Source organism: Stegodyphus dumicola, chromosome 5, assembly GCF_044657685.1.
Source record: "Stegodyphus dumicola isolate Sdum_Otavi_A_Nest chromosome 5, ASM4465768v1".
Taxonomy (NCBI): Eukaryota; Metazoa; Arthropoda; class Arachnida; order Araneae; family Eresidae; genus Stegodyphus; species Stegodyphus dumicola.
In genome coordinates this window covers 116785641-117939073 of record NC_140772.1, presented here as the reverse complement: position 1 = coordinate 117939073, position 1153433 = coordinate 116785641, and the positions used below count along the sequence as shown (strand labels likewise).

Sequence of the window (1153433 nt, the reverse complement as noted above, 5' to 3'; positions counted from 1 at the left end):
CTTGTTTACCGTTGCACAAAAAGAAATTTACCAATTCTTTAATAATTCATGAAATCTCAAAATTACTAAAAAGGAATAACTGTTATGAAAAACGGAAGCTACATAGGGTACAAATGATTACGATTCACCACTAATGAATTATCATTTACCTCAAGAAAGAAGACAATTCAGAATTTTCCTTTAGGTTCTTTTGAGTAACAGCAGCAAATGAACACTGTTGAAATTCTCTGTTCAAAAAATTAATTTATATGAAATGAAGAATAATAATTTAATGAAATGTACACGACTTGCAAAAATATAAATAATAATGTTTGATTAAGCATACAAGAATTTATGATTTACCTTGGATACGTTTTACAGTTCAAAGATGCTACATTCTTTGGTGAAACCAGGCAAGGCTTCCTATGGGAGATAGAAGCATTATGTTTATGAGTAATTTCATATCCACATCCTAAGAAATTAATCTTGATAAAAGCTCTAATTTATTGTCCTTGGAAAGTTAGAAACAATATCTCACCTCAACTGACAACACTGTTCTATATTTTGAGTGAAACGTTTTCGCCCTACATGAATCCAACCATTAGGATCTGGATGAGCAGATTTCCTGAAAGGTGGAGGAAACATACTCTTGTTTACCGTTGCACAAAAAAAAATTTACCAATTCTTTAATAATTCATGAAATCTCAAAATTACTAAAAAGGAATAACTGTTATGAAAAACGGATGCCGCATAGGGTACAAATGATTACGATTCACCACTAATGAATTATCATTTACCTCAAGAAAGAAGACAATTCAGAATTTTCCTTTAGGTTCTTTTGAGTAACAGCTACAGATGAACATTGGTGAAATTCTCTGTTAAAAAAATTAATTTATATGAAATGAAGAATAATAATTTAATGAAATGTACACGACTTGCAAAAATATAAATAATAATGTTTGATTAAGCATACAAGAATTTATGATTTACCTTGGATACGTTTTACAGTTCAAAGATGCTACATTCTTTGGTGAAACCAGGCAAGGCTTCCTATGGGAGATAGAAGCATTATGTTTATGAGTAATTTCATATCCACATCCTAAGAAATTAATCTTGATAAAAGCTCTAATTTATTGTCCTTGGAAAGTTAGAAACAATATCTCACCTCAACTGACAACACTGTTCTATATTTTGAGTGAAACGTTTTCGCCCTACATGAATCCAACCATTAGGATCTGGATGAGCAGATTTCCTGAAAGGTGGAGGAAACATATCTTGTTTACCGTTGCACAAAAAGAAATTTACCAATTCTTTAATAATTCATGAAATCTCAAAATTACTAAAAAGGAATAACTGTTATGAAAAACGGATGCCGCATAGGGTACAAATGATTACGATTCACCACTAATGAATTATCATTTACCTCAAGAAAGAAGACAATTCAGAATTTTCCTTTAGGTTCTTTTGAGTAACAGCAGCAGATGAACACTGTTGAAATTCTCTGTTTAAAAAATTAATTTATATGCAATGAAGTATAATAAATATCAATTTAGAGCAAAGAGTTCATGAACAAAAATTTATAGATTCTGTAGTACTTCATGCATTTGCATAAAAAAGCTACCTTGTTTGAAGTTGCTGTTCAGTTTCTGAAGGAGCTTTCACATTCAACTGTGATGGCAGTTTCCTGTGGAATAAAATAATTATCATTACACTTTTCTGCATTATTTTGTAAAAAAACTATTTTAGAGCATCAAAGCTAAAGTCAAGCTGTAAAATGCACTGTAAACTATCCTGTATGCTGTTTTTTCCCTTTATTCTGTAGCTTATATATGTTACTGTTTAAATACTATTTTTCCATAAGCAATTTATTAAATAGAACAGCCACACAGTTTCTGAGGTAAGTTTGACAGCTATGCAAAAATTAAGGCCATGGGGGGATGCGTTTTCTCCCCTCAGCAGTGATGATTTATTAGAAGATGCTCTCCTCTGCAGTGACTTTAGGCAATATTTTCAGCAATCAGAAGATTAACTGCCTAGTAGGCTGTATTATTTTCTTAACAAATATTAAATGAGCAGCTGGTAAGTTATAACATATATACATAAACACTAACAATAATGCATATAGTTAATAAACTCAGCCATTTATGACGTTCAGATTTTCAGAAACCAGAAGAAATACATACTAATCACTAGCAAAAATGCCATTTATTAAATTAAGACTGGCAAAGGACTGATTCTTTTGTACCAAAATATCCTACATGTACATATAAAAATTCTCTGTACTTCATCATTCACTTTCAAATTTGCCGTTATCTTAATAGATGCGTCATTTGCAGCATGTTAGAATCATAGGACAAGGACTGATTTCAAAGTGATGCACTTTAAAAAGATTTATTATAAACACACACAAATATTTATCTGATTGTAATTCTTTGTGCATGAAAGTGATCTGTAGTCACAAGGTTAATGTCTTTTAAACAGCTACAGTTTGAAACAAATTGATGTTTATCACCTGTGTAATCCCAACAGAACATATAAGACAAATAAAATTTACTTGCCTAATTTTTTATTGTGAATGGAAAAATTACTTATTTTCCAAGAAAATATCTCAAGCTTGCCACAGAAATAAAGAATTTATTTCAGAGTTTGGCAAAGTGAAATTTAAAAGTGTGTTTATTATCAAGTAGATTACATGCAAATGTGATTTCTTGCATTGTAGCCTTGAAATAACATGGGAATGGATAGCAAGTTAAACTTTTTTTTGCGTGAAACAGAACTTTGCACTGAGTATCTCTAACCATATTTCTACAAACAGAAATAATTTTGCAGTTGAATATGGATTTTTTTTTCTAGTGTTTGAACTTGCATGAGAATAGTTGTGTCATCAACAAAGAAAATTTGAATTTTACAGTGTTGGGAAGAATAATAAGCACATATATAATAAAATAAGGAACTCAGTCTTGGGCCTCTTGTTCTGTAATCTGCCTCTGCACTGAAATGATCCATGACAGATAAAAATTCCTCATTAAAGAAGCCACTACATAAGCCTTTGAGAACATTAGAAATTTGAATGTTATTGACTGGGCGATTACGTTCTCCAGCTGTCACAACTAAATGCAATAGCTGCTTTATCAAGGAAGCATTAAGTTTTTTCAAGAAAACAATATACAATTTGTATTCTTAGGCACTGAATTTTACTTGTCAAATTTCATTACTTTAAAAAGAAAAATGAATAAAGATTTTGATAGTTCAACAGTTGCTTAGTATGATTCAGAAATTCATAGCTTGGCTGACAAACAGATTGCTTAAATATTTAATGCCTTGCTGTAAAAATATTTCTTTGTGTTTGAATTTCGAAGAAGGAAAGAAATTATATATATATATATATACATACCTCGACAGAGCTGATTCAGCAACAACTTCAGAATACAGAGGAGAGGCTGAAGATGTTAAAATATCGCTGCCGCCATCACAGAGAGGAGGAAAATTCAATGAACTTCGAAGCTCTATTTTACTGGTACTTTTGGAACTCTCAGTTAAAAGTTGCGTCAAAACTTGAACAAACAGTGTAGCTAACTGCCGTGTTCCTGCTGAATTCAAATGCAGCCCATCCAGAGCCATGCATCCACTCCAGTCACGAGATGACATGCAGAAGGTTACATTATCCAGCTCTTCACAGAGATCAATCATTTTTTCATCAAACTGAGAACTTGTTGTTGACAGAGCGCAGTCGAGGTCGCAATTCGTCTCTCTCATTATAAGTTAAATACTTCGAATCCACTCTGGGCAAAATTCCTGATATGACTACCCGCGCATACGGATTCACTCTACTCACTTCCCGAATTAAACTTTTATATTTTAAAACACTGTCATCCACAGTAGAATCCATATTATTGGTCCCTACATGAGAAAGGATACAATCGTATTCATTAAAGGATGAAATTTTTTTGGTCAACCTTTCTATTGTTATGCCCGGAAACGCGAGAGCATGCAGTTTATTATCATACAGCTGAGACGGTAAATATTGGTACATATATTTAATCATGGAATCACCGGTTATCAGAACCTTCATAGTCGATTACAAGTTATAAAAACTTCAAAATTACAAGCCCGTTACAACACGCCGAACGACCTAATATTAACAATACTACTACGAACAACGACAGATTGAACAAAAGCTTGGCTACTTTTGAACAATGCACTTGGCTCTAAAATTTATTCTGGTAACCTTACATTGCATCAGCGATTTCGAAAGGCATCATGGGAAAAAGTACACATTTTTCGGTAAACTTCCGGTATCAGGGACTCAGTTATCTGTAAAATTCAAAAGGCAGTTGAGCAGTAGTTCCAAAAACAGCACGTCAAGGTCATTATGACATTGCAAACGTGTCACACTGTAACGATCTCATTGTCGTAGTAATGTTGTAGATATGGCTTAATGTCCGCTTTTTGTGATGTCATATTTTGACGTTGATGTGAAGTCACATTGTGCTATTGAAGTTACGTCGCAGTGTGACTTCACAACAACGCAGCAACGTTGTTGTGAAGTCACACTTTGACATTCATTAAGGCTTTAATATAACGCCAAAGAGTGACATGAATGCAACCTAATTAAGTACCATGAATGTAATGTCACTAAAGATGCAAAAGAATGTCACGCGATACAGGATTACTTTCTGAATGATTAGCGTGATATTCTCCTATTTTAGTGAACAGGTAACTACAACAATGTTTTAGTGATCCGGTAAAGAATTACACTCTTCAAGTTATTAAAATATTTCCATAATATTTGAAATTTTTACATTATTGAAAATTTTCAATGTAGTCATTTGAAATTTTCTCAGTCGTACTAAGGTTTTATCTCACCATATTAAGCTTATGTAACTGTAATCCTTTTATGTTTATTACATATATATATGAACCATAGTATACAGAAAATGCAGGACATAGTATATATGATGCAAAAGTGATCATACGGACATTTTGTAAGTTTATTAAATTGCAAATACTTTTAAGTATTACCTGCTCAGAAGCTGCATAATTTTGCATTTATTCTTTAGAATTTAATATTTAAAGACACATCATATTTTTCCAAAATTTCTAAACTGTATTAAAAATCTGAGTTCTTATTATAACTTCTTAAAATTTAACTATATTTCTTAATTTAATATCTTTTCTCCCTCATTCAAAAAAGAAATATTTAAAAAATCCTCTTTGGCTTGCAATATTTATATTAACTATATTTCTTATAATAATAACTATATTTCTTAATTTAATACCTTTTTACCCTTATTCTAAACAGAAATACATTAAAAAATTCCATTTGTCTTGGAATATTTTTTTAATTGTTTAGCTTTTAATACTGCTTTCTGTTCTCCATTTCTCTTTGCTTTTCCATTGCTTTTCTTCCACAAAAAGAGATTAAGTTATTTTGATAATAGGATGCAAGAAAAACCGTTTTAGTCGGTCACTGTTTGTAGTCAATTTACCTATTCGAATATTTTGTTATATAACGAAATGTTTCTTTTTGAATTAAACGATTTGTAAATCAACACAATGATAGTTGCCAAATTATTTAATTCCGATCTTAATTTCCAAATTATCAATTTTTTTGCTTAATCTGTAATACTGAACAAATATTAATTTAAAAGTCAAACAACAAAAATTAGTGTTATATTTTCAAATTTTCAAATCACTTTTACCGAACCATCATCCTCAGCTGCAAAAGCGCAAATGAACGAGATATGATATAATGATTAACCTGGACAGGAGATAAGCTACTGTGCTCTGTTGATGAAATCAGAACTACAACATAATATTTTTAAAGGCTGAAGGCAAAGATGAATTGGAAGTAGGGTTGTTAACTAGAAGACAAAGATTTATTTTTTGAATGTGAAATGCCTCTAAAAAATCCAATTCACCAATGGAAGATGTTTTTTGAATAATTTTGGCAGCAGAAAATTGAAAGTGTGAAATTTCAAACTGCAAAGTGTCAAAAACGCATCAATGCAATGCTTTAATATTGATTTTTTTTTTTTTTTTTTTTTTTTTTTTTTTACTAAATAGGAATTGCAGAAACATTTTCCTTGGTATATTTTTAAATAAAGAGAAATAGATTATAAGATTTCTTTAATATTTTTTAAATAGTTTTTTTTTTTTTTTTTTTTTTTTTTTTTTTTTCCAATTTACTCTTAGCACAATAAGTATGAAAACACGCGTGTTTATGCATTTCATTTTAGACTCTACGCAATTAAAACTGAATTTCAGTTATTTACTTAAGTTCACATTGAAATTGGCTGTATTTATGAAAATACAAGTAATTCCACTATTTAATTTTGTAGGAATAAATTTACATCTTTTAACTGCAAAGTGTCAAAAACGCATCAATGCAATGCTTTAATATTGATTTTTTTTTTTTTTTTTTTTTTACTAAATAGGAATTGCAGAAACATTTTCCTTGGTATATTTTTAAATAAAGAGAAATAGATTATAAGATTTCTTTAATATTTTTTAAATAGTTTTTTTTTTTTTTTTTTTCCAATTTACTCTTAGCACAATAAGTATGAAAACACGCGTGTTTATGCATTTCATTTTAGACTCTACGCAATTAAAACTGAATTTCAGTTATTTACTTAAGTTCACATTGAAATTGGCTGTATTTATGAAAATACAAGTAATTCCACTATTTAATTTTGTAGGAATAAATTTACAACTTTTGTTAAAATTAAAAGATAACGAAAATATAAAACTCCTCCTCTTACATCCAAAGAAATATTTTTTTGTCTTACAGTAAAAGACAGCGCAATTATACAGTTTTCGGATCCTTCGATTGACTCTCCAGGAATTGGCTTTCTGTTATAAACAAATTTTCGAAGAAATTTATTTTTTTTTAAACGTAGCAGAGAACTGACTTCTGTCCCAATAAAAAGAATTCCATGAAGTTATATTTTACCTTAAAATCAGTTTTTCTTGCCCTGGATGGTGACAAAGACTTCACTTTAATGAATCAGTGTTTTATAATATGCAAATTTCCAAGTTAACAGGATGAAATTTTTTAATTTCTTTGTGAAAGCTTCCTTACTTAATTTTTCTATGATTTTTAAACACGATTGCAGAAATTAATATCTTTTCATTGTCTGTTTCTACAGGAGATACGTTAAAGCAAAACTAGATGTAATTAGGTTAGATAATTAAATTAGACGTAATTAGAGGATAAGATGTAATTTTTAAATTTCTAATAACAAAATAAAATATCTTTTTTGCAGAAGTGAAATTTATTAATTTAAAGTAAAATTATTATTTCAAATAAAGTTTATTGGTGAGGCTTAAATTTACATTTCAATTTATAGTAATTTATATTACATTAATAAAATTTTCTGCAATAAGTTAAATTTTCTTAAAATACAATTTGAAATTCGGTTTTTCTATAACACGAAGTAATTAGTACTTTTGGAGACAAATTAATATTTTAATTTACTCACTTTTGCCACAAGTGAGATTTTAACTTCCTTCATACATTGGTAATGATGAAATGTAATTTCCTTATTTTTATACTGTTATCATTTAAATAATTTATGTATCTATTTAAAAAATAATACCATAATTATATTCTGTTAATCTCTCAAGTAAGAAATACTTTTGAATAGTAGTTTTTCATGTTTTTCTTAATATGTAAAGTGAATACGAGATAGTTTCCCTTAAAAATCCTCCACAAAGGCATCCCTTCTCTTAAGCAGGCAGCCATCGTTTGTTTTGCCATATTCAAATAACATAACATGAACTAGAAGAAATTTTTCTCGAACTAATTCTCCTAAATAGGAAATTGGGTTACTTTAATAACACAAATATATTATACGTAAAAGTGTGACATAATTTGCGGAAAGAAAAGATCTACTATAATATTTTTTAAAAATAATTTCAGAAATTTACATAAAGAAAACATGTAAGAAAAAGTTCAGTGTTGTAATGTAATACGCCATTTGTAAAGTTATAATAACTAAAAAAAACTTATTCTGTGTAACCAGAACGTGGTTATGGAAAAATAGCATCATCTGTAATACGACGCTAAGTACCGTGCATGTAAGTAAGTAATTATTTTGTGAATAATTTCGAAAAATAGCAGAACACAATGAAAGTACTGTTATAAAATGCATAAAATAAATTCCTTTTCGCATTAACATTAAAAACAACACAAAGTGAATTATATCCGCCAAATAAAATTGACTCTTTAAATTAAAATTGCTAGGCAGTGAGGAAATGAGAGTAAACTTTTGATAATAAGATTTCCTTGCTTCCGCACTCTTTGTAATACAAATAAAAGTTAATCGATTGTCAGTTCATTATTTCTTTTTGTTCATAGCATTTAAAGAACTCTTTTATTATTATATATTAATTATTACCGATATCATTCACATCAATGTACAATAAACAGTGCTTACCGGAAAATGTAGCGCTGACGATATGGTCGATGTACAGAAAAAAATGGTCGCGAAATTCATTAAGACAAAATAAATAAATAAATAAATACATAAATAAAAATAAAAAATTAAAAATGTTATGCGGGCAACAAACTCTTTGGTCAGCCTCCCTTGATAACACTAGATATGATAGAATGTGTATTCATTCCCCACAGAACATTGTTCAACGATTTCTAAGTATCACATTAATAAAAACACACCATAAACTGTCAATATTTTTTAATAAAAAAAAGAAATAACTGAAATTGAAAGCTATTACCATAAAAAAAAATGTCTGATTATTTAGAAAGATTTATTGAAACATTTAACATTAAATTGGGAGAGGAAGGTCAGCGCGCAAAAATACCTCCCATTAAAGAAGAATTACACGAGAAAGATCAAGAAAGGTCAGAGTGGGGGAGACTGAGAAATTCTTGTGGCTGTGACGTATATGTGACATCCGTGTGACATTCACATCCACATCACAAAAACACACCTTACCTTGCATGCTTTGCAAAAATCGTGTAATAACGTAACTAAACAATGAGATCGAGTGCTTTAGTATGCGGATTGTTGAATTTTGGGAAAGAGAGAAAAGCAACCTTTCAGAAGCTTTTTTACTCAACAAAATTATTTTCTTCTGTCTGTACTATATCTTAGAATGTCCTGTCAGTTTCGAATCTTCTGTCCTGAATTAGCTTTCGATACACATTCAACATATTCACAGGGGTTGAATGACGTAATATCCAGAATCAGCAGGCATGCGGCCCAACCTCTGTCGAAACTGAATGCAACATTTATAACTTTTCCCAGTCTGAGTGATTCAGGTATACAATAATAAATTTCAAAACTATTTCTCTACCAAGATAGTTCACTAGTATGGTAAGAGTTCAAGTGTTCGAGAAAGATGCGCACATGTTCATTACAAAAACACATATTTACTGGGTATTCCTGGTGAAGAAATAAAACGACACAGAAAGAATCAAGACAGCCGAAAATGCATTAACGTAGAAGTGTAAATGTCTAACAGTTTCATAGCTCGTCTGACATTTTCTTGAGAGCAGTAGTTATAAAATGGGATAATGTTGCTGTTATCTTTCCTGAGACTAATAAAAATTGTGTGCCATAAAGTGTTAATAGGCACTTAACTGACTATACTTCTGACGTACCATAGGGTGCTAGATATTTGTCTCTTTGATGCAATTCTGAGGCAATAATATGGAAGCATGGGACGCAAAAGGGTTTTATTAACGAGTAAAGTTGTCAACAGATTAGAACGCTGTTCCGAGCAGTTAAGAAGTAGAGTTTCGCTTTGCGTACAGGAAATTTCTGAATAATAAAGCGTGTATGCGGAGTGTCTAAAAGATTTCGGTCGAGAATCACTACGATATAAGTGACTCACTTAGCCCAGAGCAATGTAATTTAACGCATGCTAAGATTGACAGTGATTTTATTTTTCTTGGTAATAAGGTAACTGCCGTGGCTTTGTATGCTTTGATATATTCAAATAAATCAAACTAAACCTGCAATTTCAGTAAACGTTTTAATCACAATTTCAGTTAATAAACATTATAAAACATTTAACATCTGTTTTTCGTTCTTATTTCGTAAGTAAAGCATTTTCGTTGCGTTGAAATAATTAGAAACAAAACAGAAAACATTCTGTTGGATAATGCAATTCAGCACGGTATTAAAAAGCAAACCACATTCCCCAAAACTACGGGTTAATTGTTCTTCTAATACTCATTTTAAAGCATTTCAGCATATATTTTTCATTTCTGTGACAAAAGTGAAGTATTTTCATTCTGCTGGAATAGTAAGAATATGAAAATTCTAGTGGAAATATAATTCGGCTTGGAATCAAAACTGAGAAAATGGCAAAAAGTGGGCTGCCATTACTATAAACCGAAAATTCTTCAAATATGTATTTTAGACATGAAAGCCAACATATTTTCTTAAGCCTATTTAAATATATAAAAGTAATATATCTTATTTGATTATAAAATCATGGTGATCATGAAAACTGACATAGATCCCAATAAACTTGCGCCAGTCATTCTGGCAGAAATTTAAAGAACTAATGAATCTTTATTTAGATAGATAATAAAAAGATACAAATTACAGATGTAGCATAACGCACATTTTTCTTGTGGATGGAACTTGTAATTTTGAAAATGTTTCACCGCATGCTGTCCCTTTTATGGTAGATCTCAAATTTCGATCATTTCCTGCAAATGTGAAAAGCAACGATTTTTATTGAAACCATTTCCGCTGACATTTCTGAGACTATGAAAAACATATTCTATCTGTATTACTTTCAGTGGTGCCAATGTAGACATCAGTTTTGATTTTCTTACTCCGAAAACTGGAATAAATTTAGTTTCTAATCTTTAAAAAAAAAAAAAAAAGAATGTAAATAAAGGATTAGTAGGCGTTAGCCCATATTATGCATTATTGTTTACAACGTGATGCTGACATATTTCAGAGATGCTGAGAGTATAGTTCCTAAAATTTCAATTATTTTCATATATATTTACAATTCGCACAGAACTCAGAATGTTTATTGAAATTTATTGCGAAGTTATTGAAATCAATTATCAAGAACTTTCGTCTCATAGTTAGAACAGTTTTGGGCATTTTGACTTTATTGTCAGAAGTTGAAAGGAAAATTAAATTATTTCCTATTCTAAAGGCTGCTTCTTTCTCAGCCTATAAAATCTGTTCCTACTTTATTAAGATCTTTCTTTGATAATAAATTCTAGTAACTACCTGTCATTTCTTCATTCTAACATGCATACTTTTGAGAAAAAAATTTCTGCTATAGCTTAAAAAATGTTCTGTTGTAGAAGTAAACAGTCCATTAGTTTTAGCATCGAACTCTTTGAAATCCATGTGAGAATAAATTTATGATCCTAAAATTAAACAGTCTTTGAAAATAGTTTAAAAACAGACTGCAATGTACTTTCAGAAAAGGTACTGGATTTTTATTAAGCATGTATTGATTACGTGCTAAAGAGCATTTTTTCAAATGGGGAGTTTCCAATGAAGTTATTCTTCGTCTGTAAGCAAAGGTATGATTAAAGCTGCAAATAGTATTACTTAAGTACATAGTAAATGCGTGATTAAAGATTACACAAAATTTTTTTATGAGTTTTCTCGTGTTCATATATCACAACTTCTGGTGTTGATCAAAATTTAATTCTTAATGAGCAGTGGTGAAAATTTGTCAAAGCAATAACAGCATTAAAATATTCAGTGAACTTCTAAAAATTTCTCAATTTTTTACAATACCAAGCAGTAAGGCAGCAAATGAAAGAGTGCTTTCTCTGATCAACACCCTGTGCCAAAAGAAATAAATCTGAGAATAATATCTTCACTTAAAGTTTATGGTTAATTATAATTTCAAACATACTATGCCTAATGAATTTGACAAATATTTATTGCAAGAAAATAATACTATGTTTCTGCAGAAGTGAGGCTTGTGGGAAAGTATTACTCTGCTCCATATCAGTAACCAATACACATTCATTTTTAACACAATTATGGTATTAAAATATTAAAAAATTCTGAAATAAAAAGAATTCTTTTTTTTTTTTTAATGTAAAGTCAGGCATTATTTGAAAGAACATCTTATATTTGATAATTTAGACACAGTAACCTTATCTAAAACCCAAATTAATTTTTTAAATAATACAGTTACCAAATTCAGGTCAAACCTACAATGATATTCCATGAACTTTCAAAAGTTCAGTATTTAGAAAAGACGGTATAAATTAAACATACATGCAGAAAATCTACCAATTTCTAGAAAAAAGATAGAATAATATTCTCATTATTTCATTATTGTTGTTTCATTATTATTGTTTTCATTATTGCTTATTAAAATAAACAATGCTTGCTTATTTTAATGAAGGAATATTTTGAAAAATCAAAATCATTTTCATCAGCTATCCTCTGCAAAATTAACAGTCATATAAATAATGTACATATGAATAATTTATAAAATCGTATTATAGCAAGCAACTTTTCTCGTGTTAGAAGAATATTTTTTAGAACTGGCAGGTTGTCAAGTTATTTAAGAAGTACATCATTGCCACTATGAATTGTCTTTTGTGTATATAAAGTTGATAAAACTAACTGCCTTTTTGACAACAATGCCTGCAATTCTGAATGGTGGATTTGGTCAGATTTCCAAACGTAATTGTTCGAAGTCCGGCCTGACTGGCCACCAAAAATTTACGACACTTCTTTGCGAAACTTTAATGTGGGCCAAATGTGCTCCCAATATCAAGTCTTGATATTTTGAGACAGGAAGCTATCAGTGCCCCGAAAATAAGAAGCTTCAACAGCCTATGTGAAAATTCTGGTCAGTTACTTAGTTTATGATATGCTTAAATTTGTGAATAAATGTGACTTGCCCCAGAGGCTGCTTTAATTTCTGAAACTCTATTTACTAGAAACCGTATCTGATAAAACACGAGTGAATACAACCTCAGAAATAGTCCAGATAAACTTTTCATCCCTTATTACATTCATATGCTTAGTTTATAACATGTTTGCTTAAAGTAAGCTAATTAGCATTCTAATTTTGGTAAGAGGGTACTTTAGAAAATGTGTGACTTAAGTTTTAGCGTTTTATGATTTATATTACATTAGGAGTATATTCTATTATTTATGTAATATTATTGTTTAATACGGATAATAGGAATAAACAAAACCGACAGTAAATAAATAGCTGCAGGATCACTAAACATCACAGAACTAAAGCAGTTATTTAATTTGTTCAAAAAAAGTCAGTGCTGTTTAGTTTTAGCTTTTATTTAAATTTTCATAAAAGAACTTATCTGATGTAAAATTCATTTTAAAGGAACTGCTGAAGAGGAACTTCGTTAAATATTTCGAAATTAAACTCACCTAATGAGTCAAATCCATCTAAGGTTTTCTGAGCAATGTCTCAGCAAAAGTCTTTTGCACTGTATGTTGTGAAGTCTGGGAAGCTAAGAGTTTCATTCTTTGCATTCCTCTTGATACAAAGTTTTTTTTTTTTTTTTTTTAATTTATTTTCGTCATCATTCTTTAGCTTCACCGATTCACTGGTTTCATTGAATTTTCTTTTGTTTTCAATTTTAAAAAGCTTGAAGATCGTTTAAACAACATGAAATATCTTATCGCCTTACGTTTTTAAATTATTTTATACTGAATTACGAGTCGATTCTATAATTTGCGAATAAGCAAGAAATTATCGACATAAGAATTTTATAGTATGGTTGGCTCTTCATATTAAAAGAAACTTTGTTCTTATCCATTGTAAATTCATATACTTCTTTTGCAGCTAAGAATGATGTGGATATTGTCTTTCAAGTTTCTCCATTATTAAGCCATCTGGAGGTCCATTTCTTAATTTCTGTCAAAATGACTTACGTATTTTAAATTACGTTTACTAAATATTTTATCAACATTGCAGCAAATTCTTTTACGGAAAATTTTAAAAAAATTAAAAATAATAATAACCCAAGTAGCACGGCAACGTCATAACGACGTTGCAATCTGGTCCGAGAGGTTGCAAAGTGGTCGTGGTAACTTTTACGACGTCTTTACAACTTTGCCGAAGACGCAAAATATTTGCCTTTGCATCTTGCCAATTTGTCGAAGTCGCTGAAACATCAGGATATGACCGCTTTTAGACGTGGTCGTTTTAGCATCTTTTTCATAGTTCATCAGCGTTACTTTTAGAATGAAAAGAGATTAAATCTGCTCTTTCAAGAATCTGAAGTCCGCATAAGATTTATTTCGCAATGTGTCATTACTTTATTCCATGTAAATATATTAATCTAAGGTAAATTCATCTAATGAAATATAAATACTTGAATTATTAAAGTTAATTAATATTAAAAATACGTGCTAAATTATTGTTAAAAATAATTAATACTTAAAATATTTTTATAAATATTGTAGTGCCGATCGCTTGGAGCTGTGATGAAAACCAGATGCCGTGACGTAATTCTCGCTACGAGCTCCGAAGGCGCCAAGCAAAAATTAGGGGAATTACCGTTTTGAGATGATAGACGATTGACGTGGGAGGAGAGACGCTGTTTCTGTTCAAAAAGAACTTTGACGAATCATTACTTGTTTAATTCTCTTAAATGTTAAATTTATGTAATAATCGTTTGTGTAATTAAAATGTCTTTCGTTCATTAATTTGTTCATCGTTTAAAATCCCCACAAAAATTTTCTCAGAAGTGGGATAGCAATTAAGCACTCGAAGGAGCTTTAATTTTACTTGCTTTCCTGGATTACTACCGGTTAAGATTTACTGTTGCTGTGCTGGACTGTTTTACGATGTATAATGAACTGTGTTTCGAACAAAACTGTCGTCAAACTCCTAGGAATGTATGTTGATTTACCTGAACTTAAACTGCGTAATAGTGAGTAAGTAGTGTGCAGCTCTGTTAAAGACTGTGGAATAAATTTTAATAATAGTGGATGTCAAGTGTCAAGACGTGAATTGTGGCCAAAAATCCATCGGACTAACCGACACCATTTGTGATCCATTGGATGGTATGGAAGTACATTGTTTCATTTCTGTTTCCGGATTATAGAGCCAGGAACATCGTGGATTACCATTATATGAAGTGAGTGATTTTCCCAATTTTATTAACTATGTTTCTAATTGATGTGCCGGGAATGGAAGATGTCCTGAAAAGTGAAAAAGCACATAATATAAAATTATTACACAAAATAATATTTAACGATGTGGGCAACAGAAATAATCGAAAAAGGTTAAGACAATTTAGTGGTTTCTCTTTAGCAGAGAACAGTAAAGAACTTAAAAAATAGAAAAAATCAAACAAGATTTTCAGGCTTATGAATTAATTTCCGTTGCCAATGTTTTATGCATTGATAGCTCTGGCACACAAGATGACTTAGCAACCCGAATTGTTTCTTATCTGAATAATTTACAATTGCTTAAAAATAATGTAATTTTAGAAGAAAGTGAAAACGAAAGTGATTTAGAGGGTGTGGATGGTGGGGATAAAAATGAAGTAGATGATAATGTTCGAGATGAAACTAAGAAACAATTCTGGTGCCACACTGAGACAACTTCCTTCCCAATGTGCTAATGATAATATTCTTAGTACAATTGAAAACAAGTCGAATATATTTCATAACTGTAGTGTAAATATTACTATTGAAGACATCAAATCTTTGTTGCTCAATTTGATGGCCAAAGCCACGAAAATGTCAGTAGTTGGGTCGAAAGTTTTGAAGATGCAGCTACCATTCTTCAGTTAAATGATTTACAAAAACTGATTTTTGTTAAACGCCTGATGACAGGCAAAGCAAAACTATTTGTTCTTAGTGAACCAAAGTTGAACTCATGGCAAGTTTTTAAGAATGCTATTCTTGATGAATTCCGGTCCAGCTGCAATTCGGCCGAACTGCATGAGTTATTATCAAAACAAAAAATGAAGAGCAATGAAACATTTGATGAGTTTTTTTTAAATATGAAAAGAATTGCTAAAAATGGTCAAACTGAAGATGTTGCTTTAATTCGATATGTTATAGATGGTATACCAGGATCTGCGTTTAAAAAATCTTGCTTGTATGGGACACAAACATTATTTGATTTTAAGAACAAATTGAAGCTTTATCAACAGATATGTGATGATGAAGGAAAGTCGCGAACGTCTAAAACAAAATTTGAAAGTAAACAAAAAAATTGAATCTAGACATAAATATGACTAAAAAAATTCTGTTAACCAAACAAAGCGTAACTTAACCGATAGTCGAGGAACAATTCCTGAAATTAAACGTAATACAACCTGTTTCAACTGCGGTGAAAAGCGGCCATATTTCCAAACAATGTGTTCATAAAGATAAGGGAGTCAAGTGTTTTAAATGTAAAGAATTTGGGCACCGAAGTTTCGAATGTTCAAATACGAATTCGAAACCAGAAGTATCAACTATGAATATTGATGTAGTCTCGAAATTGACCAAAGAAGTAAAAATTAATGATGTATACGTAACCGCTTTAATAGACACAGGAAGTCAAACTACTTTGTTACGTAGATCGACTTTTGATAAACTGAATATCGAAGGCCTCGTGCCCGTAAGTTCAACGCTGAGTGAGTTCGGTAAATATCAAGTAAAACCTCTAGGTTTCTTTAAAGGTAATATTAAAATTAATGATTTCCAGTGTACTGCAGATATTTGTGTTGTAGACAACAATGTGATGACACATGAAGCCATTTTAGGCTTAAAGGTAATATTAAAAGGTGAAATATTAATAAACGAAAATGGGGTTACCATAAAAAATAAGTCACAGAGTGTAGAGGAAGTAAATATTGTATCTGTTCTACCTGTTGACTTAGCTAGTAACGAAGACGAAATAAACATTGCACCTAGTGTTCCAAACTACTTTAAAGAGACTGCTCAACAGTTAGTTTCGAACTATATGCCACGTAAGACCAAATTTAGGAACATACAGTTAAACATTTGCGTTTAAAATAACGAACCAGTATCGCATCAACCGCGTAGATTACCGTTTGCGGAAAAGAAAATTGTCGAAACCCAAATATCCGAATGGCTAAAGTCAGGAATTATAGAACAGAGTTCTTCGGAATATTCCAGCCCATTGGTCATCGTTAAAAAGAAAGACGGGACACCAAGAGTTTGCGTTGATTATCATCGTTTAAACAAAGTTGTCGTAAAGGATAGATTCCCCCTTCCCCTGATTGAGGATATCCTAGACCGCCTTCATGAAGCACGTGTTTTCAGCACTATTGATCTCAAAAATGGCTTTTTTCACCTGGACGTGGAAAAGGAAAGTCGGAAGTACACATAATTTATTACGCATGAAGGACAGTACCAGTTTTTGAAAGTGCCGTTTGGACTCTGTAACTCACCAGCTGTATTCCAGAGATTCATAAATACCATTTTCCGACCGTTAGTTAACGATGGCATCGTTTTGCCGTACATGGACGATATCATCCTTTTGTCCGCCTCATACGAAGAGGGAATCGAGAGGCTGAGTCAAGTTTTAAATCTAGCGAGTGAATACGGCTTGGAAATAAATTTAAAAAAATTCCAGTTCTTAAAGAAACGAATTGACTTTTTAGGTCATGTCATAGAAGAGGGTAAAATTTTCCCATCCACCTTGAACACGCAAGCTGTTACAAATTTCCCTGAACCATCTAATTTAAAACAGATCCAAAGTTTTCTTGGGCTGACAGGATATTTCAGAAAATTTATTAATAAATACTCTATAATTGCCAAGCCACTTAGCGACCTTCTAAAAAAGGGTAATAAGTTCGAATTCGGTGAAGAACAAAAGATCGCATTCAATCGTTTGAAATCAGCGCTAGCTGAGAAGCCTGTACTTGCAATTTATAACCCTAATTATGAAACCGAACTACACACAGACGCCAGCATAGAAGGATATGGGGCGATTCTAATGCAGAAATCTCCAGGTGATAGCAGTTTCCACCCCACTTATTTTATGAGTAGGAAAACCTCTGATGCAGAGAAAAAGTACTCAAGTTACGAGTTGGAGGTCCTCGCGATCGTAGAAGCACTGAAAAAGTTCCGTGTTTACCTTTTTGGGAATTTCATTTAAGATAGTGACGGACTGTTCAGCATTTCAACGGACGATGGAAAAAAGAGATTTAGCGACGCGTGTTGCTCGTTGGGCTCTGTTGTTACAGGAATTCGCTTATGTTATAGAGCATCGTAAAGGTGTTAGAATGCCACACGTCTTATGTATTTCTGTTGAAAATATCTTACCTAAATTAAAACTTGCCCAAGAAAATGACACTGAAATAAAAACCATTAAGGAATTATTGAAAACCTCAAGTCATGAAAATTATTGTAATAGAAATGGCGTACTATACAAGTTTATTGACGGTAAAGAATTGATAGTCGTACCGAAAAGTATGCAGACTAAAATCATAAAAGAAGCTTACGAGAAAGGGCACACCGGTATCAAACATACAGAGAAACACCTGGATGAATACTATTTCATTCCGAAACTTCGGCAGAAGATAGAAAACATTATCGCCAATTGCTTTCATTGCATCTTAATAAATCGCAAAGCAGGGAAAAAGGAGGGATTTTTACATCCGCGATTCAAGGAGGACATTCAGTTGCATACCTATCATATAGATCATTTGGGTCCTCTGGAAAGTACCCATAAAAACTACAAGTACATATTAGTTGTGGTCGACGCGTTTACTAAATTTACTTGGAATTATCCAACAAAATCTACGACTTCAGCCGAAGTGATAGCGAAGTTAGAGAATCAGAAGGCCATTTTTGGAAGCCTTTGTCAGATTATTTCTGATAGAGAAACGGCTTTCACATCCAGTGAGTTTTCTGTAAACATTATCTAATCACCACAGGCCTGCCGAGAGCAAATGGACAAGTCGAACGAATCAACCAAGTCATTATATCAGTATTACCGAAACTGTTCTTAAAAAAACCAACCGAATGGTATAAACATACACACGAAGTTCAGAGAGCGCTTAACTCAACGTATCAAAGAAGCATTAACACCACTCCGTTCGAATTACTCTTCGGTACTAAAATGAAAAGTAAGGGCACCGATCAGCTCAAAGAACTGATAGAAAGTGAGTTTCAATCTCAATTCGAGTCTCAAAGAGAAGAATTACGAAAGCAAACCAAGAGGCAAATTTTCCAAGTCCAATAGGAAAATAAAAAGACATATAATGCCAAAAGGAGACAAGCACAGTCGTACAAAGTTGGTGACTTAGTGGCAATCAAAAGGACTCAATTCGAACCACACTTAAAATTAAGAGCGAAGTATTTCGGACCTTATAAGATCACGAAAGTTAAGGGTGCCAACACCTATGACGTAATAAAGGAAGGGTGCCATGAGGGGCCCATATGCACCACCACATGTGCCGAATTCCTCAAGAAATGGGCGGCGCCTTAAAATTTTTCACGAACACTTATTTCTGTTATTGTATATTCTTGCTTGTTGCTTTTTTTTTTGTTTGTCTTTTGCAGTGTCCTGGAGGGCCAGTCCACCCTCGGATGGCCGAACATGTAGTGCCGATCGCTTGGATCTGTGATGAAAACCAGATGCGGTGACGTCATTCTCTCTACGAGCTCCGAAGGCGCCAAGCAAAAATTAGGGGAATTACCGTTTTGAGATGATAGACGATTGACGTGGGAGCAGAGACGCTGCTTCTGTTCAAAAAGAACTTTGACGAATCATTACTTGTTTAATTCTCTTAAATGTTAAATTTATGTAATAATCGTTTGTGCAATTAAAATGTCTTTCGTTAATTAATTTGTTCATCGTTTAAAATCCCCACAATATTATAGCAAAGTATTTAAAAATGAAACTAATCTATAAAGTAAGTTATTAAGTTATGCATTTAAAAAATCATATTTCCGAAATCAATGCAAATCACATGTTAGCAATTATTTTACTGTTGAAATATTACTTTATTTATTATTTTTGAAGAATTTATTTGAATTAATATTGTGACATAATATGAAACATTTTACCGCATACAGTGCACAAAGTAAAGTTTTCGCGAAGCTATGATTGCGTGAAGATGTATTCACGGATAAAAATTGGGTGATTTTAAGAATTCCGAGAAAACGTCCAATGTTAAAAGACGATGCATATCCATGCATATTTAACAACATATATGACGAAACGAACATCTGAGCTCGATGCTTGCGCACTTTGGCTAGCTGCCAAATTCAAACACGTTAGTTATCTGCGCGATAAATTTCAGACACCATCTTATTTTCAGGAATGTTTTCTTAACGGTTTTGCAATTCACCGTAGGAATTAAATACTGCAGAGCTTCAATACAGAAAAAGAACGACGTACAAAAATATAATGATGGCAGTTTATTTTGAATTGAGGAGAAATCTTCGTGGTAATGGTGAATTTCTGCTTATTTTGTTTTCTGAATATCTGCTTGCAAAGTGCTAACATCGTCTATGCAGTTAGTGTTCTGTTTTGGTGCTTTATGACTTTCCGATGATTAAAATTATATTGTGGTTTTCCAATCTTCAGTGGCTCAAAGCGGTGCAATATTTAGATACACGGATTATCGTTATATTTGGATACAAGGATTCGGTTATAATGTCCTAAAGGGCTATAGCATATATTATTCATATTAATCGATTGTTGTGTTCATGATACAGGTTGGTGCTCAGATTTTGCGCATATAATCGAAAAAATAATGTTAAGAAAACATTAGGTTGATCCTTACAATATGGTAACTGGTAGTTTGGCGACATTTTGGAGGCGATAAAGGTTACTACCTGGGACTTTGGTAATTATGTGAGCAGTACTCAGTTCCGATTACGCATTATTTTGTGTGAGGGAAATGAGAGATCATGGGATATGTCATGTGATATTAATGGACGAATTACGGTTCTTTAATCGGAAAAGGGGGGAAATTGGGAAAAATCTGGAAATTTTGTATTTGGCTTTATTCTGTGTTGTGTGAAGCAGTGTTCGTGAATTTTTGGATCCCATGGCCGTAACTAAAGTGAATTCGAAATGGGTATTTATGTATGTATTAATTTAATGTATGTGCTCATTTATATTTTAAGTAGTGTTTTTGAATTTAATTATATTTTAATTAAATGATAGTTATTTTGTGAATTTTATGTTTGTAGGAATTTGGTATACGTTTTAGTTGAAGTAAACGTGCATGGAAATAATTTAAATATCTGACACTAAGTATTTGTAATGGTTGCGGTATGAATTCGTTGGTGAGTGTATAATGTAATAGATGATTTAGAGGTAAAAGTTTTTGGATATTTTATTTATTTTATATGTGGAAATGTTCATATTTGGAAAGGGTAAATACTTTTTCGCGATCAGGTAATTTCATATATGTTCTTTTTACCGGGTTTAAAGATTGAGAAAATTGTCATGTATTTTCGTGAAATTTTTCTAATTTATGAGAAAAAAGCAGTGTACATGGATATAGTGAAGAGTGTGCGCAATGCCATTTTTGTGCAATTCTGGGATGTTTTTTTAAGTAAAAATAAGTCGGCGTGTACATGGTTTATGTGTATGTGTTATTTTGAAAAACGCGTAAGGAGTATGGTATTGTGCACTTTTTCTCAATTTTGCAGTGAATATTTGTCATGATTAAGCAGTTTTGTTAGATAAAATTTCTAGCATAAGTGAAATTCGGCTAGTAGATTGTTGGAAGAAGTGTTCAGTAGATAAAAAGAAAAGAAACGTCTTTACTTCGTGAAGACAAAATGGCGGCGGGAAAAAAAAAATAGAGGGTTGCTGTAAGAGAGTTGGTCGCCAAAAAAACGCCAAGTTACCATAATGTAAAGATCAAGCAAACATTAGCATTACTATGAAATATTGTAATCTATAATTATGCCATACATAATTGTGTAGTATTGAAAAACACTAAATTTTTTTAATTGATTGAAAATTGCAGTTTTATTACTTGTCGTTTGGCATCTATTCTTCCAAACACTGTGTAATTCGCGTTTTGGCTTAATTTTAGTATACGGTGCACATGCGAGTTGGCGAAATTCGGGTTTAAGAGACTAATAAGCGCGCCAATTGTGGTAACCAAGCCGATTTTGAATGTTCTGGAGGAGAGTGCATTTGGGACCATCTTCGCGTATGCTCAATATATATTTTAAATTGAGAAGTTTTGATTGGTGAAGATGGAAGAGAAACCATTGTTTGAAATTCCGTTAATCTTCAGTCTTCGGCTGAACTGAATGAGAAAGGATAACGTATGTTCAGGTAAAAATTATTTATCTTTTATTTTTTGTATTTTTTAATATAACAGTAGTGGTTCCGCCGAGTTTCTGATTGGTTAATATTTTTTAATTAATCGGTTTTTGGTCAGATACTGAATATGATTTTAGTTTGATAACGCCTTTTATCCTACAGTTCGAGTTGCTAACGTATTTTGTTCTACAGTTGGATAAAGTTACTTTTCGATTATGATGTGCAGTGCTATGAATTGCGAATATTTAAACACGAAATTTTTTTGGAAGTTAAAACTGGAAGGAAAGCTTGCTGTAATTCAATGGGCAGTAGATGCCGGATTGCTGCCGAATTTTAAAAATCGCGCCATGGCCGCACCGTATACTAGGATTTGGAAGGAACGTGGAGTGCTGTTAAGCGTGGGATGAAGAGGACGAAAAAAGTAAGCGAAGAGTTTGACTCTTATTTGGCGGAATGTATGTGGCGGCGCCTGAAAAATAATAAATCGTCATCCGAAAAAATGAAAGACTTTATATTTGCAATAAAAGCAATATATCCGTCACCCGAGTTTGAGGGCCATGGCATTTGAGTTATGATATAAACCCTAAAACATATGTGACACTGAGCCATGGTATTTAATTTATTATATTTGATATGTGAATGTTTTGTATTTGTTGCGATGCATGTTGAAAATTATATTTTTATTTGTTATAAAGTCTGTTAAAAATTATTTTCAATTTCTAAATGCTTGCTTTTTTTCTTGTGTCTCACCGTATGCTTAGGATTTATTATCTTATGATTATCATTTTGTTTACTTTTTCTGCGAACTCAAACTTGAGGCGACGCTTTACTTTGAGGTTGCCAAAAATTTGGCGACAAACGTAAACGCATCATTTTGGTATTGGCGACAATTTTAAAAATCGCGCCAAGGGCGCACCGTATACTAGGATTTTACCCGCGTTTTTCTAAATATTGCCGTTATGTATGTCTATTAGATTATCTCAATAAATGAATGTTGGAAGTTAGGTTTTGTTATTTATTAAATTTACCGTATATACTCGCGTATAAGTCGACCCCCCCCCCACTTCGACATAAAAAATTCGTAGAGAATAAGAAACCCGCGTCTAAGTCGACATCCCACTTCCGAAATCGATCGAGAAACTTCGAAAAGAAATTTTTAAGTACTACATTTATTCAAAATCATCTGAGAAAAAAAAGTAAATATACGATAAAAAATACCTTTGTAAATAAACAAAATCAAAATCCTTCAACGTCTGATTCATAGTCAGATTCGCCAAACATTTCATAGAACTCTTCTGTCGTCATTGGCTCGTCTTCATACATATTTTCAGTCTCGAACTCTGTATTGTTACAATGACTACTACAGCCTTCGTCGTCATTTTCACTTTCAAAAACAGCATCATCTTCCGTGCCGTCTAATACAACATTTTTTAAATGATTTTATAATCATTCAGAGGGTATTTCGCAGGCATTCGCATTTTTCAGGGGCAAAAACATAAAAATTTCCAAAAGTGTCCACAATTTTGGCCACTACCGTAGTTCGTCACATAATTTAAGTCATGAAATTACTTCAAGTAAGTGACTTATTTGATAAGTCGTCCAATTCGAGTGCGGGAAGAAAACAACTGCATCATACAAAGAAATTTTTGAACTTCCGATTCTTTTAATTTTTTATGGCCCCGCGTATAAGTCGACCCCCCCACTTTGAAGTCTTTTTTTTTGGCCAAGATATCTCGACTTATACGCGGGTATATACGGTAAGTATATTTATTATACTTAAATAAGTATATTAAGTAAGTCATTTAAGTATAGTATATTCATAATTTAAGTATATTCTTCACTTACATTTTATGTGCTTGTGATAACAAAGAAATTCATAATAAATAGAAACAAAATGTTTCACTGTGTGCTATTTAACGAAGAGCTTACTTTAACGTACTTAGCTTGCTATCGTATACTATATTATTTCGATTATTTCCGTACAGTATCAAAAGGAAAGTTATTGATTATAAGGAACGGCTTCAGTGTAGCCCACCTTTAAAGTTTCGCGAATTTGTTTTGGCGCCAAAGCACATGAAATACGTTGTTTTGAAAAATGGTTGCCATCCAGATTTTCGACGAAACTCCGTGTTTCAAGAATGGCTGCCATCTTGATTTCACCAGAAGTCGTGGATAATAGAAATAAATTTACGACTATTATACACGATTTTAAAAGAAAGAAGTATTAAGGAATGATTAATGAAAATGATTAAGGTTAAAAGGATGTAATTTTAAAAACAATGCCGGAAAATCTCACCTTTGCTTGGCTTTCCCAAATGTAAGATACCTTTGCATGGTATCTTATATTTTTCACAGCAAGTTTTATTCTTCAGTAATCCACAATCCATCAAAAATCCTCTAAAAAGTTCATACTCTCTTGTTAATTCATACATAAAATATCTGTTTGGAATGCCTGGCTTTCCCAAACTTTTACGCTTGTTTGAAAACTCCCACCTTAAATTTTCCTTTAAAATCTCTCGATACTTAATTACAACATCACTAACAGCAGGTTTAGAGCAATCCATAACTAAATGCAAAAAATCTGATCTCTAAAACAGTATTCTCCACAATATCTGAGCGTTAAACATTCGCCGAAAATAGTGTTACGAATTTTGTGCAGATAGTTAATTTTAGTACAATTATAATTAAAAAAATGTTGTATTTTCTCGTGCAATGCAGCGAGAGATAAATTTTAAGAGAAGCTATGCCGGAAAAGTAAGAATACATTGGCACGTGCATTTAACTATGAGTAAATAGATATCTCGGTAATTTGTATTAAAATTCAATAAATGTAACTGACTATTATATTAGCTGTAACCGTAATTCCATCCTCTTGTTTACATTGCGTTTGGCGAATAGTATGGGTTACCACATCATATGATTTATCGCCGCTGTTGGCGATATTTTTTTGGTTAAAATTCTGTGTGGGCTATACTGAAGCTATGCCGATTATAAAAAATGCCCGAAATAATCATTGTAATCTAGCACTATTCTAAAATGTAGAAACTAAAAATAGGTATACATTTACATATGATCGAAAGAAATGGTCTTAAGAAACATCAGCATTACTAGTAAATACTGCAATCCACAATTATTGCACTTTTAATTGCTTACTATTTAAAAACACAAATATTTTTTTATTAATTAGAAATTTTAGTTCTGTTACCTTCCTACTGCTATTTATACTTTCAAACACTCATGTTTTTTTCTTAAATAGTACTGTCATGTATGTTGTTTGTAAGGTTATTATTTCATTTTAGATATGAATTTGGGAAGTTATTGGATTTAGGTATATTTTTGTATGAAATATTTTTGATCACGTTTATTAATTACTTTATACTGTTGCGTGCGTACGGGTTCCTTACGAAATGAATGCACAAGTCCGATGAAAAATGAACAAAAATTTATTATTATCACAACAAAAATGCTTAAATTTTCTCAAATTATCATGCAGTATTACAATATCTCACAGTAGTTATCTTTTAACTACTCAAATATCCAATAGAACGTAATTCAAAACAGCTAAAGAACGCTAATCCGCGAATTCGCTACAATCAACAACAGTAGTTTTCTAAACAAAAACAAACTAAGCAACTACTACAAACTGAGATGTTTTCCTCCTTTTATAAGATTTTAAAATCACGCGCTAGAATTTTCCAGTACTTTCTCGAAATCAAAAAGAGATATTTATTTATTTAATGCACGCGCTCTTGTATTTTCAATTTTCCGGCTTAGCTCTCTTTTAATATTCGTCACGCGCTGCACTGCGCGAGAAATAAAACCATTTAATTTATAATTGAACTAACATTAGCTTTTTAAATACCAAATTCGTAACACTGCCCCCTTCCCAAGGACTGCACGTCCCGGGCAGTACAATCCCTGGACAGGAAGCTAAACTTACAACTGTGGCATAAATGCATTAATAAGCATTTCATTACAATAATAAACAACATGAACAATAAATGCAATACAAAAAAACAAATCAAATGCTATCAAATACAAATCAAATACACATTTAAAAACAAAATGGACCATGGTCTTATGCTATTTACAATTATTTACATTATGTACTATGGCCATAGTAATGAGCTAACCTGTCGTAATGAACGACTTTAGGTTTAGAGTTCGAAGACTTACGAATCATGACGTCATTCAGTCTCTTCAGGACTGTATATGGACCATCCGAAGGTGACTGTAATTCAGGCCTGACTCCTTTTCGCCGAATCGGGTTCCACAACCACACCTTGTCTCTTTTGTTGAATCTATGTCCAGTAGCTCTCGCGTTGTATCTGGTCTTCACTTTCTCCGTCACCAAGTTCACTCGCTTTCGTGCGGAACGGTGCATTACTTCAAAACGGGCCTTGACATCTTGGATGTGTTCCTCAGGCGATGAAGGCGCATCCGTACGGCGATGAAACAGGCGGTCACAAGGCAGACGAAGGTCTCGACCGAAGAGCATCTGAGATGGAGAATAGCTGGTAGTCTGGTGTTTCTTTTCGACCCTAGCATGATTTCGGCTGTTTCTCGAGCTGGTTCTTTCGGACAAAGCGTCGGCATTTCCAGGTGAGGATCCCTTCTTAGGATGGATAGTCATGTCTTCAGATCCTGAAAGCAGTTTGTTGTTTTTCAAGTCTAAGGAAAAATTGTATTTCCTTAAAAAGTCCAATCCGAGTATGCATGGATCTGTAATATCTGCCACATATGCCGTGTGATGGTAGGCGGCACTTCCAAATGTGATTTTCACGTTTAACTTCCCAGCTATGTCGATCTTATCACCAGACGCAGTCTGAAGGGTAACACAGGATGGCGTCCAAATAAGTTTATCTTTAAACTGTTCAGCTAAGTCTTTCCTAATGATGGTAACATTAGCTCCTGTGTCAATGATCATATCGCAAGGAACTCCATCGATATTCCCATTAATGGACATTCCGTTACTGTTGCCACTCACTGTATAAATTTTAAGCGCTTTAAAACAAGGTTTTTCATTATCTGGCAACCTCCGTTCATTGATATGGTCACTGATTTGTTTACTGCGTCGTTGCTGGGAAATGGTCTTATTTTCCGTACCTCGGGGTGTTTTGCAGTTTCTTCGTATGTGGCCTTCAACTCCGCAGTTCCAGCACTTTAGAACTAGTTTCTTTTCACTTCTGTTCCGTCTCAAGCCACTGACTTGTCTGGTAAAATCATCTGCTTTATATTCCGTACCCTGGGGCGTTCTGCAATTCCGTCTTAGGTGACCTTCACTACCACATCTCCAACACCTTGGAGCCACTTTCTTCTCGCTCCTACTTCGTATCAAAGCTTCGACTTGTCTGGCTAAATCATCTAAACGAGCCATCAGTTGATCCACTGGCTCATGGACTCGCACAGCTCTAACTGGGTAGCGATCTCTATTAGTTGCTTCCTGGGCTGCCTCGAACTTCATGGCGTACAACAGAGCGCTTTTCAAATCTTTTACATCCGCCATTCGCAGTGCTTTCTGTATTTCAGGGTCCCGGATGCCATCGATGAAATATTGCAGGGACAGGATTTCCCTTGTTTCTGTCGGGCACTCCGAAAAGGCGTGATGTGACAGCCTTTCAACATCCGTGGCGAGCTCCTGAAGCGTTTCGGTGAGCTTCTGTTGACGAGATTTTAATTGGAGCCTGCTGTAGTCTTTTAAACACTTCTCCCCAAAGCGCAACTCCAAGGCGCCGGACAGAGCTGCGTCTGCAGGATATCCGCTGCGTCTGCTCTCAGAGAAGCGGCGAGATGATAGGCCTTAGCTTGGGAATCCCATCCATTCGCATCCGCCACGATAGAAAACTGGGTCTTATACACTTGCCAGGATGTCTTCCCATCATATGTGGATAGCTTCAGAGATGGACGAGCAGGCATCGGTAAGAATTTAAAATCATCACTCTTACTCCCAGCCGTCGCTACGAATTTCTTTAAAGTTTCCAGTTCTTTGGCAACCGCACAAACCCGGTCATCAATTTGTTGTTCGATTTGTTTCTGAATGGAACAAACTCTTTCTTCTATTTCTTCTTTAACAGAAGAAACATTTTCCTCAATTTGTCCCACTTTATTCTCAACCACATCTATTCTGCCTTCCATAGCATCGAATTTGGTTTCTATTATGCAGGCAATTTCTCTTTTCATTTCGCATTGACTTTCTTCAATCTTGACTTGAACAGCTTTTATTTCTTCTTTAACAGATTCCTTAACAACTTTTATTTCGTCTTTAAAAGTTAATTGACCAGTTTGAATGGCCTTCATTTCTTTCTTAACGGATTCTTGGCCCAATTTCATCTCGCCTTTAATTTCTTCTTTAACGGAGTTGACGGCTCCTTCCATCTTTTCTTGGAAAGCAGCAAATGCAGTCATCATTTGCCTGAATTGTTCTTCCATCGCTCTTGTTATTGGCATTCAAATCCCACTTCTGACACCAAAAATTGTTGCGTGCGTACGGGTTCGTTACGAAATGAATGCACAAGTCCGATGAAAAATGAACAAAAATTTATTATTATCACAACAAAAATGCTTAAATTTTCTCAAATTATCATGCAGTATTACAATATCTCACAGTAGTTATCTTTTAACTACTCAAATATCCAATAGAACGTAATTCAAAACAGCTAAAGAACGCTAATCCGCGAATTCGCTACAATCAACAACAGTAGTTTTCTAAACAACAACAAACTAAGTAACTACTACAAACTGAGATGTTTTCCTCCTTTTATAAGATTTTAAAATCACGCGCTAGAATTTTCCAGTACTTTCTCGAAATCAAAAAGAGATATTTATTTATTTAATGCACGCGCTCTTGTATTTTCAATTTTCCGGCTTAGCTCTCTTTTAATATTCGTCACGCGCTGCACTGCGCGAGAAATAAAACCATTTAATTTATAATTGAACTAACATTAGCTTTTTAAATACCAAATTCGTAACAATACTGTCTTTCATTTGCATATCTTGGTGATATAGAAGTTAATGGTCATTTTTTTTTACTGTGAAACGCGAATAAATTTATACTTCAGGTAAAATACTAATTATGCTACCTTAAGAACCACTTCCTAATTTATCATGACAGGAGCAGTTTTCAATGCCTCTGAGATTTAACAGAAATAAATGTGATAATGCTGTTATCAGAAACGCTCTTTTTTTACCGACATATGTATCTTTACTTTTATTTATGTCCAATTGAGTTTTATTTACTTAAAACCTACTATTAATGTTATATATTTATAATAACCACTTTCATAATTACTCATTTAAGAAAAAAAAATGATGAAATCCTAAATAATCGTAATTCAGAATTTAAGTTATTTAAAAAATATAGTTTAAAGTACTGAAAGTAATTAAGACTGTTATTAATTATGGATATTTATTCTAAAGAGAAAAAATTGTATTATTTTCTGGTTTTCCGGAAATGATAAAATATTTAAACTTTAGATAAATACAAGGAATACAAAATTAAAAAAAAGAAGAAAAATATATTAATTATTAAGCTTATTTTTTTGCATAAATCAATATGTAACACAAGGACAAAATAACGACATTTTCACAACTGTTGCAGAAAGGTGGAGTTTGACGAACATTTATGCGTCTTTAAGACGTCGTGATACGATGCTTTCACAACCAAAATATCGCCTGCGAAAGACGCAATAACGACGCTGTGCGACAAAATCCTCATCTGCAAAGACGTAATAAAGGCGTCTTTGCAACGGTTGCAAAACAATTCATGTTCGTGGATATCTGGGCCTCTTAAAGACGACATATTGCAACGTTTTTGAAACGACATCCGCTACGAGTTTGCAACGTCGTTACGACGTTGCTGTGCTACTTGGGAAGTATTTCCTATTGTATCCAGCCCATAAGCAGCCGAATGGTAAACACTGGCAGTTCCGACCTGGATTCGATTTCAGGCCAACTGACGGGCTGCATGGGCGTTTTCGTGGTTTTCCCCATGTGAAACTTGTATACGAGCTAGTTTCATTTAGAAAATCATGCAAGAAGACATCCCTTTCCTTGGGCAGGTAGCTCTAATGTATTTTGATATAATCAAACTAAACTATTCCTATTGTATTTGAGGCAAATCAGAATTGCCAGGTGAATCAAAGACGCTGACTTGTCATGTAGATTCTTAATAGCCCATCAGCGTCTAAGGTTGTATTTGTCTCTGATACTTTAGCCCTGGAACCTTGCTAGACGAATAGCGAGTATCGCTAAATCTGAAACACACTTTTTTGCAAAATAATTGAAGCACCAAGATGGACTTTAGCGATCGTGACGAAATCTCCTATTCAAAAACATCTTGATCGAACATGCAAATGATCACAGTTTCAAGGCAAATGGATAGGAATTTCAATCATAGCGCGTATTTCTAGTGCGCACTTCGCAAAGTATAAAACCAACAACAGAGGCGGAAAGTTTATCTTTTTTTGTTGCTGCCATTGTAATTCCGTTAAAAAGTAAGTAAAGATGCCATTACGACGATATCGAGAACCTTACAAACAACTAAACGACTTCGAACGTGGTTGTATTGTAGGGTTGCGCGAAGCTGGGTAGTCGTACCAAGCAATAAGCCTCCGCTGCAGCATACAGCTACTGCTGTGCAAAGATGTTGGCAGCCATGGTTGCAAGATAGGATGATTGTTCTCCAGGCCTGAATCGCTCCAACGGTGTCATTGTCGACTATTCAACGCATTGCAGAAACGTCTATATCTCTCGTGGTACCGTCCACTATCTCACGGCGCTTGTCTGAGGCAGGGTTACAGTCACAGAGGCGTTTAGAACATTAGCCTTTGACCTCACAACATTGTCGTCTGGAGTGGTGTCGCATCCGATCATCATGACTGCCATCGTATAGTATTCTGCGATGAATCCCGCTTCACTCTTGAAGCAGACGACCACCGTGGATCGTGTCTGGAGAGGACAGGGCCAGCGGTCCCAATCAGCCTTTGTTTTACAAAGGCATACAGCCATAACCCCTGGTGTGATGGTGTGGGTCGCTATTTCATATGACAGCAGGTCATCTTTAGTCATCCTCCGTACATCTTTAACAGCTCCACGATATGTTGGTACCATCCTGCGGCCGGTTGGATTACCTTTCATGGCGGTTCGACCAACTACTAATTTGCAAACTCAATGGGTGACGGTGAGCCGTGAACAGGTACTATGACCTAGATTTTGGAATCATTTTATTATCTGTGTATTAGCTATACACGTTTAAAATTTCATGTAAAACAACCACTTCCTTCATCGTGCTTCGATTTTTTTTGTTAAAGAGTATACTACAACAAAAACCTTCGAGGGTCTTAAAATTCTTTATACTAAACTAAGCATTCAATAAAACAGGCGCAACTCGTGCTACAGATGAACTTGTGGTGATGTAAATTAAACAACATCAGTACTTATATTTAAACGCCGATGAAGGGCTCTAAGACTACGCGGTCAATATAAACAAGCTATAAGCTGGTGCAGCTAACTTTATCGGGACGTAAATTTGAGGAATCGGCTGCAAGATAATGCAAAAAAAAAAGGGGGAATGAATATCTTTTATGTAGAGCTAGCAGAATTCCAACAGCCCGGCGTGGGGGCTAAGAACTCTCTCTCTGACTAAGATTCAATACCAATAACAATATTGAATTATTGCTGAATTATCGAGCGAAGCGCGATGTTACCAGCTCAGTTGAAATTACTGCCACGAAACGGCACTTTATTTTGGCTTATTTATGGCGATGGAGATCCGCGGAACGGAAACGTAGTGACAGTGATTAAGATCCAAAAGCCCTCAACTTAATATACTGGAAAAACTAGTCTGCATTCTGGTAAGGAATAGGTAAAGAAGTTCTAGTAAAGACCATAATCATTATAACTGGTTAGTTAACATAAAAAACCTAAACATATCTTTGTAAGGTTACTGAACTCTGATACATCCATCTTAAATTCGATTCCTAGCCGTGGAATATGATGAGTTTTGAATCTGCTGAGTTTCATGATTTGCAGCTTCTGATATATATATATGACTTGGTTATTCTACTAGAGCGTCTAAAAGTAGCGAGCCTTGAACATTTCCCTGAAGAAAGATAATAGCATCTTATCTTTTTACTGAGTAAGTAGGTCAAGGCCCCTTGCATTAGCTATATACATCAACAACATTTTCCTGGGGACCACGGTGCTGTTTTGGGCTAGACGTGATACTGTTTTCTGGTGCAACCGACATCGCAAACTTTGCCACCGCTGGTGATGTCACTGGTAATCTCATCTTATGTACTGATTTTTAAACATACAATTCTTAGCTCCTTTTTAATTTTTTTGCACGTCCCATTAGGCTTGCATTTATGCGAAAGCTGAGCTTTGATTCAGCCAGTTATGTATTTTAACCGATGTAGTTGTTAATGCGAGTTTCTAGTTTATACCGATAATGTTATATTGCACACTTTGTTGAGATATTTTAGAGTAGCTGTGAGTTATTGATATTGTTTCGTTGACTTAGTGTTGTACTTAGGTGCTTCATATCATTTGAATGGAGACTAGGCGGGATCTGAAATGTTTTGCTTATTTTGCTATGACAACTTTCGACTAAACATTCTTTAAAATAATCATTGGAAGCTCTCATTTCCATATTTATTTGTGTAGGATCACTCTGTATTACACAGTTTTAGATCTCTTGATGCGAGAATATCCATTATTTGAGTTGTGCGTTTCCTTATCTGGCTGTTATTGATTGCACATCTGAGGTACGGACTCACATATTGTTCTAGTCTTGGTCTTCTCAGGTGCAGAATTGTTACTATGGTGCTTGTGAATAGATAATGTTCTGGATCATCTCTCTCCCCACATATGAATAGATCTAAAAGTGCGCGATTCCTGTTGTAGACATATGTGTGAATGGGGTCGTGGCCTGAGATCAGGCATGCATAACATGGTTGATAATGACGTCTAGAGAGGAGTTTATTCTTGGATACAGGTCGTATGTACGTCTGCCCTGTTAGGCAAAATCCCACCAGTGCTGCCATACTTTCTGAAATATATTTTCCAGTTGCATCTTGCATTATTGGCACTAGCTGCTTCGCTTGGTAGGGCATCTGTCATGTTATGAAATGTTGGTTGTTTGTATTACAGATAGTGTTGGGGGTTTCCTGTATTATTGGGGAGGCTACTGTATACATCGCACACAAGCTATCTGTAAATATATGGGAGGTTTTAAGGGAATGGTGAATACTGTATGTGATGGTTCCTAATATTTCAATTGTTACTGTTTCGATTATATTATTTTCTGCATTTAGTTTAGCTCTCCCGTGGCTGACTGTTGAGGAATACTTTTAGCACACATCTCTTTCACATTCCAGGTTATAGCCACCCGTGAAAATTTGTGGGAATTTGTTCCTGAAAGGCTCACTGTTGATGCAGAGGATAGCACTTTAATCTCTCAAAATACATTAAACTATTTAGTTTGAAATAAATTGGAAGCAAAATCGAATTTTGCTAGTTAAACTGGCCACTTATCTGGTTTTCTTACCGAAAAATATTTTGATGATACTAGTTTAGTGATAATGTCTATTATGAAGACAGAATCCTTCCATTAATGTTAAAGTGAAACACATCATTGGATGGTATTATTTCACATAGTTTAACAGTCTTTCTCAGTTCCAGCATGTGTTGTCTTTACTCACGCTGTCTTAAAAATGTTCTTATTTGTGACCTTCATTTCCATAAACGTTATACCATGGCATTAATGCTATAATTAAAGGAATGAATGTCTTAGACAAGGATTTAGAATGAGTAATTTTCATTATAAGTAAATAAAATTAATTTTAAGACACTTATTGTTTACAGAAAGTGAACTTTTTGTATTATAATGAAGCAAATTCATCGCTTTACGTCGAGGGAATCAATATAGTTCTGAAGAATGAAATTCGTTCGTTGACATCCACTTTGAAAAATCCATTTTGCATTTAAAATCAATCCTTTCCAGTCTAAGAATTTGGATGTAACATGTCGTTTGAGGTTAATTCCTGGAATCTAGTTTTTCTCTGGGATTTAATATTACTTTGGGCTACTATTTTCTCTTTAAAATCTCTTTGAATCCCTAGGAACTGTTAAATAGAAAAATTATGTTCTAAGATTACCAAGTGCCATCATAATCACCATCAAGATACATGCACAGTAAAAATAAGATTTGAAGAGGAAATTTTAATGTCAAAGAGTTAATTGAAAGTGTAAGTTCTAACAGTACCTATCAAAGATAAACCAGTATAGAAAATAACCCAGAATTTTAATCCCTAATCATAATAAATTATTTAAGCATATAAAATAAGAGTATTTCCTTGGAAAAAGTAAATAATCGCGAACAAAAAATTTCATAACCGATTTTGAAATCAGCGCAGAAGTTCAATATTTGAAGAATTTATGAGAAAATAAATAATAACTATTATTGTTTATGACGATTAATATTTATCTACATTTTTTAATATATAGCAAAAAATCTTAAAATTAGATGATTGCTCATTATTGAAAGTTAATTTTTTGCACATTTCCAGCTAAGGAAAGATGCACGTTCTAAACAACTTGCAATATAGAATTGAGAAAGGAATGGAAAACTTTCAGTTGCGAGCGGGAAGGATCTTTTACGGGGAGGATTTCAGATAATCTTCAGAATCTGAATTCTTTTAAAAATTGAGTTTCCTTGGACACATTGATAAATGTGCTTGGCATTATCTTTCAACTCCGGTATTGGACTGCTTTTAGAATATTGAATTTTATCTATGGAGATGAAGTGAAGTTATATGTACATACTCATGAAATCATGGATTGCTATTATTATTCTCTTTCTTCTTTTTCAAGAAAAATGTGAGATTTGGGGAAGTAAATAGAAGCAGCTGTATTGATTACTCAATCATTTATTCATTAATCAATACTTCGTAGCTACTAGATTAAAGAGGATCTTCTTGTCTCCTAATTTTCGTCGTCTTTTCTGTTACCTGCTAAGGATTCTTCCAATGCTTTTCTTTGATCAATAAGAGTACATCTGCTGCTTAAACGTAGTAAAAACTGCTTAGTTTTATCTTTCACATCCACTTTTTCTATCGAATTTTTCTCAACACTAAATAAACAAAAGAGCTACGAGACTTCAGAAGAGCAATAGATATTTTTACGGACTGTTTTCGAAAAAAAAAAAAAAAAAAGTTATTTGGTTTCCGTCCGTCCCTCAGTTTTTCTTTTTTATTTGTAATTTCGCCCACTAAAGTAATTTTATATGATTCTGATGAATTATGAAAAATATTTTATGGGTTCCTACCGTGTTTAGAATCAATTTAGCATTAAAAGGCTTTTACAATTTAAATAAATTTAATAAACTATCGGCTTTTTAATATTATTTTGAGTTTGAATGCACAATTATTGAACATTTAATAATTTGATTTGATGACGCATAAAAATATATATAATTTTTTATTCGTAATTACAAAAATACAGTGAATCTTCTGTAAGACGGTCACCCACAGTACCGGATCATTTTGAACTTTTGTGGAGATGATCATCTTAGAGAAACTGATTTTCAGTGATGTCTATTTATGTAATGGATACGAAAATAACGACACCCGTAATGGATTTATACGAAAACTTGCTTCTGTATGAGATCTGCTACTTTGAGCAGTTATTTTGATCGCCTGCGCGTTATTTAGACTTTTCTTTGTTATTCGCTACTTAAAAAGCAAATTTACTTTTTTAATTTACACCTACAATTTTTGGGCTTTGAAAATGAACTCGTACTGTTATTACGCATTTCGGTACTATTCAAAAATAATATTTTTATTGGCCCAAAAGGAACATTAATCTCGAGCGGGATATTAATCTCGAAACGGCATTTTGCGTTGAATCACTATCAACGGCTTATCACTTTTAAAATTGCTGCCACCAAATATTATCGTCCTGAATTATATTTAAAGAAATAATTAAATAATGAAGAATCTGCATGAATGCTTGCATATTTCTCGCATTCTGAAAAAACAGCGGTAGCTAGAGCCATTCAGTTTTGAATAACGTAGTCCTCCACCAGAACATGGGCAACTGGAAGCCCAAAGTTTGAATTTTTAATTTATTTCATTATCAATTTCATATTTTGTAAAACTTAACGAATTTTCGAATAACAAACTCAAAGATTTCAAAGCGAGCTGTGGCGATACTGTACGAAAAAAAAAAAAAAAGAAAAAAAAAAAAAAAAAAAAAAAGAAAATTGTTACCAACTCGCAAGACAGTCTATCGGAAATTCTAAATATATGCCGCTTTTATATCTTTTGTGTGCTGTTGAATTTTATGTGGCGCAAGCACTAAGAAACGAAAAAAGATAGAGAAAAACAGAACAATGTATGTTAAACGCGAAAGTGTGAAGAAAATGATGCTTAGTAATAAAGCTAAAAAGATTTTAAAAAAGGGGTTAGTGAATGGAACAGCAGATTGGTAGACTGTGAGCTCAAAGAGAACTTAAAAACCTTACAATGGGCGACCGTTAAAATTTGAAAACTTTCAGATTTTTTCCCACTTTATTTTCAAACAAACATGTGTATCCTTTTTGGAAATTTAGTTCCTTTCCAATCTGTAACAAAATACTATTTCTGTAGTCTTAGCTGTCAAGTATCCCCAGATTGGACTGCGTTTTATGGGGCAATTAGAACACAATTTTCACTTTATAATTCAATTCGTTTAATTTGACAGTTTATTAATAGCGTTATATTAAAAAAATACGAATGAACGTACAAAATATAACGGCCCTTCCCCATATAATCACTGTAAAAAAAAATCTGTAAAGTTACTAAGAAAAGTCGTGGAAACTGGGATGCCATGGATTATTTGAGTAATCAAAACAGGAATTTTCTTAGTAACTTTACAGAGATTATACCTGTAATGGTTACAGATGTTTGACATGTAATGTTACAGGAAGTTATTCTGTAGGCATAACAAAGTTTTTGTATGTTGATTACCGAAGCATATGCCTGTAAAGGTTACAGGAAATTATCGTGTAAGTATAACATGTTTTTCATATGTGATTTACCAATGTAAACATCTGTAAAGATTACAGGAAATAATAGTGTAAGTAGATCGTAATTTTTGAATGTGAATTACTAAAGGGAATATTTGTAGATTACTAGTGTTCTGCTTGTAAGGTTATTGCAAGTGATTATGTAAGAACATGTATTTTCATGTGAAATTTTAAAGGATATATATGTAAAAGTTGCAGATAATTTACTTAAAAGTTCTTCCAAATAATTATGCATATATAACATATTTGTCTTATACAAAATACAAAAATGATGTATTCCTAAATATTAAATATTTTGATTGTAATATTACTATAAATAATTACACATGTAGAACATATGTTTTATGTGAAATGTCTACAGCTACTGCTTGTAACAAAATATGCTGCATTTATTTATTTGTGGGGAAAGGGAAGTTATGTAACTTTAAATATTAAGTTTTTTTTTTTTTTTTTTTTTAAGGAAAAATACCTTAGATTTTCTAAAAGATATACAACATTTTCTTTCAAAATATTCCCAATGTTAAAAAGAAGCTCAAATTTTATGTTTTTCTTACATCTGCATTACTTTCCTTTATTGAATTTTAAGACATCTCAAAGTTACATATGCATCACGAAATAGCTGGAAAAAAAAACTTGTGTATTAGACTTAATGGTTTTTTGGCAATAAATTAGTAATGTTCTAGAATTCCCCTGCTGAACACTGGTAGTTCGGTCCGAGGTTCAAATCCCGCGAATGGGCTGGTTGTATGGGTATTTTCATGGTTTTCTCCATGTGTAACATGTATATAAGTCAGTTTCCCTTCGAAAGTCCTCCACAAAGGCATTTCTCCACTTAGGCAGATAGTCCTAGTGTGCTTTGCCATACTTAAGTAAACTAAACCAAATCATTCTCCTTATACCCAACAGTGTAATCTAAAGAGACTGCAATTGGATATGATTACAGTAAAAAAATATTTTAATGAAATTGTTTCAATAAACAATTCTAAATATTTTTTCAAATTCTAAAAAAAATTACTTATGTAACTCAACAATGAACTTAAATTCAGTTATCACAAGTTATCCAAAATTATTTTCATGCTTAATTGCATTATTCATTTTAATTACAACATATAATTCTTTTAGGCATAAATGCTTTTTAATCTCTTCTGCTACTGACCATTAATTGAAATAATAGATTAATTAATTGGACAGTTGTACAGGTATTTTCCCAGATTTAAAACTTTATTAATAAATTACATTCTCATTGAATACAAAATTGAAGAATTAGTTAGTCCTAAATTTAATTTTTCAAGTATTCCTTCTACTAAAACATTTATTGCCTACAGGCAGCCAGACAGTAAGCTGAACACTAGCATTTGGCTCTAGATTTAAATCGTAGAGAATGGGCTGCCTGTGTAAATGTTTGTGTAACATGAAGTTTTCCTTAAAATATTCCTTTCCTTGGACAGACGGCCCTCTCTTGCTTTGTCATATTTCAAATAATCAATTCAAGCATTTAATGTAGGTATGACTTCACAACTTCGTCCCAAATTCTAACTGAAAAATTGAACAGAATCCCCTGATACTGTGTCTATAATACATGATGAATATAGAATGATCTTAAAAATTTAAGGAAGAAAATATAATGTATTTGGAAATGCCTTGATCCTATAATTATATTTTTCTCTGCTATGCCTAGAAAATTAAGAAAAGAATGCAAAAACTGAAGACAAAGAATTCAGCATTAATCAAAATCGTAAAAAACAACCTTATATTTAACGTAGGTATAATGAAACACTCAATCGATTTTGAGGGCAGCTAAAGGTCCCTCCTCATCAGGAGAAAGAAATACATAGAAAGAAGAAAATAGGAATCACAGAAACACGTGGTGCTTGCCCTCGCTCCCTATTTTAACTTCGCTAATATTTCTTTATGCTTGATCAGACAGCATGGCTCAGTAAAAGTAGGCGGCCAGTGCAACTCTGATTAAAAATCTAGTTATAACCACGTGCAGTGCTGATAAGCACCACGTGTTTCTGTGATTCCTATTTTCTTCTTTCTCCTGATGAGGAGGGACCTTTAGCTGCCCTCGAAATCGATTGTTTCATTATACCTACGCTAAATATAAGGTTGTTTTTTACGATTTTGATTGTCACATTAGCGTGTTTCTCTTCTAGTCTAATTCAGCATTAATAATTGATATGATAGTAGTAATAAACTAAAAATTTTTTAATGAAAAATTGATAATGCATAATGGCTCCTTAAAATTTTAATTTTCTATCCTACTATTAATGGAACTAATTTATCACTATAATCAAAATGACTCAGATTTTCTTTCTTTAATTGATGTCAAAAATACGATGATTATTTCAAAATTCCTGTGGATGATTTAATTGTTCTCAAAATTTTCTATTCATTTATTAAATGGTTCAGATTAATGTTTTTGTTATCATTATTTCAAACGACTTTTTAAATCTTCGGGAAAAATGTTTAAATCTTCATTCAACAAAATTATATTTTTAGATAGATTTTTATGGAATAAAAAATTCTGTAAGATAATATTCATTCACACAAGATATTAACTTAGTATTTGCTCATTACTTTACAAGTATTCGATGAAGCCTTTTAGTGTAGCATACAGGTTACATAAGGAACCATTTCATTTTAACGTAATATTCCATAATCATATATTTTATTTAAAAAAATATCATATTTTGAAAATATTGGATATTGCAATGGATTTCGACTCTTTATTCCAATACACTGAATATAGAAACAAAAATAGGTTTATTTTTATTTGAAAACTATCCAAAAGGAAAATAAAATAAAAAAATAGGTAAAATTTATATTATTGTTATTTTTAATTATTCTTGTGAAGGTGCAGTCCTCTTCTTCTTAGGATTCAAAGCATGGCTCCTAAATAAAGAAAAAATCACATTCGTTAGAAGTACATAACATATTCTAAATTTGTTATGTGACATTTTAATTTAGAATCTCTTCATAATAATTGCATGCACTTGCACATATTCCAAATGATTTAAATCTTTTTTTAAATTAAATAATTAAATTGCAAACAAGATTCCTTTTGGTCCTTTCATGAAATCATAAACTGCATGTATCATCCATTTTTGAAGCAAAAACAGTACAAATTTAAATAATTCATTTTGCAGAAAATAATTTGAGGTTTATTAGATATTTACTATATTTATTTGTAATATAAAATAAATCTGTAAAGTAGTTTTAATAATGATCAGATTTTTTTAAGATTAATTTCTCTAGAAATTGAAATGTATTAAGGTAGCACTTCTCATTCTGTGGATCATACAGCTTGCCCTCATGGTCCTCCGAAGTTTCCAAAGGAGACAAAAAAATTTAGTTGAAAAATCTCAGAGTTTAAAAAGTTACATATGACAATCATCTATCACCTTTTCTCGTAAGATAGACATTTTATGAAATTTATTATTGGTTACCCTACTTACAGACTTCCCACTCAGTCTTAGCAGTAAAAGATGGATTTAAAGCACTATAACTGTGGTACTTACCACCATATATCCAAATATACTATCATATATCCACTAAGACTGTGGTCTTACCATCATATATCCAAATATAGAAGAGCCATGCAAGAATTACAAATCATCCTTCTCATTAATAATCTTGAAATATTAGAAATATAACTTTTCTTCAATGGACTTAATTATGAAATATAACAGATTTTAATTATATATTAAAATATAAGTGTACTAGTAGTAATATATGCTAAAAAATTGCTTTCGAAGGGAACAGCAGCAAGGTGATTCACAAATTATGATAATTCACATAATCTCTATTTGAAAAAAGTTTGAGAAACGCTGAAACAGGAGAATAATTAAATTATGGTTAATACTGGTAATTTCAGCCATATGCTTTAAGCTTGATGATCAACATTAAAAAATTATCAGAAAGTGTTAGATCAAAAACTACTTTTCCACATAATATGAACTTATACGTAACAGCATTTAATACTTAGCTCACTGGCAAAATATACAAAATTTTGAAATGCAAGTATATATATATAAGGCCAATAATATAGTTATCAACAATTAATGCATGAACTTCAATACTTACACAATTAACAAACACATGAACAATGATGTTACATGCATTCATCCTCTGAATTAACTAGTCAGTTTGGGTATTTTCTATCTTAGATGTCGCAAAAATTGATCATGGATTTAATATTTTAAATGTTCCTCTCATAGACATTTTAATACTTGTATTTTTTACATAGAGTGTCATCTTTAGTTTTACAGATATTCATTTGTTCACTTATTACGATTAAGTTTTACAGACAGAACAGATGATAGCTGATTACATTAAGTGGTATTTAAGACAGAAACTTACTTACTGGTACTTAACACAGTTGCTAGAAAAATATTACATAGTGAAAGACAGGGTACAAAGTCAGAATCTTGAAACTTATTGACTTACACTAAGCTATTTAATGCTTGAAATATTTATGATTAGATAATATCTTTTACATCATCAATATCTAACAGTGATATGATATACTTTAAGTATACAGTAAAACCACTCTATAACTTTTCCATAATTTTGTACAATTTTGATATTTAATGGAGGTGGTTACTTCACAAAGCATGATTCTCAGTGATAATTAATATCAATGTTTGTATCACCAGAATACTTGACATAATCACTTAAAGAGGTATAGTTGCTAAGGAAGGTTTTTCTATACTTCAAACAATGGTTTACATATTTTAAAAAGTATATTTTTCTGACACTGTTATTTAAAAAGTGTATAACTCCTTCTACTCTTACGCATAAAAATTTGAAATTTTTATGCTTAAGAGTCATTCATTTAGTTGTAACTTACAGGAAGATATCTTAAATGCCTAAAATGTTTTAATTTATGAAAAACAGCAGTTAGAGTATATTGAAGGGTGCTCCCTGTATTATCAAGGGAGCGCAAGTTTGTGCAATTCTCTGATGTTTTCTTAAGTGAAAATAGGTCGATGTGTACATGGATAAAGTCAAGGGAGTGCGCGATGCCAAGTTTGTACAATTCACAGATTTTTTTTAAGTGAAAATAGGTCGATGTGTACATGGATACCGAGTATGTGCAATCTGTCTTCGTGTAGCGGCGGTTTTTGGCACACAAATCGTCGCTACACAAGCCAAAATAACATGGTCAAAGAATTGCACAAACTCGGTATCCATGTACTGCCAAAAATCGCCAAATTTTGCCAAGGGGCACCCATAAATATGATTTTACCAAAACAAGCTTTAAGGCATACTGTCAATTACATTTTAAATTCCAGTGATTTTTCAACACTAGTTCAAATACTCTAAGCATATGTTTGCATAAGTTACATAACTTTTGCATCAGCAAAATTTATAACTTAGCAAATATGAACTATGAAAAAAAATATTTGAGCTTACCTTGACCCTTGGATTTACTAAATCTATGACACTTTTAACGCCAAAGAAATTCGATGACCGAAAATATGCGATGATTTATTTAATCTGGTTTTAAAATGGGTCATTTTAAGTTTGGCTATATCAACAACATATTACTCAGTATTGTTGGATAGTGAATTTGTAATTCTTTTTCATTCTTGAAATATATACACATGACAGAATTGGAATAAAAATTTTAGGTTTTTCAGATGAACTCATAGATTGAACTAATTTGTTGAATTTTATCAAGTAGTTCTTAAAAATACAACCAACGATTAATTAAAACCAACTGCAATTCAAATGGATACTCTTTGTCAAAAAGGAGCAGTAGAACTTATTTTAAACATTCAGCAATAAATAGTTTTCTGAATATATTTTTTAGCGTAACGGCAGTTTCAAACATAATAAAGAGAACAACATTCATTCTAATGAGGATAATTTTGAAAATAATTCACATTAAAATATATCTGAAAGAGATTTTTAAATGAAAAGATGACACAATACATGTTATCTCAGATATAGAAGAAATTTGGCATTGAGCTGAGTATTGAAATTAATATATGCAACTGACGTATCATTACTAATATTTCCATGATTTGATATTGAATGCTATAACTATTAAATATTAGCAAATGCATTTTATAATGAACTTTGCACCAAAATTTATAGCAAATTTATATGTAAATTTACATTGTAAGTACTAGAATGAATGTTGTACCATTTTATTAATATTTTACTTTTCAACAAGCATAAAGGAAAAAATAGAATTTTTTTTCTTTAATGTTCCTAGTATGTTACATCATAGTTAAAAATATGTCAAAGTCACGGCATTTCGATTGCCTTTTGTAAATGTTGGTAATAATGTAACTTAATAGATGCTTTATAAGTTGGTAAAGACTGTCCTGGATTAAAACTATCTTTAACACAAAAAATAATATACATTGAATACTTTTACAAATATGTAATTGCTATCCGACTGTATAATCTTTTAAGGCGAACTTATCGCATGTATAAATGAAATGATATTCCATTTTTAATGTATGTTCAGTTATTTTGTCGAATTTTTTAAATATATTACATTTATTTTTTCTTTTTCTTTGAGATTAATAATAACATACATAGTGTAATAATGCTCTGAAAAATATTCTAAAGCAGTTCACGCTGGGATTAATGATAACATGTATGGAATAATAATGTTACATCTGTCAACAAAATGAAAAATATGAATATTCTAACGCGATATGTTTTAAAAGATACATAAATATTTAACATGAGAAATTATTAGACTATAGATAGAACATTAATATTAAGCTTATTTGTTTTTAAACTAACATATTAACAAATTTGTTTCTGTTTATAAATATGAGCAGTTTAACTGCAGACACCTGCAGATGTAACGAATAAAAGTTGTTATTTTACTAAATGGAACACAAGCTCTGTGATTTTGAACTCTAACAATAATTCAACACAGGTTTATTTAGGAGCATTAGAATTATAAGCTAAACATTAAAAGAATTTAATTATAGATAGTGTAAAGAACATAACAAATACATTACATAAAATTAGTAAAATACACGTCAAACACTATTTCGAGCTTACCTCGACCATAGCAAAAATAATGGCTAACATGGCGACTATCGTTGAACTCTCCCGCTAAGACGCTGTTTTTCCACCTTCTTCCTGATTGGTTCTTCTCTCTCAGCCGTTTTAAGCCACGTGATCACACGCTACGGACAAAATCGAAGCAAAACTTCTTGAAAAACTCCTGTAGAGTTTACAGTTTCGTTTGGTTCTGTGTTCGTTACAGGTATTTCCTTCGTAATTGTTCGCATTTCTGTAACTATACAAGACTTTTGTCTGTAAACTTCGAGGTTTTTTTTTACAGTGATCTTTGCTGAGCAAGCACCTACAAAAATACTCACGTTGTAAATTTTCTTTATGAATTTCAAAAACACCCAAACTCCCAATTAAAATATTCATCCAATTGAACTTGCTTACTTACTTTTTTTCCGTTTTACTAAACATTTCCTTTCTTAAAATCGTTTAAACTTTACAAAATAAATTAACTGCCAAAACAAAAAGTACTTCTTTGCGACTTTCCTGACCGAACGTCAGCAACTTCTTTAGTAAATTTTAAGAACGTTTCTACATTTAATACTTTTACATTTTCCTTTAGGCATCTTAATCTTAGGTTAGTCATCTAAGATTTACGAAAATTAAAATATAAAACCATACGAATGCATGTATTAAATTGCCGATTTCGAAATAACGGCGACGATTGCAATAACCTAGGCAGATAACCTTCATGTACTGCCTGAGACTTTGTCTATTATAATTCCACAAAAATTTAGCTCCAGTTTGTTTTGTTATACTTTGTTTGATTTGTTATACTTTTCCAACTGCATAAAGTGGGAAGAAAAACATTAATATAAAGCAATTTACTAAAGTATCGTAATCATTTAAAGTATACTGCTTCACAAAAGCCTATGAAATAAATTAAGTTAACCAAAGTTTAACAACCACAAGTAGAACAAATTAAGTCATGCTAAGATAAAAGAAAGATTTTAATTTCAGAAATGTGTAAAAACCCATTTCCTTAGGAAAAAGATGCTCTTTTGGAGATATGTTCCTTAATTTGCATATAGCTCGAAATATTTTTATTTTAATTTGAATCACAAAAATTACATATTCTGTGACCTCCTTGATGAATGTAGCATGGTGTCGATCTGATTAAAGTGATTGTCTTAGAAAAGACTTTTATAAGTTATGTAGCTAAAGTTTAATTATACATCAGAAAATGCATTCATTTTTAAAGGCATTCATCATGAGAGGATTCACTACATATAACAAACTTAAATCGTGTATATATAGTTATAACATTTAATTAATATGGATTAACATTAATTAATTTAAAAGCCACTATCGGCCAAGCAGTATGATCACTGATTGATAGTTGGACGTGCAGTGGCTGAAAATGTCTTTGAACAAGTCAGGTCGCAACCACCAGAAGTCATCAAATTTTTCGATTGTGTCAAACACTGGCAACCACGCGCATAATTTTTTTTCGGCAACCATTGCTCACAAAAATCCTTCAGTTCAGCAATGTCGCCATTTTCGTATGCGTTCTTTTTGCTGTATTATAAGTTCGAATGATTTTCACAAAAAGTCATGATATTTTTACTTCTTTGTACGAAGTAAAGGAAGTATAATAATCACGAAAAATTTCAGGTACCCCTAATTTCAAAATATCCATTTTAATCGCTATCGCATGCAGTTTAGCGATGTTTTTGCGTGACATCTGTACGTAAGGACAGAATAAAGGACTCCTTTTCCTCAAACGAATTGTTAAATTGATTTAAAATGGACTCAGAAGAGATCTTTTCGAGGCGTACGTACGTACTTATGTATGTATGTATGTATGTATCTAGCATAACTCAAACACGAATAGCCTCAGAACGTTGAAATTTTGTATATGGGACTGCTATAACATGTAGATGTGCACCTCCCTTTTTCGTTGCAATCGGCAACACCAACAGTATATAAATGCATGTATATATGCATCCAGTCTGTTACTCAGCTCAGTGAACTCAGTTTCTTTATTCTTATATGTTTTTAAATTGTGCATTTTTTGCTTCAAAAATGATTGAATTATGCTGTTCTTATCTTCCGGTTAAGGTTTTTAAGCCTTTAGTTAACCTGCGTGTTATAGTTGTAGAATTATCAACAACTTAAAATTTGTTTAAGTGCGGTTAAGCCTAATTTTTTTTACCATAGCAGACATATTTGTTTACACGACTTAAAAGAGTGGATAGCAGATAAAATAAGCAGGATAATGGATTTATTGCCAATATAGAGGAACTAAGCTTCGCAACAACAAAGTAACGTCTTCTTTTATTATTGTGAATTAAATTATGCTTAATCCATTCTGAAATTATTATTTAAATTTTTAAATTATCTCATATATTGACTCAGCATAACGTCCATTTATGTTTTAATACATCTTTGAATTTTTAATGAAGATATTTTGCGTTTTAATTATTTTTATCTTGACGCAAAGTGACAACTGAATTAATTGAATGAGAAATGCATCTGTAATGAAATTCGAGGAAATAAGTGTTTCATATTAGCAGAAAATACTGTGCCAGTCTGTTTCGGACATTGGAGAATGTTTACGAGTAGCGCATGAGCATTAAATAAGCAGCGCTAAATCGTCTGTGAAAAACTTTTTTTTTTTTTGGTTTAATTTTCGTATACATTGTTTTTGATTTATTATAGTATTTGAATAGAACATGTGGCAACGATTAGATAATTCTTCAGACGATATAATTTTTTTTTGCATTCTGTGTTATAAAATGAATGAGATCTACCGGTGTTAAGTGAACCTAGCGCCAGAATATTTCTATTGGTCCCTATGGTTTTTGCTTTAAAATTGATTGACTTATGTTGTTCTGGTTAAGCTTTTTTATGCCTTTAGTTAACTTGCATGCAGTAATTGTGGAATTATGAACAATATAAAAGTTTTCTAATTGCGGCTAAGCGTACTTTTTGATTACCATGGAGGCTATGTTTGTTTATATTTGAAACTTAGCAGAATAGTGGCTTTGTTGCCAATCTAGAAAACTAAGCATCGCAACAACAAAGATAACGCCTTCATTTATTATTGCGAATTAAATCATGCTTAATCCATTCTGAAATTTATTCGAGGAAATAAGTGTTTGAAGATTTACTTCGCAACTTTTAATATAGATATTTTGAGTTTTTGTGTATTTTCGCCTTGTCGCGAAGTGAGGACTGAATTAATTGAATGAGAAATACTGAATCGTCTGTGAAAAACTGTTTCTTTCTTTCTGTGTTTGTTTAATTTCTTTTATACATCATTTTAGATTTATTATAGAACTGATACCCGCTCGCTTTGTTGGGCGCATTATCTATTTGAATGGGAACCTAGACTTTTATACGGACGAAATGTCTAATTTCGAATTGATAATTAATGTAAATTTTTTAAAGTCGGGAAATATAGTGCCAGTCAGTGAATCTGTCATACACAGATTTCCACATCACCCATGAGATACTGTATATTGGGATGCGTCCCCATTATTTACCGTGGCGGTTCCCCAAGTAGGCCTACACTATGAAAAATTGCCAACATAAAAATAAGGACATAGTGTGAGAATTTTTTAATATTTCTTCATTTTTAAAATTTATTGAATCAAATTTTTTAATCAATTATAATTATTTGTCCTTGATTTTTTATGTATGACAATGTTTATAAATAACAACAACATTTTAATTTTCATCACAATAATTTATTTCTCTTAATAACATTTATTTTCTTGAAACTTTTGATAACAGTTAAATATATATAAAACTGTAAAATAATACACATGAATTTATAAAACATCTCTGTAGACCACATTCTTCGTACGTTCTTCTGGTTGAAGAGCGATGAGTTTCTCAGGTGAACTCTTAAACACGCCACATAAAATTGACCACGAAAAAAACAGTCGTTTTGTAAATCTACGCCAGCTAATTTTAAACCCTGCTTTTGTGCTTTATTGATAGTCATCGCAAAGCAAACTCTAACTGGAAACTGCAAACGCTTAAATTCAAAATGATAATCTGATGGAATTAGTGGTATTCTCGGAATAAATACATTTTCGCCCTCATACTTTCCGTTAAAAATGGACGCTTTTATAGTCCTTAGAGTTTTCAGTTTCAGTCTAAGGAAAAATTCTAAGATTTCCTTAGAGTTTTCAGTTTGAGTCTGGTGCCGTTACATAATTTGGGAGGATTCAAATTATGCAACAACATTATTGGCGTACCAATTTTTAGACAAAGAATACGAGGCGGTATACGTGGTAGATTGAGAGTGTGCAAAATCTCCACAAGATAATGAACAGTATCTTCTATTTCTATGACCGTATCCACAGACTTATACTTCATCTGTTCAGTTGTTAGTTTTTCTGGCATAAAGGTGTTAATTCTATCTGCTGATTTATTTGTTGAAGTCAGAACTGCTCTTTCTTTCAACCACGATAAACTATTTAGTGTGACATGTTCAATATTTGGGTGTATTCTATCAGTCAAAGTAATCAAATCTCCCACAGTATTACAAAGGTTATCTGGAATAACTATCTTTCCTTCTTGCTCTGTAATATTTCCATTACCTATGTCAATCAATAGTTCGGAAAACTCTTTCGCTTTCAAGTCATTATGAAGAGAGACCCTCATGTTAACTTTTAGCGATAAGACTTAGAATTCAAGATTTTAAACGTGCTTTAATTTCATCTGTGCGTGTCCCTCGTGGTACAACAGGCAAAGTCTGTCTAAAGTCACCAGCTAAAAGCACAGTCAACTCGCTCATCAGTTGATTACTCCCTCTGATATCCTGAAGTGTCCGGTTAAGAGCCTTAATACCTTTCTTGAGGGCCACAGTACACTCGTCCCATACTATAATTTTTTTCTCTAAAAAAAAAGAGCTTTTTTTAAGTATGTGAAATGCCACTTTGCTTGGAGATATTATAAATAGGATTCTCAGAATGATTCAAATTGAGAGGTAGTTTGAAAGCTAAGTCAGTCGTCTTGCCGCCATCTATTAGCGTGGCTGTAATCCTTAATGAAGCAACAGCAATAGCGATATTTTTCCACTCCTAATTTTTATCAAGCACAAGATTAATCAAGAATGTTTTTCCAGTTCCGCCAGGAGCATCAAGAAAGAACAACGGCCGTGAATTAGTATCAACACTGCATAAGACTTCCTCATAAACGTGTTTTTGATCTTGATTAAATTTCGAAACACCTAAAGAAACTACTTCGATCAACTGAGATCCATCGTAAGCCAATTCACTCATGTACTGATGGTTGTTAATAATTGAGCTTTTCTCTTCTAATGGCTCTGGAAGCCCAAAGTGTAACAATGACTTACCTGGCATAATGTAACAATATCTTTAAGGAGGATAAGACATTGGTTGTAAACGGTATCAGCAACAATTCAACATCTCTTCTCTCTCTGTCCATTCGTTTTTGGATATCTTCTGCCAAACGTTTCCGGCACTTTTCCCATAATTTTATCGGATCTGCTACTTGAGAAAAACTAACATAATCGTTGAATAACTCTAATTTTATAACGAGAATCGAAAATAGAAGCTTCTTCTAATGTACGATTTTAATGAATATCGTCTTCCAGTAATCCACGTGCTCTGCAAGCTGCTTGAAAAGACGGATACTTCACTCCTTTTACAGTTTTTAATTTTTCAAATGAAGTAGGACCACGAATCTCATGTAACAGAAGCCGTACGAAGTAGCATTCAGCATTATCGGGATGGACAGTATACACTCTACCTAACACATGATCTTTTTTAATTTCTGAAAAACCTGTCACAACCTTACCTTTTTTCCTTCCAATAAATTCGTTTTTCCTCCATACTTAATACTTGGAACTTCACAGTATAAAAGAGTTCGTGCAAAACCATCTTCGCAAAGATTGAAAAAAGTCTTAAGCGTTGTTTTCGTAGGATTTGCGATTTTATTAACAACGTTCTCTTCTGGAAGAAAAAAAAAAAAACCTCTTTGACCATTTTTAAAGTGAACAGCAAGAGGAAAAACAGAAGGATATCTCTCCTGAATATGGAAACAAAAGATACGCAATTCTGCTTATGTATCGTCCTGTCTTATACCTAGAACTATATCTTAAATTTTCAATGGCAAACGCTGCCTGATCAGAGCCCTTATTTACATACTTGCAGATTCATTTAATAGATTTGTCTGAATTGCAATACTCAACATTGACATAAGCTTTGAAAGTAGGTGACAAAACAGGGTTATATGGTTCCACCCATTGATTTTCAATATCTTTTCAGTTAATTTTGATTGCTATTCCACTATCTTCTGGAGACAGCCTTCGATACTGAGGATATCCATCTTTACCTTTTTGAGTTTTTTTTAAGAAAGGGCCTTGGGTATCGTTTAGTGCAAATACCAGCCAGCGTGCAGGGTGAACTGAAGTTGAAGACTTCACACGGACCATGAATTATCGTTGATTTAATAATTTCATGAAGAGTTGGATTCTGATCTGGGTCAGGTAATTCAGTCCTTATAACTTCATCAATAGAGTTAGGTCTTATTTTTTCTTCCAACCAGAGAAGAATATGAGCATGTGGAAGTCCACGCTTCTGCCATTCCACAGCATATATGTTACACCTAGTATTGCCAAAATACAAGCTGTAGAGACATTAGGTTTTTTTTTTTTTTTTTTTTTTTGGAAGCAAAGGAAATGAAAAATGAGTAACCGCCTTCGCCGGAATCGAACCACAGTCCTCTGGAATACCAGCCCAGCGTGCAGAACCATTACACCCCAAAGGTGCGCTAGGAAAGTGGAAGAAATACTTTATATACTCCTCTTTTTAAAGAGCGACTGGGGTTTTTAGGGGACCCAATCGACAAATCCTGGGTGTGGAGAATCCTTATTCAACACCCTTTTAGTTCCGGCGTCACTGTAGAGACATTAGTTTAATTGGAAATGCCAGAGAGATGACAAATGAGCAACGCCTTCGCCGAGAATCGAACCACGGAGCCAGTTCGGCAGGAATACCGGCCCATCGTGCAGAACCACTACACCATGAAGGCAAGTTAAGAAGGCGGGAGAAATACCTTACATACTCCACCTTTTAAAGGATGACTGGGGTTTTTAGGGGACCCAGTCGCCAAGTCCTGGATGTGGAGAGTCATCATCCAGAACTCTTTTAGTTCGGGCGCCACTGTAGAGACATTAGGATTCTTGGAAGTCTAGAGACATTAGGTAATTTTTTGGAAGCCGGAGAGATGAAAAATTAACAATCGCCTTCGTCGGAAATTGAAACACGGACCTCTGAAATACCGGCTCAGTGTGCTGACCACTACACCACGAAGGCAAGCTAGGAAGGCGGGAGAAATACCTTTTAAACCTTTTGTCAGAAGATTCATCATGTGCTTAACTTTCAAATGAAATATCCTTGCAATGATATCGTGTCTACATAAGAGTTTTTGTCCTTACCTGAGGAGATCTTCTATTTCTGACCATTTGGGATTGCAAGTGAATATAATAAATAAATCTGGACGTCAGAAATGTCTTACATATGTCATAGTGCCTTGAAATCGTTCATGCATGTAGCGAAAACCTCCAGTAAACGAAGACGGTAACACAACCATTTAACCTATTTCTGAAGACTGTATACCTGTTTTTGCCGTAGCGTCTTTAAGTGGGCATATTCCTCATTCCTAAGTTTTTTTTTTATTTTTGCGAATTCAACTAAGCCTTTCAGTTTCAATTTTTGCATACATATCGACCAAAAACTGATTAAAAAGGTGAACTCTCCATTAACCTATAGCTGTAGAACTCAGAAGCAGAGATGGGTTTATTGATAGAAACCCTAGTATTGTTATCAAGTTTTGGATTATTTATACAATAACCATCTTGCTCGCGAAAAAACATCAAAGGGTACTGAAGAGCATCGTAAGCACGATGCGTTTCACTAATTCGTACCAATTTATTATCTCTACTGTATAGAATGATATCCCGTTTTTCGAAATACTTATAAGGTATTTCTCTCACTTTCCAGCGTGCCTTCGTGTTGTAACGGTAGCACGCTGTGCCGGCATTCCAGAGGTCCGTGGTTCGATTCCCGGAGAAGGCGTTGCTAATTTTTCCTCTCTCTGCTTCCAAAAAAAAAAAAATACCTAATGTCTCTACATACTGACCCATAATAAGCACAGCCAATTCTTTATTTTGACAAGCATTCAAAAGACCTTTATGTTCTCCAGATGGTCTTTTCATCGGCATTAACCTCGAACTCCTTTTGATCTTTAGGAACTGAATCAACAGCAGGCTTGAAATCGAGAATGTACCTGTTGTGTTCATGTAGCTCCTTTTGTAATTGGCTAACTAATTCTGGCTTAACCCTTGGGAAAATACCACAACGAATATCTGGCTCACGTTCGTCGTCACCAAGAAAATATAACTAAAGAAACGAAGGTTGTTGATAAAGTTTAGTCATAAAGCTATCTAACCTGTTGTATACCTGCCCCTGAACTTTAAATGTTGGCATAAAATTTCCCTCCTTCAATTCTTTTGCTCCGAATGATGTCATCTGAAAACATCCGTTATACTTACGAATTGTAGAAAGAAAATGTTCTGAAAGCTGATCCTTGTAGTTAAGAAGACTATTCAAAGGTTCAGGGTAGGGCCCAATAGTAGGAAGCTGGGCTTGACCCAACACTACACATTCCTGGAGGTTCTTTTTTCCATTTTAAAGCGCGGCTCTACAAACTGAGCAAACGTTTTCTGATACTGACGATTTCATCATTTGAATAGTCAATATCTGTTTTATATTTGAAGCCAGACATTCGTCCAAAGCGCTAATTCAACTTTTGATCTTTTTTCGTTGTATTTAATAACAGATGCTCTATTAACTTCGGGATGGCTTTCACTGTATTTTGAAGCAGCTTTTCTACGTACTTCAGGATGACTTTGAGTATACGTTTTAGTAACTGTCGTGCTTGCTTAGATCTAGTTGAATTTTTAAATCTTTTTCTTCTTTTCTTACCTTTATTTAGTTGAAGAGCTATTACATCATCAATAATCGATTCACTTGAACTGGAGAAATCAATGTTAGATATTGATTGAGGCTTTGAAACTAACACCGACACATTTTCCTGAGGTTGAGACACTAAAATCGACACATTTTTTTCATTTTGTTTCATATTATTATCACTAAGATTAACATTACCACTATTTGAAACTAACACAAACAGATTTTCTTGAGGTTGAGACTCTAAAAATGACACATTTACTTCATTTTGTTTCCCATTATCATCACTAAGATAACTTGAGCACTATTTGTTAATTCAACTATTTCAATATAAACATCAAAATGACCACTATTATAGTTTCCCGTAAAACGTAATCTTTTTTCTTCCCTGAACTGCTTCACCAACGGAAGCTATACGGCAGCCACATTGATTCACTTCGAACTGATAAGGAAATAGCTCGGCAGCCGCCATAATTTCACATATAGATCCAATACGTGTTTGGCTTACACATTACAAGTATAGCCATAAGTATAAATCTTCAGTATTATAAAGAGCGCCAGATAGCATTTGAATGTAGCATTTAAACCGATTCCAGTTGTTAAACACATGAGAAACAATAATAATTCTCAATTCGCATGCCATCGATATGTCACCGTACACCAGCAAAGACAGATTACACAGATTTCCACATCACCCATGAGGTACTGTGTATTGGGATGCGTCCCTTTTATTTAACGTGGCGGTATCCCCAGTAAGCCTACATCACGAAAAATTGCCAACATAAAACTAAGGACATCTTGTGAGAATTTTTAAATGTGTGTGTGTATTTAATTACGGCAAAGCACGATAGGGCTATCTGCCTAAGGAGAGGGATACCTTCGTGGAGGACTTTCTAAGGGAAACTGGCTCGTATACACGTTACACATGGGGAAAACCAGGAAAACACCCATGCAGCCAGCCCGTTCGCGGGATTCGAACCTCGGCCCGAACTAGCAGTGTTCAGCGACGTTACCGCTCGGCCGCTGGTGGGCCTGAATTTTTTAAATATTTCTTCATTTTCTAAATTTATTAAATTAAATTTTTTAATCAATTATAATTATTTGTCCTTGATTTTTTATGTAAGGCAGTTTTTATAAATAACATAACATTTTTATTTTTCATCACAATAATTTATTTCTCGTAGCCGTAACATTTACTTTCATGAAACTCAAGTTAACAGTTAAATATAAATGTTATTATCAATCTTATCGTTTAAATGTTGTCTGTATTCATTGGAAAGATGCAAGTTATTTACGAATTTAATAATTTTAAAGGAAAATGCATTCATTGGCAACATTGTATTTCATATCTAGTTTTGGCATTAATAAAATAAAATTCTGAACTTGGATTTGAAATCCAAATGTATGAAAAACTTCTATTGTATAACAAAAATACATTTTGGACAGGATTTAGGTAAAATCTGTTCTCAGTGCTCGTATACATCGTGGAATGAAAAATTACTATGTATATGCCCGAAGACAATATCCGAAACTATGTATATACCCGAAGTCAATCGGGTATATACATAGTTTCGGAGATCTCGTGATGAGTCAGTGGTATTTCGCTTATATATACTATATAGATTTGAATAGAACATGTGGCAACGATTAGATAATTCTTCAGATGATATAAATTTTGTGCATTCTGAGTTATAAAATATTCCGAAGTTTGTGTGACTACGATCCTACAATTGAAAACGTGGTAAAAAGGCCCCGCACAATACACCATAACGCATCTTGGTAACTGTAAAAATGTCAATAGTTTATTTTTCTTTGTATTTAATCTATTTTGTATTCATGACTGTAAACTTTATGTTTTATTCCAAGATTTGAAGTGGAAATTACGCTACGTTTTTCGTTGACACGCCCACAAGGGCGTATCTGCGGATAAAAATTTAACGTATCTTCATGTGATGTGACTTTTGAGCGATTGCAAATTCTACATAATTTATGAACTTTGTGTTTTTTACCAAAGACAATTGTGTGTGAATGCAAATTCTACTAATTTTTATAAACTTTATGTTTTTGACCAAAGTCTAATTGAACTTTGACATTTCGGTGCATGCTAAGGACATTACTGATTAATTGAGCGCAGATTTAAATTGTTTTCCTATCCTGTGACAAAGTGCTCTCAATTCAGAATACTTCTTCTTAAATAACTCCGAATTAAAATTTAGCAGAGACTGAATGCGACCATTTGTAAAAGATTGCTTTACAACTTAAGATCTATGGAAACATTTGCTTGCCCACGACCAGATTACTCCAAGCCTCATAGTTTTTGAATGCATTCTACGCCCCTGGATGATTAGATGTACCAATAGTACATCTTCATTTTGATACACAAACGTGAAAGGCCTATTACTTGATCTACTGGTGATCAGTAAGTTACCAATTACTACCATACAGTTGGTACCAAATGCGAGTGAAGGTAAAGGTTATAAAATAAACGAAATATGACGCTGTTGAATGAACCTAGCGCTAGAGTGTTACTATGATAAACAAATATAGTGAATTTTAAAGAGTATTTAATCTATTGTGGTTTATGCGCTATCGACGAAGTACATTTAATTCAATTCAAGACGTTGTGGTGTAGTGTCCGAAACCGCTATGCTAACCCTGGGTTGTGACATCAGGTTGAAAACAAAACACAGCATAATAAAATTTATTGAATGCTAAAAAAAATGGCTACATACAATTCTGCAGAGAAAACCTATGTCTATCAAAAATCAAATTCTATACATTTTACGTGCGAGAGCAATTCGTGGCTCTCGAGCTTTCGTTTTTAACATTGCCAACGATTTAATTATTTTAATAACTATTGAAAACGCGTTTGTAAGTTAAAAAAAAAATTCAGCTTATTCTCACGAGACATCCTTGTCCATATTAATCTTCAGTCTCTTCTTCTTTTATGTGACCTTATCACAACTCCTCCCCTCATAAAGAAATTTTTCTTGACTATGGAAGGAAAAATTCTAAATACATTTCACTGCTTTCAAAACACAAGTGGTAACCATTTAAGTGATAATAGAGAAGCCAGTTACATTACCCTGCACTTATTTTTAGATACCATAACCGCACAAATACAACAAAAATAATTTAAACTACTCCTAAAGTGTGCCTTATACAAAGCATATTCCTCAAATTTTACACAATGCTAATACTTAAAATAAAACATTTAATTCTAACAATTTTTTTGAAAATGAAACACACAATGCAAACAATTTTGAATCTACACAAATATAATTCCAAAACTCTACAAAAATCATTTTCACCCATTTTCATTACTTTTTACCTTACTTTATATCCACTAGTGATATTCAGTCACTAGACTAGGGCACGACTGCATTACCGTGTAATTTGCCTGGCCTATGAACAATTTCAAAGTTGTACTGTTGGAGACACAATGCCCAGCGAGTCAAACGAGAATTTGATCCCATCATTTTGTTTAAAAAAGTCAACGGATTATGATCCGTTTGGATCTTGAATTTCTGTCCGTCTAAGTAATGACTTAGTTTCTTCAGTCCATAAATAATGGCCGCTAGTTCTCTTTCAATGGTGCTATAATTTCGCTCCGGTTTAGTAAACTTTTTGCTAAGATACAGTATAGGGTGTTTCTCCCCATCCTGAATTTGAGACAACAGAATACCCGCACCATATAAGCTGGCATCTGTCTGCACAATAAATTCTTTAGAATAATCTGGTGCAAATAAAACCGGACTTTTTACTAGTTTGGTCTTCAGTTTATTGAAAGCCTCGTCGCACTCTTTTGTCCAAATCACTTTTTCATTTTTGTTTTTCCCCTTCAAAGCGTCTGTCAAAGGTGACGCAATACTGGCGTAGTCTTTTATGTACCTTGCATAGTAGCCCACAGTACCAAGGTAGCTACGTATCTGTGTTTTAGTAGTGGGGATCGGAAAATCTCTGATTGCTTGAATCTTGGCCTCACTAGGCGACCTTTTCCCAGACCCTACTTCATGACCCAGAAATTTCACATGGTCTTGTGCGAATTTGCATTTCGAGGGCTTAACAGTCAATTTAGCCTCCTGAAGGCGACCTAAAACCACATCCAAATCCTTCATATGCCTGTCTCAAGTCGGCGAAAAGACTGCGATGTCGTCAATATACGGTAGAACAAAATTGTCCAGACATCCTAAAACTTGAGCGATCAATTTACAAAAATAGAAAGGCGCATTTAAAAGCCCAAACATCATTTTCTTCGGGATGAAAGATCCAAAAGGTGTCACAAATGCGGCATACCTCCGTGCATGCTCTGTGAGTGGTATCCTTTGGTTAGATCCATGATTGTGATAAATGGAGCTGCGCTGAATTTTTCTACCACTTCTTCAATATTGGGAAGAGGGAAAAATACGGTCATAGTTTTTGAATTTAATTTTCTGTAGTCTATACAAGGACGAGGATCTTTACCTGGGACCTCTACTAAGATCATAGGCGAAGCATAATCAGATTGCCCGACTTCTATGACTCCTAACTCAAGCAACCGCCTAATTTCCTCTTTTAGGATGTCGGTTTGTCTCGCCGGCATTCGGTAAGGCCTGACTTTAACCGGAGTGTCATCCAACAATTTAATATCCATTTCAACCAAAAACGTACAGCCGGGGTCAGACGAAAACACCGCTCCATATTTCCTTATAACTTCTTGGAATTTTTCTATTCCCTCTGCCGAAGCTCTTTCTTCTAGCTTACTATCTCTAACTATTTTCCAAAAATCTACATGAGTTGGATCAGCCAAGGGATAAGGAATATCCACTTCTCCCTCAATATCTTCCATGACCTCCTCCATCACAAGATTCACAAACTCGGAGCGCTGATATTAAGGTTTCATCAAATTTACGTGATAAATGGTGTCACTGCTACGCTTACCTGGAATCTCTACCGTATAATTGGTTTCGGAAATCACACTAGTTACTTTACCTGGCCCTATCCAGTTCAGAGCCATTTTGTGTGGTTTAGACGTGGCTAAAACAAGCACGAGATCTCCGACCTTAAACCGTCTCGTAACAGTGTTGCGATTATACCAGAGTTTCCTTTTACTCTGACACTCTTTCATCCTCTCTACATCCAGCTCCTGACACTTCTTTAATCTGTTTATTAACTCTAGAACATACTCGACCACAGTGGGGTCTGAAAGTTCTTCCTCTAGCCAGTTTTCATACACAATCGTTTGAGGCATTCTCAAATTTTTTCCATGTACTAACTCACAGGGACTAAAACCTGTGCTCTCATGGCTAACAGTTCTGAGGGCGAACAAAGCACATGGCAAACATTCTTCCCAGTCATTCCCGCTTTCCAAGCACAAAGCCTTCAATACCCTTTTCAAGGTGGAATGCAACCTTTCAACAGAATTGCTTTGAGGGTGACACACAGAAGAATGATACACCTTAATTCCGAACTTGCTAAAAAACTCAGATGTAAGTTCACTGGTAAACGATCTACCCAAATCACACTGAATTTCCTTAGGGTAACCTGATCTAGAAAAGATTTGTATCAAGGCTTGAATCACACATTTAGAGTTTAAATTCTGTACAGGAATGGCATCTGGATATTTGGAAGCAACACAAATAGACGTAATTATGTATTTATTTTCACGCGAACTAGGGATCAGAGGTCCTACTGCATCAATATTTAATCTGCTAAACACTTCTGATATAACAGGCACAATCTTCATAGGGGCTTTCTTTTTATCGTTATTGTGACCTACACGCTGACAAATATCGCACGTCCTCACAAATTCTTCAATTTCCTGGTAGCAATTAGGCCAGAAATAGTGTGTCAAAACTCTATCCTTGGTTTTTGTTACCCCTAAATGACCAGAGATTTCCTCGTGGCATAACTTCAAGATCCCTTTCCTAAAAACGAGAGGCACACACAGCTGACGCTTATCTTCCCCTTTTTTAGAATCTGCCACTCTGAATAGTCTTTCCTTGACTATTATAAACTCTTTTTCATTTTTACTTTCCCCTTTCTTCCATAGGGTCGCTAAACTAGCGCAAGTTTTTTTGTGATTCCAAGAATTCTGCTGGCGAAACATCCGCAAGGATAGACCTTTCTTCTAAACTGATGTCTGCAATTTCAATTGCTTCCTCCGTATTACTGGTTAAATTCCTTTCTTCCGAATGCTCATTATTGACGGCCCTTTCATTTTCTATCTCTTTCTTTTCTTCCGATCTGGAATCTAAGTCTTTTGCACTCGCTCTCTCTAAACTCCTGCGCGCATGCGCCTGACTACGAGTCTCCACAGCATTCAAGAGAACCGGTCGTTCCCTAATTTCCTCAATAAACTGTGCAGTTTTATTCCCTAACAAATAGTACTCTTTTTATCTAACTCTACCGGAGTAACCGCTGCAGTTGTGGTGACCACACCAAAATCACCTTCAATGGTGACTTTCGCCAAAGGTAAACATTTACATTCTGTGTCCAAAGGCTGTTTCACACATACAGTTTCCCCTAATAAGTCACTAGTATTAATCCAAGTACTATTACACAGATCTATACCAGCTCCAGTATCTCTCAGATATTCTCTCTCTATCCCATTAATTACTGCTTTCTTGAAATACGGCTCAAAACATTTTCCTAAACTCTCCGTTCCTAGATTATTCACCAGATTAGCCTTATTCTTTTCCAGCGATAGACAGTTAGGTCGGATATGTCCGTCCTTTCCTGGTAACACCTTATTTTCCGCTGTTTCTCGAAACCTGGTTCATTGAAAACTTGCTTTTTTCTATGCTCCTCTGATTTAATTCTTTGATGACCACTACTTTTCTGATTGTAACTAGAGTTAGTATTAACATACCGCTCTCTCTCTTTCTCAAATGTTTTCTTTAACCCCGCTCTCTGTTCTAACGTCTTCGTATCTCTTCGCAAAGCCTCATACTTGTAGCATTTCTCTGCTAAAATGGAAGCTGTTTTAAATTCTTCCCAATTGTCTAAGTAGTGCTCTCTTATTTCTAGAGGGACTCGCCGCTTAATTTGCTCAGTGAGGATAAGTTCCTTAAGACTTTCAAAATCTTGAACTTCTACTGAATCCAACCAATTCTCTAAATACACTCTCAATTCATGCACTAAATCCACCCATAAGATTCCTTTTTTCCTAGAATGTTCTTCAAATTTTGTTTTTAGTGCCCAAGAACTGAGCTTGAATCTCTGCATGAGTAATTTCTTAACATGCTGATAATCATCCCCTTTATCCGCTGGTTCTTTTACTATTAATTGGGCTACATCGTAAGGTAATAAAGGAATTAATTGTGAGACCCAATCAATCTCATTAACGTTCTCTTTTTGAGCTTGTTTCTCAAATAGCATAATAATGGAATATCTATATTACTCGGTTCAAAACGCGGTACTAGATCTTTCAAATTAACCCTTTTTTCTCTAGATTGTTCAACTTTCGAAACCGTGGAAGCTAGGCTATTAGTCTGAAACACATTCATCAGTTTTAACCTTTCCAATTCAAAAACTCGCTCCCGTTCCCGTTCTCCTCTCTCTTGTTCACGTTCCTGTTCTGCTCTCTCTTGTTCGGCTATTTCTTCTGCTTTTCTCTGCTCAACCGCAGCCCAAATTCTTGCCGCGTGTTCTTTCGCAGCTTCTTTTTCATAGTCCTCGGCATTTAGAATAGCCTGCCTAATTTCTTTTATTCTATTTTCCTGAGACACATTTGTTTCAAACTCCTCCGCTAACTCCAATAACAGAGCTTTAGTAAATTTCCTCATAAACTCACCCATTATGAAAAATTAAAGAAAAATAACCTACCTCGAAAAACAATAACACAAAAACAACAACAGGTCTATCTCTCCAAAACTGAATAATTCACTGAGCACAAATTGCCTTACAACACTTAATGATAATACCTATGCCTACAAACAAAGCGTATATAAAAAATGCTAATTAAGAGGCATCCTTTTCCTGCTCTATATCCAAAATAAGCCAAGTCTCGAATAACTGGCATAACCTCTCCAAAATCACAAAAATGGTACTCACCAATTTTGAAGACGCCTTCGATTGACTCTCCTGGCACTACTTGGATATTCGTCCGGGAAATTTCACTATTTTGCGGCACTAGATCACGCTTCCTCCGGCGTTCCCTTCTGACACACTGTCACTTGTCACTGAAGAGGCTTCACCACGCGAACTGTCCTTGCATGCAAAATTAGATCGTTCTTGAAGAGAAGAAAGTCTTGACTGTTTACATAAAACTCAAGTTCACAGGCGAAAAAGTCCGTTCCTAAATTTACTCTCAGAAACAATCCCTAAAAGCTGCCACCAACTTTTAAAATTTACTGCTGTGGTGTAGTGGCCGAAACCGCTATGCTAACCCTGGGTTGTGACATCAGGTTGAAAACTAAACACAGCATAATAAAATTTATTGAATGCTAAAAAAATGGCTACATACAATTCTGCAGAGAAAAACCTATCTCTATCAAAAATCAAATTCTATACATTTTACGTGCGAGAGCATTTCGTGGCTCTCGAGCTTGCGTTTTTAACATTGCCAATGATTTAATTATTTTAATAAAGACTATTTTAACAACTATTGAAAACGCTTTTGTAAGTTAAAAAAAAATAATTTTCAGTTTATTCTCACGAGACATCCTTGTCCATATTAATCTTCAGTCTCTTCTTCTTTTATGTGACCTTATCACAACGTTCAAATGAAATGAGGAAAAAAATGTATATAATTTAATATTCCGTACAAGGAAGTCATGTGGTGTACACATCAGATTGTTTTCTAGCAGCTATCCGGAATGTAATCCAACATCAAGAAAATCATTAAAAAGGTAAATCTTGAAATTTATTGAGACTTTATATAGATTTAACACAAATTGGAGTATATACTATATTTAAAAGACCCTCAATAATTTGCAAATTTCTGATATAAAATATCTAAAAGGAACTTACTTGTGTTTCTTTTAGTGCTTGCTAATATTTAAAATTTAATAAATTTAATATTTAAAGGTATAGTTAGAATTTTGAGAACTAAATTCCGGTGACTTAGAAGTCTAATCTTCCTGTTGCATGCGTTTAAGTTCTTAAAAGTATGAGGAGTTAAAATTTTGCAATGCCTGTTTAATTTATATTACAGAAATAAGTAATAATATAGAAATATTTTACATCACTTTAAAAATTCAGACATTTAATAACTATTTTAGTTTGCATTCTTATATCGAATGTTCATAATTACTAATTCGATTTCTCTTTATTAAAAGATTAACGTTTGAGTTAAAAATACATTCAGTAAAGTTATGGGAGTTGTATAAGATATTAAACCGGATCTCTTAACCCGAATTTTTAAAAAATTAAATTTGGCCTAAAATATGCGAAAACGGATTACATTTGCATTCATTAAAACTATTTTTGTACTTTTTAATTTACCAATAGTGTTCGCAGTGGTTTTCCATCGATTTAGAGAAATCTTCTGAGAAGTTGGGAGTACACTTATCAATTAGAGGAACAATGTAAGATGTTCATTATTGAGACTCTTGGAAATGTATGAAACAAGACTGGATTGTATTATTCGATTTGGGCAAATTACATGTGAGCTCTCTGCGTAAGTTTCATCCCATTTTCTAGCGCGAATTTCCCAGGAGATGAACTCCAGTGTTTGCGGAGATCGTAGCCTACCACGGACCTCTCGTGTTCTAGGATAAGATATTCTATATTTTAATACCACACATATATGAACTTAAGTCTTGTAGTAACTAGACACTGCATTTACAGCATTTATTGTTCCAATAAAACTTTAATAATTAGCAGAATATTTTTCATACATTATATGTATATTTTCACATACGAATGCTGTTTATGTCGTAAAATAACTTTATACATGACTGCATGAGTTTATGCTTCATTCATTAATTCAGAATGTCATTACTAATACGTGCTTGGTTTCTCGATGCATCTCGCTTGATTGATAGATATTTAGAAGAGAAAACGGAATGATTGCTAACTTGCAGGTGAGAAAATTTTGTGGAACCTATCAGCATTTTGTCGTGAATTTCATAAAGATTTTCGCCTTTCTATTTATGAAGTTCCTTTTCAGAAATGTAAATATGAAATTTTTCTAATTTTTAAAGACACATTTTAATGGTAGCATAATATGCTGTATTTTGAAACAAATAATTGTTTCACAGCAATCACGTAGAGATCTAATGAAATTGTCCCAGAAAGTGAAAAGAAGCATTAGTAAAATTGTGGGCTGGTTAACTGATGAAGGCGAAGCACACGAAGAATATTGGCGCCTTATTGAAATGGAGAAGCATTAATGGAAATCATTAATTGTAGGATTTACAGTCAAGCTAATCGAATTTAGTAGAAAATGAACAGAGTTTTAGAAATCATCTACATAACCAGTTTCTTCAAATTCAAATTTTTATTAAACATTTAGAATTCTTCCATATTTCTACATATAATAAAAGGAAGAGCCTGTCTGTGTGTGTGTGTGTCTTCGTTCGTGCTGCACGTAAGCTAATAGACTCCGGGTTACGAAATTTGGTACATAGGGTGCATCTAGACAAGAGCCAGCTCACCTCGAAGAGATTTTTCAAAATTCGAATGAGATGTTTTAGTCCAAAGAGGCTTTGTCAGTTTCACTTTTAAAACTGTTGCCACCAAATTTTAGAGTCCTGCATTCTATTTGAAGAAATTAAATAATGAAAAATATGCATAAATGTATGTATATTTCTCGCATTGTGATAAAACAACGTTAAAAAAACTCTAAGAGGGGCTTTCCCTTTAGACGTAAACCTTTCAGATTTTTACGGAGAATTAATTATATGAATTTTTTTGTTTTATGTTTTCTGATGAAATCGCATCAAATCGATAATTCTCTCTCATTATATTAGCAACAATGGCAGCGAAACAAAATTCATGCTGATATAGCATTGTTGCTGATATCAGCACTGTTGCCACTCGGAAAAATGAGGGTGATAATTCTGTGCAGTTTTTAAATTCAGTGTCTCTCTTGGATACTGGACGTTTGTCGAGAGGTTCTTGGATACGACGTTTGTCGAGAGGACGTTTGTTTTCCGGTACATTTAAAAGCCAGATGAAGGTTGGCCGCATAGCGGCTATATTTAATAAGGCAAAGAATAATGAAAATGTATGATGTTGTAATAAATGTCTTCGAATTGTACGTAGGAAACAGTCACAGATGAAAGAAAAATAATTTTTCTTACAAAAGAATTTAGGAGAAAAACAGTAGACATTCCACGATATAGTTAATTGTTCATAAGAAATAACGATCGCATAAAAATATATCTGAATAAAGAAATAAAGGCAAACTATGGGTTTCATATTTGTAAGGTATTAATGCTTTATTCCATGTCGGCTTTCATGGTACAGGTAGTTAGCGCTTCCAGCTAGCAATTAGAATATCAGTGGTTTGAGTCCCAGTTAGATTACAATTGGTTTTCATTTTTTTCCACTCAGAAGAGAGCTACTGCTCTTTCCATAATAGGAGGTAGTGTGTTTTGAACTAAATTGACAAACGAAATAGTTTAATATTGTAACATGTAAACTACCAAGGTTTAGGCAACTTTATTGAAACCCGAATTAACGAAGTTATCCTAATTAGCTAGACTTGACTAAATCTTTGAATCAAATTTAAAAAAATTCCTCACCGTATTTTTAGGTACAACTTACACCCCCCACACACACCATGTCTCGAAAGCGCAACTTACCATATATATTAGATTTATATATAACTTATTCTAACAAAGGCGTTTAGATACAAAATCGGACATTATTTTAAACGCCCATTTGACGACAAAATTGGCGATATGTATAGATGGATAGAGAATATTCTAGAACGAATTCTTACCAGTTTACCCCAGAATGTCCTCGAAGGCAAGCCAAAAGCTATATAAACTCTGGCTGTACGCGGAGTAGTAGTCATTCTGAGGGTAGCTATCGTAGTGGTCCTTCTGACTCTCGTAAGTATACTTTTGCTCGTTCTTCCATAGCGGCCAAACAACTACCAGATAAGTTTTGGTATGATAGGCATGATAGTGACAACGACGACGCAATTAAATTGCAAGACTTCATTGTGGAAACTCCTAACTTAAAGCAAATTTCGAATCAAGGTAAACGTATCAAGAAAGATAAGACTAACTCCTCAAAAGCTCAAGAATTTAACGCCGTAATGACAAAGTACAAAGAAATCTTTCCGAACCTAATTGAAGGACAAATTGATCAGGAAAACCAAAAACTAAAAAATTAAATTCTTATAGAAATTAAGCAAAACTCGCATGAGCGTGTTCAGGAATCTTTGGCACTTGAAAAACAATTCTTTTCCAACTATGCCAGATGATATTCTCTTTACGCCTACAGAAATATCCAACATTATTAAGAATCTTTCAAAAAATAAAGCTCCTTGCCCTGATGGCATTACTAACCAGTTCATTAAACTATTGACAATACTCTGTTTTCAGATATATGTAATAATTGCCTGAAATTTAATACTTTCCGAGACTGCTTCAAAATAAGTCGCACTGTCTTATTCAATAAACCGGATAAGAATCCGGATAATGCAGATTCATACAGACCAATAAATCTTCTCTTTGCCGTAGGCAAACTTCCTGAGCAATTAGTAGGGCGTGTGCGGCACCGCTTTACAATCAATAATTCCAATAGCGATAACCAGTTTGACTTTACTCTTAAAAAAAGTACAACAAACGCAATAGACAATGCTCTCAATCAAATAAATATTCATAAATCTGCAGATTATCACTCAGCACTTATTTTTCTTGACTTTACGTAAGCTTTCGACTCTTTACGGTGGCCAGCAGTCCTACAAACACTGAGAGAGTCAAACTGTCCAAGAAATATCTACTTAATACTACAAGACTTCTTACAAGATAGTGTGTGTGTGTGTGTGTGATTATGGCAAAGCCTCGAGGGCTATCTGCCTAAGAGGAGGGATGCCTTCGGGGAGGACTTTCTAAGGGAAACTGGCTCGTATACACGTTACACATGGGGAAAACCACGAAAACGCCCATGCAGCCAGCCCGTTCGCGGGATTCGAACCTCAGACCGAACTACCAGTGTTTAGCGATTTTACCGCTCGGTCGCTGGTGGGCTCTTACAAGATAGAAAAAGCATACTCGATCATAATAACAAAATAATAGAAAAAAGTTCAACAACAAGGTTTCCCTCAAGGATTATGCATCAGCACTGATCTTTGGAATATAACCTTTAATTCCATAACATCATACATTTAGCAAACTCTTACCGAAAAACATAGCTTTTGCTGTTGATGCAGCATTTGCTATATCAGAAAAAAAAAAAAAAAAAAAAAAAAAAAAAAACCCAGAAAGGAACTGGAAAGAAATGTCAATGAAACACTTACCCTATTCAATATACATTGTTCAAAAATCAAGCTCAAAATTAGTGAAGAAAAATCAAAAGCAATGATATTTCCCAAGAAAATTACGAAATATCTCAAGACTCTCTACTTTCAAAATAGATGGCAAAAGAATCAAAATTGTTCCAAAACTAAAATTCTTCGGCCTTATTATAGATAAGAAATTAAATTAGATTGAACATTTTAAGTACATAAGAATAAGAGCATCAAAATTATCTAATAACCTTTGTAAAATTCAAGGATTAAATTGGGGCGTAAACCCTCATATTGAAAAAAATATCTTCTGAACAGTCATAGAAAAAATAGCTTTAGATGGAATTGAAATTTGGTCTGATCTAGTGACAATAAGGAAATAAAAGCTATTACAAGCAATTCACCGAGCATTACTTTTTCGAATTACAAAATCTTTTACTACTACTTCAAATGTAGCCCTTCGCATACTTGCCGGAATCCCACCTTTATATATCACAGCACACACAGAAAATGCAAAAATCACAGTTCTCAGATTAAGAAAACCATTTAAAATTTAATACTTAATATAATTCCTTGACCCTTCTAAATACGATTCATCAATAAATCCATACAGTAAACATCCGGCAATAAACCCAAGAATCTACTGCTCAATAAAACTACCTGCTACAAACTATACGTATCCAATAATTTATACGGATGGTTCAAAAATGGAAACAGTAGTTGGAAGTGCATGTGTTATATTAACAAATTCAAATGAAAAAGAATACGAAAAACACGTTTAACAAAGGAAAATAACACCTTCCTAGCAATAAATTATTCAATTGAAAACAACCTGCATTACATAAATATTATTAGTGATTGCCAATCTGCAGTACGTGCATTTCAAAATAATAAATATAATTCTCAACTAGTTCAAGACATCATCAATACTACCACGGAACATCCAAGTATATTCCCTAGAATCTCACGGGTTAAAGATCATGTAGGCATCCAAGGGAAAGAAGAAGCTGATGCAGCTGCCAAACAAGTCATAGCAAGTGAAGATACGCCGTTTATTTGGCCTAAAACATACCTAAAATTTCAACTCAACAATATAAAATGAATTAAATAAACATGGGGGGGGGAACACAGCCATTCAAAATTTTGTGACAATGTTTGTACAAATAGAGCCATATCGTTTGCAGATGTCTTAATATTTAGAGCCAGATTTATATAAATAGATGTTATTATAAAATGAATTCTGTAATCATATGAAGGAGGCACTTCAAGACGATTTTGTGGCCATTTAATATTCAGCAACGAAGTAAGGTTTCACTTGTAGAAAGTGTATTCCGCCCAAAAGCTGAAAACTGTGCATTAAAATTATATTCTCGTTGAAGAGAAACGAGATTTACGTAAACTGAACTCTTCTGTACTATTTCACAGACTAACATGCATGTAGCATTTTTTCCTTCGAGAGCTCTGTATCGGGTATGCTGTATTCTAGTTTCCTGGACTTGGGATTATTTTCTTAAATAAAAGATGACTAAAAAAATTTCATATTCCATTAAGATGGGAATCCATCTTATTAGCACAATGAGACACGTCGCTACCTGAATGATGAGCTCTCACATCTTTCGATGGGTTGACATGAGTAATAGTTATTTTCGATGAAGGATATATTAAACACAATGTTCATGTACATCTACTCCTAATAGCATTAGAGTACTATTAGTAGCACTCTAATGCTATTAGTTACTATTAGTAGTACTCTAATGCTATTAAGATTGCATTACCAACTGCTTTGGTGGCAATCAGGAGAAACTGTTTAACGCGTGCAGGCTTCTGCAGTAAAATAAGCAGTGTCATAACTCATAACGTTATGACTAGTATCTGAAAGTTTTTTACTTCAATATTCCTTATTATTATTTTTTTGCAGAGCTTATTTTATGAAATACACCATTTTGAAACGGCTGTGTATAATAATGTACTTGCTGCATAATTATACAATGTTCTCAATCAGTTTATCAAATAGCAAAACGATGTCATTAGGTGAAACCAGCTATAAAGTAATGAATAGATGAATAGAACTCTCTCCAAATCAATCTCTTCTCATATTTTATCCAAAATTAATTCTTCATCGATTCACAAAATTTTCTTTAATATTTTCACTCATTTAAGTTTATTATTTTTCACATGCCATTCATTCTGGTTTATATTAATATGGGTTTTGTAATGAGCTAAAAAAAATCAAACAAACACTTTCATTTAAAAGCATTAAATAGCTATTTTCAATAGCTATTAAACTGACATCCGAACATATATTTTACATTAAATAAGTGAAAGCTAATGAAAATTTCAACAAATGACAATTTTTTCTTAAATGTTTATGAACGAAGCTGTATGGAAAAATATTTCTTCGTGTTCAAACTAAAATAATGCGAGCAAATAAAATAATGAACAGCACTGCTATTGTAAAAAAATTGCTTTGTTGTAATATTTAGCGTTCCGTGATATTGCTTAGGAAATAAATGCGGGCCGTTGCTTTCTAATTTGGGACATGGAGCATGAATTCGCTTTTCGTCGTGCGTATACCTTTCAGGAGGAAAGCATAATTGGTGTTTTCTTGCTTTTCGGAAAAAATCAGGATCCAAAAGGATAAATTCTCTCAATTAAACTTTGTCAATACGTGGGTATCATAAAATATTTTTATTTACATCTTGGTAATTTTTAAAAGTAATTCTAAAATCTGGTGGAACATCTTATTACAAAAGGAAAGAAGTATGCTAGTCTTTGTTTAAAGAAGACATTACGTTTCTCGCAATTAAAATCCGTTGAGGAATATGGGAAAAAATTTGTTATGCTTGAATTACAGCCTTTTAAAAATTGTCGTTGTCATGTGTGTAAACAGTCGTTAAGAATGATTCATATAAGTGTAATATCGCTTTAAAGAAATTAAACTTCAGTCAGGACAGTTCTTTATTATTAGTAAAATAACCCAAGCAGTTCACGACATAAACAATTTTCCTTTTCAAATTTAAATGTACAAATTAAGAGAAAACTTAAGCATTTTCAGAAGAGAGGGGAAGCTATATACCGTGAAAAAGTTTAACATTAAGAATTAAAAGTAGATAACAGGTCTGTGCTGAGAATACAAAGATTTTGTTTAGAAATGTGTAACTTAATGAGCAGTTTAGAATATTTTCGTTTAGGATGTTATTTAAATTTTATGGATATACGCATTTAGCTAAGGCTCACCAAAAGCTTAAGCTCTGAAATTCAAACAGATAGAAGAAATTTAACGAAAATTGATTCAGAAAATATATCTAAGCAATACAAACTCATGTACACTGTTTTTGAGATTAAGAAGGACAATTTATCTAACTAAAAAACAATTTTAATATTACATTTTTCGTCATATATTTCTTATTTATAAATGCTATCACACTCAGAAAAATGCGAAATTCTCAGATGGAAAAATACGTTTTAGTAAATAATGTATTGTATCAATAACTGAAATCAACTGAAGACATGCTGACAATCATTTAATTAAATATGGCAAAAATAACAAATGAATCAAAAGGTATTAATATTAAAATCTAAAATAAATTGTTTAAGAAGGGAAGGGTTTGCCACATTTAGGAAAATTTTATTTTAAATTATTTTAAATTTTTAAATTTTATTTATTTAAATTTTGTCATCATTTCAAGTACAACCCTAAATTATAATAAGTCGCAGAGAGCGATGAATAGATCACTTAAATGCAAGAAATTATCTAGAATTGTAGTAAATTTGTACAATATTTTAGTAGCAATATCGTCGTTCTCCTGAACTATCAGCAAAATTATATCATAAATTTGCTGTAAATATAAAACGAAAATGATTATATTAACAAATAATTTTATATGTTTGCAAAAGACTTAAAAATACATAAAATGTAACATAATAATATTTATAATTAATGCACAGCAAAATAATTTACTAAATTTTAACAAAAGATATTATGCAAATGCTAAAATGCAACGGTAACGTTATAATTTCTAAAAATCACACACAAAGGGAATGTTATTGAGAATAATAATCATTTATATTTGTTTTGCCTATATTTTAAAAAGACGGAAACGCAGTTTCAATCGAAACTTTGTTTTTTGCGCAAAAAGTTAAATGAAAATTGTAAATGATGTCACAAAATTAACAAAAAGAAATGCAAGGAAATATAAATGCATTTCAAAGTGAAACAAAATGTACTTATATGTTTTCTTATTGATGCTTGACATTTTAAAACTGTTTTACCACTTTTGGAGATAATTATTGGATTACAATAAATTTACATGAAATATCTTTTCTTTCTTTTTGATCATGATTAAATTCAATGATTTAATTTGAAATTTTAACATCTAGTTTGTTAATTCTTGAACATTTCTCATCTAATAATATAACTTGTTTAATAGCTTCTCACCTAAATTTAATAGCTATAATAAGAAGTGTGTTGTTAGTTTTTGCTTAAATTCTTGTCAGTAAATTATGAAATAAAATAACCCAATACGTTAAACAAGGACAATTTGTCGAAAACTTCTATCATAATCGAATTATATACAATACTAACAAGTAATATATAAAAAAAAATTAAAGTCAATTCCTACTTAGGTCAAGAAAGAAAAATTTTATTTTAGTTACTTTTTATTAACATTTGCTCGTTTCTAATTTATGAAGCTGATGGTAGTCTATAATTTTTCATTCTATCCATGTCTTGTAAAGCTTCATTATTGCAAGAACCTTTCCAGTGAGTTTCGAGCAGTTAAAGCATGAAAGTGAAAATATTGAGAATTAGTTTTCTTCATACAATGATTTATTGAAATAAAAAATTTATAAATTTACAGATTTAATTTATCTGCAATATCCATTACAATAAAATTAAAATCTAGGCTAAAATATAAAGCCATTACATTAACAATTAAAATAACTACAACAGTTCTCACAAAATACAATTTTATATGAGGCCTTCTATAAATTAAAACAAAATTTCCAGATATATTTCAAAAGAAATTAGTATGCATTCATATAATAATCACATCAATACAATATTTTAAGATAATTTAACAACATTTATTGTAATATAGCATTGTAATTAAAAAACTGACACCGAAACAGTACCGTAGCTGCGTTTGGCGGGGAATTGCATTCTGTGAATTGCCATTATTGCCAAAGTTCATAATTGAATTAACTTTAATACGTGAAAAACATCAAGTGTCATCCACTTCAAGTTTAAAAAGTGTATTTGAACTTGAGTAGATGAATAAAAATTATTTTATCAGCGATTGAAAATTTGAACAAGATATTGGGAGAGAGCGCTTCTCCACGTATTTCTACTATTTGTAAAACGTACTGGAATGAGTGCTTAAATATTCTGAAATTAGAAGGGACCAACATAAATTTAACTCTCTTTAGAAACTCACTTTCTTTGCTTCATGACCTAATAATCGTCCAATTTTGCTGTTACAATCCACCGCTTTCAATAAATTTGTCTAGAAAATTATTTTTATCACTTCGTTTACCTGGCTCAAACTTCCAGTCTAAATTTTGAAGGAAAATCGCTTTTCGAAATTATCTTGGATATTTACTGCATTAAAGTACAGTTTCGTTACATGATTTTGTCAATTTTGTTACATGTCTTAGGTATCTATATCCATACTGATCATTAGCCTACCTCATATTTAATCTCTCTTTTGGCGAGTAAACATTGTTGCTTTATCATAGCACTTTTACCGTCCGTATCGACATTATAAATGGTTTTTAACGCTCTGACTCAGCTTCTAGACAACTTCTTATTTCCTAAATATCTCTTAATGTGTGTTCACAGCATATTTATTTCTCATATGCTAAGTTAAAGGTAGCCATCTTCCTCAGACTAAATTTAACCATCTGTAATTTTATTTAAATAATATAATATATTTTAGCATTTATTTCTCTGATTGTTCAATTAATTCTTACTGTTATTATAAACAGTCGGATATTTTCCCATTATTTTACTGCTAAAGAATAATGGATATTTTCCCATTTTTTTTTAACTGCTAAAGAATAATAATTATTTTTATAGTCTTATTTATATATAATAGTTATTTTATCGTCTTACTTAGTCTAGTTATTTAGTCTAGTTATTTTTATATTATTTTATTAAATGAATTAAACTAAAAACCCTTTTGTATATTTGTATTTAATAAAAACTATAAGGAAAATAATAAGTTTCCAGCATACTATCTTTCCATCCAGTGCACACGAATCCTTAGAATAAAATGTTATTCAAGTTAATGTCTTTGTGTTATAAAAATTAATGCCTTATTAATGTCTTATGAACATCCCAAAAGCTCATGGAAAATAGGGATTCTATGGAAAGTTCGTTAAACTATCTGCAAGTTGAAGGGAGAACTGAAATTTAAATATAAAAATTACCTGCAATCGTAGTGAGTCATCTTTGCTCTGATACTTGCATTTAAAGTTTGTGACAGCAGATTTATTTAAACCTGTAGGATCTGTAAAATACAATTGCTGCAAATCTATCTTTGCAGTATAAAACTGTTCAATATTTTGTCAAAGATTTAGAATAAAAAATGATAAAAATATATTTCAGTATGTATTTTATTTAGTTCTACAAGTGAACTACCAAGTAGAATTCTTTAACAAAGGCATACGCACTTAATAATATCAGCTTAGAATCGCAGGGAACGATTTAATCCACTAAACATATTTGGTCGCTAACGTGTTAAAATATAAAATTATGCATTTTAATTTTTCTTTAAATTAACGCATTTTTCGGTATCCTTTAGGATTTGTCCCTCTTCCAGTCAATTAAAGAGTGACATAATATGTTTGCAGTTTGAATTTCGTTAACTTCACTGTAATAGAATACGTTTTCTTCAGCACGGTCTTACCGGGACATTTTGTGACTTTCCTTATCTAAAGATCTTTTCATAACAGCCGACAAATGTTTAATATATCTGATATCATACCGACTTCCCTTTTCATTCTGGTAGAATTCTTAAATTTTAGATCGTTGACATGCTGGAAAGTAAAATTGCTTTTCATTTCAAGCTTCACATTATTAGCTCTTTGACACTTTTAAAAATATGACTTTAACAGTACTGATACGCTTTACCCACTCTAAGATAGAGATATCTGATACCATGCTGCTGCCTTGAGCTGGAGAAATAACTAAAATTAAACAGAATTTATTTCACACCATCTTTAGTTCTGATTTCAACTTTCTCAAATGAAATTTAATCGAAACTTAAAGATATAAATTTAATTCTTAGTTGGAATAAATATGCTCTAAGCTGATCATAAACTAAGTGTTATTTAAATGAGAGATATTCATTAGCACACATATTCTCAAAAGAGAGAAAAGTATTCTCCGTACATATCTCTACTCTCTACATATAATAAAAGAAAGAGTCTGTCTGTGTGTGTGTGTGTCTTTCGTTCGTGCTTGTGCGTAAGCTAATAGACCCACGGCTACGAAATTTGGTACATAGGTGCATCTAGACAAAAGTCAGTGCACCTGGAAGCGATTTTTTCGAAATTCGAAATCGATTTTTTTTTAAATTTTATGTTTTGTGACGAAATCGCGTCATTTTGAGACATAATGGGCTATAGGTAAGCGAGATTTTACTCTACACACTCCATTTTCACATCGTCATGAAACGAAGGCACTTAGCTATTTTACGAACTTAAAATAAATTTCGTGTTTCAATAAGTCGATTAAATACGAATTTATTTAACAAATTGAGCTTAACACCTTTTCAACGGGATTTTTTTCTAAAAAAGTTTATTTTTAAAAATGTACAGTTTATTTTTCTTTGATATTTGGACACGTTAAACTTTTATCCTTGCGACTGCTTTTACAAAAAGAATTTTGGAAAAATGATAATATTTTGTATTAAAAAAATTTTTTTTAAGTGAAGCTTCCGAGTACACTTCTCACATCTTTAAAAATGTGATTTCGGCAACAATTTTCCTGTCTTATTGTTGTTGATAGATTTTTGATGAAATCGCATCATTTTGAATAGTTTCATTCTTTTAGAAATATGGGTTTGGCAACAATTTTTCATCGTATTTATTATGTCACAGCTTTTAAGAGATTGGCAGATTTCATTGTCATTTGTATATATCTATATATATAATATATTTTTATTTATTTATTTATTTATTTTTGATAAAGTTGTTCTACAGAGTAAAATTCTGCGCGGAATTTTATGTTTTTTGAATTGTTTTCTTGTTATTTTTTGTTTATTTCACTGTTTGTAAGATATTGAACAGTTTTGCATGATTTTTTTTCTTCAACGGAAAATTGGTTAATTTTTGTATTAGGATAATTAATATTTGTATTAAGGGATATAGCTTATTCCATTGTAATTTTTTTGTCTTGGAAATATAAGATAAAATATCATTAATTATAATTTGCTTTTCAGAATTTTTTGTTTTTGTATTCTTTTATGTTATTTATTGCTCATTTCACTGTTTTTAAGGTAGTGATTTTTTTAGGAAACAAAGTTCTTAACCTCCTTTATACCATTTGAGTTCTTAAGATTTTGCAGAGAGAAGTTGGTTAATTTATTTATTAGGATAATTAATATTTGTATTAAGGGATATTGCTTATTTCATTGCAATTTTGTTATACTTCTTTTTATTGAAGTTGTTCTACAGAGTAAAATTCTACGCAGTTTTTAAATTTAACTTTTGGTGTTCCCTTCAGCTATTTTTCCGGTACATTTAAAAGCCAGACGAAGGCTGGCAGCAAAGCTGCTAGTTCATAATAAAAATATTTTCATTCAAGCACGTTCAAAATTAACCAATTTGCAAATTGCTCCTTTATTGTTTCAGCTTTCACATAAGCAAGTAACGGGATATTTTGGAACACATTAAAAAACTCTACAAATAGCTAATCGGGTAGAGTTATAACAAAAAATTAATTTAGATTGATAAATAAAGTAAACAAAATAGTCGCACTACGAAAATTGATAAGGTTTTGTTAATGTTTCAATTATAGGCCTCTTTGAATAATTTAAGCTATAGACTCACGCATAATTATAGAAACATTTACAAGTAAATAATTACTATTTTGGAGATTATGTCTTCAGATAACTGGATTAGTAGATCAAGTTTTAATTCCGAACAATACTAAGCCTTTCCAATTAAAAAATATCAGAGTTAAGTAAATAATTTCCAAATAAGTGATTTCAAAGTATAAACAGCCGTGCATGGTATTATAATAAACAATTCATTTTTCTGCTGATTTAATTCCCGAGTTTTTCCTAGATCTAAACACTAAGATTAAGTTAAATATTCCTACTGAATTATTTAATGCTATAATTGTAAGTGTCTAATTAGTGGAAAGATAACTAATATCTGAAATAATATAAATTAGAAACTACCAATTGTTTTAATAAGATATTTTCGTTTCAGAATATAATTTAATTACAATTAAAATAATCAGCTAACTAATTATAGCAGAAATTACAGTATACAAACACAAATTCCTTTTGTATCTTAATACTTATAGTATTTTAACGAAATTTTTGAAATAATTAATTACATCACTTAACTTCAGATTATTAGTTATTGTTCTGTCCATATATTAGCAGCTTAATTCATTACATTTCTGCTATTGTAAACTTATCATTTCAGGAACAAAAACCTTTATTTATTTTTAATTAATAATAAGACACTGAATTTATTTTCTAAACAGTATATTTCATTTAATAATCTAGAGATTTTAAAAAAGATATTGAGTAATACAAAACTTAATTCCTCTTTATTTGATAACGTAAGCAAAAATAGCTTTTATATATATGTATGCTTGTCCAAATATCGAGCGTATTATTATTTGGCTTATAAATACACTAAACATTTTGAAGATATTTTCAAGGAATTAAATGCGACGAAGCAAAAAGTTTCCAGTAGCAAGAAAAAACTATTTAGATATATTTCTAAAGCAATAACAATGAGTCCATCATTGGCTGGGTGGATAGGTTTGTTGAATACTGCTTGTTTGATCTGGATTCGAGCTCCTTCGAACGGAATAATTGCATGGTTATTGTCATGGTTTACTCCATATGTAATGTGAATGAGAGCCAATCAATTTTGGGGTTTCTTTATGAAGACATTTTTTCGCTTAAGTTAATCGACCTCTTTCGAAGGGCATTTTTTCAAAATATTGTTATATTTCTGAATTTAGGAGAATTTTTTTATTGGATTGTACTCACACTTAATCACTACAAAAGTGATAAAAAATCATTATTTTGTGAAATTTATCAAAAAAGCTCAAAATTTTATATCAAATTTAGTAAAAACATCAGGTATCATTGACAAGAAAATAATGATTATAAAAACATATTTTTGACTGTATGTTATATATACATTGTTGGCCATTAAAACTGAAACACCATAAAGGAAAGTAAATACAACAGTATGGCATGAAGACAAAATGAATAAATTTGTAAGCATTTTGGAGGTTTACAGGAGAGAAATTAGTAGAAACAGCTGCCACCCCTGGCAGTTAAAATGGCCCTTACTCCATTAGGCATGGAGTCAAACTGGGCTTGGATGATAGAAATGGATAACTCATTCCATGCTCCTTTAAGTCTATGCCACACATCATCAGCCGTATTAGCTGGAGAGAGGTGGCGGTCCAGTCTCTCAGCAACCCATGACCAGATGTTTTTAGTGGGTGACAGATCTGAAGACCGTGCAGGCTAGGGCAGCAATCGAATTCCATGTGTATCAAGGTAGGTAAGAACACGATGTGAAACATGTGGTTTTGCATTATCTTGCTGGAACAAGACGTTTGGGAGCTTCGAAGGTAGGGCACAACCACTGGACGTAAGGTGTCAGAAACATATCCATCAGCATTCAAATTACCGTCGATCCGAACTAGAGATGTGCGTGTTGTGTACCCAATGGCTGCCCAAACCACTACACCAGGTGCAAGACCGCTATCGCGATATCAAATGAAAGCAGGCAACGTGCGCTATCTTCGGACATTCCAGACACGTATACGGTCGTCGGAATACTGCACGTAGAACCGAGACTCGTTTGAAAAGGAGGCATCGTGCCACTCCTGTACCCAGCTTTATCGTTTAGCACACCAGAGTCTTGGGCTCTCTCCGTGTTGCATTCTCAAGGGAAGCCGAAGTAATGGTCACCTTGTGCACACTGCTGCAAATGTCGAAACACCTTATGAGCCAATACTGGGCGTATTGCAAACATACCCATTTTCTGACCCGTAATTTTGTGGTACGGTTTCGCATTTCACAGGGCTGACCTTGCAGTATGTCTGTCCTCTCTGGCGTTAGTCATGAGAGGGCGTTGAGATCCTGAATGCCGTTCAGTATGACCCTTAGCAATCCATTGATTCCATATTTACATTACAGTAGTTGGATGTCGACCGGCGACCCACCGGGATGTCGACCGAAAGTGCGACCGGCGATATCACGGAACGATAATCCACATTCTCGATAGGCAACGATCCTACCTCTATCGAATTCCGACACTTGCTGGTAAGCATTTCTTCTTCGAGGCGTAACACGATATTATGAGCAATCTCCAACCTTACAAAGCACTTTCCGAATGAGAAATCGGCTACACAACTTTTCTTTAATGCAGTGCTTCAGATGTCGTTTCTCCCTTCTGCGTCGTTTAAAATGCGCTGAAATACTGATCATTTGCATGTCCCAACTTTTTCTTCCTTCCATGTGATTTTTGACGTTCGTCAAATCATTCCTTCCTGCTGTTGCAGTTTTAATGGCCAGCAGTGTACTAATCGTAAGCAAACAGTGAAGTAAGATAAATGGAAGATACTGTAAGAATTAGAAAATATAGTAATATATGACCAAATATGTTAGTCAACACTCAAATCTTAAAAAAATATTCACTATTGTAGGAAAAATGATATAATTTAAATTGTATATTGCTCATTCATTAACTCCTACTCTACATCATGCATAAAAATGTACAAACTTCGTGTGCAAAATTTCATGTGATTTTATGAGGAATGTTTAGAGTTTATCATGGTTGCTGTGGATGTAAATCGTTAAAAAAATCAAGTAATTAAAAATCGCATTTAAAGTTTTCAGATTAACATTACATGTCATATGTATATAACTATTAACGTTGCCAAAGAAAAAAAGAAAATTCATAATAAAAATACTTTGCCAGACTCTCTAGACATACTGATTTCTTAAAATTTGTTAATTAAAAAACAACATAAAAAGGGTGAAAACGCATCTTTTATTTGCCCTTTAAATTGCGAAGTGGCTGACAGTAACTTTCGGTTGTCATCAGTCAGAAAAACTGTTGAGCATCCACTTTTAATCAGCATATCAAGAAAAGAAAAGTTGTTTTTGATAGTAAGAAATTAAAAAAAAATTAAATAAAAAAATTGAGATTTCTAGCCAAAATCGGCCAGTTGAACAAAATCGATAACCTTATACTTTTCTAAACAACATAATTAATAATAATGCAATAAAATAAATAGGTAGTTCCTTCTAATAACCGTTTTTGTTTTCCAAAACTATTGTTTTAAGAATTAAAAAATTATCTGAATTAGTTTCCCATAGTAAAATTATTTCTACAGAATCTTATATTTGGTTACAAGAGTGTCTGCATCTTTGTATTACCAAATAGTCTTATCATCAATAGTTATCATAGATTATTTAGTACGTTATATAGCGTTATAGAAACGGAACTGTAGTTCTCTTTTGGATGCAGCTGGTCAATGTTTGGCAGTTGTGAAATTAAATTTTCCTAACTTTCTTACAATTTCCAGAAAATCAAAAGTTAAAGATTAAACTAAAGTGCTAAACACATGAAATGATAAAGTAACTTAAAATAAGTTTCCCAGTTGTCTGTTAATGGTGACGTTTAAATTTTTAAGTCAGCTTTAAAATATAATTAAAATTATAGATGCTTCCATACATACGAAAATTTAAAAAATACCTAAACAGTATGTAAATTTCATATAGTACTGAACAAAATCAATGACAAATGTCTATAGTTGACTGTACGTCAGTGCAACTTCCTAAATTTAAATTTAAATGCAGACCTCATTCTTTACATTTTCGAAGCTCATCAAATGAATCTAATTCTCAGCAAATGGTGATAAATTTTAAATAAAAATTTATGTATGTGCGTGTTACGATCGAACTCCTGGTTAATATGTTGCGAGTGATATTTAAATTTGTGTTTCCATGTATAGTTGAAATGGAAGTTTATGTTGAAATGTATAGTTGAAATGGAGTTTATAAATGGATTGTTTTGAGATGACTTGAGATATTTCCTCAATGGGAAACATCATACAACGCTTTTCACATGGCGGATATATGTAAATGATAATTAATACTAAATGAAACAGCATGTCTACCGGGATTCATTATAAAAAGATACATTTTTTAGAGAAAAAAACTGTATTTATTTTCTAGTAGCATGTAAGAGATTCTAATTAATATCTGATTAGATACTGAATTATGCAACAAACATTTTACAGGTGTGTTCTTTAGCATATATTGGTACAGCATTTTCTTCCAGAAGCAATAAATAAAAAAAAAGAAATTTACCTAACGTTTTACTGTTTACGATTATAACAAATCTTTTTCCATGCCTTGAATCTTTATTTCATGCCTATTTGTCATCATTGTTTCACATTTTGATACAAGATGTCCCGAATAATGTATGCAGAATGTAAACGCTGGTAAGTAATTTATGTGTTTTTCCTTTCAAGTTTAACTGATTTGAAATAATAGATACAGACTAAGCTCTGAAAAAAAAATATCTTCAAATGCAACTGGAATTTTGAAAATGCAGTTAAAGTGCAAAAGCAGTTTAGAAGAGTGTTTTAAACAGATCATCCTTTGCAACTTACCATCACAAGAGCTAGAGCTAAGTTTGAAGCAGATGGAATTGTTCAAAATGTTTACAGAAATGTTCTAGAAAAACCACGAAAGTTGGCGTGTCCCACAAAGAAAGAAAAGTTGATAAAAGCACACCATCATGATTGAGGGAAGCATTCGAGGTAAGCAGGTTCAGATTTCAAAATTTTAAAATCACGTGTCATAGCATTCTGAAGTCCTGTTACTGGAAAAGTTACATTCCAAGAATAGTTTATGCTCTCAGCGCAGATTATCTGGACATAAAACTGCAGTTTACAGATGGTACTTGGCAAGATAAACCCCACCTTGCAGTGTCTAGAAGCTTTGAGATAGTACTACAGAAAAGTTGAACTGAATAATTTGCCAGCCTCTATGTTTTGACGCCAACGCAATTTTAATGAATGTGCAAGACATAAAAAAACATAAATCCAGTTCATAGTGCATTCATAGCAGACACAGGAATAACATTATAGTATTAAAAATTGTTCTGCGAAAGTGATGCATAGTATAAAAGTAAAACTGTCATTTTTTCTTATTGTAACTGACTGTAATTGACTCACCTATTTTATAGAAACTATGCAGAATAGTCAAAAATTGTAGCTGAAATACTTTAGCTTGAGGGAAGCAGACTATCAGAAGAACACAATTAATTATAAAGAAATGAAGGTTTTATACAAGAAAAAAAGAATACAGAATTATTCAGAATTGAAAAATTAGTATTTCTTTTGATAGGATTCTTTTTTTCCTTCAAAATCATTCTTCACATTCTTTTGTGAGTAGGTGAGATTCAGATTGTAACACTATAGTAGACTCTATCGTCATGTCCCCATTTCAGCTTTTTCCGCTCCAAAGTTTTTGAAAGTAGCCTTGCCCCCAAATTTCATGCTACTTAAACCCTTTTCTTCTTTTCTGAAAGTGTTCGCAAAAAATATTAAAAAAATGTGCCATTTCAGCCTTTCTTTCACATTATAGAAAAATTCCCATTTTTTGTTACCAATTCTTTAACAAAAATCATATCATAGCTTAAAATTATATTGTCAGCAAGCCTACCATACTGACTTCACATTGAATCTATTTTGCTTCTATATGTTTATAAGCAAAAAAGACCCTTTCAGTGTTTGCTTTAAAAACAGAAGTTCAAAAATAAAATTCACATTTTAAACAATTCTAAATAAAATGTAAATTAAACAAGAGAAATAAACATAGTAGGGCATCTTGTAAAAATGAAATAATTTCTAACGTCATTTGTCACACTGCAATTTTAAAAAAAGTTGTTGAAATACAACAGAAAGAAATAGCAGGCTAGTCAGAAGAAGTATTGGTACTTACGGTATTAGTGCAACTATTTTGGCGTAATTTAGCGAATTTTAGGCTTTGGTTCATTGGTTTATTCGACTATGGCAAAGCAGACGAGGGCTATCTGCCTAAGGGGAGGGATACCTTCGTGGAGTACTTTCTAAGAGAAAATGGCTCGTATACTCGTTATCCGTGAGGAAAACCACGAAAACGCCCATGCAGCAAGCTTATTCGCTCGAATTCGAACTCCGGACCAAATTTCCAGAATTCAGCAGTTTCTCCGCTCGGCTGGGGGTGGGCTGAATTTTACATAGGAAAAAAGACAATGACTTTTAGTAGAAAAGGTTTTTATTACATATATACATATATTTCATGTTTCAACTATATTTTTATTCCAAAAAAAAACAGTCAATAAACTTTTGACAATCGTTCTTTATTATTATTATTATTTTGCTACCTTATTTGTTCGCCTAATATGGTTGTGATACTGCTTAAGTACCGAAGTATTTGTTCATTGTTCTTCTACACCAAAATGAGTTTCAAAATTTGCGTTATAAGACAATGATATAATAAAAGAACAGTCTTTGAGACATATGTGTAAAAATATGACGTAACATACTTTTTATGAAATGTTAATAAATCAAGCTGTAAGATAGCTCTCATCACGAATATTATTTGGCTATTATTGACTACTTGCTCCACTTGCAACGTATCAGATTTGTCAGAAATACGAGTTTCAAATAGCTCAGAATAAACCTGAATTTATCTTCAAATGTCTAAAAAGAAAATTTCGTTTCTTAAATTCATTTTGAAGTATGCTTTTGAAAATTTTGGTAATTTCGTATTCCGAGATTTTCAACCAGTTTGTAGCACGTTTAATGATTCACTATTTCAGGTGGCTTTATTAATATTGTAATGAAACAACTAACTGCATTCGCAGTTAGATGTTTGAGAAATAACTCAAATTATTTTCATTAATAATAATAACTTTGTTTTTTAAAGTTAATTGACAAGCCTATTACTTCTTTACAATTATTCATTTAAACTTGCAAGTTACTTTGTGAGATCTATCAGAAATGTCAACTTCCATTTAAAAATTTTTCATTATTCATGGAATTTGCAACTTTTAATTTTATTTCAAATATTAGCTTCCGGTCTTCAAGCAGAATTACACAGTGGAATTTACCAAGACATATGTATCTTACAAGAACTGATAAAAAGAAGTGGCAGCATGTTCTGAAAAGACTTTATTAACATAGGTACAAGCAATATGATATCCTGCGATTGAAATTACTGAAAAGCGTCATATACTGTTAGCGCTTCTATTTCTGTTGATACCCTGCAACAACCATTCTAAATTCTGGAAAACAGTTCAGCATTGTTGGAATGGATCCCTCGCAGTGGCGCATTCACTTTGAAGATGTGATCAGAGTCATGCCATGGATGCATAGGTCGACGAATTTTATCTTTCATAAACTGCTCGTTTTGTTATGGATTTCATTGAGGGTTCTGAAAAAATATAAAAATAATTATGTTAATGTTTGGAGAAAACAACGCTACGAGGATTGTCATCTTATTGCAGTCTACTTTTTCTCCTATCAAGTGACAACGCTCTCATGGTTTTCCATAAATGATCAAACAAATATTCTTCATGTGTTTCATTTAATTTTACAATTGTTAAATATATATTAACTCTTTCAAAGACTAAAGTCAAATTAATATATGCTTCGTAAATCCAAAAACCTTATATTTACTTCGCACAAACATCTAAAACTGAAATTCTTATATTTATCGATTTTAACATCCTTTTTGTTTCAGATGATGAAATAATACTTGGAGGAGGTTTTATGAGTTGTATGGCAAAATTATTACAGTTTTAAGTGGCAAATCGTTCTGTGACTAAGGAAAAGTGTTGCTAATATTATTCCCGAAATTTTACTTTATATTTAAGATTTAATTTTTCTGTAAAGTCTACTCTTCTTTTTGAATCACTGAAGGTTTCAAAATTCTAAATGATTGAAGGCTATACGGATTGTGACCTTCAGATAGTATGCTGAAAAAGTATTGCATTGGCATGCAAATGGGATGCCTAGATCAGTGTTTTACTCAGTGACAGGTGAAAGCTGACAAAATAAAATACATTGTTTTACAAGCTTGTTGCACTTGAGGTGGTGTCATAAAACGGTTTAAATTTAGCTACAGAGCATATTTGCCTTTACCTGTAATATGAAATTAATTAATTTTGAAATTTGTTCTTCGTATATTAGTTTCTTGGTTGAACGTTATTCCGAAATATGAATCTAAAAAAGTAAAGTTTGGGTCATTAATTGAGTGATAATTAAAATGACCGGAGAAAAAGAAGTATTTGCTGTATGTATCTGTGAACTATCAGGTTTTTATATGTTTAGAAAAATTTTCTTTGCAGATTTGATGCACTTGATGAAAAGATCATTTAAAAAGACGCCAGTATTATTTCTTTGAAAATAGCGTAATTAGAAAACTATTAGTTTTTCTAATTTCTAAACATGCTAGTCTAGAATGGGTAACGGAAATGATTAAATGCTTCGTGGCACAACCTGTAAAAAGGTGAAAAATGTTTCAAACTGAGCTATTGAAAAATTTCTATTGTTATGTACAGTGGATAAAAAAAGTATTAGCAATTGCTTATAATGGATCATTTTAGCTAACGAAGGAATTGACTGACAGTTTCAGCTGGACATAACGCACGCAGGAGGTAATAAACACACAAATCTAATGAAACTTTCATTTTAATATCACTTTTACCCAAAATATACAACAAAAACGTAAATTTGTATGTCAAAAAAGTATTAGCAAGATCATACAGCAAAATAAGAGGAAAAAATTAATACTTTGTATTCATACTTTTTTGCGTTTATAATAGCTTGTAATCTGTTTCTCATAGAGAAAACCAAAGTCTTGTTGTACTGTTGGGAATTTTGCGCTATTCTTGCAAGAGGTGCTTAAGTTCATCTTTACACGAAATTTTACATTTTCTTACTTCTAGGTTCAATTAGTACTATAAACTTTCAATTGGATTTATATCAGACGAATCAGGCGTTGTCTTCAACAGGCGAGGAACGTTATAGAGTAACCACTCCCAAGTGAGGTTCTCTATATGCTTAGTGCCATTGTCCTGTTGAAACACGAATGATGTTATTATTCACAGTCCTTGTTAAATGCTGCTTTTTAGTTCGGTGTGTGACTTTCTCCACATATACTGTCGTCAGTCCCGAAAATGTTAAACTTCGATTCGCCGGAGACAATAACTGTGTTCCAAAACTCGTCTGATAAATTAACATGGGATTTTTCAAAATTCAAACTCTTTCTCCTGTTTATTTTGGAAATGAAAGTTTTTTCCTAGCTGCTCTTCCATAATAACTTCCTTCATATAAAACATTTCGTATAGTCTTTACACTAAAAGATTTATGCGAAGTATTACCAACATCTTTGGTTAACTGGGGTGCATTTATTTTAGGGTTTTCTTGATTTCTTTGATAATGCCATGCTTTTCCCTTGCAGAAAATATTCTAGGCAACCACTTCTAATCTTATTTTACGTATATCCTGTCTCGTTGAAATTTTCTACACAACTTCTAACAGTAAATAAACTTTTAGCAGTTGTATTCCTATAGCACAATAAGATAAACCATTTTTGAAACGAATAATCGCGTTTTTAACATAAATATCCAACTCCTTCGACTTCGAAGCCATTTTATCACAAAATCAGCAAAATAACGTTTTAAAAGAGCACTGCGGACTTTATACTAACAGGGTTTCTTATCCGTCTAAACATATGACTTCAACATAACAAAACTTGCATAGCAGTTAGAATTTTGCCAATACTTTTTGGACATTCAAATTTATGTTTTTATTGTTTGTTTTGTGTAAAAGGCATATTAAAATGAAAGTTTCATTAGATTTGTGTGTTAATTACCACATGTGTTCGTTATGTCCTGCTAAAATTGTCATGCATTTCCTTTGTTAGCTAATAGGGTCAATTATAAGCAAATGCCAATACGTTTTTTACCCACCGTAGATGCAGCTTAGGAAATATTATCAAATATTCAGCTGAGAAATCGACAAAGACTAAAAGCACTTAAAAGGTTGATTGAGTGTTGTTTTGAGGAGTATGTGGAACCAGAAAATTATTGCCAAGCAATAAACTCGGATAATGCCTTGAAATGGCAGGTTGCAATGAAAGAAGGCTGAAATCTTTATCAGAAAATAAAACATGGTGTTTAACTGATCTCTCAGAGGGCACAAATTTCGATATATGGGTTTAAAAAGTGAAACTTCCTGCAAATGGAAATATTGACAGATTTAAAGCTCGGATGGTAGTTAAAGTTATTCCCAAAGCAAAGGTATTGATTACTGCGGAACGTGCAGTCCTGCAGTACGTTTTGGAACCATTCGTTCTGTGATTAGTATTGCTGAAGTCTGGATTTGATGCAATTTGACGTCAAAACTGCATTTCTGTATGAGACATTAAATGGAGAGATTTAAATGCTTCAACCTGAGCCTGCTATGACAAATCAGGCAGTCTGAACTGATAAGATATCTGTATAGGCTTTAACATTCTTCCTGTTGAGGAAATACAATTTTCAAAGATTTTTCTTTGCCACATTATGGTCTGAAGGAGGGCAAGGCTGCTCTATATTTGTTTTGTATTATCGACCAACAACATAAGTCGTTACTAGCATTATTTGTTGAAGATGGGCTTGTTGCCACTCCGCGTAATTTAAAGTCGATTTCTTATCGAATTTAAAATAACTTATAAAGATGCTGAATTTTTCCTGAGCCTTGAGATATAAAAAGGCAAGCAATGGTGATATATACAATTGGCCAACATAATTATATCACTAAAGCTTTAAAGAGATTTACTATGTGGGATGCAAATGCTGTCTCTACATCTATTGAAAAGAGTCAGCGTGCAGGGAAAGATCATTATGATTATATAAACTGCAAAAACATTCTTCACAGATTTTGGTAGTCTGATATACTTTGCTGTGGCTACTAGACCAGAAATTTCTTTGGTAGTGTCATTTTGCTCACGATTTTCGGAGGAGGCTGATCACAAATACTGCTCAATGATTAAGAGAGTCTTTAAATACGTTTAAGGAACAATTAAGTTTGGAATATTGTTCCAAAGAGCCTTCAAATTTGGAATCCTAGCAATGTATTGTCATGCTGATTATGCGAATAATCCTAGCACTCGAAAGTCTGTGTTTGCCATGGTAGATAGAGTGGTGGAGCTAAAAGCTGGACAACACGACGCCAACACTGTGTTCCTTTAATCACCACTGTAGCGTAGTATGTTCCAGCTAGAGAGGCTATCAAGGATGTGATTTGGCTGAAGTGGCTGTCTGAGGACATATCTTCTCTGAAAGTAACCCCATTACTACAGGTTGAATGTAAGTGCTGTTCTACTGACTAAAAACCAGAATATCATCAATGAACTAAATACATAGACGTTAGGTATCACTATGTATTTACTGATAAATTTTTAAATGGTCATAAATTTTTAAATGGTGAACTCCTTGTTGGTGATATCACTGGAAACGAACAACTTGCTCATATATTGTAGAGATATTAGATTAGTTGGAAAAGCCGGAGAGATGAAAAATTAGCAACCGCCTTCGACGGGAATCGAACCACGGACCTCTGGAATACCGGCCCAGCGTGCAGAACCACTACACCACGAAGGCACGCTAGGAAAGCGGGAGAAATACCTTATGATGTTTACTAAATAATTGCCAACGAAGCATTTTGAAACTCTAAGAGCTGATCTTGATATCATGAACATTAATTTATAAACTGAGTTCATGGGAAAGTGTTAATATGAACTCGAAGTTATTTTATGCTTTTGTTTTACATCGTTTTACTGTAATGAAGTTTACATTTTTCTTATATAAATATTTATTTGCATGTTCATTATCGTATATTATATAACTCATTTGGCAGTATTATATTGTTGTAGTTAAAACACTGTTCTAAAAATGAAACATAATCTTACCTCTTGTTAGTTATTCTCACATTGCTGATGGTAATAAATGCTTTCCTAGTTTTCAATGTTAATGTAGCTTGAACGTAATGTAACTCTGCAACACTGGCTTAATAATATTTTAAAACAAATAATTCATTGTAATATAAAAGTTGTTAACAGGTGAAATTTCTCCTAAAGTTCTTTCCTCCTAAAGAGTCTTTCCTCCTAAAGTTTTGGCATAGTGAAAAGATTGTAATTTCTGTATAGCTTTTTTTTCACTAAATTTGGATTAAGCAGGTGTAAAGTAGTTATCCAGTCCCATAAAATTGTCATTCCTAGGTCACATTTGCTTCCTCTCGAGATCAACAAATGTGTTTACTGTTAAAAGCATATTAGTAATATAATGTATAATAATTTGACTAAACCTACCTTCAGAACTTGTCTGTTTGAAGTTTAATATGCTTTGTTGCCAAACTTTAATAATTAAATGCAGTTGATTTAGTCTGAGCTTTCTAATTTCAAGTGAGAATTAAATCAAAAATCTTCCAGCGAAGCCTTTTACGTTTTAAAAGGCTACTGATAGCTTTTGTAATTGAAAAACTTAATTATGCTTCTGGTAATCTAAAAGTTTCAAAGCAATCAATTTTTAGTTTTGCTTTAGTTTGAATAATTGTAGTCTCTACTTAAGTGATATTTATATGTCTCTGTCTGTTAACATGTGTTCTTGCAATTTGATCTAAGTTGTGGTGATGTAAAATATGTTATACACGATGAAAGTCTGTATTCGCAATTTTTTGTGTATTGCAGGCTAAAAATTACAAATTTAAAATAAAATTAGGTTTTTAAGTTACAAGAATAAAGAAACTCTTCAGACTGATATTAGCTTCCCGAAATCCACTATGTTTGTACGGTCTCTAAAAGGTTGATATTAACTTGCAGGAAAAGGCAATATCGCTCACAAAAACTGTTCTGAATCGCCAATGGCAACCAGCCCCTGCACTTTAAAATAATCTACTCTCTACTAGAATATGCCCACTCGTCCGTTGAAATACACGCATCCATGAATTCACTTTCTTCTCTTTTATTATTTCGATAAACGTTTGGAATACAGTGCTACATACTCTGTTGAAAACTATGTATCGCCATACCCTAGTGTTTTAATGCAACTATTAACGATGTCGCAAGTCAGAGGGTTTCTGTACTCAAGGCAAAATTTACGCATCCAGTTCAAATGCTTAGTTTTTTAATATAAAATACTCACTTCAAAATATTCGCATTTAAGAAGCATAACTTTTGCCAATTATTAACATGAAAGAGATGTTATCTTCTTTTGTTAATGATATTTTATTTCTTAAATATTTTAAAATAATTATTAATTATTTTTTCTTTTCACTAAAACTGCTAATATAATTAATACCCATAGCCAATTTTGAATGGTTTTATTATGCATACAAACATTTGCTCGCTTGGAAATCGTTAAGTTTCTTAATCAAAGCTCATAAGTGCTTTACAAACTATGAAATAGATAATCAAACAAATTGCAAATTTGGGCTTCCAGATGCCCATATTCGGGTGGAGACTTACGTTATTCAAAATTTGATGGCTCTAAGAGTACCGTTGTTTCATCACTATGCGAGAAACGTACATGCATTTATGCTGATTCGCTGTTTATAGTGAAAGAACGCAAAATGACAAAACGAAATTAATAGCCTTTCTGGGCAATTTGCTCCTTTGGGCTTAAAAAAAGAAAAAAAAACACTAATACATTTAGTCAAGTGACTTACTACTCGGCATGTGGAGGAATTTTATTCTCCTCCTTTAGCCATTATGCAGTCTATTCGCTTGTAAGTGTACTACTGTGCCACAAATAAAAATTGTTTTTCTTACAATTTGGCAATTAAAAAAAAAATAAAATAAAAAAATAATAATAATAATAATAATATTAAAAAAAAAAAAAAAAAAAACACCACCTAGAAATTGGCTTGGCTGTTTCGTGTTAAATCAAAAAGAAACTCATTAAAAATGAAATATTTGTTTTGAATTAAATCAAACTCGTATAAAATGGTTCATGTAAAAATAGAATTAAATTCACTGTTTAATTTTTTTATCATTCTACAAGTATTTTATTTCGAATAAATAATATTTAACTCAAACGGCTTTCAGTTTTAAAAAAGTTACATGACTTTGAATAAAGCACTTTGTGGAGACTTACATAAAATACAAATAAATAATGAAACTATCCACTCATAATGTCACAATTAATATTCCAGTCGAACCTTCATTTGTGGATATGGGAGTTTAGTAAATTACCGGGTTTTGCGTAAGTCGAAAGAATCTAAGAGAAATTAAAATTTAATTCAAACTAACATATGGCTTTTAGATATTTCTCGATAGTCCTTGAGTACTTTGCAGTATTCGACTAAATAAAATATCAAGTTTTTCTGTGAGAAGGAACTGGTTTGCTTCTTGATCAAGATTTCTAAATAATTCAGTTTAATATGCTTGCTTGTCTTAATAAACATATGTCCCCTTGCATATAAATGTAATATTTCTTCTACGGAATATTCTTAATAAACCTATATCTCCTTACATGTAAGTGTAATATTTCTTCTACGGATTATTGTTAAAATAACCTATTCTATTCATAAAAACAGTTTTTAATTCTTATGTTTTTATGCTTAATCAAAACCTTTTCGAAAATTTTTTTCTTTTTTGTCTGGAAGGAAAAAGGAAAGGGAAAAGAAATCATGTCCTTAATTCGGTAATTTTGCAGACTGCTTATTTACTGTTTAGTGGAATTTATTTTCTTTTGTGATCCATAAAGCTTTTAACAGTAATTAAAATCAATAGTACTTGAGCTTTATATGTGTGTTTCTTTTGATGTCAAATTACGATGCAGCATAAAGTGGATAAAATTCAATCCACTTCTGCCTTTGGTTTGAGCAGGTCTTTTTACGGATGCAAAAGAATTCATTTGCTGAAATTTTTTGCAAGAGACTGTGGCTACACTTCTCTTTGTTTCCTTAAGATTTACTTAATAACTAAAACACGCTCAGTTAAAAAATTAATTAGCCTCATAAATATTTTTCTTTAATTAATTTCGGAAGGGGCAATTGAATATTTTTAACTCTGCTCCTCTGGCGAGACGTTGGTAACCATTAAATATAAACCTATTCTTTTACCGAAAATGAAAAAGAAGGATATCCTAAGAGAAAAGATTACAAATTTAACTTTTAAATACTCTGCACATTTATACATTACACATCAATACTAATATTATGTTTTACAATAACGTTTGATTTTCATTTATTGCGAAACAATCGAATTTTTTGTTACCATTGCGTAATATCAAGGAGAGGAATTATGTTTAATTAATTGAATCAACAATTTCTACAGCATGCTCTTTCTGTTTTTTTCCTCGTCAAGTTCATTAAATTCGCAACTAATTTAATTTTGGGGACAGAAGTTGCAGCTCAGTTCTAACCAGTATATGCAGTATACTGAAAGGGTACGTTGCGCAGTTTCAGTATAATTAACTATAGCGTACTTTGATAAAGAAACATTTTTGTTGAGACAAACTTGAAATTTTAAACAATAAACGATTAAAAGATTGATGTGATTCTAGATAGCATTCCAGAAAACCTTTTTATGGAAATATTTTAACATTAGAGGAATAAGTAATGCAATGCCTTCTCGAATTTGAATTTCAGCAATATTAAGCTCAAGCTATCATCTCATTAAATTGAAACTTTCATTGTTATTTTAAGCGCGTTATATAGAAATTGTCTTAAAGAAGTTTTTACGCTTTTGCTGAACTCGCAGTCTACCGGTCTGCTATTATACTCACTCATACTAACCATTTTTTTTTTTGCCTTTTTAGCTTCATTATTAAGCACCATTTTCTTCGTACTTAGGCTATATACAGTTCAAAAGCAAAATTGCAAAAAGTTTTAAATGTAGCATAGCAGTACATGTTTAGAATTCCGGACTCAGCGTTAAGTGTTGGCACACAATTTTCTTTTCTTTTCTTTTTTTTCAGTTTATCACATCTTTGTTCAGTTTTCTTACTAAGATGACTTCACAAAACTTTCTTATTGTCTTTTTATTATTGATAATTTGCTTGTTTATTTATTGATAATTAATATTTTTCTTTAATTTTCTTTATTGAATTTTTATTTATTGATAATTTGCTTGTTTATTTATTGATATCACGCCACATAAAATTCGATTCAAGAGCGAAATATCAAAAATTTAAAAACAGCTTTTCTTTAGAATTTTCAATAGACAGTCTCTCGAGGCAGAGATAAAAATGTTTTATTTCATACAGTGTTGCCATGCTAGCTTTGGAATTGTTGAGTTTGTTAATACAAATTCGTTAAAGGTTTATAAGATATGAAATAGATAACAAAACAAATTCAAAATTTGGGCTTTCAGGTGTCCATGTTCTGATGGAGGACTATATTATTCAAAATTTGAAGGCTGCTGTTGTTACAACCGCTGTTCTTACAACAATGTGAGAAACATATATGGAGATTCATGCTTAGTCGTTATTATTTAATTTCTTTAAATATAATACACAGCGATAATTTTTGGTGGCAACAATTCGAAAAGTGATACGCTACGCAAAATGAAATTTCGAGAGTAAATAGCCCTTTTCAGCTAAAAGTTATAATTGACTCAAAATCTTACTAACATAAAGAGTGAGTGAGTGAGTGAGTGGGGTTTTTGGCGCAAAAACCAAAGATGATTATGACGCGCCAAACGCAAGGTGAGGTGATCAAAATTTATGAAATTAAAATACAATAAATAAAAAACAGGTGAACAAATGTACCAAATCCAGAGGATGAAGTCAAATAAAAACAAGGTAAAATCACATGTAAAAATCCAAGACACAATCTTCAAAACAAATTACATTAGGTAGTAAAAGCCAGTCTCTTTTAAGTAATAAAATAAATTACAATTGACCTCTCTTTCGATTAAACTGGCGAGAGGTAAGTCACAGCTATTAAAATATTTCTGACGAAGACTATTAAAACATGGGCACTCAATTAAAATATGATGGACAGATAGATAAACTTTACAATTTGAACAAACAGGCTCACTCTCAGCTTTTAAAAGGTAGTTATGTGTCACTCTAGTGTGATCAATTCTGAGGCGAGTCAAAAGAACTTCCTCCTTACGGTTTATAGCTAATTCCCAATGCTCAATTCTAGGCTTAACATGTCTTAACTTGTTTTGAAGCTGAACATCCCAAAGTTGCTGCCATTTTTTTCGGATCTTCTCTTTGACTACACAACAGATGTCGTCAAAAGGGATGAGTCGACTGGACAGTTCAACAGCACATTTCGCTGTGATATCTGCCAGCTCATTCCCTTTTATTCCCACATGACCGGGAACCCAGCAGTACAGGATTTCATATCCACGACTCATTAAGTTTATATGTATCTTGAGAACATCCACTATGACTGGATTTTGAGTGTTAGAGAAAGCTTCTAATGATTTAAGCGCACTATAGGAGTCTGCATGAACTATAAACTATTTTGTAGCAGAGCCTTGAGAGGTACAAAAGACTATAATATATTGCAGTTAGTTCAGAAGTTAAGACAGAGAAAGTATGATGCAAGCGTCTACTCTCCATGTGATCTTCGATTACAAATGCCATCCCGACATGATCTTTTGACTTGGATCCATATGTGTATACTGGAAGATAACTGCTATATTTGTGCCTGTGCTCAGAAAAGAGTTGTCTGTAAATGATCTCATTAGTGCTTGCCTTCACGTGATGCTTGAAAACATCAAGAAGCTGAATCCGTGCATTTTCCCAAGGTGGGATTTCAAAATTCTGTACTGCTTGGGGGTGCATATCAGAGAGGGAAAGTTCCTCAATGACAGGCGAACTCTTAAAAGAAAGGTAGGAACACAGGATGGACGTGTTTCGAATAAAGTGTTACACACATTATCAAGTAAGCATAGCTTATTGGGATGTTCAGGTTGGGATAGAATATTAAAATATTGCAAAAGGGACAATTGTTCACGCCTCAGATAAAGTGATGGTTCATTAGAGTCAACATACAGGCTCTGGACAGGAGAAGTCCTGAAAGCTCCTGAACAAATCCGCAGAACTTGATGGTGAAAAAGGATCCAGTCTTAACAATACTGATGACCGAGCAGATCCATAAACAACTGAGCCATAGTCCAGTTTAGAGCGGACAAGCGCTCTGTAAATGCGAAGCATAGAGCAACGCTCTGTACCCCAGGAGGTGTTCGTCAACACTTTTAAAATATTTAGTGTTTTTAAACACTTCTTTCTCAGGTTTAAAACATGAGAAAGGAAAGTTAATTTTCGGTCGAACGTCTCTCCTAAAAATTTTACTTCGGGCACAAATGGAATAATTGTACCATTCAGATGTAACTCAGGTTCAGGATGGAGAACTCGCTTCGTACAATGTTTTCTGTTTCGAAAATGTAAATCCCTGTTTGTTTGACCATTCTTGGATCTTATTCAGAGCCATCTGCAATTGCCTTTATCTCATGTCTGCCCCATCGACAGGTAATCTGCAAATTATCAACATATAGAGATCCCAAGATGGTGGGAGGAAGTTCTTTTAATACAGAGTTTATATTAAAACTAAACAGGGTTACACTAAGCACACAGCCTTGAGGCACACCCTCTTCCTGATCAAAAACATTTGACAAAACAGAGCCAATTCTTACCTGGAAAGTTCTAGTGTTCAAGAAATTCTGAATGAAAATTGGTAGGTTGCCGCGCAAGACACTCGTGAAGATCGCGAAGTATACAGTATCTCCATGCCTTATCATAAGCTTTCTCAATGCTGAGACAAGGTGGCTTCTTCTTACAAATGCTTTTCGGATGGATGTCTTTAAGAGGAGCATGTTATCTACGGTTGTTCTCCCTTTTCGAAAACCGCTTTGATAAGGCGATATAATATTAATCTTTTCCAAGAAGTAGACTAGGCGGCTGTTTACCATGTTTTCAAACAGCTTGCATACGCAACTCGTAAGGGCAACTGGCCGATAGTTGGAGGGATTCCTTGGATTTTTCCCTGGCTTAGCAATAGGAATTACAACAGCTCTCCTCCATGCACTGGGAAAAGTATGCTCCTTCCACACTCTATTGTAAAGAGTGAGAAGGGCATTCAGTGACTTATAGGACAGATGCTTTAGCATTTCGTAATTTATGCCATCAAAACCCGGAGAAGACCTATGTGTCTGCAACAAAGCTCTCTTTAATTCCAGCATAGTAAATGCTCTATTTTAAGGCTCAGATTTGGAAGAGTTGAATGCGATGGGATTTATTTCAGAGGGCTGCTTGATAGAGAGAAATGCAAGTGAATAGTTTCTGCTGAAAGAAACGGCAGCAAATGGCTTTTCGAACTCTTTCCCAAACCCGCTTACTAGGCGTGGAGGATGTTATTGACGACACATATGAAATCCAAGAATTCCTTCGGCTCTGCCTCCTTAATTTTCTTGCATTTGCTTTGGTTCTTTTAAATGCTATGAGGTTTCGCAGAGGAAGATATCTAGGAAAAATACCTCATGCTTTTTTCTGTTTTTCAGTGCTTCATGACAGTCGCGATTCTACCATGGTTTCGAATATTTTAGTATTTTTGCTGATGTTCTAGGAGTGAGTGAGTGAGTGAGTGCACCGCTATGATGGCTTCCGACCACGGACATGAACCAAACGGAATTATATACCATCACGGAAGAGAAGACTCCAGAGTAACAAGGTTGAATATTACATACTAATAACAGTTTTTACATATTGATAACTGCAAGACACTAAGCGTTATTCTGGTTATCTGCTTTAAGTTCTGAACATTTGAAACATTATAATATTATCCACGGTTGTTTCTGCTTAGGCAGTGTGTTGAGATTTTCTCTATTTTATCATGGCTATTCTGTTTTTGAGTGTGTTAGTCGTCCACATTGCCCAAGCACAGTCCGCTGGTTTCTTCAAGTGCCAGGTTCTTGTATGTACACAAAGTAATAATGGTCCGTGTCGCCTTCTTCTCCGCATTCGCAGAAAGGAGTATCCCCTAAGTCTGAATCTGTTCAGGTATACTGGGAATGGTTCATGACCTGTCAAGAACTGTGTTAGGCTAGCACAGTGGGTCTTTATTTCCATGTTAACGTTTGGCAGTAAGCGGAATGTCCTTCGTCCTACCTCTGCCTTTGTCCATCTACTTTGCCAATTTTGTAGCAGACTTGTCAAAGTTGTTCGTTTAATATGAGACCAAGGAAGTTTAGTTGGTCTTTCTAATATACCGTGCAGTTGGCTGCCTGTTTGGCCAGTAGGTCAGCGGATTCATTGCCTTGAATCCCTGTGTGAGCGGGAACTCATTTTAAAGTGGGTCCTTGCGAAATAGGCATTATCAGAAGCTGTTTCTGAATTCGGTATACCAAAGGACTCCGGCTGTTTTGACTTGCAATAGCCGCCAGACTTGATGCCGAATCACTGAATATGGAGAATTTCTCCTGTTGACGTGTGTTCGCATATCTAATTGCAGCACTGATAGCTAGAAGCTCTACTTGGTATACCGAGATGTTCAAGACTAATTTCCTTTTCCACTCGAATGTTACAAATCCATTTTCTAGTCTACAGAAGGCGCTGCCCGTGCCGTTCTCAGTTTTGGAGCCATCTGTGAAAAGGTTGTTACTGTACCTCTGAATTGGTTGGTCGTTTATACTGATACCGTCTGAGAGATTAAAAGCTGCTGGATGAAAGTTATTGCAGTTGTTTTGCTCCTCGTAGTCCAAGTGGGGATAACTATGACCCCAGAGTTTTGAAGTTTGACCCAGCCTGGTAACCCTTACGATAGCTGCCTCCCTTTCTACTATCAAATCTAGAAGAGGAATTCCTGCTAGTTGTTGTAGGGGTAGTGTTGACGTGGTACGGTAGGCCCTGAATACTTGAAGTAGCTGCTATCTCTGAATAGAGAGCAGGGATCTTTTCATATGAGAGGTAAGTTCGCCACCTCAGATTGCTGCTCCGTAAGTTATTACTCTTTCTGTAATGGTTCTATGCCAAATTTTTAGTAGCTTAGATGAGATACCCCATTTATGTGAAGTCATGTGTCTCATGTTGTTGCTTAGGATGCTAATTTGAGTCTTAAGATTCCTGACATGTGGCATCCAAGAAAGTCTGTTGTCGAGTAAATAGCCCAAGATATTTCAATTGGGGGAAACATTTTACCGGTATCCCATGGAGTTTAATGCTTGGGTTGCGTCTTAGCTGCCTGCTGCGTCCTATGAGTAAAGCTTTAGTTTTCTCTGCCGAAATCTGAAGCTTATGTGCTCTGGCCCGTTGGGAGAACAGATCAAGACAGTATTAAGCTGTCATTTCGAGGTTACTCCTTCCTGCCACAACTAGCATAAAATCTTCCGCATAGGCTATGATTTGAGGGTATTCTACGCTCTCAAACTGACGAAATGCCGAATTTGCCACTATATTCCACAGTGTTGGTCCAAAGCATGACCCCTGTGGGCACCCTCTTAAGACATTTTTGACATAAATGCCGCTGCCTGATGTTACTTGTACACTTCGATCTTGAAGGTACGAGCGAAGGATGATAATAAATACTGATTATGAGCATCACATACTGCAAGCTCCTTGCCACCCTGCTAAAATAATCTTGTGGACACTATCTAATATTACTTTAATAGAACACAGGGCGCGGGATTTGCAAATGGTGTTTTCACTGATGGCTCTTAAAACTCGGGCACGGGAAGCGGATTCTGTATACTTTCTGGAGGAGCTTTAACGTATGAGTGGAAAAGAAAGCTCGCTTCTGAAAACTGTCTTTCAGGCGGAGCTCATAGCAATCAGAGCAGCTCTTCTCCACCTGAAGAATAATCCCACAATGCCCAATATCATCTACACAGACTCATCCTCAAGCCTCGCTGCGATAACTGGAATTCGTTCTCGCAGCCCTATCGTCAGCAGCATTAGAGACATTCTAACCCACACAAACATGCCTGCTTCGCAAAGACCCTCACTCATGTGGGTGCCCGCTCATACGGGAATGGAAGGAAATGAGAGAGCAGATGGTGTCGCAAAGGAAGCAGCGGATTCATCCACTTTACGAGAAGTCCCGACCCGTAGGCCAGTCTCGGAACTAAAGAGTCAGACATTTCAGCTCCTAAGACTATGGCAAGAACGTTGGGATCAAGCCTCCACAAGGAGTCGTATTTGCAATCTCATTCCCAAGGTCAAGACAACAGTCCAAATTAATAGCAATTACATGACGTATTTCCTCACTGGTCATGAGGTATGAAGGGTCACTGGTCACCCTTCATACCTCTGCCGCTTTGGCTTGAGATAAATTGGTAACTGTGAATGTGGGAAGGAGGGTCATCCAGACCATTTCGTGTTCTCGTGCCCACAGACAGCACTTAACAGCCTCAAGCAACCAGGAGCCAGATTCGGCCAAATTAGTTCCAGAATCTACAAAGTATCAGAGTTGCCCAACAGAAACTGAAAAAAATAATTGACTACTAAAAAAATCTGTACTAGCAATTACACTTCTGACGCTGGAAGATAGTAGCCGTAAAAGTCCATATAAGCTAAGACACAATCACACGCTGAATAAGTACTAATTCACGAGTCAAAAACAAAAATCAGCGTTAATTTTCAAAATTTTCACAGGACTAGTTTCGATGGTTTTACCGAACCACCATCCTCAGCTGCAAAACCGCAAATGAATAAGATAGGAAATAATGATTAGATAAGATAAGAAAGCCTGGACAAGAATAAGCAAGTGGCGCCATCTGTTGGTGAAACCAGAACAAAAACATATTTTCTTTAACGGCCAAAGGCAAAGATGGGTTGGAATTAGGATCGTTAACAAGAACAGAAAGATTTTTTGAATGTGAAATGCCTCTAGAAAATCCAGTTCTCAAATGGAAGATGTTTTTTGAATAATTTTGGCAGCAGAAAAATTGAAAGTGTGAGTTTCGGACCAACAATGTTGGGCAACAAAAGATTTCTGTGTTTCCTTTTTTCTAACATATGCCTCATGTTTCTTGACGCGAAATTTGAAGGCTCTCTTAGTTTGGTCAATATAAATTAAACCACACTGGCAAGGAATCCTATAAATACCCCAAGAATTCATATCCGGAATGGGGTCCTTGAGTATGGAACTTGGAATTTTATTGATGGGACAATAAACAACCCAAAAGTTAAATTTCTGCAAAATATGTGCAACTTTATAGCTAATTGATGGAAAGAAGGGAATGACAACAGAATTTTGATAATCTCCTAAAACAAGAGTGTGCCTTTTAGTGTGTTGAGATGAGAATTTTTTAACTGCTTGATTAATAATGTTGGGTGAAAAGCCCCTATCAATAGCTATTGCTTTTAAATAATTTAGTTCTTCATCAAGGGCTAGTTTGGAGAAGCAAACTTGAAGAGCACGGAAAACATGGGAATAAAATGAAGCTAACTTTTGTTTAGTCGGATGACGTGATTTAAAGTGTGGTGGAAGGCAAACCGATGAAGGTTTACGATAAACCGTAGTACTGAAGTAGGATGTGTTACGTGTGACCAGAATGTCGAGAAACGGAAGAGAATTGCAAGTCTCAAGTTCAAAATGAACTGAATAGCAGGATCAATAGAATTCAATTTGGAAAGAAAATTACCCTTTGATTTTTGTTGTTTGACTTGTGAATTAGTACTTATTCAGCGTGTGATTGTGTCTTAATTATAGAAGCTTCAAACAGGCTTATATTTTGTTTTCTTTTTTGCACGTGGTGTGGCGTTGTGATTGCATGGGTTTCGGTAAGTACCATTTTGTGATTGCATGGATTTCGGTAAGTACTTTTCTTCAATTTTGAAGTTCTATTTATGTTTCGTATATTTGGATATTGTGCTTTGCTTGTCTGATTTCATGTATTTTAGTTAAAAACGTTTTGTTTTTAATTCGTTACAGTGAGGGATTTTTCTGCTGTTTAGTGTGTTCTTTATTATTGCTTAGTTAATTTAGTTTGATTTTCTGCATTGTTTATCATGCCTTCATCCGTTAATCGTTTCACTAAATTACGCCTGAAACGGCAAAAATTCCTGAATCATCTTAACTTTTTACTTAAATGTAAATGTAAAAAATTGATCCCCAATTTTATTCAAATCAAATCTAATGAAAAACCTTCCATTCGCGTTTCAAGAATTATGTTAAATTGCAAACTTGCCTTACTTCGGTCCATCATAAGGGATACACGCCAACAATTGTCCAAAATTGAACATGAACTCTATAAGTTTCTTCTGGAACTCGCTAATTTATATCCAAAATTCCCTGCCCTTGAACAAAGTCTTGGTCTAGAACGGAGAATGCAGTTAACCGTCATAAGAACACCCTTGCAGTTATATTCGAAAAACTTCTTTTAGAGTCTTCCAGTTCAAGTAGTTCAAAAAATCTTCCCATTGCAAACATCAAGCCAATAGTTAATATTTCTAATGTTAGTCTTTCAGGAGAACAAGAGAGAATTCTAAAATATAATTTTAACTTCTCGATTCCAAAGATTCCCTCGATTCCAAAGATTTGCAAACACTCGATTCCAAAGATTTTGGTAGCTATCGAAAAAGCTTTCAAGTTCAGTAAAGTTTCAGATTCACAGAAAGAAATGATTAGGCATCTTATCGCTCATAATGTGAAATTCAATAATAAACCTTTGAAAACGAATCTAACTGCGAGAGAAAGATCTACAATGCGCGAAATTCATTCTAACCCGGATATCATCATTTCAAAGGCCGACAAAGGTGGCCAGATAGTCGTCATGGATAAGAAGACTTACATCGGTGGTGTCACTAAACTCTTAAACGAAGGACCATATAATCCGATTCCTAAAGATCCTCCACCTTCGGACTTGTCAAAAATAAAAACTGCGATCAAATCTTCACAAATCATTTCAAGCAAGTTAAAACATTCGATTATCCCATCTGTTGCGAATTGTGCCAGATTATATGCTCTTCCCAAAATTCATAAAAGTGGTATTCCTTTTCGCCCTATTGTATCAAATTTAGGTACTGCCTCGTATCCCTTAGCTAAATATTTGGTTTCTGTATTTTCAACTCTATTAGACAATAACATTTACACCATAAAAAATTCAATAGAGTTTGTAAAAAAGGTTAAAAACATTTCTTCTAGAAGTTTATTCATGGTTTCTTTTGATGTAAAATCATTAGCATTAAGATGTCTAGAAAGCAGACTTCCGCGAATTTCATTTCTCTAGTGTCGAAATTGATGAGCTAATTTCTCTCACTCAACTTTGTTTGAAACAAACACATTTTATTTTCCAAAATAAATATTACAAGCAAACTGAGGGATTAGCCATGGGAAGCCCCCTCAGTCCCATCCTGGCTGATATCTACACGCATTATTATGAATCAAAATTGTTTGAAACTTTAAACTTCCCGGCATGGTTCCGCTACGTAGACGATACTTTTACCCTGTTTGAAGGTAATAAAGATGATTTAAATAAAGTTCTTTCAACAATGAATTCTATTGATCCTGCTATTCAGTTCGCTTTTGAACTTGCGACTCGCAATTTTCTTCCGTTTCTCGATATTCTGGTCACACGTAACACATCCTACTTAAGTACTACGGTTTACCGTAAACCTTCATCGGTTTGCCTTCCACCACACTTTAAATCATGTCATCCGACTAAACAAAAATTAGCTTCATTTTATTCCTATGTTTTCTATGTTTTCCGTGCTCTACAAGTTTGCTCCTCCAAACTAGCCCTTGATGAAGAACTAAATTATTTAAAAGCAATAGCTATTGACAGGGGCTTTTCACCCAACGTTATTAATCAAGCAGTTAAAAAATTCTCATCTCAACACACTAAAAGGCACACTCTTGTTTTAGGAGATTATAAAACTTTTGTTGTCATTCCCTTCTTTCCATCAATTAGCTATAAAGTTGCACATATTTTGCAGAAATTTAACTTTCGGGTTGTTTATTCTCCCATCAATAAAATTCCGAATTCCATACTCAAGGACCCTATTCCGGATATGAATTCTTGGGGTATTTATAGAGGATTCCTTGCCAGTGTGGTTTAATTTACATTGGCCAAACTAAGAGAGCCTTAAAATTTCGCGTCAAGGAACATGAGGCATATGTTAGAAAAAAGGAAATACAGAAATCTTCTGTTGCTGAGCATTGTTGGTCCGAAAATCACACTTTCAATTTTTCTGCTGCCAAAATTATTCAAAAAGCATCGTCCATTGGAGAACTGGATTTTCTAGAGGCATTTCACATTCAAAAAAATCTGTTAACGATCCTAGTTCCAATCCATCTTTGCCTTTAGCCGTTAAAGAAATTATGTTTTAGTTCTGGTTTCACCAACAGATGGCGCCTCTTGCTTATTCTTGTCCAGGCTTTCTTATCTGATCTAATCATTATTTCCTATCTTGTTCATTTGCGGTTTTGCAGCTGAGGATGGTGGTTCGGTAAAACCATCGAACTAGTCCTGTGAAAATTTGGAAAATTAACGCTGATTTTTGTTGTTTGACTTGTGAATTAGTCTATATAAGCTAGTTTAATACGTCAGCAACAGAGTATGTGATATGTATCTTCAATATGTAATCTTGCATTTAAGCTGTGCTAGGTTTTCATACACAAAGTTCGTACTGTATCTGAATGCTGTAATGTATCTGTACATGTTTATATCTTTTATTTACGGTACCTAATTTATACTAAGGATCACGCGTACCTCAATGGCATCTTCATGTAAACTTTCATTATCGTGATAGTGTATATATATAGATGTATATATGAATATGAGTGAGAGTATGTATACTTTTTTTTTGTTTCGCAATATATATGTATGTAAGTGTGTATAATCTGTATCTTAGTTTGTACATATATGTATATACATATATTTTGATTGTACTCTTCTTCAAGTGCATTGTATGCACATGTATATATATATATTTTGCATTTTATAATTGTCGTCTGCTCAGCCGGGGCTGCCCAAGGCTGCGGCCTAGCAACTAGTGGTTGACCATCACTGAGTTGGTAACCAATTCTGCATGGATATATCTATACTTGGGTCGGAAGCCAACTCAGCGGTTTACTCCCCTAACCACTGTACTGTCTGAGCGGCATTTTGTAAAGAAGTCAAAATGGCGTCTAAACAGGAGAAGACTTTTTGTGTGCTCTCCTTTGCAAGAAGTCTGTCAGTAAACATCATTCAGCATAAATTAAAAAGAAAGTGTCATACAAATAAAGCACCGGCATTTCAGAGTTTAGTTTAGTTTACGGGTATGCTGCAACTCTCCTGGCCGATAATAATCGGTCTCATGGTTAAAGCAGCACACCCGACGCAGACAAACAAAAATACAGTTAAAAGATAAAAACAAAAGATTAAAATACAGATTAACACAGATTCTGGATCTTTAAAAATGCACTCACACAGTACAAAATAAGGAAAATCTTAAAATCGGCCATATGCAAGGTTTGCATGTGGCAAGCGACCGCCCACCCTGAGAATATCTGAATTATCTAACAATGGATTTAAAGATAAAATTTTGCTTGTACAAGATAATGATTGATTTCTGTTTAAAGTGTCAATTTCATTCTTAAATTCAACATATTGCATTAATTTAATTAATACATTCATAGCTTTAGTTAATTCACTAGTTTTTAAAATCCATTTACCCGAACTTCTGTATTTCTACAGTTATTTACATCTGAAATTAAAAGACAGAGACTTGAGAAAATTTGAACAAACCTTTTTATTAAATCAGAATTTTGAACATAAATGCACGACTCACGCTTACAGATCAACGAACCACTTGTGGCGATGTTACTTAAAGAAACAGTAAATTCAAATTTCAAGTCAAGCAAAATCTAGTAACCAAAGCTGTACAATGCATTTAACACGAATTTGACTCAAAACTTCTTACTAGCATAACGATTTAAATATCAGTAAGTAAAATGCAGAGCCGAATAACACAATATTATCCGATCTAGCAGCAATCTAATCACGTGGCCTCGAGAGGCAGATCATGCCCTGAATTAAACTGCCGAAACTTTCCTTTAAATACTCTGTTTCTATCTTATTTACATTCTGGTAGGAAAACGGAAACGAGAAGTGACAGAAAAGATCCGAAAAATAAAATGAGTGGTTAGTGAAAAATAATAGCAATAACCTTACAAGATTTTCAGCTGCAAGCCGCATTCCGATACTCTAATTAATTAAATTCATATGATTTTTTTTAAAGTTGTGTCTAGATTTATTTATGGGATATTCTAGTATATTATAGACCAGCTCTGAGAGTGCGTTGCTATGGACAGCTGCCTGCATACGTGAAGCAGATAACGGTTTTAAGAATAGATTTCAATTTTTTAAAGAATTTTCGTTATAATATAAGAACTTTAAAATCTGTATTCAAACGACTGTTACAATCTTGGTTGTTTTGAAATTCTGTAAATGTCTTCAAAATTATTTCTAAACTAATTTTTTATCACAACTTGAAGACTTTCAGCTGTCGGTAGCAAATTCAATCAATTTTCAAATAACAGAAATCAATAAATAAATCATAAAAATTAATAAACGAGTTGCTTAAAACTTTAATGGAAATAACTACACATTTAGGACTGAAAAACTAAACCATAATTCAAATCATGTACTTGTAAATTAATAATTTTCATGTAATTTACAGAGAAATATTTTGCGTAATTCTCACACCAAATGCGTTGCTGTAATTTATTTAAATAAAGGCAGTTTTCACACCAGCTGCGTAGCTGTAATTTATTTAAACAAAATTCAGTATTAGTTAAGAAAAGACTTTTTTAAAAATAATTTAAAATTCATTTTTTTGTAATAAGTTATACTTTGGCAGTCTTAAATTAACGCTCATGCGAATGAATTTTGGAAGGAGCAACTGACGTGAGTCCCTTCACAAACATAGCTTACTTTTCCGGCTTCTCACATTTTCTTCGTCATTTTCGAGTTCGTAATTAAACCCTTTGAAATGAAAGTTCAAAAAAATTTTTTAAAAATGAACTAAGGTTTGACATTTTATAGCACAGGAAATAAACATTTCATATATAAATAAAACATCCTTCACTAAAATGCATGCTTTTTTTATAATTCTCATAGTTTTCTAAAATACTAATTATGCAAACTTTTAATTTTTATAATTTCTTTCTTTCTTCCTTGTTAGTATTTTACTGAAACTTATTTTTTTCTCACAGTGAACTTAATTACATAAAGGGAGTCTAGAATACTATCGTGAACTCCAGAAATATTTTTAATGATCATTGAAACTTGCGATATGTTGTTTACCTCTTTAATATTCGTCAGACTGAATTTCGAAGTAGAAGTAACGGGATAGCAGCAATTAAATTAAAAGAAGTTATTGAGCTATCGGGGGCGTGGTCGCTGCAAGGAAATAAAGTTTTAAAGTCCCCTTATTTTGATTTTTTATTTAAAGGATGTTTGCCATTAATTGATACAGCTGTCATAATATTCATACTGTTGTAATTAAATGATAAAACGATTTAAGGCTTACAAAAGTATAAGATACAAGATGTAAAAAGAAGTTATTGAGCTATCGGGGGCGTGGTCGCTGCAAGGAAATAAAGTTTTAAAGTCCCCTTATTTTGATTTTTTATTTAAAGGATGTTTGCCATTAATTGATACAGCTGTCATAATATTCATACTGTTGTAATTAAATGATAAAACGATTTAAGGCTTACAAAAGTATAAGATACAAGATGTATCTGCTTTTAAATGATATTGAGAAATTCTGGTATAATATAAATTACTTCTGAAGAAAAATTTAGATTCTTACAGAATCTCTCAAGCGCGCATAGTTCAGCTGCTGAAAGAATTATGATAAATTAATCATCATAATTATTTCAATTTTCCAGTTCTATGTATGTGTGCCCTCCCCAGTGTCCTAGTGGCTAAGACCGCTGAAGACTATTAGTTTGACCTGGTTTGAGTTCAATCTCAGGTTAACGTGCTTGCTGTATGATTGGTTTTCCTGGTTTACACATGTGTAACGTGAATACCAATCAGTTCCCCTCAGAAAATACTCCACTTTTAGCTACTTTTAGCTAGGAAGGCATTGCGGCTTTGTCATATCCTGATAATATAACATTAACTATGTATGTATGAGAATTTTCAATTTAAATTAAATCTACAGATGACAATAATTTTATACAAAACATTTGTACAAAGCATTTTAGTAACAAATTCAGGTGAAATAACAGCAGTATTTACATGTGATAAAAATATAGCGAACCTTCTCTTAGATGAACAGTTCCAAGTAATTCGGGTCTTTTGTGGAAATAGTCGTCTTAGGAAAGAAGACTGAGGCGATGCGATTATTAATTTACATGATAAATTTTTCTGATTTTAAGTTCTTGGAAGCTTTTAAAGCATAATAGCGAAGTTAAAGTAGTTATCATATTAATAAAACCATATTAATGAAATTATAAAGTAATAACACAGAATAATGTAGACGAAGAAATTTTAGAAAATGATATATTTTTATGCAGTTTTTCTCAAATATCGTAACAAGTGAATGACATTTTAAAAGCGCGGAAATCAGATATTAAGTGGAGGAAGAAAGACATCATTACAAATTAATGATTTTAAAAACGGTCGCTATTAATGAAATGAAATTTGCATATTGATTTTCAACTTTGATTTATCACTTACTTCCCGAGCGAGATTAAACTTCCAAATAAAAATGATCAATTATTATTATTATCTTGTTACTTTTTAAAATACGACCTAACTGTTTTATAGAATCTAGAATTTATAAAAGAACTACGAATATCTTACATTTTAGTTTTAATAATAAGAAAAAACTTTCACTGTTTATTAAAATATACATCCAATGAAGTCCGCCTACTTAATCTTCTTTTTAGAAACGGCTGTTACAATCCTTTCTAAAACTATTTGCACTTCCCTTAATAAAATTATTTGCTCCCTAAAGAGTCAATAACACTTTCATTATTACAAACTGCGATATAATGTTTGAGAAAAATAAATTTTAACTACTTTGTAAATGCAGAAATTCAATGTAAAAATTAGTTCTAATAGACAAAAAATTGGAAAAAAATATACCTTGCCGCAGTTTCATCAGAGTCCAGCTTCATCAAACCGTTGATATTATGAAAGGAGTAGGCGTTTCTAGTGTCTAATGAAGAATTTGTAGTACTTGGTCAAAAAAAGAGAGGTATCTTTTGTTTTTTTAAACCCAAAGGGATGTTAGCGCAAAAGGGCTATTAGTCTCGAAGGCATTTTGCGTCGAATCACTTAAACGGATGTATCACTTTTCAAATTGCTGCCACCAAATATTATCGCTTTGTATTATATTTAAAGAAATTAAATAATGAAGAATCTGCATGAATGTATGTATATTTCTCGCATTGTGGAAAAAAATGATACCTAGAGTCATCAAATTTTTAATTATGGAGTCCTCTAACAGAATATAAGCACCTAGAAGCCCGAATCTTGAATTTGTTTATTAGCTATTTCGCATTTTAAAAATTTTAATAATTATTTGATGAAGGAACTTATAAAGCATTCTCTGTCTCCTTCCAGTATGCCTTCGTGGTGTAATGGTAGCACACTTGGCCTGTATTCCAGAAGTACAGGTTCCAGTCTCGGCGAGAGCATTGCTTATTTTTCGTGTCTCCCGCATCAAGGAAACCCTCATCACTCTACACACTCAACGATTTCAAAGAATGTTTCTTATAAAAATATATAATTTTGTATTTATAGTAAATAATAGTAAATGTGTAATAAAATTTTTGTAGCTAGTGTAAGTGTTTACTTACGATTAGGTTTTCTGTCCATGACAGTTAAGGAATTGTAAATTGACTTATCTGAAATGAATCTTGGGTAAATTAATTGCGGTTGCATTTGTATTTAATTGTCAAACTTTTCATAACGAAGAAAGACTGAATATTCTGTTTATTAATTTTTAATACTTAATCAGTGCATCTAGATCTTTCCACATAGCAGCAAGGGTGTCACTCATGATACCAGTTCTTATAAACAACAGAACAGTAGAAATGTTGGAGAACTGTCGCATTTTACATTAGGTAAAAAGTGCATTGAAGAATAGGATTTAATGCTGGTGGATCTAATACTCTATAAGAGGGCGCTTATTGATATACTTCAAGCGCGTAGATATCTCTTACTGCTTTTTAAACGATTCTATCAAAAATTATCATCTCATACTGTTGAAACGAGGAAACGATTTAATACGGAGTAGATAAAATCAGTAGCCTCTCGCTCTCAGCTAGGTTTATTTCGAATATTTATCAAAGGTTAAATACAAGATTTATGGGAATGAAATTCAAGTGGACACGGAGCAGATGCTGTAAAACGTTCGGAAAGTAGATGCTGTACCTACATTTTATATGCTTACCAAATTAAGGACAGCGTCTGGGAATTACTTCAAATCTATATTTATCAGAAAGGAAAGTGGTGTATATACTGTGAAGTTACCTTTTCATTCTTCGCCTTCCCAACTTGGAGATTCGATGCAATTAACAATGCGTAGATTCAAGTCTTTACAGAATTCGATCTTAAAAAAAGATCTCAGATATATGAAAAATATACGGATTTCATAAGAGAATACCTTAAGCTAAGGCATATTGAAAGAGTGCATGAGGGAGACATTTATACTGATTCTGCACATTACATGGCTCCTCACAATGTCGAGTTGAAGGAATCAAGTACTACTACAAGGATGAGAGTCGTTTTTGATGCTCAGCTGAAACATCATAGAAACTTTCATTAAATAACCTTTTGACAACGGGCAAAGATTTCGGCAAGAGCTATTTTCCGTTCTTTTCGATTTAGAGCTTAAAAGTTGCGGTATATGCAGATGTGGAGAAGATGTTCACATAGATTCGAGTTAAGCCAGAAGATAGGAGCTGGTAAGGACTATTTTGGATAGATAGTCCTAGTGAGCTATTGAGTACATTTAGATTAGTAACTGTTAGGTATGGAACTGCTTATGTACCATACCTGTGTACTAGAGTGATGAAGCAACTTGCCGTAGATGAACACGTCAGTTTCCCTTTGGCTGAAAAAACTGCTCCTCGTTCCTTTAATGTGAAGGATTTACTTTCCGGGATGCAACGTGAATAGGAAGGTAAGTTTTTAGTTCAGCAGTTATCTGAAATGATAGAAAAAAGAGGATTCCAGTTGAGATAGTAGATTTCGAACAATTCAGCTATTTTGGAGAATATTCCTGAATGGTTACGAGAACCTAATACCTTTCTGGAAACAGCCAGTGATGAGAAAGTGAAGGCTTTGTTTATGAATTGGAAAGCCTGTAGTGACACTACAATTTTCAAAATGCATGCACGATAAGGAGTTCTCAAAGAAAAATATTTATCAGATATTTTTCAGTAGAAAAATATTTATCAGATAATGAATAATAACAAAGAGAATGTCAATGTTCTCATGATAACAAAGAGAATGTTAGATAGTGGACTGTCTACGGAATGATTTAATCATTAATTTTTGAAAGGATTTATTACATCTAATGCTATATACAGTGAGCATTTAATGAATGTTCCGCACAATGAGCTCCATACATAAATGACTGTGTATCTAATTCCGGTGAGCTCCAGAGTTGGATAGTTAGCTCCATACATGAGAATTGGATATTCCATAGCTTGAGCATTCAACTCACTTGCATAATGCAAAAAGGAAGTAAAAAAATTTGAAATTTAAATAGATTTAAGTTAATTTTATAAAAAAACGTATGAGCATTTTGGATGGAGACAGGAATGGATTCTTTCGAAATTTATATATTTTCTCAGTGAAACTAAGCTGTATTTAAAATTTGATTGGACTTATTTAGTTAAATAAAGTCTTGAAATCTATCTGAATAGGTTCCATCTCACTTTTAATTGTTTTTTGATTTAAGATTGAGATTTGCCTTAATGCGAATTGCACAATATTTGAAATAACAACTGAATCTGTGCATTTTATTTCATGAAAATATATCAATCCATTCGCAGCGAAATTATTGACTTTAGAGATACTTTAGAGTCGTAAAATATGTTATCATATCTAATTGAGTGATACATGTGTCACACATTTTGATTTTCTTATTTTGCATTCTATCGAAGCCCATTATTTTATATTTTGGTTGGTTGAGGCGACAACTTAAAGCAAAGTATGACTCTGCATGACTGTTAGGTATGGAACGGCTTGTGACTGTTTTGTTTCAAACTTTCAGGAAAATTTCTACAGGCAACTAATTTTTTTCCCTTTCATACTGTACTTTCAGATCAGTATAACCAAAGTTAAGACGAATTATCACCATTTAACCAACTTATCCATTTGGATCCTGTTGACCATTCACTTATTCATAAAACCAGATTGCTTAAAAAATATGATAAACTGAACAGTTTTAGTAAATAAATACAGTTTTCTTAATTATAAACGAAATTACATCAAAGAGTTATATTTATTTTGTTTTTAAAAAATTGAAGATGAAAGAAAAATCGATTTAAAAATGCACGAAGAACGAAAAATTTATTCAGGTGATAGAATTCTCATCTTTGAATATTTACTTAAAGTACTTTCATTGACAGCATAAAATGTTTTTTCGAAGCAGAAATAAAAGTGTAAATTCGAAATTTCAGACTGTAGAAAGCTGTTTGATGACACTTTAGCTATTCTATTTTTTTGATAAGAATTCTACATTGTGCAGCCAACAAAATCGAAATTTGTCATGTAATTCAGTACCTTAACTTTGGTATATTAACAGTTGTGTCTAGACTTTAAAAATTCGTTCAGTCTTTTAAAATATATTGTTTAAAGAAAAAAATTCTAAAAAAAAAAATAAAAAAAAACGCTTTTGTAAGTTAAAAAAATGATGGTGTGAAATTTTTAAATTAATTCTTAAACAACGAAAATATTTTGAGAAATGTTTTCTTTTCAGTATTAAAAATTACTTCAAGTACTTTTGCCTATTCTACATAGTTTTGATACATCATAAAAGGATTTTCCTTCTAGAAATATGATTGAGTCATTTATCTTAAATATTTCTATTTGAGAAGTTAAAGGTAATTCAGGCAGAGAATATAACCCTTTTAATCCAGAAATCTTTAACGTTATTTAATGGAAAGTGATCATACAAAGATTTATTTCACTATCCGTTTTTATGTACTTTTTAAATTTTCGTTACAGAAGAAAATTGCTATTTTCATCGTAATCTTGGATTAGGTATCTAGTTTTACGAAAATCATGTTATAAAATTGTTTTCAAGCAAATTTATTATTGTTTGACAGGTTTTTAACTAATTATGAAAGAGCAAAGCGTTTTCATGTCCTAGTGATTAAGTGCCGCATAAAATGGTGTGATACGCTCAATTACTAGAAATTTTATTATTGGAAATGCGTATTTAATATATTTGACACTGAAATTTGGAGTAAACATTTGTATGAAAGAAAGCATCCGTTTGGTTTATATTAGTATTTAATTATGAAAAGCAATTGAGCAGAAACTAATGATTTGATATTGACAGATGTTGATTCATTTAAGAAATAGGTCTAATATATATGCTCTTTTAATGAAACTACTCTATAAAAGAGATATACAATTGGATAGAAATTTACATGTTGGATATATTATTAAGGTGGATAGCTGGAAATATTCAAGGAAGGTAGATATAAGAGACGCAAATGATTACAGTCTCACTTCACAGTGTCCGCCGAAGGAAGAGGATGAAATCGTGTATTCGTCTAAACAACATGCTTTTCTGGTGCTGGAATACCAGAGTCCTACGACAGTAAGGCGTAGTTTTAAAACACAACTGAAAGTTCCCAAAGGATCCGATGGGAAAAGCATTCAAAGATCTTCGCTAAAATGTTCAACAGACAGGCAGTATGGCCGATGATCTGGTAGGGAGATTTGGTCGCCGGCAAACTGTAGTTACTCTTGAAAATATTGCAACTGTTTCTGGAACTATTTAACAAAATTGATGGAAATCCGTCCGAAGAAGTGCAACAGAGACTGGTTTGAAGCTTTCCAGTACGTAGAAAATACTGAGAAACAGCTTAGATATGTTTTTATTCAAATTTCAAGGTGACCAGACCCCCAGCGTACAGCGACATCTGTTGGCATCTTTTGTAACTATTATTTCGAAAATTTTATATAACAATCTTACAGCTTTCACAATAAATATACCGTTTGTTATAGTCCTCTATAATTCTTTTTTTTTTTCGAGATTTTTAATTATGAAATCAGGGACCTTTGCTGGACACACTGTAGTATACGTTTATTCATTACAAATCGGTTTCTCTCAGAACGTTCATTAATTACAAAGGCACTCCTCTCCTCAGGGTTATAACTCTCGCGTGCTTTACCGTGACTGATTGGGCAAACAATTCATTTTTAAAAAGCTTGCACCGCATAAACACGTCACTGTGCACAGACCTACAGATATTATAGATATTTGCATAAGAATTAATACCTTGTTAAACTCCTTGCAGCGCTTAATTTAGGTACGTCTAGATAACGTTTAAACAGATAATATTATTAACTAACTTGTAGAGTCGCTTAGAAAGTAACTTTCGAAGTTAGGAAACTGAAGAAATCCGCAATATCGTCACTGGGATTCGAACTCCTAACTTCCTAGATGAGCATCAAACGTGCTTGCAGTTCCACGAAGGCATGCGGAAAAGAGACAGAAACTACCGTATAAACTAGAGATATTTAATTCAGATTTACGAGTAATTCACAAAAACTTAAGAAATTCATGAGGCAGAGAAAAACAACTATTGAAGGCTGCATTTGGCCCGTCCATTTCGTTCTACTACTTTAAAATGTTTAATTTTATTTTTTAAACATTGTTAAATCTTAAGTATTTCAAAAAGTTGAAAACTTGTATGGAAAATATAATTTCTTCATGTGATTCGCAAAAAGTGTTTTATTAGCCTGTTATTTTCATAGTTTCTTTGCACTCTTATACCTAAAACAATAACATGGTTTCTCTCTTGAACTAAAACTCTCCTTGATCCAGATTTTCAAGATGTTTATAAAAGGTAATTTCGAGCTTTATTTTATTAAGTAATTATTTAAAAAGTAAATGTCTAATTCAGAATTCAAACAACAAAAAGCAGCGTTATACTTTCAAATTTTCACAGGACTAGTTTCGATGGTTTTACCAAACCATCATCCTCAGCTGCAAAAGCGCACATGGAATTGTGAAATTTAGTCCTGTGAAAATTTGAAAATATAACGCTATTTTTGTTGTTGTTTGAATTCTGAATTAATATTTGTTCGGCGTGTTGTTGTGTCTTAAGTAAATGTCTAGTAAATAAAGTCTTAAAAATAATATTCAGAAATTACGAAAATAGCCTCAACAAAACTATCAATGGAGAATATATGAAATTAAAATGATAAGTTTGCGTGTGTTCCTTATTGAATGAAATTTTCAGTTACTGAATGAGCCCACCAGCGCCCAGAGTAGTTAAATCGCTAAACATTGAAATTTCAACCTGGGTTCGATTCCAGGCGAACGGGCTGACTGCAGGGGCATTTTCGTCCCTTTATTTATGTGTAATGTGTAGAGAAGGCAGTTTCCCTGAGAAAGTATGCGACGAAGACAACCCTCCTCTTAGGCAGATAGCCCTAGTGTGCTTTGTCATAATCGAGTAAACAAAATCAAACCAGTTACTGAATATTCATTTTGAGTTATTCATACAAATTTCATTACACTTGAATTAGTAAAAAAAAAGGGGTTTATATCTTTGTGTGAAAAATTTATAGAGATATCTGAAAATTAATATGCTAATTAAATTATATTTTTCCATGACTATTTCTCATTTAAATTTATAATTTATAACAACTGGAAAGTCTTTCAAAACAGCAGGAGCTCGGTTTAATGATTAACAGTTTTATTCCGGGAATAAAAATATTTGTTGTTAAATTTTCAGCTGACTTTTTGTTTTGAGTGAAAATGTTTTGAAGGTGTAAGAAATTTTGCAAATAATGTAGCACTCATACTGAACGTTATCTTAATTAGAATGTTTATGCTACAATGAACATGTAAGATGCTAGATTTTCTTTTCCTAAATCTTCCCATCTAACGCGATGACTTTTTTTCATAGAACTATGCATCTCAATTCTCAGTTTATACATATTTATTGAACATCTAAGATAATAATTCAGAAGTCAAACAACAAAAATCAGCGTTATACCTACAAAAATGTTTCACAGGGCTAGTTTCGATGGTCCGTGATAAGGGATACACGTCAACAATTGTCCAAAATTGAACATGAACTCTATAAGCTTCATCTGGAACTCGCTAAATCATATCCAAAATTCACTGCCCTTGAACAAATGTCTTGGTCTAGAACGGAGAATGCAGTTAACCGTCATAAAAACACCCTTGCAGTTAAATTCGAAAAACTTCTTTTACAGTCTTCCAGTTCAAGTAGTTCAAAAAATCTTCCCATTGTAAACATCAAGCCAATAGTTAATATTTCTAATGTTAGTCTTTCAGAAGAACAAGAGAGAATTCTAAAATATAATTTTAACTTCTCACAAACCTGTAAACCCTCGATTCCAAAGATGTTGGCTCCTATCGGAAAAGTTTTCAAGTTCAGTAAAGTTTCAGATTCACAGAAAGAAATGATTAGGCATCTTATCGCTCATAATGTGAAATTCAATAATAAACCTTTGAAACCAAATCTAACTGCGAGAGAAAGAGCTACAATGCGCGAAATTCATTCTAACCCGGATATTATCATTTCAAAGGCCGACAAAGGTGGCCAGATAGTCGTCATGGATAAGAACACTTACATCGATGGTGTCACTAAACTCTTAAACGAAGGACCATATAATCCGATCCCTAAAGATCCTTCACCTTCGGACTTATCCAAAATAAAAACTGCGATCAAATCTTCGCAAATCATTTCAAGCAACTTAAAACATTCGCTTATTCCATCTGTTGCGAATTGTGCCAGATTATATGCTCTTCCCAAAATTCATAAAAGTGGTATTCCTTTCCGCCCTATTGTATCAAATTTAGGTACTGCCTCGTATCCTTTAGCTAAATATTTAGTTTCTAGATTTTCCACTCTATTAGACAATAACATTTACACCATAAAAAATTCAATAGAGTTTGTATAAAAAGTTAAAAACATTTCTCCTAGTAATTTACTCATGGTTTCTTTTGATGTAAAATCATTATTCACCAATGTCCCAGTGGAGGGTGCATTAAGATGTCTAGAAACCAGACTTCGCGAATTTCATTTCTCTTGCATCGAAATTGATGAGCTAATTTCTCTCACTCAACTCTGTTTGAAACAAACACATTTTGTTTTCCAAAATAAATATTACAAGCAAACTGAGGGATTAGCCATGGGAAGCCCCCTCAGTCCCATCCTGGCTGATATCTACATGCATTATTATGAATAAAAATTGTTTGAAACTTTAAACTTCCCGGCATGGTTCCGCTACGTAGACGATACTTTTACCCTGTTTGAAGGTAATAAAGATAATTTAAATAAAGTTCTTTCAACAATGAATTCTATTGATCCTGCTATTCAGTTCACTTTTGAACTTGAGACTTGCAATTCTCTTCCGTTTCTCGACATTCTGGTCACACGTAACACATCCAACTTCAGTACTACAGTTTACCGTAAACCTTCATCGGTTTGCTTTCCACCACACTTTAAATCATGTCATCCGACTAAACAAAAGTTAGCTTCATTTTATTCCTATGTTTTCCGTGCTCTTCAAGTTTGCTCCTCCAAACTAGCCCTTGATGAAGAACTAAATTATTTAAAAGCAATAGCTATTGACAGGGGCTTTTCACCCAACATTATTAATCAAGCAGTTAAAAAATTCTCATCTCAACACACTAAAAGCCACAGTCTTATTTTAGGAGATTATAAAAATTCTGTTGTCATTCCCTTCTTTCCATCAATTAGCTATAAAGTTGCACATATTTTGCAGAAATTTAACTTTCGGGTTGTTTATTCTCCCATCAATAAAATTCCAACTTCTATACTCAAGGACCCCATTCCGGATATGAATTCCTGGGGTATTTATAGGATTCCTTGCCAGTGTGGTTTAATTTACATTGGCCAAACTAAGAGAGCCTTAAAATTTCGCGTCAAAGAACATGAGGCATATGTTAGAAAAAAGGAAACACAGAAGTCTTCTGTTGCTCAACATTGTTGGTCCGAAAATCACACTTTCAATTTTTCTGCTGCCAAAATTATTCAAAAAACATCTTCCATTGGAGAACTGGATTTTCTAGAGGCATTTCACATTCATAAAAATCTTTCTGTTCTAGTTAACGATCCTAATTCCAATGCAAATTTGCCTTCGGCTTTTAGAGAAATTATGTTTTAGTTCTGGTTTCGCCAACAGATGGCGCCACTTGCTTATTCTTGTCCAGGCTTTCTTATCTTATCTAATATTATTTCCTATCTTGTTCATTTGCGGTTTTGCAGCTGAAGATGATGGTTCGGTAAAACCATCGAAACTAGTCCTGTGAAACATTTTTGTAGTTATAACGCTGATTTTTGTTGTTTGACTTCTGAATTAGTATTTATTCGGCGTGTTATTGTGTCTAATCTAAGAAAATGTTTAAGGAAATAACGCCTGCATTTTACATCACCATGCACTATAATTTTCCGAGTTCTATGCTCTATAATTATTTGTTTGTGGCATTCAGATGATTAATTTGTATTAGAAGGACTGAAACAGATGTTCTTGCACATGATTCGCACAACTTAACTAATTAATGCAATTATCGATTAAAACTAATATGCGGTTAGTTTTGTTCAGACTTACCGCATTCCCTTCAATAATCGATTAAAGAGTTAATACATGAATAACATAAAATTTAAAAATCACTTCTGAGAATATTTTAAAATTAGCTATTCAAGATGGATTTCGAAAAATGCAACTATACTTTTCAGCTACAATGTAACTGAAGTTAAAATGTATAGTCAGTGAATTTTGCAGTTTCGAGTTTTATCTTCAAAGCAGAAAACAGACCCAGTTCCCGGTTTAGGAGCCTAACAAGAGATAAGCTTCAGTTTATCCTCTCCTTGTTTCAAGATTTAGCTGATATCCAAGTCTTTTCAAACTTAATGTAAGTAAAACGGAACAGATTTTTCTGCATTCGCGACGAACTGTATTTTATATTTCAAGATGGAATTTACTGGAAGTCTTCTAATTCAAAACGATATGACGAAGTCTTATTACAATATATTATCTACGCACAATCACCTGCATTTATAAAACAAAAAACCAGTAAAATACCTGATTTTCATAAAAGAATCGGATTTACTTAGTTTAGACAGCATATGCTATGAAAAAAAATTTTAAATTCAACAGAATGTAAATTAAGCTTTTGAAGATCATTACTAGGAATACTTTTTCATATTGTTTTAGAGCTCTTAAGAAAAATAATGACATTAAATGTTAGTGAACTATTTCTTTGTCAATGTAAAATTCTTGAAAAACTTTTAAATCTAGAAAAAATATAAGAGGCAGGTTAAATTCTAAAATTTGCTTGGAAAACATTTATTATGTTACGAATCACAATTTCCAATTCACCCCTCTAAAAATATATATTACTCCTGTCGATTCTCGAAATTCAGCAGCCATGAATACTTTCGATGCAAAATGCAACTTAAATTTTTGATCCGTGTAAATGGAGCAAAGAACTTATATTGATATATTCTTTCCACTTTCGTTTACTTCTTGAGTCGCCAATATCGAAGTTCAACATGTATTTGAAAATACAAAAAGAGCAACTGAAAGCGAAATCGACCACTCTGTCAGCTATTTTCTGGTATAAAATAGAAAACTGTTTGATACTACCTGTAAATGGATTTCGCACTTTGTTCGTCGAGAGATATCAAGACTTTATCTCCTTCAGAAAATTTACTGGTACATCTCAACGCCATTTTTAAACCTGGAAGTTTGTTCCTTCTAGACAGAATATATTGCACATACTTTAAGACACCTTGGAGATTGTAAGCCATGTTTTATACATGGTGTCTGCATAGAAATTCTAAAAGAAATCTTTTCTAAATTTAAATTTCGAGACTACGATATCATCTAATATTTCTTCTATAGGATGCAAAAGGAATATGTAATGCGGGAAATAAAACTTTATCCTTGTGAGCCTAAAATACATCGCACTCTTAATCATTATTTCCAGAAGAAAAGTTAATAAAATTCCAATGGCAAATTAATTGAATTTAGCGGCAACATATGCAGTTTATTATCAGTAATATATTTAATGAAATTCAGGCAGTACTAAAAGAAACTTCTGGCTTACATTCATACTAATATGCGGTATTAAGCAACATTCAGAATTACATGGGAATTTTTATGCAGCCCAAACGAAACTCCTATGAAATAAAATAAGGTCTATTAAAAGTTAAATATGTCTATATATGTTTAAAATTATTTAGTGAATAAAAATAATCAAATTAAAGAAACCTATAGAAAAATTTCACAGTTTTCTTTCATTCGGAACAGAGAAACGTTTGATACTTTCTGACATAGGACTTTTGAGGAAATCAACTAAAGTCTCTGTTTTTTGCTGTTGTAATCAAGATTCTAGCTAAAAATCCAATCATGATGCAGGGTGTCTTGCAAAGGATACCCTGATTTCAGAATTAAAAATCTCGAAAGCAAAGATTGGTAGAAAAATACAACAAGCAATATATTTATTGTGAAAGCTGTAAGATAGTTGAACAGAAGTGTTTAAATGATTACTTGGAAAGCTTCAAACAGACGGTGCTATGATTGCAATATAGTGCGTATAAATAGCGTTCCAAAAGACGGCCGGAAAATTCCATGTTCAAATGAGAAGTATCTCAAACTCTGAAGTCAGGATCTACAACTATAATTATAACAGTATGATGAACAACAACAACAACAAAAAAAAAAAAAAAAAAAGACCAATTGTAATTTTTGACCCCAGTATTGTGATGGAAAAGTAATGCAATACGTGTTGTTGTTGTCTAAGTATTATAAGGTTTAGGTTGTATTTAAATTAATATAGTATTTCTACTTGCATTTATTATGTCTTTTGTGTAAATATGTTATTACTTACTGGCATTGGGTGATTAGCATTTACCGTATTATGCACCAGTTTAGCAGCTTTAGTTTTCCCCTTCTTTCAGTTTTATATTCTAAATTCAATTCAAAATATTAATATTTAATCATTTTTAAAAGAACTGATCTAAGTTACCGTTAGAATTTAATTCGTAACATTCAGTTTAGTTCGATTAGGAGTAGAGTCTCGCACCCAGGCGTCCTGGTGTTTGACACCGTTAAACTTGACTGCTTTCAGTAACAGCGTTCATTTTCAGCCTTGAAACCTGAAAGACGGTTAACGTATAGAAGGAAGAGTTCAAATCATGTACGCGTATGCCGTTGAACCATGTGTGTTTTCATAAATGGAATACCAGAGGTTATATCGTAGTCCTATGGAAACAAAGCGTAGTTTTCAAAGTTCCCAAAGGACACCTTGTGAAAACAATTCACAAGCTCTTCTCCAAATTTCAGCAGACAGGCAGCGTGGCCGATAATCTGGAGGAGAGTTTCGGTCGCAGGCAGGCTGTAGTTGCTTCTGAAAATGTCGCAACTGTTTCTGGAATTATTCAGGAAATTCCAAGGAAATCCGTCCGAATAATTGCAGCAACGACTGGTTTGAAGAGTTCCAGAGCGCAGAAAATACTAAGAAATAGCCTAAACATGCCACCAAGGCGTTAGCGTACAGTGGCATTTGGTTGCAGCTTTTGTAGCTATTATTTCGAAACTTCTATATAACATTTTTACAGCTTTCACAATAAATATACCGCTTGTATTCCTCTATATAGCTTTGTGTTCGAGTTTTATAATTCTGAAATTAGGGACTCCTTTTCTGGACACCTTGTCGAGAATGAAGCAATCCAAGCTGCAATTCTACAATTTCCACTGCTTATCATTGTTCTTTTCAACCCTTTCTTCGTCAGTGATATTTCATTCTTTACCACTGGAACTGTAGATACTTATGCAGAATTTTCACCATACATTATTGAATTTTAAATTAATTAAAAGTCATGTACTGATTTCAAGCAAATTGGAAAGTACTTTCTGCTTATAATCTATATTAAGCCCTAAAAATAATAGAATTGAGTTTGATTAGCATATCCCGAGGGAGCTGTCCACTTAGCTACGTTCCAGCTTTGATTTCAAAAAATATTTCATGGAAATCGAGGGTTTAGTACCCTCTTTCCTACCCACCAACATCTTGTGAAAAAAGTTGAATGCATGAATTTGACAACAAAATAAAATTTAGCTTAATTTCTTTTGATTAAAAATTGAGAGATTAAATTTCACTCATCAATAAAATAAGCATACCTGCAAAACATTAGAGGTTTTTATTCAAAATGTTCTAAGATATACACGAATTTACATATTTTCGCTTTTTGAAATTCGGCATCTTTTTTTGAGCGGTAATAACGCCATATGTGGTTTATGGATTTTTGTTACGGTGAATTGTCACAGCTATTTTTAACCTTAAATTTCAAATAAATTTTTACGCAGAATTAATTACATGAATTTTTTCCCCTCAATAATGCGTAATAAATATTTATTAATACTATATGAAAAGCTATTGTTTTTTAAATTATAGATAATATTATTCAAATTTTTAACTTTTTCAAAAATTTTATTTCTTTCTTCTGTGTTTTTTTTTTTCTGTCCAAAGGGCCTTTGTCCCTGAAGGACTATTGTTTTCGTTTTGCGATTTTGCGTTGAATCACTATAAATGTCCGTTTTCCGTTTCAAACTGTTGCTACCAAATGTTAGAGTCCTGCATTATATTTTCAGAAATTAAATAATGAAAAATCTGCATAAATGTATGTATATTTCTCGCATTGTGATAAAACAACGGTACATAGAGCCATCGAATTTTGAATGACGTAATCCTCCTACGAATATGGGCATGTGGAAGACCAAATTTGGAATTTGGAATTTGTTTTATTATCGATTTGATATTTTGTAAAACTTTAACGAATTTTTGATTAGCAAACTCAAGGATTCAAAGCGAGGAATGGCAACACTCTACGGGGGAAAAATAACCTTTTTATCTCCAGCGCGTGGAACTTTATTTTGCGACATTGCTATTGAACTAAATTTTATGGTTTAAGTGCAAAGAACATGATAGTTAATAAATAAAGGTAACACACAAAACGTTAGAAAAACGACCCTTTGGACGTAATTTAAAATCTGAATCCTTTCAGGTAGTTTTTTAAATATTTGTAAGAGTAAATTTTTACCTTCGCCGTGTTATTTTCTGCTATTTTACTTTGACTGCCTTTAAATTGAATTGTCTAAAACTGAGAAAGTTCGTTATACCTCTATAAAAGTTTCAATTTTCAATTTGTTGAAGATTCACTTTGATGTTTCCATTTTAAAATTTATTCAAGATTCAATTTTTAAACATGCTTATAAGTTACTTCATTTCGATAGAATTCTAACTGCCTTTATAAGAGGAAATAATATACTAAATAACCCATTCACAAATAAATTCTTATTTTATTACTTTGCAGGTTTTGCGCAAAATTAGGCGATTTATTACGATTAATTTGTTTACTTATAATATTTATACATATATATATATATATATTTCCATTTAAAATATCAAAAATATTTAGCAAACATTTATTTGTATTATTTATTATAAAATAGTAAATGATAAACAATACAACTAATAGTTTTTAGTAGAAACACAAATATCAGTAATATAGAATTTGTTATATATAAATTATTTTTAGAAGAAATTAAAATAAATATCATAGATTTTTAATACAAATATTCACACACTTAAATTTCCATTCAGTGTAGTGTAATTAATTAAAAAAAATTTCCCTCCATCATTGTCTGTGTAACTAAGTATCACTTACTGTGTACAATAAATTTCTCCCACTTAACTCACGAGGTGGGCTTGCTCTGCATACTCTACACATCAAATAACCAATACTAAATCCCATTGCCTTTCAACCAAACAAATTATGGTTAGAGACAACACAGCAAATTTCCCTAATTAATATATATTTGGGACTATAGACTTTAGAGTAAAGCAGAGTACAAAAGTTAAGGTCGAATACAATATTAAATGTTGAAAATAGGCTGAAAGGCTGAAGAATTGGACTATAAATCTCTGAACTCTGCACAACCGTACGAAATAGCAAGCCTCTCACGTTCAGTAGAATTCCATTGAGTGCTGTTCATCGGGTTCACTAAAATATGCAACTTGTCTCAGTTACTCTTTCTAGTTATATAAAACTATAAATAAATAGGGATTAAAACTGGATTTAAAAAAATGCTCAAGTCCCACTGAACCGTAGGAGGAACTGATCTCATAATGTATGGTAACCTATGATATGTACCTATGAGGTCGTCTTACTAAAAGTCAAATATGTACCTAATATGACATACATAAGCAATATGTATGAAATCTCCCGTATGCACACAAGGCTTGCATGCTCTGAAGTATTACCATCTCCAATAGAAACTCAGCGAAATAGAATAAACACTTTTTGAATGCTTACTTGAGAAATAGAAAAAGAAGCATAGCTGATACAGCATTCACTTCGCTAGCTATATAGAAATATTTACTTTGAAAAGCATCTATTCTGAAAGAGCACATAAACTATTTCTCGCAGGTCAGCATAAATTTAAATCTTTTCAGGTTTTTGTTCTTCTTAGCTATCGGCTCTAACTTAAGTTGGTGACAAAAAAGGCCTGATATTAAATCATGTAAGAAAATATAAGAAGGTCCTTTTGAAAACAAAACTCAAATTTTATTTGAAAGCAGTTTATAAAACACTGCTATGATATCTGTAATCTTGTAGAGAATCCTGTAATCTTGTAGAGAATAAAGGGTTCAGTACACCCTTCCTGCTGGTGTTGTCCATTCCACACATACTTGAACATAGCTTTAGTAAGCTCCCTGTTTCTATTCAGGATGTAGCATATTTCCAAAGCAAGTCAAAAGACATACAAGTCCTGACACACTGATGAGCTGTTCGGATAATTTTAGGTTACATTCACTTATATTTATATTAATATAGTTGTACTAACGACTTTACGAAATAGGTATTAATAATTATTTAATTTTAATTTAAATGACTTTTTTTTACATTAAAAACAGAAATTAGATTTACTATATAAAAATATATGATGCAAATCTGCCAAGAACAATTTTTAAACTTCATGAATTCTTTTTTTATTGAAATCAAGCGCTATAATAAATGTAAGCAAATAAAAAAAATTGAAGTCAATAACTTTTATTAAAGTAGTAGTATATGCCTTCTAAACATTCATTTAATTTAAAATTAATTCAGTATCTAAACAAGACAAAAGGTTTTATCAATAACAAAGATAAATGCTCTTTTATTTCCCCATCTTCTGCAGATTTATTTCATGCTGTTACATAAACTGAATCGCATTCCGTTATTAAGTGTTTAAAGTGCAAAATTAAGAAAATAAATTGTGTTTTCGCACTTTATGAAAGCAATATTTATTTTGCTTAAAATAGACATTAAAAGCATTCTTCCTTTTGGGGACAATAGGTGATATATTCAATGAATATTTGAAAATCTCTGTTAAATACACAAAACACATTCTCTGTCTTTATACTCAAATAAAAAAAAAAGGAAAAAATATTTGAAAAGATTAATTAATTCCGTTGTTTATTCAGCAAACAAGAATAAGTTGTAAGAAATCACGATGGTTGTGTCTGTTTAATCAATCTCAAATTATGATCAATAAATGCATGAGTTAGATTAATTAAATAGAAAATTGAATTAATTATTGTGAAAATATCTTAACGAAAATGATATTATCCTACCATTTAACTCCAAAAGGAAGGCAATGACCAGTTAAACATCATCTTTAGTACGAAATCACATAATTCAGTGCATAATTCAAGGTCTGAATAATATTAAAAAATCATTTGGCTGGCATTTTATTTTATTTGGGGAAATAATAGAAGCTGTCATTAACTCTCAGTTATCTTTCTAATACTAGACGGGTCAATGAAAAGGGCAGAAGCCCTAAGTTACTATTATTAAACGTTACTATTATCGAAGAGGAACTTAGCTTAGATAATGATTAGTCGATTGTTGACTTAAGTACCTGGTGGTGTACATTTAAAAGAAGTGTAAGAGATTATAAGGTATGTTCTCCCTCCTTTCCAGCATGCCTTCGTTGTGTAATAGACAGCATACTCGGCACGTATTAGAGAAGTCCAGGTTCGAGCCCCGGCGAGGGCAGTGCGGATTTCTTCGAATTCCTTGTTTCGAAAAATTTTAAACTCATTCTACAGTGGCGCCGAACTAAAAGGTGGATGATGATTCATCGCCACCAGGGGGGGCCACCTTTGGCGACTGGGTTCCCTAATCTCCAGTTGTCCTTTAAAAGCGGGAGTAAAGTATTTTTTTCCTTCCCTCCAGTTTGCCTTCGTGATGTAATGGTGAGCGCACTCGTCGCGTATTCGAGAACTCCAGGTTCGAGTCCAGGGCACTTCTCATTTTTCACATCTGCGAACAAAAATCCTAATGACCCTACAAGCCTTATCCGTTATCTACATTACTCATGCATTAAATTAATTTTGCAGCAATATCCTCAAATCTTAGAGAAATTTTTTAAATACTTTCGAGCGGTTTTACATTTTTTTTCCATTCAATTTAAGCATATACGAAGAATGAAAGAATATGTTTGTAAGGGAAATGAATGCAAAGAGCATTTCTTGAACGGAAGAATTTCTACTGAAAAATCATGAATACCATGAAAGAAAACGAAGGGAACTGATAATATACCTTAAACTAATCTTTAGAAATTGAGAAAAGTAATGGTTCTGTCTGCGTACACATTTTACAAACTCAAAATATTTCTGCAAGTCTTTTAAAAACCTTTTTTTCTTTCAAATATTATTTTTGGTCTTTTTCATACGTTTTCTGAGAAAACGTCCAGAGAAAGAAACAAATATGATAAAGCGATTATAGATATTTAGTTTTATTTAACTTACATTTATCTTATCGTTTCTCTATATTCAAGCTAAATTCGTCCAGATGACGCGAATTTGAACAAAAAATAGATGGTTTGGCAAAGCACACTAAGGCTATCTGCCTACGGATAGGGATGCCTTCGAGGAGGAATTTCTAAGGAAAAGAGGCTCGTATACACGTAATACATGAGGAAATCACGAAAACGCAGATGCAGCCAGCCCTTTCTCCCGTTCAGTCATACTAGTTACCAGCGGTTAGAGATTTATCGTTCGCCTGCTGTGGGCTCAATAAAAAATGAAGGATATTTGAAATGTTCCATGCATGGTTTAGTTAAAAGAAGAGTTTAGAGCTCGTTGGTGCTATTTCTGTAATAGATGTTCAATTTAATTTGTGAATTTCAAATTGTATTGAGACTGTATTGTAATCTCTTAATGTCCTAAATTATGAGTTTTAAAAAATACTGGATGCGGGGCGTACGGTGGCATTGCACAGTGTGCCATAATATGTAAACTCTAGATCAGAGGTTCTCAACCTTTTGAATAACGCGTACCATCTAAACAAAAATTGAAAACCTTTTAGTACCATCGCTACAAAGTATTACTACTACCACCACTCTTGAACAAAGCTCAGATCGCATAAATTTATAGTGTTAGAGTGTTAGAGAAAAAACTCAATCAGGATGTTGGAGTTTTAATTTTTAATTTTAATAGTTAAAATTATTTTGCTTCTTTGCGTACCGCCTATTTTTCTCTTAGGTGCCACAGGTTGAGATCCCCTGCTCTAGATCCTTTGGAAAGCTTCAGTTGCCCATTTTCCTAACCTTTCATTGTAAATTCTTATAAAGCTTGCATTTTTTTAATAGTTAGCATGGGAAGTCCCTATCAGTTGATCCATGGTATATCGCTGGCGTTCCCCATACTTTTACTTGTACCTGTACCTGTGAATGACTATACCTACTATACTAGGCTTAAATCTGGTTCGATATTTTGCCTCCCCCAGTAGTAATTTTATGGGAGAGAAGAAAAGGCAAATTTCGTATAGTAATCTCAAGCTCTATCGTGAAAATTAGAAACATTTCCCGGCCTAGGATTTACACTAACATTAAAAAATTTTAAATTAACTAGTTTAAATAATTAAAAAGCCGCAAACAATTGTGCTTAAGGTTTTGAAATATTATTCTTCTAAACCAGTCAACGGATATTTTGATGTACTATTTTATGCACTGCATTGTAGTATATTTTCAATGCACTGCAATATACCTGTATTTTTATATATTAGAGTTTATTAATATAATATTAAAAAAATAATACAGATCTACTGATTTACTACAGAAACTAACAATATTCGTTAGTGAAAGGGCACATGACCTATGGCTCCCGTTAATAATATTCTTCATGATCAAAACTGAAATGGACCTGAGCAAACTTCACGTTTCTCTCAATCGCAGTTAGAAACGAAAGCGCCTTTCTTTGGTCTGAAATCTTGTAACTACAGCTTTCCAATTGAAGTCTTGTCGTCAGAGTTTCTCCCACTGGAATATTGGAAAATTATGAAGTGAGACTTTGTGTAATTTAAAACTATTTGTCTCCGTATTCTAGAATTTCGGGACTAGTCTTGATTTTTTGAACGGGAAGTGAGATTTCAAAATTCAGAATCAGATTTTAGAGCAGGTTAATTTTGCACTATTCACAAATAATCTGCTGGAAAGCAATATTAAAAATTACTTAAATAATCTAACAGTTTTAATAGAAATGTAAAAAGATGGAAGTGGATGAAATCTAAGATTCATTGATTTCTAGTTTAAGGAAAATTTTCATACTTGTAAAGTCTCAGAAATTTCTCTAAAGCTCAAGGAAATAGAGTCGGCAATTCGAGTTGGGATAATGTTTCTACTCAAATTATAAATCAGTGTTAGAGGTATCGTTTGAATCCTTGAGCTTTTGAGGTAACTTTTAAGTTAGATCATTTTTGCTAGTTTCAATTTATTTCTCGCAAGTAGAGTTAATTATGCTCCGTTAATTTTATTTTTGCAGTAAGTGAAAATAAAATTCTAGCATTTCGATAAAATATCTCAGATTAGTTCTTGAAGGTCCTTGCTGTATGTACAAAAGCTGATGTTATCGAGATTTAGTACTAAAATTAAACGATCGACAATATATTCAGTTTATCAAAATAGTATACTGCAACTACGAATTCATACTGCACAGCTCATCTGAATAATCATTCTTTCCGGGCCTTCGTTTATTTGAAATATTTAAATTTTATGAGATTTAAAATAATACATTCGTTATTTCACCTGAGGTTTTAGAGATTTCCGTATGAGTTAAGATTACCATGAATGCAAATAATGTACACGCTACAAAAATGAAATCTTCTCATGATTAGAAGATTAAGTAGTATAATAATGATGTATACGAAAGCAACAACAGCAAAATAATTCTCGAAATTAGAAAAACACAGGTTACTGATTATGATCGATACAGTTGCTCATAATAAAAGCAGAACAAAATTATTTTAAAACATTATGACGTGACTTAATAAGCATATCTCAAATACTTATCGTAAATCCAGAAATGTAAGGACTACTTTTGATGTTTAATCAAAATGAAATCGTTGACAGAAATGATTTTATTTTCTTTATTACTAAATTTGAATTTGGAAATAATAGAAATAGTCATTTTCTGCATTCCTGTCTCAAGTCATAATGCAAATAACTATTCTCATGTGTGGGGTCACATTGAAACAGATCTTGTGACTCCACCATTTCTTTATGACCACAAAACCTATTTTCTAATAAAATTAGGTTTTCTGGATAATTCACAAAATATACTATTCGATTCATTTCTGCTTTTCAGAGTTAGTTGAATGCAGTCACTTATAAAATTCCCTTTAAGATTTTAATTAGAGGCTAAATTTTATATGTGTTACAAACACAGATCAAATAAGAACCCACGAGAGTCTTCTTCACTCAGAAAATATTTGCCAATACTTTAGGTTTCCTCAAGACTGCAGATCCCTTTCTACAACTTCAAAGATGATATTGGATTTAATAACGAAGTGCATTATAAATTCAGGGAATAAATGAGTATTCCATATCCAAGAGTCTGAATTAGAGATAACTAAATCAGTGGTAGCAACTCTTCACAAATTTGCTGAGAATTTTCTTAATCTTTTATTCTATAGCAATTTTCTCGTGTTACTGTCATCGTGAAGTACTTTACCAATCAGGCTTTCAATGTGTTTAGCATTTGCTCCAGTGTATTCCAATATAGATTCATTTATACTGCAGATTAGATTTCTCAAGTGATTGTGGTAAAATTTTCTCTCGGTTCAATATAAAGTTGATTATAAAATTAAAAAAAAAAGCTATCTGATTGTGTATATAAATAATGTTTAGAAGACAATTAATTCAATATTCAATTTTGTCAATTACTGCGAAAATTTTTTTTATAAACCGTTATTCAAAACATAGCTATATTTTTTAAACATAACAATGGGGCCCACTGATGAGAGGATTTTTAAATCATGAAGCAAATGCTTATATTTACATAAAATATGTATTATCTGCATTCTAAATGTATGCACATTTTGAAATAATATTAAAATGTAACTTTCTTATGTTTCCAGAATTAATACTTCTCAACACAGATCATTTTATTCAAATAATGTATTTATTGCTTAAACAATTTTAAATATAATAACTAGCATTTTTAATAATTAAGCAAAGCAATTCGGTTTAATTTTCGAAGTAATGGAAATAATCCCGATCAGTAAGAGTAAATAATCATTTCTAACAAATGTATCATTTTTAAGTAATCATGGCAAGAGTATAGCTACCCTCTATTTCTTTATGATCCACTTTTGCGTAAAAATGGTAGCATTATGCGAGAAAAGGCATTGTGTGTTCTTAGAAAAACAAAAGTTCTTTTTGCACGAGAGCAAAGGATTTACTTTAAAAAAGGAACATTAATTTAATTTAGGAGAGTAAGTTTAATAAAACTAAACACTAATAATTAAAACTGTACTTTCCTTGCCAAACAGGCAAATGACATCGCCAGTTTAATAAAGTTTCATAAAACATAGTTTTGAAGTTAGCTTGATGTATAATATGCATCATGATGTATAAAATGCATAATTATCTTAATAAGGTCTACTTTACAAAATATTATAATGAATGATTGAAATTATAAAATTTTGAGCATGCGTACTGTTCTGATTAAAATAGCAGTTTTGAAATACACAACATGCAAATATCAATACCTTGAGCACCTGTTTCTGGCTAATAGCAGCTATTTTACAACTGGGCCCACCAGCGGCCGAGCGGTAAAATCGCTGAACACTGGTAGTTCGGTCCGAGGTTCGAATCCCGCGAACGGGCTGGCTGCATGGGCGTTTTCGTGGTTTTCCCCATGTGTAACGTGTATACGAGCCAGTTTCCCTTAAAAGTCCTCCACGAAGGCATCCCTCCTCTTAGGCAGATAGCCCTCGAGGCTTTGCCATCATCACACACACACACACATATTTTACAACTGGCTCATGGAATTGAACGGATTTAAGATTGGAATTTTGATTACCGCATTTCAAGGGGCTTTAATTCTGTTCCAGAGTCAGTCGTTGTGCTGGATGACAAAGGTCTAGTCCGTCGGATGAAGCGTGTTGTCGCTCCAGTCTTTTTGCAACTGTTAAACATACGTTTCTATTTGGTGAGAGGTCTGAAGAACGTGTCGGCTTAGGCAATAATTGAATACAATGTGTAGTGAGGAAGTATAGGATAACGCGGACAACATAATGTTTTGCATTATTCTGTTAAAAGACGAGACGATGGAGTCTTAGACGACATGGAGGATCTACGGACATTAAAGCCTTGGTAATGTAGGCGTGGCGGGTTAGAGCATTGCATATGTGAACTTGTACTAAATGGATCTGCATTTAAAGGAATTATTTTCCTTCAACCCAGTCACTAAGATGCTATCATGATAAAGAATGCAAGATTTTAATATTCGTTTGCCGCAGTGTTTTCATTCAAGAATGCAACCATCATTATTCTGTGAATAATCGCGGAATTCTTCAGAAAAGACGATGTTAGGTAATTGATGCATATATGTGTGTAGCTGAAAGCGACTTGAGATTCCGCGCATATCTCTATGGAGACCACCTGTATAAATCGATTGCAAATTATTATAATAATAATTAGATCTTGATTAGAGCGATAAACATTTGTATGATACGGTAATCCGTTATCCTCTTACGTTATGATTTTCCCTTGATAGAATTTTGAGACGTGCTGAATTCCTTATCCTTAGACAAAATACATATAACCTCCAACACAAATAATGAGTAAACACGATTTCCAAAAGAAAAATCAGCGATTCAGTTTGTTCTTTTATACTGCAAGGTGTTCTTTCTATTGCCTGTAATCTGCGCATGTAGTAAATTGCTAATCATTTACGTATCTTAGTACAAATACTTTTCATGCAAACTTTAGATTTGTTGTGCCTGTAATAATTTTAATTTTCTCAGATATATATCTCTCTCTCCCTATAAAATGTGTGTATATGTATATATATGATTTACTTAGTTGTAGTTAAATTGGTATTAGATGAGAGCTTGACTAAGGAAGGCATCAGTTCATTTTTAATCACAGCCGAGAGAATTTTGCAGGTGATAGCTGTAATGGACTGGTAATATTTTATTGAGTAGATGTAACTTGGAAATGCTTACTGCACAGATGGAGTGATAAGGACTTGCAAACAGACATGGCCGAATTCAACATCATTTTATGATTGGGTAAAGTAATTCTGGTGACATAATATGTGCTTCATACATCATTATGAGTGCAATATGCATCCCCCAAATTTTGAAAACCTAGCTTGTCTTCAGATAATGGATAATACAGTGAAACAAGCGGCGATGTGTTAGCAAGAAACAAGCGGGGGAAAGGGGAAAAGAGGATACTTACTTGGTTTGCAACAGTGTTTAAGCTTGGCTCCTTTGCTCTAATCCTAAATGATGATTGGACAAGAGGTTTTGCAATGCGGAATAACTGAAGGGCAGAGGAGATGACTTGAAAAGGATAGTATTTATGTTGAAATCAGAATTTAAAACTTTCATTGACAAGATTTTCTTAGTGACTGTCATTCATATTTTGTATTTTATATATATATATGCTCTACGGATCATTAAAATGTTATTAAAATGTTTATACACTACTGAAACGGCAGTTTAAATTTCTCTTACCGTGATGCGAGCAATACTGGAATGTATCTGTATAGAGATGATGGGTTACTGTTAAAAGAAGAGAAGGCAAGGTACTCAACACATACCGTAACACTTAGGCTTCAGAAAAACTTTTCCCATTTTTGCTAAGAACAAAATTCTTTTTTTGCCCTTTAGATAGCAATGGGATGGCAAAAGAAATGTGAAGTAAAAGAAAGTACTAACTTTCTTTTACTTCCTTTACCTTTTAGTTTAGACCTAGAGAGTACCTTTTAGTTTAGACCACAATTAGTCATACTTGTTGACGAAAATGCTACCATCTAGAGGGAATTAATATTTAATAAAGTTATCTTTAAATTCTTAGACCAAGGTGTTGAGAAGTTACGACAATTATTAACAGCAAAAGAGAGTCTTAGCGGAAACCTTGAATCTTCCTTCTCCAAATTCGTTTCTACGGCCAAGTAAACGCCTAGCACTTTAAGCAAGAATTACGCAACAAAAAGGTTTAAACCTTTTCTAAATCTTCTCCGAATAAATATCATTTCAACCCGAAAAAGCGTGGGGCCCAATCTGCTCATTCCGGCAAGCATGCAACGGGCGAAAAAGGCCCCCAGTTTCTTTCTATTTTTTCACTCTCTTAAAATTTCAGTCAAATCTGATTGATCTCTTCCTTAGCGAAAGTTCCAAGAAAATCTATGTCCTCTGACCCCAGAATATTATAGGTTGAAAGATAAAATTAAAATTATGCTTGACCAATTCCGAAAGAATGTTTTCTCAAAAACTATCGAAAAAAACTACTGTCAACAAGGCAAATAGTCACCAACCCGTTAGAAACAAAATTCCACCCCTTTTGTCTATCGAAACGGAAAAGTTTAACATCCTATCTTTAAATGCCAGCTAAGAAAAGCTCATCACCTTTCCCTTCGAAAAGGACCAATTTATTTGAAAACTGAGCTCTCCAACAAAGCAAAAGCTAGACAAAGGCGCCAATTATTTTTTCACATACAGTCTGTTGATAAATTCCGTTGCAGAGAACATTGACCAATTAATTTAACTCCACTAACGTCCTCTCTAAATTTTCAGAAAAACATCATATCACATGCCGGTCTTACCCAGAAATTCCTAGACTTGAGAACTTGAGAATCCTAGCAGCAAAAAGAAATAAGGACATAACAAGGCTGTACTTTTAACTTCCAATATTAATTTCTTGCTGAAGAAATCCACACAATTTCAATTAATTAAAAAAACTCAGCCTACAATTAATTTAAATTCATAAGCATCTAAATTTTGCCACGCAACACTGCCATGGAAGCGCATTATTTCCTATTATTCCCTCATATAATTTTCAAATTTTATTTATACAAAAGTAACACTTTTTATACAATATAATAAAAATTTATCGATACTCGTAACATATCTCTCAAACTGTACCGCGTTTTTCAGGTTTCGTTGCGTAGATAAAAAGAGTAAGAGAATTTTATAACACTTACGTATGTACGTACGATATTAATGTAATACTTATTGTATGAATAACCTTTAAACCTAATTCTTGTAATTTTATTCACTACAAATTCATTACATTTACGATTTATAATGATCCGTGCTTGTATTATTTTATATTTTAATAATCGAAATATGGTCCCCAACAGTGACTGAGCGGTTAAAGACCGCTAAGTACTGTTAGTTTGTCACAACTTAGAACCCAGTCTGGCTACATGGTTGGTTTTCGTGCTCTTTCAACATGTGTAAAGTGAATATGAGCTAATTTCCCTTAGAAAATCTTTTACGAAGAAATCCCTCTCCTTAGACAGCTCTCACGTGATGTTCCATATGTATGATGTAATCTGAGCTAAATTAGAAATCTGATTTTTCTGAATTAAAATAATCTTCTTATTTTATGTTTTCCTTAATTCTCATTTCGACATTCTTACAGAAATCTGTATTTTTATATAAATTTTGTAATTTTTATATAAAGTTTAGGAAAACAATATGTTTTTACAGTACATTTAATCCCAGGGAAGAAATGAAATATGGTTTGCTGGAATACAGCTGATAGGAATAAATATTTATGCACAATAAACAAGCTTTGTAGAAATAATCAACAAACGTAGAGAGCATAGCTTGCAATAAAAGAAAAATAGATATATGCAGTATGTTAAGGAAAAGTCCTATTAATATAGAATAAATTTTTCGCAAAAGTTGCTTTGCTCTGTTAAGTGATGTCTAATTAATTATCAATTTAAAGCATAATTTTAAGGGCTACGTGATTTTATATTTTTATGTGGTATATTTTATGGAAACTTTCTTCTAGGTAAGCACAAAAATAGGAGGGCTAAAATATAATACCTTATTTAATTTAATTTAAAATCAATGGAATTATTTTGTTATTGTTTTTAGTTGTGATTTAAAAGCTTTGAAATTTAAAAAAGTAGAAAGTTAGAAGAAGAAATCCGTTAAGTGAATTAATTAATTACAGAAATGGAGTACGAAATGTATATCTGAGGTCAGTATCGTTACAGATCCAAACAGAGAATTGTTATCACGTATGTGAAGCACGCGTTGTTATACTCTGATCGCATAACTTATCATTGTGTGCGTTCTCTAGGGAAATATACTTCAGTGATGAGAAAAGAATGAATCATTTCCATCTGTTACATTAAGCAAGTATCACAAAGCAGTGAAAGTTTTGCAGCTCAGAATATCTAACGTAGTCTCATTAAGAGATGGAACTAAGTAGCAATTTCGAGAGTAACTTTTTATCAGCTTTTACAAGGATTTATTTAGTTTTGGTTTGGTCTGTTTTATGTGATTATAGCAACGACACGAGTGCTATCTGCCTAAGGCATGCCTTAATGGAGGAAATTATAAGGGAAACTGGCTCGTATACACGTTACATATGGAGGACAACCACAAAAACGCCCATGCAGCCAAGCCCATTCGTAGGATTCGAGCCTCTGACCGAATTACCAGCCTTAAACGACTTTACTGCTCGCCCGCTGGCAAGCGGATTTCTTTGGAATGGGATACTGATAAACAAAGAATTACTTTTCAAAGAAAGGTTGAAGATGCGGATTCGTATTTGTTGACGGAAAAATGATAAAACTATTTAGAAAACGTTTTCTATGTCAAGATAATTAAGTTAGGCATACATAAACAGTTGCGTTTTTTTCTTTTAAAATAGTGAGACTCAAACTTTTGTTCTGTCGCTTCTGTAAGAGTCTTTTAACTTACTGAATTATCATGAAATAATGAGCAAAGGAAATGTTTTTGTAGATGATAATTTCTTATCGAGGCGTAGAGGGATATAGAAATGTTTCTTCATAAAATTTTGTTGCTAAATTTTGAACTTTACTCAGAAAGGTTTTACTTGCAAAAATGTTTTTTCAATCTTAAACTCTCAGTGTTTTGAAAAATAATTGATATGAATCTGCTTATCCTGAAATACGTAACTAAAATTCACCATCTGAAATTCTGTTGACAGGCAATGGAATAACAAACGAACAAATAAACAATAGATACATAAATTAATACGTACGAATACCGAAATTTACAGTGCTATTTGGCAACTTTCCAAATTTTTTGAACGACTCTGAAAAGACTGCAATGTCTTGCAAAGCGAAACTTTGCATGAATGATTTATTTTACCTAGATAAATTTTTTCTCAAACGGGGGAAATTTAATAGTTTCAGGGGGAATGCGACCAGCCATTTATTTAGCTGTTAAGTTTGAAATCCTTGAGAGAGTATTAGGCAAGATTTCTACTGCCTGGGTGAGTACTTATCTGTTCACTGAATCTGAATTTATCTGAAATCTGAATTTCACTTAATTTATCTGTCCGTAAAGGGAAATGTATGAAGAAACTCTGATGTAGCAGAAGAACATGATAAAGGGAGCAGGAGAGAAGGTCACATTTACCCCTAAAGGACAGAAATGCAAACTCTGAAGGCTGGCTGCAAAATCATGCCATTTGATCTACTGCGGCAAGATGCAAAATCGCAGGACAGAGACAAACAGAGGGAGTGCAAACAGAGACAGCGCTAGGATCATCGGCTGGCGAATCAGGAAGCTTTAGGTAGCGAATCAGGAAGAAGTGAAACTCGTGACTTTCATCAAATAAGCCTTAAGTCCAGGTGCGAGAAACTTACTTTCTCACTGCATTTTCGAAGATTTGAAGAAGTTTAAACTTCTTCGAAAATTCCTAATACTGCAAGAGCCAGATTCAGCTTCTAAACTGGCGCTTTTGAAACCTTGCATTTCTCAGTAATTTCCAGATTTTAATGACAAGATTGCTGATTTTTGAATCTGTTAACAACTGCATTAAAATCTGATTAGTAGGAGCCATCGGAAGAGTTCTTTCCTGAGTTGGTTTCCGGAAATTGAGACCGAGAAGATTTTTAGGAAACATTTGCAACTTTAAGCGATGAAACACGATCCTTTTTACCCTCACACAAGTGGATTTTGCTTTTCTAGAAAGTTCCCATGTACAAGTCAAATGGTTCCCGGAATAGTTGTGACAACGCGGGGAGTTACTGTAAAAATGTTGGCTGTGACCAAATCGTTGAGATGTAAAGCACTGAATCAGGTTTTAACCTGATCGTTAACGTCTAATATTCACATTCAGGTTGAGTAAAGCTTTTTCCATGCGTCCGTCCGGCTCACAGAAGCGAAAAATACAGGAAACATCTCTTTACAGTCAGCACTTTTCTGGTGGAATTGCTTTACCTTTTGAACTGGAAATCCTTTCGAACAGTTCCTTCATAATTTGAACAGGTTTGGAATTCCCGGGAAGTTCGCAATTGAGCACTTGTAAGGGAATATTCGCTTTGGCTCTAAATGAATTGAATTCTAAGTCCTTTTTAACCAGAATGGCAAGATTCAGGGAACGTTGATCACTAGGTTTGAATGTTATCATGATGGTTTCCCTGGTCAAACTTCCTAATAAATCATTTACTTTATGCTTGGTTCTTTACATTCATTCCAAGTTACTTCCGGATGAGGAAAAATAATTGACGCAAGCTTTTGTTTTCTAGGGAATGACACTGTCCGGATTGTCCTCTATGGACGTATCTTTACTTTCAGTTATAACGTCAAGCGGTGGCTCTGGGATATTCTGGATATTTTCAGATTCCAATTTAGCAAATGAGTTTGAAGTTTCAGGCACAAGCCTATCCATCATACTGTGATTAAGAAGCATTCTCGGGAGCCTTTTCAGATTTGTATCTTTGATCCAGATTTGTATCATTGATCGAGATACTGAAGCTTCTTGACAGGAAATGCCTTAATTATCACTTCTATAACTTCTATCACTACGCTTTTGCACTTCGGCAAGGAAAAAAAAAGATGATCAGGCTAACATTGAGCAGGAAATGATCAATAACTGAGAAGATAAAATTTTAAACCCAAATCGTGAGAAAAAACATGAGCGTCAATAAAATACGTTATTGTTTCCGTATACGCTCGTGTAATGTACGCGCTCATGTATTGTTCGCACCCCAATTTTACAGATAAAATTTATGTAAAAAAAAAGTGACTCGCACCCGAAAAACTAAAGAATTTCTTACTCTAAAATATATATTTTTAACATCGTATTTTATCCTTTAGTCAATAACATTAGTCAATAAACATCTTTAAAGAAAGAATATGCCTTTGTTCTGTCTTTGGTTGGCGGCAGGATGGAAAGCAGAGACTTTCCTTGAATTACGGTGCAGCTTTTATTCAGTCATAACATGAAGGCAGTCTAACCTGGTTTTCACCACACTAGGTGTGAATGTTACCTAGTGTGGTGAAATACTTCCAGGAAATTAATGTTTTGGAATGAAATTAATTTCCCCTCCTTTCTCCTTGGAGCATTCGCATATTTCAAGTTTTCTCTTTTCATTCATAGTATCATTTGGAATTCGTGGTACTTAGCAAGTAGCATGCTTGAAATGGGAAAATACAGCAGCTAAACAGCGGCTTTTATACTGAAAGTAGTAGAATTAGTGCAGAAAAATAGAAAAAGAGCAGCAACAAGAGTATAGAAGGTGGACGAAAAGTGTGTGCGCAACTGGAGCAAACAGCGTGATCAACTGGCGGCAACGAGCAAAGCAAGACGTGCGTTTTGTGGTTTGAAATGTTAAGTTTCGAATTCAGAAAATAAGTAGTTGCGTATGTTCGTGATATGGGTCTTCAAAGATACGCAGCAACACGGGAAATGTGCCAAATAAGAGCACGAGAAGACATTCCTACATCGCAATTCAAAGTGAGTAAGGTTGGTTGCGGCGAATAATGAAACGAAATGGGTTTTCATATTGTGCGTCAGAATAGATTTTTTAAAAATAATGTGTGCAAGATATTAATAGAACCAACGTATATTTAATCTGTGTAAAAGTAAATATTGAAATTGCGAGTGTTGGTTAATTTATGCCATTGTATTGTACTCCTGTGCGAACTAATACTCTCCGATTGTTGATAATGTAAACACGGGGTAATTTATATTATGTATATGGATGGGAGAAAGTGAATTTGTAAATTTTAGGTAGCTATTAGACAACTTTAAACCTGATACTTTTATAATTATGACATTTTCTTCCACCTAGAACATAAACTTGGCTGTTTGAAATGAAATTTACACCCAAAATTACTCACCAGAATCATGTGAACGAGCCGTGTAATGTCCGCACCTGCATTTTAGTGGTGTAATTTTAGTGAAAAAAGTGCCGACATTCCGTCAGCGTATACGGTAAACACTTAGTTAAAGTTTATGAATATATATATATATCAGCATTTTCTTCAATTGTTTCAATTGTTTTATTTATAAAATACGTCAAAAATATTATAGATATAAATAATTGTACGTGTATTTTTCGAGTTTTGGAAAGTTAGGGGGGTGACCGTCTAGGACTGGTGAAAGGGTTGAGTTGAGTAAAAGAGGTTGATTATCATTGATTTGGATGACCGATGTATAAAGATTACTCAAAGCGCAGCAATTTAATCACGTTTGCCTTTGATTAAATTTTTTTCTTTCTGTTTGTTTGTTATTGTCTTATCTATGGGAATGCAATAGTTATGTTTTACTTGATTGCCTTTTCTATCAGTCTGGTTTCCATTTTCCGATAGAGTGGAAATTTTTGCTCCCGCAATATTCAAATCAAGTACAAAGAAAAAAGTATTTAAAGGAAGGTTTTGGAGGGTAAAATCACACAGTGTTTTGCCTGCTGGAAGGGCACGTTGCTAACTTTGCTTCTCTAGCGATCAGTATTGTGCGGCGTTGATTTATTCATGGCCTGAGGCTTGTTTACTCCTGCTTCGGTTAGAAGGAGTTTCCGTGCTAGTTAAAATGTGAAGCCGTTAGGTTACACTTAATTTCATTAATTTTACTTCATTCATTACCTTTGATTTTAAGCCATATCTGTGCCCAATAATAAATTTTATTTGGATTAATAAAAGGTTCTTTAGACCCTTTCCATGTCTCTGTCTTGCGTACAAGACACAGTGAAAATTCACCAGTTGTCTTTCAGAGTTTTGGTCTAATTTTATGCTACCTAAGAAAGTCAGACCCTACAAAGTATGTGAAAGTTGCAGTTTTGAGGGGAAAAAAAAAAAAAAAAAAACCTGAGATTTTTGATACGGTTTTGACAAAACATGGAAATTATTGAAATAAAGTAATTCAGAAAAACTGCAAATTCTTTGGCTCATTTAGAGTTATAATTTCGAAGCATTAGGCCCAAAACCGGGAGTAAGAATCGAAATGGAAATCTACAAATCTAACTTTATTGGACGAAGATGCGGTTTTGGAGACTTCGCGAAATTTTAAAGGTCTGCAAAATGTCATCTGAACTTCTCCATTGAGGACAAAAAACTTAATATATAAATACTTTTTAAGATTATCTCTATAATGTTAGCAACTAAGCTAACAATATGGAGATAATCTTAAAAAGTATTTAATGCAGATTTAGATGAGTATTTTACTAAATATATTTAAAAAAAATTATATTTAAAAGTCGCGAAACCTTTCTTGTTAAATATAAAGTTAGTTCTAGATAAGTTAATTATCATGATAAGCGTCTCTTATTAAGTTCTTGTTTCTTAGTTAAGTCATCATTACTAATGGGTATTCGTTGCATTCTATACAAACTGAGGAGAATTTTTTAGTTAGCTGACGTAAGTACAGGTAGAAGTGGGATACCCACACTTTACAACTGGTCGTACAGGTACGGTCCCTCGGCACTAACTGTAAAGCACCTGACTACATTTTGCTCGAAAACAAACGCATCGAGGGACACATCCATAGATCTCCCATCCCTCTTCTCTTAGCACCAAATCACTGAAAAAGAACTTTAAGCTCGCCAATATTTTAAGCGCCTACGTGCCGCACAGACATTATACACTTGCAAGCATCCTAACCTTCTATAGGAATTGATGCCAACGATAGGACAGCCAGTATTTCTAACCATCAAGGAGGTAGTTAGCTGTAACATCAAGACTTGGGCACATAGAGAGTATTAAAAAAATAGCTTAGGCAGTAAATTAAGCTTTTTCGGGGAAGCCGACGAATAATGTAAAAGGATTAGCTTCCTGAAACTTATTGACAATAGGTAAATATTTTAATACAATTTTTCTATGAAATTAACTCAGAATTTTGAAAGAATTTGTATTTTTTAAATGAAACTACAAGATTAATTACACTAAATATAAATGCACAGATAATCACGGTGTATTACTAAAAATAAAATATCTTTCATTGCAGAAATTTCTAAAATTTCGTAATGACAGTTTATGAGCTGAATTGCTAATATATAGTTAGAATGGCTTTGATAAATTGCATAGCATTTGTGCGATGTAGTGAGCCTAGTTAGAAAGGAGATGCGTAATTAACAATATAATTTAATCATTTATTCTTAGCGAGAACAGAGACAGTGTTAATTAAGAGAATACATGTTGCGTGAGCGTTCTACTGCCTAGTAGAATAATGTATCATAGTTGCCAATTATCAGAGACTAAACGTTACATTATTTCTTGTTGCCACATGTAACAGATTAACATAATAAATGCACAATAACAAAAATGCAATGAAGGAAAAGTGCTCCGTTAGCCAAACGATAAAATTACAAGTACGGAACATCCCGCCCGGCGTTGAAATATTACATTCTTTCCAATTTAAAGAAAAGGGTATGAATGCAAACATATAATGAACACATAACATATAATGAAATACATTCAACAAATACACTAATTAATAATTCAATTAAAACAAATAAATTATCCAACAGTAGAAATATCGTTATCTATAATAGGTAAAATACAAATTTTTGAAATTGGTCTTCTGAAAACACCCTTTGTAGTTTGTACATCTACGACTCTAACATTTCCGTCAGGACCTGGGATCACCTTAATAATTTAACCCAAAGACCAATTGCAAATGAGAAGTTGAGAGTCTTTTAGTAAAATGATCATACCAGGAGTTATATTTGGCTTTTTAAGCACCCACTTAGAGCGCTGTTGCATATGGCTTAGATAACTGTTTTGCTAGCATTTCCAAATGTTTTGAACTAAGTTTTGAGTCCTCTGCCACCTAATTAGAAGATTATCTCTTTTGTCAATTAAATTTGGTTCCGGTATGGCATTTATCGGTTTCCCTATCAGAAAATGTCCAGGAGTTAGTGCTTGAAAATCATCTGTATGAGTAGATAAGGGCGAGTGTGGCCGCACATTGAGGATGCCCTCGATTTGAACTATTACTTTTAGAAATTCTTCTGAAGTTAACTTAGCGGAGCATACCACTCTCTTTAGATGGTACTTGAACGCCTTTACACCCGCCTCCCAAAGGCCGCCAAAATTGGGTGCTTTAGGAGGCAAAAATTTCCGCCTGATACCTTCTGAGGCTAACAGGCTCGAAATGTCCTCACTGTTTAATATTAATTTATGCAAACATTTTAACTCTGCGGAAGCTCCAGTGAAGTTCGTTGCGTTATCGCTAAAAATTATTAAACTCTTGCAGCGTCGTGCAAAAAATCTCTTTAAAGCAGCAATTTAGAGCTGCTGAAGTAAGATCTGACACAAATTCCATGTGAATAGTTTTAGTTGCCATACATACAAATATAGCTACATAGATTTTTTGAAAAGTACCCTTTCTCTGGCCTTTGTATTTAATTTCAAACGGTCCCCATAAATCTGTTCCTACATTTAAAAGTGGGGAACTAGGCTTTACTCGTTCTGAGGGAAGATCCCCCATAATCTGAGCTGCAACAATTGGTTTATTCTTAAAGCATTCCACACACTCATAGACGACGTTTTGTGCTGTACTTCTGCCACCAAGTGGCCAATATTTAAAACGAACAGTATTTAGTAGAGCTTGAGGGCCTACGTGAAAACCTCGTTTGTGATAGTATTGAAATATTAGACTGTTTAATTTATTTCCAGCTGGCAGAATAACCGGATGTTTACGATTGAAATTTAAATCTGAATGTGAAAGTCTACCACCAACTCTTATTAATCCGCTTGATGGATCTAAAAAATGGATTAAAAAATTTAAACTTACTCGTAGGTGGAATTGAAGATTCCCTTACTAAAGCTGATATCTCCGCAGGAAAACACTTTACCTGCAAATGTTTTATCAAAACATTTTCTAATCTTTCCTATTCTTCCGACGTGAGTTCTCCTGTATGCGTTTTAGGAGACTTACACTTTCTGCAAAATCTAAAAATAAAAGCTAAAATTCTAATTAGTTTATGAAAGTTGTTACTAATATTAAGTAAGTTATCGAAAAAAGAGTCATTATTTAAACTTAATGCCACTTTAGAAACAGTCTTGAGTTCATCATTATAAAGTTTGTCAGTTGAACTACTGGGAGTTTGCAAAGTCTGAGGAATAGGTAAATTTAATTTTGAAATGTCTGGTTCTTTTCTCCAAAGTTCACAAGCGGCAAGTGTTTTAACTTACAGTTCTCTGGAGATCATGTCTGCTGGGTTGAACTTTGAAGGTATATGATGCCATTAGTCTTTAGATAACTGCTGGATTTGTGATACTCGGTTGCCTACAAACGTTTTAAGCAGATTTGAAGGAGTCTTGATCCATGCTAGTGCTATTGTAAAATCAGAGTTCAATTTCACAAAATCTATTTGAAGTTTAACAGCTGTTAGGATCTTTTCCGTTAGTTTTGCGAAATGAAGGCAGGCCCAAAGCTCCAGACGTGGAATTGTAATGCACTTTGTAGGAGCAACACGTGGTTTGCTGCAGAGAAGTGTACTGTTTACTTCACCGGTGGTGGAAACAGTTTGGATGTATATCACTGCACCGTAAGCCTTTAAAGATGCGTCTGAGAAACCTTGGAGTACTACCAACTTGGTATCAGTTTTTAAAAAACATCTTGGTACATGAATGTGTTCCAAATGTGGTAGTGTTTTAACGAAGTTTTCCCACTGTTCGGCAACAACTGGAGGTAATGTTTCGTTCCAGTCTAGCTTATGGAACCATAATTGTTGCATAAAGATTTTTGCCTTAACAATAACAGGACCCAAGAGTCCGAGTGGATCATAGATGCGTGCTATTTGAGACACTACATCTCCTTTGGTGAAATTAGAATTAGCACTTAAGGCTTACTTTATATGCAAAGGAATCGCTTAAACTATTCAAAAACATTCCTAGCGTTTTAACTCTTATTTCTTCAGAATTTCGATCAAGCGTGAACTCTTGCAGTTCAGCATTTGGTGCCTTGTTACTACACCACTTGTGCAAAGTCATTCCTTCCCTTTGGAGAAGCTGCTTTAACATAAGTTTTTCGAACACTTTGAAGTCTGACGAACTAGAAAGGCAATCGTCCATGTAGAAATCTTGAAGGACTGCTCTTGAAGCTAAAGCAAAGCCCTTTCCCTCATCTAGGACAAGTTGTAAAACTTTAGTGGCTAAGTATGGGACAGACGCGGTCCCATACGTTACAGCTCGTAACTGGTAAACTTTAACCGGTACTAATTTACTATCTTTCTATAAGAGGTTTTGAAGTTTAGTTTGCGAGGGATTAATTTCAATCATTCTGAACATATATTTGATGTCAACAGTAAAGGCGAAAATGTGTTTTCTAAATCTAATTAGAATCTTCTTCTTCTTGAAGCACTCCTCCTTTGCACAATACTTTCGGTTCTCCGTGCATTGTGAAAGCCCCGGCTCATTGTAACGACAAGTAACAGGTGACGGAAAACTGAGACTCTCGACTGCTGCCAGAGATTAATAAGAATTGTTTCCGCCCTTCTATCAGGAGTTCATTGCAATTAAAAAAAAACATTAAACACATGAAGACCAGAAGAAACAAATAATTCCATCATAAAAAGAAGGAATCTGAAAGGTTTCAGATTTTAAATTACGTCCAAAGGGGCGTTTGTTTTAACGTTTTGTGTGTTACCTTTAATTATTAAATATCACGTTCTTCGCACTTAAACCATAAAATTCAGTTCAATAGAAATGTCGCAAAATAATTTTAAAATGAGCCTATCTTTAGAATTTCCCATACACAGTACCGCACACTGGAGATAAAATGGTCCCCCCCCCACCCGTAGATTGTTGCCATTGCTCGCTTTCAAATTGTTGAGTTTGTTACTCAAATAAAGGCTAAAGTTTTTCAAAATATGAAATCGATAATAAAACAAATTCCAAATTTCAAATTTGGGCTTCCACATGACCATATTCGCAGTACGATTACGTCATTCAAAATTCGATGGCTCTATGTACCGTTGTTTTATCACAATGCGAGAAATATACATACATTTATGTAGATTTCTCATTTTTAAGTTCTTCAAATGTAATGCAGGACTCAAACATTTGGTGGCAACAGTTTGAAAAGTGAAACGGACATTTATAGTGATTCAACGTAAAATCGCAAAGCGAAAACAATGGATCTTCAGGAACAAAGTCCGTTTAGACTAATATTAATTTTGGCATGATTAGATAACACCTGACTCTAAGCTAAATAATAAAAGCTAAGTAGTACATTAGAAATGATTTTTCACAGAAGAATATTCGAACGACATACTATATTAGAATATGACGACAGGTGTTAGGTAAGAGAGAAAAGGGACACCTGGTGTCTAACAAAGATGTTGTTTCAAAATGACAGAAATTATATCCTCCTATACTGCGGGGAACTAAAAAGGGAAAGGGACCTTAATTACGCTTCTTTTATTTTTTCACCGGCTCCTGCAGAGATATTCACTATTAAACCAGAATTACTCTTAAGATCATCTGCAGAAGAGTGCATACTTGATGTAAGTTGATTTTTGACTGACACTGTAATTCAGGGAAAACAGGTGAACGAAAATGCTCATGTAGTTCTTACTTTTAAGAATCCAAATGTCATTTATGCTGTATCCAAACTCCAGGGCAGAATTTCACATATGTTCGTGGCACGATGGGGTTTCCTTAAATTACTACATATCTGCATTCATTACCAAAAAAATTAATTTAATGGTCCCTGCGTCCAATTAAAGCATATATAGAAATTTTCGAATCATCCTATATGCGATATAACACACAGAAATTATATGAATAAGGAAATATTATTGAATACTTCTGCAAAATTATATGAATAAGGAGATATTGAATACTTCTGCAAAGAACAACTTGACTCAATACAGTTATTTAATCTGACAATTGCTATTACAAGCCTTTCGTATAAATGCAGGTATGGCAAATTGAGTGTGATTTATGCAACACAGAAAGTAACTGATACTATTTGTTCGTATAAAAAACAGTAATGAGTTAGAACTTTAAAAGATGGGAAGTTGAAAATCTTGTAAGAATATACTACCCTTCTTGCCTCGACATATCAGCATCAGCTCTATACCTGTGTTAGTGAAATCTAGTGAAAAGAAGACGAGCGTAAAAGAAGTGGTGGACTTTACAGATTTTAAGTCTCTAGCAATAGTAGAGTAGATACTTGATGTAAATAATGATCTGGTTATGTGCTTTTTAAACATAAAAGCCCATTTTATGTAAACATCGTTTTAGTTTTCCTGGTAAGGGTACAAGAAATTGGACAAGAATTCCTAAAACATGCAAATATATTTCAGTGGAAAACGAGAGAATTAAAACAACCTTCACATATTTGATATGTAAATTACCTTTTAAAATAAGAATTTTATATGAAGGAAAATACAAATTGATGACCCGAGTAGAAAAAATCATTAATGTCCATAGGAATTATGAAAATAATGAATTTTTAATGTGTTTAACTTGTATGATAAAGAAAGTATTGTTATGAAACCTTACAAAATCATAATAAACTTTAAATTTTATTTTAAGAAATTTGTATTATAACAAAAAAATATACATATAAAAAAAAATTAAATAAATAAATAAAAAAAAAAAAAAGTACCTGAAAGATTTTAGATTTTAACCGTCAGCCAAAAGGGTTTGTTAAGGTTTTTTACGCTCTCGCTAAGCTAGTCTTCTAGTAGATTGCTATTACACTCACTCCTACTAACTCATTCTTTTTTGTCTTCATAGCTTTATTATTAAGCATTATTTTCTTCGCATTTACGTCAGGTATAATTCAGCAGCAAAATTACAAAAATTTTAAAAGCAGCTTAACATTATATGTTTAGAATTTCCAATGCAGTGTTACGTGTTGACATATATATATATATATATATTTTTTTCCAGTTCATCTTATCAATGCTCAGTTTCCTTAGTAAGATGGCTTTACAAAACTTTTGTTTGCCTTTTTAATTATTAACGTTTTGCGTGTTTAGTTTATTTATTAAATATCACGTTCTTGGTGCTTACGCCACATAAAATTCAATTCAGCAGCCACAAAATATTTAAAAACAGCGTATCTTGAGAAAGACAGTCTCGCGCTCTGGAGATAAAAATTTTTTATTACGTAGATTGTCGCCGTTGCTCTCTTTGAAATCATTGAGTTTGTTATTCAAAAATTGTTAAAGTTTTACAAAATATGAAATGGATAATAAAACAAATTCGAAACTCAAATTCGGTCTTCTAGGTGCCCGTGTTCGGCTGGAGGACTACGTTATACAAAATTTCATGGCTCTAGGTAACATTGTTTTTTGGCAATGCGAGAAGCATACATACATTTCTGCAGCTTCTTTATAATTTAATGTCTTTAAACAAAACACTGGGCAATAATATTTGGTGGCAACAATTTGAAAAATAATTCAATGCATTTAAGGGATTCGACGCAAAATGACGTTTCGAGACTAATATTCCACTCGGGACGAACATCTCTTTCGAGCTAATAATAGTATAATTCTTGTATGTTAATTTTAATCTGTTTGTGACTGGTGTCCCATTCTGCCCTCAACATTATCATAAACATGTTATCAGATAAGTTAATAATTAATCCTTTACATTGGCTTTCATTTCTTTTCTCCCTCACTTCTTATTTTCCTCATAGACATTTTTGCTAATATTTTTCACACATTCTTCCTTAAAAGAATGAAACATCATTTGAGAATTATGGTTTTGGTAATGAAAAGATTGTACCATAAAGACTTAGATTTCAAATGTACCAAGCTAAAACTTTGTATAATTTATAATACGTATCTTTTTTGTAAACGAGAGTCTACCTTGTACCAAAAAGGCTTTCTTCTTCAACATAAATCTAATTTTATTAGTCCAATACGAAAATGAAGATAACGACATGAATAATACAGATATATCTGTCTAATTTATTATCTTACCTTTTCGAAAGACAGGATCCCAATTGCTTCTCTAAATCTGTATATTGATGTGAAAATACCAGCGCTTTCAACGGATTTACATATTTAAAAAAGCTAGAAAGCAAAAATCACATTTCCATCTTTCATCTAACTATAATGAGAAACGTGATTTTATAATGGAACTCATAAATTATCATTGACTTCTTTCAAAATGTACTTTCTAGTGGAATTCCCTGTTGTAATAACTTCTTTCTTTGCACCTCATAAATTGCCTTTTATCATTCCTTGGAGACTTTGCCCTTAGCATTGATTTTGGATGTCAGATGCATTTTTCTCTCATGAAAAGTTAAAACTTGCTATTTGATGTATAATTTAGATTAAAAAAAAACATCCCCCTCACTCTAAAATATGTTGTCAATTTTTACTTAGAATCATTGAAATAAAAATAAGAAATTCTGAAAGGATAATTTATTTGATGCTAATGTTTCATTTTAACGACACCCTACGCCAGTGGTCACAAACTAAAATTACATCCAGGCCGAATGCATGATCTGAAAGCAGCTGAGGAAACGGACTTTTTTTGGGGGGGGGAATATAAGTATTTTTAATAAAATAAAACTTTAAACTAAATTTTAAGCTTTACTAATTAAGTATATATCATAACCTACTTAATGATAATAATGACACAAATGAAAATTTTCAAGTTATATATATATTTTTTTTAGTTTGAAATCTAAATTCTGGTACCAATAAGAAATTTCTGTTTGTTGCATTTTGTAATTCAAACCAACTGAGAGTTAAATATTATGCATTCAGTTTGTCAGTTATTTCAAATAATTCTAATATGTTGAACGAACCTCGAAATAATTTAAACTAAACAAATTATGAAAACCTTCCAAGTTGGACAAAATTTTGAGAATAAATAATAACAACGTATTCTTTTCTTTTGCTTATTAATTATACGTCTTCGGCATATACAGAAAAATTCACGAAATTCGTCTACATTACTTTAATTAGGAGCACTCAAAATAATATAAATACCAGTTTGAAAGTTTTTATCGCTAAAGTTTTACGTCAAGCATTATGTATTTAAATCACTTAGCATGACATATCATTCATAGGACTATTATAGCTAACCAATGTAATGAAAAGTGTTTATATAACAGTTCTGTAGGATGCTCTGCATAGAATATAGTAATAATTATCCTAGAATGATTATCATCTGCATTTCTATGAATTACCTGGAAGAAATGTGTTATTCGAAATGATTTTAATGCCCTTTATTCTAGCTTAGCTACTATAAGTAATTATTTATCTATAATTAAGATCACTGCTATGAAATTAAAATTACAGATAGCAATTGTTGTCTTTATTTCGAAATTTTAATAGTCAAGTGCAATTAACTTCTCAATTACGTAATTATAATTACCTGTTGCAACTATACAGGTTTTGGATATAATAGTTAATCGCAATTCAATGCTTCAATTACAAAGTAATCTGATGACAGTTGCAGGGTGTTGTAATGGATATTAGGTGACATATCACCAAAATATGTGTCAAAAGGTTCCTGAAATATTACATATAATTGGCTATGTGTTAAAAATATCTTGGTGGTTACCTTAGTATCAAACTCATGTTTATATACACAGAACTGATTCTATAAATTTTGTTGAACTGAACCAAATAAATTTATTTTGTGTCACGTACACCAACAAAATGTATAAATGAAAGCTGAAAGAGCTTGATATGAATGCGATGTTATAAACAATTGCATTATGAAATATATTAAAATCAACAAATAAGCTAAATAAAAAAAGTTGAGTATATTGGAAACGAATGTAGACCTCTCATATTGATACTGAATATAATCTTTCATATCTCGTGCAGACAGGTCACGGTGCGATTTTATTCTTTGAATTAGATGGTTAAAAAGTAGGTTCATTTCATTCCGCTACAATTACGACCTTCAAAGATGAAGATCTTCATGGCAGAAATTTCATCATACAATAACTCTTCCATATTATCCATAAGTTCCATGTGGGATTAAAATAAAGAGATTCATGCTGGTCGCAGTTTATTCTCTCTAAAATATAGCTTTAAATACATCCATCAGCCAGATTTGCTTGATGTGAATGCCTATTACCAACCACAAAAAAGAAACATACACATGGTATATCTGAAACGTCGTAAGTAGGATTGCGAGAATTATTCTCGATATCTGAATGTAAACAGGGAGCACCTGCCAAAGAAATGCAGGGAAGTATGATTATTCGTCAATATTCCTTCCCTTACCACCTTATTTACGCCGCCATTCTTCGCTAATGTTAGCAAAAATACTTTGTTTTAGAAATTTATTTAAAATATGAACATGTTTGGAATCAAATGTTAAATCTGAAAACGTCTCATTACCACCAAAGAGAAATAAGCCCACTACTGTCGACTTCAACTCTTACACTGAGCAAATTCACATGGAGTCAATGAAACATGTATCATGGACTTTTTAGTATAGAAAAGCGTTTTTATTAAATCTTCTGTTTAATATTTGAAGTGTCACAAGAATTCCTAATGTTTGCTGGTAGATAAATTCCAGTGTTAACTAAAATCTACATGATTGTTTCGACATGTAGCTATAAAAAAAATCTAGAGAAACAATTCGTTTCCTCTCATAACTTTATCCCGATTTCCAGCTACACAATTTCAGGTTTTTAAACTACGAGTATATCAGATGTAACGAGTGTTGCTTGCATTTGAAGAACGCACTGATTAAATTCGATTGTAGGTTTGATCTTTGTTTAGTTTATCAGCTTGATCTTTGTTTATTTCAACAGATTCTTATAATTTATTATTTTATATAACTATCAACTTGTACACCAGTATAGTTAAGGCAGCAGCTGAATTTAAAAGCTCGAAAATATACTTGAATTTAGTTTCTTGAAATTGGTTCTTTTACAGAATACGAAAAATCAGTGAAAACAGCTTTCCAAATATTAGACATTAATATATATCATAAGAGTTATAAAAACTTTTAAAGCACAGTCAAACATATATTAAAGCTGGAATACTAACGTTTACGTGTAACTGCAGACCCTTTGCTAAAACATTCCCACACTTAGAAGGAAAGTAAAGAACAATTGGTGAACAGAAAAAAGGTGGTAATTAATTTCTTTTAAACTAATTGCGAAGAATCACGAGGAGTGCAGAGAAAAAATTCAGGCTTTTAACTAAATAAATATTCTGTTACTGGCTTGTAAATTAAAGCAGTATCCACTTTAAAGCTTGAAACGTGTGTAAAAGATTAATGAAATTTAAGTTTCACTTAAAACACATTAAGAATTTTTTTCAGTTTTATTTGTAACCTAGCGTTTTAAAATGTGAGAAATGTTTCTTAATTGTTAATTCGTCCATTAGAATACTCTTTCAGTTTGCGCATATAATTATAAGCTTAAAAGTAAATCTTTATATTTGGTTTCATTTAATCTTTAATCAAAATTGCATCCTTTTAAAGATTTTTGATCATGAAATTTAAGCGACGTTTCAAGAATTATAAGAAAATTCAAATGTTTACAATGGTAAATCTTTATAAATATTTTTTTATTTCTCTAAAGTACTTTTCTAAAGCGCTAATTAAAATAAATGCTTTGAAAGCTTTAAGTAAATTTAAAAATTAATAATATACAGAGAGATTATTTTATCTTTTAATTAACTGAAATTATTTTTCGAATTTGTACTTTGCTTAAATAATTGTTTGTGTTGACCAAATAGTCGGACTCTTGCAAGTTAATGCATTCGCCAGAAATGGCTAATACCCGTCGATTATTCAGCCCGTCATTTCCAAGAACGAATCCTGGAATGCAGATAGAAAGGGTAACAAAATTACACTCGTGAGCTTCGCCCCAGTTTTGATACAGAATACCCCAAGAAACGGATCCGAGGTTCTCCTACTATCAAATCTCTCGATGAGTTTGGCGCGCCAGCATTTAAAGACACTACAGCAAGGATGTCAAACTAGCGGCCCACAACAAATATTTTTGCGGCCCGGCCAATATGTCGGCAAATAAAAATATATAATAATAAAATGACATATCGCCGAAGAAAAAAATGAAATGTTTACTGCTAAGTAATTAACGATAATTTATTCAGTGTTGTTAGATTACTCACAGCGAGCTGACACACACACTACTTAAATTACAAATGCGTGTGAGTAGCTTGCGTTCAGCTACCTTCGGCTTTTGGGGGACACGTGCACTCAGAACTTGTACGCATCCCCTGATAGCCGAATGTGGCCGAACTGATGGTCTCAGTTTTCAAAACAAAATTTCTCCCGAAATAGGAAAGATAATAGCAGAGAAGAGATGTCAAGTATCAGGACGTAAACATTAAATTTTTCTTGTTCTTTTCTATATAAATATATATATATGTTTATTATTGCATTATTCGAAATAAATCTACGTTTGTATGAATATTGATTTTTTTTTTGGCGGCCCGCCTAAAGTTAAACCTTGTTTGTTTGGCCCAAGTGTACTTATGAGTTTGACATCCCTGCACTACAGGGTGTTTCATAGATCATGGGAGAAACTTGGGGGGGTGGTTAAGCGTACTAGAACATGCATTTTTTGTATAGGAATGAAGGGTCTAAAGTGACTGGTTAAGGAAGGAACGCAAAAAGACGACAAGAGAGGAAAATGTGTTTATGTACAAAATCAACGCAAAGTGCTTCTTTGCAGCAATACAGAATTGACAATGAATGTTCAAAAAAGGGAACACTAACAGTAATAGGAACTATAGCTGTGATTGGCTTGCAGTGCAGCCGGTAGAGGGCGGTAGTCAGCCGGACAAACCACGATCCGATGCATCAGAGGGTCATTTGTAACTCTGATGTCGAGCGTGATGGGTGAGTTTACACACAGATGATAAATTTCACTTGCTATATACAGGGTTTCCTGTACATAGCAAGTGAAATTACTGAGCATAACGTTTTCTGTGCTAGCATTAAGTTCAGGAGATTTGAATGCGAAGCATTCAGATATCATTTTAGCGAAGTAGGAGTTGATGAGCAATTATATTCGTAGGGAGCAATTATAGTTATTTGGCAGATACTGTTTAGGCATAACTTGGTTGTAGGAATATGAATATCGTGCGAGAATCCGCAGTGAGGTGGGATCATTCATTTCGTGTTACGAAGCGTAGTTACTCCAGAGACATCGTAGGCTAGACTGAACTGGCTGCTGTCCTCAGCGTAGTAGGCGCAGACCGTTCTGAAAAATCTGAATAATGCAATAAAAATTATTGTTATTCTTAAATTATATTTTATATAGAAAAATATGGTGGTGAGGGTTAGTTTAGCAAATATATATATATTTTTTGATATTAGAAACAATTAAAAAAGTGAATTTGTAAGACAAGCAAAGGTATAAATTATTTGTGACCTCTATAGCTTACAGTTCATGTCACTATTCTTGAGATAGAAATATTGTGACATTTTATTGACCACGCTTCTCACTTAAAATACTTAGGTTAATGTTTATTGCCCTAAACTAGTGCATAATATTTAATTAAGAAGTAAAATATTCCTTAAGGTTTTATTTTATTGATAACTGAAGCTGCAGAAGACGGGGCCACAATGTAGGGCGGAACAAAGTGTCACGTCTTGAAAAGCCACCGTAATGTAGTGACATCTAACGATGCTAGATTTAAGTATGTCTGTCATGTAAATAGATAATATTATTTACTATGTTTAAGTCGCGATGTGTAATTTGCAATATAATATGTTATATTAATGTTTTTTCTTATAAAATATAACTTTTCTCAATACCTGTTAAAATGTATAAATTTTCATTTCATTTTTCATTAATTTTATTTTTTTCTCTTTCATTCTTTTTCTTTTTCGTTTTTGGTTTAGATTGGTTTAGATTTCTGGTCTTTTAAATCTGTCTGCTGGAACTGCCTCCGTTGACTATGACCTGCCATTTTCTGTTATTACACGCGTTCTCTGAGCCAAGAACAAACGTTTTACGATCATTTCCTTAGAAGAAATAACAACAGGAAAATTGAATATTCTGCACGTTCGTTCCCTTATATCTTCTTCAACGTGAGCTGGAGTGCTGGAGAATTTCATATCACACGCAAAATTCGGTGACGTGCGTCTAACCTGAAATTTGCATAATTTTCGGGCCACTCCATCTTGGTGTTGCATTTCCAATGAAGGGTCGTTTAAATAAATTGGCAGAAAACTAAATGCAGCCTCTACTAAACGAAAATCAGAATAAGAATAAAGAAAATGTAAGATTTTATAATTTGAAAATTGGTCAGCAATATTATAAAAACTAATTGACAGATTTTAATGAAAGTCGGTATGAATATATGATTATAGCAGAGAAAGAGATGTGCCATTCAAATGGCATTTTCTGTACGCATGCTTATCAATAAAGTTCATAAGGCAGGAATGTCCAAAATCCACGTTGTGATATTGCGAGTCTTTGGCGGACAGCCCTATCTCATGAAGTTTTCGGGCAACTGTAGACCTCGGGCTACAGTGGCCGCAAAACACTCACTTGAGAGCTGTGACGCTGTAGCAGTCCTGTGTGGCTGCGCGGAAAGTGCAAAATAATGATCCTCATTAGTCTCTGCGGATCCTGGTCAAACTTTTACAGGTCTTATTGATACGGTTTTAGTGTTCTCAAACTGTTCCACGAATTGAAAACGACAGTGGATGTTATATTGAGCTCTGTAGCCACCTGCGCTTGTGAAGGGCCTGCCTCCAATTCTACCATTTTCCCATTTCATTTCGTAATCCATACGTTCTTGGCTATTCATGTTACACAATATTTTATAAAATTTTCCAAATTCTTGCGAGGAACACGACAAACGTTTCGAAGAAGTACGAACACACAAATCGATTAAAAACTTTGATGCGCTTTTATCCCTCCCACGACTCCAACTCTGCAGACATGGACGTGCACGCTTACCTATTTGATTCTTACGTATTCTTAGGAATACACATTATGGTGCACTCTCATATATTCGTAAACATATTCGCATAATTCTTCGGTAGCATAATTAATACCTTTTTTCAATGTTTTTCATTAAAGTAGACTTAATTTTTAAATTCTCTTACTTTTGTCCACGAGCATATATTTATTAACAGAAAAAAGAGCATTCTAAACTTTTGGCTGATATGTGCAACTCAAGAGACTTTTCTCAGGTCGTTGATTCATTCGTCGAATACTTACTCAAAAAGTGTGTGTGAGTGGACATTCATTCCCGGAAAAGACGTACGTCGACTTGTGATCCTTGGAGACTGCTCGTCTTGACTATCGGTAAGAGATTTTTGCTTTTCTTCCCGAATGCTTTACCGTATTACTTAGTGGGTTCGGTGACTAACTGTTCGGCATGGAGGACGGAGAACCAGGATCGCTTTATGCATTATTCGCGCAGTTTTATGCACTAAAAGAAGATATTGATAAACTTCAAGAACTAAAGGAATCGACAGGTATTACCGAGGAACAGGAAAAATGTCTTTGCTCTGTCTTTGGAATTGGAAGCGAAACATTATATGATATATCGCAAAGATGGTATAGAAGTTCTAAATCAGGCATTTTCTAATACTAACAATAGGTAAAATTCACAAAAATCAGATAACGTTTAGCAGGATGCACCCGTTTCAAAACGCGGTAGGAAACGTAGCAGTTCGAACGAGGAAACGTACCCTCCGCTAAAATCTGCAAATCAATTCAATTCCTTACAAGATGTAAATTTAGATGGCAACAGAATGGAAGAGGACAATATCCTGGAAGAAGATAAGGTTACACCTAACCCAAATCCCTTCATTCAACCCAGACAGTATGCTGGGAAAATTCCCCCGCTAGTTATTACTAAGACCATTAACTGGAAGGATTTTAGGAAAGAATTAAAAGATAACTTAAAAATTGAAAAATTTGAATGCAAAAAAGAAGGCGAAAATATGGTTTTTAAACTAAGCTCCGCCGACGATTATAAAAAGGTGCAGGATAAATTAGAAAAGGAGGAAATTCCGTATCACACCTTTTTGTTAAACTCAGATAAATGTAACAGATTGGTCATAAAAGGGCTCACCACGGATTACGAGGCTGACGAAATTAAAGAAGAGTTAGAAGCTCAAAAAATACCGATAGTTAAAGTCAAACCCATCATTAGAATGAGAGACAGTATTGCTACACAGCTGCCGTTTTTTTATGTTGAAACCCCCCGTAATGACGAGGGTAAGAAAATATGGCAAGTTAAATACTTATGTGATATGAAGGCTACTATAAAATCTTACACAGGTAGGCCCGGACCAACGCAATGTTTTAATTGCCAAAGGTACGGGCTTACCCAGAAGGCTTGTCATAACGAACCGCGATGTGTACGCTGTACTGAATCGCATAAATCTTTCGAATGCCCATATAAAAATAAAAAAAGAACATGCAGCTCAGTGTGTCCTTTGTAACGGTTCGTACGCAGCGTGTAGTCTTGATTGCCCCAAGAAGCCAGGAAATATGGAACATTCTCCCAAACGCTTTGAAAATAAGAAAATCACACTCAGCGCAATGACTGAAAAAGCGAAAAATTATACTCGCTCTACTGAGAGCCAATCAGGAAAAGGCACCGACCCCAAAACGTACGCAGCCGCCGCCGCGCCGAAGATAACTAGAAATAAACCAAAGCCAGGAGGAAAAACCTCTCAAATTAATGACGAAAACGATATTGAAGGTTTTAATAGATTTATTAAAAATTTATACTCTCTGTACCTGCAATTTAAAGAAGCAGATGACCAAATGAATAAGTTAAGCGTGGCTCTTGAAGCCATTAAGATGTTTGATATGAACAATCATGTATAATCACATCCAAAACAACTTAGCATGTAACAGTAGGCATATTAACTATGGAAAATTTATGTTCTTTAACTGTAATGGTATAAAAAGTCAAGTAACTGAAATTAAAGACTACATTAACAGGCATAGCTTAGATATCGTTCTTTTTAATGAGACGCATCTCAGGACGACTGACTCCCTAAAGATCGCAAACTTCGATGTGTTTAGAAGCGACCGAATACATAACCGTGGTGGAGGCACCGCCATAGCTGCCAAAAGGTAAATGCTGCAAATTCGCATTACGCATTTTTAACAGCATAGAAGCATGTGCGTGTATTCTGAATAGCAAAGAAGTAGAATATCTCATAGTTTCGATTTATAAGCCACCCGGAAACTCGCTCAATACGCAGGATTTAGATTATATTGCAAGGTTGGGTTATCCTACTATCATCGCAGGTGATATGAATTGTAAAAATACAAATTGGAACTGCAGGACAAACAACCAAGATGGAATTGTGTTATATAACTACATAATAAACAATAATGTAAAAATTTTTGCTCTTACAGAGCACACGTATTGCCCTATGACTCGCAGCAACTCTGATATCTTAGATATTATGCTTACACGTATCTTATCTTAGATCTTAGATATTATGCTTTGTTATCTTAGATATTATGCTTTACACGTATTGCCCTATGACTCGCAGCAACTCTGATATCTTAGATATTCTGCTTACTTTTAATGTTTCGCAACATCCTTATCTCAGTGTGGACAATGATCTATCCTCCGATCGTTTACCTGTGCGTTTTACCCTCTACGGGTTACGACATGTATTACCTCCCATGAAGAGTCGGACAAACTGGATTCAGTACCAGAATGAAATTAATAATAACATCACTCCTAACGCAAATCTTAACTCAAAAGAAGAGATAGACACTGCTATACAAAACTTAAATATTAAAATCCAGAGTGCCTTAAAAAATGCGCAGTTTGTAAAAAAGGAAGACATAACCCTCCCCTACAACATCAGATTAAAAATTAAAGAGAAAAACAGACTTCGGAAGATTGTTCAGAGAACTAAAAATCCGCAGGATAGAAGAAATTTTAATAAATGCAATAAAGAACTTAGGCTCATGATGATTAAGTATCGCTCTGAGGCATGGGAATATTTTGTAGACAGCATGTCCCACACAGATTCTAATGTTTGGAGAATTAGTAAAGCGCTCAGCAAGGAGAACAACATTGGCCCATTTAAACATAACAACCAGGCTTTTCATAAAGCTGAGGATATAGCAAACATCTTCGCTAGCGATTACGAAGACCAATTCACGTTAAATCAGATTCCCAACCCAAATGATGTTAACATCGAAAACCATGTAAAAGATTACATTGCTACTAATAGTCGCAGCGTAGGAAACCTTATTACCTCCCGACAAGTAAAAGATTGTCTTGATATTTTGAACCCAAAAAAAGCGGCCGGGTATGACGGGATTGGTAACAAAGCCGTCAAGAACCTGAACAGGAAAGTGATAATCCTCATTACAAAAATTTTTAACGCCTGCTTAAATTTGAACTATTTCCCTCGTATCTGGAAACACGCTACCATTATCGTCATAAGAAAACCAGGAAAAGACGGGTCAACTACGAGCGGTTATAGACCAATCAGCTTGCTCCCTATTCTTGCTAAATTATTTCAACGTATTATAGTAAATCGAGTTAATAACGTCATTGAAAGTCACAACTTGCTAAAGAATTACCAGTTTGGCTTCAGACCAGGTCATTCTAAAGAACACCAAATCACAAGAATTACAGAAATTATCGGACAACATCTAAATAAGAAAGAGACTGTTGCTGCCCTATTTTTGGACATCGAGAAGGCTTTTGACAAGGTTTGGCATGCTGGCCTCCTTGTCAAAATGATAAATTATCAATTTCCTCCGGACCTTATTACCACAATATTCAGCTACCTAGACAGTAGAACTTTTCAGGTTAAAATTAAAGATACTTTATCCAGCAAGAAAATTATTCAGGCCGGTCTTCCGCAAGGAAGGTTACTTTCGCCAATATTATTTTGTCTATACATCAACGATATGTCAAATATCCCAGATACTACTTTTGCCTACTATGCGGATGACACCGCAATCATGTGCAGTTCTATTAGCCTCATCAAAGCAAGAGATAAGCTTCAAAAAGCCGTTAATATCCTCACCAAGTGGTTTTACGCTTGGAAGATCAAAACCAATGCAACTAAGTCTCAAGTCATATTTTTTAGATACAACCTCAAAGAAGTAAACAACATAACACTAGATGGCGCCACAGTACCCACAGTTTAAAAATAATAAATTCTCGGGTGTAATTCTTGACGATAAGCTTACATTCAGGCCGCATATAATGTATACTCGTGAAAAAGCTCACAAAGCTTTTAAGTCTATTTATGCCTTAATAGGGAGACATTCAAAATTACAACTAAGTACTAAGAGAATTCTCTATCTTCAAGCAATAAGACCGATTTTATTGTACGCAGCACCAGCATGGGCCGCTATAGCCAGATCAAATCGCCAGATTTTGCAAAGATTGCAAAATAAATTACTTAGAACTATCATAGACTCACCGTGGTTTGTAAGGAACACTGCAATACATCTTGGAATGAAAATCAAACCATTAGATAGCGATATCGTAATTGCCTCACATAATTTCTACATCAAATGTGATAATCACGCTGTACGTAGTATAGGACATTATGACTATACAGTCATTCAACGCTGCAAAAGACCAAGAACGATACACCATAACGAGTTATAGTGATCGATGCACATAGTGAATTTAATGTTTTTTCTACTTTTCATTTTTTACTCTTATTTATCTTTACTTAATTATTGTAAAGCGATATGGACTTTGCGCACCCGGAGGCAGGACTTTGATTTGTATTATGTGTATAAAATTTCAACGTTTGGTCAGTGCAACTATGCTCTGCCCACTACTGTTATATGTCTCAACTATTATGCCCACGCTATTCTGTTGCTCCAAGACACGGAGGAAGGAGGACACTCAGCCGTAGTACATACGAGGAGAAAGTTATGCCAAAGTTTTTATGCTACAGATGCGTTAAATTTCTTTTAGGGTGTGAAAGTTATGCTTCAGATGTTAAATCGCTATTTTGCTTAAGTTATGCCACTGTTACATACTGCCACATTGGATGTCATTCAACACTTCAAGTGTACAGGTTTATTCCAATATTTGGAATTTCTTTTTCACTTTTAGGATTCCTATTAAGGACAGTTATAGATAGGTAAAGACTTCAGGGTCGTATACCTATTGAATAAGCGAAGACCTAAGACCTGATATGTGCGTAGCAGTAAATCTCAATTAAGTCATAAAAAGCATGTTTTTCCTATGATTTCGACTAACAAATTAAAGCCTTGTTATTTAGAGAGATACTTTAAAAGTTTCTCTAAGAATCGAACCTGAGTGCATTTGGCCTGTAGATCAGTAAACTTTCTCTGAGTTTTGAAAACTTCTGTTGAAGTTTTCCTAATGCTCACATCTGATATTTCATATTTACTGTCAGTTCATTTACAGAAGAAATTGTGAAATCGAAAAGGATCTTCAGGCAGAAGTTATGGTTGGAGAAAGAGTGGCAGAATTATATTAGGTTACAGAAGTGTGGGATATTTTTAATATATGTAATAATCAGTAAAATACACGTGCATTCGTTTTTCAAATTAGCCACTAGTCGAGCTGAAATTTTATTTATTAAGAATGTTTTCTTTTCTTCTCCCACTTCGTCTCCATTTCCTTGAGAAAAGAAGAAGTCTTCCTGAAAGGGATCTCTCATTAACACTAATTTCCCTGCTTCGGTGGCGTTTAAACCGTTTTTCACAAACACGGAGTACAATATACACATATGCAACGGAGGTAACATTTTCGGTCTAAAAATTCGATAGGGAATGTTTCAATAAATACGCATGAATTTCGATACACACAGCACCTTTTTACTATTTTTAGAATGTCTATTTGTATTTGGGTGAGGAGTCTTTCGTCCATGATAACTCTTATATGAAATATCGAAAAATCTGAATTTTTTGTATTTAAATATTTTAGATTTATATAAAGATTTGACTAAATTTTGGGAAAAGTTTGGCAACCAAAAATAATACTTTATAGAAAGTCCATAAGTCTTTAATGGAGAATCTGAAGTAGTGTTTTACTTGAAGCCCATTAACAGTTTTTAATTAAAACCTTTATTTTAAAATATCAGCCAAAACCTTTTCATTTTTGTATTTAAGACTTTTATAACAGTGGAAACAACATACTAGATATTCATAAATCGGAAGGGATGCTTTACTTGAAGTTCTGAACAGATGTTTGTAAAAAAATATCTCAGGAGATAATTCAAAGCTTTTCAAATTTGATATTTAAAAATGTGTGAGACTGAACATAACACATAATATTTAGAAGCATTAAATATTTTCTTGGATTCATGTTAAGGGGTCTCATACACCTTAAAACCCATAAGATCTTCGAATAGGTGACTGTTGCAAGAATTGGGATAACTTACTTATTTTAAAAGCAATTACTTCCAACTTTTTGCAGCTGACTACATAATATAGCTGCTTTCTGAAATAGTCATCATAAAGTTTGTGTTGCCACAAATATTTTTATAATTTAATCCGCTTTGTGACAACATTTTTCGTCATGGTTTAAGCTTGCACATACTGTTTAAAATATTCTGTTGCATAATTTAATTCCATATTTAATATATAGCTTTTATACCATTTGGAAGCTACTGTGAACCTAAAATTCTAAAAATTTCATGTTAAATTTTTATTTTATTTGGAGTTGAGTTTATAAAATATATTTTATTAAAAAATTTTTAATGTTTTCCTCCATAAAGTTTTTCAATATTAAAATATTTATCAGATTTTTGGTTCAGTTAGAAAATAGTGCCCATATAAAGAATTCCATCGAATTTCAAGTATGTACCATTAGCCATTTTTAATATATCGTGCGCGCAAAGTGGAAACATGGCGAAATATTTTGTCACAAAGAGGATTAAATTACAAAAATATTTGTGGCAACAAAAACTTTCTGGTTACTAGTTTCCAAAGCAGCTATATTATGTAACCAGCTGTAAAAGGTTGGAAGTAATTGCTTTTAAAATAAATAAAACATCCCAATTCTTGCAACAGTCCCATATTCGAAGATCATGAGGGGTTTAAGGTGTATGAGCCCCTTTAAGTGAAATGAGAGAAAAAATTATTATGAAAAGGAGTTCTCGTTATGAAGCAGTATAATGAATTAGCCTCGATCCTCAATTCTGTGTTCGTTTCACTTTTGTGTTAATTCCTTTTCAAATAAAAGGATGTTGCCATCAAATGATATTGTAATGTATTATTTTTAAAGAAATAATGTAGAAAATATGAAAAAATATACTTAATACGCTACAGTGATTCCTAAGGACATGCTACATTAAAAAAAATCTTCTGATTATTAATTCATCAATTTGCGAATCCGAAACACTCTATCATCAGAGGATCCGAAATATCCATGCGATATTTTAAAATAAAGGCACGAGAGCGGATGTGTACATGAGCACATATAGTTATCATTGTCTATTTTGTTGGAAAGTAGAATAATATAAAATGTGTAGTGTGTATAATTCATATTCAATGATTCAATTTATAACAAGTCATATTTTATTTGCAAACTACCAACCATGACGTGACATGTTACCTAAAGCTCGTTGCTATTCCAGCATGATTCCGATATGAGCAGTTCCAAGTTAAGACGGAAAACTAGACACATGATAAAAACGATATAAGATCATTTTTTAGCCCAAATGGGCGATTGGACCAGGAGGACTATTAATTTCCTTTCGTCATTTTGTGTTGATTCACTAAAAACACTTCTTTAAATTGTTGTCACCAAATATTAGAGCCCTATATTAAAGAAATTAAATAATGAAGAATCTATATAAATGTATGTATGTTTCTTGCATTGTGATAAAACAACGATACCTAAAGCCATCAAATTTTGAATAACGTACGTCTTCACCAACATATCGGCAACTGGGACCCCAACTTTGGAATCTGGAATTTGTTTTATTATCTATATTATTTTGTAAAGCATTTATGAGTTTTTGATTAAGAAACTCGACGATTTCAAAGCGAGCAATGGCAATATTGTACGAAAAAAAAAAAAAAAAACATTTTTATCTCCAGCATGCGAGACTGCGTATCGGAACTTCTAAAGCTATGCTCTTTTCAATATTTTGTGATATTGTTCTTGAATTGAATTTTATGGTTTAAGTACGAAGGATACGATATTTAATAAGTAAAGGTAACACAGGAAACACTAGAAAAAAAGACCCTTTGCATATAACATAAAATCTGAAAATTTTCAGAAATTTTTTTGGCTTCGAGCAATGGTGCTTAAAATGGTTCAGATTCTTATTATTGAATGTCCATTTTAATAAATATTGCTTGACATGCTTTATAACAAAGCACTCCAAGACTATCAGCTTAAGGAAATGCAGGCCCTCGTGACGGATTCCTAAGGGAAACAAACTCACTTCTATGCTGCGCATGGGCAAAAAAACCCACGAAAATGCCGTTTGCCTGGAATCGAGCCGCTGGTGTGTACAAGAAAGGTAATACTCTCTTAAAATTTGAAATACGGTAGATAAATTGTAAATTTATCAGGTTATTACTTAAATTAACCGGTTATTTTTAAGTTCAGTATTTGCTATAATTTCTCCTTTCCGTTTCCTTACCTGAATGTAAATGAGGTTAGAATCGAAACTGAGTTTTTTGGATTGCAAGCCAGAGTAAATTTCTGGCTTGCATGTTCACATTACGTTTAGTACTTGCCAGTTATACTTACTCGGTTTTGCGTTATCGCTGCCGACATTTGAATCTGATACGCCGATTAGAAGCTCTGAACCAGCTTAGATTTAAATTTAATTGTGCAACTTTTGACTAATATCTTACATTTTAAACTGGAATTTGACTGTCATTTAGTTCCATCACCACAAGCCATGTTTGATTTTGTTAGCACAAGAGTGTGCATTTATATTCTATGTTTTGTTTACATAAATAGGTTTATTTTAATCTTTATTTGACTCCTTCAGACATAGCGATAATTCGCTTTCTGTTAGGGATTTCGAACTATTTAACTTTTTTCCCGTTAAGAAAAACACTATAAATTGCAGTAATTAAAATCCCCACATTAGCCTTTGGTATCTTTATTAAATGTTTAACTATTAAAACAAATTTTCAGCGAAATACTAGCAAAACTAGTGCGAATAACATGATATTTAATAAGTGAAGGTAACACGCAAAACGATAAAAAAGTTCCTTTATGCGTAATATAAAATCTGAAAGCTTTCAGATTTTTATTTTTTTATTTTATCAAATTATTTATAATAAAAAGGAAAAATGTTAACAAAATTGCAAATTTTTTTAAAGTGTGTATGAATTTGTAAAAAGATAAAGCAAAATCTTTTACCATTGATTTAAAAAAAAGAAAATTTTAATAAACAGTAAAAATTAATTTCAACATCAAATTCGTACATATATTTGTTGCAATAAATTTGAATTATTTAAAAGAAATTTTATTAAGTCTTTATTTGCTGTAACAGCTTTTAATTTGTCTGGCATCGAACAGAATATGTTTTTGTAATAATTAAAAGTAACGTTTGACCATTCTTCTTTTAGGGTGTCTTTTTTAGATCTTTTGAAATGAATATGACACGATTTCTTATTTTTTTCCAAATGTACCCGTAAATGTTCAGTTACTTTACAGTGTGTAGATTGAGGAAGCATATTTATAACAAGTGGTCAATTACAAAGTAACCAAAATCTAACATTTAAATCGGATCATTGCCAAATCATTTTGAATCGTTGTTTTGATAAAAATGAAAACAATTCCTATATATATAATTTTCAAACACTCTATTTAACATTTTTTTCAGATGCTTTAAAATTTATTTTGATGTGATATTTAATCAGTGATATGAGCATTACGCAGTTCAACAGTTGACACTGGCCCCCCTATTATTATCGATCCGCCACTATGTTTAAGAGTAGGCTTAAAATATTTTCCTTTATATTCTACATCTGGCTTTTTCCAAACATATAGTATTTGCCCATTCGGCAAAAGATATTAAATTTTCGTTCGCCCATAAATAAAACTGTCCTCCAAAATGAAACATCTTTATATTTATGACGTTTTGCAAATTTCAATCTTTTCAGATGACTGATCTTGCTTTTGAATCCTCAGCAACTTGCCTCTTGAAATGGCTTTTGTCTTACAGTATTCTTATTTTTTTCTGAATAAGTTTATTTCTTAAAATGGGTTTCGTTCCTAAAGGCCAATCTGGAAGCTCTTAATTTTGGATATCTTTACTTCTGCTACGATTCAACGCTCTTAAGGAATTTAAAAGCAATGTTTGCTTGGATTTAGTTTATTTTGCATGATGTTTGTCTTAAATTGCTTGATTATCAAGCTCTGCTGAATGTCTTCGCTTACAGTTTTTTCAATAGCTGTTCAATAGCTGTAATAACCCACCTTTAAAATACTCTTATGATCGCTCACTAATTTTCGAAGACTTCAGATTGCCTTTCCATTCTAAATCATTAAAAAACGAACACAACCAAGCAAAGCACCAATGAAACTAATATATCAGTACTGAATAACATACACTCAAGAGCCAAAACATTATGAACAGCCCTACATTTTGCGATGAACGCGCCTGGACGCGCCACATGTGTGCCTTTGCTTTTCTTTTTTCCAACTACCAAGCAGAATTCATATTTTGTATCTTCAAAGTTTGTAAGCTTCAAATGTGTATAAATCTTTGCTGCATATGATAGGCGATTGCACACCGATTTAAGAAACTGGATTAATCTAACATGAAACAGTGCAGTCAGTTAATATTGCTATGATTTTAATTATTATAAACACATTGCTTATTCGTTGTATTTTAAATTTTAAACCACTTGATTCAATGGATTACTTTATTACATTTATGATTTAAGTTTTACTCGTAGCTTTATGTTAATTTCGTTCCTATACGCCTTGGGTCGTCATGTATTCGCTCAGACCGGAGGGTTATGAAAATTGTACACAAGTGGAGTAGATTAAAATTAGGATATAATTTTAACCGGCATTATCAGCAGAACTCTAGCCATTATATTTCCACTTCCTATGAGGAACCACTCATCAGAGTAGCGGTGTCGAACGCTCGGAGTTCCGCCCAAATGTAAAAGGATAATCTGTTTTCTGTCAGATGTACTGTGTTGTAACGTTCAATAGGTTTTTCTGAAATTGTAATCTAGTCAGTAAGTGCAACTTAGCAGCCAATTGCTGAAGCTATTGATGAGAAGTCAAATAACTGATGAGAAGTCAAATTACTGATTTTTCTACTATTTTTAATTGTGTTACAACAAGTAGCAAAAACATAAAGTTATGTGTCATATTTTACATTAAGTTTTCGATTGTGTTTTTCAGAAAATAATAAAAAGTGTCATAACTCTCCAAGCATAACAGTAAACATTTAAAGGTCAGTTGGACTTCAAAAGCAATTTTGTTTATATAAATAATTTAGATGTTATAATTTAAATGCAATTATTTCATTTAATTAAACCATTAAATTCAATCAAACCATTAAATTCAATCAAACACAAAAATTTTCGTATTACCCGGATTCTCGGTTTTCAACATTTTTATCCTCTCATATGAGTGAGAATGCGACTTCACTCCGAACATTATTTTCATATTTCTAAATAATACATTAAAAAAAATATTTCGTTTTTGTATCCTTCAATGATACCGTACAATTAAAGTATATATGACTTCGAAATACTTTAAATTAACGCAAAGATTTTAATTTTGCATGAATACACTAAAAATGCAAACACAACTGACTGTTCCATTTTTAGAAATGTCTTTTACGTTGTTGCCAGTTTAAGAATGGCATTCTTTAAAAAATCAGTTGTTATTAATTGGCAGAAGAACATTTAAATGTTTTAACATTTCCGCAGAAGTTTTCAAGTAGTATATATTATTTACACGTTTATTGGTACATAAATTTTTATCATATATAATAAATACAAATGAGAGAGGTATGTAATGAACTGTCTATGTTACAGATCGCTTCCTTTTTCAGTTCTTTGGTATCACTCACTTTCAGTACGTTGTTAGAATACTGTGCAGCTGGAGTCCAGTCGTAAATTATGAAGAAAGGAAAACACTAGGACACTAGAAAAGGGGAGACTGCGCGCTACGGAGTTGTCGAAAAATGGGACGGTAGTTTAAATATCTTTACATTCTGAATATTAAATTATCTGAATTCGGTTTTATACAGAAAAAAGGAAAAAACTGAATTCTTTGAAACTGAATTCAGATAAATAGAATGCAGTATAACCCTTTTTGAAAACCAATCATTACTTGAACTCTGTTAGTAACATTTTGACGTCACAGAAACTTGGACTGTAACTCAGTTATAAATTTCAGACTCTCACAGGAAGTGGATGTATGAAATGGTGAACTGAAGAGAATTTTGCAGTTAGGATCTATAATACTATTTTGATGTTTTCGTGTATTTAAAATATGTATGAATGTTTAACAGATGAAAAGTAAATCTGGAATTTGTTAAATATTCCTAAACTTCATTAATTTCATTAATTCCAGGCAAAACTTCATTAATCATACTAAAGTATCTGAATTACAACTTATCATATTACAGTCTGTTGAGAACAGATGCGGATAATCGATGAGAAGCTAACAATCAGTAAGGGATAATATTTATTATAAAAATATTGAAGTGTCCTATTTAAATATACTTTCAAGCCCTATTCCTTACATAAGTAGTACTTATTCTCGTAATTACACACACACACACACATATATATATATATATATATATATTAATATATCTGATCTAGCAACAACTTAACGTGGCTTCAAGAAGCAGAATACCCTTTTAGTCTAAGAACTTCAGTTTAAATACTCGCAAACTAATTTGCATTTTGGTTTGAAAATGGAAAGAAGTGACGGTAAAGATTCAAAATATAAAATAACTGTTTATGTTAATACAATAGAACTTTTCAAACTACTGACTTACAGTAAAGAATAGATGAGAGTTCAGTCTGTAGCTCCATCCAAGTTTTTGTGCCTATTGTATTGATATTGAAAGAGCCTTAAAAACAATCTTCCTTTATAATAAATCTCGACCTCTAACAGACCATTCCTCTTCATAATTAACGTCATTTCCCCTTCTTGACCGCATGACCGCATCAGCGACGGACACACCTTACAAATGCGTCCAAAAACCCGCAGATACGATCACAACCCATCGTATACGGTTTTAGCTATTAGTCATTCATTACAGTCTGTATCTGCTTATCCCAGGTCAAAATGTCCCTTGCCTGAAATCGCAAATTGCTACCATTTTCCGTGTCTAAGTTTTGTAGTAATTGACATAAGATAGTTTTTGGTTTTGAGCGAGAACTAATTATGTCAATAATAAAAGATAAAAAATAACGGAACATATAACTTTGATCAACACACATATCATAAGAACAATTATGCCAAAAATATTCCCAGAAAAACAATTGCGAATCTATATGATAGATAGATCTGTGGGTAAAAAACACGGACACAACCCTTGACAGCTGTTAGCGTCAAATGCATAAGGAAGATATATCACGGTATTTCCTCTAGAGTAGGAAAAAAAAAAAAAAAAAAAAAATTAGAGAAAAATTCAAAGATGTGCTTAACGATGTGCTGCAGAAAAAAAAATACCCTTATCCTTTGTCTCAGCTGTCAAAATGACCGAAACTCCCATAACATCAACCAAGAAAGAAACTTCTTAAGAACTAATTTTTATGGAAATACGTCTTATTTGCGGCTTTTCCTATTTGTCATAACGTGATCTTTATGGTTGTGGCAAACTATCTTTATAAATGATTCAAGACTGAAAAGGAAATAGAAATATTTACGTTGTCTATCATAAAGGAAATGAACTCCTCAAATACAAATAAAACATTCTGCTTTTTTTATTGATCTAAATGTTTCTTTTAGTGTACACTAACATCTCATATCTTACTGAATTCCAAAAGAAATAAAATATCACTCCGTAGATAAATAAAGGTGAGGTGTAAAATGAGAGAATGAGCTAAAAATGTGCCACTAAAATATTTATTGATATGTACAGTTAAAAAAATGGGTACCGATCTATATCTCCCGATCGACTAAATTCAACTTCCCTTTTTCATATCTCCAAAGCGCGAATTAAGATATATGTTAGTTTTATATATAGAATTGTTATAACGTACGATTTTTGACACAAAATCGGTTTTTTTTCTGAAATGACATGTTTTTTTTTCTTTCTATATTTCAATTCTAAGCTTCAAATTATAGCGAAGTGCAAAATTTCGTAAAAATCGCCGGAGTAGATTTTGGAAATTTAGGTCGCAAAATTTTAATTCCTCAAAGTTAATTGAATTTGGTATATATTTATTAATATCTCTATTTTTGACAAAAATAGAGTTTTTTATTCAAAATTTCCCAAAATATACGTTAATTTATACATATTGATGCGTTTTGAAATTTGGCATATTTGTTATATGAGATAATAAAGCCAAGTGTGGTTTGCGCACTTTCTTATAACCTTCAATGAATTCCAACACTTTTTTAAAACTTTTTTTAAAGTTCCAAATAATCTTTCATTGAGGATTATTTATGGGGAATATCTTTCTTTTGATTTTTATGAATGATGCTGAATAAATATTTATAAATAATACGTGAAAGTTATTTTTAAATTTATAAAGAATATTATTCAAATATTAATATTTCAAAGGGACTATTCAAGACTTTAGAAACCTTACCATAAGGAGGTTTGCCTTTGGTAGTTTTCAGGTATTTCATTAGTGGAATACAAAGAAGTGTTTTTAACTTTTCTGCTGACTCTTATACCTAAACTAGGGAAACTCATGTTATTTAGTAGCAAAAGTAAATGTCGAATAATGGAATATTAACTTATGTAAACACTGCTTTAAATTAAAAATAGGCTTTGGTAGAAAGTATTTCCTAGTTGCGTTCAAAGTCAATACATATTCTAATATATTTTAGTTAGTTTTTCAAACTGAAAATAATTTAGAATTACATTTATTAATTAAAAATTTTAATTTATACACAAAAATAATGTTTGCCCAAGTGCTTCTTGCACAAATTGGAAATTCATATTAATTTTTTATAAAGATCGTGTAGTAGTTTTAGCTTTATATTTGTATATTAAACAAATCCATTTTCATTTTTGTAATGTTAACGTCATTTTTATTTTCCGTTTGAGTATTGTTTTAAAAATTCTCATTTAGTTTTTAAAAAATTGAACTTTTTTCCTGCTTGTACTGCAATAAATACGTATTTCCTCATTTAAACTATATCATTGTTAATATTTTTCTTGTTGCATTTTTGTAATAATAACTTTGTTTTTTTCTTTTTTGATGTGTGTTTTCTTTATGATATTCTATTTTAGTTAAAAAAATATTGTTCATACTTTCATTGTGTTGCATAGCATTTTGCCTTTTTTAGATGGCAATATTAGTACAGACTTCTGTAGATATCATCAATTTCAGAGTTATTAGAAGGAGGGAAAAAAGTGAAAAAATTTAACAATGGTCGACAACCACAGATTTGATGTGAGCTGCATCTGGTTCACAGATGAGGCACATTTTCATTTGAATGGAATCGTTAATAAACAAAACTGGAGATTTTCGGGTACCGAAAATCCTCATTTGTGTGAAAAGAAAGCACTGCATTTGCCTAAAGTTACTGCGTGGCCTACGGTATGCGCCAGAGGCATTATCGGATCATTTTTCATACGAGAAATGATAACTTCTGAACGTTACGTCACAATTTTGGAACAATTTGTCAGCACTCAACTAGCGTTGGAGGATCGACCAGGTATCGACTGGTTCATGAAAGATGGGGCTCCACCACATCGAACAGATAAAGTTTTTCTCTTTCTTCATGAATACTTAGGAAATAGAGTAATTGCGTTAGATTACTCGCAATTTACTGACACAGGAATAGCTTGGCCTCCATATTCTCCCGATCTGAGTCCTTGTGACTTCTTTCTGTGGGGCGCATTGAAAGACACTGTCTATCGAAACAATCCTGCTACTCTAGATGAATTTGAATCGTTGATTGGCGTTGCATGTGATTCTATTTCCGTTGAGACATTGCAAGACGTGACGTCAAATTTCTTTGTTCGTTTACGCCACCTCATTGTTTCGAACGGTGAACATTTTGAAAAAATTGTATTTTGATTGCAAAGGCTGCTTCACTTTATTGTTTTTTTACTGCTTTCATCTGTTAACGATTTTAGTAACTAAATTTTCTAAACTTTCGTACACCATTTTTACAGTTTTGCTAATGAACGTACAGTTTACCGCATAATTCTATCGATCTTTGTTGCAGAGATATTTAATTTTGAAATCAGGGCTTATTCGCTGATCGCCCTGTAAGAAGAAGTACAAGTAAATAAACCTTGTATATTGTTGCTCGCGTACAGGTTCTTAATGGATTGAATGCACAAGTCGATGAAAATTTAATAAATTTATTCTTATCCCAAGAAATAAACCAAAATGCTGAAATTTCCTCAGAGATATTCGTACAGTATCACAATATCTCACAGTAGTTATATTTTAAACTACTAAAACGTCCAATATAACACGATTCAATACACAGAAAGCTAATCCGATCTCACCGCGAATTCACTACAATCATCTACAATAACTAAGTAAACAACTGAACTGAGATATTTCTGTCCGTCTTTTTAAAGCTTTTAAATCATGCACAAGAACATTTCGGTAATTTTTATTTTCTCGAGATTTCTGGAAAGCAAAAGAGTACAATTACGAGATATCTATTTATTAAATGTTAAATGCGCGTGCTCTTGTATTTTTATTTTTTCCCCTCGTTGTTTTCTCTTAAAACTCATCACGTGCTGCATTGCAAGGGGAAATAAAATAATTTTAATTAGAATTCTACTAAAATAGAAAATTAAATACAAAATCTGTAACACTATAAAAGCTCTATCAGCACTTTTACTGGAACATAATTTGTTTCTCCAGTGGTATTAAACAGTATTATCAGTCTCCAGTGGTATCAAACAGTCTCCAGTGTTATTGTGTGCTATATTTGAATCGTGCTACATTAGAAATAAGCCATTTGGTCATAATTAATCTAAAACATTTAAAATAAAGTTCTTGTCTTGAAATTGTAAATATTATTAGCTAAAACTATATTTATAGTTTAGTTTTTCTGTAAATGAAAATCTAGGCACAGAGATAATCGTCATTAAAAATGGGAAAAATTTCAGACTATCATCAGTTTATTGGTACTAAGTATGCTTAATTATAGAAGTTTTCTTTTCTCTCGAAAAATGTGATGATAACTTTAAAATATATGTTAAGTTTGAAAACTTCCCTTGAGAATGAGTGCAAAATCAAAGTAATCAATTATCTTTAAAAATGCATTTGGAATATTTTGTTGAAACAGCAAGTTTTTTTATTGGTTTGTTAAAACTTTTGTTTGTTAAATCTTATTACTTTATTAAAGCCTTTCTATCTAAGCTTTCCTTTTCGCAAGAAGTGTTTTTTGATAAAGATGCATTAAATTTTCGTTATTTAGCTATATAAAATATTCCGTTTGAAGGTATGTTTTTTGCCCAAACTTGATGTTTAAAAATTTCTGCTTTTCTTTGTTTCTGAAATTGAACAGTTACGTTTACTAGACACACTGTTACCTCTGATGCATCAAGCTGCTTCAAAAAGCTAAATATTAACATATTTTGTTCTAAATGCTGATTCAGATTAGAATCAAACTGCTGCAAAGGCTGGATTTTAAGATGTTCTGTGCATTTTTCCTGCCCATTGGGAGTGAATTGCTGTTATAACTTATTATATTCATATTTCATTCCAATCTGTGGTTTTGCAAAGATACAATGTTAATTCGCTTAATTTCTCAAGGTCTCTTCATTTTGCCAAACTGGTAGTTTTTTTTTCACAGCAGAAGTGAGAACAGTATTGATCTCTTAAACCCTCTGATAATCCTGCAAATCATATTTCTTCGTAGTTTCGTTTTCCTGCAAATCATATATATAAACAGATATAACTTTATAGAATGGTTTCTAATTTTAACAAGTAACGTAATGTATAGCTTCTCTCCAAAAGTACAAATTTTACATGTAAATTTAAGACTTTATTAATTAATACCATGTACGAGTATTTAAGTAATGAAAATTAAGAGACATTTATTTATTTATTTTAAACTTTTTAAGAGATGTAGGTAGGATAGCTTTGTCTGCCTGTTTAAATTTTGTGCAAAAGGAATTTCGAATGCCTAAAAATGTAAGTAATTGCTTCTAACCAATCAAAATATGAGCCAAATTTAATTTCTTCACCATTTTGTTAGTGGTAAATATAGCAGAATATTAAATTATAGAGTAACTAACATTCAGTTCATTCTTTGTTTGTCATAAGCAATTTGTAGATGCACTACTTCTTTTTAATTGTTAAATATTAACACAAAAATTTCTTTCGAATGCTATTATTATTATTATTATTATTATTATTATTATTATTATTTTTTGTTGTTGTTCTTGAATTTTTAAGATTTTTTCCTTCATAATTTTAATCTAATTTTATGTGAAATTATTTTCATTGCAATTCTGTTTCATTGCAGTTCTGTATACTATACAAAAAATGTAAGGGGTTTGATGAAGAAAACCATTCTTTTAAAAAGGGCTAATGTAAGAAAATGCGTTGGAGTCCCTGCTCTATATGATAAGCAAATTTTTCCAAGACCTAGCTTCTCTTTCTTTAGCTCCATTAAATTGCATTATTCTTATTTATAAATTTAATTTTAGGTCACATATGGTTTTTAACACGTTTTGATATTTTCTGATTATCCGAATCCCCACCAAACAGTCGCAGATTGGTTGCTGACTTTGTTGAGAGAGACATTTGCTTTGATATCTTTAAGTCTGTTTCAAAGATGCATGCTGTGCTGGCTGTTTTTTGTGCATTTTCGACATTCTGGACACTTTTTCTGGAAGCAAGTGATTTTCGTCACTTGATTTAAAAAGTGGATAGTTGCAGGTAGAGATACATGCTGATGATCGAGAAAAAACGGCATTTACTATCGGACAAGGACTTTAGAAGCTCAAGGTGATGCCGTTTAGACTCTGTAATGCAGCGGCTACACTCGAAAGCCTCATGGAGACTGTTTTGAAAGATCTTTTCTACGAAACCTGTTTGATATATCTGGATGACATTATTAATCGTCAGGATAGTTTTGAAGAACATCTAGACAATCTTATAAAGGTGCTTCAGAAACAGAAAGAAGCCAATATAAAAATCAGTCCCGCAAAATGTAAATTATTTAAACAGGAAGTGACTGACCTCGGACATGTTATCTCTGCTGAATATGTGTGTTTGGATCCTGAAAAAGTGTCATCAGTTAAAGACTGGAAATGTCCAGATAATGTCCATCAGCTGAGGAGTTTCCTAGGGCTTTGCATCTACTGTAGGATATTTGTGAAGGACTTTTTTTCGTCGCAAGACCACTTCACAAACTGACAGAAACCAAAGAAAAGTTCTTGTGAACATAAGAATGTGAGGATACATTTAACAACTTGAAGGAACCTTTAACATAAGCTCCAATCCGGAGGTATCCCCAGCTCGACAAACCATTTATTCTCGACACGGATGCGAGCAATGAGATTGTCGGTGCTGTTTTGTCCCAAGAAAATGGCCAAGAACGTGTCGTGGCTTACTGGAGAGAGTGCTTGTCTAAACCGGAGGGGAATTATTAAGTCACCAGGAAGGAGTTTGCTCGCCATAGTTAAAGCCCTACAACATTTCGATCATTATCTCTACGGCAGAAAATTCCTCCTCCGAACGGATCATGCAACATTGACCTGGCTTTTAAATCCTGAGGGTCAAATAGTCAGGTGGATACAAAGACTCCGGGAGTATGACATCACTATCCGTCATCGGAAGGGATCATCACACGGAAACGCCAACGCCCTGTCTAAAAAACTTTGCCCAGAAAGCCGCCGATATTGCTCCAGCATCGAAGCGAAATATGAACTGCTTAATCCGGTCGCACGAAAATTATAACATCAGCATCGGCTAATTGAGACCCGTGGAGTGACAAAGAAGTCAGGAAAGACCAGCTGGGAGACGGTAATATTAAACCCATGATTGATTTAATGGAGTCCTCAAACAGAAATCCTACCTTGCAGGACATTTCGATCTATAGTCCGACGACAAGACAATAATGGGCTCTCTGGAATTCACTCCACATATGAAACGGCGCCTTATACCGAATGGAATGAATGATGGGAAGGCTTTCCGATGGCAGCTGATACTTCCAACGTCACTGATCCCGAACATCCTTAAAGAACTACATAGCAGCCCTACAGGAGGCCACTTGTAATAAAGACTTAGAGAGTTCGTGAACGCTTCTATTGGAGTAATGCAAAGTATGATGTGCAAGAGTGGTGCCGATCTTGCGATTCTTGTGCAGGTAGGAAAGGACCAAAGAAACGCAGCTGAGGCAAGCTGCAACTTTACAATGTAAGAGCACCTTTTGAACATATCGCCTTTGATATCTTGAGACTTCTGCCACGAACAGCTAATGGAAGCAGATACATCCTCGTTTTCATAGATTACTTCACCAAGTGGCCTGAAGAGTATACTATTCCTGATCAAGAGGCTGTCACAGTAGCAGAGGTGATGATACAGCACTGGATTTCCAGGTTCGCAGTGCCTCTTCAGTTACATTTCGATCAGGGAAAGGCTGTAATCAAAGAACTCTGTCAATCCGAGTCGCAATGTCAGGTTCTAGCTTTTCATCCTCTGACAACCCCTTTTTTGTGATTTGATACGAGAACAATTTATCATCCTCCACTTTATTGGCAGTAGAATTTTATTAGTATTGCTTTAGGTTCGAGCTCGATTCCTCAAGATAACGTGGTTATTTGCAAGTGTATAGTATTTTTCTGTATTGGGCACTTAAAATACTCTCGGGCCGAAAGTCATCTTGAGAGGTTATGGTAGGTGAAGAGAGATAACAGCCGTTCAGATTGCTCCTACGAATTGTTTTTCATCAAAATTGGAACGAAGCTAACCAACGGCGTGTCTCAACAGCCGACATGTTAAAATCCCCTCTTTGCCGGCATCCCCTAATTGGTACAAAGGCCTCAGGGTTTGAAATGATCATAATTCCAACTGACCTGCGAAGATGGTCAAAATGTTTAGCATTGTGTCGCTTTCAGGAAAACTGCTTAAAAATTCCAAAATCTGCTAGTATGTAAAACAGAAAAGGTATTCGTGAAAATAAGTTTTGGGTTTAACTTTCGTTTAGAGGAAAAACTGCAATACAAAGTATTTTTTATTTCATATTGGCTGAGATTCGAGAGCAATTATAAGACTTTGATTTAGACTGGGAAAAACCTAATTAAATACTAAAATATTTCTCTTTGACTTAAAGAATTATACAGAGTATGTATTCATATATGAAAAATGTTACCCTAGCATGAATTGATAAATTTAAAGAAACTTCCTGCTGCCGTTTTTACCGACTTCTTCTCATGATTGATTTTTAATAATTCCTTAATTATTAAGTGAAACAGTAATGAGATTTGAATCTTAGAAAATGATTACTTACTTCGCAGAAGAGTTGATGACAATCTATTTCTAATTTTTCGTTTTTTTTGAGCCCAAGAATAATTAGAAATTCGAGAAACAATTAAAAAAGTTCTAAAATATTCCTCATTTTTTTATGAATTCACGCATATATTTTATTCTCAGATTTTATTCTTCGTGCTGCTAAATTTAAATACTCCTCTTCATTGGAAAAGAAACTTTGAAAGCTGTGATGTAAGATTAACTTCATGCTGTGGTGTATCATTGCTGTGGTATACCACACCATGCTGTGGTGTCGAGTGATTCATTAATTTCAGAGTTGAAAAGAAAGTTTGGCATATCAAATAATCCTTTTGAAGGATTCTTGCTCTCTGACTGATTTTCATCGCCTGAGAAACTTTGAAAGAAAGAGCAACACAGACGGATTCATCAGTTTATTTTTTGAATAATGTTTCTGATATTTAAGTTAGAAAGAAGTTTTGATACTACTACTTATAGTTTAAAATGTTGGAGGAAATTTTAAAAAGATATGCTTTAGTTTTTCAGCTATTAGTGAGTAAAAAGGGTTCGCAGAGTTGCAGCCAAGTTCCCCCTCCCCCCAAAAAAATATGTGCTTTGTATTTGAGGCATAAAGAATTATAAAACTAAAGAAAATTTCATTTCAAGATCTATTACAATTTACAAATTCATCCTGAAGCTATAATGTAATTGTAATTAACTCAAAGATAAAATACAGTTAATTAGTATGTTTCCAGCTCAAATAATTCTAATAATAATATTTTAAGTGGACTTTCGAAATAGCAGGCGCTGTCTAAACCTCCATGTCCATCCTAGACCAGTGGCTCTCAATGTTTTAACCCAGTGAACCATTTTCACCATTCCCCCTCCTTTTCCAAACTCAAAAAGTTCCTATATAAATTCCTTTAAATTATTTTTTAACTTGTTTTATAAATTAAACAGCAAAAAGCATAGAAAATGTTGAAAACCAAAATTTGAATAATAGTTGTATTTCGTATTCATAAACTTATAACTAAATACATAACAGATAAATAAAGGACTGACAGCATCCTCCTCCCGACGCTAAGAAACTCCACCTGAATTGAGGACTCCTATTATAGACAGACAGCGGGTATAAATGTGTATATAAGAGAAGGAACCGAGACGGACGCATTCTATAGAGTGTTACTTTAAAATAAGAATTTCAAGACCTTTGCCAGCACCACTTGCCCGTCGCGTGCTTTTTATGAAGCGAAACATGCTGAATGAAAATGAAGAAGAAGGAATTAAACGATATGGCAATTTTTCCGCAACTGTTGTTTCCTTGGTTACGAGTGAAATCGTGTGGAGGAAAATAACCAGGAACTTCCTGCTTTAAAGTAACATACTATAATCTAGCTAGTATTCTTCCAAATTCTCTTAATTCTACTCTCTGTGGGTCTTCTTAGATACTCGATTAATTTCGAAGTTCTTGATAGGATTCGATTCAAATGAGAATCAGAGACGTTTTGATGTTTCATAAATCAAAGAAGCGTTTAAATACAGTCAAACCCGCTATTATGTTATTTATTTAGGCATTTGTAATTATAATTACATATTTATAATTTTGAATAATAAAGAATAAAACATTTGGTTCGCTTAATCTAGTGGTTTCTTTGACCAATCTGATAAACGCATAAAATAGCGTTAATATTGACTGATGAATTAAAAAAAGACAGATTAACACTTTCTCGTCTTCCAAAATAAATTAATAATAACTATAATTTAAAAATATCAAGTTAAATTTTAATTGTATTTCCTATCACATGTATTTTTTAAATTCCTTTTTCGTTATTCTCAATACCTTAATAATTTTACACAATAAAAAACTTATGCTTCTTCAATATGCTTATGCTCACCGTTTTTAAATGGCTTTCCCAGAAGCAGAACAAATTTTTGTCCCAGGAAAAGAGATTATGGAATCTCCATTTCTACACATAGTTCCAGAACGTATATTTTTATTCTGTACTGAAAAAGAGGATTTAAATAAACCTTACTCTAGGCAGATATTGGCTTGGCTACATCCATTCTGCATTTTGCAAATAATACTCATCTTGCTTTATGGGGTCTTGCATGTTTAAGCTAACCAAACAAAACCATCTTGCTTTGAGTACAGAATGTTCTACTTTTACCGCTCGGCGTTCGAATGAATTTTTGGCACAGAATATTTACCCAGCATATATTAGCATGGAGAGAGTTAGTAAAAGTTTAAAAATATGTGAAGTTTCGTCCTTGTTAAAAATATGAAAAGTGAAAATAATTTCGTCATTGGTCATTTCTCTCCAATGTGCAGTGAGAGTGCAATTATTTCGCCGAAGATATGTACCTTTTCAAGGTCCTTCGAAAGAATATCCTGAATTTTGAAAAATATCTAAAGAATATCTCACCTCTTTCCCACCATTAAGAAGACAAAACTGTGACAGCGTTTGAATACTAAATTAAAATAAACGGATGAGGATAAAAATTTCCATTTTTTAAAACACGAATCACCCGAATAGCCTCAAACTCATAATAATCTGCTCATTACTTCCTATTTCCCCTTCTCGAGTAGCAAAAATTTTAAAAAAAATTTCATAATAATATAACCCTTGAACCTAACTCCGTCTATTTCTTACTCAATTAAGGAAATGGAATGGAGGATGCATTCAAGTTTTTTTAACTCAGTGATCATGGACACTGTGTCTTGTCTTCAGGTATGCTTGTTGTGAGTCCTGGTTCGCCAAGAACTAAGTGTTACACCTGAGTTGCATGGTAGTGTGGCAGTGCTCAGAGAAAGAACAGTAAAAGTATTTTCTGATATTCTAACATGGGTGGAAGGCAAACATCTTAAACATGGATGACTTTAATGGTTAGTAACCTATCAATTAAAACTTGCAAAAATTCCGAGAAGAAGGTATTCATAAAATTTTAATATCCGATTCTTATACATTTAAAATTTAAATATAGCCGTATCAAACAGCATTAAGGGGGATGGAACCCAAACATTCATTCTTTCTAATTAGGGATTCATTATAAATAGAAATTGTTATATCGCTATAGAGAGGTATGAGTAGAGCTAATTAAAAAAGGAACCTTACAAAAGATACTGAAATAACCTAACTAATGCTGCGGTTAATGGGTTTAAATTTCTTCTGTTTGTTTAGTAAGTCAAATACGTGTGTATTTATTTTAACATTACAAATTCATTCTATTCTCAAGTAACACAAGAACGTTTCGCTTAATTATGCAGTTGTGAAGACAAATAAATTAATCTGAAAATCTAATTAGTTCAATGTAGTGCTGCAAGATTTTAGTATTGTTGAGGAAATTTATTCGTATTTTGCTACTTATTGAAAAAAAATCCTTATATATAGAAAATTCTTAATTACAGAAAGTATCCAATAATATAAATTCTCAAGTGAAAAAGGGTAATTTCATGCATATGCGATTAGAATTCTAAATCAGTACGAATATGTTTTATTGCATTCCTGATATTTCATTCCTTTCTATAGAATTCTCTTTGTTTTCACCACTTCCTTTGCGTAATCAGCAGTTTTCCTGTAATTTTGTCTCATGTCGTTATCGATGTACTTGTTTTTTCCCTCTTTTTGGTTAAAGATTTTGTACTTAATTTGCGTTTTTGCTCTTTTTAACACAAAGAGGTTTCAGCCCGGACGGGCTATTAGTCTCGAAACCGCCTTTTGCGTCGAATCGCTAAAAGCGTTGAATCACTTTTCAAATTGTTGCCGCCAAATATTATCGCCCTGTTTTATACTTAAAGAAATTAAACAATGAACAATCTGCATCATTGTATGCATGTTTCTCTTTTTGTAAAAAGCCAATGATACCTAGAGCCATCAAATTTTGAATAACACAGTCCTCCCCCTGAATATTGGCACCGGGAAGCCCGAATTTTGAATACCGAATGTTATACTTCATATGTTATAAAACTTTAATGAATTTTTAACTAAATCAACAATTGGAAAGTGAGCAGTGGCAACACCGTACGGATTACAACATTCTTACCTCCAGCTCGCGAGACTGTCTATCGCAAATTATAAAGACATACTGTTTTTAAATATTTTGTGATTTTGCTATTCAACTAAATTTTATATAGCGTAAGTGCGAAGCATGTCATATTTAATTAACAAGCTTCACACACATAACGTTTATAATAAAAAGACAAAAAATGTTTTGCAAGCCATCTTACTAAAATAATTGTATATTGGTATGATAAAAAGCCTGAAAAAAAATTTAAGAATGTATGTTAACGCTTAACACTTCATCGCATAGGGAATTCTAAAAGTGTGCTGCTTTTAATATTTTTGTAATTTTACTGTTGAATTGCAAAGGGCGTATGTGCGAAGAAAATGATATTTGATAATAATGCTAAAAAGGCAAAAAGAAATATGTGAGCACAGAAGTGAATGCAACAACAGAATCGTAGACTGCGAGTCCAACGATAGCGGAGATAATCCTTAACAAATTTTTTGGGCGACCGCTAAAATCTGAAACCTCTGAGATTTTTTTTCATGTTCTTTGTAATTGCCTATGAATTGCCCTTGGTCTTATTGTAATTAGTTTATTGTTGCTAAGAGTATAGATTAATTTAATATTAATCTATACATAATTTATTACGCATTAATAACGCCTCTTATTTCAAATTACGTATTAATAATGGCTCTTATTATAGTATTGTTGAGGAAATTTATTCGTATTTTGTTACTTATTGAAAAAAATCCTTAATAATAATTTAATATATTATATTTACGTGATAAATAAAATTAAGGAAATTTATTTTCTTTTTGAGTAGAAAGACATAATTTTATTTTTGCGAAGGACCTCAAATGAAAATTTTATGAAAATTTTATTTTCTTAATTGTTTTCATAAAAGTGGGCATTTGGAGTTATCCACAAATTAGAAAAAATCATAGATATTAATTACGACTATTAACTACGACTTTTACAAAATTATCTCTACGGTGTAAACGTTCTTAGCATAAATGTAAACATTAAAATTTTGAAATAAACTTCAAATATAATTTCGCTCAAAATATGTGGAGTGTGAAATAAAATAAAACTAAGGGGTGTTAAAAAGCCAATGTGAAATAAGTATCTTAAAAAATTCTTAATACAGCACTAAATAACTTACGCTAAAAAACGTCTTCTGAGCAGATGACCATGAACTGAAAAGCTGTTTGTTTGTGCAGACATAATTTTGGAAATGTTTCCTAATGACTTTGCGGAAGGACTAATTAGAGCGAAGATACATAGAAAAGGAAACCTTCGAAATAAAATATCAAGTAAGAATAAGAGTTTGCTAGTGAGGTTTCTTTGGAGTAGTTTAACAAGCAAAAATTTTTACGGAATGAAGCTAATTTCTCTGCGGCTTTAAGAAGAAACTTCTGGTAAGCGCGGTTTTCTTATCGCATTGCAAATAAGGTAAAAAGTTAAAATGAAAACATGTATTTATTTTATAAATATGAAAAACGTTTAAAAAATATGATCCATATCTTCATGATAACATTCTAATTTAATTTTAAAATGTATCGGAGCTATGCTTGGCAACAAATATTTAAATACTAGAATATTCTAACTAAAAATTCACTGAAACCTGCGTTCACGAGATTAATTAGCTCCTGAAGGCCATTCGTAAATCGAAATAACGTTTCGTATAGGAATTAATACGTAATTAATTAATTCGTTCTTGCGTCAGTTGGCTGCTTACTTAAATTTTACTTTGGACATTGTGCAGAAGTTCATGACTCCAAACCAATAGAAATCATTAAATATAGGAAACATTCATTATTAAATATAGTATCATTCAATCCGTGAATACAGGGCACCCAATATTGAACTGATAAAATCGGAAAGATCTTAATTCAGTCTATACGAAGGTGAGTAGATGACCATATGTGAAAATAATGAGGAAGACGTTACGATTCAGATGTAGATATTCTCTTCGATAAAAATATCAGGTAACTAACTTAAGTAAGTACCATTTGCATTAATTAAGCGAGCAAGCAACATTCGACTGTGTTTCAGATTCACTGAGCCTTCGTTTGTGTCAAAATATTTTCTGTGTGATTTGTAATTACCGATGTTTTAAAAATGTTTCTAAAAGAAGAAATGAAATCATCTTCTCCCCCTTTTTTATCTCTTTTTTTTTCATAAGTTTCGCCGGAAAAAACTAGGATATTTTTTCTTTCTTCTTGCTCTTCTGAAGACATATCTTCCTCAACCGCGTTTTTGTTGCTAAAGTTTTTCTTCATGAGCAAATTTTTACGGTCCTATAGTAACTTCTCTATGCCTTTACTGCTTGTTACCTTCCTAGCATGTGATTTTCCCTAGAAACATAGTAGCATAGATAACAAAATCGCCCTTAGCTAAATAAATCTCAGGACATTTTTTGTTGCAAATGCAGAGACCCATTGCAAATTCTTCTATACCTATTGTATGCAGAGACCCTGAGCTAATAAGTGTTCAGAGTCTCTGCATACAAACCAGTCTTCCATAACTTTCTCTAGCCCGAATTTGTAATTCTAAAAGTCACTTGATGCCATGCATAGTTAACCTGAGATAAGTAATGCTATGCATTAAAATGATTATTCTAGAAATCCCTAATTTATTCGTGAATCGAATTGTTCGGAAAGGGAGATATTCTAGATCCCAGGCTGTACGTATCCAAATGATCAGAAGGTTGTTGATGCTTGTTCCTTGATCTCTTGCACCAAGATATTTTACTGTACATTTATTTACAATTTATTTACAGGTCGTATGCCACCTGGGATATTTACAAGCGTTATGCCTCCCGGCATGTACATGATAGACATATTCTGCCACCTGGCATGTGAATTGATACATTATACTAGTTTTCTGCCACCTGACAAATACGATGCAATTACCTCAATTAGCGGTAATACGCCCGACATTTTGGCGTGTCCGCTTCCCTTACGTTCTGTTACGCAACTAACTTTTTGTGCGGTGCGCCCTCTGGGCACAAATCACCGCAATCACCGAGGAGGCCAAAACATCCTCCCCCCCCGATGAATTACATTCATCTTAATACAATCTTCAATATATGCAAACAAGTTAATGAAAAATATAGAAACTGAAAACATACAAAAACCTTCAAAAAGTATAAAATTACATGTTACACTTACCAATCTTCTAGCAAAACATCTTATATCTTATGAGGGTTAAACTAGAACAAACAAATAAAATTATTAGTACAATAAGAAATGAAAATAATAATAAAACATATTCAATATAAACCAAACACTTAAGTTAATGTTCTTCAACTGGTAAAAGACACAGTTTGGTAATAGGACGTTTAATGTCCCCGTGCACAGTTTTTAGTCTAACCACTCGGACATTATTGTCTCTTCCAGGAAACACTTCTATTACTCGCCCGAGTTTCCAACGTAATGAAGGCATATTATCTTCTTTAATGATAACCCAGTCATTTAGACGAATATTTCTGCTAGGGTGTCTCCATTTGCTACGCTGCTGTAGTTAGCACAGGTACTCTTTAGACCACCGCTTCCAAAACCCTTGGAACATCTGCTGTGTTAGTTGCCATCTTTGCAATGGAGACACTCGTACTTCGGTTAAATCTTGTTCCGGAACAGCTGTTAAAGAAGTCCCTATAATAAAGTGTTCAGGAGTCAAAGCTGTCAAATCATTGGGATCACTGGAGACCGGTGTTATTGGCCTCGAATTTAAGCATGCTTCAATTTGTGCAATTAGAGTTAGAAACTCTTCATAAGTCAAAATTTGAGTTCCAACACATTTCTTTAGATGCAGCTTCATAGATCTAACAGCTGCCTCCCATATACCACCATGATGTGGAGCAGCTGGCGGGTTGAATATCCACCTTATGTTTTCATTTGCTAACCACCTTTGAAATTCTGAGGTTGACTGGACAGATGAAACTGCTTCCTTGAGGATTTTATTTGAACCTATAAAATTAGTTCCACAATCACTTCTTATTTCTTGAGGTTTTCCTCTCCTCGAAGCAAATCGTTTTAGAGCAGCTAGGAATGCTTCACTTGATAAGTCGCTAGCAATCTCTAAATGGATAGCCTTTGTAGCTAAACAAACGAAAATACAAACATAACATTTAATTGGTCTTATACCTTTTCCCCTTTTCATTTTCACAGAAAATGGGCCGGCATAATCAACTCCAACCTTTGAAAAGGTTCTACTTGGAATCACTCTACTTGCAGGTAGTTCTTCCATTAATTGAATAGATGTTACCGCTCGTACTCTGCAACATTTTATGCATTTCCAAATGCATTTTTTAATTTCATTCTTCGCACTTATTATCCAGTATTTCTGTCTTATTGCGGATAACATTAAATGCAACCCTCCGTGTAAATGTTTTTCGTGATAATGCTGTATTATTAATTTTGTGAAGTGATTATTATTTGGAAATATAATGGGATGTTTACTTTCTCTGGTAATTTCTGCGTTTCTTAATCTACCTCCTACTCTTAAAATTTCGTTTTCATCTAGAAATGTATTAAGTGAAATGATTTTGCTTTTAGTTTTAATCGGTTGTTCTGTCTTTCTTCTGAATTCTGAAGCCTTCCGCAACTCATAGGCGGGAAGCACACCAGATTGCTTTTCACGAGCGGATTTACAGTTGTTCACGAAGCGCAGAATATAAGCCATTATTCCCAGTACTTTGTTTAAATTTCCGTACAGTTCAAGATTTAGTAACGGTTCTGTAGATTCCACAAGTGTTTTCAAAGTAACACATTTACGTTCTTCACTAACGTTTTGCAAATCAGCTTCGGTATTCATTTCGTTTATGTGATGTCGAATATCTACTTCTGAAAGCCAGGGTGGCCCAGAAAACCAATCACTATCATTAATTAGAGCTTCAGCATCCATCCCCCTCGTACGTTTATCAGCAGGGTTTGTCTTCCCACTGCAAAAGTACCAGTTGTTTAAAATTGTTTTCTCCTTGATTTCTACCACACGATTTCTAACAAATTGTTTCCACTCGTTGGCAGATCCCTTGATCCAGTGAATGCAAATTTGGGAATCAGTCCAGTAAAATATATTTCCCTTATCCAACTGCGGAAATATCGATTGCAAATACGAACCTAATCTTGCAGAAATTAATGTTCCCAAAAGTTCAAGCCTAGGGAGTGTTAGCCTTTTTAATGGAGCCAAACGGGATTTCGACACTATGAAACTTATTTTACATTTATTTTTCTTCTTAAATCTAAAATATGCTACGGCACCATAACACTTGGGACTGGCATCAGAAAATACGTGAACTTCTATAAACTTCCAACACATATCACTGAAGTACTGTCTGGGAATTTCGAAAAACTTTATTTTTTCAACTTCTTTTAACCATTCCTGAAATATGAATTCTGTATCAAGGGGAACACTTTCGTCCCATTGAATACCCTTTTCCCACATAGTTTGCATTAAGAGTTTAATTCGAACAGTAAATGGAATCATAATTCCTAAGGGATCAAAGAGCATACCACATGCTGCTAAAATGATGCGTTTAGTTACTTTGAGATTTTGTAACTTCTCAAACTGAGATACATCTATTTTCAAATTATCATTGACATTGTCCCAGATAAGACCTAAAACTTTCAACGGTACCAAAGAGTCTTCAGATGTTTCACGAGAGTCAATTCCATTAAGTTTCCATTGTTCATTCAGCTCAGGTGAGTTTGAAACCCATCTACGTAAATTCATACTGGCCTCGCTAAGAATGAAAATCATGTCCTTTAAATGTAAGGCCTTTGCTACATTAACTGTCCCAGAAATTAAATCATCTACGTAAAGCTCTTTTAACATACTGCATGCCTCTTCGTAGGCATCTTCATACTTTTTTAAATGCAGTCTTACTGTAGCTGTTAATAAATAAGGTGAGCACTTGACTCCGAAAGGAACTCGATTGTGTTGGAGAACTTGTAAATTGGAATTACTGTGATCGAGATTTGACCCTTCCTCATTTATCCACAAAAATTTTAAAAAATCCCTATCTTCTTTAGCTAAGCCTACCTCAAAAAATGCACGCTGAATGTCGGCACAAAACGCAATTGAATGTACCCTGAATTTAATGATAATCTTTAGCAAATCAGGATTTAAATTAGGTCCGTTTTCCAAATAATCATTATGTGATAAATTTCCCTTACTTTTAGAAGAAGCGTCAAAAACTATTCGAACCTTTGTAGAATCCTTCTGCTCGCCCACTACCGCGTGATGAGGCATGTAATACCCCGTTTTCAAATTACTATTTAAATACGTATCTACCCGCTCCACTATACCATCTCTCAAGTGTTCATTAATTATCTCATTATATTTTAAATATAGCTCGCTATTTTTCTGAAACCTATTATTTAAAAATTGTAAACGCTGTTTCGCGATTTCATAATTGTTATTTAAACCTTCAACACCCTCTTTCCACAATAATAGAGTTTCATACCTTTTATTCTTGTAAGTTGTATTTCGTTCAAATGACTCTAAAATTTCTTTATCTGATAGAGATATTTCTTTATCCGAACTTATCGCAATTGCTTCTAATTCCCATAATTTTTTAACTCTTTCATAATCTAAGTCCTCATTTACAACGGTTATATGATTAATTCTTGCGTCCTTACACTTTGATCCTTCGTCCTTGCCTTGAATCACAAAACCGAAAGTGCTTTCTGTTGCGACTAATTTTTTACAAATCTTCACGTTTCGTTCTCCTGAAATTTCCCAAATATAATCCGAACCTATTAATACTTGAATTTCGTCACTCGTACCAGCATCTGCTAATTCTATTCCCTTCTCAAACGCCATCTTTCGTATCCACCGAGAAGGAACTTTTACTTGCCCTAGTGTTATAGAATCAATGACTATTGCGTTAATTTTTATCTTTTTACTGGAATGGCTTACATTTTGCAATACGATTTCTACGATATCATACAAGCGCTCTTTTGCATCTTTGCATCCAAATGTGAAAATAATAAGCGCTTCTTTATTAATAATTTTCAACCCCAGTGAATCAACCACTTCTCGTAAGATGAATGACTTTGTTGACCCTGAATCTAGCATACAACGTAATACCTTTTCGTTCCCCCTTTACACCTAACTGTTGCCGAAAACGTCTGTAAAAGAACGGAAGTCGGTGGTTTAATTTTGTTATTATTTTCATTACATAAGAGCGAAAGAGAAGCTTCAGGGATTGGCGTTTGTTTTGTCTGATTGGAAGTATCCGTCTCTAAACCTTTCGATGCGGCGTCACATATTAACGAATTATGTAAACCTTGGACATTGCACAGTCTGCATTTTTCATCTTTATGAGCACAGAAACGCCTTGGATGCCCTTTCGAAAAGCAAATAAAACATAAACCTCGATCCATTAATGCCTTTCGGCGAGCCTTTAAATCAAGTGCGCAATCATGATTCATATGACAAGCAGATAAACAAAATATGCAGACATTTTGATTCTCTTTCTTAGGCGGGGTAGAGAACTTTCGATTTTGATTAAAATGTGATTTTTGAAAGTATTTAGAGGCAGTTTCGCTTTGACTAGTTAATACCCAAGCACCTTGCTTATTCGTACTGTAATCATTTCTTTTAGAATGCATGTAAGATTTATTTTGATAACCTTGATGGGAACTTTTGTTTCGTATTGATGTTTCATTTACATCAAAATTCTTAGAACGCGTTAACATCATTGATGTTTCCGTACATTCCACTTCCGTTTTCAAGAACGTTAGTAGTTCATTAACATAGAAATTTTGTTTATCACTTCTTTTCCTAGTGAATTCTAGAGTTAAATTCTTGGGTATTAACTTTAACAAAATAGGGGATAATAAATGTCCATAAGAACCACTAGTAACATTTAAAGAATTTAAATTCCTTATTTGTATTTCTATATCATCATAAAGCTTCCTCAAAGAAGCCGTATTTCCGGAATATTTTACAGGTTCTAAACTCAACATTTTATTCATATGCGCATTAATTAGCAGGTCATCTCTGCCGAAACGGTTTTTTAGTATATCAACAGCCACCGTATAGTTTTCACTAGTAAATGTTAATCCACTAATAGCATTTAAAGCTAAGCCTCCCAAAAGCGATTTTAAATAACAAAACTTGTCAACCGAACTGAGACTTTCGTTTTGGTGAATGGAATTACTAAACTGATTCCAAAATTTAAGCCAAGAACAAGGATCACTGTAATATTTTGTAATCGTTAATTTTGGCAATTTTAAAGTATTAACTTCACAAGTTTTCAACTTCGGAGATATAGTTTCCTCACTAGAATTTCTAGATTCAACTTTACACGCGTTTTTTCTTAATTTTTCCTGAATTTTACATTTAAAACTTATAATTCTTTCCTGATATTCCTGCGCGGAAATTACTTCTGTTTCCAACTCCTGTTCCGTAATTATAAGGTTTTCAATCTCAGAATCGTATTGTTTCAACAACTGCGATTTTTCAAGTAACATTTCGAGTAATTCTTTTAATTTCTCATCCGCAGTTTCACCCTCTTCTAACAATGCAGAATCTATTTTACTCATCAACTTAGTAGTTAAGCTACGCGTCACCGTACGCAACTTCTTTGCCTTATTCATAGCCTCCATTTTACCATTAGATTCTATCAACTATAATAATCACCAAGATTTTTATTCAACAGTTCTATTCAAAACTGGAAAAATGAAAAAGGGCCTACCTCGAATTTCTTCGCGTTAAATCTTGGCTTTTCAGTCATGAACTCACTCATTTTCTTCGTCCATTCTTCATCTCCACAAATCAAGTCCGGTGTCACCGGAAAAAATGTACGTATCCAAATGATCAGAAGGTTGTTGATGCTTGTTCCTTGATCTATTGCACCAAGATATTTTACTGTACATTTATTTACAATTCATTTACAAGTCGTATGCCACCTGGGATATTTACAAGCGTTATGCCTCCTGGCATGTACATGATAGACATATTCTGCCACCTGGCATGTGAATTGATACATTATACTAGTTTTCTGCCACCTGACAGATACGATGCAATTACCTCAATTAGCGGTAATACGCCCGACATTTTGGCGTATCCGCTTCCCTTACGTTCTGTTACGCAACTAACTTTTTGTGCGGTGCGCCCTCTGGGCACAAATCACCGCAATCACCGAGGAGGCCAAAACACAGGCTTCATTATATTCTTTTTAGTAATTTCTGTAAAGGTAACCAATAGAACCGAAGCCATAAGAAAAATAAGGTATTTAAAAATTCTCCGTTAAGAGGAACTGACTTTGCGAGCATGAGAATTATGAATGACTAACAATCTCTAAAAGGAGTCAATAATGGGAGTAAATAAAATTTCTTTAGAAGCACAAGGTAGCTTTAACTGTGCTTGAAACACTATTTTCTTCGGCTATTTGAATAAAGAGAACTTGGCATCGGTGTTTGCAGCAAAATTACTGTTACAATGATGCAAATTTCGACAGCACATGTGAACTTATCAACTAAAAATATATATATATATATAATCAGTGTATTGAAATTGGTTTTGGTTTAGCATACGGTTATGCTGCAGCTTCAAAACTGTACTCAACTGTTTAGAGAAAGCGCAGCAAAGTACGGCACTGTTAACTCTGCAAAATTAGTTGCTCTGAATATCTGAAAGCATGAGAAATTCCAACCTGTAAAACATCTTAAACGATTTTTCTAGGACGCTTAAAAATGCGAGCGGATAAACAATAGAACCCTCTTAATCTTTTACTTCCTTGAACGAAGTAAAAAGGAAGTATTGCAATCGCGAAAAGTTTCAGGCAGCATATTTCAACGAAAATATCCATTTTGACCGCTATCGAATGCAATTTAACGATGTTTTTGCGTTGTATCTGTACGAAAGGACAGAATAAAATACTCTTTTCCTTCAAAAAAATTATAAAACTGCTTTAAAATTAATTCTGAAGAGAATTTTTCGTGGCGTCTGTACGAACGTATGTACGTACGTGCGTACGTACGTACAATCTGCCGCACCAAACGTATATAAATATATTTATATATATATCCACTCTGTTACCCGGCTCAGTGATCTCAGGTTCTTTACTCTTATATGTTTGTAAATTGTACATTTTTTGCTTTAAAAATGTGTTGTTTTTATCTTCCGGTTAAGGTTTTTATGCCTTTAGTAAACCTGTATGCAATATTTTTAGAATTATCAACAATTTTAAAGTTGTCTAAGTGCCGCTAAGCCTTTTTTTAATGGCGGTCATTGATGTTTACATTTGAAACAGAGACTAGTGGATTTGTTGCCAATCTAGAGAAACTTAGCTTCGCAACAACAAAGATAACGCATTCATTTATATTAAAATTACTTCGTAATTTTTAATATAGATATTTTGAGTTTTTATATATTTTTGCCTTCTCGCGAAGTGAGAGCGGAATTAATTAAATGAGAAATACTCAATCGTCTGTAAAAAACTGTTCCTTTTTTGTTTTGTTTGCTTAATTTCTTTTATACATCGTTCTAGCTTTATTATAGTATTTGAATAGAACATGTGGCAACGATTAGATAATTCTATTGTTTAAATTTGTTTAAATGATATAAATTTTGTGCATTATGAGTTATAATATGAACGAAATATATATGTTAACTGTTATATAATTATTGGATTATATAACAGTTAACTTAGTCTCAGTTATATAATAATTATATAAGTAATCTGTTATATAATTATTAATACTGTTAAGTGAATCTAGCGCCAGAGTGTCGCTATGGTAAACAAATACTAGAGTGAATTTTAAAGAATGCATTTATTCTATTGTGGTTTATGCGCTGTCGGCGAAGTAGATTTAATTCAATCCAATAAGATTAAATGAAATGCAAGAAAAAATGCGTATAATTTAATATTCCAATACAAGGAAGTCATGTGGTGTACACATCAGATTTTTTTTTATTTGGCTTTTCTATGTGGAGGTACAGAATGTCGTTCGCACTTTTTGGAAACGATTTCAGTTTAACTTTTCTCGCTAGAATTTAGAGATAAAGATTTGGCATTTTCGATATAATAATCACCTACTGTTTTACTTTAACTGGAAAGCAGAGTAACAGAAATATTTTGCAAATAAGATTACGTAAATACACTTTTCTAGGAAAAATATTTATATAAAAAATTGTAAAGTGTTGTAAAAATCGAGAATACTGTACTTAAAACAAAAGTATTTTTAATATATTAAACTTGTATTTAGGCTCCGTAGATTTGTATTCATATTATCAATGGGCTGACGTTTCGAATTTGGCTGTCAAATACCGAAATTATTTCTATATCCATTGCAACTTATTATGAAGTCTACTCGAGTATTGACTCGCATATTTCCTTCTTTTGGATTACTAATTTTATGACAGGAAAATCGAATGAGAAAAAGTATGCAAGTAATTTATTTTCGAAGAACGGGGTTGTGACGTTCCATTGTGTTAACCTAATTAGCTATTTTATGTTTTGTATCATTACTGCCACTTCTCTCTTCTGTTTAATCTCAAGAGTGCAAATTAGTTCACGGGTGTTTAAACTGAGGTTATTAGGTTATAAGAAACATCATGTTCGACCTTACGTGGCCACGTTACTAGGTTGACACTAACACAAATAAGATTTGTAGCCTTTACATTATAACTGCTGATATTTGCATATCTGTGCCGATTATGTTATGATCCAACTTCGCTTTAAGTTGATCTGTGCAGCAGTTGGCTACTTATTTAAATATAAATTTTATATTTGACAGTTACTTTCAGTTATCTCGCCACAAGTAGTTGGCTCAATTGTAAGCATGAGTCGTGCATTTACGTTTGTTCCAGTTCTGACGTAACAAAAATGTTTTTAAAAACGTTCTTAAGACTTTATCGTTCTGTTGAGATATAGCAATAATTCGCTTAACGTCCGTTAGGAGTTTGATACTAGTTTAAATTATCAAAACAAGTTTAACTTTATAAGGTTATAATAAAAACGTAACTAATGAAAATTGTTCCCGGTTAAATTATCTGTAACACTTTTATTTATTTAAAACGAATTCTACATTAAAATAAGAAGTAATAGTAATATTGACATTAGTACAAGATTTAATAAGCTATCTTCTTTTCTGCTTCCCAGTATATTGAGTCTCTCCCGCTTTTGTTAATTCATAAGCCTGAAATTTCAGCGCTGTTAGAGCTTTGTCGTCTGTTATAACCTGCAAATCTATATCCATTATTTCCTTGCCAATGTCTTCGTACCTGCTCAGTCTGTTTTCTATCGTGCAAGGATTTTCAGAACCATCAAGAGCATTAGATATTTTTCTTTTATAAAAGTTCTCTATAAATATTTCATCCATCAGAGCCCATACATCCCAAATCTATAAGCAAATCAGTGAGGCAAAAACAATCATTGCTGCGGAATTCATTTTAAAATTTAGGCCAATCTGATTTTTGAACGTTTGGAAGAAGGGAAAAATTTTTTTTATTAATGCTTTGTGTGTTTACTTTATTTAAAAATATCACGTTCTTGACGCTTACGCTACATTAAATTTGATTCAACAGCAAAATCACAAAATATTTAAAAATATCATATCTTTAGAATTTGCAACAGACAGTCTCACTCGCGGGAGATACGAATGTTGTTTCCGAGCAGCGTTGTCACTGCTCGCTTTGAAATCGTTGAGTTTGTTATTAAAAAATTCATTAAAATTTTACGAAATATGAAACATTTAATAAAACCAATTCGAAATTCAAAAACTGGGCTTCCATGTGCCCATGGTCCAGTGCAAGAGTACTTTATTCAAAATTTAAGGGTCTTAAAATGTAACATAGGGAGATAATGTTTGGTGGCAACAATTCGAAAAGTGATATGCCGTTTATAGTGATTGAACGCCAAAAGCAATTTCGAGACTAATAACCGATTCGAGGCTAACGTCACATTTGGGTTAGAAATTTCAGAACTTTGCATTAAGAAGTCGTGCGGGAGGATAAGCGAGTAAATATGATATTTATGAAGAATCTTAGATGGTTTATAGAAAACAGATTGACAATGATACAGTGTTAAAAAAATCAAATGAATTCAAAAACTGGTTGGCCAGTTGACATCACAAAAATTATACCTAGTGGATAATAGGAGATTTTTATAAAATTTTGTGTCAGTTTTAAACGGCTTGACAAATCCTTCTAGATATTTTTTTACTGGAAGTAAATTCGCGCGCCTATATGGAATGGAAGGCATTCGGCTACTTGCGTGGGAGTAAGCAAATTCAATCCCTCTGTCCTCCATAATCTAAATGGTCATCGAATTAATATTTTTTTGGTTAGAATGGCCATATTTAGAACTTTTTCTTCACCTAAGGAAAACCTAATATTATAAGGTATATCTCCCGCCTTCTTAGCATGCCTTCCTGGTGTAGGTGTCAACACATTCGGCGCGTATTCGAGAAGTTTGCGTCCCGGATATTTCTCATGTCTCCTGCTGCAAATAACCTAATAACTTTAAAATATAGTTATTTTATTATTTTTAATTTGCCGAAGCTCTTTTCTCCTCTAACAACAGCAAATGAGAACTTTAAAATATTTTTAACTCTGCTCCCAATTTTCAACAGTGGAAAACTGAAAATTGGAAGATATTACGTTTAGCTTTTCGTAATTACATTTTATATGCAAGATTAAAACATCTAACAGTACTTTAATTCGACTATGAAAAAATACTTTTCTAAAAAATTAGTTTTCTTGTAAATTGGTTCTTCACAATCTGATTTTAAGTTTTCTTTATCGTTTCTGTTCAAATTCTGTTCAAATTCTGTCAAATTCTGTTGATCGTTATTTCTAAAGCGGAAATTTTAGATTTTTTAAAATTATTTTCCAAAACATTGAAGAAAGGTGGAATTCCTCTATTAAGCAAACGGCTTCATATGCAGTTATACGTTTTGACTGCAAGGCTTTTCTGTTAATCGCAGTTTTAATTCCACTCAGATAGTGATGCGCGTAAAGATTTTAGCTGATTTTTTCAAATAACTATTATTTTGAGTCGAATTCAATGACTTGTTGTTTGATATCATAACTTTTAGTAAGTAATAATCTTTGGTTATTCCTATACCCTATTCTTTAACAGCTTTTGGTTTGGATGCCCGTGGTGTATTTCTGTAACAATGTTCCTAAGTTCATCTAAACAAATCATACGGAACAGAAAAATATTATAGATCCTCTGCACAGTTTTAAAAAATATCGTGATGCTTGAATTTGTCGACGCTGAATTTTCGTATACTAAATTTAATAATCTATGAGTCTAACAAGGAAGTTATATAGCTTGATCACTTCTTTGCCAATAATGACTTGCATACCTTTGTGCGGGTCAGCCATACAGGCTCATTATCCTTGATCTCAAAACTTAAGTATCGAGATCATATTTTCTAACTTATAAACAGTCTCGCATGTTAAAATATTAAACATTTTCTCTTTTATTTATATAAAACAGGTAAAGCTTCCACCAATTGCTATGAATTTGTTTTTTATCCGCCCATATCTAGTAATTTGAAGCAGTTGTTCATTATAAGAAACATGCAGTACTCAATTCGAAATAAAGAAAAATATTTCGACTACCTCATATCAACAACGGTGAATTTTTTCTAAACAAAAGAAATATATACCTTAGTTTATTTACATTAAAGAACAAAGAACGTAACAGAATAAATTACTTCGAAGAAAAAGCTTTTTATTGACAGTTCTCACTTTGAAAACAACAGTTTTATAAGAGATAAAAGTAACATATTTAATTTATATTTAATTTAATTTATCAATGGTATATACCTATGCTGACGGAAACGGAACATGATTTTCTTACTGAAACTTTTTGACGTTCTTAAAATTATTCAAATGTTTTTCCATAGCCGTTTCAATTCCTATTAAATGAAAAATTTGTTGAAATGAAAAAAATCTCAAAATGAAAAATCTCTCAAAATGAAAAAAACAGTATAAAAGTGTAGTCTCGAGTCTCAGTAAAGTCAAGGAATTCCTAAATGTTGAAGAAATGATGTCATCGGAAGCCATATCCAATCAATAACACGGATACTTCCCTATGCGCGAAGCGCGGTACGAAATGCTCATATGCGCCAGCATCAAATTTTCTGTTTCGTATTTGTTATATATGTATATGAATTAGTTTTACAGTTCTCTGCGGGAAGCCTTTACCATAGAGATTTTCTAGTAATAGAGACATTATATGGGAAGGCTTTCCGAAGCAATCTCGTCATCGTTCAGGTCAAGAAAGAACGGAGCTTGAGATTAAAATTTTAGTTTATTAAATATTCAATTCATTAGACTTGGACTTAATGAATGCCCATTTTACAAACAGAAAGAATATCAGAAACTGTTCGGAAAAATGTCTTAGGAAAAAATACCAAAAAATTAGGACCATTTAGTATTTATCAATAAGACAACGACTCTTCATATCAGCATGAAATGCTATACGAAATCGCCATAAAGTTTCTAATCTAAGCAACTTTATGCGGAAACCTACGGAAAACTTGCGGAAATGTTTGTGTCAGATAGTATCTGTTCACGATAAATTGCTTAGCGAAATATCTGAAAAGAAAAAATCTATCTCTGGCATAAATTCCCGAAACTTTAGAAAGTTATACATTCAATAAGAGTACATGATTTCATGCAATTATACGCTCTAGGTTTCTTGATTTTATTTCCAGTGGTTTATTACATTTTGAATACGGAATTGATTTTTGATTTTATTTTATGATAAAATTTATTTTATTTAAATTCATTTTATTATTACTATTATTATTTTTATTTTATGATTTTATTATTTTATGATATTACCACCAGTTGTTGCAGGTATCGCCGCAAAATTGGATTAGGTATTGCTTTGTATTTATTCATATACATGTATAAACGCCTGTGATGTGCTGCTGAATAACGTTTGCTATATCTTTTAGAAACTTGCTGAACTTCTACAGGAGGAAATGCAAATCAGAGTTAAGAAAAAATCAAATTTATTTGGGGTAAGAATTTAAGATGCAATCTTGAAGTAGAATTTTACAGAAGAATCTCTTCCGTCAAAACTAATTTGCCTCCTGTTTTCATTCTTGTGATTTTATTTTACACCAGAAACAAACAGATTGCATGTTGTGAAAAAGATCCCCTTTTTTATTCATCGGAGATTAGCTAAAATTGAACTTCTTCAGAGATGCAAATGAAGATAAGAACTCTTTTTAGCTAAAGCAAATTGTTATTCAAATCATAAAGAAAAATATATACTTGATCTTATAACTTTCGGTGACGAGGATTGCTTAGCAGGTAAAAAATATGCAAATATATGCAGAGAAGAGAGGGTTCTGTGGCACCGACAATCAGTCCAATCAGAAATAGAAAATTGTTTTCTTTGTTGCATCTGCAGGTAAATCAACTCTGAATGAGATTTTTTGAAAGTGGTCTAGCTGAAATGCACTTGAGTTTTAATTTTTTCGCCAGGGACGTTTGAGGTGAAGTTTAGTGCAATTGCACTGGTGTTTAGTTTGTCCTTTTTTCTTAGTCGGAATTCAATGTTTGAAGTTTTAAAGGTGATGACGTTAAATTTGCATCTATTTTTAGTGAAAAAATATTTTTAGGCATGGATTTACACAATAATTGATTTATTTAGCTTTATAATTCTAGTTTGGTTAAAATTCTAGGCAGAGAAATGCTGTAATATAAATTATGCATTCCCCTGCATTTATAATTTAATATTGGAAAAGTGCCTGAACTGTATCTAACTGTTCAGATAATTAATTAAATGCTCGATAGTTCCTATTGTCGTAAGCTAATTACTTTTTAATATAATTACTTACACATTATTTTTAAAGATGAACGCATACTTTGTTAACGCCTAGTGTAGTTCTATTAAGCTTATGAAATCGTTATATTTTTCGAAGTTTCCGAAATCAGCAGTTAGTAACATTTCATCATTACTACTGCTATTAAATTCTACACTTGAAAAATTACGCACATATTTAAGATAAAACTTCAGACTTTCTTAACCTTCTTCAAGGACAAACCCAGTATTAAAAACGGAAAGCTCTAAGTTTAAAAAACATGCGCATACTGAGTAACAAAATACAGCGTAATTCAAAATGCACGATAGGAAAGAAAACGCATCTGTGACTACTGTAATGCTAGTTATTTGACAAATATAGATAAAATATAAAACACGAACTCTACAAATATTCCATGCGGGCGCTTTTGGGGGCACGAAAAACACAATAATCAATGTTTAGCTATATCCTTTTCAGCATAACTTTGTCAACTGAGCCAATCGCTGCTTTAACTGTTGTATGTTTTGTGGAAAAGAAGGCACAAATATCTCCAAACATCCTTCATATACCCAAAGAAAAATTACAAGACTTTAATTCGAATGACTTGGGAAGCCAGAACATCAATGGCACATCGTTCGAATTAGCACAGCCAATTTAGCGTTCTGCGAGATGTTGGTTGAGGTGATCACATGCGTATCTATGCCAATGCGACGATGACGCAGAATGAATGCAGGTATCTTTTCTTCTAGGAGGAGCAGTCACTGGAACAAAGCATAACGTGGTAGCTGAACCCTAAAAGCACGAGACTCCGCGAGAAAAGAAAGACTCAAGCAGCTTGCAAGTACATTATAGTGCAGAAAAAGTTTAATTTTGGTGATTTATGTTCCTCGTAGCATGCATATTTTAAAAATCTCAATTTATACCTGTATACATTGCAACCTAATTGAAGCATGACTTCGACAGTAAACACTAATATGTCAGTGAAATCAACTGTCTGCAGCTGTGCCTACCACTTCTTGCAGAACAGTCTCCATTTCAGTGCTTTGTGTAATATTTGCAAAACATGAACTAACACGACTGTGTAAGAAGCGCCAAGGTGCTGCTTTCTGCTCTTTAAATTGTTCCCTTGAACTATACTTTGATCTTGCTGAAATTTGTAGTCATATCGCACGAATGTTTCCCATCTTTCCTTGTAAATGAGTGGCCGTTCTGAGTACGTTTTCTTGCTTTAACAGCATGTCTTCTCATATTGATTCATCCATCATCTTGCGCTATAATGGCAATGAAATTCATCTTTAGCAGTTTGTTCTCAAGAGGTCTTTACACAATGATAACAGTTGAAAGTTTTGAGTATTCTGCGGATGTACCCTTTCCAATTTCAGTGCGTCTGGTAAACATTTCAAAAATTATTAAACTATTAAACTTTTCAATGTTGCAAATGAAAACTGAAATGTTATATTTTCATTTATATCTTTATTTATAAAATAACTTCACTGCAACAGTCACAAGTGTCTGCTGCATTTGTAGCATTCATTTTGAATTAAACTAAATTTAGTTTCAAATAAGAAGTTAGCAGAGATGAAGTTTTTTTCATGAAAGATAGATAGCGAAAAGATTCAACATTCTACTGATCTATATATTTCCTCTTGACTGTTAAAGAATACTTCGCGGAATAAGTTATTCTTTTGTGTTTAAACTATCCTATACATGTGTGTAATTAAAGTTATAAATGAGTTTCAATGCTTCTTTCAATAAGAATACATCTGTCAATAAATAAATAGAATGAAACAACAATAATTAGAAACTAGGTCTTAAGTTATCGCATCCCTAGGAATGCACGTTTGTGGTGTAAAGATTAATATATGCAGCTACGATATGAAGATACGTCTTTCGAATCCCGGCGAGAGCACATTTGATTTTCATTGTTTTCATCTTCGGAGGAATCTAAAAATTTCTATATTCTTATAATGTAATTCATGTATTACTCGATAGCGGCATTAAAATATGGGGTAATCCTAATTTGATTTCTGGAAAAAGACAATTATTGGGACTATGGTAATAAATTTAAAAGTACTAAATCTCTCCACTGAAGAAATATTACTATCATTTAATTGAATACTCCTTAAACTAGTAGATATCAAAACCATTTAATTAAATAAAAATTAATTTCTATATTAGTACTACATAGCATAAAAAACAAAGTACGAAACTATATTAATTAGTCCAAAGTGGGCAATTTGCCCAGAAGCACTATTAATTTCATTCTGCCATTTTGTGTTGATTCACTATAAATGTCGGTTCACTTTTCAACTTATTGCCACCAAATATTATCGCCCTGTATTTTATTTGATAAAATTAGAAAATTAGGAATCTGCATAGATGTATGTATGTTTCTCGCACTGTGATAAAACAACAGTACCTAAAGCCATCAAATTTTGAATGACGTAATCCTACTGCGAATATGGGCATCTGGAAACCCAAATTTGAAATTTGGAATTTGTTTTATTATCTATTTCATATTTTTTAAAGCTTTAAGGAATTTTTATTAACAAACTCAAGGATTTCAAGGCGAACAATGAAAACAGTATATAAAAAAACATTTTTATCTCTAGCGCTTGAGACTGTGTATCGGGAATTCTAAAGATATGCTCAATTTAAAATTATTTTGCGATATTGCTCTTGAACTGAATTTTATGGTTTAAGTGCGAAGAACATGATATTTAATAACTAAAGATAGAAAACCAAATGTTAAAAAAAAGACTCTTTGGACGTAATTTAAAATCTAAAACCTTTCATATTTTTCCTTTTTTTCTAACATTTATTTTGGAAACTTTCGAACCGTAGAAATGACTTTTATCCATTCAGAGCGAGAAATATCACTGTGCGGCGTTCAAACGATGTTTGCGAAACATTCGTTTACACGCATTTTTTATATACACGTACAAATATTGTAATAAATGAACAAATGTAAAATTGAAAAATATATCATAAAATCCCAACGGAACACAAACATAAAAAAAGATATAAAATTACACGATAAAATTGTATATCCTGGCTACCCTTGTAAAATCTTTTAAACATTTGTTTAATTTCCTGTGTCTTAATTACATGGCCTACCTTAAATAATTAAAATTAGTGGAAAACTATTCATTATGATTAATGTTAGCCTTTGCGTATGGGAAGGTTTTATGTCATGGTTTAATGTTATTTCATATGAATGCAAGTAGTGGTTTAAAAGAAAAGTTTAATGCTTCTCTATATTTTCCGTTTGATAGGAACGTTTTTTGTAAATTGAGGTATTTGTGCTCACAAAATTAAATATATTAATTAAAATTTACATCACTACTTCCCCAGTTTTGCGAGAATTTTAAACTTCCTAAAACCCATAAGTTGTATAAATAATAGTTAAAATTGTGACTGATTAATCAAATTTATGTAATATTTTATTGTACCACTTTCATATTCTGAAAATTTTACCAATATCTGAAAGCTTGGAATAAATAAAATTATATATAATTACTAGCATTTAACTCTGAAGAATACAAAGCCGAAAGATTTTCGGATCTAGTAGTATAGCAGTATCTTTCATCTTTCTCGAGATTAAATTTGCTTTCTTTCTTGCAAATCTTTTTTTAACATTCCCACTTGACATGATAGAACGTAAAGCTGTACTAACTCCATAAAAGTTTTCAAAGCCTAAAGAATATTGCAAAAGCGAAAAATAATACTAAGAAAGAACGATTTATTGAACTTCAGATATTAGTAGAAGACAGAAGATATAGTTGAAATCCCGTGTAGGCTTTGACTATAGTTGTTCTAGATCCTCTGCTATGTCGTTCTTAGAATGAAAAGTAATTGATTTTTTGGGGGCTTATCCGTCTTTTAATAGGTTCTTATTTTCTATTTCGTAAGTGTACGGTTTTCATCTGTTTCAGTGATTAACTTTTTTTGACAATATTCGTTCCTAACTATACTTTAGCACGTTTTGTGTTAACAAATACAAAGTGAGGTTAAAAAGAGATATTAAAATGTAAAATGAAACTAAATAAATCATTATCAAGCATAACAGCGTTATCAGTGAGATAAAAGTACTATATTTGTAATCATATCCTACGCCACTAACCATTTGCTAAAGAAGGGAGTGCACGCATAGGTAAATATTGAATCTTGGGGCTCATTTTATCGAAATAATTTGGTAAAACATATTTAAATCATAGATTAGGTATTTATATTTTTCACGTTCCTTATAGTCAGGGAATTAGTTTACCTTTTAATATTAATAAACACGAAATGCGGAACCATAAATGCTATCCAGAAAAGTAAACATTTGGAATTTGTAGAGTTAGAATTATTTTCATTAACAAGTTATTTATAATTTGACTTCTTTTATCTCTGTCAGCCAGGCTTAGATTTAAATTTTGAATTTGACTGCTACTTTAAGTTGCATCTCAACAAGTGGTGACTAATTACGTCAGATGGGCATTTATGTTCAAGTTCTGTTTTAGCAAGGTTGTTTAAAACTTTTCCAAGCCTTCTTTGCTACTTCAGACCAAGCGATAACTTGCTCCAAGTCTGTTAGGAGTTTAAAACTAATTTATGCTACCAAAGAACAAACTCTATAGCGGCGCCCGAAGAAAAGTACGAAAAATGGCTCAAAAGAAGGTAATGCTTTGCCTGGTCAAAGTCTAAACTCGAAAAATAGCCTCTTCCTCCCGACGAGCTCAGCCGTATAGTCGTATCGTCGAGCAAAGCCAAAACAAAATAAAATTATCATTCCTGTAAGTAATACAAACACTATCTCGGTAGTACTATGCCGAAAGAAAAATAATCTCCCTCGGACAGACCATAAGGCATGATGTTTTCAATTTTGATTATTGAAAACTGTATAGTACAACCAAATACTCAGTTGGTTGTACTATATATCAATAATCAATATCCACTGGCCGCATTAGAAGCAAAACTGAAAAAAGATGAAATCAACGAAATACATGACAACAATAGGTTGGGTAATTTCAGAAATTTGTTTAAGCACAGGATGTGCCAAAAATAGGATTTATTATTAAGTCAGGCTTTTATGCTTTCCTCAGAATGCCGTTCAGCTTATGTGCGGCACATGCCAGGTTTCAAAGGGCCATGGGGAATATACTAGGACTTGTCATCTGAAAAAGCACATTTGTTTATTTAGACGATATTATTGTTACTAACAAGAATATACACAAACATATTCGATATTTACATAAAGTGTGTGTGTATTTAATTATGGCAAAGCACACGAGGGCTATCTGCCTAAGAGGAGGGATGCCTTCGTGGAGGACTTTCTAAGGGAAACTGGCTCGTATACATGTTACACATGGGGAAAACCACGAAAACACCCATGCAGCCAGCCCGTTCGCGGGATTCGAACCTCGGACCGAACTACCAGTGTTCAGCGACTTTACCGCTCGGCCGCTGGTGGGCTTACATAAAGTGTTTTCGCTTCTAAAATAAGCAGGGTTAAAAATAAATGCAGCCAAATGCATTAAGGAACATGAGGCATATGTTAGAAAAAAGGAAACACAGAAGTCTTCTCTTGTCCAATATTGTTGGTCCGAAAATCACAATTTCAATTTTTCTGCTGCCAAAATTATTCAAAAAACATTTTCTATTGGTGAACTGGATTTTCTAGAGGCACACACACACATTTCACATTAAAAAAATCTGTCTGTCTAGATAACGACCCTAATTCCAATCCATCTTGGCCGTCAGCATTTAAAGAAATTATGTTTCATCAACAGATGATTCCAGTAGCTTATGTCCTGTCCAGACTTTTATGTCTTATCTTATTATTCTTATCTCGTTCATTTGCGCTTTTGCAGCTGAAGATGATGGTTCCGTAAAACCATCGAAACTAGTCCTGTGAAAATTTAAAAATATAACGCTGTTTTTTGTTGTTTGACGTCTAAATTAATTTAAAAGTTGTTTAAGTGCGTCTAAGCTTAATTATTTTTCCGTGGCGGCCATGCTTGTTTACATTTGAAACATGGCAGAATAGTGATTTGTTGCCAATCTATAGAAACTAAGCTTCGCAAAAAGAAAAATAACGCCTTCTTATATTATTGCGAATTAAATCATGCTTAATCCATTATGGAATTTTTTCGAGAAAATAAATGTTTAAGACTAACTTCGCAATTTTTAATATAGATATGAGTGTTTTATGTATTTTAGCCTTGTAGAGAAGTGAGGACTGAATTAACTGAATAAAAAATACTGAATATTCTGTGAAAAATTATTTCTTGTTCTTTTTTTCGGGGGGTGTTTAATTTCTTTTATAAATCGTTTTAGATTTATTATAATATTTGAATAGAACATGTGAACGGTTAGAAATTCTTCAGATGATATAAATTTTGTGCATTCTGAGTTATAAAATGAATGAAATGTAGCGCTGTTCAGGCAACTTAGCTTAGCACCAGAGTGTCACTATGTAAACAAATATAGTGAATAAAGAGTGCATTAATTCTATTGTGGTTTATGCGCTATCAACGAAGTAGATTTAATTCAATCCAATAAGTTTAAATGAAATGGAAGAAAAAATGCGTATAATTTAATATTCCATACTAGGAAGTCATGTGGTGTACACGTCATATTTTTTAATTGTATAAAGCAGTTCAGTTTTATATGCGGTACTGGGCCGCCTACAGGATTTGGTTTCGGTTAGAGATACTATCAGGGTCAATGTTCCTTCTTACCTTCTTCGGGAACATACAAGGACCTGACTCGGAACAGAGAGCTTACTAAAGCTATGTTCTCTAATTGTGGTAAGTAGACAGGATACAGACGAAGGGTATACAAAACCCTTTATATTTTCTCTATATACAATAACTTCCGTACTTCGGAATACACTGACCCGCTACTTGGGGTCTAACGTAAAAGTATAAAAATAAAACTAAACTCTATTTTAACTTTAGAATAATAAACGTGGAAGATTGGCCTTATATTAACAGGAAACGTATGTAGTACAGAGACTGTGAACTCTACAATACGTTTAAATTTATCAAGAGGATTAAAACCTCTGGCCTGGAAGGCAAACAGCAACTAAGTAACTTCTAAGGTAAGCGGCCTGCTTTGACTCACTGCTTCCTCTCTCTCGCTTGGCAAAAAACCACCACTTAAATACTTGGCGTTCGCCAGACAAACTTTGCATAAATACCTTCACGCTTATAATTCTGGCCGGAAGTAGAAAATAAGAAGTGATAGTAAAGATTTAAAATAAAAATAAACGTTAGTAAAACTTAAGATCCTTACAATACAAGTTTAGATATTTACGGGGAAGGATATAAAAATAAAAATTTTTAAAAGTAGTCTTATTTTACGTAAGATTTCAATAAGTATTTATGAATGAAATGTGCATATACCTGAGCCTCCTTTCCTTGCATACGGTCCTGCTGCTAGAATTAATATTCTTTTTCGATATGTTTTTTAATATATAAATTATATACACTTTATTTTTAATAACATTTTAATTATTTTTTTACGTGGAAACAGAAGCCGCCTTAATTCAGAAAAAATGTGATTATTTCAACATGTTACACAGATCAATGCAATAAGCATATCAAGCATTTATTTAAAAATTCGTCCATTCGAATTTGCTGCATATTTCTTGTTAGTAGCTTTTTAACTGTGTTATGTAAAGCACGATTTTGCTTCTAACTTTCTGTATCTCCACCTTTAAGTTCAAGCGTTCTTCTCAAAATTCTTAATGCTTGTCGAGATTCCGCTGCTGTTGGTACCGCATCGAGATTTTAACCATCGGACTCATTTTCACACTAGTTTCTCTGTTTTCTCTGATAAGTTCGATTGCCTCTGCATCATTCTTTTCATAGCAAGTCTGGATATTTTCACCTATCCCCAAATATTCGTGATCATGCATTTTTTTCATCGTAATCCTTGTCTTTTGGTATATCTTGAGAATTTCCAGAATTTTGTTTTGGATGGAAGCCTACGTTTTTAAAACAATTTGAAATCATTTGCAAAGTTAACTTCATCTCATTCATTTAAAATAACTTGCATGGCATCTAAGAGAGAAATCGACTCAACAATTTCCTTAGAAGAACAAACTGCATCAGCCGTATTAACTCCATCAATAACATTTTGAACCACTGTCTTCCTATAATGACTCTTGAACCCTTTTATAGCACCCTGATCTATTATCTGAAGAATGAAATTTGTATCAGGAGAAAGGAAACTGATTTTATGTACTGGATACTAAAATTAAATTCTCTTTCAATATGCGTACATTTTGTATTTTATACAAAACTTACTTTTATACATCATGAATGTCTCCTGCTGTTAATTTCTTCAATTCAGTAGCCACGTTTTGCTTGCTTTAGCAATAATTTAAATTGAAATTAATGCTATAAGAATATACACATTATAGGAAATGTCTGGTCCCTAGAAAACGCATTTACTATAAAGTAAGAAACGTTGTAAATTGAGTGATAACAAGATTAAAGGAGTATTAACTGGATTTTTCTTGATCAATCTAGCCAATTATCGTTATTACATTAATCTAATCAATTAGCGTTATTAAGCGAAATTTTCCGTTAATTAATTTCCTTTAATTAAATGAAGTTTTCCTCTAATGGGTAAAATACAGTGTTATATTTAATTTTTTTGGATATTTATTATTACTTTTTGCATTGATTATTATTATCTAATTATTATTATATTTAATTACTATTACACATTTTTGTTTATGTATATGTATTATGTTTTCATGTTTTAGGTAATCATCCATTATTACTTAAGGTTAAACCTAATTGTCTTTAAACTACTCCTAGTTTAAATTTCCTGTGCTTCGGCTCTTTTACCATCTTTGCAGTTTAACTTGAAATTTAGCACTCTAAAAAATGCATACAAGCATTTTATACCAGCATAAACATAGCAACGGAAACAAACATATTAAAATTGAATAAACTAAAAAATCTATTCACATTAAGTGAGTGAACTAAATTTAACAAATTTCCTAAGTCCAACTAAATTTACAAAAACTTATTTACCGCTTCTTCAGATCTCTTATAATACCGAAAGTTTAAATATATAAAATATAACACATAGATTTACTAATTACACAAACCTGCTTCAATTTATTCGCCATCTCAGTTAAAGTCAGAAATCGCTCTTCCAAATCAGCCTCGATAAAGGTTTGGCGATTGACGAGCGAAACAGAATTTTTAATGCGTTGCGAATCTCTCTCTTAAATTTACACTTTCACTTGCTTTTTGTATATACCATCAAATGTTCATTCTGATGTAGCCGCTGAAAGAATTAGCAAATAATCAACATAAAATAGCAACTTAATTGAAATAAACTTTATATTTATTAATAAAGATTTGGTTAATTTATTTACTGCAAAGCACACGAGAGATACGTGCCCTACGGGGAGGAATGCCTTCGTGGAGGGTCAGTTAAGGGGACTGCTCGTTTATACGTTACATATGGAGAAAACCACGAAAACGTCCATGCAGCCAGTCTGTTCGCCGGAAATCGAAACCCGGACCAAACTACTAGCGTTCAGCGACTTTACCGCTCGGCTGGTGGACCTTATTAAAAAGAAACGAATATGAATAAATATAAATTTATAAGAAAGATTTTCTTATAATTTCATAAAAATATTTTCTTCTCTAAATAACATATGAGATGCTTAGCTGTGTGATTTTTTCAAAATGCATACAAGTTTGTTATTTATATGAAACACACATAATTAATGTAATTTAAAAGACAACTTCCTAAAATGCTCTTTAAAATGGCTTTGCTAGTCACCGTACAAATAAAATTTCAAGATATTTCCAGCTTCATTCAGACTTAATCTCGAAGACGAAAAAACGTAATTTGGAAATGTAACACTATAACGTTAATGACATGTGCAATTTCACAGAACTGTCTTTATGAAGTTATTTACACAATAAAGTAAATAGTCTTCGCATGCATTTTTGGAGCCTTTTCAAAATAAGTTACCAGTAAATAATTGAATAAATAAACAAATATATAATCTTGATTGCTTATGCTTTCAATGCAATTAAGGATTATTTCAGCTGGAACTTCATATGCCTCACTTTTATCCAGCAACATATACATGTTTCTTTACATAACCTTAAACTAAAGAAGTCATGGCACTAATCACAGGAAGAAATCGAAAATCCTTGTATCTGTCCGCAATTCATCTTGTCCTTCCTTACCGACAAGTGAGTACAATTACCACTAAGTTTAGAGTTCTACAGATTCATTTTCTGGACCTTTCGGGTTCACAAACAGATTTATTTTTCATGATAATATTACGAAATTTGTAATCTTTCGATCTCCGTTTCTTTCTGATGTTTCAGGATACCCTTTTATTAGAAACGATTTTTTATGAACGTTATTACCAAATCGGAAACCGATTTCACATAGATGCAGAACTTGCTACGGTATTAATATACTATTAAAATCTATGTGCGTCTGTCTGTTATTTTTGGTTGAGGCATTTTCCTCCGGTATGGCGGGGAGTTGAGCTTCGAGAGAGATACTTCCTGATTCCAAAAACTCGTGGGAAGCCATTTCGACCATTCTCTTCTTCGTACGAATTTAATTAGCCGAGATATTAATTAAGAACTCTGAAAACGTTAATTTTCGCCCTCATGTTTCCGAATGGTAACAGTCTCGTACGCTGGAGATAAAAAACTGCTCTATTTCGAGAAGTGTTGCCACAAGTCGCTTTCAAATCGTACAGTTTCTTAATAAAAATTTTTCTAAGTTTTACAAAATATGAAATGAAAATAGCATTGACAAACATTAAATGCATTATTTCAGATTCCAAATATTCCTGGTAAGCCATTTCGACTGTTCCTATATTCGTACGACTTTAATCAGCCAAGATGTTAGTTAAAACTCTGAAAACGCTAATTTTTCCTCTCATTTTTCCGAGTGGCAACAGTCTCGCTCTTTGGAGATAAAAATGTTTTATTTCGAAACGTGCTGCTACAACTCGCTTATATATCGAATTTGTTAAATAAAAAATTTGTAAGTTTTAAAAAATATAATTAAAAATAACAAATAAACATTAAACGTATTATTATAATATAAGGTCTATAAGGTATTTCTCCTGCCCGCTTAGTATACCTTCGTGGTGTAGTGGTGAGCACGTTGGGCGCGTACTCCGTGGGTCCGCGAGAGTTCCGTGGTTCGAGTCCCGGAGAGGGAATTCCTCATTTTTCATCTCTCCTCCTTCGAAGTAAACTAATATTTCTACAGCGGCGCCCGAACTAAAAAAGGGAGTGAATGATGATTCTCCACCACTAGGATTTGGCGATTAGGTCTCCTAATCCCCAGTCGCGCTTTAAAAGGAAAGTATATAAGGTATTTCTCAAGCCTTTTTAGCATGCCTTCGTGGTGTAGTAGTCAGGACGCTCGGTGTGTATTCGAGAGGTCCGGGTTTCGAGTCCCGGGAAGGGCATTGCTCTAGCTAAGACTGCAGCTTTCAAACCAGAAATTGACAAGGAAATTCCGCTTTCCGCAGAAATTGCAAAAAGGCTCCTCAAGACAGCATTTCAAGAGACATGGTCATCACGATGACAGGAAGAAGAGACAAGAAGATTTACTTACAACATCTTCCCAAATACCTTCTCTCAAGAGGCTGAAATGCAACCGACTCTTCCTCCAAGCCTGTACCAACACGGGAAATTCCCAGCGTATTCCAGACGATTCCTCAGACGGGACGTCAACTGTTTTTGCGGTTTTCGCAGGGAAATCGCGGACGCACTTCATTACCTGCTCTCCTGCCCTTTGACAGAGCACCTTCGACATCAGTTGTTTTCTTCCGACTTCATCACATATCCTGTGAAGACTGTTCACGGACTATTACTGCAACAAGGGCATCTTGGAGATAATGAAGCAAGTGAATGAAAATAATTATATCCAAGAAACTAAAGATTGATGTAAAATGTAGAAAGGCGGCCTAACCGTCAGATTGCTAGCAATGACTAGGATGACTTCCTAACCCTGTAGTGCCATTAACTTAGTTTGGCGGAACAGGTTAAGTAAAGTGACCATATATCTCCTCCTTCGAAGTAGCCTGATGTCTCTACAGGTCGTATTCTGACGTTAAAGAAAGCACACGATCGCATGTGACGTCACTACATGTCGAAAATTGTTCTTTAATGTCAACCTTTTAAATATATAGCTGTTGTTGGCCACTTTTTTGTTTGAGGTTAGTGTAACTGACCCGGTATATTATTGCGACGTTAATTGTGCTATTGATATTGAGAAAATGTTGTTATATTATAGTAAATTTTAATTATGACCTCATTCGTACTAACCTGAAATGTCAAATTTTTCTTTCCTGCTTTAGAAATGAAAAAGTTATTTGAGAATTGGTTGTTGCTTGAAAAGAATGAACGGAAAGTCCAGCGTTCGAATCACGGTGAGGGCACTGCACATTTCTCACGATCCATCATCAAAAACCTTAATGACTGCAAAGGGTTTTCTTTGAAAGCAGCGATATATAAGGTTGAATGTTGCATAATACGAGAATAAAAATCGATACTATGTAAATCAAAGGATCTTTACCAAATTTGAGGTACACCGAAACGTGTCTAAAAAAATTGCAGATAATTTTCAACCTCCAGTCTACTCCGTTGCTTCATTTCCAGAGTTAAAAAGAAGGTTCACAAAATTATGGCAATGCCAGAACAACTGTCACTTTTCGAAATAATTGGCTAATTGAAAGCCAAGACACCGTGACAGATTTCTCTCATCATATTTGTTCTTTCCAATCGGAATCAATACTTGATGACAGTTCTTTAAATACTCATTGAAAATCTATAATCTGTTACGAAATTTGTGCATATGTGAATAATTTTAGTGAAATTTTATGTGAAATTGTAGTGATGTTTTGTATAATGTAACATGAAAATCTTAAGGAACGACGCTTTGCCGGAAAAGTAAGAAAGCTTTCCCGGCAAGTCTATTTAGCATTGAGTAAATGGCTACTTTGCTAAATTCACGAGATATTGCCAAAGTGGCCATGGTTTTGCGACTAATTTTTGTCTTTAAGTTTGGCGAGAATTCCTAAAAATAATCGCCAAGTTTAACCAAACTTATAGTAAAACTTGGCGATTATTTGGCGACATTTTGGTCTTGTCCTTGTATAACTGTAATGAGTACTGCAATTGAATAACTGTAATTAATATGTGTATGCAACTGTAACCCTACACGGCCTTTAGATACAACCATAACCGTATATCCTTTCAATTAATTTCGGAAAATGGAATTTACTAGAGATTTCTCGGCGGCCGGATGGAAAGTATATGAGACTAGAAACAGCATCTGCTCGAATAGTTGTTTAGTCCGAGCGACTTCCGAAAGTTGAGATATTCCTGAGAGCTTCTCCTTTTAGATGCGATTTGCATTGCATTGTGTTTAACCCATAATACCGTTGTCCTAAATAAAAGATGGGGCAATTAAATTTCATTTAATAGAAAAGAAAGGTAAAGAAATAGTAAACTTTGGCATAACTTGAAGTAGACGCAACTTTCATATGCAGGAGAAACAAATGGCCTGTCTTAATTAATTTCATCAAGAAAATGACTTTAAAAATAATCCTTTAAAATGACTTATTTTTAAGAAGTTATTTAGAATTAAATCTATATTTTTTCTAAACATATGTATACATTTCTGCTACTATTCATAGAAATAAAAATATCCATGAAAGAAATTATCTTTTAAAATGATTTTGTTTGCATTTTATATGTGTCTTGTAGGACAACGGTCCGATTCCCAACTGTTTATCGCTCGTCACTCCCCCAATTCATGAATCACATTCTTTTAAACCAATTTTGAAAAATTAGCTATTCAAACCATGACATTACAGTGACATACGGAAGGATTCTGGAATATATTATTCTGAAATTTTGTGTGGGTATCTTTTGTATTACATTACAAAAGTAAAATGTCATACAACCTCCTAAATAGGGTTTTCTAAGTAAAAAGTAAAGGAAGGTTATTCTATGTGATGTTTCCTTGGCATTAGTAGTAGCAGGTGCTACTTTGTATAAAATAGATAAGCACTGTAAATATAAATTAAGCTGTAATGCTTCCTTTTAACCTTGGACTGTTATGCTTTCCCTGTGGTTATTCAAAGCTGTGACACCAGATGAAACTTTTCCATAGAACTGCACATGCGCTTGTTGTTTTGGGAAACATAATCCCCAGTATGTTTTTCTAAAGTAGATCATTTATTTCCCTGTTTATTGAGTGAAAATTTTAATTTTCTTTGAAAGATCAATATTTTAAAATGGTAAGAAATTGTCTAACAGCTTTAGAGGCTCTTGAATATATGGATTCTCTCTCTGATAAAAAAATTGATGAGCATGAAATGGTTAATGAAAGCGCAGGACTTTTTAGCATTTTGAAGATGTATTACTATAAGTTATTTAGATGAGGCAGTACCGAGGAACAACATCAAGCATCCCTCGCTGCAAAACAATAAAGAGCTCCTCCGTCTTTGCTGCGAAGATGTATTGATAAGAAATTCTTAGGTACGCCAGAGAAGATGCCAGTCAAAACCATGTAAGTGAAAACCTACAAGTATTTGCAAATTATGCAATATTGGACTTTGTACTGACTGCTTTCCCAAATTTCGCCGCAAAATACCTCTTGAATAAGTAAGAAAAATACTTGTAAAATTTAGTAGCGTATTCGACCGTTGTCCTATTAATAGGACAGCCTGTAACATAATGAAATCCAAAATATATCTGAAAATCTTTGTTTTACATGTGTTACGGCCTCATATTATTTATATCTCTGAAAGTGTTGAATTTTTCCGGCGGAAAAAGTCTTAGAGTGGTCCAATATGAGTTAACATTCCTGGTAGTTGGAAGTGTAATTACTAGTTGTACTCTGTGATACTGTGAAGAGCTCTACGAGTATTTTTGTGGAAATTTCCAGAATGTGAAGTATTTATTTTAATAAAATGAATTTTATTAAGCTATCATCGGTTCTGTGTGTATTCAACTTATTACGAACAAATACGCATGGAACAAGTACTTGAGATGGCTTACGAATCCTACAAAACCGTATGCAAAACCATAAACCTATCATATCGGCCATAAACAACCAGGTAATTTCTACGCTCCCGAACATGTCTAACGTAAGGCGTTCAAATCTTCCATTCTAATGCTCAGCTTTCGTTCAAACGAGAGTACAGCGGTGAGAATTCTATTCCACCGGTTAGGTGTGGTGTGGTGTGTGGTGTATTTAATTATGGCAAAGCACACTAGGGCTATCTGCCTAAGGGGAGGGATGCCTTCGTGGAGGACTTTCTAAGGGAAACTGGCTCGTATACACGTTACACATGGGGAAAACCACGAAAACGCCCATGCAGCCAGCCCGTTCGCGGGATTCGAACCTCGGACCGAACTACCAGTGTTCAGCGACTTTACCGCTCGGCCGCTGGTGGGCGATTCCACCGGTTAGAATTTCCTCATAGTTTCAATCTACGTTGTTTGTAAGTAATATTATTCTTAAATACTTTAATATTGGTCTTTTTGGAGATTTTCCACCTCACTCGTGAAAATGGAAGAAAAGAAATAAAGGAAAATCAAGAATTCGAATTAAATTCAAGGAATCAAAGAAAATTTTTTATATTCACATTCATGAAAATTCAATGTTTTAGTTAATGGAAAAGGTCAGCCGAAGATTTGAGGAGTCCTTTTCTAACCACGAGAAAACTTATATCTAACTTAAATCAAAATGAAAGGAGAAAACTCTGTTCATTTCTAAATTCCAGTACTCTGCCACTCAAACCTCTTCAATAGTGTTTACGAGGAAAAGAAAAAAGAAAAACCTTCATCCCATGCCGAATGTATAATTGCTAAAAATGTCGTGGGCATAGCACCGCTTCTTCGAAAAATTCTAAATTTCTGTTGCTTAATTCAAAAGCATTTCGATGCATTTCTTTCACTGAATTTTTTTTATCTATGAAAGGCGCCTTTTCTACGCAAACTTGGAATTTTGTCCCTAATATATTAGAATATTTATATTCTTGTGAACATACAAAACCAGAGCAATTATATTCAAGAATGTTTTGTTCTTTTGACAACTGATTTTAGATATATACAGTTGTAAAATTTGTCATAATAAGCCAATGTATTTTAGAAAAGCAGTTTCAACAATTTGAGTGGAAGGGTCTTTTAAGTATAACATTTATTTTAAAATTTCACAGGAAATACAGTGTAGAGAAAAGTAACAATATGGACATAAGTTCTGTTCATTAGCTTATTATGTTGAGTAGGATATAGGCTGTTTTTTCTAGTTGTAGTCATAATTATAAGAAAGTACACTGTAGTTGCTTAGTTTCATATTTTTTTTCCATTTTCTTAATTTTCATGCTTTTTTCAAACTATATTTTGCTTGTAGTTCTTCTTCTCATTCTATTGTTCTGTAAATGAGACCTGAATTTAAAAAGAATTATTTAAATCAAGAAGTACTTGCTCTTAATTGTCCTTTTTTCAACGAAAAATAAACTGCTGGGAGTTCATTATTTCGTTTTACCACGTCCTTGTAATTTTTTTCAACTTTTCATTTCGAAGGAAATTAAAACCTTTTCCAAAAGATTTTCTTCTAAATGTATACGGAAGTACTGTAAGCAAGACGTGCAATGAATGTTTTATCTTTCTTCTTGTTTGATGCTTTTTTTAAATTTACGCGTAGTTTTTTCTTAATTACTACAATGTTTTTATTCTGAGAAACCTAATTCTTTTAAATGAGACAGCTTTTAATAAAGCCTTTGAAGTAACATTTTTCTAAACAAATGTGAAATATGTGTAAAATCATGAAGACTTACCTAATGCCAGCGCGAGGATAGTTTACTATCAGCTAGTACTTTTCCTTATTTCTAATATTTAGCTTCTCATTATTATTCGAAGAATTGAAAAATGCAAATTAAAGCATGTGTAGGTATCATAAATGTGTAGTTATATTCATGTTTCCTCAAAAGTATTGATTTTGAAGATAATTTTTATTTTTTCTTAAAAATAGCGTCTTGTCGAAAGCAATAAATGATAGAAAACAAAGCACTAACAATGCTCGAAGAACATCTGATTTTATACATTATATGACAAAAAGAAATCCCAAAAGTTTCCCTCATAGGTCAAATTTTGGCAAAGGTTTTAAATAATTGATTGAAAAGTCATTGATAGACTGGTAAATGCTAAAAGGATTTAGGATGAAAGAAGAAAGCTAGTTCTACAAAGAACCATTTCGAGATCTTAGAGAAAGTAACACATAGTATTAAGCGTTTTTGTAAAATTATTGTGCTTTCTAATTTTTTAAAGAAAGTCTTTAAATTTTACAGTTCTAATATTTTGCATGACTTCTTAAGAAGATCTAATAATTATCGCACGATGAAATTTATAACCATGGGTAGTTAATTAAGACATGGGTGTTAATCCCGAATTCAGATCTCGGCAAACACATTGCTGCATGTGTTTTTTTATTTAATTAATTATTTTTTTTGTAATTTAATTTAATAATTAACGTAAATGCAAGCTGTACAGTCCCTTCGAAAGTCCTCCAGTGTAAGAGTTTATTTCAATATTATAAACTGGAGTTTATTTCATAATGCACAAGTAGATGATTCAGATATCTCCAGTTCCGAATTGTCCTTTTTGTCATTAACTGATAGAAATGCTTATAAATTATTTGTTACATGTTAAAAATGAATAATTCAAATAATTAACTCTACACTGCATGATGTTATTGTTTACAAGGAAAAATTTATTCTGACATTATTTATATCTGAATTATTTAGATATCTTAAGATATTACTTATAAATAAACAGCTTTTAAAGAATGGGATAGCTCTTTATCTCCCATTCTATTGGGCCGATTGACGAAATTTAATTTGCCTTTTTTATAGTTGAAAGCGCTTAGAATATATATTAAACTTATACATAACATTGTTCGAACATAGGTATCTGCACAAAAAGCTAGTTTTTTCCTGAAGTGACATACGATATTTTTCCCTATTTCGATTCTAGGAATCAAATTATGCCTAAATCTTAAATTTTGTAATCTTCGGTGAGGAACTTACCGGGAAACACAAACATTTATTTTGGTGGATTTTTTTTTCATTTTGCTCCAAGAATAATTCACTTGGCAATGTTCTTAATTTATGGTAACCTATTTTCCTTTCTTCTCCATTGTGCACTACAAGAAAAAAAGTTGCTTTGAAAAATTTTAATAACGTGCGTAAACCACATTTCGCTTTATTGTCGCTTAAAACAAAAGAGCCAGTATATGAAATTATTGTTAGGAATGCTAATATCTTGGTATATTTTGAATACACAATTCTAATATTTTGCATATATGGATAGAAATGCATTTACGTTAAGGTGATGGTAGAAATTTTATAAGTTATAATGTGCACAAATTGTTCTAAAAATTTATAAAAAATTACTAAAAAATACATATTTTAAAAGTGCATCGGAAAATGTCTTCAAATTTTATTTAGAATGAGCCGTAATTGTCAGTTGTGAAGGGAAAGATCAAGTAAGTTTTATGGCAAAAGAGATATTAATAAATATATGCTAAATTAAAATTATATTAAGGAGTTAAATTGTTGGAAGTTAATTTAAAAATACTTGGGCGATTTTTACAAAACTTGGCACTCTGGTCTACTTTTAGTCGTAGAATCTAAGTATGAGGAAAAATCCATATGCCATTTCAGAAAAATGCCCAATTTTGTGTCAAAATGCCTATGTTTGAACAACGCTATTTATAATCATATATATATATATATAAGATTTATAAAATGTATATGTATATATCATAAGTCATGCTTTGGGGACATGAAAAACGCAAGTTTAATTTCCTCGATTGGCCCAGTACAACGGGAGATATAGAACACACTCTCTTTTATTTGAGCAGAGTTTATCTATCTTGTTTCAAACTGGAAACGTCATGCATCTAGTGGACTGCAGGAAACGCGGGAGAAAATGGGAAACGCTCGCGTAAGGAAACAGTTGAAATATCAGAATTTATCGCAGGGCAGCTCTTCTGCGATAGCGGTACAACCGCCACGCAACAGATCCGCTCTCGATTTTCAAGGTCGTTTACCGTCGCAAATAAGGTTTACATTGCACTTTTCATCAGCGCTAATACTTGACTCATGTAACAAACAGAAAAGACAGAAAGTTGCACGAGCAAGTATCACTCCTCAGTGCCACTACATAACTTCCGTACGTGTTTTTAATCATGTAGCTCTTAATTATATTCATAAATGTAGCCAGATGCTTTGTTTGTATAGAAATGTACTAATGGTAGTTTAAATGTTAACAAAGCACGTAAATTATAATTTCAGTTCTGAAACATCCGAATCAGAACTGACATAATTTTTACTGTTTTAAAAAGTGCTTTAGTATACATGTGATAGAACAAAAAAGAAAAAATGACAGTTTTGTCCATGGTTGACCCTCTTGGTGCATAAGATGTGTATTGCTGTTTAGCTACGTTATGCATTTAGCTAGAGACTGGTAATGTACTTGTATTAATTAGATGACTACTGCTCATTGTTCAGGAATTTCAGGCTGTTTATGTGGTTTGATATATTATGTGTTTTATATAATTAAGTGAGTAGTAAAAAAGTTTATATTGTGAAAAATCAATGGTTAGTTAGCGAAAATAACCAATAAAATATGGATTCTAATATCAGTACCTAGTGATGATGACGACGAAAGTGAGAACGATAACGATTTAATAACAGTAACAATAAATTCATACAAAAAAGTTCTGACACAGTAAAGTCTACTGATTATGAAGTTTATTTAATGTTTTTGCTTTTTAAAAGTTTCTTTTGTTAAAACTGACGTTGCTGAACCGTTAGAAAATGCAGGCAGAGTGTCAAGTGCAGGATCTTCGAATGAAATTGGTGTCGGAGATTTTCCAGGGATGTCCGTACAAAATAAGGCATCAAAAAAAGTTTCAGATGCGTTATAGACGAAGATGAAGATGAAATACATGATGCATCTTTCCTTAGAAGGGAAGTCTACTTGATGAAATGCTGGTCAAAGAAGTCTTATATTCTTGAGAAAATTTTAGGGGCATGAAATTGATTTATAGATTAATTTTTTGTTTGTAATTCCTATTACACGAATCGTAGTGGGGAGAAATTATTTAGTACTGAATCTATACTGTTGGCAAATAGCAAGAAGCGATAAATGACTTACTAAACCTAGTAAAACTAGAAATAGTTTTTGAAAATATTTTTCTTACCTCTTATAAGTTCGAACAGCATACATATGTTTACGGTTAAAATGAAAATTGAATGCATCTCTTTGTATTATTATTAGTGTCACAAACGCACTACAGATATAAAATTAAGAACAATTAGACAACTGCCATATCAATGAAATAATTTGGAAGTGAAGCGTAATCTTAATAATAAGCCTTACAAGGTACTTTCTACTTTCCTTCCTCATGCCTTCATGATGTAATTCGAAGTATACTCGACGCGTATTCGAGAAGTCCAGGGTTCGATTCCTCGAGAGGGCATTGCACATTTTTCACGTTTTCTGCTTTAAGAAAAACCTACTGACTCTACAACCTAATAAAATGTAGCGCTGATTTTAAGTATGTCAAAAAATGTTCTGCAAAATAGTAATTCTGCGGAAAAAACACAAAAACTATGCTTGGTATTTCGTTTTGACTTACACTAAAAATAATAAGACTGAATATCACATAATATAATTATGCAATAAACAATAAACTGAATGAATCGCCAAAAATGAAATGCTTTAGAGGTTTTAAATGTGGTGATCGAATTGAAATCTGTAGAGAGCACTGAATGAAAGCCAACGTAGTTTACTCACTTCATTTGTTCTCAAAATTATTTGTTATTTTACTAATCTGCTGTACAAAACAAATATTCTGAATTATGTTTTGTTGAAAGTTGAAAGAAGTTAAAATTTCTTAACTTACGCCGTACATCCTTGGAACTGAGTATTACGTTTGTGATTTCTGGAACAAATGAAAAGATGCAACTGCTTTTATTACTTTATTATACAAATAACGTACACAGCATAACATATAACACATTTCAAAAATGATTTATCAGCTACATGTCTATTTAACAACATGCAATAATAAATGGGAAATATTGGAATTCTTATTGCCATTTATTGCAACACATAAAAAAATGAGATTTGAGAGTAAAAAAGAAACATTTGCTCTTCGATAAAGTGGAAATTTAGTTATTAGCATTCTAACATCACAAAATACGTGCTATTATCCGAATCTCTTGTTCTTCTTTTCAGATCATGTAAAAAAAAGAAATTGCTGCAGACTTTTCTGATTTTAAAACATTTTTATTAATTAAAATATGGGAAAATGAAAAATAATAAATAGCTAAGGCGTTATTAAATTAATTAAATGCATATAACGACAATAAACATATCATCAATCTTAGGATAATAAAAAGATATATATAATCACCTCACTTAATTCAAAAGTATGTAACCACATGACATTTGACAAACATGCAGTTTATGAAAATTGTATAGCATGAATACAGATCTTTATCATATAAAGGTCTATTTTTTGTCTATCTGCAAATCTGTGCTTTTGGGTCTACGCTTTTGTTTTACATGAAAATATCAACCCACCTATCTATACTCTCTGAATGTCCATATGAGTTATGGTCTTATTTAATCCACATAACTAGAGTTATATTGTATATATTTCGTCGCTACATATGCATAAGATTATGTATTGAAAATGCACAGACACCGTTGTATTTAACAAATATTACATAGTTATAAATACTCATAATTAGCTGAAATATTTTGCTTCATCAAATATCTAAAGGTAATCATGAACTGGTTTTATAAATAAGTTTAAATGTTGGCTACTGATTTTTTTTAATAATAGTCAATATTCAATATTTAAATTTTGCATAAGTTTTGAAAATGCACACTTAACTATCTTTCTTATTATGTGGATTGAAAAATTACATTGATTTACATTTTTACTATTCGTAATTAATATATTAATTTATCTTGCTTGAAAAGTTATAATAAACATTTTCTACATTATATTAGACTCTACACCTTAATGTTATTGAAATTTAAAACACATAACTAAAAAAAAAATATACTTTTAATCTGCAATCTCGAAATAAAATCACTAATACGTCTAGAGAAAACTTTCGTAAAAGCTATTATTATAAAATGTAGAACTTACTGATTAGAATTCTTAATGTTTATTCTTTATTTAATAATGCTTGATATCATATCAAACTGAAATTATCATTTTAATTAGATACCGAGTAATAAATGGAGCAACACCTTAGAGAAACTTAAATTTACTTTTTCAGAATTAGGTTAATACATCCCATATCTTCACTGCCTAATCATTTGATGACTGGCAGACAAATAAAGACATTAGAACGTGCTGAGAAACTGTTTTTTATTGGACAACAGAAGAATAATATGTGCAATATTTTATTCACGTACAGTACATATTTCACTCACTGCATTTGTATTTTAATATTTAACAGTATTATAATAATAATGGTGCGAATTTTTTACATGAACGGACTTATTATTTTTTATTAGAACCGTTCGTTTGGTGCAAGTCCAAGGATCTGGAACGAATTAATGACGTATACTGGAATACCATTGTATATTAAGCTGCAGTTTAAGAGTATGTTCTTTTTGTTCGAATACTGATTTAATTTACGTAACCAAATAATTTTATTCAATAGATTAAATTGTTTATAAATACAAGTAAATTGTTAATGGTGTTTTTCTGTTAATTATAGCATTAGACTTCATTCTTTATGAATGCTTCTTTAACTTTTTTCTCACAAGATGACAGTAAGTATCTTGCATAATGTTACATTATCTGAGTCACGCATTTTGACATTATAATTAAGAATTAAAATAAATAAATCAATTAATCTGTATGTAAATATTAAGAAAGATGACATCAGATATGTGCGTGGGAAAATATGCTCCTAAAATCTTAAAGGAAAAAATTATGTTTCTGAAAGATTGGTATTTTTAAGGCATTTTGCATAGTATGCAATTTGCAAGCAATTTTAAGGCAAGCAATTTGCAAGAATTAAAAGAGTTATGTTCTTAATAATAAAAAAGAAATAAATGTGGACGATATTTAAAGTACCACGAAAAAATACAACTTACTTATGAATCCATGAAAAAAAAATGTATTGAAACTTTACTTCTACATCCCTTTGCACTGCGATTTGTTGAGAAGAGAATTGCAACTATCATCTAGAGAAGCAAATGAATTCTCTTTTTTGATCTGTTGCTGATCATTATTGTTATAGTTATCAGAATAATAAACATCATACTTAATGCTAGAATTATCAGAGTATATGTTAATATCCGAATTTTTAGATTATATATTAATATCAGAATCTTTTTTGCATCAGTGAAATGATAATTATCCTTAAACTGATATTTTCATGTAGTCTGTAATTCGATTTCAGAGATTAATTTATCCATCTGTTTCGTTTTTGTACCCATAAAGCAAACTGTCATTTCTGCTCTAAAAATAAAATTAACATCGTTTTCCTAAAAATGTTAAATATTCCTTTACCCTGTCGAACTTTTATTTTGAGACTGAAAATGTCATTTTATTTAGAAAGAGCCACTGATTAATATTTGCTAATTTGAACTCAGAGGCTCGTGTTTCTTATCGTAATGTAATGAACTGCATTGGCTTCTTGAAGCATATGAAATTTGTTACTTTATCATATCAGTATGAATACCAATGAATAGTAAAAATATACGTCAATAAATCAATATCAGTTCATGAAGGAATTAATATCAATGAGTGAATGAACTAATATCAGTGAATGAATTAATTAATACCAATGAGTGAATTAATATCGATCCATATTTCTGTTTTAACACTGCTTAAGAACCATTCTATTATAAATAACCGTCGACCTCTCGGTGAAATAGAGCGGCATTAGATATTTGGACAGGGCTGCGGTAAGGTATCTTTTTTTTTTTTTTTTGTAGTATTAGTGTTTCACATTTAAACACGGTTAGAAGCTATGCAAGTCATTCTGTGATAAAAGAGTACTCAATATATCTAGTGTACATCTAAAATACTCACAGGTGAGGTAAGACTGAGTTATCTGGTAAGCAACGGTATTGTTATTATTGCATGATAAAGCTATATAGGCACAAGATTTTCGTACAACTACTATGATTTCGTTAATGGCAGCACTGCAGACCGAACATTTTGCTCAAACTATTAGCTACGAGTTGGCATTAGAAGAATTAACTACTTCATGAACATAGAAGAAATGAAAAAGGCATTGAGGGTTTTAGTAATCCTTTAAGACAAAATACCATATAAACAGCAATAACAACAGAAGAAAAACATGTTCACTGTATCTAAATAACAATGTCTGTTTATAAATGACATAACGCCTTTTTCACATCAAAGACAAATCAACGCTTTCTTTTTGATAGATGTATGAAGTTTATATCATTATTATTTCGTTCTGGGAAAGAATCTGAGACGATCTTAATTAAATTTGGGGACAGAACGTGCAAAATTTATATTTCGATTCACGGTCATTTTTCAACTGATTAACTCAGAATGACATTATGCAAAAAAGCTAATGGATAGTTCTGGAACTTAGAGATTGTATGATATAATTATTAAAAATCTCTTAATAGAAGAAGAGTATAAATATCCTGTAATAATTGAAATTAGTATCTTAAAAATGATTTTCGTTTTTTATTGTTAGAAAAAAAATGAGAAAAGTAAAAATAAATTTGTTTCATAAATGAAAAATAAAGACAAAGAAAAATTAAACTTGCCTGCATTGATAACTGTAAGTTACGAAAGTCAACTAAGGAAAAAATTTTAAACTAATGCGGTTTACATTGCAAACAGTTAGCGCATTTTCCTGCGCCTCTTGACCATCAGCGGCCGGGCGGTAAAGTCGCTGAACACTGGTAGTTCCGTGCTGGAATCGATTCCAGGCGAACTGGCTGGCTGCATGGACGTTTTCGTGGTTTTCTCCAAGTGTAAAGTGTCTAAGAGCAAGTTTCCCTAAGAACACCCTTCACGAAGGCATTCCTCTCCATAGGGAGATATACCTCGTGTACTTTGCCGCAATCTCAATAAACCAAATCAAGCCTTGCGCGTCTTCTTACATCCAAGTGATCAGCACTTCTACCTGCAAGTTCGAAGCTTCTGGGTTCGAATTCTGGCAAAGGCGCAGGTTTTCCTCCTCAAGTTTCCCTTTCTAAAAGCAATATAGTTTTATTTAATTAATAAAACTTCCTCTTATATATATTTCGCTGAAAATGTGGAAACAAATGCAACACTGATCGAACGAAACATTACCTTAATTTTATTTTTAAGGTGTAGGTATTGGATGTTCACCGAAAATATCGCGGACGAAAACGTCGCGGAGAACTAATGCAAGGCGAAAATGCCGTGGAACAAGACATCATTGGAGAAAATAAAGCGGTTCGAAAACTTCGCAATTTAAAAACATCATCGTGGAAAATATCGTGGTAAAAAATACAGTACCTATGAATCATTGCATGCCGATAACATCGCAGACATGCGTTTTTCAAGATTTAATAATTGTAAAAGGATACTCGCATAATTATTTGTGAGCGCAAGAGGGAAAGAAGGATAATTTTTACTTTCATATATTTTATTAACTAATAAATATTTGTTGAAAATGTTAAATGGAAACTTAAGCATAGAAAATTAATGCAATTTATACCACTTAATAGACTTTAAAACTGACATAGTTAACTAACAAATGTCACTAATAAATTATTTTTATAATGTTTTACTGGTAATTTTTCAGGAAATGTATAATCTAAAGAATAGAAAAAGAATATAAGTAACTGCACGACTTTATAAAAAATTGCTAAGTTAATTAGATTAAGTTAAGAGGTTATTTCCTTCACTTTTGCTAATCTGATACTCTTATAGTGAAAATTATTTCTTGTTATATTTAAATTTCTCGTTCCGTTTTTTAAAAAATTATTAGTTAATAAAAAATATGTAAGTAAAAATTATCCTTCTTTCCATCTTGCGCTCACAAATCATTATGCGAATATCCATTTAACAATTATTAAAGCCTGAAAAACGCATGTCTGTAATGTTATCGTCATGCGATGATTTGTAGGTACTTTATTTTTTACCGCGATATTTTCAACAAAGTTGATTTTAAACTGGGAAGTTTTGGAAGCCTTAATTTTCGAGGACGATATTCTGTACCACGACGTTTTAGAACTACGATGCTTTTTCTCTGTTTTATTTTCTCCCATGTTGTTTTTACCATGACGTTTTCGCCTTGTGTTGAATTCTCCGTAACGTCTACGTCCGCGATGTGTTTGCCGCTATGTTTTCGGCTGTAACCAGGTATTCCAAGATTGTTCTTAAGTACAAAATATGTTTAAAAACTCAGAGAACATTTTACAGCATATCTTATGTTCCTTGAAATCAATACTAACTTACTTATTTAACTACAGGCAGCATCTTCTTTCGGAAACACTATTACCACTGAATAAGCAAGGCCTTCATAAATTTTACAGAATGTAAAATCAGGTCAGATTTTCAATACTTTTTTCATTGTGTACGTACAAGAACCTGGCACCTGAAGAAACCAGCGGACTGCGCCTGGGCAATGTGGACGTCTAACACATTCAAAACTAGAGTGGCCCTTGGTGAAATAGAGAAAATCTCAAGACAGCAGAAACATCCGTGAATAATATTATTTCCAATGTTCGGAATTTAAAGCAGATAATCAGAATAACGCTTGGTGCCTGCAGTTCTCAAGCTATAGAAACTGTTATTAGTATGTAATATTCAACTTTGCTACGCTGGAGTTTTCTCCGCCGTGATGGTATATAATTCCATTTGGTTCATGTCCGTGGTCGAAAAGCCATTATAGCGGTGCCCTCACTCACTCACTTTTCGATTAAACTTACAGTGAAGAAAACATTTTTGCTTAAATTCTCCATTGAACTAAGCATTAAGCTTACTTATCACTAACATGTAAACTTTTCTCAAATATTTAATCTTCCTTTAAATAATAGACAGGCCAAAATTAAACTCAAATATTTTTCACAGATCCTGCTGTTTACAACAGAACTTTCTGAAAAATAATTAATTTTCATAAACGTATAGTCTATATTTCTGGATCTGATAAAGTTTTGTTTAAAATTCCTCACTGAAAATTTCTGGGTGAGTTTTACTGAAAGATATAAATGTAATTTTAGAAGATTTATATAAAAAAAGTATTTCCCCCCTTAATTTTATAAATTTATGAATGCAGCTGCTTTATATTCAAAGAATATACTGTCCAGAAATTTTAGATCTGCTCGCATTGCCAAATATTTTAACCAAATTTCAAATGCTGAAGGAATAATGCATGCTAAGAACGTAAAAGTATCACCATTAATAGATAAGTATGTTTAAAATATTATGCAGATTAAGTCTTCCGGAGAAGATATCTTATCAGTCTTTAGTAGGTCATTTGATGTAGAGGAAGTTTAATCTTTACATAAACTTTCTGTTGAGCCCCTTTTACAGATCGAATATGTAAAGACTGATGAAGATTTTTCCTTTTGTATTTAAAAGAATGTTCATTTATGCTTGATTGATTCTCAAATTAGTATACGACTTCTGATATTCGAAATGACAACTGATTTAAAACTATATAAATAAATGCTGTTTATGAATACAACGATGTTTGAAAATTTACAGTTAAGAGTATGTTGCAACACTGCACAAATAAATTTGTTCCATCATATGCCACAAAAAGGAAACATTAACAGAAAATGCATCTAAATATTAAGAGAAAAATATTTTCTTAAACACGTCAAACAAATAAACTGTATTTTAACAATTGTACAGTATGTAAAAGATTCTAGTAAACAGACACACAGCAATATTACTACTTTACACCTCTAATACATATAAAGAGATGAATACAAACATTGGCGCATATTTTTGTAACATAATCCAGTAACATACTTGTTCTTACTACTAATAGACAAAAATATACTAGTTCTATGATATAGTTGTCCAGCGTTATTTTCATTTACGTAATAACAGCTTTGTCTTTTCGTATTAAAAATTCTGACATGTTTTAGAACTTCTGAAACACCATCAACTTCAAAATTCAAGAATTAAAGATTTTGAATTTAACTGTCCATAGTTTATAGCATACTTCTTACATGAATATTTTTACTTACAAACATGTTAGGTGCAGTTTTATCCTATATCGCACTCTATACGTAATTCCCTTCAGCAACCATAGATGCAACTTTTTTAAAGTATGATCGTTTAGTGCATTTCCATTTTTTCTTCATTTCAACTCTTCATCACAAATTTCTTAATTTGTTATTCAGCCCTTTATAACTGTATTCTGGATAAAAATCACTTAATTGTCTTATGGGATTCATATTGTGATACCAAACAACCCCAGCACATGTATATATGTGTACATACAAGAGCAATATTTACATGATGAATATGATTGCAGAAGTGATATTTTAGAAAATCCATCAAATTGATTATTACTGTGCTATATAGTCAAATAATGCTTTAGAAATTTTGTAATATTAAGATTAAATAACATATATGCATTTATTTTCATATTTCACCCCGAAAATGAATTTATCAAAATGATTCTTAACATTTTTTCCTAAAATTTGGTAGTTTGCGTATAGTTTAAGAGCAGCAACATTTTCTTCAGTGTCTTTGGCTCGAGTAGTTTTCACCGCAAAGCATCCTTTTGAAGGCATTTCTGAAATCAGGACTAAAAATGGTATAAATAACAGGATTGAGGAGAGAATTCGTATATCCCAGCCATAACATAACACTGAAAACATGCTCATTAGGTTCGCAAGAACTACAAACTGCCATTAATAATGCCATAACAAAGAAAGGCAACCAACAAATTACAAAAGCACCGGTTATTATCATCAGTGTTTTGGCTGCTTTACGTTCACGCTTTGCTTCAGTGGATTCTTTAGCATGCTTTTTTTCTCGCTTGGCTAGTACGAGTAATCGCCCTAAACCTCCGTGATTGGCTTCGATATCATTTTCTGAAACCGTTACTTGAGCTTGATCGTTGCTGTCTTCTGTCGATAAAGGAGATGCAAGACAGGTAGCAGGATTTTTGTTCTTTTCTACGATTAATACGGCTGGAGCACCTGGTCTGTGACGAATTCGTTTTCTAGCCTGTTTAAATATGTTCCAATACAATAGCAAAATAAAGATGAGAGGAATATAAAAGCTTGTACATGTTGCAAATACTTGGTATATGACATTCTGGCTAACCAAGCAACGTTTTTCCTCCTCCAATCTTTGATAAAATTCTGGATCTTTCCAACCAAATACAGGAGCGAATGATATGATAAACGAGCCTGCCCAAACACCGGAAATCAGGAGATATATCCTCAGGGGTTGCCGACTTCTAGCATATTCTACGTTTGTGACAGCCCAATATCTATCTATAGCTATGGCTAAAAGATGTAAGATGGACGACGTACAACAAAGTACGTCTAGTGATGTCCACATTCTGCAAAGCTCAGGACCAAGCACCCAGACTTGTTTGTAAACTTCATTGTAAGCACTTAAAGGCATTACCAGAATAGCAACCATGAGATCGGCCACAGCTAGAGATAATATCAACCAATTTGCTATGCCCTTCAAATTCTTCTCCGTAGTTATAGCATAAATTACAAAGAAATTTCCTATTATCGTAATAAGTATAAATATTCCTAAAGTGACAGCAGTAAATATTGTACCAATGGCGTCTGTAAAGGTCGGTTCCATCATGTCACTGATATTGAATGGGGTGGGGGATGTATCTTTCAAGAAAATTTCAGGCAGAACATCTGAACGTGGGACCTGCGGTGATGGAGTTATCATGGCTTGATTATAGGTTACTGGTACTGAAGTAAGTTCACGAAAATCACCCCAATGTTCCATTATTAAGACCTATATAAAAACGTCCTCTTCAGTCATAAAATAGTTATACCACGTTTCATTTTTCAGATGGCACTGCACCTGGAAAAGAATAAAATACATGAAGGAAAAGATGACTAAAATAATTAAACAAATATAAACTCTTGTTTTAAGCAACATGATAGTAAAGGACAATTATGCTTAACAATATATTTACTTTAGCATGATTGTTGTTCGAAGTGCAGTTACTGATATAATACACAAGTTTTACTCCTGTAAATCATATAAAAATCATATATATCTATAATATTATTAAAATCATTAAATGTCCTAAATTAGTTGTTGCTTACAATTGTTTGTTTTCCAAAGATGCTTAGTTTTCAGTAGAAAGTATTAATGTTCAACCTCATGGAATTTAAAAAATGACTTTAATGCCATTTCTATATATGATAATAACTTTAAGCATCAAATGCAGTATTAGAAAACAAAAAACAGGTAAAAAAGAAAGAAAAATTATACAATACAATATAGAAATAAAATTAATGAGGGCATTTCATATAGATTGACATCAGTTTTATTTCCCTCACTTTTAAAAAAGAAATATTGATTGGTTTTGCTATTTTAATAAAGATAATTTTCATTCAATAACTAAAAGTAAAACGTTAGTTTCGAATAAATTAAGCTTTCAGAATCAAAACAATTTTAACGATAACTGAAAGTATAATTTTGCGAAAAATATCTGCCTATTTTTGTAATAAAAAGGATTCCTTTACTTTTGTACTATTCTAATATATTTGCGTTAGGATTCCGGAATAGAAAAAAATAATTATTTATAATAATTTTCAATAAGCATTAAAAATAATTAAGTATTTATGGGATTTTTTTAAATAATTCAATTGTTTTATTCCACCCAATTTATGAAAGGAAACTATTAAAACAAGTTAAGTGCAGGAAAAAATGGACAGAGGGTGGCGGAGGAAAGACACATAATTTACTGTAAAGAAAATTTTCCTTTTTAATTTTTGAATTCCTGTATTACAAAAACATGTGATTATTAAAATAAGTTTTTAATAGCCCCGGAACAAAGAAAAGGAAGATGAAGAAGAAAACTCAATTACATAAAATGATTGAAAGAAGATCGGGAAGAAATATTTTAAATTATAAAGTCCTGTTTTTGAAATCATTCCTTTCACTTTCATTTCTTTCCTGTCATTCAGTTTAACAGAAAAAACGCCCCAAAAAAACTATAAAGGATGTTTAAATTCCTTTTGCAGAATCAAATTATTTCCAAGAACAGCCGAGACATGCTCCATAACTTTAAATATGAAGAAATGTCTTAAGTTTAGGAAGTTCTACGACCCCGAAGCTAAAATTCATAAAGACAACTTACACGAAAGTGAAGAATGCCGGTTCCTCTTTTAAACGAGAAACATAAATAAGTCCTCTGATTTGCTGAAAAAATATGGAAAAGTGAAACGTTTCCTGAAATCCTTTATCAAATTACCTCCAACAGATTCAAGACCTTTTTTCCTCTTTTAATATTCGTTATGTGTAGATTTTCATAACCCTCTGGCGTTAGGAAAATGAAGGAAAACAAACTAAGTGCAGGCGAAGTTGTTATTAACTTAAATGTTTACTTTATTCATAAAAATTTTTTTTTAGATTTTAAGTTTGACAGACACTTCATGTTTTTACTTTTCAGTGATATTCGAAATATAATTTTTGTGAAGACGCCTTTCAGCTAACTCAAGGCATTTATTTAAATTAATATTAAATGTACTAACTTACTGAGATGTGTTCATTTATAGGTGAATTTAATAGATTATTAGTAATTACTCAGCAAAATTGGGAAATTGCATTGGGCCATGTTCAGCACCACAGAAAATATCCCAAGAGATTCCATTTGCCTTCTCAAGATTGTATAATAATGAATGTAATTCATTATTATACAATATATATAAATTATTGTGACTATTTGCACAATAATATATATAAATTATTGTGACAATTATTGTTATTTGCACAATAATATATATAAATTATTGTGATAATAATATATATAAATTATTGTGACTATTTGCAGAACATTTACATTTTTGAAAACTATTGCGACAGGAAGAGAACACAGCGAAATTGCGTCCAAGCAGTAAAGAGAATGAAACTGAAAATTGTGCATTTATGCAATATGGCAGTCTGTTAAGAGAAAGGTTTTGGTTTAGGTAAGAAAGTTTTCAGTTTTTAGAGTCTGTGTTCAGAATTAATTACGTCATCAGCGTTACGCAAGCTCTGTGACATAGAATATTCTAGAAATGGCGCAGTCGATGAATATTTTTTTTTAGAATAGAAAGACGAAATATCAGAATTAAAAAGGAGTAATTAAGAGCCTGTTACTGAATTAAATTATAAAGCTTATTTACATATTTTTATCTTACATACACACATATATATATACATATATATGTGTATCAAAGCTTATGTGTATCAAATATATATGTATCAAAGTATCTTATCTATAGCTGAGACATTGTCAAGCAAAGAACGTATGTTAGTATTTTGGCCTCAAGAGTGAATTATTGGAATTGTTTAGTGGAATCAATATTTAAAATTTCTCTAATTATTTCATTGATAAACTAACCATAATTTCGTGGATGAATAATCAACGCGTGGAGCAATTTTGTGTGATTTATGCAATTTGTTCCAATAGAAATATAATTTCAGTTATAGAGCTAATTTCTTTCCGAGGAGATCCATGAATATAATTACTATTTTGAATATTAGAAGTATAAAAATTTCTAGATTAACAATGTATACTTATAAGTATAATTTTTAGAATAGCAATTATTAGCCATATCACACCAGGAAGATTTTTTGGGCGGCGAGATAGAACGTTCACTTTTAGGGTAATTAAAAAAACTCCAATATTTCAAAAATATGCAGACTAATTACACTATTTCAGAACCATTTAGGAACCGTTAAATTAATAATTGAAATAAAGAGAGTAATTTTTTAAATGTTCAATCTGACAGCCTTTTTTTCTCAGTCTTCATCGTGAATTCCATGATAGAAGTTCTGTCCGTAAAATTTCTAGGAGTATTGTTTTAAATTCCTTTTCCCCTAGTTTCCTTAGTCCATCAGTAGTGGTGGGTTTGCGTTTATTAAGAGCTCTTCTCAAGAGACAAATGCGCAATAATCCATAGGTGAAACGTCAGCGACTTAGCAGGTTTATGTTGAAATGGATATAGGCAATACCTGTATCAGTCTTCAGTTTTCAAAGAAAGTACTGAATTTTTTCTTGGTGGAATTTTTCTCTTGACAAAAATTCATTCTTTAAAAGTCATTGAAATAAACTTTCTTCTGCAAATATCGGACATTAAAATTTTTTTATGATAAAATGTTGTTTTGAACGTTGAGTTTTAAGCTATTACTACGGTCATCTTATTTTTTAATTTCTCACTGTAAGAGAATCCTGCAACAATTAAAACCTCCTTTCTGAAACTTTCCCTGCATTGATGGAAGCTGGTTTGTACATTTTTTCTCTTCTCTTTCAATACTAAATACACCTCTTTTTTGTTCATTATCAAAGTCATTTAGGTAGATCCATGATTCATTAAGGGACACAATGTACTTCCATTTATATCCCACTATATACTTTCCATACAAGTGTTTCGAAATTTTTCTGCTTTGAGCTACATGCATTGAGAAAAGTTTGTGAACATATGTTTCGTAAATTTTTTAGGCTATAAATCTTGGTTTATAGTTTTATTTACTAATGCTACAGATGTATTTAAAGATTTTGCAATTGATTTCTGAATCGGCGGATTTTCTCTTCAAAAAAAAAAAAAAAAAAAAAAAATTAAAAATTAAAAAGAGTATGTACTTTCTTTAAGCAATCCTTTGCAGTCCTTTTTCCGTGTAGAAGTAAAAACTGACAATTGCACCTTTCCAGTAAAATAATGCTGATTATTTTGCACTTAGAAATTTTAATATCATGCATTTCGCAACGTTTTCGAATTATGGAATAGTAATATTTCTCTTCGAAAAACACAAAAATGTATCTCAGATTGTTTACATGCGACATTTCGAAAGAAGAATAAATTTAAAAATAGCAGACCATACTTGTCATTTCAAATAGTAAGGCTAGGTGCAGAAATGCTTATTCCAAACTAATTGCTTTTTAAAATTATTTATCGAAATACTTTTTAAAAATGTGTAAACACTCTATGCAATTTGTTTCTTCTGTCCATTTCTCTCAAATATTTATTGCTTGTATCTCATTTTTCATCTTTGATAAGATTCCACGTGCTTCAGAGCCGCTAATAGTGCAATAATTACTGAATAGATAATTAAAAGTATTTCTCATTTCAACTTCCCATTCATTATTTAAGTACATTTTGAGTTACTGATGTTCCTATTAGAAACAGAAAATGTGCCTTCCATAAGGAGGTTTCAAAATATTTGTTTTTAAATATAAGTTCCTCCATTACACTGTAAAAATATATTTCTAATATATCGCATGTCAATTAAAACTGAAAGCTTTACTCTATGTTAAAAACATGCGATGTCTATGAATAAACAGATCCTGATTGTCCTTAAAATGACTGAAATAATATTCAATTTTGGTCAATCTTGTCCGAAAACAATATTGGCCATATATGACTAAAATTAAAATCATGGGACTATATTTATAAGGAACGTTTATATAGAAATTGTCAAATAGAGTTTCAGAGCTATTAAATGTAATCAATTCTGTAAATGTTATAAAATTCTAATGTTTCTTAAAACTCTGTTAAAGTTATACTACGCTGCTTTAGTTTTAATTGCATGCGATAAAAGTATCATAAAACCTAAAATAATTAATTTTACTTTTGAGATTTTTTATTAGACCTGGTTGGCTTAAAATTCATTTCGATGTATATTTCATTCTAGAATTTTTAATACATTAAACCAAGGTTTCTTAAACTGTGGGTCGCGGGACCTGCAGCAGGAGTTCGCCGAAAGTTTTAGCAGTTTTCATATTTCTTTAACTTATAATAATTCTACAATTACCAAATATTTTTAAACAATGTATTTGAAAATAGATAAGACAATACAGACAAAAAAAAACGAAAACGTTTCGATGCATTCTTTTTATAATATAAACGATCATTTTCTTTGCTTTGCACGTGGCGCTGTCATTTCGTATGTTACTTATTTAAAATTTTCACATTGTTCTATGTCTTAAAATTCGAAACTAAAGTTAATGAACAAAAAATGCAGTAGTATATTACAGCAAATGTGTTAGTGAAAAAATTGTTAGTTTCACTCACGCGTGTGTCGGTTTTGCGCAATGCTTATTGGGTCCCACAAAATTTTTGTAAATGTTATGGGGTCCTGGGAGGTTGCAAAAAAATCTCAGTGATAAAAAGGAGTCGCGACAAAAAATGTTTAAGAAACCCTGCATTAAACTATCAAAACAAAGAAAGAAAGTCCTTCTTTGTAATCAGTATAGACATGAAGTAAGTAACATCATCTTTTATTATATGGTTTCTACACGGTCTCAGATGATGTTTGAAAGAACAAAACATACAATCACAGTGTAGTTAAATAGAGAAAATATGGAAAATTGCCTAAAAAAAGCATTTTGATTAATAAATAGTATATTTTTGTTTTAAAAGAAGGCGAAAGTTCAGTTTTATAACTAGTGAAAATTTCAAGATGTTTATGATGTTAAACTTTTGTACATAATTTTGTACATAATAATAACCAAAATCGGCAGAACTGGTAAATCACTTTTTGGCTTCAAAGCGAAATTTATACTGTAGAGGTATAAAACCCTAGTTGTATAAAACTCTAAATTCCTAAATATTCATTCGATATTCATAATCGAGTAATATCAAAGAGAGAAAAACTGAATATTAAATAGAGTATTTATAGCAAATTAGAGAAATCGTTAAGTAAATATATTTTTAATGCAATATACGTATGTAATTTACACTGTAAATTTATGAACAAGTGTGATGCATAAATTTGTCAAAATGTTACACGAATAGACCAAAAATCAGCAGACGGTAAGTATACAATGATTGGGTATTTGTAATTATACAATGATTGGGTATTTTTTACATGAAAGTGTTTTAAAATTTATAATTAGTTTCTATTAGTGAAAGGTGCATCTTAAAATATTTTATTGTATAGGATAATATTAAATTAATTAATCATTTGATTAAAGCGTACATTTTACAAACGTTTTTACTAATTTGAAATTATCATAAATTTGCAATCACAGCGAACAAGATTAATAAAAGGTAAAAACATTTATAAAGATTAATTATCTAAATTGTTGCTTTGTTAGTTATAAAATGCTAAAATCTTTCTATAGAAAGCTATTTTTAAAGTATTTTAAAGTATTTTTAAAGTATTTTCCATAGAAAGCTATTTTTAAAGTATTTTAAAGTATTTTCCATAGAAAGCTATTTTTAAAGTATTTTAAAGTATTTTCCATAGAAAGCTATTTTTAAAGTATTTTTCAATTTACTTTCTTTAGAAACTCAACTATTACACATCAATCTTCAATTACTTTTGAGTATTTTTCACATGAAAAGTTATACAAATATACCAGCTAAACCTTTTGTAGGTTTTCGACAACAACAACAAAAAAAGAAGAAAACATTTGAAAAAAACATTTTTATGAAAAGTTTGTTTACAACGACATTTTGTTTAGATTTTCAGTTTGTGTGAATGTAAAAAAAAAGCACAACTTAATCTGGTTTATATGACGCCATCAAGCTGTGAGGTTTATATTTTTATTTTTAACTAATAGTTCATTTTAATTTAGCACTTTCCTATTACTCTCTTTTCACCCATGCTCTTCATGCCAGAATGAGATAAATAGCGGTTTCTCAGATTAAAGTAGAAAGAAGTGCTATTTAAGCAAGAGTTTGAGAAGTTAGTTTTAGAGCGTATTTTCTTATTCCAGGCCACGTTGTGCCGTGATTTTTATCGACTTCATTTAGTAGCGTTGATTGCTTCTAGCCATTTAGCTTTATCTTACCGGTTTTCTACAAACCAAAACCTTGCCTGCCCGTTAAATTATCCTGTGAGCCGTTAGGCTAATCTACCACATTTTGAATTAATTCATCGTTATATATTTTTGTTAAGACAGAAGTGCTTGGCTTGTGTAAGCCCAAGTTCGGTAAATATTGTGTTTGAATACAAGGGTCTTAAACACCCTTCTTCTGAATTTGGTTTATTTCACAGGATTAGAAGATTAGTCTTCAATAGCATTTCTAAAGTCTGTAGTGTATTCTTAGACTTCATAAAGCTAATAAATAATATTTATTTTAAAATATATTTTTGTTATAAAGGTATTCTCCTCTAAGCAAACACATTATATTTTGCAGAATAGTGTTCTTGAGAAAGGAGTACGATAAAGGTGCCACTGAAAAATTTATATAATTTATTTTTCTTTCGTATTTCAGAGAAGGATCGAAAAATATTCATAAATTAACTTTCTTTTATTCCACTAAATTTCCCCTTACATTGGAGCGATTCACTGTTTAATACACTGATGGACAATTGCTAAGGACAGTAGCAGGGATAGCAACCAAAAATGGAAGGCGAGAAAATGTAGAAATTAGCGTAAGTGTGGGCTACAGTAGAATGTGTTGTGCATATGCAAATTTTTTATTCCAAAGTTGCTCGTCACGTCTTAGCCTTGATAAGAGATATAAAGGATTTGACGCGTATTGACCGTTGTTGTTCGAAAGCAAAATTTATCGAGAAAGAATCAGGTGACGAACTTGCAATTTATCTTCACGACATAGTAACGTCTCCGTTCTGCAGGGATTACGCTTCACGCACGCGCACTGATATGCTTCGCTAGCGTAATAGGCTGGCATCTGCTATACACTATTGGCAATGTATCAAGAGATTGACGATTAAAGAAATGTTGTCATGTTAAGCATTGTCACGCTACCAAGTTAACCCTGACTTGGCAGTTTACTTGTGTCTTATATTTAGTGTGATTATTATGGAAGACAATTTTTTTATGTTTGGAATGTTCGAAGTCCTATTCATTCCGACGAAATCTACGGGCGCATATTATTAAGTGCCATTCTTTGAAATCAGAGGAATTAGCTCCTACATTAAGAACTGCTCGCAAATTTAATGTGATGATTGTGAGGAAGTTTTTTTCAAGTCAAAACCTGCTTCGTGCACATGAACGCATAGAATATGGTAAAAATGACGCACCTGAAAAATAAGTTTTATGTTAGAAAAAAATGGAACTATTAATATCAATACAACCCTACAAGAATTTATAACCTTTTTAACTATAGAACTTCTGCTTCATTGCGGAACATTCTAAAAATATATAGAATCATTAGTTTATATCAATGCAGGAACGTGAAAATTGTGCAGTACCCACGCCAGGATTTCAGCTCCGGACATCCCGAATACGCGTTGAGTGTGTTTCCAGCTACATCACGAAGGCATGTGAAAAGGAGAGAGAAAATATCTTATATACTCCCCCTTTTAAAGGGCGACTGGGGATTAAGGAAAGTAGTCACCAAATTTTGATGGTGAGGAATTATTGTCCACTATCTTTTAGCTCGATGTTACTTTTAGAGTTTTTTAGATTTTTTGTTATTTAAAAAATTTTTAACGTCAAGAAACTGAAGAAATGTGCGATGCAGCCGCCGTGATTCGAATATGGACCTCCGGAATACGCGCTGAGCGTGTTTCGAGTTGCACTACGAAGGCATTCGAAAAGGAGAAAATGCCTTATACAGGTGGTACCTGTATGACAAATGATACAGTATACTATTTTTGATTAGACAGCTTTACACAATAGACTTAATATTCAAAGAGACAGCACGCGAAATGCTTCCAAAATTCTAAAAACTAAGCTGTAATTCAATTCCTAGAACTTATATGCAACGCTATCAGGCAGAGATATTTTTTTTTTTTGTTTATGCAGCTTTGCAGTGCAATATTGGTTAACCCGACTTACTTGTTTGACTGATACAGGTGCGTTTTTGTAGAACTGTTTTGTAACCATGGAAGATCCGGAGAGATATTGTTTTCTTTTCCTGATAAGAGGCTGGTAAAACTTCATAAATTGTTCAATTTCTACCAGGACAATTCTATCCTAACATTTTTAATTACACATCTCTTTTCGCATTTGAAAAGGGTCTTTACGGGGTGCGTGAAAGTTTATCCATGGCATAAGGAGAGAGAGGACACACTGACAACGTTCTTTTGAGGACAGCTTAAAAATTAGTATTTCGTAGGGATAAGTGTATTCAACTAAATAGAGATTATGTTTAAAACTACATAGTAATATTTATGATAATTCATGAAATAAAGTAATTATATCTGAATTCCTTTGAAAGCATTCTACGTACATTGCACCCCTTAAGGTACATATACGGGTACATCATGGGAAAATATTGTTTCCTTATTTACGTGGTTACAAAATTTAAAACGTTTGGAAACCTGTGTCCAATAATATTTTCTTTCGATGATCTTACCTTCTTACAATCTGCCTTTTTACAGTCTTACTTCATTATTAACAGGTAAAGAAGAACTTCGAAATTCCTGTTGCATGTTTTATATATGTTGGTACTGTTAAATTCAACTTCCCCCCATTGTACAATTAAGACAAAACGCAGTGAAGTGTAGTATGTAATATGTAAAAAATGATATGAAGTTTCAAAATGCATTTGGTAATAAATCCACACTGCAATGTTTTTAAAATACAAGAAATGTTTGTAAAATTTCATATAAAATTTCAAATGCGTCTGATAATAACGTGACCCTGCTATTTTTGAAAACGTAAGAGGTTTGACTTTCTAGCTAGAAATGGACAACGCCGTTTTTATCCCAATACTCAGTCTTACAATCTCTTCTGTCATATCAAATGTCAAATTTATTTTACAAATTGAAGGTGTGTTTTCTAAACCAATTTCTAGAACTTCGAAATATATCCTAGGCATATTTTTCTTATTTCGAGCTTTTCTATGTGCATTGGGGTTATTCGCTTCCAGATTTCTTCGGCAATTATTTAAGCCATTTCCTCTGAAAATGGTAGTAACTCGATATTCTCATATTTATCTCTGGTTTAATTCATTATATGTTGTAAAATCTTTGCTTATTTTGCTGTGGTATCTTATAGTTTCTTTCGTTTTGCCTTTTGGCAGGCAGAAGAGACTTGAAATAGAGCCGCTAAAAAGTATATGACAATCTTTATTAAATAAAATACATTCTAGTGTTTTTTCCGTGCTTGACTGAGAAGTTTGTGACAGCTTCACATACTTTCCTGAGAAAGCACTCTCCTGCTTGGAGAAGCTTGTATGAGATTCATGATTGCATAAAAATGAAAATAAACATTTCGCATATAAAGTGTAAATATAATTTATATGTATAAGTGTAATCTCATTTATAAACCATAAATCTAAAAATTAAATAAACATCATCTTTAAAAAATTTGATATACTAAGAAAAATGTAAAAATTTAAATCATAGAAGGCCAAAAAATGCACAGAATATTATTCGCGTGAAAATTTGACTATATTCACATTTAAATATTTATATATTTCCTTACATAATTAGATTTATGTTTATTAAGGGTTATTTGGTCAATAAATATATGATAAAAATTATGAATAATTATGCTTATCATTCATCATGGGCTTATCAATCAATTTATATGTGGCTACTTTAATTTTTTACGAATTTGATATTTAGATAGGTAATTTTAGTAGAATTATAATAAAAATAACAAAAAAAAAATTTAAACATTTAAAAAATTAAAAACAAATCTGAAAGGTTTCAGATTTTAAATTACGTCCAAAGCGGCGTTTCTTTAACGTTTTGTGTGTTACCTTTATTTATTAAATATCACGTTCTTTGCACTTAAACCATAAAATTCAATTCAATAGCAATGTCGTAAAATAATTTTAAAATGAGGATATCTTTAGGATTTCCGATACACAGTTCCGCGCATTGGAGATAAAAAGTTTTTTTTTTCGTAGAGTGCAGCCATTGCTCGCTTTTAAATCGCTGAGTTTGTTTCTCAAAAATTCGTAAAAGTTTTACCAAATATGATATCGATCATACACAAATTCAAAATTTCAAATTTTATCTTCCACATGCCCGTATTCGTAGGAGGATTAGGTCATTCACAATTCGAATGGCTCTATGTACCGTTGTTTTATCACAATGCAAGAAATATACATACATTTATGCAGATTTTTACTATTTAATTTCTTCAAACATAATGCAGGATTTTAACATTTAATGGCAACAGTTTGAAAAGTGAAACGGACATTTTATAGTGATTCAACGCAAAATCTCAAAACGAAAACTATAGTCCTTCAGGAAAAAACTGCTATTTAATTTTTACAACCTTCCTGTTGAATTGTGTGTGACGTAAGTGCGAAGACAATGATGCTTAATATTAAAGCTAAAAAGAGAAAACACAGTTGGTTAGGAGTAGTCAGTGTAACAGAACATTGGTAGATTGCGAGCTCAGTTTGCTTAAAATTCCCTAAACAAACTGTTCTGGGCGGCCGTTTAACGTCTGAAGTCTTTCAGATTTATTATTATTATTATATACTTCTTTGCTTATTTTTTAAAATAAGTGATCTAGAAATTAGTATAATTTATAAGATATGAAGGAACTGATTAATGAACACAGCGGAGTTCTTATTTTCTTTATATTATTGAATTATTTTTATTTTGTTTATTCAAGAAAATTTTACATTGAAGTATTTAAAACAAATAACGTGAACTAGCGTGCCTTTCGTTTCTTTTCTGTAAAGCAAAGCATGTTTGACTATTTTTTGTTCTTTATAATAACCTATCTCGATTTATGATATGTAAACATGATATGTAACTGAAAATATTTTAGAAATAATAATTACATCATGCTCATTATTCTTACAATCAACGCAAAATTACGGCCTTGCATTTGAATTCGAGTACAGTGGAAGCTCATCATCACTCGTTTCACAGAACTTTAACATTTAACTTTTTATCATTTAAAAGGCGACATCTTGATTTAAAATTTTCTAGCCTTCTTAGAACTCATGAACCACTTGGTAAAACCGATAAATTCGTGGACCTGATTTTGCTGTATTCAGGATGATTAATCAGGTAACAACTTCTTTGCAGATCATATAAAGGAATAAAAATGTAATTTCCCTGACATATTCTAATTTATCTAGCCCTTTTAGCATCTAAACATGTTGAAGCAGTTAGTGTTTTACAATCAGTTTTAAATGTATATAATAATATCGTGAATAAGCAATTTTAAACTAACTTGTGTATAGAATTCCATTTAAAAAGCTTTCCTTATTTATATGAATAACTATATTCACTGAAGCGCAGCCATACGCGCGTTTCAGCATATCATTCTTTCACATAAAACGAAGGCAGAGAAGATTAGTTTATTTTATAAAATAAAGCATTTCAAAACCTCACTCTTAGAGCCACCTTTATAATGCAATATTAGTATTAGGGAAAAAGTCTTAATCAGGGCCCCAAAATTATTCCCAGTGGTTGAAAACCTCTTTGCAAACAAAACAAGGAATTTGCATCAATGCACAGAACGGAATTTACCCAGCAACAAATAAACCCACCTTGCATAAAAAGAATTAATATTTTAGTCACGTATTTCCTCGAAATTTCTTAACAATTCTATCAGAGAAATATTTTTCCTTTCATGGAGAAAAACGTTATCAAAAAATATTTGCAAGCATAGTAGTGAAGAAGGATAGAAGTTTTTGTTTATTTCCTAAAATAATCAACTGAAGTGAAGACAGAGTACTGAAGTCTTATCTTTATTGCAATGGAAAGAAACACTTTAAACTAAAAATACAAAAAACTGATGTAACTTTTTCTTGCTCGCGTTTCGACATCACTGAAAGAAAGGAAATCTAAAAATATATATATTTCTTCTTTTCTATATATTCTGTAAACTGAAAGTAATGCTTTTAACAGGAAAGAGATAGTGCATAAAACCTTCCGTTGTGATATATGGTATGTTTACACAATATTAATGAGTTTTCTTCTAATAAATTCACATACGTACTGTTGTGTAGAATTGTTATGCATTATTTTACAGTTCTTAGTTAATATATTAATTTACAGTGAATAGTGAAATTTTATTGTTCATATTTAAGAATTAACTTTTTTATGTAGTATCGTTTAAACTTTTTTTTTCGTCTGAATATGACAAAGCTCTTATTAAGGTAGCGGCAAGTCTTGTACAGTTAAAGTAGGATAATTTTTTCGATTCTCACGAAGGTTCGATTGACTTTGGGGGCCGAAAGGTCGGCGGCCAGCTGCCTTTTCCTTTCCCTTATCATTTGGGGTTGAACACGTATTTTGCTCGTTTGGAAGAGAAAAGCTGCGGCGCACTTGACAGAATTATGGGTTGAAAATTTTCCATGTTATTTGCCCGGGAAAAGGGTATGTCACTTTAAAAGAGGGGAATGATTTCTTCGAATTTGGAGGTTAATTATTGTATTTATTCTAGTTGGTTAGAGAGGGTTCCAGTTTTGTGGCGGATTGGGTAGATTTAATTTCACTGATATTTCGAGCCAGTAGGGAATATTGATGCGGTCGTATTTTGAACCTCATCGAGGTTTTAAAAGTGGCTGCACGAGAGGCTTTTACAGTTATTAACCTTTGAAAATTTACAATTAGAAGAGAAGAGTGAGCGTAGTAGCCCGACTACCTATGGGGCCGTCCGCGGTCTACGAGTCCAGTTTTTCCGGCGACCAAATAATTGGGTGCTGCGGTAGTAGAGAAAATGTCTTGCTTGTCCGAATCGCCGAAAAAAATAGCAACGTACTGTCTAACGATTTTGCGAACTTAAGGACGTTCAATTCTAATTATGTGAACATCCGTAAGGACGAATATTTCTAGTTATGTGAACATCAAAAGGACGATCATTTCAAATGTTCTGAACATCTTATGAACGATCATTTCTTCTTGATTCGTGAAGGCAGTGCATTCGCGCCTGCGGCATGTGCAAATTTCCAATGAAAGGAAAGCTCGGAACATCACCAGCTAAAATGCAATTGAAAACAGGAAAAAACGATTATTTCTCCTACCGTTTTACCTTATTAGTTTCGAGGTTTGAATCATCATTCCAAGCGTATCAGTTCTAGAACCATCTTTATGTAGATCTGGAAAACCACATTTCTGAGAGGGTGAAATTCTTCAGTCTCATTTATAGACCCTTGTGTTCAGAAATCTGTGAGTGATTTATTTTCATTTGTTTTTCCTTTAATAATTAATTATTAAGATTTTGAAATGTTAATTTCTAAAGCATGAGCTCTCATTTTAATGCTAGATGAAAATTTGAATGTTTGCTGTTACTTAATTAATAGCTGAGAAAGTGATTTTTATTTTTTAAATATTTAATTGTCATGAATCCTCACCTCATTAATGGATGAGGAAAATCTCAATGTTTCTTAAGAGAAATTAATTTGGTAAAGTACTAAATGTTAGGAGATGAAATCACTGTTATATTACTGGTGAATGAAAATTTGTTTGTTACTCCAATTTAGCTTTAGATTTGAGTTCATATTCATGAGTAACTATTTCAATGAATGTAATAAATGTAAGGTGTTTCATTATGATTTTGGTAAGATTTGAAAAAAATATTAAAAAAAGAAAAATTGTTTGAAACTACATGAGTTTTGTTCAGTGGTAATTATGCTATTATTGTAAAGTACATTACTAAATATTTGGGAAAAATATTGATCGTGTTCAGAATGTAAAATGTCAAACTATGAGTGATTTCTAGATAATGTTTTATAGGTCAAACTTATAGGTAAAACTATGAGTAATTTTTAGATAGGTTTTATAATCTGGCAAGCGCTCTAAAATTATAATTTTTATGGAAGACTTAATGTTTTTATCGATTTATTATTGTATGTTTATTTGAGTTTTTATTTCTGGCCTACTGTAGGTTCCCCATGTGATCCTTACGGAAAACATGGATTTATTTCTTTTCAATTCGAACCTGGGTAACTTAGAGGGTAGCAGGAAAAATAATCTTAAGTGTGCGGTAACTATACGATCAGATTAATTAATTTATCTGAACTGGTGATTGTCTTTTTACTTATGAGATTTATCTTTCCCTGGTGTTTTGAAGTATTCTGTGTTATATTTAAATGAAACGTATTTGTGGCTATCTCTAGAGTTGTATTGAAATTTATGTGTTTGAAGGACAGCTGATATCGTGTTATTTTAGTGAGAGATAGCAGTTGGATGAATTTGTTACTGAAATGTATTTTCCCATTCTTGCATTTTGTTTTGATAAATAATCTTTTGATTGTTGCCAAAACACTAAAGAGGGTATTATCTTTTCAGTTTTGACATAAAGAGTATGAGATTTGAAATGATAAACTTTATTTTACTCCGTTGATGGTTTATGAACTTAGTCTAACTTATAAATCTAAGTAAAGTGATTGGTAGTGATCTAGGAATGGTGATTGTAAAACGAAGTCTTAGTTTTACAATCACCAGTCACTTAAGAAGATTCAAATATTATTTGTTTTTGTATTCACTGAAGCGTTCATATATTTTTATGAGAGGTTCTTTTTCCTATTGTCCGGCACCAGGGAGAGAGAAAAGAATGTTGAGCAGTAAGCGAGACAGTAGTTAAAATATTAATACTTAAATCATTTTCTTTACTTAACAGTATGTATATAAATAATGTTAGAAATAAAAATAATGTATACCTTGTAACAGCTTTAAATAATATTAAAATCTTGTAGATTAAATAATTTAAATAGATGAACATTAAGGTATTTGTGAATGGCAATATTTGAAACCAGACTAGAGTGCCTCGTGCGACTCTCGCACGAAGAATGTAATTTATTTTTTTTAAAATAAGTTTATAGAATATGTTTTTTTTTCTTGTTTGTATGTCGCCATTTTTGAGTGTTAAATAAAAGTTATTGCTGTGTTCCATCATTGAAGTTGCTTCATATCGCCAAAGAAGTATCACAGTCTTAATTATTTTGGAGGCACCGACCCAGATCGAATAATCGTGCGTATTTTTATTTTATTAGTTCATCACTGAACGTAATATTAGTGATACCAGCTTGTTACTTCCTGTTGATATTGAATTACCTTATTTTATTAGTTCATCACGGAACGTAACTTCCTGTTCATATAGAATTGCTTTATTTTATTAGTTCATCACTGAACGCAATATTAGTGATACCAGATTATTACTTCTTGTTAATAATAAATTGTCTTATTTTATTACCGTATTTGATATTATATTTAATATTCATTTTAGTTGTCCATACGGTAGATATATATATATATTGCTCTGTTATTATTCTTATTTTAATCACAATTAATGTGGTAGAGAGAATGAACTTCATATAATTTAAATATTTCATTTTTGAGCTATTTTGAGGAAATATAAGGAACACAGTGTTCGTTAATTTTAAACAAAGAAACAATGTCTTACTTAGGAAGAGCTCGTAAGGAAGATTTGCAAAATCTCGCAGTTGAACTGGGAGTTCATGTGACTGCAGATTTGAAAATAGTTGATTTAAAACAGAAAATTGTTGAAAGTAGAGATTATGATGAAGTCTTCGTCAAAGGAGTCTTAGACACAATAATAGAAGAACGGAAAGAGAGGGAGGAAAGAGAAGAACGTAGGAGACAGGAAGAAGCAGAAGAGCGGAGAAGGAACGAACAGTATGAATTAGAGAGATTAAGACTTGAAGCAGAGACAAAGTCTCAAAATACCGGACAGATCCGGCTGAAAACGGAGCTGCGTCACCTTATGCAGAAATTCGATGACAAGAAAGGAGATATCAGTCTATATTTGCTATTGTTTGAAAGGCAAGCAGAATGGGGTAAAATTGATAAAAAAGAATTTGTATCTCATTTACTAGGACTACTTCCTAACGAAGTAACCCAGTTAATAGCTAGAGAACCCTCCGCTAAAGCTAAAGACTATGAACACGTGAAAAATTTATTGTTAAGACGGTTTAAACTAAGCCCGGAAAAGTTTAGGCATAAATTTATGAAACATCAAAAGAGTACCGAATCCACATGGGTGGATTTCAATTATGAAATAGAAAATTATTGCAAAGAATGGGTGACTGGTCTAGGAGTTAAGACTTTTGATCAGTTGCTAGATTTGAAGGTGCTTGACCAACTTAAACGTCGAGTCCCTCCTGAAATTCGAGATCAATTTCTTGATGAATGGGTAGAGATGATTTCATCTAAAAAATTAGCTGAAAAACTTGATGCCTATGAAAACGTTTGCGGAAACTTTCAAAAAAAGCCTGTAGTGGATCGGCAGAAAGAAAGATACAATGCACTAACTCAAGGTAAATTTAGTTCAGATAATAAAAATAAAACTGAAAAAAAATTGTCATCAGGATTTAATTCGCAAAGCTGGTTTCATAGACCTAGAAGTCCACGTCCAGATGATAAATATGAAAAACGAAAAACGCCACAATGCTATCAGTGTGGGTCCTATCAACATTTAAGACCCCAATGTCCAAAACTTAAGAATAGTACTGAATCTCCTGCTAATCTTAACAGAATTAGTGCAAAACCAGAGGATAAATTTCTGTTACCTTATACTAGTATGGGTTACGTAAATGGTCATAAAATTCCTATATTAAGGGATTCAGGTGCTAGTACTGATATAGTTTGTCGCAAATACATCACGCCGGAAATGCTAACAGGTGAAAATGTGTGGGTGCAACAGCCATTAGATTTGAATCCAACCTGTTTACCATTGGCTGAGATCGAACTAAATTGCGATCTTGGGCGAGTAATAACTAAGGCTGCCATTATTAGAAATGAACTTGACAAAGGAAGGTATTTATTAGGCAATCGAACTTTTGTACTGTTGAATAAACAAGGAAAGGAACCTGATAGTTGTCCTCACCAGGTTAATGCTGTCTCTACTAGAGCTCAGAAGAAAAGAGAAATAGCCGAAGAGAAGATCTTGGAACCGATGAAGGAAGAAAATAAAGCATTCAGAGATGTTTTCGAAGAAGAAGATAATTTACCGGAGCTAAATTCGGAAGATGAAACTCTCATGAAACTGGTAAACATTGACTCAGAAGAAATTGCACAACTTCAGCTTGCTGATAAGGAACTGTCTAAAATCATCCAAGAAGTTAAAGAAGGTACATGCAAAAATGAGAACTATAGTCTGACAGGAAAAGAACTTTTAGTTAAAAAAACGACGGATAAAATGGGCTTTGAAAGACAGCTTGTCGTTATACCTGAAAAACTCAAGCCGTCAATTATAAAGATGTGCCACGAAGGAACTTCTGGTCATTTGGGTGTCAAAAAGACCAAAGAGAGACTTGCTAGATATTTTTACTGGACTAGGTGTTACAAAGAAACTGAAGATTTTGTAAGAACCTGTGATGCTTGTCAGCGCGCTGGAAAAGGAAATGACAAAAAGAAGGCTCCAATGACATTAGTACCAGTAATTTCCGAAATATTCACTAAAATAAATGTCGATGCCGTTGGTCCGCTACCTATTTCAAAGACTGGAAAAAATATATTATTACAGCTCTGTGTATGTCGTTCAAATATCCAGATACTGTAGCGGTGACAGACATTTCTTCGCCATCTGTGATTGATGCTTTCTTACAGATTTTCAGTCGTATGGGTTTCCCAAAAGTGATCCAAACAGATCAGGGGACCTCTTTCGTCAGTGCTTTGACAGAGGAATTTTTGGAGCGTTTCGGCATTAAACATGTAAGAAGCTCTGTGTATCATCCGCAGAGTAATCCCGTTGAGCGATTCCATAGAACGCTAAATAGGGTGTTAAGAGTCGTATGTATAGGAGCGACTTCGGATTGGGAGAATTATCTACATCAGTTCTTTTTGCTCTCAGAACAGTCACACACGAAAGCACTGGTTTAACACCAGCAGAATTAGTTCATGGCAAAAACCTACGAACGCCAGTCACTTTACTTTATGAGCAGTGGCTAGAACCGATTGAAGAAAGTAATAATGTTGTCAGTTACGTTTTCGAACTTATTAATCGAAAGACGAAATGCCAAGAACTTGCCGTGGAAAACATGAAAGAAGCTCAACAACGGAGGAAAACATGATACGATCGAAACGCAGTGAAAAGAGAATTTGCTAGAGGAGATTTAGTTCTTGTTATATCAACGAATCGTCAAAATAAACTAGAAGTACAGTGGAAAGGACCTGCAAAAATAGAGCAGACAATTTCAGAAACCAATTATATTGTAAGTTTCGAGGAACGAAATGAGCCAAATCAAGTATATCACATTAACATGCTTAAACCATATTACAAAAGACCAGAAATGATTAATATTGTTACGAATTTGGTATTTAAAAAGCTAATGTTAGTTCAATTATAAATTAAATGGTTTTATTTCTCGCGCAGTGCAGCGCGTGACGAATATTAAAAGAAAGCTAAGCCGGAAAAATTAAAAATACAAGAGCGCGTGCGTTAAATAAATAAATATCTCTTTTTGATTTCGAGAAAGTACTGGAAAATTCTAGCGCGTGATTTTAAAATCTTATAAAAGGAGGAAAACATCTCAGTTTGTAGTAGTTGCTTAGTTTGTTGTTGTTTAGAAAACTGCCGTTGTTGATTATAGCGAATTCGCGGATTAGCGTTCTTTAGCTGTTATGAATTACGTTCTATTGTACATTTAAGTAGTTAAAAGATAACTACTGTGAGATATTGTGATACTGCATGATAATTTGAGAAAATTTAAGCATTTCTGTTGTGATAATAATAAATTTTTGTTCATTTTTCATCGGACTTGTGCATTCATTTCATAACGAACCCGTACGCACGCAACAATTTTTGGTGTCAGGAGTGGGGTTTGAATGCCAATAACAAGAGGGATGGAAGAACAATTGAGACAGCTCATTACTGCTTTTGCTGCTTTCCAAGAAAAGATGGAAGCTGGCCAAACATCTTTTAAAGAAGAAATGAAATTGGGCCAGGAATCCCTCAAGGAAGAAATGAAAACGGCACAGGAACAAATGAAGTTGGGCCAGGAATCCGTTAAAAGAGAAATGAAATTGGGCCAGGAATCCGTTAAGGAAGAGATGAAATCTCTTAAAAATGAGATGAAAGTAGGTCAGGACGAAATGAAAAGAGAAATTACCTGCGTAATAGAAAATAAATTTGAGGCTATGGAAGGCAGAATAGACGCGGTTGAAACTAAAGTTGGACAAATAGAAGAATGTGTTTCTTCGGTAAAAGAACAAGTAGAAGAAAGAATTTCTTCTGTAAAAGAACATATAGAAGAGAGAGTTTCTGCCGTCGAACAACAAATTGATGATAGGGTTTCTGCTGCCGTTGCCAAAGAAGTTGACAGCCTAAAGAAGTGCATAGCGACGGTAGGAAACAATTCTGAAGGTCTCAAATTTTTATCGATGCCTGCTCGTTCCGTTCTGAAACTATCTACATATGATGGGAAGACCTCCTGGCAGGTGTATAGGACACAATTTTCTATCGTTGCGGATGCGAATGGATGGGATTCCCAAGCTAAGGCCTGTCATCTCGCCGCTTCTCTGAGAGCAGACGCAGCGGATATCCTGCAGACGCTTCCGGAAAATCAAAGGCTAGATTTCGAAGCTCTATCCGGCGCTTTGGAACTGCGCTTCGGCGAGAAATGTTTAAAAGACTACAGCAGGCTCCAATTAAAATCTCGTCAACAGAAGCTCACCGAAACGCTTCAGGAGCTCGCCACGGATGTTGAAAGGCTGTCACATCACGCCTTTTCGGAGTGCCCGACAGAAACAAGGGAAATCCTGTCCCTGCAATATTTGATCGATGGCATCCGGGACCCTGAAATACAGAAAGCACTGCGAATGGCGGATGTTAAAGATCTGAAAAGCGCTTTAGTGTATGCCATGAAATTTGAGGCAGCCCAGCAAGCCACCCGTCGAGACCGCCATCCAGTCAGAGCTGCTCAAGTCCAGGAGCCAGGGGATCAAGTCACTGCTCGTCTAGACGATTTAACTAGACAACTGAACGCCTTGAGACAGAATATTGGTGACAAGAAACCGACCGTAAAGTGCTGGAACTGCGGTGCTGAAGGACACATCCGACGAAACTGCAGAACACCCCAGAGCACGGATGCTAAGACCGCTCCTAACAAACAGCAGGGAAACTAATTAGTGGCCATCTCGCGGGGCGGAAGTTGCCAGATCATGAAAAGCCCCAGTTTAAAGCGCTTCAGATTTCTGCAGTGAGAGGCGGCAGTAATGGACTTTTCGTAATAGGACATATTAATGGAGTTCCCTGCAATATGACGATAGATACAGGAGCCAACGTTACCATCATCCGAAAAGATTTGGCTCAACAACTGGGAAGCAAACTTATCTGGACGCCGCCCTGCGTTACCCTACAGACTGTGTCCGGTGAGAAGATCAACATCGATGGAAAAGTAAATGCTAACATCACGTTTGGAAGTGCCGCTTACCATCACACGGCATATGTAGCAGAGATCACTGATTCTTGCATACTCGGATTGGACTTTCTAAGGAAATACAATTTTTCCTTGGACTTTAAAAATAACGAATTGCATTCTACATCTGAGGACATAGCGTTATTTGGAGTCAATGATGAAGTTAAATCTGTCCATAAAATCATAGCACAAGACAATACCACAATACCGGCAAGAACAGAAATTTTACTTCCTGGATCCATAGCCGAAAACAGAAATTTCCGCTACGGCATCATAGAATATCCCAATAACTGTAATAGCCCAAAAGGAGTACTAGTAGCCTCAACACTCGTCGACCTATCCAGAACGGTTATCCCGGTGAGAGTCGCCAATGTAACTGAGAAGGGGAGAATTATTAAGAAAGGTGAAGTGGTTGCAGCATGTACTCCAGTAACCACCGTTGAAAGAAAGAGTAACATCCAAGAATCCGTGTCCTCAGAGAGAATTACATCGGAGTTATTGCAGAATGCGCAATTAAACGATAAAGAGAGGAATGCTGCCGATTTGCGTCATTAAAGATCTTCAAGTTGTTTTCTCCCACTCGTCTTCTGACGTGGGTCGAACTAGTTTGACACAACATAGAATAGATACCGGCGATCATCCCCCGATCAAGCAACATCCAAGACGTCTACCGTTTGCTAAACAGGAAGAGGTGCGAACACTGTTAAAAGATATGAAAGAAAGCGATGTCATCGAGCCTTCAGTAAGTCCATGGGCATCTCCCATCGTCCTAGTCAGAAAGAAAGACGGCTCAACAAGATTTTGCGTCGACTATCGCCGGTTGAATGAGGTTACGAAGAAAGACAGTTACCCTCTTCCTAGAATTGACGACATTCTAGACACTCTTTCTGGCAGCAAGTGGTTCTCAACACTTGATTTAAAGAGTGGGTATTGGCAGGTAGAAATACAGCCTGAAGACCGAGAAAAGACGGCATTTACTACGGGACAAGGGCTTTGGCAATTCAAGGTGATGCCGTTTGGACTGTGTAATGCGCCGGCAACATTCGAACGTCTTATGGAAACTGTTTTGAAAGGCCTTTCCTACGAAGCCTGCCTCATATACCTGGACGACATCATCATCGTCGGAAAGAGTTTTGAAGAACATTTAGAAAATCTTAGGAAGGTGCTTCAGAAACTGAAAGAAGCCAATCTGAAGCTGAGTCCCGCTAAATGCAAATTGTTCCGAAAGGAAGTGACTTACCTGGGAGATGTCATCTCTGCAGAAGGTGTGCGAACGGATCCTGAAAATGTATCAGCCGTTAAATCCTGGAAACGTCCCGAAAATGTCCATCAGCTGAGAAGCTTCCTAGGGCTTTGCACCTACTATAGGAAATTCGTGAAGGACTTTTCTTCCATCGCAAGACCCCTACACAAGCTGACAGAGAGCAACCAAAAGTTCTTGTGGACAAAAGAATGCGAGGATGCATTTAACAACTTAAAGGAGGCTTTAACATCTGCTCCAATCCTGACGTATCCTCAGCTTGACCGACCATTTATTCTCGACACCGACGCGAGTAATGAAAGTGTTGGTGCTGTTTTGTCCCAAGAAATAGACGGCCAAGAACGTGTAGTAGCATACTGGAGCAAGTGCCTGTCTAAACCGGAGAGGAATTATTGTGTCACCAGAAAAGAGTTGCTCGCCATAGTCAAAGCTGTAGAACAGTGTTATCACTATCTATACGGCAGAAAATTCCTGCTCCGCACCGATCATGCATCATTGACCTGGCTTTTAATTTTCAAGAATCCTGAGGGTCAAATAGCCAGGTGGATACAGAGACTCCAAGAATATGACATCACTATCCGTCATCGTAAGGGATCATCACACGGAAACGCCGACGCCCTGTCTAGAAGACCTTGCCAAGAAAGCTGCCGATATTGTTCCAGGGTGGAAGCGAAATACGAGCTGCTGACTCCGGTCGCAAGACAAATTACAACATCAACATCGGCTGATCGAGAACCGTGGAGTGATGATGAAGTCCGGAAAGACCAGCTGGAAGACCGCGACATTAAACCCATAATTGATTTAATGGAGTCATCAAACAGAAATCCTACCTGGTAGGACATTTCTATCTGTAGTCCTACAACCAAACAATATTGGGCACTCTGGGATTCACTTCACATTCGAAACGGCGTCTTATACCGGAAATTCGAATCGGATGATGGGAAGACGTTCCGATGGCAACTTATACTTCCAAGATCCCGCATTCCTGATGTCCTTAAAGAGTTACATAGCACCCCTACTGGAGGTCACTTTGGAATAATGAAGACCTTGCAGAGAGTTCGTGAGCGCTTTTACTGGAATAATGCAAAGGATGACGTGCAAAAGTGGTGCCGATCTTGCGATGCCTGTGCAGGTCGGAAAGGACCGAGGAGACGCAGCCGAGGCAAGGTGCAACGTCACAACGTAGGGGCGCCTTTTGAACGTATCGCCTTTGACATCCTGGGACCTCTACCACGAACTGCTGATGGCAACAAATACATACTCGTTGTCATTGATTACTTCACCAAGTGGCCTGAAGCTTATCCTATTCCTGATCAAGAGGCTGTCACAGTAACTGAGGTAATGATACAGCACTGGATTTCCAGGTTCGGAGTGCCTCTTCAGTTACATTCCGATCAGGGAAGGAATTTTGCCTCGGCAGTAATCAAAGAACTATGCAAACTACTCGGCATTGACAAAACTCAAACGACGCCATTGCATCCCCAGTCGGACGGCATGGTAGAGAGGTTCAATCGAACCATCCTTAATAACCTCTCATTAGTGGTTTCCAGAAACCAACAGGACTGGGACAAGAAATTACCACTCTTTTTACTGGCTTACCGCAGTGCTGTCCACGAGACTACCGGCTATTCTCCATCACAGATGCTCTTCGGTCGTGACCTTCGTCTGCTTTGTGATCTATTGTTTGGCCGCCCTCCGGATGCTCCTTCATCGTCTGAGGAATATATTCAAGATCTCCAGGCCCGGTTTGAAGTGATGCACAACTTTGCACGAGAGCGAGTCAACCTGGCGACGGAGAAGATGAAGACCCGCTACGACACAAGAGCTACTGAACATCAGTTTCACGAAGGAGACAAGGTGTGGTTGTGTAATCCGACTCGACGGAAAGGACTTTGTCCGAAATTACAGTCACCTTGGGATGGCTCGTATACATTCCTAAAAAGGCTGAATGACGGCGTGGTTCGGATTCGTAAGTCTTCGAACTCTAAACCTAAAGTCGTTCATTACGACAGGTTAGCTCATTACTATGGCCATAGTACGTAATGTAAATAATTGTAAATAGTATCAGACCATGGTCCTTTTTGTTTATAAATGTGTATTTAGTATTTGATTTGTATTTAGTATTTGATTTGCATTTAGTATTTGATTTGTATTTAGTATTTGTTTTGTATTTAGTATTTGATAGCATTTGATTTGTTTAAGTTAGTTATTGCATTTATTGTTTATATTGTTTGATATTGTAATGTAATGTTTATGCCTCAGTTGCATTTATGTCACAGTTGTAAGTTTAGCTTCCTGTCCAGGGATTGTACTGCCCGGGACGTGCAGTCCTTGGGAAGGGGGCAGTGTTACGAATTTGGTATTTAAAAAGCTAATGTTAGTTCAATTATAAATTAAATGGTTTTATTTCTCGCGCAGTGCAGCGCGTGACGAATATTAAAAGAAAGCTAAGCCGGAAAAATTAAAAATACAAGAGCGCGTGCGTTAAATAAATAAATATCTCTTTTTGATTTCGAGAAAGTACTGGAAAATTCTAGCGCGTGATTTTAAAATCTTATAAAAGGAGGAAAACATCTCAGTTTGTAGTAGTTGCTTAGTTTGTTGTTGTTTAGAAAACTGCCGTTGTTGTTTAGAAAACTGCCGTTGTTGATTATAGCGAATTCGCGGATTAGCGTTCTTTAGCTGTTTTGAATTACGTTCTATTGTACATTTAAGTAGTTAAAAGATAACTACTGTGAGATATTGTGATACTGCATGATAATTTGAGAAAATTTAAGCATTTCTGTTGTGATAATAATAAATTTTTGTTCATTTTTCATCGGACTTGTGTATTCATTTCATAACGAACCCGTACGCACGCAACATTATGATAACTGAAGTGGAAGGAGACTTAGAAATGGACATTCCTCGTTTACCTTCCAATCCAAGTATATTAAATTTCTCTGACATCATAGAGGAGAAATAGAGGAAATCATAGAGGAACTCTAGAAAAGGTTGAAATCCGAGCAAATAGAAGATTTACGAAAGATTTTATGGAAATATTCTGGTTGTTTTTCAAATAATCCTGGACTAACAAACTTAGTTTGTCACGATATTGAGCTATTAAATAACGAACCAATACAAATAAAGCCATACAGACTGTCACCCCGACAGACTGAAATTCTCAAAAAGGAAATACAGAAAATGCTCGATCTTAAAATTATAGAGCCGGGAGAATCGGACTATACATCTCCCATGATTTTGATAGAATCTTCATCAAAGGATCCTCGGCCTTGTATTGATTATCGTAAACTCAATGCTGTTACTAAAACTGAATACTATCCTTTGCCTAATATTGAAGAACGTATCGAAACTGTAGCAAAAGCAAAATATATTATCCTATTAGATTTATCTAGAGGCTACTGGAAAATTCCGTTAACAGAAAGAGCCCAAAGATATGCAACATTTGTAACTAGTTTTGGAAGTTTCAGGCCTCTACGTTTACCCTTTGGATTAAAAAATGCCCCATATTTTTTTAGAAAAGTTATGACTAAAGTCCTGGCTGGATGCGAAGGTTTCGCTGTACCGTACCTGGATGACATTGCCATTTACTCAGAAAACTGGGAAGAGCACCTTAAAAACTTAACTTCTGTTCTAGAAAGAATACAGAAAGCAAATTTACGACTAAAACCATTAAAATGTAAATTTGCACAAGATCAAGTGAGATACCTAGGCCATGTTGTGGGACAAGGACAACGAACCCCGGATGAAGTAAAGATCCTGGCTGTAAAGGAGTATCCTACACCTAAAACCAAAACAGAAGTACGTGCTTTCTTAGGACTGGTAGGGTATTATCGCCAGTACATACCGAGATTTTCAGAAATTGCTTCACCCCTCACGGACGCTTTGAAGGGGGTAACAAAAAAAGGAAATATAAAATGGTCTGAAATATGTGACAAAGCTTTTAAAAATTTAAAAGAGTTGCTATGCAAGAAACCAATTCTGTATGCTCCCGATTTTGATAAAAGGTTTATTATACAAACCGATGCCTCAGACAATGGCATGGGTATAGTACTATGCCAATTAGATGATGAACAACGTGAACATCCTATCTTGTATATAAGCAAAAAATTTACTAAGTTTGAAAAGAATTATTGTACTACTGAAAAGGAGTGCGCTGCTATCATCTACGCTATCAAGAATCTGCATTTTTATCTGGATGGTCAGCAAGAATTCTTGATTCAAACTGATCATAATCCTTTGGTCTGGCTACATAATCCTTTGGTCATAATCCTTTGGTCCAACGCCAAATGTAACTCTAGATTGATGCGCTGGGCACTCTCATTACAACCTTATAATTTTAAGGTCATTCATCGCAAAGGATCTTTGCACAAGAATTTAGATGTTCTGAGTAGTAACTCTTAGTGTATGTAACCACGTTTAGAATTAATTTTATTATTTAATGTATGCTCAACTAATGTATTTGAACGTTCTCCATTTCTTTCTTTTTAAATGTGGTGTAAAAGTATTGTTTAAAACTTAAAATTTTTTTGGCCTGAAATTTAGAAATTTATAAGAGAAATAACCTTTCTCTTTAAGCAATCGAGCAAGCCGAGCTTATAAACTTTCGAAATTTACAGAACTTTTCCCTTCGGTAAAAGTCTCTCCGTTGGGGAAGAGGTTGTAACAGCTTTAAATAATATTAAAATCTTGTAGATTAAATAATTTAAATAGATGAACATTATTTGTGAATGGCAATATTTGAAACCAGGCTCGAGTGCCTCGTGCGACTCTCGCACGAAGAATGTAATTTATTTTTTTTAAATAAGTTTATAGAATATGTCTTTTTTTCTTGTTTGTATGTCGCCATTTTTGAGTGTTAAATAAAAGTTATTGCTGTGTTCCATCATTGGAGTTGCTTCATATCGCCAAAGAAGTATCACAACCTGTAAATTCATAAAGTAGTTAAAAGTTATGTAACCCGGTAATGAACAATGAAAATTCTGAGAGTTGCAAAATTAATACAAAGTAATGATATAATAATCAATGTAAAAAACTAAAAAATGAACTCTAATAAAAGTGGGAAAAGGAGAAAAGAATAGAAAATATTTATAATATTGTTATGTATATTATATATTTATTTTATAATATTGTTATTATTATATATTGTAGATACATTAGGTATCTTTTTGCAAGCTGGCAAGATGAAAAATGAGCAATCGCCTTCGCTGGGAATCGAAACACGGACTTCTGGAATATCAGTCCAACGTTCAGAACCATTACACCACGAAGGCACGCTAGGAAGGCGGGAGAAATGCCTTATAATATTATATTTATAACTTTAATTAATTGAGAATTGAAAATTACGATGAAATAAATTCATTAAGGCCTAGCTAAATTTTAATGTTAAAGTAGTGAAATATTTTAATTTTTCAATATCATCATAATGAAATTCTTAGCTACAGTTTTTTCTCATTTTAACCATTAATCTTTCAAGTTTATTTTAAGCCAAGTTTATTTTAACTAAACATTAAATCATACAACTTACTATAATTTCTATAATTTCTGTCCTGTAATTCTTTTTATAGTCTGTTAAATTAAAATAGGAATTTCAGCATCATGCTTCATCCACCAAATTGCCTTGCGACCTTGGGAATGAGCTGGTGCAGATAGATACTTATTGTTTTTCCCATTTAATTTGCGTTCAGTATGTTTCATTTCATGCAAAGTACGCGAAAGAAGGCTATTTTGAAACTACAATCTCATATGAGGTGGAGAAAATAAGTGCATGCTATGATGACGACACGCCCTACGATCACAAGTAGGAAGAGTTTGCAACGGCCTTGAAGTGTCTATTTTAAAGTATTTTTGTTTCTACAGTACATGAATTTATGAATTATTATGAAACGGAAACCGATACTTACTGAAAAACGGACGCATCTCTTGCGCCATTTTAATTATGGATGTTTATGCAAAAAATAAGGAAATATATCATCTGGACATAAATACATCTTCTTCGTATAAAACTACCCAGCTCTCTCCTCATCACCATGATCAAGCCCAAACAATTTATCGCAGACAACACATATATACATACCTGTATGTATACATGTATGTGTTCATACCAATTCATATTGGATTATGACTATGCATACATATTTAATTAAGATCTTCAGCTATTTTTTTCCTTTATAAAAACTAAGCCTTTCTCTCTTATATGATCACAGTAAAAAAATAATTACGTGTAAGAAAAGTAATTCGAACAGATAATTATTATAATTAAATCATTTCACTGTAACATAGATTACATCCAATACTAAACTTAATTATTTATTTGTTCATTTTTCTAATCGAAAAAAATAATCAATATTTTCCCTAGAAACTTGATCTGAAATATTTTTATTGATCTTTTTATTAATAGCAAATAATTAATCCCCAGCCATTCGGAATTTTTTCCGCAGTATTAGATAACTAGCACTTGTGCTTATAATTTTTCCGTAGAGAAGAGTTAATTAAAACCAAAATAAATTAAAGTACTGCACCTTTTGTAAATAAAATTTATGCAAATCAATTTTCGAAAGTAATGATGCGAGAATTAGAATAAATAAATAAAATTTATAAAGTAAGTTTGATGCAAACGCCGATGACCATATGGTACTGGCCTTCTGGTAATAAAAACGAAAATTTGCGACAAATGTTGTAAGCCGTTGTTGTCCATATTACATGGAACAATGGTTGCCAAAGCCTATTTCGAGGAGAGGTTGAACTTCTACTTTCCACTCCCCATTTTGAGGGGAAGCACGCCTGGGGGAATCCGGTGGTCTCCCAGCGCTCTCCTCTCCCACCAATCCACACGAGAGGGCTTCCGGCTCACTGCATATATACAGTGCCGCCATGCCGCACCGACACTATACATTTACAAATATCCATGTCTTCTCCGGGATGCGAACTCGGCACCTTCGGTAGCGTAACAGGTTTCCCTAACATTACACCGTTTGGGCAACGTTGTAAGCTGTTCGAATAGTTTAATAACACTGTTTTCCAATTTTATAATCAGAGTTATTTAAAAATTAAGCTATGAATTTCTTCTTTAAAATCGTTAATGTTTACAAATCTTCCTAAAGTCATAAATGTGAAAATTTTTTCATTTCCGCTGTCTATAAAGAGTAATTGTTTTATGCCTATTTCCTATCTTTTCTCCTTTTTTTTTTCAATTTGCTTAGTTATCAGAACCAAATTGAGAAAGCTTACAGTGATAACAAATATAAAAGATAACCTAAAAAGTATGCTGCACGTATTTGCAAATAGCAAGATCTCAGAACAGAAAATAACCTTACAGAAGAACAGCTCGAATCATTGATAAAAATTTGTTTATACTGTAATATCTTGTTATTTAATAAATAAATATAATTATTGTTGAAGTGGCAACACCATATTTGTATCAAACCATTACTCAGCAACTAGAGATATTGTTTTAAAAAGATTTTGTATTCTGAAGATTTTACAGCTAGGAGTAGGATGAAAGTTTTGCCACTTAAGAATTGTATAACATTTGTCTATCACCGAGAACTAGAAATAATATTTATGTTCTACTAAGAAGATTGTCTGTTTTGTAAATTACTGCAAAATACATTACAGTCTTAATAAATTGGAGGTTCTTCCGAGATCCTGGAAATTAGGAGTGCAATTATCAATTTTGATGGTGCTGGTCTCCTAATCTTTCTTCTTTTTTTTTTTTTTTGAAATTTTCTGAATTTTTTAGAACAAGTTTGCTAATACCAATTGCCGAGTTTGTTTATTTCAAGGAGAAATGGATGTAAGAAGTCTGCTGTTTTAAAGCCAGATTTTAAGCGGATCATTAAGGTTATCTTTTGTGCTTCTATAACTTGCGTCCGAGAAAAAATTGTCAAAAACAGGATACTGGTGATCTCTGAAGATAAGATTAACTTTTGGTTTTCTTAAAAAAGCTTTTATTGAATTTTAATACTTTGTTTCAGAATTATAGTTTATCGTGTAAGATTTTGTTTAAAATAACTGACACTAAAAATATTCAGCTTAAATTTATAATTGATATTTGTGGTAAAGAAGTATTTTAAAATTATTATTTATGCTTTACTTTTATTTGTATTAAATTTTTATGTTGATAATTGATATGTGTAAGCCATCCCGGCATTTATAAAAAAAAAGAACTGCTAGCTGAGTTTTTGAATTTGTTGCCAAGCAGGCGCGTGAAAATAAGTAATAACGTCAAACTGACGTAGTGTGATTTAATTATACTGCAGAATTGGCAAAAGTTTTTTTCTTAGTTCTCTCCATCCAGGCTTGTGGTAGATAGTAACGTCATCCCAACGTATTACAGATTGTATATTCTAAAAGTTGAATTGCCAAACTGGCAAAAATTGTTTTTGTTATCGCCAACGAGGCGTGGAAATAGATAGTAAAATCGTCAAACTGACGTGGGTAATTGCCTAACTGGCAAAGGTGTTTATATAGTTATAGCTAACGAGGCTTGTGAATAGTGAGTTAAAACGTCAACCCGACGTAGTATTATAGTATTTTGTGCCAACCTGGCAAAGTTGTTTAAATAATTCTCTCCAATTGGTTAGTGTGAATTTCGTAGAGAAATTAAGTCTCTCCAAAAATTATATATTTTTAATACGAGTTTTTAGATTGAATTTCAAAAGGAAGCCTATTAAAAGTAACTTGTGTCAACATGTCATTCTTAGCTAGGAGTAAAAAACAGGATTTAAAAGTACTAGCAGAAGAGTTAGGTTTAACCGTGAAACCTGAATTTAAGATTGCTCAATTGCATAAACTGATTACTGAAAGTCCCGATTATGATGAGGAGTTTACTCGAGAACTACTGGCTGCAATTAGAGAAGAAAGGGAACGAAAAGAAGAATGCGAAAGAGAAGAAAGAGAAAAGGAACGCGAAAGGGAAGAAAGAGAAAAGGAACGCGAAAGAGAAGAAAGAGAAAGAAGAGAAGAACGCGAAAGAGAAGAAAGAAAAGAAGAGCTTGAAAGAGAAGAGCGAAGAAGCTACAGAGCTACAGAAACTTCAACTGGAAGCAATGGCTGCCACAGCACAGCCGGTAGAAACTACGCAGTTACCTGAGCAATCTTTAAAAATCAGAATTCACGATGTCATGCCACGTTTCAACCCTAAAGAAGATGAAATAAGTTTATTCCTGGTGTTATTTGAGGGTCAAGCTAAAATAATGAATATACCTGCTGAAAATCAAGTGACTCAACTTATTTCATTACTGCCTCCTGACATTGTTCAGCTTATTGCTAGAGAACCAGAAGAGGAAGCGAAAAAGTATAAATATGTAAAAACTTTACTGTTACAACGATTTAAATTGACTGCGGAAAAATTTCGACAACTATTTAATAAACACCAAAATTCTACTGAAAGTACTTGGTATGATTTCTACTATAAATTAAAAAATTATTTAGAAGGATGGCTTAACGGATTAAACATTAAAACTTTTGAACAGCTAAAAGATCTCATGCTGATTGATCAAATAAAAAAGCGTTCTTCTCCTGATTTCAAAGAACATTTCATGGATCAATGGACAACTATAATTTCACCTACTGAGATGGTTAAGAAAATTGAAAATTTTGAAGATGTCAGAAAAACAATAAAACCGAAATTTTCTGCCAGTTAAACTGAGAGATTTAACAAAGGATCATTTAAACCTCGTTCCGATAATTTTGCGAAAAAAATAGAACATCCGCCTCATTTTAAGCATTTTGATAAATGGGATGATTCAAAATACCAGAAAGATCACCGACAAAAAAGTCAATTTCAAAACACAAACCAAGAAAATTTATATGACAAAAGATATCGACCACGTTGTTTCGAATGTGGGTCATACGAACATTTTAAGCCTCAGTGCCCTCGCTTAAAACCAAATTAAAAGGTAAATTGCGTATTTTCGAATGATGATTTTTTAAAGACATATACAATTAACGGTTTAGTTAATGGGCATGAAATGCCTATTCTTCGAGACACAGGAGCCACTGTTGATGTTATTTGTCGGAAATACATAGATAACGCAAAAATGACTGGAGAACATGTCTGGGTACAATACCTATTAAATGACCATTTAGTGTGTCTACCGTTAGCGGAAGTTCAAATTAATTGCGAACTTGGTCATATAAAGACAAAAGCAGCTGTTGTTACAAATGATCCTGGCAGATATGTATTGGGTAACAAATTTGCTCAGTTGTTCAAAGATAAACAGTTCTTAAATTTAGAAAGGATAAATGAGGTTTTGACACGATCTCAAGTAAAACGATCTCGAGAAGGAGATCGAAGTAGAGACACCGAAATGGGGAAAAAAGAAGAACTGTCTGTTATTGAGTCTGACGAAGATATTTTACCGCAAGCTGAGGAGAAAGACAAGGAAATTAAGAAAATAATTAATGCTAATTCAAAGGAATTAATTGAATTTCAGCATCAAAGCAGAGATCTAATCTCAATGCTTAGCGAAGCTAAAAGTGAAAATTTCGGAAATTATTTCAAAATAAAGGAGAAAAAGAAATTAAATAAAAATGGAAATGAAAGGGAAGTAATTGTTATTCTTGAAAAATATAGAGATCAAATGCAGAACTACACAACTTTGATTCAGAACCAAACAAATAATAGTGCTAAAACTCAGGGTAATTTGGTCAATACTCACCCTCCTAAGAGTCAAGCCTCTGTCAATGGTTCACAGAAATCAGACAAATAATCTAAGCGTTCATCTACTGATGAGAAAACTGAAGTTATTAATATGAAAGCTGACTCACCTTGTTCACCTGGTGATTCACCTTTTATGGATAGTGTGTATGATTATTCCTCTACAAGTTCATCAGTTCCTTCTTCCCCAAAAAGTAAAGATGTGTTTGAGAGTTCGTTAGCAGCAGATCAAAGAAATTCTTATAAAAGAACTCATGAAGGTGCTTCTAAAGCTGAGAAATTAAAAATACATTCAGAATATAAGCTCGCGTCAGAAAACTTAGCAAAGAGGCATAAACATGATAAAATATACTCAAAGTTGCCACATTCAATGAGAATGCAAGTAACAGATAAGAACAAAGGTTCATCTCGCAACAAGCAAAGACTATCTGAAAAGAAAGAACTGACAAAATTAAACGATTCTCAGTTAAAAGCTCTAGATGAATTGCCAAGTTCTGGAGTTGATATACAAGTCAAGGAGAAGTTTTCAAACAGACAAGAGCGAGTTGTTGAAGTAGTAAAACTGCCGCAAAAGCCTCTATTACACTCACCTGATTTCAATAAGGAGTTCGTTTTGCAAATTGATGTTTCGGACTCTGGTATGGGTGTCATTTTAGCTCAAAACGATGAACGAGACAATGAACATTCAGTATTATACCTCAGTAAGAAGTTTACAGAAACTGAAAAAAAGTACTCTACCACAGAAAAGGAATGCGCCGCCATAATATTTGCTGTAAAGAAACTTCAATGTTATTTAGACGGGCATACTAAATTCCTCATCATGACCGATCATAATCCCTTAGTTTGGCTCAAAAATAATGTGAGTCTAAATCCACGACTTATGAGATGGGCACTGGTACTACAACCCTACAATTACACGATCGTTCATCGAAGTGGTAAAAACCATAAAAATGTAGACGCATTAAGTCGTACTCCCTGGCCTGATTAAATAATTTGTTTCTCTATATAGATAAAAAAATATTTTGTTCCTTCCTCTCTTCTTCAGTGTATGTTATTATGTTATTTCTTGTTTAATTCTCCTTTAAATGCTTGTATTTAATTCTGTGTTGTGCTGATATTATTGTTTTAAAAACTGTAAACTTTAATTTATAAAAATATAAATTAAAGTTTATCTGGAGGGGGGAGAGGTTGTAATATCTTGTTATTTAATAAATAAATATAATTATTGTTGAAGTGGCAACACCATATTTGTATCAAACCATTACTCAGCAACTAGAGATATTGTTTTAAAAAGATTTTGTATTCTGAAGATTTTACAGCTAGGAGTAGGATGAAAGTTTTGCCACTTAAGAATTGTATAACATTTGTCTATCACCGAGAACTAGAAATAAAATTTATGTTCTACTAAGAAGATTGTCTGTTTTGTAAATTACTGCAAAATACATTACAATACATTAAGATTTTTCTACATATTTAAAATTATTTAAAAAAGGGGAAGACAGAAATTAAGATTTCTGACAAGAAAATCGAGACGAGGGATACAAGCTTAGAACTGATACTATTTCTTTCAACTTGTGATATATAGTTAACTTATAAAAGTCACTTAATAGTAAGGTGTTTATGTATTTAATGATGTGATTTAAATTCAAGATATGAATTTTGAAAACTAACGACATCTTAAGCTAAACAGTAAATTCCGAAAAGCCAGTCGGGAATTTTTTCTTCCGATCTACAGCCATACCTACTGGACAGAAAATAATAAAAGGCATATCGAAATTAAGACAAAATATGACAAACCTTTGAAGGACTGTCATATGAATTGAAAAAAAATCACGTCTACTGGCAATGTGTATATACAGCTTAGAATATTTTTTTGTAATGTCTGTAAGAATGTATATATACGAGCGTCTTGAAATATGTCTATGAGACTAATGAAATATATTAAAACTACATTAATCCAGGTATAAAGTACTATGGGTATTTTGGCATTAAAATGAAGAAAATGCCTCTTTCTTTCGGCAAATCTTGAGAATTTGGGATTTATTAGGAAGTCAACGTGTTTTGAAAGTTTCAGACTATGCCATTAACGCATGAATCTTTCTCAGTCGCTATGATTAGTAACTCACTGAAATATAGGCTTAAAACAATTACAGATCTGACTGCAATGTTTTTAAAAAATATTAATTTAAAAATCCATGCTTAAAATTTTGAACTAATGGATCTAATAATTTTTTATAGGATGTGCATTTCTAAATTAGTCCAGAAATAAGGTGCAGTTAGTATTTAGATTGATTTTTATTTTTCCAGATGTTTTGCATTTTTCTTCAAACTAATTTGTTCTTTAGCGTAAAAGTATTAAATTCGTTTCCACTGACAAAATGGCATTATTAAAATAACACGTTTCAATTATGTTGCATGCTTCTTAATCTATGGTTGTCATAGACTCTGGCTGTGTTCCCTGCTACTTAATTTTTAATTTTAACAAGAAACATATGAAATAAAGGAACTATAAGGAACATATATCATAAAGGAATATTTTTGAACAAGGAACATATGTAAGAAAGGACTTTTAAGATGTTTCGAAAGGCGGCGATAATTATTTTACGTTTAACTAGCACTTAACACTGTTAACTTTCCTTTCGAGTTACTCCACATATATTTCCAGAAAGTTATGAAAATACAAAGTACGGGTAAGAAAATTCAAATATTAATGATGCATGTACAACTCTTGCATTACTGCGTAAATATTTGCTTTTCTATTTTAGTTTGCCGGTTCATTCATTTGTACCTGCATTTAATTTGTTATCGCGAAATAACTCTCCATTTTTGTCCAATAATCTCAAATAAGAGGCCTTTAGGATCATACAATCAGCAGGCAGTTTGCACGAATAAGATTAGCAAAATTTCCTTTTTATGCTTTATAAACTATTAAAGACTTGAAGTAGATATTTATTTTGCATAATGATTTCAATATAACTACAATTATAAAAGAAATGTGAAAGCTTTCAGATTTTATATTATGCCCAAAGGAGCGTTTCGTTCATTTACACCCAGATACACGCTTCGACAGTCTTTTCGAGAGCATTCGGGCTAGCGCCTCTTTGGGATAAAAATATTCAAAAACAGCTCATCTTAAAATTTCTGATAGACAGTCTCGATCGCTGGATATAAAATGTTTTATTCCGTACAGTGTTGCCATTGCTCATTTTGAAATTGTTGTGTTTGTAACTAATTAAATTTGTTAAAGTTTTTAATTCATTCAAGTTTTACAGAACATGAAATACATAATAAAAATTCAAATTTCAAAATTCATGCTTCCAGATGCTCATATTCGGGTGAAGGACTACATTATTCAAAATCTGATGGTTCTAGACACCGTTATTTTTTCCGAATGCGAGAAATATACATACATTCGTACAGATTCTTCATTATTTAATTTCTCAAAATACAAGGCGATAGTATTTGGTGGAAAAAATTAAAAATTGATTCAACACTCTTGGTGATTCGACGCAAAATGATGGTTTGAGATAAATAATACTTCTGGGCTATTTATAATTACTGCTATTTTGATTTAAATTAATATTTCCTTCTTCACATATATTCTATTTAATTTTAAATTCTCCGTGAGATTTTTGTCCGCTTTATTCATTTTGTTATCAATAGCAATTTCACTTTCAAACAGTACCATAGAAAGTAGAGAAATTTCCAACTGAATGTCATTTGCTAAAGTTTACTATTTAAGGCGTTTTATGTTAATTAATGAGGTTATATGATTTCGACTTTTTCAATAACTTTTCTTTTCCGTTAACACTTGCTAAAATGAAATTCACAAGTGTTTATTACGAGGGTTTTGAATGTTTTACATATTGAGGCTTTTGGCAGTTACGCTTCATGCTTTACCTTGTCTCCTTCACCTATACTTGCTAATAGTCCGACATTAGCGATTTACTAGTTGGTGTTGAAACGCGCCTTGAATCAGGTTAGTTAGGCTGTGTATAGTCTCCGGGTAAGATCTATTTAAACTGTAAATTCAATTTATGTAATTTTAAATACCTGCAGGTTGCGAAGTGTTGGGCTGCGTTTGTATTGTGAAGAGTACACCAAGCTGTGTTTTGTGTTCAGTTCAAGCTTAAATGAAAAGTTTATTTAAAACTTTCATAGGACTTTGTTGCATGTACTAGGCGATACGGATGAAGCAATAAATCGCTTGCCAGTCTAATAGTGGCTGGAGGTTTTTGAGTTATTACACAGTTAGGACCCTATAAATATTACAAAAACTGATTTTAAGTAAAGTGATAGGATTTCTGAACTGCTTTCGCAATCCTAGCTTTAGAGGCTGATGATCTAGGTAAAATAAATCTGCTGTTTACTGTAAGAATAATTCCAAGTTTATAAGAAGTATTATTAAATTTTTTAACATTTCTTTGAAGTATGACACTGTAGAAAATATTTATCTAGGAAATTACTAGTTTTTGTTTTACATTTTAGAGTGAATCATGTAGAAATAACTTATCATGAGTTGGATAATTTCAAACATACAAAAATGCCTCCTTCCCCCATTTTGCCCGCAGCATCAGAATTTTTTTGTTGAAATTACAGTCATGTCTTTTGCATAAAATCAGACAGTATTTTTATCTAAATACTTTTTATAAAAATAATGTTTTCTATGAACGAAGTTAAAGTTTAAAAAATCAATTATCATGCTTCTTCTCACTTGATTAGATTGTTAGAAACTCTAATACCTTCCAGATAATAAATTTTACTTCAAAATAAAGTACTGATAGGCTTTTATGTGAAACAGTGTAAGTTTTGACAATTACAGTAGGAATTTTGTAACTTATCTCTATTTGTTTCCTCAAAAGAATTCTTTGTATTGTATACAAGGATATACTTTGCCCCAAGTGATAGTATAAATTTTGAATGTAACAGAAATTCCGATTCTAAAACATTTTTCTTTCTTCCGAACTATTTCTAGAGTCCCTCAGTGACAATATTCAATTTTAATAATTAAATAACTATGATAAATGTTTACTGTACAGATTTTAAGAGTCTTCGCTATTTGCATCAAATGCTTTAGAAATAATAACCGACCTCTACTTTGATTACTTCATTTGCTTTCTCACGTGATGCTGATTCATTATATTCTTTAATTAATAGTATTAGTTTGTGTTTTTATTTATTATTTTCTTTATTTATTTATTGATGGTTGCAGTTATCTTCGTTTGTGTGTTTTGCAAGAACATGATTTCTCTTTTACATACATAACTTAACAGTAACTCACCTTAGCATTTTCAAGACTTTTCTACGTTCGAAAACAACGTAAATAAACATGTTCTTGCAAAGCTCACAAACACTCAGGTTAGGAAACAAATAAATATAATGCACGGAAACGAAGAAGTATAAAATTGTGCAAAAATGAAAGGTTTAGCTTCAGAGCAAATCTAAAAAAGTAATAAAAGTCGCGTGTAATTAGTTGCAAGCTTAATGTAAACTTCTTTTTTAGACTATATAACCTTTACAATACATCAATTTTGGCCTTTAGTGTACTTTTTGTTACATTTAGATATAGAAATAACCACATCCTTTCTTCTCATTCTTGGACATACTAGTGAATACTATTTAATGGCTTTCGAAATACGTCTAGTTACTCGCAAATGAAATTTTAAAGACGAAATTACTGTCTAAAAGGAATGAGACTGACTATTTAGAATATTAATTTAAATATCGATATTTTATCTTTCGGTTTGCATAATAGTTCAGATTGAGATTTATAATACAAATACAATACATCAATATATTACTGGATTAAAATTCCTTGTTTAATGTGATGGTAAATATTTATTGCAATAAAATTATAATTAAATTTAAAAATATACACTTGTGGTTTACTTTTGTGCTTTTTTTGTTTTTATGATATGCTTAATAAAAACGATATATTACAACATTTAGTTTCGAATAGTTTTAAATTTTAATATGCAGTGCAGCTTAATCAAATCATATTGATGTTAAACTAATCAAATTCTATTCTCCGCTTGGTAGTGGAGTCATTAGTGTGACAGTCATATGGGCATTTGCAAGAAGTGATACCTGGTACACCTGGTAGTGATACCTGGTGGTAGTGGTACCTGGTGATACAAAATGTATCTAAATTGGTGCTGAAGGGTTTCAGGCGAAACAATAACGGCAAAAAAATCGCGGATGAAAGCGTCGCGGAGTAAAACACTTAAGTCAAAAATATCATAGTAGAAAACATCGTGGGAGAAAGAAAAGCAAGGAGAAATCATCGCAGTTCTAATACATCGTTATACGAAACATCGTTGTCGAAAATTAAGCAATCGAAAGCAAAGCATTCAAAAATTAAAAATAAGTAAGAAATTAATCAAACATATTGCAATTAATAGAAGTTTAAATTTATGTGATTATTAAGTTCTTATTTAAAGAAATCTTTTTTATGAAGTCGTACTGGCAGTTTTTCCGGAAATTACAAACAAGAAGATCATTAACTATATGAGATTAGTGTGACAGCTTCCCATTTCTAATTTTTTAGATCGTGTTTTTAGTGAAAATCTTCCAATGCAACTTCACAAAAGAGATTAATTAAATAATGACTTTTAACAATCAAGAACGTAAATTTAAAATTATACCAACTGCTATATGTACGATTACTTTTCTACTGATGCTCAATTTTTGAATGAGATTTAAAGTTTTTTCCTTGCTTCTTAGCAAAAAAAATATTAATTAATCCAAAAATATGAAATATAGAGGTAAAAATATTTCTCATTCTTTCTTGTGGTCACAAATCTCTATGCATTCATAGCTTTGCATTTACATATATATTTAAACTTTTAAAACCCTAAAAAACCACGTCTGCGATGTTACCGTCATGCAATGATTTGTGTTTTTTACTACATGCAATGATTTTTGTTTTTTATGACGATATTTTGAAATTGAATTTTTTAAATCTCTTTACTTATGAAAACGATTTTTTATGCCATTATATTTTCTGAGACTGGAAAACTTATTAAAAAAACTTTAAAGATTTGCTTTATTAGAAGTAAGGCAAATATGCAATCTACTTTGGGATAAGCATTACAAATTTCTCAGCGTTTTGTAAAAGAATGAGTCATGCTTTCATTCATATATAACAGTTTCTGAATAATGTAACAAAAACGTCCTTTCTTTAATGACTTTATATTATCACAATCCTTTCAATTGAACTTTGGCAACATTTTAATTAACTCTTAATTTTAATTAACATGCTCTGTTTTAATCACAACCGTCTTTTCCATTAGCTAAAAAAATATCATGCCTATCCTGAGTTTTGAGTAATAATTATATCTCTTTTAATATTGTTCATTCAAAATACCAAATTCCCACTCTTTAATTAATTGTAAGCTTCAATAAATTATAGAATATATGAAAACTCAACTTACGTAGAAGGAAAAAAGTAAACGGAACATTCAATTATTGCATCATGAATAACAGTGAAGACGTTTTTATAAAGGCCGACTAGAACCAGATATCATAACAAATAAACAAAATGTTTTCTAAAACGTTTTTTGTGATTAATGTCGGAGATTAAGCGAACACCAAACATTCTTGTACACATGATGTCTGGTTAATAATCGTTCCTTAACTTCAGGTAAAAAGTCAATTAAAAAACGCTTGATGTGGCCAGCTTGCCAGTTTCATCGGAAGGCATGGAACTTGTGGAAGGTGGAATAGAAACGAACTTTAGGTAAACTTTTATTACTTCCGGCTGATCGTATGCAAAAACATAAGCTTATTTATAAGATTTATGATTCAATATTAATTACGGACACTGCACATTTTTCATTATTCTGTTCTCCCATACAAAGTACAATGAGAACTGTAACTATACTAACTATATGCGCTTATTTACACATAAGTTCTCCTGCTTTGATTTGAATATATCACATCAATTGTAGTATATTCTCTGGTCACACAATGTTTTGGATTCCCAAATCATTGACTTAATAATCACAAAATGTTTAAAAGCAGCATATCAAAAGAGTTCACGATAGAGTGTTAAATGCTGCCATACATTTCTTTTATATATTCTTTATTATTTATATTTGCTATACAGATTGAGTCTAATTTAATTGCTTCTTAACGAGATCTTGTCTTTATACTGAGCTTATTGTCGCTGCATTTAGCATAATTCCAAGAATAAGTTTAATGTTTATAATGTAATAAATTGTTCTCACTAACAAACCTATTTTAAATACCAAATTTGAAATGCTTTTGGATTATTTAAAAAAATGTACATATATTTTTTTTACGAACGTCTGCGCAAAACTTAAGTAAAGTATCTCTTCCCATTTATCAATATTAGCCAAAATTTCATGTTTGTTCCATTGATATAAAATTCTTGTTCTTGAAAACGTTTGGATTACATTTCAGTATAGTTTTTCATTAAAAAAGGGTTATGCAATTCACGTGAAGTACCACTTGCTGTTGCTCATCAAAGACTGCTGTGGTCTTCTTGTAAAATAATCTAATCAACTCTTTATATGAATGTAGAAATCTTAAATACGGAAAATAGGAGTTTTGGAAATTTTAAACAAGAGCTATTGTGGACAAAAAAAATGTCACACACAAGCATACACAGACAGGCATCACTGTATAAATAGTAAAAACGTATTATGCGGACCCTAACTTGTACTTCCTAGCTGTAAACGCACTATCAAATTTCTTACCTCTCTTATCTATGTCTATAGACTGGCTGGAGTTGAAAGGTCACTCTCTAATCTTTCCTGATAAACTATATACATACATAAGGGAGGTCGTGTTTCCGGCCCAAAAATAAGATAGTGATTTATCAGACAAAAAGCCGAATTATTTTCTACACAACACGTTATACTTCCTTGAACGAAGTAAAAGAAGTACTGTGTTAACGAAAAATTTGGGATATCCTATTTCAATGGAAATATGCATTTTGACCGCTTTCGAATCCATTTGAACGATGATTTTGCGTGACATCTCTATGTACGGACAGAATAAAGGATTCATTTTTCCAAAATGGATTGTAAAATTGATTCAGAAAGGATTTTTTAATAACGTATCTCTACGAACGCTTCATAACGCACGTACGTACGTATGTATGTATCTCATGTAATTCAAAAACGAGGAGCCTCATAACGTTAAAATTTCGTATATGGGACTGCTACAACATGTAGTTGTGAACTGAACTTCCTTTTTGGTTGTCATTGACTGCACCAAACGTCTATATATATGGAGATAGATAGATAGATAGATAATGATTTATCTCTCAACATGCTTGACTTGGTTTCCCCACAACCTGTTATATTTCCTTGCAGGAAGTAAAGGAAGTATTGTACTAAAAATTTCGGGTATCATATTTCAATGAATATATTCATTTTGATCGGTTATATATGCAAGATAAAAATATATAAATAAGCTTTATAATTTAATAATAGCCTCTTACTTCCTCATTTTTATTCTGGTATTTCCTCTTTATTCTAAGGCCCACCAACGGCCGAGCGGTAAAAGACGCTGAACACTGGTAGTTCGGTCCGAGGTTCCAATTCTGCGAACGGGCTGGTTGCATGGGCGTTTTCGTGGTTTTCCCCATGTGTAACGTGTATACGAGCCGGTTTCCCTTAGAAAGTCCTCCACGAAGCCTTCCCTCCCTTTAGGCAGATAGCCCTCGTGTGCTTTGGCATAACTGAATAATCCAAACCAAACCAATCCTCTTTATTCTAAAAATATTAATAACATTTCCGGACTGCGTCATTTCTATATACATCTCTGTCAGAGCTTGCGTAACGCTGATGGCGCTTTTAATTCGGAACACTTAAATTCTGAGAACTAAAATTTTTTCTAACTTAAATCAAAGCCTTCCTCTTAGCGATCTTCCATATTGGATAAATGTGCGCTTTAGCTTCTCTCTCTAAGCTGCTTGGACGCGATTTCACTGTGCTAGCTTCCTGTCGCAATAGTATTGAACAATCTAAATGTTCTGGAAATAAGCACGGTTGGAGTGCCAAGTGAATTGTGACCACAAATAAGAATTTAAATAAAAATGGAATTTAATATGCCTCGACTGCCAAGTTTTCTATTTATTATGGATTTGCATTTTATGCAATCAAAACCTTCCTCTTCAATATGCATCAATAAGTGCTTCACCATCATTGTTCTTACATGTGTACTTCTAAAATTTGCTTTCATATATATATATATATATATAATCTGTTACCCGGCGAATAATGTTGTTGTTATATTCCGGTTAAGGTTTTTATGGCTTTAGTTAATCAGGATGCAATAATTGTGGAATTACCAATAATTTAAATTTTTAAGTGGAGTTAAGCTTAACGAGGTCGCCCTTTGTTTACATTCGGAACTCTTAGTAGAACAGTGAATTAAGTCAGTTTTTTGCACCAACTTCAGTGCCTTTTTGCCGAGTAGGACCAAAAGCAAACTTTCAATTTTTTGCACCAAAAAGTCTGTCTTCCTGTCCGCTGGCCGAATGGTTTGTTTTTGTGTAGAAACTCTAATTTTAATTCTAAAAATCATTTTTTAAATTGTTTTTAACTGTATTTGGTGCTTCGTATTTTTCTGCATTTTTCACTTTATAATAAAGACTCTTTGAGTTTTGCCCTGCAGCGAAGTGAGAAGTGAATTAATTGCATGAGAAATGTATATCTCTAATGAAATTTGAGGAAATAAGTTTGAATGAGTTTTTGGGGAAAGTTTGAGTTTGCAGGAAAACGTTTATAATTTAATAGGCGTGTAAGGAAGTCATGTGGTGTCCACATCAGATTTTGTATTATTTTTGCAATGATATCTTTCTAATAACTCTTAAATGAACTTACGTTTAAAAATTTCTTATTTTTCGTATTTGAAACTTTCAGCATTTATTTAACGTGTTATTCAGATTTTGGGTAAAAATGAACAAACAGAAGCGGAGGCCCATAAAGACCTGCATACACTCGCGGGAATTTAAGTTCAAGAAACTCGTAAGAAATCGATGGCTCAGGTAAAGGGAAAAAAATTCTGATGTGACCAGCACGTGACATTCGATCAATTCCATCTTAAGATATGGAACTGGAAGAATAGCAACACGCTTTACGGAAACTATAATCACTAGTGGGAGATAATAATTAGAAGTCATTATATTTCGGTGTAAATTATGAGGGATTAAAGGCATTCTTTCTACTTAACTCATATCGTATAAGAAAGTCGTATTTATGCTTGGTATTCATGTGGTATCAGGACATCGATAAATCAGATTTCTGTGTTTTAGATTTTCCATCTATTTTTCCATAGACTTTTCCATAATTTCTTTCTAATTCGCCTTTTAATTGTGTTTAAAATATGTGTCTTTTCTATTTTTGTCTTTCTGTCTCTTTTGTCGAATTTAAAACGTTTTTCGTTTCCATAATTGTTCGCTGAACTCAAGTGATGGATAATAATATTTCTATAACTTAGATTGAATAAATGGTTGTCTGTTTCTCTTCAATCGCCCAAACATTTCATGATGTAACAATCAGTAAACTGTCCGCCAATTCGAAACACCAGGTTCGGTTACAGGGAAGTTCTATGTTTTCAAGAATTCCTGTTCCAAAATCTTTTGGTCTCTACAAGGTGTTGAATTTCGAAACTTCTAATGCCAAATATTCTATCTAGAATTTTCTAAATCAGAATGATGAGAATGATCGATTACTTAAAAGCCTTACAATCATTTAAATTAAACAAGAAATATTTTCATCTTGAGATCAAAGCATAAATTTTCTTATTCCAGTAAAACTTTAATAAATCTCCATTTAAAATTTAGAAAATTACGGTTTCTAGAAAAGAAGAGCTGAGAGAGTTTATTGAATTTTTTTTTCGAATATTTTCGTAGCCAATCTGATAACGCGACAATTCTTTTTCTCAGAAGCTTGGCCTTTCCAGTGAAATAACGAAAACAGGTGTCAAGAAAAATATTAGAACGTGCTCGAGAAGCTGAAAGCATTCAAATAGAAAGAGTTGAGTGTTACGTTGTTAATAGAAATTTTTCCTTGTTGGTAAAAAACCTTCAAGTTATCTGGAATTGTTTTCTAGAGATAATCGGAATGGAAAAAGCAATAGCAATTCTTTTCTAAGATGATCCCAGAAATTTCTTCCAAGTAAAGTTGTATTTCTTAGACTTATATCTTTTAGAAACTTCTGTCTTTATCAGGTACTGAAATGTGCAGTTACCCAGAAACTGTTTGTACCTTAGCTCGTTTAAGTAAAAGCGTAATTTTTTAGAAGAGATAAATGGAGATAAATTTAAAGAAAGCAATTCTGATTCAGCCAAAAATTTTGTAAAGCTCAGAAAAGGGTTAGGAATTTCTTTATTTAAAATAACATCTTTAAGGATTCATCATCAGTCTACTTATAAATGGAATTTGAAATTCTTTTAAATGCAGATCCTGGAAGCTAGATTAAATTTACGCTTGAAAAGATAGCTTTGTTTCAAAGAAATTTTATGTTCTATTAAAATAACATGAAAATATTTTATTCATAGTTAAAATTTCATCAAAAACTGAGCTTAGAGCATTCTATTACATGTAACAATATCTTTTTCATGCGCCAAGAACATGTAAGGTTCTCCGTGGTGTAAACCAAACGAAATCAAATGTAATGTATTTATTGAAAGGTTACAGTAACATCTTTTTAAATAGTAGAAAAACCTAGATTAAAGAGTTAAAAAATTTATTCCGCTTTTGTTCGGAGTCGTACACGGATACTTATATAACAAATTGAATATGCTAAACCTTGAGTATATTGAAAACATATTTTAATTACTTCCATTATTCTTATCTAAGAAGGATTGAAAGGAGAGGCGATATTCAGTCCACTAATTCAAATCCAGTGACATGTTGTCAATCACAATTTTAGTTTAGGTACCAAATGTATATTTGCGCATTTTAGGAGCGAGGTTAAACTTTTATTATGAAATAACCCTCTTGAAGTGCTCTTTGTATCACAACAATACTTGTAAAGAATGGTTTACTTCTGTGTAAGTTATGTTTTCAATTTTATTCAACAATGCTTGCTGAGGAAAACTGAAGATTCTAGAATAACTTATAAAATTATCACTAACTTGAATTATAATTGTTTTCCTGCGGTAAGAAATGACTTCTATAGAAAACTATGAAATTTGTACCACCCAGAATTTCGCATAAAGGTTCCACAATTATTATAAATAGAAGGCTATTTGTTAAAAGTATTTTTTGCTCTCATATTAATTCATAATGCATTGAGATAAGAGATAACTGAAATAATGTACGAAATCCAATTCATGAAACTATTTTTCTTAGTATTGTTCATTTATTAAATTCATTATTTAACCAATTGCAAACTGACAGCATCCGATAGAAAAGGTTATTTTATTTTTATATTTTTAGTGCAGAAAAAAATTCACATTTTAAACATCCATTCAGAATTCACAAAGAAAGGGCTTCAGTTTAAAGAAATTTATCATAAACAAAAAATTAGAAATTCTATAAGATCATGGTATCATACAAGCCAACATGTTTTGATTTTTTCTGTGTTTAATTAATTAAATTTCGAAAGCAAAATAACAGCAAATTATAATGCTTATAACCAAATCGAGTTACGAAAAATAATATTTTTATACTAGAAATTTCATTTAAATAACCTAAGCCCTATATGAACTTAAATTTTCATATTTTATTATTTTTACGGGAAATGGATGTTTTAGTCGGTCTGTTTTATGTAAAGTGCATCACTAGCTTACATCATGTCTTAGAATTTACTTCTGACCAAAAAATATTTCACTAAACGACAGTATAGAACACAGCACGCTTAGATTGCAATCCATATTTTCAAAAATTAGAATTATTCATCATGTTAATTTCAAGCAGGCTTCATCATTTTCAGCTTACATTCCTAAAAATACTAAAACCTCTTCCTCATACAAATTTATAAACAGATACGCATACCAAATCTGAAAATTAGAATAACTGAAAAAAGAATGATAATAAATTCCATCATATTATTTAATTAAAATCATTTCAGGCCAAGAACAAGTCCTTAAGCCTTTATTTATTTATATATTATTTTCATAATTTTACTATAAATACAGCATTTATAAAAACATCTTAAATATTTTTAAATATAGTTAACCAAATCCGGGAATATTCACATATTATCTATTTTGTTTTTACATCGAATCATTTTTGTACCCCCTGGAAGATGCCTTCTCCGCTGAAGTAACTCAGACACAGTAAACGTCTTTGAGAACATTTCCTGCAGCACCATTTTATTTTCTTTTGAAAGAAGCTTAAATCACTGGCCTGTAAAAATAAGAAACATATACCATATTTTTTGCTTTGCTTTTGCATTTCCTTCGGGGTATGTATGCATGCTGCACAGCGACCATAGTGAAGTAAAATACTCGTCGAGAAGTTTTATCATACATCTCGTATTCCCTTTGCGATTGGTTTAGATAGTGCAAAAGCATTTTAGCAGTGACGCCATAGCTTTGCTTATCCCAAAAGTACTGAAACATATCGGTATTTTAAGAAACACGAAACAATAAATTATTTTATGTGTGTGTAGCTTGAGAACAGGAACTGATATAATTAAAAATTACGATAAAGAACACAAAGATGTTTTTGATCTTTTGGAATTAAATATAGGAAATAATTACAAGAAGAATCAAATAGAAGGAAATACTTACAAGCTATTTTCTTGATATGTGGTTTTGTTATACTTAAAATTCATCCAAAAACTTTAAAAACTTTCGGCGCTCGTTTTTTACAATGTGTTCAATTAATTAAACTTAATTTCAAAAACAACAAATTTTAACTCCTGAATGATGATGACTAGGTAACTAATCGTGGAGTGGAAACGTCTGCTATTCTAGGTGCAAAACAATGACGAATATATCAAACCGCTGACTTGCGCAGGAAAAATACCCAAATAGTATTCTCAGAGGTACTACATTGGAAGATGATAATAATGATGAAAGATAGAATAAAAAAAAACTATGTGGGTAGAAAAGTTACAGGGTACTTAAAAGATGAGACCCTGATTATCAAATTATAAGGTGAAGATGACTATTGTAATTCAAGCAGATTTTAACGCGAGGGAAACACCTTATCATTTAAGCGATAAGAGCGATTATCAAAACACTCACGAGAGGTACCAACCCGGAACATATCCAGCAGTCACTAATGGAAAAATACATAACAGAAAAAAATTGTTAGTCAGTGAACGAAGAAAGTTAGAGAAGAAATTAAGCCCTTCCAATGTTTTGAGTAGAAACAGAACATAATGAAAAAAAGAAACAAATTTATAATCTTGTAAATATATAACATACGTCGCCCAGTGTGATTCGTTTTAGAGTCTTGCAGGGCCCAAATCCTACTGTCGATCCCTTGGAAGGGATGTCTAATAGTGAGGCAATACCTACCAAGGAAATAACATAAGAATGGTATAAAACTATTCAAACTGTGCTCATGCAAAAGGTACACATTACCTGTGAAAATTCTCCACGAGACACCAGCGGAAGAAAGCAAGTTGGCATAGCTGAAGACGTCTGCACTGAACTTGCAGATAAACTAAGTGAAGGACGAACATGTAGAACTGTACGGCACAACAAAAATTTATGCTAAGTTTTTTAATGTCGTATCTACTGAAGAGAGGTGAAATGATAGCACCAGAAGATGACAACGGTGTTATGGTGTTAAAATGAAGGGATGATACCGATGTTATAATATTTTCAGCATTATCAACAAAACATGCGCCCATTATGACTTCAAATTCCACTCATCTCAGTCGTCCTCCGAAACAGAAACCTTTGGCGATAATGGCATATGATAATGGAAAAACTGTCATCGACAGAAACGAACAGATGATGTCATATGCCACAACAGTATGGAGCATTGGTATCGAAAACTGGTATCGGGAATTAGCACTGTATTTACTCCTAGGAACAACTACAGTAAATGCTCATATCGTGTATCGTGTACCAGGGAGCCACCAATAATCAAAAAGGAGATGAGAAAATTTTGGGAGCTTCTCGTTACCAAATGGGTGTCCTCGGAAAATACTATATAGGACAATAATAGAAAAAAACGAAGAAAATGTTTCATTGTTATTAGAGATTCGTAAGAATCAGCAGGACTAGCCTATAAGAAGGATGTGTGCCTTATAGTATTACCAGAATAAGAGGCAAACTATCCAACACCAAGAAGTAAGGAAAAGAGTAAAGAAATCTATGACCCATTGTTTCAGTTGTGCAAAATCTCCTCAAATGTGTTTAGAGTGTTTAATGATTACTATGCGACATAGTATTATGTAATATTTTACCCTACATATAAATTAATCAAATGCATAGTATAGTGTGTATATAGTATTTAATACTTTTATGTTGCATATCCTATATTTATATTTCAGAGCTTATTCCATTAGATTCCTTTTAAAAATCCAACTGAAAATCCTATTTAACTTTAACAAGAATAGCATTACCGAGATTTAGCTGACTGGGCCCTCATTAATGCATACTCGTCACCCACACATGGGTGACGAGCCGATGAACGTGTTAATGGTCTTAGCTACATATGCTCAGCCATTTAAAACCACCACGGGCCAAAACTCATTTAACAAAAGACTGTAAGGAAGACATGAATATGCCAGAGAAGTATATTCTTGGCGAAAGGAACCAAGTACCTCAAAAATATGAAAAATAAAAACCGGAATCCGCAACAAAACAGGTATCCCTCACCAAAGACAGATGAGCATTTTCTAGTTCTTCCCAGCAGTCCAAACAACCGATTCCTATAGCAAAGGTCAGCAGCTAATCAGGAATGAGCAGACTTCAATCTTGAAAAGGAACCCCAGACATTCACGGAGTGGATCAAAAATACACTGTTCAAAGCTAAATCTTTTATAGAAAGATTTTAAAGATACTAGCTCACTGATGCAAAGAACAAAAATTGTAATGGAAGCTTTTGTATTTTTGACATAATCTAATAAGTAATTCTAGCAAAATCAATAGCTTCATCTTTTATGAAACCGCAGGAAAGTACACCCTAAGAGTAGCATACTTTAATGTTAGCGGCATTAAACTTCAAGAACTGGAAAATCGTAGTGTTCTTAATTCGCAATTTCAAATAATAGTTGTATCTGAATTTTTGAGTTTTGCTCGTAAGCTCAAGGATTTCAATCGCAAATATTGAGTATGTTTATATTTAATTAACATATGTGTTTGTATTCAGTTCTCATGTGATTATCTCAAAAATTTAATGTGCCCTTTTTTGTATATTATTTTGCGATATGTTTGTGACAGATTGGTACTCTGTCACATCTGTTCATTTCCAAATGAATCTTCTTTAATTTTCAAAAAACGTATTCAAGTTAACTAGGCAAGCGCTTCTGCTATGGCGCAATGAGTACTAAAGGGCAAGCTGGAAGCTTTACTCTCGCCATATTGGCGACGCTAATTAACGTGGTTCTCAGATAAGTAAAAAGTTCATAGCACCATGCGTTTATGTTAAAAAATTATATGTAAACACATTAGATGTGAATTTTCTGTTCATGAGATCATTATTCAACATCGAAAATCAAATAATAGCAGTAGGTTTGGATGATAACTTGTGTGATGGATATTTACCACGGTTAGCGATTAACAACTTAATGACTTTCAGATCTGTTTCATAAATTTTTTTTAAAGCCTAAACTGCCTTTTCGCTGATAGTCATTCCACATATTCGAGACATTTATCGTAATTACTTTTATGATGATATTGGGTCTTATGTTAATAATCAGTTACATTATTATTTCCTCTGCAGTTTCACTTTTACGTTCTTCAGCTGCTACCAGAATACAAATTAGCTGATTTATTTAAGAATAGAGTTCTTGAATTACTGTTAATTCTATCTTTTCAAGGCTGTACTATCTCAAACTGGATTACTTAATTCCGCTTAGCTTTGGTAGCCGCAGCTGAGCATGAGATTTTGAATATCTGAGCAAAAGCTTGCAGAACAATTTTTTACCTGGAGTTTAAAATCCTGATTTTACTCGAGCTTTTGATTATGAATTCCCACAGGCTTCGGAAACTTTATTGTCTGTTATTGCACAGGTTATAAGGTATTTCGCCCGCCGTCTTAGCATACTTTCGTGGTGTAGTGGTCATCACACTCAACGCGTATTCGAGAGGTCCGTGGTTCGAATTCGGCAAGGGTATTGCTCATTTTTCACATCTTCTGGCTTCGAAATAACTTAATGTCCCTACAAGGTTATGTAATGATCAGGATGACAGCCTGATAAAAAGGTGAATTTAAAACTTGTTTCTGAGTTGATGTGATTTTATGTAAAAGTTGAAATGCAATTAGAAGTCATCTTCCAATCTACACAGTTCTAAGAATTTACATTCGAATAGTCTGGATCTGTATAAATAGAAAACGTTCTTTCAGTCCTACATAATCGATAGTTTTTTTTTTTTTTTTTTTTGCCTAGGCACTTATTTCTTTGTGGAACATTTTCGGAGGAATATTTTCTCACATTTCCTTAAAGAATGCGGATTTTCAGTTGCTTGAACTAAATCTCGGAGGGAGCAGGGATCTGCATCAACTTCAAAAAGCATTTCAGTAATTTTACTCTGTTCTTATTAATTTAAGTTTTGAAGAAAGCAGTTTAACAGTTTTATTTTCAAAGCAAAATGAAAATGACGAAGCAGCATATTTGGTCTAATTTGCTTTATGAGTTCAATTAAATAATTATTAATAGGAATATTAAGACAATGATCAAGGATCAGAAAATAAAAGTAAGCCAGTGTTAACGGTGGTTACAGAAATTCCGAGCTTAGAATACGAAATTTGGCATAGAATAAATTTTAATCTTAAGGCATCCAACTACGTTTTAATCGTCAGTTTGATGTTTTTTTTTCAAAATATTTTTTTTACTTCATTTTGAAGCTTATATATTAAGCTCCCCGAAACTATTTTGATTTTGTCTCTCTGGGTTTTAGAAGCAGAATTATGATTTTTATTGTTCTATGCCATGAACCGGAAGTTTCTGTTTAAGAATACGGAGGTTGGTGTCTAAAGGTTACTCTAAAGACTACTTTAAACAACTACTTTAAATGAAAGAGATATTTCCATTTGAATACTTTTGGTGATGTTCAGAAGATAATTTTGAACCTTTCTGTTGGTTATTAAGTGCTCAGGAACAAGATTAGTTTTGCAATTTAATTTGCATAATCAATAAGATTTTCATTTTCCTCTGTTTGTGTCTGAATTATATTATACATATATTTTGAAAAACTTGATTTTTCGCAACATTATGTTACGAAAAAAACTTTATCTTAAAATATTACTGTAGTAATTTAATGAAATGTTCCACGAATATTCTATGAAATGCTGTGAATTAAATAGATTAAAGTTTCAAGTTTATGTACGTATCTAAATCATTTGTAGACGATTTTGTAAATGAAAAGAGAGTAATTTCTCAAAAAATGGCTAGTGCTTCTATTCAGACATGTATATTTAATAAACATTTTACTTCATTACTTCGATTTTAGCCCATTTAATTCGTTAATAAACATAAGTGTTAAAAGTAAAAGTAAAATATTGATAAATATTTTTGTGAGAACATATCTAGTAATCCTGAAATTTAACACATTTTTAACCCAAAATGTAAGGAAAAACTAAGAATTATACTTTTATAATATGTGCATCACCTGTTTCTATCATTTTAAATAGTACTCTGCTAAATAAACATCAATAAGAGATTTATTTGTACTATTTCTCAAAATGTGGGTGTCTAACGTAGTTGAATACCTTAAATACTGTTTCTATTTTTTTCTCATGCTAAAATGAGTGAAGAAACATCTTCAAATGACATATGAAACTTGGTTAAAACCTTCTGAATTCATGAAAATATATCCGTGTCTTAATGCTAAACGGAAACAAAATTTATACAATTTTAAATTTCAAATCCGTTTACATATCTTCATTCAATACAGAAAACACGAGTATCTTCAGTTTTTTTGTAGTATATGCATAATTTGAGTTTCAGATGTTAAAAAAAAATTGCAAGAAAGCAGATTTTTATCCTCGGCATAAAACCTTTCAGCAAAATGGAAAATAAATAAATAAATAAATAAGCCTATAACTTTTTTCCTCTTTTTCTCGTCAGTCAGTCTGACGCAAAAATTCCCTAGACATTATATCTGTTTTATTTATCAAACTAGATATTTCTTGATACGTTAGCAACTGGGGAACGTAGATAATAACATACTGTAAGAGGCAAAAAATTCTGCTAGCAAAGACGTAATCCACCTTCAGAATATCTTTTCCGACGAAAAAATACGCTGACAATAATGAGCGACTTGTTCCAAGGATTAGACGATTTACGGATGAATTATTTCAGCTCGTGTATATCTTCGCTTTGACATATGCGTTCTACAGACGTGTAGAAGCAGTAATCAGCGAAGGTGGAATGAGCAGATAATGCGTTAGATGTATATAATTTCTGCTCTCTATATACTTATTTGTGGTACACAGAAAAGGAGCTTTGGTCTTTGCCAACCCTTCCCATGTCATATGCCATCCTAAGAATCTCTATTATTATTGAATTTTTGTTACACAGATATTGTATGTATAGATTACATCCACAAATCTGGGAGAAAGAATGATCTTGAAAGTTACAAAAGAGTATTTTTCTTTAATGTTATATCCCTTCATTTATCTTTTCTTCCGCAGTAGGTATGTGTGTCTTTGCTTAGATTAAGCAGTGTATAATAAACTTCAAAGTAAGGAATATGTTGGTAACTAATGGTTTTTGAAATAACTATATAAATATCTCAATATTATTCAAACATTTATATATTCCGTACTGCTCGAAAACGAGAGACGATATCCAGAGATGTATATGAAGTTCAAGAAGAAGTAAAAAAGTCTTTAATACTATTTTTAAAAGAATCTCTTTTATTCACTGACTTCGTTACGCATACAACCTGTTACACTGTCTATTCGGTTACTGTTATTGTAAATCTACCGAAAAGAAATGAGTGTAAAATATTTGCAGAAAGAAAGATTGTCATTGGAATATTCATAATAATAATGTCGAGATATTCAAGTCCTTTTTCTTGAGTGTGTTGTAAAAAAAAACAGAAATGTGATATCATGCTAAGAAAGTAGAAATGTTTCATGCGACACTAAAAAATTACTTTACTGTGTAAAAAGTGTAAATATATTTTTTGTTACTTCGGAATGAGTGCTCAGTTCATTTTTCACGTCCAGAATATATATTAAATGTGGATTACGTTAAGAACTCATAAAGTTCAGAGAAGTGGACAGAATGAGAATTTCACAGTGGTGGCAGCGGTATGACTTTGTATTCCCGAGCGAAGAAATTTGAGAATTCCATCCGAAGTGGAGGATGGAGAGTTCTACAAATTACAAATGCATTTATTTACCTAAATATATATTTCTTTGAGGTTCAGATGATATATATATATTTCACATTTTGAAATTCAGTATTAAGGATTTTGTTTAAGGTATAATTGATGTAAAGATACTTGGCCTAATTAAGTTGAACATAAATTTCTCAGAATGCCATTTTTAACCAAATCTAGAAAATCCGATCCGGTCGCCTTTGCAGATAAGTTTGGTGTTGAAGTGTTACGTACATTTAAAATTTTGGACTTAAGGAAAACTTCTAGCTAGTGGAAATTATGAGGAGCAGATAGCAAAGGATCTGCTGAGTGTTATTATTGCAGATAGAGAGGCAAGGGAGAAGGAGGCAAGGAAAGAAAGAGGATAAAATTAAAGGGAGAGGAAAGAATTGCCATTGAGAAGTAGACAGTCAGGATCGTTACTTGAACAAGAGTCCTACACCCGAACGAGGAAAGAATGGGAAGGAAAGGTTAGTAAAAGAGTTAATCAGAACAATAATGTTACTGACAGTAAAGGTTCATGGTACAGCAGATGGCTGGGACTATTTCTTTTCCAGTTCGGAAAGAGGCTATCTTAAAGAAAATGTTCCCAATGAACGCAAGGCTAAAATTTTAATTTATCTCTTGGGAGATAAGGCAGCAAATTTGATAACTTTGATAAGCGAGGATGATTATGAGACTTATGAAGAAATCAAGAAGACAGTGCTGAAAGAATTTAAATATTCCCCCCAAGCATGTTTAGATAACTTCAGGAAAGCAAAGAGGAATTCGGAAGAGACTTTTTGTCAGTCCTCTACATAAGTAACTGTTGTGTAAGAAAATTATATGAAATCAAGGGGGGTGACAAACGTTGAAGGTCTTAAGCAGTTGGTGATGGCAGAAAATATCTACCAGACCCTTGATACAGAAACTGGTGTATATATAGGTAAAAAGCAGGGAGACTCGTGGTTCAAGCCAACGGAACTGGGAAGAGTGTGCGACATATTCTCTGCTGCTAAAGGGAAATCCTAGAACATGCGTACGGAAGTTAGTGAAACTAAGAATGTAAATCAGGCATTGGGTGAGAAGCTAATTGGTCACTAGGGGTCAGAGGCCGTATATGGTGTACGAAAAAGCACAGGTAGCTTAAAAGTTTTAAAATGTTTTGTATGTGGCTCAACTTCATATTTTAAAAGGAACTGTCCTGAGGTTAAAAGCAGCAGACAGTACAGCTCAAATGAGGGAAAGGATAAGGTCAGGGTAAAACTGTGTGGAAAAATTAAGGATAATGGTTAGTGAAAGAGGAAAAGGTGGTGGTAGCTCGAGTGGATCCTTTGAGTACGCCAAAGAAAATAAACAGCTACCAGCTTTGTAAGTTGAAAAGTGTTCCTAATAGTATGAATGGCATAATAGTGAAGGCTCTTGTGGATTCAGAGATAAAGATTACAGTAATTAAGAAAGAGCTAACAAAACGCGTGCTATTACCAATTAGCCATAACGGTAAAGGGATGGTGCCCACGTCCTCCGTCACTAAACTAAACTAAGCAACTTAGAGTTCGATAGAGAGGAGAAGGCTACTGTGAGGGTAATTTCAGGGAAGCTGGAGGTGACTAGCAGTAAAAGAAGAAATTTTGGAGGAAAGGGGGATGCGGAATTGAATAAAAACAAGGAAACTCAGTCAGAAGGAGTTGGTACTGCAGACGTATTTAGAAGAGCGCAGGATACTTTTGAATCTCTGATAAAAGCTTGGGAGAATGCTCAGAAATGAAAAAGGAATTATTATACAGTTGATAATTTCTCTTTAAGGACAAAATTCTTGGGCAAATTGTAGGGCAATTAGTTGTGTCCAATGGCAGGAGGGAGAAAATTTTACAGTTAACACATAGTTCTATATTTGGTGGCCACATGGGGGTTAAGAAGACGTTGGAGACGATTAGATATTAATTTTATTGGGAAGCTCTGTGGTTGCATGTTCAGAAGTTTTCTGAGGCACTCAAAGAATGCCAATCGACCAGATCAGTTAAAACTGTCGATAGGATACCAATGACCCCAGTAACAAGGCCTGATCTGCCCTTGTTACTGGGGTGATTGTTATCCTCTCGACAGTTTTAACATTGATGTGATAGGTCAGATTGATCCTCCTAGTTCTAAGGGCCATAAGGATATACTATGAATGGTAGACCAACGTACCAGGTGGGCAGAAGAAGCACATTTAACTAGCCTGTCTGCCAAATCTACTTGTGAGGCATTTTTGCACATTTTTTCAAGAACAAGGATCCCAAATGTAACTGCATGTGACAATGGAACCACTTTTTAAACGGATTTGACTCAAGAGTTTGAGAAACGAATAGGAGTTATTCCAAAGTTCTCGACACCTAGGTATCCACAATCTAATGGTTTACTGGAATTGTTCAATGGTACTTTAAAGAGAATGCTGCATGATGTCACCAGAGAAGAATGTAGAGGGTGGCATTTACAGATTCCTTATGTGTTGCGGGCCTACAGAGAGATACCTAACTCAACGACACGGGTTGCTCGATTTCAACTTATGTATGGTAGGATACACCAGGGGCCTCTCCCAATACTGAAGTTCACATGGACAGGGAAACATGGATTAGATACATTTACAATTAGATGCGACTCTTATTCACGTTTATTTACATATCTAAAAACTAAATTGGAGAAGGCAGCTGAGCAGGCAATCCTTACTGCTACAATTCAACAACAGAGGATTGCAAACTACCATAATTTGAGATCTTCCAATAAAACATTCAAGGTGGGGGATAAGGTAATAGAGTTGATTCCGAATTCTAACAACAAACTGTATGCTAGGTGGCAAGATCCTGTAAGTATATTAGAACAGAGAGGATTTCACTCCTTCATAGTAGAAATGCTCGATGGCACCAAAGGCATATTCATCAGGACAACACCAGACCTTACGTAGTTAAATCACAAACAGTGAATGTTATCTTGCAGGGAGAAGAGGCGTTTGCTAACATTGAATCTACACTTGTTTTCAAAGGACAGAGGAGATTCTCAGAATCCCTGGAAGAGTTAGAAATGCCGAATTTAAGTTCTGTTCAAAGAAGTAGACTGGTAGGTTTACTCAGGGAATACTTAGATATATATCTAATGATTAATTTAACCGCATAATTAACTCAAATATACGACAATACATCCACCAGTTTCTGATGAAATAGTTTCAAAGTCCACCACGAAGGCAGTCCTTTTGTCTTTTCCTTTAGGCGATAACTTAAGTGTACTTTGTTATAACGCAATAAATTCAAACCCCTACAGTTTCTCTACCTATAATCGCTTATTTTCGGTAGACGAAAATAGGATTAAATGTTTCTGAATGGTAATCAGATAACTTTTAAAATAAATGTTCGATGTAATGAATTGTTACTTCCAAATAAAAATGAAATAATTTAAGAGCAAAAGAGTTTTAAAAGAAAGTTTCGAGCAAGTAGTTTCTCTTAATATATCTCTCTAAAAATTTATGGATTTTCAGAAATGTGCCTAGCCTTACGCGTGGAACGCAATATTTGGATTGCAGCAAAGCAAGCGAGATCTACGTTTCTTGGATAGGGAGGGGGTTTGGTTTGGTTTGCTTAATTATAGCAATACACACCAGAGCTAGCGGACTAACGAGAAAGATGTCTTCATGGAAGATGTTCTAGGAAAACTGGCTCCTATACACGTTACACATGGGGAAAACCACGAAAATGCCCCTGCAGTCAGCCCGTTGGCCAGTACTTGAAACCCGGACTGAACTACCAGTGTTAGCGAGATTACTGCTCGGCTGCTGGTGGGCCCTGGATGGGAAGAGGGAGGATGCATTTATGAAAATCCCTTTAGACAGACTGACCTGTTCATGTTCTGCATCAAGAAAAACATAATAACTCCCATTCAGCCAGCACACTCATAAGGATTTGCAGCTGGATCGAACTAGCACTGTTTAGCGATTTTGTCGCTTGGTAGTTTAGCGATTTTGGTGCTTGGATTTTGTAGTCGATTTATGGCATGGAGTAGGTTAGTTCTACTAGAAAAAAAAACAAAAGTTCTGCAAAGGCTTCAGAAAGATTTCGACAACAAATTGATAATTTTCCAGAATTTTACTGACTTACAGAAAAAGGAAAAAATATTATCTACTGTAAGATACTGAAAATATAGATGAAACTCCAGTAATATTTGATATAATAGGAAATATAACAATTGAAGTGTACGAAACAAATACGGTTCACATAAAAATAACAGGTTACGAAAAATCTCACCTTACCAGAGTGTATTCCTCCAATGTTACAAAATTAAAACCCATGATTATTTTGAAAAGAAAGAGGATTATAAAATGTAATTTTCCAAATAGTGTTTTCATTCGTGTTTACGAGAAACAATAGATAAACAGAAATACTATGAATTGTGGATAAGAATTGTTTGGCAAAAGCGTACTGTTGCCTTAAAGAATTAAGAAAGTCTTTTAGTTTGGGGCATGTTCAGATCCCACATCTAATGGATAATACGAGGAAATGAAATGAGTGTAAAATAGACTTGGCAGTTATTCCAGCCAGATTAACATCATTAATTTAGCCTTTAGATGTGTGTATCAAATAACCATTCAAAGGAAATTTAAAAAGATAAAGGAATAAGTGGATGTTAGATGAAGAAGAAACATTTACAAAAGGAGGCCAAGCCAGTCTAGAAATAGTGTGTGAGTGGATAATAAAAGCATGGAGTAAAATTAAACCTTACATAATTCGGAAGTCATTTAAAAATGCATGTAGCATATCTAACAATCTAGATCAAACGGAAGATGATTATTTATTAGTGGATCAGAGTAACAGTGATGGCGAGGCTGAAACAGAATTAAATTATGTGCCTGAAGATATAATGGTAGACAAACATGACGAACATTTCACGTTATCCGATACCAAAAATTTTCAAATTCATAATGCATATAATTTCTTTTAAATAAAAATCCTTTAGATACAAGTAAAAATGATACTTAAGGTACAAGTTATTTTTATATCCTGCGTATAACGCGCCTGCGAAAATTTCGATCTTACTTTTTGTATTAAAAGTATAATATATATATCGAAATATAAGATACGTGAATTCAGTGCATTCATTCTTATGCACCGTGTCCACAATTCCTTTACCGTGTCGTTATTTCGCAACCGCTAGCTGTAGACGTACACTTCCAAATATAAAAATAACTTTAAAGGACGCAAAGATTCAACTTTTTATATTTTTAGATAAAATTTATTAACTTTATATGGAGTACGAAGTCTAACTTTTAAACATTCTTCAGACCCATTTACTCATATTTAGGAAAATGTTATACTCGTTACATAATTAAAACCTAAAGCATTTGGTTCCCGCACAATGAAAATTGACCGAGATATTTCATATTAAAAAAGGAAATCATATTCAAGGGCTATACACAAACTGAAGAGCAAAATGTTTGCATTTGTGAGTAACTAAAAATAATGTATCATTTGAAAAACGTTTCTGATGTTAAGACATTACGAGACTAGCATTTCTATGCAGTTCATTTTTAATATTATTAATCAATATAATTTTTTGTGTTCAAAATGGAGGTCTTATTCACAGAATCTTAGAGAAAACACACGCCACTTTCGTATTGCCACGTGCCAACTCGTAATTACTCAGAGTTAATAAAAATTGAAAAACAGTTGTATTTTAATGAATGAAAAACATTTGTACTTATATAAATTTTTTACTATTACCAGATTAAGATTCTAAAGTTGATAAGACTATTATTAATGTATTTTTATGTATCGAAAACTTATGAATGGAAGTGTGAAATTTTTTCGGCATATCAAATGCAACAAAATTAATAAAGACACTGGTTAATCACAAAATTGTATAATTAAGTGGTATTTAAGAGGAATATATCAACCTCGAATTACAGTAATTTAGTTATTTAACCGACCCCTCAATGCAAATTCAAAATGACGTCAAATATCACAAAAATTTGAAATTAAATGTATTGGTCAATTGTTGTCGTAAGAAAGTTTAATTTTTTGTGTTTTAATTTTTACAACGAGTATAAAATTTTCCTAAATAATAACATAAGTGCGGAGGACCGTATAAAAAGTTACATATTTTGTAATTTTTTTTTAAATTAAAAAATATGAGAATATGAGTCTGTGAGTGATGTGAAGCACTTTTGTAATTAGAAGTGTACGTCCTCATCCAATGTTTGCGAAAATAAGGGCCGGATAAGGACATTTGAGGACATGATGCGGACACATATCGTTCTTTTGCTTTCACTACTGTTAATGCGCTAATAGAAGTTGTATTTGCACAACGAGACTGTATATTTAGTCACATGTGATCATCATCTTTATGAATTTAAAATTACTTTAAAAGCATTAAATTAGAATCATGTTGTTATGTTTTCTATTATTTAGCCTACAAAATATGTAGAAGTTTGAATGGGAAAAAATCACGGCCTCTGGATGTAGGAAATCAGAACAGCAAAAAAACTGCTAGTGACATTATCGTTCTGCCCACCCCCGCTCCTTTTATCAGCTGATATAAATTTGCATTCAGTTCTTTTATATTTCTGTTTGATTTAGAAATCTGATCCCATCAGCATTTAAAGTCGTGGAGCTACTAAAAATGAAGAATAACATATCTTGATTAAAACCTTAAGAACTGCAAAATAGCTGAAATTATCGAATGTTTGAAAAATCACCAAATTTTGAAAATCGTTAAAGATCCATCGAGAAACTGCATGCCAAAATCACATTGTAATTTTTTTTAACTAACAAATAACATTTTAAAATTAATATTAAAATCGCTGCTAAAACCGGCAAAGCTAAATCATAGGAAACAAGATTCGTTATGCTATTATTTTGTCGTAAATTAACACCACATTGGGACTATTTAATTTAAGTAATTACTTAATAAGTTATTTAATAGATAAAAATAATTACTAAAGTTATACCTGTGCTTTTTTTCACTGGATCGCTCCTACAGGAGGCTTGTAACAAGTATATCCATCAAGTGGCAACGCTATTTTTATAACTAGGATGAGAATTTCGCTTAGTGAAAATAGCAAAATCTTCTTCGGGGTGTTTAATTAAAAGCTTTATAAATGTTTTAATGTTACAATAAATCTTAATTATTTTCTTCTGAATTCGATCAGGAAACAAGCATTTCAACAGAGGCCTAGTGTCTTGACTGTGAAGACTTTATCTCAGATAAAAAATGTGATGAGGATAACACATGATCTTCTTTGAACACATATTAAATTATACACATTTTTTCTGTAAAACTTATTTCATTTGAATGTGAAATGCGATCTTCTAATTCAAACAACCCTTTTGGCCCTGCCGATTGCAATAAAAAAAGAGAGGGGCAGAAGTAGATGTAAAAGCAATCCCATAACAAAATTTCAAAATTATTGTCTAACCGTTTTTGAGTTATGTGAGATACGTACGTAGGTAGAGATGTCATGCCGAAACTAGTCATAAGTCACAAATACAAAACTTCAACATTTTATGGCGAACCGTACGTATGTATGGATGTCGTGGCGGGATTAGTGAAAATGGATTTGGAAAATATTAAAATGAATATTTTCTAAGTATCCATTTTGACCGCTCACGAGTGGATATATCTGAAATGGATTCAAAATGCATATATCTAAAAACTCGAAAATTTTTACTGTTACAATACTTCCTTCATTTCGTACGTAGAAGTAAAAATGAGAGATTGCGCAAAATAAAAATAAAATAAAAAGTCATAAAATATTTATGATTTGAATATATTACGTTATACATTTGATTTGCATTATGCACTTAATTCTCATTATGCATTTGCATTTAACGTGTATACGTGTGTATTTGAATGATTGAAAGGTAGGTATTTATAAGGAGATGTGAAAATGAACCAACACTGCCTATAATATTGTTTACATTTTTGAGCTTAATTTAATTTACCAATTTAATTGCCAGGTTCATATTTAATAGGATTATAACTCTAAAATTTCAACAATTTAAGTAAGAAATGACAGAGTTCAAAGCTTTATTTTTAGTAGAATTATGATTCTGAAGCTTTAAAATTTTAAGTAAGAGATGACAGCGTTATTAACTATAAAAACATTCCCAGAAACTCCTTCTAGAGTTATTGAAAATACATAATATATTAAAGTATCATGATGGAAGTGATTATGCATTTTTATTTGACTCGTTATTATGCATTTTTATTAAAAGCTAAAGCATTTGGCTCACGCATGACAAAAATTGACCGAGATATTTGATATTAAAGTAGGAAATCATATTCAGAAGCCATACACAAACTGAAGAGCTCGGTGTCTGTGTTTGTTTGATTAGGTAATATAAAATCTTAAATTTAACATTTGATCATCTTTAACCGAGCCGATTTCCTTGAAACTTTTCAGATATGTAAATTTATGATGAGAATATGAATCTGAATAGATCTTTTTCCATATTTTATATAGACAATTTTTATTACATAACGTTAAATATTTCTACTATGTCCTTGTTTAACAACCAAACTTAATATTGTTGAATTTTGACCTCTTCACCATGGGATAGATAAAAAATTAAACATCCAAATGTAAGTTTCTCGATGGATCTTTAATGATTTTCAAAATTTGGTGATTTTTCAAACATTCGATAATTTCAGCTATCATGCTTTCAGTTTTCGGTGTAATATCTGAAACAATTATAAGCCAATGATTTACAGTGCTAGCTTATTAGTCTAGAAATTATTCTCCTAAAAATTACAGGTACAGACTATGTAGTCTTTAATATTTAAATTTTTTTTTAACTTTTATGACAAATTTCTCGAAACGTTAGCTTACAATCTGAAGTTTCCAGACCTTGGAATTTATTTGTTATTTTACTTTCTGGATTTTATTACTTTCTGTATCAGTATTAATATTTTGTAATCAATAACCACACATGCTATTTTATTTTCGTTATAATCCCATTTACTGTTTAATCTAACATCATGTGATTTATTTTAAAATGTGTTTTCTCTCAGTTTCTCTTCCAAATGCTAAATTTATTTATTGAATGGTAAATGAGAAGAAATTTCTTGAACATTTCGCTTGGCAATTTAATCAAGTAAAAATAAGATGATAGTAGCTAAGAAAGAAAACACTAAAACAAAGAAGCTTCTCGGAAAAAGGAATGCTTTTGTAGTAAAATCATCTTACGCACTTCACTGCTTTACAATTGCATTCAGAGTTTCCCTACATGAAATTGCTTATTACCTGTTTCAGTCGAAATGAATCACATCCTCTTTACGACCCAAGGATTTAACGAGTCAAATAGAGTTTTGAGAGCCTATCAGCGAAAGGTTGTAAAACTAAAGTTTCAGTAATGTACAACCTTAAAAAGCAGTAGGTCGAAGAATTTATTTCCATGTTAAATTACTTCAGACTGAAGCAAAAATAAGAAGCAAGTTAAGGTAAACAGTCAAAACTGGGAAGAGTTTTGTGCATTGCGGTTATGAAAAACAGTTGGCTCACTCTTTCTAACTTATATGAATAAGAGTATATGAATGTAGAATAATAAACATTTCTCGATTCAATTTATTTTGATGTCCCATTGTAAAACTAAATTTTCGGGTCGTAAATGGATGTTTATGTTGCCATTAAGATAAACGTTGCTTGAAATACTATTTGTCACAAGTATAAGAAACTTAATGCGAAGATAATTGTAATATTCACCGCCTTGAATTATTACATGTTAGATTCAACAAAATAAACTACATTTAATTTAGTTATATGTACATTTGTATCTTTGCACGTTTGATTAATTTAGTGTTTTATAACGCACATCATGTGTTTAATTAAATATCTTAGAACAATGCGCTTACGATTTGAATATAGGAACCAATTCATACTATCAGTTCTGAAGCAAAATATGTACACTTGCACCTTCACAGTGGGAAAAACACAAGAAAATTATGCTTCAGGTCTCATTATGAATACTGCTAAAGCTCTTTCTTGCACTTCGCTTCTAACTTATATGGTAGATTTCAAACTGTACGTATACTGTGCTTTAGGGTAAAAAGTTTTTAAAATGTGCATTTGATTTTAGTGCTGAGTGGGAACACTATAATAAATCTTTAGGAATAAGAAAAAGATTTTCTTCTATTTTGACTTAGTTAAATTCGCACTTGATAAACGTATGTAACATACACGTAATAATTGTAACATATATATTATGTAATTTGATAACATATATGGAACATATTACTAAGTGGATTCTCAACCCATGCGGTAATATTTTTTTCTTTATTACAGTTAAGCTCAGTTCTTTTGTACAGAGTAACATTGAACTGTTTGAGAAAGTTCGAATTCATGCAGTTTATAACCATGTCAGGGAAAAGAATGAAAACACGAGGGTATGGAACTTTAATGACCTCCATTCCATTTTGACATAGATCTGAGTTTATATGATTTGAAAATGGATTGGATTGGATTGGATTATTTAACTATGGCAAAGCACACGAGGGCAATCTGCCTAAAGGGAGGGACTTTCTATGGGAAACGGGCTCGTATACACGTTACACATGGGGAAAACCACGAAACCACCCATGCAGCCAGCCTGTTCGCGGGATTCGAACGTCGGACCGAACTACCAATGTTCAGCGTCTTTACCGCTCGGCCGCTGGTGGGCCGATTTGAATATGGAAAACTGACTTCAATAAGGTAACACTAAAAGCAGTTCTAATAATGTAGCTGTCGGAATTTTCGATGACAATGGCTGTGAAACATTCAGTTTATATCAAGCATGTGAACAGAACAGCAGGCCCAATGTTTGGTATATCACAAAAGTTGTCAGCCGGCACCATCATGGTATGATGATGACACTTTAAATGCAATTCTGTGCGCACAGATATTGAATGATTGTGAAAACACATAAAATGGCGAAATAAGACTAGAGCGCCCCTTCGCCTTAGAATCTTGTTAATTTTTTTCAGGACACAGCAAAAATTAGTGCGCTTTTAAAGATATTAAAAAGGAGGTCAAATATTTTCCTACTATTAAGTAGTTATTAATTAATAATAAAAAAATTAGATTCTGAGCACTGTAGATGAAGACAGCTTGGAGTTGAGCTTTTCAATCATAAATGCACATAGATTCAGAAATTAGCTGCTAACGGCGATATATGGGATCTAGTTACTTGTTTAATTTAGTAATATAAAGTGGCGCATTCACCCACATTATTTACAACCAAAGTTATGAAAGTTACGTGTATACGATATCTTATTAAATTGTTAAAAAAATATGAATTTTACCCAAAATGAAATCACCTATTTCTTAAGCTTAAAGGAAAAATTTATCGAATCTAATTCTTTAAGGAAGAAGAATAGAATGAAATTTCTTAAAAGAGGGCGAACTAAAATCATAAATCTAACTTTCTTTTTGAATGCCGATAGTTTCTCATTTAAATTTTTCAATGCTTCTAAGTTTATGAATGTGAAAAGGTTGTGGTATATTGAGGAAAGTATTATTTCATTTTGACGGAGGCAAAAATATCAGACATCAAATAAAAAGTTATACATATTCATGGATCTTCTTTCCGCCTTTTTCGACATGTTTACAATATGTCGCCCGCAGGGAATGCATAAATGTCATCGCCACATGCCAAAAAATCGTAAAAAATGCGTGAAATAAAAGCACCTCAAATCCAGATCATGCGACAGCCAAAGGAAAAAAAAATCTGTGTATGATGATAAAGATGAAGACCTTCACGAGGTCAAGTAAACAAGAAACTCCCTTTAGACTAGCATTTTGGGATTTTTTCTGTCTTCGATACCGTAACGACTGTGCCATTTACGAGAAGAAACTCACCATCGCTTCGTGTTTGAAGAGGCTTCATAAACCCCGATGGATCCTATGATATTCCAGAAAGAACTCAAAAGAAGGTGATTATCTGGGATTATTGCGCTGCATGGGCCATTTTTTCCACTTCCGTAGCAGACGTTAATCGGATTTCAGTTTGCTGGGTTTATGCTATGGCATGTGCTGTTCTCAACTTGCATTTTGAGATGACATCATCCTACTATAGACGTGAATATAAAATTGTATTTCATAATTATCTGATTTGGTAATATATAAATTGTACGAATTATATATATTATAAATTAACACTATTTGGCTGTAAAATTGCTCCCTTCTTTTGTTATTTTTTTTGCTGTTATCTCGTTTACTACTTTATCTCTCTGCTACATATATGTATGAGTAATAACATAAAATGTTAATAATCACATAACAATGTGATCATATAGATGAGCAAGTTGGCAATTAAATTTCATTATATTCGATCTATTAATGAACATTCATATCAGGTATGCATATGTAATATAACCGAATGGCAAAGAATCTAAAGTTGCAAGGGATTGAGGAAGAAATATGTAGATAAATTTTCAAGCGTAAAAGATTAGGAAAAAACATTTTAATTTGGCTTTTGGAAAATCTGCACATACCGGATAACTTAGCAATCACGAAGCTTCGAGAAAGCATAATAATGAGAATTTAGACTTGCAGAATAAATTTCGGAATGTTTTTATTTTGCGTTATATATGAAAGTGAAAATTAAAATATTTTGAAAGTACTGCAGAGTTGAAAAACAGGTCGATTGAAGGTATAAATATCTGCGATATATTTTGCTGATATTTCTCCCATAATGAAACCTTTATGGAAACATTTTATTTAGCTATTTGCAATCTCTGCAACTGAGAAACTTCCTTTAATGAACTCATGTTTATTGAGGATTATTGAGAAATTTTATGAGAAAGCCATGTTTAAACAGTTTCAGTTTGATTAGTATTTAACGTAATAGTTAATTATATGAATGCAACTGCTGCAGCTTTACAGTACATAAAAATAAAAAAACTTTACAGAAAACATTACAATTAGTGTTAATAAATGTTATGTTAGTTAATATTGTATTATTAGTTATTACAATTAATTAATGTGTGTGTGTGATTATGGCAAAGCCTCGAGGGCTATCTGCCTAAGAGGAAGGATGACTTCGTGGAGGAGTTTCTAAGGGAAACTGGCTCGTATACACGTTACACATGGGGAAAACCACGAAAACGCCCATGCAGCCAGCCCGTTCGCGGGATTCGAACCTCGGACCGAACTACCAGTGTTCAGCGACTTTACTGCTCGGCCGCTGGTGGGCCTGCTACAATTAATTAATAAACGTTAAAGCGTTAAATTGATTATCAGCGTTTTTTTTTTCAGTTATGTTTTTTTCTAAATGGCATATTGTATTTATTTACTAGCTCAGAATTTATATACTTGGGAGACTACGCGTTTCATAATTCGTAATTAATTATTATAATTTTTGTAATAAATTTCATTCAGTTTTCAACTGGATTTATATGTGATGTATTAATTGCATTAAATGAACATGAATATGCAATTTATTCTGAATGCATGAACAAGAATGTATTATTTTTCTAATAGTTTATATTTTTACATCGTTTTTGCAACTTAATGTATATTTAATCTAAAGAGCCAATTTTCTTAAATTTGAGACTTTATCAACTTCAATTTTACAGCCAAATAGTGTTAATATTAGTGGAGATTGTGATAATAATTTTGCACCGGTTACATTAATTTATCAAATTAATGGCTGTAAATTTTTATTTAAATCCAAATCAAGCATATGTTTTTTAATTATATGTTTTGTAATTATTTTCGTATAGGATTCACAATTAGCTTAGACTAATATTTGTAACTTTGTTCTTTTCTTTGCAATTTGGGAATAATTTTTATTTTTGAAGAATTTTATCTCTAATTAATTAAATAAATCTAAAAAGTAATCAGGATAATAATAGTTCGGGGCTCGTTTAATTGACTTGTGACTCGGAATTTGAATTTTATGATTTTTTTCTCAAAAACGTTATGGTGAAATTTTTTGCAAAGGAATTTCGAGAACTCTGAGAAGAGTTTCCTGTTCGATTACCGAAATTCCTCTGAACCCTTGGTTTTTCTCTTTTGGAACTTATTCCAATCATTCTGAAGAAATTAGGAAAAGGAAAGTTTAGAAAAAAACAATCCATTAAACTAAACTCTTTAGGTAGGTAGAGTTAACCTCACTACAACAAAAGCAGTTTACAGCATACTCTGGATATTCGAACGAATTCGTTGCTCCTGCCGAATTCCCTACATATTTAACGTTACTATTTTATACTGCTATAACAAACGTCCGATGTTTATATTTTTCGAAGGTGTGAAAATAGGATATAATGAAGTGTGTAAATATCTTTGACTGACACTTATTTTTCATTTTCCCCAGAATTTCTGCGCATTTTAACAAAAAAATGACTAATTTTTATATCATCGACGTTTAAGATGTTAGCATCCGCAGTCCATTACACAAAAGAAAACACCTTTACGTTACTTTTATCTTCATCCCTTGTTTTCCTTGTGCAAACTCTTCTAAGAAAACGAAGACACAATAAACGTATCTTAGGACACCATACGCTTCTGAACCAAAGAACTGAACATGAACGTGAGTGAGATCATTGATTCCATTCAAGTTCTTTGATTGAGCTATCACAGAAAGCTTTATTCGAGGCTGATGCCATGATGCAAATTTTCTGTATTCAATGAAAGACTAAGTAGTGAATTACATGAGCTTGGGGCTATACCGTTTATAGGTCTTTTAGGAAACGAAATTTTATTCTTATCGGTTAAGTGTAAATATTCTCCAGTTTCTGCCTTCGGAGATGTCATGTCTTCCGTTTTGCATTCTGAAGTTTGTAAGGTTTATCCTAAGTATTTAACAGTTATCTTTAGTTAAAGCTACTTTCCTATCTTTCTTAATTTCAGCTTACATTTTGTTACCAGAATGTGTTTTTAGAATTGCGGTTAATGCAAGTGAGTAAGAGCGGCAATTAGTCAAATTTCCACTGATTTCGTTAGAAAGCCAGAGATTCTGACTAGCGTGCGTTTGCATTTTGGCTACACTCTCTCTAAGCTATTACTACGCTCGACCGTATATCGGGCCCTTGATGCTTCGCCAACTTAATTGATATTTAGGGGCCAAATACTTAGAAATCTTGATAGCTTCGGCTATATCTTTTAGCATTATTATAACAATTCATTTAACATTGTGTTGCCAGTACTAATTATAATTATCTCATTATGTTTATTTGTTTATTAATTATGTTTACCTCCTATTTTTGTTGCATCAAATCAGATGTTCAATTTATCTAGTGAATCTCAAATTGTGTTCCTACTATTTTGCAATCTACTTATGCCCTACACCATTATTTTTAATAAATACTGGATGCGGGGCGTACTGTGGAATTGCACGATGTACCATAATAGGCGGACCTTAGACTTTTTGAAAAGCTTCAGTCTATGCAAATCCTTATAAAACTTGCAATTACCCCCCTTTTTTTCTCTCAAAGAGTTAGTATGGGAAGGCATTACCAGTTGACCTATCGTACATCGCTGGTGTCTCCCATACTTTTACCTTTACCTTTAGTTAAGTTTCATTTCTTATTACTATGAGTTCAAGCCCAAGTGGAGGCGTATGAGAAAGGGAATAATTGAGAAAGGCACCATCTATGAACTTCTTATTTTGAGAAAAAGGGTAATTAACGTTTCTTGAGTCTTACGTATCTGTTTCTGAACTAAAGCGAATATTCGCTGACCTGTTCTTGAAGTTCCTACACACTTAGCTGTCAGATAAAACACCACATTTGGCGCCCGAAGCATTTTGACGAACTATACCATTAGAGAACGAAAAGCTTTCGTTGAGCCCTCCGACCTTTCAAGTCCATTAACCTTCAGCAAACCCGATGGATGGATTCGGATTCATTGTGGAGACAATGCGAGCAGTCATGAAGCAAGCCGCAAGATTCGACAAGTGTTGCCAGATCGTGCGAATCGCAAAATCTCAAATTTGCGACTTTTGATTAAAACTTGTGCTACTAAAATTTTAGTATTTGCGATTTTGCGACATCCATCATTTTCTTATGCTACTTTTTGCGACTTCAAAGATAAATCAGTAGTATAATCAGTAGTATAGAATCATTCAGTAGTGGTGCAGACAATGCTTGCTGAAAAGGAAATAAATTATACAATAAATCTGGACCACGTAACCACAATGAAGTAACCAGTGCAGATGATGACACACCACGGGTTGCAAGATCAGTAGGATTAGCATTTCCACTCACATGATGCCACTGGACAGGAGAGGATAAAGTCTGGATTTTTGCTACTCTGTTGGCGTCGAAGGTCTTCCATCGGCTTGCATGAGATCTTATCCAGGCTAATACAATAGTGGAATCAGTATGAAAATAAACTTGCGATATAGGAGTATTTAAAGCCCTACAAGTGAAATCCATGAATTTAGTCAACAATAATGCTCCCCAAAGTTCCAATCGGGGAAGTGATATGGTTTTTAGGGGTGCAACTCTTGTCTTGGCTATCACCAACTGAACATTGATTTGTCCACTATCTAACACCGAACGATAATAAATTGCAGCGGCGTAGGCCTTCTCTGAGGCATCACAAAACCCGTGCAGTTGAAACTTGTTATCTGATTCAACCAACAGAAATCGTGAAATTTTGATACTTTTAATGAATAACATATCTTCTGTAAATTGTTTCCACTTACATTCAATATCTGGAGGAACCTTTTCATCCCACTGCAACTGATGTTTCCACAATCTTTGCATAATCAATTTATACCGAACCGTGATCGGTGCCAACCATCCAAGAGGGTCAAAGGTCTTTACGATTATTGAAAGTAATGTTCGTTTGGTTAAGACTTCAGGATATGATGAATTGACTTTGAATAAAAACATATCTGAAGCTGGATGCCACAGGATACTTAACGTTTTTACAGTATCATCATTGTCTATGTTCAAAGAAACATTTGATAAGCACATATCTGGATTAATGGAATTCAAGACTTCTTTGCTGTTAGAAGCCCATTTTCTTAGAACAAATCATGCACGTGACAACATCTTATTCAATTCCATTTGTAATTCTATAGCTTCAGTAACTGAACTGGCTCCGGACATCAAATCATCAACGTAGAAGTCCCTATGACATGTCTTGGAAGCCAAAGGAAAATTAGTTGCTTCATCTATGGCTAACTGCTGTAAACATCTTACCGCAAGGTACGGAGCTGATGCAGTACCGTAAGCAATCCTAATTAATCGAAAATCCTGAATTGGTTTATAAAGTGAATCGCGCCAGACTATTCTCTGAAAGTCTGCATCTTTTAGTATAATTTGTCTGTACATTTTCTCTATATCTGCAGTTATAGCTATTCTGTGAATTCTGAAACAAATAATGTTATCAGATCGGTCTGTAACTGTGGACCAACCATCAATTTCTCATTAAGAGAAATGCCGCTAGAAGATTTTGCAGCACCATCAAATACGACTCGAAATTTATCACTATTTTTATCCGGAACTGAATGGTGCGGAAGGTAAAAACTAGAATTTTCTGGAACATCCATTTCATTTTCTGGAATCAATTCCATATGACCAAGTTGTTGATAGTCCTCCATAAATTTGTGATATTGACTGGAAAGAGATTTATTCTTAATAAATTGACGTTCAATGCTTTGTAAACGATGTACAGCAGCATCCCTTGATGACCCAAGTTTATTTCCCGATCTACGAAATGGAAACGTAACAACAAATCTACTTGTTGAATCACGAGAAAAATTCCGCTTGAAATGATTTTCACACTCAATCTCCCCTTCTGTGTAATGCTTTATCTCCGAAATTTCTTCCAATTTCCAAAATTTTTCAAGCTGGAGCTGAACATTGGTACAACTAGCATGAGTAGATACAATTGTCTGTGATACACTTTTAGTCTTTCCGATAATGACCCAGCCGAATATTGATTCCAAGGCTGTTAACGAATGACCTGGAGCAGTTAAACGTCCATGAAGCATTATCTCGCCAAATACATCTGCGCCTAAAAGAATATCTATTGGGCCAGGCTGGAAACAATTTGTATCTGCCAACCACAAATGTTTGAAAGATGTCGAAACAGATCTATCAACTTGATATTGAGGAAGGTCAAACGTGATCTTGGGTATAATTAATGCATTAACTGAAATGCTTGCATTTTTATAAAATGGAGATGTTACTTGTAATTGAACTGAACCTGAAACCTTTCCAATTTTTTGCAAGCTCAGGCCATTTACACTTATGTTTGCACTAGTGCGCTTTAGCTGCAGTAAATTTACACAGTGCTCCCGAATAAATGAGCCCTGGCTACCTGAATCAATTAGCATCCTGCATTTTTGTAAATCGCCATTAATATCTTTAACATAAGCAATCGCAGTAGGCAATAAAACTGCTTGCGTAACAGGCACCGTGGCGTTATTGCTACTAATAGCAGAAGTTCCGTGTTCCATGAGTATATGACATTTTTCATCATTTGAATTTTTCGAACATAACACTGTATTATGTGGCTTCGAACAATATTTACACATGCCTGCACGACATTTAAAAATGGGATGCGTTTTATTATCTTTCAGACAATTAGCACATAATTTATCCCTTTTAATAATATCCCATTTTTCTTTGATAGGGAGATCTAAAAAGCTATCACATTTAAATAACTGAGAATGAGAATTACTCTTACAATGAACGCACACATTAGCTACAAGTTGAGACGAAAAAGCGTATCTGCTACCTGAACCCAGAGTTTTAATTTCAGAAGGCAAAACTGCCTTCTCCCTCTGGCACTTCGCCAAAGAGACAATAGCATTCGCTCTGTTTAAAATAAAACGCTTGAATTCAGCGAAAGCAGAAATTTTCTCGTTCGAATGCTCTATCGTCCACTCTTTTAGTGTTTCATGATAAAGTTTTCCTTTTCACAGAAAAATAATCATAGTATCCCAATGCTCTACCGGCTGTTTAAGGATTTTTAATGTATCAATACACTGTTGTGTTGTATCAATTAATCTCTGCAAACCTCAAGCTGATTCATGTTTTAGAACAGGTTGTGAAGTTAATTTATTTAATGCTGCGTTTATTATTTCTATTTCGTTTTCATAACGTTCAGTAAGCGCTTCCCATACCTTTTCATAATTCGCGTTTGAAATTTGAACTGATTGTAGTAAAACAGCAGCTTCACCTTTCACAGAAAGCTTAAGATATTGCAATTTTTGACTGTCACTTAATGTACTATTATTTCCAACACTGGCAAGAAATAAATCCCTGAATGATATCCAATCAACATAATTAGAAGTAAACACTGGCAATTCCACGCGAGGAAGTTTCAAGCCGTTTGCATTAGCATTTATTATATCTTTGCCTGAATTTCGAAGTTTTCTTGATTCTTCCTTTAAAGTAATTTTTAATGCATCCAGTTTGGAAAATAGTTCATTCATTTCTATTTCATATTTACCAAACTCTGCGTCAGAACAAGTACCAAGAATGTTATTGTTTAAACAGTTCACTTCAACACCTAATGCACCAACATCATTTTCGTACACTTCAGTGGCAGAAAAAGAATTTTCTTGATTTTGTAAACCATTTACTTGTGAAATTAAACGAGTCAACTTACCCTTAATGATTCGCTTTTGCTTTAAAATCGACTCCATATTCCTGCCGCTGTTTTCACAATCCAGACAAAATATAAATCCGTTTTCCCTGCACGAAATGTCCTTCTATACCAGAACGTTAAAAATTGTCTTGACACATCATCCAAAGAAATGCGCTGGACCATGTTAGCGGATGGAAAGTAGACACAAACGTTCGTTATTGCGTTTATTAGACTGTGTGAAGAACAAGTTCGTACAATAGATATACAGGTAGTTCGGCGTTCGCAGGCGCCCTCTTGCAGGGAACAAAATCAAAATTTACATAAGGCGCAAACATCTAGTGTTATGATAAAACTTCCGAATCATTTTATATTGTCCCGCAGTACGAAACCAGAAGCTATCCGAGGTTCAAAGAGTTCGATACGGAAGTAAAAAAATGTAAATGATGCTTAAATCTGATATTTAAATATTTCTTTGGAAAAGAAGCATTATTTTGTCGTTTATAGGGGTTATTTTTACATCAAATTAGGTTTCAAAAAGTGGAAAAAATACCGTACTTTTTAGAAAGTTTAAAAGATGGAATTTGAATAATTACCAAAATCGTTAAGTAAATGCGAAGTTTGTTCCTATGGATACATGCTTGAATGAATAAAGAAGATTCTCTGAAATCGCATACTTATACCTCTCGAACCGCCGTCGATCTCTCAGCTTAAATTTTCCATGATGATTTCAGAATATACTCGATATGTTTTTATTAGTGCACCAACCAGAAAAATCATTTATTTTGCCAGAGATATTACAAAAATTCTTTTAATTTTATGTACGGAAATCATCTTCTTTATAGCTGTTTACAGCAGCTTTGAACCTTAAATTATGCATTATTTTTTTCACAAGAATAAAAATGTTCATCCTAAAAAAAATCGAATGTTATCATTAAATCAGTGAAGTCTTAGATACTTTAATTTATCTCTATTTTAGCGTCAAAAGTGAATTTTTAAAAACATTACACTTAATAAATTTTGCAAATAGTGTTATTAACATGCATATCAACTTCATAAATACATTAGTACACTTAATAAAAGTCATTTCTAACATCGTATAATATACTGCCTTTCAAAATTAAAGGATAACCTCAAAATGTATGTCCATGAATAAATTTTCAATAAGTAGCCATTGGAATAATAATTCATGTTAATGACCTCCAAGTGAATGCAAAATTAAGGTTCTACGTATAAGGGTAGTGGAGGAAACTGGCAAATGAGGTGCCTGACATTGTATTGCGCAAAGGACGCATGTTTAAATTCTGGTGTGGGTTGTTATTTAAATTTAATGAAGTTTCTGAGGGTGATTTCTAAGTATTCATCATTTATGACTCAAAGGCTTCATTTAAGTGGTAGGCAAAAGTGACGGTTATTTGGTGGAATAAAAGAGGGAGCAAACACAAGTGAAGATCGCCTAAGGTCTGAATATCATTCATGAACTTGGAACACCTTTTCAACCAGCGAATCACTCAGCTGGTAACTTATTCGAGAACCGCCAAGGATAGTGACAGCTTTTAAAGGTTGTTTCCTCTCATTGTCGGCTTAAAGAAACCGTAATGCGATTAAAGGAAAGCTGATTTTAGAATTTTAGAATGGCACAGGAAAGTCCGTTTTGCTGCCTCAAAGCCTTCAGAATGTTAGACATAATGTGAATAAATCAACTGTTTGCCTCTTACTTCTTTGATCTGGTAAAGAGTAATGCCATCTTCATGTTCAATGGAGTCAAAGCGAATGGGAACATATGCTGCATGATGTCGAATCCATATATATATCCTAAACTGTAATTCTAGACATGATTTGATCTGAAGCGAATGAGAAACACACAGCTTGCTCTCTGTTGTTCATGGAAGATCTTATTTAGACTAGGGTAATTTCATGATTTGGACTGGAATCCTATAAAACTGTAGCATCAAGCTATATGTCTTTCTTGGAGTTTTGTGACTTATCACAAATACGTGGCCTAAGTTTTACAACAGTTGTCAGGTTGTTTAGAAATATTTTTCAACCAGAGAATTTGCTAATGAAGAACACGACTAATCGGCATCGAATATCTTTGGTGTTATATTACTTAGAAGATATGACTCAATTGAGTGACGAGCTTACACAACAAACTTGAACCCAACTGTGCATGCTTTGACTGACCAGCGTTTCTCAGTTTGTGGTTCACGGAATTAAGTGGTCCTCGAAACCTACTTTTGGGGTCTTAGAATTCTAGAAAAGGCAAAAAATGGGATTTAAATTAACTGCATGTACCCCACTACAGGTAAAATCTCAGAATCTGTAAATTAGACATGAATCGCCTCATTTTTCCCATGACTGTTATTTTATGAAATTTATTATCGGTTACCCTATGTATAGACTTCCTTCTCTAGTGTTAGCAACAAAAAAGGGTTTAAAGTATTGTGACCATAGTGCTTCTTGCCAGCAAACATCCAAACCTAGGATAGCTATGCAAGAACCCGCAAGTTCATTAATGTGATTACCAGCATTTATTTAGTTTTTAATCAATAAAATGTAGATTATCCAAAATCTAACAGCCTTGAATTATTAAAAATATATATAAATTTTCTTCTATTAATTTAATACCAGTGTACACTTAAATGAATTTTAGTTAACTGTATTTTATAAATATAAGCATCCTGGGAGTAACGTATGATAAATAATTATTTTCAGTGGGGGCAACAGTAACGTGATGCGAAGAATATTCTAGTGTTTAAAGCTGTCTTAATTTAAAAATTTTTTGAGAAAAGCTGTCACCAAATTACAGCGTGCCAAATGCTTTTGCTGCTTTCCAGTGCGTAAAACGTGCAAAAGATTAGCGAGCATTTCCCCAAGATTTGATCAGCGGTTTGGAAATTTTGTGAAACCATGATATGAGGGTTTTCTACTCTTCTGTAAAATATTCATCATGCTTCCATGTCTTCAGTATCACTGACGTTAACATTCGAAGATCTGATTATTTATATGTGAAAAATTCACTGTATGAACATTGCACTGTATACATAAAGAAAGATTCAATACTTGATTTAATGAAATCAGTGTTGAATGACTCAACAGACTTAAAGATATGGAATCTGTATCCATATAAAGTTGCATACTCTAGAGTTTGAACTGAGGATTATTTCAGTTTCTCCATATGTTGATTTCTTTTTTTTCAACTACAATAACGTTCATTTCTTGTAGCAATGAACAAAGACTACAAGCCAAAAAAAAGGGCATCTACAAACCATTCCAATAGGATCCTCCACCAAGTACAGATTTATAGTTATTTTAAAGAAAGGGAAATCCACAAACACTTTCAAGCAGTACTCTTTCCACACCCAGAAATAAACCTTCAACAAAAATAGTGAAGAGACTCACGATGTTTTCTTACACATACGTGGAAGGTAAAGGTACACTGCTAAAAAAAAAAAAAAAAAAAAAAAAAAAATGGGACAGTGCTATCTCTCCCGTTCTACTGGGCTGATTGACAATTGACAAAATTCAAATTGCGTTCTTCATGTCTCGAAAGCGCGACTTAGGATATATATTAGATTTATATATAGCGCTATTCTAACATAGGTATTTTGACACAAAATCGGACTTTTTCTGAAATAACATACCAATTTTTTTTTACATATTTCGATTCTACAACTCAAATTACACCTAAATATGAAATTTTGTAAAATTTGGAGTGAGATTTACGGAGAAATTCACAAATTTATGTTGGCACTTTTTTTTCAGTTCGCGCCAAGAATAGTTCACTTGGCGAACTTCTTAATATATGGCAACCTAGTTTCCTTTCCCGAAAGAGGAAAATAAGTCACCATCGTTCCTTTTCCCGAATGATGTTCTTTATACTCGTATTATATTTTTAATTATAACTTATTATTTTAAGTAACTTTTTCTTTTTCGAATTTCATTTTAATTGTTTAAGTTGCATGTTTTTTTTTTTTTTTGAATAACTGTTTTAAAAATTTCTATTTACCTATTCGAACTGCGTAAATAAAGGTGCAGCGTTTATTTTTTTCAAATAGTTTTCTTTATATATATTTTTGTCATAGTTATTATTTTAGGTAATTTAAAAATTTTTATACTTTTATTTTAATTGTTTGTGTTGCATTGTCTCTTCAGATAACTGTTTTAAAATTTTCTCTTTATTCCTTCGAACTGAGCATTTTAAATATATTTATTAATATAAATTTTCCTGAATTTGATTTTATTTATTTGAATTGCATTTCTTTCGGAAGAATACTTTGCAACCCAGACTATTCTTGCTCCAGACTTTATTCTTGCTCTTTTTCTTGAGGCATTCTGCAAGTATATTAAAATGTATCCAACTTTTCGAAATAATCTTGATATTTCTGACAATCATTTTAAATAAAGTTATCGCCTTCCATTTCATAAAGGCCCACAAACGGCCGAGCGGTAAAGTCGCTGAACACTGGTAGTTCACTCCGGAGTTCGAATCCCGGTAAACGGGCTGGTTGCATGGGCGTTTTCGTGAATTTTTACATGACAGCTGGTTTCCCTTAGAAAGTTCTTCACGAAGTATTTCGTAAGAACCTTAACCAGTCTTTAGAGGCTAAACATTTTGAAGCTATGAGATGAAAGGAAAGACTGGTTTCATCAAAAGGTTTTGGTTTATTTTATTATGACAAAGCACACTACGGCTATCTGCCTAAGGGAAGGGATGCCTTCTTGGAGGACTTTCTAAGGGAAACTGGCTCGCATACACGTTACACATGGGGAAAACCACGAAAACGCCCATGCAGCCAGCCCGTTCGCGGGATTCGAACCTCGGACCGAACTACCAGTGTTCAGCGACTTTACCGCTCGGCCGCTGTTTCATCAGGAAGGGAAAAAAACATCTTTAAGTGACATCCACATACATCACTGGATAAACTCCTGAATCTTCAAATAATTCGACTGAGGAAATCATGGGATTCACCATTTATGATACGATATGATGTTCTATAACGTAATTTACACAACCATATAGTTTAAAACCAGTCGCTCTTCACTTTAATCTGCAATGATATCGTTTTGTCTTTTCTGTTAACACAAGCTCAATTGATGGTATTTGCTGGTGTACTCGTCCAAGTGTTTTCTCTTTGAACACCTAAATTCTTTGAAGTATCCTGAAAGTATATTCGAAAGCGTCCAACTTTTTGAACATCTTGGTACATCTGACAGCCCAATTTCCCTGCAAATTTTTGCTTACTTTTCTCCCTAATTTTCTTCTTTCCTTCTACAGTTATTTTCAGTGCTCACACAAGAAAATTAAGATTTTTCGACTGCTAGACTTCCATACATTTTGCATTCTTGTCAATTTTTTAAAATATCAATTATATGAATAGCGTTTCAGCTAAAGACAGCTTTTCATTTTCTAGTCATTTTAGCTATAAATAAAGTTTAAAGCGAAGTCCAAAGGATAAATATTTTAATTAAAAGATTTTTGCTAAATGACAAAGAAATAAAACAGTCCAGCAGGGTTTATTCTGTACCACAGAGTAACCCGATTCTTATATCGGCTGAAACAATCTAAATCATATTAAAGATCATGTTTTTTATACAATCTATAACGCGAGAGAAAAATTAGCTTCTTAAAACATGCTTTCTAAGAGAATTAATATAAAAATTTATTTATATATATATATTTTTTAAAGTTGGGACTTGAACCAAACTGTCAGACTTTTAAAGCTTATTTTACATGGTGGTTATTATTAAAGTTCCACTTTGAAATGGTCATAAAAGGAAAACTACCGGACTATATGTTATCAAACTTGGGAATCGTGTAAAGGAGGTTATGAGAATTTTTATTTTCGGCGGAAATAAAAGAGTTCAAAAACTCACCATCAGGGGAAAAATGGCGCTGTATACAATATTGTTAAATGAAATAAGACACGAAAACATCTGTTTAAAATGTGTTTAATATTTTCCGAAACGTGTTACAAAGCATGTTTAATGTAGCATCCAGCATTTTCCGAAAGCAAGTTAAATCCTATTACTGCATTCTCAACAGCAGCTCTTAGCATATCAGGAGGAATGTTATCAGTGTATCACATTTTTCATTTCTGCCAAAAAGTTTAGATTATCACCATAAACAGTGCTTTTGAGATAACCCCATAGACAAAAGTCACAGAGGTTGAGGTCTAGTGGGAAGAGGGGAAGTGTTGGCCTATAAGACGTTCATTCGTGAAATGTTGCCTAAGTAACTGTGCGACACTCGTGAGGTGGGGCCCAGCCCTGCATAAAAATCGTAGTATCTAAAATGCCACGTTACTGCAGTTCATGTATCACGAAACATTTTAATATTGACTCTAAGTGAGCTGCAATAGCAGTGGTCCAGCTGTCGACTGCTCTTCAGAGAAAAATGGTTCAGTTATAAAATTAGCTGTCATTCAACACTAAACGGTGTGGAATGACTGCTATGCAATCAAATGCAGTAGGAGAATACAATGGAACTAGATAGATAACATGAGGAATTTCTTCAGCCCAAATCGATTAAAAGCGTTTTGAATCAGTATCTTCATGTTTTAGTGCCGAATAGAGGCTTAAAAATTAAAAATTAGCGATCTGTAAGAAAACGATTTTCAGATTGTACGCACTTGTGGGAGTGATTTGCGATCTCACATTTCTAATCGCTAATTCGTGGTTTTCACGGACGAATTTCTCACTTACATGGATGGCGCACTCCACATTTATCGAATTTAACGCCTTTAAATGGTAATTTGCCTACTTCAAAGTTTCTTAAGGGTATACAACATATTAAACCCGTGTAACAAAAGGTTAAGTTAGATTCCGACCCATATTTCGTTTAACAATATTGCATACAGCGCCATTTCCCCCCTGGTGGTGAGGTTTCGAAATTCCTCTTTTTCGCGGAAAATAAATTCCCATGACCTCCTTTACACGATTTCCAAGTTTGATAACATTTGATCCAGTAGTTTTCCTTTTATGACCGTTTCAATGTGGAACTTTAATTATAACCACTCTGTATATTATTAAGTTTTAATTTGAAGCTATGCGTTATATGTATACCATGCGTAAAATTTTCGCTTTTATGGAAAAATAAAGAATCGAAGCAAATATACTTAGTATAATGGACCAAAACTGAAAAAATTTCCCGTCCCTTCGAAAATAAAATATTGAAATTTCGACCTTGAATTTATTGGGTTATCGAAATATTTAATTTGACTTATCTTCCAAGTCCTAGTTCCGACAACAATTCCGTCAAAAATTCCGAATTACTTAAGCTGAAGTAAAAGATTTAGTATATTTTCACTGTATGTTAATAAAGTAATCAAAGTGTAATAAAAGTAGATTATAGAATTTACGCTGATGCAACTTTTTGTCTGACTGCACAACATGTAATGGAAGAGAAGGTTTGTAGCGATCTGTTTTTGACATGCCTCTAAAAGTAGATGTCATATTCCTTTTGTCTCTTCAATGTCAAAACAACGTTCCTTTGAGAGGCAACTTTAGTTTTTAGGAAAGAAAAAAACCACAAGAAGACAAATTTGAAGAACATGCAGGACGATTGAGTACACATACTTATTTTCGGAACACAAGCGGTTCTCCGTCTGGTTATTGAATAATGAAAAGATGCATTGTCATGCAAAACAAAACAATTGGAATACGTTTTCTGGCTGAATAACGTAAGATTAAAAGTCATCTGCTTAATTCACAGCCATTTACAAGTCAACTACTCGGGCAATTGCAAAATCGTTTTGATCCTGAGCTTGTAAGACAAACATAATATCACTGAATTTAAACACTTCTTTAATCTTCCGAGAACGTTCCTTCTTTAGCTCATATTCCAAGAATATTAAGTGAATACAATTATTGCAAAAGAAATTGAATATTCATTTGCACTACGGCTTGGTAGTTTACTAACGAGTTAACAAAACTTAAATTCTTCTTTTTGTGTCTAAGAATACAACAATATTTTAAATATTTACAAATAAATATTAAATTGGAGATTTAATTGGAACCTTATCAGTTGCCTAGCATTTGAAGATTGTTAAATACTAATTGTTTGTTGCAATGTCTAACACAGGCTGCATGGTTGGTTTTCGTAGTTTTCTAGGTTTTCTTTACAAAGGTTCTCTATGAAAGCATCTTAATCAAATAGCTCCCATGTTCATTCTATGTTCAAATAACCAACTAACCTAGTTTAAACGCGATTTCCAAGTGAAGTTACGAGCAAAACCCGAATACTCATTAAAAATCATGTAGCTTACCAATCGGAAGTAATATGAAAGATACGGCGCCAATAATTGAATTGTTGTTACGGTACACTGTTTCTAAACTTAGATGGTCATTCCTTAATTAAATAGCCCACCAGCGGCCGAGCGGTAAAGACGCTGAACGCTGGTAGTTCAGTCCGAGGTTCGAATCCCGCGAACATGCTGGGTGCATGGGCGTTTTCGTGGTTTTCCCGATGTGTAACGTGTATACGAGCCAGTTTCCCTTAGAAAGTCCTCCACGAAGGCATCCCTCCCTTTAGGCAGATAGCCCTCGTGTGCTTTGCCATAATTAAATAATCCACTTCAATCTAATCCAGTCCTTAATTAAATATAATTGATTTGTAAATTCTACTAGAACTGACGGTAAGAATTGAAGTGCAAATAAATAATATGGTGTGCAATTTTGATTAATATAAAATTAAAAATATTTGCATAGAAAAATGTTTGCATTCAGACAGAAAGTTTTTTGAAATATTTACAATTACTTTATAAGAAGGATTTATTAATAACCGTAATAATTACTTATTATATTACTGATGATTAGGATTCAGTTCTTGACAATTCTGACGGTAAGAATTGAAGTGCAAATAAATAATATGGTGTGCAATTTTGATTAATATAAAATTAAAAATATTTGCATAGAAAAATGTTTGCATTCAGACAGAAAGTTTTTTGAAATATTTACAATTACTTTCTAAGAAGGATTTATTAATAACCGTAATAATTACTTATTATATTACTGATGATTAGGATTCAGTTCTTGACAATTACATTCTAAATTAGAATTTTAAGGTTATAATGAAAATACGCTACGCACAAAATAACATTTTATGATAAAAAATTAGTTGATTTTTCATGTTTTAAAACTTCTTAAATTCATTTAATAAACATCGTATCCTCGTTGTTAATTGAATCCAGAATGTTGGTTTATATAATTATTCTTACTTCTCCACAGAATCTGCTGACTTATCCAGCCATTAAGTAGCTGCAGATCATTTCTACATAACTATTTAAATTCCATTAATTGTCTCTAGAGGGTTGTATGTTTATATCATAATTTGACTTTTATAAAAAATTATTCTAAATCTTATGTTTCTATAAAAATATACTGTGCTTTAAAAATATGGATGATAGTATCAGCCACTCTTTCAGCCACTTCAAAAGCAACAGTTTGTTTAGAAATAAATTATGCAGTTAATGTCATATAATTCAAATAAACATCAAAAGAAAATTCTCGGTTTTAGACAATTTGATTTAAACGAAGTAAAGTAGCAGACGATAGAACGCCGAAGGTAAAAATTTACTCTTTTTTTAAAAAAGAAGTTAGAGAGAAATTAAAAGAAATAGTTAAAAATTTGAAAAATATAATCTATAATTTAAAAAAAAAAGCTTTTCATATAGTATTAATAAATATTTATTACGCATCACTAAGGGAAAAAATTTCACATAATTAAATCTCTGTAAAATTTTACTTGAAATTTAAGGTTAAAAATAGCTGTGGCAATTCACTGTAACAAAAATCCATAGACCACATTTGGCGTTATTATCGCTCAAAAAAAAAAAAAAAAAAAAAAAAAAAAGATGCCAAATTTCAAAACGCGAAAATGTGTAAATTCGTGTATATCTTAGAAAATTTTGAATAAAAAAATCTAATTTTTTGCAGATATGCTTAAACATACACCTACTTTAAGATGATGGTAAAAATTTTATAGGTTATAATTCAAATTTTTTTTCGAAAAATTTATAAAAATTATTTAAAAATAGAAATTTAAAAAATAAAACACTACAAATGGGTAAATTTTATTTGGAATGAACCTAAATTTCGAAATGTGAGAGAAAAAATCAAAAAAGTTTAATAAAAAAAGAGATATTAATAAATATTTGCCAAATTCAATTAACATTGAGGAGCTAAAATTTTGAGAGCTAATATTTTAAAAACTACTCGCACGATTTTTACAAAATTTGGTATTCTGGCATAATTTGAGTCATGGAATCGAAATATGGAAAAACATTGGTATGTTGTTTCAGAAAAAGTCCGATTTTGTGTCAAAATACCTATGTTAGAATAGTGCTGTTGTACCTCTCATCATACAGCGAGGATAAGTCTGGGAACAGCTGCAGGAAGAAAAACTTGGCAGTGCTGGAATGGCAACAGCGGATGATATTCTATAGATTTTAATATTTTTTTGATTTTGAGTCGATGTTTTCCTTTGCGATACTATTGCGTTAAAAACATTTGTGTTTAGGGTGAATGAAACGAATCCGCTGTCCCGCTGCGAATATTAGTAAAATATATTAAGAAAATTAGCTGCGTTGGAAAGGATGAAACCTTGTGTTTGAATTTGCGGTATTTTTTCTGCTAAAGTTGCGTCGAGTTCAGAATATTATGCCAGGCTTATTCACGCTGGTGCAGATAAGTTCAAATTTTGTTTATTGTATTTATAATGTATAACATGCAAATTTATGAATAGAATTTTACTAAATAAACATTAAAAATTCTGGAATGGTGTTTTAAAATTTTAGATGTAGAATATTCACATTGCTATGTCGGAGCCAGTGGCGGTCAGGTGTAAAGAAAAATTGTTTTTGCTCCACGACATAACAAAATGGCGAGCCAGCCAGGATTGCGATCCTGATTCGAATGTGTTGGGATTATTATATTAATATACTTGAGAAAGTATTGTGTTTGCTATAATATATTATTGTAGAAGTAAATATTAATTTAAGTGTTATTTGGAAACGTAATGCGTTTTATCGTCTGCAATGTTGAATTTCGCATTTGTATGCGAATTAGTTTCAATTTTCAATCGAAATGCCATGCGTTAAATCGTCTGCAGTGTAAACGTAGAAAAGGTTATGCGTTAAATCTTCTGTTGTGATATTCAAAATAATTTTGTTTTGCTGTATTATGAATGTTATGACATATTGTTCATTTTTATTATATTGAGTTATATTTTTGGAATTGCTGAGTAAAGACGTTTTTAAGGATTTGTCGGATTGATGATAACATTACAGATTTTGAGTTTTAAGTGGGTCTGCATTTAAAGATAAAATGGATGTGGATATGTTGAAGAAAAAGCGTGCAACGGCACGCAGTGCCTTTACTAGGACAGCTAAGATTCTAAAAACCGAACTTTGTAAAGATGTTCAAGCGGATAGAGATGTATTGAAAGACAAAATTTTGAAGTTGCAGATGATAATTGCTGAGTTGAGATCTTGCGATTCAGAAATACTAGATTCAATGATTAAGGGAAAAGCCGCTGAAGATGATCTGGAAATAGAGGTCATAGGCTGCGAAGAATATTCAGACGAGTTTATCACGCTTAATCGTCGGGTGAAAGAGAATATAGATAATGCAGTTGACCGTAGCGTCAATACGAGTTCTAACACGGATAGTTGCATAAGTGCTTCTAATGAAAAACGGTACAGGTTGCCGAAAATTCAAATTAAAAAATTCGATGGCCAATTATTAAGTTACCTTACATTTTGGGGTCAATTTAAAAAGATCCATGAGGATAAGGAGCTTAATGACGTTGACAAATTCCATTATTTAGCTCAATCAATGTTACCCGGAACTCGAGCTAGTGAGTTGATAGATAGTTATCCTTTAACGGCTGAAAATTACCCGAAAGCTATTTCTGCGTTTGAGGAGCGTTTTGGAAACAAGGAAATTTTAACCGAGATATATGTGAGGGAATTGTTAAAATTAATTATCCAAAATGAACGCTCACAAGGGAAGGATCGGTTGCCGCTATTGTCACTGTTTGACAAAATCGAATCCCATCTAAGATCTCTAGAGTCTTTAGGCTTAGCCCTGGATACTAATGTTTCCTGGTTATATCCCATGGTCGAGTCTTGTCTGTCTGCTGAGATGCTTCGAGTATGGCAGAGAAGCGTTTTTTTCAATAAAGAAGGATGACGTCTGACAAATCTCCTGGAATTTTTGCGTAAAGAGGTCGAAGGAGAGCAGAGAGTTACACTAGCTAGGTCTGGGTTTGAAATTTCTTCTACTTCGCGCAATGAACATTCTAAAGATGTAAAAGTTAAAGACCAAAAAACCAATCGCTAGCGCAGCAAGTCTAGTTGCTGCCAAAGAACAAAAATGTGTTTTTTGCGGAAAATCTCACGAAAGCAAAGAATGTTTTACAGCTCGATCGATGAGCTTAAAGGAAAGATTGGACAAATTAAGAGAATTAAAATGCTGCCTCCGCTGTCTTAAACCAGGGCATTTTGCGAAGACGTGTCCACAGTTTATTCAATGCTATTTGTGTAGGCGATCTCACCCTATAATTTTATGCTCGGAGGTATCAGAAAACAATGCTGACAATAAGGAAAAACGAAACGAGTCAGTAATGGTACAAAGTACAATGTCCTCTCCCTTATGTATGAATGAAGTCACTCTTATGACGTTAATTGTTGAAATAGTTGTAGGCACTGTAAAGAAGGTGGTCAGGTGCCTATTGGATTGTGGATCCCAACGATCTTACGTTTTACAATCCACAGTTGAAGCTTTAAATCTGAAAAGCACTTCCTCTGAGGCTTTAACTCACGCGTTATTTGGCGGAACAAGGACTGAGTCAAAAAACCACAAGAGATATTCTATAGGTCTAAGGCCGGTTGGGAAAAACAAAGTGTGCCAATTTAGTTTTCTGGATCAAAATACCATTTGTGGATGCATTCCACGCATACCTAAAGGACCGTTATTGAAGGAATTAAAAAGACACAGAATTTGGATTTCAGATGTCGGTGAGGGTCACCAGGAAATAGAAATCCTCATAGGGAGTGATATTTATGGGCAAATACTTACTGGTGAAGTAATTCAGCTTGAGGGTGGTTTGACAGCCATAAATACTAAACTGGGATGGACGCTGTGCGGGGAATCGAAAGGAAATATTATCCAAAGCTTTGAGGGTACCCCATCTATGTTAGTAACTAATCTTCTTATTCAAGACATGGAACCTTCCTTTATGTGGAAGTTAGAAACTATCGGCATTGCAGATGATGCGCAAAGCATTTACAGGGTCGCAGAAGATCAAGCAGCGAAAGAGCAGTTTCTTAGGGGCCTTTGCAGAACCGGAGATGGTAGATATTGCGTGAGTTTACCTTGGGCTCTAAAATTCCCTCCTGATATTCCCTCTAACTGGCATATTGCAGAAAAGAGGCTCTTTGCTACTACGAGAAATTTGAGAAAATTAAATAAATTTGATGAGTATAGTATAGTATTTAACGAATGGCTAGCGGAAGATGTCATAGAAATTGTCTCAAAATCAGTAAAGGATGACGGAGGGCATTATTTACCACACCATCTAGTAATAAAATTAGGTAGCCTCACTACCAAGATTAGGCCTGAATTCGATGCGTCGAGCAAAGTCGTTGGTTCGCTTTCGCTAAATGATTGCTTGATAAAAGGTTCAAACCTTGTAGAAGAAATCTCAGCCATTCTAATGCGGCTTAGGGAAAAGGCAATTGGTGTAATATCCGATATCAGGCGGGCCTTTTTACAGATTGTGGTAGAGCGTGAGAATCAAAATTACTTAAAGTTTTTGTGGTGAGTAAATAATAGAATTGAAGTGTTTCGTCACAAGAGGGTTGTTTTAGGGTTAACTAGTAGCCACTATTTATTGGCAGCTGTGATTTCATTTCATTTGTCCCACGTTTCACCTGAATTCAAAGCTGTTGCGAATAAACTTGCCAAATCATTTTATGTTGACAATTGTGTCACGTCAGTCGATGATAACGAAGAGCTAAAGGTTTTTATGAGCCAGTCGATTACTATTATGGCAGAAGCCAAAATGGATCTTCGAATGTGGACTTTTAATCAATATGGTGATCAAGAGCTAGCAGCTGAAGATAGTGATCCAGTCTCCGCAGTTCTAGGCTTGCAGTGGGACCGACGAGATGACAGCCTTACAATATCCGTCCAAAGAGAAATCGTTAAAAGAGATTTATCAAAAAAAGAGACTATTGTCTCTAATCCATGCTGTTTTTGACCCGCTAGGTTTCTTTGTGCCCGTCATATTACCTGCGAAATTAATTCTTCAAGAGGCTTGGGCAACAAAATCGACCTGGGATAAGCCATTACCGGATGAACTTCAAACAAGATTTGAGAGATGATACGAAAGGTTGCCTAGCCTTTCCAGCCTTAAATTACCTCGTCGCATGGGTCATGGAATTAAGGATTCATGGACTCTACACGTCTTTTGCGATGCCAGTCAAGCTGCTTATGCAACTGTCATTTACTTACGAAGTAAGAAAGAAGACAAAGTTTTCGTGAAATTCGTCATAGCAAAATCACGGGTATCGCCGTTAAAGAAAATAACTATTCCGCGTTTGGAGTTGCTAGCCTGTGTTCTAGGTGCACGCTTGGCAAGGTATACTGTTGAAACCCTGTGCTTAGTCGATGTCCCGATATATTACTGGACAGACGCTACTGTGGCTCTTAGCTGGATACAACGAGAGGAAAACTGGGGAGTATTTGTGAATAATAGAGTAAAAGATATTCGGAAACTCTCGAAGCAGGAATGTTGGAGACATATCCCTGGAAAATTGAATCCGGCAGATGTGGCATCTCGTGGCTGTACGCTTGAACATTTGCGGCAATGCAATTGGTGAGAGGGCCCCGAATTTCTGAAAAGCTCTCCGAAAGAATGGCCAGACTTTGAGTTTACTCTAGACGAAAATTCTGTTGCAGCAGAAATTACGAAGGGAGTGATTGTCAATTTGAGTATAAAATTAGAAGATTCTGGAGTGGTACAAACGTTTTTCGAGTTTTTCTAAAATAGTTCGAGTATTCTGCTGGGTTCTACGCTTTACTGATAAACTCCTAAAGAAGCCCTCGTATTCTTCGGATACCTTAACAGTAGAAGAAAAAACTAACGCCGAAACATTTTTGTGGAGTTTAGAGCAAGGGAAGCACTTTCAAGAGAAAGGAGATTCCGTTCATGGATTATTGGTGGTGAGAGACAACGACGTAGTCCTCAGAGTTAAAACTAAAATCATTGAACGTGATGATGCATTCTGCTTCCTTTATCCCATGTTGCTTCCGGCCAAGCATTATTTAACTGAATGCCTCATAAGAGAATATCATGAAAAGAACTGTCATGCGGGAGTGCAGATATTAGCTGCTAAGTTAAGAGAGCGACACTGGATCATTTCGTCGAAACGTAATGTAAGATCTTGCGTAAGTCGATGTGTAGTATGTAGGAGATTTACCGCTAAGACTTTATCTACCCCTCCGATCGAGTTACCCCTTGACAGAATAAGAGATTCGGCAGTCTTTGAAACAAATGGAGTCGATCTTTGTGGACCTTTACTTCTGAGACCAAAGAGTAAAGCTTGGATCGTCTTGTTCACCTGCACCGTATACCGGGCAATTCACCTGGAACCTATCACCTCTCTGAGTACCGAAACGTTTCTACAGGCTCTGAGACGGTTCATTGCCAGACGAGGCGGTCCGGCGACAGTGTATTCAGATAGCGGAACCAATTTTACCGGAGAAGACAATGCTCTGCGATGCCTGGATTGGAGAAAAATCACAGAAAACGAGTGTTTTCTAATAAAATGGAAATTACCCCCCTACGGCTGCGTGGTGGGGGGATGGTGGGAGCGCTTAGTTCGTTCCACCAAGACTCTTCTCGTGCGAATTCTAGGGAGATCGTCGGTGATTTCGAGGAGTTATTGACCGTCCTGTGTGATGTTGAATCCACATTAAACAACCGTCCTTTAACATACATCTATGATGATTCGGAAGAGCTCGTACCTCTGACACCTTCCCTGATTTTGCAAGACATAAAACAAGTGGGGGTACCAGATCTGGATTACATCGATTCCCAGAAACTGAATGTGCGTGTAAATTACTGCAATACGTTGAGATAAGAACTGAGAAGTCGCTTCCGCAAGGAATATCTGGCTCAACTAGTGCAGAAGGCAAGCGCTTCATGTCAAAACCTAAAGGTGGGGTATGTAGTCCTCATAGAACTAGACAATAAAAAACGTGTAATGTGGCCAATGGGAAAAATTGTAAAAATATTCAGTCAATAAATTAATTATATAATTGTAAAAATATAGCAGAGATGGGGCTACCAGAGTGGTACAGGTAAAAACAAGCAGTGGATATTTGGTAAGACCAATCAAAAAACTGTATCCACTAGAAGTTTCAACTACCAGTGATCCTGTGCTAAATCTGGCAACTGAAAACAGATCTAGATACGGTAGACTCTTAAAACCAAGGACATGCTCATAGAAATAATGTACAATATAGACGTTTTGGACTTATATCCTCTTTTCTTTATCACTGACTTTAATTAGAAGTTTATTCTTTATTGATCTCATTTTAGTATGATCTGTCATATATATTGTATGTTAACCGAGTTTCTTTTATGTGTTTTCTAAACTAATACATAGTATTGTTTTGTTTTATTCGTAATGTTAAAAAACTTTGTGCAATGTCTGATTTTGAGAAAATCAGGGTGGGAGGATGTTGTACCTCTCATCATACAGCGAGGATAAGTCTGGCAACAGCTGCAAGAAGAAAAACTTGGCAGTGCTGGAATGGCAACAGCGGATGATATTCTATAGATTTTTAATATTCTTTTGATTTTGAGTCGATGTTTTCCTTTGCGATACTATTGCGTTAAAAACATTTGAGTTTTGGGTGAATGAAATGAATCCGCTGTATCGCTGCGGATATTATTAAAATATATGTAGAAAATTAGCTGCATTGGAAAGGATGAAACCTTGTGTTTGAATTTGCGTTATTTTTTCTGCTAAAGTTACGTCGAGTTCAGAATATTATGCCAGGCTTATTCACGCTGGTGCAGATGAGTTCAAATTTTGTTTATTGTGTTTATAGTGTATAACATGCAAATATATGAATAGAAATTCTATTTAATAAACATTAAAAATTCTGGAATGGTGTTTTAAAATTTTAGATGTAGAGTATTCACATTGCTATGTCGGAGCCAATGGCAGTCAGGTGTAAAGAAAAATTGTTTTTGCTCCACGACATAACAAGTGCTATATATAAATCTAATATATATCCTAAATCGCGCTTTCGAGACATGAGGAACGCAATTTGAATTTTGTGAATCGCCCCAGTAGAACGGGAGATATAGCACTGTCCTTTTTTTTTTTTTTTTTTTTTTTTTTTTTTTTTTTTTTTTTTTTTTTGAGCAGTGTACCACCCATTGCTAATTGCTGGAATAATTTGAGCTTTTGTAGGCCAGCCAAAGATCTTTTGCGAAGACTAAGCGCACAATAAAATGACTAGAAAATACCTGAATTGGACATTATATGACTTACGAATTTTTTGCTGCCCTTTATTTAAACTTATTTCTTCGAATTTCATTAGAGATATATTTCTAATTCAATCATTTCAGTTCTCATATCGCGGCATGGCAAAAATACATAAAAACTCAAACTTCATTAAAATTTGTAAAACACAGAGCATTCTAAAACACCAGATACATTTAAAACAGTTAAAAAAGTAGATTTTACTACTTAAATTAGAGTTTCTAAGCAGAAACAAGCAATTCGGCCAGGGGACAGGAAGACAAAATTTTCGGTGCGCAGAACTGAAAGTTAACTTCTGATCTGTTTGTGCAAAAAGATGCTGAATTTGGTGCACCAAAATACTTAATTCACTACTCTACTAAAAGTTTTGGGTTTAGCCACTTGTAAATTATTAATAATTCTAAAACTATTCCATGCAGATTAACTAAAAGCATAGAAACCATAACTGGATCATAAGAAAAATATAATTCAATCACTTCTTCAGCAAAAAATGCACAATTTACCAAAATATAAGAATTAAAAAACTTCGTTTACCGAGCCAGGAAAGAGAGTAGCAATATATATGTCTGTGTTGTGTGTGTAAGATAAAAATACGTAAATCAGCTTTATAATTTAATTTAATAATAGCACCTTACTTCCTTATTTTGAATCTGGGTATTTCCTCTCTGTATTCTAAAAGTAGTAATAACTTTTCTGGATTAACATATGTCACATGGCTTGATGACGTAGCTAATTCGGAACTTGAACGCAAAATTTTGAGAACTGAAACCTTTCTAACCTAAATCAAAACCTTCTCCAGTCAGCTTCTTTGTTGGATAACTGCGCATTTTAGCTTATATACATTTCTACCTGTAAAGACACATTTCGCTGTGCTCTCTTCCTATCGCAGCATTATCAAAAATGTAAATGTTGTTGAATAGGCACGTTTAGTAATTGTGAGTAAATAAATTGTGGCCACAAATGTCAATTGAAATAAAAATGAAATTTAATCCGTCTCGACTGCCAAATTTCCTATTTATTATGAATTCAACTTTGCAGCGTTCTACGCAATCAGAATTCTTATTGTTGGATAATCATCTACATTCTATGCTATTTACGTGCTGCGCCATCAATATTTCTGCGTTTCCAAGTCTCAGTGTTCCTATATGAGTATTTCTCTCTCTCTCTCTCTCTATATATATATATATAAGTGTGTGTATGATGGTGTGTGTGCGTGTGTATGTAATAAGTATGTATATGTAATAATTTATTAAATATATATATATATGTATATATGTAAGAAGTACATATGCAGTAACACTGAGATGTAGAAACGCAGAAATGCTGGTTGCGAAGCATGTAGATCCACACTGAAGGGGAAGAAGTTTGATTGCTAATCCATAATGAATAGGAAAATTGACAATCGAGGCAGATTAAATTCCCTTTTTATTTCAATTGGCATTTTTGGCCACAGTTTACTAGGCACTCTACTCGTGCCAATTTTCCAGAACATTTACATTTCTGAATAGTGCTGCGATAGGAAAAGAGCGAGGGAAATAGCGTCCAAGTAGCAATAGAGACACATACAAAAGTTTGCACGTATCCAATATGCAAGATCGGCATAAGGAAGGTTTTGGTTTAGGTTAGAAAAGTTTCAGTTTTCAAGATTTTGAGTTCAGGTTCCGATTTTACCCTTGTCATCAGCGTTGCGCAGGTTATCCGAAATTTCAACGTTCTATGGCTATTCGAGTATGCAAGCTACATACGTACGTACGTACAGACGTTTAAAAAAGTCTCTTATGAATCCATTTAAACCCATTTTTGAAAAAAGAGTCCTTCATTCTGTCCGTACGCACAGATGACACGGAATAATATCGTTGAAATGGATTTGAAAGCGTTCAAAATGGCTATTTCGATTTAAATATGATACCCGAAGACCTAACAAGCCTAACCAATCCTAAGGATTCCAAGTCCTAACGAATGCTTAATAACAAGGAAATAAAAGAAGGACACTAAACATTTATTCGCAGATATTGGATATATTTCCTAAAATACCAAAATTCAGTAGTATTACAAGTATTTATCGCGTTTTTCAGCTGTAGTGTATTTATTTATTACTTGGCAGATCGAATCCCGATGTTTGTACAGTTGTTTTTTCCTAACTTCTGTTTCGAAATAACTAAGAGTTTCTACAGTTTTATGTGGAGGGGGGAGTTTTTTTCTCACCAGAATTGGAAACATAACTTTAATTAACGTACGCTTCAATAGCTTAATATTCAAATCATTTGACAGTGACGAAAAATCAGAATGTCATGTTATGAACTCTGGTCTACGCAAAGACAATATTATGGCTTCGAATCGTAAGTTTCTACTAAAAGCATGAATATTCAAATAAATCGTAAAGCCGATACTAAAATTCTCTTTTGTGCTGAAATTTCGATTTTTATTACCGATGAAATCCAATTCTGACCAACTGAACGATTGAGACGATTTCATATACATCGAAGTCTCTACATCGAGATAAAAAAGACGATAGTTTTTCCTCACATTCATAGCTATTTTTTAATGATTTGTATACCAGTCACAGAATAAAAAAACACACAGAGTGCAACTGAAAGTGACTCTTGATAATATATTTTTTACTGCTATCAAATCTTCTCTTTTGCTGAGGATAGATATAATTACGGTTATAATTTTTATGTTATTTGCCTTACATGGCGTACGGAAATAAATGCAAGATTGAGAAGGGAAACATAAATTTCTTCCGCTTCTTCTTTGGTGATTGTTTTCCGATATTTTAACAGAAAGCATTTTTAAAGAGGCTTTGTTCCCAGTCATCAACATACATTTGTCGTGCGTGTTTTCAGTATCACGACCATTTGCTCTAAAGTCCCAATCAATAATTTCTTTACAGCTGTAGCATTTCAAGAAATTTTCCCTGTTGTATATTAATACCATTTGCATAAAATAAATTGAATTTATTTGATAGAAAAATGCTGTATCATTTTACGTTGCAGTTTTCCTCAACAAATAGATCTTAATGATTTTCCAAGAACTAACAAAAACACAGAGCACAGGCTCTCCCCGGTTTTAGACAGTCCTTCCCCATCAAATAATTTGTTATTGGAGAAATTTTACGCATGAAACGCAGTCTGAAAACATTTGGTTGCAATATAATGCTCCAAGTAAAAATTTGTCCTTAAAATATTCTGAAAAGCATGAAAGTTTAAGAAATATAGAAAATAATGTAAGAAATTCGTTTTGCTTTTTAAATAAAAATATTATTTATTATTGCTAACAGCTGAAATTAAATCTTCTTTGTGGACTAAAATTAAACTCAAATCAAAAAGAATTCATTAAGAAATCTGAGTTTGTTTCTGTGCTATTTTATTGAACGTAGTGAGGTTGAAAAGAAAAAATATTGAAAAGTATATTAGTGTTTGAATGAAGTCAAGGGGGGGAACGTGATGTTACGAATTTTGTACTTATATAATTAATTTTAGTGAACTTATATGTGAAATTGCTTTATTTTTCTGCGTAGTGTAACATGAAAATCTAAAGAAGCTAAGCTTTGCCGGATAAGCAAGAATACAGATTAAGTAAATGGCTAGAAGCGAAGCTTTGCCGGATAAGAAAGAATACACAGGCAAGGATATTTAACATTAAGTAAATGGCTATCTCGCTAAAATGGCGAAATATCGCCAATCTGGGGGCGGGTTTGGAGAGAAATCGCCAAAAGTCCCGAAACTTGGCGATATTTTGTTTCTATCTCTGTATCACCGTAATGGGTATAATAATTGATTAAATGTAATTGACTCCATATGTAGCTATAACCGTATCTCACCCTTATATGCCGTAGAGTAATTTGGAGAAGCCCTAGAGACTACTCGGCGGCCGGGGAAGGACTGTCTAAAACCGGGAAGAGCCTGTGCTCTGTGTTTTTGTTAGTTCAGAGCTGAATTCGAATTGTATTATAAGATCCGTATTAGCTTTCTTAGGTGCATTTTGCATTGCGTTGTTTTTAACGTTCTTAGTAGTTTGAAGTGCAATTACTGATTGTACACTGTGATACTGTGAAGAAATGTATGAATATTTTTAAGGGAAGTTCTAGAACTGTGACGAGTTCCTTTTAGTAAAATTAATTTTATCAAGCTATCATCAACTCTGTGTGCATTCAATATATTGCGAAACCGTAAGCACGCAACAATATACATAAGGAAAATACGGCCTGTTAAAGGGGATAGAAATCTACGTACAGGATTTTGTAAGACAAACTAACATGTTTTCAAGTTACATACAAAGAAAATCACGAAAGCACACATAGAGCCAACTTGTTTCCTTCGATCAAAAAATGTATTAAAGTACCCGAGCTATATGCTGATGCTGAATGTTGAATAAAAATAGTTTTGTTATGTTTGAAATCATACTTTACTATTAAATCATATTACGATATATGAAAAAATAAGAAAAAAGCTTAGATAGTGGCGCATGTAAATATCCGTTTAACTTAAAAAAAACAGTGCATTTTAAAATAACACCATTAATACGCTTACTTAATTATGTGATTCACGTTATACAATCTTATTTAATGCAACAACGTAAACTGTTATGACACTTTGAATTGCGTAAAAAACCCTAGCTTTTATAGCTACTCTATGTCTGCCTTCCCAGAGACTTGTTTCGAAATGCAGCACAGCATATATGTGCTTGCTGACATACAACTGTAATTGTTCCAATGTATTATTATTACGTGTTCCGCCCAAAGGCACTATACGAAGGGGAGGATGTCTTCGTGGAGGACTTTCTAAGGAAAACTCGCTCGTATCAACACGTTTATAAGGTATTTCTCCCGCTTTCCTAGCGTGCCTTCGTGGCGTAGTGGTTCTGCACGCTGGGCTGGTATTTCAGAGGTCCGTTGTTCGATTCCAGGCGAAGGCGTTTGCTATTTTTCATCTTGCCTGCTTCGAAAAATACCTAATGTCTCTACACGCTAAACACGAAAAGAAAAAAAAAAAAAAAAAAAAACCCACGAAAACGCCCATGTAGTCAGCCCGTTCCCGGGATTCTAACCTCGAATTGAAATACCAGTGTTCAGGGTCTCTTCCGCTTAGCCGCTCGTGGGTCTATTATCCGAATGTATAACCCAATATTCCGGCTCTCACCGATGTATTTGGTATGTGTTTACGTTAACCGGAGAATGTCCATATTTTCCCGTTTGGGTCTTTCAAGGTAACATATAAACACCATTTTTACAGGCCTCACCAGTTGCCGAGTTGTTAAGACTGCTAAAGCCTGTGAGTTAGAACTGTGCTTGTTCCCAGGCAAACAAAGTGACTGCGTGGATAGTTCAATGTGTAATGTGAATACGGGATAGTTTCCGTAGAAATTACTCCTTTCACTCTAGCCAGATAGCTCTGTGCAGTTTTGCCATATTCAAATAACCTAATCTAACTCACATTTTCATAAACAAAGATCTAACCAGAAAATTCGAAAGCACTCAGACGTCTCGATTATCACATATGAGATCTATGAATGCAATAATTACTATTAAGATAAGATTCTATTCACCCGTAATCGCATTTTAGCAGGGCATTATCAAAATTTCACTAATTTTTATTGATTTTAGGAACAGCAGAGAAAAATAGTCAGTATTATTTATTTTTGTACATCTTCTTATCAAATTAATATTATATATTATACACATAATATAAGCTGAATACATGCTGAATAGAAAAGCAAGAAAATATTTGTAATTATTGTTTTTTTATATATTTTTTACCACGTTCTTGTTATTATACATTGTAGAAGAATAGAGATTAAGTAGAGATTTAGTTAACGAATGAAGACCTTATATATATATATACATATGGGCATATTTCTGTCGATTTAATGAACGGAAATGAAGAGCTCAATGAAGAAAAAGTGTCATTCATTCTTTAATATTTTTTGACTCAGTACTGAACTAATTACGTTCTTGTTGCTGTGACTTACTTGTTTGACAGTGTTATCAGAAAAAGTCCAAACATTTTTTATCTTGGTGAGGAGCTCGAGATTAAATTGTCGCTCGCATGAGTATTTGGGCTTTTATACGTGATATTACGACTTTGCCCAGATCCAACTTTATTTTGAAGGAGGAATAACCCGGGAGATCAGTGTAATAGTCTCCCACCGCTATTCCGCTACTACCAAATCATTCAAAGGGACTTTCGGTTCGTTGCGTATTTTAAGTACCAAAGACACTATTACATTCACAAACATCCAGGATTCAACGGATAGAGCTGCCTATACAGCAACCAGCAACGCTAATCACTGTACTAATCAAAGCAGCAAAACCAATCATATTTACACAGGCAAAAACAAATACTATTATTAAAATTTCCTAAATATTACTTTATTGAATTTTAAAATATTACTAAATATAAAATGTAAAAAATAAAAAAAGCTTAGTTAAATGTGAATAAATACTAATTTTTACAAAAGGTATAAAACAATTTATACCTTTTGTTCCATGAGAAATTAAAAATAATTCTTCAAGGTTTAATACAAAAATATACTTACTTATTAAAAATAATGATTAAAAAAGAGTTCTATTAATTATTTTCATAATTTTAACGCTAACTAAATTTTGAAAATTTCAAAGAGCCCAAGAGATTTCGCTTCAGTTTTTTATTGTTAAATATATGATGAGTATTCATCACATAAAATAAATATTAAAGTGATAAAAGTAGCTAAAGAACATCTCTAGGTTTGAAAAAAATATTTGAATATTTTCAGATTGAAAACAATAATAATTCGTTTTTTCTTGAAAAAAAATATCCCTGTTTTTTTTTTTTTTTTTTTTTTTTCTGTTTTAGTTATTGCTGAGACTAAGAAAAAGTGCAGGATGTCTTTTTAAAATACAGTATCTTTTAAATAATAGGTTAGTAATATGTCTAACATTCCAAAACATTTTCTCGATTAAAGCTAGAAAGCTTTCCATGTTCTAAGTTCCATGTACCACATAAAAATCCATCTAACTGCAAAGGATAGCGATCTGCTTTTTTTTTTTTTTTTTTTTTTTTTTTTTTTTTTTTTTTTTTTTATGCAGAACAGAACCCAAAGACAACTTTGTAAAACAGCCAGTCTGGCATATCTCTTTTCAGTAGAAGCCAAGTAAGATAATCGCAAGTTCCTTGTTTTTTATAATACAGTACACTTATTGTAAGGCCACGGAAACGGCGTACTATTCCGGAAGAATTGATTCTGTCAATCCAAAAGTAGATAACACAGGCTATGCTACATAAACCACAACCGAGATAATAATAAAAAATATCATTTTAGTAAAGGCACATACAATGAAGAAACGACGTGATAGCAGAAAACATTCAAAACTCTATATGTAACTATTTAAAAACATCAAATATCACCCTAAAACTTCATGAATTAGCTTTGCCAACGAATGAATCTTAAATTTTTCATTATGCGCGTTTCATAAGGGATAAACTAACCCGCTAAAAGTTATTATTTGGTAGAAGTTTGAAAACTGATAGAAAGGAGGAATCATCAGCCCACCAGCGGCTGAGTAGTAAAAGCCGCTGAACACTAGTTGTTCAGTCAGGGGTTCGAGTCTCAGAAAAAGAACTGGTTGTATGAGCGTTTTTCTTGTTCTACCCACGCGTAACGTGGATACGAGTCGGTTTACCTTAATGTGTGGTCCTTCACCGAGCATCCCTCCTTTTCCGTGTAGTTCCAAACAGCGGAGGCCGTAATAAATGAAAGAGGAGAAATTATTATTTCCTGTTATGAAGAACTTTTTTTTAACAGTAAGAAATTCCGCTGAATAAAAATTTGTTATTTACTGCTGATAGCATTGCACGGATAACTTGACGCTAAATAGTTTCATGCCCCATTTGAAATGGCAGGTACCAAATACGTCGTTCATATACTATGTCAAACATCGACAACATCTAGTAGAGAAACATCGAAGTAAGCCATTTCATCTAGTCATTAAATCAGTGACTAAATTTGCTATTTTAAAGACAGGTTACACGGACAACGCTGTATTGTAAATGATGTACATTTTAGTTGCCTACTTCTACTTCTAATAGAAGTTCATTGGAAAAATAAAACCGATTTGTGCCATTTTTCCAAACTTTCCAACTGAGTGATAGAATGCTTATAAAACAAAGATGCTGCTTTAAAGGCGGGCCCAATAAATTCAGAAACTGATATAGAATAGATATATTTCTAGGTGTACTTGCAAAAAATTAGAGCTTGTTATCTGTTTAACAGATAAAATGAATCCAATCTTCAACTCAAACATTATGACCTGAATCTAAAAAAAAAAATGCACTTTTTGTTGTTGTTTTTCTTATGAATTTCACGAAAGAATGGTTGCCAAAGCCTCAAGGAGGTTAGACTTCTACTTCCTATCCAATTTTGAGTGAGAGCACCCCGGGAGGCGGGGTCCGAGGGTCTCCCAACCCTCTCCTCTTCCACCAAACCACATGAGAGGACTTTTGGCTAGCCATATATAGAGTATCCCCATACTGCAAAGATATTATACAGTTACAGACATCCATGCCTTCTCCGGGAATCGAACCCGGTCCCTTATGTACCGCGGTAGGATCCCTTAACCACTATTGTTTGGGCGGCGAATGCACTTTCTGCGTTTAAACAAAGCTTCTATTTATAAAAGAAACGGGCTATAGGGAGAATTTAACCATTTTTAAAATTTATCACCTGCATGAAAAAAAAAACAAAGGTGTACTTGGATATCGCAACGTCTGGAAGTTCTGGAATTAGACTTGCCGGTAAAATTAATTTTATCAAGCTATCACCAACTCTGTATTCAATATATTGCAAAACGTAACACTATACATAAGGAAAATATGGGAAAAGGGGATAGAAATTTACGTGTTATGTTATATCAAGTATTTGCTAAAGGTGAACGGCACAAGATGCTTCAAGATATTTAAAACATGGATGCATCCAACTAGCCTTTTGACCTGGAATTTGCTATGGAATTTTAAAAGCATACTTGGATTTAAAGAATTTATTAAGAATCAATGAAGAATCGAGATTCAAATATCAATACCATGGTTTTGGTGCAAAAGCACATACTTGAATTTAATCTTGATTTATATAGTATTGTACAGTAACTTCACATGACCATTCCCTTCGTCTTAGTTAGCGGCTTAAGTACGATAGAAATTCTAAAACTGAATAAGAAATAGGCTGTAGACAGCTAATAGTGAAGAAGATCTTAGAGTAGTGTGTAGAGAAAGTGGAGCTGAATATGAATAATTTGGTTGAAGTTTAATCCTTCAGTGTAGGACTTGTCATTACGTAGGCAATATTTTGTTACTTGACTAGTAAAAAAATCCAGCTTTTATATAATTCAGCTAAATATGACAGTAAATTTATTTCATTAATGCACGAATAATGTAATGTAATGAAATTAATATATTATAAGTTGCTAAAAATAGTTAGCATTAATACAGTATAATTAATTAAATATGACTGTAAATGCATTTCATCAATATACAAATAACCTAATCTCAGTTAATATTTTGCAGTTAATATTTTTAAGGAAAGCTCTAGAGCTGTAACGAGTTCCTTTTGGTAAAATTAATTTTATCAAGCTATCATCAACTCTGTGTGCATTCAATATATTGCGAAACGTGACAATATACATAAGGAAAATATGAGAAAAAGTGGATAGAAATTTACTTATGTTATATTAAGTATTTGCTAAAGGTGAACGGCACATCATAAATGTCCGAGAAATACTTTATTAGACAGACATTTTGTTGCTTACTTTTCTTAACAGATTTTCAAACTATAATTTACCAGTCAGAGTAGAAACTTTCACACAACAAATTAATTAATACGCTGCACTATCACTACAATTAAAAAAATTGCTGGGAAATACCATTATTTCATCATATTCTGATATTAATATTGCCTCATAAAACTTGTTACTGATTTGTATTTTTATTGTTCGTATCTCTTACTTTTCTGTTTCTAAAAAAAAATGTTTAAACTGGAAATTCTGCGATTATGCAATTTCGATTTTTTCTTCACTTTCGCTCTGGGTGATATTTTATTTCTTCCTTTATAAAAGAGCAGAAACATTAATCATCCTAACTTCGATAATCCTAGGGAACGTATTTTCAACTTCGCAGGAACTAATTATTTTGTTGGATTGTGTCTTCGCTTGGTTTTACTTTCATTAAAATTCATTATATTGATATTAGGTTCACTGGAAGCGATAAATATATAAGTCACAGCCCAGCAGCAGCCAATTTTTGCTATTTTACTTACGATAACGGAAGAGAAAACATTATTTCAAGTTTGCTCTTTTCCTGTCATATCTCACATATTAATTAAATTACTAATTAAAATATTGAAGATTTTACTACACTGCCTCGAAGATTACACGTTATCAGCTGTTTTATATAATGCAATGGCCAAAACGTTTTCTTCAAATTCTCCCATTATCATCTTTTTAAAAAAAGTATTTATGCAATAAACACAAATTAGTTCTCTGTATTCAAACACATAAATAAATATATCGAATGAATTTATATATGCAAATTTAGAACAAAATAAATAGCATTTCTCGGTTGGATGTAATTCATGATTTCTTAGTAATTAAATCGCTTTGGTGAACCTTACTGTTTCCGTGTGAATGGATTTGTAATAGGTGACCGACGATAGCTTAATAAAATGTATTTTAGTGATGAACTAAATTTCATCAAGCTATCATTTGTTTTATTGATAAAATAAATTTAATTAAACTCTGAATTGTTTCTTTTAAAAGAAATAATTCATAGGTCTGAAACTTTCCACCAAAATACTCGTACAACTCTGAAGAGTACCTCATAGTACAATCAGTAGTTACACTTCAAACTACAAAGGACGTTAAACTCAATGCAGTTTAAAGAGAATCTAAAAAGCGAAGCTCTCACAGATATCTCAATATTCCGAAGTTGCTCTGAACTAACAACTGCTACTCTGAAACTAGTGCCCTCTCCGGTCTTATAAAATATTCCCTGGCCGCCGAGTAATCTTTAGTACTTGACAGCTGGATATGATTACAGTTAGAGTTACACAAATGATCGATTACAGTTTTTCAATTACAATTCCCTATTACAGTTATACAAAGTCCGAACCAAAATGTCGCCATATGTCGCCAATGTTGGCGACTTTTGGCTATTTCTCACCAAATCTGCGACGAAAATTAGTCACAAAAACCATCGCCAGCTTGTCTATATCTTCTCAATTTAACAAGATAGCCATTTATTCAATGTTAATAAGACTTGTTCCTGTAATCCTCCTTTTCTGGCAAAGCATCATACCTTTATATTTTCATGTTGCATTAATCAGAAAAATACAACAATTTCACATATAAATTCACTAAAATTATTTATATATGTACAAAATTCATAACAATATAATTAAATTCAATTAAGACACGCGTACAGTGAAAATAATTAAAAATGTATTGCAGCTTAAAACTAAATTCCAAATGAAGTTGAAAATCAGTGTAGTGTAGAGGAAATGTATAAAATATTTCCGAAAAATACATTTATATTGAACTTTCGTTCTAATTAATGCAACATAAAATAAAAACTTTCCAAAATAATTGCTTTTGTTTAAGAAACTGCAGTAACATATTATCTTGATTTGGCTTGCGTGGATCCAAAAATATTCAAGGAATGCTATACGACTGCTTATAATATTTTAAGAACTGCCACTTAAAAAGTCCAAATGGTTGCTTTAAAAGGGAAGCAGCTTATAAAGTAACGGATTCCTTATTTACTATTATTCTCTTTCGGAATCGAAGTAAAAAAACCTTCGTATACGCTTTGGTAAAGCCAAACTATAATCTTTGTCTGTTTACCTGCCAGAGTTAAATTGAAAACTGATAATCAGAAAATATATCCTGTATAATAAAATATACACAACAACATGTCAACAGTATAGGATCACTACGTCTTCAGTCTTGGCAATGGATGGTCAGATCAAAGCAGTGGGGAAGGAGGAAATAAATCTTTCATATAATGCTGACATTCGACGTATAGAATATATCAGAAAACATGCCACTTCTAAGACAACGCTGAATAGAGATCGCGACGTGAGAAAAATGCATGCCGCAGGTATTTTCTGCTGAATAATGGGGAAACAAATGTAGGCATAAGAAAGCCTTTTCTTTTCTACCCAAAAAACTTTCTTTGCCTTTCAATATTTCATTCGGCTATTTTAAAATAAACCAGAAAGAAGAAATTTGCCACTTGAGTCTCTTATTCAGCAGGGTATATTGTATCTCATCAAAATTGATACGAAATTTAAATTGTTGAAACGCATATATTATTACTACAATATTTAAAGAGATAACTAACTTTTATTGGCTACTTATAATGGCAGATATTCCAAATAAAAATAAAGTTAAGACATTTCTCAATCTGAGAATTACTGAAGATAAAAGCTGTAACGGCGACTATTTCAAGATTAAAACAATTCATTTTGGCTTGAAGCATTTTACTAATTACGTACATATAACATACCAGGCTAAATCTCTCTTTCTATATGCTTTATTGTAACACAATGACTGCATCCACCTCATGTAAGAAATACGAGAACGTGCATTATAAATTAATCTTTAAATTAATTATCTTTTAAGTAAAAGAAACGTTTTGCTAACGTTTATTAAAAATCTGATGCGGAAACCGCATGATCACATGGCTTATTAAATTATACATATATTTTGCTGCACTCCATTTCAACGTACTTACTCGAATGTCATTAGAGATATATTTCTCATTCAATCAATTCATTTCTCACTCCGCGGCAGGAAAAAAAATATATAAAAACTGAAATATTGTTAAATAAAAATTGCAAAAATAAACAACCTAAAACAACGAAAACAGTAAAAAAAAAAAAAAAAAAAAATTGCAAATAGAGTTTCTACTAGAAATCAGAAAATAAATTCGTCTAACAGGCAAGAAAACAAAATTTTTGGGGCACCAAAATTTAAAGTTAACTTCAGTTCCCATTGGGCAGAGCAACACTGATTTTGGTGCTTCGACATCATTCACTGTACTCCTAAAAGCACGGGGCCCACCAGCGGCCGATCGGTAAAGTAGCTGAACACTGGTAGTTCGGTCCGAGGTTCGAATCCCGCGAACGGGCTGGCTGCATGGGTTTTTTCGTGGTTTTCCCCATGTGTAACGTGTATACGAGCCAGTTTCCCTTAGAATGTCCTCCACGAAGGCATCCCTTCCCTTAGGCATCCCTTCCCTTGTATGCTTAGCCATAATTAAATACACCACACCACCTAAAAGCACGGAGTACAAACCGTCACTCGAATGTCTCCGTGACTAACAGTTTCAAATGTAAACACATTCGCGACACATTAATCTTAGCGTTACATACACTTTTAAATTGTCGATAGTTTTAAGCTGCTGATACCTACAAATTTTCCATTAGATTAACTAAAGGCAGCAAAATCTTAACTGGAAAATAAGGGCAATATAATTCATCCAATTTTAAAGCAAAAACCTGTGCAATTTACCAATATATAAAATAAAAATCAGAGCTCACCGAGTCGGTAGGTAGTACGTAGGTGGGTATGTATGTATGTATATATACATAGATATATATGCTACATACCGCCGCATATATATATACAATAGGCCGAACTGAACTTGTACATATATAAGTTTGGTGTGGCCTACTGTAGTGAAAAGGGAAGATGCACAACTAGATGTTATAATATCAGTCCAATATATAATATTTCCACTTTCTCGGGTTAATCGTTCTTGAGTTATCCGAGATACATATGTAGGTACGTCACAAAAAAATCCCATCTGAACCCATTTTTAAATCTATTTTACAATCATCTTTGGAAAAAAATGGATACATTTATTCTGCTCTTACGTGTAGATGTTACACAAAACCTTCGCCTATATGGATTCGAGAACGGTAAAAATTGATATTTTTGTTAAAATAATATGCCCAATTTTTTTCCAATTAAAATATTTTCTTTACTGGTAGAAGGAAGTAAAAACGATGCTAATGTTTTATAAAAGCTTTTTGTCATTTGAAATTATTCACTGGATATAATGCTCCAATTTTATTATCTTTTACTACTACTATTGTTAACAAAAATGTGTTGATATTTATAAATTATCCTACCGCTAAAATTTTTAGCACAAATTTTTTAAACAGAATTTAGCGGCATTATAGCGGCTGCAAACGATTTGTGACAGCAAGATTTACTAGCAACATTTGTAAATATCAGTTCTAGTTTCAAAACTCAGGATATTAAATTAGTAATACATGAATTTCTCATATTTATTGATTGAGAATGCTTATAAAGAATTTCTTACAAGGCAAATTTTGCATTATGATCATATATGTATTACAGGAGTCAAATTATAGCCCTCTACTTGCTTGTTTAATTTGTGGTTTCCCTTATAATATTAACAGGCCGTGCAATTATCCCTTACTCGCTTTTGCATCTTTTTGGATTATCTTTTTGGTTGTATTGAATGGCGTACATAAATCTGACGGAAGTACCTTTTCGGAAAAAAATTACAGAAAACACATGTTGGAAAATTGGCATTTTCGAGTTGTGTTTGATTTTTAATTTATATTCATGTGCATGTTCCCATCTCAGCTGACGCGTGTTATTCTTCAAAGTAAAAATATGCAATGAATGAATGTGGCAGCCTTAAGATCTTAAAATCGGAATCTAATGTAGTTTTTTGGAGAACCATTAGGAAGGAAAATTGCATTTTATTAGATTTCCCCCCGAGGATAACTCAAGAAGTGAAACATATCTGCTTTGGGAAAAAGAAATATATTTCTACATAACTCACAAGAGCCTTACAGAAAATCTGGTTGCAAGAGGGTCATACCAATTATTGATCCCTATGCAACAGAATTTCTTCACTTTCCCCTCTCCAACGGAAAACGAAATTATGTTTGACATCTTTCTGAGGTAAAAACAACTACAGCAAAGACATTTTTTAAGTATTTTGTTATCACACTGTGACAGAGCATTTATTATCCAAATAACTTAGAAAATGTTGCAATGCGCAAGACCCTTTAAAAAAGCAACTTTCATAATATAGCTGAAGTTGCTTAATAAATTTAGCGATATAAGGGTACAGTGGACGACGATTTTAGCAAAAATCGACCAAAAATTTGGAAATAAATTTTCATATGATAATATTCTATGGTTTTAACATTATCGTCTACAAAAACCGCCTGTATCTAAAATTATTTTTAAAGAAGTTATGAAGAAGAAGTGTATTTGAATACGCCTGTTTACCTTTTTTTGTGACATTTAAAGGGACATTTAAATGCCAATAAAAAGGCAAACAAACATTTGAGAAACATTATTTTAATTTCCACGACAATATTTATTACTGTTAGTAAGATATAAATGTGTAAGATTCTGAAGACTGCAATTAATGCAAGTTTGTTTCACGAATGACTTACCCAGACATTATAAATACCCAAGAGATGTCAAATCATTTTTCCTTCTCAGTGTAGCTTTGCTAAAAATATGAAACCTAAATCTCATTCAGTGATGAAAAAAAAATCACAGTAAATGTTTTATCCAAAATACTGCCAATGCATCTTGAATAGCCAGTAATAGGCATGATACATTTAGAATGATGCATATCTGGAAAAATACAAAACACTAACGGAGTTCACATCGCGCCATTTGGAAGAACTGCCCGAAGGAAACATCTGCATTGAAGACAGACTCGAAATAGCTGTTATCACAGCAATTAGAAACTTCAATTTTGAGTGTTTAAATACTTTAGGTATGGAACAGAAAAATATAAATTCATGTTCAAAATCTATTGGACAGAGACAAGATAAACGTTGTATACATCAAAGCAAAAAGAGGGGTTCGACCTGTTAAAAGAAAAGAAGAATTACCAAAAACGAACTGTGTAAAGTAGGCAAACATAATGAAAATGTAAATAAGGAAGGGGAAATATATTATGCAGGACGTTTTTAAAGTGATTCTTAGTTTTAAAAAATACATTTTGTTGAATTTACTGAAAGTCTTCGAGAAAATTTTTAAAATAAATTAAGTATTTCTCACCATTCTACTATTTTATTAGTAGAAAAATTATTTATGCATACGTAAAACAATGTGAAAATATTTTATATTAAATAAAATCATATATTAGGGCATACGAAGAAGTAAATATTGTAGGTAAGCGTAAAAATATTCTTAAAATTTATTTTTCTCATGATGAAATTTTCGCGATTATTACATCTTCAAAACGCTCCGTGCGCTTTATTTTATGTTCAAAATGACTGTAATTTGTAATTTAGATTCCCATTTATACATTTAACAAAACTGAGTATGCATTTTTGAATGCTAATTCATTAAGGGGATAAAAGTCCAATTAAAGTGTATTAAAGTGGGAAATTTTGTCCAAAATTTAGGTATACGTGAAAGAAATATACATATAAAAACTAACATATTACGCAATTCAGTAATTGATACTAAGTTGTGTATGCAATGCATTTTCAATAAAAATAAAGCAAAAGTAACAAGAAACAGAAAAAAAAATTTAGACGCATGGAGCATTTTGATGGATCCTAATGTCTCTATATTTTAATCAAAAACGTAACATACATTGGATTGCTTAATGGCAAGAAAGCAGATGAAATTTTCCGCGTGTCCAAAACCAACAGATGTTTAAAGACGTTTTCGCAAACTAGCATTCAGTTTATTTAAAATATGTTTTTGCTGGATGTAAAACAGTTCTCTGACTGCTTTCACTAAATATACTCATAAATAATTACTTAGAATTGTTTCACAGCACTCAAATGAAGTTGTCATTCATAAATCCGTTACAGGACAGAAAAGTTTGCAATATCTATATACACAAAGGGCTCAATATCATCACCCATAAATGATTTAAAACTAATTAATAAAGGAATATAACTTGCTTGTACAACGTATTCTAAAGAAATAAATTCCCGAATATCATTATTAGTGTGACTCATTTAATATCCTTTTCTTGTTAAAAAATGCATTTTAGTAGACTGCAATAGATTAATTAATTATGGCAAATATGTGTACGTTATCTGCCCAAATGGAATGGATCTGCCGTTTAAGGAAGAGTTTTTAAGTCTTTCAAGCAAACTATTTCGCAATTACAAAGTGAAGTAAGAGAGAAGTATTAATATCTTTTGTCTCTGTGCAATTCATTTTTGAAAACGCAACTGTTCAAAAAATTATTATTTTATCAAATCCCTTTGCTGCTAATAAATCGATTAATAAAACAATTATTATTTGAAAAGACAGAACCAGAGAAAAACAAGAAACGTGATTATTGTCAAAACTACATTATTATCATCAAAATTGCAGGCAGGTAGCTCTGAAGTCTTTCGCGATTGCTCATCAATCAAATAACCAAGTTTTTAATAATATAATTTATATATGATTTAAAGTATATATATATTATGTGCTTCTAATATGAAAAAAGGAGCCATATGGAGCGTAAATAATTTATTTCGTCCATTTGTCTTTCAAACACATTTTAAGCATTTGTATTAGAGGTTTCATTCAATTGTCATCTTTCTAGTGAGCACTGGAATTGAAAGAATCTAAACAAGTTAATCCCTTTCATTTGCTAAAAAGAATAAAAAATGGAAGTAAAAATAAATAAATAAAATAAAAATGAAAATAAATATATAAAATAAAAAAAGAAAACAAAAATACTACGATAATACAAGTTTTATGAACTTACTTTAGGAGTGTGAAAATGTTCACAGTCAACATAACAACTAGAATAATCATAAACTTGTCACAATCAATAATAATAATAAGTTAAACAGAGAGAGGATTTTGGATCTCTTTAAAATTTAAAATAAAAAAGCATTAAAGAGTTTCTACGAAAGAAACATTAAGCTTCCTTACAAAAAAAAAAAAAAAAAAAAAAAAAACGACGAGCTAAAGGATTGAGCAGATTAACCAACGCCTTTTACGCAGCTTTAGAATAAAAGGAGTATTATGCGTCGAATTTCCTAATGGGAGAAAATGAGTCCATTTGCGATAGATCTTCGGCAGTAATTTAAAGGCAACACTTAATTTTTATGCTCGTTCAAACTGTAATTCAGAGCTCTGAAACAACTATTTAATTGAGCCGGTTGCGGCTTTCACAAACCAGTGTAGATTACAGAGTAATACAAAAGTAGCCCATATCAAACTTTAAAAAAAAATTGAAATTCCCGAATGGATATTTAAGGAAAACTGTTTCAATACATTCACAATCTTATACTCTTACAAGTAACACATCTGTGAAATTTCAATTGCAGTTTATGCTGTTAGATTTTCAAACTGTTTGTTTGGTGCAACTTGGAGATGAATTCTTTTCCCAAGCAGAACGAAGTTTTTGATTGAGTGATTCAAATATTGCTCGGAAACCTTAACTGAGATAACATTACTAAATTCGAAATATTTTACATAGTACGAATGGAGGCATTTCGTTTCCATCAGGCCGTGGAGAAAAGGCTGTTGCTATCTTATAGTGGTTGGTTAATTATGAAAACTTTTGAAATATATTTATAAGATAGACTGCTTGTGTTCTCATTACACTTGCCTGGAATGGAAGAATAAATTACCTCTACGCTAAGACTATAAACGCCCGGCTTTTGATGAGCCTACAAGAACAAGTACAGCAGCCCCTAATAACATCGATGTCGTAAATACATTTGTATAAATTAAAACAAAATATTTTGTTAAAATTAAAATTCGTTGGTACACAATAATCATTAAAGCTGCTATATCAGTACATTCCTTATACAATTAGCACTTGATATGAATATGGTTACAGTGTTTGTTGCTTAAGAAAACATGCAGTGATAAAAGAAAATGAGCAAAGAGTAAAAATTTTATAATGTTTAAGATTTCAGGTTTCTAAATCGCCAACTTAATATCATGTTTCGTTTATTAATTTTTAACAACAAAATCTTAACTTCTCGTTAAATAATTCTGAAAGGATTTAGATTTCAAAATTTCCTTTTGTAAGTCTTGGAATAGTTACGAACTTTACTGTAGATTACATAAATTTTAAGGTTCATATTATTTTAACACAATGATTATTTAGTAATATTTTAATATCATAATCATTTATAAATTATACACTTCAATTCAACATCTCTTAATCTTTAGAACACAGACAACTAATCTGATGATATTTTCCCAGTAGTGAATTGCAGTTGTAAACATTGTATAACAAAGAAATGCGAGTTATCTCAATCGTACCTAAACACTTTGTTTTAAGAAAATCGGTAAACATAAGAGATATAGTGACGGGCATGGGATAATTTAAGAAAGAATAAAACTTTTTAGTAACTCAGTAGAATCAATCGAAGGCAGTAAACCCGGAATAACTTCGATAGTCGCAACGAGAACAAAATCCTTATAGTAGTCCTTAAAAGAGTGTGCTTCAAAGAAAGCGAAAATAAAAATGTGCTATTTGCATTAAAAAGAAACCATGAAACAGTAGAAAAACAAATTCGAAAACATGATTTGAATCTTCTGAGTTACAAAATCAGTTTCGGAATGTAAGGAGTAAATAAATAAAATAAAATAAATGCAAGTATAAAATAAAAGAGAGGGAAATCTTTGGCAAAATACGTATACTTTGATGTCTGAATAAACATGATTCCGTCTGAATACTTCGAATTCTAATCTTAAGTTTTAAAATAAACTGAAAATTCTAAACTTACATATTATTATCATTAACGTTTCTGAGAAATACTTTGCAGTTTGTTATTTCTGCAGCAAATTTTCCATAATCTATTTGCAGATAATTCTAGTGAAATTATTTTTATTCGTTACGTGAATCATATTCTACAGGAAGTCTGCTTTAAATCGAGTTCTGAGGGAAGAGGAGAGGCTTAACTTTCACCGCTGAGAATACAAATGGCATATTACATAAAATAAATCTAAGAATGCTAATTAATTTTAAACGAAATCATTTTATTAAATTAATCAAACTGAATTTCATCAACTGAACAAAAAGACTTTATCCCTATAACGATATATTAAAATTCTCAATAGTTAGCACCCAGGTAACTGTCTACTGATTTTAAGGAAAGCCCTTAGCCATGAAATATATGCATACTAATATATACACGTCTTGGACCACCAGATGTAAGAAAGAAGGCAGTATTAAGTTGTCTGGAAAGTTGGAGCCGAATTTGGCAGGTGGTGTAAGGACAGGTCTAAATATATCAGAAAGACTGAAAACAAATGACGTGCATACATATTGTAAAAGAGCATATTTGAAAGACACTTTGGTTATGATATATTAAATTTGTCACTTTTATACGCCTTTGAATATGGAAGAAAACATGCATATCAGGTGTTTAATGCTTTTCTTTTACTAGAAAGGCAAAAATGACCCACAAGTAGCAAAGAAGATATGTTCTGTTTATGGCAAAGTTCCTATAGTTGAAAGAAATGCGCGAAAGTGGTTTACTAGGTTATAGCTAATTATTTCAAACTTAAAGACGAAGAACATCTGAATAGACCCTCCAGCACAGATGGAAGATCTTGATCAGATTAAAACACTGATCGAGAATAACCCACGCGACAAGAAAATTAGCAGAAATGTTAAATATGTCAAAATCTACCATCCACGACCATTTTGTGAAGATTCGCTATATAAACTGTTTTGATACATGGGTACTATTTAACTGAGAAATATCTGATGAATCGGATATCGACTTGCGACTCTCTCGAGAAGACACAATTGTTGAAGCAGGCAGTGACGGGGATGAAAAATATATCCTCTATAACAACGCTCAGCGAAAAAGATCTTGGAGAAAGCGGAATGAAACTCAAAAGCTGGTCTTCATCCAAAGAAGGTCATACTCCGTATCTGTTACGACTTAAAGGGAACACTGTATTAAGACGTTTTACCAAACAACGATATGATAAACTCAGAGAAGTATTGGTCCTAATTAGACGAATTAAAGATAGCAATTGAACAAAGAAGTCCAGAAATAGCGAATCGGAAAGGCGTCGTGTTTCATCACGACAATGCGCGGCTTCATGGGCCTTTTATAACTCGACAAAAGTTGTTTGAACTCAATTGGTATGTTCTACTCCATCTACCATATTCACCAGACCTTGGATCCTCTAATTTCCACCAATTTCGATCATTACACGATTCCGTTAATGTAAAAGGTTTGAACTTCTTGATCGAGACAAAAAAAGTAGAAAAGGTGAACGCTGAAAAGGCTGAGAGATTCTGGAAGGACGAAATTTAAGTTGCCTTATAGATGGAAAAAGGTTGAAGAACAGAATGGAACTTCTATAACTTAATAAATATATAATAAAATTTAAGTACCCTGCTTTTTCACTTTTCCTTCAAAATCGGAACGAACTTTCCAGATATCGGAAGAAGAATACAAGATCCAATACAAGAATGTTTAAGGACACAGTGAATAAAACAAAGCAACAGAAACGAATAAAAGTGTCTTTAGTTAGTTCTATGTATTTTAAATTGAGTGTTTGACTGTGCCAAATCGCATAAGGCTGCCTGCATGTTCGGAGGATTACTTTCATACGAAAGGCATTCCTTCGAACAATGGACCTATTTACCACATTCACATTATGCGCCTGTATGTTAACTGCACTTAAGGGATATAATACAAGATAAATGCAATGCTTAAAATAAAGGTAAGTAGAGTTTTAAAAATAAGTTAGAGTATAAATAAAATAACTCAATGGAATTAAAGAATTTATTCTAAGCTATCAAAATTTCTAAACAAGAGAAAGCATCTTTATTAAATCTTAGAATACATATGCTATGTAGAGTTTAAATTTTGCAGACATATGCCATTAAAAGTTTTAGAGTCATTAGGTTAATTGGAAGCAGAAAATATGAAAAATATGCAACCGCCTTTGCCGGAAATCAAACCACGGACCCCTGGAATACCGGCCCAGCGTGCAGAACCACTACACCACGAAGTCACGCTCGGGAAGTGGGAGAAATACCTTATAAAGTGATATTCTTAAAAAGGTAAGATTTATACTATGGTTTTAGAACAATCAATATAATTCTTCTTTTTTTAAGATATGCGGTTACGTTCGGCACTCAAATTTTGGAAAATAGTAAAAATAAACTGATTATTAGAATTTTTTAGCAGAATACTACTTAAAATGAGAGAAAAATAATAAACATGTTACAAAAGTGTAAGTTTTGGTTTTTTCTTACGCTTTGTTTTAAAAATGTGTGTGTGCTAATTTTTAGGATTACTACATATGTTCCGAAAAAATATTTATTAACATTTTACTTTTCTACTCGTCACTTAAATGTATTAAGGTATAAGGAAATAAATGGACTAAAACCTAAGCGATAAAGTAAAATGTCTATGGAATATACCTGTTTGAGTACATACACTAGCTATTTTAGAGAAATTTAACTCTTTTCATATACAAAGCTTTCTGAAAAATTTTAGATATGTACATATATCAAGACTTTTAGCCCATTTATTTCACAATATTCCGTAGAATATTTGAAAGTTTCATAAAATTACTATAGTAATATTGTAAGTTCGTTTTATAAAAGAAAAGTTGAAAAAAATCAAGTTTTTTAAAAAGTAGCTTTAATCTAATGCAAACACAGACAGAAGGAAAAGAAAATATTGCCTTGCATGAAAATTTAATTGCAAAACTAATCTTGTTCCCGAGCACTTGATAAAAAATAGAAAATTTCAAAATCATCATCTGAACATCAACAAAAGTATTCAAATGAAAGTTTCTCATTTCAAAATTATTTAGAGAACTCTGTATACCTTTGGGTATCAGCTTTTGTGTTCTTAAACAGAAACATCCGGTTCACAGCGTAGAACAAGAACAGCCATAATTTCGCTTCGAAGGATGAAAGAGGCAAAATAAAAGTAACTTTGGGAAGCTTAATTTATAAGCTTTAAAATAAAGTAATAAAATTTTTTGAAAAATTTCATTAAAATTAAGAATTAGAATGTAGTCGGATACCCCACACCTTTTAAATTCTAAACGCATGAAAATATTATAAGGAGAAAGTTTTAAAATATGAAATATCGCATCCCTTTTTTTAATTTTTCTGAACATTACTTCTCAAAATTTCAAAGTACTTCTGAATAAGTTGCTACAAAATTTCTCAGATTTTTATTCACACATTCAATAGAAATTATCAGTTTATTCAAAGTCGCACTGAATTTTAGAAAAGTAGAAAATAAGTAACTATAATTTTTATAATTAACTCTTTAGTAGAGAGGAACTGAAATACTACATGCAAGAGAATTTCAAATTTAGGGAGTTCTTTGATTTCTCTGCAAAGAAAAAAAAATTATAGTATGTATTAGTAAATACAGCAATCATCAGAAATTTAGAAACAAAAAATTGCATCAAACAACGAATTATAGAGAAGTGAAGTTATTAATTAAAACAATAAATTTCGATGAATTCCTCTTTAGAAATACTGAGGGAAATATCACAAGTAGTTGTGCTGCTTGAATACTAATCAACCTTAATAGACTAGCTTTTGTTACTTTAGAAAATTTTATGTTGAAGTAGCACGTGAACTTCAGTTGTCATACATCAGTTACGGCAAAACTTTTGACCTCGGTGTGTCAAAATTCAGAAACGACCTAACTCTGGTACCCTGAGATCCGTTTCTTCTTTATCATTTCTACCATCCGTGTCATCCATCTGCTAACAATGTATTATCTCCGGTGCCAAGAATGCTCCTGAGGTAAGCGCAGCACATGTTCACAATGACGATGTAGGGTTTATATTTATTTTAACTAACATTTATTTAAGTTATCTGTCAAGCCTTTACTTTCTCCTAGAATTGTCAATGCTAGAGTATGTAAATTGTAGTAGAGCGCGCAGTATATTCAAATTTACCGTAAGTAAGTTGAGTTTAAATAGAAGGAAAACGAGATTGTAGGTGTGCTTCTTGAATCGCGAAGGTGAATGTTGCTAGGTAGAATTTAATAACCGCGAGTGTCGGCCTGTGTGCCTATTTCGGCAGATTTTGCTGGATATTTCATCTGCTTAAGCAGTAAGCTCGCTGAATCTCAGCGGTATTGTAGAAGGCGGTTAGGTTAGTTTAAGATCTCAGAGCCTCGTGGAGAGTGATCTCGCTATTTATTCATCCAGTCATTATTTTTCAGTTTTACATTCTGTTTCAGTTAAACCGCCGGGTCAGCGTAGTTTGTGAGCGTCAAGTGGACGCATCTGTTATTTTAAAAGTTAAACTAAAAGGGCTTTAAACCCTTTCTACGTTTCTGTGTAAATTCACACTTAGTAGCAGTCACTACCACAGTTGCTGACAAGTCGGGGTCACACGATATTACAACGAGACTGTTGCAAGAGACAAATATTCTGATGTTATGTAATATTCTATCTTCATCAACGGGTCTAGAAACCCGTAATGCATGCCACGCAGAATCAGTTCAATAGTCACTTATGACACATGTGTCATAAGTTCGCCATCACTATTATAGATGTTACTTATTAATTTTACGTTATGTAGGAATAAAAGAAATAGTATAAAATTGAAAGAAATTAAATACTTGAAATGTGACACATGCACAAACAAAAGAATTTTACAATAAGAAAGAAAAATAAAAAAAAATGGGGCATATTTCAAAAACTCGTTCAGATACGTAATAACAGGCGAAAGAAGCAGATAAAAGGTGCTATGTTAAAAAGTTTAAAAATTTACTGAAACGAACTTCGCAACATTACAACAAACAGGAATTTCAGGAACTACCACAGAAATAACAAATTTTGTTTGATAAACTAATTCATTGAGGAGGAAAACGGAACAAACGATAACAGAAACTTTATAATTTAGAGCAGTGGTTCTTAACCAGGGGGTGCGGGAGAAGCCCCTATCTAATCATAAAAATTATTAGATATCATTTATTAATTTTCGTATAATAAAATATTTGAAATCTGCAATAGTGTCCCCAATATTGAAGCTCATAAAAATTGGTAGCACCTAGCTCACTTATCGGTAAAAGACACAGGAAAGAGCCGGTACCGATGGGCGTATACACTACGCTACGAAAAGGCATGAAACTCTACAAATGAACGCGAACAGGCAGCTAGGTGACGGAGAAAAGAAAAAACATTTTGTGGGAAAACAAGCGGAGAACGTTATCCCAGCTTGCGCATGCGCTGAGTTCAATATGTGCTACTCCAATGGAATCTACGGATTCACAGATTTGTATCTGCATCTACTGCGCCTGTGTTAGGTTGAGTCAAGTTGAGTCAACTATTGTGTCTGCGACATGTGTATTGTGTATTCTGACTTTTCCAGAAACCTCTTGAGACTAATACATTCTTAATTGCCCGTTCAAGCCGAATACGATTCAGTGATATTACAAACGTAAGAACATTATATTACATTATTTCTAAATAATTAAGTCGATTATAGTGCACTCCACTATGTCAAAAAAACGACAATGGAACGATAAGTATGCCGGTTATGGATTTACCTGCAAAACCGAAAACGATGGCACGCAACGACCGCAATGCATCTTGTGTTCCAAGATGTTTTTAAACAGCAATCTCAAACCATCAAAGTTATTAGAGCATTTCAACAATCTGCATGGTGGCGAAAAAGCGCATAGCATGAACAGCTTGAACTCAAAGAAGGCTCGATTTGATACCAGTTGAACTATCCTAAAATTGTGCGGACTAGCAATTCAAAAACCTTTATTAGAAGCGTCATATCAAGTGGCATATTTATGTGCAAAAAAAAAAAATAAATAAATAAAATAAACCTCACACGATCACTGAAGAGTTGATTAAACCTTCTGCTTTAATTATTGCTAAAACAGTTTTAGATTTGGAAGCACATAAAAAATCCAACAGATTCCATTATCGAATGATATTATACGATCGCGAATACAAGATCTCAGTGAAGATATTTTAATGTAAGTAATTGAAGACATAAAAATCAGTCCACTAAAAATAAGCATGCAATTGGATGAGTCAACTGATGTTGATAATTGTAGCCAACTTTTGGTATTTGTCAGGTATGTGAAGGAAAAAGAGGTGATAGAAGAATTTCTATTTTGTGAGTCCCTGGAGGTGAATACGAGAGGAATTGATGTTTTCAATCGCATGAAGGATTTTTTTTTATTAAATATCAATTACCAATGAATGTGATTGGCTCAATATGCACTGATGGGGCCCCAGCAATGTTAGGTAAAAATTCAGGATTTTTCCACACATGAAAAGAGAATTACCGGAAGTTATAATAACGCATTGCATGTTGCATCGTCATGCACTTGCGTCGAAAGCATTGCCAGAAAGTTTAAAACAACATCTAACTACAGCAGTAAATGTAGTCAAATACATCCGAAGGCGAGCGCTTAATCATCGCATTTTTCGTGCATTTTGCGAAGAAATCGGTGCTGATCATACCGTGATATATCACACCGAAATACGATGGTTATCTAACGGTCGCATGCTTAACAGAGTTTTTGAATTGCGTGAGGAAATTATTCAATTACTGACTAGTCAAAACTGTTATTCAGTAAAAGATTTTGAGAGTAATGATGCAATGCTGAGGCTGGCCTACTTAGCAGACATATTTAGCCATTTAAATGAATTGAATCTATCAATGCAAGGATTTGGTATAAATATAATAATATCTAGTGAAAAATTATTTTCATTTATCGCAAAATTAGAAATTTGGTACGTCGAGTAGAAAAGGGGAGTTTTGCAAACTTTGCCTTGCTTGATTCTGTTATTGCGAAAAATAAAAACAATACAATTATACCCGACATTGTAATACATTTGAGACGATCGAGCGAATCATTCAATGGATATTTTTCTACCGGAAATATTACCAAAACTCAGAGATGGATATTGGATCCATTTCTATTTGACTTAAATTTGATGGATGATAGTGATCTGAAAAAAGATCAACTTATTGAAATGGGAGCAAGTGGACATGTTCAAATGGAGTTCAAACAATTAGAATTGCGACAATTCTGGTGTTCACAGTTACAACTTTATCCAGAGTTGGCGAGCGGAGCACTGCAGTTACTGTTCCCTTTGCTACCACCTACTTGTGCAAAATGGGATTTTCATCGCTTTTGCATATAAAAACTAAAGCGAGAAATCGCTTAAATGCAAATGATGACTTACGCGTATGTCTTTCAAAAAAGGAACCTCGCTTCGCCAGTATCATAATGAACAAACAAAAACAGACTATTCATTAATAAAAATAATATTGTTTTGTATTTATATAAAATGTACAATGTTTTTCAATAAACAATAAGTTTCGCAAAAATATGTATTTTTCTAGACTAAAAAAATCAAAACACATTTTTCAATGGGTGCGGAGATATATTTTCAGATTCAATGGGGTGCGACTTGCTAGAAAGGTTAAGAAACACTGATTTAGAGCAAGAGACATTAGTAACATACTCTCATTATGTAAGAATTTTTGAAATATTTTAATAAATCTGGCATATAAATTTATAGTATATCAGAGAACTGCATGCGCTTCAAGTCTATTGCCTCATTAATAAAGTTTTAAAAGTGTACTCGCTGCTAATTAAAATCACTTCTGTTCTAAACGTATTTGAGTGACTTAAGAGGCTGAGTTTAATAAGCGGCGATTTGTGTTTTACAAACCATGATATGAGTTTTAAACTTTCCAAGTAAAATAACTAGCAATTAATCTAAATATAATAATGAAAATTCATCATTAAAATTGAATTATTTACGCAAAGTTTTAAATCTTTTTGAATTTTGCTATGAAAATATTTTATAATTACGTTCTCGATTAAACTGTATATTTTACAAGCAACTATTCTGTCTGTATTTGCTTTAACAACAGTTTTTCAATTGTGTTCTCATTTATGTAAAATTGCTAATAGTTTTTTCAATCAGAACCTTTCACTTCAAGAATTTTTCTTAGAATTTGAAGTGTTTTTTAGATTCAACTGAAGACGATACATCACCGTTTTTTCCTGTATCACTTTCGTAGTCAGTTTTTGCAGTTCTTTTAACACAGTGCCTCCATACATAATCACGTTTTAAACACAAAAACTGACGAATACAAACTGTCACAAAAACTGAACACATACAAACTGAATATCCATAATTTTCACTGATGTCCGAAACATTAGCTACAGTTTGCGATTCCTTAATGCATCTTCTAAATAAAAGCTCCATTTTTAAAAACAGTTTCTAACTAATTTTAAAAGATTAACCCTTTGCATTCACTATAATATGCATGCCAGAGATATCGATCTACTTACCTCATTTTCATAAAACTAAATTCTCCTGCATTTATCGCTTCCTTTATTGAAAATATTTTCTGTGATGACATTTGAAAGCTTTTATAACATAGTAAAATTACAGTGTAAGATTCCAAACCTAGAAGTTACCGCAATGTGTCTGGAACGTTGAGAACTGGTAAGCGAATAATGGCTTAGTTCAAAATGATAGATGTGTAAACTTACGAAGGGTTGAATACCCTTTATTATTCAAAATAAATTTAACAGACGACTCCTTTCTTGGAGTTTACAATAAAGCCTCCACTTGGGTTTGAACTCAGGAATACTAAGAATTAAAACTTAACTAAAAAGATATAGCCGAAGCTATCAAGATTCTAACAGAGTTGGCTCCTTAAGAGAGATTAGCCTAAAATGTGAACGCCGCGCTGCTCGGAATATGTGGCTCACTGAGGAAGTCAGTAAAACTACTTCTGGTCGGAAGTTGTAAGCTGAAACTAAGAAAAGACAGGAAAGTAACTTTAACTAAAAATTAACTGTTAGGAACTTAGGATAAACCTTACAACAAACAAAATGTTAGAATATTTTGCAGAAAGAGAAACTGCTATTTTTCAGAAAGAGATCAAAGGTGTGTGTGTTGCACCGTTAATTAATTGGTAAAACTTCTTTTTCTTTCATTTTTCTGTTTGCTATCCCGTTAGAAAAAAAAATCAGTAAAAATACAGAGTACTTGTCCATAAGGTACCTGAAGAATTTAAACTGCTTGTTGTCTGTGAATGGAACAACTTACACTTTTGGTACTGGTCTCAGTTTCACAAGCAACGTACAGAGCTTTTATGACAAGTGACATGAGTTACATATCCTCAAAATGTAATATAATGTTTTCTGGTTGACTGGCCCTCCAATTGTAGGCAAATTTGATTAATCAATGTATTAAGGTAGACTCTGGCTGTTATTGCTTGTTTAATGAAGAAAAATTATCCTAAAGTCTTGTCGTACAGCATCCCACAGCAAACATTCACTTTCGGGCAGTTCCGCTTCAACTTCCTTATGACAAAAATTTTCGAATCCCCAGATCCCAAAAATACATCCATACATTAAACTAAAAGAATATTTTTTTGGGGGGGGGGCAATGGTATATCTGTAATAATCTTGCAAAAATTTACGTCACTACTTCTTAGGATGGCTTTCAATAACAGACTAAAATTATTCAGGAACTTTCTATGTTTCATGAGGTCTTGCTACTATGGCAAATTAGAAGTAAATTTTTGGCTCATTTCAGGCATACAGGTTTTCAACGTTTTAAATAATCATTGTTGTCTTCTTTATTGTTCGACATAAATTGCACTTAAATAACTCGGTAACATTTTACTTCAGCTTCTTAAACTAGCTTCTGTTTTACTTTTAAATAGTAAATTAGCGTTTAAATTAACTTGTTTTCTGGTAATGTTCCACTTTCATCTCTATTAAAAATTTCGTGTGGCTTTTATTGTGGATATCCAGTTATCAGTTGAAAGATGATACGCTTTTTCCTTATCACTGTTCAATTTCTGACGAACAATTATGGATTCTGTCTTTATTATAAGTCACATGTCAGTTGATATAAAATTCTCTCAGAAAACTAAGTTCTAGAAATTGAAACATGTTTTAGCTCTGTTGCTTGAAATTATACTAGAAAAGCAATTTCAGTGCTTCTTTGAAACATTTGTATTTTTATAAGTTCTTCATTAATTATACTTCTTCGTTTAGTAAACTGCACAGTGCAGGAAATTCCCATTTTAGCTTTTTATTTTCGAGGGGGAGGAGAAGCTGCACTTGCCAAGAACATCAAGATCTTTTACAGATTTATCTTCTTCATTCAAGCTTAAAAATTTTGCTTGGCGTTTTGGATACATTATAAACTAGGAACATAACAAATTAAAAGAATGCTTTTTTCAGCGGTTTATGCAATTTCAAAACGTTTCTAGATAGCAGAGACTGCATTTTAACTAACAAATCAATCTACCTCATCATGGTTGCAAGCATAACCAATGCTTTCCTTACTTTTTCTTAGGTCTACCGTTTCCACTGCCTTTTCATTTAAATTCTCTTAATGTATGGTAATGCTTAGAGCTATTTCATAAACTTTATTGTAACTCTCTCTGAACAAAATAAGACTATCCTAAAGCAAAGGTTTTTTAATATGGAAATTTTTAAAATTTGAGTGAATTTTAAAAATGGTATTTGAAATGGAAGTCTCCCTTATTTACAGTGCTTCTACTCTAGATTTTGTTAAATTTAATATAAGAACATTCTGCCATTTTAAAATCCAGTCCGGAAAAGGAATTCTGAAAATCAGTGTTTTGCAGGTATAGGGACCGGGAGAGAGGAGAAGACAAATTTCAATAAAAACATTTTTTGAAGCACTGCATGTCTGAACAATAAAGCGACTGTGAACAACACTTTAAATGGATAAATTACAAAAAGCTTTGATAAGTACAAGCGGGATATGCTGGCACACACTAAAAGGCGGTCTTTCTATTGATTAATATAGATTTGTTTTTGTTCCTGGAAGTATGAAAATAATAAGTGGCAAGTTTATTAACTAGCGAGTTTAGTATGCTGGGGGTACTGTGTATGATGAAGCGAAGAATATATAGCAGATTATATATAATTTCACTCTTTCGTTTTAAGAGTTCATAGTACATTAGCTACAATAAAGAAAGAGGCATCGTACAAAACGAATTTCTCAAAGTTGGCATTCACAATAAATCCTATCAAGGTCAGTAGACAAACGCTCGAGTTCATTCACATCATTTGACTTATAGAAGTGAAAGAAACAAAGATACAAAGGGAGTAGTTGAACTGGAGCAGACTATGAGTCAGTGACGTCTCACGATTAAAAACTTCTGGTAGGGAACAACAAAACTTTTAGTACAGTAACCTTAAGCTTTATCACATAACAGTAAGTTAAGCGGCTAGATCGCAGTCAATGAAGGATTTCATTTACTAGTCAACACGAAGCTTACTGTATCTGAGATGTGGTAAGTGTGAATCTGTTGTGATGGTATATGCTATCTTTCTTATGAAATATCAAACAAAAGTACCTACAAAGAACATAATTCCTACGTGACAGAAGATTGAGGAAAAGACTTTCAGCGTTGTGCAAAATGAACAGGCAAGAAGAGATCTTTGGTTAAAACTTAGATCTAATTCAGCATCAGTTTTACATATTTCCAGTACTGTATGATGCGCATAAAACATAATGAGATTCTTTACTTAATGATGTATCCTCTTTGATATATTTGGTAAAACCTGTGTTAAAATTTTTCGAATCGTCTAAAAGAATTATAATTCATTAGTAGTCTTAATCACAACTGATGAATAAGAAATTAATTATTGTGTAGCGTTGCGCGCCTCCAACTTGCACGCAACCAAGAGGTGACTGTGAAAACTGGATAAAAGACAGAGTCTTGTTAAGGGTTTAAGTCCCTTTTTATTCAACGTAATAAATTACAAGTGCGTGCTCTTGACGCTCACAAACTGCGCCAACTCGGCGGTCAAATAAAAATAATAACCTGAAAAGAAACTAAAGACAAGACTCTAACTACGAGGCTCTCTAAAAGTAACTAACCTCACCGCGTTTTACAATACCGCTGCTAATTCAGCAAACTTGGAGATCACTTGAACGATTAACAATACTTCCAGGCAAGCACACAGGGCGAAACGCGGGGTTCTTCAATTTCTGGCTAACTACTTCCGCGCTCGTGAAGTAAGAACAGCACACCTTGAACTCGTTTCCTCCTATTTAACTCAGAATACTTCCGCTGATAATTTGAATCCTTGCGCGTTCTACTAAAATTTACATACTCTGGCATTGGAAGTTCCAGGGGAAAAGTAAGGCTTGACAGGAAAGATAGTTTAAACTTAAAATAAATGTTAGTTAAAATAAACATAAACCCTACATTTGCAGCTGCCAGAATTTGGAAAACTTGGAAGCAGGTCCTACAAACGACCTGTTGTAAGTTTCTATAATTCTGAACTAACTCCCGAGAACCTCGTTTACACAAAAAAAAATCTTATGTAACAAATTGTATACTAAAATTCTGTGTATACTTATAACTCTCTCTTCTTACAGCAACTTTTCCTGGACTTCATCAATCAATCTTGGTCTTTTCCTTCCAGCATCTGGAAAAGAATAAGTATCAGTATCTTTCTAAATACATTATAATTTACACCTTCTGGACACAATAAATTTTTGTTTTTAAACGATTCTTTTTCCTTAGTTATTGCTTAATTCACATTCATTCAATTTTTCAAGCATTAATTTAACTTTGCCCTGGCTCTCCACCATGTGTGGTGTCAAACGGGAATATTCGTGTTTTAGTCTTACAACACTTCCCCTAACCACCATGATTTGTTAGAATTCAACGACCAAATAGACACACCTTACTCGAAATTCTACAACTCAATGAGCTACTTTAACATTCTTAAAAATTCAAGTGTAGGTGGAGAACCCTACAAAACACATTCATTCTAACTTCCCCTCATTCATCTTTAAACATGCAGGCTTTCGCTCTAAAGCATGACTTTATCTACAGTTTAATACTTAAATTTTGAATTCATTCCTTTTGAGCATTTTACTTTTAGCATCTAAAATTTTATGCTTCTCGACTAAATTCTACTTTTACATAACATTCAAGTATTTACGTACATTTACAAAATTTTAATACATATGATTTTTACAATTTACCATAAAATGAATAAGAGAAATAAATTTTTACTTTACTCATTCTTCGCCAAGGTGGCGGCACTGAAACTAAAATTCTTATTAATACAAGAATACGAAGTTATTTTTATCTTCGGCCAAATTTTGGCTTTAACATAACAGAATTAGTCTTTCGACCAACAGAAAATGCTTGTTCTTAGCTTTTATACTTAAAGAAAATAATACTTTTGCCTTAGATAAATAAAGTAAAACAAAACTAAGTCTCAACCGAGACATATTGACTTTCGTCAAAACATAGAACTTTGTACTTATGCATAACATTTCGGAACAAAACAGAAAAAAATTTTATAGAAGATTTTAACTTATCTTTGAGTTTTCGATGCTTGAAACTCCGTCATTCTTTTGTGGCAATATTGTTCCCAAGTTATAGGTTTCATGGACGTCAATCTTCTCCTTACTGACCTCCGAGTGTCGTCCACATTAGTTTTTCTTTTGCGTCCTCTGCATGCTGGCCTCTTAGCGGAGTAATCGTCGGGCTGTTGTCGTTTCCGTTTTTCCATGGGAAGGCTGGTCTTGACGTCCTCCGGCCTGGAGTCCTTCTTGAATTTCTTCTTTTCCTGGTACTTTTGTTCCTCCTGTTGCCGTTTCAGTTTCCGGAACGGCGGCCTTGCTGGCACCTGGCTCTCTGGCCCTGGGCGCGTTCTCCTTGATGTATAATTCCTCCTGCGATCCGTTGTAGGTGGTGTTTTGCTCTTTACCACGGTTTCTTTACGCGGTGCATCTGTATTCTTGTTTTTCTTAAATGCTGGAGCTTGAAAGTTTTTCTTTTTTCTTTTTGATACCGTCGTCCGGGTTGTAGAAGGGCTAGGTCTCTCCTCAGTTCTCTGCTTCTTGGGTGGTGGAACAGTTGTTGTTATCTCTGGACCATCTACTTTGTTTAGACTTGAGTCCTGCAAGAAACTTTTAAGGATTTCAAAATCATTTGGATTATAGTATTTTTTCACCTGGTCGGGACTTGCTTTACAGATCTCCCCTCTCTCGTTCTTAAGATATAATACGACACCTTTGATTTCCTGAATTACATAGGGGCCTTCAAATTTTGGAGCTAGCTTTGCCGTAAAATTGTCTGGGGCGCTTGATAAAGAAAATTTCCGCTTCAATACTTTATCCCCAACTTTAAAATCTGCTTCACGGCGTTTTCTATCATAATATGTTTTCTGCTTATTTCTTGCCGTATCCGAGCTTTTAAGCGCCTGATCAATAAGCTTTTGCACATCTTTTTGTTTAAACTCTTGCTCTCTTTGTTGCACAAAGAATAATTTATCTAAAGGCGTAATTAATTTTCGGCCTAAAAATAATTCTGCTGGGGTTCTTCCCGTAGTATCGTGATTTGCCGTTCTTAAAGCATAAGCTAATTCATTTATGTAGCCATCCCAGCGCTTGTGATGTGTGCTCACGTAGCTGCGAATTATTTTTAATATGTTTTTATTCACTCTTTCTGCTATGTTTGCCTGTGGTCTATACGGAACCATTTTGATATGGCGTATGCCAAGTCCATTGCATATGTTTTCAAATATTTGACTAATGAATTGTTTTCCGTTATCGCTAATGACTTTTATCGGTGCACCGTATTTTAAAATGTATCTGTGTAAGAATGCATCTGCGATTGTTTTGGCTGACGCGCGTTTAAGTGGAACAATTTCTGTCCATTTTGAAAAATGATCTACTATTACTAAAAGAAAACGATTTTTATTTAACTCGCTCTGGGGGAAGGGACCAAGAAGATCTATGCCTAACATTTCATTCGGAAATGTAGTGCGAATGCTATTTAAGTACCCGGCCGGGCTTTAATTAATATCATTTATTAACTGACATTGATTGCAGGACCTGACATACGCCGTTACTATTTTGTATAATTGCGGGAAATATACCTCCTCGCGTACCTTTTTTAAAGTCTTTCTGACCCCTAAATGGCCCACTGTTTTCGCGTCGTGTAATTCCTTCAAAATGCTTAATCGAAGCGAGGCTGGGATGACTGGTTTGTACTCAAGATTTTCGTTTGTTGTTTTCGTATAAAATAATAAATTATATATTATTTCATAGTTTTCTGCTCTATTTCTTATCGCATCGATGTCTGTGTGCTCAAAGCTTTCGGGGTCTTTCAAATATGCATAGATATTTCCATATTCAGGATCAGCTTTCAGTTCAGTAATAATGGTATCTCTAGAATCTAAAATTTTTGAAGTCAACACAGCGCATTTAAGTTCATTTCCTTCATCGTCCAGTTTTATACGAGAAAGTGCGTCAGCTACATTGTTTTCCTTACCCGGTTTATATTTTATTCTGATATTATATTCTTGGAGTTTTAAAGCCCATCTTATTAACCTGGGCGTTAGGTAAACCCCGAGTAAAGTCTAGCAATAGCCGCATGATCCGAAAAGACTGTTACTGGCGCTTTGCCGAAATAAACTCGAAATTTGTGTACAGCCATTAATACAACTAATATTTCTCTTTCTGTAGCTGTATAATTCCTTTGTGTCTGATTCAAGGTTTTACTAAAAAATGCCAGAGGATGGTTATTTTGCATAAGAACCGCACCCACCGCATAGTCTGACGCATCTGCTGCAATTTCCAGGTTTTCGTCCCCCTTCGGGAATTTTAAACAGGGGCATTAATGAGCGCTTCTTTTAATCTTTCAAATGCTGTGTTTGCTTCCGCTGTCCACGTAAATTTACCCTTTTTTCTTTTGATTACTAAGAGTGGTTCAACAATATTAGCGAAATCTTTTATGAAAGATCGATAGTAAGAACATAACCCAAAGAAAGAAGAAAGTTTCTTGGCGGTGTTGGGCGGTGGAAAGTTCTTGATGGCTTTTATTTTTGAATCTTGCGTTTCTATACCCTTTTGCGAAATTTTATAACAGATATTTAAGTTCTTTAGTTGCGAACTTGCATTTTGAGGCGTTAATTGTAAGACCGGCCTCTTTTAATAATTTAAAAACTTGTTCTAGATCATTAATGTGTTGTTCCAACGTACTACTCGTTATAATTAAATCGTCTAGATAAATTAAAGTTGATTTTCCTAGGACAGGCTTTAGAACAATGTCCATAGCTCTCTGGAATGTTGATGGGGCCCCACACAACCCAAAGGGCATGCGTAAAAATGCATAAGTGCCCGATTTTGTTATAAACGCGGTTTTATGTACGTCTTCGGGTCTCATAGCTATTTGATAGTAGCCAGACGTTAAGTCCAAAGTAGACATGTATCTTGTCGATTTGATCTGACTAATGATTTCCTCTATAACCGGAAAAGGGTAAACTGGAAATTTTGTAATACTATTTAGTTTTCTGTAATCGATAGCAAACCTCGAATCCCTTTTATCCGAAGGAGGAAACTCGTTCTTTTTCCTACATAGTACGACTGGACTCGCGTGCTCACTATTTATGGGCGTTATTATTTTATTCTTTAACATCTCCTGAATATGTTCTTCGATGATTACGTCTTTTTGTTTGTCGTACCGATAAGGTTTAGTCCTACAAGGTTTTTCGGCAGTTACTTGTATCTTATGCGTAACTATCTGACAATTTCCCGGTTTTTCTGAAAACAAGTTAGCAAAATTACTCACCACTTGCTGTATTGCTTTCCTTTCATGGTCATTCAGATGGCTAAGGTCCACTTGCGGTGTCTCCACAGGTTCCACCACCCTCTGGTCCATCTCCAACACCACGGAACTATCTTGAAAATTTAATTTGGCCCTCGCGGCCCTTAAAAACTCCATACCTAAAATAAGAGAATTTTGCAGATTTTTCACTACAAAAATTAATACTTTGAGGCTTTCCTCTTTTACCTGTATGTTTAATGATAATTTCCCGATGCAGTGACATGTTTTTCCTTGCGCCGCTATAATTTCCGTATTTTTGGTTTTAAATAATCGTGCCATATAAAAATTCTTTTTGAAGAAATTTTTGCTCATAAAATTCCCTTCTGCTCCTGTATCGATGAGGGCTTCTACTGGTACATCGCCAACCAGGACTTGTATAATTGGTAGATGTGAGTTTTTTACGATGACCGTATTTAAATGTCTTTTTGAGGGTTTTTTTTAAAACTTCCGGGGTCTGGACCCTCCCTTTCACAGGCCCCTCTACTCGTTTAAAGCTTTCCTTTCAAGTTGTGCCTTCTGGGTACGCGGATGTTTATATCCGAATTTTCTTTTTGGGCCTTGACCTTCGAGTTTCGATGAGTTAGCTTGATAGCTTTTTCCTCCATAAGAGCGATTTCCTTTTCTGGCTTCCTCATTTGAAGATTTCCATCGGGTACTTTGAGAATACGTTGCCCCTCTAGCTTTTTCCGCTATTCTGCGATTTTGAAACTTCACCGTCAATTCGAAGAGCTCCTGCAATGTGCTTGGGTTTCTAATTTCGAAGTAGTTTTGAACAGCGGGTAACAATCTTGGTAAGATTATTTCAATAATCTCCGCATCGGGTTTCTTCCCATACAGCATATCCGTCAGCTTAATTTTTCGTAGAATAAAGTCCGTCAATTCTTCTATATCCCGTTGATAGAAACTATATAGTTCGGCTTCCAGCCGTGCTCGATCTTTCACTATGGGGAAGGCCTTTACTAACGATTTTTTGAAATTTTCCAATGTATATGTCTGGCTTCCAAATTCCCCTAATAAAAATTTGCATATATTTTCCACCATAGCGCGGCCTGTCCTCTTAGTGCGGATGTGGCGATGGCAACTTTTTGTCTTTCCGGCACAGGGTGGAGCTGAAAGTGATTTTCAAGGCCTTCTAGAAATATCGCCACCGAATTTTTTCCGTCGAAATTGACGTTGGGCTTGATTGACGCTCTCAAAGTCTGGACCAGGTATCCAAATCCTTCCAATTGACTTGTCATTTCTTGGTGTTGTCCAACGGTTTCCATCCAATTTTCGGCCATTTCAGTTCGATAAGTGTTCGGGCGCCAATGTAGCGTTGCGCGCCTCCAACTTGCACGCAACCAAGAGGTGACTGTGAAAACTGGATAAAAGACAGAGTCTTGTTAAGGGTTTAAGTCCCTTTTTATTCAACGTAATAAGTTACAAGTGCGTGCTCTTGACGCTCACAAACTGCGCCAACTCGGCGGTCAAATAAAAATAATAACCTGAAAAGAAACTAAAGACAAGACTCTAACTACGAGGCTCTCTAAAAGTAACTAACCTCACCGCGTTTTACAATACCGCTGCTAATTCAGCAAACTTGGAGATCACTTGAACGATTAACAATACTTCCAGGCAAGCACACAGGGCGAAACGCGGGGTTCTTCAATTTCTGGCTAACTACCTCCGCGCTCGTGAAGTAAGAACAGCACACCTTGAACTCGTTTCCTCCTATTTAACTCAGAATACTTCCGCTGATAATTTGAATCCTTGCGCGTTCTACTAAAATTTACATACTCTGGCATTGGCAGTTCCAGGGGAAAAGTAAGGCTTGACAGGAAAGGTAGTTTAAACTTAATAAATGTTAGTTAAAATAAACATAAACCCTACAATTGCTTATATAAAGCTAAGCAATTGTAGGGTTTATGCTTATTTTAACAGTTAATAATTACTGAGTATTGTATCAATTTAAAAAATATGGAACTTCCTGGAGTAGAAAATAACGTTATGAAATTCAACAACAAATAAAAACAAGTACTGCTCAAATGAAAAAAAAATCATGAATTGCGAATACATATAAAAACAAAACTTGCTCGAATTAAAGTTTCAGTGGCTAAATTAATAATTTCTGAATAGGAACTTAGATACAAATGTAAAGTTTCATGAAATATCCCATGTTTTAATGATTACAGGCACAGTGATTTAGGCTATATTTATACACAATGACGTCTGTGTTCACATCATTTGCTTTGCTATATACTGAAAAGAAAATAGTTTCCTTTTAAACATTTGCCAAATTATGCATTAAATTTCATTGCAGCAATTCTAGATCTCTGAAAGTTTTTCTTTTGATAAATGGCTAAAATCTTGATTCTCAAACATTCGTTAGATACTACTCAACCACTGATTGTACAGCCATATAATCACCCAAACCATTGACCATATTTCTACATAGTTGATAGACGAATATTACCCACATGAAGGGAAGGAGACAGAACTTTATTACAAACTACAGTTAAATTCCGGTAACCATGATACCATCTATAGCGACTTTTCTTAGGAAGAAAACTAATTCTTACAGCATACAAATCTGTACATGAATATACACTTACGTTGTGTACTAAGGTTTGGGTGAGAAATAATTACATGCAAAATTTTGATAACTACATATTTTAATCTTACTACCTAATGAACATTTTGACAATTTGGTACAAATATAACAGCAATTAGTTTCCTAACCCAGGTTCAATCAATATAATGCAACATTCAGTCTCTTGATTATACAAACAGGTGTAGAAAAAGTAACCTAAATAATAACATAGCCTTGCTATACATTTCCAAGGACATAATTACCCCATTTAACATCTGAAATACGCAAGAAATTCACAGTTAAAGATTTTGCTCTATCTATTGGAAAATCGAAAAAATCTAAATGTTCATAATCATATACGAAGGAATGTAGAAGGACGCCGAGAGAAAGTAGAAGGACTTGGGAGACCTACACTATAGGACGCTAGTCTGCAGACTTGGGAGTCCTACATTATAGGACGCTAGTCAAATTAAACTAAATGTAAGTTTTCCGCTCACTCTGAGAGTCAAATTCCATTCTCTCCTTATTACTTCCAAGTCCGGATCGTGGCACATCACTCCGTCGATAGCTGATTTTCTAAGTCTGGAATTTTGCACGTTCACACTCATCTGTTCCTACGGTCATTGAATAACAGTCTCGAAAATGTGTCATTGATTTTCGTCTAAGGACTCATAATTTAGCGAAATCGACATCGCTAAGTCTTGAAATTTGGTAAGTCCACGCTCATCTGTTCCTGTGCTGAATAATTATTAGGTTGGTAAGTTCACGTTCATCTGTTTCTGTGCTCATTAATTATTAGGTTCAGCTGGTCATGACGCACGAAGCCATCGTTAGCATTCTCTCTCTTCTTCTGTTTTTTTTCCTTTTCTTTTTTCCTTCATATTGCTCAACAATCTCTAATTCAAAGCGAATGTTTAATGCTAAACACCGCTCTCTGCGCAACTCAAAACAAGTCGCTCAAAAAAACTCACCATCAACAAAGTCTACCTCCTTTTTTTTTCCCCTCTTCAGTTTTGAAAACTCCGTGTCCAACTCAAAACTAATAGCTGATGATAACTCTTATCATCCAAATCGAAACCAGTAACTCAATGGAAACCTGCCTCCCTTCAACAAAATCTCCCTATTCTAACTCATTCTCTAATTATTAATAATAAGCCGTTTCCTTCAGACCGTTCAATGGCCAGGTTCTCATTAGGGAAATAAAAGCAATTTCATTGTCTGTACAATCTAACGGCCTGTCCAACACAACAAAAAACGGATCTTTATTATTTCCACGTATCTAGTATTACCGACGATTGCTTCGCAGCAAAATCTCTGTCATGATGGTTTCAATTTCCAGTCAAGGAATCTACATTAGAAAAACACCTGAGACCAGAATTACTATATAACACTTGAAAATCAAAGATTAACTAAGACTCTAAAACACCTTAACCTCCTGAATACGAAATATTAACTCTTATGTTTCTACCAAGAAAGTTATTAAATACAAGTTGAAAATCTTTATGCTGTTGTCAAATATTTACATTTCGCATGGAGAAATCTGGGTTTATATTATTTCAGAATAATAAGAAAGAGTAGTTTTGATTAAATTTGCTACAATACTTAGATTTAGCATAATTCTAGATAATACTGAAGAGAACTATTCTTATTCCATAATACAAAAACAATAGGAAATGCATGATATTAAAATTTTTAATACAAAATTAGGAACAGTATTAAACAGAAAAGGAAAACCGTCAATCATTACTTCTGCATGGAAAGAATACTGCAAACGTATACTCGAAAAGGTAAGCACTGTTTCTAATGTTTCTAAAGTTAACATAGTTGGTAACAAGAGAAAATACGCCCACGCAGAAACCAATTGCAAAGCCTTTAACTGCATCTTTGGCAGTAATAAATTATATAATTAAAGGAGATTTTCAGTTAAAAAAAACTAAAAAACATAATGTTCACTAGCTTTTGCCGAGGCATATTGATCAAGGCAAAACAATTTATGACAAGGCAGAACACTGTTTGAAAACTATTTAGTATGAAATAAAAGGAAAATACATTATGACATTTCATAAAGCATAAGTTTACCTAAATGAGTAAGTACAAAAAAGGTCTATTTATTATCAAAAACGAAGATGAAGGAATGTACAAACCTTATTTTGTCAAAGCAAAGAAAGTTTCTGTAAAAGTTTATGATTGTTGCAGGGTTCTCTTATAATGAGGAATTAAAAAATAAGAAGAGGGGGAAAATATTAAAACCATTCAATTCAGCATACTTTCAAGAGAAAGTTTTAATCGAATATTTAAAGAAGCAATTCCAGCTCTTATTGACAAATGCTTCCAATGACATATTTTTCCAGTTTTCCAATGGCTTTAAATGAATGAAACGTCATCAAGACAAAGCAGCAAGTCCTACTTCGAAATGTACCATAGAATGCCTTGATAATATTAATACTAATACAGGTATCACATATATACCTTTTCAACGTATTTCCGCAAAATCATCTGACGTTTCAGCAGTGGACTATTTTGCCTTTTTTCTTTTCAAAAGAGTCCTTTCTAAAAGCGAACCCATCACTAATGATGGACTCTGGAAAGTAGTGGAAGAGGGATGGAATTCATTACTTCTGGAAATTTTATGAAAACGATTGTATAATGGAAATCATGACGCAGGCTTATGGTTTAGGAAAAAAAAAGACTGTGAGATTGAACATTTAAAGAAAATTATCCTTTAAATTTTATACATTAATTAAACGGCCCTGAAATCCTTTTATCAATGTATAAATGCATATCATGCATATGAAAAACGAAAAATTGTCAGTAAATCCTAAATTATTTGTTAAACTAGTATTTTTTTTATTTCATTTAATTATGCGATGTTCAGAATAAAACTTCTCACAGTGCTTTGTTTTTCCAGGTTTAGCGTAATTATTAATTTATATTTCGAAGCCCACTTCTGAGCAGGAAAATTGCTAATACTGTTAATTCGATATGGGTTCGATTCCGGACAAACAGGCGAGCTGCGTGGGCATTTTTGCATATGTAACGGGTGTAAGGTTTTTTCTCCCTCTTTTCTGCATGCCTTCGTGGTGTAACGGTAGCACACTCGGCGGTTCATGTCTAGTCAATGTTTAAAATTTATTGATATTCGTTCTATTCAAATTTTCGCCAAGAAAAATATTTAGCATTACATACTGGTTTTCTTAATCTGATAATTTAAATGGTAACTTTGTAGTACTCTTTTGTTGCAAGACAACTTGGCTTGAATCTTCAGAAAATTGTTTTATCAACTGTATGGCGTTTCACTTTCTTTGGTAGCATAAACTAGCATCAAACTCCTAACAGACTTGCAGCGAATTATCGCATGCATCCTAAGTTAACGCAGAGGCTTGAAAAGATTAAAATTACCTTAATTACCTTTTTATTAAGTCAGATCCTGAACATATAATGCTAGGTCTCGGGCGTTTTAGCCTAGTAGTAAGAAATTGCGCAGTATACTTTAATTTTAATTTGGCACAGAATTTCTCACCGGCATAACAGTTAAATGTCGATAGTAGTAACGCACAGCCGAAGAATTATAATCATATCAGAGCCGGCAAAGGGCTAGTAATGTGATCTCCAGAGGCAGAAACACGCTTTGTCTTTCAAACCTCAGCTTAAGTACTCCCGAACTGATTTACATTTCTGGGGATGAAACGGAAAAGGAGAAATGATGGTAAAGCATGAAATTATAAATAATGGTTGATGGAAATAAGAGCAATCGTATTTTTTAAATAGTTATACATCATAATTTTACTTCAAGATTATTTACTCAGCATACTTGCATTATTCGAAAAGTAGCAGAATCAAATAAGAGAAAATGTCTACTTACAGACAGCTAAACACGCCAAAGTAAAACAAAAAATTAGCAAAATAACAACCTTGAATTTCACAGGTATATAAGCAAGACTTTTTTGATTTGGAGAGCAAACTTCTTCATCACGAGCAAAGAAATCTACCATTACATTTCTTTGCTCCTGATTTAGAGAGACCTGTACCTACGTGCCCTCGAAATCGACAGTCTTGAATAAATCTACGTCACAAGCAAGGTTGTTACTTTGCTATTTTTATATGAACTTAAATTTTACAAACATTAAGTAAGACCTGCTTAAAATGGCGAAACAGATTTTTGCTTTTTATATACATGAAACAATAATGAGTGTAGTTGCAGTTCGAAGTTCTTGGTATATTATTTGACATCCTACTTTGGAAATCTGTACAAATCGTTTCGAAAATAAGGTTTTTAGAATTATTTTCTGTATTACACTTTTTTGGGAAAAGCAATTTCTTAACATAGAATTATCAAGAATTGATATGCTTATTTTGATACTGTTTTCCAGAGTTTGGAGCAAAGACAGGAAATATCATCCATACATATGATTCTCAAAATATTATTTTATTTACTTTCTTCCCATCTGCGATTTATGTTACAAACAGTGTACCCTTTATAATCTAGACAAAACAAACTGCTACATTTGATAGACTAAAATACAAGAAATAAACTTACATCAAAAGGTCAGGTAACAAACTTCGTTATATTCTATGATCAGGAGATTCATATTCCTATTTCCTTTAGGCATGGGTCTTATAACTGACGGATAATCGTAGAATTTTGGAGCTCAACATTTATTCGAAAAAGAGGCTTTTGCTTATATCTTTCTAATATTTGATTGCATCTGTTTTCAAGTTATCTCAGACGCAAGTCATATGCACTAGGATTCGCTGAAATGTATATTCATCATTTTAAAATTTGATTTAAATATATTTTAAAAGATATCAGCTTATTTTGCGGGATATTTTTACACTTATTTTGCCTAAAACTCGAAAATGTTGAACAGGAAATCGCAAAATGGAAAGGAATGAAACACGATTTTGTTCTTCAAATTTCATTTTAATTGTTTTCTGCATGTATGCTTAAATAGTAATTAGATTTCCATGTATATACATAAAACTGGTAGCACAACAGTTTATTCATTTGGATGCATGACGAATAGGGAAAAATTGACTCTTTAGTTTTCATTTTCCCTTAAGTTATTAATAAATAGCTACCACTATACTGTAATTTTCCAGCGATTTCATTTTATTTGATTGCATTTATTGTTTGGTTTTATTTGAAAAATTTAAAACTATTGTCAGAATGATGCGTTACATTTTCACTGTTTTTTGTAATTTGTGTATGTCTAATTTCTTAATTTTTCTTTTAGAACTTTCTGTTGATTTACGGGAATCTTTATGCCCCTACTTTTTTGGGGGGTAGGGGATCAAGAGGGTAAACAAAGGGCTTCTCTTATACACCTGAAAATAACTGAACAATATTTCCGTTTTCAGATGTCCTATGGTCGCTTTCTTCTCACCGTTATTACTTAACGTTAATTTCTCACCGTTTTATTTTTTAATATTTTAATTTAAATATTTAATTAATTTAATTTAAATATTTAATTAATTTAATTTAAATATTTAATTAATTTTAAATATTTTAATTAAATTTATTTACCTGTGAGCATAAAGATTAATGTTTTTCATAACTCAAAATTCTTTCTTGATTTATTTGCCCTATCTCCGTATTTTTTCTTATATACATAGGGAAGCATTTATGGACACATGTATATAATACTCACCGATGTAATACGTCTGTAACCAGTCGATTCATATTATGACCTATCAAGATATTTTACCGAATGGTCGCTGTTTGGAATCTTAGAAGTCAACAAAAAAATATCCATAATTTGGCTGTTTCGTTAAAACTTATAAATAACCGTTAAAGTGTTTTCTTAAATCTTTCGTAAGTAAAATCGTAAAGTAATTTTCGTAAGTAATTTTTTCGTAAGTAAAATCCTAAAGCGAAAAAGTAAAATTCATTCTTTACGAAATACCTTCTACGTATCTTCATTTCTGTAATAAAGTATCATAAGTCTTTAGGGTAAGTCAATAGACAAAGGCTTAAATCCTAAACAACATCTTCCTATGGGGCCAATTTCGGTTGCGGATTAAACTGGCTTTTGATACTAGTACGCCGGTAACAATGCAGCAGGGTGGTTTATATTCCTGAATGTTTTCAAAATTTCGTGTCCAATTTTCATGGATTTTCATAGGTGAATGAAAAATAACCGCAGGACAACACTGATGCTGATTACATGACTCTGCCGTACACTGATCCATAGGTAGGATCATGATTAGTTATTTTAGAAACAAACATTGTTAGGCAAAGTTGGATTACGCATAAAGAGGACTTCATGAAAACACAGGATGGAAACATTAATTTTCGAATGAAATAAGTGCATAGAAAACCGATAGAAAACTATTGAGACGTATACTTGAACCGTTTTTCTGCCCTTTTTCAGAGAAAAAATTGTTTGGTAGATTTAAATATAGTGACATAAATTTCATTTGATAAGGTAACGCAAGGATTTAAATGCTAATAGATTTTTGAGAAATTTAAGATGGAGGATGTATCTAAATTTTGTCATTCATAGAAAACTGGATTAAATTTCAATATTAAAATATTTGGCAGAAAGGTCTAAGATGTAGCGTATCTTTGTGACCATTTTTCTGCTCGATGCCATGAAATAATGCTACATTTCTTAAGCCCTAGTAAGTGCTAAAAACCGGTTTATATTCAAGAAAATGCTATAAAAAAGGGCAGGTAAAGTTAACAAGACATTGCAAAATTTGCCCTTTATTTTAATGAACGTATTGACTTATCTATTAGGATTACAGGGGTAATTTCCTTTGAATTTCTCCCATCAGGAAAAACAATCGCGGTAATATTGCTTAACAGCAATTAACCCAAATAATTGTAGAAATTAATAGAAACACATTCGGGTTTGGCCACTCGAATGACTGTCATCACCCATCATTAGAATGCTATCCAGTATGACCCCAAAGTTACAGTGTAAAATATTAAAATATAATATGATCCTCATTTGCTACTCAGTTATTAAGAAAAATTTCCTGGAGATCGGATCCGAGCTTCTTCTTCCCCTACCAAGAATCTTCGATCAAGGTGAACTAAAAAAAGTCATCCGGAAGAAAGGGAAGCAAAAACAAGGACACCGGAAAATAAGGAACGGAAAGGAAGACACCGGAAAATAAGGAACGGGAAAAAAAGGAACTTTAAAATCTGGCCAAATAATATCGCCAATCGGAGTTTGGCAAAAAGCCAAATTTTTGTCTAATCAGCAGGGTTATAGCGGGCTCTCTTGAGGAAGGTGTTAAGAGTAAGACGCTGAGGTCATTTGGAAGAAGGTTTTTCAAGTTGCCTCTGGAAAAAATCGTATATTCTCCCCACTTGTGCTTAAATAAATTCGTTCCTCTCCGTTCTGAAAACAGACCGAGTTTGAGGGCTCGTCAGCCTCACCCGGACAGAAAGACTTAATGTGGCTGCTCTATAGTTATAATGATTACCGGCCGTGGAACTAAATGATTTAATCCATCGCTGACTAAAAATTAATAGTTTGTTTACAGAGATCGATTTATTCCCTTATTTATATTACTATTAAAGCGTGGAATCCGCTGTTGGCTAAATGCTATAAAGATATTTTGCATTAAAACCAATTCATGCCTTCTCCATGTTATGAACCAGATCTAAGGTTATGTCAGCCGGCTTCCTTACAACCATATCCAGACGCCGACATGCAGTTTTTCTAAATAAGCAATCCGCTAGTTTGTAAAGCATTGAAAATTGATTGTAAGAATTGTTCATTGATATAACATATAGTACATAAAGGAATTTTCAGATATGAATGCTTCTGTTTTATTTCCAACTTGGTTACAATGGCTTGCAGTCATCCACTATAACTTTGATTTCCGCTTAGTGCAGTCAGTTGAATGCAAAACGTAGCATAAAATATGCTGTCTGTATGTTAGGAACGCTCATTCTCTTAGCCGATTTAGTTGTTTCGATTATGTTTCTGATTAGTTCCTAATTCGACTCTAGGATTTAAATTTTTTTTTTAAACTGCTATTCGTTTTATAATTGCATGATGAATTTTAATTTGTGTTCTATCGTAATAATAATGTTTTCGACTTATTAAAGCTGAAGATGTCTATCATATGCACTACTACGTGGAATAATTTGGAATTATATGCGATAATTTGGGTTTTGGTAAACTTATGAGGCAGAGTATAGATGAAAATTTTAAATGATGCTTTTGAATTAATGGGATGAAAGTTGTGGATACTGCTATAAATAAAAGTTGGGCATGTAATGGAATCTAATATTTTACATTTACAGGTTTCAAAGCTATCCCATCATGCGAAATAGGAACAAAAATATCAGATAAAGACCTACCAATAATGAATTTAATCATGTGCATTTAACATTTAAGTACATTAGCGAGTGATTACTAACACATCTTTCAAAACATATTTCAAAAGAATATCTATGCATGTTCTACTGTTTTATTACATAATAAATACATTTTAAAGGTACTTAAATAGGTGAAAACATTCTCACATGTGCCAATTTAATCCTGACATATTGAGTTTGAAGCTAAGCTTAAAACGATTTTCAGAAGAAATCGATATGGAGTAATAAATTTCTTCCCTTAGATAGTTTAGCCATTTATAAATAATGGATGATCATGTTTTATCCATTTGTCACAGGATAATGTCTTGTGACAAACAATTGAGTTACTAAACATGAATTGGGAAGGCTGTTTGATGACTGGACAGAGACTATTATACATCCGTGGAAAGAAATCATCTCCAAAACAGATGCTAGTTGCTGAAAAATAAACCTCATGTTTAATTTATAAGACTGGCCTAAATTTCTAAAAATGGAATCAAAATTTTGAAAAATCTGCTCTTAAAATAAATAGGTTTACTCAAACGATACCCGGCAGAAAGGGAAGTAACAGATAGCATACATACTAAAAGTTTTCAAAGTTGCTCTCAACCCGAGGGAATTTCATAGTTTCAGGATGGGAATGTGTTCAGCCTTTTATTTACCTGTTAAGAATTTAGTTTTAGTTTATGAATATAAAAAAAACATTTTTATACAAATTTTGATATTTATTAATATTTTCTTTACTTTTCTTGTTTAATTTATAAAGCACCTAAAGAAATAATTATTTAAACTTGCATATATGTTTTGAAATTTGAAATAAAGGTGGAAAGAATGATCTCCTAGAAGTGGTTAATGAAGTGGGCAAAAAAAGGTTGAGAATCACTTATCTGAACATGCCAAATCCTAAGAGCCATAACTTCTACAGGCTTTAATTTTCTTCGTTGCATATTTGTCTCAAATATCTAAATTAGTTCCATGAAACTTTTAAAATTGAGTTTACTAAACTGGAAAGTGTATGAATCTTCTACTAAATATGCTGAGTGATCACAGTTTATCGACTCAGTCAAACATAAAAGTATGTTGCATTAAAATGCTTTAGATATGCAAGAAAAGGAAATGCATAGGCTTTGTTATACTCAATATGACAGGATTAAGTAATTTCGGGTTTCTAGTATGAAATAAAACTCAACTGGTTCGTGTTTTGGTGTGAACTAAAATGACATTTCCATATATAAAATGAAGATTAATCAGTCAAATATCTTTCATTCTGTTCGATGAACTTTTTGTCATTTTTCTGGTGACTGCATATTTCCGCGCTCATACAACTTCTGGTCTTAATCAGCAAGACTCAACCAAGTGCCATTTGAGGTCATCATTATTACTGAAAGGTTTACCGTTCAAGAAGTTTATTGAACTTCTAAATAAATAATAATCGGATGGTGTACGATCGGTACTACATGAAAGATGCTACACACTTCCCAAACTAAGCTCCTATAGTTTCGTATGTGTTGCTAAAGACGTGTGAGGCCTCTCATTGTCGTGGTGGAACACGATCCCTTTCCGATTTGCCAATTCTGACCATTTTCCTTTGATTGTTTCCTCCAGTTTCATACGATGTTGGCAGCAAACATATAAGTTGATTGTTAGGTTGCTCGAAAGCAGTTCCAATTATTCAACACCTTTGTAATACCACCAAACTGACAGCATGATCTTTTACTGGCATAATTTAGCTTTCATATGATTTGCGCTGATTCATCATGCTTGGAACATGATTTTTCTCGATTAATGATATTACAAGACGATCTATTTTTCATCACCAATTTCAGAAAAGGGCCAATTGCGTTACGTTTAAATGCGTAAGGCAGACATTGATTTGTTGTGTTAAGTGAAATCCTTTCAATTCATGCTTTCCAATGTTGAGCTTCTTAACGAGTCCAAGGCATCTTATGTGATTTTTAATTGTTGTGTGCGGTGCATATAACCTTTTTTTGCAATCTCTTGTACACTTATATGGCTATTCGATTCAGTTACAGCTATAATGTTTTTACCATCAACTTCAGCAGGTCAGCCAGAGCATTGATCATCTTAGAGTGAAAAATCTCCAGAATGAAATATTTTAAACACCATCTAAAACATGCGTTCTGTTAGGCAAATAGCACCAAAAACTTCATATATCTCTATGCGAGCCTCAGTCTCTTTCTTGCCTTTATTAAAAAAAGTAAAATATGTTGAAAATATATATTTTTGAACCTCGTATTAAAATTGACCGTAAATTAACAGTTGTAAACAAACGTACACGGAATTTTTTTATTTAACAACCTAAAAGTGTCAGCTACCAAATCTCAATAGAACAAAAATTCTAAAATTGGCAAAATATAATGAACATAACACGACATATATTTGTGCAAGCCGAAATTACTTTCTTGCCAAACCAGTACTTTCAAAAGAGTGACTTTTGCCATCACAGATGCGTAAACATCCTTAGGTATTGCGAAAACTATGCTTTATAAGATTCAGAATTCATCACAGTAACAAACAAAATACAAGCAGGATTCAGAAATCCTCAAAATAGAATATGTTTCCAAGCGTCAAATATACTTCGAAAGTTTTGAAAATGGTAATGTATTCTTATTTTGTTTTGCAAAATCTGTCTTCTCGGGTTTCACAAAACACAACACGAGGCTTTCATATGTAAATTGTAGCAGTTACGTAATAAATTTTAAAAATATAAAGCATAGTGAAAATGAAAGAAAGTAAATAAATTCAAGAAAACTATATTAATTTCACTATAGGAAATAAATAATAATAAATCATTAAATCACAGTATTTTCCAGTGTGAAAGGATTGTTCAGGTTTTACAAGTAATATTTATAAATATAATATTAATTACTCAACAAAGAATCTAAAACTTAGTCCTAATCCGAATCTAATATTAATACTTTTTCAAATTGCATTCCACACTTCTATAGCATATAAGATATCCAGCACATGTAATACAACTGTTGATGCAATGCGTTTTCTGAAGATACCACCTTTTGTTCATAACCACTTAACAGTTTCTATAAATGGTGCTGAACTAAATTTTTCTTCTTTCTATCAACATTTATGTTTGTATATGTTCTTTTTAACATACTCAAATGTATATTTAAAAATTGTTAAAAACTAGGTTCACTAAAGAGGTTTAATATCACCGGTTTCCCAGTTGCTTCTTTTGGTAATATTAATTTAAAATGCTGTGATTCATCCACGCAATTATCAAAGCTGTTAGTTTGGTTCGAGGTAGCATTCCATTGTTATCAAAAGTAGACATAAAACAGCTAAATATACCTTTCATTTCATCAGAACATATTCACTGTATGTGGAACAGAGAAAATTCACTTGAAGACGAAACTAGCTTCACCAACAGCTATACAGTAAAAAATAAGTTTTTTGCTTCAAGTATTATAGTAGTGTGAGCTAAAATCCTTTTACTATTTAAAAATATTTTTTTCCATTTACTTATTTAATAATTTCTTTTTTTACATTAAAATATACACATCTTGAATATTTGTTTGGCCTAATACATGAATGAGAGATCTTTTAAATGATCCTTATTTTTCCCTTCACAAAAGCGAGCTATTTCTATGGCACTCCCTATAACTGCTTGCAAAGTGACTGTATAGTCTCTTTCGGTATGATCATTTTATGACCATAGTCATGTGATATATATAGTGCGATCAAATAACCCATAAATATTTTAGGAATATTTAAAAATCGAACAAAAGTATATTTACACAGAATAAATAATAAAATTTCCTCTTTGGCTTGCTTGTTTATGTTTTCGGAGATTTAATATATATATATAAAAGTTTCACTGAAAGGATGTATTTTATGGCATCGACAATAAATATACCCATTTCGAAAATGTTCTATTTTGATCAAAACACCACACACCTTTTATATTTGGTTGCTTGGTTCTATCAATTTTCGAGATTTTTGCAGAAGTTTGGAATCTGTAAGTCTGAATCTGATTTCAACAAAATAATTCTCATAAGTTATTTCCGATTAATTCACTCTTTTAAAAAACATATTAAAAAACATTAATCAAATATTGTAAGTTTTATGTTTCACTCAACAATACTTGAAATAATATGATGATTTCATCTGATTTTATTCTAGAAACTTATTTATAATATAAAGCAGTTTCTTTAAATTCCTCCCCTTCACAGGATTGTATTGTGTGTTCATTATTTTAAGAAGAAATCATTTTGTTAAATTTCATAAAGGAAGCAAAATATTTTCTATCGCTTCTTCATAATTAGGTATGATAAAAATAGTCGGAGTTAAAAAATTCAAAACTGATATTTTTTTAAATTTCTTCACTTTTATTTTTAAGAAATATTTCATAGAAAAATAAAAATCTATATGCACGTTAATTTCCATGTTTCCATGGACAGATGTGGTTTCCAAGAACCTTTTAATTACCTTATTCTTATTTTTTTCATATTTCATACTTCTAGATTTTTTCCTGAAAGATCGAAAAGCTAAAAAATGCAGAAGTGATATATGGTGAAATTTATATTTCAAATTTTATAATTTCTGTTGCTTCTGTAGCGCACGTTTATTCATTTAGGTCGAGTAATATCATATTTTATTAATTATAAAGAACATTAAAACCCAAATGATATTTTATTTTTTTGTGTCTGATTTCAGACAGAATATTACTCCGCACTATGGAATTTGACCAAACCTCGAAATGCCAAATTCTAAATTATATCCCAAAATGACACTCCCTAATGTAAACCTAGTGGCTTTACTAATAGAAAAATTAATCTATTCTATCCTACAAAATATACGCCAGTAAAAGTTACGAGTTTTAACTTCAAGTGGGGAATGGAGCTTCATAATGGGAAGTTCTACTAGAACAATGTCTACTATACTGGCTTTTCACGTTCTTTATTAAAAACGTTTTGCACTCAAAAATAAATTTGCTAATAATAAGTGCCATGGTAAAACTTCAATTACAATCATAATAAAATTTTAAATGTAATGTAATAATACATACAGAATAAAATAATAGGAAATAAAAATATATACAAAATAAATATAATATATACAGAATACAGAATACATGCAGAATAAAAATTTTTAGAGTTGTATTCTCTAATTCTCTAATCCTGGAAAAATCACAAAACATGCAGTCATATATTTTCCAATCAGAATGACTTTGAAATTATGCAAATACAATGATACTTATTATTTCCATTTTGTTATTTTGTAGACGTTCAAAACGTTTAATTCCCCCTTCTTTCCGAAATTCGAACACAACGTATATATATATATATATATATATATATATATATATATATATTAAATTTAGGCGTTTTTAAATGTGTTTTAGAAATTAAACAAGAGGAACTGTAAAAAATTTGATAAATAACCAAAATTTGCATAAAAGTAGTTTTTTATATTCATAAACTAAAACTAAATCCTTAATAAATAAAAGGCTGACCGCATTCTCCCCTGAAACTATGAAATTCATTCCTGGGTGATTCCCTCCAGTTGAGAACACGTGAGTTAAAAGCAGGGGTTAGCAACTATATTGATATACTAAATAGATAATAAATTTAAAAATTCTCAGCTTTAATAGATCTTCACTAAATTTAATGTACAGCCTTAAAATAATATGTACACTGCTAAAAAAAAATGGGACAGTGCTATATCTCCCGTTCTACTGGGCCGATTGACAAAATTCAAACTGCGTTTTTCATGTCTAGAAAGCGCGACTTAGGATATATATTAGATTTATATATATCACTATTAGAACATAGGTATTTTGACACAAAATCGAACTTTTTCTGAAATAACATATCAATATTTTTCCATATTGCGATTCTACGACTCAAATTATGCCAGAATACTAAGTTTTGTAAAAATCGTACGAGTAGTTTTTAAAATATTAGCTCTCAAAATTTTAGATCCTCAATGTTAATTGAATTTGGTATATATTTATTAATATCTCTTTTTTATTAAACTTTAATTAATTATTAAAATTAGGGAGAAAAATAAGCACAAATTTTGCTGTCAGACACACCAAGATATTTCAAAAAGTTGGACGCTTTTGAATATACATTAAGGATACTTCAATAAAATTTAGGTGTTCAAAGAGAAAACACTTGGACGTGTACACCAGCAAATACCATCAATTGAGCTTGTGTTAACAGAAAAGACAAAAACGTTATCATTGCAGATTAAAGTGAAGAGCGACTGGTTTTAGACTATATGGTTGTATAAATTTAAATTACGTTATAGAACATCATATCGTATCTTAAATGGAGAATCCCATGATTTTCTCAGTCGAATTATTTGAAGATTTAGGAGTTTATTTAGTGATGTATGTGGATGTCACCGAAAGATGTTTTTTTTCTCATGATGAAACAGCGGTCGAGTGGTAAAATCGCTGAACACTGGTAGTTCGGTCCTAGGTTCGAATCACGCGAACAGGCTGGCTGCATGTGCGTTTTCGTGGTTTTCCCCATGTGTAACGTGTATGCGAACCAGTTTTCCTTAGAAAGTCCTCCACGAAGGCATCCCTCCCCTTAGGCAGATAGCCCTAGTGTGCTTTGTCATAATTAAATAAACCAAAACCTTTTGATGAAACCAGTCTTTACTTTCATCTCATATATTCAAAATGTTTAACCTCTAAAGGCTGATAAAGGTTCTGACCAAATACTGATGAACTGGATTGAATTGGAAAGGAAGGATGTCTTCGTGAAGAACTTTCTAAAGGAAACCAGCTGGCATACACGTTGCACATGAGAAAATCCACGGAAACATCCATGCAACCAGCCGGTTTACCGGGATTCGAACCCCGGAGTGAACTACCAGTGTTCAGCGACTTTACCGCTCGGCCGTTTGTGGGCCTTTATGAAATGGAAGGCGATAACTTTACTTGAAATGATTGTCAGAAATACCAAGATATTTCGAAAAGCTGGATTCTTTTTAACATACTTGCAGATTGCCTAAAGAAAAAGATCAAGAATAAAATAGAATGCCTGAAGAAAAAGAGAAGAAAAATAAATTTTTTGCGTAAAATTTAGTATTTGTATATTTTTTTAATTTAAAACTTTTTAATCTTATGATATGTGATTCTTGCAATTTCAAAAATAAAACATTTTTTTAAAAATATGAATAGCATTTTAAGAAACCAAACGTAGGATAAAATTGTGTAAAGCAATGGGCACAGTGATAAAACTGTTTAAAGCAGTGTATGCAAGTCATCCTAAGTTAAAATTTCGGTTATACATCTCTCTTATTTATATATATTTTTTTCTGAACGGAACATTGAAAGGCGTGTTAACTGTGCTTTAGTGTATTTTCTCTTTTAATATATGCAGTTTTCAAACGCATCGTAGTCTGGGTTACAAAGTATTCTTCAGAAAGAAATGCAATTCAAATAAATAAAATGAAACTGGAAAATTTATATTAATAAATATATTTTAAATGCTCAGTTCGAAGGAATAAATAGAAAATTTTAAAATAATTATCTGAAGAGACAATGCAACACAAACAATTAAAATAAAAGTATAAAAAATTAAAAATTACCTAAAATAATAACTATGACAAAAACACACTCATGTCCATAAATTAAGGATAATGCAAAATCAGGCCAAGGAAGAGTTAGAAGCAAAACAAATTTGACTTATTTGTAAAGCTTATTTATTAAAAAAAAGGTAAAGAGCAAAAAAAGATGCTATATGTTTGATATTATTAAAAATATTAGCTAGTTTTTCTCCCTGGAGCAAAATACAAAAAAAAAAAAAAAAAAAAAAAAAAAAAAAAAACTATTTACAAAAAACCAATATTACATGGTTGGTATGATTGTTAATACATTGTATATCTCCCAGACGATGCAATACAGTCCGTACAACGTCTAGGCATGCTGAGTATCAAATTATCGATCTGATCTTGGGGGATATTATACCACTCAAAAAGCAATGGTCTCCGAAGTTCCGGAAGACTTGTAGGAGGAGGTTGACTGGCTGCAACTCGTCGGCAAGCATGTCCCACACGTGTTCTACTGGATTCAAGTCCGGTTAGAATGCTGGCCAGTCCATACGGGTGATATCCTCCGATTGAATGCATTCGCTTACGATGTTTGCACGGTGAGGACGGGCGTTGTCATCCATAAACACAAATTGTGCGCCCATGGCGCCTCAAAACAAACGTACATGTTGTTCTAGAATGACGTCCCGATAGATTTGGCTTGTCATGGTTACAATTTGAACATGCAGGTCAGTTCTGGAACCCAGAATAATTCCTCCCCAAACTAGCACTCCTGCACCACCGTAACGGTGTCGTTCAATGATGTTTTCTTCGTGGTAACGGGTACCTGGAGCTCTCCATATGAAAGTCCGGCGAGAATCAGACTGCAAGCTAAACCTGGACTCGTCGGAAAACATCACACAAGCCCACTGTTGCGGTGTTCACAATGCATGCTCTCTACTCCAGGCTAACCGCAGGCGACAGTGAGTTGCAGTAAGTGAAACGCATCTGACAGGTCTACGAGCATATAGACCAATCTGCCCTAAGCGTCTGTACACGGTTTGCCTTGAAATTGTCGTACCAATGGCTGAAGAGTACTGACGAGACAGGTCTGAGGCTGTGCTCCGCCTGTTTCTTTTGGCAGTAACTGCCAAATACCGGTCCTCATTCGGCTTGTAACTCTGGGGCGACCTGTGCTGTAACGTCTACTCACATTACCATCATCTTGGAATCGTTGCCAAATCCTGGAGATGACACTCTGGGCAATTCCAAGTTCGTCTGATACTTCCAGTTGGGTACGCCCACATTCCAGACACCGATAATTCTACCACGTAAAAAATCATCCAAATGCGTTCTTTGTGTCATAACTATTCGGTTATTGCACTGAAATGCTTATAAAGCGCCTGCGAACAATTTTATTTCTTTGCCTGTATTCCTTATATATCACTCTCTTCCACTCTCGTCATTGTGACGTACCATCGGTATCATCTGGTTACTTCCTGAAATTTGCATGTGATTCTTGAAGATGTGAGTAGTGATTTTACAGGTGATATATTTATTTTAGAGTTCGATTTCCGCGTGACTCCGAATTATCCTTAATTTATGGACATGAGTGTATATACAAAGAAAACTATTTGAAAAAAAAAAAATAAACGCTGCACCTATACGCAGTTCGAATAGCTAAATAGAAACTTTTAAAACAGTTATTCGAAAAAAAACCACGCAACTTAAATGATTAAAATGAAATTCGAAAAAGAAAAGATTACTTAAAATAATAACAGTTATAATTAAAAATATAATATAAAGAATATTATTTGGAAAAAAGGAACGATGGTGACTTTTTTTCCTCTTACGGGAAAGGAAACTAAATTGCCATATATTAGGAAGTTCTCCAAGTGAACTATTCTTGGCGCAAACTGAAAAAAAAAGTGTTAACATAAATTTGCGAATTTCTCCGTAAATTTCGCTCCAAATTTTACAAAATTTCATATTTAGGCGTAATTTGAGTTGTAGAATCGAAATATGTAAAAACATTGGTATCTTATTTCAGAAAAAGTCCGATTTTGTGTCAAAATACCTATGTTAGAATAGTGCTATATATAAATCTAATATATATCCTATTCGCGCTTGTCCCATTTTTTTAGCAGTGTACATATTAATATTAATAAAAAGCCTAGCATTGATTACATTTTGGGTATTATACGTAATGTCCTATAGAGATTTGAATTAAATACTTTGCTATTAATATGCAGGAAAATGATAAGCAACTGATATATATTGTTACATAACATTTAAGTGCAAATGTTATATAATTGATAGATATATGTGAAATATAAAATATGTAAAAATATCATATTTAACTGGAATCATTTGTCAAAACTCATAAATTTTAAATAAAAGAATCCCACTCCAAAGAATACACTTTGCTGTGTCACTCTGTAGCACGTTATGTCGCTCTTCCCCTGCAGCATCAGCATTGCTGTAAACTTTTGACCAATCGCTGCTCAGAATTAACACACAGATTTTCCGGCTCTAACTATGATCAAAGTTAGAACGCATTGCTTTTTTCGCCTGCTGCTGCTTGAATAAACCATATATCTCGCTTCGCCTTCTTTCTTCATTACCTGAAATATGAAACGCGTATATGGAAATTGTGGAGTGCGTTTAGCAGCCTTTTGATTTTGGCTCAAATTGTCACCTACGCGACAATCTTGTCCGCCATGACTAACCGCAGATATAGATTAATATAACAGATGCAGATATAGATTAATTAACAATGCAAGATCAATTAAGAATGCAAAAGTTTTTATACTTCCTTGTACGAAGTAAATAAAGTACGGGAATTGCGAAAATTTTCGGTTATCACATTTCAATGAAAATATACATTTGAACCGCTCTCGAATCCATTTGAACAAAGATTTCGGGTGAAATTTATACATACAGACCAAATAAAAGACTCATTTCCGAAAACAGATTGTAAAAGAGATTTAAAATTAATTCCGAAGAGATTTTTTTTCATGACATCTCTATGAACATACGTACGTCCGTATGTATATATTTCGCATAACTCAAAAACGAATAGTCTCAGAACGTTGAAAATTTGTATGTTGTACTGTCATAACATGTAGATGTGCACCTCCCTTTTTGGTTGCAATTGGCCGCACCAAAACTATATAAATATATGTAGAGGTATAGATATATCCACTCTGTTACTCGGTTCAGTGAGCTCAGTTTCTTTATTCTTATATGTTTGTAAATTCTGAATTTTTTGCTTTAAAATATCCATTTTGACCGCTATCGAATGCAATTTAAGGATATTTTTTTGCGTGACATCTGTACGTAAGGACAGAATAAAGGACTCTTTGAATTATAAAACTGATCTAAAATGGATTTAGAAGAGATTTTTTTCGTGGCGAACGTATGTATGTATCTCGCATAACTCAAAAATGAGTGGCCTAAGAACGTTGAAATTTTGAATATGGGATAGCTGTAACATGCAGTTATGAATCTCCCTTTTCGGTTGCACTTGGCCGCACCAAAAGCATACAAACATAAATATCCCCACTCTGTTAGCCTGCTCCATGAGCTAAGGTGTTTAATTCTTATATGGTGGTAAATTTCACAATTTTTGTTTTATGAGTGTTTAAATTATGTTGCCCTTATGTTTCGGTTAAGGTTTATATACATTTAATTAATTTACATGCAATAGATATAAAATTAGCAGCAATTTAAAAGTTTGTATGATGTTAAGCCGCCTAATGAGGTCACCTTTTGAGATAATTAACATTTGAGACTCTGTTAAATAGCTGCCACTTGCCATCCTGGTCACGGCACAAATGTTAAATAGCTACTTGCCGTGAGAGGTTTCTACTTCCTCTTAGGGAGGAAACTAGACTCTTAAGAATTTGCTAATTACCAAACGTATTGATCGTATAAGTGAATTTTTAATGCATTGCGTTGTAAAAATTGCATCCCGGGACCGCGCCGTGAGAGGATCGTAAACATAAGAAAACATATACAAGATATATAGGAAAAACATATTATTTGCAATTCACATCTGTTCTAAGGAAGATTACACAAACAACTTAAATTATTACATCCTAATTCATATAAAAACCTTAAGGTTTGTCTTGGTAATTAATTTAGAAGGGGAAAGGGAAACAATTGAAAGCCTGAGAATTAAATTAAGATTCGACGTTGTTATTTTACATTCCAAGGAAATCGTTGAAACCTTACTTAAAGTTCAAACACAAAAAATAGACTTATCTGGTAAGGACGTCTTGAAGTGGAGGACTCGTATCCTAATAAGCGTTGACGTCGGCGGGGCTCATTTTTACGGTCACAAATGGAAGTTTCAGAAGACATCGTCCTGTCCTGGCACTATTGGCGAAACACACACGCAGGTAACTGGTTTTCATAACGACGAAGCTATTTTAACTCTGGAAAACAGAAACAGGAGCACTGCTGCCCAGCACGGCTATCCGCCTGGTCTTGAATGTGAAAGTCACTCGCCCGGTTCAATTTCGCCTTTTAACCAGAACGCGGCAGGGGAGCATGTTTGCAGCTCCCGGCCAGAAACGTCTTTCTAGGCAATGTTCTTGCTCATCCCACGAGCAAGCTTCAAGAGTAACGTCCAAAGTAAGTTCCGCAAGCAAGTCTTGCCAAGTGTCGCATGAGAAGTGATTCAAACTCGAGAACGCGGCAGGGGAGCATCTCTCTTCGTAAAGTACGAGTACATCGTTTAGAACACTCAGTCCCAGAGCAAGTTTCAAGAGTAACGTCCAAAGTAAGTTCCGCAAGCAAGTCTTGCCAAGTCTCGCACGTAAAACGTCACACCAAAAAAGTCTTTCCAAGAGTAAGTGAGTAAAGTCTTTAAATCTTTCAGCAAATATTCATACCTCTTCAATCTCGCCTCTTAACCAAAACGCGGCCGGGGAGCATATTTGTCGCTCCCCGCCGGGAAACATCTCTCTTCGTAAATTACATCTTTTCTATCGCTTTCAAGCAAGTTTCAAGAGTAACGTAAAAACGTAAGTTCAGCAAGCCAGTAAGTGATTCAAACTCGAATTTTCATCGTCTCCTTCACAAACGCGGGCTCCCACTATGGCTTCTATTATCGCCCCCTTAATTTTGGCAAAATTTGCGTTTTCAACCCCTGAATGCGGAAATAAGGGTGATCGCGCATGCGCGCTTTTCTTCACTTAGCCAACAACCGGACCCTCAATCGCCAAAAACCTGAATGACTTACATTGAAAGTCGAGTAGCAACCTCTGACCTTTTCTGTCACGTACTTCTTGTCTTAAGGTCAACTATACAATGAAATTCCTTCTAGAACATTCTAAAGGACAAAGCGCGCGAAATCATGACTTAGCAAAAATTGCCTCCCTTTCCCTGCTTCTTTTCACAATGAATCAAAGCTTGTACAAAATTGCAAATAAAAGAAAAATAAATAATATTCTTTTAAACTAAATAATATTCCCAGAAGCATCTGTTTTTCCCCAAAATTAAAGCATTAAAATAAATAATTCAGAATCAAATAAAATTAAGATTTCTATAAATCAGAAAATCATTCCCCTAGTTTTTTAAAACGCTATCAGACAAATTCTCTACACAACAACTCTAAGTAGAATTATGAACTCAGTTTCTGCACCAACTTGAGTGTCTTTCTGCCGATTGGTACCCAAAATAAACTTGTTTATTTTTGTGCACTGAAAACTCCGTCTTCCTTCCCACTGGTCAGTTGCTTGTTTTGCGTAGAAAGTCTAACTTTAATTGTAAAATTTGTTTTCTCAACTGCATTTGGTGTTCTATACTTTCTTGTATTTTACAACTTTTAATGAAGACATTTTTAGTTTTTATGTTTCTTGGTCTTCGCGAAGTGAGAATTGAATTAATTTAATGAGAAATATAACTCCTATAAAATTCGTGGAAATAAGTTTAAATGAAATGTAGCAAATAATGTGTATAATTTAATAGGTCACACAAACGAAGTCATGTGGTAACCACACCATATTTTTTACTTTTTACCTGGCATCTGCTTATTGTCATATCAGTTTAAATGAAAAAGTTACTGAGAAACTAGCATTTACAACTAATTTTGGTATTTATGAATTAAATAGTTTACCTTTCGGTTGGAAAAATTCCCCAGCTATTTTTCAAAGAGCCCTTAGACAAATTTTAAATAAGTATCAAATTCAGTTTGCGTTAAATTTTTCTGATGACATAAGTGTTTTTGAAAATTTTGAAGAACATTTAGAACATCTTAAAATAATATTTGAGATATGTGAAAAAGAAAATATAAAATTAAAACAGTTAAAGTGCCATTTTGTTAAGGACGAAATAAGTTTTCTACGATATAAATTTCAAGCAGGGAAATATTACAGTAATGCAAATACCGAAGTTTTTAAAAAATAATAACCCCCTAAAAGATTAAAGAATTATAAAGATTTGTTGGAAGTATTCATGTATATCATAAATTTACTTCAAATTATGCAAGAACTAGAGCTCATTTAAAAAATTTACTCAAAAAGGATACTCCATATAAATAGACGCTTGAATGCCAAACAGCCTTCAGGTGCAATTCTAAAACAATAACATTCCGTTAAAAATTTACATCGCATAGCTTACCATACTCGAAAATTAGGATCTTATGAAAGAAATTACGCATTTACTGAATAAGAATATTTAGCTACTGTAGATGATACTGAAAATTTTCTTTAATTACATTTTCATAATTATATTCTTTACTGTTCAATATTGATCATGTTGCCCTAGTTTGGCTTAAAAATATAAATCGTCCCACCGTACACTATATAAATAATCGTTGAAATTATCTATGTGTGGGTTTGATATAAAATATACAAAAAGGTTCAAATAATAGTTGAAGCTGATATGCCAGCTAGAAATCCCATTTGTCAACATTTTTGTGCACAAATTAATATCGTTATATAATAAATTTATTATCGTTAGAGGAAATTAAAGATCATCAAAATTTAGATAATGTTTCTAAACTTAAGTAAGAAAATTAATCACGTGTAAACTATAAAGAAACAACGTTTGTACAAAATTGTAATTCCAATATTTCTCCGCACTAAATTGCTTGAAATGGTTCGTTGAATTTGGGCATAATGGTGTCTCCTGAATCTTAAATTTATTGTCACCTGAGTATTTTTTACTGGGCAAGAATAATACAAGATATTCGAAATTATTCTAAGCATTGCGAAGTATATCCGTTTAATAAGCTCGAATTGTTATCTATTGAGACTGTTGGTGGTTTAATTTATTATCATTCAAGTAAAATGTTTATTCCTATTATTATAGATCATGCTTCTCGATATATTATATTATTGACTTCTGTTTCTGAAAGCGCAACTACTGATACTTATGCTAATTGCTTAAGACGAATACTTCAAATTCAGGTCTCAAGAAAAATATCAAGCGATAGAAATGCTGCTTTTACTTCTTCAAATTTTAAACATTTTTTGCGAGACATAAACGTTATACAAGTTTTAACTACTGCTTAATCGACGACAAACTAATGATATTGTGGAAAGAGTTAATAGAACTATTATAAATAGATTAAAATGTAAATTAAATTCTTATCATGGTAATATTGCATGGGCAAAAGTTACTGAAGAATATAATAAGAAACCGCATTCTGTAACAAAATTCCTACCATCTTGCTTAATGTATGGGAAATTATCATATCATCCCTTAACTGAAAATCAAGATTTGTACCACAAATTGAAAAAGCTAGGAAAATTGCAGAAAAAGCGCTGATGATTCTCATAAAATAAATGTAGATATGATTCCCATTTTAAATCAAATGATTCAATAATGCATGAGGAATTAAAATATCCTAACAATATAAAACTTTCTCATAGTTCTTCAGGCCCTTTAAAATTTTAAAACAATATTCTGAAGTTATTTTAAGTAGGCAAACCAAATTTCATTAACTAAAAAGAAATTAGTTATCCATTCTATCAGACTCAGAATTTTTAACTCAATAACTGCATTTCAATTTACTGTCAGAAATAGTAAAATACTTGCTGCTATAAAAAATTAAATAAATATTATTTTTCCAAATTATGCATTAAAATTAAACTGATATTCACTCGATTGTGACTTTTTAACTAGATAAAGACATTACCTCCTAATGACAATTTTATTCTCGAATTTGATATTTTTCCAGTCTGGCTCCTTTCCTGTCTTTTCAGAGTTTTCCCTTTCAAAATTTGTTTTATACAACCCAAGTCCGGAAAAAAGAGAGTATAAAGTCAACCCTTCAACATTTTGCCGTCTGGATATCATACCAAATTCTATGCTATATTCTGACACGAAGTTTTACACTATATGCATTACGTTTTATATTAGGTATATTGCTCCTTGTACCTTTCCTTAGGGCGTATATAAGCAGTGATATCACGTGCAGCTGAATCCTATTATCTGCCGCTATTATCTCCTAAGAATACCCATAATGTCTGAATATTTTTTTTAATTAGGAGAGTCAGCTATGGTTATGAACTGACTGAGTAGTAGTATTTTATTTTCTTTTTCACCAGTCACATTCCTCTATATTTTCGTATAGTTCTCATATAGGTTCATCACGAAGTTTTACTACACACATACACACATAATGCAAACATTTAAATTGTTTTTTATTATTATGATTTTTGTTATTATTGTAGTGTAATGTCAGATTCTGTTTACAAAATTCCTGTGGCATAAGTTAAGGATACAAATTATTTGTCTTAATTTTAATTATAATTTTCATATATGTATTTTTATTACAAGTACGCTGTGTAAAAGAATTTTTATGGCCATACATCTAATTGGAATTTTGACTTTGTTACTGAAAGCCAGCTTTCTTTTATAAGGAGAGTGGTTTTATGTGTAATTAAGTTTAAGCATCCTACAGCCATCAGCAGGTAGTTACTCTGATTCGCTTCTAGAGAAATTGCCCTCTTTTGTCAAAGTTTATTATCATATTTTTGTGTTTATACATTAAGTACTGCATTGTTCTCTAATAAGAAGATTTGAATTTGTTTCCTACCGCATAAAATATAATTTTATAACTATATATCAGAAACATTTTAATTTCATATTAATTATAACACATGGATTTACAAGACTTTCAACTGATTGTAAAATTCATGATGTGTTCTGAGATCCTTTCCTATGGTTTTAATATTTTCAATGGTTGATTCTCCAAATTCAGAAGATTTGGAAAACATTTTCCAACAATATTTTAAGAACTTAACAAACTTATCTCTTAGATATTTTCGAATCGAACTTTGAAACTGAACTCATTCTGTTTCTGCATTCCATTTTAAAATTGTATAATTATTTACTATTACTTTCCTAAATTATATCTCTTTATGTTGTTTTGTATTCAGATATGAAAAAGTTCATGAAAGAAATGATGGGTCATGGTGAAAACCTAAACACTACGTCCCTGAACACCTCATTTGCTTTCTAATTGCAATTCTAAATATCGTAAATATTCTCCAACATTTTTTCCCTTTGCTAACACTACTGCTTTCTCTTTAACAGGGTTTTCTTTCGCCAAGCCTTCTTCGTTTGAAATGGGGACATGTAAAATATAAACTATGAAACAAAATTATGAAACTCAACTAGAATCATTTGACAATATACCATCAAATTCATAGATTTTAATTAAACTCATACGCCCTTCAAAAGATGTACTTTGCTGCGTCTCTATGCAGTATCCGCATTACTGTAAAATTTTGCCCTTTTCGTTGCTAAGGGTTTAACACAAAATCTTTTCGGGTTATAAATATGATCGAAATTAGTACGCATTGCATATTTTCGCCTTCTGTTGTTTGAATAAATCGCGTCCCTGGCTTCATCGCCTTTCTTTATTGTCTGAAATGTCAACTGCGTATATCGAAATTATGCGGCGCGTTTAGCAGTCCTAGTGATTCAAGCAAACATATATTTCTCAGTAACTGTTCCTGCGTAAAATAAAAATGATGCTGACTGTGATTTTCGCACCAGTCGTCATGTATGCAACAGTCTTCTCGGCAATAACCAAAGAGCCACTTGGTCTCAATTTCCGCAAAAACTACCTTTTTACACTGAGGAAAAGCCAGTTTAAATCATACAATAGAATCTCTGTTGTCCCAATTCAGAGGAATAAGAAAGGATTCGGGTAATTGATTTTTGATTTTTATGCTTTTAAAGGATAATTTGAAGTAAACGTTTTATTCTCTAACATCATATTATTTATTTTCACACACGTATTATTCACCATTAATGTACACCTAATATTTCAAACAAGGAGGACAGACTGCCGTTTTGGCGAACGACGACTCTAGTGTTAGCTGAATAGAAATTTATTTTCAAAAGTTAAGCATTTTATTTCAGCATTGAATTATGTTTTTGAGCAAACAGAGCAAGAAAATACACAGAAGATACCTATAAACTGCTCACACTATAATTCGCAGATAATACCTATAGAGTTTCATTTTATACTATTTAAATATCCGGTAACTTCACTGTAATTGAAAATCCTCTCTTTTGAGCTTAGATAATGGCGTTAGAAATAATAATACCCTCTGTAAACTGACGTTTTTCGTCCAGGTGCAAAGTAAACCTAATAAAAGGAAGAAATTCTGGACTACGACAGGCTAAGGTACATAAATTAGGAGATTACAGGAATAAGAATTACGAAAATTTCAACAGATTAAAGAACTAAATTATCGAACACAAGGGAAACTATGGCTGGAGCATTTTAAGAAATTTCTTTCAAACCACCTCTGTGTTATAACCAGAATTTTGTCTGCTTCTTTGTGGATATTTTTCCTGAAGAGATTTTAACGAGTTTAAAGTAAGAAGTGTTCGGATAATTGAGGATCAAGTAAATAACTGAGGCTCTGCTGCATTCTAAAAAACATTAAGTCTTTCCAGAACACCCAAATGGAAAAAAAAATCAGCATTTTTATATTATTTACAATAATATTAAAAAGAATTGAAAACTTTACTTAATTTTAACAAATATCAAATTCAGTAAAATATGCATCAATTGATATCGTAATAGCAAATGATAACAATATTATAATAAATGAATGCGTAAAAATAAGAAAATTCTGTTATATTTGTATGCGATAAATGAATAAATAAATAATATGCATCATTGTTAAAGCAGAATAAAATAATCCAGACGTAGGCATGCAATATTAGTTATAATTTATGGTAGTAGAGAAATTCATTATCTGCTACTGCAATAAATTATACCTAATATTACTCGCTATTTGTTATCAGTAGCTTCCTTTCTCAGATCATACAAATGCTCATTCATGGAGGATCTCAACATGTGGCATTACACATTCGCAATTAAATATCCTATAATTATTTCTAGTTGATGTTCCGGTAATTTGAGATTAAAGCACTTATTCAAACTACAGTCAAATTTCACTTTTAATGTTGTCATTTCTCACTTAGTAATAATTATGTCATCTCATCGCTACGTAGTTTCAGACCAGGTGCTGAAATGAATATATGGAAAGAGCAAATAGACGCGGACATTCTAATATGACAAAGGGATGCTTCGGGCTTTAATTCCAGGCAAATTTCAAGTTTGGTACATTCAAAGGTAAGTATTATTTTGACCTGATGTTTATTTTGGAAATTCTTTAACGTCATTTGAAATTTCAAAGCATTATAATACATTTATAAATATGCAAGAAACTTAGTTAATAAAATTTGAAATTTAAAAAAGCTGCAGAGATTTATACATAGAATTATTCATTGCATCGTTAATAATATTTGTTTCTGTTTATTTACTTTATAATCAAATTACATACTAGAGAGTTAGGATGCAAAAACTAAATTATTACTATAGAATTTATTAGTAATTTTCGGTGAATGAGTCGACGAATCAAAAGCTTTCGTACCTTTTTCAATGCCTCCGCAACCTGTATTGGTTTGGATTCTGAAAAATGTAGTTTTTTTTATAAATGTTGGCATTGCTTTAAGTTCAAGCTGTAAATGAATGTTAGTGTTTAGTCTATATGGATAAATTGTTTGGAATGCCAGTATATACTAAGCTTAATTCTTTATTAATTTTTAGATTTATTCTTTCTTTAGTGTTGTTAATAATTTGCAAGATTTCCACTTTAATATTATAAAAATTATACTACCTAAAATGCTCCAGTTCTGCCGTATAGTATAGGTTTTTTAACCCTCTGAGCGTTATGACCGGGTTTAAGCGGTCAAGACGGCCTACCTCGAAAGCGTTACGGACGCTTCTAGGCGGTCACTGGAAAAGTGTTCGAAAGCGTTACTGACGGTTCTAGGCGGTCAGTGGTGAAGACCTCGAAAGCGTTATGACCGCCTTAAAGCGGCCGTGCAGATGTCTCCTGCCCCCCTTATTTCTGGAACCCTGGAGATCTCTAAATGACAGTTCTCAGTAGGAGGCAAAGAGGGTTGCTCTTTTTCGTTTTAGACCGATATGTTTAATCGCCAAGAAAACGCTTGAGCATGTGGTGGTTTATAAAAACAAACAAACGTGGACATTCTTTGCGAAATAAAAAAGTAGCATGTAAGCATGTTTTTTCAATACTCTCTTTAAACAGATAACATTTTCATAAAATATCCTTTAGTTTTTAAATTGAATGTTCAGAAATATGCGAAATGCTCGTGAATTCAATTAAAAAATAGCATTAGGAAATATTTAAACAAATTTACTTATGGATCTATAGATACATAATTAAAACCGATAAGTTATAAATTTTAATTATTCGAGCGAAACGAAGCGCATTTAATTACTGCATTTAATATGAATTATATATAATTACATGTAAAGAATAACATAATTAAGCAATAATTCAAATAAAAATTAGCCATCAACAGTAATTTATAATAAGCGTATTTTGAACGGGTTTATGAAGCATAATCTAATTTGATAGTAAAAATAATAATGGCGAATTATTTATTCATTTTGGAACAATATTCGTGGCTTATACTGGTTTGATGAAGTTCTGTTCAAATTCATTTCAAATATTCCAAATCTTTTTATGTACATTGACTTCAATGCGATTTTTATTAGAAAAAAATTCAATGAGTTTGATTTTTTTACATAATTGTAATTACATTGTTCAACGCAAAATAACTACAAGCAGAAAGGCAAAGGTGTGTTAAAATTTCTGTATTTTGCTATATAAATTATTAAAATAACCAACCTACAGCCTAACAACTGAATGTCCGAAATATAACCCGCAACTTTTCTAAAAGTAACAAATTTCAGTTAAAAAAAAAAAAAAACCGCAGTAAATAAATAAAACGAAATACTATTAAGAAAAGAAGCACGAAAATTTATTTTTTTATATTTACTTACTTTATTTTTAGTTCAAAGGGGCAATTTGCCCTGAAGGGCTTTTAATTTCGCTTTGGCATTTTTCATTGAAAACTATAAACGGCGAATCACTTTTCAAATTGTTGCCACTAAATATTATCGCTCTGTATTATACTTAAAGAAATTAAATATTGAAGAATCTGCATGAATGTACGCATGTTTCTCGCATTGTGATAAAACAACGGTACCTAGAGCTATCAAAATTTAAATAACGTAATCTTCCATACAATATGGGCATGTGGAAGCCCTAATTTGAATTTGAAATTTGTTTTATTATCGATTTCATATTTTATAACACTTCAACGAATTTTTGATTAAAAAACTATACGATTTCAAAGCGACTAATGTCAACACCGTACGAAAAAAATCCTATTTTTATCTCCAGCGCGAGAGACTCTAAGATACGGTTATTTTAAAATAATTTTGAGATATTGCTTTGAACTGAACTTTATGGTTTGAGTACGTAGAACATGATATTTAATGAGGTAACACACAAAACGTTAAAAACGCTCCTTTGGACGTAGTTTAAAATCTGAAACCTTTCATATTTTTATTTATTAGTCCAAAGGGACGTATTAGTATTTAAAACAATAGTCCGTGAGAGACTATTGTTTTAAATACTAATACAGTTTTCGTTTTTGCGATTTTGCGTTGAATCACTAGAAACGGCGAATCACTTTTCAGACTGTTGCCACCAAATGTTATTAGTCCCGCATTACATTTGAAGTAATTAAATAATGAAAATCTGCGCAAATGTATGTATATTTCTCGCATTATGATAAAAAAAAGGTTTGAAAAAAGGCCATCCAAGTTTGAATGACGTAATCCTCCTACGAATATGGGCATGTGGAAGACCAAATTTGAAATTTGGAATTTGTTTTATTATCTATTTCATATTTCGTGAAACTTTAACGAATTTTTGAGTAACAATCTCAAAGATTTCAAACCAAGCAATAGCAACACTCTACGGGGGTGGAAACGTTTTTATCTCTAACGCGCGGAATTGTGTACCGGAAATTCTAAATATATGCTCATTTTAAAATTATCGACATTGCTATTGAACTGAATTTTATGGTGTAAGTGCAAAGAACATTGTATTTAATAAATAAAGGTAGCACACAAAACGTTAAAGAAATGTCCTTTTGGACGTATTTTTTTTTATTTTTTTATTTTTATTGTTTTTTGAATATATGTTGTTGGCGAATGACGCAGTAGTCGTGTATAATCTGAATATATAATAATTATTTGTGCTATTTTTTATTTGAAATGCATAGAATTCTCTAAAATAGTAGCATTCTTAGATTGAATATTGTCTATGCAGGTGCAATGATATTTTAACTTCATTACCATATCAAATACAGTTTCTTTTTAATTCAAAAACCTTCGGTCTGAAGCACCTTTTTGAATCATAGTATGAGTTTTAATAAAATTTGTAGTAGTCCGAATTTTTAAAAGTATTTAGAATTACTGAAATAAAAAAAGCTAACCTTTTTAGAATTTCTTTATCAAAGTATTACATCTTAGGCCAGCAAGACTTGATTAGTAAAATCTGGGAAAGGATCTATGATTTTTTAGTAAGAAGTAAAAAAAAGTACTCTAGGTCTAAGCAGTAAAAAAAAGCTTGTCCCTCTAATTGTCACGTAAAATTGCACGTATGTTAGAAAAGATTTTGCAAGACATTAATATTTTAGCTTAAACATGATTTTTTTTAAAATTTAGTCTCTTGTTTTGGAGATGGTGTTCAAGCATTTTACCATAATTTATTTTCACATGTGCAGAATTTTTATATTTTTTATTGATTGCTGTATTTTTAACTTCCATAGCCTAAATTAAAGAAATACACATAGCAACTTCAGCCACAAACAGATGACTTAAGAGAAATTTGTTTTGACATATTATGTGAAAGACTAAATAAATATTAAATGCTTTTGCATTTATGTTACATGACAGTACTTAGAAAACAATAACTGTAGATGCGCAAAAAACTTGCACTTATAACCTTCTGCCTTTTTAAAGAAAGTACAAAATAGTTCAGAATAGCAGATGGCTTTCAGATCATTCAGTAATGTCATCGTAAGTATATTCTCTTCACGTTTCGCAAGAACTGCAGTAGTTCAGATTTGTCGTAAAAGACTAATTACACCCCTGGGGATTGGCGTACTTAGGGAACGGAAAAACAAGATTTGAAACATACTCATACAAAAGTCCTACCTTTTCTTCCACAGATAAATGACAGATATGATATTTGAACACATGCTTTCAATCAGTTGTTTCCTTCTAACAAAGCGTCTTGCGCGGCTAGCAGGATCCTAGCAAAGTCTTGTAATAGTCTCTTGTTTTAAATATGCTGTGTTCGAACTCAGACTCAAAGACAGGCATTTAAAGATTTTATTAATGCTTTCTTTTACATTCGGCGACTCAATATTTATTAAAATAAACACATAAATAAACTTGCATAGCAGATCAAAATTATGTTGCTGTGGAAATGTTTCATCAACAGTTATTAGTAGTTATAACAGCATAACTAAATAAGCCCATTTCGAAATATGGATGATATTGCATTCATTATTTTTAATCTGAAACAATATCATGTTGTTATTACTAGATAAAATGGCTTAAAATAAGCTTACACATTATAAGAAAATTTTTTAAAATGAAAATAGGATTCACTTTCACATAATTTATGACCAGTTCTTCCAAAATATTTTAAAGCTTACTTTACTACATAATAGAAATGTCTCCACGTTCGTTGTTTTTAGTTAGTTAGCAATTTTAATTGGGGATGTTATATAAGAAGGCTATTTATCGTTGTTGTTGTGTTACAGTATTTATTTTATTGTATAATGCAAATTTTGATCAATTGGTTAATTTTATAATGTATAGAGGAACTTCAAAAAGAAAAAAAGTAATTTCCACCGTTATAATATGTCCTTAAATGGTTCCCCCAATAAAAACATAGTTAACTAAGTAGTATACTATATTATATTAATTAATTTACTAACTAAATAGCAAAAACATTTCAAATTCGAAATCCATCTTTTTACTAAATACTTTTTGCAAAGTAACAAAAATTCTAATCCCTTTGCTGTTTAAATTAAAGATAAACAAAAAATGTTGTTTTCTTTTTTCCCCCATGAAATGCTAATTTTATGTTATTTGATAAAAACTGGGAAGTGCAAAATCAAAATCCTGGCGAAATACATATATTTATGAATGAACACAGCACACAAACATTTCTTCACCCTAGCACGAACGCAAATAATATTTTAAACAGCTTAAAATGAATCCAATTTCAAGGTATTTAATTTGTGATAGATAATGACAGCTGAAAACATTTTCCAATATTACAAGATAAAGTGAGGTTATTTCTCACATAGTTTCACAAATAAACTCACAAAATAAAGAACGCTTTTTTAAATTTTTAATTTGCAGTATGTTAGATGCTTTATTGAAGAATTTGCAATAATATCGTTCTGATTTTCATTTTATCCAAGATTGCCATTATTTTTTCCTGATGAGCAACTTTCTAATTATTAGTCCAACGTAGAGTCCTCCTTCTGTTTTCTCATAAAATCGCCTTTGTAAATTTAGAGTTTAATTTAGCAAAACGTTTTCCACCTAAGTGGTAAAATGTCTTCGTAAAGGATTCCCTATAGAAATCTGCCTTGTATTTATGTTGCATTTAGGGATATTTTCAAAAACACACGCTGCTGATTGTTATTTTTAATAGGTAAACAAAAGAAATATATTTTTAAGAAAGAATATAACTTAACTGCAGCGCTATATCTTATTCCTAGATAGCGAAGCTTGATTACAAACTCAATTTTTAAAATACATTTAATTATCTTTATGCTTTAAAAAATGCCTTGTCTGGTAATTGTAAATGCATAAATCACTTGTTTTTTAAAACTAAGTGATCCACTCTAAGTTCAATAATTACAAATAGCATAATATGAACGATTAATGAAGCTAGAACCGCCAGTTTATTCTTATGTAATTAATAAAAATTTCATTGTTTCGGCATCCTAGTATCTTTCTTCTTCCATACTAAAGCTCACATAGAAAATAATCATATTTCTTTCAATTACCATCCCTCAGTCGAAACTGATGAATAAGAGTTTTCACGCATAACAAAGGTGTTTACTGGGTATTCGGATAGAAAAAAAAGTTCTCGAAAAATCTGAGTTGTTAATATATTTTTGGATAACATCCTGAGTGGAATTCATTAATAATAGTAAAGCCATGAAACAGGTAAACTCAAAACGTCCTTGGAAGGATCAAAATCATGATCGATTCAGTTATTATCACGTAAAGCTGCGAGGGCTACCTGCCTATGAGGAAGGATACTTTCGTGGAGGACATTCTGAGAGAAACTAGCATATTATACAGGGGGAAAACCATAAGAACCAAACATGCAGCCGGTCAGTTCGCTTGTAATTGAACCCAAAACAGGTCGAACTGCATGTATTCAGAGGTGTATCTTAACCACTGATGAGGCTTGGATCACAATCATGAATCTTCAAACTTATTCATCTAGACGTGCTGTCAATTTACCTTACAAGGGCACCCCCCCCAAAAAAAGATCATTCCTTATATTCTGCTCCCTTAAGGACCGGGATTCGAACCACAGATCTTCCAATTTTACTAGCTGGATCTGCTACTACTTGCACCACCACAGGACGCAAGATAAACCAGCAAGTCTTTATAAATGTACTAGCACGACAGCATTAATTATATGAATTGTTGGGCATTTTAACTTCGAAAATTAGATAGAATAGTATTTGAAAATGAATATTATGTTCAATTATTTTTAAGTTTGTTTGTAAACTGATCGTTGCCTTTCCAATTCAAAAAAATTTCGAATCATATCTAGATGCTAGATATATCATTAAAACATTTACTTGATTTGGCCACCCACTTAACTTACACGTTGACCATTTAAATAGAGCACTACCAATTGGCACATTCGCATCTCTTTTCTGTTTAGCATCTCTTTCTCGGAAACAAATATACCTCTGTGGTAGATTAATGTATAGGTAGCAGACATTCTGTCACTGTCAGTGGAGCGGTAAAGTCGCTGAATAGTCGCAGAATACTGAGTTCTGACTTAAGTTCGATTCTAGGAGAACGGGCTGGCTGCATGGGCGTTTTCATAGTTTTACGCATATATAACATATATACGAGCAGTTTTTTTAAAAAGTCCTGGGGCCCACCAGCGGCCAAGCGGTAAAGTCGCTGAACAACACTGGTAGTTCGGTCCGAGGTTCGAATCCCGCGAACGGGCTGGCTGCATAGCTGTTTTCGTGGTTTTCCCCATGTGTAACGTGTATACGAGCCAGTTTCCCTTAGAAAGTCCTCCACGAAGACATCCTTCCCCTTAGGCAGATAGCCCTCGAGGCTTTGCCGTAATTAAATAACCTAACCTTTAAAAAGTCCTCCACGAAGAGACCCTATTCTTAGGCAGACAGCTCTAGCATGCTTTGATGTAGTCAAATAAGCCAAAACATTCTGTTGGCGAAAAAGCAAGATTGCATTTATCGTGAATAATTTCGAATGCAAAAGTTATACTTGTTACTAAGGAAAGAATTTATTTGTGTGTAAAATTCAGATTGCCTGAATTTTAACAATTCTCAGAAACGAAACACAAATAACAAGAAACTAAAAAAATATTTATAATTAATTAGGATATATAAACGATGTAATCATTAAGCATATTTTTAGTAAGAAAGAATATTTTGTAATAAATAAATGAAAAATATATTTAATGTTAAAGAATCCGCTATAAATCTCTACAAAGTATAAAAATTACAAATATTTTTCAAGGTGCATGTGTATATGTACCTGATAAAAAGATTTACATTGTTTATTATTCTAGCGGTATTTTTAACCAGATGCATATTTTCCGTGAGGCATTTTCCGGAGATTTTTTTCACCGATATACATTTTCAGGATATTTTCTTGGCATTCGTTTTACTCAAGTGGTTAGATTAAAGTGTTATTTTGTATGCTGTGAAACCTAACTAGAATTTATTTTCATTCCATAGTTGCTTCACATAAATTTTCGATTTCATGTAATATTCAGTTTCATAATGGCATTTTGAGATTTACTATACTTTTCAGTTTTTTTTTTTTTATTAAATGTCGTCTACAACTACTTTCAATAAAATACTGATATATAATAGGGAAATATAACATACACGCGCACTCATGCTCACAAACATACATCACCATATGTATACACAGTGTTTTGTTCTGTGTGTTTACATATATATATATAGTTTACATACAAAACCGTTTTAATAATTCCTACGAAAAATGTGATAAATTTTCACGAAATAAACTGCTTGCGCTTTCTATAGTTTAACATAGATGAAGATTTTAAAGTCTGAATTTAAATAATGATATTGTGTTTATATGTACTGTAATTACTGATGAAAGGATGTTTCTGAATTTAAAGCCAGGGTAGCTTAAATTACTAACAGAATGCAAATACACAACTTGAAATCAGAGTCTTTGGAAGAAGCAATAAATTTAGAATTTACGGCAGCTCCATTTCTCGTCATAGTTAACAAAAGGAACAAACTGAGAAAGATCAGAATTATAGATTGTCCTTGCACAAAGGTAATGGTCTCCCATACAAAGTAGAAAATGTACAAAGGTGGTAAGCTTTTAGTTCAGTTTACCCTGGAGGTATATTTACGCTAAAGTCAACTTGAAGATTCCGCTATTAGGTGTTTTCTTTGAAAAGAGAATATCTTTTTCAGCACATAACCAGAAATAAGAGTTTATGTTTTCATTGCTTAATCTTCAAAGCTGTATAATTTGGAGCATCTGCTCGGAAAACTGTTAACTTATTTTTTTTTCATCATTTATGAAAAGAATACACACCTGCGTAAATGTCTTGGAGAAATAATATCGTTAACAATTTTGCTACAAAGAATTTTTTTTTTTTTTGGTTTCTATTAACATCTCGATAATGCACGTAGTATATAAATACTTGCATTGTAACTCTTATATAGTTAATTACAAGGAAATTGCATTGTAACTCAAACTATAAAATTCAGTTCAACAGCAATATCTCAAATTACGTATCTTTAGAATTTCCGATACAGAGCCTCGCGCTGGAGATAATTTTTTTTCCCCGTACAGTGTTGCTATTGCTTGCTTTAAAATCGTTTCGTTTTTTTAATCAAAAATTCGTTGAAGGGTTACAAAATCTGAAATCTATAATAAAATAAATTTCAAATTCAAATTAGGGCTTCCACGTGCCCATATTCTATGGAAAATCATGTTTTTCAAATTTGGGTGGCTCTAGGTACCGTTGTTTTATCACAATGCGAGAAACATACGTACATTTATTGAGATTCTTCATTATTTAATTTCTTTAAATATAAGACAGAGCGATAATACATGGTGGCAACGATTTCAAAAGTGATTCAGCCTCTTAGCAAAATGCCAAAACGAAATTAATAGTCCTTCAGAGCCAACCTGTACTTTTGGACTTAAAAAAAAAACGACCGAATGGATGTAAAATGCACAATTTAAGGGAAATTTCCTTGCGTGACAAGGTATTCCAGATTACCTCAACTTAAAGGTAATAATTTTATCAGATTTTAAATAATGAGAAAAGGGAATTTAGACTCCCAGGTATATAATATACCGATGAGACAAATAATATGTACGTATGTCCGATCTGTAACAGAACTGCTATAGGCAAATATTAAGTTGCATTATACATAAAGTTTTGCTTAATTTAATAACATATATAGTGAGACATCAGATAAATAAACAGCTAATGAGCAATATATCGAACAACTAAGCAGTGAAGAAAATCACGTCATATCATATGCTCCTTTATTAGACGGTGGCTGAAAAACCGGCAAAAATGTTTTGTAATTATGTTATTACATTAAAATTGCATAATTGAAACGGCGATAACCGAAGAATCGAATTATCGCAGTTAATTTTATATACAGTTTTAATTTAGCTGTATTAAAATTTTTAATACTTATAAATTTCATTACATTATAAGGTATTTCTCCCGCCTTCGTGGTGTGGTGGTCTGCACGCTCAGCGCGTAATTGAGAGGTCCGGGGTTCGATTCAAGGCAAAGGCGTTGCATATTTTTCATCACTCCTGCTTTCCAAAAATTACCTAATTTCTCTACAGTGGCGCCCGAACTAAAAGGGTGTTGGATGATGATTCTCCTTCCCCTGGATTAGGCGACCTAAAAACCCAGTTGCCAAATCCCACCTTCTTGGTATGCCTTCGTGGTGTGGTAGTCTGCACGCTCAGCGCATAATTGAAAGGTCCATGGTTCGCTTCCCGTCATTGCTTATTTTTCATTTTTTCTGCTTCCAAAATACCTAATGTCTCTAGAACGTAAAAAATAACAAAAATTGTGTTTATGATTTCTCATTCATGAATAAGTTTTTTGATAAAATTATTCAAGCTAATTTGTTTTAAGTGCATTCTGCACTCTGATTTATCCCAGTTTGGAAAGTGTGTCTAGAAGCAAAATATTGTTTGCATTTTATTCTCCTTCGAAAAAAGTTTCAACACTTCAAATGTATTTACTGCCTTTTTTTATGTCATACTTTCTCTGTGTATGTATATCGTACTTCATCAGAACGATATATGTATATAGAGGACTGTCGTACTTCGTCGGTCCTACTTTTACATCGCACTTTATCGGAAGCTCATTTGATTTAACTGTAAGCGATGAAAAATACTAAGGTTATCTGCCGAAAGAGCGTAATGCTTTCGTGAAGGATTCTGTAAGGAAACCTACCTCACATTTGTACTCCCTATGGAGAAATCCACAAATGCAGCCAGGCATTTGCCATGATTCTGGCTTAGGTCGAAAACTCAAATTCTTTGGGCTTATCCAATCGGCCACCAGAAGGCCCAGTTTTATAGAAAATTACTTGAATCAAGTCATTAAGAATTTAGTAATTTGTTGTTACTTAGTATCTGCTAAATAACTTAAAGATGACATAGATTTAAAATTCTAACATAGTACAGCGGTAATATCTCTGAACACTAGTACTTCGAGCCAGTGTCTAGTTCTGGCGAACAGGCTGACTCCATGGAGGCTTTCATGGTTTTCCTTATGTGTTAACGTCAGTGCCAACCAGTTTTCCTTAAGCAGTTCTCCACGAAAGCATGCCTTCATTAGGCAGATAATACTTACGAATACTTGTTTTGCCGCAATCAAATAAATAAAACTAAACTTAAAACACTTATGTGTTTTTGCCACCTTTTAAAGGACGTTTTAAACACAACATCCTCCTGTAACAGCAATAATATAATTTTACTTGATCGCATATTTCATATTGATATATTTTACCCGTTCCAATATTCAAAAGGATAATTATAACACTATTTTGGCTGATTATAGAGTTAGAAATAGATTATAGAACAGATGGACATAGATGATAGAAATCGATCTTTACACAGAGCTTGTATCATTGTTACATTGTAGTTGAACTGACTGCTTATATTATATACAGGTAGATAACACAAATTTAAGCATACCAAATTTAAGAGTAAAAATATTACTTTATAATGAATATTACACAAATATTTTTCAGAAAAACAATTTAAGATGGAAATATTGTGCGATATGCATTCTAAAACAATATTTTCCTCCTTAAATTGTCTTTCTGAAAACCGTAACTGGTTTTATATGTAATATTTTATAAAAGGATTTAAAGAAAATTTAATCAGTTATTCTTTCAAATTTCAACTTTCCTTGAAAAGAAAATGTATTTAATGTGTTTCTTCTCAAGGTATGCTATTTAGATTATTTCTTGACTTCCTCGTAGAATATTTACAAACAAATAAAGCTGATACATTTGAGATCATTTGATATTCAAACCATATATTTATTTATTTTGAAACATCTTAAAAAATCTGATCTATTTCGTTTGAAAATGAGATATGATCTTCCATTTCAAAATGCTCTTTGGCACTGCCGAAAGCAATAAAAAAGGGAGGTGCACAATTAGATGTTATACAGATGCTCCATACAGAAACTTTCAACATTCTACGGTTAACCGTTTTTGAGTTATGCGATATACATGCATACATACGTACAGACATACGTCGCGCTAAAACTAGTCATAAGTCCCAAACATAAAATTTCAACATTTTATGTTAAGTTATGCGTCATACGTACGTGTAAACGTCATGATGGAACTATTCAAAATAGAAATTTCCTTTGAAATATGAAGATCGAAATGTTTCGCGATTACAATATTTATTTCTCACAAGTCAAAACGGTGTCATAAATAACTAACTACTAATAAATTTATGATGCAATCTAAAGAATCATTTAAAGCTAACACTTTAAACTGGAATAAACTTATAATATTTGAAAATTAAATATAAACATAATACTAAAATAAGTTGCGAATAATTTGTATTCGAAAAATTGGAACACGAGAGAAAAAAATTCTCACAAATTCCCTTTGTATATTAAAAAGTATTTCCTCAGAAAATAAGGATAAAAAAAATGCAAGATTAATTTTTCACCATTATCGAAGCAATTCCTTAAAGAAACTGAAAATTTAAAGCATTTTACGTAGTTTCTCTTACTGATGTATATTGACTAACTTTCTGTATTCGGCACACATCTTGATTTAAGGTACGAGTAATATATAGCATATGTGTTAGTGTGCAAATTATAAAGTAGCCAAATAGGAGATAAAATACTATTCTAGCAACCAGTCTCGTGACGAAGATACCATAGGGAGAAAAACTAATTTCACTCGCTAAATTCAACGGAGTGTAGAATTAGCTTAATTATATCCACATGGTTAGGGGGGCCCGCTTTTGAAGCAGTTTGAGTAAAAATGCTTGCCGCTTTTGCGACAGTCCTGGTAAGAAAACACGATTATTTTTACGTGGTTTTCTGAAAAAACCCGTAACGCTCGGGGGGTTAATCAATTTTGCTTGAGTTAAACTTTTTTCAAGATTTGTGGTTTTTGATTCTGGGACTGACGAAATGTTTTTAGTTTGTGCAATATATTTTAAGTTGGAGGTACTGCAATTGATGGCATAAATGCAGTTAAAGGTTTCTCATAGTGTTTGTTCAGAAATTTTAGGTAAATGGGCTGCTCTAGCACTGCTAAAATAATATTTTTATGCTTTTTTAATTTCTTTATGTTCTGTGCTATAATTTTACAATTTTTGCAACTACACATTTCGATCTCTAGAGGTTAGATTGATGGAAACACAAACAACTTTGACTGTTTTTCTGAAATTTATTATAAGTTTTGGCCTATAATTTGCGTCAGTATTAGCTCAGAAACAGGGTGATTTTACTTCTTTCGTTGCACAAACCTACTCGTGACGATGAGGTGAAAAATGTAAATATTTTTTTTTTGGCATGTTTTGTTTCTTTTCTTGAAGTTTCCCATTGCGCTTCTGGTTTTTGATTTAGATATACCGTTTATTCGCAGTTCAATACGGATGAAATTATAAACGTATTATTTATTATAATTTATTTTGCAATATATATATATATATGGATACAAATATAGATATAGCAATAAAACACCAAGATTATAATAAAGTTTTCAGATTTATTATAATCTTGTAGGAAAAGGAAAGTAGAAAATGAAAAATAATAATAAGCACAGATGTATACATATTAATTTGTAAAATTAAATATTAATAAACGGTAGAAAATTTTAAAAAGACATCACCACAAAGAAGAAAAAATTGTGCGTAAGACAGCTCGAAACAGTGAAGTATTAAACTGCATACTCAAAGAAGAAAACTTATAAATCTGTCAACAAAATCCAAAATATTGCTTTTTGATAATCAAACTGAAAATATAAATAAAAATTTAAAAGGTTTCAGATTTTAACTGTTGTCCAGAAGGGTTTGTGAAGGTTTTACGTTCTCGCTCAGCTTGCAGTCTGTCAAGTTGCTCTCCCTAATGCTAACCCTTTATTTATTTATTTTATTGTTATTATTATTTTGTCTTCTCAGCTTTATCATTAAGCACCGTTTTCTTGTTACTTAGTCACATACAGTTCAATAACAAAATCACAAAACTTTAGAACTCCCAAAGCAGTGTTGGCACAGATTTTTATATTTTTTCAGTTTTTTTTCAGTTTATCATATCAATATTCAGTTTACTTGTACTAACTCGAGAGAGAATTTATCTCAGGTCTGCTAACGATCCATTGGAGGGATTTGGGGCTGTTAATAGATGAATTCAGGACGAAGATAAGGCCAAAGATGAGTTACGAGAGAGGCTACGTGATCTACTTATTCGGATTATAAGAGTCGGAAAAATATTGTAAAGCAGTTTAAATGATATTGAGAATCCTGTCAATGTGTAAATATATTACAAGTTTAATTTGATTATCTCAGTAAAAGTATTGTGAATATGAATTCAGATAATGTTTAAATGTACACACAGCTGTCATGATTTTATGTATCTATCATATGTAACTTGTACAAGACAATGTTTGTAATCAACATACCTATGCTTATACACAGGCCTTGTAATATTTGTATGCCCATGTAATATTTATATTTATATTTTTACACGGAGGAAATATTCCCTTCTGCCAGGATGACTATTAACACTGTAAGACTTTTACAACAATGTCAGGTCAGTGGTTATCTCAGGCGGCGCTCAGTCTAGGAATCTCAAAAGCTAGTAGTAATGACATCTGTGTTAAAATGGGAGGTATTAAGCTCGTATTGGGTCCCGTCGGTGCATCGGGATCATGTAGAAAACGTTAAACCAGTCAGTGGTAAAATCGATTCTACCAGGAAGAACAGAATCAAGCCGGAAACGGTTTGCTTTGGTTTATTTAATTATTGAAAAGCACGTGATATATACGGTGTATTGCCTAAGGGAAGAGATTGCTTTCGGAAAGGACATTCTAAAGGAAAAGGAATTGTATACATTTTACACTTGAGGAAATCCCCGAAAACGCCCATGCAGCCAGCCCGGTTACCTGGAATCGAATTCAGGTCAGAACCACTATGGTTAAGCGATGTTATCGCTCTGCCGCTATTCGGCCTCAAGCTGGAAGCAGAATGATCTCCGTTATCTATTCTGTGCTGAGCTAAATTAATTCGACCTACAACAGAAGATTTTCGTAAAAACACATCTTGAAATTCCTGAGTACCATGTTCCTCAGCACTTTCTCTTCATCGAAAGAGTTCCTCAGCACTCTTTGCATACTCTGAAGGATTACTGGTTCGTTTAACGCAGATCACTGGAATACATGTTGCTAGCATTTCGCTTTTCTTAATCAATATTACACTTTATCACTTACGTTGGAAACTGTCACTGCAATGATGGTCCTCGATATGTCGACAAGTGCCCAGGCTACTAGCACTCCTTTCGGGCTGTTACAGTTTTTGAGATATTCCATGATACCATACAGGAAATATCTCTTTTCAGTTATGGTTCCAGGAAATAAGTATTGAGTTCTTGCTGGTATTGTGATATAGTCTAAGCTATTAATTAGTGAACGGATTTAATTACTTCATTTTTAATTCCAAACAAAGCTATGTCCTCAGAGGCAAAATACAGTTTGTTATTCTTAAAGTCAAAGGAAAAATTATATTTTCTTAGAAAGTCTAATCCGAACGTCGACAATATCCGCTACATGTGCCATATGACGGTAGGCCACACTCCTAAACATTTTCTTGAACTTCTCCAAGTTTTCAACCATGTTTATTCACCTTCCGTAGATTCAAATTTGTTTCTTTTATGGCAATATTTTTTCTTTTCTTTTCCACTTGACCTGCTTCAATCTTTTCCTGAACTGACTTGATGGTTCATTACATTTTCCTTGACGAGCCTTCCTCTCCTCATGGCCCGGTTTCATCTCTTCTTTAAAGTACTTAACTGTCACTTCCATCTTTTCTTGGCTCGCCTCATCTCCTCTTTAAAAAGTGTTGACGGCCCCTTCCATTTTTATTGACCAGCTTTCCCTTTGACTGCAACAAAGACTGTCACCAGCTGACTTAATTGCTCCTTTGCATTGCCTGTGTTGCACGTTCTTTGTAGTTTGTAATTATAACTAATGATTGCAGTGCCAAAATGAGAGGATCAGTTCGAGCCTTTTTGTGTAAAATATTCCAGAAATGTAATGTGTTTGCAGACTTTCTATTTCTGCCTTTTTTTTTATTTAAATTTCACGAAACTTTCATCGGTTCCATGTGCCTTCAATCCATTAAGAATTCATACCAACGTAACTGTATACGTGTTAGTAATTTTTCTTTTCCATGCTCATAGTTTCAGCTTTGTAGACCTATACAACTTAATAATAATAATCACAATAATAAATATTTTATAAATTTAATTACACAATGTTATATATCATTTGAAAAATGAACATTCTTAAAATTCACATCTATGTTGTTACGCTCACTCAGACTGATTTCAGTAGCATATATAAAAATATCCCAATCAAATTCACATATCTATAATTTTAAAATAGCTTTTCCTACAAATTGAATACTAATACTCTATGCCAGACGTCACCAACCTTTTGGGCAGCGGGTCAAAATCAGCCAAAATGTGTGTGTAAAGAATACGTTTTTTGGTTCAGCGGCATTTTTATTTTAGAAGTCTTCCTTCGCGAATAATAACATAATTTTTATTGGAAAAATTATTACAATATCCTTTAAAGCTTAAAAGTGAAAATTAAAATTATAACTATAATTATCATACAAACAAACATAAGTGAATGAATTTTATTTTATTTACTCGCATTTGTAAATTGAACCGAATGATGCCGAAAAGGCAAAGCTTGCTTTTTTTTCCCCCGGAATGGCGTTTCCGAACTCCTTCAAATGATGTTACAATTTTTAGGTTTTAAAAATAAAAATGCATGTTCATTACTGTAATTTTGTAATCAAGGAAAACTATTAAGATTACTATTTATTCTCGGTTCGTATTTTTCCAGTCCTTGTTTCATATTTATGCTTTATATATTATATTTAGTTTTGGAAACTCAAGTGCCCACTTGAAATTAAAAAAAAGGGTCACTTGTTGACCTGCGGGTCATAGGTTGCCGAGGCCAGCTCCATATTCTAACTCTGTTAATTGCCCTATGTGTGGATTGTATACATTAATTGCAAAGTGTCCAGACAACGCACTCTCGATAGATGGGTCAGAACAGGTGAGAGTGATGGCCTTTCAGGAGCAGAATCCTCCCGTTGTCCAGGTGACCAAACGATAGTAATTACCAGGGAACGATCCGAACAAATTAGTTGCCATCTTGATTACGGTTCAAATAATCTTCTCTTGGTATCCTTGCGTGTTTTGTGCCGAAATGCAATTGCCGCGTAATTGTTTGAACTGTTCAGTATCTAACGGATTTATAGATTAAGCACAGGCTCTGAGTGAAATGCAACGAGACGATATCAGAGAGAAAACTAAAAGATTAGCTATTTAACTTTTCCGTACAGCTACAATATGCAGCAAATGATGAATAATAAAAAGTGGAATACATTCAGGTAATTCCTATAGCACCTAAAATGAATTTTGTTGAAGGTAACGATCTCGAAACAGCATAAGCATCTTTAACCTTTAAACAATTGGACCTCATCACAGTTAATAGTAACAGCATTTCAAAGAATTTCTTTAGCGTTTCCTCTGTACTATATCTATAGGCCTTATGCTTATTAGTACTCAAAGATATAACAATATATTTTACAAATAAATATTTAGGTAAGTGCTGATGTCATTTTATAAGTTCAAAATCACACAGGATTCGTATATTTTATTCGCAGATAATTTCTCCTTTGTTCTAAAATGAAAGGCTTACGCCACCTTTGGGCTAAAAATATTTAAAAACAACATATCTTTAGAATTTCAAATAGACAGTCTCGTGCACAGAAAATGATTTTTTTCCCTTAAAATGCTGCCACTTTGAAATAGTTCAGTTTATACAAAAATTATTTAAAGTCTTCCAAAAATATGAAATAGATAATAAAACAAATTCGCACTTCCAGGTGCATGTTTCGGTGAAGGTCTACGTTTTTCAAAACTGGATGGCTCTAGGTACCGTTGTTTTCTTTACAATGCAAGAAACATGCATACATTCATACAGATTCATCACCATTTAATTTCTTTAAATATATTACAGGGCGATAATGTTCGGTGGCAAGAATTTGAAAAGCGATACGCCGTTTATACTTATTCAATGCAAAATGCTGTTTCGAGATTAATAGTATCCCAATCGGGATTAACGTCTTTTTTGGAATAATAAATATTTTCAGCGATTTTTTATGCGTAAGGATATACATAAATTGAATATTCAAATAGAAAACATTATTCTGCATTATTTTCAAATCAAACTAAAAGTAATATAATAAACCAAAAACGTTAAATCTAACATTTAAATTCCTATTTCGCTGACTGACAGTTTAACCCATGGTGTAGAGTTTCGACTAATAACGAAAACATAATTGTCGACATGTATTAATTTAGAAATTTTGCATCGAACTCTAACGTGATAATGAAATAATAATATCCCAAAATGTTCCAAAAAGAAAATCAAATAAATATTTCTCGTATTTCCAGATGAAAAATATTTTTTAATATCTTGGTATTACATATTTTTGTTGCGTGATCAACCTGGTTCCAATACATGTGTAATTTCGGGAATATACTTTCAGCGTAGCAAACCTTTGATGCCGCGTGATAACGGCAAATCACCGCATTCTAATTCATCACGGGCAGTATCGTAATTAAGATTGTATAGATCAAGAAACAACAAGAATATTGCGTCCGAAATAGATTGAATGCATACAGAAACGATAACAGCTTGATAAAGTTTATTTTTCCAAAAGAAACAGTTCAAAGTTCTGGAACTTTCTACAGAAATACTGGTGCAGCTTTTCACAGTATCACAGAACACAATCAATATATAAACTTCAAATTAGTAAGAACGTTAAGCACAAAGCAATGCAAAGCGCATCTAAAAAGCGAAGCTTACACAGAGATATCTCAATACTCTGAACTAAACAACTACTCGTCAAATTTGGTGACAAAAATTAGACGCCAAAACTATCGCCAACGAGATAGCCATTTACTCAAAGTTAAATAGACTTGCTCCTGTTATTCTTATTTTTCCGGCAGAGCATTTTTTCTTCCAATCATTTCATTTTACATTATACAAAAAATACCAGGATAACACGTATAATTTCACTAAAGTTATTTACATACATACAAAATCCGTGACAATAATAATAATATTTTTTATTACAGTGCTTTTTTCTTATATGTTCCATTACTGCTGATATTACTCCACAACAGCAAAATTATTCCTGCACTTATTGATTAGTTGCAACACATTATTTTAAAACAGTTTGATAGCATAAATATTGTTTTATCAAACTAGTTAGATAGCTGCTATTTGGATATAAGTTAGAAAACCATTCATAACAGACATAAAAAGTGAAAGATTAATTTAGAATTCTTAAGTGACTAAGAAAAGGAAATTAGATTAAATGTTAAGAAACCTAAATATTTTTTTTTCTGATAATAAAAATTCATAATTGCAAAATTAATTAATAAAATTTAAAATTAAAATATAAACTCACTTTAAACAGGAATTAAAGCTTGCTGAAGAAAAAAACATTATCTGACTCAAACTACGACATACATATAAAATGCTTAAAAAAAACCTAATCAGCTTTTTTTTTTCAAGGAATACTTGCCACATTTTTAACAATCTTGCAGATATTATCAAAACAGATTCTATCAGCACGTAATGAAGACTGTCTTTAACGATAGTCGGAGAACCTTGAAGAAAAATTCTCTTATCTCGTATAATTTTTAGTACATGGAAAGCAGAAAAAAATCAGTGACACTTCCTAATCGCTTCTGCTGATTAATAGCCTAAAGAAAATAAAAAGATGATGTTCTACCAGCAGTGGCTATAATAACATTTTCCTTCCAAACAAGATTGATTTTACTTGTATTTATAAAACTTGATGAAGCCCTATTTTGTTAAAAAAAGTTACATGTACTTCACCGACCCTCCCCTCGCAAAAAACACCCACTATGATATTTTTTCACCCTAAGTGAAAAATATAGTGCCAGTATGAACTAGATATTTTTCCTTTGATCTCTTAAAATATTGGACCGCCGTAAGGAAGATTTTTTAGCTTCGCAATCCCAATAACGGTATTTTTTGATTTACTGTTATTTATAAAACAGGATGAACGCTTCAAACTACAGGCCAATAAATCTCTATTTGATATTCCTTTAAATGAAGAATGTAATTCCAGTATATACTGACCGTTTCTTTGTTGATTTTAAAGGAATTTTACATTTACGTAAAAAATTGCACTTTTAAAATTTTAATAATATTCCTTCTCAGCAATTTGTTTTAAATATTTCATAATACGTGAGCTAAAAATCATAATATTTTGACCCTGATTTCAAGGCTTGTTGCTAATTTTTTTTTGCCAGGCTTTGTTTTCAAGCAACTGATTTCACTTCTCAATAAATGTCACCATTTTGTATATCTAAGCCACTATACACTTAGATATTGACAGACAGATGTAAATCTAGTTAATTTTTCCTTATTAATATTTTACTCTAGTGCATAACATTTTAGCATCCGCCAGCAGTCAAGATAGCATTTTAACTCATGATTTTCTTTTAAAATACGCTTTATGTTACACTATTCTGAATATTGTGCTTTTCACGCAGTTCGTTTACGATTCTAAAGATCTCATATAAAACTTCAAAATGATTTTCTCAATGTTTAAAGCAATATGCATTTTTGAATGTCTTATATCTTTTACAAGTCATTATTTAATTCACTATAACTCTTTTCCTTATGTTTAACGAAAACGTCTGTCATCAGCATGTTAAAGCATCAGATTCAGCTTACCCAAAAAATCGTCAAATATGTATTACTCAACAGTCCTTCTGAATTCCCTTTATTAATACTAACTTCACTAATTATGAGAAGTGCTACTCTTAGAAGACAAACCCATTTATTTTTCCGCCTTTCATTTTTACAAAACATTTCATTAGGTCTGGTTTGGTGCGGTAAGGCATCAGATACTCATTCTGGAGATGAACGCCATGATTCAAAAAGCGTATTTTGAAGTATTAATGTGTAATTTCGATGGACGAGTTAATGGTCTTCGCTGAATGAGTTTGTAGAGAAATTAGGTATTTTTAAAGCAGGGTTCATTCCAATCTCTAATACGATATGTCGTATTTTAGAGTGATATTGAATAGTTATTCTACTATTCAACATCACTCTAAAATGAAATATTTTCATAAATTTTACGAAGATCCACTGAGATCAAGTGAGAAATGTTTTAGCAATTTAGCTAAACATATTCTCCAACACACTATAGCAATATTAGTTGTGTTACATATCACTGCTAAAAGTTAATTTATTATCACGGATTTATAAGAACAGAAACTAATAAAATACTTGTTAATCCTCTGACCAGCAAAGCCGTATAGATAAGGTCTAAAGAATTTTTGTGATGTTTGTGAGAACGTATATATACGTAGATCTTGAAATGTGTAGATAAATCCAAGTATAAACTACCAGGAGCATTTTGGCCTTAAAATCGAGAAAATACCTATTTCTCATGTTAGTTTTCGAAAATTTGGGCTTTCTTAGTAAACCCCGTAAACAAAGGATAGAATAAATTATTATTTACATAGAAAACAGAAACCTTTATTGGAAAATAAGGTAGGTTATCAGCAAGTTAGTTTATTTTATTATAAAAAGCACAGGAGAGCTACCTGTCTGAAAGAAGGAATGACTTCACGAAGGACCATCTAAGGAAAACTGTCTTGTATTGGCATTACACAAGAGGTGTGTGTGTGTGTTTGTGAGTATGGCAAAGACTCGAGGGCTATCTGCCTAAGAGGAGGGATGCCTTCGTGGAGGACTTTCTAAGGGAAACTGGCTCGTATACACGTTACACATGGGGAAAACCACGAAAACGCCCATGCAGCCAGCCCGTTCACGGGATTCGAACCTCGGACCGAACTACCAGTGTTCAGCGACTTTACCGCTCGGCCGCTGGTGGGCTTTACACAAGAGGAACGAAAAGAAATGCTGCCAGTCCTTTCATCTAGTTTCGAATAACCAGTCTTCAGCAGTCTTGGCTACTAAGCAACTGGTGAGGGCCTTTCCTCAGTAAATGTGTGAATATTTATTTAACAAAGACGTAAAATTATCTAGATTCAAGGAAATATAATTTGGAAGGCTTAAATAAACAAATGGACTTAATAATGAAATAATAGCAATGAAATAAATGAAAAAGGCCTTCTGAAACGCTTGCAAAACTCTCTTATGAAACAATATATACGTTACTAATAGTTATACCGGTTTGTGCTACGTTAGAAAACCTGCACTTAATGTGAAATAGGCGTTCTGTATCCTATTTTCATAATTCTTCTATTAGCCATATATTTAGACTTTCATGCCATCCTAATTCTAATATATAATTCTGAAAACTAACCTAATACTTTCCAAATGGAAGTGCAGTTTAAAATAAAATTAAGTTCTTATAGCAGGAAGAGAATTCTTATAGGCATTCTGATAAAAGGCATTCTTATAGAAGAAAACTGTAACACTATTTTATGTAAAAAACGATTAAAATTACACCAATTAGCAACAGTTTGGAGACAAATATTAAATAGTAAATTTGAAATTAATCCGAAATTAGTGTCATCTTTCAAAGCAAAAAAGTAACGAAATCTGGAAAAGAAAAGATGTTGGATTTTAAAAATGTTAGAAAGGATTAATAAAGAATTCATATTATTAACTAAAGACGGTTTTTGAATGTGAAAGGTTTAAAGGGATCAACTTATTTCACCAGCAAAAAGCCTTGTGGATAATTTTAGGAGAATCAGCATCAAAATTGTGGTTAAAATGAGCAAATATGATTAGGTATTCCGAAAATAGTTTATTTTTACGTCTTCAGCACAGGCATAAATATTTTGATGTCAAATTTTAGCACTGATTTAGTTTTACCCATAACATCAAATTAAATTGACAAGATTTTCTTTAAATTCAACAAGAATTAAAATTGGATTTGGTATTCTTAAGAATCGACTTTGAAACGTTTAAATCTTAAATACGAAATATAATTGACATAGAAGAGTTCTTTTGGGTTTATGTTAGTGGGAATACTAAATTTGAAATTTATAACCATTTAATTGTAAATGGTTATAAATCTATATTTGAAATTCTAAAAAATTACGCGTTCAAAATAATATATTTATCCTAATAAAATATTCATCTATATTTACATTACTAAGTATTTGCTCATTATGGATGACTATTGAGACATTCCTACTTTTTAATCATTACTTTCTATCAACAAATTATGTCATTTAGATGGCATTTTATATGCATAGTCTGGAGATGCAAATTCATTAAGATAATAGCCTCTTACACAGCAAAGAAAAGAAATAAAAAGATTCGCAATGAAAGATAATAATAAACTGCAGCAAAGTATAGGAAATACGACGAGAATTATAAAGAATGATCGTACATATTTTAAATCTTCCATTTATCTCAGTTTTTTACTTTTATCTCAGTTTAGATAAAAATAAAAAAATTAATATGATAGCATTAGTTAGAATTTTATGATTAGGTTAAAATATTCTCGAAGAAACGTAGGAAAATGATTAGTAAAGTCTCTATACGTAGATAGCGAATAGAAATAAATGGTAAGGTTACGCCTATTTTACGTAAAATTATGTTTCCTTTCAAGTATTAATTTATGAGAGAGACGACCATAATTCTAAATTCTAATGATTCCCGTAATGCCTAGAGCGTGACATAAACATTAAGAAGCACATTTTTCTACCTCGCTTTTATCTATTACCATAATTTTTATTTGATTCAAATTGTCGAATATCACGTAAAAGCCATTAGAATTTGTACTTTTCATCACGACTGGCCTTTCTTCAGTTCGATGGTAATGTTTCTTAAAGCGATGAATCGCTTTCAATTATTTATGCTGGTGCAATCACGATGGGGACATAATCAAGGTAACGGTGCTTTAAAATGGAAAATATTTCTTATTTGATATGTATCATTCATGAAAGCAAGGAATAAAAGGCCTTAAAACTACCTTAATAATTCAAGCATTTCTTTTAGTAAAATAATGTTTCCCATTCTTACTTACAATATAAGTGAATTTCATTTATTGTTCATGAAATGAGCAACGTTTAATGCATAAAAGAGGAATCCGTAGTACTCCCTTAGTTTATTTACGTAAAGGGTTGCCCTCATCTGCAAAATGGTTAGTACTCCTAGGTGCTGTATTGGTAGGCTTGGTTCTAATCGCGAAGAAAGTATGGGATGTTTATGCGGCATAAGGGCACTCAGAATACACACGGAACCGAAAGTCCTCTTAAGAGGTTAGGTGGTAGGAAAAGAGCGGTTGGATCCTCGTATCCGTCCCTCAGGGTAGCTCTTCATCAAAATTGGGACGGAGCTGATGAAAGTCGTACTGTTTACTATAGGATGCTCATGCTCAAGGCACATTTAAATGGCAGACGCAGTGTTGTGTTCCTTGACATGGTAAAATTCATGGCTTTCTTCTGATTAAGTGGGGCGAAAGAGATAATCTTCAGCAACATTTGCATAACGGAAACAAAGTGTACGTTATAAGCATTAGAAATAAGTTACACCCACTGCTTGAAATTAGTAACAACACTTGAAATTAGTAACAACACTGCTTGAAATTAGTAACAACATTGAAATCCAGAAAAGCATTTTCATGTGAGCGAATTTAAAAAAATGAATGGATTCATTTTCATAAATTGAATATTTTTAGTGACCACTATACACATAAAGGATTCTCTGTCTTTGGATAATACGGCGTTCCTATTAAGTCTATCATATGTAAAATTCAAGAAATTTAGTTTAAAAAAATTCTGCAAATCTGTTGTTGAATTGTTTTTCATTTAGGTTCTAAACATTGTCTTAGTTTCATACGAATACGTTTTGTCACATTCTCCTTTCTTACGTGATGTTAATTTTACTAAACCTGCACAAGATTATACTGGTCGTTTTGAAACGCCTCCTAAAAACTTTTAATGGTTATGAACAAATATTTCACATTCAGAATTCATATACCTATATAATTCCTTTTATATCGTTGTCTCATCCCGAAAAAAGATGGATTAAAAAGCCATTTAAATTCCAGCTGTTCCAGCTGTTCAATCCAATTAAAATTTGACAACGAAATGGAATATAAAATGTCACCGCAAAATCCTATCATAATAACAAATCAAGCTTTCTAATCTTGCTTAGAATTTTTAGATTAAATTTTGCAGAAATGTATTAAATAAACCGAACCTTGATAATTAGAACTGTACGAAACAGCTGTCTAATCATTTTTTGATTTTAAACCTTAGCTTAGAATGAAATTCCTGAGATATAATTTTAATTTTTATAAATTTCATAATTTGTTTAATCTACTAACTTATTGTATTAAGACAACTTATAAATGTTATTTAGTGTATTTGATTGTACCACATTCAGAATAAAAAAAATGAAAATTAATATTAGTATCACTGCAAAAATCTCATAATTTAGATTTCTGAATCTCTTTGGACGTGTTTCCTCTCATTTTCCGGGAACGTTTCAGAGCCATTTATTTACTCTTGCCATTTTTATCTGACATAATTTTATTTCTATTAATTATTTATGAATATATTTATCACTGTGATTACATTGCATTATTTATTACTGTGATCGAAAAGGATTAAGAATGACACCATGAAAAACAATTTAATTGTTGATATTTATTACATCCCTTTCAATGTAATCCCCTCTAGTTACAATGCATTTACGCCAATCTTTTATACACAGTTATGCCAAACGTTTCGTGAAATTCCATGCTTTTCTTATAGTGAATTTTCTTTCATTGCATCAACACAAAACGATGACCTCGAAGTGGGAATCTGCAGTAATCTGCAGTAAAAAACGTCACATAGTGACATATCGTGTAAATACGGAGTTTATAGAAACGTATTTCTTGAATTTTGGGGCAAAACGTTGAAAACAAGAGCACTATGAATAGGTGCATTGTCGTGATGTAAAATGTTTACGCAACATTGTCCAGGTTTGGGTAATTTTCTATAAATATGTTAATGCTAACCCTAGAAAATACCCCAGTAATAGTCTGTAATAAGAATTTGGAATGGAACAGAAATTCATGGAGTTATTTCTGTATAAGATACTTCTCCCGCCTTCTCATCATGCCTTTGGGGTGAAGTGGTCAGCACGCTGGACTAGAATTCGAGAGTCCATGGTTCGAGTCCCGGCGAAGGCGTTACTCATTTTTCATCTCTCCTGCTTCCGAATAACTTAATGACTATACATCTGTATCACAAGCGCAGGTCTATGTTGCATCACCAGGAATAACGCGTTAAAACCTGGATTCGCTTAGGCAAAAAAATTTCTTATCCACTTGAGAACCTTGTTGGTTTTGGCAATATTTCAGTGCCTTTGGAACAATTAAGAAGTAATACAAACCGAAATAGTCTTTCAGAATTACTTGATAAAATTCAAATGAGAGAAGAAATTGTTCAACAATATCCTTATTAAAATAAACTATGGTTGCGAAGAACCAAAATCCTGACTTGCCCGACCTTTTGAACTATATTTTTAGTTGTAATAGACATTCCATGACACAAACTGTATTTATGGATGTTTTTTTTTTTTTTTTTTCATTTTAGGAAGTTAGCAAAATAAATGTTTATATTATTTTTAATTTATAAAAAAATTAAAGTGGACACCACATGATTTCCTTGTAGGGCTTATTAAATTATACACATTTTCCCTACATTTCATTTAAACTTATTTTCTCGAATTTCATTAGAGATATATTTCTGATTCAATAAATTCAATTCTTACTTCGCGGCAACGCAAAAACGCATAAAAACTAAAAACCATATTCATTAAAAATTACACAGTACAGTTAAAAACAGTTGAAAAAACAATTTTTACAATTAAAATTAAAGTTTCTTTGCAAAAACAACAGCGGGCAGGCAGTCAAATTTTTTGTTTCCCCCGAAAGGCACTGAAGTTGGTGCAGAAACTGAATTAAATAGTAATACTTTACATTGTTGATAATTCTACAGCTATTGCATACAGATTAACTAAAGGCATGAAAACATTAACCGTAACATAAGAACAAAAACAGCAAAAAATCTGAAAGCTGTAAGATATTATATTACGACCAAACGGGCGTTTTATTAACGTTTTATGTGTTACCTTTATTTATTAAATATCATGTTCCTCGCACTTAAAACATAAAATTCAGTCCAACAGCAATATCGCAAAATAATTTTAAAATGAGATAATCTTTAGAATTTATGATACACAGTCTCGCACGCTGGAGATAAAAAGTTTTTCTCTTCTATACAGTGTTGCCATTCCTCGCTTTGAAATCGTTGAGTTTATTAGAAAAACTCATAAATGCTTTACAAAATATAAAACAGGTAACAAAACAAATTTCAAACTCCAAATTTGGGCTTCCAGATGTCTATATTTGGGTGGAGATGAACGTTATTTAAAATTTTATGGCTCAAGGTACCGTTGTTTTATCATAATCAGAGAGACCATATGTATATTTATGCAGATTCTTCATTATTTAATTTCTTTAAATATAATACAGGGTTCTAATATTTGGTGGCAAGAATTTATAAAGTGATTTCGTCGTTTACAATGAATCAACGCAAAATGCCAAAATGAAGTGAATAGCTCTTCTGGGCAAATTACTCTTTTGGGCTAAAAATCCAATCACTTCTTAAGCAAAAAATGCACAATTTACCAACATATAAGAATAAAAACTGAGATCACTGAGCAGGATAACAGAAGTAGGTATATATATATAGTATATATAATTACAAAACATTCTTTGTTTTATCTTTAGAAACAAAATATAAATATGCCTAGTATTTTAATATATATATATGTAAGTTAAAATATATGAAAGCGAACTTCTAAATTTAATTCACTATTACCTCTTTTATTTTATATTTCATTCGGGAACTTCATCTATTTGTCCTAAAAATAGCGCTGTAAGTCTAAACTGCGTCATTCAAATTAATCATTCGATCTTACGTAACCCTTAATGCTGATGCCTCTTGACCAATTACCAAATTGCAAACCAAAACGTTTTTCTTCGCGTGCTTCCATCTTGCATAATTGTGCACTTCAGCTTTGCTCTGTACTGTGCTAAGATGTAATTTCGCTGGCTTGCTTTCTATCTCAACAATATGAAAGATGTAAATCTTCTGTGGAAAGGCACGACTAGAGTGCCAAATGATTGTGGCCACAAATATCAATTGCAAATAAAAAAATGGAATTAAAACTGCCGCGACTGTTACGTTTTTTAGATACTAAGCAATCAAAATTCTTCTTCAATATGGATCTATGCACGCATCGACACTGTTCCGACTTTCCTTGTGCTTTTATTATTGCGTGCTGGTAGAGTGGCAAGAAAAGACAAAGATGACGAAACTAGATTTCGATAAATCACCAGTCTTTATTTTCACACATACCCAATTTATTTAGCAGACACTTATTCAATCATAATTAAATATGCTAAATTTTTATGTACTTCGGCTTTTTAAAAAGAAATGACGTAGGCATTTGAGACGGGGAAGCAAAGCAGCGTATATGTTGGCCTGGCGAATGTTAAGGAAAGGAATGGAAGAATGGCGTAGTTTATTGTGTTAAGAGTACTTAAACTAAGTCTGATGTAATTGTAAAGACAAGCTATAATTGGTTAATTTAAAGTTGTTATATAACCATGGAAGGATCTCGAATTTGAGAGAGCAGATGAATTCAGGAGGAGAGCACCAAATCTAGAATCGTGAATTTTGAGGTCGCCAATTATTTTTAAAACAGCTATCGCATTTTCTTATATCTTACACACACACACACACACATATATATGTAGTATCGGTAAGTGCGACACAACCACCAGAGGGCCTCACCGATGCGCCAGCAGCAAGGTGAAATAGGAGTATGAGAGAGACTCTCCTGCTATCCCACGTGAAGGTGGTGAGATGTCTGTCTGCACGTGAAGGTGTAGAATAAGGAACTATAGTTTTCCACGCGAAGGTGGTAAATTGGACTGTTTAATACATCAGCAAATGCGAGTAGGCACTAATCGGTTATGTGATAAGACTGGTAAAAGCTATACAGAATCCTCTTTGTATCAAACGGCACTTGTATTTAATCTAATTTGTACCTTTTCTGATTATCTTTATTAAATGTTCTGTGGTGTGGAAAACAAAGTTGGGATTGTTAATTAGCATCTTCAACTCCCCTATTACAGAAAATCTGGGGGCTCGGCCGGGATATTTGGATATTTCAGAGAAGGTACTGTGAAAACTTTGCTTTATTTCTTTCTTGAAGATAGTGATACTTTTGTTTCGTTTTTAAAATGAGTTTCCTAAATAATTTAAAGAAAAGTGATTTAATATTAATTGCGGAACAAATTGGACAGACTGTTCCAGAAAATACTAAAAAAGCTGACATTAGAAGAATTATCGAAAATTCTGATGTTTTCAAAACGAACGTTGAATTTGTTCGTGGCGTCGTCAAGTCGATCGTAGAGGATCGGACGCCTAAAACAAGTAATGAACACTATCTGTTAGAGATCGAACGTCTTAAATTAGCTCAAATTGAGAAGCAGATTGAATTAGAAAGTTTAAAATCGCAATCATTATCGAGTGATAGAGGAAACGCGCAGACTAATGTTGAAGATATCATTAAAAGCGTCAAAACACTAACTATAGCTGTACCTCAGAAACCGGAAGCTATGCATTTGTTTTTTCAGTCACTTGAGAAAGCTTTTACTACTAAAAGTGTACCAGTGGAGTTAAAATCAGAAGTGTTGATTAATTTGTTAGGTGATAAATGTAATAATGTTCTAACGTATGTTTCTGAACAAGAAATCGCGGATTATGATAAATTAAAAACTCTAATCTTGAAAGAATTTCAGCCAACACCGCGTGAGTGTTTGAACAATTTTAAAAATGCGCAGAGACATTCATCTCAATCGCATGTTCAGTTCGCGTCTCGACTCAGTGCAACTTTCAATTATTATTGCAAGTTAAGAGAGGTAGATGACTTTAAGAAATTGTGTGATCTTATTGTATCTGATAAGTTGTATGAAACTCTTGATTCTAAAACAAAGGAACATATTAGTGTTCGGGAGGGTCAAAGTTGGTTCCCACCTAATCAATTGGGAAGAGAATGTGATTTATTTTATTCATCCAGGGGTAAATCTTTAGTTGATACCAGTAACACACGAATCAAAACTCCAGAAAATAAAAAGCTTAATTTTTCCAAAAACAATCTTAGAACAGCTCAGAGCAATTTCAAGGATTCAGGGAAGTTTGTAAATCAGGGTAGTGGTAAACCAGAACGTATTTGCTATGTATGTGGGAGTAAAGGGGAATTATTTCACTTTGCGAGAAATTGTCCTAAACGGTTAGGAAAGGAGGAAAGTTTGTCTCCAAAAAAGGTATCTGGGTTAGAGATTGACTCGAATAATGCAGCTAGGAATAAGTTAGAATTTATTGAACTGTTGATTGATGGTAAGAAAGTAAAATGTTTAATAGATTCTGGAAGTGAATTGATAGTTGTAAAGAAATCCCTTTTTCCGAATAAATTATCAAGTGGATGTATAGAACTCAAAAGTTCGTTTGGTCACGTAGTTAAAGCGGAAACGGCTAAGTTTATTTTTTCTTTATGCGAAAGCAAAAAGCAAAAAGAGATTGAAGCAGCGATAGTTGATGAATTGATAACAGACTGTATTTTCCCCCCTTCCTGTCTAAAAATGATCTGTTGTGACCAAATGATGAATACGCAATATGAAAATGATTCCGTCTCTTCGGAAAGTAATTTTTTGTCTTTTATTTCTGCAGCCATTGAGGGAGACAGCGAAACAGATTTATGGCATATTAAAGATGAAGGATTACGCAATACTGTTTCCACTCTTATTAATGAGTATAAACCGTTAGAAAAGCCGCGCAGTACAGACTTAAAAATGAAAGTAATTTTAAAAGATGATATTCCAGTTTCTCAGCGTTCGAGGAGAATTCCTTTTGCTGACCAAAAAATTGTTGATAATCAAATAAATGAATGGTTAAAGGATGGGATTATAAAGCCGTCGTGTTCAGAATATGCTTCGCCAATTGTTTTGTGTAGGAAAAAATCGGGCAAGACACGAATTTGTGTTGACTTTAGGCAGTTAAATAAAAAAATAGTTAAGGATTATTTTCCTATGGCACAAGTAGAAGAGGTTTTAGATCGTTTGGGTGAAGCAAAGGTTTTTTCGACATTAGACTTAAAAAATGGTTTTTTTCATGTTCCAGTTGAGGAAAACTGCACTAAATATTTGGCATTTATTACTCATGCAGGCTTGTACGAATTTCTAAAAGCACCTTTTGGTTTGTGCACGTCCCCTAGTGTGTTTCAAAGATTTATTTATAATGTGTTTAGAGATTTAATTCGGGATGACACTGTTGTTACTTACATGGACGATTTTATTATTCCAGCATGAAATGAGAAAGAAGGTTTAGAAAAGTTGAAACGCGTTTTAGAAGTAGCCAAAGAATATGGTTTGGAGATTAATTTTAAGAAATGCCAATTTTTGAAAAGAAAAATAGAATTTCTTGGGTATGTTATTGAGGATGGTACAATTGGGCCCCTCTACTGAAAAAACTAGGGCTGTTCAAAATTTCCCGGAACCCAAAAACCTTAAGCAGATTCAAAGTTTCTTGGGCCTTACTGGGTATTTTAGGAAATTTATTGCCAATTATTCAAAAATAGCGAAACCATTAAGTGATCTTCTTCGTAACGGAGCAGAATTCAAATTTGGGCCTGAACAAAAAGATGCATTTAATAAATTGAAAGAACTTTTATCCACAAGTCCGGTTCTTCATACTTTTAAACAAGGAGCACCATTAGAATTGCATACAGACGCAAGCAGTCATGGTTTCGGCGCTGTATTGCTACAAAAGTCAGATGATGGACAGTTACACCCCATTTACTTCATGAGTAAAAAAACGAGTCTCCAACAAGAGAAGCTATCTAGTTATGAGCTTGAAGTTTTAGCTGTAGTAGAAGCTCTAAAGAAATTCAGGAATTACCTTTTAGGATCTAAGGTCAGGATAGTTACGGATTGCGATGCTTTCCAGAAGACTATGTTCAAGAAGGATTTAACTCCTAAAGTGGCGAGATGGGCGTTACTTCTAGAAGAATTTGACTATAAAATTGTTCACAGATCTGGGCAACAAATGAAGCATGTGGATTCCTTAAGTAGAAACGCGGTCATGATGGTTACTTGTTCTCAGGGAGAAATTACAATCAAAATTGCAGCTGCGCAAAGAAGTGATGAGCGTCTCCACTTGCTAAAATCCTTAGTCGAGCAAGGACTAAAGAAAGATTTTCTAGTGAAAAATGGAATATTATACAAGTTCGACAGTGGTCGCGAGTTACTTGTGGTACCCGAAGTATTAGAGCTAGAAATCATACGTAGTATCCACAACAAGGGACATTTCGCTGTGTCTAAAACAGAAGATCTGCTAAAAAACGACTTTTATATTCCTAATCTTAGAAAACGAATTGAGCAAGTTATTTCAAATTGTGTAGAATGTATTTTGTGCGACAGAAAACGAGGTAAGAGCGAAGGGTTGCTGAATCCCATACCAAAAGACAGTATCCCTTTGAGCACTTTTCATATCGATTTTATAGGACCATTACCGTCGACAAATAAGAACTACAATCACATCTTAACCGTGGTTGATGCATTCACAAAGTTCGTATGGCTCTATCCAGTAAAGTCTACATCAGCTCAAGAGGCATTGCAGAAGCTGAAACTGCAACAATCAACTTTCGGTAGTCCTTTGAGAATTATAAGTGACAAAGGTACGGCGTTTACCTCTAAAGACTTTGAAGATTACTGTAGTCAAGAGAAGATCCAGCACATATTTACAACTACAGGCGTTCCTAGAGGAAATAGACAAGTAGAAAGGATTCATCTCACTCTGATTCCAGTCCTATCCAAATTATCCATAGATGATCCAACCAAGTGGTACAAATATGTTGGAGATGTACAAAGGATCTTAAACAGTACTAAGAGCAGAAGCACAAAGAGTTCTCCATTTGAGCTTCTCACTGGTGTTAAAATGAGTAATCGAGAGGACTTAAAGATTATGGAAATTCTTGAAGAAGAAGAAAGAAATACTATGATGAAAGATCGAGAAGATTTGAGAGAGGAAGCAAGAAAAAACATTCTAAAAATTCAGGAAGAGAATAGAAAAACATACAACAAAAAGAGGAAAGAGGCATACAATCTGAACGACTTAGTTGCCATACAAAGAACGCAGCATGGAGGTGGTCTAAAGTTAAGGCCAAAGTTCTTCGGTCCATATCGTGTAACAGCGAGGAAAGGCAAAGATCGTTACCAGGTGGAAAAAGTGGGACACCATGAAGGTCCTGGATGTACCACTACAGCAGCTGATCTCATGAAGCCGTGGACTATATAAAACCATGTGTGGTTCTTCCGCACTTCTTTCTTTTTGTTTTTTTTTCTTTTTCTTTTGTTTTTTTTTTAAATTTATTTTCAGGTGCTGTCTTGATGTTCCAGTGTTGCTGATCCGTGTTTTCGAGGGCGAAAAAGCGTCAGGAAGGCCGAACTGTAGTATCGGTAAGTGCGACACAACCACCAGAGGGCCTCACCGATGCGCCAGCAGCAAGGTGAAATAGGAGTATGAGAGAGACTCTCCTCCTATCCCACGTGAAGGTGGTGAGATGTCTGTCTGCACGTGAAGGTGTAGAATAAGGAACTGTAGTTTTCCACGCGAAGGTGGTAAATTGGACTGTTTAATACATCAGCAAATGCGAGTAGGCACTAATCGGTTATGTGATAAGACTGGTAAATGCTATACAGAATCCTCTTTGTATCAAACGGCACTTGTATTTAATCTAATTTGTACCTTTTCTGATTATCTTTATTAAATGTTCTGTGGTGGGGAAAACAAAGTTGGGATTGTTAATTAGCATCTTCAACTCCCCTACTACATATATATATATATATTTGGTGTAGCCTATTGCAAACAAAAAGGGAGGTGCACAACTATATGTTATACCGCGCGTACAAAGTTTCAAAGTTCCTAGCCTACTCATTTTTGAGTTATGCGAGATACATACATACGTTCTGTACATACATACGTATTTACGTATGTGTGTATCTCTGTATATACATACGTAAGTACGTACTTATGTACAGACGTCACGAAAGGAATCTCTTCAGAATCCATTTTAAATCCATTTCACAATGCGTTTTGGGAATAAGAGTGCTTTGTTCAGTCCGTACGCACAGATTTCATGCAAAAACATTGTTTAAATGGAACCGAGAAGCCCACCGGTGGCCGAGCGTTAAAGTCTCTGAACTTCGATCGGAGTTTCGAATCCCGCGAACGGGCTGTCTGCATGGGCGTCTTCGTGGTTTTTCCAATGTGTAACTGTTAATACCAGCCAGTTTTCCTTAAAAATTTCTCCGAGAACGCATTACTTTCTTCTTTGTAGTGCCTTAGGGCGGAACACGTAAATAATAATAATAAATGTAATCAAGAACGGTCAAAATGGATATATTCGTTGAAACATGATAGCCGAACTTTCACGATTACAATACTTCCAGTACTTCGTACAAGGAAATAAAAAAAATTAAAATGATCTTAATTATAAGCTGTACTGTAAAATTTCATATGACACTTGATAGCAGTTAACAAAGTAGACATAATAGGAGTTTGACCCAAAAAAACGTTTTTCAGATACTTTAGATTTCAGAGAGAAAATTAATATAAATTTGAATTTTTTTCGTTTTTGTAGTTTATGTATTTTTAAATAATTAGTGTTAAAAATGTAAAAATATGTAATAAAAATATTTAAAACGTTTTTAACATTCATTAACAAAATGTTCTGGTCCGTCAGCTCCTTTCAGATCAAGCATTCATCTTGCATGTAATTCGAGTTTAAAACTTATATGTATCGAAATATTAATAAGAATGTGTTTTTAAATAACAAACTACGTCTTGTTATAATTCAGAGTAAAAAGAAAAAAAATCTGATGCCTTACATTTTGGCAAACGGTTTATATTATCCCCTGACGATTCACTCGGTGTAAAATGAAAACAATATTTTTCGATGTTAAAAAATAGCTTATTTTCTTACGTTCATATTTCTCAGATCAGAAAGAAGTAAAGAAAACAGAATCATAAAAGTAAGCTTTCGGGTATATCTATTATTCTGAATTCAATAAAAGTGTGAAATAGTATAAAACGCGACCTTTATAAATTTTACATCACGTCATCAATATGCCTAAAAATCTTTCGCTCAGAGAAATATCTAGACAGGCACTCTGAAACTGCTTAGCAGATAGATATTAAGTTTTTCGAATTCCTGCCATTACATATCTACAAGGAATTCTACAAGTTAATTTGGAATATTACTTTATATTGAGGTAAATTTCTATAATATTCATAGATAAGTATAAAAATAATATTAAATATGAAAAATATGAATGCGCTACTTTTTATAACAATAAAGCAAATGAGAAAAAATAACAGCAATCTTATTATTTTAGAAAAGCTTCTCTCTGTAATCTCATATCACATAGCTAATAATATTTAACCACTGATAAAAAACATGTGGTTTAATGCTGATAAATTATTACTTTAATTCGATCAACATCACATAGGTTTCAAGACTAAAGCAAAAAATGTGATACTTCTAACAAATTATTTCAAATATCAAATTTCAGAAATAATTTTCTGCTTAATTAATTTTCTGCTTAATTAATCAATTGCTTTGATAGCTTGTAATGCATTTCCTCCCTCCTTTTCACATTCCTTTATGGAACAATCAGGAGCATATTCGACGCGTTTCGAGAGAACCAGGGTTCGAATCTCGGAAAGGGTCCTGCACATTTTTCAAGTTTCCTGCGTCAAAAAACCTAATGACTCTACAAGGTAGTCAATTAAATGAGTCAAAATCACGTTCGTCACTAGACGTTGCATCAAGATCGAAGAAGAAAAGCTACGAAGCAATATTGCTATTATTTTAATTAACAATTTTAAATTATAACTAAGCATTAATTTATGGCTTTGCCTAAGCCAGGGATGGCAAACCTATGGCCACCTCGACAGGTATTTCGGCGGCACGCAACAGGTATATATTAAATTGCTTTTAATCACTTACATTCCCTGAAAAAAATTTTAAAAAATTGAAAAAGGCTTCAAGACTAGGGGCTTTCAAAGGCGGAGGCGGATTCAGAAAAGAGTACGAGCACAGGCGTCATTAACAACTAAACAGCAAGTTAATAACTAAACCAGAAAGTTAGTAAGTAAACAGGAAGTTAAAAAATAGCCAGCAAGTATGGTTAGAAAATGCAATCAAAGCAAAGGTTTAAAGATGATTTTCAAAAGGACATATAATATGTGACACACTGGAAAATAAAATAAACCGCAATTTAACTGGCACACAGATGGAGAACGTTTCGCTATCCCTGGCCTCAACACTTACCGCTCAAGAGAGAGTCTTTATTTTGAAGAGACAGAACTTAATTTACTGAAGTAAGTCTATCAATAATACTGGCTAACAAAGTTTAAATTTCGCTTTTTAATTAGAAATGAAAGAATGAGACTTAAAGGTTCTTTCCTGCTAGTTTCCAATGTTTATCAAAAGATTCTCTCATCCAAGCTATTTCACATGAGTTAAAAATACAAATGTAATGAAATAACTATTATGCTTCAGTTGAATCTTCATATCTCTACATAAATTATATGAAAAATATAATTTTCTGTTGCTCTTTGCTTGAGAAAACGTGTTTTTTGGAAAGAAGCAAAGGGTCAGTCAATCTCCCTTTTCTTTCTTGAGTCGTATAGTTTCTGAGACTGAATGATGGAAACTTTTGATAATTTCGTCAAACAAACAATTAGTTCGTCTTTCTCAAAGAAAAATTCAAATGAATGCAGAAAACATGTACTTCAAAAGATATTATTACTTCTGAAATCTTTGAATATCTGAAGGAGTTAACTGACATATTCCCTGTAATACTCAAAATTGTAGCCTTCTTGAAAGTTTGTGACCACTTTTATGAAAGATAACAAATAGCCATTTCTATCATATATTTAACTTGTTTCCGAGCATTATATATAACTTCCTTGAGATGACCTAAAAATATCTTTTGTTTTGTTTAATTTCATCGATTTTCGAAAATACTTGTTAAAAAATAGAAAGGCATCACTATTATGATTCATGCTTTCACAAAATTTCTAAACAAACCTAGTTTCCTAGTTTTATATGCAATAGCAATAGTAAGAGGTTTTCGAATATGACAAGTAACCAGGTTAAGGACATTTTCTGTCTTGTAATAGGTGGCTTTGATGAATAGGTGACGTTTTGACCATTAGTCAGCTCTTACATCAAGTGTTATAAAGTTGAAAAGTTAGAACATTTAGGCAAAATCCTTGAACCAGTTTTTCTGACGTAGCAAGATTTGGTTACTAGCAAAGAAGCTCGGTTTAGATCACATATAATTTTAAAACCACCCTATGAGCAATGGTTTATTCCAATGAACCAAAGAAGAAACAAAATTTAGTTAGTCTAATTATTTGCAAACCAAGTAAGGCAACAAATACTATCGCATCTCCAAGAATAACGTTCATAATTATATTTCATATGTAACAATGAAGTATTAAATATAAGGAAGGGTAATTTCATGTTAGAAAATTCTAAGTTCTGGAAACAAATTGTTTGTAATCAACCTAAAAGAATACTGAAGATGCAGCATAAGGTACACAATATACAAAATCACTATTGACAACTGTAAATTGCAAGAGAAAAGACAGTAGGAAGAAACTGTTTTTGTTTTTTTCCTTCATGACATTTAGTTCTACTGATTGGTAGGTTTTACTGACGGGAGGTTCTCTCCTACTGATAGTTATCTTGGCAGATTAACTGAGAGGATATGGTTCAGAATGGCAATATCTTGGAATTGCCTTTGCTTTTGTTTCCAAAGATACATTTAATCTGAACTCCGTGCAATCGTCTCTTGAGATAGTATTTTTGTTATGCACTTCTAAGCGACAAAACTGCATTTTATATTATAATAAAATTTAAGTAAATCACGATTTATTACTTTTAAACTCCGTAAATATGAGGAAGAGGCTGTAAGACTTTTATTAAATTTTCCAAGTAAATTTATATTCTTTATTTATTTTCTTTACTCATTCATCATTTCACTTACTTTGTTCAAAATAGCTAATCCTTCATGTAACGTACCTAAATTAAAAGTTGGTGAGATGTTCTTGCTTTTGATAAAACAAGTGCTGATCCAATTAGTAAGAATCTAACTCTTAAACCATTAATCCTTTTTAAACAGAAGTAATACTGGCGTGTGATTTAAACAGAAAAAAATACTTTTTGTCAAATAATGAGATTAAATTTTATTTATCTCAAAAAAACGTCTAGGTGACAGCGGCTGAAAAACGGAAACGTTTTACTTTAAGTTAAGAGCTTGAAAAAAATCTGATGCTTGAAAAAAATCTGATGCTTGAAAAAAATACTATTCTTGTATTTAACAGTAAAAAGAAGCAAGTGGATTATGCTTATTTTTCTTAAATGAAACAATTATTTGTGCCTGTTAATATAATTTAAACCGTTTAATTTAGATTTTGTCCGATATATTAAGTTAACGTTTTGCGTAAAACATTTGCCAGAAATGATAATTCCGCAAGTGTCATGCCTGGCTAGTAGTTAAAGTTAATACAGAGGTTTAAGCAAGAGCATGAAAATACGTTAAAATCTAATAAAAGCCATAACCGCATGCTTATAGGCGGTTATGCAACACTTATAACAGAAGTATATAGTTCAAAATTATATAACAAAAATATATAGTTCAGAAACAGAACATGTTTAACTTATATAATGACGTTTCTGCTAGATTAAACGATTTGCAACAATTGTTAGATACTTGCAGACAGTATTTAATCTTAATACAATTTATAAGATGAAGACAACAATTGTTGTGCACATTTGCATTGAATATATCCCTATCTTGGCAGAATTACTTCCTCATGTCTTTCGTCGCGCCCACGTATTGTTCCCTTATCGCTTGCCAATTCAGTATACCATTATTCGAACGCCTGGGAAAAAGGACATCACACATGTACTTTTAGGTTTCTTCGTAAAGAAAAGGGTGTGCATTAAACGGCAAATATATCTAAAAATTATTAAGTATAGCTTGAAATTATAGGCGCGCCATATACACTAATGCGCGTTATACGCTGGGATAATGCATTGTATACCAAATTTAATGCATTGTGAGATTCGCATATATTAAATTATTTTTATCTGCATTCATAAAGAAAGCATGTGTTTATAATGGACTGTAATGATGAGTGGATTATAATGACGAATTATAGTCCATTACTTACATATTTTATATCTATTTCATAGTGCATTCCACTTCCTATTAAGCAACACTTTCTTTTATTTCAGGAGACCCTGCATATAAGGAAAAGTGTTTAGTCACTCTTGGCAATATATAATATAAGGGTATAATAAAAAATTAAATTCATAGCTGGAAACATAAAAATGCAGCATAGCTCAGGCATACCCTCTTCATTTAAAGTTACTAATCTTTCAACTACTAGCTCGACGTGCTACCTCTTAACTAAGGGAATATATATGACAAAATGCAACAATTCTTTGCATTAGCCCTTTAGTAAAGGGCGAGTGGAATACAAGCACAAGACCTATTGATCAATTTCAAGTAATGACGAATTATAGTCCACTACACTTCAGTTTGGGTGCCACTGCAGAGTCATTAGGTTTTTCAGAGCAAAGAATCCCAAAAAAATTATCTATTTATCTCACCGGGATAAACTGCTGGGCGTATTTCATATAACACTACGAGATGCACAAGAAGATGCTATAATTCCTTAGAAAATAACCTCATTACTTCTATAAGGTTTGTTCTAATTATTTCATAATTGTCATAATTCCATAGTCATAATTTCATAATTTGACAAATTATAATTTTATCTGTTAGAAAAAAATAAATTAAGAAAACATATTTTTTCATTTTCATTAGTTTTTGTATTGTAATTAATTTTTATAAGTGTGCTCAAATAGTAACAACACTTTTTTATGTAAGCGGAAAATTAAAAATCTGACAACAATACATAGGTATATACACACCCACACATTTATAAAACTTTTTTATTTTCTCATAACACTTCAGTATCAGTAACGAATGGGACTTCATACTTGGATGCAATCAAAATTCAATGGTAGAGCTGCATTTTAATTATATAAAATTATTTTTAGTATAACACATTAATAATTACTTGAAAGGTATCCGACTCCATTCTAATAGTTAAATTTGACGAAAGTTACAAAATATGTTTATTTCTTTATTTTGAAGCTTATACATTAAACTTCACAAAACTACTTTTACTTGGGCTTTCTGGTTGTTAGAAGCAAAAATATGGCTGTTTTCTTGATCTACGCTGTGAACGGAAGTTTCTATTTGAAAACCCAGAAGTTAATGTCTAAATGCATACAGAATACTCCAAATAACTTTAAAACGAGAATTTTTCATGTGAACTCTTTTGATGATGTTCAAAGGGCGATTTTAAATCTTTCTATTTGTTATTAAGTGCTCGGGAACTAGATTAGTTTTGCAATTTAATTTTCATACTTGGCAGTATTTACGCATTATATTAAATCTATTTTTTTTTGGAAAACATGTATTTTTTAACTATTCTGCTTTGAAAGAAACTAACTTAAAATATTAATACAGTAATTTTATGAAATTTTTCACAATTATTCTATAAAATACTGAGAATTAAATGGCCTAAACGTTTACTTTTATGTACATATCTAAAATGTTTTCAGACAATTATGTAAGAGAGAAATTTCTCGAGAAATAGCTAGTGCATGTATTCAAACAGGTATATTTAATATACATTTTATTTTGTCACTTAGATATTATCCCATTTAATTTCTTGCATGTTTATCAATATAAATGCCAAACATAAAAGTAAATTATTGATTAATACCTTTGTTGGAATATATTTAGTAATCTTGAAATTTAACATATTTTAACACAAAATCTAAGACAAAAAAAAAAAAAAAAAAAAAAAAAAAAACTATACTTTGTTCATCATCTGTATTTTTAATTTTAAGTAGTATTCTGCTAAATAATTCTAATAATAGATTTATTTGCCCCTTTTACCAAAATTTGGGTGCCGATCGTAGTCGAATACCTTTTAATGAATAAATTGTGCTTCGGTATTGCGAAAAGAGAAATTTCATTTCAAATTCACATAAAATATTAAATATTGCTCTAGCTTTTTTTTTAAATTTAATCTTTCCGTCTGTTTGTGTATGTATTCTACATAGAGCTAGATGTCTTCGGTGTTGAAATTACTTACTTAAATCATGATCAAAGCGAATATATTTGCTACTTTATCTCATTATTTGTACCTCTTGTCTTCTTAAACCTTAAATTATGCATTTTTGAAACAGAAATATTCTTTTTAAAACTTTATTTTGAACACAGTTCTTAATTGCGTATGAAAATGCACCTATTTAAGTGAATTTTATTCAGGAATCTTAGGTTTAGGATTTGAACGGCAGTGTATGGAAGTCGATGCATTTCCTTTTAATTCCCTGCATGTGAGCGACCCCTGCTGTTCTCACTTTTCGAACAAATGCTTCATCCCTTCGAATACTCAGCAAACTTTGGCTCGTTCGACTTTCCTCTAGCCGTTGAATTAACTACATGTCACCAAAGCAAGTTATTACTCCAGCTGAGAGTACTTTTCTCTTTCCCTGCTATCCACAGCCGTAGCCCCCTGCGGTGACACCAGTGACGCTGGTGTCCGCAGGATTTCGAGAGTATTAATCTAAATGCTTAATTATAAGAGAAATTTCCTCCTCTAAAGGTAAAAGCTTTATTTTGGACTTAAGATTGAGGGAAGTTGCTATCATGAAAACTTTCTTTTCCAGAACTACTTTTAGTGCATCGTTATAAGAAGATCTTAGTTCGATTGTTAAAATGAGCCTGATATGACTAACCAAAATAAATTGGAAAACTAAATTCAAATAAATTTTATGTCAAATTACGCTTTTTAAGCTGAAATAATTCAATTGCAATAATTAATTTTAACGAAGTCAAAACAAATTCATTGATCAGTTTCTATTCGGCAAATCAGAAATGAATAAATACATAAATTTTTCCTCAAATGAGAAAAGTGTGAAAACTAGTGCAACAATTAAAATAAGTGTATTACACTCCTATAAAGAAAAAACAAAATTCCGTTAAAAACTAAATTCAAAGCAAACCTGTGAATTTTAAACTTATCTGATAAACCCAAACGGTGCAAAAAATCAACTTAAAATTAAATTTTCATTTTGTATTTCTGGGGACATCTTCTTCAGGGGTTTGGTGCCTTGACAAATTCAAAGGAACATCGTCTACTTCTGGGCAAATAATTGGATAACCAAGCAATATAATATATATACAATTTCATGGAAAAAAAAAACTGAAAGCTTTCAGATTTTACATTACGCTCAAAGGGATGTTATTTTAACGTATTCTGTGTTGCTTTTTTTTTTTTCTATTAAATATCATGTTCTTCGCACTTAAAACATAAAATTCAGTTCAAAAGTAATATTGCAAAATAATTTTAAAATGAGCATATCTTTAAAATTTACGATATACAGTCTCGCACATTGGAGATTTTGCTTTTCGTACAGTATTGCCATTGCTCATTTTTAAACCGTTGAGTTCGCTATTAAAAATTTCATTAAAGTTTTACAAATATGAAATAAATAATACAATTAATTCAAAATTCAAAATTTGGGCTTCCGGATATATTCTTTCTTGTTTGGATATATTCTTTCTTGATATATTGTTTTCTTCCCGACCCCCTAAGGTATGCAGGTGTAGTTTCTCCAAATGCATCGTAACAGTTTATTGCAGATATCTTGCCCTAAAAGGCTAATGAAGCTTCTTTGTTAGGAAGTAGAAGGTATATCATTTAAAATCTTCACATCTCTATGTCCATTAATGGACGGGGAGGGGAGGAAACGGAAGTAACGTGTAATGGACTGGGACGGACGTTTCGTATTTTAAATTTAGCGAAGTCTTCCGTTTTCTAAGCCTTAAAGAATTTCTTTCCCAACAAAAAGACTAAACGCAGTCGTGTTTTCCTCAAGAATTCCTAGTCACTCCCACTCCCATAAATTCTTTCACACAAGTCTCACCGACTGATATAATTCAAAGCCCCCCGCTGCCGATAAAGAATTTCGGAAACACAACCCTTCTGAGTCAGACGCGAAGAGAACATTTTGCACACTTCCCACTAGAAACAACGTAAGTTAATTAATGCTTTTTCTGGCCTTTTATATCTTCATGTACATTCCCTTTTCTTATTATATATATTTTAAATTTCTATTTTTATTTTTTATTTTTTGATTTGTTTTTGCAAAGATTGCATTATATTTCTTATATTTTGTAATTTTCTAATGTTTATTTCAATTACTTTGAGTTCTATTTCATAATGCCAATTTCCAATGTTTAATTTTTACAAATAATTTTGAATTAAAATGCAGAAACACGAGGGTGTCGGGGACAATTGCTCGAGTAATTTATCAATTTTACTGCAGAAATTGCTTTTCACTCAAAATTGAATTAGCGAAAATGCTTAATTGGAATGAGTTCTTTGGTGCCCTGCATTGGTTCTTGATCCCTTCTATTCATGGAAATATTTGGCCTAGCTTGAATTGCCGGTTTGGCATCGCCTTATTACATGAGTAAAGGATGAAACACCTTAATTTATTTCTTAATTATTGTTCATTGAACGGGAGTTGGTTTGGTCCCCTTGAAAAGCCAACTAATTTCCGATCAATGGCAATTATTACTTGCTTTTAATTTATTTCTTTTTACAATTGAAATTTTGTTATTCATGATTTAATTCAAGTCCCCGTTTAACATTTTTAACAATTTACAATCAAGTTACTTTAAAACAATTTTAGGAATTGAACTTACTATTCAGATTCGGTGAATTCACACTATTAAGATAATTCTACTAAAATTAATCTTAGGAGATAATATAATCAATATTTCTTTAATAAATAAATTATTATTAACTTACTTTGCAGCAATTGCGCAAGTAGTAGAATAACTCGATTTCGCACTATGTGAATTTAAGAACATAATATATATATAAGGCTCAAAAGCGAATATTTCTGCAAATACCTAGCGCGATATATTCTAAATTGGAAATTAGAGCCTAAGCTTTTAAGTAGCAATCATATTATTCGGTTTTCATTTAATTCAGGATCCGCTAACGTAGTTTACTATGCAGTGCCTTAATCGAAAAGTCCGTAGTTCAAAGACCAACTATTTAGTTTCACTCTTTTCTTTCCTTTTCGATATAATTCGGTTATAGTATATAATTTTACCATCTAAAAACATAACTTTCGAAAATACTAAAACTATTATTGTTATTTATTTAATGCAAAATAATAAAATTTAGAAGAATATCAGACAATATAAAAATGAAATTTTCAAGCCACTTTTATCTTATAAAAATTGCAACCCCGTTTAGTTTTTTTTTCGGGGGGGGGAGGAGGGGTATTCCTTTTGGTGCAATTTTTCTTTTATTTTAACTTGATGTTACATTTGGAAATATATTAATCAAATGGCAAAATGTATTATGAAACAATTTTGAAAATAACTCAAGATATAATTTACAATATTATCTCATTAAATTTGTACACGTTGGCAGAAGATATGTTAAAGGAACCTATTAAATTATCATTTAAACATTTAACTAAATTAAAATAATATCTGAAACCAATACACTATGATGAAAGAATGCAGTAATAGCTAATAAAGTAAATCATGCGCATCATAATATTCAATAACTTACTGACATCCAACAGTACAGCAATCAAGTGTCTGTAATATTAGCAATGTTGCGGCGAGGCAGGGTATAAGGTGTTTTCTCTCTCCTTTCGCATGCCTTATTCTTTGAAGCAATCATAGGCGATACGCTGCATCAAAATACTGTATGGCAGTTTATTGTCTTATTACAGGATAAAACCATCACTCTTGGATATAGGAAACGATGCGAACTGTTATATGTCAGAAACTTCAGTGAAGATGCTGGATTTTTATGATCATATCTTTTCTGATTCATAAATTTTAGAAGTTTCTGTTGTTTTCTAATTTATCTGCGTTTCTTTCCTTTTGGGGCCATATCTGGAGATTATGACCATTAAGATCTTCATGTATTACTAATCTAGACTATTTCTGAGTAGACGTTCGAATCAAAATATTTTCATAAATAATACATGCATTTTGGAGCACTTGATAGCGAAAATCACATCTGCCATCCGGAGCACAGGCAAAGAAAAGCTTGAAAATATTTCTTGGAATATGCTTAAATGTGTAAACAAATGCAATGTATTAGAAAGACGTTATTTCTAATGCATAATGTAAAAAAGGTATGTTTCATTAATATGTATCTACATACAGTTTTGAGAATAGTTCCCTTTTAAATTAAATACTCTTTCTCAGTGTAAAAAGGTGAACTGTTTCTAATTTTTTTTTTCTAATTTTAATTCTCTCATTTGAGAACAGTTTTTTCAATTATTCTAATTATTAATTATTATTATTATTATATCCCGTTTTTGGAGTTATAGAATATTATTCATAAGCTAACAGAATGATTATGTTTTAATTTTTCATTTAGTTATATCGTACCTAAAATTGCTCTTTTCGACCGAGCTTCTCATAGCTTAGCGGAGAAGACGCAGGACTCGAAACCCATCAAAGGCAAGAAGCCTGATAATTTGTTTTTATGTAAATTCCCTTCTTGTTAATGTTACCTTATTTATGTAAATCTCCATCTTATTTTTCCAGAACATTTTGAGTCTGGAATGTTAGAGCATGTTCGCCAGCTGTATGTAAGTAGTTCTTCATTCAGTTGTCGTTAATAAAACGTTTTGAGTACTTGCCTGTTCATTTGCACGATCCCTTCATGTACGCGAAAGTTTGGTGGAGGCGCCGGGTATCACTCAGTTACTACAGCAAAGTTACGCCGAATCCTGCGGATTCGGGGACTTCCTCCTGAGTTTGTCTGTTCTTACAGGATTCGTGTGAAAGATCGAGAAAGATGGTTGATGAAAAGGAAACCAAGTAGAATCCTCCAACGGCTTCGAGTAACAACGCACCAATACCGATCTTGACGTACCAACTACCCAGAAGCCCGTGCATATTCATCGGAGACAGCCAAGAAGATACTGATAGATGGTTTAAGGACTTTGATCGATGCGCCAACTATAACCATTGGGATGATCAAATGTGTTTGGCGAACGTCATTTTTTACCTTGACGGAACCGATAGTAATGAAGACACATTTACCAGTTGGACTGTTTTCGGGACTGCATCTTTTCCCGAGCAGCTGATGTAAAGCGCCCAGCTGAACGAGTACTACTCACGCGTGCCCAGGAAATCGATGAGACATCTGAAGCTTACATTCAAGATATTCTCGCTCTCTGCCGAAAAGCAAACCCATCCACTTCTTAAGACGAGAAAGTGGCCCATGTTGAAGACTTGTACCAGATCCTGTCGTCCTAGGACTATGACAAGTCGATGCCTTCGTGAAACGCTGCCGTCACATAGATGTACCGCCCGACCACGACTCCAGAGGCTGCCTAGTGTCTCCGCAGTGTCCGCCGATGCGGACGCCGGTGAACTAAGGTCTATAGTGCGCGCTATCGTCAGGGAAGAGCTTCAGAACGTCCTGCCGAAAGTTCAGCGCTACACGGAAATAGAATCTGTAGCACCGAATGACACAGCTTCTGTGGTCCGGGAAGAGGTTATGGAGGCGCTGGGATCACTCACAGGAGCAGGGAGAAGCAAAATTTCTACCCAACGTTCACTTCCAGTTAGGTTGCAGCCAAGACGTGAAGTCAGCCAGAGAACTATTCCGCAATATAGGACAGATCTGTGGAGGACTGACAATAATGTTTCTCTCCGTTTTCATTGCGGACGCCCAGGACATGTTCTGAGGTACTTTAGATATTTGAAAAGGCAAAAGACGCAACTCAACCCTCGACGGAAAAGGGATACTGGATCTACATACAGCTTCGACGACGAATATGCACAACCTAGTTCTTCTCCTATAAGGAGCAGTTCACCTTATCCTGGACGCTCTCTCAACCGCAGACAATCGCAGTCACGACGTACGCCTCTCCAGCCATTCCCCACGCCGAACCAATGAGGAAAAACAGCTCAAGCGACCTGTACAGGAGGTGAAGCTGCAGTTGTAGAAAATCCTCCAACAGACACCACAGCCAAGTTGAAAAAGAATAACAGTTTTATCACCATGAACGGGCAATGTGTGAAAGTCCTGATTCGGGTGCCAATTATTTCGTCATATCCGAAGAGTTACATCGACAGCTGGATGGTCTTATATTTGCTGAGAATGGACCTGTATTGAAAACTGCGTGTGGTAAAACTCCAGCTGCCTCGGGAACTCGGGAAAGTTGATTTGAATGGGACTAAGAAGCCGTTTGAATTCCTTGTGTTTCTTGAGTGTTGTCATAAATTGATAGTTGGATGGAACTTTTTCCTTGCCACCGATGCCATTATCGATTGTGGAAATCAAGAACTTGCAGAAATCCTTCTAGACAATGAATATTTAAATAAGTCAGAGTCCTCCTTGTTTGACGCAACCGATTATGTGATTGAAGCAAACACCACAAGGCGAATATATGCCCTGAATTCAGATCTAAGGGAAGCAGATGGAGCTATGATTGTTGTAAATAGATTTCTGATCTGCGAAAAAGAACTATAGAGCATCAAAGATTGCTGGTATCTATAGTTCACTATGGAGGATGGTTGGTCTATGGTTGTCACTATAGAGCATAGTTGTGGTAAATTATAGGTAACTAATTGTTCTCGACGAACCCAACTGATACCGAAAGGGATGAATGTTGTTTAACGACCATAAAAAAAGACGGTATTTCCTCCCTATGTGGTCAGGCTCCAGAAGGTTCCAAGGGATATAGGTCCAGGAAAAGGTTATCTCAAGAAAACTTAAAAGAAATTTTCGATACTGATTTGACCAATGTTGAGAAAGACGAGCTATTGAGTCTACTAGATGAATTTAGTGACATTTTTTACTTTAACAGTATTGCAAAAAAATCCCGATGCACTGTGGTGAAGCACTAAATTCATACAGTTGACAGTGCACCAGTCAAACAAAGGCCATAACGTGTGTCAGTCACTGAGAGGCGTGTGATTAAAGACGAAGGGCAACGAATGCTAAACGAAGACATTATACAACCATCAGACAGTTCAGGGTCAACTCCAGTCGTGCTTGTGAAGAAGAAAAACTGTGAATGGCGTTTTTGTGTCGATTACAGAAAATTGAACAAGATAACTAACAAGGTCTATCCGTTACCTCGCATCGATGATACTTTGGACTGCCTGGCTGGTGCAAAAAATTTCTCTATTATGGATCTGAAGTCAAGCTACTGGCGAAGAGAGGTTGATGATAAAGATAGAGAAACGACAGCTTTTGTGACTCCAGAGGGTCTCTATAAATTTAAAGTCATACCCTTCGGATTATGCAGTGTTCCAGCCACATTTAAACGGAAGATGGACAGTGTACTGAGAGGTCTCAAATGAAATATTTGCCTTTGCTACCTCGACGACATAATCGTGTACGCACTTAATTTTAAAGAACATCAAAAGCGTTTTGGGGAAATACTGAAATGTATCCAAAGAACAGGACTGACGCTAAATTCCAAGAAATGTTCATTCGGCAAAAAGAAGCTGACTGGGACACATAGTCGATCAACATGGGATATGTCCCAATCCACAAAAAGTAGAGGCTGTAACAAATTTCCCTGTTCCGAAAAATATCGCCGATGTTCGAAGTTTTCTGCGCTTGTGCTCCTACTACCGACGATTTATCAAAAATTTCGCGGATATCGCAAAGCCCCTGCATGAGTTGTTGAAGAAAGATGCACAATTTTCTTGGAACGCTTTACAGATTGAATCTTCCGCAACGCTAAAAAGTCTGCTGACCAGTGGCACTGTTTTGGGACATTTTATCCCAGACGTAGAAACTAGGATACGTCCGGACGCTAGCGGGCATCGGTGCAGTACTGGTTCACATCCAGGATGTCAAAGAAAGACCAATAGCCTAAGCCTCTAGGTCCCTTACTGCAGCTGAAAGGAACTATTCCACCACCGAAAATTAATGCCTTGCCGTCATTTGGGCAATTAGCAAATTCAGGCCATATCCTTACGGAAAACCCTTCACGGTAATCATGGATCACCACGCTTTATGTTGGCTGGCCAATGTTAGAGATCCATCCGGAAGACTTGCACGGTGGGCTCTCAGGTTGCAGGAATACGACATAAATATCGTCTACAAGAGCGGTCGCAAACATTCCGATGCAGATTCACTATCAAGGAAGCCTCTTATAGAACCAATAATTGGGAACAATGAACACATCCCTTTCTTTGCAGCAATCGTAGAAGAACAAACGATTAAAATCCATCATTACAGCTTTCAAGAGAGGTGACGCATATCAAAATTATCAAATAAGAAATGGTATACTATACAAAAGAAGCTATGATCCTATGGGACAGCTCTTGGTGATACCAAAGCAACTTCGTAGATAAGTTCTAAGAAGTCTTCAGGATCCTTCAACCGCTGGCCATCTTGGATTTGCTAAAACGTACGACCGAATAAGGACGAAGTACTATTTACCAGGACTATATGGAAGCACACGGCGGTATGTATCACACTGCCGGGAATGACAAAGGCGGAAATCGCCGCCGCAAGGCCCATCAGGACAGTTTCATCCTATAAAACCCCCTGACACACCGTTTACCAAAATTGGAATAAATCTACTTGGACGCTTTCCTGTTATTCGAAATGAGAACCGGTGGATTATAGTTTGCACAGATTACCTTACCAGATTTACAGTCACAAAAGCAAAACCGACAGCTGAGTTCACCGAAGTTGCGAAGTGTACAGTCAAGAAATTGTACTGAAGCATGGTGCCCCCAAAGAAATGATAAGTGACTGAGGACGACACTTCCTATCCACCGTTGTCAAACAAGTAATTCATCTATGCAAGACGTCTCATCTTCTGGCGACTGCATACCACCCTCAAACCAATGGCTTAACTGGAAGATTCAATAAGACACTGGCACACAAGTTGTCCATGTACGTAGACGTTGAACAGAAACATTGGGATACTATTCTACCATTTGTAACCTATGCCTATAATTCAGCCAAACAAGACACAACGGGATTCAGCCCATTTCTTTCTCATTTATAGCAGAGATATACAGACTCCTCTCCACGCAATTTTTCCATACAGTATCGAAGATTCCGACGATAGTTATGCGCAGCATCTGATCACTAGAGCTGAAGAAGCTGAACAGCTTGCAAAACTCCAAATTCTTAAAGCGCAAACCACAGACAAGCGCCGATACGACGAGAGGCACCGACTTCGGAGACTTAATCTGGGACTTCACTCCAGAACGAAAGGCTGGGTTATCCGAAATGCTCGTAAGGCGTTACTTTTGACCGTATCGTATAACATGACAGCTCTCTGACGTGATGTACGAAGTACGAAATATGGAACAAAATAAGAAACGACGAAATTCAAAAGACATCCTTCACGTATTCAGATTCTCTATTTTGATCCAAAAGTACAACTGGACGATGAAAGAAAGCAACATTTTTGCAGGAAACCTGTTACAAGAAGGCAGACTAGATCGCTGTGGGACGTTGCTTCTTCCTAAGAAGGAGAAAATGTAGCGAAAATTACTGCTTTCGGACGGAGCTCCTCATAGCTTAGCGCTTAGCGGAGAAGCCTCAGGCCTCGAAACCCGAAGGTCCCTTGTTCGAAACCCATGGTTTATATGTAAATTTCCTTCTTATTCTTCCAGAACATTTCGAGTCTGGAATCTTCCACCATGTTCACAGCTGTATATAAGTAGTTCTTCATTCAGTTCGAGTTAATAAAATGTCTTGAGTTTAGACTTGAGTATTTGTCTATTCATTTGTGCGATCCCTTCATCTACGCGACAATATTTTAGCTGTGGTTTCCAAGCTAACAGATTTAAGACAATCCGGTAATACTCTCAGATGTATATTTACTGCAAGCATTAAATCATAATATTACCTTATTATCATCACGAATAATTTAAAAAAATTATCTTATTTTCCTAATCTGTCTTTGCTTTCTTCTGTTTTTTTTTTAATTATTATTATTATTCTTTACAGGTAATTTTAAAAGAGCAGTTTCCCTCAATTATCAACTAAAACAGAAAATCTAAAAAAAAAATAATTATTTAGATAAAATATTGACGTGCATAATATCAATAACATTTATTTCAACAAGGCTAATGAATTCATTAGCATTCAATAGGAGGCAGATTATTTATAAATTTTTTCTTCTTAGCAGCAACACTTGAAAGTTTCCCTAAAGTACTGCATACATTTCCTGCAAAACTTAAACTTAGTTCTGCATATAAATATTTAGTCTTTAGGAAAAAAAATTATACCTAACTCAAATAATTTGAAATCTGTATTATTATTATTACTACTTGCCTATAATGCATACATGTAAAGCATCCATTTATTCGAATGCAGTTAGTATTCACTAACATTATATTATAGCGTTTATAACTATTCTATATCGCAATATTATAATCTCTGTACTACCGTATATTACACTCGATTCATTAGCCTTTCAACCATAGTAACTTGTACTCTAATATTACAACTGAGCTCTTGATTTCGACTGGCCAGAAGGATTACGTGACTCTGAATATCATGTAAACGCATTACATGCAATAGGTATTCTACAAGTTCCTATAGCAACACACGCGTAACTATGCGCGTTAGTTAACTTGATACACTACACATAACTTCAAGGCTAATATGATAGTTATTTTTATTAGGTTCCTTTAAATGTTAAATTCGATGATCCCTGCGATATTTTATATCAAGCACCAAAACGTTTGTTGAATTCTTAACAATTGTGCCACAACATACCTATGATTGTGAATCATTATGCAGTTGTTACTAACTATGTTATTTGCAATCTCGGATACAGTTAAAATTCGGAACAGCTAATGATTCGGAAAGCTACAAGAATTTCACTGATTACAAACGAACCTGCGAGACCGTTTATTATTATCTCATGAATAACTATGTACAATTTGCTGACACATCATGAAAAATCTGTATTGAAGAATTACTAACGAAACAAGTAAAAATACTCTGTAAACATCCATCAATGCAAATGTTAAATAAGCAGAGTTCCTAATTGACGTCCACAACTTTCGCGCTTTTTTAATCAGATTTTAACCTCCTATCTTAACCTAATTTGGTCTCCAAATATAAAGCAACAAATTGGAAAATTTCGATAAATCGGCGAAAAATAGTTCGAAATTCTTGAAATTTTCATATATTACGATTAAAAGCCAAATGTATCGAGTAGTATAATACAAAAGAGAGGCACAACCATAAAGAATGCTTTACATAAATTCAGCATAGCTTAAAACCAGCTGTTTGAGGCAACCGCTGTTCAATGAACAGCGATATATTAAAATTTTCAAGATAGTAAATAAAATGAGTTAGAAGCGACATTTATTAGCAGAATTCGATTACAGTTCCATAGGCCGATTAGAAGCATGTAAACGACAGTCTGACGTTGCAAAATGTCTAAATGTTGACTGTTCGTGTTACCACGCGAATTACGCCTATTGAGAAATCAATTGCTAATTACAGGTTCAGTCTCTCTTTGGGCCCACCAGCGGCCGAGCGGTAAAGTCGCTGAACACTCGTAGTTCGGTCCGAGGTTCGAATCCCGCGAACGGGCTGGCTGCATGGGCGTTTTCGTGTTTCCCCATGTGTAACGTGTATACGAGCCAGTTTCCCTTAGAAAATCCTCCACGAAGGCATCCCTCCTGTTAGGGAGATAGCCTTCGAGGCTTTGCCATAATCCCACACACACACACAGTCTCTCTTTGAAGACAGATCAAAGGTAGGCCAATTTCTGCAGATGGCCGTATTTCTGAACTAGTGAACGACGCAACGGAACTGCAGCTCTAGCTTAGATTCGCGTTTATTTCTGCTTCAGCGAAGGACAGTATCAGCCAAGACAGTGTGCAGAAGGCTACATGAAAGAGATCTCTATGCTGGGCGACAGTTTGAACTGGGCCTGTATTCAAGTAAACTGGTCTGAAGTCAGTGGCGATCTGTTCTATTCATTGATGAGTTCTATACTTGTTTAGATATGGAAATAACGAAACACTTGACATATTTCGTTTAACTTAATGAAATGGGCTACCTATATAGAAAGTAGTATTCTTGCATGGAGAAGAGCATCTTTAGGTGGGTTCACAAATCTGTATGTGTCTCTGCATGAAACTTTGAGTGCTCAGAAGTACAGGGATGACATACTATTATATAAGACAGCGTTTCTATTACTTCTCTGGCCCCGGAATTCACAGAACCAACTTAACATTTTAAACCTACTCCGAGATTTTTAAGCTTAGAAACCACTGTCTCCTTCTAAATAGAGTAAAATCGAATTTGAAATCTACATACACCGCTGTCATAACCTTTCTTACATCAAAAGAATGCTTAATAGTCTGACTCAGTTGAGCAACCTTATTAGTAGTTGAACGGTTTCTGCGGAACCCAGCCTGTTCTTCACAAGGGATGTCCTTGAACTCCTCCTGAAAACTACTTACTCTTTTGATTACTATTCGCTCCATCAATTCTCCTGCTAACCATTGAAGGTTTGAGATAAACTGTTACATCTTCAGACCGCGTTTTATCTAGTTAATATTTGACATAAATTTACTGAAGGCCCTTCGTTTTTCCTTCAAGATATTTCTTTAAAAAATAGCAGTCTGTTTTTTTCACAGACGAAGAGAAATAGGTATAGAACTGTCAATCACCTTAGAATCTTTATCTTTTTTAAAAAACAAAAATAGGTATCATAGAAACCTTTTACCATACGGAAGGAACTAACCCTGAATCTCAAATACGGTCGAAAATCCCCAAAGGTATTCCCTTCGCGCCATGTGTTTGAGGATCTTTGGATGGATTTTGCCTTCACCGGGAGGCTGCTGAGAAACTCATCTTCAGTCAAAGACAATATGAAGACACTCTTTGTTTAGGTGTTTTCCATTCTGGAACCCTGGAGAATTTTAAGAACCATTTTTTTAGAATTTTTGATATTTTTATGGCGTAACATTCATTTCTTTGAGAACTAGAATAAATCTATGTAAATAATTCTTATTTAATAGAGTGTAGGAAATATTTTAGGTTTTTACTTATATTACTTTGAAAGTTTGAGATAAATCTTCCGACCGTCTCCTCTCTTCTTAATATTTGACATAAATTGATTAAATGTCCTTCGGTTTTCCTTCAAGTTACTTCCTTTAAAAATTAGTAGCCTGTTTTTTTCACAGAGGAACATTTGATACATTTATTCAGAATAAAATTAGCGGGAAGGGAATAATTTGTGCAAACATTTATTGCTCCTAGGTGAAGCGAACTTTGTCAGTCGCCCAAAAATTGATAGAATTGTTATATCAATAATGCATAATATAATTTCATACGTATTATTTACTAATGAACATCATTACTGTGTAAATACTATTATCAATGTTCATACCAGATTATGTGGTAGGTAACTGTATGTATATGGGTAACATAACAAAACATTTCAACCAATATTGTATCAATCACATAACATAGGAGATGAGTAGTTATCATAGTGTAACATAAGAGTAATTAAACAATTCTAAATTTCAGGAAGTTTGCGTTGTGTTTGCTAAACCCATTCTATGACTAAGGTCCAGTGTAAAGGAATTAATTACAATAATTACAAAGCTAAGTAAGTAAAATCAATTTAACGTTTATTAAGGCTAAAATAGTATGAATAAGATTACATTTTAGCAAAAGGTGGTGACTAGTCAGCCCTATATCTGAAGAAACAACTGAAGTTTACATACCTTCCTTACAAATTTAACAATTTCACCTTTCCCGTTTGCGAGGCATCAAACAAAATTTTGGGTACTTAATAAAGGCGACAACTCAGCTGGACACGGTCACGAAACAGGAAATAACAATTACGTCGGTAGAGGTTTCTGTAAAAGAAAAACAATATGAGAATTAATAATGTGCTACCCCTTCAGAGGCCAGGCTTTCCACCCCACAGCCGCTTCCAACCTGTAGGACTCCGGTGTTCCCCGAAATACCGGCCATGATGAAATCTGTCGATCTCAGGAATTCTTGACTCAAAATGCCTTCCTTCAATGTAAGTAGTCTAATCGTTCAGCTCGCCCGGGACTCCCGACTGCTGGTCTCCGCTCTGCATCTTAGAAGTCATCTCTCGTTCCTTTCCTTCGAGAAAGTCTCCTTGGCTCCTTCAGAAAGAAAGCGTGTACTCGAAAGTGTTTTCCTCGACTCCCCTGAAACACTGGGCAGCCACTTTAATAGCTGGCGCGTTTTTTGAAAATTTGGCGTAGAAGGTGATCAGCAGGAAGCCAAGTCCAGCAACCCAAACCGAGAAATCTTCATGGGAAGGGGTTTCCCGACTACCAGAAGAGCCAGTTAGCGCAATTCAATCATTCAGCTTCCAAGGACACACCAAATGTGTCAACAATCTCCGCAGACAACAAGGGGGGGGATAATCTAGCCTCGCTCGAGGTCCCAGTCGACCATGTAGAGCTTCCTACGCAACAATTATTTCCCCCTCCTCAAAATATGCTGTAGAACCTTTCCCTGCTCGCCTGTCCAGCAAAACGGGGTCCTCTTTTAGGGAAACTCCAGATGGTGTATCCATCCAACACCTCACTCGCACATATGGTTTTTCGTTTGGGCGAAAGAATTTTCGGGATGCAGTAAATCCTCTGATAAGGGTTTCCGAGAATGAATTCCAAGCCGACGGATGGGGTGAAAATTTTCAGAACCAAGTTAACACAAATGACTTTGGGAAATTAAAAATGAAACTACTAGATACACAACAATATAATTCATAAAAAAAATGTCAGCACTATATAAATTGTTTCTTCAGCAGTATTTAAAGTATACACACTTATTACCCAGACTGAGATTCAATTACAATTGAATTACCCACCACCAGTCAGAAAATATGAATTCGATTAACTTTAATAGAAAGAAGGATAAAAATTAAGTTACCTTAAGTTAAGAAAAATTTAACACAACAAAGGCAGCAACAAGGCTTTAAAATAATTAGAGTTAAAAGTTAAACAACTTTAAGGGTCAAAACAACAAGATACAAAACACAAAACTTTTATGTCCCTAAACTCAAATTAAAATTAAACAACTTCAACTCAAGAAAACTTTTAAAGCAACCAAACATAAATTAAAGTTTACAAAAGTTACAGTTTAAACTTACAACCAACTTTAAACATCTAAGCAAAAAAAAAAAAAAAATTTAGAACTTCAATTACAGATAAAAACTGAAATAATAAGCAAAACTTAAGCTTGAAAATAATAGCGATTAATACATAACAGAATTTATATAAAATATAAGTCAATCTAATTGCTTTTTCTCTCAGCTTTATATCTGAAATTAGCTAGCACTACTCCTACGTATATCAGAAAATCTTTTTCCTTATTTTGTAATATCTACTTTTGCGAAAATCAGAATACGTTCAATATTACACATTGATATAATTATTAAATTATAATTCGTGAAAGCAGATATTACCTTTTTCAATTCTATTTCACCGAGCTAAAATTTCTTTTTATGATTTAGGGCAAATGGAAAATAATGGTAACATCATATTCAAAGAAATGCATTTAAAATAAATCAATTAGTAATCTGCGTATCAGAACTTTATTTTTAATTTTAGTAAAATCTAATACTTTATATATATATTTTTATTATTTTGATGAAAAACTGAAAGCATCTATCGAATTCCTTTAGAGAAAAAGAAAACAAAATTAATTTCTTTACTTTATCTCTCTTATTTAAAATATCAGCTTCACAAAGTAACTCGATTCGTTTTCCCGTTTCATAAGAAACTGAATGCCATTCTAGCGTTACAAATTTCCTGCAATATCATTCGAACTTTGCATCTATTGTTCAGAAAATCTGTAACGGTAGAAAGGTTTCAGCTCAAGAAACTGCTCTCTCGGCTGGAAAACTAAAATCAATGCATGAATTTCTTCAACTTGAGAACTAACCGCTTCTATTTCATTTGCGAAAATAACACGTCACGGAATGAGTTATGATAAATCGATTTGGTAATCTTCCTAAAGTAAGAGATTTTTACATCACACTTTCTTAGCATTGAAAGTTCCAGCATTCTTCGTTCTAACATTCATTCACACCTCTTTTCTTTTTGAAAGAATCAAATATGAATCATCAACTTTTTTCGGGCTCAAAAGCTATTATTGAATTGCTTTGAGTCTTATGCGTACAGAATGGCAGGTGTTCATTCTCAAACTTTCATTTGATGTTGGTACTTTTCTCAGTTACTTATGTTCTTTTCATTTTGAAAATCAATACAAATAAAACTTCTTTAATCCTATTATGACAGAGAAATGTTGATGAAAGAATAAATTTATATCGTGTATGCTAGGGATACATCATTATGCTATTAAGGTATATTATGGTACGGTGTGGTACATTTAATTATGGCAACGCACTCGAGGGCTATCTGCCTAGGGGAGAGATACAATGCTAGTTTTTAATTGTAAATTAAAAAATAAAGAATTAACATATTGCAGTAAAATGTGTCTAATGTGCAATGAACTGTTGAGTACACTTGCAGTTAATTACATGATAATTATGTGAATTAGAAATGACAAAGAAAATGTTTTGACGATGAAAATGTTTTTTTATTTCCATGTTTATATATAGTTTTATGGTTTTCGTATTTATTTGGTTTGCTATTTTAAATACAATCGTTATTAAAATTATTTTATATTCTACGTGCAATGCAGCACGAGACTTATTTAAAGAGAAAGATAAGCTGAAAAATTAAAAATACAGGAACACGCAAATTTATTAAATAGATATTGCGTAGTTGTGCTCTTTTGCTTTCCAGAACCGTCCAGAAATTTGGAGAAGCTTCTCGTGCATTTAAAGAGCTTATAAAAGCTGGAGGAAAATATCTCAATTCAGTTGCTGTTTAGACAACTGTTGTTGTTACTGTTGCAAATTCGCGGCGAGATCAGATTAGCTGTCTTTACGTTTCTCTGTTTTGAATTCTGTTGAACGTTTTGATAACTACTGTGAGATATTGCGATACTGTACAAATATCTCGAGGAAATTTAAACATTTTGTTTCTATTTGTTGTGATAAAAATAATTTTTTTCACATTTCATAGGACTTGTGCATTAAATTTATTACGAACCCGTACGCACGCAACACTTTTTGGTGTCACAAGTGGGATTTTGAATGACAATTACAAGAACGATGGAAGAACAATTCAAGGAATTGATGACTGCATTTTGCTGCATTCCAAAAAAAGATGGAAGGGGCCGTCAAATTTGTTAAAGCAGACATGAAAGCGGGACAAGTATTCGTTAAAGCAGAGATAAAGGCAGTCAAAGAAAAGATGTTATCTGGATATAAGCATTGTAAATAGGTATAACATTGTAAATAGGTATAGCATTGTAAATAGGAAGCTGTACCATGCACCATTTCTACGTGACGTACGTAACGTGACGTCACGTAGAAATTACATTCATTACTACGTACGTAACGTGACACAGTAAGGCAAAATATCAACCTAGTGTCCTATTATGAAATTAATAAGCACCTATTACTAGTTATAACATTATTTTATGGATCTAGAGTTTAAGTATATGAAGTAAGTACCAAATGTTTATGTTACCAATGACTATTATGTACCAAATTTGAGCGTATAATTTGTAATTGTGTATGTCCTTGTTTATATGTAATTGTACCCATGTATCTACTAGAGTTATCACATATCTTGGCACTGTATAGTTAATATACATCTATTACGCACTGAATAATAATGTACCTAATGTGTCTGTACACAAAATGTCTGTATATATGTATATGAATTTATGTTCTGTATATATGATAATGTAACTCTGCATCTGCACATTTTATCCTGTAACACGGCACCGTATCGCAACGAACTAACTAGAGCCCCACTCAAAAATTAATTGCACCAATTATCTGGTCAGCATTGTATTAAGTACCCATTGTTAATGTATGTTAAAGTAGCACTTACCTAACGCTTGGGTATCCACTAATTACTGTGTGCCTAATACACGTGTTTTAATATCTTTGTACATTGGTTAATGTACTTAGGAAACAGTACAAATAATTCAGCAAGACACTGTGCCATACAGTACTAATCTAGGGTCTAACTTTTAATTCACTGTACTAATTACTTATTCTAGAATAACACTGCGCACCTAATATTTCAGTATGTACATGTCTTCTGTAATCTAATGCTAATGCTTCAAAGGATCATAGTGTACTCAACATATGAGTACACACGTTATGTATATATGCTACCGTATCCATGCTTTTGCATACACTTTGTAACATGGCAATGTGTTATCCAGTGTCTAACATTAAATAGCTTTAACGCCACTGTATGAAGTACCAAATTTGTATGTATGTTTATATATTAGTATATTAGCACAAAGAACACGTATGGTTATCTAGATAAAGGTGGACGTGGCGCTATACCGATTAACCGTATTGGTAGAGGGTTGGTGCCCACGTCCTCCGTCGCATGTCGCATGTTAAGAGGAGATGGAATTGGGCCAAGAATCCGTTAAAGACGATATGAAAGTCGTTCAAGCAGGTCAAGAAGAAGTGAAAGAAGAAATTACTTGCATAATAGAAAACAAATTTGAGGCTATGGAAGGCAGAATAGACGCGCTTGAAAATCAAGTTATACAAATTGAAGAAAGAGTTTCTTCTGTGAAATAGCACAAATAGAAGAGAGAGTTTCGGCCGTGGAACAACAAATAGGTTACAGAGTTTCTTCTCTCAAAGAGGAAATCGAAGGAAGACTTTGTTCTGTTCAACAACGAATTGATGATAGGGTTTTCTGCGGTTGTCAAAGAAGTTGATACTTTAAAGAAATTCATGGCGACGACAGGGAGCAATACGGATGGTTTCGAATTCTTACCAGTGCCTGCTCGTCCCTCATTGAAGCTATCAACGCATGATAGGAAGACCTCTTGGCAGATTTATAAGACGCAATTTTCAATAGTGGTGGATGCGAATGGAGGGATTCCCAAGCTAAGGCCTGCCATCTCGCCGCTTCTCTGAAAGCAGACGCTGCGGATATTCTGCAAACTCTCCCAGAAAACCAGAGACTAGACTTCGAAGCTGTATCCGGTGCGTTAGAAATGCATTTTGGCGGGAAATGTTTAAAAGACTACAGTAGCCTTCAATAAAAATCTCATCAACAGAAACCCACGAAAAACACTTCAGGACGTCGCCACGGATGTTATAAGGCTGCCCCACCTTGTCTTTTCGAAGTACCCGACAGAAACAAGGGAAATCCTGGCTCTGCAATACTTCATCGACGGCATCCTGGATTCCGAAATAGAGAAAGCTCTGCAAATATCAGATGTTAAGGACGTGAAAATTAAAACGGATGATTTGACAAGACCATTCGCTGCCTTGAGACGGAACAAGAGAAAAAAGAAACCGATTCTAAAGTGCTCCAACTGCGGTGTTGAAGACTACATATGTAGATACTGCAGAACATTCCAGAGCACGAAAAATAAGACAGACGAGTTAAACAGACAATTAAATGCCATGAGATGAAAAAGGAGTGACCAGAAAAAAAAAGTGCTGGAACTGCGGAGCTGAAGGATACATACGAAGGAACTGCGGAACATCCCAGTGTACGGAAAATAAGACCATTTCCCAGCAACGACGCAGGAATCAGATTAATCATCATATCGCTGAGCAGCGTTTGAACAATAGTCAAAAACCGTGTTTTAAAGTGCTCAAGATTTCTGCAGTGAGTGGCAGCAGTAATGCACTATCCATCAATGAGCATATCGATGGAGTTCTTTACAATATCATCTTTGAGACAGGAGCTAATGTCACTATCATTCGGAAGGATTAGCTCAACAGTTTAACGATAAACTCATTTGGACGCCATCCTGTGTTGCCCTCCAGCCTGCGTCTGGTGATAAAATCGACATAAATGGGAAGTTAAACATGAACATCACATTTGGAAGTGCCTCTTACCATCCCAAGGCATATGTGGCGGATATTACAGATCCTTGTATACTCGAATTGGAGGTTTTAAGGAAATACAATTTTTCCTTGGACTTGAAAACTAGGAAACTGCTTTCAGGATCAGAGGACACAACTATCTATCATCAGAAGGGATGCTCACCTGGAAACGCTGACGCCCTGTCTGAAACACCTTACCCAGAAAGCTGACGAAATCATATTTGAGTCGAAGGCAAACACGAGATTAGCGGTCATTATCCATCCCAGATACTCATCGTTCGTGACCTTCGTCTGCCTTGTGATCTCTTGTTTGGTCGCCCGCCCTCCGGATACGGTTTCATCGTCTGAGGAATAAATTAAATATCTTCAGGCCCGGTTTGAAGTGATGAACAACTCGGCACGAGAGAGAGTCAACTTGGCGACAGAGAAGATGAAGACCCGATACGACACAAGAGCTACTGAACATCAATTCAACGAAGAAGACAAGGTGTGGTTATTGAATCCGACTGGACGGAAAGGAATCTCTCCGAAATTACAGTCACCTTGGGATGGTCCGTATACTGTCTTAAACAGGCTAAACGACGTCGTGGTTCAGATCCGTCAGTCATCGAACTATAGACCTAAATTCGTTCATTACGACAGGTTAGCTCATTACTCTGGCCATAGTACGTAATAGTAAATAGTATAAGACAATGGTCCTTTTAATTTCTAAATTTGTAAAATTTATATACACTCGTTTGATTTGTATTTCATATTTATTTAGTTTTTGATTCGTTACTTATCGCAATTGCTCTTTATGTTGTTACTGTAATGTAATGTTTATTATTGCATTTATGCCTTAGTTGTAAGTTTGGCTTCCTGTCCAGGAATTGTACTGCCCGGGACATACAGTCCTTGGGATGGGGGCAGTGCTACGGTTTTCGTATTTATTTAGTTTACTGTTTTTAATAAAATTGCTATTAAAATTGTTTTATACTCTCGTGCAATGCAGCACAAAATTTATTTGAAGAGAAAGGTTAAGTCGAAAAATTAAAAATACAGGAGGAAGCGCATTTATTAAATAGATATCACGTAATTGTACTCTATTGCTTTCCAGAAAACTCGAGAAATTATCGTGCATTTAACATAAAACGTATCGTGCATTTAACAAGCTTATAAAAGCTGAAAGAAAACATTTCAATTCAGCTTTGATGCGGGAAAAGTGTTGTTGTCTATTTAGAAAAGTGTTGTTGTTTACTGTAGCGGACTCGCGGCGAGATCGGATTAGGTTTCTTTACGTTCCTCTGTTTTGAATTAATTTCTGTTGAACGTTCTAGTAGTTTAAATGATAACTAATGTGAGATATTGCGATATTGTACGAATATCTCTGAGGAAATTTAAGCATTTTGTTTTTATTTCTTGTGAGAAAAATAAATTGTATTCACTTTTCATCGAACTTGTGCATTCAGTTTATTGCGAACCTGTACGCATATATATATATATATATATATACACACACACATCTTATAAATCATATTTTACATATACGTAGAAGTAAAGCAGAACTCTGCGATAGAGAGAGAAAGAGATGCGATGGTTTAGTGGTTGTTGATGAATGTTTATTATTATTAATGGAATGAATAAGATTTATATTAATGAATGTATATACAAATGTTTTTCATCATGCATAGCAAATAATCTATAAATTTCAAATGTTCCATTTTGTAGTAATTACAATAATACTACAATTTCTAATGTATTTATAATCTAAAAAGTATTTCATTAATAACATATAAACAATAGCATACAGATTTAACGAGTATTCTCAAGCTATGCGTTCCTTTTTATGCACATTTTATGTAGTTTACAGTATGCGGCTGCTTATGCAATGAACAATATAAATTATAAGTAATTTGTAAAACAGTAAAGTCGTGCATATATAAGCAGATTAAAAACATATTCACCTTAAATTTAGTAAAAGAATTCTATTAATATATAATATCTCTGTACATATGGGTCAATATGAAATACAACAAATTTGGCGAAATTTTGGCGACGATAAATTTGTAAAATAATTATGAAAAGTATAAGGACCTAATTCTGTCTATTCTGAAATGTCCACGATTATAAATTTAATCAGTATATAAACATTTCAAAAATGACATGGAGAGTTATATTATAAAACCACAGTATACAAATACAGTTTTTTTTCGTCTTCCTTCAATAAAATCGGCTTCTATTTCTAACGTATTCGACGTCAAACTACAGTCATTGCCATGTTGGAAATGGCACAAGGCTAAAAATTATCTTCCTATTCTAACGTACTGGGTTATTGCAGTCACAGCGTTAGTACTACGTATATTATCTCAATATTCTTTCTTTGCCTTATTACCGGCCATTAATTAATTTTTTCTTCATCTCAACATTTTAACATTTGGCACCGTAGTACTTATCGTATTATAGTGTATTCTATGTATTTTTGGGAACATTCATAGTAGACCCTACGTGGACTGCGTAGTGAATTCTCGCTATGTCTTTGAGAACAGATAGTACAGAAAAGATTTAACTAACATTTTCATTTGAAATAATGAAAATGAAGAGAAAAAAATATAAAATCATAATAAATTGGGATGGCTAAATGACTGGCTCTTTTGTTATCTAAACCGTTAATTCGGCTGCACACAGCAGTGCCGAGCCTAGAATATCAATATAATCTGAAGGGTGTCGAACCCCAACTAGAGAGATAATTCAGACAAGCAGCATAAACTCGGAACTAACTCCACTACTACTCCTCATGAACTCTTGAAACCGCAGCTTAAATACTGCTTCTGAACACACTTAGATTTTGCCTACTACGTCATTAAAATTTACATTTCAGCAGGAACCTGGAATCAGGAAGAAAAGGAAAGTCGAACTAAAAATAATTGTTTAAAATAAAATAAGGACTTTATAATATTACTTCATTATTACTCACCTTTATTGCGTTTAACATTTGGTACATCATTATAACACCATTATCGTTTAGAAGCAGAACTTTTCGTCTCGTTGGTTGATCTCTAAGCGGGACAAAGCTGCAAACGAAACATTTTTGGCAAAGTTCAAAAATGTTCCTCGTAACCGGGACATCGTTTCCTCGCCTAGATGGAACATCGCCTCAAGTCGCATTGTTTATCTCGGAACCCTTCCGTTTAAACCAATGCTACCAGAATCTAGTTGCTTGGAAATGTCCCGCTTATCCGCCGCGTCGCTAGATATAACTTCTTCAGCCTTGAGTTCTCATTCAGTGTATGTTATCAAAGAGGTTGAAATTCTATAACACTTAGAATAACCACCGCGAAGGAATCGGCCCATTTAAACAAATAACCAATGCCTGCTCTACTTTTATCAGATAACCAACTAGCCATATACGTTTTCATGACATTCCTAAAACTATGTTGTACATCAGCAACATGGCTGCACATATGAAGTAAATTTTAATGTGTTATTGTATATTGTTGAAGAAAAGGAATGCTAAAAATATTTGAAACTATATATATGTATTTTTTCATTTAAAATAGGACTCTCGTGGCCGGGCTTATAATTTTTAATCAAAAAGGAGCTAAATATGCATCAGCAAGTTGGTGTTAAAACACAGGGGGTTACATGCTCAAATAATTGTGAAGACTTAAGACTAGAAAGAAGAGATTCTAATGCCGCAACGGCATTGTTGTCAACGAGTATGGGAAAGGGAAGGAAACGACAGTTTATAAAGAGGAACGTCCAGCAAACACTTCCTGAAAGGAACTCTCTAGCTGCATCAGTATGGCTTAAAAGCAATAAAAGAGGTGAAATTCCTTTATTTTGAAGTTTTACAATTCTTTCAAAGTTAGAGGTAAATAGGCTTTCAAATATTAAAATGAAAGCAAAATAATCGTTCATATTTTTAAACGCAATTTCAAAAGATAAACAGAAGAACTAATATGAGGAAAATTGTAGAAAATGCTTTTCATATGATTCATTTAAGAAATAAAATTGCAAGTGTTAAAATACGAAAAATGTAGAGAACAGGAATATATACACAGTAATAACACCATGTACGGATTCAAACAGATACGTGTAAATCCAAAAAGTGGTTTATATTAGAATTATAAATGCAAACATCAATGGCTTTACAGTGATGGTTACAACTTTACGAGTAAAGAGCTGTGGACATTTTTCTAAACTCAATTTTAGAAAAGTTAAAAGGGAAAGAAGGGTAACAAATATCTGCACAATACCATGTCGGAAACATAGAGAATATTACGCTTTCTAGCCCCCAAAACTGATATTTTTCTACAAAACGTGCCCCTAGATGTGATAAGAAAAATTTTAGAACGTGACGGAAAGAGGTTTTTCCTTTTTCCTTTCTTTATCATAGAAGCCTTTTTACTTCTTTTGTAAGAAAGTTGAAAACCTTCCTAAAAAGGGGAGAGATGCTACTATACTGTATAACCCTGTAGAGGATCCAGTTTCATTTAAACGTCCAAACTCTTACGAATACATTTCCCGATTTTATAAGGAATCTTATTTACGTATTTATCAAAAGATTTATAAAACATACCATATACGTAAACAAAGAACGTTTTGTTCATTCATACCGTTCAAGCTTCTTAAAGTAAACATCATTGAAACTGGATAAATTTGTCACTTTGGAAAGCTAGTTACATTATCAAGAGAAGCAAAGGATACCTTGTTTTAAATTTTCTTAAAAAACTTACCAAACTTAAGTTACTGAATAGAGCGCACACAAAGGTAAGCATAAGTTAAAACTCGTATATTAAAGTTAAATAATTATTATGTCTGAATAAACTTGTGAAAAGTCTTTTAATTTCTATAGTGTTTGTTGAATCACATATATTTGTGTGATAATAGCTGTGCATACTTGACTTTGTACTTAGAAAAGTTTCCAACAATTCTTAACACTTTGAAAAACTTATGTTTCCAAATCTATTTATACAATAACATGGATATAAATAGTTCACACTAATAAATAATCAAAAGAACTACATATATATTTTTATAAATTATTTTACATGTAATAACCAAGACATTTTCAGTATTATTTTAAAGATTATTTCCAGAGGAAAGATATTGATTGTTTTGAGTTAAAATTGTTTCAAGTTTAAAATGATAATGAATTTTTGAATTTCTTCTAAGAAATTAATATATATAGCTAATTATTAAGGTAAGTGGTTCCTGTTTCTTAGCTGTCTAATACTTTAGGGTTAGAAAGTTTAGAAAATTCTTCATTTTTTTCTTTCTTTATTTAAAGAAGATATATATATATATGTAATATATTCAGGAGCAGAAATTTTGATTGCGGGGAAGTATTGATCCATAATGACTAGGAAATTGGAGGCGAAGGCAGATGAAATTTCAGTTTTATTTTCAGCAACATGTTGCGACTACACACAAATCGGCACATTAAATGTGACTGTTCCAAAAAGCTTACAGTTTTGATAACTTTGTAGCAAGATAGAAGCAGCAGACTACAGTCCAGCTAAGGTAAAACGTAGAAAGCAAATGCGTAATGTTCATGATGAAATCTCAAGTCAGACTGAGTTAGTTTTGTTTCTCAAAGCATTTTGATTGAACAGTTTATATTGCTGCAAAATTACTATTGGCTGGTTGAGTTTTAGTTCGATTTACATCATCATAATTACGTAAGAATCATATGACATAGAATAGTCTCGAAATGACGCAGTGCAGAGAAGGGTAACTATTTTTAGAATTGAGAAGGAAAATTTACGTTGCTAATTCAATCTTTACATATATAAGTTTATTTTAATTTCACTATTTAAAATGTCAGAACTGACGAAGTTTCGTAATATTTATTGTATCTGGATATATTACATAATGTTGATGTCATTACAAAAATTCATGACTTTTTCAGTGCTACAATCCCAGCATCTGATCTTATTATGATCTCTACCGAGAATGAGCTGCTCTAATCTTCTGAATAATTTTAATATTAGTAATGAATGTAGTAGTAATCATAGTAAGAACAGTAGCCTGTCATGGGGATAGCTCCTGACCGCGGATATGAACAGAACTGAATTTTTAACTATCTCCATGGAGTATATCTATTACCTGCCAAAACCTAAAAAAGGATGGATCAGCCATTCAGACCACATTTATACATCTAAATTAAAAAGAAATTTGAGAGGTCATTAAATAGTGCGTAGCATTTTAAAATGTTACAAAGTTATACACATATACTATATTACACATATACTATATTATTTGTATAACCATATTACATATGGTTATACAAATATACCTTATACAAGGTATGTATGTGTTACCTTGTTTTTATGTGTTACCTTGTAGTGTATACGTTAACGTGAAAGACCGAAACTGGAGAATGTCAATAGGTACCAAAATGCTCTGGTGGAGGTCGAAACCAGAAACCGAAAAGAAAGAAGTGTTCATGGACTAAATGCAGTTGTAAAAGCCAGGGATTCTTGTGCAGTTCAAAGTGTTATTATGTTGTTACAATAAATAAGACTGTATAACGTCAGTCACGTAATTAAATAAGTTTGTTATTGGCGTTATTTTCTTTTCCCATTTAAAATGCACTGTTCGTTAAGTACAACAGTTTATTTACGTGTGCTGTTACTTAAGATTTCTCTTATTTTGATATATCATAATGCGTATGTTTTAATATCAAAGTATGACTTCAAAACGCAACAAAAGTACTTTTATTGAACATTCAACATCAGTACACGATTAATGTCGACATTTGCCGGTGTAAGTGAGAAATAAATATATCAGCAAATACTTTGGACATACTCCCAAGCGACTATGTAAATGCTGACATTCATCGGAGAATGTCGACATTCTCCAGATTTCGGTCTTTCACGGTAACATACATATATGAAGATGGTTACACAAATTATACTGTTATATAAGCACATAGTTACATAAAACTATATATATATTCATGACTAAACTATGTAATACAAAATCAATTAGAAAGATTAATCGCATCTCAAATAAGATTAAAAAAAAAACAGAAACTAACTAAAATGGCTTGTCAAAATCTCTGATAAAATACTTAAATAAGAAAATAAAATAATCTGTACTTATTTATATCTTCACAAAACTAATAATCATAAAAGCAAATAACAGACGCAAATTTAATTATTTTTCTAAAGTCGGATAAAAAGGAAAATAAGCCGCTAAAACATAACGAGACGCACCGTAGTAAACGAAGAAATAGAATAAATCGCAATAATGTGCTCTTTTGCATTTTCTACTGCATATATGTTTACTTTGTTGGTGAAGAGTTGTAGAGACATTAGGCTCGTTTTTTGCAAGTTAGAGATGCGAAAAATGAGCAACGCCTTCGCCGGGACTCGAACCACGAGCGCCTCGAACACGCGCCTAGCATACTAACCCCTACACTAGGAAGGCGGGAGAAATACCTTATATACTCCCCCTTTTAAAAGGCGACTGGGGATTAAGGGACCCAATCACCAAATCCTGGTGGTGGAGAATCATCATCCACCACCTTTTTAGTTCGGGCGCCCTTCTAGAGACATTAGGTTATTTCGAAAGCAGGAGAGATGAAAAATGAGCAACGCCTTCACCGAGACTCGAACAACGGGCCCCTCGAATACGCGCCGAGCGTGCTGACCACTATACTATGAAGGCATGCTAAGAAGGCGGGAGAAAGAAAATAAACTTTGATTCATAATCCAGTTTTACAATCATTTTAGGGTAATGAATGAAAAATTTCTTCCTTCGCTTTATTTTTCATAGTTTGTTTACTTACTAATCCGTACTAATGGATTTTTTTGTTTGTCAATTTAATTTTTGGGTTTACATATCAGTGATGAAATCCTGCTTCTATTCCCTTGTAATTTAACAGTCTAATTTTCAAAATAATAGGCTTAAGTAAGTAAATATCCAAAAATTATACATCAATTATTAATTGTCATATTTTATAAAGAGCTTTAGAAATAATACAACATTCCAAGAAAAATTCTTAGAGGATATGCGATTTTAAAATTCTTTCAAAAACTTGAAAAACTATTAATAAAAGAATTTGAAATTTCTCTTGAAAAACTCAGTGGAAAAGAGAAAAACGCGGCTGAGATTTTTTTCAATATTATAACATAAATCTTCATAAATTTATTCTTGAAGTGATTATGGCATAAAAATATAATACATCGAAATATTGACATGCCCAAGTAATAGTTGCTACTTGCGATGAAAATCATGTTAGATGGTGATGCGTTCTATTTGGTCTGAGTCAGTAAAAGTATCCAAATTTGAATATCTTTATTTTATTATAAGAACTAATTATTTGCATACCTACATTCAGCCGTCAGCTGAGAGATCATAACACATTTTTATTACCATTCGTTCGAACACTTTTCAGTCTCTCACTTCTCAATTTTGCGCCCTCTAGCGGCTACTGTTTAATAAATTGTTACTGAAACGTTGAAACTAAATGAAACGAAAAAAAGTGAGCAAAAAGTAATTTGTACAAAGATGAGTACTCAAATTACGATTTATAGCAACTTGAATTGCTGTAGATTGTATACGTTTGCCTATAATACAAGTATCTGGACGTTTGATAAGTAACTTGTAAGTAATTATAAGGAATTCGAGCTACACATGAATGAAACTATGAAGCTGCATTTATCATCTCGCTCTGACGTGGATGAAAATTCTTAAGTGAGATTGATTTACGCAGTTTTCTACATAATTTCTCATACAGTGTCAAATGCGTTAAAACTTTTAAGTGATTCTATTAATTATGCTTAAATGCTCTCATATGCCCTTAAAAATCGCTTAAATTTTTAGTTTGTTGCAAAGAAAGGCATTAAATTTCATTTGTGATGTAACAGGATAATCTAAGTAATTGTATTCATTTCTGTAACTACTATATTAGACAGAATAATGGGAAGAAAAGTAAAAGTGTTGTGTTAAAGGCAAATTCTCAAACATTCACAGACGCACACACACACACACACAACCAGAAAAAAAAAAAAAAAAGATTTAGAACCTCCATCAGATTATTGAAGTGAGATCCATTATTCTAGACTAGAATATAAAAGGAACTAATCTCCGAACCATGCGTCAAAATGCAACACTCGGCTAAAAGATATTCTGTTTATCTTCGTCTCAAAGGATTCCCAGACACGTTAATAGCTGCCTTAATAGCTGTATTATGCAGCACATCAGTTAACGTCTTTAACGAGTTCTGATGATAAAAGCCTTGTACATTGTTAGAAGCTGGCATTCCGGAAATACATAGGAAAGTGTCAATATTTTGACGTGTAAACGAGGTCAATTGAAATACTGTCGCATTACTTGAATTCATTTTGACGAGTGATATCTGAAGTTGTTTATTATCGTAATGTAAACCCAGATTGTATAAAACAAATATTAAATAAAATAATAATGAAATTCTGAAAAGTTTAAGATTTTAACGATCCGCTAAAAGGATTTGTAAAGGTTTTTTACTCTGTCACTGAGCTCGCAGTTTACAAGTCTGCTGTTACACTCATTCCTACTAACCATTTTTTTTTCTCTTTTTAGCTTTATTATTAAGCACCATTTCACTATACTTACGCTATAAACTTCAACAGCAAAATTTAAAAAAATTTAAAAGCAGCATAAGTTTAGAATTCCCGACGAAGCGTTAAGTGTTGGCATGCATTTTTCTGTATTTCAGTCTTTCCTTAATTCATCATATCAATATCCCGGTTTCTTAGTAAGTTGGTTTCAAAAAAAAAAAATTCTCCTTTTGTGTGCTTCCTTTATTTATTAAATATCATATTCCTGCGGCTTACGCCACAAAAAATTCGATTCAACAGCAAAATCACAATATATTGGTATCCAGCATATCGTCAGAATTTCCGACAGACAGGAAAGCGCGTTGGAGGTAAAAATATTTTTTTTTCGTTTAGTGTTGCCACTGCTCACATTGAAATTGTTGAGTGTGTTAACCGAAAATTCGTTAAAATGTTTACAAAATATGAAACAGGTAATAAAAATAATTCAAGATTCCCTTTTCCCATATGGATGACTATCTTATTAAAAATCGAATGGCTCTAGGTATCTTTTTTTTTTTCACAGTGCGAGAAACACGCAATCATTCATGCAGATTCTTCATTATTTAATTTCTTTTAATGTAATACAGGGCGATATTATTTGGTGGCAGCAATTTGAAAAGTGATTCGCCGTTTATGGTGATTCAACGCAAAATGCCTTTTCAAAACTAATATCTGATTTAGGACTAACGACCCTTTGGGCTAATAACGTCCCAAAATAATCGCTTTTGAGATTTCATAAACTATAACATTAAAGTAATAATATATTTGTTAAAAATGCATCACGATTGGTAGCTAAGGGAATGTGAAAATCTGAAAACAGTTTACCCTTTTATAGAAAATAAATATCTGTATTTTTTTTATAAAAAAAACCAATACGAACTACTAAGCAATTTAAATCATGATTGTATTTGTTGGTTTTTTGATTATGAGAAAACACACGAATGCTATCTGAAGGCGTAGTTACGAAAGGAATTAATTTCTAGCATACAAAACTAGGCAGGAGCTTCTAAAAAATGGTTCGTATTTACATTTGTACAGTAAACCGATAAAAGATCTATGTGATCAATCCATTCAAATTTTTGGAACTGAAATCTAAGTCGTAATGAATCGTTAACATACCACGGTATCAGCCATTGGATCATTGGACCATCATTTGATCATTTGGCTTCAAAAATACTTGAAGTAGCTTTTAATCGCATTTTAAATGTAATTTTAGCGTAATGAATGTATGAAAACTGTATGTATATAAGGATATAGTTCACTGGTGCACGTTAGAATTAACTACCTGTAAGTAAATTCTATTTGCAAAATAAATTACAGATTACTATATGTATTTAAGGATATAGTTCACTGGTGTACGTTAGAATTAACTACCTGTAAGTAAATTCTATTTGCAAAATAAATTACAGATTATAATGTTTTAAAAATATTACATCATTTAAAAATTTAACGATATACAGCATTCTTATTAGCCATTTGTTATTAATAAATAAAATCATCAAACTTAAAATAAATCTATTAAAATTTCACTTTTCCAGATTTTGTGATGTTTGCTTATTTTTGTTTGCACTTGAATTTTGTTCAGGTTGGTTTCTCAGTTTCGGTAGAAAAATCACTGCTTTTTATAATAATATTTTTTGTTATTCAAATTTTTCTTTTAATATAATCAAATATGGTTCTCCCAAAATTTAAATATGCCTAATATTTCTGCATTTGAATTATTTTGATAAACGTAAAACACATTGTAGCTGTCTAATAATAGGGAGGATTTCGTAAAGAACATTTTGAAAGTAACTAATCAATACTTATATCTTAAATCTATGTAAATATGGCCAACCTCATGCAATGACATATCTAAAGCTAGCTATAAACAAGAGACAACGGATCAGAACAACCAGTATTTCATGCTTCTAGATATGGTAATTCCCCGGCAACAAAGTGCCAGAATTTTAATCGATTTATTGTGGTCAGTGTAAGTAACTAGAATTATTAAAACACGTTTGAATAAAACAACACTTGATTACTTAGTGGCAGCCACAGTCTTGTTAGTTACAAACTGATAATACTTATAAACCAAAACTTGTACGTAAAAATGATAAAATTATGCAAACGGGGTTACTTATTTTATTTTATTTTTATTTATTTATTATTTTTATTGTTAATGATATCTTATATATTACCCATAAGGGCTATTAGTCTCCGAAAGCTATTTTTCATCGAATCACTATAAATGCGTCTTTTCCCTTTTCATTGGAGTTTGTTGCAATTCAGAAAAATGTAACATATTTATCTTTCAAATTGAATTTGTCTGATCTGGCTTAAGAACAAGTTATCTGAAAGCAATAGATCCAATTTTTAAGAAAATCATTTCTTATTTTGAAATCAGATTGGTTTAAATAATAAAGATGCATTTACTTAGTGATTTATCCAATTGAAAATATTCAACATTTTCATACAAGGATGTTGTATATCTTTTAAGCCAAATGGGACATTAGTACCGAATGGGATATTAATCTTGAACTCGTGTTTTGCGTTGAATCACTATAAACGGCGTATCACTTTTCAAATGGCTGCCGCCAAATATTATTGCTCTGTATTATATTTAAAGAAATTAAATAATGAAGAATCTGTATGAATGTATGCATGTTTCTTGCATTCTGGAAAACTAGTGGTTCCTAGAGCAATCCCATTTTGAATAACGTAGACATCTACCGGATCACGGGCACCTGGATGCCTGAATTTTGAATTCCGAATTTGTTTTATTATCTATTTGATATTTTCTAAAACCTTAACGAATTTTTTATTAAGAAACACAACGATTTCACAGCGAGCAGGGATGAAAACATTTTTATCTCCAGTGCACAAGACTGTCTGTCGGAAGTCCTAAAGTTATACTGTTTTTAACTATTTTGCCATTTTGCACTTGAATAGAATTTTATGTATCGTAAACGCCAAGAATGGGACATTTAATTAATAAAGTAAACGCAAAAATCGCTAATAATAATAAGACAAAAAAAAAGTTTTAAAAAGCCACATTAGTAAGAAAGATGAAAATTTATATGATTAACTGAGAACGAAAAGAATGAAAAAAATAAACAGAAAATATATGCAAACACTTAACGATGTATCAAGACGCGTAAACTGCAATGCAGCTTTTAAATTTTTAAATTTGTTATTGAATTTTATATGGCGTTAAGTGCAAAGAAAATGGTGCTTTGTAATGAAGTAAAAAGACGAAAAAAAAGGTGGGTTAGTAGGAGTGAATGTACCACTGCCAAACTGTGAGCTCAACAAAATAGTAAAAGACCTTAAGTGCAAAGAAACCTTTTGGACGAATGTTAAAATCTTAAACTTTTCAGATTTAAAAGCGAGCAGGAGCAACACTGATCGGAATAAAACATTTTTATCTCTAGCCTGAGGGACTGTCTATTGGAAATTCTAAAAAGTATATGCTGTTTGAAATTAATTTGTAATTTTCTGTTAAATAGAATTTTATGTGGCGTAAGAGCGAAGAACGTAATATTTTATAAATAAAGGTAACGCACAAAAAGTTAGCAATAAAAAGAGAAAAAAGTGTTTTCAAATCCATCTTACTAATATAATTGAACAATAACGTAATGGACTGAACAAAAGCCTTAAAAAATTTGGAAAATATTATTCCGACACTTAACACGGGAATTCTAAACATATGGTGCTATGCTGCTTTCAGGATTTTTGCGACTTTGGTGCTGAATATGGCGTAAGTGCGAAGCAAACGATGCTTAATAATAAAGCTAAAACAAAGAAAAGAGGGTTAGCAGGAGTGATTGCAAGAGATAACTAGTAGACTTGGAACTCAGCGAGAGCGTAAAGCACCTTAACACATCTTTTTGGACGACAGTTAAAAATCTGAAATCTCTAAGATTTTACTTATTTCAATTTACTTTTTTTTATTTATATATTTATTTATTTGTTACTTTCTTAATATTTCTAAGCAGAAATGCTAGTTTTGAAAATTTTAAAGTTGTTTATATTAATTACTTATGGTAATGAAAATGAAATGTAAATATGTAGCTAAATTTGCAAGAATTCCGTTCTTAATTATTCTTATGGAAGGAATTGTCTTCTTCAAGATAACCTATGGTACTGAAATACTTTTGTGTTACTTTATGGTATCTGTAATTAATTTTATCAATTTTAAGTTTCTTCTTAATTTTAATTCTTACTGCATAAAGTAGAGAGGAACTCTTATTTTTAACTATTTGGGTAAAATGCTTATATTGTATTAAGACTCCAACTGCAACGGAAAGAGAAAAGGACTGAATATAATATTTTTAAGTGTGTTTTTTTATCTGCACTTTTAATTGTTATTTGTAGTATGGAAAATTTGCTCTTAAGTTTTTATTTTTTTTAAATTTCTGTTCTATCTACTGGTAAAGCAGGAAACCTTTTCTAACCTTCAGTAATTCTTCAAATGGATTTTCCACATACAAGAGAATGACTCGAAGGTGAGAAAGTACTTCCAGCAATTTCCTTTTCGTTATCTGGGAACAGCAGAACTGCATGAATAATGCTTGCCTATTTAGTGTCATGACTCCAAGGGCATACGCTATTTTAGGTTTAGTAAACTTTAGACGCAAATCTTCATCGGACTTGTGGAAAAGTGGAAAGGCAGTTGTAGGATGTATTAAATATTTAGAGATTCTCGTTCGACGCCGATTAGATTAAGGGGTAAGCTATCCTGGAGAAGATAGCAAGTTTACGCAAGCTAACAGAACAAGAAGAAAAGGATGAAGCTTCAGAAATACGATGCTGTGTCTTGCAGTGAGATAATGATGGCACAAAATTTGCAACTAATGAGTTAAACTGTTTATACCTCGGAGAATTATTTTTCTTCTTCTTAGAATATAATTGAAAGTTTGCTTGCTTCATATGACATGGCCAGAAGTTGTTTTGAAATGACGAGCAGCTAAGTTTACTGAGGGAAAATATCCTAAGCAATCGTTACCCAAAGACAAAGGATCATAAGTATCAGTGGATAGATGATTTGCCCATAAATTATATAACTAATAACTTACCACCTTAGATCATGAACTTTAATTTTTGTATAAATATTTCCCACTAAAATTAATATGACTGTGGTTCTTGTTTCCTGTAGATAATTTTTAGAGTTTCTAATAACAAAAGTTAATGTTCAAGTAAGATCGGCACCTGTACATTCATTTAGGCATATTAGGTACAGCTGAGCGTTACTAACAGCTAAGATTTCGCCGAGGATGAAATTCCGAGGAAGAACATTCCGGAGTGTGGGCTGAAAACCTTCCACTGCTCTTACCCCATCACCGACGTCAGGAGAGGATTTGGACTTGTAGTGTGTTTTAAGTGACCCCTAGCTTCACAGACACTGTATAATTACAAACAACAGTGTTATCTGCGGGATACAAGCCTTGTTCTTCGGTCCAGCAGTCAGAGACACTAACACATATCATGTCTGGGCAGTAGAGGTTTATATCATTTGAAAATGCTTGAAATTTTCTTGTAAAAATATATGTCATTTTGCCATTAAGAAAATTATTGTCTAACAATGAACTTAACGAGTGTTAGCTAACTGATCGATTATTAATCCAAAAAACAGCCATTTGTCTCTAAGCGTATAAGACATCCTATCATTGAAACGAAGATCTTTTACGAATTGATCCGCCGTTATCAGGTGTTAAAATAATAATTAAAGAAAAGACGTTTACTTCTAAAATTTAACTACTCTCTCACTAAACGAATGTTATATATTATCCATGAGTTACTTTTTAGTCTTGACTTCAATATTTATGATAAAAATTATTTTTATTATAAATTTTGAAAAATCCAATGAAATGGAGAAAGGGAATTTATACGGTGAAAAGAAAAATAATCTGTTGTTAATAATAATCCTAAAATGATTATTTCTGGTGAGGCCATCATCAGTGATATCTGAGTAAAAAATATTTCATTGGTACTTGCCATGATTTTTCAAAATTACTGCTAAGTGCATATATTTAAAATATCTATATTTGTATCTTGCTTGTTAGTTTTAAAAAATAAATGTATGTATGTACTTAAATATGGTATCGTTAATTATCATAGCTACATATCTATATAACTTTGGTTTGTAACTGGGAGTTACAGCCGAAAACACCGCGGCAAAAACATCGCGGACGAAAACGTAGCGGAGAAAACAATGCAAGGAGAAAACATCACGGTACAAAACATCGTGGGAGAAAACATCGCAAAGAGAAAACATCGCAGTTCTAAAATATCGTGGTCGAAAATAAAGAGGTTCAAAAACTTCGCAGTTTAAAAACATCGTAGTCGAAAATATCGTATTTTTTAGCGATGTTTTTGCTATGACGTTTGCTGCGGACACCGTAACTGGATTAGTGACATTTAGGAAATATAACGTACATTAAGTTACGTTTAGTAACTTCTATTCTTTTCTAAACTTTAGTTTGGCTAATAAATAATCTTTCTGATTACAAGGTATTTATTTCCAATATAAATAATCGTAAACTTTCAAATAAATTTGATTTAAAGTTGATACTTATTTAAGATGTTATTTCATGTAAAATAAATTCTAAATTTTTAAAATGATCTCGTTAATTTATTTATTAGTTCGGATTAATCATTGGAAAAAAGGATAATTTCAATTAATCATGCCAAGAAACAGTCAATACTAATTTTGCCTGATTAATTTGTCATGATGCATTCATTACAAATTTTGCTTCATTATTTTATCATGCACCCCAAAACATTTCAAAATAATTAAATTGTTAAGAAACACATAGCAAATTTAGCAATTTTCCAAGTTTCATCTCCTGTTAGTTCAAGACATTTGGGCTAAAATGTATCGTAATTTCTTATTTATCGTGAAGGTTGTTAGCAGGTATCCAACTAAACTTTGCTTTTGTTCATTAAGTTTAATTTCAAACAGAAAGAGCTGGCGAAATATCTGAATGTTCGAACGAATTGCGGATTCTGAGAAAGACAATTACTAATTGATTTATCTTTAAACCTCATGTATTCTTCTTTTATAGCTGCTCAAATTGCATATACTCGGAGAGATTGATGAGTTTCCACAAATGAGGAGTGAAAGAAATGAATGATTTAAGAACGCTTCAAAAGACAGGTTTTATATATATATATATATATATATATATATATATATATATATACGCTCAAAAATATTTTTCATACCTTTTAATTACCCAGACGTTCACAGGGAAATGTCTGCAGACGAAAGTAATAGTAAATATATCGAGGATAAGGAGTTAAAATGAAAGATGGGAAGGTGATTTTGGAATTTAAATTAAGAAAATATCACTTACGCAACGTCTTTTGGTCACTTTTAGGGGTTTGGTGCCACACCTTGGCCGGTGGAAGCTTAAAGGGTTAAACAAGATGCTTACTATAGTGCAGTATATTATAGTTAAACTAAAGCAACATCAGTACTGCAAGGCTAAATACTACGGTTGAAATACATAAATTTAAATCAGAATTAGAAGAAATTCCTGTTAAAGAGTCATTTACATACGGAAATTTGATTGATAGAAGCAAGTGGTTTTTTAAACTGAAAATTTCTGATTTCAAATATCAGAGTAAATTCGATTAGAAAGAATATAAAAGGGTTTCATCTTGCTTTTCAAATTATGCATTCTAAAATATACCTAAATTTTACAGTAAATCAAAACAACTATTGTAACTAATGGTAAAATCTGCCTGATAATTCTGTAAATGAATGATTACTTCTTTAAATACAGTTACAAAGACATAATAACAGAAATAAATTATGAACTAAAGACAAATAAAATAAATGAGAGAATAAAAACGTATTTCTGCTGAAAGGTATGCATTCTATACTTGACTGTTTCATGTTTTTAAGCTTTCTTTTTTTCCTCTTCTTGATTTAAAAAATTCATCAATTGATAATCGATGGCTGTTCATCATCAATATGGGAGGCAAATTTTGCATTGCTTGTAGTAGAAAGATAGGAAAATAGAGCGTAAAATTATGTTCTACAAATCAGCATGGATATAAGAAACAATGTAAAATCTTCTAGTACTGATATTGCCCTTTTGTGAAGATTAAAACATAATATTTTCGTCTTTAATAAATAGGTTTTCATGAGATGTTATTCAAAATAAATCTTCTATAGGTTTAATTTCCTGCATACATTTTCTTTACGTAGTGCTTGTTGTTATTGCGTTTTAATTCCATACCAGTTTTGAGGAAGAAACATGTGACGAGAATGTTGTTTTTTTTTTGGCAATAGTCACAAACTTTACATTAGGACAGAAAAATATCAGTAACTTTTTATTGAAAAGACTGTATGAGGAAACTAATTTTATTAAATTTTCAATTACATCCAATAATTTTTCTTCTTTAAAGTATCAATAATTTTAATTTGATCTCTTTTCGTAAAGTTCTGTCAGTATATTTATTGTCATATATTTTAACTCGAATTTTCTATGTTCGTTCACACGTGTTTATAGTAACTACATTTTATTAGTGCATTAATCTGTTCCCCATCACTTGCCTCTCAGTCAAGCAAAGAACATGGAATCCATTACAACAGTAAGTGCTATCTATTTCAGTCTGTCACGATACCATTACCGAAATGTTTCTCTGACTGTTTCCGTTACACTTGATATAGAACATGTCACACATCTATGATATGTGTACGAGTTCTTTCGTTTTGTACATAGTTTCAGGCCTTCAATTCGAAATCCCCACTTCAATTTTGATGCAGATGTATAATTTGATACAAATGGTCAGCTATTTAATTTCGAACCATTAAACATTAAAATAATGCCCCTGAAGCTTTGTTTACTCTAAAATATATAAAAATAAGAATAATCAAAATATAGTAAAAGAAAATATTATTCACGTTATAAGGTATTTTCCTTCCGCTTTCCGCATGCCTTTGTGGCGTAATTGGAAGCATATTGACGCTTATTCAGGAGGTCCGGAGTTAATATCCAGACGAAGGCAATGTGATTTTCTTTAAGTTACTTACCTCAAGACACCTAATGACTACAAGTGGCGCCCGAACTAAAAGCTGGCGAATGAAAGTTTGCCACCACCGGGATATGGCGATAGTGTTCCCTCATCCACGGTCACTGTTAAAAAGGGGAAGTATATAAGGTATTTACCCCATCCTTTCCGCAAGCCTTTGGTGTAACTGGAACTTCAGTGGTAAGTAACTTTACACTAGCTACTCTGATTAACAACGCCTTTCTGGAGGCCTAGGGTGCCATTCTGATGCTAAGGGGCTACTGTAGTCTGTTGCAACCGACATCGCAATTTCTGCTACAACTGGCAGTGTCATCAGTTGTAATGTCTTATATTCGGATCTACGGTACTGTTTAAACATTTAGAGTACATCATTCACATTTACATAACTCTTGCATTATTTAGATTACTCTATAGCAAACGTGATCAGATTAAACATTTGTTGTCTACAGCTGGTGCAGATCATTGGGTATTTTAGGATTTTGAACATAGAGATAGTATAATAGTTTATACACTTTATTCATACATACATCATATGTATTTAATGGTTACAGTTTGATTACATTAATACTTAATTCACATTATTTAAATACAGTGGCTGTCATAAGATAACACTGTCACTTAAATACTAACATTTATAGACAACCGGGGGGTAATTTGTGATTCTGCATTAAATTATTGAACATTAGAATGACCTGGACATGCAGTTTATGCATTCTGTTCACTTACGCAGTCTACACGCATACTGGTTATAACAGGAATACACTGATGTTTGAAGAGTTCATTACATGCAAACAACTGTTAAAGCAGTGTTACACTGCTGCCTAAATATAGACGTGTATTTTGTTCACTTAGGCAGCGTATATATGCAATTGGTATAACAGGATTACACTGATGTTGGAATTATACATTTTACTTACATAGGTTACATAGCGAAAACACTAATATTTAAGTAAAATATTAAATTAATATTAAAGTGATTTAATTCATACTTGGGCAGTTGGGCCATTTGCACCATTGCCTGGATTCTACACTGCGGGAAAAAAAAGCGGGGAAGGGACGGTTCCATATCTCTCATTCTACTGGGCCGATTGACGAATTTCAACTTACGTTGTTCATGTTTCAAAGACACGATTTAGGATATCTATTAGATTTATATACAGCATTGTTCTAATACAGATATTTTGAGACAAAATCGGACTTTCTCTGATTGCCAATTGTTTTTCCATATTTTGATTCTAGGACTCAAATTATGCCAAACTGCCAAGTTTTGTAAAAATGTCACGAGTAGTTTTTAAAAAGTTAGCTCGAAATTTTAGCTCCTCAATGTTAATTGAATTTGATATGTATTTATCAATATCTCTTTTCTTTTATTAAGCGTATTTTATTCCTTCTTCCAGACTTCGAAATTTAGGTTCATTCCAAATAAAATTCGTCCATTTTTTTTATAAATTATTTATAAAATTTGTATTTTTTAATAATTTTTATAATTTTTTTAAACAATTTTGTATTATGATATATAAAATATTTACCATGCTCTTAGCGTACATGTAATTATAAGCATACCTGCAAAACACTAGAGTTTTTTATTCAAAATTTCCAAAGATATTCGTCAATTCATATATTAGAGCGTTTTGAAATTTGGCATATTTGTAATAAGCGATAATAACGCCAAATGTGCTTTATGAACTTCCTTAAAATTATTTAAAAGAATGAACGATGGATTTTCCCTCCTCCCTTCGGGGCAAAGAAAAAAGGCAAAGAAAAATAGGTTACCACAATTTTAAAATTTCGCCAAGTGTTGTGTAGAGAATTTGTCTGATAGCGGTATAAAAACTAGGTGAATGATTTTCTGATTTATGGAAATTTTAATTTTATTTGATTCTGAATTATTTATTTTAAGGCTTTAATTTTGGGGAAAAACAGATGCTTCTGGGAATATTATTTAGTTTAAAAGAATATTATTTATTTTCTTTTATTTGCAAATTTTGTACAAGCTTTGATTCATTGTGAAAGAAGCAGGGAAAGGGAGGCAATTTTTGCCAAGTCATGATTTCGCGCGCTTTGTCCTTTAGAATGTTCTAGAAGGATTTTTCATTGTGGAGTTGACCTTAAGAGAGGAAGTACGTGACAAAAAAGGTCAAAGGTTGCTACTTGTCTTTCAATGTAAGTCATTCAGGTTTTTGGCGATTGAGGGTCCGGTTGTTGGCTAAGTGAAGAAGGGCGCGCATGCGCGATCACCCTTATTTCCGTATTCTGGAGTTGAAAACGCAAATTTTGCCAAAATTAAGGGGGTGATAAGTGAAGCCATAGTGGGAGCCCGCGTTTGTGAAGGAGACGAAGGAAATTCGAGTTGGACTGACTCACTTACGGGCTTGCTGGACTTTTGGAGGTTACTCTTGAAAACGGGCTTGAAAGGGAGAGGCAAGATGTAATTCACGACGAGAGATGTTTCCCGGCGGGGAGCGGCAAATATGCTCCCCGGCCGCGTTTTGGATAAGAGGCGAGACTTACTGACTGGTGTGGAAGCCTTTTTTTTTTTTTCCTGGGACGTTACTCGTGAAGCTTGCTATTGGGATGAGCAAGAACAGGCGAGCCGTAATTGCCTAGAAAAAACGTTTCTGGCCGGAAGCTGCAAACACGCTCCCTTGCCGCGTTCTGGTAAAGAGGCGAAATTTGAACGAGTTACCTGCGTGTTGACTTTAGACTTTCAGGACCAAGCGGATAGCCGTCCTGGGCAGCAGTGCTCCTGTTTCTGTTTTACAGAAGAAAATTTAGTTTCGGCACTATGAAAACCCGTTACCTGCGTGTTGACTTTAGACTTTCAAGACCAAGCGGATAGCCGTCCTGGGCAGCAGTGCTCCTGTTTCTGTTCTACAGTGGTAAAATAACGTACCAGTGTAAAGATGAGCCCGGCCGACGTCAACGCTTATTAAGATACGAGTCCTCCACTTCAAGATGTCTTTAACAGATAAGTTATTTTTTTTGTGTGTGTTTATTCGATCCTCTCACGTGTAGTAAGCATCTATATAACACAAGTAAATTATTCTTGGTGCAAATTGTAAAAAATGCGACAAAATAATTTTTTTTTTAATTCTCACCACATCTTACAACATTTAATACTTAGGCATAATTTAAGCCGTAGAATCGAAATATGTAAACTAAATCTGATGTGTACACCACATGACTTCCTTGTACGGAATACTAAATTATAAGCATTTTTTCTTATATTTCATTTATTATTGGATTGAATTAAATCTACTTCGTCGATAGCGCATAAACCACAATACAATAAATGCCCACTTTAAAGTTCACTATGTATCCTTACCATAGCGACACTTCGGCGCTACGTTCACTTACCATCATTAAAATTCATTTTATAACTCAGAGTGGACAAACGTTATATCATCTGAAGAATTACCAAAAGCTCTATTCAAATACTATAATAAATCCAAAACGATGTATAAAAGAAATTAAAGAAATAAAAAAGTTTTTCACATACGTTTCGGTACTTCTCATTCAATTAATTGAGTATTTCTAATTCAATTAATTCTGTTTTCACTTCGCGACAAGGCAAAAATACATAAAAACTCAAAATATCTATATTAAAAATTACGAAGTAAATCTTAAACACTTATTTCCTCGAATAGATTCCAGAATGGATTAAGCACGATTTTATTTGCAAGAATAAAAGAAGTTATCTTTGTTGTTGAGAAATTTAGTTTCTCTAGATTGGCAACAAATGAGCTGTTCTGCTGAATTTCAAATGTAAGCAAACATGGCCGCCATGGCAAACATAATTAGCCTAAGCGGCACTTAAACAACTTTTAAATTGTTGATAATTCTACAAATATTGCCTGCAAATTTACTAAAGCGATAAAAACCTTAACCGGAAAATAAGGACAACATAATTCAATTATTTTTAAAGCAAAAAATGCATAATTTACAAACATATAAAAATAAAACTGATATCATTGAGCCGAGTAACAGAGTGGATATATACATATATATATATATATATACATATGTTTATATACTTTTGGTGTGGCGGAATGCAACTAAAATACGAGGTTCACATTTACATGTTATAGCAGTCCTATATATAAAATTTAAACGTTCTAAGGCTACTCGTTTTCTAGTTATGCTAGATGCGTACGTACGTACGTACGCACAGACTCTACGAAATATTCTCTTCATTCCTCATTTTAAAAGAGTTTTGTAACTTTTGGGGGAAAAGAGGCCTTTATTCTGTCCTTACGCACAGATGTCACGCAAAAACGTCGTTAAGTTACATTCGATAGCCGTTAAAATGGATATTTTCGTTGAAATATGATGGCTGAAATTTTTCGCATTTACAATATTTCCTTTTTACTTCGAACAAGGAAGTAATAATTAGAATGTCATTTCTGAAAAAGTCCGATTTTGTGTCGAAATACCTATATTAAAACAACGCTATATATAAATCTAATACATACCCTAACTTCCGCTTTCGAGACATGAAAAGCGCAAATTGAATTTCGTCAATCCGCCTAGTAGAACGGGAGATATAATAACTGTCCCATTATCATTATTAGTAGTATTTTGCATAGTGCACATTACGGAATGGCTTCAATAAGAACATGTTGCTTAGGCAATATGTTAACCTACTTGGGCTGCTGGGCCATTTAACTGTCTACGAAATGACTGCATGTTCATCACATTTGGGCATTCGTTGCTTAGAGTTCCATAAGCTTAGCCCCTGATGCTACTTAAGGGTGCACTATGTCCTGATCCAAGTTCTCTCTAATCTAATCGCTTTGCTGTGAAGTTGCAAGCACACATATTGTACCCGTATTTAACTGCTTGTTTCGCAGTTGCTGAAGCACTTCTTTTGGCGGCTAATTTGCGTTGCATATCTCTTGATTTCGACAGCTAGAAAAAACAATAATCTTTGCAAATTTAATCGTTAGTGTTTATTTTTGATTGCATATCTTAGGACGATAATAAACTCCTTCTGAATTTGGCTTCTTTAGACGAAGTGTGTTAACGGGTAGGAAAAAAGATAATATTCTCAGTGATCCCTTTCTACATATGTACATGAGTTTGATGAACAGAAAATCGTTGCGGAGAAATACGTGGGAAAGGGTTCGTACCACGTGATCTATCTGGTAACATGAATCGTAGAAGAGTCAACTTTGAGAAAGAAATTGTGAACTCTTCTCCATGTATTGGCAGTACCGCACCTTGCATCAGTAACAACCTTGCCACCAATAATGGTACGAAATATGACGAAATGATCACCTGCCATTATATAGTCCTACCATGCTATCATTATTGAAGGCGTCCGAGTATTTAAATTGTTTCCGAGTTCATCTTAAACCAACGGTTTCAACAGAGCAGTGCTAAGCAGAAATAAAAGTTACGCACTTCGGCTGCAAGCTTTTGTAATTATAACTTTCCAACTTCATATGTATAGATAATTGCATAACGTTAATCATTTGCATATCTGAAAGTAACGAAAATTCGTTTCATCTTGCTTTTTCTTTAATGCAAGAATACTGTGATACAATCGTTTCCTATTTCAGTATTTTAACAAAACTCACTTTTTATTTGAACTATTTAAATTTCTTTGCAGAAAATATCTAACGGTTATATTGGCAAAACTAAAGGTAATAAGTTTATAACTGTGCATCAATCTTAATTTTAAAGAGAAATTCGAAGTGCATAACTTACATTTGAAATACAATACAAACTCAGAGCAATATCTCAATTTACAATTAATATTTTTGAAAAAAAAGAAAATATAAAAATTTTCGTATTTAAGAATTTGAAATTAACCATCAGTTGAAGATTTTTAGTTCAAATCAAAATTTCTTAAAGTAAAATTCTTTGAAAAATACATTAATAAAAGATTAAAGAATTTATCAAATGACAGACGTTTATAATCAGAATTCACTATGCTTTATACAATTTTGTCAGAATAAAGACTGCGTCAAAGCAAAGTTTTAATAATAGTAATCGTTCCAAATCATGAATTTCAAGAACTTAGAGTTTCTCTAAATAGAGATAAAATTTCTGAATGCATTTCTGTATTTCATGGTAATAGTGATTAAGCTTCTAACTGCAGTATACTTTGTGTTTATTCATTTTTATACATTATCAGGAGAGCAATAATTATAATACTAATTTCCTTAATTATCAAAGAAGAATTAATTAGAAAATTAAAATTACTTTCCCAGTATTTTGCCTGACTTTAATGGTTATTAATTATTTTTTGAAATTTCTAATTTACAACATACAAACAATATATATATATATATATATATGTTCACATATTGAAACCTGCGTTTATATTTCAGTTTACATATACAAATAGAAATCTCTCTTTATTATGGATTATAGATCTTTCTAAATTATATATTTATTCGTGTATACATTCTGATAGTGATAGTATAACAATTACTTTTACGTTTATAACAATATATTTTTTTTCGGAGGGGGGAAAGATTGACTCAATTAATAACTTTTAACTGTTACATAATTTACTCTGAGACTCAAAAAAAAAAAAAAAAAAAAAAAAAAAAAAAAAAACTTTCCTCTATCAGAGCGGTTTCAAGTGTTTGAAGGGCATTATCTTAAAGAAGGGAAACAGTCGTTTAGGAGGCTAAGCTGCTTTCTGGGATCCACCTTTGATTAAAAAAAATTTCACACCTATTTTATCGTCTTTAAAAAATGAATTTTTCTCATAATGGCATTGCATTTCTCATTGTAAGCCTGTTTCAAAATATTCATGACCGTTTCAGAAACTGTTGATGAAAACTTTTAATTAGAACATCATTTGCAGTTATTTAAAGTTTAAAAAAATTCCTTCAAAGCGAAACTATTAAGCAGAAAAATCTCGCATAACTCAAGAACGAGAACGAGTAGCGGTAGAACGTTGAAATTTTGTATAGACTGCTATAACATGTAGTAGTATATATATACTACATGTTTAGTTTTGGTCTATAACATATAGTATATACTAAATGTTTCGTTTTGGTCTATAACATATAATATATATATATACTACTACTACTTGTTATAGACAAAAACGAAACTTTTTAGTTTTGTGCACCAAAAAATCTGCCTTCTCGCTGCTGGCCGAATTGCTTGTTTTTGCGTAGAAACTGTAATATTAATTGTAAAAATTATATTTTTAATTGCTTTAACTGTATTTGATGTTTTATGTTTTTCTATGTGTTTCAATTTTATGAAGATATTTTGAGGTTTTATTTATTTTTGCCTTGCTGTGAAATGAGAACTGATTTAATTGGATGAGAAATATATCTCTAATGAAATTCGAGGAAAGAAGTTTAAAGGAATTCCAGGAAAATTAGTTTTATTTAATATTCCGTACAAGGAAATCATGCGGTGTACACATCAGATTTTTCATATTTGTGTTTAATGGGAAGGTGTAAAGTTAATTTCAAGTAAATAAATGGTGACTAATAATTTTCCAGAAATACTGATCTTGTATAACTTTAGCTGTGCTTAATTGAAAGGGTAACATAGTTTGAATCAAAACTATATACCAATAAACAATTTTTTTCCGGCAACTATTATTTAATTACTTTTTATTATTGAACAAATATTTTAAATCACTCGATGGCTTGTATAGGAAAAATGTCTTCCAGAAAGTTCATATCGCTGTGCAAATACTTCTTCGGTAATTACGAAGAAGCTCGGGAAAACTAATTTAGTTTTTAAGTGCAAATATTTAACTTTATTCTCTAACCTGACACCTATTTATCATTACCTAATACCTGATTCAATTACTTTCATTTTTTTAATAACATAATGAAATTTATACAGGAAAAAAGAAAAAAAACGTTTTGTAGCATTGATGCTGTTTTTTCATTATTTTAACATAGTTTGAAATGGAAAGGCGAAAAATGCGATGATATTAATCTGCAGAAAATATTTAAACAAGAATAAATGTAACATTCGTAACGTAATATGAATTGATAATAAAAAACTGTCAGACGGACAATGTTAAAGAAAATTGAAGAGCTTTTATTAGAAAACCGTTTTTCAAATGCTGGATTGGACGGAAAGCAGAACATTAAATAAATTATGATTCACTGAGCCTCTAACACGTGTATAAATTGAGAGCATAAATTTTTTTCAAGTATGTTTGGCTTCTTGACTTATTAATCTTAAGCAAATTTTAGAGTCTTTTTCAAATATTTGTATGAAAAATAAATATCTTAGTTATAGCAAAGAATAAGCAGATTCACATATGCAATAAAAGTATACATGAACCGAACCTAAAAGCTTGCTAGGGAATGTTAAACATGCACAATACACTATTTTACTTAAACGTCTGTGTTACACTAATTAAAGCAGTGTTGGAATAAATTTGGATTTAAATATTCTTTTATTACAGACCTGGTATTTTTTTAAACAGAAAGAAAACATTCCAGCCTTAAAATTTGCTTAGATTAGGTATGGTAGGTATGGTTGTTTTTACTTTTTAAAGTAATTATTTAATTTACCCCTTGTTGCCTGCATTTTTATTAAAAAATTTCTGGAGTAAAATTTCCAAGCTTAAACGTTTACATATGAATGATAAATAAGATTGCAATTTTTAATAAAAGCTTTTATTAAAAGTCTCTCTATCTGGCCACTTTGGGTTGTGCCTGAATTAAATGTTAAAAAATAATAATTGTTCATGAATTGTTCATAGTGACATATGACTAAATGATTGAACTAGTGCGAGCGATCCATTATAACAGTAAAAAAATGGTTATCCTCGCTATAGGCCTTGTCTTGACCTTTATACAAGGTTTTAAGAAAGATTTCAAAGACCTTGCCCTCCCATAAAGCCGAAGAGAGATGTGCAAGAAAATAAAATAAAGGAAATCTTCCCAGTCTTTCTTCTCCAGAAGACGACTGGGAAGATTTAAATTAAATTAAAATCATATGACAATCTGCATTTATAGATAGAGAATTTAAATATTTTCATACCTCATAAGATAGTAAACTAATAGTACTTCCAGAGCTTGCAATGCTTATATAAATATGCTTTCAAACAATTTTTTGATATTTAGCGACTTTGAATTGAGTTCGGAAATGCATTAGTGAGTTTCGTTTGCTTATTGATAAAGAAGGAGCCTTCACATAGTGATTCATAGTGATCTGTGAATGAGCCTTCACACATTCACTTCACACTCGACCAAATACTATCATGGAATGGATTGCGTTCGTTATGTGATGCGCTGTCGTATTACTTGATGTGTTAATACAGAGATTTAAAAGAAAATATAAAAACGATAAAATGTTCATCCAAGTGAAACATGATTGTTTTTCTTGCCCAATAAATTTATACATTTTTTTTTACTTACTCTCTCGAAATTTAACATTCCGCCAAGAAATTCATCGCTCACATGGCACTGTTAGTTTACACTGACTAAAGAAAAATGCATTTGTTAATTAATTGTAGAATGCTCAAGTATTAATACAAACCATTCATACTATTAAAATCATTTATATATTTAAAACAATGAAGTAAAGATTTATTCATATTTCAAAAACCTTTAGTTTAAAACATATAATATGCAACTAATATATTTATAATTGTATTTCTAACAGCGGTAAAACCGCTGAACATTGGTAGTTCTGTCTGAAGTTCGAATCTTGCAAACAAGCTGGATGCATGAGCGTTTTGTCCTGATGGGTAACGTGTATTAGAGCCAGCTTCCCGGAGAAAGCCTCCAAGAAGGCATCTCTTTCCTTAGGCAGATAGCCCTCGAGTGCTTTGCTGTAATAAATGAAGCCAAGCCAAGGCTTGAATAAATACAAAAGCACATGCACAGTAACATACGTTTCGTCTGTCTTCTTACATGCCAGAAAATATTAATTTGAGAGGTATCTTGTATTATTCAATTTCATGGATGACCTAAGAGAAAACCGACCACTATTTAGTTTACACATGAAAGAAATCAAAAGCGCTCTTCGTTAGAGACATTACCTCCTATGAGTCACTATTGTGAAAAATTGTGGTTTTGATTTGGAACTTACATAAAGCAGGTTCTTAATAAACTAAAGCTCCTTCACATAATGCTGTTTTTCAACAATTAAGAAAATCTAATGTGCAATGCACGATGTGTTTGACTGAAGTTCAATCTGTGTAAAGCAATAAATCTAACATGGTGTAGACGAAGTATTTTTTATTCTGAGAAGGTATTTTAAAATTGGTGAATTCCCCCAATTAATGAGAGTATCCCAGTGACACTGCTAGATCCGGGGATACTAGTATAATAGACAGACATAGCGCTACATTTTAATACTTGATTTAAGTCAAGTCTATTAATCGCAAAAAAAACTCATGTAATGCTCATTAATTTTTAAGATAAATTAATAAGACTTCGGAAATTTAGTTCAGGATAGATATTTACACAAACATACTCGTTGAAACGAATTCAGATAATGTCTTCTCATTTTTTATCCCATTATTACCCTTTATTAGCATTGAATAAGATTGAAAATGTGTATTTAGTTTAAGAAAACATACAGGAACTATTTGCCAAACCTCCATGCCGATTTTAAATAACATCACCCGGCTAAATAATAAATCGTCAAGACGTGTGCTTTCAAACAGGGCTAGAGCATATGTTTTGATATTTTATTTTATTTTCCAGTTTTTGAATAGTAGTTAAGGTTATATATTGTAGTTTACTTATAGAAATTGATAAATGTTAACAATGCAGCCGAGTCATATGCATAGAAGATTTTTGTAACTGATATAAACTATAAACTGAATTCTAAAGTTTTTGTGTAAATGGAAATACATTTACGATTGATATTTTTTTTAACTTGCTAGAAAGGTTTGGTTTTTTTAATTTACGTTATTATTATCAAAATTCCAAAGTATGGATCTTAGCCTGTATTCCCTGAATAACTAACAGTGTGTGATAAAAAACGCTTTTATTATAAATTAATGTACACTATGCACACAAACATCACAACAACATGACAGTTCTATATATCTCTGTATCTCCCGTTCTACTGGACCGACTGACGAAATTTCACTTGCTTTGTTCCAAGTCATGAAAGCAAGACTTAAGATATATATTAGATTTAGATATAGAATTCATCTAACATATGCATTTTGACACGAAATCAGACTTTTTCTGAAATGAGAAAACGATCTTTTTTCGATACTACGACGCAAATTAATACTAAATATTACATTTTATAAAATTTAGTGAATTCAAAAATTAATATTGGCGCACGTTTTCCAGTTTGTGTCAAGAATAATTCGCATAGTAAAAATTTTAATTTATAGAAACCTATTTTTCTTCCCCTTTCATCGTGCACGAGCGGAAAATGAAAGCTGCATAGTTCATTCTTTCGAAACATTTTTAACAAAGTGCGTAAGCCACATTTGGAGTTATTATCGCTTATAACAGTACGGCAAATTTCAAAACGCGTCAGTGTATGAATTCACTTATATGTTGACAAATTTTGATTAAAAACTAAATTTTTGCAGGAATGCATAGAAATAGACTTACTGGAGGAAAAAAAAAAAAAAAAAAAAAAAAAAAAACATAAGTTGTAATTCCAAAAGTGTTTCGAAAGGTTTAAAGGTTTATACAAATTACTAAAAAATACAAGTTTTGAAAATTAATCGGAAAATATCTGCGAATTTTATTTGGATTGAACCTTAAAAGATGAAAGAAGGAATCAGGTAAGTGCAATAAAAATGAAATATTAAAAAACATATACCAAATTCAGTTAACAATGAGGAGGTAAAATTTTGAGAGCTGAAGTTTTAAAAAACACTTGTGCGATTTTACAAAACTTGGCACTTTGGCCTAACTTGAGTCCTAGAATTGGAAATATATTAATAAAAAAACTGTAAGAAAAATCAAATCTGAAAGCTTTCAAATTTTGTATTACGTTTAAATGGGCAATTTTTCAATTACAGATACATTCATGTTTCGAGAGTATTGGAGCTAAAATATTTAAAAACAGCATATCTTTAGAATTTCCGATAGACAGTCTCTGGCGCTGGAAATAAAAATGATTTATTCCCTACCGTGTTGGTATTGCTCGCTTTGAAATTGTTGAAGTTTTTAATCAAAAATTCGTTATATAGAATAAAACAAATTCGGAATTCCGAAATCGGGCTTCTTCGTGCCATGTTCGTGTGGAGGACTATGTTATTCAGAATTAGATGACGCTATATAGGTACCGCCGTTTTTTCACAATGCGAGACACATACATGCATTCATCCAGATTCTTCCTTATTTATTCTATTGAAATATACTCAAAATAAGAGTAATTTAAATTAGGGCGATAATAATTGATGGTAACGTTTTGAAAAGTGGATTAATCGCATCTAATTAATTCAACGCTGAGTGCCATTTCGACACTAATTGTCCTTCTGGGCTCACGTCCCTCATGTCATTTCACGAAAAGTCCGACTTTGTGTCAGAATACCTAAATTAGAACAGTGCTACACATAAATAGAATATATTTCCTGAGCAACGCTTTCTAGACATGAAAAACGCGCCTTAAATTACGCCAATAGACCCGGTAGAACTGTTCCATTTTTTTGTGCTTGGTATACATTTAAAGTAGTCTATTCAAGTCAAAATTTACAGCAAAGCATGCTCAGCATCTGCGTAAAGTTTTATTTGAATGACATATTCCCTAGCGTGAAAACAAGTTTCCCAAAACAAGCGTAGTTTGGAAACAATTGAGCTGAGAAAATCATTGTTAAAGTGTGCTGTCATTAATGCTCAAGGAACAGAGAGATGGGGATTTTAGCATTTACAACGTTCAAGCGAAAGTCTTTCACGTCACTTCTTTAATTAAATTTCCTGGCTTAAGTCATTGCCGTTTCCTTAAGTAGCATAATTTCTTTAAAAAGCTTGATTAAGTTTATTTAATATTCTACTGCAAAACAACTTCCTAGTTTAAAGAAATAGCTTTGCTTAATAGATTTCTATGAATGCAAAGAGTTTTGTATTTATTTGAAAAGAGTAATTGCATACTTTTATTGATGCTTTCCAAGCGATTAACTAATTTTTGCTTTTATGACTTTTGTGACTCCTTTCAAATTGATGCGCTTTACATAATTTTTGAATTTACAGTTATTTCTATAAAATACTCGTAAGTTTCAGAATTATGAAAATATTTAAACAGATATAGTTTTATGAAAAAAGAATTAGTCTCCTTAATTTATATAGGAAATAAATTTTACCTTTAAATAAGTGGGGTTTAGAATAAATTTAAAGATGTTTTCTGTTGTGATTATGAATCCAAAATTTATTCATTTTTCTGGTATTCCGAAGATTTAAATGTTGGTATTTGAAAATTTTGAGCATGAATGCTTATTGATATTTGAAGTTGAAATGTTTTACATCTAGGGTATCTCTTAAACAAACTAAATAATGAATATTCCGGAGTGTAATGCGGACGTTTAATACAAACAATAAGATCGAAATTTTGGGAGCACGTATAAAAATGATATATTAAAAATAAGGAAAAAAATCAGCACACAAGAATAATACATTTGCATGCACTTAAATGCTGTTTATTTAAAATCAAAGACATATCAGGAACTTATAAATTTTAATCCTCGGATAACATGAAAAGTTCCTCATATTCATCTTCCGTTATATCTCAGGCACCTCATCAAATTTTGCTTCCTTCATCCTCACTGCTATTCTGATCCATAAATAAATAATCATTATGCATTCCATCTTTCATGAACATCAAACACCCTTTCTGCATCACGGTTTCTATTTTCTTTCGCATACTGAATGACTTTGCATTTGAAATTAACACTGAGTTGTTTGACAGGAGTAACATTTAATACTAAAGAAACACTTGTTCAAGTGTATTTCAATTTAAGCAAATGCCATTTACTAAAGCCTTTTATGTTTACTTCAAAATCACGGCTTAAAATGGCTGCAGGAAAAGGAAACATCTGACTATAATTCCTCGAATTCATTCAGGTCAGAAGGGCATTCTTATCCCAAATATGCACCTTTTATCGAAGCCCTAGAATACTATTCTTGTGCACCACTGCATTGAATAAAACTCAGCATCATTGCAGAATTATTTACTTTACCAAGCATTTCCTCCCACATATATTGATTCCCATATCGCTTGTCAATTCATTATACCATTACTCGAAAGCCTGGGAAAAAAAATCGTCGAATGAATGATTTCAAAATATAAGAGCATCGCACTTGTATATTTCAAGTTTGTTCTTAAAGAAATAAGAACGCATAATACACCGAATATACATAAAAATTAAAGAATGTAGTTTGAAACTTAAAAGAGTTTATTAGCCGATTATGGACTTTGCTTAAAAATTGTGTTATCAAATGTCTAAGTGTATCGTTAACCGACTCTGCTTAAAATGTGTCTGTGTGATTGGCTCACGTGACCATTACGCACACTTCTAATAGCACTGAAGATTTACTAATTTTAGAAAGTATTTCAACTGTATATAGTGTTTATTCTCAAGAAATACTTCCCATTAGTGACTCCCTCGCGTATTTAATTGCTATCAAAGGAATATAGCCTCATTTTAATTGATTAAAAATGAATTACTACACTGTAAAAAAAAATCTGTAAAGTTACTAAGAAAACTCATGGAAACTGGGATGCCATGGGTTATTTGAGTAACAGAAACAGGTGTTTTCTTTGTAACATTACAAGAGTTTTGCCTGTAATGGTTACAGATCTTTTTCTTGTAATATCACAGCATATAGTTATGTAAGTAGAACATATTTTTCTCATGTAAATTCCCAAACGATATATCTGTAATGGTTACAGATTATTTGCGTGTAATATTACAGCAAATAATTATGTAGAAAGAACATGTTTTTCTTATGTAAAATCTCAACAGATATATCTGTAACCGTTACAGGTTATTTACTTGTATTATTATAGCAAGTTATTATGTGAGTAGAAGATACTTTTCTTACGTAAAATTCCAATGGTTGTATCTGTAAAGGTTTCAGATTATTCCCTTCTAATATCCCATTAAGTAATTATGTGTGTAGAATATATTTTTCATAGATAATACTAAAGGATATGTTTATAAAAGTAGTAGATTTTTTTTGTCTAAAATGATGCTTATTATAATAAAATATATTGAAATCAAGATGTTTTGAGTAAAACAATATCTTCATGTGTATATCATTATACAGATATATGCAAGTGAAGCATAATAGTTTGGCTTTTTAAATTAGTCAATTTGACCTCAGAATAGCATTAATTTAAAAGATGTGCTTTCAACAGCAATGTTCTTTTTTCAAAAAGTAACATTAGTCTGTTGCAGAGTATTTTTGTTTTATGAAGAGAAACTTATGTCTGATATTATTGAAAGGCCTTTCATATTATCATTTTGATTAATTTAAAAGCTCAAATTGATATGCTACTCCTTATATTTGCCCTGTAAAATAGCTGAAAAAAATAGTATGTTTTATTTGCATGTTAGTGTCAGTTAATAAGATATGTTCTAGAACTTTCTTTTTAGTAATTTTAGCTAAAATAGACACATGTTGCTTTAGATTTAACTTATATGAGTAAACGTGTTGCATGTTGATATGATCATATTATTACAGTAAAAGACATTTTGTGAAATATTTCTATGAAGAACTCAGAACAGCTGTTCTTCATATTTCAAAAATATATTCTCTCCTTCTAAAAAATGACATTTTCAGTAAATTAAAGAATTCAACATAGCAACAAACTTCATTTTGTTACTACAAGGAATTCAAATTTTGTTCATACGCTTGAATTACAATGTCTAACTAATTTTTTATTCTTATCTGCACTCAGTGTTTGTCAACAGTCTGCTATTGTTTGAAATAATGCATAACATTTTTACTTACCTTCAAATAATTTCCTTTGCATTAACAGATAGAAGTCTTTCATTAAAAACCTAATGTCATGCTTTTTGAATAAGCATAAAACTTTGCCAACTGACCTTAATTTTTAAAGCCTTGTTTCCCTTAAAATTCTTAATACAATTATGCCTTTAAGAAATTTATTTCTAAAATTAATACTTGAGTTTAGCTTAAAATTTAATGCATTTTAATTTTACCTATAATTTTTTACAAACATAATATGTAATAAATATAAGCTTAATATTTACCATTTCGAAAGTGATAGTAAAAAAGTATTCCTAGATATTATAAATTTCGAGATTAGCATACAAAATTGTGAAATAAACATGTGACAACAGAAAACAAACTTTATGATCTCTCTATATTACAGCATGTTAATTAAGAAGTTTATTGAATTTATAATTTTATTGTGAAACACTATGAAGCAAATAATATGCTAATTAAAATACAGAAGTAAAAATAATTTATTACTTAATTCATAAACTTTACATAAAACCTGAAAAAAAGAATTAATTAAAAAATAACATAATTTAATAAACATTTCATAAAAATTCGTTTCGACTGCTTGGAAAAAATGAATGGTTTTTCTCCTCTTTGTAAACTATGTCTCCTAAATAAAGAAAAAAACATTTCTTTTAAAATCATAATCATGCTCTTAAAAAGCTTATAAAAATTATTTTAATAGATGTTTTAAACATGTGCTTATATAACACTTTTAATCATATTTCTTTATAATATCTTAATTAATTAAGAACAGCTTAAATTCTTTAAAAAATTGGATTACAGTGAACCGTCTCATTACGACAAGCTACCTCAGTCAATCACTTTTTAAATTTAATCAGCATCCCTCATAAAATAACTAATTAGTAAACATAACTTCGCTAGGATGCCCACTATCATTTAAAGATCAAAATTTTCAGGAATCACGTAGCTTAGAGAAGGTTCATTGTACAAAAACAGCCAATATTCAAATATTTTCATAAATGAAGCCACCATAGTTATTAAATATAATATACAGTATACTTATATTCAGAATTCAGAACTTGAATAAATTTCTCGAACTGTTTTAGCATTCGAAAAATATTATATTTATTACCTTAAATTTCTAAAACAATATTACATATTCGTCCAAAGGAATCACTGGGACTCGGACAACATTTTCCCCCTAGCTTTCTTTTAGCACAGGATTCTGAATATGTTTTAAAGATTTAGGTAATGTTTGTCTTCCTTAAGGCGCTCACAAAACAAGTTACCCTAAATGTTTTGTCCGCATAGTGGTCATTTTCATCTTACTAACTGATTTGCTAGTGGATTTTGGATGCATGGCCTATCATTGATGAAACAATAATAGTGAACAGCTTCAAGAAAATGGGGATATCTAATGCTCTTGATGCCATATTCCCACTTATTTTTACTAATTTTATCTTCCGAAAATTAAGAGGGAAAAATTAAACGAATAATTTAATTTCCAAAGGACACAGTCACAGTAGGAATATAACAAATGGAAAGTAATCATGGATAAACTACTACTATCACAATATTATTTATTTAAAAGAAACCTCTATTTCAATAAGAATACACATAATTGCAACATCTAATAAGTTATCTCATTTCTTCTTTATAATTTGAACTTCTGTCATTCTCATTGTTGTTCTTGCAAATCCTTAGGCCTCAGATCATACATAAATAATTAGAGAAGGTTGTGGTCCGATGCTTGCTAGGGTGAACATTCAGCTGATATGGCAAAATTGCACAGTGAATGGCAGTTGATATTTGCTTTCACTATCATAGATCATTGTTTGTATTAGGCTGACATAATATTCAACAGTTAGAAGAGAAAGATTCAACGGGGCCTTAAGTGTGCAAAAGTTTGCCTTTGTTAGTATGACGAAAACAATCATTATGTTGATAAATCCATTTTAAAATCTTGGAATATTCATTTTCTGAATGCATTAAAAGGGGGAAAATTATGTAAATATTTTTTTAATTTTCAGAATCTGGTTCTAAAGCTGGGTGGGGTGGAATATACAACGCAATACGATAATTCTGAAGATCATTGCTCGTGGCAGTACAAACTAAACGGTGATAACTTGCATGCTGTAGAAAAAGACACAAATTGCAGTTCCAGATGCATTAAATGCTTTGAGGTCTAGGGAGTAGCAGTGGACAATACTAAGAGTGAAATTCAATGTATAGGGAAGTAGGAATGAAAATTACTTTTATTAGATAACTTAAATGGTTATGTTACTAAGCGTTCTTATTGGAATGTAGGTTTCTTTTAAATAATAATACTATGATAGTTACCAGTAGTTCATTCATGAATATTTTTGATTGGTTATGATCTTACTGTAATCACATCCTTCAAAATTAAATTGATTGCTTAATTTCCCCCTTGATTTTCATACTATAATATAAAAGGAGGAAAAAAAAGTCTGCAAGTAAACATAACTCCTCTTTCTCCCTCTGTATCTTCGTGTGCAACTAAGCAAAACAAATGTGACTTTTTCTTCTTTAAAAAAATTGTGTAAATAAATAGGATGAGAATTAAGTTCATTTCAAAGACTTATGACACATGAAATATACATGATCAAAATAAATTAGAAAATTAAGTTCATATAAATTTTAAGCTAAATTACGTGTTGCAATGTAAGTTGCAATAATTCAGTTGTAATAATTAATACTAACAAAACCAAACATCATATTCCCATTCTGCAAAGTATAAAAATTCTTCTGCAAAACTGAAAAAATGACCAACACTTTGGCTTATTTGATAACTTTCAAATTCACTCCTTTGTTTGCATTTAGAATTTATAACTTTAATTTTCCACAGAAATTTGTTTTTGATTTTAAAAAATTTCACTGGCATAATTTCATTCACTTCAGCATATATTAATAGATGCAGAAGGTTTTTGTTCCTTACATAATTTTAAATCTTATGTAAAATAACGTAATTAATAACAAAATCAAAACATAGATCAGAAACAGCATAAAATTTAATTAATAATTACTGCTAGTGTCACACAAAATGCTATGAAATCAATTAATAAAATAAGAATGAGATAAAATATATAGAATTAATATTCCACATGTGTGAAGTTTGGAAGTTTTACGTTAAATATTTTTTTTTAATTAAGTATTTTTAAAAATGACCCCTTAAAGCATGGGACCTTTCGTAATTAGAGCTTGCAAATCTGCTTCGCTAGTCTTTCATAACATTGCTTTTCTTTTATTAACAAGAAATATTGCATTCAGTTATTTAATTTAAGATATCAAAAATAATGCTACTGAAAGGCATGAATACTTACTTAAATTTGAAATTAATTTGGTTGACTTAAAATAATATTTAAAAAAAATAAATCTTCATATATAGGTCTAAAAATCAGACCTTATTAATTTTCTTTTATTTGAACGATATCTGAATTCTGCCTTAGTTTGGACTAGTAAATCATTGGGCAATTAAATGCCAAGCTATAAGAGAACTAATGTAGTTTACAAATGCACTGAATTTTATTTCCGGTATTAACTTTCAAAGAAAGTAAAATTTTCTGCATATTTGCATCATTTGGATTGATAGAATATGGCAAAGCATGCAAAGGCTATCAGCCTAAAGGAAAGTATATATTCATAGGCGGTTTTGTAAGGAAAAGTAGCTTGCATTTCCATTTATTCATGTATATATATATATATATATATATATATATATGTTAATGCTAAAATCAATGCTTCATTAAAAATTCATTATTATTTTATTTTTAATACAACATACAGATACAGAATTGTTTTAAATTCCAATAAACAATAATAATTTATTTTTAAGAAAACTTATTTTATGATTTATATATTATATTACATGAATAAGAGAAACATTTGTCAAGAAATGTATTAAACTTGTATTAGCAGATTCATGCTATCCTAGTAACAAGACTACCATACTTCAAAACTGTATTAAAACTGGGCAAAATAAAATCAACATAAATTCTACATTAAATGTTTAAAAACTTATAAGTATGCAATGGTAGTTATATATACAATATAATATATGTTGTCATTTATAAAATATTAATGAAATGATATTTTTGGAAATAATGCACAAAATTTTAGTTTTGTTTTATAATTAGTTTAACGAATTGTTAGAAAAATATTTTAGGTCATTTCCATTTTTCCCCTGTTGATATTGGTATATTAAAATATATGGAATAATTAAGTTGCATCTAGTTAGTAAAACAAAACATTACGAAAAGTATGATACGGCATATTTTTAATCAATATAATTACTTCATTTTGGAATTATAATATTTTCGTAAGAAATTAATACCACTGAAAAAAATATTATTACACTAAAGGAATAAACGAGATTCTCGACCGCGTTGTTCAAGCTTTTGTAATTTTACTTCATAACACACTCGTACATAAACATATTAGACTGAATTATAAACCAGGTATAACTAATTAGATAATCCTAGAAAAAGAATAAACTAAACCTAGTAAGCAAAAAAATATATACATTACATTCAGAATTCTAAATGTTTATATAAACGTTTCTCGCAAGGCCTGCCGGGAAAAAGATGTCAAACGTTCTTTGGTCAGACGATTGGAAAAGAACGCTAAAATGATTAGTTTTGTTTTCAACAACCACATTACCATTTCAATTATATACCACAAACAGTGATTAAATTTTGGAATAATTAGTTTTAAATAATAATAAGGGCAGTTGAAGGCGTAATTTATCGGATGCACAATGACAAAATACTACTATTAGATCTGCATTTGGAATAAATATTTTGCACTCTTTCAACTCATTAGACATTACGAACACTGATATTAATTAATCGCAAAGCTTAAACGTTTAAATACTTACTCACTACATATAACAATGCAAAGTGCATGAGAATAATCTGCATAAAATGAACAAAAAATATTTCAAGTAGTAATTGTAAACATTTTCTTACTTACCTGCGCTATACAACCAACATGCATTCAGCCATGTTTTTTTCTGCAACTAGCTTTCAAACACTTTTCTCCTGATTGGCTAATTTCCAGTCAGTCACGTGATTTTTCCGCGCGGCTACTGAAACATTATCTGTAATGTTACAAGCAAATCTGCTGTTACCGCTACAGTTTGCTTTCAACCTGTTACCATTACAGGAAATTCTTCTGTAACTTTTTGATTTCTGTAACTTTACAAAACTTTTGCCTGTAAAGAGCGAACTTTTTTTTTACAGTGTACTTCTGTATGATCTACCATTCAGACTGAGATTCTCAGTCATATGTTCTTTAGCTACTCTCACGTATCCATGCTCATTCTCAGTCGACGAAGTTCCTCGGTATGATAAGCTGCTCCAGCACCTGTGCATAATTTTTACAACCATTTACTGAAATTAAGAATATCTTTCCCGTATGACTTGCCACCTCTTCATTTTCGCCTGCGGGCGCGGTGCTATGGCAACCTAATGGAACTTAATTAAAAGTGAGCGGCCTCCGGCCTTACTTGAAGTATAGGCAAAAACGCTTATGTAGTTGAAACCTAGGTCTTGATCTTGATGACAAGAGGCGGAGAAAATAATTTTCAGATAGACATTTTCTTTGGCAGAGCTGCAGCGACAAAATGATACCTACTTCTATTCTCTGCAATGCGGACGCCCGAGAGCTTCAGGGAAATCGGACGGACACCATAAATTGAGTCGCGCTGAATTAAAAAGTTCGGATCCTTGATCCACGCAGAAAATGGCCTCTGGAAGGCTAGACGTACAGAACCATCCGGATGGAATTGCTGCCTAGGACGGAAAATTGGAGCCAGACCTCGTCTTTGATATCATCTTTTGTTGAATTTATTTTTTCGCTTACCTCTTCCTTTCATTTCAACAGATATGCTGAAAGCCTCTGTAATGAAGTCTACCGCTCTGTGCCTAGAACTAACTACAATGTATTTTTAAGATTTTGTGTGAATAGTTTTATGTTACTCCAGTAAGGTTGTGAAGCCCCCCACTGGCGATGATTTTAAAAGGTATGTGATTTTTTGTGTTTTTTTTTCTAGCGGTGCTTCTGCAAAGTGTGTTAACCAGCTACCTCTTAATAATTGTAATGAAAATTGTGATTATCATGACACTATCAGTAATGTAACCAGATCTCTTTATCACCATAAATAAACGTTAGTTTGATTTTACTTATCTTGTATTGTATTTAATTTTAGTTATTTTACATTGGAACTTAGTCATAGAATGGGTTTAACCCATTAACCGCCAAAACTACAAGGAATGTTTCTTTTCTCATGAAAATAATAACAAATATTAAATTAGGCATTTATAATATAAATTTACATTGAAAATAAAAAAAAAATGCTCTTACCTGTGGAAAAAGCTAGTGTTGCGTTCGCGCAACGTCAGCGGAATAAGACTACGGATGTTTGGTGAGTAGGATTGTAGTCGTGTGATGTTTCTTTTGAGTGGAGCGCAGGATTACTTTTTAGCTGTATAACGTTTTATAAATCTACAAATCAATTTACTTGTAATTAATTCCATATTAAAATGTACATTGCATTTCTTTTACAATTACAGATTATTTCAATTGAAAGATTCAAGCATGAAAAGCTTGATTACAATCATGATGTAAAGCTACATTACACACTTTGCATCTATAAACAGTCTGGCTATGGTACTCTTTACAACAAGGTCTTTTGCTATCAACGGACTTTACGATAAAATGTCTACCATCTCCATGCAATGGTTTCTGAAGGCTGAATTTACTAGGTCTTCCTGTTGCTGATCTATTTCTGGCTAATTCTACAATCTCAATAAGAGTTTGCAAAGGGAATGATGCATTCTCTCGTCTGGAATCTAAAAGAGAATTTATATTTCTATATTTTCCCCAACGCAACAGTTTGGTTATATATTGTATGGTTATAATGATATATGTTCACCTTGATTACTCTTGCGAGAAAATGTTTATTTATGTTTGCACGTATTCACACATGTACCTACTACAATATAGATATTAACATGAATTTTCAATTATTCATTTATGATGTCTAGTAGTAATTATTGCTTATGACTCTATGTTTATAGTGTTCTGTAAATAATAACTTGACAAACGAGCATTTAAGACTTTTCGCTCATTCAAATAAGTAGATAATTTAGTTCTAAAATTATACGATAGATTCAAAGATGAAATAGCCTGAAGGTTTCCTATTTCACACAAACGTATAAAAATTTATTTTATAATATACGTTACATATCTGTGGTTAGATTTTATAAATATGTTATATGGTGCGAGAGTCTAAGAGCTCAAAGGTGAATCCAATAGCAAATTGGTAAACAGCAAGTTCAGATGGAGAAAATAAGAAACCTGAATAATCCCCCTGGTTCGGAGTTAAAATCTGAATTATTTCAAATTTCTTTTCCTTTGTTATTTGTTTACTTATTTATTTATTTTGTCTGTAGTACTGGAATACCTTGTATCTTTTTCTAGGCAGATGAGTTCTTATACTGCATGAAGATTACAGGGCGGCTCTTCGTCAGATCTTTTATGTCTATATTTTCAGTACTTATATTTTTATTTCTTATATCTTAAGCCTTTTGTTAGCAAAAGGTGCATCTCATCTTAAAATCTGAAATTGTTTGTTATTCTTATATGTATCACATTTTATTTTATGAAATTTGTAATCCGGATATTCTCTAAGTTGCTTGCTGTACAGCTTTTTCCCCTGCAATTTCGTTTAACCTCTGCATTGTTATTTCTTCAAAATTTGGATACATTATCTAATATTTTTTTACAAAACGACAATGCCATTTTAAACTGGAAGCACAGAACTAGTAGCGAAAATAGTGCAAATGCAATCAGAATCCTAGTATAGTTTTCTTTACCAAGGAATCCGAAATTTAAAGTAAAGAGATGAGGTGGATAAAACAAGCAGAAGTAGATTTTTAGTTCTGCGTATTTGAAAGATAAAACTCAAAACGTAGTTCTTTTAATATTTATATGAATAGTAAATTTAAATTTGAGCAGAATCGAAAGAAAATTTAACATAGTTTACGGATTAAAAAATTCCTAAATAAGCCACTAAATATGTATTAGATGCAAAATAGGATTAGATACAAATGATATACGTAGTCAGAAATATTCTTATGTATATTATATGTATTTGATCTATATCTGAACTAAGTACGATTTTATTTGAAAACTATTCCATCGGAGAGCTCTTTTAATGAATATGGACATTCTAAATAGAATGTTCTTAGCATTAACCGTGGCATTATTTATATCTTGTCTCATGGAAACATTTGTTTCGAACATATTTAAAATTAATTGTTAAGTTTTTAGCCTAAAAGGGACGTTAATTTCGAATGAAATATTAGTCTCGAAACAGCGATTTGCATTGAATCACTAAAAACAGCCTATCGATTTTCAAACTTTTGCCACCAAATATTGTCGCCCTGTATTATATTTAAAAAACTAAATATTGGAATATCTGCATAAATGTATGAATGATTCTTACATGGTACCTAAATCCATCAACTTTGAATAACGTAGCCCTCCACCCGAATATGGACATATGGAAACCCGAAGTTTGTATTTCGAATTTTTTTAATACCTATTTTATATTTTCTAAAACTTTAACGAGCTTTTGTTTAGCAAACTCATTTCAAAGCGAGTAGTGGCAAGACTGTATGGAATGAACATTTTCACCCCCAGCGTGCGAGACTGTCGGAAGTTCTAAAGATAGTTCTTTTATAAATATTTTGTAATTTTGTTGTTGAATAAGATTTTTATGTGGCGTAAGCGCCGAAAACATGATATTTAATAAATAAAATAATCCTATACTGTAAAATAATCCTATCCATTAAAATGTTAATAATAAAAATCTGATGTGTACACCATATGATTTCCTTGTACGGAATATTAAATTATACGCATTTTTTCTTGCATTTCGTTTAAACTTATTGGATTAAATTAAATCTGCTTCGCTAACAGCGCATAAAGCACAATAGAATAAATGCATTCTTTAAAATTCAGTCTATTTATTTACCATAGCGACAATCTGGCGCTAGGTTCACTTAACAGTATTATATTTCGTTCATATTATAACTTAGAATGCACAAAATTTATATCATTTAAAGAATTATCTAATCGTTGCCACATGTTCTATTCAAATACTATAATAAAGCTAGAACGAAGTATAAAAGAAATTAAGCAAACAAAACAAAAAAGAAACTGTTTTACACAGACGATTGAGTATTTCTAATTCAATTAATTCAGTTCTCACTTCGCGACAAGGCAAAAATACATAAAAATTCAAAATATCTGTATTAAAAATTATTAACTATTAAAAATTAAATTACTAATTATTAAAAATTAAATTATTAAAAATTAAGTAAATCTTTAACACTTATTTCCTCGAAAAAATTCCAGAAAGGATTAAGCATGATTTAATTCGCAATAATAAATGAATGCGTTATCTTTATTATCGCAAAGGTACGTTTCTCTAGATTGGCAACAAACCCACTACTCTGCTGTTTCAAATGTAAACAAGCAATGGCCGCAATCAATAAAATTATTAGCCTTAGCGGCACTTAAACAACTTTTAAATTAATGATAATTCTAAAAATATTGCTTGCAGATTTACTAAAGGCATAAAAACCTTAACCGGAAGATAAGAACAACATAATTCAATCATTTTTAAAGCAAAAAATGTACAATTTACAAACATGTAAGAGTAAAGAAACTGAGATCACTGAGCCGGGTAACGGAGTGGATATATATATAAATATATTTATATACGTTTGGCGCTGCCGATTGCAACCAAAATACGAGGTGCACATGTACGTGTTACAGTAGTTCTATATACAAAATTTCAACGTTCTGAGGCTACTCGTTTTTGAGTTATGCGAGATATTTACGTACGTGCGTACGTACATACGTTCGTACAGACGCCACGAGAAATTCTCTTCAGAATTCATTTTAAAAAAGTTTTATAATTTTTTTAGAGGAAAAATCTTTTATTCTGTCCTTACGTACAGATATCACGCAAAAACTTCGTTAAATTGCATTCGAAAGCGGTCAAAATGGATATTTTCGTTGAAATATGCTGCCTGAAACTTTTCGCGTTTACAATATTTCCTTTTTACTTCGTACAAGGAAGTAAAAAGAAAAAAAACGAAAGCTGTCTAAAGCTATTTTAGTAAGAAAAGTGAATTCTCGTTGGATGAACTGAAGTAAAACTGGGAAAGAAAAAAAAAAAAAAAAATCTGAAATGTTTCAGATTTTAAATTACGTCCAAAGGGGCGTTTTTTAACATTTTGTGTGTTACCTTTATTTATTAAATATCATGTTCCTCGCAGTTAAACCATAAGATCATGTGCAACAGCAATATCGCAAAATAGTTTTAAAACGAGCATATCTTTAGAATTTCCGATACAGAGACTCACGCGCTGGAGATAAAAATGTTTTTTTATGCACAACGTTGCCATTGCTCGCTTTGAAATCCTTGAGTTTGTTAATCAAAAATTCGTCAAAGTTTTAAAAAATTTGAAATCGATCATAAAACAAATTTCAAATTTCAAATTTGGTCTTCCACATGCTCATATTGGTTGGAGGATTACGTTATTCAAAATTCGATGACTCTATGTACCGTTATTTTATGACAATGTGAGAAATATACATACATTTACGCAGATTTTCATTATTTAATTTCTTCAAATATAATGCAGGACTCTAACATTTTATGGCAACAGTTTGAAAAGTGAACCGACATTTATGAGTCCGACGCAAAATGCCAAAACGAAACTAATAGTCCTTCGGGATTCAAATCCCTTTGGACTAAAAAAAAAAAAAAAAAAAAAAAAAAAAAAAAAAAAAACTAGGAAAATGCATGCCAACACTTAACGCTGCATCGAGAATTTTAAACGTAGACTGCTATGCTGTTTTTAAAATTTTTGCAATTTTGCTGTTGCATTGTATATGTAACTGCGAGAGTGCAAAGAAAATAATGCTTAATAATAAAATTAAAAAGATCCCCAAAATTGGTTTAGTAGGAGTGAGTGTAACAGCAGATATTTAGACATCGAGACTGTAAAAGACCTTTGTATAAATAAGCTGAGCGAGACCTTTTTTCATTTTTGTATAAATAAGCTTCGGTTGTCTTGTACAATTCATTGAAAGGAAAAAGGTTTCTTTTTTTACATAATAAGTGTATTTAATAATAATAGTAATGCCTATAGACCTTCAGTATAATTTGAAATCTCTAAATATATAAATTTCTGCTATCAGAAGCAGACGATTAAATTTTGCTTAAACTAAGTTTCTAAAACTCTTCAGTTTTTAACAAAGAAAAAAATCATAAATTTTCATTTCAAATTTAGTGAGCTTCTTTAACTGTTAAAACAAAATCTTTATTCAATTATTACGTATTTTTCAGTAGAAAAATAGGAAATACTTTTATGATGTGTTTAATGCATTGTAAGTAAATAAAGTGATATTTTTACAGCAACTGACATATTAAATAACGAAATTACAATTAACCCATTTTGCGTTTTCAATTTCCAGTTTAACATCAGAAATATACAGCTTAAACTATGTTTACTTAAGCGTAGAGAACATCTGACCGGCATTTTCCAACAAAGATGAAACTAGTACTAAGTAGCGAAATTAATTATTAATGAACACCATACGATGTATATTCTGTCTGAGAAAGCTGCACATAATGAAAATTTTAATATGAATATTAAAGGCTGAGTTTTGAATATCACATTTTGCATATCTAATTTGATAGACGTTGAAGAGTCGTCGGAAGAGTACTAGTTGTATCGTAAGTTAGTCATCAGAATCGAACATTTTTCCATCCTTTTTCATTTGCTGTTCACGTCAGATGATTTCTTTTACGTTTATTAGACTTCGTCTAATAAAAGATTGGAAAGACAGATTAAGCATCTTAAATTCAGCTTATATATTACGCTGTTTTGAAATCAATATCATATCCAAGTTTATCGTTTGAAGCTTTCAGTAAATTGGGTCACAGTTTCGCATACTGCTGACGCCCAAAACGCACTGACGTTGACACTTGACATCCGGCTGAATATAGTGGCACGAAATTGAAGCTTTACCTGCTGAAGCTGTCATTTCTACTTCGGAAATTCAATTGCCCTTGAACCTCAAATCCTATGCATAAGACATCAACGCAAATCGTAAACTCATATCTGATTACATACTGCTGTCCGTCACCGAAACAAGTATACCTTTTTAAGGATCAACCTCTTATGAATTTAAAGTATAATAATTGTAAACTTTAATAATCAGTTTTTTATGTAAATTTATTTTATATAAAACATAAAATGAAAAATATTTTTATGCATTTGTACAAATTACAAATGTACTTTATACAAATTTTAATGGTTGGAAGTAAATATTTGTTATATTGATTTAATACCAATTAGCTATTGAAATTTATTGAGAATCTCAAAACTTTGAACCTTCCTGCTTGTTATTCTTGAAATTTCCAACAATTTTATTTTTAATGATTTTTAATATATCCTTTCATGCTTAAGGCATAAATTGTAGCATTTTATTCAATGGCGTGCCGTCAACAAATTAGAGGACTAGCCTAGTCTCCTAACATTTTAGAGTGCAATACTTTCAAATAAATTTTAATATATTATAACAAACGTAAAACAAAAATAATTTTAAATCACCGTGAAAGGAGTGGTGTTTGAGAGCAATTGTAATTTCGCACAAGTAAGATGAGCTTGGTATGAGTCGTCTGAACACAGAGGAGGATTAACTAGTTTTTCACTTTCCCGATACCTGTCTTAGGTATGCTATAGAGTAACACTTTCTTTTTTAGAAAACATGAGAAATGTTTCTTTCATAATTTTATAACTCAGTTTTGTTTAAATTTTATTTCTATTTTTATCTTTATGAAAGTAATTTGGATGACATGCAAAAGCACTCATTTTTTTTTATTTATTTCTAATGGCAAGACAGAATGCAACAAGAAGCTCAAAGACAAAACATAACAGTCATTGTCTTACAGTCTCTGGCACGCTAATATCGAGTGATCTCGATGTAACAATAAAGAAGTAACCCACAGCGACCAAGGTGGGCTCTGTTCGTGGGTTCCTTAAAATCACACAGAGAACAAAATGGTTGACAGGCCGAATGTATGTTGTCTACGGTACACCACGTGGAAGTAGGTCTGTGTTTATGTCTCTCTTCAGGAGCAACCCACCGGTGCCGTTATGTCTGCTTCACTCGACAATTAGTGAAAATCTGGGCAGAAGAAAAACTCAAAGTAAAATATATTATAATAATAAAATACATTATACAGTTATCATGTGAAGTACGCGCAAGCAAATTATGTAGAAAGCCACTTTAGGGCAAGATGTTGATCGGATTTTAGTATCAAAATCTTATAGAATCGGTCACTTGTCACTCACATCCTTTGAAATACGATATTTGCAAAAGAACCAAGAAATATTATGTACAACAAGACGTATCTATGCGATGTATTTTTATTTGTATACAGATAAAGTAGTATAAACGTCATTAAAAATGGAATATTTTAGTTTCAAAATGTAATCTGAGAAATATACAAACTGAGAAAAACCTATCTTGCTGGGCTAAACACCCCTTCTACATTTTGATGTTATTGTACAGATAATTATTCTCTTATATTTATGATATCCTCCAAGATAAAAGTACATTGCTTTATTATGTCTTGATAATTTTCACTTATCTTCCCTGTCCGACTTTCGCAATCTAATCAGAATACGTATTATTATGCATTATTATTATTATTATTTATATTCAATTCGGTAAACCTGTGATGGCGACTGCTTCTTTAAAGCAAATACATCCGAAAGTAATTTCGAGACAACAGGTGAAAATTGGTACTAACAAACACTGAATCTCATCACGCTAAGATGAGGATCTCCTCACTGAAGACCTAAACCAACTGCAACCTTCATATTAAAAAGAATTATAGTTTTTCTTCATACACAGCTCCTTTGGTAGAAACCCCACCCGTCATTGATTCTAATAGTAGTTTATAATAATAACCTTTTCCAGTTGTGCGTAAAATTTTAAAATCTGTTTTAAGCTTTTGTTAAAATTTAGGAATTAAAAAAACAGAAATGTAAATTGACTCATTCCTTTTGTATCTGAGGCATACGTTCAAAACTGGTATAACATTTTAAATTGTCTAATTAGTCTAAAAATCAAAAATTCTCTTTTATCTACCAAAATAGGTCATTTGGATCACAGATCCCTCTTATTCAGGAGGGGAAAAAGCGCTACGCTCCTGCAGAAGAGGGACCTATATTTTATTGCCCTCAAACTCGACAGAATTTTATTCAAAATATCCTTTAAACTATATAGTTCTTTTGCTCAGTTTTAAATAAAGCGTGAATCTTTTGTCATGATTCAAAAATGCACTACTTATTTCCACATAGTGATATCACTCTTAATAAAATGGTGTAATTTATTTTCTCCCTCCTTTCCGCACGTCTTCATGGTGTAATTGGAAGCATATTTGACGCGCATTGGAGTGGACCAGGGTTCGAGTTCCAGCGAGGTCACTGCACATTTTTCACGTTCCAACATCAAGATAATTTAAAGACTCTGCAAGAGGCGCCCGAACTGAAAGGTAGTAGACGATAATTCATTTACATCATCATTTGTCGTTTGACTCAATTCGTCCCCAGTTGCCCTTTAAAAGGGGAAGCATATAAGGTATTTTCTCAATCCTTTCTGTACGTCTTCGTGAGGTAATTGGAAGCATACTGGACGCGTATTCGAGAAGTCATGGGTTCGAGTGCCAGCGAGGGCACTGCACATTTTTCACGTTTCACCATTGATATAACCTAATGGCTCTACAATGGAAACTGATTTGCTAAGTTGTTAGATGTCCTATGTAGAAATGCTATAGTTACAATACAAATGATAAAGTTTCGAAGCATAACAAATGTGCATTACGGAAAAAAAATACGAAATTACATTTTTTATGAATTATTTTTAAAACTACATAATCTATTGATTTGAGATGATTGAAGTCAAACAATAAAAATGTGTTATATTTTCAAATTTTCACAGGACTAGTTTCGATGCTTTTTACCGAACCATCATCCCAGCTGCAAAAGCGCGAATGAATGAGATAAGATATAGTGATTAGATTAGATAAGAAAGGCAGGACAGGAGTTAAGCTAAAACAAAATTTCCTTAAAGGCTGAAGGCAAATATGGATTTGAATTGGGGACGTTAACTAGAACATAAATACTGTTTGAACGTGAAATGTATGAACATTTTATAATACCGTTAAAAAGCGGAAAGACAAATTTTGCATTAAAAATGTTGGGGAGAATATTTACCTTCAGTATACAAAGTCTAGATATATACTGATGAAACATCTATAATTAAACAACAAAGCAAAATAAATATTCTTGAAGCTGTTTGTATCTAAAAGCATGAGTTAAGTTAAGGCAATAAGCTTAAAATTAGCTCTACTGTATTTAAGAAGATAAATTATTTCATATTTTCAGAGAAATTTGTATTTGAAACGAAATCGCGTAGATGTATCGCATAGCATACTTTACTCTTTCAATTTGCGAAAGTTACATTTGCTGCCTGTCAAGCATATGTACTTAAGAATACAGCAAACAGTTTAATTTTATTACAATTATTATAAAAATGACTGCGTGCGATGTTTCGCAGTACGGATGAAGTTTTAAATGCAGCGTTTGGTATGTTTGAGAAAACAGTTTAGGTGCACAGTGGTCCATCCTTCATAAAATCCATAATATTTAAGCGCAGTTTTAAGTACTCGTAGGGAATTGGGGGATTATGGTGGGCTTTAATTAGATTAAGACGATGCAAGTAATGAATAGTTTTGTTAATAGGTTTACATTTTCGTTTGCTTTTCTTTATTTAACTAAAGGAATGTTTTCTTTTATAGTTTGATAACTGACTATATTTGCAGAAGATTTTAAATTAAGAAACGAATAAAAAATTTTTTCTTATACAAAAGTAAAATAAAAAAATAAAAAAAAATTAATTTTTAACTATTTTATGCGGATTATTTATTTGAAGATGCGAAATACAAGGCAACAATCTTTATTCCCAAGCTTTTTACAGAAATCATTATTTTCAAATTTGATTTCACATTATCCGATTTCGGTTAGCGAAAATCAACATATATATGATTACTTTAAATTTTTAACTGAAAAAAAGTAATTATTAAACTCCACATATTTGCAATACTTACCGAACACAAATTTTTTTCAAACATTTTGGTTATTGCAGGCTAAGAAATAACGATTTTCGTAAGAATATAAGGCAAAGTTAAAATAATTTTTAAGGATCCTTTGGGAATGATGAATTAAGTCCACGAATCTCGATCTTATATGCAGCTGTTCCATATCAATAACAACCAAAAACAGAATTTATAGGAAAGAGAAGATGATTTGGATATTTTCTGGCTTGCATTATTTTCCCTGCTTTTTTAAGAATTACGAAAACCAAATGTGTATGATTACCTTCTTATTTATTTACTTAATATTTGCGTCTTTCTTGGGATATTTATAAGCTGAAAAATCAATACAAAGTTTTGTTTATGTAAGTTCTATTATGTTAAAAATTAACTATAAAGTAAAATAAATAAACAGCATAAGAAGCAACATTGTTGAAGTAATATTTAAAAACTTAAAATCAGAGGATTATTTCTTTTAAAAAGAAATATCGTTTCTTCATATAGTTTACATCTACTAAATAATCAAAATCTCGGTTCAGTTAGGGCCAGTAGGAAGAAATTAATGCATGCTAGGCAAAATCAAATGAGAAATACATATCACAATTTTCCTTCTACTATACATTTTTCATATCGTACTAAGTCTCACACATGCTCTAATTCGTCACAGCTCAAGGAAAAGTTATAATCAAATAAAGTCACAGAAAATCGGCTAAATATTTTGTATATTTACAGCATTTTATTTGCTCCAGCATAAAAAACGTAGTGTAAATTGACATTAACCCCAAAATAACATTTGCCCTTCCCTTTATTCTCGTTCATCTTGGCAATAGGTGCATTACATTTGCATTGGTTCTCTTTCTTGAATGAATGGACGTGGAAGTTGAGTTAGCTTAGACTAAAAATACCAAATCGCAAGAGAACTGTCTATCTAAGGTGAGAGATTCCTTCTTAAACAACAATCTAAGTTATATTATTTATATCTAAAATGCTTTAGATATAAATCTTATCACTTAGATTGTTCCGCTTCAATGCAAAATCAATCGTAACCCATTTAATAGAGCGCTGTGATTTCTAAATTCCTTAAACGAAGTTTTTCACCCAAATCATTTAATATTTATTATAAGGAGCTTAGGCTTTCATTTTTTTTTTCATTTTTAACAGGTGTGTGTAATGCCGGACAGAATCCATGAAGCATCGTATCTAAGCATAAGAAATTAAGAAATACCTTAATGATAACATCTTTGCACATTACGTATATTTTTTACAAAAAATGTGTATATGTATGAGTCATGTATTGTTCTATATACTATTACTGACGTTACTTCCCCTTATTAATGCTTATATTTGTTTATGCATTTGCCTATTAGAGGAATATATATATATATATATCTGATGCAAAATAAAATAAAAAATAAATATGTTTAACATATATGCAATATTCTGTTCGGAATAAACCATATTCAAAAAACAAAAAACAAGAAAAAGGGAGCGGGCGAAACATCCCAAAACAAAAAATAGAAAATTATATTTACATTTTCCGCTCTATCTTTATCAGGAGTTAGTGAAATGAATTAAGTCTAAGTGTTAATTCGCTGGGAAATGAATTCCAAAATGGTTTCAATTTCAGTTCAACAGAAATATTAATTGGCTTCAGTTCAACTAAAGGAAAAGGTTGCAGTGTTTAGTACAATGAATGGAATAAGTTGAAAAATAAATATTTTTAATTGTAATACATCGTAAAAAATGTTTTGAAATAGACAAAACATGATTATTTGGCCTAATGTAAGTGCCCTGTTGTTAAGTGAACTTACATTTTCTTTAAAAGTTTTTAAGGCAGACACCTCTTGAGATTTTAAATTATAATCTAAAGCTCTCATATTGCATATTTTTCTCAAACAATTTTGGTTTCCTCAGATTTCACCTTACATTTCATACAAATAGATAGATATATTTACTGGCGGATGTCAGCTAAGTAATACACAATATTGCTGACACACTGTCATAAGCATAACTTCACATAGTTTAAAACTGTCAACTGTGTCAAAGGAAGCTTTAAACGAGAGCTCTAAGAAATAACAAGCAACGACACTTATTATTTGGAGGAAATACATTTTCTAGGTTTATATAAAATTGCGAACTACCGTTTTTCTAAAAATATGTGAACGAAAGCAACAAATGAAAATATCAAGAAAAAATAAATCGAGAGGAAATTTTTATGATATAGTTTTTTATTTATTGCTGCATAAATAACGCTCAAATAATTAACTGATTTAAAATTACATTCTTTATTTCCGTTAGGTAACAAAACATCTCTGTTCAGCTTTAAAATGTTGTTTGTAACCCCAGAATGGGCATTACATTGTAATGTACATAATTTTATGGAAATGTTCGGAAGCGAAAAGTTTATTCCCACTTTTTTAATTTATTTATAACTTGCTCTGCCATTAGGCATTACACGGGTTAATTCATATTTAAATGAATTTAATTAATTGTAAAAAACGTGAAAATAAATAAAAATATGACATTCATAACAAAGTGTCTTATTCCCAGTGGAAATGTTTCTGAGTTTTACCAATAATTTGAATGGCAGCTTGAACAGACACTGCAAGAAAGCTACAAGTTTCAATATGTCATCTTACGATTTTATAAGTTTTGGAGTTATAAACGGGTGTAAGAATAATTTCAAAATTTTTTATCCCTTATATCATGCTACTTTATATTGAATTCTATGAATCCTATACTTGGCTTCACAATAGTTTCAATACTGAAATAGTTTAAATACATTTTACGTTTGCTCGTGGAATCACGCCACCATTTCTGAGCTTTGCCATTTAGCGAAACGCAGGATCTTTAATGTATCCTTCAAATCAAATAAATATATGCTTAATTAACGAAAGAGAAAGAAATGCATTTATTAATAATTTAAATCTTCATTTTACTTTTAATAGCATACGTATGTAACTGATGTGAATTTAACCATATTTACAGTGCTTGACATTTGTTAAAATTTTCGCTTTCGACAATAGCGCAGTCGCAGTAAAAATAAGTGTAAGGTCTATATGTAAGGAGCATCTTCGCTGGAGTTATCAACAACGATTCAGAATCATTTTTGTCTGACGAATCCCGCTTCTGCATCAACAGTGATTCAGAATACCAGTTAGTATGGGAAGGAAAGCGCTTCGTTACCATCAACACAATGTCTAGGAAACCGAGGAGTTATTGTGCGGACGGATATCATGCGCAATGGCAGAATTCCTCTTCACATTATCGGCAGAGGTGCAGTGGTATCACAAGAGTATTGCTTTAAAATTTTCCTGAATGATGTCCGTTCTTTCCATGCTGCAGTTAATCTAGACTTTCTTTTTGCAGATGACAAAGCATAGAGTAGTGTTCGATACACTAGCAGAGAAAGATATTAAGCTCATGACATGGCCTGCATATTCCTCGGAGCTAAATTCAGCACAGCAAGGCTGGGAGCACTGGACAGACATATTGCTCAAAGTGAGAACCCTTTCCAAATCCTACAGGAATACATATTCTTTGCCTACAGTCACCCGAAGAAATGAATGAGAGTGAAACCTCAAACTCTTGTCGAATGTTTAGCGGACAGCATGCGTCACAAATACTAAATATGCATCAACATCTCGAAGGTGACACTCTGTATTGTTGAGCTCACGCCTGTATCGTTAAAAATAGTTGTAAGAATGATCTGTCCTTTCTTTTGGTGTGTGCCATTTGTATTATTTTTGCATGATAATATACTTTCAATAATATGTTTCCTATCTCATTTAAACTATATTTATCATTAATGACACAATACGTTTCTGTTTTTTAGGAATAAACAGTGAAATTTATGATACTTAACTCGTTATATTATGAAAATCTTCAGAACATTTGAAATTAATTGAAGATGCTTCGATTTCCAGTTTTGTATGTACCTGCTACAAAATTGTTTGAAAATTGCTTTTAAGCAGACATCAAATTAGAAAAACTAGTTTAATCTACTCTTAATTCTGATGCAGGGAAAATGAAATTTAAGTTATTTTAGTACAAATACTGTCTGATGTTTAGATTATAAGGTATTTCTCCCACCTTCGTGGTGTAGTGGTTCTGCACGCTGGGCCAGTATTCCAGAGGTCCGTGGTTCGATTCCCGGCGTAGACGGTTGCTAATTTTTCATCTTTCCTGATTACAAAAAATCCTATTGTCTCTCCAGTGGCGCCCGAACTAAAAAGGTGTTGGATGAGAATTCTGCACATCCAGGATTTGGCGACTGGGTCCCATAAAAACCCCAGTTGCTCTTTAAAAAGGGGAGTATATAAGGTATTTCTCCCATTGCTAATGTTTCATCTCTCGGCTTCCAAAAAATACCTAATGTCTCTACAAGATTATAAGTTTTTAGTAAAGTTATTAGCATAAATGAAGGGAAAATTAGGCTTGTTCATAAACGCTAATATAAAATGTACTTCTACTACGGGCAGAATTTTTTTAAAGAATATCTGTATTTCCTTTCAGTGATATCATTGAACATGATATCCTTTAGTACATTAGTAAAACTCATGTAAGAACTTCAGTTAAATTGAAAAGTTGTTAAAACTTTCTGTGTAACGCTTCTATTCCCTTTCTAAATCCCTCGGAAGAATATGCAACAATATACTTTTACGTTCATCGTACAGAAATTATTTACACATTAAGAATACAAAAAATTAATAATATTTAGCTTATTTTTATGTATAATTTTAATATCAGCTAAAAATAAGCATCATGATTTAAGCCAAATCTTTTCAAAACTTTGGATATTACCTTACATAAATACATATAAACATATGTATAATTTAATAGGCCGTTTAAAGATGTCACGTAGTGTCTATATCAGATATTTTTGTGTTAATTTCTTTTACGGTAATGGCGCTTTACTATTTAATATGTAACTAATAAATATTTTTATGGAAATTATTTTACAATATGAAAGTTCTCAGTATTTTCATCTTGCTTTTATACGCCCAGGAAAATGTCCTAAGTGCACAATTGAATAGCTAATTAAATTTCGTGTTCCCTCAAGCAATGAAGAACAAAAAATAAAAATATTTTTCCACAAGCTACCAAAGTACAAAAGTTATTCTTGAAGTAATAAAGAAAATATTCGAAGAGACGGCTTTTATTTGAAATTAAAAGTCAAATAATACTCTGTCTTTTAGTTTCTTGCGTGGGTTTATGATAGTAATATCGTTTCAAACATGCTCGTGGAAAGAAATAAAGGTTACTTTAAGCCAAACAGTTCTTTAGAGTTAGCTTTTAATAACATTCTTTAGAGTTAATAATTTGGAACTCCGCTTCACAAAGCAATTTGTTTTTGAATTTTCCTTTTCTCTTTAAAAGCAATATTTACTTTATTCAGAAAACAAAAATAATTCATGTATCTCTGTGAGAATAAGACTTCTTACTCACAAAAATAAATAAATTTTAAATTCAGAGATTTAAATATGCGTTTGAAATTATAATTCATGTAAATCATTCAATCTTGATAAAATTTTTATTATTATTCATGTAATGGTAACATGCAAATTTAATGGTAAACATGCAAATTTCATAATGCTGATTTATCTAAATTAGATAGATATTTCTAATTTTTTTCCTCCATAAAAAAAGGAAAAAATCTGATGTACACTTTACATGAATTCTTTGTAAGGCCTATTAAATTATATTTGTAAGGCACATTTGTTTCTGCATTTCTTTTTAACATATTTCCTCGAATTATTCTAACTTAAGTAGTCGATCTTTTAAGGCCAGTTGAAAATGACATCAAAAAGTGAAAATTTCGAAATTAAATATCACTGTCAATTTTCTCGCATGACAGCACAAATTCCTTAAATTTTATTTTTTCATAATGAGTATAAATACTTTCCAGATATAAGTATGAGAACATGGAGACAGCATTAAAAGTTAAATTTCGTTACTTGTCGAATTTTTTTTTTTTTTTTTTTTTTTTTTTAAGTTTGACGTTGCAAAAAACACGAAAATTGTAATCATTTAAAACACTTCTGTAATTGGAAATATATGACTACGATAAACGATTCGCGAAAATAAATGCCGGGTAAGGACTTTTAAGCATGGTAAGGGAATGGGTCTGCATATTTTATTTCAATCGACACATGTTTGGCTCTGCCAATTGCAATAAAAAGTAGATGCACAACTAGATGTTATAGCAGTCCCATTACAAAATTTCAATGTTCTACGACTAATTGTTTTTTGAGTTATGCGAGATATATATGTACATACATACTATGCGCATACGTATTTACAGATATCACGAAAAAAATCATTTTGAGTCTAAATCTTTCGTATCCTTTGCTGGTTCTTTATTCTGTACGCACGGACAGACGTGGCGCAAAAAAAAAAGAGTCAATTTACATTCAGGAACAGTCGAGTTAGATATTTCTATTGAATTGTGATACCCAAAATTTGTTCGGTACTGCAGTACTTTCTTTTCTTTACAAGGAAGTAAAAAGCTTTGGAAAATGTTTACTATCCCATAAGCAGCAGTTATATCTTCTAGAAATGTTTATTTTTACCTCAGTGTATTAACTAAATGGACTAAGATTGTTGTCATATCATAAAAATATAGTTCACTAATAATCCGTACTTTTAGTTTTAGTGTAATAACATTATTGCAATTGTTGCAAAATGAGAGTCGCAGAGAAACTCAAGAGCGGTCTAAAATATTAAAACAATGATCCTCAAAATCTCTTGTTTTGTGTCATCTGATATTATAACTTTTGTTAGTGAAGTCCCTGAAACTAGGACAGACTTAGGCAGACTTAGAAATCATTAAAACTATATCAGTGTTGGTGGCACATACTTTAGAAAGAAAACCATTACTTATTTACGATTTCACTCCAAAAGCAGGTTCAGAACATACAATTTCAGGTAAAAATAACAATATAAATAATAATAATATCATGCAATTAATTGTTTTATAATGTTAATTTTATTCTCGCCATAGTATTTAAAATACTTTTGAATTTTGATTTTGACTTGCGAAATTTGTAAAGAAATTCTAGAAAAAAGTAAAAGATCCATGGTTCGACGGAGCGCAGTTCAAAGGTTATTGTACTAAAGCCGTGAACTTAAAATAAGTGAGTATGCGGCTGGAAAAGATTGCGATTATTTTAAAACTTTTTATTGACATTAGCAATATATAAACATTAATGAGGATAATCACAAGGCTGACAGTAGATACCTTTTCCAATTTTGGAAATAATGTCAGAAATTCAATAATTTAATGAATATATGCGTAAATTCGTATGCATTATTAACCCTTTTGGAATGAGAAATAATGGAGAAGCGCTTTTTGTATATAGTGCGTACGGGTTTGTAATAGGTTGAATGCACACATAACTGATGATTGCTTGTTAAAATTTATTTTATTAAAAGAAGCACTTCTCCAGTTCTGAAATTTTTATACTCCTATAGCTTTTGCAAAGCGTATCTAAATGATGAATTTCTCACGATCTCAATACACAAAGCTGCTCTGATCAAACAACTACGACTTCCAAACTGATGATCTCCCCATCTTACATAATTTTTCCCCGATCGTTTACAGTTCTTTAGTTGCAATACCCCTTACAGTTATTCAGGGACCGGATCAAAGTGTCACCAAATAGTTGCCAAGTTTGGCGACTTTTCGAGACATCTCGCCATATTTAGCGAAAAATTAGTCACCGAAAGAATCATCAGCTAGGCGAAATCTCGCCAATTTAGAAAGATAGCGATATACTCAATGTTAAGTACACTTGCTCTGTATTCCAGCAATGCATCACCTCTTTACATTTTTATGTTAAATTATACCAAAACAATATCACATGTTTCACCAGAATTATCGACATATGTACAAAGCTCGTAATAATACGAAAGAAAAATGGATGAGAATTCAACAGAATTTACCGTTTCGAAATTTAATCTAATGCAGTTAGATTTAGTGTTTTAGAATGTCATCCAAACAAATTACAATACAAGAAAAATAAACTGATCCGTTTTTAGTCTTCCTACTTTGAAAGTCAATTATGTTAACTTGCGGAACGCGACTCTGTTCAGATACTGAAAGGATGGATTGGATTATTCAATTATAGCAAAGCACACGCGGGCTGTCTGCCTTTCTAATGGGAACTGGCTCGTATACGCATTACACATGGGGAAAACCACGAGAACGCCCATGCAGCCAGCCCGTTCGCGGGTTTCGAACCTCGGACCGAACTACCAGTGTTCAGCGTCCTTACAGATACTGAGAGAAAAATTCATTTTTAAAATTCTACTGAAGTTTATATTGTTGTAAATATTTCTACAACAAATTACCAAAGTGAGGAAAAGAACAATTTCTTACCTTGTCTTTTTGGTAGTGCCCGGCATCATCATAGTTTAGTAATTCATAAGGAAGTTGCACACGAAAATTGCAAACGAACACATTTATTTTATACATAATACTTATTGAATAAGATTCGTTAGAATTTTTATAATATATGTCAAGAAAGCGTTCAATAATTAGTTATTGTGAGAAAGTTTTTGAAACTGTCCTTACATGAAGGAGTGAGAAGAAGGCAGGAGGATAAGCGAGTCACTCAGTTAACTCATCCTTAGCGCACTCAGTACACTGCTCATCGCCCTACTGGCGGCTATTCATCACTGCATACCAAACACACATGGTATCTTAACAAAAGTAAACATTGTCGTTTATTTGTTTAAACTGCCCAATTTTCTGGTTACTTATATAAAAATGGACTCGTTATTTTGAAGAAAGAATTTAGAAATATATTATAATATTATATTTCTCGCAGTATGTAAAGCATTCAGTGGAATTCAGGTAAATATATGACAATTACAATAAATGTTCTTCCTCTTTATAACGCAGTGCTTTTGACTAGAATTTAAATCGTTTCGTGAATGTTCGCGCGGTAATCTGAAATCGATAGTGCTTTGCTGAATACAGAGCTCATCAAGCAAATTTACAAATGACATAAGTTACTCCTGTTCCTAAAATGATTTCAAATGCCGAAGAATACTAAATAATATACTAATCATTATTTAGAAATTATGAGTAATGATTACAAGGAAGCCGATGTTTATACTGGCCTTCAAATCCTTACGCACAGAAAGATTCATTATCCTAGATTATCAAGTTCATTTCGTTAAGTTCATGAAATTCAGGTTTTTTTCGAGAAAGTTATGAACTATAGAAGATTAAAGAGCACTTACTTTAGAGTATCTTTAGAAAAAAGCTTTAAATAGTGTCGGGAAGATTTATACGTACAAATTTAGAGAAGTCAGAATTGTTTCCTGCTGTCACTATGGGTTACGTGAAGCTTTTATCTTCCATGGCGATGGCAGAAACCCTGTCATCGATATGTGGTTCGACAGTAGAAACTCTTCCTTCGATTTGTTGTTCGACAGCAGAATCTATTTCTTCGATTTGTTGTTTGACAGTAGAAACTGTTTCTTCTATTTCTCCAACTTCTGGATTTCTCCAACTTTCAACCAACTTTCAACCGTGTCTATTCTGCCTTCCATAGCCTAGAGTTTGTTTCTATTATGGCAGTCATTTCGATCGTCTTTATCGGCTTCAATCCTTTCTTGAACTGATTTGATGTCCTCTTATCTGTTATTTACCATCTTCTCTCTTTTCTTGAACTGCTGTCAACTCTGGTTTAACGGAAATTGAGGAGCCTTCCATCTTTTCTTGGAAGCAAAGGTACAGCAAAGGTAGCCATCTGTTGTCTTAGTTGTTCATCCAATCGCTTTTACTGGCATTCAAATCCACCGCTACGTACTGACGTCAAAAACTGTTACGTGCGTACAGATTCATAATGGAATGAATGGTATACATATCAATGATATGGTGTGATTATGATAAAATTTATTTTCCCGAAAGAAACACATTAAAGTTCTGGAACTCATTGCAAAAATACTCTTACAGCTCTTCTCAGTATGGCAAAGCATGAACAGTAGTTATCACTTCATACTACTAAGAATGTTAAATATATTGCAATATACAAAGCCTCATTCTGTAAGTTCGCTCTCAGTACATTGAGCTAAGCTCTGAACTCAAATCTGAATTTAACTGAGAATTGATACTGTCACCGCTCTTATAGCGGACGAGAAATTTCCAGTCCCTTCAGTTTCCCGAAATGGCTAGAAGGAATATATAGTTATAGTTCCATATAAGACCGGATACAGTTACATAGGAATTATATCAATTACAGTTATACATTATCAAACCAAAATGCCGTCAAGTTTGACGACAGAAAGTAATCTCCAAAATCATTGCCAGTACGGCGAGATAGCCTTTTACTTTAATGTTAAATCGACTTGCACCAGTAACCTTATTTTCCCCGCTGAACTTCCCATTTTGTATCGTTGCATGTTGCATTATACATGCGATACTACAATTTTACGCATAATTTCACGAAAATTATCTACATGCTTACAAAATTTGTAACATTGTAGAGACATTAGGTATTTTGGAAGCAGGAAAGATGAGAAATATGCAACGCCTTCGCCGGGAATCGAATCGCGGACCTCTCAATTACGCGCTGAGCGTGCACAGAGGCACCACGAAGGCTCGCTAAGAGGGCAGGCAAAATACCTCATAACATAAGATACTGTACAATGTTTAAATAACGCCTCTGCATATGGAAATGCCTTACATTCTGGAACTTGACATTTTATAAAGGTTCCATCAGGAACAAAATTAAGAGATCTAAATTTGAGATAAAATTTAGTAAGTGTATCACTTCCGACATATCATATGTACATCATATCAACCTATCATATGATACGCTTCAGTTTCCCTTCTTGGACCCACCATATGAAATGTGATAGGTGAGCGAAGTATAAGTGGCGGCTCACTTTATTGTATTTGAGGCGCTGAGCCAGAAAGTTTTATTCGAAATATGCGCATGAGTGATGTTAGAATACCATGAAACGTAATTAAAAGAAATAAAAAATAAAGTAATAAAAAATTAAGATTGTGTTGTCAGTATGAATACTATTTACTATTTTTTCCTAAGAAAGTAAAAACATACCTTACTTATCAGACAAGCACATTCAGAATTTAGAAATGTTTCACAGAGTAAAATTCCCTTAAAATTTGCATGTAAGTATGACAAAGATATCACACGTAGTGATATTTAAATTCTTCAGATTCCACTTCTTTTTGTATGGAAAAAATAAATATGTAAATATAATCATCATTGATAATATTGTCTCTTTTATTTTAACTGCAGATATGAGGACATTGTAAACAAATTTAAATAACATTTATAAGAACTGAAATATTTAGATATAACACATAGGCTTAACTGTAAAAGGCTTTCGGGTCCATAGTGATGTTTAGCGTTTTATGGCCACGGGCCCTGGGAAAATCAATTTCTCCCAGTTTAGAAATGGAAGAAGTTAAACATAGATTATAAGACGAGTTGTAATTTATTTAATATGCGCTTTAAGTAATAGAACAAAACACACTGTAAGTAAACTTGAAAGGTTTTAAATATTCTCAAAGCATGTATTAGCAAAACTGTGCCTAATATCTAAAGTATGGCTTACAGGTAAGAGTTATAATAAGGCAGTGCAACATCACTATTTTGATTTTTCTCACTGTTACTGAAAGTATTAAATATCTCGTGTTTTTCCGTGAATATTAATTCACTGATTCAGGTGCAAAATGTACAAGTCTTGCTGAAAGAATATGCTGCACATACGAAACAAATTGTAGAATGATAAAAGAGAGCATTAACTTGGAAACACTTGACGCGTTTGCACGAAATAAACACAGAATGGACTAAGAAATACCTAGCTACAGGAAAGAAATATGTTAGAAGTTACATTATCTCTTCCATTTCATCCAACCGCTGGGATATACTATATCATTCTGAGCTATAAATTTTATTGTACAACAGTGCATTAAAGCAAATGAACAAACTTGATACTCAGTTTTAAAATGTATGAATAAGTATTAGCTACAATGTCTAGGAAACTGCTGGTAATATAGGGCAAGAAAGTAATTCATTTTTTATTGAAGTATTCAATAAATTTTTGTATATATCCTAACAGTTTATTGCGTACCTTACTGAAATTTTATGAAAGTCAACACGTGTTTAGTTTACAATGAGAGCTTGTTTCTCTAACAAATTTGCTGCTATAATTATTTAATATTTTTCTTAAACTTTTATATAATAAACCTGATTTTTCAGCATTTTTGAATTGGTAATGCATAATACGTTTTGCTGTTAAATTTCAATTAAATTCAAAAGTAATAAGACACTTCTTACATTTATATTTTTATTTCATTTGTCAAGAGTTTATCTAATTGAAATATCATAATCCACTTAAATGGTGGGTGTCCATCTATTCATGATTTCTAGGTCTCTCACGTCGATAAAAAATCTGAAAGGAGTCACTCAGCTTCTCACCCAAAAAACAGAAAAGAAAGAAAAATAGAAATAAAGATCAAAGACAGCGCGGAAAATTTAATACTTCTTATTTTCTGCAATATAAATTAAGTCACAGTTTCAGAAAAGTATATGAATATAAAACTACAGTTAGAAAAACTGAGTTTGTTTCTTGAACTTATCGTTATTTAATTCTGAAATTAAAGATGAATACTCATCTTATTTAAAGAAGGATTCATGTCCACAAAAATCATCCGAACAAGTTCTTATTTTTAAACGCAGCATCTCCTGCGGCATATTCATATATTGGTACATATTTTGGTAACTCAGCATGGGCTTCATCAACAAACTCCGGGTATTGTTAGTTGGACATGGCTGATCTAATGATATGATTTGAAAATGAATATAGTTAGAATATATTTTCCTAGCACTTTTAATATGCATTTATAACATTATTATAATTAATGAAAGTATTCGGTAACGCCAAATTTATTACGTGATTTTGATTAGAATAATTAATTGAACGCCGAGACTGTAAAATACAGATTTGTGCCTATGCCATGCGAAACGCATTTTACAGCACTTTTGAAATACAGATCTATGACAATTTCTCTTTAAAAATCTTACATACTTTGATCTTTAATTTACTTCTGGTAGAAAAACTACTGATAATATTTACGACTTTTAGATTTTCACCAAAATAGATGTCGAGTAAGTAAAATGTCTTTGATTTTAAAATTATAGACCTATTAGTAATGTATAAATAATATAAATAAATACTGGAACAAAATCTGCTTTTTAAATTATTCTCTGGTACTAGCTTTATAAGAGCTTCATAATGTCTAAAATTAAATGCAATTTGATCAAATTTTTAATCATTTTGCTGTATAATTTCTGCGTATGTATATAGCTTCAAGAGGTTATTAATTTTATACATATTATATTTCGCTTTCATGTGCATGTATTTAAAAGGCAAATAAAACATTTATATTTTTTCTTTTCGATATTTTTATTATATTTATGTAAGTTTATTTTTTTTTTAAATTTCTCTGCTACATAAGCCCCCTGCAACCTTTGATTAAAAACCAGTTTTTTAAAGCATTTAAAATTAAAGTTTTTGGCATGTAAAGTCGCAGTGTGTGAATAGTTCGAATATTTCATTTTTAGAACTTTAACATTACACATATTTTAAATTAGCCTTACACACATTTTACATTAAATTAAGTGCTTCAAAGAATAAAATAATTATATGAAGAACATTTGGTTGTTGTCAGTCAAAACAAATGGAATTGTCGAGAAATACCTTTGTTGACCCCCAAAAATGCAAACCGAAATAAGAGCAACAAGAAATAATTACATTAATTATTCACAATGAATGAATGGCAAGAATTCTGATATTGAGCTACTTTGGAAGCAAGCCAGCATTTGAAAGTCAACATACAGAGTAATCTTGATAAATTATGCGCTTGCAAGAATTTATGAACTTTGATTTTAATACAGATTTTAAGCAAGATATTTAAAATATATCAAGAGACTGCTTTAAACGTGATGGATGGGCCATTTTGAGATTTTTTGTTATACTTTTAAGTTTGTCTCAATCATTCAGAAATTCAAAAACATGTACTATTTATACAATTCTGGATTTAGAGACTGAACCATCATTTTGTAAAATGATTGAAATAGCTGAAAATGCGGCACATGTTGCTTACAGAGGTGTACATTTCTAACCATAAAGTTTTAAGTTCAGTATTTCAGTTTTCAAATGTGATTTTGTGCATTTTAATGGCGCTACAAACAATTTTAAATATCATTTCATAATTTTCAAACTTTCATATATATATATATTTCATATATATGAAAAATATGTACACACACACACACACACACACACACACACACATATATATATATATATATAATGGCGACGTTCTCTTATTTGAAAGTACGTGGAATTAAATCCACAGCCCCGTAGTCAAGTTGTTTTCCCGCCTTTTCTACACGTACAGTTATAGAATGTTCTGGAAATATTTAAAGCGAACTGGATTGGCTGACGAGGCTGAAGTCATTTCTTGGAAGCTCCGCCTTTCCAGAGGCTATAAATGAACTCGCAAAGGAATATAGGGGGCTTTTTCTTAAATGTCACGATGCAGTAAACTTCATACAAAAAGTTATTAGTAATTCTTTTTATTTACTCCGGATATCTGATTTTGTAACTGCTATTTCTCCTGAATAATAATAAAAGGATCCTGTTTTTTTTTAAAACTGATCGTCTGATAATTTAAGCTATGACTAAAGCTGGTACATCACAAGGAGTCGGCAGGATGGGTGTACCCAAAAGGGAAATAATTCCAATGGAAGAAAAATAAATTTTCAAGTGCAAGTTGTGTCTGTTTTTTACAACTGAAGAATTGTGAATTGTGATACAGCTTTGTCTTCGAATTTTGAGCGCGTCTCATACTAGTTAGAACCGCATGATTTGGATATCGTCTGCTGGAAAGAAGTGCAGAATTTCAATCATTTATGCTGTGTTTTTTTTTTTTTTTTTTTGCAATTGAAGAATTGTGAATTGTGAAACAGCTTTGCTGTCCCATTTTGAGCGCGTCTCATAGTTAGAACCGCATGAGTTGTATATCGTCTGCTGGAAAGAAGCTGAAGAATTTCAATCATTTATGATGTGTTTTGTTTTTAACAGCACACAAACGAGCAGGATTAAATAGTATACTCAATAGCCAAGTAAAAACATATTTTAAGAATTTATTTTTTCTCAGTGTGTGAACTAAGTTGCTACGACAATAGTTTGTTTTAAATATATTATGTTAAAGTAATTACGAGTTTATTTAAATTTCAAGTCTCATTCTAATTAAAATAGTATTCTAAGTAAGATTTGGTATTATCCTGAAATGTGTAGTGATAATCATAAAATTTGAGAATACAAAATTTTTATTTAAGTCTATTATTCTATAAAGTGTTGATAATACTATGTAGAGTTTTTGGTTTAAAAACATATTTTAACTATTGTAAAAATATTTTGAGAAAAGTGCACATTTTTTGTTCTCAAGAAAATGTTAAAGTTTCAGTTACAATGTCGACAAATCAGGAACCCGTTAATCTTGACGATTCACTGAACATGAATCAAGCTGCAATAGATTTAAATATTATTCCATTTGAAGATTCTAAGGACAGTGACATAATTTCTTGGTTAGGTTATTTTAACAAAGTCTGCAAAAATAAGGACGAAAATTGAAAACTTCAAAATATTTCTCGTTACATTAAGGGAAAAGCCCTCTGGCTCTATATCAAAAACTGATATGAGCTAAAAACTTACTCAGAATTTGAACAAATATTAAAGAAAACTTTATCGATCCCACCTTAACTACTTTCGGCGATTTCGCTAATTTAAAATATAACGCCACGGAAGACATCACAATTTACTTTCGAAAGAAAATTGAAGTGGATAAGCGGCTTAATTTGGATAAATCAATTTTAGAAGGTTTGACAGATCGTTTGCCAACGAACTTAAAGTCTTTGATGATTGTTCAAAGTCCCGCTGATCCGATAACTTGGCTAGACCAAGCCCACAAACTTCCACAAATTCATGAATTTAAAGATGAAAATTCGCAAAATTATAACAGAGATACGAATAGTCAACAATTCAGACAAGCTAATTTCCGAAATAATAATCGTCAGTTTGTTGATAATCGACCCAATGCATCTAATTACAAAACTCATAGTTTTCAACAAATTGGAAATAAATCTAACAGCAATATCATCAAAGAAAGAAAGTTGTAAGTCACCATACTAATAGTAATAATTTTGACGGTATCGCCCCATCACCTTGTAGAATATGTACCAAAAAAGGGATACCAAATTGTTATCACTGGGCTCAAATCTGCCCATTCCGAAATGAGAACAACGAAACTGAAACTAATTCTAATGTGCAAAATAAAAATTCGGGGTCTGATTCTTCGGGAATTTGACAACTAAGAATTAAGGGATTTTTATCCCATAGCAGATCAGTCGACTGTGTCGTGGACACTGGCGCGACATTGTCTATCATCTCATATATATATATATATATATATATATAAAATAGCTATAATAGTTAATAATAGTTAATGCTTATATTCCGTCCGAAAGTGCAGATAATAATATCTAAAATCCTTGATTGAAAGCATAGTTATTTGGAAAACAGGTATATATGTTATGGACGAAATTTATTGTTGCCGAATGAAATGGAAGGAAAATGAAAGGAAGTTGTGAATATTCCTGCTGGCGTTAAATCAAATACACTGCTCATAAAATTTAAAATATAATATGAGAAAATATGCCCACTAATAAAACTTTTTAATCAATGTCCAAAGGTATAGTTATTCATATAAATTACCTACAACTGAATACTGCAAGTTGGAACTCTACGTATCAAATAGAGTAAGAAATATGCAAATTGCGCGAATCACAACATGTTAGGTAATGCAAGCATGTTATATTTGTGGTGTTGCTTAAATGAAATGTGTTTTCTGAGAGTGATCAGTATTCATTAGTTGTGACCCAAAGAAATAAAGGACAAAAGTGGCGGTTGATTGATAAACTCGAGTAGAAACATAAATTATGATCGCCCAATATTTTTATAACGTTTCGCAAAGCAAGAACATGGTCATCGACCAGGAATATAATATTCCTTAGAGCAAATATACCTTAAAATTGCTAGAAACTACCTTCATCACGAATTCACATAGATGGTCATCCTTCATTTTGGTTCCCTTTTTTTTTTTTTTTTTTTTTTTTTTACACTTACTTATTTTTAACTGCGAAAACAACTGCTCATGTATAAAAACATTCCCAAACAAATTAGTTTTCTTATTGCAAAAATTCCTAACTGAGAGCACTTATCTTCCGAAGTATACTCAGGGACTTCTTAACTCATGGGCCTCCTGACACTTGCAACGAAGTCCCGTGCTAATCAATTTACATTTCATTTCTGTGGTAGCTGCCTTAAGGACCCAAGCCCACCTGGTTCGCCCAGAGGCCTATAAGGTTAAGACTGCATGCGTGTGCGCCTAATTTAATCAAATCTGTATCTTGAAATCTTTTAAAAAGAGTTTCATAATATTGGGAATAATTAGCTCCATTAGTAGATTTTCTAGGGAGTTACTGGCGTTTGTTTTTAATAATAATGAAAATAATGTAAAATTGGATACAAAATCATTAAATTCAGAAACCTTTCTTCAAATTGTTTTCATTAAATTTAATGTCTACTACTAATTAATTTACCAAAAATGTATTCGCGGGTCGCTTGTGGTCCGCTTGTGTTGAGACAACTGCCTTACAATGTTGAAGGAATTTATGCTAATTAACTATGTTATTATTTTACATTTACTTCCAATTCTTTCTCCATCAACTTCCATCAGGATACGGATTAGTTAACGTATCTAAAGAGCAGAGTTTTTAAGTTCTTTAGACAGCCTTTGGCAGCCATCGCTGACTAGTCACTCCTTCTTGCCACTGAATTGCTTAATCGGCTTTAACTTCAATATCCAAAAGTGCTTCAAAGAAATACCAAGGCCTAAGCCAAAAGGCATGTAACTCTGTATTCAACATTTTAATTTGACCTGAGATTTTTTTTAATTGCCCACAAGCTGCGGAGATTTGATTTTCTCTCATTGTGATCAATTTTTTATAATTGTAAATCTGGCATATTAATAAAAAAAGGTTTATTTTAAAATTTCACCTGAATTTGGGTTTACTAGACTTTTGAAGTAAAATGGTATTCATTTATGAATACCATTTTACTTCACGGTATGGAAGTCATTTTTCTGTTTGTTCTAGGAATTTCTAGGAGTTAACATCTAACGCTTGTATAGCTAGATAGTGTTATAACAATAACGTAGATCTGCGTTTTAATCAGTGAAGTTGTAGGGTACCAACCTTTTTAACCTAACAGCTAAATGTGAGGAACCTCGTGAAAAGGTAAGCGGATATTCGCTTTAGTTCAGGAACAGATACGTAAATCTCATGAAGAGATAATTACCCTTTATTTCTCAAAATAAGAATTTAACAGATGGTCTCTTTCTCAGGACGTACAGCAGAGCCTCCACTTGGGCTTAATAAGAAATGAAACTTAACTAAAAGATATAGTCTATAGTCTTAACTAAAATTTATCCAGATTTTAGTTGGTTCCTGTATATCAATTAAGTTGGTGAAGCTATCAAAGGGTCTGAGAAATGGCCGAGCGTAATAATAGCTTAGAAAGAGTGTAGCCAAAAGTCAGAATCTCTGGCTCTCTAACGAAGTCAGTGGAACTTCGATTTAAATACCGCTCTCACTCATCACCGCGATTCTGAAAACACATTCTGGTAGGAAATTGTTAAGCTGAAAGTAGGATGGATAGGAAAGTAGCTTTAACTAAAGATAACTATTAAAAACTTAGGGTAAATTTTACAAAGTGATTAATAAACAACTTGATAAAAGGTGGACAAGAGTAGCAACTGCATCTGAACATCGTTTCTAGTCCATGTTAGTTAGAAAAATTGTGAAGTCACAAAACAGTTGATTATAGACCTGCAAACTGGTTCTTCAAAACAATCGCTCTACTACGAAGGGTTGAGCAGCTTGGTCTTTACGGAAGAAAACCAATGGTTTGAATCCATTCCCACTTTCAAAATGTTCGTTGGAGTTGGTTTCGCCATCATGTTCTATAGAGTTAGAGGGAATAGACCCTCGACGTTTTTCTGAAGAGTTCATATGTAGCCTAAACTCTGATTCTAGCTTTGTATATTGGTCTGGAGGAAATACGAAAAATTTGCCTTTCTTGTTCATGAAAGATCATATTTCGACGAAAATGGTTACTTAACTTGGTAGAATCATAACAAATGGGCACACCGAGATGCATGTCTTTGGTGAATATTCCATAATTACTAATTTATTCAACAACGAGACGCTGGAATCCCATGCAAGGCTGTTTGTGTTTATTAAACCACGACATTGCTCGTCCACATCGAACATCTCTGGTGTCAGAATACTTAGAAATAGAAAACATCACTGGAGTAGACTGATCAGCTTACTCATCGGATTTTAACCCGACTGAGAAGTCGTGTATGTCTTTGGTCGCCGAATTTCAACGGACCGGATAGATCCCTAGACCTTTCAAGATACTGAAAGTGTTGTCTGAGAAGAGTAGTATGCAGTTCCTTAAAACACGATCAACAGTTTTGTACATTCTGTGAGATGAAATGTTAATTTGCCAGATTTACACCGTATTAATGAAAGATTAGCGGTAAAACTAAAGGAGATCATTCTTTCCTCATTTTTAAACTTTCAGAAATTTAACCTTAAATCCAATACTTTAAGCTTAATAAACGTTTTAAAATGTGCGAAAATAATTTGCGTTAAATAATATTTTCGCACAATTTGCTATTAGTGATTTTCTGATACTTAATAATAAAGTTCTATTTCTGTTAATACGCTTTAATTTTGATATGCAGCAAACATAAATAACTGTACTCACAGTGACCGCAGCAAGCGCTGTTTTACAGTTTTAAATTTACTTATAGCATAATTATAATCAGTAATAGAAAAATTAGAGAAACTTGATAACGAATTAGCGGGACAGAAGTTAAGAACGATTACGCTATTCATCGTCTTCTCTTCGTTTTTTGTCTTTCAACAGTAGATTAAGACGGTGATTAGTTACTTTCTCAGCTGAGTGACATATCATCTCGTTATTTCTATTTTTTAAGTTTCTATTTAATTATAAGTAGATAAAAATTTTTACTCTCCGTTTTTGCCGTTATATAAGTACATGCGCCATTATATAAGAGTCATAAGACAGGAATTAATTTTCGAAATTATTCATTTTCTACAGATTTATTTTCAGCACATAGCCTGTTTTAGGATAGGACAGGGAAATAACGAAATTATAATATACTAAGGCTGTTCGGACATTTTTTGACAATTTTCGTTGTATTTTCAAAAATATTTTATCCAAAATCTTTGAGCTTTAAATGCTCTAATTGATAACCCTTATTCTTTGCGAACCTTATATACAATAATTTCCAAGACAATAAAGACTTTTGTAGAATCGGAAGATTCATTTTACCCCATTCAACTTGAACAGCTTTACAAACTCTAAGTAGGGCAGTAGGTCAACGTTTGAGCAATCCCCTTTTGAGCAGTTCAAAAGTGCCAAAATCCGTGAAAGATGTATCAGGATTAGTAGAGATATGAGGCAAGGGCATGGCGTTGGTATACGTTTTTTTTTCATTTTTTCCAGGAAGTTAACAGTGGATTTTGAAGTGCGACTGCTTGCTTTGTCTTCATGCAGCTCTACGGATTGATGGCGCTGAGGATAAAGAGAAGCTGTTTCATATTTGAAAACTGGATATCAAATATTGGATTTCGTATTTGAAAATTGGAGTCCTGATAATATGTGGAGTTGGTCGTAACATTTTACTCCACACTTATTATTTTTAATTTGCCGTTATATGAAAAACAAGCAGCAGCCATACATCCCTTTGGAAAACTTTCTTTAGATTATTTGAACCATGTTTTAAGATCTTTTCCCCTCTTTGATGATAATAAATGGATCTACTTTTACTTCAGTCTTTAAATACATCCAATATTCATCTATTGTGACAACATTTCTCAAATTTTGTGTGGAAAAATATTTCTCGAAAAGAATTCTTCAGCTCGTTCTGTGTTGAGCGATATGTCGTGCAGTAAGAAGAAGCACATTACGTTTTTCATCTTTTTAAAATTCAAATCAGCATTAATCATTTTGCTTACAGCTGATAATGAGCATTTTAATAATTTTGCAACTTTGCTTTGATTTGCCGAATTTTATTTTTAACATTAAAGATCTTACCTTGCAAATATTGAAACACTCCGTCTTTTCCTTCAGCATGTGTTTGGAACAATGTTTCCACTTGAAACCAAATTCTTGAAGCCATAGTTTTTTCTTGTTAATAATATTACCCTTCGTAGCTTTAAATATCGAAACACCATGGCTGTCCCACAGCCGTTTAATACCTAATTACGAATATTACTTAGCATAATACCTAGTTATAATACCTAGTTACGAATAACACTTAGCATTTTCTTCGGAAAGAACACAAACATAGCCTTCAATCCATTGCTTCTTTAAAAGCATCATTTTGGATGGAAAAAAAAACTGTCAAGCAGCAGACTTTAAAAATTATAGGTACAGTTAAAAAAATTTCCAAGTAGCCGATTTTTTATAGCAAAGCAAAAACGTCTAAAATCTATGCGAACATACTCTGTATAAATCTTTATAATTCGTGTTATCGAAAGACATCAATTACTGTTAAATAGATTACCCAGTTGTCTCCCGAACTGAATGTAAGTGGCAGGATTAATGGAATTCATTGCATAGCGGCTATTCTGTATATAAATTTTCTCAAACGTTTCTACGATGTTCATTTTACGGGTAACGTATCGCTCAAATCAATACACAAATTCCCCGTTGAACATTTTTATCGATTTCAGTTAGGCAATTCAAACTTTTGCAATTGTGGCCTTATAGTAAGCCTTCCTATCAATTTTCAGAATGCACTTCAAAGAAGCAAAACCGGCCGTAGAGGTAGTTTGAAAGAATGGCACATTAGGCTGTCCGAATAAAAATAGTTTGAGCCAAAACGTTACTTTTGCATTTGTTTATGGAAATGATAATGTTGTATGCAAATTCTAAGAATTCCACACTGTTATTCGGACGAAAATGGTTTTTATTTTAATACATTATGGAACAATGCTTGAAATTCGAAATTTTAAAACCTTAATTCTTATTACTCTAGAATTCATGTAAATAATTTAACGTTTATTAAAATTATTTAAAAAATGAAATAAAAAAAACATGATATATTTATGTTTTTATCCGTGTTTCTCTGTCAGTTTATTTATAGACAACAAGAAAGAAAAGCAATATTTTCAAATATTAAGCTATTACATTCAATAAGCATAGTTTCTGGTATAAGAAACGTAATTTCCATCATATATAACTGACTTTTTTTCAGTCAGTTTTATGAAGAAAAGCACGCACAAAGTCCATTTCACCCTTATTTTTAATCTTCTAAAATAAATAATTGCTTTTCTTTTACACAGCCTACATGCTGACTAGCGGTAAAAACCGCATAACTTTTGATAGTTAGATCCGGGTTCAAATTCTGCCGAAAGGGCTGTCTGCACGGGATTTTCATGCATTTTATAACGGGTGACGTGATCATGAGTCGGTTTCTCTTAAAAATCTTTTACGAACATTACACATTCCTCCTGTTAAGTAAATATCATTTAAGTACTTAGCCGTAATCTACATAATCACAAATAAATTACATATTGCTCTTCTTTTAGCATTATTTCCCTCCAAACTATGTACTTAAGTATATGTTTGCTTGCTTGCATTATTTAAAAATATTTCTTTCTTTCTATAATTTCAGATTTAAATGAATTACCTGCTTTTAGTTGTTGTTTATATCATCTGCTGGTTAGCTGGTTTTAATATAATATTTACCTTTTGTTAACATCAATTTACGACTATCAACAAAATAATGAAAAAGCTAAGCCTTAATAAAAAAATCTGATGTGTACACCACATGACTTCCTTGTATTGGAATATTAAATTGGAATAATAAATTATACGCATTTTTTCTTGCATTTCAATTAAAACTATTGGATTGAATTAAATCTACTTCGCCGACAGCGCATAAACCACAATAGAATAAATGCATTCTTTAAAATTCACTTTAATATTTGTTTACCATAGCGACACTCTGGAGCTAGATTCACTTAACACTATTAATAATTATATAACAGTTAACTTATATAATAATTATATAACGGAAACTAAGTTAACTGTTATATAATCCAACAATTATATAACAGTTAACGTATATATTTCGTTCATATTATAACTCATAATGCACAAAATTTATATCATTTAAAGAATAGAATTATCTAATCGTTGCCACATGTTCTATTCAAATACTATAATAAAGCTAGAATGATGTATAAAAGAAATTAAGCAAACAAAACAAAAAAGAAACAGTGTTTCACAGACGATTGAGTATTTCTCATTTAATTAATTCAGTTCTCACTTCGCGAGAACGCAAAAATACATAAAAACTCAAAATATCTATATTAAAAATTATGAAGTAAATCTCAAACACTTATTTCCTCGAAAAAATTCCAGAAAGAATTAAGCATGATTTAATTGGCAATAATAAATGAATGCGTTATCTTTGTTGTTGTGAAGCTAAGTTTCTCTAGATTGGCAACAAATCCACTAGTCACCTGTTTCAAATGTAAACATCAATGGCCGCCATTAAAAACAGGCTTAGCGGCAATTAAACAACTTTAAAATTGCTGATAATTCTAAAAATATTGCACACAGATTTTCTAAACGCATAAAATCCTTAACCGGAAGATAAAAACAACATAATTCAATCATTTTTAAAGCAAAAAATGTACAATTTACAAACATATAAGAGTAAAGAAACTGAGATCACTGAGCCGGGTAACAGAGTGGATATATCTAAAAATATATTTATATACGTTTGGTGCGGCCGATTGCAACCAAAATACGAGGTGCACATCTACATGTTATAGCAGTCCTATATACAAAATTTCAACGTTCTGAGGCTACTCGTTTTTGAGTTATGCGAGATCCGTTCGTACGTACGCACGTACGTAATTACGTTCGTATAGACCCCATGAAAAATTCTCTTCATAATTACAGCAGTTTTATAATTTTTTTGAAGGAAAAATCTTTTATTCTGTCCCTACGTACAGATATCACGCAAAACATCGTTAAATTGCATTCGATAGCGGTCAAAATGGATATTTTCGTCGAAATATGCTGCCTGAAAATTTTCGCGATTACAATACTTCCTTTTTACTTCGTACAAGGAAGTAAAAAGTATTATTTCATTATATGAGTATTTATTTAAAAAGTATTCATGCACCTTTAAGTAAACTGAATACGTAAATAGCTGTATTATCTAAACACCGTACATTGTTACTCAGGAGGCTGTCGTTACTGTACTTCTACATTGTACCATGCTGCATACTTAGGTATAAAGTAGTATGATATTTTTTCTCTTTTACAATATTGCTGAAACTGCGTATTTATTCTTTTCTAAAACATTTAGCTACTTTATTAATATCTTAGCTATATATATATATATATATATATATATATATATTTATAGTTATATATATATTTTTGATTTTAGTCTAGTTTTAAGATGTTTAGGTATAGTTTAACATATTTTAACACCTTAATGTGTCATTTTGTGCGGACGCGTCGGGAAATTGGAACAGAGAATTGAGACTATTAAAATTTCCAAGACACTTTGTCTAAATTAAAAAAAATTTTGTAGCGAAAAAGTTTCAATTGTCTGTTTCGGCGAAACGCGTAATGGGGTTAGCTTGATTCGACGTTCAAATAAATTAAATTTCCCTTGAAAAGCCAGTTTTTAAGTCGAGTTTGGCTAATTTACCATTTTCCGCTTACTTTTTTATCTGATTCTGTTTTTTTAATGTTTTACATGTTTAATGGTTTGATTTTCATATGTATTAATTTTTAAAAACGTGTTCAACTTTTTGGAGCAGCAGCTCTTGGTAACTTTTAGGCGAGCTTACTACAATTTTTATATTTTACTTATTTTGCAGCATATTGCGCAAGATGTTTTCTAGACCAAAATTAGTTTTTCAAAATTCTAATTACTACCTTGCTTGATATATATATAAAATATATATACATATATATATATAAAATTTTCCATTTCATATATAGTTATATATATATACATATATATGAAATGGAAAATTTTATTGAAAACAAATTAAGTAGTCGACAAAACCATATTAAATGAATTTGATTTGAACAACATGAGATCAAAATAAATTGCATCTCTTTCTTTATTATTTTTAAATGTTTGTGTTAAAATTTCATTCGTGTAAAGCCATATATTTCATTTGAAAAATAATTTAAAGCTATTTTCCTAGTACAAAATTTCTTCAATAAAAAGATACCATCATCCGAAATAATACTTTTGTCAATTGATTAAAAGAAACTTCTACTGAATTTTACGCTTATCTTATCGATTAGTTGCAGTTACTAAGTCATGGAAGTGCTGAACGTAAACATTAGAAATGTGTAGTATTTAGCTTGAAGTGTAATTTAGCATAAAAATTTATATGAAATCATGCAGGTTTTAGGAAAAGAAAAAGTGAATACGTAAATAAATAAAAATAAAATAAATAAATTAATAAGCAAGACAGTAAATAAATGAAAAATGGAAAAAATATTTCGAGAGCAAAATTGCGAAAGAGTATTATTTTTCTTTTATTTCTAATTATGTTACCATGGTCACAGTGAATTGCGGAAAAGAAGCAATTTATTTCAAATTATTTCATGCCATCATGAGTACAAATTTATAGATTTTTTTCCCCACAAAAGAGTATTTTGCGGTACACCACATCAAAAGAATTGAAGAAAAATTCAATTATAATGAATAATTTTTTATTATTACTTTTACATTCTGAAAATATTCAGTTTAAATTAAAGTCTGGTTTAAAATAAAATTTAACAATGTAGTAAAAATAGGAATATATAGTAAAGATACTTATATACGTGTGGGAAAATATTTTAGATTAAAATTTATTCTTTATCTTTAAGGTAAAATAAAATTAATTCTTCTTTCAATCTTAAATATTGAGAATAACTTTCGCTGAGAGGGGGAAAACTTCTGGCTCTCCTTTTATTTTCATGTTCCTGTCATAGAGTAATTTTCGTTATGACAGCAATATGATGACATACTCTTCCGGACGGCTTTCAATTAATTGTTAATTTTCTGTGCTTAAACTACAGCACTGCTTGTTGACAATACACACACCTTCAGCAAATATCTGAGATTGACATTTCATATAAAAAATTAATATATCCATTAACTAGCACATTTTTATCTTTATTAAAATACCTCGTGTAATTTAAATGTAAATTAATTCAAAGAGTAGATGAATTATTGAGACACCTTTACATCCGCTTTGAAAATATGAAGTCAACTATTAAATATCCACATTGTGTAAACTGAATCTTTTCTTTTGCGTCTAATTTCCGAAAGTTTTAATTTTTCCAGAAATCTCTCTTATAATATCGAGGAACAAACACTTTTTTAGGATCAATACGTTGCCTCAAACTCTCTCCAAACATTTCCCAGAGTAAACTGCATCTGACACTTTGCATTTCACTAGGGGTTAAGAAATTGTCACCAGGCGAAGTTATCTCTTCTACACCTCTAATTGCTCTCCACTTTTAAGGCCCCAACAGTGACAGCTTACGAAAAAGGAAGGCGAGTCTTCTCTTCTCCAAACCCTCACTCCCACCTACGGAAAGCTCGACATTGCTTGAGGCAATGAGACGTGTATCGGGAATAATTAAATTTAATGCATTTATACTAAGAGCTTCAGTCTACGCACTGTAAACATTATAATGGATTGTACAGTACTTCTGCTGTTCAGACCGTATAATAATCACTGAACTAATCAGTTGCCGAAATGAATTTAATGGATGGATGCTTTGAAGTGTTATTTGTAAAACAAGTTCAAAGGCGTGAAGGAGAATACAGATTGGAAATAAACTTTATGGAATGCATTTTCTGGAACTGGCTTCTTTACTTACGTATATATATAGATATAGATATATAGATAATGAAAAGCAAGTAGACTTTTCATTATCATTGTACATTGTACATTGTAATGAATAAAACGTAGATGTAATAATGTTGTTGAGAAAAATTGATTGCACAGATACGTAGAAATATCGATAGCGCAGAAACGTAAATACCATAGAAAGCAGAATGTTAAATCCGTAATAAACAGGAAGCTGGCAGTAGAGTCAAACTGAATACTTTTTTTAATAACATGTCGTGGCCACAATTTCTTGTGCCAGTTTAGTGCCGTAAGAAGAGCGCAAAAGAGAGCATTAAAACTGTGCTGAAGAACAGAAAGCAAATGAAAGCAAATGTGTTGTTTTTAAGATGAAATCTTAATTCAGACTGAGTTAGTTTTGATTGGATAAATAATACTACTGTAAAATTGTTATTGGCTTTTTGAGTTTTAGTTCCATTTACATCACCAGTGTTATATAAAGTCATATGATACGGGTTAACCTAGAAATGATGCACGAAAAATTACTATGCTACAGTACAGGAAAATATTACTATTTTAAAGCGGAAGTACCAAATTAACCATTAAGGGAATGTTGCTAATTTAAATTATAATATAATCTTTAATATATATATATATATATATATATATATCACGTTACGGAAACGTTTTGGCAAACTTAATCAACAATATCAATGCAACCCAATAGTCAAAGATCTTATTACTGACTTTTGCAATTATAAATTTGAAAAAAGATATTTTTTCCTCAAAAGATTTTCTCTACAGTTCAATTCAAGCACCCTTTTTATGATCAACTACAAATTCCTCACATGTTCAAAAAATGTCAAAGTCTGTTCCCTGACCAACAGCTGCAAATTAGACCTTGTTTTAAATTTGAAAAGACTTTAGGTAACATGATAATTAACCACCACGATGTAGCAGCTAATAGCATTTGAAATTGCCAGCTTGCTGATTACAATAAATTCGTAAATCCTTTTCACCAACATATAATCACAGGAGATTTTAGCATCATTCAAGATGATCAACTACGAAAATTTATGCAACTTCGTACCATATGTTGTCCAACTTTCGGTCTTTATAAACTCTATTGCTTAAAGCAGCTCAGCAATGATCTTAATAAATTCATTATTTTAGCTAGTAATCGCATTAATTTATTGACGACTACATTTCTTGAATGGAAAGCTACTGTAATTAAAGAATTTGAACTTTTGCTTTTTAAGCTGCCTAGTTTCAGTCAAATACACTATAAGATGCATTTAGAATCTCAAATTAATCTGCTGCAAGAAAGTTTTATCATCACCAAAATCGACAAAGCGAGTAATAATTTCAGTGTCATATGAAAAAAATTATTATAACATGCTGCATAAGGAATTAGAAAGTAATAAATATATTTCTATGGAATTCTGACCATTATCTCTTTTCCGTTGTAGTGCTACAATTGAAGTTTCATAAACAAATTAAAACATATTTTTCTTCTTCTCAGACAAGATTACTTAAGAATGAAAAATGAGGAGACTTAAATATAGTCTTTTAAAAAATAAATATGCTCCCTCCTGCGTTAACCTGCTTTATCTAATAAGTGTGCTTTACTGCACTATATATCTTGATTTTGGATATTATGCCAGTTTTGTCTTAAACGCTATATACGCCCTCTTGCAATTATGCCCTTTGAATTACGCCCCCTATGCTAGGGCAATGTTGTAAGTTATGCATCTCCAGAATACCATTCGTAGAAAGAAACAGTCTGTTACTTTCGTAAAAAGCGTATGATCCCGATAGAAAATATTGTTAAGAATTTTGTATATATGTAAAAATTATTAGTGAAATTAAATATGAAACTATAATACCTTTTGTATAATGTAACATAAAAGTCTTGAAACGGCGAAGTCCTACTGGAAAAATAAGGTAATAGGGGTAATTGGTAACAGGTGTAATAAGGTAATTGGCGAGATATCTCCAAGATGGCGATAGCTTTTGTATGCATTTCCAGAATAGCATTCGTAGAAACAGTCTATTACTTTCGTAAAAATCTAATGATTCCGATATAAAATATTGTTGCGAATTTTATATATATGTAAAAATTATTAGTGAAATTATATATGAAACTATAATTGCATAATGTAACATAAAATGCTTGAAACAGCGAAGTCCTACTGGAAAAATAAGGTAACAGAGGTAATTGGTAACAGGCGAGATATCTTCAAGATGGCGATAGCTTTTGTGACAAATTTTTATCGAGAAATCTGGCAAGAAATCTCCAAAGATCAACAAACTTGGCGACCATTTGGCGATATTTCGTTCCGAGCACACTATAACTGTAATTGATATTGTAAATGAATATTTGTAATTGATCTCTCTATATGTAACTCTAACCGTATCCGGCCGTTATATATAAATATACTGAAAGGCACATATTCCGGCCGTTATATGTGCCTTTCAGTAATTTCGAGAAATGGAAGATACTAGAGATTTCTTAGAGGCAGGGGAAAAACTGACTTCGGAATAGTGAGAGATATCCGTAAGAATTTCGGCTTTTAGATGCATTTCTTTGCATTGCATTAGGTTTAACGTTCGTATTAGTTATAAGTGTAACTGCTGATTTTATTATTCGTATAAGTGTAAGTGCTGATTTTGCTATTCGTATTAGTTATAAGTGTAACTGATACTGAAAAGAGCTTTAAGAGTACTTTTGTGGAAAGTCACAGAACTGTAAAGTGATTCTTTTGAGAAATATATATATATATATATATATATATATATATATCAAGCAATCATGGGTTCTAAGTGCAGTCAATTCAATCGAAAAAATATAAAGACCAAGAACTGCACATTTTGGAATGTGACTCTGTCTAATATTTACTAGCATTATTTTACGTTACACTAGTAGGGCATTTATCATTTATGCGCTCTGCCAGGTGTTATCCTTACAGCAGTATGAAATGGAGAGTGCCTAGGCAGCACTTTAACGTGCAGAGCATGGATACAATAGCAGATTTTCAGGCGTAGCGGTGAGTAACGGATCCAGGCATTTGAAAAGAAGAGTTAAGGAAAGGCAACACGATTAAGCTCAAGAGACAACTGAAATAAGAGATACGTAATTCTTTTATTTACAGTGTTTTTGATTATAATTTCCTTAACGTTCACTGAATTAATTTGGTCTCATGTTTTAATTTCATTTTGAATCTTATTTCCTAATTTCTAAAATAATTGTCTTTTATGCTAAATTATAATATACGTCTATCTTAATGATTCTTTCATTTTGTACTAAGTATTTAATTTTACCCCCTGAGTTTGTTAATTTCTGAAATTTCATTAATTGTATTTTATTTCGTTTGATAATTCACTTTTCATTATTGATGGATTCCTGATTTTACTCAGAATAATTACTTTTTTAGCAAGTTAATCTTTTAAAATGTGTGTAACCCGACATTTTTTACTTATGCATAAATTTTACACACATAATTGTCAATTATTATGCTTTTTCAAATCATTGAAATTTACTTAGCCTGTAGGTAACAGATCTTTAGCATATGAATGTATTTCTCGGACTTTCTTTTCTTTTATTCATATCGCAACTGAGCATTTCTTTCATATATTTTATTTCTTAATTTATTTCCTAACTTATTATTCAATACTTCAAAATTTTACTGAACAATTTATAGTAATTTTAACTTTTACACTTTCCTGTTATTTTTGTTAGACATTCTGCCTTTATCTTACGTTTCTCGATCACAATTTTTGATATCATATAAATAATTTTAATTACATTTCCTTGATTTTATTAATCTTAAGCGCCAAGTCCTTTTGAAATTCATCGTTACAGGATAATGTTATTTATATTGTAGAATCATTAGGTTTTTTTCCGAAGTAGAAGAAGTGAAAAATGAGCATCGCTTTCGCCGAGACTCGAACCACCGGCCTCTCGAATACGCGTCGAGCGTGCTGACCACTACACTAGGAAGACATGCTAAGAAGGCGGGAGAAATACCTTATATACTCCCCCTTTTAAAGGGCGACTGAGGATTAGGGGATCGCCAAATCCTGGTGGGGAGAATCATCCACCAACTTCTACTTCGGGCGCCACTGTAGAGTCATTAGATTTTTTTCGAAGCAGAAGTAAAAATGGAGCAACGCCTTAGCCAGGAGTCGAGCTTCTCGAATACACTTCGAGCGTGCTAACAACTACACTACGAAGGCATGCTAAGAAGGCAGGAGAAATAACTTACAGTATTTTAATTTTTTCTTTATCATTTAATATTACTTACATATACTTAAAAATAAGGTCAATTTTTAATGCAATTTATTATTCCAAGCCATGATTTATTTTTATTTAGAAAAGAAACTTAGTATAATTTTAACTTTTAAAGCTGGCGTTTGGAATTATTTCACAGTTTTCGTCCGTTATTCTTAATTTGACGATTACATTCACAATTTCGCCTATTCATACCTATATTTTCTTCTTCAAACTTCTTAATTTGCTACTAATTTCTTTCACTCATACCGTCAATTTTAGATTTCATTCACCTTAACTGCAATATTTTTCGTTGTCTCCTGTTATAATTCTTTTGAATTCTTTTCACTAGTTAAATACGAAATTTTGTATGTGAACTCTCTGCCTTGATGAAGGATTTCTTCAGAGAATTTAGCAATTACTATTTAAGTTATATACACCAAGATAAGGACGGCTGCAAACTTCTGGCAGCTGTAGCACGGAAATATTGAATTCGCATTTATATCAAAGAAAGTTAATTTCAATACAGTTTGGATCTTAAGTCCGCATTTTTTATCTTTTATTTAATGTCTGTCTTTAGTATCTAATCTGATTCCTTTTCTCATTCTAGTCATTCGTCTATTATCAGGCTGTGCCAATCTGACTGTGATTAAGCTCCGCTACATATACAAATATATACTGTCCGTGAACTACTCTTTTCATACTTCTGGTTACGTGATACGTAAGACTTCACAGAAAACATACATAAGATATACAGGGAAAACAAAAAATATAATTCACTGTATATACCCCTCTATAGCTGAAAATCTAAAATTTGGAAATTGCACCTGATAACGGTGTGCCACGCTTTCTCTTTTAGACTACCATTTAAAAAACTGATTACCAATTACTCTACCAACGGAATTCCCACTAGTCTCAGATGAACAGGTGAATGCAGTGTCGGACACCCGGACGGCTTTTTATGACAAATCGGGCATTGTCCGACACGCTAGTGTAAGCAAAAAAAGACGGATTTAAAGTACTATGATGACGCTTCTTATCAGAATACATCGGAACATAAAACAACTATACAATAATCGGGAGACTCATCTATCTTTTTAATGAGTAGAAACATTTATTTAATTTTTAGTTAATAAGAGAAAGATTATCCCAAATCCAGTAGCCTCGCATTATTGAAAGAGAATATAGATTTGCTTTCATTAATTTCTAAACTCGAATATAAATTTAAATGTGTTGTAATTAATTGTACTTTAAAAATGTAAGTATACTTATAATAACATATACTAAAAACTGCTTTTGAAGGGACAAGTGTAGGGTAATCCTCAGAACATTCTACCTCGTAAAATTTGTGACTACTAGGAAAAGGTATGAAAACTTTAATCTGAAGAATTACCAATTCTTCGAAATATTATCATTGGACGTTTCCTAAGAGTTTTAATTTAGCTTTCAATTTAAACTAGTATGCCATTTAAACTTTTGAACGATTTAAATGCAATATTGGTAATTGGTAACAATTTTTATCGTTTGTTTTTTTAATGATAATTCTACTTGATATAATTCGTAGCAAATAAAATTCATGTGATACTTTAAATTCATGTTTTTATAATTTATAGAACCTTAGTTCGGAGAAATAAAATATAAAATAAAAGATAAAAATAAACACTTACATTTAACATATCTTATCTTTTTTACGCATTGCATTTTATACGGTATATTTTGTTCGTTGGTTTTTACTTATATATTTTACTGACCGAATCATATAAAATTATTTTTGAATTTTATTATACAGCATCTTTACATAATGTATTTTATTAATAATACTATATAAATATTTAAAATTGATTCATTAGAGAATTCGTTTTCAATATAATAAATGTTATAAAGTATTTTCTCTCCCTTTTCTGCATGCTTTATGGTGAAACTGGAAGTGCAAATGATGCCTATTCAAGAGGTCTGACACTCGAGTCTTGGAGGGGCACTTCAGCATCTCTCATATTATTTTTCTCGCCATCAGAACCAAAGGAAAGGAAACCTAATGATTCTATAAGGTCACTTTAACATGGGTTTAAATCTGATTCCTTCGCTTGCATTATAACTAGGTTCCACAGCAAATTAGTTAACGAAAAAGTGCTCTTACACTTATGCAATGAAATGGAAGTTAAAATCAATGCACAACATATACTCTTTCTAAAAAACTGAAGATTAGGGAGAAATTTCAGTTAAAAAATGAATTCTACAAATATTCAATACAATGTTTCTTTTTTTTTTCTGAAATTCAACGTGTGCGGAAAGATACATATGCTTTACCTTACTTGCGGTGAGATGATAAATGGTAAAAAAAAATTGCGAAACATTCTTCGCCTTTTTCCAACAATTCATTGAAGCAGGCAGTTGAGATAACTTGCTCCCCGAGGCATACACAAACTCTTGTGACAGTAGTATTTCATTCCCTTTTGCTTGCGGCATCAAACATCACGGTGAATTAAAAGCTCGACGAGAAGTACACGTACAGTCATTGTATTTTATTGTGATGCTGGATATTTTAAAGAATTTTCTTCAGAGTTTATGAAATTTATTCTTTAAGTTGTGTGGAAAAATATTTTCTATTACGCATTGTGCTACAAGAGGATACTAGTTCATAGGCTTGTTTGAAAACTGCCTTAGTTTAACAGAAGTCATTTTTGGATTCATTTTTAGTTAAGCTGCTGCCGAGAGAATCTAAGAAAGTACAAAAGATTATTAAGCGAATGAAAATCGGGCAATATCAATTATAAAAATTATTGCAGAGTACATTTTACTGAATATTGGAAATAAAATAAATATTTCATTACTGTTTTCTTCTATCTTTTTATATACAATGAAGACAACAGGAATATATGTCTTATATTGTGTAAGAGAATTTACAAATAAGGTTTTCGTATATAGAGTTAAAAACAGCTAACAAGAAGTAGCTTTATGCGGAGAAAAATAAACGTTATTGTATAATTTAAATGAGTTACTCATAAAAATTACCTACAACTGATTAAAAGATAAAGTATTTTTGAAAAGCTTACGTTATGCGGGAATTTGACTCTCGAGTATATTATATAGTTCTAATTGTTTCGTTTCTTAGTTTATATCGAAAGAGAAAAGTGTACGAACCTGGTCCCATGAATAATAGGAAAGTTTCAGTAAGGAGTTTTTGATTCTCGCAGGATTCTCTTACAATGGGAAATTAAGAATAAGAAGAATGGGAATAAAAGCTGATATGAACTCAATGTACCATCAAGAGAAAGTTTATGTTTAAAGTCCTATGTTTAAAAAGGTAATTCCATTTCTTTATCCCAAAGACTTTCAAAGAGTGAAACTTCATCAAGACAACTCGACAAGTCATACTTTGAAAAGTATCACTGCCCATTTCTTGAAAAAATAAAGACCAGGTGTTGCATATATGCATTTTCAACGTGTTTCTGCGGAGTTCTCTGACGTTTCACGTATGGATCACCTACTAGGTATCTTGAAAAGAGCTGAATCACCCTGACGTTTCATCTATTTGTATCTTGGAAAGAGCTCTTTCTAAGTGCAAATCCACCACAATTGAAGAAATCTGGAAAAAGGTGTAAGAGGAATGGAAATCAGTACCCCTGGAAGTTTTATGAAAAGCCCATCTATCATGGAAATCACGATGCAGCTGTATTGTTCAGAGAAAAGGATAGCGGATAGAATATTTAAAAATATACTTTTTACATTTTAAACATTGATTAAACTGCTCGGAAATCGTTTCTTGGAATAATTATAAAAACTATCCAGAAAATTTTTAATTCCCCCAAACCATTTTCGTTAAATGATATCAGGTCGTTTTTATAATTCAGATACCTAATTAGCAGAATTACTCACTTCGACTAACTAACGCCATATTCTTCTTCTCGGGGGTATAAGCGCTACTTTCATTTACTTAATTTTTGCCCTCAAATATTCAAGAATAAAATTGGTCTTCACTATAAGCTCCTGGAATGCATTTATCTTGAGATAAAAAATTTTAAATTTCAGAAACAAATTGAATATTAAAATAAGAAATAGTAACTTTAACCATAACCTGAATTATTTTTCACTAAATAATTTAATACCTTAATTTTTAGATAATTTAATAGTATGTAATATATATAATCTCAGAAAAATAGCATTAGAGTAAATCCAAAATGAACACTCAGGTTCAGAAACCGATACCTAACACTTGAATAATTTCAATATGGAATAGTGATAGCACATAAATAATTAGTTTAGGAAAGTAAAGAGCTGCGAATTAGTTACGCATGACTTATTCCTTTATAGATCCTATGCAGGCATGCTTCAACCTTATTGTCATTGTCTTCTGATGCAGTTGTTGCTCTTCGTCGCCCTTCACCAGACTGTCTATCAACTGATCCAGTGCATAAAAAGCGGCTCCAAGTTCTTGATGTGACACTTTAAGGGATATTCAAATTTTGGGAGACCTCCATTTGTATATGACCTCCCTCGGTTCTATCAATTATTCACCACTTTTGAACTTGACTTAAATGATGCCTTTGAGCCATATCTATTGAATACTGATCACTCTTAGAAATGGCAATCACTTTAAATAACACTAGAGACCGGAATTCTACCATGCGTCCATTGCGCACCACATATTTTCTCACCGAATTTGCATATTTCCGGTGGCAACTTATGCGCGAAAGTTCAGTTTTGTGTTCAATTGTATTTAATTAACATAAATAATTACAGCATTAGGCATTGGTTACAACATTAATTTAGTGAGCATATTTCTCATTATCCTTTTATTTTGCTTTATCCTTACGCTATTTCGGAGATTTAAGTTTCGAATAACATTCAAATTAATTACATCTCAGAGCAGAAAATTATGCCAGTACAAGGATAATGAAGCTAAAACCTGATTCCAAATTTCAGTAGACTCCCGATTAACGGAAGCAATATTGGGGTATACTTGATAAAAAATAACAACCAATCCGAATGCAGTTAAAAACACAAAAAAAAAACAATGACCAGTGTTATAATTAATAGAAGGTTACAATTAAGAATTTACCTGTGTTATTTAGACTTTCATCTTTGCAATACTTTCACTTAGTTCCGTAAATTAAATAACAGAAAGTACAGATTGTATAGACTGGAAGAATAAACATAACCATAAATCATGAAAAGAAGTTATAAATGGTTTTAAAAACAGTGCATGCAAGATAAGTTGAGCAAAATCATTAAGTTCAAACTCAAATTAATTTGACGATTAGAGGTTTTTGCTTCTTGGCAAAGTCTCTTTCTTTTTTTAAAGATCAATATTCTCATTTTAAAAATCATCATCTTGTCACTCAGCAGACTGTAGTTTACGTTTACCTAATAATCGAGAAGGCAACAGGAAAACAACATTACCTGAAGTAATAGTATTGCCGATAAACATAAAAAGTGGTTGACAGAACATAATCAAATAAACACAAATACTCAAAACAAAAAGTAATTTGCAGCAGATAATGGGGATAAAAAAATTATAAAAAATTTAGAAACAGCGAAAATGGGATGGTCAATAGGTGTGCATCTTTGACCCAGTTCTCTCTTACCAAGACAGGTCTTCAAATAGTTCAAACTATCCGAAATGACGCAATTAATAATCCATCAAAAAGGAAAGCAGATTGTTTGAGTAGCATCAGAAGCTGTGGAACAGGTGCATATGTTACGAAAAATGTTACTTCGACGTTCAGTATGTTATATATTTTTTTTAATCTCAAATACAATTTACTTACTAATATTTCTTTTAACTTTCGAATAATGTAGTAACTTCAAGAAATACTTGAATTAATAACAATTAATATGTGCATAGTATAACAAATATATGTTAAAGTTAAACAGCATTGGAATAAAGTTCTTGAAAGTAATTGCCATCATGTTAAACAGGCTTATGAAACTGAATAACTTATCCTTCCGATCAGCATCCAAATTGTTAACTGAGGCATTGTAAGTGTATAACTAATTTCCTATCACGGGCTTTAACAAAGCTCGGCAGAACAGCTGATGGATGATGAGGGATATTGAAACAGACCTTGCTAAAAATATCGTTTGCAGCAGACGTTTCAGTATAATATCGAAATTCTGTTCTTTTAATGTCGTTAAATTTAAAATGCATAAACTGCAATTTAATTAATTATTACACAGCATTTATTATACCATGTTAGATAGATAACAAAATTAAAATTATATCTAGGAATATACTGTAACAAATTTCTACCTGTTTGGTTACAGTATAAATGGTAGCGAGGAACATATTTCAAAAGTAGTTAGCATGAATGAAAATGGCATACGGTGATGTAAGGTGAACAGTCGCTATAACTAACACTAAGAAAAATATATATACGGATTCAGAATGTAATGCAGTGCTGTGTAAATGTACCGAAACGGGAAATGAAGAAACCTATTTAAACTCAAATTAATTTATAGGGTTCATATTTGTTTGAGGTATGCGAAATACATATATACATACGTACTTATCTACGTACAGACGTTTAAAAAAAATCCCTTTGGAATCCATTTTACAATCCTTTTTTTCTGGAAAAAGTAGTCCTTTAAGTAGTCTTTTTTTTTGTCTGTATGTACAGATATCACGCAAAGAAATTGAACAAACAGATTCAGGAACGGTCAACATGGATATTTCTGTTGAAATATGATACAAGAAATTTTTTGCTGTTATTACATTTTCTTTATTTCTTACAATTCTTACAAGGAAGTTAAAAAGGTATGTCCCATTGTACTAAAGTTTAACTTGAAGCTGTTGAAAGGCATACAGAAAATATCAAAATAAATATAAGATATCTGAAAAAAAAAAGCTGAATAACGTAAACAAAATTTTAAACTGCAAATAAAATTAAGAGCTTAGTTGTATTAAATCAAGGGAATGTAATATTTTTGTTACTGTATAATCATTCTTACTCTAATATTAAGACGTAATCCATTAAACAAATATTCCTTTAAACCTTATACTTTTTCCGAGAAAAATATGCAGGCATTGGTTTCATTAAATCTAACTACCGTAAATTCCAATAATGCCGAACTACCGTGTTCATGGTGGTAAAAAAAAATTCTTTCATTGTACTGTTTTGAAAATGTAAAGAAAGTAATAAAGAACATATGTGTTTATTAATTAGGAGAAGGGCCAGGGAACTTTTGATTTGTTCTTTAATGGCCTATGCTTTGGATTTAACTACGGAAACAGAGTTTCTGTGAATTATAAGGGAAGTTGGAAATGAAGATTAAAGATAATTACAGTTACAAAAGGGAGAAACTGTAGAAGTAATGATATTTTTAAATTAATGGCTTTTGAATCTGCATCCAAAAGTTTCATTATGTAAGGTTAAGTAAATCTCCAAGATCATTTTTCTACGTTATTTGTTGCCATTGTGTCTCAGATTTATTTTTAAGTTTGGAAGACTCTTTATTCATTCATTGGATAGTTCTGTAATTAACTATTTACTCAGAAATCAGACTAGAAAGATTACTGCATTTAATTAGGAAAAAGAAAAAAAGTGACTTTACTTTTAAATGGCAAAAATTATTAATTCGTAACTGTTATTGGTAATAAAATGGAAGTGATTAAGGAGCATATGAGGCCACTCAAGTTGTTCTTATAAAGTTAAATGATATCTAATTGGGTAAACTAGTTATCATAAATAGAATTACGAGCTATACAGATATTTAAATTTATTGCTTTTCATTCAAAAATGCAACATTTAATATTAAATCAAAGGTTTAGCTTTAAGCTATGCCTTCTTGATGATATTTATGAGGCAGACAGCAGCTCACAATTTTTACCAAAGACATTGAAACATTTAGCGTATAAATACAAAAGACGATAAATACTGAAATGAATACTATTATTTAAATTACACTGAAACGTTTTTCAATTATAACTGAATATTGTAGTAAAGAGTAAATTGAAATGTAAAATTTCTTTAGAATAAAGAGAAATTTAATATGATGGTTATGGTCCTTAACAGCATTTTCAGTGCAATAATGTTATTCATGTTCTTATTTTATCTTTTAACGAGTTTTAATATATTTAAAAATTATTTTAATAATTACTACAAATTATTAAAATAATTTTAAAATATATTAATAAGCTTTTACTTTAAACTTATACTTTCATAAGTGATATGTAATTTAACAATTTTAAGAATAATCCTTTTAATATTTCTGAAAGTGCTGATAATGTTACCCAAATTCGATTTTCATTGAACACGAGGACGGACTTTTGTCTCTCCTCAGAAAAGAACGCCTTATATCTCCGTGCAGGATCTAATTATTAAAATGACAGTAAAATATAACAGAAAATGTTACAGTTCACAATATTATAAAAACTGCAGCATACTATAACAAAACAACTTCGCTTTTTTTTATTATCAAAGGAGTAAATAATCCATTTTTGATAGAGAACATTTTGCAAAAATTTGTGTATAAAAGTTTTCATTACTCTAACATATTCATTTTTCACCTTGAAATATGCTGCAAAATTCCCTGCAACGATTATATTGAAGTAAAAGTTGAGTCAAATGTTATTTGAATGAAGCGGCCTTGAATAAATCAGCAGATGTTGAAGAAATCAGAACAATATTTTGAAACGATGTAGGTGTACAAAGTAAAAACGACATGGTTCAGTTTTGGAATTCGTAAGGATTCCCTTACGACGTCCTAGGCGAAAGGAACGAATGAAGAAAACCAAACTGCTGAGATAAGAGATCCCCGTTCTTTTCTTTTATTGCTCGTATTCGAAATCCAACGTTGCTTAGTAAATCGTATCAAAGAAATGATAAAACGTTTTTTAACGAACTTATAATTAATTCTAAAGAATTCGCAACAACAGAAATATTGGATATATATATATTTCACCGAAAAGTTTTGAAGTTTTTAAATGCTTTTTAATGTTTTAATATTGATTTTAATAATAGCCACTAAATAACACTAAAGAGTATACAAAAAACAGCGTGCATATAAGAACTTAGCGTATAATTGAATCTGTTAGACTTGGTTCTCCCCTTCGTTTGCAAATTTACTGTTTAACATGGAGGACGTGAGGAAAATATATTCTTTAAAGATAAAAAATATGTAATTCTGAACAATTGAAATCTTATATGAGCAGTAATAATTATTGAACATTGTTTTTGTCTATTATGAGTAAATCAATTTAATATAAGCAGTTTTAAAGTAAATTTAGATAGTACAAAATTATTATTTACACGTTAAATTTCTAATTTATTTTCAGGTTTATCAGTTTGCTGACAGATGGTTTTAATTTACTTCCCCGACTAATCGCCGGAAAATGCAAGATGGTAGAGAAGTTTGATGGATTACAAAGCTTTGTGTTCTGGCTCAGTCATAGAAGTATGTAATAGTTGTGCCTTTAGGCATGAGGGTGTTTAAAATCTAGCCGTAATAAAATCGTCTGGAAAGCTTGTTGGTAAGTAAAAGTTTATGTGAGAGTGGATGCTGTCATTTTTAGGAATTTGAGCAAAAACTGGAATGGACTTCAAGCATACGTCCTTCGCGTTCTTTGCCCAAATTCAAATAGTCTAATGAATTCTCTAAAACGTTTTTTTCCAATTACAACTTGGATTCTACAATCGGTAACTCTTAAGTACCTATACAGCTAAAGAAAAGGTCCTGGGACTAAGTCGAGGCTTTTATACACATGCTACCAGAAATAGAAAAAAAAATTCAGTAAAATTTGTACAAAAGCACTACAGGTACTGTTCGATGTTATGCAAATTGTATTTCTTTCTTTGTACCGAGGAGCGGCGCAGACGCAAATTTGTTAGGTTTTTAAAGCTCGCGTTTAGAGCTTTGAGAGTGCTGTGAATTACTGGAGTTTCAATTAAGCAGAGGTTCTTCTGAGTTTGTGTGGTAAGCCGCTACCGAAGTCGGAGTTTGCAGTGTAGTCTTCGCCGTTCCTGAACCAACTTACTGTTTGAAAGCCAATAAAGTAGTTTCGGTCAACATTATGACTCTGAGGTTTCTTGGGTTCTATACTGAAGTAATATCAAATCAATTTACAGTCCACTATTTTTAAACAACGGAACGTACATGTTTTTGGTCCGTCGGCTACGGAGTCGCAGTAAAATTGGTGAGTCAGTGTGTTTTTATATCTTTCGTATTAGATAATGGAATTTACAACGCTTAAGACTAAAAAGCGTGTAGCTAAAGCTGAGTAAACTGAAAGAGAAAATTACAGTGACTTACGATTCTGCAGATGTTGATCAGTTAGAACTTTTTGAATCTATATTAAATAATGTAATGACCGAACTTTCGGATATTTTTAGTAACATATTTGTAGTGTGTGAAGAAAAAGATATTGATGTTTTTATAGAAGAACAGCAGGTCATACAAGATACTGTTGATGAGCTAATTTTAATGCTAACCAGAGTTAAGAATGTTAAAGACATTAGTGTGGAAACTAAATCTTGTGAAATAGCGAGTATACGCTTACGTAAGCTAACTCTTCCTGTATTTAGTGGCAGTGCTGATGAATGGTTATCATTTTTTGATTTATTTAAACGGTCATTATCCACTATCGCCGTTTTAACAGGTGCACAAAAGCTACAATATTTAAAGGGTTCTTTAAAAGAAGAGCTTTGACTATTTGTGACAGGATTTTATATCACGGGGCACGGCCCATTTCCATCCTATTTTCAAAGACATGCAATTTCGATGACAGATATATGCGTCTGCGGGGCAACTGGCTCCCCCGACCACTACATATTTGAATGCAGCCTTACATCCAACTTACACCTACCACTCCCAGCCACAAATATAGAATCATATAAACGATTCATCATTAAGCACCCACCAGCGGTCAAAAAGATCTGCCAAATAATTAGGCAGGTCAACGACCTAGGGCAAGATATCTGCCAACCAAACTAGCGTCAATTAAGGCGTCTCATAAAGCAACCACAGTCAGCTTTCACTACCAAATCATCAACAGAATTCTGACAGTCTCTTATACTGACAATCAGCTGAATGCAACTTACAATATGTTTAAATTATGTGCTGCGCTTATAACATAACTGCACTGTAACACAACTGCAGACATAGCTGCTTACTGCGTACAGTACTCACTTACGGCGTATAGAGCAAACTACTGACTATGAACAGACTGCTACCTGCATTGTGTCTCTGTAGTAGTTACAACGACTGAAATATCTATAGAAGTATTTCCTGGAATAACCACAGTTATTACAACAACTGCAAGTTATATATCAGTGTATAAGGTACTGTGCGCAGAGTAATTGGAACGCCCTGACAAATCGTGTACAGAACTTATCAACAGTGTACAGAGCTCAACACTGACTAATCACAGGTTACTACTTGCATGTCCATGCTAGTCCATGCTTAACTGAACAGTGTAAAACAAATGTGTATCCAACTTTGCATTGTGTATACAACAAGCATCATGTATCTATTACAATACTAATATGCACTGTGTATTCTACAACATAGTGTTTTTCCTACAGTCATTGCCAGTACTGTATTACACAAACGCGTTATACAAACTATCTGCAATAAATATGCACCTCATTCTGCACTGAATTTGTCAAATTCTGCACAGTATCTGCTGTATATAAAGCATATAATTACTATGCAACTATCTACATTGCGTGTGCATTACCTGCAATACCTTACAACCTGTTGTGTATCTGACTTTGCACTGTGCATTTGTTCTGTGAGCAATGTGTATATAAAAAGTACTTTGTACCTACTTTAATCCAATAAACATTGTGCATCTAATATAATATAAAATAAGCTCAGCGCATTCTATAACATAGTGTCTCCACTACAGTTATTGCCTGCACATCATATCTGTATTACTCAAACTATATGTATTATATCTGCACTGTATCTGACATATGCATAATGTATAATTCATCTATATCTATCAATATTGTATCTGCATTACCTGTATAATCTCATTGCTTCGCATAGAAATATATAGCTTGGCAACATAGCATGCATGGCTCTGCGTACTATAATTGTGTGTATACAATAGTATAGATTTTTTTTAATGTGTAAGTATAATTGTGTTTATATAATTGTGCACAATTGTGTTATATACCGTAGTATAGTGTTTTATTCTGCGTTTTAATACGTTAGTATAATTGTGTTTGCATAATTGTACACCATAACTGTGTTGTATATGGTAGTATAGTGTCTTATTTCGTTTGTACAATTGTGCGCAGTATAAATTCTAATATCTAATGCTTTACAAGCATAGTGTATCTGTCTTTACTTTGTGTATCAATCCTGTAAGCATTATGTATATAAAAGCGCTGCATATCTATTCAAATTAAATAAGTATTGTGTACCTGATATAATGTATTGCATAATGTATTCTCCAGAGTAAAGTTTCATCTGTAATTACTATATCATCTAATAACAAAATTTAATATTCTACAGTGTGCCTGCATGCTTTATGTATGTTTATTTGCGCATTTTACATGTGATATGTGATCTAAATGTGTCTAAATGATCTAAATGTGTCTAAATGATCTAAATGTGTCTTTAGTGTAAGTGTATACTATATATTAGCTTAAATATGTTTCATTATAAGTATGTGTTTTACTTGTATAAGTGTGTGCAAACTAGTATCTAATTTCTATTTTTATATAATGTGCTTACATGTTTTATATGTGTTATATATGTGCTTTTATATGTGTTTTACAAGTGTTTTGTATGTATCTTTATATGTGCAATTGTATGTACTTGTATATGTATGTATATGCTGTAATTAGTGTCTAACAGTGTCTAAAAACCAAGATGTAACAAATCATCCGCCTATCGATCAAAACTAATGTATTCCTAAGACGCCTCTGTATGGCCATGTACAATTACGTAAAATTCTTCAATAAACTCCCAAGGTGGCCTCATGAGGCTCCTGGGAGTTGCTGCCACTAGATAGGGGAGGGCGCGGGACATATGCCTGTTTACCTCTGTTAAACATCAGGCGTCCCCGTCCTCCGTCACCTGTCACCTGTGACAGGATTTTCGAAATAGCGTGGCATTTATTGTGTCAAAAATTTTCACTTAAGAGAGAATTACTTTCATCGTTATTAAAGAAAATCTTCTATTTATCAAATTTGCAAGCTGAAATTCCTAGTCAGATATTAGCGTTAGTAGACACTGTAAGAGAATGTGTATGTTCGTTTGAAAATTTAGGATTAAGTGGAGCAATTCGCGGATACTATTTTAATGTTAATAGTACAGTTTAAATTGGATTCTTTGACGAGAGGATGCTGGGCAAGAACATTAAAGAGTGAGGAACTACCAACACTTAATGAGCTGTTAGAGTTCTTGAAATCTCATGCCAGAACCTTGCAAGCAGGTAAGACGCAAGGTGTTAAAAACAAGTTAAAAAGACAAATTAACTTCATTGGCTTCAGAGATTCGCGCGCAGTGTACGTATTGTAAAGCCGGTCATTCAGTTTTTAAATGTAATAAGTTTTTAAATCTGAATGTTCAGGAACGCGTTCATTTTGTCAAGAGAAATAATGTTTGTTTTAATTGTTTAGTTTCAAATCATAAAGCTTTCGAGTGTAGAAGTACACATAAATGTAAAAAGTGCTTTAAAAATCATCACACACTACTGCATTTCGAAAGAGTTCAAAATGAACAAAGGCACGTAAAGGAGTTACGAACAGTTCGAATGAATTTGCAGTGACGGCTAAGCCATTTTTTCCTGAGCCAGAACCTCGCGCTCAATCGGCTGGTTCAGGGAAGACTATTGCAAGTTCTAGTCCAGTAATTAAATCTTGTGTTTCAGACTTTTCAGCGTGAAGTTTTATTATGTACGGCTGTTATTAAAGTGTTAGAGTCATCGAGTGAATACCAATTGTGTAGAGCCCTCCTTGACGCTGGCAGTCAAGCAAGCCTGATTTCAGAAGATTGTGTACAAATGCTAGGGTTAGCAAGAAGAAATGCCTTGTTTTTTAAAGTTTAAAATAAAAAAGTTTTTATTTCATGTTTAGGGTCTTTGGATACGAAAACTAATGGAATTACGGAAATAAACTTCGTTCCGCATTTTCCGCGAAAGTGTCATTTAAATCACCAGTATTTATCATCAATAGAATTATTGGAACTTTGCGCATTTTACATTGGATAAGAAGTATGTTGAGGAATATAATGATTTAATGTTAGCAGATCCAACATTTTACAAAAGTGGGCCTGTTGATATACTTTTAGGCGTAGATATTGCCTTACCTCTTTTAAAGGGGGAAATAATTAAATGCGAAGAAGGTAAACTGGTAGCTTCTCGCTCTGAACTAGGATGGATTATTTCAGGTAGTGTGAATAATTCAACAGAAATTAATCCTACTGTCTATGTGAATAATATGCAAGTGGAAACTGATCAGATGCTGTCTGACTTTTGGAAATTGGATGCTGTACCTACGTTTGACATGCTTACTAAATCCCAGAGAGCATGTGAAGATTACTTCAAATCTACATATACGAGAGAGGAAAGTGGGGTATATACTGTGAAATTACCGTTTCACTCTCTGCCTTCTCAGCTTGGAGATTCCAGACAATTAGCTATGCGTAGATTCCAATCTTTAGAAAATTCACTTCCAAAAAGGCCTCAGATATATGAACAGTATAAGGATTTCATGATGGAATACCTTGAGCTGAGACATATGGAGGGAGTGATTTGAAGAGCCTAGTGTGTTTTCAAGATTATCATCATGGTTAAAGTTATGTCGAGTGTTAGCGGGGTGTTTAAGATTCAGAAATAATTGTAGTAAGTTACCTACAGAGCGTATAAAGGGTTATTTATCTACTGAAGTTACTTCTATGTGAAGTTACTTCTATGAAGTTATGTGAAGTACTTCTACTGTGAAGTTACTTCTATGATTGTTAGGATTCTACAAAGAGCCGAATTTCCAAAAGAATTATTCTGTTTAGAATCTGGTAAACCCTTGAAGACATCAAGTAAATTACTGTCTTTAAGTCCTTTCTTGGATTCCGCGGAAGTAATGCATGTAGGCGGAAGGCTCAGAAATTCTACAGTTTCAAATAATCAGAAACATCCTATGATTTTACCTACGAACCACAATATTACGCGTTTAATTATTAAGCATTATCATGACACGTATCTTCACGCAGGTACGCAGCTACTCACTTCTGTCATACGACATAGATTTTGGATTGTGAATGCTAGAGATATTATAAGAAAGTGTATAAACCAATGTGTTATCTGCCGTAGAGTTAGAGCACAAACTGCAACTCAGCTAATGGCAGATTTACCCGCTTCAAGAGTTACTCAAAGTAGAGCTTTTTCTCGTGTAGGGATTGATTTAGCAGGACCATTTAACGTTAAATATCGTCCTGGTAGAGGAGTCAAAATCTTTAAGTGTTACGTATGTCTATTTATTTGTTTTACTACAAGAGCAATACATTTAGAATTAAATTAGTTGGAGATCTTTCAACAAAATCATCCCTCGCGGTTTATAGCTCGTAGAGGCAAACCGTGTGAAATTCACAGTGATTGTGCAACGAATTTTATAAGAGCTAATAAAGAATTAAGGAAAGCCTTTTCTATTGTTCAATGTGATGAACAGCTACAGGGTTATATTTCTTCAGAAAATATTAAAGGGTTATTTAATCCTCCCTCTGCCCCCTCATTTCGGAGGGCTTTGGGAAGCGGGTATCAAGTCTATGAAACATCACTTAAAAAGATGTTTAGGAACACTTACTTTAATATACGAGGAATTTTTGACATTAATAACCCAAATTGAATCCTGTCTTAATTCTAGGCCTTTGGTACCAGCTTCAAGTGATTCTAGCGACTTGGAGGCGATAACACCAGGACACTTTTCAACCGGAGCGGCTTTAAGCGCTATTCCAGAATCTAACCAAATTCAAGAAACCATGAGCTGCAGTGATCGTTGGAGGAACGTGCAAAGGTTATTTCAACATTTCTGAAAGAGATGGAGCAATGAGTATTTATCTAGGTTGCAGCAGAGACCCAGGTGGTGCAAATTGCAACAAGATCTGAAGGTTGGTGATATGGTTCTTATTAAGAACGAAAATCTACCTCCGCTACGTTGGAAATTAAGTAGAATTACTAAAGTGTATCCTGGTCTTGATGAGAAAGTTCGAGTGGTGAGTTTACGCACTTCCAATGGCGAAATAAAACGACCTATAGCAAAACTATGTGCTTTGCCATTTAATTCCTGATTTATAGACTTTATTTTTATTTTCAGGTTTATTCAGTTCAACAGATTAAATTTATTGTTTGAACCCCCCTTGGGACTTCAAGGCTGGGGGTATGTTCGATGTTATGCAAATTGTATTTCTTTCTTTGTACCGAGGAGCGGCGCAGACGCAAATTTGTTAGGTTTTTAAAGCTCGCGTTTAGAGCTTTGAGGTTGCTGTGAATTACTGGAGTTTCAATTAAGCAGAGGTTCTTCTGAGTTTGTGTGGTAAGCCGCTACCGAAGTCGGAGTTTGCAGTGTTGTCTTCGCCGTTTCTCAACCAACTTACTGTTTGAAAGCCAATAAAGAAGTTTCGGTCAACATTATGACTCTGAGGTTTCTTGGGTTCTATACTGAAGTAATATCAAGTCAATTTACAGTCCACTATTTTTAAACAACGGAACGTACAGGTACGAATATTTACATACACCATTTCAAAGTCTCAAGTTCACATCTTATTGGAAAGCAAAACTGTTCCTCTGCTTTCCGTTTTCATTTTAAAAGGACTCATTTTTAGCATTTGAATTCTTGCGATATACAGTACACTATTTTGCTAGACAACATGATTCTTACGATTTGTATGTATTTATGCTTTAATGAAAAGAAACTGACTCTATTATAGCAAGATTATCTATTTCCAGAAGTTTTAATGATAGTATAAAATTTCTTTCGTTTACACTGAAAAAGATAACTTTTTTTAACTTCTCTTTATATTGTCTTCTGTTTAGGAAACAAAACGGAATATATTTGCTGTTTTAAGTATGTTTCTATTCAATCTGCATATTTGTTTCAATTTTGTAGAGTGTTCCGCCCAACGGAAATGTTATTTGAATAAAATGGAGAATGCAAAGCAGATGATCCTTTTTGTTTGCTTACTATGCATGTCATTTATCGTTCATCATTTTATTTTCATATAGGTAAACAATAATTTAGAAAACTTTGTGCAAAAATTAAACGTTTTCGTTGCTGTTACACCCAAAACTCTTATCGATCGAGGCAACAGATATTTGAAAAAAAAATTTGACTAATACGTTTTTTTTTAAAATTCTCGTAAATTACTATCTCTTTAAAAGATCTTTTCGAAAAGTTATTGAAACACATAAAAGGAAAGGTATTTTCCGAATGAAGGAATTCTGAAAGAATAAATTAAATTCACTTCTGAATTTTTAGTTATCGAAAAGCAATTAGAGAAGTGAAATCGTCGAATAATTTATAAAATGGCATATATAAAACTGTTTACATATACTCACAAAAACACAGTTATATTAATAAGTGATCTTTACATAAGTTTAAAAGTACTAAAACTGTATTAAATGTTTACATATATCTCAAAGAAACGACTAGTGCCAAAAGGTTTAAAACAATGTTCCTTTGAGGAGATTTTGTGCGTAAAACGTTCTAGTGGAATTCGATGAGAAATTGGTTTTGTATTAGACAGCTGCAAAATAATATTTACTTTTTGCTGGAGAACAACTATCAGACATATTTCATCAATTCAGGATAGTTTGAAAACAGGTTTGATTAAAAAACTGCTTATTAACACAAAATTATCTAAAGCGTTACAGAAAAAATCAATGACAGAAATAATACCTATTTTGTAATAAAATGTGCATGTCCAAATGGCTTGTCGACGAGGTATAGGGTGCTATTGTAAAGGAGGTAAAAGTGATCTGCTGGCGAGATTTGCCATTACCCGTGAGGTTTTCGAGTTGCATGCAGTGTTACTTGAAACTGGAGCTCACCGAAACTCCATTCGGTGGCGTGGAAAGTGGAGTTGGAAAAAAGGGGGGGGGGGCTCTCCACTGCATTTTATATCTAGTGCTCCAGATGTAAATGAGGCAACTCATCTCAAATGATATTGAAGGGAATCGTTATTTGTACCGATTCCTACCTCTCGGAATCCACACGGGGAATGACAATTGACGCCAGATTAATGCCTTTATCTTCCTCTCAACAGTTCCTTGTGCTGCTTCAAAGCAGCGTTTTGGCCCACATATACTTTAAAAAAATTTGCTTGTTTTAAACTCTTCATTTTGACTTCATTTGAATTTCATTCACTCTTCATTTTTAGACTCTTCATATTTACCTAGGACATTGTGAACATATGCAACAAACTGCCTTTTTCTTCTCTTCTTTCAAAATATTTGAATACTGAATATTTGCCAACTACCCGTCCAGCCTACATAAGCATAAATGAAGTTAATAAAAATATGTTTATAATACCATACATTATCATGGATTGCATACTGGTTTCAATTTGTTGTGAATTTAAAAGTACTAAAAAACTTTATTTCGATTACACCTGGCACTCCTGAATATTCTCACGCTAACGGATACGATACCTATAATGCGCTGCTGCTTTAAGTTCTTGCATATTTAAGCTTATCTAATATATCCCTGCCTGCAATATAGATCAATCATGTCAAGCGAAAGAAAAAAAACAAAACAGGAAAGTCGTCTCAAAAGAGAAAAAAAGAAATCCGTTGAGAGCATTTTTTTATCTTTTTTCTTTTTTCATCGGCTGCTGTCCGTGGGATAACGCATCGATTGATAAGTTTTTTACTGATGTCCCTGATAATTTAACCGAAACTTACGCAAAACATTTACAAAATAAACTTAAATTGGGCTTTAAAAGCATATAAAACGCTGTCAGTTTATTTAGTTTGTCAGTTTTGTTTTATTATTTATTTAGTAAGGTAATGAGTTATTAAATTAAAAGTTCTAATAATATCTCAGTAATAAAATTCTAAATACGGAATATTAATTGGGGCTTTACAGTATTGCTTGGTAAACAATTGAAAATGATTACTATTTCTAGTTGCATAAAACATTTCAATGAATTCTTTCATCGAGAAACTAATTAACTGACTAACTTGTGTTCCTCAGCAATATCAAGATCAATAATTTTTGTTTTCTAAACTGAAATGTGATAGCTTAAGTATATATCATTTTTATTGAAACTTAAATTGATTCTGAAATTTCATACTCATTTAATTCAGAAAATAATTATTTATCTATATATCTCAATCGTTCAAATTTAGTAAACACAAGAAATTGGAACATGGATAACTAACTAAAAACATGTTAATCAACCTGATTTAAAATTTTCGTATGAGAAGAACAGGTAAACTTCTATAGGAAAATTACAAAAGCAGCTCGAAAATACTCTGTAATATTATTTTATTTTAAAGCCCATTACCATTTATAATAATTAAAAGTTATAATTCTTGTAACAAACTACATTTATCCCAAGTTATTGTTACTAGTTCAAAATACATAGTTTGTTTAATAATTACTGATTGCAAACATCTATTTAATTTATGAATTTAAAATAATGTACATACGAAATAAAACAGGTTGCGTTACGAATGACTTTGTTTAAATAAGGGGTGAAATTGGCCTTTCTCCTGTTACATAGAATGAATCAGAAACAAGAGATTGTTTTAAAATGCGCAACTGATATAATGCCCGCTGCTACTTGCTTAGTCATGTCATGATGGTCTTGTTGTTGCGAGGTTTTTCGAACTGGAGCACTAGCCTCTGCGACATCACATCGCCGTGAACTGCAATAGGCAAAACTACTGCCTATGGAAATTATGGCTAAAACGAAGTCCAGAGAATCAAAAGAAATTCATTCAACGTATTTCTTTCAATGACAAGGCGTTTATGGAAGTTTAATGTGCCTTTTCGAATACGCATAAAACTTTCATAGAGATTACATTATTACAATGGCGAAATAAAGTAAATTTCATCATTCGGCCATATTTCATTAAAAATGCGGCAGGACATCAGTTCAAAATATTTAACTACATGGTTACACTCGAATGTATTTTCTCAGCACTCTGCAGGTCCTCATCACTGCGCACAGTGGTTTCGGAAGTATGGAGTCTAATAGCCCATTTACAATTAACAATATTCACGGATTCTTCTGGGTTGTTTCCAGGTCACTGATATCGTATAACAGGAAATCAACTGCCGAGCATCGCAACTTCATTTAGACATATTTGTTTATTTTCTTTGGGTATTAAAACCGAAGTGTACGAAATACCTCATCGTATAAGAATTAAAAAACAGTATTCGGCAATATATGCTGAAGCTACGCCTCAGCATGCAATGACGGCCTGCCGTTCATTATTACAATAGTATGTTCAACAGCAGAGTTCAGTTGCTGCATACATTGAATGGCAGCAAAAGCATGGTACAAACATTTAGTCATTCAATCAACATTAAATACATAAAAATACATGTTTGCACTATGCGCTGTTTTTTATTAACAATATCTCAGTTATTTTCCATGCACCTTACGCAAAATTTACAGGATTAATATTCCTTTACATATTAGTTTCGAATTTTGTATTTATGCACTTATTTGTCCGTAAGCATAAATACTCGTAATTACATATATGTGTATTTTTATTACTAACAAGTAGGAATTCAAAAAAGAAAATATAAATCGATTCTGCACGCAATTCTTATCAAAATTTTAGTTATCTCTTGATATTATATACAAATCTCAATTCTTAAAATGCATATATGCTCATACTTTTAGTAATTGGAAGACAAAGCTAAAAGTTAAATTCGCATATATTTTTATTCTGTATTAACATGCCATGCTTACTAAATTTTTAAAGGCTATAAAATAATTCGTATTAGAATATCGCAGTTCTAAAGTTTATAAAAGTGCAAAATTTTATCATACTAGAAGTGGTGCTAAGTGTTCTTTATCAGTTTAGGAATTAGATTCAGTGTATCCCAATTTTTTTGCTATTTTGCTAAACATTTTTAAATAAAAGCTGTTCAGCAGCGCATTCAATGAGCAGAACATTTTACTAAGAACAAGGAGAGTAATAGTAGAAAATAATTTTTAAAAACTGTATAAAAGTGTAAGGTTATTTGGCCTAAATGAAAACAATGTTATCAATTTCATAGAGAAATTATTTATGAGAATGGATATAAGACTTTAAAACTATATTGCCCCTGAGTGTTTAAGGATAATTAACATGAAATGTTTTACTAATTAAAATAATCTCTGATAGAATAATTGTATAATTTTGAGATACAAACCGCTGTTAACAGGTATACACATGCACAAAATGTTGTTTTAGTCAATTTTATTTATGCACAATATCAATCAATTTTATTCACAGACAGTACTTTCTAATCGCACAATGTGTTTGTTACTCAGATGCTTTACATCATTTCGCTTTTATGGAAACACAAAAGCAAACTGTATTAGTAACTATTTTCAGTTAATAATAAAAATAAAGGAATAACATAAAATGACACATTTAATCAATCTTCAAGGCTTCAGATTTTAGACCGAAAGGTTTCGTTAAGATTTTTTTTACACTTTCTCTGAGCTCGCAATTTACCAATCTACTGCTAGCCTCACTATAACACTTTTTTTTTTGTCTTTTTAGGTTTTTTTTATTAAGCATCATTTTCTTCGCACTTACGTATAAAATTCAACAGTAAAATTTCAAAAAAATTACAGCAGCATAGCGGTTTATGTTCAGGATTCTCGATGCAAGGTTAAGTCTTCACATATATTTTTCTGTTTTTTTTTTTTTCAGTCTTTCTTCAGTTCATAATATCAATGCTTAGCTTTCTTACTGAGATGGCTTTACAAAACTCTTCTTTGTCTTTTTATTATTAGCATTTTTTGTTTTTAATTTATTTATTAAATGTCACATTCTTGGCGTTTTACGACATATAAAATTCGATTCAACAGCAAAATCACAAAATATTTATAAACGACTTATGTTTAGTATTGCCGATAGGCAGTCTCGCGATAAAAATATTTTATTCCGGTCAATGTTGCCACTGCTCCTTTTGAAATCATTGAGTTTTTTAATCAAAAATTCATTAAACAAATTCATAAATAGAAGGTTATATAATAAAACAAATTATGAAATCAAAATGAAGTCTTCCATGTGTCCCTGTTCGGGTGGAGGGCTACGTTATCAAAATTTGATGGCTCTAGGTACCGTTGGTTTTTCACAGTGCGAGAAATATACATACATTCATGCAGATTATTCATTATTTAAATTCTTTAAATGTAACAGAGGGCTATAATATGTGACGGCAATAATTTGAAGAGTGATAGGCCTTTTATAGTAATTCAACGCAAAATGGCGTTTCGAAACAAATATCCCATTTTGGACTAAATCCCTTTTGGGATAATAAAAAAAAGATATTTGGCTTTTACAAAAAATTGAAGAGAGCCAAAATATCATCTTACGTTTGTCTTATACAAAGATTGCAGGAATTTATAATTTGATCATAAAGAAACAAACAAACAAAAATGTTTCAAGCTTTAGAAATCAAACATTTTCTTCTTTAGTCTATCAAATAAGCCCTTAATAAACAATGAAGCTAGACGTAGGACAACGTAATGCACAGAAACTGTCGATTCCATACTCAGATGAATAGATGTTAAATAAATATTACTATATAATCGCAGTATTCTGTTTCCTTCATCTTAAGCTTCGTATCTCACATTTTCTATGACGGAAGTAATTCGACGCCTTAGTTTAATGCCTCATTTCTCTCGGTAGCGCTTAGGAAAATACCCTATAAATCAGTTATTCCTTTTTATACGAACTCTCTGTTTATACATATCCTTATTTTTTTTAGTTTTATTTTTGATTTTAAGGATTATTTCGCATGATTTATTGATATTACCAGAAAACCTGGAACTCACTTGAAAGATTTTTACCACTTACTTAAATGGCAAAGTTCTTCGAGGTTTAAAGATAAATTAGGTAAAATGCTATGCTATGTCGGCTACCGAAATGTTTTATAGAATAGTTCTTTATAGTGATGGAAATTTGCATTTTCGTACTAAAGTAAGTCCCTACTGCGGAAAAGCATTTCAAAACAAACGTAATTTGAAATAATAAATTAAAATTTTGATTAATTTTTATGTATGAATAATTGTACATCATAGTCATGTGATTTTAATGAAATATCACAAAGCCATTTCGGAAACGTTACAGCTTTCGAAGGAGTTTAAGATAAACATTCAACTAGATCTATTTTTTTATGAAGTCAATCAGTTATATACCAAAGAGACTTGTAAATAATGTAGTCGCACAATAGTAAAGGGCGCAAATGTTATCTACTTCAAAGTTGTAGAGACACTGAAAAAGGAGGCGTGAAAAGACAACTGTAGTGTCACCAGATTTCTAACCACTAATTAGCAAATTTGTAGTTGGACATGCTAAACCCATTTACATCATAAGAGTGCAAATGCAACAGAAATATTAATGCATTTGATTGCTGACGCATATGATGCATTTCAGCAGGGAAATTTCTAAATTCAAATTTGTCACATAGCTGTTAAAAATGTGACATTCAAAATAATATCAACAGCGACAAGCAAAATATACTAAGCAGTTAGATATGCAAATCTATTAATTTTTCTTTTGTTTTCCGCCTTTTAGTTTTGGCTTTTTTTCGAAAAGATATTGATTGTCACTTACAAGCTAAATCAAATCAAGGGACTTCATCGGGCAGAAGAAAATTTTATAAAATATACATTTTATAGCTTCAGAACGTTTTAGCTTACAGTTCGCTAACCAACACCAAATCCCTTGGATATAAAATATGTGCATACTACTTCTAGGATTTCAAAATTCCGCTTAACTGGCATTGATTGGATATAAATTGCAAGTTTCAGGGAATCTCCAAGGGTTTAAGGCATATCATGGTCTACTCAATTTTTAGAACTGTCTGTTCTTGAATAGAACATAGAATATTATAACTTGCCTAGAAATCTCGTTCAAATATTTCAGCATCTGAATACATTTTAAATCATATCTCCGTTTCATTTTAAAAGCTGTTATGTTTATGTCTAAAAGCTGATTTTTTTCACGCTGCAGCAAATTTTTTGGAGCTTTGAAGTCAAAAAACTTTCAGCAAAGTATCGTAATTAAAATATTTTTGAAAATTAAAAAAAAATATCACTAGACGGAAAATAATATTTTTGAAGATAGTAAAGTTGCTTTGTATTGTAAATAATTTAACGCATGAAATTTATTCATCTGTAAACGATTTATCTTGCATATAGTTAATCGCTTGTGTAATATGTATTCAATATTGAAATTTATGCTATATGTATGCAATACAAAATTATGCTTATCTCAACCAGTTTTATGATTCTTTAATTTAAAAGAAAACACTCTACCATAAAATGAAAGGTATTATTCCTGAAGACATATTATTGAAAGGAAGAGACTTATTTTTTCCAATAAACATGCTCAAATTTTCGATTCCATTTCATAATAGCTAGTATGCATTTAATTTCAAGTAAAATATTGATAACTGTTTTTTTTCTGTTGAAATAAAAGACGGATATAAACACAATTACTTAACTTAAATATATATAAATTTGCACCACGATGCAAATGTTTATTACATAGTTACCATCATACTGAATAACAATTAACTTTTCAAGTATTCAGTTATATTTCAATGACTTTTAAGCTTGGCTGTGAAATAATTTAACTATAATAAAAACACTGTAGTAAATATCTGCAGGTGATGTTAAGCAGCATATCAAACGATGATTTTTTTTAAATAATGCAAATCATAGGAACTATTATTATAATGAAAATGCCCCAAATTTTAGTAGTAACTCTCAGAAGGGTTCACGATTTATGCAAACTTTACATGTTCAAGATGAAATGGCAATTTTCTTTTTATTTTTATTACTGTTCTTCCAGTACATCCGTTCTTCAACTTATCATTTTCAAGATAAGTACTCCGTAATGAATATACATATCAATTATCATGTTTCCTTTAAAATATCATACATATTTTTCTGAAAAATATACAGCATTTTGATTTTTCAGAATGATTTGAACCATAGTTAATGCCACTAATCATTAGGTTTCAAATGCTAATCAGCTAGTTACGATATCTTTGTCAAATTACTTTCTAAAATAATTAGCAACTAAGTAGAAAAACAAGAAAAATAAAAACAAGTTGTAGACTCACTATGAGACCAGCAGCCCATGGGCAAGCGAAAGGAATGACCAGCAAATAAAATTCCACACTGACAATATGAGTGTTCGAGTAAGAGAGGCGAAAGAGTGGCCCACATAGAAGCACGCAAAGAACAATTTCAACTCTCAGTGCAAGTCACTCGATCATCCTTAACTGTATACGTGTACACGTAAAATAGGCTTCGTGGAAAAAAAGAGAGCTGATGAGCTGGTAAAACAGGCTACGAGAAAAAAGCAATAACAACAGAATACGAATGTCCGAAGAAATAGCTAAATGATATACAAAGAACGTTCACCTAGAAGAATGTCAAGATCGGTAGGACAGCGAACAAACGGGAAGGTATACATATGAAATCTTCCCCAAAGTAAGTTTAAAAAGACTTATTTCTAATCATTACCTATGTGCAGATATGCACGAATAAAGGAACGTCCCCGGAATATTGCATTCCGTTCCTGAATAGAAATGTCAAATGCGCGTGTGGTACTCCAGGTTCCAGTGTATACGCCCACCACTACATCACAGAATGCCTTCGTATCAGCAGATTTAGAGTCAAGCACTTTGCTTTCCGACTTCCTAACCCTTTGCGGCACAGTATGTCCGGTCTGGACACACCTAAAATTTTCCTTCTGTACGCACAGAAAAATTGAATGAAAAAGAATTTATAGGCTATTATAGGTTACTCTGAACCTTCTTTATAGTAGATGGCAGCTCAACACAAACCAGTCTATATATTTTAGCCATGTTTAGTTTTTTAAGACCCTCATTTTCAAAGAAATTTTCCAGATTATTGTTAGAGTATAAAAGGAATTGTTTGAAAAGAAAATCCTATAGTATTTTTTGAATCTAATCTCCTTATTCTATATTAGTTTTAAATTTTCTACCTTGAAATTTTGCCTAAAATCAAACGGCGAACCCTAGGTGCCCAGACTGGGCTCTCCGATAATCTAGGACATCTGAGAGTCTGTATTCTTTGTTTCTCCGCATCTCATAGGCCAGTTCATTGAATGCTCGTTTCAGCACTCTTTTCGAAGCTCTATTCAATCACTGTGGCTCACTTTGGGCACACCCACAGAATTAAACGATAAGTGCTATCTTCAAAAAAATTTACTGCCTACCTTTTTATTTATTTTTTTTTTATTATTTAAATTTATTTTTTTTATCAAAACTCCAACTTTAAAAGGTAGCGTGCGGGAAAGGGTTAACTCACCACGTGTCAGTTCTGTTTTGCCTCTGCAACTGTGCTAATGGAGTTACAGCAACTGTAGTGCAAGTAAACAAAGCCAAACTTATCATCGAAAGCTGAAGATTAGGTTAAGAGTTCTGCTTACCTGGTTTACAGCCTGGGCTCCGACTTACCTTTATTGTAAATAGTTGTACATATTATACTAACAAACGTTTTACTACGACTAACAAATAAAACTTAGTAAATTGTTATTCTCATTTTAATTCATTATAAGCTGTATAAATGTTTTGCAATATAGGGCATAGACCATAAGAGCAGATAATATAACAGCCTAATTGCTTAGTAAAAATATTACTAGCACAACAACCAGGATGATTTAAAACCCTGTAGTGCCTTCATCTTGTAAGAAAGAAAAGGTTAGTGTCTCAAACACTAGTTACCCTTTCGGTGATTTTTTTTATACTTACGTACTTTTCGTTTAACCGAGGAAGTTAGAGCAGATACTGCGAAACTTAAGCCAATCATTTCGCCGGATATGTGAAGGAATAGATCGTTTGTATTTATTTAATTGATGAATAGATAAAACATATCGATATAAGATGTATACAACAAAATAAAAATGTACTCAACTCCCCGTTATTTTTTACCTGTTTCCAAAAATAATATCCATAGCTTGCAATTAACGCGCAGCTTTTATGTGCCAGTAGCTCACAGCTTAAAAATTATCCACTAAATGCTGTTCCATAAAAGACAGTTTTCAAATTCCGAGAAAGAAACTGAGAGGTGCAAGATAAAAACGATTCTAGTATTAGGTTTTTGTTGTTATTTAACTACAGCAAAAGCATAATTATTACCTTACTACCTTGACAAATACCGTATATTCCGGCGTATTATGCGCACCTGTAATTTCAAGAAACAAATTTTTTAATTTTTAGGTATATTCGCAGTATAACGTGCACCAAGTTTCGTTACGAAGAAACCTGTAAGATTCATGCTGTTATATGTTAGATGCTGTTGTCTTGGAAGTCTTGCATTCAAAAATATTTTGCAGGCTTTCGAACAATGTTATACTTAATTGACAAGCGATAAGGGGAAAAATATATGTGTGGAGAACTTCTTGAGGGTGTAAATAATTCAGCAAAAAGAGAGCGTTGTGTTCAATGTAGAAGCACAAAAGAATATTATTCTAGTTTTGGGCGAAAAAGGGAAATTATTTTGGGATGGGAATGTACTTCCAACCCGGATGAATTCGCGAAATTAGTAGTCCAGTGTCTTGTCTTGTAGCCGTAATTTTGAAGTGAACATCGAACACTTTAGTAAACCGCATTTGCGTAAGCTGAAGTACAGTTGTCCAAGTGTTCCTTTTAGAAATAAATATGGTTCCTTCCAAACGAAACAGACATAGTGTTGGTATCAAATGCAAAGTTATTCAATTTTCGAAAGAAAATATAAATCTGCAGCAAGGATATCTGGTATTGGTGAAAGCTTCATACGTAAGTGAAAGAAAAGTGATATCACAATAATTATATGGCAAAGAATGAATAAAGTGCTTTGTTGGAAAGAGTAAAGAAATAGCCTATCCGAGAAAAAAGTGCTGGAAAATCTGGTCATAGAAGAACTGGTCCTAGCGAAGTGGATCCTAGACAATCGCCAGAAACAGTCTATAGGTACATGTTGAAATCAAATTATTTTCCTCTTTTCCTTATTTTTAAATCTATAATTTTCCTATACAGGGCATATCGCGCACCCGTAAATTTTGTTCTCATTTTTGTATTAAGAATGCTCGTACGCCGAAAAAAACTGTATGTGCTTCAAGAGAATCTTCTATGGACACTATCTGATATTTTAATTAGAGAAAAATTAAAAGCACTTGCATGTAATCTGACCATACATTAACCAGCTTCGATTATAAAATCGGTAGATGCTGTTTCTTAATTACTTTTAGCAAATTTGAAAGGCGATGGATAGAAAAGTCTTAAAAAATTTAAGAAACCACTCTTACACCATTTGTAAAAATGTAATCTAGAACAGAAAAAGGAATTCAAGAAAATGAAAAAAAAAATCTTATAACGAAAAATGAATAAAATATCATAAGAACACAATTGTTTTTATCTATAAATTGTAAGCATTAATGAAATAACAAAAATAGCATTTTCAGTACACCATATTATTGGTACTAAGTTGGCGACTATTGCTACCAGAATTACATAAGCTAAAAAAATTAAGAAAAATAATATTATGTCAGGAGAGACTTAGTACATGTTTTGCCTCATGCCTATATATTGCCATGATTTTATTTTTCTTTGCTTCATGTTTTTTTTTAATTTTTTTATTTTATTTTTTTATTTTTTTATTTATAGTAGGAGTTTTCAATGAAATTTATTCAATTAAAAAAAATGTAAAGCTTGCATCGGGATCAAGATTTTAAATAAATTTTTCATTTCCATCTCTGAACTTTTTTTACATGTGTACATTTGAGACGAAAATAACGCATTCCAAGTTATCAAAATTTTACATAGATTTTTCCTAAAATTAAAGTTGAAATATTCTTGCGCATTCATGTATTACACAGCAATTTATTTATCAAATAAACATCTCAAACTCACGATTTGGGATTAACGGATAAACCAAAGACTAATCTAACTTTTAGAAATCTATAGAAAGAATACCCGCTTAAGACGAAACGAGTCGATGGATCGCTAATTTCATTCGTAGCAAGATTACTATATTACAAGGTTTGCTATTGTATGACGTTATTGATTGCTACTACTAGATTGTTCAAAAGCAACATCTTCCCTACTCCCTTTTTTATGTTTTCGTTTCTCCCACTCCTCTAAGTAAGTGACGTAGTGCTGAGAACCTAACCTTGTTTGTCTAATGATGATTCTGAGGTTGGATCAGAGTCTTCGAATAAATTTAAGAAATCAAAGTTGATTAGAATTTTTTTATTCGTACGCATTTCTGACATGATGAAACAAATATGATCGTTAATCTCATGAAACACGTAAAGCGTTTGAAAAATTTTAATTGTTATACAAATTCGACTTGTCTTTGCTTACCAGAGGCTTTGGTTTTTTTCCCGATGGCCGGATACTTCTTATTTGGCACTGGTTACGAATTTTAGGTAACCATCGGTTTTATCACCAAGGATATTAGAAGTAATTAATAAATTCTGCGGATGGTTTTAAAGAAAAGTGTACTTTGTTTATACAAAGCAAGGCTCATTTCTGATATTCATATTTCTCTTGGGTACTTAAACATGGTCTTGAGGATATTAAAATATTAGTTCTTGATTAAATATGAATCTTCTCTCACTGAAATACTACCATTATCATATGTGTTTTCACACCACTGTTGTATCGTGTAAATAAATCAATCGTGCCTTTGAACTTTGAAAGCACAGAAGAGAATGTTAGGGCAATACATAGGAATTAAATGAGGCGACAGAATATGATAATGATAGACAATAGTTCTCTTGAAGCATATAAGATGTTACACAGCAAATTTCTCTCCGTCACAATTTATCGCTTGGTTTATTATTAAATTACAGAATGCTTCAAGTGTGATTAGACGGGAGAAATACAACGTCCAGCTTAAAGCAGTAGATGTGAAACATTTATCTTCAGACACTGAATACAAATAAATGTATACTACATTTTGCGATATCTGAAGTATTTCTAACAGCCCGCATTTAGAAGACTAACTGAGGCTATGAAATAACCTTAACACAGATTATTTTCTCATAGAAATGCTTTTATCAGTAATATCTTAGAACATTAAAAACGCATCCTTGTTCTCATGTTACGTATGCACATTTTCATTCAAAGCATGCACTCGAAAGCGTGCTATTTTATTGTCAACTATTTATTTAGTTACTGATTAAAGGTGCCGAGTTCTGAGTATAAATATTTACTAAGCTTTAAAATACTAATACTCTTGTTCGTGCAACCAAGAAATATTTATGACCGTTTCCATACTTGCAATTTTTGCTTTTAAAAATGACTACCGTTAATCAGGTATATTTCTTTGTTCTATGGCATTGGTTCACTGGGGTAAATCTAAGTCAGTGATAGTTAATGACCTGATTCAAAGCTTAGTAACATCTAGCTTGCAATTTCAAATTTCACATTAATAGGAAATATCGAAGCCGACAAACAGCTGGAGATAACTTGTGGGAATTGTTTTTAAGCTCTAATAAGAGTTAAGATTTGACTGGAAGATAAATACGCCAACATAAAATTATGCAAACAATTTAGATTTGACATAGTTTTTCTATAAAACTATAAATTTCGAAGAAATAAAACTTAGGATTAGATATCCTCTTCGGGAGCAAAATAAAAATTTTGCTTTACAAAAAACGGCTTGACATTATAGAACTTTCACGAACATAATGTTTGCCCAAACACATTCGAGCGGAAAACCTTTTTCAGGTTATCCCTATATCCACACATATCTATTAAATTGGCAGCGCGTAAACGTGGTTTTTCAAATAAAAGCTTTTGAGTCATTTACAGACAAGGTAACAGGTGACGGAGGACGGGGACGCCTGATGTTTAACATAGGTAAACAGGCGTGTGTCCCACGCCCTCCCCTATCTAGGAATAACAACTCCCTGGGGCCCCGTAAGGCTGCCTCGGGAGTTTATAATACAGATCTAAAGATCAATACATGGCCAAACAGGGGCTGAGGATTATTGTTTGACAATGGTTGCGTGACAACAACTTTGTGGGTGTGCATGGCTGTTGGAATAACACAGATACATAAAAATATACAAAACAAATACAAGAATAGATACATATACAGGCAAAAACAAACAAATACTAACAGATACGAACATAAGGATGCATTGATATTAAGATAAATATGAAGAGAGACACATATGTAAAATACAAGAGTAAAAAAAAGAGTAATAAATACTTATAGAGTCATATGTGTATTGCTGGTATCCTTGGGGTTGCAAATGTGCTGTGAGCACTTAAACACAGAGATGAAGCTATTAGTACCGGATGTCGAGTTATTGTGCCAGGAGTTAGTGTTAGAGTTCGCTGAAAGTACAGTCTGCACTATAGTTCAAATTTGCAAGAATTCAGGCTACACTAAAGTTTAGTGTACACTGTGATACTAATAGCACTAAATTTGGAGTTTGGCACAGTCACTAAGTTTTAATGCAATTGCTATAGGTTGGTACAGTCACTACAGCGCAGACACTATGTTAGGCACAATAATTTCAGTACACAGTCACAATGGTTGCACAGTTACTATGACTGTGAACAAGTACGGTGTAGGTACTGATCTTCACTGATGTGTGCACTAGTGCTTAGGCATAGTCGGAGTTGGTGCATGATGTATACGTGCGGTGTACCATTCATTGCAATATGTTTTAAGGTGATGTAGGCATTCGAAGGCACTTTGAGTTGACACAGTTGGTACTCTGCTAGCACACCGGTAAGGTAAGTTCTAAAGAAGATTGACGTGTGCACATAAAGTTGAAGGCTTGGTGGTGGGGAGCTTTTGTTTAACAACTTGTGGGGGTGGCCCCTGAGTGAAAAGCTTTTGAAAAGGTTGGATAGTCGGTAGGGGGGACGAAAAGTTGATCGTGTTTAAAGAGTTCCTGGATAGGTCTTGATCTATTGCGGTGAGCAGATATCTTGGCCCATTGCCCCGATTTGAGTGATAGCAGATTTTGGTTATGGCTGGCTTGTGAGTGATGATAAAGCGGTGGTACGCATCTCTGTTCATGGTTGGACATGGGAGGTGATGGTCTTTTGTCAGCTGGCAGGTGAAAAGATAGTGGTCTGGGTTGCCTGGGGCTCCACAGACGCATATATCTGTTGATGAGATGTTGTGCCTTTGGAAGTAGCTGGGAAATAGGCCGTGTCCCGTGATATATCGTGTCAGCGGAGCGATTGCGATGTGTCGATCCGTGCTGACTTTGGGGAAGAAACCGTAGGTGCGGCGGCCAGTTGTGCTATGGTTCCATTCCTCCTGCCATTGTTGGAGCCCTTTACTACGGAGCTGTCCCTTTAGGTAGGAAGGTGGGGCTTGAAGGTGGATCTGCTGTGCATTTGAGTCGGTTACTGCCTGATTGGCTAAACGGTCTGCTGACTCATTGCCTTCGTTGTTGGCATGTGCTTTTATCCACATCAGCGTCGTGTGCATATGTGAATTTTGCTGCAAGAGGTGCTGAAGGGCGATGACTAGTGGGGATCTGTGCTGATGGTTCTGGAGGGCTTGAAGTGTTGAGTAGCTGTCTGTATGAAGTGTGGCATGAGTTAGATCATTATGGACAATGTGCTGCATTGCTGCTGTGATGGCCAGGACCTCCGCTTGGAAGATGCTGTTGTGATTTTGCAAACGACCTTTCCATTCCTGTTCTATCAGGCCATCCTGGTAGTAGATGAAGGCACTGCCTACACCTTCCTCCTGTTTAGAACCGTCTGTAAATATGTGGGTACCTTGTGAAGGTACTTGCATTCCAGTGTTGGTAGGGGTGCGTGGAATGATGACAGAAATTCCTTTGCCTTTAATTGCCGGGTGTGTGTGGAGAGGGTGTCCAGGTGTTTCAAACTGGACTGGGCTGTAGGTGCTATTGTAGAATGTGACGTCTTTTCTCAAGTATACTACAGTTGTATATGCCGCTTCCATTTCTACTTTGATGTGGAGAGGCAGCAACCCCGCAAGGACAGTCACCGCACTTGTTGCAGTTGTGCGAAAGGCTTTCGTGAGGTTGAGGGCGATCTGATGTCTTGAATGTGCAGGAGACACGTGAGTCCTTGATCCCAGAGAAGGCCTAGATGTTTAAGGGTTGAGACTATCTTGATGTTTTGATTGTGCAATTTGATACAAGGACGGCGTGATGGATTTGTACCTGCCCTAGGGATTACAAGGGCCATGGATTTCTCAGTGGAAATTTTGAGTTTTAATGCAGTGCACATGTTTTCGAATATGGTACATGTTGCAGTCCCATTTCTTTCTAATTCCTTCCGTGTGCGTCCCTTGACCAGCAGAGCGACGTCGTCTGCGTAAGCAACAACTGTAGTATGCTGTGGCCAGTCAGCTTCCAGCACAGAATTGAAAGTTAGGTTCCAGAGAATCGGTCCGGCGCAGGAGCCATGGGGGCATCCTCGCTCCTGGCTTTTGGTGGTTGTGAAGGAAATGAGATATACCAGTTCACTTATTCACAATAATGATGTGCGGCATACGTGCTGTAGTTGTCTCATAATGTCTCAGACAGCGCAAATCTCTGCAGTTAGTTACGGTGCTGTATGCGATACCTTAAACATTTCTCAAGTTGACGATGGGGAAAATGTACTCGAAAGAGGGGATGTTTTTGTTTCTTACCAATGCTGTATCGTTACATGGGTCTGTAAGGCGTTCATGAACATTTTATTATTACAGTTATTAATCACTACTTCGATCACTTCATAATATCATTTACTATCGATTTGAGAGTCTAATTAGTTCAATAGAGTGTATAATTTAGTTTTAGTGTTAAGCATAAACATTTTGCTCTGGTAATATTGCTAGGAACAGCACGTATTGAAATGAAGAAAGTGCATGTATGTATATAATCTAATATAATTTACAAAAAAACACAAGGCAACACACGTTTATATGATTTCCAATTCAGTTATTATTGAAGCTTATGTAGATCCGGTTCTTTCAATACCGGAAAATTACGTATTTCAGTTCTGTTTCCTTTCAATAGCACAAATAAGGTATAGAAAAAGAACACATTTCCTTACTACTAAGTTAATAGCCAGATTCATATTAAATAATTTTCAAAGCGTTCTTTTCAGATAAGACTTCTTATCTTGGAAGTTCCTATTATTCTTCTAATCAGTTAAATCTTTGTCTTTCTTTAAATGAAAGGCTTCACATTTCCTTCTGTATGTTACGTTTAAAAAAAGTGATGAATTAAATAAGGGAAACCGTATAAATAAGCGATTTTGCGCTTATTATTTTAAACACTCATGTTAAAAACTAGCTAAGATATTACTTAGCTGACAAGTAAATTCAACTGACATATTAAAAACTAGAAACTAATATGCTTTAAATCATGACCTTTTCATACTATTGAAGAGCTCTGATTTAGTTCACAGAATACGTAATTAAACTGATAACTAAGGAAATCCTAAAATATTATATAATTATTTTCGAAGTTTTCTTATATGACAGCGCATAAAAATGAACATAGAATTGCACATTTAATGTAGACCCGCTAAAAGAATTCTTCTTCTGCCAAATTGTCCATAACTCAGCTGTTTGTGGAGTGTGAAAATGATAAAAAATTGCAAAAAGACTGTCTTCAATATTATAACAATTACTGTGAATACTTTTCATTGAGGCAGTAAGAATGCCTAAATTTAATGCAAGCATGAATTAGAGTACACTGCTGTGTAATTGCGAAAATCTAACTCAGTAGACACATTGCAGCTTTATTATATGCTTAAACAGCACAATAACGAGTTATTAAACAGTGTACCATTCCATATCAGAGGAGACGAAATACGTGCCAGAAATGGCTTAGTGACATTTAGATGTATTCAATAATAATGATTTGAAGGCGACGCATATGAAAATATTGCCGAATCTATAAACGTACTCTATATGGATGTCAGAAAACAGTTCATTTCAGTCAGCTGACAAAGACGCATTAAACTATCCCCACAATATCAGTGGAATACTATTTCAGCTGTCTGGTATTATAAGGCAATTGTGGACTTCATTCACGTCAACACGCTTTCATCATGTCAACCAAAGGCATATATATATAAGAACTTTTGTGACACTTAGGTTCTCTAACTCTAGTAGCACATGCTAATTTTAAGCCTACATTATGTTTTTGTCATGCGTGATATACAGTTTAGGAGATAATTAACGTATGACCAAAACGTATGACTTCTGTATGTTGTCACAACTCATCATTACGATTTACATCAATGATCACTTCAATTCTTATTTCTTTGATAAATATATGAAATTACTTCATATGCATATTGGAATTTAAGAAGAGATTCACTGATATTTCTGTCTTCTTAGTATCACACTACCAAAATGTGAGAATTGATTTGTTCTTTTAAAATCATTGCAATATAACTGCTATCAAATAAATCATTAGTGGATATTTTTGCTCTAAATATTCCTTTCACCAGTTTTTATATGTTTCAGAGGGCCCACCAGCGGCCGAGCGGTAAAGTCGCTGAACACTGGTAGTTTGGTCCGAGGTTCGAATCCCGCGAACGGGCTGGCTGCATGGGCGTTTTCGTGGTTTTCCCCATGTGTAACGTGTATACGAGCCAGTTTCCCTTAGAAAGTCCTCCACGAAGGCATCCCTCCTCTTAGGCAGATAGCCCTCGAGGCTTTGCCATAATCACACACACACACGCAGTATATGTTTCAGAAATATAAAAACATGTAATCTTTCCTATATTAGATACGTTAAGGTAAAATAAGTTTCTGGGAGGTGTCTTTACGACTTTTCTTTCATATAACGTAAATGACAATCTCTGTTTTGACTAGGGTCCCTTCTTGAATGAACCAGGAGAAACATACCTTACATAAAGTTCAATTATGAAACATTAATGAAACATTATAATATAACACGTATTCTTGATTTACACATGATTAAAACATAAAAAATTTTTTTGGATGTCTTACATCATCTACTCAAGGCACGAGGCTAATCGCATTGAGCATAATGGAATCATATAAGAAAAGTAACCTCAAGTGCGATATCAAAGAAACTGAAGCACTCACGTTCTGCTCAACAAAATGCCATTACTAAATAAAGAAAAAAGGACCTAAAACTCCTGAAACGACTGAAGAAAACATCAGTTTATATTAACCGAAAAGATCAAGACAGCTTTGAAACGTAATGAGCGGGAATCCCGACATTATTCTGCAAAATCATCATCAAAATCTAGTAATCATGAAAATGTTTCAATGTTATAATATACGTCTGCAATGAGAAATTTACACATAACATTAGAGGGAGCTTATAAAAAGTCATTAATAAGCTGAACTCAACGAATGATAGATAAATGAATAAATGAAAATTATAATTATAGATTAAATAACTACGAAAAACTAGTTTTTGTCCAGATGGGGGGGGGGTTACTACATGCGACATATACAATGTACCTTATTATTCACGAAAACGATTAGAATTTTCAGTTTGATGGCCGTATTATTATTCCGAATATTACGAAATCAGAGTATTGGCCGCTGTGGGTAGAAATAGATTAGTCACGAAGACTTATGGTATTATAGAAATCTCACTGGTTGCAACGTACATGTTTTATGGATTCGTGTCATGATATAATATTCTGACCATTTTGAATGATAACGGTATATTTCTTAATTTAAATTCCCTCTCTTTCAATAAAGTTGATGAATTTCCTCTAATATTAGTTGTCTTACATATCCTCAAATATTTTTGCATAGTTTTCATGGTATAGACGTCTTCATCAGAATATAAAATTTATGAAACAATTTATAATGTTTAACTATTTGCAACTAAAATTCAGAGCAGGACAGTTATGTTTAAGAATTCACATGAGCTTGAATCTTCAATATAAGTCCTAGAATTTTCTTACTCAAGTTGAACGCAATTTTCTACTTTTGCCTAATCGGAATCTAAATGTAGTCACTAAAACAATCTCACTTCAGTTTTGAAATTTCAGCTAGTAGCTACCAATCGCAAGTGATTTAACAGCTACACGAACTTTCTGTTACGAAATCGCATTATTTAACCCGATTCATACATAACTAATGCTTTTAAAATTTCTGTATTGGGCAAATTATTATGACAGAAGTCAAAAAGATTTATTTTAAATAAAGGAAAGGGGCTATGTTTAAAGGATACAAGGTTTTAATATGTGTATCGGGTTGGAATAAATCTTGTTATCGATAAATTTTCAATTTTATAAGCTTTCTAAGTACACTCTTTTGCAAACAAATTGAAGCACTATAAAGGAAGTGGTTGTTTTTGATGAAATTTAATATGTGTGTAGGTCGTACACAGATAATAAAATGATTAAAAATTCGAGGTCATAGTACCTGTTTACGGCTCACAATCACCCACTGAGTATTCAGATTAGTAGGTGGTCGAACCGCCCCTGGTGGCGATGCATGCTTGAGTTCGTCGAGGCAATGAGTGGTACAGGTTCCTAATGTCATTTTGTGGCACATTCTGCCAGGCATTCATCAGTTGTCGCTCCAGATCTGCGAGATTTTGTGGTGCCCGAATCTGGCGGCCTACCATGTCCCAGACATGCTTAGTGAAAGGTCCGCTGACCTTGCTGGCCAAGTAAGAGTATCAACCGCACGGAGACAGTCCAAAGATATACGAGCGGTACGTGGCCTGGCATTATCTTGTTGGAAAATGGCCCCAGGATGACATGCAATAAAGGGTAGTGCAACCGGCTGCAGGAAGGTATTAACATATCGTTGAGCTGTTAAAGATGTACGAAGAATGATTAAACATGACCTGCTGTCACAAGAAATAGAGTCCCACACCATCACACTAGAGATTATGGCTGTATGCCTTTGTAAAACAAAGGCTGATGGGGATTGCTGGCCCCGTCCTCTCCAGACACGAACATAGTGGTCATCTGCTATTAGAGTGAAGCGGGATTCATCGCTGAACACTATACGACGCCAGTCTGATGGCAGCCATGATGATCGGCTGCGGCACCACTCCAGACGACTCCGCCGATGTTGTGGGGTCGGAGGAAAGCTTATTAACCCCACCTCATACAAGCACCGTGAGATGGTGAACGGTAAAACGGGTGGTATAGAAGCAGCTGTAGTGCGTTGAATAGTCGACAATGATAGCGTTGGGGCGGTTCGGGCCTGGCGAACAATCATCCCATCTTGCCTCGCATTTGTGATCCTTTTCCTCTCAGAGCCTTCATTTCATCGGCAATTTCCTTGTAGCAACCATTGCTGCCAACATGTTTACACGGCAGTGTCTGTACGCTGCGGGTGGTGGCCTATTGCTCGGTACGACCACCCAGTTTACGCAACCATACAGTGCGACCACGTTCGAAGTCGTTTAGTTCTCTGTAAGGTCTTCGATACACCTTACAGACAACTAAACGACTAATCAGGCATCTTTAGTTGCATCAGGATGTAATGTCATCTTTAGTTGCTTCTTTACAATGGCAGGAAAAAAAAAAGATAATTTTTCCGCTTCTGTTACTGGTTTTATACTTTGCGAATTGCGCACTAGAAATGCGTACTATGATAGCAATTCCTGTTCATTTGCCTTGAAACTTTGATTATTTGCATGTTCGATCAAGATATTTTTGCATATCAAATTTCGTCATGATCACATAAGTCCTGCTTGGTGCTTTGATTTTTTTGCAAAAGAGTGTATGTACTTCACACACTTTCTTAATAATAAACTCACTTGCTTTAATTTTAGCATTTATTCATTAATAGTAATAATATCATAAAAATTATCTAATATTATACGAAAAAGTTCAAAAGAATTCCTTTCATTAGTCAAACGTTATGTCTTACAGTTATTTTATATTGATCTCAAATGATTACTTTCATAAAATATGCAGAAAAAATCGATAATTCTTAAAAGTACTTTATTCTTACTTCAAAATTAACTGCTTTTATGAAACAGCAAAACTCACTGTCATCTTTACACATATTTTATCGTATCATCACGTAAACTTACTTTATGGTTTGAAATTATTTCATTTATTGGCATTCGCATGAAAATTCAGAGCAGCTTCTGAGATGCAGCTTAGACATAAGTAAGTTCATATGTCTAAGCTGCATCTCAGAAAAAAAAAAAAAAAGAAAAGAAAAACAAAAAATGACATTCCTAAATATTTTGCTTCTTCAAACGCAATCTTCCTACAAATGGATGCACTTTAAGATGATGATTCGTTAAGAATGATATTTACTTTTATATTTTCAGATGATCCAAAACCTATGCGTTAATATTGAAAAAGATATCAGACATAAATCCGTTTAACCTCTAGTATATCAAAATCCTGAAACGGAGATAAAAACCGAAATATAATTAGAATTTAAACGAAATGAACTATTTAAGAAATAAGTAGACAATATAAGTAAGTTTTACTATATAAGAAATGAGTAGATTATTTTATATAAATCCAATTAAAGTAGAAAAGTTGTAGGGTCCAGTAGATAAACATCTGTATGAAAACTGGAGGGTTAAAGTTCCCTTTATTAAATCTTTAGAAATTACAATGCGCCAACTCGACGTTAACAAACTTCGCCTCTGCTTGGGCGGTAACTGAAAAACAAAACTAAAATCTGAAGATAATAACAAATGATAGAACTAACCTACAGATCTCTGAGATCCTGTAACTTAAACCCCTTTCAAAACTAAATAAACGCAGTTAAGCCACTTGAAGCAGCAATAAGCAAATGTATCTACGGCAAAAGTGGCGGCTCGAGCCTAACTCCCTCCAACTCCTACCGAAACTCGGCTTTTAAATACTTTCTTCAAAGTAGAAATTTACATTCTTTCACGCGAGCTACAAAAATTTAACTGTTCTGGAACTGACAATTAGGGAAATGAAGGCTTATAAGAAAGTTTTAAAAGTAAGCTTTAACTTGTTATGTAAGATAAATATAAATCCCTACAAAGTAATATGATTTCTTCAACCAATTAAAATGGCTGAATCCACTAGAAGAAAGCACTATTTCTAGAAATAAACAAAGTAAGGACAGATTTTAAATCATACAAAAAGTAAGCAAATGATTGAGCGTGTATTCTAAAGAATCAAAACGATAAGCTTCATGTCAAGCCATTAAGCATTTTTCAAGATACTCTTAAGATATTAATTTAGAAGTCAAACAACAAAAATCAGGGTTATATTTTCAAATTTTCACAGAATTAGTTTAGTTTTTCAGGATGGTTTCACTGAACCATCATACTCAGCTGCCAAAGGGCAAAAGAACGAGGTAAGATATAGTGATAAGATAAGATAGGATACCTTATCTAACTAAACAGCAAACTAAAAATCCCAAAAAGCATGATTAGCAAGGTGTTACGAATAATAAGATTGCATTTGCATCCATATGCTGCAGAATTTAAAATCTGCAGACCATCCAAGACGATAGCAGTTCTGTTCGGATCTTCAGCAGTTACTGGAAAACGATGAGAATCTTCTGTCGAAGATCATTTTTAGTGATGAAGCAACCTTCTACCTGCATGGTAAAGTAAACAGACACAATATGCGGATCAGGAGAATCCTCACGCCACGCTGGAGGTACAACGTGATTCTCCTAAGTGTGATGTGTTCTGTGCCATATTCAGAACAGAGAGTTTATGGTTCTTTTTTGTTTGAAGGTGAAAATCTGTCCGGCGACAGCTACTTAGATATGTTATTACGGAACTGGCCTCAAATTACTGAGGTAGGTGTCTACCTTCAGTAATAACAAATTATGTTCCTCGGGATTCCTATATCAGTCTATACCATATGACTTGCATAACGCTAATGACTTGAACCAAAACGTTTTCTTAATAAGTTCCCCATATTGGAAAATTGCGCACTTTGTTTCTTACCTCTGTTCTTGCTGTTCTCTTCCTGTCGCAACAGTATCAGAAATGTAAATGTTCCTAAATAGGCACGATATGAGTGCAGAGTGAAATGTGGCCGCAAAAGTTATTTGGAATAAAGATTAATATTTTAATTTGCCTCCGCTGCAAAATTTGCTTTACAATATTGGATCAACATTCTATGCCATCAATACTTGCACTATATCATATTGCTAAGTTTGCTTTATTACACACACATACATAGTATGTACATTTATATGTATTAATGTTGAAAATTATATATATATACTTTGCTGGCAAGTATTAAAAGTAAAGGAAATAAAATATATCTCAACATTTTTCAAAAAAAAAAAAATATTTTCAGGTGATTGATTGTTTCTTAAAGAATAAATATATCTTCTAGATAAAATAGAAATATCGAAATTAAATATTCCGATAAGACTTGCATTTTCTTATCAACATTCTGATCACCGTAAAAGAATAAAAGGCTGGAGCTTTAAGGGTAAATGCTTTCCAAATATCAAGCCGATGCAATTAAAAATAATTAAGAGTGCTTAGTTTCTTTCTCAGGTATGCGTTTTGAAATGACTTAAATTCCCTAAGAATGAGCCATTTAAACTATAAAGTGGGGAAAATAATGAACTCCTTCAAAAGTCTCTTGAAACACAATAAGAAAGTAAAATGTCTTTTGTAAAAGTGTTTCATAATCGATTAAACACAAATTTGAAAATTTTGATTAGCGTTTCTTTGTTTATCAATTTTCTCTTGATGTCAGGTATAATTTAATTTAAAACAAATGGGATCATAAATTAATGAATAATTAATAAACAAAAGACGCTTTTAAATGTTTTTGCCAAAAATATAAGAAAGCTTGTATAATATAAGAAATAATGAATAATGTAATAAACATGATTCATATACTTACCTTGTACAGTCTTTGTTATGATATCACCTCCCGTTTAATTCATGATACTTTATATTTTTAGAAGCAGGTTTGTGTTCCATTTTCCATACTTTCGTGTGACTCTCTCTCTCTCTATATATATAATTCACGGTATTTCGTACTTTTGGGAGCAGGTTTGTGTTCTGTTCTTTAAACTTTTGAGTATTCTTCATAATTTTGAGTTTTGGTATATATATATCAGATATAAAATATGAAAGACAATTACTAACTTAATTGACAATACACCTTTTAAATTCTAGTTTTAAGTTAAAGACAACCCATTCCAGTTATTCTACACTGCGTTGTAAGACTTTCACTTAGTGTAATTCAAAGGTTACTGTAGAAAGTGACGAATCTTAAGAACTAGTTATCGAATAATCGCTTAAATTCGTGGGGCAAGAAACAACAAGATGGAAGGGTACCTAACCCTTTATTATTCCAATAAGATTTAACAAAACTCCGTCTTGGAGTGTACAATCAAAGCCGACACTTCGGCTTCAACTTAAGAGATTAAGAATTAAACTAAAACTAAGATTAACTAAAGAAATACAGCCGAAGCTATCAAGTTTCTAATGCAGTTGGCCCCTTAAACACCAGATGACTGCGAAGCTATCAAGGGCCTGAGTACGGCCGAGCGTAATAACAGCTTTGAGAGAGAGAGAGTGGCCAAAAGGCAGACGCGCGTAAATCAGAAACTCTGATTCTATCTCACTAAGACCAAAGAACTTCGCGGTTAAATACCGCTCTTCCTCATTATGTATTCAGACGTGATTCTAAAACTACTTTCTGGCCGGAAGTAGTAAGTTGAAGTTAAGAATTTGACAGGAAAGGAATTTTAACTTAACTGTTAATAAAATTAACATAATCCTTACAACATTATTTGCGTCATTAGGTTTCTGTAGTAAGCCGACCAGACGGTATAGTGGTTAGGGAAGCCTGATTGCGATACCAAAGGGCCCGTGTTTGAATCCTGGAGAAGGCATGGATGTAATTTGTCTGTCCCTTCATAAGAGACAACAGTGACCCACTTATTAGGTGCCTCCAAAATAAAGATACCACCACATCTGGACTTAGAAGTGGCCAATGCCCGCATAGGCAAGCGTTCGCTATTGGGGGGGGGGGGAGTTTTCTGCAGTAATTCCACAAAGCTGAAGTTCTTGCCCAATCAGGGTTCGGGATTCAGAAAAAGAATTCCAAGCTTGTTTATAGGCTGTGTTGAAGTACGGTCTCTCTTTTTTTATTCGTGCCTGCCTAAGTAACCCACATCTCTTCGCTTAGCGGTATCTTCTATTAATTAAAATTGTTTAAAATTGTGAAGCGCTGAAAGCACCCCTAGAGCCGTACATAGTTGTTCTAGTTGTACATAGCTGTACATAGATGTTCCAAACGATATGAGTTATAAAATTAGGCGTCCAGAAATAAATTGATGTTTTAGCAACTAGTTATCCTTTCCAGAATTCCAGTCATTTAAGCAACAGTTTTAAGTTATCTCTATCTCCATCCCAACTATGATTGCTAAGTTAATTGAGGTCTTCTTCTCTCATCGTACCATCAAAAGCATCACACACACATATATATGTAGGAAGAGAGAAGAAAATCGTTTGTGTATATATACATATTGGTATAGTTTTCTACATACTTTTGCATTTACATTAGATAAGTTTGCATAATTGTACATTATTATACCGCATTGTGCCTATACATAGAATTGTTGTATGTATGTAAAATCTGGTGGCTGACGGTTGGTTTCTCTGGGATTTTAGAAGAGCTCTCATATTGTTGTTAATCTCTGATATTAGTAATTTTTCCAATTTATTTTTCCAAAATAGAATATGATAGTTGAATATGTTTAGATTATATTTTCGATTTAACAAATACTGCCACTAAATTAATGCAGATTACCGAGGTAATTTGAGTTTTGGCTTTTGAACTTAATTTTATTCTCTGATTATATTATTCAAATTCATTTTACCTGCATATATAAGCATGCGTGTATTGCTTAGTTCATATGATTTACGTATCTAGAACGGGCCTTTTAAATTTAGGTATTAAAAATTTGTATAGAAGCTACAGAAAGAAAATTTTATTCATATTTTACCTGTTTCTCTTTTTATAGAATACTGCAATAAAATTAAATTAAGTGGTTGGTTCCTGCATTGTCAAAGAAATGAATTTAAGTTTTGTTTTTCCTTAAAACCAGTTGTGTATAAGCAATCTTAATGATGATCATTAAAGATGAGTAACCATTAAAGATGAGATTTACTTTCATAATTCATATTTCGTTTTCACACAGTAATACAAAAATTTACCATATTTATTTCTTTACACGTTTTAAAGCAAAACCGTTAAGCTCATTTAGCTTAACGATAGGATTAGGAACAATATCGTGCTAGCAAAAATGGCTATTTTAATGACGGCAGTTCTCAGAAGGAACTCATTTTTTTAACAGATAAAAATAGGGAATGAATTTAGTATAAGTTAGTGGATAATACCATTTATTGTTCATTTAATCAATTCAGGGGGAACATAATTTCATTATATATAATTACGAGGTTAAGAAAATTTTGTGCATATTTTTTTTCTGCACAAAAATAATCTTTTAAGTGAAGAAAACCAGTAAACCAATTCAAGTATTTAAAAATGCCTTAATATATTACATCTTATATATTATAATTAAATATCGATTTTTTAAATATATAACGAAGACAGACGAAACAACGAATGCAATGGGAACAGATAAAACTATTTAATTTCTTAAAATATTCTGCGAAAATATTTCATGAGCATAGGGCTAAACATGAATTCGTTCAACATTCTATGTATCACTGAATGATTTTTCAACAATTCAATGAATCAAAATATGCGCTATAGATAAAAAAGATGATGGATAAAAGTAATATTAATAAACTCTGCGTCATTTGAGCAATAAATTATAAGAAGCAAGCTGCAAAAGCTACAGAAATATTGAAAATATCAAAGGCAAAACTAAATTTATGTACTTAGCAGTTCGAAATGCCTGGTTCAAAAAAGCCGTGAGTTGTCTTTAAGCATTTCCTGATTTAAATAAGTAGGCTTATGCGTAAAATTCTTGCAGTGATTGGAATCCAGACAATTTTCTTATTTGCACTGAGAAACAAATAGATGTAGACTAGGGCTACGGATAACTTTAAAAAACCAGGGTTTCTCTTTTAAGATACGTAAAGTGAAAAGCAGATTGCTTTTAAAATTGACTTTTCCCTTTGCGCTGTAATTTAAGTTACTGGTATCACGCCTCAAGAATCATGCCTTTAATCTTTGAACCTTGAAAGATTTAGCCCTGTTTTGAATGTGCTACTTAAAAGAAGCGCTAGAATAAAATGTTTGAGAAAAACTGGTGCCGTGTTGCACCGCTATAGTGAAGCCTAGGAAAAAAAATAGTGAATCTTGGAAGGTTATAACTGAACCTCGATGTGCATTCTACTAAAATTTCTATATTCTACTAAAATTTTGAAAAATGAGATTACGTGTTTTGCATCATTGGAAACGATTCCCTTATATAAATAATAATGGATAAGATATAAATAAAATGAAAATAAAAATGCAATTATGAACTTTAATGTGAAAAAACACTTTCAAAAATAATTTGTTATTGTCTTTGTTTTGTCATAAGGACGCATAATTGCGTATATAATGAGAATATCTGCAATTATTGAAAAAAATGAAACTTAAAAAATCAAAGTATATTTTCAAGCAAGGTGTCTCTGTTAAGCTAGGTATATACGTCTAGGAATATACAAAGAGTTAATAAATTAGCATTAAGGAAAAAAGAACGTTAATTAAAGTAATTTTGTGCGATGTAAAACGCTTATTCTAATATCGACCCCATATAATTTTCTGTCCCAGAAGAAACAAACAGTATAGTGTTGGGAAATTCGATGTATCTAACAATCAAGCGTATCTTTAATGTATTTTTCAGATTGTAACAGAGTGAAATAACATGCTGCTTTATAAAATATTGGCATTTCTCACTGACAGCAAGATGGCTAATAATGCATCTGTAGTTTAATTATTTTTACTGAGTATGCTATACACTGTTAACATTAGAAATTAGGAAATGAACTTCATTATTAGCACTACCCGCTCAGTCTATTGAGTTGCGTACTGCAAATCAATTTCGTGAAGGAACGTAACTTCTTTGGAGTACATTGCAGGGACAGAAACGAAAGGTTCAAATTTTTTATTGAAAGTAAGCCTGCTGGTCGCTACATGTTTTATCCTGCATTGCAAATTCTAAGTCAGACTACACTCTGTATGGAATTGGGTATTTTATTGGTGCCAAAGGTCGGCACATAAATAGGAAACGTTAAAAATTATTCTAAGTCTTTTTCTTCAGTAAAGTCTATTTTAAGGGATCGAGAGTTATAGCAGTTGGTGAATCGCAGATCTGAAGCAAGGAAAGCTGCCTTCACTGATAACTATGAAAAGCATCTTGTAGTACAGAACACGTATCTCGTTGTAGCAGTTAATTTACAACGTTTTAATGAAGGACAATCATGTAAATTAATAAATTCATTTTAATTATAACTAGCTTCATTATGAATGAAGATGCTCATATACGTCGTACATATTGTTACAGATTTTGTATTCATTTAGCTATTTTTAGTAGAATTTGTAATTAAAATTGTTTTATATTCTAGTGTAATGCAGCACGAGACTTATTTGAAGAGAAAGCTACTCCGGAAAAATTAAAATACAGGAGCACGTGGATTTAACATTTTAATAAATAGATATCTCGTAACTGTACTCTTTTGCTATCCAGAAAAATGGAGAAAATACCATAATGTTCTCGTTCTGATCAAAAGGTTTATAAAAAGCGGGAGGAAAACATCTCATTTCAGTTCTTCAAGTTTTTGTTATTGATTGTAACGAATTCGCGGTGTGATCGGATTAGTTTTCTCTGTGTTTTTGAATTTTAGTTCTATTTATATTTTAGTAGTTTAAAATATAACTACTGAGAGATATTGTAATATTGTACGATTATCTGTGAGGAAATTTCAGCATTTTGTTTTATTTGTTGTGATAATAATAAATTTCATTCACTTTTTATCGGACATGTGCATTCAATGTATTACGAACCCGTACACACGCAACAATATTTTATAATGAACTATGCAATTGCTAAACAGTATGCCCTAATAACAAAATAAATAGTAAAAATAAACTATACTAATATAACTGAAGACTATATAACTGAAGACAGATAACTAACCCGTAAATGAATTAAAGGTTTGACTGACTAGATATTTATGTGTTTTGCTTCATGAGTAAGGCTTAAAACCAGAACTTCATCTAAATAATTAATTATGCTGCATAATTTAATTATCATGCATATAATCATATTCTTTCGGAGATCAGTTTGTTTCTCTTAAAATACTTGAGAGTTTAATGATTTTCTATCAAATTTGTTTTGCTTATACATAATTTTCATCGAAATCTAAAATAGATAAGTATTTACAGCAAAAGAGACCAGGTTTCATATATTTACTATTTAAAATAAAATAATAAACTGTTTTGAATCTTAATTAAGTACTTAAAACTGTACTAGACAGTTAGATAATTCAAATTTGTCGCCTATTATTTCCTCAAGTACACTATTGATCCAACTGTGATATAAGATGTAATTTTCACTAAACTATAAAAATGGAAAAAATTGGTGGAAATAAGAACATTAAGCAAATGATCAGTTGTTCCACAAAAGAGTGCAGTATTAACAAAAGGTGTATTTTAAAGGAAGCAAAGTTCAAATAAAAGATTATGATAGAAAAGCGTAAGCGTAATGCTATGATAAAAATTTAATGCATATGTTAGGTGACAAGCGGAAGAGGACATTCAGTTTTAAACACAATGTTGTATTTAAATGTGAAGTGCGGTTTTTAATATTGTTCTAAATATTATCCTTTAATACATTGCCATAAAAATTTGCGCACCAAGAAATAATTGTGGGATCTTAACGAAACTTGGCATGAAGATACATCTCGGGTAGATATGCAAATGATTAGAAATGCAGCCTGATTGCGCATTGTGTAATGCCAGTAGAGGGGGTTGATCCTCTTTCTTCTTTGATTATAAAGCAGGTAAACAGAGCTTCTTTGAGTGTACTTAATCTTTTGTTAAGGAAACGCTGAATTAGACATGCCGTTACGCCGCCATCGAAGCCAATATCAGCAGCTGTCAGAGTTCGAGAAGGGAAGAATCATCGGGATGATGGAAGCTAGGCGGTCAGCTCGGCGAGTAGCTCATGAGGTAGGCCGTTCTGATTTTACTGTGAGGAGGTGTTGGAACCAGTGAACAGAAGAGACATCATTTACACGGCGACCAGGCTCAGGACGCCGACAGACCAGTCGTCGAGAAGACCTTCACATCATCTGACACGCACGCGTAGAACCAACTGCCTCATTGGCCGCTATCCAGACACAGGCAGCAGCTTCATTACGCACCCTGCATCTTCCCGAACCATCTCAAGGCCCCTTATTGAAGGACATCTGGTATCGCAGCTGCCATTACGTGTGCTGCCAATGATACCTACCCACCGACGCCTCCGTCTGGAGTGGTGTTGTGCACGACAGGATTGAACTTTAACGGAATGGAATTCGGTCGTCTTCAGCGATGAATCTAGATTCAATTTGACCAGTAATGACAATCGTGTTCGTGTGTGGATGCCCCGTGGTGAAAGCCTCAATCCTGCCTTCGCTTTACAACGACGCACCGTTCCCGCAGTTGGTGTAATGGTATGAGGGGCCATTGCTTATAATACACGGTCACCCCTAATATTGATCCATGGCACAATGACAGGCCAGCGGTACGTTCATGACATCCTTCAGCCACACGTGTTGCCACTCATGTCACTGGGGCTCTCAGGATCCTGTTTTCAACGAGACATTGATCGGCCACACACAGCACGGAGCTCACAAGACTGCCTCCGCCACATTATCACCCTTACCTGGCCTGCTGGATCCCTAGATTTGTCATCAATAGAGTATATCTGGAATCATTTGGGACAGCAAGTCGGACAGCCTACGAGATTTGCCAAACTAGAAGCGCGTTTACAGCAACTGTGGAACGAGATGTGCCAGGACACCATATGGAACCTGTATGCCTCGATGCCCGTTCGTATCGCATCGTGCATTCGCGCTAGAGGTGGTCCAAACAGAGGACTAAAACTTTCGTTCATGTATGCCGTTTTCTGCAATAAATGATCTTTTCCTTTGATTTTCTAAACACTTACTTATGTCACAGAAGTACTTACATATGTAAAATTTCGTTTCATTCTGACAACTCTTTCTTGGTGCACAAATTTTCATGGCAGTGTGTGTATTTTCAGAATTTTGAACCTATTCGTATTATCCTTATAAACGTTTAAAAATAGCAGTTATAAAAGTTTTAAAAATTTTAAATGTTTTCTCGGAAAATGAATCGCTTCGTAATATCCGTAACATAAATTTTGAAAGAAACATTATTCACGGAATTTGTTACGAAACTAAACTCAAACAGCCGCATATAATAAAACTGTACAAGTATCAAATACCACCATACGCTTTAATTTATTAATAGATATATTAATAGGTATAAATTTATATATGTAGATAAAACTGTTACCTGAAACTGGAAACACAGATTCACTTAGATTTAATGAAATAAAAACGATTCCAAGTACATAATTAAACAGTTTCTTACTCTTTGATTAATTCAATAAATTTATCTTGATTTATGCACGTAATTTTAGCGAAACAAATTTTGTAATCTCAAGTACACACTTTGGATAAGTTCATAATATATTTTAATGCAAAACTGTGTCATTAGTACAGTTTTAGCAAGTTAAATATCATTTTTCAAGAAATTAATTTGAAAGAATTTTTGCTTCAGTGCATATCTAAAACCTTAAACCATTTTCTGAACAAGAAGTTAAAAAGCAATAAAGGGTCCCTGTGAAAAGGAGACTTGCTTCGTGTTCTACTGATTTTGAATATTTTACTCAGTGATGCAACTTCTATATCTACTATATGCTACTATAGCAGCAAAGCAAAACAAAATCTCTAAGTGATGATCTACGGATGTACTCTGTTCAAAATCACATTAAAGAATTCTTAAGATGCCTATCATATAACATCAGAATACAAACTTTCAACAAGGTTTCATAACCGTTATTCTCTTGATTTCTGAAACGTTTCTTATTATTGAGTAAAAGTTATTATTACTTAAAGTTATTTAGTTACTTTTATTTCTGAATGTCTTTATTTTCCCAAATGCCATTGATATTCTCTTGATTTCTGAAACGTTTCTTATTATTGAGTAAAAGTTATTATTACTTAAAGTTATTTAGTTACTTTTATTTCTGAATGTCTTTATTTTCCCAAATGCCATTGATTCAATAAAAATGAAACAATGAAAGCACTTTTTACTAATTTTTTATTCTAAAATTATATCTTCATTCATTTATGATTTAAAACCATTTTGCTTTATATTTTTGTTGTATGAAAATCATAGCAAGGATTGTTGTTTTATTTGTGTAAAAGTAAGTGCTTAATCCCTTTCTATTAAACTAAAATTGAATTGATCGGTTTACTTCAACAAACCCATTATCTTTTATCAAACTTTTTATTAGAAACAAACAATTAAAAAAATTAAAAAGCATTAACCATATGTAAATCTTTTAATTCACTTTTCTATAACTGCTTATACATTCGCCTATAGCCCTCAGGGGGCTCACTTTTGTGAGTACGGGTGTGGCAATCCCGAGGTACCCTAGCCCTTCAGGGGATCATCTTCTTGATGAGACGGGTGTCACGATCCTGGAGCCCCAGTGATCTATTCTCTTTTCCGTCTCCTCTCCTCTTGGCTGGAACTTTTTCCCTTCCCTTCTCCCTTGTGGTTTCTCTCTACGGAGTTTGGGGCTCGTCACGAGAGGCTAGAACATACCTTGTTTCTAGTTTCCGAGTGGCGAGAAAACTGCCCACGTGTTTGCCGTGCGTGGAGACCCGTGTCGCTGGAAAGGAGGGTCCTGGTAGTTGAGGGGCGAGGTACTGTCCCCAACACACTGCTTTGGCCTCTGCTTCAGCTAAACGGGAGGCACCTTAGTCGTCCTCACGGGTGTCAATCGGCTGGTCACTAGTCCTTGTGTCAGTGGCTTGGGGTCAAGCTCTCGGGAGTACCTGCTTTCGGGAAAGCCGACTGTGGGGCTTCAGTTTGCGTATAGGTCCGGCTAGCCCTAACACAGGAATCTGTGTTCCCTTGTTGGGCTCCGTGGTGGGCAGGGCCGTCGGACCCGAATCTTTCTTCTCTTCAATATGGCTTCTTCACACATATATTTAATTAAAGATTTCGAGGTCACTCCAGTTACTCAACCTAGTTCTGAAACGTCTACTACTAAACCAGTCACTCAACCTGTCACTCAACCTAGTTCTGAAAATTCTGCAAAAAAATTACGGACAGATGCAAATAAAAAAAATCATCACAATAGTCCCCGTTTCCTAGTCATCTCTAGTCCTTCTGGCGAAATGCATAAGATGTCTCCTTTCGTAATAAATAAATACATCCAGTCTTGTATTGGTGAGCCGAGAAACATAAAGCGTCTCCGCTCCGGAGACTTGCTTATTGATACAAACTCAGCCACCCAGTCTGCTTCTTTACTTCAGATTACTAAACTTGGGCAAGCGAATGTCACTGTAACAGCACATAAGACACTGAATTATTGTCGTGGCGTAATATCGGAATTCGACCTTCTGTACGTTCCTGAAGAAGAGATCGCTTCCGAGCTATCCGACCAAAATGTCTGCGGTGCTAGGCGGATCAAGATGCGTAAAGAAGGTAAGTTGATAGACACGAAACACGTGATCCTTACCTTCAACACGCCTGATCTGCCTAAGAATATTAAGGCCGGATATTTAAATTGTCCTGTAAGACCTTATATTCCCAACCCTATGCGATGCTTCCAATGCCAGCGTTTCGGCCATTCTAAGACGTCTTGTCGTGGCAGCCTCACATGCGCCCGATGCTCACAGATTGGCCACGATTCGGAAAATTGTACCGCTGCGCCTTCGTGTATAAATTGCAAGGGTCAGCATCCAGCATTTTCACGCCTCTGCCCAAAATGGAAATCCGAAAAAGAAGTACAGACTCTTAAAGTTACCAGGAACATCTCGTATGCTGAAGCCAGAAAACTAGTTCAAAGCACACAGCTCCAATCAAACAAATCTTATGCCAGTGCAGTTAAAACAACACGTAGCATTGCAACCCAAACATCAATAGGCACGCAGACTAAACCAAATAAAACCCAACCAACCACATCCACCAAGAAAACGGAAAATGCAACTCATTTAATACAAAAAAAAAAGAAACAGTCATTCAAAGTAAACCTAAAACTGAAAGTCACAAAATAATTAATAAAAATCGAAGTCCCAGCAATAGCTCTTTTGACGAAATGATTTCTGAATCTGCGGATTCAGACACTATGGAAGTAGAGGAGGGTCTAGAATTTCCCAGGCATCTACTTCCACGAAAAACCAAACAAGAGCACAGAAAGAACAAAAACCAGACATAATGGCCACCCTCGTCTCATGGAACTGTCGCGGTTTCCACCGAAATTTGCTCGACATCAAAGCCATAATTAATGCTTATCATCCTGTATGCTTCGCAGTACAGGAAACAAATCTAAAACCAGAACAACAGGCAAAACTTCGGAGGTTTTCCTTCGTCAGGAAAGATAACCTTGCAGGTGAGCGTGCCAGTGGAGGTGTAGGTCTCCTCACCTCACTGGATTATCCCTCAAATGTGCTTTCTTTGACGACATCCCTCCAAGTTGTCGCTACTCAAACAAATTTTGATTTTGTTGTTACAGTCGTTTCTCTGTATTTGCCTCCAAATGAGCATATTGATCAGCAAGATTTAAATGGTCTTTTAGAGCAGCTGCCTGAGCCTTTCATCATAATAGGAGATTTTAACGGCCATAGTCCGCTCTGGGGTAGTAAGGATACTAATTGCCGAGGAAGACAAATTGAGCAGATGATCGAAGATCATAGCCTTTGTCTCCTCAATAATGGGCAAGATACTTACTTCCATGAGCCTTCAAAAACATTCCATGCTCTCGACCTTGCCATCTGTTCACCATCTCTGTTGCCTTTTTGCACTTTTAATGTGGGTAAAGATCTTTACAACAGTGATCATTATCCCATTCTTGTGTCTCTTGCACGAAGAGGAGCAAACCCCATGTCGAGATCCCCTTGATTCATACTGGACAGGGCAGACTGGGAACTCTTCTCTTCCATTGCAGAGCTCACAGATGAAATGGTAGAAGATGCGCATATCGATGACGCTGTTGAAGCTGTTACTAATACTATTATTCAGGCAGCTATGCTCTCCATTCCTAGAACATCAGGAAAACTACTAAAATATTCAAAACCATGGTGGAATCGCGACTGTCATGAAGCGCTGAAAAAACAGAAAAAAAGCATGGGGTATTTTTCGTAGATATCCTACTCTGCGAAACCTCATAGCCTTTAAAAGAGCCAAAGCAAATGCACGAAAAGTAAGAAGGCAGAGCCAGAGGGATTCCTGAATTTCATATGTGTCGTCAATAACATCCTCCACGCCTAGCAAGCGGGTTTGGGAAAGAGTTCGAAAAGCATGCGGCATATATAAAGACCACTCACTTTCCTTTTTGGAAAAAGATGGCCGAGTGATTAGCTCCATAGAAGAAATTGCGAATACTATTGGTGAGACATTTTCTTCCGTTTCTTCCAGCAGAAACTATACACCTGCATTTCTCTCTATGAAGCAGCACTCTGAAATAAATCCCATCGCATTCAACTCTTCCAAATCTGAGCCTTACAATAGAGACTTTACTATGCTTGAATTAAGGAGTGCTTTATTGCAGACACATAGGTCTTCTCCGGGTCTTGATGGAGTGAATTATGAAATGCTAAAGCATCTGTCCTGTAAGTCACTGAATGCCCTTCTCACTCTTTACAATAGGGTGTGGAAGGAGCATGCCTTTCCCAGTGCATGGAGGAGAGCTGTTGTCATTCCTATTCCTAAGCCAGGGAAAGATCCAAGGAATCCCTCCAACTATCGGCCAATTGCCCTTACAAGTTGCCTCTGCAAACTGTTTGAAAAGATGGTAAACAGCCACCTAGTCTACTTCTTGGAAAAGAATGATATTATATCGCCTTATCAGAGTGGTTTTCGAAAGGGAAGAACAACTGTAGATAACATGCTCCTCTTAGAGACATCTATTCGAAAAGCATTTGTAAGAAGAAGCCACCTTGTCTCGATATTCTTCGACATTGAAAAAGCTTATGATAAGGCATGGAGATACGGTATACTCCGGGATCTTCACGAGAGTGGCTTGCGCGGCAACCTACCAATTTTCATTCAAAATTTCTTGAACACTAGAACTTTTCAAGTAAGAATTGGCTCTGTTTTTTCGGATGTTTTTGAACAGGAAGAGGGTGTGCCTCAAGGCTGTGTGCTCAGTGTAACCCTGTTTAGTTTAAAAATAAATTCCGTACTAAAAGAACTTCCTCCCACCATCTTGGGATCTCTATATGTTGATGATCTGCAGATTAGCTGTCGAGGAGCAGACATGAGATATGTAGAGAGGCAACTGCAGATGGCTCTGAATAAGATCCAAGAATGGTCAGACAAACAGGGATTTACATTTTCGAAACAGAAAACTGTGTGCGTGCACTTTTGTAGGAAGCGAGGTCTCCATCCTGAACCTGAGTTATATTTGAATGGTACAATTATTCCAGTTGCGCCTGAAGTAAAATTTTTAGGAGTGACGTTCGACCGAAAATTTCTCATGTTTTAAAACCTTTCTCATGTTTTAAACCTGAGAAAGAAGTGTCTAAAAACACTAAATATTTTAAAAGTGTTGGCGAACACCTCCTGGGGTGCAGAGCGTTGCTCCATGCTTCGCATTTACAGAGCGCTCGTCCGCTCTAAACTGGACTATGGCTCAGTTGTTTATGGATCCGCTCGGTCATCTGTTTTGTTAAAACTGGATCCTGTTCACCATCAAGGTCTGCGGATTTGTTCAGGAGCTTTCAGGACTTCTCCTGTGCAGAGCCTATATGTTGACTGTAACGAACCATCACTTTATCTGAGGCGTGAGCAATTGTCCCTTTTGCAATATTTTAATACTCTATCTCAACCTGAACATCCCAATAAGCTGTGCTTACTTGATAATGAGTGTAACACATTATTTGAAACACGTCCATCCTGTGTTCCTACTTTCCCTTTAAGAGTTCGCCCTGTCATTGAGGAACTCTCCCTCTCTGATATGCACCCCCAAGCAGTACAGAATTTTGAAATTCCACCTTGGGAAAATTCACGGATCCAGCTTCTTGATGTTTTTAAACATCACGTAAAGGCGAGCACTAACGAGATCGTTTACAGACAAATTTTCGCTGAGCACAGGCACAAATATAGCAGTTATCATCCGATATACACAGATGGATCAAAGTCAAATGATCATGTCGGGATGGCTTTTGTATTTGAAGATTACATTGAGAGCAGATGCCTGCACCATGCTTTCTCAGTCCTAACATCTGAACTATCTGCTATATATTATGGTCTTTTTTACATCTCAAAGCTCTGCCACAAAAAGTTCATAGTTTATACAGACTCGTATAGTGCTCTTAAATCCTTGGAAGCTTTTCCCAACACTCAGAATCCTGTGGTAGTGGATGTTCTCAAAATTCATAGAAATTTAACGATACGAGGATATGAAATCCTGTACTGCTGGGTTCCCGGGCATACGGGAATAAAGGGAAACGAGCTTGCAGACATAGCGGCAAAATCTGCTGTCGAACTGTCCAGTCGCCTTATCCCTTTTAGAGACATCTGCTGTGTTATCAAGGGAAAGATACGAAAAAAATGGCAGCAAATTTGGGAGTTTCAGCATCACAACAAGTTGAGAAACATCAAGCCTAGAATTGAGCATTGGGATTTTGCTGGAAATCGTAAAGAGGACGTTCTTTTGACTCGACTCAGAATTGGTCACACCAGAGTCACACATTGCTATCTTCTCAAAGCTGAAAATGAGCCTGTTTGTTTTAATTGTAATGTTTGTTTATCTGTTCGTCATATTTTAATTGTGTGTCCATGTTTTAATAGTCTTCGCCAGAAATATTTTAATAGCTATGACTTACCTCTCGACCGTTTAATCGGAAGAGAGGTCAATTCTAATTTATTTTATTATTTAAAAGAGATTGGCTTTTATTACCAAATGTAATTTGTTTTGAAGACTGTGTCTTGAATGTTAATATGCGCTTTTAACTTGTTTTTATATGACTTCATCCTCTGGATTTGGTACATTTATCTACTTGTTTTATTTATTGAATTTTAATGTCATCAATTGTAATCATCTCATCTTTTGTTTGGCGCGTCATAATCATCTCTGGTTTTTGCGCCATAATCACTCACTCACTCACTCACTCACTCACTCATTCGCCTATATTTGCAGAGTGATCTAAATGTACAGGGTAATCAAAATTTAGCAATTTCTCTCAAAAGTTGAAAGATTTACTGTTAGCAACTTGATTTAACAGTTTTTCTTAAAGTGTGTTCAATATTTAATAATATTTATTCATTAAGTCAACAAAAAGACGTCACAGTACATAAATAAATTAATTTCAGGTTATATAATAGTCTAACAGAAAAATATACGTTAAACGATCTCGAAAGAAGACGAGATGTTACGAATAACTGACATTCCGGATTGTTAGATTGCTAACTATGTGTATACCAGATAATGTCAATATTAGTGATTTCACAAATGTACACAATTAAAACTGATTCATCGAGGACAATATGCATTTGTTTTTGAATTTTGTTCATCGTAGACAAACGTTTTTTAGAACAGACTCATATAAATTGACGTAATAAGCCCGCCTGTTCATGAATAGGAAACACTGATAATTCCTACAGTTCTCTATGTTGAAGAAAGAAGATGCAGTAGCCGATGTTAAGCTTGAAAGACTGAGAAGCACTTTAGAAATGCGTAGTTCCAAATTTTTTATGTTTTGGTTAAGCCTGATACACTTACGCTGTTACTTCGCTTTGAAAGGCTTATGGCGATGTGTTATCGCCATTAGACTCCAACAAAAGGTCTTTAGAAAGGCCCAAGTATCACAAAATTCAGCTAGCAGTTAAAACCAACTATAAACGTTTTAAAAAAGGAAGCTTATCTCGCAAGAAGCTAAATATTTAAATATTAACACACACTAGCCGACGTCAGACATCGGTCATCAGCAGGAAAAAAAAAAGGGTGAGAACTAAGTCTCGGAGAAAACGTTTTATTTTTATCCTCGCGCTAAGGTGAACACATATGCATTTTGGGAAGCAAAGACGAGTGTTGCTACTCACTGCAAGGAGATGTTCCTCCATGCGTTAATTAAACTTCAGAAGGTAAATTCAAACGTTAAGTTTGACTGAAGTGTTTATGTAAATGACTCTCTCATAAATGATATGTAAAAAACTTACACTGACTACCAATAAGAATTTGGACACCTAATGCAAATTACGTTATCTGCGGTCCTAATGTACGTCACGGACTCCGCCGGTATATATCGTGTAGGAAACAGCATCGGCTTTAGTCGCATGCAAGATGCCTCGCAGTTCGGAGCTCTCTGATTTCGAGAAAGGTATAATTATCAGCTATCACAAATGTGGCCGATCCTTAAGGGACATATTTAGCGATCTGAAGTACCCAAAATCGACAGAGGCCTATGTGATTAAGAAGTGAAAGGTGAGCGGTGATTGTTGGAATATACCCCGAGTCGGCTGAACAACGAAAGTGGGAGATAGAGACCGACGAGTGCTGTCCAGAGAATTTCGGAAGAACCGCACCCGACCGATGGCCCTCATCAGCGAGGAGTTTTAACAGGCATCCGGGAGTATTGTTTCAATGAATACCATCCGTAAGGAAGCACATCTGCTTGGTTTTCATGGTCGTGCTGCTGCCCATAAGCCTTTGATCACAAAGTCCAACCGCGCTGCTCGGTTAATGTGGTGCAAAGCACATCGAAATTGGACCGTAGATCAGTGGAAACGGGTTCTTTGGAGTGACGAATCAAGGTTCACCCTTTACCGTTCGGATGGCAGGGTGTGGGTCTGGCGTCTACCTGGAGAACGTCTCCTGCCAGAATGCATTGTGCCAACAGTCAAGTTCGGCGGAGATGGAATTATGGTCTGGGGGTGTTTCTCCTGGTATGGGCTGGGACCCTAGGTCCCCATTCATGGTAAGCTCAATTCCGATGCCTACTGCACTATTTTGGATGACAATGTGCTTCCTACGTCGTGGCAGTTTTAAGGGTTGGACCGCTGCTACTTTCAGGACGACAATGCCATTTGTCATGTTTCGACGTTAACCAAGGCTTGGTATGGTGCCAATGGAGTTCATCGAATGGACTGGCCTGCCCAGAGTCCAGACGTGAGCCCTATCGAGAACCTCTGGGACGAGTTGCATCCCCAAATTCAGGGGTGCACTACTCGTGCAAAATCTGTGAAGGAACTTCTATGTCTTCTCCAAGCCGAATGGAAGAAAATACCACTAGCTGTCATACAAAGACTTGTGGAAAGTATGCCCGGAGGGTCCACACTGTAATTAACTCTCGTGGAGGCTCTGCCAACTATTGATTTTGAATAAAGTTAGTTTTTCTTTTCTATCACAGGTGTTCAAATACTTATTGACAGTCAATATATAACTCTCGTGGAGTCTCTGCCAACTATTGATTTTGAATAAAGTTAGTTTTTCTTTTCTATCACAGGTGTCCAAATACTTATTGATAATTAAGACACAATAACTAGTACTTAGTACTTATTGATAGTCAGTATATAACAGAGTTAAATCTTGAAGAGACGCATATTTAGAGAGGTTTATTATATAAAGTTACTATATTTCGCACAGGAAAAGGAAGTAAACAAATTAAAGGAAATTTAAGGCCTGTTGCAAATTAATGTTTTATATCTTATTTAGGTTTAATTGTATACAGATGCACAACCGCACACACGCATATATATATGTGTGCTTGTTTGTGTGTGCCGGTGTCATAATTTACCGCGCAACATGTTACTTAATTTTAATTTTCCAAACTTTGAGTATTATCTTTTATTTATTAAAGACAAAATTATACTGCTTCCCAGCTTAAATAAAGCTTATAAGCACATGGATTTCAAAGGTGAATCAGATTATACTCTGCCACAGAATTTCTCCCAAAATAGAATATCAGCCAGAGAATATTGCTCAATATCTGCCTTTAAAAACAATTCCACTCGAGCGGTTTCCTCCCAGATACGGGGGGACTTTATCAGAATTATTTTAAAGCTCGCTTCATTTCTCCAAATAAATCCTTTGTAAAAGTCAAACAAATATCAAATCTCCTAGCTTCAGAAAATTTGAAAAAGAAACAGGCAATTTCTTTCCAACTAAATGCTGCTTTCGTCTTCTTTCTTTCTAGTTATGCAGACCAGAAATACACATAATGCTGACAAAACCAGAAACTTGACTCTAAAAAATGTCAAATGCTGAAGATTCAGCGGAATCTTCAAGGATTGAAGGATTCATTCTAATCGATAAATAAGGGATAAGAAGGAAATATTTCCAACACAGATGGATAATTTACGAGAAGAGCAGATTGAGCCTAACCCAACAATTCATAAAGATCTTTTCGATTCATGCACTTCATAATAAAATCTAATAGATTTTCATGTGTATTTATTTATACAGTTGTGCAAGAAACCTGTATTGAATAAAAGGATTCTTTAATAAGATATAATTATTTTTTTAATATCTTATTCCTTTTTCGAAAATAAATGTAATAATTTCTGAACTTCTTATTTATATTGTTCACTTTTTATTCGATCATGACAAAGTACGCAATAGTTTCTGCGAAGAAATTTTTCAAAGTAAATGAATCATAAGTACATTACACACGGTATAAAACACAAAAACGTTTATACAGCCATCTCGTTTGAAGGAGTACTAGCCTATGTCAAACTATTAGTGCTCAGTATTTTTATCCATTCAGCCATAGAAAGTGTGGAATATGACGTTGAATTCCTAGAGATGACATAATTTATTTTTCATATTCCATATTCCGAAAAGCCTGACTTATCTACAAATCAGAAATCAGAAATTAAGTTTTAAAGAATTTCTTATAATCATCAAAAGTGGAAAAATAATACAGTGTGAAATAGTTTTGTAAAATATAACATATTTCCATTATTTTTATTGCAAACATTATATTTTAGACCATAACATTATATCAAAGACTAAAGTGAACTCGTACAGCAAAGGAGTCCCTAATTTTAAAATTAAAAATTTCGTAAAAAAAGATCGATAAAGGAATAAGACAAATGGCATATCTATTTTAAAAGCTGTAAGGTTTTTTTTTTACTTCCTTGTACGAAGTAAAGGAAGTATTGTAACTACGAAAAATTCCGGGTATTACAGTCGTGTGCAAAAGTTTAAGACCACACATGGAAAAATCAGATTTATTGGAATTCTTCAACTAAAAGATACGTTATAAATGAAAAAAATAGACTTTTCAAGGTTACTGAATTATAGTCAGTATTTTATCGGACCTCCTTTATTTTTTATCACTGCTGCAATCCTTTTAGACACGCTATGAACAAGAGACTGGCAGTAAGCTTGAGAAACCTCTGTACACCACACATGCTTTATTGCTTCAACAAGCTCTGTAGCACTGAATGGTAGCTTCTCTGCGACTTTATTTTTCACTATACACCACAGATTCTCTATGGGATTGAAATCTGGGCTGTTTTCTGGCCAGCCAAGCACTTGGATTTCAGTAGTCCCCAGATAGTCCTTAACATTCCTTGTCCTGTGAACACGGAACCCCATCATGCAAGTTACGTGGGTGGTCACCCACACAAGTCCTGACCACCGTGATCATGGAGGTTAGAATACAACCCTCTCCTTAACCGTGAGAGCTTTCTAACCTCCTTGACCGTGGAGATGATTGAGAAGGTAGTCCCAAAAAGAAGGAAATCACTCTTACCGATACCAATAATGAATTATGGCTGGTTTATCGTTTGAAGAGCGAAGTTATCAGCTGGGTTGAAGTAATGTCTTGAAATGGCGCATGGGATTGTAGATTTCTTGAAAGGTATTGTGTCCAAAGGACGGCGACTTGGTGCCGGGAAAGGAAGAGGGTAACACATTGTCACCGAGAGGAGATTTGCAGCGCAGTGAGGTCGGTCTTTGGTCTTGAAGTAATGATGAAGCTAGGAGAATCCGATAAGTGGAGTGAAGCCATCACGTGATGGAGAGCTCCAAAGACAGCAGTGCGCCTTTAGAGCATAGAAATAGGTTGCTGCTTGATCCAAGTCCAGTGCTGCAGCAGGAGTGGCAGATATCATGTGAGATTTCTCCTCTAATGTAGGAGATGGCTTTTGGAAGCCTTGCGATTAATTTCCCAGGTCAGGTGATCGTCAACTTCAAAGTTTAGCAAGTTAATCAGTGAAATTCTAGAGTCTTTGCAATTAAATGCAAAATGAAGTACAAATACATTGAGAATACTAGAATATTAAAAAGGAAGTGAAAATAACAAGCACTATATGCACTATATACAAATATGTAGATGCATTTGATGCGTTGAATAGAACTCAAAGCCAAACTCATTTTACGTGACGAAGTTGTCATTTGCCAGTGAGTGAGCTACGAAAGGTCGGAGTAATTTATCATTATCCAAGCTTTCATACTAAAAAATATTAGATTAATTAACAGGCCGGTAGCTTACTGCCTTATCGTAGAATTTTTAGTTGAGCACATTGCGTAGTTCGCGCATTAGCGGTACTTTGAGATTACGATGTAGAATGTCCGTACTCACTACGAAATGGGCATTTGTAATAATCCGATTCACACGATTTTGTAGAATTTTCACGTTACTAAGAGCGAAGCGTAGATGATAATCGTATGACCGAAACATAAATACATTTTTACATTTTAAACTTAAGTTTGAGTTTCTTCCCAGCAATGGGTTTAATTCCCGGGGGCTGGGACATATATGTCCCGCACGTTCACTACTTTAAATGTGTCTCAAGAAATTTCAGTAAACTATGGAGATTTAAAATTTACTCCTTAATATGGATTAGGAAGTGCAATACCCTGTCGATTTGATTTTCTGTTCCTTTCAGTTAAAATATGTGACTAAATGGCTAAAATACATTCGAAATTTGACTCTATAGCCCACGGGAAAAGGTTAAGCTGTGAATAACACCATTCCCCTTTTTTTCTAATGGTCTGAGTATGTCTCTGATTTATTTCAAGGTAAGATTCTGATTTACGGTGATCCCCATTTGACAATTTTGACTCGTGGAAAATTTTCGTGAAAACGTTTGATAGTGCAGTCCAGTTGCCTCTTGATTTTATGCCTTTGTAGAAGAATGAGTTGGGATTAAATGCGTTGAGGCATATTCTCCACTGCGTACACCAAAGTTCAACATCGGCGAGCATATTTTGAAGTTTATTCAGGGCGAAATTTGAACTTGTTGACTTAACCGCAAGGGCGGTGTCATCCGCATAGCAGGCGAGAAATGAATTAGCATCAGCTCCTGGTTTTGGGAAGTTGTGCACATAGTACAGATACATCATCGGCCCAAGGATCGAACCCTGTGGGATTCCCGCTCTGATTGGTCGAGTAAAAGAGAGGTCATTACCTTGTTTGATAATGAATTTCGTTGATTTAGGAAAGAGTGAATGAATTTCACAAATTCTTTTGCAAAGTTCAACATAGGAGTTAGTATAACAGACCGTAACTCCAAACTCGGTCTTAGGAGACATATAAAAGCAGAAGATCGACGCATCGTTCTTTTATGTATTGCTGCTCGCGCAAATTCAATGATACGTAAAAGTAGTTTTGTGCTGCACAAGTTACGCCGAAATCCACATTGTTCATCAGGTAACAAGAAGCACTCTTATACCTTTTGGAGTGCGCTTTATACACACTACGTATTGAGTTTACAGCGCCATCTGTCTGCAGGTTTTGTAACTATTATTTAGAAATTCAGTATAACACTTTTACAGCAATCTCAATAAATATACCACTTGTATTCATCTACCGATCTTTGTTTTCGAGATTTTTAATTTTGAAACTAGGAATTCCTTTGCTGCCCACTCTGTAATTTTTAATTTACTGAAACATCTTAACGTTATATCTAATTACGAAAAATGCTTATAAGCAATATATTAAGACACATGCATCATACTTACATTTTAGTATAAAACGTAAATTCACTTTATTGTCAATGGAATTTAAAATACGGATTACAAATCCAAGTTGCAATGCAGTGGGACATTTTTAAAAATTTTATTATAGTAATGTGATGAACTTATAGAAATCACAATAATTATTACACGCATTTTAATACGCATATTCCGTATTTCTGAAAGCAGAGATTAATACTTTACATATGCCTTGACCCAAATTTCTCCTATTCAAATATTTCTAGAGACGCCTCCGATGTGAAAATGCTGGATTAAATTTTCCGCTAGAAAAAATCACCTTTTCATTGAATTTCAGCCTACGCATTCAAATTCATCTTTATTGTGCATTCATAGCTGCTTTCGAGGCGTGATTATTAACGAAAATTGCTTTCATGTAGGTTTATCTTTTTTTCAGAATAGATTAGTATATTATATAAATGCACTACTAATAAACTACGGAAACCCTTAATGACATGGCTTAACATATCTTGTGACATCAGTACTTGATGTGATTTAGAAATGAAAATATATATGTTTCGAGTTCTTTCTTCCTAAATAAATCTAATGTGAAATAGGTAAACTTGTTTCTAAAAGAAAAAAAAAAGTAATTATTTATGCAAAACTGGAAATATGTAAAAATGTTTGTTAATATGGGAAAGAAACTAAATATAGCTTACCGTTAAAAATGAGTTTTAAGCAGAGTAATCGAAAAAAATACTAATTTTTTTATCTATATAAAAAGATTTGAGTTTACGTATTTTCTATGCATTTTCTGTATTCATAACTGTCAAACTCTCAATTCATAGGCAAATCAGATTTTTAATAATCTTAAAATATAAGAAGGATTTATAAGGTATTATCCGATTTCTTACTGTTGCTACTCAGATAATATATTTCTGAAAGTGCACTTACATTTTTGGGAATAAACATAGGAAATAGGTTTTATAATATCAAATATATGCATATTTTCCGACGCATCCTGATGCTTTATAATTTGATTAATCATTCCATGCATCCGACATCACTGAAAGTTAGATCTGCTGAATGAGGCAGGCAGGATAAAATTCAATAATTCGTACTTTAAATTAAAAGAAAATAAAAGTTACAATTTTGGTTCTAAACATGCCTTGAACAGGAAGTGGTTCCTGAACGGGAGAGGTTCAAAAAATTGTCATGATGTAGAAGCAAAATATGAGTGCCTTATTTTGGCAACTTCTCACACTATTTCTCAAACACTTCCGGGTGATAAACATTCATATATACCAGTCCGAGGAGTACTTCGTCTGACTCTCAAGACAACTGAAGCTGCATGGCCAGAGATCGAAAAGAAAGATTCAATTATTTTCTTTCGACAATTCTCTTCGACGAACTTCTGTTCGAGGCTCCTCGTTTGAAATTTTAATATCATGGAACATTACTTTCTCTCTGGTTCAAATTGGTTATATCCCTGTTTTATAATATCCTACGGCCGTTCGCTATGAAAACTTTGAATTTCTTGTCAGTGAAATAACCACCATTCGGTAGAAGATTTCCGTTCTTACTCTGACATTGGATGGGAACCATTCCATCGGAAACAGTGCTCTAAGATGAAGCAGTTTATAAAGACTAATGATTCCTGAAATGATATTTAGAATACTGACAATCTTGTTACGCGTAATTCTCTAATCGTATCTAACCAGAACTTTAATTTTTTTGAAATTGGATTCCTTACTGAAAATGATCTAAACGATTCTTTGTCAAATCACAGATAAAAGACGAGATACAGGATAAAAGACGAGATGAAAAGGAGTTGCTAAAAAGAATGGTGAGAAGAATAAGATAAAAGAAAAAGAACCTAAATACAGGAGTCTGATTTCGCAGCGAGAGAGTAACCGAAGAAACTAATAGACATATGGTCAGGTTATCAGGTTCAATGTTTCTTCTTACCTTCTTCGGAAACATACAATGACCTGACTAGAACAGAGAGCTTACTAAAGCTATGTTCACTAATTGTAGTAAGTAGACAGGATACAGACGAAGGGTATACAAAACCCTTTATTTTTTTTCTTTATATACAATGACTTCCGTACTTCGGAATACAATGACCCTCCACTCGGGGTCTAACTTAAAAGATATCAAAATAAAACTAAACTCTAATTTAACTTTAGAATAAGATTGGCCTTATAATAACAGAAAGCGTATGTAGCACAGAGACTGTGAACACTACAATACGTTTAATTTATCAAGAGGATTAAAACCTCTGGCCTGGAAGGCAAAGTAGCAACTGCGTAACTTCTAAGGTAAGCGGCCTGCTTCGAACTCACGGCTTCCTCTCTTCTGCTTGGCAAAAAGGCCACACTTAAATACTTGGCGTTCGCCAGACAACTTTGCATAAACTCCTTCACGCTTATAATTCTGGCCGGAAGTAGAAAATAAGAAGTGATAGTAAAGATTTAAAATAAAATAAACGTTAGTAAAACTTAAGATCCTTACATACTTCCCGCCAGAGTTAATTAGTTTGAAACTGAGGTCTAAAACGACCTTGTTGAAAACTTTTAGCTCTAGAAACTAACGCGAGGCCAAACTTTTACAAACATAACTTAGCTAGAAACTAGAAAATTTTAAAAGAAAGAAATTTGTTACAATAGCAGCTCCCGGAATATACAACAATCTTTTTTCTTTTTCATCTGTACTGCATCAAAACAGGAGCTTTATTCAATTCTGGTTCCTTCCAGAGATCTGGAAGGAAAACTAGTTTAATGAAATGTTACAGAATGACATTGCAAATAACATATAGAATATACTTTTCTTAACATTCTTATTTCATTCATGACTATTTTAATTATCTCTCCCCGTGCTCTCTGACATGTGTTGTAAAAAACACCAAACACGAATGTGTTTCTGTCTATGTGTTCAACACTTCCTCCTACAATCAAAACACTAACGTGTTAAAATTCAACATACGAGACCTCTTAACACACCCTAATTTCAACTCTAGACCCTGAGGTACTATTCTGAAAGTGGCTAACTCTAAAGTGTAGCGTCAGAGAGCCTAACTACATCATTCAACCTTTAACACATATTCACCATGATTTAATCTTTACAGTCACACGAATAACAAATTTTTTAACATTACTTTCACTTTTACCATATCACGTTATTTCTAAACATTCAAAATAACAGTTCACATGTATACAAGAACATATCAAGATGCCGTTAATTTTACACATTTGAAAACATACATTAGTAGTACATTGTTAACTTCTATTCTTTTCAAAGCAAGTGCCAATTCTTTCTACATTGAAATAATACTACATTTCAAAAAGTCTTTCAGACTAAAACTTCTTTCTTGTTAGAATGTTTTAAATAAAATTTATACAATAACTTTTTACAATATTTAAGTCTTTAGACAACGCTATTATACATCAACTTTAGTTTTACGCGCGAGTAATTGAAAAACATAATAAGAAAATCGGTCACAACTCATTTCTCGCCCTTTTGGCGATAAAGGTAGACCTCGCATGAGGTAAAACTTCTTCAAATCTGCCACTTGCAGTAAGAATGAAAGATTAACTTAAGTTTGTAAAGTAACACAAAATTTTACTTATCTTTGTAATATTCAGACATCCTTTTCTGGGCCCAGTCTTTAAAGGTGCTGCAAACCGTAGCTTGGTTGATCCTCCTTCTTGTACGGGCTCGCCCTTCAGTGCTTTCCTCTGGAAGCTTCCGTTTTTCACCACTACGGCCACCCTTGAACATCTTCCTTCTGTCCTCTGCTTGTGGTCTTGGCCGTTTGAAGGCAGCTGGTCTTGGTGGAACCGGGAAACTTCTGTCGTGATCCTGCTTGGACCTCGTTGTTGGCCGTTCAAATTTTTCTTGTACTTTTTCCTCCGCCGCTGATGGCCCTTCCGCAGTTCGGCGACTTTTGCTGCGGAGAGTTCTGTCGGATGAGTCAATCTTCCGTTTCACAGCCGGGTTATAGTTGCCGTCCTTTCTCCCGGTCTTTTCCACATACGTCGTCCTTCTCCCTTCTTCATTCTGGGGGTGTTCGTGAACTCTGTTTTTTGGACGGTGGAACGGCTTCTTTTTCTTTGTACCTTCAATTTTTCCGCGGGGCAATTTTCTTTTCACTTGCTTCTGTCTCTCATTGGCTTGCCCTTGTACTTGTCGTTTTCCCACCTCTGGAACTTGTACCTGCGGTGTCTGCCGTACCGGATCCTGCAAAAGATCTGAAAAGATTTGCATTTTATTACGGTCATAGAATGGTTTTATCTGGTCAATGTTTGCGGAACAGGTTTCACCATTTCTTGCCTTTAATACTACAACAGCGTGAGTTATTTTTTCTATAACATATGGTCCTTCAAAGCGTGGGAAAAATTTGGCAGTTTTATCTTCTGGTGCTGAAGAAAGTGAATGCTTAATTTTTAGTACTTCATCCCCTACTTTATAAGTTACTCCCCGTCGTTTCAAGTCATAATACAATTTTTGTTTTCTTTGTGCTACTTCTGTATTCTTTTTTGCTTCTTTTATTAGTTTTTCTATATCACCCATTTTAAATTCTGGGGCTCTTTGTTGCACATAAAATAGTTTATCTAACGGTGTTATAATCTTTCTGCCTAGAAATAACTCAGCAGGAGTTTTTCCCGTTGTATCATGTTTTGCGGTCCTAAGGGCGAAAGCAAATTCATTGACATAGTTATCCCAGCTTTTATGAAAATTTTTAACATAACTACGGATAATTTTCACTATATTTCTGTTGACCCGTTCCGCTATATTTGATTGCGGCCGATACGGGACCATTTTTAAATGACGTATGCCCAGTTTTTGGCACATGTCTTCAAATATATTACTTACAAATTGAGGACCATTATCCGATATAACTTTTAGGGGCGCCCCGTATTTTAAAATATATTTATTTAAAATAGAATCGGTAACTAATTTCGCGGAGGCTCGTTTTAAGGGAACAATTTCGGTCCATTTACTAAAATGATCAACTATAACAAGGAGATAGCGACTTTTGTTTAACTGACTTTTTGGGAAAGGGCCCAATAAATCGATGCCGATTATTTCATTTGGAAATTCGGATTTAATACTATTTAGAAACCCGGCCGGGCGGAAATTAATATAATTAACGGCTTGACATGTTGGGCAGGACTGGACATACGCCCTTGTTAACTTTTGCAGTTCAGGAAAGTAGACTGCCTCGCGTACGCGTTGAGTAGTTTTTCGAATACCAGCATGAGAAGCTAAAGGGCTGTCATGGAGCTCTTGCAGGATATTTAATCTAAGACTAGCTGGGATAACAGGTCGAAATTCGTTGTTGGAATTCGTAGTTTTTGTATAAAATAATAGACCATTTATTAGTTCGTAATGGGCCGCCCTATTTCTTATCGCCACAATATCTTGGTGGCTAAAATTTTCAGGATCCTTCAAATACTCATAAATACTTCCAAACTCAGGATCCTTACCCAGTTCGGTTATTACAGTTTCTCGGGAATTTATTGTACACGCTGTCAGCATTGCAACTTTTACGGTATTACCCTGTTCGTCTAATTTAATTCGTGACAGGGCATCTGCTACGATATTTTCCTTTCCGGGGGTATGCTTGATTACCAGATTATATTCTTGCAGCTTGAGTGCCCATCTTATTAACCTTGGGGATAAATTTTTTCCAGAGTACAATCTAGTTACCGCCGCATGATCAGAATATACTGTTATCGGCGCCTTTCCAAAATAGACTCGGAACTTTTGCACTGCTAACAGAACTGCAAGTGCCTCTCTCTCGGTCGCGGAATAGTTTCTTTGTGTTTGATTTAAAGTTCGGCTAAAAAATGCTACTGGCTGCTGATTTTGCGAAAGTACCGCTCCTACCGCATAATCCGAAGCATCCGCTGAAATTTCTAAATTTTCATCCTTTTCAGGAAATTTCAACACAGGGGCTTGCGTTAATGCTTGTTTTAATTTTTCGAAAGCACTATTGGCTTCGGCCGTCCACGAGAATCTTGCCTTTTTCCTTTTTAATTTTAACAATGGCTCAGCGATAGCCGCAAAATCTTTTATAAAGGACCTATAATATGAACAAAGTCCTAGAAAAGAAGAGAGCTTCTTTGCCGTGTTTGGAGTCGGATACTTTTGTACAGCGATTATTTTTGATTCATCTGTCTCGATCCCTTTTTGCGATATTTTGTAACCTAAATATTTTAATTCAGGGGCTGCAAATTTGCATTTTTCGACATTAACTTTTAGACCGGCCTCATTTAATAAAGAAAACACCTGTCTTAAATCCTGTACATGTTGGTCTAGATTATCACTAGTAATAATGATATCGTCTAAATAGATAAATGTGGACTTTCCGAGAACAGGTCTTAACACAATGTCCATGCATCGCTGAAATGTTGCTGGGGCGCCTGAAAGGCCAAACGGCATTCGCAAAAATGCATAAGTGCCAGACTTGGTTATAAAAGCAGTCTTAGGCACGTCCTCAGGCCTGATCCCTATTTGAAAATAACCATTCGTTAAGTCTAAAGTTGTCATAAATTTGGTTGATTTTATGTTCCTTAAAATTTCTTCTATAATCGGTAACGGATATACCGGATATTTCGTTATGGAATTTAATTTACGGTAATCAATAGCGAATCTCCACCTTTTTGGATGCTCCAAAGGGTAATCATTATTTTTCTTACATAAAACCACCGGACTAGCATAACTACTTGAGATAGGCGTTACGATCTTTTTACGTAGCATATCGGTAATATGCCATTCTATAATTTTTTCCTTATTCTTATCATACCGGTATGGTTTTTGACGAACCGGCAATGCATCTCCGGTGTCAATACTATGGTTAGTAACCTGGGTAAATCCTGGAATATCACTAAATAAGGAAGCAAATTCACTTACCACTTGTCGGATTCTATCTTGCTCGTCATTAGGCAGGTGGTCGAGATTTACCCTTGGCGGTTCAACCTTTTCTACACGCACTGGTTTCATCGTCAGTTTAAGAGACGCTTCATTAAAATCCAGTGTAGCTTGTGCGTCTGAAAGAAAGTCTATTCCTAGTATTAAGTGTGCTTGCAAATTCTTTACTATAAAAAACATCACCTTTACTTGTTCGTCCTTGATACGGATGTACAAAGGTACTTTACCTACGCACTTACATTGTTCTCCTTGCGCCGCTAATACTGTTGTATTATCCGCATTATATATGCGGTATTTGCGAAAATACTTTCTAAAAAAAACTTCTGCCACACAGGAACACTGCGCGCCGGTATCCAGGAGTGCGGTGGCCGGGATATTATTTACCAAGACTTCAATCTTCGGAAGAGTTAAATTTTTCACCATTACTGTATTTAACTTGTAGGAAGAGGGGTTTTCGTGGCCTTCGGATTTCCGCACCCTCTCGTCAGCAGAAATCCGTTTTAGTTTAAATTATTTTTTCTTTCGGTGCTTTCCTTCTTTCTCCACTGGCCTTGAGACTTTTTTCCTGGGTTGCTATTGAACTGTCGACGTTCGCCGGCTGTTTTTGAATGCTCGGGTTTCCTTGCCCACTGATTCGCTTTTTCTCCGTAGCCATGTGCTTGAGTTTGCTGTAGTCTTGGCGTACCAAATTGGTTTCGCTGTTGATATTGGCGTCTTCTTTCGACGGCCGCCGTTCTTCTACTTTCAAACTGGATTGCTAGCTCAAATAATTTTTCCAGTGTAGTCGGATTTCTCAATTCAATAAAGTCTTGCACTTGGGGTAGTAACCTCGGCAAAATCACTTGAATTATTTCAGGATCCGGACGGTTTCCATACAAGAGCTTGAAAACGTGAATTTTTCTTAAAATAAAGCTCGAGAGGTTTTCGATTCTTTGTTGATATATACTGAAAAGTTCTGTTTCTAATTTCGCACGATCCCTTACAACAGGGAAGGCTTTTAGTAGGGCAGTCTTGAAATTTTCGTAGGTATAGGTGGGACTTCCTGCTTGACCCAAGAGACTTCTGCCGATACATTTGAACCAGTTAAGCGCTTGGCCCCTCAAAGCGCTGGTAGCTAAGGTAACTTTTTGAAACTCGTGCACGGGGTAGAGCATGAAGTGGTCATCCAATTTTTCAAAAAAACTGGTTACCTGTGAGTTTCCATTAAACGTTGCTTCTGGTTTCATCGAAGCGCGCATGGTCTGGACAATATACCCAAATCCTTCCAGGGCGGCAGCTGGCATTTCTGGATTCTGAGCTGTTTCTGCAGGCAGCACAGGTTCTTCTTGAAACTCGGCCATGGTTATTCTTCGTCGGGCGCCACTATCAGGTTCAATGTTTCTTCTTACCTTCTTCGGAAACATACAATGACCTGACTAGAACAGAGAGCTTACTAAAGCTATGTTCACTAATTGTAGTAAGTAGACAGGATACAGACGAAGGGTATACAAAACCCTTTATTTTTTTTCTTTATATACAATGACTTCCGTACTTCGGAATACAATGACCCTCCACTCGGGGTCTAACTTAAAAGATATCAAAATAAAACTAAACTCTAATTTAACTTTAGAATAAGATTGGCCTTATAATAACAGAAAGCGTATGTAGCACAGAGACTGTGAACACTACAATACGTTTAATTTATCAAGAGGATTAAAACCTCTGGCCTGGAAGGCAAAGTAGCAACTGCGTAACTTCTAAGGTAAGCGGCCTGCTTCGAACTCACGGCTTCCTCTCTTCTGCTTGGCAAAAAGGCCACACTTAAATACTTGGCGTTCGCCAGACAACTTTGCATAAACTCCTTCACGCTTATAATTCTGGCCGGAAGTAGAAAATAAGAAGTGATAGTAAAGATTTAAAATAAAATAAACGTTAGTAAAACTTAAGATCCTTACAAGGTCACAGCGAAGTTTTCAGTCTATAGATTTCTAGTGGCTGAAACCCTTATTGGAAAGCTTTGAAAGAAGAATGAATGCCTTCGACCGACCTAATATTAAGAATTAAAATGTCAAATTCGAATGTTTCTTCGCTTTAATTGTAAAGGTTATTCATTTGAAGTCAGAGATTTTTTAAGATTTTCGGGAACTTAAAGTCAAATAATACAAAGATTTCGATAAGAGAAAAGATGTATTCAAATATTAAAATGTTTACTGCAATGAAAAAAAGATTGCATTTTAAAATACATTTTTCGGCCAGCTGAAGAGTTCTAGGAATATCGTAATGAGAATTTGAAATTGCTGATATATGAACTACGTCTACCATTGCAAAATATCGGCTTTTAAGCAAGAAAAGGGTTTTATGAGAATGTTTCATTTTTTAGATGTCATATGAGCATTCTTTCAGATAAGAGTACTCCGTTAATCGGAGTATCTATTCTCCGAGATAACATAATAAGCGGGACAATACTAATGCAATAAAATATGGCGGTGCCCCTCAATTTCTTGTAGATTAGGATTGATAGCCACAGCAATAAAATATTTTCAGGTGTTAGGCACGTTCATAAGCTGTTTTATGGCGAATGTCAATTATTACTTTTACGATTTTTCTCTTGAATTTTATGCGGCGTAAGTGTGAAGAAAGTAATGCTTAATAACAAAACTAAAAAGATGAAAAATTGTATTACCAGGGATGAGTCCAAAAGTAAATTTGTAAACTGACATGCTCAGCAAGAGCATAAAATAGTGTAGCAACTCCTCAGATGCAGCTTTAAAATGCGAATTCTTTCAGATTTGTTTAATTTTTTCCGCTTTATCTCAATTCTTTGGCATCATCATCATTATCAGAATCGGTCTCAAAATTATTGCTATTTTTAATTCATTTCGTTGCTTAAGAAACACTGTTACGCTTTCAGACTAATCATTTTACAAAGCTTTGATTATAAGAGATAAGCCGCCAAGACCAGAAAGTGGTTAATGACACTGAATACCGTACCGAAGGGCCCAGGTTAGAATCCCGGAGAAGGTAAGGCAAGACTAACTAGGTATATAAAAGACTAACTACACAAGCATTACGTTACATAGTCTGTCTGTTATTCATGGTTACGGGAACACAAAAGTATTACTAACAGCATGAGTTTATAGAATAATTTTACTGCAAGAAATTATATTTCAGCTTTGACACGTAAAAGCTTTTCGAGAATAACTTTAACATCTAAGTTACTGCATTTCTTTATTATCTCAGATTGCATTATTCCTATCCAGACATTCATTTAAATTAATTTACTGATATATATGTAAATTCAGTTCGAATCTAGTAGTTGCCGCATTCGAAGTTAAATTCTATATGGTACAAATACCCTATCCAGGTCCTTAATTTGCGTAATTGAATTCTAGGATATCTTTCCGTCTCCTTCTATGATAATGAATATAATATCTAAAGCTTGTTAAGTCTTAACACAAGCCACTCACAAATGCCATATACCGTACAAAGCCAGTTATGGAGCTTAGCAATACCTGTCTACCACAGTACAAGAGAGCTTCTAAGTATACTGTTTGGAAAATGAATCCTCAAATACTGTCACTCAGATGACTGATGATGCTATTATATGCATAATATAGTATGATCGGAAACGCTTTTAGCGCGATTAAATTCGCCAAAGAGATATGAAACGCGTGACATTTCGGAATCATCCTGAACCTTTCTGGTAGTGCAATGTGGAATTTTGGAGAAGTGCTATAATAGAAAATCTCCATTTATAATTGAAGTTATGCAAATAGTTCGAACTGGCCGTGTGAATATTTTGGACTGCTTTGCAACTGATATTTTATGCATTTAAATTTATTTACGTGATTATTTAATTGATACACAAATATATCATTTACAGACATTAGTATCAGATATTATTTAGATGCTTTTTCATTATACGCTTTGATTTTATTATTTATACCTTGAAAGAGAGTTATTTAGTATACTATAGTAAGCTTCAAATTCTTTAACAAATTGAATAATGCCGTAGAGGCTATTTTGAAGCACAGACGTGAAAAATGTGCAAAGCCCTCGTCGGGACTCGAACCCTGGATCGAATCGATTACGCGTCGAGTATGCTTCTAACATGAGAAAAAGAGGAGAAAATACCTTATATAATGCCCATTTTAAAGGGCGATTGAGGGACAAGGAGACCCAGTCTCCAAATCCTGGAGGTGATTAATTATCGTCCATTACCTTTTAATTCTGGTGCCATTGGTAGAGCTATTAGGTTATTTTGAAGTAGGAGACGTGAAAATTGTGCCGTGCCGCCGCTGGGACTCGGACCCTGGACAATGGACTCAAATACGCGTTTATTCTTCCAATTACACCATGAAGGCACGCGGACAGGAAGGAGAAAATGCGTTATAATGCTTTAAACTAAAATGATCAACTAACATATTTGTGTCCTGTCCAAAATCGAACCCTTGTTTTCAATCCCCAATGATGTGTTTTGAATAATTTTTGTAATGTTTTCGTGATTTGATTGCTGTTAACTCGTCCAGCGCACGTAGAAAACTAATGATTTTTGACTTGCTCGATGTTGATGTTAACTCGTAGAGAGCACGAACATAACTAAATGTTTTTGACTGCACAATGTTATCTCTTAGATAGTTTTTGATTACTCCTATTTTTGAAAGCATTACTTGCGAACATAATCATTAATCAGCTGAATGCGCGCACAGAACACGGATTTTTGTCTTCACGCTTCTTTTCTTTCCGCCTTTTTGAACCACATTACCTAAGATGTCGATGTTACTGTCAACTTTAGATATTACAAATGAATTAACAAAAATAACAATTAAAGTAAACAGCAACTAAAGTAGGCAGTTCTTGTTTTCAAAGTTTTTCATTTCATCTTTTAAAACTAAACCACCTTTCAGTTAAAACAAACACCAGTGTTTTGCCAAAATAAAAAGCTATAAAACATCGTATTCAATTTTAAATTGCTTTACAGATCAAACCTATCCGCAACTTCAAAACTAACAATAATTAAATTAAGCATTTTGATATTTGCCAATGTTTCCAAATACTGAGTTAGTATTTTCGTGTTAACAGTTTGTATAAACTTTCTGAATAAACATGTCAAAAGAGGGAGGAAAAAATTATTCCAAAATTCGGAACCCATTTTACAACTCCAAGCTGTAACAATTTTTACAAGTGAAGACATCTGGAGCAAATCCAAATCCAGATATCTGGGATACGCTCATCAGTTTATATCTCAAGTATAAATAATACAGCGAATATAAAATACATTTAACACTCGGTAAATTCTTTGTTTGCGTCCACAGCATATTAATTTTTACTATTGGCGTTTTTACTAAAAATACACTCTTGTACAAAAAAAAAAAAAAAAAAAAAAAAAAAAGACGCACCACGACGCACCGAGAAGATATAAAGCATATTGGACACAAATTGATATGCATACACAGGTCTTAACGGCGAATAGCTCGACATTTGAGCAGGAACGATGCCACTATTACGCGATGCTGGCAGGAATGGGTGAACCTTGGCCGCACACAACGTCAAGAAGGAAGCGGTAGGCCTAGAGAAACGACAGAACGTGAAGACTGAGCAATCGTCAAAACGGCACCCGCAGCCCCAGATGCATCATTATCATCGATTGTACGTGCAACTAGTGCTTCAGTGACCGCAAGGACCATTCATAGACGGCTCACAGAAAGGGGGCTGAGGTCACGGCCCCTTGCGCCGACTACCATTGACCTCTGTACAACGTCAAGCCCATTTGCAGTGGTGTCGGGCTCATTCGCACTGGAATGTCATTTACTGGAGTGGAATAGTCTTCAGTGATGAGTCTCGCTTTGAACTGAGCGCCGATGACAGCGAAGGCAAGTCTGGAGACGTCCCGGACAGCGGTGTGATACCAACCTGTCTTCCGGCAGATAGGCCGACAAACAGGAGTGATGGTCTGGAGTGCCATTTCATTTTATAATAGGACCCCTTTGATTGTCATCCGTCGCAACCTTACATCATAGTAGTCCGTCGACGAAGTTCTAAGGCCCGTTGTATTCTCCTTCATGTCACGCCACCCTGGGCACGCCCAGGGTGGCTTGACATGCCCACCCCCACACTGCACATGTTTCTACTGCTCGCCTTGGTGCTTGCCGAACATTACCTTGGCCAGCAAGATCGCAGGATCTCTCTCCTATTGAGCACGTTTGGAGCATTATGGGCAGGGCCCTTCAACCACCTCGGGTTGTTGACGATCTAACGGGCTAGTTGGACAGAATTTGGCACGATATCCCTCAGGAGGACATGCTCAACCTCTATCCATCGATGCCAAGCCGAATAACTGCTTGCATAAAGGCCAGGGGAGGACAAACGCATTACTGACTTTTTACTTTGTGAAGCTTTATCACTTCAATAAATCATCCAATTTTTCTCAAACTGTAATCATTTGTTTTTCTGTACATGTACATCACTTCTACCGATTTTCGTCCTATTCGGATAACTCCTTCTTGGTGCCTCGTTTTTTTCTGTCTAAGAGTGTATGTGGTTTTTTTATAAAACTTTTACACACATGGTGGTATATAACTGAATTATGTGTTTCTACATTTCACTTATACGTGAAAAATAGAAATTAATTAAATAATAAGCAGTAGGATATATAATTATGATCGCGTGTTAATGAACTAAATGGTTTAGCTTGGCTTATTTGATTATAGCAAAGCTTTCGAGGGCTACCTGCCTAAAGGGAGGAATGCTTTTGTGGGAAGGGGAAACTGGCTCGTATACACATTACACATGAGAAAAACCAAGAAAAAGACCATGCAGACAGCCGTTCGTGGGATTTGAACATCGGAACGAACTAGCGATAAGTCCCAAATTCATTAACAAATCTAATAATACAGTATTCAAAGACTTTACCACTTGGCCGCTGGTGGACCATATTAAAATGGCCAAAATTATGTAATCGTAGATCCGCGAATGTGGCGCAGCACTCAAAATATACTAATGCGCCGCTTCGTATAAATACAAAATTGATGAAATTGGAAGCCCATATAATATTAAATTCGAAAATGAGATTTTCCGGAATGAATTTTAATGACTGTAATTTCAAATGCGTTACATATTCGTCTTATAGAACAAATTAATGTAGTAAATGTTATAAAGAAAAGAATATTTCTAAATCAAAATGATCACAGTTTAATATTAAAAACTGCAGCTTAATTCTGTTGCAGATATTCTGTCTGGATTGAAACATCAAAAGGACACACAATACTAATTATTTTGGTTTATATATATATGTATGTGCGTAATAATTCCGGGAGTATACAAGAGGAATTAGATTTCCGTCATTATGGCTGAGGGTGAATGCTTACAGATGAAAACAACAAAACATGAACTTGACGAATTTCCAGTCTTTCCACGCATATAAAATCATGTTCACAGATGTTTATCCGATCATAATGATATCCGAGATATTTCTGTGATTCAATCATAATGAAATATGATAAATTGCCATGTGCATTGTTTCTTAAAATTAAGACGCAGACATTTTAGATGGAGCAGCAGAGCAGCGGGGATATTTTAGCAGTGGTGGAAGCTAGGAAAAGAATGACGTAATTAACTAGCTAGAGTATTTATACCAAGTTTGATGTACAAGTACAGCTAATCTATGATTGGTTAGTTAGACTTAGCGTTACATAAAATAGAAAAATCTCAAATTTGGGAAACAGATGAATTTAGGGGGAGAGCACGAGATCTAGAATGTTAATTTTGAGCTCGCCAATTATTTTTAAAAGCAGTCATCGTATTTTCTTATATCTTACATACTCTCATCCCTTCAAAAGTAAGGTCGGGAGAGCAGGCAGGCAAAAAAAGATTAGCGAAGCAAGAGAGAGTTTACTATACGAGGAAAGAAACATAAAAGAGCACCAAGGACATAGCCGGTAGTTTTGCCTAAGCCCCGTCATTATTCATGACCATTCTCAAACATAGTTTATGTAGCTCAAACAAATAATTTACAATTATTGCAATAACAATGTAATTTCTAAATAAACTAAATAATAAATTAAGACAAAAAATACTATAATTTTAAAATTACTTTAGACCTTTTAAAAAATGTCCAATGTCGTTTTTGAATGTTGAATGAAACATTTCTAAACTCTGTCGACTACAATAATTCCACCAGGTAAATGTTCAAAGTTCACTAAAAGTTTTTCAAAGTAAATGTTCACATGTTTTTCATAAAGTAAGTGATCACTAAAAGTCTGTCAAATTTTCGTTGATAAACATATTTCCATTCTAAAATGTATTGAATTGTAAACTATCATATAACTTTCATATTCAGTAAAAATATAACTTTCATATTTAGTACAATGTAATTTTCATATTTAGTTAAAATCATATTTAATGAAATGAACTTTAATATTCACTGATGTATAATATTCAATTGAACGTATATTAAATTAATAAGTTCTTATTGAGGATACACAAACAAAAATTCAATATACAATATAATAATATGATGCAATGTTACAAAATAAAATAACACTTTCACGATTCATTTGGCATGTCCTCTGCAATAAAACCAGCTTACTAACTTTCTAGTGGTTGGGGAATGCTTAAGTATAATACATAAAAAAACCTCTGTTCCTTAAACAAGGTAACTGGTTTTTTGCATTGTACAATTGTCAAAATTTCTCCCGTTTTTCTTTTTAAAATCTTTCATATCACTTAATAATAATGCAATATTATACAAAATTAAAACTGAAATTTAAGAATATGAAACATATATGAAACATATATAGGGTGAGAAATATGTTTATTATGGGCATCAGAAATCAAGAAATAAGAACAAAAACATACAAAGATCATCATAAAAAGGCGTTCAAAATTACGATGCAGATCTCACATATTCGGTGCATGGAAGATCTGGATGTTGTGGAAAATACCGGGCGTGCCCCGGACTTCCTCAGAAGCTGCCCGGATGTGTGCAACAAGTTCCTCAGTATTGTTTTAACATGAGATTCGTACACTATTTACCGCAGGACGTACCCCCGCAGGAAGTAGTCAGTGCAAGTGAGGTCTGGCGATCTTGCTGGACTATGCACAGGACATCACCTACTACCGCTCCAGGAAGCCGTTTTCGTCCATGCATTGCTATCTGATTTGCCACTGTCTTAGTGTACTTTATTTCTTGTAGCCGATTGAAACACCTTGCAATATAATCAAAATAGAACTACAACAGAGAAAAATCAAACAAACGTTAGTAAAGCTCACCGAAGCTTAAGCAACAATATTTACGGGTTCCGCTAAATGATGAAAGGATGTAAATGATTAATTATCATAAAAATAATTAATAATCATGAATAAAAGAATTTCCACTGCCATGAATTTTACACATTAACGTTTATGAACCAAATATTTTCATGAAATTATAGTATAAATATGGTTTAAAAACGGAGTGATCTCCTTCCTAGGTCAATATTATTTTTATTCGTTTGATTACGGGAAAAGAGGATTCAGACCCTATCAAGAGCGTGAGCGCCATTATGACGTTTTCCAGGATGGAAGAGGGACTAGTTTTCCCCTCCACTTCGGAAGTCCCAGTAGCGAGGACTTATTTTTTGGGGGGGAATAACGTGAGTGGGATGTGTTGTAAAGAGAGAACCCGAACTAATTTTCAAATTATGACATAATTTCGATTTTGTTTTCTTATGTTGAATATTAAGGTAGTATACAATAAGCCAGATGTAACGAGATAGGGCGGAATGATATTTGCGAATGAGAATACCTATGAACGCCATCGCCTTCTTATTGATTTAGACAATTTGATTTCCTAAGGAAAAATGACAAGATAAATAGCTTCTACACATACGAAAACTGAATTTTTAGATATATACTACATAAAACCTTTATATTAGAGCAGTAGTTTTCACAATATGCCAAGGGCACAAAGAATAATTATTAAAGTTAAATACTTTTATGTAGATTGGATGCTCGCCTCAATGTGATGAACATTTTGGGAATTTCGAACTTCTGGTTCAGAGGATTATTGAAATCATTACTGGTTATTAAAATCAAAGCAGGGGGTTAAAGATGATTTTTAAAAAGAAGCATACCAAGTGGCACACTGGACACCTGAAAATAATAAAGCGTAAATTAAATGATGTTGGAATTTGCATTCCTCTCGTTTGCGCCTGCGCTGAGCGAAGTGAACTATTAATCAGTAGTAGAATCCTTCCGAAGGAGAGAGAACGAGTGTGTGGTGTCGACTGTGTGTCCTCCCGATTTCTGCTGAAGACTGTGTGTTCTTCTGATGGTGGTGAAGGCTGTGACCTTCCTGATATGACTATCCGGAGTTTTTGTCGACGTGGCCAGTAATCGTGATTTTCTCGAGCGTGATGCAGCAATGAAGCCCTAACATGGAATATCGCAGTGGAAGACTACATTGTAATAGGAATGTAGCCCTAGTATTCCGAATACGTTTTCTACAACGCTAAGTACTTGCCTGTCTGAACGAACTGTTAAGCAGACTCAAATCATGTTGTACCAGTCAAGTACATCCGTATGTTATCCATCGTATGACTTCACTAACGTGTCATAGTCTGGCACGATATGTTCATCTATTTTGTTAACTTAAGGGAAATCACTGATTAAATCTTACGTTTTCAACTTAGTGCAATTTGTACCTCTTCAGCAGAGAACCTCGCTTCTACACGAGCTACTGCGTTTAACTCTCAAGGCCCCTTTAAAGAACAAAAATTTCAAAAACAACAAATGGCACATTAATCGAAAACTATTCGCCATCCCTAGCCTAGATTAGTAAGTGGCTACTCGTTATATGCACATCACCCACAAAATTAATTCCGAAACGCCCTTCTTCTAGCTTGTTCTCCGCGATTTGACCCCGGATTGAATTACCAACATTCTGTGAATTTAACTAGTGTCACTGGTTGGCATATGAATACTATGACTGAGGATTTAACATGCATGCATAAGAGTACATTAAAATTTAACGGGACTCATACACCTTAAACCCCTCATGATCATCGAATATGGGACTGTTGCAAGAATTGAGATATTTTATTTATTTTAAAAGCAATTACTTTCAACTTTTTACAGCTGACTACATAATATAGCTGCTTTGGAAACTAGTAACCAGAAAGTTTGTGTTGCCACAAATATTTTTGTAATTTAATACTCTTTGTGACAAAATATTTCGCCATGTTTCCACCTTGCACGCATGATATTTTAAAAATGGCTAAGGGTACATACTTGAAATTGGATGGAATTCTTTATGTGGGCACTATTTTCTAACTGAACCAACAATCTGATGAACATTTTAATGCTGAAAAATTTTATGGACAAAACCATTACAAATTTTTTTAATAAAATACATTTTATAAACTCAACTCAAAATAAAATAAAAGTTTAACATGAATTTTTAGAATTTTAGGTTCACAGTAGTTTCCAAATGTTATAAAAGCTATATATTAAATATGAAATTAAATTAAGAAACAAAATGTTTTAAACTGTGTGCGCAAGTTGGAAACACGATGAAAAATGTTGTCACAAAGCGGATTAAATAATAAAAATATTTGTGGCAACACAAACTTTCTGATTACTATTTCAGAAAGCAGCTACATTATGTAGTCAGCTGTAAAAAGTTGGTAGTAATTGCTTTTAAAATAAATAAGTTATCCCAATTCTTGCAACAGTCACCTATTCGAACATCTTATAGGTTTTAAGGTGTATGAGTCCCCTTAAAGCAGTTGTATAGAAAAACAAGATTTAGCAACTGAATAAATCCCAAAGTTCACATGTTATTTATTAAACAGCACTTTATGCAAAAATTCCTAAATTTCCCAAAATTCTCATAAAGCTTTCGTGTATAGTTGAAAAAATAATCTGAATTAACATTTAAGTTTAATGTTTCTTTTAACAGATAAGTTGCAGAAATTTCAACATCTATCAAAATTTTCAAGGAGCGTTTTGCGGTGTGAAAGTACAAATGTATGATATATTTTCTCATGGCGAAATTAAGATAAAGGAAATTTATATTTTTTTTTTCAAAATCTACCAGTTAACAATATGCTCACACCCATGTCAAAAAATTCCTATTAATTCCATAAATATCTTATCTTTCAGAAAAATTAAAATCATGCCAAAATACAAATTTTAAAATGTACTTGTATTTACTATTTAAATAAAGAGTAAATAATTGGATTCTGAGCGAAACTGAAATATTCTTCCATAACTGCTGGACATCTTCATATCATTTATCCTACCTCGTAAAATAAATAAATCCTTCATTACACTCTTTTAAGCAAAATTTAATTTTAAATGAAGTATTTTTGGAAATTTTGTGAAATTCACTTTTTGTAAAAACCAAATTATTCTTAAAACACTGTTCAGAGTCGCTTAAAAAATTTAAACATAAACATGAGACTTAAATTGCTTAACAGAATTTAAGAACGTTGCTGACGGGTTTCAACATAATAACAGCCCACCAGCGGCCGAACGGTAAAGTCGCTGAACACTGGTAGTTCGGTACGAGTTTCGAATCCCGCGAACGGGCATGGCTGAATGGGCAGTTTCGTGGTTTTCCCCATGTGTACCGTGTATGCAAGCCAGTTCCTTTAGACAGTCCTCCACGAAGACATCCCTCCCCGTGGTCAGATAGCCCTAGTGTGCTTTGCCGTAATTAAATAAACCAAACCAACATAATAAAATAAAACAGTTTTCTCGTTTAAAATATTTGATCTTGTTTTTATACCATTGAGAATAATTTTGCATTTGAAGTAACTTAATATTTTAAAAAATTCACTAAAATATAACTTTGACACAATTAAAAAAAACTCTTGTGTTTTATCGCTAACTGTCTCTAGAAATTTAATAACTAAACAACGAAACACCTTATTAAAATGTAGCATACTTTCAGAAGAAAAAAAGCCTATTTAACACTGAAACAGTAATCCTTTCGTAATTGCATCGAAGAATTAATTATTATTTTTGTACGTTTTACGTACTCTTATTTATATTAGTTATTAAGTATTTCTTAATCTTTTGCAGAGAAAGTTTAGTCTTTTTGATATATTCACATACAGGGCAGCAGGATATTCGATAAAATATGGTCAATTTGACAATTAACAGAAATGCTGTCTTATTCACAATTCTTCTTCAGTATTATCTAACTACTTACAATAAGACAACTTTCTTCTATATGAAAACATAACAGAGACAATACCATACTTTAACAAAATTATGAAATGAGACAAAAAGTGGTACAGAGAAAAGAAGGAAGTTTTAAAGGGGGACAAATGGATTTAAGCTTGCCGCATAAATCTCAAAAGCGATATCAACAAATCAACAACAACATCAACAATCAGTATTCAAATTTAGAATAAACTAATGCCATATTTATGTACATTCCTAGAAATTTTCTGATAAATTAACGTAGTCATTGAATTTGTAGGATGATCATTTTGTTGAAAACTACTGAAGCGGTTTATATTAACGCAATTAATGACGGGATCATGTTCTGAGGTACAGTAGATATGTGATACTGACCTAAAGTCTAATTCACGTTAACTGCGAGGACACTGGAGAACTTCCCACAACGACAAGCATTCTCGCAAACTCTGGAAAGCCGTAAGATCTGGTGAATGTGCTGGTCAAGGAATGCAACTAGCCGGTTTGTTATGAATTACCCTGTAAGCAATATTTGGTATGCCTGGAAAATACTTTAGGAAACGGGCTGAAACACATTTTAGGAGTTATTTATATTAATTAAGCAGTTAATTTTTGCTCTGTATCTGTATTGTCACATCTCTCGTTCCATTTTCCTGCCAGAATGCAAATTAGCTCACGTTTATTTAAGTGAGGGTTTGAGATTTTTATGGACAGATCATGTTCTGCCAACTGAAGGCCACGTTGCTAGCTGGTATTTTAAGATAAAAGTTCCTGTGATCAACGTCACTTTATTCTTGCTGATAGAATTTTCACACCGGTGTAAACTTAAAAACCAACTATCGCGTTTAAATTATTTTACATAAACTTTGGCTAATATAGATACTCCTCTTGCTTTCTTTAAGGTGCATGAATTTATGTTCAACCTACTAAAGTGTCTGGTCAGTTTAAAATTGATGATGTGTTTCTTGATCATAATGACCGCGTCCCTAGAAATTTATGGGCAATGGTAGGCTAATAGAAACTTATCCTGGCAGAGAAGGTTAAGTTCGCTTCCGTCTCATAAAAACTCAAACAGGTAACTTAAACCAGTGCAATTGCTCTATAACCTTGATGTATATAATTTTTAGCAAGTGCAGTTGCTGTGTAATCTTGAATTGTATAATTATTAGTAATGGGAAACTGTGTAATAATTTGCTCTTCTTGTGCTGCATATGTATCATGTTCTTGTGCTGCATATGTATTACTTTTTATTACAAGTGATTTTGAAATTTTATAATTATCGAGAATTTTGATTTCAGTATACTTGATTCGTGTTCCGTATTTAGTAACTAATTTTATAAATTGCTTTCATGTATTGAACATTACTTGGTTGTACTTGCAATTTGAAACTATTTAAATGGTGTTTAAAATGCTGTAGTTTTTTTATTAATATTGATTGATTATGTATTCAGTTTGAAGTTTCCACAGGTGGGGAGTGTTGAAATACAGAAAGGAAATAACATTGTTTTGAAGCGGAATGAATGAAAAAAAATTGGTTCAGAGTATATTGAAAGGCTAACATTATCTAATGTAGTAATGAGAAGAGAACTACGTATCAGTTCACTATGCAATACAATTTCTGTGAAAGGTGGTTCCATCTTATAATAGGACAAATATATTATATATTGTGTATAAAAAGATAATTAAGTGTCTAAGATAAAGAAAGAAACAACTGATGCTGTGTTACTTGGATGAACCCCAACGATATATTACATGTTAAAGATAAAATAAAAAAAAATTGTAAGGTAACTTGTAACATTATAACAGTTATTTTTAATTTTAATTTATTTATATTACAAACATTTATTATATAACACAAACAACATTACAATAAAGAATGTTTTCCAAGAAACATATTTGTAAATATGTTTCTTGGAAAACATTCTTTATTTTCCATAGTTTTTAAGTACATTTCGTACAAGTTTGAATAGATATGACTCCGCAAATTCTAATTTAAGTTTTTATTATCTTATAAGCCGTCAAAGTAACGAAAAGACTTTGAAAGTTATTTTCGAATTATATCAGGCGCAACCCATTTTGAAGTTTTAATAAATTGAATTGATAATAACCTTTGTTGCTATCGTTGATCCGATTAACTGCATAATCGGATGCGCAGATGTTAAATTAAAACTTATCGATCCATTTCCTTTTAGCGAAAATTAAGAAACAAGTTTTTTTTTAATCGTACGATTCAAAAGGATTTTTTCCAATTGATTTTTTTAAAATTTTCATTTCACGAAAAGATAAATTTATTTCAGCTTGATTTTTTGAAGGAAAGTTTTTAAGTAGTTTAATTGTCAAATTATATGTAATTCTTTAAACTAATTGAAGATTCTTTATTTGGGCTATACTTAAAAGTAAAAACATAGAAATGTGACACAAACAACACATAAATGGGAAAACTTAATATCATCATTAAAACTCCCAGTAAACTTACCGATATATTAAATGTTAAAGATAAAATGAAAATCTTGTGAGGTATATGTTAATTTTATAACAGTTATTTTTAATTTTGGAACCCTTTCCTTTCAATTTTTCTTTCTCATTTAGAACTTTGTTCTAAGTGAGAAAAAAAATTTGTTTTGTTCACTCTTTCTGTTTCCTACTTTTGTTTTCTCTTAGGTTTTATAATTTCGTGGAATGCAAATGAGTTAGATCAGTTGATACAATCGATCATTTCACTGAGTTCATAATTCAATTGATCAATTGTTTACAATAACCTTATTTAAAATCAGTCACTTGAGCATAACCTGAATATTTTGCATTTAAAAACAATAATTTTAACAGTTATTGATCATTATTTTAAGCATATTAATTATAAATTGAAAGCTTTGAACTAATTGAAGGTTCTTTTATTTTAACGATATATGATACGATATCAGAAAATTGCTCAATGTTTTAGAGTATTAAAATATGAATGTTGTCGTTATTTTTGTCATATTTCTAGCAGTAATATATCTGTCTAATCTGTTTCCACTTAATTAAGTATTATATATATGTCTAATCTATTTCTGCTTAATTAGATGAGAATTAGTTTAACAAATTAAAACGAGATTTCAATCGGCTTGTTTCATTCATACGAGAGAACAAAAAGTTAGTAAAACTATGTTATTGTACTAACCAGTCCTTCGATAATAGTTACAGAATTTATTAAAAGGCCAAATATTTGTAATAATGTGAAAGACCATTTAAGCAATCGAATTTCAAAGCATAGCACTTGTTATAACTGATAACCGCTGATATAGGTTACATTCTTAGAGAAATCATAATTGTTAAAATATCGGTAAATGAAACAGTTTTATAATGTTTCCTTTACCGAACGTAAACGTTAAGCACGGTTAGCAATTTTCGAAAGCGTAGTTGAATTTGAGGGACTGAAAATCGCTGTGGATGACAAAGGCAGTATGGAAATATCATATGTTGCAGACAATCATGATTAACTGCCCGAAGGTACGCAGAAAGACGCCAACATTCGGAAGAATTTGAGTAGGTTAATACGATACGAAGATTTGATAACTTTGGTAGGATAAATGTTTACGATATTCAGTTTCCTAATGTTAAAAGAATATTAATGAGAGATAGTAAGCGTTGTCTATCGGACGCGATGAAACAGGCCAGCCAAAAAATATGTCGTTCTTTTCTTTAGCGTTGATAAGAGAATGATTTCTTGAATGTTGAAAATATTCCCAACAACTTGACCAAGGACCTCTGCTGTTCGATCAAGTAATACTACCCTTTCTGAAGATAAGCATAATGCTATAGTAGCGAAGCGGAATCAACGAACGAGCTTCATAAATGTTACATTCATAGTTGCAATGTCACTTGGTAAGCCAGTATTTACCAGTACTGTGAGAAGGCTTCACATGAAGGACTGTACCCCCGACTATCGAGTTCTTGTGTTCCACTGATCTTCTAGCCCAGAGAAGCAAGATCGAAGTCTTGCCATCAGCATTTCAACTGAAGTGTTAGATTGGCGCACAGCGCTGTTCGTGGGCGAGTCCAAACTGGCCGAGATTCAAGCGATAAGAATGTAAAGTTGTGAAGAGAACAAGGCGCACAGAATCAGGCCCAGAATTTCATTAGATATCACGCATTCAGAGGCGGTAGCATCATTGTGTGGGCTGGAATTTCAATGGGATAACGCAACCAGCTACACATTTTTAAAGTTCTGTGACGGCTGTGAGGGGTCGGGATAAAGTCGTAACCTCCACTATGTGACTCTATACTGAATGCTGAAGCAGTTGGCCCTGAGTTTCTCTTTGTGGATAACACTACCATCTTCATCAAGCAAACATCATTAAGGAGAACCTAAAGTGTGCAGTTTTCAAATGGACTGGCCACCGTATTCTTCTGATCTCATTGTAAATCTTTGGGATGCTCCTGGCTGTGCTCCCTTTGCACATTTACCTCCTTTATCTATTCATAGGTATGGCAGATGAATTTGCAGTGATTGCTCACCTCATTGAAAGCATGGTCAATTGTTATAAAAGTTGTGTGAAGTCCACATCACTTATTAACGTAAGTTTTGTTTGTTTCTATCTTTAACTCAAATGTGATGGCATCACATAATTTACCAAAATGAAATATTGCTTTAATTTTTATATACAACACTTGTCTTGTTTCATGAATAAACACGTTTGCTATCGTCATGTGTAATTCGGTGTTATTTTTCATTTTTTGTTCATTTTACCGTCCCATGTTTAACATTTGGAAGTCAGAGTACAAATCAATGGATAGTCAATAACATGCATTACCGTTACCAGGACGTTAGTCTGCAATAACACAAATTAAGTTGCATTTCAGATTCGGAAAAAAATGAAATGAGTTTACAGTGAAATTCTATTAAGCAATCACTTGAGTAATATATCAATCTTCTTATTCGCGCCATATTTCGAAACGTTCCAAAATCTTTGAGTTCATTTTTTATATCTATGCAAAAGAAAATTCAGCTTACTTAATCATTGTGAGTTCATACGTTTAATCTAATGCTATTTTTCTTTCTAACAAAATCGTTAAGGTTTCAAAGCATATTCATACACACATTTCAACAGTATATAAACCAACGCTAAAATCCACAATTCGCTATCCTCTCCCTTCTATACGCAGTCTATTTAGTATTCTGTACAGATCTAAAGTAAGAGCTAAGAAAAGAAATACTGAAATATGTGAAAATACGTCAACAAGCTGTCTGCTGTGATTGCAGCTTGCGGAAAAGAGCAGTTTATCTGTCAGACATTTAAAATTTTTAGAAACCCAAGTTGTAATTTTAATAAAATATTTAGCGTGATACAAATTTCTGTTAACGTTAACAAACACACTGCCGTATTGCGTAAGTTCTGTGATTTGTATAGTTAATTTCTAAGTTTAAATATAACCTTTTTTCTTTAGCTGCAAGTGCTAAAATCTGTCTTTTCTTTTGCTTTTGAAAAAAAAAAAAAAAAAAAAAAAAAAAAGAAACTTTCTATTTAGCCTTCGAAACTAGCTAAACTATAAAAAAAAACTATAAATTCATGAAAATTACGCTGATTCTTTTTGTTGTGGTATTTTTAACAATTCCTTTTCAATGTGCCTTTCAGTTAATATTGATTTAAACTTATTCATTTATTTAGGATATGAAATAGAATTTTATTTTCTTAAAATAATTATTTGCGCACACATTTTTATTAAATTCGCAATTTCAGAAAGATCTATTTAGATTAGATATGTTGGTTAAAAATGCATGAGTTTAGGTAAAAAATACGCAGTTTGCAACTAAATTACATATTTATAGATAATTTGGTACTACTACGTTACTACTCGGCGCTGAGCAGGCTCCCGATCAGGGTACCACACGGAATTTTCAAATAATTTCGTACTAAAATATAAATGAAAATATCTAAAGCAGTGGTCTCAAAAACAAACTTCACGCGGGTAGAATGTTATGCCTGAAAATATCTGGCGGGCCAGAACATTTTTATTAACAATATTTTTTTAAAAAACGTAATAACACAAAACAAAATAAAAATAAATTAAAATAACTTTAAATTTCGATTACCTATTGAAACATACATAAGCAATAATAAAAATAACACAAGAGAAAATTTAAAGTTTTTGTTTCATGATTTAATAGAAGCCTAAACGTTGGTAACAATGCAAGCTATTTTTATTGGTCACACTTTCTGATTCAAACGCATTGATAGTTAAGCATTAAATTTTTAGAATAACATTTTTTCAGGTAATTCCATTATGTTGAATTAACTACTCAATAATTGACTTTTGACTGACTACTCAATAATAACCGAAATTTTGCGAAAAAGGAAATTTCAGAATACTCAAGAATACTCAAGCACCAGCAGCACCAGAATACTCAAGCGACAGAATGCTCTAGCACCACCAGCTGTCAGCTAGCAAACTAAATATATTAACTGAAACAACGGGGAAAATTCTCCCACAAGCGTACAGCGACAAAGACAAAGATCCAACCTGTTCTTTTTTTTCCAGTAGCAGTTAAGAAAGTAAGCTCAGTTCATATCTATATATTTATAAACACCATATTTCCAACAAATGCATAATAAAAATTATCGCGGGCGGCATGAAATTTCTTTAGCGGTTGCATGCTGCCCGCGAGCCGTGACAAATGTATGAGACTTTTTCGAGGTAATTGTTTTATAAAAAGCATAGTTATCAAAGCTTAAAACTTCTTTCAAGCTATTTTCTACTTTTAAGAATACCTTCCTCGTAAATTATATGAACCTTTTACTGGAGAGCCTACAGTTAAAATATAATAACCCTCTTTAATTTCCCTTCGGGCTAAGTAGAAAGGATGCCTATTGCCAATGGAAAAGACTTTTGACAAATCAAGTGAAATACGCTGAAACCCGTATGGATGCCGTGATAAGAAACTATTGTGTGTCTGAGTTCAGAAGATGATCTCTATTCTCTAAACCATGTATGAATTATTCAAGTGCAGGGAAGACGCTGTGGAGAGAATCGGCATCGAATTTCAAACTCGAGGAATGTTTGTAGTGCATATTTACTTACATTACATATTACATGACAAATGTTTATTTTTAATATTTTCCTGAATAAACAGACTTTCCTGACAAGGAAAACATACATTTTTGCATCTCTCTCTGATTTGTGAACAGGAAAACACTGGTATGTGGAAGATATTGTTGATTTTACTTTATATTATTATTACGATATTATTTTGACAGAGTGAACTCGGGATTCATTATTTTATTTACTACTAAATTGAAATTAACTTTTAATTAGATTTTAGGTTAAATTAGCATTCTGAGAAAGTCATAAATTTGCTGCATTTAGTTTATTTCAGCTTATAAATCGAGCTCGAAAAGACAAAATATACAAAACATTAAAAAACTTATTTTGAATTTGGACCAGTTTATTAAAGAAACACTTGAAAAATAAGTTACCTTTGCTACTTACTAATATAAGTATTCTTTAAACACACGAAGTCGTGGATTATACGATGATGTCTGCAAGTTCATAACCTATAACATGTAAAAATAATTAAAAAACAACATTTCAACAGTCGGAAATCATAAGGAGCAAACAGAATAAATTGATAATATAAAGCGACAATATTAGGATTCAAAGATTGTCTACGTAACTTCGAAAACAAAAATTTAAAGATTTTTTAAGTAATATTAAAAGTTTTTTTAGATGCTAATTTGTTAGCATAGCATATATAACAGATAATAATGTCTGTTTAGTCTTTGATATATCTCGTTTAATGAATCAGAAACATAGAAGTTAATTCGGGATGCCCTTCATCGAACCTCAGAATATAACATTCATAATTAATTCATAAACTGAAGAGCATGTATCGCATTTCTAATAAATTAATTTAAACGTTATAATGACAAACATTTGAATTCCTGTCTGCCATCAGAGAAGATAATTGTGTAATTTAAGAGTTATTCTCTTTTAGAAAACTAAATACAATAAATTATTCTTTATAATGCAAATTAGTATGATGATCAGTTTGTTTAGTGTCTCTTTATAATTAATTCCAGATAATTTCTAAAATAGTTTTCACTATTTTTACGATCTCCTACATTGTTAAAGGTCGCTTTAAAGAATTTGTCTCATATCTTTTCAATCACTCTAAGAATACTATCAGCAAAATATTGGAAACGCAATAGTCTTTTCGAAGACTGCTCACGTTTCACAGCTTCAATAAATTAACCAACATATTCCTCAGTTAAAGTTCCCAAACTGATTTAAAACAAAAGGTTGAGAGTGCGGTTTAGAATGACTAATCGGAAAATCTGCGAAATGCTGAATGACGTTTCTTTAAAATTTTCTCAAAGGCGTTTCAAAATTTTTTAATTAAATTTTAAACATATAATATTCTTGTTTCTTCCGACCTTTCTTCTCAAGGACCCTTTGCCTACCATCGGCCGAGCTGTAATGTCCCTGAACATTGGTAGCTCGGTCCAAGGTTCGATTTCCGCGAACGGGCTAGCCGCATGGGCGTTTTCGTGATTTTCAAATGTATAACATGTATACGTGCCCGTCGGACTACGTAAATGAAATAAATAAATAAAATAACAAACAAACAGCGTTGTTAATTATCAACTAATGGTTCATATCATATTGTATTTCATTAGTCAGCTTCAACTGAAACATCACACTGCGACCATCCTGAAATTTTCGAGCTGACTAAGCCAGCCGTTGTACACTTCGTGGGTATACCTGAGACTCGTAGATTTCAATATTTCTTCAAAAATATTCAATTGGCGTATTTCAGAATGCTATTTGCAATTTTTAGAGTTTAATTATATAATCATGTTGTTAATTATATAATCATAAATATGGACTTTATGCGATTATTTTGAAGGAAAAGGTAAGGGGGACTGACGTAATGAACGTTTTTCTTTGTGGCTTATCCCACCGGATCGACAATAACCTCAGATCAGGTCTCTGATATGAGAATAAGCTCTCGAAATTCATCGTGGCAAAGGATGAAGTTCACGCCTATTTTTGGCAAGCGCCTTGAGCACTGTATAAGTGACAGTACAACTCTGCTGAGTTCAGCCCCTAGCTTTGAAGGAGAGTACCTTAGGGAACGGATACATACTTATTTGAACGGATATATACTTATTTGCAAATATACTATTTGCAAATAAGTATATATTTTCATTAGTAATGGCGAGGGTCTCCCAACCCTCTTCCCTTACCATCGACCTCTGTAGAGAACTTTCGGCTAGCCGCATATTTAGAATGTCATCATTCCACAGAGACACTATACATTTACAAACATCCATGCTTTCTCGAACACGGGCCCTTCGCTACGACAGTCAGCGCTGTTAGTTGGGCGGCACATTTTTGCAATTTTTGCTTGCGACATACGTATTCAAATGGTAATTTCTATAACGGATGCGTAATATGAAAAATTTGTCACCTAATGTATACATTCAGCAAGATATAATGAATGAACAATTTTCTGTAATGAATTCTCCAGCATGCATGTTTAATGAAGTCACCAGCATGCATGCTATGATACTGCACGACAGGACGCATTTAATAACTTTAATTGTATTTGAAAGCTGTCATATCGTAATATTTTTTCAATACAAACTCAAGAAAAGAATCGCAGTGCTTATTAAGAGTTTTGTGCATTATCTAAATGGAAATAAATCTCTGAAAAAGAGCAATATAATCAACATATTCCCTCTTACTCGCGCAAATAAAAATTTAAAATAACTGTACAAAATATTTTTGTTCTAGCTTTAAGGATTTTCTTCAGATTTTTATTGTTAATTTCAGCACATTAAATTGAAATTGCTATTGAAATGGATAGAAATAATGGAAATTTCTTTCTTAAAAAATGAAAGTACCAGGGCTGATTAAAGCGTTTTACGCATGGATATATATAAATTCCAATATTATACAGGGTGTATCAGTACAGCGTTGACGAATTTCCAGGGGATATAGAGTACACCTAGACGATGGGAAATCACATAGGAATGCTTGGTCGCAAACACTTTCCTGGCGCGATAGTGAGGACACAAAAAGCAAAAGGAAGGACGCAGACAGTGAAACAAAACATGTTTTATTTATGTTTAGTACAGAAGAAACCTACAAATAAGAACAAAAACAAGCAACGATTGTCATTAAAGAAGGGGTTCGAAATTACGACCCCAGACCGTAATGCAGGCCTCACATCTCCGCATGGAAGATCTGCATCACGGATGGAAGGTGCATGACGCGCAGTTCCTGCATCACGGTCCGTGTCGTAATTTTGAACACATTCTTTGATGATGATGTCTCTTTATGTTGTTATTTCTTTGTTTTTAATGTACCCCGAATAATAAACATGTTTTCTCACCCCGATTGTGTCCTTTCTTCCTTAACGTTTGTGTCGTCACTATCGAGTCAGGAAAGCTTTTCTGACCATGCATTCCTATATGATTTCCCATCATCTCGGTGTACTCTATCTTTCCTGAAAGTTTGTCAACGCCGTTCAACAACTGTTTTGTACGCTGTACTGTAAAGTTTGTCAACGTTAATACATTATGTACTTTACACTCATATTGTTATGTATTCAGATTAATTTGATTCGTTCTATACACTTTTATTTACTACGTAACCTTTTCATTTGAGGTGTTAATAATTATTTGTTTAATATTAGTTTCCTTTATTTTTGAAAATTTCTTAGTTTACTTTCTTCTTTAATTTTAACTTATCTCGGTTTAAACAGACATACGTCTTAAGAAATTTTTGAGCATTATTTATATTTAAAAATACAAATTATTGATTTAGCTGTCTGAAACCTACATACAGTGTACAGTAAAATTTGATTTTCTCATGCACTTATACTTGTCAACAAATGTTAATTAGTTGAGTATTATTATTTGTAAATAAGTATATATTTTCATTATAAACGGCAAGGATTTTTCTAGCTTTCAAAATCTACTTTTTTACTGAGGGTTTTAGAGGCCGGCGTAAAGGGTAAAACTCTTTATATTGTTGTTCCCGCGTGATCTTGGTTCCATCGCTGAACCTTTCCTGAACCACTTGTAGAAACCATTCTCGGAGACACCAAGTTTTTTCAGCAGTCTAAGTTCCACCATCTGATTATTCACGCTATATACACTTCCTTAATAACGAGTTTTTTTTCTTCTCTTCCCAGCAACCACTGCTTCTGATTACTTCGTTCAGAAGAATATTCTCTTACTAAAGAATAATTGTAACAATGTAGCAAATCCTTTCTTTTGCTTTAATAATCTTAGCTACGTACTACTCTATCTCCCAAGAGTTAACTCTGTCTGATATGCTGTTTTTTTTTTCATCTGAAGACCCTTAAGAAAATTAATTTCTTGACTTATATAAATGAGTTATTTTATTTGTTCCTCCCTCCACCTACTCTGTTGGTAACCCCATTGTATATTTGTATGAATTCCTTGAGAACACAACACAGTGTTGTTTAAAGGGTTCAAGTTTTGAAGGGTTTCAAGAATCACTACAAAACAATATATTAGGTTTTGTGAAGATCTTCGTGACAAAATCTATAGTTAGATAATCATGCCAGATTGGTAATAGCAATTACGAGGATCTACGTCTTATGACTAGACGGTATGACATATAAGTATTATGACTAGACGGCAGAGATGCAATTGAACTCTGCGTAAATTTGATAGCAATAATGAAATATTTGCAAATATACAGTAAGTATACGGAGAGGAATCGCTGAGCCGTTCTTTAGTATTTTTGTTGCACAGGCATTTAAAGTGATTTAAAAGCGTGTTCAGACAAATAATTCACTGTGTTTGCAGATACCAATATTACCAAAACCTTCGGGAAGATAATTAATGGCGATTATTATTCAAGCTTACTGAAAACCGATTTAAGTTCAATTAAAAATAAAAAGTAACAGTTTTTGTATAAGATAAGTGTACTGCATCTTCTAACATTTCATTTTTTATTATTTTTAGACGAAATCAATATATTTTCTATATTTTGCTATTGCTGATGTTTGTATGACAGCAATACTGAAAGTGAAATACTACTCGTAATTCTAAAGCTTTCTTATCTCTTGGTCCTACACATAATTAAGAACCTGCAATTCAATTGCCATCTGCTAGTGAACTTAAATGCCACTGCTAGTGAAGTCTACTACAAATAATCGAATAATCAAAACCACAATCTGCGGTCCAGATCAGACAATGGATTGGCTGCATAGGCGACTTCTCGCCTTTCTTTCCTCGCGTTCAAGTTTACGTCAGAAAGTACTCTACGAAGACACCCTGCTTTAGATATATAGCCCTCGTGTGCTTCTAATATCCAAAAACTTTAAAAGCTTAAATCCATAATATTCATCATCTATATAAGCATCTTCCCAGTGATACAGCTTTTTGAAATTGATATATTGCTTTATAATTTTCCTTACGTTTCGCTTTGCAGAGCAGCAATTTAAATGATACTGAGAAGGAAACATCACATCATGCAAGGTATCGATTAGTCACTGTTTATTTAAATTCTCAATTAAATGTTAAGGACAATGCCTCCGCAATAACAAACGATGGACACACTGTCCACCTACACTCCATGTTTAAGGACGCTCGGAGTAATCTCGAATAATGTTTAGTTCGCGTATGTAAGGGTTTCGAAACTCTGATTCAATATCAAATGACAAAAGAACTAAGTTCAGTTCAGAACAGAAAAGACTTTTTATAAGAAACAGAAAAACTTTGGAGGTAAAAGCTTTCGTCTCTAAAAACTTGGGGACGTTTAAAAATGTTCTATAATCTTTTTAAAATTATTTTGTTTTTACTTGTAATGAACTAACTCGCGTGACATCTCGAAGTCGCGTTTATTCAGTGCTAAATAAAGCTAGAAAGTAATCTGTAACAGATACATTATTCGTTTTTACCATAAACCTGAAATACATAAGTCGATAATACAATCAGTTTTAGTTTTTGTAATGGAAATATTATTGTTTGCGCCTATAAAATGTTTTAAATGTATTTAGATATACCGAAGAAAGTTCTGAATACGGAATGCTTGATCATCATTTTTTATTATCTATCTTTGCATTTACTACATCATCTTGTAAATGATTAATTGTATCACAGACATATCAACAACCGTAATGATGGATATACCATGGTTACTGACATGCGTATAATAAGGTCTGAAGGAAACGATAAACTCTCAGTCATTTATTAGCAGACATATGTTGTTCTTTGCACAGTGATAACTGCAGTCTGCCATCATTAACTGTAGGCTGCTATTGAAATACCTTGAACAACCGAATTCTTCTACTGAATTTCTACAACTGAACGTTTATTGATTAGCTGAATTTGGTTCATGTACATATCAAGCTGTTCATTGACAGTTCAGACAGATATATAGTATGAGTATACATATGTAAATATCATTGCCATCAAAGTATCTGTAGCGGACTCTACAAATATTTGGATAGTCAAGCTACCGTGAAATATCATTTTCACAGGGACTGTCACAGTAACAAAAAGAGCTTTATCTCCCTCGTGATTAACTAGTTCTCAGGATGTTGTCATTAGGCAATTTTTGATATAACAGATTTTTCTTTTCAATTTAATCAATCTATGATTGTGTGCAAATTGAGCGATTTAAAAGCACTGAAAGAACTTTTTATAATAATTCAAATATTTATTTTGTATTTGCTCTGTATATCTAACTGATATAAATTTTCAAACTTCGTAGCGTTATTCCAATTAATTATTAAAAGATTTTTATAATAATTGTACTTGAATCTTGTGCACTTTAATTTGGTACTTGCTCACCATAGAACCATTTGATTTTTAAATTTTGCATTAATTAATTTGATTTAATTTTACATTAAATGGCCACCTTCAAATTTTTGTTTTGTTTCTGATCACAGCACACGTTTTATAAATAACTTTTCGTATTTAGAAGACTAAAGCACTGTTAGTAAAAGTTTAAGTTTGAAACAATACTTTTCTACTCCATTTTATCCAAAAGAATATGTCATTGAATATTTTGTAGAATATTTATTAAGTAATGCAATCACTGGTAATCACATTGTTACACATGTAATTGTTAGGTTGGGTCGGGTTATTTGAATACGGCGAAGAACATGAGGGATCTCCTCTTAAGATGGCTTGTATTAAGTTTGTATGCAGTTGCTTTAAAAGAGATAAGGCAAAAAAATGACATACATATTTTACAAATGTATTCTTATATTTTCATTAATTTTTATTTTATTGCTAAAGTAATTTTATGCTGAATTTTGTTCTTAAAAATCCCGAATAAACTATGTGTTCCACGTAACATATAATTGAAGAATATAATAAACTACTACTTGCATTAATTTATATCTCCATTTGTTTCTAATTAAAGCTATAGAGTCATAAATATATTTTTATATCTGTTAAAATACATAGCAATCTAAAACAGAGGAGGATAAATAAAGTTATTCTACTACAATGTGGAACAGCCAATGTTGTAAATTCAGATTTAAAAATTCTAGTTTAAAATTATGAGAGGAATAAGGAAATTTATTTAAGGTCTTGTGTATTTATTTTTGACTATGAAGGTAGTGCGGTTTCTTCCATTTTATTAAAGTGTGTGTTTGGAATAGGTAAAAACTTAGTTTCAGATTTCAATGCAAATGACTCACAAAATATTATTTTGCTTGAATTTAGGTTCGTTATCTTCGATAAGATTATTGCCAATTATATAATGCAACAGCATTAATCATTGTAGCTATTTTAGAAAACTTAACACCGTGTAGCTGAAATCTCTATTAATATGGAAAACAGAATCTAGTACACTTATATAAAAATCTTCGCAGGCTAATCTGTTATAAAGGTACTAAGGATTTCCTCAAGTTAGTTTACAAACATATAAATATGATTTCGTAATTTATATTTGCCTTTGTTAAAAATGTGATGACAATATATTCAGAGATAAAGAAACTTTCTAGGACTGATATAGGTGAAGCGTATTTGTAAGTCTATTTTGCCTAGGGAAGTAACAACGAGTATCTTAGTTTCGAAAATTGGATTTAACTCTTTACGAGTTCTTCTTAAGCATGGTCATCAACCTGATTAGAAACGTCTAGTTGATGACCACGGTCATTAAGTTTCCAACAGAGCGGAAAACTCAACGATCGTGTGGGAACTGTAGTAAAAGCTTGGGTCTTATTTAAGTTGTTTATCAGAAGAATCAAGGATTCTGAATACGTTGCAATTCTCCAGAGCCATATGAAAGCTGATTAATCCAAATTTCAATCTGTCTTGCATTTCTCGAACGATATAACTTTTACCATTACTCTCCTGCTTTATGTCTCTTAAGACGAGATTGAATTCTAAGCATTTTGCAAAACGCTCTCCAACTGAATAAATGCTAAATCTTCTAAAGTAAATAACTGTCCAAGAATAACAAGAAATTGGGGGTTCTTCCTTTAAGAAATGTAGTTAAAATTCACAGTAGAACATACTGTTTCAATCTGTATCAGTTTGGTAAGATTCGGATATAAACGAAAGAAATCTGAGTATTATATTTAGTATTTACCAAGAGATTTACAGATAACACAACAAGTAAATTTTAATCATAAAAAAATATTGTTAAGAGTCTGAAGACTCATTTCACTTTTTCTAATCAGTTCTGTTTTATGGTCTCTTTCATATCTTATCTCCACTCTTAAACGTCCTTTCCTCCGTATAAAAAGAAGGTTGCTTTATGGAGATATAGGGAAGCAATACTCCAGTAGGTTACATTTTGGAAGCCGTAAATTCTAAGCTATTAGTGTGCTGTCGTTAGACGTTTCTCATGCAGTTATTCTTCGCATGATGTATTTACTCTAATTAATAACATCGATCTCAGTTACTGGTCTGAAATTATGAAGATTTATAGAGTTTTAGAATGGCTCATAGAAAGTTTTACTTCACTAAAATTTATTTACCGAAATCTTAAATTAAACTCATAAACTATGTCTTCAGTATTTCTACAAATGAGTGTCAATCAGTTATACATATACTCTGAAACATAAAAAGAGAAGCATCAAAAAGAGCAAGCGAAGCATCAATAAAAAGCGAATAAAAAACAATAAAAAGCGAAGCATCAAGAAGAAATTATCTGGCTGAGACGAAATTAAATATAACCATACCTTACAATAGAATATATAAATGATTAAATTTTGCCAGCTAGTGACTGACTAGCTAGAGCTCCATCGGTGTATCCAGATATCGTATAAAGTAGAGGATATTCCAGGGCTGATGAATAAATTCCATGCGAATATATTTCCATATAGATGGCACCAATACTTTGCAGACGGGTTTGCGAACAGTATGAGAAGGTGTCACTATCTGAGACAGTTTGACTAAAGAAAGCAAGGTGGGCAAATCGTAGGATCGCTAAGACATTTGTATGAAGTGATGCGATCATTCAACAGTGTTGGCAAGAATGAGGGAACAATATCTGTACAAAGCGTCAAGAAGGTAGAGGTCAACCGAGAGCGACGATAGCACGAGAGGGAAAGAAATAATAGTCCGATCTGCGGTCGCAGCCCCTAAGGCGCCCTCATCAACTATCCGATGTGTAACTGAAGCACCACTGTCATTAATGTCCATTGATAGGCGACTTAGAGAACGGAGCTGAGATCACGGAGGCTATTTTGCTGACTTGCCCCTCATCGTTGCATACCGGCAGGTAGATTTTAAATGGTGCGGAATGAAATGACATGGGATAACACTGACTAAAGAAGGATTTCTTTCAGCGATGATTTCCACTTTGAACTGAGTTTTGATGACCAGAAAAAGGCGTGTCTGGAGATGCCCGAGACAGCAATGGACTCACCTGACTGTTGTCCGCCACACAACCCGACAATCAGAAACTAATTTATTTGATTATTTATTTGACAATCATAAGATATTTTAAGTCATTTTATTTTATAATCGGACTCCTTTGATTATCATCAGTAACAGCCTTATAGCACGGCGGTACTCGACGAGATTCTACGCGCCGTAATGTTGCCTTTCCTTTCATTAAGTTCTGGTCATATATTTCAGATCACTCCTCAATAGACTACTTTGGACTCTGATCATAGGCGACTCCGACAGACGGTGGATCGCGCGAATGCATCTCTCCATTTGGAATGTGTACATCAAGCAATCTCGCAGGAAGACATCCGCCAATTTTACGAGCCAGTGCCTAGCCTAATAACAATTTACATCAGGGCCAGATATGGACTGAAGCATTATCGATTTCGTTTCTCTTGGAGCTGTGGTTGAAAAGTTAGTTCTTATGAAAATGTTAGCTTCTTGTTTTCAATATATGTACATCACATCTACCGAGTTCCATCCTATTCGATTAACTCCTTCTTGGTGCATCGCTTTTTATATTAATGAGTGTGCATTCTATAAATAGATAGATCTAGATTTCGTATTTAATTCATCTGCAAGTTAAACTGCTTTTAACTTCCCTTCCGGTTTTCAGCTGCAGCCTAAACACATCATCAGATAGATGAAAGATTACATAAGCATACACTTTTTTTTTTTAAATTTGACCAACGGTATATGCATGGTAATGCGTCAAAAATATTGAAGTTTTCAGAAAGTCAAAGTTCCGTGCGCATGCGCGATAGCGCGTGAGTGGCAAGGGCCTATGGTAAATTGTCACGCGTAGACAGACAGTGTGTTGGGGTGGTGTTTGCTGTATCTTATTGTATTTCACCAAGCTATTGGTGTTGTGATTTATAGAAATTTGACGATGATAGCATACTGAGCACCAAGAAAATTTACTGTTAAGCAGCGTAAGAGAATATAGGATTCAGAAGCAGGCGATATTTGTATGGTTGATGTAATTGTTAAATGGACAGTCAGAATTTATTCTAGCATTTTATGTATATTCATCCAACTGTTAATTCAGGAGATTTGAAGATGTTCTTGTTTAGTTCATTGATGAAATATTCTGAGATTACTTTACTGATGGATGCAGAGTTTTCTATAGATTCAGATGCTTCTATTATTATGATGGTAGAATTCAATGTAGACGTCAAACGAAATTGAAAGGCATTTAATTTTATGAAACATAATTTTAATTTCACATAATTTCATAGTTTTAATTTAAACATAAATTTAATTTAATATGATTGGCAATTAATTTATATATCTAATGTTTACTAGAAATATAACTGCAGACATCTTAAATTATGTATCTTATTTCTCATATCATCGATCAATTTCACATCGAGTCATTTTTAATGAATAAATGCAATAAAAAATAAAATAAACTATATATATGTGTGTGTGTGTAACATCTTTCATTTGTTTTATTTGTTCTATGATATCATTACACTTCAATTAACAACCTACGAATTAAACACCAGCGACTATTTAAACTATAAGAGAGAGCCTGCGTCAAATATTTAAACTGGCTTGGCATTTTGAGGTTCAGTAAATAAATACATAAGCAGTGTACATATGGCATTATCGGTAGAAATGGCACTACCGGTGGCACTAAATGTCACTTTCAAAATGGCACTATCGCTAGAAAACTCTGCTCTATAATTGGTCATTTTATCCATAGGATAAACATTAATACACGTAAATATCTCAAGTATGCTGCTCATATTTTTAATATTGCTAAAAATTTATTACAAGCCTAACTATTACATTTTAACACATGAAACAAATCTCAGAACTAAATTAACTACATTCTTACTACCTACACATTTATAGCTAGTACACTATAAAAGTTTCAGTTTCGCATAAGTGTCATTACCAGTCATAAACTCAAAGTTCACTACTGCCTCAACATGCTTATGTGTTTTCATGAGATTGCTTTTGAACTAATGCAAAGTGATTAGAATTTTAAATTAACTACGAAATTAAAAATTAAAAGGTATGGGTATTTGAAAGAAACAAGAAAGCAGTTTAAAGTGTGATATAATCCAGTTATAAATAGGATTTCAAAAGCATTTTTGCCGTGAAACATTCTTAGGTTTTCCTGCGGTTTTCATTTATTTTCTCTGGGATTTAGTAGAAATTAGAGTAGCAATTATACTTTGAAGCGGCGGGTTATCTGAAGCAATTACAAGCATCTCCTTGGATGCAGTCGATTTTCTTGAATAAGTCGAATAAGTAGAATCATTATCGCTATCATAATCGCTGAAAGTAGCATGCCAAGGAATTTTGCCCCTAACTCAGAAAGTGACAATAACAAGAAATTTATATGATCTGAAGAATTATATAATCTTTGCCACATGTTCTATTCAAGTACTATAATAAATCCAAAACGATGTATAAAAGAAATTTAAAAAAAAAAAAAGAAAAAGAAAAAGAAAAAGAAAAACCTTTTTTCACAGACGATTCAGTATTTCTCATTGGATTAATTCAGTTCTCAATTTGCTGCAAAATCTCAAAATATCTATATTAAACATTACGAAGTAAATCTTAAAAAATTATTTCCTCGAATAAATTTCAGAATGGATTAAGCATGATTTAATTCGAATAATAAAAGAAGGTGTTACCTTTCTGTTGCGAAGCTTAGTTTCTCTATATTTGCAACAAATCCGCTGTTCTGCTATGTTTCAAATGTAAAAAAATATGGCGGCTATGGTAAATAAATTAGGCTTAGCAGCACTTGAACAACTTTTAAATTGTTGATAATTGTACAACTATAACATGCAGGTTTAACTAAAGTTCTTAAACGGAAGATAAGAGAAACATAATTCAATTATTTTTAAAGCAAAAATTTCATAATTCACAAATATATAAGAATAGGAAAACTGAGCTCCCTGAGCCGGATATCAGAGTGGATATATATATAAACACATATTTATAAACTTTTGGTGCGGCCAATTGCAACCAAAATGGGAGGTGCACATCTATATGTTATATCAGTCCTGTATACAAAAATTCCTTTCTTTTCTTTATCTATGTAATAAAATTTGGTGACATTTTTTCTTAAAACATAGAAAATTATCAAGAAAACAGTACAACAACATTATAAAAAGATCTAAAAGCGATTGACTAGAATAAATATAATGAATAATTGAAGAATTTACGTCCGAGTTATCAGCAGAGACCAGCTAAAATGGAGATATACATACAATGTTTTATTTTAATATTTCACATATGTCCACACTTTCTGATACAATGGACAACCCCTCCTCAATGATGTAAACCGTTTTGTATCCCATCTCATATAGACCAGACATATTAAAGATCAGAGTTACAATATCATGGGCAAAGTTGCGAAGTACTTGAGGATTAGCGGAAAATGCATGTACAAAGCAGCATGAAGACATAATACCGTTGATTTAACACACGAAAGAAAAAGTGTATTAAAATAAATATTAAGGCTTTATTCCCAATTTGATTAACGTATCTTCGTCCCGTCCTGTGGTTTTTTACCCACGATAAGTTTTGATTGAAAAGCTCTAGGAAATGACCAGAGTTACAATATCATGGGCAAAGTTGCGAAGTACTTGAGGATTAGCAGAAAATGCATGTACAAAGCAGCATGAAGACAGTACCGTTGATTAACACACGAAAGAAAAAGTGTATTAAAATAAATATTAAGGCTTTATTGCCAATTTCATTAACGTATCTTCGTTCCGTCCTGTGGTTTTTTACCTACGATAAGTTTTGAATGAAAAGCTCTGGGAAATGGTCTCTATCTCTGTAGCAAATTTTGGCTGACATATTCTTGCAAAATAGTTTTAACAATGCTTTTTGTGATAGCAAACCAGAAAATTCTTTTGTTGAAACACCTGATCACTACGGTTTACGCTTAATTGTGGCATCAGCCAGCTCTCTACGTCCAGGTAAATCTTACTGATGACGTATTTGTGAACTTATTGAGTGTTTGCGCTCATGTAGAAACATTAATCACTTTATTCCTATTTGAGAGCAATAAAATATACTATCGTTTCAGTTTTTCATTTGTTAAGAATTGCTTATATGTTTCAATGATTTCAGTACAACTATTTACTTAAAAACTATTGGGAAAAATAAATATTAACAAAAAATTTCAAAGCTTTCGGATTTTATATTACTCGCAAAGGGGCGGTTTTTTTCACTTTATACACACATACACGTTTCGAGAGCATTTGTCCTAAAAATATTCAAAAACAGCAATTCTTATAATATTCGATAGACAGTCTCGCGAGTTGTAGGTAAAAGTTCTTTACTCCGTACAGTGTGCCACCGCTGGCTTTTAAAATCGTTGAGTTTTTAATTGATTAAAATTTTACAAAATATGAAATAAATAATAAAATAAAAATTATTATTAAATTTTAAAATTTGGGCTTCCATGTGCAGATATTCGGGTGGAGGACTATGTTATTCAAAATTTGTTATGATATGTTATTCAAATGGCTCTAGATACCGCTGTTTTTTCACAATGAGAGAAACATACATACATTCATGCAGAGTTTTTATTATTTAACTTCTTTAACTGTAATACCGGGCGATAATATTTGGTGACCACTGTTTGAAAAGTTCTTGTTATCTATGGTTTTTTGAAACAGTTATATACACAGTTTGAAAAGCAATTTAACGCTCTTAGCGATTCGACGCAAAATGCCATTCGAGACTAATATCTTTTTTGGGCTGATGCCTCTTTTAAATAAAAATAGCTTAACTGTATATATTATATTAAGCATTTACAAAGTGAAAGTGAAACTAAATATATAGAATTTAGTAGACCCTTTTTTTAATTCATGCCCAGTAATTATAATACGGTAAATTGCATAATTTCGCATATCTTTTAAAAAATATTTGTTGTCGCTCTAAGGAAGTTTTATGAAAGGAAGTTTTACAGACTGACTCGGATTTTTTCCGAGCTCAAGTAAAAGTTCTTATATGCGCAGAAATTGGAAAGATGTCTCTAACCTACTTAATGATTCCTCCTGCCCCCCTTTTTTTTTCTTTTGATCCTTAAAAGAGCATAAAACTATATTTTTGCGAATTTCTTAGATATCTTTTTACCTGCCATACGATAAACACTTAAGATTTCTTGATCATTATTTTTATACTACATAGAAAACACGCAAAGCTTAAGCAAAGTGCTATTTTTCTTTCTCCCCCACCCATTCCTCAAACTGCGAAGATTTTGTGTTGCATTAAAAAAATTCCTATAAGCAGCTGCCTTTCTTTCATAAAAAAAGGAATAAACAGAAGGTGAAAGTCATTGCAAAGCTTTTATTTTTAATTGCTTATGCAGTAATGGTATGCTTTTTTCCAAATTTTAACTTACAGTTTTAAATTTCACTTCATGATCTTTTCATTTAATGGATGTTCGTTTTAAACTAGGCTTTTATATCTTTTAGAAATCTACTTTTTTTTTCAGAAACTCAAAGCAGATCTGAATTGAAGACTTTTTTAAAACACTTTTTAACTTTGTTAAAACAATGGCGAATTCAAATTCAAATTTTTTGACACTTTTACATTACAAAACTTTTTCTACTAAATATAGTGCTCATATAATATTTAAATTATTTAGCCTTTAAGAGTTACTGCATTTACTTAAAAGGTGTAGAAATGTGTTATCAATTGCATATTACTGGAGAACAGAATAAATAGCAGTTAGGTTTTCTTAAATAAACTTTTGAGTTACAAAATATAATAATTTAAGCTTTTAAGAAAATAATATAGTCATTAAAATAAACGTATGCCGGAATAATCATACACTTCTTTTAAATTTATTTAAAATATTCTCTAGGTTTTAAGATTAAAAACGAGCGGTAATGTGAATGACAGTTACACATTGCTGTACACAATTAAAATAGCAAACAGTTTTTCTAAACTATCTGAGTTAATCAGATAGTAAAGACATTTTCAAGGTAAATATATTTACTAGTGTAAAATATGAATACTTGAAAATATATAAAATTTTTAACAATGAAAGTAATTCGGAAATTTATTTGATGAGAAAAATGTAACAATTGGCAATAACAAATGGAAAACTTATATTTTTGTGTCTTTGTTGATTTCATATGCTTCGCAGTTCTGATAATATAAATCAAATGTTCTAAAGAATAATTTTCACAGTTAGTTTCACGAGATTAAGCTGTCTGCTATTGCAGATTAAGCTGTCTAGCTACAAGAAAAGGTACCAAGATTGCTAGGGGGCGCAAGGAAAGCAGTATAAATGTAACTAATAATTCCAAGGAACTGATAGTATCACCAGTAAATAAGGCCTTGATAGACTAAAAATAACGTATCCTTAGCAGAAATTAAGTTCACGGTGTCATATGCAGATAATAGATATGCAGATACTATCATGTCACATATTACCATATGCAGATTATGCATACCTATTGTCATATCACATATTATCATATGCAGATAACAGCTCACTTGTGATGCTACTACAGTAAAGGTTTTGAGTCCAAGTGTGTGTGTGTGTGTGTGTGTAATTATGGCAAAGCCTCGAGGGCTATCTGCCTAAGGGGAGGGATGCCTTCGTGGAGGACTTTCTAAGGGAAACTGGCTCGTATACACGTTACACATGGGGAAAACCACGAAAACGCCCATGCAGCCAGCCCGTTCGCGGGATTCGAACCTCGGACCAAACTACCAGTGTTCAGCGACTTTACCGCTCGGCCGCTGGTGGGCAAAGGTTTTGAGTCATACAGCGTATGGATAAGAAATGAGTTTTACGGCACTATATTTCATAGTATGTGTTACTTTTACCTATTCGAAAAGGAACGGTTGCCCCTTTCGATAAGGTAGGCATAATTTGGAGCTCAATAACAAAAGAAAAACTTTCACATCTTATTCTCTGATCAGTTAATATCACACGCAAATTGGTTTTTGAAGCGTCGTTATTTTCACAGCCCGAGAAACATGCTACTATCCCTTTTCACATACGAGATGATATTCTTATTATGAGATTGACTGCTGTACACCATAAGACAGCTTTGATAAGGACTTTCGATTGTACAAAGAGAGTAGTAATAGAGATAGTAGTATCTTAATATTATCTTGCTTTATGTCTCGACACAAAAATGCACATGTATATTTCCGATCTTTACTCATTTTTTCATTAGTTAAACTTAGCATTATTTAAACGTTTTCCGTCAACATTATGCTTTTTTTCCTTTGTATAAACTTCTTTTAAAGAACAAAGCTTGGATAATGAAGGTAGTATTCGCATTTGAATCAACAAATTTATTTGTTGCCTTGATCATTTGTTGACAGGAATAATCTTAGTGTGGGAACATAGACTAAACTCATGGTAATTTTTAATGAACTTTTATATTAGGATTAGCTACACCATTTGATACAGTGGACGGCATCTGCTAGGTTGATGGATTCATCACACACACTTTTCACGTTTTCTGGGAGTGTCTGTATAGGTAAGATGGGAACTTCTGACAATCGATTAAAGATTAATATAACATGTAGTGGTCTGTCTTCAATCGTGTTATCGGTATTAGATAAATATAGCGTAAATGAAGCCTCCTGTGGAAAGTTACTGTCCTAATAATCTTGCCACCTCTTAATGACTACACACTGCATTCTTCGACATTTCTCATGTAAGAGAATATCTAAGTCACTTTATCTTTTATTGCCTCACATTTAGCAAACTCATCTGCTTTTTCGTTCTCTTGCATTCACATGAAGTCTTATATATTATTTAATAACAAATTATTTTAACCGGATTCGGAAATAATAATTTTCTTTAATGAAATGTTGTAAGGACCGTGAAATATTTATCTGATTAATGACCTGCACTACAGTTCAGCTGTCTATACATAATAAAAGTCATAGTCATTTTCTATAAGTTATCATCAAGCCATAGCGCGCATTTCTTCATGCAAACGATTCCGTTTGAATGTTCCATAGGGCAAGTAGCATACATTTTACAGTTATTTTTATTTAAAATCTAAGCTCTTTCCTTTAATACCTCGAAGGGAATACTACTGGCTAAAGCAATTGCTCTTTTTTCAGATTTTGTAAAAAAAATTGCTGAAAATAGAAATTGCTGCCATTTCACTTGCGAGCAATACTTACTGGGAGAATCTTGCGAGAGCAGTTTAGTGGGAAAACTCAAATCTTCTTCATAAATAATTCATTATTTCCTCTGTTTAATAAGTGAAAACATCTTCACGTAGACTTGGGTCAGGATAATCACAGCATTTTTCCGTACCCTAACCTTGCTGTTTCGAACAGCGCCTTTTGCATATACGATTTTACATTTCGTATCTTAAAGTTTTCAGGAATAATTTTTCAACCAGTAGGCTTACCGTAAGTGTTTACCTAAAAACTATTTATGCTATTACGTGGAAATCTAAACAGCAAAAGTAGAACGTTTTTTAAATTTTTAAAGTCTATGATTCTTAATTCTTTTAGTATTTAAAATTTGTATTGCATACTTTTTAATTATTTTAGTACTTTAGTTTATACTTTTCAATTCTTTTAGTATTTTTAATTTTTATGTGGTAAACTATTCTTCAGATTATTTTAGTAATTTAAATTTTTGTGGTAAGCTTTTCTTCAGAATATAAAACTATCATCTGAATTTTCAGATGGTAATTTCTTTGATGAATTGGTTACTTGAGCTTTTTATGCTAAAATTAAACATAATGTTCTTTTATTTTATTTTGGTCTGTAAGGTTAGGATTATTTTAATTAACCAATTATTATGATTTGGATCTTTACTGTAACATATCCTTTCCGTTTATATATATATATATAACAGTATAAGGAATATAGGCTGCCCACAAAGCTTGTGGTTCTATTCAACGTTATTGAACGTCGTAGAAGATGGGGCGCATAATGTGGTAAACAATCCTAGTCATAATAAGCATACATAAGCATATACGGATGGCATTTTGAAAGCAGTAAGAACGAGTTATAGAAGAAGAATAAGGACTTGAGCAAATCAGCCACTTGACTGTTTTCCAAACTGGTTCTCGCAGTGCGACTTAATTTCCATCCCGAATAAAGGATTTTCCCAGTATTTGGACATTTCAAAACCATAATCAGGCCGCCAGATTCCAAAATTAGGCATTACTCAGTCAGAATAAGCAACATGTTAAAATATCGTGTCTTTGTGTTGGATGTTAAGTTTAGTTAAATCCTGTATATAACCTATTCGAAAAACAAAACATCTCAAATTACAAAAGGTTGCTCCAAATGACAGGATAAACATGGGACCATTTGCTCAGGTCTTCTAACCCAGGTTTGACACAGTGACAGTGCCATGCAGCATCATCGCACCACATTAAATGCGCAGAAAAGCAGCATCATCGCACCACATTAAATGCGCAGAAAAGCAGCATCATCGCACCACATTAAATGCGCAGAAAAGCAGCATCATCGCACCACATTAAATGCGCAGAAAAGCAGCATCATCGCACCACATTAAATGCGCAGAAAAGCAGCATCCTTGATCTACCCTACTTAATAATTAGTGAATGCAGGACTGAGACTACAAATGCAATACTGAGTTTTGGAAGTATCAAACTGATGTATCTGGTAGCGCAGGAACAGGAGATTTTTTTTATTGCACTAAAGTGTTATCATGGCTCTTAGGTGAACAAGCCTCACAGGTTGAGAATCGCTGGCACAGATTCAAATCCTGTTTGTAGGGTGGCAAAGGATGTGTGCTGTCAGAGTACATGTAGATGAAGATTCATCTATTCAGATGAAGTAGTTAACCATCACATTAGAAGTACTAACGTTATGAAAGAATCATTAAATTTTCATCGTTATAAAAACAATCAAAACCTGGTGTCAGTTCTAGATACCTCAGCTTACAAGCATAGTCTTATTGCACGCAGAGAAAGAAATCCACTTTGGATTCAAGTCTTAGCCCCCTATTAAAGTTATTTTAAACGTTATTGATTTGAGCTTTAAATTTTCATCTTATAACGTAAAATTGTTAAAATTAATTCAGAGAGAAACGGAAATCTATAACACACTATTGTTTTACTTGATGTTTCATGTACCGCATAGCGAATTTTAACAGTAGGAACTAAGTTTTGCGATAATTTGCATTTGTTGCCCGCTATTTAGATAGGTTTTGGAAATAATTCTGCTTGAAATTTTATATACATAACTTATATGATATAAGAAATAATTTTTAATCAACTATATCAATTATGAATAAAATTAGTGTTTTGTGATGGTGAGTGAGTGAGTGAGTGAGTGCACCGCTATGATGGCTTCCGACCACGGACATGAACCTAACGGAATTATATACCATCACGGCGGGGAAGACTCCAGAGTAACAAGGTTGAATATTATATACTAATAACAGTTTTTACATATTGTTAACTGGAAGGCACTAAGTAATAATGGTCCGTGTTGCCTTCCTCTCCGCATTCGCAGAAAGGAGTATCCCTAAGTCTGAATCTGTTCAGGTATACTGGGAATGGTCCATGACCTGTCAAGAACTGTGTTAGGCTAGCACAGTGGGTCTTTATTTCCATGTTAACTTTTGGAAGTAAGCGAAATGTCCTTCGTCCTACCTCTGCCTCTGTCCATTTACTTTGCCAATTTTGTTGTTGTTCGCTTAATATGAGACCAAGGAAGTTTAGTTGGTCTTTCTAATATATCCGTGCAGTTGGCTGCCTGCTTGGCCAGTAGGTCAGCGGCTTCATTGCCTTGAATCCCTGTGTGAGCGGGAACCCATTTTAAAGTGTGTCTTTGCGAAATAGGCATTGTCAGAAGCTGTTTCTGAATTCTGTATACCAATGGACTCCGGCTGTTTTGACTTGCGATAGCCGCCAGACTTGATGCCGAATCACTGAGTATGGAGAATTTCTCCTGTTGACATGTGTTCGCATATCTAATTGCAGCACTGATAGCTAGAAGCTCTGCTTGGTATACCGAGTTGTTCGAGCCTAATTTCCTTTTCCACTCGAATGTTACAAGTCCATTTTCTAGTCTACAGAAGGCGCTGCTCGTGCCGTTTTCAGTTTTGGAGCCATCTGTGAAAAGGTTATTACTGTACCTCTAAATTGGTTGGTTGTTTATACTGATACCGTCAGAGAGATTAAAAGCTGCTGGATGAAAGTTATTGCAGTTGTTTTGCTCCTCGTAGTCCGAGTGGTGATAACTATGACCCCAGAGTGTTGAAGTTTGACCCAGCCTGCTAACCCTTACGATAGCTGCCTCCCTTTCTACTATCAAATCTAGGGGAGGAATTCTTGCTAGTTGTTGCAGGGCTAGTGTTGACGTGGTACTGTAAGCCCTGCATACTTGAAGTAGCTGCTGTCTCTGAATAGAGAGCAGGGATCTTTTCATATGAGAGGTAAGTTCGCCACCCCAGATTGCTGCTCCGTAAGTTATTACTCTTTCTGTTATGGTTCTATGCCAAATTTTTAGTAGCTTAGATAAGATACCCCATTTATGTGAAGTCATGCGTCTCATGTTGTTGCTTAGGATGCTAATTCGAGTCTTAAGATTCCTGACATGTGGCATCCAAGAAATTCTGTTGTCGAGTAATAGCCCAAGATATTTCAATTGGGGGAAGCATTTTACCGGTATCCCATGGAGTTTAATGCGTGGGTTGCGTCTTAGCTGCCTGCTGCGTCCTATGAGCAAAGCTTTAGTTTTCTCTGCCGAAATCTGAAGCTTATGTGCTCTGGCCCATTGGGAGAACAGATCAAGACAGTATTGAGATCTCATTTCGAGGTTACTCCTTCCTGCCACAACTAGCATAAAATCGTCCGCATAGGCTATGATTCGAGCGTATTCTACGCTCTCAAACTGACGAAATGCCGAGTTTGCCACTATATTCCACAGTGTTGGTCCAAGGCATGACCCCGTGGGCATCCTTTAAAGACATTTTTGACATAAATGCCGCTGTCTGATGTTACTTGTACCCTTCGATCTTGAAGGTGCGAGCGAAGGATGGTAATAATGGCTGTTGGGCAGGCCATGTTGTGCAGCAAATTTATTACGTCTGGCTACCAAAGGGAGTCAAAGGCTCCCTTGATGTCAATGGCTATCGCCAGTGTGTGCAAATTGTTATCCTTGTTCTGTTTGATAGTGGCCATTAAGTCTTTTATGGCATGTTCAGTTGAGTTGCCCATTCGGAATCCATATTGGTTGGGATGCAGGGCGTTGTTCCTTTGCAGGAAGAAGTCCAATCTGTAAAGAATTACACTTTCCAATACCTTACCGAGCGCTGGCAGTAGACAGACTGGCCTGTAAGATGTAGGTTCTGCCGGAGTTTTGCCTGATTTTAGGAATAACGCCACTTCTGCCAACTTCATATTTTTAGGAAAGTACTGATGTTTCCAGCAAGCTGAAATGACCGCAAGGAATAGTTTTGGGAATTCCCGGTGTATCTCTCTAATGATGATATTATCAATTCCATCCGGACCTGGAGCTCTTTTGGGTGCCAGAGTACGTATGATGTTATCCACTTCCATTTCCGTAGGAGGGAGTTCTCTTCTGGTAACTTGACGAAATTTCATACTGTAGGTTTTTCTCGCTTCCTCTTGCTCCTCTAAGTAATCCTTTTCATCATCATCATGAAAAACTGCATTTATGATCTCACTGATTACTTCGATGTTGGATGAGGCAGTGCTGTTAACCATAGGCGAAAGGGTCGTAGGACGAAACGCCTTGTTACATGTTATCTTTTGAGTAGGTCAAAGGCTTTAGTCACATTACTACAGTAAATTCTCCATGAGATTAACTTGGCCTCTTTAATTTTTCTTTTATATAAAGCTCTGGCTTTATTGTATGTTATCATTTTGAGTTGCCGTAGTTATGGATCTACCGTGGATTGTGCTTTTCTGCGAAGTGCTCGAACTCTGCTCCTCTCTGTGTTAAGCTCTGGTGACCACCAGGATATCGAGTGTTTTGCCTTTACAGATTTCAAACGATATGCTTTGTGGGCGGCTTGCACTATTTTTGTAACTAGTAAGTCGTAGAGATTATCTAAAGAGTTTCTGTCCTGGAGGTTGTTTAAATCTTTGATAAATTTCTCTAAATGCGCTCGAATGTGTTCCCGTAAAACGGAATGTCCTCCAAATGCCGTTTTGAATCTTTTCTTTATTATGTAGTCTATAGGAGTATCCAGCTTGTAAGTAATAATTTTGTGATCACTGAGTGACGGCAGGTCACTCACTGTCCAATCTTGTATGTACGGAGTTGTATTGGGAGTTGATATTGTCAGATCTGGCCACCCTCGAGCTCTAGATGTTTCAAAGGTAGGCGGTGAGTCCTGAGCGTTGATGACAATGAAATGCTTACTGTCCAAGAATTCAGGTACCGCAATTTCCCTTCGGTTCTCCGAGTCAGCACCCCATAGTTGACTGGTGGCGTTAAAGTCTCCTGCTATGATACAGTGTGATGCCCCAGTTAGAAGGTTAGAATTAATTTCCTCTAATAGAGAGGTAATATCTTCGCTCGGGGGTAGATACACAGCAATAATATCAATGCTGCAATTACTAGTGTCTAGTCTGATGGAGACTGTATGCTCTGTGATTTTCATTAGGAGAGGGGAGAGAGGGCCACTGTAAATAATCGCAGCTAGCTGATTCTTTGAGAGAAACGTTCTGCTGTGTGTTGGAACACTAGGAATCACTCCGTTGTAAACGTATGGTTCTTGGAAGATTCCGTCATTGGCAGCAGTATGTGTCATTATTTGCAGCGTATTTATGGTTGCTGTATAGCACTTCTGCAAGTTACACTGTAAAAATCGAAGACCTGCTATATGTTTATTTAGTGTCATCTTGGTTTAGTTCTTTGCAGTGGTCCTTCTCAGGCTCTCGAAATGGGCTCCATACACTGGGCAGGAACTTGAAGTAGCTGGGTGATCTGTGCTGAAAGAGGTCCCCTTTTCAGAATTACTACTGCAGCAATTAGTGCAACTCACTTTTTCCGAGCTACACTCCTGCGTCGGGTGGCTGTTACCACACTTCGCGCAAACTGGAGCGTTTTTACAGTTCCTGCTATAGTGACCGAACTCCTGGCAGTTGTAACAGCGTATGATCCTAATGTACGGACGGAGAGGACAAGACTCAAAACCCACTAAAAGACGGCCTAGCTTAACTAGGTGTTCTGCTGACTTAGGGTCTATGTCTATCACCAAGTTTTTCCTTCCACTTTGCCCGGAACGGCTTGCTCGTATTTGAAAAGTACTGGGATTGAAATTGGGCAGTTGGTCTACAAGTGCTGCTGTTAGATCTTCTTTTCCTAGATTCTCAGGTACTCCAAAAATAATTACACTTTCCCTTCTTGGCTTGGGCTCCCGAAATTCAAGTGTCTCTAGTAGTGCTGGCCTGTCCTCGATTGCATGTTTCAGGCGGAGCAGGTGAACTTTTTCTCGACACCGGATGAGAAGCTCTCTGGACCTTGTCGGCCGAATCTGCACTAAAGTGATCCCTAGCTGGGAGGGTTTCAAATCTGCCGAAAGTTGAGCTTTAATCCCTTCGGGTGTCCGTGTGGAGTTCTTTGACCTTAATAATAGAACGTGCTCCGATAGAACTGGAGAAGGGCTTGAAGGTGGAGAAGTTTTCCGCTTCTTTCGTGTCACCAGTGTGAAGGAATATTCTTTTGTGAACTGTTCTTCTGGGGCTGAGGATTCCACTGCTTGATAAGACTTGGAATGTTGAGGATTCTCGTGAGGTGGCTGTAAACTGTGTGCGAGTTGCTGTTGTTGCATAGCCAAGACTTGTCCCTGTAGCTGGGCGAGATAAACCTCTTGTTCCGTTAACGTTATGCGAACGGTGTTCACAAAACTCTGTACACTGTAACGCAGCGCTGTGTAAAAAAAAATGAATACTTGAGCACAATACACGCACTTTTCACTGCCCTAAGTAAGTACTGAATAAAATTCACACGCACTATATCAAAGCACTGAATAATATGATTAATACTGGAGCTCTTCGTAGCAGTAAACTTGAATGAGGAGATGTACAATCAAATCGCATACACTGCCGATAAAGTATGTACCGTACTGCGAAAACACGATGCACAAACTTCCGGTATTAATAATGAATATGGAGATGTATGGTGAAATCTCAAAAATCTTCTTTACATATATTGAGTATGTGCTATAGCACTAGTTCGGACTGGGGTATGTAAGAGGTAAATACTTCGTAAGCGTTAAAATCTCTTTCAAAATAAGCAATGCACACACTTTCACAGATATGAACTTGGATGAGAAATTGCATTAAGCAATGCACACTCTTTCACAGATATGAACTTGAATGAGGAATTGCACTGTAGCACTAATAGAGGAAAATACTGCTTGAGCGGAATGCAAACACGCACTTGGCACGAATGATGTGTAGTACTAATAAAAAAAAAAATCAAATACACTGACAGTCGTAAGATGATTACTACTCTTATGTGGCCAAAGATGGCGGTTGACAATCTTTTCCTTCTTGTTTTGAAGAAATAAAAAATAATAAAATAAAAGCGATTTTGGAAGGGGTGGATTTAGAGTAGTATTCGATTACAAGCGCAACCCTGCGCTGTCTGTGTCCGAGACTGAGAGGAGGGGAGAATGCTGAAGTTCCTTTTTCTTATCAGCAGAAGGAAGGAGGGTCGGGTAACCGCGTTACTGTGTTAAAGTAACAACGGTCAGGAACACAAGCCGGAAGAGTAATACTTAGAAAATTAATTAAATAATCAGTGAATAATGATGAAACTTACACTACTGAAGTCCTAGTGCTTTGCTGTAACTGTAGATACAAAAAAATCTCTTGTAAGGCTGAATATTCCGTTCACCGTGAAGCAAAATGTGGGAGCAAAATTCATACGACCTCTTATCTCTGCGTACAGACGCGCTTTCTTGTTTTGTGATGGTGAAAAATATCTTTTTGCAGTATTAAATTGTTGTTATTGTTATAAATACACATATTGCCATTTATTTCCGAACAAAAATTTTGTTGGCAGAATAGATTTATTCCAATAAAACTATTGCTTTTGCTTGTTGTAATGAAACAAATGTTTTAGCTTTGGAAGGTATGCTGTATTTTGAACATACGTCTTTCCCACTAAAATTTTACGATGCTGATAAAATATTGGGTTCTTTTCATATAACAAGATTCGCCATAGAAAAATAGATATTTGCTGAAATAATAGGAAAGAAGAAATTTAATGTTTTTCATCATATTGTGAGTATTTAATAGAGAATTTTTATGGTGCTGAAATTTTTTCAGGCCGGTTTGAATCTTAACTTCTAACATTTAGCTTAGAACTGCAAATATTAGGTTTACAGCACAGTAAACAACATAAATCTAAACGCTTTAACTAAAGAAATAAAACTTTAAACTGCAAACAGTATGTGCTTGATGGTTCAAGTATGAAAAGATATAAAAAGTGTAGCATTTCCAGTTAGAAATAAGTATTTTACTGAAGCTGATATGAGTTATATGGAAGACTATAAAACATATCTTTGTAAGTTTTCGCATCTAGCTCTTAAAATTCTACGCTTGTTGAAAGAATTTTATATACGTTATGTTAAATAAAAACGTACGTTAGATTGTTCTGCATTTCTGTTTTAATATTCGTTGTGGTTTCATTGAAAACACTCGGCTAAAAATAACATATTGAGATACCTCTATGCATAGCTTTTATGACAAAGTAGTTTTAGTTTTATAAGCTTCATTTTTCTACGAATTTAGAGCACAGTAAAAGTGTTGACTCCCCATACATCAATAAAAGATTCCATAAAATTACAAGCTTCCTTTAAAATTGCGCAACATTTACACTGACCTAAAATGCTTTATAAAATCCTCGTTTCTCATTCATTCCAGCACACAAATTTTATTAAAATATTTCAATACGTTTTCATGTTAGTATGTTAGGTAAAATGTTTTAAAAGCATAAGAATCATCTGCAGAAAGCTTACTTGTCAAAATGATATAGTATATATTGGAAAGATGGGCAGAAATAAAGAAACTGAAAATAAAGGAAATATATGTTAAACAAATCAGCTAACTTTTGAAATCAGCTAAAGCCATGGTTTTTCGATATCTAAAGCTACAATAGGTAATAATATCAACAGGAAAGAAAAAAAAATCAAATTTGGGTTCAAGTGGAAAACGTATTCCAAATATATACATATCCGGAAAAAACGGAATGTTACGAATTTTCAAAGGTAAATTATTTAATGTTAAAAGAAAAGCCGACAGTTCAAAATTCAGTTTCAAATTCCTTCAGATTCTCAGAGTAAAATGTAAACAGTAATGGTGTAAGAACTATCTTTATTATTCCACATAAATTAAATTAGATCCTACAATGAATCTGGCGAATTCTTGCACAGGCGTGAATTAAATACCAGCAAAATAACCCTTTATTAATTCAAACTAATTTAACAGAAAGGTACGGAACGGTGTGTTTGTGCGTTACAAAAACACCGTTCACTTGCGGTGGTAACTAAACGTAGATTATAATGCAAGCTTGTCTAGCGATACACACTTTGAATAAACTGAGACATTCACATTAATATAAAGATATTAAATAGCACTTCACTTACTTTTAAATTTACGGCCTGGCGAAAGAATGTGAGGGGAAGTTGAGAAGTTTAGAATAGGAAAACTTAAAATAAATTTTTTATGCAAAATAAAGAAGAATCTACAATGTAAGTAAATGTCAGTGATTACTGCTTATTTGGAAAATAAAGTTAACTGCTTATTTGGTTATAAAAGAAAAAAATAAAACATAGCGTGCGTAGTCTTTCTCCACGACATAACGCCTAACGCAAATTTCTTTGTAGGAAACATTTGCCCGGATAAAAATTGAAAACTGTTGTCACAAGAGATAAATCTTGGGTGTATTTGAATGACTGCAATAAAAGAAATCCATTTGGTATCATTAAAGGGAAGGAGAAAATTTAAAGCATTGTTCAAAGAAGTAAGTTTTACAAATAGATTTATGATTGATGGTGGTTTTTCATATAATGGCAGATTAAAAATAAATGGAGTAGAGAAAAATATTAAGATCGACTCCACATATTAGCAGGGAAATATTTCATACCCAATTGCCAAATGTAATATACCTCCTCTTTAGACACAGTGCAATCAGTAGAACTGCATCAAGGCAAACAAACAGCCTTACGTAAAAATCCATTGTTAATTTCCTGGAAAAATGGAACAAGAAACGAGTATCGAGGCTATATCCTTCACCTATTATCTATAATAAATCTCTTGATGTATCAGCCATGGATCAGCCTTTCCTGACTTCTAAAACACGGATTGCCAAACTTACAACAATTCTTAAATTTGGAAAGCTCTTCACTCGGAATGGGACAAACTACCACTTCCGATACTACAAAAGGTTTTATTGTCTTCGCTATTACAGTGTAGAAAGATAGCGAGAGAATACTAAATATAAGTTTAAAACACAAAACGTTTAGGTAAAGTATATCTATAAATATAATGAAAATCGCCTAAAAATGTGTGAAAAACCTCAGTAATTATTACAATCGATTGCAAACTTTCAATATTCAAATGATTTTCGAAATTCACCAACCTTTCAGTATTCCAGACTTTGGTTTGACAGATTGTCCTGAATGCTAGAAATTTTAAATTGCATTAAAATAAATATTTACATTGAAACAATAATATAAGAAAAATCGGAAAGGTTTTAGATTTTGACGGCTGACCAAAACGATTTGTTAAAGATTTTCACGCTCTTTCTGAATTCGCAGTCTAGCAGTCTGTTGTTACACTCCCACCCTCCTACCCATATTTTCTCTCCTTTCAGCTTATTATTAAGCATCATTTTCGTCGCACTTACGCTGGATACAATTCAACAGCAACACTACAAAATTTTTAAAAGCTGCATACGCTTATTATTCCCGATGCAGTATTAAGTGCTGGCATACATGTTTCTGATTTCTTCAGTCTTTTTTCAATTCATCATATCAAATTTTAGTTTCTTGCTAAAATCGCTTTACAATCATTTTTTTTCTGTCTTTTCGTTTTTAACGTTTTGTGTGTTCACTTCATTTATTAAATATCATGTTCTTGGCGCTCGCGCAAAATGAAATTCAATTCAACGGCAAATTCAGAAGGTATTTAAAAACGGTATATCCTTAGAATTTGCGATAGACATTCTCGTGCGCTGGAGCTAAAAATGTATTTTTCCGCACAGTGTTGACACTGATCGCTTTGAAATCGCTGAGTGTGTTACTGACAAATTCGTTAATGTTTTATAAAATAAGAAATAGATAATTAAAAAATGCGAAATTCAAAATTTGGTTTCCAGGTGCCCATGCGTGAGTGGAGAATTACACCATTCAAAACTTGACGATTCTAGGTAGAGTTATTTTTTCACAGTGATAGAAACATACATACATTAATGCAGATTCTTTATTATTTAATTTCTTTAAAAGAGGGCCATAATATTTGGTGGCAACAATTTGAGAAGTGGTATTCCGTTTATAGAGATGCAATGCACACATCCCATTCGAGACCAATATCGCTTTCGGGACCAACGTACCTTTTCGACTAATAAAAGCGGAAAATGAACTATGAAAGAACATTAAAACAAGAAAATTAATTAAAACTAGCAATTATTTTAAGCGATATCCAATGCGAATATTTTAATGTTACTTACTGTTTTTTTTTAATTTGTAAAGGGTTTAAGTCCCTTTTTATTCAACGTAATAAATTACAATTGCGTCCTCTTGACGCTTACAGACGGTGCCAACTCGGCAGTCAAATAAAAATAATAACCTGAAAAGAAACTAAAGACAAGATTCTAACTACGAGGCTCTCTAAAATAACTAACTCACCGCGTTTTACAATACCGCTGCTAATTCAGCAGACTTGAAGCTCACTGGAACGATTACCACTACTTCCCGCCAAGCACATAGGCCGAAACGCGGGGTTCTTCAATTCTCGCTAACTACCTCCGCGCTCGTGCAGTAAGAATATCACACACCGAACTCGTTTCCTTCTATTTAAATCAGAATACTTCCGCTGATAATTTGAATCCTTGCGCGTTCTACTCAAATTTACATATTCTGGCATTGGCAGTTCCAGGGGAAAGTAAGGCTTGAGAGGAAAGATAGTTTAAACTTAAAATAAATGTTAGTTAAAATAAATATAAACCCTACAAATTAACTAAATCTTTTTTATGAAATTTTAATCGCTTTTCCGTGTTTTCTCCTTATTTTTAATATTCTAACGCTTTATGGCACATACCAACCGAAACAGGCATTAATGAATATAATTAAGTTTTCGCTGATATTTAAAAAAAATGAATTTTGTTATCTTGCATTTATAATTTTAATTGCTTCCTAATTTAAATTTCTGTAATATCATTTATGTAGCACTACATTTTAATACTCTTAGATTATAAATTAAGCTACATATTTTTGTACTTTACTTCTTTCGAATAATAAGAATTTTAATTACTACATAAATTTTCCTCTTTTTGAACTATCATGTATTGAAATACTGTAATTTTAAACAATTAATTATTTGTTTGTCATATCTTATTTGTTAAATTTTATACGAAGAAAAGCATCATGCAATTTGTCAAACTGCTATAGTATGTACTTCAAAATAATAGAAATATTATTAAAATACACTATGAAAGAATTTTATTGAGAATAATAAAACATAGAACATAGGTTAGTTTTAGAACATATAGAAATATTCACACTTGCTTCTGGTGAGTTTTCTGTTTCAAAAAGGAAAACGTAATTACAAAGTCTCGTTTTTAACCGCTCAATAATCGAAATATAGTAATTTCTGTCAAATAAATTAATGCGAATAAAATAGCAATGTAATTTGTTTAAATAATTATATAGCGTTTATCTCAAAATAATAGAAATATTAGTAATATCTACTCTGAAATAATTTTACTGAAAACTTCTGAAAAAAAGGAAAAACGATAGATAGAACACGTAGTTAATCTTGCATCCTAGTAAAATATTCGTGTTTCCTTCTGATGCCCAGAAATGTTTGTTTTTGACAAAATGATCTTAATATAACTAATTAAATTATTAAAATCAGTTATGATTATTAAAAATAGTATAATAAGTCTTTTAATAAAATGACTCAAGATCGTTTTACAATATTTGAGAAAAATTAAATGGAGAAATAATATTGGAATAATTTTTAAGAAAATCGGAAAGGTTTCAGGTTTTAAATTACGTCCAAAGGGGCGTTTTTTTAACGTTTTGTGTGTTACCTTTATTTATTAAATATGTTCTTTGCACTTATACTATAAAATTAAGTTCAATAGCAATGTCGAAAAATAATTTTAAAATGAGCCTATATTTAGAATTTCCGATACACAGTTCCACGTGCTAGAGATAAAAAGGTTCCCCCTCGTTAGAGAGTTGCCATTACTCGCTTTTAAATCGTTGAGTTTGTTATTCAAAATTTCGTTAAAGTTTTAAAAAATATGAAATTTTTTTCCCGTGTAATGTTGTCATTGTTCTCTTTGAAATTGTCAAGCTTCTTAATCAAAAACTCATAATTGCTTTACAAAATATGAAATAGATAATAAAACAAATTTCAAATTTGGTCTTCCACATGCCCATATTCGTAAAAGGATTACGTCATTCAAAATTCGATGGCTCTATGTGCCTTTGTTTTATCACAATGCGAGAAATAGACATACATTTACTAATTGTAGAGAAACACTAAACCAAAATATGCAGTTCAGCGGCTACAGTATGCTCGGATTTGTGCATATGTCTTTTTTATGCATTCTCACCCATAGCATAAAGCGTGCGTGTATGGGCACGGCCGTGTACGTAGAATCCGCAAACCGGATATTTGGCCTACTGATAATCGAGAGTACACTGTGTTTATTTTGCATCATCCATCATTTATTTATGCAGATTTTTTTTATTATTTAATTTCTTCAAATATAATGCAGCACTCTAAAATTTCGTGGCAACAGTTTGAAAAGTTATTTGCCGTTTATAGTGAATCAACGCAAGCCCCTTTGGACTAATAACTTTTTTCAGTAACTTTAGAGAAAGTGCTACTATAAATTAATATATTTTTCGATAAATTACTTAAAATAAATTGGTAATGAATCTTCTGAGTGGCTTTAATTTCATTATGGTAACACTTTCAGATATTCTGCTTTCTCACTTCTACCTACCTATATACGGCAGTAAAAGTTTCAAATTCTTTATTATGATAGAATTGGAATGTATTGTTTAACCTTTGAACATTTTGGTTATATCCAAAATAACAGTTGGCAAAATTAATAAAATACGTGCCTTTAAATTCAATAAAGTAACCAAATATTGTGCAATTAAATCACAGTCATGCAATCTCAAACTACATATAAAATCTCACAGAAAAGTTTATCTTCGATTTTACGAAACGATGGGTTCGCCATGTATCCGGATATTTTATCCAGCAATGGCTAAGTGGGTATTTACTTTAAATTGACCTTCGCTAAAGTAGACTAAGGACTTCGCTAAAGGAGTTTGAAGTTTCCGTCTTTACTTCAAACGAAGGAGTATCCGATGAACGGTAAAAGAGAGAAAATAGCAGTTTTATGCTTTCTTCAAACTCTGCAAGATTTCGTAGATAAAGTTAAAATATCTGTACAGTCGAGGTTTATTTCGTTCTAAAAGGAAAGAACTTGTACAACTTAGGGATATTCTTTCGAATAGAAAATGCTTATCTACTAAACTCCTGTATAGAACTCCACTGGTTATAGTCATCAGTGGTAACGTTTTTCGAATATGTTTCTAAATTTATTCTGCTGGATATATGAACGTATAAAATATATATAAATAAAATATATAATTTTATTAAATATAGTTTTCTTTAAAATTATAGTGCATGAAATTGAAATCATCGATGTATTCTACTAAGCATTAGTGAAATGCATATTACGTTTGAATCATATTTTTAAGTAGTCACTACTAAGTTGCATTGTGCTGAGGAATACGCATATTTAGAATTTATTATAAAGACTAAAATCATAAATAACTGGTTAGTCAACAACCGCTAACATAAGCAACAGAAAAAAAATCCTTGCAATTACACCGTGTAAAATTCAGAAACATAGAAATTTCACCCATGATTTAAAAGTTAACTTAGGTCCTTTTCATATTTTCTTTGAATGTTTCTTGCACTGTAAAATTTTACAGTTCATTCATGTACGAAATATTGTTACTAGACAAAACATCAATGAAATGGAGTACATTCTCAGGTGCATCCTTTCGCCGGAAACCTGAATTATACAATTAATATACAAACAAAAAAGTTTAAAATAAAATAAAATATAAAAGACACGTCCACAAATCTGCAACAAAATAAAATGCAAAATAAATAATATATGGTATTCTTTTAGCAAAAATAAATGATGGATGATGCAAAATAAACACAGTGTACTCTCGATTATCAGTAGGCCAAATATCCGGTTTGCGGATTCTACGTACACGGCCGTGCCCATACACGCACGCTTTATGCTATGGGTGAGAATGCATAAAAAAGACATATGCACAAATCCGAGCATACTGTAGCCGCTGAACTGCATATTTTGGTTTAGTGTTTCTCTACAATTAGTTTTACATGTGCAGATTTATCTAATTGTGGAGACGTCGAGGTAATAACTGGAGTCGTATGCCGAAAAATGGAAAATGTCGATCGGAAAAACGGGAATCGAGGCACGGGAAAGGGTCAATGAGCCGGGATTTTAATCCTTGAGTGATGCAGATATTGTTTCAAATGTCGCAAGAATAGAAGAGGCAGAGAATGGTACTGAAAATGCAAGCAAAGAAAGCACTGAATTACATTAGTCCCGAGATAGCAATTATTTCTTTTGAAACTGTGTCGGATATCTTCGGCTAAAGAAGCTTCGAATACAGTGACGGAGTAGTACTTCCAAAAACACGTAGTTTCTCATGCCCTACTTTTGATGGCCCTAGACTATGCTTGCATAACGATTTGAATATATTAGGAGGCACTTGGCCAGTGAACTTATCTGTTTTCTTGAAGTCCAGACTGCTGTTCTCTGCTTTTGTTCGTTTTATTTATGCAGGTAACTTTTAATGTTTTAGTTAACTTACATCTGTAAGCCCCCTATTGTACATATGTGGTGCCCGAGGAGTCTGTAGGTTTTCAAATAAAACAAAGAACTCATCTAATATTTAAAACTTCTCAAAAACAAAGCAAAATGAGTGATGTTTTTAAAGGAATAAGCACATACAATATACATGAAAACTTATAGTTTGGATTATCCGTGCTTTTCAATTATCCGTGATCTGCTTCCCCGGCATTAGCTTGGATAATCAAGAGTAGACTGAAAATATAATCTGCAATAAAATACGAAATAATATTTACCTAAAATTAGCATTAGTGTATTATTTACTTATGAAAACTTTTAACACATATTTATATATTAATTTGAATTTTCAAATTTATTTAATGATTAATATTACAACACTGTTCCTAAGCAGTTCAGATTTAATTTTTCTATTCAATACATGACACTAAATATGATAATCTTCTCCCACCATCAAAATTATTAATATATTTACATTTTAACTGTTTATTCAATAAGAAAAAATCCTATAAATTTATTTTGTGTTTAAATAAAGCACAAAGAAATATAGATTTAATTTCCTTGGAATTTTCACTTATCATTTATGTTTGCATATATTCAACAAAACTTCATTTCATTTCACTTACTAGATGCTTCACTCTTATTGCACATAAGAACAGTGGGTTTTTTGTAATATTGTGCTCTTATACGGGTCCGTTACACTTAGCCGACAAATACCAAAATAGCCGACGGGACACTTAACCGACACCAGTTAGCCGACAAGACATTTAGCCGACACGGACACTTAGCTGACACGGACACTTAGCCGACAGGACATTTAGCCGACAAGGTCACTTAGCCGACAGGTCATTTAGCCGACACAGACAGTTAGCCGACAAGACATTTAGCCAACAAGGACATTTAGACAACAGGACAGTTAGCCGACACGGACAGTTAGCCGACAGGACGGTTAGCTAAATATATGGAAAGATGTGTGGAAAAGTCAACAAGGAAAAATAATTTGTTGATTAATATTGAAATATATCTATGTCCAAATTGTAATGTTTTGGGTGATGCCAAACGCTTCGTGGTGGATTGCCAATTGACTGATTTTATTACACGAAGCTTTAGTGATATACATTTTGATTTATTGAAATTTGATTTTAAACATTTGAAATTATATACAAGAGAATTGATGGCCTTTATTAATGGCAATAGATATGCGATTGGGGTTTTTAACTAAGTTCGTTTTATTTTCAATGTGGTTATTTTAGGATGTCTTTTTCGTCGTGTTTTGATGATATGTGTGACTGTATGTCATATTTTCGTTGTGTGTTTTATGTGTGTTTTCCTTCCTTATTTTATGTTATCATTTTTACTAACACAGTTTTCTTGATTTAGTTATTTTTGGTTTTCTTCTTTCCTGTTGTGTCGTTAATCCAGCCATTTCAAAAAGAAAGAAAATTATATAGTTGTATGGCAACCTTGCTGGATGTATAATTATTATTTTCTTAAGTTGACTATACTAACATTTTTAGTTATTCGGAATACCGGGCATGATTTCTTAGAGCTTTGAATTTTGGTTTGAAAGCTAAAGTTGCTTCGTGTATAACATCTTGGATTAGTTGTTCTTTTTTATTAATATGGCGTTTTAACTTTTGTTGGGGGACTCTCCGGGTCGCTGGCTGCCTTCGCTTGTGGTGTGAATGGGACGCCTCTTTTTGGACCATAAGATCACTTTGTGATCAGGCGGGTTGGAGCGTTCTAGCAAAAAACAAACAAACAAACAAACAAAAAAATCAGGACATTTAACCGACAAGGACACTTAGCCGACAGGACATTTAGCCGACACGGACAGTTAGCCGACAACACACTTAGCCGACACGGACAGTTAGCCGACAGGACATTTAGCCGACACGGACAGTTAGCTGACAGCACACTTAGCCGACACGGACAGTTAGCCGACAGGACATTTAGCCGACACACAGAATTCGCTATCAGCACATTTAGCCGACACACAGAATTCGCCATTAGGACATTTAGCTACGGCACAGTTAACTGTCAAGACATTTTAGCTGACGCGTGCCCAATGATTATTTAAATTTACTATCAATTACAAAATTTCTGGACTTCTCCATAAGTTCAATATTTAAGTTATTTTTTTTCGCTTATGAGTAAAATTCAGTTTTCGATTCTTGAAGATCTCATATGTGCTTTTAATTATTGTGTTAAGTTAGCATTGTTTGATATGTATCGTGCTGTTTGGTGTATATTGGCCAAATTGAAAAGCGCTGAAATTTTTCCTCAGGGAATATGAAATAAATTTCGAAAGGAAAAATAATTTTTTTTAACCTAAGTACGGCGGTCACTTAATTACATTTTAATATGGGAGCTTCAAAAATTATCCGTGAAGCTTCTTCATTTAATCAACTTTTACATCATTAATAATTTTTCTTGTTTACGTAATGATATTAACTTTCCAATCTCGATCTTAAAAATGCTTTCAAATTTCTAATAACTTTACGTTTCATTACTATTTTGCTCATCACATCATGTTACATTCCTTCCCTTAAAAGATCGTTTGGCTCTTCCCACTAATGAAATTTCCTTTCCCTGTCATGAAAAATCTGAATAATGCAATAAAAAATTTTGTTATTCTTGAATTATACTTTTTTATAGAAACGTATGGCGATGAGGGTTAGTTCAGCAAATATATTCCCTTTTGTTATTAAAACTAATTTTAAAAAGTGCATTTTTAAGACCAGCAAAGGTATAAATTATTTGTGACCTCTATAATTTTCAGTTCATGCCACCATCCTTGAGATAAAAGTTCTGTAACATTTTATTGACCACGCCTCTCGCTTAAAATACTTACGTAGGTTAATGTTTATAGCCCTAAACTAGTGCATAATGTTTAATTTAGAAGTAAAATATTCTTTAAGGTTTTGTTTTATTCATAACTGAAGCTGCAGAAGGAGGCGGCCACAAACCAAGTAGGGCGGAGCAAAGCGTCAGATCGTGAAAAGTCACCGTAATGTAGTGCTATCTATCGATGCTACATTTAACTAGATCAGTCATGTAAATAGATAATATTATGTACTATGTTTTGAAAGTAGCGATGTGTAATTTTCAATATAATATGTTATATTAATGTTTTACATATGAAATATAACTTTTCTCAATATCTGTTAAAAATGTATAAATTTTCATTTTTCATTAATTTCATTTTTTTTTCCTCTTTCATTCCTTCTCTTTCTCATTTTTGGGTTAGCTACATGGTACTGCGACCAAATAACAGAAGTAGGTTTGGTTTATGTAATTACGACAAAGTCAGAAGGCTATCTGCCTAAGGGGAGGGATGCCTTCGTGGAGGACGTTCTAAGGAAAACTGGCTCGTATACACGTTACATATGGGGAAAACTAAGGAAACTCCCAAACTAAGGACAGTCCGTTCGCGGGATTCGAAATTCGGACCGAACTACCAGGGCTCTGCGATTTTACCGCTCAGACGCTACTGAGCCTATCAGAAATAGAGTGACCGTTTTATTTAATATAGATCTCTCCGATGTCTCTTCCGATGAAAATTGCTTTTCTAAGCTAAACCTTTATAAATGTGTTGCTCGAAAATATCCCAAACCTTAATACCGAAGTAAGTATTATTTTTGAATTATGCTTTTAAAGGAAATATTGACGGTTTAGTGTTAGATTAGCATCTATATTTTATTTTGCTATTAAAAAAATAATAAAGTGAACTTTCAAGGTTATGGTGACCTAAAAGAGATGTTTAAAAATCATTGTCGCCTCATCGTTAACCGGCAGTTATTTACCATTCTTAAGATAAAAATAAGCAACTTTATTAAAATGTCGGAATCGGGCAAACTCATTTTTACCTACTAACTATGGCCATGATAAAACTTCAAAAGTTAATATTGAGAGAGCTGAATTATTGCATAATTTTTGTTTAGGGAAGAAAAATGATTGTGTATACTATATACACTGGTTATCATAAATTAAGGAGAAATCACAAAAATAGCGGTAACAACCTCAGAAATAAGCCAAACCGTGTAAAATGTGAATATGTTGCCAAGTAAGAGTAGCTGAGTAAAACTCCAATATGCAAATTAGTGGTGCTGCACTCGGAATACGTCATCTGCGAGGAGCATAAAAGTCCATGTTTGAGAGCAAGCCCACATATTTCACTGTGATAGTGACATCAGAAATCTGAGATAGCCAATTCGTAACAACGATCTCCAGGCATTATTTGCCTGCAGAACTACGACAGAAAGCCATTGGGAGACTAGAGGCAGGACAAAGTCAAACAGAAGTGGCCAGATGGCTGAATGTGAGTCCTTCTGTGGTTCATAAACTTTGGAGGCAATTTCAAATCACAGATTCGGCACCTAGGAGTTTCAGCCAAGGACGGCCAACTGCTACGACGAGCGCCGATGACCGATATTTGACATTATGCGCACTCAGGAATAGAACCGCTACTCCGACTCTTCTTAGATTGTCCCTTGCTGCAACCACCGGAATGCCACCGTGTCAACGTCAACTGTGCGTAGAAAGCTTCAAAACGATGGTCTGTATGCGAGGAGAACAACCATTTGCGTGCTGCTCAAGTCACTCCATAGGAAGGACCGTTTCCAGTGGACACGACAACATGTCCACTGGACGCCTGAGCAATGGAGGGCTATTCTCTTTACGGATGAGTCCAGGTTTAGTCTAGAAAGCAAAAGTAGGCGTTATTTGATGTGGAGAGAACCTGGAAACCGTTATCATCCGTCAAACATTCGTGAAAGAGATGCATACGGAAAAAGCATTGTCTGTGTTTGGGGTGGCATCTCTTTGGGTGCACGCACAGACCTACATGTTTTTCCAAGGGGAACCGTGAATGCTCATGTTTATAGAGATGACATCCTTGATGCTTATGTGCACCCATATGCCGGGGCAATAGGTGATGCTTTCCTGTTACAGGACGACAATGCAAGACCACACAGGGCTCGCATAGTATATGATTATCTTCAGCAGGAAACAATTATGCGCCTAGAGTGGCCAGCTCGATCCCAGGACTTAAATCCTATCGAGCACGTTTGGGATGCTTTAGGGAGACGTCTAGCTGCTCTCAATCCGCCTCCTTAGACCCTTGCGCGATTGCAACTGCTTTGCAAGAGCAATGGCTCTCGCTTTCTATGGAACTGATAGACCGCATAATTGAAAGCATCACACATCGCTGAATGTGCTGTATTGGTTCTAGAGGCGATTATATTCCATATTGAAGGTACTTTTACTATAGCAAACTGACATCTTCGATTTGTTCATTTTATACATGTGCTAATTTCTATACTACCATAATTGTCTGGTAACTTCTTTTTATGTTGTTTGATACCTTACTATGTGTTATATATTGTGGGTAAGTCTCATAAAATTCCACATGTAACTTTTTCAGTAATCGTGATTTTCATGATTTTCCCTCTAATTTATGATAACCAGTGTATATGTTACAGTGAAACACCGAAATCTGGAGAATGTCGACTTTCACCGGTGAATGTCAACATTCACATACTGGCTTGGTGTTATGTCCGAAATATTTTCCAAATACTCTTATTTCTGATTTACACCAGTAAATGTCGACATTCACCATGTACTAATGGTGAATGTTGAATATTACATTTTCTTCTCCGTAATTCGGTCACGAAAAAACGCACTTGAGACTTGAAATAAGAACTTAAAACACACTGTGCATTCAAAATGAGAAAGGAAAATAATAGAAGTTAAAAGCTTACTAAATTACGTGATTCAAATCTTATTTATTGCAACAACTTAAAAAATTATGACACTTTGAATTGCACAAGAGGCCTTTGCTTTTAGAACTGCATTTATATGTGGAAGACTTCCTTTTGCAATGACAGCGTGTACACATACTCCTCTCTTTTCAACCTACACCAGAGCATATCTGTGATTGTCGACATACATCGGTGAGGGTCCGAATGTAGAAGAATGTAATACAATATTCTATCTTTCACCGACGTATTTGGTGAATGTTGACATTCTCCGGTGAAAGTCGACATTCTCCAATTTCGGTCTTTCACGGTAACATATATATAAAGATAGAGAAGAACTGCGATACTGCGATATACGGTGTTTAATATGTTGATTGTGTGTGTAATATTATGATTGTGAAAGATGATTGTGCGTACATAATATTATATACAAATTAGTTAGAAAAAGAGAAATCTATGAATATTTTTACAGTGTACTAAAACATGCACTATCCAATTCCGATGAATCATATTCAAAAGGCTTCCGCGCGACCTTAACACGATCCAAATCATTTAGTAGGCGCGGTTGGAAAATAAGAGTGGAGTTGTATATCAGCAGCGTTTCGATATATGAAGAGTGAAAAATGTAGTTTTTGCGGAAATGTATTCAGTTCTGAATAAAACAAAACCTTAAAGAATATTTTAATTCTAAATTAAACATTATGCAACAGTTTAGTTTTATAAACATTAACCTAAATAAGTATTTATGGCGAGAGGCATGGTCAATAAAATGTTACAGAATCGTGCTTTTAATTTCCTACAAATTTGAAAGCATTAAGAAGAGCCAGATTGGAAAATTAATATCATTAAGTAAACAAGAAAAACTATTAATGATGTGAAAGTGTTTAAAAGAACCCAGTTGATTAACGAACAAGCTTTACGGATAATTTTTGAAAAATTCCATATTAAAATGTAATTAAGTGACCGCGGTACTTAGGTAAAAAAAAATCATTTTTCCTTTCGATATTTAATTCATATTCCCTGACGAGAAATATCAGCGCTTTTTCAGTATGGCCACTATACATCACACAATAATTAAAAGAACATATGAAATCTTTGAGAATCGAAAAATGAGTTTTGCTGATAAGTGAAGAAAATGATTTAAATATTGAACTTATGGAGAAGTCGAGAAATTTTGTAATTGAGAGTAAATTTGAATAATTATTGGGTACGTGTCAGCTAAACGTCACTGTCGGCTTAGTGTCCTGTTGACTAAATGACGTGACAGTTAAGTGTCCCGTAGCTAAATGTCCTGAAGGCTAACTCTCTGTGTTGGCCAAATGTCCTGTCGGCTAACTGTACGTGTCGGCTAACTGTCCGTGTCGGCTAAATGTCATGTCGGCTAACTGACCGTATCGACTAAATGTCCTCTCGGCTAAGTGTCCTTGTCGGCTAAGTGTCTTGTCGGCTAAATGACCTGTCGGTTAAGTGTCCGTGTCGGCTAAATGTCTTGTCAGATAAGTGTCCGTGTCGGCTAAATGTACTGTGGGCTAAGTGTCCATGTCGGCTAAGTGTCTTGTCGGCTAAATATCTTGTCGGCTAACTGGTGCCGGTTAAGTGTCCCGTCAGCTAAGTAGTTGTCGGCTAAGTGTCCGCGACCGCTCTTATATACGTATATTATCTTACCTTTGTTGTAAAATCATCCAACCTTAGCGATTTGAAAGTTTATGACATTTGCATTCAGTTAAAATAAAGTAAACTTGTAATGGAAAACAAAATACCTCATATTATTAATCCCATAAAATTCTTCTAATTTAGGAATAGAATTAAATTCGAGACATTTTTACATTAATCTAGAAATGTTTCTGGGAATTAATTGAGTAACTCATTTAAGAATTTTCCACCATACTGGCAGTAAATTAAAATCCGAATCTTATATTTGGAATAACAGCGACATTTTTTTAAACTGAAGTTTATGTTAAATTTAATGTATAATACTTGAAGATTATCTCTGTTGTCTTCAATTTTGCCTGGATATTGCAAAGTAGTGTGCACTTAAAATTTGATATTTGTGTTCATGTCAAAGAGAATAGAATTCTTAGCAGTTCTCTCTCTTCTAACGTGTTATTATTTGATTAATTGTGCTATATCATAATAAATAAAAAAATATTATATATGCAAATGTAACTATTAATTAAGACTATTAAACAAAATCTATATTTTTGTAAATTGACAGGCTTTGACTGTGCGCTGAAGATTTACGTATTCGTAACTATACTATAATGAAATTTATTTCATTAGAATAGCTTAAAATATTTTCGATAATAGAACTTTATTTACGTGGAAATAGTCTAAACCTGTTGACATTTTTGTGTCATCTTTTTACTAATGTGTGTGTATATTTATCGGTACTAATTTCCCTGCTTTTTATATTGTTACGAAATGTAAAGGCGCGGTAAGATGGCTTCTCCGCAAAGCAGTGTTAGGGTTGCCATAAAATGGCAAAAGGGGGCATAGTTGTCATATTTGGCGAGAAATCGCCCATTTGGCGACAAAATTGGCGATATACCATGGACGGTTGGAGAACCTTCTGGAATGAATTCTTACCGGTTTAGTCCAGAATGTTCCCGAACACAAGCCGAAAGCTATATAAACCCTGCTGGTCCGCAGTCAGTGAGTGTGCCTCGTCGAGAGGGCGAGTCAGCGTATGCCTCGCATAGAGTGCGAGATAGTTAGTATCTATTTGGTGTCTCGTCTAGCAAGTCAATCCCTGCCGTGTCGATCGAGTTGACAGCCGGGCAGCGATTGCCGAGTGGGTCGTCCAGTGCACCGAGAGAGTCTTTTAGCGCATCGCAAATTAGTGCATCGTCGAATTTCGTCATACACTGTGCTTAGTCGAGAGCTATACTCTTCTGTATCGTCGAGTGCATCGTGTGGAGAGTCTCGAGAGTACGTGGAGTTCCGAGAACAACCAGAGTTGGGAGCTGTACTCGGGTGCTTTGCAGTGAAGCTGTCTCCACCTTTATTGCCTGACAGTGTGAAGGTTGTGTCACTGATTGTTCCAACGTGTTTATAGTAGATCTTCGATGACTGTAGAAAGTGTTTTTAGAGCTGTCCTGATTAACATTGGCTAAATAAAGTGTGTTTCGATACTTCATCAAGTGTCGTCGTTATTCACTCCAAATCCACGAACCCCGTACGAACGTGAACGAAGAAAATAACAGAACAACTGGTGTCAGAAGTAAGAAAAAAAAACAAAAAAAAAAAAACGCAACAATATGAAAGAGAGTTAGTTGCAAGTACGAATAGATGAAAAAATTATGAACTATTTCGAAACTAAGTTTAAATTTCTCTTCTTCATTCCATTGCATTTAAGATAAATACTGAAGTATTAGGCAAACGCGGCAAGTGATCTATAATTCAGTTATTTCGAAACGGTAACGTAGTTGTTCAGATCATCCAGTTTTAATACCTCATCACTATTCCGCATAATTTTTCGTCTTATCCTGTTTATTATTCAATGAACGCAAATTATTCATGAGAAGCCTCCAACCATGTACGATTGGAGTTTATGAATGAGTAAATCTACAGATAAGTAATGCATACACTTACTGGAAATAATCTTATTGGATTACAAATAAAGTCTCCTTTATTGCATAGTACGATAAAACATTAAAGCTTAATATGAGATTATAAAATGCATTTACAGTTTCGTTGAAAAAAATTAAATTGGGAATCTTTGTTGATTCAAAAAATTGCATAATATTTATTTCTAGCGTTCTCTCGTAAAATTCCATAGCTGTTTTTAAATATGCTTAAAGGATGGGTTTTTAAACACAATTCACTTATGCGTTTTGTAATGTCGCTATTTCTCATTAAATACGTTTGTCGTATGGATTTGAGGACCAGCTCGTGAAACAATGTTTAGAAAGTAAACCGTACTGTGGCAGACACAACACGAAAACCATACCGAAAATATTATAACCTATAACAGAAATCGAAATAATAAATGGAAGAATGATCATTTTTTACAGTTTTATGTCCCCTGTTTATTTCTTTTTATATTTTGTACACATAAGGAATTACGTTTAATTAATTTTCCTTTAATTTTGCATTTCTTAAACATTGTCTTCTTATGGATTGGTGTTTAGAGCTATCTTAACACAGATGGACATAATTTGTGCAGTTATGATATATCTATAAAGAGTTTTGCATCAAAATAGTTTGCTGGCATTATAAAGTATATACCGAAGACAATGTAAATTTAAAAATAATTAATTTAGATTTAAGTAAATTCAATACATGTTCAAATAAAACAAGAAAAAAAAACTCTTTTAAAACAATTTAACGTTTTTCAGGTTTAGGCAACTTTTTAAAATCATTTAAACCAAAACTGTTTAATAAAAATACTTAGAAGTGTTAACAACAGGATCACTCGAATGTCAGTAACTATTCAAAATCTTTTATTACAAAGGGTTCTAAAGTATGATAACACAATAAGCACAAAATTCCATGAAGATCAGGATACGTACATAATATATTATGCACATTTATGTAAAAAATTGAGCAACGTAAGACTTCAGTTGCAGATATAGTATTGCTGTAAGATTGTACTTCATTTGGAAGAGAAGACAAAGTATCTGCAATTAACTTTGAATGAAGTGACAATCATGAGCAATTATAACAGTAAGCTGATATTAAAATAACTATTACCAAAAGTTACATTACTTTTGTTTTCATAATAATCCTTTAATTGTTTGAAATCGGATAAAATAAAAACCAATAATTTCCTAAAATTAGTAAGCAAATTTAATAAATTAGATATATGATAAAGTTTCGATCATATAACATATTCAATAAAATTACCTCAATATAAAAAAAAATTAACAATGACATGAATTACCCCACACTTTATTGGGAATCGATACATTGCAAATTTTATTGATACTACGTGAGTTCGCAGTGCTTATTCTCGTCCTCTTACGGATTCTCAAGTTGATTACGGACACTTTTTATCCATTAATATTAAGCGAATTTTCTTACAAATACGCCATATGGATAATATTTTACCATATTACTATTAATATTATTGTATCTTTGTATTTTGACGGACAAATGGTTATCCAAACATTCATTTTGACGAGGAAACATAAATCCATGTAATGTTTAGTGTTCACATGAAAGTTTCCTGAGGAGAGTTTCACTGAATCCTCTTAATTTTTCGCTGATTCATTTTTAGTTCTTAAATTTGTTATTTTAAATATTCTTTATTTTATTTCTGCATTATATATTGTGAAAGAAAATCGTTAAAGATTTATCTTAATATTTAAAAGTAGAACATAATGTTGAAAATGAAAGTATAGAGCATAAAATAAGTGCAATAGAGCCTCTGGTACATACAACATAAAATTGCACGGCATGCAAGATGTTTTGTAAAAAATGGGTAAAATATTCTTCAGTAGGAAATATAAGGTTTTACAAAAGAGTTATCTGATTTATAAGTTTTTTTCACGTTTTGCAAGCAACAAGAGCACGTAATTTAATAGTTTCATGAGTCGATGGACAATGGATAAATGCAGAAGAGCATTAAATTCTTTCACATATAAAACATGAGTTAGCTGTTAAAGAGCTTAAAATCTCATTAAATATAATTTGAACCTAGCTAACTATGAATGTTGTGGAATAAACTTCACAATAAGGAGAAGCTGGTTTTGCCAGAAGAAAAGAAAAATTAATAGAAAACATAATCTCAATTTTTATCTTGTAAATGTCTTTGAAATAATTTTGTTTCCTCAACAGATAATTATTTTCAGAGCTTAGAAACTTAGTTTTGATGATGGCAAATTAATTGTAGTAGAAGAAATGGGGTTTAAATCAATTAAAACTTTACGAAACCAGTAAATTCCAAATTTACGCGATGCAAAGAACTGCACTAAGTAAACGTGTATCCATTGTGCTAATGTATCTATTGTGCGAACCGAAAGCAAGTGAGAGAATTCCGAACAAAAGTCATTTCAGTTTTATGAAAAGAATTACAAATTCATGCGAAGAGAAGTAAAACTGGTAAAACACATTCAGGAGTTTATACATTAAAAAAGCAGAAAGAAATTCAAATCAGAGAAAGAAACAGAAAGACTTAGCTAAAAGAAGGTAAATACAAACCAAGACGAAACAAACTATTAGGGGAGAAAAATAACAAAATACTGTAAACATAGCCGAGGAAATTAAAACCACGTTAAAAATGAATGAAGCGAATTAGAACAAAAGGACTGAAATTAAAAGAGATATATGTACCAGAGAGTTGTTTAAGAAACAGAAGTATTCATTGCAATGATTGATTATAAAGAAGATTTCCATACTTATAAGAACAAATGTTACGAATGATACAAATCTTCCTTGTTTGAGGAAAATGTGTTATTTGCGTAAACTAAAAATTATTCTTTACCTGATGTATATGTTACCGTGAAAGACCGAAATTGGAGAATGTCGACTTTCACTGGAGAATATCAACATTCACCAAATACGTCGGTGAAAGACCGAATATTTCACTACATTCTTGTATATTCGGACCCTCACCGGTGTATGTCGACAATCACAGATATGCTCTGGTGAAAGTCGAAAAGAGGGGTCATAAAGGGCAATAATAGTTTAAGTTGTTGCAATAAATAAGATTTGAATCACATAATTTAATAAGTTTTTTATTACTGTTATTTTATTTTCTCATTTAGAACGTACTATATAATTAAGTAAGTTTTTAACTTCTATTATTTTCCTTTCTCATTTTGAATGTATTGTGTATTTTAGGTTCTCATGTTCTTAAGTTCTTATTTCAAGTCTCAACTGCGTTTATTCGCGACTGAATTACGAAGAAGAAAATATAATATTGTTATATGTTGAACATTCACCATTAGTATATGGTGAATGTCGACATTGACCGGTGTAAGTCAGAAATAAGAGTGTTTGGAAAATATTTCGGACATACACCAAGAGACTATGTGAATGTTAACATTCACCGGTGACAGTCGACATTCTCCAGATTTCGGTGTTTCACCGTAACATATATAATATATAACGTTAATGTTGCCATTTACTTATCACATTATTGGTGTAAACGCTTAGAAAAATTAATCATTAGATAACTTATAATACTTTAAGAAATATTGATAGTTATGTTATTTCTGATGTTTATGATAACTATTGATACTATAAGAATATTTGTAAAAAATTTCCAAAACTGCTGAACCTATTACATTTTACGCTGCAAAGCTGCTCCACCAGCTGCCAAGCAAAAAGGCGCTGAAAACTAGTACTTAGATCCGAGGTTCGAATTCCGCGAACGGGCTGGCTACATGGGTGTTTTCGTGGTTTTCTCCATGTGTAACGTATATATACGAGCCAGTTTGGCTTAGACATTTTTTCACGAAGGCATTCCTTCTCTTAAGCAAATAGTCTTCGAGTGCTTTGCCGTAACAAAATAAACCAAACCAACGATACTGCAATGTAGAAACTGCTCAAAGTATAAGTTCTTTAATTTCTCTAATTTTTCAGAACAATTCTAAGCCTACAAAGGCTGACGGCCTTCTTAATTAACAGAGCATACATAATTAGGCTTACAAATGCAATACGTAATCTTCCAGTCTTCAAACCACTATATCTGCTAGCGCAGGAACAGGACACAGTAGCAAATGTCTTAAAGTTATACGTCATCACACTCGATACAACCTATCTGAAACACTACCTTTTAGAAGAGAATACCGTCCGCAAAAATCTATCCTTCACGATATAACTTTATGGCTGATATAGCAGAAAGGACAGCAGCACACCGATAGCTCAAAAACTGAGGACAGTACGTACAGCCAGTGCCTTCTGCACGAAGACGGGGAATAACTATATTTTTCAATGTTGAAGTAGACTGAGAAATCTTGATTGTGTCTTTTGGGGAAAGTTATTTTTACGTTTCAAAACAGAAAAGTAGGCTGCCTGTAAAATCTTTAGAGCAGTTATATTCACGGCAGCATGTCTAATAAGTTGTGGCGCCTATAAAAACTAGCTGGTATACGTTATTACGGACTATCTTCTCAGTAGTGATGGTAACATCACCCTGCAGGGGATCAAAACTTTATCAAAGCTTAAGGAATTTTTAGTTGAAATGGAGAGTGAATACGCAGATCATCTGCTGATTAATAAGATACGTTGGCTTTTAAGAAGAAACGTATTAAAACATTTCCCTTCCTTACTACTGGAAATTTTAAAATATTTATTCTTCAGAAGAGTATTGCCTATCCTGAAATAAGAGATGATCAGTGGATCCAAAAATATTATATCATAGAAAACGTTACGTCTCATCTAAATAATCTTAATCGTAATCTATAGATGAAAAGAAACGATATTTTTTCGACGTTGGAAGAAGTCGTTTCATTCGAAAACAAATTATGCCCTTTTGCTTAACGTTTAAAAAAAGAAAAATTTGTTCAATTTGCAAGCCTGCTAAAACGTCGCCCAGAAAATAATTCGGTAATTGACATTTGCTATTTAAAAACTACAATTTTAAATATGAGGGAAGATTTTCCACAGAGGTTACAGTAATTCAGAAATAGCATAGCAAAGTCAACATTTGTTAAAAAAAAAGAAACGAAAACCCCTCTAAATGCGGACATAATAGAATTAAATTTTTCTCCCTTTAATATCGACATTAGCGCTTCTGAAATGCAATTTTGGGGGTTACAAACAATGTATTTTGAAGCTCGAAATTTAATTTGAACCCCTTAATGCTGATATGAAAAAAAAAAAAAAAAAAAACTGGAGAAAATTATATTTAATCTTAGATCACAGTAAAAGGCGTCTTTCTGCTTCGAATGGTCTGAAGAAGGAAGACATGATAATTTTTAGCGCCTGGGTTAGCATTCCTGACTCACATAATCAAATAAAAAAACTAGCATTTGCTCTTTACTCTTTAACTTGTAGAGACATTAGATATATTTTTGGAAGCGGAAGAATTGTAATTAGCGATGCTTTCTCCGGAAATCGAACCGCGGACCTCTGGAAAACGCGCCCAGCGTGCAGACCACCACACCACGAAGGCATGCCAAGAAAGGCGGGAGAAATACCTTATAAGCTCTACATTTCCATTCGAACAATCTTATCCAAGCATGAACCTTATCAAAAGTAAACTGAGAAACCGTCTTGTTGATGACAACCTGGAATCCTGCTTGAAATTAAAACCCACGACTCATGCGTTGTCATTGTTCACATTAAAAGCATGATGTCATATTTAAATGTAAAAAATACGTTTTTTGCCAAGAAATAAAATTACTATTATTATTATTATGATATCTGAGTTTATTTAATGTTAGTAGCTAGTTTAATGCAACTCCTTAAAACATAGTTCTTGAATTTGACTCTGAAAAAAAATCTTAATTGCTGTACTGCTGATTTTTGTCTCTTTTTACTAATGCGTTTGCAACCATTAACATGTAGCAAGAGAAATCTGTACTTATATCAGTTACATGCCTTACTGATTTATTAGTTTTCTGAATACTAGGCTTTTGTATACCCAATAATATCTTACATTTTACAAAATATCTTCGCAAGTAACATTTTGGAACAAAAAGAATTCATGTTTCGAGAAAATTTCAAATTGCTTTTATAATCTGACATTTGATTTTGATTTAAATTATGCAGGCATTTATTTACAAACCAAACAAAATTGAAAACATTTTATGCATTAAAATTTATTTACGGCATACCATCTCTAAAGATCAAATCTTAGCTCATACCAGAAATAGCACATTATTTAGAAATAAAAAAGTTGACATGCATCATTTTGCCTCTCAGATCAAACCTTAAGTCGATATAATCGGTTACCGGAAAGAAGGTTACCTAAAACTTTCCCTACAAGGGACCTTAACCTTGCAACTAACTATCGGCCGTATCTGTATGAGCGAACTACTAAAATCTTATTAAACGGAACTTTCCCTCTTATAAACGACTTTCATGCGGCCAGTCAGATACACTAAGAGTGGAAAGAAAACAAGAAATGCTTTCCCTCCACATCAGATCAGTTCCCTCAGCCATCACGTCCAATCCTCATCGTGGTCAACGAAGACTTATCTGAGATGACTCGCTTCATGGTCTGAAGAGAAAAGCGAAATGCCGCCAGAAAATGACCAAATTAATAAGAAAAAAAAAGGGGGTAACGAAAGGGGCTTCAAAGCGGTTTCCCCTTTCCGGGAGACAGACATTTGAGGGTAAATGGGTTTCGACAGGATTACTTCCCGGGACTCCTTAGGGCACAGAAGTTTGGAGATGAAAGGCTTATAATCATGACAAAAATATCTCAGCTGAAAATAAATTGCGTTTGATCTAGTATAAGGTATTTAGTGTGGGGTATTAAATGTTTGGCTAATATCCCCAGGAGTTAACGATTTTGTGCCATTTTATAGCTTTATTCTATCATTAGAGTTACGTTCTAATTTTCTTTACCGTTTCAGTATCATTCAATTTCTTTGAGCCCAAGCAAAGAGGAATTTATTTATAAACTTTAAATTTTCAAAGTCCTAGAATCATATTCACATCTCTTTGTTAAAGAATACTGGAAAATAAATACAAAGAGAATTTTTAAACACATAAAATTTCTCTAAATTGCATCAAATTACAATCCTTAATCGCGCATAAAGTTTGATCAAATTAGGTGTCAAAAATTTATGCCTTAATTAACTAGCATTAACTTTTTATGGCTTCACTATAAGAGGTACAGAGTATCTATGTTATTTAACCCATTATCTTATTATTCGAACTGTACTGTCAATTCTACATTTCGTTAGCTCTCATCAGGATGTAAATAAGATACGGGTGTTAAAAAACTGAAGAGGGAACTCTTGGTGACAAAACTGACTTTAGTTATTGCCTAGCTAGGTCGTTTTAACGAAGCGACCGCTATCTGATGTTAGCCATTTTTTAGCTAAGTTATTCGAGTAGCTGGCTGACAACTGATCCAAGGCCCCTTCGGCTATTGCATTCTACATCTCCAGCATTCAATTACCTTGAATTTTAAGTTCCTCTTTCTGTTATCTGAAATCCAGCAAGCTGGTGAAATTTAATTTGTAGGTAGAAGCATTTCTTTTTTTTGGTTGAAAGTTTTAAATAAAAGATTTATTCCAATTTTCTTCAGACTCAGTTATTTTCAGAGACGGGACAAAAACTTGCCTGACGATCTTAGCAGTATTCAAGAAATCAAATTAATTAAGAAGAGAAATCTTACAGATAAAATTATTGTCATCATGCTCTGCATAATTTTCAAAATTGTTTGGTTATTTTCATGTCACCTGCGTTTAGTACTTTTTCTTTCTAAGTTTTGCAATTTTATACTTAAAAGACAGTGATTAAGGTTAAACTATCTTACTTAATCAAAGCAATATATATATATGATTTGATAAACTCACATATGACGAGATTAATCATTGCAAACGGGTTTAGGAGACTACATTTTTACATACTGAAGCCATCAGACAACTATTCAGTTAACAAGGAAGAGAAAAACAAGTCGACGCATTCCATTCCAACAGCATTTCCTGCTCCGCATTAATTAACACATTTTAAATTTGTCTAGTGAGATAGAATTTTTCAGCCTTATTTAATACAGTGAATGCTTGGAACATGTATGACCCAACTGCCAGGAAAACGTTTTAAAAAATTGATTCATAGATGATAGAAATCTAAATAAATGTAGCCTTAGATTGTTTCTCCGCTTTCTTAAAGTAAATTTTTACTCATCTCAAAACTCATGTAAGAAATATTTACAATCCTGGCATAAAATAATGTAAAAAGACATCTGCGCACATTTTAAATTTTAGTACAAATATTACAATATTTTACATACACATTATTCTATTATACATAAATATAACACAAACAGATAGATAAAATCAAAGATCAGAGTTCATTATTAAACTTATTTATTATTTAAGGAATAAAAAATGTTAAATGAACCGCAATAATTGCTAGAATGGTTAAAGTCTTTTTTTTAAATTTTTAAATTTTTTTTTAATTTTTACTATTCCTTACTTCACACAATATGGACAACATAGTTAACTTCGATCTAGTGACACTTTTCATAAGTGCAAACTAATTTCGATAATGTAAGGCTAGAAATTCTTTCTAATAAAGAAAATAATTTTAAGCTAAAGAAAAAAAAAAAAAAAAAAAAATAATAAGCGATTTCCTAATGTAACAAAGACTGTTTTTCGTATAACTATCTGTGCTTGCGGTACTAGAGTGTGTGTGTGATTATGGCAAATCATCTATGGCTATCTGCCTAAGGGGAGGGATGCCTTCGTGGGGGACTTCCTAAGGGAAACTGGCTCGTATACATGTTACACATGGGGAAAACCACGAAAACGCCCATACAGCCAGCCCGTTCGCGGAATTCGAACCTCGGACCGTACTACCACTGTTCAGCGACTTTACCGCTCGGCCGCTGGTGGCTCACTTGCGGTACTAGAAATGGATAAACAGAATTAAAAAGAAAGAGTTCAGCAAGTTTAGAAACCAAATATTTCAATAGTTCCAATAGCGATTATTATATTATTACCGGTTAAAATAAAATTATAATCTAATTTATAAATATACTAATATATAGTTTCACATACGTTTACTTATGGCTTGTCATAAGGTGTGTTCTCTATATATATGTCATGATTTTGCTGACTTGTGTTTGTATATTTTTTAATATTTTGAGCTTAAATTCTTTCACTCATTCATTACGTTCCGCTTATCTTCTCATGATACATTTTGGCAAAAAGCTTAAATGCTTGTAATGCACATTATAACGGTTGTTGTATTTTATAGAAAACTGATATTGTTACTTTCGTACCGGCCGAAATGAATTGAGTGTACAAAGGCCTGATGAATTTATGAAATTTATTCCAAACGTACTCGTCCAGCTCTTCTCGGCATGACAGAGAACAATCAATAGTTGTCACTTCAAACTGTAAACGTTAAACACAAGGCAAAGCAAAAACAAATCTCCAAGGGTGATCTTTTATTACTCTGAATTAAACTGAAAACTATAGGCATCAGTATCTGTATGATATGCTACTATATTGCGAATTTCACAATGTGTCAGTCAGTCTGAACAAAAGTGTTGCCCTAAAGGCACTTACAAATGTGGAAGAGAGGATAACATTTTTTCCTAGGTTTGAGACCAAATCAGTGTCCTAAAAGATTGGAATATGAAATTAAAGTCATAGTTGATAAAAAAATATGATGTATACACCACATGACTTCCTTGTACGAAATATTAAATTATACGCATTTTTTCTTGCTTTGCACTTATTGGATTGAATTAAATCTACTTCGTCGATAGTGCATAAGCCACAACGGAATAAATGCACTCTTTCAAACTCAATATTTGTTTACCATAGCGAAACTCTGGCACTAGGTTAACTTAACAGCGTTATATTTCGTTCATATTATAACTCAGAATGCAAAAAAATTATATCATTTGAAGAACTATCTAATCTTTGCCACGTGTTCTATTAGAATATTATAATAAATTTAGAATAATATATAAAAGAATTTAAGGAAATAAAAAAGAAACAGTTTCTCACAGACGATTTAGTATTTCTCATTCAATTAATTCAGTTCTCACTTCGCGACAAGGCGATGCGCTGATATATATATAAACTCAAAATATCTACATTAAAAATTACGAAGTAAATTTTAAACACTTATTTTCTCGAAAAAATTCCAAAAAGGATTAAGCATGATTTAATTCGCTATAATTAATGAAAGCGTTATCGTTGTTGCGAAGCTTAGTCTCTCTAGATTAGCAACAAATCTACTATTCTGCTGTTTCAAATGTAAACAAATCTGTCCGCCATGTTATTTAAAAATTAGTATTAACTGCGCTTAACCAGCTTTTAAATTGTTTATAATTGTACAAATATTGTTTTCAGATTTACTAAAGGTATACAGACCTTAACCAGAAGATAAGAACAATATAATTCAATTATCTTTAAAGCAAAAAATGCACAATTTACAAACATATAATAGTAAAGAAACTGAGATTACTGAGCCGGGTGACAGAGTGGATTTATAAATATAAATATATTTATATACGTTTGGTGCGACCGATTGCAACCAAAATACGAGGTGAACATCTACATGATATAGCAGTCCTATATACCAAATTTCAACATTCTGAGGCTACTCGTTTTTGAGTTATGCGAGATACATACGCACAGACGCCGCGAAAAATTCTCTTCAGAGTGCATTTTAAAGCAGTTTTATAATTTTTCTGGAGGAAAAAAGTCTTTTATTCTGTCCTTACGTACAGATGTCATGCAAACGCATCGTTAAATTGCATTCGATAGCGTTCAAAATGGATATTTTAGTTGAAATATGCTGCCTGAAACTTTTCGCGATTACAATACTTCCATTTTATTCGTACAAGGAAGTAAAAATGGATACACAAAATGCAAATAAAAAACGCAAATGGACACAGAAAAATAGCTAATTACAGAAGTGCAAATGTTGAGTTTATGTTGGAAAATTGAAATCTCTTAAGACACGTGCAGCATAAGGACGTCATTCTTTGTTCTCTTGTTGAATTTCGTATTGAAAAATGTTTAACTTCCTGAGTAACGTTTTGGAGAAATTTCTATTGATTTGGATGAGAAACTTATCAATAGTTTCAATACTTGAGGCCCTCGTGCAATCTTTGATTGCGCACGTAGGAGTATGCGCTAGTAATGATGCGCAGATATTTATTTTGCACTTGCTGGAGTTTGAGTAGGTTATGGTGTAGTGGCCGAAATCGCTACGCAAACCCTGAGTTGTGACACAGGGTTGAAATGAACTTCTAACTCAAGTTTTAACAATTACATGAATTTTAACAAGATGAAAACCTAACAGTTACATGTCTTGACAGTATGGGACTTAGATACATTTAGTCCCGTAATTTCAGAATTTTTTACAGGAAAAATGCTCTAACGCATTTATACGCAAGGAATGATCGTTTTTAGCAGGCCACCATGCCCATAGCTCTAAACAGGAAAGATATTTTTCTCTCATGCTTATGCTTTACGTTCACTACAGGCATCAACTTCTTAGAGTTTAAACCTGATCATTCTAACTTGCCATACGGCCATTCATGGTTGTAGAAAAAATTTAGGGCGCTATCACGCCACTCACCTGAAGGCGAAAATAAGAGTCTGAGAGATCAGGAAATCAGAGTTTTAAGGTGGCAAGTCAAGGTGGCGTACACTAACATAATAAAATTTCAAATGACTTCATGAAAATCATCTGAGTCTTGACTGAAGAACATAAAACTGCTTAGTGAGAGATTCAAGATAATAATATCTAATTCTTGAGAATTCAGGGTTTGAGTATCATGTGACCGTATTTACACTTTGTATTTACACTTTGTAGAAATAACACTAAATTTACACTTTGTAGACCTTATTTACACTTTGTAGAAATAACACTAAACGTCTTTGCCTGTCCAGGCACTAAGTCCATATTCTTAGTAGTAAACACAAACACAAATTCACAAACATGAAATAAATCTTGGTTAAGTACTTGGATAAATACTAAGATTAAATGTTTGATTAAATACTTCAATAAAATGAGATAAGTTGGATAAACTATATACATATTTACAGCTACCACTTTACATTGTGGTGAATTGACCTAGGTCGTTTCACGACGCTTTCCACAGTGGGATCATAGTTCGTAAGTTCTCTCAAAGTATTGGCTGGCGAATTCTCCATTTTTGAAAAATGTTGTGAGCATCCATTAGGATCTGCTCCGGTATTGGTTTAATTTTTAAATCTTCATAAATGATCGTATTTCTAACATACCAAGGCGCATTAACCATCGCTCTTAGTATTTTATTTTGCAGGAGGTTGACTTTCCTTCGCTCAGTCTTTAACGTCGCGGCCCAGGCCGGGGCTGCATAAAGCAAATTTGGTCTGATAAGTGCTAAATACAGAGTACGTTTAATTTTTAACGCTAAGTTTAGATTTCCGTTATATGAGATTATTGAGAGACATGTAAGCTCTATTTGCTTTGGTAACTTGGTTAATTACATGGTCTTTAAAGCTAAGTCGTTCATCAAGAATCACTCCGAGATATTTAGATATTTTTCTCTTCTCAGAAAACCACCTTATATATACCTCCCTTTGTTTACTTGCGCTGAACTCCCGAGGGGAATGATTCTTTCACTCATACATAACAAAGTGTCCATCTCCTGACCCTGCTGAAAAGACTTCTTTTACCTCTTTGTCCACGGAAGTGACCGTCGAGGCTGCAACCGGAATCATTAACAAAGGCGCAGGATTTCACCACTGAGGAAAATTATCGCACTCTGAAATCACTCATCCTAGACAACCACCTTATCACAAGGTCATTTTCCGTAAGAGTAGTCCAAGCTAGTAAAGAATAGGTAAGGAATGGGGGCACAGTTGAGATATAAATGAGACATTTCTTTTTTAAGTTATAATTGCCAGTAACTGGAAAAAGGCATTTGATGTATTTTGTTGCTTTTTTCGAAACTGAAAACTGACGTTCCGATCTTATACGGTTTTCTATCGTCTACCACCAAAATTTTCCCTAGCTTCGACTTCTCTAAACTGCAGGAAGGCATACACATTTACAGTCACATAAGGCCGAACATAGTTACTGTTGTATAAGGCCAGGGTACAGTTAGAGTTACACAGGGATTTGACAGTTACCGGGATCCAACACAAATCACAAATGTCGCAAATGATCGCCAAGCCTGGCTACTTCTGGTGGTTTCTCGCCACGTTTGGCAGCAGAAATTATTCGCCAAATCCAACGCCAGCTTGACGCTTAGCAATTTGCCTCAGTGCTAAATGGACTTAGAGTTATACTTCTATTTTTCCGACTACGCTATAACATATTTTTGAATTCGTAACAATATTATAAAAATGTAGTAACGAAAATGAGGTGAATATACTTACACTTTGATCTTCAGCACAGATGATTGTAATGCAAAGGTTCTTAACTGAGAGATCCTACATTATTGGAAGCATTAATTTATGAAATTTATACCTTATATATCTTTGTATATTGTAAAAGTAGCAGGTGGTTCCAAATAACTTACCTGTATTTGGAAGCCACTGCTACCAATAAGTACAGTACCAATAAGGTGATACATCTGTTCTGTGAAGTGAATTATCACCATCAGAATACCTAACGTTCATAGAAACAGACAAAAATTTGAAACACACCCAGATTATTGTACCTAACCAGTTATGATTGCTTAAATTAAAATATTTGAATACACAGTTATCAGCCAACCGGAATTTAGTTTGAAACTCAAAGCTTTCTTTCACGAAGGATATATACTCAACAAGTTAAACTTAATTTGACTAGAGACTACAAGATTGCCTAGCCTACGACGCACACTTATTAAACAGCATTTAATGCACACTTATCAAAACAGCATTTAACCTCAATTAGCATCTCCAGCAGACTTTGTTACAATCAGCAATAAGTAAAACTCGTAAATTCCTACTCGCAAAATTCTAAACTTTATCCTAAAACTGCTTACCATCTGAATCTACATAAATTCTGGAATCAGGAAACTACGTTGCAAAAAGAAGCAGAAAAGACAGAAGCATATTAAGATAACATTTCTTTAGTAAAATTTTTGTTATAATTGTCACAAGTTTAAGTACGTGTATAACTTTACGACTCTTGTAAGAGAACTTACTGTATTGAATGTAGAATTTTAAGTTCTGGTATTTTTGGAATTAATTTTCTTCCAGACAATATAACAGATTTTGAAGATGAAGATTTCCCTATTTATACCTTTTAATATACTTTATAACAGTATAAAACTTTGTTGTATCCTTACACATTTTTATTTCTTCTTAAACTAATATTGTTCAGAATGATTTTCATTGTATTTATCAAAAAATATAATAGTATTTCTATTTATCATTTTTTTTTAATTTTTGAGTGCTAAAGTAAGTAATAATAACTTTTATTTTTTAATTTTAACAAAATAGCTGTAAATGGCTGTGTCCAAATTAACTTCAAATACAGCAAACTCATGCTTTTCGTAATCAAAGGTTCAGTGAATTGTAACTGCAATTTGTTTTATCTTCTTCATTCACACGTAATCTGATTCTCGAAACAAATCTTTCCAATTTTTAAGCAGTTCAGATTTCAAAACAGCTTGATAAAGCATCTCCAAAGCATTCAAATATGAATTTAAAAATAAGTGAAATAGATATTGTTCAGACTAAAACCATTACATCAAAATAAATAAACAAAAAATATGTTAATAAAAAAGTTAAAAACTTCGCAAAAGCTTTACCCAAATCTAAGCATATGATGAGAACCATTTCAATTAAGCATATGATGAGTGATTTCAAATCACTTAAGAGAAATTTACATTCAAATAACTATTAAGAGAGAAAATATTTACTTCCAAAATCTCTGATAAGAAAATATCAATATATAATATCGAATATTTCATCAAATTTCTATATCATGCTAGTGATTACCTTTAACACATTAAATTTGAACTCAATAAAAATATGAGAAATTAAAAACATATTGATACATTTTAAATTTTAACTGAGTGCTATCTTAATGATTTCAGTATGTATTTTATTGTACAGCATTCATTGTTTTCAAATTTATTACTGTAACTTCCTTTTGCGCAGTTCTCTTCACGGCTGTGAGTTGTTATTGTTGTTAATCAAACAGTCCCGAATTCTGAATACATATACTCCTGTTCTTCTGATATCTCAGCTCATAAACCTTTGACTCATTTAATTTGTTGTACAAATGTGAAAAGTGAAATTGTTCTTAAAGCACTGTTAATGAAAATTACGTGTACATCTTTATTTGTACTTGCTTCGCTAGAGAAACGAAAACACCAAAGATATTAAAATAGTGCAGGGGAATAATTTCTAATGTGAACTGGACGGCTAATGTACTAGTATTGAGTTTAACGTGGAAGTTTAAGTGCAACGAATTCATTGCTCACTGTGCAAAATTCGCTACAACTTATTTAACTATAGGCAATATATATTTTATTGATGCGATCATCAAAATAACTTTTTTGTTTGATCTTGTTTTTAAAGATTGTGCTCTTGATTACAGTCAACTTAACATACTTAAAGATCGAAGTTAATTACTTGCAACGTTTGCACAGAAATCCATATTTTCGTATTGTAATAATAAAAGAATTTATATTTTTCGCTCAAACAGTATTCTCCAAACTTGAATTGTTTACTGGTACTTTTCCTTTGTTGGGCGTTTATGCTTCAGGGATAATAATTTCTCTATAGAAAAGCATGTTTGTATTTTATGTATGAAGTAGCTTGATATGATTTTATGATAGGTAAAGTCATATTTTTTTACTTGCATAGTTTCTTTTACGTAAAGCGTTTCCTTTTACTATCGTTTAGCTTTTTAAATTTATCACATTATAAATCAGGTACTATTTCAAAAATCACCTCCCCACTTTTCTTCGAACATTGACACATTTTCACAAATCAATATTGCTGCCCTGTATAAAATTCGTCCCATAAGAATTCCTAAAGCTACATCGGAGCTTGAAATTCCATAGTGCTATTCAACATTTGAGCTGGGAATGGACATCGGATTGCTTTTTAAATTCAATATACTCTGGACAATACATTAAACGCATTTTTCTTCATCTGAATCTCAAATTCTTATCTCGATAAGAAAAATATTTCAGAAACCTTTCTCCAGATGTATTCTAAAAATGGAACAAGATTTAATACTGCTATAGTTTTTATGATAAAAACAGATGAGAAATTTCTGAATTTTTCTTAGAAAAATTTGCATCATAAAGCAAATACATGTATGAAAAGCAATAAAAATGTGTATGTAATTTTTTTAAAAAATGCTCATCTCAGTTCTATATAAAAATGTAAAATGCATGCTTCCATTTATTATAAATCTGATAAAACATGATATCCTAAGAAATCCCTTTAAAGCTTTAGTTTAGAACAAAAATGAAATACAGTTACATTAGAATCCTTTAGGTATTCCTTCATTTGGAAAAAAGTAACGTCTACATTAAAATAGTTATGAGATTACTATTAGCCCAAAGAGACGTTAGACCCAAAGGGCTATTAGGCTCAAAACGGCATTTTGCATAGTTTCACTTTCCGCGTTTGTTCGCTTTTCAAACTATTGTCACTAAATAGTTTGAAATACATTGCCATGTATTACATTTAGAGAAAATAATGAATAATAATGAATAATTAGAGAAAATAATGAATGTTTCTCGCATTGTGAAAAAACAACGGTACCTGCAGCTATCCAATTTTGAATGACATATTGAATTTCCATCCGAACACGGGCACTTAGACGCTCGAATTTTGCATTTCGAATTTGTTTTGTTTTCTATTTCAAATTTTGTAAAACCTTAACGAATTTTCGATTAACAAACTCAACGATTTCAAAGTAAGCAATGGCAACACTGTACGAAACAAAAATATTTTTATCTCCAGCGCGCGAGGCTGTGCATCGGACATTTGTGTATTTTGTGACACTGCTGTTGAATTGAATTTTATGTGGTTTAAGTGCGAAAAACATATATATTTAATAAATAAAGGTAATACACAAAACCTTAAAAAAACGTCCTTTTGGCGTAATATAAAATCTGAAAGCTTTCAGTTTTCCAGTTATTTTTTTAAATATTTATTCAAATGAAATTTAAGATTGTAAAGATTCTAAATTGCACAAATTTTATCAGTTTTAAATTGTTTCAGTAAGTATTAAACTCTTGAGAAGCATAATTGTAAATCTTATAACTCAAATCATTTGTATGGTTATAAAAGGAGTAAACTGCCGCACGAATTTCTCCATAACCATATTTCTTATTATATTAGCTCTTATTTAAAAAAAATGTTTATATAGATGCAATGATATGTTTAGTTATTTGAGACCTCCGGATATTTGAACATACGAAATTATTTAGTGAAATCTTAGTAGAATTCGTAATAAGGACTCTAATTGAGTGATTAACTGTCAATAGACATAAAGCACTACATTACTGCAAATCACTGTATTATAACTTCCTGAAGATTACAATCATCTTTAACAATATAACTAATACTTTTTAGCAATAACAACAACAAAAAAATCTGAAAGCTTACATATTTTATATTACTCATAAAGAGGCTTTTTCAACGTTTTGTGCGTTAACTTTATTTATTAAATATCATGTTCTTTGCCCTTAAACTGTATAAAATTTAAAATTAAATTCAACAGCACTATCACAAAATATTTTAAAACATATTATCTTTAGAATTTCCGATAGACAGTCTCGCGCACTGAAGATAAAAATGCTATTTTCCGTACAGTGCTGCGATTGCTCGCTTTAAAATCGTTGAGTTTGTTAATCAAACATTTGTTCAAGTTTTAAAAAGTATTAAATATATAATAAAACAAATTCGAAATTTGGGTCTCCGTTTGCCTATGCTAGGGTGATAGATTACGTTACTCAAAATTTGATGGCTACAGGCACCGTCCATTTTTCACAGTGCGAGAAATATGGATGCATTCAGGCGGATTCTTCACTATTCATTTTCTTTAAATATAATATATAGCGATGATATTTGGGGGCAACAATCTGAAAAGTGAAACGGACATTTGTAGTGAAACAAAGCAAAATGTCTTTTAGAAATTAATACCTCTTGCAGGCTATCGCCCCAATAAAGAAAGAAAGGAAAAAAGAAAAACAGAAAGACTTTAATGCTTGAACATAAAACTATGAAGTAAAATGCACATAAAATACCAAATTAAGCCTTAAACGAATGCAATTTATTATTTACAAAAAAATTACGCTCACGCTTTACAAGCACTCAGCCTTACAAAAAAATTTGTAACTGTTTTTATTTTGCCTGTTTTTATAGGTAAGGGAATCATAAATTTTTTACATGATAATGTCTCAATAAAAAATTTCATTCATCTAAATAGTCGGTAATTTTAACCAAAACACATATTTAAAATATTTTTACTCAATCATTCTGGGAAACTATTTCCTATTTAAAACTAGGATTTACATCGTCACGGGCTTCTTTCTGCTTTTGTTTCAAATTTGAAAACGTTTCTGCTGCAGGAGATAATATTTCTATAATACGGCAACGAATAACTGATAGCGTTTTAAAATTTACAGCGTATAAATTATTGCTATAAATATGCTCTCAAATCAAGAAAAATGAAACAATGCAGATAAAGGAAGGAAATTGTACTTTGTTTTTAAAACATGTTTCAAAATCTTAATTTTGGTCAGACTGTTATTCGAATCTTTCTATAACAGAGCATCAAAAGTTTTCGCACTACTTTAAATCGTTTTTTCAAAGGTAATGCACATTGTGGTAAATTTGAAATATTAAACAAGAAGATATATTTAGAAATGTCCAATCACATTGGTGAGCAAAAGAGAGTTCTTCAATGAAATCTCTTCTGATAACATGAACTATTATTTACATTTCCAAAATACCGCACTAGTACACCAAAATTAATGAAGTTCATTACTAAGGTAGTAGATGTTATTATACATATATAGATAGATAGAGAAAGACTAGATAGATACACAGACAGGTAGATATATGCATTGTAAAAAGCTATTGAAGTTTAACCTTATTTTGCTACATAATATTTTACAGAATGTTCATTACAAAGTTTAAAAATTTATCTTGTTTATGCTATGCAATTTATTTTAATTATTTTCTCTTTTATTTTTTTGTATGTTGATGTTACGCATGCTTAATAAGAGTAAATATTTATTGCAAATAATGTTATTTTCTGATTGGCATGTTGCGAATACAGTTTCAATTTTACTATCGACAATTGTTCTTCTTTGCCGATTATCATTTTGTTTTCTTTTCGTGAGGTAGTGCTAGAGTTTTAGCAGAACAAGCTTTAATTTTTCATAATTAAAATGAGCCACCCTTTCTTGCTAACAATATGCTAAATTCAACAGACTGTATGTTTAACATTCACCAGTGCAATATCATCTGTCTTTTAAGATAGTGATGAAGTTCAGTAAGATGGTTTATGTTCGCAGTTGATTACAGTTTTGAGATAACGCCAGAACCTAAAATTACTTTGCATCCATACAAGATGAATGCTTTGGCTATGTTGTTCAAACTATGCCTGATGATTCAGTTACCCATAATGTGTACCTGAAGCATCAATTAAAAGTATATGTTATGTAAGTTAACATCCTGTATTTAAGGAATTGAAATAAAATATTGGTGTTGCAAAAATATTGTAATTACCCAGATGGTTAAAAATATGAAAATTCAGTAGCACATGATAATTTACACTTAGAAAAGACATCGGCAAAAATTAAGTTCCGAGCAAGCACTTGGCAGCACGTACACATCATAGATTGCTCAAAATACGAAGATGAGCGTTAGTATTTTTTTTAATGAATGCGTAAGATTTGCACATGTACAAGACGGTGAAAATAAATGTGAGCTTCAATCCCGAGTAAAATATTTCAAGTTTAGGAATTTTCTACATCACGTCGATTGAAAAACAGTTAGGTATATATTTCTGAATGATTCCATAAAGAAGCATTCCGTTATATAATTACCGGAAATTTTCTTTTCTTTGGTAAGAATATTATTGATTTAAAGCGAGCTTCATTAACAGATATTTTAAATAATTCTAAATTGCATTTGTTATAAGTGGCTGAAATATGAAATTGATGAACAGGAAATTTCAAAATATCATTCACTATTAATAATCTCCCGAAATTTGCCCGCAGAGCAATAATTTAATAAATGTATCAAGAAAATTAACCTTTTATAAAAAAGGTATTTCGGTTAGTTGTTAAAAATATGCTGAAATAATTCATGAACCTTTTTCAAAGGAATTCGAGGTTAGAAAATTTCGTTTTTTCTAGATTTTAAATTATTTATGGTATAAATTACTTTCACTCAAAACAACGGGAAATCGCATGTTTTAATAGAGGGGAAAAAACGAACATCGTTAGGTATAAGTTTATAATTTTTTGCGTTTTTATAAACTGTAATTTGAAACCAATACTCCTGTATAAAGGTATTTCCGACGTAGAAATGTTTTATTTAAGATTGTTTATTCAAAACCTTCATGTGTTAATTGTATTTATCAATATACTTATGTACACTTCTGTTTAAAAATAAGAAATAAATGCTAAAATAAAAGATATGAATGAAAAATGAGTAACTGAAACATACAATTTACATATGAGGTAGAAGTTGCTTCGCCGAATGCAAATAGGCTAGCAAAATTAGCACAGAATGCATTGCACAGAACGCCATAAAAGGGAGGATGGGAGACCTATGCATCAGGTTTGGAAGCAGCGATAGTTCCATGTAATCTGAGATAGCTAAAGCGGAAAGCATGAGCCGAAGACACCATTTGCATGACGAAATGAGTTGGAGAGCTCTCGGGATATTGTAAGCTGATGCAAGACAATTATTCGTTGCGAGAGGGCTGAATGTGCATTGTAATGTCATCAATGGCTATGGAATCATTACCAAAGGGATGAAAACCAATGCAAGAGACGTACATCTGCATACCGGAGTATTATCACAGCGGCAGACGATAGCTTCCTGTTGCTATGTGGAACATATATGTTGCTATGTGTTGGCTATATCATGAACAAAAAGACTGCTAGCGTCGCAAATCTCTGCTGCTGCGATCCTTCCAAACCATTCCGTCAACTGCAAGAAGCTGAACTGTATGCCCGACAACCTGTGGTTTCTGTTCCTTTGCCCCACCGCAGGTCAGAGAGCGCTTGAAGTGGGAGCGTGAACATAGCAGTTCGCCACTAGAGCAGTGTGGCCACGTACTCTTTACAGATGAGTCTCGATTTAACATCCAGAACGATTTCCGAAGACCAAAGATATGGTGAGAGAGAGAGCGTCACGCAATGGGGTGCCAAATGTTGTCGAAAGTGGCCATTATAGTGGAGAAGGCTTACTTGTATAGACTGAGAAAGTAACGGACAGCCGCACTGACCTCTACGTGATTCCGGGTGGTTCCGTCATAGCCGCCCTAACCGCCAAGTTATTCAAATTTGTGTTATCTTTTCTGAACTCCTCAACTTCCCCTCGCATTTTCTCGCCAGGATTTAAATTTAAAGTTATGTGAAGTGAGTATTTAAAAGGTTGAATGTTAGAGTTTATTCAGAGCGTATTTTCGCTAGCCAGCGCACGTTTCGTTGCTTATTTCGCTGTTACGCTAGTGCGCCCCTTCGCCATTTCGGATTATTGTTACTCCTGCTAGGTTTTGTTGAGTCAACCTTAATCTAGCACTATTCTATTTAGATTTGAATTGATTTATGTTATAACGTTTAAGTTCCTCTGCAAGTGATCGGTGTTATTGTAAAGCACGAAGTACTTTAACGAAGCACGAAGCCTTTCTGTTTTGAGTTGAATTAATAAAGGGGTTCATCTTATTTATTATCATCGGTCATTTTATAATCCTCGCCAGGTTCATTTGTAGGATCTAGTTCAGTTTACGTGGCCTAAAAAGGCTAGATCTTATAGCTTGAATATTAAATTTGTAAAATTTGGTGAGAAATTAACAAGAAATTTAACTTGGAGCACTTTTCACTTTGGGTCAAGAATAATGCACTCGCCGAAATTCTTAATTTAGGATAACCTACTTTACTCTCCCTTTCATTATGTGTGAGCAGATAAAAAGTCATTCTTTCAAATATTAGTTGCATTTATATTGTATTTTTTAATCATAATTGTTATTTTTGGATCCATAAATCACATTTGATATTTCTATTTGCTTAAAACAAAGACGACAAATTTCAGAAAGCGCCAATATCTAAATTCACGTGTATCTTACAAAAAAAAAAAAAAAAAAAAAAATTGAAAAGAAAGTTTTACCTTTTTGCAGTTATGCTTAGAAGTACAGTGCGCAAAAAAAAAGGGACAGTTCTATATCTCCTGTTCTACTGGGCCGATTGACAAAATTCAAATTGCGCTTTTCATGACTCAAAAGCGCGACTTCGGATATATATTGGATATATATATAGAACTAGTTTAACATAGGTATTTTGACACAAAATCGAGCTTTTTCTGAAATAACTTACCAATTGTTTTCCATATTTCGATTCTACGACTCATTATGCCAGACTGCCAAGTCTTGTAAAAATCGTACGAAAAGTTTTTAAAAAATTAGCTCTCAAAATTTTAGCTCCTCAATGTTAATTGAATTTGGCATATATTTATTAATATCTCTTTTTTGATTAAACATTTTTTATTTTTCTTTCATATTTCAAAATTGAGGGTCATTTCAAATACAATTCATCCATTTTTTGTGTTTTATTTTTTAAATTTCTTTTTTGAATAATTTTTATAAATTTTTCGAAAAACTTTTTTAATTATAATCTATAAAATTTTTACCATCATCTTAAAGTAGTGTAGTTCTAAGCATACCTGCAAAAAATTAGAGTTTTTTATTCAAAATTTTCTAAGATACACACGAATTTACATATTTTCGCGTTTTGAAATTTGCCATCTTTTTACTTCCTTGTACGAAATAAAAAGGAAGTATTGTAATCGCGAAAAGTTTCAGGCAGCATATTTCAACGAAAATATCCATTTTGACCGCTTTCGAATGCAATTTAACGATGTTTTTGCGTGATATCTGTACGTAAGGCCAGAATAAAAGACGCCTTTCCTCCGAAAAAATTCAAAAAACTGCTTTAAAATGAATTCTGAACAGAAATTTTCATGGCGTCTGTACGCACGTATGTATCTCGCACAACTCAAAAACGAGTAGCCTCAGAACGTTGAAATTTTGTATATAGGACTACTATAACATGTAAATGTGTACCTCGTATTTTGGTTGCAATCGGCCGCGCCAAACGTATGTAAATATATTTATATATATATATTAACAAACATGTATATACGTAAAAAGCAAATTTAAAGTTAAAATAATTAAAAAATGTGCAAACATATAAAAGATTTAATTTCGAACTAATCTACAATATCATTTAAATTCCGATAGCATTCTTTTGAAACATATTTATATATATATCCACTCTGTTACCCGGCTCAGTGATCTCAGTTTCTTTGGTCTTATATGTTTTTGAATTGTACATTTTTTGCTATAAAAATGATTGATTTTTGTTGTTCTGAACTTGCGGTTAAGGTTTTTATGCCTTTAGTAAATATGTATGCAATATTTTTAGAATTAAAAACAATTTTAAAGTTGTTTAAGTGCCGCTAAGCCTAATAATTTTTTTGATGGCAGCCATTACTTGTTTACATTTGAAGCAGCAGAGTAGTGGGTTTGTTGCCAATCTAGAGAAACGTAGCTTTGCAACAACAAAAATAACGCCTTCAATTATTATTGCGACTTAAATCATGCTTAATCCTTTCTAGAATTTTTTCGAGGAAGTAAGTTTTTAAAATTTACTTCGTAATTTTTAATACAGATATTTTGAGTTTTTATGTACTTTTGCCTTGCCGCGAAGTGAAAACTGAATTAATTGAATGAGAAGTATCGTCTGTGAAAAACTGTTTCTTTTTTGTTTTGTTTGTTTAATTTCTTTTATACATCGTTCTAGCTATATTATATTACTTGGATAGAACATGTGGCAACGATTAGATAATTCTTTAAATGATATAAATTTTGTGCGTTCTGAGTTATAATATGAACGAAATATAATACTGTTAAGTGAACCTAGCGCCAGAGTGTCGCTATGGTAAACAAATAGAGTGAATTTTAAAGAATGCATTTATTCTATTGTAGTTTATGGCTGTCTGCGAAGTAAATTTAAATCAATCCAATAAATTTAAACGAAATGCAAGAAAAAATGCGTATAATTTGATATTCCGTACAAGGAAGTTATGTGGTGTACACATCAGATTTTTTTTGAGCGATAATAACGCCAAATGGGGTTTATGGATTTTTGTTACAGTGAATTGCCCAGCTATTTTTAACCTAAAATTTCAAATAAGTTTTTACGGAGAATTAATTATATGAAATTTTTTCCCTCAATGATGCGTAATAAAAATTTATTAATACTATATGAAAAGTTATTTTTTTTTAATTTTAGATGATATTACTCAAATTTTTAACTTTTTTTTTTTTTTTAATTTCTATCTTTCTTCCTTTTTTACTTCCTTGTACGAAGTAAAAAGGAAGTGTTGTAATCGCGAAAAGTTTCAGGCAGCATATTTCAACGAAAATATCCATTTTGACCGCTATCGAATGAAATTTAATGATGTTTTTGCGTGATATCTGTACGTAAGGCCAGAATAAAAGACTCTTTTCCTCCAAAAAAATTATAAAACTGCTTTAAAATGAATTCTGAAGAGAATTTTTTGTGGCGTCTGTACGTGGCGTTTGTACGTACGTACGTACGTCTGAAGAAAAAAAGCAAACCATTAAGAAGAAAAAGAAATTTGTATAAAATTTAGTATTTTTTTAATTTGCAACTTTTTAATCTTATGGTATTTGATTCTTGCGATTTGGAAAATAAAATATTTGACTAAAATATGAATAACATTTTAAGAAACTAAATGTTGGATGATAAAATTGTGTAAAGCAATGAGCACAATGTTAAAGCTATTTAAGCAATATATGCAAGTCATCCTAAGTTGAAATGTCGGTTGTACATCTTTCTCATTTATATACTTTTTTCTGAACTGGACATTGAAACGCGTGTGCTTTACTGTATTTTATCTTTTAATATATTCAATTTTAAGTTGCATCATACTCTGGGACAGTCGTAGTCCGAAAGAAACGCAATTCAAATAAATAAAATCAAATCCTAGAAAATTTATATTAATAAATATATTTAAAATGCTCAGTTCGAATGAATAAATAGAAAATTCTAAAAGAATTATCTGAAGAGACAATGCAACACGAACAATTAAAATAAACATCCAAAAATTTAAAATTACCTAAATATAATAACTATTACAAAAATAAATTATAAAGAAAACTATTAGAAAAAAATAAACTATGCACCTTATATTTAAACTATGCAGTTCGAATGGGTAAATAGAAATTTTTAAAACAGTTACTCGAAAGAAACCGTGCAACTTAAACAATTAAAATGAAATTCGAAAAAGAAAAAATTACGTAAAACAATAACAATTTTAATAGAATAGATTATAAATGAAAATTTAATATAAAAAACATTACTGAAAAAAAGGAACCATTGTAACTTTGTTTCCGCTCACGGGAAAAGAAAATAGGTTGCCATATATTATTAAGTTCGCCAAGTGAACTATTCTTGGCGCAAATTGAAAAAAGCGCCAACATAAATTTGTGAATTTCTTCGTAAATTTTGCACCACATTTTGCAAAATTTCATATTTAGGCATAATTTGAGGCGTAGAATCGAATTATGGAAAAAGATTGTTATGTTATTTCAGAAAAAGTTCGATTTCGTGTCAAAATAACTATGTTAGAGTAGAGCTATATATAAATGTAATACATATGCTAAGTCGCGCTTTCGAGACATGAAGAACGCAGTTTGAATTTCGTCAATAGGCCCAGTAGAACGGGAGATATATAACTGTCACATTTTTTTTTCGCTGTATACATACTATTCTCACATAATAAACATACTATTATTAATCATGCAATACCTTTTTTGGAGTGTAGAGTCATTACGTAGGTGTAGAGTCATTAATTGATGCAGCAGACGTGAAAATGTGCAGTGGACATTTTCACGTCTGCTGGGACTCGAACATGAGCCTTTCGGATACGCGCCGAATGTGCTACCATTACACCACGCAGGCGTGCTGGAAGATGGGAGAATATACTTTATACAGGCCTCCTTCTAAAGGGGAACTGAGAATTAGGCGCCCCGACTGCCAAACCTTGGCGGTGCCAAATTATTGTTCACCACCTTTTAGTTCGGCGCCATTCTAAAGCCATTAGGTTATTTCGATGCAGGAGACTTCAAAATTGTGCAATGCTCTAGCTGAGATTCTAAATGGAACTTCTCGAATATGCAAAAATTGTGCTATTGTTACACCACGATGCCATGCTGAAAGGAGGGAGGAAATGCCTTATGCGAGTCCTATAGGAGTTACAGATCTGCAAATTATTAAAGACCAATTCTAGACTATTGTAAATTCACAATCTATAAAGCCAAAAGTTTCCTGAAAATTATTTTTCTGCGCACATAATTTGAAACTTCTCTCGTATTCTAAACAACTGTAAAATGTTCTTCTCGGCAAATGATGCCAAACCGGTTAGCATTTAATTATCAAAAAACCTTAAGCAATTTGCTCACTAATCACCATGAAATAAATGGACCAGCAAAATGATTCTACAAATTTAACAATTCTTTCTCTATGCTGATGTACAAATCCAACACATAATTACAGGAAACATGAATATCATCAAAACCCTACAACTTGAAAAATTAATGAAATATAGAACAAAACACACACCTGTCAGATACGTAAATAAAATTTTTGCTGCAAAATATAGAAAATCACGAATTTATAGTCAATACTAGCATTCGACTTAGTTTACCTAATACTCCCTTTTTGAAATGAAAGGATAAAGTGCTTCAACAAATTAAAACTAAAATTAAACTTTAGAAATTGAATAGGACTTTAAATTGGCCTAAAATTTTATCTAGTATTAAAACCTTAAGAACACAATTTACAATCACTAAAATAGATAAAGCAAATAATAATTTTAGCATTATTTGAAAGATTTACTACAAATTCTTCAAACAAAATTTTACAAAGCCAATATTTACCATCTAACTAACACCAGCGAGACTACAATAATAAACAAAATTAATGCGTTTCGTAAAAAACTCAACATTTTAATGCCCACATATAACAGATCATCTACAAAATAATTAATTAGATCCTTACTTGAAAAAAAAACGAAACACTATCATTTAATTTGGTTATTGTTATTTGGTTTGTTCCCCTTAACAATTCAATCTACGATCAATGATAATAGCTACCTCTTCAGTACTTTAAATTTTACTTTTTATTTTTACCATTTAAAATTTTTGAGGTTTAAGATACTATTTCTGTATAGCGTTTAAATAGTTTTTACTACAATAGAAATCTAAATAACCTTAAATACTGCCTTAAAAATATTGCTTAAATTACTAACTAAAATTTATTCCAATAATTCATCGTTTTAATTAAATTTCTGTTCCTTGGAGATGATGTACGAAAAACGTTTTCTAATATATATATATATATTTATTTATGGGCATTATTTTCGCAATCGTTTTTCGTATAGTTCCAATTACACACGTGTTTCAAAAGACGAAAATATATATTTTGAAAATGACAAATAAAATAAAGACAATTTCATTTTGGACAAATAGCCTAAGTATAACTTCTGATGTGGTCTTCTGGTTCTGTACTACTCATATTTGGAAAAAATTTACACTCGTTAAGAAAAAAACAAAAATTTTAAATGTTTGACTCCCGTACACCAAAAATTGAAAGGAAATTTTTATTTTGAAATTTGCAGTTTTTGATTTCATTTTTAAATTTCTTTGAGGGATCTGTTAATTAAATTAGAATAATTTGAAAATGAAATGTAGCAAAAAATGTGTATAATTTAATAGGCTGTACAAGGAAGTCAATGGTGCCCAAGTCAGATTTTTTATAATGAAAAAAGTATGTATCACAAATGCTTCCGTGAACATTCTTCAATAATCCCTTAATTTGGATTAGGGTTATAAAGTTTAAAAAGAGCTGATGAGTTGCTAGAATCACCTAAAATCGAACAGTTATAAGTTGTTTATCTTCACAATTATCTACGTGACTCTACTTTTGATAATTTTTTTAAGTTTGCAACCCGTTGCTTATAAGATAACTTCTACAGATTCCGTTAGATGGCAAACTGAAACAGCGTGGCATTCAGAATTGCAAGCAAGTTAACTCTGGAGATTTAAGCATTTCTGAAACTGTCATAATTGCATTCTTCTTTATGATAAACTCTTTTACTGCCTACTAATATTTTAAATCTTCTATAATTAGGATTAGTCAATTAGTGTTTAGATTTTGAATAGTAATAAGGTTCGAATAACAAAACAAAACAAAAAACGCAAAATTAGCGTTTTTGAATCTCGAACGTTTAGTTTGTCGTAGTTTATGCAGTATTCGAGTTATTTGACTAACTACATACTGAAGTTCAAGGCTACTGTTTGAGTATGCTTTTTATGCATAGCCCTAAAATTTCCAAAATTGTGTTTCTCAGATACTTTTACTATTTAATACGCTGTAAATTTTTTTACATTTGAACAGGTTTGGTATATTTAATTATGGCAAAGCACACTAGGGCTATCTGACTGAGGGATGCCTTCGTGGAGGACTTTCTAAGGGGAACTGTCTCGTACATTCGTTACACATGGGGCAAAAACCACGAAACACCCATGCAGCCAGCCCGTTCTCGGGATTCGAACCTCGAATCGAACAGCCGGTGTTCAGCGACTTTACCGCTCGGCCGCTGGTGGGCCCTATATTTGAATAGAAAATTATATATGTTTTTGAAGTGTTTTTCGTTAGCTATAAATATTTTTTAAGAAATCTTATTTTTGTAAATAAATGCAAAAACATTAATAACAAAAGAAAGCATAATGCAACTTCGCCAGGCATTTAATAATGCCATGTCGCTCAATCTCACATTACAGAATTATAAACCATAAAAAGTAACATACATTGCTTTTGGTCTGTTTGTTCAACCTGCGTCTTACATACATATTTTTTAAGAACACCGAAAACGTTTTGAAATGCTAAAAGAAGAAAAAACTCAAAAGCGGGGCTCAGGTGCATAAACGACACCAGATGATCTCAATGTTTATACTTCAAAGCTGTTGGCTAGTGGAGTATGTACATTATTGAGCTCATGTACTTACGTTCTGGTGGCGGAGGGGGGAGGTTTTTTTTTTTTCTTGTTTTTTTGAATCCTTTATATAAAAAAAAGTATCTGAATATATGACTCGGCTTATTCGAAAGGTTTATCTTTGTCTTGACATAACAATATTAATTCGAATACTGGAAAATCTCTATATAAGTAGAAAATTGTAATCTTATATAATAAATATTATACGCGTTTCTTCCACAAGACTCTGTAATGACCACAGACCAATAGAAGGTAAATTCTGAGAAATCTATTCATTCCTAAATCCTCATAACTTTGGTGTTCAGTTTCACTACGACCATCGTCGAGATTTCATGTCTGCCTAAATCTCTTACTATATCTTCAAAATTATGACCACAACATTTTTTATTATTATTATCAGTCCAAAGGGGCAATTTCGCCCAGAAGGACTATTAATTTCGTTTTGGCATTTTGCGTTGATTCACTGCAAGCGTATTTTCACGTTTTAAATTGTTGCCACCAAATACTACCGCCCTGTATTAAAGAAATTAGATAATAAAGAATCTGCATAAATGTATGTATGTTTCTCGCATTCTGATAAAACAACGGTACCTAGAGCCATCAAATTTTGAATTACGTAATCCTCCTGCGAATATGGGCATCTGGAAACACACATTTGAAATTTGAAATTTGTTTTATTATCGATTTCATATTTTGTGATTAGGTTATTGTGAAGTAAGAGTGCATGAAAAATGAGCAGTGCCCTCGCCGAGACTCGAACCTGGACCTTTTGAATATGCGCCGAGTGTGCTACTGGTTACACCCCGAAGGCATGTCGAAAGGATGGAGCAAACAATTACTATTTATTAGGAGTACACACAGTATACAATCATAAAAACAATTAATTTTCACAAAATAGCTATATGAAATCTATTACAGCCTTCAAATATTTTGCTAGAACTCTCTCGTTGCTCAAAATTTTAGAGTCCCTTATTATTGATCAATACTTTTTAACTTTTCGAAATTTTGTAGTAAATTGTACAATGAATCACTTGCATTGCGCAAGTCAGAATTGTATTAAAATTATCTTATTGTGAGCATTTAAAACATAATTCAGAAATAAGGAGAATAAAAATGAAATTAAAGAAGCTTTATTAAAAGCGAGCTAAATTGATATTGCAAAAAATTCAATCAAAGAACGAAATAGTTATACCGAAGTTGTATAAAGACTTTCCTACTTTATGGAAGCAAGCAAATGAAACTTTAGTTCGTAAAAATTAATATCGAAGCGAAAAACCAACCAAATCGAAGAAAATTTTAATCAATGAGAGAGAGTAAAATGAAAAAAAAAAAAAAAAAAAAGAATTATTTTGATATTAATTGGTTGTCCTCACGGAGGAACCAAATCATAATCAAAATTAACCGATTTTGTAAGTCAACTTCTGAAAGACCTTGTAATTAATAAAATTTTGAATTTATGCGGATGTTAAATAATTTTAAAATTAATGATTCTTTAAAAAGATTATTTCTAAACTACTATTAAACGATTATTTCTGCTAAAAGCGTGCTAAATTGTCCAAATGATATCCAACCGTTATATATAAACATATATTTCCCTAGATATATACTGGAATATTTGGGCCCACCAGCGGCCGAGCGGTAAAGACGCTGAACACTAGTAGTTCGGTCCAAGTTTCGGATCCCGCTAACGAGCTGGCTGCGTGGGCGTTTTCGTGGTATTCCCCATGTGTAACGTGTATACGAGCTACTTTCCCTTAGAAAGTCCTCCACGAAGGCATCCCTCCCTTTAGGCAGATATCCCTCGTGTGCTTTGCCATAACTGAAAAATCCAATCCAATCATGGAATATTTGTGAATTATTTAATCACTATTAAAACTATTAGGACGAAGATTTAAATTTACTAACAGGAAGCTTGAAATTTTCATTGTAAATAACTATAAATTTAATTATATTCAGTGGACAATTTTATAAATCAAAAATCACAACATGTAGGTTACTCAGTTAAATTTAGAATATCCAAGTACTATTTAAAAGCCAACTTTGGGGTGAAAAACATTTGATCTATTAAGACCATTCAAAGCCTACCTGCCTAGGGACAAGTTACCTTCGTGAAGAACGCCTCTAAAGGAAACTGGCTCGTATGTATGTTACATATTCGGAAACCGCGAAGCTCCCTTACAGCCAGCTCGTTTGTATGAATATGAATCTGGATCGAACTACTCGTGTCCAGCGAGTTTCTCGCACTAACGCTGTTAAGTTTTGGAGTGAACGAGAAAAAATGTTTTTTAATCTGAAAAGATTTTAAAACCTGCCTCGATTCTATGCATTTCTCAATGATGGAAGCAAAGACTTAATGTTTTTCAAACGTAATATACAGAGAATGAAATAATTTACTAAAAAAGTACAAAAACAAAAGAAATAATTACTTCATTTTATTCGAACGTGGTTTGGAACCTGCCGTAACGCATATTTGCATATTTAGTAGCTCATATTTATTGTAAAAAGCATAATACATGAGTTAACTTGTAGCTATATATATTCTGGCAATCGTGGAAAAAATTCTATGCAAAGAATAAAAAATATCCATTATAATAAAAGAAGTGCTAAAAAGAACGAAATGGATATTAGAATACTGAGAACTAAAACATATACTTTTATCCTTCGATACAGTATGGATATGTACTCGTATTATAAATAAGTATTTAATTTTTATCGTACTATCGAATATATTCTTATCGAATTCACTTGTGGAACTATTTCGCAGCAAAATGCGCATACGGGTGAGACGGTTTTACATACCCCGAAGAATAAGCTGTTTAATCACCTGAGTGCAAGGCTATCTGATTCCAACAGCGGAAATTCGATACGTTATCCTTATTATTTATTTGCTGGTAACCTAGTTGCATTCAGTACTGGAAGAGAGTGTAAAGGGAAAATGGCATATAAAATGCGATTCAATTTTATATATTTCCTTCCCTCTTATCCATTTTTATTCAGAGTGAGACATCTTTTTTTAAATGTCTAACAGGTCACATAACATAGCAATGCTTTGAAGGCGCGGTGTTTTTTACCTAAAATATATTTCTAACAGTGAAAATGTGTTAGTACGTCTCGTATATCAATGTAATAATTTAGAAATGCGGACATGAGAAGACGCAAATACTTTTTAATCATGGTTGACTATATATGGTTGATATAGATGGTGCTAGCGTAATGGCTTATTAGAAGTATGAAGCTTGCAGGCAAAGGTAGACATATAGATACCGTATAATTTATTACTAGGTGTAACAATTCTTGGCACACATATTCTGATTAATAAATCATCATGGAAGCAATCTGCATCCGACATTTTTGGAAGTTTACCGTAAAACATACAATGGATAATACAGAGAAATGAACCTCGATGTGTTTCAGAAAGCAAGCGTGCGAGGAACTCAGCGACTCATTCAGACGGAGAGCGGGAAACAGTCAGAAATGTTTTAGTTTCAAATGAAATTTTATTCACTGATTGCTATAACATACCTGCATTTGTAGTATTTAAGATCATTGACGCAGTTTAGATCGATCTATTAAAAATAGTTATTATTTTTAGGCCAATTAAAACATGAAGTTTGTTTCACGTATTTTCATCTTCTATCTTCTATACATATAATAAAAGAAAGAGTCTGTCTGTGTGTGTGTGTGTTTTTCGTTTGCGCTGCGCGTAAGCTAATAGACCCACGGGTACGAAATTGGGTACGTAGGTGCATTTAGACAAGAGCCAATGCACCTCGAAGCGATTTTTTTCGAAATTCGAATTCGAATTTTTTTTTATTTTATGTTTGACGAAATCGCGTCATTTTGAGACATAATGGGCTATAGGAAAGCGAGATTTTACTCTACACACTCAATTTTCACATCGTCATGAAACGTAGGCACTTAGCTATTTTACAAACTTAAAATAAATTTCGTGTTAGAATAAATCGATTAAATACGAATTTATTTTAAAAAGTGAGCTTAACACCTCTTCAACGGGATTTTTTCTAAAAAAGTCTATTTTTTAAAATGTACAGGTTATTTTTCTTTGAATTTTGGACACGTTAAACTTTCATCCTTGCGACTGCTTTTACAAAAATAATTTTGTAAAAATGATAATATTTTGTATTTTTAAAAAATTTTTTAAAGGAAGCTTCCGAGTACACTTCTCACATCTCACATCTTCAAAAATGCGATTTTGGCAACAATTTTTCTTTCTTATTGTTGTTGATAGATTTTTTGATGAAATTGCATCATTTTGAATAGTTTCATTCTTTTAGAATCATGGATTTGGCAACAATTTTTCATCGTATTTCTTATGTCACTGTTTTTAAGAGATTGGCATATTTCATTGTAATTTTTTATATATATAATACTCTGCAGAGTAATATTCTATGCAGTTTTTAAATTTAATGTTTGGTGTTCCCGTCAGGCTTTTTTCCGGTACATTTAAAAGCCAGATGAAAGCTGGATGAGTAGCGGCTAGTACACTCATGTCCATAAATTAAGGATAATTCGGAGTCACGCGGAAATCGAACTCTAAAATAAATATATGACCTTTAAAATCACTACACACATCTTCAAGAATCATATGCAAATTTCATGAAGTAACCAGATGACACCGATGGTACGTCACAATGACGAGAGTGTAAGAGAGTGATATATAAGGAATACAAGCAAAGAAGTAAAATTGTTCGCAGACACTTTATAAGCATTTCAGTGCAATAACCGAATAGTTATGACACAAAGGACGCATTTGGATGATTTCTTACGTGGTAGAATTAGCCGTCTGGAATGTGGGCGTAACCAAATGGAAGTATCAGACGAACTTGGAATTGCCCAGAGTGTCATCTCCAGGCTTTGGCAACGATTCCAAGATGATGGTAATGTGAGTAGACGTTACAGCACAGGTCGCCCCAGAGTTACAACGACGAATGAGGACCGGTATTTGGCAGTTACTGCCAAAAGAAACAGGTGGAGCACAGCTTCAGACCTGTCTCGTGAGCTCTCTTCAGCCACTGGTACGACAATTTCAAGGCAGACCGTGTACAGACGCTTAGGGCAGACTGGTCTATATGCTCCCAGTAGAACATAGGTCTTTAGTGCAGAGGACAGTTTGTTAGCAAGCGTTTTCGCTATGAACTTACTCGCTTTTATTATTTTGGTCTTGTATTGCCACAATACTTGAGGCTGAATCGCTATATATCACTGCACTGTCGTTTCTTAGGTTGATAGCTAGTTTAATGGCTGCTCTCAGTGCTATCAGTTCAGCTTGAAAGATCGAGTTTTTAATATTCTCAAAGGGAGGAATTCTCGGTAATACTTGAAGGATGAAGTTGATGAAATCCGATATGCTCAACATATTAAAAGCAGTTGGGTTCGTTGCATCCCTATTAGCTGTTTGTTCATATGCGTTGTGAGATTTTGCCCGCAAACTGAAGCTGCTTAAAGTACTATTCTTTTTGTTGAATGCCCCATGTAAGAAAATTTGTTCTTTTCATGGAATTAGTAAGTAGAGCAACCTTCTTTTTAATATTTTCTTATCTAACGTTTTATATGAAAAATCTGCTCATAGACACAGATTTCTATGTCTTCTTGCTCAGTATATTTACAAAGGAATATCAATGGGTGGAGAATGATACAGTTAAACACTGAATAAAAATTTCAATTTAAATATGTGTCCAAGTTCTATTGCTTGCAGATAAAGCGAACTGAAATTACAGTTAGATATCGGGATAGTAAGAGTTTTTATCTGGATAGAAGGATGAATTCTAAATTCACCTTTTCATTGCAGACTCGAATATGCCGACATTAATCCCCCATGTATTAAACGCATTCTTTAGGCGTTGGTATTATTAATCACATCAAGTTCTTCTATTGTTTAGTGGGAAGAAATAAACTTTTAAACTACCCCTTTTCTGTTTCCTATTTACTGACTAGCATGTAAATTTCCTCATTTACATAAGCAAATAACTATAGGTATGGATGATAAAAAATGCCAATGAATAGAGCCATTCCTGCTGTTCCATTCTTGTAGATGCTTGGAGAGGCTCAGTGGTAATGAAAGTGCACGCCAACTCCTATTGCCAAAGAAGCGTTTTCTAACTCCTGAAGTGACACTTTTGGAAAACTCCAGATAACATTATCCGCCAAGACTCTTGTCTTAACGGGAGTCCTTCACCTGAGGAAAGACGCCTCCTTCGTAGGTACTCTCTACAGTCCAGCACTTTATGAGCACCCCAAAACACCGCTGCACACACATCCAGCGCATAAAGGACTAGGGGTCCACACCCACATCATGCAAGAGCCCAACAAGGAAATACAGCACATCAGCAACCATACACTTTACACTGATGATTCTAAACATTCTGAAGGCGTTGGCAGTGCTTTCCTGCACTTTTGGCAAGCCAAGAATTACATCATTGGAAAGGCCACCTAGGTGACAGCAATAGCGTCTTTCAGGCCGAAGTGATAGCAATTACAGCTGCTGTTGAATATCTAATAAGCCGAAAAATCTCAAAAGCTTATCTCTATACGGATAGTAAGTCTGCCTTGCTGGCCCTAAGCAAACACAACCATGTTTCCCCGTTGATCATCGGCCTTCAACAACTCTTAAAAGATAACCCACAGGTACACGTGGACATGACGTGGGTAAAAGCTCACAAGGGCAATGCAGGTAATGAGGCAGCGGACGTGCTCGCCAAAGAGGCAGCCTCAAACATCAACGCACGTCCCATCGCTGTTCCGGCGCCACCTTCCCATATTAAAAGACTGCTGAAAGGCGCAGCAGTCCAGTGGTGGCAAAGAGTATGGGAACATGAAAACACAGGAAGAAGAGTGTATGGCTTTCTACCGATGGTGACAACGGAGAGACTCATAGCAAACGCTCCACTTACTAACTTTGTAACTGGGCACGGTCCCTTCAAGGACTACTTCAACAGACGCACTATTTATAACACGGATCTGTGTGCATGCGGGGAAGAGGGGACACCCGATCACTATATCTTCTGGTGCCCACTCACAGAACAGTACCATTTCCCTGAACTCACGAACATACCTGCCTTCCACAAGTTTATCCTTAAAAATAAAGCGGCAATCAACACAGTGTGCAAAATCGTTAACATCATTAAGGCCTACGGCCAAGACCTTTGCCTCCCATTCTAAAACAGTGCTATTCATAATGGTCTCAGTGACTGCATTCTGCCTTAACAAACTGTGCAACAACACATACTGCATGCTGTATACCGCTAGTGTTTCACTTGTGGGTATTGCGTACATTCTGCGCAATGTGCCTAGTACTGCCACTGTAAAGTACTTTCCCTGAAACTATACTGAACTGCCACTATAACTGTGCACCTTATAAGTAGTTTCATGTGTTTAATGCAATGTGTGTGTTTAACGTAATGTTCATATATGTTTTATGCTGTTTAATATCGTATTGTGTGTACTTTGTATCATTGTACTGTTATGTTTTGTATATTTTGTGTTGAACTGTGTTTTCTCTATGTATATTTATTTGTCATGTATTTCAAATGTGTGTGCTTAATTATGTATCATATTAATGTGTAATGTGTATATGTAATAATGTATGTATGTAATGTGTATCTAATTATGCATCATATTGATGTATAAGTAGTATTTTATGTGCAAGCAGTAACCCAAGTGTAAGCAGTAATTTATGAGTAATAATATGTAATGTAATGCATATATTTAAGTATATTAATGTGTAAGGTAATGTGTATATGTAATTATGTATCATATTAATACGTAAGCAGTATTGTCTGTACAAGCAGCAAATCATGTGTAAGCAGGAATATGTGTGAGCAGTAACTTAGGTGCAAGCAGTAACTTACGTGCAAGCAGTAATTAATGAGTATTTATGTATCATACTAATGTGTAAGCAGTAATTAATGAGTATTTATGTGTCACACTAACGTGTAAGCAGTAACTTTTGTGTAAGGAGTAATTTATGAGCATTTATGTGTCATACTAATGTGTAAGCAGTATTCCATATGTAAACAGTAACTTATGCGTAAGCAGGAACTTATGCAACATCAGTAGGCAGCAATTCCTGTGTACGTAGTAATTTATGTACAGTGCAACTGAATATGTATGTAATCTTATACATGTAATTTATGCATAAGCAGTAACAAGGTGCAAGCAGTAACTTATGCGTAGGCAGTAATGTATCATATTAATGTGTAAGGAGTACTTGTATTATATTAATGTGTTATCATGTATCATATTAATGTGTAATGTAATGAGTATATGTAATTATGTATCATTTAAAGTGTAAGTAGCATTCTATGTGCAAGCAGTAATTCAAGTGTAAGTAGTAATTTATGTGTAAACAGTAATTTAGGAGTAATAATGTGTAATGTAATGCATATATTTATGTGCATATGTAAGTATATTAATGTGTAAGGTAATGTGTATATGTAATCATTTATCATATTAATATGTAAGTAGTATCTTCTGTGCAAGCAGCTTATGTGTAAGCAGTAATTAATGAGTATCTATGTATCATAATATGCAAGCAGTATTTCATATGCAAGCAGTAACTTATGTGTAAGGAGTAATTTATGAGTATTTATGTATCATGCTAGTCTGTAAGCAGTAACTTACGTGTAAGCAGGAACTTATGTATCATCAGTAGGCAGCAATTCATGAGTACGCAGTAATTTATGTACAATGCAACAGAATATGTATGTAATGCAATGGAATAACGCAACTATGCACAATGCAACTATGTAATATAATCCTTGACTGAAACAGCATGCTGTTTCATACTCCGCACTGAATAACCAAATGTGTGCAAACTGTGATCCGAATGTTGCCGTATGTACAATGCTATATGCAATAATGTATCATATTAATGTGTAACGAGAATTTTAAGTGCAAGCAGTAACTTTTATAAGTAGTAATTTATGTGTCATCAGCAGGCAGTAACTTATGTGTAAAGTAGCAGTTATGTATAGTGCAACAGTATATGTGTGTAACGCAACGGTGCATTGCAACTATGTAGTATATTCTTTAACTGAAACAACATTTTGTTTCATACTCCGCACTGAATAACCCAATATGAGTGAACTGCGATCTGAATGTTGCCATATGTACAATGTATTATGCAATTGTGTATCATATTAATGTGTAAGCAGTATTTGTCAGTATTTGTATCATAATAATGTGTAATTATGTATCAAATTAACGCGTAATGTAGCATGTATATGTAACTGAGCAGCATACTAATGCACCATATCGATGTAATCATATTAATGTAAGCAGTATTTCATGTGCAAGCAGTAATTTATGTGTAAGCAGTAATTCAGGTACAAGCAGTAACTTATGTGTATGCGATAATTTACTAATAAGCAGAATTTATATGTTATCAGTAGGCAGTAATTTATGAGTAAGTAGTAATTTATGTTGAAGTATCGATAAACTCCCGGTGCGCCCTTATGGGGCCACATGGAGTTGTTGCGTCTGGATAGGGGAGGGTGTGGGACATATGCCTGTTTACCTCTGTTAGACGACAGGCGTCCCCGTCCTCCTTCACCTGTCACCTGTCTTAGTAGGGCCATAGGAGATGGATATTAGTAGCATCGCACCATGCAATGATGGTACAGCGATGATTAAAACTAAAACGTTCAACTGCATGAAGATTGGCCTATAATTAGTAATAAGATTTGCGAAAATTATCCGTTACTTCAAAAGAAAATATCATTTAACTCGTGATCACAATGTATGAAATCAACTGATCATATCAACCAAGCGGTGATAGAATCTCACATGCTCGTAGAATTTGAAGACGTACGAAGAGTTGTAATGCTGCATTCAGGATTATCATCTTAATTTTTTTTTCTGTTTCATATTCGATACAATGCTGAAGGTATGAGAAATACCACTCTCAGAAATTTGTGCTTAAAAATTGTTGCTGGTATTCTTGTACTAGGATTTTATAACTACCGTTCAAATAGAAGCATAAGTGACATTTTACGGATCTGTAAACAAGTGTGGCATTTAACTATCAGACAAATAATCGTAACTGGAACACTAGGTCATACTTGGAATCTTCCAAGCTCACGCAAGAATAATGAACGTTGGTCGGATTATATAAGTATGATCAAATGTCTATTCCATTATATTTCGTCTATGCTTGGTTTTATATTAAAGAGCGGATTGTAAAAAAAAGATAACAAAATACTAGTGTTTGATACTTGAAATACTAGTGTTTGATACTTGAAAAAATACTAGTGTTTGATACTTGAAAGTCCCAGTGGCTTTTTAATTACTAAAACTACGATATTTAATAATTTCGAAAATTAATTAAATTTAATATTTGTTATTCTATTTTGAAATGAGTCCTCTTTGTTGATTCACTTCGCCGAAGTATGTTGTATTAGGGTCATTCAAGTATTACAAACAGTCATTTTGCAACTATAAATGGCATTAAATTACCCTAATTATATATCAAATAATATCTTTCGTATTCGCTTCAACATAAATGTAGTTCATTGTTTTAACGCCATTAATAATTATAGTTTGGCTGATAAAGTTTCGAACTTCAGTAATATCATTAAACTAGATCCTAACTTCAAATTCCTTTAACGGCAATATTTATAAATCACCACAAGCTGAAATATTAACGTAACACTATGTGCAACTTCTATTTCGTGCAATTCATTTTACGTATTTTCAGTTCAGTAGCTGGAGTTTAAATCAGCTTACTACTCAATGTGTTAATTTTTATTTACATTTTCGATCCAAATTATAAAAGGAAAAAAAAGAAATAGAAAATAATGTTTCTTCTTACATTGAGTTCTTATTAGTACTCAACTTTTACAAAATTATGTTGACTTAAAAATGAAAAACTGGAAAGACAATTAAACTCATCTGCATCACAAGTGCTCTCCTTTCCACTTCGGTCTCGATTGTGAATCAAACAACCATCTCCTTTTATTGCAAATAAACAAGCATGAGATGGATAAGGTATACAGAGAAATTCGAAAGCGAATTAGTTAAACTAATCAATTTTCAGCAAGTTTCTAAATGAGAAGGGATTTAAATTCCAAACTTGGTACCTAATTGAAGGGTGAACAGGTTTCCATTACGTTCTCAATGTAGAATGAATTGATTGTTTTAACACTTCTCTCCCTAGCTTTGTACAATGCGCATTTCTAAATGTGAAAGGAAGAGTAATTCTTAGGTTAAATATACATGCCACAGAAGCTGAAAATATTTTTTTTACCATTATGAGCTAATACTATGCATTCATTTATGATCTTGATTCATTTAAGTGTTTAATTACTGTAATATTATTGAGCTGTCCGAAAGTTCGAGACATCCCTAAAGGAAAATTTAAACACAGAAAATGTTAATTTTAATGTACGTTTCTTAAACTGTATTGGTTCCATTATGTTTTACATTCTTTCTTCATCTTTAACACGGCTTTTCGTTCATCCAGAATCTCTCAGGTTTTTCAGCAAAAATCGTTTTTACGTCATTTTTATATCGACCAAAAATTTAAGTTTTTCCATTAAAAGAAATTTGTAATGATCGAAATAGGTGGAAATTAAAGGACGCAAAATCTGGTGAATATGGTGGAAGGAGTAGAATAACCCAACTGAATTTCAGCAACATTTTTGGAGTTATCAAAGACACATAATTCTCAATAATTCTCCTCGCATTCTCCTGATGGAATACGAGGCCTTTACGATTAGTTATTTCGGGTTGTTTTTCTTCAATTATTGTCTTTAATTCGTCTAATTGGAAACGGTACGTTTATCAGTTTATTGTCTCTTTGTTTGTTAAAGCTCATAATACAGGGTACCTTTACAATCCCACCAGACACAGAGGATTACCTTCTTTCGGTGAAAATCGGCTTTTGGAGTTAATTCTGCTTTCCTCAGGATCGTTTTCACTGAAAAATTGATGATGAACAAATGATCTATTTTTAAGCCCCCGCTACTACTTGCTTCTAAAACGGTGTCTCCTTGTTGCTTTTATAGAGACAGAGTCGCAAATGGAAATGCGATTCATCAGATTTTTCTCCTTTAAATCGTGAAGAACCCATACATCAAAATGATTTACGTAGCCAAACTTCTCAAAATGCTCTAGTGGGTTTTGACATAGTGTTTTAGTCTGATCTTCATCTCTTGCAGAAGATCTACCCGGGCGTTTTTGATCTTTAAGGCTGAAATCACCAGCTTTAAACCTAGCAAACACCTTCGGCACAGCGTTTTCAGCTTCAGCACCTTCCCCATATATAGTGAGTATATTGTTTGCCGCTTGTGTGGCATTTTTTCCTTTCCCGTAAAAGAAAAGCATTAAGCGCCTAATATGCACTTTAAAACCTTCCATGCTCAAAGGCGTATAAAAACTGACATAAATTGACAGATCGCATCCAAATGCCTTTCCAAATATGAAATACCGTCTTTTACGATATTACGCATGAAATTTGAAAATGCAATATTATGCATTTCTTTTCAATCATTCTAATAATGCCAGACCTGTCTTTATGTCACCTAACAAAAATCGATATGAACTTTTCGGACTTTTCTCGTAAATTCAAATTTGTATTTTTGTTAAGAGCGATATATCTAGAACTAGTAAATAACTAATAGAATACCGCGTTAAATGTGCATTTACATTTTAGTAATTATGATAAAAATAACTGATATCTTAAAATCAATTACATTCATTATTCTATAATTCATATGACAAGATTATTCTTTGATACTAGTACGGGTTGTTACAGTTAAGAATAACGTTATAGTAAATTAATATGTAACATTAGTTGTACTCGGATAAGACTGAATAACTTTAGTTATTGATAAATAACTTAATAATGTTAGTTGTATTCACATAAAACTAACAGCATATGAATAATAAATGAGAGATTTTTTAATTTATATGAAAAATGGCAAAATTTCTCTTTTGTATAATCACCATATTTGTCAAAATACCAGAATAACTTGAGCAGAAACTTTTAAAACTTCGGAAGAATACCCGTTGAACTCTTAATAATCATTTTTACGCAGCAGGGATTTGAATATCTCGTCAACAGAATATCACCTGATTTCAAGTTCATTCACAAGCCCAAATAATGGAAATCGCAGTGAATGAAATATGTGTACCAGTGTAAAGAGTTTTATTGCACTTTATCTTTGCAAGATATCCCGCATGGCACGTGTCCATATTCGAAAGACGAACATCATTTTATTATTATTCAGAATGAAATTGCTTTAAGACCATCAATTTCATGAAAGTTCCGATGAATCCCAAGAAGCACATCTTTCCTTTTGGCTATTGTATTGACTTTTAGATGGCGCTTCAATTCGTCTGCAACGTTTTCTGCAACTCGACTGGAGTTCAGAGTTATTTATACTATGCTAACACCTCGTAAGGAGCTATAACCATGTCTGGCGCTATAATATTACCCATTATTAACCCAATCGTATAGTTCCAATATATATAAAAGTAATTTCCAACTATACCACTGCTATAAATTCCGCAGTTCATTTTGGAAGATTCCATCGTTTCCCTAAGAATTACATGGAGGACATAAACAGACCACTAAAATAAGCAAAAGCAAAATTTACGACTAAAACACATTTACTAATCAATGATTAACATATATTAAGATAGCTGCTCAGACTACTCCTACATGAACTGCAAACATAAAGCTTTATGAGGTTTTAAACCAGACGAAATATTAATCTCCTACATGTCGCTAGTAAGTTATGGCAAACTCAGAAGTATAAACTGATTTATTTTACTAAAAAAAAAAAAAAAAAAAAAAAGAAAAAAAAAAAAAAAAACTAAGCGCTAACTAAACTAACTTTAGTAAAACTAAGCGTGTGTTGAAAGTTTCACTATAAACAAGGCTTGAACTACAGAATCATTTTGCTGCTCTTTTCTTCGTTGGTCTATACAGTTTTACTAGACTGCTGTAAATATCTGTAAATATTTAAGTCCATTTGATTGTATTGTTGCTTTTGTTGATCGTTAAATTGCTATGCATTGTTGTTATTTATTTATTTTGCAACTGTTGAATTTTGTATAATGATTTTAAAGGGCATTTTATATTCAATTAAATTTGTGATCATGTATTTTATTTACCTTGTATGAAATGATATCGCTTGTGATTCTGAATGTAATGTTTAAGTTGTGAAAATAATTCTACTAGAGCCCGATATATAAGCAAAAACTTTTCTGACAGACCTTGACGACAGTTTTTGTCTTCAAAGCTGCGATTTTGCCGATTTATCGACAATATGGCGACTTTCTGGAAGTATCGAGAGAAGTATTTTCGAAGTTCTGGAAGCGAGTTGTGACTTGGAGATTAGTTTAGATTCTGAATGATTTCAGCGCTAGTTTGGCTCAAAGAGTTAATAGAGTTTACTTTGTTAGAGGTATATTTCTTGTGTGTTATGTAAGATCTGCTTTATCTCTTTGTTATTTTTACAACTAATATTTCCGCTATGTACTTTTTCTTTTGCAATAAACTGTCAGTTTCTGTCTGTTCGTTTGAGCGAATTGAAGAGATCTCTAAGAACCGCTATTTTACAACAATATCAGTCGGTCATTTTTGTTCTCCTAAAATAACTGAAAATTACATTCCATAGCATGATAATTGCAAAAGAAGATATGGTTGTTTAATTATTAGCAAATCGTAACTAAACGAATCAGAAAGAAGATAGAAGAGTCACATTCTTTACATAAGATTTAAAGATCTATGTATATGGGTTTTCCCTAGTATTTCAACTTATTTAACTCTAATTGCAATAATCTTTGTTTTTTGTCAAAATAACATTTTAAACACACTGGTGTGCAAAAATTAAGGACGAGACGGTTTTTTCAATATAACTTTGTACAAAAGTTTTCCAAATCAACACATTTAATATCGTAAGATCCCCAATACGTAAGGACATGAGTAATGTAAGCAACACTTACTAAAAGAGAAATCAGAGGGATAAAAAGAAGCTTTATTGAAAAAGTAGCATGGAGCTCAATGCGACTGAAGGCCGAAACATCCCTGTGATGAGTGTCCAGCAAGAAACATCCGGTCTTTAATAGGGGATATGATCTCCCCTGACTGCTAGGCAGGTTTCACAGCGTCTGCCCATGCTGAGAATGAGGGTGTCAATGAGTTGTTGAGGCATTGCTGCCCATTTGTCTTGCAGCGCCAATCGAAGCTCCGGAATCGTTACTGTTGGTAAGGTACGAGCTGCCAAGCGTCTGCCTAGAAAATCCCATACATGATCGAGGGGATTGAGATCCAGAGATCGTGCCGGCCAATCCATACGTTCAATATCCTCACTCTCTAAGAGCTGTTAGGCAGCTACTGTGCGATGACATGGTGCATTGTCGTCCATGAAAAGGAACTGCGGACCCATAGCGCCTCTAAAAAGACGCACATATGGAAGAAGAATCTCGTTACAATAACGGGTTCCGTTGACTGAACCTGCGTCGAAGATGTGAAGGTCTGTACGACTACCAAGCATGATGCCTCCCCAAAACGAGAACACCGCCACCTCCATACCTGTCCCTTTCAATGATGTTCGAGGGATGATTGCGGCTTCCCCGCACTCTCTAGATGAGTATGCGATAAGAATCGCTACTCAGACTGAATCTGCTCTCATCTGTAAAGAGTACTCGTCCCCATTCATTGTCTCTCCAATTCCGGTGTTCCCGGCACCACAGGAAACGCCTTCTCCGATGGGCAGGCGTTAGAGGTACACACCGTACAGAGCGTCGTGCAAACAGACCACCACCGTGCAGTCTTCTGGCCACGGTAAAAAGCGATCTCGGTCGTCCAGTCTGTCTAGCGATTTCTCCCGCTGTCTGCCGCTTGATTCTTCTGGCCTGTAAGGCAATATACCGGTCATCTGCGGGTGTGGTTCCTCGTGGACGACCACTACTAAACCCCCGGATAGCTGTTTCTGTAGTTTGAAATTGTCTCCAAAGTCGTGAAACGATGTTGTGAGCAATTCCGAACTCTGCAGCCACACTTGTCACACTGCGGCCTTCCTCCAACTTCCCAATGATTCGATCTCGGGTAAAAGCATCCATATGTCGTCTAACAGATTGATTATTCTCCATTTCTCGCTGAGGCAGCAACTCGGTGTGATTTTAACTGCTACACGGCGTGCAATCTCTTTGCCAGAAATACTGATCTTACACCGACAACATGCTTTATACTACTCAGACACTCCCCCATTACGTCTACCTGCATATCTGCGCATATGCTACCATACCTCACCTTACTTAATCTCCTGATTGGTCTTTCTGTCCGCTCTGCCTCTTCGTTCAGCTGATATGCTAATTTTTCGACTTCGTCCTTAATTTTTGCACACCAGTGTATATTAATTAAAAATTTTAGCATGCTATAATAAATATCAAAACAAATGAAAATATGTTCGCAGCAATAAGTTAATTATTAGAATTCCCATAGCGTTTCTATATCCTAAAATTATTAAATTGAAATTTTATAATTAAGAACAAAGAGCAGGATCGTCTTATTAATTTCAAAATTCTCATAGTTTAAAATTTCATTCATTATTACATAAAAGGAATTATTTATTTTCAACACATTTATCATTGAAATGATTCATAAATGTATGAGGAGGCAGCAAATTCTGTTGTATAATTACTTTTCTTGGTTGTTGGAAATTGTTATCAACAGCTGTCAAAAATATTTAAAAATAATATCGGGTACTTTTTTGAAAGATTCAGATGTGTTCAGTTATATTTTCTAGACAGAATATGGCTGAGATATCAAAAATATTTAGGTTAAATTAATTAAACAATATTATTACGATACAGTTGGAAAGGAAAATGATAAATTTGCCATTTATCTGTTCTCAAATACGAACAGTATTATACAAAAACATAATATGCTCCCCAGTTCTCGTAAATTATTCAAAGGATAATTAGACTAATCGTAATATTTATATTTATGATGCTAACTGCTCACATACTATTATAAATATGAATATTTGTATTAATTTCGTTGAAGGAATGATAACACATCTCCATTCTTCTAGCTGAAAACCATGATGTTTTCCTTCAGTCTATGGATATAGTTAACCGGGAATATTATAACATCGTCATTAGAGTTAGATTTCTTGTTTCTTTCTTTCTCTTGTTTAAAAGCTGATTGTTTCTTTTTCTATGCAAAGAAGTACATTTTACAGAATTTAATGAACATTCTATACATGTTGCATTATTTTGCAGCATTTGATGTTAACTGCAGTCCTTTCCAGCCTATATATTTTATGGCTTTTATAATTCTTTTCTATTAAGTAGATAATTCTAACGATTTTAAAATTCGAAGAACTTAAAATAATTTTAGGCAGCAAAATTAGTTGAAAGGAATTTCAAAATTTGAGAGTTCTTTTCATCTAATGTAGTTTATAATAATGGTATTAAAACTGGTTTTGTTTAAGCATCTTAGCATTTCATGGTTTCTTTTACATACATTTCTTTTTCATAGTTTCTTTTACGTTGAGTTTGTAACTTTTCGAAGTACTTACACTTAAGTATGTTACAGTTTGCAGTTTTTGAAAAATCTTTCTTTTTTTCTTTCGCAGTTTTTATTGTACACACTAAAAATCTCCGTACTTTTATATTTTTCTTCTATCTGGTGCAGAATATTATTGTGAGATGCCCAGCGGCTGCGCGGTGAGCTAGCTTTCTCGCAAAGCGGGTCCAAAACAAAACACCTCCATAGGAGCGGAGAAAGAAGTCCACCGACTGAGCAACGGGAGTCAACGGCCGGCTTAGGGTTGGTAAAAGGTGTCAGAGAATGGCAGGGTTGTTCGATTTGGCGCAAAATCACCGCCCGTTTGGCGATGTGTCATACACGTAAGGAAAACATTCTAGAACACATTTTTAGCTGTTTTCTCGGGAATGTTCTCGAAAGTAGGTTAAAGATATATATATATATATATATTCTGTCTATCCGCTTGAGAGCGATCTATCGAGTCGGGAGCTGTACTTTAATCATTTGCTGTGAAGCTGTCTTCACTGTTATAGCCTGAAGGCTGGGTGGCTGATCGCTTCAGAGTGTTTATCGTAGATTTCCAACGAGTGTGAATGTGTCTTTTGGAACTGTCCTGTGTAATACTAACGAATAAATTGTGTTTTGATCCTTTATGAAGTGTTGCCATCATCCAAATCCACGAACCCGTAAAATGCAACAATATTTAGTTTTCTCTTAAAACAATGTTTAATAGATCATTCAGAATTTTTAATAGTTTTTTTTTCAAAATTTATTTACAGTTATTTTGGATTCTTAATTTTAATTTACTTATTTTCTTGGTCTTAACAGTAGTAAATAATTATCGTTTATTTTTTTTAATTAATAACAGTTTCTCCACAAGATGAGAGTATCTCCTTGAACAGACTAGAGAATTTTTATAGATTTTGATTGTATTATATTTCATTTTTGGTATTTGCTTTAAAAGAATTCTGGTACTTGCTTCAAAATTATTTATATTTAATAATAATATGTTAATAAAAGATAAAATTTCAAAGCGACTGCTTTCTTAATTTCTTGTTTGGATGGGTTGTCTCACTAATTCAACACTCTCTTCCTTTTCGGTTTCGATTTACCGATATTTTTTTAGGCCTTCAATGTAGCAAAAACATTCAATAGTGCTAAATTTTTTAGGTATTAAATATCGGCGATTTTTAGTTCCTTGTACAAAGTAAAGGAAGTATTGAAATTGAGAAAAATTTCGAGTATCATACTTCTAAGAAAATATACATTTTAACAGCTTTTTAATCCATTTAAACGATGTTTTTGTGTGACATCTATACGTGAGGATAGAATAGGCCGCACTAAATGTATATACATATGAGTATGATGAATTCAGTTTTTGTAATCTTATAATTTGGTAAATTGTGTATTTTATGCTTTAAAAATAAATGAATTATGCTGCTCTTATGTCCCAGTTAAGAAGTTTATGTTTTTACTGAATCTGCATGCAATAGTTGTAGAATTATCTATAATTTAAAAGTTGTTTAAGTGCTACTAAGCATAACGAAGCCAATATTTGTTCACATTTGAAACTCTTAGTAGAATAGTGAATTAAATAGTGTCTACACCAACATCAGTGCCTTTTTGTCGAATGGGACCAAAAGTAAACTCTCAATTATTTGCACTGTAAAACATGCCTTCTTACCCGCTGGCTGAATTGTTTGTTTTTTCATAGAAATTCAACTTTTAATAGCAAAAACTGCATTTTAACTCTTCTTGACTGCATTTGGTTTATTAGGTTTTCTGTATTTCATAATTTGCAATGAAGATATTTTGAACTTTTAAGTATTTTTGCCTTGCGCAAAGTGAGAATTGAATTAATTGGCTTTGAAATATATCTCTAATGAAATTGGAGGAAAAGAGCTTAAACTAAATGAAGAAAAAAATGTATATAATTTAATAGGCCTCGCAAAGAAGTCACGCGGTGTCCACATCAGATATTTTGTATATCGTAATACCTTTCACAACATAAGTGGATTGTATGAGCACTATTTACATTACATTTTGTTTTTGAAAGCGAAGACTCTGTTTATTTCGACACTAAATTGTTATAGTTAACTTTATAGTTACATAAGCTATGTAAAGCCTATATATTCGGTAGTACTTCCCCACATTTAATCCAAACAGATGCCTGTTGATGGAAGGACGACGCTAATGGAATATGATGCAGTATTAGCGATTCCCTAACTAACTAACAGGCTTACCTGCAGGGCTAAATCTACGTTTCACAGTTCCTTAACGCATACACCCCATTAAACAATTCGAAGTTTGCGCATTTATGCCACTCGAGCATAACAGACAAATGAGAAATAATTGGCAGATGAAGTGCTTTCCGATAGAATGCAGTAATAAATCTCAGTCTCAGATACAGTTATCTTGGAGAAAAGCAAATTCCTACGAAAGGCATATACTAACCCTGACATCAAGGATTGCTATTTGAATGCTATTTAGTTATCTCATGTTATATTCAATTTTATTTGTTCCTGTATTCAAGGATTATAATGTTGAATGGAACATTTCTAACAATCTATTACAAATTTTATGTACTCTAAGGATTTGATCCAGAAACAAACTAGTATAAAATTCAAAAGAAAGTAGGTTATCGCAAATATATATTTACGAATATTTTTTTATCCTAGCAGTTATACAAACAGTAAATATGACGTTCGTGTTGGAGTAAAGAAGGAATAGGAAACAAAAGAAGAAACAAAAACAAGCTTTGATCCAGTCGAAGACAGGTCTTTCTCAATAAGACATAAATACATAAATTTATTCTGTGCAGGGAAGCAGATATAAAAACTTTCAAAATGAAGTAAGTTTAGTGTTGTGTATTGAGAGAAATAATTTAAAAATCTGTGAAATAAGATGGACCAAAGGAAACGGACAGTAAAAATTAGAATTAGAGCTGTAAAGCCATTAGGTTTTTTTATGATAGAGACGTGAAAAGTGAGCAGTACCCTGCCCGGAATTCGAACTTCGGACCTCCAGAATACGTGTCTAATATGCTTCCTGTTACATCACCAAGGCATGCGGAAAGGAAAGAGAAAATACCTCATATTCTCCACGTTTCAAATTTCAACTGGGGACGAGGGAACCCAATCGTCAAATCCTGGTGGTGACGAACTATGTCCGCCATCTTTTTAATGCTGGCGCCACTTTTTAACGCCGCCGTTAGCATTTTTGATGTTCGGACGCAAAAAATTACCAATGCCATCACCGGAATTAGAATTATGGACCTCATGAATACGCGTCGATTGTGTTTCCAGTTACACCACGAAGGCATACGGAAAGCAAGGAGAACATACCTTCCACAGGTGCTAGTTAAAATTGTCATATTTTTAATAAGCATCGAAATGTTCAAGAAAATAAATTTTTATTAACTAAAGTTTTCTGGATAAATATATTTGAGGAAAGGTCACAACAAAAAGAACAAAAAAGTGAAGAGTGAGAAAATTTAGTGTAACAGAGTAAAATCTTAAGATTTGCCTTCTACAATGCGAAATTTCAAGATTCTTATTTAATCAATGTATAATAAACCTCAACGTTGTGAGTTGTTTTGACTAAAAAATCAAAACTCAGATTGCTATAGGCAGATAACTCTTATATGCTTTACCATGTCCAATAACTTGATTTAAATAAATTAAGCTCTTCGTAATTATGCAATACGAGCAATGTATTGCAAAGTATTTATTTATTTAATTAGTTTTATGTAAGTGTAAATAGCAATCTAATACTTTAATATAGCGACATCACTCTGTTAAGTGAAATTACACTGCTTCAATAAAGTATACCATTGGTAATTACTATAATTTGCAATGTTTGGGCAATAGTTATGCATTCCTGCACTGTACATTTCTCTTTCACGAATAACTCATTACCAACCAGAATATCATTGCTACAACATGTGCTTCAGAGAGCGATTTCAATCACGTGAAATGGAAATGGCATTAAATTTTAATCTTGCGTTAATTTTCGTTTTGGATTTAGTTTAATATGGCAAAGTACACTAGTGGAGGGATGCCTTCGGGGAGGGCTTTTTAAGAGAAACTGGCACGTGTACACATTACGCCTGACGGAAACAAGGAAAACGCCCATACAGACTGCCCGTTCGGTTGGATTCGAAACCAGGCCGGAACTACTAGTGTTAAGAGATTTTACCGCTCGTTCGCTGGTGGGTCGTTTCGTTAATTTTGAGACACCCTATACTTTTTTTACGATAGAAATGAGGGACAGTGTCATCAATAAAATCAAATTAAATTATAAGACATCCTTCTGAAACAATTTAAATTCAAAACACTTCACATAAGCAAAGAAAATAATATTATATTGCATACAAGTAATGAAAATAATATATGAGCTAATCTAAACGTTCCATTTAGTTTCATTGTAAAATGTCAGTTTTTATTTTCTGACAAAATAATCAAAATGCATTTGGGAAAGAAATGAATCAGAGGACTTTTTTAATGCATTTTTGCTAAAGAAATTGCGTTATGCATATGAAAAAATGATATGCAAAACAGGTTTCCCTCTAATACTTTCTTTATTTGAAATCTTCGGAAAGAGTTTTAAATTCCGTTTTGTTTTTTGCTTGAGTGAAGCGTTAGAAATCAGTAATTTAGACAGTCATAACTTGTACCTGTGCAGTTTCAGTTCTTCGAATTTCTACTGGAAAGCTGCCATCTAATATTGGAGTTCAATATTCGTGTGTTTGGATTTTAAGTGACATTCATCGCTTTGCGCTATACCTAGCCTCAGTATTTCCATACGCAAGATATTAAATGTGTTTATAGAACAGAATTATTAGAAGAATTTCAAATATTTCCGTGATTTCGAATTTTATATTCATTGAAGGAAAAGTGGAAATGAACTTCACATCCTGCAAGCTATAAAACACAAGAGTTTTTGTTAATTCGGTCTAATCTAATTTAAGAGAAGGGAAATATAAACTAATGTGCAAATATTCTTATGAACTAATCATAAGCATTCCATGAAACAAAGGAAAATCAAACGCTGAATATTCATTTTTAAGAGCTTCCATTTTTAGGAACTAGAGTCTTATGATGGACCGTTATTTTAGGATTTGTCTTATGATGGACTATTGTTTATTGGAGGTTTTCCACTCAATAAATCAATGGAAAACCTTACAATATTCATACAGCACTGCTGCAAACAATCATTTATAACCCAAGAACCAAATACTAAACTTAACTTAAACTGGTGGACTAAAGAATTAAGGATACAGAGAAACAAAACAAGAGCATTCTATAGGAATATGAAAAAAGCCTCCTTTCAAGAACTGAAAGATAAATTTTACATTATATACTTACAACAAAAAGCAATGTATAAGAAATGATACTATCAGCTAAAAATAAATGCTGGAGAGATTAATGTACCAAAAACACAGAAAGATATGGAAATATTTACAAGATCTGTATGAACAAAGTTTTTAAACCAACCCAAATCTCCATTACTTCAAACCTCAATCAATCTCAACATCAAGATCAAGATGCAACTTTCTAATATCATGGAACAAGTTTTTCTATAAGACTCCTCTTAAGAAGATACTCCTGAACAATCGTACATCAGAAATAATAATACAGCTCCAGATACAATGGATGACTTTCCATTTACATTAAAGGAAATCTCTAATATAATAACAAATTTAGCAAGAAATAAGGCACCAGGACCAGATGGAATACCTAACCAAATAGTCCAACTTTTTCATTCTATTATTCGAACTATTTTCTTAGATCTCAGTAATAAATGCCTACAATTAAGCACATTTCCGACTCATTTCAAAACTGGTCAAGTCACTTTGTTTAGCAAACCAAGCGCAGATACAAATACTCTAAAGTCATACAGACCAATCAACTTATTACCGGCAATAGGAAAAGTCTTAGAAACAATAATAGCAAATCGCCTACGACATCATCTAACAAAAATAGAATTTATCAGCAATAATCAATTTGGATTCATCCCGAATAAATCGACAACGAATGCCATAGATTCAGCTTTAAACCAAATTCATATCAATAACTCCAATAATCTGCATTCTGCTTTTATTTGCCTAGATCTAACCAAAGCTTTTGACTCATTATGGTGGCCATCTGTACTTGAAGCATTAAGAAAAGCAAATTGTCCAAAAAATATATTTAACTTACTTCAAGATTATCTATGTGAAAGAAAAAGTTTTATAATATACAACAATAAGATAATAGAATATGCCCAACAAAGAGGTTGTCCACAAGGTTCCTGCCTTAGTGCTGACCTTTGGAACCTTATGTTTAACTCAATAACATCTTTCAAATGACCAACCCATACACAAAGTGTTGCTTTTGCTGACGACGCAGCTTTTGTGATCAGTGGTAGAACAAGAAATATTCTGGAAAATAATGTAAATGAAACTCTTCATCTTTTTAAAACTGAATGCAACAAATTGAAACTGACAATAAGTGAAGAAAAATCAAAAGCTATAATTTTCCATAAAAAATCTCAAAAAATCACTCGACTACCAAAATTTTCAATAGAAAATAATAGAATAAAAATAGTTCCAAAACTTAAATTTCTAGGCATAATCATTGACAAAAACCTCAACTGGATTGAACATCTCAAATATATCAGAACTAAAACACAAAAAATAGCAAACAACTTACGTTATGTCCAAGGACTAAATTGGGGACTAAATCCTCATATTCAAAAAATATTGTTCAATACAGTAATAACAAAAATAGTCTTATATGGTACAGAAATTTGGGCGCAGCCTATAACTGTTCGGAAACAAAAACAACTGCAAGCCATACAACGTCAGTTCCTTCTCCGGATCACAGAATATTATAAAACAACATCAAATGCTGCCCTATGTGTACTTTCAGGAATAGCATCTCTTCATACTTTAGCACAAACTGAACATGCAAAAGCCACAGTTCTCAAATTAAAAAAATCCTGCATATTACATGATGAAATATTTAATCCAAACAATTTTGAAATTTCAGTCAATCCCTACAGAAGACATCCTGCCTCTAATCCTAAAATATATAGCACAGTAAAACCTCCAACCAATCATATATCTCCACAAATAATATATACAGATGGATCGAAAATGGACTTAGGAGTTGGCTGTGCATGTATATGTGCCTTTATTATTATAATCCTGGTCACGGCACCATAATGTGCCTTTATTATTATAATCCTGGTCACGGCACCATAATGTGCCTTTATTATTATAATCCTGGTCACGGCACCATAAATGTGGTGTTACGGGCGTGATTGCCAAAAGTGTCGATACTAAGAATATCAAGTACAAATTAATTTTGCGTAAATACTTAAACTAAAATTTGGTGTTTAGTACATTGCTTAATCATTACTAAATAGATTAACAAGACTTACCCACTGATGCATGCATGAGCCGATTATTTTCTTTTTCCAATCTCATATTTATTTCAATACACATACTTTCTGGATTAAATAAGACACATTTATCACACATATATATAAATACTCAACTATCATAACTTAGATACACGCAATGCGATAACTCAAATGGAATGTCCGTGGAGTGCCGAGGCGTGACTATTCGCGCAATCCTGTCCCATCGAATAATTTTGCGGTTGAAACGTGGTCAATTTTATCTTCGTATTATCGCGCTGTCTGGTTACACACTTATAAGCTTTTTTTTTTTTTCCTTTTTCCCCTCTTGCTGCCGGACGTCGTGTTAACGAGTGTGTGGGCCTTCGGGGCACACTCAGCAGTCGCCATTTTGTTCCTGTCTAATTTTGCCGAGAAAGAAGCAGAATGAAGAAATCCAGTACTTAAAGTAGATGTTTGATTTGAGACTCACTAAGTCCGGCTGACGCGAATAACATAAAATAAACGCGCAAGCAGAATATAAGTAACTGTTCGACTTCAAGATGTGCTTGACCAGCAATGTGTCAAACGTGATGACGTGTGTAAAAATAATATGAATGTAAAAAGAAAAAAAGAAGAGCTTATAAGTGTGTAACCAGACAGCGCGATAATACGAAGATAAAATTGACCACGTTTCAACCGCAAAATTATTCGATGGGACAGGATTGCGCGAATAGTCACGCCTCGGCACTCCACGGACATTCCATTTGAGTTATCGCATTGCGTGTATCTAAGTTATGATAGTTGAGTATTTATATATATGTGTGATAAATGTGTCTTATTTAATCCAGAAAGTATGTGTATTGAAATAAATATGAGATTGGAAAAAGAAAATAATCGGCTCATGCATGCATCAGTGGGTAAGTCTTGTTAATCTATTTAGTAATGATTAAGCAATGTACTAAACACCAAATTTTAGTTTAAGTATTTACGCAAAATTAATTTGTACTTGATATTCTTAGTATCGACACTTTTGGCGATCACGCCCGTAACACCACAGTATAACACAAATTGATCAAACCCAGAAAAAAAATTCTCCGAAATCGTCTCTCCAAGGAAAATAGTATCTTCCAAGCAGAATTACACGCAATTCGAATGGCAATAGAATACTCTATCGATAACAATTTACAAAAAATCAATATTTTCTCGGATAGTCAATCAGCAATACTAGCTCTACAAAATCTCAAACACACATCTGAAATAATTCAAGATATTTTTAACAAAATTATCCAATATCCTCAAATATCACCAAACATTTATTGGATAAAGGCTCACGTCGGAATTCTTGGTAACGAAGAAGCCGATTCTGCAGCCAAATCAGCTACTACCAACAATAATATCCTTTCAAGAAAAATCTCCTGGCCGAAATCATACCTCAAGAAATATCTACATAAAATCAGCCTCCAAATGTGGGAAGAAGAATGGACAACAATAAATACAGGAAGACAATTACATCAAATAGCACCTCATGTAAATGATACATGTACAATGGTCAATGGTTATATAAACCGCTTTTTAACTGGACATGGGCCATTTCCCACATACTTCTTCAGATTCAACATCTCTAACTCTGAGCAATGTGTATGTAGAAATAAAGGTGATCCAATCCATTATATTACTCAATGTCCCTTAACAAAGTCAACTCATATTAAATTGCCTAATTCAAATATCAATGCCTTCCTTCGTTTTGCAATTACCAACAAATATTTAAAAAATAAAATAGAAAATACAATCAAATATCTATCTTCAATAGGCAAAACTTTATGTGAGCACTAACGTAATTAATGTCAAAATTCATTTTTGAAGCTGCAATTCATCTAAAACTTTTATTATCTAATTATCTTAAAAACAAACCCTAGCAATAATAATGATATAGTAAAAAAGGGAAAAAGAAGAGGAAGAAGATACAAATTCATATAATAAACTTTATCTCAAGGAACTATTAAGAACTGTTATAAATTATGACTGTTAGCCTACTATTATTATAGCTATTATAACTACTATAATTATATCTAATAGATATATCAATCAAAATATCGACATACTATTTATACTGTTATATTATGTTATATTATACTATGCACTATTTGGAATATTACTTTAAAAATAAACCGAAGTGTACTATACCTACATTACTTATAGTAAACATTGGGTGTCCCACTACATTTCCACCTGAACCTGAACCTGAACCTGTTATTTTCTTGTAATTTAATTACGTTTTTGCATCCCAACAGTTCCTTTCATATTATTTTGGGTATTTAGTGATTAGTACTGATATAAAGAGTGCTTAGCAGTTATCGTTTTTATTTGTCAGAGGTAAAACATGTCTAAGCCTTTTCACATATCTTTACACTTAACTGACAAGAGCAACAAACTACCAAGATAGTGTATAAGAAAGTATCGTTCAAATTTTCTAGTATATATAAGTTTGCTATTATATAAGGCAGATACAGAAACAAAATAAAAAGATTTTGTAACGGAATATAAATCCCAAAAGGCACGCTGAGGTGTTACAGGGAGAATTACTGTCGCTAATCTATCACTAAAAGAATCTTCATTTGTCTAGCGCTTCGAGCAGTATGCATCGCTATTCGAATCTGGGAACTTCTCACGCATGCATTTTATTGATGGAACTCGACTAAAACGGAGCTACTTAGACACAGAAAAACGATTCCTAAGTATATTCGTTTTAGCAACTGTCTCGTTTCTTCTCGCAGTCCAATATACGGAATGCAAGTCTTATCTATATTTCTTAACCACCGTTTGCAAGATATTATTATAGATTTTGTATTTAGTTAGCTATTTTTAAAAGAATTGTTATTAAAATTGTTTTACTTCCCCGTGCAATGCAGCGCATGACGAGTTTTAAGAGAAAGCCACGCCGAAAAAGTAAAAATACAGGAGCACTCGCATTTGAAAAATAGATATCTCGTAATTTATATTTAAACTGAATAAATGTAATTGACTACTATATTAACTGTAACCGTCATTCTTCTCTTTTTGCTTGCAGAAATTGCTAGAACTATCTCGCGTACCCTATTTAAAAAGCTATAAAAGCCGTGGATAACATCTCAGTACAGTTATGTATGATTTTGAACCATAGGCATTCCGTAATTTATAATCATTATCATTGGCATCAGTTCAGTCTTTTAAATAACTGTTGTTTGTTAATTGTAGCAAATTCACGGTGAGATCGGGTTAGTTACTCTTCGCTTTGGATTGCGTTCTATTTAATGTTTTAGTAGTTTAAAATATAGCTACTGATTATATTGCGTGATATTGTGATATTTTACGAATATCTTTGAGGAAAAAAATCCAGCGTTTTGTTATATTTCTCGTGATAAGAATAAATTTTATTAACTTTTTATTGGACTTGTGCATTCAATCTATTACGAACCCGTACGCATGCAACAATATATTATTTATACTATAAGTGTAATAAATTATATTTCTAACACCATGTAACATATATCACATACAAAATTTCAAATACTATTATGTGTATCCTTATCTCAATTATTAAGGTGAAAGTGTCATTAGATTCAGGTTCTACACAGCCTGCTCCTGTGTAGAACAATGTAAAATAATTAACCCATTTTTTACAACGTACAATAATTTTTCTAAATGACGAACAATATCAGTTTTTCTAAATGACGAACACTGCAGTGATGGTGAAGTTGGGGACGCCGCAGCCTAATGCCGTAAAATGTTAGCGTAAAATTTTAAAGACACATGCGGAGCAAAATCAAGGTCGAATATTTAGCCGCTTCCTGCTCTGTAGAATGAATGAGACAAAGTATTTCAGGTTTATATCCTTTCATACTCAGTGACGTAGAACGATGGTAATTTGCCGAAGTAGTCAATGGAGATGGGAAAAACGAAAATCGGGTAAATAATGCTTTTCATTCATCTCCCTGGGCTGTTTCCATTTCCTGTCGATCGGAGCAGTAAGAGTGAGTGCTGTCACGTTGGTGTCTGTAGTGAAAGGGAGATAAGTAAAGCGCTAAACTAGTGAAGGAGTTTAAAATGCATGAAGCGGAATGGTGACACCGTAGTTGCAGTCATTTGATCACGATGCTCTTTCGAAGTAACAGGATTAGTTGGAAACTTAAGTAAATTTGTGAGCGATTCAAATAATGTGGGGTAGGACATTTAATCAGAGCCACCCAAAATTTAGATAAAAATATCGAAAACGGATTGGAGGAAGCAAAAAAATAATAACAGTAAAGAAGAATTAATAATACCAGAAAAATCATTTTAATTTAAATGTAATATCACAGCACCAGCGTTTTTATTGATATTGTCTATGAATGCGTAGCTTGTGCTAAAAATTGAACTACTGTTCACCTTATTAATTTTACGAAAGAATGTTCTTGCGAATTGGCGATGAAAATAGCAATATATTCTATGCCAAGTTTTTCGCGAATGGAGATATCGAATGAACCATGGGCTTTTAGTAATTTGTTTTAATGCAATATTTTGGTGAGTTTCCAGTCTAGCAAGCTGAGAATTACAGGCATAAGCTCAGCCGGGACAAGTATAAATGATTATGGAACTCATCATGCCATCTGTATTTAAAATTAAATTGAATTGTGAAGATGAAATTATATAAAAAATGCAGGCTGCACTCCTCTTCCTTATTTATTTCTTTTCTTTTTTTTAAGTCAATATATATTTATGTTTATACCATTTTACTTTAAAAAAAGACATGTAGAAGCAAATGGAGATTTTAAAAATAAAAATGTTCTTGAAAATCATTTTAAGTTTTAAATTTGTTAAAGATTTATTTATTCAAAGAAAAGATTTAGTGCTGTAAACTGGAAACAACAGGTATATAAAGAAGAAAAATGAAATATTTGAATACATTTAAACAGATTTTATTTTTCGCATTGCTTATTAAAATCTAGTAATAAAATGTTTTGAACACTTTGATTGTCACTGAAACATTTAAACTATTTTTTATTGTTTCATTTACATATTTTCTATTTCTATTCCATTATCATTTAATTATATGAAAACTACTAATATCAGCAATGAAAAAATGCATGTACTCGTATTTGGGAGTGGAAATGCAGTTATATCCCATCTCCTATTTGAAATTTGTATCTAGCTTACGCAATTGAACAATATTAGGAATGAAAAGAAAATTATATGTTTTACGTAATGACAGTCATATCCTATGTCCCATATAACAATTACATTTATCTCATACGTATGTATTAATGTTAGGAATGAAAGTAATGTACGCGTTTTAAAGAGTTGCTGCGATATTCCCAACTCCTATGTAATGCAGCTTACACATTTATGAATTCATTCTCTAAAATGTCATAAATATGAAATAGTTATAATTTTTTTTATTATTTTTTTCAATTTTTTTTGTTTTTATACGTAACAAAAACACACGTAACAAAAACATTTTTAAATACGAAAACATTTAAAAATATCACAGACCTCAAACATTTTATTCAAAATAAAAAATAATTATTATTTTTAATAAGAAATAATACATTATTTTTTGGTCTCAAACTTGCTTTAGCAATCAGTTCCTTTTTGTGATGATTAAAATAAAAATATATTACTTAAAACCTGAAAGGAAATTAACTCAAATATATTTTACTATGACTCTATATTTTTAACTGAATTCAGAGATAGTAATATTTCCCAGTACTAAATACATAGTTAGCATTTTGTAGAGTATATACCATTTTGGTACTAAATCTACTGCAAAAAAATTCAAAAATCAAGATTATTACTGCAGCAGCAAATGCCGTGGTATTCGTATGATAATGCAGTTTTCAATTCATACGTAGAGCTTATTGTAGTCTATGGAAAAAAATCGGTTCTTTTCATACAAAACATATCAAGAAATAGAATTGCTGATCCCCTTTTTCCCTTTGGCACTTTTGATAACTAGACAATGCTTCGTCAGCCAATGCCATTGTGGGACAAAGGGCACGATAAAACTTTCGTTATGAGAAAAAAGTTTGTGCAAGCCTGGAGGATATTTGCAGCTGTTCTACTGAGAAATATTATTAGAATGGATCCATTTCATTTTTCTACATGAGAAGAGAAAAGAATTTTTCAGGCTGCTTGAAATATAAAGCATTTCTCAAATTGCCCTCACATTGACGTTTGTTATTATTAAAATAAATATCTTCTTTAATACAATAATTTTACCAAAATTTCTCAAGTGAACTTAAATGAAAGTAAGTCTTGCAGAAAGATACTCAACTCTAGCCTGAAGACTTATTTTAAAAATAAATGACAGAGGTAAGGAATCTTTAAGAACATTAGAAATATGATCAGAGATATGTCGTAGTCATAGCCGGATATGTCATAGTTATCAATCGATTTTGAAGCAAGAAGAAAAGAAAAAGAATGCAAAAAATATAATGTAGCTTCCTAACTAAACTTTGTTTTGAAGTAATAAAATTGAAAGGGGAGGTATACGTCTGAAATTGAATAACATATTAGTTTATTTAAGTGATTAAGATGTAAGACAAAAATTAATCAGAAAAAAGGAAGAGAAGAATAAAACAAAAATTTAAATCTGATATAGAATAATATTTGTCACTGCAATAATTAGCAACAAAAATAAATGCTCGATATTCACGCAATATATAACAGTTACAGTTATAAGATTTCTTCTCCCTCCTTTCCGCATGTCTTCGTGGTGTAACGGTAGCACACTCGGCTTGTATTCGAGAGGTCCAAGTTCGAATCCTGGTGAGGACATTAAACATTTTTACTGTCTCCAACATCATAAACCTAATGAATCTACTAAAAGCTGGTGGAGAATACTTCGTTAGCACCAGCTTTTAGCTTTTAGCTTTATTAGCTTGATTGGGTACCCTAATCACCAGTCGTCCTTTAAAAGGGGAGTATCTAATGTATATTCTCTCTGCTTCTAGCATGTCTTCATGGCTTAACGGTAACGCATTCGTCGAGTGTTCGAGAGGCCCAATTCATATCCCGGAAAAGGCATTGCACATTTTTCATGTCCCCTGCTTCAAAAAAAACGTAACGACTCTACAACCTAATATGGAATACATATAAAAATGCGACATGTAATAAATTGTATATACCACCATGTACGTTTGAGACAGAGAAATATCATATTTGTTCGGAGAGCTATGTTAAAATATACATCAGTAATCATAAGAAGTATCGCTGCACTTCAAACAAAATAAGTTAAAGTGATCAAAACGAAAAAAAAAAGTTTTAATCTTTAATTTCGAAGTTTAAATGCATTGAAACCTGCCTAAACCAAATAGCCAAGCTGCAAGATGATTTCCGGCTTCTTTTTACTTGGTTGTTCTTAGAGATATAATGTTCTACAGCAGTTCATTTGTTCTTTTAAGAAATAAATATTCGACACTTTTCTCGGTACTCATGTCTAGGAAAAGGTAACTGTTAAAAACTGAGCATTAAGAAAACGTATCGCTGAATTATCATGTGTAAAAAGCTAGCTATACCTCATCTTCCATATCGCAGGAATTTTGGTTTATTTTAGACATACGAAAAGGCTAAGGATGAATCGAACGACGAAATGTATAGGACGCGGAAAATGTTGAGTTTGACTTTGTAACTTCTTGTTGATGCCATGTTTAAATATATTATAGTGTTCCTCTTCATGTGGTCTCTTCTTTCTTTGGATTATTTGTACTTATATCTAATTCGACATATGTTTTATAGAGATTGAATGGGAACGAAAAAGGTAGAATCAGTTTTGTGATTTTTATTCAAATGAGCTTTAGGTACTTAATGGCTATATAATGATCAAAACGAGTCAGTTTTTAATAGTAAAAATGAAAGTTTCATTTGTATTGAACTCAAAATAGTAACATTTCATTAATAAACAATTTTATAAAAATTTTAAAAAATGACTGTTAAAAAGAAAGCGACTTAAAAAGAATGATTGTTAAAAAGAAAATAACTATTTATTAAAAAAGTATAGTTAAATATATATAAATTTGAATTTAGCAAACATTCTCTATTCGTAAAAAGCAAATTTAATTAAATTTAATTTAACTTTACTATATTCTTTTGAAACAATATAGTTAAATATATATAAATACATATATATATATATGTATTTATATATATATTTATATTATGTAATATGTATTTATATATATATATATATATATCAGTCTTAATTTCCCAAATCCATTATTTCATATAAACGCTTATCATCGTATACACAAAGTATTTTCTAACGATCTATTATACACTTATAATCCATGTCTGTTTATAGGGGCTAAAGTATTAAGATCTATTTTGGGATTTGGTAGAATGGAAAAATACTCCATTAATGTATATTATACTCTCGTCTTTTTCAGTGAATATAAGAGTAATAGTGTATCTTAAAATAAATGATTAATTAATAAACTTAATGATTCATATATATATATATAATTGATTATACAGGGTGCGGCAGCGTTCATAGAGTAATTTGACTTGCGTAGCACAATGATGTACTGCAGGAATGCGAGCCAGCTCGTGCCGCATTCGTGTACTAATGAGCTGCTATTTCGAGTCTGACAGTGATATGGATCGATGGAGTGCACAGCATCGTGCTTTTGCTGTTGAAAGCTATTTCAAGGTGTTCTCTGTTATTGCTACCCAGCGTCTATTTCGGACACATTTCAACTTGAGACGTCATGATAAAATGTTCCAGATGAACGGACCATTACGACAGACATTTCCAGGTAGAGTAATTTCCCGTTTTGGTGACATTTCTTGGCCGCCTCGTTCACCTGATCTTTCATGTGCAGACTTATTTCTTTGGGGACACGTGAAGCAAAAAGTTGTCCGAACACGTTGTAAACCCCATTCCTGAGTTGAAGGATCTCATCGGCAATGTTCCACTAAATACGTTGCGCCGAGTTATGGCAAGCTTCCAACGCCGCCTAGATGAATGTGTTGTGCAAAAAGGACATCATTTGACAAACATCATATTCAAAACTTAATCAACGCAATGGACAATGACTTACACATTAGTAAATGGCATACCTTTAACTATTAATTGACATAATAGGTAATAAATAAATTACAGTTACTGCTTTATGGTGTGTTTTTAATATCCTACTATGAACGCTGCCGCTCCCTATATATTTGAAAGGTATTTGCAGAATATTACGCTTTGGTTCGTAGAACTGATTGCATCAGTTGCACAAAAATCATACACCGAATCTGTTAACAGTTGTGTATAATTAAATTTAGTTCTTGTTACATCGTAAATAACCTTATCATCTCATTTACAGTGTCTCACAGAAGTGTTCCAACACTTTAATAATTCCCAGAAAAACCACTGTAACCCAGAACTGAATTTGAATATAAAGTCCAATCTTTTTTTCATGTCATCTACATGTGATTTTGAATGAAACCAAACTTTTTAATTTTTAATATTGACTTATTTCCTTTTTCTAAAATTAAAAATGTAAGGAGATATAGATAAAACACCCCACAAAAGTGATCGTACACCGAAACATTTTCGTAAAATTTCATAAATAAAATTAACCTCTACCTCTTTTTATTTTGTATTTTACTGACGTATAAAAACTCGTTTGGCTTTATTTTTTTGCTTGCTTACTCTGTTATATTTTAGATAATATTTAAAAATGCCCGTACTCGTAAGCAAGCAACGAACAGCATTCAAAAATCGATCAATTTTTATAAGGATGGAAATTGGATTCGGTATATTGTTAAATTAATAATATTATCCCATTCAACGGTGCAGTATATGATAAAATGTTCTAAAGAAAAACGATCGGACCCAAAATAAAGCAAGAAGAGGTTGTTCACTTAAAGCTGTTCAACGAGTGCTCAGATCAGTTGGATTACATGGACGCTCTGCTCAATTAAAATTTTTTGGAAAGTGCAAAAATAGAAAGCTTAGGCTTTTCTTCTCAAAATCAACTGTAATTAAGCCCGAAGCGAATTGGTGTCATGTCTTATTTACAGATGAAAACAAATTTAACATGTTTGGTTCCGATGGGTGTAAAATTGTATGGAGGAAAAAAACTGAGGAGCTTAATCCTAAGACCTTGATTGGAACAGTAAAGCTTGGCGGTGGAGGAGTTCTAGTCTGAAGGTGCATGTCAGCATCAGGATTAAATAATTTAGTATTTATTGATGGCACAATGAACCATGTTCTTTTTTTTTAATATTTTAAAAGATAATTTAAAATTATCCGCCTAAAATTTGGGTACTGGAAACACTTTATTTTTTATCAAGGTAACAATCCTTAGCACATGATTCTCAACCTTCGCCTTTTGGGTGTCTATAATTGTCCACAAGGTTTGAAACCACCACCTCAGTAACCATAGTTAAACCCAATAGAACACATTTAGAAAGAATTAGAGGTTAGAGTACGAAGCTACAAATTTAAAACATAAAACAGAACTAAAAACAGCAATGATGGAAGAATGGAGGAACATTCATGCAAATATTACGAAAGCAGTCGTTAATTCTATGCCCAGACATTTAAAAGATATCATAAATACTACAGGATATACTACAAAATACTAACAGATATACTGCAATATTTACTAATATATGCAGATTTTTTAAAGCGTACAAAGACTTTTCTGTTACATTTTTATTATTTATTTTCTAAAAAACATTTTAATATGTTTATAAAATAATTAATGAAGTTTAAAAGAAATTTCTACCTATTATTAAAAAATTTTCATTCTAAAATATCAATTCTTATTAATGAATAAAGCACTATCTCACTGAAACTCATAAGCGTAAGAACAATTTTGTGAGCCACTGTAAATTAACAACACAATTATATATAACAAGACAGAACTTCATAAGCTAAATTTGAATGAATAATGAAACTAATTGACGCAATTCTATCTGATTCATTATACTCGTGTTTCTTATTTGAATGAATACCTTGATTTACTGCCAACAAACTCATATAATCATGCTGTATTTTCACAGAGCTTGCGTTTTGTAAGTCATTTAGTAATTTTACGCTTTCACGAGCTTTTTAGCCCTCTTTAATTTACGGTTTCAAATTCATTCTCTTTTTTCTTTAACTTGTAAGAATTATGTTAATTTTATTAAAAGTTAAACCCCCTTTCCTTTCGATTCTTAACTTCATAGTCCGGCCAGAACGTAGTTTTAGGATCACGTCTGAATATATATTGAGGAAGAGCGGTATTTAATCGCGAAGTTCTACTTGCTGAGTTAGAGAGAATCAGAGTTTCTTACTAGCGCGCGTCTGCCCTTTTGGCTTATCTCTCACAAAGCTGTTATTACGTTCGGCCGTACTCAGGCCCTTCATAGCTTCGCAGTCAATTAGCTTTAAGGGGCCAATGAATGTAAGAGGCTCTTTAGTTTAGATTAGATTTAGTTTACTTCTCAGCCTCTTACATTCAAGCACAAGTGTCAGCTGTTATTGTACACTTCAAGACGGAGTTCCGTTAAATCTTATTTTAAGTTAAAAATTAAAGTTTGTTAAAGGGTTAGTTACCCTTCCATCTTGTTGTTTCTTGTCACACGAACTTAAGCGATTATTCGCTTAGCAGGTCTTAAGATTCTTCACGTTCAACTGTAAATTAGCATTTACAAAGTGAGGAACCCTATAAACTATAAATGATATCACATTGCAAATTAGAAATAAGTAACAGTAGGGGGGAAAATGAAAAAAAAATCAATAACAAGCGTGCGCTTCAAATATATTAGAATTCTGACACATGAAACCTAACTCCATTTCCGCGGGCAAAATATATTTATTTCAATTAAGACGAACGATGTTTGTTTTAATTGAAATGTTACAAAAATGTTTTAAATGATGCAAATATTCGTGTTTCGACATTTTTGTATTTTTGAAATCAGTTTAAAATTGCATTAAAAGATCAGTTAATAAATAAAATAATGCGAATAGGCGCTCTTTCGCCTAATAAACATCATTCAAAATGCATATTGATCAGTAATTTTCACAAAAATGTGCTTAAAAATTTTTTATACTTAATCCCTTAACATCAGAATTTGTTTTCTTTCGAATAGTATTTTATATTTAGTAAGGTATAAATACAAGCAGTTCGTTCTTCAGTTTGTATACGGCCTTTGAATGAATTCTTTGACATACAAGAGCCACAATTATAATTTTTTATAATATATTATAAGGTATTTCTCCCACTTCCGTAGTGTGCCTTCGTAGTGTAACGGTAGCACGCTGTGCCGGTAATTCCAGAGGTCCATGGTTGGATTCCCGGGCGGTTGCATATTTTTCATCTTTTCTGTTTCCAATTAACCTAATGACTCTACAATATTACAAAATTTACTGTAATATAATCATATAAACGGAGGGATTTCGGTTAGATTTCGCAATTTTTACAAAATTGATTTTTTAAATTTAACTGTGCCGAAATAATGAAAGTTCTCATCATCAAAAACATTTTTGTGACTACAAGTATGTGTCTACCGCCGACAGTTGAAAAAATAAATGTCATGTAACGCGTTTTGGGCGCACGCTGCATATTCATTGCGAAAGGAGGTTTAATATAAATAATAACCTTTTAAAGCATTAATCTTATTCGTTCCCTTTTTGAGTATAATATTTTTGACAATCTATTTATTAATTAATATTATTAGTCCAAAAGGAATGTTCGTCCCCAATGGGCTATTAGTTTCAAAATAGCATTTTGTGTTAAATCACTAGAAACGGCGTATCACTTTCCATACTGTTGCCACCAAAATTAACGCCCTGTATTATATTTAAAGAAACTAAATAATGAAGAATTTGCATGAATGTATGCACGTTTCTTGAATTGTAAAAAAAAAAAAAAAAAAAAAAAAAAACCAGCGGTAGGCAGAATCATCAAATTATGAATAACTACTCCTCCATCCTAACATGAGCACCTGGAAATCGGGAATTGAATTCCGACCCAAATTTGCAATTTGTTTTATTATCTAATTCACATTTTGTAAAACTTTAACTAATTCTTGATTAATAAACTCAACGATTTCAAGGCGAGCAGTGGCAACTCCGTACGGTATAACGGTATAACACATCTTTATCTCAAGCTCGCGTGACTGTCTATCGGAAATTCTTAAGATATGCGCTGTTTTTAAATATTTTGTGATTTTGCTTTGAATCGAATTTTATGTGGCGTAAGAGCCAAGAACGCGATGTTTAATAGATAAAGTAAGCACACAAAATGTTAATAATAAAAAGACAAAAAGTAAGATAAAAGGTTCGGAAAGCCATCTAAGTAAGAATGCCGAAGCAGCTTGCTCCTACTTGGTCGTATCCGGACGTCAAACTCCGTCGACCTAAGGTCTCGTATCCCCTTGGCCGAGAAGCGCACCATTTGAGAGGTCGCTCGAGGGCGGGAGAAACGATGCATACAGATTCTGAGGACGGTAGAGGGAGCCGTAACCTCAGAAATTAGAAATAAGAAATATGAAATGAGAATCGTATACATGAGTTATGCGACTAATGGCTTTGTGGCGGAAATTAATGGTATAAGATTAATATGAAAATCAAATCAAATAAAATGAAAACTTTATACGAGTAATAAATGATTTGAACTTGGAACTAATTAAGAAAACTGAACAATGATATTTCAAAATGAGAAAAGACTGAAAAAAAAAAAGTATGCCAACAGTTAACGCTGCATCAGGAAATCTAAATGTGTTAAACGTAAATGTTTTTGTAATTCTGTTGTTGAATTGCATATGGCTTAATTGCGATGAAAATTATGCTTAAAATAATAAAGCTAACAAGAGAAAAAACTAAACAGTTTATCAGGAGTGAGTGTAACAGCAGATTGGTAGCCTGCGAGGTCTGCGAAAGTGTAAAAATCTTAATAAACTCTTTTCCGTGAGCGTTAAAGTCTGAAAACTTATAACTAAAAAAATTTGGAATACGCAGATGACGTATTCCAAATTTTTTTAATTAATTAATAATGTTAGCTAATTAATTAACATAATAATATTATTAACAGTGTTTAATGTTATTAACTTTATAAAGCTTTATTTCGACAATGAAGCCAAAGAACATGAGTAGTTTCTTCAACAGACTTACGAAATGAAGTAAGACTAAACAAGCTAACATAAGAATTTTAATTTCAAATCTAAGGCAGGTTATTTTATATTGTTCAAACGCTTTATGAAAATATAAAACAAAATCAGAAGTTTTCAATTTATCTGAGCTTTCAGTAATTGAAAGAAAATGAAGCCACTAAAATTTAAATATATAACATAAAATGTTGTTGAAGTTTAAAAACGAAACGGGATATTAATCTCATGACTCTGTTACACTGGTTATCATAAATTAGAGGAAAAATCACAAAAATCACAATTACTGAAAAAGTTACATGTACAATTTTATGAAACTTACCCACAATATACAACACATAGTAAGGTATCAAATAACATAAAAAGAAGTTATGGTAGTATAGAAATTAGCACACGAATAAAATGAACAAATCGAAGATGTCAGTTTGCTATAGTAAAAGTACCTTCAATATGGAATGTAATCGCCTCTAGAACGAATACAACACATTCAGCGATGTGTGATGCTTTAAATTATGCGGTCAATCAGTTCCATAGGAAGCGAGAGCCATTGCTCTTGCAAAGCAGTTGCAAGCGCAGCAAGGGTCTAAGGGAGCGGATTGAGAGCAGCTAGACATCTCCCTAAAGCATCCCAAACGTGCTCGATAGGATTTAAGTCCGGGGATCTAATTGCCCCGGCATATGGTTGCACATAAGTATCAAGGATGTCATCTCTATAAACATGAGCATTCACGGTTCCCCTTGGAAAAACATGTAGGTCTGTGCGTGCACCCAAAGAGATGCCCCCCCAAACACAGACACTACCTTTTCCGTATGCATCTCTTTCACGGATGTTTGGCGGATGATAACGGGTTCCAGGTTCTCTCCACATCAAATAACGCCTACTATCGCTTTCTGGACTAAACCTGGACTCATCCGTAAAGAGAATAGACCTCCATTGCTCAGGCGTCCGGTGAACACGTTGTCATGCCCACTGCAAAGGGTCCTTCCTATGGCGTGACTTGAGCAGCACGCAATTGGTTGTTCGCCTCGCATACAGACCATCGTTTTGAAGCCTTCTACGCACAGTTGACGTTGACACGGTGGCCTTCCGGTGGCTGCATCAAGAGAGGATCTAAGAAAAGTCAGAGTAGCGGCTCTATTCCTGAGTGCACATAATATCAAATATCGGTCATCGGCGCTCGTGGTAGCAGTTGGCCGTTCTTGGCTGAACCTCCTAGGTGCCGAATCTGTGATTTGAAATTGCCCCCAAAGTCTATGAACCACAGAAGGATTCACATTTAGCCATCTGGCCTCTTCTGTTTGACTTTGTCCTGCCTCTAGTCTCCCAATGGCTTTCTGTCGTAGTTCTGCAGGCAAATAATGCCTGGAGATCGTTGTTACGAATTGGCTATCTCAGATTTCTGATGTCACTATCACAGTGAAATATGTGGGCTTGTTCTCAAACATGGACTTTTATGCTCCTCGCAGATGACGTATTCCGAGTGCAGCGCCACTAATTTGCATATTGGTGTTTTACTCAGCTACTCTTACTGGACAACATATTCAAATTTTACACGGTTTGGCTTATTTTTGAGGGAGTTATCGCTATTTTTGTGATTTTTTCTTAATTTATAATAACCAGTGTATTAGCTATTTTTATGTAAGACATCTGCTGAAGCAACGTGCAAAGTGATCTAATTCCATTTGCCAGAGATATGAATTAAAAGTTTTACAGTTAATGACAACTTTTATGGATATCGGGCTTTCCAAAGAGAAGTAACTGATTTCACACTGACTAAAGCACGCGATTCCAAGATTAAACTCGATCTGTGAAATCTTAATTTCTTATAAAAGCATTTAGCAGTTAATCTATTTGCAACAAACACTTAACTCTTAATTTAGATTAAGCAATTTTGAATTTTTCAGATGCTGTTTTATATTGTATACCTGTAACGTAATTTAGAAAATATTTTATCTAAATTCTTTCCATAATAAGCTAAAATATGACGTGTTATACATTTTGAAATATTAAAAAGAAATTTCATTTCTATAAAGTATACAAAGAAATCACAATTTAAACGACGATATTGATCATTAAGAATGCGTTTTTAAATTTTGTTGAAAACATCCAGAAGTATTTTAAAGGGCAGTTCACGATATGTTAATATTTCACAAACATTAGCACCTTTAAAGACACAGGAGCCCAGCGCATATTAGAAGAATTTTAATTGTAGTCTTCTTGTATCCTTCTATCTCAATCATATTCACTCCCAGTGACAAGACTACTTACAAGTTTATGTTCCAATACCTTTCATAAATATCGAGATATTTTGCTAATTATTCCAGGCTAAGGGATTCCTTCCCAATGTAGCCACGTTTATCCTACGTGGTTATTATTACGTCGATTGTTAGCAGTAGTGAATTTCGATTTCAAGCGGAGACAAAATCTTTAATTACAGTCTCTCTTTACCTTAAGTCAGAATCAGAACAAGTACAAAATAAAAATATATTAAGATGAACTGAAGGAATAAAGCTCAAACATAATGATTAAAGTAAAGTCGTTCTTAGTGTAATGCAAAGTGAAACTTTAAAAGATTTTCCTGAAATTTTACTTTATGTTATTTTATCTGAGCCGTGCTATTCAAAATTCTTAAAATGTCTGTGTGTAACAATTGCAAGAGGCTAACTGTGCCTACGAATTAATTCAAGTACAACTCTAAGCTGCCATATGTTACTTAAATGTAACGACATGGGTTATTACTGATAGAATTATCCTTCTGCGGAGGAATCGCTTCGGTTGAAGTTAACGACAGAGAATTGGGAAAGTTTAAAACAAACACTTTTATTAAATCAGAACTTGAACATAAATGCACTTTTCGCGTTCATATAAGCCATTACAACTTGTGGCGATGAAACGTAAAGTAAGATAACAAAAAACCAAGACTCAAATGTAAAACTAAGACTAGTAACCAAAGGCTACATAATTGATTTAACATGAAGTTGGCTAAAACTTATCAGCGGCTTAATAATTTCAATGTCGGCAACTAGAATGCATGCCGAAACATGCAATCTTACCTGAGCTTGCTAACTCAGCTATGTGGCCTCGAGAGGCAGAAACACGCTCTCCCTTAGAATCTAACAAACTCAGTTTAAAAGCTAAGCCTAATTTGCATTCTGGCGAGGACGCGAAAGGGAGAAGTGGCAGTAAAGATCCAAAACATAGAATAACTTGTAAATGAAAAATAGTAGTAACCTTACAGCGTAACTAAACGGTGAAAATCCACAAACACAGATATCTAACTTTAATCTTAAGTTTATTCTATGCCGCCACTTATAAGACATATTTAAAAAAAAATACTAAGAAAAATCACCATTCACCTGGATGTGGCACTGAAATACATTTTCTTTTAGCCGCCTTTATAGAATCTAAGAACTTTCTAAACAAGCCTACAAGCTACTGGTAGGTAACGAGCTCATCCCTTACTTACTAACCAAGCTAAGTCTTGGGATTCTAATTACTCCTCAAGCAGCGGCTTTTCTGTAAGAGGCAAGCATGCTGGACGCACAAGCCAATCTTAATCCAAATATTCATGCAGTTACTCAAACGAATTCTTTCCCTGACTTAATACCATATTGCTTGCCATTCAAATCTACTTAATTCTCTAGAATGGAAGAGTCCGTAACGGAATGAGGCTTAAAGTAAAAATGTAAATTTAATTTAAACTTGTCAGTAAAACTCAACTAAAATGAACAGATGAATACATTATAAATTAATTGAGAAAATTCTTTTAATTTATTTATCAGTGTCATTTTGGAATGTTTGAAAACTGAGATTAAAAGATTAACAGCCCCTAAGTCCTACGAAACAGGTCATAATGAAATTTCTAAACGATATTGCGGTTAGACATTTCGTGTTTTAAGAACATAAAAAATAAGATATTTTGCATTGGTAATAATGGTATAGCCTAAACCTAAAATAAACTTAAAAATCGAATTTAATTCTTAGTGTCATGAGCCGTAATTTAAAAAAATATATCTGGACTAGCTAACGTAAGTGCTTAAAAACACACAAATATTTCAAAATATTTTTGCATAATACTATAACAGATCTTTCATTTCGATAAAACAATCTCATTACAGTTTCCAACAGTTAATATATCTATTTAATATAGCTGTATATGTTGCTATTCAATTTATTGTATTTTAAATATTTACATTAAATAAAATGTGTTCTATTTTAATAACTTCACTAAGTGAATTTTGTGTATTATAAAACAATTTTGAAATTATTATTTATACAAAATATAGCATTCCAGAAAGTTGTAATAGATTTACTTATTTTTCAGTGATATATTCAAATTTACAAGAAATGGTAAAGGCCTCTGTTTTATATTTTGTTAGTGGAAAATAACTATTTCGACCTTTGTTTTCATCACCTTTTGAAAATTATTATTCTGTAAATAATAATTCTTATAGTATTATCAATTTACCATAGTCTATTTTATGCTGCAACAGCTGGCCTGCTTAAAGGTGTAAGAAATCCCAGTTGTAATGATGTTTTATTTCCTAGAAATCCCGAATAATATGTCTAAATTGATAAAAGAATTCTTCTGATTCGAAAATTATATTCAAAATGAAATGCAGTAGACGAGGAGACTCGTTTCCCATTTCGGATATTAAAAGCAATTCTAAAATTTAATTTTTAATTAATTTCACATTGTGAATATAATCGGATCTACTACAGCATGAATAATGTTAAATATATATATGCTTACAACATAATGGAAATAAAAAATCTAGCATCTTGTGAAAACGATTCTCCAAAATTGTGTAATAAAATTTTTAAAAATTCTTGGCCAGCACATGACATCTCGCTAGTTTCATTTTCAGACACTGAATTGGCAACGAGAGGTAAATAATCTATCACTCCTGGTTGATCATTTTTAAATAAAATCTAATTTGTTTATAAATTTTACGGCTCAGTGTTAATAATACTGAATTCGTCAGAGATCTCAATTCGATCTCAATTTTTATTCCTCTATTTCCCTATTACAGTGTGCAACTTTATACTTGCTCCTATGCACATCAGATCTCATACTTTGATTTGCCCATCGATCATAGTATACACTTAGGTCATACAGCGTTTCAGGTTCATAAATCAGGTAACTTAGCAATCAGAAATTTTTTAACGCAACATATTTTTAGAATTTCTCATAAGAGTGTTAAGTATTGCCGTACATTTCTTTCTATATTCTCTATATATTTACATTTGCTATAGTATTTATATAAAAATAATACAGAGTAATAACACTTGTTGATCGCTCTTTTTTATTTAAAACGCGATTTGACATAACAGTGAAGCCAATGCGAAATTGGGAACAGAGGCTAATACAGTTAATTTTTTATGACGGGAGCTCGTTTCCACAATGAGCTTATTCTCCTTACATAATTCCAAGAATAAATTTTAGGCTTCTAAATGCAATATTTTAATCTCAATCGCATACCCGTTTTAGATAGCAAATTTGAGAAGATTTGGATTATGTCATAGTATACATTTCTTACGTACGTCTGTTCAGAACTTCAAGTAAAGTATTTATCAGTTTTAGCCAAAATATAATATGTTATTTCCATTAAAATAAAAGTCCTCAATATTAAAATTATAAAGTTTTAAATTATATTTTAATACAGTTTTTCATTAAAAACCTGTTGTGGGCCTCAAGCTAAGTGCCACTTCCTGTTGTCGATTAAAAATTGTTAAAGGCTTGCTGTAATGTACAACTTTTTTGTTGTCCAGTTTTACCCAAAATCTAATCAACTCTTCATATGAATGCAAGAATTTTAAATACTGAAAACATGAATGTTTGGAAGTTTCATTTAAGAGTTATTCAAGGGCGAAATGATTGTCAAACACACTCACACATCACACAGACAGACTGGATAGCATTCTAAGAATAGCAAAAACGCATAATGGGGACCCCAATTCATTCTTATTCACTACAAACGCTCTGTCGAATTTCTGTACTAAACATTACCTCCGTAACCTAAGCATATAGGTTGGAAATAGAAATTTCCGAAATACGGAAATTTTTAAACGTTTAATATAAGAGTTACCGTGGAAGAAAAAAGGCAGTCATATACAAACACGCAGACGTCATTCTAAAATCGTAAAAGCGTGCTGTGAAAGCCTTAATTCGTTCTTATTCATTGACAAATCTCTATCGAATTTTTGGATCGAAATCATTATCTCCCTTACCTGTGTATAGAGGTTTGTGGGAAGTAATAAAGACGGCACTATTCATTAGGAATAAAAGTGCTGAATTATATTTTCAGCTTTAGCATCTGTCATCTGTCTTTTCGTTGCAACGCATTTAAGATATTCCTCAAAAATCTGAGTAACGAAAGAAAGTGAGGGAATAAAAACAATTTTCAAAAACATTATATAAAAGGAAAACAATTTCGGTTTAATTAGTGATTATATATTCACCTGAAAGAAACACTTGGAGAAAACAGGATGAAGAATACTTGCGGATTTAAGATATTTACATATTTAAGGAGACATATATATAATCTATATACTAAAATGCGGATAATGTTTCGAACAAAGGTTTAACCAACCAAAGGCTTACATCACGTTTGTAATATAAGCATTAGAAGCTTTTATTAATGAGATACATTCCGATGACCTCAGAGATCATGTCACGAATGTGTAACTAATGTAAACAAACAAGATAGATACATTAGATATCACATGACTTATACGTAGCTAATGCAGTTATATAAGGTCATTGTTCCTCTTATTCTCTTGAGAAATTTATCTCATTCAAAAGGTAAAGATATTATGTTGCTTCTAATGGCAGCACGCTGAAAATCGACTTCTTCATTGTACATGGAAGAAGAATTAAAGACCTCATACCTGGAGCAATGACAAAGATTTTTAAGTTGCAGAGTTAATAAAAGTATAGTAATTTCTTGTAATACTCGTATATTAGTCTAAGAAATACTAATATTTCAATAAAGAAATGTCTAATATCAAACCAGATAACATTCCAGGAGAAATATTTCTTGTTATAATATTAAATAATTCCTACTCAGCTGGTAAAGTTACATCTGGTAATAACTGGTAACGTTACATCCGAAAACTTTGCTTTTTAAAAGAATCTGGCAGCTTATTTCTCAAATACCAACGAATCAAGATTTCTGAAGCACAATTGCAGATTGCACTTTTTAAAGAATTTGTTACATATCGTATTTATCCGCACATCCCTTTATAAATTAGCAGACGACTGGCCGTATCTAACCTCGTTCGGTGCATAAAAGGTTTCTTGTTTCTTATAAAATACCATAATAACTTGATATAAAATATAACAAATATCTAGCGAATCTTGCAAGTATGGGATACAGTTAATATAGAAAAATAACACTATCATTTTTTAAATAAATTTTTTCAAAGAAAAATGTACTTTGGCTAATTATTTTATTCTATATGTGAAAGTGACTTTTCATTCCTTCAACTTCCTTTCTTTGCCTCGTCCACCAGCTGCCGGGCGCTAAAATCGCTGGTCACTGGTAGTTCTAACCTGGGTTCGATTCCAACGAACGGGCTGGCTGCATGGGAGTTTTCCCCTCCGTAACTTGTATATGAGTCAGTTTCCTTTAGGAAGACCTTCACGAAGATATTTCTCCCTTTAGGCAGATATCCCTCGTGTGTTTTGCGATAATTAAATAAACCAAACCAAACCTCAGTTGGTCAGTTGGTATTCTCCAGCGTTAGCGTGTCAGATCTGGGAGCATTTAAATCTTCTGATATATTTATATTCTACCATTCCAATTCCAGTAAAAAACTGTCACTGTTAAGTGCAACATTTAATTATATACTTGTTATTATGTTTTACCTGCAAACAATACATTGATGCCATATTTATTGAAGCATATCTTTCATATCATTTGGATTGCAATTTCAAAACCATAATGATAAAGGCTTCGTAAGGAACATATTCTTTTTACGTCCGATGAAGAAACTGAAATTTCTTGCGAATGTCATAAAATATTATAATTTTATGACCTTCGCAAGAAAGCTTTGCTTTGGCTGCTGAAGAGCCAAAGCAAAGCTTTCTAAATTCTGCCAAATCTGCAAATATTTAATGTCTGAAATAGTGAAAAAAATTATTCGACTACCCATTGATCTCCAAGCTGAATTCACTTTAAAAATTTTCTGTTTTTCAGACTGCCATTGCACAAGGTTTTGGCAAAACAGTTCTTAGGCAACCCTAAGAAGGAGATGTTAAAAGAAATACCAAATATTATGAAACCATAATTACAAAAATAACCATTTAAACAAAATAACATAATTATTCAAAAAAAAAAAATAAATAAATAAAAGAGAAAATATGCAGAAGTTTACAATTTGTATAAGTCTACCATATTTTATTATTACCACTAAATTTTATTTCTAATGATTTTAAATGTGGCTTTGATCGTACATAAGAGAAATCGAGAAATTCCATAGTGGAGCTGCATATTAACGTCTAATGTGTTGAAATATTCATTACAGTTTGACTGTTTATGTATTCTGCCGGAATGATTGGAACAGTAGTTCCCAGAAGTTGGCAGTCACGTCGATGGAATTTGGTTTCAAGTCCTGGAAAACAGATTTTTGTGAGTTTAAGAGATCATTGTTTAACATTACTCTATTGATTAAAAATAAGATGGGGGTGACTTTTCATGAGTGCTAAAATTATGTTGCGAATAACAGGCTCACTGTCTACTTCACCCATAATTATTCTTGACAAAGTCCCCAGGATGACGTAAAATTATAGAAAACAGCTATACTTTTGCCAGATTGGAATAGAAATGCCATTGCAAAATTGAAAATAGAAGCTCTACCGCACACAAAAAATTGGTTGGCATATATTTTGAACAACCGATTATTTATTTGAGAGAGTTTGAACATATTGGCTTTTTCTTTACAAGCAAACATTTTATACCTTATATTTACGCACGCGTACCAGAAAAAAATAGGCGGTACTCAAAGAAACAAAGTACTTTTAACTATTAAGTTAAAAAATCTCGTGAAGAAAAAGAACAGTTGATAGATATTTCCTGCGATTGAACTGAAGAATTCAAATATAACACACTTGTTAACTTTTGGCCGAACCGAAAAAAATAATTTAAAGGGAAAAATAATAAAACTATTAAATATTACAAATATTACCTTTTTGCACAACCTATATGTGTGAGCAAGGATTTTCTTCCATGTTACATTTGAAGAATAAATGCAGACCAAAATTAAGTGGATCCTAATTTACGGTTAAAGCATAAAGAAGACATAAAAATTTTATCTCTTGTAAGCACACCCAAATTTCACACTAAATATTAGTAGTTAAGTATTATAACTTAAATTTTGATAATTAAAATGGTAACCAATTTTTTATCTAACATATTTTATGTGTGCATATTTAATACAAATAGCCAATAAGTTGTGTAAATGGCAAAATATTTAATTTTTAAATATTTCTACTGAGAATTTGAAAAATAATCATTCTAAAATGTAGTGGTGATACTAAAGTTTTTCAATTTTTGTTTAGGTGGTAAGTATTACTCAAAAGACTGAGAACCGCTGCTCTAAGGCGTTGTTTCTCAACCTTTTTTGCCCACGACCGGTAAAATTTACAAAATAATTTTGGGGACCGGTGGCTCCCCTCCAAAAAAAAATTTACAAGGTATTCATGAATTACCCCGTATGTTAATTATAACATTCTTATTATCAGTTGCCTACAAATATATTTAAATGTAAAGATAAAATATTGTATTTATTACATATAAGTACAGTTTACATACGTAATTAAATAAACCATTGAGAAAAATCAAAGAAAATTATAAAAAAAACTAATCAGAAAAATCATTGCATATAAAAGCAGCGCACTAGTGACCCTCCGCTGGAGAAGCAGTTTAGAATCCCTGATCTTCCATACTGATGCGACACCTGTCAACCTCTTGACGTCGCTTTTCCTTTGCTCACGTGGCAAAAGCTGAAATAATTGGAATTCATAATAACAATTGAATTTGCTTAAAAAACTTCGTTGTCATTTGCTCAACGTCTTTTTCCTTGTTAATAAAATTATTTAAAGAAGTTCTTTAATAATACAGTTGCCATTATTTAATGGACTTCAAAGAATAGTAAGCATTTCTCCACTGAAAACTAATATGATCCTTTACTATGAGTACTAGTTATGCGCAAATACACTTTCGTGGCACCACAGTAGGTCCTATGATACTAATAAACGTAAATTAAACGGACAACAACAGACAAGCTGAGACTGGTGAATAATGTTTGAGGACTGGCAGCGGTCCACTGACGGCTGTGAGAAACATCGCTCTAAAAATATAATTCATGAACATTATTCAACTTACATGCGAGGGGAAGTTGAGGAGTTTCATTCAAAAAACTTACAGACTTATATCCATTCATCGCATCAATAGTCTTAAAATTATTTTATTATAAATATACTTGTTCGTTATGTTTTTTACAGAATTTTGATTATTTGTTCTGCCAACTGTTTTCTAATCCAAGCTTGCCTTGCACTAATATTAGAAAGTAATTCTAAGAAGGTAACATTCTTGAATCTATTTCACTACACCATTTTCGTTCTAAAATTTTTGAAACGTGATTAACATTAATAATAAATTTTAATGAATATAAAATAATAATTGTAATATCTTTATATTGAAGTTATATTTAAAAAATGTAAAAATCTCTTATTCGAATTTAAGGAATCATTATGTGATATTAAATGATGGCCCCATCAAAATGATGGATCTGCAATATCGTTGCTTCGTATGAAACATGCTTAAATATTTGATAAACTTTTAGTTTTGAGAAAAGCCGCGTTATTGCTTTAACATAACATTTCTTTTACATTAAAAAATAATCTTATACACATTTCGAATAAGTACATTGTTATAATTTTGATGAGAAACATTGAACAATAATCGAGAAAAACTCGGTTTTTTTGCTGTGTATAACTCAAATTCGAGATTTTGGTGTCGATGCGAAACGTAAGACTAAAACTGAATTTCCTTGAAAGAAGTCATAGCAATAGCATTACAATATGTTTAAAAATATTTCCATACATGGCATTCTTGTATATCTTGTATTCTAGATTATTTCAATAAATTTCCTTTGAAAAAAAATTTCTTTTATTTTGCATAATGCATTAAGATCATATGGTCTGTTTCACATATATATTTCATATTTTTACAAACCTGTATGATATCGTGAATACCCGCAGTATTATATTTCGAATTTTAGACAATATTTGACAATAAGGGTTCTCTGATTAAGTGTCTCGTAGCATTCGGCATTTTTCCATGGACATATCTGCAGTACTTCTATTCAATCGAGCATTTCAATCATCCACGAACGGCTGAAATATTTCGAACGATAGAGACATAGTAAATGTAAACACTTCAAATATTGTATCCAAACTCTGCGGTGATTTCACACAAGAATAAAATTCTCGTTTCGCTATTGAAGAGAACATATGTATTTATAAGAAGAATTCTAGCTCTAAGATTTCCGAGCACGTTCTTTTTGTGATTGAAATTTCGCAGTTTCGGCAAGAAATGAAGCAAGTATTATTTTCTATCTCGTTTAACTTTTCATTTCACGCAAAAGTTGGAGAAAAATGCCAAAACCAGATGATGCATGGACGAATGTTTGAAAGAAAATGGAATAGAAAGAGGAGGAAAATATCATTTTGGGATTTTTCCGGAAAGAAAGGGATATTGCAATAAGGTGTTTTTCAGAAATGAATATTCTGATACGAATTGCTTTTGGGGTTACATCATTCAACACATTTTTTTGAGTGGAAAACGTTTTACATTGAAGCAAATTTGCTTTTTATTTTTTCCTATACTTTCAAAACCCTAGATCAAATTTGCGGTATGTGGTCTGGCATTATCTTGCTGAAAATAAAGCAAGGGTACTGCAAAAGTAGCGGTATCAAAATAGGTTTCAGAATTTTGCAATGTCGCCGACGTACCTCTGTTCTGTAAGTGTGCCTCTAATGATGACGAAAAGGGTTCGGCTATCAAGGGGAAGGGCACCCCAGACATAAGTCCTGATTGAGAGCCTGTGTGGCGGGCAATAGTGAAAGCAGGATCGACACGCTGATCTGGGAGTCTCCAGACACGTCTTCGATGATCTTTACGACACAATTGGAAGCGGGATTCGTTGCTGAAGACCCCAGTCAGCATCATTCCAACCTGACATGCAGGACAACAGGCTCAATTTCTCAAACCACTGTATTAAATTTAGTTTTCTATTCCTATTAAAACTCCTCTCATTTACATAGACGAAATAGCAAAATCATGGGACATATTTTAAAGTAAAAAAAAATTAACTAAATTACTATAACAAAACGATTTATTGTTCGAATCCCTGTAGGATCAGTTTATAGAATCTGGCTCTCTTTGGCCACGTAAACTAATCTGGATCCTACTGATGAACTTGGCGACTTCTCGAACAGATGTGAAGTAATACAAGCACAGAAGTGTGAAGATAACCCTTTATTAATCTCAACTATGATCAGAAAGGAACGTATTCCGTGCTTTACAATAGCGCCAACAACTTGCAGTGGAAACTAAGACTTTGTAGCATAAATGTATTCACATCTAAAAAGAATAGTGCTGGCTGAAAAATTTTAAATTACGGCTAGGTAGGTTGATTTGATAAACCTAACAGACGTGATAATTATTCAAATGGACAAGGCACGTATCAGCGTAACTGAAAGTTCAGAAACAAAATGTGTGCTAGCGAAAACACTCTCTGAATAAATTCCAAGATTCACCCGTTTAAATACTCACTTCACTTCACTTAAAATTTACATCCTAGCAAGGAAATGCGAGGGGAAGTTGAGGAGTTCAGGAAAGATAAAAAATATATGAATAATGCGTTAGTTGAAATAAAGGAAACCCTACCAGTTTCACCACTTTGCCGATTCCAATAATTATAACTAGACTCTACGAGTGGCGCCTGAACTGAAAAAGCTGATGGACGATAATTCATCCCAAACAATTTGGCGACTGGGTCTCTTCCTCCCCAGTCGACCTTTAAATGGAACAAATTACTTTCGGGCCCACGTACCTTGGGGATGTAACTGGACACACGTCCGGCTAACAATCGAAAGATCCGAAACTTGCGTCCCGGCGAGAGCACGATACATTTTTCACGTCTTCTGCTCCGAAACAATTGCCTAATTTTCTGTAAAAAATTCAGGAAATGTTTTTTCTTAAATTCCTTTTAACTAGGATTGCCAAAAAGAATTCCTTCTCAAAAACTGTTATGCTTACGAGGACTTGGACAAACACAAATAATTATTATGAAAAGCAGGTTTCATGATCCTTATAATTATAGATCACATCTAAACCCACCAAGGATTAACGGCGAAATGAACTCTGAATTGTGATTTTTTTTGATTCTATGAACTATGAACTTTTTAATTCTATGAACTTTTTAATTCTATGAACACATATATTCTGAATGTTTTAATAAAAATGCGAAAACTTCATTTTTGCAAGTCTCAAAAATTATTTTTAAAATGCATATACGTTTTCTGCAAATGATTTTAGTACATTGAAATGCTTATTTTGGAACATTCCCTGACCCTACTAAAAATGCCCCATAGAAACCAGTAAAACATTTTATGGCCGCGTTATTGTAATATTATATTAATTATTAAGATTTTATGGGTTTTTATTGACTTTTACTGGTTTCTGTTGGTCTCTGTGGGTTTTTTTTTTACTGGTTTCAAAATGACCCATAGAAACCAGTAAAACTTTCTACTGGTACCTATAGAATTTTTGATGGTCTCTATTGACTTTTACTGGTTTCTATTGATCTCTGTGGGTTTTTCTTACTGGTATCAATTGGCACCCATACAACCAACATTCAATGGCAGAACTTTGTACTGGTTTGTATAGGTTTATATTGACTTTTGCTGGTTTTCTTACTGGTATCAATATAATAATAAATCTTCTGTTGGTTTATATGGGTTTGTGCTATTTTTTTATCTGACGTTAATATACTTCGTGTAAACAATAAAATTAACAGAATGAAAATATGATCTCTTTAAGACCACCAGAGTAAGCTGTAAACGCAGGTGGTCGTTTTAGAGAGGATTTTTACTAAATATGCTATTTTTTTATTTTTTTTTTCGGAAACAATAACAGTAATCATATACACCACACACAACGAGGTCTCTCCAAGGCGACCAGCCGCAAATAAAAATTCATCTTTGCAAGTGGTCGCCTTAGAGAGGTGATGCTCAATACCAATAGATACTCACGTTCTCAGAGATACGTTTATCTTTTAGATGTGGTCGTCTTAGGGAGATTGCATCTACGGAATGAATCTCTCTAAGGCGACCAGACACACTTGCAGAATTTTCTTTGTGAATGATCGCTTTACAGAGGGAATATTCAATACCAAAGTATACTTATGTTTTCAGAAATACTGGTCTCTTTCAGAGGCGGTCGTCTTAGGGAGGTGGTTTTTGCTACGAGTTGGTTCTCTGAATACACACACATAAGCACTTACATTTCTGATATTACAAATAAACACCGGTATCAACCAACATCTCTTTAACGCGAACAAGTTCATTCACAATCGCAAAACTTTTCTCCCTGTTAACGCTGACGTGAAGAAAAAAATTCCCCCTCCCTCCCCCACTCTCAGAAGTTTCCCAAACAAGCAATATGGCGCAGCTCTAGTTATTGTTGTGTGATGGTGGTGTTATTTTCTTCGTGGTTGTAGTAATGCAATATATTATTTACTAGGATTTACTGTATTACAAATTTTACTGTTTAGAAATTAGTAATAAATAATAAAATACCAGCACTGACCATGAATATACCACTAAAGCCATGCACGTGTAATCGTGTCTAATGTTTGAGAGAACGTTGCTGATAGCTGACTAGTTGTGAAATGGAGTTTCTGAGCGTGAAATTGATTTTCCATCTTTACTTTTATCCTGAAAAACAATGTGCTTAAAGACTGAAAAGTGATAATTTCAGGCTTGATAATTTGTTTCAGTGTGCAGATGTAGTTGCAGAAATGTAGTTTTTGCATTCTACTGAAACTGTACTTTGGAAAATTTATTTTTTTTATTACAGTTTAGAAATACTTTTTTAAAGCTTGTTCATGTAGATGCTTTATCATTTGAATATTATGTACTAATAAATTTGAGCATACCTTACTTAAAAATGATCTTGCATGATTCAATTTTGAATTTTTCGACTAATGTGATGTGGCCGAGCAAAAAGAATGTTTTTTTATGTTTTAAAAAATGTACTAATTATATTTCGCGAGCAAAAAAGGTAAGTTTTATTAATGAAATAAACATTGAAGTATTTAATGTGTTTATTACTTATTGAATGGGGTAGACAAGACATACAAGCTTAAGGAATCTTTTTCCACTACTAAAATTATGTGAAAATTTAGATGATCATAGTAGCTTACATTGTTATTTCTTTTTGGTCTATTTTTCTTTACAAGTATGAGACTAGAACCACATTTTTACATTAAATATTTTGTGCTATTTTGTTAAAACACATATAATCATTTTTATGCATACTTTAATTTTCATTATTATTAGTTTGATGAAGAAAATTTCAAATGTGTTTTTCATAAATTTCTTTTGAAATAGAAATAGATTTGTGAATAAGATTTATGTAATATTAAATGTACTAGTCTTGGGAGTATAAAAAGTGAATTATTTATTTGAAAAAAATTACATTTAGTTGAAACCTCATATAGTGGTTATTTTCTTAAATGACCACCTCTGATAATGGCACATTTGTCAGGACAATAATTAAATAACAGGACTTAAAAATCATTCATAGTTTTGTCAGGCTACAGGAAACTCGCATTATCTCGAATTGTGGAGTTGATTGTTTTAGGAACGTTTTGCTGTATAATCAATTGACTTCGGTGTAGTAATTTTTACGTGGGTATGAATTTTGCAGAAGTAATTGAAAGTTTTTACGAGACATTTAAAACAAAAGCTTTTCGGATCATGAATCTTATAAGATAACTGTTATAGCATTGCTTTCAAATATAGTTAGAGTAATATTTAAACATTATTTTCGGAATCACTTCACACACAGGGAATCCGGTTGTTCTCTGCGGATGAAAACTCATATAAATAAATCTTCTGTACAGCCTTATACAAATGCAGTTAAAATTACTGTTACTACAATTAAGTGAATATAGCCACATTTGTTTACAAAAAGTTATTATTGCTAAATACTGCACTATATCAATTTCATTTAGCATTGTAATTTCAGAAAATGCTCAGCATGAGGTATTTTTATATTATATAATCTACTACAATAGCTACCTTTTCAGTACTTTAAATTTTACTATTGAGAATTTTTATGGTTCAAAATAATATTTCTATACATTATTTCAAGTATTCTTTCTACAATAGAAATCTAAATAACTTGCACCTAAAACACTGACTCAAATTTATTCCAATAATGCATCGCTTTAATTAAATTTATGTTCCCTTGAGATGATATATGAAAAACCTTGTGTAATAATAAATTATTAATATATATAGGTAAATAGTATTTTTATATATTTTTTCGGGTAAAGTGCAGAATCGCTCACTTATTTATTTACTTTGTACAAAAGTTAAAGGAATTGGATTTTTGTCAATTTTCTTTTGACTTTTAAAGTGAAAATAGGTTGATGTGTACAAGAATAAAGTCAAAGGAGTGCACAATGGCACTTTTGTGCAATTCTGATATGTTTTTTTAAGTGAAAATAGGTCGATGTGGATACATGGATACCGAGTATGTGCAATTCTTAAAAACACGCCAAGCAGTGGGCGATTCTACACTTTCCCCATTTTTCTATAGGAATTTAGTTTCATTAAATTAGTTATTTAGTATAATTATGTGTATATAAGTATATTCATACTTATTCACATAGATGGAATTTTTACAGTACGAAAGTTTATCTTTTTTACATCAAGAACTACATATACTATAAATACCCATTATGTTATAGATTTTATTTATATAAAATCTGTGGAAGATTATATAGCACTAAAAGTGAGATACGGAATAAAACATTATACGCTATGAGGTATTTTCTTAATTCCCGAACTGTGCGTTGAGAATTGGTATTTGTTGAAACTAGTAAATTTTTTAAAATTCATTTTGTTACAATATAATTTATTGTATTTTGGGTACTATTAAGTTTATTATATGTTATCTTCATGTTTCATTTATCTTTTGAGAGATACAGGTAACATTCAAAGTATTGTAATAAGGGGTCGACACAGTGTTTGTATATTATTATTTCTTCACTACATTATATTCTTGGATTCATCCTTTCTTCCACGCAAAACATCTATGTGTATGCATGTCATAAAAAGCTGCAGGGTGTTACTATCATTGGTAAGCGAGCTTTAAGGGGATAGCAAGTATGCTAAATTTGAACTCTATGTTAAGTTTCTAATTTGCAAGTCCCGTATTCTTTTTGCTTGCTTGTTAATAATGTTTCTCTTCCTGAAAATTTGGGTTTCTTCTAGTTTTGTTTTTAATTTGGTTTAGTGCATTGTAGGTAACTTAAAATTTAAGCAGATGCTAGAAAGTACCATCCTTTGGCAATACATTTCTCGTTAGGTATCAAATTGTTAAACAAGCTGATGTGATTAAATACAATTGTTTAATTTCCCAATTAAAGAACTGAAATACAAATATATGCAGTGAGGTACAGTACTATATGTATATATTTATAATGAAATCACTAATATATATACAGTCAAAGTAATGATTCGCAACCATCAAATGAAATGATATTATATATATATGTAATAGATTCTGTAGTCGAATACAAGCAGCTGAATCCGTAATGAACAGCCAGAATTTTGATGGCTTAGAGATGTTAAAACTCCAATCCACAATGAATAAGAAATTTGGCAGTCGAGGTAGATTTAATTCAACTTTTCTTTTAGCAAATATGTTGCAGCCACAAACAAGTTGGCACATTATTTATGCCTATTCCAAAAATTAACATTTTTGATAAATGTGTAGTAAGAAACAAGGAGCAGACAGACTGCAATCCAGCTAATACAAAGCGTAAAAAGCAAATGCGTTACATTAAGGGTGAAATCTTAATTCAGACCGAGTTAATTTTGGTTCTCGATGCATTTTTACTCGTCTTTGATAGTTAATACTGCTGTAAAATTACTATTGGCTGTTTGAGTTTTAGTTTCTTTTACAACATCAAATTATGTAAGAGTCATATGACATGAATTAATCTCCAAATGATGCAGTGCAGAAAGATTACTGTTTTTAGAATAAAGAAGGAAAATTAATTTTACGCTGCTAATTTAATCTTTTGCATATTCCTTATTTTTCTTATGTACATATATCATTCGATGGCTGTGAATCATGACTTTGGTTATTATCTTTCTATTCATTTTATTTTCAGAATTATATAAAGGTAGTTTAAAATTTTGTAAAGAGAATTTATACAAATATTTTGTAATATGTTTATAGATATTGACGTGCATTAAGAAGGACGGGCTCGTAGGCTTCTAGATATTTTAAAATTTTTATTTATTCGAATTGAGTTTTATTTAAAATTACTTTACATGCTTTCTCCGCAATTTAGTTCTGTACATTTCATCAGTGCTAATTATGTACTTCTGCTGGTTTATGTTTTTATGGAAATTTGATTTACAGTTCTATTTTTGTGTATTGTTTTTTATAGGGATTCTGTATATGGATACCCTCTTCTATGTACGATTCTATGTATGGATACTCCACTATGGTATAATGCTATTGGTTCTGTTTATGGGTTTTGTGCAGCGATTTTTCCAAGAGGTACCTTTATTGGTCTGTGGATTTTTGTGTAGTGGTTTTTACAGGATTTGGCGTATGGGTGCCTGTATAGGTGTACATGCTTTTGTTTACTGGTTTTTACAAGGCATAGACCTACGGAATATCCATTTTTTAATGGAAATTCGGCCAATGGATGGATATGCATATGAAGTTTTGATTTTTGGCTATGGGTTTTTACTGGGATTTTGTTTGTAGTGCCTACAGTTCTACAGAGATTTGGCCTACTCGTAACCGTACAGTTGTACGGTTTTCTGTCTGTGGGTTTTTACGGAGATTTGGCCTACGGGTACCCACAGAGCTGTACGGGTACCCGTAGGCCAATTCCCCGTAAAATTTTTATGGGTTTCTACGGGGCATTTTTAGCAGGGGAAACACTATAAAAAAGTCTAAAATTTGTTATAAAAACATATGTTTCAACGAAATATAGATAAAGCTCTTAGTATTTCATTTAATTTCTCAAATAACGATTTACTTAAGAGAAAACCATCACTTGGAATTTACATGTAAAATTCCAAATATTTGTCTCTATAATAGTCCGATTATCCCCCTATCGGAAAAATATTTCTGCAATTTCCAGAGCCAACAATCAACATGTAAAATGTCAAACGTAATAAAGCATTGATATAATTAAACATTTTATAAGTTTATGATACAACTCTTAACTTCCTAGTAATGCTTGAACAGTTCCATGCGAGTTTAATGAAGTTTTGTTGAATTATTCTGCAAAAATGTTCATACAACAATTTTGCTAAATTTAAAAGAAAATACAAAATTAGTTATGAAAAATTACAATATTTTACTTGGTATACATAATACCATTTCCAGAGCATATGTCTTTTTTAGAAAATGACGAATATTATTCACGGCATATATTTGCTCTTTACATAGCAGGAGCCTTGAATTCAAAAGCAGCAAATCTCACTGTGTCCTCAAAATCAGCCATATTAAAGGTTTTCAAAAGATGGATTCAGAATCCATAGACCTTCTCTAGAAGATGTAACTGCGATTCGAACACAGTTTTCCAAGAGAGTGATCGGCGTCGTCTTCGACTAATTGTACGACAGAACAGGGAATCTACTGTGCTTCATCTGACTTAAATCGTCAACCAAGGATCTTCCCAATAGATTTCAGCTCGAGCCATGCGCAGAGATGCATTGTCGGGTGTGTGTGAGAAAACCACTCGTTTATGCCTGCCATGCAAGAATTCGTTTGCAGTGATATCGGTAAAGAAGACATTGGACATCTGAGGATTGAAAACGGGTAATGGGGTCGGAAGAATTATGCTATATTTTATTTTGCAGTAATGAAAGACGTCGAATTCGGCAAGAACCCATGAAACCATGAATCCATCTTGCCTTATTCGCTCTGTGCAAGTTTCTAGTGGAAGTATCAAGATATGGGGCATGTTCTGCTGGCATGAAAGTGGTGCTCTGATGCCGAGGGTAAACAAGGAGCCATGAGATACCTAGGTATACTGGCAGATCAAGTGCACCCTGCAGTGCTCCATTTTTACCCCGATGGCGAGGGAATACTTAATGAATGATAATGCAGCTATACCAGAAGTGTTAAAAATTAGTTTGGCTGAACATCAGTCTGACTTCCAACACCTTCCCTGACCATAGCATACCCCGGCTCCCATAGAAAATATGTGGGGTACAGTGAAAATTCACACATTCGACAACATTTTTCTCTTCCGTCTATTTTACAATATCTAAAAAGCTGCATAGCCAATGGATGGTATCTTCTGCACGTAAATGCACCCCAGAAGCATGTAGACTCGATGCCCAAACGAATCAGAGAAGTTTTCCGTACTAAATTTTGGTCCGATCTTGGGTTTCTAATTCATTGGTCAATGTGTGTATTATTTTATTATTGTGTGTTTTATTTATTAAGCATCACATTCTTGGCGCTTACGCCGCATAAAATTCTATTCTACAGCAAAATCACAAAATAGTTAAAAACATTGTATCTTTAAAATTTCTGATAGATAGCCTCGAGGGCTGAAAATAATGTTTTTCCCGTACAGTGCCTCTTCTCTCTTTGAAATCATTCAATTTGATAATAGAAAATGAGTTAAAATTTCCAAAATATGAAAATAATAAAACAAATTCAAAATTCTGGTTTCCAGGTGTTCATTTTCGTGTGGAGGACTATGGTATTCTAAATTAGATAGCTATGCAGTTGTTTTTTCACAATGCGGGAAACGGGCATACGTTCGTCCAGATTTTTCATTATTTAATTTCTTTAGTACAGGGCCATAATATTTGGAGGCAACAATTGGCTATAGAAAATTTAAATGACATGAGTTTATACATTTTTTTGTAAAATTTACAAACTAGAAATGTATACATTTATTTAATTTTTCAGTTGGAATTATCTATAATTGCAATTTTCTTATTGATTACTTTGTAATCTAAATTTTCTAAGCTTTGCACCTATTTAAATATCCTTTAAATATTTTAATCGTGTGAGCCTACAATCATGTAAAGTAAATTTTCACTGGATCGACATTTATTTGGAATCAGCTGGAGATCGCCAAAATGTTAAATGATCATGCAAATCATTTTCAAAGTTGCCGGAGTACAATACATAAGGCAGTGGAAAGGAATAGTTAGTTTAATCAAATAAGATGAGAGCCGCTTTTTAATGCTTTTTTTTCGAAAAGAAGACAGTTTTTGGAAACTGTAGAATGAACCTTCTTTAAATCTTACAAAATCTATAGATCACTGGTAATTTCCAGCAGAAATCGGAATCCTGAATATAAGCTGTTTGAAATTTTCAATTATCTTAAAGATTTGCAATGCAATATTCCCACTGTTTTCATTTCAAACAGGTCTTAAATAAAAGTAAACGTTACTCAAAAATCGATCAGGTTTTTTAGCTCTCCCTTTTTACTTCTTTCGTTCTTTACCTCTGGAATGAATAAAATATTGCATACTTCCTTTTATTCGAAGCAAGTAGTCCATAAAACAAAATATAGTTCCGGATTTTCCAGAATACTCTTTCTCTTGATAAGATAATTCGAGTAAAGGGATATTTTGGACAGTCCAGAAGTATTTTCCTTCTGTGAGGGTATGATAAATTTTATCAAATAAAGAAAAAGAAACGTTTAAAAAAGTTTAAAAGGGAACATAACTGAGAAAAGTATTATATGGAAGAAATAAGGATACTTCTTTGTTACAGCGGCCTCCAAACATATTCGCCGATTTTAGATTTGCTCCAAGATCTCAGCTATAATTTCGCCACGCTCGTGAAGCTCGAATGTAAAAATAAACAACGCAATATATAATAATAACAATAATACCGACATTTCGTTTCTCAAGAATATTTTTAAGAATTTTCATAGCCGCCAACTCCGCTGCCCAAGAATACATAAATCTAATAGCACTGACGAACAATATTCCGGAACCTCTGAGCTAGTTTCCAACACGGAGACCCTTCTTCTTTTTGCAAATTTTAACATTGTAGCTCCAAATGGTTTCCTACGCGAACATAAAGTTTTATGTTATGGCCATTTTCGGATACTCATTTGTCGGTTAAAAGACCTCTTTTTTAAAAAAAAAAGTCATATGACATCCACATCATTATTGATTGCATGTTGAGGTATAAGAACAAGCAGCCAGATTTTGGTGAGATATCTCGGTTGATTGCCGATTCAATCTTGGGGGCTGCCATAACAAAGAAGTACCGAAATAAATAATAGAATGTATTAATTCTAATATATTCGAAGCAATTTTGTTAAACGTTTCGTCATCTCTTTGAGAATGCGTATAAACGATATATTTTTTCATGTTTTAAAATGATTTTTACAATTTGCCAGTTATGTCGTACACCTTCTTAAGTACTTTTGCGTGAGTATGTATACAATCTCCTAAACCCAAAAAATTGAGAGTTTATTTTTTAAACAACTGATAGGAATTACATTTGGAAGAAATCAAAATTTACGTTTTGTTCCTTTGAAATTTCAAAGAAATCAAACTATAAATTTCTTCTTGTTGGAACCGAAAATCATCTAATAACAGCGTTTACGTCGATTTTTGAAATGGAAAATAATGGGACGAAAATAATAATGAATTAATTAAAATCTAAAACTTGCAACTGCATCATATAATACATTTTGTTTCATCGTATATGAAAACAATATATTTCACATTTCTAAATGCATCCTCAGGTTAAATACAATATTATTTATTAATGTTACTAGTGGCATAGAAATGGATGTGTTAATTTACTCATTGATCAAAACTCATTGTTACATTTCTATTAAAATTCATTTAATGCTAGGCTCTCTAGCTAACACTTTAAAGTTAAATTTAAACTTTAGCTTAGTATATTAGGGAAGTGTTTTTGTATAGGGAGTCTTTTGAGGTCTAGTATGTCATAACATAAGTACCCTGAGTACATTTCAGAACAATTTCTGGAGAACATTGGCAGGCCCGCGCCAAGCCTAATCGGCGCCGTCGTGCAAATGTCTAGCGAGCGCCTTTATGTAGTGACTATATTAAAGGGACATTACTTATAGTTAACACTTAAAATGAATCATTATTAACATAATAACATTAAAAACCAAAAGCAAAAATTACATTTTATCTTTTGGTTAAATATAAAAGCATTTTGCGCTTTGTTAAAACCCACACCCAAACATATTTTTTGAAGAATTATACATACATTTATGTTATAAAAAGCCGCCCAATAAGTATAGTAGTTAGTGTTGCTGACTGCCGTGCTGAAAGGCTCGGATTCGAATCCCGGAGAAGACATGGATGTTTCGAAGTGTATAATGTCCGTACGGCATAGGGGCATTCTAAATATGCGAGGCCAATGTTCTCTCGAGGTTGGTGGTAAGGGAAGAGGGGATGCTCGGACCCGTCAGCACAGGGTGCTCTCCATCAAAATTGCGGGCGAAACTGAATTAAATCGCACTATCACCTGTAAGGTGCTCAAGGCTGTTGCCAACGACAGGCGTATCTTGCGCTCTTTGCCGCAAGGAATTTCGTAGGCTTGGGCTGACTATAGGTCAGACAAGTAAGCATTAGTCAACAACAACAGCAACATGTTATAAAAAAGTAACACTGCAAGCGAAGGAAATTAATATACTAAATGCCCTGGATACCAACTATGTTGCTGAACACTATTTATTATCTTAAAATAAACAAAAATAATATACATATCTAATAAGTTGGCACTGAATAAATTGTTGTACGCAGCGTAGTTTACGACAAGGTTCAAAGTGATTACAACAGTGCACAAGAAGTGCTCTGAGGCTGATATATAGAGATATATCCAAATTCTTTTCTACACGCCGCTATGCTGTAAACAACGATATAGCGTAGAGTGTAAACCCACAATGCTACATTTCCTCCAAAAGTTTGCAAAAACTGCAGTTCATGCATAAGATCTATACTAGTATTTATATCACTTTGATTTTTATCAGTTAATGCTTTTTGCAGTTTTTGACATAAGTTGAGCTGATCTTGTAAATAGTATATGCGAACGAAAATAAGTGATGCCGATGCGTATGTAAGGGTACAGGGGGCGCTGTAGACGAGTTCGACAAATTGCTTAGTTCTTATTTTGTGTCTACTGTTGCAATCGTAGTAATTTGTGCAACATTCATCTTTTTTGTTTTTTTATTTGATGATTGCTTGTTGTTATTGTTATTATACATAAAAAACAAGGTAAATGTAGTTACCTATTATGTTGAACTTAGGTTAGCTTTTTCATTCAGGAAACCGACGATTTGAGCATAATTACTCGAAACATTTTTTTTTTCATGAACCATTTGTTTATTTAATTAAAAAATATTATCTTCCAAGAAGAAAGGATTGGCATATATACGGAGTACCACTGAATTTAAAATACACCTACTTCAGATTTGAAGTCAAGTAAAAATATACAAGGTATTCGGAAATAAAAATTGGTTATTTTCCGATTTTTAGCTATACGGAAAACCGAAAGAAAATGTTTCTCTATTTTTGGTTGTTTCATTACGTCTTAAATACATTCTTTACATTTGATTTATTTACTTTAAAAAACAAAAGAGTACCACCACCTTCTTGAATTATTCCGTATTGATCTAATAGTTCATATATTTTCTAAGCAGTGGTTTAAGATATACTCCCCTTTTCAGGAGTAATGTAAAATGTTTCAAACAGTGACTCTCCGAGTGTTATTAAGAAGTGTTTTACGCAGTAGTTCTTATAATAATTAATTTCTGCTTTTATTTTTACATCCAGGTTTTCTGTTTTCATTTTCCCCAAATGTCGGAAGAAAAACAGAAAAACTATATCAGAATGTAATGAAGAAAAGAAAGTGAGAGGGAGCCTTAATAAATCAGAACTTTAAAATAACTCAGTTTTTCCAAAGCCCAAAGACTACCCAAGCTGACACTACTAGCACTAGTTGTTCATCAACGTCTCAGCTACCACGGAACCTAATAATCAGAAAGAGTTAGAAAGTATTTTCATGCGGGAATTACTTTTAACTTTAATGCAGCCGGTTGAAAAAAACAGAAGAAATAATATTAAAATCTACAATTTCTGCATTAGATACACATTTGCCTGTGCCTGATGATTCCGGATTATGCCCAAGTCCATCATTGCCATCCCAAGTTCAAGGCTTAATAGAAAATGGTCCTGGATATTACCACAATCTGGTTTCGAGTTTCAGTTTCCAAAAAGACAAAAATGGACGTAAATTTCTTTAAATGTACTTTAGTCAAATCTTGCCAAACAACGAAAGAGTTAACCAGACTTCTTAGAAAGGAAAGAATAAACCTTTTAATTCGGAATTTGACATTTTATTAAAAAAGAGAGACTAAGCATTTGCGCGATGTTATTGAAAGAATTATCTAAGCCTTCCAGATTTTAACCAAACAAAACTTAGCCTTCCATGGTTCCAGTAACAAATTGTTCGAAATAAATAATTTTTTAAAGTGTATAGAAATGATCACAAAATTTGACCCTATCATGTCTGTATATATTAATAAATTTCAAACTAAAAAAATTATGCTTCATTACCTTGAATATAAAATTCAAAATAAAACAATTATCTTATTAGGAGATAATATAAAGCAAATTATTTTAAATAAGGTCAAACAAGCAAAGCATTTTTCTATTTTACTTGATAGTACCCCTGATGGCACCCATCAAGAGCAGATATCTATTTGTATGAGGTATCTTAATTTAGAAAATACGGACTAGAGTATTGAAGAAAGGTTTTCAGTATTTTGTATTACAACAGATAAGAAAAACATTCTTATTAAAGGCTTTAAAGAAGAAAATGGTTTAAATATTAGTAATTTACGCGGCCAAGAATACGATAATGGTTCAAACATGAAAGATAAACATTTTTCGAGTAATTATGCTCAAATCATTGCTTTTCCGAATTAAAAATTTAAGTTTAACATAATATGTAACTACACTTACCTTTTTTATGTAGAAAAAAACAATAACCACATACAATCACAAAAAAGATAATTGTTGCACATATCACTACTATTGCAACAGTAGACACGAAATAAGTATTAAACAATTTGTCGAACGCGTCTACCCTTACATACCCATTGGCATCAAGTATTTTCACGTTCAAACAAGACGGAAGAAAACACCAGAGACAAACTCCTGCCCTGGTTATAAATTTCGGTCAAATAAGACAGTGTACTAGGAGGAAAGGGCACTCAGACCTGGCAAGCTCCAGACTGCCTTAACACAGTTAAACGCCTCAACCCGTAGAGGCGATCGAATAAGCCGCTAACCTATCGGTCAGCCGACGAGCTAAGACTGAGTCAACAGGAACACTCAGCAACTTACATTCCACGTCCCCGTTCTGGAGGAATGGTAAAAACATCTGCTATCAACAGGGGCCCCAACTCCGGACAGCAGAACGAAGTCACTTAAACACTGTTAGACAGACCGGGCCATCAATCCGGCCTGATAACACTACGTTATGGTATACAGATGTCGGCTTTAGCCGCTCCAGGGGAAAGCCAAGGAAGGATACCAATACGCAATTTTGAGGCTCCAGGTGCCCACTGGAAACCTCAAACAGTTTAAAAGCTAGTTGAATTCACCACCTCCATCGATGTTTCATTCCGGACATCGATGTTTCATGCCAAGCCTGAAACAACCATCGCAAGAGATGACTTTAGTCCTGTAGGGACTGAAGATAAACACCTGCGGCCGAGACTGCGTAAGTACAGATCCTAATCAGTAGTTTTCCAGGTTTTACCTGAGTCGACTGCCAGAGGGGAGTACAAATAAAACAAGAATTTTTTTGTTTAGACAGGCAGCGAGACGAACTGCTTGTTTTAGTGATTGCTCAGCGCCGTCGTGCACCGCACGACCTTGCACCTATTGTTGGCGCGGCCCTGAACATTGGAGGAAGAGAAGTTTAAGTATGAATGAAAGTTGTATGAGGTACCAATGATGCTAGTAAAGGAGGAAATTGTAAGGAATATGGAAATTTTTGTAAAAGGAAGTATTAATATTTTTTCCTACCAGATAAACTGGAAGGACCAAGGATATTTATTGGAAATAAACGAAAGAAGAAGCAGATGATTGTACCCAAATGTGATTGAAAATTTGTGAAATTTTGTCAGATTCTAGTGTTAGTCTAGTTTCAGATTTGCTGTAAAGTTGGCCCTAAGAACAAAAGTTTAAAGTGAAAGCTAGTTAATGCAAATAGAGTGTTATATTTAACGTTAGAAAGTTTTTTTTAGACTTAAAAAGTTTGAAAAAAGGTCGTTTAGAGACCTTAATTATCGACTATTATGAAGACTGGTCGTTACCACTGTAAGGATTATGTTAATTTTTCTAAAAGTTAAATATTGACTTAAAGTTCCATTCCTATAGCTTCTTAATTTCAACTTACTACTTCCGGTCAGAACGTAGTTTTAGAATCACGTCTGAATACATAATGAGGAAGAGAGGTATTTAACCGCGAAGATCTACGGTCTTAGGGAGAGAGATACCAGGTATTCTCCCTGCACGCGTCCGCCCTTTTTAGGCTACTCGCTCGTAAGCTATTATTACGCTCGGCCGTACTTTAGGCCCTTCATAGCTTTGCAGTCTATTAACATTAAGGGGCCAACTCTGTTAGAAGTTTGATAGCTTCGGCTATATCTTTTTAGGTAAGAATAGTTTAGTTTAGTTCTTAATCTCTTAAGTTCAAGCCCGAGTGCCAGCTTTATTGTACAACTCCAAGATGGAGTTCTGTTACACTTTATTGAAGTAATAAAGGGTTATTTCACCCTTCTTACTTGTTGTTTTCTATACCACGAACTCAAGCAATTATTCTCTTACCTGTTCTCAAAACTCTTCAAATTCAACTGTAACTTAAAAGTACACAGTACAGAATCTTAAAACCTAAACCACTTTTAAGTGACTTGAAATTTGTCGTCAAGGCAATTACGCATGTCCATAGGAAAACAAGTCTAAAACTTCCAAAAGCTACATTATTATCGAGGTTATAATACTCATGAGGATACGCAACATTTCGAGTATTGTGGAAAATATAAAAATTACTAATAAAAAGAAACCAGTGTAGCGTAAACGGCAATATTTCCACCGTTATGGAAAATATAAAAATTACTAAAAAAGGAAACCGGTGCAGCGTAAACGAAGTTCGGTGTGGATTTGGTACTTTTTCATTTAATAAAAAGTTTGTAAAATTTTTTATTCCATTTCCATAAAAAGAAACCAGTGCAGTGTAAACGAAAAGAAAAATTGAAGGTCACATATTTATTTAGAATCTTTAAGGGTCTAAATAAGAACATAACTTTTAATTTAGCTATTCAAAAATTAATGATATCAGAAGAACAAGATAAATATAAAAAAAGAGGCTAAGTTCGGGAGAAACGACATTCGGTGTAGTCGGTGTCTCCGACAAAAGAGTTGAGGCTAACGGATGCGAAGTAACGGATGCGGAACATTAGGTTTTTGGAAGCAATAAAGATGAAAAATTAGCAACGCCTTCGCCGGGAATGGAACCGCGAACCTATCAATTGCGCGCTGAGCGTGCAGACCACTACACCACGAAGGCACGCTAAGAAGGTAGGAGAAATATCTTATAAGCTTATATCTAATATTATGACATTTTCCTGAATTTCAATATCGTTGTGTCCAACAGAGACTGAAATGTTTGTTAAATTAATTTTTAAGCGACTTCTAAAATTTGCTTTGTTGTTCACTGACTCTTGGTAGCATGGCTTGGTATTTGGGCATTTCTACTTTTAGTAACTTAGTATAAGTTTATGAGGTAATCAAAGTTTGCCTATTTTAGTAAATTGCGAAATGTCAAATTTTATTTTCCTTCAGTTGTTAAAATTTTAAAATTCACATTAAAACTTTTATACAAATGATGACATGGGAATCTAGCAATGACCAGCAATATTCAAGTCTAATGTAATTTGGCGACTAATTTCATGTCTCAGTTGATTTTATTACGAAAGTTAAAGAAATAATGTGTCAGAAATCGAAACGGATAAACTCAGTAACATCTGCTAGGATGATCGATAAGAAGATATCAGCTGGCCAACTCTCTTTAATCTGAAGGTCAAAGGGTAACGCATTTCAACTTATACTGAACAAATATCCATTTTCATTCACATTGGAAGTAATGTGCTCCTTAGAGTTTTAATTAACCAGAATCATTTTCAAAGCAGTATATATGCCATAATTACTATAGCAGAATTTGAATCATTCGAACCAACTGAGACCACCTAAATATTCAGATTATGGGTTTTGTTTTTTATGTAATTCCAAAATGTCCCCTATATTGTAAATTATATAATTTTATTTCTCCTGTATCATAAGGGATTAGAACAGGAAGCTATGTGTCGTAAAAGTCGTAAGAATAAAGATTGTATATCTTAAAGCATTCTTTTAATTAAACAAACTGTTAAACGCTTTTTTTGACGAAATAAACAAATTAATTAGTTCTTTGGATTTGTGTAAATTCATAACTTATTTATATATAAGCTAAAGTATAACAATGAAATCATTGCTTATTTATCCAATATTTGAGACAAAAGAAAAAAATGTGGTTTTAATTTTACTGTACTAAAATTATTTTTAAAATTATTTTACATTTTTACAAATGTACCATACTTTCCTCAGTTGCAATTATTCTACCAATTATTTTTACTAATATAAATTATTAGAATAATAATATTAATGATATAGTAAATACTATTCAGTTACCATTGTCCCATACAAGCTGGAAAAAAGTAGCTGGCATTAAAGATAAAATTAACTATTTTCTAATTATGATTAAAGATTATTTTTTCGAACATGATGAGCCAAACTATATGGCGTACATATTAAAACAAAATTAATTCAATGGTACTTAAAAATCCATAATAGCTTCTATTACCTTTTTATAGCCTTTAACAACGATAAAATTAACAATATTCCTAATTTTGTTAAGAATACTACTGTATTTAAGTATATAAAAGAGAACAATTTTATAAAACTCTAGAATTTTAATATAAGAAAGAATATTAGATGCAAATACGGTTATTTTAAAATATTTAAATATTTGTACGAAAATGCGGTGAAAATGCAAGTATTATGCTCAAAAGGCTATTGATATAAAGTAGTAGTATAAATATATGTTGAATGAATTTAATGCAGATCTTTTACTTTCAAATAACGTATTGTTCTGTTATCAGGATCACATACATACGTGCATACATTCATACATTTCAGTATCCGGTATTCAGTCCCGATAACGGAACAGTGCCAAAATAACACGAATTCCATTAGAGAAAGTCGAGAATAAGTCCCAGATATTTAAGAAGAACTATAGTAATGGATTCCTCACATTAAAATTTGTCCGATTTCTTGATAGGCGTCGAAAAAATATAAAGGATTCCACTCTATTTACTCAGCATAACCATAATGGGTCATCAATATTATGCGTAATTTAGTGATTATTGTATAGATCAGGAAATGTGTATAGCATCATCTTCATTTTCTCAAATCGTGTCGACCACCAGCGGCCGAGCGGTAAAGTCGCTGAACACTGGTAGTTCGGTCCGAGGTTCGAATCCCGCGAACGGCTGGCTGCATGGGCGTTTTCGTGGTTTTCCCCATGTGTAACGTGTATACGAGCCAGTTTCCCTTAGAAAGTCCTCCACGAAGGCATCCCTCCCCTTAGGCAGATAGCCCTCGAGGCTTTACTATAATCACACACACACACTCAAATCGTGTCTGAACGGTTTCAAAGTATGAGCTGCTCATTATTGCTTAAAAGCACAATACCTTTGCGGAAACAATATTTGCGGGTTTTACTAACCCTGCTAATTATCCTTTCGCTCTTCAATCTGATAAGGCTTCCTGAAAATTATGAAATAATACCCCTAAAACATTTATTATACTTTACTATTACATGATAAAATATAGGCTGGAAACTTCCGTTGACGCTCTGCTCTAAAAATGTATCCTAAGTTTTCAAATATTGTACGTAGAATGCTAGATCTTCAGATTACAGTACTCTTTCTACATCAAATTTACGAATTTCAGTTTCCTATCACTGAAGTTTCCAAATTGAATTTATACTTTACTATATGAAGACAAAATATGGACTTAAAACTTCTGTTGACGATCTACTCTAGAAATATATCATCAGTTTTCAAATATTGTAGAATTCTAGATCTTCAGATTACAGTATTCTTTCTACATCAGATTTACGAATTTTTGTTTCCTATCGCTGAAGTTTCCGAATTGCATTTCTCTGCGACAAAAATGATTTTATTCAAACAAATTCAACAACAAAAATGATTTGGGAAGGAAATTTCGTTGCTTTGAGGGACTTGTATCTGTTCGCCCTCGTCATCACTAGAATCTTCATCATGAGGGCGAACAGATACAGGTCGCTCAAAGCAAAGATATTCTACAAACACGGATGCTTTGATGCATATTCTGGTGTACAGCAGAAATTAATCCTGCTCCTTACCAAATTGCTTAAGGCAGCGGTGCCCAATCTTGCTCGCGAGCACAAGTGTGCTCGCCAGCCCGATTAGGTACTACGAACAAAAAATATTTTAAAAATAAACATTCATTGATATTTCTTAATTGTTAAAATATGGTAAGCGTTTACAGTCATAAGAGATATCTTGTAAGACGTTATAAAATAATTGATTGCTAACTGATGAACTTGCTAGCAAACATGGAATCTTATTGCTCCATTCCTATGTTTAGATGGCTCAGCAGGGGGCAATTACTTCAACGGTTTGCCCGTTACCAAATTTCTTTCGCCAATTAAGCAGTTTTTTGGAATCCGGAAACAGAAGTTATAAAGAATTGGACGATAATAATTGGTTATGCCATCTGTATTTTCTCACGAATATAACAGCTAAACTGAACTAACTGAACGAAGACCTCCAGGGAAAAGAAAAAACACTTTTTCAATTGACTGTGACTGTAACTACTTTTCAGATAAAGTTGAATTTGTGGATATATCAGATGGAAGAGAACAATTTTGCCCATTTTTCAGAATTTATCAAGCCATGTTAATAACCACAAAGCAATTGAAACAGAGAAATACTCGGAAAACCTAAATGCACTGAAAAATAATTTTGAACTCCACTTCTCTGATTTCCATAAAGTTCAACCAATATTATTATTAATCTCAACCCCACTTTCCGAAATTAATATTTCAGATGTATCACATAAGATTGGAAGTATGTTTAACAAAAATGTTGATATTTTGGAAATGTGCTCGCCATAGGCCAAAATGTGCTTGCGATAGGCCAAAATGTGTTTGTGAGAGACCAAAGGTTGGGCACCACTGACTTAAAGAATACTACGTGGGGCCTTGAATCATCATACAGGTGAGATCAGCTGGGGTGAGATACAGTCAAGCCCATTGCTTCAGTAGTCTCACTGGCGGGCTGAGGTAATCACAAGGGTACATTAATGTTTAAGGGAAAGGCTTTAAAATTTTACAAGTATATGTTTGACGCTTTTATGAATTTATATGCTTCTAATCATCATTTGAGTGATAAACATAAGAGAGATCAAAGGCTGATGAAGAAATTGATCAAGGACTCTCATAGGTCTTTGCGATCTAGACAAGAGATTTTTAATGGAGATTTTGACATTTTAGAATTAAAAGAAGCTATTAATTTCCTAAATATAGGAAAAAGTCCAGGCTTAGATAAAATACATCCAGAGTTTATTAGACATCTAGGATATAATGCTCAAATGTGCCTTCTATTTGTTTTTAATCATAGTGGAACTCTTATGTACCCACCATGTGGAAAAAAGCCATTATTATCCCTATTTTGAAAAAGCATAAACCTGCAGATAATATTAAAAGCTGTCGACCTCTTTCATTGACTAGTGTATGTCGAAGGCTATGGAAAAGATGATAGCCTTTAGAATAACTTGGTTTCTGGAGAAGTCTCTTGTCTCCTAAACAAGCTTATTCAGACAATTAGACAAGCTTCATTCCACTGTCCAACAGGTATCTTATGTTAATCAAGCCATAAGGATTCTTTAGACAATCGCTTGTCTGTCCTATCAACATTTAGAGACTTTAAATTAACTTATGATAAAGTATGGAGACTGCGTACTACTCAGAAATTACAGAACTTGGGAATAGATGCCAGGATGTTTCTATGAATTAAGAATTTCTTATCACAGCGGTTTTTTTTTCCTGTTAGATATGGCTGTGACGTTTCTAGACTTAAACAGATGGAAACTGATTCAGAAGTCAAACAACAAAAATCAGCGTTAATTTACAAAATTTTCACAGGAATAGTTTCGATGGTTTTACCGAACCATCATCTTCAGCTGCAAAACCGCAAATCGCATTTGCGGTTTGTAATTTTGTAAATTAACGCTGATTTTTGTTGTTTGACTTCTGAATTAGTATTTATTCGGCGTGTTATTGTGTCTTAAAGATGGAAACTGGTTTTCCACAGAGAACAGTTCGTCAGCCCAATTCTTTTTAAGGGTTTTATTAACGATTTACCAAAGCCTCTGGCGCCGTGGGTAGATTCTGCCTTTTTTGCCCACAATTTGGTTATCTGGAGTAGTGCTTCTAAAAAGAAGCAGGATAGCTTAAATGTGACTCTTAATGGTGCTCTGAGAGAGCTGAAATATTGGGGTCAAAACATGGTGTGAGAGTAAATCAGGACCAGAGCACATGCCAGTTCTTTACTCTGAACAGACAGAATTTTATCCCAAAGTTGACAAATAAGGGTGTAGATGTTCAACATAACGATTCAACAAAATAATTGTATCTTCGATCCACGTATAAGTTGGAGGAAACATACAGAACATTTGGAAATAAAGCCGTAAGAAGACTTTCTCGTCTGGGAGGTTATTAACGATTTACCAAAGCCTCTGGCGCCGTGGGTGGATCCTGCCGTTTTTGCCGAAAATCTTGTTATCTGGAGTAGTGCTTCTAAAAAGAAGCAGGATGGCTTAAATGAGACTCTTAATGGTGCTCTGGGAGAGCTGGAATGGGAGAGCTGGGATTTTCTGTCTTAAAACGTTTAGCTAGTTCAAGGTGGGGGTGGTGACAGAGAGACATTCACGACTACTTACAAATTATGAATTCAACCAATTATTTGTCATTGTAGCGAGATTCTCATCACAGCTCCGGAGGATGTAGTCCAGATCCTCGAAGTCTTCCAGAACCAAGCGTTGCGCATAATTACTGAGGCAGTGAGATCTACTCCTATTCTTACAGTGCAGCTTTTAACCGGTTTGTAACATGTTTATGATTGTATTAAGAGAATGGCGATCCTATTATACCAGAAGCTGGTGCGTTTGTCCGACAACCCGTTTTGGAGGAGCTATAAGGAAATTTCTAGAAATCTGAAAACACAAATTGGCTATATACTAGCTGCTCAGAGAGAATCTGTTGCTTTGGAGTTGAGCCGAGATTATCTAATTTTACCTCCTCCTCATTGTCCCTTGGACATTTTGAATTTGAATATAAATCTCGATCTTATCCAAAAAAATTTTGAAAACGCAATGAGCGATTCACAATTAAGATCTGCTGCAGTGGAAACTATTGGGATTGACTATCCTCAAAATGAGTGGTTGCATGTCTACACTGACGACTCTATGTTAGAGAGAAAGCGCGGTGCTGGAGCAGGTATCCATCAAGAGATTTTCAGTTTCTACTTACCAATGGGACCTCTTACTACTGCCTTTGATGGTAAATTCGAAGCTATTGCCGTGGCTATTCAACAACTGCCGATTTGTAGCCAGTCTTTTGTAAAGACAGTCATACTGTCAGCCCTTCAAGCTCTTCTGAACAACCAAAATAGTTCCCAAAGAATCTTAGACTGTAGGCCTTTGCTTAAGGCAACGGCACACATAATTTCTTTACAATGGATTCCAATCCACTGTGGAACTGTGGAAAATGAAAATGCTGATACTTTGGCTAAGAAAGGAACTTTCATAATGGAACGCATTAATCGACCGCTTTCATTTCATACGACTAAATTGTTTGTCAACCCTACTCTTAAGAAAATGCTCAAGCAGGATATGATTGGAGGATTGTGGGGGAAGAGACAACTTTCATTCCCAGTTTTCCAAGAAAGACAGCGGTAGCTCTATTTACTCGTCTGACCGGTCATGACTCAAGATCACCTCTACAGAACTGGAGAACTTTCTCGAAATTCCGTCAAAAGGGGCGTTTTTTTTTAACGTTTTGTGTGTTACCTTTATTTATTAAATATCATGTTCTTTGCACTTAAACCATAAAATTCAGTTGAATATGTCGCAAAATAATTTTAAAATGAGGATATCTTTAGAATTTCCGATACACAGTTCCGCGCACTGGAGATAAATAAGTTCTCCCTCCGTAGAGTGTTGCCATTGCTCGCTTTTAAATCGTTGAATTTGTTACCCAAAAATTCGTTAAAGTTTTACAAAATATGAAATCGATAATAAAACAGATTTGAAATTTGTTCTTCCACTTGCCCATATTCGTAAGAGGATTACATCATTTAAAATGCGATGGCTCTATATATCGTTGTTTTATCACAATGCGAGAAATATACATACATTTATGCAGATTTTTCATTATTTAATTTATTCAAATATAATGCAGGACTTTAACATTTGGTGGCAACAGTTTGAAAAGTAATTCGCCGTTTATAGAGGTTCAATGCAAAATCTCAAAACTAAAACAATAGTTCTTCAGGGACAATGCACCTTTGGAATAATAATTATATTAATATAAAGCTATTATTAAAGTAATTTAAATGGTATTGCCTGAAGAAATATTGAAATATAGCCTTTTTTTTACATATTTAATAAAAGTTTGGCTTAAATATCCACATAGACTTGCATACATGGATACATTTCTGAATCCGTCCGGTTAATAGAAGAGCGCCGAAATTTCTGTAAGAAAATTGGTTTGATTCAATTGATATCCCATATTTAATATTTCATAAAAGTATGATTTTTATTTTTGTTTACTCTGAAATTGGTGTAAGTCCATTTGAGGTCATCAAAAGTTTAAAGGTATTTTAACTAATAATTTAAAAACGATAGCATTATAAATTTAAATCAATTTGATATTTAAAAAACATAAAATGAGTATAGTAACATATACCAATATTTTTTAAATCATTCAAATACAAATTCTTAAATATCTCTACATGGTATAAAACGGACTTACACCACTTTCAGAGAAAAGAGCTCATATGAACCTATGTACTAATATATTTATACGTGTAAATCAAAGCTCCTGCATTCATATAATACGAATGCAATATTATACGTTTGTTTTATAAATTTTATTCCTTAATTTTTTTTAAAAAATTTCTTCTGCTATTTACCGTCTTTTTTTCTATTGAAGTAAGCTTAATCGTCAGGCATACGATTTTATGGAAACTACTTTCTGATATTCAGGCCAATCCATCATCGCATCCGCTGCATCTAACGCTTATTGTTTTGAAAATGCCGCTTTTTCAAGTCTTCTCGTGCTTCTTTTTTTTTTTCCGCATTCTAGATTTTTCTCAGATATTTCATTTTTCTCTTACAGCAAATTCTCCATGCAAGATGTTAGAGGTGAGTTATTAACAGGTAGAAAATACAATACTTGTCAAGTTTTTTTTGGTGGGGGAGGGAGTCTAGATGCATTATTTCGAGAACATATTATTTTCCTGTCAGTCATTTAACAAACATATTTATATATGCTCATAAGCAAAGCTCGTAGAACAAAAAATAGCCCTTTATGAATGATTAATGTGATAATAAAATAAAATGAAATGCTGGTTTAACGGCATTGCCATTATACTTCAGGCTCATCAGAAGGGTATTCAAGATGGCTACAACTTCAGCGAACAATTTAGAACCATATTTATTTAAGTCTTCCCAGCCATGATGGTATATAATTCCATTTGGTTCATGTCCGTGGTCGGAAGCCATCATAGCGGTGCACTCCCTCACTTACTTAAAAAGTAAAAATGCATGTTGCAAGAGGCTAAATTTTAAAATGGACACAATCATGAACCGAAGTCAGACATCGACTGCAAACAGGCGAAAAGTGAGTTTTTTGGAGAAGTTTTTCTCTTGGAGGTTTTGTCCTTCCATAGATTTTTCGGATAATTTTGAAAATAGGTTTAATAGTTTCAGTTAATTTATTCATTACTCAGTAATATAAAAATAAATTAAACATTAATTTTATCAGCAACTCTCGGAAAAAATGTGTTCTTTTAATTGAAGAAAAGGGGAATCTTATAGACGTGTTTCTTCTGATCTCAAATCTTTTCATCGACGTTTTTGATCACACAGAAAATCTATTTAATAACGGAAAGCAACAATAGCGGTAAATATGATATAATGTAATTTCATATAAATTGAATGGAAGATAAAAATATAAATTTGTAACCAACTTATAAAGGGGCACAAAACTAGGCATAAATTAAATATTAACTAATGTTATTTTGCATAACATCAGCATGTAATACATTTTCTGAAAATCAGAATGCAAATAAATAAAATCTATGAGAGGAATTTATAAAAGTAAGAACACATTATAGAGAACTAAGCATAAATATGACATCTCTTTCTTTGGTTATTTTTAAGTTAATAAGCCCCTTAAGTGCAGGACATTTTCCTTCAGCATTTTACAGAAACTTTCTTAAACACTGGTGTGCCACACATAAATCTTCCATTCATTCATTTAAGTTAAACTTTTATTCTGTACTCAGTTAAGTCATTGCTTACCTTGTAGAGACATTAGGTATATTGGAAGCAGAGGAAGTGAAAAATGAGCAACGCCTTCGCTCTGGAATACGCGCCCAGCTTGCAGACCGCCACACTACGAAGGCACGCTAAGAATGCGAGAGAAATACCTTATATACTCCCCATTTTAAAGGGAGACGGGGGGTTTTAAGTGACCCAATTGCCAAATTCTGGTGGGGAGAATCATCTTCCACCACTCTTTTAGTTCACACGCCACTGTAGAGACATTAGGTATTTTGGAAGCAGGAAAGATGAAAGATGAGCAATGCCTTTGCCAAGAATCGAACCACGGACCTCTGGAATGCAGACCACTATACTACTTGGTCCAGCGTGCAGACCACTATACCACGAAAGCATGTTAGGAAGACGGGAGAAATACCTTATAACCTATATTGTAGAAAGGATTTTCCATTATCATCTTCACCTTTAAGTGGAATACACATCACTTTATCGTGACTTAATAATATTTGCATTTGATGTAAATAATTATTGAGATAGCTTTATTTAACGGCCACGAATTAACAAGAGTTTTTCTGCGTGCATTGAGTATAATACTATTAAAGCATCTGAAACTTCATTTAATAATGAATGAAAGAAATTACCCCCTCACGGAAATAACGAAATACTTGCTGTTTATCTAAAAAAGAACTCCAATAGTTTATTGCAACCACTGGACCCAAGTAACCTCTAAAAAATTAATATAACTCAAATATAAGCTATTACTTTTATAATTAATTAAAATACCATAAATAATTTGGCTTGTGTTTATCCATGTGATTATGATACTTAAAAAATCGTTTCTTGACTACAGAATTTCAGACATGATTTTAAGAGAGGATATTAGCTTATTAAAACAATAATCTACTACATCTTATATTTACTTCACGAAAGTTTTTCTTGTGACTATAGTCAAACAGATGTAATAATCCGTGGAGAGAGGATGCTGAAGAGCTGCGTTATGCACCGCCACACTGATCCTGCCCCGGGTATTATGGTATGGGGCGGTATTAGATATCACTCTTGCACTCCTCTAGTACGCATTTCCGGCACTTTAATCAGCCAGTGCTGCATCTCCGAGGTGTTGGAGCCAGTTGTCCTTCCTTACCTTCAGGACTTGCTCACAGCCATATTTCAACAGGATAATGCGCGACCACACGTGGCACGCATTGTTCAAGGGTTCTTCTTCGATCACCAAATTGAATTGCTTCGCTGGCCGGTTGGCTCTTCGGATTTTTCACTGATAGAAGATGTGGTCCATGGTTGCTGAACGATTGACCGAGATTACATCCCAAGCTGGCACACCAGATCAACGTTGGCAACGTGTAGAAGCTGCTTGGTCTGCTGTATCCCAAGAACACAGCCAAAGTCTCTTTGAATCAATGCCGAGGCGTGTGGCAGCTGTGATCTCCAACAATGGCGGCTACTCTGGCTAGTGATTCTGGAAGGAACCACACTTCACAGAAGTCTATAAATTTAATAATTTGATACTTTGTCACCATGTTATCTACTAAATAAATTTTGTTATGATATCTCTTGTCTTTCTTGGCGTTGCAATTTGGGTGGCCAGCAGTGTACAATACACAATCTTCAAAACACATTACATTAGGTAATAAAAGGTAGTCTCTTTAATATAACAAAATAAATTACAATTGACCTCTCTTCCGATTAAATGGTCGAGAGGTAAGTTACAACTATTTAAATATTTCTCACGAAGACTATTAACATATGGACCCTCAATTAAAATATGACGAACTGATAACAAGCATTAAAATTTGAACAAACAGGCTCAATCTCAGTCTTCAAAAGTTAGTTATGTGTCCCTCTAGTGTGACCAATTCTGAAGTGAGTTAAAAGAACTTCCTCCTTACGATTTCTAGTGAAATCCCAATGCTCAATTCTAGGCTTTACATTTCTGAACTTGTTATGAAGCTGAACGTCTCCAAGTTGCTGCCATTGTTTTCGGTCTTCTCTCTGTCGACACAACAGATGTCCCTAAAAGGCATGAGGCGACTGGACAGTTCAATAGCACATTTTGCTGTGATATCTGCCAGCTCATTTCCCTTTATTCCCGCACGGCCGGGAACCTAGCAGTACAAGATTTTATATCCACGACTCGTTAAGGTTATATGAATCTTGAGAACACCCACTATTACAGGATTTTGAGTCTTAGAAAAGCTTCTAACAATTTAAGCGCACTATATGAGTCTGTATAAATTATGAACTTTTTGTGGCAGAGCTTTGAGATGTACAAAAGATCATAATATATTTCAGTTAGTTCAGATGTTAAGACTGAGAAAGCATGGTACGCGTCTGCCCTCTATGTGATCTTCAATTACAAATGCTATCCGACATGATCATTTGACTTGGATCCATCTGTATATAACTGACGATAACTGCTGTATTTGCTCAATTCAACAAACACAGGTCGTCGGGGGTAGAGTTCACCTTCATGGCTGTTGACCCTACATAGTTTGTTGGAATAGGGGGTCGTCCTGCGGAAGCACAGAAATGCGGCTCCTGTTAGTGATCTACGGCGTCTTTCATATAACAAAAGGAAGCGATTGTCTGCCTTCCTGCTAACCTTCCGGCGTCCGGATCTACTTCTTCTACAGGTGCTTTGATCAATTTTGTAACTATTCCGTAGTCTGTAGATGACATTACGATGGAAATTCATTTCTCTCGCATCAGCGGATTGTTTTGCAATTGCTTGCAACAACATAACAACCTTCCAACGCATTTCACAATGGAAACAGAGACTTCGGCTCAAGTTTTCCAAATTGGCTACCTGGTATTATACAGAACTGTCGCTGCTTGTAAATTGACGTATAGGAATGACATTTTTCTTTTTAAGGCGTTGTGGTGTGATTGAGGGTTTGCGTTTTATGCTAATTCTAGTTGTATCTTTGCATTCGGCGATGCGACCTCTATTTCATATGTAAATTGTACGTTTTAACTCCTCTTTTTAATTTCGTACCTTTTTTTTTTAGTTTTGTTTGTTTATTATTTGAGAATGAGTGTATTTCTGAGATAGTGTTAATATGTATACATAAGCTGCGTGTTTGCGTGCACAATTGATCAAGCTGTTGCGCAAGTGCGAACAGCTTTATTACCGGAAAAATATTCATCCTTCACGAAACGCCGTGAGAAAACTACAATTGCGGATAAAGAAACGTAACTGTAAAGAGAAGAAAAAGCTTAGTATATGCGTACAGCAGTTTTTTAGCTTCAACAAAAATGATTTTTTGACATGCTTCTTAATATACAATATGCTTGAAGATTTGAATACACAAGCATTGTACAAGCAAATTACCTTCAGTTTACAATGTATCTGAAAACACTCTATGGAAACAGGATAGCGTCGTATAACAAACAATAATTAAGCATACATATAATAAAAGATTTGTACATATAAAGAAAACTTGAGGCCCTTATTTATTAGTATGGTAACTAAGATAACTTTATTATTCTCAACAGCGTCTGCATTCACAGGCGTAATAGTTAGGTTTTCCGTGTAGACAAAGCATTAGAAGCGTTAAGATTCCCTGAGTGATGAATAGATTTTCCGCAAATTTCAAAAATCTTTTACGCTATAGAGAGTGTGGCATTCTTTGTAAGATGCTTATTATTTTAACTTATACTTAATTTTCCCCATGATGGTATGAGGGAAAGAAAAACTATGAAGCTTTTGCGGGTTACAGAAACACTTAGATCACCGTAACTAGAAGACATAGAGAGTTGGTTATAGAGACATAGAGAGTTGGACATAGAGAGTTTCATTTGATAGATGAAGCTGTAGAAAATTGGGAATTACTACACACACATAACTGAGTGAAATAATTAGAGAACATCACGGCTGTTTGACGCAGACAGACTAATCGATCATTTAGTCATCCAATATTTTATAGTCATCCAATATTTTTATCCTTGTCAGTATATTTGTCGAAAATGAATGCAAAATATTTTAAGATAAAATTTCAGATACTTTAATAATGTCTTTTTGTAGCAGAATTCATTAATGGCTGTAATATATGTTAAAATAACACTTTTATATGAAACTTTGCTGTAACCATTGGTCACAATGCAGCAATAACACCATTGTTTTCATTCCCTTTAAATAAAATAAAATACTCAAAATAATACATTAGAGAAAAATAAACCTCATGTCATGAATTTTTAAGAAATTATTTGTTTAAAAGTTAAGGAATAAAAACATAAAAGAGTAAGAAAGACAATAAAAGAAATAAATGTTTTAAATCTCAGATGCAACTAAAATGTTACTTACCTTACGAGACTTGCGAGTTTACAGAATTCTGAAATATTGAAATTAGGGTATTAGATCAATGCTTATAATACCAAATATTTATTTAATGAAAATAAAGAAATAAAATCTGAAAGGTTTCAGATTTTAACAGTCGTCCAAAAGGGTTACTTAAGGTTTTTACGCTCTCGCTGAGCTTGAACTCCACCAGTCTGCCGTTAAACTCAGTCTTACTAACCCTTCTTCTTTTCTTGTCCTTTTAGCTTCATTAGAAAGCATAATTTTTTTAGCCATATACAATTCAACAGCAAAACTAGATATATTTTGGACTTAAAATATGTCATTCACAATGTTACATGCAGATCGTTTATCCTAATTAAAAATTACTGATTTGATATCATCTTTTTTTGACATTCTAAAAATAATTTAATTTATATAAAATAATTATAGATCAGTATGCTTTAAACCAGATTACATACGCATTTCGAAAAATCTAACAATGTTTAAAGACAATTTAACAATGTTAACAATGTTCTAAATCTTTAAAGCATTTAGCTTTCTCTAGTTACTTACCAGTAACTATTCAGAAGATTCAGTCACTAAACAAGGTACACTACTATCTATTCAGAAAACATAAAACCTTATATAATAACTTGAAATAACTTTGGAGACTGGAATATGTTGAAGTTTCCATGGATATGGGATAACACATAGTTCAATAATATTTTTAGCGTATATCTTTTAAAATTTTAAATAGAAAATCTTCATCCAAATCAAAGATACATTTCCAATATATAGATACAGTTGCAAGTGGGTGGAACAACGGAATTTTATGATTGGCAGTACAAGTATAGCCCCGCTGCACTAGTTGTACAATTTCCTCTCACTTTTAAAGGAGAATACCCCAAGTCTATCTGAGTGTCTCACACTCCTTTTTTCCCTTCTATGTGACCACTGGAGAGAACTTTGGCTTGCTAGTATTTTAAGTGCCCCAATGGCACACAGACGCTATACACTTAGAAAGACTTATGTCGTTTTCAGAATTCAAACCCAAATGAAACACTATGGCAAAATTATGGCTAACCATTAGGACGGTCTAACTATTAACCATTAGGACGGTCTTTGTAATATATAGAAAGCATTAGAGATCACTAATCAATCACTAGTTTTAATAAGGAAGCAAGATTTGGCATAATTGCTTCAGCAAATTAATTTACTTTTGCTCGAAATCCAGTTTACTATTTGTCATACACTGGAAACTTTAGAAGCAATTAACTTTTGGCCATATCATTTACTATCAGAACTATAATCCTGTTGACGCAACTTCTCATTTTAACAGCAAACTGTACTTAAACACGTCTTTTGATGAAGTTCAAAACTTGACCTTAAAATTTTTAAAAATCGTTTGAGATATTACGAGAAACAGAAATGCATTAAAAGGTGATATTAATAATGAAGGCAGAATATTGGAACAATGGAAGAATGAAGTGTTCGGTAGCCAAGCACATCATAACTTCAGTCAACTGGATAATTATAGTTTAGTTCAATATAGTGATTTATGCTCTCGCATATATTGCCATACCATTAAAAATCTTCAGTTATATATTGAGCTTATAAATTAAATAGAAATTGTTTAATGAAATAATATAGGTGTGTTATACGTTATTGTGACTTACCTTGAAAAATAAAATATTCTTTTATTACCTAGAAAGCCGCCTAAATGGGAAAGTGATTAGTGATTCGGATTGCCATACGGAAGAGTAACCTTTTCCGGGCTCGAATCCCGGAAAAGGCATGGATGCAAAGTGTCGCTAAAAGGGAGTCAACTGTTTGCAGCATCCAGGAATTCAGGACTTGTTCGTTAATAGGGAAGGACTGCTAAGGAGATGTTTTTACCGGTCTGCATACGTTTCTGCATTTTTATCATCCACAAAAACACACATTTCATATGATAACAAGTCATTCTGTTTTATCTTGTCACAAATGTATTTTGCGTTTATATGGTCACATTCATTAGTAAAATGTAAAAGATAAGAAATACAAACACCTTCTGATGTGCAACTTTATCTTACACAAACAATAAAATGTTAGCGAGAAAATAAAAGCTATATAACAGATGGGAAGAATCTTACGTTTGTTGATTTAGTATCTGCTTTTCTAAAAGGATGAACTAATATGAAGATATTAAGCCGTATACTAATATGAAGGATTTTTCTAAAAGGATGAACTAATATGAAGATATTAATAATTGAAGCAATAAACAGCAAAGCTGTTTATTGCTTCAATTATTCTGCAAGAGCTAGAGCTGGTTTATTTTTTTTCAATTTCATGTATTCTACCAGCATAGCAAAGTAAGAACTGAGCTAATATAAAAATATTTCTTATATTAATCATTTTGTATCTACTACAAAAAATAAAAAAAATTTGAAAGCTATTTTTATGGCATATCACACTTATTTCTTTCAAAAATAAAACCAAGAAAATTGGAGGGGAATCTTTTGTGAGCTGATCCTTAATGTTGTTCTTTGATGGAAGATTATAAAATGTGTTATTGAAAATTTTGATCGTATTAGTTACTTTTTGATTAAGAAAAACATAAAAACGCTTTTTTCTTATTGTCTTATTACTTTATCCATGACTACGACCATAAAACGTTCTTCTTCAGAAAGATAGATAAGCATGGAAGTGCAACTCTATGAGGTAAAGTTCAACAAGTACTGCCATCTTGAAGAAAGTATTCTAATGTGATGATGCTGGTGAGGTGTTGATACTGAAACAAAGGCGCTATGTTTTTAGCCCAAGAAAATAAAATATTTCACTTACGTTTTACTTGTCGTTTTTTATATGGCTCTTAAATAATGCACTTTTGAAGTTCTTCATGCTTGAGATTTACGGTACACACTAAACATACGTAGCATTTTGAACATAATAAAAAAGTCACCCGAAAGTACTGTTTTCACTTAACCAATGAAAGTGTCAAAAAATAAGAACCAGACAATTATGCAACCACTGTTCAACTTGAATTCAAAATTGTACCAAATTCCAAGTACGCATGTTATAAAAGTTTCACTCAGTAGTTTACTTATAAGTAAGCTTAAATAGCATGGGCGTAGCCAGCTCAAATTGCGGGGGGGGGTGCCCGTTACGACTCCTATGGCTATACTGTCCCACCTATTACAGCACCTTCAAGTATATAGGAATTATTGCATGACGAATATATTGTGTTAATAGCAGTTATCTTAATATAAATAATAATTTTATTATGAATTTTATTAATAAATATTATAAATAATATTTCATTAATAATATTAATAAATTTTGTTATTAATTTTATTAATAATGTAACATAATTATGGATATATTGCATTTAATTATCGTATTATCGTATTTATAATTATTACCTTACAATCATATTAAATGCGTAACCCATTATTTCTGTTTTTAAATTAATTAAACATTAAATTAAATAACATTATTATTAAAATATTAAACGAATTATGAAATTCAATTTTTTGGTTACATAATACAACTATAAAGATAAATAAATACATAAAATCCATATTTCTTTTGTATATAATTAAGATATTGAATTAAATACATAAAAGTTGCAAATACATCATATATTTTGGACATGAAATTAAATTGCAAATAAAAATTTAAAAAAAAAAAAGCAAACATTTTTCTGGCCTTTCATTTTGGTTCGGAATTTAAAATATTCCCGAATTCCACTTTCCAAAGCTGCAAACTAGCAAATATATCAATAATTTTTGCAATTGATATTCCTTTGGTATAAATAATGTTCCTTAACACCAAAGAATTTCTGCGCTCTTCCGCCACAGTATCTCTATTATAATTTTCTAACATTTTCAAAGCACGTGCGGAATGTTAACATTCGCAAGATATCGTCAGTGTAGCTGCTATGTGCAAAAGCACATTAGTATTTGGTAAAACGATTTTATTCGAAGCTTTTAAACCAAAATTGGTGTGCCTGGGAGCTTTGCTTTGGGAATAGACATAAAATGCCGTTGCCAGTGTTTCGTTATTTCTTTCAGAAGTTCCGGAGAGGGTAAATCATCTTTATATATCACCTTCTAAGGCATTTCTTCCGTCTTCTTAGCATGCCTTTGTGGTGTCTTTCATTTGCATATCGTGGAGATATAGAAGTTAATGATTATATTTTTTTACTGTAAAACGCGAATAAATTTATACTTCAGGTAAAATACTGATTATGTTACTTTTATAGAACCGCTTCCTAATTTATCATGACAGGCACAATTTTCAATGCCTCTGAGTTTTAACAGAAATAAATGTGATAATGCTGTTATCAGAAACGCTCTGTTTTTACCCACATATGTATCTTTACTTTTATTTATGTCTAATTGAGTTTTATTTACTTAAAACCTACTATTGATGTTATATATTTATAATAACCACTTTCATAATTACTCTCACTTAAGGGGAAAAAATGATGAAATCTTAAATTAACGTAACTTAGAATATAAGTTATTTAAAAAATGTAGTTTAAAGTACTGAAAATAATTAATGCTGTTATTAATTATGCATATTTAATCTAAAGAGATAAAATTGTATTATCTTCTGGTTTTCAGAAAATGATAAAATATTTAAACTTTAGATAAATAATGTAGGGATTTTCTTAATTTACATAACAAATTTATTTTAAGTTTTCCTGTTCTGAATTTCTCAAACTTCCCGTTACAGTCTCTCGCCAGGATGTAAATTTGAAGTTAAGTGAAGTGCTGTTTATCGTGTGATTATCTTAGTTTATTCAGAGCGTGTTTTGCTAGCCTAGCGCACGTTTCGTTGTTATTTCGCGGTCATGTTGGTAAGCCTCTTGGCCTTGTCCGTTTAGTATCATGCCGGTTAGACTTCTGTGAGTCCATCTCTTAGGAGTAATTTTGAAGTGCGTTCTTGCACTCATTTATTTTTCAGATTTGATTTGTATTCTAGTCTACGTTTAGTTATCGCCGCAAGTGAACGGTGTTTTTGTAATGAACGAAGTCCGTGCTGTCTCTTATTTTGGTTTGAGTTAATAAAGGGTTATTTTGCACCCTTCTTCTGTGCTGTTGTTTATTTCACGCCTGTGCGAGAATTCGCCAGGTTCTTTGTAGGATCTAAGTTAGTGTATGTGGAAAAGTAGAGATAGATCTTACAATTCAAGGAATACAAAATTTAAAGAAAGAAGAAAAATATATTAATTATTAAGCTTATTTTTCTGCATAAATCAATATGTAATACAAGGACATAATAACGACATTTTCACAACTGTTGCAAAAAGGTGGAATTTGGCTAACATTTAGGCGTCTTTAAGACGTCGTGATACGACGCTTTCACAACTAAAATATCACATGCGAAAGACGCAATAACGACGTCTATGCGACAAAAACCTCATCTGCAAAGACGTAATAAAAACGTCTTTGCAACGATTGCAAAACAGTGGATGTTCGTGGACATCTGGGCGTCGGCTGGCCGCATAGACGATTTTGTGTCTGTGCCATGCGTAATTTAGAATACGAGCCAGTCTCGTTCATGATATCCTTCATTAAAGCCCAAGCAAACAGATCTCTCCTATTTTGTCACAATCAGTAAAAAACGAAACCGCGGGAAATTAAATAAACATTGTATAAGGTATTTTCTCCCATCTTTTCGCATGTCTTCGCGGTGTAATTGAAAGCATACACGACGCGTATTTAAGAGGCCCAATGTTCGAGTCCTGGGGAGGGCACTGCAGGTTTCTCACTGCTTCCTGCTTTAAAATAGCCTAATGTATCTATAGTTTCACAAAATATTGTTTTAACATAAGAACTTTATGTTTAGGGTTCACACAAATCTCACTGAGATCATCCGCTGATGAAGCAAATAATTCATGTCGATATTTTTATCACTGCTTTTTTTTCATTGTTGGTCCTGTCTATTTGCAATTCTTGATTTTTTGTCCTTATCTTATAACAGGTAATTGTAATTTAAACAATGTCTTTAATTTTTAATTATTAGTTGTATTAGAAACTCAAACGTAATCCAAGCAGTTTGAAAAATGCATCAATATCAGTTAAAACTGCTTTTGCTTGAAACACTTCATTATCGCTTGTATCTAGGTCACTAACGCATTACCTTAGTAGAATAACCGAGCTCACCATTTTTCATATACTTCAATTAGTTAACTAATGAGCTTTAATTAATTTATGTGAAAAGATTTGCTTTAGTAGAATGTTGACATTGCAGACGTTTTCTCGCAACGACCTGAATGAAGACTAACTTTAAGTTGTTATAAAAAAGGATTTGCTCTGATGTAAGAAAATTGAAAATATTGGATATTACAGTCGCTTTCATCAGTATATAAAAAATCATCTAAAATAGGAACGGGAGATATACATTTATTGATCTTTTATGTTTTTCTTTTAAATGTTGCATTCTTTAAATTAGCTGAAAAACTGCAATAAAAAATAATGAGATCTCCTTTAAAGCTATTAAAATTCAAGTCTCATAATAATTTTGTGCTAGCAATTTTATTAGCACATAATCATTACTGATCAATTAGGTCAACATACATTTGTACATGTTTTAAGCTATTTAGATAAGAGAATTTGTGGCAATAGGAAATGATTTAAGTAATGCATACGGAAGATATATATCGTTGTCAGTTACCGTTTGAGTTTCCAAAAATGTACTTATAAAAGAGTTATAAAATATGGATTAAATATTCTAAATGGATTCCTATTTTGAGGATCGATTTATAAATGACTAGCGAAGCTTATCGAGTCATCTATCACTCAGAAAATACGCTATTCTTGGATCAGCCTGAAGTATATTCCTCCTCCTGCATTATAACATTTGGTTACTTTCGGTAATTTAGCCTTTCTTTGCAAGGGAAAATATAGTATTTTTTCGAGGTAAAGGCACATTTTAGTTAATTACAAATACGAGAAGAAACACTAATGCCTGCTTTTCCCTCCTCTTCGTTTCAATCCTTTCCAGTGGATTATAGAAATTAATTTGTCCTTTTGGAGATGCTTTCACTAAACATTCGAACGGGAAAGAGATGCAGGTAGCGTAGTCTGCGTTTTTCTACTAAGAATTAAGCTGTAGAATTGCAATTTCCAAAAGCGACAAAAAACATTCGCCTCTTATTTATTGTAGGGAACGCGTGGTACACATTTGTCCCTGTCCCTATAATGAGGATGATCAGTGCAAACGTTCCACGCACATCAGATCAGTCAAATATTCCAGCAAATGAAACTGTTTATAATGCATAATATGTTTAAAAATCTAAATAACGATATTTTACATGAAGTTATTTTGTGTTGACTTATAGAGACATTAGGTATTTTTTGGAAGCAGGCAAGATGAAAAATGAGCAACGCCTTCGCCGGGAATCGAACTGCGAACCTTTCAAACCAGCGTACAGACCACCACACCAAGAAGCCATGCTAAGAAGGCGGGAGCAATACCTTATAGACTGAGAGTCACAGTTTATTTCATACTAATTCATATAATATCTCACATATTTTGACTAAATTTAAAAAGATTTATTTCCAAATTTTATCAGTTTTGTAATAAAAAAAAAGGAAACAAATTTGGTGTTTAATTAGAATTTGCATTAATGGATATTCTCCGAACAACTTAAAATACTATCTTATTTTGCAAAACATTTTAATTTACATTCATTATATAAACGAAAAAGAAATAATAACTGGAACGTAAATTGACGTTTAATAATTGTCCTTTATTTATTAATAGTAATTGATTTTAATATAGCGCATACCTTGGTCGTACAGCAATTAAACTAAACTGAATGTCGCATACTTTTTTATCAAAAATTTGAACACATGGGAATTTTCTGGACTGATTTTTCAGTTACATATATAACTCAGTTATATATATAAATTCAATTTCCAAAATTTTGTGATAGAGTATTATCTATATCTGTATCTATATCCAAATCTGTATCTATATATCTATCTCTCTCTCTCTATATATATATATATAAAGCTTTACTTTGACTGTGATATTAGAACATAAACGTGAGTAACACCCAGAATATCTACAAGCAGAACTAATTAATTTATACTATAATATATATTTTATTCAAAGAGTAGAAGATAACATTTTGGGATTTTTTCTCTTATTTTTCAAAAAATAAAGATTCCTCGGTTAAAAATTTTTGTGATAAACAAAATCGATTTTCTAGAAATGCATTTGAATGTTACCAGTTTCTTTTTTTTTTTTTTTTTTTTTTCAAAATTAATGAGCCTTATGAAAAGATTGAGATTCTATTATCTACGATGAAGGTAAATTTTAACAATGCTTCACGAAGGTTACAAACTTTATCAGAATATAAACCATTGCCATAAGGCGTCGTAGCTGAAAGTTGTAGTAATAGATAAAGAAGTTTATAAATGCAGCTATATGTAATTTTCTATAATCTTAAGAGAAACGCTTAGTAAATAAAAGAAAGCGATTAGGTTGTTCTTATTAATTTTCAAGTTTTGTGTTTCTAGGAAAGTTTTTGTTATTTGCTTAAGTAAGTTATTTGGTGATTAATTCAATACATTAGAATTATATGAAATAGAGGGCAGTCTAAACAGTTAATACTGCACTGTTAACACGTCTGAATTCCAACATGCAACTAACAGAAATTACTTGCTGATAACAATGCTTAGATTTCAGTCAGAAAATAAACATAAATTCGAAATTTTTCCTTTGCGTTATTATTACTGTTTATGTATGTTTTAATAAATATTTAGTACATAAATATTTAAAATATAATTGTCAAAAATTTGTTTGATTAAAACAACTTTAAAACTTTTAAACTTTACAACTTTTAAACTCTACTTAAAAAACATTTTGTCCTGTCATTTGCTTCTAGTCATGTATTTGACCAATATGTAATCTGTGTTTGAAACCACTGTTATCATGAAAGAAAAATCGTCCTCTCAACTCTGGACTAGAACTAAAATGAGTGCAGATTGAAATTTTGAATACAGTTCGCTAATGGTGTTTTAAAATGAAGATCTAGTTTTGTTTAAAAGTAATATAAATACATAATTAACTAAAATTTAACATCTTAAGACAGTACATACTTTAGAGTAGTTCTTTGCAGCTTTTGTTCTTGTCATAGCGCACACACAAGTATAAATTAACTCGCTTAACTTCACAAGGATAAATAATAACATGGCATACTTCGAAAGAACATTTTTCCATTAAGAGGATTAGTTTCTTCCATTTCATGCTTGGTATTGACTTAATACGATCCTTTTTTCAAATATTTGTGTATTACAATATTTAAACTTCTGAGCTAGATATTCTTTTCAGAGAAATGAAACATCTAATGCATGAATGAACAAATGAAAACATCTAATGCATGAATGAACAAATGAAAACATCTAATGCATGTATCCTTAGCGACTGATATACGACATAACTTTTATATCGTAGCTGGGAATAAAAGTTTTAGATCTGACAGAGTGGAACTCTGATTAAATTTTTCAGACACTTATTATTTTAAAGTGACATGTAAAAATTCAAAGTTAAATGAATTATATACAGTGAAACATTCTTAATATGTATTTTGTTATTTGCTAATTTTAGTGATATATTTAGTCTTGTTTCTGTGAGCACAAATGTTTTATATCTGGGTCTATGCTTGAAACGGCTACCCAAACATTATGATTAATGATGGTCTTTAGGTTTTTAATAATAATCACAAAAAAGACAACTTGTTCATCCATATATATTACAGCAAACGGTAAAATAATGTTTACAGCAATTTCGGCTATGGATGGAAATTCAATTTTTTCCAGTTATATAGCATAGAGATAAAATAACATTCTTAAATTCAACTTCAAGGTAACGATTGTTTTTTTTAAATCTATAAACCTCTCCTTTTCTTTCACACAAATGGAATACCATATAATTCAATAAAGATGCAAATGAATTTCGGACACAGTCGAATTTCTTTGTTTACGTTAATTCAAAAAGTGATAATGCTTTTTTCTCAAGCATGCGTAAGTGTTGATACGTATGCCCTTGTAGCTCAGTTTTTGAATTCGAATTATATCACCAACTAAATATTTAAAAGTAGCCATAATACCTTTAATTTTTACAAAGTTATATGCTATTACGGAATCCATTAATTTTATCGGTGAAATTTTATATACTCCCAAGGTATCTTTCATTTTTCAATAAATTTCATTTAGGTCTTTAACTATGTCAGATAAATGCGTCTCTCTGGGCTATAATTTTAATTAAGATGAATACCGAGAACTATCCTCAAAAGCTACTTTTAATTATTATTTCAAGTCCTGAACTCTGAAAGAGCTCTCCCTTTCGACAGCCAGCATACTTCAGTATCTAATAACAATAACTGATGCTCTGATCACATTTTATCACATAAAATTTGAAAGAAACTCATTAGAAATGTTATAATCTTTGACTGTATACGTGCTTTTCACAATTCCAGATGATTAAAATATATTTATAGTGTATATTTCCTGAAACCATATAAGGTATTTTCTTCCCCCTTTTTCATTAAATGAATATTTTAACTGTAGAGCTAAATCGTTTTATCTATGAGTAAAGCAGTTCATTGTTTGAGCATCAGGTTTTTCTGAGCTTCTAAGCGTTCTTGCCATTGCAGCCACGATATCACTATATAAACTTAGATAATTTTTATATGAAATTGCGGTTGTGTCAAGATATTCCTTAACCACTTTCAGTCTTTTTCCCAATGATGTCTCCCCGTAATCATGACTTAGTTAAAATGTTTGCGACACACTTCCCGCACTTTCGCGCACATCTATTGGGAAGCATGGTTGTAGAAACATTAGGTATTTTGGAAGCAGGAAAGATGAAAAATATGCAACGCCTTCGCTGGGAATCGATTCGCGGGCCTCTCACTTACGAGCTGAGCGTGCAGACCACTATACCACGAATGATCGCTAAGAAGGTGGTAGAAAATACCTTATATACTCCCTCTTTTTTTAAAGGGCAACTGGGGTTTTTAAGGGACCCAGTCGCCAAATCGTGGGTGAAGAGAATCATTATCCAACACACGTTTTAGTTCGGGCGCCACTGTAAAGACATCAGGTATTTTGGAAGCAGGAAAGATGAAAAATATGCAACGCCTTCGCCGGGAATCGAACCGCGGACCTCTCAATTATGCTCTGCAATGACGCACCACGAAGGCTCAGAAGGGGGAAGAAAATACCTTATATGGTTTTAGGAACTTTACACTATAAATATATTTTAATCATCTGGAATTAATCAGACTATAACCACCATTCATGAAACTACACATACTTACACTCATCTGAATGTTATCAATAAAATTGTCAAACATTACCCGAAGAGTACTTTGTCACGTTACAAGCAAATGGATACGTCATATCTTACTATTGGCAGATGGCGTTTCATGTTGCAAAAGCTGATTAATGTTGTTGCCTATATGCTCGATGAGAGATAAATTCGAAGGTAGGGTTCCATATTAGGGTAGTACGTAAATCCACGCACGCTATTTTCATTCGTACAAGGACATCTGGAATTGCACTTGTTAGAAAGTGCTCCTAATCGTCTTTTAGATATGAGCGTTCTACGGACTCCACGCAAACCCTGAATAACGATGAGCGCCACAGTACCATGAAGAAGATTCTAGTGATCAACCTACCATATATTGCACCCTACCATATTAGATTTCCAGCAGCAGAGGCTGACATCATCTTGTTAAAGTGTGTTAATGGTCTTCGCCATGTGATCTCCAGAAATGTCTCCCACTGTTAATACTTTTCAGACAAGTTCCCAAATTTCTTCCGCGAGAAGGAAGAAGAAAGGAAGGCTACCCATGCAAAGCTACTTTCTTCGACGAGAACTTCCCATCTCGAAAACTTTTGCCGAAGAGGGCAGTCTTCCATTCCTGCTTGAATTTCAGTCTGAAAGTATATCATAATAGCCTTTCAGAACTATTATTCAATTTCACTCGCAGTACAGAATGAATCACTGCGCTTCGTTCTTCGACAAAGCGATTTAGCAGAAATTCGCTTCTGGCCACTAGACACTGTCATTTAAGTTCGTCGTTGTTTTTGCAACCATTAGGATCTACATTACTTAATAATAGTGTAATCTGAGTCTAAACACATAGGGATGTGCCAGAGTGATAACAAAACTCTCTTGGATTAAGGATTCTCTTTTTGAGAGAGGCGATGATAAGTGGCACGTTGTTGAATTCGAGACATCACATTATTAAAGTACAAATGTTAATCTGATTTCTGATGTTTTATGTGGAAGAAACTAAATTGTAATCCATCGGATTTTCATATAATCTCAAACCATCCAACAAGTCAGCTACTGGAGTTGAGCCTTTAAACATTTCATCATTTGCATGTCGTAACTCACAACCCTGCAAATTTGCATTACTTTATGCTTTTATTTTCCTATAATCTCTGTTTATTTCTTCAGCATTGTATTATCAGCAAACATTAGTATTACTCAGTTATATAAAACCTTTAAAGTCGCTTGATAGCATTAATGAGATTTGTTTTCACTCTACATTCACTACTTTGTTCGTTAAAATATTTTACTATTTTATCAACTTAATGATATAGAGATATCTTCTTTATCTTAATATTACAGAAAATAAACAAATTAAAATAATAAAAAGAAATAAAAGCAAGCAACTGGGCTATTTAGGCGCACAACTTCATGATTCGATCTAAAATGCTTTGGTGTTCAGAATGCGAATAAATTAATATACCTAATAAAATAAGTCCATTTTGTAAGAAAAACTTATTAAAAAGCTCATCATTTGACTCTTTCTACTGATTTATATTGAATATGCATTATGCAGTTCGGAACTCTACGTAACACTGTACAACCTTATATTAGTACTCATTAAACAGATGTAGGTTGGTTTTATTTGTTTTCCCATTATTTATGCTTGACAAAGATATTATGAACCTAAATGAAACCTTTATTTCTTACCGCAAAATATACGTATCTTTTGCCGTACAACAGAATAGAGCTTTCCTGTAAAAATTAAAAATAATAAAAAGAAATTATTTCCATGTTTATAATTAAACATAGAAGATCAAAATAATGCGCTCGGAGAAGGGATTTATATAAATTCTTACCAATTTACTCTTAATTTTCTATTTCTATAAACTCAAGAAGTAATCCCGTAACATTTCGTCCTAAATTAAGATTTCGTTTTATTCTTAATTTATTATAATCTCGAATAGATTCAAATAAAAATCATTAAATCGCCGTAACGAATTTCTCCAGGCTTCAATTTGTTATTACCAATAGAATGTCGCAACATAATATATTTTAGAAAATTATTATTTTTATTTTCCGCTAAAATTTGGTTAATTTTTCATCCTTAAGAATTTCTTTTAAATCTACCAGAAAGGAAATCGAGAAAGAAAGATATTTTTTCTACTAATCTGTTTCGGCAGTATTATTATTTTATGCTTTTTTCTTTCCAAAGTAAAAACAGAATATCTCTGTGATTTAGTGTTAAATTTATGAAAGAGAATTCGTTAAAATGTATTATTAAATTAGAAGCGTTATAGTGTTAGTTGACGGCGACTCAAAATGCATAGAAACCTGATTTGAAGACATCACGTTTACTTATTTAAAATTAACGAAACATAGTTTTTTAATTTATGTCGTTAAGTAAGATTTTAAATATATGAAATATCACATTACCAGATTCACAGAATTTGAAATTCATTTTCTTTTGATTTTTGTTACTTTTTATTTCAAACAGCATTTAGACAATTATTGCATAATTTTATCCATATAATTAATTCATAAAGGTATTTGTTAATTGTGTTTCTCATGTTACATTTATTAATTTTTTTGATTCAGTACTAATACTGCTTACTAAGCAATATGATGTTTATTGAACTAATAATTCTTTCGGGTTCTGCTCAGGTTTAATTAATAGTTTTAATTTCACTTTATTTTCCTGCAAACCTTTCCTATAAAATGAGGGTTTTATTCAAAATATTAGAACATATTTATAAAAGAAATGACTCATTTAATTTTATGAACATCTCATATTTTTGAGTTCAGAAATGAAACTTTAAGAATAAAAGAGTATGCAATAATCATTTTTACCATACAAATTCATATTCAATTTTATATTTTAAAAAAGTTTGTTTACATTGTTCTAATGAATTATTTTCTTCTAGGTTCCGCGGTATAAATACCATTCCGCGTTATTTATCTGTATCCTTATCCAACGGCTTTCCCATTACCCACTTTACAGCGCAACATTATGATGCCATTGTTGGTAAAACAGTCTTTGATGTGCTGCAGTAACGATCTTGGTAGCTATTACAACAACCACAGTTTTTACTGAAATGCAGTAAAATCGGATTTATAACACACCAACTTCATACTTTAGAGTAGCAAATAAAATATTTTACTAAGTATAGGATATAATTTTCGTTCAACATTGGTGCTGCCCATTACAAGGAAAGGTTCATTGCTAAACAAATATAAAACTTTATACAGCCCATCATTTTAACCTCTGATGAGAATTCGTGAAAGTTTTTGATAAGAAGCATTAAAGGTTTTCTGTCAACTGGTAATGCACAAACTAATTGTAGTTCATTACTGCTATTGGTTTCTAAAGGTTATAAATCAGTAAAATATTTTGGTACACTATATATGGATAGAAAATACATTTATGTTTTCGAGATCAAACAGAATCTTTTTCAAACATCTTCTTTGTTTGGTTAATTTTCATTAATACATCTACATATAAATCACTGTTATAATGATGACAGATTTTAAAATTATATTTTGATTTATATTAAGAGATCGCAAACAGATATTAATTTAATTCTGCGAACGAAATTGCTAGTTTTCCTTAACTATTGGGTGCTTTTAAGTTAAATAGATTCTGAAGTGTTTTGAAGAATTTCTGAATATAATTCCTTTTTAAACTTTGATTTTATTACTCTCACCATCATGACAGACTCTAAGCATCACGTCGAATATATAACGCAAACATCATCATGTCCGAATATCTCGACTTTGCGTGTCTACTACTTAGATATTTTGTACATCCTTTCTCCAGTCATCTACCAAAAACTTGCGGTATTCATGCCAAGGCAAGTTGCGGCTGCTTTGCAGGCCGAAGGACGCGCTGTGCGTTATCGTAGTCATAATGTTTTAGTCTCTTCAGTGTATGTGCTGTAATAAATAAAGCACTGCAAATCACAATATATATGTTTTTCTGCTACCTTGATCAAAACCAATTTACGCTCTAATGTCTCTAATCTTAGTTTGGTAAGCGATTCCATTTCGTTCTTAATGTTGGCGGATTTAATAGCATTTTTACAATCATCGAGACCATCCTACTCTGATATGATATACAATAGCCAAGTCCCTGAAATGCATGTCATTTTCATACTTTTAAACAATTCTTTTATCTCCTACATTTTTTTTTCATTCTTAACTTTCCTTATTAACTTTAGTAAACCTCATTGTTAATGAATTTACTAACCACCAGCAGCCAAGCGGCAAAATCGGAGGAACACTAGTGGGTCCTACCTGGTTTGGATTCCAGCCAAATGACCTGCTTTCATGAGCGTTTTCCTGGCTTTTCCCGTTTGTAACATGTTCACAAGCCAGGTTTCCATAGAAAGACCTCCACGAAGAAATCTCTACACTTAGGCAGATAGCTTTAGTGTGCTTTGCTGTAATAAGCTAAACCAAACTAATGAATTTACAAACATTTAATGCAAAAAAGCAAAACAATCACTTGGAAATCCAAAGTTACAGCCCGAGGTTTTTATTGAATAGTAGAAGCAGGCCTGATGGTGTTTATGGGAAATCGTAGCATTGTGTCAAAAGAGATAAACAAGTCAGAGCCGTCGTGATTCAAGTCATTTTCCAAACAACAGTTCATTTACCAAACACATGCTTTCGTGTCCAAACAGGAATTAAAGTACTTGGAATTTACTTCGAAATTAAAGTACTACTAGTCCTTTAAAAATGCCAAACGTAATTCAACAGAATTATTAGCATTATATTTTGCCCTTACCTTTCATATTTATACAAACGTCATCATAGAAAAGCTTTGAAGATTCGTATATATGCTACTTAAAAAAACAAGTGACCCCTAAAATTGTTTTAATATTTGAGATTAATGCATCAGTTTATTCAATTGCATTCCTTATTTCAAACTGGGAAATTCGAAAGGCACCCAGTACTTCTATGACTTCTCACAAATGGAATGTTTGTACATACAAGCGAATCGTCCATCTTTTATAAGAATTACTGAGCATACTAATTTTAAAAATAACTTTCATCTCAAAAGTTACAAAGTTAACTGTAAATGCTGAGATAAAAAAAATGCCGTATGCTATGAGAGTGAAGGCTTTATTTATATAAAAAATTATGTATATAGTTATGTAAAAGTATATAAACACTGTAATCTTATTTCCGACAGTATTAATTGGAAACATGCTATATATTTTATGCTACAAATATCTCCATATACTGAATTTTATAATTAATTTTAACACTGATTTTTAAGTATATAACAAGCTTGTCCTATTCTGCATACGTTTGAGAAATTCCATTTTTTATGATATGCAACTTATTTTACATTCAGGCCTAGCGGTCGAGCGGTAAATGACATTGAAAACTAGTAGTTCACTCCAGGATTCGAGTCCCGGCTAACGGGCTCTCGGAGCATTTTCATGGTTTTCCCCATGTGTAACATGGATACGAGTCAGTTTCCCTTAAAAAGATTTCCACGAAGCACTCCCTTTCTCTGTAGTACTTAAGGGCAGACCACCCACGTAATAAGTAAGTAAAAAAGCCACCAAAGCGAGAGAGCGGTTAGTGATTTTGACTACTGTACCGTAGATCCTGGATCTGAATCTCGAATTAATATAAATTATCTTTCCATCCACAAGAGGTAACCATGGCCGCTTATCAGGTGCTTCCATAACAAAACGACAACTGCTTCTGGCTTAGTAGCGTCCAAAGTCTACTGGAATTGAAAATTATCAGCTTAAAATAATAGTTTAGTAGATTTCTTTTAATATATTGGGTCATATAAAAGTCTCCGCGCTTTTTGGTACATTTTTGAAGAAACATTTTCTTTATTGAAAATCAATTTTAATCAACTGCATATTAACCATTATGATCTATGACCTTTGGCCATTTATCAGGTAGCTTCATAATTTCATCGGTGTAGAACTGTGGTTTATCGTCAAAACCCTTGGCCAAGTGATTTTCACCGGCGCTTCGGTTGGCCAATTTTTTATCATCAAGAGAGTTTTGCAAAGACCGAAACAAATGGTAGTCAGATGGTGCAAATTCCGAGCTATACGGTGGGTGCATTAAAACTTCCCAACCAAGTTCCTTCAATTTGTTCGGAGTCATCAAATTTGTGTGTAGTCGCGCATTGTCATGATGGAACACAACTCCCTTTCTGTTCGCCAAGTCTGGTCGCTCTTTCTGTACTGCTTCGTTCAAACGGTCGACTTGTGCACAGTACAGATCCGAATTCATGGTTTCGCCAGGTTGCAGCAGCTTATAATGGACAATTCCTTTCCAATCTTGACATCGAAATTTCAAGAATGGAATCAACCAAACCACTGCTGATTCCTTCATTCACTAAGCATTCTCACCGTATACTATACAAATTGTTACGTTTTTTTTTATAGTAAAAAAAAAACATCATCTGCCGTATTTCTTCAGATATTTCACTCATTTTCAAATCAATATAATTTTTGACAAGAGCGAAAAATTAGAGAACTATCTTCGCAAACAATGGAAGCTGGATGTCACCTTTTAAGCACATGTTCGTTTGAGACAATCGAATGAGTGCTGCTGGATATAGCCATCAGTACCGACAATAATCTGTCAGCATTTATGGTTTCTATATTCTTCCAAAATATACAATAAATATTTCTCTTAATTTTTCAGACCGGGCTTCTAAGTCTTCTGGAAAAATTATATACAGAAAATAAATCTTAAAGAATATGTTATCACAGCTTCTGAATCCTCTGGAAGAAAATAATGTACAGAAAATGAATCTTAAAAATCATGGTATCTTTTATTTAGCAAAAGTTTATATACTTTATAATTTTTTTAAATGTTTATATACTTTATAATTTTTTGTACAGAAAATGAATCTTAAAAATCATGGTATCTTTTATTTAGCAAAAGTTTATATACTTTATAATTTTTTTAAGAAGCACATTTATTTGCAATTTTTTATTTTGCAATTGCTTAAGTTCATCAGCACAAGTTAAAATTAATTCTGTGCAACAGATATTTATCATCATTTACGGTACTTTAAACCTGAAAATCTTTCACTTATTTGTAACTTGAAAACCAGCAAAACATGTCCTTCTTAATTTGCTTTAATTAATCTTGACTAACTTCGCTTTAATAGGAAGGGATAACAATTTCCTGTTCTATTCATTGCTTTTCCAAAGTTTCTCATTAAATATAATTTGATAGAGAGAGGGGTAAAGACAGTGCTGAAAGCATAATAAAGACGCAAAAATTAAATTTTAAATCCTCGCAGTTAATATTTCTCATTTAGGACCGTAAGATTGAATATAAGTTTTTTAAGTAAGCGGCCTGATACCTCACTCTCACAAAATACAATACTGCACGAAAGGTTTATTCCAAGTAGTCGATTTATTACTTTTAGATCTCTATATACATGTCATGAATGGCTCTCGTAATATCGAGAAATACTTTCGGATTTCTATCTGATTCTTTTACATATGCAACGTAAGAAATCATAATCATTTCCGCTACGAAGCAGGATTGCTTTCACACTCGCGTTCCAAGTGTCTCTGATCAGTTTCCGTTTTTCAGAACAGTATTCATGTCTCAAAACGTCAGTCATAGATTTATGTCATTGCAATGCTAAAAATTCTCCTCACTTCAAAATCAATATCAGATTTATATCTTGCTACCCTTGATAAAAACTGTACAGTTTCTTGCCTTTTCGAAAATACTTCTTTTTACTTTAGCCGTCAAATTATTAATTTGATTTTTTCTGGTAAATGTTTTTGTTTTTCTGTCTATGTTAACTACATGTACATTTATAAGGTATTTTCACCCTCCTTTCCGCATGGCTTCGTGATATAATTCGAAGCATACGTATTCGAGAGCTCCAGGGTTTGACTTTCTGCGAGGCCATTTCACAGTTTTTACATCTCCAGCATCAAAAAACCTAATGACTCTACACATCGAATATTAACAATCATATAAAGATAGACAACCAACTTTTGGTAAAGAAGAACAATAGCATTGATAGAAATATCTGTTATACGAGAAGAGAGCTCGGAAAAGTAATTCTAACTATATAATCTAAATCAGCTGCACAAAATACGTATATACGAATTTTAAAAACAGTTTTGTAACGCTGCCGCAATATATTAACGAATTTAACTTTTTTTTTATACAAGGCTAAGAAAAGAAAGAAAAGGTAAAAGCTCCAGTTTCGTATTTGTTTACAACCGATAATTTTGTAATATTATCCGTGTTCGCAGGCAATATCGCAGGTTTCATATCAGCCTTTTTTAAAAAGTTCGTTTAAATATTTTAAGCTAAGCATTCATACTTAATAGCAATGGGTAGACTTATATATTACTCTAGTTATTAAATTAGAAAGACATTGCCATAAGCCCAATATACGGAAGCCAAAAGAGTTGAAGAATATCAGAAAGCTTATCTATAAGAATGATAAATGTGTATAAGAATGATACATTAGTATAAAGTAGATAAAATTACTTTTATCATTTAGATATATATGGGAAGAAATTAACAATATAAATGATTTTGAAGTAATTACAAAGCATTAAAATTTATCACGCAAGTTTAATTTTTAGCAAATTTAATTTGTTTCTTTTGGAGTTAAAAAGGTGAAATAATATTACTTTAGTAAACTTTGTGTAATTAATTTGATATTCTCTTAGTCATTCGTCAAAATGGCTATTTAAATTAAAAGAAACTTTTAGAATATCCGATATTCAAACCGGAATCTCTAAATTAAAACATGCTTGTAAATGCCCATAATAAGTATTATTTGTCAGAGATTCTAACCTTTTTTTTTTTTTAGAACAAACAGCTATACCAGCTTACGTTATAACTTTAACAACTCTAACCGAATGTATTTGAAAGTAATCAGAAAAATGAAGGCGAAAACATTTTATATAACTAGCATAACAGAAAAACACAAATTGTTTTTAGTTGATTTTCTTTTCCTTCACCAGGTCAATGGTTTCATCTTAATGGGCAGTAGTATAGTTATAAAACTCTGAAGAAACCTTTTATTTGATATACAAGATTTTATTAGTTTCTATGCAAATGGTTTCTCAGGCATTGCAGCATCCTGAAAGAGCTAATATTATCAAAGTAAATAACATTTCTTAACGAAATATTTATTCAGAAAAGAACTACTACATTAACTAAATTAAGAATTATAGTTACTTTAATTTTTTTATAAAGATTCCAGTTATACTGCACGGGTTTCAAAAGTTACGCAACTGCATTCATATTTGAATTTGTTATTATATTCAGTATTGCTGAAATGATGAATTATTTCAAAAATTATTTATAAATAACAAAAACACTTGAAAAACATTTCTGATAAAGAAAACTATTCTTTCCCTTCTCTGTTTACTACAAATGGCGTATCTCTGTATTTCAAAAGAACTAAAAAAAATATTTTGAATAAAATAATTTATTCTGTTGTGGGGATTTATTTAATTCGCTTAACAGTTAATTTTATTTTGAAGCAACTTTTCTTATCGCTCTTGCTTTGCTTTCTTTCCAGAATGATATTACACTTTTCGAGCGTTATGCAAAATAGGGTACAAAAGTATATTGTTTAAGATAGCGTTTGAGTTACTCCAGACATGCTCCCGACGTGTGCTCTGCCTTTCGGCCACTTTGTTTCGTTGATATTTTACGGCTGTGCATATTAATTGCTGATTTATCTACGTCGGTGGTACGGCTAAGAGCCAGCTCGCTCTGTGCAGCTTCGGCTGATTATTTATTTGGCTTAGTTTTAATTTTATTTTTTTATTTTCACTTACAGCCAAACGTATTGGCTGAATTTTGTAAGCACCAGAAGCGTCGATGGTAAATCTTTTCTTGAGCTGAATAAAAGGTCTTTTCGCCCTTCGCATGCCTTATCATTGATACAATTTAACTTATCGAATAGCCTCTTCGGAGTTCAAGTAACGATCTATCCGGCAAAGCTAGTACCTTTAGCTATAATCTTACACTACAATACTGTAAATAATATTTCACGTAATATTTAAATGGGGGTTTGATACCCCCGTGCATTAAGAATAAAAAAACTGAGTATTCCTTTGTTTCTTTTTTTTTTTTAATTTTAATAAAATTATAAGAGAAACAAGGTTTAAAAAAAACTATTTTCTTACGTAATACACCAGTAATAAGCCTGCACTTGATAATATGTTTCTATATCGATAGTCCTACATGATGTTAATTACAAGTATTCCCTCAAGACTTGAAAATAACAAGAGAAACATTCTTGTGATAGTACTATAATGAACGTTTTTGTTAAACCGCTATGGCTTACATTCTTTGGAAGAGATTATACGCTATTAAGCATTCCCAGTGTCATAACTATATATATATATATATAATTTTCATTTATTCCAAGAGATGAGAAATTTCATACTTTCTGAAGAAATCGAGCTTAGGAGCTGCATTTTTATACAAATTTTTTATGTATAGTAGAAGGAGGTTGAATTATTTTTAAAGTTCACATGCCTTGTTATGCTAACTAATAATGTTTTACACTGTTTGAAATACCTACAAAATATAAAATGTAACTTCTTTTATACTGCTTAATCTTCTCTTATCTGCACAGTCTGCTGAATTTAATATAAAATATTACAAGATGGAGCTTAAAAAAGGAAAGAAGCGTAAAACATGGGAGCAGAATTTACCATTTATGATTAGCTTTGAGATGAGGAAAGCGAAGATTAATTTTGAAGTAAGGGTGATATATAAAATGTTATTATTAAATGATATTAGCAAATTGTAGGGCTTAGAAATTGCATTTTTGTGTTTCTTATAGAAGGTAGTCACTGCATTTACGTAAGCAGTCTGACGGAAGCTAAAAATCTATTAAGTTTGTCAATGAGATTTTAATAAACAGTTTTGTAATTTTATGTAGTGAAATCGTTTCAATTATCGCAAAATCCACAAAAATTGTACAGTGGAAACTGTGGAACCTTTAAAATAAGGTATTCACGATGCATAATTCTAAAGATTCTAGTTTCTAAATTAATCCTTTTATTAACTTATTACGGCATTTACAGAAATTATATTTGCTAAAGGTAAATGATTACTCGCACTCTTACAAAGAATTTTTTTTTTTTTTTTTTTTGTTAGAAACATTTCTTCAAAACACTGCAAGCTCCTTACGCAGAGAAACAACTTTACTTCTTTAACACTTTCTGTTATTTACACTCGGAAATCGTTTTCATTTTTCTAACAGCAGTCGACTTGCGTAAGAATCCTGGCAATTTTATGATGGGTCATCCCAAAATGACTGCGCTCCCAAAAGCATTTCGCAACTAAGCTTAACATGAAAAAAATTTCCTAAAATATGCTTTTCATGGAAATAATTGTATTCTTACATATATCACTTAAATATGCATAAAATGAAATCTGAATTTACGCAATTAAAATAAAACGAAGAAAAAAGACGAAAATATCAATAATGTTTATATTTATGTATGTAAACTATTTCTAGTCATTAATAAAGCGGGATATTCAGTTCAAGGGTTCAATGTATTTTATGCTCCATTGCTTCATCTATATACTAATATTATAAGCTTTCTCAGAGTAAAACGTTCGTAAACGTTAACAATACATTGATCGGCAGCGTCTGTTTTATATTCATAGAGCAAAATACCGTATATACTGGCCTATAAAGCACACCGGTGTCTAACGAACCTATAATTTCAAACTACAGTTTTTGAGCTTTTAGATACATTCACCGTATAGCGCGCACCTTTTCCTTTACGAAGGAACATGAAAGATGCATGTGGGATGCTCTTATATTTTGAAATCGTTCATTCGAAGATTTTTCCTAGGCTTTCTAACAATGGTACACTGAATTGATAAATGATATGGGGAAAATGCTTGAAGGATTAAATATTCTGCAAAGAAGGTGGGTTATATTCAATGCAGGTGTGCACAAGAATGTTATTCTAGGGTTTCGAGATAAGCGGTATCTTATTCGAGATAGGAATGCACTTCCGACCCGAATGAATTCGTGGAGCTGGGAGTTAAATGCATACTCTTTCTGTAGCCATTTGAAGGAAAAAGGAAGTGGATAATAAAAGGAAGAAAATTAAACCCTGTATGTTTCAATTGTCATTCAAATGTAGTACATCTAGAACGAAAGAGGATTATTTTTTTAAGGATCAAAATAACAGTGATAGTGAAGATGAAACAGAGTTCGATGATGTGCCTGATGATAAAGTGGAAGGCGAACATGGTGAACTTTTCATGTTATCAGATTAGGAATTTTTTTAATTCATAAGAAATGTCATTTCGTTTACTTAAACAGCATTTAGGTACATGTCGAAATATAATTTTTGTATGGCCATCTTTTCCTTATTTTTAAATCTGTCAATTTTATATCCGACATATAACGCGCAACAGTAAATTTCGATGTTATGTTTTATACTAAAAGGGCGCTTTATACGCCAGAATATACGGTAAAAATATAACATTTCAAACAGTAAAATTAAAACTGAAGCTATCCGTTAAGTTCGTTGTATTTTAAGATTATATCTCAGCTTTTGAAAATTCAAATAAAATTCTTCAGCATATCATCAAATATAATACGGTGGATCGTGAGTGATAACTTGCTTCAGAATTATATTTGATACATTGGGTCTACAGAGTGAAATGAAAGCGCGTAATGGATGATACATTATAAGCGAAAAGGTTAATGAAAAATTTTAATCGTAAAAGGATGGCAAAGAGACGACAACGACAGCTTATAACGGGAGACATCACAAAATAAAATAGCCTGAAAGGACTCACAACGATTTAAACCACAGAAGCGTTCTTACGCGAACAATGTGAGGCAAAAATTTAGTCTAGTTGATATAATTATACATTTTTTTCCAGTTTAAAGAGCTGTAGTTCCCAGTAGCACTATCTGAAATCTTCTATCCACAATACTCTCATCACGTGACCCGACAAATATGTAGCATATTTCTAACTCAATCTGTATTTAATTAGAACATCAATTTGCATATAATTTACACCAGCTGCTTAATAATACGCACTGCTGTGGAACTGATACGTAATTCCTATCGTATAGGTTAACAGCGACGAGGACGACATATTAACCTATATTATTAACTAATTACTTACACAAAATGTATGCAGTCTAAATGCGTTAAATAAGTTATTTTATATATTTTTAAGGCACATTTTTTATAATTTTGCATCAGCATTCATTGACTATGTTACATGTTGCAATATAGTTTAAACACTAGTTTGGGAGTAACTGTATGAATTCCAAAGTTTCCAAAGGCGCTTCTAATTAAGTTGATTCTTAATGATAGTTTTCGCTATTTTTTAGATTCTTCTGATTTCACTTGATGTTCAGGACTACAATCGTTTATGTCTGCATTTCTAAGCAGCTGTATAGGAATTTCTATAGAGGTCTGTAAGCCTCTATAAAAGTATTCGTAAGTTAATGCTGGTGCAAAATTATAAAATATATTCCATGACAATACTCGTATAGGAAAGATAACAGATCCGTCAGACCAAAAGATGGATGGTCATATAACAACATATAAATATGGGTATAATAAACAAAGAAAGAGATGTTGTTACAGTAAGAGCTTCCAAGGATGAAAATTAGATTTAATTATTAAAGTACTATTGGATCTTCTAAATACACATCCGTATTACACAAACGTATATTGTATTATACAAGATACTCTATTACCTGCGGTTATGAACCGTTAATTCGTATTTTTGTATATTAATATGATACGTAACACGTACTACAAGTGTTTCATATCATGTTTCAGTTCTATGTAAAAACAGATGTAGCTATGTTTTAAGATTTAGCAAACGCTGGTTAATTTGTCTGGGATCCACCAGCGGCTGATCGGTAAAGCCACTGAACACTGGTTGTCGATACGAGGTTCGAATTCCGCGAACAGGCTGGCTGCATGATCGTTTTTGTGGTTTCCAAATGTGTAAGTAACGTGTATACGAGCCGGCTTCGCTTAGAACGTCACCTACGAAGGTATCTCTTCCTTTACGTAGGTGGCTCTCGCATACTTTGCGCTAATCAAATATATGAATCCAAAACGAAACGGTTTGGCTTGGTCTTGTCACTCGCCTGGGAGTGTGAGACTGGCCGTTTCCTGCTGCTAGGTCTTTTAGGGATACTAGAAAGAGTGATGTGATGATACAATGCCTAATTGTCTTTCAAAAATAACTTTGTATACCTCATGTTTGGACTTTTCTGTTCTGAATTCTACCCTTCGACTTTCTAATGACTTCATGCATCTGAATGGTTAAACATGCGATTAAAATGCGATTTACTTCTTGAGTGATAGCCGAAGAAATCAATGCAACTGAAATTCCTGAAACCATTTCTGATTAATTTAATTTTTAACATTTGTTGTTTTTTTCTTCTTACTCCTAATCAAAGCTAGAACGCACCAGCCGTAGAACGGTAAAGCCGCTGAACAGTAGAAGTTCGTTCAGGTTTCGAGTCCCGGCCAATGGGCTGCTGTATGAGAGCTTTTTTGGTTTTCCTCATGTGTAAGATTTAAAGCTTGAAGTTTTACTATTACCATAAAAACCGAAATGAAATTTCTCCCTCAGTTCCGATAGTGCCTCTAAGCTTTGCAAATAGATAGCATGCTGTAAAAATAAAATCATTGTCTGATGAGACTGGAAGTAAGAATTTTTTGAAGTCTTTGTTCATTTGTCAATAAGGCAGTAGATTCTCCCAATTTATCTTCAGTAAGTAAAGCGTGACTTGTTTCGTAAGATCAAAAACTTCGATTACTTCCTTCCTGCAAGAGCTTTGGAAAAGATTCAGCAATATGTGTTTTCTTCGGAATTAAACACGCAATAGACTAGTGAAGAAGTAGAAAGTATAGAAAATTCGAACGGTAAAACTTTAAATTAGACCTTTCCAGAAAATATTCTGACTTTAAGACTTGTATGTTTTCCACGTAGGTGGACATGTAATCTTTAAAACCTGCTTATTAAAAGTAAAATTTCAACTTTTTTAATCTTCCCTGTAAATTAACTAAAAACCTATAAAATAGTGTTGAGAATATTAATGTAGTGAAGAAAACAAAATGAACAGGTCTGCAGTGTACATTAATATTAAAGAAACAAAAGTGACGAAAGAGGAAATATTTCTGATTGACTTTAAGACTGATTACGTTTTAACAATCAGTTTAAATTGGATTACTCTTTAAAAATCACTATAATGATCAGCAAATACTGAAAGAAAATAGGTATATAGTGACATAAATATTGTATCAGAATGTGAGATATCTGACATATAACGATCATGTAATTTTAAAATCAGTTATGAGAATGCACTGACTTTCATACAAACAAATCTCGCCTATAAAGCTGACTTGTAGATGCGAATCGTACTGTTAAACAATTTACATTACTCATTGCTAATTTGCTAATAAAAATTACGCCTTAAATTTTACGAAGGTTGAATGAAAAGAAATCGGAAATGTTTTCTTATCTAAACAATAATAAACGTTCTATAAAAAAACAAATGAAGAAAATCAAACGTTCTACAGGAATTCGGTTATTCAGTTCTGCGCGAAATGTGAACGAAGATTACCTTCTTTAAGTAATAACGTTAAAAATATACAAAAAGCTAAGTGTATTTAAAATAAGATATAAGAATCGATATTTTTCTTACAAACAGACTTGGTGTATTCAAGGAATAGATTGATAGATTATCGGTAAAATTTAAAAGTATGACATAAAATGGTTTCAGATTTTAACAGTCGCTCAACTGGGTTTGTTAAGGATTTCACGCTCTCGCAGTCTATCAGTCTGCTGATAGATTCAAACTTAGAAACCCTTTTTTTATTTTGTATTTTTAGCTTTATTATTATGCATCACTTTCCTTGCGCTGACAACATGTACAATTCAACAGCAAAATTACAAAAATTCAAAAAGAAGTGTTGTATCATCAATTATAATACGACGTTTAGCTTAAGAGAGCTTCTCCTGACGCATGCGCCGTTCGCGTTTATCCGCGTGGTGATGATGACGTAACTGTTTATTACGTATGTATGTATATGTATACCATTCTTACTTCTTCGCCCTTTTTTTCTCTGCTGTATGCAACTATGTTTAAATTAATCTCTGTCATTAAAAATGTTCATTGATATTACAATCTATTTAGGCTCATTTATTTCTTCAATGGTTATAGGCCCAGGAACGTCTCAACTGTGCCTAATTAGCAAAATACTTATTTTAAAATGAACATTTTGAAGTTTCCGAGCATTGAACTCTTAAGCCTAATTCAGTGCAAGAACTGTTACGTCTAATCAACGGTAAGAACTGATCAGCGTTCAGTTAAGCCTATTTTTATAGCGCTCAATCTTTTTTTTTTTTTTTTTTTTGGCTGTGAGAGACTGCATTACATTATGTCGCATTTGACTACTATAGAAAAGCTCGGAAAAGATAATTTTAACAGTTGGAAATTACAAATAGAAGCAGTATTGATTAAAAACGACCATTGGGATTATGCAACCGGTAAAGTGCTAAAACCTGCTGAAGGAACCGAAGACGAAAAGAAATGGCTCCAAGCTGATCAAAAAGCTCGCGCAGATATAATTCTTGCTATTAATCCTAGTGAACTAAAGCATTGTGTGACATCAAAGGCTGTGTGGAATAAACTCAAAGCCGAAAGGACCTGCGAAGAAGGCTACATTATTAAAACAGCTTTTATTTAGAAAAATGGCGGAAAGCGAAACGATGTCTGAACATTTGAATAATTTCTTCGAAATAGTTGATAAGCTTAAACAAATGGAAATTGACATAGCTGATGATTTATTATCGATTCTTCTGCTCTACAGTATTCCAGAAAATTTTGAAAATTTTAGATGCGCCATCGAATCAAGAGATCAGTTACCTAGTCCCGAATCTTTGAAAATCAAAATGTTAGAAGAATGGGAAGCAAGAAAAGGGAAATCGTCTCAAGATTCACAGAATGCATACTATACTGATTATAAAAGACGAAATCGAGAACAGAAGAAAAATGAAAAATGGAAGGTAAATTCAAACAAAAATTTTCCTGCTGAAAGAAATTTTCGAAACTTGAAGTGTAATTACTGCTCGAAAATTGGGCACAAGGCATCTGAATGCAAAAAGAAAATAGCTGATAGAAAATATGCGCAATCAAATAAGGGAAATCAAAGTTCTATGATGGCTTCTAATTATGAAGAGCAGATTAGTTTAGCAGTAAACAATGCTTATCAGAAGACCTCCTCATGGTGCTTAGATAGTGGCTGTACATCTCACATGTACAATGACAGAAGGTTATTTTCAGAATTTCACCCTCGAACGAATTCAACCATAAAGTTAGCAGTTGACAAAACAGCAAAAATTACAGGAATTGGAACTGTCCTTTTAACAGTACCTAACGGATATAAGATAATTAAACTTACGCTCAAAAATGTGTTATGTGTTCCGGAATTAAAATGTAATTTTCTGTCAACATCTAAAGCTACTGCAAATAATCGTTCAGTGATTTTTACAGAACGACATGCTAGAATAATACATCCAAGCACTGAAACAGCTGCAATAGCACAGGTAAGTGATTTTGTAAAGTGGCATCTTAAATTAGGTCATTTAAATGAATCTGATTTGAAAAGACTTAAGTCTGATAACATGGTTAGAAATTTAAATTTTAATAACACTGAATCTCTAAAAGACTGCAAAGTCTGTATCCGAGGTAAACAAACTGTGCAACCTTTTCAAAAAGAATCAAAATTCCAAAGTGATGAATTACTGAACTTGATTCACTTAGATTTGTGTGGACCTATGAGAGTCCCATCTCATGCTGGTTTGCGTTATTTTGTTACTTTCATAGACGACAAATCGCGTTATGTCGAAGTCAGTTTTCTTAAAACTAAAGATGAAGTGAAAAATGCATTCATTAAATACAAAGCTGCGGTCGAAAATCGTCTAGGAAAGAAAATAAAAATCCTTCGGACTGATAACGGTCTCGAATATCGCGGAGAAGAATTTAATAAATATATTCAAGAATGCGGGATTAAACTAGAATTCTCTGCACCAATGACTCCTCAACAGAATTCAAGAGCTGAACGCATGAACCGCACTTTAACTGAAATGGCCAGATGTTTGTTACTACAAAGTAATCTTCCCCAATCCTTTTGGGCTGAAGCCTTGAACTGTGCTGTTTATATTCGTAATTGTTGCCCGAATCGAAGCCTGGGAGTAAACAAAACACCTTATAAATTATTTTTTGGCATCAAGCCAACTGTATCTCACTTCAAAGTATTTGGACAGAAATGTTTTGTACTTAATAAAAGGTCTAAAGGGAAATTCGATCCTCGTTCAGAAGAACATATATTTGTAGGATACTCAAATGAATCGAAAGCATACAGGCTGTGGAATAAAAATTCCAGAAAAATCGTTATAAGCCGAGATGTTAGATTCATTGATGAATTTGAAAACTCCACTAATTATGATAAAGATTTAGACGTTTTATTTTTCGAAAATATTCCTGATAAAAAGAAGAAAGAACCTCTGAATGTGAAGCAAATATCGGCTGATGAAATAACAGAAGACCCCCTCAAATATGGCAGAATCATCTGATAATGAAGATTCTGATTCCGAAGCACTAACTGAAATGCAGATTAAAAGGGGGCCAGGTCGTCCAAAGAAAGTCAAGACTGGGATGCCAGGAAGACCAAAAAAGGAGTACCACAATATAAACATAAAAAAGGAAGAAGCACAAATTGCTGAAGAAGATACAAATCCGACATTAGAAGAAGCATTAAATGGAAGTTATGCTGAAGAATGGCATAAGGCTATGCAAAGTGAGTATGAAGCACTTGTTAAAAATGGTGCATGGAAATTAGTAAAGCGACCACAGAACAAAAAGGTAATAGGATGTCGCTGGGTTCTTAGAACGAAATATAATGCAGATGGAACAGTTCAAAAGAGAAAAGCTCGATTGGTTGCTAGAGGATTTGCACAGGAACCTGGAATTGATTTTAATGAAACCTTTGCTCCAGTAACCAGAGCAAGTTCTATAAGAACTGTGATTGCATACAGTGCTGAACAAGACCTTATGTTATATCAACTAGATTTTGTTATGGCTTATGTTAACGGAGATTTAAAAGAAGAAACTTTCATGGAACAAGCTAAAGGTTTTGAAGACCAAAATAATCCTGATTATGTTTATGCTTTGCAAAAGTCTCTTTATGGTTTGAAACAAAGTGGAAGACAGTGGTATAACAAATTAGACAAAAAACTCAAAAACTTTGGATTACAACCATTACAATCAGATAAGTGTGTATATAGGATGAAAACATCTCAAGGTGAGTTAATTCTAATTTTATATGTGGATGACTTAATAATAGCAACAAATAGCTGTGATTTATATGCTGCACTTAAAGGTTATCTTTCTAAAGAATTTCATGTTAAAGATTTAGGCAAACTTCATTATTGTCTTGGAATAGAATTTAATCAAGATGTAAATAATAATTCTATTAGTTTATCTCAGCAGAAATATGTTGATAATATTCTACGAAGGTTTAATATGCAAGATGCAAAACCAGTAGCAACTCCTTTAGATCCTAGTGTAAAATTAAGTAAAGAAATGTGTCCTTCTGAAACTGAAAAGGAAGAAATGAACAGTGTACCTTATCGCCGTCTAATTGGTTCGCTTATGTATCTTTTTGTGTTTACTAGGCCGGATATTACATATGCCGTCAGTCACCTGAGCCAATTTAATAACAATCCTGGAAAATTACACTGGTTGGCTACAAAGCGCGTTCTTCGATACTTAAAAGGAACTAAAAATTATTGTTTAAAATTTCGAAAGACTGGAAAAGCACTTATTGGATATACCGATGCCGACTGGGCGTCTGATGTTAATACTATAAAATCGTATACAGGTTACCTATTCAAGCTAGCTGGAAATCCGATAACATGGGAATCACGAAAGCAACAAACTGTTGCATTATCAAGTACTGAAGCAGAGTACATCAGTCTTTCAGAAAGTGCCAAAGAAGCAGTTTATTTACGTCGTTTTCTTAAAGAATTAAATTTTACTGCTGATTATCCAACCATTATATATTGTGATAATCAAGGTGCACAGAAGCTTATGAAAAATGCTGTTTATCACTCACGCACTAAACACATAGATATTAGACATAATTTCATTCGTGAAATTTATGAAAAAAATGAAATAGACGTTAAATATGTGCCAACAGAGAAAATGCCTGCCGATGTACTGACAAAAACATTGACTGCTTCGAAACATTCTAAGTGCTGTAAATTAATTGGAATGACTGTAAATGATTAATGTTTATTTTTTTTTCAGCCGCTAAACGTCGAAAGGGGGATTGTTGTATCATAAATTATAATACGACGTTTAGCTTAAGAGAGCTTCTCCTGACGCATGCGCAGTTCGCGTTTATCCGCGCGGTGACGATAACGTAACTGTTCATTACGTATGTATGTATATGTATACCATTCTTACTTCTTCGCCCTTTTCTCTGCTATATGCAACTATGTTTAAGTTAATCTCTGTCATTAAAAATGTTCATTGATATTACAATCTATTTAGGCTCATTTATTTCTTCAAGAAGCATAGCAGTATACGTTTAGAATTCCCAATTTAGAGTTAAGTTATGAAGTAGATTTTCCTATTTTTTTCAATGTTATCTCAGTTCATGGTATCAATATTAAGCTTCCTTACTCTGATGGCCGTAAAAATCTGTTTCTCGTCTTTCTGTAATTAACGTTTAGTGTGTTTATTTTATTTATTATATATCATGTTCGCTGCGCTTACGCCATATAAAATTTAATTCAACAGCAAAATTAGAGAATGTACAAAAACAGCATATCTTTAGAATTACCGATAGATAATCTTGTGTGCTGGAGATAAAAGTGTTTTATTGTTTTATTCCAATGTTTTATTGTTTATATAAAGCAAGCAGTGTTGCCACTGCTTGCTTTGAAATTATTGAGTTTGTTAATTAAAAATTCGTTAAAGTTTTACAAAATATGAAACAGATAATAGAATTAATTTAAAATTCAAAATTTGGGCTTCCGAGTTATTATGTTTGGGCGGAAGATTGCATTATTCATAATGCGAGGGCTCTAAGTACCATTGTATTTTCACAATTCGAGAAACATGCATACATTCATGCAGATTCTTCCTTATTTAATTACTTTAAATATAATACAGGGGTATAATATTTGGTGCCAACAATCTGAAAAACGATACAGTTTTATGTAATTTACTAATTTAATAGCTAATAGAATAAGGGATATCAAACAGAACATTTAAAATACAAAACCTAAAATATTTCAGTAAACAGAATGAAAATTTTCTAAAGAGTGTGCCTCTGTATAACGAGCAGCTGGGCTCTTTAGATTTGTTGTCAGCGAAATACTCTATTTCCATGGTTTATTTCTCCATGCAACATAAATACGAGCTAATTTTGATTACAAGACACAGCAATATTTTAAGTAAATTATATGCCATCATTTGCTTGCTATGAATGTAGAGAAAGATAAATAAGTAATTTAAAACCAAATCACAGAAGCAAAAGGTATTAGCTTCCAATTCGTAGCTTTTTTCCTTGAAGCATATTAGCCAGCAAATGAATTAGATTTATCAAGATACCGTTAATATATTAATAATCGGTATCCATTCATCTTGAAAAATTAGCAAGAAATAAATGTGGAAACGAGATTAGTAAAAGCTACCTATTAATCTCATTATTAAAGTTAAATGATTACTTCAACAAAAAACAGAGCTAAGTTCATAACTTTATTTCCTTTTCTATATAAATAAAAACAACTATGTAGATCAGAGGGAAAAAGTTTTCCTCAAATACGTCAAAATCAGGATATTCTTTGTCCAAATCTTAAATTGAAGCTAAACCTCTTCAGCGGTGCCCAGCTGGAGAAAGATCTTTGAGAGGTATGGAGCTTTTCCGTCATATTTGCATTTAGGGTGCATATGGTTCTCCTTATAGTCTCACAAATGTGAAAAGAACACATTTGTTCGAATCGAGATGTACCAGTAAGTCTCTTTCCAATTTTACCCTCAAGTATTAAATATTTAAATAATTTGTCGTCTTGATGCTTTCACAGCGAAGTTGCTGAAACGCCCTGCATTGAGACATCGGCAGGTCACCCGAATGTCAGCATCGCTTTTCCCTGTTGCTTTTCTCCATCACATTATTGCATGTCTCATTGGTTTCGGGAGGTTTTAAATGACATGCCAGTCATTCTTTCGTAGCAACTAATATTGGCTCACGTATTTGAATTCACTTTCCTTGCCTTTTGTTTAGCGTCAGCATTTAGCAATTGATGTTCACTGTTGCAAATTCTGTCCCAAGTTGAACTTGCACACGGTAGGTGTGAAGGTGTACATTAGGTGTGAAGACGAACATAGATTCACAAGAGAGAAGTAATCGCTTCCTTTAAGTAGGTTGTTGTTAATAGCTTAACATTCTGCTTGGCATCGAAGGAAATCCATTCCAGCAGAAATTCTAGCAATTCGAACGAGTTAAGAAGCTCAACTAACCGAAAGAGGAGTTTGCGTGACTTGTGTTCCTATCGAAATTTGTGTTCCTGTAAAATAATTTTATAGTATAAAGTCTTCAGATTTTAGAAATTGACTTCTTAGTGCAACCAATTATTTATAGTTTCAAGTGCTGTAATACACATAAGGAATTTTTAAGAAACATACACATAAGGATATACACATAAGGAATTTTTAATAAATATAGAAATTTAAATGAAATTTATAGCGTAGAAAACATCTTTTAGATCATAGCGAACATGGTGTTTAGTGCATGGCTAATGATGCCATGCACTTAAGGAAAGGAAATTTTGTTCTGATAGAAATGAGTGTTTTAAATATAAAGAAAACATTTTAATCTTTCTGAAGGTAATGTAATTAATAATTCATAAAATACGATTATTCAGTTGGCTAGTATTTATACATTGGTCTAAATTTTAAACTTTTCTGCACCAAACACGAAGTTTACTTTTCACATTAAAAGCTTTAGACTATAAGTCTTATTTTTAGAACATTCATATACTATATAAAAGTTGTAAAGCGATTGTATTATATTTTCTCTAAAGCGAAATTAATAATCGCTTTTTATTATATATTCAAGTACAACTTTATTTCAAATTTCAAATTTTAATATTATATGAAATCTCCCCAAAGTGACAAAAGCTTAAAGTTTTGCATATCGGATCATTTTCAAAGCAGTTTAAGTTTCATAATGGGCTTCTCTTCTATTTAACAGGAAGCGAACCTAACTGAGAAAGAACTGTCATTGGAAAATAACTACAGTGTTTGCAGATTTTATTGAAACACGTTGCTTTTCTTTTTTCTACAAGTTTTTTCAATAAAATCTGCACTACGGTTTTTCTCACATTATAATCATCAAATTTGCTGTATTATGAATGCATTGCACTATATAATTTAGAAAACACTTTGAAGGAAAAATAATATATGCAACAAAGACATAACATTATTTTTCCTCACTTAAAGTTATTATAGCATGAACAGTATTGTGAATATTGCATGAACAGTATTAGAACTACTTATAATTCTAATATTGCATGAAATAGTTTAAGTAAATCATTAACAAAAACAAATTATGCAAAAACAAACTACGCAAATGTGAAAATTTCGATTCCAATGGAAGCAGAGAATAAAATCTGCAGCGTTCATGATAATACTTTATCTTATTAACATCGTGTACAGGCAGCTAGTAGATACGATTCAGGACACTCCCATGAAACCAAAACATGAAATATTGTGACTATAATTTCAGTCTGATGTTTGCAAATTAAAATATTTCGAGAAAAATCACTGGAGCTATCCGTTTTAAGATATTAGAACAAATCTTATGACTATATGGTTTTAATATTCTTTATTACCTTATATATATTTTCTTATTTATTTCCAGTTTCTTACATTTTCTGCATTATGTTTTAGATGATTATATAACGTTTCATTGAAAGATTATTGAGATCTGAACGATTATTATTGCTTAACACATGGATAAAAATAAAATATTGCACTTCAGATGTTTTTATCACAACTGCAATTAACTCACCAAATGTTGGCGCACTACAAATGACTAAGCTTGCTAGAAAATTTGGTCTCTCGCAAGTGGCCATCACTCAGAATTTAATGTATGTTTTGTGAGCACTAATACACCTCAATGAAATTTGAGCTCGTGACCATCCTAGTTTTTTATACTGCATGATTATAATCTTCGTAGCAATTTCATTAGACGAGAAAAATGTTTTTCTCTCTCAGGAATCAGTTCATTTTGAACATTTGTGTAATTCAAGATTAAAAAAGATAGTATAGGGAATTTAAAAGACGGATGATGCATTATGGCGTCATTCTTAATTACATTATGGCGATTCTGCATGAACTAGCAACTTTATGCACGCAATTTGTGTGTTTTTAAGCGTTTCCTGAAAAGTGTTAATTATAAGTAATATATACTCATTTAACTGCAATGTATTGTACAGGAGAAAAAAAGTGAAATGTAGTCCATATATAAATTTCAGAAATAGCTCTCTGCAAAAGTAATTCACTAAAAAGGAGATTTTTTTCAAGTTACTGAAACCACCATATTGTTGCAGATAATTTCTAGGAAAGATAAAAAATACTTATGTAGCCGAAATTGAAATTAATTTATACTAAAGTTTAAACAACCGGATGAGGATTTACAGGATCTTTGACAGTTTTCTATAAAAGTACTATGTGAGTGTCAATGCTATTTAAAATTTGTAATACCAGTCTGAAGTGAATGTAGTTGCTCTGAGAGTACTGTAACTTTATTTAGGTCAACATTTAAACTAAAATATGAGGTTGGTTATTTGATATTGTGGTTAAAGAGAAAGAAAAATGTAAAAAATGAAAATGTTTTAAGCCAAATATAGAAAAGTGTGATACGTAAAATCAGTTATAACATCTGTGACACTTTATTATTAAGATTACGTAATATCTGACTCGCTTCTTTTTTGATTCCAGAATTTAAGACTTTAATTTCTTCTTCCTTAAAATTCAAGTTATTTTTGAATGATTTTAATAGCTTTATTTTCATTGGAATATTTTCCAGCAAATTATTACTTAAAAATATCCTATTAATCCCTCAGTAATAGATCAAAATTTACTTTTACAAGATTATTGAAAATTACTATATATATTGCATATAGTTAAAATACGGAATTGTTTTACATTCCACAACAGAAGGAATGGTTGAAATTTCATTTTAGGCTGCAGAATTCGTACCCTCTTACAGAAAATAGGTATAAAATGTAGTATCTATGAGAAAAATAAAACTTATATGCGGTAATAATATCTTGTTGATATTTATTACAATAAAATTCAAAACAATCTCTCTATTTGGATGAACGTAATACAGCTCATGATCATGAAATTAATATGACTTATACAACCAATATTCTATGCCGAACCACCTATGGATAAGCCGTACTAAGTTTAAAACTGAATAGTTTTAACCAAACTTTCTTTTTCCCAAATAATTTATTTATGCAATTAATTGCAACAATGATTACAAAGGTATACACTAAAAGGGATATTTGTCCGAAATAGTTTTTATTTTTAGTTCTATTTTTATTTTTAGTCTCTAAATACAATTTTTTTTGAATTAGTATAAACGGCCTATATTTTCTCAAATTGTCGCTAAGAAATATTATCGTCTTGAGTTATGTTTAAAGACATTAAATAATAAGGAATATGCATTAAATGTACGCGTGTTCGTATTCTGTAAAAAACAACTGTACCTAGAGCCATCCAATTTTGAATAGCGTAGTCCTCCACCCGAACATTGGCACATGAAAACCCGAATTATGATTTTTTTTTATTATCTATTTCATGTTATGTAAAACATAAACAAATTTTGGATCAACAATTTCAACGATTTCAATGCGAGAAATGGTATCACTCAATGGAATATTTTTATTTCTAGCGCGCGAGACTGACTAACGGAAATTCTTTAAATATTCTATTTTAAAATATATTGTGATTTTAAGTTTGAATTGAATTTTCAATGCCAAGAACGGGATATTTAATAAATAAAATAAAGAGTAAGTAAGAAGATAATAATTATAAGTTAGTAACTAAATTTTTTTTATTTTAATATCTAAACGGAACTTTTAATTACAAACACTTAATATAAATGTTATGCCATGCATTTAACACAGTTAAGACGCTTAAGTACACTATCCTCTATTTAGCACAGTTTTATTAAAGAATCATAAGTTGGAATAACTATGAAATCTTTATTGAACAAGTTAGAGAATTTACTTAACTCAAACAGAACACAAATCAAAATTAACAGTCTTCACAAGCATTTAACCTGAACTGATGAAAAAAGGACTTACAAGCGACTCATTTATAAGTTTTAAATATCTTCAGGCTTACCAATTAGGCAATAATTGCAGGAGTATATTCCAAAAAAGGAATGTAAAGTGGCTGAAAAGGAATGAAGCTCAAGTACAATGTCACAACAAAAGCCTTTTTAAGACTATTTTAACTTGCATCTAAATCATAGGTAGAATACTCTCTCGCTAGTATATCGTTTGGCACTCGTTTGTTTTTGACGTTACCGAGTTTATGATGCAAAATTGACACTAATTTATTCTCAGAGTTAATATATCAAGAATAACCATTATTCAGAATGTTTGACTTAGCCCAAACTTACATTCATGCCATGTTATTTCATAAGATCTTTCCTTATAGCTCATTTGAAAGAAATAAAGGAGGCGATAAGTAGTTATTTTTTAAATTTTTCGCACGTCTTAGAAAATAATCATGAGTTAAATAACTATTTTTATAAGGGCAAATTTCCCAAACATTACCATAGTTTTATACAGATAAAAATAAAAATGAATGACAGTGAGTTAAATTTTCAGTGTTCACAAACACAAAATTAAAAATTCATATGCATATTACATGAATGTTAAATCTCAAAAATATAAGCAAAAGTCAATATAAATATATATAAATGATTCCAAAAGCTTCGTGGTTTTAAATATAAACGAATTACATAAAATTCAATATAAAAATTGAAATCGTTTCTATCTCAACTACTTTTTTCATAAAATACTCGTTCCTGATATTATACGCATACAGAGAGACGGGAAAGAGTAATTTATAGAAAATAATCCTAGGGAAAGTTTCATACTTGTCCTAAATCTTGCTGATCGCTTAGAAAAAAAAAGTGACTGTAAAACACTCTTTTTAACATTTACTGATCGCATGCAGGGAAGTTTTACATCGATAGTAGCCCCGAAACTTAAGTATTTCGAGAATATGCAACAAATCTCTAGGGAGTTGCCAGAATTTTCTCATTTCTTCTCGCAATAAAAAACCAAAAAGTTTGATAAAAGACTTTCTGAGATAATCTTGACATTGTCGATTTTTTTTTACTTTGTGTAACCTAAATTAATGCATGTTTAGAAGAACGTGTGTGTGTATGTCTAGAGCCTTAAAAATGTGTTTCCTTCTACGCTTATTAACATCAGCTTAAAACTAATAGATATTTACGAGTAAAATATACTATATACATTATTTTGTCAGATTCATAAGCTAAAATTAAGATTAATGCTAATATTTCACTGCTTGAGAAAGGGTTACTCACACATCATTTAACAGTAAAATCGCAGTTTTGTAAAAAAGATAACTTGCTTAAAAAAGGAAACGGGAAAGAAAGAAAAAATAAAAAGGAAACAAGGATTTCCTATAATAACAAAATCTTAAAATAATTTATTAAATAATAGAATTTACGAAGAGGCTTGCTGTGGCAGAAGCTGAATGATTTTTGATGTATTCAACGGCGTATCCAGTTTTAATTGAAAAAAAAAGACAGTCCACAGAATTGATCTAATGAATGCTGATACAATGAATATAAATCAAATATACTCCTTTCTAGAAAGCTGTTAAAAATGAGAAGAGCTAAGAGAAACATATAAAACATTTAAATACATCAACTGTCGATAAATTCTGAATACTTTTGCATAACATTATTTATATAAGGTCTCTAACGGAAGTTCAAGTTATGCTATATTTCAACGTATCTTTTTTTTTTTTTCTTTCAAAGTTGACAGACTATTACAGAGAATCGGTTACAGAGAATTTATTTCGAAGTAAAGTTGAAATATTACAGACATTTTAATCAGTTAAGGATTTTTTGTTCATACATAACAGTCCTGTTCATACACGATACACGTATTTGCAGTTCTAAGCCCATTCAGATGTTTAATAAAACTAAAAATTTTTTAATAATGTCAATGACAATATATATTAGTGCTAATAAAGGATATAGCTGTTTTTTAAAGTTAAGTAGACTTACCTCACGATTTCAGTAATAATATTTTTCTATCCTTTCATAGTTTTAATGGAGAGTCAATAAATACTCATTCGGTATGTAGGGATGATGAATATCATTCAATAATTCAGTGAAACAAGGATCTGGTTCCAAAAAGAAATTCATATTCTAGAATCTTGTATAAAATTTATTTCTAAGTATAAATACAAATTCGTTACAAAAAATTAATCACTGAAATTTTAAGCAGATCTTATTTATTCGGTACGCGCGCCACGTGAATTTTCTTTAGACCTAATGGAAACACGTTGCAATCCTTATTTACGTTTCTAATCAATTCCCTTACGTCCAAATCTTTGGTTGTCTTTTCAGTCAACGGCTTTCTATACGACCTTCCGAGCATCTCAGCTGCGCATAAATGAAGTTGTAAATGATGAAACATCTCATTAAAGGTCTAAAATGCGTGCCATTCAAGGCAAAACCAAACAAACCTTTCCCTGGCAGCAAAACGTTTATCAAATCTGTCGTACGAGGTGACCGTGAATCATCGTTTTGACTGATTACCTAAAGTGAATTGCGAGTGTTCGAAGAAATGATTCAAATTTCATGGAATGAAGTTTATTTTTTTTTCTTTTACTAATTACGTTTTGATAAATTATTTTCATAATTTAAGTTAGGTAAGAGATATATATTTTACTATTTTTCTAAAATTCCAGTTTTCAATAGCATCTATTTTCTATACGGTCCACTTTCATTTAATTATAAATGTCTTGTCAACCGGCATTAAATACTGATGTATCTATTGATGTTAGGAAGCCTTTTAATTAAAGCAATCTAAGTTATTTGATGTTAGCTCATGTTATATATGATTCAAATTCGTTAAGTTAAATCGTTTAATTCATGTGGTCGGCATTTAAAAGTCAAGTATTTTAAACAAAAAACAGATGCTTGACAGTTGCATTTATACTGTGCTTCCCAATAGATATAAAAAACGTTTAAGAGCTGTTTAAAATATTATTAATACTTGATCGAAAAGATCTATTTCTGCTCTTGGTATTATCTAAATGAAATAAAACCAGCGTATTACATACGACCGTGAAAGCACTGAGGCACAAGACACATTTTCTCCTAAAAGAGGGAACATAAAGTGCAGTATTTAGTTTTCGAAATGCAAACACGATTTTTAGATCAATACAGTCGAATAAAGAAACCGTAAAATAATACTTTCTTCCAACGACGAAGCATCATTCGCCAAAGGAAAGGAATCAGAACGCATAGAAAAACTTGACAAATAAGATAAGTAAAAGAATTGTGAATCTAAGCTACTTGGAATGAAAATATAATATTTTAATAATAACAAAGAAAGAAATATAAATTTAAAAGAACTGAAGAATAAATGTAAAACTTTTGATTATTTCTGAAAAGTATGTAATTTGTTAGTGGACGGTCTAAAAATAATCATTTATATTGAAATCATCTTGTATCGTACAAGTAACAAAATAAGTTATGCTAATATGTTAGTTTTATTAAAAGAACCACTAATCATTAATTTTGCACAGTTTTCTTCTCTCTTTCACAAATAATTTTTATGCATTTCTCTTGTACAATAGGCACTTATTTTGAGGTATTGTGCTAAACTGGTGGCCAAAATTATCTTATATCTTAATCGATTTCTCAAAAGTTGTTGAACATATTTAATTACCATATGTAGGTATGAAACATGTAGTTAGCATGGAAATACAAATTGATAAATTAAATATAAGTTTTTACAATGTACATATGATATTATGTGACAAAGAAATTAATGAAACGTGATTATTTTGGGAACAAATATGGACTTTTGCCACATATGTGATGTTTTCTAGAACTTATAGATAGTTATATAACAGTGTGCCTCTATGCTTTTTTGTAAGATGGTCTAGACTTCGAAGAAAATGTCATTCTCTACTATTGAGGACTTTTCAAATTACTAATATATCTAGACACAAAATTTCCCATTGCAGTAACTCTTGTATGAATGGCCTTTAAATTTTCTCATACTTCATAACATGAAATTTGACTAGCCACTTTACTTTTTCATTGTCTTCAATTTATCAAAAGCGTGGATGTTTTCAGCGTTAAAGCAAAATTCAGATTCACACGCATCTCTAAAAAGTCTCGCTTATAGCTGCAAGACTTAACCATGACATCTTTACATTGACAGTACTTTTCGGTCAACTGAGTATAGAAAAATATCCTCTTCATGCCATTAGATCTTCATCACCGGAACTGTCATTTCTGTTTATGCTAATGAGAATATTTCATGTTCATGAATGTCAAGCATAAATTCTCAAGAATCAAATATTAAACTGAACTTAAAACTCGTTACTTAGAGAAGGCAACTCTACTGATATAAACTTAGGTCTGATATTCTTTATGCCAGTAGCGATAGGCTATCTTTTTTGTGAGATGAATCAAACTCAAACTTATCTTTCTGGTAGAAATGCTTTTCTTATTAATTGTCTGTAAATAATTTCCTTCGATAAAACTTTCCATTTGGGGCTTCATAACAGCTTGATAGCAGAGATGGTACTTTAGTGACAAGCGGTTACGATTGAAGCTGATCTCGGGAAAAAGTTGTTTCCTTCTACAAAGTTTCATTATTTTCTACCAGCAATTTCAGAATTTTCAAATTGTTTCCAGGCGGAAGGTAATGTTTGTCCTTTTTCTGCTTCCATAATTATGTAAACTGCTTATAAACTGTCTCAAAACCCTCCAATTCCAGGATTATTAAAAAAAATATTTAATTCAAAGAATACTGAAATCAAACGCTGAACTGCGGAAATTCACATTGAAATGCATTTTGCGGAAAGCTCTTGCCTCGCCCCCACCTGATGGCCTCTCATTATTTGCATTTCGAAAACTGATTAATCAAACTGTATTTTATAATGATAATTAGGTTTTTAATTCGTTCCAGTTATTCAGTAGCATATCAGATATGTTCATCTTGTAGAAGTAATTTGAAATTTTGATAAGCAGGAGACGTGAAAAACGAGCAATGCCCCGACGAGACACGCCTGGAGCACTCCATTACGCGCCGAGTGTGCTGCTGCTACACCACGAAGGCATGCAGAAAGGAGGGAGAAAATATATTATAAGCTGAATTAAAATTCGAGGAATGTCCCAGGAAAATTCATACGAACAGTATCCTCAAATTTCAGCGGCATTCTAATAGTCTCCGTGAGATACGGTATCGTTGTCCAGTTGCGAAACGTGGTGAAAATGGCACACTGGAACAGAACAATATAGGCCCAGGGCTACGAAATTTGGTATATAGGTGCATGTAGACAAGAACCAGTGCACCTCCAAGCGATTTTTTTCAAAATTCGAATCAGATTTTTTTTTAATTTTATATTTTCGATTTTAGCGTATCATTTTGAATAGTTTCATTCTTATAGAAATGTGGTTTTGGCAACAGTTTCATTCAAATGTATACTGGACTGCTGACTGTTGAAAATCTACACTGTTGCCACTTAGAAAAATGAGGGCGATAATTCTGTGCAGTTTCTAAATTTAATGTTTCTCTTGGATACTGGACGTTTGTTGAGAGAAGGCAACGGGGATTAGGTGAATTCATTCATTAGGATAATTAATATTTATATTAAGGGATATTGCTTATTTTATTGTAATTTTGTTCATGTAATACATTTATTTATTTATTTATTTATTTTAGTCCAAAGGGGCTTTGTTCCTGAAGGACTATTGTTTTCGTTTTGCGATTTTGCGTTGGTAGACTATAAATGTCCGTTTCACTTTTCAAACTGTTGCCACCAAATGTTAGAGTCCTGCATTATGTTTGAAGAAATTAAATAATGAAAAGTCTGCATAAATGTACGTATATTTCTCGCCTTGGGATAAAACAACGGTACACAGAGCCATTGAATTTTGAATCACGTAATCCTACTGCGAATATGGACATGTGGAAGCCAATATTTGAAATTTTGAATTTGTTTTATTATCGATTTCATATTTTGCAAAACTTTAACGAATTTTTGATTAACAAACACAAGGATTTCAAGCGAGCAATAGCAACGTTGTGCACACACACACACACACACACACACACAAAAAAAAAAAAAAAAAAATTATCTCCAGCGCGCGAGTCTCTTCGTGTAATAGATGAGTTCAAGGTTTTCTCGTTGTATTCGTAAGCATATATTACATTACATAATATCGGGTACAATATGCTATTATTTTCGTCTTAGGAGTACTCAATCGAAAAACCTTCGAGATCGCTGGCTCATAGGGTTACAATATTCTCATTAATGGGTCCTATTGCCCGTGACCGGTCACTATCAATTTTACGTATGTATCGTTTTGAAAGAGTTCACGTTAAAGATATGATCCTAGAGATAATATAACTGCTCGTTAGAATGCCTTGCTGATTGGTATAAGAGACTAGTGATACTGAGATCCAGTTCCAGAGAAGGCATTGAAGATTTTGCACAATGTGTGTGCGGCATTGCAAAAAATACTGGAGTGCTCAAAATCCTCGCGAGGATCTGGAGGTGAAGGAAGAGAGGTGGAAGACCTTCGGATATGTCCTTCATGTCTCACGCTGTTTTACCTGTACTTGCTCGTCAAGAACTCTCCTCGCACTTCCCTATTTACTCTGCCTGAAGTGATGTAATCTAGATTCACCTTAGTGGCCGTTTAATTACTTTAATGAAATTCCTTGAAAGTTTGTAACGATCCAGTTCATGGTCAGGTAATTTAGAGAATAATTTTCAATACCTGGTTTTATTATTTATATCGTATGAAGTCACATCTTACGACATGACTCCAGAATCTCAATACGTGATCACAACTTGCTGAAAAACTATAATTATGAAACGACTGCAGGCTGTTTCGTTTAATTTGCGTTTGCAGTTTTTAAACATCGTATTCACTTAACCAATGAGTTCTAGTATAGCGCAAAAAGTAACAAATTAAAATTTCAGAAAATCTATTATCATTTTTACTTAACTCTGAAGATGAATATTTTTTCCAAATCTCATATCATACTTTATAGACTCCAGAGCTACCACAATACACCAGTTTAGCAATAATAATTAAATGAGAAGTGATGAGGTAATGCTCTAAATATGAAAGCTTTAGAATTAGTTCATCTGCAGAAATATTCAAAGAAATATTGATTGAATTAAATAAAATATGTTTAACAAAATTAGTAGCAACAAAAATTAGATTCACAAAACAGTTCCTCTTTATGAAAATACCGCTTCGTTAATTAGTACAAATTAAGTTAAGTCATTTTTGGAAATTTTACGTAATAAAGTTTACAGAAAAATGTTTACTGGTCTCTTAAATAACGTTTTTAATCATTCTTCTTTAACGTATGTTTCCCGATGTATGCATGAAGTTTAGAATAATATTAAGTAATTTAGGTACATTTTGACGCATTTATGGCTCTTATAAGATAAAATCAGTGGTATAAATAAAAGTTAGAAATTATTAAAAATGTATTCATTCACAGAAGTTGTTGAATTTAATTAGCTTTAATAATGGAATTTCATATGAACTAGTGTTCTGAAATTTTTGACGCAGAGAAGAAATTAAAGAAGCACATTCATTCAATAAACAAGTAATCTAAAGCTAGAGAGAGGTGGACGAAAATGTTGTTTAACAATGAGGTTTTGAAAATGGTCTTGAAGTTTTTCCACAGTTTTTAACAAAGCCAAACTATATAACGATTAATAGCAATGAAAGAAAAGTTAGTTAGCTATCAGAATTTGGATTTTCATGAATTTAAATTCCAGAAGCATATACTATTGGAAAATGTGTGCAAGTTAATATTAATTATGTTACCTAATAGAGATCGTAACGTTGAATATTTTTATATACATTTTTACTCTTCTTTTTATTAACATTTCTTTTCCTGTCCAACTAACATATACTTGCTTAAAACTATTCGTCGAGAAGGAGGAAGCCAACGGTCATTTAGTTGGATAGAGAATGTTGCCCAATGTCCACCGCAGAGGGTAGACCGATATTGTATCCTCAGAAAGAAGGATTGCTTTCTAATTATGGCAAAAGAATCAAAGGCTATCATTCTGAGGAGAAGGTTGCCTTAATGGAGGACTTTCTAAATTTTCAGGCTCATATACACATTACACGTGGGACGCCCATATAGCCAGCCGAGATTCAAACACTAGACCAAACTAACAGTGCCCAGCGACTTTACTAATAAGCCGTAAGTGGTACTGCAGGAACAGGGAAGATAAAGTCAGACCTTACTTGAAAATCGAACTTAGATCTATGGTTTCGGGTTAACAGTCAGCCTTCGCTCCGCCATTTTACTTTTCAAGATGCCGTTTCATGATTTTAATATTTCTGTGTAATGGAGATGCGCTATTTGTTCCTTTGGAAAATGATTTCAATTTATTTTCATTTATAAAATTTCGCGCTTTTATTTTAATAATTTTGTAAACTTGCGAATTGCGAATAGCTCTTATGTACTAGATACCATTTATGTCAAATCTCGCTTAAAACGTTAGAGTATTTGGAGTAATCTAATGTTAAAATGTAAGAGATAATGTATAGCTTCTTCATGTGATATTCTTCAGTTTATATAAAATTCCATGTATGCATTTTATACACAGACCCATGCACGCCTATAATAACAGTAGGAAGAAGAACAACAATCAAAATAACTAAATAATTAATTAACTATTATGCGATTTTGATATAGATATTGTTTATGGTATTTTACAACATTTTATATGAAGAGAATAAATACATTTTCCTGAAGTTGCTTCCAGGTTTCTAAAGTTTCAGATCTTAAATATTTTTATGACTTCATAAAAATTTGCTTAGGAAAGAATAGAAATAAAATATCAAACGCGTTGTGATAAAATATATTGAACGCCTTTAAAATACAATAGAATTTTATCTTTCCTTACAAAGTATATTTTATAGACTTACAAAACTCAACTTTAAAATTCGTTCGAGTTCAACTTCTTGAATACTAGAGGATGTGTAGATAAGACGAGTTTAACACATGGCACTGCATAATAAATATCGTGAAATACAAAAACGTGTTATTGAAATACAGGCGAAATATTTTTTGAAATGTACTGCAATAACCATTACCATTATTTCTACTTTTAACTAACGATAACTAGCTTCCGAAAGTTGATACATAAATGAAATGTGCAAACGTTCTAAATATTATGTAGATAAAAGAAAATGAAATTACTTAATAATATTAATTAATGATTCTGATTAATAATTAATGTTTATGAGAAATTCCTAATTAGCTGCATCAATTTCATTGATCTTGCCGGTCTCTGAATTTGGCAGCTAGTTTCTCATTTAGTTTTCTTCATGCTAAAATTTAATCATCATAGGAATAGAAGAACTAAAAGCTTTTTCTAAATTGCTGTTATTATGGTCCCGCAATACCAAAAACAGTAATAACTGCTCTTTCAGTAGACCTACTCAAATAAATATGGTCGTTGTATGAGAAATTTCAATGTAAAAGTTCTTAATAAGTAAGCATAATATACTATAAACCAAAACAAATAATGGTGAGCTATGAAAAACCTAAACAAATGGCTTGCGCTACGCCTTTCAAAAACAAAATACTCAATTCTAATCTAATATTTTAAATTTTACAAAAATAAAAATACAAATAATTGTGCAATGTAAGCAAGTTCATGCTAAAGAATTTGGTAATTTACCGTAAAATGTGAGCCGTTAGTACTCCAATTTCGTCTTTAAGAATAAGTATAATGATGTTTTTGTAAATCAGCCATAAATATCACTTTCTTGCATTTTAATGTTTACTGTAAAATGAAAAACATTGGCAACAGTTTGCTGAAACTTGTACATTTTCAGCAAAACGAGATACAGTTTTATAGTCACCCCAGGTGGGCGACTGAGGATGAGGGAGTCAAATTGCCAAATTCTGATTGTGATGAATTTTCTTTCGCCACATTTTACTTCGCGCGTCACTTGTAAAGTCTTTTACAACTTTTCGAAGCAAGAATACGCAATTGCCCTCTTCGGAATTCTAATTCAGAACTTCCAGAGTAAGCGACATGCGTGCCTCCAGTAACATCACGAAGGCATGCGGAAAGGAAGATGAAAATGCCTCATAAATAAAACTAAACGTGTTTTTAGCATAATACCTCACAGAACGGTAATAAATAAAATTTCTATATGTAAAAAAGTTGTGGTATATAGAGTCATATTAATGATGGAGCATGTATGATTAATACACGTTATATTTATGTATCTTACATTTTCATATTTAACATGACATTTGAGTAAAAAATGCCGAAAAAGCTGATAGGTTTTAGTTTCTTTAAAAACGTTTAAGACTACTTGTTATTATTGATAAAGATAAAACTGATTTAAGAACCGCAGCAGCAGCATAACTACCAATCCGACTATTTCTTTAAATTAACTCGAAACCTGTCTTTGGGTTAAGAAAAGAAATGTAACAGAATAATATTAAAAATATTAAGTACAGAATACTATTTCTGCACTAATATTAGCATTATATATATAAAACTGAACAAGTAGTGATTTTAATATAAAACTCAAACAGTCGTACTAACTTTAATTTTACTTACGTTTAAGGTATTCTTTAATTTAATATGTTCATCTAATTTCAGAGCTATAACACTCTTAGCACACGTTGCGAACTATTATTTATTTAATTATTTAAATATACCAAATGAATTAACTAAATTGTTAGGAAGAAACGAAAATTTATTTATTGTAATAAATATGAACTTACCAGTTTACCATCATTAACTAGCTCATTCTTTAGGAACAAGCGAAAACTTTGTCAAACTTTGAGCTTTCGAAATGCTTAGGCGCGCAGCGCACTGCTCGAGCACAGCTGGAACTGACGGAGAATTCGGATTACTCGAGCATGTGGGAGTAAAAGTACTCGCGGTACTTTTCATCCCTTTAGATGGCGCTAGTGCAGTTCCTTCCCATTGGATGTCCGCTAACTGATATCTGACGACAGTTGACCAGTTTTCAAGACGATCTGTCGCTTGCAGGTGATTTTATTAATTAAATTTCCGCTAGAAACTTCTAAAAAATTATTATGAAATTAAATTTAAATACGATTATGCGATTAAATATAATTTTAATCAACTAGTTAAATATTAAATTATAGTCATAGGATCTTTCCTAAAATTGCACAAAATGGGAATAAAAGCTTTTTCATTCTATTACATCTGTAATTTTCTTAAGGTTTTAAATTCTGATTAATCTAAGTTTGTGGAAATATTTTTATGCATGAAAAACGACGAAAATTTTCATACAAACCTGGCTGACACCCGCGAATATTTTTCGAAAATAATTCATCTTTTAATGCATGTAGATTTAGGTTTCAATTACACGAAAATACATCCTGAAGTACTTCTTTTATTTCTTTTAAATATTCTTAAAATTTGAAATCGTACTTTCAAAGTATCCTTTCCTGCTTTTTCTTAAAATTATAAACATTAAAATAGTATTTTAAAAATTAAATATTATTAAAAGTTGCTCACGAATGCATCATTTACTTTAATGGTCCAAAAACAGTATGTGAACATCCATTTCAAAAATATATATTCTAACCTAAAATAAATTCAAGCTACGTAGAATAAAGCAAATTAGGGATGTCAAATAAGGATGTCACCACGGAAAGTCAAATAAGGATTTCTATGTCACCTCAAATCATGGCTTATAGTTTCATTCCTTAAAATAAGCAAATAGCTAATTCTGAGTTTAAGAAATTCGGCCGAATGAAATCTGAAATTTGTTCATCCCAATTTCTTGGGAATACATATTTACAATTACTCCATTTTTAATATATTTTAAACCATATGGTAAACGTATATTTGATGCCATACAGCATTTTTAACTGAACGTAAGACTACATCTCTCAAATAATGAAGTTATATACTAAAAATATACGCAAAAGACTAAGCACTTTATAAAATTATATACACGTAAGATACGCTGATTTCATTCCTATACGAAAAGTATCAAAATCATCCCTTCTAGGAATATCGCTTCTAGTTGTTCCATATTATAGATCTTCCACTTTAAGACGAAGAATTCCAGCTTTTCCTTTCACCTGAAGCAATAAGACTAGTTACAAACACTTAATTTCAAGGTTATAAATTACTGCAAATTATTCAAAGTTTGGTCTTCTGCAGACAGACACATTCCTGTACACAATTTTTCTGAATAAAACATTGTTATATTCTCAAAAGATATGGAAAAAACATCATAGACAATGCAAACAAAACCATTTGGAATCCATAGCATGCTATCAACGTTTGGTAATCATATAAACTTTAGCCATTTGCTGCTCTCACTAAAAATCTTCTGAGGATCATTTTAATTTCATAACACGTTATTTCATGTTAATACCCTTTCCTAACAAGCTTCGTTTCACTTTCATGCTAGAATGCAAGTTCCCAACCTGCATGGTATTCAAATTAGGTGGAAAGAAGGGAGTATTTAAGGACAGTTTTAGAGGGTCAAATTAGAATGTGTTCTGCCTGCTTGAAGGAAATCGTTGCTAACTTTGATTAGAATTGTGGGCCATTGAGTTATTCTTGCCATTAAGCCTGTTTACGCCAACTTCAGTCAGAGCCACCTTGCGCACTAGTTAAACTGTGAAGTCGATTGGCTCAAATTTCATTAACTGTAGTTTATCCATTATATTTGATGTAAAGTCAAAAGTGTTAGTTTCTGCAAGAGCATATTGGTGCCGTCTATTCCACTTTATCTTAGATTAATAAAATGGTTCTTTACACTCTTTTCCTGTCCCTGTGGTGCTTACAAGATATAGCAATAATTTGCCACTTGCCTTTCAGAGTTTTGGTCTAGTGTATGCCTCCGAAAAAGACCAAACTCTATAAACTGATATGAATTTATTCAATGTGTTTGCTTTCCTTACATTTATACGAACAACATTCAGTTATTATAAGGCAGTTTGAAAATATTTTTAGAGTAATAAGAGCATTGTGTTTGAGAGCATGAAACTAATGAAATTCTGCTTTTGCGAATGTCCTTTCATATTTGTCCTTTGACATTCAAAAAACTATATTTCTAACAAATTTCTTCCACTTGTCTAATAAAGGAGATATTCGTTGCCCGTATGTACCTTTTCAATAGTGTAAGATTATGGCTTAAAGTGGGCTTAAAAATTCATTATGCGTGAATGCTTTCATGGATAAGTCTCTAAATTAACTTGCATATATATCGAGGGGTTCAAGATAGAAAGAACTCAAAGGAAGTGAAATATTCCATTTTTTTCGGTTTATCTTGCACCAATTGGTATGTTTTGTGTTCGGAATTTTGAAGGGTAACAATGTATATAATAAGCTAATACCTAATGTCCAAATATGCGAAACCAAATGTTCAAGCTTTTACATTCTGTTTTCCTGCAAACAAAGCTTTGGAACGATATTTATGTTTGCTGTGTTTTACGAGGGATTTTTTTTCTGAGTTTAATCTAGATGCTCTTAATTTATTCCTGATTGGATTTTCCGATGCATTCGATTACATTCAATAAGTACTACTAATATAGATCAATGCATCAAAGACTGCTGGAGGCATTTGAAAACTTTAGAATATCAGTTGCAAATTTTTAAACTATAAAATAAAGTTGAAATTGATTCAGGTTAAATAAAACGAATAAAAATCAATTTACTTATGTTTCAGTCCAATAACACACAACTTTATTGTCTGACACAACAAGTCATTTCACTTCTTATCTGACACAAAGACACATAAGTTCTTATGTTTTCAATAACACTAAGCATCTGACTCTGATTTCTATATAACCTGTACCCATTTGATTTAAATTTAATAAACTGTATCTTTGGTAAAATTTGAATATTTATTATTATATATGTGCACTGCATGTTCAAAAATTAGGGCCCTTCCTAAGCTTTACCTACATTTAAAGAAACAATCTTTGAAAGGTAAAATTGATTCTTTATCGTCTGCATCAAAAATTACCTAATAAAAAGTGTTACTTATAAAATATAACAGGTACTAAGGCATTTGCAAGTTTACTGAAGTTTGTAAATTAAGCCACAAAAATTACATCACTTTGATGTTTTCACTAGCTTGAGTTTATTTATTATCTTTGATTTAAACCACATATTCTGCGCAAGAGTAAGCACGAGTCGTTGCCGACTGTTAAACTTTATTTGAATTAATAAAGGGTTCTTTAACACCCTGTCCCTTTCTCTGAAGACTTAGTGATAATTCACCAATGGTCTTTTAAAGTTTAATTTTATGCTACCTAAGAATGCTCGACTCTGTAATCTTTAAGGCCAACTGAATGCCGATAAAAGATATTTTTATCGATGCATTAATGATTTCATGAATATTTTGCTTTTATTTTTGTCAGCTTATGATCACAACACTGAAGTGCTCCTTTAAGAGATAAATTCAGCATTGTACTTTTATTTAAATCTAAAGAAAGTATTAAATGCTCTAGTTAACCTGAGTTTTATTTAAAATACTATTGTTAAAAGTCATTATGTATGTTAGATCATTCATTCTATATGAAAATGATTGATTTCATTCTAATGTTATACTGCTGTACGGCAAGTACGTATAATTCATCACAAATACGATACAGCATCAAGTAAAACTGCATCTTGTAAATCAGCATCATTCATAAAATAAAGTTGAAACAGTATCAATGACTTGTGCGCGTAAATCTGGAAATATCTGTTAAAGTATGATTGTAGATGTTTTAGTGTTTTTGAATAATTGCTAACAAGTGATGAGAATTGAAGGTTATGTTATACAACAAAAGATGCGCTTTAAATTAAAATTAAGGTACAGAACCATACCAACTGTTTCTTAAAATAAGAGGGAAACGAGAAATCTCTGTTTTTATTGATATAGCGTCCAGCCTAATGCAAAAGTAAATCGAATTGAATGACGTGGAAACTGAGCAGAAATTCTTTGTCCTTTGTCTGGAGTAAATCCGAAGATCGTAATTGCCCTAATAAAACAAAGTGTCCCGATTAAGCAACCTAGCAACTTTCTTTAAAACTAAGCACACTCCTAATGGCAGTTGTTCTCTTCCATATTCTTATAAAACTTTCCAGAAAAATATAAAATAGCAGAATAAGCAAAAACAAGAACATACACCGAGGAATTCGAGCAAGAAGACATTTCCATTACGCTAGCAGTTACGAGCATAATTAAAATGAATAAATAAGCTCGTTTGCTCTGTATTATTTCGGTTTACGTTTTCAGCTATATAACCCCTCCCCCCAAATTACTGTTATAAATGTTCACGGTCAGCCAAACAATAAAATGGCTACATTATTTGCTGAAATAAAATATAAACTCACCACCGATATGCTATTCCAGAACTTAATTGCTCTACAAGTGATTTTATATTTTATATCATAAAATTTGCTTGAGCTAATATATGAAGGAACTATCCTTTTGGTGCATTTAGGTTGATTTACGTTCTTCATAAATAACGAGAAGAGTTAATAACAGCCTATCAAGATATTTAAAAATGCTTGTACTACTAATTATCTTACAACTACTTAAATCCCTCTAGCATCAACTGAATTTCATTCAGAAGTTGTCAAATGTTTTTTGGCATAGTAAATTTCTAAGAGTTTTCTTCAACATTTTCATATTTATGAAGTTAAAATATTCAGAACAATTTTTATTTGCAAATGCGAATTACTGAATGATTTTTTACGACAGAGAATAATATGTATATATATATATACTATATATGTGTATAATTTTCAAGACTTTTAAAATTAAAATATTTTTTTTTTAAATTTTACGATCCATTTACCATTCACGTGTCGATGTTGTTGTTTTTACTTCCCAGGAAGCATTGTAAATGCGAAAAATTTAAAAGAAATCCTATTTCAAAGAAAATATCCATTTTGTCCACACTCGTTAATCTGTATGCAATAGTTACAGAATTATCAACAATTTATATGTGGCGCTAAACCTATGAAGGTCGTCCTTTGTTTACATTTAAAACTCTTAGTAGAACAGTAATTTAAGTCAGTTGGTGTAGCAACTTCAGTGTCTTTTTGCACATTGTGATCAAAGTTAACTTTCAGTTTTGTGCACCAAAACGTTTTTGGCTTCCTACCCGCTGGCAGAATTGCTTGTCCTGAAACTCTAATTTTAATTATAATTTTTAATTGTTTGAACTGTATTTTGGTGTTTTCGGTTTTTCCGTATTTTACAGTTATAAAGGTTGAGATTTTTGCTTTGCCACGAAGTGAGAACTAAATTTATTCCATTAGAAATATACTTCTAATGCCATTCGAGGAAATAAGTTTAAATTTAGTGCAGTAAAAAGTATGTATAATTTAACAGACCGTACAAGGAAGTCATGTTGTGTCCACACCAGGTATTTTTCCTTTAAGAACATCTTAAATGCCTTCAAGTAACACTACATTAAGTACCTCATTTAACATAAGAAACGTCTTCACCAAGCAAATAACCGTTAATAAATGCATCGCAAAAGAAATTATCCGACATAACGCAAAACTTAATGTTCAATCTTTGCTCACAATCAGCATCCGTTGCGTCACCTTAACGAATGCGACAACCATTCGAACAGTGTGCTGCTAAGCACAGTCTTGCCCCCTAGTAATTTTGCTCGAAAATATGGCCAATGTCATGAAAATAAGAATGCATATCATTTAACATAAAACAACATTTGTTCCTGAATCTCAGAATTACTGAAATCTCAGAAATAAAAAAAAAATGTCCTGGAACTTTTCTAACAAAGGATTTATGCATGTATGTATGTGCGTATATGTGTCTGTATACACACATACATACATATGTACATATGCATACCTGAACACTTATATCCATACAGATATGCATACATTTCTGAATCTGGTCCCAATAAGAGAAGAGTACCATAACAACTTCCGCATGAAATAAAATACAGTCATTCCATATTGTTCTACTGTCTACGTCTACTCAGCCGTGTCAAGCAAAATGCAGCCTGCTCCAATCACGTCCATAACGTTGCAGAGACACTAGGTTATTTCGCAGCAGGAGACATGAAAATTGAGAAATGCCCTCTCCGGGATTCGAACCTAGAATCTCTCGAATACGAGCCGCGTGTGCTGTCCATTACACATCCCGTACACTATGTTCATGTAAATATATACCTCGTTAGTGTGTTTTAATTATTATGTGGAACATATTTTCTCACACTACGTTCATGTGAATATATACCTTGTTAGCGTGTTTTGAAAGATAGCAAATTTATTTCTGACGTTCATAATAGAGTATATTTCTGCAAGGTTTCGCAATAAAATTTTTCACTTAAAGTATGAAATTCAAATTCTATCTTTGTACAGTTTTCATTAGTTAGTCTCAAATCAAATAGGTATAACCTCTGTAGCAGTCAAGTAAGTTATTAATTATTAACGCAATGCAACTTAAATCAGTTATACAGTTGAATTTCTCTTGTAGCAAATCGTTTATTTCGTGTAGAATATTATTTCTAAGAGTTCAAATTAGTTCATTGCTTAATATTTGCCACTAAAGTGACAACTTAAAAAATTCAAATATTTATATTCTCAAAACTGTTTGTATTATTTCTTGCTTCATAAATATACTTGCCTACACGATTTTTATTTGAATAATATATTTTTAGTCGCGGAAAAGTAATTCTTCACATAATATACATTCCAAAAAAAAAAAAAAACATTTATTTAGGATTTGAAAGTACTTTTCATAGAAACATTTTTATTTTTAGCTAACATCTCAAAAACATTTCATTCTTTATTACTTGTGTTGTCATCAGCGCTTTTCTCTTTAATTATTGGATGCAAAGCTCACTAATTCGCGGCTAGCTCAAACGTTTCCACGCTATATTCAAAACTCTTGTTTGAAGTACAAAGTTTCGCATGTTTTTGACTTGCCTGACTAAATACAGTTTGGTCTTTCTTACTTAAATTGATGAATAAAACAAAATGAAGTTAAAATCTGCTTAACAGACAGTAGTTTACTCTACTTAAAGAAAAAAGGAATCGATCATGGGTTCCTATTTGTACTCTTTTTTTTTTCTTTTAATCTAAAAGCAAATGTTTAAATAAGAATATCGGGTGGGGCTTTTTTGCTTATCAAGTAATGGTTTCTGAAATGAGCCTCTGACACTGATTTTGGGAAATTAAATACAAACATTATTAATGTCGTTTTGCCATAGAAACCCGTGTAAGTTCATTATTAAATCATTTTCTTATTTTGATCGAAAACAAAACTATCACACAACAAAAATATAATAATGGTTTCGTGTTCTGAGAAGAACCTCTGACACTGATTTTCGGGAGATTAAACTTTATTAATCTTATTTTACGATACCCGTGTAAGTTTATTATTAGGTTTTTCTTAATTTGGTAAAAGAAAGAGGGTGAAAAAGCAATGATCCGATGCCATAATAATATGATATTTTTGCGTACTAATATGATGCGCAGATGAGTGATATAGTTCATATATTTTTCAATCAATATTTTAAGGGTATTACTTCTTAGACAGAAGTACTTTAATTTAATCTGACGACACTATATGGTCTGATGAGTCATACCTATCTTAGTGGCATCTCGATCATATTGTAATATACCTTCTACTTCAGACCATGAAATAATGTTTTTCATTATCTAACACATTCTAGTATATTCTAGTATAACATTTTTAAGGTAAAATTGTATTAACACAGAATTATCAATGACTAAACAGATTCAGATTGATATAGTAAGTCACCTAAAATCTTCATGTAGCATTTATATCGTACCGTTAGCCCGATGCTGTTGAACAGTGGTCTCGAGCTCAAATTGTACGCGGCCAAATGCACGATCTGAAAATTGCTGACTATCTGGAATTTTATTCGTAACAAAATGAAATATTTTTATTAAGGAATTAAAAAATATTTTAACCACTTCACCATTCCACAAAATTCAAATATTCGCTTCTTTTTTCTTCTTTCAAACACAAACATTTTCCTTCTGAAACTTGCCTTCGAAATGTTTCCTTCCCCTTTAATCAGCTCCCAAGATTTATTATGAAAACTGCCTATTCCTGGCATTTAAGGATGTTGAATATCACTTCTGTACCCAGGAGACGAAATTCTGTTGTTTCTTTAAGTTCTTATCTGAAAATTAACAAAGACTACATACCAAAGGCATTCTTTCAAATGAGCGATAGTTTCATTACAACGCCAGTTGAAAGGGACATTCCCGTGTTTTTAAGTGAATTAACCTTTATATTATCCTAATACAACCTTGCTCTGGAAAAGGCTTAACTAGTTAAAGCATCAGTCAATTTTTTTTCATTTCGCTGCATATTGGGGACTAGAAAACGAGAAGTTACGAGTCTGTCTCGGGGAAAATTAGAAATGGGGAAATAAATTTTTAATTTCGGTTACTAAATATTTTTTGAAATATATGTAAACAATAATAATATCGAAAAGTAAAAATTCAAATTTATATTTATTTTCTAACCGAAATCTAAAGTTTAGTACCTGAAGATATTTTTGTTAGGCACACTTTCTTTTTCAAATATATTGATAACTAAATATTAAATTTTCAAACTGATATTTGTTTAAAATAGATCTAATATGTTGATTAATCATTAATCCAAAGGGGAAAATTTGCCCAGAAGGAGTATTAATTTCGTTTCGGCAGTTAGCGTTGATTCACTATAAATGTGGGTGCACTTTTCAAATTGTTGCCATCAAATATTAAAGTCCTGTATTGTATTTAAAGAAATTAAATAACGAAGATTCTGCATAAATGCATGTATGTTTCTCGCATTGTGATAAAACAACGGTACCTAGAGCCATCCAATTTTGAATAACGTACGTTTCACCGGAATATGGGCATCCGTAAGCCCAAATTTGGAATTTGTTTTATTATTTATTTAATATTTTATTTATTTCATATTATTACTTATTTTATATTTCATTTTTTTACATTGAAATTTAGTGAAATGTACAAAAGTAAGGTATCATATATAATGTGGGAAGTAATATAAGGTACAGTAAAGCTCAAAGTATGGCATAATGTAAAATATACAATTGTATATATTGTAATGTTTACATCTTTGCATGTTTATTTAGGTAAAAACCAAGAATGTCTAGCAGGTCATCGTCATGTACGTCCTATATAACAATAACAACATTCTGTCATACCATATTCACAAAGCCCTTGAATGGCCATATATTGATTGATATTGTTTCAATAAATGCTGGACCCAGGCGATTGGATGAGGGTGAATTCCCGGGGGCATATTGGCCTGTTCGGCTGCCCACCGGATGCTCTAGACGCTGGATCTGGGAGTCTTGTGCGAGGCTCTCGTGTGGCCACACCAACTGGACAACCCTAGATGAGGGTGGACGTGGTGCTGTACTGATTAACCTAATGGCAGAGGAACAGTGCCCACGTCCTCCATCGCTTATCGCTTATTTCATATTTTATAAAACTTTAACGAAATTTTTATTTTAAACTCAACGATTTCAAAGCGAGCAATGGCAACAGTGTACGAAAAGACATTTTCATCTCCAGCGCTTGGGACTGTGTATCGGAAATCCTAAATATATGCTCATTTTAAAATTATTTTGAGATATTGCTGTTGAGCTGAATTTTACGGCTTAAATGCGAAGAATATGCTATTTAATAAATAAACGTAATACACAAAACGTTAAAAAACGCCCCTTTGGGCGTAATGTGAAATCTGAAAGCTTTCAGATTTTTATATTTTTTAAATAACGTAATTTAATTAAAATAAAAATAACCAAATTAGGGAACCTTTCTACGTATTCATAGAAATGTTTTCAATTGCAATAAAAGTTGTGAATAAATAATGGCAACATATATCTCTTTCTCTTATTCATTAAATTTTGCTTTGATACATAAATAAAAATAAATAAGTTTATATGTAAATAATTCTATTTTTTTATTTCTCACTACTGGTTGACATTTCACAGCAACTCGATTCTGTTACTGTTTGTAGCTTCAGAGAAAATTTATAGATAATTATATTCATTGCGGATTGCAGATGCTGATCGGTCAAGCGTGTTTTTATGAACACGCTTGACCGATGTGTGAAATATGAATAAAATGTAATAAATTTGCATCTCCAAATCTTTGAATAAGATTTATAACACGCTATAAATCAAATCAGTTTATAGATATTCTTCTGCAATATTCCTGTTCGTTTCTATGCTCTCAATTCGGACTTCAAAAAATTAAAATCTTGAAGCTTTTGCAACAAATATGTAAGTGAAATATATTCGCGAGCCACATAAAAGTACTTCGGTGGCCGCATGAAACTCGCAGGTCGCCGATTTGAAACCAGTACTGTATAACAGATTTTTACTGAACGCATGTGTTAATCCGCGAAAGTAATTCTCTGACGTCTCCAGCCCCACCCATTAATAATCAGCGTCGGGGCCTGATCGAAATACCATTTCTGGTGGTTTAGGTTGGAATGTTGGTTTGCTTACTTTCTTTAAAACCCATATTGGCCCTGTATATGTTGATGCGACTAGTAACTTTCTTGAATCCTATGCTGATAACGATTGTCAGTGTAAGGTCAAAGGCTGCTCTTTACGATTAGTTTCGCCAGCACACCAATCGATGTTAATATTCCGTGCTAACAATCCTTCAAGATTTTCGGTGAATGTCACTTTATATAGAATCATACATGTAGCTTTGATCATCCTGAAAGTCGTTAAAATGCCGTATTTATATACTTTTATGAATATCGCTTCATTTCACTAATTACATATCTTCTAATTCTTATACAGAAACTCTTCAGACATTTTTTAGAAAATTTTCCGTTGTTATCAACACAAAAGTTCTGCTTGGTAATTTTTTTAAGTACAATTGCTTTTTTGGAATTTTAAATTATCTTCCGCTACTTGACAATTTTCTTTTCATCTAAAATGATGCTTTTAAAGAAGCAGTAAGTGGGGGAAGGATATGTTTGTGTTCTTTCCGAAGAAATTTATTTGTATCTAGTTACTTAAAAACGCCGTGAAAGCCATGGAGTTTCCATACCTAAAGCTATGATAGATATTATTGTCAATAAGAAAGGGGAAAAAAGTCAACGTTTGATTTCAAGTGGAAAATTTGTTTCAAAAGCAAATACAAGGAAAACCGGAATGTTTCGGATGTTGCAAGGGTAAGATATGTAATGCTAAAAGAAATTCCACCAATTCAAAAAACAGTTCCAAAATCATTAAAATTTTCAGTGTTAACTGTAAGCAAAGTGACTTGAATCTTAAAAAGGCGAAAAAACATAATGCGCATCATTTTTCTCCACGGCATATCGCCAAGCGCAGAATGCGCTGCAAAATTCTATATGAGAAACATTTCTCTGGGCAAAAATGATAAAATGTTGCCAAGTACATGAATCTTCGGTGTAATTAAAGAACTGCAATAAAAAAAAAGAGATTCGTTTATTGTTATCAAAGAGGAAGAAAAATCTAAAAACATAGTTCAAACGACCTAAAGAAAGTATTTCAAAGGGATGATTGTTGCTGGACTTTGAGATAATGGCAAATTAAAAATAAAGAAAGTGGAGAAAATATTAAGTTGTACTCTACATTTTATCAGGAATTTATTTTATACCCAGTTTTTAAAATATGAAATACTTTTTAGCTACAATGTGGGTAAAATAAAAGGGTGTATTGTCTTGCAATTTACGGTGTAGAAAATAGTGAAGAATAAAGATTATCAAATAGAACATTTAAAACACAAATATTTGGCTTAAAATATTTCTGTAAGTACAATGAAATTCGTCTAAAAGATATGGGAACAGCTTCTGTAATCTATTTTTTATTTCGCATATTATTCTCTTCTGATAGTGACAATTATTCAGTATGTTGTAATTACTCGGAATATTTGTTCATTAGACATACATACTCTTTGGGAAATTTTTAACACTGATATTTATTTTAAATTTTTACCACCTTACGATAATATTTGGATGACGTGAACATTACATTTAATTTAAAGTTAAGATAATTTAATTCTTTATTTTTTAAAACACTCTGCATTAAAGGAATGTCTGCTTAATTTCCAACAGTTTTTATAATATTGATGTAGCCAAAGTCCTAATAAAATGTTAAATTTAAAAAGAAAATACATGAAATTATGTTGTTTTAGGTCATTAAAAGACTACTAATCAAAACCTTCTCTGAAAAAACAGTCTCTCATGCGTAACACATGCATTCAAATATTTCTATCAGGTTGAAAGAACAAAATGGATTTAAAGTAAGGAGGTTGATAAAAATGTCGTTGTTGATTCAAAGACTTATTTTCCAGGATATAATTAAGAATTTAGATTTTTACTTTTAAGTGGAAATTATTACTTTCGCAGGCAAAAATAAAACAACATTCTGGCTAGAATTCTTACAATTATAGTGTAATAAAATAAAAGCACGATCTTAAAATTTAAAGACGGGAAAGGGACTTACATAATTTACTCCATTTTTAAAGGATTAGAAATTAAGATGGAAAATGTAAGCGATCAGAAAAACTTCGTAGGTATTTTTGCATATACGGCCAACCATAAAACTTAATTCATCAGAAGAAAATTAGTTAATTGTGCCAAAATATATTACTTATACCAGCAGGGCTTGTGAAGTAAAAATAATGAATCGAGTACGTTTGTAAAGCTGTTGAATCGAAAACATTTCCGAACGAAGACTAGTATATTTATCCCATTGGTTTTTAGTTTGTGACCACATATTGTCAGTCGTAAGTATATCTTGCACTCAGTCAACGTTGAGTTCATTTATTTTCAGTATCATAAAAGTTCATGGCACAGTGTAATGTAATGTAACTTTATCATTTAAAAACTGATGTAGTATATGGGCATTTTAATAGTTTTTTCCCCCAATAAGCAATTACTCTCCATAACAATTGCTATCTTATACATTATTTTTTATTCTTTAAGCAAGCATTTTAAGTTCCGATAGCAAGAACTTGTCCAAATCAGACTGTAGAGTATTAGGTAATTTGGAAAAGCCGGAGAGATGAAAAATGAGCAACTGTCTTCGCTGGGAATCGAACCACGGACCTCTGGAATACCGGCCCACCGTGCAGAACCACTACATCACGAAGACACGCTAAATACGTTAATTACAGTCTAAAGCAAGAAAGCCTATCTAAATTTAATGAGAACTCTTCAGATATAAGAAAAGCTGCATTTTTTTTTTCCATGAAGAAATAAAAAATGCCAAGAAATTTTAAATGTATCAAGGATTAGATGCTTTCATGCATTCTTAAATGAGAGGAAGAAAGTATTATAACAAATAATGCTAACTCTCTTATGTGATATAACATGTCTATCAACTTATGCGATATAACATGTCTATTGACTTATGCAAGATCAATAATTATTAATTAATAGGTTAAAAGCAGCTTTGATTATAACAAGGACAAACAGTCCTAAGAATCCACTGTGGTTTCTATAGTACTCTTTGTTATAACGCGATCTATGAGTTTAAAATTAAACCAGTTTTATAAAACAATCAACATTTTAAAAAACGTTAAGAAGCATGAAAAATTCTGTATTCAAAAATCGTATATTTACATGCGTATGAAAACATTATGCGCTAAACAGTCAAATATCACCATCATTATCATAATTATAAATGTGCAAAAAACATTAACTTCATTTTTATACATTTTAAGTCATTATTTTTTTTAACTTTTTAGTCAATAAATTTTGTATGTAAACAACAGGAAAGAAAATAAAAAAGGAAGAAGGGAATCCAATCTGAAAACTTCAAATTAGAGTCTAACACTTCAGAAACCATCTCATCGCTTTTTCCAATTTAAAAAAAAGGTAAGCATAATGAAAATAAATTGAAAATTTCAAATATTCGTAATATAAGCTTAAAAGAAAATTGCAATCTAAATTTGGCGTGCGGATTTTAGTCGGACAAAAGAAATTATTTTAAGCTTGTTTTTTTAAGTCCCAATACATGCAGATACAGGTAGAAGTGGGAGGACATCAGAGTTTCACCACTGGACGTACAAGCATAGTCCCGCATTACTAACTGTGCAGTTCCTTCCCAGTTTTAAGAAACAGCGTTACGGTGTGTGGTCAAGGGGTCTTCCACACCTCTCTCTTTAACTTCAATTTCTCGGAAGGACTTTCGGCACCCCGTAGATTTTGAGTGCCTCCTTGCCGCTCGACAATATACGCTTACATTCATCTGCTCAGGATTCGAACTCTGCTCTATCGGTACTCCATTCAGCGTCAACTTATTTAAGAACTGATTTCTCATAAGATATATAACAGAAATTTTTATATTTAAAGTGGGCAAAATGACGAAGCCAAATAACAAAAAAAAAATTCTGTGATATTATTTGATCGTTAACTAACTTAGTATTGAGACATTGTGGTCGTATGTAATAAAGAATTATTAAAAGTGTAGTCTTGCACTATTTAACTTGATCATTTTGCATCGAATATTTTTTTCAAGAGACGGTACTTTTTCTTCGGCAGGAACTAAATTCGCGAAGTGAAAACAAAATATAATATAATGCACGAAATATAATTACATACTGTCATACATACATATATATATATATATATATATATATATATATTAAGGAAAATCCTGGTACATTTGAGATTCAGGTTTTTCGATTTTATATGAGGTTTATGTAATATAAATTTGTTTCTTTTTCTGTTTATCAAATTTACCGGGAAAACAAAGTACGTTTTGGGAGCATATTATTCAACTTTTATGAAGCTTTAATTGATTTTCCCCTGATAAGTTCTGAATTAAAGTTTCAATAAAGGGAGATTATTTTTTTATATTTTCATTATCTTATTTATTTATTATATATCATCTATCTATATTTTCCCTTTTTGCATTTTTAGTTTTCGAGTTTGTACTACTATAATCAATTTTATTTTGAAATGTTTTATTTTGTGTTTAACCCCTTTACAGGGATGAAATTATTAATATTGTTGAGGAATTGTCTTGCTTTAACTCCAATTTACTTTTAACTTCAGATGCTTTAAGCTTATTTTACTTCAGTTCTTCAGCTGTAGCGCAGGACGGGTTAAAATTTTGGTTTTTATTGTAAGGATTATGTTAATTTTATTAACAGTTAAATTTTAAGTTAATGTTCCTTTCCTGTCAAATTCTTAACATCAACTTACTACTTCCGGCCAGAACGTAGTTTTGGAATTTGCTGAATATTTAATGAGAAGGAGCGGTATTTAAACCACGAAGTTACTTACTGAGACAGAGAGAGAAACAGAGTTTCTGAACTACGCGCGTCTGCCTTTTTGGCCGCTCTCTCTCTCTCAAAGCTGTTTTACGCTCGGCCGTACTCAGGCCCTTGCTAAGCTTCGTAGTAAAATAAGTTAAGGAGCCAACTCTCATTGAACCTTGATAGCTTTGGCTTTATTTAGTTAATCTTAGTTTTAGTTTAATTCTTAGTCTTTTAAGTTCAAGTCCAAATTGCGGACTTTATTTGTACACTCCCAGGCGGAGTTTTGTTAAATCTTATTGAAACAATCTCTCTTGTTGTTTCCTGTCTTCGAACTCTAGCGATTATTCGCTTATCAGTTCCTAGGTTCCTCACTTCCAACATTAACTTAGGATTTCAAGTGAGGGACCTTACATTATTTTTGCCTCTTATTAAGTTCTTTAGGTATTTAGATATATATATAAAGCTTTAAATGGTAAATTATATGAAGCGAATTCATGCCCGTATTTATTTACTTTGCTATAAAAGTATTAATTCTAAGTGTTTTCAAATATTTGATTTCTTTGGAATCTGCTTTATTAGCATTCAGTCAGATAAATAGACTATTTCCAAACCCCGTTTTTCAGAGGAAGTTTTTCTTGTAAAAAGTATTATTATTTAGTTATAAGAAGTTTTATTCTGACATTTTGTTATCTATATATGATATATAGCGAAAATAATATTTAAAATCCAAATCCATGGTATGCACAGTATATGTAATGATTTTCCCTATATGGAGAGATATAGGTCATTAGATTATATTAAACAGTAAAATACGTAGCCTTTAATTTTGATTTTCTTAACGTTATTAATAATTTCGTTACAATGAAAAGCAAATTTGTGATTCCCACGTAAAATAAAATAGTAAAATAGCATCTCCATTTCATCCAAGGTAATAACTGCCAGTAAAAGAGAAAACAACATATAACCCAGATGAATCGCGGTACTTAAGAAGATGGTTATCCCATGCCTTCGTGTTTTTTTTTCTGAGCCATTATCCTCATAAAAGGACTATCATAATTTAGAGAAACCATTCTGCAAAGGTACGTTAATGACTGATCTAAATCTCACCTGAGATTCAAACTCAAATCTATTAGTAACGCAGTTACTTGTGGTACGCGAAGAATTGTATCGCACTATCACGTCGATGTCTTTGAGAAATATTAACTACGCTTGAGCATAAAAAACAATATCATCTTCACAGCGGACAGTACAGTGATAATTTGGTTTAAAATGAGAGAAAAAAAGGAAATAATTGTGAAAAATTGCAACACTTGATTAGGGAGTAGACAGCAATTTTACAAAATAAATCTTTCCCTTGAAATAATTTCAAAATAAATAAAAAAGTTAATATTTTCTTTTTATTTTATTTAGAGAAAATAATTGAAAATTAAAAGCTAAAATTCATATCAGAGATGCAAACCAAATAAAACCGATAAGGCCTAGAAGAGGAAACAATGCCATTTTATAATGCGAAAAATAATTGTTACTTTATTTTTGGCATTTTTCGTTTTTTCATTAGCGAACTCATATTATAAATTCATTCTGAAGAATGTAATTTTGCTTCATTTAAATTATTGCATATAAATATATAATATAAAATTATGTAGATCAAAGCAATAAACTCTTCCTTTCCCCCTCTCTATTCTAAAAAGAGTAATGCCTTTTTCTGCACCGCTTCACTTCGAGACCAATCCACATCACATAGCTTGCGTAATGCTGATAATGTAGCAAACCAAAATGTAGGCAAAACCTAAAACTTTCTCTTAACAGACTGCTATATTGGATAACTGCACGCATTTGCTTCCAGATCTCTTGCGGTTAAGACGCTAACGGGCTGCTTTTCTTCCTATCGCAAAAATATCAAAAATGTAAATATTCTTAAATAGGCAAGATTACAGTGCCAAGTGAATTGTGGCCGCAAATATCAATTGAAATGAAAATGAATACTTAATCTTTCTCGGCTGCAAAGTTTGCTTTTCAATATAGATCACCATTCTCCACCGCCAATACTGTAAAGTCTTTTTCTTCATTATGGATCTAAAATTTGCGTTTCTACATCATTAATATTTCTATGTCTCAGTGTTCCTACATCAGTACTTCTAAGTTTGTTTTATCAGATACACACATACACATATATGTAGGGTTATCATAATACAGAACACGAGATAAGTATAAACTAATCTAATTTATTTATGAATTGACTAAGATGCAATGAAAAGATGATAAAAGATGAAATAAACACTATAGCTGATAACAAATGAAATTGGCATACTTAAAAGATAACCCACAAGAATTAATATTCATTAATATGCGAAGTCTACGATTTACAATAGACTTCGCATATTAATGAATAATTCTCACAGAACTACTATCAATTACGATGACATAACTTGGAAAATTATAACTTCCCGATTCGAAGATCCTCGATCGATTAGTCGAAGATCCAACTTTTCCAATATTCATCCTGGAGGTACAAGTCGTCTGCTTGCCTTGAGAGAACACGTTCGTTCCCTTCCGCGTTTGGGAGTCGTCTCCGCTTCTTTGCGAGCTGCGCTGCGCTGGCGGTAAATGACCTTAGACTTCGCTGGCTGTACACTCGCTATATCCTACATATATATATATATAATAGACAGACTGATAGGTATATATATACAGAGAGAGAGAGAGAAACATAATTTATCTTATTGAGGAATTTTATATCGTATTTGGGTACTTTTGTTTTGGGTCACGTATGACGCACGAGGAGAATTTATATTGATCATGTATTAAAAGCACCGAATATTCTTTTGTAATGTTTACTTTTTTTATTGCCTTCCTTTCTTGTGTTATAAAAAAATTAATACCCTTACATTAGTGTAATTATTTAATTTGGTTTCGTTAGCCCTTTCCTTTTGATTTATTTAAAATCATCCTGCTATCAATTGAACCGCTTCAAGTGCTTCTTGAAAAAAATATGAAAGAATTTTCAAATATTTGTTTTGTTATATTGTTTTTATTATTGTATTGAACTGTTTTATTTTTGCTTCAGTTTGTATTCATATTTTTCTGTTTATCACTAAATATTAATTTAAAATTTAAACAACGAAAATCAGCATTATATTTTCAAATTTTCACAGAACTAGTTTCGATGGTTTTACCGAACCATCATCCTCATCTGCAAAAGCGCATAATAGTTAATTAAATAGTTAATTAATTATTTAGTTATTATATTTTGGTTCGTGTTGTTCTTCCTACTATTATTATAGGCGTGCATGGGTCTGTGTATAACATGCATACATGGAATTTTATATAAACTGAAGAATATCACATGAAGAAGCTATACATTATCTCTAACTTTTTAACATTAGCTTATTCCAAGTACTCTAACGTTTTAAGCGAGATTTGACATAAATGGTATCTAGTACATAAGAGCTATTCGCAATTGGTAGAAGTTTACAAAATTATTAAAATAAAAGGAGGAAATTTTATAAATGAAAATAAATTGAAATCCTTTTCCCAAAGAACAAATAGCGCATCTCCATTACACAGAAATATTAAAATAGTGAAAAGGCATCTTGAAATGTAGAATGGCAGAGCGAAGGCTGACTTTTAACCCGAAACTAAAGATCTAATTTCGATTTTCAAGTAAAGTCTGACTTTATGAACATATCTTCCCTGTTCCTGCAGTACCACTAACGGCTTATTAGTAAAGTCGCTGAACACTGTTAGTTTGGTCTAGTGTTTGAATCTCGGTTGGCTGTATGGGCGTCCTACGTGTAATGTGTATATGAGCCTGAAAATTTAGAAAGTCCTCCATTAAGGCAACCTTCTCCTCAGAATGATAGCCTTTGATTCTTTTGCCATAATCAGAAAGCAATCCTTCTTTCTGAGGATACATTATCGGTCTACCCTCTGCGGTGGACATTGGGCAACATTCTCTATCCAACTAAATGACCGTTGGCTTCCTCTGTCTAAACGAATAGTTTTAAGCAAGTATATGTTAGTTGGACAGGAAAAGAAATGTTAATAAAAAGAAAAATAAAATATATATATAAAAATATTAAACGTTACAATTTCTATTAGGTAACATAATTAATATTAACTTGTATATATTTTCCAATAGTATATGCTTCTGGAATTCAAATTCATGAATATCCAAATTCTGGTAGCTAACTAAATTTTCTTTCATTGCTATTCAAGTATAATGCTGTATCCCATTATAAATCACTCATACTTTTGCAATCGTTATCTAGTTTGGCTTTGTTAAAAACTGTGGAAAAATTTCAGGACCATTTTCAAAAGCTTAAACAGCATTTTCGTCCTCTTCTCTCTAGCTTTAGATTACTTGTTTATTGAATGAATGTGCTTCTTTAAAATGTGCTCTGCGTCAAAAATTTCAGAAAACTAGTTCATATAAAATTCCATTATTAAAACTAATTAAATTCAACAACTTCTGTAAATGAATGCATTTTTAATAATTTCTAACTTTTATTTATACTGTTGATTGTATTTTATAAGAGCCATGAATGCGGCAAAATGTACCTAAATTACTTATTATTATTCTAAACTTTATGCATACATCGGGAAACATGCGTTAAAGAAGAATAATTAAAATCGTTATTTAAGAGACCAGTAATAATTTTTCTGAAAACTTTATTACGTAACATTTCCAAAAATGACTTAACTTAATTTGTACTAATTAATGAAGCGGTATTTTCATAAAGAGGAACTGTTTTGTGAAACTAATTTTTGTTTCTACTCATTTTGTTAAATATATTTTATTCAATCAATATTTCTTTGAATATTTCTGCAGATGAAATAATTCTAAAGCTTTCATATTTAGAGCATTACCTCATTACCATTAGAACATTCCTATTTTACATTTATTTCTGATTTCTATTAACAATATCTTCTTTCGTTTATTGACAAATTTCCGGTTCGTAAATTAAATCCATTTTCATTTGAAAGCTGCTCTCCTCTTAAGATAGAAAATATTAGTCTTTCTTAACCTCCTTATATTATCTCTCGTTTCTATTAAAGTGCCCTCCAATGGCCTAGCATTGAAATACTAATGAATGCTGCTGTTTCGTCACGGATTTGAACTCAGATTGGTTTCATGATTGTTTTTCAATGAGGCCCCAGGGAGTTGTTCCTGGTTAGTGGAGGGCGCGGGACACATGCCTGTTTACCTCTGTTAGACATCAGGGGTCCCCGTCCTCCGTTACCAACCAACCAACCAATTCTGTTCCCATGCGTAACATTATATTGAGCCAGTTTACATTTGAAAGTCATCTACGGAGGAGTTCAATCTATATGAGAGGCATCCCACCCTTTAAGCAGATAATCTTTGTGTTCTTTACTATTTTAAAACCAGCCATTCTAAAGAACAACTTATTTTTGAACTATTCAGCAACTTAGCATTAAGGTTGCTTAAAACGTAGTTTAAAGTTCATGTAAAGACATTTTTTCTGATAAATTTTCATCAATGTATTTTTATTACGAAGGTATAATACATGTAGTAATCTCTAACCCCCCAAAAAATGGGGAGGGCAGTTCTATGTCTCCCGTTGTACAGGGCCGATTGACGAAATTTAACTTGCGTTTTCCACGTGTCGAAAGCTCGACTTGGAAATATGTTACATTTATATACAGTAGTTTTCTAACACAGGTATTATGATACAAAATCGAACATTTCTGAAATAACATATAGAATCTTTTTCACATTTCGAATCTACTATTCAAATTATGCCCAAATATTATATTTGGTAAAATTTGGTGTGAGACTTGGAGAGAAATTAAAAAACTTATCTTGGCGCACTTTTTCAGTTCGTGCCAAGAATAATTCACATGACGAAATTCTTAATTTATGGTAGCATTATTTCCTTTCCCTTTCTCACTGTGCACTAGCTGAAGAAAAGCTGCATCGTTCATTCTTTCGAATAATTTTGACAGAGTGCATAACGAATTTGATGTTATTATAACTTATAACAAATATACCAAACTTCAAAAAGTTCCAGTACATAAATTCACTCATGTCTTTGAAATTTTCTTTTGTAGATATCGCTAGGAAAACATCTACTTTAAAGTAATGCTAAAAATATTATAGGTCTCATTTCAAAAATGTTTTCGAAAAATTTCTATAAATTACTAAAATGTACAAATTTTAAGAATAAACCAGAAGATATCTGAGAATTTTATTTGGATTGAACCTAAATTTCGCACTGTGAAAGAAAGAATCAAGTATGTTAAATAAAAAAAAAGACTATTAATAAATATATACCAAATTCAGTTAACATTTATGAGCCAAAACATTGACAGCGAATGTTATAAAAATTGCTAGTGCGATTTTTACAAATCCTGGAACTTTGGTATAGTTTGAGTCGTAGACTCGAATTATAAAAATAGATCAATGTCATTTCTGAATGGAAAAGTACGATTTTGTGTCAAATTACCACTGCTAGAGCAATGCTATATATAAATCTGATGTGACGGGTATCTCAAAAAGAACGCCGGATTTGAATTTACTATAAATCAAATTTATTTATTTGAAAGAAGCAAAAACAACACACCATTCTCTTCAGGAGATGTTGAGATTATACGTGAAATACAATATCGGGTATATGACCCCCCTTATACTCCTACAAATAATCGTTCTGTCCATGAAATTAACCATCACTCGCTCACATATTTCCCCATCAACGTCGTTGAGAACCCGTTGAATTTCTTGTTTGAGTTCCAACAGATTACAGGGTTTGTTTTTGTAAACTCGTGACGTAGTGTACCCCCCATAGGAAAACGTCACAAGATCGAGGTGGATAGTTTTGGTCTCTTCGTAACGAGATTAGGTTTTAGGCTGTCTGGGAACTTCTCAAGCAGCAGAGCGATTGTATCTCCTGAAGTAGGGCAAGTTGCACCGTCTTGTTGGAACCAGAAATTTTTTATGTTCATTTGATCCAACCGGGACCAAAGGAAATTAGTGAACATTGCACGATCACCATCGACTCCATTCACCGTGACAGCCCTTCCTTGGTCATCTTAAAAAAATAAGGACCGATTAAACCCCCACTCCAAATTGCACACCAAACCGTAACTCGCTGAGAATGCATGTCTTTTTCGCGAATTACTCTTGGATTCTCTGATCCCCATATTCTGCAGTTATGTTTATTCACAAAACCCTTTTAATGAAAGTGAGCTTCATCTGAAAAAATGATGCGCTTTGTGAAACCACGTGTCTCTCGTTCTTTTTCCAGAATCCATTGCACAAATTGTCATCGTTTTCCATGATCAGCTGGTTTAAATTCCTCTGTTAACTGAATTTTGTACGGGTGTAAATGTAAATCTTTCGTTAAGATTCTATACATTGTTGCTGGATAAATGTTCATTTCTTGAGCACAACGGCGACATAATTTTCCCGGACTCACAGTGACCAAATCAAGCACAGCAGCAACATTTGCCTCACTCCGGCCACTTCGAGGGTTATTTATATCTATTGTTAAACCGGGTTTTTTTTTTTCAGTTTTCTTGATTAACCTACGAAAAGTGGATTCATTCAGTACATTGTTGTGTTCCATAATCGTACGGACTTTTCGAACAGTTTCCGCGTAACTTTCACCATTTTTGTAGTACGTTTTCACAATCAACACTCGCTGTTCCGTACTGTAGCTTTCGATGACTATACACCACAAACATTAACCTGAAAAACAAAAGCAGAGTATCAAAACATAACCTCAATGATCAGTGATAACAAAACATGCAAAAACAATGTTGTCAATAAAAACAAATAAAAATAACAGGCTTTTCAAATCCGGCGTTCTTTTTGAGACACCCTTTATATATCCTAAGTCGCGCTTTCGAAATCTAATATATATCCTAAGATGCACATCAAAATCGTAATCTAAATTTTGTCAATTGACCCAGTAGAACGGGAAATGCAAAAATATAGAACTATCCTCTCTCTCTTTTTTATTTAATTAATTATTTTTTTTGGGGGGGAGGAGTGTAGAGTATCTATGTTAGAAAAGACATATATTTATAAGAACATAATCTAAAACGCTGAAGCTTTTAATACACAATAAGTCTCATAGGATATACATTCTAAAATTGTAAATAAAATAAAAATGTTTTAGAACTATCGAAGATCATAAAATTTTTACAGTAGCTGTTTACAGGTGTCATTAGCTTTGCAGATGTATTCTGTACTCCATTTTGCGTTAATGCAAAGCCTACTGTTTGCAAAATAAATTGAAGTGAAATTTCATTTTGATAAAAAAAAGGCAAAAATTTTGTTTGGGTTTGTTCTGTGCAATGACTGAAGAAACGAGATTTCATTGTGAAAAAACTACATGTTTAAAGCAAGTTCATAGAATATTTTGGACACCTGCAAGAATAAATTGATAAGAACGAATCTGTCAGTTGAAACAGTTAAGCATACTGTATTTAAAGCTTTTCACATTGACCAGGAAAATGAGAGGTCTCTACTTTTCTTTAACAAAGAAACTCAAAATATTACGATTAAAGAACCATCCTTTTTCTCTATAAGTTAAGTTAATCAATCTGTTAATTTAATGTATTAGATATGACGACTGTAACTTTTGCGAGTGCTATAAGTTGAATTGATATTAGCCTAATTATTCACATCACAAAATTTAAATCTCGAGCTCAGAAATAGGGCAAAGAATAAATTTCTGCTGTAATCTGAGTTGAAATTTAGAGAGGACTTTTTATAACTAAACAAAGACTGGTCGATGTATCATTGTTGCCTAAAACAAAGAATGCTGTTAATTACAAAGCACGCCAGGAAAGCAAAATAATTTATATATTTTTAAGCAAAATGCTGCGGTTTTATAAATGAATATAGAAATTAATAAATTTCTGGACAAAGGCAAAAATTTTGAAATTCAAGCATTTTTATTTTATTGGGCTGAAGTTATATATCAAGAAGAAATTTTGAGACAGAGCTCTTGATTCACCAATAGTAATAGTTTTGATATTTGAGAATGTATTGGACAAAACTCTATTTGAATATTTCTTCCCATTCATTATCACGTATAAAACATAGATACATAGACATTTATCCCTTTTAATATGAAGCTTATGTGCGAAGGTTATTTGTAATAGCAAGAATTCGTGATCTATTTTTTATTATTCAAAGATTGATCAATTAATTTGATGAATTGTTCCTAAATCTGAAATATTTCACAGAAGAGTCTTTATATCATTTATATGATAAACTGACCTTATCTAAAGTTGCAATTATCCATATTTATCATATACCTGTGAGCGTATATTATGACAGATCATCGTATTAAGCTACAATTTTATGAGCAAAGATATATGTAATATTTAACACTAATCTCACAATCCTGTAGATATTTTAGAAACTGTAAGGAATTCTGTTTCGCTTCTATTGCAGTCATGGTTATATTTACTCATTCTACTAGTAAGAAATCACCATTGCCTCATCGTGGCGGAGGAATGACCATGGGTGTAATACGGGAGGTACGGCGGAAGTTTACTCCTGGTAGGGCCACACTTCGGCGTGAAAGCCATCCCTTTTTTCTCAATTAAAGTCTTCAGGCAATGGAGCTGAGTCAGTCTTCTACCTTTGGTGCTTCAGCCTTTGACGACAGAAGCTGCCTGTTTCCCCTGCTATGTATAAGCTTATTAAATTTCTGGAACATTACTAAAATATTATTACATCAATAATAGACATAAAATTAGAAACAGCTTCTTAAGCAGAGCCTCTCATTTAGAGTAAATTAAATAACATTGTTGATCTATTAAGAGTAGAGTCCTTCAGTGATGCTGACGAAATTTCACTATACCTACTTAATGACTTTGTAAATTAATTAAGACGTATCTAAGTATGGATTTTTCTACTATCTGTTAAGTAAAAATCTTAAAATGTGTGTAAGACCTGGCCTCTTTAGGTAGCATAAAATCAGACCACAACAACTTGTGAGTTTCCACTGTGTTTTATAAATACGGCAGATCAAGGAAAGGGTAATACCTTCTATTAATCCAAATAATTTAACAGACGGCACTAACTAGTGTTTACAGAAGCCCATAGCTCTGTATTTAAATCAAAAATAATAGATGAACTTAAATTAACGAAATTTATGCATAGCCTGACGGTATAACTTCCTAGTATAACTAACGCGCAAGATGGCTCTGATAGAAATCCGCATAAACAAGCCTAAGAACAATAGTAATTCAACGCCGCAGAATACTGATCGCTAGAGAATCAAAGTTAGCAACGTGGCCTTCGATCAGGCAGAACAAGCTTTGATTTCACCCTCGATAAGTTTCCTTTAAATACTTCTTTCTTCTAACCTATTTGAATATCGCGCGCTCTGGAAATTTATGTTCTGGCAAGGAAATGAAAACAAGGCTTGATAGAAATGTAAATCAACATAAAATGACTGGTCAGAAACTTAAATGACGATTCACAAGGGCTTAAATTAATTTTAATTCAATCTTAAAATTTATATATTATAATTTTAAAGACGTTTAAATCTCAGAAATGCTGTTAAAATCAAAATTATGCGCGCGTTCTAGTTTAATATGTATTTACAGTTTTATTTCAGAATACAAATTCTTGCGTTAGGTGATTTAAAAAATTTCTTATTAAAGGAAATGTTTAAAATCAGGGAATTTCAGCAAGAATTGAAACAACACAATCAAGAGTTTAACTCTACTGTAATAAAAAACCGCAGGAAACATTTATTTTTGTAAAGTCTTTTGTGAATGCCAACTTTTACAAACGGAAGTATTAAACAAGATGACTGAAATTTATTTAGTTGTGTGTCTAACAAATTCATAAGAAGTCTTTTCGGTTAATCTTTAAAGAAGCATATATTACCAGTTTTTTATCTTGGGTTGGAGGGAGGGCGAAACACGACAGCCTACTGCTCACGGTCAAGTCCCTGACGCACTTCAGTATAGTTTCACAATGTTTCGTAAAATTTAATTAGTTTTCTTAAAGTGCAAAGGCATAAAATTTAGACTTTACCTAATGAGAAAAGTAAATGATTTGATTTACAAAATTTAGAAAACAGAGCGCTGTTACAGAATATACTAAAAGGTTAACAAAATCTGCCCCCCCCCTCCTTTTAAGTTTCAGTATCAAGAGCAGCTGTCACTTAAAGAAAGAAATGTTTTGCCACAGAAAATTTGCTTTTGTAACTATAAAAAATTACAAAAATTTAAAACTAGGGACTAACTTAAGTAATCGAAACTTTCACAAAGAATGCAAACTATTTCTGTTTTTAATATGCGGCACGCTGGAGATAAAAATGTTTCATTTAGGACAGTGTTTCTTCCACTTCTCGTTCCCAGATCGCTCAGTTTGTTAAAGAAAAATTTACCAAATTTGTTTAAATAATGAAATAAATTCGAAATTCAAAATCCGATCTTCGGAATACCCATGTTGGATGGAGTGAAAAATTCGTTGGCTCTAGGTGCCGTCGTTGTCCTACAATGCGAGAAATATACCTACATACATACATATAGATACTTTATTATTTATTTTTTTAAATAATATATCGCGATAAAAATAAGTGGCAACAACTTGAAAAGTGATTCGTACACAAAAATTATACGGACAAAAGGTGAGCGTCGACACTAAAAGCGTCTCTGGTGCTTAACGAAAAATGATGAATACATTTGAAAATCGTCAGATTTTAACAATCGCCCAAAAAGGATCTTTTAACCTTCCAACACACTTGCTTCGCAATTTTACGTGAGCACGCGCGCGTCGTATTTTTTACGACGTCTGTCATTTTACTGTTTTTAGCACAAAAAACGACAGAAATGAGTAAATATTGATAATGAATTTGTTAAGAAATAAAATATTAATCTTATTACTGCAAAGTACATATGATGTACCACTGAAATGGAAGTAAATTATTTTTAAATATTTATATCAGTCAGTTGGAAATGCAATGATATATTTCATTATAGAAAATTTAAAATGTTTTATTTAATACCTATATTTTAAAATCCAACCTAGTTTTAATACTCATAAAAGGCAAGTATAGACAAGTAAAAAAGGAAACTACACTCACCTTGGTAGGAAAAAACGTAAGATTAGCATTACTAGCAAGAACTTTATTTCTTACTGCCTACAAAAACTAACTTTAAACTACTTTTAATTTTAATATTTTTATTTATTTCCAAAAAAATAAAAATAAATGAAAATAAAGAATAGTAATAATAGAAATAAAATAAACTAAACTAAACTCAGTGGCGTAACAGCCCTAGTGGGCCAATGCCTGCAGTGCCCCGAAATCTGTTTTCTTGACCATGGGCCCTGGGGTGCGTAAGCGTATGCCCTGAACAAGTGGTCAGCTTGTCGCAGGACCCTCAGTGTTTAGTCTCCAAGCGAACTTGGTACTCATTTTATCGACCAAAGATGGAAATCAAGGGATGAAAGGCTGAATCGATCTTGCCCAGCCAGGGCATCGAACTCCGAACCTGTGGTGCTACTGCGTGATGCGACAGCCACTGCGCCACCGGGCCTCAATAATAGAAATAAAATAGAGTAAAAATAAAAAAAAAAAAAAAAAAAAAAGAATTCTAAAGATTCTTCAAAGTTCGAAGTTCACACTGCATTCCTTGCAAGTAATTTCGGTAATAGAATGATGTTTGCAAGTGTATCTAAAGCATGCTTTGCATTTTATAGATGCTGATAATCTCTTTTTATGTCTGACAATGCAAACCGCATGTTCCTCATTTCGATGAGTCTTGCTCTGGCACTTCATAATTAGGAATAGCATAACTATGATACAGAAATGTTGAAATGGAAGGTAGTGTTTGGATTTTGGGGCGCCAATGAAGATGGTCTTTCATAAGGCTAATAGATAAATTCTTCAGGAAGATCCTTCGGCACGGTGCTGTGTTAGCTAGCTTGAGGTAGCCGTGCAGTCTCTGTCTCTTGAGTATTTCCCTTTCAGCAAACTCATTTGTACATTACAAAATTTCATCAAGCATATTTATATCAATTATTTTTTTTAATGATCCTATTTCATCCTCTATATCCTTGGCATGGCGTTTTAGGTGAGGTAACACTTTTAAAATATTTCGTCTTTGAGCAGTTTGCATACTTCTCTTTTTGCCACCTAGAAGATTTATCCTTACTAACATATCACCATCATTTTTTTCTATATCATTATTATCATCATCATCCGAAATATTGTTAAGTTTAACTGCTAATATTATTTATCTCGATATTTTCCTCGCTCATATCGCTATTATTCTCACATCCATAAGTTTCCTTATCTTCTGAATGAGATAATTCTGCAAGAATGACAGCAATATCAGCTAGTTTTTGACATGAAAACTGATATAAAAATTATAGAATAGAATTTAACCAAATTAAAATAATACACGACAATTAATAACAAAAAATTACAAAATATATGAGAAAAAATATTTTCCGAATTTTCACCCTCGACCACACACGTATCGTAACTTTTACGGAAAAGCTGACACATAGCACAAAAGCCCAGTAAAAAAAAAGTTCGTATGACTTCCTGTTAGAACATTCCATGATATAGGGAAGGGTTGAACGAAGGAATAGAAATCCCCTTCCGACGTCTCAGCTGCGATATGAGAAAAATGTGCATTAAAAACATAATATGTCGTAACTTTGCGCATAGCGCGTGTGCTGAAAGGCTAATGTTTAATTTGATTTTAACAGTAAGGATTATCATTATCAACGGAGATGGCCCAGGTGGAATGACGAAACGTTTAGAGGACAACAGATGAAAATCATTTACACTAGCATTGGAACACTATACATTTTCTATATTAAAAAAGCAAAAAAATGTACAATTCAATTCTATCAAAATATTTAAATTTATGAATTAAATATATCATGATTTGAATACATTTTTATTTGTCAATAAGTTAAAATGTAAAATATGTTAAACCCGTTATCTGCTGCTTTTTAATAATGTAGTTTGTTAATTAATAGCAGACAGATTAAATATGAAAGAATAATATCTTACGTTTCTCCGAATATCGACAGACTGAATGAAAAGTGAAGTAATATAAAAATATGTGTCGAGACAAACAGCCATCTTCAGCTGAGAAAAGAAGAGACATAAGCATACCTCCCTGCTCCCCTCCCCCCCAAAAATGCACGTTGAATTCACAAAATCTCCTTTTTACCTCCCGCCAACCAATATGCGAACGTAACGGAGGTAATGTTCTCCGTCCAAAAATTCGATAGTAAGTTTTCAGTGCATAAGCATGAATTAGAGTGTCTGAAACACGTTTTTACTATTTTTAGAATGATGCCAGTCTTTCTGTATGTATGTGTGTGACAATTGTTTCATCCAGAGTAACTCTTAAATGAAATTTCGCATACTTTTTTTTTCATTCATATAAACAGTTGATTAGATTTTCGGTAACACTGGACTGCACACTTTATACATTTTAAGTACTATCAGTTGGAGTTAATATATTTTAGTAACTGGAGTTATTTTTACTAAATTAATTGTGCTTAAAGTTTTATTTTATATATTATAGTGCTGTAGTGCATAATATTCTCATAATATGAGGATGCTCCACACTAGTTTAGAGCAATTCAGAGTATCAACATATAACTGAGGAATGAGCTGTATAAACAAAATATATTCCATGAGTTGTTTCTTCTTTTTTAAGGTCATATTTGCCATTAGATAAAAACAAAGAATAGACTTTTGTAAACTGCCTCGAAATGTATCATATAAAAGTTTTAAAAAACGTACAATAATATGGTATAAATATCATTAAAAGATATATGTTACCAACACAAAAGACATTTTTTCGCTATACACTAATCGAAACACTTAATAAAGCTTTAAATATAAACGCAATTTTACCATGTTATGGAAAAATACAAACAAGCTATTAAACGAAACAAATATCTGATTAAAAATGAAATGTCCCATATAGGTTTATTAAGTAGCAATATAAATGTGTCATTTAAACATTCCAGAATTGGAAATATTTTCATCGGTTTACTTACCAGACTTACGCATCCTTTATCCAATTTTATGATTTTAGCCATCATTCCATAGCCATGTTTATCAGCATTTTGTGCTTTTGAAGAAAATAAATCCCCCTTTTAATAGGAAAATATTATGTATTTGTTTCTTTATTTCCTTCCACTAAGGAAAGGGGGAAATAATTCTTCCTCTTATTTCTTTTTACATCATCTTTATTTACTATTCAGATAAAAACAAAATTTCTTCTCTTCTTTTTCTCAGCTTTCTTCTACCTATTTTTTTTCTTAATTTTTTAATTTACCTTCTACCTAGGATAAGGCATGCATATTTGGTCTTTATTTTTAATTTTCAATTCAGATATTTTACCAAGCCATGGAAAGATTCCCTTGATTAAATTCGTAAGGGCTTTGCCTTATTAAAATTTCATTTATGAGAAATAAAATTTTACGCATTAACACTAATACATTCATTAATATATATAGGTTTAAAGTAATAAAATAATCCAGTATTAACTTACTTTGAAATTCCATTTTCTAGCTATGCTGTAAGATTTTCAGAGCTATCTAAGACAAAGAAAAGAAGCGAAGTTTGATCAAGTAACATTACACAGAATTCATTTTTTTTTTTTTTTTGTTTATTTTTTTTTTCTGGCTACTTACGGCATTTAATGGAACCTTCGTTAATTAATAATTTAATTTTACCAGAGGAAAATGAAGTTAATAATAATTGAATAAAGTTTCTAATTGTAATACTATAAAAAAGGCATCCAGATTCTAGCATACTTTAAAGTTATGAAAGGTAACTCTTAATCTGCAGGCCAGCCTCCATCAGCAACAAATTTCACAACACTTAGAAAGACTAATAATGTTCTAAGCGAGTATAACAAACTTTCTATCTTGTTTTGGAGACAACATAAATTCTTTATGATCAGAGCAAGTCTATTTTATTACTTGCTCTGATCATAAAGAATTTATGTATGAATAAGCCTATTTTATTACTTATTCTTATATTGTAAAATTAAAATATCACCTCCCTTGATTATTTAACATATTTGAATTTCTTAGAAAGTGCAGTTTAGAACGAAAATGAAAGAAAGGAGGCATCAATTTATGCATTTGCTTCCATATAGTTAATTTACGTTCAGAAATACCATTTGTTTAAAGAAGGAGTTAGATATAAAATAGCTTAAAACTTAATATTTTACGTCATAATTATATTAATAGGAAATGAATAGGAATAATAGCAAAGTGCAGCAAAGTAACACCTTAGTATTAACAATTCTAAAGATTTTGCGAAAATAATGTACAAAATATTTTAGTAAAGAATTCCTTCGACAAGCGATTTCTAAACATAAGATTTTTTCAAATTCAATTTCTATGGTAGATCCTCTTGGGCTTAATGTATGTTTTACAAGTTAATGGTATTTGGGAGTAGTTCAGGAGGAGAAAGAGGGAATATATAATAAAAGAGTGTAAAGAGAAGTCTTAACCACAATAAATTATTCATGTAATGAAAGATGCTTTAAAACTTTGAAATTTAAAGTAATATCTCGGTTTGTTCTCAACTATCAACCAATACTTAATACAATTTTAAGAGCGGTATTTAAGCGCAAAGTTGTACAGTCTTAGTGAGAGAGATACCAGATATTCTGGCTGCACGCGTCTGTTTTCCTGGACTACTCACTCGTAAGCTAATTTTATCCTCGGCGGTACTTTAGACCCTTGATAGCTTCGTAGCCAATTAGAGTTAAGGGGCTAACTCTGTTAGAATGTTGATAGCTTCGGCTATATCTCTTTATTTAAGATTAGTTTAGTTAAATTCTTAGTTTCTTAAGTTTAACCCCAAGTATCGGCTTTATTGTACAACTCCAAGACGGAGTTCTGTTACACTTGATTGGAATAATAAAGGGTCATTTTAACCTTCTGTCTTGTTTCCTGTCACTTAGGTATTAAGTGTTCCGCATTATATTTTAAGTACTATGTCACCCTGCGTATATTTCCTGTATATCCTCATGTATCATCTTGTACATATCTTAAGTATTAAGCATTAAGTAATATGACGTAAGTATCGTGCATCGTATTTTAAATACTGTGTCATCCCGTACATATCTCCTGTATCCTGTATATATCATCCTGTATATACCGAGTTAAGCATTCAGTATTATGACTTTAGTATAGCGCATTATATTTTAAGTACTGTGTCATTCTGTATATACTTCCGCACAACGTACCGTGCACTATGTTCTGCATAATAATGTCTCAAGTATTGCGTACTGTATCAAGTATAGTATTACGTATTGTGTCATCATATTGTACTAAATTTATAGTTGCACTAATATATTACATCTTAAGTAATGCATTTTATAGTAAATATTGTGTAGTGTAATGTGTCATCATAATATACTAAATATATAGCTACACTAATTTATAATATCTTACGTAATGAGCATTGTAGTAATGTGTATTGTGGTAAGTAATGCACTAAACATCTATGTACTATGCACTAAATCCCGTATTATGTACCTAAACAACTTTAGGTACAAGTATTTATCCCTGCGATATGTAAAAGACGTCCTAGAGTAATTCTTAGGCGTTCAATCCTCCTTTTATATTATATGTCTTTATGTGTTTATGTTTTTATTTGTGTTATGTGTGTGTCTATGTGCTGTTTTCAGTGTGTGCTACGTGTTATTGCGTTCGTGTATGTATTTGTTTTCTATTTTGTGTTTTTATGTGTTATTCACTACGTAATGTACTTTGTATGTCACCTTAACCACATATGTAATCCACCAACTTATGTCAAACTATTGCCCCTGTACGCCTTGTAAACCTTTCTTAAATCTTATATAAACTCCCTGTGCGGCCTCGTGCGGCTCCAGGGAGTTGTTGCCTCTGGATAGTGGAGGACGCGGGACATATGCCTGTTTACCTCTGTTAAACATTAAGCGTCCCCGTCCTCCGTCACCTGTCACCAGTCACACGAACTCAAACGATTATTCGCTTATCAGTTCTTAAGATTCTTCACTTCCAACAGTAACTTAGAATTACACAGTGGTGAATCCTACAAGTTTAATATTTTATAGCGTCACGCACTATTATAAACTCCAATGACATTTGTTTTCGAGACTTTCTTTCCTTTCTTTCCACCGAGAGCGAGGCAGCCGGTCCACTGGGTAGTTAGCATATCGGCCAGGTAGCCCCGCTGACGGAAATAACTTGAACAAAAAAACACACTTATAAATACATATTGTGCTTAAGACGACTGCTGGGGGCAGTGCAAACAAATGCTGGACGAAGACGATAGTGCATGATGGAAGAAGGGTGCATTGCGGATGTGAAGAGCAATTTCAGTTACATATTTACAGAGTTATGGATAGATAGGTGGTTACAAATACTAAAAGTAATAAGAAGTAAAATACTAGAAGTAAAACAATACATAAAATAAAAAAAGGCGAAACAGTAGAAACCATACATATGGGTGTTCATGAAGAAGGCAATGGCTGGTGCTACATTTTTGCCTTATCTTTAATTTTAATAACAGCTCCCGCATTGCGACCTGTTATTACTTTTTAAGGTCACTCTACATATCTGCACAGTTTTCGCACGGCATTTCATTTGACGAGAGGTATTTGTACAAAACAATAGCATATTTCACCTTCTGAAATACTCACTGGTTGGTATCAGTCTGCAAAGAAGAATCTTCTCTTATAGCTTTTCGTGTAAGCCTAACGAACCCTTAAAACTACAAATCCAGTGACCTTAATCGATTCAACCATTTATGGCGCTAATTTGGTAGAGTTGATGCGCTTTAGAAGTATCTCTTTCATTTACAAGCATACCGTTAATTCTTCAATCAAGGGCATTTTGGATATCAAAGAGTAACACAAAATACGAATTATCGCTTGGTTAATTACAGAGCTTTAGGAAAGCTTTAAAAACAAACTTTTTTTTTTATTAAATCAGAACTAAAACATAAAGGTATTTCTTGGGCTCATCACAGCTTGCGGCTTTGAAACTTAAAGTAACGCTCAAATTTAAGTTTAAAACTAGTAGCCAAAGGTTACACAATTGATTTAACGCAAAGTTGACTCAAACATCTCACCGGCATAACAGTTTCAATGTTCGTAATTATCATGCAAGCCAAAGAATACAATCTTATTGAGATAGCTAACCTATAACCGTAGCCTCGAGACTCCGTTTACTTTTGCGCTTCAAATATAGCATCATTATGCAGATAAAATATGAGTTAAATACCTTATCATCAATCATTAAAACAATCAAATTATCACTCACTGAATCTTGTCTGCTGTTAATGGAAAACATTGTTAAGTAGATGTTTGATTTCTTTTATCTACTCTATTTTTTCTTTTCATATAAATTTCAAAGAATTCTGGTATTAAAGACTTACAGTCACTTCTACCAAATTATTTTAGATTTATTGTTATTAGGATCAAAACTAAATGGAGGAATATAATAGATGTAGTTCGTATACTTGAAATATTGTAAAATACTGTAAGAACTCTACCCTGAAACTGTACGGAATTTTTACTTTGTAATTAAACAATGTTTTCCAGTCCTTGAAAGAATTATTTCTCCTCCTTTGCTTTCTAAGTTATATAAATTTTCTGACAATAATGAAACATTTAGCAGAATCATGAAAATTTTAAACGCATTTTTTCTGCAAGAAATATTTATAATCATGATGGTATCTAAAGGACCTGATCATACTCTTGAACTAAACTGAAAGATTTCGTTTTTCTTGGCTCTCATTACTTAAGAATGTTTAAAAAACAAAACTTTTAAGTATTAGCAATTGTATAATTGCATAATGTACTGGACTTGTTATATAATGTACTCAATTTTGTAAGATGGAATATGTATTTGTGTTTCCGTTTATGCCTAAAAGAAAGTTTATGCCTAAAGAAAATGTGGTAACTGAACAAAATATTAGTATGTAATCAGAATCGAATCTAGTTAAGTTATATGCTGATGAAATATTGTGCATAGTAATTATATAATGTAATATCGATTATAATATATACTAGATATTGCAAGATGCAATTAGCTAGTAATGTATGAGTATTTAATCAATAAGTGATTAATAAATATCATAACTGTATTTGTAATTAATGCACTTCTGTCATTTATCCGTAAATGTATCAGTTGTAATATACTTCCAATTGTATTAAATATTCGTAACTATGTAATGTACAGGTACAACGTATTTGTATAATGTACTCTATTTTAGATGTACTTGGAAGTTTGTTTTTGTTTTTGCTTTGTATTATGCGCAGTAATATTATAAAGTATAGGAGATTGGATAAAGTACTATATACTATAAGGTAAATTTGCATGTGTGTAATGTATCTTCAACAGGTTTTAGTATTTACCTAAGAATGAAAAAAAAAATTCTCGTTAAAAAGTAGATTGATAAAACACTGTACTTGTACCTGCTGTATAATACATTTCAATGTAAAATTCAATGTAAAAACTTGTGAATAAGAAGATTTATAATATATTGTACTTATACGTGCTGTATAATGCATTTTTGTAATAATATGGTACAAGTTATTGGTCAATCCAATATTAGTAAATGTACAGTGTATAGGTATACAGGTAATGGACGCATAACAGTAGTTTCATAAGATGTAATAAATTTTGTATAATGTTTTTAACTCAGTTATGTTTTAGTACTTTAAGAATGTATTAGCATTTATTCAAGAATGTGCTGTGTATTTGTATTATTTAATTGCTTCACATATTTGAATCTATATTTTATATTTGCATTATGTATTAATAAGTATGCATGTATTATGCACGATGAGTAAGAGATTCGGCTTCCTAAGAAACATAGTGCTTTAATATTGCCAAGGACCTTAAACTGCTGAGTTGGTAACCAATTCTGTATGGATTATGTAATACTCTGGGACGGAAGCCAACTCAGCGGATTTCAGGGTTTCAGTTGTTCCCACACGTACTTACTACGCGTATAGTTGTCACTTAGAAAATAGACAAGTTATTCTTAGAAATGATCAAAATAAAAGAAGTATAGGGTTGTCATAAAAAAACCTTCCCGAGATATGAACCCTAGCGATCAAACCGCTCAACTAATCGAAAGAAATTTCAGATACTTTTACTTGAAAGTACGCGCTCGATATCGAGATGATTTAAAACAATAGAGCTCTCATGATTGCATTTACAACAAAAACATTTCGAAATTTTCGAATGGCAATACCCGCTTTTTTCCTTCGTACATAGTTCAGCGCATTGAAAAACTACAACGGCGCTAAAGCGATACACTAATGAGAAAACCTACCGGCGTAAAATATTTGCAAAGAAGAGCTTTTATAGGACCAATGAAAACACAGGAGAGGAAAGGAAAAACGTTTCTTGAAATTACAAGAGTTTCTAACATGTAAAATGTTTCAAGAAAGACATATCTTCCGTAACTTCGTGGCCACCGCGATTTTCTGTCCTCACTCCCATGGGTTTCTGATTTGGGGTTGTCTAAAATTTAAGATGTTCATATCAGATCTATGACATTCATCATAATCGAAAGCTGTCAGAAAACATGAAGTTATACAAGATTCCTCTTACGATGTTACCTTCATCGTTGTTGTTAACAACGCCCTGCGTGCAATGCGTTATCATCCACGAATGTTGGCACGCTGAAAACTCACAATTCTAATAAAAGTTTTTTTTCTTTTCCTCTCTTCAGTTACGCGCCGGCAATTTTCATCATACATATATTGTTTCAACACCATTTATGGCTTTAACAGTTTCCAATACACTAATCAATTTGCGCAGAAAAATAGTAGGTGCTGCATTAGAAGTTTTTGAAATTGTTTCACTGTAACCACAAGCGTGAGAGATCTATTGTTTTAAATCATCACAATCCCAAGCGCATACCTCAGATAACAACATCTTAAATTTGTTGAGCAGATCGTCCACTAGGGGTTCATACATCGGTGACTACCGCGTGTATATCAGATCAAACATCATCCCACGAAAAATGTATTTAAAAAATATTCCCACAGCAGGAAACAGTAGCACAAGTGTTTTGTTTTCCTAATATTTAAAGCATGAAGAAAGAGAACATGTTATTCGATCCAGAACATTTGTTTACATATACTTGGTATAATAAACAATGCGATTACATCTTGCGGCTCTTAATAAACGAAGTATTGTCAGCTAGAGGGAATGCGAAATTTAATTTGGCAAATTCCTGTTGAGAATGCACTATTTAGTTTTCTTATTTTTATTATACTCTTTCTTTCTTATTCTTTAATTTCATGATTTTTTATTTATTTTCCCTGGAGTGAAAATCCTGTAAAGTGCAAACGGAGCCCTTAGAGCTCCGCAGTGCTAACAACTGGGAACCGTTGTTAGACATTTCTTGCAGTCTTTTTTCAGTTTTAATAGAACTGCTAGATGCTTTGAGAAACATGTTGTAGTACCTTGGTCTCAACTCTAAGTCAATTTACTCTATTTGGTAAAGTTTTTGTATGCAAATGCACTACATTTTAATATAAACATTCTCTCACAGCAACACCTGAGCGCTCCCAAGATACTTCCTGTAGAATACTTTGAGTAAAAGTAGCATACGTTGGAAATGAATATGAAATTAAGACGTAGATCTGGAAAGTGAGACAGTAATGTACTGTCTGATTCCTTTTAACTTAAAAAAGCAATTTAAAAACATTTAATTGGTTAATTATTAATAATATTGGTTTCAGACAACATGTTTTCCTAAATATACTATATGATTATATTTTCATGAAACTCGAGTAATTTATTTACTGCTTTAAAGTGTGATAATAATAAAATTTAAATTAATTTATAACTCGATTCATAAAAAAAATGTATTTATATCCAATCACAGCAAAGGATAGACTGGAGAACTGCTTTGAACGAAATTTTACTTTACTTTCATGTATCCCAAAAATTGCGTTTGAACATTTAATTTTAGAACAGGCATGTTTTATATTTATTAAATGAATATCATTTAAAAATCGATTAGGATTTCCTTTTAAGTTTGTATTTTTCCATCATACGAGTATAAGAATAGCATTCAGTCTTTTTATAGAGAAAAATTAATATATATCATGACACAAAAAATGGTTGTCAAAGTAAATTTTGATCTATGCAACTGTCATTTGTTTCCTCTGTAATTATATAAAATTAAACTAAATGAAAGTAACGGCAGTTAAATAATTCGCTCAATTGTTTTGGCATATAACAAGATAACCTTAAATAACTAAATTTTTGTTAATAATTCCCAGTGTCTTAAAATAAATATTTAATGAGTATAAATATATATACTCATTAATATCGCGGTGGCCACGAAACATCAAATCAGCGGCCGCTTTAGCCAGCTGCTCCGTATGTGAAATGCATATCTGCTAGCTCTTGAAGCGTAAAACGATTCATCTTATCACTAGTAAGTCAGCTCGTACGCTGATGACAGCGGGAGTGGTCGGGCGATCTGTACACTGTTTAGGAACATACAGTGCCCTTGCGTACTTTTCCGGACTTACTTTCCTAGGTAAAATCGGTTTCCTGACGTCTTCGCTACCTCTCCACGAAATGTGAACGATAAGTTTCGAATAATGCATTTGGTATGCAAATAAATCGTAATGAAAATTGTTGTGAATATTATGAGCCGATGAAGTTTTAAAATTTTATTCTATATGATTTTAATTAGTAAAGATAAAAATCATGGTTCTTGCTAATAAATAAACAACTAAGATAATAATAACTAAAACATCGAAAAAGGTATATTAGTCATAAATGAGCTTAAATAAAATGAGGACATAGTGATGAGATTTACAGTTTTTAAATCCAGATTTAATCAATCTTTTGCTCTGTTCGATTGCCTTATTATCATTTACAGAATAATTGATTTTTGTAATGTAGCCATAAACAGCCACTTTTGATAAATAGTGCTTCTCGAAATAGACTTTTAGCTTTCCGTTGATCTTATTATCAGCTTCTAATTGCAAATGAAAAATACTAATGTTATACATAAAAAAAGGTTTAGATTATAAATATTTTTTAGCAGATTAAAACTTTCAGCCATAATTTTCACCTATTAAGATCTAACTCCTAAAGAAAATTTAAAAAGTCTTTGGTAAGCTTGAGAAGCAGCTACTAATGCACTTCCTAAATGAAATAACATTTCAGCTAAGTTTAAACGCTTATTTAATTTTCCATTTCAAGTAACACTGGCAGTAAAATAGTATCTTAAATAATATGAAACTTCAAGGTAATAATGATAGATTTTTAATACTATTCATAATATTGCATCCTATTCTGAAGAAATATAATTAAAGTATTCCTGCTGTTAAAAGAGGAGTTTTTTTCCGATTAAATCCTCTTCTTTTAAAGGCCATAAATCATTTCTATAGATTTAGATTACCCATTTCTTTACCAAAGAGTTGGAGAGAACGCACACGGAGACCACACGATTTTTAGGTTAATGAAACACACAACAAAGTTATACTTTTTCAGAATTTATAATTTGTCTATTCATGAGCTTTAACTAATAACCTATTAAATCATTTTACTATTTTCAGAGACACAGATATAAAGCAAATATATTAATCAATACTGTCAGTAACACATTTAATTCTCATTAAAACTTCTCTTTTTTAATGGCAGGAAACTAATTCAATGCATTATAAAATGCTGACTTAATCCCCATGTTAAGTTTATTTCATCATTTAAAGAATCCTTCTGCTTACAAAAAAAAATATACGCATAATAAATGCTATATGTCTTCGAGTTCCCACGAAAGCTTTCATGGTTAATTAAAAAAATATTTACTTCGTAGTACTATCATGAACGAAAAAATATATTATATCTCATAAATGCTGTATAAAGCTAGTAGATAATACAGACAAAACAATCCAGTACCTGACAGCAATAATTCGCGGAACAAAGCTGCTTTTGTAAGATATATTTGGAGCGGACTGCTTTAAAATGCCAGTGATTCAGAAATACCGAGGAATTACGAAATACTAATTATATGCGTTAATAAACAACTGGGAATAATTAGAAATAAGTGGAATGCATAAATAAGTCTCTTATGGGGTTAATTCTTGTCACCATGTTTAGTCTCGATAAAATGTAGTAGCGTTAACTACTGTCAGTTTCATGATACGAAGAAATTTCTGAAGAAAAGCGTAGATCTGTCATATACCTCATGAACTAAAGATAATTTTCGCTGTTTATTTATATAAGTGAAAATATTGTGGAGTCGAATAACTGATGTGAAATTTTACGCAATCAAGAAATTGTTTATAAAGAGAGATGTATGAAAAATTCCTAATTTCAGTGTTCATTTTCTGAAACATTACCACTAACCGAATAGGATCCATTGAATAATCATTGACTGCTAAATTATTATTACACTTCAGATATCTATAAATATCAACAAAAAATAAATTATTTTCCTTAATTTCAGTTTTATTCATGTCATTTTCGCATGAAAAGGTAAAAGGTAATGAAGAAATGTATTTAAAAAATTTGGTAGAATTTATTTCAGTAGGCAGATTGGAAGAAAAACGCTTGAACAACTATCTATTTTATTGCGTGTTTTCATGTACAGATGTAAATAATAAAAAAAACTGATTTAAGCAAAACAGTTCAAATGTAAATATCAGTTCTTTATTGTAAGCCTCTTTGTTAACACCATTTCTGAACTTATTTTTCGGGATATTAGATCATCAGTTTAAATCTAGTAAGATGGCATGTAGAAATTATAAAATTAAAAATATGAAATCGTGATTTATGAAATAATGAAGCATTTATTATCTAAAGGGTATCAAAATTTACAAAAAAAAGCTTAATATTTATTTGTTTACCTTATTAAACATTTCATTGAATGTAGTTTAAGTTGCTTCGTTTTTGTGATAATACTTTCACTTTAGTTCTGTAGACAGACATAATCTCTTGTTTAGATACATTATTGAAGTCCTGTAACTGCTATTTTGAGAATTCTGACTAACTTGTCAATCGAAATTTTCTCGTTTTTTACTAACGTCTCTGTCACTTTCCTCACTATCGGTATTTTCTGGATCTAGAACCAGACTACAAATTTCGATATCCATTAACTGACTGATGATTGAGGAACATTGTCATTATAATGAAAAACTTGTTTTATATCATTTTTATTTATTAACACTACTCCACATTTCTTTACAAAATCTGTTAATTGGAAAAATTTCACCTTTGTTTTGAGATATCCGAAAACCTTTAAAATTAGCGGCTATCATTATCAAATTTAGCTATCCTTCACTATACATATTTGGTTATGCATAATGAGCTTGGCGACTTACGACAAGTTGTTCTGCTAAACTTTATCTTGCTTCTATCGCTCACTGAGACAACTAAGCCAGAATTGTATTAGTTCAATTATTCATTATACTTATGTCTATTTTGCACATGGTTAACGCTTATCAGAGCGCTGAATAAATAAATTCCCACATATACTTAAGCCTTATTGAGGGCCGGCACTAGATATCTTATCGACTGATGCAGTCTCTGTGGGTCCTAAATTCTGCGACTAGGTGCGGCCATACGAGCCCTGGCGCTGGTTCAGGATTTATGAGAATAACAAATCAGTTATTCTTAATTCAAATAGCCCTAAATGTAATCTTTGGGTTTATGAATATCAGAGTTATGAATGAAGAAGGAAACTTAAGCATAGAAAATTAAATGCAACTTATAGATTACACTTTTTATGAAAAATTACCAGTAAAAACTTTATAAAAAATTATTTATTAATGGCCTTTGTTAGTTAACTATGTCGGTTTAAAATTCTATGAAGTGCTATAAGTTGCATTAGTTTTCTATGCTTAAGTTTCCTTCTTATTTTCTCAGCAAACATTTATTAGTTAATAAAAATATAAAAATAAAAATTATCCTTCTTTTATTATTTTATATCCTTATTTTCTAACTAATTAATGAAAGTAAAACAAAACTGCTTACCTTGTTCCAATGGGTTCGGCCAGGGCCAATGGGCTGAAGTTCTTCTGTGCTGTGCATTGCAAAATCTTGAAAGGGATAATCCATAAATGATAAACTTTCTTAACACAAACATATTTAATGAAGACGCAAACGGTTACAGGATATTTACATAATGAAAGGTTTAAATGTTCCCACGACGCAGCGTGCGACTTCTCAGTTCCGAGTTCTCGTGATCTCTAAGCGAGAGTTTATAGTTCGAGATGACGTCATTCAGCCATCGGATCTCAGCAAGAGTTGCAACATCCTCCCGCCCGAAGGACAATTGCTGTAATTGTCCTTATTACATTCCAGCTCCACCGGATATAGTAGTTACACTGGTATTTTAATCGTATGGCCATTGGGCAAGCGGACAGCAGAGGCTCTCACCTTGCCATCTCTCCTAGGAAAGACTTCCATTATGATGCCCATTTTCCACATCAGCCTTGGAATTTTATCTTCATGCACTAATACAATAGTTCCTTTCTTCAAACAGGTTCCTGTTTCCACCAGTTTGGAATGATGAGCAGATTTTAAATTCATCAAATAATCCTGCCTCCATTTTCGCCAGATTCTTTCTACCAGTATCTGTTGATGTCTAAATCGACGTGTAAGACCCTCCTTTGTTGAAGTTAATTTAGAGCTTCCTTGTGGCAATGATAGTAATCGTCTTCCTATTAAGAAGTGACCAGGGGTCAAAGATTCTGGCTCTGCTAGATCCGAGTATGTAAATGTTAAAGGTCTGGAGTTCAATATAGCTTCCACTTCTGTTATGACTGTCTCTAATTCCCTGAACGTTAAGGATGATTTGCCTAAGATTCTCTTCAGAACAGCTTTCAAAGACTGAACCATACGCTCCCAAAAGCCTCCCACCATGCCGCTCTCTCAACTATAAATTTCCATTTGATTCCTTGCTTAGAGAACTCGTCTTGAACTTTATTGCTTTTCATCACCTCGTTCAATAGCTCTAATTCTTTTTTTGCTCTTTTAAAGGTTTTGGCGTTATCGGTGTACACTATTCGGAACAAACCTCTTCTCGCTATGAATCGTCTAAATGCAAGCAAAAGATTTTCTGTGGAAAGGTCAGCCGTAAGTTCTAAATGCACGGCTCTAGTTACAGCACAGGTAAACGGTAAAACGTATGTCTTAGATAATTCTCTTCCACTTTTGACGTACAGTGGACCCGCATAATCTAACCCGGAGTTTTCAAATGGAAAGGCTTCTCGGCATCTGTCTGGTGGGAGAGGTGCACGACAGGTTTAGTTCGAAATATTCTGCAGACATTGCAATTGTACAGAACACTTTTAATTTTTCGACGAGCCCTCAGCAACCAAAATTTATCTCTTATCTGATTTAAAGTATCTGCTATTCCTCCGTGCCCTACCACCTGATGACTGTAAAGAATAATTAGATCAGTCAAATGATCTTTGTCGGGCAACACGATTGGATGTGCTTGTATGTAATCCAAATTTGAATTTTCTAATCGTCCACCAACACGAATTACACCACTTTCATCTACAAATGGACTGAGGGACATCAGTTTTGATTCTGAACTTAAATCCTCGTTGTTCTTCAATGCCCGTATTTCATTTGTGAAATTTTGCTCCTGAACACGTTTGATCCAATAAGTTTCTGCCATTTCCAATTCGGTAACCTGCAAACATCCTGATAATTTCGAGGTATTTTTAACATTGTTGATGAACCTTAAGCACCATGCAGTAATTCGGTAAATTCGATGTAAATTGCTGTAATTTTGGGTTTTAAATAAATCTTCGGAAGGTTCGGTAACGCATGCATTAACGAAAACTTCCTTTGATGTTTTTCTTAGTTCCTTGTTGGAATCTTCAATGTTCTTTGTGGAAAATAAATTCGGTTTTGGCCAGTGTTCCATTTCTTCTTTTAACCACGTGGGCCCTTCCCACCATATGCTATTCTGCTTCAGATGTTTGACATTTTCACCTCTAGTTAGCAAATCAGCTGGATTGTGTTCACCAGGCGTATATCTCCAGTTCAAGACATCTGAATTCTTCTGTATTTCCTTCACTCTGTTCTGAACGAATACCTTCCACCTCTTCACATCACTTCTAATCCAGTGTAATGTTATACTAGAATCAGTCCACATATATACAACTAAATCAATGTCTCGAAGTTTCTTTTGGATGTATTTTGACAAGCGGGAGCCTATCAACGCACCCATCAATTCCAAACTGGGAAGTGATAATTTTTTCAAAGGTGCTACTCGTGATTTTGATGTAATGAAGCTTGTATGAATGACTCCATTTTTCGAATAACGAAAATACAGAACAGCCCCATAGGCCTTCTGACTCGCATCTGTGAAACAGCGTAACTGTAAACCATCCTTTATATCCCTTTTCCCAGCACCTGCAAACTGATGTCTTGGTATTTCCAAACTAGAAATATGAGCTAATTCATCACACCAGCTTTGCCAATTCCTTCTGATATTTTCTGGTATTTCAGTGTCCCATGCTATCTTTTGTTCCCATAAATCTTGTAATAAAATCCTAGCTCGAATGGTGTATGGATTTAAAAACCCCAGTGGATCAAAGAAACGTCCTACAAATCTCAAGATTTCTCTTTTAGCGGGTATGTTATCTATCCCTTTGGCATCTTTTACCAAATCTTCAATTTCTATCAAAAATGTATCATTTGACTTATTCCATTTGTATCCCAATACTTTAGAACAAGTCAAATCGTGTGAAGAATCTTCTTCATTCCATACCCTTTGTAAATTCGTTTCATTCATTTTCCACTTCTGCATGTTAAATCCACCTTCTTTCAGTATCCTTTTAATATGTTCCGATTCCTCGAACGCTTCTGATTCTTCATCTGCTCCAGCGATTAAGTCGTCAACATACATATTTTCAGTTAGCACGGAAAATACTTTCGGATACTGCGACTTGTATTTGTCAGCGTGTACATTAAGAGTTGCTCTGAGAAAAAACGGACTAGATGTTGCTCCAAAAATTACTCTTGTCATACGAAGAGCCTTTATTTTGGTTGCATTTAATTCACCATCGTTCCATAGAAACTTGACTGCGTTTCTGTCTTCCTCAGGAAGAGAAATCTGCAAAAATGCTTGTTCGATGTCAACTGTAAACGCAATTCGATTTTGACGGAACTTAAGGAGCAATTCCAGTATGTCTGAACACATCTTGGAACCTGAATGTAAACAGTCATTTAATGACAAACAATTCTCCGCATGTGACGAAGCGTCAAAAACCACATGGAGTTTTGTAGTTTCCTTGTTTTCTCTTATAACGGCTTGATGCGGCATAAAATACGTTTTTGGTCCAATTTCAATGTTAGTCTCTTCGGCGATTCCTTCTTTTAAGTACTTATCAATTACTTCGCGATATCTGTCATAGAACTGTTGATTATTCTGAAATCTACGACTTAAACTCTTAAATCTAATTTTAGCAATCTCCAATTATCTCCTAGCTCATTTGAATTATGATTCCAAGGAAGGCTAACAATATAACGATTGTTTTAAAATTTCACAGATCTTTTGAAATTATCGAAAACTAAATTATCTTCTAATTCGAGTTTCTTATCCGAATCATAATTTATCCCCATAGAATCGAGCTCCCATAGATTCTTCAGCAAACTAGACAGTGATTTATTCTGTGTATCTTTATTATTATGAACCACAACCTTCATAGTATTCACATTAGTTTGTGAAATTCCGTAAGCCCTTTCTGTTCCACTAATGGTCCAACCCAATTTTGTTTCAACCGCTACTAAGCAATTAGACAGTCTGTGAACCTTACCCGTAACTATTTTCCAATAAAAATCCGCTTCTAGCAGCGAAGAAATTTTCGGCGGTTTATTCCCTTGTCCCCATTCATCGGAAAGTTGTATGCTCTGTTTTTTAATAAGATTAACTATTTCATTTCTAGGGGAATGAATATGTGATCCATTAATGATAGGAATAATTAAAGCTTCCATTTTGATTTCATATCGATACTTCGAATTACGCAAAATGAGCCTGCTTCTTTTAACATTCTGAGCTTCAGACGTCGTGCAACCGACAGAGAATATTTTTATTTTTTCTTCTCCAATAACGGGAAGTTTTAATTTCTTCCAGATGTCCTCTCTAATAAATGTTCACTGTCATCCTAAATCAAACAACAAGTGAACGCTTTGCTGGCGCCAATTGCCTGTGTTTATAATTTCAGCTCGTGCTGTCAGAAAAAATGTGTTATTTGCTCTTGCGCAATCGGAAACAGAGGAGACTACTGCCTGTTGGACGGGACTCTTGTCTGACGCATTCGTTTCGTCATAGTGTATCAATGTATGATGTCGCCGATCGCAAATACCATAAGTTAGTTTCGATTTGCACATCCTCGTTAAATGGTGTCTTTTGAGGCACACGAAACAAATTCCACTTCGCATTAACGCTTCCTTTTTCTCTGGCACAGTTTGTTGACATGATTCTGAACGCATGATTTTCAGAACAGAATAAACAGCTATTAGACAGTGATGTGTTTAACGCTGCCGCTGAAGGAATTCTACCCTTATTATAATCCCGATTTCTTTCGCTAACGTTCTCGAAACTGCCGCTTATTTTCAAAATGGGATTTCTTTTCAGTGACTTCAGAATCTGTTGGCTTAACTAAAAATCCTGTACGTTCTCGACTTTCTATTTCTTTTCTTAAAAAATTTAGCAAATTTGTAATTTTTGTCTGATTATCATCTTCATATTTCCTATTAAATTCTAGTGCTAAATCATTCGGAATTATCTTTATTAATATCGGATACAATAAGGTACTGTACGAATCCGGTAAAATATTACACGATTCTAAGCCTCTAATTTGTACTTCACAACCATCATATAATTTTCGAAGTGCTGTCACATCGCCAGACCTTTTAACCGGAGTCAGAGTTAATAAATTGTTCATATGGGTATCTATTATTAGTTCTTTGCGTCCGAAGCGATCTTTTAATATTTTCACAGTCTTTTCGTAATTCTCTGCTGTTAACGTCAACCCTTGTATTGCAGTTTCTGCATCGGAAGTGAGAACTGACTTTAAATAGTTAAATTTATCTACCGCATGTAGACTTTCGTTTTCGTGTACAGCTGTCTCAAATCGTGCCCAAAACCCGGGCCAACTGCACACATCCTTTCCCGAAAATGTTTCCAGGGCCAATTTGGGAAGTTTAATTTTGTTTTGTGATTCAGTGACATTTCCACATAAAGTAGAATTAGCGCTATGTGGATTAGTATCTAAATATCTTTTCGCGCGTAATTTCCAAATAATAAATTTACTTTTATACTCTTCTCTAGACATTATTTCATCTTCTAAATTTGCTACATCAATTAACGTTTCAATACCATTATCCGCTAAGATTAGTTCTTCTTCTTTACTAATTATGAGCAACCGTTTCTTCAATTACATTTTTATCCCCCTCATTAGCAATTTCTGTTTCTATCTTATTTATCAGCCTCGTAACTACTGCTCTTATAGCAGATCGTTTCTTTTTTAATTTTTCTAAATCCATGTTTTTGCTTAAGCAAAATCTATTAAATTTCAGTTCAAATTCAACCCAATGGCCCCACGTTATGGCGCCACAATATTATTATTTTATATCCTTATATTCTAACTAATTAATCAAGGTAAAACGAAACTGCTTACCTTGTTCCAATGGGTTCGGCCAGGGCCAATGGGCTGAAGTTCCTCTGTGCTGTGCATCTGCAAAATCTTGAAAGGGATTGTCATACTTCTTTGGCAATATGAAGCAACTCCAATGATGGAACACAGAAAATTTTTATTTAGCACTCAAATGGCGACATACAAAACAAGAATAGAAAACATATTCTATAAACTTATTTAAAAAAAATAATTACATGCTTCGTGCGAGAAAATGCATGCAGCTCTCGAGCCTGCATTTCAATATTGCCAGTAATCTGAACATTATTTATTATTCATCTATTTCAAATGCACGAGAGATTAATAACGATATTAAAGCTGTTACAGGATAATCCATAAATGATAAACTTTCTTAACATAAACATATTTAATGAAGACGCAAACGGTTACAGGATATTTACATAATGAAAGGTTTAAATGTTCGCACGACGCAGCGTGCGACTTCTCAGTTCCGAGTTCTCGTGATCTCTAAGCGAGAGTTCATAGTTCGAGATGACGTCACTCAGACATCGGATCTCAGCAAGAGTTGAGTTGCAACACCTTCTTTCCCTCTTTCCCTCTGAAAATTATCTCTCAATTCACTACCAAATTCTACGAATACTGTCTCTCCTAAAAATAAAACTAATCGTCTGTCTCTCCTGAAAACGTACATCTGAATACGATTATTGCGAAACTTAAGAGATAATTATAAACTCTTCTCTCTTTAAATATAAATATATGACACCACAAAACATCAGAGAAGGATTAACCACACAAACAAATATCCATCCCCCTATATGAAAACACTTACGCGCTATTTGTCGGTAATATGTTATAATAAGAGACATTTCAAAATCGAAACTTTATTAATGGACAGGTTTTGATGAATGATATATTGCATATGTTTGGTCCAAATCTGCTGCTGTTTAGATACTGTTTACGCAACCATTCGACAATCATTCATGACCATATCGAGTACAGTGTAGATGCTTTCCTGCCCCTGTTGCTTTAACTGGATGTTATTTTCATGGTTTCCCAAAATGTGTTTCTGACCACGTTGGAAATCAGAGATATATCGTTTAACATTTCCAAATGCTGGGTTAAACTTAACTTTGTCATTACCTGTAAGCATGTTGTGGTAAATTTCTGTTCCAATAAGGCCTTTCAGGAAAGATATCGAATCCCTGTACTCATAACCTCTCTTTTGTCGAACACTTTAATCATTCTCAATCGGAAAAAAACTATAAAGGCGGTAATACCAATTTGATAACATTTCACACAGAGTTTTGTAGAGTTTAATGTGTTTAGCAATCGACCAAGTCGTTAAGCGCAACTTAACGACTTGGTCGACACTTATGAGAACACAATTTTCTCACCGATGGATTTAATCGTTATTCATTTAATAGTAAGTTTAATCGTCATGGAATAGTCGCACTTGGAAATAAATTCTCGCAGAATTGGTTTTTCTCCCTCTTTCAGAGGACGGCGGCTAACGGGAAAGCAGGGTTTTGGCCCCGCTCTTCCCGTCATGCAGTGAGTGTCAAAGGTGTGCTACGTAGCTGACGTTTAAAGAAAGCATGCAGTACATAGGACGAGGTGGAAAAAAGGTTAATTTCGCATATTCCTAAATTTTAATGAATTTCTTTCTTCTACAGTCCTTGTTCACTTCATCGTAGTAACCCACCAGCGGCCGAGCGGTAAAGTCTTTGAACACTGGTACTTCGGTCCGAGGTTCGAATCCCGCGAACGGGCTGGCTGCATGGGCGTTTTCGTGGTTTTCCCCATGTGTAACGTGTATTCGAGCCAGTTTCACTTATAAAGAATGAACGAATAGCCCTAGTGTGCTTTGTCGTAATTAAATAAACCAAACCAAAACCATCATAGTAACTGAAGCACGTATATTAATGAAATTCGAGTAGTTGTCGTATATCCAATGCTTTAATATAATGGACGGTGTGGAAATCATCTCAACGAATCTATTTTACGAAAATAAGCGACCCATCGAGAATTGTTTAACATCAGGACTGCAAATGTGACATCTGAAGTGATTCCAGAGAGGAATGGTGACAGATTAACTCCTGAAACATTTTCATGCACGTGGTTGAGCAGCTAATTAATGAACTCACTATAGCGAGATTTAGCCGGATACATAATATTCTTTATTGAATAAAGCAATTTGGCTAGATAACGAGTGTGTTTATTTCAAAGGCTCAATACCTTGATAAAGTAAGTGTTTTATTTATTTCTTTTTCTAGTGTTATCTCGTTTAGTACCAATTTTACACCATCAAAACATTAAACACTTGGTCCACGTTAAGCGAATTAGCGCTAAGTTTCAAGTAACAACTGAAACGTGGAAAGATTTAAAAGACCCTGTGTTAAAAATAAATAATAAAAGAAGGCACACCGTGTGCTTACCACTCAGTTGCCTATTTCTGGCTAGATTAACTGAAATTAACAAAAAGTGAAATGTAAAATTTTCAGATAAATCAACAGACGAAGACTACATAATCAATTGAACTCGAAGTTGGTTAAAAACGTGAGAGACATGGAATTCAGCTATCGGCAGTTATGATGAGAGGACGAACATAAAAACGTTTACCTAAGATAGCAACTTAGTATAGTGGCCACAGAGACAGAACACGCTCTGTGTTATAATCAAAGATTACAGCCCGAAAACATTGCGGACGAAAACGTCTCTGTACAAAACATGGTAGAAGAATAGGAAGCAAAGAGAAAACATTGCAGTTCTAAAACATCGTGGTAAAAACATCGTCGCCAAAAATAAAGCGGTTCAGAAACTTCGTAGTTTCAAAACATCGCCGTCCAAAATATAGTGGTAAAAAATAAAGCATTTAACAAATCATCGCATGACGATGGCATCGCATACATGCGTTTTCCAGGCTTTATAAATTGTAAAGGCATATTCGCATAATGACTTGTGAGCGCAAGAAAGAAAGAGGAATATTTTTCTTTTATATTTCATATTTTTGAATTAACTAATTTTTTTTTGATAAAACAGTAAGAAGGAAACTTAGCATTTAAAAAGAGAATGAGCAGAAAATGAATGCATCTTATAGCACGTAATTTGAAACCTATACACTTACATAACAAATGTCATTAATAAGTTAATCTCTTTTATCAAGTTTTACGGCTAACCTTTCATGACAAAATATAGTCTAAAAAAGGTTAGAAAAAGGAAGATCACAAATCATTATGCGATATGCATTTGTAACTTCTAAAGCCTGAAAAACACATGTCTGCGATATTATCATCATGCGATGATTTGTAACAGCTTTATTTTTTGCCACGATATTTTAGACGACGATGTTATTAAACTGCATAGTTGTGGAACCACTTTATTCTTGGCGACGATATTTTGTACCCTGATGTGTTAGAACTGCGATGTTTTATGTTTGCTTTCTTTTCTCTCACGATGATTTGCCCGATGACGTTTTCGCCTAGCTTTGTTTTCACTTCGATGATTTCGTCCACAATGCTTTCGCCGCGAAGCTTTCGGCGGACACCCAAGCAAAAGCTTCCCTTTAAATGCACACGAATTAATCTGCAATCGAGAAAGCGAAAAGCGAGAAGGGAGAGTACATATACAGATCCAAACCTTAAAATAATTGGTTAATTAACATAAAGGAACCTCGCAGTGTCACAAACGTCAACCTCACATTCTACAAAATTTCCACTATTTAGAACTATTTCTTCTTTGAGATTACTTCTGCTATAACTGGGACATCGGATAGGATTATTTAGCACTATTTCGTCTTAGAAGTTATTTCTGAACTAACTGGGATTCATGTAAATGAATTTTTGAGAAATCTGGCATCTATGGCCATACTGTTACATGATTATCTCAATTTTTTGAATAATTTCGGCGAGCTCCTTTTCACGCTGGATAATCTTGCCTTTTTTTACATTTTTTCCAAACTAAAGATTGACGATAATTGTATTCTTAAAGGCGAAAATAGAAAAAATGTGTTATCTTCCCTTTTCAGGTCTAACGCAATGAATTCTTTCAAGAAGCAATTTAAAAAAACTGCTTTCCCTTCAAGAAAATATTCCTTGTAAATTATTTTCTGCCAATCACAAAACAACAAAACGGCATTCAAATTCGAATATTCTGAAATCAAAATTTCTCTGGCTGAAGATATTTTTTTTCATGCATATAGATGAAGTTTCGCCCCTGGGTCGTAATTAAAATACTAAATATTTTCACTAGTAATAGCTATTTAAAACATCCCGTGTACTCTCTGCCACTTCAAAAAATAATTTTATTACTTTTCCTGTTTTAGCCTTTCGTTCTATAACCGTAGATATCAGCACATAAATAAATATAAATAAAATATTTTATTTAACTGTGCATAAGGAGATCAATTTCAGATAATAACAGAGAAATTGAGATACTTTCGAATTCGAATACACCTAATCCTAATTTAGATGCATTTTGTATAATGGCAAAATGCTCAAACAAAAGGTCTCCATGGGAAATAAATATAAAACCCTGATAATTCCGTTGACTGTCTGACTGTGTTATATAATGTGTCTCCTTACATTAATGACCTTACATCGACCGTTTATATCATCAGAAATTTGTATTTTAATAAGAAATATTATTTTCATAATTCAATTTATAAAATTTATTCTTCCTGAAGGAAAGATCGTTCCAATCCTAGAAAAAGATGGCAGCGAATTTTACTTGTATCTAGTTCAAAATGCTACAGATTTCTTCGTAAGATTCAATGAGCTAAACCATGGATGTATATTAATATTTTCTTAATTCACAAAATTTAATATTCTTTAATTCAAGTATTGACTTAGAAAATGACGTAAAGACTTTCATATGAAATAAAAATTTGCTATTAAAGTTGATAGTGAACAAAGCTATACTTGGTTTCACATTAAAGTATTTTAAGCGACGAAAAATTTCAAGAAGAAACAACAATTCGGTTTTTTTTTTTTTTTTTATTTTTTATTTTCTTGATTTATATTTTAAATCTGTTTCGTTAAATCGTTAATATTTTCCTTCAATTGTAAAACAAGGTTTCAGTATGAAATTAAAGATTTTTAACTTTGATCCGTCAAATCTGCAATTCCATAAAAATAATAAGCTCTAGCTACCAGAGACTATTAGTATTGTTATAAGGTTTTGAATATTTGTAAATAATTTTAATGAAGTTATGTTTAAAATTATAATATATTTTGTATAATGTAACGTGAAAACCTGAAGATTCGAAGCTCTTCCGGAAAAGTAATATTACATGGGCAGGTCTATTTCACATTCATATAAATGGCTATCACTCTAAATTTGCTTACCTGTATGAAACAACCCAATAGTCCGCAAATCTCTGTGACTTCGAAGATCCTTACATTAGAGATATTGCAGAATGCACAACTAAGTGATGAAAAGAGGCGCGCTGCCGAACGTGTCATTCAAGAATTTGTTTCAATATGTTTTCTTTCACTCGTCTTCCGATGCACGGCGAACCAGCTTGACAAAGCATATAACTGATACAGAGCATCATCCACTAATCCAGCAGCATGCAAGATGTATACCGATTGCCAAATAGAAAAGCGGTAAGAAAACTTCCAGAGGACACTCAAGAAAGCGACGTTACCGAGCCTTAAGGATATCCATGGGCCTCTTCCATCGTCCTGGTCAGAAAGAAAGATGTTCAACTGCCTTTTGCTTTGACTATCGCCGGCTGAACGAAGATACGAAGAAAGGATACAACATTGGATTTACATGTTCGGAATACCCCTTCAGTTACATTCCGATCAAGGAAGAATTTTATCTCGGCTGTTATTAAAGAATTCTGCAAACTACTCGGTATAAAGAAAACTCGAATGAAACTTTCACATCCGCAATCAGACCGCTTGGTAGAGCAGTTTAATCGAAATCACGTGTTTCTTTCTGGTACTAAACATGAGTAAGTAAATATGTTTCTTTTATCTAATTTAAGCTATTAAAGTACATCAAAATCTTAATAGCCTTTCTTATTCAAATTATTGTTGAAAAATAATTAAAATACCTGTATCTAAATAATTCATTAACAGTTTTGCTACCTCGTCTCTCAGTTTTTAAGCATTTTAATAACCTTTCATTTATTGGACTACCACCAGCTTAAACTTTCAAAGCGCTTATATTGATATTGTTACGAATTTTGTATTTAGTTGGCTATTTTTAGTAGAACTGTAATTAAAATTGTTTTGTATTCCCGTGCAATACAGCACGAGACTTATGTGAAGAGAAAGCTACGCCGGAAAAGTAAAAAATGCAGGAGCACGCTAATTTAATAAATAGATATCTCATAATTTATATTTGAATTGAATAAATGCAATTGTGTGTTAGCTGTAACTGTTATTTTACACTATTGTTTTCCAGAAACCTAGAGAAAATACCAGAAGCTTCTCATGACTGATTAAAAAGCTTATGAGGTGTTTCTCCCTCTTTCCTAACGGGTCTTCGTGGTGTAGTGATTCTGCACGCTGGGCCGGTATTGCAGAAGTTCGTAGATCGATTCCCGGCGAAGGCGTTTGCAAATTTTTCATCTCTCTGGCTTTTCCAAAAATACGTAATATCTCTACAAGTGGCGCCCGAACTAAAAGGGTGTTGGATAAGGATTCTACCCTCCCAGGATTTGGTGATTGGGTCCCCTAAAAGCCCCAGTCGCCCTTTAAAAAGAGCAGTATATAAGGTATTTCTCCCTCTTTCCCAGAGTGCTTTCGTGGTGCACGCTGGGCCGGTATTCCAGACGCCGGTATTCGCTGCACGCTGGGCCGGTATTCGTTCTGCAAGCAGGGCCGGTATTCCACAGGTCCGTGGATCGATTCCCGGCGAAGGCGTTTGCTCATTTATCATCTCTCCGGTTTTTCCAAAAGTACCTAATGTCTCTACAACCTTTAAAAAGTCGGACAGAAACATCTCAGAATTGTTTTACTAAGTTATTTTTATTTATTTAGCTGTTGTAAGTTTGAGATCGGATTAGCTTTCTCTGAGCTTTGGATTGCGTTCTATTTAACGTTTTAGTAGTTTAAAATATAACTACTGTTTGTATAGCGTGATAGTGATAGTAAGATATTGTGCGAATATCTTTGAGGAATAATCCAGCGTTTTGTTATATTTCTTGTGATTAGAATAAATTTTGTTAATTTTTTGTCTTACTTGGGCATTTAATCTATTAGGAACACATACGCACACAACAATTTGCTTGCATGCGCTGATTAATTTGTTAGTATTAATCACAGATTTGTAATAATCTCTTCGTTCGCAGTAATTAGTGCCTATTTGAGAATTTTGTCTCAGACGTTTATCAATCTCAATCAGAATTTTCAATAATTTCTGGTCAAATTTTAATTTCAGACTTTTAGTAACTTAAAGTAAATATGTAAGGTATTTAGATAGGGAATAGATCAAATAGGTTAGATTTTAACACGAAGAACTTTATTTCTCCAGTTTCTACTACTTACTAATCGATTTCAAGCTACCCAAGAAATGTTTCGTAAGAGTACAAGATCATCAAGGACTTCAAGAAAAAATAAGTGCTTTCAGACTGAGACTGAAAACAGCTCTGTTCTCTTTCTCTTTCCCGATGCTATTGGTTCAAACTATCGAAGATGATAAGCTTACAAATGATGGTTAAAGGTGGTAATAAACATTATAAATGACCACCAAGTCCAGATAAATGAGTCTAGATATTTGAAGCAATGGATCAAAAAATGACTTAAATGGATTGGCCTTAGTACCTTATTAAAAACTAAAACGCAAAGCAAAAGTATTGACTAAAGAAAATAATATATGTGTAATGAAATGTTATAGCAGAAAGCAGAAAATGTTTAGGAGGAGCCATAACTAGAAACGCTCGAAATTCCTGAATTATGCTACCTTAAATAGTGTAAAATTATAGATATTTTTAGAATTATACGTATTTTACCAAGTTTAAAATTCCATTTTTAACAGAAAGTTCTTTTAATCTGTGGTTGATTATATGAAATTTGTTACATAAATAAAATTGTTGGTATCTGCTTGCTCAATAAAGTTACTTATTGAAATTTCATATTTGCAAAAGGTCTAATTAATAACCAATAAAGTTCATTTAGTTTAAAATTATTCATGCTAAATTCAAAAATCGTAATTAAAAGCTTCAATAATACAGAAAAATATGGTTCAACTTTTATGTCTTTGACAAGAAGTTGTATAGAGCAGAATATAAAAATCCTGATTAATTAAGAAAAAACCTCAATGATGTTTATTTATTTGCTTATTTTCTGATTATTGATTGAAAATTTAAGGTCGGTGCAAACAATGTAGATTATTTTTTAAATTAGATTAATTTTCTTGTAATTTGTCATTTAGAATATCTAGTTTTAACTTTTAAAAAAGCAACATTTATTACTGACACGTAAACATTATATTTGAGTTTTAGAATATGTCAACCTTAAACATAAAAAATCGCAGAAATTATACAAATTAATATGCAAATTAGTGTCTCCAAAAATAGTGTATCTGACAGTTGCTGCTACTGTACTCAAATACTTCACATAAATAAATTCGTTTTGTTAATAAAATATTTAAACTTTTACCTGATTTATTATATATATATCCAGTATGGAGGTTTAATATAAGAGGAAGGTTTCTATTTGGAATTGATATCCCAAATAGGGATTTGATAAAAATTATCTGAAATGTTCTATTATGCAAGAACTTCTCATGCGGATTAATTTTAAAATAATCTAGTTTAGATTGATATAATATATGTATATGTGTATGTAAATCTAAAATTAGTTGTAAGACTTTCACTGTGTAAATCTCAGTTAATGTAGAAAGTGACGAGTCTTAAGAACTAGATAGCGAATAATCGCTCAAGTTCGGGTGACAAGAAACAACAAGATAGAAGGGTAACTAACCCTTTATTATTCCAATAAGATTTAACAAAACTCCGCCTGGGAGTGTACAAACAAAGCCAACACTTGGGCTTGAACTTAAGAGACTAAGAATTAAACTAAAACTAAGATTAACTAAAGAAATATAGCCGAAGATATCAAGATTCAAATCTAGTTGGCCCCTTAACTTATTTGACTACGAAGCTTAGCAAGGGCCTGAGTACTGCCGAGCGTAATAACAGCTTTGGGAGAGAGAATGGCCAAAAAGGCAGACGCGCGTAAATCAGAAACTCTGATTCTCCCTGACTCTGTAAGTAACTCCGTGGTTTAAATACCGCTCCTCCTCATTAAATATTCAGCAAGATTCCAAAACTACGTTCTGGCCGGAAGTAAGTTGAAGTTAAGAATTTGACAGGAAAGAAACTTTAACTTAAAATTTAACTGTTAATAAAATTAACATAATCCTTACATAGTAATAGTCCCTTAGTGCTTAATTTGGTATTTGCTTTCTGTATTCTAAAAATAGTAATATTTTTCTGCACTGCATCATTTTGAGATTAATCCATGATATATGGCTCTAACTCCATGATTCTTTTGACTCCATAACACTAAAATCTGAATTAAGTATTACCTTCACATGATTTTTCTATATGACACTTCTGAGAATGCTGTTTAGAAGTATAACCGAGGTGAGTTGTAGGAGAAACTTTTGATTAAATGGAAATTATAAAAACAAGAACTGAGAGGGGGAGAGCTGATGAGCTGATGAGGCTTGACGATTGCTGACCATGGAGAAGAGCAGACGACTCTCAAGAACCAGGCAGACAGTTATAATGCTGAGACAGCGTTGACTTGCCTTCCAGGAGGCTGATAGAGAAATACTTTACCAGCTGAGCTACGGAAATCTACGCAGAAATTTGACAATAAATGCAAAGACTGTGAGCTGTTGATTATTACATGAACTATTCGTGGACTAAGATTAATCGTGGGGTTGTGGTTTTATTATGCCAATTTCATCTATTACTAACTAACATAATCCTTACATAGTAACAGTCCCTTAATGCTTAATTTGGTATTTGCTTTCTGTATGTTAAATTCTTTTATCATCGTTTCATTCCATCTTTGCAAATTCCTAAATAAATTATATTAGTTTATACTTACCTAGGGCTCTATATGCGTACAACCCCACATTTATTAGTCATAGAAAGTATTTACATATATTATCTAAATATACAGTTGCATACTGTTTCATTTCAGTTTATTACAAGTTTTTTCATGCTTTCATCAGGGAGAAAAATTCAGTTGCCTTTACCCTTATTCCATATTTTTCTTATATGTTTGAGGGAAGTTTCCAGTTTTCGAAAGCTAATCTAAATTTTTTAGCTTCTCTGTCTTCTTCAGACGGTCTTGATATAATGACAATGCATATCATTATTAATGAACACATTTGCTATTCTCTTCATCTCAGTAGAATGTGATACCACTTCTTGCGTATGGCGTGGGTCTCTTCCACGTTTTCAGTAAAGTATGATAGTTGCAATGCGCATGAAATTTGTATATTCTTCTCTATCAGACCAGAATATCTTCATTATACTCAGCAGAAGAAATTTACTTCATTCAAATTCTAGGCTTTCTCCTGTTCCTGTCCGAGTGCATTTGGTTAATATTCACTTGTCTGCTGCTCTGCTCTATTCATTCTCTTTTTTCTGCTCTACCTAAAGAGAAATGAGACATGCTTTAAGAATATGCGATGATGTTTAAGTCATTATGTGGGACCGATTTCTTTTGTGAAAAATGTTTTCCCCAATCTCGCAATTTTTATGCAAGTCGTCTATTATTTAAAGCGTTCACTGGGCAAGGGGCCACCACTGCGAACTACCTTTCTTCAAACAAATGGAACTGGGACTTCTCCTTCCCAGTATACTTAATGGCTACTTGAAACTTCAGATTACATTTCCTCACACCTTTCAGTTTTTAGAACTTTAAAAATTATAGAAACTGAAATGAAAAAAGCTATACTCTTTTATTAACTTATTCCTCTTAAAACAAATTGCTCTCAAACATTCGAAAAATCGGAAGTCGAAATTCATCTTTTGCATATATAATTGCAATACTCAAATGTAAGATGAGCCAAATGTTAATTTGTGTTTACGTAAGCGTATATTATTTCAATTTCTTTTCGAAATAAGATGTCCTCGAAAGTAACTTTTACATTAGGAATCTTGTGTTTGATTTAACTGTAACTAACAACTTTCATGAGACATAGAGCGAAGATTATATGTCGAAGTCTTCTACTTTAAATACTACAAACACAAAAAAAAAAAAAAAAAAAACATATGAATCTCAAATATTAAGGCGTCTGCAAGTGACTACTGAAATACACTCTTCATGACTTTTATATAAATCCACTGAAATTTTAAACTTGAAAATCATAAATTTCTTCAACTATTCTATTTTGCATACGTATTTTCTACTAATATTATATTGGTAATATCTTTTGTTATGATACAAAAGGAAAGGAATCAGTTAAATCTCATCATATATAAAAAGTTTCTCAGTCGTGTGAAATTTATTTCCTGAATAAATAATGAAAGCATTTTCTTATAATATATTACTTTCTAAACTGCACAGAAGGGGAAAATCCAATTTCAGTAACTAATGCAAGGAAATGAAAAATGTGAAAATGTTCTAACTCCAGAGGGGTACTTCCTACACTTCGTTATTATAGACTACATGAATTTCCGTTGTAAAAGCAGCGTTAAAGGCAATTTAATGCTTCAAAATAGTAAGTAACTTCGGTTATGAAAATGAATACTTGTATTTTATCAAAGAATCATTCTTAAGAAGTTAACGGGAAAGTATCTAATGTTAGAGATTTTTTCGTTTATCTTTTATTTAAGAAACCTTTTCATATTATCTTTGATTTGCTTAATCTTTAAATATTAATGTACTTTATTATTTTGCATGTAAAAACGATTATTTTTGTGATAATTTCAAAACTCTTATCACACATTGCTTTAAATTTTACCGAATACAAAATTACGCATAAATAGAAATGCAACTAAAAGTAATAAGGATATAATAGAAATGTATTTACTCTGTGCATATTTTAGTGCAATTTTAACAATGGTAAAGAAATTTGTTAATGTAATCGGAAATGTCTCTACCATAAATTTTAAATCATTAGTACCATGACATATTAAGCTTTTGTTAATGTTTTCTCCTCATTGTTTTCTTTTACGTGATTCCTTGTAAAGACAAAGGTGCAAGACAAAACAAACAACCTAACACTTAGAGAATTCTTTTAAATTCGTTTAGCTTTAATGATTAATTATTTCAATAAAATTTGTTTTTCTCGTCAGAATTAATTTGTAGATTATCATGTAATACAGAGATTCTCAACCAAGTTTACGTCTACCACTGGTAGTACGCAACAGAAAAATACGTGGTACGCAAAGAAAGGAAGTATTTTAACTCTTAAATTTAAAGCTTAAATACTTTAACATCCTGTTTAATATTTTTTATCTCTAACACTCCTAAATTTATGCGATCTGAGCTTTAGTCAAGATCAACAGCCACTCATAGACTTTAGCAAAATAATGCGTTTTTATTTTCACAACTATTCTTTTAGCCATAAGCAAAATTGTCACAAATAATGTTTTTAAAAGGAGTAATAGAAATGGATGTTGTATTTAATAGGAAATAAAAATAAGTTCCTATAAAAAGGTAATAGTATCTCATTAATTATTTTAGAGATCCATTTATTAACATGTCTACACTTTCTGTCGCCACCATTTTCGGGCTCATATTGCTCTATTTTCAATTAGAATTTTTTTTACGATTTGCTGTCTCTAACAGAGGTAATCTATCTTATTGCTTTGAATTCCTTTCTACGCTATTTGAGAATATCGCCGTTTGGTTTTAAAGAACTCGTATTATATTGTGAATTTCAATATTTGTGAAAAAATAAAAAAAACCTATATTTTCAAAATAGAAAATTGGCTAGGATTGAATGAGCGAAAAAGTATTCATTCACAGATGATGTATTCGGGAAAATCTACTAGCACTAAGAAAAGAAGAATTGTTTATAGAAAATATAATGAAAGTTATTTATCATTTGTTTTTACTTGGAATCGAGATGAAATGGACCTTCAACCTCAGTGTATTGTTTGTGGTGAACTGTTATCCAATCAAAGTATGAAGCCAACTTCTTCCCTACTTCTTGTGCAGCCTATTCAGAACACTAGACTGAATGCACATACTACAGTAGTGATACAAATTAAGAACTTGATTTTTGTAATTAAAAAAAACTTTGCAATAACTCTCGTTATTGCAAAGTTTATAGCAAATATATAGCAAATATATAGCAAATATATTTATAGCAAATATATATATAGCAAATATAAAGGATCATTTGCAATAACTCTCGTTATTGCAAATGATCCTTTCCCTTGTGCAAAGAAGGACTGATTTCATTTCTGCAATAATGCTACAAATTAACAATTTGTCAAATAAAGCTTCTCTTTTCTATTGCTTTACATTTTGCTTATACTTCAGTTCTGTCTTAATGTTATATATTCTTGAAACGTCAGGTTACACTGCAAATCTAAAAATAACACTCTTAAGCAAAAACTTTAAGAAAATAGATTTTCCTAAGCATGAAACTTGTTCTGCAACATATCTGTACTATTTGATTTGTCTCAAGAATAAACACTATAAGGGCAACTCTAGTAGTCTGCTTAATATCACCTAGGTTTGGAGAAAAATATTTTTAAAACGTTGGATATTTTAATTACATTTTTATATTAAATACTTTATGAAATTTTCTTTTACCTGGTGTTTGCCATTCTTGACAATATGATGGTTTACAGACACTGACTACTAAATACGAAACTAAGGGTGTTAGTTAATACTTTTAATACTTTGGGTATGCGTTTTTATGTTAAATAATTAAACAAATTTTCTTTTACCTGATGTCTGCTATTCTCAATAGTATGATGGTTTACAGAATCTAACTACTAAACACGAAGATAAGGGTGTTAGTTCGTTATTATTTTTAATATTTTGGGTATTTTAATTACATTTTTATATTTTTGTATGTGTCATTGTTTTTAATGTTACTATGTGTAATTAATTTTAATATAAAATGTACCTGATCAGATTTTCTTTTACCTGATATCTGCCACGCTTGACAGTAGGAGGATTTACAGACACTAACTATTAAACACGAAACTAAGGGGATCAGTTAGTTAATATATATTTAATATTTTGAATATTTAAATTATATTTTTATATTTTGATGTAAAATGTAATTTTATTATGCGTAATTAATTTTAATATAAATTATTTTACATGGTCAAATTCTCTTTTACCTGATATCTGCCAGTCTTGACAGTATGATGGTTTACAGACGCTAACTACTAACACGAAGTCAAGAGTATTAGTTAATATTTTTATGGTTTTGGGTATTTTAATTACATTTTTTATTTAATTTAAAAAATATAATGTTACTATATGTAATTAATTTGAATATAAAATGTACCTAATCAGATTTTGTTTTACCAGATATCTGCCACTCTTGATAGTATGATGATTTGCAGACGCTAACGGTTAAACACGAAACCAAGGTTGCTAGTTTGTTAATATTTTTAATACAATTGCTTTGCGTATTTTAATTACGTTTTTCTATTAAATACTTTAACAAATTTTAATTTACTTGATATTTGCCGTTCTTGACAATATGTGGGCTTACAAATGTTGGCTACTAAACACCAAACCAAAGGTGTTATTTAGTTAATATTTTTAACCTTTTTTGTTATTTATATGTTTGTTATATTGTTTTATACATTTTGATATAAAATACTCTATCAAATTTTGTTTTACTTGACGTCTGTCAGTTTTGGCAGTATGATGGTTTACAGACGCAGATTACTACAAAAGCAAGGGTGTTAGTTATACTTTCATGTAAAGCTTCGCGTATGTCTTTTTCCTACAAAGTCCTTTTGTAAGTTCCTCTTTGTAATTTTAATATCAGTTGCCTACTGTGGTGTCCGAAATCTTATTCAGGCACCGTGTTGTTTTTCACTGCATCTGTTATTCTTCTCCCCCACCCACCCAAAACTTTATTCATTCGTTTATCTTGCATTTTCGTGTTAGTTTGTTAAAAGTTACTGTTTATCAGACTTTCATGCTCCTATCAGAAGAAAAGAAAAAATAGATTTATTCGGATATAACATAATTTTTAAAAGAAATTTATTCTTTACGGGATAACGCTTGCAAAACAGTATAGCAGAGATGCTGAAGCTTTATTTCCTTTTAAAATTTCAGTTTCAATATCATACCTATTTCATACACTCTTTTAAATTCTGTTCTAGAGTTAGAAAATCTAGAATAAAATTAAAAACAAAATCAATTTTACAGTAAATTGATACTTATGGAGCAGAAACTAATGCCTTAAATTTAGATTGTTAAGGTTTAGGTTTATTAGATTACGGCAAAGCACTCGAGGGCTATCTGCCTTAAGGGAGGGATGCCTTCGTGGAGGACATTTTAAGGGAAACTGGCTCGTATACACGTTATACATGGGGAAAACCACGAAAACACCCATGCAGCCAGCCCGTTCGCGTGATTCGAACCTCTTAGATTGTTTAAGTGCGTAACAATGTCAAGTGTTTCAATATATCTGACGGCGGTCTCGTATTTAATGACGATCCAATATCATTAAGCGAATTTTACGAAATTTACTTACCTCATATTTATATTAACATTGTTAAATAAAATTTTAAATATTTCCATTCGATTTCAAAGTTATTGGAATAAAATTCTTTTATCAATAGTTGTTTCCACTAAATGAATTTTCCGCTTAAATAATATCATAAGCACTGAAATAAATTTTATTTCTTCTTCGGATATTTGCAAATTTTCTGAGGTAAGTAATTCTGATAATTTTTATTTAATATCGATTAACTTAATAGAAAACAATGTCGGAAACAACTAGTTACAATGTTACATTTTGCTTCAAAATACTTTTTTAATTTTTGTCAAATTTCACAACTCTGGTTAGATACTTAAAATTTAACGCATTTTATTGTTGCGCAAAGAAACACGGACTAAATTATTAAAATTGCTTGAAATTCAATCTGTGATAGTTTACTTTCAAGTAAAACTATGCTTATAATTCACATGCTACTACATTTTATTATAGATGTATTAAATTCTGATATATGTTTATACTTTATAGTTATTGGAGCAATCTATTGTGACAGGCTTCACTTAATGACATACATTTAATAATCATGAACATTTTACTTTTGTACAGCTATTAATAAGTTAATTAAATTGTCTTTGATTGCTAAAGCTCTTCGACGTTTCTTCGTATATTAATTTAATTTTCATTTTTATAAGTATCTCCGATTACAGAGTATCAGTGTAAAATGTAAGATAAATACGTTTCGGAAAGTATTTTGTAATTATTTGCAATATATTTACATTTCATTTAGATTTATTTATATGCATCGTTTAATCGTTTGATCACATAACATTTTAAAACTTATTCTTTAATTTCTTTTATAGCATAAATTAATATAAACATGCAGATACCAAAAATTTAGAAACGTATATTACCATTTGAATAAAACGGAAAGCAGAAATATGTATGTTAGCTTAAAATGTAGCTATCTAATTTTCATTAGTAAATAAGCCGTTGAGAGCAGATCCCAACGAAGGAGTATGAGAATATTTCCAGTGCAGATGTATGTTAAACTATTAACAGCAGAGATAGTTTCGCAGATGTGAGAATCTTTTAATACTTTAAAAAATTTAACGCATCCATTCATGGTCCCATTTTACGAAATAAACTCTCTTCTATGGATTTGAATTCGTGATATTCATAAGTTTGTTCTGAAAAATACTTAATTTAAAATCATTTCGATTTTAATAAAGGATTTTTATTTTCTTGAAAGGGAAAGTCGAGACGAAATACTTAAGACTGCTAGAAATATCTAAATTCTGAATTTTTAGCATAATCAAAATATTCTTATTATGTATTAGCTGCGAAAAAGCCATTCTAGTATTGATTAGAACACATGAACATAAGTTTTAAAGACCAATAATTCTAAGCTCTGATTAATGATGTTCAAGACTTTACACATCATTAATCAGAGCTATATATATTAAAATATATATTAAAATAAGCTTTAAGAAAATACTTCAGAACTTGCAAATGAGATTTCAAAATTAGAAACCCTCATATCGCTTTCTAAACAAATAATGTGAGGTATAAACTCCTCCACACTTAAATATAGCATTGTAGTTTAAAAAATTCTAGAATTCATTTTCAGAAGTGATTGCTTTGAACTTAAGCAAAATTGTATGTTCATTGTTTTCTGAATTCCGGTAGTTGAGCAAGACGTATCACATAGTATAAACTTAAAGACTTTTACTTTCCGAAAATATGCTTATTAGCTTTATTAAATATAGCCTTTACGGGAGCAAAACAATCCACCCCTGACCGCTTCTGAAACTAATGATCTTTCTTTTAATACATTAGATTATTTCTAAAATGTTTATATGAGATATAACATCTAATGGAAATTTTAAATACAAAATGGCATGCATGGTATATAGATGAACATAATTATTATTCCTTGGAAGTGGGCAGCAATTGTTGTAATTACCGTTTTCCTGCAAACAACACGTTTAGAATAGAGTATTCCTCTTTGTAAAATACATCTGTTCTGCAAAATGAGAAATGGCTTTTCGAAATAATATAGCTTTCAAAAGCTACTTTACAAGGAATCTAGGAATGTATATGCTCCTTATTTAATTCCTGCGGAAGAGACTAAACCGGTTTTTTAAACAACTGGAAACATTCGACGTTTGTCTCCAAAATAAAATCATTAGTTACGAGTTCTGAACTCGCCAGGAACAGAGCCCAGGAGTAATTTTGATTACGCGACTTCAACTGTAGGCCATTGAGAAGTCGAATATTTTAATTGGACACAAGTTTGTTGCTACTCTACTTACGAGAGAATCAAGACAACAAGGAAATAAGAATTTATTCTGAATTTTATGCTGATGTTATCAGTTTCTTTAAGAGAAGAATAAAAATTTTTGCCGCATTTAAATAACTTAACCTTTTCGAAGACATATTAAGCAACAAATACTTCCCATATTGATGACAAAACAAACCTTCCTGAACTTCTCAGTCCTCTAATCAATTCGCTAATGCTTTCATTTCTAAAACCTCACAGGGCAAGCGTGCATGACGTACATCACCTTTTAGCAGCATAATTTGTATCTCTGCTGTGCAGATTTAAGAGCTCATGTTCTGCGTTTAGGGGTTTGCATTCGCATCTATACAGATCACCCAAGAGAATTCCAAATGAAACATTAACGGTCATATTAATGGCCTCTGTTTCTCCAGAAGTAGTTCCTCATATTTCTCAAACGTTTATGCCCTTAATGCATAAGCCCCTATCGTGGATTAAGCTCATTATTTCAGGATTAATAACAATGTGCGAAACAAATTCCTACTTGACACTGCTTTATATGTTTGCCGATAAGAGATTTACTTCCGTTGATTAGTTGAGAAAGGGATTGTTATAATGTTATGCGTGAATTATACGCAAATTTATCTAAAAGTTATAACTTTTGGCAAACATAGTATATTTCTGTAAGTAGAATAACGTAAATGGGTACACTTTATTTATCAACGGCATATGTGAATTTTTAATGATTTCTTGAAAGAAATATAGTATTACTTTTACTTACGCAATACTCCCTTGTTTTCATTGCAAGTGGCATTGATATTTGCGGTGTTTTAACTCCTGACGCTAATTTTTTAATTGGTAATTTTCTAAATAATGAAATAAGGAAGAGACAAACTAACATGATTAGCTCAACTTTATTCCAAAAAAATGCTTAAATCTGATTTTATTCTTCAGTCTAGTTTTCAATGTATAATGCAAATTTAACACGACAAAAGATAATGGTTTGGAAAAACGCAGAAGAGTTTTGGATTAAATTTTCTAAAAGTACGTATATCGTTATATACGTATTTATGAAATTTTATGAAATTTTCCTCTGCCCATCGCAAATAAATTTTGACAGGTTTATCTCTTCGTAGTTTATATAAAAATGCTCCCTTTTCTGTCATAAATTTGATAGATAAATCTATGCTTCTTCTAGTGTAATAATATATTTTCATTTTTCACTGCATAAAATGTATCATAAAATATGTGTGATGTATTTTTCTCTCAGTAGTGTACCATTCTCAACGGCAATTCGAAATCAAAATCAAATGTCTTCTTCGGTTGGAAAAGTACTTTATGTGTAATTAAATTATAACTTTTTTATGGCGTATTAAATATAGGAATTAAAAACGTTGTCAAATATAATTCAGTTTGCAAAAGGTATTATTGTTTTCAATAGTTAAAATTCGTATTCTGACGAAAAGAAAACTTATTGCCGCTTCACCTGAGGAAGACATCTTTGCATGTCTCCTACATAACCGATCCACTGAAAAAAATGTATGATCTTGAATAATTAAGTCTAGTGCATGAAGTATTAAGCTAGAATTCAAATCTGCACTGCATATTTTCAGCTTTCCTTTTAAATTCCTTTATATACATATTCATTTTAGGAATTTTTGTGGTAAACATTTCATGTTTTGGTATATTAATCCGCAATCTAAAATTCTCCAGCTGTACTATTTTTCTTTAACTTGATGTCATCTCTCTCTCTCTCTTAAAAATAGCTGTAACGAGTTATTAACTTAGAAAAATTACTCCATTGAAAACTTACAATAATTTAAAATTCAGAAATTAGTTTCGCGTTACTCATCATGCTTATAATTCACTGTAAATATAGGCATTTCTAATTGTTCTGAAGTCTTAATTCACGATATTTAATGATTACTGATCTTCATATTTTCCATTCCTTGTTACAAAATATGAAGTTTGTAGAGTTATTAGGCGATTGAAGTAGGTGAGGTGAAAAAAAAGAACAATGCCCTCACCGGGTCTCGAAGCCTGAACCTCTCGAAAAGGTGTCGAGCATGCTTCGAATAACACCACGAAAGTATGCGGAAAGGACGAGAAAATACTTTATATACTCTCCCTTTTAAAGGGTGATCGGAGATTAGGAAACTCAATAACCAACTCCTGATGGTGACGAATTATCATCCACCACCTTTTAGCTCCAGCGCCACATGAGAGTAACTGGATTTCTTTTTTTTTTTTTTTTATTTATTTTTTTTATGTTAGGAAACTAAGAAATTCGCAATCCCAGCGCCGGGATTCAAACTCCGAATCTTCCGAGTACGCGTCGAGTGTACTTCCAGTTTGCCCACGGAAGCATGTGGAAAGGAGGGAGCAAATGCCTTATGAATTTATATATTAGGCTTCTGATAATATCCTTTCATTCGAATATCCTTCAGAAAATTAAATCACTAATTAAGAAGTCAAACAATAAAAATCAGCTTTATATTTTCAAATTTTCATAGGACTAGTTTCGACGGTTTTTTTAGCTAACCATCATCCTCAGCTGCAAAAGCACAAATGAACGAGATAAGATATAGTGATTAAATAACATAAGATAAGAAAGACTGTCAGGAGTTAAGCTATTGGCGCCATCTATTGATGAAACGGGAACTAAACGTAATTTCCGTAAAGGCTGAAGGCAAAGATGAAATGGAATTAGGTTGGCTAACTAGAACATAAAGATTTTTCTTGAATGTGAAATGCCTCTAGAAAATCTAATTCACCAATGGAATATGATTTTTGAATAATTTTGGCTGCAGAAAAATTTAAAATTGTGATTTTCGGACCAACAATGCTGGGCAACAAAAGATTTCTGCGTTTCCTTTTCTCTAACATACTTCTCATGTTCCTTAACGCGAAATTTTAACACTCTCTTAGTTTGACCAATGTAAATTAAACACACAAATCCTGTAAACACCGCAGAATTTCATATCTTGAATGGAATCCTTGAGTATGGAACTCGAAATTCTGTTTATGGGAGAATAAACGACCCGAAAATTAAATTATTGTAAAATACATTCAATTTTTTAGCTAATTGACGGAAAGAAAGGAAGGACAACAGAATTCTTATAATCTCCTAAAACAAGAGTTTGTTGTTTGACTTCTAAGTTAATACTTGCTCATCGTGTTATTGTATCTTAAAATTAAATCACGTTTCATTAAAAAATTTTTATGTTCCAGCCATTGCCAATCCTAAGTATCATATGTTTTAATAATTGTCAAAAGATATTACATAGTATTTTTTGATAAACCTCGTAATAAAAAAGCACGTATTGTCTTTTATTTAATCATATGACATCAAAAAGCATACACTGTTTTAGCGGACTAAAATTGTAGTATTCCTTATGTATACTAAGTTGATAGATAGCTGATAAATGTTTCGAATTAACATTCTCAGATGGTTAGATAGAAGTGAATTCGCGAGAGCATTGATTTATTCAGTTAAATTTCAATAGGGTGAAAGGTCTCACAGTGAGCCATGTTTATTGCAACAATTAATATAGATCTGTCTATGCGAGGTACTTATCCCGAAATCTGTTCTCATCTATTCTGGCGTCCATCCCATTTTGATTGTCTGTTTCATCAATGGTTCTGATTAAAAAAAATTACAGTTATTTCTTTCCATGCCTTTTCTTATATTTTGTGAAGGCTAATTTTATTACGTTTTCGTCCAAGTAAATTATATTATTTCGCTTTATATTTTTTCGCAAATAATACGAATAGCGTTGCTTATGGTTTTGATCACCGAAAGCTATATAGTGTGTATGGTGTGTGTATTTTATTATGGCAAAGCACGCGAGGGCTATCTGCCTAAGGGGAGGGATGCCTTCGTGGAGGACTTTCTAAGAGAACTGGCTCGTATACACGTTACACATGGGGAAAACCACGAAAACGCCCATGCAGCCAGCCCGTTCGCGGGATTCGAGCCTCTGACCGAACTACCAGTGTTTAGCGACTTTACTGCTCGCCCGCAGGTGGGCGAAAGCTATATAGAACCGACTTCAGTTTTCTGATAATTTTTCTTAATAATGTATCTCTTGACTTACTGATGGAGCTGTACCATTAATAAATATTTTTCCTGTCAAGAAACGCTGTCGACAAACTACTCATCAGGTATTAAAATTAGAAATTATACAGAAAAAAATATCAGTAATAAAATTGAGAATAGAAATTGTAAATTTCCAAACGATGAAAAGCCGAAAACTGAAATTTTTGGAAATTCAAACATTCGAAAGCGATAAAATAGAAGCTCATTCAAAAGAGCGAATATTTTAGTGACTTTCATATGACTTTGGTTTGATTTGAAAATTATAATCACTTTCCTTACAGGCACTGAAATCATAGACCTTAATAAGTATTTTTAAGTGTACGATTCTACTCTAACTTTAGAGGCGAAATTACTATAACTGTACAAATGACTTTTGTTCTGTCTTACCTTCTAATTGCAGTCATTAGGAGCTAAAGTGAATGTTTAAAATAAATCTGTTTAATCACACGTAAACCTGTCGTTTACACAAATCTGAAAACTATAACAGATCCACATCTTTATAGCTTGAAGGAAATATAAAACAAATGTTCAAGTCAAATTAAAATTTTAAATGAAAATTAACACCCTTCAAGTAAGCCTTGGATAGGGCGCTAAGTACTTACGAAATGAATGTGGCTTGCTGACTCTAAGACAATAAATTTAATCGATCCAGGAGGCGTAACAGAAAAGCGGCTTGTAAAGCTTCCAGATCTCTCTTTCTCAGACTCAAGAATTCTGAGTGACATTTAAAGGGCTGTCAAAATTTTATGCCATTTGTTATTGCCAGGTAGTTTTAAAATTCCTTTTTAGTGTAGTAAAGATATTAAAGTATATTTTTAGGCAAAAAATTGGAAAATCTGATATTTCATCGATTTTGGAAAATCAAAATCGCTAAAATGATTTGAGGCCTAAGGAGTAGACAAAAATAAGAGTAGACTATATTCAAGATACAGGAAGCAGAAGTAAAGCTATCTTATTGGATACTGCCAATGTTAATATTTGTATGTGATCTTACTAGAAGGTAGATTCCTTTAAATAAATAATATTGTGATTGTTAAGTATAATTTATCCATGAATACTGTTCATTTGCTATGTCTTGCTATTTGCGTTTCATGAAATTAAAAGATTGACATAATTTTTCCCCTCGATTTTCGTAATAAAATAAATAAAAATAGTGGGTATATCCCGAGTCAGTACGGTGTATGAGATGCATGTACATATTTCTATTTAGCAAAATATTTATAGTATGCAAAGGTTATGAACATATTCCATTTGTTTAATATTTTAACTTAAAATACGTTTTAAAGGCCGCTCGAAATTAAATTACTTTAATACTTGTAGTTGTTCTAATTCCTTCAATTTACTATTGTTTACGTTTTTATTGTTTGCATAGAAAAAAATGGAAAATGAATAAATTTGCCATAAAGTATTACTTCCAAATTATCGACTTTTTCAGGAATGCGTCATCATTAGGGTATTAACGCTCTTCTTCATAAAAAAACTCATTATAAAAGTCATTACGTATCTACAGCAAATGTTTATAACAAAAGGAGGAGAAAAAAGTGTACATCATTCAAAAATTATGAAGCTCTAAAGTGTTGCCGTGTAACCTCAAGTTTTTCATTTCGTAGAATTCTGGGCTAATTCAACCCTGTTTCTCGAGCGTTTTGTTTTTTGCTATGTTTAACAGCGTGTAATTTATTTTCATCCTTCACGAAAACATCTTCCCACTTTATTACGAAGGAAAGAAAAGTTTTAAAATATTTTTTATCAAAGTGTTATTTTATTTTATTTTATTTTTTCCCAAGGAAAAAGTTTTTTTTTTTTTAATTTTATTTTTTTACCAAAAGAAAGAACTTAGCTTAATTTATTGAGACATATATTTTTATTGCCTTCATTAATATACAAAAACGACAAACTGTGAAGATGGCGAATACGTTTCCTGAATTATTCTCTCTTTTTATGTTATAAAAAATTCTATATGTTTTTGAAGAAGATTTTTACTATCCCTGCCGGTCTATTCCCGGCAGCTGAAAAAAATGAGAATATTTTAAACATATTTTTTCGAAACACTTTTACTCCTTTTACATAGTTTGGAATATATTTTTATATGATTTTCCTCCTTATTTAAAATGTTGCCTTTAAAATAATGATGCTTCCTGTTTCAAATTACACTTCTCTCAAAAAGTTAAATTTGGTAGAACAAATAGGAAATCTAAAACAACTTAAATGTGAATTACGTCTTTTTTCCCTTTGTTTTCAGTTTTGTGAGTTCTACAGAATTTTAACTTTTTGAAATTTTATCATTGACTGAAATTACGTCGTTTGAAATTATTTATCGGTGTGTAAGACCCACTTTTTTTCCTAAAATATTGCTTTAAAAACGATATGCGTCTTATGTACACGATACAAATACTTTGAATATTTCAAATTACATATAAATGTTCTATTGTTCTCTGTCGCGCATTATTCTGCTTCAATAATGGTATACAGCAGTATTCCAATTATATACAGCTCAGTGGCAAGTAAATGAATTTTTATTGCTCGAATGTTTTATATGGATGTGAATACGATTTTCAGAGCGATCGTTTCTGTCTTACCGGGGTAGGATTCTCTAAATTCTAAAGGACCTCTGAGAAAATTCGAAGAATTATGCTTAAGGGGGCTCATACACATTAAACCCTTTAACACCCTTCGAATATATGACTGTTGCAAGAATTGGGATATTTTATTTATTTTAAAATTAATTACTTCCAACTTTTTACAGCTGACTACATAATATAGCTGCTTTGGAAACTAGTAACCAGAAAATTTGTGTTGCCATAAATATTTTTGTAATTTAATCCGCTTTGTGACACAATTTTTCGTCACGTTTCCACCTTGCGCGCACGATATTTTAAAAATGGCTAATGGCACATACTTGAAATTTGATGGAATTCTTTATATGAGCCCTATTTTTTGACTGAACCAAAAATCTGATGAATTTTTTAATATTAAAAAATTTTATGGACGAAAACATTACAGATTTTTTTAATAAAATACATTTTATAAACTCGACTCCAAATAAAATAAAAATTTAACATGAAATTCTTAGAATTTTTGGTTCACAGTAGTTTCTAAATGTTATAAAAGCTATTAAATATGGAAATAAATTATGCAACGAAATGTTTTAAACTGTGCGCACAAGGGGGAAACATGACGAAAAATTTTGTCAAAAAGCGGATTAAATTATAAAAATATTTGTGGCAACACAAACTTTCTGATCACTATTTCAGAAAGCAGCTATACTATGTAGTCAGCTGTGAAAAGTTGAAAGTAATTGCTTCGCTTATCATTTCGATGGAAGTTGAAGGAGCAGATTATTTCTCATTCAATTTGATAATCAATATATATAAGTTACATATATAATATATGAAAAACTTTAAATAAATGAGAGTCCACATTTGCGCCAGTCATTCCAGCGAAAGTTTTGAATAAATGGATTGTTCGTTCTTTACTCGGATAAACTGGCTATTCGAGGAGTGACCACATTTAAAAGTCAAAAATGTTCAAAATGTGCTTGGCGGTCGTACTTTGTCGAAAATGTTCGACAGGAAACAGATATGTTCGAAGGAAAGAGATTTAAGTACCTTAAATTCTTAATAGAATTCATAATAAAACTTAATTGAAGAATTTATGTACTTTAAATTTTTGATACTAATTTATGTCCTCATATTACTCTTAAATAATATTCTCAAGTAAAATTTTATTGAGAAATGGAATTATTTTCGAACTGTACTCTCCTCAACTGTAACAAAATAATAGAAACTTTGATTAGAGTTCTCACCCTAACCTCCCTTCGTGTCTAACCCGTCATGTTTACCCACGTATAACTTAGATGTCAGCCAAATTTATATTAATGTATTTTACTAAGGCGTCTCTTAAGGCATACCTCAACAATCCTCCCGAGTTCATTGCCGACTTGATTGATCAAACATTAAAAATTAAAACAAAATTGAAAATTAAAATAACTATGTATGATAAAATTTATCAATAAAATCTTCAAATTTTTTGAAGAAATTAAAATATTACGTAAAATAAAATTGTGAATAGAAAAAAAATTGCAAAAAAATTTGAAATTTAAGGCATTTATAAGAAGACGAAACATTTTTTTTTTCTTTAGAAACACAAATGTTCACTATTTATTGTTGACAACAGAATTCGCACGAAGGTAACATTTGATTGAATTATACATTTAACTTTTTTGCGTATATGAAAAGACCAGACTCTAATAATTTCTTGGCATGTTATTATCTCATCATACATTTTACCTGACATCCTGCGCTGATTTTATGTCGCAGCAAATTACGAATTTTAGCTGCAAAGCCAACTGTATCTTTTCAACCATCTCCGCATAGTGTCTTTATTTATGACTGCGTAACTAATTTAATATCAACAATATAATACAATGGAATAATTACACTTAATGAAACAAATGATAGCCAAACGGCTTCTTTGCATTCATATTTTATTTAATTTAAGGACTCATACAAGTCTAGCCACCTATTTGATTGATTTTTGGCAAGACTAAATGCCAATGTTATTAAAGATTTATCTTTCCTTGGAGCATGGACAACGTACCTATAGTAATCTAACTATACGTTTCTGAATGAAATATGCTGACGCTTAATTTTGTACTCGCATTTTGTAACGCTTACCCAGAAATTCCTCTTCGGTATAAATAAACTTTGCACATTTGCACATTAAGGCTTGCTGAAATAAATCAAATGCTTCTTAATGGCATAGGAGATATCTAGTATGATTTATCTTGTAAACAACCTCATACATTTTGGGCGAATGTATATAATTTCAGTGAGAAACATTAGTATCTTCTAAATTCAGAAACGTTCGTGGAAATAATTTTTTATTGCCGTTGTAAATAATTTCTTTTCTAACTAGATAGTATGTAGTTTTTATTTATGCAAATTTTTCTGCATTTCACACCCACGGCGCAGTATTTCCTATAAATATCACGCAGACGTTAAACTTTTATATACCATGTGAATACTGGAAATTCAACATTTATAATCCTGTGTTTTTATGAAAACACACTTCTCATTAACATCGGTAAGTAGTTTTAGCATGCAAATATTTTGTTTTCGAACCTTTCATTATTATATGCAGATAATTCTGTAATTTTAATCTGAGCTTCCATTTTATCCTTAGTTTGGGGAAAACATTCCGCATGTCTAACGCGATGCAGATGCTGTAACTTTTCTTTTCTAAGTAGGTTTGATTTACTTGATTATGGCGAAACTTACAAGAGCAATCTATCTAAGGGAAGATAGCCTTCATGGAAGAAAATCTAAGGAAGCTGGCTTCCTTAACTATCTTGTTACACATGAGGATAAAATACTGATGTCTAATGTTTCATAATTATATGAATTCTCCGTATTAAATGAAAACTTTTTTATGTCATTATTTTTAACAAAATTAAATTTTAATATTTTATAGCATTTTAAAGCACAATCTGGATAAAAAAATCATTTAATTATGATTTAAAATGTTTCTACTCAAATTTGAACCCCTAAAAAGACCAAAAGTTTTTAATAGAGATGCTTTAGTAGTGTTGAAACCTATTCAAATAATTCCATAAAAGCCTTTCAAAATCAATGAAGAAATTGAATCTGCACGCATCGAAATTTTTTTTCACTAGTTATTCATTTTTCATCTGTATCCAAATGCTATACAAATCGTTCCATGTACATACAACCAGTTTATTTTACACATGCTATAAAAGTGGCACAAACCATTAATGCTTGGCATGCAAGAAAGGTGGTGTAATGTATTTTGCAGTAATTTACAAAACAGACAATCTTCTTAATAGAACATAAATTTTATTTCTAGTTCTCGGTGATAGACAAATTTTATACAATTCTTAAGTGGCAAAATTTTAATACTACTCCTAGCTGTAAAAATCTTCAGAATACTAATCTTCTTAAAACAATATTTCTCGTTGCTGAGTAACGGTTTGATACAAATATGGCGTTGCCACTTCAACAATAATTATACTTATTTATTAAATAACAAGATATTACAATGGCATCAAATATCCCATAACAGATATGCCGTTAAGTTTAGTTAAGTTATTGCGTCGATTACAAATTTGAGAAAGTTACTTACTCTCGTATCCCTTTTCTTTTGTTTTTCTCTTTGAAGCATATAATCCCTGTTAACAACAGTTGCGATTTTAAAAAAGACTTTCAAGCTGACAGATAAAATTATTCATTATTGGACTAGTCTTTCTAGTACTCAAGAATCGTAAATCAAATTTTTTTAATATTTCCATTAAAAAAATATGCAACAGAATTATAAATTTATGAGATGATTTTTCAAGAGAATGCGAATTTTTCATTTTTATTTTCTCTAATATATCTTAATTAGATATCTTAATGTAATTAGAATTAGCAGCATGATCTTTTATTAGAATACAAAATGTAATTTTCTAGTTTCAATTTCGATAGCTTTTTAGCACTCATACCTCACAATGTAATATTCATCTGACTCTTTAAGTCCTAACATAAACAAGAAAACGTGGTCTGGTAGCGAAGCTACAATGGGCTTGCCTTCTAACCTTTAAGTCGTAGGTTGAGTTACTTGTCAAATCTTTTGAGTCATTTTACTAGACACATTTTCCAAAAATTAGATATGCGGTAGTGGGATCTTGAACAAAACCAGATTTGAATTAAAATTTGAATCTTTTCGTGGATAATTTTAGAAAACTGATTTTAGACATGACCACATTTTAGAAAAGTGTTCCGCGAGTCCAGAATATTAAAAAAAAAACATATTCTAACACTGAAATTTTAAGAAGAATTTTTTATATTTTCTTCTTAATCTAATTTTTTTCGTAGTTAATCATAAATTTCCTTCTTCTTCCTTTCTTTCTCTCTTTTTTAAGGATTTTTAAAGTCTATCTCAAGTCCGAAATTTTTAGAGGCATGAAAACATTCTCTATTGCTGCAAATTCATACAACAGGTTTTATTTAAACGATTGGATTTTGTTTTATGTATCTTGTAGTATTAATGTGCTGCTTTTAATAATTTGCATTTATTTTTTGCATTTTATATAATAATTTTATTGTGTATCTTTGCTTAAGAATCTATGGTAATGTTTTGTGCATATAAGTGTTTATTTCGTGCATTATTGTAGATCTTGAAATTTTAAAACAATTATTGTTTAAATTATAAATCTTCAATCAGAAATAAAGATATAGGCAGAAACCCTCCTCTGGTTTGGCAATATTTTGCGATTTCTCCCTAACTTGGAAAACCTATAGGAGTTTTCAGAATACTCAATTTTAAAGTCCTCGAACCAAATTTTCCCCAAAACTTTCAAAAACGCTTTCTTTCCTTTCGCCACTGACAGAATGGCCTGCCCACTGGGTTAGGTGCTCGTCAGTTTGTTGGATCCCATAGAAGAGGTAAAAAAACTACAGTGTAGTGCTAGATCCTCCTAGAATACAGACGTGCTGGATAGTTCGCCACTTCTAGGGCACAAAAACTTCCGAGTTTGATCTTCCTAAAAGAAAATAAAAATTCGAACAATGCTTGTTTATACAGACCTATCTGCCTATGCACAGCTATAGGAAAATTCTTCGAAAGAGAATACTTCCAAGAAAGAAATTTTACAATCAAAATAAGGAACTCAAATACTAGGCAATTTGGCTTTGTAACAGGAAAATAAGTGGATCACGCTTTGAATCACCTACTGAACACGGACAGTACTTAGAAACGAGCAGAGAAAATAGCACAGTGTTTTCAATACCATAGATATTCAAGTGGCCTTCCATTCGTTGTGATGGCATGATGTTCCGAGATTTCTTAAAGACACTATTTGTCCAGTGCAGGATTTACGTATCAGCTTCACAAGCTATAGCTTAGGAACCCCCCTCAAAAAAAAACCCGCTAGGTATCCAAAAATCATATTTGGCACTGACATATAATATCTGGACTTATAAAGGGCCTTATATCTCAAATAGCTTGTAATGTTGCGCGCTTCCAACCTGCACGCAACAATAGTGGTGACTGCTATGGACTGGAAATTATACAAAGTCTTGAGAAGGGTTTAAATCCCTTTTTATTCAACTTTAGAAATTACAGATGCGTGCTCTTGACGCTCACAAACTACGCCGACCCGGCGGTAAAATAAAAATAAGAAACTCAAAAAAAGAATAATAACAAGTGACTAACTACGAGGCTCTCTAAACGTAACTAACCTAACCGCGTTCTGAAATACCGCTGATAATTCAGCAAACTTCTGAATATTACGTTGAAAGATTCAACAATCTGCCGAGGCAAGCACACAGGCCGAAACGCGTGGTTCTTCAATTTCTAACTAGCCACCTCGACGCTCGTGAAGCAAGAAAGCACCCCTTCGAACTCGTTTCCCTTCTATTTAACTCAGATTACTTCCGCTGACAATTTGAATCCTTGCGTGTTCTACTAAAATTTACATACTCTGGCATTGGCAATTCCAGGGCAAAATAAGGCTTGACAGGAAAGATAGTTTAAACATAAAATAAATGTTAGTTAAAATAAATCTAAACCCTACATTTGCCGCTGCCAGGATTTGGTAAACTTGGAAGCAGGTCCTAGAAACGACCTGTTGAAAAGTTTCCACAATTCTGAACTAAAATTTAAGAGCCTTGTTTACATAAAAAACTGTTTCTTCACAAAAGGTAGAATAAATTTCTGTAGATACTTATTAAAACCTCTCTTCTTACAGCAACCTTTCCTGGACTTCAAAAATCAATCTGTTCTCTTCCTTCCAGCATCTGGAAGGAATAAGTATCAGTATCTTTCTAAATACATTATAATTTACACTTTCTTGACACTGAATCAGTTTTTGATTTTTATCGATTTGTTTTCCTTAGTTACTGCTTAATTCACATTCATTCAAGTATTGAAACATGAATTTAACTTTACCCTGGCTCTCCACCACGTGTGCTGTCAAATTGGAATATTCGTGTTTTAGTATTGCAACACTTCCCCTAACCACAATGATTTGTGGTTAGAATTCAACGACCAAATAGACACACCTTACTCGACATTCTAACACTCGATGAGCTATTTTAACATTCTTAAAATTCAAGTGTAGGTGGAGAACCCTACAAAACACATTCATTCTAACTTCCCCCTCATTCATCTTTAGACATGCAGGCTTTCGCTCTAAAGCATGATTTTATCTACAGTTTAATACTTAAATTTGAATTCACTGCTTTTGAGCATTTACTTTTAGCATTTAAATTTTATGCTTCTAGACTAAATTCTACTTTTACATAACTTTCAAGTATTTACGTATATTTACAAAATTCTAATCCATATGATTTTTACAATTTACCATAAAATGAATAAGAGAAAATAAATTTTTACTTTACGCATTCTTCGCCATGCTGGCGGCACTGAAACTAAATTTCTCGTTAATACAAGAATACGAAGTTATTTTTATCTTCGGCCAAATTTTGTCTTTAACCTAACAGAATTAGTCTTTCGACCAACAGAAACTGCTTGTTCTTAGATTTTATACTTAAAGAAAATAATACTTTTGCATTAGCTAAATAAAGTAAAACAAAACTAAGTCTCAACCGAGACAAATGGACTTCCGTCAAAACATAGAACTTCGTATTTACGCATAACATTTCGGAACAAAAGAAAAAAAATTTATAGAAGATTTTAACTTTGGGTTTTCAATGATTGGAACTCCGACATCCTCTTCTGGCAGAACTGCTCCCACGTTATAGATTTCATCGACGTCAGTCGTCTCCTTAGTGTCCTTCAAGTGTCGTCGATGTTGCTTTTTCTTTTTCGCCCTCTGCATGCTGGCCTCTTGGAGTGGTAGTCGTCGGGTTGCTGTCTTTTCCGTTTTGCCCCTGGACGGCTGGTCTTGGCGTCCTCCGGTCTGGAATCATGCTTGAATTTTTTCTGTTGGTGGTGGTCTTTTCGTTCCTCCTGTTGTCTTTTCGTTCTCGGGAACAGCGGCCTTGCTTGCACCTGACACTTTGGCCCTGGAGGCTTCTCCTCGATGCAGAATTTCTACTGCGATACGTTGTAAGTTGTGTTTCCCTCTTTACCATAGCTTCTTTACGCGGCGGCGTTGCTTTCTTGTATTTCTTAAATGCTGGAGTCTGAACGTTTTCATTTCTTCTTTTCGGTACCGTCGCATGACTTGTAGAAGGGATAGGTTTCTCTTCAGTTTTCTGCTTCTTGGGTGGTGGAGCGGGTGACGTTACTTCTGGACATTCTACTTCTTTTACGCTTGAGTCCTGCAAGAAACTTTTAAGGATTTCAAAATCATTTTGATTATAATATTTTTTCACCTGGTCGGGACTTGCTTTACAGATTTCCCCTCTCTCGTTCTTAAGGTACAATACGACTCCCTTCATTTCCTGAATTACATAGGGGCCTTCAAATTTTGGAGCTAATTTTGCAGTAAAATTGTCTGGGGCACTTGATAAAGAAAATTTCCGCTTCAACACTTTATCCCCAACTTTGAAATCTGCTTCACGGCGTTTTCTATCGTAGTATAATTTTTGTCTATTTCTTGCCGTATCCGAGCTTTTAACCGCCTGGTCAATAAGTTTTTGCACACCTTTTTGTTTAAATTCTTGCTCTCTTTGTTTCACAAAGAATAATTTATCTAATGGCGTAATTAACTTCCGTCCTAAAAATAATTCTGCTGGGGGTTTTCCCGTAGTATCGTGATTTGCCGTTCTTAAAGCATAAGCTAACTCATTTATGTAGCCATCCCAGCGCTTGTGATGTGTGCTAACATAACTTCGAATTATTTTTACAATATTTTTATTAACTCTTTCTGCTATGTTTGCCTGTGGTCTATACGGAACCATTTTGATATGGCGTATACCAAGTCCAGTGCATATGTTTTCATATATTTGGCTAACGAATTGTTTACCGTTATTGCTAATAACGTTTATCGGTGCACCGTATTTTAAAATGTATCTGTGTAGGAATGCATCTGCGACTGTTTTGGCTGACGCGCGTTTAAGTGAAACAATTTCTGTCCATTTTGAAAAATGATCTACAATTACTAAAAGAAAACGATTTTTATTTAACTCACTCTGGGGGAAAGGACCAAGAAGATCTATGCCTAAAATTTCATTCGGAAATGTAGCGCGAATGCTATTTAAGTACCCGGCCGGGCTGTAATTAATATAATTTATTAACTGACATTGATTGCAAGACCTGACATACGCAGTTACTATTTTGTATAATTGCGTGTATCATACCGCCTCGCGTACCCTTTTTAAAGTCTTTCTGACCCCTAAATGACCCGCTGTTTTCGCGTCGTGTAATTCCTCAAAATGCTTAATCGAAGCGAGGCAGGGATGACTGGTTTGTACTCGAGATTTTCGTTTGTTGTTTTCGTATAAAATAATAAATTATCTATTATTTCATAGTTTTCTGCTCTATTTCTTATCGCATCGATATCTGTGTGCTCAAAGCTTTTGGGGGGTCTTTCAAATATGCATAGATACTTCCAAATTCAGGATCAGCTTTCAATTCAGCAATAATTGTTTCTTTAGAGTCCAAAATTTTTGAAGTCAACACAGCGCATTTGAGTTCATTTCCTTCATCGTCCAGTTTTATACGAGAAAGTGCGTCAACTACACTGTTTTCCTTACCCGGTTTATATTTAATTATGAGATTATATTCTTGAAGTTTTAAAGCCCATCTTATTAACCTGGGCGTTAGGTTTTTCCCCGAGTAAAGTCTACCAACAGCCGCATGATCCGAAAAGATTGTTACTGGCGATTTGCCGAAATAAACTCGAAATTTGTGTACAGCCATTAATACGGCTAATGTTTCTCTCTCTGTAGCTGTATAATTCCTTTGTGTAGGGTTCAACGTTTTACTAAAAAATGCCATAGGATGGCCATTTTGCATGAGAACCGCACCCACAGCATAGTCCGACGCATCTGCTGCAATTTCCAGGTTTTCGTCCCCCTCTGGGAATTAAAAAACTGGGGCATTGATGAGCGCTTCTTTTAACCTTTCAAATGCGGTATTTGCTTCTTCTGTCCACGTGAATTTACTTTTCTTTCTTTTAATTACTAACAAGGGTTCAACAATATTAGCAAAATCTTTTATGAATGACCGATAATAAGAACATAGCCCAAGGAAAGAAGAAAGTTTCTTGGCGGTGTTGGGAGGTGGGAAATTCTTGATGGCTTTTATTTTTGAATCTTGAGTTTCTATACCCTTTTGCGAAATTTTATAACCCAGATATTTAAGTTCTTTAGTTGCGAACTTGCATTTTGAGGCGTTAATTGTAAGACCGGCCTCTTTTAACCACTTCACCGTTTGCCCCGATAGAGTATCGTCAGTTTGAAATGTTTATTTAACCGTCAGCGACGGCAGACTATCGTCGAGGTGAAGTTTGGCATGAACCGTGACCCCCGAGAGAGATTCGACGCTTCTTATTTTTCCTACCCCTCAGTACCAGTCGAAAAGGAAAAGAAGTCATTGATGGCTTAATTGACCAGACTCACTCCACAGATTGTACCTGAAAAGCAAACGACGGGGGATCCCTTTTTCCGAGGGAATAATCCCCCTTAACACAAATTTCGAGAGATGCACAACAATTCACACACTTCCCATTAACTGACAAACAAGTCTGAAGGGGTTTTAAATGCTATCCTTTCAAATCCAAACGTGGCCTCTTTTTTTTTTTTTTTTTTTTTTTTTGAGTACATACATTGTATACTCTGAACTCTTTCTGAAGTAATAAGAATTTCGCATAGAAATAATTCCCTTACCCCTTCATGATTAACTTAGTATAAATAAAATATTTTCTGTTTTAATTTTGATTCCTTGAAGAATTTTTTTTTTTTAACTTTTTGAATGTAAAGAAATGAATTCACTTTGAAAACGTACCACTTTTTCATGTTATTTGGCTGTTTTTTAGTTGAAGTGATTGTATTCGCTTTTGTTTTATTTTATTACTGTGAGAAGTAAAGGAAGTTTATAAGCGCGATAATTTTTGGGGTTCATATTTCATCGGAAATATCCATTTTGCCCGTTCCCAAATCCATTTTCACAATCCTTTTCCAACTGTGCGTACGGACAGAATAAAGAAGTCATTTTTTCTTAAATGGGTAGTTAAACAGTAAAATAGATTCAAAATAGATTTTTTTTCCTGACATCTGTATGGTACGTACATACGTATGTATGTATCTCGCATAACTCAAAAACGATTAGACCAATAACAATGAAATTTTGTATGTTGGGCAGCTATAACATCTAGTTGTGCACTTCTCTTTTTTATTGCAATCGGCAGTACAATATATACTGCCCCTTACCAGCTTAAATGTTTTTACACGGCTTTTATTTTATTTTCTCAATCTTTGGTGGTAGTCATGTATATCCAATTATGAAAGTATTATAAATGATGAAAATATGCATGTTTTGACAATGTCAAATTAAAAGAAAAAAAAATATTTGGATAAATATTGAAATCTATCTTTCAATGTGTTCTTCAGGTTCCCATGCCTATTTAGGCTAGTTCTGTACTCGTTATGAAAAAAAAAAAAAAGTTACAAGAAGCTTGACATCTGCACGACAAAAATTTCCCGGGATATTAAGTGCTATTTTTCGTCTCATTTTCAACTTGCATGAGGGATCGGTTCATTAGAATAATTCGAGAAAATAAGTTTAAATGAAACGCAGAAAAAATATGTATGATGTAAATAAGTCGTCTTGTGGTGTTCACATCAGTTTTTTTTTATTCTTCTTTTTGTTCATTCCCCAAAGTATTTCGGTTTGGTTTAGATGTATACGGCAAAGCATTCGAGGGCTATCTGCATAAGAGGAGGGATGCCTTCGTAGAGGCCTTTGTAAGGGAAACTGGCTCGTATACATGTTACAATTCGGAAAACAACGAAAGCGCCCATGCAGCCAGCCTCTCCGCAGGGATTCGAACCCCAGACCAAACTACCAGTTTTCAGCGAGTTTACCGCTCAGTTGCTGGTGGGCTCACAAAAATAAACGAGATGTTTTCATTTTTTGGTCAATAGTTTAACTTATTTTTGGAAAGAATAAAGCTTAATTTATTCTTCTTTAGTTATTATTTCCGAAAAAAAAAATAGTTGGAAAACTTGTAGGGAGGGAACTAAAATGACTACTTCTTGTATCCATAATAATAAAAAAAATTTTTTTTAATCCTTCTGAAGCGTCTAAGTCTTCTTTATTAGGACTACAGCAAAGAGTGGTTAATATCTCTTGAGAAGAGAAATAAGAGGGCAGATAATTAATATAAAAGTGATAAATAAGTACATAAGTACAATTAAATAATTAAAAATAGAGTAAATAAATATGAACAAAAAGATGTCTAACAGCAAATAAACTCATATTAAAATTAATAATCCCAGAATAAGAATAAAATCGAAAGATTAGAATCTTTTTGCTTGTGGAAAAGCAAAAAGTAAAAAGAAAAATTCTTGCATCTGCAAAAAAACAGGCTCTGGTCGCTTTTCAAATCAGGCTGCACAAGCTATCATTTTAGTTTGATTTCCACAAGACTTCTAATCACTTGATGTTATCCACAATCTGGGATTATCATTTTGCAGGTTATTTTATTTGCTCTTTTTTTAATACATATTAGACTTTTTTTTAATCTAAATTTATTAGCCCAAAAGAGCTATTAATCTCGTTTCGGAATTTTTGCTTTGAATCACTTTATTGCGTCGAATCACTTTAGATGACCGTTTCACTTTTCAGATTGTATATTATATATAAGATATAATATACAATCTGAAAAGATAGAATATATATATTATATAAGATATTAAGATATTTTATTTATTTTTATGTAAGATTTTTAATTTAGGAATATTTCGTACGAATATAGTTTTATTATTTATAAAATGATGTATGATATATTACACTTTAAAATTATTCCTATATTTAAAATAATTATAAAAACAGATTTCCAGGGACGACATAGCTTGGTCTTAAATGGTAGTGTGGTCAAAGCTGATAATATCTCCTCTACGAGGTACCAGCTTTTGTGTTCGATGGTCGCCTTTATGGGGTTCTCACTGACGTCCTTGAGTGTGACAAGTACGGGGTTCAGGTTCATTTCAATAGAATTTCTCAATAGACCTCACAGGTAGTGGAAGGGGGAAGGAAATATTTCTCTCGTTAACTGAGCTAAATTTCAGACACAAAATGTTTACCTTTGGAAGAGAAAAATGGTACAAAATATAGAAGTTTTGCTCGCCGGTGAAGTGGTTAATAATTAAAAAAATTCTTCTAGATCTTTAATATGTTGTTCCAACGTACTACTCGTTATAATTATATCATCTAAATAGATTAAAGTCGACTTTCCTGGGACAGGCTTTAGAACAATGTCCATAGCTCTCTGAAATGTTGATGGGGCCCCACACAACCCAAAGGGCATGCGTAAAAATGCATAAGTGCCTGATTTTGTTGTAAACGCGGTTTTATATATGTCTTCGGGTCTCATAGCTATTTGATAGTAGCCAGACGTTAAGTCCAAAGTAGTCATATATCTAGTAGATTTGATCTTTCTAATAATTTCCTTTATAACCGGCAAAGGGTAAACTGGGAATTTAGTAATACTATTTAGTTTTCTGTAATCGATAGCAAACCTCCAAGCCCTTTTATCCGAAGGAGGAAACTCGTTCTTTTTCCTACATAGTACGATTGGACTCGCGTACTCACTATTTATGGGCGTTATTATTTGGTTCTTTAACATTTCCTGAATATAGACTAGAAGAGAAACACGCTAATGTGACAATCAAAACCGTGAAAAACAACCGTTCATAACAAACATAAACAAACATAAAAATCCGTTCAGTGGTTGATTTCCATTATTTGAAGTTCAGATTTTGAGCGTAATGTGCATTTGTCCCTCGCTCCCTATTTTAACTTCGCTAATATTTCTTTATGCTTGATCAGACAGCCTGGCTCAGTAAAAGTAGGCGGCCAGTGCAACTCTGATTAAAAATCTAGTTATAACGACGTGCAGTGCTGATAAGCACCACGTGTTTCTGTGATTCCTATTTTCTTCTTTCTATGTATTTCTTTCTCCTGATGAGGAGGGACCTTAAGCTGCCCTCGAAATCGATTGAGTGTTTCATTATACCTACGCTAAATATAAGGTTGTTTTTCACGGTTTTGATTTCCTGAATATGTTCTTCCATGATTTGCTCTTTCTGTTTATCATAGCGATAAGGTTTAGTCCTACAGGGTTTGTCGGCAGTTAACTGTATCTCATGCGTAACTATTTGACAACTACCAGGCCGTTCTGAAAACAAGTTTGAAAAAGTACTCACCACTTGCTGGATGGCTTGGCTTTCATGGTCATTCAAATGGCTAAGGTCGACTTGCGGTTGTTCCACTGGTTCCACCACCCTCCGATCCATCTCCAGAACGATAGAACTTTCCTGAAAATTCAGTTTGGCCTTCGCGGCTTTTAAAAACTCCATACCTAAAATAAGTGGACTTTGCAAATTTTTTACTACAAAAATTAATACTTTAAGGCTTTCGTTTTGAACCTGTATCTTTAAAGATAGTTTTCCGACACACTTACGTTTGTCCTTGCGCTGCTATGATTTCTGTGTTTTTATTTTTAAATAATCGAAACCTATGAAAGTTCTTCTTAAAAAAATATCACCCATAAAATTACCTTCTGCTCCTGTATCGATGAGGGCTTCTACTGGTACATCGCCAACCAGGACTTGTATAATTAGTAAATGTGAGTTTTTTACGATGACCGTATTTAAGTATCTTCTCGAGGGTTTTTTCGAAACTTCCGGGGTCTGGACCCTCGCTTTTACAGGCTCCTCTACTCGTTTAAAGCTTTCCTTTCAACTTCTGCCTTCTGGGTTCGCGGACGGTTGTTTTCAAATTTCCTTTTGGGGCCTTGACCTTCGAGCTTCGATGAGTTAGTTTGATAGCTCTTTTCCCCATAAGAGTGGTTTGCATTTCTGGTCTGCTCATTTGAAGATTGCCTTCGGATACTTTGAGAATACGATGTCCCTCTAGCTTTTTCCGCTATTCTGCGATTTTGGAGCTTGACCGCCAATTCGAAGAGATCCTGCAATGTGCTTGGGTTTCTAATTTCAAAGTAATCTTGAACCACAGGTAGCAATCTTGGTAAGATTATTTCAATAATCTCCGCGTCGGGTTTCTTCCCATACAGCATATCCTCAGCTTAATTTTTCGCAGAATAAAGTTCGTCAGATCTTCTATATCCCGTTGATAAAAACTATATACTTCGGCTTCTAGCCTTGCTCGATCTTTCACTATAGGCCTTTAATAACGATTTTTTAAAATTTTCAAATGTATATGTCTGGCCTCCGAATTCCCCTAATAAAAATTTCCCTATATTCTTCCACCATAGCGAGGCCTGTCCTCTTAGTGCAGATGTGGCGATGGCAACTTTTTGTCTTTCAGGCACAGGGTAGAGCTGGAAGCGATTTTCAAGGCCTCCTAGAAATATCGCCACCGAATTTTTTCCGTCGAAATTGACGTTTGGCTTGATTGACGCTCTCATCGTCTGGACCAGGTATCCAAATCCTTCCAATTGGCTTGCTATTTCTTGTTGTTGTCCAGCAGCTTCCATCCAATTTTCGGCCATTTCAGTTCGAGAAGTTTTTGGGCGCCAATGTAATGTTGCGCGCTTCCAACCTGCACGCTGCAATAGTGGTGACTGCTATGGACTGGAAAGTATACAAAGTCTTGAGAAGGGTTTAAATCGTTATAACGTCAATGAAATTTATTTATGTAAAATAGATGCAAATAACTATTTAGATATAAAAACAATATACCACAGAATAATGTAAAATAAACATTCTTGTGTGTAATCAATTCTAAATGTTTAATCAATTTTTTACATCAATTACACTTGTAATTTAGAATTTATTTAACTAATGAATACAAGGTAGCCTGGCCAGCTCTCTTATATTAACACTTAATTAATAAATGTTCTTTTCATTGTAAATTATACAAATAACATTTTATTTAAGATTATAAATCAGTCTGTTTATATCAGCTACATAAAAGGTTTTAATATATGGCAATAAAAATGTAAATTATAGCAAACTGCATAAAAATAAAATATGGAAAGATTATAATAAGTTACATTAAAAATACAGCAAAAGTACAAAATAGTAGCAAATGATCATTATTTTTTTGGATAGTTTACAGTGTATTTAACTGTATAACCAGTTTTATTCTTTTTGAATATCTTAGATATTTTTTACAGAATAACTAACTAGTATCTTATGTATAGAAAGAAAATGTGCAATTATCCAATATGTGAATATATCATAGTACTGATAAATAAAATATGGATAGACAATTAATGTCTGAATACAGCATATGCCACTTCTTGACAACTTACATGACTGAGGATGGTATGCTTTAATAAAAGAAAATACAAATATTGAAATAACATATGCATAGCTTGTGAGAATATCATTGCATAATGCACTATAAGAAAAACACGATGGCTGGAGGAATGAAGAACAAACTGTTACACAAAACAACTGAGATGTCACATCTAAAATTTTTGGTGATAATTTTTTATGTGTAAAAATAAATGGAAAATAGTTTTTCCTAACATCGACATTTTAATCACTGACTTACTGATAAACTAATAAGAAAATCTGATTAGCCACTCAACCCTGAAAAGAATTCACCAGACAATGTATATTGCCAAATTAGGAAACCAATAAAATCGGTAAGAATGTATTTGATAACTCAGGTATGTGTGCATGTGCAGCACCTTTTACCTTCAAATTCAACGGCCATTATTATTTGTTTTCATTGCATTGAGTTAATTTTTTTTTACTTATAAAGAATTATAATGAAACTATGGCGTGTGCTGGCTGATGAAAAGGAAAACGTTACATTTAGCATCTGCATCATTCATTTGAGTACATAACGGATTATCTTCATTTCCACTATAGTTTTACCAAGCTCTGGATCACTTTGCTCACTGCGGAACTTGCAGACTAAATGAATGTGTTTACACATATTCCATTTAACTGCAGAGTCAACACAGCTGCATGTATACCGATGAATACCTGAACAACATTTTATACATACTGACATGCACAATATTTATTATGACATGCACAGCATTTATTTCTTGAAGGCGTACAGTTGCTTTCCACTAGATGAGGTAACTGCCCAGCTATCTTTTTCTGTTTCCAGTATCTCACATTTTAAATTTTCTTTCAATTTATGGCTTTTTCAAATTTCGGCAATTTTTGTTGTTTACTTACCTTTATGCATCACAAGCAATCTATCAACTAGCTGATCCCTTACGAACTTCACGATGGCACTGGTTGACTTATCTAACTTTTAACACATTTACCGTGGAAATAAACATATTTTAAACATATTTCAATCTTCTGTGCATCCTTTCAATGTGTATATTGGTACTCAATAAATATGAACTCAATAAATATTACTTTACTCAATAAATATGTATATGTTGAGTACTTTGAACTCAATAAATATGAACTCACCATATATACTGATGGTTAGAAATCTGAAGCAGGCGTCGGTAGTGCATATTGCGCATTCCGAAAAAATTCAAACATTAAAAATTGGAATATTCGTTTAAACAATAACAACTCAGTTTTTAAGCTGAACTTTTTGCAATCAAAGAAGCCATATGCTTCGCCAAAGAACTTTCTTTACCATCTTTAATTCTCTCTGATAGTGCATCTGATATTCAAGCCATAATTGAACAGAGTCGATCGCCTATGTACAAGAAATTCATTTTCTACTTTCTGAATTTCAAAACAATAATAGACCACATTTCAAATGGATTAAAGCACACATCGGTAATAGTGGTAACGAGCTCGCAGACAAACTAGCAAAAGAAGCTTCAAACAATTCTTCGCTTCCAAATTACTCAATTCCATATCCAATATCATTACTAAAAACAGAATTAGAAACAGAATTAATGCACTTATGGAAGCAAACCTGGACTGAAGCAACTACCGGCAGAAGAACTTTTACTTTCATATCAAAACCATCCAGATCATTAATACCTACCAACCGTTCAATTACATTTTTCCTAACAGCTAGCTCATGGTCCATTTCCAGAATACCTTCATAGATTCGGACTTCATACAAATCTCTGTACCTGTGGGCATGAAAGCACAATAGATCATTAACTCTTTCACTGCAACCTTACTAAAGATTATCACCTTAAAGCTTACAATTTAACTTCTGCTCAGTTATGGTTTCAACAGTTATTAAAAAGTAATATTCTAAGAAATCATCTTCATAATATAATAAATTATATCTCCGAAAACATCTATAATCTTAAAGGAACTTGAAATCATATTATTCTTTGCTCATTTACCTTACTTAATACACCATCCTTTCTGCTACCTCATTTTAATGCTTTCACTCAAGACCATCTTTATTTAAGTACACCTTCAAGATCTCTCAAGCTCAATCAAGAATTTAAGAATATTTTCTAACTCCATCTCCTTAATATATTAATAAAGTCTGAACTTAAGATTATTAGTCAAGACTTTTACTCAAGAATGACTCTCTATCAAGAATTTCCACGAACTTTTCATTCAAGTCATCCTAATTCATTCAAATACTATTTCTCATCAACTTTTATTCAATTACTGCCCTTCATTCTCCATAATGAAAAACTATATTCTTATTCTTTACTCTTTACAAATCTTACATTCTCAGCCCCTACTATTCTCATACATTATGTTGTTCATTTTCAAAATTTATAATGATCTTCTTAAGTATTTACTTACGTATTTATGTTTCATTTACTTACATATTTATTTAGGTATTATGTATTTATATATTTAATTTTTTAGATTTTTATTATATAATTCTTAAAATTCTAATACTATATTAACTTCATATATTACAACATTGTCAATTCAGAACCTGAAACAGTATCACATATTTCATCTAAAATACTAGTTAATAGTATGCCTGAAGCAATTTTTTGGCCATAAGATCATGTTTACTATTTGATAATGATTGGTGCCGAATATAATTTTTATGTCCAATATAAGTTTTCATGAAAGTTACTATAAATTTACCTCATGTTCTTTAATGCTAGGAATCCATTTATCTTAGCACTACCTCGTACTTTTAAATGTCTCTTCCTTGACTTTCAGATTTAAACATATCGGATCTATGGGAAATAAAAGAGTAATATTTTATTAGTATTGCTGGATATTTCGGTGTTTTCGACAATAAATTTTGAATGTGTCTCTTTCTCAATACTTTCTTTCCAATCATAAAAGGCCTCTAATTAAAATTCACCTTCAAATGTAAAATAACATTTCGCTTATCAAAATAGGAATTGCACAGTAAACATTTATGGGATTGATGTTTCTGCCGTTCATGAGCTTTTAAATGATATAGGTTGCTGAACTGATGTACAACTAGAACATTTAAATTCGCATTCCTTTCTGCATTTTATGTCTTGAAATTTTGCGGGATGAAGATTTGCTATGTGTCTTCTTAAATTAGAGAATATAATGTATCTTTTTCCACAATCCACACAAGAGAAACTTTCCTAAAATAGATTTTCCATTTCAGGAATTATTTCAGAATACATGATAAAATTTTCTGAAGACATATTAATAACAATTCACCAGCTACGAAATACAAACAACGCTATGGACTAAAATTCCCTATATTCAAAATTCCTTTTCCTTTCTCCCTTTCACACAGGGAAAAAACCGGTTATGATCAAAAGTGATTCTTGGGGTCTAGACACTTGTGTGTCGCAGTACTACTGCAGAGGAAGAAGGGAGAGGCAAAAGTTTCTTTTTTAAGTTTTGGTTTACAGTTAGGTGATTGGTCAAGAGGCATCTGCATTAGGAGTTACGTAAGATCGCATGATTAATTTGAATGATGCAGTTTAGACTTAAGCGCTATTTTTAGGACAGATAGATGAAATTCCCAAATGAAATAGAAAATAAAAGAGTTTATAGTGAATTAAATTTAGAAGTTTGCTTTCATATTTCTTATCTTACGTATATAATATTGTATATAGTGTTTAATCATCGAAATAAATGTTGTGTGTGAACTTCGCTTAATCCTTGAAACGTTACCGACCACGAAAAGAATCTTGTAACTACACCTCTGAATACTTGGATCCTTTCATGATCGCTCACCTGCATCTCTATTGATCTTTCTACTTTTATGAATTACAGATTTTTTTTATAGCCAACATATTTTTGCTAATTTTTACTTAAAAATATTAACGCATCAGATGGGTATAAAACTCTCTTTGAAGAAGAAATTTGTAGCCTACTTTTTCTTTTTTGAAATCGCTTACATTTTAAAAATGCATTCTCTTTCATAAGATTTATTAATTTTTGCAAATCCAAAATTTATCTAATGCGCTTAAAATGCGTGAAATGAAGATTCGTATTTTTTTCTTTTTTCTTTTAGTTTTTTTAGCAAATGTTTTATTACACCGAATTTTAAATATCTAAAGTATATAAAATAATGTATAGAACTCCAAAGTGTTAATGTGGAGATTTTTTGAAAAACAAAACAAGACAGTTCAAACATTATTGGTACATGTAATTTTCCTGAAAACAAAAATAGGAATCTTATTATGACATTAGTGAACTAATGCTCGAAAAAAGAGAGAATAATCTCAGGTTAAATTAGGATAATTGATTAAAGCAAAGAAGCTCGAAGGCTATCTGCCTTTATGATGAAGGACTTTTTAAGAGAAACTGGCTCGTATTCACATTACAGACGGGGGAAATTACAAAAACCTTGAACCAGCCCGTTTGCATGGATCCGAACACAGAAAACTCTCTATCGGCGATCTGAATATGAACTAAATATTGTTACTGACACTGTTCAAGAGATTCAACACTAAAGAAATCTTAAAAGCCTATAATATAAAGATGTACTGCACTTTTCCAAAACTTTATCATTGACCACCTACCATCAATCACGTACTCTTTTCAAACTTTATTATTGAAATTCTGACATAAAATTATTTCATGTTCAGAAACTTCTAGGCAAAAATTAGGAACGGTGAATAATTTTGGCTGTACGGTTTTTAATCAGAACGTAAACGTAGTATTCATTAATATTATGATAAACTTCTGGAAGGAAACAAGTTTGCAAGGAAGAAAAATCTACCTATTGTTAAGAGTTCCATGAAGTCTAGTAATATTCAATATTTCGAGTAATCTTTACTAGTGGTAATATATTATTTCTGACAGCTAACCATCATACTGTGAACAACTAATAAGAAAAACTACACAAAGTGCTTAAGTGAAAATAAGAGTTTTAAAAATGTATAAACAATACACAAATATGAAAGAAATACTTGAAAACTGGAAGTTAATAAAATGCTGATATTTCGCGTACCATCGGAAGCTTTTCTGTCTGTTCAATAGATCAGAAACAAAGATCCAGATTATATCTCTTTGCCATTATTTGTATAAAACAAATTTAGCAACAGTAAGCTAATGAGTGAGCCATAAATGCAAAGCAGTGACTGGAACAATACAAGTATTACTTTTCAGAGTCTGTACCAGCTACCTTCCCAACTATAGCTTAAAATTAGAAAAAAAAGCATTTAATTTTTGCTTAGATTTTAAATAAAACTTTCAGTTTCAAAAGCGAAGAGACACAGGTCCTTCTTCTTCAGGAAGAAACAAGTGTTTGGAAGAAAACAAGATTTCTTTAGGCAAACATTCTTTTGTTCCTAATATAAGAACGGCCTGTGCCTGATCGTTCTCGAAACTGATAAACTTTTATTCAAAACCTACGCCTAGCAAAAGTTGCTCCATTTTTCTCTTATTTTTAAATTTACGTTGGCATGTTTTTCTTCGTGTTTGATTTATGCAATAATTTCTAAAGATATTTGAAGGTAAAAGCAGGAATTTATCTTTATTCCGGAAAGATTACACAAGACATCTTTCAAAATAAAGCTAGTTGCATTTAGTGTCTTCATTATTTTTTTCTACAATGTACTTACTCTCTAAAAGTAAATAGTTAACTTCGCTCTAGAGAAGTTTGGCTGAAACTACTTGGATTTTGAGAAGTTCGGCTTTTATTATGGAAAGGTATACAGCGCGTTGGACAGTATGGTTGATAGTCGAAGCTGATTACTAGACAGCAACCAAAAGTGTGGGATGAAAACTTTGCTAAAATTTGGCTGTATGAAAGTGTCTTTTTCCCCCTTCTTGTGAGGGCAGTATCGATCTCCTCTTGTAGTGAATTTGGGCAACGTTCGCGGCAATTAGACTTTTAACCAAGGCCAATGGTTTCAGTAATTTTTGTTGAAGGCTTTGGGGAAAGTGTCAGGATATATGGAAAATATATAAGTTATTCATAAAATACTAAAGAGCAGTGTGTTTTAATAGCACATCTTTGTGAACAAAAAATTTCAAAGAAATAAAATTTTTAGTTCAGTTCCTTTTTTCACATTTTCAAAAGTACTTAAGAATTATTGAAACAATTGACATTATTCTTATTTACATCGTATGTTTTGTTGTACAAAGGGTCATATTGGAAGAAAAGGAGAACCTCCAATCGCCAGAACGCAAAACTGGAGTAATATTATGGCCAACAGCAGATTATTACTAGATAAAAGTAGTAAAAAGTTTAATTTTTGATTTCCTTGAAGTCAAACAGTAACGTTTATCTAAATGTTATGTAATTAAGATAATGTGCCAGATGCAAATGACATAACTTTAGCTATACTTTTGCAGTCTTGGAAATTAATTGTAAAACGATGATTCTGTAGATTTAAGGCCTGCAATATTATTTCAAGAGTAATCTTTGATAGTTTCGTTTTAATAAACTCTTTCCCCTTTTCAACTGTTTCATTTACTTTTCAGAAACTACTGGTAAAGAATAGAATAAATCCATTTAATTTCTGTGTAATGACGCAATTTAATTCTTTTAAACTAAGTTTAAAAGAAACTTCCGAATGATTTGAACTCTATTAAACTGTTTCACAATTTCTTAAGAAATGAATTTCTTTCCAAAAAATATGACATAAATCTTCATCGATTCAAATTAATATTATCCTATCGATTGTAATTTAAACATTATTTAGATATACGCCATAACGTTAGTTTAGTATCATGCCACTTACGCAAATCGCTAATGAACGATAATGACAATTACACAAACCGCTAATGACAATGCTAAAGAACGTGGCATTTTTTTTTTATTATTTATTTATTATTTTTTTTTATTGAAAATTTTAAATTCTTGTGCACCACATAGTATTACACAAGGCTTACAGAGGTAAGTAAAAAAAATAAACAAATACAACAACACAACACAAATTAAAATAAACTTAAAAATTCACAGAGGATACGTAAGAGATAAATTTACAGAAGAAAGAGAAAGCCATTTTATGTTGAACAAATACATAAAAAGGGGGGGAGGAAATGTATATTCACAGAGTTTAACTTAGAAATGAGTTCCTTTCGTCCTTCCTTGAGCTTTGAACAATAGAATAACAAATGTTCGACATTTTGCACTCCCCCGAAACTGCATGAACACAAGTCTGTACTAGATAATCTAAATCTCTTCAGATATGAATTGAATTTACCATGTCCAGTTAGAAATTGAGTAACTTCAAAATTTCAGAAAAAGTGTTTATTATTCAGTCTGTGAGGAATGGAAGGAAAAAATAGTTTAGTCAAAGAGGCAGTAGTAGAATTCCCGTATAGTTCATTCCACTCGAGTATTGTATCATCCCTACTTTTGTTCTTGTAAAATGACTTGGGAAGTATCATTGGAGTGATTACTTGAAGATGCGTAGCTTGTTTTGCCAACCAATCAGCCCTTTCATTTCCTAGATTGCCAGTGTGGCCACGTACATGAGAAAAGATAACATCAACACCTTTATTATTAAAGTCTTTAAGAAGAGCATGGAAAGTGACAATTAATTTATTATATGAGAAGATGTTCCTAAGAGAATATAAGGATTAAAGAGAAACAGCGCGAATAAGAAATTTACCACTTAGCGAACAGTTGTTAGATATCCACTTAATTGACTCACTAATGCACAGTGATTCGGTTTGGAAAACACTGCATTCATTTGGAATTCTAAAGAGTTTGTATTCCACTTCATAACCATGATGGAAAACGACATAAGCTAATCCAACTCGACTATTAATTTTACTGCCATCTGTATTATACACAACAGGGAAATTATCATCAACAGAATTGTCATAAATGATAGTTTGAATTGGCAAACGATTGGCAGGATGAGAAAGATCTTCAAACAACACCGTGGTATCGAACATAAATTTGCCGATGGTATCTTTAAACTTTTTGTCATTCAAAACATGAAGGTCAATCGGAGGAAATCCTGAAATTTGCGCAAGAGGCTTCATAGCTAATTGTTCTGTAGCCACGCACAATTCTTAGTAAAGTTCTTCTTTGAATTCTGCGAAGTAAACGGGAATTAATCTTCTTTTCTAAAGCTGTTCCCCACACTCTAGAAGCATAGCAAATAAAGGGGACAATACCCTGCTTATAAATCATATCGATAACATTAGATTTTAAACCAAAAGTATTGCAAGAGACACGATTAAGTCCTCTAAGTATATTTTCACACTGGATAAATACATAATATGATTTTTCCAACAAAACTTATGATCAAGAATAACGCCTAAATATTTAATTTCATTCACCGTTTTGAGTAAGGTATTATCCAAGTACAGTTGTTGGTTTGTATAGCTGACATGCTTTCTTTTAATTATCATATTTTAGATTTATTAGGATTGAATTTCAATTTCTGTTGTCTGGACCAATTGGAAATAATATTAAGGGTGTTCTGAGCCGTATTAAAGAGAGTAATGGGACACTTCTCTTGAAAGCAAATTGGTAAATCATCAGCAAAAGCAATTGTTTTACAACTCGGACAATGTGAGATTCTATTGAGTAGATCATTCATAATTAAATTCCACAATAAAGGTCCGGAAACCGAGCCTTGAGGGCAACCTCTTTCCAAAATGCGGGAGGAAGAAACGTGGCCAAGGGAGAGCAATGCAGATATGTCATGCAGAAAATCTTTAATAAGGTGGTAAATATTACACGGAATACCAGCTTTCCTTAAAAAACAAGGCCCAGGCCACCAGGCGTGGTCGAAAGCACCTTTGATATCAAGAAACACTAAAACTGCGTGTAAATTTCTCTTCTTACCTTCGTCCACTATGTCTTTTAAGTACAAAAGAGCATCTTCAAAACTCTTATGAGGGGTTAAACGAAACTGTGCTTTATTTAGAAGTTTTTTATTATGCAAGAACCAGGTAATTCTATTAACAAACAGCTTTTCTAGGCATTTTCCTAAACTGGGAAGAAGACTAATGCATCTCAAGTTATCTAAATGCGGGATACGAGGACCACTATTCTTAGGGATAGAAACGACATTCGCTGTTTTCCAACAACCAGGAAATGAACCAAGCCTCAGACAAGTATTGAAGATTTTGGAGAATAAATTTGGAAACATTCTATGAACTTGCTTCAAAATTTCGTTTGAAATAGAATCAAGAACAGGAGCTTTATTGAATTTAAGGTTTTCTATAACACTATTAATTTCTGACATAGTAAATGGAGGATCTGGATTAGCAACATAATTCAACAAAGCTTCAGGCATTTTGGTGGGTGTTTTACTCTACTTCATTTTTTGTCAGTAGAATGCCATATAAAAAGTGAAATACGAAGCAGTAAAAATTGAAAAAAAAATTAATATTTCTCACAAAGTATAAATATTATATATTCCATGTCATGCATCAGTAATATATATCAATACATTGCAGTCATATTCTCTTCAACTAATCTTTATTCTTACTTCACTTCTTGAATAAAACTCAGATATCTCAAAAACGTACGGCCATTCTTTAAGAATAACATTTGTATTTTTCAGATTTTCTTAAAATATTTGAATTAATAAAAAAAGTCAGTTGATTGCACATCAAAAAGACATAAAAGCGGAAGCTGAAAGCGAAGATTCCAGTATAGATATTAATAAAGTTACAGTTCCATTTCATTTCTATTGGCTAACTAAAGTTTTGGTTTGCAAAATTTAACATTGTGACTTACTAAAAGATGTTTTGCTTTACGAAATTATATGAGTCACAAGCGTTATATAATGTCGTTTCAGCATAAAAGCACCTACACCTGCGTAAAGATCAATTTATTTTGAGAAGAATCAAATTTTATTGAGACTAGCGTCATTATGCAAACTACCACTAAGCAAATAGATTTTATGATTATATGAGCGAGCTAAAATCTTAATTGTGTAGCTATTCTGTAGTAGCGGTGTCAGAACCTTCATGAAAATTTCATTTTACAAGGGGATCATCAGAAAGCTGCTAGCACTTTTATGATATGGCAGGAAATGATATGGAGGCATCTTATTACCTTTTAAGACTTCATAGATACTTAATAGGAAACGGAGTTTGCCATTTTGATTAGAACATATCTCATCTGAGTGCAAAGACTATGAGTGAACTTTGCCTCTTCTAAATATTCGATTTAATTAGTCTCTGAAATATGATATTCAACTTATAAGATTCAGCTTGCTCTGGATAGTTTTAAATCGATCGAAAAGGTCTCTGCCACTGCAAAACTTCAAAAAGTCATAGAAATATATAATATTTCAGCTATTAAAGAATATTTACAGATTACAATCATTTAAAGTCGAAAATATGAGGATTACAAGGGAAAGTCTACCTTGATAGGAACTAACAAAATACAGATGCTACTGAAAATCAGTATTTGTAACAATCTGGCCGAAAAAGGTTTCCAATTGCAGTTTAACACTATTCGTCTAATATATGTTGCTAATCCATTTTAAATTTATATAGTTCTTAATTTAAATTAATTCTAAATGAGAGCATAAAGAAGAGAGTAACATATAAATAAATCTGAATTAAAATAAAATCCTACAAAGTCTCTTGTTGCACTTAACTCGTGATATTCGGTATGTGTCATCAACGGTATTAAACTAAGGCCCGGCATCAGATTATTCAGGTTCATATAAATCCTAATTTATTAGGATCATGTTGAGCTCTTATGAGTTCATCAGTTGTGCATTTGATTCACAGTTCGATAATAATTGTTATTGAAAACAGTTCTCGACCAAATACATCACAGTACTATCTGCATCTGTTTACTTTAAAATGACGCCGCTGCAATAACTGGAGTAATACTGCCCAATAATTTTGAAAGGCTTAGCTAGCAGATAAATGTTCACGAATATAATACAGGAAATGTATGAAATGCCTCTGGCTATCTCAATCTCAATAATCCTAGAATGTTACAGGAAAATTAGCTAATACAGCTGAGAGGATCTCTTCAGTTCTTTAGTGACTTACTAGCAAACCTTTAAACAGTTTTATTGCAGGTACTACCAAGAAGGCAAAAACATAAAGCAGTTTGATGTTCAAGATCTCAAACATGTTCAAAGACTGCAAGAGAAACAGCCGTATATCTTGATTCTCTTTTGTGCTTGTTAGCATTCCATCATGATGTGTCACTATCTAATCTTAAAAGAATTAACTAAAAATGTTAAACGTTAAAAACAAAAAAACTTCTTGGAAGGAATTATTGAATACTTACTTCATAAAGTAATAAATGCAATTAAAAGCCTTATTTTTTACTTATGGAATCTCGGATTTGCCAACATTTCTCAGTTAGGTCAAAGAAATTACTTATAAAGACATTTGTACACATTTAGCCTCAGAAACATTCATTTCATGTTCGTTAAATTTAATATACCTTCACTTTAATCTGATATAGAAAGCACAGAGTAAACACAATTAGTATTTTATCAAGCTGAGGAGTTTTCAAGAAATCTTGATAAAGTTTAAATTTCGATTCATCTTAAAGAGCTGTCGACATTTCGTACTATAACATGCAATTTACCTTTTCATTTTTTTTTATTCTTAATTCAAGAAATGTCTTTTCTTTAAACTGAAAATTAGTCCTAAAAATTGTTCACACGGTATTTTCAGAGCATTATCAGAATAAATTAACTGTCATTAAGTATGGATGTTGATTATGTGTCCTAGAAAGTTTCATTTAGTAGAAAGTTTCTATAATACCGGATGCTAATTAGCTGAAGTAAGCACACTTACCAGACTCCCAGATTATTTAAGAATTTGGATGAAAACTATTTTTTTCTAAGAACTTTTATAAGATATTCTCTGTTTGCTTCGTGGTGTAACAGTAGCACACTCGGCGTGAATGTGAGAGGTCTAGGTTCGAGTTCCAGTGAGGGCACTTCTCTTTTTTCACGTCTTCCGCATCAAAAATCTTAATGATTCTGCAAGTTTAGCCTCCTAAACTTTCTTAAAACCTTTTTAATAATATTTGCGATTCTTTTATTAAACTGCAGGCATTTTATTTTATTAAACTGCAGTTTGATAATCTCCTATTGAAGATCACAAGATTTCTTACGGTGCATAAATTGTATTTTGGTGTACTTAGCTGAAAAGGGAAATGTTAATCTCGAAATTGTTCAACACATAAAACAGTACGTATTTTCGGCTTTTAATGTTTCAAACAGAAGCTTAATTAAATATTTTTAATTAAGAGAAAAAGCGGGGAGTGCAATTAAAACAAATTTCTCTCTTCCATCAACTGAAAAAGTGAATGTAGAATAAAAAAAGCATTTTCAGGAAGTAACAAAAGTTCTGCTACTTCATGAAAACAGAACAACTTCAGTTTTTGTTTTAAGAAACCTTAAACTAATGTCATTTAGGTAATGTGCTGTTAAAAACTTGTTTACTTTCTCTTTTACTCGGAGAATTTGATTTTTAACCGAATGATATGACCTTATTTACAAATAAATGTGAATAGCTGTAAAAGTGATTAAAGCAGTCCTAGTGGAAATTATTTTAAACTTAATTTCAAAATTTAATTCAAAGTAAGTTGTTAAGTGTTACACAATTGTTTCACAACTCACGTTTAAAAAATCGCATTATTCCAAAAATAAACGCTCTGTTCGTTTCAACTTTAAGTCAATAGTATATTTCCTGACAACTTGATTTATTCTGTTATTTTAATGTAAAATTCCTAATAATATTAATTAATTATTGTTGTCAACTGCTAATATATAAATTAGTTACAGTAAATATTTTAGGACTTTCTTTGCAGATGGTTATATTTATTTTCTATTAACAAGTTATAAATATTTAGTTCACAGCAATTACAAACAGAAGACATAACCTGATACCACTGAAAATAAATGATTATTTTTTTTAAGGGGATCGAACAATTTAAATATGTGAGTAAATAATAATAATGATGTAACAACTGAAATCAAGAAGTGAATTAGCATGCTGTTATGGATTACGAAATATAGTTAAATCAAAATACTTAGCAGTAAAACTACAGTTAAAAGAACTTAGTTGAAAGTACTTAGAAAAATCTTTAGTATTGTATAGAAATGAGTACTGGACAATGAATAAAGCAGATGAGGATAGAGTAACGACATTTGACCGAACGATTCTAAGAACTTTTGGAACAGTACTGGAAAATAGTGGAGAATAAGATATTATTTTGAACTAAATCAAAACTTTAGAGAACCAAATATAGTACAATTTATTAAAGCCTCTTAACTAAGATGGCTAGGCCATAAATACAGATATGGAGATGAAAAACCCAGTGAAGAAATTGACATTCCAAAAACCAGAGGGAAAGAGCATGTGAGGAAGACCACGAACGAGGTGACTAGACAATGTGGAAAAGTGGTTAAAAAACGTTGATATCAATAGGTGGAAGACTGTGACGCTGGATAGTTCAAAATGACAAAAGCTAACTGATACAGCCTTGGCAACACCTTCTTAAACCAACACCTCCTTATAGAAGGAAGCCGGGACACTGGATTGTGACGTCACGCGTAGTCGTCTATGTCGAAACCCCCAAGAGAGCAACGAAACAAAACAGGCTGCGCGCTAGTGCCGTACTTAACGTTGATTTCACTATTTGATATAGATACTTGGGTGGGATTTTATTCAGAGATTCAATTATATATAATGAATAATTTAATTACTTCAAAATTTAACACAATAAAATTTGACATAAATTTAAGAATTTTTTGTTTCTTATTTCTTGACTTTAATGAATTATACTTCCTTGTAGGTTTCACAGCAGCATTTAAAAAGTTAAAAATCAGCCATACTAACTCAAAAAAGGAATTTCTGACTTTTCCCTCATAATTTAATATTGCTTTATATTTTTCTAATATTTATGAAAAAAACCCAAATTATCTGCATACAAACTATTACTTATCATTTCATTTTTCTTCCAATCAGTAATTTGTCTTTAAAAGAAAATGGTATAAAAATGCACTAAATTTTGTCTATAATATGCTATGTGTCTTGCAAGTTTCAAATAAATTAGTATATCAGAGGTTTGCTTAGCAAATAATTCAATGTGCAATTTAAAATTATTGCTTAAATCTGTAGAACCAATAATATTAGTTGTATATGTACTTAACTGTATTGTGTTAGTTATATAGCTGAACTTGAAAATAAAGATTCACAAGTGAAAAATAAAAAAATTTTATTTACAATTTTATGCAAGCAGTCAGCATAACAACACAACACCTAAGTTATAACATACAAATAAGTTAAAACTAGCTGATCTCTTTTTATCAATAAATTATTCAAACTTTCTTGTAAAAATTGAAGCAGAAATCTCATTAAGCATATTGCCATACTAAGAAATCTCATCAATTCTTATTTATTAACAGGTGTGAAAATTTCAAAACTGCTTCTATATTAATTGGGTCTCATCAGAAACAATAAGATGAGACTATGTGACCTTAATATTTAAATTTTGATACTGCAAGTTCAAGTTTCTATTCATTAAATTTCAACCCATTTTGTCTGGCAATTACAAACACCGTTATTAACTTTTTACAACAGCCAATTAATAGTTTCAAAATGTATTACGATACTGCCATAATATGGATAAATATCGGGCAAACACTTGAGAAGACCGTCCATTACCATTTAAAACACTTCAGGTGCACAAATGATATTAAATTTTATACGATGGCTATTATTATTTATGAAGCATATAAAGATACATTCAACAGCTAATGGATGTCAGCATCACCAGTATATGTAAAAACATTTATTGATGCTGTGTAAAGGAAGTGATTATCAGTTAATGTTTCAAATATAGAAAATAATAAAAATGTTTTACCTATGCACCAGTATCCAATTTGAAAGTATCTGGTCACTACATGCAACACAATTTTGTTGTAATTTTTCCAAGCTAAAATCGTGATCTTCTAAGTTACTCGCTATCAGGCTTGTTTAATTTAAGCAAAGAATATATCAAAATGATTTGTCCAGAAAGCCACCAGTCTTAATTATGGGACACCGGTAATTTCAAAATGCACATGAAAATCACAGGTTTGTGAAATGAGTGCTCCTAATCAGAGACACCCTTTATTCAGCCAATTCCCAGAATAATAGTAGGAGTTATTACAAACCTGTTATTTTGTCGCCATGCTGAAACACATAACTGTTATCTTGATAAAGTAATTTATCATATGGTAACATGAAAATTATACTCAAATGATATAAGTAATGGCCACTTAAAGACACAACATAGACCCTTTTTTACACAACAACAAATTAAAGACAAGGAAATGAATTTTTCAATATTTTTAAGTGTAAAACAGTCAGTACATGCCCATATAAAAAATATAAATTATAATGACCCATTCTCAGTATAAAAGCAGCAGTTACCATAAACTTGTCATCTTGTAAGCATGCTGAAACACAACTTTTATCATGAGAAAGCATTTTACAGTATGTTAACACCAAATGATAACCACTTACTAAACATTAAGTGGTAGCCATTTAAATACAACCCAGATACCATTTTATGCAGCAAACACTCAACAGCACGAAAATGAATTTTTCAATATTATCATCTTTCAAGTGCTCTGAATATAAAACAGTCAGTGCATGTCCATATGAACAAAATTATAATGACCCATCCCCAGTATAATAGCAGCAGCTATTATAAACATACAATTTTCTAATCATGCTGGAAACATATAACTGTTACCTCGATAAAACATTTTACCATATGTTAACACAAAAATTATATCAAAATGATAAGAGTAGTGCCCACTTAAAACATAACCCAGACACATTTTTATGCGATGACAAATTAAAGGCAAGGAAATTCCTTCTTCAATATTTCAAGTCATAGAGTGGATATATATATAAATATATTTATATACGTTTGGTGTGGCCGATTGCAACCAAAATACGAGGTGCACATATACATGTTATAGCAGTCCTATATACAAAATTTCAACATTCTGAGGCTACTCGTTTTTGAGTTATGTGAGATATGTACGTACGCACGAACGTACGTACATACGTTCGTACAGAAGCCACGAAAAATTCTCTTCAGAATTAATTTTAGTTTAAGTTTTTTTAAGCAGTTTTATAATTTTTTTGAAGGAAAAGAGTATTTTATTCTGTCTTTACGTACAGATATGGTGCAAAAACATCGTTAAATTGCATTCGATAGCGGTCAAAATGGATATTTTCGGTGAAATATGCTGCCTGAAACTTTTCGCGATTACAATACTTCTTTTTTACTTCGTACAAGGAAGTAAAAAGGACATGCCTTCTTCAATATTTCAAGTCATCTAAATATAAAACAGTCAGTATATGTTCATATCAACAAAATTATAATGACCCATTACCAGTATAACAGTGGCAGTTATTATATACATATCATTTTGTACCCATGCTGAAACATATCACTTTTATCAGGAGAAAGCATTTTACCATATGTCAACACCAAACTTATACCCAAATGATAAAAGTAGTGGCCGCACTAAAACACAAACCGAGATACTTTTTTACGCGATGACAAATTAAAAAAAGGACATGCCTTCTTCAATATTTCAAGTCATCTAAATATAAAACAGTCAGTATATGTTCATATCAACAAAATTATAATGACCCATTACCAGTATAACAGTGGCAGTTATTATATACATATCATTCGGTAAGCATGCTGAAACATAACTTTTATCGGGAGAAAGCATTTTACCATATGTCAACACCAAACTCATACCCAAATGATAAAAGTAGTGGCTGCGCTAAAACACAAACCGAGACACCTTTTTACGCAATGACAATTTAAAGGCAAGGAAATGCCTTCTTCAATATTTCAAGTCATCTGAATGTTAAACAGTCAGTATCTGTCCATATCAACAAAGTATAATGACCCATTACCAGTATAACAGTGGCAGTTATTATATACATATCATTTTGTACCCATGCTGAAACATGTCACTTTTATCAGGAGAAAGCATTTTACCATATGTCAACACCAAACTTATACCCAAATGATAAAAGTAGTGGCTGCGCTAAAACACAAACCGAGACACCTTTTTACGCAATGACAATTTAAAGGCAAGGAAATGCCTTCTTCAATATTTCAAGTCATCTGAATGTAAAACAGTCAATATCTGTCCATATCAAAAGTATAATGACCCATTACCAGTATAACAGTGGCAGTTATTATATACATAACATTTTGTAAGCATTTTGAAACATATAACTGTTACTTTGATAAAGTATTTTATCATGTTAACACCAAAATTATACCCAAATGATAAAAGTAGTGGCCACATAAAAACATAACGCAGACACTTTTTTACACAACAAATTAAGGGCAAGGAAATGAATTTTTCAATATTTCAAGTCAATTATAATGATAAAGAATCTTACCATATGTTAACACTAATTTGATATCCACATTAATAATAAGGACCATTTAAAATACAACCCAGACACTTATTTACATAGATGCATAGAAATGAATTTTTCGTTACTATTACTTTTCAAGTGATCTCAAGGTTAAACAGACAGCATACATGAGTAGAAAAAAAAAAAAAAATAAGGAATTCACAATAATGTGTAACAGTAACTGTTAGATGCGAAAATATTTTTTCAACAGAAATAAATCTGAACTAACATCACTAGGCTTTGCAATTAATTTTTTGTGTCTTGTTACATGCATTAAAGTTACTAAACTTACTAGTCTATGAAATACAGCATCATTTGAATTAAAACCTACATTTTTTAAATGTTTAATTGCTAAACACCCATTATATTTTTATTTATGCTTTAAAGTTTTCAATTTACGCACTTCTGCAATGCTTTTCTGGTTTAGTGTATCATTCTTTAATTTGCAATAATTATTTTAAAATGTGTTCGTTGATGACCAAAGAATCTGCTTTAACACTTTCTGCGACTCATGAGCTTTAGGGCAATCATCTAGATTTAAAAAAATGTCATTTTCTATCACTATGTCTAGAGTTAAGTTACATGCTATATCCCTCTGATTTGCAGAAAATAAAAATTCATTCTCAAATTCTTCAGATACAAGTCTTTGAATAACAACATAATTATATATTACTGAATTTAGTACATCAGGATGAGGATATAGAAGTCCTCTATCAAATCTTTTTATCCAAGACTGTCCTTCATTTTCTACAATTAATTCTTTATCAATAGTTAGATTGCCTTTACAAATATCACAGCTTAATAGTTTCACAACTTTATAACTACAGTAACCAGCTATCTACATTAAAATTGGTATGTCATTTTGAACATTTTGTATATCTTCATTTGTAATAGTTATTCTTCCTGAGAAAGTGCATCCAATATTTTCTTGCTCCAGAGATTCAATACACAGGTTTTTACAATTTAGATAAATAGGAATTCCTCCATACTTTGATGATTTAATAACAGTTGGCAGAAGACTTTGTAATCTTAATTTTGCTTCAGTTTCATATACTTGCCTTATAGAAATATTATGTTGTGAACCAGCCAGCTGTCTATATTTTCCGAATCTATTCTCTAGGAGATCTGTCTGAACTTTTCCTGGTAAAAAGTAAGTAAATTTTAGCTCCTCAATGCAATACCTTGCCATTTCGAGCAACGAATAGCTAGTATGTGTTAATGCAAAATGTGTTTCCTTAGTTAGTCCACCACTAGAACACCCTAAAAGTTTCCACTGATCTAACCACTCAAGTAACTTATTTAAATAAATATATCTAACATCATCATTTTGAACAGTTAACGGCTTTTGATACTCATTCATCTTATGGTGTCCTTTAAAGATACTTTTGACATTGACTATTGACCACCATGTAGATATAATTTTAATAAATTCAGCTGTTGTTTCGTAATTTAAAATACTATTTTCTTTACCAATAACCATTATTGCCTCTGCAAAACGACTGTCAAATATTTGTAATGCTAGCTTGACATTTTGTCTTTCCAAATTGGTTGGATACAGAACTTTCAGAGTCAAACCATAACTATATTTTACAATTCTGCCTGCCTCTAATGAATGGAGACTTTTTATGCATGCAAATGCCGCTGTTTCGACCTTGGAAAAATTTTCAAAATTTGGATAAAATAAACATTGCCCAGAAGTTTTTTGATTTATCCAGTTGTTCCTGACACACTTCAAGATGTGCACTGAGTCAATAACAAAAAATAGTGGCCGAGATAAGTCTGCAGGGTTTTTATACACAATACTAATTTTTGGAGGCATACAAAATAATGACATGGCTTTTTTATTTATTGAATTATTGTCAGAGACAATTGCCACAATTCTATAACCTATATTTTCTAAACCAATTATAATTTTCTTAAGATATTGATACAGATCCTCAGCATTTAATGATTTAACTGGTAACATATGTGCCACATCCTTGAAAGGTGATAATAAGCTACGTATCATAAAAACATAAGCACTTGTAGCAGCTTTTTCACAGTTGTAGGCCATGCCACACAAATTTCCTCCTTTAAAATCAAAACATGAATTTAAATGCACTTCATCCATCATAATAATTACAGTTTTATCATTTTCTTCTAAATCCTTGCATCTTTGTTTAACATATCCTAAAAAGTCATCATTAAATTGCTCAGTAATAGGATTAAGAGAAAACATTGAATAAATTCTACGAATAGTACGTGGATGGGGAATAGAAATGTAACCTGAATGTCGTAAAAACTTGTATGCATGCGGTGAGATCGAGTTTAACAAACTGCAAAAAATAAGTAAATCTGGAGTATATCGATACTTCTCTTTCTTTACATTTAGTTTATTTACTTGCTCTGAAAGGAAGTTCAGTTCAGTTTCTTTTTCAGGTAACACTCTTTTCAATTCTGAAAGCATATCATCCACAATTTGTATAGAATTCTTAATATATTCTTCATTTTGTAAGTTATGAGACAGACTTTCAACTTCCTTTAGTACTTCTAGAAACATATTTACATTACTAATTTTTAGAGGGAAAACAAATTTACCAATAGATTTTATAGCGATGTTTTTAATATAAACACATACTGTTAAATCCTCATTTATTACTACCGATTTCTGAATTTCTGGAGCTGGGTCACTTAAAATATCAAGTAACATAGTTGAATTTTCAGTATGTACAGTTGTCCAAAATGTTTCTAAAATCTGATGTTCTAGGCAATTATTGAATTCAATTAAACTTTCAAATGATCGTTCATTATCATACCGTTCTTTCATTTTCAAACTTTCTTCTATCGCTTTCTCCAGGTATTTCTCTTCTAAACGAGCTTTCTTCTTTTCTGGTGACATTCTCGATACAGAATTTGATGACATGTAGGATGGGCCATCAGGGAATTGAGAAGGTATGCATCCTTTTTTCAAACGTGGCCTAGAAATTGGGGCTTTAATTAACTTCGCTGATTTCTCATCATACATTTCGATTTCTCGTATTATTTCATCTGATCGAAAATGTAATTCACATACCTATAAAAGAAAATATTCAAAAATGAACTTGTCGTGAGTACAAAAGTTAGATGCATGTTAATATTTAGTAACAGAAGTCAATAAGCCCTATGATTTAAATAAATAATTTGATACATAAATACAAATTAAAAAACCAGTAATATCATTTCAATTACGTGTATAATTTAAGTAATTTGTAAAATCTGGAATGCTCATCATAATGATTACAGCTTTATTTACATTTAAAGAAAATTATATATTTGAGATAATTGTTTACAACAAACACTGGTTACCAAATACAAATAATTACCTTAAATACATCATACCAAACTTTCATATATCATTACAAAAATTTTAAAATGAAACCTATTATGATTACTTAGTAGTTCCTTGTCATATAAATTATGATAAATTTGGAATAACTACAGAATCTGCCTGCACAGTATACTAGAAAGCATTTACAAATTATTGGCATTTATGTAACTACTAAATTTAGAATTATTCCTGTTATATGGAACTTTATTTCATTCATAAAACTTTGAAGGAAAATATTTTTTTGAAATGATTAAAACAGGCAAGATTAAAATCTTTCAAACATAAAACTTCTTACCCACAGATCAAAATCTAATATCGTAAGCATAAACATCACATACCTATCAATAAAAGTAATAAAAAAATGTAAAGATACAAAACATAAAAAATGCAGTAAAATTGAACTTACTCTGGTATGTTTAGTAGGTTGAAAGCCATCTTTTCTTCGTAGACTCCTTATCCATTTCATCCGGAGTTCAGTCTCATTTGGAAACTTGAATACAGCCACTTTTGGTCCGTTTTTATAATTACCACGACATGTGGCTACAGCACATTTATGAGGCATCGTATGAAATTATAAAAGCACGAGACAATATATAAAAAAAGCACGAGACAATATAAAAACTCTGTCGCTAACGCAAATAACCGCTCCACGTTCGTCGCTCTTGGCTGCCAATGCCAATGATTTGAAAATTACGGAGTTCCTATGGTTCAAAACCATTTACCTCCTCATCATAATTACTAAAAGCGAGCAGAAATGAGAAAGATTTTGCATAAGTGAATTACTTGATGCACACTAGAGGGAGCCACTGGCTCAAGAAAGTTTAGGGATAGAGATGAGATAATAAAAACTTAAGAATCATAATAATTTTTATAAGTTTTTAGGTTTTATAATTTTTTTGTATTTTATATTTTATACTTTTTTTGGTTTTTATAAATTTTTATACACAATACAACACTAAAGCAGAAAGCGGAGAGGAAAGATTTTAAGATTAATAGGCTCATTGGCATGTGGCTTGTGTAGGATAGTGCAAATAATAAATATGAACGCGTTGAAAATATTCATAGGCAGATTTTAAAAATCTGCGGGAGATGTGATTCTATGCGAACAGATTGATAACTTTGCGTGAAGATCTTGGTTGCAAGTAGAGATGGTCATAAGCAATTATATGGCAGCTCGCTGAAGAGACTTCCTTCCCTCATGGCGCGGGAGCTGGAACTGATGTTGAGAGGGCGTGTCTTGCCCTTTTAGATGGAGGGTAGATGCCGAACTCTCGGCCAATCACGGCTCTTGGTCTCTTCTGTGAGCTGCGAATAGCAGGATCGTAGGCTGGCATCTGCTGAAGTGCTCGGTTATCAATCTGTTCAATTTTGAGGAATAAATTTTGACTATGTTTTTTGATAAGGTAATCAACAGGTTTAATGTTAAGGTCCGAATGAATCACATCTGTACGGACGTACCAAGCTGCGTTTAGGGCCATACGTAAGGTTTTACTTTGAAAAGATTGAAGTTTTTTCACATGAGTTTTTGCAGCAGTACCCCAGATTGTACATGCATACATAAAGACAGGTCTTATTATGGAAGTATAGAGAAGGATTTTGTTTTTAATTGACAGATTGCTCTTTCGAGCTAAAAATGGGTACAGTTGGGCTCTGGCACCTTTTGCTTTGTTGAGAACATTTTCGATGTGAAGGCGCCAGGTTAATTTTGAATCAAGTACAACTCCTAGGTACTTGTAAGAGTTTGACCAGGGAACATAGTCGTCAAAGAATTTAATATTAATGGAAGGGTACGGGAGGGGGCTACGTTTGAATATCATAGCAGCACATTTAGCAACATTAATTTTTATTTTCCAAGTGATGAGCCAGTGCTCAAGGCTAGAGAGATAACTCTGAATGTTTTGGACTAAGTTTTCCAGGCGTTTGTGTTGAGCTAGGATGGCCGTATCATCTGCATAAAGTGCAAGAGTGATACTTGGTGATTTTGGTATGTCATTTATGAAAATGTTGAACAAAATTGGGCCTAAAAGTGACCCTTGGGGGACGCCGCTTAGTATAGGACGGGGTGTCGAAATGATAGAATTAACTCGTACAGAAAAAGATCTATTAGTGAGGTACGAATTAATTATATGTATTAAATGGGCCGAAACGTCAAGTCGTATGAGCTTGATAATAATTCCTATATGCCAAGTCCTATCAAATGCTTTGGCTATGTCAAGAAATAAAGCGCCAGTAAGCATTTTGTTACGAAACCCTTCGTGAATGAACTCCACTGTCCTCAGCAGCTGGTGCGTGGTGCAGTGTTTTGCTCGAAATCCAAATTGTTCATCAATCAGAACGTTGTGATTTCGGAGAAAATCATTCAGGCGTTTAAGTAACACAAACTCGTATATCTTAGATAACGAGGATAGGAGGCTGATAGGTCTATAATTTTGAGGGTTAGAAAGGCTTTGGCCTGGTTTTGGAATAGGCACAATAAGTGTTTGTTTCCAGCTTTGAGGAAAATAGCAATGCTGTATCATAAAATTTATAAGCATTACTAAGAAAAATAGATACTGGGTGGGTAAATTTTTAATCATACGATTAGAAATAGAGTCCATACCAGGGGCTTTTTTGGGTTTGAGCTTGGTAATGTATTCGCTTACCTCGCTCATGGATGTATATTGTATTTCTCTCGCAAAAGGCGAGGAGAGGAAACGTTCAACATCTTGTGGGAAAGAACTTGCGCTGTTCGCAAAAATTCCTTCATTATGTGGTGTAAATTGAGTTTGAAGAGAATCCGCAATTAATTCGGATTTCTCAGCGTCTGTGTGAGCCACCACTGCATCCGTAGCTAAGGACGGAGTGTTAGATTTGTGTTTGCGTAGGCGGGCTGATGCGCGCCAAAGACTGTTATCATTGGTCGTTAGGGACTGAATGTAAGTCGTGTATTGTGATTGGAAGAAATGGTCACATGATGCCTTGATCTCATTTTGGAGAGCACGGAGTTGAATTTTTAAGCCAGGATTTCTATTTCTTTGCCAAAGTCTCCGTACTTTATTCTTTTCTTTAATTTTGAGTTTAATTTCTTGAGGTAATTTACGAAAATTGGGTCTGAGGGTGGGTTTTGATACTTCCTTATAAGTATCTGTTAAAATGGTCGTTAAGTGATCAACTGCCGAGTCTATACCATGGCTGGATTTAATTTCAAGGGAGGGCAAACTTTTACTTTTAAGTTTGAAACTAAAATTGTCCCAGTTTGTAGAGACGAGTGCCGGAGAATTTTGATTAAAGATAGTACAGTTAAGGTCTATGATTACGGGGTTGTGATCTGAGGATAAACAGTTTTCCACAGTCACGTGATATCCAAAAGGGATGTTTCGAAAGAGTGCCAAATCGATGAAAGAAGGGGCACCCCGTGAACCATATCTAGTAGGGGAATCCGGCGCAATAATTTTAACTTGGGCGCACTGAGCCCATTTTAGAAGGCCACGACCAGCAGGGTTTGATCTATGGCATCTCCAATGCTGGTGGTGACAATTTAAATCACCAGCTATGATTAGATTGTTGGAAAAGGTGAGCAATTTGTTAAAATCAACCACAGGTAAATTTCCACCTGGTGGAAGATAGGCAGAGATCATTACAAGGGAGGGCGAATTTTGAATGAAAATTTCGATGACTGTTGCCTCGAGTTTACTCATACTCGGAGTGTCAATTCTTTTGTGTGGTATTGAATTTTTAATATAGACACATGTGCCACCATGATAAACATCACGAGTATTAGAAGCTTGTCTGTCATTTTTATATAATGCATAATTTGCAAGCTTGGGAGTTCTCCCTGGCTGGAGTTTGGTCTCTTGGACAAAAATAATGTCAAAATCTTTCTCTTCCACATAGTCTCGAAACTCATGGAATTTGGATAGAATGCCATTTGCATTCCAAGTGCATAGTTTTAGGTTTTTCAATCCTTTCAAAGTATTGAATTTTACTGTCTGGGGATATCAGAGAATTGGAGAGTAATATAACTCTCAAAGATGTAGTAAGCCGCGTCAGCACCAGATGGAGCCACTCTGAGCTGCGGTTAGGCGTTTTTGAATGCCAAAAGAAGTCTGCTCTGGTCAATACCAGGCTGGTTTGAAATTTGAATGATTGCCAATAGGATTTCGGTGCAATTTAGCGTCGAATTAGCTCCTAAGGGGACCGATAAATTTGGAATAATTTGGGGTGCAGCTTGTTGCATACCCGTAAGTGCTGCGGAGAATGAAACTCCAGGTCGAATATTATTTGCACTGGGTGTAGGTGCAGCCGACAGTGTTGGAAATTGTGTGTTGTTTTTTAGATTAATATTGTTTGTGTTGTTTTTTTCAGTGGTCAGATTGGGTTTGGTCTATTCTTCGATCCTGGAAATCTTGGGCATGAGCGCCAGTTAGCTGCGTGGTTTCCGGAGCAGTTGGCGCACTTGTTGGGCTCTTCAAAGGGTTTTGGGCAATCCTTGGCTTGATGTGGTCCAGCACATTTAACACATCGTCTTGGAAGAGTGCAAACCTCGGATGAATGGAAGAACCCTTGACAGCGCCAGCACTGTGAAGGGCCTTTCTGGCCTTTGAAGTGCTCCATAGCAACTTCGGTCCCCAGCAGCTCGGTGATATTGTAGATTTCTGAAGCCTTTAAACTGTTGTAGATTTGGAGATAGAATAGTGGCATCGGCATCTTAGTCTTCCATCGTTTAAGTTGGGATATTTTATGAATCTTAAAACCGAGGACTTCCACCGCAGTCTGCACAACACTGAGTGGTGTGTTTGAGGGTAATCCCCTAATAACTATTTTTAGTGGTCTGTCTGACTTTAAGGTGTGTGATTTAAATTCAATAGTGTTGTCTGTTAAAAATCTAACGACAGTCCTGTAGTCAGTTTCATTTGAGGTGTTTAGTTTTAAAAAGTCAATGTCCTGTTTTGATTGGACTGTCGGTGCGTGTCTTTTGAGTTGATTTAAGAGGAAGAACCAATCAGCTCTAGGCTTAATAAAAATTGGTGGGGGTGTATGTACTTTTGGAATTGGAATGTCTGTCGGCTGCTGAGTAGGTTGTTCTGTTGAATTATTTGTTTGGATGAGATTAAAAGAATTTGGAGTGGTTATGTTACTATTAGATTCAGTAGAGATGGGTTTTGTTTGGGATTTTTTTGCAATTAAGTGTTTAGGTGGTATTACAAACCCTTCAGAATCTGTAGGGCGTGTGCGTTTTTTTGGGTCAGATTTAGGAGTTTCTATTGGGGTTTTTGGTTTTTCAGTAGGGGTGGTTTTAGGAGAATTTGGTGTGGTGTGTTCCGAAATGGGGGGTTGTGAAGATTTAGCCTGACACTCTTTAAAAAATTCATCTTCTGTGGCAGGAAGGGTAAAGAGGTTTACTCCTAGGTTCGTGCATAAGGTGTGAAGAGAAAATAAAATGCGCTCACCTTCGTCGGTCATTTGCTTTATCATCTGGTCCTTGGCTGGGTTGTCTGAACGCTGCAGTCGCTGGATATCGAAAAGTAAATCAGTATGTCTATTTTTCAAGGCGTAGATTTGTATTGCGCTTTTCGACAATTCCATAGCTGAGGGAGAGGCAGGTGGAGGAGTAGTCGTGTCCATATCGGTGGTGATCCTTAATTGAGATGAGGCAGCGGTAGAATTACGAGCTGGCGGCGCCGTATTCGGGTTCACATTGCTTTGCAGGAGCTCTGAGCTCTTACGTCCTTCACTCTCCTCGTTCATGACGAGAATCCATGTGCCAATGCTGTTAATGACTGCTCGCTCTTGGCTCAACTACGGGGCTTTGATTTTGTTTGAAGGAGCGAGGTGAGTCAGAGACGACTACCTGTGACGTCAGAGCTTCCCCTCGCTCCAGTGTCCCGGCTTCCTTCTATAAGGAGGTGTTGCTTAAACACAAGCCTCCCTACTGAAGGCTCGTAGTTTAGTGACGTCACAAACTGTTGGCCTTCCCAATGGGGTGCCAAAAATCGCCCCTAAACAACACCTCCTTATAGAAGGAAGCCGGGACACTGAAGGGAGGGGAAGCTCTGACGTCACAGGTAGTCGTCTCTGACTCACCTCGCTCCTTCAAACAAAATCAAAGCCCCGTAGTTGAGCCAAGAGCGACGAACGTGGAGCGGTTATTTGCGTTAGCGACAGAGTTTTTATATTGTCTCGTGCTTTTTTTATATATTGTCTCGTGCTTTTATAATTTCATACGATGCCTCATAAATGTGCTGTAGCCACATGTCGTGGTAATTATAAAAACGGACCAAAAGTGGCTGTATTCAAGTTTCCAAATGAGACTGAACTCCGGATGAAATGGATAAGGAGTCTACGAAGAAAAGATGGCTTTCAACCTACTAAACATACCAGAGTAAGTTCAATTTTACTGCATTTTTTATGTTTTGTATCTTTACATTTTTTTATTACTTTTATTGATAGGTATGTGATGTTTATGCTTACGATATTAGATTTTGATCTGTGGGTAAGAAGTTTTATGTTTGAAAGATTTTAATCTTGCCTGTTTTAATCATTTCAAAAAAATATTTTCCTTCAAAGTTTTATGAATGAAATAAAGTTCCATATAACAGGAATAATTCTAAATTTAGTAGTTACATAAATGCCAATAATTTGTAAATGCTTTCTAGTATACTGTGCAGGCAGATTCTGTAGTTATTCCAAATTTATCATAATTTATATGACAAGGAACTACTAAGTAATCATAATAGGTTTCATTTTAAAATTTTTGTAATGATATATGAAAGTTTGGTATGATGTATTTAATGTAATTATTTGTATTTGGTAACCAGTGTTTGTTGTAAACAATTATCTCAAATATATAATTTTCTTTAAATGTAAATAAAGCTGTAATCATTATGATGAGCATTCCAGATTTTACAAATTACTTAAATTATACACGTAATTGAAATGATATTACTGGTTTTTTAATTTGTATTTATGTATCAAATTATTTATTTAAATCATAGGGCTTATTGACTTCTGTTACTAAATATTAACATGCATCTAACTTTTGTACTCACGACAAGTTGATTTTTGAATATTTTCTTTTATAGTTATGTGAATTACATTTTCGATCAGATGAAATAATACGAGAAATCGAAATGTATGATGAGAAATCAGCGAAGTTAATTAAAGCCCCAATTTCTAGGCCACGTTTGAAAAAAGGATGCATACCTTCTCAATTCCCTGATGGCCCATCCTACATGTCATCAAATTCTGTATCGAGAATGTCACCAGAAAAGAAGAAAGCTCGTTTAGAAGAGAAATACCTGGAGAAAGCGATAGAAGAAAGTTTGAAAATGAAAGAACGGTATGATAATGAACGATCATTTGAAAGTTTAATTGAATTCAATAATTGCCTAGAACATCAGATTTTAGAAACATTTTGGACAACTGTACATACTGAAAATTCAACTATGTTACTTGATATTTTAAGTGACCCAGCTCCAGAAATTCAGAAATCGGTAGTAATAAATGAGGATTTAACAGTATGTGTTTATATTAAAAACATCGCTATAAAATCTATTGGTAAATTTGTTTTCCCTCTAAAAATTAGTAATGTAAATATGTTTCTAGAAGTACTAAAGGAAGTTGAAAGTCTGTCTCATAACTTACAAAATGAAGAATATATTAAGAATTCTATACAAATTGTGGATGATATGCTTTCAGAATTGAAAAGAGTGTTACCTGAAAAAGAAACTGAACTGAACTTCCTTTCAGAGCAAGTAAATAAACTAAATGTAAAGAAAGAGAAGTATCGATATACTCCAGATTTACTTATTTTTTGCAGTTTGTTAAACTCGATCTCACCGCATGCATACAAGTTTTTACGACATTCAGGTTACATTTCTATTCCCCATCCACGTACTATTCGTAGAATTTATTCAATGTTTTCTCTTAATCCTATTACTGAGCAATTTAATGATGACTTTTTAGGATATGTTAAACAAAGATGCAAGGATTTAGAAGAAAATGATAAAACTGTAATTATTATGATGGATGAAGTGCATTTAAATTCATGTTTTGATTTTAAAGGAGGAAATTTGTGTGGCATGGCCTACAACTGTGAAAAAGCTGCTACAAGTGCTTATGTTTTTATGATACGTAGCTTATTATCACCTTTCAAGGATGTGGCACATATGTTACCAGTTAAATCATTAAATGCTGAGGATCTGTATCAATATCTTAAGAAAATTATAATTGGTTTAGAAAATATAGGTTATAGAATTGTGGCAATTGTCTCTGACAATAATTCAATAAATAAAAAAGCCATGTCATTATTTTGTATGCCTCCAAAAATTAGTATTGTGTATAAAAACCCTGCAGACTTATCTCGGCCACTATTTTTTGTTATTGACTCAGTGCACATCTTGAAGTGTGTCAGGAACAACTGGATAAATCAAAAAACTTCTGGGCAATGTTTATTTTATCCAAATTTTGAAAATTTTTCCAAGGTCGAAACAGCGGCATTTGCATGCATAAAAAGTCTCCATTCATTAGAGGCAGGCAGAATTGTAAAATATAGTTATGGTTTGACTCTGAAAGTTCTGTATCCAACCAATTTGGAAAGACAAAATGTCAAGCTAGCATTACAAATATTTGACAGTCGTTTTGCAGAGGCAATAATGGTTATTGGTAAAGAAAATAGTATTTTAAATTACGAAACAACAGCTGAATTTATTAAAATTATATCTACATGGTGGTCAATAGTCAATGTCAAAAGTATCTTTAAAGGACACCATAAGATGAATGAGTATCAAAAGCCGTTAACTGTTCAAAATGATGATGTTAGATATATTTATTTAAATAAGTTACTTGAGTGGTTAGATCAGTGGAAACTTTTAGGGTGTTCTAGTGGTGGACTAACTAAGGAAACACATTTTGCATTAACACATACTAGCTATTCGTTGCTCGAAATGGCAAGGTATTGCATTGAGGAGCTAAAATTTACTTACTTTTTACCAGGAAAAGTTCAGACAGATCTCCTAGAGAATAGATTCGGAAAATATAGACAGCTGGCTGGTTCACAACATAATATTTCTATAAGGCAAGTATATGAAACTGAAGCAAAATTAAGATTACAAAGTCTTCTGCCAACTGTTATTAAATCATCAAAGTATGGAGGAATTCCTATTTATCTAAATTGTAAAAACCTGTGTATTGAATCTCTGGAGCAAGAAAATATTGGATGCACTTTCTCAGGAAGAATAACTATTACAAATGAAGATATACAAAATGTTCAAAATGACATACCAATTTTAATGTAGATAGCTGGTTACTGTAGTTATAAAGTTGTGAAACTATTAAGCTGTGATATTTGTAAAGGCAATCTAACTATTGATAAAGAATTAATTGTAGAAAATGAAGGACAGTCTTGGATAAAAAGATTTGATAGAGGACTTCTATATCCTCATCCTGATGTACTAAATTCAGTAATATATAATTATGTTGTTATTCAAAGACTTGTATCTGAAGAATTTGAGAATGAATTTTTATTTTCTGCAAATCAGAGGGATATAGCATGTAACTTAACTCTAGACATAGTGATAGAAAATGACATTTTTTTAAATCTAGATGATTGCCCTAAAGCTCATGAGTCGCAGAAAGTGTTAAAGCAGATTCTTTGGTCATCAACGAACACATTTTAAAATAATTATTGCAAATTAAAGAATGATACACTAAACCAGAAAAGCATTGCAGAAGTGCGTAAATTGAAAACTTTAAAGCATAAATAAAAATATAATGGGTGTTTAGCAATTAAACATTTAAAAAATGTAGGTTTTAATTCAAATGATGCTGTATTTCATAGACTAGTAAGTTTAGTAACTTTAATGCATGTAACAAGACACAAAAAATTAATTGCAAAGCCTAGTGATGTTAGTTCAGATTTATTTCTGTTGAAAAAATATTTTCGCATCTAACAGTTACTGTTACACATTATTGTGAATTCCTTATTTTTTTTTTTTTCTACTCATGTATGCTGTCTGTTTAACCTTGAGATCACTTGAAAAGTAATAGTAACGAAAAATTCATTTCTATGCATCTATGTAAATAAGTGTCTGGGTTGTATTTTAAATGGTCCTTATTATTAATGTGGATATCAAATTAGTGTTAACATATGGTAAGATTCTTTATCATTATAATTGACTTGAAATATTGAAAAATTCATTTCCTTGCCCTTAATTTGTTGTGTAAAAAAGTGTCTGCGTTATGTTTTTATGTGGCCACTACTTTTATCATTTGGGTATAATTTTGGTGTTAACATGATAAAATACTTTATCAAAGTAACAGTTATATGTTTCAAAATGCTTACAAAATGTTATGTATATAATAACTGCCACTGTTATACTGGTAATGGGTCATTATACTTTTGATATGGACAGATATTGACTGTTTTACATTCAGATGACTTGAAATATTGAAGAAGGCATTTCCTTGCCTTTAAATTGTCATTGCGTAAAAAGGTGTCTCGGTTTGTGTTTTAGCGCAGCCACTACTTTTATCATTTGGGTATAAGTTTGGTGTTGACATATGGTAAAATGCTTTCTCCTGATAAAAGTGACATGTTTCAGCATGGGTACAAAATGATATGTATATAATAACTGCCACTGTTATACTGGTAATGGGTCATTATACTTTGTTGATATGGACAGATACTGACTGTTTAACATTCAGATAACTTGAAATATTGAAGAAGGCATTTCCTTGCCTTTAAATTGTCATTGCGTAAAAAGGTGTCTCGGTTTGTGTTTTAGCGCAGCCACTAGTTTTATCATTTGGGTATGAGTTTGGTGTTGACATATGGTAAAATGCTTTCTCCCGATAAAAGTTATGTTTCAGCATGCTTACCGAATGATATGTATATAATAACTGCCACTGTTATACTGGTAATGGGTCATTATAATTTTGTTGATATGAACATATACTGACTGTTTTATATTTAGATGACTTGAAATATTGAAGAAGGCATGTCCTTTTTTTAATTTGTCATCGCGTAAAAAAGTATCTCGGTTTGTGTTTTAGTGCGGCCACTACTTTTATCATTTGGGTATAAGTTTGGTGTTGACATATGGTAAAATGCTTTCTCCTGATAAAAGTGATATGTTTCAGCATGGGTACAAAATGATATGTATATAATAACTGCCACTGTTATACTGGTAATGGGTCATTATAATTTTGTTGATATGAACATATACTGACTGTTTTATATTTAGATGACTTGAAATATTGAAGAAGGCATGTCCTTTTTACTTCCTTGTACGAAGTAAAAAAGAAGTATTGTAATCGCGAAAAGTTTCAGGCAGCATATTTCACCGAAAATATCCATTTTGACCGCTATCGAATGCAATTTAACGATGTTTTTGCACCATATCTGTACGTAAAGACAGAATAAAATACTCTTTTCCTTCAAAAAAATTATAAAACTGCTTAAAAAAACTTAAACTAAAATTAATTCTGAAGAGAATTTTTCGTGGCTTCTGTACGAACGTATGTACGTACGTTCGTGCGTACGTACATATCTCACATAACTCAAAAACGAGTAGCCTCAGAACGTTGAAATTTTGTATATAGGACTGCTATAACATGTATATGTGCACCTCGTATTTTGGTTGCAATCGGCCACACCAAACGTATATAAATATATTTATATATATATCCACTCTATGACTTGAAATATTGAAGAAGGAATTTCCTTGCCTTTAATTTGTCATCGCATAAAAATGTGTCTGGGTTATGTTTTAAGTGGGCACTACTCTTATCATTTTGATATAATTTTTGTGTTAACATATGGTAAAATGTTTTATCGAGGTAACAGTTATATGTTTCCAGCATGATTAGAAAATTGTATGTTTATAATAGCTGCTGCTATTATACTGGGAATGGGTCATTATAATTTTGTTCATATGGACATGCACTGACTGTTTTATATTCAGAGCACTTGAAAGATGATAATATTGAAAAATTCATTTTCGTGCTGTTGAGTGTTTGCTGCATAAAATGGTATCTGGGTTGTATTTAAATGGCTACCACTTAATGTTTAGTAAGTGGTTATCATTTGGTGTTAACATACTGTAAAATGCTTTCTCATGATAAAAGTTGTGTTTCAGCATGCTTACAAGATGACAAGTTTATGGTAACTGCTGCTTTTATACTGAGAATGGGTCATTATAATTTATATTTTTTATATGGGCATGTACTGACTGTTTTACACTTAAAAATATTGAAAAATTCATTTCCTTGTCTTTAATTTGTTGTTGTGTAAAAAAGGGTCTATGTTGTGTCTTTAAGTGGCCATTACTTATATCATTTGAGTATAATTTTCATGTTACCATATGATAAATTACTTTATCAAGATAACAGTTATGTGTTTCAGCATGGCGACAAAATAACAGGTTTGTAATAACTCCTACTATTATTCTGGGAATTGGCTGAATAAAGGGTGTCTCTGATTAGGAGCACTCATTTCACAAACCTGTGATTTTCATGTGCATTTTGAAATTACCGGTGTCCCATAATTAAGACTGGTGGCTTTCTGGACAAATCATTTTGATATATTCTTTGCTTAAATTAAACAAGCCTGATAGCGAGTAACTTAGAAGATCACGATTTTAGCTTGGAAAAATTACAACAAAATTGTGTTGCATGTAGTGACCAGATACTTTCAAATTGGATACTGGTGCATAGGTAAAACATTTTTATTATTTTCTATATTTGAAACATTAACTGATAATCACTTCCTTTACACAACATCAATAAATGTTTTTACATATACTGGTGATGCTGACATCCATTAGCTGTTGAATGTATCTTTATATGCTTCATAAATAATAATAGCCATCGTATAAAATTTAATATCATTTGTGCACCTGAAGTGTTTTAAATGGTAATGGACGGTCTTCTCAAGTGTTTGCCCGATATTTATCCATATTATGGCAGTATCGTAATACATTTTGAAACTATTAATTGGCTGTTGTAAAAAGTTAATAACGGTGTTTGTAATTGCCAGACAAAATGGGTTGAAATTTAATGAATAGAAACTTGAACTTGCAGTATCAAAATTTAAATATTAAGGTCACATAGTCTCATCTTATTGTTTCTGATGAGACCCAATTAATATAGAAGCAGTTTTGAAATTTTCACACCTGTTAATAAATAAGAATTGATGAGATTTCTTAGTATGGCAATATGCTTAATGAGATTTCTGCTTCAATTTTTACAAGTTTGAATAATTTATTGATAAAAAGAGATCAGCTGGTTTTAACTTATTTGTATGTTATAACTTAGGTGTTGTGTTGTTATGCTGACTGCTTGCATAAAATTGTAAATAAAATTTTTTTATTTTTCACTTGTGAATCTTTATTTTCAAGTTCAGCTATATAACTAACACAATACAGTTAAGTACATATACAACTAATATTACTGGTTCTACAGATTTAAGCAATAATTTTAAATTGCACATTGAATTATTTGCTAAGCAAACCTCTGATATACTAATTTATTTGAAACTTGCAAGACACATAGCATATTATAGACAAAATTTAGTGCATTTTTATACCATTTTCTTTTAAAGACAAATTACTGATTGGAAGAAAAATGAAATGATAAGTAATAGTTTGTATGCAGATAATTTGGGTTTTTTTCATAAATATTAGAAAAATATAAAGCAATATTAAATTATGAGGGAAAAGTCAGAAATTCCTTTTTTGAGTTAGTATGGCTGATTTTTAACTTTTTAAATGCTGCTGTGAAACCTACAAGGAAGTATAATTCATTAAAGTCAAGAAATAAGAAACAAAAAATTCTTAAATTTATGTCAAATTTTATTGTGTTAAATTTTGAAGTAATTAAATTATTCATTATATATAATTGAATCTCTGAATAAAATCCCACCCAAGTATCTATATCAAATAGTGAAATCAACGTTAAGTACGGCACTAGCGCGCAGCCTGTTTTGTTTCGTTGCTCTCTCGGGGTTTCGACATAGACGACTACGCGTGACGTCACAATCCAGTGTCCCGGCTTCCTTCTATAAGGAGGTGTTGCCCTAAACCAAGGCCATCTAGATGGCATTAGCAAGTTAGGGGAAATTCATCCTTGGTCGTGAGAAGGCGCGTGAACCATGTCGCCTTAATTTGATATTGATATATATTTTTTTTTATTATTATTTCAATCATGCCTTTAAAGTGCTGTGTGCCGTTATTCCGTTAAAGTATGAGTATATAGATTTCCTAAGCAACAAGATGTATTACATAGATGATTAAAATCGATACCGCGAGAAAATTTTACCATTTCGAAGCATTTTCGGGTAAGTTAAGCCTAACTTGAAATTTAAATTTATTAAGGTATTTGCCTCTTTCTACATTTAAAAGAATGGTTACGTTAATATTAAGGAATTTCATTTTTATAGAATACATTGTGTATAATATTGTGTAATTACGTATCGATTAGTATAATTATGTATCGAATTGTATGGTTAATAATTATGTATCGAATTGCATGCTAAATATTCCCTTACTTTTTAAAATGTCCAATTTTTTACTTTTTGATTAGTTTTATAACTTGGAACTTTTAACTTCATACGTATATGGCAGCAAATGAAATTATTTAGCTTAATATTTAATAAATTTTGGTTTTAAAAGTTTTTCTAAAGAAACTGTGAAGGCAATAAATATGCTTAGGGTTTTTTAAATTGTAATATAAAGCGCACAGTTTTGCGTAAAACAAGAAATAATTTAAATTTCTAATGCATGAAAATTCAAATATTATTAAAACGTATGTCACTAAGAATCCTTCCCCCCCCCTTCTCGAGTGGGAGACAAACACACATGTGCTTGCTATTACCTGTTTTGTTAAAATATAAATTGAATTACTAGAAATCCTACTTTTATTACTTTAAAATTAGTAATTAGGTAATTACAGTAATCTGAGTGAGCTTTCATCATGTCTAAAAAATGTTAGGATACCTGATGATTTAACAGTTGTGATTAAAGAAAATAGTCTATTTTTTCTTAAGATAAACACAGAATTTGCTCCTTTTATATCTGTATCAGTCGTTATCCATAATGATCTGCCTGTGGAAGCATATTTTAGAGATATTCCATTAACAAAAATTAGTAACCATGAATGCCCTTTAAAAATTAATAATGTGTATAATCTCTGTTCATTGCTTAAAGAAGTTGCAAAAATTAAAGGTGATAATAATGAAAGCAGCTTTAAAATTTTATTATTCGTAACTCAAGGCCTTCAGAAATTAGAAAAAAATTCCCCTGAACATAAAAAGAAAGTAGTTCAGTTTATATTTGAGCAGCTGACATTACTCGTTTTGCATAAAAATAATAATATGTATAGTTCTGATCTGTTAATATTATCAAGTTTGATGTTTTCCATTTCTCCACATTGCTACAAATTTTTAAGAAATAGTGCATATGTTACTTTGCCACATCCTTCTACATTGAAACGATTGTGTTCTGAATATAATGTGTATCCTAAAGTGGAGCAAACTCCTGAAAATTTTCTGAGTTATGCTAAGAAAAAAATCCGCTTTTTAGACGAAAACGATAATATGTCACTTTAATGGTTGATGAAATTCACATTAAGCCATTTTTAGATTTCAAAGGTGAAAATATAATAGGAATGTAGCAAAATATAATTGTGAAAACGCTGCTAATTCTTCTTGTGTTTTTATGCTGCAGAGTATTAGATCTTCATATGAGGATGTTATAAGTATTGTCCCAGTAAAATCATTATCAGCACAATTTTTGCATGGATATATTGGAAAATAATAAAAGGTTGTAGGGTTTATATTTATTTTAACTAACATTTATTTTAAGTTTAAACTATCTTTCCTGTCAAGCCTTACTTTCCCCTGGAACTGCCAATGCCAGAGTATGTAAATTATTAGAACGCGCGAGGATTAAAATTATCAGCGGAAGTATTCTGATTTAAATAGAAAGGAAACGAGTTCGAGGTGTGATATTCTTACTTCACGAGCGCGGAGGTAGTTGGCCAGAAATTGAAGAACCCCGCGTTTCGGCCTGTGTGCTTGCCTGGAAGTATTGTTAATCGTTCAACGTGATCTTCAAGTTTCCTGAATTAGCAGCGGTATTGTAAAACGCGGTGAGATTAGTTACTTTTAGAGAGCCTCGTAGTTAGAGTCTTGTCTTTAGTTTCTTTTCAGGTTATTATTTTTATTTGACCGCCGAGTTGGCGCAGTTTGTGAGCGTCAAGAGCACGCACTTGTAATTTATTACGTTGAATAAAAAGGGACTTAAACCCTTAACAAGACTCTGCCTTTTATCCAGTTTTCACAGTCACCTCTTAGTTGCGTGCAAGTTGGAGGCGCGCAACGCTACATTGGCGCCCGAACACTTATCGAACTAAAATGGCCGAAAATTGGATGGAAACCGCTGGACAACACCAAGAAATGACAAGCCAATTGAAGGATTTGGATACCTGGTCCAGACTTTGAGAGCGTCAATCAAGCCAAACGTCAATTTCGACGGAAAAAATTCGGTGGCGAGATATATTTTTCGAAAAATTAATAAAAATTATTTAGAAATATAATAAATATATAAACTCAATCAACATTGAGGAGCTAAAATTTTAAGAGCTAAATTTTTAAAAACTACTCGTGCGAGTTTTACAAAACTTGAAAGTTTGCCATAATTTGATTCGTAGAATCGAAATGTGGAAAAACATTGGCATGACAGTTCAGAAAAAGTCCAAAAACAAATTGAGGAAATTTGTGTAAAAATACCTATATTAGCACAATGCTATGTATAAATATAATACATATCCTAAGTCGCGCTTTCAAGACATGAAAAACGCAAGTTGAATTTCGTTAATCGGCCCAGTAGAACGGGAATATTAAAAGTTAGGTAGTTAACTGAGTGCAAAGTACCAAAATAAATATGAAACGTATTATTTTGTAAGATAAAAGATTTGTTTCTTGCTCAAGATATTTCAAGACTTCCATTAGTCTAAACCTCATAACTGTGCGTCTCTGAAGAAGTGTGACGCACAGTTGAGGATAACGGTTCCGTTCTGTCCTAATATTCCAAATATTTTGTCGATTTAGTAAACAAATTCAGTATTTTAAATAATAACGAGTGAAATGAGCTCTTAATTAAGGCGAACCATATTTTATAACTGCTAGCGATGTTAGAATTGTTATATTTTTTAAGTGTTCCAAAGATTTCTCGTAACACAGAAGGTAATCTTGGTCTTAAAATTAAGTGTATGTACCGGTCTGAATGCTGATAAATACTATACTTTGTTATCTATAACTAAAAATCTATCACATTTAGGACTTCCAAATATTTAAGCTTCACAATAGCCAAATTAACAGCAAGAAAATTCTCTTTCATTACGTTTACCAGTAAATGAGTAGATTTCATTAATTTTAGAGTTAATAATTAAGTCCAGATGCAATACCCAGGAAAGAAATGGAAAAATATTCTAATACTGCTACAACACTTATTAAACTTCTAATGGAAGCAATCAAAACAGAAATTGGGAAATTGCTGATACTAGAATATCGACGATAAACCCTAGAATAAGGCTTCATTCTTCAAAGCTCTGTCACTTAGGTTAGAGAAAGGCGGGACCACGTGAGTTTAATCACAAATTCAGGTCAGTGATCAATTTTTCCCCCAGAGTACGAGAAAAGTTTTGAAAAACAAATCACTCTTTGTTTAATTTGCCAGAAACTAGTTGGTTAACAGTCTAAATTAATGTATAAGGATGGGTACTGGGTTTCATATATCGTATTCTTCTGTAATATCTGAGTAGGAAGAATTTAGAAAGTCGCGGTACCAAATGTTAGTTTATGAAAAAATTATTTTGGTTTAATGTTTACTGTAAACATAGTTCGTAATGCAAAACATAGTTGTAAATATGTTCCAAATTAGAAGCTTTCTATCATTTTAATAACGTAATTACCTACTGTGTCATTGAGTGAGTAAAATGTTTTGTATTTGGTCTTCATAATAATGCAGTTCCTATTTACTTTTTACAAAAGTCTTAACAAAACATTTTGTCGATATATGATTCTGTTCTTTTCAAAATGATCCATCCGCATAGATTCAGTAACATCGTTCAACTCAGTCACGATCCAAAGAACAAATAAGTCATCAGAATAACATATTAAAAAATTCTGCTTACTTGATCAATATACCGTTTCTTCATTTTTAAACTGAATATTGGAAAGTTAATTAACTTGCGGTAAGTTGAATTCATAAGTTTAAAAATGATTTTATTGTGCTTGTTTCAATAAGATAGTATCTTGATATAGCCTTTCTCTTAGTTACTTTTCTATAAGCTTTATCTTTCAATTACTTTATTACTTTCACTTTAATTAGTTACGAAAGAAATGCTTTTACTCAAAATCTTTTTGTCATTAGTGCACTTCTTAAATTTTATATGCAAATATGTTAAACAAAAGGTATACACAACTGAATGAAATTTTAATTTCAGTATTAGAGCAATCGAAGATGACCGTATCATCACTCTTTCCGCTTATTAATATGAAGTGGTTATTATTTTCTGTTTGAGATACTATTATAAGAAAAATATTTTTACAGCAGCCTTCTATTTTGCTAGCTAGAGCGTTTGATTCAATAGCATCATTTCCGCCAGGTAAAGTGTAATAAGTACAAAAGTATTCCATATGAAGTTATTATCTTGCTAAGAGTAAATTTGAAGGATTATTAGTCTAAAAGAGATGTCTTTTAAGACCTCTTCTATCTTAATAAATTTCTATCTGTACCCTTTGCATTTTGGAATGATTTATAAGTAACTAGTCCAATTAAAATAGAAAGGTAATTTCAATTAGTATTTAGTCCTAAAATTCTTATCATTGTTTAATGTAATGCTCAACAAAATCTCATGAAACTTACTCAGTCTGTTCTGAACAGATCACATTCACCATAAACCTTTACAGCATTGCTACTAAAATGGGTCTTCTAAATCTGAATCATGGAGTATTAAAAGGTTTTAAACTGAATCCTCCTATTTGGATACCAACTTTCTCACTTAACATTTGAAAAGGATTTACATTTAAAAATTTTGATATATTTTCTCTACAAGATAACATAGCCTTGCTATTTTTCAACAAAGAATATAAACCAGACAAAAACAACGAATATGGAAGCTGCCGACTTTGAAAATTAAGACAGTACTATTAATAATTTCTAAACTTCAATAATATGGTATGTATTTTATAATTTGGAAGATGCTTTATAATTAGGAAGGAACCTGCCAAAACACACTTCGTTAAACATAAAGAAAAAAGAAAGGAAAGGAAAGGAAAAAAAGATGCTTGTCTTAAACGCGATGCCAACTTGCACTTTTTATTCGATTGTTTTCATTCGAGGCTTGTAACTTTTTTTTTTTCAGAGGAAATCTAGATGACGGAATCTGCGTCAAGTCTGCTGATTAGGATGTAGGGTTTATATTTATTTTAACTAACATTTATTTTAAGTTTAAACTATCTTTCCTGTTAAGCCTTACTTTCCCCTGGAACGGCCAATGCCAGAGTATGTAAATTTTAGTAGAACGCGCAAGGATTCAAATTATCAGCGGAAGTATTCTGAGTTAAATAGAATGGAAACGAGTTCGAGGTGTGCTGTTCTTACTTCACGAGCGCGGAGGTTGTTAGCCAGAAATTGAAGAACCCCGCGATTCGGCTTGTGTGCTTGCCTCGGAGAATTGTTAATCGTTCAACGTGATATTTAAAGTTTGCTGAATTAGCAGCGGTATTGTAAAACGCGGTGAGGTTAGTTACGTTTAGAGAGCCTCGTAGTTAGAGTCTTGTTATTATTTCTTTTCAGGTTCTTATTTTTATTTTACCGCCGGGTCGGCGTTGTTTGTGAGCGTCAAGAACACGCAATTGTAATTTCTTAAGTTGAATAAAAAGGGACTTAAACCCTTAGCAAGACTCTGTCTAAATTCCAGTTTCAACAGTCACCTCTTGGTTGCGTGCAGGTTGGAGGCGCGCAACTCTACATTGGCGCCCAAACACTTGTCGAACTGAAATGGCCGAAAATCGGATGGAAGCCGCTGGACAACACCAAGAAATGACAACGCAGTTAGAAGGATTTGGCTACCTGGTCCAGACTTTGAGAGCATCAATCAAGCCAAACGTCTATTTCGACGGAAAAAATTCGGTGTCCGTATTTTTAGAAGGTATGGAAAACCACTTTCAGCTCTATCCTGTGCCTGAAAGACAAAAAGTTGCCTCGCCACATCTGCACTAAGAGGACAGGCCTCGCTATGTTGGAAGAATATAGGAAAATTTTTATTAGGGAATTCGGAGGCCAGACATATACATTTGAAAATTTCAAAAAATCTTTATTAAAGGCCTTCCCTATAGTGAAAGATCGAGCAAGGCTAGAAGCCGAACTATATAGTTTTTATCAACGGGATATAGAACAGCTGACGGACTTTATTCTGCGAAAAATTAAGCTGAGGATATGCTGTATGGGAACAAACCCGACGCGGAGATTATTGAAATAATCTTACCAAGATTGCTACCTGTGGTTCAAGATTACTTTGAAATTAGAAACCCAAGCACATTGCAGGATCTCTTCGAATTGGCGGTGAAGTTCCAAAATCGCAGAATAGCGGAAAAAGCTAGAGGGGCATCGTATTCTCAAAGTATCCGAAGGCAATCTTCAAATGAGCAGACCAGAAATGCAAACCGCTCTTATGGGGAAAAGAGCTATCAAGCTACCTCATCGAAGCTCGAAGGTCAAGGCCCCAAAAGGAAATTTGAAAACAACCGTCCGCGTACCCAGAAGGCAGAAGTTGAAAGGAAAGCTTTAAACGAGTAGAAGGTCCAGACCCCGGAAGTTTCGAAAAAACCCTCGAGAAGATACTTAAATACGGTCATCCTAAAAAACTCACATTTACCAAATATACAAGTCTTGGTTGGCGATGTACCAGTAGAAGCCCTCATCGATACAGGAGCAGAAGGTAATTTTATGAGCGAAACATTCTTCAAAAAGAATTTTTATAGGTTACGATTATTTAAAAACAAAAATCCGGAAATTATAGCGGCGCAAGGAAAAACCTGTCACAGCATCGGGAAATTATCATTAAACATACAGGTAAAAGAGGAAAGCCTCAAAGTATTAATTTTTGTAGTGAAGAATCTGCAAAATCCTCTTATTTTAGGTATGGAGTTTTTAAGGGCCGCGAGGGCCAAACTGAATTTTCAAGACATTTCCGTTGTGCTGGAGATGGACCAGAGGGTGGTGGAACCAGTGGAACAACCGCAAGTTGACCTTAGCCATTTGAATGACCATGAAAGTCAAGCCATTCAGCAAGTGGTGAGTAATTTTTCAAACTTGTTTTCAGAAAAGCCTGGTAGCTGTCAAATAGTTACGCATGAGATACAGTTAACTGCCGAAAAACCCTGTAGGACTAAACCGTATCGTTATGATAAACAAAAAGACCTAATCATCGAAGAACATATTCAGGAGATGTTAAAGAATAAAATAATAACGCCCATAAATAGTGAGTACGCGAGTCCAATCGTACTATGTAGGAAAAAGAACGAGTTTCCTCCTTCGGATAAAAGGGCTTGGAGGTTTGCTATCGATTACAGAAAACTAAATAGTATTACTAAATTCCCAGTTTACCCTTTGCCGGTTATAGAGGAAATTATTAGAAAGATCAAATCTACTAGATATATGACTACTTTGGACTTAACGTCTGGCTACTATCAAATAGCTATGAGACCCGAAGACATATATAAAACCGCGTTTACAACAAAATCGGGCACTTATGCATTTTTACGCATGCCCTTTGGGTTGTGTGGGGCCCCATCAACATTCCAGAGAGCTATGGACATTGTTCTAAAGCCTGTCCTAGGAAAATCGACTTTAATCTATTTAGATGATATAATTATAACGAGTAGTACGTTGGAACAACATATTAAAGATCTAGAAGAAGTTTTTAAATTATTAAAAGAGGCCGGTCTTACAATTAACGCCTCAAAATGCAAGTTCGCAACTAAAGAACTTAAATATCTCGGTTATAAAATTTCGCAAAAAAGTATAGAAACTCAAGATTCAAAAATAAAAGCAATCAAGAATTTCCCACCGCCCAACACCGCCAAGAAACTTTCTTCTTTCCTTGGGTTATGTTCTTACTATCGGTCTTTCATAAAAGATTTCGCTAATATTGTTGAAACACTGTTAGATATTAAAAGAAAGAAAAGTAAATTTACGTGGACAGGGGAAGCAAATACCGCATTTGAAAGATTAAAAAAGCGCTCATCAATGCCCCTGTTTTGAAATTCCCGGAGGGGGACGAAAACCTGGAAATTGCAGCAGATGCGTCGGACTATGCGGTGGGTGCGGTTCTTATGCAAAATAGCCATCCTTTGGCATTTTTTAGTAAAACGTGGAATCAGACACAAAGGAATTATACAGCTACAGAGAGAGAAACATTAGCCGTATTAATGGCTGTACACAAATTTCGAGTTTATTTCGGCAAAGCGCCAGTAACAGTCTTTTCGGATCATGCGGCTGTTGGTAGACTTTACTCGAGGAAAAACCTAACGCCCAGGTTAATAAGATGGGCTTTAAAACTCCAAGAATATAATCTAATAATAAAATATAAACCGGGTAAGGAAAACAATGTAGCTGACGTACTTTCTCGTATAAAACTGGACGATGAAGGAAATGAACTTAAATGCGCTGTGTTGACTTCAAAAATTTTAGATTCTAAAGATACGATTATTACTGAACTGAAAGCTGAACCTGAATTTGGAAATATCTATGCATATTTGAAAGACCCCAAACGCTTTGAGCACACAGATATCGATGCGGTAAGAAATAGAGCAGAAAACTCTGAAATAATAGATAATTTATTATTTTATACGAAAACAACAAACGAAAATCTCGAGTACAAACCAGTAATTCCAGCCTCGCTTCGATTAAGCATTTTGAAGGAATTACACGACGCGAAAACATCGGGTCATTTAGGGGTCAGAAAGACTTTAAAAAGGGTACGCGAGGCGGTATATTTCCCGCAATTATACAAAATAGTAACTGCGTATGTCAGGTCCTGCAATCAATGTCAGTTAATAAATGATATTAATTACAGCCCGGCCGGGTACTTAAATAGCATTCGCGCTACATTTCCGAATGAAATTTTAGGCATAGATCTTCTTGGTCCCTTCCCCCAGAGCGAGTTAAATAAAAATCGTTTTCTTTTAGTAATTGTAGATCACTTTTCAAAATGGACAGAAATTGTTCCTCTTAAACGCGCGTCAGCCAAAACAGTCGCAGATGCATTCTTAAACAGATACATTTTAAAACACGGTGCACCGATAAAAGTCATTAGCGATAACGGAAAACAATTCATTAGTCAAATATTTGAAAACACATGCACTGGACTTGGCATACGCAATATCAAAATGGTTCCGTATAGACCACAGGCAAACATAGCAGAAAGAGTGAATAAAAACATTGTAAAAATAATTCGCAGTTACGTTAGCACACATCACAAGCGCTGGGATGGGTACATAAATGAATTAGCTTATTTTTTAAGAACGGCAAATCACGATACTACGGGAAAAACCCGAGCAGAATTATTTTTAGGCCGAAAGTTAATTACGCCTTTAGATAAATTATTCTTTGTGCAACAAAGAGAGCAAGAGTTTAAACAGAAAGATGTGCAAAAACTTATTGATCAGGCGCTTAAAAGCTCGGATACGGCAAGAAATAAGCAAAAAATATATTACGATAGAAAACGCCGTGAAGCAGATTTTAAAGTTGGGGATAAAGTATTGAAGCGGAAATTTTCTTTATCAAGTGCCCCAGACAATATTACTGCAAAGTTAGCTCCAAAATTTGAAGGCCCCTATGTAATTCAGGAAATCAAAGGAGTCGTATTGTATTTTAAGAACGAGAGAGGAGAAATCTGTAAAGCAAGTCCCGACCAGGTGAAAAAATATTATAATCAAAATGATTTTGAAATCCTTAAAAGTTTCTTGCAGGACTCAAGCGTAAAAGAAGTAGAAGGTCCAGAAATAACGACAGCCGTTCCACCACCCAAGAAGCAGAGAACTAAGGAGGGACCTAGCCCTTCTACAACCCAGGCGACGGTACCGAAAAGAAAAAACGAAAATTTTCAGACTCCAGCATTTAAGAAAAACAAGAATGCAAAGCCACCGCGTAAAGATACCTTGGTAAAGAGGAAAACACCACCTAGAACGTATCGCAGTAGAAATTATACATCAAGGAGAAAGCTCCCAGGGCCAGAGAGTCAGCTGCAAACAAGGCCGCCGTTCCGGAAACTAAAAAGACAGCAGGAGGAACGAAAAGACCAGCAACAACAGAAGAAATTCAAGAAGGACTCCAGACCGGAGGACGTCAAGACCAGCCGTCCAAGGGAAAAACGAAAAAGACAGCAACGCGACGATTGCTATGCCAAGAGGCCAGCATGCAGAGGACGCAAAAGAAAAACTAATGTGGACGACACTCGGAGGTCAGTAAGGAGAAGATTGACGTCCATGAAACCTATAACGTGGGAACACTTTTGCCAGAAAAGAATGACGGAGTTTCAATCATCGAAAACTCAAAGATAAGTTAAAATCTTCTGTAAATTTTTTTTTATTTTGTTCCGAAATGTTATGGGTAAGTACGAAGTTCTATGTTTTGACGAAAGTCAATATGTCTCGGTTGAGACTTAGTTTTGTTTTACTTTATTTAGCTAAGGCAAAAGTATTATTTTCTTTAATTACAAAATCTAAGAACAAGCATTTTCTGTTGGTCGAAAGACTAATTCTGTTATGTTAAAGCCAAAATTTGGCCGAAGATAAAAATAACTTCGTATTCTTGTATTAATAAGAATTTTAGTTTCAGTGCCGCCAGCTTGGCGAAGAATGAGTAAAGTAAAAATTTATTTTCTCTTATTCATTTTATGGTAAATTGTAAAAATCATATGGATTAGAATTTTGTAAATATACGTAAATACTTGAAAGTTATGTAAAAGTAGAATTTAGTCTAGAAGCATAAAATTTTAGATGCTAAAAGTAAATGCTTAAAAGCAATGAATTCGAATTTAAGTATTAAACTGTAGATAAAATCATGCTTTAGAGCGAAAGCCTGCATGTCTAAAGATGAAAGAGGGGGAAGTTAGAATGAATGTGTTTTGTAGGGTTCTCCACCTACACTTGAATATTAAGAGTGTTAAAGTAGCTCATCGAGTTGTAGAATGTCGAGTAAGGTGTGTTTTTTTGGTCGTTGAATTCTAACAAATTATGGTGGTTAGGGGAAGTGTTGTAATACTAAAACACGAATATTCCCGTTTGACACCACACATGGTGGAGAGCCAGGGTAAAGTTAAATTAATGTTCGAATAATTGAATGAATGTGAAGTAAGCGGTAACTAAGGAAAACGAGTCGTTTAAAAACAAAAATGTATTCAGTGTCAAGAAAGTGTAAATTATAATGTATTTAGAAAGATACTGATACTTATTCCTTCCAGATGCTGGAAGGAAAAGAACAAGATTGATTGCTGAAGTCCAGGAAAACTTGCTGTAAGAAGAGAGATTTATATAAGTATCTACAGAAATTTAGTATACCTTTTGTTAGATAAGATTTTTTTTGTGTAAACGAGGCTCTTAAGAATTAGTTCAGAATTGTAGAAACTTTACAACAGGTCGTTTGTAGGACCTGCTTCCAAGTTTTCAAAATTCTGGCAGCGGCAAATGTAGGGTTTATATTTATTTTAACTAACATTTATTTTAAGTTTGAACTACCTTTTCTCTCAAGCCTTACTTTCCCCTGGAACTGCCAATGCCAGAGTATGTAAATTTTAGTAGAACGCGCAAGGATTCAAATTATCAGCGGAAGTATTCTGAGTTAAATAGAATGGAAACGAGTTCGAGGTGTGCTGTTCTTACTTCAGGAGCGCGGAGGTAGGTAGCCAGAAATTGAAGAACCCTGCGTTTCGGCCTTTGTGCTTGCCTCGGAGAATTGTTAATCGTTCAACGTGATATTCAAAGTTTGCTGAATTAGCAGCGGTATTGTAAAACGCGGTGAGGTTAGTTACGTTTAGAGAGGCTCGTAGTTAGAGTCTTGTTATTATTTCTTTTCAGGTTCTTATTTTTATTTTATCACCGGGTCGGCGTAGTTTGTGAGCGTCAAGAGCACGTAATTGTAATTTCTTAAGTTGAATAAAAAGGGACTTAAACCCTTAGCAAGACTCTGTCTAAATTCCAGTTTCAACAGTCACCTCTTGGTTGCGTGCAGGTTGGAGGCGCGCAACTCTACAAGGATAACCACAAAATTTTATAAGATATATAGTTTGCCCCTTTCATTTATCAGAAAAGCACGTACGTTATGCAATAGATAATTTCGAATATAAATGAAACATCTTTGCAACTATAATGGTTCGTTCTTTTCTCCAAAAAGCGACTTTTTCCTTTCATTAAGTTTTCCATTCTTAAAATTATTTTATGACGACCCTAAATGAAACGAACCCCTCTTCAAAGTTATACCTATGTAATCACTTGTAAAAACACTTTTTACAAATGAAATATAATTTGTTATAATAATTCTTAATAATATTTCTGGTTGAATTTTTAAAATTATTATAACGATTTCATAGCTCAGCTAAAATAGCCTAGATAGTAGCGAAATAATTGGTTAATTAATTTAGGAAAGTATTCGTGGAGGTAAGGAAGTGTGCATATATGCCTAGGAAGTGATAACTCCTTGACGGTAAGAAACATTGTATTTCATATTAGATATTTTAATTATTTGATAAATGCGTAGAGGTCTGGGCTATCTCTTTAAGTGTAAGGATATCTTCATGCAAAAATTTCTAAGGCGTTATGGCTCGTACTCACGTTTCACATAGCTAAAGCCAATAGCTGTAAATGATTCAGAATGGCATCGGAAAGAAACGAAAATCAAATAATGGCACTGGAAAAGAAAGAAAAAATGAAATAAATCACCACAATTTTGCAAGCAGAAAAATAAAGCATGTCTAGAAATGTAGCTGAGATGAGAAGAGACCAATTTCTTATGATAACCATAAAATCCATCAAGCAATTCCTTCCTTGCGATAATTGCTACTCTGTCTCATAGTAAAAACAGACAATGCCTAACAGATCGTTGTCATGTTTTCAATGTAGGTAGGTAGGTAACGGGGAGCACGGGCACTGTCCCTTTACCATAATGGTTAATCGGTATTGCACCGTGCCCACCACTGTCTAGAGCCAATGTGTAGGAGCCACATTTGCGCCCAGCACCAAAAGCCGAGGCCCAACGCTCGGACCATCCATAGGGCAGTCAAACTGACCAAAAGCGCCCTCCACACAACACTCACCCAACCGTCCAGGCATTAGTACATATGATAGCAAATACTGAGATTCTCTGACGATAATAATACAATGTGCAATTGGTACATAATGAAATTGCAATTATAAATATACTGCATAATACAAGTCCAATAGTACAATATCAATGAAAAAAGTAAGATATAATTACAAATGCAAATATTTCGTGAACCATAAGTGCAAAATAATAGTAAGTTAAAGGACTACTGCTTCAAATATTAGTACATATGATAACAATACTGAAATTCTCTGACAATTATAATACAATGATCAATTGGTACATAATGAGATTGTAAATATAAATAGACTGTATAATACAATACAAGTCCAACAGTACAATATAATGCAAACACGAGTATGTAATTACAAATGTTAATATTTCATGAACCATCAGTGCAAAACAATACTAAGTTAAAGGACTATGCATATCAATGCAAAACATAAAGTGTTAAAGAGTAGTAGTATACAATGTTAGATATAGATATACTATACAAAAGAAAGTCATATTCTTACAACAGAATGGTATTGCAATTTAAATACCAACAGTATTAAAATATAATTATAATAATAAACTCAAATAAAATTCCGAACATATGACCAATACAAAAGCAAAATGTTATTCTTAAAATATCTATGCAATGCATATTCAAATACAGTCAGTAGATATATACTGATATAATTATAAATGCATAACAAGTTAAAGACATATCGAGAAAACAACCCAATACAATCGATAAGATCTATACAATACAAATTCAAATACTAAAATAATCCAGATATTAATAGAAAAGTAAATGCATATATCAAATGGTACTTCTAACAAAGATAAATAATATATATATATATATATATATATAAACATTCTTATTGAACAAAATTCAACGAAGATTCAATGAGACAAATAAATACCAATCCAAGCATGTGATAAGTTGACATATGGGAATAGTAGATTAACACTAACATGTATGCGTACAATATAATAAAATTGTAAATTATGTTACCAAGCACAAGTCAGTACCATAGGAATGAAGTATTTCCATAATTTTGATCAGTTTTTTAACTAAGTATTTTTGTTTAATTAAAAACTTACAAAATGCACGAGTGTTAGTATTTGGTATGGGAATATGATAATCTTGTGTAATAGGACACTGAGTCACATAATGTTCAGGATTTCCAAGTTCACCACATACACACATATCAGTATTTGAAATCCCATGTCGATAATAGTAAACTGGATAGGATCCATGCCCTGTAATATAACGTACCAAATGATGATTGGTAACCTGTCTATGTATATCAACATATGAAATATGAAAATAAGTACGACGACCTGTGTCGGAGTCATCCCAGTTTGTTTGCCACGCAGAAATAGTCTTGAGTAAAATTTCCTTTTTAAAATACGAAATTGGCCGTTTTACCATTAGGTTTTCAATTTCACCAATATGATCAATACTTTTTTGGGCAGCTATTTTTGCAAAGAAGTCTGCTTGGATATTGCCAATGTTATCTGCATGACCTTTTGTCCAGGCCATCAGTATTTTAGAATTTCCGGACATGTGCAATTCCTGCTGAATGGCAGAGATAATAGGCGAAGAATGCCTTGGATTTTTAATTGCAAAAAGAGATGAAAGGCTATCCGTTATTATTATACCTTCCATCTCGCCTGTTTGTTTAAGATATTGAACAGCTTTAAGAATAGCCATCGCTTCTGCTTGAAAAACGCTGTTTTCAGCAGTAAGATGTCCTAACCATTTAAATATTTGGTCTTCATTGTGATAAGCCACAAGGGCACAACCAGTTTGTTGCTCAATTTTCGAACCATCAGTGAATATCTGTAAGTGAGGTAGTTGTGGCAAATTGTCACATTTCAAAAAGACATTGAGTCCATATCCTTGTTGAGCAGGATGATTATCCAAATGCTGTGTTTGCTTTTCATAGTTGGTTGGAAGAAATATGTCATCATGAAAATTTACAGATTGCTGCAACTGGCGAACTGTTTGATAAGCTGCCTCCTGTAGAGTGCGTAGAGGCAATGGAATAATGCCTGCAAGCACAGTCAAGGCATTAGAAGAAGTTGTACTAAAAGCGCGGGTAATCTGTAATACAAAGGGTCGTTGTAAGCTTTGCAATAGTCTGGCCTTACGACCCTGCATAGGGTCGGCCCAAACTGCAGCTGCATATATAACCATCTTCTCGATTACAGATTGATATAATATTTTTTGTATGTACGGACTAATACCCCAATTGTGTCCATACATACGGCGAAGATTAGTTGCAATGATAGTTGTTCTTCTTTTCAATTCCTGCAGATGCAAAATCCAATTTAATTTCTCATCAAATACTATACCGAGAAATTTGAGCTGCCTTTTAATACCAATTCTGGTACCATTTATTGTAATTCTCGGTCGTCGATTTAAAGATTTTCCTTTCTTTGGGACAAGGAGAATGGTTGACTTTGAAGAGGAAATTGTAAGTTTGATATTATTACATAAATCATAAAAAAGATTACAAGTTTCTGTGGAGTTAATTTGCAGTTCATCTCTTGTTCGCCCTGTGACAACAAAAGCTGTGTCATCAGCATAAGCATATAAACGGGTATGTGCTGGCCAAGTGGAGGATAGAACATAATTAAATGTTACATTCCACAAATCAGGGCCAGCACAGGAACCCTGGGGACAGCCACGATTTTGTATCTTGGTTATTACTTCCCGGTTAGTTAAATACATTAATTTTCGTTCAGATAGATAACTTCTAAATACCAAGAATATATTCTTAGGGCAATGAGCTTTTCTTAATGATTACAGAATTGCTGGCCACCACAGCGTATCAAAAGCATTTTGAAGATCAATACTAATGAAAGCGCTGTGGTGACCACTGATTCTATTAGATTGCAAATCATTAACAATCTTTGACAATACCTGAACAGTGGATCTACCAGATCGAAAACCAAACTGATTATCAGACAAAAAGTTTTGCACATGCAAATGATGTTTTAAGCGTAAAACAATTATTCTCTCATATACCTTACCCAATGCAGAGAGTAAGCATATGGGTCTGTATGATGCAGGATTATGTGGGTCTCGACCCTGTTTTAGGAATAAGACCACTCTGCCAATTTTAAAAGCCCTAGGAAAAAGTCCTAAATGGAAAAGTTTGTTGAAGAAGTCCTTGAAGAAATAAGGATGAGAATTAATAGTTGCTCGGATGATAACATAATCAATTCCATCTGGCCCTGGCGCCCGTTTTTTAGGAAGATTTCGTATTGTAGTTTTAATTTCGTCTAAAGTTATATCTTGATCGTCTGCAGTACAGGAATTGTTAAGTTATTTCTAATTTCTGTCTGGAACTGAGAATCTGTGGAAGGATCATCAGATGGAAACACGGTGGTTAAAATTGATTCTATTGTGTCTTGTGTTGGGTGCTCAGTCGAAGTAGAAGATGCTATTAGATGAGTTTGCGAAGGTTGAAAAATTTTTGTCCTTGCAATTTTGTAAGGAAGTCCATATGGATCATGATTTTGAGTGCAATATTGCCTCCATGCTGTTAATTTAGATTGAATAATCATGCGTTTATAAATTGCTTTTTCTGTTTGATAAGAAGGGAATATCTGAATAGGAAAGCAAAATTAAATTATAACCAGTAAAAATTAAGAGGTTTATTTTAAAATTATGTTAAATTTTGAAACTCTAATTAAAATGGATACTTTACCTACGTTATTTAGGTTTAAAAAGAAAGGAAAGGGAATAAAAAAGGCGCTTGTCTTAATCGCAGTGTCATTTAATATGCAACGAGCCCTTTAGTAGAACTTCCTTAAAATGGCCATTTCTAAAGCTGACCAATAATTCCATTTGAATAAACAAGCTCTTACATTGAGCATCACCTCTCGAACATGATCACCTCCACTCGAAGACCAAAATCAACTACGAACGTGGAGAGTCCTCTAAGAGAGGATTCAACATATTTTACAAGAATTTACAATGTATTATACAAGAATTAATTTTAAACATTTAATGTACAGTGAACCCTCTCCAAAACTTTCAAAAGTGACCACCGTTTCCAAAAGCACAAGCAAATACTTGCACTGAACATCAATTCTATAAGACGACCTCCTGCAACGAAGATTAAAATTAATTTGAAACACGGACGATCATCTTAAAGAGGACTTAAAAAGAACTTACAAGGTACTTTACAAGAATTAATTTTAAGCGTTAAATATACAATGAACTGTTTTGCGGCCAGCACCTCCCTAAGAAGACCACTTCCAAAAGTTAGTAATTTCAAGAATATAAAACTAATACTTCTACTGAATATCACCTGTCGAAGACGATTACCTCCACTGAGGATCAAAATCAACTAGAAATATGAGAGTCATCTTAGAGAGAATTCAATGTTTCTACAACAAATATCCATCACTCATAATAGTTGAATTCATTATACAATTCATATTTAGCAGACAGTCTGCTTGGGAGGCATGTAAGCATTTCGTACCGCGCCGCGTGCATAGGGGAAAATCCATCCCTGTGATTGGATTTGGCTTCCGATGAGATCATTTCCTCTACGCTTCGGAATGCTTTGGCTTTGCTTGAGCTCGACAACAGCACACCTCAACATCGTTTGCTTACATTTTGATATCACTACCGGAAAGATTATTACTGTTAATGACGAACGTTGTTCTTTTGTTGGTATGAGATTACACTTCTTACGACACTGTAGTGCGGTTTCTTAATTATAAAAATGTGATTCCCCCCCCCCTCTTAGAGAGAGAAAACGTATTATTTCTTCCAGTGTGCTAACTCTGTAGATGTGTATTAATATTAGGTGCAGAGGCTTTTAATGAATGTATTCTTAATTTAAACACGTTCATATTAAAATTGCTGCGATTATCAATTCATTATTTCCTGTTCATTATATAGCCGTTCTCTGCAAATGCAATCTCCGAAAGCATGAGACAAGTCAGTTTTCGCAAATAGCAAAAACGCTGGGAACTCACATAATACACAATAAATTCACGATATTTATAGTCAGTCTGAAAAAGTAAAATTTATTTTTTAAGTTAGACTATTAGAGATTTGAAATAGAGATGCGTATAATTAAATTTAATAATATTATTTTATGAATATTGCCCCACTTTTTAATGTGTAACAGCTTTGGTACCTTAATATAAAAATAGTCCTTATCGAAAAAGGAAGTTTCTTTTCTTATACTCTTGTATTAAATTCAGCAATAATACTGAATGCACCTTTTATTTCATTTAAGACAACAGAATATTAGAAACGTGAAATACAAGGTAACTGGGAAACAGCAGAAAATGAAAACTTTTCTGCAGTGCGAAAGAAACAAAATGCAACAAAATTGCAATAATAGCATACTTGTGAGCATACAATGCCTTTACAATTGTTTCAAGATCGAAGTGTAATCCATTGTGTTTTGGTTTTTGTATACAGTCATGAACTCAGCTATTTACACAATCTATGCACTTAAGATTCCATCTGATATTAACCACATCTTTGAAGGATTTAATAATTTATTATTTCATGAAATAGAAAGGCCATCTGCAGAAAGCTGCATGTAAATTTTTTCGTCTGGCATTATTATTATTCAAAGAAAACAAGCAATGATTTTCATCCTTCCATGTCACTCACGCGCTGCGTCATTCAATGAAAGAAAAACTGTAAGAATCCCACCTAAACGTCATTAGGTCAAGAGAAATATTTGTCATCGGAAAGTATGTCCAATCACAAGTCAAGGATCAAGGAAGGAATCATTTCGGAGTTACTTTGGCAGTAGACCTATGCCTCCACATCATATATGAAATTAATATTTACTTCAAAAGAGAGCTTCATTAAATAAGATTAAAATTGTGAAAACCAAATTAAATGGTTTAAAAGATAGCTGCCCTCTACAGTTAAAAAAAGTAAAACACTGAAGGATTTTTATTTAAATTTTGCGTCGAAAAATTAAGGACCGGAATCAATTTACAAGGGTCAATCATCAGAATTCATCAAATGTTAATCCAAATGAGTTTGAAAGCTCAATATAAATTTCGTAAATATAAAAAGCCCTCATCAGAGCGTCCGCCTGTCGAATCACTCACAAGTACTCACAAGAATTTTTCTTATGCGCATGGCGTGGTACGCAATGCTTATATGCGCTGGAGAGTCATCATCTATGTTAATGCAGTCAAGCGGGAAGACAGAGAAAAAAATCTGTAATCAAGCAAATCAAGCATTAATTTTTGTACGAGCGTAAGTTAAAAAATAAGTTTTCCCTGTCGACTGTGGTCAGAGTTGTGTATGAAAGTCAAAAAATAGAATGAGACATTAAAGATATGAAATACCTTTATTTTTCCACATAGGTACCAAGTACATTGAGACATTTGTCATATCGCTTGATAAGCTTCAAAAAGCCCTCCAGGAAAAAATCAGGGCTTTGCATATGGAAGAAGCGTTGAACGGCTTGTTTCACTTCAGTATTGCTTCCAAAGCTCCTTCCCCCGAGATTTTTCTTCAAAGCCGGAAAAACAGATGGAAGTCGCTTGGTGCGATATCAGGACTGTATGGCGGATAGTGTAGGCGCTCCCAAACAAGAGTTGCAATAGGGTTTTGCGTTGCCGTCGCCGAATGTGGTCTGGCATTGTCATCCAACAGCAGAACGCCAGATGTGAGAAGGCCAGGCCGCTTTTTCCGAATCTCCTCTTTCAATTTCGACAGGGTGTCACAGTAGCGCGTAGCATTGATGGTTCCAACCTCCAAAAAGTCCAGCAACAAAACTCCTTGGGCGTCCCAGAAAACTGTGAGGAGCACTTTACCTTGCAGAGAGAGTTGTCTTGAACTTCTTTCGGACACGTGATGACGGATGTTTCCACTCCATAGATGCGGCCTTCGATTCTGGCGTGAAATGGTGGACCCACGTTTCATCCCCCGTCACAATCCGAAACAGAAAGTCATTGCCATCTTCATGGTAACGCACGATATGTTCCAGGCTGACCCCCATGCGTTGTTCCTTGTGTGTCGAGGTCAATTGTAAATTGCAATACTGAAGTGAATTAAGCCGTTCAACGCTTTTTCCATATGAAAAACCTTGATTTTTTCCTGGAGGGCTTTTTGAAGCTTATCAAGCGATATGACTCGTACTTTGGTGCTCGTTGTCAAATGAACACTATATACCACATCTATGAGAAGTTGTAAGAGAAAAAAACAATTGTCCATAATATCTTGTTTCCCATCTCCTGCACATTCTTTTCAGCCCCAGATGTTCGAATTCTGTATACGTTATAAGCTTTTTCACTTTTTCATCCGCTTGGCCACAGTAATACAGCAATACATAATAATGAAAACCAGTAATATCTTCATAGCAAATCTTAATAAAAACTACCAAAGTACTAAAATTAACACATTGAAGTTCCATTTAAAGTACTAATTTATAAAATAAACATTAATTAAGTATATTTGTTTGAATTTTTTTAATTAATATTAAACCTTATAAGGAATTTTCTCCAGCCTCTCCGCATGCTTTTGTGGTGTAACTGGAAGCACACTCAAAGCGTATTCGAAAGGTCCAATGTTCGGATCCCGGAGAAGGCACTGCACATTTTCACGTCTGCTGCTTCAAAATAACATAATGTCTCTATATCCTTATTTATAAAAATAAGGAATGGAATAAAATTCAGCTTGTAAATAAATGTCGCCATACGTACACCTTCAAATACCAGTTGTAATCAGTGTCGCATGATTCTTAGATCTCGGTTCTTTAAATGCACTTATCTAGGAGTTTTTCTTGTTACTACTATTAAATTTGTTTTTGAAAGATTTTTTTAATCATTGAATTTCAGTATTTTGAAACTTTATCGGCACCTTTCGCGAATAGTTCTTTCTAAATTTCTATTCGAAATCTTTCAAGTAAACATGAGCCTTTAAATTGAGCTTTCGAATCTTTCTCAGTAAATTTTCAGTGATCGAGTGTCTTGTCTGCAATGCAAATTTCTACCTTCTAAGGTGACTGTTTAAGATCATGCAAAACACAACCATAGCTAACGAGCGTAAATTTCCGGCTCAGCAAGTATCAAGTTTTCAGCCAAAATCAAACTTTTAATTCCCTACTTACGCGTTAAGGATTTAATGGAATAGACATCCTTTTAACTTCCCAGTATTTATCGGGAACCTGGGAATTGAATGCAGCTGAAAGATTGGTTTAAAGAATTTCGCAAGTCGTGCTTTGTTATTTATCAAAGGCGAGTAGAAAACAAAACTATACTAGTAAAACAAAACCTAAATGGGCAGAAGTTGTGTAGTTATCGAGAAGTTTTTTGTTTGGAAATTTTCTTTTCATGATGTTCTTGCTACGGCAGTAATCTCTGCAGAAGAATAGAATAGGCGTAAATATACACTGAAAGTTTTCTTTGTTCAAAAGAAGGCATTTCCCAGTAAACACGCATTCTAATTACAGGAAGATTTTTTTTCCCTTTTTTTTTTTTTTTTTTTTTTTTTTTTTTTTTTTTTTTTGTAAAATGTCTTTATGTGTATTTTTTTTAGGCTGTTTTAATTACGGTGTACACACATTAATTAGAAAGTTCACCCAGGCGATTAAATTAAATTTTAAATCTGTCAGTTGTTTTTATTTAACAATATGAAAGGCTTTTGAAATGCACGAGTCGAAAGTTATGCAGATTTGATTACAAAAATAAATGCTTTTCCGGCAAAAATATTACGCAGTGCACTACTCAAAAGAGAATACAAGTAATGAAAACTTGAATTAAGACATCAAATAACATACTGCATTAAATTAACTCATAGAAAAGTGTCTCAAACTTTCGATAAATGTATGTAATGTTAATTTTGAGTAGAAGTAATAACTGCCCGGGCTGTAAAATTTTATAAAAATGCTTAGAATGCAAATTTAACATAGATATTTAATAGATGCTTCAACTAATAAGTCCATTCCAAACACGAGATATTTAATATATCGTTTTTCTACGGAGAGATATTTGGTATCTGTTTGAAGTAGATATGAAATATTTTCTTCGTAGATATTTAATATCTGCTTCAACTATTAAGTGCACCCTTAACTACATTAAATATGATGTTAACAGCAAATTTCAATACCAAAATTAATGATCATAATTGAACACAAAAGATTAGACTGACTGATAATTATTTTTAGTGAGGTATAAAGCGAAATTTAAAGCTTTAGACCATAGAATATACATCAAGTCGCTTTATCTATTAATCTTTTTAATCAGAAAAATCAATCACTGTTTTTGATTTACGGAAAGTACTTAGGCATTAAGAGCTTATCTAAATCGTTTGTTAGTATATCGAGAATTTAAATGTTTGGATTAGAATAATTATGCTGAATTTTTTAATATTAAATTTATATATTTATATAATATATATATAATTTTTATATTAAATATATATATTATTTATATTAAATTTATATTTAATATATATATATATTAGATTTGTATAGATATATATATATATTTTATTATCCTGAAAATTCGGTAAACTTGACGGTAATATGATAAAACAAAAAATTTCTGCAAAGCTCACTACATGTGTAAGTCTTCTGCGCTGGCGCTAAATTTATAACCTTGCGAAAATCTCAAATTTTGCGTAAAAATAAATTTAAACTATCTATCACAGTTTGGAGGCAAATTTACTTGGGAACAAATTTGTTGTACAAGTTTAGTAAGAAATTAATTTGTTTAACAATATTCCTGGAAGATTATATCGCAGCTGTTAATTTAAATTGTATAACTGAACCTGACTTAGGTTATAATCATATTCTATCTTAAGACGCAAGAATCAAAGCAAGTTTTCCCCAGTACAAGAAAAAAAAATTACAAGGCACTAAATAAACACCGGATAAAAGCTTGCTTGAACCACAACGTATGGCTTAATTTAAATTTATATACAATATAAAACTTGAAAAGATCGTAATTTATTATAACTTGTCGTAACAGTTATTAACCTGTCTTAATCCTTTCCTGCACGCTACCTTTTAAAGTCGGACTTTTGATTAAAAAAAAAAAAAAAAGGTAGGCAGTCTAATTAGGCCTAGAGGAGTACACAAGTCAAATTTTGTGAAAACAGCACTTATCGTTTTAATTCTGTGGGTGTGCCCAAGTGGCCCACTGATTGAGTAGAGCTTCAAAGCTGAAACGAGCATTGTTGTCAAAGAACTGACCGATGAGATGTGGAGAAACAAAGAATACAGACTCTCAGTTGTCCTAGATTATCGGTGAGCCCGGTCTGGGCACACCTATGGTTCGCCGTTTGATTTTAGGCAAGATTTCAAGGTAAAAATTTAAAACTAATATAGAATAAGGAGATTACCATACCAAAACGATAACATAGAAATTTCTTTTCAAACAATTCCTTTTCTACCCTAAAAAAATCTGGAAGATTTCTTTGAAAAATGAGGGTCTTAAAAAACTAAACATAGCTAAAATATATGGACTGGGTTTGTGTTGAACTACCATCTACTAAAGAAGATTCAAAATAACCTATAAATAATTTTTCATTCAATTTTTCTGTGCTTACAGAAGGAAATTTTTAGGTGCGTCCAGAACGGATACATTGTGCCGCAAAGAGTTAAAGTCGCTAATACTTACCGTTCCAGATAAATTAAAGCAACTAGACACCTGAAAGAACTCTTAATTTCTAGTTTCAGTTTTTACTTAACGAAACAATTCTCTAGTCATTGGTAAAAAGCAGAGTAGGAGACCCTACAAGAGTGACGAGCTCTTCTTCAAGCAAGATTTAATTTCAATGTTATTCTTCAAGCAAGAATTAATTTCAATGTCTGTGTTATATTTAAGAAACATTGCAGAAGTTAAGATTTTCCAGAACTTCTCCGTTGGACGAATCACGACGGTAGAATCCAAAAAGAAGACGACAGTATGAGAACGCTTAAAATATAACTATTAGTAAATTCATATATAAGATCACACCATCATACCTTCATATACATATATATAAGGATTAACTTGAATCCTTATATATATATATATATATATATATATATATATATATATATATATATGTAAGATTAAAAAATGCAAATCAAAATTATAATTTAAAATGCCTCTTAACTGCACATTTTTAATTTGGGTACTTTGTCTCTAGTGAAAACTTTGTCTAAACTGCGTCATATCTGAAAAATTCCCATTATGTCATCTTACCTGTAAGTTTTAGCCAATCATATTAACGAAACATTTCACTATAAATATTGTTGCAATCCTATCCCACCCTTTTTCTCTGCTTGTGCTTGCTGGCTGAAGGATGTCTCTTGCTTTGCTGCTTTTGTTTAAAATGTAATGCGCCATCATCAAAATTGTGAAGTGCCACAATTAATAAAGGTATATTGGGAATATCAAGTGATTTTTGTGATTCTTCAAAAGTTCCCGACTGCCAAACTAAATTTTATCATCATATATATGTATACGAATGATAAAAGAATGTAATATTTAAATTTTTCCTCTACTTTTAAAATTGTTTTACTCACTCTTAGAGATATCAGAGTGAAAATAAACAGATTGTTGGGAAACTTCTGGCGTTTTAAATATTTGATAGTAACAGTTTCTTTAATGAAATGTTCTCGAAATTACTTTTATAGCAATGAGATGTAGAATAGAAAAGAAAAATATATGGTAACACGTAATTACGTTCATGGAGAATGAATACGTTGAACATAAGCTCAGACGTTTCTTATAGTATGCTCTTTGTTCGTGTAACTATCTACTGCACATATCCGGGTTTGGTTCGAAAAAAATCAAGTGGCATTATTGCAGCATCACGCTTGAACAGGATGCCATGTAAAATACGAAAATGAAAGCTACATATTCAAACTCTCTCTTGATGGCAGTTTCGAAATCTAAGATCGGTAACATGTCCACGGCTTTCGGCGTTGCAACAGACCTACACAGACATGAGGACACATGAGCTTGCACAGAATGTAGACTTTCAGACTACCTGCATCATGGAGGTAAGAAAAAATTTTCCCTGCCTTCACATCCGTCCTCACTTTGTTTTACTGAGAAACCGCTAGCAATGGAATGATTTGCTAGTTGGCAATCGACGTGCCCTGGATTCCATTTTTCTTTCCTCTCATCTCTTCACAGATAATCGCTTTGATTCGAGTACCACGGCGAGTAATGGTGGGTTGGAATGAAAAATGTCAGCGTCAGATCTGTATGAGTTTGGATTAACGAAAACGAATCCTTTCGTTCTCAGCCAAAACAAGTGTCCATTTTCGTTAAGTGATACTGTTTTGTTTCTCGATTCACGCGCATTAAGGTAGTTTCTAATTTATTAATTAAATTTCTAATTACCTTTCCAGATAACTAAGTAAAATATATACTCGTAGCAATAAAAGAATCTTTCTAAAGGTATTAAAATGTTAAGCAGCTTTCAAATTTTATGTATATCTAAGAAATAAAAGAAATATAGTACAATTTTAGATACATTTATGTTAGCAATATATTTTCTTTAATTTAAAACCACAGTCGTGCTTCCATTATACCGTTTATAGTCAGTTTTTACTTCTTTCTACGACGAAGAAAAGAAGTATTGTAATCACGAGAAATTTCGAGTATCATATTTCAAAAAAAATATCCATTTTGACCGCGATTGAATGCAATTTAACGATGTTTTTGCGTAACATCTGTACGTAAGGACAGAATAAAGGAATCTTTTTCCCAAAAAATTAAAAAACTGATTTAAAATGAATTCTGAAATGACTCTTCGTACGTACACTGCGAAACAAAAAAAAAGGGGGAATATTTCTACATCTCTTATTCTACTGAGCCGATAGACGAAAATCAAATTGCGTTTTTTATGTCTCGAAAGCGCGACTTAGGATATATATTAGATTTATATATAGAACTGTTGAAACATAAATATTTTGATACAAAATTGGAATTTTTCTGAAATAGCATACCAATATTTTTCCATATTTCGTTTCTACGACTCAAATTATGCCAAACTGCCAAGTTTTGTAAAAATCTCACGAGTAGTTTTTAAAAAATTAGTTCTAAAATTTTTCTCTCCTCAATGTTAATTCAATTTGGTATGTATTTTTTAATATTTCTTTTTTTATTAAACTTATTTGATTCCTCCTTTCACAGTTCGAAATTTATTTTCATTCCGAATAAAATTAACCTATTTTCTATGATTTATTTTTAAAATTTGTATTTTTAAATAATTTTTATAAACTTTTTTAAAAACCTTTGGAATTATAACGTGTAAAATTTTTAAAATCATCTTAAAGTTAATGTATTTCTAAGTACATCTGCAGAACATTAGAGCCTTTTCTTCAAAATTTCCGAAGATATACGGGAATTTATATATTGGTGCGTTTGGAAATTTGGCATATTTGTTGAAAGCGATAGTAACGAAAATGTGGTTTACGCACTTTTTTTTGTTAAAATTATTTGAAAGTATAAACGATGACGTTTTCTCCTTCTCTTCTGCAATGAAAAAAAAAGGAAAGAAAACAGGTTGCTATAAATTAAGAATTTCGCCAAGTGAATTTTTCTTGGCGCAAACTCAATAAAATATGCCAAGAGAAATTTTTGAATTTCTCTGTAAATTTCGCACCAAAGTTTACAAAATTTAATATTTAGGCATAATTTGAGTCGAATCGAAACATTTAAAAAAATTATAATGTCATTTCACAAAAGTCCGATTTTGTGTCAAAATACCTATATTAGAAAAATGCTATTATCTTAACTCACACTTTCGAGATATGAAAAAGGCAATTTGAATTTCGTCAATCGGCCCAGTAGAACGGGAGATAGAAATTCCTCCCCCCCCCTTTTTTTTTTTTTGCAGTATACGTACGTATGTATGTATATATATCTCACATAACGCAAAAACAAGTAGCCTCAGAACGTTGAAATTTTGTATATAGGACTGCTATAACGTATAGATCTGCACCTCCATTTTGGTTGCAATCGGCCGCACCGAAAGTATGTAAATATGTATACATATAATGTACACTCTTTTACTGGGCAGAGTAACTTACAATAGAGTAACGTCTTCTTTTATTATTGTAAATTAAATTATGCTTAATTGATTCTGAAACTATCATTTAAGTTATTAGCTTGTTTTGGGTAGAAACTGTAATTATAGTTGTAAAATTTTTCTTAATTTTTTCAACTGTAATTGGTGATTTATGTTTTTCTATAGCTTTCAATTTTTATTGACAATATTTGGAAGTTTTATGTATTTTTGCCTTACTGCTAAGTGAGAATGAATTAATTAGTAGCGCATGCGCATTAGGTAAGTGCCGCTGAATCCGCTGAAAAACTGTTTCATTTTTATTTGATCAATTCCTTTTACACATCGTTTTAAATTTATTACAGTATTTGAATAGAACATGTAGTAACTCTTCAGATGATGCAATTTTTGTGCACTCTGAGTTATGAAATGAGATGCAACACTGTTATGTGAACTTAGCGCCGAAGTGTTGCTATGGTAAATAAATATAGTGAACTTTAAAGAGTGCATTTATCCTATTGTGATTGGTGCGCTATCGACGAAATGAATTTAATTCAAAATTCGTTAACTGTTAATTCAATATGTTTAAATGAAATGCAGGAAAATTGCGCACAATTTAATATTCCGTGCAAGGAAATCATGTGGTTTACACATCAGATTTTTTTAATGGTAGTCAGGATTTCACTGACTGTTTCGAATATGTATATCTTTATTCTTCTCTGCATTAAAAAGAATGTAACAACTACTAATGAAAATCTGTTACAGTCTACTACTTCAAGCTGTTATAGATACATTTTTAAATTTTACATACATTTTAAAATTGTTTTTTACTTCCTTGTACGAAATAAGGAAGTACTGTAATCGCGAAAACTTTCGAGAGTCATATTTCAACGAAAATATCCATTTTGACGGATATCAAATGCAATTAAACAATAGTTGTACGTGACATCTGTACGTATGTCAGAATAAAGAACTCTTTTTTCCAAAACGGGTTGTAAAAAGGGTTTAAAATGGATTCTGAAGAGATTTTTTGTGACATCTGTACGTACGCATGTATGTATGTATAACTCAAAAACGAGTAGCCTCAAAACGTTGAAATTTTGCATATAGAGCTGCTATAGCATGTAGGACAGGACAGGACTAAGTGTGGGAAGTACCAACACATCGCCATTGGTAGAACTGGTGTCGCTCCTTCACACTAACCATCTTGAGATGAACACCTCCACAGGGCGTACTTACGCCGCTCATCGGTGTTAATTGAAATGTTAATCATTAGGGCATAGAGAACTTGTGGTACGGGAGATACAGTTGCTGATGACAATGACATTAAAAATACAATACCATACATTACAGTTGATGGTGAAATTATAAATATAAACATAAGTATATGTACACAAATAAAAAATTATAATTCAATAAAAACATTAAACATTATTATCTTGGCTAAGTTATTGTGATATTAATGCGATGTTTTTGGGACAATGTAGCAGTTCAGATGGTTCACAGTTCATTGACAGTTTATGAAAAGTTCATGGATTGGGTCAGAGTTCATACATACAGTAGAGTTCACCAGTTCCAGTTATGCAATTTTTGATGTGCATAACTGTGGTCGTATTGTCTAGGTGCTAAATCTGTACTGACCTTGATACACTAAGATAAGCTATTTCAATGACTATAAAGGCACCCACATCGGAAAACTGGCGTTCGCACCAGAGAAGAAGAAACACTTATAGCATTTATAGAGCACACAGTTCCAAGCCGTGACTATGGAGTGTGTCAATTATGTTTTTGATATTAATGTGGATTTTCCGGTGCTTTAACAGGAAGCGTTTGAAGTCTGTTCCTGGTGCAGTGCGATGGCGGATACGATAGTCTGCTGTTATTGGGCATTGGAATAAATAATGATCTGGATCATCCGGATTGCCACAAACGCATATTTCAGTCTCTGAAAGGTTTCGTTCATAGAAGTACTTTGGATACGGTCCATGACCAGAGATACATTGAGAGAGATAATAATTATAAATAGTGCGCTCAGTATCAACACATGGGAGAAGTGAATGCGTCCTTCTACCTTGCTGTCCTTGATCCCATTGTCTCTGCCACTCTTCTTTGGCCATCACTTTTAACGTAAACTTCAGTGTGGAGCGTGGCCATGGGATGTGGATAGTAGTGCCTGACTGTTCGAGGGCTGCCTGCTTTGCCAGGAAGTCCGCTTTTTCATTCCCGACACAATTGCTATGACCTTTCATCCATGTAAGAACGAAGTTCTTTTGGCTAGAATTGATAATTGTTTGTATTTGTCGGGCTATTGATGAATTTGTGCAGGGATTTTTAATAGCATAGATTGATGATTGGCTGTCACTGACGATATGGACTGTGTCCGTTAGTAGTTGGTGGAGTTCTTGCATACTGTAGAGAATTGCTGTTAGTTCAGCTTGGTGCACGCTGTTTAGTCTAAGGTTCTGTCTAAGGTGCCTTGCCATTCTGTGTGTGAGCTAAGGTTATATTGGATGGTTTCAGAGCTGCCAACCTTTTGTTCGATCTTTGAGCCGTCAGTGAAAGCTGTGTATTCCGTTATGGGTTGTGGTTTGTCGAAAATGCAGTGCAGGTTTTGAAGATTGAAAGCTGGGTGATAAAAGTACTTTTTAGGCTGATCTTCGTAGTCTGTTGGGTGGAATGTGGTGTCATTAAAATTAGTTGTTTTCTTGAGTTCGAGGACTATTGCGGAGATTGCGTCCATTTGTGCTTGGATTGGGAGCTGGAGCACACCTGCCAGTGTCTGTAGGGCGTTGTTAGAGGTAGTTGAGAATGCTCCGGTGATATTTATAAGGAAAGGTCTTTCTATGGCGTTTAGAGCTCGCACCTTTCTGGTGGTCATAGGTATTGCCCAAATAGCGGCTCCATATGTGATGATCTTGTTCACCACGGTTGTAAGTAGTATTTTCATAATTCGGTGGTTCAAGCCCCATGAGTAACCACGTATTGTCTTCAGAGCTTGTGGTATTTTCATAGTGGTGAGTTTTTTGTTGTGTAAGTGCTGAATCCAGTTGAACTTGTTATCAGTGGTGAAGCCGAGGTAATTAATCGTTTTCACACATCGGATCCTGTGGTTGTCTATTTTAAATGTGGGATTTCGAGTTACAGTTCATCCCGGTTTGTGGACAATCAGTGCCTGCGATTTTTGGTGTAAGATCTGTAGTTTAAATTCTTTTGCATAGAGCGTTGAAAATTTGAAGGGTGCTATTGCAGTTTTTCTGGAGTTGTTCTCTAGAGCGGCCGTTGATGATGAAAGCTACATCGTCTGCAAATGCTACGATTTGTGTGTGGGTAGGCCAGTGATGGTCGATAATATGGTTAAAAGTGAAATTCTAGAGGTCCGCGCTCACACACAATTCCTGTGGACATCCTCTTGCTTGTTGCTTTGTGATGACAGAGTTGTTGTGGAGTACTATGCTTTTTCTATTATGCAGGTAGTCAGCTGTTGTAAGATAGAGGTTTCTTGGACATTGAAGGTCTCTGAGGGCCTGCCTGACAGCAGGCCACCAGAGGGAGTCAAAAGCGTTCTTCAGGTCGAAGCATAACAACGCAGAATGTAGCTGTTGGCCTTTGTTCACTTGGACTTGCGTTAGTGCTGTATCGATGGCATGAATGGTGGAGCTATTCGGTTTAAATACGAATTGGCGAGAGCTGATTTTATTGTCCTTAAATACATGGTATTTCAGTCGGTTTATGAGGAGTCTTGCTAGTAATTTTCCAATAACTGGTAGAAGATTGATCGGGCTGTACGAGCTTGGATTCTCTGAATTTTTGTTCTTCTTTGAGAAGAGCACTATTTTTCCAATTTTAAAACAATCGGAAAAACAGTGGTGAACCAGACATTTGTTGTAAAACGTGAGCAGAATTTCTGGAGATGCTTTGTTGATGAGCTTAAGGACTTGGTTATTAGTGCCGTCGGGCCTGGTGCTTTGGCATTGTTAAGGGATTTTACGATTTGAAGTATTTCCTTTCTTGCGAATGGAATGTCATCTCGTGTGTTTGGTGTTTGTGTGGATGCTCTTAGTTCTTTTTGCTCCGGTGTATCTTCTGCAGTGTCGTCTCTCAAGAACACTTGGTCCAGGATACTGTTGATGATGGTGCTCGTGAGGTCCGTGCCATTACTTTGTGATGTATTGGTTGTTGCGGGGATTTAAGTTGGTTTATAAATCTTGGAAGTGGTCATTTGTAAAGGGCTCCATAGGTAGTTTGATTTTGTCGTCCCATAGGTAGTACAGTAGGTGGTCCAGGATTTTAGTTTTGCTTCAATTAGTTTCTTTTTGTAGATTGCACGTTGCTTGTTAAAGTCAATCCATGCTGCTTTGCGTTCCTCGTCTGTCGTTCTCCTTTTCATTTTTCGTCTTAGGGCTTTGGTGTTTTGGCGCTCTGCTCGTAGTTCCTTGGTCCACCAGTTGGGCTTCGTGTTGTGGTTGACTATTTTGATTTTAAGGGACGTATGGCTGATTTCTTGGATATGCTTGGTAAGAGTTGTAGCGTATGCGTTAACTTCAACTTTGGAGTTGATGTTTTGAATTTCATGTAGAATGATATGTGCTTTGGAGTTCAGAGCTTTACCAAATTTTTTTTTCTGCATTTCGGTTGATGCGATAACGTAGCGTTTGAGTGTGCGGAACCTCGAAAACGATATCAAAAGTAATTATTTGATGGTCTGAGATGGATTCATCTTCGCAAATACGACGATTGTTAATCCTGTTGATTAAGTGCTGGGAAGAGAGTGTGAGGTCTGGCCACCCTTTTCCGTTGATTTTGACAAAAACGCTGGTAAAGTAGAGATCTGAATTTGATGTTGAAATTGAAATAGTGATAATATCTCTGTACTTCTTGATGACTATTGGTGACCACGTCTTGTTGATGATGTAGATGGCAGCTCTTGGCGCTTGAGATGAGTCCGTAACTTCGTGCGAAATTACATTCCATGTTGTCGGCAGGTTTCGTAAAGATCCTTGGTGACAGTATGGTTCTTGCGCCAGGATGATGTCATGGTAATGTTCTGAGATGTACTGAACGAGGTTGTCGGTGGCAGTTTTGGAATGTTGGAGGTTAATCTGAAGTACCTTATTGCAGTCGTTGTTCGTTGATTGACATTTAGCGCCGTTGGAAGGTGGGTTGATGTAGAAGTCGGATTCATGATGGAGTTACTCAGGATATTGTGTGCGATTACGAATTCTATTTACTTCTTCTCTGTAAGAGGAACAGAAATTGGTATATGCAGATAGTCGCATTCGTAGTGGGAACCGTAGTGTTTGTTATTTATTTCACAGTTGATGCATGTTGGAGAATCTGTGCGACATTCACTTTCTCGATGTTTTCCACCAAGTAGGCATAATGGATGTGGTATGTGCAGTCTTTAGACCGATGGCTGAAGGCCTCACAATTAAACCATCTATGGGCACCTATAAACTCCGAAATGCTGCTGGCGTGCCGGCCGAAGTGGACGGAGCGGAGGGACATGCATTTTTGGAATAGAGTAGGAGAGCACTCCACGATCCATTTTATTGTATTCTTTTTGTCTTTGAGTTTAAATAATGGCTTAAAGTTAATAGTATCCATATTCGTGGCTTGAGAGAGTGTTTGACAGACGGCGTCAGCTGTTATAGTTAGAAAAAAAATGATGTATAACACCTTTCGGCGTTCTTATCTTGGGAACTTTGGTGTGAATTATCTTTGTGGCCTTTTCTGAGTGCTCAGGTAGGTTATCTAATTTTATTACGTCGTCTTGGGAGGTACAATGCACTGCTATTCCACCTTGTTTAATTAGGATTGTCTTTTTGATCTGTTGTTTCACCTGGTTAATAGGGAGAATGCCTTTTAGTTTTTCTTGAAATTTTGTGACGTCCCTGGCGTCGTTTGCATAAATCAGGAGGACTGGTTCCTTAGGTTTCTTGCTCGTCATTTGGGCGTATGATGGTTGCGGTGGAGTTGTGTTAGGATGCTCGTATGAACGGGCGACAGTCTCAGTGTGTTGATGTTGTTGACAATCATCTGATTGGTGGGAGTAATCAGTTGGTGTTGATTGGTGCATATGCTTTCCTTTGGGGCTGTTATTTGCAGCTGGATCTGCTGCTGCAGATTCTGCTGTACCGTTGGTTGCTAGTTGATAAAGCGCTGTTAGAAGAGAATGTAATTCTTTGCGGAGTGCAGTTGGAATTGCATACTTTAAGCGGTACTTGTAGTTTACAATATCGACATAGCGAGAATAGATACCGTGCATTGAAGTGGAATCACGTATGAATACATAATGAGGAAGAACGATATTTAACCGCGAAGTTCTACGGTCTTAGGGAGAGAGATACCAGGTATTCTGCCTGCAAGCGTCCGCTCTTTTTAGGCTACTCTCTCGTAAGCTATTATTACGCTCGGCCGTACTTTAGGCCCTTGACTTTGCAGTCTATTAACGTTAAGGGGCCAACTTTGTTAGAATCTTGATAGCTTCGGCTGTATCTCTTTAGTTAAGATTAGTTTAGTATTATTCTTAGTCTCGTAAGTTCAAACCGAAGTGTCGGCTTTATTGTACACTCCAAGACGGAGATTTCTTAAACCTTAGTTGGAATAATAAAGGGTCAGTTTACCCTTCTATATTGTTGTTTCATGTCACACGAACTCAAGCGATTATTCGCTTATCAGTTCTTAAGATTCTTCACCTCCAACAGTAACTTAGAAATTACAAAGTGAGGAACTCTACACTGGTTCTTTTTTATTGTTTAATTTCAATTACACATCGTTTTAGATTTATTATACTATTTGAATAAAACTTGTGACAAAGATTAGATAATTATTCAAATGATGTAATTTACGTGCATTCTAAGTTATAAAATGAATGAGATGTAACACTGCTAAATGAACCTGGCGCCAGAGTGTCGCTATGGGAAATAAATATAGTGAATTTTAAAGAGTGCATTTATTGTATTGTACTATTTTATGTGCTATCGACGAAGTAGAATTAATTCAACTCAATAAGTTGGAATGAAACGCAAGAAAAAATGCGTATAATTTAATATTCCGTACAGGGAAATCATGTGGTGTACATATCAGATTTTTTTTTTTTTTTTTTTTTTTTTTTATAGAAACATAAACATTTTAGTGATAAATTTTTCCTAGTCGATTTTGAGTATTTTCTCTAGCAAATCTTTAAACGTATAATCTTAATTTAAAATTCAATACTTAAAACATCTCACCTGAAACTTTTAAAGTATTGAGACATGATTAAAGAGTATAAATAAAACCTATAAAGTTACGTATATAATATTTTAGATAAAATATATTTCAAGAAAGAAATTATTTTGAATTGGTCTAAAAAATGAAAAATACCTTTATAGGAAGGAAGAAAAGGGAAACGTCTCAAAAGAAAGTCATCAATCAATATAATATCTCCTTCTGCAATTTTTCCCATTTCTGAAAAATGTTCTTTCCTGAAATTTCAGTAAATGTTTAGGTTGAAGTAGATTAAACTTTGCATGTTTCGGAAAACATGTCGCTAAGAATTTTATTCATGGAATTCTTTTTATATGCGTAGTTTTTTGCTTATTTTAACTCATTTCAATGCATAAAGGACCATTTTCTATCAGGTAAATAAACGAAAATGTTCCTTAAAAAATAACTTTTTGGTGTTCTTATAGCGAAAAATGCCTCTCTCATATGGAACTCCGAAATAAACTTGTTTAATCCCAAAGAAAAAGCTAGGTCAAATGGATATTCTTGAGAACATTTTTTATTCGAAACATGGTTTTTTTGAATTATTTCAGCATAAAATAACATAAACATTTTTAACTTGCAAATCTAGTCTCGTGCACCATTTCATAGCCTTCTAATCATACTCGTCAAAAATGAGGATTAAAAACATGTGGAATTAACATCCAGTATAGCATTTTTCCTTGAACTGCCTAATTAAAAGACGAAGTTTTTTAAAGTAGTCTTTTCAATTAGGTTTGTTTATTATGTTAATGTTTGTTTAAAGGCATCAGAAATGATATGCCTATATTCCGGCATATAACGCACGCCTATAATTTTAAAAATTAATTTTTAAATTTCAGATATATCCGCCATATAACGCGCGCTCTTTTCGTTGCAAAGAAATCTTCAATAATGCGTGTGCAAAAATGTTCTTTTCTTATGAAATTATTTATTCGAAGAACTTTCCTAGGCTTTCCAACAATAATAAACTGAACTGACAAAGCAATAAGGATAGTAATATGTATGTGGGGGAATTCTTGAGGGAGTAAGTAATTCTGCAAAACCTGAGTTGTATTCAATGCAGAAATGCATAAGAATATTTTCCGTGGTTTCGAGAAGCGTGGCACATTATTCAAGGTAATAATGCACTTTCAACGCAAATTTTTTCTCGGAATTAGTAGTAGATGTTTTCCTTCCTGTAGTCTGTAATTGAAGCCGTGATTTTAAAGGAAACATGGAAGGCAAGGAAGGAAAAGGAGGCCAATAGCGTCATGCTAGTCTATAAATAGTGTGTGAATAGATAATAAAAGATGGAATGAAATTAAACCTGATATAATTCAAAAGTCATTAAAACAATGTAATATATCTAACAATCTGGATGATCCATAAACGGAACGGTTGATTAATAAATAATATCCATAAATATTTATTTATGGATCAGAGTAAAAGTGATGATGAACACGAAACAAAATTCGACGATGTGTCTGAATGTATTACGGAATAGGAATATTATGAACTTTTCATGTTATTAAATAAAGAAATTTTTTAACCTCATAAGGTATGTCGTTTGTTTTAAACAAACAGTAGTTAGGTACAGGTAGAAATATAGTTTTTGTTTGCGCATCTATTCCTTATTTTTAAAGTTATCATTTTTGTATTCCGCGTACAATGCATACTTATTTATTACATTCTTATAGTTTGTATTAAACGTGCGCATTATGTGTAGGAACATACGATAATTTTGAAAACAATATCATGTAATGTCATAATGTGTTTGTAGCAATGAATGTTCAGTTTCAATACATATCTTTTTTATCTTCCTACAGATATTGTTAGCTTTACAATATATTACTTGAGTATATCCTTCATCCATATGAATTCAATTTTCCATAAATATATCACATAAATCAAAAGTTCACAAAGTACCATCATTATCATTATAAGGGCACAGCGCCGATCCTCCTAGCCGGCACAAGCCGGCCGTATGATAAAAAAATGGGAGCTCGCAGCTAAATCAAAATGAATATCAGGACGTTTGACCGTTTATCCATCGAATTCAGTTATGATTAATATTAACGTTTATGATGGTAAGACGGTTAACTATAAGAAGATGTGAACTTGACAAATATCCTGAAGACAAATATCCGGAACCGACCGCTGGCGGAAGAAGACCCGGTGTTTTTTCCAAGGGTGCGAGTGCCGATGAAGGGGGTTCGCCTCGTCTTCCTCAGTTCAGCATCGGGCTCCTCGTGGCGCCCGCTGAAAACTATACTGGCCAAGGCTAGATATAGATTGGCTGGCATAGGCTAACGGTGCTGGAAAACTAACTCTGTGGCCCGACTTGGCGGAATTACCGGAACCGACCATTTATAGGAGGAGACCTGGGGTTCTTCCAAATCACTGGCTAGACTTGTGCCTATGCAGCTTCGGCCTGCAGTGCAAATAATCAGTCTACACATAGATTAGAACCATCGTTTATTCGGTGATCGGTTCGGGTTTGGCAGGGACCGTACTGGTACTGTCTTGTTTTGGGCCCTTGGTGTGAGGCGCTACATGGTCAGATTTCAATGGCCGTCTTAGGGGGTGGCTCCTCTTGGTCGGTGTGGAGGGACGGACGAGGTCTGGCTTTTGAAATGTCTAAGAAATAGTATCGCAGGAGAGAGTGGTGACCTCTCACGTGGGAATTGTAACTTTGTAATTTGAGTAGTCGAAGTAGAGATCGGCCCTGTGGATCTTTTCGTGATGGTCGCCCGTCGGTCTCTTTTCTGATGAATTTTATCTAGGGATCTATTCCCTCTGCAGTGACCGGGAGGGGTAGCACCCTCCCGAATAGGCTCTGGAGTCTCAGTTCTATCAACCTTGTATGGGAGGCCTTGAGACTTCTGGGTCAGGGGCTCTGGCTCTAGTTTACTGTATACTTATCTGGTTGTTTCATTCAGGAAATAATTTGCATTTACCTTCAGTTTCCACTATGCTTCTTTATTAATCAAGCCTCCATTAACTGATTTTAATTACAATTTTGAGTTTTAGTAAGCCATAAAAATTACGCTGCAAAACTATATTTTAAAATTTAAACATTTTTATTAGAACTTACTTTTTCACTAATTACTAAAAATCGTTAAGACAGCAAAGTAATTAAATTTGAAGTTTTAACTTTTAAAAATTAATGTCTTCATAATTTATGCAAAATATTCTGCTAATGAATAGTTCGAAAGAAGGTGTAGATTGGTTAGGAAAATTTTTCCTACATCAGGAAGCTGAAAAATGTGAAATGCCCTTGCCGGTACTCGAACCTGGACCTCTCGAATATGCGCCGAGTGTACTAACGTAACACCACGAAGGCATTCAGAAAGAAGGGAGAAGAAAATACCTTAGAAAGGTAGTAATTATGTGCTATAATTCGTTTGTTGGAATTCTAATTATCTGTTTACTCTGGTAATATATAAATTGTTAGAACCACAGTAGGTATAGTCGTACAATAAACTTACCGACCTTTATATTTTATGCAACGAAAATGCTTTAATTCATTATTTAAGCAAAAATCTTATTTCGTCTTTAAAATTGAAGTTTTCATAAATATAGTTGGCTGTATGAAAATAAATTCGAAAAATCTTTTCTTTCAAATCCTTTCTTTTTTTCATGCTAAAATAAAATACTTATTCACATTTATCTTCCCAGATTTCAACAAAACATTTTTATTTTAAAATATTGCCTTCTTTTGTTTATTAACGTGTTTGAAGAGAAAAAGGAAAGTTTTTTATTAATAAAACAAACACAAAATTTGCCCCTTGACATGTGTAGTCGTAAAAGAACATCGGAACCATTTCATAAGTTTGCAACATAGCATTTCCTAACGTGCTTTGAAGAGAAAACTTTCCTAAATTATCCTTATTATCGTTTTCCCAATATTTCGAAATTATTTCACGTTGCGTGTTAGTAAAGTTACCAGACGACCTCTGTTGACCCAGACAGTCCTAAAATTTTATTTACGTCTGAGACTTTATCCTCGATTGAAGAAGTACAGGATTTTAAATGAATCTTTAGAAAAGCAGACTCGGAAAAATTTAATTTATAGAAGAAGACAGTAAAAAGGCCCATGAATCCATCGTAGCGCTTTTGCTAATAAATAAATATTTTCGAACAAAATCTTAACTTTTAGGATCTTGGAGCTTAATTTTGCTAATATATAGTGGAATCATCCTCATCTGCGGGAAAGGCCTGCTGTAGAAAACCCGCAACTTTTCATTACCTGCACCTTACTTTCAAACCTGAGCCGAAATTTTTCATTATTTTGAGTCCTTTGCTGACCAAGCTCCTTGCATTATACTTTCTAACACCAGAGGTGTTATTAGTCTTGAAACTTACTTTTCGTTCGTATCACTTTTGTCTCGAATCTCTTTTTCAAATAATTGCCATCAAATGTCATTGTGATGCATTATTTAAAAAAATAATAATGAACAATCTGTATGTAAGTATGCTCCTCATATTATGAAAAACAAGGCACCTAACCACCTAATTTCCAAAGTTCGAGCACCTCGAAGCCCGTATACTAAATTTGGAGTTTGTTAGCCTAAAAGGAAAGTTAGTCCCGAATGGGATATTAATCTCGAAATGGCATTTTGCATTGTATTTCTATCAATGGTGTATCACTTTTCATATGCCGCCCAACCGGGATAGCAGTTAGTGAATGTGACTACAGTATCGAATTCTGGAGAAGCCATGGGTGTTTATAAATGTCTAGTGTCTGTGCGGCATAGGGTCACTCTACATATGCGGCTGCGCCTAAAGTCCTCTCGCGAGGTTGCTGGTAAGGGAAATGTATGTGGAAGACCGCCGAACCCGTATTCCCGGTGTTCTGTCCTTGAAAATTGGGGACGGAACTGAGTCGTACTGTCACCTCCATTGTGACCAATTCTCTAGCCAATAACAGGCAGGCGCAATCTTGACTCCTTGCTACACTGAATTTCGTGGGCCTTCCTCAGATAATAGACATTAGTCACAACAACAGTATCAACAACTTTTCAAATTGTTGACATCAAATATTATGATTGTGTATTATATTTACAGAAATTAAATAATGAAGAATTTGCATGAATGTATGCATCTGTGAAAGAAACACAACGGTGCCTAGAACCATCCAGTTTTGAATAACGTAGTCTTGCACCACGAACATGGGCATCTGGAAGTTCAAATTTTGAATTTCGAATTTGTTTCATATTTGATAAAACTCTAAAAATTTTTTATTAGAAAATTCAACGACTTCAAAGCGAGCAGTGAAAATATTCTAGGCAAAAATCAGTTTTATATCCAACGAGACTGTTTATCCGAAATTCGAAAGCTATGCTGGTTTTTGAATATTTTGTGATTTTGCTGTTGAATCGAATTTTAGGTGGCATAAGATAAGCGCCAAGAACGTGATATTAAATAAATAATATAAACACACAAAACAGTAATAACAGAAAGACAAAAACAATTTTGTAAAGCCATCTGAGTAAGAAAACTCAACACAACTGATAAAAACTGAACTGATATGATAAACTGAGAAAAGACTGAAAGAGGAAAAAAAAAAAAAAAACTAAGGCAACACTTGACTCTGAGTAGGGAATTCTAAACGTATGCTGTTACGCTGCTTTTAGAATTCTTGTAATTTTCCTGTTGAATTTTATATGGCATGCGTACAGAGAAATTATGCCTAATAATAAAGCTAAAAAGACAAACAAAAAAAGGTTAGTAGGAGGGAGTGTAACAGCAGACTGGTAGACCGATAGAGCTCAGCGAAAGGATAAAAAAACCTTAACAAACACTTTTGGGTGACCATGTTTGTTCGTTTCTTTTCTTTTTAATTTTATGTTTTGTACAAATTTAACGAATTTTTGTTTAACAAACTCAACAATTTAAAAGCGATAAACGGCAACATTTTATTTTCATCCGCGCCAGACTGTTGCCATTCGGTAAAATGTAAGATATTTTATCTTTTAATTTTAATCCACAAATTCGCTATTTATAAACAATGTCTTGCCAATGCCCCGAAACGTTTGCTTATTATCACCATTCACCAACATGTTCCCATTCACACTAAAGTGTAGATATTTAACTTTCAATTTTAATCTTTCTATTATTGAGTAGGAAACTAAGCGATTAAAAAGCAATAGATGCAGTTCTTAAAAATATTTTTCTTCTTTTTAATGTGATTTAATTAAATAAAAATGCATTTAAACCATGAAATATCTAATTACAGATATTAAATTTTTATGAAACGACACTAGCTGTACTGTTAAATGATTGTAAACTTTTTTATATTTTTATGATAAGTCTAAGAATCCCTAAGAGTAATAATGCTACTTCTTCGAAAACGTTTTCTATTATAATTAGAGCTTATAAAAGTGAAAATGTTTATGAATAATGAAAATAATGTGCATTTAGTTAGTATTTTAATTTCGTTTTATCAAATAACTGCACATTTTTTAGTTTGTAATATTTGTTTGTCAAGAAAATAAGAAAGAAAACGTAAATATAGGAGAAAGCAATCCAAGCAGTGAAAGCAATCCAAGCAGTGAAATGCATTCTTTGAACTACAAAATAACAGAATTAATACGGGGATGTTAAGGAGAAAACAAGAATAAAGGAAAAAAAATTTAAAAAACTGAAAAAATTCAAATTTTAAATTCCCTTCAAGGGAGTGTTTTTTTTTAACGTTTTGCGTATCATCTTTATTTATTAAATATCATGTTCTACGTACTCAAACCATAAAATTCAGTTCAATAGCAATATCGCAAAATGATTTTAAAATGAGCATGTTCGATGTTATGCAAATTGTATTTCTTTCTTTGTACCGAGCCTAACTTACTATTTGAAAGTCAATAAAGAAGTTTCGGTCAACGTTAGGAGTCTGAGGTTTTTTGAGTTCTATACTGAAGTAACATCAAGTTAATTTACAGTCCACTATTTTTAAACAACGGAACGTACATATTTTATGGTCCGTCGGCTACGGAGTCGCAGTAAATTTGGTGAGTCAGTGTGTTTTTTTTATCTTTCTTATTAGATAATGGAATTTACAACGCTTAAGACTAAAAAACGTGTAGCTAAAGCTAAGTTAAGTAAACTGAAAGAGAAAATTACCGTGACTTACGATTCTGCTGATGTTGATCAGTTAGAACTTTTTAAATCTAGATTAAATGACTTAATGACTGAACTTTCGGATATTTTTAGTAACATATTTGTAGTGTGTGAAGAAAAAGATATTGATGTATTTATAGAAGAACAACAGGTCATACAAGATACGGCTGATGAGTTAATTTTAATGCTAACCAGAGTTAAGAATGTTAAAGACATTAGTGTGGAAACTAAACCTTGTGAAATAGCGAGTATACGCTTACCTAAGCTAACTCTTCCTGTATTTAGTGGCAGTACTGAAGAATGGTTATCATTTTTTGATTTATTTAAAACGGCGATAGTGGATAATGACCGTTTATCAGGTGCACAAAAGCTACAATATTTAAAGGGTTCTTTAAAAGGAGATGCTTTGCGGATTGTTCAAGCTTTAACTATTTGTGACAGGAATTTCGAAATAGCGTGGCATTTATTGTGTCAAAGATTTTCACATAAGAGAGAATTACTTTCATCGTTATTAAAGAAAATCTTGTATTTATCAAATTTACAATCTGAAATTCCTAGTCAGATATTAGAGTTAGTAGACACTGTAAGAGTGTGTATGTTAGTTTGAAAATCTAGGATTCGAAGTGGAGCAATTCGCGGATACTATTTTAATGTTAATAGTACAGTTTAAATTGGATTCTTCGACGAGAGGATGGTGGGAAAGAGCATTAAAGAGTTAGGAAATACCAACACTTAATAATCTTCTAGAGTTCTTTAAATCTCATGCCAGAACCTTGCAAGCAGGTTAAACGCAAGGTGTTAAAAAACAAGTTACAAAAGACAAATTAACTTCATTGGCTTCAGAGATTCGCGCGCAGTGTACGTATTGTAAAGCCGGTCATTCAGTTTTTAAATGTAATAAGTTTTTAAATCTGAATGTTCAGGAACGCGTTAATTTTGTCAAGAGAAATAATGTTTGTTTTAATTGTTTGGTTTCAAACCATAAAGCTTTCGAGTGTAGAAGTACACATAAATGTAAAAGGTGCTTTAAAAATCATCACACACTACTGCATTTCGAAAGAGTTCAAAATGAACCAAAGGCACTTAAAGGAGTTTCGAACAGTTCGAATGAATTATCAGTGACGGCTAAGCCATTTTTCCCTGGGCCAGAACCTCGCGCTCAATCGGCTGGGTCAGGGAAGAATATCGCAAGTTCTAGTCCAGTAATTAAATCTTGTGTTTCAGACTTTAATTTTCAGAGTGAAGTTTTATTATGTACGGCTGTTATTAGTGTTAGATTCATCGGGTGAATACCAATTGTGTAGAGCCCTCCTTGACCCTGGCAGTCAAGCAAGCCTGATTTCTGAAGATTGTGTACAAAGGCTAGGGTTAGCAAGAAGAAATGCCAAAGTTTTTATTTCATGTTTAGGGTCTTTGGATACGAAAACTAATGGAATTACGGAAATAAACTTCGTTCCGCATTTTCCGGCGAAAGTGTCATTTAAAACACCAGTATTTATCATCAATAGAATTATTAGAACTTTGCCGCATTTTACATTGGATAAGAAGTACGTTGAGGAATATAATGATTTAATGTTAGCAGATCCAACATTTTACAAAAGTGGGCCTGTTGATATACTTTTAGGCGTAGATATTGCCTTACCTCTTTTAAAGGGAGAAATAATTAAATGCGAAGAAGGTAAACCGGTAGCTTCTCGTTCTGAACTAGGATGGATTATTTCAGGTAGTGTGAATAATTCAACAGAAATAAATCCTACTATCTATGTTAATAATATAAAAGTGGAAACTGATCAGATGCTGTCTGACTTTTGGAAATTGGATGCTGTACCTACGTTTGACATGCTTACTAAATCGGAGAGAGCATGTGAAAATTATTTCAAATCTACATATACGAGAGAGGAAAGTTGGGTATATACTGTGAAATTACCATTTCACTCTCCGCCTTCTCAGCTTGGAGATTCCAGACAATTAGCTATGCGTAGATTCCAATCTTTAGAAAATTCACTTCTAAAAAGACCTCAGATATATGAACAGTATAAGGATTTCATGAGGGAATACCTTGAGCTGAGACTTATGGAGGGAGTGCCTGAGGGAGAGATTCTTATTGACTCTACGTATTACATGCCTCATCATGCCGTATTAAAGGAATCAAGTACTACGACTAAACATAGAGTTGTTTTCGATGCTTCGGCTAAAACGACATCGGGTCTTTCATTGAATGATATTTTGATGGTTGGGCCAAGAGTTCAGCAAGACTGTTTCCAATTCTTCTACGGTTTAGAAATCACAAAATTGCAGTATGTGCCGATGTAGAGAAGATGTTCAGACAAATTCGTGTCCACCCAGAAGATACAAATTGGCAACGAATGCTTTGGAGGGATAGTCCTAGTGAGCCCTTGAGTACATTTAGATTAGTGACAGTTACATATGGGACTGCCTGTGTGCCGTATTTGTCTACTAGAGTAATGAAACAACTTGCATTAGATGAACAAGTTAGATTTCCTTTAGCATCAAAACTTGCCCTTCGTGATTTTTATGTTGATGATTTGCTTTCAGGAGCACAAAGTGAAGAGGAAGCGAATGTTCTAGTTCAGCAGTTGAATGAAATGATGAAAAGGGGTGGATTTCGCTTAAGGAAGTGGATTTCAAACAGTTCAGCTATTTTAGAGAATATTCCCGAGTGCTTACGAGAATCCAGTATTTCTCTTGAAATAAACAATTACAAGAAAGTAAAAGTATTGGGAATTAATTGGAACAACTCTAGTGATACGTTTCATTTTTCGGTATGGCCCACCAGCGGCCGAGCGGTAAAGTCGCTGAACACTGGTAGTTCGGTCCGCGGTTCGAATCCCGCGAACGGGCTGGCTGCATGGGCGTTTTCGTGGTTTTCCCCATGTGTAACGTGTATACGAGCCAGTTTCCCTTAGAAAGTCCTCCACGAAAGGCATCCCTCCCCTTAGGCAGATAGCCCTCGTGTGCTTTGCCATAATTAAATACACACAAATACACACATTTTTCGGTATGCATAAGTGATAAAGAGTTTACTAAGAGGACTATTTTATCAGAAGTAGCCAAAAGCTTTGATCCAATGGGATGGTTAGCGCCAACAATAATATACGCGAAAATATTATTACAAGAGTTATGGAACTTACAGCTGGGTTGGGATGAACTCGTTGATAAGAGAATTAAGTAGGAAATGGAAGCGTTTCTATCTAAAATTACCCTTACTTTCAAGCTTACAATTTCCGAGGTATGTCTTGAGTCCGAAGGCAGTAGTGATAGATATCCATGCTTTCTGCGACGCTTCAGAAAAGGCTTATTGTGCAGTCATCTATCTCCGTACAATCGACCTTGATTCGTCAGTCAAAGTCAGCCTTCTGACATCGAAAACCAGAGTATCGCCCTTAAAAACCCAGTCTCTTCTGAGACTAGAGTTGTGTGCTGCGTTACTTTTAGCAAACCTCTTACATGCAGTATTATCATGCATAGAACTGCCTATTAACAATATTTACGCATGAACCGACTCGCGGGTTACATTGGCATGGGTTTCGTCCAAACCTCGCCGTTGGCTACCTTTTGTGGCAAATCGAGGTGCAAAAATCCAGGAAGCTGTTCCAGGTATTCAATGGAATTATGTTGCTGGGAAAGAAAATCCTGCAGGCTGTGGGACCAGAGGTTTTATTCCATCAGAATTCCTACAATGTGAGTTATGGATGAAGGGACCGCAGTGGTTAAACGAATCCGTAATTCATGTACAGCAAAATTCAAGTGTAGAATTAGAGGGTGAGGTTATGTTGAAGGAATTGAAAAAGAGTTTCAGTTCAAATATTTCCAAATTTGAAGAGCCTAATGTGTTTTCAAGATTTTCGTAATGGTTAAGGTTATGTCGAGTGTTAGCGTGGTGTTTAAGATTTAGAAATAATTGTAGTAAGTTACCTACAGAGCGTATAAAGGGTTATTTATCTACTGAAGAATTCTGTGAAGTTACTTCTATGATTATTAGGATTGTGCAAAGAGCCGAATTTCCAGAAGAATTATTCTGTTTAGAATCTGGTAAACCCTTGAAGACATCAAGTAAATTACTGTCTTTAAGTCCTTTCTTGGATTCCGCGAGAGTAATGCGTGTAGGCGGAAGGCTCAGAAACTCTGCAGTTTCAAATAATCAGAAACATCCTATGATCTTACCTAAGAATCACAATGTTACGCGTTTAATTATTAAGCATTATCATGACACGTATCTTCACGCAGGTACGCAGCTACTCACTTCTGTCATACGACATAGATTTTGGATTGTGAATGCTCGAGATATTATAAGAAAGTGTATAAACCAATGTGTTATCTGCCGTAGAGTTAGAGCACAAACTGCAACTCAGCTAATGGCAGATTTACCCGCTTCAAGAGTTACTCAAAGTAGAGCTTTTTCTCGTGTTCTCGTGTAGGGATTGATTTAGCAGGACCATTTAACGTAAAATATCGTCCGGGTAGAAGAGTCAAAATCTTTAAGTGTTACGTATGTCTTTTTATTTGTTTTACTACAAGAGCAAGACACTTAGAATTAGTTGGAGATCTTTCAACAAAATCATTCCTCGCGACACTTAAGCGGTTTATAGCTCGTAGAGGCAAACCGTGTGAAATTCACAGTGATTGTGCAATGAATTTTATAGGAGCTAATAAAGAATTAAGGAAAGCCTTTTCTATTGTTCAACGTGATGAACAGCTACAGGGTTATATTTCTTCAGAAAATATTAAATGGTTATTTAATCCTCCCTCTGCCCCTCATTTTGGAGGGCTTTGGGAAGCGGGTATCAAATCTATGAAACATCACTTAAAAAGATGTTTAGGAACACTTATTTTAACATACGAGGAATTTTTGACATTAATAACCCAAATTGAATCCTGTCTTAATTCTAGGCCTTTAGTACCAGCTTCAAGTGATTGTAGCGATTTGGAGGCGATAACACCAGTACACTTTTTAACCGGAGCGGCTTTAAGCGCTATTCCAGAATCTAACCAAATTCAAGAAACCATGAGCTGCAGTGACCGTTGGAGGAACGTGCAAAGGTTATTTCAACATTTCTGGAATCGTTGGAGCAGTGAGTATTTATCTAGATTGCAGCAGAGACCCAAGTGGTGCAAGGTACAACAAGACCTGAAGATTGGTGATATGGTTCTTATTAGGAACGAAAATCTACCTCCGCTACGTTGGAAATTAGGTAGAATTATTAAAGTGCATCCCGGTCTGGATGAGAAAGTTCGAGTGGTGAGTTTACGCACGTCTAATGGTGAAATAAAACGACCTATAGCAAAGCTATGCGCTTTGCCATTTAATTCTTGATTTAGAGACTTTAATTTTTTTTTCAGGTTTATGCAGTTCAACAGTTTAAATTTATTGTTTGAACCCCCTTGGGACTTCAAGGCTGGGGGTATGTTCGATGTTATGCAAATTGTATTTCTTTCTTTGTACCGAGGAGCGGCGCAGACGCAAATTTGTTAGGTTTTTAAAGCTCGCGAGGTTGCTGTGAATTACTGGAGTTTCAACTAAGCGGAGGTTCTTCTGAGTTTGTGTTGGTAAGCCGCCACTGAAGTCGGAGTTTGTGTGGTCTTCGCCTAACTTACTATTTGAAAGTCAATAAAGAAGTTTCGGTCAACTTTAGTAGTCTGAGGTTTTTTGAGTTCTATACTGAAGTAACATCAAGTTAATTTACAGTCCACTATTTTTAAACAACGGAACGTTCAGAGCATATCTTTAGAATTTCTGATACAGAGTCTCGCGCGCAGGAGATGAAAATGTTTTTTTTTTTTTTTTTTTTTTTTTTTTTTTTTCATATAATGTCGCCATTGCTCCCTTTCATAGCGTTTATTTTTTTATCAAAAAATTCATTGAAGTGTTATAAAACTAATTTCAAATTCAAATTAGGCCTTCCACATGCCATATTCAATGGAAGATTACGTTATTCAAATTTTGACTCTAGGTACCGTTGTTTTATCACAATGCGAGAAACATACATACAGTGTCTCACAAAAGTGATGAGACACTTGTGCTTTACAAAAGGAAACTGTAATAAAATAAATTAAAAAAACATGTAAACATTTTTGTGGGTGTATTTTATACTTAAATTTAGTAACAATTATTACATAACATACATTTTCTCAAAATATTAATTTAATAAAAATACAATTGTTTAGAACGGAGCAAAAAATGCCACTCACATACGAGCCACTCACATACATAAGTGGTGGGACACCATTAGATACTACTACATACTACAATAAAAATATTTTGGGGGGTTTTTATTTTTACTCAAAAGCAATTGGCAATAATTTATAAAATCGTCTGCAGTATTTCTCTCCAGTTTGTTTTGGAATTTTTGTGTTTTGTAGCTCTGTGCAGCCATGAATGCTAAACAAAAAGAAACTTTGCCTGAAGTTCGAAAATTAGTTCTTAATTTGCATATTGAATGTGGAAAATCTATAAGAAAAACTGCTGAAACAGTTAACTTGAGTTATTCAACAGTTTTCAATATCATTAAACGATATAAAAAGAATCATATGATTCAGGATAAAAGAAGACCTGGTCGACCATCAAAGCTATCCAATGGAATAAAGCGAATTATTGTTCAAAATATTAAAGAAAATCCAAGAATGAGTGCTCCTAAAGTTTCTGCTGATTTACAAGCATTATATGGAGTAATTGTTAATCCTGAGACTATTAGAAGAGTAATTCGATCTGCTGGATATCACGGTAGAGCAGCCAGGAAAAAATTCTTCGTAAGTGAATAGAATAGAAAACTCAGACTGGCTTTCTCAAAATCCAACATAAATAAGAACTCTGATTACTGGAATGAAGTTATATTTGCTGATGAGAGTAAATTTAATATATTTGGTTCTGACGGTAGAATCTTAGTGTAGGGAAAACCCAGGAAAGAATTTCGCAAACAGAACTTCGTGCCAACAGTAAAACATGGTGGAGGAGGAGTTATGGTATGGGGGTGTATGTCGTCTGCTGGAGTTGGTAATCTTGTTTTTATTGACAGTATAATGGATCAGTACAAGTATATTGACATTTTAAATCAAAATTTGAAATCTTCAGCACGAAAATTGACCCTTCATAACGATTTTAAATTCTACCAGGACAATGACCCCAAGCACAATGCTTTGAACGTTAGGCTCTGGCTGCTGTATAACCAACCTGAAATAATAAAAACACCACCACAATCTCCAGACTTAAATCCCATAGAGAATATTTGGCAAGAATTGGAATCAAGAATTCGCAAACACACCATTTCTTCAAAACAACAATTAAAATCGGTGCTTCAAGAAGAATGGGGTGAAATCACAAAAAAATTAGTCGAATCCATTCCAAGAAGATTAAATCATGTTTTAAAAGTAAAAGGAAATCCAATGAAATATTAAAACCTTTTAACAAGTAAAATATTTTGATAAATATTTGATGGAAAAGTAAGTGTCTCATCACTTATGTGAGCCATTTTTTGCTCTGTTCTAAACAATTATATTTTTATTAAATTAATATTTTAATATTTTGAGAAAATGTATGTTATGTAATAATTGTTACTAAATTTAAGTATGAAACACAACCACAAAAAATTTTTAAATGTTTTCTTAATTTATTTTACTACAGTTTCCTTTTGTAAAGCACAAGTGTCTCATCACTTTTGTTAGACACTATGGAAGCCTCCATGTTTCCGTCGCTGGAGGAAAGGCTAAATTTAGTGAAAAAACTTATTTCTAAAAACTAAAAACTCTAAAATAATCTTAAAATATTTTTGTATATATGTTACGGTGAAATACCAAAATCTGGAGAATGTCGACTTTCACCGGCGAATGTCAACATTCACATAGTCTCTTGGTGTATGTCCGAAATATTTTCCAAATACTCTTATTTCTGACTTATACAGGTCAATGTCGACATATAACAATATTATATTTTTTTCTCCGTAATTGTCACGAATAAAGGCACTTGAGACTTGAAAAAAAACACACAATACATTCAAAATGAGAAAGGAAAATAATAGAAGTTAAAAAACTTACTTAATTATACAGTACGTTCTAAATGAGAAAATAAAATAACAGTAATAAAAAACTTACTAAATTATGTGATTCAAATCTTATTTATTGTAACAACTTAAACTAATATGGCACTTTATGATCTCTCTTTTCGACTTTCACCAGAGCATATCTGTGACTGTCGACATACACCGGTGAGGGTCCGAACATACAAGAATGTAGTGCAATATTCGATCTTTCACCGACGTATTTGGTGAATGTTGATATTCTCCAGTGAAAATCGACATTCTCCAATTTCGGTCTTTCACGGTAGCATATATATGTCCACCAAAAGAAGAAAAAACTATTATTTATAAATATATTACGCATGAATTTTATATTATATGGGTTATGACTATTTGTTAACAAAAACAAATGCTTTTGTCAAAAAAAAAAAAAAAAAACCCTAATACTTTTTCCCTATCCTTATATTGGAATTCTTGCTGTAGATAAAAGGAAATTAACTAAAGAGAGGTTATATTTGTGAAATTAATAATTACCAATATATTTCTGTGCCCCTCATGTCGTTTGGTCAAATGACGGTTTTTGTATCTTAACAAAATAGAGCAGTTGGCACAGAGCATAAAAATGCATTATTTTTAAATGTTGTAGAGATCTAGTCAAACGGCCTAATGCCCATAAGGAAAATTTTATTTCTTGTAAGCAAATTATAATTTTATTGCATTGTAAATGATGGAATGTTATTTATTCTACTACATATAAAAATTTTACAATTAAAAAAGAAAAACCAATTCGAAAGTGAAAATATTTTCCTAAACCTACAATAGATTTTCATTCCAGAAATCGCTGAAGATACTGTTGATCGATTTTTTTTCATTCATCTTAAAATTAAAGACATAATTTTTATTTTGTTTTTATCTTAATAAAGTTAACTAAAGCAAATTTTCCTCACGTTAATTAAAATCCATTATCGATTTTTATGCAATTAAAATTAAAGTGAAGCTTTATCTTCTTAATTATGGTAATGTTAAATAATAAAATTAAAGTTAGGAACAAGAAAAATTCATAATGTAAAGAACTGAAAATGTGTGAAACCTCAAACTTATTTTCTTTTGGATTGTAGAGAACAAATAATCCTCAAATCTGGAATTTTTATCCTATATCCATTAAAATGTATTGAACAGAAAATGTGGTCGGACAACATTTCAGCAAGGAAATAACTTTACTCGAACTTATTCGTCTAAATAATGCGCAGAATATAAATATCACTTACAGGAGGTTAAATCATATTTCATGAAACCGAGAAACATATTCCTTGACAAAATGAGATTTGATAAATCATTTATCTTTTAGCTTTATTTCTATGTCTTAGGTGGGCACTCATTTTTCAGTTTTCTGATACCTGAAAACTCTCCCAAGATGATAAAATAGTATTTATCGGTTTTAACGAAGGTTTCCCGCCACTGTACATATTGTCTGCAGAAACAGTTCGCGTTGGCGTGTTTAATCATATTTTGTCAAATGATTTTTGGCATTTGAAAGAAAGAAACTCGCTTTAGAACACTGCATTGTGAAATTTATAAAACATAATCGTTATTAAGTTCGATGTGCCTGAAATGGAGTTATCACGCTACAAGATTAGAACCAGCATTTATTTCCAGTTCTGTTGCAAAACGTTAGCTACAGAATATCACTAAATCATGTATACAGATTTAGATACTAATGTTAAAAACAAGGTCTATGATATTTAAGGAGCAGAGCGCTCTGGCCGACCTTCTAATGTTGACGAGGCCGGCCTGCGAGAATTGTGGAAGATCAGTATGCAACCACTCGTGAACTTGCTAAGGAGTTAAACATTAATGCCATGTCCATTAGTCTCGCTATTCATCACAAACCTGATCTACAAGTTGAATTGCTGGGTGGCGCATAAGCGAGTTGGTCTGCGACCGGTGAGCCCATCGGCAGCACTGCAAAGCGCAATTTAGCTACCAAAAAGATCATGAATTGTATCAGGTGAGATTGCCATGGTATTATTCACAAAGAGTATCTGAAAAAAGGTAAAACTCTGGATAGTAAGGTTGTAGAGACATTACGTATATTTTCGGAAGCAGGAAAGAAGAAAAATAGCAACCACTTTTGCCGGGAATCGAACCACGGAGCCCTGAAATACCGGCCCAGCGTGCAGAACCACTGCACCCCAAAGTCACGCTAGGAAAGTCGGAGAAATACCTTATAAGGTGTACAGCGAGATGGTAGTTCGTGTTGACTCTGCTATCAAGAAAAAATGTCGAACTGAGTTCTGACTCAAAAATGTAATGTTTCACCAAGATAATGGTGTCTGCATTCACCGGCTGGACTTTGTACGGACTCGAATGAGATCTTTTACCACACTCAGCGTAGAGTTCCGACATGGCTCCCACGGACTTCTACCTTTTTTTCCCACATACATCTTACTGGTGCTATCTCCATTCTGCACAGGAAGTCTAAACCTTTGACAGAAAACCATAGTTTTGGGTGGGGATTTCTACCCGCAAGCTTTCATGATTTTTTCCTAACTTTCTCGAGAATGCCTTTTGGCAGAAAACTTTCGTTACAACCAGATATTATGTGCATTATTCCACAAATCGCAATGTTTAATGTACATTAAACCTTCTCACATACTTTCCGGTTGGAAAAGATTAAAAAACTCTAGAAATAACTTTAAGTGAGTTTTAAAAGAATTCGATTAAGTACTAACATTAGCAGATTTTTCAGTTCCACTTAAAATAGAATGAATTTGCTAGCTTATTTATACAGTGATTAATAACAAAAATATACGAAAAATTTATAAAATTTTTATTTATATTTTCATATTATAACAGTTTTATATATCGTATTTCGTAACATTATTCATAATTATGAAACTAATTTTTATAAAATCTATGAAAATTTATAATACGATCAGTTAATAACTGATACTATTTCCATTGCTCTAATTTCATTAATTTTCCAGTTTCCTTTATTTTGCATATAAATTCATGTTCCCTAAAATTAAAAGTAACTGTATTTTTCATCACTACTTTATTCAACTCTTATGCTCATGTTGGGAGGTATAACATGTCAGTATAAAATACTTAGTTTATCGATATCAGATTTACTTTAAATTAGTCAAATAATAATAAGAGGATGATCATTGTAAGAGGACTTTAATATGTCTTCCCCCCCCCCCGAAAAAAAGCTTTTTTATAATCTGAAAAGCTGCCTGTAGGTCTGAAATGAAATAAAATCGTTATCGCCTCTTAAAAGATATAGGTATAAAAAATTATGTAATACATAGAAGCTGGTTGTAGGTAAAGGATGTATAAAAACTCATTGGTATCGCCCAGAAAACCTGATTTCCCTGTAAGAATATATCTGTACAGGAAAACACGGCATCATAGTCATTTGAAAGTTAGTGTAGACGGCACAATTCCTTCTTTAGAGCGTTCATTGGATATTGTTGTGCATTAGGTTTTTGTTTTCAGGCAAAGGGTTGTGAGCTGCAGTTAATTTCTCTGTAACATCACATACATCCTCAAGAGGATTAATGTCTAGTGAGCATAAGTGCAGTTTATTCAACGGATAATTCTTACTGTCCAATAGTTTATAGTCCCGATGCTATAGGATACTCATTAAATCAGAAAGATATTCTGAGTTTAATAAGATGTGGTGTGGCATTGCCATCCGTAAAAATAAATAAATTGTGAAACCACAAATAAAGAGAGCAGAGTGTCTCTTTCCATCACAGGCTGCCGTCATATTACCGTCGCCCAGCATCTAGAATACAACACATCCAACAAATATAATATCGCTTTAAATTACCAGCCCCAACAGTATAATATACTTTTCTATATGTTATACTGTTGTTAAGCTTTAACCGGAATTTACCTAAGTCGCAAGAATTGCATAGTCCAGTTGACAAATCCTTCTATATGCTTTCTCGGATGATCACACGGATGATGCTCTTAAATTATATAGCTTTAGTCAGTCCCTGAGCTGCAGTGTGGTGGATGTGCTGAAACAGAAACAAATCGCAAACTAACTGATACTGTAGCTCATATAGCGTTTAGCTGTTACGGCTAAATAACGGTATATAGTAATTCTTGTGTAGTCACAGTAGAAAAGCTATCCTCTACAATTCCTTTCAAATGCACATTCCAGTCCTTTGAAACGCTGCTCATATTCTAAAGACAACACTTTGAGATTTTTCATTACCTATTGCAATTTTGGTATTATACTAACGATGCTTTTATATTTGAAACCATTAAGATGAAGTATCTGAGCATAAAAATAATGTAACGTTTAGAGCAAGGGATCTCAATCAGGGAAATTTCCTCTAGGTGGGATTTCACAGTTTCAAGTGGGAATGCGGTCAGCGTCTTATTTAGCTGTTAGGTATTTAGTTACAGTTTATGAATAGAAAAACTACTTTTATGCAAGTTTTGTTATCTATCAACATTTCCTATAATTTTTTATTTTAATTTATAAGATATGTTAAAAAATTCTCTAAATCTAGCTAAATGTATAAATTTGTTTATCGAATTTTGCAAAGGAAGAGGGAAATGATCTTTTAGTAATGGTGAAAAGGTTGCATGATCAAAAACGTTCAGAACCCTGATTTAGAATTTCTAACAAAAACAGTTCATTGGTAGCGTTACTTTCCTCTTCACCTGCTTACGAATTATCAATTGAGTTCTGAATATAAGATTCAGGTTTGATTTAGTTTATTTAATGACGGTAAAGTAAACGACTGCTATCAGCCTAAAGGAAGGGATAACTTTCGTGGAGGACTTTCTAAGTGAAATTAACTCATACACGCATTATACTTAGGGAAAACCACGAAAACGCCCATGCAGCCAGCCCGTTTGCTGAGATTCAAACCACAGACCGAAACCAGTGGTCAGTAACTGAACCGCTGCAGGTTCAGCAACTCGGCCGCTGGTTGGACTAAGATTCAGAAATTTACATATTAACTCACTTTAGTTAATTATTTTTGTAATAAACTCATATTTTAATAATGCTTATCTCAGTAAGTTGATTCGTCGGATTCTGCTACGTTAGCGATATATTACGGTGTTCATACTTAAGTTTAGGATACGCGTGTAAGACGTCATACATTGAGATTCATTTGTTTGGATTTTATTGCGTCCATAGCATCGAATGGAGTAAAACGCTTTGTTTGCAGAAATGGTATAATTACAAGTACCAAAATCCCGTAACTCTATGCATCGAAATATCAGAAATGGATAACACTGAAACATATTTTGTAGTCGTTCCAGAATCGTCGAACTGAAAAGACATTTCCTACTGCAAATAGCTACAAACGTATTACGCTACCTTTTAGCTCCCTGCAACAGGTAACACGTTTGCTGATTTCCAGCACTGAACATTTAATACATTTGAAGTCGAATTTAAAGAATTTATTTTCGGAAAGAACGTCACATTACTTGTCAACCGAATTTCTGACTAGGTTTCATATGAAAAAGCGTAATTAAAAATTAATCAATTTTACGCTTAAAACAACAATTAATTCTTTAGCATTAATGAATAATAGGAACCGAAAGCAATTTGGAAAACATCTATATTTTGAAGTGAAAAATAAATTAGCTGCAGTGTTTCAGCTCAGTCTTCTGAAATCAATCTGAAATACAGTACTTCACCGAGTTGAAATTCATACTATTCATTTAAATTCTAGATTAGAGAAATTAAAATTATTATCCACTTTCATCAGAAATTATCCTATATTTTATATTGAAAAAATATTTTAATTCTTTTTCTTTTTATATTTTAACACAGATAGTATTTAATGCTACTTTCAAGTTAACTTGTAGGGTTTATATTTATTTTAACTAACATTTATTTTAAGTTTAAACTATCTTTCCTGTCAAGCCTTACTTTCCCCTGGAACTGCCAATGCCAGAATATGTAAATTTGAGTAGAACGCGCAAGCATTCAAATTATCAGCGGAAGTAGTATGATTTAAATAGAAGGAAACGAGTTCGGTGAGAGAGTTATTCTTACTTAGCGAGCGCGGAGGTAGAAATCGAGAATTGAAGAACCCCGCGTTGCGGCCTATGTGCTTGGCGGGAAGTAGTTGCCATTGTTCCAGTGAGCTTCAAGTCTGCTGAATTAGCTGCGGCTTTTGTAAAACGCGGTGAGTTAGTTATTTTAGAGAGCCTCGTAGTTAGAATATTGTCTTTAGTTAGAATCGTAGTTAGAATACTTTCTTTTCAGGTTCTTATTTTTATTTTGACTGCCGAGTTGGCACCGTTTGTAAGCGTCAAGAGAACGCAATTGTAATTCATTACGTTGAATAAAAAGGGACTTAAACCCTTTACAAGACTCTGTGGTTTATATAAGCTTTCACAGTCACCCTTGGTTGCGTGCAAGTTAGAGGCGCGCAACGTTATATTGGCGCCCGAACACTTATCGAACTGAAATGGCCGAAAACTGGATGGAAGCCGCTGGACAACACCAAGAAATGACAACGCAGTTAGAAGGATTTGGCTACCTGGTCCAGACTTTGAGAGCATCAATCAAGCCAAACGTCTATTTCGACGGAAAAAATTCGGTGTCCGTATTTTTAGAAGGTATGGAAAACCACTTTCAGCTCTATCCTGTGCCAGAAAGACAAAAAGTTGCTATTGCCACATCAGCACTAAGAGGACAGGCCGCGCTATGGTGGAAAAATATAGGCAAATTTCTTCTAGGTGAATTTGGAAGCCCGACGTATACATTTGAAAATTTCAAAAAATCGTTAGTAAAGGCCTTCCCCATAGTGAAAGATCGCGCACGGCTGGAAGCCGAGCTATATAGTTTCTATCAACGGGATACAGCACAATTGACGGACTTTATTTTACGAAAAATCAAACTAACGGATATGTCGTATGGGAAAAAAACCCGATGCGGAGATAATTGAAATAATATTACCAAGATTGTTACCCGCTGTCCAAGACTACTTTGAAATTAGAAACCCAACCACATTGCAGGAACTTTTCGAATTGGCGGTGAAATTTCAAAATCGCAGAATAGCGGAAACAGCAAGAGGGGAAACATATTCTCAAAGTACCAGAAGGAAGGAGGAAACCAGAAATGGAAATCGCTCGTATGGGGGAAAGAACTATCAAGCTAACGCATCGAAATTCGAAGGTCAAGGCCCAAAAAGAAAATTTGAAAATAAGCATCCGCGTACCCAGAAGACACAGATTGAAAGGAAAGCTATAAACGAGTAGAGGGGCCTGTGAAAGGGAGGGTCCAGACCCCGGAAGTTTTAGAAAAACCCTCAAATAGACATCTAAATACAGTCATCGTAAAAAACTCACAGCTACCAATTATACAAGTCCTGGTTGGCGATGTACCAGTAGAAGCCCTCATCGATACAGGGGCAGAAGCAAATTTCATGAGTGAAAAGTTCTTCAAAAAGAATTTTTATAGGATACGACTATTCAAAACCAGAAATACGGAAATTATAGCGGCGCAAGGAAAAACATGTCACTGCATCGGCAAAGTATCATTAAACTTACAGATAAAAGAGGAAAATCTCAAAGTATTAATTTTTGTGGTGAAACACCTCCAACACTCTCTTATTTTAGGTATGGACTTTTTAAGGGCCGCGAGGGCCAAATTAAATTTTCAAGATAGTTCCGTGGTGTTGGAGATGGACCAGAGGGTGGTGGAACCTGTGGAGACACCGCAAGTGGACCTTAGCCATCTGAATGACCATGAAAGGAAAGCAATACAGCAAGTGGTGAGTAATTTTTCTCATTTATTTTCAGAAAACCAGGAAACTGCCAAATAGTCACGCACAAGATTCAATTAAATGCCGAAAAACCTTGTAGGACTAAACCTTATCGGTATGACAAACAAAAAGACGTAATCATCGAAGAACATATTCAGGAGATGTTAAAGAATAAAATAATAACGCCCATAAATAGTGAGTACGCGAGTCCAGTCGTACTATGTAGGAAAAAGAACAAGTTTCCTCCTTCGGATAAAAGGGCTTGGAGGTTTGCTATTGATTACAGAAAACTAAATAGTATTACCAAATTTCCAGTTTACCCTTTGCCGGTTATAGACGAGATCATTATACAGATCAAATCGACAAGATATATGTCTACTTTGGACTTAACGTCTGGCTACTATCAAATAGCTATGAGACCCGAAGATATACATAAAACCGCGTTTATAACAAAATCGGGCACTTATGCATTTTTACGCATGCCCTTTGGGTTGTGTGGGGCCCCATCAACATTCCAGAGAGCTATGGACATTGTTCTAAAGCCTGTCCTAGGAAAATCAACTTTAATTTATCTAGATGATATAATTATAACGAGTAGTACGTTGGAACAACACGTTAATGACCTCGAACAAGTTTTTAAATTATTAAAAGAGGCCGGTCTTACAATTAACGCCTCAAAATGCAAGTTCGCAACTAAAGAACTTAAATATCTCGGTTATAAAATTTCGCAAAAGGGTATAGAAACGCAAGATTCAAAAATAAAAGTTATTAAGAATTTCCCACCGCCCAACACCGCCAAGAAACTTTCGTCTTTCCTTGGACTATGTTCTTACTATCGATCTTTCATAAAAGATTTCGCTAATATTGTTGAACCACTCTTAGTAATCAAAAGATTACGTGGACAGCTGAAGCTAACACAGCTTTTGAAAGATTAAAAGAAGCGCTTATTAATGCCCCTGTTTTAAAATTCTCTGAGGGGGACGAAAACCTGGAAATTGCAGCAGATGCATCAGACTATGCGGTGGGTGCGGTTCTTATGCAAAATAACCATCCGCTGGCATTTTTTAGTAAAACATTGAATCAAACACAAAGGAATTATACAGCTACAGAAAGAGAAACATTAGCCGTATTAATGGCTGTACACAAATTTCGAGTTTATTTCGGCAAATCGCCAGTAACAGTCTTTTCGGATCATGCGGCTGTTGGTAGACTTTACTCGGGAAAAAACCTAACGCCCAGGTTAATAAGATGGGCTTTAAAACTCCAAGAATATAATATCACAATAAAATATAAACCGGGTAAGGAAAACAATGTAGCTGACGCACTTTCTCGTATAAAACTGGACGATGAAGGTAATGAACTTAAATGCGCTGTGTTGACTTCAAAAATTTTAGATTCTAGAGATACGGTTATTACTGAACTGAAATCTGATCCTGAATTTGGAAATATCTATGCTTATTTGAAAGACCCCGAAAGCTTTGAGCACACAGATATCGATGCGATAAGAAATAGAGCAAAAAACTATGAAATAATAGATAATTTATTATTCTATACGAAAACAACAAACGAAAATCTTGAGTATAAGCCAGTCATCCCAGCCTCGCTTCGATTAAGCATTTTGAAGGAATTACACGAAGCAAAAACAGCGGGCCATTTAGTTGTCAGAAAGACTTTAAAAAGGGTACGCGAGGCGGTATATTTCCCGCAATTATACAAAATAGTAACGGCGTATGTCAGGTCCTGCAATCAATGTCAGTTAATAAATGATATTAATTACAGCCCGGCCGGGTACTTAAATAGCATTCGCGCTACATTTCCGAATGAAATTTTAGACATAGATCTCCTTGGTCCCTTCCCCCAGAGCGAGTTAAATAAAAATCGTTTTTTTTTTAGTAATAGTAGATCATTTTTCAAAATGGATAGAAATTGTTCCACTTAAACGCGCGTCAGCCAAAACAGTCGCAGATGCATTCTTACACAGATACATTTTAAAATACGGTGCACCGATAAAAGTCATTAGCGATAACGGAAAACAATTCATTAGTCAAATATTTGAAAACATATGCAATGGACTTGATATACGCCATATCAAAATGGTTCCGTATAGACCACAGGCTAACATAGCAGAAAGAGTTAATAAAAACATTGTAAAAATAATTCGCAGTTACGTTAGCACACATCACAAGCGCTGGGATGGCTACATAAATGAATTAGCTTATGCTTTAAGAACGGCACATCATGATACTACGGGAAAAACTCCAGCAGAATTATTTTTAGGCAGAAAGTTAATTACGCCTTTAGATAAATTATTCTTTGTGCAACAAAGGGAGCAGGAATTTAGACAAAAAGACGTGCAAAAGCTAATTGATCAGGCGCTTAAAACCTCGGATACGGCAAGAAATAGGCAGAAAATTTATTATGATAGAAAACGCCGTGAAGCAGATTTTAAAGTTGGGGATGAAGTATTGAAACGGAAATTTTCTTTATCAAGTGCCCCAGACAATTTTATGGCAAAGCTAGCTCCAAAGTTTGAAGGCCCCTATGTAATTCAGGAAATCAAAGGAGTAGTATTATATCTTAAGAACGAGAGAGGGGAAATCTGTAAAGCAAGTCCCGACCAGGTGAAAAAATACTATAATCCAAATGATTTTGAAATCCTTAAAAGTTTCTTGCAGGACTCAAATCTAAACGAAGTAGAAGGTCCAGAGATAACAACAACTATTCCACCACCCAAGAAACAGAGAACTGAAGAGAGACCTAGCCCTTCTAAAACCCCGACGTCGGTATCAAAAAGAAAAAATAACTTTCAGACTCCAGCGTTTAAGAAAAACAAAAATACAGATGCACCGAGTAAAGAAATCGTGGTAAAGAGAAAAACACCACCTACAAAGGATCGCAGGAGAAATTATACATCAAGGAGAACGCGCACACGGCCACAGAGTCAGGTGCCAGCCAGGCCGCCGTTCCGGAAACTGAAACGGCAACAGGAGGCACAAAAATACGATGAAAGAAAAAAGAAAAAGTAATGTGGACGATACTCGGAGGGCAGTAAGGAGAAGATTAACATCCATGAAACCTCTAACTTGGGACCAATATTGTCAAAAACGCATGACGGAGTTTCAAGCATCGAAAACTCAAAGATAAGTTAAAACCTTCTATAATTTGTTTTCTCTTTTGTTCCGAAATGTTATGCATAAGTACGAAGTTCTATGTTTTGACGAAAGTCAATATGTCTCGGTTGAAACTTAGGTTTGTTTTACTTTATTTAGCTAAGGCAAAAGTATTATTTTCTTTAAGTGTAAAAGCTAAAAACAAGCATTTTCTGTTGGTCGAAAGACTAATTCTGTTATGTTAAAGCCAAAATTTGGCCGAAGATAAAAATAACTTCGTATTCATGTATTAATAAGAATTTTAGTTTCAGTGCCGCCAGCTTGGCGAAGAATGAGTAAAGTAAATTTTATTTTCTCTTATTCATTTTATGGTAAATTGTAAAAATCATATGTATTAAAATTTTGTAAATGTACGTAAATACTTGAATGTTATGTAAAAGTAGAATTTAGTCTAGAAGCATAAAATTGTAGATGCTAAAAGTGAATGCTGAAAAGCAATGAAGTCAAAATTTAAGTATTAAATTGCAGATAAAGTCATGCTTTAGAGCGAAAGACTGCATGTTTAAAGATGAATAAGGGGGAAGTTAGAATGAATGTGTTTTGTAGGGTTCTCCACCTACATTTGAATTTTTAAGAATATTAAAGTAGCTCATTGAGTTGTAGAATGTCGAGTAAGGTGTATCTAATTGGTCGTTGAATTCTAACAAATCATGGTGGTTAGGGGAAGTGTTGTAAGACTAAAACACGAATATTCCCGTTTGACACCACACACGGTGGAGAGCCAGGGTAAAGTTATATTAATGCTTGAAAAATTGAATGAATGTGAATTAAACAATAACTAAGAAAAACGAATCGTTTAAAAACAAAAATTTATTGTGTCAAGAAAGTGTAAATTATAATGTATGTAGAAAGATACTGATACTTATTCCTTCCAGATGCTGGAAGGAAAGACCAAGATTGATTGATGAAGTCCAGGAAAAGTTGCTGTAAGAAGAAAGCTTTGTAACGAGCAAAAGAATTTAGTATATAATTGTTACATAAGATTTTTTCTGTGTAAACGAGGCTTTCGCCAGTTAGTTCAGAATTAGATAAACTTACAACAGGTCGTTTGTAGGACCTGCTTCCAAGTTTTCCAAATTCTGGCAGCGGCAAATGTAGGGTTTATATTTATTTTAACTAACATTTATTTTAAGTTTAAACTATCTTTCCTGTCAAGCCTTACTTTCCCCTGGAACTGCCAATGCCAGAATATGTAAATTTGAGTAGAACGCGCAAGCATTCAAATTATCAGCGGAAGTAGTATGATTTAAATAGAAGGAAATGAGTTCGGTGAGAGAGTTATTCTTACTTAGCGAGCGCGGAGGTAGAAATCGAGAATTGAAGAACCCCGCGTTGCGGCCTATGTGCTTGGCGGGAAGTAGTTGCAATTGTTCCAGTGAGCTTCAAGTCTGCTGAATTAGCTGCGGCTTTTGTAAAACGCGGTGAGTTAGTTATTTTAGAGAGCCTCGTAGTTAGAATATTGTCTTTACTTTCTTTTCAGGTTCTTATTTTTATTTTGACTGCCGAGTTGGCACCGTTTGTAAGCGTCAAGGGAACGCAATTGTAATTCATTACGTTGAATAAAAAGGGACTTAAACCCTTTACAAGACTCTGTGGTTTATATAAGCTTTCACAGTCACCCTTGGTTGCGTGCAAGTTAGAGGCGCGCAACGTTATAAACTCATTAAATAAATATTACAATAAAAATTTAATTTGTCTTTTCATGCGTTTCAAAACATTCCTTTCGATAATTAAAAATATTTTTGTTCATAAATTTAAAACAGTTGTTAAGCAGTGATTAGCTTCGATAAGTCCTAAAGTTTTCCATTTTTTTTAAATAAGTGGTTAATGATAAATAAAGGCAAACTTTTCTCCGCACATATGCATAATTTGGAGCACATGTTCCTCATCTGTTATGTTATTTTTCATACAGTTGAAATTTTTGTTTCTTAATTCTTTTTTTAAATACTGGAAGCATCTTTCAAAAGAAAGAGCAAAGGTAAGGTTTCAACAACATTATGTAAATATTTATAAGACTTCTCTTTCTGAACAAAATGAATTTTAACCAGCTAATGTCCCATAATTAATATAAAGCATGAAAAGAATTTTCGAAATGTACCTAATAAAAGTTAACTCGGAATTTAAATTCCTCCTCGTTAAAAACTTCTCATAAACTTTAAAAACTATAAGTCTGTTCTTGAATCATAAGTCAATTCAGAACGTGGTAGAACAATTTTTCCCTTTAAAAGTGATGTTCAAATGTTAAACTTGGAACAAAGAAAGCCTAGGATATTCCTTTTGCTTAGTACGTTAACCGACTTTCCTTGCAAAAGAATAAAATGTTTTTTATAAAAGAATTTTTTAAGTACACGTTTTAACTTTTTAAAATAAAATCATGTAGGTTACCAACTAAAATCCTCTTCGAAGATCTCAACTTAATTCCCTTTTTCTTTTGAAAGATGCTTCTTATACCATGTCATCGTCGAAAGATGCTATGTATGTCTCATCACTATTTTACTTATGGTTTCTATCTTATGCCACGTCACACTTTTTACAGGTAAGGAATATTTCTGTATATAAATATTACTCTAATATTATAATTAATGCATTGTTAACTTTCTTGAACAACAGATTTTGTTTTAGATACCTATATATATGTATATATATCTTATACATATGCTGCTTAAGTGTTTGTCGCCGATAGTTTATTGGTTGCTTGCGTAACTGTAAATTGTTTTATTCCCTGTGCAGTGCAACGCATGACGAATATTCTGAGAAAGCTAAGCCGGAAAAATTAAAAATACAAGAGCACTTGCATTTAACATTTAATAAATAAATTTAACATCTATATATAATAGAATTCGGAAATATGCAACCGGCAAAAACCGGCAACAATGAAAAGACAAATAAAATGAAATAAATAAATATATTTATTATATGCGGCTTAAGTGTCTGTTTGTCGCCGATGGTTTATTGGTAGCTTGCGTAACTTTACTAGCCAATGGGGGGAAGTTGCCACGACACAGGGTTGCCGTTTAAATTGAGACGTAGACAATTTCCTGTAAAACTTGCCTTTGCTATGACCATCAATAAATCTCTTGGCCAAGCGTGTTGCTATTTTTTACCTGAGCCTGCATTTGGACACGGTCAACTTTATGTTGCCTGTTCAAGAGTTCGTGAAAGAACGCACGTAAAATTAAAAATAATTGATGGTCCTCTGCAAAGCGAGCTTAAAAATGACGGAAAGATCTACACAAGAAATGTTGGATACAAAGAGATCTTTGACATGTGAATTAACATTTTATTATTTAAATCACCTTTATTTATTGAGCTAGTGGTGGCTCTTAAGAAATGTACCGCCAGTGGTTTCCTTCATTGCACTTTAAGCAATAAAGCAAGTAGAAGGGTGTTGCGGCAAAGCCAGCGAACTATTAAAAATAACATTACCCTTTTTGTGAATAGCTTCACTTACGTTTTTGTATTTATAAATGTCTTTTTGCTTGTTCTATACTTCATGTTTATGTTAGGAAATAAATAAGTATAAAATACTATCTCCTAATATCTGGTGTCGAAAAAACCATTTACGAAACAGGACCTTGAACTTATACTTCCTACTGTTGGATTATTCTTGCTGAAATATTTTACTTCCGACATTAAAACTTAGTTTTGTTTTGTTCTTTTCTACTACTCGGGCAATGGCGCCGACCGGTGAAGCTGTAGACAAAATGACGCAACTGAAACGAAAGCGGAAAGCCGTGCGAAGTAATGATTGGCTGTTGTGACAAAGCAGAAAAATTGTTCCAAACAGTTGTTCTTCGGAAACAAACCGCCGTGTGATAGCAGCCTTAGCATGCGGCCAGCAAATTCGGCGCGTATTTGAGAGGTCCGTGGTTTGAGTCTCGGCGAAGGCGTTGCTCATTTTTCATCTCTCCTGCTTCGAAATAACCTAATACCTCTCTCTATACGTATAATTACTCCATGAATAGCGACGAGCAGCAATGACAACTAGGTAAGTGCTTTAACTGTAGTAGTAGTTTTGTGTGTGTGTGTGTGACGAAACTGTTAGTGAAACAATGTAAAATAGTTATACTAGCTTAAACTAAAATAATATTCAAAATTATTATTTGTACTTACGTTTTAGCTTAACCACACTACTAGAAAGTGGTCAGATTTTCAAAACACTCTTTGCTGTAGAAACCATGCTCATAACAATTCAGTTTTGAACAAGCAACGTCGCCATTTTCTAATGCGTTCTTCTTGTTGCATTCCAAGTTCCAAACGTTTTTATAGGTACATCATCATATTTTTTATCTTAAACTCTGTTTAAAACAAGCTTACGCGGAATTAGCTGCAGTGGATATTTGCAGTAATAATTCTACACGAATATTTGCTCCAAAATCATTAAAGGGAACAACTTCTCTGAAAATATTATTAAACCAATCGCCACAAATTTGCGCCATAACAAAAGGAACAAAAACTTACTTGTAAGTACGTTCATTCATTGTGATAGGTAGAAAGAAAATTAATTATTTATATCCTTTTCTCAGTTAACTAACTTTTAAACTGACTTCTTGGTGCCGTGACAAAAAAAAAAAAAAAAAAAAAAAAAAAAAAAACCTAGCTCAAACTAAAACTAAAACTAAACTACTACTTAAATTCCTTACTACTCTCAGATCTCTTCAAAACACGGGGAAAAGATACATCTCACATTTCTACTAATTAAATAAAAAATAATGAGCACATTTATTAAATAATTCAAATATTATAATTTAAGATAGCTGGCTCAAAAGAAACATACACTAATAAAAAATCATAAACACATTATTTGAATATTCCCACACATTATAATTTAAAATAGGTGGCCAGACTACCCCTACAAAATATTTTTAAAAGTTACTCATAGTTGTTTTTTTCATATCAATCTCATTTTAAGCATTATTCCATTAATACAAAAATCATAGTGAAATACCTCATATTAATCTTTTAAATATGTACTCAATTTAAACTCATGACTATTAAACATTTAAAACACATAGCTAACACCTGATCAACTATTAATTATTCATCAAACTTTCTTCATCAAACTTTCTCAACTATTAATCAATTGATTAGTAGTAGAATCCTAATTGTAATCTATATAAAATGTCAGCTAAGGCGTTAGAATTTAATTCTTCCAAAATCCTAACAATTACTTATAAAAGAAAAGCAAAAATTAAAACAAAAATGTACACTCACGAGTTCAGCGTAACGCAAGTCTGATCGAATCGAGGAGCAGCGATCCAGTCATAAAACGTCGAAACATTACTGCCAAAAATTCGTCGTTGTCAGGAAAACCGATACTGAAGTCAGTTCAACGGGAAGCACAACGGGAAATTTTCTCCAATTTAAAATATTTCAAATAGTTCCAACACTACTCTGTTCGATATCATTTTAACTCTAAAATCATCCTGCGAAATGTTCGTGCTGACGCTGTGTATAAAAACAGACAAACAGACAAGAGGAGATGACGACAGTCAATAATCTCTGGAATAATGTGCATCTTCAGCCTGAAAGCTTCGGAAAAATACTTGAAAAAAGGAAGCCATTCCCTTTATTCAATACTATCATCACAAAATCTGTATCTTCGGCGGGAGCAATTCGGTACTAATGACAGGCAAAGAAGACACGTCCTTATTTCATATTCCATTCCAACAGAAAAGTCTCTTTCTACTAAAAAACACTAGGACGAAACCAAGACCATTGTGTCGCAGGACAGGAAAAACACTTCGCCGCCGTCTGTCACGAAGAGTGTCCGCACGGGCTCGGACAGGCCTCCACAGCTAGAATCAAGGGGACGCGGTAATATCCCTTAACTGTAACCCACGGTCGACCCCCGAAGGGTCGCCGCGCTTCTTTTTTTTTTTTTTTTTTTTTTTCCTAAAATTTCTTTTTTCAGTCCAAAAATCTGCTCCTGCCTCTCGTGCAACGGCTTAAGAAAACTCGGTTGACAATCACCAAGAAACGCCTCAAAATCTCTATTGGCTCAAACCACACTAAAATTAAAAATTTAACCAACCTTAAAGAAACTTGGACCCTCTCTGGCCAACTACAACCAGGGAATAAACCATTAAGCAATTTCCAAGAAAATTCAGAACTCGCAGCAAGATGACAGGCCCTATCTTTCCCACGCAAAGAGGAATGTTCCCAACTTATAATTCTGTCAAAAATCGCCACCTCTTAGAAATATTCGCCTCTGAACGAGCAAAACACGTGTTTTCAACCCCCGCGAAAAGAGGAAAAATGCAGCTGGCCGCAACTGACCGCTTCGTGGGAAACGGAAGTAACAAGCCTCGCTCTTTTTCTGAATCACATCCTGAGCTAAACTTAAAGGATCTTTGCCGTAACTGAGTCAAAGTTTAAACAATATTAAATATTAAACATTAATTCTAAAATAATAACAACATAAATTCATTAAAAAAGTAAAATAATACAATAATTTTATACAACTAAATAATGCATAACAATTTTCCATAAAAATTGATTATCAGGTTAAATACTTAAAACCTAAAAGGTATATATGATAATATGTAAGTATGTAATAAATAATTTATTACAATCATACATCATCATTCTTTTTTCATCTGTAAAAGACCCCAAATTGCGACAAAATGATTGCTCTGATACGTAAATACCCATTATTTTAAATGACATCGAGATAGCTGTGAGCACTTTACTTCTACTGTGAATTTGATTCGGCTTCGAGAGTGGATGAGGGGAAATAGAACATCGATGCCTTTTATCTTAACAATCTACAGAAAAACTGGAGACCATGTAGCAAATTATTTCTTTTTCGTGATCCCAATAGTAAAGGAATTAATTTAAAAAGATAATGGAATGTGCAGTTTTCCACTATCGTTTACAAATTCAATCTAGTATCTAATAATCCATTAGCTGGTCGTTAAAAAAAAAACGTAAGTAATCATGAATGTAAAGCATACTAGGATTTTTACTTTCTAACTATTGAAGTATTCAATGCCTCCTAAAATCGTCGTACAGGATCTCAATGACCTTATTCCTGATTTTAGATTAAGCAAAAATAAATCCAAAATATCAAGGTTTTCGAAGTTGGAATTTATTGCGTAGAGATATCCTAGTTTACATATATCGTGATACACTTAATTTAATTAGATTTTAGAAACACGATGGCAAGATACGCTTTTTAGCATTTTCAATCTAAGTCCATCTTTAAACGAGGGGCTTGTCTTTCGAAATTTACAAAGATTTTCTTTAGAAAGCAAATTTTTCAACTGCATTTTCAAAGCTATTAAAATTGGATTGCATTGGGGAACATTAGAATTACATACCCAAAAAGAGAAACACATTATTTGAGAATGTCTGACAGAAATTTTTCCATATTTACCGTACACATGAAGAAAGTAGATTACGCTGTCAGAAAGTTAAACCGTCAGAAATGGAATTCGAAGTGAAATGATTATCAGTATTTGATACTTTTTCGGGAATGTCTGTAAAAATTGGTCCACACTTACAAGACATAAAAAAATCCCATCCAATTGTCGGAAATAGAGCTTGAAGCGGACTATCAATATTTGACATTTCTCGGTCCACGAAAGCTGAATTTGGGGTGCATCTATGTCATCAGTTAATAAATAATCAACAATTTGTTGGAATTTAATTACATGCATATTATGTTATTTAGCCTTTCCTATCCCCAAAGCAAAAGCAATTTGTTTTGCTAATCAGTTGTTTTGTATAAAATCTCTCCAGGATTAATTTATATTGAAAATGTAAATTTATAATATTAAGTCTAGCCATGAAAATAACTAATTACCTCTTTTCACTTTCCTTGAAAACTTCTGTCATAAGAGACAGATAATTAAAAATTAAATTTTAAATTATTCTACAAAAGGGATAACTTTAATGTAAGAAGAAAGCATGGGAAAGAATTATTCATTAAATTATAAAAGGAAAAAGTAGATTCTTTATCCAAGCAGAGCTTAACATTATTTCATAATTGATGATTCAGTAAAACTGAAGTAAAATAGATTTAAGGGAAATCAGCTCATTACTCTCGAAATTTAAGCTCTTAAGGAGGTTAGAATATCTTTTTAATCACGAATATTATTATAGCAGGTTAAAAGAAATACTTAATTTTAAGATGCCGTGAGCCGTTAAACCTCAAGCAGAATTTTTTTTGCGATTAACATTCGCCATAGCCATTTCGCCTTCGCTCTTTCGCCGACAGGGCAGTCCGCCGGCACCTAATTCACGGTGCGCCGTTTCGCCGTCAAGTAAAAAGGAAATACTTAATTAAGGTTTGCTTTGGAATATATAATTGTTTACAAATATGTGATATATAAAATTACATATAGTTAGTTAGAGAATTATGTCAAAATCATATAGAACAAATTCATCATATCTCATGGCCTAAATCTCTAATATAACAGAAGTTATATTATAGTTTCCAAATTTATGCAGGTACGCTATTTAGATGATTGTTTCTTAAAATTTTAATGAACTTATTTGGAAAAATTACTCGTGCAAGCAGTGAGTTCATATTTTTATGAAAGTTTTAATGGAAACGGAATTAATTTGGAACTTTGTCCGCACATTACTCTCTTAAAATAATAAATATATAGATATATATTCTAAGAAATTAACTTTACTGTCATGCGTTAAAATTTATTTGTATAAAATTGTATACAAAAACATTTTATTTATCATTGTTATGAGTTTTGAACATAGATAGAGGGTTTTAGTTCTAATATATGTGAAATTGTTGTATTTTTCTGTAGAATGTAACATGAAAATCTAGAGAGATGATGCTCTATCGGAAAAGTAAGAATACAGGGTCAAGTTTATTTAACATTGAATAAATGGTTATCTTGCTAAATTGGAGAGATATCACCAAGGCGGCAATGATTTTGGAAATTAGTTTCTGTCTGAAAATTTTGCTAAAAATCGCCCTGTTCCCCAAACTTGCCGTCCATTTGGCGGCATTTTTATTTGGTCCCTGTATCACTGTAATAGGTATTGTAATCCGAGCAACTGTAATTGATGCTCTGTAACCGTATTCGGCCCTCATATGCCTTCTATTACTTTCAAGCAGCAGAAAGTACTAGAAATATCTCGGTGGCCGGATGAAAACTATATAAAACCGGAGGCAGCATCTGCTTTCAGTTGTTATTAGTTGTCAGTTCGGAGTACTGAAATATCTCCGGGTTAGCTCAGATGAGCTTTGCAATGCGTTCTGTTTAACGTTGTTAGTAGTTTGAAGCTTAACGTCTGATGGTACTCTATTATACTGTAAGATAAATTTCTGTGGAAATTTCCGGAACACTGAAATGTTTATTTTGATAAAATAAATTCTATCAGGCTATCATCGGTTTTGTGCTCATTCAATCTTTACGAACCCGTACACACGCAACATTATTCAAAAGCTTTTAATGGCCCGAGAGCGAAATGGCATGACAGCGACACGGTGGCAGCAAATAGTTCCATTCCCATTCCCTCTAGAATTCGAACTAGTAAAATACAGATGAAAGCACTTATAATGTAAAAGTTAGATTTTTTAAAAATTGTCGTGCTATTATTAAATACAAAAAGCAGATTTATGTTCAAAAAATAATATTTCGTGTAGCAAAATATATGAACTGCAACATGAGAACACAAATTAGTGATACTGAAAAAGGGCATAAAACCTGTTAGTTTATTACTTAATGACCTGAAAAACAGTTAGCAGCTATATGCTAACAATCGCCACTAAATGTCTTATCAACAAAATTTTAAAATAAAAGAACCCCAAATTAGGTACATTAAATTACTGTTTTCAGTATTTTTAAAAGGCCTTTCATTAAAGTCGCTTTTAAAAGGCGAATATCTCTCGCTTCCACCATATGGCATTTTTGTTTTTAATGGATAATAAAACTCAAAAAGTCGAACATCCAGTGGTTCGGCACGCAGGATAATACGGTACCATTTTCACTAATATTCCTTGATTGCGCGACAACCATTTTATTCAGCAACATTCAGAAGAGCTCGGTCATTGCTTCATTTCTTTCTGCCATTTTCAATTAGTCTTCCTTTCAAAATTCGCGTTTGTATATTATTCACTTCCTTTTTCTATATTTGTTTAGAATATTTCAAAACTTAATAGAAGTGATGATAGGGGAACAAATGGAAATGCGGTATTTTAGCAATTCATCAGAAACTGATAAAACTTACGTAATCTGTAGATCAATAATCTCTTCAAAACTGAACTGTAAATAAATACAGGAATTCGCATGCGTAAAGTTTATTAAACTATGATTTGAGAGTCAAGAACTTCCAAGCTCAATTTAATGTGAAAGGTACAATTTTCACGACTGCTGTTGCTTAGAAATATATAAACAACACAATATCACAAAATGTTTCACGCAAATTGTGTCCGAATGCCCTGAAGCGAAATTTTACTAAAAAAGGCGAAAACATCGAATATCTAAAAACCAACTACTGATAAATAGTTGAAAGTCTCCTTTCTAGCAATTCATTAATCATGTTTTCAGAAAAGAAAATTATTAAATGCATTTAAAGGTGTAATAATTAACTAATTGTGAATAGTAATGTGACTGCATTCGAAGTGCATTGTATCCGCTTGTAACAAAACAAACTGAGAGGAAGGCGACGGAGAAGATTCAATCAAGATCTCTAGCCGTAAGGCTGATAAAGTTTTCATTACCTTTGTGAAACTCGCCAAACGAAAACTGAGAAATACTAATATTCATATTCTAGAGATTATTTTAAATCGAAATGTATGAAGGAAATAAAAGTGCTGAAAAAAAAAACCAAAAAAGAAAAAAAATCTTTGCTCATGAAGATTTCATATACTGGTAACATCGAACTAGCTTTGAAACAAAAGTGATGACATATAATTTATCTCTAAATAATTATAATTTCAAATACGTTTTACTCGTTAATTACATTTTCGAAATTACTATATGCGATCTTTTGTCATTTCTTAATACATTACATAACGTTAAAAATACATCGTTTTTTGGCATCATACAATTTCGGTCTAATAATCTGACATTGCTTAAATCCTAAACGCGCTGAATTACGGGACTTCTACTACACTAGTCAATTTAATTTGAAAATACGACAATTCAGTATTTTCCACAGTTATCATACTATTTACCACAACTGCAGACAGTCTGTTTGGATATAATATCTAAAATCTTTTCTGTGTTCTTCTTAAAGTTTAAGTTCTTACCGGATCCTTTCTAGCCTGACCTAGAATTTTGGTTTCTCAACATTTCCAAACTTCTTTTTTTAAATTCTTAACAAAAAAGGTCGATGACATATTATTCTATTCCTTTTTGCAACTTCAAATTTCCCCCTTCTGATTGCCAAACCTATATAATGAAAGCCTTATATGTAAGTAGTGCTACGATCTGCGTTACAAGTGTCATGAGCAATGAAAGTCTTTCTTTGTCCATTAGCAACATGGCAGTCGTACACATTTGCTGCGATGAGAAAGTTTCCACCACTCCATTAAGTGTGATTTTACTTTGGAATTTCACTTGTCATATAGATTTTAAAATATTAGTCTCGGAAAGAAGTCAAGTATAGCATTTCCAAAAGGGGAAATAAAGTGTGTGTTTTAAGTAGTCAAGATGTGTGTTGCTTTTGACTTTAAACATCGATTAACTAGAACAATAAGTATTGGGGTAATTATTTATATATCTATAAGCGTAAACTAATGTAGGATATGCTTAGCTAATTATATGACGAGCACAAGCAAGAAATTATGAAGCATTTTAATTATCAATGGCAATTAAAGACTGCATTTTTCTGGTAATTCATTTATAAACTATAGCAGCATGAAATCGCCCGGGACTGCAAAATATAAATCTGCAGATTTCTATGTTAATTACAGGCCTTATAAGACCATATGAAATTATGCTTGCAAAAGCCATCTAATGATAGTGTGCTAGTTAATAACAAATATTCTAATTGATTATAAAACTTTTTAACTTGGTTTAAGACTGTTATATCTTATTTAACTAACTCGTAGACCTTTATTTAAATAACTAATTATTTTGAAGGTAATCATTTTCTACCTTTTGGAAGTTCCATGAGGCAGAAAGCACATTTGGTTAAGACTAAATACCAACTTAATATTTAAAGAGCTTGAGTTAACAAGATCAGAACTGTGTTGACATAACGATTCAGCAAACCTATCAAGTCATGCATCGCTATCAACTGTTTTCATCACAGCTGTTCATTGATTTACTTTTCTGGTAAAAGCGAATGGAAGCTTGTAAACATAATTTGATTGTGTTCCAACTTAAACATTCTGTGTTAATTAGAAACCCCACCATTTGAGTTACTTCTGAGTTTTTACTTTGTTAGGTACAAATCGAAGCAACAAATCTTAGGCTGTGTTTTATGACTATGCCTGTCATCTGAAATTTGGTATATATATTTAATAACTTAAGATGACGTTAATTCCTCTAAGCAAAATAATGCTTCTGAAAAGTCTTACAGAATTCTATAAAAGAATCCAATTTTCTATAAACTAACTCAAAAATCATCTATAGAATTCTGTAAAATATTAGCTTAGATATTACTTCTACAGAATTATGCAGAGAGATTCTACTGAAATATGTGTAGATATTCTATAGAGGATTTGTGCAGAGATTCTATAAAAAAACTGTTGAGTGCGTACGGGTTCGCAAAGATTGTATGCGCACAGAATGGATCCTGGCTTGGTAAAATTTATTTTATCAAACGAAACATTCACAATTATGGAACTATCCACAAAGAAAAAAGTCGTACAAATCTTTGCAGTGTCACAGAGTGCAGTCAGTAGTTACACTATAAACTACTAAAAATGATAAACACATCGCAATGCAAAGCGAATCTAAAGACCGAAGCTTAACCGGAGATATCTTAGTACTTCCACACTCACGTTAAACTAACAAGAGAACAGATGCTCTCTCCGGTCTTATACAGTTTTTTCCCAACCGCCGAAATATTTCTAGTACTTTCTGCTTTTCGAAATTACTGAAAGGCATATGAGAGTCGAATATAGTTACAGTTACACAGAATATAGATTACAGTTACTCAATCCCAATATCCATTTTAGTTATAAAGAGACCAAACCAATATGTTGCCAAATTCTCGCCAAATTTATTAATTTTTGGCGATAAAAATTAATCGCCAAAAACCGTCGCTAGTTTGGCGATATCTCGCCAAGTTTTGTTAAAATCACACGAGTAGATTTTTAAAAAAATAGCTCTCAAAATTTAAGCTCCTCAGTATTAATTCAATTTGTTATATATGTGGAGATAATCGACGACCGATGCTGAATTAGCGAATACCTAGCGAGGTGACGTCATCACAGTTTAGCACAGTGCGTAGCAATCGAGAAAATGCCAGATAGCTTCCAGACGTTGAAACGAACGGAGGCAAGCAGACGGCTTACAGATCCTCCAAGAGTTGTTGAAACAGATGGTTTCGTTCGATGCTCAAGTTCCTTTTAGCCAAGCTGGTCATATTATCTAAAGTTAGCCGTGGATGTTACGAGAATAAACGTATTCTCTCAAGGCATGAGCCTACGTGCCTGCAAAACTGATAGTGTGTGAGAAATGTTCAGCATTACATGAATCCTGTTTGGACTGAGACTTTAATTGTGAGGTTACCAGCTGTACTATTCACTTTCGCCTTAATTCATCTTTTCAGTCATTCTATTTCATATTAGTAAAATAAAGCAATAATGATCCTTAAAATGGGCTCAACCATCTGTTTTGAAAGTAAATACTACAAATATTTATTAACATTTCTTTCTAATTACTTCCTTCCCTTTTTAATTACTTACTAATACAGTAGACTCCCGATTATCCGCGCCTGCCGCACAAAGTTTCTTTTTTTCTTTTTTTACAAGCATAAAGAAAAGAAAAGAAAAATGTTCACAAAACTGAGCGAAACGTTCAATTTGCTAACATCGTGCTTATTTATAGCAAAAATGTCCCAGGCCTTCTCGGAACCTTCTCCTCTGATGAGTAAGTGATTTCTTACTCACCCTTGCAGTGCCCGCTCTACCACCCACTCTCGTCTTACTGACACGTCCACTTCCTCCCATTCGCCATTTATAGTTTAAGCCTGATAGTGTTTGAGAACCAGTCCGAGTTAATTTCTTATCTTTCATTGTGTTCAGTGCTTGTGCTTTTTCGTTTCGTGTTTTCCGTTACCAATTTAAAACGTCAGGAAAACGAAATAAGGTTATGTTGACGATTGCGCAAAAACTAGAGTTAATTTTTAAAGTAGCAAGCGGCGCTACAAGGCAGCAGATGGAATTGGATTACAGAATATCGGAAACAACAGTGCGTGACATGTAGCGTTGCGCGCCTCCAACTTGCACGCAACCAAGGGGTGACTGCGCAAACTGGATAAAAGACAGAATCTTGTGAAGGGTTTAAGTCCCTTTTTATTCAACGTAATAAATTACAATTGCGTGCTCTTGACGCTCACAGACTGCGCCAACTCGGCGGTCAAATAAAAATAATAACCTGAAAAGAAACTAAAGACAAGACTCTAACTACGAGGCTCTCTAAAATAACTAACTCACCGCGTTTTACAATAGCGCTGCTAATTCAGCAGACTTGAAGCTCACTTGAACGATTAACACTACTTCCCGCCAAGCACATAGGCCGAAACGCGGGGTTCTTCAATTCTCGATTTCTACCTCCGCGCTCGCTAAGTAAGAATAACTCTCTCACCGAACTCGCTACCTCCGCGCTCGTGAAGTAAGAATATCACCCACCTAACTCGTTTCCTTTCTATTTAAATCACAATACTTCCGCTGATAATTTGAATCCTTGCGCGTTCTACTAAAATTTACATATTCTGGCATTGGCAGTTCCAGGGGAAAGTAAGGCTTGACAGGAAAGATAGTTTAAACTTAAAATAAATGTTAGTTAAAATAAATATAAACCCTACATTTGCCGCTGCCAGAATTTGGAAAACTTGGAAGCAGGTCCTACAAACGACCTGTTGTAAGTTTCTCTAATTCTGAACTAACTCTGCTGGAGAACCTCGTTTACACACAAAAAAAAAAAAAAATCTTATGTAACAAATTGTATACTAAAATTCTGTTGCTCGTTTTAACTCTCTCTTCTTACAGCAACTTTTCCTGGACTTCATTAATCAATCTTGGTCTTTCCTTCCAGCATCTGGAAGGAATAAGTATCACTATCTTTCTAAATACATTATAATGTACACTTTCTTGACACAATAAATTTTTGTTTTTAAACGATTCGTTTTTCTTAGTTATTGTTTAATTCACATTCATTCAATTTTTCAAGCATTAATTTAACTTTACCCTGGCTCTCCACCGTGTGTGGTGTCAAACGGGAATATTCGTGTTTTAGTCTTACAACACTTCCCCTAACCACCATGATTTGTTAGAATTCAACGACCAAATAGACACACCTTACTCGACATTCTACAACTCAATGAGCTACTTTAATATTCTTAAAAATTCAAATGTAGGTGGAGAACCCTACAAAACACATTCATTCTAACTTCCCCCTCATTCATCTTTAAACATGCAGTCTTTCGCTCTAAAGCATGACTTTATCTGCAATTTAATACTTAAATTTTGACTTCATTGCTTTTCAGCATTCACTTTTAGCATCTACAATTTTATGCTTCTAGACTAAATTCTACTTTTACATAACATTCAAGTATTTACGTACATTTACAAAATTTTAATACATATGATTTATACAATTTACCATAAAATGAATAAGAGAAAATAAAATTTACTTTACTCATTCTTCGCCAAGCTGGCGGCACTGAAACTAAAATTCTTATTAATACAAGAATACGAAGTTATTTTTATCTTCGGCCAAATTTTGGCTTTAACATAACAGAATTAGTCTTTCGACCAACAGAAAATGCTTGTTTTTAGCTTTTACACTTAAAGAAAATAATACTTTTGCCTTAGCTAAATAAAGTAAAACAAACCTAAGTTTCAACCGAGACATATTGACTTTCGTCAAAACATAGAACTTCGTACTTATGCATAACATTTCGGAACAAAAGAGAAAAAAAATTACAGAAGGTTTTAACTTATCTTTGAGTTTTCGATGCTTGAAACTCCGTCATTCGTTTTTGACAATATTGGTCCCAAGTTAGAGGTTTCATGGATGTTAATCTTCTCCTTACTGCCCTCCGAGTATCGTCCACATTACTTTTTATTTTGCGTCCTCTACATGCTGGCCTCTTGGCGGAGTAATCGTCTGGTGGTTGGCATTTCCGTTTTTCCCTGGGACGGCTGGTCTTGACGTCCTCCGGTCTGGAGTCCTTCTTGAATTTCATCTGTTCGTCGTATTTTTGTGCCTCCTGTTGCCGTTTCAGTTTCCGGAACGGCGGCCTTGCTGGCACCTGACTCTGTGGCCGTGTGCGCGTTCTCCTTGACGTATAATTTCTCCTGCGATTCTTTGTAGGTGGTGTTTTTCTCTTTACCACGGTTTCTTTACTCGGTGCATCTGTATTTTTGTTTTTCTTAAACGCTGGAGTCTGAAAGTTATTTTTTCTTTTTGATACCGACGTCCGGGTTTTAGAAGGGCTAGGTCTCTCTTCAGTTCTCTGTTTCTTGGGTGGTGGAATAGTTGTTGTTATCTCTGGACCTTCTACTTCGTTTAGATTTGAGTCCTGCAAGAAACTTTTAAGGATTTCAAAATCATTTGGATTATAGTATTTTTTCACCTGGTCGGGACTTGCTTTACAGATTTCCCCTCTCTCGTTCTTAAGATATAATACTACTCCTTTGATTTCCTGAATTACATAGGGGCCTTCAAACTTTGGAGCTAGCTTTGCCGTAAAATTGTCTGGGGCACTTGATAAAGAAAATTTCCGCTTCAATACTTTATCCCCAACTTTAAAATCTGCTTCACGGCGTTTTCTATCATAATATATTTTCTGCCTATTTCTTGCCGTATCCGAGCTTTTAAGCGCCTGATCAATCAGCTTTTGCACATCTTTTTGTCTAAACTCCTGCTCTGTTTGTTGCACAAAGAATAATTTATCTAAAGGCGTAATTAACTTTCTGCCTAAAAATAATTCTGCTGGAGTTTTTCCCGTAGTATCATGATTTGCCGTTCTTAAAGCATAAGCTAATTCATTTATGTAGCCATCCCAGCGCTTGTGATGTGTGCTCACGTAACTGCGAATTATTTTTACTATATTTTTATTAACTCTTTCTGCTATTTTAGCCTGTGGTCTATACGGAACCATTTTGATATGGCGTATGCCAAGTCCATTGCATATGTTTTCAAATATTTGACTAATGAATTGTTTTCCGTTATCGCTAATGACTTTTATCGGTGCACCGTATTTTAAAATGTATCTGTGTAAGAATGCGTCTGCGACTGTTTTGGCTGACGCGCGTTTAAGTGGAACAATTTCTGTCCATTTTGAAAAATGATCTACTATTACTAAAAGAAAACGATTTTTATTTAACTCGCTCTGGGGGAAGGGACCAAGAAGATCTATGCCTAAAATTTCATTCGGAAATGTAGCGCGAATGCTATTTAAGTACCCGGCCAGGCTGTAATTAATATCATTTATTAACTGACATTGATTGCAGGACCTGACATACGCCGTTACTATTTTGTATAATTGCGGGAAATATACCGCCTCGCGTACCCTTTTTAAAGTCTTTCTGACCCCTAAATGGCCCGCTGTTTTTGCTTCGTGTAATTTCTTCAAAATGCTTAATCGAAGCGAGGCTGGGATGACTGGTTTATACTCAAGATTTTCGTTTGTTGTTTTCGTACAAAATAATAAATTATCTATTATTTCATAGTTTTTTGCTCTATTTCTTATCGCATCGATATCTGTGTGCTCAAAGCTTTCGGGGTCTTTCAAATAAGCATAGATATTTCCAAATTCTTCAGGATCAGATTTCAGTTCAGTAATAACCGTATCTCTAGAATCTAAAATTTTTGAAGTCAACACAGCGCATTTAAGTTCATTTCCTTCATCGTCCAGTTTTATACGAGAAAGTGCGTCAGCTACATTGTTTTCCTTACCCGGTTTATATTTTATTGTGATTTTATATTCTTGGAGCTTTAAAGCCCATCTTATTAACCTGGGCGTTAGGTTTTTCCCCGAGTAAAGTCTACCAACAGCCGCATGATCCGAAAAGACTGTTACTGGCGATTTGCCGAAATAAACTCGAAATTTGTGTACAGCCATTAATACGGCTAATGTTTCTCTTTCTGTAGCTGTATAATTCCTTTGTGTCTGATTCAATGTTTTACTAAAAAATGCCAGAGGATGGTTATTTTGCATAAGAACCGCACCCAGCGCATAGTCTGACGCATCTGCTGCAATTTCCAGGTTTTCGTCCCCCTCCGGGAATTTTAAAACAGGGGCATTATTGAGCGCTTCTTTTAATCTTTCAAATGCTGTGTTAGCTTCCGCTGTCCACGTAAATTTACTCTTTTTTCTTTTGATTACTAAGAGTGGTTCAACAATATTAGCGAAATCTTTTATGAAAGATCGATAGTAAGAACATAGTCCAAGGAAAGAAGAAAGTTTCTTGGCGGTGTTGGGCGGTGGGAAATTCTTAATAGCTTTTATTTTTGAATCTTGCGTTTCTATACCCTTTTGCGAAATTTTATAACCGAGATATTTAAGTTCTTTAGTTGCGAACTTGCATTTTGAGGCGTTAATTGTAAGACCGGCCTCTTTTAATAATTTAAAAACTTGTTCTAGATCATTTATGTGTTGTTCCAACGTACTACTCGTTATAATTATATCATCTAGATAAATTAAAGTTGATTTTCCTAGGACAGGCTTTAGAACAATGTCCATAGCTCTCTGGAACGTTGATGGGGCCCCACACAACCCAAAGGGCATGCGTAAAAATGCATAAGTGCCCGATTTTGTTATAAACGCGGTTTTATGTATATCTTCGGGTCTCATAGCTATTTGATAGTAGCCAGACGTTAAGTCCAAAGTAGACATATATCTTGTCGATTTGATCTGTATAATGATCTCGTCTATAACCGGCAAAGGGTAAACTGGAAATTTGGTAATACTATTTAGTTTTCTGTAATCAATAGCAAACCTCCAAGCCCTTTTATCCGAAGGAGGAAACTTGTTCTTTTTCCTACATAGTACGACTGGACTCGCGTACTCACTATTTATGGGCGTTATTATTTTATTCTTTAACATCTCCTGAATATGTTCTTCGATGATTACGTCTTTTTGTTTGTCATACCGATAAGGTTTAGTCCTACAAGGTTTTTCGGCATTTAATTGAATCTTGTGCGTGACTATTTGGCAGTTTCCTGGTTTTCTGAAAATAAATGAGAAAAATTACTCACCACTTGCTGTATTGCTTTCCTTTCATGGTCATTCAGATGGCTAAGGTCCACTTGCGGTGTCTCCACAGGTTCCACCACCCTCTGGTCCATCTCCAACACCACGGAACTATCTTGAAAATTTAATTTGGCCCTCGCGGCCCTTAAAAACTCCATACCTAAAATAAGAGAATTTTGCAGATTTTTCACTACAAAAATTAATACTTTGAGACTTTCCTCTTTTACCTGTAAGTTTAATGATACTAATAATGATTTAATGTAAGTTTAATGATTTTACCTGTAAGTTTAAAAAACGAGTTTCCTCCTTCGGATAAAAGTACTTGGAGGTTTGCTATTGATTACAGAAAACTAAATAGTATTACCAAATTTCCAGTTTACCCTTCCCGATGCAGTGACATGTTTTCCCTTGCGCCGCTATAATTTCCGTATTTTTGGTTTTAAATAATCGTACCCTATAAAAATTCTTTTTGAAGAAATTTTCACTCATAAAATTTCCTTCTGCTCCTGTATCGATGAGGGCTTCTACTGGTACATCGCCAACCAGGACTTGTATAATTGTTAGCTGTGAGTTTTTTACGATGACCGTATTTAAATGTCTATTTGAGGGTTTTTTTAAAACTTCCGGGGTCTGGACCCTCCCTTTCACAGGCCCCTCTACTCGTTTAAAGCTTTCCTTTCAATCTGTGCCTTCTGGGTACCTTCTGGGTTTATTTTCAAATTTTCTTTTTGGGCCTTGACCTTCGAGTTTCGATGAGTTAGCTTGATAGCTCTTTCCCCCATAAGAGCGATTTCCCTTTCTGGTCTCCTCATTTGAAGATTTCCTTCGGGTACTTTGAGAATACGTTGCCCCTCTCGCTTTTTCCGCTATTCTGCGATTTTGAAACTTCACCGCCAATTCGAAGAGTTCCTGCAATGTGCTTGGGTTTCTAATTTCAAAGTAGTCTTGAACAGCGGGTAACAATCTTGGTAATATTATTTCAATAATCTCCGCATCGGGTTTCTTTCCATACAGCATATCCGTTAGCTTAATTTTTCGTAGAATAAAGTCCGTCAATTCTGTTATATCCCGTTGATAGAAACTATATAGTTCGGCTTCCAGCCGTGCGCGATCTTTCACTATGGCGAAGGCCTTTACTAACGATTTTTTGAAATTTTCAAATGTATATGTCTGGCTTCCAAATTCCCCTAATAAAAATTTGCCTATATTTTCCACCATAGCGCGGCCTGTCCTCTTAGTGCTGATGTGGCGATGGCAACTTTTTGTCTTTCAGGAACAGGGTAGAGCTGAAAGTGGTTTTCTAGACCTTCTACAAATACCGCCACCGAATTTTTTTCGTCGAAATGGACGTTTGGCTTGATTGACGCTCTCAAAGTCTGGACCAGGTATCCAAATCCTTCCATTTGGCTTGTCATTTCTTGAAGTTGTCCAGCGGTTTCCATCCAATTTTCGGCCACTTCAGTTCGATAAGTGTTCGGGCGCCAATGTAGCGTTGCGCGCCTCCAAATTGCACGCAACCAAGGGTTGACTGTGCAAACTGGATAAAAGACAGAGTCTTGTGAAGGGTTTAAGTCCCTTTTTATTCAACGTAATAAATTACAATTGCGTGCTCTTGACGCTCACAGACTGCGCCAACTCGGCGGTCAAATAAAAATAATAACCTGAAAAGAAACTAAAGACAAGACTCTAACTACGAGGCTCTCTAAAAGTAACTAATCTCACCGCGTTTTACAATACCGCTGCTAATTCAGGAAACTTGAAGATCACGTTGAACGATTAACAATACTTCCAGGCAAGCACACAGGCCGAAACGCGGGGTTCTTCAATTTCTGGCCAACTACCTCCGCGCTCGTGAAGTAAGAATATCACACCTCGAACTCGTTTCCTTTCTATTTAAATCAGAATACTTCCGCTGATAATTTGAATCCTCGCGCGTTCTAATAATTTACATACTCTGGCATTGGCAGTTCCAGGGGAAAGTAAGGCTTGACAGGAAAGATAGTTTAAACTTAAAATAAATGTTAGTTAAAATAAATATAAACCCTACAGACATTCTAAAGCAAAAAGACAAACTGGTGAACTTTGCATCAGTGTCGGATTGTACTTCCGCAATGAAAACGCGAAAAACTATGAAGGATTCTACCTTTGGATGAGCTAGACACGGCATTGACAGAGTGGTTAGCTCAAGTTCGAAAAGAGGGTACTCCTGTAAATGGTCCTATCATTGCGACAAAGACAAGGACTTTTTTTGAGTTGTTAGGCCTGAAAGGAAATTTTGACGCGTGTTTTGGCTGGCTGACTCGTTTTAAGCAGCGACATGGGATTCGAGAAATTGGACTTCATGGGGAGTAACTTAATGGTGACCAAAAAGCAGCCGACGATTTCCACCATGAATGTGAAGAATTTGTTTTAAAAAAGAGCTATCTTTTGAACAAATTTACAACGCCGACGAATAGGGACTTTTGTGGAAATGTCTTCCCATTCGCACTTTAGCATTTGAAAGTGAAAGTAAAGCGGCGGGTCATAAAAGCAGCAAGGAAAGGATCACTATCATGTCTTGCAGTAACGCTACTGGTGGACATAAACTTAGACTTGTTGTCATTGGAAAGAAAAAAAAACCGAGATCTTTCAAAGGCACAAGGATAGAAAATTTGCCCGTTGATTACTTTAACCAAAAAAAAAAAAGGATGGATGAACCGAAACATTTTTCATTTCGAAACAATCTTTGTTCTTTAAGTGCGTAAACATATTAAATCGAAAAGCCTGCCTGAAAAAGCTGTGCTATTGATCGACAACGCATCTTCTCACCCAACAACAAGCGTGCTAAAGTCTTCTGATGGACAAATTTTTGCAAAGTTTCTTCCCCAAACGTTACTTCGCTAATCCAACCCATGGACCAAGGAGTCATTGCAACAATGAAGAGAACATACCGAACCAAGCTGCTTATGACCAAAATTGAAGAAGGTTATGAACTGAAAGAGTTTTGGAAACACTACACAATCTTGGACAGCATCTACGATATTGCATCTGCATGGGACACAGTGAAACCGTCAACCCTGATAAAATCGTGGAGAAAACTCATGCCTAATGGTGAAGCCAACAACAACCTAACCCCTTTGAGTTGTGAAAAAGAGAATGAAGATGTAGACACGCCCACGGCAACTCTTGCCGATATGGTGAAAACAGTTCAGGGGGGTGAGAACGTCGATGCTGAAAACATTAACAAGTTGTTGGAGTGTGAGGTCAACGAAACGGGCTTCGAACGCTTGACATATGACAAAATTGTGAAGAATGCAAGGGGAGAGACCGAGAATGAAGGACAGCGAAGTGAAGACGAAAAAGAGCCCACTGTGCAACAAGTCGACGGACTGCTGAGTTATTTGGAAGAACAAGACGACGCGAAGTTGGCGGAGAAACTTATGCTACGAAAAATGCAATCGCGGATCAAGAGAAAATGCTTCCAAAGCAAGAAGCAAACACAAATGACTGATTTCTTGAAAAAGGTGTAGTTTTACAGTTATGCTTTTATAATTACATAATACATTACAGTATTAAAACAGTACATATGCATTAATTTTTCTGTGTATCCTTGACGCCTCTCGTAAGTATACAAAGCACTTTTCTGTTTTCATTAACAAAATGCATTTTATGTTAGTTTTGGGTGATATACTAAAATATTAAGCGTTAGTTAAACATTTACTGCTGTTTATTTTACGTTTCATTGTACATAAAACGATTTTTCAAAGTTGTAATGATTGTTTTCTCTTTTGCTATATCCGTTTTAGCTTTTTTCGGATTATTCGCGATTTTCGTTATCCGCGGAGGCCGCGCCACCCAATTCCTCGGATAATCGGGAGTGTACTGTAATTTACTTCCTTCTTTCACAATTCGAAATTAAGTTTCAATCCAAATAAAATTCACAGGTATTCTCTGATTTATTTTTAAAATTTGTATTTTTTAGTAATTTTTATAAATTTTTCGAGAAACATTTTGAATTATAACCTGTAAAATGTTTAGCATCACTGCGTTTTGAAATTTGGCATATTTGTTATAGGAGATAATAACGACAAATGTTCTTTACGCATTTTGTTAAAATTGTTTGAAAGAATGAATGATGCACATTTTTTCCACTCCTGTACAGTGGGAAAGGTAAAGGAAAATAGTTTACTATAAATTAAGAATTTCTCCGAATGAATTATTCTTAGCGCAAATTGGAAAAATTACACCAAGACAAAGTTATAAATTTCTTGTTAAGTTTCCCACCAAGTTTTTAAAAAATTTATATTTGGGCATAATATGAGTCGTAGAATCCAAATATTTAAAAAATCAGTATGTCATTTCAGATAAGATTCGGACTTATATTAGACCAATGTTACATATGAATCTAATATATATATATATATATATATATATATATAAAACCTAAATAGCGCTTTCTAGAAATGAAAACACAAGCTAAATTTCGTCAATCGGCCGAGTGGATCGGGAGATATAGAACTGTTCCATTTTCTTTTTGCGCAGAATGTACCAGCGATAGTTGATACTTTTAGCTCAGGCTACTAATTCAGTGATACCGGCAATGTCAGTGAATAAGAATAAGAGATGCTAGACACAGAAATATGTTCATTTTGGTCTATAAGCAATTTTGTCTAAGTGTGTGGTAAATACTGTTTTCATGTAAGTTACTGTCACAACTCTAAACGAGAAAAAATTTTAGATAGTACACTGACTATCCGGGGCTTATCAAAGGAATTTTTTTCTTAAATTAGAAGTTAAAATTAAGGATGTAACGTATATGGTAAATAAACTTACGGAAAGGCTGACGTAAGCAAATGAAGATTGGAAATCATATAATAAAAACAAAGTACACTTCCTATACGGAGCTTATGACATTTAAAAAAATATTTTTTATGTACAAGCATAAGAAAATATATTTTCGATTTATTATCAAGAATATAAGCAGATATTTAGCAATAAAACGATTTCCTTTAGCCATCAGAAAATTTCTTATTTTTGATAAATTATACGCTGATTTTACTACCTAATTTCTAACATTTTTCTTCCTTTTACATCTCTCCCAATCAGTTTACAAACACGAAAACAAGTCTACTAAGAAAGAAGAGAAAAAAAAAAAAAGAAATGTTAAGACGTTAACAGCAAATGTCTTCATTTAGAACCTCAGCAAATTTGAACTTAAGTTTGAGCAGAGCTGTAAGAGTAAAATCTCATATTTTATTGCCGAAGACCATAGACACTTTGTTACACATTCTATACATTTTTGTTGTCATAACCTAGATACATTCTTATTTTTCGAGTCTAGCCGCGCAGCCGGCATAGTAGTTAAGGGAGCCGACTATGATACCAAAGAGCCCGGGATCGAATCCCGGAGAAGGCATGGTTGTAACTGTCTGTCCCCTACATAGGAGGCAATCATATTAGGTGACTCCATAATAAACTGGACTGTCCGTTCCCTTCATAGGAGGCAATCATATTAGGTGACTCCATAATAAAGTGACCGCAATTCTAACCTCATTAATGGCCAAGCCGAAGTCGGCTGAGGGCCCAGCATTGGTAAAAAAATAAATTAGTTTAATAGGTTAAGTAATATAATAATAACTTTTTGGTGAATTTGGTTGTTTATGGCAAAGTACACTAGGGCTACCTGCCTAAGCGGAGGCATGCATTCTTTGAGGAATTTCTAAGAAAATGGGCTCCTATACACGTTACACATGAGAAAAACCACGGAAACGCCCACGCAGCCAGTCCGTTCATCTAGATCGAACCAAGGTCGGAAGTTCCATTGTTCAGCGATTTTATCTCGCAGCCGCTGGTTGGCTACTAAATGTTTGTATTAAATTACTTAACTGTAGGCTCAAGCATTGTCACTCATTCAGTCTTTAAACATTTTTATTTTTTAGGGGTCTAGAAGTTAGGTATTGTAAGACTAAATGTTCGTAAGTACTGTAAACATTAATTTAGTAACTCTTAAGCTTTTTTATTCCAGTTACTATTAGCACATTCAAATAAAAAAGAAAAATTAAGTTTTGCATATCTTTCTCCTAAACTGCTCTTCACACAAAAAGAATATGAGCATAACGAGAACATAAAAGAATAAAAACGAAATGTAGGGTGTGCAAAGACCTGTGTTAATTTCGTAAACTTCGTTAATTAATGGCACTGTCTCTTAGTAATATATCTTATCTATATGGACATTTTATGTTTTTGCTATTATTTTACTTATTTTTAATTGCAATTGCGTTAATTTTTGCTCATGCTTTTACATTTTCACAGATAGTAAGGATAAAATTAATAATATACAAATTTTTGTGATAAATATCTTGCTTTTTAACCAAAAATTGTGTCAGAGTTATTTTTTAAAGTTACTTCACTTCAGGTTTAAACCCAAACAACAGAAAAGGAAGACAGCTCCACTTGTGCTCTGAGCATCTGCCCTCATAATACCATCTAAACGAAAGTCGAAAAATCTTCCACCTTATGAGTACCGCCCTCATTAAAAGGAAAGCTGGGATGCGCGGTATCTTGTTCCCATGACAACCGTCGTCCTGGTTAAGCATCTAGCGATTTCATTCATGAGCTTTCGTTAATATTCGTGGAACTTTCTCAAGCTGAATAGCTCAGATTTTAACTTGGCTATGGGAGAAAAGTTTTCTTTTAACTGAAAAACAAGGAATTTGAAAAAAATTCTTCTAAATGAAACAAGCTTTTCATTATAAATATATTTAAAATGTATCTTACAACATTAATTGATTTTAATTAATTTTGGAGAATAAAAACTCTTCTTTTCTCATTCGCAATCTTTCATGACAAAATTCCCTCTAAAATTAGTCAGTGACTAATGTAGAGATGTCACATGTTGGCTAATGTATAGAAGTCATGACTAATGTAGAGATGTCATATGTAGTAATGTATAACATATGCTAATGTATAGATATCATGACTAATATAGAGATTTTTGATGGCTGGATTTCAGTTACTCGCAGTGGCCGCAAACGAACACAGCTTGCATTACAAATTTACGACTGATGAAATTGGTTGATCTATTGTACTGTTTAAGATAACTGCCTTTTATTTAGTTGGCACTGAAAATGGTGATAATTTTCGAATGTTGAAAGCTGTTTTACTGAAATAAAATTACCGTCAATCAATGCAGTTATAAGAAAATGTGTTTACCTGTTCACTAGCATCTATTATTTTAATCAAAACAACATAAGCGTTTCAAATTTATTAAACGTTTATATAAAGTTTAATTAACTTAAACATCCTGTTGTTAATCGTAATCTCAAATTTTATTTGTTTTCAAACACAGCAGAATTAATGTGAGCTATTTTATCACAATGGAGTTACAAAGTAAAATCAATAAGTGTACTTAACTACTAAAAAACGTCAATAAAAGAATATAATCCTAGAAATATCAGATATTCTGCCCATTTTAAAAACAATGCTGCGGATTTATGTTTCCATCATCAAGAACTAATTAAGCTAAACGCCATTAAGAGCAACAAAATAACTTACCTTTAACAGGCGCTGCATTATTTTTCTTTATAGCATAATTATTTTTATAAATGAATCAGGAACTTTCTAATAAGGAAATAAATGTCAACAATTACATAATTATGTCTGCTTTTTTTTTTTTTTTTTTTTTTTTTTTTGAATTTGAAATAACAAAAACTTTACCGAAAAATCTGAAAATCCAGTTTGGCTCAGTCTTCAAACATTTGATATTTTCAAATCGTTAATATGAAAAGAGCATCAATATCAAGAATCAATTTTAGCTTTTAATAAGCAATTTATATCGAATCTATCGGTTTCTGATAACTTTATAGCATATTCTGTATGATGGAAAGGCAGTGAGAAAAGAAAATGCATTTTTAAAAATTTAGTTTTTGTTCAGAAATTTCTTCTACGAAAGTAACAGCAGCAGTTTCGCTGTTACTGGTTTCTAAAAGCATGCCTTTGGAGCATTAATAAAATATATCTTTGAAAAACCTACTTCCGAGTATATCTATAAAAATATATCTTTCAAATGTATTCTAAAAATCTATCTTTAAAGCACATTCTAAAAGTATTTCTATAAAATTAAGCCTCTAAAAACAAAATTTAAACATTTTCTTACTCTTTTCATGTAACTAGGAAAATCACTATAGTAATATGATGCATTTTAATTAATGTATCAAAGGTTCATTCTTATCTGTCATCTAAAAAGCAATAATCCCCTCTTTGGCAGATAATTAATAAGAATCTGATAACTGCGAAAAGGTTTGAGAGTGAAAGATTTAACTAAATTCTTTTTACTAATTAATTAAAGTTTTATTCGAAAATAATTAAATTTGTATCTTTCTTGTATTTATTGCATAGGCAAAACGCATGCATAAAGAAGAAATTTGCCACGTCCATACCATGCGCATTTCCTGATTAGATTCAGTATTCTAACTTTTTTATATCGTTTCTTTCTTTTGAGGATTCGGGTAAAGTCGTAAACTTTCTGCTCTTCGTCAACTTTACTTTTTATTTACACTCATGTCCATAAATTAAGGATAATTCGGAGTCACGCGGAAATCGAACTCTAAAATAAATATATCACCTGCAAAATCACTACGCACATCTTCAAGAATCATATGCAAATTTCAGGAAGTAACCAAATGACACCGATGGTACGTCACAATGACGAGAGTGTAAGAGAGTAATATATAAGGAATACAGGCAAAGATGTAAAAGTGTTCGCAGGCGCTTTATAAGCATTTCAGTGCAATAACCGAATAGTTATGACACAAAGGACGCATTTGGATGATTTTTTACGGGGTAGATTTATCGGCCGTCCGTGTGGGCGTACCCAACTGGGAGTATCAGACGAACTTGGAACTGCCCAGAGTGTCATCTCCAGGCTTTGGCAACGATTACAAGATGATGATATTGTGAGTAGACGTTACAGCACAGGTCGCCCCAGAGTTACAACGCCGAATGAGGACCGGTATTTGGCAGTTACTGCCAAAAGAAACAGGCGGAGCACAGCCTCAGACCTGTTTCGTCAGCTCTCTTCAGCCACTGGTACGACAATTTCAAGGCAGACCATGTACAGACGCTTAGGGCAGATTGGTCTATATGCTCTTAGACCTGTCAGTGGCGTTCCACTTACTGCAACTCACTGTCGCCTGCGGTTAGCCTGGAGTAGAGAGTATGCATTGTGGACACCGCAACAGTGGGCTTGTGTGATGTTTTCCGACGAGTCCAGGTTTAGCTTGCAGTCTGATTCTCGCCGGACTTTCATATGGAGAGCACCAGAACCATTACCACCAAGAAAACATCATTGAAGGACACCGTTACGGTGGTGCAGGAGTGATCGTTTGGGGTGGAATTATTCTGGGTTCCAGAACTGACCTGCATGTTCAAATTGGAACCATGACAAGCCAACTCTATCGGGACGTCATTCTGGAACAACATGTACGTTTGTTTCGGGGCGCCATGAGCGCACAATTTGTGTTTATGGATGACAACGCCCGTCCTCACCGTGCAAACATCATAAGCGAATGCCTTCAATCGGAGGATATCACCCGTATGGACTGGCCAGCATTCTCACCGGACTTGAATCCAGTAAAGCACGTGTGGGACATGCTTGGCCGACGAGTCGCAGCCCGTCAACCTCCTCCTACATGTCTACCGGAACTTCGGAGAGCATTGCTTTTTGAGTGGTGTAATATCCTCCAAGATCAGATCGATTATTTGATACTCAGCATGCCTAGACGTTGTACGGACAGTATTGCATCGTCTTGGCGACATACAATGTATTTACAATCATACCAACCATGTAATATTGTTTTTTTGTAAATAGTTTTTTTTTTTATTTGCTCCAGGAAGAAAAAATCGCTAATTTTTTTAATAATATCAAACATATAGCATCGTTTTTTGCTCTTTACTTTTTGTTTAATAAATAAGCTTTACAATTAAGTCAAATTTGTTTTGCTTCTAACTCTTCCTTTGCCTGATTTTGCATTATCCTTAATTTATGGACATGAGTGCAATTGATGTAAAATGTAAATTAGTCTTGATATATCTAGCTGTTGATCACTGAGCTTAAATGTAATAAAGAACTAAAATTATAATCTTAATTCATGGTCATAATACTAAGATAAAAATTCCCTCATAATTACTCTAATACAACAACCGTGCAGTATACGGCATGTGTTTGGTCTAAATGATGAATGGATGTTATTACAAAGGTTTCTGAAGCGCACAGCAAGTTATGCGTGGACTAAAACTTCTCGACAAAGTGTTACACAGTAGCTTTCTTTACAAACCTGATAATATAAGATTCACACATGCGACCTCTGATATGGTATACTATTTCACGTAGCACAGAACAACATTTATAAAGAGATGCATCTTTTACTCGTTTTTAAATCGTTAGGATAATTAAGGCGTTAACATTAGATTCTAACTTTAACCTAAACACTATACTGTCTTTAAATACTCAAACAGCAAAGAATAATCTTTAACGAATTTTTGATTAAATTCCTACCTCTGGTTTAATAAATTAAGATTCATTAAGATTAACTAAGAAATATGGCACCCATCAGAAATTTTCATGTTTATTTTAAAATATGTGTATGTTTTAATGTTTCTATCTTCATTAAATGGCAATGTAATTTGTCGCAGATTATTAATAATATCTAAACTTTATCTGTCTAGTCTTATACGAACAGAATTATTTCTAAAAACGTTAATGTGGTCCTCATGAGCAATATTTTTAACACAGATTTTAAGCATTCGCCAAGTATTTTAACTTAGGAACGTTATCATAATTATAATAAATATTCCTTTTTTTTTACGGAAGGCATTTATTTCGGCGGTCTAGCACAGAGAAGTAGTCGCAGATTGCTCAAAATTCGTAACCTGTTGTCGATACTGATTTGAATCTTCTTTATGTGGTTATTGTTATATTTATTATATCGAAAGAGTCTTAGCGGCTGGAAGCGAAAGCTGGGGTTAAGTGCCAGAAGTTACTACTATTAAAAGCTTACCAGACAAGAACTCAGCATGCAAGTAGTCGATTAAATAACCAAGAATCATAATTTCATAATGTATTACTCTAGCTTGTGATTGCCTTCATTTGTTTTAACTTAATCTGCCTAGTTGGACATGTCACTGCATAAGAAACAACAGTGCTCATAATATTCATGAATTAACACTACAGTTTTGATGGCCAGAGGACATGTTCTGAGCCTTGGAAAAAGATTAAAATTAGAAAGCGGTTATGCAGTCAATTTTCGTATTTCGTCTACGAGCGGAGGAATTTGATTCGAGCAGTTTTAGGCTTTAAGAACATTATACAGTGGGTAAAAAAAGTATTGGCAATTGCATATAATTGATTAATCTACATAACAAAGGAAATGCTTGACAATTTTAGCTGGACATAATGAGCACAGGAGGCAATAAAGACACAAATCTAATGAAACTTTAGTTTTAATATGCCTTTTACACAAAATATACAACAAAAATATAAATTCGCATGTCAAAAAAGTATTGACAAGATCATATAGCAAAATGTGGGAACCAAATTTATTACTTTGTATTCATACCTTTTACATTTATAACAGCTTGTAATCTATTTCTCATAGGGAAAACCAATGTCCTGGTTGTTGAAAAAATTCTGTTGGGATAAACTGAAGTCCTGTTGGGAATTTTATGCAATTCAGTTCAGGAGTATACTCTTAAGTTCATCTTTATACGAAATTTTATGTTTCCTGACTTTTAGGTCCAATTTGTGACATAAAGTTTCAATTGAATTTATGTCGGGCTATTCAGGCGGTGTCTTTAACTGGTGTAGAGCGTTATAGAGTAACTATTGCCAAGCGAGGTTCACTGTATCCTTAGGGTCATTGTCCTGTTGAATCACAAATGCTGTTCCGAAGCCAAGTTTTGAGGCACTGAATTTCATGTTATGGCGCAATATGTCAATGTACGCATGTGCTGTCACATTACAATCAATGAAGCACAGGTTACCAACTCTGTTTGCTGCCATACAGTTCCAAACTACGACGCTTCCGCCTACATTACTCAGTATTTATTTTTGAGATGAATTCATAATCTTAATAGCATACCGGTATTAGTAGTCCATGCAAATAAAGTAAAATAAACCCATTATATCTTAATTACGCTAAAAGATTTAGTCAAAACTAGAGATAATTGGTAAATCAATCATTTATAACCATTCACAGCAGCAAAACATGTGAGAGTTATCTCAGCCTAAATATAGAGATGTTTTCGGACAGGACTACATAAGAAAAGATGGTTCATATTCACTTTACAAATAACAAAAGAAAAATCCCGAAAACGTCCATGCAGTTGGACCGTAGGTTAAAAAGGCAAAGGCAGGTTGTTAGCATAATTTACACACTGTTAAACGTGCAAAAATAAGTGGACAAGCTTGTCAAAAATAATAAAATGAACATAAAAATAAATGCGTAAAGAAATGCGTAATAGTAATTCAAGACCATTTTCAAACTCAAAATTTTTAGAGTTCCAAAAAACACACGTCTGAAAATATTCTTTACGGATTCCATTAAAATTATAGAAATAAGATACAAAAGGCCATAAATAAACCGAAATAAATAAACTGATACTTTGTTTTACACGCTCGAATAGTCTTGAATGGAATAAATTCATAATGCTACTCAATGGTTCTTAGCATCGATAATGGCCACCAAAATGACATGGAAGCACTAGTGGTCGTATTTAGGAATTTCAGAGAGCCATGGAGGGGCTTCATTGTATGTGTATAATAAACTGTTTACAGTGAAATTTAAGTAAACAGTTTTCTTAAATAATTAGGTACTTAAAAAATAATAAATATATTCTGTGTACTTTAAACTATGTACAGAAAATACAAAAGCGTCACTTAAATATTAGAATTTTTTTAATTCTTTTCTTTCTTTTTATTTAAACGTGAAGCTGCAAATGTTTAAAATGTGGGAGAAAGATAAGTTTTAAAATTCACTTTTTAATTATTCAGAAAATGGCATAGAAATGGAATCAGTTTTAGGTACTTGAAGTGAAATAATTAAATAATATATGCCTGTCTCTAAAAGGATAAGGAGACTCAGACTGCTTGAAATGCATGAATGCGAACACGTGATTCTCTATGACTTTCACGAAACGCTCTAACATCTTAACAGCAGAGAACTCACTGAGGTCACTGGTTTAGTTAATGTGGCATTTTAATAGAAACAGTGATGGCGTGCTTAACAAAAGTAAGTATGCCATTATCATAAGCAATTAGAATTGTAGCTTTCTCTGCAAATCCAATTCGGCCCACATAAGACAGCTGGAACTTTGAAGTATTACAACTGCAGCAAAATGTTTACTGAAACATTATTAAATGCATTACGCTTCAAAAAAATTCTTTTAAAATGCTCGTAAATTTTAGGACATAAATCGTTCAATAATAAATAATCGTTAAATATTTACTTAATCAAATTACTAATAAAATACCGTACTTCTTCGCATATTTTCCATTTTTTTTTTTTTTCAATCCTTTTTATCATCCGAAAATCGAGAGATGAAAATTATGCGAGCAATTTAATTTCCGAAAAACGCACTACAGTAAAAACATAACAAATGAAACATAATCATGGACAAATTACTAGTAACTATCACAGCATTATTTCTTTAAAAAAATTACATTCCTATAAGAATACATAGTAATATTAGCATTGCAATATATGATGTATATTATACTAATATCTGATGATAAGCCGGACACGTTGCGCTAGGCTTAGTTATCTTGTGATACCTCAGGGGCACCTCACATGTCTTGACCGCAATTCTCAAGACGGAAATCTCAAGAATGAAAGAGAAGGGAATAGATTTTCAAAAAGCATTTTTCAACCTAAAGCAATGTCAGCTCTCGGGACTGACTCAGAATTTTTTTTTTTTTTTTTTCTGAGAAATTTTTCCCAGCCGACTCGATCCCTTTCACAATGTTAACGGAAAAACAAATCCTCTAGCTGACTCAGAATTTTCCTTCTCTTTTTCGATAAGGCTACAATGAACTGGTACCTAAATAATAGATTTAAGGTGTAACATATCAGGAAAGTTGGAATGCGAAAATACACGCTGTTACTAAAAAAAAAACTATATGCACCCAGAGAAATCGAGCCATAATCACGGAACTCAGCAGGAATGTAGCCTGGAAAGAGATATGTAAATGATTTAAATTTTGTCACCAATGAGACAATGGTAAGCGCGCTCTGCGCATAGGAGATCCACAGCTGGGAAGGTAAGAGATATGCGAGACAAGGACAAGCGCTCTCTGCGCATATGAAATGCGCAGCTGGGAAAGTTCAAAAGCATGATTGCTCAAATAAATATGTCTATAGTTTTTTCATAATTTTTCATATTTTTATTTCTTTATTTTATTACTTATTTTGCCTGACAAAGCAAGCTTGAATGACTTTAATTATTGCACAGGTAAAGAGGGAATGGACTTTGTCTTTTATTTTACTATTATTATTTTTTTATATCATTATTGTATTTACTGAATTATAAACTAAATTCGAAGTCGCTTACTACTCACTTGACTGATTTCAACCGATCGCTAAGTTCAAGTTTAGAAATCAAGCGATTGGCGCCTCATACCATGTGACGTTGTGCTATTCTTCATGACGAACGCAGCATAAATTGCTTATCATAATCAAAATGCCATAACCTTTGCTAGTTTTTGCCAAATTCAAATTATTCAAGAATGGTTTCTCGCCTCCAGGTATTGGTATTTTTAACACCATTTCATACCTAATTACCGCAAAAAGCCATTGACAAGCATATAAATTTACGGTTAAAGTTTCTTGGAAATCCTATGCCTACAGCAAAGTGAAGATCAAAGATCTGTATTCCTATTCAAACGAATATGTCGACGTGGATGGACGGTATTGTGATTAAAGATGCCTCTAGAGGCATCTTTAATCAGGCGACAGTACGAACAGTTGTCGGACTCTTAGAAGGGGCGGTGTAGTAGACCTCAGAGGAGCAGGTTAGTGGAACATCGGTCGGAGCAATCTGGTAGTTTCTCCGTGTTGCCGAAAATGGATCACTGAAGAAATAGTCTACCGTTGCGGAGGGTCATGGTGTTTAAGGAAGACAAATTAACGCGAGGATCGCGCAATTAAAACGCCTACCACTGACTCCACGTCATAGACAGTATCGCTTGAAATTTGCCGAACATGGGCTAGCTATACACCGTGAAAATGACATCCGTCCTAGATCGTACCGTACAGAATTGAACTCCATTTCTGCGGAAATGTGTTACATTGCCATACAAGGCCTGTTGTTCAATACGTATTTTGTTCTTTTATTACAAGATATTTTGAAAAGCGCAGCATTACATACGAACATTCATATTACATAATTGAATGCATATATTGTATAAAGAGAATTACATGGTATTATATATATGCATATATATGCATATGACAGTGCATCAAGTGAATACTGCATTTGTCCAAATTTGCTACCTTTAAATGATGACAATTAATGTGGAAAAAAGATTTTTACGGTACAAATATATATAAATGACATTATCGAACACTGTTTTTGGTATTTCATATATTAAGTAGGCATATTTATAACAGTGGAATGAACACTTAGTATATTACGAAAATTCGGTATCTATATGTAACAATGTAATTACACCGGATGAATACAAATATATGCATATTTCAGGAAGTTGATTCGATGGAACAAATTTTTTTTATCATTAGAGTTAGATAACTACACTCTTTTGCAAAAAACTCGCAGCACCATGAAGGAAGTGGTTATTTTTGATGAAATTAAATATGTGTATAGCTCATACGCAGATAATAAAATGTTTAAAAAACCAAGGTACCTGTGCACGGTTCACATTCATCCATTGAGTGTCCAAATTCGTAGTTGGTCGAACCAGCCCTGGCAGCAATTTTGAAAGGTCTGGTGACCTTGATGGCCAATGAAGTGTATTAACCGCACGGAGACAGTACACAGATATGCGAGCGGTATGGGGCCTGGCATTATCTTGTTGGAAAATGGCCCCAGGATGACGTGGCATGAAGGGTAATGCAACCGGCCGCAGGATGGTATCAACATATCATTGAGCTGCTAAAGATATACGGAGGATGACTAAAGATGACCTGCTGTCACAAGAAATAGCGCCCCACACCAGGCGTTATGGCTGATTGGGACCGCTGGCCCCGTCCTCTCCAAACACGAACACGGTGCTCATCTGCTTCAAGAGTGAAGCGGGATTCATCGCTGAACACTATACGATGCCAGTCTGATGGCAGCCATGATGATCGGCTGCGACACCACTCCAGACGACTCCGCCCATGTTGCGGGGGTCAAAGGCAAACGTCTGAAGACCTCTGTGAGTGTAACCCCGCCTCAGAGATACGCGCCGTGAGATGGTAGACGGTACCACGGGAGATATAGATGTGGCTATAGTTCGTTGAATAGTCGACAATGATACCGTTGGGGCGGTTCGGGCCTGGCGAACAGTAATCCTATCTTGCTCCGATTTTTTGTGCTTCTTAGCCTTGCAGATTCTTGCTCATTTCGTCGGGCATTTTCTTGTAGCAACCATTGCTGCCAACATCTTTGCACAGCAATGTCTGTACGCTGCAGGTGGCGGCCTATTGCTCGGTATGGCCACCCAGCTTCACGCAATCCTACAATGCAACCACGTTTGAAATCGTTTACTTGTATGTAAGTTCTTCGATATCGTCGCAATGGCATCTTTACAGAATGACAATGGCAGCAAAAAAAGGTAAATTTTCCGCCTCTGATTTTATACTTTGCGACTTGCGCGCTATGATCGCAATTCCTGTTCATTTGTCTGGGAACTTTGATCGTTTGCAAGTTCAATCAAGATGTTTTAGCGTACCAAATTTCGTCACGATCGCAAAAGTTCTTCTTGGTGCTTCTAATTTTTTGCAAAATAGGGGATATAAAAAATTAAACACTTATATTACGGAAGCTGAAACCAAAATTCAGCTAATTAAGGGAATGACTGCAATGAAAACTGTTTCAGATTACTGCGTTTCTGCAGATAAATGTGTAGTGATAGCATGTAGTTTCGATAGGGCAACATTGTTATTTTAGCACTTTTCCGCCACGCTTCACGAAACATGGGTGCTGCCTTTTTTAGATAGAACTTCATGTTTAGCCGTCAACCAGCATTCAAAGTTATAGTGTTCAGAGCTGCCCACTTTCCCACAGTCGCGGACGTCTGTGTTGGAAAGGCGAAACCTATGCAGATATGCTTTTTACGATCCATGTCCTATTAGGAAATGGGGCATACTGGCAGTTTTTCTGCTAAGGAAAATTCCCTATTCCCTAGTTACTTTAGCCTAACTCAGTGGCTAAAGAATCTGCTAACAGTGCATCTATACTTGAGTGTACCACAACCCTTCTAACCTGGCTGCTAAAGCCTTCCACCGCGCTTGCCACTGTCTTCAAACCCGGTGGAATGATATCATAACGGTACATGCAATGCTCCCCTGTGTAAGCACGGATCTGCAGAGCAAAACTGCCAGTATGGCACATTTCTCGACAGGACATAGATCGTACAAAGCATATCTGCATAGGTTTGATCTTTCCAACACACACTCGGGCAAGCTGGAGGCGTGTGATCTTCAGCGATGAATCCCGATTTAGTCTCAGGGCTGATGACCAACTCAGACTCGTGTGGAGGATACCAAGCTAGCTTACGGAATACCAATACCAATACGGAATTTGTTGTCGAGAGACATACGGTGATTACCCAAGGTGTGACAGTATGGGGAGCGATTTATTGGGACACACGATCACCTCTAGTGGTTTTTCAAGGCACTATGATGGCCCGCAATTACGTGGACGTCATTTTAACGTCGGTTGTACTGCCTCTGCTTGGGTGCCTTTTATAAGCAAGAAAACGTTCGTCCATATACTACGCGACAATTCAATCATAAGACAAAAGGCGCAATCCCTTGTGGACACTCAGCGTACCACCCCATCTGTCCCACCTACCAGACGTACATAGAGAGGATTCGACGCAGCACCAACTAAAATTCTACCATACCCCAGCCAAGTCAGTCTTACCTGAATTCTACACAAGCTTACAATCTCCCACTTCAGAGCTCCAGAGCCTGTCACAGTCTACCGACAGCTCACTCCCACCACTTATATGCGACTTAACAGTCACAACTCCAGACAGACTCCTCAAGTGCATTCAAATAAATTTGCAACGAGCAAAGGCAGCAACCATACAAGCCACAGCACATGCCATCCAAAACGATACCGACATCCTTCTCATTCAGGAACCTTATTGCAAGAACGGCCAAGTAGCTTCCTTCCCGCTTTTCTGGAGAACAATCCAAGTGAACGAAAACACCCAAGCCCCACGAGCAGCCATCATAATATGCAACCCTATTTGGACTCCCGTAATAGTAACAACAGAAAAAGACTGTGTCGCTATCTTCCTCGAAACTTCAGACATGACTGTCATCCTCAGCTCCATCTACTCCTCCCCCGCAGACACCATCATAGAAGAAACTGCCGCAATTGACAGAATTCCTCTCAAATGCCCTTCCGCTCCCACCATCTTCAGCGGCGACTTTAATACCCATCACACAATCTGGGGCTATACCGACATCAATAGGAAAGGTCAAGAATTAGAAGACTACATAGCCGCCAACAATCTCCACCATCACAATTCCATAGATGTCCCCCCTACGTTTGACAACACCTACAACAAAGGATGGCCAGACCTGACCCTTATCAGCAACAACGCCAGGCACTTATGGCAAAACTGGGAGGTATCAGGCGATTGTAGCCTGTCGGATCACAAATACATCCACTTCAGTATCAGCACCAGCACCACCATCGCAATACTTAAACGCTACAGACTACCGAAAGCAAAAATCAAGACACTGAAATCTTCACAACCTACTTACCAGAGAACTTCCATCACTGCAAAGCTGCCACAACGCCGCAGACCTCGACCAGTACACAAACCATCTAACGCAGGAGATAAAAAAATGCTGTGACAGTACTCTTCCCATTAACACAGCCAAGAAAATCCAAAGTCTTTCATGGTGGTCGAAGGATCTTCGCCAGCAACGCCAAAAATGCCGGGCACTAAGACCCCGTCTCACCAAAGCAGACACCCCAAAGGAACGCGCCTTCTTCCTAACACAGTTCAGAAAAGAGAGAGCTACATACAAACGAAGCATACTGACTGCAAAAACTACCACTTTGAAGAAATTCGGCAGCAAGAATTCTGATCCCTTCGGAATTCTCTACAAAATCTCAACAAGCAAAGTTTTTCGACCCCACCAAATCTACTTGCAGCAACAAACTGCCAACTCGAACACCAGCCTTACCTCAAACACTGCTGCAATTATCTTGATCACCGTCTTTCCCTCAGACAACCCAGCTGATGATTCACCGGAACAAAAGCTTCTTAGAAATAACCACTCAGCACCGATGACCCAAGACGACATTCCCTTCACCAGGCAAGAAATCACACAAATATATCGTACCCTGCCCAAGAAGAAAGCACCAGGCCCTGCGGCCTAGACTATAGCATCCTCAAGGTCGCTTAAAAATCACATCCCATTTTCTTTCTACACTTCTTCAACACCCTACTGAAACACGAGCTCTTCCCAAGCGCCTTTAAAACTGGTCATGTAGTCTTCTTCACTAAAAAGAAGAAAGATCCCCAAAGTCCAAGCTCTTTCCGACCGATCTGCCTGTTGCCGGCTCTAGGGAAAGTCCACGAAAAACTAATAATACAAAGACTCATCTTTCATCTGCAAGACAACCGCATGTTAAGCAGCAGGCAGTTCGGCTTCTGCTCTGGCCTCTCCACACCGCATGCTCTGGAGGAAGTTCGACGAATAATCCACCACAACAAAGATCAACAGCTTCACACGGCCTTTGTATTAATTGACCTTCAGAGTGCCTTTGACACCCTCTGGTGGCCGGCCATTAAACAAGCTCTCTGCTCATCTCGATGCTCCCGTAACATCTCTGGCATATTTGACAGTTACCTCCAGAATCGTTTCCTTCTGGTCCCACACAACAACGGGACAACCATCAAACAGCAGGAGAGAGGATGTCCGCAAGGATCTTGCGACGGCCCAGTGCTCTGGCATCTAACTTTCAACATCATCATCTCCACCATCTAGCCACAGCATACACAACTAGTTGCCTATGCAAAAGACGACGTTGCGTTCCTAATCCAGGGTCGCACCAGAAACGAATTGGAACACAGAAGCACTTAAATATTACAAGCTTCCTCTGCCAAGAACTCAAATTAATAATCTCCCCTGCCAAATCAACCGCTCTTCTCATTCCCAAGCCAGGCACCAACCCAAGCAGAAATCCATGTATCAAACTCCAACAGAAAAATCTAAAAATCGTCAAAGAGTTCAAGTATTTAGGCTTAACATGGGACAAAGGCCTTACATGGATCGCACATCTACAGCAACTCAAAATTAAGACACAAGCAATTGCACGCAAAGCCCGTCAATTTCAGGGTATAAATTGGGGACGAAACCCATATATTAACAAGATTTTATACACGACAGTGATTAAACCCATAGCCCTCTACCCTGCTGCAATATGGGCGACGACGATGCAAAGCCGGAAACTTAAACAACTACAGACCATCCAAAGACCTTTCGCAGTAATGATGTGCAAAGGTTTTCGCACCACTGCCACCTCTGCGGCCATCATCCTTGCAAGCTTACCACCACTATACCTTAGAGCCGAGCAAGAAGCTACAATAACCAGAGTCCTGCAACTACGCAAAGACGCCAGCTTCCACGACACAACCCACAGTCCGACCTTATATGAAAACCCTCGCTCCACCCAACGGCCACACCCAGGCATTCGAGAAACTTCCGCATCACCATAGAAAACTTTAGCAGCAGACACCCTAGCCAAAGAAGCTGCCACCAGTTCTGAAGTTCAGCAAATTCGCATCCGTGCACCACCATCTCATCTAAAGAAGCTTCTCAAAGAAGACCTACTCAAAAAATGGCAAGAGGAATGGAACGCGGTGACACCGGACGGCGGACCTACAATCTCCTACCAAAAGTCACGCCTCATAGCTATACCCCAACTCACACGGTTCATACCGGGACGTGGCCCTTATCCAGCGTATTATTATAGGCACAACATCTCCACTACAGGTACTTGCGTGTGCTGCCAACTTGGATCACCAGAGCATTATATCTACTCTTGACCACTCACAGCAGACAACCACATTAAGCATCCCACTCCTCCTACAGACGCCTTTCAACGGTTTATTATTAAAAACAAACCTGCAATCAATAAAATCTGTAATGTCATTGACCACCTCGCAGCTATGGGCCAAGATATATGCGACGCTGCATAATCGCCCAACGTCCGCTTCTAACAGAAGTCAACATGCACATCCTCCTGTGCTGCTAACATGTCACCGCGCTCGGCGTACTCATACACTCAGCAACCTATGCGCTTTACAAATATATATTCGCCAGGACCTCTCCGTTTCTCCCATATCAATGTCCAGCAATCACATGTTAATCCCATATAATTGGCCCTCATCAGTAAACACCCCCGACAATGTACAATATATGTGGTTAAATGAGGCCAAATATGTATCTGACGTGGTATATGTGTATTATTATTATTTAAGTGTGTTTTATTTGTCATAAGTCTTCAGTGTTAATCAAGTGCATCCTCCTCCTTTCCCCCCCCCTTTTTTTTTTCCTCTCTGTGTGTATGTGTGTTTTCTGTACGTTTTTATGTTTTTGTGTTTTCCTACATTTAGTACTTAGCTTTGAGCCCCTCATCTGTAAATCCGTCCCACAAGTCTCATACCTGTAATTATGTAATTAGTCAAGCAATGTCAATAAGTCGGCCCTGTTTGGCCATGTCAACTCCTGCGCTCTTTAATAAGCTCCCGGTGTGGTCTGTTGACGCCACAGGGAGTTGTTGCCATTAGATAGTGGAAGGCGAGGGACACATGCCTGTTTATCTCTGGTAGCCACCAGGCGTCCCTGTCTTCCGTCACCTACCTACTACTACGCGACTCTCCCAATAATGTCTTCAAGGATATGACGTATTTCCCGTGGCTTGCTAGGTCACCATACCTCTCGCTAATACAGCACGTTTGGGACATGTTTGGGAGGCAACTGCAGCTGTCCCGGAATATTGGTTAATGAACTTCCCAGTTGGAAATATTGTCGCATGATCTTCTGCAAGGCCTAATAGGTGATCTACTTGATTCGATGCGATACCGTGTTTCGGCTTGTATAGCTTCCAGAGTGTGCTATACTTCTCCCTAATTTGTAACACTTTCATGCCATCACTTCTTAATAAAACTTTTGTTTTGAATTTGTAATCATTTGTAGGTATATCTCCTCATACAATATATACTTTTTGAGTTTCGTGACAGTTGTTCGTTTCCTTCTGGGTGTATATATTTTTTATGACAGAGTGTATCTGCTTTGTCCAGGTAACGAAGAATTTGCACAAAAATGCTTTCTAAATAATAAATTAAAGGGAAAATAAAATAAATTGAAACGCTAATACAAAAATTCAACTACAAATTGAATATGTTGGATTTACATAAAAATAGTCAGGGGAACTCAGTTTACCAAAACCTATGTGCTGCAATAGAAGGAGGAAAATTATGCGAATATTTTTAAAATATTCGAAACCTACCGCTAAAATGCTAAGGGGAAAAGTAGTGAGAAAATACAGGAATTTCTAATTAATTAGTTAACAGATGGTTGAGGCTTTTACGTTTTTCAGCATCTCAGTGTTTCGGTATTTCAAATTAAATTACACATAGTAATATTTATTTCGCAATTTGAAGACATTACGAGTTTTTGTATAAAGAGATCTATATTTTCCTACAATTATGATTTAGTACATATTATGATTTAGTTCTGTTTATAACTAAAAGGTGTAATTAGTTTATAACTTCAAAGTACTTATCAGGTTTTAAAAGTCCTTTTTGACTAGGCAGATAGTTTTGTGAATTTTTTGCATTAAATTCACTTATTTATTAGCAAGAAATAATTGTCCGTATCAATAAAAAGCAGGGTTCTCAATATTACTTTCAAATTTACTTTCAGTAATGCTATATAAATACGAATCGTAAGGTAATGTTATTACTTACTGTGATAAATTACAACAAAGATTGTGAATTCCCATTTTTCCCAAAGCAAAGTTTCACTAAAACCTAACTTTCTTTTAAAGTTTTTCTCCTTCTTATAATTATTTCATTTGCTCATTCTAAAAAGACGTAAATTATAGATTAAATTTAACAGCACTCACGAAGCTTAAATTTTAAGCTTTAACAACTAATAAATTTTATTCCGTTAATATGAATTTATGTGTATAATTAAAGTTCTCTTCCTTTTTTAATTACCAATAATTAATATTATATATATATATATATATATATATATATTAAGTTTGAAGTTTAAGGTGTTATTTGGATCTGTATTTTATTAAACGATCTGGAATAAGACTGAAATATAAAGAAATTTGTTTGGAAGATATGACACTTTTGTAGTAATTTACTAAGTAAACAGACTTAAAAAATGTTTCTGTGCATTTAGCAGAGCTTTTCTAGCACAAAGTGAGCATTGCTATTTCAGTACAGAAATAGAAATAAATTGAAAAATGCACCCAATACTCTTATTGAAAACATATATCTTTAAAAAAATAATATCTCAAATTGCATAAAAATGCTTTAGCTCCTTTTTAATGTAATTCTTTCTTGATTCAAAGTCTTTAACGTAAAAAATCTAAACCCTAAGACAAATATGTTAACTTAATTTTTATCGATACGTATGCACGTCATAGTTAATCCTTATTAATATTTATGTACCAGTGTGAACAGGACATATAAAATATTCATGTAAACTCTTCAGCAGGTACCTAAAATGCTGATGATTTATAAGACTTCTGGTTTTGACATTTAAGTTGTTAACAGTTGGAATGAGTTACGGCTGACTAAACTGCTGCTATTTCGACGCAATTAGATTTTGTCGATTACTCCCATGCTGTTAATCGGCTCACGATATCATATCATAAGAATTCGCAAGAATTCTGTCAATAACATTGACCTTGAATTTTTATTTGAAAAATCTATGGATATGAATAGCTTTCTGTAGTTTGGGACATCATAATGAGCTCTAGCCAATTTGGTTGAAATACTGCATTATTTGTAATCCATATGTGTAAATATTATTTAGGTCATTAATATAAATCATAGGGTACAATAATCTTGTCAATTATCATAAATTTTAACGAAACTTTAGACACACAGGCAGCGAATTATCGGTAAGTCCAAAATAGCAATTGAAACTTGAGAAGGGTGTGAAAGACCCTTTTATTTAAAACTAAGAAAAATAGAAGAACACCTTTTGCTTCTGAATCAGCAAACCACTTGTGACGATGTAACTTAGAGTGACAGTCAGTCAAATGTAAAAGTTAAATTAAATAAGCTAGTAGCCAGACGCTGCATAGATCAGTTTAAAGCAAAGCTGGCTCCCAATTTAACGGGCATGGAGGTTCAGTATCGGCAATTATAATGCAACACCAAATATTACTAATCTTAACTGAGCTAGCAACCTAGTAACGTGACTTCGAGAGGCAAAAACTGTGTGTCTTACAATCTAAATACCTCATCTTAAATACAAGCGATCTAACTTGCATTCTTTCTGGAAAAGGAAGGAAGAAGTGACAGTAAAGGTTTAAATTATAAAATAAGTACTTAATTAACATAAAGGAACTCTACAAAATATCAAAAATTATAAAATCTAAAAGGAAACTTTCACAAGAAAAATAATTTAGTTAATTCCTGAAATTTGCTACCCATTTTTCTCCAGAAATTCAGTGTGGTAGCTCTTCTTAGCTGTTCGAATATTGAAGCTATAGGGTGGGGCAAAAGTGGCCCTAAAAACAGAGTAACTCTATTCTCTGAGCCACTTTTATTTGCTTTTATTTATATCATTGATTTATTCATTGATTTATATCATTGATTCCACTTTTATTTATATCATTGATTATGATAGGGATCGAGATCTTATCAAAAGCTTTAAACCACACTGCAAGTTTTAAGACTCAACAGCAAGTTCGGTAAAGCAAGACATTTGTTGAACTGACTGAATTCTGATTACTTTCTCTAAATTCTCTTTAACCTAAATTACATAGCTATCGAACTATTGCTTTAAATATATAGGATCTGCAAACATCATACTGAGATTGTTTTCAAGAACCTTGATCAGAGTTTCCAAAAGACTAATAGTCTTGCAATTTTTAGGATCTGTACCATCATTAATAGGCTTTAAGATCTCAAAAATAGTACCTAATTTTCAAAGAAATAGTAAAGGTTACGTTTTTTTCTTACAGTTACATGAACTAAACACAGCTAACATCTAAGTTAACTAAACACAGTTAAATTTTTGCAACAAACTTCAATTAAAATAATTCTTGCTGCAGATGAAAATTATAAAAATGTGAGAAAATTAATATCTGATCATTTCAAAATAGAGAAAACATTATTATAAATAGGAATGAGCATATCATTTATTCATTCTTCTGTAAATCAAAAGTTATCTAACGCAGCATATTATTGAGCACTACAATTATGCGTATAAATTAATTTTCCAAGTGACATATATCTGAATAGTATATGATATTAGTATACTTTCTGGGAAGAAAATTAGATTCAGAAGCATTTCACGAATAGATATTATAAGTTTACGAATGATCACACTCTATTATTTCTTATATTTTTATTTATTGACACACAATAATATCATATATGTACACTGCGGGGAAAGTAAAGGAACAGTTCTATGTCTCCTGTTCTATTAGGCCGATTGACGAAACTCAAATTGCGTTTTCCATGCCTCGAAAGCCCACCAGCGGCCGAGCGGTAACGTCGCTGAACACTGGTAGTTCGGTCTGAGGTTCGAATCCCGTGAACGGGCTGGCTGCATGGGTGTTTTCGTGGTTTTCCCCATGTGTAACGTGTATACGAGCCAGTTTCCCTTAAAAAGTCCTCCACGAAGGCATCCCTCCCTTAAGGCAGATAGCCTTCGAGTGCTTTGCCATAATCTAATAAATCAAACCATGCCTCGAAAGCGCGACCTGGATATATATTATATTTATATATAGCATTGCTCTAACATAGGTATTTTGACGCAAAATCGGACTTTTCCTGACGTAGCATACCAATGCTTTTTCATATTTCGATTCTATGACTCCAATTACACCTAGATATTAAATTTTGTAATTTTTGGTGAGAACGTTATGGAGAAATTTAAAAATTTACCTTGGGGCATTTTTTCAGGTGTTTTCAAAAGACTAAAGGTGCTTTCAGTTGTTTCCAAAAGAGATATTAATAAATATATAAATTCACGTATATCTTAGGAAATTTTGAATAAAAACTCTAATATTTTTCAGGTATGCTTAGCAATGCATCTACTTTAAGAAGATGACAAAACTTTTATAGGTCACAATTCAAAATGTTTTTCGAAAAATTAAAAAAAATATTTTAATATACAAATTTTAAAAATAAATCATAAAAAAGGGGCCAATTTTGTTTGGATTGAATCTAAATTTCGAAGGCGCAAATAAGTTTAATAAAAAAGAGATATTAATAAATATATATCAAATTCAATTAACACTGAGAAGCGACAATTTTGAGAAGTATTTTTTTTAAACTACTCTTGAGATTTTTACAAAACTTGGCAGTTGGGCATAATCTGAGTCGTAGAATCGAAATATGGAAAAAAGGTAGCATGTTATTTGGGAAAACGTCCGAATTTGTGTTAAAATACCTATATTAGAACAATGATATATATAAATCTAATGCATATACAAAGTCGCGCTTTCTAGGCATGAAAAACGCCAGTTGAATTTCGTCAATCGCACAATAAAATGGAAGATATAAGTACTGTTCCCCTTTTTTTTGGGGAGGGGCGCTGTGCGCATCACGCTGTACTCTGAAAAGATGAAGAGATAGAGGCACATTGCCTTTACCACCACATTCTCCTACACTAACATCCTCTATCGGTGCCTCCTCAACAGTAGCAAATTAAAACATTACATTAACCACCTTTCCACATTTAAAAATAAATGTTCTAACTGTGGTATCCTCTATAACTATTATAAGCAGATTTAATCCAAAACGCAAGCTACATAAAATCTGAGTAATTGTCAAATCGAAAGGAGAAGTAATTTTTTTAGGCAAATGGAGTCTTAAAGTCTCATCAAATGAGTCTAAAACGATAACGTGCCAATAATACTGTAGCAAATTTAAAATGTTAACTTCTTACACTAGATATATAATTGCATGTCATAGGCGATTATCGGCTTCAGCATCATACCAAAACTTAAAACTTCTTAATTAAGTCTAAAATTATATTATTATCTTTATGGATACAAATACTTGCTTACTTATATTTGTTGTTGAAATAAGATGACGAGATTTTGCTTTCAAGGTGTTCCGTATTTAAGTATCATAATGATTTCTTTAAGTTCTTTAATGCCCATATTATTTTTGTGCATCTGCATCGAATAATCCATATAGGTATTAATTTAGAAGTCAAACAACAAAAATCAGCGTTATGTTTTCAAATTTTCAGACTAGTGTGTTCACTAGTCCTGGTTGAAACTAGTCCTGTAAACCTAGAAGTAGCGGACACACTAGTCCTAGTTTCAGAGGACGTTTTACATTTCAGAAAAATGCAAAAAGTGCAAAACAGAATTATACTTACAAAGAAATATACCTGAAAACATAATTTCTTATTCTCGTTTCATGTGAGAAATTTTCAGAATAGTATTTTTACAGCTATAATTGGAGGAATAATATTAACGCATCAAGTGATTTATAGTTTTTAATCTAATTTCAAAAGCACTCCAGAAGCTGTACTGCTTAGTACATCTTTACATAAACATCTAAAAAATCAAAGTGTGTATGATGAATTCCGCAATACATGGCTTTTACGATATTAAATAAACTATGCCTAGTATATGTTTCGAGCGAAGCTTAGAGGTGGAAAACAGAACGCATTAGCATATTAGCAAATTAACAAAAATTGCCTTGGTCTTTGCACAGCATACGAAGGTCTAAATTTTAAGTAAAAGAAATTTCTGTTCGTGCTTCATTTTATCATTATTTCTGCTAATTAATGCATAGACTTTAATTAATAATCAGTTAATCTGTTAATCAATGCGTATACTTTAATTAATGCATAGACTTTTAAATATTGATTTGAGCAAATTCCGTAAATGCACGTTAAATTTGAGGTTGTATTTTAACTCATAATAACAAAAGCTATTCACTTTCATCTTTAAAGTGTATCAGTTCAAATAGAGCCTCAAATTCAAAATTATAACATGCATTTTCGAAATTTGTTAAAATCGTTATTCCATACTGATTCGAAATATAAAATCTCTTCTCCGGTGCAAGAGGAAATTTTGTATTATTTTATTTATTTATTATTTAAATGTCATTAGACTAAATCATTGGTGCTAATTTTACGAGGTGTCCTTGAACACCGAAAATCATATTACTAGGTTAAATTATTCCAAACAGCATTCCAAATTATCCTGTTTTTTATTACTAGAAAAATTCACGTCACCTTCCAAAATGCTTGAAATTTCTTTCGCATAAGAAACTTAACAGTCAGAGACTGTTTCTACTTTAATACTACGATATAAAAGTTTTTAACGAAACCATCTGCAGTTTATCCTTTGAATGTAAAATAAGTGTCATAAAATGTCGTCAAAAAGCTTAAGAGTTTAACATTTGTGTTTGCACTTTGTTTCATTAAAGTGTGGAAAGTATAATGCAGTTGATGCATCTGATATGCTTAGGGGTTCAAATATAACAGGTACTGTTACAAACCACTATGCATGCAAACAATCACGTTGTGTGTACAACTACTATGCCAACGTTACATCTCCCGTAGGTTAGAATTTATTCAGTTGTGAGAGAACAACAGCTCCCTCAATGCGTGGAACAAAGCATTTTGACATGTGTGGAACAAAGCTTTTGTCCCAGAATATTCGAGAGCATTCTGTTATCTTCCACAATGATCTGGGTTCCACAATGAACGCTCCAGACTATTCCCGAACATTCCAGAATGTTGGGGGATATTCGGTATGTTGTGGAATGCTCTCGCATGTTCTGGACCGTTCTAGAAAGTTTTAGAGGGCGAAACTTCTAGCCCTTACGTTTTCAAAAGCACACCCTTCAGGTAACCTTCTTCATGCATGGGGGTATAGAAAGCTAACACACCATATAACTAACTCCCTTCATTGTACTGGGACTCGTTTCTGAGTTTTAACACCACGCACACTATTCACTTACTTTTATACTATATATTGATTAATTGTTGTTTAATAATTAATTTTTGAAAATTAAATATGGATGTAAGCAAGACACAATGAATATAGTGACTAATATCTTTTGAAAACTAAAATTAGTTTCTTACATGAATAGCCGCCTTGAATGACTACTGTCTTATGTTCCATGAATCAGGATAATCATGTAATGAATCAAAAAGTTTGAGTTATGAATCATCTGCAAAATGCTATATATAAGTTTTTGCATCTGACATTAATTCTCAGACAAAAAAAAATCTAAGAAAATTCATCATTCAAATATCAGGCATGTTAGTTTCTAAAAGAGAAACGATGCAAGTTCCATCCAGACGTCACCTGCGTGTGACCATTCACAAGCACAGATATCCCTTGTTTCCGCTGGGCGATGTGATTAGTTTAAATGAGGCCCGATTTCGAATCCCGAGATAGATACTTGTAGAATACTTGCACACATACTTGTAGAATTTTTTTAGCCCAAAATGCGTTAACCCAGAAGGGCTATTAATTTCGTTTTGCAATTTTGTGGCATTTCACTCCAAACAGCGAATCACTTTTCAAACTGTTGCCACAAAGTATTATCGCCCTGTGTTATATTTAAATAAATTAAATAATGAAGAATCTGTATAAATGTATGTATGTTTCTCGCATTGTGATAAAACAACCGTGCCTACAGCCATCAAATTTTGAATAACGTACGGCTCCACCTGAATATGGGCATGTGAAAGCCCAAATTCGGAATCTGGAATTTGTTTTTTTATCTATTTCATACTTTGTAAAGCATTTATCAGTTTTCTATTAAGAAACTCGACAATTTCAAAGAGAACAACGGTAACATTATACAGAAAAAAAGATGTTTATCTCTAGCGCGGGAGACAGTATATCGGAAATTCTAAAGATATGCTCTTTTAAAATTATTTTGTGATATTGCTGCTGAATTGAATTTTGTGGTTTAAGTGCGAAGAACATGATAAAACAACGGTACCTAGAGCAATCCAGTTTTGAATGACGTAATCCTACTGCGAATATGGGCATCTGGCAGCCTAAATTTGAAATTTGGAATTTGTTTTATTATCGATTTCATATTTTGTAAAGCTTTAACGAATTTTCGATTAACGAACTCAAGGATTTCAAAGCGAGCAATGGCAACGTTGTACAGAAAAGACATTTTTATCTTCAGTGCGGGAGACTTTGTATCCGAAATTCTAAAGATATGCTCAATTTAAAATTATTTTGTGATATTGCTGCTGAATTGAATTTTGTGGTTTAAGTGCGAAGAACATGATATTTAATAAATAAAGGTAACACATAAAACGTTAAAAAAAAGCCCCTTTGAGCATAATAAAGATCTGATAACTTTCAATTTGTTTTTCTCAAGTGCATTATAGGTTCAGCTCTCTTGATCCTATTAATGCTGTCATTGCTATCATGTAGCAGTTGTCCAAAGCCCAGAAAATGTGTAAACAGTTCAGAAAAAATTATTCAGACATATATTTTTTGACAAAACTCCCATATTCGTTTATCACTGGCATTATCTGGTTGAAAAATACTTCGAGAACGAAGGACAAAACTATTATTATCTTCAAAAGAAGTGCTAACTTTATGCCGTTGTACATAAGATTCAAATCGTTCAAAATGTTTCGCAAGATTAATTATTTTAAGCCAAATTTTAAATATTAAAAAATTATACTGCAAACCCGACTAGTTAAACCTATGTACTGTAAACGCTTATTTAAATTTACTTCCCAGCTTATTAATTTACAGTATAATAAAGTGACAATAAGTTTTCAGACACAATCTTCAAAATTTTGCTCCTTTTTGTAGCAGTTATGTTATGACTAAGATAAGTTTGTCATAAAAACTAGTGATGTGAAAAAGCTTTTCATTTCTTTCGTTGCGGTAACATTAATGATTGTCCTTTCTTGCTGTTGCAAAGTTTTAAAAACAATTAAGTCTTTACTTTTGCATGAACTTAATTACAATATGCTTCTACTTATTTTTTCTTACTATGTATAATGATGAAGAAAAAAAGTATTTTCTTTTCTCCTTGAAGATTAACTCTTAAACTTTTGGAATAGTAGTAAAATTTTACTTCTATAGAAACGAAATAATTCTCATAATCATTTACTCCCACAGAAAAGGTGGTAACTCCAGAATAATAAAACTTAATGCCTTACGAAAATTAATGTATTATTATAATGTTTCCTTCCTTGAAATGTCCATATTTTTCTTGTTTGTTAAAAATAACCACGAAATGAAAATATATATTAGCAACATTTTTAAGAAACATTGATTAATTTTCTTTTATTTCACGGAAAGAAAAATTTGATAAGCTTTTTTATGTACTCCTACAATTTTTAATAGCACGTCTTAATGTATCCAGTGTTAAAGGTGATACTTTCTGACTTCTTCATTAAATTTCTTGTAAGAGAATGCATGGAGTGAGGCTGAAACAAAATATTAACTAGTTTTAGTACTTTTTGCAGAATCCGACATCTACATTTTTCGATTCATTATCTAAAAGAACAAAAAAGTGGTCCTAACATATTTTAATACCCAAGATGAGCTATATTAAATCCAATGTTATTACAATTTGACGCTGACTTTTTTAAATGTATAGTTTTTATGAAAGAAAGTGCATATTATTTTTTTAATATTGACATTTTTTCCTTCTTTACTTTTTTAGTCCAAAGGGATTTGAATCCCGAAGGACTATTAGTTTCGTTTTGGCATTTTGCGTCGGACTCATAAATGTCGGTTCACTTTTCAAACTGTTGCCACAAAATGTTAGAGTCCTGCATTATATTTGAAGAAATTAAATAATGAAAAATCTGCATAAATGTATGTATATTTCTCGTATTGTGATAAAACAACGGTACATAGAGTCATCGAATTTTGAATAACGTAATCCTCCAACGAATATGAGCATGTGGAAGACCAAATTTGAAATTTGAAATTTGTTTTATGATCGATTTCCTATTTTTTAAAACTTTGACGAATTTTTGATTAACAAACTTAAGGATTTCAAAGCGAGCAATGGCAACGTTGTGCAGAAAAAACATTTTTATCTCCAGCGCGTGAGTCTCTGTATCGGAAATTCTAAAGATATGCTCGTTTTAAAACTATTTTGCGATATTGCTGTTGCACTGGATCTTATGGTTTAAGTGCGAGGAACATGATATTTAATAAAGAAAGGTAACACACAAAATGTTAAAAAACGCCCCTTTGGACGTAATTTAAAATCTGAAACATTTCAGATTTTTTTTTTTTTTTTTTTTTTTTACGTTTTTATTTTTTATTTGATTTCCTGTATTTCTAGAAACTATAATAATGTGTATAAATTTCAACATTTAAATGATAAAATACCTCGAAGAAATGTTTAATGCTTCCGGTAGACAAATTTCCCGTCGTGGAAAAAAACAGGTATTGATTGCGTTGGAAATACTTGTAAGCCTTGTGCGTCTGCAATACAGGAAATAAATACACAGCTAAAAGCATCTTAAATAAGCAAGATTATTTTTTCTCTAGAGCATAAGCTACCAGGCATGAATCTACAATGAAATAATAGTATTTTACCAAGTTTTCCCTCCTGACCGTCTGGCATTTTTAGGCATACGAACTGTTGCTCTGTTTGTGACTATTTGTGTGTTTTACCTTTAATTTCTTACGGACTATTCCCTAAATTAGCAGGCTTTTCGTAACTGGTTAGCTTAAAAGTGTTTCGGCAGTTAAAGTGAAATTTCCATACCGTGATCAGATTGCAATTCGTTTTTAATCTTAGAATTTTAAATTTCCAAGGATAGTCCGTACAATCATAGTTGAGAGTTTAATATAACATTAAATTAATGCAAGAGAAATCTGACTGATAAGCCTGCATTTTTCCATAGCCGATGTTGATATAGATTCCTTATTCTTTACTTATTACCGGCCCACCAGAGGCCGAGCGGTAAAGTCGCTGAACACTGGTAGTTCGGTCCGAGGTTCGAATCCCGCGAACGGGCTGGCTGCTTGGGTATTTTCGTGGTTTTCCCCATGTGTAACGTGTATACGAGCCAGCTTCCCTTAGAAAGTCCCCCACGAAGTCATCCATCCCCTTAGGTAGATAGCCCTCGAGGCTTTGCCGTAATTTTACCGTTATCCTAATTTTTACTTATTACCTCAAAAACGATAACTGTACAGTAACCTAACAGAAATACCTTTAACCCTTTCGCCGCGAAGCATTTTAACAGAAGATTATCTCCTTGTATGCAATGCGACATTCGAGTGCAATAATTATTCAGACTATAGCTGAGGCACGTCGCTACATTGTCAGATATCAGACGCGAAAGACCTTCAAGCTCATGAAGCATTTACTCATGCATGAAGTACAAGATGATAAAAATTCAGATGATTAAGTTAAGATATGAACTGATTCGAGGTGTTTGGCTCTTTCACGTACATAGAGCAATAATATTTTAAATAGTTCTTAATTTGTTTTTCAAAGCTAAAAAAATCTAATGTGGATACCACATAACATCCTTGTATTTCCTATTAACCTATACATATTTTTTACTGCAAGTCATTTAAACTTATTTCCTCGAATTTCATTAGAGATATATTTCTAATTAAATCAGTTCAGTTCTCACGTCGGCGCAAGGAGAAAATACTTAAAATTTCAATCTTCTTTAAAAATTGTACTGAAAAACCTAAAACACCAGACGCAGTTAAAAAATGTTTTTACAGTTAAAATTAGAGCTTCTACGCAAAAACAAACCATTCTGCCATAGGGCAGAAAGACAAAATTTTCGGTGCACAAAACTGAAAGCTAACTTTCGGTCACACTGTGCAAAAAAAAAATTGAAGTTGATGCACCAGTTGATTTAATTCGTTATTTCATTGAGAGTTTCAAATGTAAACAAATGGCGACCTCGTTAAGCTGGTGATAATTCTGCAACTATTGCAGGAGGTTAACTATTAAGGCATAAAAACATTAACCGGAACATAAGAATAGCATAATTCAATCTCTTTTAAAACAAAATATGCATAGTTTACATACATATAATAATAAAAAAAACTGAGCTCACCGGAAAACCGAGAAACAGAGTGATCGTATATATAATACATATACATGTTTCGTGCGACCGAAAGTCGCACGAAACATGTATATCGTGCGACCGAAAGCAAGTGCACAACATAATATGGCAGTCCCATATACAACATTTCAACGTTCTACAGTGACTCATTTTTCAGTTATGCGAGATACATACACAAGCACAGACGTCATGAAAAAAATTTCTTCAAAACTTCTGTTAAATCCATTTTATAATGCGTTTTGTAAAAAAGAATCCTTTATTCTATCCCTACGTAAAATTGTCTCCAAAAAAACATCGTTCAGATAGATTTAAAGCAGTCAAAATACATGATACCAAACGTTTTTCGCGATTGCAATACATCCTTTACTTCGTAAAAGGGAGTGAAAATGAATTTATTTGAATAAAACTAATAAAATCACTTATTCATTGAACTCCATTCCTTAATACATTTGAAAGGCAATATTCAAAATGTTTGTAACGTATCCTCTAAGCTTGTGCCCTTGCAGCGCAAAAGCGTAAATCATTTTTTTTTTTTTAATTTTGCAATGAAAACTGTTTACTAATTTATGCGATATGTAAACTAAAAAAATCAGAAATATTTATGTGTATATACAAACAATAAGCTAAAGAAGTTTACTAAAAAATTTGAATAGCGTTATATATATTAGTTTAGACAGACCCGACCTTCGCTTTGTTAGCGAGTAAGCAATCAAAAACGCTTTATAATTCTTGTGTCTAGTGTAATTAATGCCTTAATGCCTTTCGAAAATACGAACATGAGATTTTCGTCTAGAACAACTGTTAAATATTTAAGAAGAGAGCCGTGAGGTATTGAAGTTCTCTTTAAAATAATATCCTCTATCTTATGAAAATATATTTCCTCCGCTTTTCTCTCTTTGAAAGATTACCAGAATACCCTTTGCGGCTTTCACTGAAATCTTCCGGCTCTTACTGTAGTACACAAAAAAGCTAACTATATTCTTAAAGTTCTGTAGCTTTCCTCCGGCTAGATCGACCGTATCATCAACGTAAATGAGCACTTTCTTTGGCCTTGGAAAGTTATCTATGTGAAGACTGAATGGGAATGAGCCTTAAAAGGAACCTTGCGTGACGCCAGATCTGATTACCTGACATTAGAATAGTCAGTAAAAATTCTTACCAAAATTTTCTTTCTTGTTAAATACCCGTAAAGAATTTCGATGGTATTCTTGGAACATTTGTAGTCAATGAGTTTAAACAGCAGACCGTTGTGCCATATTATTTAAAAACATTTTCTAGCTCAAAAAGAGGGTTGCCACTTCACTTTTGTGAAAAATTCAGTAATTGTTTTCTCTAAGTCAAGCAACTTGATAGAATCGAATAATATCGCCTGAAACCAAACTGTAGTTGTTTAATCTGATTATATGCCAAAAGTAACATTCAATTTCTTTCTAGAATAATATTTCCAGCATTAGAAATTATGAAAATAATTCATTTATTATTTTAAAAATAATACTCGCCTATGCGGTCTACTAAAATCTAATCTTAGTTTTTAAAAAAGTTTAAAAAAATAAATTAACATTTTGACAAATGTCTTATTGCATCTCACTGTAAACAGGATTACAGAAACGAAAGCTACTTATTTTCTTACAGGCAACATCACGATCAAATGGTAAGCGACAAAATTATAAAATAATGAACTAATAATGCAATAGGTGGATAGAGCGTAACCGACTCAAAAACACGCAAATAAATTTGAAGATACAGTGGCTTACATTTGTATTCAGACAAATGTATTTTTGTAAGTTATTTCCAGAGATCTTGCATTAAATATTGCAACACAGGCTTCAACTTTTTTCATAATATATCATGTTTTCTCTACTTTAAACCTCTCGTTTTACAAAACAAATATCATTAAAATGTTTTTCGTAATAAAATAATTTATTCCAAAAGTGTTAAACAGTAACTGAGGTAATAATTCAGACGCTTCAAAATTTTGTCAAGATGCTTCGAAAAACGGTGCTCCTTGTCCAGTTTTTTTTTTTTTTTTTTCTTTAAATAAAAATATCATAGCAGTTTTCGTCTGCAGTTGAAATGATTACATTTTTTACCAAAATATTTAACAATGCCATATCCGAAGTGAGAATGGCTGTACGCTATAAATTAACGTGAATTTCTACCAAAAATTTAATTATTCTTTATTGAACAGACTGTAAAAGTATTTGAAATATCTGTAAAATCGTTGATGTAAAGCATTCAGCTACCTTTGATGTTATAAACCAGATAGAAATTACGTGGAATTGTTGAAACTGCCCGATGTTCGGATCACATTCCACGCAATCCCAAGAAATCGGAGTCTTATCGTACTATAAGGTATTTCTCCCACTTCCCTAGCGTGTCTTCGTAGTGTAACGGTAGCACGCTGGGCCGGTATTCCAGAGGTCCGTGGTTCGATTCCCGGCGAAGGCGATTGCAAATTTTTCATCTTTTCTGCTTCCAGTTAACCTAATGACTCTACAATACGAAAAATCAAACAAAACCCAAATATTAGTGCTATATAAAATGTGCAGCAGATTTAAAAGAACAACTTATATTAAAAATTAACTCTGAAACTGTTACGGCACATGGATAGACTGAGCGATCAAAAAAATTAAACAAAAATTAAATTCTTCGCTGATGAGAAAACAGCGAAAATACGTTTGGCGATGGTAAGCAACATAATCCATGGTAATCTGGTAAACCCATGGTAATACTGAAATAATGTTATATTTGCAGACAAGTCAAAATTTAATGTATTTGGATCCAATAAACGAAATGTTGGATGGCAAAAGCTAAATAAAGTATCGAATTCGGGAAACATATTGAAGCAATAAGCATGAAATATGAAGGTGGAAAAATAATTGTTTGGGTACGTTTCGCTGCCTCTGGTAGGAAAATTTACTTTCATAGAAAATAATATGGACTGATATAAATATAAAAATTGTCTTATTGAAAACCTTAAAGATCTGCAAGAAAACTTGGAATGCAAAATACTTTCAAGTTCTATCAGGATAACGATTTTAATCATACAGCCTTTTTATGCAATTTGAGTTATGCAACTCAAAATATGCAACTCATGAATTTACTCAAATTCCTCTATATACTAATTCAGAAGTCAAACAACAAAAATCAGCGTTATATTTTCAAAGTTTTCACAGGACTAGTTTCGATGGTTTTTACCAAACCACCATCCTCAGCTGCAAAACCGCATTTTGAGGACGGTGGTTCGGTAAAACCATCGAAACTAGTCCTGTGAAAATTTTGAAAATATAAAGCTGATTTTTGTAGTTTGACTTCTGAATTAGTATTTATTCGGCGTGTTATTGTGTCTTAATTCCTCTATATACTTTGGACTTAAATTTCTCTATATTCCTCGGCAATAATTTAATCGTTTAAAATTTAACATGTATGGAGAGATTTAGAGAAAAAAATAAGAAAACATTAATTCCTATGAAAGCTGTACTGAAAGGAATTCTTACATAGTAATGAAATAAAATGGAACATTCCTACACCAAAATATTAGTTAAATCTATGCCAAAGCGCATGAAAAGTGGAGTTTTAGCTAAAGGATATCTAACCATGTTATGGATGTCCAGTTATTTTCATGTTTTTTTTAATATATACTGCTTGTACAAAGTGTCCGAATACTTATCTTAGTTCATTTTCGGATCTTCTTGAATAAACTACTTTTTTTTATCAATACCGTTTCGAATAACGTTTTTGAATAAGCAGATTCTAAAAAAAGATTGTCAATAGTGAAAAAAGATTGTCAAATATGAGCCACTGCAAATGTTAGAGCTCCATTTTACGGTTAGCAAGAGGTTCATGTTTCCTTTCAAAAGATTTTTTTTCCAAACTAAAAGCGACAATTTTGTTTTCGTGCAAAATGGCGCTTTTAAACAAGCAATGGACAGAAGACTATGCTTGTGCTCTTTCCGAAGAAAATTATTCATATTTAGTTATTAAAAAATGCTGTGAAAGCCATGATGTTTCGGTATCTAAAGCAACGATGGATAATATTGTCAATAAGAAAGGAAACAAGGAAAGAAAAAAAGAGGGAAATTGTTCAAAATACATACCCAAGTGGAAATCGGAATGTTTTGAAAAGTGCAAAGGTAGAAACTGAAATGTAAAAAGAAAATCTTCGAGTTCAAAGAAAAAGGGAAGCAAAACCGTAAAAACAGTGCTCAATGACAACTGTAACGATTGCAATAAAATAAGATCTATTAATTATCATTAGAGAGAAGAAACAAATCTTAGAACGTGGTTCAAAGAATTTAAAGAACGTTTTTCAAAAGGATTTATGACTGTTGATGTGTTTTGATATAACGACAAATAAAAATTAAAGAGAGTGCAGAAAACTGCTAATGCCATTTCCACACATTATCAGAAACGTATTTTATACCCAGTTTTCAAATATGAAATAACTTCTCTTTACTCACAGTGCCGTCCATCAGTAGAACTGCATCAAGACGAAGCAAGCAGCCGTCAAATCTACTGTTAATTTCCTGGAGAAAATGAAACAAGAAACATGTATTACGGCCATACCTTCACTCATATCCGTACTAAATCTCCTGATTTATCACTCATGGATTTTTCTGCTTCTAGACTTTCAAAAAGCAGATTGTTCCGACGTCGACCTACAGCCCTCCTTGGACTTTAAGAAGCTGTTTCAAAGGAATGGGATAAAATACTTCTGCTACTAAAAAATCTTTATTGTCTTGGAAATTACGGTGTAGAAAGATAATGAAGAATAAGGATTATCAAATGGAACATTTAAAACACAAAAATTATGGGTAAAATATTTCTGTAAATGTAATGAAAATCATCTACAAAATGTGAGAACAGCTTTTAGTACAAGATACAAACTGACGAGTTTTCTCATCGGCGGGCCTCTGTGAATTCTTAAAATAGTAACAATTCCACATTAGTATTATATATCACTTTCAAATTCACTGTGTATCAGAAATTCTAAAAATATGCTGTTTTCCTGTTTTTAAAAATTTTTTTGATAATGCTGTTGGATTGAATTTTATGTGGTTTAAGTGTGAATAACAGAATATTTAGTAAATAAAGGTAATATAGAAAAAGTTTTAAAAAAATGTCTTTTGGGCGTATTATAAAATCTGAAAGCTTTCTTTTCAGATTTTATAAATATTTTCTTTTTCAAAAGAGGAAATAATTTTGTAACACTTCACGGAACATGTTTTATTTGAGTTTTTATAAATAATGGTATTCTTTCTTCCGAGGAATTACTCCAAACTCCACAAGCATTTGAATTTTTCAACGATATCTCATTATGAAGTGCAAAATTAGAAATCCCAGGAACATTTAATTGAAGTCATATTATAAAATGAAGAAAATAATAAAATTTCGGTGAAGAGAATTTTTTCTGTACTTGAATAAAGCGCCTTAAAATGCGAAGAGGTCAAAAAGTGAACTTTTAATAATTTAGAATTACATAAGTAATTAAGTGTAAGAGTCATTAACAAGGGATTATTTTCTGAAGGAAATAAATAAAAGACTTTGAAGCGGAAGAATTAATTTAGCGTATCAAGCTCTTTTTTCTTTACCATTTTTTTCTTAAACGCAAAGGATTAGATCGTACATTTAATTAAGAGGATTTGCGTAATTCATTTTAGAGAAATTAATGACATTTTATATTCTAATCTAATAGAAATAGTGTAGTTAAAAATACGAGTTTTAATTTTGTAACTGAATATTTTACAAGCGAATATTATAGAGTACCAAAATGTACTAAAAAGTGAATTATATTTCATAAACTAAAGAAATATCACACTGCACCCATTACATTCATTTTCTTTTTTATCTTATTAGCCCAAAGGGGTGTTAGACGCAAACGGCTGTTAGTCTCAAAATGGTATAACGGCATTTTGCGTCGTTTCACTTTCTACGTTATTTCACTTTTCAGACTGTTGCCACCAAATATTTCGCCATATATTATATTTAAAGAAAATAAATAATAAAGAATCTGCATGGGTGTTTCTCGCATCGCGAAAAAACAACGGTACCTAGAGCCACGAAATTTTGAATAACGTAGTCCTCCAACCAAACATGGGCACTTGGAAGCCCGAATTTTAAATTTTAAATTTTTTTTATTACCTATTCCAAATTTAGTAAAACTTTAACGAATTTTTGATTCGCAAACTCAACGATTTTAAAGCGAGCAATGGCTAAACTATATGTAAAATGTTTTTGTTTATCTCCAACGCGGAAAACTGTGTATCAGAAATTCTAAAAATATGCTGTTTTCCTGTTTTTTAAAATTTTTTTGATAATGCTGTTGGATTGAATTTTATGTGGTTTAAGTATGAATAACAGAATATTTAGTAAATAAAGGTAATATAGAAAAAGTTTTAAAAAAATGTCTTTTGGGCGTATTATAAAATCTGAAAGCTTTCTTTTCAGATTTTATAAATATTTTCTTTTTTTAGCATATTTTCTTTTTTTAAAGCTTAAAGGGGCAATTTTCCAGAAGCACTCTTAATTTTTGGCATTTGCGTTGATTCACTCTAAACGGTAAATTACTTTTTAAATTATTAAAAAGTGATTTTCACCAAATATTAGAGTCCTGTATTACTTCTCTCATTGTGGTAAAACAACGGCACCTAGATCCATAAAATTTTGAATAATGTACGTCTCCACCCAAACATAGACATCTGGAAGCCCAAATTTGGAATTTGTTTTATCTGTTTCATACTTTGCAAAACTGTACGAAAAAAAAAAAAAAAAGGCTTTATCTCCAGCGCTCGAGACTGTGTATGGGAAATTCTAAAGATATACTCTTTTAAATGTTTTGTAATATTGCTGTTGAATTGAATTTTATGGTTTAAGTGCGAAGAACGTGATATTTAATAAATAAAGGTACCACACAAAACTTTAAAAAAACGCCTCTTTGGTGTAATATAAAATCTGAAAAAAATTCAGATTTTTTTTTTCCAATTTGTTCTGCTATTATTACTTTGTTCTTTCTTCCTTCTTTTATTCTTTTATGGTGTGTCTATCTGTATATTTTTTAATGCTATCATGTCCTCTGAAAATATGCTTACTTGCTAGCTTTTTAACCCAATCCAAATAATTTAATATCAATTCGTTCCCTTTCCACTTATTATTGCCTTGAAATCAAGGTATTTAATTATGGATATTTCTGGGATGTAATGTCTATTTGAGACTAAAGCAAATGCATTTTCTCAATACTAATGTACATTCTTTTAACTTACAACTGATTTAAGTGCTTTGGCTTAATTTCAGACTTTCTCACTTCAGGCTTTTTGAAAATGGCTTTGCAAATCACGCTAATCCAGTCCTCTTCTTTCCTTTTGAAAATATTTAGGGTAAAAACATCGACGATTGTGTTATTTCAATATTTACCCTTACGTTTGTTTTGTGGAGAGACATTGCGTTTCTTTGAAGCCTGCAAGATAGCAACTAAAGTTTGCTCGTAAACACAATGTCATTTTCTCGCATCTGTAAAATCTAAAATATTTTTTGCTCATGAGTTTAAGATGGTAAGTTAAGACAATAACATTACTTAAACAATAACAATTTTGACAACATAAGCATAGTTAGTAGTAAAATTATGCAGTTATAGCAAAAGGATAATATATTGTATACCATTATGAAATATAGTAAGTATGGACTCCGAATAGAAAGGTTGCAATACGACCTCATGTTTCCTGCTTCTTCAAAAGAGAATAAGAGGCTTAAAAATCAAGTTATTTTTAACGATGGTTTCTTTCTGATAAAAATTATTAAAACTTTTTTGTCATTTTTCTCTTAGTAAGAAGAATGCAAAAAAAAAGTCTTTGGCATTAAAGTTCATCTCTCTGTTATCATATATGTATGTGATTAATGGGCTCGCTTTTAACCTTTTTCAAACTTAGGAAAAAGTCTACTATTTCAACTGCAAGCTTAAGAACTCTTCTCAAGAAATGCTACAGTTCTTTTCTTGTGTTTTCTCTGTTGTACGCCAATGTGAAGCATGCAAAAACAAATCTTCATGCTGGGTACAAATAATTCCCTACTAATTACTTGTAGAATTATGCTGTTAGGTTCGTAAAACACATAATATATGTGAAAATGGTTACATGTACATAAATGCCAAACATTCACTGCTCAGAGGATATAAAAGTAATAAATTGATACTGTGCTTCCTTATTATAGCGAACTCCAAAGTTTAATCGCTAATCAACCGAGATAATTATATAGCGAGGTTAAGAAAACGAGGCGAGATATCTCAGTGCAATAAGGAAGTACCATTGATACAATGGTGCATACGTATCACCACTTTATTACATAAGAACAATATAAAACTACTGCAAAAGATAGTTTTTCACTCACTTATTTTACAACAATAAGCGAAATGCGAGAATTCTCCCGATAGAGAACAAAAAAAAAGTTTGAAAGGTTTCAGATTTTAACGGTCATCCAAAAGGGTTTCGTAAGGGTTTTTATACTCTCGCTGAGCTCGCAGTCTACCAGCCTACTGTTACACGCACTTCTACTAAACCCCTTTATTTTTTTTTTCCTTCTGCCTTTTTAGCTTTTTTATTGAGCATCATTTTCTTCGCACTGATCCATATAAAATTTAACAGCAAAATTGCAAAAATTTTAAAAGAAACATAGCAGTATACATTTAGAACTCTCGATGAAACTTTAAGTATTGGCATATATATATTTTTTTCCTAGTCTTTTCTTAGTTCTAGTGTTCGGTTTTCTTACTAAAATGGCTTTACAACTTTTTTGTATTTTTATTATTACCTTTTCGTGTATTTACTTTATTATTTATTAAATAGCACGTTCTTGACACTTACGCCACATGGAATTCGATTCAACGGTAAAATCGCAGAATATTTAAAACAGCATATCTTTAAAATATCCAATAGATAGTCTCACGCGCTAGAGATAACAATTGTGTTTTTCCGTACGGTGTTGCCACTGCTCGCTTTGATATCGTTGAGTTTGCTAAGCAAAAACTCGTTAAAGGTTTACAAATTATGAAATAGATAATAAAACAAATTCGAAATCTAAAATTCGGACTTCTAAGTGCCCATGTTTGGGTGGAGAACTGCATTATACAAAACGTGGTGGAACTAGCTACCGTTGTTTTTTCACAATACAAGAAATATGCATACATTTATGCAGATTCTTCATTATTTAATTTCTTTAAATATACGTCAGGGCAATAATATTTAATGAAAACAACTTGAAAAATGATACGCCATTTATGTGATACTAACACAAAATGTCGTTCCGGGACTGACCTCCCCTTTGCGCTACAAAGAAAAACTAATCTTTAAAAAAAAAACTATTTTTTACATAAATAGTTTTGGTCTTTTTTTTAAATAAACCTTTATCATAGCAAGCACCCCACGCCATCTCTCGAAAAAAGCTTATTTAGGCATTTAGATGTAACAATATTAAAACTGAAATTTTATAAAACAAAGTAATATCCAGTGCTCCTTAGTAACACATTACACGCAATTAAAAGGACCTTCTGAACTTCCTAGTGAATAACACGTTACGTAGAATTTAAAATATTTAGCAATTTAGAAAATGCTTTTCCAAATCGATTCCAAAGTTTTGCTATAATGTTAAACGCCATCAAAACATTACAGTTTCAGTTTAAAATCATAAATCTCAACCAGCAGAAAAGCACACATATTCTGCCAGAGATTCGTTTTTACAATATTCATTCCGTAGTCTAAACGTTACTTAGATCCAGTCTCTGCTAACAGTTACTCTGACCCCTTTTCTCTGCACATCAGAATACAAGGGCTGCTTCGCAGATCTTTGTTATTCACAGCCGTAACGTTACGTGTAGGAATTCAGAAATCTTTTCATGCAAAAGCTGGAAGTGTTTGCTAACTGACGGAAACAGAAAATGTTGCCAACCCAAGCCTTTTAGTCTACAGTTTCAAGATTTAATTTCTTTAAATATCCATATTTTAGGAAGGCACAGGTATAGAAAATGTATAGCCATATTTTTTATTAAAAATCATTTTCAATTTGACTGCATGTTTCCTACGGCAATAAAAAATTTTTTATCAGTTTTTACATACAAAGTTTTTATTAAATATCTAGAAAACGTTTTGTATCCCTAGTATGATTCTTAGAATAAAACCCGCCTCATCAGCTTTAAAATGCTTTTTGAAAAGTTCTGAAATTTTCAATGAATGTTGATGACATTTGCGAAGTATAATTATCAGTCACTATTTAATCGAAATTTATGATTTTCAATGAAATCTCGTAATGCCATAACGTCTGAAGTTACGCAATTAAAATTCTTAGCTTCAGTCAGATTCTTTGTTGGAATATAATAATTTGCATAAAATTATTTTTAGACAGTCATCCTATATATTTCCTTCTTCATTTTTATGAAACACATAGTAGTGAATGAAAAATTATTTTAGGTGAAGAAAAGAAGTTAAGTTTTTAATTTCACAACAGTATTCATTACGTAAATTTTATTCTTGATTCCATTTTGTTGCATTTTATAACACTTTTTATGCCAAAGGACTGACAGAAATGCTGTGTTCATGAATAATTTTTCTTTTAACAAAAGTGAATAAGTTTTGTTGGCAGTTGAAAACATCAGTGCAAAGCCATGTAAATGTAATTTAGAAAACGCGGTTCTGTACTTAATGCCTGAGATCCTGTAATAATATTTCAAAGCGCAGAAGTCGAATCCTGACATTAAGGATGCTTAAAGTATTTTATACTAATTCACACCTTTTTCTTCACAAAACATTTCTTTCCTAATTATAAATATTATTTTCAGTAGCTTTCTCATATTTCTTTAAAAGTTTCATTCATAAGCAGTATGGAAATTCCACTTTTTAATAGAGAAAGGTTAGTTTTTACTTAACTCCTACAAATCAGTTCTCCGAATAACTCACACAATAAAGAAAACTCAAAGCATCCAAGTAAGAAAAGGAAGGGAAAATATAACATAATCATTGTTTAGTTCTTTGACGTTTCTCTGAAATGAGAGCCTCAAGACGAAACTACCACGTTCTCATAACTTAATAATACCCAAGGTCTAGAAATGTTATTATTCCAAAGTAAATCCAATCATAATACGTTTCCTGCAAGATAATAAGATCACTGCCTATTCTTAAATTAAGAAGTAAATATTTGACTTCTCCAAGATAAAGCTATAATAAAATAATCTCAATCTGATTTTCAAAGAAGGTCATTTTCATCCTTGCACAAATGTTTTTAATTGTCATTAGCATGCCTCATTTACGCTATAATTCTCTCGCTTTTGCGTCTTTTTATTTTATTATTTTATACTTTTACTGTGTTATTTCTGTGCACAGTATAAAATATTTTTATTTTTATTTGGCACAAATATTAATATGCCAGTTTATTTCATACACGTTATATGTTTTGACTGTGGCATAAAAACAAAAAAGTTCATTACTCTTAATAAAAATTTGTCAAACACTATAAAATTCCTTTGTAGTATAATAAGGAATGCATTATTTATAGTCGTTTTAGGCAAATTTTCACTTTGCAACACAGATACAGTGTTGCAAAAGTTTATAAATCTTGAAGATCGTTCGTTTTATTAAAATTGCGTTTAACCAGACACTCTGGTAGTCATATTATATAGCCTGTAATATCTTAATATAAAAAGATAATAGAAAGAAGCTGTACGAGATAGTTTGAAATTCAGGACATTACTTGAGAACTTAATTCATACAAACAGCAGATTGAATAAATTACAGTTACACCTTGTTAACGAACAGAACAAGCTCATAATTTATCTTATCACCCTTGGCTTAAAGTCCGGGAAAATCTATTAAACAGTGCCCGACAATCAAAATTTTTATCCCTCTAGAACGGAGTATACATTTGTCAAAGGACAATAATTCGATATAGTTTTGAGTCGAGAATTTTATTACGACTGTCTCTAGCCCCTTAAATGGAAGAGATGATCTGCCTAGGATTTTCTTCAAAAGAACTTTGACAGACTGAGCCATACGTCTCCAGTATCCTCCCCATTAAGCCGCCTTCTCAATTCTAAATTTATATTTGAGTCCATGTTTACGAAGTTCGTCTTGAATTTTATTATCCTTTAGTACTTGGATCAATGAATCAACTTTTTATTTCGCTTTTATTTTAATACTTTAGCGTTGTCTATAAAGATACCTTGCAGAAACATGTTCTGGCTAAAAAGCATCTGATATCAAAGCAAGAATATTTGTGTTGACGGGTCTGCTGCCCATGCATATGTTCATTACACACTTAAAAAAGCGTGACAAGGTGCTTACATCTTTATTATATGCGGCTTAAGTGTCTGTTTGTCGTCGATAGTTTATTGGTTGCTTGCCTAACTGTACTAGACAATGGGGTGAAGTTGCCACGGCATTCAAATACTCCATATACACTGATACCATACCTGTAGTTATCATTATTTTAATTAAATTATCATAGTATTCAAGAACATTTAAATATTTTTAATTCATTCAATTGTTGCTTATTATGCACTTAACTACATTTACATATGAATTACCTAGAAACTTTCAAACGTTGAGACATTAAAGGAGACGAAACCAACTAACGAGCTGTGCGTAGTACATCTCATCAGGTAGGTTTACCCAAACTCATATGCTAAGTATCCTTTCGCGTAAAGAGTTTAATATTTTGCCCGATTTTATTCCGACATTGTATTTTAAATTGAATTTTCAGCTAAACGTAAATTGAGCGTGTCAGGGGGAACGTGAACATTTGTTTGCATTAGCAATCATCTGTTTTTGAAATGGTTTACTATTGAACGCAGATCATTTTAATTGCAATTTATAATATCTAGAACAGCGGTCATTTCGTATGACCGCCGGGCTTTCTAGTAAATCTTATAAGTTACATTGTTACACATATATTAACTTTTACTAGTAGTTAAGCTTAATTTAAACTTTGATATGTGTTCTCTTTATTTATGTTAAAAAATTTAAATACATTATGTCTGTTGTATATATTCGCTGTACGCAAATTAGTTCTCGCACAAGAGCGTTAAAAATTGGCAGAGGTTAATCGCATCGCAGCTCATGCCTTGTGCATTAACGAGGTTTGCTTTAGAAATTTCATTCTTTTGTCAACAATCGGTGAGAAGTTTCTAACGAAGATAAAAACAGCGCTAATTTTCTTCTTGAATGTTATACAGCTTGGTAGAAGAAGCAAATATGAAGACAGTTGATATAATTTGTTTACAAAGTAGGAACAATTTTAATCCGTGTATGGAAGAATTGTACCTTGTTTAAAATTTGATAAGTAAAAATGCATTTCAACCGAAAAATGTCGCAAGAGACGTCTAACATCGTGTTATAAGCTAGTTCCTACTTTAAAAATTTAAATGGAACGTATATTGAAACTATTCTTAGTAAGACTGGTTCTAAAGTAGAGCATAGGCGATATATATATTTCCTAGGGCTCTGATTTTCGGAGAGCGCTAGCCAAGTCTTTCTCACAACAACTAAATAAATGCGCATGTCGTTGTGAATTTATCAGTACCTGAATTTACACGGGGCTATAACTGTACTGATAGCCTAGAGAACCGAAACTGTTAGTCGGGTCTTTATTGTAATTTTAAGAATCAAAATGACAATAACAACCTTGTATTTAGCGTCCATATATTAAAACATTAAATGGATTTCGAGGGCAGCTAAATGTCCCTCATCAGAAGGACGAAATTACTAGAAAGAGGAAAAAGGAAGGAAAATAAAGCATCGGCAAAGGAGTCTCAGAAACACGTGGTCGTTATCAGCACTGCCACGTGGTCATAACCGGAGCCTACTTTTACTGAGCCAGGCTATCTGATCAAATATATAACACATAGACTAAAACGCAAAAAAATTCAGCGAGTCAAAAGTCAAAAAATAGGCAGCGAGGGGCAACTGCACCTTCACGCACCAAATCTGAACCTCAAATCAGTAAAAAGTAGGCGGCCAGTGTAACTCTGATTCAAAATCCGGTTACGATCACGTGGCAGTGCTGATAACGACCACGTGTTTCTGAGACCCCTTTCCCGATGCTTTATTTTTCTTCTTTTTTCCCCTTTCTAGTAATTTCGTTCTCCTGATGAGGAGGGACCTTTAGCTGCCCTCGAAATCGATTGTTTTAATATATGTACGATAAATACAAGGCTCTTATTGCGATTTTGATTGTCACATTGGCGTGTTTCTCTTCTATTCTAATTTTAAGGACGTTTTCAATGCTTACCTCATAATTCAAGAAAACAATAAAATATAATGTATATTTGAATAAAACGGATTTCTAATCCAATTTTTATTTTCATAACCCTAGGGAGAATACGTGTTGAAATTATTTATCAGTAAAAAACAATGATTTCTAATGGCGGATGCTAATTCTTCTTTTATTTTCAAATCATTTTCGGTTACAAAATTTTCCAAAAATGGTAAAAAACTTTGTAGGGTTTATATGTATTTTAACTAACATTTATTTTAAGTTTAAACTATCTTTCCTGTCAAGCCTTACTTTCCCCTGCAATTGCCAAAGCAGAGTATGTAAATTTTAGTAGAACGCGCAAAGTATTCAAAATTGTCAGCGGAAGTAATCTGAGTTAAATAGAAGGGAAACGAGTTCGAAGGTATGCTTTCTTGCTTCACGAGCGTGGAGGTGGCTAATTAGAAATTTAAAAACCACGCGTTTAGGCCTGTGTGCTTGCCTCAGTAGATAGTTAAATCTTTCAACGTAATATTCAGCAGTTTGCTGAATTGTCAGCGGTATCTTAGAATGCGGTTAGGTTAGTTACGTTTAGAGAGCCTCGTAGGTAGTCACTTGTTATTATTCATTTTTTAGTTTCTTATTTTTATTTTACCTCCGGGTCGGCGTAGTTTGTGAGCGTCAAGAGCACGCATCTGTAATTTCTAAAGTTGCCTAAAAAGCGATTTAAACCCTTCTCAAGACTTCGTATACTTTCCAGTTCATAGCATTCACCACTATTGTTGCGTGAAGGTTGGAAGCACGCAACATTACATTGGCGCCTGAACACTTGTCGAACTGAAATGGCCGAAAATTGAATGGAAACTGCTGGACAACAACAAGAAATGGCAAGCCAATTGGAAGGATTTCGATACCTGGTCCAGACGATGAGAGCGTCAATCAAGCCAAACGTCAATTTCGACGGAAAACATTCGGTGGCGATATTTCTAGAAGGCCTTGAAAATCACTTCCAGCTCTACCCTGTGCCTGAAAGACAAAAAGTTGTCATCGCCACATCTGCACTAAGAGGACAGGCCTCGCTATGGTGGAAGCATATAGGCAAATTTTTATTAGGGGAATTCGGAGGCCAGACATATAAATTTGAAAATTTCAAAAAATCGTTATTAAAGGCCTTCCCCATAGTGAAAGATCGAGCAAGGCTAGAAGCCGAGCTATATAGTTTTTATCAACGGAATATAGAAGAGATGACGGACTTTATTCTGCGAAAAATTAAGCTGACGGATATGCTGTATGGGAAGAAACCCGACGCGGAGATTATTGAAATAATTTTACCAAGATTGCTACCTGCGGTTCAAGATTGCTACCTGCGGTACTTTGAAATTAGAAACCCAAGCACGTTGCAGGAGCTCTTCGAATTGGCGGTCAAGTTCCAAAATCGCAGAATGGCGGGAAAAGCTAGAGGGGCATCGTATTCTCAAAGTATCCGAAGGCAATCTTCAAATGAGCAGACCAGAAATGCAAACGGCTCTTATGGGGGAAAGAGCTATCAAGCTAACTTATCGAAGCTCGAAGGTCAAGGCCCAAAAAGGAAATTTGAAAACAACCGTCTGCGTACCCAGAAGGCAGAAGTTGAAAGGAAAGCTTTAAACGAGTAGAGGGGCTTGTGAAAGCGAGGGTCCAGACCCCGGAAGTTTTGAAAAAACCCTCAAGAAGATACGGTCATTGTAAAAAACTCACATTTACCAATTATACAAGTCCTGGTTGGCGATGTACCAGTAGAAGCCCTCATTGATACAGGAGCAGAAGGTAATTTTATGAGTGATTTTTTTAAGAACTTTAATAGGTTACGATTATTTAAAAATAAAAACACAGAAATCATAGCAGCGCAAGGACAAATTGTCATTGTATTGGAAAACTATCTTTAAAAATGCAGATTCAAAACGAAAGCCTTAAAGTATTAATTTTTGTAGTAAAAAAACTTGCAAAGTCCACTTATTTTAGGTATGGAGTTTTTAAAAGACGTGAAGGCCAAACTGAATTTTCAGGAAAGTTCTATCGTGCTGGAGATGGATCGGAGGGTGGTGGAACCAGTGGAACAACCGCAAGTCGACCTTAGCCATTTGAATGACCATGAAAGCCAAGCCATCCAGCAAGTGGTGAGTACTTTTTCAAACTTGGTTTCAGAACGGCCTGGTAGTTGTCAAATAGTTACGCATGAGATACAGTTAACTGCCGACAAACCCTGTAGGACTAAACCTTATCGCTATGATAAACAAAAAGAGCAAATCATAGAAGAACATATTCAGGAAATGTTAAAGAACCAAATAATAACGCCCATAAATAGTGAGTACGCAAGTCCAGTCGTACTATGTAGGAAAAAGAACGAGTTTCCTCCTTCGGATAAAAGGGCTTGGAGGTTTGCTATCGATTACAGAAACTTAATAGTGTTACTAAATTCCCAGTTTACCCTTTGCCGGTTATAGAGGAAATTATTAGAAAGATTAAATCTACAAGATACATGACTACGTTGGACTTAACATCTGGCTACTATCAAATAGCTATGAGACCCGAAGACATACATAAAACCGCGTTTATAACAAAATCGGGCACTTATGCATTCTTACGCATGCACTTTGGATTGTGTGGGGCCCCGTCAACATTCCAGAGAGCTATGGACATTGTTCTAAAGCCTGTCCTAGGAAAATCGACTTTAATCTATCTAGATGATATAATTATAACGAGTAGTACGTTGGAACAACATATTAAAGACCTAGAAAAAGGTTTTAAATTATTAAAAGAGGCCGGTCTTAAAATTACCGCCTCAAAATGCAAGTTCGCATCTAAAGAACTTAAATATCTCGGTTATAAAATTTCGCAAAAGAACTCAAAACTCAAAATTCAAAAATAAAAGCCATCAAGAATTTCTCACCTCCCAACACCGCCAAGAAACTTTCTTCTTTCCTTGGGTTATGTTCTTATTATCGGTCATTCATAAAAGATTTTGCTAATATTGTTGAACCCTTGTTAGTAATTAAAAGAAAGAAAAGTAAATTCACGTGGACAGCAAAAGCAAATACCGCATTTGAAAGGGTAAAAGAAGTGCTCATCAATGCCCCTGTTTTGAAATTCCCGGAGGGGGACGAAAACCTGGAAATTGCAGCAGATGCGTCGGACTATGCTGTGGGTCCTGTTCTCATGCAAAATGGCCATCCTTTGGTATTTTTTAGTAAAACGTTCAACCCTACACAAAGGAATGATACAGCTACAGAGAGAGAAACATTAGCCGTATTAATGGCTGTACACAAATTTCGAGTTTATTTCGGCAAAGCGCCAGTAACAGGCTTTTCGGTTCACGCTGCTGTTAGTAGACTTTACTCGGGGAAAAACCTAACGCCCAGGTTAATAAGGTGGGCTTTAAAACTTCAAGAATATAATCTCATAATTAAATATAAACCGGGTAAGGAAAACAATGTAGCTGACGCACTTTCTCGTATAAAACTGGACGATGAAGGAAATGAACTCAAATGCGCTGTGTTGACTTCAAAAATTTTAGATTCTAGAGATACGATTATCATTGAACTGAAAGCTGATCCTGAATTTGGAAATATCTATGCTTATTTGAAAGACCCCGAAAGCTTTGAGCACACAGATATCGATGCGATAAGAAATAGAGCAGAAAACTCTGAAATAATAGATAATTTTTTATTTTATACGAAAACAACAAACGAAAATCTCAAGTACAAACCAGTCATCCCAGGCTCGCTTAGGAATTACACGACGAGAAAACTGCGGGTCATTTAGGGGTCAGAAAGACTTTAAAAAGGGTACGCGAGGTGGTATATTTCCCGCAATTATACAAAATAGTAACTGCGTATTTCAGGTCCTGCAATCAATGTCAGTTAATAAATGATATTAATTACAGCCCGGCCAAGTACTTAAATAGCATTCGCGCTACATTTCCGAATGAAAATTTTAGGCATAGATCTTCTTGGTCCTTTCCCCCAGAGTGAGTTAAATAAAAATCGTTTTCTTTTAGTAATTGCAGATCATTTTTCAAAATGGACAGAAATTGTTCCACTTAAACGCGCGTCAGCCAAAACAGTCGCAGATGCATTCTTACACAGATACATTTTAAAATACGGTGCACCGATAAAAGTCATTAGCGATAACGGTAAACAATTCGTTAGCCAAATATTTGAAAATATTTGCACTGGACTTGGCATACGCCATATCAAAATGGTTCCGTATAGACCACAGGCAAACATAGCCGAAAGATTTAATAAAAATATTGTAAAAATAATTCGAAGTTATGTTAGCACACATCACAAGCGCTGAGATGGCTACATAAATGAGTTAGCTTATGCTTTAAGAACGGCAAATCACGATACTACGGGAAAAACTCCAGGAGAATTATTTTTAGGACGGAAGTTAATTACGCCATTAGATAAATTATTCTTTGTGCAACAAAGAGAGCAAGAATTTAAACAAAAAGATGTGCAAAAACTTACTGACCAGGCGGTTAAAAGCTCGGATACGGCAAGAAATAGACAAAAATTATACTACGATAGAAAACGCCGTGAAGCAGATTTTAAAGTTGGGGATAAAGTGTTGAAGCGGAAATTTTCTTTATCAAGTGCCCCAGACAATTTTACTGCAAAATTAGCTCCAAAATTTGAAGGCCCCTATGTAATTCAGGAAATCAAGGGAGTCGTATTGTACCTTAAGAACGAGAGAGGGGAAATCTGTAAAGCAAGTCCCGACCAGGTGAAAAAATATTATAATCAAAATGATTTTGAAATCCTTAAAAGTTTCTTGCAGGACTCAAGCGTAAAAGAAGTAGAATGTCCAGAAATAACGTCACCCGCTCCACCATCCAAGAAGCAGAAAACTGAAGAGAAACCTAACCCTTCTACAAGTCATGCGAAGGTATCGAAAAGAAGAAATGAAAACGTTCAGACTCCAGCATTTAAGAAATACAAGAAAGCAACGCCGCCGCGTAAAGAAGCTTTGGTGAAGAGGAAAACACCACTTACAACGTATCGCAGTTGAAATTCTGCATCGAGGAGGACGCTTCCAGGGCCAGAGTGTCAGGTGCAAACAAGGCCGCCGTTCCCGAGAACGAAAAGACAGCAGGAGGAACGAAAAGACTACCACCAACAGAAGAAATTTAAGCATGATTCCAGACCGGAGGACGCCAAGACCAGCCGTCCAGGGGCAAAACGGAGAAGACAGCATGCAAAGGGCGAAAAAGAAAAAGCAACATGGATAACACTCGAAGGACACTAAGGAGACGATTGACTTCGATGAAATCTATAACGTGGGAGCAGTTCTGCCAGAAGAAGATGTCGGAGTTCCAATCATCGAAAACTCAAAGATAAGTTAAAAATCTTCTATAAAATTTTTTTCTTTTGTTCGGAAATGTTATGCCTAAATACGAAGTTCTATGTTTTGACGGAAGTCAATTTGTCTCGGTTGAGACATGCTTTTGTTTTACTTTATTTAGCTAAGGCAAAAGTATTATTTTCTTTAAGTATAAAATCTAAACAAGCAGTTTCTGTTGGTCGAAAGACTAATTCTGTTATGTTAAAGCCAAAATTTTGCCGAAGATAAAAATAACTTCGTATTCTTGTATTAATAAAAAATTTAGTTTCAGTGCCGCCAGCTTGGCGAAGAATGCGTAAAGTAAAAATTTATTTTTCTCTTATTCATTTTATGGTAAATTGTAAAAATCATATGTATTAGAATTTTGTAAATATACGTAAATACTTGAAAGTTATGTAAAAGTAGAATTTAGTCTAGAAGCATAAAATTTTAGATGCTAAAAGTAAATGCTCAAAAGAAATGAATTCAAATTTAATATTAAACTGTAGATAAAATCGTGCTTTAGAGCGAAAGCCTGCATGTCTAAAGATGAATGAGGGGGAATTTAGAATGAATGTGTTTTGTAGGGTTCTCCACCTACACTTGAATTTTAAGGATGTTAAAATAGCTCATTGAGTTGTAGAATGTCGAGTAAGGTGTGTCTATTTGGTCGTTGAATTCTAACAAATCATTGTGTTTAGGGGAAGTGTTCCAATACTAAAACACGAATATTCCCTTTTGACACCACACATGGTGGAGAGCCAGGGTAAATTTAAATTAATGTTTGAATACTTGAATGAATGTGAATTAAGCAGTAACTAAGGAAAATAAATCGTTTAAAAACAAAAATTTATTCAGTGTCAAGAAAATGTAAATTATAATGTACTTAGAAAGATACTGATACTTATTCCTTCCAGATGCTGGAAGGAAAAGAACAAGATTGATTGCTGAATTCCAGGAAAAGTTGCTGTAAGAAGAGAGATTTAAATAAGTATCTACAGAAATTTAGTATACCTTTTGTGACGTAAGATTTTTTTGTGTAAACGAGGGTCTTAAAAGTTAGTTCAGAATTGTAGAAACTTTACAACAGGTCGTTTGTAGGACATGCTTCCAAGTTTTCCAAATTCTGGCAGCGGCAAATGTAGGGTTTATATTTATTTTAACTAACATTTATTTTAAGTTTAAACTATCTTTCCTGTCAAGCCTTACTTTCCCCTGAAATTGTCAATGCCAGAGTATGTAAATTTTAGTAGAACGCGCAAAGTATTCAAAATTGTCAGCGGAAGTAATCTGAGTTAAATAGAAGGGAAACGATTTCGAAGGTGTGCTTTCTTGCTTCACGAGCGTGGAGGTGGCTAGTTAGAAATTGAAGAACCACGCGTTTCGGCCTGTGTGCTTGCCTCAGTAGATAGTTAAATCGTTCAACGTAATATTCAGAAGTTTGCTGAATTGTCAGCGGTATCTTAGAACGCGGTTAGGTTAGTTACGTTTAGAGAGCCTCGTAGGTGGTCACTTGTTATTATTCATTTTTTAGTTTCTTAATTTTATTTTCCCGCTGGGTCGGCGTAGTTTGTGAGCGTCAAGAGCACGCATCTGTAATTTCTAAAGTTGAATAAAAAGGGATTTAAACTCTTCTCAAGACTTTGTATACTTTCCAGTTCATAGCAGTCACCACTATTGTTGCGTGCAGTGAAAGCGCGCAACATTACAACTTAAATTATTTAATCCAATTCTTTGATTATTAGCTCGAGATTTTTTTATCAATTCATTTATTTCCTCTCTAATGGTAAACAAATTAACACTTTGTCCTTGTAATCCTAAATTTAATTCATTTAACTTTCCAAAAATATCAGGTAAATATGCTAAACGAGCCAAACAATAATTCATTACATAAATTTTTTTTTCAATTCAAATTTTGAATCAAAGATGAAAATTTGTATTTCTGATCGAAGTTTAAAAAAAGATGATTTAAAGCTTTGCCTCTGTATAACCAACACCTTACTTCGGAATGTAACAAAAGCGCTTCATATTCCCTAGCCATCTCTTTGCATAAAATCGCTAATATTCTTGAATTTAAAGCTCGGCATTTAATGATATTAACAAATTTCACAGCTTGATTTAAAACGATTTTCAAGCTTTCATGGATTGTTTTGGCTACTAAAGCTTCATTATGTATGGAGCAGTGAGTAAATTTAGTTTCAGGTGCGACTTTCTTTATTTGAGAAATCACTTCGGAATGCTTTCCTGTTAAAGCCCGAGCTCCATCACTGCATACCGGCAATGCATTTATTCCAAGGAATATCATTCGCAAACATAAAACTGTTAATTACTTTGAAAATTTCCCTTGCAATTGCTCTATCATGAAGAGATTCACAGAATAAATACTCTTCGGCAATTCGTTTATCTTCTTCGAAACGTATGTAAACTAATAATTGAATAAAGTTCGCTATATCAGTATTTTAACCCAATTCCAATGCAAAACACTCGGCGTATTTTATTTCTTGAATAAGTGTCTCTTTCGTGGAATCTGCAATTTCATCAATTCATTGACTTACTTAATCATTTGATAACGGAATATAATTTTATGTATTATCCGCTTTTTCATTGAATAATGTTAAAACGTTATCTATAGCTGCTGGAAAATTAAGGTTTTCTCCAATAGTGAGAGCCAATCTTGACAACCTGTCTTGACAATTCTTAGGCTTCCAAAGCTTTTTCACCTTTAAGTACGAAAATCTTTCGATACGTGTTTACTATTTTTAAACTCTGATAATTTTTTCTTAAAATGTTCTTCAGATTTATTCTTCAAATTGGTATTCTTAGATTCAAGATGTCTTTGAAGAAACGATGGTTTCATACTTTGATTTGATAACAGTTCAGCGCAAGGAACACATTGACGTTCAGGTTCTATATCATCTCTATTCCAAGTAAATCCGAATGATAAATAACTTTAATTATATTTTCTATAAACAATTTTTCTTTTCTTTTCAGTATTCTTACTACTAGTAGATTGTTCTGGATCCATCACCTGTGAATCATCCCTTTTCCGCTTAGTCAGTTCTAGCCGTTTTTCCATTTTGAAAAACTAGGTTTGTTTTATTATTTTTTCTCGAATATTTAAATGCGCAATATATTGCAAGTTCTTCAAAAACAAATGATGATATTCTCAGATCGCATAGAAAAGTAAGGAATACAAAACCACAAGAACACAAAATACCTGCAGGTAGAGACTGCAAATCGGCGAAAAAAATTATTTTAATATAAAATTGAGCAATATAATCCGGGAAATGGTGGCGAAATAAAGTGTAGACATGCTAATAAATCATCAACTCTAAAAGAATTAATGAGATACTATTACCTGTTAGAAACTTATTTTTATTTCCTATTAAATACAACATCCATTTCTATTATTCCTTTTAAAAACATCATTTATGACAAATTTTATTATGTCTATGGCTGAAAGAATACTTGTGAAAAGAAAAATGGATCATTTTGCTAAAGTCTATAAACGACTACTGACATTGAACAAAGCTCAGATCGCATAAATTTATGAGTGTTGGTGAAAAATTTCAGCAAGTTGTTGGGGTATTTAAGTTTTGAGCTAGATAGTTAAAAATACTTTATTTCTTAGCGTACCACCGATTTTTCCTTTGCGTATCACTGGTTGAGAATCACAGCTTTATAGTACAAATAACGATATTCCTGGAAAAACATTCGAGGTTAAAGAAACTAAATTTCATGTAAATGAAGAACTAATTAATACAGATGCATATGATTGTGGTAAAAGTCGATTTTCGAAATATAGTGAAACACCTGAACATCAGTGTATCGAAAGTCAAACTTCGACTAAAAGCGAATCTGGTACCAAAGGTATAAACTTATAAAAAGCAACAGCAGTATTACTCGAGTAAATACAAACTAACAAGATGGTATTAATATAATCAACCTGTCAACAGAACGCATTCGTCAAATTACTTCAAATAGTGAAAAATGATTATTGCCAAGGTAATGTAGTAATGTCTAAAGAACCCGTCACCATGAGATCACTGATATATTACGTTGAGCTTTGATGTACTACGTTGAAGATCAAGAATTATCTTCAAACTTAATTAAGTATTTCATATATTTGTACGCACGTAACATTCTAGCTAAAATAAAGTTATTGAACTGCTCGAATCTTTGTAGAACTGTGAAGCGACTATTCGCTAAGTTCTCTTGAGTAATTAACAACTCAGAAGAAGGATTAAACTACTCTTTTATTTTAACTCAAATATATTCACAGACTAACTAATGTTAAACTAAACAAACTAAGCAGAATAATCAGTCTGAGTTGCACAGAGATGTTTAATGTGTAATTGGCTCCTAGCTAAAATCACCGGAGTAGACTAACAGACATGTAATAAGCACTGCCGTAAAATAACAAGCGTTAACTAGTACTTGACAGAACATGCAGAACACGCTCGCTCTGACTGAAGTACCTCATCTTAAATAATACTTGCTACTCTATTCTGCATAACACGTGAAACTGAAAACTCATTATAGCAGGAAAGCGTAGGTAAGAAAATAAGGATGTAAAGGAAAACTATTTCTAAAATAGAAATAACTGTTAGAAAAATATAATAAGATCCTACGAACATTATTTAAATTTAATTAATAATCTCGCACATTTGTACACAAAATGCAAAATTTAATTATATGCATATGAATCTTTCGTATAGTACCTTTTTATTGTAAGTGCAATAACATATTGAAGAAGTATTAGATAATAATAAATTACAAACTACAATTTTAATAACACTTTGAAATTAAATCAATTGACGAATACATACATATATATATTTATATATTCATCAATTGATTTACATTATCATGCTCTAGATATTGTCAATTTTGCTTGTGCGGCAGATAGGTTTTCCAAGAAATGAAGCAAAAGAAAATCCTACGAAAACAGTATAGTATATATATAAAAAAATCTGATGTGTACACCACATGACTTTCTTGTACGGAATATTAAATTATACGCATTTTTTCTTGCATTTTATTTAAACTTATTAGATTGAATTAAACCTACTTCGCCGACAGCGCATAAACCACAATAGAATAAATGCATTCTTTAAAATTCACTTTGTTTACCATACCGACACTCTGGCGCTAGGTTTACTTAACAGTATTATATTTCATTCATATTATAACGCAGAATGCACAAAATGTATATCATTTAAAGAATTATATAATCGTTGCCACATGTTCTATTCAAATACTATAATAAAGCTAGAACGATGTATAAAAGAAATTAAGCAAACAAAACAAAACAGAAACAGTTTTTCACAGACGATTGAGTATTTCTCATTTAATTAATTCAGTTCTCACTTCGCGAGAAGGCAAAAATACATAAAAACTCAAAATATCTATATTAAAAATTACGAAGTAAATCTCAAACGCTTATTTCCTCGAAAAAAATTCCAGAAAGAATTAAACATGATTTAATTGGCAATAATAAATGAATGCGTTATCTTTGCTGTTGCGAAACTAAGTTTCTCTAGATCGGCAACAAATCCACTAGTCTCCTGTTTCAAATGTAAACATCAATGGCCGCCATTAAAAACAGGCTTAGCGGCAATTAAACAACTTTAAAATTGCTGATAATTCTAAAAATATTGCACACAGATTTACTAAAGGCATAAAATCCTTAACCGGAAGATAAAAACAACATAATTCAATCATTTTTAAAGCAAAAAATGTACAATTTACAAACATATAAGAGTAAAGAAACTGAGATCACTGAGCCGGGTAATAGAGTGGATATATATATAAATATATTTATATACGTTTGGTGCGGCCGATTGCAACCAAAATACGAGGTGCACATCTACATGTTATAGCAGTCCTATATATAAAATTTCAACGTTCTGAGGCTACTCGTTTTTGAGTTATGCGAGATACATACGTTCGTACAGACGCCACGAAAAATTCTATTCAGAATTAATTTTAAAGCAATGTTATAATTTTTTTTAAGAAAAAGAGTATTTTATTCTGTCCTTACGTACACATATGACGCAAAAACATCGTTAAAACGCATTCGATAGCAGTCAAAATGAATATTTTCGTTGAAATATGCTGCCTGAAACTTTTCGCGATTACAATACTTCCTTTTTACTTCGTACAAGGAAGTAAAAAGTAGTTGTTGTTGTGACAACTCACTTGTCTGACTGTAACATCAGAACAAACCCGCAAAATTCATTGCAACAAGGAAGGCAACTTTTGCCTGTCTTTGCAAGAGCCTCGAGCACCATACAGGTGACAGTGCGACTTGGCTCAGTTACTCCCCTAATTTGAAGCAAAGCGCCCCAGGGGGACGGTTCTCCCACTCCCTGTTCTCTTATCATCAAACCTCTCATAAGGACCTTTGGCTCACCGCATACTTAGAGTGCCCCATGCCGTATAGGCACTACACATTTACAAACATCCATGCCTTCTCCGGGATTCGACCCCGGGCCATTCAGTATCGTATTAGGCTCCCCTAATCACTATGCCGTCTGGGTGGCCATTGTGTAATCTTTATTAATTCAAAAATATTTTGTTTGAGTGAATTCATGAACAAGATGATAGTTGCATAGTTTAATGTTAATTAACAAACTTTCTGCAGAAAATAATTTGTCACTAATTTTATAACTTAAAAGTATTAAATATAAAATGACTTACACACATTGATTAGATTTTACTGAGGGCCACTTTTTGGAAACAAGCACATTTGTTTCATTAAGACTAGAATTATATCACTTCCATCTCATAAACAATTAGTCTGTTGCGATCCTATTCCAACAGTGGAATTACATGGTGCATAGCTATACTGAGATATTTTATATTTTTAAGGCATCAATTCACAAAATTATTTATGTAGCATGATATCTGCATGTTAATTAAATGTGAATATGTAACTAAGTCTAAAAATAAATTGTAGTTATAACGTTTTAAATATAACTTAACTAGACAGTTAAGCTTTATACCCCAATCTATCCTTTGTGCACTCTTCCAACGTTCTTTGAAATCAGTAATGTTATTCTTGTAGCAAAGCGCGTTTATAAAATGCCGTAATCTTAATCTTTAGACAACATAACATTATAAAATGAGACTTACAGCTTCTTAGTGCAACAGAAAAAAAAGAGAAGTTTTTTCCTGATTAAACATAAGCATTCATGACTATGACGATCTCACTGCGTCAGGACCAACGCTAGGTTTTTCACAACTCGGTTGAAACTCTTGGACTTCTAAACTGAGATCCCCAGTTTGTTTCCTCAATTCTAAAACTTTTGCTGCTCTTAAAGGCTGCCGCTCTGGTTTGCTTGTTACACCTGCTCGGGCGCCAATCTGCAACTCAATAAGAGATCCGGGTAACAATCACTCAGTTTTTTTACAACAGAACGAACTCATAGGGCTTTTCAGAAGGCACGGAGATGCCATTTATATCTAAGGAAGAAAAGGCATGAGTCGGTAAATTTCAATGAGTTCGGGCCCACCAGCGGCCGAGCGGTAAAGTCACTGAACACTGGTAGTTCGGTCCGAGGTTCGAATCCCGCGAACGGGCTGGCTGCATGAGCGTTTTTGTAGTTTTTCCCCATGTGTAACGTGTATACGAGCCAGTTTCCCTTATAAAGTCCTCCACGAAGGCATCCCTCCCCTTAGGCAGATAGCCCTCGTGTGCTTTGCCATAATTAAATACACCATACACCATCAATCAGTGACATGTATAAGCATGGAACGCCGACATTATACTCATTTTAGTTTCGACTGAAGCGAGTCGCTTGTGCGCTACTCGGAGCAACTGCATTTACTGGTTTGTATTTAGGTTCGGTTGCTTGTTAGACTTCACATTGAACCAAAAGTATATTTATTATGAATTTACGAGAAGCTCCAATAAAACTAACGGCAACTTGTAATCAATGTTAAACGCATAGAAGCAATTGTTTGGAGGGCAAGCACAGTTATTGTGTTGTTGTTTGGAAGGCAAGCGCAGTCTTGCTAGAATTTGAAAACGGCAAGAATCTCTACACGAGAGTTTCAAAATGTTCTGAGTACTTGCTCTGTCTAGAATATTTTGCAAACTGAATTCGTCACTCTTTTTTAATTTTCTGGTTGCATTTTACATTCTTTGATTTTCTATAGTTACAAATGATATCAGATTAGCTGCAGAATCATTGACTAGTTAGCCCTTGAGTGCGAGAAGCTTTGAAGATAGACACAGTGCAGATCCCTACGATCTCTTGACACTGGTTGTGAAGTTACGGCTTTTGTAATGTTGAGGCATAACTTGACATGTTATTGCTTCTGCAACATCAGAGCATGTAGCCTTATATCCCTTTAATAGCTCGAAGTTTGCGACTTAAGAGAACACCGTATATTTCTTATCTTCGTGTGGTAGCCGGGTTAGCACTTCAGTTAAAGTAGTTTTAAAATCATTTTCAGCTCCATGAAACACAGACGAAATAAAATTTCGGGCAAGTCTTAATGACATGCGATATATATATTTTTTACGGTATTTTATGCAACATTTTGCTTCATTTTTGAGTGCAGGAGTGAAAATGCAACGTGGAGTGAGAATATACAGAATGAAAATACATCGGAAGAAGAAGGCTCTACTTAACCTTCGAAACTATAATTTTGAAAATTTATACGTGTTAAGCTGATTCTTGCTCAAGTAGTATTTTTAATATTTGTTCTTCGACGTATTTGTTTTTTACAAATTCGATTTTTAATTATGTGAAAAAACGTTACATTCATTTTAAAATGTGTTATGTAATTTCATTTTTTACTTTAATTTTTTCCGTATTATTTCTTTACAGACTCATAATCCTTTCTAAAAAAAAGTTATATGAGTGATGTTTATCAAGAAAGGGTCAAACAGCATCCCTTTCTACGTGGCTTCTCCTGTACTGAAGGCCTTCTGCGCCAGCTTTCGCCAGTCATGCCTTCTACAAAATCTGCAAATGAAAAAATATACAGTAAAAGCTTTTAGAAGAGCGGAAGAACAGTCGTACAGTCATCTCCGAAAAAGTCGTACAGCGAAAGATGTTCACGATTCACTCGTGGTTAAACCGAAGGCATCGAAATCACGCTGATTCGGGGGGGGGGAGTTAAAAATACCTTAAATCAAAAGAACATAAAATCATAAGATCGTTAAATTATCTTTCAATTTATAATAGTTGCCTGACAAATTGAATGATTTTAAAGCAATTAATGGGCTTATGTATATACGAGTATAATGTGCTTACATTTACATATCGTTAGCTTATTTTTAATAACATATGAATATTGTGATGTAGCCGTTCCTCAATAGACACTAATGCCGGCTAGCTTTAAAAGGATTTATTAACAGAGCACACAGGAATGGTTACAAACAAGAGAAATATACATAAAAATGAAACTTATACCAAATGGAACATCAAACATTTGAATAACATAGTAAACTATCATCATGGCGGCTGGAGGTCGACTGACGTTTTTTCATATCGCCACGAGATTGCTCCGTTCTGAACAATTGTATTTTTAGTAAATTACTATTTTAATATTTTAAGGAAATGTATGTTAGGTAATAATTGTTACTAAATTTAAGTATGAAACACACCCACAAAAAATGTTACATGTTTTTTTTAATTTATTTTACTACAGTTTCCTTTCGTAAAGCACAAGTGTCCCATCACTTTTGTGAGACACTGTAGTAAACTATCATCATGGCGGCTGGAGGTCGACTGACGTTTTTTCATATCGCCACGAGATTGCTCCGTTCTGAACAATTGTATTTTTAGTAAATTACTATTTTAATATTTTAAGGAAATGTATGTTAGGTAATAATTGTTACTAAATTTAAGTATGAAACACACCCACAAAAAATGTTACATGTTTTTTTTAATTTATTTTACTACAGTTTCCTTTCGTAAAGCACAAGTGTCCCATCACTTTTGTGAGACACTGTAGTAAACTATCATCATGGCGGCTGGAGGTCGACTGACGTTTTTTCATATCGCCACGAGATTGCGTTTAAATAAAATAGTTCGGTTACAGTTCATGAGTTCGTGGCGTTGAATAAAATAGTTCAATTAGACTTAAATAGTTCTGTTACGTCCTCCCCCTCTGACTTCGTAGACGTCTCGGCAAGAAGTCAGGAACTGACATTTGTCTACTTTGTGCAGCGGGCGGAGAATCGGATGAATGGGCTCCAGTTTGACGAGCAGTAGATTTTGCGTCAGTGGACCTTTGCTGATTGGGTGGAGGGTGACCCAAACTTTATCTCCAGGAACGAATTTCGGAGTTTCTCTTCGTTTTTTGTCAGCATATCGCTTCTGCTTATCTTGATGCATTTCGACTCTTTCTCGTACCTGTTGTACATTTCTTGCAAAACGTTTCAAATATGGAGTAATTTCGGGAACAAAATTATCGTTCTCAATTACGGCTTTTATATCATGCTTTACATCATCTAAAGTTCATAACTCTCGTGCAAATTGAAGAAAAGCAGCCGAATGTCCAGTTGAATCACATTTGACTGTATTCAAAGCAAACCTTATTAATGGCAGTTTATCCTTCCATGAATGATGGTCGTTACCAACAAGTATTGCTAAACGTGGTTTCAGATCTCTATTCTTTCTTTCAACTGGGTTAGCTTGTGGGTGAAAGACAGGAGTAAGACTTTGATCAATGTTCAATATATAGCATAGTTGTTGCATAACAGCACTAGTAAACTGGGTACCATTATCACTTATTATTTTTCTGGGTAACCCAAATCGAAGAGCTACTTCCTCCAAAAGAATAGTGGCACATTCTCTGGCCGTGGCTTCCTTTAAAGCAAATAGTTCTGTCCACTTCGTGGCACAGTCCTGCACAATAAAATCCATTTTTCACCAGACGGTGTTTCAGGAAGGGGACCGAAAAGATCAATTGACAAGGTCTCAAAACGTTGAGCATAGACTGGAGTTTGAAGTAAGCCAGATGGCTTTTGATTAGTGGCTTTATAACGACAGCATTCGAGACAGCTTTTGACATATTCTGCTGTATCTTTTCTCATTCCAACCCAGTAGTATGTTTTTGCTATTCGATAAAACGTTCCTTCAGATCCATAGTGACCGAGCGGTTGGCGAATCATGATATTCTTTCAAGATTTCTGCTTTTCTTTTTTGAGTTATAACTAGTGGAGCTTCTTCCTCTTCCGAATCAGGGGAATATCGGTACAAAACTCCTCTGTTCATAACGTAGCCTCTTCCAGTCCAAGTTGCACAGTCTGCTTCTTTCTCTGGACTCTCAGTTTCGACGATCTTCCGAAGATCATCATCTTCTAGTTGTGATTGTCTTAATTCTACAGGGCTAATAGCAGGGATTTCGACAGAAACAGCACAGACTTGACAAGAATCTGTACTTGAGTGTTCACAAATAGGACGAGATAATAGATCAGCAATAAAGTTCAATCGTTTAGGAATGTAATTGATAGTCAGATTGTAGGATTGGATTTGTAAGGCCCATCTTGCGAGCCTACCAGTTGGTGGCTTTAAAGACATCAGCCACTTCAATGGTTGGTGGTCAGAGGTGATTGTGATAGACTGGTTTTCAACATATCCTCTAAATTTGTTGAGTGCCCATACTACGGCTAAGGCTTCTTTTTCTGTGGTGGAATAGTTTCGTTCTGATGCGGTCAGCAAGCAGCTGGAATATTCTATAGGGTGTTCTTCATTTTTCTCCCCTTGTAGCAACACTGCTCCAATGGCTACATTGCTAGCATCTATTCGAATGATAAAAGGCTTCGTTCCATCAGCTTGCTTAAGAATCGGCGGGCTAATTAATTTGGATTTCAGCTCTTTGAAAGCATTTTTTTGTTGTGCTTCCCACTTCCACAGCGCTTTCTTTTTTGTTAAATCCGTTAACGGTTTGGCTATTTGAGAAAAATTTGGAACATATCGACCATACCAGGAACACGTTTGTACGAACGATTGCACTTGTTTAACAGTTTTCGGCGATGGCATTTCTGCAATGGCAGCAGTCTTGTGTGGATCAACAGCTATACCATGCTTAATAATGTAATGGCCTAAATATTTCACTTTTTCACAACAGAAGTGGCACTTCTCACGGTTAGCATTGAGCTTGAATAACGATAGACGTTGGAAAATTTGTTCCAAGTCAGAAAGGTGCTTTTCGAAGCTAGATGACAGCACGATGATATCATCTAAATATGACAAAGCAAACACATTATTAAGTCCAGAACGGAACTTATCTATCAATCTAGAAAAAGTGGCAGGAGCGTTTCTCAATCCGAAGGGCATTGGGATAAATTTATATGTACCAAAAGGGCAAACAAAAGCAGTCTTATTTTGATCTGCTTCAGCTACTCTCACCTGATGATAACCGGATCTCAAGTCAATAGTTGACATATAAGGTGTCGGTTTTGCTTCACTCAACAAATCATCTATACGTGGCAAAGGATAAGTGTCTGGAACGGTTTGAGAATTTAGGTTACGATAATCAATGCATAACCGTACTTTTCCACCTGCCTTGGGAATCAGAACCACAGGAGATTCATAAGGGCTTTCACATTTTTTTATGATACCTTGTTTTAGAAGGGAATCAAGTTCCTTTTTCAACAGTTCTTTCTTACTTGGGCTAATCCGATATGGAGGGACTGAAACCGGGGGGCTGTTTCTTGTGTTAATATGATGTTGAATTAATGGAGTGGCTTCTCCCGCTACTTTGAAGACAGTGTGATATTTGGTAAGCAATGCATCAGTTGCAAGCCGTTGGGCTGTTGTTAATTGTTGTCCTTCATTTTCTCGTAGACGGCAGTTTTTTACAACTGGGGTTTCTTCCAGTACTTGGGATTGATGCGGTTTCACGAAGCTATATTTTCTTCGACGTTCATCAGAAAAGTTCCACTTATTTTCAGCAAGATTTAAAACAATTTTAGCTTTTTGAAGAAAGTCAATTCCTAACAGAGTCGAGTTATTTTTGGCATCAGGCAACACAAGGAGCAGAGTTTTGAACTCTCTGCCTTCGAAAAGAATAATTTGTTCGGGGCGAAGTACCTCTTTTTCAGATACCAAACCATCAGCGAAAGACACCTGTAGTGTTGTCTTTTCAAATACTGCATTTTGTTTCTGCAGAATATGATAGAGGAATTCTCTTGCGATTGAGTGACTAGCACCACTGTCGGCGAAAGCTGTACCGGAAAAACCACCAATACTAATTCGAAATACAGCAGTCCGAGTGGAAGATAAACAGGATCGGATTTGGATAGTGCCAAAATTTGATGAATTTGAAGTCTTTTGGGGGTTACAGTCTACACATTTAGACTTGATAAAACTACTTTTTCCGCACCCAGAGCATGTTAAAGGAGGTCGCTTTTCCTCTGTTTGTTGCTGACCACGATTTAAAAAGGTTTTATGAGTTCCCTGTACGTCACTTGTTCGATTTTTTACTTTGTGTTTGGATGGATTAGTCGGTTTGTAAGAATAGTTTCGCCTGCCAGGAATTGGAGTTTTATAGTTCGTATTTTTAACACGTACAGCTTCATAATCATCCAATTTCTGTACTAATTCAGATGAACTCTTTATTTTTCCCCAAGTATCAATAAAATGCTCCTTAACGTCACTACTGACTCTTCTTTTAAGCTGATCCGTCAGGACCAAGTCTTTGAGTGCTTTAAAGTCTGTAACATCGAGACTATGAAGCCACTCTTCGAGATAATTGTTTAATTCGTAAGCAAAATCTTTCCATAAGGACCCAGGGTGTTTTTGGTGTGTAGTAAGTTTAATTCGAAATGATTCAGCATTTAATTTGAATCTTTGTAGCAGAATCTTCTTGATGTAAGAATAATCTCCTAATTTGTCTTTTGGTTCTCTTAAAATAATTTGCGAAATGTCTATAGGCAGAAGAGGTAGGAGATGAGTGATGTAATCTATTTGTTTTATATTAACTTTCTCACATTGTCTTTTAAAAATTTGCAGGTAGGTTTCAATGTCAGAAGTTCCTGTAAATTCAGGGATTAGGTGTTGAATATTTGTTTCAATAGCTACAGTTGAAGCAAAGGCGGCATAGTTAGGATTTGAGCTAGCAGCTGCCAGGTTTAATTTTAAACGTTTCAAGTCTAATAAAAGTTCTTGTTCCTTTCTTTGACGTGCCTCTAGATCGTTGCTTTCACGTTGATTTTGTTGCCTAGTTTCGATTAAAGTTTCCAGAAGATTCCTGGTAAAAGCCTCATCATAAGTGTCAGAATTGACGATAAGATTTTTAAGATCTATTACGCGCATAGTGTCGTTTACAGTGAAACCCAGTTCTGTAACGAGAGTTTTTAAATCCTCTTTTCGTGCTTTGGCAAGGTAAGCCATAATTATATGAGAGGTCAGGAGGGAGGGAAAAGATGAAGTTGAATTTGTTGTTATTTCGATTTTAGTCACAATACAGTATTTTAGAATTAATAATTATACCTTTAAGTAAAATGTTTATACCCCTATTAAACAAGCATGTATAAATGTAAACAATGTTACTCGTACATTTATATACCACTATTAAACAGCATTTATAAATGTAAACAATAATACTCGTAAAGTTTATTATTTCTGAGTCGTAAAAATATCATAAAATGCCCTCATAAATTCAACTTGTATCAAGAAAATAACATATAATAAATTCCTCAAAAATTGTTTACTACTTAGCAAAACATACAAAAACATACATAAATGTCTTACCATAAGCTTTTATATTCAAGCTGAATTCTTCGAAATCTTAATCTTAACAAAATATTAAGATAATTAAGCAACACACATTTAGTAACTCTTTTACTTTAATTAAATAGTCATTTGATTTTATTCATAAGTATTTTCTTTCTCTTCAAGAAATATGTTTTAAGACATGCATTCATTAAAGGAAAACAATCGTATTTTCTTAAAGTATTATACTATAATCATTTTCTCAAAATGTTCGTCGAAAGATAAATCACAAGTACAATATTTTATTTTATGTAGAATAAAACATTTAATGAGGAACAACAGCACTCAAAGGAAATAAAAATAATAAAAGATTTGACGTAAACACAGCATAAATCATCACTAGTCTAAACATTCTGCGGGGGAAAAACATCTGCTGCTGTAAATCAGAAGCGAAACTAATAAATTCTAATGTACAACGTACATGAATATATTCAAACTTTAACATCAAAACATGTATTCAGTGAAATAATATTATCCACAAATTAATCTAATATGCGCATTAACATTTTAAAATAACAAATTACAATTCAAGAAAACGTTTGGTTAACAGAAAGCCGTTTGCTTTCGTTTAATACTCTTATGTAATATCAATAAATCAGATTTCAGTAAGGAATTTACTTTTGCTGTAAGAAGCAGCTTTTAATAAATAATCAGTTTAAAAGAACTTTAAACTCAGATTAAACGATAATGTAAACGAAACTTATCTTGACCGTTGAAAGTGTCCAGTTGATGATTCGATGTGCTAGCAGCACGGCATAACAATTTTAATTCCAGAATTGGTTTCCAAAATTTTTGACCAGAAGTCAACACCTGAAAAGAAACTGAGCCGATCTCTAGCAACTAAAAGTTAAATTCGGGAGTAAGGGCTTGTAGCCAAACAGAAATTCTAAACATTTTGTTGAACCATTTTGGATTCAAATTTAGTTGGGCGCCAATGTGATGTAGCCGTTCTTCAATAGACACAAATGCCGGCTAGCTTTAAAAGGATTTATTAACAGAGCACACAGGAATGGTTACGAACAAGAGAAATATACATAAAAATGAAACTTATACCAAATGGAACATCAAACATTTGAATAACATACCGTGTCTCACAAAAGTGATGGGACACTTGTGCTTTACAAAAGGAAACTGTAATAAAATAAATTAAAAAAAACATGTAAAAATTTTTTGTGGGTGTGTTTCATACTTAAATTTAGTAACAATTATTACATAACATACATTTTCTCAAAATATTAAAATAATAATTTAATAAAAATACAATTGTTTAGAACGGAGCAAAAAAATGGCTCACATAAGTGATGGGACACCATTAGATACTACTACGTACTACAATAAAAATATTTTTTGGAGTTTTTATTTTTGCTTAAAAGCAATTGGCAATAATTTATAAAATCGTCTGAGTCTTTCTCTCCAGTTTGTTTTGGAATTTTTGTGTTTTTTAGCTCTGTGCAGCCGTGAATGCTAAACGAAAAGAAACTTTGTTTGAAATTCGAAAATTAGTTATTAATTTGCATATTGAACGTGAAAAATCTATTAGAGAAACTGCTGAAACAGTTGACATGAGTCATTCAACAGTTTTCAATATCATTAAACGATATAAAAAGAATCATATGATTCAGGATAAAAGAAGACCTGGCCGACCATCAAAGCTATCCAATGGAATAAAGCGAATTATTGTTCAAAATATTAAAGAAAATCCAAGAATGAGTGCTCCTAAAGTTTCTGCTGATTTACAAGCATTATATGGAGTAATTGTTAATCCTGAGACTATTAGAAGAGTAATTCGATCTGCTGGATATCACGATAGAGCAGCCAGGAAAAAATTCTTCGTAAGTGAATAGAATAGAAAACTCAGACTGACTTTCTCAAAATCCACCATAAATAAGAACTCTGATTACTGGAATGAAGTTATATTTGCTGATGAGAGTAAATTTAATATATTTGGTTCTGACGGTAGAATCTTAGTGTAGGGAAAACCCAGGAAAGAATTTCGCAAACAGAACTTCGTGCCAACAGTAAAACATGGTGGAGGAGGAGTTATGGTATGGGGGTGTATGTCGTCTGCTGGAGTTGGTAATCTTGTTTTTATTGACAGTATAATGGATCAGTACAAGTATATTGACATTTTAAATCAAAATTTGAAATCTTCAGCACGAAAATTGACCCTTCATAACGATTTTAAATTCTACCAGGACAATGACCCCAAGCACATTGCTTTGAACGTTAGGCTCTGGCTGTTGTATAACTGTCCTGAAATAAAAAAAACACTACTACAATCTCCAGACTTAAATCCCATACAGAATATTTGGCAAGAATTGGATTCAAGAATTCGCAAACACACAATTTCTTCAAATCAACAATTAAAATCATTGCTTCAAGAAGAATCTGGTAAAATCACTCCAGAAATCGCAAAAAAATTAGTCGAATCCATCCCAAGAAGATTAAATTACGTTTTAAAAGTAAAAGGAAATCCAACAAAATATTAAAACATTTTAAGAAGTAAAATTTTTGGATAAATATTTGATGGAAAAGTAAGTGTCCCGTCACTTATGTGAGCCATTTTTTGCTCCGTTCTGAACAATTGTATTTTTATTAAATTACTATTTTAATATTTTAAGAAAATGTATGTTAGGTAATAATTGTTACTAAATTTAAGTATGAATAAAAGGCGTTGAATAAAATAGTTCAATTACACTTAAATAGTTCTGTTACAATATGATGTAATTGGTGAATTTTGGATATGATGTATAATGAATGCATTGAATTCTTACTGTATCCAAGTAATAATTTTTTAGAACATTTGAAGTATTACTTTATTTAATGTACGATGTTTCTAGCGCAATGATAAGTACTTGGCAAGAATCGTTTGATTAAGTTCTAATTTCATTCACAGTTAATGAACTAAGATTTAAATTGCTGAAAACTTGTTGGGGAAACACTATAGGTTTAAACAGCTTATAACTTTGTTTATTTAATTATTAATGAATTAAATATAACCGAATTCATAATTATAAAGCCTATCATTAATAAATAAATAATGTTTTTTATTTGAGTTTTATATGGATTCTATTAATTCTTTGTTACTCTTCAATTAAAAGTTCATTAACAATAAGGGTATAACAAGTTGCATTACCTAAAAGAAAAGAAAATTTTCTATTGTGTAGTTAGTTGTACTTCATCGAAAAAAATCAAAACTTTAGAAGAACTGAAAGAAATAACTAACTTCCTAGTGGACTGATTTTTAGTGACTTCCTGGTGACCTAGTTTACGCACGAAAGATTGAATTTCATATTCAAAGAAAATAATATTTGAACATATTAATCCTGTTCATACTTTATATTGAAAATTGATAGGGGAAAAATAAAACGCATGTTACCTTTCACATAGGTTTAAATAGATCCCACTGTATTTTCTCCAGTGATATTTAAACCTTACATTGCCATTTGCCTTTTTATTTTAATTTAATTATTTCATTTTTACTGATACTATGATTTTTTCCCCGTAAGTCTTATTAGCTGCTCAAAACTAAATTTTGTTTTCTCCTTTCATCAATTTAACTAAGCGTAGTAATAAAAACTCTTTTTACTTAAATTTACCTTCTTATTTGGAAATTTATTAAAGTTAGTATGAGACAGTTAATGGGACAGATAAATTCTATTTATTAAAACACAGCATAGCACTGTTTTCTTATATCATACTTTGAGGATTAATGTATTTTTCTACAGAGTTTCCCTGCTGAATCTATCTTAAACCTAACTGCAATGCGCTACAGCTATAAACCACATTAGACTTCATCAATTAAACTCAAAAATGTTTTTAACTATACGAAAGTGCCTAAAATATTAATATTCCTTCAGCATAATGTAAGTGAATCCAAGCCATCTTAAATATTCTCTATAAAGGTCATTTTTCCTAACGCAAGCACTGCCTTGTTTACTTTGCAATAATTTGAGGAATTAACTTTCAGAGAAGTAGAACATTAAATTTGTTTCTCTCTTGTAAGCTGGAACCCCTTGTAAAACTTTTAATCAGTTGTTTTCTAAAGGATTAAAATATTAGATCTTATAAATTTTATGTGTTCACTTACGCATAAAGGAGAATAAAATGCGTTACTTTTAACGTGGGTGTAATTAAAATTATGGCTAAATGGATATTAGATTTAAGCCCCATATCCCTTTAAGCTATATACCACCATGTGCTTAAGACAGAGATTAAGCTGGGAACCTTTAACATGCGGAGGAAAATGAAAGTTTATAAAAGTTTTGAAAATATTTCGCATCCAGACAAGATCAACTGCATGTATTTTGTTATTCGTAAAGGATTTGTATTTGAGCACGAATGCACACTGTGCACAACAAAAAAAAAAAAGTGAGACAGTTCTATATTTCTCATTCTACTGAATCGATTGACTAAATTTATTTTGCGTTTTCCATGTATCAATACTCAACTTACGATATATATTAGAATTATACGTAACATTGTTCTAACATAGGTATTTTGTCATAAAATCGGACTTTTTCTGCAGTGACTTACCATTTATTTCCATATTTCGATTCTGCTACTCAAGTTATGCCAAAGTACCAAATCTTGTAAAAATTGCACAAGAAGCTTTTAAAAACTCAGCTCTCAAAAATTCAGCTCATCCGTGTTAATTGAATTTTATATTTATTTATTAATTATCTTTTTTGATTAAACTTAATTCACTCGTTCTTTCACAGCTCGAAATTTTTTTATACAAATAAATTTCACAATACAAATAAATAATTTAAATTATGACCTATAAAATTTTTACCTCCATCTTAAATAGATGTATTTTTAAGCTCTCCTGGAAAAAAATCAGACATTTTTCTTCAAAATATCCTAAGACATATGTGAATTTACATATTTGCGAGTTTTGAAATTTGGCATCTTTATTTTAAGCAATAACATCTTTATTTTAAGCAATAATAGATATAGATTATGGATCTAAAAATAACAAGTATGATTTGAAAGAAGTTAAATATAAAGAAAATTATTTGAAAAAATGAACGGAGCACGTTTTCTTCCGTTCATGTACAATGAAAGAGGAAACAGGAAAAGGAAAACAGGTTACTATAAATTAAGAATTTCACCAAATGAACTATTCTTGGCGCAAACTAAAGAAAGTGCGCCAAAATATTTTTTTTAATTTTAAATTTAAATTTTAAAGCTAAAAATAATTTTTTTTAATTTAGTAACTAGCCATAATTTGAGTCGCACATTCGACATATGGAAAAAACTGAGTATGTCATTTCAGAAAAAGTCTCATTTTGTCACAAAATACCTATGATAGAACAATGCTACATATATCCTAAACTGCTCTTTCGAGACAGGAAAAACACAGGATAGATTTCGTCAATAGCCTCAGAACTAAAAACTTTTTTTTTTTTCGGTAGTGTACATGCACGAGTTTCCCAAGCTGGTGACTGAATAATAAATCAAATAGTTTTAATTATTAATAAGTTAGTATGGCTATAAACAAGTAACTTTTATTACCATTGTAATAATATGCCAGCAGTTTCTAGATTCGATAAGTCGTAAGAAATTCATGTTAATTCAAATGTAAACTTATGTTATAAGAAATACGTTTTTGCACTATCATATAATTGTGTTGCATTGTCATTTAAGAAAATTCGAATTATTTTATTAATAAGCATTAAATCTTTAAAATTAGTGAAATGTCATCTTTAGATTAACATCTCCGTTAAAACACTTCTATGCGTATTTCAAAGAACACAGATGCGATACCTTACCTTCAAACAGCAAACGTTTTAATAATATTTCAGAAAATAATTTAGTTAATATTTTAACTGAAATTCAAAACTCATTTAACTAGAAATTATTTAAAATATAGTATAATTAAGACACAATAACACGCCGAATAAATACTAATTCAGAAGTCAAACAACAAAAATCAGCGTTATACCTACAAAATTTTCACAGGACTAGTTTCGATGGTTTTACCGAACCATCATCTTCAGCTGCAAAACCGCAAATGAACAAGATAGGAAATAATGATTAGATAAGATAAGAAAGCCTGGACAAGAATAAGCAAGTGGCGCCATCTGTTGGCGAAACCAGAACTAAAACATAATTTCTCTAAAGGCCGAAGGCAAATTTGGATTGGAATTAGGATCGTTAACTAGAACAGAAAGATTTTTATGAATGTGAAATGCCTCTAGAAAATCCAGTTCTCCAATGGAAGATGTTTTTTGAATAATTTTGGCAGCAGAAAAATTGAAAGTGTGATTTTCGGACCAACAATGTTGAGCAACAGAAGACTTCTGTGTTTCCTTTTTTCTAACATATGCCTCATTTTCTTTGACGCGAAATTTTAAGGCTCTCTTAGTTTGGCCAATGTAAATTAAACCACACTGGCAAGGAATCCTATAAATACCCCAGGAATTCATATCCGGAATGGGGTCCTTGAGTATAGAAGTTGGAATTTTATTGATGGGAGAATAAACAACCCGAAAGTTAAATTTCTGCAAAATATGTGCAACTTTATAGCTAATTGATGGAAAGAAGGGAATGACAACAGAATTTTTATAATCTCCTAAAATAAGAGTGTGGCTTTTAGTGTGTTCAGATGAGAATTTTTTAACTGCTTGATTAATAATGTTGGGTGAAAAGCCCCTGTCAATAGCTATTGCTTTTAAATAATTTAGTTCTTCATCAAGGGCTAATTTGGAGGAGCAAACTTGAAGAGCACGGAAAACATAGGAATAAAATGAAGCTAACTTTTGTTTAGTCGGATGACATGATTTAAAGTGTGGTGGAAGGCAAACCGATGAAGGTTTACGGTAAACTGTAGTACTGAAGTTGGATGTGTTACGTGTGACCAGAATGTCGAGAAACGGAAGAGAATTGCAAGTCTCAAGTTCAAAAGTGAACTGAATAGCAGGATCAATAGAATTCATTGTTGAAAGAACTTTATTTAAATCATCTTTATTACCTACAAACAGGGTAAAAGTATCGTCTACGTAGCGGAACCATGCCGGGAAGTTTAAAGTTTCAAACAATTTTGATTCATAATAATGCATGTAGATATCAGCCAGGATGGGACTGAGGGGGCTTCCCATGGCTAATCCCTCAGTTTGTTTGTAATATTTATTTTGGAAAACAATCTCATCTGAACACACTAAAAGCCACACTCTTATTTTAGGAGATTATAAAAATTCTGTTGTCATTCCCTTCTTTCCATCAATTAGCTATAAAGTTGCACATATTTTGCAGAAATTTAACTTTCGGGTTGTTTATTCTCCCATCAATAAAATTCCAACTTCTATACTCAAGGACCCCATTCCGGATATGAATTCCTGGGGTATTTATAGGATTCCTTGCCAGTGTGGTTTAATTTACATTGGCCAAACTAAGAGAGCCTTAAAATTTCGCGTCAAAGAACATGAGGCATATGTTAGAAAAAAGGAAACACAGAAGTCTTCTGTTGCTCAACATTGTTGGTCCGAAAATCACACTTTCAATTTTTCTGCTGCCAAAATTATTCAAAAAACATCTTCCATTGGAGAACTGGATTTTCTAGAGGCATTTCACATTCATAAAAATCTTTCTGTTCTAGTTAACGATCCTAATTCCAATCCAAATTTGCCTTCGGCCTTTAGAGAAATTATGTTTTAGTTCTGGTTTCGCCAACAGATGGCGCCACTTGCTTATTCTTGTCCAGGCTTTCTTATCTTATCTAATCATTATTTCCTATCTTGTTCATTTGCGGTTTTGCAGCTGAAGATGATGGTTCGGTAAAACCATCGAAACTAGTCCTGTGAAAATTTTGTAGGTATAACGCTGATTTTTGTTGTTTGACTTCTGAATTAGTATTTATTCGGCGTGTTATTGTGTCTTAATTATAGAAGCCCCAAACAGGCTTACATTTTGCTTTCTTTTTTGCACGTGGTGTGGCCGCCATTTTGTGATTGTAGGAGTTTCTGTGAGTACATTTTTGCAATTTTCAAGTTATGTTTATGTTTTGTACATTTGGATATTGTGCTTTGCTTGTCTGATTTCATGCATTTTGCTTACAAACGTTTTGTTTTCTATTCATTTCAGTGAGGGATTTTTCTTTGTTTTGTGTGTACTTTATTATTGCTCAGTTAATTTAGTTTGATTTTTGCATTGTTTATCATGCCTTCATCCGTTAATCGTTTCACTAAATTACGCCTGAAACGGCAAAAATTCCTGAATCATCTTGACTTTTTACTTAAATGTAAATGTAAAAAATTGATCACCAATTTTATTCAAATCAAATCTAATCAAAAACCTTCGAGTCGCCTTTCAAGAATTCTGTTAAATTGCAAGCTTGCCTTACTTCGGTCCGTGATAAGGGATACACGTCAACAATTGTCCAAAATTGAACATGAACTCTATAAGCTTCATCTGAAACTCGCTAAATCATATCCAAAATTCACTGCCCTTGAACAAAAGTCTTGGTCTAGAACGGAGAATGCAGTTAACCGTCATAAAAACACACTTGCAGTTAAATTCGAAAAACTTCTTTTACAGTCTTCCAGTTCAAGTAGTTCAAAAAATCTTCCCATTGTAAACATCAAGCCAATAGTTAATATTTCTAATGTTAGTCTTTCAGAAGAACAAGAGAGAATTCTAAAATATAATTTTAACTTCTCACAAACCTGTAAACCCTCGATTCCAAAGATTTTGGCTCCTATCGAAAAAGCTTTCAAGTTCAGTACAGTTTCAGATTCACAAAAAGAAAGATTAGGCATCTTATCGCTCATAATGTGAAATCCAATAATAAACCTTTGAAACCAAATCTAACTGCGAGAGAAAGAGCTACAATGCGCGAAATTCATTCTAACCCGGATATTATCATTTCAAAGGCCGACAAAGGCGGCCAGATAGTCGTCATGGATAAGAACACTTACATCGATGGTGTCACTAAACTCTTAAACGAAGGACCATATAATCCGATCCCTAAAGATCCTTCACCTTCGGACTTATCCAAAATAAAAACTGCGATCAAATCTTCGCAAATCATTTCAAGCAATTTAAAACATTCGCTTATCCCATCTGTTGCGAATTGTGCCAGATTATATGCTCTTCCCAAAATTCATAAAAGTGGTATTCCTTTCCGCCCTATTGTATCAAATTTAGGTACTACCTCGTATCCTTTAGCTAAATATTTGGTTTCTAGTTTTCCCACTCTATTAGACAATAACATTTACACCATAAAAAATTCAATAGAGTTTGTAAAAAAGGTTAAAAACATTTCTCCTAGTAATTTACTCATGGTTTCTTTTGATGTAAAATCATTATTCACCAATGTCCCAGTGGAGGGTGCATTAAGATGTCTAGAAACCAGACTTCGCGAATTTCATTTCTCTTGCATCGAAATTGATGAGCTAATTTCTCTCACTCAACTCTGTTTGAAACAAACACATTTTGTTTTCCAAAATAAATATTACAAGCAAGCTGAGGGATTAGCCATGGGAAGCCCCCTCAGTCCCATCCTGGCTGATATCTACATGCATTATTATGAATCAAAATTGTTTGAAACTTTAAACTTCCCGGCATGGTTCCGCTACGTAGACGATACTTTTACCCTGTTTGAAGGTAATAAAGATGATTTAAATAAAGTTCTTTCAACAATGAATTCTATTGATCCTGCTATTCAGTTCACTTTTGAACTTGAGACTTGCAATTCTCTTCCGTTTCTCGACATTCTGGTCACACGTAACACATCCAACTTCAGTACTACAGTTTACCGTAAACCTTCATCGGTTTGCCTTCCACCACACTTTAAATCATGTCATCCGACTAAACAAAAGTTAGCTTCATTTTATTCCTATGTTTTCCGTGCTCTTCAAGTTTGTTCCTCCAAACTAGCCCTTGATGAAGAACTAAATTATTTAAACGCAATAGCTATTGACAGGGGCTTTTCACCCAACATTATTAATCAAGCAGTTAAAAAATTCTCATCTGAACACACTAAAAGCCACACTCTTATTTTAGGAGATTATAAAAATTCTGTTGTCATTCCCTTCTTTCCATCAATTAGCTATAAAGTTGCACATATTTTGCAGAAATTTAACTTTCGGGTTGTTTATTCTCCCATCAATAAAATTCCAACTTCTATACTCAAGGACCCCATTCCGGATATGAATTCCTGGGGTATTTATAGGATTCCTTGCCAGTGTGGTTTAATTTACATTGGCCAAACTAAGAGAGCCTTAAAATTTCGCGTCAAAGAAAATGAGGCATATGTTAGAAAAAAGGAAACACAGAAGTCTTCTGTTGCTCAACATTGTTGGTCCGAAAATCACACTTTCAATTTTTCTGCTGCCAAAATTATTCAAAAAACATCTTCCATTGGAGAACTGGATTTTCTAGAGGCATTTCACATTCATAAAAATCTTTCTGTTCTAGTTAACGATCCTAATTCCAATCCAAATTTGCCTTCGGCCTTTAGAGAAATTATGTTTTAGTTCTGGTTTCGCCAACAGATGGCGCCACTTGCTTATTCTTGTCCAGGCTTTCTTATCTTATCTAATCATTATTTCCTATCTTGTTCATTTGCGGTTTTGCAGCTGAAGATGATGGTTCGGTAAAACCATCGAAACTAGTCCTGTGAAAATTTTGTAGGTATAACGCTGATTTTTGTTGTTTGACTTCTGAATTAGTATAGTATAATTAGTCCAGTAGGCTAATTTGCAATGCAAATTTCTTTACCATGAGAAAATCAAAAATTCTTTTCCTTACTATTAGCTCCAAGGACGTTAGCCCAGGAGCTAATAGTAAGGAATTTATTATTATTAATTAGTTATTAATTTCGTTTTGGCATTTTGCATTGGTTCACTATAAACGTCGGTTCCCTTTTCAAATTTTTGCCACCAAATATTAGTCCTGCATTATATTTAAAGATATTAAATAATGAAGAATCTTTATAAATGTATATATGTTTGTCGCATTGTGATAAAACAACGGTACTTAGAGCTATCAAATTTTGAATAACGTAATCTTCCACCGAATATAGGCATCTGGAAGTCCAAATTTGGAATTTGTTTTATTATCGATTTCATAGCTTGTAACATTTTAACGAAGTTTTGAGTAAGAAACTCAACAATTTCAAAGCGAGCAATGGCAACAATGTATGGAAAAAAAAAAAATTGTCTCCAGCGCGTCATTTTTGTCTCGAGACTGTGTATCGGAAATTCTAAAGATATGCTCATTTTAAAATTATTTTGGGATATTGCTATTGTATTGAATTTTATACTTTAAGTCCGTAGAACACGATACGATTAATAGACAGCACATTAAACTTTAAAAAACGCCCCTTTGGGCGCAATTGTAAAATCTGAAAGTTTTCAGATTTTTTATATATTTGTTTTTAGTCCAAAGGGGCTGTCCCTAAAGGACTATTGTTTTCGTTTTGCGATTTTGCGTCGAATCACTCTGAATGTCCGTTTGGCTTTTCAAACTGTTGCCACCAAATATTATCGCCCTGTATTATACTTAAAGAACTAAATAATGAAAAATCTGCATAAATGAATGAATGTTTCCCCCACTGTGATAAAACAACGGTACCTAGAGCAATCCAGTTTTGAATGACGTAATCCTACTGCGAATATGGGCATCTGGCAGCCTAAATTTGAAATTTGGAATTTGTTTTATTATCGATTTCATATTTTGTAAAGCTTTAACGAATTTTCGATTAACGAACTCAAGGATTTCAAAGCGAGCAATGGCAACGTTGTACAGAAAAGACATTTTTATCTTCAGTGCGGGAGACTTTGTATCCGAAATTCTAAAGATATGCTCAATTTAAAATTATTTTTAGAGATTGCTCTTGAACTTAATTTTATGGTTTAAGTGCGAAGAGCATGATATTTAATAAATAAAGGCAACACACAAAATGTTAAAAAAAAAAAAAAAAAAAAAAAAAAAACCTTTGAACATTATTTAAAATCTGAAACCTTTAAAGGTTTCTGATTTTTTTCAAGTAATATTTTTTCCTTTTTATATACATGAACAATTAATTGTTGTAAGAAAAGGCTCCGTATGTGACTATATTTAATTTCCCATTTAACAAATTTTTCCATAACCCACCCTGAGCCATTTTCAATAAATTAATCCTAGAATTTTACTTCCTTGTGCGAAGTAAAAAGGAAGTATTATAATCGCGAAAAGTTTCAGGCAGCATATTTCAACGAAAATATCCATTTTGATCGCTATCGAATGCAAGTTAGCAATGTTTTTGCGTGATATCTGAACGTAAGAAAAGAATAAAATACTCTTTTCCTCCAAAAAAATTATAAAACTGCTTTAAAATGAATTCTGAAGAGAATTTTTCGTGGCGTCTGTACGAACGTATGTACGTACGTATGTATATCGCATAACTCAAAAACGAGTAGCCTCAGAACGTTGAAATTTTGTATATAGGACTTCTATAACATGTAAACTTGCACATTGTAATTTGGTCCCAGTCGGCCGCACCAAACGTATATAAATATATTTATATAAATATATTTACGTATATAAATATATATACGTATATAAATATATTTATATACACTGGTGTGCAAAAATTAAGGACGAGACGGTTTTTTTCAATATAACTTTGTACAAAAGCTTTCCAAATCAACACATTTAATACCGTAAGATCCCCAATACGTAAGGACATGAGTAATGTAAGCAACACTTACTAAAAGAGAAATCAGAGGGATAAAAAGAAGCTTTATTGAAAAAGTAGCATGGAGCGCAATGCGACTGAAGGCCGAAACAACCCTGTGATGGGTGTCCAGCAAGAAACATCCGGTCTTTAATAGGGGATATGATCTCCCCTGACTGCTAGGCAGGTTCACAGCGTCTGCCCATGCTGAGAATGAGGGTGTCAATGAGTTGTTGAGGCATTGTTGCCCATTCGTCTTGCAGCGCCAATCGAAGCTCCGGAATCGTTACTGGTGGTAAGGTACGAGCTGCCAAGCGTCTGCCTAAGAAAATCCCATACATGCTCGATGGGCTTGAGATCCGGAGATCGTGCCGGCCAATCCATACGTTCAATATCCTCACTCTCTAAGAGCTGTTCGGCAGCTACTGTGCAATGACATGGTGCATTGTCGTCCATGAAAAGGGCCCACCAGCGGCTGAGCGGTAAAGTCGCTGAACACTGGTAGTTCGGTCTGAGGTTCGAATCCCGCGAACGGGCTGGCTGCATGGGCGTTTTCGTGGTTTTCCCCATGTGTAACGTGTATACGAGCCAGTTTCCCTTAGAAAGTCCTCCACGAAGGCATCCCTTCCCTTAGGCAGATAGCCCTAGCGTGCTTTGCCATAATTAAATACACCACCACGTCCATGAAAAGGAACTGCGGACACATAGCGCCTCTAAAAAGACGCACATATGGAAGAAGAATCTCGTTACAATAACGGGTCCCGTTGATTGAACCTGCGTCGAAGATGTGAAGGTCTGTACGACTACCAAGCTTGATGCCTCCCCAAACGAGAACACCGCCACCTCCATACCTGTCTTTTTCAATGATGTTCGAGGGATGATTGCGGCTCCCCGCTCTCTCCAGATGAGTATGCGATGAGAATCGCTACTCAGACTGAATCTGCTCTCATCTATAAAGAGTACTCGTCCCCATTCATTGTCTCTCCAATTCCGGTGTTCCCGGCACCACAGAGAACGCCTTCTCCGATGGGCAGGCGTTAGAGGTACACACCGTACAGGGCGTCGCGCAAACAGACCACCACCCTGCAGTCTTCTGGCCACGGTAAAACGCGATATCTGTCGTCCAGTCGCCTGTGTCGTGTGTCTAGCGATTTCTCCCGCTGTCTGCCGCCTGTTTCTTCTGGCCTGTAAGGCAATATACCGGTCATCTGCGGGTGTCGTTCCTCGTGGACGACCACTACTAAACCCCCGGATAGCTGTTCCTGTAGTTTGAAATTGTCTCCAAAGTCGTGAAACGATGCTGTGAGCAATTCCGAACTCTGCAGCCACACTTGTCACACTGCGGCCTTCCTCCAACTTCCCAATGATTCGACCTCGGGTAAAAGCATCCAGATGTCGTCTAACAGATTGATTATTCGCCATTTCTCGCTGAGGCAGCAACTCGGTGTGATTTTAACTGCTATACGGCGTGCAATCTCTTTGCCAGAAATACTGATCTTACACCGACAACATGCTTTATACTACTCAGACACTCTCCCATTACATCTACCTGCATATCTGCGCATGTGCTACCGTACATCACCTTACTTAATCTCCTGATTGGTCTTTCTGTCCGATCTGCCTCTTCGTTCAGCTGATATGCTAATTTTTCGACTTCGCCCTTAATTTTTGCATACCAGTGTGTATATCCACTCTGTTACCCGGCTCGGTGATCTCAGTTTCTTTACTCTTATATGTTTGTAAATTGTACTTTTTTTGCTTAAATGATTGAATTATGTTGTTCTTATCTTCCGGTTACAGATTTTATGCCTTTAGTAAATCTGTATGCAATATTTTTAAAATTAACAACAAATTTAATGTTGTTTAAATGCCGCTAAGCCTAATATTTTTTTTTTTTTTTTTTTTTGCTATTGCTTGTTTACATTTGAAACAGGAGACTAGTGGATTTGTTGCCAATCTAGAGAAACTTAGCTTCGCAAAAGCAAAGATAACGCCTTCATTTATTATTGCCAATTAAATTATGCTTAATTCATTCTGGAATTTTTTCGAGGAAATAAGCGTTTAAAATTTACTTCGTAAGTTTTAATATAGATATTTTGAGTTTTTATGTACTTTTGCCTTGTCGCGAAGTGAAAACTGAATTAATTGAATAAGAAATACTCAATCGTCTGTGAAAAACTGTTTCTTTTTTGTTTTGTTTGCTTAATTTCTTTCATACATCGTTTTAGCTTTATTATAGTATTTGAATAGAACTAGTGGCAACGATAATTCTTCAAATGATATAAATTTTGTTCATTCTGAGTTGTAATATGAACGAAATATAATACTGTTAAGTTAACGTAGCGCCAGAGTGTCGCTATGGTAAACAAATAGAGTGAATTTTAAAGAATGCATTATTCTATTGTGGTTTATGCGCTATCGGCGAAGTAGATTTAATTCATCCAATAAGTTTAAATGAAATGCAAGAAAAATGCATATAATTTAATATTTCGTACAAGGAAGTCATGTGGTGTACACATCAGATTTTTTAGTGTAATTATTTTCGTTTAAAAATTAATATTCAATTATTTGAAAGTTTTGATATTCTCCTATTACAATAGATGATATTGTTGCGTGCGTACGGGTTCGTTATGAAATCAATGCACAAGTCCGATGAGAAATGAAAAAAAAATTTATTATTATCACAACAGAAATGCTTAAATTTTCTCAAATTATCATGCAGTATCACAATATCTCACAGTAGTTATCTTTTAACTACTCAAATGTACAATAGAACGTTATTCAAAACAGCTAAAGAATGCTAATCCGCGAATTCGCTATAATCAACAACAGCAGTTTTCTAAACAACAACAAACTAAGCAACTACTACAAACTGAGATGTTTTCCTCCTTTTATAAGATTTTAAAATCACGCGCTAGAATTTTCCAGTACTTTCTCGAAATCAAAAAAGAGATATTTATTTATTTAATGCACGCACTCTTGTATTTTCAATTTTCCGGCTTAGCTTTCTTTTAATATTCGTCACGCGCTGCGCTGCGCGATAAATAAAACCATTTAATTTATAATTGAACTAACATTAGCTTTTTAAATACCAAATTCGTAACACTGCCCCCTTCCCAAGGACTGCACGTCCCGGGCAGTACAATCCCTGGACAGGAAGCTAAACTTACAACTGTGGCATAAATGCAACTGAGGCATAAACATTACATTACAATATCAAACAATATAAACAATAAATGCAATAACTAACTTAAACAAATCAAATGCTATCAAATACTAAATACAAAACAAATACTAAATACAAATCAAATACTAAATACAAATCAAATACTAAATGCAAATCAAATACTAAATGCAAATCAAATACTAAATACAAATCAAATCAAATACACATTTATAAACAAAAAGGACCATGGTCTGATACTATTTACAATTATTTACATTACGTACTATGGCCATAGTAATGAGCTAACCTCTCGTAATGAACGACTTTAGGTTTAGAGTTCGAAGACTTACGAATCCGAACCACGACGTCATTCAGCCTGTTTAGAACTGTGTACGGGCCATCCCAAGGTGACTGTAATTTCGGACAAAGTCCTTTCCGTCGAGTCGGATTCCACAACCACACCTTGTCTCCTTCGTGAAACTGATGTTCAGTAGCTCTTGTGTGGTATCGGGTCTTCATCTTCTCCGTCGCTAAGTTGACTCGCTCTCGTGCAAAGTTGTGCATCACTTCAAACCGGGTCTGGAGATCTTGAATATATTCCTCAGACGATGAAGGAGCATCTGGAGGGCGGCCAAACAATAGATCACAAGGCAGACGAAGGTCACGACCGAATAGCATCTGTGATGGAGAATAGCCGGTAGTCTCGTGGACAGCACTGCGGTAAGCCAGTAAAAACAGCGATAATTTCTTGTCCCAGTCCTGCTGGTTTCTGGAAACCACTAATGAGAGGTTATTAAGGATGGTTCGATTGAACCTCTCTACCATGCCGTCCGACTGGGGATGTAATGGCGTCGTTTGGGTCTTGTCAATGCCGAGTAGTTTGCATAGTTCTTTGATTACTACCGAGGTAAAATTCCTTCCCTGATCGGAATGTAACTGAAGAGGCACTCCGAACCTGGAAATCCAGTGCTGTATCATTACCTCAGTTACTGTGACAGCCTCTTGATCAGGAATAGGATAAGCTTCAGGCCACTTGGTGAAGTAATCAACGACAACGAGTATGTATTTGTTGCCATCAGCAGTTCGTGGCAGAGGTCCCAGGATGTCAAAGGCGATTCGTTTAAAAGGCGCCCCTACGTTGTAACGTTGCAGCTTGCCTCGGCTGCGTCTCTTAGGTCCTTTCCGACCTGCACAGGCATCGCAAGATCGGCACCACTTTTGCACGTCATCCTTTGCATTATTCCAGTAAAAGCGTTCACGAACTCTCTGTAAGGTCTTCATTATTCCAAAGTGACCTCTCGTAGGGCTGTTATGTAGTTCTTTAAGGACATCAGGAATGCGGGATCTTGGAAGTATCAGTTGCCATCGGAACGTCTTCCCATCATCCGATTCGAATTTCCGGTATAAGACGCCGTTTCGAATGTGAAGTGAATCCCAGAGTGCCCAGTATTGTTTTGTTGTTGGACTACAGATAGAAATGTCCTGCCAAGTAGGTTTTCTGTTTGATGACTCCATTAAATCAATTATGGGTTTAATGTCGCGGTCTCCAGCTGGTCTTTCCTGACTTCATCATCACTCCACGGGTCTCGATCAGCCGATGTTGATGTTGTAATTTGTCTTGCGACCGGAGTCAGCAGCTCGTATTTCGCTTCCACCCTGAAACAATATCGGCAGCTTTCTGGGCAAGGTCGTCTAGACAGAGCGTCGGCGTTCCCTTGTGATGATCCCTTACGATGACGGATAGTGATGTCATATTTTTGGAGTCTCTGTATCCACCTGGCTATTTGACCCTCAGGATTCTTGAAATTTAAAAGCCAGGTCAATGATGCATGATCGGTGCGGAGCAGGAATTTTCTGCCGTATAGATAGTGATGGAACTGTTCTACAGCTTTGACTATGGCGAGCAACTCTTTCCTGGTGACACAATAATTCCTCTCCGGTTTAGACAGGCACTTGCTCCAGTACGCCACTACACGTTCTTGGCCGTCTATTTCTTGGGACAAAACAGCACCGACACTTTCATTGCTCGCATCCGTGTCGAGTTCCTGAAGTGATTCGGTGGGCTTCTGTTGACGGGATTTTAATTGAAGCCTGCTGTAGTTTTTTAAACATTTCTCGCCAAAGCGCAGCTCCAATGCGCCGGATAGAGCTTCGAAGTCAAGTCTTTGGTTTTCAGGAAGCGCCTGCAGGATATCCGCTGCGTCTGTTCTCAGCGAAGCGGCGAGATGACAGGCCTTAGTTTGGGAATCCCATCCATTCGCATCCGCCACTATAGAAAATTCTGTTTTATACACTTGCCAGGAGGTCTTCCCATCATAAGTGGATACCTTCAGAGAGGGACGAGCAGGCATGGGTAAAAATTTAAAACCATCACTATTGTTCCCTGCCGTCGCTACGAATTTCTTTAAAATATCCACTTCTTTGGCTACTGCAGAAACCCTATCATCAATTTGTTGTTCGATTTGGTGTTGGACGGCACAAACTCTTCCTTCTATATGTTCTTTTACAGAAGAAACTCTTTCTTCTATTTCTTCTTTCACCGAAGAAACTCTTTCTTCAATTTTATCTTTTACAGCAGAAACTTTTTCTTCAATTTGTCCAACTTTATTTTCAACTGTGTCAATTCTGCCTTCCATAGCTTCAAATTTATTTTCTATTATGCGTGTAATTTCTCTTTTCATTTCTTCTTGACCAGCTTGAACGGCTTTCATTTCGTCCTTAACGGATTCCTGGCCCAATTTCATTTCTTCTTTAAATGAGGCAAAGGCTGATATTAAATGCCTTAATTGCTCTTCCATCCCTCTTGTTATTGGCATTCAAATCCCACTTCTGACACCAAAAATTGTTGCGTGCGTACGGGTTCGTTATGAAATGAATGCACAAGTCCGATGAAAAATGAACAAAAATTTATTATTGTCACAACAGAAATGCTTAAATTTTCTCAAATTATCATGCAGTATCACAATATCTCACAGTAGTTATCTTTTAACTACTCAAATGTACAATAGAACGTAATTCAAAACAGCTAAAGAACGCTAATCCGCGAATTCGCTATAATCAACAACAGCAGTTTTCTAAACAACAACAAACTAAGCAACTACTACAAACTGAGATGTTTTCCTCCTTTTATAAGATTTTAAAATCACGCGCTAGAATTTTCCAGTACTTTCTCGAAATCAAAAGAGATATTTATTTATTTAACGCACGCGCTCTTGTATTTTTAATTTTTCCGGCTTAGCTTTCTTTTAATATTCGTCACGCGCTGCACTGCGCTAGAAATAAAACCATTTAATTTATAATTGAACTAACATTAGCTTTTTAAATACCAAATTCGTAACAATATTGTTGCTTTAGACGAAAATATGAACGAATCGGAGGACTAAAATGTAGCTTTATGTTTAATGTGACTAATACGACTTTTATAAAATATTCTTTCTCTATGCTCTTGTTGTTATTATTTTCTGAGTATTGCTTGATTTAAGAAGATAACTAACAAATTATCAGCAGCGAGATTATAGTGGAATAATCTCCTATAATCTAATTATAGTGGAAACCTTCATTAGAGTACAGTAAAGGATATTGTTATTCTATGCTTTACGCCCGACTAAATCAATTTCAAAACGTTTCAGAAGCTTCGAATTATTTGCAATTATTCTTTGCTTGACGATTGTATCTAGTTATCGCTAAACTTTTAACGAAGTTATATTCTTCATTATTATTATATTTAAGCGTAAGAATAATTCTCGTCAGCAAATAATAATCTTTTTCTGAGTAATATTATTGTTTTTAAAGATCGAATAGATCTCCAAACGTTAGAAGTTTCAAAGGCCCAAATGTGGCAGTACGGCATTCTTTGTCAAACGCTACATCTTCCATAATTCTGTTACAATAGCATAGCTTTCGTCGTTGAGGCTTCAAACAATTTCCTCACAACCAAATACTTCTATGACTTTTGTCTTTTTTTTTTCTACCTATAATTCCCGACGTCGGAACACTACATCTGTCACTGTTAATTTCTGTATTTTACTCTCACTTCGAAACCATGCTATTATAAATAGGGATTTAAACGTACGACACCGAGAGCGATATTGATACAATTCTAACTCCACTGAATGCATGATATTTAACTTGGCCAATTGAGCAGTATTACGCGTAGCAGCTTCAAAAACACCAAATTGATGTGGTATTAGAATTAGTGATTTCTTTCTTCTCAAAAATACTAGTGACCCACTAGACCGGGTGGGCTATACTAAAGCTGTGCCCAGCTTTAATATCGTTATTAATCTCTCGTGCATTTGAAATAGATGAATAATAAATAATGTACAGATTACGTTCTCCATTTTTTTTTCTCTTTTAAATGTGGTGTAAAAGTGTTTGTTTAAAACTTTAAATTTTTGACCTGAAATTTGGAAACTTATGAGAGAAGTTACCTTTTCTCTTTAAGCAAATGAGCAAGCCGAGCTTATTAAACTGTCAAATTTTACAGAACTTTTCCCTTCGGAAAAAGTCTCTCCGTTGGGGGAGAGGTTGTAACAGCTTTAATATCGTTATTAATCTCTCGTGCATTTGAAATAGATGAATAATAAATACTGTACAGATTACTGGCAATATTGAAATGCAGGCTCGAGGGCTGCATGCATTTTCTCGCACGTATCATGTAATTATTTTTTTTAAATAAGTTTTTAGTATTCTTTTTTCTTCTTGTTTTGTATGTCGCCATTTGAGTGCTAAATAAAGTTTTTTCTGTGTTCCATGATTGGAGTTGCTTCATATTGCCAAAGAAGTATCACAGTCTTAATTATTTCCCTTCAGAAAAAGTCTCTCTGTTGGGGGAGAGGTTGTAACAGCTTTAATATCGTTATTAATCTCTCGTGCATTTGAAATAGATGAATAATAAATAATGTATAGATTACTGGCAATATTGAAATGCAGGCTCGAGAGCTGCATGCATTTTCTCGCACGAAGCATGTAATTATTTTTTTAAATAAGTATATAGAATATGTTTTCTTTTCTTGTTTGTATGTCGCCATTTTTTTTTAGTGTTAAATAAAAGTTATTGCTGTGTTCCATCATTGGAGTTGCTTCATTTCGCCAAAGAAGTATCACAATATGACTGTGAGTAATCTATATTCTCTAACTAGGTCTTCAGGACTTTCTCTCTAAAAGAATTCTCTGGCAATCAGTATCCTCAGAATGAACATTGACTTGTCTAAACATTTTTGCTATCTCGGCACTCACCGCAATTTGAAAATTTCTGAAACGAATAAGGATAGTAAATAACTCATCCTGTTTTTAAAGGATAAGGATAGTGAATAACTCATCCAAAACTCTTGTTTTAGGAGATTATAAGAATTCTGAACTCATCCTGCATTCCGGGGCCTATCATTGGAAGGTCATTCAAAGATTATCCAAATGATGACTTGGAAGAACCATCGAAGACAACTCTCAAACTTGTTGTAGTGCTAGAATCACGTAGAACAGCGAAATGAGGAAGGTAGTATGCATTTTTTTTTCGAAGACTCAGATTGTGGAATCAATTCCATATGTCCTAATGATAGATATACACTCATAAAGTATTTGTATTGTTCGTATTTTTTACTGTTGAAAGATAAGGAATTCACCAAATATTTCAATCTGCCGAGAGCAGCTGTATTGGAATCACCGAGTTGAGAAGGTGAGGTAAGGAAGGACAGTCTCACGACATATCTTCCATTAGTATCTCTAGAATGCATAGATTTAAAGTTCTCTTCACAGTACTTTTTCATCACGACTTAAGGAGCTCACGGCAGGTATCTTGCCTAGGTCCCAAAATTTATTTAACTATTTACCACTGACTAACTGAATGTTATTAACCTGAACAATTGAATTTTTCTCACATGAGGGAACCCTGCCTGCAATTAGCCATCCTAGTTGAGACCAAACAGCAAAGAGCTTTCCGTCTCTCAATGAAAGTGTCTCAATATCTGTCATTTAAGATTGGAAGTGCTATATCCACACCAAGAAGAATTTCAATGTTTCCAGTCTCATGAAAGGTAAAATCAGTGAACTATTCTGAACAAGAAGGATCCAAATTAACGTGCAGAAACTGACCCATTATTTTCTTGACAAGGTAGACAGACGTACCAAAGGAAGGATTTGACGAAAATGAGTAGTAAACCTAATTTGAGAAATACCATTTGTAGGAGTGTTTGATGCACCCAAACATAAAATTATCAGTTTCCTTTTTTGGCACACTCAATCTTTCTAGGCAATCGCTTGTTATTAAAGAAGCCTGGCTGCCTGGATCCAAAAGAGCACCACAAGTAGAAATTTTACCAACGGATTCTTTCACATTCTCCAGAGCCGTGCATAGTAGCACATGGGTATCAGAACCCAAATCCGAGCAACAAGAAGTAGTGGAATTTGAAATAATTTCACAATTTGCATTATAGTCTGTTACGTAATGCCGTCAATAAACTTCGCAAGATATCCACGAGACAGTTTTATGAATAACTTTATTGAATGAACACGAGACTACTAATGTTTTAATGACGCAAGTTTTATGTATCCTTTTTTTTTTATGGCATCAGTTTTCGGCGTTGCCATGCACGTTCTGATCCGTGTTTGCTTAGTGATAGAAGTGTTCTATGAATTTAATTTTGATATGAATTGAGTTATATATTGTTTTTGTGTTCTGTTTATTAAATAATATCCTAGTTCCTGCTTTATTTCAAAGAAAAAAACTATGAAAATGCTGATGTCTAGTATTAATAAAAGTGTTTATTCGTCAAGAAGCGTGTGCAGAATTCAAGTAGATAAGATTTATTTCTTTTTCTATAAATATTTAAATTGTAAACAGATATTCTAATAGTAGACTCACTGTGTCTAATTAAGGTTTATATACTTATATTAAGAACCTGTGCAGAACAACTGTTGACGGGTAGTCTCTGCGTAGTTCTCATATTTTTAGTATTTTCGTTACAAAGTCATTAGTAGAAGTTTTAGAATTGGAAGGTGCAAACACTTAAGCGTCCGTAGAAAGACCTTTTGGATTAATTGTATTCCTTATTGGAGGATCAATGCTGCTTTCAGTGGTGTCTTCAAAATGCAATAACGTGTGATGGACCTTCTTACATTTGCGACATTTGTAAGAACTCCTACAGATTGATTTAAGGTGAAATTGTGTTAAACAATTGGCAAATATTTTTCTACTTTACAAAACTAAGTCTTTTTGAACATACAACTAGAGAAATCCATCACATTTAGTCAATACATGACTTCCCTGGAAGTTAGCTCACTGTGATTGAAAACCCGACGGGACTAGAGTAACCCGCTTAGAGAAAGTGTTTTTTGAACCTGGGTTGTTAGTAATTAACGATCTATCATGTTTTGAAAAAAATTGTAATAGTTCACTCTGAGAAGGAATTTTATCACCCGTAATGGACCGCTTCCACCAGCGTCTTGCAGGTGAATCTAATTTAAATTGCACAATAAACATGAGAATAATTTCTGCTGAGTTTTCAATTTTTGCATCCAAGGGCTCTATTAATCTCAAACATTCTTTAATTGAATCAACTAGTATCAGAATATGAGCATGAGATTCACAAGTTAGAGAGGGCAAATTTAAGAATGTTTTTTCAACGAAGACAGTAGCTCACGTTTATGAAAACATCTCTCTGCGAGGATGTAAGAGAGGATTTAAATTGCTGTCAGTAATAGAAAGCGACTGTACTATATTTTGAGCATCCCCTTTTAAACGCTTTTTTAAATACTGTAAATTCTGGCTTGGATAATCTTTCATTTTTTCCTACAGGATGCATGAAACAAATCGGAAAATGTTAACTATTCATCAATACCACCAGAAAATGTAGATAAGGACAAAACAGGAAGTGTAATTTCAGTGGAATCAGATGCTTTCATCAGCACTGTTTGTGTTGCTACTGCAGAATCAACTCTGCTTTCTTTACATCTTTAAATTGCTGTATCTAAATTAGCTAACATTTCATCATATGTTTCAACAGTTCCGCTTTCTCCACGCAGTACGTGTCAGTTTCTTCATCGTTGCTACACAACCCCATTATTTCAGCGAAAATGTCATTTATTTCTTCTATCATAGAATTAAATCTATTTCTTCTAACATTTAAGCTAACAAAATCCAAATGAATTATTTCAACTAGGATTTTGTTCTTTAAACGGATGATTGAGGGTTTAAGTTCCCTTTTTTCTGATTAAGTAAAATTTTGAAACACTCCATTATGAATATAGAATACAATCAAGAACACGAAATTGCATTAAATGAATTATGAACTATAAGCCAATTAAATGCACGAAATCGTATGAAATGAATTATAAGCCATAAATCAATTAAATGCACACATTTCATTAAAGAAATTATAAACTCACCTCAAGTTTAAAGAATCACAGCAGAAAAATAGCTCACCGCAAGTTGAAAGGGATCACAGTCGAACGTGAACTAGCCTTACGTTGAAAGAATCACAGTAGAATTTAATCCAGCGAAACTAAACTAAGTGAATTTTGTTAAATAACACCATAAATTGAAAATTCACAAATGAATAGGACCTCCGGCTTGACAGAGAAGTAAATAATGTAGAGAACACATGTAAATAAATAAAATTTCAAGTATATTTTTGAAATCAAGTATATTTCAAGTATATTTCTGTATTTTTGAAAACATATTTATTGAATAATGAAAGAACAGTGAAAACTAAAAGAAGATTACCAAGGCAAGAGACGGTCTTTTCCTACACTTGCGATAGAAAATAACTTGAGCAAGTTAATTTGCATCAAATTCTTCAGGGGATATAATTTTTGTGCATTCTGAGTTATAAAATGAGATAGAAGTTCCTGCTTTCTAAACCTCTCCCATCTTGTTACAGCGTGCGTATTGGTTGTTCAGGGTCTTATGAGATTCCGCCTGCCTATCCGTCTGTCGGAACACCGTCTTGTGGGACCAACTCCGGGGAGCAGGCTTCCCTCCACTGGTTACTTGATTTGCAAAGGCTTCTTTTGTTAGGTTTCTGATTGGACTTAAGACTGGATTTAGGATTGGAATATAGACACAATTATTAGATTTATGACTTTTACCATTGAGGAACTCACAGTTAAGCTGAGTAATAACACCATTACCACGAAATAGAAAGAGGAACTCTATTTTATTCCAACATTCTACAATGCTTACAATATGACACAAAATATTTCTGACACTACACTAGATAATTCTCGAAATGATATAAACACAAGCCCTCAAGATGATGAATGGAAAACAGTCACAAATAAAAGAATGAAAGGCTCTCCATAATAAATCGAACACACATTTAAGAAAGAAATTCCACTCGTCAGGATATAAATAGTTCAGAAGCACAATTTCAACATAACAAAATTAAAGGTAACCGCACAGTAGATAAACGAGGATAAAATTTGAAAGCTGTTATAAGACATCTTACAATGGATACGGATCCAGAGAAAATTAAAACTGATCTAATAAACAGAAAATACGAAATTATAAACGTGTCACAGATGTATCGCAGATTCAAAGGTGAAACGAAAAAATCCCCGCTATTTCTTGTCTCACTCCTCAAAAACGCAATTTCTTCTAATATCTGCTACGGGAAGAAAATACTTGGCCTGCACGTCAAAGTTGAACATTACAAGAGACGCACTGGACCAATTCAGTTCTTCCGTTGTCAAAATTTCCACCACTCAAAGAACGCTTACAATAATGACTATCTCTGTGTTAAATGCGGTCAGAATCATGATTCTAGAACCTGTCAAAAAGATAAAAGTGAACCTGCTACCTGCACAAACTGTGGTCAGAATCACACAGCCTCATTCAATGGTTGTGAAACATACCCTAAGCAGATTAAATAGGATCAAACCAAATCATATGCAGATAGATTTATTGTAAATAAATCTTATGCCGACTCATTAAAAACAGTTAATGACCTGAATCCAAACATTATTAATGATGCTAATAAGTTCTTGAAGATTTAATTACTTTAGTTAACTTTATTAAAGATTCTAGTATCCACTACTTAGCTCAAATAATCAGAGCAAAAGACACACCCAAAGCGTTAGATGAAACAATAACTGCTAAGCATGTTCAGTAGTTCTTCAAGACTTATCAAAGTCAATTTTTAGAATGCTGCGAGCATTAGCAATAATGGAGGAATATACCAACTTTTTGTTTTACTATAATATTAATATCAGCTTGCTTACAGAGACGTTCACTACATCAGCTGATAGGCTGAATGTTAACAATTATCGGACGTATGGCTGTGATAGGCTACGCTACAGGGAAGGGGGGAATTGTCAATTACGTCAAGAATACTCTGCATCATGCCTCATCTCAGAATGCAGAAATGATGGTTTTGAAAGTGTTGTTTCTCTGATTATTCCTCACTATCGTAATGTGTATTCCTGTACTTTGAATAATCCGCCCGATAATAGACTCAATCTTTACATGCTTAACAATCTCCTCATTGATAATTAGCAAGTAATCATCGCAGGCGATCTAAACGCCAAGCGTATGGACTGGGGATGTAGGCGTACTAACGCAAATGGTTAATACTGCATAATTATATTACTAACTATCCAGTTGCTCTTCATGTTCCCATGGAAAGCACTTACCGTCCACCTCGAATATAGAGAGCTGACATCCTTGTTATAGTTATTACAAATACTTCTGTTCCCATCGCCTTAGAAATTAAATCGGAACTCACATCGGGCCATATGCCGGTTATTACCACCTTAGGAATCACTACTAAAGATGTAATTAGGACTGTAAACAAACCAGATTGGAGACTTTTTCATAATATTATCAAAACGCGACTTCCCTGCTTTTCTACGCTAAGCACGCATCATTAAAAATGCCGTTAATGAGCTTACATGCTGTATTATTAAGCTTACTGTGATACTAACTCTCAGTTTTAGCACTACTGTACAAGACTTCCTGCAAGTATAAGGCAACTTATTAAAGATCGTAATACGCTTCTCAATAGTTAGCATCGCAAATGGGATCCAGAACTGAAAAGGAGCATTAATAGATTAAACAGAAAAATTAAAAAGCTTATTAATGATTACGTTAATAACTCCAAGGAAAAAGTGATAGAAAATCTTAATATTAACGACGGTTCCCTGTGGAACTACCTCCGAAACCTTAAAAAGAAGCATGTTTGCTCTATGCCTAGTCACACAGAAAACAAAACTGCTTATTCGTTCAAAGAAAAAGTTGAAGTCTATGCAGAGCATCTTGAATTGCAATTTTCTCCCAACACTAATCCCATTGACACACAATTTAAAGAGTACGTTGAGGATTATGTTCAAGCATGGATTGATGCACCTTCTATTTCTTCTCTTCCTGATTTTGTCACACTATTGTAACTCCAAAACATGTTCAGACACCGAAATGTTAATAAAGCACCAGGGATGGACGGCGTTGCCAATAAAATGCAGCGTAACCTTCCAAATAATGCGATTTCCAAACTTGCAAATCTTCTGAATGCATGCCTTACTAAAAAATTCTTTCTTGATCCCTGGAATCAAGCTAAGATATTTTTACTTTCCTAACCCGGCAAAGACACAAAAGATCTAGATCGCTATAGACCTATCAGTCTTTTGTCAGGTCTAGAAAAAATTTATGAAAAAGGTCATCCTCAAGCACCTCAATCCTCAAGCCTTGCACCCTACCTGCACTTCTCCCAGACGATCAATATGGTATCTGGAAAAATCTCAGCACTACCCCAAGCTGCTTGTTAGAATTACTGAATTCGTCGGTGCTGCATCCCACAATAATTAGGGTGTTGCGCCCCTTATGTTGGTCGTGGCGAAAGCCTTAGACCGCGTCTGGCATGAGGGACTCATTTACAAATTAATTCAACTTGCGTTGAATCGGAACCTGATTCTCCTCATTACTTCCTTTGTCAAGCAGTGCACATTCGTTGTCGCTTATAGAAATGTCATCTCGAGAGAAAGCACATAAAATATGGCGTTCCCCAAGGAAGTATCTTCTCGCTTTTCTTCTTGTATTATATCTCAGATTTACCTCACTCAAGTCTTGTAAACTACTCATTATTAGCCTGTTACGCCGATGATACGGCGATCGCTTTTAAGTCTTTTAACGCTAAACATGCCATCCTTAAACTTCAGAATTATGCAAGCTCTATTGAGGTAAGAATTTGTGTAAAGAGCTGCCGGATTAAAATAAACGCCACTAAATCTCAATTACTTATTCTCTCCAAGATATTTAAGAGAAACAAGAATTTCAGAAACCTAATTTTATTCCGTGAAATTGTTCCCATTGTTACTAAAGCCAAATACCTGGGAATCATCCTCAATCAAAATCTTAATTGGCATGATCCCATTAACAGTATTCGCAGCAAGGCTATTAATATTATAAATAGATTCCTCCCAGTCATCGGCAGATTTTCTAAATTAAGTCTCAAGACTAAGAAGCATGTTTACACTGCTTGTATCATAAGGTATTTCTCCCGCGTTCTGAGCATGTTTTCGTAGGGTAGTGGTCAGCACGCTCGCGCGTCTTCAAGAAGCCCGTGGTTCGAGGCCAAGCGAAGGCGTTGCTTATATCTCATCTTTCCGACTACAAAATAACTTAATGTCTCTATAGTATTATACCAATACTCTGCTATGCTGCTCTAGCTTGGAATATAGCCACTGACCGGCAAATTGATTTTTTGGTATTTCTCGTAATAAGTGGCGTCCGCGACAGGACGCAGTGAGGTTTCTGTTAGAATTATTTTGGTGAATGTTATTTTTTGAAGTAAAGCTGGTTTCATTGATCTTGTTATTATGAATCCTTTAACTGCAAAACGCGGAGGATTGCGTTCTTCCTTTACCAAGACTGTTAATGTTTTGAAAAGCGAAATTGGTAAGGATGATTTTTCAGCAGGTATAATTAAAGATAAATTTACAAAGTTGCAAATGTTACAGAAAGATATTGAGGAACTTAACGAGCAGATTTTGAATTTTATAATTTCGATTGATGTAACGCCTCAAAAAGTTAACGATGAAATCAAAAGCTGCGATATTTATAAGGATGAATTTATTACCATTTCTCGCTTAGTTAGTGAGAAGTTAGGTGCCTTAGAACAGATAAATTTAGAAACTAGGTCGCAAAGTAGTGTTTCTAGTAATTCACCTCGTAATACTAGATCGTTAAAGCTCCCGAAAATAGAGCTTAAGAAGTTCGATGGAAAATTATTGAACTGGCTTCCGTTTTGGTCTCAGTTCGAAAAAATACACGAGGACCCTGATTTGCACGAAAGTGACAAATTTCAGTATCTTGTGCAAAGCATGAAAGAAGGGACGCGAGCTAGAGACTTTATTGACAGTTACCCAATGTCTGCGAAAAATTATTCAAAAGCTATTAGTGCTCTTAAGGAACGTTTTGGGAATCATGATTTATTAATTGAGGTATACGTGAGAGAGCTTGTAAAGTTGATTGTAACGAATGTTAAGACAGGCAGGAGTGAAAAATTAACATTGTCGCAATTATTTGATAAAATTGAAGCACAACTAAGAGCTCTCGAATCCTTAGATATTAAAACGGAAAGCAATGCTTGTTGGTTATATCCCATGGTAGAATCATTCCTCTCGGAGGAAGTCCTTAGAGCCTGGCAAAGAAGCCCGCTTTTTGGAGAAGTAAAGGAAAGTCAGAATATTTCTCGCCTAACTAATTTGATGAAATTTTTAAGATTCGAAGTGGAAGGGGAGGAAAGACTTAAGTTAGCGCGTTGTGGATTTGAAATTTTTGGGAAAAAAGACAAGTATTGCAATAAATCGAAAAGAGAATTAAAAAGCAAATTTAAATCGAAACAGTTACGAATGTCCCTACGGCGGCAGGTTTCCTTACGACGAAAGATAATAACTGTATTTTTTGCGATAAACTATATGATAGTAAGGACTGTTATGAAGCACGCTCTCTGTCATTAGATGAGAAAAAGAATAAAATTAGGCTTAAGAGGTGTTGCTTAAAATGCCTTTCGCCTGGACATGTTGCTAAGTCGTGTAAACCGTTTGTACGTTGCTATGTGTGTGGTAAGGCTCACACAATTTCTCTCTGCCCGGATCTGCAGGTACAGGAAACGCAGGAAAAGGCAACAAAGCCAGACATCATTCAGGCAACTACGGTGGGACAGATGTGTTCCACGGAGGTAGCTCTCATGATAATTAAAGTCAATGTGTTAGGAAAATCAGGCACGAGAGAAGTACGAGCGTTTCTCGATTGCGGATCACAAAAATCATACATTTTGAAGTCTACGGTACAGGAATTAGGACTAATTCCCATTGGCGAGGAAACTGTAGCTCACACGCGCTTTTTGGAGGGGTTAAAATTGAACCGAACGTACATAAAAGGTATCGGATCAAGCTACGCTCTCTCAATCCTTATATCAGAAAAGAAATGGAATTTGTGTATTTGGATCAGGAAGCTGTATGTGGAAATATAGCATGCCTACCTAAAGGCCCTATTTTAAAAGTGTAAAAAGATATGGCTTTCAGACATAGGAACAGGTTGCCCGAAGATAGAGATTCTAATCGGCAGTGACATTTACGGTTCAATTCTTACAGAGAAAGTAAAACAGCTCGATGGAGATTTGACTGCAATTGACACTACATTAGGATGGACTGTTTGTGGTCGACTTAAGGAGCATTCCGAACCACAAAGTAGTGGTATATCTACTCTGAATGTAAGTCTGACGTTTCGGGACCTAAATGTATCCGATCTTTGGAAATTAGAAACAATAGGAATTTCAGATTCCAGCAGTAATTTTACAAAGAACGCGGAAGAAGATATTGCTTGGGAACAGTTTTTAGGCCCCTTAGGTAAAAATGAAGTGGGAAGATACTGTATTGGTCTACCCTGCTTAGAACATAACATAGATTTACCATCCAACCGCGATATTGCGGAAAAAAGGCTTCTCAGCACAACACAGACTTAAATCTTTGAATATATTTGAAGAGTACGATAAGGTTTTTAGAGAATGGTTTGCTGAAGGCGTGATAGAGGAAGTTCCGGTGTGCGATCTTAAGTCTAAAGGACATTATCTGCCGCATCATCCTGTTATTAAACCGGATAGTCTTACCACCGAGGTACGGCCGGTATTTGACGCATCATGTAAATCTAAACGAGCACCTTCTCTTAATGACTGTTTGGTAAAGGGACCGAATTTGATCGAAGAAATACCTGCCTTTACCTATTATTACCTATTATTAAATACCTGCCTTTACCTATTATTACCTATTATTAAATACCTGCCTTTACCTATTATTACCTATTATTAAATACCTGCCTTTACCTTAATAATACCTATTATAATACCTATTATTAAGATTCAGAGAGAAACGCATAGGCTGATATAAGACGCGCATTCTTACAAATTGAACTCAAAAAAGAGGATAGAGATTTTTTAAGATTCCTTTGGTGAAAAAAGGATGGTCTCATAAAGGTGTATCGTCACACAAGGGTAGTTTTTGGTGTTAGATCCAGCCCGTATCTTTTAGGTGCTGTCATTTCTTTCCATTTCTCTCGAGTGTCTGCGGAGCGAAATCACGTAGCAGAAAAGCTTCGAAATTCTTTTTATGTCGATAATTGTGTCAAGTCTCTTGACACAGAGGAAGAGTTGAAGGATTTTATGGATAAATCAATTGACATTTTGGAAGAAGCTAAGATGGATCTACGGATGTGGACATTCGGTCCTATAAACGACGTTGATAAAATTTCGAGGAATGATAATTCGGAATCTCTTTCTAGGAATCAGATTTCAGTCTTGGGTATTCTATGGAATAGAACGGATGATAGCCTTTCTATTCATATTAAGCCTGTGCGAAATTTAGACAACCTGTCAAAAAGAGAGATTTTGTCATTAACACAGGCGATTTTCGATCCGCTAGGATTCTTAGCTCCTGTATTATTACCGGCTAAGTTATTGATTCAAGAAGTTTGGTCTATTAAAGCAGATTGAGATTCTCCACTGTCAGAAGAGGTCAAACTAAAATTTTTGAAATGGTATTGTGAATTACAGATCTTATCAGATTTGAAAATATCCCGCAGAACAGGATATGGAAACAAACAAACTTGGACTTTGCATGTCTTTTGTGACTCGAGCCAGAGAGCTTACGCGACCGTGATTTTCTTACGTTGTGAAAACAATGGTGACACATATGTAAATTTTCTGATCGCAAAATCTCGTGTTGCACCTTTAAAAAAGATGACAATACCACGTCTTGAACTTTTAGCCTGTGTTTTAGGAGTACGTCTAGCGAAGTATGTTGTAGAGGCATTATCCTTAGAAGAAATTGAAAAACATTACTTGTCTGATTCCACCACAGCTCTGTCATGGATCAAGCGCAATGATCAATGGGGAACTTTTGTAGGAAATCGTGTCAGAGAGATTTGTGCACTTTCAGAGGAAAATCAGTGGTCTTACGTGCCAAGCCAGTTAATCCAGCTGATATACCATCTCGTGGTTGTACCCCTCATCAAATTCTAAAGAATTCATGGTGGGAGGTCCTAACTGGTTACATCTAACTGGTGGTTGGCCACGCCTTGAAATTAAACCCAATGAGGCATTAATTTCTTCTGAAATCAGAAAGAAAACTGTAGTATTAAACGTTAGTGTGAGTACTGATACATCTAAGTGGTATGAAAAATATTCTAAATTTTCAGCAATTGTAAGAATTTTAGCATGGGTTCTAAGATTTATTAGAAGCTGCCAGGCAAAATCTGTAAATAGAGCAAAATTCTTGTCTGCAGCCGAGTTAATAGATTCAAAAAACGCTATGAGTCTGCTAGTTCAGCGTGAAAGTTTTTCTCAGACTGGAGATGTAATAAATGCTCTTTCAGTCGTCAGAGATGAAATAGAACTGATAAGCGTGAAAACAAAGATTCTCGCAAGAGATGATAAATTTGGATTTAAATATCCAATTCTACTTCCGTCAAAGCATCATATTGCTCAAAGTCTAGCGCTCTAATACCATAAAAAGAATTCTCATGCCGGTGTTCAAATGTTCATGCCAATGATTAGAAAAGAATATTGGATTATTTCAGCTGGACAAACAATTAGATCAATAATCAAGAAATGCAATACCTGCAAGAGATTCACAACAAAGTCACCTTCAATCATACCTATTCATTTACCTTTAGACAGAGTACGGGACGCTTAAACTTTCAAAGTCACCGGAATTGACTTGTGTGGTCCCCTTAGTCTTAGAATAAGGACTAAAGCCTAGGTGGTGCTATTTACATGCGCAGTCTACAGAGCAATACATTTGGAGATCGTGACATCCTTAAGTGCAGATTGCTGTTTACATACGAAGAACATTTTGAGAAGCGCTCGACGAGGCCGTCCTACAGTTATCTATAGTGACAACGGCCCGAACTTTATCGGTGTCTCTTGTGCATTGAACCAAATTGAGTGGCTAAAGATAGCTGTTCTTAAAACTCTAAATCCAATTAACTGGAAATTCATTCCCCCAGCCGCAGCATGGTGGGGCGGTTGGTGGGAGAGACTAATTCGCGTAGTGAAAAATCTACTTGTTCGAGTTCTTGGTAAGTTGTCTGTTACGTATGAGGAACTGCTCACAGCTCTTTGCGACGCAGAAGCCACCGTTAACAACCGCCCGTTAACATACATCTCCAACGATGCAGATGAGTTGAGGCCTCTAACACCATCCAACTTTCTCCAAGATGTAAAAGAGATTGGAACGGCTGATCTTGATCATTTGGATAGGAATAAACTGGTAAAGAGAGAACGTTATTGCCAAGAACTGCGTGAACAATTCAGACGACGATTCCGGAAAGAATACCTAGGTCAGTTGGTGCAAAAAGCTGGCGCATCTGACAAAATTTTCAAAGTTGGAGAAGTGGTCCTTGTTGGTTCTGAAACCCAGAAGAGACTTAATTGGCCACTTGCAGTAATTTAAGAACTGTATCCAGGGAGAGACGGCCATGTGAGAGTCGTCAAAGTCAAAACTCAACTTGGTCATCTCGTTCGTCCAGTCCAAAACATTTACCCTCTAGAAGTTAATTCTTCTGGGGATCCCATTATACCAGATCAACATACTACTGATGACCCACCAGCAACATGACAGAATAACATTACAATTCAGAAGGATGTTTCAGCAGCTCCTCGGACGTCAAGAAGCGGCAGAGTAATCGAGATACCTAAGAGACTGGGCTATTGAACTTTCGAACTTTGTTGATTTACCTCGAAGGTGGCAAATCAAAGTAGGAGGATGTTACGTAATGCCGTCAATAAACTTCGGAAGATATCCACGAGACAGTTTTATGAATAACTTTATTGAATGAACACGAGACTATTAATGTTTTAATGACGCGAGTTTTTTATCCTTTTTTTGCGGATGGCATCAGTTTTCGGCGTTGCCATGCACGTTCTGATCCGTGTTTGCTTAGTGATAGAAGTGTTCTATGAATTTAATGTTGATATGAATGCAATTGAATGATGTATCGTATTTTTGTTCTGTTTATTGAATAATATCCTAGTTCCTGCTTTGGAAACTGTGAAAATACTGATGTCAAGTATTAATAAAGTTGTTTATTCGTCAAGAAGCATGTGCAGAATTCACGTAGATAAGATTTATTTCTTTTACTATAAATATTGAAATTATAAACAGATATTCTAATAGTAGACTCACTTTGTCTAATTATTATTAATGTTTATATACGTATATTAAGAACAACCGTTGACGGGTAGTCTCGGCGTAGTTCTGATTTTTTGGTATTTTTCGTAACACTTATCGTTATACTCCTTTTAGGTTACATTCTCACTGAGCCGGCAAAATTACACTTTTGTCTAATAGTTCCGGCGATAAGTTTATAAGTTGAATTTGCGTCTGCCTGTGGTTGCGATCTAGTTTTGAAAATGTGGCCTAAACAGTCAGTAATGAAGAAAAGTAACTTTGAAGAATCTAAAGATGTTTGAGTATTAAAAGCTGTAATAATATTATTAGCAGATATACAAAAGTAAATGCATAGAATTCATCCAAATAGTAGGCTTTGTAAAATACTTACATGGCTGTAGAGGCAGAAACAGCAGTTTGGTTTAGAGGCCTTAGAACATTTTTTTTTTTTTTTTCATTTGACAGCCCTTTACTAAAACGGCATAGGACGTACACCAAATCACACGAGATATAAATTAGAACAGGTAACTGTTAAAAGAATTACATGTATACATTTAAAAAGGATGACCGGTGAAACTTAGAAACACTTGAAAAATCTTATGAATTTTATAAGCATGTTCATCTTCCTTCCCAAATAAGTTTCCTTAGAATTTTATTGGTATGCAGGATTTATGAAAATCAGACTGAATTAACAAGCTTTGTAATTAATTTCATTAGGCTCATTTCTACGTATCATCTGTTTTCATAAATTCTGTCACCAGTTGCAATGAGGAAATAATCTAATTTTGAAAAATAATTTCGTATTTGCTCAAGCAGACTGTCATGATATCGGCATCGAATTTTGATTATATAGACAAGCTAAAACCATTTACCATTAAATTGCCAGATAGCTTTCGTACATAGTAGTGATAAATTCCAGGAAAAATATAAACGAAGCATTAGCCAAAACAATTATGTGCAATATCCTGTTTCTCATTAAAATTACAAGTAGGTTGCTTTGTTTGTAATCCAAATGTTTATTTCTTACACTTTGTTAAGGACAAATTCTTCTACACTAAATATTGTTTTTAATGCTTGCAAAATTTCCATCATTTAGTGATATTGAAAAAGAACTGCTTAGAATTGTATTCCTTGTATTTATTCCGTAACAGCTTGATAATTATTAATATTATTAAATTTTCCTTTAAATTTCGAAGGAGCAATAACCTTTCTTATGACTGTTCCCTCTTCCCAAGGACAAAAATTCCAATTTATGTACAGAATGTTCACTTTAGAAGCGCTTCCTTCATAAAAAAGTAAGTATACATTTTTAAGATGTGTACTTTGCTTTAAGTATATATTAGAAATGACGTCTTTATGATTCAACACATTCTGTACCCATCTGATGATATTCCTAGTAAATACATGTTATACACTCGCTAATTGATTCTAAAAACCGATTCACTTTACTGATCAAGCGGTACTTTTTTTAGAGTTCCCCTACTAAGAATTCTTCTAGGAAGCTTTCCAGAAAAGTTCGATTCCGGTTAAAGCAGAAATGAATGTATACTCTCATGCTAAAAATGGCATTAATTTTTATCATTTCCCAACTTTTGAAATAATGTTTTATTTTAAACCTTTATTGCTATATCTATGTAAAAAGGAGGTGTTGGGGAATCTCAAAACTAGAGTTTTAAAGACAATTAGTTCAGGGAGTTAGCTATACAATTGAACCTATTCTTCCTATTCCATCGCTCGTTCGATTCTTTCTGTTCTTCTTTGCATGGTCGCATACCGTTCTTGATTCACTCCCTATTCCCAAACTTACTCATCAAGGTTTCAGTTAGTGAGCAGTGAGTCATAAAAAACAGCCGACTCAGTACAGTGAGTGAATTCTTTTGATCTAATCCTATAAAAGAAAGGTTTTGGCTGCTTCTAGTTACTAATGACCATTGTGATGCTTTTCTTTATCCATATTCTTAATAACATCGTGATATTTCTTTCAGCTCTTTCAAAGTGTGCGTACAGCTTCTGAAAGCAGTTTATTTCAAGATTTCTGTCAAACGTAATAAGAACTGAAGATGTTTGTGACCGCAAGAAATTTACTAAAAAAATCTGATGTGTACACCACATGACTTCCTTGTACGAAATATTAAATTATAAGCATTTTTTCTTGCATTTTATTTAAACTTATTAGATTGAATTAAACCTACTTCGCCGACAGCGCATAAACCACAATAGAATAAATGCAGTCTTTAAAATTCACTTTGTTTGCCATAGCGACACCCTGGCGCTAGGTTTACTTAACAGTATTATATTTCATTCATATTATAACTCAGAATGCACAAAATGTATATCATTTAAAGAATTATCTAATCGTTGCCACATGTTCTATTCAAATACTATAATAAAGCTAGAACTATGTATAAAAGAAATTAAGCAAACAAAACAAAACAGAAACAGTTTTTCACAGACGATTGAGTATTTCTCATTTAATTAATTCAGTTCTCACTTCGCAAGAAGGCAAAAATACGTAAAAACTCAAAATATCTATATTAAAAATTACGAAGTAAATTTCAAACGCTTATTTCCTCGAAAAAATTCCAGAAGGAATTAAGCATGATTTAATTGGCAATAATAAATGAATTCGTTATCTTTGTTGTTGCGAAGCTAAGTTTTTCTAGATTTGCAACAAATCCACTAGTCTCCTGTTTCAAATTTAAACATCAATGGCCGCCATTAAAAACAGACTTAGCGGCACTTAAACAACTTTAAAATTGCTGATAATTCTAAACATATTGCACACAGATTTACTAAGGGCATAAAATCTTTAACCGGGAGATAAAAACAACATAATTCAATCATTTTTAAAGCAAAAAATGTACAAATTACAAACATATAAGAGTAAAGAAACTGACATCACTGAGCCGAGTAATACAGTGGATATATATATAAATATATTTATATACGTTTGGTGCTGCCGATTGCAACCAAAATACGAGGTGCACATCTACATGTTATAGCAGTCCTATATACAAAATTTCAACGTTCTGAGGCTACTCGTTTTTGAGTTATGTGAGATACGTACGTACATACGTTCGTACAGACGCCACGAAAAATTCTCTTCAGAATTCATTTTAAAGCAGTTTTATAATTTTTTTTTTAAGGAAAAGAGTATTTTATTCTGTCCTTACGTACAGATATGACGCAAAAACATCGTTAAATTGCATTCGATAGCGGTCAAAATGGATATTTTCGTTGAAATATGCTGCCTGAAACTTTTCGCGATTACAATACTTCCTTTTTACTTCGTACAAGGAAGTAATAAAAATGAAGATTTCATCTGCCTTAGCTGCAAGTTTCGTATTTTTTTGTGGATCAACAGTCTACGTAATCAAAATTCTTGCTATTCATTACGGATTCACCATTCTACGTACTACGTCATCAGTAGTACTTTCTACGTATCTGTAAAAGCAGTTTTTCTACAGCATCGATACTTCTTAGTCTGTTTCATTACATATATATATTGTTACGAATTTGGTATTTAAAAAGCTAATGTTAGTTCAATTATAAATTAAATGGTTTTATTTCTCCCGCAGTGCAGCGCGTGACGAATATTAAAAGAAAGCTAAGCCGGAAAATTGAAAATACAAGAGCGCGTGCATTAAATAAATAACTTTTTTTTCATTTCGAGAAAGTACTGGAAAATTCTAGCGCGTGATTTTAAAATGTTATAAAAGGAGGAAAACATCTCAGTTTGTAGTAGTTGCTTAGTTTGTTGTTGTTTAGAAAACTACTGTTGTTGATTGTAGCGAATTCGCGGATTAGCGTTCTTTAGCTGTTTTGAATTACGTTCTATGGGACATTTGAGTAGTTAAAAGATAACTACTGTGAGATATTGTAATACTGCATGATAATTTGAGAAAATTTAAGCATTTTTGTTGTGATAATAATAAATTTTTGTTCATTTTTCATCGGACTTGTGCATTCATTTCGTAACGAACCCGTACGCACGCAAAAATTTTGGTGTCAGAAGTGGGATTTGAATGCCAATAACAAGAGCGATGGAAGAACAGTTAAGGCAATTGATAACAGCCTTTGCCTCGTTTAAAGAAGAAATGAAAGAGGAGATGAAATCTAGCCAAGGAAAGATGGAAGGGGCCGTCAACTCCGTTAAGGACGAAATGAAAGCCGTTCAAGCTGGTCAAGAAGAAATGAAAAGAGAAATTACTTGCAAAATAGAAAATAAATTTGAAGCTATGGAAGGCAGAATTGACGCAGTTGAAAATAAAGTTGGACAAATTGAAGAAAAAGTTTCTTCCGTAAAAGATCAAATTGAAGAAAGAATTTCTTCGATGAAAGAAGAAATAGAAGAAAGAGTTTCTTCTGTAAAAGAACATATAGAAGGGAGAGTTTCTGCTGTGGAGGAACGAATTGAAGGAAGAGTTTGTGCCGTCCAACACCAAATCGAACAACAAATTGATGAGAGAGTTTCTGCAGTTGCCAAAGAAATGGATACTTTAAAGAAATTCGTAGCGACGGCAGGGAGCAAGAGTGATGATTTTAAATTCTTACCGATGCCTTCTCGTCCATCTCTGAAGCCATCCACATATGATGGGAAGACATCCTGGGAAGTGTATAAGACCCAGTTTTCTATCGTTGCGGATGCGAATGGATGGGATTCCCAAGCTAAGGCCTGTTATCTCGTCGCTTCTCTGAGAGCAGATGCAGCGGATATCCTGCAGACGCTTCCCGAAAACCAGAGACTAGACTTCGAAGCTCTATCCGGCGCATTAGAGCTGCGCTTTGGTGAAAAGTGTTTGAAAGACTACAGCAGGCTTCAACTAAAATCCCGTGAGCAGAAGCCCACCGAAACACTTCAGGAGCTCGCCACGGATGTTGAAAGGCTGTCACATCACGCCTTTTCGGAGTGCCCGACAGAAACAAGAGAAATCCTGTCGCTGCAATATTTCATCGACGGCATCCGGGATCCTGAAATACAGAAAGCTCTTCGAATGGCAGATGTAAAAGACATAAAAAACGCTCTGTTGTACGCCATGAAATTCGAGGCAGCCCAGCAAGCAACTAGTAGAGATCGCTACCCAGTTAGAGCTGTGCGAGTCCATGAACCAGTGGATCAACTGATGGCTCGTTTAGATGATTTAGCCAGACAGGTCGACGATTTGATACGGAGTAGGAGCGAGAAGAAAGTGGCTCTAAGGTGTTGGAGATGTGGTAGTGAAGGTCACCTAAGACGGAATTGCAGAACGCCCCAGGGTACGGAATATAAAGCAGATGATTTTACCAGACAAGTCAGTGGCTTGAGACGGAACAGAAGTGAAAAGAAACTAGTTCTAAAGTGCTGGAACTGCGGAGTTGAAGGCCACATACGAAGAAACTGCAAAACACCCCGAGGTACGGAAAATAAGACCATTTCCCAGCAACGACGCAGTAAACAAATTAGTGACCATATCGAGGAACGGAGGTTGCCAGATAATGAAAAAGCTTGTTTTAAAGCGCTTAAAATTTATACAGTGAGTGGCAACAGTAACGGACTGTCCATTAATGGGAATATCGATGGAGTTCTTTGCAATATGATCATTGACACAGGAGCTAATGTTACCATCATTAGGAAAGATTTAGCTGAACAGTTTAAAGTTAAACTTATTTGGACGCCATCCTGTGTTACCCTTCAGACTGCGTCTGGTGATAAGATCGATATAACTGGGAAGTTAAACGTAAGCATCACGTTTGGAAGGGCCGCCTACCATCACACGGCCTATGTGGCGGATATCACAGATACATGCATACTCGGATTGGACTTTTTAAGGAAATACAATTTTTCCTTAGACTTGAAAAACAACAAACTGCTTTCAGCATCTGATGGTATGACTATCCATCCTCAAAAAGGATCCTCGCCTGGAAATGCCGACGCCTTGTCCGAAAGATCCAGCTTGGAAAGCTGCCGAAATCATACTAGGGTCGAAAAGAAACGCAAGACTACCAGCTCTTCTCCAGCCCAGATGCTCTTCGGTCGTGATCTTCGTCTGCCTTGTGATCTACTGTTTGGCCGCCCTCCGGATGCTCCTTCTTCGTCTGAGGAATATATTCAAGATCTCCAGGCCCGGTTTGAAGTGATGCACAACTTTGCACGAGAGCGAGTCAACTTGGCGACGGAGAAGATGAAAACCCGATACGACACAAGAGCTACTGAACATCAATTCCACGAAGGAGACAAGGTGTGGTTGTGGAATCCGACTCGACGGAAGGGACTCTGTCCGAAATTACAGTCACCTTGGGATGGCCCGTACACAGTCCTAAACAGGCTGAATGACGTCGTGGTTCGGATCCGTAAGTCTTCGAACTCTAAACCTAAAGTCGTTCATTACGACAGGTTAGCTCATTACTATGGCCATAGTACATAATGTAAATAATTGTAAATAGTATCAGACCATGGTCCTTTTTGTTTTTAAATGTGTATTTGATTTGATTTGTATTTAGTATTTGATTTGTATTTGATAGCATTTGATTTGTTTAAGTTTGTTATTGCATTTATTGTTCATGTTGTTTGATATTGTAATGTAATGTTTATGCCTCAGTTGCATTTAACATCAATTGAATATCAATTTATGTTGTAAGTTTAGCTTCCTGTCCAGGGATTGTACTGCCCAAGACGTGCAGTCCTTGGGAAGGGGGCAGTGTTACGAATTTGGTATTTAAAAAGCTAATGTTAGTTCAATTATAAATTAAATGGTTTTATTTCTCGCGCAGCGCAGCGCGTGACGAATATTAAAAGAAAGCTAAGCCGGAAAATTGAAAATACAAGAGTGCGTGCATTAAATAAATAAATATCTCTTTTTTGATTTCGAGAAAGTACTGGAAAATTCTAGCGCGTGATTTTAAAATCTTATAAAAGGAGGAAAACATCTCAGTTTGTAGTAGTTGCTTAGTTTGTTGTTGTTTAGAAAACTGCTGTTGTTGATTATAGCGAATTCGCGGATTAGCATTCTTTAGCTGTTTTGAATAACGTTCTATTGTACATTTGAGTAGTTAAAAGATAACTACTGTGAGATATTGTGATACTGCATGATAATTTGAGAAAATTTAAGCATTTTTGTTGTGATAATAATAAATTTTTGTTCATTTTTCATCGGACTTGTGCATTGATTTCATAACGAACCCGTACGCACGCAACAATATATTTGTATTCGCATGTGTAGGGCTGGTAGCTACTGTATACTTTTTGTGACGGTTAGATTTTTTCTGTACTAATAAGTTTTTAATTTTTAGGGGTTCTGAAAATATTTTTGTTATTAATTCAGTGTTTCTGATAATTTTAAGCTTACAGAATCAAAAATCTGCCCAGAAGTGTATTGTTATAAAAAAGGCTTAAACGCTTTTTAACAAAGTAAGAGAGTGGAGATGTTATTACAGTTGTTTTTTTTTTTATTATTTTATACCACTCTGTTTAAAATTATATAATATGACAAAAATTATTTTGATTCTATTTTTAGTCTTTAATTTTTAATTTTTAAAAAAATTTCCGTTTACTTCATTTTTAATTTGCAATACCATTTATTTGCTCAATTAATATTTCTCTTGTTTATTCTTTTATTTTTTTTATTTTTTCCTGTTAATTTCAATTTAACTTAATCTATATTTTCAAATTATATATATATATATATATATATATATCAACCATAGTTATGAAAGGACTGAGTAGTATTATTTTGTTTCACTAGAAATATTCCTCTGACCATAGTTTCAGCACAAAGTGCTACTGCGTGTATACACAATACACACATTTAATTTTTTTATTATTATTTTTATCATTATTTAAGTAATGTCAGATTCGTTTTACTAAATTTTCATTATATAACTAGAAGATACAGGTTATTTGTCTTAATCTGAATTTAAATGTTTCATATATGTATTTGTATTAGAAGTGCATAATGTGAAAGAATTTTTATGGATATTAAACTAAATTGAAACTGTATCATGCAACACTAAGAGCTATTTACCTTTTATAAGGAACAGAGGTTTTTATGTTTCGTTGTATTTATGCATCACACAGTTATCAGTAGGTAGTCACGCTGATTCGCGTTTAGAGGACTTACCTATTTTGTTTAAATGTTTATAATTATATTGCCTTTTGTTTGTTTTTATCTATTAAGTATTCCGTATATCTACAATAACAAAATCTGAATTTGTTTTATATTGCATAAAATATAATTTAAAACTATACATTAAAAGCATTTTGATTTATATTAATTATAACACATGGTTTTACCAGATTTGGGAATCACTGTAAAATTCATGATTTTTCTTACGATTCCTTTTCAAGAACTCTTTAACATTCTCAGTATTTAATACTCCAAATGCAAGACATTTGGAGAAAATGTTTCAACAATGTTGTAGAACTTTACCCACTTATCTCTTAGAGACTTTCAAAATTCAACTTTAAGTCCATTTCTGGGTTCCATTTCCAAATTGTAAAATATTTTGTTATTATACTCCTAAATTTTATTTTTATATTTTTCAAATATTCGAATGTGTGAAATTTCATGAAAAAATGACGAGGCATAATGAAAACCTAAACGGTATTTCTCTGAAGCCCTTCAATTGTTTTCTCATTACAATTGTATATGTTTTAAATATTCGCAAAACTTCTCTTTCTTTGCTATCGCTACTGCTTTCTTCTCAAAAGGCTTTTCTGTCGCCAAGCCTTTTTCTCTTTGAAGGAAGGAATGTGTAAAATATAAAATATGAAACAAAAGTACTAAATTTAATTGGAATATAAACTGGCAATAGACTTTCAGATTTATAAATTTTAATTAAATACAGCCTCCCTTCCAAAGATATGTTTTGCACTATTTTATGTGATTCTGTCACCTTTTACGTCTCTATTTCCCTAAAATCTCTCTCACCTGCTGCATCTCTAATCCAGGTGCTGCTCTGGATTAATATAATGACTTTTCGACAATAAATGCAACCGAAGTTAGTACGCATTACTTTTCCTATTCTGCCTGCTGCTTGAACTTCACTCACTTCGCCTTCCTTCTTCATAGTACAAAATGTAAACTATGAATATCGCAATATTCGAGCCCGTTAAGCAAAATAATAAAAAGGAATATGAAAAAATAAAAAATATGTTTTAAACATCAAGCCAGTTGTGATTTTCTCTCTAGTCGTCATCTACGCAATAGTCTTCTCGGATGGAGAATTGCCTCTATTTTAGAATAGACAGTGGATATTGGATAATATGTGGAGTTTAAATTATAATTTTGAAATTTAAGTATTTTTTATTTTATATGTATGAATCTGAGTGATATATGATATTTCTGAGTGATATATATATATATGTGTGTGTGTGTGTGTGTGTGTGTGTGTGTGTGTGTATAAAATATAAAAAAAAAAATACGATGGCTTTTCTCTACGCGAACACGCAACCTCCAATTAACTTTCTTCAATTTAAGATCTCTCCTATAGACCAGTACCTTCCAAAACATTGCCGCCTATTACATAACTGCTACTATAAATACTGAGTGCTCGCCATTTTGCGTCAGAGGCTTCTCTTTCCCTGTGCTGCTAGGACATATGTTGCTACGCTTCTCATCTTTCTTTCTTCGTTAGAATGTTATGACGCAGAAAGTAAAAATTTAATCGTACTTAATAACTCATTATTGAATATGTAATTTGGAGAACATCGTCGGAAAAGGAAATTGATCTGCTATTTGAATTAAATAAAATATGTGCAATTAAAGGTGAAATTCCTCTGTGGGTCTTCTTTGGATATCGCTTTACCACTCTGCTAAAACCAGCCTGAACTTTGATGCCAATCTTCATCACGACTGCCAAAATATCACATATATAGATCACTCAGAAAACTTTATCGATGCTATAAATTTTGTTATTTATTTTTTCGATAAAATTTAGAAGCAAACAAATCACCATGACAAAGCTATCATTTTGAAAAAGAAAACAAGTAAAACTAAGGACAGAAATCACTATGGGGTATTATAATAGAGCAATAAAGTTATATAAATGCGATTCGAAAGAATAATGATAAAAGTATAGTTTAGGTTCCCCCATGGCGAAACTTGGCGATTTTTGGCGGTACATGGATACCGATTTTGTGCAATTGTTTGACTCGTTATTTTGGCTTGCGAAGCAGCGATTTTTGCGACAAAAATCGCCGCTACACAAAGCCAAAATAACAAGATAAAAAATTGCACAAACTCGATATCCATGTACACATCGACTTATTTTCACTTCAATAAAAAAAACCCGAATTGCACAAAAATGGCATTGCGCACTCCTTTTGACTTTATCCATGTACACGTCGACCTATTTTCACTTACAAAAAAATCCCAGAATTGCACAAACTTGCATTGCGCACTCCCTTTACTTTGTCCATGGACACATCGATATATTTTCACTTAAAAAGTCAAAGAAGCACCAAATTCTACAATATAGGCAAACAAAAAATACATAATCTCAATAAAATACATTTTAAGCCAAACAATAACATAAAAAAGGAGAAACATGTTATACATTTAAGCACTACCAAAAGCAAATATACACTTACCATGATTTTCGAGTTCGCTTCGTACACCAGAGCCACGTAAAAATCAAAATATCAATCATACTCAAATGTCTTTTTTCAAACCAGGTACTCTTTCTGATCGAACGCTGTGACTATCTAAACCTTTCTTCCTACAAACCCATTCAAATCCATCTAAACGGTTTTAACACACTCCACAGAAACGCTTACAAAACATCAAATGATTCAAAATTTCCCAGAATCATGCACCCGATTACGTCACAATAGGGTTTCCATAACATTCAACTACTCAGGCTACTATAAATGAAAGAGCTTGGCGATAAATCAAACAACAACTTCGCCATAATACAAGGGGTACCTTAAAGTCTACTCTACCCAGAATAATAATAAATCTAAACAAAGAAAGAATTGAAACTATGTGATTATGATATAGAGGAGAAAACGTTTCCTCTTGTCGTCTTGTGTTTCAGGTTACAAAAGACTATTTTACTTCTTAATAGCAACGTGTCTCAAGAACTTCTCCAATCAAATATTTGTCTTGCTCTCCAAAGTGTAGCACTAATCCATCTAGTTTTACACTTCAGTATAAGAAATAATTAATGTATGCAGTTTATCCTTGCACCATCAATATGAAACTTTCTCATTTATAAAAGGCTTTGTAATTAATGTTCGCATACTTTTATTTCAAACTGCGAATTTATATAAATGCAAAGAAAAAGCAAAAAAAAGCGAGTACGATCCTCTTCCACTTCTTACACAAACAAACAAGAACTCATAAGTATTAAATTAACAAGATAGGAGAAATTTGATCTAAATCTCCTGCCTTGAGCATTTAAATTCCTTCAGCCGTAGTTACATTGTCTTAGTTTTAAATAAAAATTAATTTTCTACAGTAAATTTTAAATTTATGTTGCATTTTATATACACATTAAAACTTTATTCATTAAAAAGTACATCTTAATCACTCTGTTTTGGGAAATAAATAATGATGAGGTCATTTTAGAATAATGTGTAGAGTTCCACCCTTTTATCTAACAACTAAATGGGGAAGAACCTAATGAACGGCTAAGCGAATAATCGCTTTAGTTCAGAAACAGAGACGTAAACTCGAAAAGGGTTAACTACCCTTTATTGCTCAAAATAAGAGTTTAACAGATGGCCCCTAAGGGCGTACAGCAAATCCTTCACTTAAACATGATTTCAGAATAATAAGAAATAAGACATAACTAATGCTTAACTAAAGAGATATAGCCGATGCTATGAAAATTTTAAGTAGTTGGTCCCCAAATATATAATAAGCTAGCGAGGCTATCAAGGGCCTGTAATACGGTCGAGCATAGTAACGTTTTAGAGAGACTTCGTTAAAAGGCAAACGCACGCTAGTCAGAAACTAACAGGCATTCTCTCGAAGTCAGTGGAACTTCGACTTAAATATTACTCTTATTCATTTGCATAAATGCGATTCTAAAAGCACATTCTGATAGGGAATTATAAGCTGAAATCAGGATTGACAGTAAAATAACTTTAAGTAAAGATAACTGTAGTTTTCATGCTTTTGTAAAAATAACGATTTACAAATAGCATCGGCAAATCATATGTATCCAAGTTCACTTATTCGTTAAAATGATACAGAAGAATTAATACAAATTTTTCCTGAAAAGTAAGTTCTGGTACCACAAATGCGTCGAATGCTGTCTTTGAAGAATTCCTGCGCAGTTTGTTTCGTTAAAATTTCTTACAAAAGTAATCACAGTATTATAGATGTATTGTTCCTTACAAAGGTAATCACAATATTATGATTTATTCGAATTGCTTTCTTTAATTTCTTCAGATATTAACTTTGATAACAAATTTTCTTTAAATATAAACTTTATTAGTGATTTTTGAAGATATTTCATCCTTTTTGGAATAATAAAATGTAACCATTATGGATTTTTCTGCAGTGACATGTAAAATATGAAATTTATTTTAACGGAAGAAAATGGAGTGAAAGGTCCAAACCAGAGAGTTACCAGATGTCAAAAACTTCAAATGTTGAGACAAGTTTGAAAGAAATGTGCTTTACATAAAAGTTCCCAATAACTGAAGCAAAATTATAATCAACGTCGCAAATAATTTCCAACTGGGAAATTAAATTCTAGTTCAGATATATTATGTTATTGAAGGTTCTTAATTGCTAAGTGAAATCTAAACTATGTATTGTTTCCAGATTATGTTACTCGTAAATGCATAGGTATGTTTTTCTGTTAAATTAGTAACTTCTGTGAGAGGGAATCTCGCAAAAAAAAAACAGTTTCAGTTTTCGAATAAGTAAAAATTAGTTTTAAATTTATTGCGCATTATAATGGTGAGGACTGAAATCGAGCTGCTTATGGATAGTAAAATTATCTTTCCTTTTATGTATTTTTAAAACATTCAACCAATTTTGTGTGCTTCCCTTCTTAATGAGACTATATGCATTGTACATACACACTAGGATAACATGCAATGTATACATATATTGGGATTACATTGTAATGCGAAGTAACGATATGTCGACTGTCATCTGTGTTACAATAGGCATTAATTTTAATTGTCTTTAATTAAATTGAATTAAAAATTGAAAAAGATATTGTTTTTATAAGTTAAAATAATGTATCGTGCAATTATTTTCAGTTTATATTATGTGATAGCGCCCATAAGCCCAAATTAATGCCGATGACATAAATCACTTTTTGACTTTTACAGACTCAATGTAGTACTTTTATTTTCCACTGTTTTGAATATAGAATCTTTAAAAATCGTCATTTTACTACAGATGGTGCCTACCGGTAGTTTGGAAGCTAAATTCACTGAGCATTCATAATTCCACAATAATCTTAGTTAGAATACAATGAAAATTTTAAATTACAGTTTTAACATCTTGAAGACTTCATTATTAAAATTTCAGAAAGTTAAAAGAATGTATTTAAAAAATTTGTAAGTATAAAAATTTGTTAACTAAAAAGATATTTCTGCGTGATTTTGTTAACCAAATTTCAGTTTAACACTTGAAACAATTTTGATGTAATGCAGTTACTACAGGCTTACTATTTCAGAAATTAGTTTTCAGAAGAATCATTTACGCACGACGCTTCCAACAAGTATTTCTCTGAAGTGGCTTTGTTGTTTTTTGTCGGGAGACGAAATTTTCTTCTCTAAACAATGTATGTATTATTTTCATCCATTTGATTATTAAATATCTCTTTGCTTTGTTTAATGACTACGAATAATCTAATTTATTCAATTTATGAATGCAAATTTCACTTTAAAAAGTTTAACAAAAACTCCATTTTCTCCCTAATCTTTCATCTGATATTAACAAAGCAACCCCCTATACTTTCATCTGATATTAACAAAGACGATTCCCTAAAGAATAAAGCATGCTTTCGAATCAGCAGTTTGTGTGATTACATTAAAGAAATGGACCTTAGGTGCATTTCCATTTCCAGTATTTTTAAGTGAGCTTTCCCTTTGTTGATCTTATCATACAAAGGAAAGAAGGCGTGACCCCCGAATGACAAATTCCTTGTCAATCACCTATTTTCATTTCCTCTGCATTCTAGAATTTTGAAAAATACGAAGTAACGGTGTCTTTCGGGGCTAAAAGGCCACATTTAACCCCTACAATTGAGCAAAGTTATCTCGTTGGTTCCAACGCTCAAGGCGTTAGAATGCGAGATGTACTCTAATCGCTTTCACACTGCATGTAGATGAATACAGTTTTCCCAAGGGGAAAAAAAAGTATTATTTTACATTCAAATGAAATGTATCCTATAACTAGAAATTTTGTTCTAAAAAGTGTTCCATTTTACGATTAAAATAGTTTTTTAAGCTTGCACCTATATTATGTACTAAAAAACTAGCGAAGTAATCAGTGTTAAGTATATTCACTTGCCATCGTACCGAAAATTAAGTGATTTAATATATTCAAACATTGCCTTCAAACAATATATGCATTTTCATTTTTAATAGTAGTATTATTTTGATGTTGAAGAGCAAATTAAATACAGTTTATTTATTGCAAGTGCCATTTAAAAAGCATTTTCGGATTCCAAAATAACTGTTAATACTTTTACACCTCTGGTAATGTTCATTCCTGGAGAAATAGAATTTGCTCACTGAGTTTGTACTGCACTAAATTATTATTGAACAACGCCAGCACTAAGAAAAATTTACAATGCATGAGCCAAGAATTTTTTTTTTTAATTTCTTTTTCCATGTGGCAATGAAAATAGCAGTCCCAGAGTAGAGAGCGGTCCAGGTCTTTACATCAGGGATATAAGATGTTTAATTTATTTAATCGCTTCATAGTTTTTGGTTCAAGAAAGAAATGCAAATGCAAACCCTGGAGCTTTAGAAAATAAAATCTTTGTTGAGTTTTAATGTATTCAAAAAATTAGTTCTATGACTTAAAGACGTAAGATACTACTTTTACCTTAGAATAGAATGGGAACAGTTGTTCGATGATTTATATTGTTACTCCATTTTTTCTTTGAATGCAAAATTGCATATACAGGAACGCATTGAAATTTCAAAATGTAAACATCTTTGTCGAATGGCGAAATATTTCTTCAGTTTTTTATGACCTACATTTTCAGAATGCTAAAATCGCCTTTGAGGTATAAAACTGTTATGCGAAATTTTCAGATCTCAAGCTATTTACTGTTGCTTTCTATGGAAGTAATGAAGCTGGGAATGAAGATTCGTACTGAGTTAATATTAATGAAGATTCGCACTGAGGATTAAATTCAGGGAACTAAAAAGTAGTACACATCTGGATTTCTGTATACATGCTTAGTATTCCAATATCTTGTTTGATTCCCTCCAAAACACGATTCTCACGTAAAATTAATTACTTTCTGAACACTACAAGTGTAATGACTTTACGGATGAATAAGGCACCATAAGGAAAACGAAACAAACATTTATTAAAAATTAACGTTCAAAGAATAATGGTGAACTCGGAGCACTACCTCGCTCCTACAACATAGTTAATCTACCACCTACCTCCTCTGAGGCTAACATGCAACTGTCGTCTCTCTCACTTGCTGGGCTCTGCCAGGCAGCTGATTGGCTCACCGCAGCCAGATACATGACACCCCCCGGTAAGATTGTGCTACGCCAAAGCGAAGCAGAATCTGAAAACTGAACCAGCAAATACAAACTTAAATTATATACTACACATACCAAATTAATTCAAAATATATGACCATGTATAGATGACGTAATAACATACTTTAAAATAAGTGCAATAAACATTCATCTCACAACAGATGAACAGACGACTTGATACAATACCGGAGTTCTGTAATAAAACATATATGCAATACTATTTCAAAACACAATATTATAATACAACATTAAATCAGTAATTTGTTTTCAAAACAGATGGAAAGTAGCTCTCGTACAATTCCGGAACAAAAGAAAGTAACTAATGCAAAGTTTTAAAACACATTAGTTCATACTTAGTTCACACCTATTTCATTCGCCAACTAGTCTTGAAAGACTATCTGCATTTTTTAATTGTGCACCAGGGCAATGAGAAATATGAATATTATAACGCTGAAGTGCCATTGCCCATCTCTGTAATTTGGCAGAATGCGGTGCCGACTTATGCAAATATAATAATGGATTATGGTCTGTGATCAGCTAGATATTTGATCCAAATACCCAACACTCGAATGTTTTTAATGACCACACAACGGCATAAGCCTCGCGTTCAATAGTTGACCATTTCTGTTGAGTTTTGAAAAGTTTTTGACTGGCAAAGCTGATAGGATGCAAACTGCCTTTGCTGTCTCGTTGTGACAAGCAAGCACCAACACCATATGAACTAGCATCACACTGTATGGTGTAAGATTTTTCTGGTTCTGGAGTGTACAGTTTTGGTGCTTCACACAGTCGACGTTTCAGTTCTTGAAATGCTGATTCCTCAACATCAGTCCATGGAATTATCTCAGGAATTTTCTTTTTCGTAAGCTCCGTCAATGGGCGAGCTATTTCTGCATAATTCTTTATGTAATCACGATAATAGTTGAATAAGCCTAATGCACTCTTTAGAGCAGTCTTTGTTTTAGGACTCCTTATAATTTCGATGGCTTGTAATTTTTCAGGATCAGGTTGATGTCTTCCAACTCCTATTATATGTCCTAAATACTTTATCTCCGAACGTGCAAAAACACATTTCTTTATGTTAACCGTAAATCTGAGAACGCTTAATGTAGTTAGCACAGCATCTAAATGTTTGAATGAAGAGATGAGAATTCCAATCTGGTGAAAAGATAGCAATATCATCAATACATGCTTTGTAAAAATCACTATGTTTTCTTCTTTCAAATATCACTCCCACAGTTTGTGCTCGAACATAAAATTTTCTTATTTTGTTTACATGAACATGCCGCACACTCCCATCGAGTAATTTAACTTTATAAGAATGAGGATTTACTCTTTCAACAATTTCACCTGGACCTGTCCACCTAGCATATAGTTTGTTGCTAGAGTCTGGTATAAGTAACTATACTAGATCACCATTTTTAAATTCTTTCAAACTTTTGCGACGGTTAATATGCGTAAGCTTCTTGGTTTTCCGCGGCAATAAAGAAGCGAGCTCAGATGCTTTCTCTAAATTTATCTTTAATTCTTGTAGGTAATCAACTGCTGAATTACTCAGACTAAGAGGTAATGGTCTTTCACCGGACCATGATGATTTTAACACAGCTAAGGGACCTCTAGCTTCACGACTGTACATAAGCATAAATGGAGATACACCTGTAGTGCAATTTGGAACTTCACGATACGCAAAAAGTATGCGCTTCTCCCAATTAACAGGATCTGTGCGAATTACATGACGTAACATTTGTTTAAATACCCGATTCCATTTTTCCACTGAGCCGTTTGATGCTGGGTAACCAGGTGTCGAAAAACGAGGATGGGTTCCTAACCTTTTTTCGAATTCTTGAGTTAATTGTGAGGTAAAATTAGTGCCTTGATCGCTACAAATTATTTCTGGAATACCAGTTCTCATAAAAATATCTAAAAGAGCCTCATGTTTCTGTTCCTGAATGTTTCTGTTCATTTACCACTGAATCTTTTCTTATGTCATCAAAAGATTTACCTTTTGCGATGAAATAAGTGTCGCATTCCTTCGCTAGTTCTTCTGGACGTAGCCAACTTTCACCTTGTCGAACTGCAACATGGCACGCTAAATCACTATCCAACGTTTGAAAAAGTTTGTCAGAAATTATTAAGTTAATTAAAGACTCAAAATCATTGACGTTTCTTCTTTTACAATAATGGATCCAACATGATCTTAAACGAGAGGCGAACTGCAAATGAGTTTCTCCCGTCAACCTTTGAGCTTGGCGAAAATTTTCTAAACATATAATTGGCGATGGTTCATATTCCTTAAGGATTAAAGATTTAATTTTTTCATAATCTTTCAAATCATCATCTTTAATATATACTAGAATATTAGAAGATTTGTCACCTATCAGTTTAAGTAAAATTTCAGACTTAAACTCATTTGGTACGTTCTTATGCTTAAAAGCCCTTTCTATAGAATCAAAAAATAGGTTCCATGTTTCACCCTTTTTAGCAGAAAGAAGTAGTAAGAAAGAAGTAGCTTTAGCAGAAAGACTTTTTAAAGGTATGACTTCTGGCCATTTTGAATGATTATCTATCAAACACAAACAATATTTATGTTTCCTTCCTGAAGGCGGTGAACTTTCACCAATAATATCTATATTTACTGTATGAAATGGATATGGCGCGCGAACAATAGGAGTAATCGGAATTTTATCCGATTGTCTTTCCGGACTTTTTAATTGGCATCTTTCGCATGTTCTACAATAATTTTCTACATCTTTGGATATGTTCGGCCAATAAAATGAAAGCTTAATTCTTTCTTTAGTTTTCCTCATACCTAAATGATTTCCGAATATGGAATCATGAGCTAATTGAAGGACTTTATTTGGATAATTTTCGGGCAAAACTAACTGTTGTATGTTTTCCCCACAAATTTTTTCTTTATGAAATAATAATTCGTCTTGTAAAAAGAAATTATTCTTCCCTAATTCTGCGTCCTTATAAGAATTTATTAAAATTTGACAGTTTCTCTGATCGACCTTAAATTTATTCGATTCCGAGTAACTGTTTAGTCTTTCATCATTCTGATTCGCAACTGAGCTATAAAAAAGATTTACATTTGACAGTTCAACGGCGCCAACCTCAAGTTGCTTTTGTTCATGAGTTTCCGGTTTCGTTTCAGAAAAGACTGCTGATTCCTTCTCGTCTTCAAATAGTATATGATCTCATACATCTGGTGTAATTAAACATTGAACATTGAGCTTATCTGTCAACGCGAAAAGAGCTTCAACGCGTGAATATAGACAATTATTTAGTTTTTTGTAATAAGTGGGAATAGTTGCTAACGTTGCCTCTATGACGTCGCCAAATGCAGAACTTAAAATGATTTTACCCTTACTTTCTATTTTTAAATCAGGAATTAACGTAGTGTTCAAAATTGCTATTTCCGTGCCTGAATCTTTTATAGCTTCTACTTGCTTCCCTGCAATGTAAATAGTGATCTTTTCCAAGGAATAAAAATTAAGTTTTCCGTCGGAACACTCGCGTTTTTGTAAATGTTTAGAATTTACATTTGTAACAACCGCATTGCCCTTTGGCTTACTTGAAGTGTTAACTTTCGGTTTGGCCGGGAAATTATCGTTCTGTTTATTGGACTTAAGTTGGACTTAGAGTTTTTGTCGCATGAATGACGAAATTTAATGCGTTTTTCACGTCTTATGTCATCAAAAGATTTACCTTTTGCGATGAAATAAGTGTCGCATTCCTTCGCTAGTTCTTCTGGACGTAGCCAACTTTCACCTTGTCGAACTGCAACATGGCAGGCTAAATCACTATCCAACGTTTGAAAAATTTTGTCAGAAATTATTAAGTTAATTAAAGACTCAAAATCATTGACGTTTCTTCTTTTACAATAATGGATCCAACATGATCTTAAACGAGAGGCGAACTGCAAATGAGTTTCTCCCGTCAACCTTTGAGCTTGGCGAAAATTTTCTAAACATATAATTGGCGATGGTTCATATTCCTTAAGGATTAAAGATTTAATTTTTTCATAATCTTTCAAATCACCATCTTTAATATATACTAGAATATTAGAAGATTTGTCACCTATCAGTTTAAGTAAAATTTCAGACTTAAACTCATTTGGTACGTTCTTATGCTTAAAAGCCCTTTCTATAGAATCAAAAAATAAGTTCCATGCTTCACCCTTTTTAGGTACAGAAATCGATAATGCCTGTACAGCTTTCAAAAGCTTGTCTAATGAAAGTGTATTTTCTACGTTGTTACTTTCGATTTGCATCAAACGCAGTTTCACAATTTCTTCTGACTTTTTCCTTTCTTCAACCGTAGTATTAAGAAATTCAATAACAAAATCTTTATCTTTCAAATATTCTTTAGAACTTTTAATTCTACAACTTTTAAACTAGAATCGGCTTCTTCACCGAGTTCCTTCAATACCGAAATCAAATCACTTTTAACTACTCCCTTAAACATATTTAGAAGAAATTTTCCTTAAAATTACAATAAAAATTTCTCACCTTTTCTCAAAATCCAGTCACCATCGTTCGCTCTGGTTCTCGAAAGAGAGCGTGTTGTAATGACCTTACGGATGAATAAGGCACCATAAGGAAAACGAAACAAATATTTATTAAAAATTAACGTTCAAAGAATAATGGTAAAAAAATTAACGTTCAAAGAATAATGGTAAACTCGGAGCACTACCTCGCTCCTACAACATAGTTAATCTACCACCTACCTTCTCTGAGGCTAACATGCAACTGTCGTCTCACTTGCCGGGTTCTGCCAGGCAGCTGATTGGCTCACCGCAGCCAGATACATGACAACAAGTTACTGAGAGGTTAAGACCGTTGAATGCTGGTAGTTAGACATAGGTTCGACGTCAGGCGATCGAGCTGGCCGCATGGTTGGTTTTCGTTGTTTTCCCCATGTGAAACGTGAATACGAACCAATTTCTCCTAAAAGCCTCCACGAAGGCATGCTTTCCTTTAGGTAAGCAGCCTTCGTGTGCTTTCCCATACTGAATTAACCTAAACTAACGTATCTAATTTCTGAACAAATTGATACAGACATGACATTATAGACGCAAATCATATAACAAAGGATAAATTAATAAGTTTTGAAGCTTTTTAAATTTTGAATTAGAAAATGTTCCGTAATGACTGCTTTAATAAAAATTCGTATTTCATTTGTCGCACAATTGAAATTCATTTTGTCATTAAAATGATTCATAAAAGGAAGGGTTTCTAAACATAGTTATAAAACGCTCATAAGTTTAGCTTTCTTTTTTCGAATATAATTTTATTTTTATTTGTCGAATTAAATAAAGTGTTATCTACCTAAGCAAAAGGGGCTTTTGTGGAGGGTGTTCAAAGGGAATTGGCTGATATACCCTTTACATATGTGAGAGAACAAGAAACGTTCATGCAGTCAATACGTTCATTGGAATTTGAATAGAGGTCAAATTATCAGAGTTAAAGAAATATTATTCGCTCGACCGCTAGTTATCATTTAGAACATAACAAACCAAAATTTCACTCAAGTAAGCGGTAGTCGTGGAATGCATGTCATTTAGAAATAACATTAAAATTAATTTTCATTACCTGAAACATTTATATTACTACACTGCCTTATACTAAAAATTGGAATAAAGTGATAAAAACACTTATGAAAAGAATGAAACGAACACAGTTTCAAATTCGAATTGAAACCAAATTTAAAAAAAAATTAATTAGAAATAACTGAAAAAAATCATGCAATTTTAAATACATTCAAGGTTTTAAAATAATTTCCGAAGAATTTTAGCAGCCGAGCTTCCGAAAATAAAATTTCTTTGATTTTTGACCTCCAAGCCATATTTGTACTGGAAAAAACCTGAAAACGCAAACGCGTGAGAATCGAAGTAACAAACTGTTCTTTTTATTTTCTCCTCTCAACAAAATATTTCCTGGAAGATACCGAATTTTCAAATAAGCCATGTGGGTTTAAAACACGGACAATTTTCCCCAATCCATTAGCGGAATCCCACAAAAGAACGCTCTCTCCCGGGTGTCATAAAACAGTCATCAAGCCTCAAGCGCTAAAATTCCTACCCCCTGCCATCAACGGCAAACTGTCCCGAGCTCCCAGTTGCAGTATCCTTAGTACGGGACACATATGTCCCAGCCCCCGCGAAAAGGTTAATACTGGGATTATCAATATTTTGCTCCCTTTCCTGAAAATTTTTGGCTAAGTTATAATAATGAGTGTGCAGTAATTCAATGCCTAACTCTTCATGTATTCTATTATTCCTTACATACCATTCAGCATTTACGATTTGTCGTAGAACAGTATTCTGGCAGACTTGCAGTCTTTTTCCTATGAGTTTTCTTGGTATATGCTCAGACTGGACTTGCATAACTCAAAAGTGGACGTAGAATGGACTTGTTGTCAATAGATAATATACTGTTTCGAGCAATTAACCTTCTAAAACCGGGCCGAAATTCTCATAATATAGCCTTCAGACCGGCGCGATCCGAAACAGTTTTGCCCCCTCTTTGACATTTTCCTAATGAGAAAAGTCGTTTGTTCCCCTCCATGGATGAAGTAAACTTTACATGTTTGTCGGACGCTTACGTCGCATAGTAGAGAGGTTACTAGATTTGCAATTTTTTCGATGATTATTTTGCTTTCATTTAAATGAAGTTCTAAATAAATAGTGCATAAATAAATATGCAGTACTGGATGCATATCCAGTGCACACTTTATTTAGAACAAAATGTATGCAATGTTTATATTTCACTCACTATTTCTAATCAATCTCGTAAATAATTTGTGAATTTTTTAACTTTGTTTTCACTCTTCATTTATATTCGCGTATTTTCGTATTAGAAATTAGAAAGCGAGAACAAAATTTAACAAAATATAGTAAATACGGACTAGATTTGTAAGTCTGCAGGCTGGAATGCGATTTTTAATAACATATTTTCATTAATAAAATAATGGTAATGACTAATTTAATGAAATAATAATAATAATATTTATTACCATTAGATGATTAGAATGAGATTCAATACAATTAGATTTTGAGATGAACTTACAGCAATAATAAAGTTTTACATAACAATAACAGAAATTCAATACAATTAGATTTTGAGATGAACTTACAGCAATAATAAAGCTTTACATAACAATAACAGAGATTTAAATCTGCTTTTTTCGATAATTTTGTTATTATAATATAAAAATCAAAATCCGAGATACATTGGTTGCGTTTAATCATTTAACTTCAACAAATATTACATTGGACTATCAGGCAAAGAAGGTATATCTTTAACGAGAATTTTTCTTTGTAAAATTGGCTTTTGTTTATGTTAGCAGAGAAAAAATTCCGTGATCTATACATGCAATCATCAAAAGAATTTTGAGAACAGTTTTAAATGTTCATGAAGAATTAATTATACGTCAATTTCTTTTCATAGGTAAAAATTTCGTCTAAAACCATCGTTATATCCAAAAGTTGAAGTCTATTTCATTTTCAACGAATATTCTATTTGCACATAATATATTTTCTAATTTATTTTAGAAAGAGGAATCTTTCAATTTTTCAAAAGAATAAGGAAATATTGGGTGTTGACACAATGTAGTAAATCTGTTTTTCATATTTCTTCCAGTAATGTAAACGATTACCCTGGAATATTTCCAAAGCAAAATTAAGAAATCCGTTTACGCCAAATTTTGCATAAAGTATCTTCTCGTGTAGTTTTTTATTTAAAGTGTGGAATTTTCTCTTTGAAAATATCAAAAATCATGAAGAGCAAAATTAATTCATGAGAAATAACTTTGAAATGCAATAATTCCATCGTAATATGAAATAGTGGAGAAAAGTGCAATTCAGTTTATTTATTCACAAATAATCCCCCTCATATGCGTAATTTATGTACTGTCCATTGAGAAATATAGGTTAGTAAATTAAACCGGTTATTTCAATACTTTTCCTTTATCAATATTTTTACGGGCTCTTCAGTAGAGCGGTAAAGGTTGCTGAACACTTGTAGCTGGATTGGGTTTGAATCCCGGATAAATAGTTGGATTCACGGTTTTTGTGTAACGTAAATGCAAGCCAGCTTCTCTTAGAAAGTCCTCCGCGAAGGCATAACTCCTCTTATACAGGTAATTCTTGTGTGCTTTGATGTAATTAAGTAAGCGAACAAAATTAATCCAATCAATACCGAAGAACGGGAACATGTGGAGTTTTCCACCAGGAACGTAAATGCGGGCAATTTTCTCTTAAAAACGTTTACACGAAAGCATCCATCCCCTTAAGCAGATAGCGTTCGCGTACTTTTCCGTAATCCAATCCTAATTTTCATACATTTAATAGTAAATTGACATACACGTTATTACAGACAAAATAACAACCTTTTTTAAAGATATTTTTTTATCAACTTGTCTGAATTCTCTTTATCTCTTGAGGGGTATAAAAATTTCAGCAAATAAAACTGGCCGAAATTTTATAAAATGTAACTGATGTTTTGATTCAATTTAGAAGTAACGTGAGCTTTACTGATATTTAAATACTTTTTGGCAGATCTCATCCTAAAAGAGGGTCTAAAGGTAAATTGATTTTATTTAATTTACAATCAATGAAAATCATTGAAAGCAATCACTGAATGAATGAAAATCACAAAAACTATTATGCATACAATTGTCTCTTATTTATTGCCTGCATAATAGAAGCACTTTGAAAGAGTTAACAGTTCTTAAGGGTTTTATGCACTCCACAAAAAAATGTCAAAATAAAATCTTATGATTCATAAGTATGAAAAGGAAGTAAACGATAAAAGCGGTTTTTTTTCTAGAAAGGCATCAAATCTAAAATATTAATCTATTCTTATTTGTTATGATTAAAAAACATTAAATATGGTAAGCTTAAAGAGCGTGCAAAATCGCTGACGTTTTAATCATAGCAAAAGTCAGTACTAAAAAAATTAGTATTAAAATTATGAAACAGATTGAGAAAGAGATGGCCTCTATTTAATTTTCAAGTATATTGGCGCGAGACGAAACCTGCGGTTTCTGCCAAAATGTAGCCAAACTGATAAGAAGAGGGAAATAATGCGTAGCCAACGGCTACTCTGAGCAGCGACAATGGACCACCCAAAGATCTACAGATAGGCGATTCTCTAAAATGGGGAGGGCATGGATGGTACGACAGTCGTACCAATGCCGGCGTCTGAGAAAGTCATTCTCCTGGTACAACTACTGTACCAGTCGGCTTCGGTTAAGGGGTATAGGTTAAGGGATATAGTTTGGCTTTACGAACTCGAAACTTCTGGATAAGAGATGTAATGGGCGGGACTATGTAAGTGACTTATTGAGGATGACCCCAAGATAAGGGACTTGCTTGGTCCAGGGAATATCAGTGCCATAGAATTTCAGGTTTTTCTTGAAGTTGCGCTTCTTCTTTTTTTCGCACGTTGACGAGGATCTTCTACCTGGAGAGCCAAGTCTCTAGCGTGCGTACGTAATTTTGTAGTCGTTGTATAACTGGACCTGGAAATGCACTTTGTGCGAGGACAGCTGTGTCATCTGCATACATAGCTAATGCTGTGTCGTGTGTGGAAGGTATGTCGTTCCCGTCAATATTAAAAAGTGTAGGTCTGAGCAAAGATCCTTTCGGGACGCCAGCCATGATGACATGGCTTGTGGAATTTGTGCCGGAGACGTGAACAACAAAGTGTCTACCTGTTAGGTAGGAATTAATAATGTTTATTATGTAGCCTGGGAAGCCCCGGATGTGTAATTTGTAAGTGAGGTCATCCAGCCAAACTCGATCAAAAGCCTTTGAAATGTCAAGGAACAAACCACTAGTCACTTTCCGGTTAGCCATTCAATCTGCAATAGTTTCTATCGCTTAGTAGAGCTGTTTGGTAGTGGAGAGATGTCTTCTGAACTCGAATTGATGCGGAATAATAACATTGTTGGAGTCCAGAAATTCGTTGATTCTTTTGAATATAATAGCTTCACATATTTTGCTTACTAAAGATAATAAGCTTATTGGTCTGTAAGATACAGGTTCCGACGCAGGTTTACCAGGCTTAACGATAGGTATAATCTTAGTTATTTTCCACTGCCGAGGAAAGTATTGCCAGTTGAGGATAATATTGCAGATTTTAGTTAGCATGAAGGTGATCTTGACAGGGAATTTCTTGATCATGTTATTTGTGATGGCATCAATACCGAAGCTTTTCCTTTTCTTGAGTCTTTTGACGGTGGCATAGACGTCTGACGGTAAGGCTGGAATGATGTTGTCTGTGCATGGATTTGTTGAGAAGGTGGAGTGAAACTGATGAACAAGGTTTTCTGTTGTAGTGTCATGTGATGAGCTAAGAGTGCTGCTTTCTCAATTACTGTGTAATGGGTCCTTTGATGGCCTTTAAGGGGCGGAATTTTTTTGTAGCATTTCGTGTACTTTTTAATGGCTTTCCATAGAGAGTTATCATCTGTGGAGAGTGCATTGAGGTATCTGGTCCAGCTTTGTTGTGCCTGAGTGTTTAATAGAGACTTGACAGCATTCG

General features: G+C 33.2%; 2 protein-coding genes, 1 long non-coding RNA gene, 1 other non-coding gene and 1 pseudogene across 6 annotated transcripts; 1 reads left to right on the top strand and 4 right to left on the bottom strand.

Moving 5' to 3' along the window:
- Positions 1 to 1027: 1027 nt before the first annotated feature.
- On the bottom strand, positions 1028 to 4085 carry LOC146997209 (uncharacterized). The gene is made up of 2 exons (XM_085816354.1): positions 3374 to 4085; positions 1028 to 1663 (listed from the first exon to the last, which is right to left on the bottom strand). The coding sequence occupies exons 1-2, from the start codon at positions 3733 to 3735 to the stop codon at positions 1597 to 1599; spliced, it is 429 nt and encodes a 142-aa protein (XP_085672480.1). The 5' UTR covers positions 3736 to 4085; the 3' UTR covers positions 1028 to 1596.
- Positions 4086 to 40007: 35922 nt separating this feature from the next.
- LOC146997208 (uncharacterized) lies at positions 40008 to 44430 on the bottom strand. The gene is made up of 2 exons (XR_015041011.1): positions 44294 to 44430; positions 40008 to 40153 (listed from the first exon to the last, which is right to left on the bottom strand). It is a non-coding gene; the product is annotated as an uncharacterized LOC146997208 (long non-coding RNA).
- A 177905-nt stretch (positions 44431 to 222335) lies between these two features.
- On the bottom strand, positions 222336 to 820726 carry LOC118199585 (5-hydroxytryptamine receptor pseudogene; annotated as a pseudogene). 2 transcript variants are annotated; one of them, XR_015041203.1, is made up of 4 exons: positions 820599 to 820726; positions 772164 to 772191; positions 618632 to 618696; positions 222336 to 226199 (listed from the first exon to the last, which is right to left on the bottom strand). The product of XR_015041203.1 is annotated as a 5-hydroxytryptamine receptor pseudogene, transcript variant X1 (transcript). The 2 variants fall into 2 exon arrangements; XR_015041204.1 differs by lacking the exon at positions 222336 to 226199 and adding an exon at positions 606783 to 607208.
- On the top strand, positions 722392 to 722462 carry TRNAT-UGU (transfer RNA threonine (anticodon UGU)). Its single transcript has one exon. It is a non-coding gene; the product is annotated as a tRNA-Thr (tRNA).
- A 106276-nt stretch (positions 820727 to 927002) lies between the features above and the next one.
- LOC118195298 (uncharacterized) lies at positions 927003 to 930551 on the bottom strand. The gene is made up of 3 exons (XM_085817832.1): positions 930298 to 930551; positions 929163 to 929597; positions 927003 to 927383 (listed from the first exon to the last, which is right to left on the bottom strand). The coding sequence occupies exons 1-3, from the start codon at positions 930451 to 930453 to the stop codon at positions 927003 to 927005; spliced, it is 972 nt and encodes a 323-aa protein (XP_085673958.1). The 5' UTR covers positions 930454 to 930551.
- Positions 930552 to 1153433: the final 222882 nt, after the last annotated feature.

Coding starts and splice junctions, on each gene's coding strand:
- LOC146997209 (XM_085816354.1), bottom strand. CDS start 3,735: ATGAGAGAGACGAATTGCGACCTCGACTGCGCTCTGTCAACAACAAGT. Junction 1,664..3,373: donor GCTGAATCAGCTCTGTCGAG/GTATGTATATAT, acceptor TTTATTCCACAG/GAAACTGCCATCACAGTTGA.
- LOC118195298 (XM_085817832.1), bottom strand. CDS start 930,453: ATGCCTCATAAATGTGCTGTAGCCACATGTCGTGGTAATTATAAAAAC. Junction 929,598..930,297: donor AACCTACTAAACATACCAGA/GTAAGTTCAATT, acceptor TTTCTTTTATAG/GTATGTGAATTACATTTTCG. Junction 927,384..929,162: donor TAATAAATGAGGATTTAACA/GTATGTGTTTAT, acceptor ATTTTAATGTAG/ATAGCTGGTTACTGTAGTTA.